The 1,153,433-nt window shown below is 43.7% G+C and overlaps 4 protein-coding genes, 2 non-coding genes and 1 pseudogene across 6 annotated transcripts in view; all 7 read right to left on the bottom strand.

Moving 5' to 3' along the window:
- SYN3 (synapsin III) overlaps positions 1-72,001 on the bottom strand; it is a 454,719-nt gene extending 382,718 nt beyond the window's left edge. The window contains exons 1-3 of the mRNA XM_060112343.1: positions 71,933-72,001; positions 32,521-32,978; positions 14,107-14,164 (exon numbers count right to left, since the gene is read on the bottom strand). Coding sequence (XP_059968326.1) covers positions 14,107-14,164; positions 32,521-32,831 — 369 coding nt within the window. The 5' untranslated portion in view covers positions 32,832-32,978; positions 71,933-72,001. The remainder of the gene's footprint in view (positions 1-14,106; positions 14,165-32,520; positions 32,979-71,932) is intronic.
- Positions 72,002-142,399: 70,398 nt separating this feature from the next.
- Positions 142,400-142,834, bottom strand: LOC132499572 (hibernation-associated plasma protein HP-25-like). Its single transcript, XM_060114223.1, has one exon. It carries the CDS (start codon positions 142,832-142,834, stop codon positions 142,400-142,402), a length of 435 nt encoding a protein of 144 aa, XP_059970206.1.
- Positions 142,835-163,979: 21,145 nt separating this feature from the next.
- On the bottom strand, positions 163,980-178,042 carry LOC132499571 (protein HP-20 homolog). Its single transcript, XM_060114222.1, has 2 exons — positions 177,988-178,042; positions 163,980-164,419 (listed from the first exon to the last, which is right to left on the bottom strand). Exons 1-2 carry the CDS (start codon positions 178,040-178,042, stop codon positions 163,980-163,982), a joined length of 495 nt encoding a protein of 164 aa, XP_059970205.1.
- Positions 178,043-269,819: 91,777 nt separating this feature from the next.
- On the bottom strand, positions 269,820-866,365 carry LARGE1 (LARGE xylosyl- and glucuronyltransferase 1). The gene is given in 16 exon segments (XM_060112947.1): positions 269,820-271,140; positions 271,143-271,325; positions 273,729-273,924; positions 277,746-277,892; positions 300,518-300,796; positions 310,466-310,629; positions 322,828-322,983; positions 347,780-347,905; positions 349,927-350,039; positions 381,956-382,060; positions 501,920-502,091; positions 549,425-549,548; positions 566,166-566,248; positions 583,552-583,853; positions 712,973-713,160; positions 865,545-866,365. Coding segments are annotated over 15 exon segments (2,463 nt in total). The 5' UTR covers positions 713,079-713,160; positions 865,545-866,365; the 3' UTR covers positions 269,820-270,933.
- On the bottom strand, positions 639,213-639,343 carry LOC132499658 (small nucleolar RNA SNORA11). Its single transcript, XR_009533893.1, has one exon. It is a non-coding gene; the product is annotated as a small nucleolar RNA SNORA11 (small nucleolar RNA).
- LOC132499656 (small nucleolar RNA SNORA76) lies at positions 649,196-649,333 on the bottom strand. Its single transcript, XR_009533891.1, has one exon. It is a non-coding gene; the product is annotated as a small nucleolar RNA SNORA76 (small nucleolar RNA).
- An 89,848-nt stretch (positions 866,366-956,213) lies between the features above and the next one.
- On the bottom strand, positions 956,214-956,328 carry LOC132499703 (U2 spliceosomal RNA; annotated as a pseudogene).
- Between the last annotated feature and the right edge of the window lie 197,105 nt (positions 956,329-1,153,433).

Raw genomic sequence — 1,153,433 nt, 5'->3', positions numbered from 1 at the left:
GCTGCTTGTCTCCTCCCTGTCTGGACAGAATGTAGGCCCTGAGGTGGGGTGGGTGAAGAGGTCATCTGGTCTGGTTCCATCTCAAACAGGGTGAGAACCCACCCAGAAGCTCATGAAGGAAACCTGAGGGAGCAAAGAAAGTTCCAGAAACACAGGTAAAGGGAGGTCAGAAAATCCAGATGGGCTGCCTGTGGTCTCTGAGAAAATCAATCTGAAAAAGTGTTGTAGACTGAAGGAAGCAAGACTTTTTTCTAGGTCTGGCTGGGCAGCAGGTGAGTCAAGGGACCTGGGCTTTGGAAACAGGCAGACACAGGTTCCAATCACAATTCTGTCTCTAACCCCACAAATACCTACATTACCCCTCCCAGCCTCAATTTCGTCATCTGAACAATAATAGGACTAAATATAGCAATATGTGAGAAGCATTAGGGCCATGAAGGGTACATAACTGACCTTCAATAATAATTTTTCTTCTTTGCTTTAACATGCACCCAGAACCCCCAAAATGCAACTCGATGTCCCTTAATGGGACTCAGTTCCACTTCCCATTTGGCACTGCCCTCTTATCATTGCCAAGTTCTTCCCCTGAGAATTCCCAAAGCCTGATTTGGCCAGAAGGAGACAAGCTTGGCTCTACCGTAACCAGCACCATCACCTTTGGGCAAAGGAACACCAGGTGATCAGCCACGCTTCTAGAGAAGATCGAGACAGGCAATAAGACGCAGGGTCAGTTCTATGGGCGCCAGGGCTTCTGGAGCACCTACACCTCGGCTCTTCCACCGACCACTGGGTGGCCTTGGGCAGGACACTTAACCTCTTGAGCCTCAGTTCCATCAGTATTTCCTTGGTGGGGTCGTGGTGAGGATTAAATGTATACAGGAAACTCAGACAGTGGCTGACATGTTGTGTAAACCTAATGTCAAGCATTGCTTTACCTGTATCGTTGCTGTCAGATTAGTGCTTTACCTGTGTCATTTACCATGTAAAAGAATATTTGGGTGACTCTGTTTCCTGGGAAGTTCTTATAGTAGATCCGACATTTTCTCTGTAGCTTTTTCATTTTCCCCTACTTCAGAAAAGTTACACAAATATTTATTGAGCACAGATTATGTATCTGGGTACTCGAAGCACCTACTAAGTACCTAAATTAAGTGCCCAGTAGTATCGTGCCACCATAACACTGTGTATCTTTTATTCATGGCTCCTAATCAGTTTGTAATTACGGTGTGTGCGTGTGTGTGTGTGTGTGTGTGTGAGAGAGAGAGAGAGAGAGAGAGAAAGAGAGAAATCAATTATGTGATTAATATCTGTCCCTCTCATTAGGTTTTAAGCTCTATCAGGTAGAGACTACATCTGTTTTTAACTGCCATTTCAGCCCTAGCACTTACCACATAGTAGGCACTCAGTAAATACTTGTCGGTTGAATAAAGATACTGTCCATGTTCTCTATAAGCCCAGAGCCCAGAGGGAGTGGTAGGCAGGTGAAACAGTAATTTCAAAGCAATCTGGTAAGTGTGATGGTAGAAATATGCATGAGGTATGTGAGAGTACGGTTTAGAGGCACCTTGCCCTGCTTGGATAGAAGCAGCTCAGGGGAAACAGAATGGAAATAATGCCTGAGCTAAACCTTGAGGAAAGGTAGGCAGGAGCTAACTCGCAGAGGACCATGTAGGCCAAACTTGGGTCCCACGGAGCAAGTCTAATGCACAAGCCAGCGCTTACACAGAAGAGGAGATTCATCACGTCCTTTTCAGGTTTTACTTCTCCAGGATACACCTTCCCAGGTAAAACAGCATCTGGAGTCAAACTGTGAATTCCAGCTCTGCCACTTATAAGCTGTGTAGCCTTGAGTAAGCCACACAACCTCTCTTAGCCTTCGTTTCCTCATCTGGAGAATGGGGGAACTTGCAGCATCTACTCTTCATAGGGTAGTTACGAGGATAAATAAACTAATCTGCAGGAAGTGCTCAGCGTGTGCCTGGCATTTAGTAAGCACATGATTAGACACTGGTTATTTTCACTAATCCCTTCCGAGCCCAGGCTGCACAGCTGTCACATACATGACAACACCATCTGTGGAAATTACCTTAGGTCACCCTCTAAACTCCGAGAGAAGTGGTCCAAGACAGGTTCAGCTTAGGCTGAATTTTACTCTAAAGGAAGCAGTGCCTTAGGAAAGCTTCTATGTGATGTTAAAGATACACACTGTAGAACATATAAACTCATTCTCAGATAGCAGCCTCTCCTTTCTTTCCCAGGGTCTAGAAAAGGCAGCCAGACTGGAGATGATCCAAAAGAAGCCATTTCAAAGCATACATCCTGTTTATGTGTCGGCCACACTCCCCACCTCTAGAGATTCTGGTCAGGGTGGGCTGGGAGATTTCTTAGACAATCTAATAGATTAGTTTCCAGTTTAGCATAACAGCTAGACAGATTTTTGCAGTGAAGTCATCCAAGTCAATTAAAAGGCATTTTTCCCTGCTGTGAGTTCAGAAGTCCCTTTGGTTTGTTCCAGCTTTCTGGGATGTTTCATAATACGTTCCACCCTGGGTTAATTAATAACTCTTGATTCCTACTGAAATGCAAAGACCGAAATCCTGTGTGCAAGCACATCCGGGCAGGGGCTGCTGACAGGGCTGGGGTGAGCCCAGTGGGGGCTCCGCTCATCAGGGAATGAGCCAGACCCCAAATAGTGGAGATGACAGCAGAGCTGGCAACAAATGTAAAGAGCGCCTGAGCAGAAGCTGAAGGTCAAAGCTGGAAAAGTGGTGTGTGGAGGGGCAGAAGGATGTGGAGGAGGGAGAGCATAAGCAGTTGAAGGAATCACAAGGCCAGAGATTAGGCTGGCTGGGAGTACGTCGGAATGTGGGTGTGAAGTGGGTCAGAGCAAGCGGCCGGGACTAAGCTGGTGAATAAGATGCAGTTGACCGTGGTTTGCTTTCATGCAATGCCAGCTTAAACACATCTTGTGGGTTTGGTTCCATCCTCTCTGTTATAAGGAAAACAGGTCATCCCTTCTATTCTCAAATACAAGTTACAGGTATGAGAATGAAGCCTAAAGGGCTAAAGAACACATGCATGTTATGAAGTTCTTTCCATGAGCCTCCTCCCGAGCATAATATTCCAGGGTATGATGTTTTTTTCACCCAAAATCCAGAGCTGAGTTTCCCTGCCTCCAGTCTCATGCCACCAATCCTACCCAGTCCATCTTCTAAATCCACTATCAGCATGTGCATCCTAAAATGAAAACATGATCACGTTTTCATGGCATGTTGCCATGACCTAAAAAGTTCAATAAATATGTCCCCACTCCCTCTGGGACACGATTTCTAGCCGCATGCCTTGCCATACATAGCCCACCCCAAATAGAGACTGTTCTCTATCTTCTTTTCCAGGTTCACCTACCACCCTTTTGCATACTCTGGTCATTTCCCCTACATGCGACAAGTTGAGATTTAAAACATGCTCTTTTGTGGGAAGGCCTGATGGGCACAACTGCACCCTTCCTGGCCTGAGCTAATTCTCATCCCCAAGCCTCTGTGAAGTCTTTCCAAAGAGTGTCCCAAGGCAAGGTTGACAATCCCTCCCTCTTCTGTGCTCCACTATGCTTTGCATGCAACTCTGTGACAGCCCTCACCACAATGTACCATAGTCAACGCCCCCAATGTCTATTTTCCACCAGAAGGAGAACCCTTTGAGAGTGGAGGGCTCTGTCATTAAGGTCATACAAAGCAGGTTCTCAGTAAGTGTTTCTTGAATGAAGGAGCAGTTAAGATAAGTTTTGTTCATTTTTTTTACTACACATCCCTCAAGAAATTAAAGGGCTGGGCTTCCCTGGTGGCGCAGTGGTTGAGAGTCTGCCTGCCGATGCAGGAGACACGGGTTCGTGCCCCGGTCCGGGAAGATCCCACATGCCGCGGAGCGGCTGGGCCCGTGAGCCATGGCCGCTGAGCCTGCGCGTCTGGAGCCTGTGCTCCACAACGGGAGAGGCCACAACAGTGAGAGGCCCGCGTACCGCAAAAAAAAAAAAAAAAAGAAATTAAAGGGCTTATTGAGTTCTCCTTCAGAACCCTTACTTCCCATTGGAGTCTCATCTATCTATGATACTAACAGGGGGCAGGGCAGATGTTGATGGAGTGGGGTGGCATTAGGAAGGGTAAATTATCAAACTTGGCAGGTAGAGCTAAGGAGCTATGAGCAGCACTTCCCAGGGCAAGAAGATGGACTCACTTTCATGCCCATTGCTCCTTTCTTCTCATTGCTGGTTAAGGTACAGCTACACCAGGAAGGTGGGTCATGAAGGATCATCCAACTGGCAAAGCAGTCCCTGTTGCACTTAGAATCAGCAGGGTTCATCCAACCATGGCCTCAATATACCCCCCGCTGCACTGTTTGGAGCCCACCATTGGCTATCAGTGGGGGTGGGCTCCCCACCACTCTCACTCTCAAAGAAGAAAGCCTCTTGCAGTAAATGTGGAAAGTATGAACTTCATGACTAGAGAATTAGATTAGTTCAGCTGGTATTAAAACCATCAGAAGGGGGCTTCCCTGGTGGCGCAGTGGTTGGGAGTCTGCCTGCCGATGCAGGGGACATGGGTTCGTGCCCCGGTCCGGGAGGATCCCACATACCGTGGAAGCGGCTAGGCCCGTGAGCCATGGCCGCTGAGCCTGCGTGTCCGGAGCCTGTGCTCCGCAACGGGAGACGTCACAACAGTGAGAGGCCCACGTACCACAAAAAACAAAACAAAACAAAACAAAACCCATCAGAAGGGACAAATAGTTTCTTCAAAGGGGAAGACAAAAGGTAGCATTGGCAAGTGGAGAAATGTAGTAAGAAAAACAGTGACATGGGAGATGGAAACCTGGGTTCTCCACGCTTTGCACTCCAACAATAATGTGATGTGTGTGCTAGGAATAGTCACTTCCCCTCTCTGAACCTCTGGATTAGATGATCTCCAAAGTCCCTTTCTGGCTCCACCCTTCTATGACTGTACCACACCACCCAATCACTCAGACATTCACTCAACATTCACTGAACACCTTGACCAGGACCTGTGCTACCTGCTATGAAGGAAAAGCTAGAAGTTTACACCAGGTGCCAACTGAGTGCCATGTCTCAATGGGAAGTAATATTGGTTATATATATATATATATATATATATATATATATATATATATCAATTGATAAATATATCTCTCAATAATAAAAACACACATACAAACATGAACTGTTTATATGTCTCATCCCCCAACTACACAGCAAAGTTCTTTACAGAATGGATTATATTCTTTCCATTTCTGAATAACCCCACAGACTGACACCTAGAAACTACTCAGGCAACATGTGATCAATGATGTGAAGGTGACTGTAAAAATAGCTACTAACACTTATGCGGCACTTTCTGGGTACCAGGATCTGCTTTGCGTTCTTCACGTGTGACAACTTATTTCATTCTCACAACAACTCTACAGGTACATATTGTTGTTGTTGTTACTGTTATTATTATTTTCATGTTACATATGAGGAAGATGAGGTGCAGAGAAGTCAAATTACTTGCTTAGGGTCACTCAGGAAGTAGCAGAGCTGAGATTCAAACCCAGGTGCTCTGGCTCCAGAGTCTGAGCTATTAACACTATTCATGTAATCTAAAAATATATAGCTACACTTAAAGACAAACAGTGAACGTTAACTCTTGGGGGAAAACAAAGAACAAACAGACTTGTTAACAGGGGAACTATGCAGCGATAAGCCAGAAACATCAAATGATGAGTCAGAGCCATTAGGATTAGTCAGGAAAGGAGGAGGCTTTTGCTGGAAGAACATCTCATAAGAACGTGTAATTTTTCCAGTAGATCAAACGAGTAGGGTGAGATAGGAAGGGATGGTAGAATGATGTACTCAAAGAATCTAAGCAAAGAGAACAAAGGCAAAGAACCTGAAGAAGGCAAATTCAAGATCGAACATACATACACTGGTAGATCTACTTTGGTTAAGAACTAGGACCCTGGAATTGGCTGAACCTAGGTTCAAATACCTGGTTCCCCACATTCTTAATAGCTGTGTGACCCTGCCTGGGCAATTTAAGCTCTCTGAGCCTTAGTTTCCTCAGCAACAGGAATGTTGTGCAGGTTAAATGAATTAATGCAGGGGAAGGATGTAACATGGGCCCTAGCATACAGTCCATGCTCAATAAGTTTGCTACCATCACCATGATTATTGTTTCTCCATTTCCCTATTGTCTTCCTAAGTCAGTGAGCCTAAAGGTAGGCCAAGGATGGTGATAAACCCACATCAATCAATGCCATAGTTAAAGAGAGAAACACTTGCTCCTCTAATGAGTTATGTTTCATTTAATAGTCCTAGTGTCCCACCTGTTTGTTTTTTTTTAATTCCTCCAGCTGGTTCTTACATTTGAAAAGAAAAAACCCCTCTGTGGAGACCTGCACGCTTTTAAAAATAATACAAAACAGAATGTCTGAGGTCAGGGTAAAGCCAAGCCAAACAAATAAATCTTGCAGGATTGTGTTAACAAAACAGGCTTAGTAGATCAGAGCAGGTAGAGCTCTGCTGGACTCAGCCCTGCAGAGAGAAACACCAAGCTCTGGTGAATTTCAAACACAAGGAGGTCAAATAAGATCAAATTATGGAGCACTTCAGAGTTCAGCATCAATGCTTGGGCTGTAACCAGGACAGCATTCTGCGCAGGATGGTCTCCAGAACCCATGAGTCGTGTAAAGTCCTAGAAATCCAGACCCAAAGGATCTTATAGATCATCTGCACAACCTCTATGGAGGGTCATTTGTCACTATCTATCAGCATTATAAATGTCTTGAGAGGCAGACTCTGAAATGAACATGAGCCTTTGAGAGGTTCATTAGGGAGCGCTGGGAATCACCACCACCGGAAGGGAAGACAAGGGAAGTTAGCAGGACTGGGTAGAGCGTGAAGCTGGGCTGCACTGCCGTCTCAGCAGAGGTCTCCGCCAACAACACAGGAGCTCTGAAGCTGGGATGGCCCGTCAGCGTTGTCTCAAATTGGGGTAAAGGAGCTAGGTCTTTATTCCCTGTGCCAGCCAAGGTCCCAAGAGATGTGCCCTTGGGCAAGGCAGGTCTTTTCACCTGAGTGAGGCAGTTCAGAATGAGGGCTGACAGCTGAGGGCTGTCTTCTGGTATCAATTCCAGCAGCTGGGGGAAAGTAGTTCATTCCTCAAGATGCATTATAGCATGCACTACCTGCAATACTTTTTTTTTTTTTTTTTTTTTTTGCGGTATGCGGGCCTCTCACTGTTGTGGCCTCTCCCGTTGCAGAGCACAGGCTCTGGACGTGCAGGCTCAGCGGCCATGGCCCACGGGCCCAGCCGCTCCGCGGCATGTGGGATCCTCCCGGACTGGGGCACAAACCCGTGTCCCCTGCATCGGCAGGCGGACTCTCAACCACTGCGCCACCAGGGAAGCCCTGCAATACTTTTTATAACCAGTTTTTCTATGCTAGATAGGAATCCTACGGCTATACTAACTGATGCTTCAAATGAAATAGGTTTAGCATTGTTTATAACAGTAAAATTATGGAAAATCAATTGTGGTATATCCGTATGACAGCACCCTTGGCAATCATTAACAAGCGTGAGACGGCTCTGCACATACTTTCATGGATAGAAGGGTGTGTGTGGATGGACTGTGTCGCTCACCGTCTACTGCCGTCAGCCCCACACCCATCCTATCCTCTCCTGCACTACGGGGGCTGAAGGCCTACCTCTACACTTCCCAGGTTCTTTTGACACACAATTCCAGCTAATTTCTACCAATGGGAGGCATTCAGGTAACAGTTGACGTTAGGAAGATGGTGGTAACTATTGCACTTCTTAGGGTAGCAACAGAAGCTTCACAACAGCAACAGCAGTTAAAGCAGGTTGGTGGCAACTCCTGCAGCATCAGTGGGAGTGCGGGCTCATGTCCTCTACTGGCAATAGCGGCAGTTCCAGCAGTGGCAGTGACAACAGTGCATGTAGGGGACTGCTGTGGCTCTGGGCAATATGATTTCCCCCTTTGACCCATTTGGAATCAATCTTCCTTATTCAATCCTCCTCTGAAATACAATGCTTTATGTTTTCCTGATCAACTACCATCTATGAAAAGCAAAGGAAAATAAACATATGTGTGTATTTGATTACTTCATTTAAAATTTCTCTGAAAGTTGCCCAAGGAACAAGTGATAATAGTTAAATAAACTGGCTAATAAATAGTTAAATGATTAGTCAAAGAGAAACATTGGTGGGGGCAGGGTTGGAGGTAGACTTTTCACCAGATGCCATTTTTTACCTTTTTAATTTTTGACTATTTGAATATATTATTTTTATGCAAAAAAATAAATAAAAGAAAAAAATAATAAAAGTTATATCTGATTAGGTACATACATTTCCTGTGAAATATTTCCCAAATTAACCACCCAGTTTCTGCCGGAGCATTTCCAACACAGGGACTCCTTACCTACCAAAGGGATGTGGTCTATTCATCATTACTCAGCACTGCTGAACAGTTTCTGTATATACCAAGTTGAAATCCATCTTCTTGTATGATGTACCATTAGCCAGAACTCTAATCCCAGTGAAATAATATAGGCTGCTGGTTCAGCACACGTGCAGATGAAACCTGGGTTCAAATTCCTCCCTCATCACTCATTTCAAGCAGGATGTTTAACCTTTCTGAGCCTTAGTTTCTTCATCTGCCAAATGGGGAGAGTCATAGTACCCATCTCAAAGAGTTGTGGAAAGGTTGGAATAAGATTATGCATATAAAGTGATTTAACCAGTACATTTGGTTATTGTCCTTGGTATCTGCAACACCAGCAGAAAAATGCAGTGGCTAAGAGGAGGTCTCTGAATTCAGACTGCTGGGGTTCAAAAACAAGCTCCTGCCAATTATAAATCAGGCAACCTTTGGAAAACCACTTATTCCCTCTGAGCCTCAGTTTCTGTAAGATGGAGGCAATGATAGTGACCATACCAAGAGCAAAAAGCATTTATCCTTATCTTGTAAGTACTCAACATATGGTAGCTCTAACTCTTTTCAACCACTCATTCAGGTGGTGGATAATTGCACAGAGTACAGTGGGTCCTACCAAAGGCCTCTCTTCTCTGGACTAAGCATTTCCAGTTCCTTACACTGATCTCCTTTGCTTCTCTCACTCCAGCCACTCCCTTAAGAAGGCATTCCAGGCTGCTACTATTCCCTCCTGATGTGATGGTACAACTGGATCTCTCACTGGAGTCTGGGTAGAATATTGTATGAGAGAGTTTGTGTGCTATGTGTGTGTGTATATGTGTGTGCCATCACCTTTCTGGATTCTAAATGCTGTACTTTGATAATGCAGCCTGAAGTGGCATCAGGTTTTGAGAGAGTAACAACCATAACTATAGTTACTGAGCTCTTAATACATGTGCCAGAAACTATACCAAGCATATGACTTACACTGACTTACTCACTCCACACTTTAACTCTTAGGGGGTAGAAATTATTATCCTCATTTTTCAGATGAAGAAGCTGATGCTTAGAGATGTTGTAAGTGAAACGTCAACCCAGCTAAAATATGGAGCTCAGATTCCATCCCCAGTATATCTTACACTGGAGTCACAATCTTAATTTCCACACCATATTTCTTCTCACGAATATTAAGAATTTGTTCAACTCAAATTTTAGGTCTTTTTTTTTCTCATGAGATTTTAATATGCTAAGTCTCCCCAGTCCTTCTCCTCTTCAGCTGAGCTTTTGAATAGGACCTTATATTGTATCCTTATTCAGTTTGATCGTATCAAATTTAATCCAGCATACTCTCTCTCCCATTAACTTCAAGTCATTGGCAAATGTAATTCAATAAATCACAGTTAAGAAGGAGCTATAGAACAGAGCCAAGGGCAGAACTCTTTGGCAAAGCATTAGATGTATCTCTTTCAAGGTGAATTACTATCAAGTAGTCATTTCCTAATGGGGGTAATGTCCAACCTGTTACCAATCCACAAAACCAAATTAACAAACATCCAACCTCCACTTCTCTATCTCACCGACAATTATGTCTTGAAATATAACATGGCCTTTATAACAATATCTACAGTTAGGGTCCATGCTAAGAAAGGTTGCCCCAGAAAGAATTGTGGATGGTAGGCTGAAGTAGGTATGAAAAATATATACATCATGGTCCTGAGTGTTTAACTTATTTTAAGGGAGAAATTCCACCTTTGCTCCCAGCAGATAATTAAGTTGAGTAAATATATAAAGGGCAGAAGACGAACAGGATTTCAACCAACAGCCTTCCCTGGGATCCATATGCATCTACCTAAACCCATCTCAACTCCAATATCACACAAGGACAGGACTCCGAAGGAGCCACTGGCATTCCTATGTAAATCTGTGGCTTGTCCAGCTTCGTAAGAGAAGGATCTTCACCTTCTCCAGCCTTTCTTTCCATCTGCTGGAGCAAGGCACTGCCATTCCTTACGCTTTGGTACCTCCATTAACACTGAGGAAAGACTATTATAATTTCAGCATTTTTTATTAGAGAAGAATGAAGCCCAAGGCTCTACCTCACCAAGCCCTAGTCTGCTAGTCTCAGAACTGTGAGTCTACTTGATATTAATCCATCCATCAACCTCACTGCTGAGTCCCACAGAGGGGTGGCTTGCACCTGTGGAGAAAGAGACCCTTTGCCTCAAGTATAAACAGAGGAGAGCTTGACATGCCAACCACCCTGGCCGGAACCTCTCGGGCCCTGCTAGGACACTGCTGTGAGGCCCTGCAGAGCCAGCAGGGCATTCTGGGTAATAGGATGCAACATGAGGCAGTTTCCCCGACTGGCCTCCCCAGGGTTTCTTGATTCCTGGCTCTGCAAAAGCTGAGGCAAACAGTTTTTGAACTGGGGGGAAGAGGGTGGAGAGAAGTGCCGGAGGCTTCCTCTAGGCTGACCACAACTAACTCATTTGTTCTGTCCAGCAAAACCCAGACAGTGCAATTATCTGGTTAATTTGGTCCTTAGTTGGGAGACAGAATTCCACAATGTGAGGCCAGCTCAGACTAAAAAGTGGCTTCCATCCTAAGAATTTTCCTAAGCGCTATGCTTATGTGACCCACCCATCGATCCAGATGGGAAAAGACAAACAATTCAGACTCTAAGATGAGTTAAGGGAGGCCTATCTTTCAGGGAAAAATGCCCAAATGACCTGCTAATTGGTCTCTTGGCTAATTTTGCCTTCTGGCTGCCATGGAGGGAGATGACTAGAGATCAAGATGACTGTAAATTAGCCAACTTTTTCCAGCACGATCGTAGCCCTCATAGACTGGCTGAGAGTCACCAGTGTCCTGGGTGAGTGATTCTTAGGACAATTCTCTCTGATGCTCCTGCTTATAGATTTTACACCCGTTAAGTTGGGCCAGAAGAATGGACTTGAGAATATGGGGAGGGGGAAGGGTAAGCTGTGACAAAGTGAGAGAGAGGCATGGACATATATACACTACCAAACGTAAAATAGATAGCTAGGGGGAAGCAGCCGCATAGCACAGGGAGATCAGCTCGGTGCTTTGTGACCACCTAGAGGGGTGGGATAGGGAGGGTGGGAGGGAGGGAGACGCAAGGGGGAAGAGATATGGGAACATATGTATATGTATAACTGATTCACTTTGTTATAAAGCAGAAACAAACACACCATTGTAAAGCAATTATACTCCAATAAAGATGCTAAAAAAAACATGCCCCTGGGGGTTTCATAAATGGGATGAGACAGCTAGCAACTGAGCATTTACCAGATGGTGTATGGAAAGCTCAGATTTTTGAGGGAAGATTAAGGAAGAGCAATTTATCTCCGTTGGAAACTGACAAGCAGCCTGGAATCTGTGGAATCCATCAGTTAGTCATTCTGCAAATATTTGCTTCCGCTCTGGTATAAGCCAGGCCCTGTGTTATTTAACAGAGTGAGATCCAAACAGCTAAGGTCCCTATCCTCATGCAAATAATACCACATCTAAATATGTGGTTAAAAACTCAGATAAGGGCTAGGAAGGAAATGTTGAGGCGCTATGAAAGGGAATAACCAGTTTACCTGATTTAGATTGGGGTGGAACGGCTCAAATAAAGAATCTTTGAGAAAGGAATTTTAAAGCTAACACTTTAAGACTCTAATTTGTTTTTTTAGAAAGATCACTAGTTTTAGTACAAAAAATAAACTGGAAGTGGATGAAAAGATGAAGTTAGGAGGCTGTTGATTAGGAAGATTGGATGAGAGCCAATGATGGTTCAGCCAAGGACCTACGCAATGGGAACGGAGAACAGTGGGTGGACTAGAGAGACATGGGACATGGAGTCCACAGCACCTGGTGAATGGGTGTAATGGTGGAGGGAGAGGGAGGTATCCTGGAGACCATGCAGGTTTCTGGCTAAGGTGCAAGGTAGATGGTAGCACTCTGCACTGAGAGAGAGAATTTGGGAGGATGAGTAGGCTGGGGCCAGGGAACGACAATGTGTTCACACATCATTCCATACCCTGTACTTCCAGGCTCCTTACCTTTGCTCATGCTGATTCAGTCTCATGCACTCTTCCTGTTGCAATCACCACTTGTTGAAATACTATCCACCCTTTAAGATCCATTTCAAATACCACCCCCTCCTTGAAGTCACTTCTGACTCCCTCAAATAGTTGTGGCCTCTGGTGCCCACAGCACTAAGTTTGGACCTCGCTTTCCTGGTTTCTACCTGTGTTAGGTTCTGTGAAGACTTACCTTGCCTCCCTTCCTAGACCACAAGCTCTTCGGGACAGAGCCTCTGCTTCTCTATCCTTGTTCCCCACGTGTTAGCTAGCTAGCATAGCAGACGTTTGACAAATATTTGTCAAGTGAACAAAAATAACCTGCTCTTTGCCATGGAAGGAAAACCAGTAGAACATTGGACTGACTTGAAAGCCACGGGATCAAATCGAAATTCAAGCTGTAGATGTTTTAATACTAAGCCAACTCAAATTTGATGCTCAGAAAAGCTTTCTGTTCCTCCAACACACAAAACTCAAAGAGTGCCATAAAAGTCAAACCTCTCTATTTTTTTATCATGCTTTTCTGAGTTCCTCTTATAGCAGGAACCTTTTCTATCTTATTAATTGTTTGCCTTTGATGATGAGGATGATGATAAATGGGTAACATTTACTAAGTGTTGATATATGCCAGGTGCTGTTCGAAGTACTTTTCTTGGACTAACTCATTTGATCCTCTCAGCTACCCTGTGAAGTTGATGCTATGATTACCCCAATTATACGGATGAAGAAACTGAACTTCAGAGAGCTCAAGTATTGTTGAACCAACATCACACAGTTGGGACTGGAACCTAGAGTCTAGCTCCAGAGCCCATGCCCTGATGTGCCCTTCTAAGGCCAAGCACAGTGCTTGGTATTGAGTTAGTCCCCAGCAAATGTTCACTGAATGAATGGAAGGAGCCCTGGATCTGGAGACCACAAGTTCTGGTCCTAATTCTGTCACCGACTTCCACTGTAGCCATGGGCAAGTCTGTGCTTCTTTCCCTATAAAATGAGGGGTATGGATGTTGATACCAGTGGTAATAACAAGAGCCAGTATTCGAGATTCTAATCTCTTTTGAAGCTTTACATAATTTAATCCCAAGGAAAATGAGACGCAGAAAGACTGACTTGCCCAATATCTAGAAAACAAGGGAGCCCGGATTCAAACCCATTGTGCTCCTACATTGTGCTTCCTAGCCCAAGTGGTTCCAAGGAGACACCTCAGGGACCACGGTGGGGAAAGTAGGGAGGTGGAACAGGACGGAGCAGACAGACTTTGGGGCTCCCTATGCCCATTTCCACCAAAGAAGCTTGGTAGAATGGGCTCCTACTTGCGATTTCCTCTGAATAAAAGTTCTGCTGTTAAAACAAAAAGGTTGAAAACCATTGGACTAAATAAATCTGTAATTTAAGAAGTCTCCCAAGTATAAGTCAGGATTTTTCTGGTAATCTTGACTCATTATAGTTATATAAGATGGGGACGAAGGGTGCTCCTGGGAATGGCTCCAGCTATAGAAAAAGTCACAGCGATAGCACTAAAGCCTCAGCTCCAACCTACCTGTTCCACTCGGATCTCAATCTCTCCATTCACCTTCTTTCCATGGAAATACTTGGCCCTGTGAAGGAGAGGAAGAAATCTACTGAGTAAGGATGCAGACTGCTTCACTCTTTTCTCCCTGTTCCCAAAGGTCTTACCCCCAGAGGTGCATGTCCAGACACATTCCCCACCCTCCTGCTCTCTCCCACCTAGACAGGTGATTTCCTCATTCTTTATATATATTGTGTGAGAGGTGAAAGAGTACAGGATGGGAGGACTGGACGCTCAGGTTCTGGTTCTGCCAAGCTGCTTTACCTCCCCGTGTCACCGTTTTATCTTCTGTAAAGGGAGATAGTTATATGTGCACGATATATTTCTAAACATTATTTTAAGGATCAAAAGAAATAAAGAATCCTACGTAAATAAATAATGCAGAATTCTTTTATTGAGTTATACCCTATGTGATCCATAAAAGACGTTTTAAGTTGCTCTATCCGACTCCTCATTTCTTTATTTGTCCATCTGTCCAACGAAGCAGACCTCGTCTGTCCCTTGGTCCATCCATCCATCCAACCACCCTTCCATCACCTTTCCTCTACACCCCTGCTTCTGTCTTCCCATTATCAATAAATGGCATCCCATCTACCCGTCACTCAAGGCCAATACCTAGACTTCATTCTTGTTTCCTCTCTCTCTCCCTATCCCCATGGATTCTACAGTCTAATTATTTCTCAAATCCATCCACTTGCCCATTTTTCTCTGTAAGCACCCTAATCTTGACCTTAGTCATCTCTTTTCTCATATAAATTCTCTTTTCATACTCTATTTTTCTCTCATGGCACTTATTATAATTGAAATTACTTGCAATTAGTAACTGGGTTTCATGCCTGTGTCCAACCAAACTATAACACAATTCCTCCAGGCCAGGAACAATCTACCTTACTCATCATTCTATTCCCAACACCTACCAGAATGCTTGACACACAGTAGGAGCTCAATTAATATTTGTTGAAAGAATAAATGATTGAAGAGATAGATGGGGGAAAAATTGTTGAATACTTACTCTGTGCCAAAAACGGTGCTATATTCTTTTTTTTTTTTTTTTTTTTTTTTTTGCGGTATGCGGGCCTCTCACTGTTGTGGCCTCCCCCGTTGCGGAGCACAGGCTCTGGACGCGCAGGCTCCGGACGCGCAGGCTCAGCGGCCATGGCTCACGGGCCCAGCCGCTCCGCGGCATATGGGATCCTCCCAGACCGGGGCACGAACCCGCATCCCCTGCATCGGCAGGCGGACTCTCAACCACTTGCGCCACCAGGGAGGCCCGGTGCTATATTCTTAGTCTTTCTCATTTAACACAGCTACCACCATGAGGTGGGTATTATTATTTCCCTTCTATAAATAAGGAAACTGAAACCCAGAGAGACGAAATACTTTGCCTAAGCAGCTTTAATCCTGGACTTCCACTGCTACATCAATGTTTTTTTCTCAACTCTGAAAAACAGCAGCAAACGTTGGGGTGCTCCTGGGTTTAGATGCCCTCCCACAAAGCAAAAGTAATACAAGTTTCCATCTGCTCTTTCTGGTTGTTGGTATGATGAAACTAATAGTTCTCAGTGATTTGCTATAATCTGAGCACTGTGTTAAGCATTTCCATAGACTTTCCCCGGGGCACAGACAGCTCTTTGCTCCCAATCCCAATTCTCCTCTTTGCCTACAGTGAGAGTGTTTATAGACTGGCACCAAGAAATGTATATCCCAACTCTCCATTTAGCTAGGTATGACCACGATTGAGTTCTAATCAGTAATGTTACATCCAAGAGTCTTCTGCTTAGTTTCTTCTTCTATTCTTTTCCCTGGAACATCGATGTTGCCACCTCTTTTTTCAACCTTCCAGATTGAACCTTTGCTACAAATTCTCTGACCAAGCTGCAGTCTCTCTGCTTCTGAAGTCTATCCACACTTAGCAGATGCCAGTGGAGTTCATCTCTTTCCAAGACTGCCTCAGTCACTGACTGATGGCTGTAATATTAATGCCACTTTTACTTATAATGTTGACTGGCTTAGATGTCAAGTAGGTAGAACTTTATGGGAACAGGAGTTATTAGTGTGACTTGAAAGCAAGATTTGTTTTTTTCTCCCAGGATGGTCTTCAACAAAATGTGTGTGCAGCCAGCCTCATGCAAAGAGAACCTTTTCATGTAGTTTGTGAATTTTATGAATCCTTAAAGGTAGTGCTGGCAAACCCCAGACCCTGGGATAAGACCCCCCTCTAATATTTGTAGGGCTTGGGACAAAAGAACAAATGGAAGCCTATGTATCATATGCCTGATATTTAAAATTGATAAAGCTGGCGAACATTTAAATAAAACATGCCTATCTTCCTTCCTTGACCAACATAACTTCATAATGACCTGGAAAGGTCAGAATTTAAACTTCTCAGAATTCTTGGAGATCCACCCAGAACATGGTGGCATGGGGGTTGCCAGCTCTTGGTTTCCATCGTCCTTCCTAATTCTCCTCCCACCCTCCTCTCCTGCATCACTGGGGCTTCTTGTGCATGCATGTGGATGACCCAGCCCACATGGCCAAGCTTCATCTCCTCACCCACACCCCCATCAACAGTGCCTTGGCCATGTCTGGGGAGGATGGATCCGGGAATTGGCCTACACAGGCCCTGGAATTGGGCCTGGGTCCCTATGGGCAGGGATTTCTACAGGTCTGGGTACCCAATGCATGATCAAAGGGTGCAATTTGCAGGGTCCTCCTTTGCTGTCAGGAGTATAGCTAGTAAGGGCCAGAGTATGACTTAGGGCAGGGGTCCCTGTCACTTGGGTTTACAAGAAGTACTGGATGATCCTGGGACCTCAGAATGGTAACTAATGAATGAAATCACTGGTATACTGGGAAAAGCATGGATCTGGAATCACAGAGGCTTGGGCAAAGTCTTAGCTCTACAACTCACTGCATGTTCCAAGACAAGGAACTTAACCCCTCCAGGTCATAGTTTTGTCATTTGTTAAGTGCTGATAACATGTGCCAGCCAAGGTGTGGTGAGAAATTCACTTGATCCTGTACCTGAAGGGCAGTAAGTAGTGTGTGGGCTCAGAGCCAGACCACGTGGATGCAATCCCAGCGCCACCACTCACTCACTGTGTAACCTTGGCTAACTCATTCAACCTCCGTGTGCCTCAGTTTCCACACCTGGGAAGCAGGGATAATCACAGTAACTATCCCACAGGGGTGTTGTGAGGATTAAATGAGACACGACGTACAAAGCACTTAGAATGGTTCCTGGCACAGAGTAAGCTCCAAAGTATACAGCCCAGGGTGTGAAACAGAATCAACAATGACAGCAAAGAAACCACTGAGTGTGTACACTGTGGCTACAGGTGCCATACGTGGGGACCCACAAACAAACATAATCCTACCCTCATGGGGGTTACAGAAAAGAATTACAGTTCATCTCACTTTGATCTGCCCCGTTAGCGCAATAAGAAGTTGGTGATGCTGCTGATGATAAATAGGCGGCACTGGTACCGAAGGCCTGCAAGTCCTTCACGTCCCTCCTCTTATTGATTTGACCCCAGTGTCCACCCTGAGGAGCAGCAGGGCCAGGACTAGCCCCCACAGGTTCAAAGTCACACAGAGCCTCTAAGCAGCAATGGTGAGTTAGACCTTGTGCTTAAAGATTTTCAGGATTCAGCTAGACCCTCTGGGAACCTTCATGATCTGGACCCTGTTAACCTATGGCCCATTTCTTCTCTGGTTTTCTGCCCACCTACTGCACACACTCAACTTCCTGTGATTCCTATGCTTTTATGACTCTGAACCTTTGTGTTTGCTGTTCTCTCCCTCTCTGCTTGGTTACCTCTTTCTCATGTTCGAGATCCCTGCTACTGTTTCTTTGAAAGCACCCCCCTAACGAGGCTGGGTTAGGTGTCCCTCCTCTGGGTTCCCACGGGGCGCTCTACTTAACAACCATATAACACATATCACTGTGTGTTGGAATGACATGTCCCCTGCCCCTGTACACCTAGTCTGTGAGCTCCTGGAAACCTGAAACCAACCGTGTCTTGATGCTCACTGAATCTCCCGAAAGCAGCACAACGTGCCAGGGAACAGGCACACGTTTAAGGAATGTTTGCTGAATGGGTAAATGAATAATGTTTCCAGGGATAGGCCATGGGGCATCCAATGCTCCAGCTGCTCTACTGCCATCTACTGGTGCAATGCTGTAACACACTTACAAATCCATACCCATTACCACGTGGGGTCACCATTCAGTGTCCAACACACACAACCAGCAGCCCTCGACGGGATTCGAACTCAGAACTCAGAGCACTACACCAATACCACCCAAGCATCTCTAGCCTCCACGGGCCTCACCTTCTCAGGAAAAACACTTGTTTTGCCCATCTCTGGAATGTTTACTACAGGGCCTGCCAGACGGACTCAGGCTGAAGCTGAGGGTCAGGCAGTCCCTCCCCCTGCTTGGCCGAGAGTCAGGAGTCTGTCTCCTGACAGGCCACACAGACTGCTGCCTCCTTGCCTGGGGCTCGTTCAGGCTTGAGCAGCTTCTGAACAGTTCTGTCTGGCAGAGGAAAGGGTAGGGATGGTCTGGAATTCTAGATGCCCTGGGGGCTGGGGTTGCTGCCTGTGTCATTGCCCGGCTGTTTGACCTCAGGCAAAATGGTTGACCCCACTGTGCCTGAGGTCTCTGTCTTCCTAATGCAGACCTCTTCCTAATGCCCTAATATGTTTATCCTCATAATGAGATCCCTGAATCCACAGGCCAATCAGTCAAGTCCTTGGACAATCAGTCAGGTCCTTGGCCTTGGGAAGGGGTTGGGGGAAGCTCTTGAGTCTACAAAGCTTCCATCTCTGTGGGTGGTCTTGGATTTTACTGCCACATTAGAGGCACCAGGAAGGAGAATATTATAAAACCAGTGCTGCCTGGGGTGGGAAATCCCTAGTTTGGGGAGGCGGGATGTGGTGAGTGAGCAAGATTTATGGGGAGCGATACCGAGTTCTTTCCTGGCTGCAGCAGGAGCAGAAGGAAGAGGAGAATTAGCACGAACCGCATCCACCTGTGTCCAAGCAGCCCTCTTCTCATAAATCCCATCTGGGATGTACAGGCAGTGAGGCTAGGCCTTGGCGGGGCCCTCCCTGGGGAGGAGAGGGTCAGGAATGTTCTGTCTCAGAGTAGCTGGAGGAGAACGAAGGCAGGGATCTGGCCCTAGAAACAGATTTTCTTAGTTCTGATGTAACATGCCCACTGCTCATTTGTGGCCTGGACAGAAGCTGGGGGAGATGGATGACAGACCACACAGGAGAACCCTGAAGGTGGACACGCTCAGGGTTTTCTCAGTGAGCAAGATGAGGAGGGTCACATGACAGGCTGGATGTATGAAGGTATGACAAAAGCAGGGCCTTTGAACACAGAGTTCCAACTCAGAGATCCCATTCTAACTCCATTATCTACTCCTAAGAATAGCTAACCCTCCAGGTCCCCTCCCACTGCCAGAGGGGACCCTCCAATGATGGGGCAGCCTCATCGTACCTCTTTGCAACTGGGGGGGCTCCAGTGAGTTAGGACAGGGAGGGACCCTCTGAGAGTGACAAGGCCCCTTGCACCTGTACAGGGATCTGTGAAGGTGAGGAAGTGAGACACACTAGGGCCCCGAGCCACATGATATGATGAATGTCCCCTCGTAGGCTTCCACAGCAATAGGGAAGGAGATTTGTGTGGGCAGCTCTGATCACAATTCACATCATTTATTCACTCCCTCATTTAACCACTACTTACTGAGCTTCGTAAGGACTGGGCACCCTACTAGGCATGAGGGGAAAGGCTGATACAGTCCCTGCTCTTGTGGAGCTAACATGCTCTTGGAAAAGTCAGGAAACTAACCAGGTGAAAAGGAAATGATGAATACAGTGAACAAGGTGGTACAGGGTAGGAAGTAGGGAGCAGGGAGATCTGACCTGGGGTGGCGAGGGAAGGCTTCTTTGGTAGACATTTAACACACTTGTACTAACCATCTACTGTGTGCTCCAGTCTGCAGACTTTAAGGAAACAGGGATGAAGATAACATCCTCATCCCTGAGTTCTTGGCCTCAGGGGGCTTACTACCTAACAGGAGGGAGAGACCCATAAAGGACAAGGACCATGCAGGGCATTAGCCCAAAGAGCAGGTCAGCCCACAGAAAGGGACCCAGCCCAGTCTGAGAGCCAGGGGCTACTTCCCTGGTGAAGTGGCCCAGTTCATCCGTCCGTCCGTCCGTCCGTCCATCCGTCCGTCCGTCCGTCCATCCATCCATCCATCCATCCAACGTTTGGTACTTACCCTTTGCCAGGACAAAGGGCTGCAAAGATGAATCTGAGAAGGTCTGATGTGTGTGTGTGTGTGTGAAAGGCACATACAAGGACACATGAGTTGGGCAGGCACTGGTGGCGCTCAGGGGGCTGATGAAGCTTCCTGGGGCATGTCTCCCAATATGCAGGAAAAATGAGCGACAGGCATGCAGCAGAAGACCTAGATTTGAATTTGCAGCTCTGGCACCTGCAACGTTTGAACAAGCCTCTGCTTCCTTATCGACAGGGTGGGGATGGGAAGATCCACCCACAGATAGGGTCATGAGGATGAAATGAGGACGCAGATGTGAAGGCCTCTGGGAACCTGCCAAAAACGTGCCAGCAAGTGGGCTGCTCACGGGTGGGCTGCTGGGGTGGACTTCACCCTCCAGGTAGAGCCGGGGGCAGGCCCTGCTAGCGTTAGCGGAGGACAGACCCAGGTCCTCTCCAGCTCTGCTCTTTATTCCCTAGTGCTGCCTCAGACAAACATCAACCTTCCTGCGCCCCAGTCTCATTTGAAAAAGTAAGCACATCACTATGTATCACTATGTCTGCTGTAAGGCCCCATGAATGAGATCCCTGACACCCGGCAAGTGTTCACTGTTCATCTCTTTCCCTCCTTTCCTTCAACAAGTGGGCATGTACCTGAGGAAGTGACACAGCATTTAGGGGAAGGTGGCAGTATCTTCCTTGCTCTAAATGGAACTCCTGCGTCATGTCTAGCATGATGGAAACCTGCCTTGGCTGCCGCCTGGGAGCTCCTCTTCCCACCCAGCACCAGCCTTTAGGGTAAACAAAATTGTCAGCCACCCACTCATGCTGACAGCAGAGATCATGCTAGAATGTTATCTCCCAGTTCCTAGCCCTCCTCTCTCCGAAGACACAACATTGTGTCACCCTCATTCCCACAGAATTCTGAAAATCCACAGCCTTCACTCCACCAAGATAGTTCACATTTAGAAGGCTAAGCTGTTCGCTCAGCAAACATTTAATGAGCATCTATTAAGAGCTCAACCTGGGGAAATGCCCATGAAAATGGTTACACACTGAAAGGTAATTCATACCAAGGTGCAAGTGACTTGTATCTGATCATCCGTAAAAGGGGTTTAGATGGTATAAGGAGGATGAGAAGAAGGGGACCATGAGAATATTAAGTGTTTGATTTAGAAAGGGGCTGTGAGGCCTGTCAAGGTGAGAAGGGCAGGGCACAGAAGGAGAAAGCTGTGAGAAGTCATTTTCCCTCCTCCTCCCTCCCTCCACTTATTCATCCATTTAGCCATCCAATTACCCATGCGCTTATTCATCCACCAATCCATCCATCCACCCATCCACCCATCCATCCATCCATCCACCCATCCGTCCATCCATCCACCCACCCGTCCACCCGTCCATCCATCCATCCACCCACCCATCCATCCATCCATCCATCCATCCATCCAGGGTCTACTATGTGCTTTGCACTGTGCTAGTCCCTAGGAATTATGCTGAACAAAACAGCCCCCTGCCATCCTGGTGCTCCTGGTCTAGCCAGGAGACAGGTCCAGATGAGGAATATTTACCCTGACTCCTGTCTTCATCAGAAGTTGCCAACTGGCAAACCTCATGGAATCCAGAGTCTTGTTTTGTTGGACTTAAATTACATACTTTTAATTTTAAAATAGAAAATTCATATAAAGAATTCAGATTTCTGGCTTCCCCTGAAAATCAGTAACTGGGCAACACCACACCTGTATTCCCACATGGCAAAAACTGGCTGAGTGGACGGCAGCTAGTGCCTTCAGAAGGGCATCAGTTCCCACACTTAATAGTTCCCACTGCTCCCTGTTGTCTCTCTGCAGCCAGAGTCAAGTGGCAGATACATTTGTCATGGAGCTTGCGCTGTTGTTTTCCTTGTAGCAGGGAAATATTTCTCTGTGCCCGTGCCTTTTCCTAACACCTGCCTCTTCACTCACTGACCACGTTGTCTCCTGTGAGCAACTGCACAGGCAACCCCTAATTTAACGAATTCCATTATGAAAATGGCAATTAGCTCCATGCAAACCCTCAGGAAGCCCACACGTCCACCCCTTCTCCCAACTCAGAGTTGGAGGTCAGGAAAATGGACACAAAGCACCATCCCCTCTCTTGCCATTACAGCCTCCCTCCTGTCAAGGAAACACATCCCAGGCAGGCTTCCACAGGACCCAGGAGAAAAGACATTCTGTAATGAGGCCGGCATGCACCCAGTGACATGCCTCCCACAGGGCAAGGCTATAACCAGGCAGGTGAAGTCTGGAGGAACAGGAACAGCTACTGCTAGGAGAGCCCATGGCATCTGAGGGACTCCTTCGAAAGAGGAGGACCTAGGTGAGAAAACCACATTTTGGAGGGTGAGGGAAGACTCAGAAGTTGAACAGCTGAACTCTTCAGAAAAAAGCAGGGCAAAGGCAGGAAAAGTGACTGAGACACAAAGCCAGAGTGGGGAAAATGAAAAGCTGCAGGTCTGAGCCTCCTTTAAGGGCTTGCAGGCTGACTCTTTTAGAGTGTGAGCCTCTTCTGCATTGTTCCTCCCAAATCACCAGCCCAGTTGTACTGGAATACCTGCAAGTGACAGGGGGCTCACTCCCTCACCAGGAAGCCCACGTGGTCTTTGGATGACTTTACCATTCTGTGCACTGAGCTGACACGTCTCCCTATTTGTCTGCTTCATTGGCCTCAGTTCTACCAGTTGGGAGCCACATGAAACCAGTCCTCTAGCTCAGTGGTTTCTAAACTTGGCTCTTCATCATTTAAAAAAAGTTTCCTGAGCTCTCCTCTGGATATTTTAACTCTGTAGTTCTAGGGGTACATCTCAGTGTGGCCTGTCTTGCACCCATTCTGACTTCTAGTAACAGCACCTCTATCTGCACTTGCACACATGGAACCAAGCCTCTCTCCTGCACACAGTCTTGATGGGACTGTCCCCAAGACACACTGTGGAACCAGCCAGGTTTGTTCTTGCTCAGGAATTTGATTTTTGAGCAGAGAGGCACAAGGTTGGGAGGAAACAGGAGCTGACGTCTCCAGAGACTGTCCCCAAGTCCCTGCCTCTTAGGTCCTGGCAGAGCCCTGGGTCCTGACCTCTCCTAAACTCGGGTCTTCGTGGCTTTTCTTTTCATTCTGTGAGCCTCCCACATATTTTCAATAAACTCCCATTTTGCCTAAGTCAGCCAAAGTAATTTCTTTTTCTTGCAAACAAAGAACTCTATCCAATACAGAAGGTGTAGGGTGGTGCCTGGTAGTCTGTCATTTTGATGGAAACAGTGCTTTGGGGACCGTGATCTTAGTCTATTGTCATTGTTTGACTTATGAAGAAACTGAGGCCCAGAGAGGAAAGTGGCTCCACTGAGATCTCACAGCATCAGCAGAGAAGGGAGAACTTAGGAAGAAACAGCACATATCAGATTCCTCCCCACATTCCCTTCTGCTCAAAGACACTTCCCCCAGATTTCCTAGCCAAATCTGAGGGTGAAGACTCTACCAGGGCAGGAGACAACTCTTCACTGTTTTCCCCTCTCCCTCTCTCCCTGCAAGAGCAGGGTAGGAAGCAGCAGGGGCACCAGGCCTCTGGATTGGATGGCGGGGAGACCTCACGGAGAGAGGTCAGCACTTGAAAAATTCCTGAAGTCAAAGGGCTCGGGGCCTGGGTGCCACACAAGGCCCTCACTGTGTGTGTACATTGTCCTCCTGATAAAAGGGGCCGGGCCTGGGAAAGCGGCGCTGGTGTCCAGGCGACGGGGCAGGCTGCTGGGGAATGCCCAAGGCCCCTCCCCACCCAGGCACCAGGGCGGAGGGAGGGGGAGTGGCAGAGGGTGCCCAGAGTGGAAGGACGAGCCCAGAAGTCCAGCACCACTCCAGGTTGTGTGAGGTGGCCTCTGTGAGTCAGCAGGTGAAGGGAGTAGGAGGGTGGCAAGACCCCTCTCATCAAGACTTTCTTAGCTCCCTCTCCCTCCACTCTGGATTTCCCCACAGGGAACCGGCAGGGCCCGTCCTTGTTCAAGGAGAGTCTTAGGGGTAGAAGTGGTGGAGGGAGGCATAAGGATTTTGTTTCCCAGAGCCAAGTGTCTTCAACAGAGAGGTGTGTATCCCCCATTGAGCACCCCCAGCCAACTCCAGGAGGAGGGGACCAGCTCGGCCCCATCTTCCCATCTTCAGAGTAGAGAGTGTGCCAGCCTACCAGCATCCAGACACCCCTCCTCCAGGGCTTCTAGGAGACAGCTCTCAATCATATCCAGCTGAACCGAGAAACATGCCAAGTGGCTTCCTTCCCCCTGGCTCCCAGCGCTATTATATTCACTAGCAATTAGTGGTTGAAATTAATTGTTAATACCAGTTACCATTTCAGTGCCTGTATGGCAGCTAAGCCCAGTACTAGCCCCACCTATGCCATCATCTCTAACTCTATAGTGACCCCTCGTGAAAGATGTGCCACGATCCGATCCTGCCTTACAACTGAGGAATGTGAGGCTCAGAGGTCAGACTTGCCCAAGGTCACATAAGTGAGTGAGAGAACGGGGGCCCAGGCAGCCTGCCTCGATACTGCCCACTTGGTTTTGCTCCTGCCCTGCTAGTAACTGAGATTGTTCAGTCCTCATCACAGGCAGGGAAAGCTGCTTCCTGAGCATGGAGTCGACTGGGGGAGCCTGGTTTGGCTCCCCACCCAGAAAGCAAAAATAAGCCAAGGCCAGCCTCTCACTGGGAGCATGTTAGCAGGGCTGGGCACTGTCTCTCGTTGCCACCTCCATCAGTAGCGTGGCCAGATAAACTAGTGGACACTCAGTTACATTTTTTTTAATATATTTTTTAAAATATTTATTTACTTATTTGGCTGCCCCAGGTCTTAGTTGTGGTATGCAGGATCCAGTTTCCTGACCAGGGATAGAACCCGGAACCCCTGCATTGGGAGCACGGAGTCTTAACCACTGGACCACCAGGGAAGTCCCAACATCCAGTTAAAGTTGAATCCCAGGTAGACAACAGGTAATTTTGCAGTATAAATAAGTCTATACCAAATATTGCATGGGATATACTTATACTGATTCATTGTTTATCTAAGTATTAATCGGGCATCCTGTATTTTTATTGGCTAAAACCGACAACTCTACCCAAAACCTCTGCTGGTGATGCCAGTTCTGAGTTAATGCTGCTCCCCAACCCCCACACCCAGAAGGTGGCACAGTGGGAAGTGGAAAGTCCTGGTCACCCTGGGGACAATTAGGTCACAGCAAGGCTTCTAGGGCTGCCAAGACACCCTGCAGTGTCTTGCACCTTCACTCAAGCAGCCTGAAGCAGCTCAACTCTAAGGTGGAGGCTGGAGCCTTTGAGTTATCAGCTGGGCAGGAAGGAGGAAGGAGCCTGGGGAATAGCATGGAAGTGTCTGGTACCCTTCCCGAATTCCAGGGCAGCTGAGTGCTTTCTGAGAAAGGCTCTCCCCCAGGGCATCCTCAATCCTGAACTTTCCCTTAATAATAATAACAGCCTTGGCAAAAGCATCCATTTGCTTGTTAATTATATCCTCCATTTATCCTATTGTACCAAGTTCAAGGCACTGTGCTAGGCTCCGGGGATACGGTGGTTAAACAAGACAGGTCTAAACTCTACCTCCTGGAGCTGATGCTCTAGAGCAGAACTGCATCACAGATAAACAAACCATCACACTGAAAAACGTCCATGAACGAGAGGAACAGACTGCTCTCATTGGAGCCTCACACCTCCTTGTGAGCTTAGTGGTACGGTGAAGGGGGTGGCATTATAAACCCACTTTACACATGATGAAACGGAGGCTCAGAAAGGTAAAGCAGCTTGGCCAAGACCTCAGAGCAGGTGAGTGGCAGAGCTGGCATTTCAATCCTGACCTGCCACCTGCCAGCCCGGAGTTCTCTGTATTTTATCTTCTTCCCGATTTTTAACTCTCTTGGGGAATCATGTCAGCCATGTGTTAGGAAATCACACTTTAATATCAAAACACAGGGGAAAAGAACAGAAAAGACCCTGTTGGAGCTCCCTTGGTGCTTTAAAAAGAGGAAAATAGTCCAAGGGCCACTTCTGCAAAGGGTCCAACTTCCAAGGCTAAGCTCACAAGTGTCTGGTTGGCTGCGGGAAGCCCCTCTTCCCCTGGCACCTTAACATTCTGGCTGCCCAAAGGCACTGGTAGGGCAGGGCTGCCTAACTCGAGGTGGGTGCTTTCCTCTGAGGATGAGGCCACCAGGATCCTGTGCTTGGCCACAGTGCTGTAACAAGCAGTCCTGCCCTCAGACACCGAGCATGTGTGGGTGAGTGCACACATGTGAGGCTCCAGAGCCCTGCTCCATGGGCTGACACCCTGTGCTCAGGTGGGAGAGGGAAGAATGATAAGAGAACAGGGATGCCCAGCCTTGTCAGCTGGATGGCCTGAGCTGATTCAGGTGCCACCAGCATCTGCTCTCATTTTAGGCTCAGAGCCTCAGTTTTCCTTATTATTAAAATGAGAATAGTAATAATACTCCATACAGTTGTTGGGAGGATTAAATTAGAGAATCTATGAAAACTATTTAGCACAATGTCTGGTCACAGAAAGTGCACAAGTTTTCGCCATATGACGATGATGAGGACATGATCCTATTCCCAAGGAGCTCGTGGTTCGTTCTATTCATTTGTGTGTTCATTCATTTTTCAACCAAGATTTTTCAGCACCTACCTCATGCAAAACACTAAAACCCTGGGCAGTGGTCAGCAGGAGGCAGGTCACCATGCGAAATGCCTTTTAAAAAGTTAGTTCCATCCAAGTCCCAGCCTACCACTCTCCTGGCTTTGGTTCCTCAAGCAGGTGCCTGGTCTGTCTGTGCTCTGCTTCCTCACCTGTAAAATGCTCCCCAGTAAAATCAGGAAGTGCAACAAGCAGCGGTGTGCTGGCAAATGCTTAACAACCTGCTCTCTGGGGAGACCTAAATGCCTGGTGTAGCACTTGCCAATTTCCATGGTGTAAATACTCTCGCCATGGCCACTGTGACTTTCTGTTGGATTGAGTAGTAAGTGAGAGAGGGAAAAAGAGGGTTGAAGAATACCACCAAGGTCACTCCTCAATTTCACTGTCACACCTTCACCCTTGTCATTACCAATAACATCACCTTCAAATCACTCACTCAATCAACAGATGTTTCCTAGCACCTATTATCTGCCTGCCCTGTTCTAGGCGCTGGGATACAAAGATAGCAAGTAGGCATGTGTGGGTTGGTGGTCATGGGGACACAAATTATCACACAGCATAAGAACTCTTGGAGAATCTAGACATGGACACTGTGCTTTAATGAGTATCATTAGCCATCATTTAGTAGAATGGTATAGCCTCACAAACGCCAGGCTGAAAGCATAGTAGTTAAGGGGTGTTTCAAACTAAGAATCCTCTTTTCATTTCCTCAACAAATAAAATAAAAAAGAAATCCTAGGGAAGGGTGGAGAATAAAAGTGAAGGTAACAATAGATAATTGTTGAAAGGGAATAGCAGACATTCTGGGAACAAGGACCACTGGTGAGGCGAGAGGAGAGGAGGGTTCCAGAGGCCACTGGAGGGAGGGGTGGAGGCCAAGGCTTAGCTGCTCTATGCCCCCTTCACCCCAACATCCCCTCCCCAAGCCCATTCGGGCTCCTGAGACCTTGCAGGTAAAACTGAGAGCAAGGAAGTACACTCAACCCTGACCTGGTTATGAACAATCTTTCTTGGGGTCATATTCAATGTTCTCCTTTTGAAAAATCAAACCTAGGGTTCCAGTACATTCTGTTAATAATTTAAAAATTCATCTGTTTATGAATCTCAAACAGCTGCCTTACAGTTATTCTAGCTATGTACTGGAAAATAAAGAGCCAAGACTTTATACACAGGTGAGTAAAACTGGAAACCCCTCCCAATGATGCCCAATAAAGGTTGTCCTGACTGGACTGGGTTGGGAACAATGACATATGCTAACTGAAAATATACTATGTGTTGAGCACCAGGGATATAAAAAAGAATAAGACATATACCTTGTTCTTGCAGAAGAAACAGCCACCTAAAGCTAACTATAATACAGTGTCACGTGTGCTGCAGTGACACAATGGAATGTAAGTTATCCAAGGAGGTAGTTATTAGCACTGTTGGCAGGGTAGGTGTGTCAGGGAAGAATTCAGAGAAGACGTGACGCTTGAGCAGGCTTTTAAGGATGAATGGAGATTGGCTCGGTGAACAAGATAGGGAAGGGTATTCCAGGTAGCAGGGAACAGAATGTGCTAAGGCCGAGGTGTGTTTGAAAACTACAAATCATTGCTATTCCTGCGGAATAAGCAGCAAAGCAGGAAGTGGAGTTGGAGGCAGAACTAGAAGGAGGGCAGACCTGCTTATGACTCTGACTTTGAACCTAAGGGCAACGATGCACCACCAAATGGTTACAAAAGGGGATACATGGTGGGGCGTGGGAGCAAACTGATCAGATTTGTATTTTCAGAAAGATGATACTTTGGTGGTAACATAAAAGGTAACCAGGCGGTGAGGTCAAGGCTAGAGGCCTGAGACCAGTGAAACTGCTGGAAAATTCTACGCAAGTAGGGCTGAAGAAAACTGAGCTTGAAATGCTTTTGTTTTATTTCTCCTTTCCCTTGTGGTTCTCAAGGCTGACTGAACTCCCATCATCCCAGAGGACAGCACCAGCTTTAGTTCAGAACTACTACTGAGCCAGACCTTATTGGGGGGTGATCCTGATCCAAAGCTCCCCAACATCCTTGATGTAGCCAGGCTCACCTCTGGGGCAACCCCAAAAGCTGGTGGGATCTTAGAATGCTCGGCCATGAGTCCTTCTTCCCAGAAAAGGTGGCATTGGGACCCTCTGTGTCTCCTCAGAAGATGAAAAGTCCTCCCCTCCCCACCTCACGCCCCTTCTCCCGTTCACTGGCCAGGTATCAGATCCTCCTTGGGGGGCCCAGGCTGGTTCAGAGAGTATGCAAGCTGGCCTGTCAGGAAGCAAGAGTGGGAGGTTCCTGCAACTCTCTCATCCACGAGGAAACCTGACTCTGCAGCAGGGTCCTGGACCTGGAAAGCGATGACAGAGAGAAGGAACTGGGGCTGACAAGGAAGAAAAGGGAGGCACATTGTTCCCGGCGGATTCACTCTCAGTCCAGACGGTGGATCTTCTCCCCGCTCATTATCATCTCAAAGGAGGAAGAAAGGGGCTGTGTGAGCTGGCTTCTCCCCCTCCAACAACCTCTTCCTCTCAGGAAACAGTTTGCACAATGAAGGAGGGGCTGGGCAGAGGGCTGACCCCAGGCAGCGAGGCTCTGCCAAAGCCACCCAGGGACAGTGGGGCTGGCCCGCCACCTCTTGGCCACTCCTGGTATCAGGGGGACAGGCATCCTTCGGGAACTCTGCAGGGAAGGATTGGGGTTTAAGGCAGCCAGCATCAATCTGGGAAGCTGAGAATGTATTTGGAAAGGCCTGCAAGTTCTTAAAGGATCTAGGATGGAGTTCTATAGGAGAAGCTGTTACGTGTGGGTAGGAAATCTCTGTCACAAACATCCAACGAGTACAGAGCCAACTTCCAGGTGACATAATGAGTCTCAGTTTCTCACCTCTCCACTTTTTTAACCACTGAGAGGCAAGAAAAGGACTGCTGTTCTCAAGACCTAATTAACCTGTGAGCATATGAAAAGCGTGACTGAAACAGACTGGGAGAAATTCCTCTGGCCAAAAATTGTGTCCCCCACCAGGGTGCACAGCCTAAAATTCACACATTGGTCTTGCCTGTGGATTAGAGAGATTGAAGACCAAAGTCAAAATTTAAATGTTACTTGGCTGAGGCTATTCATGGCATTCCAATCTCATTCACTGTGCGCCTACACTACACTACACACCATATGGGCACTGTGGGGGACAGACATTAATTAATAAGACCCAACTTTATCATCTGAGAGCTAGCAGGGAAGAGTGATCATTAGAAAACCTTAGTACAACAGGGGTAAATCCTAATCCACTCTGCCTAATATTGGGCATAAAGAAATTAAACAGGCATGCCTACAGGAGCTGCTGTCGAGATGATGAATATTGCACAGAAGGTAACAATAGTCTGCGATAATAATACGCACTTAAATAGCACTTACTGTCTACTAGACACATCCTAAACACTTCTACAGTAACTCAGATTTTAACCGTACTTACATATATTAACTCTACAGGTAGGTATTATTTTATTCCCATTTAGATGCAGTTAACGTTCAAAGGTCATATAGCTATTATGGGGTAGAGATTTGAATCCAGACAGCTCTGAAGTCTGAGTTCTTAACCACTGCACCATGCTGCCATTTATTAGGTCAGCCTCCACACAGGAAGCAACTTTTTTGACAAATACCCCCCATCACCATACCATGTTATCCCTGACTGAACCAGGGATAACACAGTCTGCAGAGAACACTCAAAATCAAGGTCACGTTGGGTTAAAGAGAAACAGAGGACTGCAAAGGCCATGTATGCATTCTGATTACCAGGCAGAGAGGCAGCAGGATTGCACAGGCAAGAGTGCATAGAAGCAACACCGCTGCAGAAATCAACCCCTTGGCTCAGAACCTAAATGTGATGCTTTACATAAGAGCATAAGCAGAGACGGACAAGGCTTCATGTAAGACCCTTCAAGCAAGCAGCATCACTGAAGACGATTCAGACTGGGTCAGAACAAAGGCCAGGCACATGACTATCCTGGTTAAGATGAAGTGATTTCTTCGCAGGAAAATAATGGCTAATGTCTGAACCTGCTGGACATGCTTTAATGTTGACTGTATTGAATACGTTAAAAACTATAAATATCTCCCACTCCAAAGCATAGGCTCAACCATTCCCAACCTGAGTTAACTTCTCAAGGAATGAATGTGAGTGCACACAGCCATGATAGAATAACAGAGCACCTGGCATGCTCAGGGAACTGAATACATTAATTTATTCATTTAATACATATTTACTGGATGCCTACTTTGTGGCAGCTTTTGGAGATGCATGCAGAAAAACCTTGCCCTCCAGCTCCCATGGCCATCCATGGGTCCACTGTCAGAATTGCCCTGGATGGTGTGCTTCCATGTCTCCGCATTTGGGTTTACTTCCTGGACTGCAAATTCTATGTCTCCAACTGGAATGATAATATTTATCATATCTGTCTACCAAAAATTTGGAGTAGAGACCTCTTTTCCACCTGCAGTTCCATATGTGCAGGGCCTGTTCACTACTTACCTGAGTACCTAAGACTGTTTTTTGCACTCAGTCAGTGCTCAGTAACTACCTGTGGAACTACTGCTGCAATAACCTTGACACATGTGTCCAGTCTCTGCCCCCCAGGATGCTTACCATCTATCGGGGCGGGGCATACCTGGGAAGAGACTGGAAGGGTTGTCATTTCTGCCTACCTTTGCTGTTAAGAGGACAGGTTCTGGAACAAGACTGCCAGTACATGAAAGAGTAGGGATGCAAACTCAGGCACTCTGTTCCCAAGGGTTTCAGATAAGGACTGTGGGCCTTTGTTGGTTTCTTTTACCCTCATAGCAACCCCATTCAATGAGAGAGCATGGCTGAAGCCAAATGAGGTCAAGCAACTTGCCAGAGTTACTGCAGATTTTAAGTTTTCCATTTTTAGAAAAGTAATACAGTGCATACACCATATATTATATAATACTTCCAGTGGGCTCTGGGCAGTACCCCATATCAAATGTACTACGATGTCTGCAGCAAATCATATGAACAAGCACGGTGAGTAGCACAATGAAGACTATTACAGTCTAACTTTCCTTCAGATCAGGTTTTGTTGCCAAATGGGTTATAAACTATTTTCTAGGTTTCAGAGCTTTTCGGATTTTGGATTTGCAGGTGAGAGATTTCAGACCTTAAATACAAAGCCCTTTGGACAGAGTGTGGCACAAAGTAGCTGCCATGGTGCTTGGCATTAGTGGCCTTCCCTCCTGCCAGTCTCTGATACCACAGAACCTCTCACAGCTCTTCCCCTCTCTCTTCCCCACGAGGGAGATAAGCCCCATCTCCTCTCCTGCCCCTGTGGAGGGGGCACCTGCAGAGTCCCACTTACCAGTCTGTGTGGGCATCATCAATCACCAGCAGGATCCTGGGCCTTTGAACAACAGGCGTGGAGGGACCTGGAGGCTCCATTGGCCCCAAGGGGGCCTGTGAGGTCTGCTTCATGGCACTGGAGAAGGAGCTAAAAAGGCTGGATCCTGGAGAGGAGAAGGAGGCTGCCAGGGGCTGGGGGTGCCTCCTCTCCATGGCTGGGGATGCAGGGGAGCTGGTGGAGCTGTCTGGGCGCTGGAGGTCTGTTATGTAGCCGTTCGGCAGGTTGGCCACAAAGCTGCTGTCAGAGAGGCGTCGCCGGAGGAAATTCATGGCTGTGAATGATGAGATGGCTTGTTCCTACTCAGATTGTCTGGGTGAGGCCCAGAACAGAGGCTGCCAGGGAGAGGGAGTGGTAGGGTCTCGGGCAGAAGAGCCAGGGGAGTCCCACGCAAGTCGGCTGCCGCTGTCTTTTTTTACCTATGGAAACAGGCCAACAAACACATTAGTGGAAATGACCTCAGCCCCTTAAGAGCAAAGAGATGATGCCCCTTCCTGCCCTGCTGCTGGGGGCAGTGCAAAGTGGGACATCATCTTTCTGGCAAGGCATTTGGCGACATCTAATTAGACCATACCCTTTTAACCTACAATTTCCATTTTCTGGAATTCTATCCCAAGAATGAAATCCAAGTTACAGAAAAAGCCTCTTGTACAAACGTATTTATCACAGCATTATTTACACTAGCAAAATACTGGCAAGTATCTCAACGTCTGACCACAAGATAATGAACATGTAAACTGCAGCACAGTCATTCAGCAGAACCTTCTGTGGCTATTAAAAAGAGGTATTTAAAAAGGGATTTTAGTAACACAGAAAAAATTTTATGTTGTAATTTAAAAGCTCATGATACAAGATTATAGGTACGGAATGACTACAACCACATAGAAATTGAAATAATAAAACTTTGGAAAGAAAAAGACATCAGAATGTTAACAGTGACTATATTTGGGTAATGCGACTACAGGGTTTTTTGTTTTTTCTTTTTCTTTCCACTTACCTATGTTTTCCAGATTTTCTAGAATATTTATAGCTGCGAACTGAATTGTGTCCTTCAAATGCATATGTTGAAGCCCTCATCAGCAATGTGCTGGTATTTGGAGGGGGGTCCTTTGGGAGGTAATAGGGTTAGATGAGGCCAGGAGGGTGGTGCTCTCATGATGGCATTAACGTCCTCATAAAAAGAGACACCAGAGAGCTTGCTCTGTCTCTACGCACGATGTGAGGACACAGGGAGAACGCAACAGTCTACAAGCCAGCATGAGGGCTCTCGCCAGACACCAACCATGCTGGTACCCTGATCTCAGACTTCCAGCCTCTAGGGTTGTGAGGAAATAAATTTCTGTTGTTTAAGCCAGTCTGTGGTGTTTTGTTATGGCAGCCCCAGCAGATTAATAAATAAATGCATTCCTTTTCTGAACAGAATACAGTAAGTTTTAAAAAACCAAACTGTTCATGTGAGATCAAAATATCTCACTGAGAAAAATGATTGTTTATATCATGCAATTCAACCCCACCTATATTTTTTGTTAAGATTATTTTATATTTTTGTTGAGGTAAAATTTAGAGTGAGATGCATAGTCCATAAGTGTACAATTCTTGGGAGTTTTAATAAATGTATACACTGGCAGAAGATTTAGTATACCCCAATCACCTCAGGAAATTCTCCTGTGTCCCCTTCTGGTCAATCCACACGTCCTCATAGGCAAATGCTCTGCTGATGTCTGTCATCGTATATTAATTTTAGCTATTCCTGAACTTTATATAAAATGTGATTGTGTATTATTCTTTTTGAACAGCTTCTTTCCCTCAACATAATGGTTTCAAGACTCAGCTATGTTGTACGTATCAAGAGTCATTCTGTTTTTTATCACTGAGTAGTGTTCTGCTGGATGAATAAACCACAAATTGTTACTACATTCTCTTGTTGATGGATGTTTGCAATGTTTCCAGTTTGGGAGGTATTCTGAATAGAATTGCTCTTAGGATGTTTTATTTAAGTAATTTTGTGGAGAGAGAGAAGGGGAAAGGGAGGGGCGAGGAGAAAGAGAGACAGAGAGAAAGGTTGATTGAGAGATTCACTTTCTCTCTGGGAAAATACCTAGAAGTTAATTTGTTAAGTCATAGGGTAGGCACATGTTTAATTTTTTAAGAAACTGTCCAAAAGCTTCCCATAGCGGTTGAGCTATTTTGCACCTTTCATCTGAGAGTTCTAGTTGCTCCAAATCCTTACCAACCTTTGGCTGCTGTCCATCTTTTTAATCTTAGCCGTTTTAGTGGGTGTAAAATAGGATCTCACGGTGTTTTGTTTTGTTTTTGTTTTTGTTTTGCGGTACGCAGGCCTCTCACTGTTGTGGCCTCTCCCGTTGCGGAGCACAGGCTCCGGACGTGCAGGCTCAGCGGCCATGGCTCACGGGTCCAGCCGCTCTGCGGCATGTGGGATCTTCCCGGACCGGGGCACGAACCCGTGTCCCCTGCATCGGCAGGCGGACTCTCAACCACTGCGTCACCAGGTAAGCCCCACTCATGGTGTTTTTATTTTCTGACACCTAATGAGGATAAGCAACTATCATGGGTTTACTGGCCATCGATATATCTTCTTTGGTGAAGTGTCTGTTCAAGTCTCTGTCCCATTTTGAAAAATGGGTTGTTTACATTTTTCATTTATTTTTAGGAGTTCTTTACACATTCTGGATATAAGTATTTTGTCAGATATGTATATTGTGAACATTTTCTCTCAGTCTGTGGCTTACCATTTCATTTCCATCATGAGTATAAGTCTGGCAGAATGAAATAACTCTTACAAAAAAGTGAATTGTTACTCAAGATAAAAACATCCCAATGGAAAAAAAAAATTATACCATAGGATGAGACCACACTTCCATATTTTGGTTATTAGGAGTATTTTATCTATACATACAAAAATATGTATATATGTGCATATGTATACACATTTATATGTACATATATGACATCTATTACCTATATCTGCAGATCTTTTTATAAACAGAAATTTAAAAATTTTATGAAGTCCAGGTTACCAAGTTTTTCTTTTGCATTTAGTCCTTTCTGTGTCTGCTTTTAAAAATCTTTGCCGGGGCTTCCCTGGTGGAGCAGTGGTTGAGAGTCTGCCTGCCAGTTCAGGGGACACAGGTTTGAGCCCTGGTCTGGGAGGATCCCGCGTGCTGCGGAGCAACTGGGCCCGTGAGCCACAATTACTGAGCCTGCGCGTCTGGAGCCTGTGCTCCGCAGCAAGAGAGGCCGCGATGGTGAGAGGCCCGCGCATCATGATGAACAGTGGCCGCCGCTCGCCGGGGCTGGAGAAAGCCCTCGCACAGAAATGAAGACCCAACACAGCCATAAATAAATAAATAAATAAATAAAGTAAGAGTCAGATCACTGGAAGACAACTGATACTTTATATTAAAACATGTCGCCCAGTGTACTTGTTAAAAAAAAAAAAATCTTTGCCAACCCCATGATCACGATGATATTGTCTTATAATTTCTTATAGAAGCTCTATAGTTTTAGCTTTTCTGTTTAGGTCCACAGTCCATTAAAACTTGATTTTTGAGTGTGAGAAGAGGTTCATTTATCCAGTTTTCCAGCACCATTTATGAAAATATTTTTCCCAAATGAATTATTTTGGTGGCTTTGTTGGCACCAGTTGACTGCATGTTATCTATTTCTGGACTTTTTATTATGCTCCATTGATCTGTTATCCTTACACTGTCTTGATAACTGTGGCCTTATAGAAAGTCTTTATATCAGGTAAAGTGAGTCCTCCAACCTATATTTGCTTTCACAAGATTGTTCTGAGTATTCTAGGTCCTACTTTTATGTATATTTTAAAGTCAAGTTGTACAACAGTCAAAAAAGTCTGTTGGGATATTGTTTGGAATTATGTAGAATCTAGCTCAGTTTGGGTAGAACTGACATCTCAACACTATTGAATTTTCCACCTCATGAACATGTTAGAGCTTTCTACGTATTAAATCTTCTTTAGTTTCTCTCAGAAATGTCTTGGGATTTTCAATATAGAGGTATTGCACCCATTTTTTAAAGCTGATTCCTAACAATTTCTTTTGGGCTTTTTTGGATGGTATTATAAATACTCTCTTTTTATTTTCCATTTGTTTGCTGCCAGCATCATATATTTGTCAATTATTATCAATATAGTGACCTGATAAATTCAATTACTCTTTTTCATGATTGTTTACAGATTCTTATGATTTCCATTTAAACAATCATGCTATCTACAAATAGAGACATGTTTACTCCCCCCATTCCAATCTTTTACTTCTCTTATTACAGTTGTTAGTCCCTCCACTACTGAATACAAATAATGAAAGCAGACAACTTATCTTGTTCCCAATTTTAGGGGGAAAATGTTCAGTATCTCACGTTAACACAATGTTATTAGCTATGGGTTTTTCATAAATGCATTTTATCAGATTGGGAGAGTTCCCTTGTAGTCTTAGTTGGCTGAGAGTTTTTATCATGAATGGATGTTGAATTTGCCAAGTGATTTTCTAAATCAGTTGAGAGGATTATGTTTTTAAAAATCATTTATTTGCTTAATGTGGTGAATTACATTAATTGATTTTCAAATGTTAAATCAAACTTGCATTCCTAGGATAAATCCCATTTAGTCATAGTGAATTACCTTTTTTATATAATGCTGGATTCAATCTGAGGATATTTTGTTGAGGACTTTTTTTTTTTTTTTTTTTTTGCGGTATGCGGGCCTCTCACTGTTGTGGCCTCCCCCGTTGCAGAGCACAGGCTCCAGACGCGCAGGCTCCGGACGCGCAGGCTCAGCGGCCATGGCTCACGGGCCCAGCCGCTCCGCGGCATATGGGATCCTCCCAGACCGGGGCACGAACCCGTATCCCCTGCATCGGCAGGCGGACTCTCAACCACTTGCGCCACCAGGGAGGCCCTTGAGGACTTTTTATGTCCATGTTCATGAGAAATACCGGTCTCTGATTTTCTTTTTTGTCAGTGTCTTTGCCAGGCTTTGGTATCAGGATAATATTGACCTCACAAAATATACTGAGAAGTGTTCCCACCTTTTCTGTTTTCTGAAAAGAGTTTGTGTAATATTGGATTTTTTTCCTTAAATTATTGGCAGAATTCAACAGTGAAGCCATCTGGGGCTGATTTTTTTCTTTGTTGGAAAGTTTTTAATAATTATCTCAACCTCTTTTATAAATGTATTCATATTCTCTGTTTCTTGTTATTTCAATATTGGCAATATGTGATTTCAAGCAATTTGTCCATTTCATCGTAGTTGTGAAATTTATTGGCATAAAGTTGTTCATAATATTTCTTTACTAACCTTTCATTTTCTGCAGGGGCTGTAGTAATTTCCCGTGGCATTCCTGATACTAGTAATTTGCTTTTTCTCTCTCTGTGATTAACCTGTGTTAGGAATTTATAAATTTTATTAATCTTTTAAAGAAACAACTTGCAGCTTTTTCTATTTTCTCTATTATTTGTTTTCTATTTCACCTATATCTGCTTTTTTTTTTTTTTTTTTTTTTTTTGCGGTATGCGGGCCTCTCACTGTTGTGGCCTCCCCCGTTGCGGAGCACAGGCTCCGGACGCGCAGGCTCCGGACGCGCAGGCTCAGCGGCCATGGCTCACGGGCCCAGCCGCTCCGCGGCATATGGGATCCTCCCAGACCGGGGCACGAACCCGCATCCCCTGCATCGGCAGGCGGACTCTCAACCACTTGCGCCACCAGGGAGGCCCTATATCTGCTTTTTATTACTTCCTCTCTTCTTCTAACTTTGGGTTTGAGGCTTTTTTCTACATTCTTAAGATGGAAATATAGATCATTAATTTTAAACCTTTCTTCTTTTCTAATATAAGCATTTAAAGCAATGCATTTCCCTCTATGCACTACTTTAGCTGAATGCAGAAATCTGACATGTTGTATTTACAGTCATTCAACTCAAATTATTCTTATTTCTTCCTAATTCTTTCTGACTTATGTGTTATTTAAACATATCTTTAATTTTCAAACTCCAGTGCTCTTTCAGATATTTTATTGTTATTGCTTTTAATATGATTCTGTTATGATTATTGAACATAGTCTATAATGTTTTAATCCTTCAACATCTTTGACATCCACTGAGATTAATTTTATGGCTCAACATGGTCTATCTTGATGAATGTTTCATTTGCACTTGAAAAGAACATGTATTTTGCAGTTGCTGGGTACAATGCTCTATAACATCAATTAGATCGTTGTTAAGTCAAGTTCCCCAGGACGCTGACTCTGCCGGGATGATTTGGAAGCAGAAAGTTTATTGGAGAGTGTCTCCATGATTAACAGCTGTGTGCAAGCGTGAAAAGCACACATGGGCTGAAGGAGGGGCTGAACTGGAGTACAGTTTTCACAGAGGCCTCTGTTGATCTTACTGGCAGCATGGATTTGGGGCATCTCTTTAGATATCCTCATTTTCCAGCCACTCTGTTAGCCTGTACTCTGCTACTTGTCAAAACAATAAAACTGCAGCTTTCTGCTTTTTGCTTTCAAGGGAAGAGCCACATCATTGTGAATCTCACTTGGCGGGTGCCACTCCCTTCTTTCAAGGGTTAAAACCCCTCCAGATTCCACCTACTTTCTGTTTCTCTCCAGGAACCTCAAATAGATTCTTTTAAATACTTTACCCAAAGTTTACAGTTATCATCTATGAGAGGGTTACTCCAACACAAGCTACTGAGCTATTATTGGATCTGAACCTCTTCCATCTTTCAAATACTGGATAAAAAAGTTAACAAACTATTAGAGTTAAAGGGACCTTAGAGATTATTTAACAATCCCTTCTTTAGGAACTCCGGTCGACCTTACACTGGTGGGAATTCCCCGCCTTCAGAAAAATCACCTCATTATCTTTTGACCAACTCCAATGTTCGTCAAAGGCTCCTCCTATAATTTCTCCCACTGCAGGTCCCAGGGGAGCTTACAGTCTGGTAAGGGAAGCAGATAATGGAGAAATACTCACGGACTGGGGCAATACACAGAGGCTGTTGTAGAGATTAACATGGGGGGAGGGTCAGGGAAGGCCTCTCTGAGGAGGTGACCTTTAAGCTGAGATGTAAGGGTGAGGAGAAAGGGAAGAACATACACAAAGGCCCTGAGGTAGGAAAGAGCTAAGCACATTTGATGAACAGAAGGCAGGCCAGCTCAATCAGAAAATAAGAGGGAGATTTTTTTTTTTTTGTAAGAAAATGTTTAGCGAAGTAGAGAGAGGCCAGATCATGAAGGGCCAACCTGAAAATAATTCTGATTTTATTCCAAGTGTGAAAAGTAAGCCATTGGGCCTCCCTGGTGGCGCAAGTGGTTGAGAGTCCGCCTGCCGATGCAGGGGATACGGGTTCGTGCCCCGGTCTGGGAGGATCCCATATGCCGCGGAGCGGCTGGGCCCGTGAGCCATGGCCGCTGAGCCTGCGCATCCGGAGCCTGCGCGTCCGGAGCCTGTGCTCCGCAACGGGGGAGGCCACAACAGTGAGAGGCCCGCATACCACAAAAAAAAAAAAAAAAAAAAAAAAAAAAAAAGTAAGCCATTGGATGGTTATAAGCAAGAGAGAGACGTCATCTGGTCTGCCTGGCCACTGTGCGGAAAACATACTGTAGAGCAAGTGCGTGGAAGCAGCCAGACAAGTTAGGAGGCTGTTACAATCACTTGGGTCCTTACGTATAAAAAAGGGAGTTGGATTATGTGATTTCTAGGGTGTCTTCCTGTCCTGTGAGCCACTGACTTCCTGTGCCACTAGACACTGGATATCTCTTCAATGAAAAACTTAATTTGATGGTGGGACAAGGTGAGGATAAGGGGGATTCTGGAAGGAAGGCAGTGGGAACAGAAAGGCAGGAAGACCCTGGGATAGAATCCTTCTGGGATAGAATCCAGCAGGCCAGTCGAGTGCTTAGCCCCATGCTGCCCCACCAATAGCCGCTAGAGGGCAGGAGTGACCACACCAGACAGAACAAACAAACATTTCATAAAGCAACTTTGCAGGCTTACTTTTTGGAGGCTGTGGCGGGAAGGAAAACTTTACTGTGAAGAATTAAATAAAGGTTGGAGACTTCTCACTTGTTAATGGAGTCACACAACAGAAGCAAGATATAAATCATAGGGATGCAGGTTTTGCATCAAAGCATAAACAACTCCATAGAGTGAGAGCCGCCCCACAGTGGCACCAGCTACTTTGGGAGATGAGCAACTGAACGTCAACTGGACAGGAGAGTGGACATCTCTGCTCAGGTGTCTCATAGACACCCAGACTCACGTCCTTCCTCATCCTCTGAAGAATTTTGTACCTGGGCCCCCCTCTTCCTCCCGGAAGTGCCACTATCTATCCATTCACTGTGGCCTGAGACTAGAGTCTCATACTTCACTCCTTCTTAGCCCTCAGCGGTTTCAGCCACTCAGGAACCGGGCCCTGTCAACTTTGTCTCCCGAAACATCCTTAATATCATCCTCACCCCTCCCTCACTCCTATCATAGTCTTGGTTCACAGGTTGCTAAATTTAAAAATGGACCAAAGACCTTAACAGAGACCTCACCAAAGCTATACAGATGGCAAGTAAGCACAGGAAAAGATGCTCCATGTCATCTGTCAGTGGGGAAATGCAAGTTAAAACAACAAGGAGAGGGCCTCCCCCAATTCTGAAACCCTGGCAACACCAAAGGCTGGCGAAGATGTGGAGCAACGGGAACCCTCATTCATTGCCAGTGAGAATGCATTTCTTCCACTTTGGAAGAAAGCCTGGTTATTTCTTATACAACTTAACATACTCTTACCATACTACCCAGCAATCATATTCCTTGGTATTTACCTGAAGAAGCTGAAAACTTACGTCCACACAAAAAACCTGCACCAGGATGTTTACAGTAGGATGTTTATTCAGAACTGCCAAGACTTAGAAGAAATCAAGATGTCCTTCAGAAGTGAAGGGATAAACTGTGGTACATCCAGGAAACTGAGTATTATTTAATACTAAAAAGAAACTGTGTCACTGGCAAAACCCGTTAACAATTCCAGGGAAGTAAAAATAGAATCTGGGTAATAAAATAAAATCTAACCTTTTTTTCTCCTTTGTGTTTAGTTTCAGTTGCTCACAGGAAACCGCCTGCAGAAGCCTGATGCTCGGCACTTCAGACCAGCGTTCCCAGTGCAAAATGGCTGCGCCGGCACCTCAGCTTGGTGGGCCGTGTGCAGAAGCGCTGCGCACGGCGCCTCACTTCAAAGTGGCGGCGGGGCGGGCCGTGCGCAGGAGCGTTGCGCACGGCGCCGACACCTCAGCGTGGTGGGCCGTGTGCAGAAGCGCTGTGCACGGCGCCTCACTTCAAGATGGCGGCGGCGGGCCGTGCGCAGGAGTGTTGTGCACGGCGCCTCACTTCAAGATGGCGGCGGCGGGCCGTGCGCAGGAGCGCTGTGCACGGCGCCTCATTTCAAGATGGTGGCGGCGGGCTGTGCGCAGGAGTGCTGCACTCCGCACTGTGGTCGGCAGCACAGGGAGCAGCATAGCTGCGCCTGACCAGCAAGAACTCTGCCCCCTCCCTGCTGACAAGAACCCTATAAAGTGTGTGGGGGGGGGGCGTTGTTTTGTTCTGTTGGCCGCTCCGCAAGGTTTGAGGAATCTTAGTTCCCCACGAGGGACTGAACCCGGGCCCTCCGCAGTGGAAGCACAGAGTCCTAACCCCTGGACCGCCAGGGAGTACCCTGGGAGGCGTGGATTCCGGAGAGTGAGCTTGCACGTTTCCATCCTTCGATCAAAGGATAAAGCTTTCCTTTGCTTCTAAACCAAACTTGGTCCTGCTGTTTACTCGAACAGCACTGAGCAAACAGAACCAACTCGGGAGAGTCGGTAAAAAAACGAGCTGTCAAAGCCATGAAAAGACATGGAGGAACATTAAATGCATGTGACTACGTGAAAGGAGCCAGTCTGCAAAGGCTGTGGTACTATGTGTGTATGTGATTCCAACTGCTCTAGAAAAGGCAAAATGATGGAGACGGCAAAATGGTCAGTGGTTGCTGGGGATTGTAGCGGGGCGGGGGTGTTTGCAGTGATGGGGAGGATGGAGAGGCAGAGCACAGAGGATCTTTAGAGCAGTGAAATTACTCTGTAGGATCCCATCATGATGGATACACGTCCTTAATACATTTGTCCAAGTCCAGAGAACGTACAACACGAGTGAACTCATGTAAAGTATGGACCTTGGGCGATTACAACGTGTCGAGTTAGATTAATCAGTTATAACAAATGTACCACTTTGGTGGGGATGTTGATAATGGGGGAGCCTGAGCATGTGTTTATGGGTTTTCTCTGCACCTCAAGTTACTGTGAACCTTACACTCAAAACACAATGCCTTACTGAAAAGAAAAAAGGGATTCTTTAAGTGCAAGACCTCTACCAAACCCAGGCTATGGATGACCACGGCTTTAGCACTCTGGTGCTGGACACAGCTGGACAGAACCAGTAAGCCTGAAGCTTAAGCTCACGGACTCTGGAACCCGACTGCCTGTGTCTAATCCCAGCTCTGCGACCGTACTACCTACACAGCCTGTGGTAAGTTTCCTAACTTCCCTGGGCCTCGGTTTGCTCATCTGTAATATGGAGATAGTACCTATGTCATAGGGTTCTTGTGAGAATTAAGTGACTTAATATATGTAAAGTATCTAGAACAGCTCCAGCACACGATGAGCAGTATGCATTAGCTGTTGTGATCACACTGACTGCTTTTTAGACAGTGTGCTTCCTATTGCCAGATGGTCTGGCAGTGTGGTCAGCTTTAGTTTGCGAGGCAGTGTGGCAGGGACTTCAGTATTCATATGAGAACAGGCTTTGGATGGATCTGACTTTGAGACCCGGTGAGTTATGGCTGAGTAACATCTTGGCCGCAGGCTCTTGATCTGCAAAGCGGGGATGCTAATCTCTGCCCTCCCTAATCCACAGGTCTTTGAGCAGAACAAAATTAAATGCACTGAACTGCTTTTTTCAAAATGCTTATTTTTTTTAAGTTAACGTAGGGTAAAATGGACTTTTCTGGTGTACACATAGAACCACCACCACAACCAGGGTAGAGAACAGTTCCTTCGCTCCACGGGAAATAACTTCTTAATCTTTAAAGTGCTCTGCAAATGTTGATAGTATGGTGTTTCACGGGCTAACACCTGGTTCTCCTACAGTGGGACACCAGATAAGGAATATTCAAGGCCTGGCACATTTCTTAGAACATTAAAGGAAAAGACGAATTCCAGTGTCTGAACTTCCTGATCATCAGCTGCCTTTGCACTGGCTGTTGCTTCACCTGCAACATTCTTTCTACAGATATCTGCATGGCTCACCCCTCATCTCCTTCAGATCTTTGGTCAAATGTCACCTTCTCAGTGAGGCCTCCCATGACCCCCTAATGTTAAACCATCCATCACTTTGGATCTCTCTTACTCCGCTCCATTTATTCTTTTTTCCCCAGCATGCATCACCTTCTATAAACTATACATTTGACTTGTTTTTCTTATTGTTGGCTCTCTGCTCCCTCTGATAGAATGTAAGCCCTCTAGAACAGAGATCTTTGTCTGATTTGTTCACTAATGTATGCCTAGTACTTAGAAAAGTGCCTAGGACATAACAGGGGCTCAATACATATTTGTTGAGTGAACCTGCTTAAGACAACAGGAATAAAATTAAACTATCCTTACCTTTAGTCTTTTGCAAAGACTAAATGTGTAATTGTATAAGAGAAAGCATCCATCCCAGTGGATGCATATAAGCCTAAGCTGGACCACAGTTGGAATAATGGGAGGGCATATCTGATTTCATTTTTTTGTCAATTCCTTCCCCATGAAAAAATACCAAGACTCATAAATTTTCTCTCTCCATCTTTGGCTCAATGAGTGATGAAAGATTTTCTTTTTCCTCGCCTACTAGGAACCAGCGTTTGGGCAATTAACAACTGCTAAAACCCTTTCTGCCTGAGCAAAAAGTTTAAGAATTCATGGAGACAACATGGGCTGAGTTTCATCCATATATTGATGAGCACAGGCAGTGTGGGTAAGCCTTCGAACCCAGAGAGTGTGCCACTCAAGTTGCAGAGCTAAGAGATGCTTAACTTCCTGAAAAAAGGTCAAACACGCATCTGCTCCATTTCCACATAACAGATCTGCCGGGCCTTTCATCCTCTGAGCTCTGTTCCAGCCACAGCTACATGAAAGTGTGTGCCGTCTTTGATGAGTTCAAATCCACTCACACAGGCCTTGATCTCCTGTGAGTGGCAACACTCTGGTTCCCACAGGTGGGACACTGTAGGTCCCCAGCCAAGAATTTGGGCTTCGGAGGTAGGATCTGTAGGTGAGTGAGCTTTTTTTTTTTTGCGGTACACGGGCCTCTCACTGTTGTGGCCTCTCCCGCTGTGGAGCACAGGCTCCAGACGCGCAGGCTCAGCGGCTATCGCTCACGGGCCCAGCCGCTCCGCGGCATGTGGGATCTTCCCGGACCGGGGCACGAACCCGTGTCCCCTGCGTTGGCAGGCGGACTCTTAATCACTGCGCCACCAGGGAAGCCCAGGTGAGTGAGCTTTTGCACCAGCAACTCCCTCCCCTTGTTGGAGAACGCCAACGTTTCAGGAAATTTCATGGCAGAGGGTTTCCTTGAGGTCAAGAGAGGTGAGATTTTTTCCATGTATTAGAAACTACCTTCCCCAACCTGAAATATACCCAAATAGAGAAATGCCAAAAGAGGGTCACAAAAAATATTCATGCATATGAATATTTACATTTAGCAAATTAAAGCTTTTAACCTAAAATTACAAAGCAACTATAACTGTGTTATCCACAAAATAATCACAGGATATTTATTTACAAACAGAATTTATAGAAGTCTCCAAGCAGCCCCAGGTGGGACTGGGACAGAAGCTTGGCGTTATCTGACAATCACACCAGCCTGTCTCTGATTTATCAAGACCTTCCTCTGAAGGTCATTGTCAAACATCTAACCCACGGCCCTTGATAACCTGTAGTCTGGAGCTAAATGGCCATCTTGGGTCCCTCTCATTGCTGCCCATGATGTGCCCTTCAAAATAAATTAAGGTGGGGCTTCCGTGGTGGCGCAGTGGTTGAGAATCTGCCTGCCAATGCAGGGGACACGGGTTCGTGCCCCGGTCCGGGAGGATCCCACATGCTGTGGAGCGGCTGGGCCCGTGAGCCACGGCCGCTGAGCCTGCGTGTCCGGAGCCTGTGCTCCGCAATGGGAGAGGCCACAACAGTGAGAGGCCCACGTACCGCAATTAAAAAAAAAAAAAAAATTAATGTGATTTCTAGTGACATTAACTTACTGTAAAATAAAATAAAATAAAAACCACATGTGGTTTGGGGGATACATTTCACAATATTATTCCTAGGCCTTTTCATCCTAAGCTGGAGCTGGAGAGGTGCCCACCTTGGTGATCATCAGGAACGCTGGCCCCTCTGGGCAAGATCCTGTCCTGAGGGTGAACTGCTCTGCCCCCCTCCCCCCTTTGCATTCCCGCCTATCACGCTCAAGCCCGAAGACACCATTTCACTCACAGGCCTCCCTAGTCTTCTTCCTCTTCTGCTGCTTCTCCACTGCTCCATGGATTCTGCCTCAAATTTTTTTTTTTTTTGTGGTACGCGGGCCTCTCACTGTTGTGGCCTCTCCCGTTGCAGAGAACAGGCTCCGGACGCGCAGGCTCAGCAGCCATGGCCCACGGGCCCAGCCGCTCTGCGGCATGTGGGATCTTCCCGGACCAGGGCACGAACCCGTGTCCCCTGGATCGGCAGGCGGACTCTCAACCACTACGCCACCAGGGAAGCCCAGATTCTGGCTCTTTAACTGCCTCTGAAATCCAATCCCTCTGGAATCCACCTCTCTCTTCCCCTCACTGCCGGGCCACCCTCAGCTCTCCCAGGTCAAGGCTATATACTCTGAAGGCCTGCTTCCCCCTCCAGCCCCTTCCCCACACTGCAGCCAACTGACCTCTCAAGCACTTCAACTGGACATGATCACGTCACTTCCTGCAGCAGACTTTCCCGCACTTGCCCATGGCCTACAACATAAGGTCCTTCACAAGTCCTCTCACCTCCAGCTCGGAACAGACCACTCTTGCCCCACTCCGGCCTCATCTCCCTTCTTTGGCTAAATCTCACTCATCCGTTGACTCAGTCTTCCCTGAGCTTCCGCTCTACTTATGCCGAACATGCGGTTCCCTGAACCTGTGGGCCCACTCTCAAGGGCAGCTCCCACAAGTGCAGCAACCTCTGCTCGGCTCAGCCTTGCTCTCCTTCACTGCATGGTTAATTTAAGTTGCCCCCTCCTTCGGAACTCATCACCTGCATCACTCACTCAGGCTAACCTTCCTGACCATCCCAGCATGCTGCAGGCCGGGTAACGGGGTGTTCTGAGAATCCACTCTTGGGTTTCTCCCCCTTACAAGCTGATGGCTCTGTCGATTTAAAGTCTCAAACTCTAATTATGTACCCATATCTCCTGGGGCGCTTTCTAACAATAGAAATTCCCAGGCTTCACCCTCAACAGCTCTGGAAAAGTGGCCCAGAATCTGCATTTAACAAGTTCTCCAAATGACCCAAATGATTTGCTGCAGTTGGTCTACCACATTTTGGGAAACACTTCTCCAGACCAGAGTCTCTAAAGATGAGAAGTGCATCCCCTGGGGATTTCCAACATGATACACTGGAGTGCAAGGAAAGAAAACTTTGAAATTTTCTTTCAAAATTTTCAACCTCATCCCTAAATTTCTTTTTTGTGTGTACTCTTTATGAACACAATTATTAGCAAAGTAGTCATGATTTATAAATAAATATGCCTATGTTGGGGGTGGCAATTTTGTAGTTTCAATAATCAGCCACAATTCTTCACCCCTCCCAGGATCTACACAGGTTGCCAAGTGACTCAGCAGTTCCTTCCACTAGTAGCTGACTCCCCTGCCCCCTGACCTTGGGCCCAGCTGTCAGACTAGGGTTTTTGTTTTTGTTTTTTAACATCTTTATTGGAGTATAATTGCTTTACAATGGTGTGTTAGTTTCTGATTTATAACAAAGTGAATCAGTTATACATATACATCTGTTCCCATATCCCTTTCCACTTGCGTCTCCCTCCCTCCCACCCTCCCTATCCCACCCCTCCAGGCGGTCACAAAGCACCAAGCTGATCTCCCTGTGCTATGCAGGTGCTTCCCACTAGCTATCTACCTTACGTTTGGTAGTGTATATATGTCCATGCCTCTCTCTCGCTTTGTCACAGCTTACCCTTCCCCCTCCCCATATCCTCAAGTCCATTCTCTAGTAGGTCTGTGTCTTTATTCCTGTCTTACCCCTAGGTTCTTTTTTTTTTTTTTTTGTGGCATGCGGGCCTCTCACTGTTGTGGCCTCTCCCGCCGCGGAGCACAGGCTCCGGACGCGCAGGCTCCGGACGCGCAGGCTCAGCGGCCATGGCCCACGGGCCCAGCCGCTCCGCGGCATGTGGGATCCTCCCGGACCAGGGCACGAACCCGTGCCCCCTGCATCGGCAGGCGGACTCCCAACCACTGCGCCACCAGGGAAGCCCTTACCCCTAGGTTCTTCATGACATTTTTTTTCTTAAATTCCATATATATGTGTTAGCATACGGTATTTGTCTTTCTCTTTCTGACTGACTTCACTCTGTATGACAGACTCTAGGTCCATCCACCTCATTACAAATAGCTCAGTTTCGTTTCTTTTTATGGCTGAGTAATATTCCATTGTGACGGAATGAGGGCAGACCTGACAGTGCAGCAATTCTGAGCCTGACCCAGTAGGTATCATGATGTGTTTCTACTTGCCCTCTTGCATCTCTGCCATTGCCATGAGAAAATGTTCCATGGGCATGTTCTGTGGGCTGGCCCACGGATCTAAGGAGGAGAGACATGTGGAGAAGACCTGGACTCAAGCTGCATCCCAGAGCCACCCAGATGAGCCTGGCCTACATTAGTCAACTCCCAGTCAACCTGAAGACACGTGAGCAAGACAATGTTTATCACCTATGCCATCTGGAGGCTGTGGTTGTTTGTTATAGTAGTGGCTCCTGATACAGCGATAATTAGTTTAGATTTTAGGCTCACTGAGGACAGGGTCTGTATTTCAGCTCTGCATCCATTGCAACCTGTAGGCCGTCAGTAAATAACGGAAGAATGAATGAATGAATGAATGGATAGAATCTCTATTTCCCGAGAAGATCCTCATCCATACTCTCTGTGGCCCTGTTTGAAAAGATTTTTGATGAACTCACTTTTCCAAAAACAACTACAAAGGCTGGGGCTCTTAGGGCTCCCCAGGGCACCTTTTCTGCCAGTCAGACTCACAGCTTGGTGTCCAAGGGTACTCCAGGCTCTTGTATAATCATGAGATCAAAATACTGACCCTATTAACCATAAAATTAAACCTCTGAGTGGTCCAAGGGCTGACCTTGGCCTGGTTCTGTTCTTTTCTTTGACCAGTTGGGCTCTTCATTTCACCAGCCCCCACTAATCCAACAAGGCCCTAGTATCTAATCTCTGCTTTAAATCCATGACTGCCTGTTGCCTGTGGGAGGATCAACTTCCCAACTCCTGGGACAGCATGTGAGACTCCTAGAACTATGGCTGCCAGGCCCTTCTACTTGTTTGGAAACCTAAGCCCTCGCCACTTCCACAATCAGGGCTGAGAACGCTCTGCTTCCTCCATCCCTGCCAAAGAAAACCCAGAAAATCTCTGTGCCCTGATTTTATGAGAAAACATGACTATTGTATACACTGAGAATAATTAGTATCCAAGGAAACATCTGAGTCTCGGTATACACCAGTGCGAGTCTGACTGCGGAACGGCTTACAGATTTCCTTGTGCCGATCACAGCTCCTTCCTTATCAGTGCCAGGCCTAGAAGTCAGCTGTAAAATGCTAATTTCCACCAACTTCCCCAATGCCCAAGTCCCTAGAGAGGGATCTGCCCAAAGGTGCTCTTGCCCACATTTCATTCTGTAGCAACAGACCAGAAAACAGAACATTTGGATTCTCTCTAAATGAAGTCAGGAAATTTTGAGGTTTGGGTATGCCACTAGGATGCAGAGTGTGGCTGGGAGTAGGGGAATGCACTGGAGGTCCCCTGATGGTGGGCAACTAGGATCTGGAACCTTCCCCCAGCAGAGCTCCCCATGCCTCATCCTGCATGTGGGGCTGCTCAGAAAATGCAAGTGGGGCGTCATCAACTCCATCCCATTTTCTTCTGTGCTTTCTTTTCTTCCCTCTTCCCTCCATCACTTCTTCCTCCCGTTCCTTCTTTTCCTCCTTCCTGATTATTTATCTTCCATCCCTTCACTTTTTCAGGAACTAATTTGGAATTTGAAAAAGAGTTGGGAGTTAATACTATTTCTTATTCAATAAGGAACTTCCTTCTATAGTGTTTTCAATATAAAATTAATTGCTATCATTCATTGAACACCTATGAAGTGACAAACACTCTGCTAGGAGATACAGATATCTCCTCTATATCTATATCTATAGAGAGAGATATATAATATCTTTACCTATATTCTAATTCAGATACTAATCAAAATCCATCATGGAGGTATTTTTATTTCCTTTAAAAAAACAAAATGGAAACCTCAGGGGGTTAAGTTACTTTTCCAAGACCAAACAGCAGGTCAGTAGCAGAAGCAGAATCCATTTCCACATACTGCAGTGCCTGAAAGTCTGAAGTGGAATCTTAAGAGGATCTAGTGCCACTACCTTTTTTTATGAATAAAGAGCCTAGCAAAGAGAAGTGAGTTTCATTTAACTCTGATTCATTTAGTCATAACAACTTTATGATATATAAACCAGTATTAACATCATCTCTGTTTTAAAGATGTGGAAACTGAAGCACAGGGAGATGAACTGACTTGCCCAAGACCTATGTCTGGTTAAATGGTGGAGCTGGGATTCAAACCTAGGCAGTCTGGGTCTCCTGGGGTCCAGTTTTAGCTACCCTATGCTGCCTTCCTACGATGAAGACTGGATAAGAAACAGACAGGGACAGAGGGAACCCAACTGTGACACCCAGGAGCCTGCCCTGTCCCCTCCAGTTTCATCATTAACAGGGACTGAGGGTGGATACCAAATTCCACGTGAGTGGAGGGAACAGAGAGTGGAATGGCCTCGGCATTTCCTTGTGCTGATCATAGCTCCATTCTTGTCAGCACTGGGCCCGGAAGTCATGTGTGCAATGCTTATTTGCACAAGCTTCGGGGAGAGACCTGCTGCTGGCCTTTTGCATGACCTGGGGGAACGCTGACAACACAGCTGCTAGCATGGCCAGAAGAGCATCTGAATCACTGCTGCCCAGCAAAAGGCAGATAGTTTTCCAGGGCAACTGTGGCCCAGATTTACAGCACTTAATTTCCAGTCTCTAGGCTGGGTGATCCATGATGCTTGCTGGGCAGAGGGAGGGAGTCAGTGAGCAGGGACTCGGTGCCAGACCAGCCAACATGGAAGTATAACAACCACCATGATAATGGTAGCGCTGGTGGTGCTGGTGGTGGCTACCATTTACTGAGCCTCTGTGGGGAGCCAGGGACTGCACATGGATGGCCTGCAAGTGGTCCCCAAGCCTCTCAACAACCCTGCCCATGAAGTGCAATCACCCCGTTTTACAGAAAAAGAAACTGAGGTCCAGAGATGATAAGTATTTTACTCACCCTGTAAGTAATCATTACAGTTCTGTCAGGTACTGTTCTAAGCACTTGACCCTATTAACTCATGCCATCCTTCCTCCAGCCTTATGAGGTAGGTGTGCTGTTCTTACCTGTACTGTACAGATGTGGACACTGAGGCCCAGAGTTACACTGCTGACAACGGGCAGAGCTGTGATACTAACCCAGGCAACCTGGCTCCGGTGGGCGTGGCGGTAACCACTGGACAGCCCTGCCCCTCCATGGTATCAGGATGTAAACCCAGGTCTGTCTGGGGCCTATCGATTTTCCATCACATCATGGTGCCTTGGGCCTCCATGAGCCTGGAATCTGTCTTCTTGGGTACCTTCAACTTAGCTCATTTACACAAATTTGCTTAGGGTTCACCGTCCTATATGCCCTGCCCCCCACAAAACCGCTTCACATTTCCATTCCCTCTGCCTGGCACGACCTTCCTTTGCTTTCCTACATTCTTCAGCTGGTTACCTCTGACTCAGCTTAACCTCTTCTACTCTGGGGAGGCTTCCCTGACTATTCTCACCAACCAGTTAGGACTAAGAGAGCGGCTCTGTGTCCCTGCGGAGGCCTGCACATGCCCATCACTGCAGGTTTGGAGAAGTGACTAAGTCTGGCTGCAGACTCACTGAGTTGGAGATGGTGACAGGCAGAGCCGGGCACCCAGAGTCTAGGAGAGATGCCAGCATTGCCAAGGCCTGGGAACCAGCCGTGGCATTCCTGTCTGCTGGGTCAGAAAACACATGGAAACAAATAAGTAACCTTCCCCTAGAGACAAAGGTGATCTTTGGGAGGCTTGCTCAGGTCTGCAACACACCTGAGGATGCAAAGGAAGGGCTGAAGTGAGGGCAAACACCAGTCACTTGGAACACCTGAATGAAGGTATTCACAGGTGAGGAGACAGAGAAACACAGAGATGGAAAGACAGAGAGACAGAGAGAGAAACACACACACACACAAACAGAGAGACAAAAAGATACAGCTATAGAAACAGAGACAGGGAGACACAGAGAGGACACAGGCTGTAAGCGGTACAGCACTCAATTTCATCACCTTCAGTTCCTACAGCCTCTGCCTAAGCTTCCACAGGGCAGGTGGCCAGCCTGGCGGTGCTTCTGGTGGCCAGGTGCCACCCTAATGAGGAATTTAGCACATTCACTCTGGAGAGCAAAGGCGTGCTATTAGGCGTCTGAAATTTATGAGGTCCAAAACAGAACTCCTGTTTTCCTGCCATCTCCCCCACCCATACTGCCCCTCTTCCATCCCACCCCCCCATCTCAGCAGATACCCCATCCAGTGCTTTAAACTAGAAATGTGAGGAGATGCCAGGATTCCTCCCTCTGGAGCCTCCCACACCCAGGCCATCACCAGCTCTTATCTCCAACACAGCCTCTGAATCCACCTACTTCTTTCAACTGCATGGTCACCGCTAGCGACCGAGCCGCTGTCATCCCTCACCTGGACCAAGCCGGAAGGTCTCCTCTGACCTCCCTGTCTCCCCACCTGCTCCCCTGCTCCGATTCCCGCCCTTCAGTGAGGGTGGCATTCAATCTTCTTCTGCAGGCCGACATCGTCTGGGCCCCCTCCCCCTCACTCACTGCCTACAGCCAAACTGGCCTCTTTTCTGTCTCCCGAAAAAGCCAGCCTCCTTCCCCAGCACTGCCCTTGCCCTCAGGCCTTTGCACATACTGTTCCCTCTGCTCAGTATGTTCTTCCCTGGATCATCCCCTTGCTGCCTCCTTGTCATCCAGGTCTCAAGCCCAATGCCACTTCCCCAGAGCTCTTCTCCAACCACTCCATTTCATGTTCACCCTAGACCCCCAATCCCACCAACTGTATCTTCTTCCATCCTCCTGAGGCATTTTCTTTATAGCGGGAATGGTTTCACTTCCTGTCGGACCTGACCCCCTCAGTCCTCTATTTCCCGCACCTCACACAGAACCCAGATGCAGGATTGGCACCCTGGGCGCTTAGTAATCATCTGTTGAAGGACTCCAGGACCCCAGGGGGGTGTGGGCTATACCTTGGCAGAAACACAGTTACCTGGAGGGGCTGGACCTGGGGAGGTGGAGGGATGTAGGGACACCTGTGAAATCACACAGAACCATGCAGTGTGGCACCCCCATTCCCAAGACTTTGTTGCCTGATAGGGAAACTAGGTACAGACAAGGAAGTGACTTGTCTATGGTCACTTAGCAAAGTAGAAGCCAGGCCAAGCCCAGAACGTAGGTCACCCGAGTCTTCAGCCAGTGTTTTTTTTTTTCTGATTCCACAATTATCACAATTAAAATACAAGATTCTCAGGATATCAGTGCCTACTTGCTAGCCACTCACTTCCCCCTCTCTAGGGAGTACTTTTCTCCTAAATAAAAAAATACTAATAACCACCATGTGGCTGACTGCTTGCTCAAGCACTGACCTAATTTAATTAAGAGCATCATTTCATTAATCCTCACATAACCCTGTGAAGCAAATACAACTACTAGCCCCATTTTACAGATGAGGAAACTGAGGCTCAGGGGCTTCAGCAACTGGCAGGACAGTATGTACTGGGCAAGGGGCAAAATTAAATCTTGGCTCTAGATAAGTCTAGTCTATCTCCAGGTGTAGCCCTTCAACCACTGTGATACCCTGGTTTGCTGGCCCCCCTCCTCCCAACAACCCGGGCACCAACATCAATGGGGTGCTCCTTGATAGCCTGGCACCTACTGGGCAGCACTCTGGGGCAGACTCTGCAGTGACCTTCACCTTGGAGAGCACCGGCTCAAAAAGTTCTGGGAACAGTGGGCTCAGCTGCAGTTATGGGGACGCAGTCCCCTCTTGCAGGCTAGAGAAGCTGGCAGGCAGCCTCATGCTCACATAAAGAAGCAGGTGTGGGCAAGGCTAGCATGCAGGTTTTTGCTAAAATAGGTAGTAGCTACTGCCACTGGCTCCCTGTGTGACCCTAACAGTAATGGTGATGATGATGATGATGATGATGATGGTAATAATAACAATAATAGTAGCAACTAATAGCAGTAATACTAACAGTAATACAATAACTGTAATAGTAACAATAGCAACAATATTATAAATATATAATATTTATATAGTGCTTCCTATGTGCCATGTACTGTTTTAAGCCCTGTTTATATATTCAATCAATTAGTCCTAATAGGAATCCTTCGTTATTATCCGCTTTCCATGCAGAGGACCAGAAAGGTAGAGTAACTTGCCCAGTTGTCACTGTGATTCGGTGTGGAGTCAGAATGGGGCCCAGATGATTTGGCTCCCCATCCCACACTGTCAGCATCCATCAGCATCCCCCTAGGCAAGTCACTCCGTCACCCCTCCACCCAGGGGCTTCTCCCATTGGTAAAAGGAGGAGCTCAGATCTGAAGAACTCAGATGAGCATCTTTGATTCTCACTTTCAACAGAAAGAACCAGACACAGAAAAGTGGTTTCTTTCTCTACCTTCCTTTATCCTGATTTCTAATAATACTTGTCCGTCTATATTGATAATAGCAACATGGACAGACTTCCTGCTACATGTCAGACACTCAACTAAGCACTTTACCTGTACCCTCACTCTCTCCTACACTCCTAATAATCCTATGAGGAAGGTTCTAGTATCCTTATTTTAGTGCTGAAGCACCCAAGGCTCAGAAAGGTTCAGTAACTTGCCCAAGGTCACACAAGGGAAGGTATGGAACTCTAATCAGGTTCCTCTGACCTCACAGTCTAGGCCTTTAACCACAGGTTTTGTCAGTTTGTTTCTCCTCCTCCCTCCTTCCTCTCTAGGAACAACTGAGCTGGGGAAGTAGCTGGCCTTAGCCAAGCAGCAGTAATGCCCCCTTAGGCCAGGCGCTATGATACCTCATGGTTGATGACATGTGACAGGTGGAGGGAAGAGCCCATGGGAAGCAGAGCTTTCCTATCCCGGCATCAGATTTCCACCCAAACATCCCCAGGCAGCAGCTGCCAACTCCTTCCAGAGTGTGGCCCCCCAGTCCTCTCCAGCTGTCACTTGCAGGCAAGGGGAGGTTTTTGCACAGTCCGCATGGAGATGGCGGCGGGGGCCTCCAGCTCCTGCAGAAAACAGCCATTTCTGCTGCACTTGCTGGTCAAACTGCTGAAGATAAGCTGGACTCGCCTTCACGCCCACCAATGCTCTCTTTCACCTCCACTTACTTTTTTACTTATTTTTAAAAATTTTTTTATTTTAAAAATAAATAAATTTATTTATTTTGGCTGCATTGGGTCTTCGTTGCTGCGCACGGGCTTTCTCTAGTTGCGGTGAGCGGGGGCTACTCTTTGTTGCAGTGCACAACGAACGGGCTTCTCATTGCGGTGGCTTCTCTTGTTGCGGAGCATGGGCTCTAGGCACACGGGCTCGGTAGTTGTGGCTCACAGGCTCTAGAGCCCAGGCTCAGTAGTTGTGGTGCACGGGCTTAGTTGCTCCGCGGCATGTGGGATCTTCCCAGACCAGGGCTCGAACCCATGTGCCCTGTATTGGCAGGTGGATTCTCAACCACTGCGCCACCTGGGAAGCCCTCCACTTACTTTTTTTTTTTTTTTTTTTGCGGTACGTGGGCCTCTCACTGTCATGGCCTCTCCCATTGCGGAGCACAGGCTCCAGACGCGCAGGCTCAGCGGCCATGGCTCACGGGCCCAGCCGCTCCGCGGCATGTGGGATCCTCCCGGACCAGGGCACGAACCCATGTCCCCTGCATCAGCAGGTGGACTCTCAACCACTGCGCCACCAGGGAAGCCCTCCACTTACTTTTTTAAATCACAGAAAGGTTTTCTCATATCCTTTCCCAGGGGGTTTGGACCTGCCTGGGGACAGAATCCTTCTCAGGAAAGGTGGAGACCTTCAAGGGCTTCAGAACGTGGCATGACATCAGCCCCAGGGTTCCCCTGCCCCGAGTGCTGCAGCATCTTCTTTTTTGGAGAAGGGGGATTAGGGGTGGAGGGAGGAATCGAGTGATCCCGTAGCCCCCGAGAACTGACCCCAGGCAGGAGTCATCCCATTTTACAGAAGAGTCGAGTTAGGAATCTCGACTAGGAGTCAGGCTAGAACTCAGCCTTTCTCCCCTCCCTGGATCGTACTGCGAATAGCCAAGATAGTGAAGGACCCCTGAGCTGCTGGAGGAAACCCGGGGCTACTCTGGGACTTCTCCTGCCTCTCGGCCCTGGGGCCCCAGGACTCTGTTTTGTAGAGCTCGCAACAGAAGAGCCCTGGTAAGGCAATCCTGCTCCAAGACTCCTGTTTCACCTCCCAGGGCTCCCTTCCCATAAAGCCTTGGTGATGCCCCACCAGAATCATTCCCGCCATCGTGAAAATGAACCATATAATGAGCATTTTCAGGGCACCAGGCTCCACGCTGAGCAGTGAGGGTCTCTGTCCAGCCTCATGGCAGTCCTGGGAGATGGATGTCACCAACCCCGTTATATGGATAAACAAATCCATGTTCAAGGAGGTGAGATGACATGTCTAAAGTCACCCAGCCAGTATGGGATGGAGCCAGGACTCAAATTTAGGTCTGTCTGGCCCCAAGGCCCATGCTCACTGCTGCTATAACCACAATGTCTCCAGGGAGGTGTTTCAGCCTCCACATTTGCATATTAATGATAATATTCCCTTGCCTCCTTTAGCCCTTTAATCAAATACCCTTTTAAAAATTTGCTCCCACTCCCACTGCAAGAGCTTTACATTAATCTGGGAATTGATTAGAAACTCCCCATTGGAATAAAATGTCTCCCCTTAAGAAAAAAAAAAAAAATTTGCTCCCAACACTCCTTTTCCCCTTCCCTGCTTTAGTTTTCTCTGCAATTACCTATCACCATCCAACGTATTACATATCTTACTTTTGTAGTGTATTGTTTCTCTGCTGCCCCCCCCAACTTGAATGTGGTCCCCATGAGGTCAAAGATTTGGGTTTTTGTTTTTTCACTGTTACATCTCCAGCACCCACCAGAAAGGGATGGCACATGGTAGGCATTCAAAAGATATTTGTGAGTCAAAGAAACTGAGTGAATCCACCTCTTGTATTGTCAATGGTTTCTTCCATGTCCCTATGTTATACATGTTTTGAGGACAGGGCTTGTATCAGATTCACCTCCACACAGTCCCATAATAGAGCAAAGGGGTTTGTTCTGGGTGTGGGAATGAATGAAAGGGATGCTTTCCCACTCTCTTCGTCTCCCTCAACTTCCAGTTCAGACATGCACAATCTCCTGCATGGACCACTGTAAAACCCTCCTTCCTGTCTCCCTGTATCCAATTAGGTCTCCTCCAAATCCATTTCCATAGCATACAGTGTCAGAGACTTTTTTTTAAACAGAAATCTGACCATGTCACTACCCTGCTTAAACACCACAGTTGGTCCCTGATGTATATCCAAGCTCTTCCATGCAGCTCTGAGGCCCTTCCTGCCTGGCCAGCTGAAACTACAGCTTCCTCTCCCACATGGTACCTTTTCACATTAATCTCCACTAACTCCAATCTGCTTTCCTCCCACGTGGTCTTATGCCTTTGCCTATGCTTTTTCCACTTCCTGGAATACCATCCTCTTTCATTCTCCTCTAAGCGCCCCCCTCCTCCCAATCCCATGGGGTTAGTGAACTCCATTCATCTTTCAAAATTCAGCTCAGATACTCCTTGCTCAGGAAACTTCAAAACTCTCCCAGATGATGTAGTTCTCCTTCTGTGTTGTCTGTCAGTCTAGCCTGACTCCTAGCTGAGATTCCTAACTTGACTCTTCTGTAAAATGGGATGACTCCTGCCTGGGGTTGGTTAGGCAGCAAATTCAACCATCCAACTACTATGGACTGAATGTTTGTGTCCCCCCCAAATGCACATATTGAAGCCCTAATCTCCAATGTGATGGTACTAGGAGATGAGGTCTTTAGGAGGTGATTAGGTCGTGGGGGTGGAGCCCTCATGATGGGATTGCGCCCTTATTAGAAGAGACACAAGAGAGAGCTTACGTCCTCTCTCCCTGCTTTCCACCCAGCAAGGACACAGCAAGAACATGGCCATCTGCAAAGCAGGAAGCAGACTCTGACGGAACCCAGCCACACTGATGGTGGACTTCCCAGGTTCCAAAACTGTGAGGAACGATGTCTGTTGTTTAAGCATTAGGTCTATGGTAGTTTGTTATAGCAACCAGAACTCCTAAGACAACAACACAGTTGAAATAAGGGAAGAAAAGGCCCTAGACCCACCAGTTTACAGCACCTTTTTCTATACTTTACAAAAGGAGAAAAGGTCTTCAGTCAGATTATATTGATTCTTCCTTAGGAAACAATGCCTATATATTGGGTAATTTGCCTTCCCTGACTTCAGCCAAACACACACAGCAAATCAGAATTTTGCTGGAGGAAAGTACACTGGCTACTTGAAGCGGAAAGACAGATTTAGAAGAACTCTAGACATAATAATCTAGGGTCATCTAGTATAATGGTGAACAGTCTCACATATAACAACAACTTTTAGGGTCATCATGTATTATAACATTTTATGTTGCTCTTTCAAACCTCAAAAAAGATATACCATTCTGGTTTTTATTAACCAGACAAGAAAGAATAAAAATAGTAAGTTTTAACCCAAAGGCTAAATTCGGAAAAGAAAAATCTTCATAACATGAAACTTTATCACTGAAATAGTCCCTACATGGAATAACCCTAAGAATAACACAATGGTGACACAGTAACTATTGTATGTGTGTTATTGCTGCTACTACTGTTGAATACTTCTCATACTTGGAAGATGCCCTGGAGGGTTTATGCAGCATAATAGTTAAAAGCATGGGTTCTGAAGTCCAAACGACCTGGGTTAATATCCCAGCTCTTCTATTTCCCAGCATTGTGACCTTAGGCCTGTCATTCATCTTTCTGTGTCTCACTTTGCTCATCCTAAAACAAGGATAATAATTCTATCTCATCCATAGGCTTGTTGTGAGAATGAAATGGGTTAATCCATGTGAAGTGCTTTGAACGAGGCTTGGCACATAGCGAGTGTGCGATGAATTAGTAGTTAAGCCACAGGAAGATGTGGCTCTGGCATCCTTGGAAAGCAGGCAGGATGACGTATGTGCAGGAAGGAGATGCAGAGTCTGTGAGCTTTGACGAAGGCCCAGGGTAGGACTGGGTAAAGGGCATCCTGCAACCAACCTCTGCATACTCCACGCCAGCCAGCTCGTTCACTGTAGCCATAGCTTTCCTCAAAGGCACCGCATCACAGGAGACTCTGCACACCCCGCTCTTGGACTGCTTGGTACCTTTCACTGTGGCCGGCCCCTTGTTAGTAAAGAGGGAGCTGATGAGTTGCTGCAATCCCTTTAGACTCACTGAGCACAGGAAGTCACATGACTCCCACCCATCACTAAACAGACATGTACTCTTTGGTCAACCATCAACATCATCATCACCAACCTACATTTCCTCTTGGCTCCAGCCATTCTCTATGACTTCCAAGCTTCTGCGTTTGCTTTTCCCTCTGCCTGGCTGCCCTTTCCCCAGCTTTCTCCAAGTCAGAATTCCTGCTAAACACTCACACCTCCCCTCAAACATCATTTCTTCTGTGAAGTCACCCCAGCTAGCTCCCCCAAGAGTTTCTCATAGTGTGGTCGGCCAATCACTGACACAGAATGATTTGTGGTGCTTGCTGACCACAGACCTCCTACTTTTGGGGTGGGAACCCAGTCAGCTGCATTGTTACCAACCTCCCAAACTGACTCTAATACACACTAAAGTTTAGAGAGGATTCCCAAAAAGCTGGCCTTGCACAAGTTACACTTAGCCATTTCTCTGTCACCTGGACTCCCCCAGGACTTTTCACATGAACTCTGAGAGCACACCTTGTCATATTCCAGGTGAACTGCTTACAATACATCTCCCCTCACCAGACTGTGAGCTACTTGAGGGCAGAGAACATGCCTGAATTATATTTAAATTCTTGGCACCTCCAGCAATGTTGCCATCCTTGAATCCTCTTTTCCCTCACATTCCATCCGTCACCAAGTTCAGATGGTTCTACTTTCAAAAGATTTTTTTTTACCACTTTTTCACCTCTTTACCACAATGACCTTAGTCCAAACTACCATCATCTCTGCCCATGGACTACTGCAATGGTCCACTTGCTGATCCTTCCAGTTTGACCCTTGTCCCCTACAACTTCCTTTCCACAAAGCATTCAGAATGATTCCTTAAAAACACATAAATCACATATTCAAGAAAGCACTGATATCCAGAAAATATAAAGAATACTCAAAACTCTAGAGTAGGAAACACAAAAGCAACTTTAAAAATGGGTAATAGACCTGAACGGACACTTCACCAAAGAGGATATAAGGAAGGCAAAAACACACATGAAAAAAACACACATTTGCCATTAGGGAAGTGCAAATTAAAACCATGGTGAGATACCACTAAATGGCTAAAATAAAAAATACTGAAAATGCCAAGTGCTGACAAGAACACAGAGCAACTAGAACTTTTATACACTGCTGAAGGGAATGCAAAATGATACAACCATGCTGGAAAATAGTTTGGCAGTTTCTTATGAAACTGAATGTAAATTTACCATATGTCCCAGCAATCCAACTCCTAGGTATTTATTTACCCTAGAGAAGCAAAAATGTATGTTCACACAAAAACCTGGACACAAATGTTTATAACAGCTCTATTCATAATTGCCAAAAGGTGGAAAGAACCCAACTGTCCTTCAAGGGGTGAATGGATAGACAAACTGTGATATGTCTATTCAATGGAACACTAGCCAGCAATAAGAATGAACAAACTCTTGACACGCCCAACAACATGAATGAATCTTGAAGACATTATGCTGAGGGAAAGAAGCCAGCCTTCAGAAGGTTACATACTGTATGATTCCTCTTATATGACATTCTCAAAAGGCCAAAATGATAGTGAAGGAAAGTACAGCTGTAGTTGCCATATGTTAGAAGTGGGGTGTTTGTGGTTACAAAAGGATACCAGGAAGGAGGTTTATGATGAAAGAACTGGTCTGTGTCTCCACTGAGGTGTTGGTAGTTCCATGAATCTATACATGTGTCAAAAGTCACAGAACTCTATGCCAAAGCAAAGTCAATTTTATCATACAGCAATTAGAAAAATAAAATGAGTTGAAAGAATAAGTCAAACCATGTAACCGCCTTGTTCGAAACCTCCAACTTAGAATAGAATCCAAACTTCTCTCCACAGCCCATGAGTCCCCACCAGATCTGGCTTCAGGTACCTCTCAGGTCACATCTTCTCAAACTCTCCCTTCTTGTGCCTCTCTACCTACCCCGAGGCTCACTCACTATTTCCTCTGCCTGGAATTCTTTTCCATAGATATTTCCAAAAACCCATTTCTAAACCTCCTTCATGCCTCTGCTCAAATATCAACTTCTCAGAGAGACCTTCTTTAACTGACTTTTCTATAATGGCATTTTCCCTGCCCTTATACTGTTTCATTTTAATTCATGGCACTCATCGCTAACTGACATCTCACTGGATGTGCCTTATGGTTATTTTCTGTTTCTCCACCAGAATATAAGATCCACGAGGGTAGGAATCTTGTCTGTACCGCTCATCCTCAGCATCTAGGACATGGCCTATCACAAGATAAGAGCTCCATAAATATTTGTTAAATGATTAATGAATAAACCCAAGAGATGAATATTCAATGATGGAATTCCCAATGCTTTGAACTTGGAGATGTACTTTGGCTTCTTTGTAGCATCCCTCAAATCACTTGCCCACTTGGCCTCTGAGTAAAGCAGCCCCAGCCCAGGTACTGGTGCTTTAAAAATGATTTAAGTTCAACATCTCCCTTCTGAGTGCAGCCTTCTGGGTGCTTGGTTAGGTAACTGACATGAGGATGAGCTACGACAGGGCAAGGTTGTAAACACACTCATTCTTAGAGTAAGGCCACATGGGGTTTCCTACGGGCTTGTAAAAAGCCATCTAGAAGTGGGCATCTACTACTGTGGGCAAAGGAGTTGGAGGTGAGATTGAAGAAAGAAAAAATGTACCACCTCTCCTCAACACCCTTCCAAGGAGAAGGAATAAATCAGCACTTAGAGGACACCTGCTCTACATGTTCCAGGCACTCTCTAAAGGTTCTTATTTAATCCTCCATCCATCCTGCACAGTGAGGTCTATGGATCCCATTTTCATAAGTGAAAAAACCCAAACACGGAGAGGTTAAGTAACCTGCCCAATGTTACACATCTATAGGCAATGGCCGGTGCTTTGAACTCAGGTCTGTGTAGCGTCCAACCTCATTCTTTTCCCACTTTGAATTTTAGAAGCAATAGCCAGAGGCATGACGGTGAGCACTGTCCAGAGAAGCCAAACAGACGTGCCAGCCTCAAGTAGGAAATGCCAGCCTGGACACAGCTCACCAGGTTCTTCACTAAACCTTTTCAAAGACCGGCATCGGCAAGTCTGCTAAAGCAAGAGGCTGAGTACCTTCCAGTAAAAGTGTACTCAGCATCTGCTCTGTAACCCAGATCAGGGTACCCACATATATTATCTCATTTAATTTTCATTATCATTTAAAAAGAGTTACATGTATGAAGTATTAGGGCTGTTTATCCAAAACAATGGCATAAACCCTGCAAGCAAACACGAACACCTTGAGAATTCTCTATCCCCCCACTTTATGCCAGTGAGAAATTTTGCAGTTACCTTCAAGACAGAGCAGTATGAAACCCCCCAACTGCATATAAATTTCATTTTGTGACTTCTTTTAGTCTTGGTCAGTGTTTTACGTACTAGTTGGCATAGGAATTGTTGTTCAGAGCTACATACACAAAAACCATGTATAATGCAACTTTGGGGGCAGTGAAAATATTTTCAAAGGTATTTTGGTTCTGAATGATTTCCACCCCACACTATGGCTTTGGAATCTAACTATGAGTAAGACGCAGCTCTACTCGACCTCTGGCCTCCTCCCATTCACTCTTGCTTGATAGTTAATCAAGAAATCTTAGATCCAGAAAGGAAATTAGAGACTACCGAATGCTACTCTTTGCCAGGGCAGCAATGCCTGAAGGTTACCACACACTTCTGATGACAGTGGTCCTACCCACTGGACCACTGCTACCATCAGCACACTCTTCCTGCATTTACCTGCTACCTGCTCCCCTCCACATCCACCCATGGCTGCTGGCTTTGCTCTCCAGCCCTGCAGAACAATTATAACACCTCTTTCCTATGATAATCGTTAGGATATTTGAAGCCCGGTATTAGGATGATTCTTTCTTAACGTTATAGTGATCAAGAAGAGAGTCACATATCCACACTGCCCTTTTTAATAATAACTTGATGGTTTTTATTTCTGGGTGTACATCTCTGCACATCCAAGATACTGACACCCACCTCCCCACAAGGTGGCTCCACTGATTAGGTCCTACATTGTGGGAGCTGTGCCCTGGAAACATGCAGCCTAGTTGGGAAGAGAAAGAACAGAGATCTCATGTCATGTGGCAGGTGTTCTTACAGTGGTATAAATTAGGTGCCAGCCACATGTGGTGACAAAGGGTCAGGGTTGCAGCCCCTCCACTGGGAAAGATTGCTGACCTGTGAACTAGACGCTCCTGAAACACAGCTTGCATCCTGAGTCTCTCCAGGGAAACTGACCAGGTCTCCTGCTTTGCTTGCTTACCAACCTCATCCGTGTCTCAGACACCTGCCTCAACATCAAGCACACAGTAGGTGCTCAATGAGTCTTACTCCAACCCTCTGGCACTTCAAAAGGGCCTGGAGGTAAGAATAACTAAGTTGAAATGATCCCAAAGTTCTCAAATGAAGGTTCAAACAAACTCTTTACTAATAATACCACTTCAAACACCTAAGGCAAGGAGTCATCCCTGCCATCTGTTGACTCACTGAGTGATAAAGAACAGGTAACCTAACTTCTCTAGACCTTCATTTTCCCAGATATAAATGGAGGGGCCTGGTCCAAAGGATTGTAAAGTCCCTTTCAGATCCAGGGACCGTCTGCTGTCCCAGACAGTAAACTGGATAATCCACAATAATCTGGCTGAATTAGTCGATCTGAAAATCAGTGTGTGATTTCTAGTAGAATGAAGAGCATGCAAAGAAGCAAAGGTAGATAAGGATTCCAGCTCCAGCCCTCCCGTTATTCCACCATGTCCCACCATCCCAGTATAGTGACCAGCACAAATACCCCTGTCAACATTTACTGAATGATGATCTTGGGTAAGTCACTGAACTCCTTCAACCTTGATTTTCACATCTTTAGATTGTACATCTCACCTCCTGCCAGGTCTGTTGGGAGGGTTACATGAGTTAAAATGTGTGTGAAGCCCCCAGCACCCAGAGGACACATGCTACGTGTCCCTTTATGCAAACATCCTTTACCCACACCCAATCCACTTAATCAACAGACTCAGATTCTGAGGCTTTTTCATGATCCAGAGCACAGACAGCCAGAGAGGAAGGGCTCTAAAAGTCAGCTGGTCCAAACCCCTCCTACCTCTGTGATTGACAACGAGGGAACTGAGGCTCAGAGAGGCACAGTGACTTGCCCAAGAACCTACATGTCAGGCAAAGCCTGATCCAGAACACAGGGTGGCAGAAGCCAGGGGTCATACAAGACATGGAGAGAAACATTTGCAGGCTCTGCTCTCCCTAAATAAACTGGGGACACTCCACGTATAACCAAATTCTGAAAAATAAAAACAACGGAACTTTTTATTTACCAATTTTGGGGAGGGCTGCAAGAGAGACGTAGCGTCATAGTTTCTCCACGAAATGCAAGGTTTCCCTGAATTCCCTGTGAAATGAGTAGAGTTTCTTGCTAGCAGCCCTTCCCAGTTACTCTGCTCCCGTTTCCCCTCCCCATTTTGACTTTTTTCAGTTTGTACACTTGAGGCAGACATGCTGCATTAGAATCCTCTCTGGGCAAGGTGAGAAGTCTCAGGTCAGGGCAGTGATGCATGCCCCCTTAAACACAAACAGGAAAATCCTCACAACGGCACTGTCATAATACAAAAAGAATCCCCTCCCTCCCACCACCCCTAAGAGCTCCAGCGTGGGACAATTAAGAACATGCCCGAAGTCACGAAGGCACACCCATAACTCAAGGGTCAGGGAGCCAAAGGTCCCCCTAAAAAACACAATCAAAAATCCCTGAGACCATTTAGGTATTTCTGGAGAAACCTCAGCCCAGAGTCCACCAAGGGCCACTCAGCTGAGTGGGAGCACCGAAGAGGAAGCACAGACAAGATACAGAAGGGCCCGGGTGACAGCTGGCTCAGGGAGACGGTGCTAACCTGATGGCCCCCCGCTCCTGCCCCAGACCCCCAGAGAAAAGCATTTCTCACCCAGAAGCATTTGGCAGAAAGTTACTTCGAGAGCACGCTTGTGGATCGTGCCTGGCCAACACACTCCCCACCAGTGTCTCCCTAATCCAAGCCCCACATTGTGTTCTTGAATAAATAGACATACAGAGGGACACACTCCTGGCCCAGCTCACACCGCACGTGCGGGCAGCTTTGCATGGAGTCTGTGCCTGTTTCCTCCCACTGCCCCAAGGCTCCTCTCCAGGTCCACTCTTCCTTCCAAAACCCGGGGCTTACCTCCCGGTCCCGAGGATCCCGTAAGGTTGAACAATGCTCAGAAGCAGGTGGCCATTTAGCAAGTCATCCAGTGGGACCTCTTCAGGTCAGAGCAGCTGGAGCTGTGCCCATCCCCAGTGGCAAGGAGAGACTGCCGTGTGGAACTTTGAAAGGGCTCTCTCTTCGCTAAACAATCCTGATCATCCCCCTCCTCCTCCTCCCCCTCCGGAGTACTATGGAGACATGTGCTCTGCTTGAGAAGAGGTAAGGAGGAAGGTGCAGCTATTTCCTGGAAGAAAGGCAGTAGCCAGCTGAGCCATGCTACACACTCACACCTAGCAGAAGAGAAATGGGGAAAAAATAGCTCTATGTGCTGCCACAGAATTATTAACCCTTGGGCTCCAGCTGTACTCCTTACACAGCTGAAGCAAGAGAAACAATATACTTAACCAATAGAGTGCCAGCCAAAGGCATTACATCATCGGTCAGCACTGCCATTGGCTAATAATTCCTAGAAGGCATTATCTGCTTCTAGGTGCTTAACCCTTTTGTGTACATCATAGCAAAGACTCAAGCATTTGGTCTAAGCCAGTGGTTCTTGGATCTTGCTTTTATCAGGATCATCTGGGGTCCTTTCTAAACATACAGATTGCTATGTTCCACCCCAAACCATGTGAATCAGATTCTTCAGAGGATGCATGGATTTCTGTATTTTAAACAGTGTTCAGAGTGTGGAGACCACTGGTCTATTCAGAAAGGCTTCCTCTCCAAAAGATAAATGAGACGACGTTTTTCTGAGCATTTATTATGTGCCCAATATGTTACTACACCTTCTCATTTACTTCCTGCACTGAGCAGTGGATGTGACTAGCTCAATTTCACAGGTGTAGAAAGTAAGGTTCAGAGACTAAGTCATTTGCTCATAGATGGAGCCCGGCTTTGAAAGCCAGGCTGTTTGCACCATACCTTGCTACTCCTCTGAAGCTTCCACTTGAGATCAAACCAAGCTATTTGTCTACTTATTGCCTCCAGGGTTATAGAAAAGATAGACATTCTGGATGAGCTGGAAAATGCCAGTAACATGTGAAGAACTGGGGAGTGAAAAGAATAGGGAATTCCCATAGCAGGTGTTCAGGGATCATGAACCTTCCAGAGAATCACTCTCTTTCTCAGGCTCAGTTCTTTTGTTTCTGCTACAAATCTCTGCTTAGCTGTCACTTTCTCTAGGAAGCCTCCTCCCATCCCCAAATCTGGGAGAGACGCCCCTGCTCCAGGCTCCTATGGTCCCCTGTATCAGTGGACTACAGCTGCTTGTTTACTAGGTAAATTCCACAAGATTAGAGCCATTTCTACCTTCACCAACATATGCCCAGCACAGTGCCTGCCACATGTGAGTACTCAATCATGACTGTGGAAAGAAAGAAAGAAAGGAGGGAGGGAGGGAGGATGGAAGGAGAGAGGGAGGAGGGAGGGAGGGAGGAAAGGTCTTTGCTGAAGTTCTAAATAGCATCACGCTGAGGTGTGAAAGGCAAGGGACTGGAAGCCAGGGGAACGACATGAACAAACTGTCTGACCTTGGGCAAGTTCATTCTTAGGGGGCCTTGGTTTCCTCACCTGAACATGAGAACAGTAGCACCTTCCTCATAGGCAGTTATGAGGATCAAATTAAAGAATGATCCAGACTCAGATGTGCTCCTCTATACTCTCTCTCTCCCTAGGTTTCACCTATTTTACTGGCTGACATCTAAGTGCTGACAACTCCCTTATTTATTTCTCCAGTCCAGATGTCCCCCCAGGCTCTGTGTGGATGTCTTCCAGGCCATCTCCAAGAGAGCATGTGGATTTTCTCCCCTAACCACAGCCTGTTCCACATCTCCACTCTCTGATGCTCCCATCCACCAATCTTTTTCTTTTTTTTTTTTTGGTAATTGGGGTGAAATTCATATAAAGTAAAATTAACCTTTTTAAAGTATACAGCTCAGTAGCATTTAGTACATTCACAATATTCTGCAACCACCACCTCTATCTAGTACCAAGACGTTTTCATCACCCTAAAAGGAAACCACTTACCCTTTAAGCAGTCACGCCCCACTTAGCCTTCCTCCCCCTCTGCACAAGCCCCTGGCAAACACCAACCTGCTTTCTGTCTCTGTGGGTTTGCCTATTCTGAATACTTCACATAAATAGAATCATGTAATATGTGACCTTTTGTGTATGGCTTTTTTCACTTAGCATGTTTTCAAGGGTCATTCACATGGTAGCATGTATCAGTACATCATTCCTTTTTATGGCTGAGTAATATTCCATTGTAAGTATTTACCACATTTTGTTTATCCATTACCCTGTTGATGGACATTTGACATCTACCCAATCTTGAACCATAAACCTGGGGGGTCATCCTTGACCCTTCCCTTTTCCATATTCCTGACACCTAATGTATCAGCAAGTCCTGTCCATTTAACACCCCAAATACAGCTCCAATTCTTCTACTTTCCCAACACTATTGCTAGCCTGCAGCCAGGACACCAACACCTCTCTCACCAAACTCCCAATTTGTGACAAGGTCCCATTCTTCTCCCTACTCCGTTTTTCACCTGGTAGCTGCATAAACCACATCATCCATTCACTTCAGCAATATTTACTGAGCGCTTTTCTTCACGGAGCTTGCCTGCCAGAGGCATGACAGACAACAAGCAATTATATACTGTATTTATAACACCAGGTCATTACTAGGCTTAAAATCCTTCACTGACTTTTCATTGCACTTTGAGTAAAATCCAAGCTCAGCATGGCCTTCCAAGGCCCCATCTATTTCTCCAAATTCATCTCAGGTTGCTCCCCTATCATGCTGTGCTCCATTCCTCCATCTCGTGGTCCTTGAACAAGCTGTTCTCTCTGCCTCTTGACCTTGGCATTGCTGGATCTTCCTCATCCCTTAGATCTCAGTGTAAATATCTCTTACTGGTGATACCACTCTTCTAAGCAGATCTACCCTTCATTCACTTCACTCATTCAATAAATACATGCTAAACACTGTGCTAGGATAAAGTGATGTATGATCTCCTGGAGCCTTTAGTCTAGTGGGGACGACCCATGACAGGGAAGTAAATAAAATGTATGAGCAAGTATGATGAAGCGGGAGTAAAAGAGAGGGGAACTGCTTTTCACAGGATGGTCCAAAAGGCCCTTCTGAGGTGGTTATATTGAAACCAAAGGGTGAGAAAGAGTCAATTGGGAAGACAGCCTATTACTCTCCATCACACCCTGGCTATGCAATGGTCCATCCTTCAATGTTTGCTTTGGAGGAATCAAAGCATTTAATGTCAGTCTCTGTCTCCCCTAACAGACGGAACTGTATTCCCAGCGCCTAGGACAGGGCCGACCATTTAGGAGACACTCAATGCACATTGATGACTTAATTATTTATTAATCAATCCACCAATGAAATCACTGCATAGACTGTAACAAGTCATTATCGTTTTTGCTGTTGTCGTTATTGTTATTATCTTGTGGCAAAAGGACACCTACTCTGCTGGGTTTTAGAAAACACCAACTGTAGGGCTTCCCTGGTGGCGCAGTGGTTGAGAGTCCGCCTGCCGATGCAGGGGACACGGGTTCGTGCCCCGGTCCAGGAGGATCCCACAAGCCGCGGAGCGACTGGGCCCGTGAGCCATGGCCGCTGAGCCTGCGCGTCCAGAGCCTGTGCTCCGCAACGGGAGAGGCCACAACAGTGAGAGGCCCGCGTACCGCAAAAAAAAAAAAAAAAAAGAAAACACTAACTGTAAATGTAACTGTAAAATGAGAATAAAAGTACCTAAGTTGGAGTATTACTGGGTAGCTAGGAGAGAATGTATATGCAAAACAGACACTCAATAGTAGTCATTGTGGCCATTATCATGAAAGGTTCTTTCCTCAGTAGAAGCTGATCTACTCAATTCAAACTCCAAAATCCATTTTCAGGCACAGGCAAGAAGTTTAAAGGTGAGAAAAGGAACACTTCTTAAATGCCTGCTCTGCACTGCGCACCTTCTGTCAGTCATCTCAGCCACTTCCCAAGCCCACCCTGTAAGGTGGCTGCGGTGCTACAGTTCTCAGTACCCCCAAGACCGAGGCACCGCTTACTCCTTTGTGCCGGCTGCTGGGACTGTTGGCTATGCATGGCTCCCAGCTGAGTTCCGCTTCAGGAACTGTCCTGCTGAAGGGACAGCCAAAGTTGTGCCCCCTTCCTTGGGGGCAGCCTGCCCCCACTGGCTGGTCAACATGGGGTTTCAAAGGCCTGGCCCCATGCCTCAGAAGATCAACTGAGGCCTCTCTTGCTCTGCATCACGGACCAACTTCTCCCTCTGTCCCATCCTGCTTCCCTCACCACCCCCTTCCTTGGAGAGTGAGACCATTCCCCAAGAATCCTCCTACACACAGTTCTCAGAGCCTCCGAGTCTTTTTCCAGGGAATGCAACCGATGACAGGTGAGGATGATGACTTCCTTTTAAATCAGAAAACTGAGGCTCAGAAAGGTTGATAATGTCCCCAAGACACATGGCTAAAGTGACTTTCGGGTTTGACTCCCCGTCAAGACCTTGCTCTTCACGACAGCCTCTAACAGCTGAGGCTGTGTCTCTGTGAAGCAGAAGGAGGAGCCCAGGGAGAGGGGAAACCACAGCAGAAAGGGCAGGCAGAGGTACCCATCACAGTCCTCCAGGGGGCATCCCTGACGACAAGGTCCAGGTCAAAGCCTCCAGAAACAATATAAAAATGACCTGCAGGTTGCAGAGGCAAGCAATCACATGGGCAACATCTCCCTGCCTGAATGATCCCCTGAATGATCCATGCCTGGAAGCCAGGGAGCAGGGCTCCTGTGCAGATGGGGCTGCCTTTAGGGATCAGAGTATTTGCAGCCCCATCCAAAATATGAGCTACAACTTAGCAGCTTTCTACTGCTCCAATCTCCATCCATTTTCCACAAAGCTGCCAGAATTCTTCCACTGCCCTTCTTGACCCCTGGACAATATTCTATATAGTCTAAGTCTGCATTTTAAGGTCTGTGCATGTTTTAGCTCCTGCCATGTTAACAGTTCATTTCCTACCCACCTTTTGTGGTCCTATTTGATTAGCTGATATAGGATTACCTGATGGTCTAAGTCAGGATACTGGCCTTTTTCAGTTTCCTTACCTTTGCACAGGAAAATCTATCTGGAATTCCTGCTATCCCATCACACACACACACACACACACACCAGCCTACAAAGCTTTCAGCCTGGCAAACCCTCCTACTCTTCCTGTCCCCACTCAATAGTCACCTCCTCTCAGACGCCTTCCTGGCTTGCTCATGGTCCTCCCCTCCCCTCCCTTCCCCTCCCCTCCCCTCCCGTAACATCCCCTGTAGTACAGTGCACTGTAATTGTTCCTCGTATTGTCCTTCTTAGCCCCAGGAGCTCCTCCAAGGCACTTCATCCTGACGCTAGGGCTTAGCACAGTGTCTGGCACGCAATAGGAACCCAATAAATGCTGAATAAATACACGGGGCGCTGCATAAAGTGCTAGTCTCTCTGCTCTTAGCTTGGCCAGAAAACCGCTCTGAGATTTTTTTTCCTGAGTTCCAGGAGACCTGGAAATAGGAAATGGCTTAACAAATCTGACTCCTAGCCCCGGGGCAACAGGTCAGGAGGCGTCTGAAGACCTAGGCAGAGCAAAGTCCGGCCCCTGCGGTCTCCAGCTACCCTCAAGCTCTTCCCTGGGCCCCGGCGCTGGGTGGAGATTCTCTTGGAAGCCACTATCCTGAGACCCTCTGGCTCCCGGGCCCCTCAGGCATCCCCGCACGAGGACCTGTCTATCCCAGGGTCGGCCCCGGGGACCAGGCAGCAGCAGTCCGGGGAGGCAGCGTGGCGCGGCGGCTCCTCGCCTCCCTGCCGGGCCCCTCCGCGCGCCGGCATCCCGCGGCACACAGCCGGAGCGCCCGGGGACGCAGCCTAGCGCCAGGACGCCACCAGCAGCCCCGGCGGGAAGCGGCGGGGACTCCCTGCTGCCAGAAACCCCACAAAGTCTACTTCGCTGCGGGCTCTGCTTACCGTGCGAGCCACCAGGAACCAAGAGCTGGGTGGGTGCCTATGCCGCGGCACCCGCCTGCTAATCCGCTCGGGTCCGGGAACTCAACCTCCGCACCCCACTGCGCGCTAGCGTCTCCTCTCGGCCGCCGGCCTCCTCGCGCCGCCGCGCCCCATTGGCTCGGGCAGCCAGGCCCCGCCCACAGGAGGCTCCGCCCCTGCCACCGCCCCTGCCGCCGCTTCTGCCTTCTCCCACCCAGCACCTCGTCTCTTCAAGCCGGAAAAGTGCTTCTAGACTCAGCTCTCACACGGCTCGGGCAGCCGAGAAAGGTAATAATTCTCCATCCCAAGAGCGTCTAGACGCCTCTCGGGGAGTGTGAAGAGTGCAGAATCCCTGGAAGCCAGCTTTGAGAAATTCACCTGACCTCCCTGGCCCTCAAGAGACTCCTCAAATCCCACCGCAAATGTCTCAAGCCGTGTGCTAGGCACTTAGCGCCAGGGGTGCATCGGGGAACTAGACAAAGTCTATCGCCCACATGGACTTTGCATGAGGTAGGGGTTGGGGAAGGCTATATGCAAATAAACACATAAAAAGATAATGTCAGATTGTTGTGAGCATTATGGGTGGAGGTGATTAAATAAGAAAGGGGGCCGGGGATGCTATAAATGGGATGGTCCCGGAGGCCACTTTGAACCAGGAGATGGAGGATAAAAGCGATTCCAGGGCTGGAGGAAGAGCCTTGAGAACAGGCGGAAGCAAATGCTCCGTGGTTCTGAGGCTGGAACTGTAGCCTAGGATGGCCCAGTGCAGTGAGCAAGCGGAGAGTGGGCCATGGCCAGAGAGGTGGACGGGAGCTAAGTCACCCAGAGCCGTGTGCGCCAGGGTGAGGAGCTCCAGTTTCGTTGTAAGGACAAAAATAAGCCAGTGAAGGGTTTTGAGCGGGACTGTGACAGTTTTAAAAGACCACGCTGGCTTTTTGTGTGGAGAATGGATTTTAGAAGAGAAAGAATGGAAGCAAGGAGACCAGTTAGAAGGTGTCTTAGTCTTATTCTGCTTGCGCTGCCATAGCAGAATACTATAGACTGTGTGGCTTAAACAAAGAAATTTATTTTCTCACAGTTTTGGAAGCCAGAGGTCCAAGATCAAGGCACCAGCAGGGTCAGTTTCTGGTGAGAGCTCTCATGCTGGCTTGTAGACTGTTGCCTTCTCCCTGTGTCCTCACATGGTGGGTGGAGACAGAGCAAGCTCTCTGGTATCTCTCCTTCTAAGGACACTAATCCTATTGTGAGGTCCCCATCCCCATCATCTCATCTAAACCTGATTACCTACCAAAGGCCCCATCTCCAAATACCATCACACTATGGGTTCGGTATGAATGGGGGGCCGGGGGCTGGTACATAATTCGGTGCATAGCAAAGAGGCTATTACAGAAGTCCAGGCAAGTGATGATGGGTGCTTAGACCAAGGTGGTGACAGCAGAGCTGGGGAGAGTGGCCTGATTGAAATACATTTTGAGAGTATCACGGAAAGGCTTGATGATGGATTGGATTTAGGGGATGAGGAAAATGGATGAATGAAGAATGACTCCTAGGTGTTTACCTTGAGCTACCCATGGGATAATGGTGCTACTGCCAACACGGGGAAGACTACAGAGGAACAGGCTGGAGGCAGAGGGACATGAAGGCTCTCTTGTTGACATTCAAGTGACCTGTTAGACATCCTATAACAACAATGCCAGGCTCTCTTCAAGTGTTTTCACATATATTAACAATTGTCTGTATAATTCTCATAATAACCACATGGCGGAAAAGTACTCTCACTATCCCCATATTACAAATGAGGAAATGAAGGCACTGAAAGGTTAAGTGACTTGCCCAAGGTGGGTGGCTGGATACACAAGTCCAGAGCACAGGCAAGTGTCTGCAGCTGGAGATGTGCATTGGGGGTGCCCTGACCTGGGCTGTATGGAACCACCTAGAGAGAGCGTGCAGTGTGAGAAGAGAGGAGAAACAAGGGCTGAGCCTTTGCAAGGTTCTCTTCCAACGTCTTCCACTTATTGCACGGTCACCTTTGCTCAGCGACCTCAGTCGATAAGAAGGAGTGACCCAACTTTAGTAACTAAGACAGAATAAGACTAACTCAAGGATTGCACACTCTTAATACCGATGGGGACAGGCAGTAATTTAGCAAGTGAAGTTGGCAGGGTGTGCTAGAACAGGGAGGGATGGGGGCTGTGACACACTGAGGTGTGCCCACCTGTCTAAGGAGCAGTCGTTACTCTGCAACAGCTGGTTTTTGCCATGGGAGAACATGGACCCTGAGTTGCCAGATGATCTGTTTTTTATTAAAGAGCCAGAAATTCAGATTATGTTAAATCTCCAGATTTTTTAATTTGGCAATTAATTTAATTCTAATTTGGCCAGGACTGTTGGGCAAAATCAAACCTATGTATGGGGGAGGATTTGCTCCTTTCGCCACGACTTATCACTTCTGGATTAGATAATAGCTCAGGTCCTTCAAGAAACTTCCTGAATGGTTTCTGTCCAGACACAGATGGTGACAATAGTTGGACATAAGAGGACCAAGGAAATCTCAACTCAGGTAGCATAGCATAGTCTTTGATGGCATTTGGCCAGTCTCTGCCTTGACCCACCTGGCATATCATTTCTAAGCCTCAGTTCCCCCCCCCCCCCCGTAAAATGAGGAGCTCAGAATAGTGCTCCTCCAAGACTCCTCCCAACTCTAACATTTGGAGTTATATCATAACAATAGTTTTTTTAATATTGGTTTTCAAATATGCACAGGAAACTTACTTGGGGAAAAATGGAAAGGGTGTTCTTGTCTGGGTCTATAAATTCAAAAGACCTCACTAGTGTCAGTTTTAAACAAAGAAGAAAAGAGGAAACAGGGAGTGAGATAGAGGTTTAGTTGAGAAACCAGGCAAATTTTGGCAAAGAAAATTATTTTTTATTGTGCTATAAGAAAAAACAGCAATTAGATACAGGAATGCTTAATAACCATTATTGAAAACGCAATGTATTGTAGCCAGTTCTCTCTATATATCACCAAGGGTTTTGCAGTAATGAGATTCTCCTGTCATGTATTGAAGGTCAACTACACTCTAGCATTATTTATTCTTATGTGCTGAGCTTATATAATGAAAAGAGGCTGAAAACAGATAATTGCTCTCCGTAGCATCAGTCCCTTCTGTCCCCACCTGAGACATGGTTTAAAGCTGCAGAAACAGCTTATGATTTTATAAATCACTGGGTTTTGGTGTAGCAGAATGAACGTGGGGTTGAGGGCCAGGAGACCTGACACACAGTCATTGAATAACCTCTCTGAACCTTCTCCATCAGTAAAATGACTACCGGACAAAGGTGGCTTTCCTAGAAGATATATGTATTCAAACCTCTACATTTCTTTGGAGGGAATTTTTCATTGTGTGAGGACCTGGTAATTCCCAGAGCCAGATCCTTCCACAATTCTCCACCTCTCAATCCCCCAGAATTCTTCAGGAAGAGATGTCATCTAAGTTGGGCCAATGATATGCTCATTTCTGGGGCTTTTTCTCTCCAGAAAGTAGCAAGGATGGAGAGATAGAGATTGGCCATGAGACTGATCAGAGTGACGGTGGCGGCAGCAGCAGCATCATGAAGAGGCTGGACCAGTGGTTGCTACTCAGTCATGAATCTTGTTGGCCAACCTCCAGAATTCCCCTGGTTTCTGCCAGTTTTTCACGCCTGTTCCTTCACGCCATGGCTGTCACCCATCCAAATTTAGTTTGTCAGTCTCCCATCTCTGCTAAATTTCCTTCTTGTGTTAGCAGTTCAAATTGTTTATCTTGCTTTTAACCAAGACTCCTGATGGATCCAGGAAGGAAAGAAACATATTGCATCACAGGACACTTTCTCCAAGGGGAACAGTTCAGCACAGTGACGTGCATACGTGTGGATGCACACACGGTGACAGGTAAACATTCTCCTATCACTCATTAAGAAATCCAGCTCCACAGGGCGGTGGTCGTGGTGGTTAAAAATGATATATATATTTTTAACATCTTTATTGGAGTATAATTCCTTTACAGTGGTGTGCTAGTCTCTGCTGTATAACAAAGTGAATCAGCCATACATATATATCAGATATACATCCCCATATCTCCTCCCTCTTGCATCTCCCTCCCATCCTCCCTATCCCACCCCTCTAGGTGGTCACAAAGCACCAAGCTAATCTCCCTGTGCTATGCAGCTGCTTCTCACTAGCTATCTATTTTACATTTGGGAGTGCGTATATGTCCATGCCACTCTCTCACTTCGTCGCAGCTTACCCTTACCCATCCCCAGGTCCTCAAGTCCATTATCTATGTCTGTGTCTTTATTCCTGTTCTGCCTCTATGTTCTTCAGAACCATTTTTTACTTTTTTTTTTTACATTCCATATATATGTGTTAGCATACGGTATTTTTTTTCTCTTTCTGACTTACTTCACTCTGTATGACAGATTCTAGGTCCATCCACCTCACTACAAATAACTCAATTTTGTTTCTTTTTATGGCTGAGTAATACTCCATTGTATATATGTGCCACATCTTCTTTATCCATTCATCTGTCAGTGGACACTTAGATTGCTTCCATGTCCTGGCTATTGTAAATAGAGTTGCAATGAACATTGTGGTACATGTCTCTTTTTGAATTATGGTTTTCTCAGGGTATATGCCCAGTAGTGAGATTGCTGGGTCATAGGGTAGTTCTCTTTTTAGTTTTTTTAGGAACCTCCATACTGTTCTCCATAGTAGCTGTATCAATTTACATTCCCACCAACAGTGCAAGAGGGTTCCCTTTTCTCCACACCCTCTCCATCTACAAAGCATTTATTGTTTGTAGATTTTTTGACGACGGCCATTCTGACTGGTGTGAGGTGATACCTCATTGTAGTTTTGGTTTGCATTTCTCTAATGATTAGTGATGTTGAGCATCCTTTCATGTGTTTGTTGGCAATCTGTATATCTTCTGTGGAGAAATGTCTATTTAGGTCTTCTGCCCATTTTTGGATTGGGTTGTTTGTTTTTTTGTTATTGAGCTGCATGAGCTGCTTGTAAATTTTGGAGATTAATCCTTTGTCAGTTCCTTCATTTGCAAGTATTTTCTACCATTCTGAGGGTTGTCTTTTTGTCTTGTTTATGTTTTCCTTTGCTGTGCAAAAGCTTTTAAGTTTCATTAGGTCCTATTTGTTTATTTTTGTTTTATTTCCATTTCTCTAGGAGATGGGTCAAAAAGGATCTTGCTGTGATTTATGTCATAGAGTGTTCTGCCTATGTTTTTCTCTAAGAGTTTTACAGTGTCTGGCCTTACATTTAGGTCTTTAATCCATTTTGAGTTTATTTTTGTGTATGGTGTTAGGGAGTGTTCTAATTTCATTCTTTTTTTTTTCTTTTTTTTCTTTTTGCGGTATGTGGGCCTCTCACTGTTGTGGCCTCTCCCGTTGCGGAGCACAGGCTCCGGATGCGCAGGCCTAGCGGCCATGGCTCACGGGCCCAGCCGCTCCGCGGCATATGGGATCCTCCCAGACCGGGGCACGAACCCGTATCCCCTGCATCGGCAGGCGGATTCTTAACCACTTGCGCCACCAGGGAGGCCCTAATTTCATTCTTTTACATGTAGCTGTGCAGTTTTCCCAGCACCACTTATTGAAGAGGCTGTCTTTTCTCCATTGTATAGTCTTGCCTCGTTTATCAAAAATAAGTTGGCCATATGTGCGTGGGTTTATCTCTGGGCTTTCTATCCTGTTCCATTGATCTATATTTCTGTTTTTGTGCCAGTACCATACTGTCTTGAATACTGTAGCTTTGTAGTATAGTCTGAAGTCCCAGAGCCTGATTCCTCCAGCTCTGTTTTTCTTTCTCAAGACTGCTTTGGCTATTTGGACTCTTTTGTGTTTCCATACAAATTTTGAAATTTTTTGTTCTAGTTCTGTGAAAAATGCCAGTGGTAGTTTGATAGGGATTGCACTGAATGTGTAGATTGCTCTAGGTAGTACACTTATTTTCACAAGGTTGATTCTTCCAATCCAAGAACATGGTATATCTCTCCATCTGTTTGTATCATCTTTAATTTCTTTCTTCAGTATCTTATAATTTTCTGTATACAGGTCTTTTGTCTCCTTATGTAGGTTTATTCCTAGGTATTTTATTCTTTTTGTTGCAATGGTAAATGGGAGTGTTTCCTTAATTTCTCTTTCAGATTTTTCATCATTAATGTATAGGAATGCAAGAGATTTCTGTGCATTAATATTGTATCTTGCAACTTTACCAAATTTATTGATTAGCTCTAGTAGTTTTCTGGTAGCATCTTTAGGATTCTCTATGTATAGTATAATGTCATCTGCAAACAGTGACAGCTTTACTTCTCCTTTTCTGATTTGGATTCCTTTTATTTCTATTTCTTCTCTGACTGCTGTGGCTAAAACTTCCAAAACTTTGTTGAATAATAGTGGTGAGAGTGGGTATCCTTGTCTAGTTCCTTATCTTAGAGGAAATGGTTTCAGTTTTTCACCATTGAGAACGATGTTGGCTGTTGGTTTGTCATATATGGCCTTTATTATGTTGAGGTAAGTTCCCTCTATGCCTACTTTCTGGAGGGTTTTTATCATAAAAGGGTGTTGAATTTTGTCAAAAGATTTTTCTGCATCTATTGAGATGATCATATGGTTTTTCTCCTTCACTTTGTTAATATTGTTTATCACATTGATGGATTTGCATATATTGAAGAATCCTTGCATTCCTGGGATAAACCCCACTTGATCTTGGTGAATGATCCTTTTAATGTGCTGTTGGATTTTGTTTGCTAGTATTTTGTTGAGTGTTTTTGCATCTGTGTTCATCAGTGATATTGGCTGGTAGCTTTCTTTCTTTGTGACATCTTTGTCTGGTTTTGGTATCAGGGTGATGGTGGCCTCATAGAATGAGTTTGGGAGTGTTCTTCCCTCTGCTAGATTTTGGAAGAGTTTGAGAAAGGTAGGTGTTAGCTCTTTTAATGTTTGATAGAATTTGCCTGTGACGCCATCTGGCCCAGGACTTTTGTTAGTTGGAAGATTTTTAATCACAGTCTCAATTTCAGTGCTTGTGATTAGTCTGTTTACATTTTCTCTTTCTTCCTGGTTCAGTCTTGGAAGGTTGTGCTTTTCTAAGATTTTGTATGTTTCTTTCAAGTTGTCCATTTTCTTTGCATATAGTTGCTTGTAGTAATCTCTCATGATCCTTTGTATTTCTGCAGTGTCAGTTGTTACTTCTCCTTTTTCTTTTCTAATTCTATTGATTTGAGTCTTCTCTCTTTTTTTCCTTGATGAGCCTGGATAATGGTTTATCAATTTTGTTTATCTACTCCAAGAACCAGCTTTTAGTTTTATTGATCTTTGCTATTGTTTCCTTCATTTATTTCTGATCTGATCTTTATGATTTCTTTCCTCCTGCTAACTTTGGGGGGTTTTTGTTCTTCTTTCTCTAATTGCTGTAGGTGTAAGTTTAGGTTGTTTATTTGAGATGTTTCTTGTTTCTTGAGGTAGGATTGTATTGCTATAAACTTCCCTCTTAGAACTGCTTCTGCTGCATCCCATAGGTTTTGGGTCATCGTGTTTTCATTGTCATTTGTTTCTAGGTGTATTTTGATTTCCTCTTTTATTTCTTCAGTGATCTCTTGGCTATTTAATAGTGTATTGTTTAGCCTCCATGTGATTGTATTTTTTACAGATTTTTTTCCCCTGTAACTGATATCTAGTCTCATAGAGTTGTGGTTGGAAAAGATACTTGATACAATTTCCATTTTCTTAAATTTACCAAGGCTTGCTTTGTGATGGAAGATATGATCTATCCTGGAGAATGTTCCATGAGCACTTGAGAAGAAAGTGTATTCTGTTGTTTTTGGATGGAATGTCCTATAAATATCAGTTAAGTCCATCTTGTTTAATGTATCATTTAAAGCTTGTGATTCTGTATTTATTTTCATCTTGGATGATCTGTCCATTAGTGAAAGTGGGGTGTTAAAGTCCCCTACTGTGACTGTGTTACTGTTGATTTCCCCTTTTATGGCTGTTAGCATTAGCCTTATGCATGAGGTCCTCCTGTGTTAGGTGCATAAATATTTACAATTGTTATATCTTCTTCTTGGATTGATCCCTTGATCATTATGTAGTGTCCTTCTATGTCTCTTGTAATAGTCTTTATTTTAAAGTCTATTTTGTCTGATATGAGAATTGCTACTCCAGCTTTCTTTTGATTTCCATTTGCATGGAATATCTTTTTGCATCCCCTCACTTTCAGTCTGTGTGTGTCCCTAGGTCTGAAGTGCGTCTCTCGTAGACAGCATATATACGGGTCTTGTTTTTATATCCATTCGGCCAGTCTATGCCTTTTGGTTGGAGCCTTTAATCCATTTACATTTAAGGTAGTTATCGATATGTGTGTTCCGATTACTATTTTCTTAATTGCTTTGGGTTTGTTATTGTAGGCCTTTTCCTTCTCTTGTGTCTCCTGCCCAGAGAAGTTCCTTTAGCATTGTTGTAGAGCTGGTTTGGTGGTGCTGAATTCTCTTAGCTTTTGCTTGTCTGTAAAGGTTTTAATTTCTCTGTTGAATCTGAATGAGATCCTTGCTGGGTAGAGTAATCTTGGTTGTAGATTTTTCCCTTTCATCACTTTAAATATGTCCTGCCACTCCCTTCTGGCTTGCAGAGTTTCTGCTGAAAGATCAGCTGTTAACCTTATGGGGATTCCCTTGTATGTTATTTGTTGTTTTTCCCTTGCTGCTTTTAATATTTTTCTTTGTATTTAATTTAGGATAGTTTGATTAATATGTGTCTTGGCATGTTTCTCCTTGTATTCATCCTGTATGGGACTGTCTGCACTTCCTGGACTTGATTGACTATTTCCTTTTCCATTTTAGGGAAGTTTTCAACTATAATCTCTTCAAATATTTTGTCAGTCACTTTCTTTTTCTCATCTTCTTCTGGGACCCCTATAATTCAAATGTTGGTGCGTTTAATGTTGTCCCAGAGGTCTCTGTGACTGTCCTCAATTCTGCTCTGCAGGAGTTATTTCCACTCTTTTATCTTCCAGGTCACTTATCCGTTCTTCTGCCTCAGTTACTCTGCTTTTGATTCCTTCTAGAGAATTTTTAATTTCATTTATTGTGTTGTTCATCATTGTTTTTTTGCTCTTTAGTTCTAGATCCTTGTTAAATGTTTCCTATATTTTCTCCATTCTATTTCCAAGATTTTGGATCATCTTTACTATCATTACTCTGAATTCTTTTTCAGCTAGACTGCCTATTTCCTTTTTATTTGTTTGGTCTGGTGGGTTTTTACCTTGCTCCTTCATCTGCTGTGTATTTCTCTGTCTTCTCATTTTGCTTAACTTACTGTGTTTGGGGTCTCCTTTTCTCAGGCTGCACGTTCAGTTCCCGTTGTTTTTGGTGTCTGTCCCCAGTGGGTACGTTTTGTTCAGTGGGTTGTGTAGGTTTCCTGGTGGAGGACACTGGTACCTGTGTTCTGGTAGATGAGGCTGGATATTGTCTTTCTGGTGGGCAGGGCCGCATCCGGTGGTGAGTTTTGGGGTGTCTGTGAACTTAGTATGATTTTAGGCAGCCTCTCTGCTAATGGGTGGGGTTGTGTTCCTGTCTTGCTAGTTGTTTGGCATAGGGTGTCCAGCACTGTAGCTTACTGGTCGTTGAGTGGAGCTGGGTCTTAGCATTGAGATGGAGATCTCTGGGAGAGCTTTCACCGTTTGATATTACATGGAGCCAGGAGGTCTCTGGTGGACTAATGCCCTGAACTTGGCTCTCCCACCTCAGAGGCACAGGCCTAACACCCAGGTGGAACACGACGACCCTGTCAACCACACAGCTTGATAATTATCAGAGTATTTTGTGCCCTGTGCCTGGCATGAAATCTTTTGTAGCCTGTGTGCAGGAGAGCATTCTGTACAGTGGAGCCTCCTTTTCTTCTCCATCAAGGTTCAGCCTTTCCCAGTGCAGCAGGTAGAATGCTGTGGGCAACTGGCCAGGCTGTACACACAATATCTACAACTTACTACTGGTATACTTTTAAACTTCTTAACCACTTTGAGCTTCCATTTTTCCAACAGAGATAATATTACTGAACCAGGTTCGTTTTGCCTGACCTACAGCAAGCCAGAATGCTGACATGCTGAGGTTTGCGGCATAGAGAGGGTTTATTCGCAAGGCATGTAATCAAGAAGATGGGAGAACTAGTCTCAGATCCACTTCCCTGAAGGCAAGGAGCTTGGGGTATTTATGGGATCAGGATATTTGTTTTTGATAAGAACTCAGATCTGCTATTCTTAACAGATCTTTAAAAAAAAAACTGATCAAGCCCTTATAATAACAAAACAACTGCAGAAATAAGCCTTCCTGTATGTAAATTTTGCAGTTTGCAAAATCCTTTCACACAAATCCCCTCATTTTATATACATTCCTGTATGGTAGGCAGATTATATACTATTCATGGTTTATAGATTATATCAATAATAGCTATCATTTATTGAACACTTTTTGTGTGCCAGGCTCTGAGCTAAATATTTTACATACCCATATAACAAACCCTGCTAAGAAGACATTATCCCCATTTCATAGATGAAGAAAATGAGGCTTGTGCAAGGTCATATAGATGATATATTGTTGAGGTGAGGACTCAAACTCAGTTCTGTCTTGACAACAAAGGCCATGTGTGCTTTTAACACACTCAGCTTGGTGTCATGTAATACAGCTAGTGAGAGACATTGCTGTAATTGGAACCCAGGACCTGAGTCCGTAAAGTTTCTACTCCATTTGGGTATGGCTTGTTCAAATTTGTCAACAAGGGCATAGTTGATTTGGTTGTCCATCCATGGTGAGATTTTTAAGGTCGTAGAAAATTTATTTCCTATTTCCTGCTCTCTACCTATCATGGTGCCTAAAATCCTTATAATCAAAGATGGATTGCTATGTTTGAAGATTGATCAAGGGACACAAATGCAAATATGCCAGTGCGGAGAAAAATGCTGCTTTATCAGCTGGAGGAGTAAAATGTCTCTGGAGTCTATCCAGAGAGGGTTAAAGTAGTCATCATTTCACTGTGTATATGCATATCAAATAACCATGTTGTAACTGGCTTAGGGTTCTTATCTACAGAATATAAAATGGGGATAATTATAACAACAGCAACAATAATAATACCTTCTGGAGTTGTGGTAAGGACAAAAGCTATTAAAACATAGAAAGTTCTTAGAGCATGCCTGGCATATATTAAGTACTCTTCAGGTGTTAAAAAATAAATTAAAAAACAAAAATTTACAAAAAATTAAAAAGGTGAAAGTGGAAAAACTTTTCAATTTCACCTGTTTCCTCTTTGGATTTAAAAATTGTTTTAGAAAAATGGGGAGGTAGGGCATAGAATAAAAACAATCCGAAAATATTAATTTACTCCTATATTCGTTTACTTCATGAAATAAATGAAGCAATTCATTCCATCTTCGAGCCCTAGTAAAATGAGGGGAATGTTTAAAATGTCCTAACATCAATGGTTTATTTTTAGAATCCCTAAGTAAAGGCTCAAAAGTGACATGGCCTAGTCTGGAGCTGAGGGAGATTCTGAGCTAAAGATTTTGAGCAGATTCTGAGATAAAGATTTTGTGCTTGCTTGTTTATAGTGCAGAGCATTTTTGCTGACGTTGCAAAAGATTGTCATGGCAACCAGGAAAATAAGTTTCCAAGTCCTTGGAATCCCCCTTACAGGGAGGCAGATGTCAGTGGCTGTTCCTTTGTAATTAAGGGCACTTGAAGGTTTTAGCTGATCAGTCACTTTCAAGGTCATGTTCTAATACATCTGCCTTCACAAATTACTAAGAAGCAGCTGCAGAGAGGCAGAAAGAAGACCAGCCTCCATCTAATGGGATAGGCAACGAAAACGCCTAAGCAGTGGTTCTTACCACTGGTTGCACGTTAGAGTCACCTCTGGATATTAAAATGCACCAATGTCTTGGCCTCTGATGCTGCAACCAAACCAGTTGAGAGGGTATGGGGCCTGGGTATCAGCAGACACTTTTTGTCATCCTTCCAGGTAACATCATTGTGTAATCAAGGTTGAGAACCACTGAGCTGGACTTTGAGTGTCAGGTCCACAGCTTCCTGTGCTGCTGTGTGGTCTTGGCCCAGTCTCTTCACTTCTCCAAGTTGTGGATTCTTCACCTATAAAATAAGGTAATATGAATAGCTTTACAGGACTGTTGTGAAGCTTAAACATGAAAGCACCTGGCAGATACCATGATCTCAATGTTAGCTGCATTTGCGTTAGAACCAGCATGGGATTGGGAAACCCAGAGCCAAATATTTCTCAATCCCAACCAGTTATCCAACTTAAAATGTATCTTTTCTGTTCCTTATTTCTCTGAGCCAACACTAAAAACTACATTTTATCAAGTATGCACTGTTTGTTAGGTCCTTTCAAAGGCATTTTACATATTTGATTTGATTTGATTTCACAAAACCCTCCAAAGTTGAAGTTATTACTGTTCAGAGAAGTGAACTTGTTTGCTCAAGTTGTTATACCTCTCTGTTGGGTAAACTGATCAATCAATCCATGCTAATGGCTTCAGGTGTCACCCTTCTAAGGTAGGATACTTATATTTTCACAAGAGCTTTCTGGAGACTTAATGCTTTTTCCCAAAGGAGGTCCACTCATGAGAGAACTCTGGGACACTATTGCAGGCTGTGCTTCAGGCTGGGGCTCTGGGCACCTTTCCAATAAGGCACCTTTTTCTTACACATCGGCTTATCCCTTCTGTGCATCTCTACTTTCCAGACCCATCTGTTCCTGTGCATGTGGTATTGTTTTACTCAAGAAAATATTGTACCTCACTTCCTGTTTGGTATGGAAAGAGTAATTTGGCAGGAGTACCCTTCAAGAGACCAATGTGTATCAGTGGGAAGGATTTGGGGCCACATCAGAATTAAAAATGCTTATATCCCACGATCCAGCTATTTCATCTCTAGGACCCTTCACTAATGACAGGCTCACTCATGTGCAGAAAGAGATGTGTACAGTACAAAGATGTCCATCAAGGCATGATGAACCACCTACCTGTTCATCGGTAGGGAAATGACTAAGCATAAAATAGCATGTCCATATATGTGTAATATTATAAAGTACTAAAAAGAATGAGGTAGATCCATGCTAATACGTGCTAATAATGGTCAAGGCAAATTGCTTAGTGAATAAGTAAATTGAAGAAAAGTGTTATAGTATGTGTGTGTCTGTCTATCTATCTAGATATAGTATATATTAGATATAAATAGTATATCTATATATAGGCATTTTACATATTTTATTTTATTTGTGAATATATGCACACTATCTATCTATACACACTATACACACATATATAATGTATACACACACACATATACTGTAGGAGCACAAAAAAGTTGCTACCAGTGGTTATCTTTAAGGATAGCAAGGAGACAACCTCATTATATATGTGTTTGTGTGGGTAGGTTTCAAAGGGGTCTTTAGCCTTATCCATAATACTCAAATTTGTATAAGATTATGTTTGCATCATTATTACTATAATCAAAATGTAATTTAAAAACCCAAACCCCCTAGCATTTTATTATTTTTCTTAGTTTGAACAATACAGTAGATATTTTTAAATAGGAGGGTTTAGAATGGAAATTTGAAAAAATTTCTATATTTAGTGCTATGCAGAAGGAAGAGCACTAGAATGGGAGTCAGGTTGTCTGGCTGTGTGATCTTGGGGGAGTCACTTCCCCTCTCTGGGTCTCTGTTCTTCCTTTGTAGAGTGAGGAGGAGTTTGGACCTGGTCAGTGGTTTTCTATGTACTTCCAAGTGTGAGGTAGCTCAGGGGCCAGTGCAAACTGTGTGTATGTGGCGGGGGGGGAGGGGTGTGGGGCAGGGCTTGGAGAGAGAGAGAGACATAGAGAAGGGTAGGGAGGAGACAGGGAACAAGAGAGGGATGGGGGAGGAGGGGGGTTGGAGGAGAGAAGGAGGGAGTTAAGGAGGGAGAGAGACAGAGAGAGGGAGGGAGGCTTTCTACGATTCCATTCAGCTCAGCTATTCTAAGCAGAAGCAAGTAACAACAGAAGCTAGATGATTGGATCTAAATCCTAGTGTGTGTGTTGGGGAGCCAGCGAAGAGCCTGCTGGCTGGATATCTCTCCCTTGTCATCAGCAAGAACAGATTCAGCCCGGACTCCAGACATCGGGCCACACGGTGGTCCCTCCATGCTGGACTTTTGAGTCCTTTATGTTGGTCAGAGCAAACAGAAGAGAGAAGGACCTGCTGAGTGACCTGGATGCTGAGTTCCATGTCCTTCGTTTGGCTCAGTGCACTGGGGGATGGGGTTCCCTCTCCTGGCTTTCAAGCCCCTGGAAGAAGAACAGAGTTTAACTTTCAGAGGCAGACAATTGCTTTTCCCAAAACTATCTCCATCCAGACATCAGAGGAGTCACCAGGATATTAAGAGAGAGGATGCATCTGAAAGCACTGCTTGGTCTATAAAATGCTATATACAAGGTAAAATTTTCATCACCATCACATAGTGGCACATAAATATTTGTTCAAAGAATGCATTCTTATAACTTTTCCTTTCAGAGGAGGTAGGAAGTAATGGCAAAAATTTGCCTGAGTATTACTAGAGATTTGAGTTCAAATCCCAGCTTTATACTTAAGTTGTGTGCATGACCCTAAGCAGTAATAATAGCAATAATAATAATAATAATTGTGCACTTATGCACCAGCCTCTGTGTAAGTGTTTAACATCTCTTATCTTACTGCTTTCAATGACACTTTGGGATAGGTGTTAATATCCCCATTTTACAGATGGAGAAGCTGACACTCAAAGAAGCTAAGAAACTTACTCAAAGTTGCACACTTTATAAGTGGAAGAGTCAGGAATTGAACCCACATCTACATTATTTCAGAATCACTGCTCTTAACCTTTCTAAAGTTTTCCCTACCTGCCGATTTCAGTTCTGTCTGTTTTGCAGGGTGATCATGGGGATCAATTGGGCCAATTTATATGACCTGTCCTTTAATTCAGAACCTGGGATGTACATTTAAAAGCAAGTAGAAGAGAGGAAGCAGTAGTTTTGTACATGGAAGAGAGAAGAGCTTTTCTTAGTGATACTAAAATATACACTTGTGTTTGTGATTTTTGTGATAGGGTCACCTCCTCGTGGGCAGATAGGATTGTGCACAAGGGATTATACACAGTCACCCAAGATTGTGCATAAGGGATTTTTGCCGCTTCCAGAATGAAGATTCTTTCTCTCCGCTCCCCAACCAAATACTCCCCAGTAAGCTGCTCTAGCAGCATGATAGGAAAAGCACATTCAGGACAGGTGGGGTTACAAATTCTGCAGTGCTCTGCGCTGGCTGTGACCACTGCTCCCAGCATGAATATCTCTGCTCATTCATTTACTGCTCCTCTGGGAACTGGCAGTCTCCATCACCGTGTTGCCAGGCAACCAAAACAGCACCTGCATCAGGAGACAAACAAACCAATCAGGACAGTCAGAGGAGGAGCTTTACCTGGTTGCCCTCCAAGATAGAAAGAAGGCTCTCTGGGTGGACTCAGGCCTGTGGCTGCTGGAATCAGCCTCAGAGCTGTAGGGAACTCAGGAAATCTGAAATCTCTCATTTTGCGAGGCCTGGTTGGGTGGGAGTGAAGTCTTCAAGGTCACACAATAACTCGGAGGCAGAGCCAGGAGGACAAATCAGATGTGATCTGATCATTTCAAAACTCACGAATGGGGCACCATCTAGGTATCAGGCCCACTGCTTGGTGGAAGATGCAGAAAGCAGTTAGACACTATTCCTCAACCATCTAACAGTTACTTACTCCTCCTCCCTATTCCAGGCAGTATAGCATGGTAGTTAAGGGCACAATCCCCCACAGTCAGACAGAGCAGCTCAGCACTTAGCACTTACGGGAGATTGCAGGTTACTTAACCTTTCTGTGCTTCAAGCTTTCCAAATGGGTAATTTATAAATTTCCCATTTATAAAATGCTGATAAGGATGAGAATAAAATAAATAGCTTATTGTGTTGTTGTTATGCCTAGCACAAAGCAAGGTTCGATCAATGTTGTTCATCCTTGGAAATAACACGTGGGGTACTTGAGCTTGGACAGGGCTGCTTGGGTTCAATTCCAGGCTCTGCCTTGCACTCACTACATGATCATTGTCAGGTTACCTACAGTTTCTATGATTTAGTTTGCTTACCTGTAAAATGAGTATAATAATAGATCCTCATAGGAGCTAAAGCTATTTAATATACATAAAGTGTGTAGAACAGTTTCTGGCACATAATAAGTACTCTAAAAATTTTAGTTAATATGGTATATCAACAAGTATTTATTGAGCTCTTAGTATGTATCAGGCACAGTCCTATGAGCTGGGGATATAAAAATAAGCACAATAAGCAAGTCTTCATGGAACTGTGACTATTATTACATTCTTAATAATGTCCGTTTACTTCTCAGTTCCTGTAACTAGTAAGTACCTTGAAGGCAGGAGCATGTGATTGCTTATAGTTATATTACCTGTGCCTGGCACAGAGCCTGAACTAGTACACGTTCAGTAAATATTCGTTTGATGAATGCCTGGCACTGTGCTAGATGCAAGACACTGGTTCTCAGTGAGGGATGATTTTGTTCTCCAGGGAATATCAAACAATGTCTGGAGGCATTGGTTCTCACACCTTGGGGGAGCAGGGGAAAGTGATGGTGGTGCTATAGTCGTCTAGTGAGTAGAGCAGAAGGATGCTGCTAAACATCCTACAGTACCAGGGACAGCCTCCCACAACAAAGAGTGATCCAGCCCCAAATGTCAGTAGTGCGAAGGTTGAGAAACTCCTGTGTCAGAGATCAGAGAGAAACGAAGCCTTGTAAAGGCTCCTTCCCTCCGGAAGCTCTTGGTCCAGAGCTTTGATAACCATGATTACAAGGCACATGAGTGCTGTGCAGGCGATGGAGAGAGTGCTGTGAGGCCAAGCGAAGAGGCCCTGGACAGCAGAGACTTCTGGTGGAACCAGTGTCTGAGCTGGTTCTTCAAGGACGCGTATGCTCTTCAGGCAAATTCTGTGTGTCCTGGGAGAAGTTGTAGGGCTTGGGGAATGTGAGGGGAGGGCGAACAGCACGAGCAAAGGCTCGGAAGTGGGAAGGGGTGCGGTTTTGTTAAAGTGCAAGGATGAGAGTGGGGAACAGAGGCTGGGGAGGAGATCTTGGGGGCCCCAGGGGAGGCATACTATGGAGCTTGGGCATGATGTGGTCAGCTGGAATTTCCCAAAATCTGTTCTCTGAGAATGAATTCTTCAAGGTGTACCAGAAGCGGCCACAGGGAAAGAAGACTGAGCAAGTGCTCAATACCACTCCCTCCCCTTTTGGAGATTTACAAGGCTCGTTTGAGAATTCCTACATTAAAGAAACTTGAGTTATTTTATTTAATTTATCCCAGAGTCTTCCAAAGTTATTTGACCATGAAAACTTCTTTCCCAGACATCTATCTACATGGAGTCTACAGATGCCTCTTTGGGAAGAAGAGCCATAGAAAACTATTGACTGTCTTGAGGAAATACTGTGGCCGGATTTGGTGTTTTAGGAAAGTCTTCCTGGCTCCTGTGTGCATTGGATTCAGAAGATAAGAAATGTTTATACGTGTTGTTCAAGCACCAGTCATGTTGCTGTGAAACAGACCTCTGGGATGTCTGTCCCACTAGACTTGGTATAGGGAGCATATTTATTAACCACTTTGTCCCAGTGCCTAGCTCAGCCTGGTGGATAGTAAGCACTCACCACATTTTTTAAATGCATGGATGTTGTTTTCAGTCATTGTGTTGGATACTGAGGCAGAAGAAGATGATGCAATCCCTATTCTCATACAGTGAACAGCCTGGTAGGCACATAGTAGGCACTTTATACATGTTTATGGACTGACCAAAATGATTAGCATAAATAAGACTGAAGGTGGCAAGGATCAGAAGTGGTGTGGGGCCTGGGAATCTGTATTTTAAACTAGTTCCTTGACTACTTCTGATGTGCAGGGGCCAGCATTTGGGAAGCGCTATATGCCAATCAGAGAGGACATCTCTTTGATTGTCCCACTGAGATCAAGACCCCAACCTTCTTACACTGACTATTCTTGATCCTTGTCTCTTGGGACCTTTAAGTCCCTGGACTCACTGTCCATGAGCAGTGAGTGACCCTGAATTTCTGACCCTGCTAGGGTCCTCTGAATTGATCTTGGAGCAATACAGGTCCTTCATAGCCCAAACCCTAAGGGGAACATCTCTACTTGACATTGAGTGAGATGTTTGTTTCTAATTTCAACCTCTCTGCACTCTCCCCAGCACTCACGACACCCTCATGGCCATAACACTGCATTCCTGGTTATATAAGAACATCTCTCAAGATCTGCTTGAAGACACCTGGAATGCAAAGCACATTTATGTTTTAATGTAAGCTGTATACATGCTAAAGCTCTGTTTGGTGTTTTATGTGAGATTTTTAAAAAAGAAGAAGAAGACTGCATGGTTTTTAAGGCAGGTTATGGAGACTTTTATTCATTTTGTCCTGGAGAGAGTTTACTGTGGAAATGAAAGAAAAAAGTCCCTGATTGACTAGCTTGTGGTGAGTGGAATCAGTTTCTTAATTGATTGGTCAGAAACTGCCTTACCTGGTAGTTCTCAAATTCTGGCTTGCGGGTAAGCGTCACCAGAATCATCTGAGAAGCTTATGAAAAAGTTATGCCCAAGCCTCGCATGATATCTTCTGAATCAGGGTCTCCACAGGTAAGGTACAGGAGCGTTTATTTCCAAAACTATTCCCTGGAGATTGTTTATTTAAAATTTTATTTATTTATTATTATTGTTAATATTATTTTTTTAGCTGTGTTGGGTCTTCGTTGCTGTGCACGGGCTTCTCTAGTTGCGGCTAGCGGGGGCTACTCTTCATTGCAGTGGCTTCTCTTGTTGTGGAGCATGGGCCCTGGGCACGTGGGCTTCAGTAGTTGTGGCACCTGGGCTCAGTAGTTGTGACTTGAAGGCTCTAGAGCACAGGCTCAGTGGTTGTGGCACACGGGCTTAGTTCCTCCGCAGCATGTGGGATCTTCCCGGACCAGGGCTCGAACCTGCATCCCATGCATTGGCAGCTGGATTCTTAACCACTGTGCCACCAGAGAAGTCCCTAGAGATTCTTATATACAGTTTAGATTGGTAGGTATAGTGGGTGGTGGACCACTTCTCAGCCTGGCCCAGTCTCATCCTCTCATTAAGTCAGCTCTCTTTCTGTCCCAGCTCTAAGTCACAGCATCATCTTCCCCAGGCCACAGCAAGTAGCCCCAAGATTCTTTCTCATCAATTCTTGGGCCCAGCTCATGACAGCCAAGGCTGTTCAGTCCTGGCTGTCAAACACTGCTCTATGAAACCCCAGGGCTGGCCCCCATTGCAGCTGCACTCCGCCCCCGGTAAATCCTCAGCACAGACATTTCTGGGCAAGGGAGAAAACCAATTTCTCCTGCAGCTCTCTCAAGGGATATAAGTTTCCTATCATTAGAGTTGGTAATTTCCCTGATGATGGGAACATCATGTCAGCGCTTATCCAATTTAAACAGGTCATCTGTTGACTGGCTTTTCTTCCCCATAGGAAATAGGGGCAGGAGAGAAATGCCACCTATTTCTGCTCAGGAAAAGACTGAGGGTTTTCCTTCTGTTTCCTTTAAACATTATTCCCAAAGTTTAAATTAACCTTGCTGACATTTTCTCATTTGTCTTCACCAACAATTCCTTAGGAGAGCAAAGGAACTTGCCTTTAATAGAGTCAAGGGGCTTGCATGTCCCAATCCGTGTCTTTAGTGAGTGGGGCTGAAGTTCAAAGTTCAGAGTGCACATACATAACCCTGATTACTGGACCCCAAATCGGTCTCTAAATAAAGTCATATTTTGAAAAGTCCAAACTAGCAATCAAAAGGAGTTTTAAACTGTGCCTGGCTCTCTTGAAGACCAATAAAAGGAGTCTATTTTATAAACTAGAACAACTTTTTTTTTTTTTTTTTTGTGGTATGCGGGCCTCTCACTGTTGTGGCCTCCCCCGTTGCGGAGCACAGGCTCCGGACGCGCAGGCTCCGGACGCGCAGGCTCAGCGGCCATGGCTCACGGGCCCAGCCGCTCCGCGGCATATGGGATCCTCCCAGTAGAACAACTTTTTAAAATCCCTTTTAGTCTTTCTCTCTACTCTTTCTTATCCCATTTATGCTCCTGAGCTCACCCTCATGAAACCCCTCAGACTCTAACACCCAACCTTTGACGGTTTTATTTTTACTTCCTCTTTCTCTTTCTTTTGGCTCTCTAGGCCTGTCTCTCCATTCATTTTCTTCGTATTCTGAATTTCATCACAAAACCCTAATAACTGGACTAGCAGACCAAAACTCTACTAATTGCTGGACAAGTTAAAAAAATGTTTTAATGGAGGTGGGGTAGAGAATATGCAGGCTGGGAACATAGACACACTAGTAAATCTTGTCTCCTTCAAATGTATATTTGGGGTTATCATCTGTCCTGCAGATCATAGTCCTGTAAACAGCCACTGTAATAGTATTCCTGTAACCCTCCCACAGCACCAGGAGGGCATTCAGACTTCCTGTCTCTTCTAACTAGGAGCTTCCTTCCTGGGTCTCATTCCCTTTCTCATCTTAAGCTCTTCCAGGTACATTATCTGCTCATTCTGGTGATTCATATTGTGTTTCTATGCTGTGAACTGATGTCAACAGGAAAGAGGGTGAACTGGCTGAATCAGCAGAGGTCTAGCATTTGTAAATGTTAGGAGGAGAGACCGTAGCTTGTATTGTGTCTTCTTCCTCACTCTTCTTTATAGCCTGGTCTCTTGATTCTTCACTGGGACCCACTTTCATCTCTTCTTTCCTTCCATAGAATTCCACTCCTTCATGCATCATTGTAACGTAAATTATCTTTGATGTGATTCCCCCCCACCATGATCATGATCACAATTTGAGTTATCATCTGAGCAAGGAATAGCCTTAAGAAAAATAAATAAATGAAAAATAAGACATGGTTTCACAATAAGCAGCTCTATGGAGAGGAAAGGTTTCTCAGTCATTAGTCCTCTGTCCAGGAAGTATGTAAAGGGGGGTACCTACCACAAAGGCCTGGACTACTTTATATTTGGTCTGGCATGTTTTCCATATATCTGACATTTATTGAGTTCTTATTATGTGCCAGATACTGCCCTAAGTGCTTGACACCTATTAACATTTTTAATCATCATTAACATCCTCATAAACCGGTTGTTGATATTATTCCCATTTTAATGGTGACTAAATTCAGGCTCAGAGACATAAGAAATTGTCCAAAGTCACTTAAATTGTGAGTGGTGGTATCAGAATTTAAACCCAAACCACTGCCAGAGCCTGCACTATTAACCACTATGCAGCACTGCTTCTCTACCTTTTAATCCAAGTAACTAGTTGGATTCTTTACCAAAATATAGTGATAACCATATTCCAGTAAAAGAATTATATTCTTTAGGCTGGAGAAATAAAAGTTTGGGAAGGCGGTTGGTATGATAGCTTATATATGATAGGGATGGAATTTGAGGTCAGTTCTTACTTCAAATTGCATAGCTTTTTTTTCCATTGTGGAGCACAGGCTCTGGACGCACAGGCTCCGGACGCACAGGCTCAGCGGCCATGGCTCACGGGCCCAGCCGCTCCGCAGCATGTGGGATCTTCCCGGACCGGGGCACAAACCCGCGTTCCCTGCATCTTTAGGCGGACTCTCAACCACTGCGCCACCAGGGAAGCCCTGCATAGCTTTTTAACATTTGGGTAGTTGAAGAATTTCATTGTCAGTGAAAAGGAAAATCCTTGTGCCAATCTTTAGGGAGATTTCCTTCATTCTTTTTCTCAAAAAATGTATTTTAGTTCCCTTAGGTGAGTTAGTCAACTGGGCCTCATTTCCTCTTCTTCTGCTTGCCACTATTCTGCACCAGTGCTTGCAAATTATCTCATTATTCCTCATAATGCCCCAATGAGGAGCCATAAGTAAAACAGTTCTCATTATTCAGAAGAGGTGACTGAGGCTCAGAGAACTTTAGTAACTTTCCATGATTACATGGAAAGTAACATTTCCATGATTAGTAGAACTTGAATAATTGCTGAAAAGATCTTGGAGGAGAACGATTTATAGTGATCCTTATTTATATCTATAGAGACTTCCTTGAAGAACTTTGCACTATTATAATAATTATAGTCTTGAGTGATTAAATCTATAATTCCATATTCCTTCACAGAATCATATTCTCTTTTAGCCTCTCATAGCTGCTTTCACTGGATGAGATTAGAGAAGCACAGTAAATGGAAAGTTTTCCTTTCATGAGCTCTGGGGACTATCCACCAAAAATGTATCTTCCAGACAAGGTGATGTCATCTAGATTAGACGTGTCTTTAGAAACTAACATGCTTCCTGTGAGTGAGTCACCTTCCTTTGGGATGTCAGAGTTAGGCAGTGTCAAATCTAATAAACATTGATAGGCTGGAAAGAATTCTGATGTACTCAGTGAGGTCAAAGAAATGCAGTGTCTAAGGCAGGTCAGTAGTAACTTAGATGCTTCTCCTCTAATGAACCTTGAAACTTCTTTTCACCTATGCTTTCAAATACATTTAGGAAATATACAGGAAATAGGAAATAATAAATAATACTATTAGGAAATAAATCTTCCTAACTGACTAAGTAAGAATACCTCTGGAGCTTAAGTCAGAGTACCTGACTTCTTCCTTGATTCCTATTTAGGGAATTGTCACCATACCCCACACCCATGTCACTGAATGTACACACAATTCTTCTGCTTGATGGTGACAGTGCACTTGAGATGGGGTGAATTATAAATATACTAGTTTTAGGAATTTAGTTCTTGACTTCAGCTGTGTGGCTCTGTGGGTGCAAATTTCCCTCTCTGTTCGAGGTACTTGTGTTTAGTAATTTTTAGGATTCTTCCTAAGATCTTTTTGAATACCTGATTGTGTGTGTGTGTGCGTGTGTGTGTATTCTAAAGTACCAGATCTTCATGAATTTTGAGAGAAAAACTTCAGGTATATTCCTGGTGCCAGTATCTCTTCTCTGCTGTCCCTGGTGCTGAATTGTATAAGCTATTAGGGTTCCAAATGTGGATACTTTGGTCTGGAGAGGAAAAGGTAAAAGAAACAAAACCAAATGTTTAGACTTCATAAAGACCTATAGACCTGGCAAATACTATTCATCAATATGCCTATGAATGAAATGGACATGGACAAGCTTAAAAGAAACAGTATAACTATATAAATATTTATTAAATATATTAAGTTTTTGTAAGGGAAAGACCTTGTGTCTCTCTTCTTTAGTAATATATCTCAAATGCCAGAATGTTACTTGACCCTGAGTAGATTCTCAAAGAATATTTTTTTAAGTGAATGGCAAATAAGTTCAGTCATAGTGCTCAAAAGAAGTGAATATAGATTTAATGTTTAAGAATGAGAGCTCTGGAATCAGACTATCAGGGTTCACATCGTGCTGTGCTACTCACTACTCACTAGCTGTGTGACCCTGGAAAAGTCATTTCACCTCTACCCAATAGGACTACCTCAAAGGATCAAAGGAGTTAATATACAAAAAAAATGCTAAAAACTGAATCTGTAATATTAAAGGGCTATGTATTATTGTTATTATTACTTCTTTCCATTTTGTTAAGGATATTTATGAATAATATGTCCAAGACACATAATAATGATTAAAATGTATTGCGAGCTTATTCTGTATGAGACATATTAATTTCCTATTTCCTTAGGACAGTACCATGATCTAGGTACTATTATTATTTCTATTGTAAAGTGAGGAACCTCATAGACAGAGAGCTTAAGTAACCTTCCCAGGACCACATAACAGTTTTAGAGCTAAGATTTGAAACTAGGTTATCTATAGTCAAAATCTGGACCCTTAAGCACAACACTTTGCTGCTTCTCAATACTTTTGATTTTCCACTATTGGTGATATAGAAGGCAGGCTAGATATGGAAGGAATATTTTCTGTAGATGAGAAGGTTGTGGCTCAAAGAGAGTTTTATGTTAAAAATCTTCTTCCAATATTGAGCTGTAACAGCCTGACAAAGAACAAGATAAATTTCCAAAATTTTAATCTTTTTCCTTGAGGGGATAGGAAGAGAAGGGATGTTTTTTCCTTTCCTTTTCCAATTAGGACACTTAGGATGTAAAGCCTAAACACATGCTATGTATCTTTTATCATTAATCTTAATGCAGAGATTAGAACGTGTTATGCCTTTTAGTTTACTGCCTTCACCTCTGATCTAGTTATTAAAATAATTTTGACAGTCCATTTTGTTTATTGGGTCAATAGTCTAAACTTGAATACTGAATATTCTTCACTTGAAATTCCACTTGCAGTCTGAGTATAATAAACTGTAATTCATGTCCAATCAGAATGGATGTGCTTATACACCACTGTTTTGTTTCCATTTTTTTCCAAAACTAAGCTTCTTTTCAGAGATATCTGAAGTGCATGTACTATTTTCAATTTGCAGTAGGAGACTGGCATATAAAAGAAATAATGAAAGCTGCCTTATTATGTTCCCAGAAAATAACTGGTATTGGTGTAATCAGTTTTCTCAGGGTTATTTCTTTTTCCCCATTTTTGACCACTCAACCTCCATCCATCTGAATGGAAAAAATGTTAAGCAGGTGCTGATTGCTGTTGGGCATGGACTAAATTACTAAAGTACAGCAGCTTTACAGGTAAGTTGGTTTATACCTCTCAGTCTGCCATGTGATCATCATTTGGCCTAGGTCTTATGAGCTCTTTACTTATTAGTCAGTGATAGGCATAGCTATAATGCATCTTCAGTGTGAAATGTACCAGGATGCTCAGGAAGGAGGAGCTAACATTTATTAAGTATTTACTATGTGTCAGGACCCTGGCTAAGTTCTTTGATACATCATGTCATTTAATCCATGCAATGACTCAATGAGGTATGTACTGTTTTCATCCCCATTGTATAGATAAGCAAACTGAGGCACATAAAAGTAAATAAACATGCCATGGCCATACCTGTTAGTTATGAAAGTTGGTGGCTGGGATTTGAAGCCAAGCAGTCTGACTTCAGAGCCAATGCTTGCTTTGTCTATGTTCTGCTGCTTTCTATGTACTTTCTATGTATTTTCAAATCCTTAGATATTAATTCAGTAACACTGAATTAGCCTTTATTTGTGCCAGGGACTGTGTGAGACACAAAGGATGCTAAGATTATTAGATTATTAAGATGTAGTCTCTTACCCTAAGGTACTCATGGCTTAGTGTTAAATTCGTTGTTGGGTTTTTTTCTTTTTTTCTTTTTTCTTTTTTTCTGGCCACACAGTGTGGCTTGGTCTTGTGAAATCTTAGTTCCCCAACCACGGATTGAACCCGCGCCCTCGGCAGTGAAAGCACAGAGTCCTAACCACTGGACCAGAAGGGAAGTCCCTTGAAATTCACTGTAATAAAGGCAGAGAGGGTCACAGAAGAGAAAGAGAAAGACAAAGGGGAGTGTGGGAGGAGAGGTCAGGGCAATCTCCACAGTGAGATGGCCCTGGATCTAAGTTTTAAAAATTCAGAGGAAACAGCATGTCCCAAGGCTTGGAAATGTGGAACTTATTAGCACAAAATAGATGGGAGACAGTACAGCCCAGTGATTGGAAGCACGGATCCTGGAGCCAGACTGCTTGGATTTGAATCCTGGCCCTACCTGGTGACCAGTGGCCAGTTCCCTGGCTTCTTTGTGCTTCAGTTTCTCATCTATACAGTGAGGATGGTAATACTATTAGCTCCCTAATAGTGCAGTGAGGATTAAATGTGAGGGTTAAAGTACACAAATCACTCAGAGCAGGGCCTGGCCTATTTATTAACAGCACTCCACAGTAGCTAGTTATCCTCTTATTACACACAATCTTTATTATTTTGATGCTTATTAATTTCGCATTGTTATATTAGAGATAATACAGACTTGACTGGATCATACACTGTAATTTTCTTTCAAGCCTTGCCAAGCTTTCCTGAGACATCAACACAGTTAACAAACCCAGTTTCTTCACAAAATGAATTGGCAAGAAATGGCCTTTTCCTCCTTTTAAACTTTGAACTGTCTGTCCATTCTGTTGAGAAGAGACCAGCCATTTAGTGCTGCTTGGAAATTTCCCCTCAAGGCACAATTTTATTCTGGGCCCCAAGGAAAGAAAGAAGGGAAAAGAGGGGCAAGGATGCTCTGCTGAGTGAACACAGATCATTGCCCTTCTCCCCAGACAATGAAATCATTGGCCAGAGTGACTCTGCTCTTGCATGTGTTCAGGAACTTGTTTCAGGAGCAATCATCCCTCCCAGTGCTGGGGATTCTTAGGCATGTGAGGGTGAGGCTTCTGTTTATCTTCTCCCCTCTTCCTCTCAAGTGTTCTTTTGCAGATTTTGGAATAACAAAATGCAGTGAAAATTACATTGTAATTATAGCCAGGAAACCTGGGTTCCAGTCCCAACTTTGACATTAACTGAGTAATGATAATTGCAGCCACTTATATAGTGCCTGCTATGTGACAGACACTGTTCTTTACATGACACTTTGAATGACTGATTTAATCATCACAAGAGCATAAGGATTTGGCATATGTATTAGTCAGGCTAAGTTAGGTTATGATGTGATAACAAATCACTACCAAATGTCAGTAGTTTGTTTCTCACTCATACTCTATGTTCATTGTGAGTCCATGGGGATTCTGTAACATACTATCTTTACCCCCAGGATCCAGGCTAATAGAGAAGTCTCCATCTGGAATGTTTCAGATTTCATGTCAGGGAAAAGGAAAAGACATCACACATTGGCTCTTAAAAGCTTCCACATGGAAATGACACAGTCATAGAACTCCCATTTTATGGCCATGCCTAACTTTGAGTGGGCATGGAAGAGATGTCTTATTATCTCCCTGCAAGAGGAGAACCAGAATATTGGTGAATAGCTCTAAGGCTTCCATAATATACTATTATTATCAGCATTTTATAGAGGAGGAAACTGAAGAACAGAGAGGTTAAGTAAGTTGCCCAAAGTTACATAATTCGGAAAGCGGAGAAGCTGGGATTTGAACTCAAGTGGTCAACTGCAAGATACTGCTCTTAATCACTGTGCATAAACCTTTTCCAAGGCGCTGAACTTGTCTAAGTTTCAGTTTCCCCATATGTAAAAATGGGGGAAATCTTTTTCTTCCATCCCTCACAAATATACACTTAGACATCCTCAATCCATCCATCCGTCCACTCATCCATCCATCCATCCATCCATCCATCCATCCATCCATCTGTTTATCCACTCTTGCAGTAATTGGCATACATACTATGTGCCAGTCATTGTTCTAATTATTGTGAATTAGCAGTGAATAAAACTAAGTCTCTGGGTTCGTGGAGGGTACATTCTTCCATGCCCTATGAAGCATTGGATAAATAATAAAATAAATAAGGAAATAAATCAGTAAGCAAGGTATGAATAAATGCCCTGAGGTCAATAAAATATAGTGGTACTGCTATGGTCTGGATTGTGTCCCCCTAAAATTCATATATTGAAGGCCTAACCTTCAATGTGATGGTATTTGGAGATGGGACCTTTAAGAGATAAGTAGGGTTAGATGAGGTCATGAAGGTGGGGGGCTTCATGATGGGATTAGTGGCTTTATAAGAAGAGGAAGAGCAAGAGATCACTATTCTTCCACGATGTGAAGACACAGTAAGAAGATAGTCATCAGCAAACCAAGGGTTCTCACCAGAAACTGAATTGGCCGGCACCATGATTTTGGACTTCCCAACCTCCAGAACTGTGAGAAATAAATGTCTGTTGTTTAAGCCACCCACTCTATGCAGCAATCTGTAACAACCGGAGTAGACTAATTACACATATGATAGAAAGTGACTAGGGATGGCTGTTTAGATTGGGAGATCAGGGAAAGACCATACGAAGAAGGGACATTTGATCTGAGTTTATCATGTGAAGAGCTAGAGAGCAGAGAGGATGACAAGCAAAACACCTCTGAGGCAGGAATAAGCATGGTGTGTTTGGGAACAGAGAGGGTTAGATTAGCTGTAGTACAATGAATGAGGAGGAAGATGGTAGTTAGTAAAGTTATAGAGGGAGACAGGAACCAGACCATAAAAGAAAGATACAGACCCATGATCTTTTTACAAGATTTTATAAGTGATAGCCTTGTTTGGGGGTTTAAAAAGTTTGAATGACTCAGGTTACCTCAGGTTGGTAACTTCTGAAAAATACAAAGACATTTCGAATAGTAGGAGAAGAGAGGAAGTGACATTGTTTGCGAGCTTTCTCTGTGCCAGAAGCTTTGCCAGTTATGATAAATTATTAACATATTTTTCATAATCCCATTTGATAAATGTTGAAACCAAATATCAGAAAGGCTAAACAATATGCTTTAGGCTAAGTGGGTAGTAAATGATAAAGCACTTGAATTAAGGTTGGCTTCACTCCAGAAATATTATTATTATTAGATGTAGGGTCTGGTTTCATCTTGCCCACGGTATTTTTATTATTAGGTGAAAGGTCTATATTTTCAAACAGCTGAGGCAGTATCCATTTCCTTTTCATTGGCTCTAGCTGAATAGCGGAGCAGCTCAGGTTCTAAGCTTCCATTTCTTTATTGCCACGCTGATTATAACGTCAGCCTTTATTACTCCCAGCAGAGTGGTGAAATATAATCCCTACACCACTACCAATTAAGGCAGCATCAACTCTATTCACATATGCTCCCTCGTTGTGGATTCCAGAAGACCTGCTTCAAGACTTTTCCAGTGGTTTAGCATTCTGCTCAAAGGAGTCATTTGCTGAGCACCATCCTTCTTAATTAGGGACCTAATGTATTGCAGCCAATCCTTTGAACAAGGGGAGGATGGAGACCTAAAAAGGAGGCATTACCATTCATTTCAAGTTAATCAGCTTTGAAGCTGCTTGACAATGGATATTGATTTCCTAGTGCCTGGGAAACCTCCAGAGAGAGGCTTCTGATCTCAGCAGCCTGGGCAATCCATGTGTTACCTTATTCACTCACCATACAAGGCCAGGAAATAGCCTATAATGCAATGAGCAAAGAAACTACCTTCTTTGAAAAAGCACATGCAGAGAATGATTGCAAGTCTCCTCCTAGACCAAAGTGAGGAGGGAAAGTTGGAAACAGACAAGCAAACCCCATTTTCTTACCTCTTATAACCTTACAAAGAAGCTAATACTAGCTATCCTTTATAGCACGCACTCTAAATATATTATTGCCAATATCAAAACACTGCTGGTTTTGCTGCCCCATTTTAAGGATGAAGAAATTGAGGCTCAGAGATGTGAGTTACTTTGCACAGTGTCACACAGCAAGTAAAAATCTGAGAATTGAAATCCATGTTTGTCTCAGTATGAAGTCTTTCTTCTTCCATTATATTAGGCTGCCTCATTTTCTAGGTATACATTTTCCTCCCTTGACTTTCCACTTTAATTTTTTTGAGCCAGTTAAGTCAGCATGATTCAGAGATAATGATGCCATGTTGGTGGAATTTGGCTTCCTTAGGTGTCTTATCTAGGTATCTACAGACTGCAATAGAGCTAGGTTGCAATACTACATGTTACCAGTAGGTGTCACCATCTTATCCAAGGTGTTACTTATTCAAAAATATTTACTGAGCACATACTATATGTAAGGCTCTATTGTAGGTGCTAGGGATACAGTCATGAACAACGCAGAGTCTCTGCTTCATGAAACTTACATTCCAGTGGGGAAATCTGAACTACAAACGAATATATAATATTATATCAGACAGTAATCAGTGGAATCAATAAATGCTGAAATTTAAAACTTCAGGCTCTGAAATTAATCAGCTGTGTTTGAACTATATTATATGGGGAAGACCTGAATCTAGTGACATGAAACCAGCTGCCATACAATATAAGAGTTCATCTCTCAAGAAAGGTCCATGCAACTAACTCTGTTTATCCAACCAGTGAAAGTTATCAGTGATCCCACTCTCCAGTGAAACAGATTAGGAAAGAAAAACTTCTTGGAACTAGAGTTTACAGAGTTTACTGCCTGAGTGTCCAACTTAATCCGTTTGCCATCATCTACAGAATAAGTCCCATGCTAGCAAGGTCTACTAGACCTATGATGATCCAACTACCTCTCCAACTAGTCCCTGACCATACTCTCCTCACAGTTTACACCCTGGAAAACCAGATCTGCTTTTATTCCCTACATGAGCATTCAATTTCACCCCTTCAGCCCTTTGCTGTTAATAACCACTCCATTGGAAAGCTATTTTTATTTTTTCTCATTTATTAATCCCTACTTCTCTTTTAAGGCCGTATCCTGTTATCATCTCCTCCAAGAAATCTTCCTTGTTTTCCTCAACCTGAGTTAGGTGCTCTCCTTGATACTTCTTCCACATCTTTTAGGTTCCATCACTTGACTTCCACACTATTTTACAGTGGGGTGTCTGAGCTTAGTTTTCTTCTTGAGGGAAGGAATTCACCTCTCTATCCTCTTTGCCTAACTCAGCATTGCCCAATAGAAATATAATGCAAGCCACACATGTAATTTAAAATTTTACATTCCTTTTATCACACCAAGTCTTCAAAATTTGGTAGGTATTTTATGCTTGCAGCACGTCTCAACTCAGAAACCAAAGTTTCATCAGAAGTACTTGATCTACACTTAGAGTTTACAGAATTTCTTCTCAAAAAAGTATAGTCATATGCTCACATTGTGCTCCAAACATACTTAAAAATTTTCTAAAATTGGAATTAAATACCAAAAATATCATTTTCCTTTAACATTCAAATTCACGTAGGCAAAACTGACCCATTATTTTTAGAACAATTAATTTGGCTTTGAAGCTAAAGCATATCCATTTCAAAACTATGTCTATTCGTAATAGATACATTAACTCTTGTGTAAACTCAGTATTAGCATTGGGTGCAAAAGGGTATTGTATAAATTGAAAAGCAACTCTAAATTTACTCCCAAAAAAAGGTCTTCAATTTTTTTCCTGTCATTTTTGCAGCCAAGGTACATAATTCTTTCAATTTCAATTATAATCTTCATATTGATTCCCATTAGAAAAATGTGTAAATTATTATTATTAATCTGTGTAGTGGAATTTTTAATTTCATTAAATTCTCATACCAATCTTGCTGGGTCACAAATAAGCTTTTTCTTTCTATGAAGCTTCAAGTTTGGCTCATTCATACGTAGTGTGATATTGGCTAAGAAATTGAAAATCTTCCACTTTTTGTAAAAATATCACTTTTAGTAGTTCCTTCATAATTTTCTTTAAAATGTTCCTAAGTGAAATAATAATTCATTTTATTATCTATCAAAAATGGTTCTATGTATGTGTGTGTAAGAATCTAATTTCATAGTTGGCCAAAATTAAAAGCACAGATACTGTTAAAAATCTTTAAAATTTTTTTATTGATTGTTGTTTAATTCTGATATCAGGTGACTAATTTAGTCAATTACTTTTTGACTGTAGAGAAGGAACTTCTTATCAAATTCATCATATTTGCTGTAATGTCTCTAATGTTTGTCTGTTATCTTTTTTTTTTTTAACAAAACAGAAATCTTTGTTTTATTCTGTGGTAAATTGCAATTGCCATTCACTGTAAAGTTTAAATATTTTTCTTCCAATCTCTTCTTTTCTTTTCTATTCTGAGCATAGTATTAGCTTTGCCATCTCCACTCAATCCTGCATCAGTATTCTGCTTTTGTTTTAAATTTTAAAATTTGTCCATACTTATTTTTATACTAAAAAATAATTTCATTGTATTATAATTAAAATATTAGCAAGTATTTCAATTTAATTTTCAATTAAGATTTACATAGTTGTCACGTAACTGGAGCTTTCAGAATAAAGTATTCCAAGAAACACCCTACAATGTTGCATGTATAGAAAAATATCATTCAAACTGAATCAATCCATCAAATCCAGCTAGATCAGTGATGTGTTTATGTGTATTCGTGGAAACAATGCATGCATGTAAGTGCATTACTATACAATAGTACTATCTTATGCAATGCAAAAGCTAAAGTGAAATGTACTTCTACCAAAACAGTAAAGCTCTGTTAATAGAAAAATATTTTGTTTCCATTTAACATTAAAAAAAGTAATAAAAATTAAATAATATTAAAAACTTAGTTCCTCAGTGATCCTAGTCCTAAATCAACTGCTCAAAAATCACATGTGGCCAGTGGCTACTGCATTGGACAACAAAGGCCTAACACATTGTATACAATCATCAAATATCCTTTGAATAAATAGACCCACATAAACATCTTTCACCAACTTTACATTTGAGCCGTGGAAATTAAGGCCTAAGCATAGTTGCATCATACTCAGCTCCTCTCTAATCTAAGATCAGTGGTACAGAAACAATATCCAATTTTCAGTAGACCAGTGGGGATACTAGAGTTTGGAGTGGTGTAGACAACCATGTGTGGTGAAGGCAGCGTGGTGTAACGGGAAAAAGCATCGGACTTTGGACCAGATGACTGGGCTTGGAGTCCCCACTCCATAGCTCATTAGCTGGGTGTGTTAGATTTCTCCTCTTTAAAAGAGATTGCTCATAACACTTCACATATTTGCTGTCAGGATCAAACTAAAATATTTCTATTTATAAGTTTTAAAACACCATCCAAATGTTCGTGTTTTTGTCTTGTCTATGCCAGTGGGAAATCTGTCTTAGGCTGAATGCCACTCCATCAATTGTAGAAAGCAGGACGACTTTGTTAAGTAGGTGGGGAAGCCCATCTTGCTGGCAGAGTGTGTATAGGTACAGTCGATAGTGGAGAGATGTCTTACTCTCAGCCAATCACAGTAACACACAAAATTCAGAGATTGGAGCTTAATTGTTTATTTTTTCAGGTAGTAGATCTTAATAGCTGAGAGTGCAGGCTCCTGAACCAGACTACCAGGCTTTGAATCCCCGACTGCTAGAGGATTTAAGATTTGGGATTTAGGATTTGGCAGCTGTATGACTTTGGGTACATTAATTAATTTGCCATGTCTCATTTTTCTCATCTATAAAATGGGAATAATTATAGGGCCTATCTCAGAGGGTTGACTAAAGAGAGAGCTAGCCATTATAAAGTGTTTAAAAGAGTGCCTGCCATATATTAAGTTCTCAGTAAATGCGTAATGACTCTTATCATCCATTCTGAATGCACTGTGGATGAGCGTCTAGGAATTTCCTCATTTTTCTGATTCCTCTTCCTCTACTTCCTCACTAATCCCTCTGTCCTCCATAAGGTACTCTGGTTCTAACTTGAGAAATCACAAGTCCTTAAGACCCAGCTCATCACTGGAGGAGACAATGTCTTCCATTTTCTGTGGAATGGAATATCTGTTAAAACAACTCTTCCTGCTGACTTTGACCCTATTTCACAGCTGAATGTCGACGTGCTATCATGCTGCGCAGTTTCTGCCTCTTCACTTAGGTTTACCAGAGAACCTCCCTGCAAGCAGAAGAATGTGAATGAAAGGAGACCTCATTCCTTTTCCAAAAATATTTATTGAGTACTTAACTTGTGTCAGACACCGTGTGCTGTGCTTAGCAGTCAACTGTTAACAAAATGGTCAAAAAATAAAATAAAAAAACTCTGCCCTGGTGGAGCTTGCATCTTAGTGGCAGGGTGGGGCAGAGATGGGCAATAAATACTAACATTATAAATAAGCAAATTATTCAGAATGTTAGGAAATTATAAACACTATGAAGAAAACTGAGCACACTTAGCCGGGGGATTAGAGGTGTGGGATGTAGAGTTGGGAAATAATTTTAAACAGAATTCTCAGGAAGGCTTTTATTGAGAATAGAGCATTTGGGAAACTATGTGAAAGAGCCAGGGAAATAACCACAGGGTCATTTGGGTGAAGAGTGTGTTTAGAGAGGAAACAGCCATTGGAAAGGTCTGATGGTGGGAGTGCATCTGGTCTCTTCAAAGCACAGCAAGGAAACCACTGTGTCTGGAGCAGAATGACGGAGGTGGAACATTGCATGTAGGGCCTTGTGGGACAGTGTAAAGACTATGGGTTTTACTTCCAGTGAAGTTATTTAGGGGCACAGAATATAACTATGGGGCTAGAGTTACTAATTGCATAGTTATTTCAAGTCATATTTGGTCACTGAGTGTATAAATAGACCACAAAATTGGATTCTCTGAGCCATCAGAGGCCTTTAAGAGAATTGAGTCTTCTTGCTCATCAATCCTTGAATTCCTTGCTCAGCATTGCCATCAGAGAGTCAACTTGCCTGTTCTTGGACACCCTGGTGACAGGGAGCTCTCGTCTTCCCACCTTTCTAGTTCTGCCTGGTGGAAGAGTCTCTCGTGTATTGAGCTGACATCTGACTGCCTGTCATTGCCATCCATCACCTTTATTTCTACCCCCCTGGAGGCCTTTCAGTATAAGTCTAATCTTTCTTCCTCATGACAGCCCTTCAAATACTTGAAGACAGCTGCCACATCCCCAGAGTGTTCTCTTCCCCGGTTCCTGCTCTCATTCCTTATACAACATATATCCGGCATCTGCTCTCTGTCCTCAGACTCTGCTCCAGGTCTGCTTATCTGATGCCCAGAAGGGAGCCCAGATGTGCCTGGATGGAGAAGACCAGGCCAGAGCCATCCCATCTTTGGCCTGGGCCAGCTTCCAAGCTCTGGTGGGGTGAAGGGAAAGACTTTGAGAGGCATGGATTCAAATCCCAGGTCTGCCCCTTCAGTGTTGTGTGGCTCCGGGGAGTGGTTGAATGTCTCTGAACCTTTGTTTCTGTGTCCCTGCAGTGAAGGTGGTAACACCAACCTTGGAACTATGCTGTAGGAGTCTAGGGGTTTGATGACTTGACAGTTGCCTGGCACCTCATAAAGGTTCAAAGTTGATTTTTTAATCTCTTCTGTTCCTTTGACGTTTTCCTCCCCCTGTCCACTATAGCATTTTATGCCCAGAGCCAAATCTCAGAAAATCCAGTCTCCTGAGTCCCTAGCAGAAATATTCTTTATGCTCTCCTTCTAAACCTTTAATAAGAGAGTTGTAAACAGGGTTTTATCTTTTCTCTTTTCTTCAACAAATGAATAAATAGAGAAGTTTCACTGGACCAAGATTCAGCTTCTCAGGGGCTGTATTGGTGGTTTGGGGAATCATTCTAGTGGGTCATGGGCAAGTACTATGGGGAACAGTGGATGGAGTGATCTACCTATGTTCTGGCTGCCTGACTGTAACAAATAGAGTGTTTATTCTAAGCCCGGGAGAGTGGGCTCTTTCTTTGTCATATGGCATAAAGATATAACTAGAACTATTTCAGAGCATCATCAACATAGCTCTGCAATAAAAGTGACTCTCACAGCTCATCTGAAGCTGAAAGATCAGAGAAGACACTGTCCCTGAATGGTTGTAGCTATTCTGATATGGGAGATGGAGAGTCGGGGAGAAGGCTGTGGCATATCCGGGTCATTATCGGACTGGCTCTTTGGTCAAATCAAGTCTTCCTCTCCACCGTCCTGGTGGAGAGCCTCCTCATGTGCTGTGTGGACTATCGCACTCAGCAGTGTCCCAGACAGGGCCCTGCTTCCAGCCTCAGCTCCAGTTCTGTCAAGCTGTGATCTGATGATGACATTCCTCTCAAAGCTCCCCCTGGTCATCAGGCTCCTATGGACTTCACACTCCAGTCTCAGTGGAACTTCCCAACCTCACATCCAGCCGACCCTTAGCTGTAATCTTTCAAAATTATTTGCCATTCCCCCCAAACACCATTCAGGTCCAAGCCTCAAGTCCTTTGCATGTGCCGTCAGCTCTGCCTGAAATGCCTTTCTCCACTTTTTTTGCTTAATGAGCTCTCATCCATTCTTCAAGATCCACTCAGACATCAATCACTTCATTTATGAGGACTTCCCTGTTTTCTTCAGAAAGAGTTTATTACTCCCTCCCCTGTGCTCTTACAACACTTTGCACATACCTCCATTGTATTGTAATTGGCGTGTTGTATTACAATGATCTGTTAATGCATCTGTCTTCTCCAACAGAGGAGAAAGACTCAGCCAGTTACCAGGGCTGCCATAACAAAGTACCACAAACTGGCTTAAAACAACAGGATTTATTCTCTAACAGTCCCGGAAGCTAGAAGTCTGAAATTAAGGTGTCTGCAGGACCGTGCTCCCCCTGAGGGCTCTAGAGAAGTATCCTTCCTGGCTCTTCCTAGCTCCTGGTGATTTCGGGCAATCCTTGCTAATCCTTGTCTTGCAAGTTTCACTCCAATCTCTTTCTCTGTTGTCACATGGCCTTCTCTGTGTCTCTGTGTCCAAATCTCTCTCTTCTTTCTCGTAAGGCACCACTCACAAGATTAGGGCCCACCTTACTGCAATATGACCTCATTTAAGCTTGATTACATCTACAAAGACCCTATTTCCACATTAGGTCACATTTTCAGGTTGGGGGAGGGATAGGACTTCAAAATACCATATTTGGGGGGGACACAATTCAACCTACAACACTAGGTTTTATATGTTTGTGTACTGTCACTGCCTGGCATCTAAGCGGTGCATAAAAATGCTCATTCGCTGATGAAGGCAGAAATGGTGAGTGAAAGGAAGAATGCGTTATCCCAGTTCACACTCATTCACTGTGTGTTTCCATCTACGTCCAGCCCTGTGTGAGATGTTGAGATTACAGAGGAGAACAAGATGTGGCTTCAGCCATCATTTACTCCCCACGAGGTGCCTTCCCGTCCCAGCTGTGTTCTTTTGCAGAGTTCAGCTCACCCTGCGTTCTTTTTTTTTATTTTTTTTTATTTTTTTTTTATTTTACAAATTTAATCAGTTATACATATACATATGTTCCCATATCCCCTCCCTTTTGCGTCTCCCTCCCACCCTCCCTATCCCACCCCTCCAGGCAGTCACAAAGAACCGAGCTGATCTCCCTGTGCTATGCGGCTGCTTCCCACTAGCTATCTACCTTACATTTGGTAGTGTATATATGTCCATGCCGCTCTTTCACTTTGTCACAGCTTACCCTTCCCCCTCCCCATATCCTCAAGTCCATGCTCTAGTAGGTCTGTGTCTTTATTCCTGTCTTACCCCTATGTTCTTCATGACAATTTTTTTTCTTAAATTCCATATATATGTGTCAGCATACAGTATTTGTCTTTCTCTTTCTGACTTACTTCACTCTGTATGACAGACTCTAGGTCCATCCACCTCATTACAAATAGCTCAATTTCATTTCTTTTTATGGCTGAGTAATATTCCATTGTATATATGTGCCACATCTTCTTTATCCATTCATCCGATGATGGACACTTAGGTTGTTTCCATCTCCGGGCTATTGTAAATAGGGCTGCTATGAACATTTTGGTACATGTCTCTTTTTGAATTATGGTTTTCTCAGGGTATATGCCCAGTAGTGGGATTGCTGGGTCATATGGTAGTTCTATTTGTAGTTTTTTAAGGAACCTCCATACCGTTCTCCATAGTGGCTGTACCAATTCACATTCCCACCAGCAGTGCAAGAGTGTTCCCTTTTTTCCACACCCTCTCCAGCATTTATTGTTTCTAGATTTTTTGATGATGGCCATTCTGACTGGTGTGAGATGATATCTCATTGTAGTTTTGATTTGCATTTCTCTAATGAGTAAAGATGTTGAGCATCCTTTCATGTGTTTGTTGGCTGTCTGTATATCTTCTGTGGAGAAATGTCTATTTAGGTCTTCTGCCCATTTTTGGATTGGGTTGTTTGTTTTTTTGCTATTGAGCTGCATGAGCTGCTTATAAATTTTGGAGATTAATCCTTTGTCAGTTGCTTCATTTGCAAATATTTTCTCCCATTCTGAGGGTTGTCTTTTCGTCTTGTTTATGGTTTCCTTTGCTGTGCAAAAGCTTTGAAGTTTCATTAGGTCCCATATGTTTATTTTTGTCTTTATTTCCATTTCTCTAGGAGGTGGGTCAAAAAGGATCTTGCTGTGATTTATGTCATAGAGTGTTCTGCCTATGTTTTCCTCTAGGAGTTTGATAGTGTCTGGCCTTACATTTAGGTCTTTAATCCATTTTGAGCTAATTTTTGTGTATGGTGTTAGGGAGTGATCTAATCTCATACTTTTACATGTCCCTGTCCAGTTTTCCCAGCACCACTTATTGAAGAGACTGTCCTTTCTCCACTGTACATTCCTGCCTCCTTTATCAAAGATAAGGTAACCATATGTCCGTGGGTTTATCTCTGGGCTTTCTATCCTGTTCCATTGATCTATCTTTCTGTTTTTGTGCCAGTACCATACTGTCTTGATTACTGTAGCTTTGTAGTATAGTCTGAAGACAGGGAGCCTGATTCCTCCAGCTCCGTTTTTCGTTCTCAAGATTGCTTTGGCTATTCGGGGTCTTTTGTGTTTCCATACAAATTGTGAAATTTTTTGTTCTAGTTCTGTGAAAAATGCCATTGGTAGTTTGATAGGTATTGCATTGAATCTGTAGATTGCTTTGGGTAGTAGAGTCATTTTCACAATGTTGATTCTTCCAATCCAAGAACATGGTACATCTCTCCATCTATTTGTATCATCTTTAATTTCTTTCATCAGTGTCTTATAATTTTCTGCATACAGGTCTTTTGTCTCCTTAGGTAGGTTTATTCCTAGATATTTTATTCTTTTTGTTGCAATGGTAAATGGGAGTGTTTCCTTGATTTCACTTTCAGATTTTTCATCATTAGTATATAGGAATGCCAGAGATTTCTGTGCATTAATTTTGTATCCTGCAACTTTACCAAATTCATTGATTAACTCTAGTAGTTTTCTGGTAGCATCTTTAGGATTCTCTATGTATAGTATCATGTCATCTGCAAACAGTGACAGCTTTACTTCTTCTTTTCCCATTTGGATTCCTTTTATTTCCTTTTCTTCTCTGATTGCTGTGGCTAAAACTTCCAAAACTATGTTGAATAAGAGTGGTGAGAGTGGGCAACCTTGTCTTGTTCCTGATCTTAGTGGAAATGGTTTCAGTTTTTCACCATTGAGGACGATGCTGGCTGTGGGTTTGTCATATATGGCCTTTATTATGTTGAGGAAAGTTCCCTCTATGCCTACTTTCTGCAGGGTTTTTATCATAAATGGGTGTTGAATTTTGTCAAAAGCTTTCTCTGCATCTATTGAGATGATCATATGGTTTTTCTCCTTCAATTTGTTAATATGGTGTATCACATTGATTGATTTGCGTATATTGAAGAATCCTTGCATTCCTGGAATAAACCCCACTTGATCATGGTGTATGATCCTTTTAATGTGCTGTTGGATTCTGTTTGCTAGTATTTTGTTGAGGATTTTTGCATCTATGTTCATCAGTGATATTGGCCTGTAGTTTTCTTTCTTTGTGACATCCTTGTCTGGTTTTGGTATCAAGGTGATGGTGGCCTCGTAGAATGAGTTTGGGAGTGTTCCTCCCTCTGCTATATTTTGGAAGAGTTTGAGAAGGATAGGTGTTAGCTCTTCTCTAAATGCTTGATAGAATTCGCCTGTGAAGCCATCTGGTCCTGGGCTTTTGTTTGTTGGAAGATTTTTAATCACAGTTTCAATTTCAGTGCTTGTGATTGGTCTGTTCATATTTTCTATTTCTTCTTGATTCAGTCTCGGCAGGTTGTGCATTTCTAAGAATTTGTCCATTTCTTCCAGGTTGTCCATTTTATTGGCATAGAGTTGCTTATAGTAATCTCTCATGATCTTTTGTATTTCTGCAGTGTCAGTTGTTACTTCTCCTTTTTCATTTCTAATTCTATTGATTTGAGTCTTCTCCCTTTTTTTCTTGATGAGTCTGGCTAATGGTTTATCAATTTTGTTTATCTTCTCAAAGAACCAGCTTTTAGTTTTATTGATCTTTGCTATCGTTTCCTTCATTTCTTTTTCATTTATTTCTGATCTGATTTTTATGATTTCTTTCCTTCTGCTAACTTTGGGATGTTTTTGTTCTTCTTTCTCTAATTGCTTTAGGTGCAAGGTTAGGTTATTTATTCGAGATGTTTCCTGTTTCTTAAGGTGGGATTGTATTGCCATAAACTTCCCTCTTAGAACTGCTTTTGCTGCATCCCATAGGTTTTGGGTTGTCGTGTCTCCATTGTCATTTGTTTCTAGGTATTTTTTAATTTCCTCTTTGATTTCTTCAGTGATCACTTCGTTATTAAGTAGTGTATTGTTTAGCCTCCATGTGTTTGTATGTTTTACAGCTCTTTTCCTGTAATTGATATCTAGTCTCATAGCATTGTGGTCGGAAAAGATACTTGATACAATTTCAATTTTCTTAAATTTACCAAGGCTTGATTTGTGACCCAAGATATGATCTATCCTGGAGAATGTTCCATGAGCACTTGAGAAAAATGTGTATTCTGTTGTTTTTGGATGGAATGTCCTATAAATATCAATTAAGTCCATCTTGTTTAATGTATCATTTAAAGCTTGTGTTTCCTTATTTATTTTCATTTTGGATGACCTATCCATTGGTGAAAGTGGGGTGTTAAAGTCCCCTACTATGATTGTGTTACTGTCGATTTCTCCTTTTATGGCTGTTAATATTTCCCTTATGTATTGAGGTGCTCCTATGTTTGGTGCATAAATATTTACAATTGTTATATCTTCTTCTTGGATTGATCCCTTGATCATTATGTAGTGTCCTTCTTTGTCTCTTCTAGTAGTCTTTATTTTAAAGTCTATTTTGTCTGATATGAGAATTGCTACTCCAGCTTTCTTTTGGTTTCCATTTGCATGGAATATCTTTTTCCATCCCCTTACTTTCAGTCTGTATGTGTCTCTAGGTCTGAAGTGGGTCTCTTGTAGACAGCATATATATGGGTCTTGTTTTTGTATCCATTCAGCCAGTCTGTGTCTTTTGGTGGGAGCATTTAGTCCATTTACATTTAAGGTAATTATTGATATGTATGTTCCTATTCCCATTTTCTTAATTGTTTTGGGTTCGTTATTGTAGTTCTTTTCCTTCTGTTGTGTTTCTTGCCTAGAGAAGTTCCTTTAGCATTTGTTGTAAAGCTGGTTTGGTGGTGCTGAACTCTCTCAGCTTTTGCTTGTCTGTAAACGTTTTAATTTCTCCATCAAATCTGAATGAGATCCTTGCTGGGTAGAGTAATCTTGGTTGCAGGTTTTTCTCCTTCATCACTTTAAGTATGTCCTGCCACTCCCTTCTGGCTTGTAGAGTTTCTGCTGAGAGATCAGCTGTTATCCTGATGGGGATTCCCTTGTGTGTTATTTGTTGTTTTTGCCTTGCTGCTTTTAATATGATTTCTTTGTGTTTAATTTTTGACAGTTTGATTAATATGTGTCTTGGTGTATTTCTCCTTGGATTTATTCTGTATGGGACTCTCTGTGCCTCCTGGAGTTGATTAACTATTTCCTTTCCCATATTAGGGAAGTTTTCAACTATAATCTCTTCAAATATTTTCTCAGTCCCTTTCTTTTTCTCTTCTTCTTCTGGAACCCCTATAATTCGAATGTTGGTGCGTTTAATGTTGTCCCAGAAGTCTCTGAGACTGTCCTCTGTTCTTTTCATTCTTTTTTCTTTATTTTGCTGTGCAGCAGTTATTTCCACTATTTTATCTTCCACCTCACTTATCCGTTCTTCTGCCTCAGTTATTCTGCTATTGATCCCATCTAGAGTATTTTTTATTTCATGTATTGTGTTTTTAATCGATGCTTGATTCGTCTTTAGTTCTTCTAGGTCCTTGTTAACTGTTTCTTGCATTTTGTCTATTCTATTTCCAAGATTTTGAATCATCTTTACCATCATTATTCTGAATTCTTTTTCAGATAGACTGCCTATTACCTCTTCATTTGTTAGGTCTGGTGGGTTTTTATCTTGCTCCTTCTCCTGCTGTGTGTTTTTCTGTCTTCTCATTTTGCTTATGTTACTGTGTTTGGGGTCTCCTTTTTGCAGGCTGCAGGTTCGTAGTTCCCGTTGTTTTTGGTGTCTGTCCCCAGTGGCTAAGGTTGGTTTAGTGGGTTGTGTAGGCTTCTTGGTGGAGGGGACTACTGCCTGTGTTCTGGTGGATGAGGCTGGATCTTGTCTTTCTGGTGGGCAGGTCCACGTCTGGTGGTGTGTTTTGGGGTGTTTGCGGACTTTTTATGATTTGAGGCAGCCTCTCTGCTAATGGGTGGCGTTGTGTTCCTGTCTTGCTAGTTGTTTGGCATAGGGTGTCCAGCACTGTAGCTTGCTGGTCGTTGAGTGAAGCTGGGTGCTGGTGTTGAGATGGAGATCTCTGGAAGATTTTCGCCGTTTGATATTATGTGGAGCTGGGAGGTCTCTTGTGGACCAGTGTCCTGAAGTTGGCTCTCCCACCTCAGAGGCACAGCACTGACTCCTGGCTCCTCAATTTGGGATGATTTGTTGTCTATTCATGTATTCCACAGATGCAGGGTACGTGAAGTTGATTGTGGAGCTTTAATCCGCTGCTTCTGAGGCTGCTGGGAGAGGTTTCCCTTTCTCTTCTTTGTTCTCACAGCTCCTGGGTCTCAGCTTTGGATTTGGCCCCGCCTCTGCGTGTAGGTCGCCGGAGGGCGTCTGTTCTTCGCTCAGACAGGACAGGGTTAAAGGAGCAGCCTCTTCGGGGACTCTGGCTCACTCAGGCCGGGCGGGAGGGAGGGGCACGGAGTGCGGGGCGAGCCTGCAGCGGCAGAGGTCGGCGTGACGTTGCACCAGCCCGAGGCGCGCCGTGCGTTCTCCCAGGGAAGCCGCCCCTGGATCCCGGGACCCCGGCAGTGGCAGGCTGCACAGGCTCCCGGAAGGGCGGTGTGGACAGTGACCTGCGCTCGCACACAGGCTTCTTGGCGGCGGCAGCAGCAGCCCCAGCGTCCCACGCCCGTCTCTGGGCTCCGCGCTTTCAGCCGCGACTCGCGCCCGTCTCTGGAGCTCCTTTACGCGGCGCTCTTAATCCCCTCTCCTCGCGCACCAGGAAACCAAGAGGGAAGAAAAAGTCTCCTGCCTCTTCGGCAGCTCCAGAGTTTTCCCGGACTCCCTCCTGGCTAGCTGTGGCACATTAGCCCCCTTCAGGCTGAGTTCTCGCCGCCAGCCCCAGTCCTCTCGCTGCGCTCTGACCGAAGCCCGAGCCTCAGCTCCAGCGCCGCCCTCCCCGGCGGGGGAGCAGACAAGCCTCTCGGGGTGGTGAGTGCCGCTCGGCACCGCTCCTCTGTGCGGGAATCTCTCTGCTTTGCCCTACCCAGGTATGTGGGGAGTTTCTTGCCTTTTGGGAGGTCTGGGGTCTTCTGCCAGCGTTCAGTAGGTGTTCTGTAGGAGTTGTTCCACGTGTAGCTGTATTTCTGGTGTTTCTCTTCCTTTGGGCTTAGTCTAGTTTCGTTTGCCGGTAGTGGGCTGTGTGCAGAAGCCTTGCACCTAATACATCGGATTAGCGTTCCCAGCGAAGAACCATTGCGAGCAACACGACAATTGGCGCGCAGCCCTGTGGAGAAGCACTGCCCAGGACGCCTCAATTCAAGATGGCGACGGCAGGCCCCAGCTTATTCTTAATATCTTGAAACAGCAGTCCACTTTCAAGAACCATCAATTTCTGGAGGGTCTCTGGAGAATGTCAGTTTAGGATCTCCAATAGATGTAACTTTTCAGTTGTGTCAAGGTCCTTTATATTTTTCTGACTCTGACCAGGTGAGGCCTGCTGGGGGTATGGGTCACCCTGCGTTCTTTAGCTTTAAATAGACCTACCAATGTACCTGATGTCAGAGTGCTCATGACTAATTGAGGACCTTCCTGGCAGTGAGTTCAGGGGTGTGGTAGTCCAGCTGGGACCCCCCCATTCCCCAAAGATCACTGGGGCCTGCTCCCACTCATCAGCTGTGGGAGCATTACTCTCTGCATCTAGACACAGGATAAATCTGTAGGTTCTTTTGGAACAAGTCCCCACTTTTCCACTCCTGTCCTGCTCTGAGTTTTACTTCCTCACTTGTAAAATGGGGATAGTACCCGATTTCTCAAGGTTTGTGAGATGGTAGATGTGGAAGTCATTTACTACACTATTTATTAGCTATTTATTATTCAAAATGTATTTGAACACGCATTTCTTCTGTCTCTATATTCTCACCTCTTTGCAAGGCAACCTTGCAGCTGCCCCCCATCAAAAGGTGGAGGCAATTCTCTTACTCCTTGACTATAACCTTGACCATGTGATTTGCATTGACCGATGAGAGAGTAGTAAATACGGTGCAAATGCAGGTTGAAAAGCACTTGGATATTGGCACTTGCTCTGTGGCTCTTGGTAGTCTTTAAAAACATTCCTTAGGACTCTGAAAAGTGCTGGATCCCACTTCCTGCCTAGTCTCCGAAGTTCAGACATGCCCTTGGAGTCCAGTAACCTCAGGTACTCTGAACCTCATCATTAGCATCATATTCACTTAATAATGGGTCTTAGTCTTAATTCTTCAGACTGTGTGCATTATTGAGTAAATAAAAAAACTGGCCACAGCTTCTAGGAACACTCTAAGGACAGTCTAAGACCAGGGACACTATGCATAGATAGTCTGCAAAGACAGCCTAAAACAGCACTGAATATGTACATTAATTATATATATATATATCAGAATAAGTGTCATGTTTATAAATTGATGCCAACTTAGAAAGGGATTTTTTTTTTTTTTTTTTTTTTTTGCCGTACGCGGGCCTCTCACTGTTGTGGTTTCTCCCGTTGCAGGAGCACAGGCTCCGGACACACAGCCTCAGCAGCCATGGCTCACGGGCCTAGCCGCTCTGCAGCATGTGGGATCTTCTCGGACCGGGGCACGAACCTGTGCCCCATGCATCGGCAGGCGGACTCTCAACCACTGCGCCACCAGGGAAGCCCTAGAAAGGGATTTAAAGATCATATTTCAACTGACCTTCATAACAGTCCTTTGTTCCAGGATAGAGATGCTATCCCCTTCTATTTATAAGGAATCTGGTGCCTAGAGAGGTAACATGACTTTCTCAAGGTCACACAGCTAATTGGTTAGTGTTTGCTGCATAATAACCATCCCAATACTTAGTGGTTTAAAACAACAGTCATTTATTAGCTCATGTTCCTGTGGGTCTGCAAATGTGACTTGAGATCCCCTGGGCACTTCTTCTGCTGGTCTTGCTTGGGCTTATTCATGCAGCTGCAGTCAGCTGACAGGTCAGTTGAGCACTAGTTTTCTTATAATGATCTTACTCATATGTCCCATAGTTGGGGCTGGCTGTTAGCTGGGGTGATGGAGATTTGGGGGCCATATGTCTTCAGTAGACTAACCTGGGCTTATTCATATAGAAGTTGTCACAGAATTTCCAAGAGCCACAAAGTCAAATACTGATGTTCAAGTACTTTTCAATCTGCACCTGCATCATTTTTATTGTTCTTGTTGGTCAGTGCAAATCACATGGTCAAGGTTATATTCAAGGAGTTAGTGAATTGTCTCACCCTTTTGATGAGAGAAACTGCAAGGTCACCCTAAAAGGGGCAAGAATACAGGGATAGGAAGATTTTTCTCTGTTTTTACAGTCTACTACAGCTAGTAAGTAGTAAATATGGGACAGGAACTAAAGAGTATTCAGTACTCCTTGTGCTCTGGCAGGGATCTAAGAATGGGCTCAAATAATGCTCAGTTGATCAGTCTGTTTTTTTCTATTGCTCATGAGTTATAATTATGACTCTGCCATATATATATATATATATATATATATATATATATATATATATATATAGTGCATTACCATTTTACAAACAGGTTTATATCCTAATCCAGAGACAGGCATATAAATGAGAGGTGATTTTAAAGAGAGAACATGAGAGATACAAGCTGAGAGAAGGTGTCAATAGCTTTTTTTTTTTTTTCTTGCGGTACGCGGACCTCTCACTGTTGCGGCCTCTCCCGTTGCGGAGCACAGGCTCCGCATGCGCAGGCTCAGCGGCCATGGCTCACGGGCCCAGCTGCTCCGCGGCATGTGGGATCTTCCCAGACCGCGGCACGAACCCATGTCCCCTGCATCGGCAGGCGGGCTCTCAACCACTGTGCCACCAGGGAAGCCCGTCAATGGCTTTTCTACCTCAATCAATAAGCTTTTATTGAGCATCTATTATGTGCCAAGCACTGTGTTCAGTTAATGAATACAAAGGTGAATAAGTCCTGGTCCAGTTGCTCAAGAAGCTCTCAGAAATCTACTGAAAGAGATAAACATAGGGCAGAAATTAATTATAATGCAGTGGGAAAGGTTCTATGAAAGATGTTTCATATAAAGTGTTTTGGGGCTCATGCAAAGAACAATTAATTCTATTTCAGAGTGTGGTCAGAGAGAAAGTGCTGGTGACAGGTGCAGCTTTACCTGTGCAAGGGCACAGAGGTATCAACCTGCACGGAATATCCTGGGAACTGCAAAACCACAGGAGCACAGAGGGTTGGGGTGAGGAGCAGTGGAGACTGGAAAAGTTATAAGTGATTTTGAATACCGCACTGGAGGATTTGAAATGCATCTTGAGAGTTATGGGGTGACACAGAGACTTTTAAAGTGGTAGGGTGGGGACAGACAGACATAACTTTATAACTGTAATGTAGAATGACTGCAGGTTACATTTAGTAAAGAAAAGTTAGAGTGGGAGACTCATTAGGAGGCTATTGCCAAGTAAGACATGATGATAGACTGTGTCAAGGAGCTACAAGTAGGATTGGAGAGGAGAGAATGAATTCTGAAACTATTTTGGAGGAAGGTTTAATGAATGATTGGGTATGAGGGATGAAAAAGAGGGATGATAAAGAGGGGTGGAGACCCCTAGTTTCCTGGGGTCTCCCAGGAACTAGGTCAGCAGGAGCTGGGACAATGAAGACTGACAAAGAAGCTGGTCTCGGGGAGTAGGGACAGAAGAGGGGAAAGGGCAAGGGAGGATGGATGGCAGATTAACTGGTGCCATGTTCAGCTGAGGGACCTGTGAGGATCTCCAGAGAAGTATCCAGAAAAGTAGCTCATTGAATACCTGAGTCTGGGGCTCAGGAAAGACATTTGGGCAGAAGATGTCAAGCTGTAGGTCATCTACATTTAGGTGGAGAATTTGTTAGAACTCATTTGATGGTAATTGATGGAAAATCTAATTCAAGCTACCTTAAAACAAAATAGTAAAAAAGATGGGGCTTTGAATTCTGTTAACAATAACGTTGGAAAGTCCTCGAATAGTTTTGCTTCACGTATGGCTGGATCCAAGGAGCCCAACGACGTGATCAAGTCTTTAGCTCATTCTGTCTCTGCTCTGCTTCTCTCTGTATGTTGGCTTTATTCCAGGCAAGTTGTTATTTATTTTTTCCTAGATGGTACCAGCTTATTCTCAATCAGTCACTTACTCGTGATATTTTATCAGTCTATCCTGACTCAGAAGACATAGTTTCAGGACCTGTGCTGGGCATGGCCAGGGCATCCCCAAAGGAACTCTCCGGACGCTTCTGGACTCATTTGATTTGGAGCCTTCTAGAATATCTTCGGGGTTTTGAACGTATCTGGGTCCATTCAGTGGGATGATTGGCCATATTCAAGTCACAGTTCTTTTTCTGGTGCTAACTGGCTCTAGTTCTACTCTGGGTAAGGCTGGGCCACCCCCTAAAAATTCTCCTGAAGTTAAGGGTACTAGAATTCCAGTATTTCCAACAAAAACAGAAAGAAATAAGAAGTGTGCTTAAATACTAGTCCTGGGTATCTTATGTTCTTTAGGCCCCTCACCAGGGCCCCCTTACCTTGCCTCCTGAGACACTGGATGGATAAGATGGTCCACGGAGGGAACACAGCACTGGTGGAAGGAACGGCCAAAGATAAACCTTGGGAACATCTACATTTAAGGGGTCGGCAAAGAAAGAAATAACAGAAAAAGAAAATGAGAAAACTCAACGAGTTTGGAGGAGAACCAGGAGAAAACGACTTCATTTATCCTCTGTCCAGAAGAACACCAGAATTATCAGACATCCTATCTATCTTTTGTTCCTCTGTTCTCTGGAGTGCTTTACACTAGACAGTTAATTTCTTTAGAATGTTAAGTGCTTCACAAGTTGCTGTAAATAGCCCCAAGGTGCACATCCAACACCTATCACATATATTAAACCATTAATATGGAGGAAGGGAGCAGCAGAAGAGATAATCAAGCTTAATGTGATTTTTTTCCAAGAAAAGCATAAGTCACTGAGGAGTACTGTATCTAAATAGCCTCTTAAGCACCTCTGTCCAAGAGAATTAGTTTATTTTCTCTAGATCTTAGCGTTAGGAGCTCCAATGCCTCCTGCAAGTACATCTTTTGTTATCCCAATTATTTCTAATATGGCTCTAGCTAACTCAAGAATTAAGAGTTTAGGTCAAGTAAGAGGAAGGTGAATGCACTTATTCTGTCAGTTTCTTCATCTAAAATATAATACTGTGCTCTCTCAGGGTTACTGTAAAAATTAAATGACATGATGTCTGTCAACGGCTTCAAGTAGTCCTGGCATAGTGACAAACAGTTATATGGTAGCTATTATAGATAACTAGATATATGAAACCCTTGGAATGTATTTTTCATTTTTCTATCCCTAGCACTTAACATTTGCCTTCATAGAGCTTTTGTTGAAGTGAGACCATACACAAATAAGCAAGGAAAATATATAGCGTGTGTAGAGGGTCAAAATATCCCTCCCTAAAAATGTCACTTAGACATACATATTATTTTGTGCTGGAGACAAATGACAATCAACAGCTGCAGAAAGACTCTTTCCAGGAGCTTCCCATATCTGACTAAGAGCAGAGACTTCTGAGAAATGACTGCCATAAATCCCCTCTCCCAGGGAAGGTTCATAGTCATGAAGAAGACAGAAAGTCAGCAATGAGATGCATCTGCACAAAAAAAGCCTCCTCCATTATTAGTTCCCCCAAATATTCTATTTCCCTTCCCACACTGTACTGCCCTTGGAAGCCTAAACCTTTTTCTTTGTCTTATCACTTCTCTGCACATGTACTGTTATTTGTTAAGATGCTATATAAGCCCAAGTTCTAACCACCCCTTTGAGTTACTCATCACTGGGTTTCTCCCACATGCATACGTGCTGCACGTGTTAACAAAATCTGTTTATTTTTCTCCTGTTAATCTGTCTTTTGTCAGTTTAATCTGCAAGGCCTCAGCATGGCCTCCTAGAGAACCTAGGAGAGTAGAGGAAAAGGTTTTTTTCCCTTTCCTACGTGTGACGAATGGGAATAAATGGTATGGAGAAAAATAAGGAGTGTGGAGCAGGAGGGTGGTAATTTAAAATAAAAATGTTGGCAAGGTGTGTTTCCAATGAATAGTTTTGTCTGTTACTTATAGCAGAGGGCATCCTGATGGCTATAGATGTTGCCTAATAATTAGGCTTCATTTTTGTCTTCAGAGAGCTTGCATTAGGTGGTGAATACAGTTGAGTAACCAGAAGATAATACTATATATGTGACCATAGGAGAATGCAGGGACTGTTGAAGAAGTACATAGGCATGTCAGGTAGGCAGCAGGATCAACCAGACCACAGAATGCCTTCTGTGCTATGATTCCTTGCCTTCTTTAATGCTCCGACCCAAGCTGAGAGGAAACACAAAGTCCTCCACTGTGTTCCCTGACAAGACTGTTTTAAGACAAGATTCTCTTAATGAAACTTTGCAAAGGGTGATTGGATCATAGGGAAATAAACACAGGGGAACAAGTCTAGAATCTGTGCTGTCCATGTAGCTATTTAAATCTAAATTGATCAAAATTACATAAAATAAAAAATTCACTTATTCGATCATACTAGCTGCATGTGCTTAATAGCTACATGTAGCTAGTGGTTACTCTATTGAACAGTGCAGATGGAAAACATTTCTATCACCACAGAAAGCTTTATTGGACTGTGCTGGCTTAGATAATATGACTTAAGCTACCCAAACTCGAATGTGCATATGAATCACTTGGGGATCTTGTCACAAGCAGATTTGGATTCATTAGGTCTGGAGGTGGTGCCTAATATTCTACATTCCTAATAAGCTCCCTGGTGGCATCAGTGCTGCTTTTTTACCAGCCACTCTTTAGTAACAAGGACTTAGAACTTAGGGCATGTTCTCCAGTGCTTGTAGGAAATAGATGGTGCCCAGATGGGAGCTTCTACATAACTCCTTCCACACCCATCCTGGGTCTTATTTCTTTCTTCAAGGAAGAAGACATATAGCATATTAATCCCATTGTCCCTTACAAGAGGTTCACAGCTTATGGACAAGTCCATGGGCTAAAAACTCAGAATGCCTGTTAAATTTCTGACATTAGAAGTTACTAGCTGTGTAAACTTGAGCAAGTCACTTAACCTCTCTGTACCTTAGTTTCTATCATCAAAACAGGGGAAAAAAACAATATTTTGTAATGTTGTTTGAAATTTTGTAAGTGCTTTATCAATGTTAGCTACTATATTTATTAATCAAATAGGTTTGATTGCAAAGCATATTTTCTCATATATCTACTCTGTGCTAGGGACTAGGAAATATAGGTATGATCAAGACAGCCCCTGACCTTGAAGTGCTCCCAGGTAGAATTGTAGATGTCTGGCATTGGTATAGGTCTTTGGGAATGAGATGTTATGTAGTTTGTTTGCTAAATAAAAAAGATGTCTTATGATGTTAGATAGAGCATTTCTATGAGAATCTATGCTTCTCCTTTACCTTGATGTTCAGTATCTCTGCTGACATTATAGGGCAACCCTGATTACAGCTTAACTAGTTATATAAGGTACCTTTATATGCAACTGGAATATATGTCACCAGGTCTGCACAGAGTCATATCCAAGGAAAGACAGGTCAGTAACTAACATTAGTAACAGCAAATTTATGTTTTTACTGGCTTCTCTTTTTTATTTATTTGTTTGTTTGTTTGTTTATGGCTGAGCTGGGTCTTTGTTGCTGCGCACGGGCTTTCTCTAGTTGTGGCAAGCGGGTTCGTTGTGGTTCACAGGCTTCTCATTGCAGTGGCTTCTCTTGTTGCAGAGCACAGGCTCTAGGCACACGGGCTTCAGTAGTTGTGGCACATGGACTTAGTTGCTCTGTGGCATGTGGGATCTTCCCAGACCAGGGATTGAACCCATGTCCCCTGCATTGGCAGGCGGATTCTCAACCACTGCACCACCTGGGAAGTCCCATACTGGCTTCTCTTAAAGAGTGTTCCAGAGGATGCAACTTACAGCTCAAAGCAGTGCTTCTTAAAATCTTTCCCTATTCCTTCAATTCCCTTTCTCATTCTCATCTTCCTATCAAATCTTTACCTGAAATAAACCTTGTGATTCTTTCCTGCCTCTTCTCCCAATTTCCCACTCGTGCAGTAGGCCCAAACCTTGCCTCTCTCATCTGCCCTTCCCTTAATGCATAAACTGTTTCCTATGACTTCCTCTTCCTCCAGTCTTGATGTTCACAGGCCCCACTGCCTTCCAGAAAGCTCATGCTCCTGGCCTGCTCCACATCTTGCCACCTGCTGGGAGAGGAAGTGTAATTCTAGCTCTCACCACTTTGGGGTGGAATCTGTCCAGTTCTCAGATTACAAAAGAGAGTTCAGAAACTGACCCTGAAAGCAAAGGTTCTTCCTTCATAGAGAGAAGCTTGGAGGGTGTGGTAGACAGAATTCTAAGATGTCCCATAGGATCCCCGCCTCCTGGGGTACATGCCTGAATAACGCCTGGGACTGTAAGCATGCTGGATTTTACTCCTGTGATCAGGCTTTGTTACATGCATACTGACTTTAACAAAGGGAGATCATTCCAGGGGAGCTTGACCTAATCAAGTGAGCACTTTAAAAGCTGAGGGTTTTCACACATATGACATGGGCATAGCTATGGACTGATTTATTTATTAGTCGGGGAATAGAATGTAGCATCCAAAAGTAGGTCTTAGTATATATGGTAATTTAATATTTGACTAAAGTTGTGATTTTACCAATTGAAAAAGGCTGAGTAATTTAATACATGATGCTGACACTACTAGCTATCCAAATGCAAGAACAAAATTGGATCCTGCTCTTAAATCATTAAAAGAAACCTTCTAGACATATTACACACATAAGTTTGGTAATAATCATTGTTTTATAGTACAATCTAAGAGACTATGAGTACAATCTCAGGCAGGAAAGATCTTAACCAAGATTGGAAACCCAGAAGTTATTAAAAACATGTAAATATATTTAAAATTAAAATCTCATGGCAATAAAATCAAAGATAAGTTGAAAAAAAAAAGTGGTCACATATTGATACTTCAGTGATTAATATCTATAATAAAAAATGAACTCTAAAAAGTAGACAAAAAAGATAAATAACCCAAAAGGAAAATGAGTAAAAGATATGAATAGGCAATTTAAATAAGTGCAAATAACCAAGAAACATGTGAAAATAATAAATTTCACAGAAATATGGAAATGCATATTAAAATAATAATACAGTCACTTTTCTCCAAACAGACTGGAAAAAAATTTTAAACCCTCATCTTTTTTTTTTTGATGGCCAGAAGTTTGTCACCAGTATATTAACAAGTTTTGAAGATGAATAAAATTTAACAATTATCAATAATAACAAATTTTAACCAATGAAATAGGGGGAAAATAGGATAGGCTTTCTTTTTTTTTATAATATCTTTATTAGAGTATAATTGCTTTACAATGTTGTGTTAGTTTCTGCTGTATAACAAACTGAATCAGCTATATATATACATATATCCCCATATCTCCTCCCTCTTGCGTCTCCCTCCCACCCTCCCTATCCCACCCCTCTAGGTGGTCACAGAGCACTGAGCTGATCTCCCTGTGCTATGCAGCTGCTTCCCACTAACTATCTATTTTACATTTGGTAGTGGATATATGTCAGTGCTACTCTCTCACTTCCTCCCAGCTTACCCTTCCCCCTCCCCGTGTCCTCAAGTCCATTCTCTACGTTTGCGTCTTTATTCCTGTCCTGCCCCTAGGTTCATCAGAACCTTTTTTTATTTGTTTTGGATTCCATATATATGTGTTAGCATACAGTATTTGCTTTTCTCTTTCTGACTTACTTCACTCTGTATGACAGACTCTAGGTCCATCCACCTCACTACAAATAACTCAATTAAAACCCTCATCTTTAATTGTTAGTTTGCATGTGGAGAGAAACATCCTCTCAAACGTTGCTGATGGTTTTAGGAATTGCTTTAACTTTTTTAGAAACAAATCATTGAATAGCTATTAAAATTAATGTATATATAATATACAATTTTCAAATTGTAATCTATATAAATGTATAATATGCATTTGTTTATATTTATAATGTGCATTATTTTAAAACAATAAACCACATGGCAAAGCAAACAAACCAAAACAGACCAAAGCAGAGGGTTTTCTCTTGTTGGTCACTAAGAAGAAGCGAGAGAGGTGTGGTCCTGCTGACCTGGAAGAAGCAAGATGTGGTGAACCATCTATGGGGGCCACGTGGCAAGGAATGTGGGTGACCTCTAGGAGCTAAGAGAAGCCTTTGATAAGGAAATGGGGACCTCAGTCCCACAACCACAGGAACTGATTTTGACCAACAACTTCAATGAGCATGGAAGTGGATTCTTTCCCCAGAACATCCCCAAAAGGAGCAAAGCCTGGCTGACATCTGATGTCAGCCTTGTGAGACCTTGAGAAGAGACCCCAGCCATGCTGTGGCTGGACATCTGACATAGAGAATTATGAGCTAGTAAGTGGGTGCTGTCTTAAACCTCTAAGTTTGCAGTAAATGGTTACCTGCAACTAAAATAGAAAACTAACACAGAGGGAAAGGGAGGACAGGTAAGATATGAAAGCTCATAGATGGATCATTTTTGTTGTGGTTCTAGATAAAAAGATTACTGGTCACACAGTACAAAGGCTAAAGGCTGAATGGAGCACTGATGGAAAGTGCTGACAGAGGCCACTCGAGGGACCTGTGGCCTGGGACAGTGGGAAATGGACTACATGCTGGTGATGGATGGTAGAGTTGGGTAGCTGGAGAGAAAAGGGAAAGCCTTCAGGTAAGAGGATTGATCTAAGGAAATGTGTGTGGGCAGGAATATGCAAAATGTGAAGGTGTCTTGCAGGAAGAGTAAGGAGGCTGCTGGGGACCCTGCCTGGCTTCCCCCTTCCTTTTCTTCAGCCATTTCCCTGCACTTTCACACCTCCAGGAATTTACACATGCCCCTTCCTCTGTCTGTAATGCCCTTTGCCTTTTCCTCACTTGTCTTTCAACACCCAGCCCAAAACTCTTCCCCTGCCCACCCCCTAACTTCCCAATCTCAGTAGGGTTAATCCCAAACCCAAGGTTTTATAGCTCAATAATGGAAGCTGGGAATCCAACAGCCTTACTTGTTCAACTATTCCACATTTATTGAAGAAAGGGAAGAAACTCTTTGCTAGGTCAATAATCAACCTCAAAATATAATCCTTTTACCTAATTCTCATTTCCAGATGGTGGGTTTTCTTAAAGCAGGGCACACCATAACCAGGCCAGGCTGGCAGCCCTAATTCAGTAGGAGCCCTTGGCTGTGAGTTTCTAAAGCAGCTGGAGCTGTGAGGTGCTGCCTGAGGCCCCCAGTGAGAATTCCAGGGCCCCAGGCTCTTCCCACAGGATCCTTGATCATGTTCTCATTTCCTCCTCCAGAAACATGGGGCTAAAATAAACCCAGAGGCTGAGGCAGGGGTGAGTCAGCTCTTAGAGTGGAGCAATCGCTGCATGGCTGCTCCTTGTAAGAAACATCCCCCTTGAGTCTGAGTTGTTTATGCCAAGAGCTGTAAGCCTGAAAAATGAGTTCCCCTAAGATAGGTTGGCAGTAGGCTCCTCTTCCTGGAGATGGCATGATGCTTCATGGCCTGGAAACTTTCTGTGCCAGTGTAAAAAGGAGAGGCACACACCCCTCTGAGCAGGGGAAGCCTGGTGACAAAGGAAGAGGTGCTTGGGCTGGAAGCCAGATGACATGAGGTTTAGTCCCAGCTTAACTGCTTACCAGGTATGTCAAATCAGGTAACACCCTCCACCACTGTGGGTCTCCTTTTTCTCAGTTGCAAAATAAACATGTAAGCCCAGATGATTTTCAAGTTTTCCTCTGGCTTTGGCATTCTTTCAGTTTATCTGAACAACTCCCCAAGTGCCAGGTCTCCAGGCTCATTCTCAGGTCCCAGCTGGCCGGTGTGGGATGTTAAAGATGGAGAAAGAAATTCTGAGGTGGCCCTCAGCAGCCTTTGCTCGACTGAGACAGGCTCCATTGGCACCTCCACTGCGCCAGGCATCTGGGAAACAGCTGGGGATACAGAGGAGAAAGAGACAAGGTCCCTTCAAGGATTCATTGTCTACCACATGAGGGTGTGAAAAGAAGATGTGGACAACAAGAAGATGACCAGCAGCACAAACTCTTTTGCTAATCCCTGATTGAATGATACACGCAAGTATTAATAGCTCAGAATGAGGAATAGACCACAACATTCCAAGTGGGCTTCAGTGGGAATTCAGTTTTGTTACTAGATTTTCCCCACCTCAGTCAAAAGATACAAGCACCCCAGTGTTCATTGCAGCACTGTTTACAATAGCCAAGACATGGAAGCAACCTAAATGTCCATCAACAGATGAATGGATAAAGAAGATGTGGTACATACATACAATGGAGTATTACTCAGTCACTAAAAAGAATGAAATAATGCCGTTTGCAGCAACATGAATGGACTTGGAGATTATCATACTAAGTGAATTAAGTCAGAGAAGGACAAATATCATATGATATCACTTATATGTGGAATCTATTTTTTTTTAAATGATACAAATGGGGCTTCGCTGGTGGCGCAGTGGTTGAGAGTCCACCTGCCGATGCAGGGGACGCGGGTTCGTGACCTGGTCCGGGAAGATCCCACATGCCACAGATCGGCTGGGCCCGTGAGCCATGGCCGCTGAGCCTGCGCGTCTGGAGCCTGTGCTCCGCAATGGGAGAGGCCACAACAGTGAGAGGTCTGCGTACCCCCCCCCAAAAAAAAAAGATACAAATGAAATTATTTACAAAACATAAACAGACAGATATAGAAAGCAAACTTACGGTTACCAAGGGGGAAATGGGGTGGGGGAGGGATAAATCAGGAGCTTGGGATGAACATACATGAACTGCTATATATGAGACAGATGACCAACAAGGACCTACTATAGCACAAGGAACCCTACTCAATATTCTGTGATAACCAGTATGAGAAAAGAATCTAAAAAAGAATGAATATATGTATATGTATAACTGAATCACTTTGCTGTACACCTGAAACTAACACAACATTGTAAATCAGCTATACTCCAGTAAAATTTTTTTTTAAAGTTTTACTGAGAAAGAGGTCAGTATGAAATGACCAGAGAGATTCCAAAATTCATTTTCTTCCAATGATTTAACATTTAACATCCACACAGTTTTCTCCAGACAGCAAGAATAATTCAGGATTTGTTACCATCCTGGAGTCTCCCCATAATTGAAAGACAGATAATTCACACTCAATGATGGGGGCCACTCAACTGAGAAACCACTTCTAATACCAAGAGTAAGATACTGAATAATTCCTAAAGTGAAAATTCTATTTCTATTGTGCTCATCATCTCATATATTTACCGTAGTCAGCATTTCCAAAATGTCTTTCAACCATTTAAAAAATATTTATGACATTGCATTTGAAACCACATTTAAAGCAAATGTTAAAATTTAGTTACATATTTTAATATTCTCAAGTACCATGAGGCTTCACTTAGTTTTATGATTTTCTCCTTGATAAGTTTTTTTTGCCTTCAGGCTTTTGTTTTGAAGATTTAAAAATAAAATAAGTAAAAATTAAGATATCACACATAGAGAAGATGAATAGAACATACACATACAGAAGACTGAAGAAAATATATATATTATCTAATATTAAAATTCTCATAAAGCAAATACTATATAACCACCAATCAGATTATGTGGTCCTATAGATTCTTCTCTTTTTCCATCTAAGCTTATCTAAATTGCACATTTGTCATTTGTAACCACAGTCGGTGCTCAGTAGGTACTCATCCTAATTGTGATTCAGATAGAGGCCAATGGATGTCCTTATTGTTCCTATCAGTCTGAGTAAGGATTTCTGCACAGCCAGCAAGGCAGGGAGCTGGGCTCCTAGTCCAAGTCCAAATCGGGGCGACTCCCCAGCCCACGCTTTCCTACAGTGCCTGGCTGCAGACATGGCTCTTCTGCTCAAGTTGTTTACCATCTGGCAGGAGGCTTTTGGCATTCTGCTGTAGTGGCAGATTTGATCCTCAGTCACAATGCCAAAGGGATGGTGGTTTGAGTCATTGTTTATCTGTTGTTCTAATTTTTTCATAATAAATATGCATTGCTTAGATAATAAAAACAGCAAAGGGGAAAATTCCATGTGAGGCAGAGATAAGCAAAAAAGCTCTGCTAAAAAAAAGAAGGCTTATATAAAGGTAAAGCTGTATCATGTACATTTGGCATGTTTTTAAAGAAAGCTGAGCAGGATCAGGCCAAAGACAGGGGCAAGGCATCGAGCCTTTTATCACACACTAGACACCAGTTCCCTTTGAGACTGGATTATTAATTAGGAGAAGCTGGTTGTAGCTATTATCAAACTTCCCTGACTTCCCCCCATAATAGAGGACCTTACGTAGAAATGCCCTAATCATGACAGCTTCTGAGGGCCTGGGTCCATCTAAGAGAGGTCCTAGAACTTTAATAAGAGGTCCTACAAATTCATGTAATTCTCAAGACAGAGAAAGCCAGAGGAAATCTGCCATACCTTGGAAAGCTGGCTTAACACTGTGTTTTTATGTGGATTTGTTTACCTCCCTGCTTCACAGTGAGGTCTTAGGGACATAGAAGCTCTCTCTCTTTGACAAAGGGAGACCCTAACAATCAGGGGTAGTGAGGTTGTACCATAGAGACAGAGAGTGATAGAGGGATGTTGAAACCACAGAGAGGGCAGCCTTCTGAGGAGGTAGAGAGCCCTGCCTAGTTGCCAGTCAGCACCAGCTGCACAGAGGGGAGGAGTCATTTTGGGAAAAGGAAAACTCTGAGTGAAGGTCTATCAGGAAGCAGATGGAATTTGTCTGTTGTGTGGTGCTAGTACAGGCTGCTTTAAGGCCCTCATTAGCTTTAGGCTTTCTCATTTTTGTTCCTCACTCAGACATGTTAAAATGCCCCCTACGTCCCATGATAAATGGAATTTACACATGATAAATTGTAAAAATTATAAGTTGTAAAAAAGTTATAAAAGTTGATATGATGCATTTTGTAGACACACTAAATGAAACACCTATTAATTTAATTTTACTGCTTTCATATTTCAGGGCCAATGATTTTGTATTTGAGATCTCAAAGATTTCCCTAGGCCCTTGGAAAGCTTGTAGATCTTAGATACTGTTATCATGGAGCTTAATTGATGAAATAGCCTTAGTGGATGAGAAGGACAGAGTTGTCTGTCTGCTGGGCTGTAGGCAAGGAGCAGATGCTTTGATCTCTGTTTTTCTCAGTGCCTGGCAAATAGCAGGGAATTCAGTGACAGGGAGCAGATTGATGCTCAGGAAGGAGAGGAGGCTGAACTCAGATCAGGGTTGGTCTTTCAGGCAATCAGGTGGGTGTTTAGGCCAAAAGCTGCAGGCAAGAGGGGGGCCGTTCTATGCAGGAGTCTTGTGCATTTTTCTTAATTTCATTTTTCTAAGTATAGGGCAGGGACTACAAAGATAACTATAAAAAATCTCTATGTGTCAGGCACTGTGTGAGTCCCTGTTATATACAGTGGTTTCAATGAAATCACAAACAACCCTGTGCTGTAGGTAGTACTTTTATTATATTTTACAAATGGTGAAACTGAAGCTGGGTAGGTGAAAGGACATGGAGAAAGTGACACAGCAGAGCAGGAACTCAAAGACTTTTGTCGGACACGAAGAACCAACCCTTCCCTAGTGAGTTTTCAAGTGAGTAGGTGAGTGCTGGGTGGAGAAGGGGTAAGGCAGAGTTGCTGAGAACTCTTTAGAGCCCATTTCTGAAAACCTGGTTTCTTGGGATCCCTGTCTCCTTGGCAGATTTCCTTTCTGTTCCCCTGCAAGTGCCCTGCTGAGCCTCCGGCTCCGTAGACCTGACCTCAGCTACCTCGTTGTTGCTAAGGACAGATCATCTTGCTGGGCTTTGCCAAGGGCATTAATAAAACAGTGCCTGTGATTATAGCCACACAAAGGTAGGCAAAGAAATTACTCTGATTCAAAAAACAGAAAACCACTCTCCAGCTGGAGCCCAAAGGCTGACCTTCCTATCCACAAGGGCATAGGCTAAGATTCCTTTTCTCCCCATTCATTGGATTAATTTCAGCCTCATAGACAATCCCAACCCCCAAGCCACATTTACCTGCTGTTGTTTTTAACCTCAAACAACATCATAGCAACAAAGCTCAGTGGAAAGATCACAGTGTCTGAAGTCAGACAGACGTGTTCATAACCCAACTCGTCCTCTTGCTAGAACTCGGATTTTGAGCAGGTTGCTTGAGGTTGGCTTGCTCATCTGTGGAGGGTTGGAAAGGAATTAAATGATGCAATAGAAACCTTATAAATGTATTAAATTACCTGGGAATTCATACGCTTTTGAAGGAAGTGTGAGGCAGTGAAGCAAGAGAGATACCTTTATTTTCTCCCAGGGAATTAAGTGGAGGATAAGGAACAGTTCTCAGGCTAAGGGAACAAACAGTGCAAGGCCCAGGGACAAATGAAGTCAGATAGCGCTGGACTGCCAATAAACTACGGGGAAGGGATTGAGGGGAAGTAACTCAAGGCTGGAAACTTCAGGCAAGTCCAGATAGTTCAAAGTCCTGTAAGGACTTAGCACATGATCATAAAAGAAATGACGTGTCACTGAAGGGTTTAAGCAAAGAAGTACCATGACTTATGTTTTTATAATTTCATTTTGCCCGGGTAAAGAAAAGATTGCAGAGGGTCAAGGCTAGAGGCAGGCAGCCCAGTTGGGAGGCTGGTGACCCAGTCCAGGGGATAGAGCGGCAGCCTTGATGGGGAGATGGAGGTGAGTATAGAGAAAAGTGGACAATTGTGCCAAGTGCTCATTCTGTGGCTTTGGGTAACCTCACTAAGCCTCAGCTTTTCTTCAGTTGTTCATGGAGGATAATAACAGGATCCTTGTCCCAGACTTGTTAGGGGATTAAATGAGATCATGCATGCAGAGTACGGAGCATGGTGACTGCCACACACTGAGTGCTGGCAGGATGGAAGCGATTGTTATTGTCACTGGTGGTGGTAGCAGGGGTCCTGGAAACATTACGGGATGCTCTCAGGGAATGCTGCGGCTACAAACGAAACAAACACATGGGCAGCGGGTACCAGAAAAAGCCCTTTTCAAAAATGAAATCCTGGTTAAAAGGTACAAAGGGTCCTGGTGAGGAAGGAAGTAGAGAGGGGAGGAGGGCTGTTGTCTAAAGAGGTCAGTGTGCCTGCTTTGTGCGCTCTCCTGAGAGTTAGGACACAAAGAGAATGTGTCCCAAAGGTGGCAGGTGGGGTGAGCGGGCTGAAACCCCTTTGAAGAGGATTGGGAAAGAAAGCCTAAAAAAACCTCCAGGTTAGGGGCTTCCCTGGTGGCGCAGTGGTTGAGAGTCCGCCTGCTGATACAGGGGACACGGGTTCGTGCCCCGGTCGAGGAAGATCCCACATGCCGCGGAGCGGCTGGGCCCCGTGAGCCATGGCCGCTGAGCCTGTGCGTCTGGAGCCTGTGTTCCACAGCGGGAGAGGCCACAATGGTGAGAGGCCCGCGTACCGCAAATAAATAAATAAATAAATAAAATTAAAAACCTCCAGGTTGGTGAAAAGGCTATTTTTTTTTAGTTTAGTACGAGAAGCCCACGAAAGATGTATAAGCTGTAAACAGTGTTCCTCGCCTCCACCCTCCCTGCCAGGAAAATTAATCATTGAGTCAGGCGCATGGAAGCTGAAGTTGGTTGGAGGGAAAAAAAAAAAAAATCCAAGAGAGAAGGAAAGATGGTGAGAGAGTGTCTTGCTCTGTTAAATACATTCGAGTCGCATGGCTCAGACAAATGGCATGTGAAGATTCATTTCAAAATGGGAATGTTTTTATTGTTTTGTGGGTTTTAAAGGAATGTATGCTCATTATAAACCTCTCAGACTGTTGAGAGGGACTATTTTGAGCACTAACTTTGTGGCAGGAACTTGGCATTGAGCTTTATATGAATTTATGCCATTTAATTATCACACCACACTTATTGTGTAGGTAGTATTATTTAACCATTTTACAGCTGATGAATTTGAGGCCAAAGAGGATAAGTGACTTGCCCGGAGTCACACAACTATTTCTATGACTTGCTAGTTTGGGAGAGTTACTTAACCTCCCTACGCCTTTTTTTTTTTTCTCCCAGTTGTTTAGTGGGGATAATAACATAGTGTGCACTCAGACATGAGCTGTACTCCGATTCAAAATGTGATTCTCCATCTTACTAATTTATGTCTTTGGGAAAAATCACATAACCATGTGCCTCAGTGCCTCTTCCTTAAAATGGGGGCATTAATAGTACCTCAGATTATGTATCTCAGTCAGTAGAACATGGAACTCTTCATCCCAGAGTCATGAGTTCAAACCCACATACCTCCTTTCTGTTTCTAAAGGAGCAGTGACTATCATCTACCTATCTACCTGCCTATCTATCTGCCTGCCTATCCCTATCTTCCAAATCTTGTGAAAACTCCTCACATTAGCAAACTAGTCATCAGGGACTCTGGGAGATAAGGTTTGCATTTAGTTTCTTGGCCTCTATGACACAGAGAAGCACATAGAAGGGAGAAATGGCAGTGAGTTGCCAACAGATGGTCTGGTGCAGATCTTCGGAGTAAGAGATGTTGGACAAAGGACACATACAGCACCCTTGGTCATAGATATTGTACGTAATTTTCTCAGGTTACCCCTATTATTTTTTAACATGTAAGAGTTCACCGGGAGCTTAATTTGTTTGAATAGGTTTAGGGATCTTGGAGGTATGGAGACAATTCCTGGGTATACGGGAGAATGTTTCCATTTTCAAACAGAGGAGGAAAATGGAAGTTATGAACTATAGTTGGTGAGCTTGGTGGAAATTCTGGGAGAGTTTCTAGATAAGAATACCAAGAAGATGGCACGTGAAGACTTGGACGATAAAACAGTGGTTACAGGGCCTCCCTGGTGGCGCAAGTGGTTGAGAGTCCGCCTGCCGATGCAGGGGATACGGGTTCGTGCCCCGGTCTGGGAGGATCCCATATGCCGCGGAGCGGCTGGGCCCGTGAGCCATGGCCGCTGAGCCTGCGCGTCCGGAGCCTGCGCGTCCGGAGCCTGTGCTCCACAACGGGGGAGGCCACAACAGTGAGAGGCCCGCATACCGCAAAAAAAAAAAAAAAAAAAAAAAACAGTGGTTACAAAGAAGGATCGGAGGTTTACTAAGAACAAGCCATACTTACCTTCTTTGTTGGTTTGTTTATACATGAATTATTGGGAGGATGACTAGAGACAGGGGCATGTGGATTTTAGTGTGGCATTTTCCAAAATCATATTATGCCTTTGTGAACAAATGACCAAATATTGACGGCATTACTGCTGAGTGGTATCAAATCTGAGTGGCTGTGTCCTGAGATTGCTGACTAATGACAACCTGGAACAAAGGTCTCTGTTGAGGAGTTCTGGCTTTGGTCTTGTCCTGTTCCACATTTTTATCAACGTTTCATATGAGAGCATTGATGGTCCTCTAATCAAATCTGAGGATGCACCAAGGCTGAGAGGAAGAACAAATGGATTGCATAATAGAATCAGGATTCAGAAAACTATCAATAGCCTGGCATGAAGGGAAGAAAAGAGCAAGTTGAGTTGTGCTAGAAATAAATCTAAAACATTGCCTCTAAACCTTCAAACGCTATAGTGAGGGTAAGTGGGAGGGATGGCTTAATAGCAGGCTCTGAAAAAAAGACTAAGGTCTTGCCTTTATGGTAAACAACATTAGACTGTTGGAACATACTGAATTGTCAAAATCATAAAATGACACTTTGGATTACATTTATAGAATATTTTTGGATAGAATAATGCCAGGCACATAGTATGTGCTCAGCAGATACTGTTTAAAATAATGCATGATTTAATGTTTTTTTCTGGAACACTGTGTTGAGTTATGCATGCATTCACTCAGCAAATATTTTTTGAGAACTAGAGCCAGGCTCTGGTTAGGTGTTGGGTACACATCAGTGAACAAAATCTCTGAAGAGAACTGAAACATTTGTTGAGCATCAATATGTACCAGATACTCTGTGAGGTTGTAAAGATGAATATAGTTCCTGCCTTCAAATTCTTGTTAAAGATATGAACCTGTAACCACAACCCAGAAATGTTACATGCCATTATAGCTTTAGAAAGAGGAGTGGTTCTGAGAAGTGTACAATTAACTCATTGTAAGAGGTGTCTGGGGAAGAGTTGCAGTAGATGGGACATATGTGAGGTTTTTTCGGTGTGTGATGAATAGATATTTGCTCATTCTTGGTCCCATCTTTATGAATGTGTCCAGAATAAGACAACTAGAATTGTGGGTAAGCCTCAAACCTGCAACATATAAGGTAATAGATGAGGAACTTGGATTTTCTTTAAAACCTGGAGATGAAAAATCCTAGGAATAGGGCCAGATTAATGGACATGCAACATGTGAGATGTTGTTGTATAAAATGAATAGTGGTCTTGTACTGTGTGGACACAAAAGATGCCTTTAGGATACAGCTGGAACAGACTTGGGTTCACACAAGGAAAATCTTTCTGATGGTAGTTTATCAGTGGAAGGGTGTATTTGCAAAGTAGGGGATTCCTTCTCTTTGAGGCATTCAAGTAGAAGCTGGAGAGGACCCTTCAACATATGATGAAGATTGACTCATTGATTTGTGCTTTGGACTGAATGGCCTCTGAGGTCAGGTTTAGCCCTGAAATTCTATTTTATAAACTTCTATACATGGCATTTAACAATTTGTATCACACATTGCTATTTTGCGTTATGTGTGAAAATCATTGCTCCTTAAGTCAATTTTGGACTTTCTGAGAGCGTGAGAAAAGATCTGAGTGGTGTATTAGAGAAAACATGGATTTGAAATTCGTTACAATACCAATAGGCTGTGTTCGTTTTGGCCAAGCTTTTTGTCTTCTCTACAACTCAACTGCCACATCTACAAAACGAATGGAATAAAATGTATCCTATTATGTTACTGCGAGGATAAGTTATAGTGTATGGGTAAAGCATCGTGAACAAAGTAACACACAAAATGGACGTTCATATAACGGTAGTTATATTTATTCCATATATATATATATATATATATATATATATATATATATATATATATATATAGTGATCCCTTTGGAGCCTGGCATTAAGGAATACATGGATCAGTTCTGTCTCCAAAGATACCTGTTGGGTGAAGGCCAAATGCTAATTGAAATATTGGGGCCCAGCAAGTCAGAGAATCAGTGTCACTGATTCTTTCCCCGAGGAGAGGAGGATTTTGCTCTGTCCTTTTGTAGCTCTCTCTGCTCCTTCTTTACATTATTCTTTCTCTCTCTGGCCCTCCAGTGTTCTTCACTTTAGGTCCAGAAGCTGCCTGTGGGTAGATTGGTGGATTCTGAGCACCCTCTAGGGACAATAGAGGGATTTGTTCCACTTGAGAGAAGATAGATTTTTCTCATCGTTCAGTTGCTGGTGCAGGTGAAATGTGCCAGGGACAAGTGAGACGTGGGCGGAGGGAACAAGTGATGGAGGATCCAGCTTTTCTTAACCCACTCTTCCCTACCAATGCACTTTTCTGGCTGCTTATATATCCAACCCCCAGCGAGATCTGAAGACAAACAGCCACACAGGATTCAGAAAAAAAAATCCTTTCTGTTCCTGAGCATGGGTAGTCAGCTGGGAGTACATTCAACGGGACAATAACTGAATCTCTAGTGAATTCTGAAGAGGCCAAAGACTCAGGGCCAAGGAACTCAGTAAATATGGTGCCTGAACTACCTTCTTGGACCATTTAGGCAACATATCCTGTTCAATTATCAGAAGAAGAGAGAGAAGAACTTATCCAAGCACAGTGAACCACAGAATGCAATTTTGATTATAAAATTTATCTTCAAATATTTAATCTCCAGTTCTTTCTCATACTCAACTCTTTTAAAGTTCCACATCATTCCCGTCACTAAATAAACCGGAAGAACAACAAATTTCCTGAATGTAGAGGGGAAGAGTGTGAGGGGTCAGAAGACAGGGGAGAGAGGGGATTATGGTGGCTAATAATGAGGAAGGTGTAATAAGACCCACTTCAGGATCGTTACACCTTGGATAATTAGCAAAAGTTATTAACTTACCAGAAATCAGAACACTTATATCCATTTCTGAAAGAAAATGATGAAATAAATTTCTCAGAGTGAGAACGTTAAAACAGTAAAGTTTATCAAAGAAAGCATAGAGGAATTTATTTCTAATTTGAATTAGTCAACTGTTTTAAGTAGGACACAAACCCACTAACTATAAAAGAAGATAAATGAGACTTTCATTTAAATGAAGATCTGTTCAAGATATACCATTAACAGAGTACATAGCTAATCCAGAGAATTAGAGAAGAAATTTAAAATTTATATGTATCTGATAAAACATGTAATAGTAAAACTTAAAGATTTCCTGCAATCAGTGAGAAAAAGATAACCCAATTTAAAAATGGACAAACAGCTCATTCTCAGAAGAGGGTATCCACATGGCCAGGAAGTATAGTAAAAAGTGCTCAAGCAATTACTCTTCAGATAAATGCAAATTAAAATGACAATGATATATCACTTCACACTTACCAAAATGGCCAAGTTTTAAAATATTAATGCCAAATGATGGTGGCAATGTGAAACAACCTGAATTCTCATGCATTGCTGGTAGCAGTATAGAGTAGTATAAACCCTTTGGAAACTAATTTAGCAATTACTACTGCAGCTGAATATATACCCACCCTATGACCCGGTAATTTCACTCTTAGGTATATTATACACAAGAAAGATGAGTGCATACAAGATGAGTGCCTGGGTCCACTATGAAAATACACAAATATGTACTTAGTAACTTTATTTACAAATAAAAGGAAAAAGATAATGCAAATTTTAGGATAGTAGTTATTTGGATAAAGGGAATGCAGGAAGGGATTATAAGAGGCTTTTGGTGTATGGCAACACTATACTGATTTGCCTTGGGTGGTGAATACATGGCTATTCAGTTAATTATTACTGTTATTGACTGATATTTTATGTGTAGTTAATTTAGGGTATTTTCACACTTAAAAAAGATAAATTGTTCTAAAAACTGCTATCTAAATGTGGGAACTCACTTTCTTCTTAAGCCTCAGCCTCTCCATCTGTTAATTTATCGGGATGGAGTGCAATATTCAAGGTGTCTTTCTGTTCTTACACACTATTGTCCTGGAACCACTGGGAAGCTAGTCAACACGAAGATGGAAAATAGCCCCAATCGGGATATTATAAAAGATCCCTGATCATCAGTATAAACAGTCATTAATTAGCAGAATTGGATATCTAGACATGTGCCCTAGTACAGAAGCAAAGCCTTCTAACTTGCATATATCATCTTGCGAGAGACTAGATGTGCAAATAATAAAGGAAATTGGTTAATAATGCATCTCACTCAAAACCTTGAAAAACAAACAAGTGAGACAAAACAGGGCATTTTTGGAATCACTTACCAGAGGAGCTTCCATTCTCAAGTTGTTTTCCTCAGAGAAGATGGAAGAACTCTCTGCATGTGAATTGTGTATAAGTGCTCTTATTAATGGCAACGTCTATCCCAGATCCCCAGAAAACGCAGGCTGAGGAAGAACCTTTATGTATGAATAATTTACTGGGGGGTGCAATCTTAGGGCACCAATTGTGCGTGAAATTGGAAGTTAAGCAAAAGAAGGAGAGCAAATAGTGGTATGTTCCCATGCCCATCAAAGCTTTACAATAACCACAGCTGATGTTAGATTACACAGGAGCACAAAGGGGCCTTGAAACTACTGCAGCTCAGAACCATCCATTGGAGAGAGAGATGAGAAGAAATATATCTTCCTGGCTTCCCCCTCTTTCCTCGTTTTCACTGATTAAGGTCTCTATGAGGGATGGGTAGGCTGAATAATGGCCCCAAAAGATAGCCACATCCTAATCACTGGACACATAACAATTTATCATACGAAAGTAAACCAAAAAAGCTGTTCAAAAGCTTGCTCTGAAGATTGCACAGGAAAACGTTCATGAAGGGTTTTGCAACTTTAAAGTTCCTGTGGAAGTTAACTATCGTTGAGGGTGGTGTTGGTGCTTAGAAAAAAAATCTGGAAAATATGAAGACAGAATATATGATCTCCGCTATCTTACCTGCTGTATTCATAAAGGGCTCAAAATTTATGGCAAAATGATTTTTTTCTCTTTAAATATTTCTTGCCTTTTTATGGTTCCAATAATATATATTTATATATAAATATAAGTAAGTGTGTAGATTATAGACTTTTCTCATAAAAGGGGGCAATTTTAAGTGTAAAAGGAACACTAGTCATAATTGCAATGCTACAATATGAAATTGCATCAGCACAGTATACATAAACTGGGACTGTTCCAAGCCATCTAAGACAAGTCTCCACCTTATGTATAATATAAGTGAATTGTGGCAGTACCAGGAGACATGTTTGGCATATAAAATATTTGATAAATGTCACTTTATTTCTATTAATGTCTTCTATCTCATTCAGTAAGTTTTATTTACTGAATAAATGAAAGAATTAAGGACCTGAACATGTCAAGTAAGTGAAGCCTATGAGTTTAGATGGGTATGAGTATGAGATCAATTTGTAGCAATAAAATTGGCAATAATAATGGCCAATATTCATTTTGTGCTAGTGGATATGATAAATTCTAATTGTTTCATTCTTTCAAAATGTTATTGAGCGCCTTAATGTCTAATACTGGGCTATGGGATTTAAATGCAGGGCAAAATAAAAGTTGCAGTCTTTCTCTCATGGAAGCTGTAATTTAGAGGTGGATAGTAACATTAATAATTTTTTAGGAGATATAAATTAAATTGTAATAACATAGGAGAGGAGCATGGTGCATTAAGAATGTAAGAAAGAGGGTTGTCCAATCAAGCCCAATCATCTCTGGCACAGAAAGGCATCCCCTGGGCCCTCTGAGAAGTCCTAGATGGTGGTGGAGGTGGTAGAGATGGGAGTGGTGGGGTATGGGTGTTCCAGGCAGTGGGAGAGCATATGCAAAACCATGAAATAGGAGAGAGTATGGCAGTGTGTGAAAGTAAAATGTTTGTAGCTGAAGTCCAACCACCAAGGGGAGAAGAGGAGGGAAAAGTGGCCAAAAAACTTGAAAAATGGAAAACCGCTGAAGGTGTAGAGGCAAGTGTCAAGGTAATTATAGCTGCATATTTAAAGCTTCCTGTGACTGCAAGGTTGAGAAGTAGTTGGCAGAAGGTCTGGCTATGTGTTGCCCATGAGAATGGAGGATGTATTAGCAGAAGATGGTATTAGTTGTAAATGTGGGAAAAATGAAAAACTGATTTTATAGGAACCTTAGAAGGTAAAATTAATAGGTTTGGATTGGACAAGCATGGTAAGGGAGAAAGAGACTGTTGGCATGTCTGGGTTGAGGGTCTTGGTATTTGTTGGAAGTGGAGTAATGGAAAAAAAATGAGATGGGAAAGAAGAGGGAGGTCATGCATTCAGCTCCCACCCAGGGAAACTCATTGCTGAGCTTCATCTCATCATTGTTGGATAATTATTTTTTTCCTCTAGAGCTCTCATGAGAGAAAGTTTATATTTATGTATTGTATATTACTTAGTTTAAGTCCTTCATGGGTAGAAACTGAGTTCTGCCAATTCCTATATGCCCAGTAACAGAACATTGCTTAGTTCATTGTTGACTTTGAAGAGAGACAAAGCAGGAAAAAGGAAGGGTTGGAGAGAGAAAGTAATAACCCGAGGGGAAAGCAAGCCCACAATTAGTCAGGATTAGTTTTGACTTTGTATGGCAGAAATTTCACGACAATGGCATAACTAAATGAGAAGTTACATGAGAAGTTTATTTGTCTCACGTAACGATATGTCTAGAAGAAGGAAGTCCAGGGCTGAGTCACCTGCTTAAGGTAATTGTTAAGGAAGCAACTTTTCACTATATTCATGCCCACCTTGCAGATGGGGGGATATAAGATACTTCTAGTGTATAACAAAATTTCTACTAATTGGCCTGAATGCTAGATACACAGATATTCATTTTATTACTGTTTACACTGTACTGATGTTTTATGTGCAGTTTTTTTTAATCAATTAATTTATTTATTTTTGGATGCGTTGGATCTTCGTTGCTGTGCACGGGCTTTCTCTAGTTGCAGTGAGGGTGGGCTGCTCTTCATTTGCGGTGCACAGGCTTCTCATTGTGGTGGCTTCTCTTGTTGTGGAGCACAGGCTCTAGGTGTGCGGCCTTCAGTAGCATGGCGCACGGGATCAGTAGTTGTAGCTCGCAGGCTGCAGAGCGCAGGCTCAGTCGTTGTGGCGCATGGGCTTAGTTGCTCCGTGGCATGTGGGATCTTCCTGGACCAGGGCTCAAACCTGTGTCCCCTGCATTGGTAGGGGGATTCTTTTTTTTTTTGAGGTATGCGGGCCTCTCACTGCTGTGGCCTCTCCCGTTGCGGAGCACAGGCTCTGGACGCGCAGGCCCAGAGGCCATGGCTCACGGGCCCCGCTGTTCCATGGCATGTGGGATCTTCCTGGACCCGGGCACGAACCTGTGTCCCCTGCATCGGCAGGCGGACTCTCAACCACTGCGCCACGAGGGAAGCCCAGTAGGGGGATCTTAACCACTATGCCACCAGGGAAGCCCTATGTGCAGTTTTAATTTAGGATATGCTCTACTTTTTAAAAAGCATTGAGCTTTAGTTCTCCTGATCACAGTATGGCTGCTCCAACTCCTGCTATTATACCTGTAGACCAAGGAAGAAGAAAAGGGAAGGACAAAGGGCAAAAGCCAAGAGCCAAAGAGTAAATTCAGTTGATCCTTCACTTAAATAGACTTCTCAGAAGCCTTTCTCACTTACTTATCATTGGCAAGGATTGTTTTTATGTTTCTTTGATTGGTGTCAAATTCACTTTTCTTAATGGGGCACTCAATTTTATGGACTTCCCCACATTCTATTATGTTGTAGGAAATGTGTGAGAGAGGAAATTATGCTCATTAATTTAGACTTAAATGAGGAAGAGAGGAGTGCTATTAACACCAAGCCATCTTAATTTCCATAAAGAAAATACCCAAAGAACATAATTTGAGTCATTCCTTTATCAGATTCTGCTTCATTCAGCTTGGATTCCAGCCAGACCTTGTCCTCCTTCTCCAGCTGCACAATGACAGTTCCCAAAGTATGTTTGTGACTGTCTTTGGCTTGGGCTTGCTTGCATCTGACCTGGATGCCATTCCTCATGAGTCCTATCTTCACAGATCTCTGAAACAGCTCATTGTCAAAGGCAAAATTGTACACACCAGGGGTGGTGCAGCTGAACACTCCAGTGGTCAGATTAAAGTGGTCCTGCTGGTTGTACAGGGCTTCCTTGAAAACAACGGGCTGGAAGGGCTTTGGGAGAGGTTCACTAAGCTTCACGAAAAAGGCAGATTTTGGTGGCAGTGGGCACCTCTCAATAGCTCCAGGTAACCCTCTTTGTCCCATTTTTCCTGGATGACCTTGAGGACCTTTACACAAGATACACAGACAAAGGAAGGAGGTAATTCTGAACTCATGCATTTTATGATCAGTGTACTTCTGTCTCCCTCCCTCCCATCCACCTTTTTTACTTATAATCTTAAAGATTCTCTTAAAGTTTCTTTCTCTATTCTGTGGGAATAGCATCCAGTGCTTACTTTTGTCATAGCTTTTACCACACTGAATTGTAACCCCTTCCTTAAGCACTTGTGTCCTTGACTACGTGCCTCATTAGAGTGCCCAGCTTGTAGTTAGCATTCAACGTATGTTTTCTGAATGCATAAGCGCATGAATTGTTTTTCTTAACTTATCCCAAAGGCAGAACCATATGTTTTCTTTATTATAAACCGTATAACCAAGGACCAGTTTCTGTAGAAACTGATGCAGAAAAATCCAGAAATCATATTGTGCTATAGCTAAAAGAGCACAGATCAGTTGTACTGAAACCCACGTAAGCATTAGTCACCTGTGGAGCTCAAAAGGCTCACTGATGCCCTGGCTGCACTCTGCTTCTTCTAAATCTGAATCCCTGGATGTGGAGCTCAGGTTAATGATGTACACAGGTCAATCTGATGCAAATCATTGTCCTCAGGTATCCAAGTGCCAGAGTGAGTGTTCAGAGCTGAATGGTGATCTAATCCCCAACCTGTTGGTATCTTCTCATGATACCACCTTGCCCCTGATTTTGTGGGAATCACCACTGCTTCAGTGTGAAATATGTGCTGCCACACTGCACAGAAATAACAATGATATTTATAAGAGTACATCTACTTAAGTGCTATTCAAGCTATTTTCTCAAGCTAGTTATCCTGACTGATAACCAAGCATATAAGCACCACTGATGTCTTTTTTAGAATACAAAGTTACCTTATTCTCCCAAATACATGACTGAACTTCAAAATTAAAGAACAAACTGAGTATTCATGCATGTTTTGTATGGTATGCTCTCTAAATTCTAAATTCAACCATTTTCTCTAATCTAGCAAAAAAGATTTGTCTCTAAATGTTTTACAAGTGAGTTATTTTTCACATTGTGTTTGCACGTTTGTGGGTGTGTGCATGTGTGCATGTGCATGCGTGTAGCTGAGTGATCTTTCTTACCATGTGAATCAAAACGTATCTCAATTTAGAACTTACTATGTTTTTCCAATTCTAGAGGAAGAGCTAACTAGTGGGAAAATACTGGGTCTCTAGCCAAGAGCTGCAGTATTGGTGTGTGAATTCCCACTGAGCTCCAGCCAAACATTAATTCTTCATTCAGGGAGCACTTCTTGTTGCATAGTTGACTATGTGTCACCTGTCCCATTGCCAATTTCTCTATGTATATTAGATTGAAATGTTTACAGTGTCAGTACTTCCCTGATTTTGCCCCACAAAACAGCAATTTTGAATGGTTTAACCTACTGTAAATAGTAGTATGCAGATGGAATCCCATTCTTGGAGATCTTTTCAAAGTACAAACCAACTGCCTCAAACCCAGTTTGCTCCTCAGCAAGGTGGTGAGAGGATGGGGATGAATTTGTGCTACAGATACTTTTCCCCATAAGAATTCTCCCACATTTCTTTATACATACACTAAATGAACCTAATATATGTTTTTGTCCTTGCCCCATGGCATGCTGTGTATGAATAGCAACGAGAGTTATAATTTTGGGTCTCCACTCCAGTGGTATATCAAATATCCTGAGAGCTTTCTAAACATATGGGTAATTTGCATCTATTCCCAAGTTTCTGATTCAGTAACTGTAAGATGAAGTTTTGACATTCTGATGCATAATCAGAGTTGAGAAACAACTCATAGGCATTGAAAAGAAGAAATGTCTTGCTTCAGCCATCTTATCAGGCTCATTTAGGAGTTTAACTGGGTCTGTGAACATTACAACCAAAGAGAGAAAAGAAAGAACAGTAAAAGCAAAAGAAAACAATCTCTCACCTTCTTAACCAGCTATTCCCAAAGGGCCTGGAGGGCTTGGGGGTCCTGGGGATCCCCTAGGTTCACAGGTTCAGAATTTCCTTCAGCCTTGAGATCAGCTGGGGCTGATGTTATGGACAGGGCCCAAATCCAGAAACCTAGAGCAGAAGAGTAACGGGAAAAGTTCACATAGACTGGAAAATGCTGCTGCTGCTCTTGAAGGATCATGTTCCCACCCCGTCAAAGGGATGCAAACCCTCACAGTCCCAAGGAGTATCCATTACTGTGGGCATCCACATCAGTGCTGGGACTAGGGTCAGAGATGGTTAGGAACGTTCCAAGGGCATTATCCCATGTTATTGAACCCTCCCCAGATGGGGCACAGAAAAGACAAAAGGGACCTGCTGATCTTTCCTATTGGAATCCAGTGTTGCTTCTTCCAACTTATGCCTCTGCGGCCTAGAAATAGTCTCTGGCAGTCACATTCAATACCTGGTGTTAGTTGTGATGATTTGGTATCTGAAGTCCACTCACTTAAGCATTAACATTGTGTCTATAGAGAAATTGCCTAGTTTCTTTTTCTCTCAGTTTTCCCACCTATACACTGGGATAATTACACCTATCTAAGAGGGTAGCATAGGGTTTGGGGATGATATAATAAAGTATCTAGCAGAGTGAAGGCACAAGGCTGACTCCCAATATAAGATTGTCCTGACGTTTGCTCTTCTTTGAATATATCTAGGTTGTAGAAATTTTCCTTGATTGACATCCTTTTATTCCCATTAACAAAGCAAAGCCTGGACATGGACTTAAATCTAAAACAATAGGTCACCAATACTTACAAATTCTAGAGGAAATTGTCCCCAGAGACTGAAAGCACTGTCTGTCCTGATAAATCAACTATTGTAGCAGAGTGGTCCTAAATGTTACCTTACAAGTTTAATTTTTGTATCATCTTAATACTTGCTTTAAAAGACAACTAAGGGCTTCCCTGGTGGCGCAGTGGTTGAGAGTCCGCCTGCCGATGCAGGAAACACGGGTTCGTGCCCCGGTCTGGGAAGATCCCACATGCCACGGAGCAGCTGGGCCTGTGAGCCATGGCCGCTGAGCCTGCGTGTCCGGAGCCTGTGCTCCACAACGGGAGAGGCCACGGTAGTGAGAGGCCCACGTATCGCAAAAAAAAAAAAAAAAGACAACTAAGCCACCAATCATATCCTTGGTAATAAAATTGTCTCTAATTTCTGATCCCATTGATGACTTACAAAATGGTAAGTCAAGTAAGTAAGTATGAAAGTAAGTCAATAAAATCGGTATTAGAAAAATCTGAGAATTTTTTAAAATATTTAATTATTTTATTATTTTTTATATTTGGCTGCATCAGGTCTTAGTTCTGGCATGCAGGATCTTTCATTTCGGGGTGCGGGCTTCTCTCTAGCTCTGGCATGTGGGCTCCAGAGTGCGTGGGCTCTGTAGTTTGCGGCATGCAGGCTCTCTAGTTGTGGCGTGCATGCTTAGTTGCCCCGTGGCATGTGGGGCCTTAGTTCCCCCACCAGGGATGGAACCCATGTCCCCTGCATTGGAAGGCGTATTCTTAACCACTGGGCCACCAGGGAAGTCCCAAGAATTTGTTTCTCAAAGTCTGACAAGGTTTCACACATCCCAACTCTGACACTTCCCAACTGTGCAACCTTGGAGAAATTAACTAAACTCTTTTTCAGCCTCAACTATACAGTGGTGCTATGAATTCCAACTTAAGTCGCAGAATTTCTTAGAGGTGAAAGATTATGATGTAATAAATGTGCCTGCCATGATGCATGGTACCTCAAACAGTCCCCATATATTAACTCCTGGCCCCTGGCCCCTGGCCCCTACTCTCTACATTCTAATGAAAACACTGTACATATTTGAGCATCTTTATGACTAGAAATTATTGATGGTTTCTCATATGAAAGCCTTGAGGCATCTTAAAATAATTTTAAGATGGTTATGAGAAAATCCCAAGTGTTCAGGCACTTGCATAGCCCTCATTTTATTTTTGTCATTTTCTAGACCCCTCTGTGAGTTTGGGAGAGTTTCAATATTACATTCCTCATTGGAGAGAAGAAAAAATTGAGGTCCAGAAAAATGGAAATATTTGGACTCCTTTGAGAGTGTTTTACAGGATGGAACTTGTTCTGGAATATTCTTCTGTTTACTCTTAGGTGATTGTGCTTTCATTTAATTATGGCTGGGATCTCACATGACTGGAGATTAGTGGGGAACACCTTGTATGTTCAGAGTCTAAAGTATACCCCACACCCCCTGCCCCCATATAAACATCCACAGACATATACCCACTCACCACTCAAACAGAAAGTTCTCATACACACAAAATCATTCAATACAGGTTGTCTAGTACAACAAAGAGTAAATTTAATAGGTTTTTGTTAGATGTTATATCACTGTCCTCAGCACATATTGTAATAATACTTCAGCTGACTAGAAAATATAACCACCACTGGAAGGTGTTATTAACGAATCGGTTGACTTATTTCATGCAATGTTCCTATATGAAATCTTTGAGAATTATTTTTTCCTATCCATATTGCAAATCCCCAAAGACAATGCATATTTCCCATTATGGACAATGTGAATTATATAAGGGACCTGTTTTCTGTTTTGTTTTGCCCCTAGGAAAGTCAGATCATATTTCCAACTAAAATTTTAAAACTGGGTAGGTGCACACATCTGCACTTTAATTGACCATTTACTATGGTTTTGCTTTTTGTCTTTTGTCTACTCCTAATTTTTACCTGCTTATATTTTTCTACTTTGTCCTATTAATTTATGTAAGATAACTCAAATATGCTATGGTCTAATGTGAAAGCAGAGATAGAGGAGAGAGGGGATAGTGGATAGATAGATGAAACATATACAATGGCTTTGGCTTTTAAATTGGATACAATGAATGAAATCAGTAGTAAACTTTAATATCTTACTATTATTAGTAAAACAGTAAGGGTGGTAAAGGAGAGCATGGACATAATATAGTAAGAAAATGTGTGGGAGGGAGAGAGAGAAAAGAGACAAAAGATTAATTAAAGGATAAACAAACAAACAAACCCAAGAGGTAGCACAGAAACACTCAGCTGCATAGTGATAAAACATGAATGCCAGAATCAGAGGCAAATATAGAGGAAGGGAAAGGGTCTTGGCAGGTATTGATAGGTCTCATGCTGATGACTTGGACTCTGGACATCAGAGTATTAAAGTTGAATATATATTTCAAAAGCATATATGTGGGATGTTTCACTACCTTCCATTCTGTCATAAGTCCTCTGTACTAATTTGCATAACTGAGAGTAATTAAATAATAATGACATCATTCACAGTCACCATTTGACTTCCATTCCTACCCACTTTCACCAGTAGTAAGGCAGAAATAAAATCTATACCTTTGACAAAGTTATGAGAATATGGTCTCCCAGGGTAGATATATTGATATAATATTTTCCATGTGAAAGAAGGAGGGGTAATGGAAAGTAATATAAAAGGTTTAATTCATTATTGTAACTGAGAGTGGGTACACTTACCATGATTTCCCATGGAGAGAGTGCTTTTTCTTGGTCCAAGCATTCTGATATTATGGAAGGAAGCCTACTGAAAATCGACTTCTCAGCTATCTTGTTTTCGTCTCACTTGGTTTGATTTTCAAGTTGAGATTAGATGATTTGCAGAATTGATTTCTCTAAATATTTGGTCTTCTGGTCTCTCCTGAGGCCAATGTCCTGGTTATATTTTTAACCAGAGAGAAGTTGCTGCAGTTGAATTCACAATGAGGCAATACCATCCATATACATCTGGCTGATTTTACTTGGACGGGTCAAGGTTCCGTCTCTGAACATGTGGTCTTTGTCACTGGTGATCCTTGTATGGTCACTTTCTCAACCCATCAAGTGGGCCCTCCTCACTACAAACATTCTAGTACTGTATCAACAAAATATCAGAGCCTGAGTAGGAACAGAGGGAAACTGTCTCAACTTGATCAAAGACATCTTTATAAAACCTACAACTAGCAATATACTTATTGGTCAGACACTGGATGCTAAGACAAGAAATGGAAATAAAAGGAATAGCGAATGAGAAGAAAGATGTAAAATTGTCGTTGTTAGTGGAAGACATGATTGTGTATGTATAACATTTTAAAAACAAAAAAATTGTTTTCCCTTGTATCACCAATGAACGTTCAGAACTTGAAATAAAAAAAAAACACAGTAGAATTTACAGTAGTACCAAAAAATGAGATACTTAGATTAAATCTGACAAAATATGTATAATATATATATCAGGAAAACTACAAAACTTCCATGAAAAAAATCAAAAGAAGATAAATGGAGAAATATTCCATGTTCATGCATTGGTAGACCCAATATTGTTAAGATGTCAGTTCATCCCAACTTGATCTATAATTCAACATAGTTCCAACCCAAATCTCAGTAACCTATCATATAGGTTTCAACACACTGATCTAAAGTTTGTAATAGAAGGTGAAACACATAGATAAACACAATACTGAAGAAGCAAAACAAAGCTGGAGGACTCAGGCTACCCAACTTCAAGGCTTATTATAAAGCTATAATAAACAAGACAGTGTGGCTGCATGTCGAGAAGCTTATGTGGTTTGTACCTCCCATTAGCACCAGAGGAAAGGAGCATCTGGACTTTATTATCAGCTTTCCCAGATGTGAAGCAGGAAGAGAAAAGGGAGGAATGAGGCTTAAAAACTATCAGCAAACATCAAAAAATGGGGCTTCCCTGGTGGCGCAGTGGTTGAGAATCTGCCTGCCAATGCAGGGGACACGGCTTCGAGCCCTGGTCCGGGAAGATCCCACAAGCCGCAGAGTGGCTGGGCCCGTGCACCACGGCTACTGAGCCTGCGCTCGAGAGCCCACGAGCCACAACTGCTGAGGCCTGCGTGCCTAGAGCCCGTGCTCCGCAGCGGGAGAGGCCACTGCAGTGAGAGGCCCGCGTGCTGCAGCGAGGAGAGGCCCCCACTCACTGCAACTAGAGAAAGCCCATGTGCAGCAACAAAGACCCAACGCGGCCAAAAATAAATAAAATAAATTAACCCCCCCCCAAAAAAATGAATAAAAAATGAAAAATAAGAAAATAATTTAAAAATAACATCAAAAAATGGAGTCAGACTCCCCCTTTTTCTTTGGCCGTACCTCGTGGTATGCAGCATCCTAGTTTCCCGAGCAAGGATTGAACCCGTGCCCCCTGCAGTGGAAGCACAGAGTCCTAACCACTGGACCACCAGGGAATTCCCTCAGACTTCCTTATTATGAATAAGTCATGTGGATAATATGTATCCTTGATAGGATGTGACGAAAATGACACTTTACCTTTGTAGTCTTCCTGCCCCGAATCCATAACACTCTCTAATCATGAGGAAAACATTAAACAAATCTCAGTTGAGGAACATTCTACAAAATACTTGATCAGTACTCTTGAAAACTGTCAATGTTGTCAAAAACAAGAGAAGTCTGAGAACCTACCACAGCTAAGAGGAACCTAAAGGAGACAGACAATTAGATGCAATGTGGTATATTGGATGGAGTCCTGGAAAAGAAGACTCTAGGAAAAAAAAAAAGAAACCTGAATAAAGTATGGGCTTTGGTTAATGTAATATAAAATAAAAACCAAACAAAATGAATTCACCACCTTTGGAGGATGAAAGGAAATCAATAAAACTGGGAAATAAAAGAAAAAACAGTCAAGCATTTGTTCTGCCTTTCTTATATGAATTATACCCCTGGGTAGCCAAATACTAGATGAAGAGTAGAGTCTCATCAAATTATTCCAACTACCAAATGAAAAAGATAATAGACAATCAAAAAGTAGACAAAGAGTTGACTGTCTTTATCAAGTTATTCCAACTAATACATGAAAAAACATATTATAGAACATAGAATAACGCTGTTTTGAAACAGCAATGAATTAATGGGTCTGGGCACCTAGCATCAGTACCTACTAATATCACAAAAAGAAACAATACCATCTATAGTGTTGTCAAAAGGATTGAACCTGAGTCTGGTTGAGCCTGTGGATTCGTCCACTAATGTGTAAGTGGTACACAGAGAACAGAGAAATATTGTGACCTGCATGATGAGTGGGTAATCAACAAAAGCCAGGTAAAAAATAGTCATGGTAGTCATGGTATTGTAATGGCGGTTTCAAGAGATGATGCGTGAGTAATAATAATAGCTAGACAGACATTGTTTTTCCTATGTGGTATTCACGTATTAACATTAAGGACACTAACTTACGTATACTACACGTTGGACTTCAAATAATGGTTGTTTTTGTCCCCAGTGATTAAGTTCTCACGGTTCCCAGTTCTTTGACCTACACAGATTTCTCATCCAGGAGCTTGCTTTCACTGCCTCCTGATCTGAGATTAGATACAGCAAGAAAGTGTTCAAAAAGTAGTAAAGGAGCAAGGAAAATCACACTCTTGAGGTTTGGTTTTACCTGTAGCAGCAGCTATTGCCATAAGAGATATCTCTGATAGAAAATCGGGGGGTGACCAGGATTCTAAAACCTTCCTAGGCCAAACTCTGGAGCTAGTCAGGGTAGGTGACCTCAAATCCTGCTGTGGTTGAACATTAATCTTATTGTGAACCCAGGTTGGATTTCATGAAAATATTTAAACATTGAAGAGGTGACTTCAAACCCTTAAGAAGTTCTTGCTACGGTGGAGTGCTAACAGGGGCCCCTGCTTCAGATTTAACAGCTGGAGTAACACAGGGATCCTTCACATTGGGAGAAGCCAGCCCAAGAAGAACTAAGTCTCTTTGTCTGAGAATCACTGGTAGGGACCTGATGCAAGCTGCAGGAAGGGATGGTCCAGTTGCCTGGTCCCTAGGAGAGGGTAGATTAGGAATAACTGGACTTAATAGGACACTGAAACCTCCAATGTTGATCATGGAATTTTCTACATATTATTTCTAGGGGCTTCTGCTTTGGGGGACAGGAAAAATACATAAATAAAAGACAAACAGTCCAGGCTGCTTTTTGTTATTTGCTTAAATATAAGGCATGTTTACCAAAAGGATATAAGGGTAAATTTTTTTAAAGGATCTAAGGCTGAGCACCTGGGGATGGGAAAGGGCAGGACCATATAGTATAGGCATTCATTCATTTATTAACTCATTCAAATAATGGTCTAGGCTCAGACTAGGATTCAGATCCTACCCCTTTTTCTTTCCGGCTCTCTGGTTTTGGATTGGTCATTATAACTTTCTGAATCTCAATTTTCTTATTTGTAATTGTGGGCCAAGAACTAATCTCTTATATAATTGAAATGGAAATTTGATTTAAAAAATAATGTTTCTAGTATTGTGCCCTGTGCAAAATTGGCAATACCTAGGAGCCTCTGTTAATAATAATTCATATAATAGGCCAATGTTATTTATTAAGTGTTCATTATGTTCAGTTGATAAAGAGATGGATAAGAAAGGAGATAAATAATATTCAGTGAAATAACATTTGTAAATGAGTAGTGATTTCAGTCTGGTCATTCATAACAGAACAGAGGAATTAATAAAGAGCCAGCTAAATTGTAGAGTGTAACATGCTCAATTAGCTGATAAGTAGCACAGCTGTCATTTGGATCCAAGTATGTCTGATTCCAGAGCCAATGTATAATTTTGACAGACCAAGCTTTAATTCTACCCACACAGATTGCATGAGCAAATAACTCCTCTTTGCTTTCTTGTTCTAGGTGTGTGGAGATTCACTATGTCTATTCTGATAGCAAATACTTTCATTGAGTAAATTGGATGCTGTGGACCCCCAGGGCCTCCTGGACCTCTGGGGCCTCTTGGAGTTGCAGGCCCTAGAAGTAAGAAAGCCTTTTCTTCTGTCTCTTAATTTCCCCTCCCCCTTTCTCTTTGGGTAAAATATCATAATCTTCATGGTATTGATAGCAAGTAAGAATAGAAAGAATCTGGGGAAACTTATGGACTGCACAAAGGGCTTCTTTAGCAGAGTGTTTGTTAGCCCAAACCACAGGTCTTATGAAGACTATGGAATCTGACCTAAGTCCAGACCCAGGTTGTTACCTAAGGCAACACTGCTCTGTAAGGGTAAGTCAAGGTAGTGGAGATGTCAAGAAAACTCATAGTTGCAGAGGTGGAATCATGCATCAGGACAGTCTTTCTAGTTAAGAGGGGGAAAAAAAAGGAGCTAGTGGAACCTTATAGCACATAGTACTATATGAGAAGGTGTGCATTTGATCACAAAGACTGGACCAAGTCCAGATATTATGGGAAAGTTGGCACTCAGTAAGCCCTGGGTATGCTTATGCTCTAGATCCTTCTCACTGGTTACAACACGGGGTCCCTGGTGTGCTGCTTGTGTTCGCCGTGTAGGCTCAAAGTGGATGAGTCAGAGTCAAGGTTCTCCAAGTGTTGTCCACAGACCAGCAGCACCAGCATCACATGAGATATTCTTATAAAATCACATTTCAGTCTCTACCCCAGATCTAGTCTATGAGAAACTCTGGAGGTGAGCAATCTGTGTTTTAATAAGGGCTCCATGTGAATCTGATGCATGCCAGAGTTTAAGAACCACTCAGAATGGGGAGGCTTTATAAACTGCTGCTTGCAGCTGAGTAAGACTGAGTCAAAGGCTCCCCCATCCCCCAGAGAATCTCACATATTTTGAAAAATTTCTTATAGGGCCATTATTGTCATTGAATATCCATGGGCCCCTATCCTAGGATCAAATGTCTAAGGTTTAGTGATTCAGAGGTTTGTTTTTCCTGAAAATAAGAGACCCAGGCTCTTGGATTCAAGAATAGTGTCATGAAGTAAATTGCAGACCCATAAGGTAAGGGGAAAAGAAAAAGTACAGTAAAATGATTTGACACTGCCTCTTTATTACGACATTATCCAAAAATCTTATTAGGAGCATAGATCACAGTCCCAAACTTAGAGGCCAGTAGTTATAATCATAAGAGCAAACATAATATTTAATGCTAACTCTTTTCCAGAACAGACCAATGAGAGTATATATCATGACTTGCTTTGGTGGATGATGAAAAAATGGACCCTTACAAATGTTAAGAAACTTGACCAGGGATGAGATATGACCTACACTATTTCCTTTATAAGCCAAAGCTCACACTCTTAACCAAGGTAGCATCTTAATCCCCACAGGAGGGCTAATGTAAAATTGACATTCTGATTGATGCATAGCTTGCTCAGATAAAAGTGAAAGAAGTTCCCTGGGGGGCAGGGATGTGGTGGCTAGTGGATAACAAGCTCAAGTTTCCAAGCTCTGAATAAGGATCACCAAATACAAAACTGAAACAGTCCTGAAGTGGTCAGTACTGGCCTAAGTATAGCATAGCAGTCCTCGAGAGTTCGCTCCAGGGAAGGTTCAGCATCTGGATCCAGGAATGCCAGACAAAAATAGAGCAAGTACGGGACACTCTATCGAGGACTCTGATAGCACAGGGGGAGCTAGGACAGGAATTGAAACTCTAGATATTAGAGTCTAGATAGAACAACCTGCGGAGCAGTGCATCGCAAGTTCAGTGTGTGAAATCACACCACCACCAGTGCATTCTGGAGGGATACATGCTCCTCTAAGGTATCAGTTTCTCATAGACTGTTCTGTGCTCCTCCTAGGTCCTGCAGGATTCCTGGAAATTACTATTTCGACTTTGATATAGAGCTTCGCCACTGCAAGGTGAAGGTTTGGCTAATGACGAACCAAAGCCAAGTTTTGGAAAAGGATCTGATCGCCAAAAAAGAGTATGTTAATATCTCTGGTGCTTTAATTATGCTTCTGAAAAAGGGGGACAAGGTGTGGCTAGAAGCAGAAGTCAAAACTGAGAAACCAAAGCAAGCAGAAGTCACTATCTATTTCTCAGGTTTCCTGAATTCATCCCTGAAACTAAGCCTCATGTGAGTCTGCAGCCTGAAAAGGAATAAAGCCAGTTTCTAATTTCTGAAATCTTGGATTTCTTTCATTCTCCATTCTGAGAAAAATAATTGCATGAAAAAAAAAGACATTTCTGCTTTCATTAAAGCTGGGGCTTGAAAGATGTTATCAGAATCAGGAAATTAACTTGTTCAAACAACCCCATCCTCAAGACCAAGGCCATTCGTATTTACGCCATCCCGACTAGAGTTGTTGCCGAAATATCGGCTTCCCTGTGCACTGATGCCGAACAAAAACACGAAGACAGAGATTTTGGAGGAAAAGAGAGATGGCTTTATTTTTCTGCCAGGCAGAAGGGGGGACACAGCTGAAGAGGTGAATGTTGTTTATGTTTTGATTTGAGCGCGCTGACGTCTAAAGTCTGTTACCAACTGCTGGAGCCAAAATGGGAAGTGCTTCCTCTAAGATTCCACCCCAACCTCGGAACCCTTACGGAAAATTTTAAGTGACTAGTCGACCAATAGCTATGATCCAATGACAAAGAAAAATGGCCTGAAAATGGGTCTCCTACAATTAGATCTTTATTGCCACAGGATGGGGAAAATGGACTGAGGTTCCCTTATGTTCAAGACTTTATGCACCCCCCCCTTTTTTTTTTGCAGTACACAGGCCTTGCACTCAGACGCGCAGGCTCAGCGGCCATGGCTCACGGGCTCAGCCGCTCTGCGGCATGTGGGATCTTCCCGGACCGGGACACAAACCCACGTCCCCTGCATCGGCAGGCGGACTCTCAACCACTGCGCCACCAGGGAAGCCCCATATGCCCCTTTTATTATAATCCTGCTCTAGGTGGCTCCATGATCAAAAGCCTGAGGAATCAGAAAAAAAAAAAAAAACTCTCCAGATATTCTAAATGATCCTCTTCTAACTTCTCCCAACTCTCAGGGGAAGAGGGGAACCAAGCTTCCTCCACTCCTGCAAGTTCCCTCACTCCCAGATTCTTCTGATGAAACTAAGACCCCACCTCCCCAGAGGGACAATCCCTGTTGGGACGACATTTTATCAGCCAGTCTGCCCCTGTTATCAGAGCCAATTTGAGCACTATCTGGCTTAAATTTTAGCTATGAAACCATGACCACAGAAAGAGAAAGATGATTTTTGACAGTATGGCCACAATATTCTTTAGACTCTGGAGAAAATTGGTTAAAATAAAACTGTTCTTAAAATTGTGAAACGAATTCTTTTTGCATGTGCAATGAGAAAAAGCTAGCTTGTTAAAATACTTATCTTCAAAATTCTGACCCTGAGAGAACAAAAATATGCCTAGGACAAAGCTTGAAGTTAGGGCTTCCCTGGTGGCGCAGTAGTTGAGAGTCCGCCTGCCGATGCAGGGGACACGGGTTCGTGCCCCAGTCCGGGAAGGTCCCACATGCCGCGGAGCGGCTGGGCCCGTGAGCCATGGCCGCTGAGCCTGCGCGTCCGGAGCCTGTGCTCCGCAACGGGAGAGGCCACAACAGTGAGAGGCCCGCGTACCACAAAAAAAAAAAAAAAAAAAGCTTGAAGTTAACTCTTATCATGTCCTTGAGCTACAAACATAGCCCATCAGCCTTGGGTTAATTAGTAGAAGTTCAAGCCAAGAAAAACAAACAAACAAAAAAGGGCAAAGAGACATTTTAAATCTCAAGTGGAAACTATGAGATCTCTGTCTGTCTGGATATATGTGTATGTCTCAGTATGTGTTTTTGTCTTTGGATAATGTTGCTGAGGTTAATTTGTAAATGAGCTCTATTTAATTGGCTTAAAAGAAAAGTAAGTGCTTACAAATCAAACAATTCTAAATACAAGAAAAATTAAACAAACTTCAGGTTCACATGAACTGGGAAATATTCAATATTAAATTAATACCTGGTATTTTTTGGGGGGTAAATTTATTTATTTATTTATTTTGGCTGTGTTGGGTCTTCGTTGCTGCGCGCGGGCTTTCTCTAGTTGGATTGAATGGGGGCTACTGTTTGTTGCGGTGCTTGGGTTTCCCATTGCAGTGGCTTCTCTTGTGGAGCACGGGCTCTAGGCACACGGGCTCAGTAGTTGTGGCACACTGGCTTAGTTGCTCTGCGGCATATGGGATCTTCCTGGACGAGGGCTCAAACCCGTTAAGGTGGATTCTTAATCACTGCGCCACCAGGGAAGTCCCTAATACCTGGTATTAATGTTTAAGTTTCTTGATCTAATTAATATAGACATGTCTTTCGAGCCATCAACATTAAGTATTATACTTTCATTGTGCCTAGGTTTAATATAAACTAAATAAGATCTTATTATATTTGTTACAAATTTGTCAGCAATGAAAATAACTCGATAAGAAGAAACTTTTACCAAAAAAAATTGCAAATGAGATAAGAGCTTTGGGTGAACTTTTTAGGAATAATTATGTTTTAGGAATATTTACTTAAGAATGATCTCTCCAGATATTCGACAACTTGAAAATTTAGAGTTGTGCTAACTTAAGTTAAAGGATGGAAGTTTATTAAATAACTAAGCCATTTCCAAATAAAATAAGATACTGAAACATTAATTACTGAACACTGGCTTCCTTTTCCAGAGAAACAAAAGGTTTAGAACTATTAAAAAATGTGTTTGGTGCCACACTGAGATATTTTCTATAAGAAAGCACATTCTTCAAAAATTATTATTTGAATGTATGTTTACCAATCTATGGAGTGCTGATATAAAGGACAGTTCATGGTTGCTTAAGGAAAGTAGGATGTATGTTTTTAGTAAAGAAGGTATGAGGAATGGAATTGCAGTTTATTAAGAGAAAAGGAAGTAGGTCTAACTTACAGGTGGTTGTTTCTGAATGGGAAAATAAAGTGATGGATACAGAAAGTGATAAAAAATGTTTGTGGAAAGTGGACCCTGAGAAAGGAGTTTTATGCATGGTAAAAATTTTCTTAAGACGTTGAACTGCCTTGGATAACAGATTTTAAGCTTCTTTACCTTTTAAGTGATCAGTTCAATATTTGCCTTTAAAAATCTATTTTTAAAAAAATTTTATTTATTTATTTATTTATTTATATTTTTGGCTGAGTTGGGTCTTCGTTGCTGTGCACGGGCTTTCTCTAGCTGCAGTGAGCGGGGGCTACTGTTCGTTGCGGTGTGTGGGCTTCTCATTGTCGTGACTTCTCTTGTTGAGGAGCACAGGCTCTAGGCATGCGAGCTTCAGTAGTTGTGGCATGTGGGCTCAGTAGTTGTGGCTTGCGGGCTCTAGAGCTCAGGCTCAGTAGTTGTGGTGCACGGGCTTAGTTGCTCCGCAGCATGGGGGATCTTCCCAGGCCAGGGCTCGAACCTGTGTCCCCTGCATTGGCAGGCAGATTCTTAACCACTGTGCCACCAGGGAAGCCCCTTTTAAAAACTTTTATTGTTACTTTGGCTAAGTGAGTAGCTATTGTTTCACAGTGATGTATGATCTTATCTGACTGTTTTAAACCCTTTTGATATTTTTGATAAAACTTCCCAAATCAAATTGTGATGAAGTTTCTTTGACCTCTAGCTAACTTTGGGGTGCTTCAAAGGGTCCCTGAAACATCCCAAAGAGAGATATTACATTAATTTGGTTCATTTGGTTATGTTAAAAGCACACAGGAAGTATTGTCAAATGTGTAATAAATCTTCTTAGGTTATATTGTATGGTAATTGTTACTAATATAAATATTCTAGAAATTATATGGAGTTTCAAAAAAATTCTAATATGTCCTGATAAAATGTTATCAGTCATAATTCTAGTTATTATCTTAAGTGTCATATGTTACAACAGTAACCAAGTTACCTTGTTAATTACATTGTAATCAGATTTTTTTTTTTTTTTTTTTTTTTGTGGTACGCGGGCCTCCCACTGTTGTGGCCTCTCCCGTTGCGGAGCACAGGCTCCAGAAGCGCAGGCTCAGTGGCCATGGCTCACGGGCCCAGCCGCTCCACGGCATGTGGGATCTTCCCGGACCGGGGCACGAACCTGCGTCCCCTGCATCGGCAGGCAGACTCTCAACCAATGTGCCACCAGGGAAGCCCTGTAACAACTTTTAATGGAGTATAATCTGTAAAAATACTGAAACACTATGCTGTACACCCAAAACTCATATTGCAAATCAGCTATACTTCAATTTTAAAAGTTTTAAAAAGAAAAAGAAAAGATGAATAGTTGATGTGACATTTGATTATCACCTTTTTGGGATGCTCAAAGAAATCTGTAAACATAACCAACCAGACCGTCTTCTAAACCTTGACTGATGGAATTTACTAGCTGGAAGATAAATAATAGTCTTGTAGGGAGGTTGCTATTACTGACTAACGATATAAAAAATAACAGTAGCAGGAAAGATCTAATGCTCTTGGATGGTTTATTTTAAATAATCCTGCAACTTATTAATGTAGTGATAAAACATGGAAGATAGTCATGTAATCCTCATGACCACAAGGACCCAGTGACTCTCAAAGTATAAAACCCTAGAGATACCAAAACAAAGTGTCTCTCCTGTGCTATCTTGTCCTGCTCACACAGTTAGCAACCAGCACTCTGAAACTTGATCTCTTCTCATCTGGGGTGAGAAAAGAGATGCAGTGATCTATGTCTGACGGATTCAGGATCTCCAAAATGTCTATGTTGTACTTGTGATAGCTTCTCTGCCATGTCCTTTGCCCACCCTCAGTAAAGCGTGTTGCTTGGGTAAAATTTGTATTTCATGGGACTGTGCTTGACCATTCAGCACTCTTCAACATCTCAGCTGGAGTCTGACATCCAGGAGGTTGGTCTGGAAAGAGACATTTCTGGAAAGATCAGCATCTAGAAGTTATTTAAAGGGATGAAATCACATGTAGGGTAAGTGGATATAGAGAAGGAAAAAAAACCAGATCTAAAACTAGGACATGCCAACATGTAGGGGACTGAGAGAAAAATCACTGGGGTTAGAGGAAAATCAGGCAAGGGTGGTGACATAGGAGCCAAATGAGGAAAGTGGCAACAAGTCAATGATCAAGTATATCAAGTAACAAGTGGACTGACCATCTGGAACCAGTGTCAAGGTTATTTGTGACATTGATAACAGCACTTTTGGTGGGACTGTGTGGAAAACTTGAGTGAAGTAGGTTGAAGGGAAGGGGAGATTAGGAACTGAAGAGAAGTATAGACAACTGTGTGAGTTTACTAGGGCTTCAATGACAAAGTACCATGGAACTGGGTGGCTTAAACAACAGACATTTCTCTCTCATGGTTCTGGAGGCTGGAAATCTGAGATCAAGGTGTTGGCAGTGTTGGTTTCCTCTGAGGCCTCTCTCCTTGGCTTGTAGACGGCCACCTTCTCTCTGTGTCTTCACATGGTTTTTCCTCTGTACCTTCCTGGGTCTAAATTTCCAGTTCATCATAGGATTAGGATTCGCCCGTCATGACCTGAATCACCTCTTTAAAAATCCTGTAACATTCTGAGGTACTAGGCGTTGGGCCTTCAACATAATAATTTTGTGAGGGAACTTCCCTTGTGGTCCAGTGGGTAAGGCTCTGAGCTCCCAATGCAGGGGTCCCGGGTTTGATCCCTGGTCGGAGAACTGGATCCCGCATGCATGCCGCAACTAAGAAGTCCACATGCCGCAAGTGCCACAACGAAGTTCTCGCATGCTGCAACTAAGACCCAGTGCAGCCAAAAAAAATTTTTTTTAATAAATTTAAAAAAAAATAATAAGTTTGTGAGGACATAACTCATCCCATAACAACTTTCTCAAGAAGATTTTGTGTAAAGAGGATAAATCAGGCGGTAGCTGGAGAAGGCTTTGGTGTCAAGAGAGAATTTTCTCTTTGAAGATGTGAAAACTCAGCGTGGTTACCTAAGAAAGGAATGATCTAGTAGAGAACAAAAAATAGGTGAGAGAGGGGAGACTTACTAAAACTATGTCTATGAGGAGTTCAAGAAAACAGGATCAAGTGCACAAGTGGAATTCCTACATAGCAGCGGGGGTGTCAGCCTGTGGGATAAGACGGAAGGCAGAGAATTCAGTAGAGATGCAGACCTGGGGGTCGGTGTGATGGAGGGACTTTGGGAAGTTTGCTTCTAATTATTTCTTCTTCTCAGCAAAACAGAACACAAGGTAATAAGCTGAGTGTTGGTGCTAGAGATCTGGAGAGAGAATGAGGGTGTGAAATTGTAAATGGGAATGAAGGACACAGCATGGAGTTGCTAAGCAACAAAAAGAGCCTAATTGTGACCAGTGGCCCTGAAGTGAGAATGATATCACTGTGGGTGCATACTGACATTTTTGTAATTGTGAAAAAAGCCTAACTACAGAAAAGTGAAAAGCATAAATGAACAATATGATAAGTGACTGAAAAACAACCCCTGGGCAAAATTCTCTTAAAAGACCCTACGCTCCTTTTAGGCACTTGTTTCCTATTTCTCTTCATCTTAATACATACACATCAATCATTTAAAAATGTAATTTAGGTTTGCATTTTTTAAAAATGTTTCTTTATTAATTTTAGTAGGTTGTTGGGTGTTTTTTGGCCACGCCATGCAGCTTGTAGGATCTCAGTTCCCTGACCAGGGATTAAACCCAGGCCATGGCAGTGAAAGCCCAGAATCCTAACCATTAGTCCACCAGGGAACTCCCAGTTTGCATGTTTTTTAAATTTATAAAAATGGGATATTATTGTAAGTATCCTTTAAATCAGTAGTACTTTTCCTTCACAGCGTGTGTAACGTAGGTGGGCAACACTCATTTAATTTCATTGTATAGCATTCCATTGCATGAGTGCACCGTGAATCCTGTTTCTATTTTACTGTCAAGGTACATCTGTGTTGTTAGGCTATTGCAAACACACTTACCTTCTGCTGAGTATGCCTGCCAGCTCTCCAAGTATACACTCTAGGCACATTCCACACAGTACAGCCCCTACACCACCTGTTTTCTGGGAATCCATCAATGCTGTCAATCAGTTTGGAGAAAATGCTTACCATATTAAGTCTTACAATCTCTGAACAGGGTTTCTCTTCATTTCTTTTATTTAAAACCTTTCAATAAAAATTTATACTACTCTTCATAACAGTCTTCACAACTTTGTTAGGTTTAGTCCTGGATACATTTGCTTTTTTAAAAAAAAAAATAGAGTGCCCTCCCCATACTCCAGGCTTCCCTCCCAGCAGTTGGTGGACACAGTCCCAGGCAGAGGCAGCAGAGGTAGCCACGGGAACAGCTGAGCAGCGGGGATGCAGCTGGATCAACCCATTCCTGCTTCTTCCTGCCAGCTCACTCGGCTGGGGTCATGCCCAGCCCCCTCTTCCCCAGCCCAAGTTGCCTATATTTGCTATTTCCATTGCTAGTTAAATTGTATGGTTTTTTTTCATATTCTAATCAATTGATTCTGCTGTAAAAAAAACACAATTGATTTCTTAAATTTATATCCAAAACGTTTGCTAATTTTCATTAATTTAATAATGTATAAATGTATGTGTTTTTTTGGCTTGAATTCATACACTGGTAATAAAATAAACTTTGATTCTTCTTTTCCAATTGTATATGTTTTATATTTTTCCTGCTTACTCCATGGATGAGGATCTCCAGTGCAATACTGAATAGAAGTGATTGTGGGCATATTATTTTGGTTCTCAATCTGCAAGCTTACATTTCCAGGGTGAGATGTTCTGTATGTAACTTTTGGGTAGTCACTATGAGATTAAGAAAATTCCCTTCTATTCTTATTGCCTAACAGATTTTTAAATTATTAATAAGTTCTGATTTTTTTAAACAAGTGCTTTTATTGCCCTTCTAAATGACTATGTAATCTTCTCACTGAACTTGTAAATATGATAAAGGGTTCTTCCAGCCAGTAATGTTGGTTTAGGGACAAGAAAAAAGTATGACCTTGGTAGCTATGAGAAGAGTGATTTTTAAGTGAATAGAATCTATTTACCAAAATTTCACAATTCCGAAGGAGGTAAAGTTAGGGATGGTCAACGACTGAATTTTTGTCAATGGCATGCAAGCAAAAACTCTGTGACCCATCTCTCGGCCTTGCCCATTAAAAACATCTTTCATGAGACTCTCCAGGATCTTTCCACTTTTGCTGTCTTGATACAAGAATAATGGAGAGCTCATAAGCCACATGTCAAAGATGGCAGAGCCACAAGATGGAAGGAGTCTGAGTCCCAGAATCACTGTTTAGGAGAGATTCATCCTCCAGTCCAGAATATCAATATTGGAATTTTAATGAGTGAGAAGTAAACTTCTATTGAGTTAAGCTGTTTTCCCCTGTTTCATTAATTAGTGTTACCTTAAATTATACAATATTTCCCCAAGTTTTTGTTGCTATGGAAGGAGGGTAAATCCTATCATTATCATAAGCAGAATAATGGCAGTGTGTTTTACTTCAACCCTCTTTAACTGTAAAAATGATCTGACAGAATTTCCAGTGTGAATGACAGAAGAGGAAAGCATTAGAGGGTTAAGGAGGGGCACATGGTGAAACTTGTCAATTAGATGGAAAAGTAGATTGGTGAGAGGGAGGGACCCTGAGCCTGTTTCCCTTGGATAAAAGGTAAGACATTCCTTGGGGGCTTCCCTGGTGGCGCAGTGGTTGAGAGTCCACCTGCCGAGGTAGGGGACATGGGTTCGTGTCCCGGTCTGGCAAGATCCCACATGCCGCGGAGCGGCTGGGCCCAGGGGGCTATGGTCGCTAAGCCTGCACGTCCGGAGCCTGTGCTCCGCAACGGGAGAGGCTGCAACAGTGAGAGGCCCGCGTACTGCAAAAAAAAAAAAAAAAAAAAGGTAAGACATTCCTTTTTTTTTTTTTTTTTTTTTTAATTTTTTTGGCCGTGCCATGCGGCATGTGGGATCTTATTTCCCCAACCAGGGATTGAACCTGCACCCCCTGCACTGGAAGCGCAGAGTCTTAACCACTGGACCTCCAGTGAAATCCATCCCTTGGATAAAAGGATTTCCATTCAGTAATGGGGGTCTGGGGACAAGGAGGCAGAATGGCCTTGGTAAATATTAGAAAAGTGATTTAAGTGAAATAATGTCATGATTTCTGGAACAGAATTCTAAGGCCCAGTTCCACGGTGACCAAATCTAGCTGTTCCTTCATATAAACATAGAATGTACAAAAATTCCGAAATGCTAAGGGAAGGAAAGCCCAAGAGGCCAAGATATAGTGCATATTTATTCGTTTGTTTGCTTTAGACAGCAAAATCATAAGGGATTTGTCTTCGCTGTATAGAGAGGCCAGAACTATGTCAGGAAACCAGAGAAATAGATTGTAACTGTGGCTTGCTCCGGCTCCTCTGTTTCCACTTCTACTTCTAGCCACACCTTCTTGCCTACGCTCAGCGGCAGGGTCAACATGCCAGAGAGATTCCCGGACTCTTTGGTGGAGACCTGACGCTTTTCTAAGACAGAACTTATGTTCCTCATCAGCCGAACGCTCACCTTGCAGTGCTGGAGCTCCACATCAAAGAGGAAATAGGAATTTCCTGGCACCCTGCATGTGAAGACCCCAGTGTCCTCCTGTAAGTCTCTCTGGGCATTGTACAGGACCTCTGTGAAGGTAACAGGCTTCAAAAGTGAAGGCAGCTTTTCACTGAGCTTCGCAGTGAAGGCGGACGTTCTGTTGCATGGGCAGTTTACACTTGGTCCTGGAGGTCCTGGCGATCCTGGTAAACCTGGTATCCCTTGGAAAAATGGAGAAGACCCAGTAAGAAGGTCATAGCATCCAGTTAAAAGATGGTACCTCAGTTGATGTATGAAACCACCACTTTTTTTGTTATAACATCATGGTTAAGAGATTGATCTTTGGTGTATGATTAAATGGTTACAAGTCACATCTCCGAAATTGACCAGCTTTGTAATCTTGCTAAAGTTAATTAATGTTTCTGGGCTGTATTTCCTCATCTGAAAATAATATTATTGACTTCTCATGTGACTATTGTGAAGTTGTAATGAGACAATGCATTTAAAATACTTGTAGTGCCTACAAAACATTAAGCCTTACAAGAAGACATGTATGGCATGATCTCACTTATAGGTGGACTTTAAAAAGCTGAACTCATAGAAGCAGAGAGTAAAATGGTGATTGCCAGAGACTGGGGGTGGGGGAAAAGGGGAGATGTTGGTTAAAGGATACAACGTTTCAGTTATGTAGGATGAATAAGTTCTGGAGATCTAAGGGATGGCATGGTGACTATAGTTGATCAGATCCATTGAAAATTCACCATTCTTGACATCAGGTAGTGAGAATGCAGGCGTTTCTACTCCCAGCTCCTCTCTTCACCCTGCCATGGCTCTATTTCTTCCCTTTTCTTTTACCCAAATACACACAGAGGAGGGAAATGGGGAGATGTTGGTCAAAGGGTACAAAGTGTCTGTTATGCAGGATGAGTAATTTCTGGAGAGCTATCGGACAGCATGGTGACTATAGTTAACAATGCTTTATTGTATGCTTGGAATTTACTAAGAGAGAGTAGATCTTAAATGTTCTCATCACACACACACACACACACACACACACACACACACACAAAATGGTAGCTATCTGAGGCGATAGATACATTAATTAGCTTGATAATCATTTCACAATGTACGTGTATATATCAAAACATCACCTGAAATATATACAATTTTTGTCAGTTAAAGAAATCAAATGTTAACATATGTTAAGTATTATTAATTCTGTTAGCCTCCAATTGTTTGATAAGACTCTGTACTTCCTGGGATAATTTAGGGAAATGTAAAAATAAATGGCAAACAATGTGATTTTCTGATAGTATATGGATGATAATGATCCTATATATCATTTCACCCTGATTTGGGTGGGCCTAATTCTTGCTAATGATTCTAATCTTACTGAGGATGAGGATAAATAAAAAGGCCTGGGTAGGGCTTCCCTGGTGGTGCAGTGGTTGAGAGTCCGCCTGCCGATGCAGGGGACACGGGTTCGTGCCCTGGTCCAGGAAGATCCCACATGCTGTGGAGGGGCTGGGCCCGTGAGCCATGGCCACTGAGCCTGCATGTCCAGAGCCTGTGGTCCACAACGGGAGAGGCCACAACAGTGAGAGGCCCATGTACTGCAAAAACAACAACAGCAACAACAAAACAAGTAATGTGACCATGGGTACCTTGCCACATCCTTAAACCTTATGAAGTAAAGATGGATTATAGGATTATAGGAGATCTAGGTAGTGTATTTAGGAAAGAATGTTTCATCTCTTGGCTGTCCTAGTACACGGTCCAGGAGGCTGTTTCCCCTTCTACTTTGGCAAGGAGCTGGCTCAGCAGAACTGAGTTTGCTAATTGGAGAAACATGAGTTCTCTAATTGATAGCTACAGCGTTGGAATGGAAATTCTCCTAGCTAAGCTCTAGACTATAAGGTTATTTCACCAGCCAGGTGAACTGACTGTTTCCTCTTTCTTTCTGAAATTCCCTGTAATTTTGTATATTTATGGGAGTTAGTGTCCTTCTATTGGAACACTTTCTTCGGTGCTTCCAGGGTGGCCAAGGCTATTTATTGACATACCTCTCAACAGAATGTTATACTACGTTGTGTGTGTGTGTGTGTGTGTGTGTGTGTGTGTGTTCCTGACCCTAGCAAAACATGTTGTAAATCAACCAGGGCTGGTGTCATGGGTCTCAATTCTGCTTGCACTTCAAAATCAATTTGAAAAGACACGTTCACTCTTTCTCTTCCCCAAAGTCAGATATTTTTATTTGTCCCTTTTCAGAGCAGGTTGCCCAACTGCCTTATATATTCCTCAGGTGGGATGACTGGAGTCTTAACTCCTAAGAAAATGATTGCTGAAAATGGCTTCAAAATGAGTCTTTCCCCCTTAGTGGGCGGACAGCGCCACCCAGTGATCTAAAGGGGAATTGTTGAGCAACGATCCTTGGAGGACTCATGTCTCCATTGTTCAATCAATTCCCAGGTGTGCCAACAATATCTCTATTATTTGGTTCTGGTTAGGAAGGCTTCCACAGCTTCCACGCTTTTAACTGGTGTATGAAGAGGCTGTTCATAGCAAGGGGAGAGTTGCATGAGATGAAGCTGAAAAGGCAAGCAGAGGTGATGAAATGTATGCTAAGGTGAGACCTACACAGACCTGCTCACTATTTCCCCCAGCATCCTCAAGCATTTTGGATTTCTAAGACTTTGTCTGTGCTGCTTCCTTTTCCCAGGATGCTTTCCCCACCCACTCTGCTTGCAGATGCCCACTCTTCCCAGCAGGTTCAGCTGAAGCATCCGTCACCTTCCCTATGAAGCCCTGCCTGATCACCACCTCCTGCCCTTCCCCGGTAAAATCAACTATGTATTTCCTTCTGCCCCCTTCATGCCCTCTCCCCTATACCACTTAAATATATGTCTCAATGTTTATATATTTGTTTTGCACGTAGACTCTACGTCCTGTTGTGTGACGGACCATTTTATTATTCTGTATGTCCCAAAGGTTTAGCAGGGGATTTGCATATTGTAAGGTACATGATTGAATTTAAAAATAAATGAACAAATGGGAAAATATACACCTATTGTTTTTTGGGGAATTATATTAAAAGCCCTTAGGGCAGAAAAATCAATGTCATTGGGAGAGAGGGAAGAAATACCGAAATCCTGAGGCTGGAAGAGCTGAAAGCTAACAGAAAGTGATAGTGAATTCTAGGAAAGTAACTAATTTCCCTGCCAGAAAAAGAGCTATTTGTGTAATCTAAAATTAATATAATAATAATCATTATCCTTAGTATTTTCTTAGAAGTTTTAGTATTAGTATTTCCTTATTTAGTATTCCTTAGTATTTTCTTATTTCCTTTCCTTTTTTCCTTGTCCTTTTTTCCTTATTTCCTTGTCCTTCTAAGGACAAGAGAACCACATAATGGCTTACACAGGGATTAAGGGGCTGCAATTCAGAAGATCACTAAAACCATTTGAAAAGGTTCTAACTTTGCATTTCACTGAAATGTAAGATTTCTTGCTTGGAAATGTCTCAATTAATGGACTCATCAGCCTCCCAAGCTAGAAATCATCAAGATATCTTCAATCCTCCGCTTTCCCTAATTCCCAACACTCAACTAATCATAAAGGTCAAGTGCTGTGACCCCAGAAATGTCTCACAGCCAGCACCTCCAGTCTGGGATCCTGGTTAGCCCCTCATCATTTCTCACTGAGATCATTCTGACAGTCCCCTTACCAGCTGAGCCCCAACTTCCCCCTTTCCAACTCATCATCCATCCCAAGATCACTCTGCCTGAGCAGTATTTCTAGAATCCAGATGTTATTGTGACACTGCCCAGGTGAATACTCTCAGTTGTCTAAAAGATAAAGCCCAGACTCCTTGGTGTGGCACAACTTTCACGAGTTGCCTGTGTGCACATCTTAAGCCTCAGCCCCACCAATCTCTGCAATGCTGGGCGTCATCCTTCGTTCAAGGGCTCCCAGAACCAGTCGTGCCCTTTCCAACCTTCAAACACTTCCACTTCTCCATGCCTTTGAACATGCTATTTCCCCTACCGGAATATCCTTGAACCCTTTTCAGAGAAGGTTAAATTAGTATCTTTCTTTGAGACACAGCTCTGGGAAGAGAATTTTCCCACTTCTCGAAGCAAAGGTGACCTCTTCTCAACTGTATCTCCACTGCACATTGTTGATCCCTATTCCTGTATGTTTTCAAGCCTCTATTATAGAAACGATTAGGTTTCATTGGAAGTCTTTTGGTCTGCCCTCCACTGGCTGAAAGTAACTGAATGGGGGTTGTAAAGCTTTGGTATCTTTACAGTCTTCATTTCTAGTAGAGGGATGGAATATAGCAAATGCCCAAAGCATATTTGTGAAATGAATGAATAAATAATTGAAAATGAATGAGTGGACAAGCATGAAGAAAATATTAGGTGGGGAGAAAAAGCTTTACTAGTCTCTGTAGCTCATGGTCACAATGATATCTACGAGTCACTTCCCGCACACAACCCGGCCTCTTTCCCCATTATTTCCAATCAAGACAACACTCATTACTTAAGGTGTAGTTCCAGTGCTCCCTGCTTCAAGCTTCTGTCCATGATTGGTCAACCTTCAGCCCTTTGCTTCTTGGCATTGTTCAGATGGCATTTATCACTTTCTAGCCTTTATGAGAAAGATTTCAATGGAAAAAAAACAAAAAGAACGAGTAACTGTTATGTGCCAGGCACAGTTCTAGATGCTAGACACACAGAATTGAACAAAATACGAAAGATCTGTTCTTTTTTAAATTTTTAAATATCTTTACTGTTTTTGTTGATTTTAAAAGTATTACACACCTAAGTTCAAACAAAACAGAAATTGAGAGTGAAAATTACCCCATAATTCTCACCCGAGATATAATCACTATTATATAATGTATGCATTTACGTTTAGATTTTTTAATTTTTTTTTTGCTATACGCGGGCCTCTCACTGTTGTGGCCTCTCCCGTTGCAGAGCACAGGCTCCGGACACGCAGGCTCAGCGGCCATGGCTCATGGGCCCAGCAGCTCCGTGGCATGTGGGATCTTCCCGGACCGGGGCACGAACCCGTGTCCCCTGCATCAGCAGGCAGACGCTCAACCACTACGCCACCAGGGAAGCCCAGAACTTTTTATTTCAGTTTTCTATGCAAGTTCTCCATTCCCTGCCACCTTAAATATCTACAGATTCAGATTTTTAAAAAGGAGTTTATGCTTTCAGTGACATTTTGCATAAGACTGAGGCTTTTGGCCACCTACTCCTTTGGGACATATCAGACCTCACTGAGGGTCTAGAACAAATTACTAGCCACGCAAAGACACATGAGCAGACCTGCATGCCTGGGGCCGAAAATAAATTACGTTGAAAACATAGGAGAGGCAAATGCGTCCCCTCTTTTCCGTAATAATTCTCTTTGTGTAATGTGGCTTCTGTCCCTAGTGCGAAATGCTCATAAATAGCTTATGGAACTCTCTGTACCTGATGGGTTACAAGATGAAATAAGCTTATTTTTTGCCCATCTGTCTTCCAAAAAGTGCTGTTGGTGCTTCCGTTCCTGTTCCTTCATGGCATATAGGGCAGATCTCACAGCTTTCCAGACCCTTGATGATGTTAAAATGTCCAGCCCAGTTATCCCAGTTTGAAACTTTATTGTTATATCAAAGTATTTCCCATCTCCACCAGCCCAGATGTGACTTGCATACAAGTGGGTGGACCGTCTTGCTTCTCCTTCATGCTTTGTCCCCTTGCTCCTAATGCTTTGGAGTCTCCAAGATCAGGATATGAAAATGTGGATTAGAGGAAAGTTGCAAAAACATTTTTACTTAACAAGTAGAGTTGACGGTTCTTCCCTGGCTGTGGTGGGCTTCCCAATGGGGTGTCTATTTCAGTGCTTCCAGAGGTCCTTGGGGCCTCCTCACTGCACAGGTCCCTGATGTGAGAGAACACATTTGACTCGACCTCCCCCAAATGCTCCCCTCCCTCCTGTCCCAGGTGATACACACCAGAGAGCTGTCTGTATTAATAGGCTACTCCCCACCTACTGGCCAGCTTCCTTGCAGGTGGGAAGGAGACAAACTCAACACTGGCTAACTCTTGATTTCCATAGGACCTGCTGAAAAGTCATGGTTCTTGCTACACCAGATTGTAAGAATACAGGCTATTCGACCACCAGCTCCTCTGTTTGCCCTGCCATGGCTCTATTTTTTTCCTTTTCCTTTACTCTAATGCACAGAAGGGAGGGAAATGGGGAGACGTTCGTCAAAGGGTACAAAGTTTCAGTTCTTCAGAATGAAGGAGTTCTGGGAATCTTATGTACAGCATGGTGACTATAGTTAACACTGTACTGTATAATTGAAATTTGCTAAGAAGGCAGATCTTAAGGGTTCTCACTACATACATAAAGGAACTAAAGGGACAAAGAGACAGAGAGGAAGGGAGAGAGAGAGAGAGAGACAAAGAAAATGGTAACCATGTGAGGTGATGGATATGTTAATTAGCTTGATTGTGGGAATCATTTCACAATGTACACATATATTAAAATACCAGTTTGCACAACCTCAATATATATAATTCCTATTTGTCAACTATACCTCAGTAAAGCTGAAAAAAAAGTTTAAAAAACAGACACAGAGGAAAGCTAGGCGAACCCACTGCTCCAGGAGATCTCCAACAAGGCAAAGAATGCCTGGCTTTCATCATTCAGACGCGTGCAGCCTCTACAAGTGGTCCTTTCTGAGCATCCTCTAGTTTGGTTTGGGTGGAGAGTGAGCACCATAAAGAGAGGAGGCGAGAGGAAAAAATAGAGCTTTTCTCCCCTAAAGGCAATGACTCTATATTCTAACAACTGCCTCGTAGTTGAGCCAATCATTTTCAAATGTCTAGACTTTTCTTACACGGACAGGAGAGGGCATGGGCGGGGGGTGGTCATAGGACAGGCTTGTCCTCATCATAATAAGCCTGGAGGGGAAAGCAGTGCTTTTCCTCTATAGCGTAGGAAGCTTAGTGCTCATTGGGCTCAGGTTTAGGGCCTTAGCTTTCAGTCTCAGAGGCAAGTCCACTTAACATCCTATTATTCCTATTTAGATGCAGGTGATCTAGAAAAGGGAGAAATTAAGGGTGACGCTTTAAGGAATGGAAGACCAAGAAAATGAGATCCATGAAAATTTTACAGACCATGTAGAATAGGCTAGAAGATCCCCTCTATTTCTTTCCTCCAGGAAAATAAGGTTATATCTATTCCTTTCACCTTGCATGTATATTTGAGGTATCAAGCAATCCAAGTCTTTGAAGCTGCTTGGGTTCCTTAGCAGTTAATAGGAGAAGTACATGGTAACTATGTCATAAAGCTGAAACATCATTATTGTCTGTAGCCTGCATTCCGAGCTTTCCCATTGTGATGGTGTAATGGCCATTGGAAGCCTATGAGCAGCCTCCTGGAGAAACAACAAGAGACTATAAAGAGCACCATGTTCTTGATCACCTCTTTACAGCCTTTCTACAGTTCTCTCCCTCCACCTCGCCCTCCAGAACTGACAACTACACAGGTGGCAGATGGGATCTAGAGTAATTTGCCTCCCTCTCGGGAGCTCTTCAAAGCCATAGTGTGTTATGCGACTCACAGCGTGTCACATAAACAGGTGCTCCGTAACAACATTCAAGTTGAATTCAACCAAGGAAGATGAGGTGGGGGTGGGGTCAACTGCCCCCCAACCAATTCAACTGACTGTATTTTATTACTCTCAAAAAAGAAAGCTCCCAGAGTACATTCCACCTGTGAGTCAATCAATGGACTTTTGCTTTACACACGGTATCTGGATTCATGTTAGTAAGCTACAGCAATGGTTCTCAGTCTTAACCTTGCCTCTACAGTAAAAATTTCTGGGAAATTCCCTGGTGGTCCAGTGGTTAGGACTCTGTGATTTCACTGCCAAGGGTGAGGGTTCAATCCCTGGTTGGGGAACTAAGATCTTGTAAGCTGTGTAACGAGGCCGAAAAAAAAAATTCTGGGAAGCTTTCAAAACTCCCAATGCCCCTGTTACACACCCAACCAATTCACACAGAAGATCTTGAGGGTGGGACCCATGCATCAGTGTTTTAAAGCTTTCCAGAAGTTTCTGGTATGCGGCCAAAGTGGAGAAACACTGTTGTAAAGTAATCCAGAGCTGTGTGATCCCGATCAAGGATTCCATTACTTTCCCTTTTTTTTTAATTGAGGTAGAGTTGATTTACAATGTTGTGTTAGTTTCAGGTGTGCAGCAAACTGATTCAGTTATACTTGTATATGTATATATTCAGATTGTTTTCCATTATAGGTTATTACAAGATATTGAATATAATCCCTTGTGCTATAACATAGGTCCTTGTTGTTGTTTTTTTTTAAAAATAAATTTACTTATTTTATTTATTTATGGCTGCGTCGGATCTTTGTTGCTGCGTACGGGCTTTCTCTAGTTGCGGCGAGCGGGGTCTACTCTTTGTTGTGGTGTGCGGGCTTCTCACTGCGGTGGCTTCTTTTGTCGCAGAGCACGGACTCCAGGCATGCAGGCTTCAGTAGTTGTGACTCACGGATTTAGTTGCTCTGCGGCATATGGGGTCTTCCCCAACCAGGGCTCGAACCTGTGTCCCCTGCAAAGAGAGTAAGATTTTTTTTTTCTGTTTCTTTTTTGTGTGTGTGTGGTACGCAGACCTCTCACTGTTGTGGCCTCTCCCGTTGTGGAGCACAAGCTCCGGACGCGCAGGCTCAGCGCTATGGCTCACGGGCCCAGCCGCTCCGCGGCATGTGGGATCTTCCCGGACCGGGGCACGAACCCATGTCCCCTGCATCGGCAGGCGGACTCTCAACCACTGTGCCACCAGGGAAGCCAGTCCTTCTTGCTTACTTTATATATAGTAGTGTGTCGCGTTCCTTTTTAATCCTTCTCAACCTTGGTCCCGATGAAGGGATCCCCGACCGCCTCCACTGTCAAACCTCCATAGGCCTTTGGGAAGTGGTGACCTGATCCTCTTTGTCTCTCTACTGAACAAGCCTTGGTGAAGATGGAACCCCGTTTGGTACAAGGGTGACATCCAGTGGTAAAAATGAATTTATTCTCCCATTGTCCCATTCCATGAAAAATTACAAGTCCCCAGTAGAACCCACTCTACATACTTCCTTGCATTGGATCAGTGGTGTTTTTCTGTCCCATGTAACTGATGACACTCCAGGAAGATCACTGGCCTGAACAGCACTCTTGTAAACTCAGAGGGGAGGTTTTGGTCTTTGTCGAACTTGGTCTTCAACTTGGTCTTCACCTTCCCGTGCTTTGCCTGCCTACTGACGGACCTGCTGTGGCTCTGTTCCCAGCCCTCATGTCACTCACAGGCGTGGGTCCAGAGCACCTTGCCTCAAGCCTCACCCCACTCATGCTTCACCCACTGTCCCCACGGAGAAAAAATCAAGGCTGGCATGCACTCTGGCTCACCTGGCCAGGCCCCCAGGTTGCAGGCAGACAGACAGGAGGGGTGCTTCTCATTCTCAGTGGCTCATAGGCTCTCCCCAGGCTCTGTACCCACTTCTACATCTGATACCTCTGCTGCTTCCCCCAAATATGGGGAAGTTCATGCCCATGGGGGTTGTTTTAGTTTGCTAGGGCTGCCATAACCAAGTACAAAGTACTGCAGACTGTGGCTTAAACAATGAAGATTTATTTTCTCACATTTCTGGAGGCTGGAAGTCCAACATCAAGGAATTATCAGGGTGGTTCCTTCTCAGGCCTCTGTCCTTGGCTTCTGCGTGGCCACCTTTTCCCTGTGTCTTCACATGGTTGTCCCTCTGTCTGTGTGTGTCTGTGTCCTAATCTCTTGTAATAAGGACACCAGTCATATTGCAGAAGTGGTGGGAGGGGTAGTGAGTGATTACTGATTCAATCTCCTTACCAGATATTGGTCCGTTCAGATTTTCTTTTTCTTCATTATTTAGTCTCGGTATGTTGTGTTTTCAGGAATTTATCCATTTTTATCTAAGGCTATCCAATTTGCTGCCATACAGATGTTCATAGTATTCTCTTGTAATCCTTTTTATTTCAGTTCTGGTTTTATTATTTGAGTCTTTTCTCTTTTTTTTGCTTCGTCTTTGCAAAAGACCAATTCTTAGTTGGATTTTTAAAAATTGTTTCTGTATTCTCTTTTTCATTGATCTCTGCTGTAATCTATTTATTTCCTTCCTTCTGCTAGATTTGGGTTAATTTGTTCTTTGTTTTTGTTGTTGTTTTCTTGTTCTTTTTCCTTGAGGTATAAAGTTGGGTGTTTTTGTTTTTTGTTTTTTTGGTTTTTTTGGCTTCACTGCACAGGTTGCAGGATCTTAGTTCCCTGACCCGGGATTGAACCCATGCCCTCAGCAATGAAAGCACAGAGTCCTAACCACTGGACCACCAGGGAGGTCCCTAAAGTTAGGTTGTTCATTTGACATAGTTCATATTTTGGTTGGCCCCTAGTCTGGTTGGTTGCCAGGCCCTGCCGTGTACAGATGCTGCTGGTCCCGAGGTGGCTGGTTGTGGAATCCTTGGGGACCCTGGGGCTAGTACTGGCTCCCTGGTGGGCGGAGTCAGGGTCCCAAAGACTCCGGGGCTGTTGCCCACCCACTGGCAGGTAAAGCCAGGTCCTGGGGTTAGTGCAAGACTACTGGCACTCAGAGCTGTTCCTGGGGTGTGGCTGCAGGGCCCAGGGACCCCAGAGCTGGAGTTAGATCCTTGCGGGAAGTGGGGGAAGCAGAGGTGCAGGTGTGGACAATTCCTTATACGGTGGGGTACGGGGTCTGGAGCGTCCAGAAGTTTGCATTGCCCTGCTAGTGGGCAGGGCCTGGGCCCAGCTGGCTCCAGGGTAGCATCTGGCCTGCATTGCAGGATTGTATGAATAGTTTTCTTGCTTCTGGTGTCTGCCCCCTGGTGGTTTAGAGACTAATGCAGGCTTCTTGATGGGAGGGGCTGGTGCAGGTCCACTGGTGGGTGGAGCAGGGTCTTGACTCTCATGTGGGCCAGCTGTGCCTAGGGGCGTGTCCAAAGGCAGCTGTAAGTCCTTCAGTCATTAGGCAGCCTGTGTGCTGATAGGTAGGGCTGTGTCCTCTCCCAGTTAGTTGTTCACCTGAAGCGTCCCAGTACTGGCGTCTGTAGGGTGTTGGCTGGTGCTAGGTCTTGGAGCTAAAGAGGCAAGACATCAGCCGCCACAGCAGCAGTGTTCACGTGGCTGAAGGTTCCCCAAATTGTGTCTACGTACGTCCCCAGGGTGAGCTGCAGCCGCTTCCCGCTTCTCCAGGAGACGCTCCAAGACCAGCAGGTAGGCCTGGCCCAGGCTCCTATCAAATTACTGCTTTTGCCCTTAGACCCAGTGTGCCTGAGATTTTGTGTATGCCCTTTAGGAGTGAAGACTCTTGTTCTCCCCAGTTCTGTGGGGCTCCTGCAATTAAGCCCTGCAGGCCTACAAAGCCAAATGCTCTGGGGGCTCCTCTTCCCAGTGGAGGATTCCCCCGCTCCGCCCTGGGCTGGGGAGCCTGATGAGGGGCTCAGAACTCTCACTCCTATGGGGAGAACCTCTGCAATACAATTATTCACCTGTTTTTGGGTCTCCCACCCAGGAGTTACGGGATTTGATTATATCTCTAGTCCACGCCCTCCTATTCATTTCCTTGTGGTTCCTTTTTTGTCTTTAGCTGTAGAAGATCTTTTCTGGTAGGTTTCAGTCTCTTTCACTGATGGTTGTTCTGCAGATAGTTGTGATTTTGTTATGCTTGTGAGAGGATGTGAGCTCAGGGCTGTTCTGCTGCCATCTTGGCTGCTCTCCTAGTTCTTTTTTTTTTTTTTTTTTTTGGCGGTATGCGGGCCTCTCACTGTTGAGGCCTCTCCCGTTGCGGAGCACAGGCTCAGCGGCCGTGGCTCACGGGCCCAGCTGCTCGGCGGCATGTGAGATCTTCCCGGACCGGGGCACAAACCCGTGTCCCCTGCATCGGCAGGTGGACTCTCAACCACTGCGCCACCAGGGAAGCCCAGAACTTTTCATTTCAGTTTTTTATGCAACTTCTCCCTTCCCTACCACCTTAAATATCTACAGATTCAGATTTTTAAAAAGGAGTTTATGCTTTCAGTGACATTCTGCATGGGACTGAGGCTTTCGGCCACCTACTCCTTTGGGACAGATCAGACCTCACTGAGGGTCTAGAACAAATTACTAGCCACCCAAAGACACATGTGCAGAGCTGCATGCCTGGGGCCAAAAATAAATTACGTTGAAAACATAGGAGAGGCAAACGTGTCCCCTCTTTTCCATAATATTTCTCTTTGTGTAACGTGGCTTCTGTCCCTAGTGGGAAATGCTCATAAATAGCTTATGGAACTCTCTGTACCTGATGGGTTACAAGATGAAATAAGCTTATTTTTTGCCCATCTGTCTTCCAAAAAGTGCTGTGGGTGCTTCCGTTCCTGCTCCTTCATGGCATATAGGGCAGATCTCACAGCTTTCCAGACCCTTGATGATGATTAAAATGTCCAGCCCAGTTATCCCAGTTTGAAACTTTATTGTTATATCAAAGTATTTCCCATCTCCACCAGCCCAGATGTGACTTGCATACAAGTGGGTGGACCGTCTTGCTTCTCCTTCATGCTTTGTCCCCTTGCTCCTAATGCTTTGGAGTCTCCAAGATCAGGATATGAAAATGTGGATTAGAGGAAAGTTGCAAAAACATTTTTACTTAACAAGTAGAGTTGACGGTTCTTCCCTGGCTGTGGTGGACTTCCCAATGGGGTGTCTATTTCAGTGCTTCCAGAGGTCCTTGGGGCCTCCTCACTGCACAGGTCCCTGATGTGAGAGAACACTTTTGACTCGACCTCCCCCAAATGCTCCCCTCCCTCCTGTCCCAGGTGATACACACCAGAGAGCTGTCTGTATTAATAGGCTACTCCCCACCTACTGGCCAGCTTCCTTGCAGGTGGAAAGGAGACAAACTCAACACTAGCTAACTCCTGATTTGTACAGGACCTGATGAAAAGTCATCGTTCTTGCTACACCAGATTGTAAGAATACAGGCTATTCGACCACCAGCTCCTCTGTTTGCCCTGCCATGGCTCTATTTTTTTCCTTTTCCTTTACTCTAATGCACACAAGGGAGGGAAATGGGGAGACGTTCGTCAAAGGGTACAAAGTTTCAGTTCTTCAGAATGAAGGAGTTCTGGGAATCTTATGTACAGCATGGTGACTATAGTTAACACTGTACTGTATAATTGAAATTTGCTAAGAAGGCAGATCTTAAGGGTTCTCACTACATACATAAAGGAAATAAAGAGACAGAGAGAGATAGAGAGGAAGGGAGAGGGAGAGAGACAAAGAAAATGGTAACCATGTGAGCTGATGGATATGTTAATTAGCTTGATTGTGGGAATCATTTCACAATGTACACATATATTAAATACCAGTTTGCACAACTTCAATATATATAATTCCTATTTGTCAACTATACCTCAATAAAGCTGAAGAAAAAGTTCAAAAAGCAGACACAGAGGAAAGCTAGGCAAACCCACTGCTCCAGATCTCCAACAAGGCAAAGATTGCCTGGCTTTCATCATTCAGACACGTGCAGACTCTACAAGTGGTCCTTTCTGAGCATCCTCTAGTTTGATTTGGGTGGAGAGTGAGCACCATAAAGAAAGGAGGAGAGAGGAAAAAATAGAGCTTTTCTCCCCTAAAGGCAATGACTCTATATTCTAACAACTGCCTCTTAGTTGAGTCAATCATTTCAAATGTCTAGACTTTTCTTACATGGGCAGGAGAGGGCATGGACTGGGGGGTGGTCATAGGACAGGCTTGTCCTCATCGTAATAAGCCTGGAGGGGAAAGCAGTGCTTTTCCTCTATAGCGTAGGAAGCTTAGTGCTCATTGGGCTCAGGTTTAGGGCCTTAGCTTCCAGTCTCAGAGGCAAGTCCATTGACCATCCTATTATTCCTATTTAGATGCAGGTGATCTAGAAAAGGGAAGAATTAAGGATGAAGCTTTAAGAAATGGAAGAGCAAGAAAATGAGATCCATGAAAATTTACAGACCAGGTAGAATAGGCTAGAAGATCTCCTCTATTTTTTTCCTCCAGGAAAATAAGGTTATATCTCTGCCTTTCACCTTGCATGTATATTTGAGGTATCAAGCAATCCAAGTCTTTGAAGCTGCTTGGGTTCCTTAGCAGTTAATAGGAGAAGTACATGGTAACTATGTCATAAAGCTGAAACATCATCATTCTCTGTAGCCTGCATTCCGAGCTTTCCCATTGTGATGGTGTAATGGCCATTGGAAGCCTATGAGCATCCTCCTGGAAAAACAGCAAGAGACTCTATAAAGACCACCACGTTCGTGATCACCTCTTTACGGCCTTTCTACAGTCCTCTCCCACCACCTCGCCCTCCAGAACTGACAACTACACAGGTGGCAGATGGGATCTAGAGTAATTTGCCTCCCTCACGGGAGCTCTTCAAAGCCATAGTGTGTTATACGACTCACAGCGTGTCACATAAAACAGGTGCTCCGTAGACAGCTTTCAAGTTGAATTCAATCAGGGAATATGAGATGGGGGTGGGGTCAACTGCCCCCAACCAATCAACTGATTTTACTTTATTACTCTCAAAAAAGAAAGCTCCATTGTACATTTCACCTGTGAGTCAATCAAGGGAATTTTGCTTTACACACGGTATCTGGATTCATGGTAGTAACCTACAGCAGTGGTTCTCAGTCTTAACCTTGCCTCTACAGTAAAAATTTCTGGGAAATTCCCTGGTGGTCCAGTGGTTAGGACTCTGTGATTTCACTGCCAAGGGTGAGGGTTCAATCCCTGGTTGGGGAACTAAGATCATGTAAGCTGCGTAGTGAGGCCGAAAAAAAATTTTTGAGAAGCTTTCAAAACTCCCAATGCCCCTGTTACACACCCAACCAATTCACACAGAAGATCTTGAGGGTGGGACCCATGCATCAGTGTTTTAAAGCTTTCCAGAAGTTTCTGGTATGCGGCCAAAGTGGAGAAACATTGTTGTAAAGTAATCCAGAGCTGTGTGATCCCGATCAAGGATTCCATCACTTTCCTATTATTTTAATTGAAGTACAGTTGATTTACAATGTTGTGTTAGTTTCAGGTGTGCAGCAACCTGATTCAGTTATACTTCTATATGTATATATTCAGATTGTTTTCCATTATAGGTTATTACAAGATATTGAATATAATCCCTTGTGCTATACCATAGGTCCTTGTTGTTTTATTTTAAAATAAGTTTACTTATTTTATTTATTTCTTTATGGCTACGTTGGATCTTCGTTGCTTCGCACGGGCTTTCTCTAGTTAACGAGCGGGAGCTACTCTTTGTTGTGGTGCGCGGGCTTCTCACTGCGGTGGCTTCTTTTGTCGCAGAGCACGGACTCCAGGCATGCAGGCTTCAGTAGTTGTGACTCACGGACTTAGTTGCTCCGCGGCATGTGGGATCTTCCCCCACCAGGGTTCGAACCCGTGTCCCCTGCAAAGGGAGGCTGAATCTGTTTTTTTTTTTTTTTTTGGTGGTACGCGGATCTCTCACTGTTGTGGCCTCTCCCGTTGCAGAGCACAGGCTCCGGACGTGCAGGCTCAGCGGCCAAGGATCACGGGCCCAGCCGCTCCGTGGCATGTGGGATCTTCCCAGACCGGGGCATGAACCCGTGTCCCCTGCATCGGCAGGCAGATTCTCAACCACTGTGCCACCAGGGAATCCCAGGGAGGCAGATTCTTAAGCACTGTGCCACCAGGGAAGCCAGTCCTTCTTGCTTACTTTATATATAGTAGTCTGTCGCTTTCCTTTTAAATCTTTCTCAACCTTGGTCCCCGATGAAGGGATCCCCAACCGCCTCCACTCTCAAACCCCCACAGGCCTTTGGGAAGTGGTGACCTGATCCTCTTTGTCCCTCTACTGAACAAGCCTTGGCGAAGATAGAACCCTGGGTGACACAAGGGTGACATCCAGTGGTAAAAATGAATTTATTCTCCCATTGTCCCATTCCCTGAAAAATTACAAGTCCCCAGTAGAACCCAGTCTACACACTTCCTTGCATTGGCTCAACGATGGTTTTTTGTCCCATGTAACTGATGACACTCCAGGAAGATCACTGGCCTGAACAGCACTCTTGTAAACTCAGGGAGGAGGTTTTGGTCTTTGTCCAACTTGGTCTTCAACTTGGTCTTCACCTTCCCGTGCTTTGCCTGCCTACTGACGGACCTGCTGTGGCTCTGTTCCCAGCCGTCATGTCACTCACAGGCGTGGGTCCAGAGCACCTTGCCTCAAGCCTCACCCCACCCATGCTTCACCCACTGTTGCCACTGAGAAAAGATCAGTGCTGGCATGCACTCTGGCTCACCTGGCCAGGCCCCCAGGTTGTAGGCAGACAGACAGGAGGGCTGCTTCTGATTCTCAGTGGCTCATAGGCTCTCCCCAGGCTCTGTACCTGCTTCTACCTCTGATACCTCTGCTGCTTCCCTCAAATATGGGGGAAGTTGATGCCCATGGGGGTTGTTTTAGTTTGCTAGGGCTGCCATAACCAAGTACAAAGTACTGCAGACTGTGGCTTAAACAATGAAGATTTATTTTCTCACATTTCTGGAGGCTGGAAGTCCAACATCAAGGAGTTATCAGGGTAGTTCCTTTTGAGGCCTCTGTCCTTTGCTTCTGGGTGGTCGCCTTTTCCCTATGTCTTCATATGGTTGTCCCTCTGTCTGTGTGTGTCTGTGTCCTAATCTCTTGTAATAAGGACACCAGTCATATTGCAGAAGTGGTGGGAGGGGTAGTGAGTGATTACTGATTCAATCTCCTTACCAGATGTTGGTCCATTCAGATTTTCTTTTTCTTCATTATTTAGTCTCGGTATGTTGTGTTTTCAGGAATTTATCCATGTTTATCTAAGGCTATCCAATTTGTTGGCATACAGATGTTCATAGTATTCTCTTGTAATTCTTTTCATTTCTGGGGCATGGTTGGTAATGATCTCCCTTTCAGTTCTGGTTTTATTATTTGAGTCTTTTCTCTTTTTTTTTTGGCTTAATCTTTGAAAAGACCAATTCTTAGTTTGATTTTTAAAACTTGTTTCTGTATTCTCTATTTCATTGATCTCTGCTGTAATCGTTTTTATTTCCTTCCTTCTGCTAGATTTGGGTTAATTTGTTCTTGTTTTTTGTTCTTGTTTTCTTTTCTTTATCCCTGAGTTATAAATTTCAGGTTTATTTTTGTTTTTTGTTTGTTTTATTGGCTTCATTGCACAGCTTGCAGGATCTTAGTTCCCTGACCAGGGATTGAACCCATGCCCTCAGCAATGAAAGCACGGAGTCCTAACCACTGGACCACCAGGGAGGTCCCTAAAGTTAGGTTGTTAATTTGACATAGTTCATATTTTGGTTGGCCCCTAGTCTGGTTGGTTGCCAGGCCCTGCCGTGTACAGATGCTGCTGGTCCCGAGGTGGCTGGTTGTGGAATCCTTGGGGACCCTGGGGCTAGTACTGGCTCCCTGGTGGGCGGAGTCAGGGTCCCAAAGACTCCGGGGCTGTTGCCCACCCACTGGCAGGTAAAGCCAGGTCCTGGGGTTAGTGCAAGACTACTGGCACTCAGAGCTGTTCCTGGGGTGTGGCTGCAGGGCCCAGGGACCCCAGAGCTGGTGTTAGATCCTTGCGGGAAGTGGGGGAAGCAGAGGTGCAGGTGTGGACAATTCCTTATACGGTGGGGTACGGGGTCTGGAGCGTCCAGAAGTTTGCATTGCCCTGCTAGTGGGCAGGGCCTGGGCCCAGCTGGCTCCAGGGTAGCATCTGGCCTGCATTGCAGGATTGTATGAACAGTTTTCTTGCTTCTGGTGTCTGCCCCCTGGTGGTTTAGAGACTAATGCAGGCTTCTTGATGGGAGGGGCTGGTGCATTTCCATTGGTGGGTGGAGCAGGGTCTTGACTCTCATGTGGGCCAGCTGTGCCTAGGGGCGTGTCCAAAGGCAGCTGTAAGTCCTTCAGTCATTAGGCAGCCTGTGTGCTGATAGGTAGGGCTGTGTCCTCTCCCAGTTAGTTGTTCAGCCTGAAGCGTCCCAGCACTGGCGTCTGTAGGGTGTTGGCTGGTGCTAGGTCTTGGGGCTAAAGAAGCAAGACATCAGCCGCCACAGCAGCAGTGTTCACGTGGCTGAAGGTTCCCCAAATTGTGTCTACGTACGTCCCCAGGGTGAGCTGCAGCCGCCTCCCGCTTCTCCAGGAGACGCTCCAAGACCAGCAGGTAGGCCTGGCCCAGGCTCCTATCAAATTACTGCTTTTGCCCTTGGACCCAGTGTGCCTGAGATTTTGTGTATGCCCTTTAGGAGTGAAGACTCTTGTTTTCCCCAGTTCTGTGGGGCTCCTGCAGTTCAGCCCTGCAGGCCTTCAAAGCCAAATGCTCTGGGGGCTCGTCTTCCCAGTGCACGAATCCCCCGCTCCGCCCTGGGCTGGGGAGCCTGATGAGGGGCTCTGAACTCTCACTCCTGTGGAGAGAACCTCTGCAATACAATTATTCACCTGTTTGTGGGTCTCCCACCCAGGAGTTACGGAATTTGATTATATCTCTAGTCCACGCCCTCCTATTCATTTCATTGTGGTTCCTTCTTTTTCTTAAGCTGTAGAAGATCTTTTCTGGTAGGTTCCAGTCTTTTTCACTGATGGTTGTTCTGCAGATAGTTGTGATTTTGTTCTGCTTGTGAGAGGATGTGAGCTCAGGGCTCTTCTGCTGCCGTCTTGGCCGCTCTCCTAGTTCTTTTTTTTTTTTTTTTTTTGGCGGTACGCGGGCCTCTCACTGTTGTGGCCTCTGCCGTTGCGGAGCACAGGCTCCGGACGCGCAGGCTCAGCGGCCATGGCTCACGGGCCCAGCTGCTCCGCAGCATGTGTGATCTTCCCGGACTGGGGCACGAACCTGTATCCCCTGCATGGGCAGGCGGACTCTCAACCGCTGCACCACCAGGGAAGCCCAGAACTTTTTATTTCAGTTTTCTGTGCAAGTTCTCCCTTCCCTACCACCTTAAATATCTACAGATTCAGCTTTTTAAAAAGGACTTTTTCCTTTCAGTGACATTCTGCATGGGACTGAGGCTTTCGGCCACCTACTCCTTTGGGACAGATCAGACCTCACTGAGGGTCTAGAACAAATTACTAGCCACCCAAAGATACATGTGCAGACCTGCATGCATGGGGCTGAAAATAAATTACATTGAAAACATAGGAGAGGCAAATGCGTCCCCTGTTTTCCATCATAATTCTCTTTGTGTAACGTGGCTTCTGTCCCTAGTGTGAAATGCTCATAAATAGCTTATGGAACTCTCTGTACCTGATGGGTTACAAGATGAAATAAGCTTATTTTTTGCCCATCTGTCTTCCAAAAAGTGCTGTTGGTGCTTCCTTTCCTGCTCCTTCATGGCATATAGGGCAGATCTCACAGCTTTCCAGACACTTGATGATGTTAAAATGTCCAGCCCAGTTAGCCCAGTTTGAAACTTTATTCTTATATCAAAGTATTTCCCATCTCCACCGGCCCAGACGTGACTTGCATACAAGTGAGTGGACTGTTTTGCTTCTCCTTCATGCTTTGTCCCCTTGCTCCTATTGCTTTAGAGTCTCCAAGATCAGGATATGAAAATGGGGATTAGAGGAAAGTTGCAAAAGTATTTTTACTTAGCAAGTAGAGTTGACGGTTCTTCCCTGGCTGTGGTGGACTTCCCAGTGGGGTGTGTATTTCAGTGCTTCCAGAGGTCCTTGGGGCCTCCTCACTGCACAGGTCCCTGATGTGAGAGAACACTTTTGACTCGACCTCCCCCAAATGGTCCCCTGCCTCCTGTCCCAGGTGATACACACCAGAGAGCTGTCTGTATTACTAGGCTACTCCCCACCTGCTGGCCAGCTTCCTTGCAGGTGGGAAGGAGACAAACTCAACACTGGCTAACTCTTGATTTCCATAGGACCTGCTGAAAAGTCATAGTTCTTGCTACACCAGATTGTAAGAATACAGGCTATTCGACCACCAGCTCCTCTGTTTGCCCTGCCATGGCTCTATTTTTTTCCTTTTCCTTTACTCTAATGCACACAAGGGAGGGAAATGGGGAGACGTTCGTCAAAGGGTACAAAGTTTCAGTTCTTCAGAATGAAGGAGTTCTGGGAATCTTATGTACAGCATGGTGACTATAGTTAACACTGTACTGTATAATTGAAATTTGCTAAGAAGGCAGATCTTAAGGGTTCTCACTACATACATAAAGGAAATAAAGAGACAGAGAGAGATAGAGAGGAAGGGAGAGGGAGAGAGACAAAGAAAATGGTAACCATGTGAGCTGATGGATATGTTAATTAGCTTGATTGTGGGAATCATTTCACAATGTACACATATATTAAATACCAGTTTGCACAACTTCAATATATATAATTCCTATTTGTCAACTATACCTCAATAAAGCTGAAGAAAAAGTTCAAAAAGCAGACACAGAGGAAAGCTAGGCAAACCCACTGCTCCAGATCTCCAACAAGGCAAAGATTGCCTGGCTTTCATCATTCAGACACGTGCAGACTCTACAAGTGGTCCTTTCTGAGCATCCTCTAGTTTGATTTGGGTGGAGAGTGAGCACCATAAAGAAAGGAGGAGAGAGGAAAAAATAGAGCTTTTCTCCCCTAAAGGCAATGACTCTATATTCTAACAACTGCCTCTTAGTTGAGTCAATCATTTCAAATGTCTAGACTTTTCTTACATGGGCAGGAGAGGGCATGGACTGGGGGGTGGTCATAGGACAGGCTTGTCCTCATCGTAATAAGCCTGGAGGGGAAAGCAGTGCTTTTCCTCTATAGCGTAGGAAGCTTAGTGCTCATTGGGCTCAGGTTTAGGGCCTTAGCTTTCAGTCTCAGAGGCAAGTCCATTGACCATCCTATTATTCCTATTTAGATGCAGGTGATCTAGAAAAGGGAGAAATTCAGGGTGAAGCTTTAAGAAATGGAAGAGCAAGAAAATGAGATCCATGAAAATTTACAGACCAGGTAGAATAGGCTAGAAGATCCCCTCTATTTCTTTCCTCCAGGAAAATAAGGTTATATCTCTGCCTTTCACCTTGCATGTATATTTGAGGTATCAAGCAATCCAAGTCTTTGAAGCTGCTTGGGTTCCTTAGCAGTTAATAGGAGAAGTACATGGTAACTATGTCATAAAGCTGAAACATCATCATTCTCTGTAGCCTGCATTCCGAGCTTTCCCATTGTGATGGTGTAATGGCCATTGGAAGCCTATGAGCATCCTCCTGGAAAAACAGCAAGAGACTCTATAAAGACCACCACGTTCGTGATCACCTCTTTACGGCCTTTCTACAGTCCTCTCCCACCACCTCGCCCTCCAGAACTGACAACTACACAGGTGGCAGATGGGATCTAGAGTAATTTGCCTCCCTCACGGGAGCTCTTCAAAGCCATAGTGTGTTATACGACTCATAGCGTGTCATATAAAACAGGTGCTCCGTAGACAGCTTTCAAGTTGAATTCAATCAGGGAATATGAGATGGGGGTGGGGTCAACTGCCCCCAACCAATCAACTGATTTTACTTTATTACTCTCAAAAAAGAAAGCTCCCAGTGTACATTTCACCTGTGAGTCAATCAAGGGAATTTTGCTTTACACACGGTATCTGGATTCATGGTAGTAACCTACAGCAGTGGTTCTCAGTCTTAACCTTGCCTCTACAGTAAAAATTTCTGGGAAATTCCCTGGTGGTCCAGTGGTTAGGACTCTGTGATTTCACTGCCAAGGGTGAGGGTTCAATCCCTGGTTGGGGAACTAAGATCATGTAAGCTGCGTAGTGAGGCCGAAAAAAAATTTTTGAGAAGCTTTCAAAACTCCCAATGCCCCTGTTACACACCCAACCAATTCACACAGAAGATCTTGAGGGTGGGACCCATGCATCAGTGTTTTAAAGCTTTCCAGAAGTTTCTGGTATGCGGCCAAAGTGGAGAAACATTGTTGTAAAGTAATCCAGAGCTGTGTGATCCCGATCAAGGATTCCATCACTTTCCTATTATTTTAATTGAAGTACAGTTGATTTACAGTGTTGTGTTAGTTTCAGGTGTGCAGCAACCTGATTCAGTTATACTTCTATACGTATATATTCAGATTGTTTTCCATTATAGGTTATTACAAGATATTGAATATAATCCCTTGTGCTATACCATAGGTCCTTGTTGTATTTTTTTAAAATAAATTTACTTATTTTATTTATTTCTTTATGGCTACGTTGGATCTTCGTTGCTTCGCACGGGCTTTCTCTAGTTAACGAGCGGGAGCTACTCTTTGTTGTGGTGCGCGGGCTTCTCACTGCGGTGGCTTCTTTTGTCGCAGAGCACGGACTCCAGGCATGCAGGCTTCAGTAGTTGTGACTCACGGACTTAGTTGCTCCGCGGCATGTGGGATCTTCCCCCACCAGGGTTCGAACCCGTGTCCCCTGCAAAGGGAGGCTGAATCTGTTTTTTTTTTTTTTTTTGGTGGTACGCGGATCTCTCACTGTTGTGGCCTCTCCCGTTGCAGAGCACAGGCTCCGGACGTGCAGGCTCAGCGGCCAAGGATCACGGGCCCAGCCGCTCCGTGGCATGTGGGATCTTCCCAGACCGGGGCATGAACCCGTGTCCCCTGCATCGGCAGGCAAATTCTCAACCACTGTGCCACCAGGGAATCCCAGGGAGGCAGATTCTTAAGCACTGTGCCACCAGGGAAGCCAGTCCTTCTTGCTTACTTTATATATAGTAGTCTGTCGCTTTCCTTTTAAATCTTTCTCAACCTTGGTCCCCGATGAAGGGATCCCCAACCGCCTCCACTCTCAAACCCCCACAGGCCTTTGGGAAGTGGTGACCTGATCCTCTTTGTCCCTCTACTGAACAAGCCTTGGCGAAGATAGAACCCTGGGTGACACAAGGGTGACATCCAGTGGTAAAAATGAATTTATTCTCCCATTGTCCCATTCCCTGAAAAATTACAAGTCCCCAGTAGAACCCAGTCTACACACTTCCTTGCATTGGCTCAATGATGGTTTTTTGTCCCATGTAACTGATGACACTCCAGGAAGATCACTGGCCTGAACAGCACTCTTGTAAACTCAGGGAGGAGGTTATGGTCTTTGTCCAACTTGGTCTTCAACTTGGTCTTCACCTTCCCGTGCTTTGCCTGCCTACTGACGGACCTGCTGTGGCTCTGTTCCCAGCCGTCATGTCACTCACAGGCGTGGGTCCAGAGCACCTTGCCTCAAGCCTCACCCCACCCATGCTTCACCCACTGTTGCCACTGAGAAAAGATCAGTGCTGGCATGCACTCTGGCTCACCTGGCCAGGCCCCCAGGTTGTAGGCAGACAGACAGGAGGGCTGCTTCTGATTCTCAGTGGCTCATAGGCTCTCCCCAGGCTCTGTACCTGCTTCTACCTCTGATACCTCTGCTGCTTCCCTCAAATATGGGGGAAGTTGATGCCCATGGGGGTTGTTTTAGTTTGCTAGGGCTGCCATAACCAAGTACAAAGTACTGCAGACTGTGGCTTAAACAATGAAGATTTATTTTCTCACATTTCTGGAGGCTGGAAGTCCAACATCAAGGAGTTATCAGGGTAGTTCCTTTTGAGGCCTCTGTCCTTTGCTTCTGGGTGATCGCCTTTTCCCTATGTCTTCATATGGTTGTCCCTCTGTCTGTGTGTGTCTGTGTCCTAATCTCTTGTAATAAGGACACCAGTCATATTGCAGAAGTGGTGGGAGGGGTAGTGAGTGATTACTGATTCAATCTCCTTACCAGATGTTGGTCCATTCAGATTTTCTTTTTCTTCATTATTTAGTCTCGGTATGTTGTGTTTTCAGGAATTTATCCATGTTTATCTAAGGCTATCCAATTTGTTGGCATACAGATGTTCATAGTATTCTCTTGTAATTCTTTTCATTTCTGGGGCATGGTTGGTAATGATCTCCCTTTCAGTTCTGGTTTTATTATTTGAGTCTTTTCTCTTTTTTTTTTGGCTTAATCTTTGAAAAGACCAATTCTTAGTTTGATTTTTAAAACTTGTTTCTGTATTCTCTATTTCATTGATCTCTGCTGTAATCGTTTTTATTTCCTTCCTTCTGCTAGATTTGGGTTAATTTGTTCTTGTTTTTTGTTCTTGTTTTCTTTTCTTTATCCCTGAGTTATAAATTTCAGGTTTATTTTTGTTTTTTGTTTGTTTTATTGGCTTCATTGCACAGCTTGCAGGATCTTAGTTCCCTGACCAGGGATTGAACCCATGCCCTCAGCAATGAAAGCACGGAGTCCTAACCACTGGACCACCAGGGAGGTCCCTAAAGTTAGGTTGTTAATTTGACATAGTTCATATTTTGGTTGGCCCCTAGTCTGGTTGGTTGCCAGGCCCTGCCGTGTACAGATGCTGCTGGTCCCGAGGTGGCTGGTTGTGGAATCCTTGGGGACCCTGGGGCTAGTACTGGCTCCCTGGTGGGCGGAGTCAGGGTCCCAAAGACTCCGGGGCTGTTGCCCACCCACTGGCAGGTAAAGCCAGGTCCTGGGGTTAGTGCAAGACTACTGGCACTCAGAGCTGTTCCTGGGGTGTGGCTGCAGGGCCCAGGGACCCCAGAGCTGGTGTTAGATCCTTGCGGGAAGTGGGGGAAGCAGAGGTGCAGGTGTGGACAATTCCTTATACGGTGGGGTACGGGGTCTGGAGCGTCCAGAAGTTTGCATTGCCCTGCTAGTGGGCAGGGCCTGGGCCCAGCTGGCTCCAGGGTAGCATCTGGCCTGCATTGCAGGATTGTATGAACAGTTTTCTTGCTTCTGGTGTCTGCCCCCTGGTGGTTTAGAGACTAATGCAGGCTTCTTGATGGGAGGGGCTGGTGCATTTCCATTGGTGGGTGGAGCAGGGTCTTGACTCTCATGTGGGCCAGCTGTGCCTAGGGGCGTGTCCAAAGGCAGCTGTAAGTCCTTCAGTCATTAGGCAGCCTGTGTGCTGATAGGTAGGGCTGTGTCCTCTCCCAGTTAGTTGTTCAGCCTGAAGCGTCCCAGCACTGGCGTCTGTAGGGTGTTGGCTGGTGCTAGGTCTTGGGGCTAAAGAAGCAAGACATCAGCCGCCACAGCAGCAGTGTTCACGTGGCTGAAGGTTCCCCAAATTGTGTCTACGTACGTCCCCAGGGTGAGCTGCAGCCGCCTCCCGCTTCTCCAGGAGACGCTCCAAGACCAGCAGGTAGGCCTGGCCCAGGCTCCTATCAAATTACTGCTTTTGCCCTTGGACCCAGTGTGCCTGAGATTTTGTGTATGCCCTTTAGGAGTGAAGACTCTTGTTTTCCCCAGTTCTGTGGGGCTCCTGCAGTTCAGCCCTGCAGGCCTTCAAAGCCAAATGCTCTGGGGGCTCGTCTTCCCAGTGCACGAATCCCCCGCTCCGCCCTGGGCTGGGGAGCCTGATGAGGGGCTCTGAACTCTCACTCCTGTGGAGAGAACCTCTGCAATACAATTATTCACCTGTTTGTGGGTCTCCCACCCAGGAGTTACGGAATTTGATTATATCTCTAGTCCACGCCCTCCTATTCATTTCATTGTGGTTCCTTCTTTTTCTTAAGCTGTAGAAGATCTTTTCTGGTAGGTTCCAGTCTTTTTCACTGATGGTTGTTCTGCAGATAGTTGTGATTTTGTTCTGCTTGTGAGAGGATGTGAGCTCAGGGCTCTTCTGCTGCCGTCTTGGCCGCTCTCCTAGTTCTTTTTTTTTTTTTTTTTTTGGCGGTACGCGGGCCTCTCACTGTTGTGGCCTCTGCCGTTGCGGAGCACAGGCTCCGGACGCGCAGGCTCAGCGGCCATGGCTCACGGGCCCAGCTGCTCCGCAGCATGTGTGATCTTCCCGGACTGGGGCACGAACCTGTATCCCCTGCATGGGCAGGCGGACTCTCAACCGCTGCACCACCAGGGAAGCCCAGAACTTTTTATTTCAGTTTTCTGTGCAAGTTCTCCCTTCCCTACCACCTTAAATATCTACAGATTCAGCTTTTTAAAAAGGACTTTTTCCTTTCAGTGACATTCTGCATGGGACTGAGGCTTTCGGCCACCTACTCCTTTGGGACAGATCAGACCTCACTGAGGGTCTAGAACAAATTACTAGCCACCCAAAGATACATGTGCAGACCTGCATGCATGGGGCTGAAAATAAATTACATTGAAAACATAGGAGAGGCAAATGCGTCCCCTGTTTTCCATCATAATTCTCTTTGTGTAACGTGGCTTCTGTCCCTAGTGTGAAATGCTCGTAAATAGCTTATGGAACTCTCTGTACCTGATGGGTTACAAGATGAAATAAGCTTATTTTTTGCCCATCTGTCTTCCAAAAAGTGCTGTTGGTGCTTCCTTTCCTGCTCCTTCATGGCATATAGGGCAGATCTCACAGCTTTCCAGACCCTTGATGATGTTAAAATGTCCAGCCCAGTTAGCCCAGTTTGAAACTTTATTCTTATATCAAAGTATTTCCCATCTCCACCGGCCCAGACGTGACTTGCATACAAGTGAGTGGACTGTTTTGCTTCTCCTTCATGCTTTGTCCCCTTGCTCCTATTGCTTTAGAGTCTCCAAGATCAGGATATGAAAATGGGGATTAGAGGAAAGTTGCAAAAGTATTTTTACTTAGCAAGTAGAGTTGACGGTTCTTCCCTGGCTGTGGTGGACTTCCCAGTGGGGTGTGTATTTCAGTGCTTCCAGAGGTCCTTGGGGCCTCCTCACTGCACAGGTCCCTGATGTGAGAGAACACTTTTGACTCGACCTCCCCCAAATGGTCCCCTGCCTCCTGTCCCAGGTGATACACACCAGAGAGCTGTCTGTATTACTAGGCTACTCCCCACCTGCTGGCCAGCTTCCTTGCAGGTGGGAAGGAGACAAACTCAACACTGGCTAACTCTTGATTTCCATAGGACCTGCTGAAAAGTCATAGTTCTTGCTACACCAGATTGTAAGAATACAGGCTATTCGACCACCAGCTCCTCTGTTTGCCCTGCCATGGCTCTATTTTTTTCCTTTTCCTTTACTCTAATGCACACAAGGGAGGGAAATGGGGAGACGTTCGTCAAAGGGTACAAAGTTTCAGTTCTTCAGAATGAAGGAGTTCTGGGAATCTTATGTACAGCATGGTGACTATAGTTAACACTGTACTGTATAATTGAAATTTGCTAAGAAGGCAGATCTTAAGGGTTCTCACTACATACATAAAGGAAATAAAGAGACAGAGAGAGATAGAGAGGAAGGGAGAGGGAGAGAGACAAAGAAAATGGTAACCATGTGAGCTAATGGATATGTTAATTAGCTTGATTGTGGGAATCATTTCACAATGTACACATATATTAAATACCAGTTTGCACAACTTCAATATATATAATTCCTATTTGTCAACTATACCTCAATAAAGCTGAAGAAAAAGTTCAAAAAGCAGACACAGAGGAAAGCTAGGCAAACCCACTGCTCCAGATCTCCAACAAGGCAAAGATTGCCTGGCTTTCATCATTCAGACACGTGCAGACTCTACAAGTGGTCCTTTCTGAGCATCCTCTAGTTTGATTTGGGTGGAGAGTGAGCACCATAAAGAAAGGAGGAGAGAGGAAAAAATAGAGCTTTTCTCCCCTAAAGGCAATGACTCTATATTCTAACAACTGCCTCTTAGTTGAGTCAATCATTTCAAATGTCTAGACTTTTCTTACATGGGCAGGAGAGGGCATGGACTGGGGGGTGGTCATAGGACAGGCTTGTCCTCATCGTAATAAGCCTGGAGGGGAAAGCAGTGCTTTTCCTCTATAGCGTAGGAAGCTTAGTGCTCATTGGGCTCAGGTTTAGGGCCTTAGCTTTCAGTCTCAGAGGCAAGTCCATTGACCATCCTATTATTCCTATTTAGATGCAGGTGATCTAGAAAAGGGAGAAATTCAGGGTGAAGCTTTAAGAAATGGAAGAGCAAGAAAATGAGATCCATGAAAATTTACAGACCAGGTAGAATAGGCTAGAAGATCCCCTCTATTTCTTTCCTCCAGGAAAATAAGGTTATATCTCTGCCTTTCACCTTGCATGTATATTTGAGGTATCAAGCAATCCAAGTCTTTGAAGCTGCTTGGGTTCCTTAGCAGTTAATAGGAGAAGTACATGGTAACTATGTCATAAAGCTGAAACATCATCATTCTCTGTAGCCTGCATTCCGAGCTTTCCCATTGTGATGGTGTAATGGCCATTGGAAGCCTATGAGCATCCTCCTGGAAAAACAGCAAGAGACTCTATAAAGACCACCACGTTCGTGATCACCTCTTTACGGCCTTTCTACAGTCCTCTCCCACCACCTCGCCCTCCAGAACTGACAACTACACAGGTGGCAGATGGGATCTAGAGTAATTTGCCTCCCTCACGGGAGCTCTTCAAAGCCATAGTGTGTTATACGACTCATAGCGTGTCATATAAAACAGGTGCTCCGTAGACAGCTTTCAAGTTGAATTCAATCAGGGAATATGAGATGGGGGTGGGGTCAACTGCCCCCAACCAATCAACTGATTTTACTTTATTACTCTCAAAAAAGAAAGCTCCCAGTGTACATTTCACCTGTGAGTCAATCAAGGGAATTTTGCTTTACACACGGTATCTGGATTCATGGTAGTAACCTACAGCAGTGGTTCTCAGTCTTAACCTTGCCTCTACAGTAAAAATTTCTGGGAAATTCCCTGGTGGTCCAGTGGTTAGGACTCTGTGATTTCACTGCCAAGGGTGAGGGTTCAATCCCTGGTTGGGGAACTAAGATCATGTAAGCTGCGTAGTGAGGCCGAAAAAAAATTTTTGAGAAGCTTTCAAAACTCCCAATGCCCCTGTTACACACCCAACCAATTCACACAGAAGATCTTGAGGGTGGGACCCATGCATCAGTGTTTTAAAGCTTTCCAGAAGTTTCTGGTATGCGGCCAAAGTGGAGAAACATTGTTGTAAAGTAATCCAGAGCTGTGTGATCCCGATCAAGGATTCCATCACTTTCCTATTATTTTAATTGAAGTACAGTTGATTTACAATGTTGTGTTAGTTTCAGGTGTGCAGCAACCTGATTCAGTTATACTTCTATACGTATATATTCAGATTGTTTTCCATTATAGGTTATTACAAGATATTGAATATAATCCCTTGTGCTATACCATAGGTCCTTGTTGTATTTTTTTAAAATAAATTTACTTATTTTATTTATTTCTTTATGGCTACGTTGGATCTTCGTTGCTTCGCACGGGCTTTCTCTAGTTAACGAGCGGGAGCTACTCTTTGTTGTGGTGCGCGGGCTTCTCACTGCGGTGGCTTCTTTTGTCGCAGAGCACGGACTCCAGGCATGCAGGCTTCAGTAGTTGTGACTCACGGACTTAGTTGCTCCGCGGCATGTGGGATCTTCCCCCACCAGGGTTCGAACCCGTGTCCCCTGCAAAGGGAGGCTGAATCTGTTTTTTTTTTTTTTTTTGGTGGTACGCGGATCTCTCACTGTTGTGGCCTCTCCCGTTGCAGAGCACAGGCTCCGGACGTGCAGGCTCAGCGGCCAAGGATCACGGGCCCAGCCGCTCCGTGGCATGTGGGATCTTCCCAGACCGGGGCATGAACCCGTGTCCCCTGCATCGGCAGGCAAATTCTCAACCACTGTGCCACCAGGGAATCCCAGGGAGGCAGATTCTTAAGCACTGTGCCACCAGGGAAGCCAGTCCTTCTTGCTTACTTTATATATAGTAGTCTGTCGCTTTCCTTTTAAATCTTTCTCAACCTTGGTCCCCGATGAAGGGATCCCCAACCGCCTCCACTCTCAAACCCCCACAGGCCTTTGGGAAGTGGTGACCTGATCCTCTTTGTCCCTCTACTGAACAAGCCTTGGCGAAGATAGAACCCTGGGTGACACAAGGGTGACATCCAGTGGTAAAAATGAATTTATTCTCCCATTGTCCCATTCCCTGAAAAATTACAAGTCCCCAGTAGAACCCAGTCTACACACTTCCTTGCATTGGCTCAACGATGGTTTTTTGTCCCATGTAACTGATGACACTCCAGGAAGATCACTGGCCTGAACAGCACTCTTGTAAACTCAGGGAGGAGGTTTTGGTCTTTGTCCAACTTGGTCTTCAACTTGGTCTTCACCTTCCCGTGCTTTGCCTGCCTACTGACGGACCTACTGTGGCTCTGTTCCCAGCCGTCATGTCACTCACAGGCGTGGGTCCAGAGCACCTTGCCTCAAGCCTCACCCCACCCATGCTTCACCCACTGTTGCCACTGAGAAAAGATCAGTGCTGGCATGCACTCTGGCTCACCTGGCCAGGCCCCCAGGTTGTAGGCAGACAGACAGGAGGGCTGCTTCTGATTCTCAGTGGCTCATAGGCTCTCCCCAGGCTCTGTACCTGCTTCTACCTCTGATACCTCTGCTGCTTCCCTCAAATATGGGGGAAGTTGATGCCCATGGGGGTTGTTTTAGTTTGCTAGGGCTGCCATAACCAAGTACAAAGTACTGCAGACTGTGGCTTAAACAATGAAGATTTATTTTCTCACATTTCTGGAGGCTGGAAGTCCAACATCAAGGAGTTATCAGGGTAGTTCCTTTTGAGGCCTCTGTCCTTTGCTTCTGGGTGATCGCCTTTTCCCTATGTCTTCATATGGTTGTCCCTCTGTCTGTGTGTGTCTGTGTCCTAATCTCTTGTAATAAGGACACCAGTCATATTGCAGAAGTGGTGGGAGGGGTAGTGAGTGATTACTGATTCAATCTCCTTACCAGATGTTGGTCCATTCAGATTTTCTTTTTCTTCATTATTTAGTCTCGGTATGTTGTGTTTTCAGGAATTTATCCATGTTTATCTAAGGCTATCCAATTTGTTGGCATACAGATGTTCATAGTATTCTCTTGTAATTCTTTTCATTTCTGGGGCATGGTTGGTAATGATCTCCCTTTCAGTTCTGGTTTTATTATTTGAGTCTTTTCTCTTTTTTTTTTTGGCTTAATCTTTGAAAAGACCAATTCTTAGTTTGATTTTTAAAACTTGTTTCTGTATTCTCTATTTCATTGATCTCTGCTGTAATCGTTTTTATTTCCTTCCTTCTGCTAGATTTGGGTTAATTTGTTCTTGTTTTTTGTTCTTGTTTTCTTTTCTTTATCCCTGAGTTATAAATTTCAGGTTTATTTTTGTTTTTTGTTTGTTTTATTGGCTTCATTGCACAGCTTGCAGGATCTTAGTTCCCTGACCAGGGATTGAACCCATGCCCTCAGCAATGAAAGCACGGAGTCCTAACCACTGGACCACCAGGGAGGTCCCTAAAGTTAGGTTGTTAATTTGACATAGTTCATATTTTGGTTGGCCCCTAGTCTGGTTGGTTGCCAGGCCCTGCCGTGTACAGATGCTGCTGGTCCCGAGGTGGCTGGTTGTGGAATCCTTGGGGACCCTGGGGCTAGTACTGGCTCCCTGGTGGGCGGAGTCAGGGTCCCAAAGACTCCGGGGCTGTTGCCCACCCACTGGCAGGTAAAGCCAGGTCCTGGGGTTAGTGCAAGACTACTGGCACTCAGAGCTGTTCCTGGGGTGTGGCTGCAGGGCCCAGGGACCCCAGAGCTGGTGTTAGATCCTTGCGGGAAGTGGGGGAAGCAGAGGTGCAGGTGTGGACAATTCCTTATACGGTGGGGTACGGGGTCTGGAGCGTCCAGAAGTTTGCATTGCCCTGCTAGTGGGCAGGGCCTGGGCCCAGCTGGCTCCAGGGTAGCATCTGGCCTGCATTGCAGGATTGTATGAACAGTTTTCTTGCTTCTGGTGTCTGCCCCCTGGTGGTTTAGAGACTAATGCAGGCTTCTTGATGGGAGGGGCTGGTGCATTTCCATTGGTGGGTGGAGCAGGGTCTTGACTCTCATGTGGGCCAGCTGTGCCTAGGGGCGTGTCCAAAGGCAGCTGTAAGTCCTTCAGTCATTAGGCAGCCTGTGTGCTGATAGGTAGGGCTGTGTCCTCTCCCAGTTAGTTGTTCAGCCTGAAGCGTCCCAGCACTGGCGTCTGTAGGGTGTTGGCTGGTGCTAGGTCTTGGGGCTAAAGAAGCAAGACATCAGCCGCCACAGCAGCAGTGTTCACGTGGCTGAAGGTTCCCCAAATTGTGTCTACGTACGTCCCCAGGGTGAGCTGCAGCCGCCTCCCGCTTCTCCAGGAGACGCTCCAAGACCAGCAGGTAGGCCTGGCCCAGGCTCCTATCAAATTACTGCTTTTGCCCTTGGACCCAGTGTGCCTGAGATTTTGTGTATGCCCTTTAGGAGTGAAGACTCTTGTTTTCCCCAGTTCTGTGGGGCTCCTGCAGTTCAGCCCTGCAGGCCTTCAAAGCCAAATGCTCTGGGGGCTCGTCTTCCCAGTGCACGAATCCCCCGCTCCGCCCTGGGCTGGGGAGCCTGATGAGGGGCTCTGAACTCTCACTCCTGTGGAGAGAACCTCTGCAATACAATTATTCACCTGTTTGTGGGTCTCCCACCCAGGAGTTACGGAATTTGATTATATCTCTAGTCCACGCCCTCCTATTCATTTCATTGTGGTTCCTTCTTTTTCTTAAGCTGTAGAAGATCTTTTCTGGTAGGTTCCAGTCTTTTTCACTGATGGTTGTTCTGCAGATAGTTGTGATTTTGTTCTGCTTGTGAGAGGATGTGAGCTCAGGGCTCTTCTGCTGCCGTCTTGGCCGCTCTCCTAGTTCTTTTTTTTTTTTTTTTTTTTGGCGGTACGCGGGCCTCTCACTGTTGTGGCCTCTGCCGTTGCGGAGCACAGGCTCCGGACGCGCAGGCTCAGCGGCCATGGCTCACGGGCCCAGCTGCTCCGCAGCATGTGTGATCTTCCCGGACTGGGGCACGAACCTGTATCCCCTGCATGGGCAGGCGGACTCTCAACCGCTGCACCACCAGGGAAGCCCAGAACTTTTTATTTCAGTTTTCTGTGCAAGTTCTCCCTTCCCTACCACCTTAAATATCTACAGATTCAGCTTTTTAAAAAGGACTTTTTCCTTTCAGTGACATTCTGCATGGGACTGAGGCTTTCGGCCACCTACTCCTTTGGGACAGATCAGACCTCACTGAGGGTCTAGAACAAATTACTAGCCACCCAAAGATACATGTGCAGACCTGCATGCATGGGGCTGAAAATAAATTACATTGAAAACATGTAAGGAGAGGCAAATGCGTCCCCTGTTTTCCATCATAATTCTCTTTGTGTAACGTGGCTTCTGTCCCTAGTGTGAAATGCTCGTAAATAGCTTATGGAACTCTCTGTACCTGATGGGTTACAAGATGAAATAAGCTTATTTTTTGCCCATCTGTCTTCCAAAAAGTGCTGTTGGTGCTTCCTTTCCTGCTCCTTCATGGCATATAGGGCAGATCTCACAGCTTTCCAGACCCTTGATGATGTTAAAATGTCCAGCCCAGTTAGCCCAGTTTGAAACTTTATTCTTATATCAAAGTATTTCCCATCTCCACCGGCCCAGATGTGACTTGCATACAAGTGGGTGGACTGTTTTGCTTCTCCTTCATGCTTTGTCCCCTTGCTCCTAATGCTTTGGAGTCTCCAAGATCAGGATATGAAAATGGGGATTAGAGGAAAGTTGCAAAAGTATTTGTACTTAGCAAGTAGAGTTGACGGTTCTTCCCTGACTGTGGTGGACTTCCCAGTGGGGTGTGTATTTCAGTACTTCCAGAGGTCCTTCGGGCCTCCTCACTGCACAGGTCCCTGATGTGAGAGAACACTTTTGCCTCGACCTCCCCCAAATGGTCCCCTGCCTCCTGTCCCAGGTGATACACACCAGAGAGCTGTCTGTATTACTAGGCTACTCCCCACCTGCTGGCCAGCTTCCTTGCAGGTGGGAAGGAGACAAACTCAACACTGGCTAACTCCTGATTTGCACAGGACCTGCTGAAAAGTCATAGTTCTTGCTACACCAGATTGTAAGAATACAGGCTATTCGACCACCAGCTCCTCTGTTTGCCCTGCCATGGCTCTATTTCTTTCCTTTTCCTTTACTCTAATGCACACAAGGGAGGGAAATGGGGAGATGTTGGTCAAAGGGTACAAAGTTTCAGTTCTTCAGGATGAAGGAGTTCTAGGAATCTTATGTACAGCATGGTGACTATAGTTAACACTGTACTGTATACTTGAAATTTGCTAAGAGGGTAGATCTTAAGGGTACTCACTACATACATAAAGGAAATAAAGAGACAAAGAGAGACAGAGAGGAAGGGAGAGAGAGAGACACAAAGAAAATGGTAACCATGTGAGCTGATGGATATGTTAATTAGCTTGATTGTGGGAATCATTTCACAATGTACACATATATTAAAATACCAGTTTGCACAGCCTCAATATATATAATTCCTATTTGTCAACTATACCTCAGTAAAGCTGAAAAAAAAGTTTAAAAAACAGACACAGAGGAAAGCTAGGCGAACCCACTGCTCCAGGAGATCTCCAACAAGGCAAAGAATGCCTGGCTTTCATCATTCAGACGCGTGCAGCCTCTACAAGTGGTCCTTTCTGAGCATCCTCTAGTTTGGTTTGGGTGGAGAGTGAGCACCATAAAGAGAGGAGGCGAGAGGAAAAAATAGAGCTTTTCTCCCCTAAAGGCAATGACTCTATATTCTAACAACTGCCTCGTAGTTGAGCCAATCATTTTCAAATGTCTAGACTTTTCTTACACGGACAGGAGAGGGCATGGGCGGGGGGTGGTCATAGGACAGGCTTGTCCTCATCATAATAAGCCTGGAGGGGAAAGCAGTGCTTTTCCTCTATAGCGTAGGAAGCTTAGTGCTCATTGGGCTCAGGTTTAGGGCCTTAGCTTTCAGTCTCAGAGGCAAGTCCACTTAACATCCTATTATTCCTATTTAGATGCAGGTGATCTAGAAAAGGGAGAAATTAAGGGTGAAGCTTTAAGGAATGGAAGACCAAGAAAATGAGATCCATGAAAATTTTACAGACCATGTAGAATAGGCTAGAAGATCCCCTCTATTTCTTTCCTCCAGGAAAATAAGGTTATATCTATTCCTTTCACCTTGCATGTATATTTGAGGTATCAAGCAATCCAAGTCTTTGAAGCTGCTTGGGTTCCTTAGCAGTTAATAGGAGAAGTACATGGTAACTATGTCATAAAGCTGAAACATCATTATTGTCTGTAGCCTGCATTCCGAGCTTTCCCATTGTGATGGTGTAATGGCCATTGGAAGCCTATGAGCAGCCTCCTGGAGAAACAACAAGAGACTATAAAGAGCACCATGTTCTTGATCACCTCTTTACAGCCTTTCTACAGTTCTCTCCCTCCACCTCGCCCTCCAGAACTGACAACTACACAGGTGGCAGATGGGATCTAGAGTAATTTGCCTCCCTCTCGGGAGCTCTTCAAAGCCATAGTGTGTTATGCGACTCACAGCGTGTCACATAAACAGGTGCTCCGTAACAACATTCAAGTTGAATTCAACCAAGGAAGATGAGGTGGGGGTGGGGTCAACTGCCCCCCAACCAATTCAACTGACTGTATTTTATTACTCTCAAAAAGAAAGCTCCCAGAGTACATTCCACATGTGAGTCAATCAATGGACTTTTGCTTTACACACAGTATCTGGATTCATGGTAGTAAGCTACAGCAATGGTTCTCAGTCTTAACCTTGCCTCTACAGTAAAAATTTCTGGGAAATTCCCTGGTGGTCCAGTGGTTAGGACTCTGTGATTTCACTGCCAAGGGTGAGGGTTCAATCCCTGGTTGGGGAACTAAGATCTTGTAAGCTGTGTAACGAGGCCGAAAAAAAAAATTCTGGGAAGCTTTCAAAACTCCCAATGCCCCTGTTACACACCCAACCAATTCACACAGAAGATCTTGAGGGTGGGACCCATGCATCAGTGTTTTAAAGCTTTCCAGAAGTTTCTGGTATGCGGCCAAAGTGGAGAAACACTGTTGTAAAGTAATCCAGAGCTGTGTGATCCCGATCAAGGATTCCATTACTTTCCCTTTTTTTTAAATTGAAGTAGAGTTGATTTACAATGTTGTGTTAGTTTCAGGTGTGCAGCAAACTGATTCAGTTATACTTGTATATGTATATATTCAGATTGCTTTCCATTATAGGTTATTACAAGATATTGAATATAATCCCTTGTGCTATAACATAGGTCCTTGTTGTTGTTTTTTTTTAAAAATAAATTTACTTATTTTATTTATTTATGGCTGCGTCGGATCTTTGTTGCTGCGTACGGGCTTTCTCTAGTTGCGGTGAGCGGGGTCTACTCTGTGTTGTGGTGTGCGGGCTTCTCACTGCGGTGGCTTCTTTTGTCGCAGAGCACGGACTCCAGGCATGCAGGCTTCAGTAGTTGTGACTCACGGATTTAGTTGCTCTGCGGCATATGGGATCTTCCCCGACCAGGGCTCGAACCCGTGTCCCCTGCAAAGAGAGTAAGATTTTTTTTTTCTGTTTTTTTTTTGTGTGTGTGTGGTACGCAGACCTCTCACTGTTGTGGCCTCTCCCGTTGTGGAGCACAAGCTCCGGACGCGCAGGCTCAGCGGCCATGGCTCACGGGCCCAGCCGCTCCGCGGCATGTGGGATCTTCCCGGACCGGGGCACGAACCCATGTCCCCTGCATCGGCAGGCGGACTCTCAACCACTGTGCCACCAGGGAAGCCAGTCCTTCTTGCTTACTTTATATATAGTAGTGTGTCACGTTCCTTTTTAATCCTTCTCAACCTTGGTCCCTGATGAAGGGATCCCCGACCGCCTCCACTGTCAAACCTCCATAGGCCTTTGGGAAGTGGTGACCTGATCCTCTTTGTCTCTCTACTGAACAAGCCTTGGTGAAGATGGAACCCCGTTTGGTACAAGGGTGACATCCAGTGGTAAAAATGAATTTATTCTCCCATTGTCCCATTCCATGAAAAATTACAAGTCCCCAGTAGAACCCACTCTACATACTTCCTTGCATTGGTTCAGTGGTGTTTTTCTGTCCCATGTAACTGATGACACTCCAGGAAGATCACTGGCCTGAACAGCACTCTTGTAAACTCAGAGGGGAGGTTTTGGTCTTTGTCGAACTTGGTCTTCAACTTGGTCTTCACCTTCCCGTGCTTTGCCTGCCTACTGACGGACCTGCTGTGGCTCTGTTCCCAGCCCTCATGTCACTCACAGGCGTGGGTCCAGAGCACCTTGCCTCAAGCCTCACCCCACCCATGCTTCACCCACTGTCCCCATGAAGAAAAAATCAGGGCTGGCATGCACTCTGGCTCGTCTGACCAGGCCACCAGGTTGCAGGCAGACAGACAGGAGGGGTGCTTCTCATTCTCAGTGGCTCATAGGCTCTCCCCAGGCTCTGTACCCCCTTCTGCATCTGATACCTCTGATCCTTCCCCCAAATATGGGGAAGTTGATGCCCATGGGGGTTGTTTTAGTTTGCTAGGGCTGCCATAACCAAGTACAAAGTACTGCAGACTGTGGCTTAAACAATGAAGATTTATTTTCTCACATTTCTGGAGGCTGCAAGTCCAACCTCAAGGAATTATCAGGGTGGTTCCTTCTCAGGCCTCTGTCCTTGGCTTCTGGGTGGCCACCTTTTCCCTGTGTCTTCCCATGGTTGTCCCTCTGTCTGTGTGTGTCTGTGTCCTAATCTCTTGTAATAAGGACACCAGTCATATTGCAGAAGTGGTGGGAGGGGTAGTGAGTGATTACTGATTCAATCTCCTTACCAGATAGTGGTCCGTTCAGATTTTGTTTTTCTTCATTATTTAGTGTCGGTATGTTGTGTTTTCAGGAATTTATCCCTTTTTATCTACGGCTATCCAATTTGCTGGCATACAAATGTTGATAGTATTCTCTTGTAATCCTTTGTATTTCTGGGGCATGGGTTGTAATGATCTCCCTTTCATTTCTGGTTTTATTATTTGAGTCTTTTCACTCTATTTTGGCTTAATCTTTTCAAAAGACCAATTCTTAGTTTGATTTTTAAAACTTGTTTCTGTATTCTCTATTTCATTGATCTCTGCTGTAATCTATTTATTTTCTTCCTTCTGCTAGATTTGGGTTAATTTGTTCTTCGTTTTTGTTGTTGTTTTCTTGTTCTTTTTCCTTGAGGTATAAAGCTGGGTGTTTTTTTTTTTTTTTTTTTTTTGGTTTTTTTGGCTTCACTGCACAGGTTGCAGGATCTTAGTTCCCTGACCAGGGATTGAACCCATGCCCTCAGCCATGAAGCACGGAGTCCTAACACTGGACCACCAGGGAGTTCCCTAAAGTTAGGTTGTTAATTTGAGATAGTTCATATTTTGCTTGGCCCCTAGTGTGGTTGGTTGCCAGGCCCTGCCGTGTACAGATGCTGCTGGTCCCGAGGTGGCTGGTTGTGGAATCCTTGGGGACCCTGGGGCGAGTGCTGGCTCCCTGGTGGGCGGAGTCAGGGCCCCAAAGACTCCGGGGCTGTTGCGCACCCACTGGCAGGTAAAGCCAGGTCCTTGGGTTAGTGCAAGACTACTGGCACTCAGAGCTGTTCCTGGGGTGTGGCTGCAGGGCCCAGGGACCCCAGAGCTGGTGTTAGATCCTTGCGGGAAGTGGGGGAAGCAGAGGTGCAGGTGTGGACAATTCCTTGTACAGTGGGGTACGGGGTCTGGAGCGTCCAGAAGTTTGCATTGCCCTGCTAGTGGGCAGGGCCTGGGCCCAGCTGGCTCCAGGGTAGCATCTGGCCTGCATTGCAGGATTGTATGAACAGTTTTCTTGCTTCTGGTGTCTGCCCCCTGGTGGTTTAGAGACTAATGCAGGCTTCTTGATGGGAGGGGCTGGTGCATTTCCATTGGTGGGTGGAGCAGGGTCTTGACTCTCATGTGGGCCAGCTGTGCCTAGGGGCGTGTCCAAAGGCAGCTGTAAGTCCTTCAGTCATTAGGCAGCCTGTGTGCTGATAGGTAGGGCTGTGTCCTCTCCCAGTTAGTTGTTCAGCCTGAAGCGTCCCAGCACTGGCGTCTGTAGGGTGTTGGCTGGTGCTAGGTCTTGGGGCTAAAGAAGCAAGACATCAGCCGCCACAGCAGCAGTGTTCACGTGGCTGAAGGTTCCCCAAATTGTGTCTACGTACGTCCCCAGGGTGAGCTGCAGCCGCCTCCCGCTTCTCCAGGAGACGCTCCAAGACCAGCAGGTAGGCCTGGCCCAGGCTCCTATCAAATTACTGCTTTTGCCCTTGGACCCAGTGTGCCTGAGATTTTGTGTATGCCCTTTAGGAGTGAAGACTCTTGTTTTCCCCAGTTCTGTGGGGCTCCTGCAGTTCAGCCCTGCAGGCCTTCAAAGCCAAATGCTCTGGGGGCTCGTCTTCCCAGTGCACGAATCCCCCGCTCCGCCCTGGGCTGGGGAGCCTGATGAGGGGCTCTGAACTCTCACTCCTGTGGAGAGAACCTCTGCAATACAATTATTCACCTGTTTGTGGGTCTCCCACCCAGGAGTTACGGAATTTGATTATATCTCTAGTCCACGCCCTCCTATTCATTTCATTGTGGTTCCTTCTTTTTCTTAAGCTGTAGAAGATCTTTTCTGGTAGGTTCCAGTCTTTTTCACTGATGGTTGTTCTGCAGATAGTTGTGATTTTGCTCTGCTTGTGAGAGGATGTGAACTCAGGGTTGTTGTGCTGCCATTGGCCGCTCTCCTATTTCTTTTTTTTAATGTAAGCATGTACAGCTATAAAATTCCCTCTTGAGGAGACCTGCAAGATGTGGAGATCACCTTCCTCCCCACAAATACATCAGGTATACATCTAGTGGAACAACTCCTGCCGAACACCTACTGAACGCTGGCAGAAGACCTCAGACCCTCCAAAAGGCAAGAAACTCCCCACGTACCTGGGCAGGGCAAAAGAAAAAAGGATAAACAGACAAAAGGATAGGGACGGGACCTGCACCAGTGGGAAGGAGCCGTGAAGGAGGAAAGGTTTCCACACACTAGGAAGGCCCCCCGTGGGCGGAGACTGCGGGTGGCGGAGGCGGGGAAGCTTCGGAGCCGCGGAGGAGAGCACAGCAACAAGGGTGCGGAGGGCAAAGCGGAGAGAATACCGCACAGAGGATCGGTGCCGACCGGCACTCACCTGCCCGAGAGGCTTGTCTGCTCACCCGCTGGGGCGCGCGGGGCTGGGAGCTGAGGCTCAGGCTTCGGTCGGAGCGTAGGGAGAGGACTGGGGCTGGCGGCGTGAACACTGCCTGAAGGGGCTAATGCGCCACAGCTAGCCGGGAGGGAGTAAGGGAAAAAGTCTGGACCTGCCGAAGAGGCAGGAGACTTTTTCTTCCCTCTTTGTTTCCTGGTGCTGGAGGAGAGGGGATTAAGAGCGCTGCTTAAAGGAGCTCCAGAGACGTGCGTGAGCCGCGGCTAAAAGCGCGGACCCCAGAGACGGGCGTGGGACGCTGGGGCTGCTGCTGCCGCCACCAAGAGGCCTGTGTGTGAGTGGAGGTCACTGTCCACGCCCCCCTTCCGGGGAGACTGTGCAGCCTGTCACTGCCGGGGTCCCGTGATCCAGGGACAACTTCCCCGGGAGAACGCACGGCGCGCCTCGGGCTGATGCAACGTCACGTTGGCGTCTGCCGCCGCAGGCCCGCCCCGCCTCCGTACTCTGCCCTCCCCCCGGTCTGAGTGAGCCAGAGCCCCCGAAGCAGCTGCTCCTTTAACCCCGTCTTGTCTGAGGGGGGAACAGATGCCCTCAGGCGACCTACACACAGAGGCGGGGCTAAATCCAAAGCTGAACCCCAGGAGCTGTGCGAACAAAGAAGAGAAAGGGAAATCTCTCCCAGCAGCCTCAGGAGCAGCAGATTAAATCTCCACAATCAATTTGAGGTACCCTGCATCTGTGGAATACCTGAATAGACAACGAATCATCCCAAATTGAGGAGGTGGACTTTGGGAGCAGCTGTAGACTTGGGAGTCATGTGGCTGACGGTTTTGGCGTTCCGGCCGGGTGTGTGCCTGTGCCTCTGAGGTGGGAGAGCCGAGTTCAGGGCATTGGTCCACCAGAGACCTCCCAGCTCCACATAATATCAAATGGCAAAAGCTGTCCCAGAGATCTCCATCTCAAAGCTAAGACCCAGCTCCACTCAACGACCAGCAAGCTACAGTGCTGGACACCCCATGCCAAATAACTAGCAAGACAGGAACACAACCCCACCCATTAGCAGAGAGGCTTCCTAAAATGATAATAAGGTCACAGACACCCCAAAACACACCAGCCAATGTGGTCCTGCCCACCAGAAAGACAATATCCAGCCTCATCCACCAGAACACAGGTACCAGTCCCCTCCACCAGGAAACCTACACAGCCCACTGAACCAACCTTACTGACTGGGGGCAGACACCAAAAACAACAGGAACTACCAACCTGCAGCCTGCGAAAAGGAGACCCCAAACACAGTGAGTTTAGCAAAATGAGAGGACAGAGAAACACACAGCAGATGAAGGAGCAAGGTAAAAACCCACCAGACCAAACAAATGAAGAGGAAATAGGCAGTCTAGCTGAAAAGGAATTCAGAGTAATGATAGTAAAGATGATCCAAAATCTTGGAAATAGAATGGAGAAATACAAGAAAGTTTTAACAAGCACCAAGAAGAACTAAAGAGTTAAACAAACAATGATGAACAACACAATAAATATAATTAAAAACTCTCTAGAAGGAATCAATAGCAGAATAAATGAGGCAGAAGAACAGATAAGTGACCTGGAAGATAAAATAGTGGAAATAACTACTGCAGAGCAGAATAAAGAAAAAAGAATGAAAAGAATTGAGGACAGTCACAGAGACCTCCGGGACAACATTAAACACACCAACATTCAAATTATAGGGGTCCCCGAAGGAGAATAGAAAAAGAAAGGGACTGAGAAAATATTTGAAGAGATTATAGTTGAAAACTTCCCTAATATGGGAAAGGAAATAGTCAGTGAAGTCCAGGAAGTGTAGAGAGTTCCATATAGGATAACTCCAGGGAGAAACATGCCAAGACACATGTTAATCAAACTGTCAAAAATTAAATAAAAAGTAAATATTAAAAGCAGCAAGGGAAAAACAACAAATAACATACAAGGGAATCCCCATAAGGTTAACAGCAGATCTTTCAACAGAAACGCTGCAAGCCAGATGGGAGTGGCAGGACATATTTAAAGTGAGGAAAGGGAAAAACCTACAACCAAGATTAATCTACCCAGCAAGGATATCATTCAGATTTGACAGAGAAATGAAAACCTTTACAGACAAGCAAAAGCTAAGAGAATTCACTACCAAACCAGCTTTACAACAAATGCTAAAGGAACTTCTTTAGGCAGGAAACACAAGAGAAGGAAAAGAACTACAATAACAAAGACAAAGTAATTAAGAAATTGGTAGTAGGAACACACATATCAATAACTACCTTGAATGTAAATGGATTAAATGCTCCAACCAAAAGACATAGACTGGCTGAATGGATACAAAAACAAGACCAGTATATATGCTACCTACAAGAGACCCACTTCAGACCTAGGGACACGCACAGACTGAAAGTGAAGGGATGGAAAAAGATACTCCATGCAAATGGAAATCAAAAGAAAACTGGAGTAGCAATTCTCATATCAGACAAATAGACTTTAAATAAAGACTATTACAAGAGACAAAGAAGGACACTACATAATGATCAAGGGATCAATCCAAGGAGAAGATATAACAATTGTAAATATTTATGCACCCAACATAGGAGCACTTCAGTACATAAGGCAAATGCTAACAGCCATAAAAGGGGAAATCCACAGTAACATAATCATAGTAGGGGAATTTAACGCCCCAGTTTCACCAATGGACAGATCATCCAAAATGAAAATAAATACAGAAACACAAGCTTTAAACGATACATTAAAGAAGATGGACTTAATTGATATTTATAGGACATTCCGTCCAAAAACAACAGAATACACTTTCTTCTCAAGTGCTCATGAAACATTCTCCAGGATAGATCATACCTTGGGGCACAAATCAAGCCTTGGTAAATTTAGGAAAATTGAAATCGTATCAAGTATCTTTTCCGACCACAATGCTATGAGACCAGATATCAATTACAGTAAAAAATCTGTAAAAAAATACAAACACATGGAGGCTAAACAGTACACTACTAAATAACCAAGAGATCACTGAAGAAATCAGAAGAAATTAAAAAATACCTAGAAACAAATGACAATGAAAACACGATGACCCAAAACCTGTGGTATGCACCAAAAGCAGTTCTAAGAGGGAAGTTTATAGCAACAAAGTCCTACCTCTAGAAACAAGACACATCTCAAATAGATGACCTAACCTTACACCTAAAGCAATTAGAGAAAGAAGAACCAAAAAAAACCCCAAAGGTAGCAGAAGGAAAGAAATCCTAAAGATCAGAGCAGAAATAAATGAAAAAGAAATGAAGGAAACAGTAGCAAAGGTCAATAAAACTAAAAGCTGGTTCTTTGAGAAGATAAACAAAATTGATAAACCATTAGCCAGACTCATCAAGAAAAAAAGGGAGAAGACTCAAATCAATAGAATTAGAAATGAAAAAGGAGAAGTAACAACTGACACTGAAGAAATACAAACGATCATGGGAGATTACTACAAGCAACTCTATGCCAATAACATGGACAACCTGAAAGAAATGGACAAATTCTTAGAAAAGCACAACCTTCCGAGACTGAACCAGGAAGAAATAGAAAATATAAACAGACCAGTCACAGGCACTGAAATTCAGACTGTGATTAAAAATCTTCCAACAAACAAAAGCCCAGGACCAGATGGCTTCGCAGGAAAATTCTACCAACATTTAGAGAAGAGCTAACACCTACCTTCTCAAACTCTTCCAAAATATAGCAGAAGGAGGAATACTCCTAAACTCATTCTACGAGTCCACCATCACCCTGATACCAAAACCAGACAAAGATGTCACAAAGAAAGAAAACTACAGGCCAAAATCACTGATGAACATAGATGCAAAAATCCTCAACAAAGTACTAGCAAACAGAATCCAGCAGCGCATTGAAAGGATCATACACCATGATCAAGTGGGGTTTATCCCCAGAATGCAAGGATTCTTCAATATATGCAAATCCATCAGTGTGATGAACCATATTAACAAACTGAAGGGGAAAAACCATATGGTCATCTCAATAGATACTGAAAATTCTTTTGACAATATTGAACACCCATTTATGATAAAAACCCTCCAGAAAGTAGGCATAGAGGGAACTTACCTCAACATAATAAAGGCCATATGTGACAAACCCACAGCCAGCATCGTTCTCAATGGTGAAAAACTGAAACCATTTCCTCTAAGATCAGGAACAAGACAGGGATACCCACTCTCACCACTATTATTCAACAAAGTTTTGGAAGTTTTAGCCACAGCAGTCAGAGAAGAAATAGAAATAAAAGGAATCCAAATCAGAAAAGAAGAAGTAAACTGTCACTGTTTGCAGATGACATGATACTATACATAGAGAATCCTAAAGATGCTACCAGAAAACTACTAGAGCTAATCAATGTATTTGGTAAAGTAGCAGGATACAAATTTAATGCACAGAAGTATCTTGCATTCCTATACACTAATGATGAAAAATCTGAAAGAGAAATTAAGGAAGCACTCCATTTACCATTGCAACAAAAAGAATAAAATACCTAGGAATAAACCTACCTAAGGGAGTAAAAGACCTGTACTCAGAAAACTACAAGACACTGATGAAAGAAATTAAAGATGATACAAACAGATGGAGAGATATACCATGTTCTTGGATTGGAAGAATCAACCTTGTGAAAATGATTATACTACCCAAAGCAATCTACATATTCAATGCAGTCCCTATCAATCTACCACTGGCATTTTTCACAGAACTAGAGCAAAAAATTTCACAATTTGTATGGAAACACAAAAGACCCCTAATAGTCAAAGCAATCTGGAGAAAGAAAAATGGAGCTGGAGGAATCAGGCTCCCTGATTTCAGACTACACAACAAAGCTACTGTAATCAGACTATGGTACTGGCACAGAAACAGAAATATAGATCAATGGAACAGGATAGAAAGCCCAGAGATAAACCCACACACATATGGTCACCTTATTTTTGATAAAGGAGGCTAGAATATACAATGGAGAAAAGACAGCCTCTTCAATAAGTGGCGCTGGGAAAAATGGACAGCTCCATGTAAAAGAATGAAATTAGAACACTCCCTAACAGCATACACAAAGCTAAACTCAAAATGGATTAAAGACCAAAATGTAAGGCCAGACACTATAAAACTCATAGAGGAAAACATAGGCAGAACACTCTATGACATAAATCACAGCACGATCCTTTTTGACCTGCCTCCTAGAGAAATGGAAATAAAAACAAAAATAAACAAATGGGACCTAATGAAACTTAAATGCTTTTGCACAATAAACACGATGAAAAGACCACCCTCAGAATGGGAGAAAATATTTGCAAATGAAGCAACTGACAAAGGATTAATCTCCAAAATTTACAAGCAGCTCATGCAGCTCAATATCAAAAAAACAATCCAATCCAAAAATGGGCAGAAGACCTAAATAGACATTTCTCCAAAGAAGACATACAGACTGCCAACAAACACATGAAAGAATGCTCAACATCACTAATCATTAGAGAAATGCAAATCAAAACTACAATGAAGTATCACCTCACACCAGTCAGAATGGCCATCATCAAAAAATCTGCAAACAAAAAATGCTGGAGAGGGTGTGGAGAAAAGGGAACCCTCTTACACTGTTGGTGGGAATGTAAATTGATACAGCCACTATGGAAAATAGTATGGAGGTTCCTTAAAAAACTAAAAATAGAACTACCATACGACCCAGCAATCCCACCTGGCACATACCCTGAGAAAACCATAATTCAAAAAGAGTCATGTACCACAATGTTCATTGCAGCTCTATTTACAATAGCCAGGACATGGAAGCAACCTAAGTGTCCATCAACAGATGAATGGATAAAGAAGATGTGGCACATATATACAATGGAATATTACTCAGCCATAAAAGGAAATGAAATTGAGGTATTTCTTGTGAGGTGGACGGACCTAGAGTCTGCCATACAGAGTGATGTACGTCTGAAAGAGAAAAGCAAATACCGTATGCTAACACATATATATGGAATCTAAAAAAAAAAAAGGCTCCGAAGAACCTAGGGGCAAGACAGGAATAAAGACGCAGATGTAGAGAATGGACTTGAGGACACGGGGAGGGGGAAGCGTAAGCTGGGACGAAGTGAGAGAGTGGCATGGACATATATACACTACCAAATGTAAAATCAGTAGCTAGTGGGAAGCAGCCACTTAGCACAGGGAGATCATCTCAGTGCTTTGTGAACCCCTAGAGGGGTGGGATAGGGAGGGTGGGAGGGAGACGCAAGAGGGAGGAGTGATGGAGATATATGTATGCATAAAGCTGATTCACTTTGTTATACAGCAGAAACTAACACACCATTGTAAAGCAATTATACTCCAATAAAGATGTTAAAAAAATAAATAAAATGAAATATAATCAAGTAAAATTCCCTCTTAGCCCTGCTTTTGCATAGTTTCAAATTATTATGATTCTGATTAAAGGAATAATGTAAAGATAGAGCTGTGTCTGTAACAGCCAACGTCTGCACTTTTAAGCACTAAAAGCCAGTGTCTTTCATAATGTTGGTAAAGAGCTACCTTTACAAGGATCACCTGAGGTGCCTGTAATAGTGGTAGACATAGGACCTCACCCCAGGTTTTCTGAATTAAAATCTCTCTAGTACTTTTGACAACAATCTGCATTATTAACAACCTCTCCAGGAGAACTGGGTGCATGCTACAAGTTGAGAAACTCTTCTCCATGCTCTGCTGTCTCCTTCCTAATAGTTAGCATAGTGCTTTGCACAGAGTGGGGATCCAGGAACATTGTGTACATCAGTGAAACAAACGTTTGTGCCAATAGGGCATTTATTTGGAAAGGAACCCCAGACCTTCCATATCTTCCTGATTCTAAATCCAGTGCTGTTTCCATAAACCCATTTGGATAGCACTCCTTAGGATTCCTTCTTAAGTTAGGAAGGCATTAAACCATTGTCAGAAATGGTCCTCTGCTGGTTTTATTTTTTATTTTTTGGTTTTTGTTTGTTTATAATTTAAATTTTATTTTATATTGGGGTATAGCTGATTTACAATGTTGTGTTAGTTTCAGGTGTACAGCAAAGGGGTTCAGTTATACATATATCCATTCTTTTTCATATTATTTTCCCATATAGGTTATTACAGAATATTTAGTAGAGTTCCCTGTGCTATACAGTAGGGCCTTGTTGACTGTTTTATATGTAGTTTTGTGTATCTCTTAATCCCAAACTCCTAATTTATCCCTCCCTCAACCTTTTCCCTTTGGTAACTGTAAGTTTGTTTTCAAAGCCTGTGAGTCTGTTTCTGTTTTTTAAGTTCATTTGTATCATTTTTTAAGATTCCACATATAAGTGATATCATATGATATCTGTCTTTCTCTGACTTACTTCACTTAGTGTGATAATCTCTAGGTCTGTGCATGTTGCTGCAAATGGCATTATTTCATTCTTTTTTATGGCTAATATTCCATTGTATATATGTACCACATCTTCTTTATCCATTCCTCTGTCCGTGCACATTTAGGTGGCTTTCATGTCTTGGCTATTATAAAAAGTGCTGCAATGGGCCCTCTGGAGGCTGTCTTTCAAGCTGCTAGAACTCAGACCCCATGCCTGCTGGACTTACTGTCAGCCTGCCCACAAAGTATGTAATTAGCCTGAAGCTAAGAGCAGCAGTTAAGGTCAAACTCCCCCCACTGTCACTGGGGATAGTTTATTCTCAATACCATCCTTCATAAAGGATCCTCCCCCTCAAATAGCCTTAGTCCTGAGAAGGAAAAAAATACTTTGAGATTGCTTTCTGATAAAAGTCCACTATGACCTTGATGTTTGCTGTAGTATTCTACAAGGACTGTTAACGCTAGGATAATCCAACTGATGGTGAATTTGATTCAGTCTTAAATTCCACTACTGTGGGCTCTGGGGAGAACTGCTAACCTCTCTTAATGGAAGGGGACAAAGAAAGGCCATCTTTGGATTTGTGGGGTCACACACAGCTCAGGGAGCATGGAATTTATTGAGTTAGCTGCCAGCTCAAGCCATTTTCTCAAAATGACGGTCTCTCTGGGGAGACAAATTATGCTAATATTGTTAGAAGCTCAGAGGTTAGATTATAAAACGATATTTGCCTGTTTTGTCAACTTTATGTTTTGTTTTAACAGTTGTTTAAAATGCAGAAAAATCAAGGAAGAAAAAACCCACACACCAAATAAAAAGACTAAAGAAAGAATGGGAGGTGAAGTGGAGAGTCAATATATAAAAAGAGAGCAAATAGACACATAAAAGAAAAACTTGGTATAGTGAAAAGGAGAAGAAAATTTAGGTCCTGGCTTCCTCCTTTTTCATTTGAAGAGAGCTTGGGCATAAGATTTCACTTTCCTGAACCCCTGCAAAATTGTTCATGACCCTGTTTTTTTCCCTTTGAGCCTAAAACAGATATTGAAGGATAATCTTAGAAAATTTTCAATTGCCTGAGTGTGGCACTGCGGCTGTCTGTAGACTACTTTGAGTCTGGTGCTGATTAGCAGAGGATGCAGCCACAGAAAAGGAATCAACCCCTGCATCTTGCACATTTTAACAGCCCATGCTAGCTGCCCTCTCCCCTCTCCCACCATCTCCTGGAAACTCTTCAGCTGAGTCCTTCATGCTCGTTCTCTTAGAAAGACAGCTGCATGTAATCCCTTGCTATTTAGGGGACAGATTCAGCCTTGCATGGGTAGAGCAAAGCTTCTGGGCTCTGATCTGCACTATTCTCTCTCTCCCATTCCCACAGGAGGAAGACCCTGAACAATTGGAAGGTCAGGGAGGATTTCCCACGGGGCCCTAGGTTTCCACTCCCCACCACATCTTCCCCACCACACATACCTAGAAGCAAAAGTGTAGGAAATCCTCCTACCATTAAGAAAGTTATGAAAATTATAAGGTACCTCTCTCTTCTCAATATTTTGCCCTTATAAAAAATGGAGAGCGAATAACAAAAATGAATTAATCAAAAAGGCTATTTTGACATACAATGCTGGTTACAAATATTATGTGGTTTACATCTCTAGCGAGGTCAATTATAAACATCCAGGGAAAGTGGCTGTGCCATCTCTTCCTATACCTCCCCTCTCTCTCTCCTCTGCTAGCCTTGATAGTCTTCTCTAAGAGGCTACCTGCCCAATGAAGGCCAGGACATAGTTTTGAAGTCTAAACTTGTTTCTTCTTTGTATTAAAGATGCTAAATATAAAAAATGAGTATAGCTTGATGTAGTCCCACTTTTTTATTGTTGCTTTTGTTCCCCTTGCCTTTGGTGTCAAATCCAAAATATCATTGCCAAGACCAATGTCAAGAAGCTTTTATACCTTGTGTTTTCTTCTAGAAGTTTTACAGTTTTTGGTTTTACATTCAAGCCTTTAATCTATTTTGAGTTGACTGTTCTGTATAGTGTAAGATAGAAGTCTAGTTTCATTCTTTTGCATGTGGCTGCTCAGTTTCCCCAGTACGATTTATTGAAGAGACTATCCTTTCCCCATTGTGTATTCTTGGTGCCTTTTTCATAAATTAATTGATCACACATATATACATGGGTTTATTTCTGGGCTCTCTATTCTGATCCATTGATTGAAATGTCTGTATTAATACCATACTGTTTTGATTACTACAACTTTGTCATATAGTTTGAAATCAGGACATGTGAAGACTCCAGCTTTATTCTTTTCTCTCGATTCTTTTGGATATACAGGATCTTTTGTGATTTCACACAAATTTTAGGATTGTATTTTCTATTACTGTGAAAAACGCCATTGGAATTTTGATAAAGATTGCATTTAATCTGTAGATCACTTTGGATAGTAGGGATATTTGAATAACATTCCCAGCCTTTCTCCCCCACAGGAGGCAAAATGACTTATGGAGTTTTCAGACCCTCTCTATTTCCTCCACATGGGATCAGCCTACCTGTATACCTTTTCTCACCTGCTCTCTGCAGTGTTGTAAAGGGCCTGCCCCTGTCGGGGGAGACATGTGAGTGTGGGAAGTTGGGTCAATATCAGAATGAATGAGCATGTCTCATTCAGGATTAATGAGAAAGACCACTTTACAAAAGATCTGATTCATTTCACTCCAGTCTCATCTGTCAGAAGGGTGATATTTTGATCTCTATCTGCCTGACATTTTTGCCCGTCTCTCAGGTAGAGAAAATAAACTATTACTTCCTAAAATCTCAAAGTAATCAATGCTAATGAGTCATTGCCATGAGCAGAAGATGAACCAAGAATATTTTTTTTCCATTATGGTTTATTACAAAATATTGAGTATAGGTCCCTGTACTATATAGTAGGACCTTACTGTTTATCTATTTTATATATAGTAGTTTGTATCTGCTAATCCCAAACTCCTAATTTATCTCTTCCCTCCCCTTCCCCCTTTGGTAACCATAAGTTTGTTTTCTATATCTGTAGTCTGTTTCTGTTTTGTAAATAAGTTCATTTGTATCATACTTTAGATTCTACATATAAGTGATATCATATGATATTATTGTCTTTCTCTGTCTGGCTTACTTCACTTAGTATGATAATCTCTAGTCCCATCCATGTTGCTAAACATGGCATTATTTCATTCTTTTTTTATAGCTGAGTAATATCCCAATGTATATATATACCACATCTTCTTTATCCATTCATCTGTCGATGGACATTTAGGTTGCTTCCATGTCTTGGCTGTTGTAAATAGTGTTGCTATCTTTTTGAAGTAGAGTTTTCCCTGGATATATGCTGAGGAGTGGGATTGCTAGATCATATGGTAACTCTATTTTTAGTTGTTAATTAACTTCTGTACAGTTTTCCATAGTGACTGAGACAGTTTACATTCCCATCAACAGTGTAGGAGGGTTCTCTTTTCTCCACACCCTCTCCAGCATTTATTATTTGTAGACTTTTTAATGATGGCCATTCTGACTGGTGTGAGATGGTACCTCATTGTAGTTTTGATGTGCATTTCTCTAATAATTAGCAGTGTTGATCTTTTCATGTGCCTATTGGTCATTTCTTCTTTGGAGAAATGTCAATTTAGGTCTTCTTCAGTTTTTTTTTTTTTTTTCTTTTTGCGGTATGCGGGCCTCTCACTGTTGTGGCCTCTCCCGTTGCGGAGCACAGGCTCCGGATGCGCAGGCCCAGCGGCCATGGCTCACGGGCCCAGCCGCTCCGCGGCATATGGGATCCTCCCAGATCGGGGCACGAACCCGTATCCCCTGCATCGGCAGGCGGACTCTCAACCACTGCGCCACCAGGGAGGCCCATCTTCAGTTTTTGATTGGGTTGTTTGTGTCTTTTTTGTTATTGAGTTGAATGAGTTGTTAGTATATTTTGGAAAATAGGCCCTTGTGGTTGCATCATTTACAAATGTGTTCTCCCAGTTCGTAAATTGTCTTTTCATTTTGTTTATGGTTTCCTTTGCTGTGCAAAAGCTTGTAAGTTTGATTAGTCCCATTTGTTTATTTTTGCTTTTATTTCTATTGCCTTGGGAGACTGACAATCAAACATTGCTATGATTTATGTCAGAGAATGTTTTGCCTCTGTTCTCTTCTAGGAGTTTTATGGTACCATGCCTTCTATTTAAGTCTTTAAGCCATTTTGAGTTTATTTTTGCATATGGTGTGAGGGAGTGTTCCAATGTCATTGATTTACATGCGGCTGTCCAACTTTCCCAACACCACTTGCTGAAGAGACTGTCTTCTCCATTGTATATTTTGCCTCTTTTGTTGAAGATTAATTGACCATAGGTGTGTGGGTTTATTTCTGTGAGCCAAGAATATTGATGGTGGGCAAAATCAAGATTAAAAGGAACTAGATGCCCAGTGTGAATCACTTGGGCATTTGCTTAAGGTGCCGCCTCCCCCAAAACATTTCACTTCCACCTACTGGAAAATGGTTATAATATGATGATTTGGTTGGAACAAGACAGTTTACTATCATCTGCCCAGAAACTGCCACAATTCAGGTGCAAATGGTCAGTTCTTCAGATGGGAATGATGCCCTCCAGGGTGGTGTGGTACCCAATCTGTCCTACAGTCAGAGCCAGTCAATGCTGGTGTCTGACACCATATTAGGGGGAAGGCAGACACCCATACACCAAATTCCTTCTTCCTTCATTCAGTAGAAGCAGCCCTCATGTAAATCAGTCCGTCAAAGGCCAACTACTGGATTGGCCTCGCCTTGTTTGTGACTCAGTTTGGACTCCAGGAACCATATCTAAATGAAGATGTCCAGGTTCTGCATGGACCAACCTCTGACATTACCTGATTTTAAGTCTCTGGTACCAGACCTTTCTCAGATCTACCAAGCACCTGGCCCTGCAGCTTGCTATTGCTAAATGCTGGTCACCCAATCCCAAAACAGTTCACTGATGCCATGTGGCGCAGCGATGGGTCAGCATCCTTGTACAATCACCACTCCAATACTCCGCATCTCTGCAAAACCCTAGTGTAGTGGGTGCTCAAGAAGCTATTGAATGAATGGATAAAAGAATACATTCCCCTTGTATGTACACAGTACAGCTTCCTCCCTGTGTCAAACTTGCTAAAATGTATTTATTCTTATATTACCTTTGTGCCTTTTTCTATACCCACGTTCTGCCAGTACTAGTATATTGTTGATATTCTTTAAATTGAATCACCTTTTCCCCTTAAATATTTTGTTTTTGTTTTTGTTTTTGTTTTTTTGCGGTATGCGGGCCTCTCACTGCTGTGGCCTCTCCCGTTGCGGAGCACAGGCTCCGGACGCGCAGGCTCAGCGGCCATGGCTCACGGGCCCAGCCGCTCCGGGGCATGTGGGATCTTCCCGGACCGGGGCACAAACCTGTGTCCCCTGCATCGGCAGGCGGACTCTCAACCACTGCGCCACCAGGGAAGCCCTCCCCTTAAATATTTTGAATAAAAATCCCAATTTAAAAGGACACTTTAGAGTCTAAATGAAAAACAGTATCTCAGTATCCTTGTATCACAGTAAAGGATACAGGGATCCTTCCACACCTCACACAACCAAAAACCATGTCATGTATTAACATTGTGAAAGTATCACCCTTTAGGGAACACTGCCCTAGGTTCTGGAGTACACCATGTCTTGAATCAGGATCCAGCAAACTCCCGGGTGCCAGCTGAATAATGCATCTGATCCCTACCTGCAGGCCTTGTCAAAGGCAGTTCAGATTGTGACACTTGTTAACAACAGGACAGGGAGAGCTGGTGTTGGAAGAACCAGGAGAGGCAGGTCCCAGGCTCCCAGGCTGTCAACCCCTCTATCAAAAGAAGACAGAGCCGGGCCTGCCAGCCAAAAGAAATGAATCAGAAAAAATATTCAGAGTCATTTGTCTGGAGGAGAAGGGGGAAGAGATTGTTTTCTCCTTTTGCAGGAAATGGTTAGGTGAGCGTGGACCCTGCTGGGCAGGCAAGCTCCTGCCAGATAGCTGCCTGGAAACTGGGAGGATTCCGTACTCCACACTCCCTGATAAAGTCCCCTCAGCATTGGTTGTCAGGGCTGTCAAATGGCTCATTGAGAAAACTTCTGCTCAACATCCTGAGGGAAGACACTACTTTCCTACATCTGCTTGGTTGTCAGGAAACAGGTGTCCCTAGGTGATGTAGCCCTGGGTGTGATAGGGACCATCCAGGTCAGGCAACTGAGAGTGACTCGCTGAGCAAAGCCATGGAGGATGCTCTGGGCCCAGGAGCAGGGCTGCAGGAAGCTGCCAGCCTTTTGGGCCTAATTCTGGGGTGCCTTGGGTGTACCGTAGTTTGCAAAGGTTTAAAAAAAATAAGAGGAAGAAAATGATCAACATTTGAGCATCCACAATGCACTAGGCACCATGCTGGCTATTTTAGGATAGACGCTGTATGTCTGTCCTTTACCAAATTTTAGAGTAGGTCTTCCTTTATTTTTAAATAACCAAATAATATAAACACTCATCCTGCACCTTGCTGGAAGAAGAGGGCATCTCTCAGGCATTTCTGAGAGTTCCCAAAGACTGCTTTGTGTTCCAAAAATCCATTTGTTGCTTGTCACCGCTCCCTCTGGGCTGCTTTCTGAACTTAAGTCTGTTCGCGTTGGCTGCCTCAAAATCATGCTTCCATGCTGTCACCAGCCTCACGGGGCCACTAGGCACATTGCCACACACAGGTCACCACCAGAGTGCATGCAGGACCCTCTTTGAAGTCCCAATGCACAGCTAATTCAAGGCTGCCATGCTGGATACTTTTGACCAGAGTTTAAGAATTAAACAAGGACACAGCACTGCAACTGGACGTCCATTGTCATGGCTTCTAGGACACATCAGCCCTTCCCTTCCCACGAAGCTCCTCCTGTCACTGTGACCCATAGCTGTTGACCTCAGGCTGTGATATGGAAGCTCATTCATCTCCCCAGACAAGAATCCTCTTTTTAAAGTCCTATCATTGCCATTCCAGACCCCCCCTTCTCTTTCTTCTCTTTCTCAGAGCCTCACAAGAGGAAGTACAAAATTTTAAAAAAAATAAGTAAAAACAATTCACTGGAGATATACCACTTGTAATGAAGATAGCCCTGTAATTATTAAACAGAAAATTAGGCCATCCAGTCTAAAGTATGCACGTTTGAAACTCACCATTTGCCTTGAGTTCTGAGTGACTAAATTATAAATGTACGTAGGTATCTATTTAGCAGACCCACAAAACACCTACTGAGTGCCAGGTACTGCTGTCCAAATATTAGCTCATGTGATCCTTATAACAACAATATGAGGTAGCATCTACTTTGATCCCCATTTGACAGATGAGGGCATTGAGGCACAGAGAGCCTGGGTAACTTGTCTGATTTCACACAGCCAGCAAGTAGCAAAGCAGGATTTAACTCATTTGGCTGGGTAGCAGTGCTCTTAACACTGGACCACTTCCCTGCAGTGGTCCCCTACTGCTCGGAAGGAGGCCCAGTCCCAAAGACAATCCCAAGCGTACACTGTGGGGCCTTAGAGAAGAAATGCTATCAAGTATGTCCCCTCCTCCTGTCATCAAAGGTTCAGAAATATTGTCGTCTAGATACAGGAGCCCCTCCCCCAATTACATTATCTAAGTTGGTCTTTATAACAACCCTGCTAGTTATATGTTCCCTCCATTTTACAACTGGGAAAACTGAGGCACAGTAAGTAGTGGTGCTTGGATTTGACTCCGAACCTGTCTGGCTTTTAAAAAATAGGCTCTTTCCACCATACGGAGCACTATATCTACATGGTGCTACCAAAGATAATTTTTAAATTTACTTCATTTAAACCTTTTATCTGTAGTTATAAGGCTTGAAGAGTTTAGAAGGAGAAAAGCTAGATTTCAAAGTAAAGCTTCCTGCAATGATCAGTTGCATAAGTCATGTGCTTGGGGCCATGCGTGGAAGGAAAGAGCAATGGAATGTAAACCTCTGGGCTGGGCGTATTCCTGCACATCTTCCTTAACACGCTTCCTGCCTCCTGGTTCTCTTACTCATCAGTCATCCATTCACTCACAGTCAGTGAGGATCTTAATCAAATGCATTCTTCTTCTCCAAATAAATGATGATGATAGTAATAATAATAACTTCAACATATTCCTATTCATCCAATGGGAGTCTATTTAAGTACTCATTAAGGTATTCATCTGTCAGAATGGCTAGATTTGAATACTGGCCCCGCCTCCTATTAACTATGTGGCCATTGGCAAGTTATTTAACCTCTCCGTTCCTCAGTTCTTTGCTGTAAAAATAAAATGTAATTGTATATGTGAAGTACATAGAGCAGTGCGTGGCACAAAAGTTGGAGTGCAATAAATGTTAGTTGTTATAGCTATTTTTATCATTGGCCAACTGTAATGACAGGTACCAGTGACACAAGATAAAAGATAAATGTGGTGTGGCTGCAGCTCAGATTAAATCATTATAACTGAGGTGGAAGTGCATCCTTACCATGACTGCTGCATTGTGAAGCAAACATTATATGGGAGTAAATATTACCCAGCACAGTTGTTTTGTTTCTTGACTAGTGCCTCAAAATCAGAGGGATGCTATGGAAACAACTCGGAGGATAATCCCATGTATTTTTTGAACATTGGCTCTATCTGAAAACTAAGTCAGACTGAGTTAATGTTGCAGGGATTCTTAGTACTACAAATACTGGCTAAATTAAAACCAGAAAAAAAATTAATACAAAATCTATTAAATATATACACTTTTTCTGTTATACCAGCCATGTGCTTGGCCTTATGTTGAGCCCAAAAGTAAGAAAAAGAAATACCTAGTTGCTAGAAACAAAATAAGGATTTGAGTCAAATGTTAAGTAAGAGATAATGCTGCACAGGGTTACTGGTCTTAGATATAGGTCATAAGAGCTAGGGACTGGGATAGTTAACAGCTGTATGAGGGCAAGAGGCTTGGCTTTGGTGGGAGAGAGAGAGATTGAGATTTAACAAAGCCCCTTGCACAAGGCTGGGCGCCTTGAAGTGCTGTTCTATCTGTGAAAAGGAGATAAAACTTCATTCTCTAGCTCAGGTAGGTTTCAATATAACTGTGGCTGAGAAAGCAAAGTCACTATAAGAAATAGAGCCTGAAGCATGCCTGGTAGGTAGTCTGAATTCACATTATTACCATAATTTAGAAAACCCCAAATAGGAAATAAAGGCAAAATTTGTTGTGGAATTAGTGTGGTCACAAGGATCCTAGCAGCTACAAATTCAAAAGCACACTTTGAGGATACCTACAAGATACATGGACCTCCCACAGGAAAAAAAAATCATATGAACATGAGTTTCCATCTAAAATTATCATGAGAAAAGTTCAGCAAGTAATAAAGAGAATTAGTATTCACACAATATGGAAAAAAGAAAACCTGAAAAAATGTAAAATAATAATATGTGAAACAAAGAGACAAAAAAGACAAAACAGAAGTCATAAAAACAAGGAATATGCATAAAAGAGTATACATATTTGAAAAATAATAAAAATATTGAAGAATAAAGAAAGATAGTCATTAAAATTGAAAACAGTATGGTGGATTTAAATACAAGATTAGATATAGCTGAAAAAAGAATCAGTAAACAGGAAGATAAACCCAAGAAAGAAAAGTAGGTTGTGCCACAGGGAAGTAAAACTATGAGATATTTTAAAATGAAGACATAAGAAGGTACAAGGATACATTTCATAGAAATTTCAGAAAGAGAGAATATAAATATCTCAGAAGGAGAGAATAGAAAGAATAAGGGAGGCAATATTTGAAGAGATAACAGTTGCAGAGTTTTCTGAAATGAACAAAGGTGGCTTGAAAAGGCACACTAAGTCCTGAGAAGAATAAATAAAATCCAGCCCAAACCTTGACACATCATGGTAAAACTTTTGAACGTCAGACAAAAAGAAAACCTCGAATGCAACAGGAGACAAAGAAAGACTGCCCTATAAAAGAATTATGATTAGATCGACAGCAGAGTTCTTATGAACAACAATAGAGGCTAGAGAACCGTAGAATGATATCTTCAAAGTTCTTAAGTATAATAACTGCTGTCCTGGAATTTAATGCCAGCTCTCTCATATTCAGTAGAAGTGGTGAAACACTGCATTGGTGAGCATCTTAGATGAATTAGTTCCAAGCCTTGCCCTCGTAGAGCAGCAGATGAAAAGAACCATGGAAATCAGAGCATAAGACAGTATTTATGGACCTAGAATTTCCTAAAAATAAATAAAAACATCTTTTTCTTTCTAGAAAAAGGAAGGAAGTTCATGACTTAGATATTAGATAAATTAGATATTAGATAAATTTGTGCTAATTTTAGGTTCTTAACCTATTCCAACCTCTGAGAGTAATTCCCTTCTCAGAGATGGGCTAGGCTCATAGTATGGGCAGGTGATTGAACTGACCTGGGAGATTCTGATGGAAAACACACATAGTTGTCTGGGCTGGTCAGGAGAACATTGAAATTGTCTCAGATCTCAAAGAGCTTACAAGACACTGAATGAAATAAGTAAGTTCATAATCATTATAAAGAATGGATGTACTCTAAAGCAGAAAAATATGGTACAATGGCCACCCAGAGAGGAGGTGTCTGTAGTTCAGAGTTAGCTTGACATCCTAGATCTTTCACCATCATGTCCTATCAGATAATCTTTCACTACTCCCCAGACTAACCCTCCCCTCAGAATGGTTGGACTGCTCACTAACCCTTGAAAACCAGTCATATTTTATGAACTATGTTCGTAAATTTGTTGATTGATTGATTGACTGGTTGAATAGACAAAAGCAATGTATATATCCTTATGTCTTGGCATCTCAGCTGTGTCAAACCACTCTTGATAGATTATAACACCAGTCTGTATATAGAAAGAGAAATCTTCTGTATGATACAAGCCATGTGCCTTACCCTCCAAGTTGTGACAACTTTCATTTATGCAGGATAGTATAGTAAACAGTGTAGGCACAAGATATGGAGTCAGGTTTCCTAGGATCTAATTCTGATTCTACCACTAGCTCTGTGACCTTGGGTAAGATATTTAATTTCTTTACGTCTCAACACTGAACTATAGGAATAAAATGAAGACATAGCTTATAGAGTACTTTTAAGAATTGAATGAAGCAATATGCATAAAATTGAAATATCCTGATACATGGCAATGCTCAGTATAAGTTAGCATAAATTGCTATTATTTTTATTAACACTTAAATCATACAGAACAAGGAAGAAACATTTGCTATTCAACTTACACATTATTGCAAGTAAGAGAAGGGTATCTAAATGAAGATTTGGAGAGGACCATAAAATCTTCCAATTTTCTATAATTCTACACTGACTCACAAAATGTTGAGTAACTACCAAGACTAGACATCAGGTCTCTTGATTCTTGATCTAACACTCATTCTATTAACTCTATCACTGGTACAACCCCAGTCTCCTAGCTCATAAACAGCAACTCTCATTACTTTACTACTATTGTTACAACAACTGCTATTATTAATACTTACACTACAGCTACTGCTATTATAGCTGCTATTACTACAACCATAACTAATATTGCTGCTGTGCTATCCTTACTAACTTATTACCAGAAACCATCTAAGCACCAACCTTATGCTGGACACTTTAAAAAAGTATTATCTCTAATCATTACAGCAATTATGCAAGAATTGTATTTCATCTCCCCATTTGTACAGATGAGGGAAATGTCTAAAAAAATTTGCTCACCACTCATAGCCAGTGAGCAGAAGCATTGGGATTCAAACATAGATCCCTCTAGCTCCCAAGACCATGCCTTTTCCACTTCATCAGTCTGCATCTCAACCTAAAATGTATTTGAACACAATAGAACAGATTTTTACCAGAGTTTTACAGCTGTTTCTCTCAGCCTGCAAAACAGATTGCTCCCAGTTTCTGAGCCTGACAATCGGTACCAATTTGTCATAATGCCAGTGGCATATTAATGATTTAGAAAAAGCACAGGCCGACAGCTTTTTCAACACCCAGCAGATGCCTGTGTTCCAAGAACTGTAACAGAATCAAAGTGCAGCACACCCACTGACTTGCAATGTTTCCTGCAAATGACAAGTCTTTGGACGTCCTCTGGGGACCAAAGGCAAGGATGAACTCTGTCATGATCACCTGCCAAAAGAAAGGAAAAAAAATAAATAACCAAGGTAAAACCACCATGGGACTGTGAGTCTGGCAGTGGATGGCCTGAAGGTTAGTTTAAGATAAGTCCCGTCTTCCTTCTGGTATTTGGAAAGCCTTTGACCCTTCAGCTTTCTCACTTAGGCTCCTCCCTTCCAGCTCTTGGATGATTATTTTGATGCAGTTCATCCTAGGTGATGGCCTCAATGGAGTCTAACTGACAGAAACACAAAACAGTAAGGGGGAGAAGGAAGCTGTGCGGCATGGAGGCTGCAGATAGATGGGGGCTACTGGAAAAGTGGGGTGAAAAATGGGAGAGTGATTGTAGCCATTTCACAAGGTGCTTGACTTATGGACTCATAAGTCTTTTAGGACTTGGCGATTGTGCTTCAAAACAAGGGATAAAAATGAGAAATTGACTGAACACCAAACACAAACCAGCTTTCTGAGAGCAGGAAGAAGGATTCCACCCTCATGCCTTATGTGGTATCTCTGTGCACCATTCATCACCTGGGTGGGGGAATTCACAGGCCTTGGAAACCTCTGCAGAGTTTCAAAGGTAGGATGTTCTTTGAATTCTGAGTTATTACACCTCATTCAAATTCTCATTTTTCCAAGGGTTGCTAACCCTTATCTGGAGCTGGTTTTCTAAGGCAGGTCCAGACACTGTGCATGCAAGAGAGCAAGAAGGAATTCTGAGAGTCTCTAGTGAGAGGGAACATAATGAAGGTGGAGGAGTATTAAACTTCCAGGTAGAGGGAGTTGCCTAAGTCAGCTTGTTAGCAGCCTATGTGGTGGTGGTAATGATGACAATGATAGAGATGATGACGGTGATGATGGAGATGATGATGATACCATAACAGCAGCAACCACTTGCAGAGCATTTATTCTATGCCAAACCTATGCTAAGAACGTCCATATATAACAGGTGTCATGTATTTTTCTCCTACCTCCTGTCCTCCCCCTGGCCTCCATCCTACATCCTATGTTTTTCGTACCCCTCTTTCTTTTTATTTGTTTGGACTTAGGACTGAAGAGTCTGCGTTGTGAGGGGACTCAGGTGATAGAGAATGCATGATCAGATTTCCTTAGCTAGGGGTATGGTTGCAGATGAGAAAAGAGTTCCCAGACTAGGGTGAAGGCAAAGTATCAGAGGGGACACAAAGCTTTGGTCTCTAAGAAAAGAGTCTCATAGCTGGACACCCTCGGATATGGCTGTATTAGTTCTCTAGGGCTGCCCTAACAAGATGCCGCAGAACAGATGGCTTAAACAACAGAAACTTATTTTCTTATGATTCTGGAGTTTCAAAGTTCAGGATCAAGATGGAGACAGTGTTGGTTTCTTCTGAGAACCTTCTCCTTGGCTTATGGATATTTGTCTTCTTCCTCTGTCTTTTTTTTTTTCCTTTTCCAGTCTTTTTATTTTATTTTATTTATTTTTTCACACACACACACACACACACTGTATTTTATTTTTACAAGAGATAAATAAACTGACACCAAGCATTGTAAGTGGATACCACAACAAAAGCAACTATGATTGCAATTACCAAACACGAAACACACTCATACTATGTCATAATATTGACATTCAGTCCAGTAATCCTCCACTGTAACAGCTCCATTACTTTGCAGTGAAAATTGATTTGTATATTTTTTGCTTCTGAGTTCTTGTGGGATTTTTTTTATTATTCAAACAGAAAGTCACAAAAATTATAATCATCCTCATCAATTCACTCAGTCCCATGTAATTAATTTTTTTATCTTGATCTTTTGTTAGCACTTTTATGAATTCATCAGTTTTCCATTAGAGTTCTGAAAATGCTTATTCATTCAGTTCAGCAGTATAGTCAGTTACCAGAAACCTGTACTTCTCAGAGACTTTTCCATGAATTCCTTCAAGATGAAACCCTTTTATAGGAACATTTTTGCAAAAGCATCAGAGTACACCCAGAACTGTCTGTAAATGACAAAAGACTTAAAAATGACCACGGTTAAAGATTTGATGAAAGTTCATAATAATGCAGTTGACAAGGAAATTTAGTTATTTCTGAGATATACATTTAAAACTAATAACTAGAATTATGACTTATAACATTATACCAGAACATATAAGATGTTTAGAAATTTCATGTAATGTCTGAAACATTTATATTAACATATTTCCATACAAATAACCCAAAGGAAGTCGAGTTGTTTGTTTTGCTTGTTTGTTTTTTTATACTGCAGGTTCTTAATAGTCATCAGTTTTATACACATCAGTGTATACATGTCAATCCCAATCGCCCAATTCAGCACACCACCATCCCCACCCCACCGCGGTTTTCCCACCTTGGTGTCCATACGTTTGTTCTCTACATCTGTGTCTCAACTTCTGCCCTGCAAACTGGTTTATCTGTATCACTTTTCTAGGTTCCACATACATGCATTAATATACAATATTTGTTTTTCTCTTTCTGACTTACTTCACTCTGTATGACAGTCTCTAGATCCATCCACGTCTCAACAAATGACTCAATTTCATTCCTTTTTATGGCTGACTAATGTTCCATTGTATATATGTACCACATCTTCTTTTTTCATTCATCTGTCGATGAGCATTTAGGTTGCTTCCATGATCTGGCTATTGTAAATAGTGCTGCAATAAACATTGGGGTGCATGTGTCTTTTTGAATTATGGTTTTCTCTGGGTATATGCCCAGTAGTGGGATTGCTGGATCATATGGTAATTTTATTTTTAGTTTTTTAAGGAACCTCCATAGTGGCTGTATCAATTTACATTCCCACCAACAGTGAAAGAGGGTTCCCTTTTCTCCACACCCTCTCCAGCATTTGTTGTTTGTAGATTTTCTGATGATGCCCATTCTAACTGGAGTGAGGTGATACCTCATTGTAGTATTGATTTGCATTTCTCTAATAATTAGTGATGTTGAGCAGCTTTTCATGTGCTTCTTGGCCATCTGTATGTCTTCTTTGGAGAAATGTCTATTTAGGTCTTCTGCTCATTTTGGGATTGGGTTGTTTCTTTAAGATTGAGCTGCATGAGCTATTTATATATTTTGGAGATTAATCACTTGTCCGTTGATTCATTTGCAAATATTTTCTCCCATTCTGAGGGTTGTCTTTTCGTCTTTTTTATGGTTTCCTTTGCTGTGCAAAAGCTTTGAAGTTTCATTAGGTCCCATTTGTTTATTTTTGTTTTTATTTCCATTACTCTAGGAGATGGATCAAAAAAGATCTTGCTGATCTTGATTTATGTCAAAGAGTGTTCTTCCTAAGTTTTCCTCTAAGAGTTTTATAGTGTCCGGTCTTAAATTTAGGTCTTGAATCCATTATGAGTTTATTTTTGTGTATGGTGTTAGGGAGTGTTCTAATTTCATTCTTTTACATGTAGCTGTCCAGTTTCCCAACACCACTTATTGAAGAGACTGTCTTTTCTCCATTGTATATCTTTGCCTCCTTTGTCATAGTTTAGTTGACAACAGGTGTGTGGGTTTATCTCTGGGCTTTCTATCTTGTTCCTTTGATCTATGTTTCTGTTTTTCTGCCAGTACCATATTGTCTTGATTACTGTAGCTTTGGAGTATAGTCTGAAGTCAGGGAGTCTGATTCCTCCAGCTCTGTTTTTTTCCCTCAAGACTGCTTTGGCTATTTGGGGTCTTTTGTGTCTCCATACAAATTTTAAGATGATTTGTTCTAGTTCTGTAAAAAATGCCATTGGTAATTTGATAGGGATTGCACTGAATCTGTAGATTGCTTTGGGTAGTATAGTCATTTTCACAATATTGATTCTTCCAATCCAAGAACATGGTATATCTCTCCATCTGTTGGTATCATCTTTAATTTCTTTCATCAGTGCCTTATAGTTTTCTGCATACAGGTCTTTTGTCTCCCTAGGTAGGTTTATTCCTAGGTATTTTATTCTTTTTGTTGCAATGGTAAATGAGAGTGTTTCCATAATTTCTCTTTCAAATTTTTCATCATTAGTGTATAGGAATGCAAGAGATTTCTGTGCATTAATTTTGCATTCTGCAACTTTACCAAATTCATTGATTCGCTCTAGTAGTTTTCTGGTGGCATTTTTAGGATTCTCTATGTATAGTATCATGTCATCAGCAAACAGTGACAGTTTTACTTCTTCTTTTCCAATTTGTATTCCTTTTATTTCTTTTTCTTCTCTGATAGCCGTGGCTAGGACTTCCAAAACTATGTTGAATAATAGTGGTGAGAGTGGACATCCTTGTCTCATTCCTGATCTTAGAGGAAATGCTTTCAGTTTTACACTGAGAATGATGTTTCATTGAGAATTATGTTTGCTGTGGGTTTGTCGTATATCGCCTTTATTATGTTGAGGTAGTTTCCCTCTATGCCCACTTTCTGGAGAGTTTTTTATCATAAATGGGTGTTGAATTTTGTCAAAAGCTTTTTCTGCATCTATTGAGACGATCATATGGTTTTTATTCTTCAATTTATTAATATGGTGTATCACATTGTTTGATTTGTATATATTGAAGAACCCTTGCATTGCTGAGATAAATCCCACTTGATCATGGTGTATGATCCTTTTAGTGTGTTGTTGGATTCCGTTTGCTAGTATTTTGTTGAGGATATTTGCATCTATATTCAACAGTGGCATTCGTCTGTAATTTTCTTTTCTTGTAGTATGTTTGTCTGGTTTTGCTATCAGGATGATGGTGGCCTCATAGAATGAGTTTTGGAGTGTTCCTTCCTCTGCAAATTTTTGGAAGAGTTTGGGAAGGATGGGTGTTAGCTCTTCTCTAAATGTTTGATAGAATTCACCTGTGAAGCCATCTGGTTCTGGACTTTTGTTTGTTGGGAAATTTTTAATCACAGTTTCAATTTCATTACTTGTGATTGGTCTGTTCATATTTTCTTTTTCTTCCTGGTTCAGTCTTGGAAGTTTATACCTCCCTAAGCATTTGTCCATTTCTTCCAGGTTGTCCATTTTACTGTCATAGAGTTGCTTGTAGTAGTCTCTTAGGATGCTTTGTATTTCTGCCATGTCTGTTGTAACTTCTCCTTCTTCATTTCTAATTTTATTGATTTGAATCCTCTCCCTCTTTTTCTTGATGAGTCTGGCTAATGGTTTATCAATTTTGTTTATCTTCTCAAAGAACCAGCTTTTAGCTTTATTGATCTTTGCTATTGTTTTCTGTTTCTATTTCATTTATTTCTGCTCTGATCTTTATGACTTCTTTCCTTCTGCTAACTTTGGGTTTTGTTTGTTCTTCTTTCTCTAGTTCCTTTAGGTGTAAGGTTAGATTGTTTACTTGAGATTTTTCTTGTTTCTTGAGGTAGGCTTGTATAGCTATAAACTTCCCTCTTAGAACTGCTTTTGCTGCATCCCATAGGTTTTGGATCATCGTGTTTTCATTGTCATTTGTCTCTAGGTATTTTTTGATTTCCTCTTTGATTCTTCAGTGATCTCTTGGTTATATAGTAACATGTTGTTTAGCCTCCATGTGTTTGTGTTTTTTACATTTTTTTCCCTGTAATTCATTTCTAATCTCATAGTGTTTGGTCAGAAAAGATGCTTGATATGATTTCAGTTTTCTTAAGTTTACAGAGGCTTGATTTGTGAACCAGGATGTGATCTATCCTGGAGAATGTTCTGTGCACACTTGAGAAGAAAGTGTAATCTGCTGTTTTTTGAATCAGTGTCCTATAAATATCAATTAAGTCCATCTTGTTTAATGTATCATTTAAAGCTTGTGTTTCCTTATTTATTTTCATTTTTGATGATCTGTCCATTGGTGTAAGTGAGGTGTTAAAGTCTCACACTATTATTGTGTTACTGTCAAGTTCCTCTTTTATAGATGTTAGCAGTTGCCTTATGTATTGAAGTGCTCCTATGTTGGGTCCATATATATTTATAATTATTATATCTTCTTCTTGTATTGATCCCATGATCATTATGTCATGTCCTTCCTTGTCCCTTGTAACATTCTTTATTTTAAAGTCTATTTTATCTGATATGAGTATAGCCACTCCAGCTTTCTTTTGATTTCCATGTGCATGGAATATCTTTTTCCTTCCCCTCACTTTCAGTCTGTATGTGTCCCTAGGTCAGAAGTTGGTCTCTTGTAGACAGCATATATATGGGTCTTGTTTTTGTATCCATTCAGCATGTCTGTGTCTTTTGGTTGGAGCATTTAATCCATTCACGTTTAAGGGAATTATCGATATGTATGTTCCTATGACCATATTCTTAATTGTTCTGGGTTTGTTTTTGTAGGTCCTTTTCTTCTCTTGTGTTTCCCACTTAGAGAAGTTCCTTTAGCATTTGTTGTAGAGCTGGTTTGGTGGTGCTGAATTCTCTTAGCTTTTGCTTGTCTGTAAAGCTTTTGATTTCTCCATTGAATCTGAATGAGATCCTTGCTGGGTAGAGTAATCTTGGTTGTTGGTTCTTCCCTTTCATCTCTTTAAGTATATCATGCTACTCCCTTCTGGCTTGTAGAGGTTCTGCTGAGAAATCTGCTGTCAACCTTATGAGAGTTGTCATTTTTCCCTTGTTGCTTTCAATAATTTTTCTTTGTCTTTAATTTTTGCCAATTTGATTACTATGTGTCTCGGCGTGTTTCTCCTTGGTTTTATGCTGTATGGGACTTGCTACGCTTCCTGGTCTTGGGTGACTATTTCCTTTCCCATGTTAGGGAAGTTTTCAACTATAATCTCTTCAAATATTTTCTCTGGTCCTTTCTCTCTCTCTTCTCCTTCTGGGACCCCTATAATGCAAATGTTGTTGCATTTAATGTTGTCCCAGAGGTCTCTTAGGCTGTCTTCATTTCTTTTCATTCTTCTTTCTTTAGTCTGTCCCGCAGCAGTGAATTCCACTATTCTGTCTTCCAGCTCACTTATCCATTCTTCTGCCACAGTTATTCTGCTATTGATTCCTTCTAGTGCAGTTTTCATTTCAGTTATTGTATTGTTCATCTCTGTTTGTTTGTTCTTTAATTCTTCTAGGTCTTTTAAAAACATTTCTTGCATATTCTCGATCTTTGCCTCCATTCTTTTTCCAAGGTCCCGGGTCATCTTCACTCTCATTATTCTGAATTCTTTTTCTGGAAGATTGCCTATCTCCACTTCATTTAGTTGTTTTTCTGGGGTTTTTTCTTGTTCCTTCATCTGGTATCTAGCCCTTTGCCTTTTCATCTTGTCTGTCTTTCTGTGAATGTGGTTTTTGTTCCACAGGCTGCAGGATTGTAGTTTTTCTTGCTTCTGCTTTCTGCCCTGTGGTGGATGAGGCTATCTAAGAGCCTTGATGGGAGGGACTGGTGGTGGGTAGAGCTGACTGTTGCTCTGGTGGGCAGAGCTCAGTAAAACTTTAATCCACTTGACTATTGATGGGTGGGGCTGGGTTCCCTCCCTGTTGGTTGTTTGGCCTGAGGCAACCCAACACTGGAGCCTACCTGGGCTCTTTGGTGGGGCTAATGACAGGCTCTGGGAGGGCTCACACCAAGATGTACTTCCCAGAACTTCTGCTGTCAGTGTTCTTGTCCCAACGGTGAGCCACAGCCCCCCCACCCCACCTCTGCAGGAGGCCCTCCAACACTAGCAGGTAGGTCTGGTTCAGCCTCCCCTGGGTCACTGCTCCTTTCCCTGGGTCCCGATGTGCACAATACTTTGTGTGTGCCCTCCAAGAGTGGAGTCTCTGTTTCCCCCAGTCCTGTCAAAGTCCTGCAATCAATTTCCACTAGGCTTCAAAGTCTGATTCTCTAGGAATTCCTCCTACTGTTGCCAGCCCCCAGGTTGGGAAGCCTGACGTAGAGCTCAGAACCTTCACACAAGTGGGTGGACTTCTGTGGTATAAGTGTTCGCCAGTCTGTGAGTCACCCACCCACCAGTTATGGGATTTGATTTTACTGTGATTGCGCCCCTCCTACCATCTCATTGTGGCTTCTCCTTTGTCTTTGGATGTGGGGTATCTTTTTTGGTGAGTTCCAGTGTCTTCCTGTTGATGATTGTCCAGCAGCTAGTTGTGGTTCTGGTGTTGTCGCAAGAGGGAGTGAGAGCATGTCCTTCTACTCCGCCATCTTGGTTCCTCCTCCTTCTTCTGTCTTCATATGGTCTTCCTTCTGTGTGTTCTCATCTCTTCTTATAAGGACCCCAGTCATAATGGATTAGAGTCCACCCTAATGACCTCATTTGAATTTAATTTCTGCTTTAAAGACCTTATCTTCAAACACAGTCACGTTCTGAGGTGCTGGGAGTTAGGACTTCAACATAGGAACTTTAGGGGGACATAATTCAGCCCATAACAATGGCCTAAGGGACAAGGAACACAAGGAGTAGAAGGGGAGACACAGAGGATTTGCCAGATCCTCTTTCCCAAATAAGACCCCATGCAGTCCAACAAGACACCACAGTAGAAATGGCTGTATGTTGTATCCATGCAGGAAAACATGGGCTCACCTCACAAAGTTTGTCAAACCCAGAGTGTCCAAGACCTTTGTACCTAAGAGCAGATCAGACATAGCACAGACAGGTGGAGGACCTAAAACACTGTGTCATCAAGAAAAAGGAAGCAGTGACACAGTATCTAAGTTCAGACATGAAGAAGGACCTCACAGAGAATATAAGCATGTACAGATGTTGATAACCAATACTGTCAAACATTTATATAACACTAAGTGCCAGGTACTGTTATAGGTGCTACATTTGAATTAAATCATTTAATTCTATCATCAACCCTATACAATAGCTATTGTTATTACTCCCATTTCACAGATGAGAAAATTGAGTCCTGGAGACTTGCCCTAGGTCATCAGTAAGGAAGTGACATAGCCAGGATTCAATCCATAGGCTAAGCTTATAACTGGAGCTAATATTAATCACTACCCAACAATATGTCAACACTGCTTCTATAAATATCAAAATGCTTCTATAGTTGTAGGCATACAACTGCTGGTCCAAGACTCCTGAATGCCTTCTTCCTGCCCTGTTCACCAAGGCCCCCCCCCCAGAACCCACAGACCAGAATCCATAAGCTAAGAATTAACTTCTATGTCCTTCAGGCCCATTTCAGCTCTGCAGGTCCTACCATTCAGATTGATAAATGCTTGTGCCACAGTGATTGTTTAAACATTATTTTAACATTTTAAATAACGTTTAAAATAACATTTAAAATACTTTAAACATTATTCCTGTCCTATACCCCTGTATTATATTGCATCCCATGGACCAGTGTCCCCACCAATGCCTTGGCTCTAGGGAACACACTGCATTATTCAGTATAGGCTGCAGTAACAGCCTCCACATCCACTGGATTCATCTACAAAAGTCTCACTCATGCTACATGTCTAATATGTGTCGGCAAGATTCTCTGCTCATCGTAGTTGCTCAGGGGTCCAGTTGATGAAGGCTTCATCCCAATGTTTGCTTGAACAGTTAGCAAGGGAGAATGAGCCTGTGGCATATTGAACACTGACTCTTAATGCTTCTACCAGGAAGTGACACATGGCATGTCTGCCTACATTTCAGTGAGCAATGGACATCATATAGTCATACATATCTTCAACGGGGCTAATCCTGCCATGTGTCTGGAAGAAAGAAAGTAGAAATGTTTGGTGAAGAGCCCTGGTGACCTCACACGTGTCCAGCACTTAGTGACAATACAAAGGAAGCTGAGAAGCCAAATGTTCTGAGATTATGCTTCTTTCTTTCTTTCTTTATTATTTATTTATTTATTTGGTTGAGCCAGGTCCTTAGTTGTGACATGCAAACTCTTAGTTGCGGCATGCATGTGGGATCTAGTTCCCTGACCAGGGGTCAAACCTGGGCCCCCTGCATTGGGAGCATGAAGTCTTATCCACTACGCCACCAGGGAAGTCCCTGAGATTATGCTTCTGACACAAGGGACTTATAATAAGAAAATCAAGTTCCAATAAAATTAAGTAATGGTATTCAAAAAAAACCTGTATTTCCCAGCTGAGATTTTTACATGTTACACATGAATTATTTCATCAAATAATTAATGAAAATATTTTGAGATGAATATTTTTATTCCTGTTTTATAGATGAGGAAACTGAGCTCAGGAAAGTTAGGTAACTTGCATGAGGACATTAATAAATGCTACAGCTGAGATTTGAACCCCTAGACAGCTTGATTCCAGAACCTTCCAACTTTAAAACACATGTTCTCATTTTTTCATTCATTCAACAATTATCTATTGAGAGAAACTTGTATGTCAGGGACTGTTATGGAGTTGGGAATAGAGCAGTAAACAAGACAGGGCTCTCCTGCATGGAACATACATTCCAGGGGAAGGGGAGGGGATCCAGAATAAAAACCAAGTAAACAACTATGCAAGCAAGAAAATATCAGATGACAACAGTATTATGGGGTTATATGATAGAGTGGCTACTTGGAGGAGGTGACATTTGAGCTCAGACCTGAATGATAGGAAGGATCCACACACATGAATGCTTGAAGGAAAAGTCATTTGGGAGAAAAAAAGTTAGTTGCAAGGCCTCAATGTCAGGACAAACTGGCACAGTTAAGAAGTGAAAGGATCTCACATGTAGTTGCAGTCAGATGTTGGAGCTACGGTCATATGAAAGCTCCAGTGGACTGATGTCCAAGATGGTTCATTCATATAACTGGCAGCTGATGATAGCTGTTAGCTAGGAGCTCAACTGGGGCTCCACCTGAGCCCCTCCAGCCTATATATGGCCTCTCTGGATGGCACGAAATTCTCACAGCTTGATGGTGGCGTTCCAACAGGGAATATCCGAGACCAAACATTCCAAGAGTCAGCAAGCAGAAACTAGCTTGAAATGATCACAGAATAACTTCCACAGTATTCTACTGATCAAAGCAATGACAGGGCTTGGCCAGATTCAAGAGGGCTGCACTGGGTTGAATAGTGTTCCCCCAAATTCATTTACGTGCAGAATCTTAGACTGCGACCTTATTTTATAAGGTCTTTGCTGATGTAGTTAGTTAAGTTAAAATGAGGTCATACTGGATTGGGGTGAGCCCTAAATCCAATGACTGGCATCCTTGTAAGAGGCAAGACAGGGGGATACAGGGAAGAAACGCATGTAGTGACAGAGGCAGAGATTAGAGCGATGCAAATGTAAGCCAAGGAACACTAAGGATTGTCAGCAAACTCCAGAAGCTGGGAACAGGCAGGGAGGCAGAGAACATCCTCCCTCAGAGCCCCTAGAAGGAACCAACCCAGCTGACACCTTGATTTAGGATATCTGGCCTCCAGAACTGTGAGAAAATTAATTTCTGTTGTTTTAAGCCTCCCAAATCGTGGTAATTTGTTACAGCAGCCCTAGAAAACTAATGCATAAGTGGAAACATAAACTCCATCTCCTGATGAAAGTGTGTTAAAGTCACACTGCAGAAGAGAAGAATAATGATGGGAGATATTTTCAGGCCCATCTTTGCAAAATACAATTTGCTACTAGTGTTCATATCCCCAAACAGTAATAGCCTCAGTAGCTGTCAGCTTGGTTTCCTCTCCCTTTAGTAATTCATGTGTTCTGTTTCTATGTATGACCCATGATGTGTATGTATGTGTGTGTGTGGGGAGGTGTGTGTATTCTTTGCTATAAGTCTCAATATTTTCTTTGGAAAGTGCTGGGGTGTGAACAAACCAACAACATTTTCCTCTGGGGTAGGGCTACAGCTTATACCACAACCTTCAAGTTTCACTCTTTTTCTGCCAGACTGAATTTCAAACTTTTTTCTCAGCAGTATGTAGTGACTGAGCTAAAGCTTTGACAATTTCTGAGCTCCCACTGTGACTGAGATCAAGGAATCATAATTAATCACCCAAGTGTTGGTGGATGCTGCTGCCACTCCTTCCCATACGGCACCAGGGCCAGTCCAGCCCAAAGCTAGAGGGTCTGAAAAGGAGTGTGTCCCAAACACACTCATATAAGAGACAGACTTATACGAGTCTCCTGTGTCTTCTGAACATGCCTCGGGAAGTCCAGCTGTTTACCAGGAATCTGAGATTTAAGCTTTAAGCTTGAAGCTTAAAGACCATCAAATTACTGGCATCTCATTGTCAAGTGAGACAGTGGATATGGACAAGTTTTAAAAAATGTAACAAATATAAGACAGCAGAGATTACCACAGATGATTAGAGTTAGACCATGATGATCTCTAGTCCAACTCTTAACAAATCCTCCCACGACATCCCTCCACTAATAGAGAACTCACTACGTATAAACGTGTCACAGATCCAGCCATCAGAGGCAAGGCAGCTTTCTATCCTGTCCAGGTAATTAGTGGAAGGCAAAGGAAGTGGAGAGAAAGTCATCCATGGAATAACAAAATCCCATGCTCTTGCCATGCGTGCTCTTGCCATGCAGTAAGAATTAAACTGCCTCTATGATAAGAAGCCCAAGTTGAGAATTGAAAAATAAAATTAGTCCTAGATGATTGAAACTACAGGGTTCAAGAAGAAATAAATGTCAACCTACCCTGAAGTAACATTTTCACAATACAGTGGTCATAGTTCTCTCCTTCCAACTCAAAACAAAAAGGAAATGTGAACAAATTCTAACATTGACTTTCCTAGGGAAAAAATTACAAAATACACGAGCAAATGAACTATCGTGAGGGCGTGTGATAATAGGAAAATAATCATCCCCTCACCCAAAGCTGGAACTAACAAATAATTTCAAAAGAGCTGTAAGTATGCTTAAATAAAGTAATAAGAAATAAAAATAATAATAAATGGGAGACTGAAAAAAACAAACTGTTTCAATTTTTAAAAAAATAACAAACAGAATTTTAAGAAATGAAAACATAGCAAATGGAATTTAAAACTTGGAGGTTAGGCTAAAATCAAATTAGATACAGCTACAGAGAGAATGAGTAAACTGGAAAAATTATCCAGAATGCAACAAAGGAGATAGAAAATATCAAGTAAAAGTTAGAGACATTGAGGATAGAATGAGAGGGTCCAAAATATATCTCAAACCTGTAAGTGGCTAACCAAAGAACCTCAAAATATGTAAGGCAAAAACTGACATAATTACAAAGAAAAAGTGACAAATCCATAACTATAGAGTTTTTAAGATATCTCTCTCAGAAACCAATAGATTGAGCAGACCAAGGATTAGTAGGATTTGGAACATTTAAACAATCTAATAAGTAAACTTGAGCCAATGCACAAATAGAGAAATTCACTACCAAAGAGGGCATGTTTTTTCTTTGGAAAGTGCTGGGGTGTGAACAAATTTGTGTTCTAGCTCACATGAAACCGCTGCAAAAATTGACCACAAAATAGCCCTTAAATAAAACTTAGCAAACACCAAAGAATAAATATTTTGCAGTGCCATTAAATTAGAAATCAATATCAAAAATACAATCTGCTAGGGCCTCCCTGGTGGCGCAGTGGTTGAGAGTCCGCCTGCCGATGCAGGGGACACGGGTTCGTGCCCCGATCCCGGAGGATCCCACATGCCGCGGAGCGGCTGGGCCCGCGAGCCATGGCCGCGGGGCCTGTGTGTCCGGAGCCTGTGCTCCGCAACGGGAGAGGCCACAGCAGTGAGAGGCCCGCGTACAGCAAAAAAAAAAAAAAAAAAAAAATACAATCTGCTGGGCTTCCCTGGTGGCGCAGTGGTTGAGAGTCTGCCTGCCAATGCAGGGGACACGGATTCGTGCCCCAGTCCGGGAAGATCCCGCATGACGTGGAGCAGCTAGGCCTGTGAGCCATGGCCGTTGAGCCTGCGCGTCTGGAGCCTGTGCTTCACAACGGGAGAGGCCACAACAGTGAGAGGCCCGCATACCGCAAAAAAAAAAAAAACAATCTGCTAAAACCACAGTTGGAACTGAAAGTATACATTTTTATGATTCATGGTTTGAAGAAGAAATTGTAATGGGAATTAGAAAATATTAAGAATCATATAACTATGAAACCAGAAAATACAGAAGACTTTATGACATTGCTAAAGCAGTGCCTCATGGGAAGTTTATAATTTTAAATTCATATATTGAGAAACAAGGAATACTGAAAATAATTTAGAAAGCTGTTATGATCAAGAAGATGAAACAGAATAATCCCCAAAAGAAAAAGAATGGGAGAAATGGAAGAGTGGAAAGTCTGGATCATAATATAGATATACATTAAATTTTATAAGAAACTGACAAACCATTCTCCAAAATGGTTGTATCATTTTACACTCCCACCAGCAATGTGTAAGAGTACCTGTTGCTCTGCATCCTCACCAGCATTTGGTTTTGTCTGTCCTTTTAATTTTTGTCATAGTGGGTGTGAAATATTTTCTTGTGGTTTATTTTAAATATTCCTGAAGACTAATAATATTTGCATACTGCCCATTCATAAATATTTTTTAAGGTCTTTAAAAAATATTTAAATATTTTTAATAATATTTAAGTGGCTTTTTGTTATTGATTTAAAGGACTTCTTTATATTATTATATTTGGGGCATGAGCCTATTTTCATTTTTTTCCAAAATAATATTCAGTCGTTCTTGAACCATTTATTAAAAAGACCCTCTATCCTCCTCTGAATTGACTTGGTGCCTTGGCAAAAAAATCAATTGACCACGTATGTGTGGGTACACCTCTGGATTGTTAGGTTCCATTGATCTAATTTTTCTCTCCTCATGTCAATAATACTGACTAGTTACTGGTTAAGTCTTGAAATCAGGTGTGTAAGTCCTCCAAACTTTTCCTTAGTTTTCAATATTGTTTGGCTCTTCAAAATTCCTGTGTTTCTTGGTGGGAATGTAAATTGGTGCAGGCACTATGGAGAACAGTATGGAAAATCCTCAAAAAACTAAAAATAGTGTTACCATATGACCCAGCAATCCCACTCCTCAGCATATATCCAGAGAAAACCATAATTCGAAAAGATTCATACACCCCAATGATCATAGCAGCACAATTTACAATAGCCAAGATGTGGAAGCAATCTAAATGTACATCAGCAGATGAATGGATAAAGAAGATGTGGTATATATATACAATGGAATATTACTCAGCCATTAAAAAGAATGAAGTAATGCCATTTGCAGCAACATGGTTGGATCTAGAGATTATCACACTAAGTGAAGTAAGTCAGAGAAAGACAAATATCACATGATATCACTTATATGTGGAATCTAAAAAATGATATAAATGACCTTTAAAAAATTCCTTGTGTTTCCATATAAAGTTTAGAATAATCTTGTCAATGAAGTTTTGATTGGGCTTCCCTGGTGGTACAGTGGTTAAGAATCCACCTGCCAATGCAGGCAACACGGGTTTGAGACCTGGTCCAGGAAGATCCCACATGCTGTGGAGCAACTAAGCATGTGCATCACAACTACTGAGCCCACGTGCCTAGAGCCTGTGCTCCATAACAAGAGAAGCCACCACAATGAGAAGACTGCACACCACAACTAAGAGTAGACCCCACTCGTTGCAACTAGAGAAAGCCTGCACGCAGCAACGAAGACCCAATGCAGCCAAAAATAAAATAAATAAATTTATTTTAAAAAATGAAGCTTTGATTTATATTGTATTGAGTTTATAGATCAGTTTGGGGAGGGTAGACATTCAGTATGGAGGTTCCTTAAAAAACTAAAAATAGAACTACCATATGACCTAGCAATCCCACTATTGGGCATATACCCTGAGAAAACCATAATTCAAAAAGACACATATAACCCAATGTTTATATAACCCAATGTTTATTGCAGCACTATTTGCAATAGCCCAGACATGGAAACAGCCTCAATGTCCAAAAATAGATGAATGGATAAAGATGTGGTACATATATATAATGCAATGTTACTCAGCTGCAAAAAGGAATGAAATGGGGTCATTTGTAGAGACGTGGATGGACCTAGAGTCATACAGAGTGAAGTAAGTCAGAAAGAGAAAAACAAATATTGTATATTAATGCATATATGTGGAATCTAGAAAAATGGTACAGATGAACCTGTTTGTAGGGCAGGAATAGAGATGTAGACATAGAGAGTGGACATGTGGACACGGGGAAGGAGAGGGTGGGGAAAAATTGGGAGATTAGGTTTGACATAAATACACTACCATGTGTAAAGTCGATATCTAGTGGGAACCTGCTGTATAGTACAGGGAGCTCAGCTCGGTGCTCTGTGATGGCCTAGATGGGTGGAATGGGGGTTGTGGGAGGGAGGTCCAAGAGGGAGGGGATATAAATATACATATAGCTGATTCACTTCATTGTACAGCAGAAACTAACACAACATTGTAAAGCAATTTTAGTCTAAAAAAAAAAACCATTGACTTTGGAAAAAAAGCCATTGACCCTTTCTTGTCTATTACTAACCCACCCTAGGTTTAGGCACTACTTATCTTCTGCCTGTTCTGTGTCTAGACCCCCTATACTCTTCACTTTGTCATCCAATTAAACTCAGCTTTGTACCAATACTATCTCTTGCTTCGATGCCTTACCTCTCATCTAATTACCAATCCATAAATTATCTCCAAGTTCATGGCTTGTTTCCTTCTTCCTGGGTGAGTTCTGCTCAGACTATCTACTCGGTATTTTGATCTCTCTGTCTTGGGAACTAGGCACTCTCATTTCCAGTTTCCATGGGATGCCTTGTACTCCTGGGAAGAGCCACGAGAATAGTCTCCAAACAGCTTAATGTGGTAGACAAGTCCTTTCATGGTGGGACCTCTCTAGTTTCCTCACTTAACCTCACTCTCTTGTATTCTTGCTTCAGCCATAATGAACCACTAGTAGTTCCTTGAAAGCACATGCTCTCTCTCAGACCTGGACTTCTGCACATCCTATTACTGCCGCCTCAAACAGTGTGTTCCCCCAGACATACCCACTCCCCATCCTGTTAGCTTAGGGATTGTTCCTGATTCTTCAAGGGTGGTTAAGACGTTCCATCTGTAAGCGCTCATACAACAGTTTGCAATTCCTCATAGCAGCACTTACACTGTGCACCTAAAAGGCAGGAACTGGGGTTTTCTCACTGTTAAATTTCCAGCACTTAGCACAGTGTCTGGCACAAAGCTCTCCATCAATATTTGTTAGATGAAAGAATAAATAATAAGTAGATGGCTTTTCCTGGCAGTCCAGTGATTAAGACTCTGTGCTTCCACTGCAGGGGGCATGGGTTTGATATCTGGTTAGAGAACTAAGATCCCACATGCTGCGTGGTGCAGCCAAAAATAAAATAAAATAAAACATTTAAAAATCAATTTTAAAAAAAGTAGATACTGTCAGTATGCTCATGATATACTCTTAGGGGATAGGAACCCTGACTCACTAAAGACCTTATGGAAGTCGTGTATCTGTGGTGGAGACAGGTGACCTATTCTGCCCCCAGCACTTGTTAAAAATACTCCTTATCCAAAATCAGTTTACGTGCATCAATCGATCTTCTAATCTTAATGCCGTTCCCAAGTAGATTTCTTAACTGGAACAGAAATGTGTTGGCTGGACGATACATAATGGTAGATAGATTCACACTGTAAATGAGTATTTTGGCCTCTACTTTTAAAAGCAATCTTACATAATTTTGGTTGACATGGATACAATCTCAGAACTCCTTCTGGGAACTGAAAGAACTAAGTTTTTCTTTCCTTTTTTTCATATATACGTTCCCCAAGGTGGACAGCTCTTATTTCTTATGTTTTTCCCTCACAGGATCTAAATTAATTTAGAAGATCTTGATGATGTTCAATAAGCATAAATTGAATTTAATGATTAACAAGGCTGAACAGTAAACTCAAGGGACATGAATTAGTTTGCTAGGGCTGTTGTAACAAAGAACTGAAAACTGGGTGGCTTTTAAACAGAAATACATCGTCTCATAATTCTGTAGGCTAGAAGTCTGAGATATTGGCAGAGTTGGTTTTTTCTGAAGGTTGTGAGGGAGAATCTGTTCCATGCCTCTCTCCTAGCTTCTGGTGGTTTGCTGGCAATCTTTGGCAATCTTATACAAGTATCATGCTGATTTCTGTCTTCATCTTCAGGTGGCATCCTCCTCGTGTGTATCTCTGTGTCCAAATTTCCCCTTTTTATAAGGACGCTAGTCATATTGGATTAGGGGCCCATCCTACTCTAATATGACCTCATCTAAACATATCTAATTACACCTGCAGTGACCCTATTTTCTAATAGTCACATTCTGAGGTACCTGGTGTTAGGACTTCAATATATGAATTTTGAGGATATAGCTCTAGACACCTACCACTTGCAGACTATGAGATTTTTAGCATCTTAAAAACTCTGAACCCCAATTTTATTCATTCATTCATTCATTTAACCAATCTTTACAAAGCTCTATTTAAAAAAACCCAAAAAACTAAGCACTGTCTAAGCTACTAGAGATATAACATTGAACAAAACAGACACAGTCACTACCCTCATAAAGCATGTAATCCAGTGGGGAGTAAATATAATTAAGGAAGCATTAACAAGAAATTAAGATAAGTGTCATAAGGTGGAAATTACAGAATTAAATAGGACCATAGAACAGGATTATCTAGCCTTGTTTGGGGACTGGGTAGAGAGTTGTGAAGACTTCCCCTGAGAAGTAACTTTTAATGATATATATCATCCAGCTGAGGAGAATGTAGAATCAAGCTTGTGGGGCTATCAGGAAGATTAAATTGGATAAAATCATTTATCTAAATGTTATCTTCATGCTCCCATTTACCCCTGTGAATGCACCTCTTTCAGACTCTACTGTCATTTATGGAGCTGCTTACTGTGTGTCAGGCTCTATGCTGGTTTCCCATATCTTCTCTAATTCCTTTGTGACAATCTCATGAAGAGAACATTTAAAGTGCTATCATCTTTTAAAAAGTGATGACAAGAACTATCCCATTTTGGACTAAATTATGCAAAGTGCAAAATACCATTGACTTAAAAGTAATTCTTTGAAACATAAAAGTAATGAAAATAGTAATGATATTATGAACGTAAATTGTGGAGAGAGCTCCATACAATTCAGGGCAAAGAGAAATTCAAAATAACATTATAGATATAAATTATGGAAAAGTCTCCATACAACACAGAGTGAAGAATAAATCTTCAGCCAAAAAATATAAATATAAAATATATTAAGTATCTGAAAATGTATTTTTTTGAGCTTGCAGTCCATTTGCTTCTGCTGCCTAGGGAACTGTCAGTTTTGAATCCTTGAAAATACTGATAGATAGCCATAGAAATGTAGCATTTTCAAATAAAATAGTGACTCTTTGGTAATCCAGTCACGTTTTCTCACCCAAGTCCTTGCACCAAATAATGCTTGCTAGTATGATATAAGTGAATTGTCTATCCAAATGTAGAAAAATGTCCAAAACTCCACAGGCATTATTCAAAATATGTACCAATCACACCACTGATGAAAATCTTATTATACTAGTCAAAAAGTTAGTGAACATTTTGCAAAATTCTTTCATCATATAACACTTTTGGATATTACATATTATCAGTTGTAAAAAATGTGAAGAGAAATTACTAGTTGTAAATTTCTAGCATATACTTGGTTTACATGTAGCTCAACCCACTGGTATGCAGAACATAAGTCAACTCCTTGAATATGTGTAATGCATTTGTTACAGAACCAAACTTGGGCCCACCTGCCTGCTCGCAGTAAAGCCAATCTACTGACAACAGGTTGTGGTGAAGGAAAGTGCAGTGTTTACTGCAGGGCATCAAGCAAGGAGTCCAGGCAGCTAGTGCTTAAAAGACCCAGACTCCCTGATGGCTCTCAGAGAAAGGTTTTTAAAGACTGGGTGAGGGAGGGGGATTGTGGGGTGTGTGATCAGCTCATAGACATTCTTCTGATTGGTTGCTGGTGAGGTGATCAGGAGTCATCATCAACTTTCTGATTCCAACTTGTCTGGGGTCTACATGCTTGTGGGTAGCATACAGTTAACTTCTTCCACCTGGTGGGGATTTCAGTATCTGCAAAACAGCTCAAAGGACACGGCTCAGAGTATTATCTATAGCCCTTGAGGAGGAACTAAAGGTCTTTTATTTTGTTTAATGGCTAAAGTATTATTATTTTGTCTTGTTTGACTCTTTTCCTTTCTGCATTTTCTCACTTCTCTATTTCAATTTATCCTTTGGTACCTGGGGAAGGCCTACGAGGCTAAAGTTTTTCTGCAGACAAGAGGCAGGCAGAGGACATGGGTGGGATGGGATTTGTCCTGGAAAGCCCCCATAGGGTCCTGCTTGGTTACACATACATGACAGAGAAGCATTCAACAACTTTTTATCATTGAAATCTTGTGTCATAAGAAGACTTTTTTCATTTAAATTAAAATGATTTTGTGAGCCATGAGGAGGATAGTACAAATGTACTAGGACTCATACCAGTAGTGCACACATGTTTTTTAGAATATTTTATTCCCAGAAGCTAATCAGCCAACAATATGCCTCCCAATCTTGATCCAAAGTTGAAAAAAACTGGAAATTTTTACCATGCTGAATGAAAGCCAGTATATGTGCATCTTTTCAGGGTGATGTGTTGAGAAATGGTTGGTGAATACAAAACTGTATTTTTTTCATACTGACATATAGGAGTTGATAAAAACAAAATGTACTCTTTTTTGTTGAATTTTATTTATTTTTTATACAGCAGGTTCTTATTAGTTATGTATTTTATACATATTAGTGTGTATATGTCAATTCCAATCTCCCAATTCATCCCACCACCACCCCCCCACTTTCCCCCCTTGGTGTCCATATGTTTGTCCTCTACATCTGTGTCTCTGTTTCTGCCTTGCAAACCAGTTCATCTGTACCATTTTTCTAGATTCCACATATATGCGTTAATATACAGTATTTGTTTTTCTCTTTCTGACTTACTTCACTGTGTATGACAGTCTCTAGATCCATCCATGTCTCTACAAATGACCCAGTTTCGTTCCTTTTTATGGCTGAATAATATTCCATTGTATATATGTATCACATCTTTATCCATTTGTCTGTTGATGGACATTTAGGTTGCTTCCATGATCTGGTTATTGTAAATAGTGCTGCAATAAACATTGGGGTTTGTGTGTCTTTTTGAATTACGGTTTTCTCTGGGTATATGCCCAGTAGTGGGATTGCTGGGTCATATGGTAATTCTATGTTTAGTTTTTTAAGGAACGTCCATACTGTTCTCCATAATGGCTGCATCAATTTACATTCACACCAACAGTGCAAGAGGGTTCCCTTTTCTCCACACCCCCTCCAGCGTTTGTTGTTTGTAGATTTTCTGATGATGCCCAATGTAACCTTTTTTTAAAGTTAGGGATAAAAAGAAAACATTTCTTTGTGGCTTCATTACTTCAGTTACTTAGAATGGACTGATATATTTCAAAATGGGAGTCAGTATCTTGAATAAACTGAATCTATCATTTCAGAGCTAAAGGATTATAATTTTTAATGTTCAGGACAAGGTAGAATTTAAGAAGACCAAACTGTAAAGAAATTCTTCAATCATTATGGCTAATAATTTTCTTCCACTGTCATAGAAAGAAACTCATGATATATTATTGATAATGTTTGAAATATAACATCAAAATGCTGTCACAAACCATGTAGAAATATTTTCCAGAGATGCATTCAACCCAAGAATGAATTGGTATTCATCTTTCAAGTTGAAAGATTAGTTAAAAATTAAAACTTTGCCTATGATGTGTTCATGTCCAATGAACATGCAAAGCAACCTTCAGTGATAAATCTGTTCTTTCTGAGTCAGTGTTTTAGTTGAATACCCAGAATTATCTAAACATCCTTACAATTATGAATTGGGATCTTCCAATTTAGAAGGAATAAAGAGTAAGGAAATCTACTGATTGTGGAAGCTGGACATGTGTCAAGCTATTCATGATGAAGCTGGTTATAGGTAACCTAAAAGTGGTGCCTTGTGTGCAACAAATGCCCATGAAGTGGTCTGCAAATACTGAGAAATTGAGAAGCACCATGCTAGAAATTCTGACTAGGTTTCTGTCTCCTCAGAAAGCCCCTACCCCTGCAACAGGGAATCACCTGAATCACAGACTGTTGACTAAGTTAACATCAGTCCTCATTTTGGCCACACCATTTCCCCCCAAGATTTGTAACCCATCTTTGATTTTTGACCCATGACTCAATCTGATTGCTTACTGTTGCTCACTACTTGGACCCCTGATACTGTACTTCACCCACCATATTGAATATCCTGGAGCCAACTGCTTGAGTTTGACAGTAAGATAGACTATGGTGCTCCGTTGAATATGGACCACGCATGTGCTCCTTCTGGAGCTTGTTGAGAAAGACATGTTTCTTCCTTACTCCTGATGGATACTTCCATGTGGAGGTAGCTCAACTAGTGAAACACACCTGGCCTTAACTATCCTTATTTATGGGATTTGTGATTTTTGACGAAGAAACTGAGCATGAGTAACCCAGTGCCTTCCTCCCGTTTCCTCTTGGGACCATGCCAAACATGGAACAGGGGATGCCCTAACGTGGGCAATCTGGCCAATGTCCCACATGAGTAATGGCAAGGTAGATGAATCTGTCCATTACAGGACTCAGTATTAGGGATTCAGCTGACCTTTGTGTCACGTTTACCAATATCACCTTTTCTTGGTAAATAAAGTGGTACTTTTGTTCTCCCTTTACCCAGTATTTTCCCATCTCTCTCCCAATTCAAAGGGTTCGGAGAGGGGTGCTATTACTTAGCTTTGTTCAAATTCCAAACATGGGCTCTGTTGCCAGATCAGTTTCCTCCCTTGCCATCCCACCTTGGTGACGGGAACTTGCACAGTCTTTTGCCGATTCCTTGTCCCCATCAGCTGGGAAACAATATGCCTGGGCCTCAGAGAAGCTCACTGTGGTAAGACTGACAAGTAGTCAACAGCCTTTGTCTATGGTGAGTTAACCAGTTATGAAAACATTTAACAAATTCCAGCCAGTCTATATACATCCCCATCTTGTCCCTAAACTATTAGAGTCCATTTCAAAGGGCTTGGTGAAATCTAAGTGTATCCCTACCAAACGAGTAAAAGTGTCAAAAAACATAGTGAGGCTGGTTTGTTCTGAATTTTTATTAGAAAATTCTACTAAATTGATGGTAAAGCTAAATTTATATATTTTTATAACTTCTGTCCTGGCATGTGTGGACAAAAAATGTCACCTGCCATATTAGTAAACAGATAATGTTGTGGCCAACAAGACATCAGCCACTGCAGCTGCCCCTACTGTGCACCCTGAGGGGATTCAGGATGGAGAAAAGCAGGATCCTGGTCCTAGATAGTTAAGGTGCATATCAAAGGTATGATTTAAATGAGCCCAGATTCTTGCATCTTCCTATACATAGAAAAAGGCTAAATTCATTAACTTGAGATGTCTGGTCTTCTCTAATTAGCAGTAATCTTTTGATGTTCTGACTACCTGTTTTTTTGGTAAAAATTATATATTCTGGCTCCTCCCATAACTCTTAGGAGGTGTCCCTCAGAACTACCTGAGAGGCTGCCTCCTGAGCTTAAGTTCTCAGCAAGTTTGACAAAAAAAACATAATTCTCAGCTTTTAGGTTGTACGTTTTTTTCAGTTGACACATGTATTACATACTCAATAAGTGTTTTGACAAATGAATAATTAATCAAATAAATTTGCTAACTCCTAATAATTATCTTAAGTCATAAATGCACACAAACCATATTTTTAATGATACTTCCTTCAGTTTTTTTGTTCTGATTTCAAACACATTAATATTTATTCCTAGAAGCCCTATTTTTTATCTTTTTGGTAAAACAGAACATTTACTTTCCCCCAGTCTTCCAGCTAACCCTCCTTCTCCATCATTTCTTAAAGAGCAGAAACGTCGACATCATCAACATAGATACATTTTATTATTACATTCTGTGCCCTGAGATGTAATTATTCTGGTCCTGGGAATTTAAAGCATGTTAAATGTTCTTTTATTATCATCTTTTATCTTCAGGGAAGTGTCCTCTTAAGGACAGCTTTCCTACCGTTTATTGTTAGAATTATTCCCCTTGGCAGTGAAGCAAAGTAGAAATCGAATCATTTACTTTTCTCTCTTTCATTTGATAACATTCTAATATCTGCCTTAAAGAAGTGAGTCTATACCCTTGTTTCCTTTGTAGTATTATTTACAATTATGGCAGTCTCTGCTATTCCTGGCAAAATTATTTTGGGTTCAATAATTTTTGTTGTTGTTTGGCTTTGAATCCCTTTCTCTGGATTTTGTACATATGCTTCTATTTGAAAAACAGAGCCTGGGAGATGCTTTTTGAGGTCACTCCCTTTCTCTGAGAGTCCACAGCCAGATTTAAGGCTTGTGCGAGGTTGTCATCCCCCTTGACCACAGACTGGACAAAGGATGGACACCTGGGAAATCAGACTCTTTATCCCAGCAATTTGGAGCTGAGAATGAATTGGTATTTTAGTCTGGGCTGGCTACCTGAATGCAGAGATTAGGACCTCGGAAGTTGTTAAATGCTGCATAATTGGACTATACACAATGAATTGGTGAGAGAGGAAAATGGACAGATGTATTGAATGAAAGAAAGACAGTGAACCAAGCAGATGAGCTCCTGATGACTTTCCAGGTCCTAGCAAATCACGGCAGGATTATTTTTTGAAATTCCAGTTTGTGTTCTTGGGTGTCCCTGCTCCCATTATGAGGTGGTAGCTGGATTATCACTGTTCCCGTGACTGTCCATGTTATAGGGTAGAAGACAAGAGCTTCTTAAAGACAACACGGAGAAGCAGTGTGGGGCTGTGGATAAGAGCAAGTGTTCTTGAGCCAGGCCATCTGGCTTAGAAGTTCTTGTGTCACTTCCTGGCTGTGAAGCTGGACAAGTGACATAATCCACCTGTAGTCCCTTCTGTAAAATAGCGATAACACTGCCTACCTTGTAGTGTTAGTGTGACAATTAAATTAAGTAAAAATGTAATGTCCTTAGAACAATCATCCTCATGTCATAAAGGAACTAATAAATGCAAGTTACTTTTATTATCTTAGTTTTTTTTCCAAAGCCCAGAACTAATTGAAGAGCAGTACTAGGTACCCCAGAGGGTAAAATGAGAGAGAGGGACACCCTGGAGGACTTGGCGTGTGTCGGGAGGAGCAGACCCGGAAGATAGTAGAGATTAGAATGGCCTGGAAGAGAGCAGTTCATGCAACACTCAGAAGCAGTGTCTGAGGATGGGCTGAGCCTCAGAGGGGAGGGCTGCCTCCTGAGTTTGGGGAAGCAGGACACCGCTCCCAAGCTTCTCCAGAGGTCCCCACGCTTAGAGGACGGCAGGGATGCCAGACTGCTAGCAGCTTCCCAATTTCCAGTCTTCTTCTTTAGGAAAAGAAAGCCAAATTTTAGCTGGCCACCAATATAAAAGTGGCCAGATTTCCTTTTTTTTTTTTTTTTTTTTTTATCTTTTTGCGGTATGTGGGCCTCTCACTGTTGTGGCCTCTCCCGTTGCGGAGCACAGGCTCCGGACGCGCAGGCCCAGCGGCCATGGCTCACGGGCCCAGCCGCTCCGCGGCATATGGGATCCTCCCAGATCGGGGCACGAACCCGTATCCCCTGCATCGGCAGGCGGACTCTCAACCACTGCGCCACCAGGGAGGCCCCCTTTTTTTTTATAATATATATGAGAGAGAAATAGACTTCTATCTTAAGACATTGCTATTTTGTTTTTGTTTTGTATACACTCATATCAAATCATATCTGATTCAGCAAGAAAGTAACAGAGTTTCCAGACCTGAAGTACGGACTAGGACTATGGGGAAAATGACCAGGACAATAGGGGAAAAATCAGAACAACAGGTGGAAACTGTGAGCTGCTGACCAAAGCCTGGAGAGCTCTCCTCTGTTCTCTAGTGTCCTTTGGACAAAGGTGGGCAACGATGTCCCCCAAATAACCAAGATTTTATATCCCTCCAATCTGGCAAAATGGGAGAATCATAACCAGATGTATGTTGATGTCAATTTCTTGCATATCTGACTTTATCGTTTGAAATTCAAGACCACTAAAGAGGCTTAGCTGCCCTTGGGTTTTTTGATTTATCCCAGAATCCTTTTAATATATTCCTCTTTATTTGATTTTTCTAAAGTTAATTCAAAGTGATTTGTTACTTGTACCCAAAAGGACCCTACCTAAGACACAGACCCCACCTGGGCAGCCACATTAATTTCTTAAGGTGTCTCTTTCTTTCATCTCTGGCTAGGAATATTTTAAATTATATTGTCAGATTTCATTTTTATGGTCTTCTATCTTAGGTGTTTTGCTCTTTTGAAGAGTCAGTTTCTGGGATCATGTCCATTTTTTTGCCTCACATTTGACATCTGCCTTATCAAAGTTTAGAGCCCTGGGAGGTGGGTGGTGTGGCCTCCTCCCTTTACCCCACGCTGACCTGTTTCTTTCATTTCATTGTCATTGCCAGACAGGCAGTGAGTGGTTCCTTATTGATCTAAACCAAGTCCAGAATGGCATTTCTTGCTGCTTCCTCTTCCAGCTGAGCAGGGAACTGTCAGAAAGGCAAGCCAAGAATTTATCAGCTGTAATTCTTCCAGCAGAATTAATCTACTGAGAGATGCATGACTCCTCGAATCTTTCAAATGTGGTTTTTACAACATCTGGAGGGCATGAGAAGAGATTCACAGGCATGGTGTGGATAACAACTATGGGGACTGCCCTTGTTATTTAAAACTTTCACAGATCCCAGCACGTTTGGAAATTGGTTGACTGTAAAACAAACTGAAGCCAAACACTGGAGAGAAATAGCTGGAAAGAACACAGAGAGAAATGGGCACCAGGACTGTGAAACTCAAAACCCCTGCTATGCCACTCGTTCACTCTGCAAGCCACTCTAACTTGCTGGGCTTTATTCTTTCCATCTATAAAGTGGAGATAATTATCTCTCTTCTGGATAGCTCACAAAATTGTCTGGTACCAGTGTTTAGGAACATAATTAAGTTCTGTTCAAATGTATTGTCATGATCTTAATGTGTCCCAAGCCCCAGCTTCCCATTCCCATATGAAGAATTGTTCCAGCCATGCAAAAGGAAGGAGAGGAAAGGAAATAAGCATCTGAGCACCACGTATGCACCAAATACTATGTTAAGGATATTACATGTGCACTTCCTTTTTCTTTTTTTTTTTAGAGAATATTGGGTAAATATTGTTTAGGTCTTCTTTGTGCATAAATGTAAGTTTAATTATATAATTAAAGTAAGGAAGTGTTGATAGAAAAATGAAATTATAATTAAAAAAATTTTTTTTATTGGGTTGTAGTTTTTTTACAATGTTGTGTTAGTTTCCACTGTACAGCAAAGTGGAGTTCCCTGTGCTATACAGCAGGTTCTTACTAATTATCTATTGTATATATATTAGTGTATACATGTCAATCCCAATCTCCCAATTCATCCCACCTCCCCCATCCCCTGCTTCCCCCCGGTGTCCATACCTTTTTTCTCTACATCTGTGTCTCTGTTTCTGCCTTACAGACCAGTTCATCTGTACGAATTTTCTAGGTTCCACATATATGCGTTAATATACAATATTTGTTTTTCTCTTTCTGACTTACTCCACTCTGTATGACAGTCTCTAGATTCATCCATGTCTCTACAAATGACCCAATTTTGTTCCTTTTTATGGCTGAGTAATATTCCATTGTATATATGTACCACATCTTCTTTATCCATTCATCTGTCGATGGACATTTAGGTGGATTCCTGGACCTGGCTATTGTAAATAATGCTGCAATAAACATTAGGGTGCATGTGTCTTTTTGAATTATGGTTTTCTCTGAGTATATGCCCAGCAGTGGGATTTTTGGGTCACATGGTAATTCTATTTTTAGCTTTTTAAGGAACCTCCATCCTGTTCCCCATAGTGGCTGTATCAACTTACATTCCCACCAACAGTGCATGAGGGTTCCCTTTTCTCCACACTCTCTCCAGCATTTATTGTTTGTAGATTTTCTGATGATGCCCATTCTAACCAGTGTGAGGTGATACCTCATTGTAGTTTTGATTTGCATTTCTCTAATAATTTGTGATGTTCAGCAGCTTTTCATGTACCTCTTGGACATTTGTATGTCTTCTTTGGAGAAATGTCTATTTCGGTCTTCCAGCCAATTTTGGGTTGGGTTGTTTGTTTTTTTGATATTGAATTGCATGAGCTGTTTATATATTTTGGAGATTAACCCTTTGTCCCTTGATTCGTTTGCAAATATTTTCTCCCATTCTGAGTGTTGTCTTTTCATCTTGTTTGTAGTTTCCTTTGCTGTACAAAAGGTTTTAAGTTTCATTAGGTCCCATTTATTTATTTTTGTTTTTATTTCCATTACTCTGGGAGGTGGGTCAAAAAAGATCTTGCTGTGATTTATGTCAAAGAGTGTTCTTCCTATGTTTTCCTCTAAGAGTTTTATAGTGTCCAGTCATATATTTAGGTCTTTAATCCATGTTGAGTTTATTTTTGTGTATCATGTAAAGGAGTGTTCTAATTTCATTCTTTTACATGTAGCTGTCCAGTTTTCCCAGCACTACTTCTTGAAGAGACTGTCTTTTCTCCATTGTATTTCCTTGCCTCCTTTGTCATAGATTAGTTGACCATAGGTGTGTGGGTTTATCTCTGGGCTTTCTATCCTGTTCCATTGATCTATATTTCTGTTTTTGTGCCAATACCATATTGTCTTGATTACTGTAGCTTTGGAGTATAGTCTGAAGTCAGGGAGTCTGATTCCTCCAGCTCCATTTTTTTCCCTCAAGACTGCTTTGGCTATTCGGGGTCTTTTGTGTCTCCATACAAATTTTAAGATGATTTGTTCTAGTTCCGTAAAAAATGCCATTGGTAATTTGATAGGGATTTCATTGAATCCGTATATTGCTTTGGGTGGTATAGTCATTTTCACAATATTGATTCTTCCAATCCAAGAACATGGTACATCTCTCCATCTGTTGGTATCATCTTTAATTTCTTTCATCAGTGTCTTGTAGTTTTCTGAGTACAGATCTTTTACCTCCTTAGGTAGGTTTATGCCTAGGTATTTTATTCTTTTTGTTGCAATGGTGAATGGGATTGTTTCCTTAATTTCTCTTTCTGATCTTTCATTGTTAGTGTATAGGAATGCAAGAGATTTCTGTGCATTAATTTTGTATCCTGCAACTTTACCAAATTCATTGATTAGCTCTAGTAGTTTTCTGGTGACATCTTTAGGATTCTCTACGTATAGTATCATGTCATCTGCAAACAGTGACAGTTTTACTTCTTTTCTAATTTGTATTCCTTTTATTTCTTTTTCTTCTCTGATTGCCATAGCTGGGACTTCCAAAACTATGTTGAATAATAGTGGCAAGAGTGGACATCCTTGTCTTGTTCGTGATTAGAACCATTAGAGGAAATGGTTTCAGTTTTTCACCACTGAGAATGATGTTTGCTGTGGGTTTGTCGTATATCGCCTTTATTATGTTGAGGTAGTTTCCCTCTATGCCCACTTTCTGGAGAGTTTTTATCATAAATCGGTGTTGAATTTTGTCAAAAGCTTTTTCTGCATCTATTGAGATGAGCATATGGTTTGTATTCTTCAATTTGTTAATATGGTGTATCACATTGATTGATTTGCGTGTACTGAAGAATCCTTGCATTGCTGGGGTAAATCCCACTTGATCATGGTGTATGATCCTTTTAATGTGTTGTTGGATTTTGTTTGCTAGTATTTTGTTGAGGATTTTTGCATCTATAGTCATCAGTGATATTGGTCGGTAATTTTCTTGTAGTATCTTTGTCTGGTTTTGGTATCAGGGTGATGGTGGCCTTGTAGATTGAATTTGGGAGTGTTCCATCCTCTGCAATTCTTTGGAAGAGTTTGAGAAGGATGGGTGTTAGCTCTTCTCTAAATGTTTGATAGAATTTGCCTGTGAAGTCATCTCGTCCTGGACTTCTGTTTGTTGGAAGATTTTTAATCACAGTTTTAATTTCTTTACTTGTGATTGGTGTGTTCATATTTTCTATTTCTTCCTGGTTCAGTCTTAGAAGATGGTACTTTTCTAAGAATTTGTCAGTTTCTTCCAGGTTATCCATTTTATTGGCATAGAGTTGCTTGTAATAGTCTCTTATGATGCTTTGTATTTCTGTGGTGTCTGTTGTAACTTCTCCTTTTTCATTTCTAATTTTATTGATCTGAGTCCTCTCCCTCTTTTTCTTGATGGGTCTGGCTAAAGGTTTATCAATTTTGTTTATCTTCTCAAAGAACCAGCTTTTAGTTTTATTGATATCTGTTATTGTTTTCTGTGTTTCTATTTCATTTATTTCTGCTCTGATCGTTATGATTTCTTTCCTTGTACTAACTTTGGGTTTTGTTTGTTCTTCTTTCTCTAGTTCCTTTAGGTGTAAAGTTAGATTGTTTATTTGAGATTTTTCCTGTTTCGTGAGGTAGTCTTGTATTGCTATAACTTCCCTCTTGGAACTGCTTTTGCTGCATCCCATAGGTTTTGGATTGTTGTGTTTTTGTTGTAATTTGTCTCGAGGTATTTTTCTGATTTCCTCTTTGATTTCTTCGGTGATATCTTGGTTATTTAGTAACGTATTGTTTAGCCTCCATGTGTTTATGTTTTTTAGTTTTTTCCCCCTGTGTTTGATTTCTAACCTCATAGTGTTGTGGTTGGAAAAGATGCTTGATATGATTTCAATTTTCTTAAATTTACTGAGGCTTGATCTGTGACCCAAGATGTGCTCTATCCTGGAGAATGTTCCATGTGCACTTGAGAAGAAAGTGTAATCTACTGTTTTTGAATGGAATGTTCTATAAATATCAATTAAATCTGTCTGGTCTATTGTATCATTTAAAACTTGTGTTTCCTTATTATTTTTCTCTCTGGATGATCTGTCCATTGGTGTAAGTGAGGTGTTAAATTTCCCCACTATTATTGTGTTACTGTCAATTTCTTCTTTTATAGCTGTTAGCAGTTGCCTTATGTATTGAGGTGCTCCTATGTTGGGTGCATGTATATTTATAATTGTTATATCTTCTTCTTGGATTGATCCATTGATTATTATGTAGTATCATTCCTTGTCTCTTGTAACATTCTTTATTTTAAAGTCTATTTTATCTGCTATGAGTATTGCTACTCCAGCTTTCTTTTGATTTCCATTTGCATGGAATATCTTTTTCCATTCCCTCACTGTCAGTCTGTATGTGTCCCTAGGTCTGAAATGGGTCTCTTGTAGACAGTATATATATGGGTCTTGTTTTTGTATTCATTCAGCATGTCTGTGTCTTTTGGTTGGAGCATTTAATCTATTCACGTTTAAGGTAATTATCGATATATATTTTCCTATTACTATTTTCTTAATTGTTTTAGGTTTGTTTTTGTAGGTCCTTTTCTTCTCTTGTGTTTCCCACTTAGAGAAGTTCCTTTAGCATTTGTTGTAGAGCTGGTTTGGTGGTGCTGAATTCTTTTAGTTTTTGCTTGTCTGTAAAGCTTTTGATTTCTCCGTTGAATCTGATGAGATCCTTGCCGGGTAAAGTAATCTTGGTTGTTGGTTCTTCACTTTCATCACTTTAAATATATCATGCCACGCCCTTCTGGCTTGTAGAGTTTCTGCTGAGAAATCAGCTGTTAGCCTTATGGGAGTTCCCTTGTATGTTATTTGTCATTTTTCCCTGTTGCTTTTTTTTTTTTTTTTTTTTCTTTTTGCGGTATGCGGGCCTCTCACTGTTGTGGCCTCTCCCGTTGCGGAGCACAGGCTCCGGATGCGCAGGCCCAGCGGCCATGGCTCACGGGCCCAGCCGCTCCGCGGCATATGGGATCCTCCCAGACCGGGGCACGAACCCGTATCCCCTGCATCGGCAGGTGGACTCTCAACCACTGCGCCACCAGGGAGGCCCTTCCCTGTTGCTTTTAATAATTTTTCTTTGTCTTTAATTTTTGTCAGTTTGATTACTAGGTGTCTCGGCATGTTTCTCCTTGGGTTTATCCTGCCTGGGACTCTCTGTGCTTCCTGGACTTGGGTGGCTGTTTCCTTTCCCATGTTAGGGAAGTTTTCAACTATAATCTCTTCAAATATTTTCTTGGGTTCTTTCTCTCTTTCTTCTCCTTCCGGGACCCCTTTAATGCGAATGTTGGTGAGTTTAATGTTGTCCCAGAGGTCTCTTAGGCTGTCTTCATTTCTTTTCATTCTTTTTTCTTCATTCTGTTCCACAGCGGTGATTTCCACCATTCTGTCTTCCAGGTCACTTATCCATTCTTCTGCCTCAGTTATTCTGCTATTGAGTCCTTCTAGTGTATTTTTCATTTCAGTTATTGTATTGTTCATCTCTGTTTGTTCTTTAATTCTTTTAGGTCTTTGTTAAACATTTCCTGCATCTTTTCGATCCTTGCCTCCATTCTTCTTCCAAGGCCCCAGATCATCTTCACCATCATTATTCTGAATTCTTTTTCTGGAAGGTTGCCTATCTCCACTTCATTTTTTTTTTTTTTGGTGTGGTTTTTTCTTGTTCCTTTATCAGGGACATAGTCCTCTGCCTTTTTATTTTGTCTCTCTTTCTGTGATTGTGGTTTTCATTCTATAGGCTGCAGGATTGTAGTTCTCCTTGCTTCTGCTGTCTGCCCTTTACATGTGCACGTTCATTTAACTTTCCCACTAGCCCAATGTAGCATATATTAAGGTATATTTCTGTGTTCGTTTTGCAGACAAGGTTCCAGGAATTTAAGTGATTATTTGGTCAAAGTCTCATAGTTGATAACTTTCAGAGACAAAATTCAAGTCCTAGGTTTACTCCAAAGCTGGTGCATGCTTGTTTAAACTATACACCCAGATGCTGTTGGAAAGGGAGGTGAGGGATTAAGTAGTTGGAATTCCAAGGATATCTTTTTAAATGACATATATTGGTGTTTGCTTTCTTCAGTAATTGCAGTATCTTTATGGCATGACATGAATTTATGGACATGGAACTCCAGGCAATTTACACCTGTAGAGCATATAAGCTTAATTTACAACAGCTAATGTTTTCACTACCATCCAGGAACTCAATTAGGTCTTAAATGCATGTCACTCTTCTTCCCAAAGCCCTCCAATGGTTTTGCATCCCGCTCTGAGTGAACACCAGTCTCACAATGGCCCCCCAGGCCCTGTGTGTTTGTCCTCTCCCACCCTTACTTCCTGGTCCTTGTTGCTTGTTACTTCTCCCCAGCCCACTCTGTTCCAGCCCTCCTTGCCTTCTTGCTAATCCTCTAGGCTGCCAAGGATTCTCCTGTCTCAGTGTCTTTGCATCGGCTGTTTCCCACATGTCCACATGTCTCACTCACTCACTTCCTTCAAGTCTCTGAATTTATCAGAGAGGCTTTCTCTGACCACCCTTTAACATTACAAGTATTCTCTCTCCCCACAGTGTTCACAAATCTTAAAGCAGCCCCTTTCTCCTTGCCATGAGGAGAAAATAGACCTTCCTAGGAAAAAGCACTTCTCCTTCTAGGATATAGAAAGCCTTAAAACAGCCCTTCACAGCGTAGGACCAGGAACAGCTTTAGAAATTGTTACTATCAATTCTTCCACTTTTCAGATGAAGAAAGGAAGCCTCAGTGAGGGGGAAATGACTTAGTCAAGAATGAGAAGCGGTGTAGAGATGGGTCTGGGAGGAGAATGTAAGCTCATTTATGTAAGTATTTATTTAACAAATATCTGTTTAGGACATACTACATGTTAGGATCTTGAGTAAAAACATTTTCAGTTCTTACCTACCTCTAGAGCCTACAGCCTTGTCAGCTTTATTGAACAAGTCATTACATAAACGTGAACTTCAGCTGTGACAGGTGTTGCAAGGGAGAAATACTTGGTGCTATGGGAACATAATTTGGGAGCTTGACAGGGAGCTCAGTGAACACTTTCTTGATGGAATGGTGCTAAAGCTGAGAATGGAAGAATGAGTGACAGGCAGCTGCTGGAGGAGCAAAGGGCTTTTTAGGCAGTGGGGTAGAGTGTGTGTGAGAAAAAGTTAGAAACCAAGGTAGCCGTTGGAGTCTGCAGCACCCTATAAACCATGATAAGAAATTTTATCTTTATCCTAAGAAATACTGCAAGATTTATCTGATTACTGTTTCTATTCCTTGCCTTTAATTGCATTGTCAAATAAAGTTAAGGATAAGTAACAGAGGAGACAGATTCAATTTCTATTTATATCCACGGACAATCCAAAGGGCAAAAAATAAACTTGGAAAAACATTCCTTCAGTCCCTTGCCACATCCTACTTTCCTGGCCACCTAGGCAGTCAAATGCCTTCTGTTTCTCTGCAAGCTGGATTTGTGTGTACACAGTAAACACACACACACACTTTATATGAACTTCTTCATTTTAGCAAACAATCTCTTTTTTTTATTATGTTGTGCACCTTTTTGTGCATTTATCAGCTATTTTCTTCTCTTTTTTGCATTTATTTATTTTTTATACAGCAGTTCTTATTAGTTATCTATTTTATACATATTAGTGTATATATGTCAAGCCCAATCTCCCAATTCATGCCCCCTGCCCCCGCTTTCCCCCCTTGGTGTCCATACAGAAAACAGTGTCTTGACATTCCTGATACAGGGATAACAGAGCTTATTCTGATTCATCTCATTTAATTCCAATTAGTTTATCTACTTGGGTCATTTGATCTGCAATTACTTGCTCTCAGGGTGCTGAAAATAATGCCCATCCTGACTTCTCCAAATGATGGCAATGCAATCGAGAGGTCTCTCCTGGTGTTCCATTCTCTGGTTCCAGAACATAGAGAAGACCCAGGAGCACCATTATTAGCCACTTTGAAGGTCTGTGATATAAGCTGCTTGCCTGGTTAAACATTGTTCTTCTGTAAGAACCATGTGTTTCCCACATCTGGGGCCCCTCTGGGAGCTAGCCTTCTATATGCAAATCAACCAGTTCAAAGCTCACTCCCCCTGCCACCTCCTTTATCAAGCTCTTATACTCTGAGCCCCTTCTCTGCTCCAATCACCGCAGGGCCAGGTGCCAGACAAGAAGAGAAAGCCCTTACCCTGGAACCCACTGAAATTATTCAAACTAGCCAATCCTAAGCCTGCTTACCTTGTCTCACCTGTTGACTCCCCTGGAGATCACAATAAGGGCTCTTGCCCACTTTTTTCTCCTCCTCCTTCTGCCTCCTGACCAATCCTGGTGCTTCCCATGTGGCCCCGCATGGTGTGCTGGCCCCCTCCTCTTGGGAACTGTGAGCAACAAACTCTCTTTTCAATGACAGTCATCTCCTGATCTGTTGGCCTCATCATACCTGAATAATAAAACCTCCATTTTAAAACCTCTTCCTCAGACTCTCTTCTTTCATTTCCTTCTGAGACATCCCGTGTGAAATCCCTCTGGTCTCCTCAGGGCTTCTGCTAGTGGAAAGGCAAGGATTCTGGCCGACCTGACTTGACCACCCTGCCACACCCCTTACCAGCTGCAAGACTGTGGGCTTTTGCTTCACCTCCTTGACCCTTACTTCCCATGCACAGAAAGGAGGATCACAGCATTGGTGTCATAAGGCTGGTTGAGGATTAAATGAATAATGCAGGTCCTGCATCTAGCACAGGACCCAGGACATGGTGGCTGCGTAATGCATGGTAGCTCTCTCCTCCTGTCAGTCATCTAGAGCTTCCTTTGCTGTCTGCTTTCTGCCTGCCTGTTTTTTGTTGTTGTTCTTGTTGTTCAGTCAACTAGGAACCTTGAAGAAAATCCGTGGATGACTTACTGTAAGCTTTTCAACCTTTGCTTCCTTTATTTGTTAACTTCCAGCCAACACAGTCTTTTATTTTCCCCTTCATAAGCCCCCTGCCAACTCTGACATGTTCTGAGTGTGCATTTTTGATGAAATGCTTGGACCCAACCCTCACTCCAGCTGCTTCTCTCTTGCGAATGGCTTGTCCCAGAGTTATCCCAAGAGCCCAGGATGTGGACTCAGGCCTGGGTTCCAGTGCTGACTCTGCTTCTTATGTATGACCTGGGCACTTTGGTTAACCATTTTAAGCTTTATTGGGTTAAAAATCTACATGCTGCCTATATCTCAGGACTGTTTTGAGAGGCAGATGGATGATGTATATGAGAAGTGTAAAGTGATGTAACACTACAAGGGACTATAATTAAAAATACAAGAGGCAATTGGGGTTGGGCCTCTGTTTTTCCTCTTCTGTGTATCTTGTACTTCCCTCTCTACTTCCTGGTATCCCTATATCCTGCCCCTACCATCCCAGGTCTCTCACTGCTCAACCATTCTCTTCTCCCTCCCATCCCTCCCCCGCTGGTGGCTCTGAGCCCAGACTTTCCTTTCTGGGGGCAGAAAGAATCCTTGTGAGAGGGTCAGAGAAACAGGGAAAATAAAAGGAAAAGAAAGGATCAACTTTGTGTGTGTGTGTGTGTGTGTGTGTGTGTGTGTGTGTACCTGCTATGTCCCAGTTACTATCTCACATAAACTTCTTAGCCCTGAAAGGTAGGGATCCTTAGTGTCATCACTTTACAAATCAAGGCCCATCCTTGATTCAAAATGAGATCTTTTTAAAGTCTGAGCTCTTGACTACTATGGTATCTCGCTCCCCAGGCAATACATATTTATTGAGCATCTACTATGTGAGGGGCACAGTGCTAGGTGCTGGAATATTGTTTCTTTCTAAAGAGAAACAACTTCCAAAGGACCACCCTCAGGCTGTATTATAAAAATGATCCCTTTCAGCCAATACAGGAAGGAAACATCTCCCTTGGAGCAAGTATGCTTCCTGGTATTCATTTCTTTTCATACTTGACTCTGACCATTTCTGTGGGTTCATCTTCTGTACTAAACAGTGAGCTTCTTCTCTGTATCTTCTTTCGATGCCCATGGGGCTGAATCCAGCACACACACAGTTACCACTGAATGTCTGTTATTACATTTAATTAAGGAAAAAGGAACGTCTCTACCCACCTCAGGAAGAGAAGGAACACAAGGGAACGAGAGAGAAGATGGTGAAGGAAGAACTGGGGGGGAGGGTAAAAATGTCTGAGATAGGATGAGAGACATTTCTCCTTTCAGAAATATGTGTTCTCAAAATGAAATGTTAGTGTCCAATGCATGTTGGCACCACACCTGGCATGGCCCAAGCCTGGCATTACCCAAAGTGAGAGCCCTATAGTCTCTGAGACACTTCGGAATTTGCAGCAAATGTGTACTGAGCTCCCCTTTGTGCCAAGGTGCCAGTGATGGGACACAGCAATGCCCCTTTCTCCTGAGGAGTGTCCAGTCTAGCCTGGAGAGAGGAGGGTCATGACGATCGCTTGCTCATGCCAACCAGAGTTTCCTCCACAGGATGTTGTCATTGATTCGCTCACAGTTTTTCTTTGATTTTATCTTCTATCTCGATGAAGGTTTTGTAATGTCTAAACTTCTGAGAACAAAGAGAATTGGGACTTCTGGAAGTGCTCTGGGGTTCTTAGACCCTAGACTCTTCTTTATCTACTCCTTAGATGATCTCTGACTACTGATGACCGAAGGCATTGGGACCATTTTCCTAGGTCCCAAATTCAAATTGTGATTCAGAAGTGGCTCTTAGAGAGTGCGTGGAAAAGGTTGTTTCTTTCATAAAAATATGAAAAAGAAAAAAATGAGCAAAGTCAAGACATAATATAAAACAAAATGAAAGAAGAAAAAAAAAAACCCAAACGCTGCAGTTGATTCTCGAATTTTAGTGAGGTGACCATATATCCAACGTTCTGTCAGTGTCTCCAGGTGTGAAGGAAATGCTAAGACTCTGTCTTAGCAGGATGGAGGGAGAGGGTCCCCCGCCAGCTTTGAAGAAGTAAACTGCCATGTTGTGGAGAGGACCACGTGGCAGGAAATGACGGGTATCACCTAAGAGCTGAGGATGGCCTTGGGCCGACAGTCAGCAAGAAAGTAGGGCTCTCAGTCTTACAACCACAAGGAACTAAATTCCTCCAACATTGAACTTGAAGGAGGACTCCAAGCTCCAGATGAGAAACAAAGCGTGGCTGACACCTGACTGCAGCCTGGTGAGACCCTCTGATCAGAGGGCCCAGCTAAGCGACACCTGGACCCCTGACCCATGGAAACGATTAGATAATAAATGTGTTAAGCCAACTAGTTTGTGGTAATTTGTTATACAGCAATAGAAAATGGACACACACCCCCCAAAAAGAGATTAAATGCATAATGAGGGATCTGTTATAACTGTACACCATTTCATCCCTGGTCAGGGAAGCAGCAGAGGTTAGTGGTCAAGAATGTAAACTCTGGGACCAACCTGCTTGGGTTCAGATTCCAGCTTTGTTACTGACTGTATGACTTTGGGCAAATTACTTAACCTCTCTGTGCCTTGATGTGTCCCTTTCTAAGATGGGTCTAGTAATAGTACCTACCTTAGGTTACTAATTAAACTTAGTATTGAACTTACTAAATGTAGAACACTTAGAACTGTGACCAATGCATAGCAAGTACTACCCAAGTGCTTCCTGACATTATTATCTAATCAAAATCAAAACAATTCTGTATTCAGAAACACAGGAGATCAACTGCTTTATGTTATAGACAACTGAGCTCCAGAGAGAGAAAGCGTTTTGTTCAAGGTCAGAAGAGTAGTTCTAAATTTACAAACTACATTTAATCCTGAAGGTAAAGGCTCAGAGAATCCATAGGCTAAAAATCATATTCTATGTAATCTGTTCATAGGGAAATCCAGCCTAAATCAGTTTCGAGAAAAATGGGGCAGTTTCAGGCCTCTCCATGCTCGGTGGGCCACTTAGATCAGGTTTTCCTTCTTGTTCTTCAGGCCAATGATGTCCTCCTTCAGATGTGACAAAGACTCTCTCCTTGACCAAACATTATTCAGGCTCCTCTGAGCCCTCTCTTCACCTAGGTCCCCAACCTGTCTTTGGCTAGCCCAGCCCAGTCTTAGCAAAGAATTCTGCCAAATCATTTTAGTAAGAACCATCACCCCACACCTTTGATATCTGATCATCTTGATATCTGAGCAAATTCTTCACCTTCTACCTTTTGATGTGTAAGTCCTTGACTTGTCTTGAGCAAGAATCTTGTTAAGTGGATTAAGAATCCCCCTACTCTTGATGTCTCCTCCTAGTAATTTTCCATACACCGACCTGCCCCCAATTCTGCTTGTTGTCTACAAATCTCCTCTGTATTCAGAGTTGAACCCAATATCTTCCCCCCTATTGTGATAATCTTGACACCTACCACAATAGCCGTAAGAAAAATCTGTACTGCTTTTAACAAGTGTCAATCAATACTTTTTCTTTACCAAGTGTCATCTGTCTTGGAAGCCTTCCATGATCCCAGCCTGCAGTGATCACCCTTCTGCCAAGCTTCCATCACATCCTGGCCTCCCTCCCCTTTATTTCTCTGTATGATGTTACTATTCATACACCTGTCTGTCTTCCCCACTGAACTGGGTTTCCATGAGGGCAATAACTATGTCTTATATATCTTTGAATTATTACCACTTGGCACAGTTGCTGAACCCTAGTAACTTTTTTTTTTCTTTAAGTGAACAAATCAGTTACTTAAGTGGGGTTTCTGCAGGATCTTTTGATGACTGCTGGACATGCTATCAGGGCTTCACAATATTTGGAAATAGCTGACTGATTCTTAAAGGTTGAAGAGACCATATTACCTATAGTCCATGGACCAGCAGCCTTTGCACCATGTGGGAGTTGCAGAAATGCCGAATCTCAGGCTGCATGTACTGAATCAGATTTTATTAAGATCCTCACAAGGGATTCATTAAAGTTTGAGAAGCACTGGTGTGGGCCAACACACACACACACACACACACACACACACACACACACACACCCACACACACACACCCACCCAAAGACTAGGCTTATTCTTACTATTAAGTTTCTTTCAACAGCGAAGATTCTATAATCTCATGTTTATCTGAATCCCTGGGAAACAGTGCAGACAATTAACAATGTCTTGAGCTATGGGGCACATAGACCTGGGTTCAGTTTTCAGGACTCTTATTTAACCTCTGAGTTTCTGTTCCCTTGTCTTTAAAATTGGGATAATACTCACGTCATACTTTCTATTGATGGTTAAATAAAATAATGTATTGTTCGGCAAATGTTTGTTCCATTCCCTTCCTTCCAAGTTCTGGACTCACTCTTACCTGCATTATTGAGAATGGTTCATGACTACCAAGCAGCTGTAGGAAAGGATTTAGACTTTAAGGAGGGAACCCATGTGTCTCCCTTGTCTTTATCTCCATACCCCATACTCATGTCACTTCCATCCACCAAAACTGGAGAGAATAGTCCTTGGAGTCACAAAAATAGTGTTTGAGATGTGGTTCCCCCAATTACTTCATCTCACTGAGCCTTGGTTTCCTCATCTATGAAAAGAATAATCCTTCCTCTCATGAAATTCCAACAGGCAAGAGAAGCAAAAAAGCTAGCCCATCAGCACACAAGTGCTCCATAAATGGTGGCTGTGGTTGGCTACAGGTAGCTCTGAACAGTGTTAGAATGTGCAAAGCAGATCTGTCATCAAAGGACATGATTAAACTGGGGTCTTCCATTAGCCTTCTCTGCTGGATTAGACATAGGTTTTTATGTTTGCAGGTTTTATGTTTTATGTTCTAAATAGCTCAGAGTTGATGAAACGCCCAAGCTCAGAATCGCCATTTGTTTTGGAATATATATAGGACACACTAGGCTGCAGAGTGCATCACTTACAGAGATATTCCTGGGATTTTGGAATCTGAGAGTGACTAGCCTTGTGTGATGCAGTGACTGTGGACCAGCGAGAAAACAGAGACGTTTCTGGGATTTCTGAGGGGAGCCCTTTGTTTTGAGGCCAGATGGCCAAGCCAATCTACATAAAGAGGGCTCCTGGCCCTTTTCCTTCAGGGGTGTTGGTTGTTGGGGGGGGGTGAGAGAATTTTCTCTCACCTAGTTTCTAATCCTTTTTTTTTTTTTTTTTTTTGCTGTACGCGGGCCTCTCACTGCTGTGGCCTCTCCCGTTGCGGAGCACAGGCTCCGGACACACAGGCTCCGCGGCCATGGCTCGCGGGCCCAGCCGCTCCGCGGCATGCGGGATCCTCCGGGATCGGGGCACGAACCCGTGTCCCCTGCATCGGCAGGCGGACTCTCAACCACTGCGCCACCAGGGAGGCCCTAGTTTCTAATCCTTTAAAGGTCTGAATACAAAATGTTAATCATAATATTCACGGGAAGGAAATCAAGTTGCTCACTTGGGGAGAGTGGAAATATTAATGAAATAGCTAATGTGGGATCACAGATAATGAGGTTGGAGGAAGGTCTAGAATTGTTGTTTTCTTGTAGATCTGGCAAGCTGAAAAACTCAAAAGGTTCACATTTATATCCACACATAACATGCACCCATCTGAATACACAAAGTATTTCAATTAATGGATATATCTTAAAAGTTGCTACAAAACTTTAAGCAGGTAGAACATGATCAATTCTATTGTCAGGTAATAAGGCAACAGAGTGGGGTGAGTGATGTGTCCTATGACAGTATGCACTGCCGTAGGGTCCCACCTATGGGACCATCTCAGCAATGCACACGCATACACACTGATGGTGAAACTTCTGAGCCCTGGCTTCTTCAGCACCATCTGCCATAAATATTTATGTTACATCATATGCTATTTAATATTAATGAACTCAAAAAGTCACATATGCATATATATTTTCTGAATTGCCCTGTATATGTGTACCTATGTCTCATTCAAAACACTAAGCCAGCAAGACAACTGTCTGTACCCTTCAAAAATGTCCCTGTCATAAGGTGCAAAAAAGGACAAAGGAGTTGTTCCTAATTAGAGACTACGGGCAACTAAGATGTAATATGTCTTGGACTGGATCTTGGAATCAGGAGTGGGGGTGAGGGATAGGAGTGATAGAGGTTACTGATGTTAAGACACTACTAGAACAATCGGCAAACTTTAAATGTAGACTGTATGTTAGATGATAGCACTGTACTAATGTTAAATTTCTTGAATTTGATCAGTGCATTGTGGTTATAGAAGGGAATGTCCTTGTTTCTTTAAAAAAAAAATACATCCTAGGGCTTCCCTGGTGGCGCAGTTGTTGAGAGTCTGCCTGTCGATGCAGGGGACATGGGCTCGTGTCCCGGTCCGGGAAGATCCCACATGCCGCGGAGCCCGTGGGCCCGTGAGCCATGGCCGCTGAGCCTGAGCGTCCGGAGCCTGTGCTCCGCAATGGGAGAGGCCGCAGCAGTGAGAGGTCCGCGTACCGCAAAAAAACAAAAACAAAAACAAAAAAATCCTAGAATATTCAGATTTAAAGGGGCATGACATACACAATTCACTCTCATATGTTTTAGAAAAAATATTATAGACAGAGAGATATGAAGCATATGCAGCCAAATGTTAACAATCTGTGAACCTAAATGAAGGGCATACAGAAGTTATCTGTATTATTCTTGCCACTGTTCTGCACTGTAAGTTTAAAAATAAACTGTTTACATGAATGTAATATGGTGAAACTTATCTTGGCGTTGTCTTTTTACTTTTCAGCTAACTAGATAATTCTACGTGACATGAAAATAGACTGTGCCTGGTTCACTGTTGTATTCACGTGCCCATCACGGAGTAGATGCTCAGTTGTGTGGAATACAGAAGTGATGAAGAGCATAGTGAAATTATTCTGATGCCACTGCAGCCCTGACTTTCTTCCTTCAAAACCACAGCAGCATAATGTACCCAGGAATCTATTGAAGACTCTGCTCTGAGCAGGCCCTGTCAATCATTTTGTGACAGCGTCCCGGCCTCATTGACCAGATGGTCTTGGTACCTTGGGAACCAAGTGGGAAACACTTCCCCAGCACTGACTGACATTCTTTCATTCCAGAAGATATTGTCTCTGAAGACTATTGAATGTGTTGGAATAAACCAAGGACCAAATCCATCAAATATTCACAATCAGAAACCCTATATCTTTGTGGTGCCCTCGTTGTCTCCTTTCAGATATCATCAATCACTCCTTGAAATTAGAGAATGCTTACAAGAACATTTTTGCTAAATGAATGAAAACAAGTCTGATATCCCCGACACTAGATTCTACAGGTCTGAAACTTCTTAGAATGCATTTGGTAGATAATCGACTTTCCTAAACTTTAATGGCATTAAATTGGAAAATAAACCCTTAGGACTAAAAAAGCAAGGGGAAAAAAAAAGCATATCATCGTGAACTACACGAAGATATGACTGGATAAGCCCGGCAGCCAAACTGATTTCAGTACCGTATAAGGAGACAGCGGCCTAGGGTGGAGAGACGTGGGTTTCTGATGGCCGTTGGAGTTTGGTTCAAGTTCCAGCACCTCCATTAACAACCTGTGTGATTCCGGGTAAGTAACGTTAATTTCTCTCAGGACCGGTTCCATTAGCTAAATAATGGGGATAATGATAAATACCTTCCTTATATTGTAATGTTGCTGTGAGGACCCATCAATGCCAACTCCCAGGGAAGTCTTGGCTCAGTAAATGGTAGCTCTTGTTATCTTCACCAAGAGGGTGCGGGAGCCGTGTCTGAGAGGGGATTTTAATCACGTTTCTTCCACGAACACAGAGCTCCCTAAAGGCCTGGTGACCACAAATGAAGCCTTAACTCAAAGACAGTAGAGTCTTTGAAAGGAACAGAATTAAAGTAGGGTCTGTCCTTTCACGATGGGGTACAAAGAAGCTATTAGTCAACTCGGCAAATACGTCCTCTGTAAATCAGCTCAGGGCGTTTGGAGAGCTCACTTGGAAGCAGCATGCTGATGAGGTCCAAAGGGGAGCTTAAAACTTCGTGTCTCTACCTGTGCCATGTAATCTAGGAAATAACCCAGGAGAAGCATTCAGAGAATCAATGACTGCCCTCCTAGTTGATCTCAGCTGTCTAAATATGGTTACAGATTGCCCAGGTCTATTTCAAATGAATTTTGAGAAAGTCCATGAGCGTGGCAAGATCTGGCACATCTAAGGAGGGGTTGCTGTCTAGGCTGTGTGGTTATTGTTGGATGGTGAACGAGGACTAGGAATCTCATCATCTTCCATAGGTTCAAATCCTCTTGTCTGCCAATATTTAGTATGTTTCTTTTCTACTGGGGAAGAGAGCATCATTGCAGATTACGTGGCTTTGGATTTTAAAAAGTAGGCTTGGGTTTAAGTTCTGATTCTGCCATGTACTGACTATGTGAATTTGGGGGACTTACTGAATTTCCCAGAGCTCACTCAGTTTCCTCATCCATCAACGGTAATAGCCACTTTGCTGTTTTGCCGCAAGGCTTCAATGAGCTACTGCATGCCAAAGGTCCTTTCACAGTGGTGACCCAATATATCTCAACTCTCTTGGACACTGAGTATTATGGGGGCTAAATGAGAGAATCCTTTCCTTCCTCCCAACTGAAAGCCAAGATGGTTTTGGCTTATTTAAGCATGAAAACATCAGTGTGCCCCATTTACAAGCGTCTTGTACCCTAGGGAACTGATACGAAGGAATCAGCATCTGTAGCAACTGCCTCTGCCCAAGTGGCTACAGCTCCCCACACGTGAGCTGGGGCTGGCAAAGTGCTGCTGCCCTCAATGTAAGTTCTGGGAATTCACGCTGTTGGTGCTGCAGACCTCAGCCTCCACTGGCTTGGCAGCCTCTGTGTTGAACTTGGGAATCAGCCAAGATCTGAGTTCTAGCCTTAAGTGAGACTAGCTTCAGAGTGTCAGGCGCCTGTCTTTGGGGAAATAGGATTTCCTATTGTTGGTGTGGAGTGTCAGTTTCTGGCTTTAATAAATTCAGCGTACGTGAAGCTACACCATCCTCCAATTTATACCTATTGTCTCAAAGTAATTAGCACCTTCCTTCATTCTCAGAGCTGACCCACTTCAGATGATAATAGATTATATGGTCACAACTATACCCACAGAAATGCACGTGAAGAAGCAAGGTGGCTGGGCATGATTCAGGGGCCATGAAAAAATTTAAAAAATAAAAGGCTTTAGGGAATTAAAAATTGATTTTCAACAAGGAGGAACTACAGCTGTCAGCATATGAAAGTTTGAGTGCCTGTGCGTGTGTGTGTATGCACAGGGGAGAGGAAAAAGCAGTGGTGTGCGGGGAGATGTTTAACAACCTGCTCTCAGGGTGACAGGGCCCTGATTTGTGATGTTTTCTGATTTCCATGGTGTAAATACTCCAATCACGGATGATTTCACGCTACAAAGGTGATGTCACTGAACACAGGAGTAGGAAAGAGATGTGCACAATAAGTTGTCGTGAGCTAGTCTAAGCTGGCTCCCACACACCAATGGAAAAAGGAAACTTTAACATGAACTTTGAATACTTCTGTGATGTTTTGCTTTTTACAGTATTTATGTATAACTTTTGTAATGACAAATGCTATATATGTAATTTATGTATGTGAGATATATATATACACACACACACACACACACACAGATGAGACATATACACACACACAAACTTATGCATATCTGTGTGAGGATTAGTCCTAATAGTTTTCCTAAATTTTTCAGTAGATCTGAGTGAATGCCCGTGACTGCATAACACATTGAGGGCCTCTCATAAATCAGGCTGCTGCTGCGGCATTTCATAATTAACAGGACAGTCGCCACGATTTACCTTGCTGGCCCACATCTGCTACCTAAAACATCTGGCCTTCAGTATTGAGACAGAAGCTAAATGGAAAATGTGAAAATGCTCTCAGGGTTGGAGCATGAAGTGAGATCTAACCTCAGGCAAAGAGAAAAAAGAGGTTCAAGTTCAAGCAATGAGAGAACACAACGGGAGAACAGAAAGTGTAAAGTTGCTCTTTACCGACTTTGCTCTCTACACGGAAGTGTGTCCGGTAGCTCCTTACAAGACTGGGAGGGGAGTGGGGAAGAAAGAGTCTGTACTTTCGTTTATTGATGCAGCAGCGTTTGCTGGTCACACTGCAACTTGATACAAACAGCCCAGCAGAGAGGAGGGCCCTGACTCTTGTTCTCATCAATGTAAACACAACATTAACATTGAAGATTCAAGAAAATGGCTAAAAAGTCCAGTGTCCCTTCAATCTGTGTAACGGTAAAGGTGCTGGCCTACCCTTGGATGGGTCCCCAAGGGAGCCTGAGGTCATGACCTCATCCCAGCTGCAGCGAGTAGACGTGAGCACAGTGGAGCCCAACACATTCTTCCTGAAGTTCTCCAAACGGGCTTGTGAATCTTCAGGACTGGGCTCGAGTGAATTACGAAAGTTCTTCTAAAGGCCTGAGAGGTTCGTACCTTTCGTGTGCATGGAAACCGTCCCTTTAAAGCCCTGTCCCCATGAATCAGTCACTGCCAATAGAGAACGTGACTGGTTGTAAAACAGCTGGTCTCTGTACTTCCACAGTCCCCATTGGAGCCCCGGGATTCTGGAGAGTAGGGAATTCAAAGGTCATGGGGCCTCGGTGACCATCCCAAAGAAGGCGACCCATGTAAATATTGGCCGCAGACTCCCGTCCTCCTTGTTGGGCCACTGCTGATAGAGGGACGTCAGCTAAGGCAGCTGTTTTTCCTTCAGAGCCTTAAAGGATCAGGTTTTCTATTTGGGATTCCCAGACCAAAAATAAACAAATAAACAAAATCCCCCAAAACAAGAGTGACCTTGAGGATAAAGAACCAACTAATCCCACCTCTAGGTCCTGCCAAGTACAGTGTCCCCACTGGGTTTTCCCAAACAGTTCTGATCACTGGTGTGCCCTCCTTTTGGATACCCAGTTGAACTGCAGGGTGAAGAAGAAAGTCTTCTCTGATGAAGAGACATTTTTGCTTTTATTTCCTTGGACGGCTAACCCCTACACCCTGCCTTCTCTCTTTTTTTTTTTTAAAAAAAAAAAGCAATGAGAATATCCTGAAGACCTGCCTGTGGTGTGCCTTTGCGGTAGGATAACCCCCTTGCTCCCTCTCACCCTCTGTGTCCCATTCTTGGAGAGACCACGTAGGTGGGCTGTTTTTCCACGCTCTGGGAGTGATGGGTCATGGGCCAGAGAGGGACTGGCCGGATCCTTGTCCCAGATCTCCATAGTGAGGGCAGCTTTGTTGGGCCAAAGAGACAAATAAAAACAAACCAAAAAAAGCGGTGCTCAATTTGAGTTTGAAGGCTGGGCCCCAAACAGCAAGTGGCTCTCCCCCTTGTAGAACGTCTCTCCCTTGTGACGGGCTTCTTGGTGCTAGCTGTTGTTCTCGGCCGTGAGATATTTGAGGGCGGCAAAGCCGTAGCGGCGGGACATGTCCTGCTGAAACTCTTCCTTCAGGGTTTTGAGACAGATGCGATATTGCTTGTTGGACCGGAACTTGGTGATGTCGAAGCTAGGGGCGTGAGGCATGTGGATCATGTACGCGTTGGGCAGCACGATGAATTCATACTCCTGGAAGCAGACAAGAGCAGTGTGAGACCTGCAGGGCCCCCAGTGATGTATGATGAACACCCAAGCGGATGGCCGCCTGACTAAGCGAAGGAATAAGTGGTGAATGACACCAGGAAGCAGGGCAGCGCCACCATGTGGAGGGGAGCAGTACAGGGCTGTCTCCATGACCTTGGACACATTACCTGGCTTCTCTGAGCCTTAGTTTTCCCATCTATAAAGTGAAAGTAATAATACCCACCTTGAGAGATGACCAGTAATGTATGGAGAGTGCTGGGCAGAGCTTATGGCCCATAAAACGTTCCTGGTTAAGTGTGAGTACACACCCACATGTTTGCTCTAGAATGACGCAAGCCACAGGAGACTCTCTTGCTCGATTAAGTGATGTCTGCTTATGTGACTTCTCATAGGATTTGATGAGATTTAACAGTCTCGTCAGATTAGTACAAAAGAGGGGACAAAAAAGGAATGAGGAAAAAGATGCTCCACTGGACGGAAGCTCATCAAGAACAAAATTCTCAAAAGCAAAACAAAAAACCCCCAACAAAAAACAAACAAAAACCAAAATGCTCACCCACACAGCCTTACTACGAATCATCGTATGGTATTCTCCACTTGGCAGAATATAGACAGGAACTCAGATCAAAAATAAAATGCCTCTAAATAGCCAAAACAGATGACATAAATTCGGGATGTGTAACTCAAAGGAGAACCAGCCCAGCTGCACTCAGAATTACAATCTCTGATTTTGGACAGAATGTCTGATAAGCTTTGGTCATCTAGTTTCCCAGCCCAGAGCAGATCAGAATAAACTCAAAGGGAAACCTCAAGATGGGGAAAGGTAGCTGTTACAGGTGGAGGAATACTGACAGCAGCCAGAAATGACAGTTGATGGTGAGAAAGGAGTGAGAAAAACCATGAAAAGAAAATGCAGGAACTCCCGGAGCTTAGCTGTTTGGGATGTTTCATGTGGGGACAAAGAGCCCTACCAATTCCAACAGCTCCTATAGGTGTGGCAGGATTACCTGTCAGGTGTGTACTCATTATCTCCCTAAATCACTAGAAAGAGTAAAATTATGTCTGGCAAAGCAAGGAAAATATGCAACAAATTTTCAAGAGTTCTGTCAAAATTGTCTAAAACAAAGCCCAGGTCTCAGTGCTGGAAAAATTAACTTTATTGAACCAGTTCACCTCACCACACTGCTGGATGCACGAATATTACGACATTTCTTTCAAGCAGAAGCTGAGGCAGACTAAGCATTTCTGTTTGTGAGCAGCACTGGACCACCTCCAAGACTGAAAAAATGGACACTAAAGGTCGTGTTCTCCATTGTTAAATATGGACACTATTCCATAACCTTCTATCTACATCAGTGGTTTGCAACCCTAGAGGTTTATTCAAATCACCTGGGACTGTTCTCAAACACACTGGAACTGTTGGAAAGTTCTCCAGGTGACTCAGGGCAGCCAGCACTGAGTATCCATTGCTTTTTCTGAATTCAGGATGTTCCTGTTGAGAAATATTTACACTGTGCTCCAAGAGGAGGTGCCTTGGAGAATAGCATACAGAGAGACCAAAGGGTGGGGTTGAGTGGCCTAAGCATCCTTCTCCTAACTGAACCAGAATAGCTTTGCTTTTGTTTGTTTGACACATGGGTTGCCAAGCTGTGGTGTGTCTGGCCGGCTGCAGGTTCTTTAATAAATAAAGTTTTATTGGAACACAGCCACGTCCATTCTTTAGATACTGTCTACAACTGAACGACAACGGCAGAACTGAGTAGTTGAAAAAGAAACTTGCAGGCCCCACAAAGCCTCCTAAATTTACTATCTTGTTCTTTGGAGAAAAGCTTTGCAGACCCCTGGTTTTACCTATTAGAATTCTGCAGGAGATTTCTTTTGAAGTAGGTGCTCAATTAAGTATTAGTTGAATGAATGAAAAGGTTTCATGATTAAATACAGCCTGAACATCATCACTCTTTTAGTTACAGGGTAGAATAAATAGCTGCTCCTCAGCTGCGTGCTTTGTGTCATTTATACCGAAGTGCTAGAGTGCTTTGTGTCAGTTACATGACTCACAGGCTGAGTGATGAATGGTCATCATTTGCTTGTCTTCATCACTGGGTTGAATGAGGATGAGGGGGTGAGATGGTTTGTCACAGGACACTCACATGTGCCTGAGTCCTGGCTGGGAACCCAACTGTCTGTCACCCAAGGGAGAAGAAAGAGAAGAGGTTTGGGAATCAACAACCCTGAGAATGAGTACTGTCATGGTCTCACTCTAGGTCCCTGAACATGCTGTGTTCCTTCTCTGGTCCCTGCGTCTTATCTCCAAGGCCCTTCCAGCTTTAAGATCCAGGCCTCCCCTTTCCCCACAGCACCGGGTCCATAACGTCTCACTCTTCTCACCTGGGCATCCAGTTCCATGATGTGAGCCACCTTGTTCCAGCCAAAGCCCACAAACCTCCGGTCGTACTCAGGGCAGTCCCGTCTCACGACAACATACGGCTCGAAATCGGCCTCCCACTCAACCCGGTAAGGCGTGGTGGCGGTCCGCCACTTGGCAAAGTTTGTGGGTGCGTGGCCTTTAGTCCAGACATGGTACCTGGGTCACATGGAGAAAAGCCACTGAGTGGAGGGAAGGAAGCTCAGCTTTCCAAATGCTGCTGGTTTGGAGGACGAAGAGCTATGTGCTGATATAGTCCTTGTTGTGGGTTGCACTTTGTCCCCTGCCCACCCCCCCCAAAAGCTATGTTCAAGCCCTAACACCTAGTACCTGAGAACATGACCTATTTGGAAAGAAGGTCTTTGCACATGTATCAAGTTAAGAAGAGGTCACATTGGATTACTGCAGGGTCTAATCCAAAGGCTGGTGTCCTTATAAGAGGAAATTTTGGATATGGAGATACACAGGAAGAATGCCATGTGAAGATGAAGGCAGAAATTGAAGTGATACACCTACAAGCCAAGGAACGCCAAGGACTGCTGGCCACCACCAGAAGCTGGAAAGAGGCACGAAAGAAATCTTCCCAAGAGCCTTTGGAGGAAGCCAGGAACTACCATCACCTTGATTTTGGACTTCTGGCTTGCAGAATGGTGACAATAAGTTTCTGTCACTTTAAGCCACCCAGTTGGTAGTACTTTGTTACAGCAACGAATACAGTCCACTATCTACATCCTTTACTAATGAAGAGGCTATCACTATGAAAGGGTACATGACTTTCTGGAGTGCTCTCTGTCATTTATATGGAACTGCATGTTAGTCTGTAATAGGGTCATTCCTACCAGGGACCATTGTGGAAGGCAGAAGACTCTCTTCTGGGTGACCTTGCACTTGTATAATGTTCTCCCTCTTGAGGCAGAACCTGTGAATATGGTATCACCTCTGTGATTATGCTACATTATATGGCAAAAGGGATTCAGTACATGTAATTATGGTTACTAATCAGTTGACTTTAGAATAATTACAAGGGAGATTATGGGGGGTGGGTGGGCCTGAATTAATCATGTGAACCTTTAAATCTGAGTCTGGAAAAAAGCAAAAAGCCATGCCTGAGATGCCTATGGGGGCCACATGGCAGCCCTACAATGACAAGGAAAGGAATTCTGCCAACGACCAGTGAGCCTGGAGGAGAACCACACACTCTAGGGACAACTGCAGCCTTGCCCACACTTTGATTTCAGCCAAACGAAACCCTAAGCAGAGAATCCAGCCATTCCATGCTTGGACCTCTGACCCTCAGAGACTGTGAGATAGTAAATTTGTATTGTTTTGAGCTTCAAAACTTGTGGTAATTTGTTATACAGCAATAAAAATGAATACAAGCATACAACAATAATGATAATAAGCCAGTATTTGGTAAGCACTTACTCTATACTGGTTATATTGTACATGCTATACCTATAGTTTTAAATTCTTACTACGTGCCCAGTGTCAAGTTACAGATAGCAGTGGCGGAGTTGAGATTCAAACCTAGGCAGCCTGGCTCAAGGGCCAGGACCTTTAACCACTCTGCTGGGTTATCTTTCTTATATGTCACTGTCACCACACTCTCTGGCCTATATCTAGAGCAAGCAGTCAATGGCTGTGCACTAAGTTGAACAGATTAATGAATGAATGAGCACTCTAAAAACTTGAGAGGTACCTGAGACAGGAGCCAGTTAGTGGGGCAGGAATGTGCCTCTGGAAGCTCCAAAGAGATGGCAGGAGGCTGAGGCTCTAGTGAAACAGCAGATGGGGCCCAAGAAAAAGAACATTCTAGAAAGAAAAGCTTCAGACAACGCCCCAAGAAACCTACTGTCAGATCAGTAGACGATGGTCTCCAGGACTTGCTTTCTGAGACCATCCTCAGCCTCGAAACATAGTGATGAGAGAGATTTCCTGGGTACAACCTTGTGGGATGTTGCTTAGAAGAGATGTGGGGCACTCTGCTTTGAGCAGAGGTTCTCCAACGTGAGTGTGTATCAGAATCCCCTGGAGGACTATTTCCTAACAGATATCTGGGTTCCACCCCCAGAGTTTCTGATCCAGTAGGTCTGGGGTGGGGCTCGAGACTTGGCATTTCTAACAATCTCCCAGGGGATGCTGATGCTAGTGGTCCAGGGACCACACTCAGAACCGCTGCCCTGGAGGAGGGATGTGTAGGTGTGTGGGTGATTTCTCATTCCAGGTGCAGTGTGGAGTAGGTTTCAGCTGCTAGGAGGCTTAAGAGTTCATCGTTTGGAGGGAAGGTGACAAAAGCAATTTCTCGGAGGGAAGGTCTGTGATTTAGCACTTGGCATGGTGGCTTGCAAGCTGTTGGCCAGAGCAGCAATCACGGACACAGCAGGCCAAACCCCAGCTCTCAGGCCCACGGACTTGGTCTTGAAATGAGTTCTTAAATAATCTGGGGATGGAGAAGGAAGGAAGGATGTCTTGGAAATTTGCCAGGTGATCAACCATCAGGCTATGGCATCTAGAGTCTCTATTTTTGCATGCATCTTCAAACACTGGTAAGAAAATTCAGGACTCGATCAGTGGTCTGATGGTACTTCGGTTAAGAGCACAGGCTCTGTAGTTCCTCAGACCTGGGCTGAATCCGGGCTCTGTCACGTACTGGCTGTGTGGCCTGGCAAGTTATGTAGCCTCTCAGAGCCTCGGTTTCTTTATCTGTAAAATGGGGACAACATATCTGCCTCATGGATTTGTTGTGAGGATTAAAGGAGCTGATCACAGTGCCTGGCTCATGTTAAGCACTCAATAAATGGAAGTTATTGTTTTTTTCCAAAAAGAAAGGAGGATTGGTTGGTGGGGTATTAACTCTTTGAGGCTACTTTCCAGAATTCTGGGGGGAGGAAGAAGGCTGGAGTTTGAGTCCTGGCTCCCCCAGGACCCCTCCACTCCTCAGTTCCTTTATCTGTATAAAAGGTGAAAAGGGAGCATCTCTGAATTGTTGCATGAGTAACCTACCTGATAAAATTATTTCACAAAATAATGTTTGAGAAAACCTTCCAGAAACTTCTAGTGACTTAATAGTGGTATGAAGACCTAAGTTATTATGATCTTTCCAATAAAATTCAGATTGCCTAGAAATGTATGTTCTTTATCTCAAAGGAAGTGTTGGCCATTCTTACACGGTTCAAAAGGGAGGTCTCTCTTTAAAATGGAAGCAGAAGGAAGGCGCAACTCTCTTTCTTCCAACTGCTCTGTCAAGAGACCGAGCAGGATTCCTACTCCCCTCCCAGGGGCGCTGCCCTTAATGCTGTAGCCTGTCCCCTGCAGACAGAAGCCATCGGCACCTGTGCTATCCTGCAGTCTCTCTGGGCCCTTTGGACAGGTGGAAGGGTAGCTCTTCTGCGATGTTTCTGCAGGACTTAGGGTTCTAGGAAGTCAGGGAAATGAAAGGTTTGTTCGAAACTGTCACTCGGGCAACAGGAAAGTCAGCTGCCACATCTGTTGTGTCCAACCTTGGAGTCACCTTGATGACTTCAGTGGTTGAAGCTACTGCTGCCCATCCCAGGCCCGAGGACCTCGGAGAACAGACCACCCACAAGAAAAAGGGAGACGGCCTCCACGACGAAACGCACTTACCAAACGACTGAATGGACGAACAAACCAAGAGAGGAATCAGAGCCGGGAGACAGGAGTGGAACTTAAACTGAGTAAAGTAGGAAGAGAAATAAGCTGACTGCCCTGCCCAGCGTTCCTGTCCTTGCATGTGGACACACAGGTCGATCACCCATGTACAAAAAGCGCATGGCACGTGGGAAGAGAAACAACACTCCAAGCACAGTTTGGGGCCAGCGGTGCTTTTTTTGGCCTTAAAATGGTCTAAGGCCATGACAACTGTCTGGGCCAGCAGCTCTGGCGCCTGGGTTCCCAGGAGCGAGAAGGGCTTCAGGCTCCCCCTCCCCCTCCCCCAGGAGGCGGCAGTGAGGGCCACTCACCTGAACGTGAAGAGGGTCCCCATGTCCAGCATTGACAGCAACTCTGCCTTCGACTTGGGGAAGGAGAGCCGGTAGCGCAGCGTCTCGAACGCAGGGACGATCATCACCTTCTTGGTGTTGGCAAGGTCGAGCTGGATGACAGACTTCCTGGAGAGTGGGCAGGAAGAGAGACAGGGTCCCCGTGATGCCAGGCAGAGGCCTTCCCCACGGGATGGAGTGGAGGTGGTTGGCAGAGGGAGGGGTCAGCCTCTCGGGTTAAAGATGGGGGAGCCGAGGCCCGGGGAGGCCAACTGGTCTACCCAGGGAGGTAGCTGGTCCACTGCCACTCGGGAGTCCTGCTGTCTCTGGACCAGAGAGCGGTGTCTTCCTGGAGAGTGAGCCGAGAGGCTGGGGGCCCTCCCTCACTTGCATAGTGTGTGCCCCTGTCAGAGCCAAGTGCAAAAGCCAAGTGTCTGGGATGCACAGGGTTTGGAGATCTGCCTACTTGCTGGGTCCGCTGGGTCGGCCACATGCTCCTAGTGCACCACTGGCCACAGGAGAGTTGGACATAAAGCTAATGAGGTGATCACCAACTTGGGCATTTGTGGGTCCCGTCTCTGTGACTCTTCAATCCTTCCCCTCCTTCAGATCCTGAGCCTTCAAAATGGCCAGACACACCCCACGCGGCCAGCAGCCAATGCGCCCGAGCTCTGCTATCCCTCATCCTCTCATTCACTCCTGGCCTTTGAGCCTGGCCTTCTGCTCCTCTGAGACCCATGTCCTGCCTTCTGGATGTATCTGCCATGGCCCAGCTCTGTGGCCAACCTTTGAAAGAGAGAAAGGCCCAGAAAGGTCACAGTGCACGAGGCTTGTAATGAACACAGACAGGATTGAAATCCTGGCTCTGCCGCTTTAGGAGTCTTGCCATATTGTACAAGTGATTTAGCTTCTCATGACCTCAGGTTCCTCCCTAAAATGGGGCAATAATAACTCACCCCTGAGCTGCTGTGGAGACCGGACAAGGTAACAGAAATACTAGTACGGTTTGGTACACCTGGCACATGGCAGGCTGGAAGCGACAAATGGTCCCTATTACACTGCAGTGCTGTCCTATTCCCTGGCTTCACCTTCCAGCATCTCTTTGGCCGTGGCTTTGATACTTCATGCGGGCTTCCTGCTCAGACCACTGACCCTCAGGTCTCAGGCCAGCCTGGGCTGTCTGCTCATTATCTCTGAGACAGAGAAAGCAGTCTCCCTTGGGGTAATGCGAGGCATTGAAGGCATTTTGCAAAAATACCGGAAGCAGCAGCCCTCCGGAGCAATACAACTGCTTACTGCTTGAAGTCACTTTCACTCAACAGGACTCTGAGCCTGTGCATACGCAGGGACTGGGGCTGGTCTGCAAAGAGCAGTCACCCTACAGGGAAGTAACATGTTAGCCCTGGCCAGCGTGGGACAAGAACAGAGCGGCCATCCTGGAAGAACGGTAGCAGGTAGCAGGGTTTGGAAGCAGGTCAGGTCTCGGAAACCACTCTTGGTTAAGGGGTCTCACCAGCTCCCAGTGCAAAGGTGGTGGTTGAGATGGACTGGAAATTGACGTGGGAATCCTCCAAATATCAGTTGCAGTTCACTCTTTATAATTATGCTTAAGTTAACTATATACCAAATAATCTATGGCCCTCATGTCACTATTTCAGGGGAGATTTATAAACGATGACACCAAGATAGAATCTGGGTGAGCTATATGTAGCTGGTTGGAGGACCGGAGGTCTGAGTCACTCCGTTCTGGCCAGCATTTCTCTCTTTGTCTTCTCTAAGCAATGACTTCATACGAACACCCGAAGTTTCCTCACTGACGGCCAGGCATTCTCTTTCGTATCAACCCTACATTGGTCATGGGCAGAGCTGGAGCTCATTACCTTTCCCCCAGGAGAGGTATGTACCTTATTTACAGATATGGGTGTTAGGGATGGGACATATGGGTCTAAAGAATACCCTTGGATCGAGATGGCGAAGCCCCTGGAGGGAGGAGGGAAGATGTCCCAGCACTGATGGGTGGTTGCCATTCATTCAACAATCACCGAGCACCTACTATGTGCCAGGCACTGTGCTTGGCACTTGGAAATACAGAACAAAACATCCAAAGTCTCTTCCCACCTGGTGCTTACATTCTCATCTGAAATGTCTCAGGATGCTTAAAGCTCAAGGGCAAGTATCTCTAAATTGGGGCTCGAGATTGCATTTGCAGCTAATGATTTGGAGATATGATTGCTATGGAAATGGAGTGGGAGGCTAGGAGGGCTGAACTATTGAGGGAATGGTGAAGTGTACACACATACACAGTAGATATAGAGATCTATGAACATGGACGTCTCTATGTATAAAAACCCCAAGTTACTATTACAGTCAAGGTTATTATAGAAGCCACTTCTTGGAATAGAAGATAATTCCCCCTCTCATGGTCCCCATACATAGGGGCAGCTCTGAGCCATGCTGACACATGTGAAGCCCTGGCCAGGGCCGGGTTTTCAGGGGTAGACACTTGGGCTGAGCAAATTAGTTCCTCACTCTTGGAAATTTGAACAGATGCAGAGACTGGAGATCACAGAGCTGACTTGCCCTAACATCAGGCAACACTCAAAGGTTTCTGAACTTCTACTGCAGAGGGGCCCGGAGCTGCCCAGGGTTAATTATGGTCTCAAGTATTGGTTTTTCAAATCCTACTTTGATTCCATAAGATAAGCCATTGAACATTTTCCCCCCTTTGATTTCTTTTCAGTTTAATTAAGTGCCTAGCACTGGTTTCTGTTGCTTGCAACAAAACCACCAATACATTGCAAGGCCCAGAGTAAGTAGACCCAGTCAGCAGCATGCCCTACAAAATCAAGTCCTAGAAAACCTTATTTCCCTCTGCAGAGAGAGCATCAGACTCTCAAGTGTTTTCTGCAAATTCCCTTTAATCTCGCTAAAACACAAAATGCCACGGAGATGGATTTGCCGCTAGATAGGTCCGTTTCAGCCTCAGCTCAAGGAGGCTTTGATACTGATGTCCTGAATGGGTCTCATTATGAAGTTGTTTCAGCCAGAAAGTGGTTTCAGGGCACCAACTCTGAGCACATCTGTTCCTTGAGATGGTAATGGCAGCCTGGGCTTTCCTGCACTGTGTCCTGCTGGCACATACTACCTTGGCTGGGCCTGCTGATCACCTGGAGTTGCATGGTCTGTGGCCATGCTCTACCTGGAAAGCAAGTCTAGCAGGGGATGGAGTGTTTCCAGTGCAGAATCTTCCAGGAGCAGGGGAGGGCAGGATGGCGAGGTGGGAAGGCTGGCCTGGGAGCCAAGAAACCTGCATTCTGGAGCCAGCTCTGACCAGCTGAGTGGTTCTGGGTCCCATCATTCATCTCTCTGAGACTGGTTAATCTAGAGTATTCAAACTGAAGATTTTGGAAGGCAGTCTGGTACAGTAGTAACCAGGCAAACGTGGTTTCTAGCTGACTCTACCACTCCTCTTGGGCAAGTCACTTGAACCCTTCTGAGTCTCCGAGTTCATGCATGGGTTAAATATTTTGATGAGAAAGAGCACACGGTGCATGCAGAAGTGCTGGCGCAGTGCCTGGCACATACTAGGTGCTGACTACATGATGGCTGCTGTTCCTGATGCTTAGTTTTATGTGTCAATTAGGCTGGGCTGTGGTACCCAGCTGGTTGGTCACACAGTCGGTCCCGGCCAGGGCTTCACACAGGGAAGCATAGCTCAGAGCTGCCCCTATGTACAGGGACCATGAGAGGGGGAATTTTCTTCTATTCCAAGAAGACGCTTCTATAAAACCCCCATTTTGCCTTAGAAGCAGGTCTAGATGTTGCTGTGAAGGTATTTTGTGGATGTGATTATCATTTAGAATCCGCTGACTTTAAGTAAAGGCCCTTACCCTTGATAATGTGGGTGGGTCTCCTCCAATCAGTTTAAGGCCTTAAGAGCAAAAACTAAGCTTAACTGGGAAAGAAGGAATTCTGCCCCAAAACTGTCACATAGAAATCCTGAGTTTCCAGCCTACTGACATGCTCTATGGATTTCCAACTCGCCAGTCATCACAATTCCTTAAAATCACTATCCAGCCATCTAACCATCCTACGGTTCTGTTTCTCTGAAGAATCCTGATTGATCCACTTGCCCTTGTCCAGGACCCCTTCAACAATATTCACAAACCTACTAGAACATTTCTGGACTGAAAACTTGTAAAAGACACCCTAGGTATCTACAGAAGTAAATGAGAAACCTGCAGGTATAACAGCACAGCAAACACAGTGACTCAGAGGCAGCTGGCACCGGGTTCAGGTCCTGCCTGCCACCCTCCTGTGACCTCGGTGACACTGCAGTCACAGGCTCTCCATCTGTAAAATGGAGGTAACACTCCTCTCTTACCAATCAGAACTGCTGTGAGGATGAAATAATCATTTAGAGCCAGGCATGCCCCTGACTTGGAATAACTGAGTCACAAGTGAGCTTGCGTCCCCTTTCCCAGCTCAGCTTCCCACTGGGCCTGGTGCAAGAGAAAGTACGAGGGCAGAGGGTTCAGAAAAGGCCACCAAGTGCCCACAACCAGGACAGATTTCTGGCTTGCCAGCCTGCTTGATGGAAACAGAGTTTATTTGATTTCGGTCTCCAGCCAGCTCCTCGAGTTCTTCCTCATGTCAAAAACAATTCAGGTGTTTCTGACAGAGTAAATTCATCCCTTCCAGTCTGGTGGAGCCGACCTGGTAGCAAACTGGGAGCTGCGTGGTGTCTGTCTTCCAAGTCCCCCATCTCCTCTCCTGTGCATCTTTTCCCCTCAGCGTCTTGTGCTAGTTTACTCAAGTATGCAAATAGTTCATGGCCTTTTTTGCTCGCATTTGGTAAAACTGGTGACTGGGTTTGCGGTGGGGTGTGTGTGTGAGTAGCAAGGCTTCTGTGCCAGTTGAGGGGACGGAGGTGGGCAGAGACTGCAGGCTTTCATGGGGCTTAGCGCTAAGTTGAAGAAACAGCATGAAAGAGTACACTGTTAGGTAGATGGGCTTCCTGGTGCTTAAAATGACCAAACCTGAAGACGGACTCTGGCAGTTGACTGCGTATGCACAAACATGCATGCACGTGTGTGTGCACACACACACACACGCTCCCTCTCTTCCTCTCTAACTCCATCCTTTGCCCTAGAGGCAGGTCTCTGTCACCAGGAAAACAGCCCAGGTTCCTGGCATGAAAAGATTACGGGAAAGTGTCTCAGAGAAATAAGAAACAGGGATGCATTGTGTGATTCTAATGACGTCACCTCATCAGTGGTGAAGATGAGGGCTCTGAGGCTGGGAGGCTTAGGTTTGCAACCCGGCTGATTACTTAACCTCTTTGTTCCCCAGTTTCTATCTGTAAAGATGGGGATGGTGATCACAGCATTAATCTCAGAGGGTGTTTGTGAGGATTGAATGAGCTCCTATACATAAAATGCTTAATCCGTGCCTGGCAGGTGACAAGCACTGATGTGCGCTGGCCATCGGCATGAGTGCCCGTCCCTCTTCTCATGCCAGCCTGACTGTGCCCTGGATTTTCCCACTTTGCTCTTTCATTGGTTCCTCGCTTGTTCCACTCTGTGCCAGGCACTGTTGAAGCACTTGGGATACACTGGTAAATAGAACAGGCAGAAATCCCTGCCTTCGTGGAGCTGACATTTTACAGGTGGGGGACAGATGAGAAGAACAAATAGTGAATCACATAGTGTGTTGGAAAGTGAGACCTGCTGAGAGAGAACGGAGCTGGGTGAGGGGTGTTAGGAATGCCGGAGGTGGAGGATGGGTTGTACTTTTAAATAGGCAGGCGTCATGGAGAAGGGGGTATCTAAAACAGGTACCTGGAGTAAGCGAGGGAGCATGCCATGCGGTGACCTGGGTTAAGAGCTTTCTGGGCTAGGGATACAGCCAGTGCAAAGGTCCTAATGGCAAAAGCACAGTAAGGAACAGAGAGTACCTAGGAAGGGGACCAGAAAGGCCCTGGGGGAGGGGGAGCGTGCTGCAGATAATACAGGGCCTTACAGATCACTGAAGGGTGTGGTGGGCAAACGCCTCCCCCGCCTCTCCCCCAGTGATCACCACCTCCTAATCCCAGGAAACTGCAGCTATGTTACCTTACACAGCAAAAGGGACTCCGCAGATGTGCTTAAGGATGCTGAGACAGGAAGGTTATCCTGGATTATTCAGGTGGATTCAGTGTAACAGAGAGGATCCTTCTAAGAGGGAGTTAGGAAGCAGAGGCTGGAGTGATGTGGCCACAAGCCAAAGAATGTGGGTGGCCTCCCGGCAGCAAGAAAACAGATTCTCCCCTAGAGCCTTCAGAGAGCAGCCCTGTTGACATCTTGATTTTAGCCTCCACAGACCCTTTTCAGCATCCTTACAGCAGCAACAGGAAACTAATACAAAGGTCTTGAGATCTTACTCGGTGAGATGGGGAGCCACCAGGGAACTCTGAGCTGAGTGAGAGGATCTGCTTTCTGTATTAAAAGAATCACTCTGCTGCTGTGTTGATTAAAAGAATCACTCTGCTGCTGTGTTGATTAAAAGAATCACTCTGCTGCTGTGTTGAGAGCCCACTGTAGTGTCACCTGGGTAGAAGCTGGGAGGTCAATTACGAGGCCCTTGATGTAATACAGGTGCTACCTTATGGGATGGCCAGATAGTCTGATGTTTCAAGAGGAGCCTACTAGAACGATTTTCAATACATATGGGGAATGGGTCTCTCTCAGGGGCTGCCAGTTTGAAGAGAGGCTGAAGAGTGAGAAAAAGAGCATGACCTTCCACATCAGACGATGCTGATTCTATCTCAATACCACTTCACTAATCGTGTAATCATGGGCAATTTTCTTAACCCTGGGCTTTTGTTTCCTTATCTTGATGATAATAAATACTTCACAGGCTTGGTTATGAAGAGAACTAAGAATAATATATTCATTAATTAGTGAATATTTATGAAGCCAGACCAGAAATATTGAGTCCAGAGCTGGGTGAACAGATATAACCTCTGTCCTGACAGAGCCCAAAGTGGAGGGAGGGAGAGAGGCACAAGTGTAGGCTCTCTGGTGTGGAACTTCCCATCACTGAGCTACGGCCTTTTCATTTTTTCATAGAGACAAAAAGTATACTAAAGATTATCAGGCACTGAGCAGAGGGAATGGGGAGTTATTCCAGTTTTGAAGGCACAAAGAATTCTGGAGATAGATGATGGTGATGGCTGCAAAACAATGAGAATGTTCTTTTAATGCCACTAACCTATACACTTAAAAATGTATAGATGGGTTAAGATGATACATTTAAAAAAATTTTTAATTTTATTGGAGTACAGTTTTATAATGTTTTGTTAGTTTCAGGTGTACAGCAAAGTGATTCAGTTATACATATACATATATTCATTCATTTTTAGATTCTTTTCTCATATAGGTTATCACAGAGGACTGAGTAGAGTTCCCTGAGCTATACTGTAGGTCCTTGTTGGTTATCTATCTTATACATGGTAGTGTGTGGGTGTTTATCCCAAGCTCCTGATTTACCCCTCTACCTCCACCTTTCCCCTTTGGTAACCATAGGTTTGTTTTCAATATCTGTAAATCTGTTTTTGTAAATAAGTTCATTTGTATCTTTTTTTAAAAAAGATTCCACACATGAGTGATATCATGTGGTATTTGTCTTTCTCTGTCTGACTTCACTTAGTATGATAAGCCCTAGGTCCATCCATGTTGCTGCAAATGGCATTGTTTCATTCTTTTTTTATGGCTGAGTAATATTGATTTTATATATATATATACATACCACATCTTCTTTACCCATTCATCTGTGATGGACTTTTAGGTTGCTTCCATGTCTTGGCTATTGTAAACAGTGCAGCAATGAACATTGGGGTGCATGTATCTTTTTGAATTATGGTTTTCTCTGGATATATACCTCAGAGTGGGATTGCTGGATCATATGGTAGTTCTATTTTTAGCTTTTTAAGGAAACTCCATACTCTTCTCCATAGTGGTTGTATCAATTTACATTCCTACCAATAGTGTAAGAGGGTTCCCTTTTCTCCACACCCTCACCAGCATTTATTATTTGTCAAATTTTTTTTTTTTTTTTTTTTTTTGCGGTATGCGGGCCTCTCACTGTTGTGGCCTCCCCCGTTGCGGAGCACAGGCTCCGGACGCGCAGGCTCAGCGGCCATGGCTCACGGGCCCAGCCGCTCCGCGGCATATGGGATCCTCCCAGACCGGGGCACGAACCCGTATCCCCTGCATCGGCAGGCGGACTCTCAACCACTTGCGCCACCAGGGAGGCCCTATTTGTCAACTTTTTCATGATGGTGATTTTGACTGGTGTGAGGTGATATCTCATTGTAGTTTTGATTTGCATTTCTCTGATAATTAGTGATGTTGAGTAATTTTCATGTGTCTATTGGCCACCTGTATGTCTTCTTTGGAGAAATATGTTTAGTTCTTCTGCCCATTTTTCAACTGGCTTGTTTGTTTTTTTGACATAGAGCTACATGAGCTGTTTGTATATTTTGGAGATTAATCCCTTGTTGGTCACTTCCTTTGCAAATATTTTCTCCCATTCTGTGGGTTGTGTTTTCGTTTTGTTTATGGTTTCCTTTGTTGTGCAGAAGCTTTTAAGTTTAATTAAGTCCCATTTGTTTATTTTTATTTTCATTACTCTAGAAGGTGGATTAAAAAAGATACCGTTGTGATTTCTGTGAAAAAGTGTTCTGCCTATGTTTTCCTCTAAGAGTTTTATAGTGTCGGGCCTTACATTTAGGTCTTTGATCCATTTTGAGTTTATTTTTGTGAATGGTGTTTGTTAGAGAATGTTCTAATTTCATTTTTTTTACATGTAGCTGTCCAGTTTTCCCAGCACCACTTATTGAAGAGACTGTCTTTTCATTGAGCTACCATATGATCCAGCAGGCCCATTCCTGGACCTATAACCTAAGAAGACAGAATTGGAAAGACACAGGTAGGCAAATCTGCACTGCACAGTATTACAAGAGACTGTCTTTTCTCTGTTAAATTGACCATAGGTGCATGAATTTATTTCTGGGCTCTCTATCCTGTTCCATTGATCTATATTTCTGTTTTTGTGCCAGTAACATATTGTCTTGATTACTCTGGCTTTGTAGTATAGTCTGAAGTCAGGGAGTCTGATTCCTCCAGCTCTGTTTTTCTTTCTCAGGATTGCTTTGGCTATTCGGGGTCTTTTTTTTTTTTTTTTTTTTTTTTTTTTTCGGTATGCGGGCCTCTCACTGTTGTGGCCTCTCCCGTTGCGGAGCACAGGCTCTGGAGGCGCTGGCTCCGCAGCACGTGGGATCTTCCCAGACCGGGCCACGAACCCGTGTCCCCTGCATCGGCAGGCGGACTCTCAACCACTGCACCACCAGGGAAGCCCCTGAGTCTTTTGTGTTTCCATATAAATTCAAAAATTTTTTGTTCTAGTTCTGTGAAAAATGCCATTGGTTGAGCTGTGTTCTAAAAAGCAGAAGTGGGACTTCCCTGGTGGCACAGTGGTTAAGAATCTGCCTGCCAATGCAGGGGACACGGGTTCGAGCCCTGGTCCAGGAAGTTCCCACATGCCATGGAGCAACTAAGCCCATACGCCACAACTACTGAAGCCCACACGCCTAGAGCCCGTGCTCCGCAACGAGAAGCCACTGCAATGAGAAGCCCGCACATCGCAACAAAGAGTAGCCCCACCCTTGCCTCAACTAGAGAAAGCCCATGCACAACAACAAAGACCCAATTCAACCAAAAATAAATAAGTAAAAAAAAAAAAAAAAAAAAAAAGCAGAAGTTAGCCAGTCAGGGGAGGGGGTTCAAGGTATTTGCAAAATTTGGAAATAAGAAAGCATATAGGATTCAGGGGAACTGAATTTCTTAGAACACACCTGGTACATTGTAAGTGATCAATAAACAGTAATCAAAAGTGCTTGTACTTCTTCAACGTTTCAGTAACAAGCACTGTGCCAGGCACTTTATAGGCATTACTCCTTGAATCATTGCTGATATACTATGACATATGTACTAGTATTCCCAGTTTACTGAAGAAGACATTCAAACTCTGAGAGGTTAAGTAATTTGCCTTAAAACAACAAATGATGATGATGATAAAATCATCATTGTATGAATTAAGGCTGCACCAGTGTAAAAATAACCTGGAAAGATCAATAATCACAGGATCTATGTGGACCAAGTCTGTTAATGTGGTGACTTTGCAGCTAGAGCAATGAGCTTCTTGGAGCTCATGGATTAAGGCAGTTGGTGGGAGAGGTCAGGAAGGGGATGGAGGGAGATGGCAGCAGGCTGCAGCCTGCATGCTGGCGCTCCTTACATGGCATCCCAATGGTGGATCCCACGTTGTAGCAGCTAACTGGGCAGAGGCTAGAACACAGGTAGTGTTTGGGGGTGCAGAGACGGGCGTTGACCTCCTGGCTTACTGAGCCTCCTGCACTAATTTTTTTTTTTCTTTACCATCCAGTAGCTTCTCTAACAACTACAGTCTGCCTCTGACTCCTTGGATCAGGCCAAGGTTGGCAATGGCCCCTCACTGTCAAATCCAACAGACTTCTCCATTCTCATCTTTCTTTTCTCTGCACTTGGTGCTAAAGACCACTCCCGCTGCCCTTAGCTTTAGAACAACGTCCCAGAGTTCTGGAGAACATCTTCTCACCCTCTTGGGCTTTGATCAGGGTAATTGTTTTATGCATCGGCCCTCTTGATGCTGGTTACCATCTGGACACATCTTGTTGCCCCTACTGCCTGGGCAGGGATGGAGATCCTCACTCTCTAGACATGAGAGCTTCCACTCCTATAACAGAAGTGGTTGGGCTGATTTCTTTGTGTTGGTGCAATGAATGGTTGAGGCTGGTGCTGACAAGTGACAAACTGCTTGGAACCATGGGGCCGAAGGCACTGGGGCTGCTGTCAGGATGCCAGGAGAGAATGAGACATCGGCTCTCTGAGCCTCAGATGTCCACAGCATCAAATGTCAGAGAGCCCATTGTTTAATCAACCCTGTGTTGTAAGGAATCCAAGTGATGCTCATACAAGTTCCCAGGACTCACTCACAGGAAAGTTATATTACAAGGAATGGGAGGAGGGAAAGAACTTTGTGCTGGAGTGCACGTCTGTTTCTGAAACCCCAGAACAGTATCACGCTTTCTCTTAAGGCTTTGTGTGCAGCCAATTAGAGAACTTTGCTTCCCTGCACCTCCCCTGCCCACCTCTGTTGGCCTTGATGTGTCCCCCTTGATGATAGGGCTACATCTTCTTTGGGACTGGTTCGTCCTGGACTTTTCTTTTTATTTTATATAGGAGTACAATTGTTTTACAATGTTGTGTTAGTTTCAGGTGTACAGCAATGTGATTCCGTTATACATATACGTGTATCCATTCTTTTTCAGATTCTTTTGCCATATAGGTTATTACAGAATCGTGAGTAGAGTTCCCTGTGCTATACGGTAGGTCCTTGTTGATTATTTATTTTATATATAGTAGTGTGTATATGTTAATTCCAAACTCCTAATTTATCCCTCCCCACTTCCACTTTGGTAACCATAAGTTTGTTTTTTTTTTTTTTTTTTTTTCTTTTTGCTGTATGCGGGCCTCTCACTGTTGTGGCCTCTCCCGTTGCGGAGCACAGGCTCCGGATGCGCAGGCCCAGCGGCCATGGCTCACAGGCCCAGCCGCTCCGCGGCATATGGGATCCTCCCAGACCGGGGCACGAACCCGCATCCCCTGCATCGGCAGGCGGACTCTTAACCACTGCGCCACCAGGGAGGCCCCATAAGTTTGTTTTTGATGTCTGTGAGTCTGTTTCTATTTTGTAAACAAGTTCATTTGTATCATTTTTTAAGATTCCACATATAAGTGATTATCTTATGGTATTTGTCTTTCTCTGGCTTATTTCACTTAGTATGATAATCTCTAGGTCCATGCATGTTGCTGCAAATGGCATTATTTCATTTTTTTACGGCTGAGTAATATTCCATTGTATATATGTGCCACATCTTCTTTATGCATTCATCTGTCCATGAACACTTAGGTTGCTTCCGTGTCTTGGCTATTGTAAATAGTGCTGCTATGAACACTGAGGTGCACGTATCTCTTAAAATTATGGTTATCTCTGGATATATGCCCAGGAGTGGGATTGCTGGATCATATGGTAGTTCTATTTTTAGTCTTTTAAGGAACCTCCGTACTGTCCTCCATAATGGTTGTACCAATTTATATTCCCACCAATGGTGTAGGAGGGTTCCCGTTTCTCCACACCCTCTCCAGCGTTTACTGCTTGTAGACTTTTTGATCTGGCCATTCTGACAGGTGGGAGGTGATACCTCATTGTAGTTTTGATGCACATTTCTCTAATAATTAGGGACGGTGGGCATCATCCTGGACTTTTTTGCTCACCGAGGATGGTGGTGGTGGCAGTGGTAATAAGACGCAGAGTGCCTGCTTATGCACCTATCAGCTCTGCGAGGCTCGAGGTCAAGGACGAGCCTTGTTCATGGTTATGTTTCTAGCTCTGGCACTGTGTCAGGCACACAGCAGGCATGCAATAAATACGTAGGGAATGAAGGAATCAGTTTGCAGTTGTCTTATGTGAGAGAGAGGGTGGTACTGTGAAGAGGGCCCTTTGGAAGCAACAGAGCTGGGTGGCAACTGTACTTCTGCCACTTAAATACATACGACTTTTGATCAAGTTTATCTTTTGCATTTAAAAAATAACGTTTGTGGTTAAAAAAGATAACATTTGGGGACTTCCCTGGTGGTCGGGTGGTTAAGACTCTGCACTTCCACTGCAGGGGGCGTGGGTTCGATCCCTGGTTAGGGAACTAAGAGCCCGCATGCCAGTGCAGCATGGCCAAAACAAAACAAACAAAAACCCCAAAAAACATATGTCAAGCACCTAGCACAACACCAGGTGCATGGAGGGTGTTTGTAAACGTCTCTCTCCCTTCCTCAGCCTGCACAGGCCGCCTGCACCCTAGGATCCTCCCACGAGGCTCACGAGGTGTAGATGGGCACGGTTGGGGTGATCCCTATTTGAAGAGAAGGCTGAGATTCCCCCGTACCTTTCTGATTTCAGCTTATTCCTGGAACTACGTGGGCGCGGTGCAAACAGAACCAGGGAGCAAGCTGGCAGATGGTGAGAAGCAGCAGGGCTACCGTGGCCACGGATACCAGCAACCGGTGAGAAGCACAGATAGGTGCATGTGCACGTGTACATGTGTGTCTGTGGCTCTGAGAAGCCCCCTGGTCCCCAGCTGCCCCCACCACACCCCTTACATTGCCTACCTTCAAGAGTACCAGATAGGATCATGGCTTCCAACCAGAGCAATGGGAAATCATCTGAATAATACTTTTCAGGACTTAGCAACCTACCTCTGGGCAGAGAGGGCGGAGTTTAAGCTGTGCTTATCATCTGCTCAGATAACTGTGGAGGCAGACCTGGGCACAGCCTGTTCCAGGCCTTGCTTGCACAGGAGGCCAGGTAATGGCCTTGCTTGCACAGGAGGCCAGGTATTACAGTTGCCTAGGAAATGAGTTCCCAGCAGACAGGCTTCCAGGAGGTGTGTGGGGACAACAGCAAGGACTTGCAAATGAGGGAGATAAAGCTGCCTACAGGGAGTGGCACTGTAAGACAGACACAACACGGATGTGGGCAGAGAGGGGCAGAGTCATCTTGAGAGCTGGGGGGCCCCCAGGGCCAGCAAAATTGGGTGGTTCCTGAATTGATGGCATTAACACATCCAGAGGGAGAAGCTGTCAGGCAGGGAGGGGCAGGAAGGAAAGAGAAGCTAAGAATGCGCTTTTGGGGCATGTTAATGAAAGAAAAAGCTGTCGTTGACTGCGCCCGGCTCTGTGCCAGGGACTCTACAGTTAGCATCTCATGTCCTCCTCAACATCCTTATTCACTCCTATCTAATTACCTCACTGCCCCGTTTGCCGTTAGCAATCACGGCTGAACATCCAGCGGTGCTTTCTATGTGCTGCCCCGGGTTAGCTGTGAGCTGGAGGTTAACTGGAGGGGCCATCAAGAGTTTTGCAGTTCAGAGGGCAGCTCTGGGGCAGCCTGCCCAGATTCAGGCCCTACCTGGACACTCACCTGCTCGTACTCTCCAGCAAGTTACATCTTTGTGCCACTGTTTTATCCTCTCTGAGATGGGGATATATTAGGACTCGGGCTGTGGGGTTTTGTACAAATTAAATGGATTATCTCATATAGAGCTTAAGACAGTTCCTCAACACATAGAATGCACTTGATAACTACAACCTGTGAGGATGATCATGGCCGTCATGGTGATGGTAGAGATCAGCCCATCAGGCACTTGGATCAATAAACAGGTTAAGCACAACAGCAAACAAATGGCTGGAGAGGGTGTGGAGAAAAGGGAACCCCCCCACCCACCTTGTTGGTGGGAATGTAAATTGGTGCAGCCACTATGGAGAACAGTATGGAGGTTCCTCAAAAAACTAAAAACAGAACTACCATATGATCCAGCAATCCCAATCCTGGGCCTATACCCAGAGAAAACCATAATTCAAAAAGAGTCATGTACCACAATGCTCATTGCAGCACTATTTACAATAGTCAGGACATGGAAGCAACCTAAGTGTCCACTGACAGATGAATGGATAAAGAAGATGTGGTACATATATACAATGGAATACTACTCAGCCATAAAAAAGAATGAAATAATGCCATTTGCAGCAACATGCATGGACTTAGAGGTTATCATACTAAGTGAAATAAGCCAGAGAAAGACAATTACCATATGATATCCCTTATATGTGGAATCTAAAATATGCCACAAATGAACTTATGTACAAAACAGAAACTCACAGACGTAGAGAGCAAACTTGTGGTTGCCAAGGGGGCAAGGGGAATGTGGAGGGAGGGAGTAGGAGTTTGGGGTTAGCAGGTGCAAATTATTATATACAGGATGGATAAACAACAGGGTCCTACTGTATAGCACAGGGAACTATATTCAATATCCTGTGATAAACCAAAATGGAAAAAAATATAAAAATGTAAATATATATGTATAATTGAATCACTTTGCTGTGAGAAATTAACACAACATTGTAAATCAACTATACCTCAATAAAACAAACAAACAAATATTATAAAGACGGTAAGCACAGAACACCTTTGGATAAGCCAGGATAAGCAAGATGTCTGCTTAGTGATGCTGTGCCTGTGGGCATGTTATTTCACCCAGGCATCCTCATCTGTTAAATGAACTGTGATGAGGTTAAATGACAAAATACATGCGCAAGTGCTGGCAACAGTGCTTGGCCTGTAATACGTGCTCAATAAATGTTAAATGTTACAGTAGAAACAAAATGACGAATGTACACAAGGGAATGCCACCTGGTAATGTCCCTCATCGAGCAGCCAGTCAGCCTCGCCTGGCGCCACCTGTCCCTGGCCTTGTTCACATTTCTGTCCTTCATTCAACTAGTGTTTACAAAGCCGCCATCATGTGCCAGGGGACACGTGATGGGGGAGGGCGGTTAGATGTCATCCTGCAGAGAACACAATAAAACTGGAATCTGTCACTACTGTACACTCTCAGGATACAGTCTCAACCAACGTGGCACGTTTGTCCCCTCGAAAGCGAGGCAACATTTTTGCAAAGCAAAGCACAGAGGTTTAAAGCTTCAAGCACTGAACAAAGATGAGGATTCTGCTGGGTTAGAGAAAGAGGTGAGAAACCTGCCCCAGTCTCATGGATGTGGGACGTCCCAGCTGACAGCTGTCTAGGCCTCTACCATTCTGGAACATTCCTTGAACATGCCAAGATATTTCATGCCTTTATACCTATTAGTCCTTAAAGCCTGAACTGAACTATCACCTATTTTTGAGGACTTCCCAGCCCACCCACACTGGGTCGTCATCTTGTGAGCCTGAGCTCCCGTATCTTTTTTATCTCTGTACCTGTATTGATAATGACAAGAGCAGCAGCAGTGCGTGCGGCTGGAGTGCCCCCTAGAATGTGACCCCACGAGGGCAGGAACCCGGCCTGTGCTGTGCACCGTGAAATCCCTAGTGCCTAGAACAGAGCCTGGTCATGGCAGATGCACAGTGTGTATCTGTGGAATGTAGAACATGACAGGCACGTGCTAGGTGCTTTCCAAGTACTATTCCATTTCACCTTCCCAGAACCTTAAAAGGGAAGAAAGAATATGATCCTCACTTCATAGGTGGAAAGTCTGAGGGTTAAGTACCTTTCCCAAGGTCCAGTAAACGCTGAGTAAGGAGTGCTCAGCGTTGAGATGCAGGTCGAGGGAATCCAGAGACAGCACTGTCACAATGCAGCACACTGTCTGGCACATAGTAGGTGCTCACTCAATAGTTTTTGGAGTGAATGAGCATGAGTATATACTTCCTCATTTCATTAAAAAAAAAAAAAGAGAGATGGTTACACGAAGTTACCAGGCTGTACTGAAGGCGGCAGTTCGCAACAGTGGGGGTTATGGGCAGGGGCCTGGCAAAGACGTTCAGTTCGGAGCGCTGAGAATGGGCCAAAGCACAGAAAATTAACTTCTGTTGAACACCTGCTAGACCCCCGCAAGAAGCTATTACTATAGCCCCTTTACTAACTGAGGAAGCAGAGGACTGGGGAGACGAAATAAGCAACCCCGAGTCACATCCTTGATAAGCACGGTAGAACCTGCAGGCAAAGGCAGGTCTGCGTGGCTTCTGCCATGCCTGCTGAATTTCACTTGACATTTCTGAAATCAGGAGTGAAAGCTGCACATCTCCACCCTCATTTTTTAGAAGACCCAGGTGAAGGGGTGGGAGTGATATTTTAGTGAAACTCTGCAGCTATGCCTATGCATGTAACCGATTTCATTATTTTCCAGTTGATGTGTTTGTTTTTGCTATGATAATAGCTAGTTGCTAAGCAACTGCTCAGGGAGCTATGATGCTGAACTTTTTTTGGTAACCAAGTAGGCTCCCCAAAAGGGGTGATATGGGTAAGTGTTTGGGGGTCTAATCAAAGGGCTGCCAATCAGCCTGCTCTGCTATCCTGAGTTTTGAGAGGGATCTAGCCCCTTCCGTTAATGAGCAGGCTATTGTAGAGGGGTGGCCACCTTCCTCCTCTGACACTAAGATTTAACCTCTCTGGGGCCTCAGTTTGGTCACCTGTAATAACACTTACCTCACACAGAAGAACTTTTTCCTTAAGCTAATGGCAAGTCAATATGGTTATCTTCACATGAAAAGGATAGTGCACACTTACTTGGGACTTCTGATAGAATCGTATTCCTTACCAGTTCTCAAAATTCTAGTTCCTAGAAATGATCAAGGTCAGAGGTCATACCAACAAGGGATTAATCTCCAAAATTTACAAACAGCTCATGCAGCTCTATATCAAAAAAACAAGCAACCCAATCAAAAAATGGGCAGAAGATCTAAATAGACATTTCTCCAAAGAAGACACACAGATGGCCAAGAAGCACATGAACAGCTGCTCAACATCACCAATTATCAGAGAAATGCAAGTCAAAACTACAATGAGTTAGCACCTCATAACGGTCAGAACGGCCATCATCACAAAGTCTACAAACAATAAATGCTGGAGACGGTGTGGAGAAAAGGGAACCCTTTTGCACTGTTCGTGGGAATGTAAACTGATACAGCCACTATGGAGAACAGGAGGGATTTTTAAAAAACTAAAAATAGAACTACCATATGACCTGGCAGTCCCACTCCTGGGCAGGGCATATATCTGGAGAAAACCAGAGTCCGAAAGGATACATGCACCTCAATTTTCACTGCAGCACTATTTACAATAGCCAAGACATGGAAGTGACCTAAATGTCCATCGACAGAGGAATGGATAAAGATGTGGTACATATATACAATGGAATATTACTCAGTCATAAAAAAGAATGAAATAATGCCATTTGCAGCAACATGCATGGACCTAGAGATGATCATACTACGTGAAATAAGCCAGAGAAAGACAAATACCATATGTTATCACTTATATGTGGAATCTAATGAAAAGAAGAGATACAAATGAACTTATTTACAAAAGAGAAGCAGACTTACAGACATCAAAAACAAACTTATGGTTACCAAAGGGGAAAGGTGCCGGGGGGTAGGATAAATCAGGAGCTTGGGATGAACACACACACACAATACTATATCATAAGATAGATGACCAACAGGGACCTACTGTATAGCACTGGCAACTCTACCCAATATTCTGTGATAACCTATATGAGAAAGGAATCTAAAAAAGAATGAATATATGTATATGTATAACTGAATCACTTTGCTGTACACCAGAAAGTAACACAACATTATCAATCAACTATACTCCAATATGAAAAAAGTTCAGAGGTCACAAACTGGTGGTCTGTGGTGATGAAAGACATCTTCATCCTGAAGACATGTTTGGTCTGACTCAACAGTGTTTAAATTTAAAAAAAAATCAGTGTCAACACTAAAAATTAAAACATGACTATCCAGATTTCTAGCTCCTCTTGAAAAATATAAAGACCTTCGCCTTGCCCTCCGCCCTCTCCAGAGCAATAATTCCACATCAGAATGCACAGGTGGCAGCTGCCTGAGATGGGGGCTCCAGTCTCCCTAGTGAATTGTACTCAGCATCCTTGGTTCCTTTAGGCCAAGGTCCTGGCCCCAGCAGGCATGTGTATTTGTGACTCCTGATATAAGTCCATTTATTCATTTCACAATGAGGAAACAGGTTGAAAAAAACAGAATTGTTGGAAGTCACACAGTTTTTTACGGCACAGAGTGCAAGCTGGAACCAGGGTCGCAGCAGGTGCCTGTCCACCGTGACATCAGAGTCAATGCCATGATATCCTGCTTAGTCCAGGAAGGATGTGGGCACAGCAGACCAAGAGGGGGCCAGCACGAGACACAGGCCAAAGCAGGCAGGACTTCTAGGTACCGGCTTTTGAAAAGGAAGTCTCAGGTGACAACATTTGAAAGAGGTTCCCTGTCTTGCTTCCAAAGCCCAGCCACCTTTGCAGACAGTTACTGATTTCAGCTGCAGAATCTCTCTCTGGTCCATCTACCTGTCTCTGCTGCTACTTCTGATCCCGTCGCTAGGCCTCCAACATCTCTCACCAGAATGAACACAAGAGTCCCCTAACTTATCTCCTCTGGCCCTACTGACTGTGATCCTTCCTTGATGCAACAAGAGTGATCTTCCTTAAATGCACATCTAATCACGCCATTCTCTCAGTGATCTTCCATTACCCCACCCCCCGACCCCGCCTCATAAAGCCCAAACTCCTTAGCATATTTTATGAGAAGTCCTGAGGGACCCACCCTGGCTTACATTTCTGGCCACATCATCTCTTGCTGTTCACCCCATCAGGGCTTTGGCCACCTGCCTCTCCAGAATGGATCTCTCTCTGTACCTGGAACATCGTCCCCTCTCCTGGCAAACTCCACCTCAGCCTCAGCCCTCCATTTAGATCTAACCTCTCCAGGACACCTTTTCCTATACTGCCTCCCCCCAGATGAGGCTGATAACCCTGGGAGAGGACACACCCATCACAGTACCTAAGGAGTCTGTCTTTGCTCAACTGTCATTCCTGTTGGTCTAAAGCTCTGGGATTCACAGATCCTATCTGTGTGGTTCACAGATATGGGGGCCCCTAAGGTGCCTCGTAAATGGTTACTCACTAAATGAATGGATACTATGGATGGAGAAGAAAGAATCCGGAAAGTCCCACTATCTTTTCACTCTAGACGGAAGTCGCTTTGCTTCTCTGGTCTGTTTTCACATGTGCAGTAAAAGAGCACTGGACAAGATCACTTATTCTCAACTCAGGGTCTCTGGACTCCTATAGGGCCTGTGAAGAAAGGAATGGGGTTTCAGGAGCAATCTGCAATATTTCAAAATGCCTGAGGGGAACCACACACCTTCTTGTGAGGAGGTGGCTAAAGGCCAACTCAACTTCAGGTGACTGTGTAGTAAGGAAATGCTAATTAATGGGCAGTACCAGTTATCTCACATTGGGTAAGGTCATGATTAGCAGTTATTGACGTCTTTGATCAATAAAACATAGGAAGATGACATAAAACGCAGTCTGTTCATGTGTAATGTTTTTCAAATCACGAGGCCCACGAGGCAAAATTATATAGTCTTTGGATGGGGGAGCAGAGACCACAGACTTTTAAGATGGGGCCAGTTCACCTTCAACTAACTGGAAGGAAGTCTCTGAGGGTGCTCCCGCAGAAGAGACCCAGAAGGTGGGCTGTGGTCCAATAGCGAAGCCTCTCTCTTGCTGGGGGAGGGCAGCCCTCACCCCTACCGTCTGTTCCCTTGGAAGCCCCGCCCGACACACCCAGAGCCCATCGTCATGCTGCAAGCTGCAGAGGTTTCACAATTCACAGCAATCAGGGGCTGAAAGTGCTGTCTGGCCACACGGGGGCGCCCTCACTCTACGCACTGGGATCCCAAGGCCCAGCTGGAGCTGGAAGACAGCTCCATTGCTGGCGTCCCTGCAGGGTCAGGAGTTAGGGTTCATAGAGCTCCCTGCCACAGCCAACGTTTTTTGGGAAGACACCTCTCATCCTCCCTGACTGAGGGTTATGTTGACTCGGGGTCTCTCACCTGTTGTTGTTTTTTAAAACATCTATGTTGGAGTATAATTGCTTTACAATGGTGTGTTAGTTTCTGCTTTACAACAAAGTGAATCAGCTGTACGTATACATATATCCCCATATCCCCTCCCTCTTGCGTCTCCCTCCCACCCTCCCTATCCCACCCCTCTAGGTGGTCACAAAGCACCGAGCTGATCTCCCTGTGCTATGCGGCTGCTTCCCACTAGCCATTTGTTTTACATTTGGTAGTGTATATATGTCCATGCCAGTCTCTCACTTCATCCCAGCTTACCCTTCCCCCTCCCTGTGTCCTCAAGTCCATTCTCTACGTCTGCGTCTTCATTCCTGTCCTGCCCCTAGGTTCATAAGAATTTTTTTTTTGAGATTCCATACATACACATTAGCATACGGTATTTGTTTTTCTCTTTCTGACTTACTTTGTATTAGACTCTAGGTCCATCCACCTCACTACAAATAACTCAATTTTGTTTCTTTTTATGGCTAATATTCCATTGTATATATATGACACATCTTCTTTATCCATTCATCTGTCGATGGACACTTAGTTTGCTTCCATGTCCTGGCTATTGTAAACAGAGCTGCAATGAACATTGTGGTGCATGACTCTTTGCATCACGGTTTTCTCATCACCTGTTGTTCTTAATAAAGACAGTCTGGAAGGGACTCCACCTGCTCAGAGGGGAGAGACTGATGCTATGGCATCCCAAGATAACCCTGGAAGGAAACCTGACTCAGAAAGTGGACAGAGAACAGTCTGCCTTCCCTTGATCTAGAGAGCAGGGCAGGGAGGGAGCTCGTATCACATCCATGCTCTGGCTTTAGTACCAAAGGTTTAAAGACTCTTGTGGGAGCTCTTTTGAGAGTGAGACAGACAGTAAGACAGAGACAGACAGAGACAGGCACACACACACACACACACACACACACACATACAGGGAGGGAAGTGGGGGAGGGCAAGAGACCAGGAGAGAGAGAATTCAGACCCTGCTCTGTTTGGGACAGTCATAAATCCCAGAGCAGCCAGACAAGTATGAAGCAGGGCAGGCTGCAGACCTGGGGTCCGACAGATCCTGGTTCAAATCCTGGAGCAGCCTAGGTGCACCTGAGCAGGTTACTTTGCTCCTCTGAGCCTCACCGTTCACCACAATAAAAAGGAGGGGGTAACCATGCCTGCCTTTTGGGCTTGATGTGTGGCTCCAGTGGGACAATTAATATATGCAAACCACGCCTCATGGTACCTGGATCAGGAAGGTACTCACTTGGCAGCAGAGATAACTCATGTTGACAAACGACAGTGATAAAGGATTAAAACAAATTTTGACTATTTACATCTTGTGACTTTAGTTTGCTCACGTGGGGACTTTTGGGCCAGGTGAATTCTATAGTCCCTTCCAGTTCAGATGGTTTGTTATTCCATAATAAACGCAACAAGCTGAGAGCTCTCCCCAGCTGCTGGACGCCTGCCCGCCCCCCGACCCTGCCCACCATGGGGAGAGCTGGATGGAGTCACAGAGAGTCTGGCCGGCTGACCCCAGCTCCCACTCTAGTGTGAGCTCCCCATCTCGCTCCCAGTCTCCTTCTGGGAACATGAAGAATGATAATAGTACCCGTGGCAGGGACTCCGCAAGGGGAGGAAGTGAAATCCAACTTGTCATGCATTCAGAACAGTGCCTGACACTCAGCGAGCACTTCAATAAATGTTAGCCATCACCACCACTTTGATTTGTTTTCCAGAAAAGGCAGTGATCTTCCTAGAATGGTTAGATGAAGGCTGTCTGATCCAAAAATTGGAAGAGGAATGATATGTTTTCATAAAAGCTATAGGAAGAGCATTAGACTGGGAGACAGGAGATGCTTCCTGGACCAAGTTCTGCCATAAACATTTCATGAGGCCAACTGGGGTTCTAGTCTGATCATCGTAAAAATGCAGACACCTGATAGCCTAACTGCCCCTCCAAACCCGGCAGTCAGGGGCCATTTATCTATGGGTGGACTTGGGCAGGTGCTCTCCCCTTCTGGGTCTTGGCTGACCCACTGACAGAGGGAACACTGGACTAGATGACGATCCTAAGCGGGGGTTTCGGCCCCGGCACTGCCCGCGCCTGAGCCCCATGGGTCCTCACCTGAGGTACTCATAGAGTCCGTACATGGGCAGGAAGTCGATGTCGGACAGGAACATGTAGGGCGTGCCCACGTGCTTCATGGCCACGTTGCGCAGCAGGTTCACGGGGTAGAACTGGCCCTCCTTGTACACGATGTGGTAGGCCACGTTGTGGCGGCCCATGAGCACCTCAGAGCCCTGTGCGTAGCGGAGGAACTGCTGGGCCTCAGCGTCGGACAGGTAGAGGGCCAGGCTGATGGGCCCCTCCCAGTGCTTGCAGATGGCCTCGAGCATCTGGAGCCTGCAAGAGACGGGAAACCTGACCCATCCGCGCATGCGCGGGCCTCATCTGCATATACAGGTGTCATCTGTGTATCCACGCATCGTCCCGTCCGTTAGCCTGGGGCTGGGGAACTCCATCTCCATCCACAGTTGGTCAGTCAGCTCCAAATCCAAACCCCTGCTCTAAATGTTAATCACTGTGTGATGGAGGGCAATAACCAAACCTCAGTTCCTTTATCTATAAAATGGGCACAAAAACACTCACCTTTTTGTGTCTAGTTTTTGAATGCTTCCATCCAGAGGGGTGATATGGAGAGAGTCACATCCCACTATACTAAGCTTTTTCTTTTCAGACTCCTCTTTTCAACAGTGGGTGGGAAAAAAATACAGTAAATGATGTAAAGATCCCTTTCCAGCTTAAAACTCCTATACCTTTCCTTCTCCCTCAGCAAAGGTGTACAGCAGCCCTACCACTCTCCTGAAGCAGGGACCAGCCATAGGAGATTTAGCCAAACTGAGGCCATGAGTTACAAGGAGCATTAAAACAAGCAGTAAAAACAAGAGTAATAACAACCACAATTACTGACTCATTACTATGCACCAGACACTTCTCCAGAATTTTCCCCCAAACCTGTGCCCCATCTGTCATTTCCCCCATTTTCCTGATGAAGGAATTGAGGTTCTAGATGTCCAGTCAGCTTTGGTTCTTGGACTTGCACCAAATGTGTGTGGCTAGGTTTCTGGATAGGACTTTGAAGACAGTGAGAAGAAAACACTCTTGGGTGTCTGGCAAAGGCAAGGAAAAAAAAACATGCGAATGTTGGGGACAAAAGTGAGCCTGGGGTGACGGTGTCTTCATTTTTCAGAGCGCTTATTGCTCCAGGGCGCCAGGCAATTTTGCAAGGCTACCCGAAAGGCGCTGAGCCAGGGAGAGAGAGGGTGGGGTGGGAACAGAGCCCAGAGAAAAAAACAAAAGATGATCCTAACCAAGAGGGTTCTGCAAAAATGTCTGAAGAGAAATCTATAAAAATGTTCCCTCCCCCCACCCCCCAGAAGCATTAGAAGTGCCTGGTACATAAAATCTATGGTTAAGAAAGAGCAAAAGCCTATTTCAATTTTTCCCTACCCAGCAAGAGGTACATAACCAGCAGTCTCCTGGTCAGAATGCCCACTTTATTCGGACAATTACCAGGAAATAGATTCCATGCATTTCCACGCTTCTAAACAAAAGAAAATGGGCACACCTATCTTGTGTCAATGGCTTTCCTGATGGACTTTCAGTTTCCTCTCAGTAATTCTGTGAATTGGTATTTCGTGGATTTGCTTCCTCTTTCACTAAGGAGGATTAAGATATTCATCAGGGTAAAATGCCCTCCATTTCTCATACTTTATAGCACTTGTTAATCAAATTGACCCCAGCCAGTTTTGAAAGAGGCACTACATTCTCCACAATGCTTGATTCCACTGAAATTTGTGTTTGGCCTCTGCTACAAGGGCCCTGGTTCCTGCTGGGCTCTTGAGAATCTGGGATTTTGAATGATCCCACCTGCACCTCAGTTGCATTGTCTGCAAAATGGGAGGACTCTGCACTTGGATGGGAGAGATGTTTGTACCAATCCTTTAAGATTTGGGGAGTACAGGGTAAGAATAATTTCTACTATGTGGACGTCAGAGCTGCTAAAGGGAGTGGATGCAGGAGGCGTGTCTGACCGAGTGTGAAGAGAGACCAGCTTCTGCTGTGGATTCTCCCACTGACCTGGTTTTGGACTCTGTGTCTGAGTTTTCCGAGCAGGGGGCAAGCCCTGCCTGGTCCAGCCCCATCTTCCCACCTCTGCGAAAAGTTTAGAGTGAGAACAGAGACACAAAATACTTAGGGTTCTCAGGAGAAAGGGGCTGCTGATGTGACAAACATCATATCCATACAGACTCTACAGGAAATGGTGCCAGATGTTCCCAAGCAACTCACTGAGTGAAAACGAATCATGGCACAGTCACTTCTGTCTCTCTGCTACTAGCTCCAGTCTCTCTTTTCCCTTCAAACCAAGCTCTCTGCCAGGACCCGAACAACAGTCAAACAGACAAACTGAGCGAGCTTCGTCAGAATGATGATGATGCATAAAGTGCGATCATGATACAATAAGTCTCTACCATTTATCTGTTGCTCACAGCATGCCAACACATTTTGGCTTTGTCCAAAATGTAAATGTAAATTGGTAACATTTACAGTAATGCTATCAACATAGTGGAGATTCTCATCACTGTTTTACAGGTGAGGAAGCTCCAGGAGGTGGAATGACTTCTTTCAAGTCACATAGCTACAAAGTGGAGGGGCTGGATTCGCACCCAGGTCTGACCCCAGTGCCAGGTATCCAGACCACTACTCAACATGAACTGGTTTTTGGCTGAGAAAGATGTCTCCAAACATCTTCTCATCACCTGTTTCCCCAAACAGAAATGTGTTCTAACCTTGGTGTCAGCTTCCCTCTATTCCTTCCTCCTTCTCCTTGGTCTCTCTTGGAGTCCAAGATCCCCCAGTGTCTCCATCCTTCTCCTGGTTGTTTCTCCCCACACCTATTCCCTAAGGTCTGTCCCTGTGCAGTTCCTGTTGAGTTTTGTGCTGAGTCTTTCTTTGGTGTCTTACGTAGGAAGACAAAAGATCTGGCACAGCAAGGACCTGGGCCAACGGAGAGTGTTTCAAGAGACAAAGATTAATTCAAAAAATGGGGGCTTCCCTGGTGGCGCAGCGGTTGAGAGTCCACCTGCCGATGCAGGGGACACGGGTTCGTGCCCTGGTCCGGGAAGATCCCACATGCCGCGCAGCGGCTGGGCCTGTGAGCCATGGCCGCTGAGCCTGCGCGTCCGGAGCCTGTGCTCCGCAACGGGAGAGGCCACAACAGTGAGAGGCCCGCGTACCGCCAAAAAAAAAAAAAAAAAAAAAAAAAAAAAAGGGTAATTCCTACCCGTTTGGAAAGAATCTTTGAGATTTTTAGTCCGATTATAACACTGTTACGATGAAAGGCCTCAGCCTCAGAGAAGAGCATGACGTGCTGAAGAGCACACCGTGTACGAGAGGAAGGGCTGACACGAGGACCCCCTGTCCTGATGCTCTGTTCCATGCTCTCTCCCCTCCCCCACAGAGCCCGTCATCGCTTCATGCTGGGAAGAGGAGGGCAAAGGCTCAGGAATGGCCAGAGATATGTCTGGAAGACCTAGAAAGAAGCAGGGCTTCCCCCAGGGAGTCCTACTGAGACAGGAAGCCCCAGACAGTCTGCGTAGGTGAAAGGGAGCAGGCAGAGAGATGGCTGATTCGAAACCTAAAAGACTGGGGTTGGAAGGAATTCTAGAATGTTGGTTGGTCAAGCAGCCTGGGAAGGTGGCTACTCAGCCTCTGCTGGAATGGGGAACCCACTGCCTACAAGGCAGACGACTCCAATCTGGTACACAGAGCAAGGCAGGCTGCGGGGTACAGAGGGCAACCATGGGTTCTGCGCTCAGGCAGAACTGGGTTTGAACTCTGACCTGTGTCAGTATCTCTGGGCAAGTGACAATAGTTCTTTGAGCTTCCATTTCCACGTATGCATAGAGGGGATACTAATACCTTTGTCGATGACAAAATGGCTACAAATTCCTCTCCCTCTATCTATCTACACCTTTTGGTAATACCCTCCGCCACACTGATTCTGAGCTGGCCATGGGACATGCTTTGGTCCATGGGGCATTAGCCACATGACACAAGCAGAGGTGCTGAAACGTGCTTGCTTGGTGGGGCTTGCCCGGAGCTGCTCTTGTAACCTTGTGAGCGCCGCTGTGTGAACAGCCTGCTTACTTATGACGCTCAAGTGTCTGTCACAGAGCTGGACGTGCAGCAGGCACTTGTACATGACAGCTGTGATTTCCTCCTCACATTCCACTCCTCCCTTTGAAACACCTGGTCCTCCAACAAATATCCAGTGAGCATCTGCAATGTGCAGGTATTGTCCTGGGCCCCAGAATGAACGAGAAAGACAAGGTTCCTGCACTTCTGGAGAGAAGAAATAAACACACCAAGATACGTTCAGAGTGAACTGAGCCCCAGAGGGGCAACAGAACAGGAAACAGGATAAAGATGACGGTGAGGGCAGGCCTGCAGGAGAGGTCAACGTGAGCCCCGGATAATGAGAAGGATTGGCCTTGAGAAAGCCTGGGTGGAAAGCTTTCCAAGAAGAGGGAAGAGCCCTTGGGATACAGAGTTCAGCACGTTCAAGTAAGAAGAAACAGGACCAGTGTGGGTGGCACACAGGTAAGTGAGGGGCAGAAGGGGAGGAGGTTTGGGGGCTGGGCAGGTGCCGGGTCATAGGGGGCCTTCAAGGTCACGGTGGACGGCTCTAATACTATTCTAAAGGCAATGAGAAAGCATGATGTGACCGGATTAAGATCGCCCTGGCTGTTACATGGGGAAAGGAGTACCTTTCACTCTCTAGAACGATGCTCTCCAAGCTTCAGCTGGCTCAGGATCACCTGGGAGGCTTACTACAACACAGATCCCTGGGATCCACTGTAGAGATTCCCGTTCGGCAGGCCTGGGATGGGGTCCGTGCATCTGTGTTCTAACAAGCTCCCAGAAGATGCTGTGTTGCCAGCGGAGGGGTGGGACCTACAGGATGGGACCCCATTAGCTCAGCTCATGTTCTCTTTCTCCTGCTTGCAGAAAACAGAGAGAAGGCCCATCAGCCACACGATTCCCTGGAGCTGTAGCTGGTACTTCAAGGACTTCACTCAAGGAGCAGAAAACAGAGCAAGCATCTCCCGGCCAGGTGGCAGGGATGCTGCGATCAGGATCCCTCCTAGCCGGCCTGCTTTGTCCTTTCAACCATTCTCGTCTGCTGCTGGGATGGGAGGGAAGCTTCCTGAGCGAGTGCCTGGGTGAGAAGCAGCCCTCCCAGCTCCACAGCTGCAGCAGGGAACGTTCATTCTTTCTGAACGGAATTCTAGAGGGAGCTGGGCACGGGAGCCTGCATGCTGGCTCCCCTAATTCGTTGTGGCACTCACGTAGGGCCTACTTCTGACTCAAAGGTTTACAAACAGACCCGAAATGTTTCTTCAATTAAAAATCAATCCAACAGGCACCAGTCAGCCTGCTGCATCATAATTGGATATGTGGGATGGCAGCGTGGAAGGAGGAATTTCTGCTGTCTTCATCCACCTGTGTGACTGCTTTATAATTTTTGATTATGTCCCGCTAAGTGTCTCTTGCTGGGGTGTGGAATTCCTTGGGTTCTCTGAGGTATTGTCTGGATGGCACCACTTGTCACAGCGTGTCAAGGGGATCACACGCCTGCCATGCTGGTGTATGTGTGTGCTCTGAAGGGAAGGCGTCTGAGGTTAGCGTTTGCAGCAGATGTGAGAGGTGCTGGGGCTTTCTTTTAAGTTGGCTGGGAAGGGAGGTCCTGCCGGGTTTCCTGCAGCCCAGGCTGGATGCTTCGGGCTGGCCACGGAAAGAGGGGCTCTGTCCTGTCTGTATTCTTTGGTTAATAACAAGTGTATACATAAGGCTGGACTTGAGTTGTTAATAATTAAAAATGTTTGTCTTCTAATTGTTTGTAAATTCCGGGTAGCAAAGGCCATAGCCAGCATAGAGGTGAAAAACATTAAGGAAAGTGTGCTAATATTCGTGGCCCACTTGCTAATCACTGGGCACTTTCCAGCGTCTTACTTTATAAAACCCAGACAGCAGTCTGTGAACTTGACGATATTATTGCCACTTCATAGGTAAGTAGAGTGAGGCTCAAATAGCCTGAATAACTTGCCCAAATTCACACGGTTAGGAAGTGGTGCAACTCGACTTTGAACCCAAGTCTTCCTCTCTTTTTCTCCCCCTACATCACTTTCTCTCTCCTAAATACCTACCATGGGCAGATGCTGTGGTCAGAGAATACAGACCTAGCAAGTACTGACTGAATGTAAATATGTCCCAGGGCTTTCCCAGAGAGTCTCACATTTTCACCTGAGTTTGCAGGTAACCACTGGCTACTGATCTTGATGAAGAATATCTTGGTGACAAGCTGAATGTACGAAGAGCAGTCGTGAACGTGACCAAGGAAAACCAGGATGCTCTGATGGGAACCTGGGATCACCTGGAACTCACTCACCTGGCCAGATCGTAGTATCTGGGCTTCAGGTGCCTCATCTGAGGGGACTGAGATACATTTATGCTGCCTGGAGAACAGAAGACCAATCTAGACCATCATGCAGCACGAATATTAAGGATTAGGTTTTGTTTTCATTTTAAATGGCACAGAGGAGAAGGAAAAATAAATGTAAAGAGCAGTTGTTACGGTGGGTGACTTGCTGTTGTGCTTGGCGGGGAAGGGTGTGCACATCCAGGCTGATAAGGAAGGGGAGTGGTGACTTGGGACACTGGTCTAGGCCAGTCCCTCATGGAGCCTCACTGGGAGCCTGGCAGGTTTGAGCTGGCAGGGCTGCCCACCTCACCCGGTTTCCCCAAGCCCTGCCTACCTGGCCGAGATCTTTTGCTCTTCTCACCCTCACCCTGAGCACAAGCACCTGAGCTCTAACCGTGTGTGCCCCAGAGGGCCTGGCATCCTCTCCATCCTGTGGATATGCTGCACGCTCTACCTGGGGGCTGGCAGGGGGCTCCTTCTCTCCCTACGAGCCTTCCACTGTCAGTCCACTCAGCCTCCCTGGGGGACATATGCCCTCTCTTCCTTTCTCTGCCCCGGCCAGGATGGGGGCTCCTCCTGGAGCATCTCTCTGTTGTCAGAACCTGTTCCCTGCCTGTGCCAGCCAGAATTCTAAGCTGGCCCCAAGACTCCTGCCCCTGCCCTGGTGTATCACCCTGTAGCACCACCCCCGCCTTGAGTGCGAGCGGAACCTGGGAATACAATGGGATATTACTCCTGTGACTATGTCATATAACAGACTGGAGAGATTCTCCTGCTGGCTTTGAAGAAGTAAGTTGCTATGCTGAGAGGGCCTGAGGGTTGCCCCCAGGAGCTCAGAAGGACCCCAGCTAACAGCCAGCAAGGAAACGGGGACCTCGGTCCTAGAGCTGAATCCTGCCAAAGCCTGAACGAGCTTAGAAGTGCACTCTGACTCCGAAATGAGACTGCAGCCCAGCCAACACCTGGATTTCAGGCCTCAGACCGCAAGCAGAGAACCTGCTAACACATATCCAGACTCCTGACCCAGACACCGTCAAATTAAAAAAAAAAAAATGTGTTTCTAAAACTGCAAAATCTGTGGTGATTAAACAACAGTAGGAAACGAATACATGGTCTGAACTCTGAATACACTACATATTCCTTGAAGGCAGGAATAGGGTCTTCTTATGTAGTCCCAGCCCCACAAGAGGCTGGCACATGATTCTAACAGATGCTTACATAGTATCTGCTGAGCAATCACGTGAATTTTGGAGATGAGAAAAGTGAGGCCACAGGAAGGAAAGACCTTTCCTGAGATGACATAGCAGGTCAAGGACCCAGCTGGTGCCAGAAGCTCTGTGCTTGTCCTTTTTATCCCGTTTGGCCTTTGTTACCTGTTATGGTCAGCAAGTTCTCTGACAGGTGTCCCGGAGGCTGTGCATCTCCAGGAAACCACTAGCCACGAAGCCATTAATTCTGTGAGCCGTCATTTGCTAATAAGCAGAGGGACTCACAAAGCAAAAAGGAACCTGCTCCCACAGCCGCTCTCAGCACGCATCATTCCCGGTTGCCTCCGGAGGCAAGGTCGTCCTCCCTCTCCTGAGCTCCCAGACTGCTTACTGTCTGTGAACCTTTTCGTGTCCCAGTGCTGTTCCTTTGTTTGTTCACTCATTCTTCAATCACTCGTGACTAATCACAAGTGACATTTATTGAACACTTACTAAGTGTGCCAGGTACTGTCCTCAGCACTTTACAGGCATTAATTCATTTAATCCTAAAACGACCCCCATGGAATCTCATCCATAGGCTGGACAGGCATCTCCAAAGTGGCTCAAAGACAGAATGAGACCATTAAACTCCCTTCCTAATTGTGGGAGTCGAGGGGGAATGACATGAAGGAAACTGGGTCAAGGGCAGCCACTGTGGACATCAGTAAATCAAAGAGGAAGCTGGTTAGCCGAGGTGCGCAGAAGGCACATAGGACGGCCAGGTACAGAAAAACTGCAGAGACCTGAAAGGCTCTGAATCCATTCACCTCCTGGCAGCCAGAGAGATGTTTTCAAAAATATAAATTACAGGGCCTCCCTGGTGGCGCAGTGGTTGAGAGTCCGCCTGCTGATGCAGGGGATACGGGTTCGTGCCCCGGTCTGGGAGGATCCCATATGCCGCGGAGCGGCTGGGCCCGTGAGCCATGGCCGCTGAGCCTGCGCGTCCGGAGCCTGCGCGTCCGGAGCCTGTGCTCCGCAGCGGGAGAGGCCACAACAGTGAGAGGCCCGCATACCGAAAAAAAAAATATATATATATATAAATTACAGCATACAACTTTGTGTAAATTTCTACAATAGGTTCTCAACCACGTTTAGAATAAAACCCAAATGTTTTATGAGTTTCTAATGTTTATAAACTTAACCTCATGCAACTTTCCTCTCAAGCTCCCTCTCAAGTGATGCTTCAGTCACACTGGTCTTCTATCAGGTATCTGAATACACAAGGCCCTTCTTACTGCAGGGCCTTTGCACTTGCTGTTTTGTCTGCCTGGAAAACTTTTCTTAGCAACTCACATACCTAACTCCTTTTCTCATCCTCAAGTCTCTGCAGAAATGTCCTCTCCTTAGAAAGACCTCTCCTGACCACGCCACCTAAAGAAGGTCTCTCACTTGACATTGATAATATGTGTTTCATCCTTCAAAGCACTTATCACAATTATAATCATTTGACTTAATTATTTACTCTTTTTATACTGCTAGTCCCATTTTCTCAATGCTGGCCGCACATGGCAACTTAAAACAATTCAAGGTCTCCACCCCACAAAGATTCTTACTTAACTGGTTTGCAATGGAACCTGACCATGAATTTGTTTTAAAAGTTCCTCAGGTGATTCAATTTGTCCCCAGTCAAGGTGGAGAATCAGTGCAACAGACCATAAGCCACATGAGGGCAGGGATCATGTCAGTACTTCCTGATAAAGGCTCCAGGAATGATGCTGGCATCAACAAGCATATAAGGAAAACAAACAGCAATCGCTTTCCAGCAGCAATTGTGGGTCCAGTCCATGTGTTTCCCTATAATACACTCCCCCTTTCCTTGAGGTAATTTGAGTAGAGCTCTATTTTTTTAGAATCAATTCTTCATCCTCACAAACAACCAGCACCATCAAGAGACAGGTGCCCTTGGTTTTCAGTGCTGGAGAGGGATGATACATAAGACCTATCTTTTTTTTTTTTTTTGCGGTACGCGGGCCTCTCACCTTTGTGGCCTCTCCCGTTGTGGACCACAGGCTCCGGACACGCAGGCCCAGTGGCCATGGCTCACGGGCCCAGCCGCTCTGTGGCATGTGGGATCTTCCTGGACCGGGGCACGAACCCATGTCCCCTGCATCGGCAGGCGGACTCTCAACCACTGCGCCACCAGGGAAGCCCAAGACATAAGCCCTGTCTTATCAGGCTTCAAGGTTCTAAGCCTGTGAGGCCATCTCTCCCTTCTCCATTCGACTGGGTGAAGGACAGCGGCGAGGGGACTGTGCGGAGGGTGAGGGCCCTTCTGCCTACCTGTCCATGGAGAGCTGAGCAACCAGGGTGACGTCCGTGTTGTCGGAAGTGGGCTCATACTCGTAGTGTAGGAAGTACAGGTGGGTTCGGTGGACGGTGAAACGCTCTCGCCGGAACTCATAACACAGGTCGTCCTCATCCAGCTCAGAGAGCTGCTTCTGGAGCTGAAAGGCAGGCAGGAGGGCTTGGCAACAAGAAGAAAGTCCCCGAGGGCGCCTACCTGTTGTGCCCTGTCCTCCCCTGAGTTTGGTACCCATTGGACCTTACTGATGGGCCAATCAGAGAAGAACAGGATCCTGTTTTCATTTTCCTCTGCAATTTAATCTGACTTCAAAGAGGTGAGGATAAAGGGCAGCTGCCTCACCCTCTGAGGAATGAGACGCTCTGAGCTAACAGTGATGGTGGTGGCGTTGACAAAGGTATAAGCAACCACAAAGTCCTTATACAAAACCAAAAACGTTTTCCTTCATGACCCAGCACAACAATTTCAAATAACGGGGGAAACTGTCTATGAACAGAGTTAACGGGAACCAAATGGAGCAGTACCTTTGTGTGACCTGGTGCTTTTCTCTCTCCAGAGCTACAGATTTCAATCTCTGTACCAGGTATTGGAAAGAAAATGCAAACCCATAAACAAAACAAAACATCTTTTCTTTTAATTTCATCCAAGTTTAATCAGTCTCAGTACCCACTCTTTTTCTCCCTCTCTTCTAATGCTTTGACGTCCTTTACTTTATTAATCTGCTTGTAGGAGTCCTTTACTTACCTCTCCTATTCTCCTTCCTACCCAACTAGTGAAAGAGTGAGCTGTCCTGCTAACAGGGAACTAGGAACTTAGCATTTCACATAAGCAGACGCAGATATACAGGTTTCCAGATCTGCCGATAAGCAGCTGCCTGATACACAATATCCCTCCCAGGCAGGTGTGACTGACTATGCTCGCCTTATAGGTGAAAAATTGCAATGAACAAGTAAAAGAACTTCGACAGTTATGGAAATTCAATCAGTGGATGTGCGGTAGCAGAATGAATGGGCTGGGAATAGGCAGGAGAGAACTTTTTCGGGTGATGGGAGTGTCTTATGTCATGCTCAGAGTGATGGTTATTTGGGTGTACACATTTGTGAAAATACATGTACACTTAGAATGGGTGGATTTATCATATGCAAATTATATTTCAATAAAACTTATTTAAAGAAAATAATAATTTGCCAAAGGTCACATGGTTGCTTCCAATATTTCTTCTGTTACATGAACCTTGTCCATCACATGATGACATATAATTGAATATAGATTAACTTTACATGACTAGGGTTATTAAGAGCTGAATGCAACAGAATATTTTTCCAAAAAGATATATATATATATATATATATATATATAAAATCTCTAAACCAACAAGAAAATATATTCACTCACTTCTCTATGACCTATCAATTAAGACCACTGCCTTGAACTAGGTGATATGCTATGATTATTCTTTTGTCTACAGTTCCAATGATTTTATTGTTAAGGTCAAATGGATTATCCTTCTTTATTCTCTACCAGTAGTTCAAAATCATGGTAAATTTTAGTTTGCTTTATATTAATACCATGCTGATCTTGTAATTTTTGTGTTTGTATTCCTGAAAAAATACTTTTTTTTCTTTTTAAAAATATTTTGTTTTTTTAATAAATTTATTAAAAAAAAAACACTGCCTTGACAGGTTAAGCTATGATATTATTTCTCAAGATGTGTGCTCTGACAGCTGACTGCATTCAATGCTCCAGTTTCTTCATTGCCCCCTCCCCCATATCCTTCCCCTTTGTCATGTGACTTTTGGTGCTGCCCACTACAGAGGCAAAGCTGATTTCCCTAATCCTTGAATCTGGGCTGGACTTGTGACTTGCTTTGGCAGACAGAATGGAGGGGGAAGCACTGATGCCCCAATCCTGAGGCTAGGGCTCGAGAGGAAGTGCATGCTTCTTAGGAAAATGCCTGGCTAGCCTGCTGGGGGAGGAGAGACAGCTGGAGCAGAGTGGAGTCTCCCCAGTTGCCTGTCACGTGAGCGAGCCTGGCCAAGATCAGTAGAGCTGCATCCATAAACACTTCTCACTGTACACCACTGAGGTTTCATGGGTTTGGACCACTAGATAACAGGCGGTGTCACTGGCATTTTGTGTGGGGTACCTTTTCATTGTGTGCGTCTGTCCCACATACCACAGGGCGGTTGGTTTCCAGGGCCCCAGCCCAATAAATGTTCACAGGATTCTCCAGACGGCTGTGTACAACTCCAAATGCACACCCATATGTTCCCAAAGGCCACTCGGGGAATTGGTTGTGATCAAGTGATCTATGAGACGTTCTCAGCTATCTTTGACTTTTTTTTTTTTTTTTGCAGTACGCGGGCCTCTCACTGCTGTGGTCTCTCCCGTTGTGGAGCACAGGCTCCGGACACAGAGGCTCAGCGGCCATGGCTCACGGGCCCAGCCGCTCCGCGGCATGTGGGATCTTCCCGGACCAGGGCACGAACCCGTGTCCCCTGCATCGGCAGGCGGACTCTCAACCACTGCGCCACCAGGGAAGCCCCGAGGCCACCCTTTCGTCTTCCGACACCTGTCCTTTTGATGCTTTAGGACAATGGGCAGAAACATCTGATGGTTAAAATAACACTCAGGAGTGTTGCTTTACACTTTCAGCTTTCACTTTCAGCGGCCTGGATATCCATTTCTTCATCCATTCCTCCCAGTGTCTATATGAGACTGGCAGGGCTGCCCTCTTGCCCCCAGTTGATGGATGAGGAAACTGGAGCACCAGGGATGTGCACGGAAAAGCTGGGGCTCTAAGTCACGTCTCTTGGAACCTAACTCAGGGCTCTTCCCTGGGGTTTCCACGAAGTGGTTAAGTTTTATTAAACCACGTGGACAGGCAGAGAAAAATTACCAGCTCGCTGGTTGCCTGCTGTGCATATTAATCAACAAAATTCCAGGAACCCAAAACACTGTTTTCCAAGGAAACCAAACCATGGGCCACCTTCATTCTTTCGTGGGAGGGGAGAAGCATGGACCATTCAGTGACGGTTCAGAGAGGGTCTGCTGAGCACTGACTGAGGCTCTGAGAAAATAAGAAAAAGGCATGGTCTGCTCCCTCCCAGCTATCAGTATTAATGGGTACATTGCACACAATTAATAGTCCCTTATTTTATGCCAAGCCCTGTGCTAGGAATGGGGAATGAACCCATTTCTGCACTTAAATTGTTTATACAGTCTGGGTGGGGAAACAAAGAAGCAAGTTAGCAATTGTAAAACTGTGTATTCATAATGCAAACAAAACTCAAGGTCGGGGGATGTGCTATGTGCTACACTGACCTAAGCTCCTGACCTGTCTTACCTTACTTAGTTCTCATCAAGCCAACCAGGTAGGAGGAGTCCTACCTGATTCCCATTTACAGGCGAGGAAACTGAGGCACAGAGAGTTTGAGTGGCCTGAAATCCCAAAGGGAGTATTCCTAACATCTTACGCAAGGCAGTCTTGCTCCAGAGCTGTCCTCTTACCTACCGCACGAGGAGCCAGTTAGGGGAGGAAGATTCAGCCAAAAGGAGAAGAGGGCGGGGGCTGCGACTGACAGAGGCACAGGAGAATCGAGCACCTGGCGGGTTTGGAAAGGTGACAGCCAGAGCCCAGGTGTGTGAAGGAAGGATGTATCCCCGTGGCCCAGACACACCCTCTGAGTATCTGGACCGTGACTCCCACCTTTATCCCCTCTCCTGGCCACCCAGGCAAACACTGTGATGCTTCAGGCTCTGGAACTTAACACGCCATGGAACGTCACTGGAGGCTGGCCTCCGGCAGCCTGTTGTAGGGCTCTGGACGCCATCCACCCTGGGCTCCGCTGCCCGCTGTGTGATTAAAGAGCTGGTGACAGGCGGCCCGCACGTGAGAACAACAATGCATTCTGGGGTTTCTCTGGGGTTTGTCTGGGATACAGCTGTTTCCACAGAGCCATCTGTTCCCTGGTAGCTTCTGTTTACATGTGTCTTAATTTTAACTTCTTACTGAGCCACCGTGAGGCCGTTGTCTTTTCTTCTTAGTGAGCTTAGCATCAGGGGATGTGACCCCACAGGCGGCCCATCACCCTTGTAGCACGAGGGGGTTGAACGTGGAAGCCCTCATTTCAGAGGCGAGGCAGGGGGCTGAGAGCAGCTGGATGGGAAGGCATCCAGGACGTGCTTTCTGGCCAATACTCATAAGGAGACCGCCTGTGGCCTGTAGCCCTTCGCATACCTTAAGCCCTTCAACGCACATACCAGCCTGGGCTGGGTTTGTTTACTGACCATTTTACAGGTGGGAAAACTGAGGCTCAGGGAAGCCAAGAGTTATGCTTGAAGGCATAGATCTAGTCCTGGGGCCTGGTTTTCTGATGTTAAGTACAGGGATCTTTCCAGAGCACCACAAATACTTCAAGGCAAAGACTTGTAATAGTTCATTGGTTCTACAAAATGTATCAAGCACATACCAGGCAGTCTTTCATAGGCATAAAGATACACTGATGAATGAAACAGACAGACATCCCTGCAGTCCCAGAATTTACATTCTAGTTGTAGAGACAGAACCAACAAAATAAATAAGTCCAGAATATAATACATTGAAGGGTGATAAGTGCTATGGAGAAAACTAAAGGCACGAGCTCTGGGAGGTGGGGGTGCTGGAATTGGGTAAGTATTACAACTTTAGATCATGGAGTGTTTTCAGCAGCTGTAAAAAGACTTCTCAGCAAGACTGACACCAGTTCCAGACCTGCCACCAACCTGTCCTCTGATTCCATATCGCTGAGCCTCCGTCTTCTCCTCTAAAAAATAACGATAATAATAACTACCTTGCAGGGTTCGTAGAAGAATACTGTTTGTAAGAACAGTGATATAAAGTAAAAGCAACTAGGAGAATCGCTGAATGAGTTGTAGCTCCTCTTATGTTAATTTTAAATAGGGATCTACATCCACTTGAGAAGCATGGCCTCGCTCGGTCTACGACTTCAAAGTTAGGGCCACCTTGTTTCCCATCATGGCTCCATCATGTAGGAGTTGCTTGATTTTGAGCACGTAACTCATCTCTTCTGAGCTTTGGTTTCCTTAATCTGTGAAAAGTGACTCGTAACACCTCCTTCCCTTGATTGTGGTGAAGATTAAAGTTGCATTTCCCTTTTGCTTTCCCTGCAGGAAATCTCCAATTGTCAAAGGCTAGAAGAAGCAGAGAAAGGTCTTGGAGCAGCACAGAGAGCTCTCCTCATGCAGGAGAGAACAGAATGATGAAGGCCTAGTGCACGGATGCCCAACAGGCTTCCGCATCTCCCGTGTTATTGCTTGGGGATGGTTACTGGTTCTCTGGAGTGCTGTCTTGGTGAGGATACTGGGGTTGGGGCTGAGCCCAGATGGACAACTGGGGTCATCAATTAGTGATGTCTGCTGTGGGCATCGGATAAGGGAACTCCAAGTCTGCAGACACTTGTCTATTGACTTACAATTACATATAAATGTGAAAACTCATTGGTATCCAGTCTTTTTGCTTTTTTTCATTTTTTTTTTTTTTTTTTTTTTTTTTTTTTTTGCGGTACGCGGGCCTCTCACTGTTGTGGCCTCTCCCGTTGCGGAGCATAGGCTCCGGACGTGCAGGCTCAGCGGCTGTGGCTCACAGGCCCAGCTGCCCCATGGCATGTGGGATCCTCCCGGACTGGGGCACGAACTCGCGTCCCTTGCATCGGCAGGCGGACTCTCAACCACTGCGCCACCAGGGAAGCCCGCTTTTTTTCACTTTTTAGGCGTTTGCTACGTTTCGTAATTTAACTTCTAACGTGACAGTGGATAATTCTTTTACCACTGGACTTTCTGACCTCAGTACCATTGGTTTTCCTTTTTCTGGCTGCCACGGGAAGGATGAACAGGGGGTTGAGCCCAGAAAGGGTTGTTCTGAAGCTGATGAAGTGAAAGTGACAGCTGTCAGAAAGGCATCTGCAGAATAAGCAGCGAACAGTCTGAGGCCATTTCCTGCCAGGATAAACAGCATCTTCCCTCCTCTGGCCAATTCCCGCCCCCTCAGCCTACTCAGTGCAACCTTAGTCACTGAAAATTGTAAATTGAGTTTGGTATACTTTGGTTACTAAGGAAGGGCATGTACTTTAGTAAGATTCCCATTCAAATTGGAAAACATCTATAATAACATATATTTTAATGGTTTTGCATTTAGAAAGGTGAGTTTCTTTTATCTGGAAAACTCCCTGAGGTGGAGCAAGGCACTCTTGATGACAAAGCAGCCTTCTATAAATACAATGCTTGGGGAGAGTTACATGTTTCTGGATAACACGCTGTATGGAAGCTACACTATCTACCTGGCTGTTGGGGACCACAGGGGGTGTCCTTATTTTTTTTACTGCACCCAAGATTAATGAGATTAATCCACTCAGATTAATGGATTCTTTCCAGAAGCGGGGATTTTCAACTCAACCTGAGGAAGAATGGGTTAGCATTTGGAGCTTTCTAACAGTGCACTAAGCTGTTGGAGGTGGTGAGCTCCCTGTCTTTGGGAAGATTCCAGCAGAAACCAGATGTAAGCCTGTTAGAGACACTGTAGAAGGATTTTTGCATGGATTAGGGGGTAGAGAATATCCATGATTATCCAGCCGTGTTCTGTGGAGTCCCAGGGTTTCGTGGCTATGCTTGAGCAGCTGGGTTGCTGAGGAAAGGGGAGAGAAATGCTAATATATAGAATTCTAGCTTCTACTGCGACTTCAATCAAATTATAGTAACTAATGCCAAGTGAATGCTTATTGCATTACACAGACTAACTTATTGGTTCCAGGGAGAGATGCCCAGACAAACTATGGGACAGGAGTGGCTATGTCCCATCAGCTACTGTCATTCTATGCTGCAGCTGGAGCCCGAGCTCTTCCAAACAAAACCATCTTGTTTTGGAGCAAGTACCCCAAACAAAGGCTGGAAAATGGGGTTTGCTGCTTACTGAAGGGTTGAACCCCCCAACCTCCTGAATTCATGCTCCTTCCCTCCCTCTTTTCCTTTTTCTTTTCTCTCTCCCTCTCTCTTTCTGGCACCAAGACCAACCAAATGGCCTCTTCCTCCCACCCAGAGTCTCCTGTTGGAGGAGAAATCTACCTGGGATTGTCTGATCCAGAGCAAATGTGACAGCCCCTCCCATGCATCATACACAGATTTCTAAGTGACTCTGTAGGTTCATCTCTCTGCCAGGCCTTCCTAGAAAAAAAAATCTTAAAATCCCAAAACCCATTAATGGAACGACAGATTATGATCAGACAGGTTGGGCACTGTGGTTTGTGATAAACCCCCTTCTCGATGAACATTGTGTTCTGGGTGTCCTATTTTTGGTGATTTAACATAAATTATCCATGAGACACTATGGCAAAGGCATCACTGTCCCCAGTTATTTATCAGATGGTGAACCCAAGGCTCAGAGCATCCATGTGACCTCTCTGAGGTCCTACGTCCATTAAATGAGCGATCTGGGTTGACCAGAGAGCTCACACCCTTATTATCATCATCACCTCCGTGAAGACATAATAATACAAAAATGAACTTGTGCAGCCCTCCACGTGCTCACTTTGGCTGCACTGGAAGCCGAGTATGCCGTGCTCGTGTTCACCTCTGGTCTCCACTGCCTGTGCCGCTCCCTCCACTCTCCGTATCTTCTCACTCCGCCTTATTCATCCTTCGAATTTCACCTCCTCCAGGAAGTCTTCCCTGACATACCTGCTCTCCCCTTCTCGTGTGCTCTCAGAGCCTCACACTGTCCCGGCAGTTATCACACTGGATGACAACCCCGTGCCTGCCTGCATCCCTCACTAGACGAGCACTGTGAGAATCAGGCTTCGATCTGCACTTGCTCCCCTAGGATCACTAGCCCTGTGGCTGGTGACCATTTCAATGACTTATCTGCTGAATGGAGGAACGCGTCTTGAGACTCAGACCCTGCCACCTGAGCCCTTTCCCATCTGGGATCTGCAGTCCAATGGAGAGGTCCCTGACTTCCAGTCTTTGAGACGACCACTAACTGTGTGCTTGTCATAGTTCCAAGGACTTCTTCCCCAAAGCTGGGAGCATTCCACTTTGGGCCAGATACAAGGTCTTACCCTTTCCCGATGGCTGTGTTTGCAGATAACACTCAGCATGCTGCAAAGGACCAGGGGTGGAGCTCCCCGCAGAGACACAATTCCAGGCTGCGATGTTACAGACTCTCTGCCTGCTCCAGCCCCGGCTGCTGCGGGCCTGTCCAGCCAGGGGCGTCTGATTGAAGCAGGGCACAGGGACCTGCCCTCTCGGTTTATGGTTGCCAGCTGCACTTGCTCCCCTGTTCTCAGCACCCACAAAACAATCCATCTGTCCTCTCCATCCCCACGGCTGCCGCCCCTGGTCAGAGCCCCATCACCATCGTTTGGCCTGGGATGCGGCAATGGCCTCTAAGTGGTCTCCCTGCCTCCAGTCTCACCCCTTCCGTTCTATTCTCTACATGGAGTGATTTTTCTCAAATGTAAATGTGACCATGATTAACGCCCTTTGGTGACTCCTCACTACCGACAGGATTAAGTCTAAACTCCGAAGCACAGTCCAGGCCCTTCGGTCAGCGTCATTCTCTGCCCCTCTCCTGACATGCCTCTGCTCCGGTACAGAAACTACCAGCACGTTCTCTCCGAACTCTCTACTTCTTCATCTGCTCCTCCTTTGTGTCTGGTCCTTCATTCTTCCCTCTTACTTGTTCAGTTCATTCCATACACATTTATTAAGTGCTTGTTATGTGCCTGCTTCCATTCTAGGGGAGGGCACCCCAGAGGTGAACGGTATAGGCAGAGTCTCATATCTGGTGAAAAAACTAGGAAAAAATGACATGAATCAAATAATTGTGGATAGTAGGTATGTGCTGAGGAAAAGAAAATAGGGCACATCACAGAGAGTGATATTAAGGGTTACCCGAGGCTGGGGGGTGGTCAGGGTGTCCCAGGACTTGGGAAGCAAGTACAAAGGCCTTCCCAAGGAGGGCGGGGGGAGCCTGGGGTGTAGGAGGAGCAGAAAGGTAGTGGATGTGGGCTCAGCATCAAGGGGAGTGTTTGGGGGGACAGCTGAGGTGAGCCTCAAAGAAGGCTGCTCTCTCCTTCATGGCCCTCCCTGTACCCGGGGGGACTGTCCTCTTGCCACTTCTGACACTGGTCCACGGCAAGCACCTTCTGTAGGGCGTGGGCCAGCCTCCGATTTCAACCACGGTGCCCTGCATAGCGCCTGGCAGGTGGCCAGCTCTCACACGTGCGTGTTAAACAAGTAAATGCAGTCACAGATTCCAAGAGGGACAACCAAAGACTTCTGCCCTCTGATGACCCACCAGGGGAAGCCGGTGTAGGAAGAGCTGGTGAGTCATTTTTAAAGGGAGTTTCACTTTGTAAGGCATCGAGCAGCGCACCACGGGAACTCACCCATCCGGAGATCACCTGATGGCGTCAATCTGCAAGGCTTTTTATTTGAGCCTCTTCCGTGGAGGAAAAAAAAAAAGGAGCAGGAGAAGAGTCTATATTTAATGTTTGGAGAATGAGTGCAAAATGGGTGCTCAAATATTGATGAGGACAACAAATACTGATGTGAGTAAAGAGAACGGAAGGAAAACCCAGAAGAACACAGTGTTTGTCGAGACCTCTAAGGGCTTCCCAGAATCTGAGACAGAGGTCAAGTGCTTAGTGGTTTTCTTTCCTCTCTTGCCAGTGGTAAAGAAGACCAGACGCTGAGGAAGGTATGGAGGGTGACACGGAGAAGGGCTGGAGCTAGAGGCAACGCCACTGTGACCTGGGGGCCAAGTGACAGAGAGCAGGGGTGGCCGTGTGACCAGTCATCCTGATACAGGGCCAGGTGAGTGTAAGCCCGCAAGAGCTTCCACACACGCCCTCCCCTGCCATTGGAGCCTAAAAGAATTCTCCTGACATCCAAGATAAGAATACAAAAAACAACAGTAACAAAACAAAATCCTGACTCTTTAACCCACTTCCAGCCTCCTTCCAGCCTGCCTCCTGGCTATCTGCTGCTCTGCATCTCCTGTTCTCCTCCTTCCCCAGCAGTCCCGGGCACACAGGCCATCCTTCAGCTCCACACATCAAACCTGCCCTACCTCAGGACCTTTGCACCAGCAACTTCCTCCATCTGGAATGTACTTCCTTTGCTGTTCTTTTTTTTTTTTTTCTTCCAGCTTTACTGCGGTATAGTTGGCACACAAAAAATGACACATAATGAAAACATGAGTTTGGATATATGTATATACTCAGGTTACTATCACCACATTCAAGGTAATAAACATAACCATTGCCTCCAAAAGTGTCTTGGTTTTTTTCTTTGTGTGTGTGTGGTAAGAACACTTAACATGAGATCTACACTCCTGAATACATTTTAAGTGCACAGTACCCTGTGAACTATAAGCACTAGGTTGTAGAGTGGATCTCTGGAACTGACTTATAACTGTACCTTTATAACCACTGAACATAGCTCCCCACAATGCCCTCTCCCCATCCCCTGGTAGCCACCATTCTGTTGTCAGCATCTATACGTGGGACTATTTTAGATGCCTTGTATATTTGGACTCATGCATATATTTGTCCTTCCATGACTGACTTATTTCACGTAGCACAATGTCTTCCAGGTCCATCCATCTTGTCACAAATGGTAAGATTTCCTTCTTTGTTAAGGTGGAATAATATTCATATATATATATATATATATACACACACACACACACACACATATATATATATTTACTATGTATATTTACTACATATATATATATATTTACTACATTATCTTTATCCATTCACCTATCGATGGATACTTAGGTTGTTTCCATAGCTTGGCTATTAAGAATACTGCTGCAGTGAACATGGAAACGCAGATATTGCTTTGTGATCCTGATTTCAATTCTTTAGGACCCAGAATAGCCAGAAGTGGAATCACTGGATCACATGACAGTTCTACTGTTAATTTTTTGAGGCCCCTCCATACTGTTTTCCATAGCAGCTATACCATTTTCCATTCCACCAACAGTGTACAAGGTTCCAATTTCTCCACATCCTTGCCAACTCTTATTATCTTTTGCTTTTTTGATAAGTGCCATCCTAACAAGCATAGGAAGATATCTCATTGTGGCTTTGATTTGTATTTCCCTGATCCTTTTCTCTTCCAAGCCTCTTTCTTGAATTTAGGTCTCAGATGAAATGTCACCTCCTCAGAGAAGTCTTCCCTGACTTCATATGTCACTATGTAGCACCTGCCACTGGCTGGTAATTTTTCCTGATAGTTCGTCTAGTTATTAACTAGAACATCAATACCATGAGAGCAGGGACCACTGCCCTTATTTACCTATGAATCCTCAGTGCTCAGAATAAGAAGGCCTTCAGTAAATGTTTGTTGGCTGAATGGACCAATTACTTCTGTGTCTAATACTAAGGGTCAAGGAAAGGGCAGGGAGCAAATATTTATCAAGCATCTAACATATGGCAGATGCTGAGCTAGGTGCGTTACATGCAGTTTCTCACTTAGTCTCAGAACGGCCCTATAACCGTTTTTTCTTATCTCTACTTGACAGCTGAGGAAACTGAAGCACAGAGAGGTTGAGTAACTTGCCTGAGGTCACACAGGTGGAAATCGGAAGGGATTGAAGCCAAACCCAGGTTAGCCTGACCGCACATGCCCTACCTTTTCCACTGCAGTGGGCTGCTGCCCCACATCCTGCTCCTCAGAACTTCAAATCAGTCTCAATTTTGCTCCTACATGCTGTGTGACCATGAGCAACCTGCTTAACCTCTCTGTGCCTAAATGTCTTCAACTCTAATTGGGGAAGAAAGAGGGTTTCTATGAGCATCAAATGAGATACAACGTACGAAAAGAATGATAAACAGTGAAGAAACTGGACAATATAGTAGATGTCAGCTATGCCTGTGACCATTTGTGAAAACCTTTTGTACCACCCCAGGCACTGACCCTGATTCCTGGGTCTCCCATGTGGGTGTCATGTCCACAAAGACCTCAGAGCTTCCCGCTGTGGAGAGACCCTTTGCCTGTTGTTTCACTGGTGTTTTTGCTCACTCTGATTCCTCTGCTTGACAGCTCCCTTCTGACTTCACCTAGTCTGGGCGAGCGTACCCCCTTCTGCATCCACAGGGATGAGCACAGAAGTGATCTGCCTGTCCCCCTGGCCACCGCCCCGAGGTGGGGATGGTGCCTGGCTCCTCCTGGGCCTGCCCTGAGCCTGGCATGGGGGCTGGCGCCAGAGGTCCTTGGCAGACCAGCAGAGAGGCCACTGCTACCTGCGCAGCCGAGCCCTGGGACCACTCACGTTTTCACTGTTGACGTCAGCCTCGCTGGGGCAGCCGAACAGCTCCCGTCGCAGGAGATTCCCGTCGTACTCCAGGAAGGTCAGGTAGAGGTTGCGGAAAAACTCCACGTGCTTGTTCTTCACCCGCAGCTTCTTGGGGGAGTTCCAGTGAATGACCTGGCAGGTGAAAAGGAGGCAGTCAGGCCGGAAGGACCTGTGCTTGTGGGAGGCATGGCTGGGCACTGGTCTGAGTACTACCTGGGGCCTGCCCATTCATTCATTCATTCATTCAACATTTGCGGTCCAGGGGTTAAGAGCTAGGGTGCTGAGGCCAGACTGCCTGGGGTCAAATCCTGGTTCTGCTCTAGGTAGTGATTTAACCTTAGGCAGATTACTTAATCTCTCTGTGCCTCAGTTTCCTCATCTGTGAAATGGAATAGTAACAGTTCCTGCCAAGGCCAGTCTTTGAGCTTTCATCTCTTGGCTCCAAACCTGCTTTGTGATGCTGAAGCCAGGACTCTGCCAACCCTACTTCTGCTGTGTCTGCCTGTTCAGCACTGCCAACGGGGGCAGTGAGAAGAAGACACGGTCTGGAGGGGGAAAAAGGAACTTGCCCCGTCCTGTGTTCCTGTCCCTACCCCTTTCTCCATGCCAGTGGTGGTACTTCTTTCCTTCAGCACCAGCTAAGCACACTTTGCAGTTTTTTTCAAAACTCAGATGCAGCGTCATGGTCCTTTGTCCCCGCCTGGTGTTGCTCCCTCTGGAGCTGCCTGCTGACCCCAGAGTGTGGCTTCCAGCCCGGAGCTGCAATAGTTCCTACCTCTTCCCTCTGTTCCTTCAGCTCCAGGGGTGGGAACTGTTTCCTGCAATTTTCTCTTTTCGCTTTTATAGTTACCAAGTGAACCTTTATGTCTAGTTATCATTTTTAAAGATTAAATTCTCTGTTCAAATAATTGGTATGGTTTTTGCCTCCAGCCAGGACTGATGGATGCACCGTCTCCCAGAGCTGCCGTGAAAAAGCAACTCATTAATACAAGTAAAGCACGTAAGTGGTAAGGACATGCGCTTAATATGTGCTGGCTCCAACTATTAAGTGCCTAAAGTATACGGAGTTGGGAGATGGTCAGAGGCCCCTGCGGGCAGTGCCTGCCCCTGCTCACAGTCTGCTGGGGAGTCATGTCCCCAAACAGGTAACAGAAGGCAATCGTGGAGGGAGGATCAAGAAGACATGGATAGACCTAGAGTCTGTCATACAGAGTGAAGTAAGTCAGAAAGGGAAAGACAAATACCATATGCTGACACATATATATGGAAGTTAAGGAAAAGAAATGTCATGAAGAACCTAGGGGTAAGACAGGAATAAAGACACAGACCTACTAGAGAATGGACTTGAGGATATGGGGAGGTGGAAGGGTAAGCTGTGACAAAGAGAGAGAGTGGCATGGACATATATACACTATCAAACATAAGGTAGATAGCTAGTGGGAAGCAGCCGCATAGCACAGGGAGATCAGCTCGGTGCTTTGTGACCACCTAGAGGGGTGGGATAGGGAGGGTGGGAGGGAGACGCAAGAGGGAGGAGATATGGGGATATATGTATATGTATAGCTGATTCACTTTGTTATAAAGCAGAAACTAACACACCATTGTAAAGTAATTATACTCCAATAAAGATGTAAAAAAAATTAAAAAATAAAGGCATTTCAATGTTTCAACACACACACACACACACACAGACACAAATAAATAAATAAATATGAAAACGAAATAAATAAATAAATAAAAAATATGAAAACCAAAAAAAAAAACCAAAGGAGGTACCTGTGCTGGGGCTTGAAGGCCCAGCAGGAGCTTCCAGGGGAGACAGGGCCTGGGTGGGGGGAGGGGGGCAGATGTGGTGGCTGCAGAGGTGACAGGGGAGATCCTGGCCCCATGGGACCATGTTCTGAACTCAGACTGCATCACTGGAGATTTTTAAGGGGGGCAGGGAATTACTAACTCTGGGTTTTGGGAAGATGACTCTGATTGTAATGGAGGAGATGCGAGTGGCAGGGTGGGAGGGCCCAAAGGGGGGACCAGGGACGCTGGTTAGGAGTCAGCTGTGAAGCCTGGGGGCATGGCTCACCCCCTGGGCTGGGGAATCATTTCTGAGTGGAACCTTATGTTGCTCCACATTGTTTCACATCCACTGTCTTCCTTTAATCCTCATAATGACCCTAACAAGGAACGCAAATTTAAAGATGAAGAAACTGGGGACTCTCCCTGGCGGTCCAGTGGTTAAGACTATGTGCTTCCGATGCAGGAGGTGCGGGTTCGATCCCTGGTCAGGGAACAAAGATCCCACATGCCACAGGGTGTGGCCAAAAATAAATAAATAAATACATACACACATACATTTTAAAAAGTCAAAAAATTAAAAAAAAAAGGGATGAAGAAACTATGGAGGTGTATCTTGCTCAGGGCCACAAAGCTGGTAAATGTTGGAGCTGGGATTCAAACATAAATCTGAATAAATCTGATTCCAAAGTTCTTTACTCTGTGGAGAAGAGGAGAAGCCAGGTTCTAAAGACTTCTTTTTTCACGCTGCATCACATTACAGAAGAGACAACATAGCTCTCCTCTTCCCCCACTGGCCCCCCAGGGCTCTCACTCTCTCCTCCCATGGCGGGACGGACAGCCTATCTGACCATCTGAGCTGGGGAAATACTGCTTTGTAAGACCAAGCCCCTCTCTCTCAAGGTACAGCGAATAACAGGAAATCTATTTGGTCCAAACCGCATCACGGCTCTCCCCTAATCAGCAAAGGTGTACCGACAGAGCAAGAACCGGGGCTGTCAAACCAGCCTAGGTCTGAATCCGAGCCATCCTCTTCACTAGCTGTGCGTGTCCTTGGGCATCTTGTTGCATTTCCTGGGGCCCCAATTTCCTCATGTGCAAGGAGGGGATCAGTAACCCCAACTTCACAAAGTGGTTATAAGAGGGTTACACAAATGCCTGGCACAGTGCCTGCATGTCACAGTGGCTCCATATACGTGGGTTCTCTTCCCCCTCAAAGATGGGACCCATCTGCACCCCGAGCGCTCCGCCCTCCTTTCCCTCCCGCCAGCAGGAGGTCCACGGCAGCCCTGAGGAGGGAAGCAGGCAGCTCGCACTCAGGAGAGGGCAGAAAGGGACAGCAGACGCTCCTTGGAACGAGGCCACTTGGCGGTGTGTGCATTTCAGGGACGGATGAGTATACAATGTGCGATTCTCCTCCTGTGCCCTCTGAAGTGTGCGAGAGGGAAGACTCCCTTGAGAATACACCCAACCCAGGCAGGAGAAGGTCCCGGGCCAGGCATTAAAATAATTGCATGCGAGCTGGTGACATTCATACCCAGTGGGGATCACGTCTTTGCTGTGAAAGATTCTGGTCCTTGCCAAGTGCTGAAGCCAGCAGGAAGGCTGATGGATGTGCATCTGACTCAGGAAACCTGGGCTTCTTCAACAGGGAAAAACTTTAACTAAGGGGAAATCAGGGCTGGCCTATGAGTCCCCAGACAAACAAATCGTCACTTATCACTCACCAATCTACCAGGCACATTGGAGACACTGTGTCATGAGCCCATTTGAATCCCACTGTACATTTTACAAAGATGGTACTTGACTTGCCTGTACTTCACAGCTGGTAAGTTGCAGAGCTGAGACACGAACCCAGCTCTGAACCTAAACCCCCAGGTCCCTGACTGCTATCGTGTCCCATGTCAATGGCTGAGCACTTTACAGGTGCCGAGAGGGAGGCCTGCAGAGGAGAGGTGGCTTGCCCAAGATCACGTGGTGAGTTTGGACCAGGCCCGGGCTGGGACGAGGATGCAGGTCTCCGGGTGCTCCCTGCCCTCCCCCTCCAGGTCATCTCTTACCCTATCATGTCTCATCCTGTTCTGTGTCTGCCCAGGGATCTGGGTTTGTGTATCATCTACAGGTAAATACTGAGGTTATATAACAAGCGGCAAAGGTTAAAGGAAGTTAGGGGGAGAAGATGGTGGGTCACTGGTAGGCCAAGGGGCTTTTAAAAAACCCTGTGAACCTAGCTGCCCTGTAACAGGTAAGCCCACTCAAAGTCTATTAATGTATGTTCAGATTTACCTTTCCACCTAGGTTTTTAATCATCAGAACAGAGAATACTCCATTCCCCTGTGCTAGGCTCCAGAGAAGTAAGTAATATCTATTGTTTACCTAATACCCATTATATGCTAGACATAGGCCAGGGCTGTTACTGTTGTTGTGTGTATGTGTATGTGTGGTTTCACATTCAATCCTCAAAACAACCTGGTAACGTTGTTTCTATTATCATCCCTATTTTACAGACAATAATCCTGAGGTCTCTCAGCTAGTAAGTAGCCAATCCTAATACAAAATCAGGCAGGCCTGTCTTACTCCCAAATCTTTTTCTTTCTGCCGCATCATTCATTCATTCAATACTAGAATGAGCACCGACTCTGTGCCAGGCACCGATAGGGGCTGTGATTGCAGAGATGGACACAAAAGACCAAGACTCTCTTTCTGGAACCTACAACTGAGGGGAAGAGGCAGGCATTACTAACTGTCCATTTTAAATTACAAGTATGACTCGTGCTTTTAAAGAGATGGTAAAGAGAAGTTGTTGGTGATCGTTTCTGGGCTGGGCTACTTCAAGTATAGAGAAACCAAGGCCCAGAGGGAGAAAGTCACTCGCCCAGACTCAGAGCAGAGGGAGAAGTGGCGCCCAGCTCTGTCTCCCAGGCCACCTCTCCTCCCACTAAACCACGCACCTGCCTCTGAAACTCCAACTCAGGATGAGTATTGCTGATAATTCTCGTCGGCTCATGTCTGACTACTGAGAAATGTCATTTCCTGATCCCTTGAGGGACAGAATCACCCATCATCGCTGGCTCAGGGCCAGCAAGCTGGTGGTGTAGATGACATACATTGACAAGCTTACACACAGGAGACAAAGTGACACTGGGAATGTGCCCAAAATACGTTTCTGCAAGAAGCTGGTAAGTACATGTGAGTCTATGACGCTTGTGAAAACCGATCATAACTTATTCCACCTGCTGGGACACATGAGCACAGTAATAATTATTATTGTTAATATTAGCAGCTAACATATATTGGATGTTTGCTATGTGCCAAGCACTGCTCTGGACATTTCATTTGTCATGGCTCAGTTATACGTTACTTAATACTACAAGTATATTCTCATTATCCCATCTTACAGGTAAGGAAAGTTCAGCCAATTGCCCCAGGTTACACAGCTAGAAAGTGGGAGAGTCAGGATTCAAACCCAAAGAGGTAGAGACGTGAGGAATCTCTCTCTCTCTTATTTCTCCCATGTCTGTAATCATCAACTGACTGTTTACAGCAATGAACATGAGATTCTCAGAAGATTACAGGATCAGAAATGAAACCCACGCTTCCCTCCCAAACATAGGCACGGCACCATCCCTGGGACACGAAGGCTGCTGGGGTGACTTAGGACTTCTCATATACATGGGCTGAACCTCCAGCTTGGGAGGAAGTAGAGAAGGAGGCATCCAGGTTGCATGGCAGGTGGGCTGCAGAAGCTACCAGGCATCAGGGGCCCCAGGAGTGTGATCTGATTGGATCTGAAATGTCTGTAAAGGCTGAGTATGTGTACAGACTTGCAGTCAGCCTGCAATGAGCCTGAGAAATTGATGAAAATTGATTACTGTCCAGGAAACTTAAACATCATCCGGGAAGACAGCAAAAGTCAACGTGATTAAAGGAGAAACGAGAGACTATCACCTATCAAGGGCGCAGGAAAAAGCAGTTCAAAGACAGAAACGAGACCTCAGTACAAGGACACGGCCATGGAAAGAGTTTAGCCCATACTCCGCTCCTCAAGTACTTGGAACCCACAGGGCTCATAAAAATAATTCTGATTTCTTGGCAAAAGTGCCAGGATATCAGAACCTGTGTGCAAATGCCACGTGAATAAGAACACGGGGCTTATGTGTTCCCAGTTACAGAGATAAGGGGTATTTGGAAAATGGGTCTCTGTCTCAAGACCTCCACTGACTTTCTTGGCTCACAGAATAACAACTGTCCTCCTTAGACTGGCAGTGAAGCCTGTTGCAAACTGGTTCCCACTTACAATTCCAACTCTAACTCCAGGCTAAAAGAACTTCCTGGGCCTCCCTGGTGGCGCAGTGGTTGAGAGTCCGCCTGCCGATGCAGGGGACACGGGTTCGTGCCCCGATCCCGGAGGATCCCACATGCCGCGGAGCGGCTGGGCCCGCGAGCCATGGCCGCGGGGCCTGTGTGTCCAGAGCCTGTGCTCCGCAACGGGAGAGGCCACAGCAGTGAGAGGCCCGCGTACAGCAAAAAAAAAAAAAAAAAAAAAAAAGAACTTCCTGGTATTTCTTGAACCTGTCTTCCATGACTCAGTGCTTTTGCATATGCCTTTTTCCCCCTCCTTAGAATATCTTTATTTCTTCTCTACCATATTCATGCCTGCTTGTCCTTCATAGCTGAGCTCAAATGCACCTCTTCTGTAACTCTTTCCCTGACCACTCATGCCAGAAGGTTGCCACCTAGCAGTCTTTCTCTCCACTCTATTCTTCATTTCTAAAAGAACATTCATTTTGTTTGTAGTTGCAATGTCCCTAGCCCCTGTGAGTGGCTCATGATCCAGTTAAGATCCAAGCAATCATGATGATTCGTCTCTCTGATTTCTCAGACTCCCTTGCAGCTAGGGGTGGCCATGTGACACAGGATTGCTCAAAAGGACACATGGCAAAGCATATATTTGATTTCTTAATCACAAGGTTCAGATAAAGTGCTGTCTTCCTCCCACCCCACTCACCTTCCTGTTGTGAACAGAGATGTGATGACTGGCACTCTGACAGCCATCCTGTGACTGTGAAGTCAACCCACTGCTGATCTACAAACCAATTCTACAGCTGCTTACTCCAGGACTCTTAGGAAAGAAATTCAAACCCCCTATTTTATTTTAAGCCACTACAAATTGGGTTTTCTGATTCTCACTGTAAGCATTCCTAATATAACACCTAAGGCAGTTGCTGGGTCCTTCCACAGTGTGCCACAGGCTCTTGTACTTAACTCTATTAGAGAACTCATTGCATGCTCTGGTAATTATTTATTTACATTCCTGCACCTGGCAGCATTGGAATATGAATTTCCGGGCCAGCAGGGACCATGACTTATTATTCTTCCTGAGTGCTATACTGCCTGGCAGGTAGTTAGTATTCAATAGCTGCCCTTTGGTTCAAGAATGGAAATCATGATGATGACATTCTCAATAATCCTCACATTCTGTCTATAGCAAATCAGTTATAAAAGCCCTATTCATGTGGGCTTTCAGATAGAGAAACATATTCCCCTTTTCTTCATCTAAGGGCCAAACAGCTTGTCAGTTTCTTTTGAAGGAATTTAAGCTCCCTCTGTTCTTCCCTTATCTGGTATTTCAAGGAGAAGGACAATGGTCTCACAAGTCCCTTTCCTTGTCCTCTTCAGGATTATGATATATGCTAGAAAAGGATGAGAACACGCACCTGATCCCAGCCCCAGCTCCAGCTCTTATCCGCTAGGTGGCCTGCACATAGTTGCCTAGTATCATGGAGACAGTCCCGCACCTATAAAAGGGACATAACAGCAACTGCCTTGCAGTTTGTGGTCAAGACCAGGACTGATGGATTGATGGGCGTGAAGGCATTTCACACGTGCTCATTACATTACAAAATACATCTGGTTTTAGGCTTCATGAGTCATCCACCTTACCAACGAGGAAGGCTGGATGAAGACAGGAAAGGAAAGAGGACTAAGAAACAAGACTTAAAGGAGGAATTGCAGGTGGAGGCAGCCTGGGGCAGAAGGGCAGGATGGGCACAGACCACAGACCACAGAGGAGACGCCACGCCAGGGGCCAGGCTCCTCCCGGCTGGACCTCAAGGAGAGGCCCGAAGAGGGGGCTGTTCAGAAAGGAAAGTGCTAAGGTGGGTTTAACACACTGGGCAGAGATTGGAGAGTGCTAACAGGCGGGGAAGCGAGGCAAATGCCACCCTTGCTTCTTCCCAACTCTGTCACCCAAACAGCTTAATGTCTCTGAACCTCTATTTTCCAATCTGTTCAAAGGAAACAATAATAATACCTGTTTCAGAGGATCAATGAGAGAAGAGATGTAAAGGCATCCACCAGGGAGCCCAGAGCAGACTGGTGCTCAGCATGCGCGAGTCTCGGGAATATACGTGGTCCGTTCCCATGGGATCTTCTCTAAAGTGACGCTGTCCCTCAGTCTGTATTTAAACCTAGACTGTTGGTTCCTTGAATGCAAGACTTGTGTTTGTCCAACTCTGCATGCACAGTGACAGGTCCAGTCAACGTTTGCAGACTGCCATGGAATCCACTCCGGTTCTTTCCTTCCCTCCACCAACTGCTAAAGACTCTATTCCACCTCTCTCCCTTCTCCTTTCCCATTCCTGACGAGTACCAGGTAGTGGCTATTAAATAAAAACAGTGTCCTTGATACTCAAGATTTCAAGCCACAGCTGTTCTGTGACCCTTTGCCTCCTTTTACAAAGGTTCCTGTTGTTCCTTGATTTTTTATAAGTCCCAGAAAAAAAAAAATTCTTCCCAGACAAAAACATTACCCAGGAAAGAGGAAGAAAACAGATGAAACTCAGCGATTATTTAGTCCCCTCATCTGGAAAATGTAGACACTTAGGCCAGTGCATGCATCCAAGGCCCTGTCCTATAGCCTATCATTTCTTGTTCTGTCACCTGTAACATTTCTTATTTTTCCCTGCCTGAGGTGCTGGACGTTGTAAAGAGGGAAAAAAATGAGAACAGAAAAATAGATATCTTGGGAGGGTCATGAATCCGAGAAGATCCTGCTCTGTTCTCTCATGTTCGTCACGTTGAATGTTTCTGGTTCTTTTGCTATATAATGGGGGTAGCAATCAATTTGAACTGGATTCTGGCCTGTCTGAAGAATTCCGATGGGCCTCTGAGAGCAGGAAGTGAGAAAGCGATGCATTCAGTACAAGGATCCTCCATGGCGTTGCCTAATGCGGCTTCTCTGCAGTCATGTGACCTGTGGATGGTAGCCAGCCCAGTGCGCTCCCTCTCTAAGGCATTAATTACTAAGATTCTATTCACTTTCACAGAGTCCCCATAGGGTCCTCCAGGGAGTGCCTCTGTTGATTTGAGGACAAGGAGGACAGAGGGAGGTGGGTTTCACCTCTAGAGACAGGCAGGGACCCTTCAGCTGAAGGATTCTACCAAGGTTGGTTGAGAAGCCAATTTGGCAGAATGTCAGTAATGCCTCTGGGGGTGGACACCCCGTGATTCACTGCTTGGAAACTCCAAGAAGGCAAAACTGGCTTCCAGGATCCCAGGAGGCATCTTCTGTAGTGGCCTGCTGTTGCTTTTCCGTGTGGTCTGCACCCTTCCTTCACAGATCAAGACCCTGCCTTCTTCCGATGATTCTAACAGGGCTACCGATCAGGCCTGACCTGCTACAGCAAGGGCGTGTGACTCAGGATGATCAATGAGACATTCCAGACCGTTCGTGGGCATGAGTCCCATGAAGGGTCAACAGAGTTGCTTTGCAGAGTCACGGAGGGAAAGAGGGTCTCTCTTTTCAATATGGGATCATGTGTGCTAGTCACTCTTATGTTCCCTTGCTTTGATTTCTTCATAGCATGTTTTCCTGCCTGAAATGACCAATTTGATCATTTGTTGTCTTGTCTGATATCTGTATTCTGCACTGGAATGTAAGCTGGGGAGAGCAGGGCCTGCATTGTCTGGTTTTCCACGTATAACCAGTGCTTGGAACGGTGCCTGGTCCACAGCAAGCGTGCAATATGTATTTGTTGGATGATGAAGCTCTACATACTGGCTGGGGAGGCTGCCAGAAGTCACCCTGCCATGACAGAGAAAGCAGAGGCAGAAAGAAAGCAAGATAGAGGGACAGAGAGAGAAGGAGAGGGAGCGAGGTCTTATGTCATTTGAGCTCCCATATCTAACTGTGTCAGTGCAGAGGGCAGGATACTGAGCCCTCGCATACTGAAATGTACTGAGGAATAAACCTGGCTAAGCGTTCTACCAATCATACTATATCTATTTTAGTGCATTTATATTATTTAATGATAACAATAATTTTAACGAAAATAACTCATAAAATGAACAAAGGACTTAAAAAGAGCCTTGCATTATTATTATTATTAACCCAAAGTACAAAATAAATACATGTGAGTCCTTGGGGTTACGAACACATGATTTAAGAAACAAATATAATTGGGGGAAAGAGACAAATCTCCCTAGAGAAGAACCCCAGTGATGTACGTGGATTCTACCCCCTCCCAGGAAGTGAAGCTTAATCTCCTCACTTCCAGTGTGGGGTAGATAAGTCACTTCCAAAAAAGGAAGAAGGAAAGGGAAACATAGTAACTTTACAGTGGAGAAGCCTGAGAAGACCACCTTAGCGAAAGAAAGGTGGTTAGCATCCTTAGTAGTAACATGTGTGGCACAGTACATGCCTTGGAAGTATCAAGGTCAGTCATGAAAAAACAAAGACAGACTGAGAAACTGTCAGAGACCAAAGGAGACCAAGGAAGCAGGACAGGAATGGAAAAACTGGTGAAATGCAGCTAAAGCCTGACGTTTAGTAATAGCAATACACCAACACTGGTGTGTCAGTTTTGACAAGTTCACCATGGTTACATAAGGTGTTAACATCAGGGGAAACTGGATGGGGCACATGGGACTCTACGTACTACGTTTACAATTTTTCTGCAAGTCAAAAATTCTTCCAAATAAAAGTGTATATTAAAAACACAGGGCCTCCCTGGTGGCGCAAGTGGTTGGGAGTCCGCCTGCCGATGCAGGGGATGCGGGTTCGTGCCCCGGTCTGGGAGGATCCCATATGCCGCGGGGCGGCTGGGCCCGTGAGCCATGGCCGCTGAGCCTGCGCGTCCGGAGCCTGCGCGTCCGGAGCCTGTGCTCCGCAACGGGGGGGGCCACAGCGGTGAGAGGCCCGCATGCCGCAAAAAAAAAAAAAAAAAAAAAAACACAAACCAGTTCTACAAAGAAACGAGAGGTTGAGAATACTAGTAACACAAGCTTTTGGGACCAGCAAGAAAACAGCTCAGTTGACACTTCTGCTCCCAATACAAGCTCTTCCTTAGCTACATCTCCAAGTAGAGAAACGCCCGTCTAATTAGATCTGACAAGAAGCTGGCTAAAAAAAATTAAATCCTCAAGACTATTTCAAAAACCATTTATAGCCACGATCGTTAAGAAAGAACTTCACCCCCAGTGTGTATTATGCCTTGAGATATTACTTAACGTTAGTACAGAGATGCATGATTAGCAAGACATTTAAAAACAAAGCATCCAGAATATAAAGACGAGCCGCCATAAATTTTTGATGACGTTTAAAGTCTTGTGATAGTCAGTCTTGAAATGTACAATGTTTCACTAAACGCCATGAAAAGAGTTCTGCAGTCTCTTTGGAGATTTCATACGTCAAAATGAAAGATAATAAAATCCAATAAGGAAAACACTTGTTTTTCCTGCCTTGGCAAAAATGGCTGGACACACACACAGAAGATAAGCTGGTAACAAATGAATTAAATTCCTGGGTCAGCAAATATTATAGGAAGAATCCTAGAAAACAAATGATGAAAGCCTGGAGAAACTAGTATTAAAACAAATTACATGGGTGATTTGCTATAGAGTTAAATCCAAGTACAGAGGATTCTGACATGTGTCATCTTATGCTATTTGCAAGACTCTGTTTAGAAAATGAAATACACAAAGAACAACTTTTCAGGGAGCACTAAAGGAAAGATGTCCTGGGGAAGTGATATTCTGAGCAGTGAATTCCTACTTTAATGATGGTAATGTTTTATGGAGCGTGCGTATGTGGAATGACTGAAGGTACAGCTGCTTTAACTGGAATAACGAAAGGATACCAAGAAAAGTTACAGAGGCAGTGCCCCACACTGAATTCCTTTTCTGTATCACGGATAGGCAAGTTTGCAACAAAACACTGGGAGCCAGTGTGCATTAGTACTATTAGATGTCGTTGATTTGGTTAACTTTATAAAGACAAGACAGAAAATATAGAATTTTTACAATACTTTCTAAAGACATGAGGAATGACAATGAAAATCTTCTGCCCAACAGAGAGCTTAGCTGGTTAACTCATGGCAAAGGACTTATAATAAATGGCATACGTAAAGTCGATTTATGCATTTCTGTCTTTATGAAAAAATGGTTGTCGGTGGTATGCTATCTCATGCTTTTGGGAAAAAACACACACACCTGAATCCGACCCTTCAATGTAAAGGGGATGAATGGAAAAGTAACGACTTTTACAAAGAACCTGTAATATAGATGGAACTTTTAGAAATAAATATTTGAAATTGTTTTCCTCATTATAGGGATTTTTAGGCAAAAATGTTGTTCCCTATCAAATCCCTCATTTCCACATTCCTAGAAACTTCAGTGGTTTGATGTCCATCATTACCAAGTACTGCTTAGTTGATGGTCCCCTCTCTCAGAATCCTTTCCCTTCTTAATAGAGCCCAGATTATCCAGGGAAATGTTTCTTACAGTGGGCTTCTAAAGAACCTGTTCCACAAGGCATTCCATGGTCATGGTTCTGGGTGTTGACATAGAATACGTGGGGGCAATGCTGGGGAATCAATAAAATCGATCAGATTTCCTTGCTGCAGGATATCATAATAGGGTATCTGGTACAGTATATGGTACACGGAACTCCTCTCTCCCCACCCCTCCCCAGCTCTCCTCTGTTTTAAAGAAATCTCACTAACAGTTCTTAGAACTGTTTAGATACGTACTCCACAAAGTGCTATTATTGAAGGGCAAATTCTCCAGAGCCATGTCCTTGCTTCTAGGGATCTTGTTGATGTTTCCAGTTATAAATGCATCTGAACTTCATCAGCTATGTGTAACCAAGCCAGTGATGGATAACTTAACTCAATAACAACCAAAGGAGTTCAGTTCTAAAAATTACCACATAAGCCAAGAATGGGTGAGTGTTGAGGCAAAGACAAAAGACTAAAGCTTAAAGCACCCAAAGTCCCCTCCACTGAGCAGGTCTTTCTCCAGCACAGTATCAGGGCACAAGATGATGAGACACACACCAGTACTTAACCTTGGGCAAGCCGTTTCCCCTCTGTGGGTTCCTGTTTCCGGTCTGTGAAATGTGAGCACTCATGGAATGGATGAGCAAGAAGATCCCTTGTTTACAGGTTTTGCCTACCAGCTGACTGAAAATTACCCCAAGAGAGTGGGAACAATACTGACAGATTATTAATCATAAGAATTCAAAAAGAATCATGTACCCCAATGTTCACTGCAGCACTATTTACAATAGCCAGGACATGGAAGCAACCTAAATGCCCACTGACAGACGAATGGATAAAGAAGATGTGGCACATATATACAATGGAATATTACTCAGCCATGAAAAGGAATGAAATTGAGTAATTTGTAATGAGGTGGATGGGCCCAGAGTCCGTTATACAGAGTGAAGTAAGTCAGAAAGAGAAAAATAAATACCACATGCTAACGCACATATATGGAATCTAAAGAAACGGTACTGATGAACCTAGTGGCAGGGCAGGAATAAAGACGCAGACATAGAGAATGGACTTGAGGACACAGGGAGGGGGAAGGGGAAGCTGGGACGAAGTGAGAGAGTGGCATGGACATATATACACTACCAAATGTAAAATAGGTAGCTAGTGGGAAGCAGCCACATAGCACAGGGAGAGCAGCTCGGTGCTTTGTGACCACCTAGAGGGGTGGGATAGGGTGGGAGGGAGATGCAAGAGGGAGGGGATATGGGGATATATGTATACGTATAGCTAATTCACTTTGTTATAAAGCAGAAACTAACACACCATTGTAAAGCAATTATATGCCAATAAAGATATAAAAAAAATAGTAAGAATACTAGGCATAACAGATACATACTACTGTATATAAAACAGATAAACAACAAGGACCTACTGTATATCACAGGAAACTATTTATATTCAGTATCTTGTAATAACCTATAATGGAAAAGAATCTGAAAAAGAATATATATATATATATATATATATATATATATATATATATATACACACACACAGTTTTGCTGTATACCTGAAACTAACACAACACTGTAAATCAACTATACTTCAATTAAAAAAAAACACAAAAAACAAACAAAAAAGAATACTAGGCTTACTACATGTCTCATAACCCCGTACTAATATATCACCTCTTTTCATCTTTACATCTCCTCTATAGAGTGATTACTGCCCCACTTTCTCAGATGACAAGGTGAAGAGAGGGGAAGTAGCCCAGTGACAGCCCTGCAGACTAGCCCACAGTGGGTACTCTGCAGTTTGCTGGGTGAATGGGCGATTCCCAGGTATGAGCCCTAGAGCAATGGTGCCAAAAGACGGACTACTTGGACAGGGGCCAGCTGCCTCATATTTAATCCCAGAACTCCTCGGGTTTACCAGCTGCAGCGGTGCACAGAGACAAGAAAACACTTACAGTCCTCGGACTTGGGTCATGCAATGAAATCAAACAGGTACTGGCCTGAAGTAAAGAGAGATCTGGTTGGAAGGCGGTAATTCTAAATTTTAGATCTTCTTCCCCAAAGCAACTGTTTTTCCTTCCTCAATCCATCCTAATCCTCCAAAATCAACCTTACCATTCATCATTCTTAGTACCCTCTCTCTGCCTTCCCCTGCCTCATTTTTCACTGCAGCCAGCTTAGCTATGGCAAGCTCAATACGCTAATACATGGTGGCCCCCCGTCTTCCTCAAAGGATGTGAAATCTGACACCTCTCTAAGTATTATAAAATGTTTTAAAACTTGAGTTATGTGCTACTCCTTTTATGCAAATGCTACAGATTGCCTCTGGAACACACATCATTTCCCCATATGGATGGCATGTTTTCCCTTGGTTTTCCTCCTCTCCTTTAGGGTTTTTCTTTTAAGTGCACGCAGCTCCCAATTCAAAAATTCAGGCTCTGTGCCTGCTGCTTCAAATTCACATGTTCTTTCAAGGAGAGAACGTTACATTAAGGGTCTCTGTGCTGGAGTTAGCCCTCAAAAACGCACTTAAAGAGGGCTCACACAGGATAATCCTATAGAATCATTATCTCACGTAAAATACTTTCCTGGGAAATTACATTCAGGTGGGAACTCAGTCCCAAGTCAGAGGAAAGAACCTTGGACTGAGAGTAAGACAGACACGAGTTTGAATCTCAGCTCTGTCGTACTGAGCTGTGGGATTTGGGGCAAGTAAGTGACTAATCTGTATGATTCTTAATTTTCTGATTTATAAAACAGACTGAACAATATGCACCCTGTGAGACTTTTGTCAAGATTAAGTGACACCATACTTGGAACACCATTCCCACCCAACTGACCTGGAATATGCCATTTCATCCTTTGGGGTCCTGGTCACAGGACCAGGACCCCAAAGGATGAGATGTGTTTCCTGTCAATCCCAGAAAGGGATCAGTACATTCTGGGCAGCTGTTTCTGTAGCAATGGCGTGGTCCCTGTTGCTTGCCTACCCAGCATCTGGTTTACTCTTTCTAACTTGCATGTGAGTTTCCACTCCCCATTCTCCAGGGCTCTAAGTAGGGGAGGGACGGAGGGAGGACTGGGAAGAGGGCCAGCCTGGGTGTTTGGGGGCTGAAGAGTGACGTGAGGGCAGAAGATGAGGAAGCAGCAGAATTTGGATATCAGCTCAGACCTCCTACAGAGAGCCCTCCAAGATACAGTCTGCATCACGCTCCCAACTAGACAGGGCTCCTGCAGCTGCTCTCAGCCCCCTTTACTTCCCTGCTTCACAGCACTTAGCAGGCTGCACTGGGATTTTCTGTTTCCTTACTGGTAAATTCTAAATAGTCTGTGACCTTCCCAAGGGCAGGAACCGTGGCTTACTCAGCCCTGGGTTCCAGTAACTCTCACAGACCTGAGGACTGAACCCACTGCTTGCCACTTCCTGGCCATCACCCACTATTTCTGACCAGGGCTTCCTTCTCTAACAAACAGTCCACTAAAGACTCAAGGGTGGGCTCCCCTGGTGGCACAGTGGTTGAGAGTCCTCCTGCCGATGCAGGGGACACGGGTTCGTGCCCCGGTCTGGGAGGATCCCACATGCCGCGGAGTGGATAGGCCCGTGAGCCATGGCCGCTGAGCCTGCGCGTCCAGAGCCTGTGCTCCGCAACGGGAGAGGCCACAACAGTGAGAGGCCCGTGTACCACAAAAAAAAAAAAAAAAAAAAAAGACTCAAGGGCTAGACACGATTTCCTGGAATCTCTTGCAATCTCCCGGCTCTAAGCCAGCACACAGCGTCTTTGCTGGTCTCCTGAGTGTGCACTCCTGGTGAAGGAATGAAAAGCTGCTCCTCTGGGTCCTTCTCTTTTAATTTAAGACTCAGCCAGGGAAGGCTGAGTCATCAAGCTTTAGGACTGAAGAGATAAAAATGGAGGTCTTTGAAACATAAAAGACTGAGGTAAGGTCAAGTGCATTTCTATGGAGCACTCAAGGGGCCTGGCTGAGAACGGGGCCAAGAAGAATGGCCCCTATTTTATCGAGGATTTTGTAACTGAGGCTGAGAGGTTAAGTGAGTTACTCAAGTCCTTCAGCTGGTAAGAGGTAGAACTGTCAGAATTTACAGGATTGCTTGGCTCCAAAAGCCTAGATACTTCTTCTGGCTCCTCAGTGAGACCACTCCTCCCCTTAGATGTTCTCTTAACCTATACTCAGCACAAAGGTGTCAGCTGACACCCAGGGCAGGCTAGATGCCAAGGCTGGTAAACTCCTCTCTGGCAGGAAGTGGGAGCCTGTCTGCAGCTACACCTGAGCCCTGTGTTCTCAGGAGGGAGCTGTGTTTGTTACCAAATGTGTTTTTATGCCACTTCAAATGTAATTGGAAATGAAATTAAACATTCTTTGAATTAGGTGAGAGTTGCTATTTCCACGAAAGGCAAGATAAACGTTCTGGAACAACTCGATAAAAAGAAGTTCCTAAAAAAAAAAAAAAATTGGCTGTCGGATTAGGCATGGGTGAGATGACTATGTAAGAGTGAGGGAAATGCAAAAGTCCAGGACTGCCCCTCACTTGCTTTATGGGAGTCCTTAAGTTCCTGCTCAACTTGAAAGGACCCCGAGAACCACAGAGGACACAGATGGAGAGTCACTTAAGTGACCTTACAACACAATCAGCCACAAAAAGACCTGGCCCTGGATTTGCCCAAAAGGACAGTCAAGGTTAATACAGTTTTATAAGTCTTGCTTAAACTGACGTTTTCTATCAGCTGACCCAGCACAGATCCCTGTGGATCCCACAGGTGAGCTTCTTAGATTGGCTACCCTTTGGGGCAACAGAATGTGAGGTGATGGAGAGCAGAGCTCAGGGGACCCTGGATACTCCCCAGGGAGGGACATAATAACTAGCAAACAGGAGGTTCCTTCATAGATGTTGAACACAATGAAAAAAAGTGGGGGAGGAAGAGAACAAAGAAAATTAAGAAGAAAGAAAACAACTAAGATACACCTTTCCCTGGAATCTGAGGCCCAGGTTGGCCTGGAGGGACCTACAGACATGCTGTGTTCTTGGACCAGCTCTTCAGGCTCTTCATCAATGTCCAGACCTTGATATGACCCAGAGGGTGGTGCTCAGGCCTTCCAGTCTCTCTCCCTCATCCCCTAAGCCTCTCCCCACCTCCAGGGCAGCTCTGCTTTCATATATTGCCTGCATTTTAGGGTTCTGTGTCAGATTTTGTTAGATAAGCTATCAGTGATAAAATGACTTCTTTTTTAGGTTTATCTAAAAAGATATGGATTAAACTTGGTTTAAATCTATCTTCATGGTTTTGTCATTTGATGGAAACTCCTCTATTCACATATAGAAGAGGCTGCCCAAGGGGGTTCACAAATTATTTCGTTTGATAGGTTCAAAGTGACAATAATTAAGCAACACTAAGCAATGCCAAAGAGGCACAGCCATCTGCTACACCAGCACCTAAACTCTACGTGACCAATGGCTTTGTCTGTTTATTTTCCTGCGGCATCACTAGGACCTGTAACAGTACCTGGCATATAGTAATCACTCAATAAATATGGCAGCATGAACACATTGGTATGTATATGGTGGGCAGATGGGACATACACTTGGAGACCAAGCTTTGTTGGCATCTGTAAAACACAGAAGTTGAAACTTTGCAAATGAAGAGTCTCCTCTAATTTATGAAGCTTTTTCTTTTCCTTTTTGTGGCTGCCAATTTAGAGGTGCTCAGAAATCATGCCAAATATACTGGCTTATGACTGGTTTCTTTAATGAAACTCATACTAATCCTCCTAAAAACAATCAATTTAATAGGGCACTTGCCAAGGTCCCTCCACCCCCAGTTTTTTTTTTAAATTTATGTTATTTGTATTTATTTTTGGCTCTGTTGGGTCTTCGTTGCAGTGCGCAGGCTTCTCATTGCGGTGGCTTCTCTTGTTGAGAAGTACAGGCTCTAGGCGCGTGGGCTTCAGTAGTTGTGGCTCGCGGGCTCTAGAGCGCAAGCTCAGTAGTTGCGGCGCACAGGCTTAGCTGCTCCGCGGCATGTGGGATCTACCTGGACCAGGGTTCAAACTCGTGTCCCCTGCCTGGCAGGTGGATTCTTAACCACTGCACCACCAGGGAAGCCCCAGATTTTTTTTTATTGTGGTAAAATATACATACAATTTACTATTTTAACCATTTTTAAGTGTATAGCTCAGTGCCCTTAAATACATTCACACTGTTGTACAACCATCACCGCTATCCATCTCCAGAACTTTTTCATCATCCCATACTCAAACTCTGTACCCATTAACTCTATATTCTCCCCTCACCCCAGGTCCTAGTAACCTTTATTCTACTTCCTGTGTCTATGAATTTGAGTATTTTAGTTATCTCATATAAGTGGAGTCATACAATATTTGTCCTTTTGTGTTTGGAGTATTTCACTTAGCATGTCTTCAAAGGTCATCCACGTTGTAGGCTGTCAGAATTTCCTTCCTTTTTCAATAAGGCCTGCCAAGGTTTTTAGTTGCACTGATTTTTGTGGAAGTTTATTGCTTTTCTTTTGGATATGAAAATAAGACTTGAGCTTTTAAGTCTACTGTGCTGCTGCCTAGTCAAACAATGCCATTTATTATGAGGACACATGGCCTGACTTCAGTCTGTCACCATTTGCCCGCTGGTAGCTGGTGGAATGCTTTCTGCAATTTTTGACCAATTACATCCAAGCCCTAGATTATAAAATAGGTATTACTTCAAGTTTACAATATGGTGCCAAAGTGTTTTCCCAATTTGGTTGTATACATTTACACTCCCATCAACACTACAGGAGAGTTCTTACTGTTAAATGAGACTTGATTAGTACCACTTTTTCAATTATTTGTGGTCTTAATTTTCACTTCCCTGATTATCAGGGAGGTTGTACATCTTTTCAAGTGTTTATTGGCCATTTTCTTTGCAATTCTGTGAAATGAATTTATATTCTACACATTTCTCTTAAAAATTTTTGTATACTTTGTTTACTAGTCCTTAGTTGTATATGTTGAAACTTTTTCTTCTTTTCTCTCTCTTTTTTTTTTTTTCAGTATGTGGGCCTCTCACTGTTGTGGCCTCTCCCGTTGTGGAGCACAGGCCCTGGACGCGCAGGCTCCGCGGCATGTGGGATCTTCCCGGACCAGGGCACGAACCCATGTCCCCTGCATCAGCAGGCGGACTCTCAACCACTGCGCCACCAGGGAAGCCCTTCTTTTCTCTTTTTGATGCCACTTTGATGGAGTTATTAATTTCAACATGGTTGAATTCATTGACTCTTTCATTTATGATATATGCTTTTGGTGTTTTCCCTATTCTAAGGTCATAGGCTAATTTCCTAATTTTTAAAAAATCAACATTTAATTTGGCCTTTCACTTTGAAGTCTCTAATCCATTGGAGTAAGTTTTGTATATGGTGTGAGACAGGGACCCGTTTTCAGTTTTTCCTGATTATCATACATAATCAGGTGTCTCAACACCATTTATGGAAAATTACATCCTTTCTCCAATGGCCAGCAATGCCACCTTGTCATGTATCAAATTTCCATAAATGTGTGGGTGTTCGTGGGCACCTTACTGTTTTCTTTTAATTATTTAGCAGGACGCTAAGCAAATGCTCAGCAAAAGTTTGCTGTAGGTTTTCAGTAGATTCTGTTCATAAGAGGTTTTGTCACAAATGAATATTTAATTTTATCAAATAATTTTCCTGCATCTATTTAGATAATCAGATGGTATTTCTCCTTTAATCTGTTAACATGCTAAATGACACTTGTGGATTTTTTTCAATGTTAGATCACTCTTGTATTTCCTGGAATAAACCCAGCTTGGCCATGACGTATGATCTATTTTATACATGGCTGGATTCAGTCTGCTAATATTTTGCTTAAGATTTTTATAGCAGTATTCCTGAATGAGATAGGCCTGCAATTTTCCTTTCTTGTAATCTCCTTGTCTGGTTTTGGTATCAAGGATATCCTGGCCTCACTGAATGAGTTAAAAAGTGTTCCTCTTTTCCTATTCCTTGGAAAAGTTGACTAAAAACTGGAAATACCTTTAGATTAAAAAAAAAATTGGTAGAACATCTTCTTCTCACTATCTATCTAGGGGTACTATTTTCTTTGTAAGAAAGTTTAATGACTAGAAAATAATCCAGACTTCATATTTTTTTCTTAAGTCAGTTTTGATAAATTATACATTTCTAGGAATATGTTCCTTTCACAGTTTTCAAATTTGTTGACATAATTTTGTTCACAGTATTCTCTTATTATCTCCTATAACTCTGCTTTATCTCCTAGAGAGGAAGTTCCATATGTGAGAGGCTTTTGTTTGCTTTAATCTTTGTTGTATTCCTAGAACTCGGAAGAATCACTGGACTCAAAAACATTAAGAGATTGAGTAAATGAATCTGCATTTATATCTTCTTGGTAAACTTTTTGTTTTTAAGTTGTGACCATCTCTGTACCTACCAATGCTTTGTCTGATATCAAGATAGTCACCCAGTTTTATTTGGGATGATATCTGCCTGATATTCTTTTCCCATAATTTTACTGTCAACCTTTCTGGGTAGTTTTGTATCAGGCACGTCTCTTATAAATAGCATATGTTGAATATTGCTTCCTAGTCAATCTGACAACCTATCTTCTCACTGGCAAAATTAGTTTATTTGATTATTGATATATCTGGACTTATTTATATCATTTTGATTTCTTGTTCTCTATTTCCCCCTACTTTTTCTATGCTCTGATTTATTTTTCTTTTCTTGCATCTAATTCTTCTTTTAAACGACTGAGGTATTTTGGTTGGTTATTTTGGTTTTTCTTATTCCATTCCATCCCAACCATTTTTTCCAATTCTTTTAGAGCTTAACCTTGAAATGTTAGCATGCATACCTAGCTTAGCAGCTAAACTTAATATCTCATCCCCCTCCTCAACAAAGCAATGACCTCAAAGAGTACTTTAATTCTCATCACTTCCCTCCTGACTTACACGATGTCACTGCCTGATAATTTAGGTATAATGTTTTTAAACAAACAAATTACATTATTATTACTACTATTGCTATCATTTAGAAACTGTTCAGCGTTTCAATACATTTCTCATTTGTTTGTTCAACATTCCTTTTTGAATCTGGAATCATTTTCCAAAGGATTCCAAAGTACATTTTCCTTTGGACATTTCTTTGCATAAGTATTTTGGTGGTAAATTGTCTTTGTTTTTACTCATCTGGATATTCCTCTCTCATGTTTGAAAGATTGTTTTGCTAGGTATACAGTGTGTTGTTATTGTCTCTCAGCACATTGAAGATATTCTTTCTACTCTTTTCTGGCTTCTGCCATTGGAACTCTCATCACACATGTGGAATTTCTTTGTAGAGAATCTGTCTTTTCTCTTTGGCTATTTTTAAAATCAACTTTCTTTAGGGTGCTGCAATTTCACTACTGTAAGTCTAAATATGGCTTTCTCTTTACACTGCTTGGTAAACACAATCCTTTTTGTATCTATGGATACCTTTTAACTGTTCTGAAAAATTCCCATTCACCACCCCATCCAATGATGCCTCACTTCCAGTTTTCTCTTTATCTCCTTCTGATAATCTAATTAGACATATCCCGATATCTTAACTTCCCTTTATTTTTCTATCTCTTTTTTTCAGTGTGTGTGTTTTGGGTAATTTCCTTAGATATCTCTTCCTGCTCACTAAGTCTCTCTTCAGCTGGGTCTAATCTACTGCTTAACACATTTAATTAATTTATAATTTCAATAATTATATTTTTCACTTCTACAAGTCCTAGTTGATCTAAATAGGCCTATTCATCTTTGAGAATCTCTTGTTCCTCTAACCTACTTTCAATATTCTTTTTTTATTTTTTATACAATACAAATGCTTATATTATGTTTCATGCCTGATGAGTCTAATACTTGTAGTCTTTGAGGTTTAATTCTATGGTCAGTTTCTGCCCTCTCTCATGGTAGCTTACTTCCTTGTGTGTTCAGTGATAACTGACTGAGAACTCATTTTTCTAGAGACTCCACCTAAAGGATTCTGAAGTCTTGTTTTTGAGAGTATTCTTCAAGATCAGATTTCTGTTTGTTTCTCCCAGGGGTCTGGAAGTTTTTCATTTTTTTCTTTGTATTTCTGCCCTACACATATAATTTTAGCTCCCCAAATAATATGAGCACAGCCTTGAAGTTAGGAATTCTCAGGGGAAACATTTCTCCCTTATTTCACCAAAAGCAAAGAATGAAACAGGCAACAATCTCTGCTGTTTCCTCCTATACTATGGGTTTTTAAACTGTTTATCTACCGAGGATATCACTCTTCATGGATCCTGACTTTATGCCAGGGTCTTCTAATTTTGTTTTTTTCGTGTTGGGGCCCAAGTTCCCACACATAGCATTTCAACAGAATGGCTATACGTATGGGTTGCCTGATTTTGATTTAGGCCTATCATCCCAGTGCAACCCATGGTATCATTCCCTTGTTTGAATAATAATTATACAGCTACCTACATTTATACCAGGCTCCCAGACACCAAGGATAAGCAAATACCCAGCAAATGTCAGATGCAGCTGCTTTTTGCTTATCATTCTGGAGTCACACTTTATTACTGTTTTTTGGCCTCTGCTTATTACTTCAATTACTTTATGAACTGATCAGCTATGCTTTCAAAACATTAAAAAATTTTTATGCAGTATTTTTAGGTGTTCTTTATAGGGTTGGTTTTATTCTCCTCCCCTTTGAACTTTTAGTTTATGATATTCTTGGAAATATTCCTGTGCATTTCATCTATTTTCCTTATGTCTAACAAATACGTGACATATTGAAGGAATTTCATAAATGCCGATTTAAAGAACGAATAATGCAGGTATTTCTGTTTTAAAGATTTTGAAATGAACTTCAAGTGCATTAAAAAACAGTTCTTTATTTTTGACTCTGTGACTTCACTCCTGAGAAGGTGTGAACTTTGAGCTGTTCAATATTTATATTTGTGAAAGTTTGAAAACAACTAAGGTAACCAGAATGGCTAAGCAATGGAAGAATACAAAATTCCATGTAAATTTTGACTATAAATAAGACATAATATGTACATAATGTGGATATGGACCAGAAACCAATAAGAGAAGCCTGACTTGTTAGAAAAGCAAGGTTTGGGTCCCTTTTTCCTTTTTATAACTTGCAATTATTGTTGCCACATCGTCACCTGGGCAATGGGTATACATTTTAAATGAAACAAACTCTCTATGGATACATGTATCTAGTTCTTCTGTTACAGCCAGAGGGCAAACACACTTGGTGTCAGACAGGCCTGGGTTCAAATCATTAATCTGTCATTTAATAGCTGAGGTCAGTTCTTCACTCTTTCAACCCTTCACGACTATAGGTAGGGAATTCTGACACACCCCTTAACTCTGGGCTCAGCCACACAGTTACTTTGGCACATAGGATGTCAGCAAAAAGGACTCGGGTTTCCTTGTGTGCCCTAGGGCTTCCTTTTCCACCTCTGCTTTGCCGTGAGAACAAGCTAGACTGGCCTGCTGACAGGACATAGGAGACACTGGAGGAGAACCAAGTTGCCCTAGCCACAGCCACCCCATCTGAAGCTGACCATAGACATTTGGCTAAGCCAGTGAATATCAGACAACCATCCAGTCAACCTGTGGACTCATCAACTAAATACATGGTTGATGATTTAAGCCCCTATTAGAAGAGTTTGTTACGCAGCATTATCTGTGGCAGTAGGTAATTGATACACACACCCCTTTTTCTTTGTCTACCTCCTGTCAGGTCTTACCACTGTGTTTGGTACTTAGAGACCAATGATAAAGGCTTTTCTATCACTGTCCTTTCTCCCTGCTGGCATCTCACCTCATCCGTAACTATCATAGCCTCTGTCATATTTTTTTACATTTATTTCCTTACATGTCTCTCTGCTCCTCTCTGCCAAGAATGATTTGAAAGTAGAAAATAAGTTATTCATATCCATATCTATAGCACCTGGCACAAAGGAGGCCCTCAATAAATGTTTTCATTTGAATTAAATGACTGGATTTGGGGAGCCAACGTGAACCAAAACAGCCAGCAGCAGGTAGCAGGAAGAATAACCACACAAGCTGGTTCTTGTGCTGGGAGGCCTGATGCTTTCCAGAAAGCCAAAACAGGGCGGGGGTGGGGGGCGGAGAACAAAACAAAGAATAAAAGCCCATTCTTTTTGCTCTTCTGCGCCCTTCTCTCTCTCTCTCACCACACTGCACACAAAGCTCCGAGCCAATCATCCCCCTGAAGGGCGCTGCCCCATCCAGCTTCCCTCTGCCACCGCCCACCAGGGCCTTCCTTACCCTACCTTTAGATCAGACACGTCTCTGTAGCACTGCTCAGAGCGGGTGTGGTCTGACAGCTGCACGTTCCAGAAGCAGGGGAGCTGATACACGAGGAAGGGGTTTTGTTTGATGACAGCGTTGAAAATATCCTAGGGGATAAAAGCCAGAGATACAGTCAAAACAGTCAGATGGGCTCCGCTTGTGATGTTGGCTCTTGAGGCACCACATCTCCTGTGCAATCTCTCTTGAGCCTCCTGCTCGGAGCGCAGGCTCACTTGCACTTCAGGGCCTTTCCCTTGCCTTTTATCTCTAGAGACCAAGCAGTCATGTTTGGATAGAGAGCGGGGAATGCCCCACACTGACTTGAAGCTCACGGGTCCTGCTGGTCTCAGTGAGCACCATCCAGCAAAGGGGGCAGACACGGAGCGTCTTTTCCACCCGAGCCAGCATAAAATAAATGAAGTCACTTTTCCGCCCCTCTTCTCACCTCACCCAGGAATCCTGTGTCATCCATCCTGAGCCTCCTGGGGAGGAAACTGCGTGATGACAGGTTGCTTTCCCTATTGAGGGGCTGAGACAAATTATATATCCTGCTTCAGCAGTATTCCCTGGGGCGCTGGGCAGACTCGATGATGGATGCACCTGGGATTCCTGCGGGCCAGGGTGCCTGTGCCCGTGCTCCGCATTTCCAAATCCAACTCTGACTTTTCTAGGGAGGCTTTACTTCTTTCCAGCTCTTCTCCAAGCTCTTGCACCAGCCAGGACACACATATTAACTAGCTGCTGACAGGTGGTGTCGGGAGGTGAATTATGGGCCTTCGCAGGAGATGGCTGAATAAACTATCCTCATTGGACATGGACAGGCAATTGCTAGCTTTTGGGGACACACTCAAGTCATTATGACCTGACTTGAAATATGATGATGGAGGACAATTTTCCCCTCAGGTTTAAAACAGCTACCTGGGTAATTTTTAACTCATTCATTATACCATATCTCACGTTTGAAAAAGGAAATCAGTTTCTGGCTGCTTGGGAAATACAATGCTAAAAAAAATAGTAAACTAACACCACAGAGTTTCTTGTTTCCTCCACATTAGAAAACTTTGCAAAAATTCAACAAATCAGACAACTGAATGTTGAACAAAAACAGGGAGAGTGAGCTTGCTTTTTGATTAAACAGGTAAGGATAAAATGCAGAGAACTCAGAGAAATTGTCTTTACATTTCAAGATGGCCATTTATACCATGGGAAACTCATAATCTAGATGTGTGACCCTGGTAGATTCAACGTCAAAGGCTCAGGCCTCTGTATTTCTTAGCCAAAATGAGAAATGGGGTTTTAATGAATTTATGTTGGTGGAGTTCATGGGCTTTTTCAGATTGCCTGGATTAAAACCTGGTTTCACCAGCCAAGGAGGTTTGTTCCTTCTATTTAAATGCATTTCCCTTGAGGATGGGGTCATAGTATAGGATTTAAGCAAAAGGATTTGCTTCAAAAGTTAGATTCTAGGGCTTCCCTGGTGGCGCAGTGGTTGAGAGTCCGCCTGCCGATGCAGTGGACGTGGGTTCGTGCCCCGGTCTGGGAGGATCCCACATGCCGCGGAGCAGCTGGGCCCGTGGGCCATGGCCGCTGAGCCTGCGCGTCCGGAGCCTGTGCTCCACAATGGGAGAGGCCACAACAGTGAGAGACCCGCGTACCAAAAAAAAAAGTTAGATTCTATTTGCCAGAAAGGAAAATGGAACCTTGTCTGGGAAATATGCCTTGGTATTCTGGAATCTCAGGGGGCAGGCACTGGATGTTCTAAACCAAGATGAAGACTGTGACCTCCTAACACACCAAATTATCATTTACTTATGACTCTTCTTTAATAAACTGTGAGCTCTCTGAGGCCAAGGACTGTGTCCTTCATTTATCTCTGTAATCCTATTTCTGAACATATTCCCTGGCACGCACAGTGTGCAGGGCAAGTCTGCTGAACACGCACACGAATGAACAAGGGGAATGAACTAAGGGGAGTGCTACTGTCTTAGGCTGGCAAGTACAAGGCAGATCTATCCAAGTAAGCAGTCATACAGATCTGGAAAAATAATGCAGACTCAGCCACTTGCAAGTTTGAGAAACAGCAGCAGGGTGCTCAGGAATAACAGTACCTTCTAAGCTGGCTACTGACCTGATCAGCTAAGGATGTGGACAGCATGCCCATCAACTCCCTCTCTGCGGTCAGCCTCCACATCTGCTCCCACTTCATCTTCCGCAGTTTATCCAGAAGCAGCAGGATCACCCCTAGACAACAGTATAGGATGGAAGAGAGGAAAAAAATGACAGTAAGAGAGACAGCGAGGCACACCTGTCTACGTGTTTTGGAGATGAACACAACTGGATTCACCCCAGGCTCTGCCAGGTACTCAGGATGAGACGTTAAACAATCTCTCTGAAATATCCTCATTGTGTGGAGAACATTAACACAGACCTCAGAAGCTGTCCCAAGGACTAAGTGAGATGGGCAAAGGAGCCCAGCACTCCCTGGAGATGGATGCTGTTGATGGTTGCACAACAACGTGAATGCACCAAACGCCATTGAACTGTACACTTAAAGATGGTTAAAATGGCATTTTTATGTTATGTTTATTTTACCACCAAAAAAAAAAAAAAAAGCCTAGCACTGCACCTGACACATAGTACATCACCTGTAAGCACAGATTCTCTCTTATGTTTTTCTTCAAATATATGACAACCTACCTAGGGTTAGCTGATGGATGGTGTTTATACAACATATGCCATTTATCTTTACAGAAACAAAGCAGATCCTCTCTGACTTTATTCTGGGTATGTCTTTGCCAATTTGCTTTATACCTACTGATAAGCCATATGAGCTCGTTGCAATATTCCTGGTTTCAACAGACTTCTTTGGTCCAACAGAATCAACACAGATGGAAACTATGGTGAAGGCTGTGCTGATGCTGGGTGTTCAAGATGGGGCTCCAAGAGCCTTTGGGTTCATAAGAAACTAATAGTCAGAGGCTGCTTCCTCCTCCTTATCACCTTCTTTTTTGGGGGTTAGTTTTCATGGGGAGGGACCTGAATGAAGGGGGGATTGTCTAGGAAGGGAAATTGCCATTGTATACACCTTTGTATTTTTTAAAATGTTAAAAACAACTAAATGTATTATTCAGGTAAAAATACATTAGTAAAAGTCTAAAAAGAAAAATACATTTTGGCTTAGCTGAATGGCTTAGGAGCAAATGTCTACCACCAGGTCGGTGAGAGCATGCAGAGACAGTACAGAGCACAGAACATGAACAGCCAAGAGAATGTCCCTGCAGGCCACTGCAGTTACTTTGGTGGATGGAATTGTGGCCCCGATGGCCTCCGAAGTCAATACTCCTCAGGAAGCTTAGCTCAGCAGAACAGTCAGTGGAGAAAACTCCAGGCAGTTGAAAAATGATCTTAGTTGATACCTAGTACATTTTCTAAGATTGCTGGAAAGAAACTGATCCCCAAATCACACTTAAATGTCAACACTGAGACTTTTTTCTACTTATTCCAGTGGCACATACTTGGAGAAAAAATATATTCACTATTCTTTTAAAAAATAAATAAATTTATTTATTTATTTTTGGCTGCGGTGGCTCTTTGTTACTGCGAGTGGGCTTTCTCTAGTTGCGGCGAGCGGGCTTCTCATTGCGGCGGCTTCTCTTGTTGCGGAGCACGGGCTCTAGAGCGCAGGTTCCGTAGTTGTGGCTCGCAGGCTCTAGAGCGCAGGCTTAGTAGTTGTGGCGCATGGGCTTAGTTGCTCTGTGGCATGTGGGATCTTCCCGGACCAGGGCTCGAACCCGTGTCCCCTGCATTGGCGGGTGGATTCTTAACCACTGCACCACCAGGGAAGCCCAAAAGTATATTCACTATTTAGTGAAAGGTGTTTGTTTAGGTAGAGAGAGTTGAAATAAAATATATATGGTTATGGGAAGAATGGGATAATACACAGAGATCTGAACTTGTAAGTCAGAAGGGCAAATCATATTTATTGCATATCTCCCTTGTGCTTTGTTAGGTTTTTTGCGCATCGATAAGGTAAATATTGTCATCCTTATTTTGCAGGTGGGGAAACTGAGGGGGGCGGGTGGGTCAGACACTTGAACAGTTCACAGTACAAGGGCAGCTCTACGAGATCCAAACTCAGATCTGCCTGACTCCAAAGCTGGTGCTTCTTCAGCTATACCACACAGACCAGAGCCCCAGCAATGCCTCTGGGGAGTTCTGTGACTCAGGCCAAGGTCTTCTCCTTTTCTGACTTTTGGTTTCTACCTGGGTAAAAGGAGGAAAATGCTACTTGCCTTGCAAACTCAGAAAACTGTCACGCCCCCTAGTGGTAGGCTGGTAAATGTTTAACCACCAGCTAGCTCTTCAGGGGAAAAACACCCCGAACCTTGATTTGTAGCGACTGCTGATTGCCATGGTGTAAATACTCTCATTGTGGCCGATTTCAAGCTACTGATGTGATGTCATCAAACAAGCAGTTGGGAAGGACTGAGCACAACTGGCCCTCCTGAGCCAGGGGGAGTTAGGTCCAGCACACCACTGAAAGTGTTCCCCAAACACGGGAGGAATTTTAGAAATAGCAAAATTCACCACAGGGTATTATTTGATTGCTCCTTTGGGGCAGAAAGGAAAGAAAAATTGACAGCGTTACAAAACAAGAGAATATAGTGATGGATTCAAGAAAATAGATTCCAGTCACACATATGAAAGAGAATTTCACTAAATCTTATTGCAGAAACTAATGCTAATTAGATTTAGAATTAGGGCTAGATGCTCCAATATATAGAAAAAAACGAGGAATGGAGAAACTATAAACAATGACGAAAGATACTTATGCATATTTTGAAGCCTCTGGGGGCATCAATGGTAGATCTATCAGTCTCTGGAGACTGAGCTGAGAACTGATGCTTTTAAATGGTGTTGAGACTTAGCAAGTCCTAAGTGGCAGATGTGACTCCATATAGTTTGCCAGGCTAGTTGAAAAGAGGTGGGGGATGGTCCAGAACAGAAGACTAAAGGCAGAAATGTAGGGTCCTTCTCCCAGTTACCCAACCTCCTCCTTTGTGTGATTTTAATTTAATTTTTAGAAGCATGAACTATTTCAAACTAACAGAAAAGTACCAAAACTAATAATGACAAATAACTACTACCCCGATTTAATAAATGTTAATATACTACCACATTTGCTGTTTATAATAAAATGTCACAGGTAAATGAGAAGCTCCACCATCTCACTGTAGCCCTCCCTTTCCCAAGGGTAACCAGTATCCTGGAGTGACTGGGTTTCATTTCCCTGCATGTTTTTTTAATTTGTATTCTCTATGCATATATTAATAAACAATATATGGCATTTTCAGTATGTTTCACAGTGCATATTTTCTACTCTAACTTACCTTTTCACCCAATGTTATGGCTTTTAAGACTTAACCATGTTATGGTTTCAGCATCTAGTTTTTTCATTCCTTGTATAGCTGCACCACAGTTTACTTGTGCATTCCGCTGCTGAAGGACATTCTGGCTGTTTCCCATGTTTCTGTTCTTATAAACAGTGCTGCAATAAACATCCTAATCCCAATTCATTGGGCACACTTCTGAGCGCTCAGCTGGGGTACAGCCTCCCATGTTGTACAAGGATTGCTGTGTTGATGGTGCTATTTGTCTTGAAACATCTTGAATTGCCCCATCTTCCTTTTCTCTTACAAATTAGGCCATCCCAGAGACTCACGGAATCTACACTTAAAGTGCCTTTCACATCTCTTCTTTTACTCACTCAGTCAACAGTTATTTATTGAGCACCTACGATGTGCAACCTAACTGAAATTTGTTTTTTAAAAAAATGGATGGGGGTAACACTGGTTTATAACATTATATAAGTTTCATGTGTACAACATTATACACACATAGATACAGAGAATAGGGTCGTGGTTCTCAGAGGGGAAGGTGGAGAGGGTGAAATGGGGTCAACGGTAGGGTGATGGATGGAAACTAAACTTCTGGTGGTAAGCACACTGCAGCGCATACAGATGTTGAAATATACTGTACACACGATTCATTTTAGAGGCACCTTTTGAGTAACTCCCACAGTTCTATTCACTGGCTTAACTGGGGACTCAGCAGTTTGTAAAACACGGTCCTTGTTCTTGGGGAGCAAGGCCTAACAGGGAAGGGAGATGGGTAACCAAGAAAATGGAAAACAGTGACAGATAGGAGCTGCGTGAAGAACCGTGGGGAACCGGGGACAGGGGAACTGACTGTGATCTGGGTGTGGGGGGACCATTCGGGAAAAGCTTCCTGAAATAACTGATGTCGAAACTGAAATCTAAAAGTGGCAGAGGATTACCTGCTGAAGGTCAGGCCAGACAGACTTCTCCCTCCAGGGCTGTGAATGTCAATCAGGCAGCAGATCTTTTCTACCACATTTGAATAGCAGACCTTAAAAGGTAATGACCCATTTCCCTCTCTTCTCTCAAAAAAGACAATTAAAAAGAGGCTGCATAAAGTTGTCTAGCATGGGTGAAAACATTTGTCTTTGCTCATAATAAATCTATAATTAACCACAGGTTATTTGTGTAATAAATATCCCCGTATCCTCACACTGATGCAGTAGAATGAATTCCAGGAACACAGGCATTTTTGTAGCTATCACAGAAGGGAGCTGTGTGTAACATGAAAACTGTGCTGGACTTGGAAACATAAGTCCTGGGTTTGAGTCCTGATATGATCACTTATTGCAGTATCTCTTTAAAAAAGTCACTGGGATCCTAAGCCCCAGTTCCTTATTTGTAATAAAGGGACAATCACACATTAACTCCAAGATGATTAGAAGGACTTAAAAATTATATCTTTAAAAGCATCTGGTATATGCCATGATTTATTATTTCCTACCTTGAAGTAAAGATTCTATGACATCAAAAAAAAAAAGTACTGAGTACAGTAGGAACAGTACTCAATATTGCTGACTTGAGAAATATTCATTGAGAATAAATGTCCACCCAAAACGCCTCTATGAGCCTGAACTCACGGGTCTCTCTAAAAATCTCCTTGTGCGTGTAGAATGTACTGGACACTTAAAAATTTTGACATACGGCTTCCCTGGTGGCGCAGTGGTTGAGAGTCTGCCTGCCGATGCAGGGGACACGGGTTCGTGCCCCGGTCCGGGAGGATCCCACATGCTGCGGAGCGGCTGGGCCCGTGAGCCACGGCTGCTGAGCCTGCGTGTCTGGAGCCTGTGTTCTGCAACGGGACAGGCCACAGCAGTGGGAGGCCCGCGTACCGCAAAAAAAAAAAAAAAAAAAAAAAGTGACATATTGCCAGGTCCATATTGCTTCTTAGTCTTCTGTCAATAGTCACTTAGGGTGTCACTACCAGCATGACTAAGATGTCCCTTGGGGTTATTGCAAGTGGCCACTAAGGGATACAACCCATAGGAAGAAAAGAAATTGATGGAAAGAAAATCCACCCCAAGAATAATCATGTGAGTAAATTACGTTCGTAAGCAGCTAAGGAGTCTGTTTAAGCTGTTAAATATAATCACACGAATATGTACTTATAAGAGAATCTGCCTGCTTCTTCAAAGGTTGGGAGTTTGTACCCAGATTGTACAAGAGCTAAAAAACAACATTTCCAGGGAAACATAACTCTAACTACTTATTGACCTAACTCCTATGGTGCTGGGGAGATACCCTAATTAATGATTGTGAAGGCCTTTGGAAATATGAAGTGGTACCTAAAAGTCTGTAAATAACAGTTACAGAAACTATACATTTCTTCATTAAGGTACCTAATTATCACGCATTAAACTTGCTTGATTCCCACTTGAATTAATCCAAATCATGTGCACACACGCAATGTGGGAACAAGCTTTTTAAGTGAACCCTAGTTAAAATGATGAAAGTGGCTCCTTCTGAAACTGGACCCTTTCAAGCTGAAACAACACAGCTTTGGCTTTGGAATAAGTGCCCCCAGACAGACGTTGACACTGCTTCCCTGCTGTCAGGGGGACAGGGGTGCCAAAAAGCTTGACTCTGGCCTTTGCTGCTGCGTGATCTGCCCTTTCCATGCTTGCCACTGGGGTCTGGGAGCACAGCGCAAGCCCTTTGCCCTGGAGGCCAGCACTCTGCACAGAGGCAGCATGCCTTGAATTTGAAAGGCTCTCCCAACGGAGCTGGCTGGGATGCATGGGGCTCACACAGCCTTACCTTCTCCTGCTGTGCTGCGTGGGGGCTTAAGAGACCAACACTAAATAAATAAATGAATAAATAAATTAAAAATCAAAGGCTTCTCCTGTGAACATCTGGTCCAGAGGAAGGGCATTGTTTCATCTGTGGATCAGAGGACAATGTTTTTTTCCCCCAAACTGAATATGTAGTAACATCTCGGTAGCCAATATGGCAGGGAAAGGAAGCTGGATGTGGATGTGGAGAGAGAAAATAATGCTTTTTTAAAAAAATGAGCCAGATATTGATTTTTACCAATGCAACTGTAAAAGGGAGAACAGATTAAAAATGGTGACAATGCTGATGACTGTCACCTACTATTTATTAAGCAACTGCTGTATCCTAAAGACAAGGTGCATAACCTAGATGACCTCTGACTCTTACGACAAGCCTGCTAGGTCGATGGAATTATCCCCATTTTTGAGATGAAGAAACTAAGGCTCGCACTTAGCTAGTGAGTGGCAAAATTAGTCTCACTCTTAGACCTGTGGTCTTTCAGCCAAGCCATGCTGCCTCCTGGTGTGCGTGTGTGTCTCTGTACATGCCCATAGTAAATATGGCGAGACTTTGCTGAATCGGTGGCCTAAAACCAAAACAAGTCAGGGAGCTCCTGGAGGAACAGTAAGGTGAATGTTTGGGGGACTCTGTGAAGACCACAGGCCAGAACCAGACTACATGTGTCAGAACCTGGGAGAGACCAAGCATACAAGGCCAGAAGAGGCAGGGTGGCCCTGTGTGACTGAAGCTGCTCGCACAGGTGGGTTCTAACCCGGTATAAGGGACCATGGGGTGCAGTCAAGAAATATTTAAATCAGCACACCGTTCCAGAGCTAACTTATGTCAACTCTCCCTCCCACATGGCACAGAAATCCTCTTCTTTCTCCATCTGAGTCCACAACCTCGCAGCCTGTGTTGGACCACCTCTTGCAGGCCAGGAGAACGCCTTAAAACCCTTTCAGCAAATGGACAACCTTAAGCTCATGTTATGAAAACCTGCTGTTTAAGAGGAGGTTCTGCCATTTGTCTTCTTCCTTCCTTCCTTCCTTCCTCCCTCCCTCCCTCCCTCTCTCCCTCTCTTCCTCTCTTTCTTTCCTTCCTTCCTTCTTTCTTTCTTTCTTTCGTTCTTTCTTTCCATGGAGCCAGCTTTCATGCTTCAGCCAAGCTAAAGAATACGGCTAGAACTGACTTGGTCAATTCTGATCATGCGCTTCCTTAATTCAGAAGAAGAAACTGAGGTCCAAAGTGGCTACCTGATGCCTTCAGACCAGTTCAGAGCAGGTTTCAGATTAAACTTTTTATTCCTCAAGGCAGTGTTTTCCATGGCCTTCTGCAGGATGCTAATAGGTGTTGTGGGAAGCAGGTAGTTAGCTATGCTAAATAAGTTTAGGAGATAGTGGGTTAAATAAAGTTAAACAGTGTTGGTTTTATCAGTGTGCATGGCGAATCTCAAAGGCGGTTACCATATCCAACACCTTCTAGACTTATTTACCAGGACCTCTTCCCTGTGCCCCTGCTCTCCCCCAGGAAGCTGGTAGAATATTGCTTTTCCCTTCACTTCCACCTGCATTTTCTCAGCTCTCCACCTGCACTGTAAGGGCTGATACACGAAAATGAAGATTTATTCTTTGGTCCTTTAGCATTTCTTGTGGCTTCACTGGCTTGAACCAGAGAAACAAAACTTTAAGTGGGCACTGAGTGGTTGGCTACACAGGAGGCTCTGGGGAAGATGCCGGCCCTCATCCTGGAAATGTTTATGACAATGACCCACATAATTTCGACTTTCCTCTCTTCTGCTTTGAAGCGCTAGAGTTCTCTTCTCATGCATGATGACCCAATAGAAGGTGAGTTTATTAAAATTCACTTACTTTAAAATCCCCTGCTGATTTTACCTAGGACTCACTTTTGATCATAAAAAGTGAAAGTAGAACCTTTTAATTTATAAGTGTTTTTTCTTCTCAAAAGCTCTTTATCAGAGAGAGAAAATGGAAATCCTTCCACCTGAAGCCTTCCCTGACTTTGCTGGGATTTCTGAAAGTGTGGATGGATGGAGTATAAAGGGCTGCTCAGACCTTATAAAAGACTGGTCACTCACTCACTCATTAATTCTTTCAATAAATGTCCATCAAGCGACTTCTACATGCCAGGCACTAGGTACACAGAAATGGAAAACACAGTGGTCCCTGCTCTGAAGCATTTGGAGGTGCTGTGGGCACTGAAATAGAGAGGTGTGTTCTGGGCAAGCAAGATTGGTTCCTTTAAAAGGAGGTGGGTTCAGATCTCATGTCATGGGGAGCGGTCCTTTAAGAGAACAGAATTGTACCATATCTCTTCTTCTTACTGAAAAGAACTGTGATAGGACTGAGAACATAAAGGCTTTGGTGGCTGCCAAATACTTTTTAACCAAGATTTTTATAAGTAAACTTTTTACTGAAGTATAATATACATTCAGAAAAGTACACAGATCCTAAGTACACAACATGATGAACTTTCACAAAGTGAAATCACCATTGTAATCAGAACCTGGACCAAGAAACAGAACATCATGAACAGACCAGAATCCCCCTTATATTCACACATACACCCACTGTCCTGCCATTATCCTGAATTCTTACACCATAGTTCAGTTTTATCAGGTTCTGAATTATACATAAATCAAATCATACAGTATTCACCCTTCTTTTTTTTGGGGGGGGGGGCGCTTTTTGCGGTACGTGGGCCTCTCCCTATTGTGGCCTCTCCCGTTGCGGAGCACAGGCTCCGGACGTGCAGGCTCAGTGGCCATGGCTCACGGGCCCAGCTGCTCCACGGCATGTGGGATCTTCCCAGACCGGGGCACGAACCCGTGTCCCCTGCATCGGCAGGCGGATTCTCAACCATTGCGCCACCAGGGAAGCCCGTCACCCTTCTTATGACTGGCCTTTTGGCTCAGTATTATTTCTGTGAAGTCCATTTGCATTACTGCATGTTGTAGTCTGTTCATTTAATTCTGGATCGTTACCTACACTATGAATATATCTCACCCTAGTTATCCATTACCTTGCTGACGGACACGTGGGATGCTTCCAGTTTTGAAAGCTGTTATAAACATTCTTGAACATGTCTTTTGGTGTCATTTGTATACATTTCTGTTGAGTGCAAACCTACTGTAGTTAAGGTAGTTATTAAAGACTCTCCAGCCTGTCTCTTTCAGTTTGAAGAAAGTATTTTCTGGATCTGTATAGGGGAAAAATATAGAGTGTCCAAGGTGTTGATCTTAAAATGCCCACTGAACAAAATGGAGCATGTTTTGATGCTCAGAAAAGCCAGAGGTAGATGCAAGAGCTGAGCACAGTGCCACAGAGCCTGCCTGGGGGTCCACAGTCCCACGGGCTTTCTATCAGGTACTGAAAAATAACTACTCCCTGAACAGAAGTCCAATCTGCTGTCTGGCTCGTTGGAATGGAGATTTTAATTTTTAACAAATATTGAGCCTTCATCTCCCTACCGGCCTGGCTAGATGCTTCACTGCACAGGATGATGTCTCATTTGCTCACCAAGAAGGGTGAGACGGCTCGGATAGCCAGGCAGTGTGGACCAGCTGCACGTGTGCTAGAGCCTGACTGAGCGCCGAGCTAGTGGACTGTGGAAGGGCAAGGAGCCTTCCTGCCATTTCCAACTTAAACAAAGTGAACCCACACGGAAGGGCATGCTACGTATCTTTTCATCATTCAATCGTTCACGCACACGAGGAACAAGCAGGTGCTGAAAGAACAGCTGGGGAGGTATGCAGAGCTCACGGCCATCACAGACGGAATTGCCTGGGATCCCTGGGGGCAGAGTCCCCGTCGGAAGCATCGCGACAGACTGGAGGTGGGGAGGAAGGAGGGTGCCATCCTCCCTGCGCGCTCTCGAGTCTGGGCGGTGTTTCCAGCGGGGCCTGTCTCCCCTCCCCTGCAGCCACCTCTGGGCAGCCACCTCCACGGCTCTAGTTCTCACTGGTGTCTGGCAGCATCACCTCTTCTTTGTATCTTACTATGGGCTGAACTGTGCCCCTCTCCCCCAATTCATACGTTGGAGTCCGAACCCCCACCCAGGACCTCAGGATGTGACTCTATTTGGAGGTGGGGTCTTTAAAGAGGTGTTAACTTAAAATGAGGTCATTGGAGGCTCCTAATCGAGGAGGACCAGCATCCTTATAAGAAGAGGAAACCTGGGCAGACAGGTACAGAGGGATGGCCATGTGAAAACACAGGGACAAGACAGCCATCTCACGAGGAAAGGCCAGAGGTCTCAGAAGGAATCAACCCTTGATCTTGGACTTCCAGCCTCCAAAATGGTAAGAAGATAAATTCCTGCCGTGTAAGCCACCCAGTTCGTGGTCCTGAGCTATGGCGGCCTTAGGAAACTAACACGTATCTCTTGGCCCAGAGCTGGTAACAGCTGTCGCTTCTGCTGGTCTCCGGTGCCTCAGTCTCCTTGCCGACACCTTCAGTGCTCTCTGTCCATCCCATAAACAGTCCCTTCATTAAAATACCTTGAATTACCTGAGGAGATGATGGGATCCTGACTATTTACATGTATGTTATTTCATTTAATCCCCTGACTGCCCCTGTGAAATTGGGATGGTCACGCTTCTTTTACATGTAAGGAAACTGAGGTTGTACAGCTCATGAGCCGCAGAGTTGAGGTTTCCATCGAGGTCTTTCTGACTCCAGTGGCAGTGTGGCTGATCCTGCAGGCTTGCGGCAGGCTGAAAGAAGGGGCTGCCTCTCTGAATCAGAGGCCCATGCAGTAGGAAGGACCCCCGGACATCATCTAGGGCAATCTCTTCACCTTCCATAAATGGGGAGACCAGGACTCAGAGAAGTGAGCTGAATGTCCTAAAGTTGGGATGCTTATGCAAATGGCAGAATAAGGACTTGAACGTAAGTCTATGGACTCCAGCTTTGATACTTTTTGTTGCTTCCTTGACTAGTTTGAGAATGATAGCAAGAAGAGAGCCACTTCCCAAGTCCCATATTTGGATTACGTGGGGATCTGACCACAGAGATGAAAGGTCCCAGCATCAATCCACATGTCAGCTCCATGCTTACTAGCTGCATGACCTTGGTTAAGTGACCTAATTACTGCTCTACGGTTCAGTGTACTCTTCTGTAAAATAGGTATAAAGAATAACTCATAGGACTGTGATAAGGATTAAAAAAGATAAAGTAGACCACGCAGCACAGTGACTAACACAAAGGCTAGTTTCAATTAAATAAGTGCTACTGTTATTACCTGGGGCAGCTTTTCTTAAAACCCAAACTAAGCTCCTATTCACCTGTAGGCACTGAATCCACCACTCATAAGCTGACCAAAAATAAATGATGACACTGATAGCTAACAAAGCTGGCAGCAGCCCACTACTAGGTACCTGCCAGGCCCCAGGCAGGGGCCCCAGGTACCGTGTTAGGGATGCCCATCACCTCTATTCCTTAAAACATCCCATAAATACTGAGTAAGTAACTAAGAAGCTAGTAAGTAAGAAGCCCAACAGTTTCATCGGGCTCCCAAGCCCATGCATTTTCTAATACCGTTGTTGAGAAGATGAAGTAGGACGTGACTAGTACAGGAAACCAGATGCAGAAAAGCACTACGTAACCCAGTCTACGCCTGCGACGTTAAGATGCAGTGACTGCAGATACGTACAGGTGGCCCTGTATCTCACGTCCTCTGTACCCACAGTTTCCAACACCATCTCCAGCACACAGTTGGTCTGCTCAAGAGGAGCATAATGACCTGCACTTGTGTTGAACTGAAGTGAATTCTTTCTGGGGAGTTGGATCTCAATAAGCAAGTGTCCAGAGCAGAGGAGGGGCTGAGATAGTTCTTCTATGAATGCGAATCCCTATTGTACCAAAGCCAACTTCAAGGGGACATTTCAATGGGGTGAGTAGGCAGTTCTGTCTCCTTGTTTCCTAGAACAACCATAGTTCTAGAGAAGGCTTTGGATTTGGTCGAGTGCTGGCCCTGTAGTGTTGTAAAGACTTGGAGGCCCGAGATGAAGATTAATTCTGGATCCATTACTTATTTTCCATAGAACCTGGGGCCTGTGTGGGAATGTCTGTAGACTTCTCTTTCCTAGCCTGTAAAATGGTTATGGTGATATTACATTTTTTTTTTCCACTCAATCGATACCTGTTTGAGAGTCTCCTATGTACCAGAACCCATTCTGAAAACAGAAATCCTTATCCTCATGGAGGCTTTACACAAATAGAAGACAGACAATAAGCAAACTAAGTAGGTTAAACATACAGATGATATATGATGATAATGATAGAGCATAGAAAGGCAGGAAGACTCAGGTGGGGGACCTGTTGAAATTTTCAACGGGTGGTTGGGGAAGGCTTCTCTGAGAAGGGGATGTTATTTAAGCAAAGACCTGCGGGAGGCGAGGAAGCATGCCACGCTGATAATGGGGCGAGAACCCCGGCAGAATCGGCTGCAAGTGCAAAGGCCCTGAGCGAGCTGATATACTGCAGGACGGTGAGGAGTGCCTGCCTCTTAGGCTGCTGTGAACGTTAAAGAAGTAAATAATCCATTTGAAGTATCACATTCATAACAACTGCTCAATAAATGTTAGCTAGCACTATTAACATTATTCCTGTGGGCACACAAAGGGCCCTATCTACTAGAAAGTGAATCTGGCAGGCAAGGAGGCCGTGGTAAACCTTTGGGGTCTGAACCTTCACGAATGGATGTGCTCTCTGCTCTCTGCCAGCCTGATGTGGCAAACCCACAGGCTGTCCCGTTCACGGGAGAGGATTTCCTCCAAATTGGATTAGCAGGGCATGCACTGCATGCTGGGGAAAGAGAAGGGAGAACTAAACCCAGCTTTTCTGTGGTGTCAATCATTTTAAAGAACGTGCAAAATGGGGTTTCCCTGGTGGCGCAGTGGTTGAGAGTCCGCCTGCCGATGCAGGGGACACGGGTTCGGGCCCTGGTCTGGGAGGATCCCACATGCCGCGGAGCGGCTGGGCCCGTGAGCCATGGCCGCTGAGCCTGCACGTCCGGAGGCTGTGCTCCGTGACGGGAGAGGCCACAGCAGTGAGAGGCCCGCGTACTGCAAAAAACCAAAAAAACCACAACAAAAAACAAGAATGTGCAAAATGATCCCTGGTTCAAGCTTTTGGGCAAGAGTAATCAGTGTCCTTCCCTTGATGACTTTTCCAGTAACACAGAAAGAAGGAAGGGGGTGGGGGAAAGTGGAACCAAGCCCTTTATCCTTTTAAGGAGCTCTTTAATGCAGGGTGAGACGTCTCCCCAGAAACAAATTTCTGCTTCTGTTAAGTCGGGGAGGGGAAGCGTGGTGAGAGCTGTACCTGTCAGCAATTGTTCCGGGGGACTCTTAGGAATCACGATAACCAAAGAGGATCCCGGATGGATGGACTCTGTATTGGGAGGGTGGGGATCAGAAAATAAAGGAATTTGCTGGCCTCCTGATGTTGGCTTTTAAGGGCATGCAGACTTCCTAAGCTATGCTTACTTTTTTTTCCGCCAGCCCTCTTACAACTGGATGTCTTCTGAACAATTATGAATCTCTTTAAAATCATGGAATTATACTTTAAAAACCAACCAAACAACCAACCAAACTCACAGAAAAGGAGATCAGGTTTGTGGTTACCAGAGGTGTGGGATATGGGGAGGGGGCATTGGATGAAGGTGGTCAGAAGGTACAAACTTCCAGTTTTAAGATACATAAGTGCTAGGGATGTAATATAGAAGATAAATATTACTAACACTTCTGTACGTTACATGCGAAACTTAAGAGAGTAAATCCTAGGAGTTCTCGTCACAAGGAAAAATATTTTTTTCTTTTTCTTTTGTATCTATGTGAGAGGATGGATGTTCATTAACTCACTGTGGTGATCACTTCGTGATACATGTAAGTCAAATCATTATGCTCTACACCTTAAACTTATACAGCACTGTATGTCGATTATAACACTGGAAGAAAAAAATCATGAAATTCTGAGCTCTAACTGAGCTAAATATAATTTGCTCTTTCTCCCTCTTGCCTCCATTTACCCCCTACTCTCTCTGTTCCTCGTCCTTCCCAGCCTTCTCTTTGGATGCCTTCCTGGACCCTGAAGCACAGCTGGCCACGTGTCTCTTCTCCACCCACAAGCTATTCCCTTAACACTACTCATCTTGCTGCTCAGGGTCCCCTCTTGAGTTCTCCAGGGCAGGAGAACCCATCCCTATGGCAGGCCTGGCAGACAGACCCAGAGAATGCTTACAACTGAGCTGATAAATAAATGAATGAGTTCAGAAATAAGACAGAGGACCTGCCCAGAGGTACCTAACAGAAGTTCAATTAATACCTGCTGAATGGCTAATTGGAAAAAGGGCTTTGATACAAATAAACTGGTTAAAAACAGAGATCCTAGAGGCTCTGTACAGCGCAGTTAGCTCGTCCAGAATGGGTGGAGCCAGGACAAATCAGGCCAGGAAGTCAAAACACTGCACTTGTGTTAAATGACTGTCCATCTCCCAATCATAGCCAGAAGAGTCACAAACTTTGCATCAGGAAGTTCTCTCTGGCCCATCTCCTTAGCCCACTTGCTACCTTTGGGCCAAAGCAGAGGGTTTTGCAAAGAGCTAGGGTCTGAAGTCAGACAGACTTGGGACTGAATCTGGTCTCTGACGCTTCCTGGCTGTGTGACACTGGGACTGTCACTTAACTTCTCTGTTCTAATCTGTGAAATGGAGGCAACGATACAGTTCTTTTCTCCAGAGGCAAGTTTCCCTTGGGGAATATTCTACCCTGTGCAGAATTACTCCTGTGGATTTTTTTCCTCAAATACAAACTTTTTACTTTAATTATACAAAGATTTTGAGGTACCTCTTGGTGATAATTCCAAAAAAGGGAGGAAATGGGGGAGTAGTGTGGTAAGATAAAGCAGTAGAAGGTGCTGGAACGGCCATGCTCCACAGTCCAGAGCCATCTGGATTATCCCATCTGTGTGTTGAAGGAGCCATGAGGGGCCAGAGAGAGGGCGGGGAGATGATGTAGCGATAAATACCTCTCTAGGAAATACTGAATGATAAGTGAAGGCTACTGGGAGTCCTTTTTGCCCTAGCCATCTAAGTCACAGTTGGAGCACAGAATTAGGAATGTGTCCCTTGATGTCCTACAATCATATGAACATTTGGAGAGAGGATCAGACATGGGTAGGCAAAGCAAAGCACAGTAATAAATAGCTTATTGAAATGCAAGGGGGGGGTCCTGTAAAATTAGTATTGATCGAGGAATGATAAATAGGAATTAATCTTACACTAGTCATTATTACTAATTAGTAATGTACAAAAGATCACTGATGTGCTCAGCTAGGGGCTGTCTTTACCACTGTGTTACAGAACAAAATCCAAACTCCAGAGCATCCCATCACGGCCCAGGAAGCTCTTGCCTGATTCCCAGTCTCACCTCAAGCTTCTCCTGCCCCTCACACTGCAGTCAGTTCCAGAACAAGGCAAGCCCATGCCCCCACTGGGGCTGTTGGGTTCTTGTTTCCAGGCCAGGCCCATGGCCAGCTCCAATGCACCCTTCGGGTCTCAGCTAAAACATCTCCTCCTCAAGAGAGGTCTGTCCTTGATGTCCTCAACCACAGAATCCTGGTTAATTACTTTAGGGAGTAATCACACCTGTAACTCCTTTCTTTCTTCCCTCCCTCCCTTTCTCCCTGATAGGTGGGGAGGAAAGATTTTAACCGATCATATACATACATTAGGTCCATTCCTTTCCCCTTTATCTTTGGAGATGTCTCTCTCTCCAGTTAAAAGCAGGACTAGATCTCATGCAATTTTGTCCTTTCAGTGCCTAGAAATCATATTTGCATAACAACTAAGTTGGGTGAAAGTAACCAATAATTATTGAGCATCTATACTAGTTCTAGATCATTGGGTTCTGTGCTATGTTTACAATAGCTTATTGAATCCTCACAACAGCCTATTAAGGACATCTTCTTATTCTCATTTTCCTGATGTGGAAAGCTAAGTGGCACAGGCAAGATCCTGATCCAAGTCTGGATTCCCCAAATTATGTTCTTTCTGCTAAGCTGCAAGCTTTCACTGGTAATCTTTTTCTTAAAGGGCCAGACTATATATTTTTGGCTCTGTGAGCCAAAAAGTCTCTGTTGCAACTACTCAAACTTCTGCCAGTTTTAGCCCCAAAGCAGCCACAGACAAAACAAAAATGAATGGTGTGGCTGTGTGTCAATCAATCTTCATTACTGGACACTGAAATTTGAATTTCATATTTTTATGTGCCACAAAACGTACTTGTCTTTTGATTTCTCTTCCCAGTTGTTAAAAAATGTGAAAAGCATTCCTCTCTTGAGACAAACAAAAGCAGGTGGTGGGTAAATCTGGCATGAACCAACCCCTGCTGTAAACAGTTAAACATTCCTTAGGAAGACATGAAATCGACTCAGAATAAGATTAAGGGTTAAATGTTTCCTCAGTATATTTGCTGCTGCTGCAACTTGATGCTAGGCTTTTCTTGAAGACAGGACTCATGTTTTCTACTGCTTTTGTTGTACCCTTGAGCGGAGCTGATGATGAGCCTGCCTGCACTGCGCTGGGCATTCGGTCTGCGCTGAATACATGTGGGTCCGACCGGCAAAGCTTGCCTGGGAAGGACAGCAACTTGAGCCATTTCTCTCAGGTAATTGTCTGAGCTGAGATTCCCTTACTTAGAGCAGGTTCCACAGGGCTCTGCTAACCAATTCAGGATCGGTCTTGCCGTTCTGATTCAGATACCTCTGACCTGCTGTGGAGAAGTGTCGCCTATGCTGTAAGAGGAGGCTGGGTAATTGAGGGCCCAGGGTGACAAGGCGGGGGCGGGGGAGGAGGGCATGTCTAAGCATAAAGGTGGTTGACAGGAACAGCTCTCAAGGAGATGACTAGGAGGCGGCTCTCTCCTTTTCTGTGATGTCACTCACATTTTTCTGCTGGGTTCTGTCAGTCCCAGGGAAAGCACAGGATGGTAATCCAGACAAGGACAGAGGTGCAAACAAACCACTGGAGGGGAATCCCTGCACCTCCTCCATCTGGGTACTTATGTATGATAATCCCTTGCAATTGCTCCTCAGTCTTTTGTTAAGGTTGGTTTTATTTTAACTTTATTGAGGAATAGTTGACACATAACTGTATTATTTAAAGTGTCCGACATGATGATCTGATATACCTATATGTTGTAGAATGATTATCAAGATCAAGACAATTAATGCATCCATCGCCTCACACAGGTAACACAGGTAACTCTCCAAAGAAACTGAAATCAGTATTTTGAAGAGATAGCTACACACCATGTTCACTGCAGCATTATAGCCAAGATACAGAAAAACCTACAAGTCCTTTGAGGAGGAATGGATAAAGAAAAACATGAGATAGATAGATATCTATAAAAGAAGATTAAGAAAATGTTTCCTCAGTATATGTATATATAAGGTGTACACACACACACACACACACACACACACACACACACACACACACACGATGGAATACTATTCAGCCTTAAAAAAAAAAGCAATCCTGCCATTTGGATACCATGGATGAATCTGGAGGGCATTATCCTATGTCTTTCTTGACAGTAGCCGTCTGAGGCTAGGATTCTGGTGTCACTTAAGCATCCCCAGAGTCTAGCGTGGGGCCTGATATTATTCACAGCTAATACTCGAAATATCTTGAGCTGAATGAATATACACAAATTCAAATAGCTAGGGAGTCCTGGAGTCTGGTGATGGTTAGGAAAACAGGACAAAGGGGATAAAGAGGAAGGGTACTCTTTCCTTTAGTACCTTTCCAAAGAAAGGTAGTAAAGTGCAAACGAGTGTCTTTATAATGCAATATTTGGAAAGATAAGGAAGCATTCCTATCTAGTAGATAGGATATCTGGTAGGTAGGAATCACCTGCATGATTTTATTTTTATTTTTTATTCAAGTATAATTGACTTACAATATTATGTTAGTTTTAGGTGTACACCTGCATGGTTTTAGAAACTACTGATGGAGGGGTCCCATATCAGAGGTTCTGATGGTTTGAGGTGAGCCCTAGACTCACGGTTTTTAAATTCTCCCCAGGTGATTTCAACGTGCAGCCATGATTCTGAAGTACGTTCTAAAGTATGATTTTGAATAATCACGTAAACCTTACATAGAGTATAGTGAGAACTGAATGAGATAAAGCATGAAAAGCACTTAGCATAGGCTTGGCACAAAGTAAACACTCAGTGAATGTTAGCTGGTGATCTGGACACAATACTGGGCCCTCAATTCGTAGACGGCAGCATGTTACAAGGTGGTCCACAGCTGTCTACTCCTGTGTATCGGGGAAGGGGCTGGACTAACCCTCTGGGACAGATCTCAGCGACTGCTCCACCGATCTCAAGCACCGAAGCCCTGAGAAGAGACTGAAAGGTAGGCTTAAGCACAGGGCTCTGTTGTTCACTAGCTCTGCTAACTTCTGAAGTCAATTAGCCTCTCTGTGCCACCATGGGCTCCTCTAAAACAGGGATTACGTGAGTGAATGCACATGAATGGGCGAGTCAAGTCGAAGAGACGGGGACTGTGAACTTGAGAGACCTCCAGGAAATCAGATGCCTCTTCTCATCATAAATATGCCTTCAAGGAAACCGTGCACTGAACGAATACGCAATTATTTTCTTTACGGCAGGAAGATTCAGGATCACATGTTCCCTTTCTCTCCCTTGCACTGCAAACTGAACAACACAGGTATCAGGGTGGCTGGGACCTGAATGAGTGACACAGAAACCAGTGACCTTGCATGGATCAGCAGAGTGGGGCAGAAACACTTTCGGGAAATGGCCACCTCTTCTGTCCACTAACAGGCCAGGTCAATTCAATTAGCCCCAGAGCTGAAATGCCAGAGCCAGGTAGAGTTACCCACAGCAAGGAAAGGGCTCTGCTTTACTTAGCCACTGGTCCATCACTCATGGCTTCAAAGGCCTAGCTGGATCTTTTAGTGAGAGACCACCTGCCTATGTCAAAAAAAAAAAAACCTGAAATTACGTTCTGTGTTAGGTGGCTGGAGCTGCTATAGCAAAGTACCATGGACTGTGTAGTGTATGCAACAGAAATGAATTTTCTCAGAGTTCTGGAGGCTGCTCTTATAAAAGAGATCTCACAAAACTCCCTCATGCCTTCCACCAGGAAGACGGCCGTCTATGAACCAGGAAGTGAGCTCTCACCAGACAAGAATCTGCTGGCACCTCCAATCTGCCAGTCCCCAGAACTGTGAGGAATAAATTTCCATCATTTATAAGCCCCCAGACTATGGTATTCTGCTATAGCAGCCTGAAAGGACTAAGACAGCATCATTATTCTCAATTCACAGAAGAGGACACTGGGGCTTGGAGAGATGGACTGACTGCCTTAAGTCCAGATGCACAAGCAGTAAGCGACAAACTCAGGAGGAGCGCCCAGTGTCCTGTTCTCCAGTTGGACAGATGCAGCCATTCTAGTTCACCTGGACAATGGCAGGTGAGGACCAGCTCGGTGGAAAAGTTTTGGTTTTGCTTTTGGTTTCTTTTGGTTTTGTTTCCCATTATGCAGCATGCAGAAGCCTTGTGATTTACTTATCCAAGAGGAAGAAAAACCATGAGACCACCATCAGAACTACCCAGGAAATAGAAAGAATCATTTATACGGAAAATAGTTCTGGCGAAAAGGTCTCTCTTAGAGGGTGAGGAGAAGCTGGGGGCAGTCTCCTTGCACTGAAGGTCAGTTTCTGGAAGCCTCAAATTAAATACACATTCTCTCCCGTGAGGCCGTGCAAGGGGAAGGAGGAAGGAATGACAGAGTAACCCTTCTAGAACAGTGGCTTTGGCTCAGGAGGGCAGGCGATGGGCAAGCTTGCCATCTTTTCAGGATGCTGCTGGGAAAACTCTTTAGCAGCTCAGTATAATTAGAGGTCCCCCCAACCAAGTCCGATAAGCAGCGGGGCTTGTGCTTGGCTGCGTCGTGAGGGTACTTCAGAGGACCCAGTGCTGCTGAAGGCAATGCGGTGGGTCAAGTGCCCGGGGCCTGCTGATGGGAGTAGCCTTTGAACAGGCTGCTCCTCTGCGTTAGGAGATGAAAACCTGGCTCAGGGACAAGACATAAATGGAGACAATAAAAAAGGGAAGAGGATGTTGGGTGAGGGTGGTTTCTCCCTAGGGCCTGGAGCAAAACTGTGCATTGTTTAAAACCCCACCAGCCTGCTGGATAAAGCTGAACTGCCTCTTTAGCATTCAGACCTTAGACCTACCCAGTTCCCAGCCTCACTGCTTACCCTGCATGAACCTCCCATCTATCTCCACGGCTGGGCCAGGAATCCTAGCTACCCTGTATTGAGTACTTCCTGTTTGCCAGGTATTTCCATTCACTTAATCTTTCCAGCAATCCTGTGAGTCTGTACTGACGCCCCTATTGTACAGGTGAGGAAAGTCGGCCAAAAAACCCCCCAAAATGGAAAAAAGATGAAGGGATATGCCCAAGGCCATTCTACTAGAAAGGATGGAGACAGAGTTTGGGCACTTAGGCACTCCCTGTATACTGGGCAGAGTCCACGTTGATTAAATTAAATAGACAAACTATGCATTGTTCCCTGACCCTGCCAAGTATTTCCACACTTGCTGCTCTGCTGGCCTGGAACATGCACTCCACCTTCCCCACTTACAGCCCTCCTGGCTCTGACACTCTTCTCAGTGCATCCAAGCAGGTCTCTACCTTAGCTCTCTGTACCATGGATGTGCCCCTCCATCACAGCAGCCAACCACATGGCATTTAGTTGTCCTTAACCTCCTGATCTTTGAGTCTATGGTGGACCACCTGTAGGGGGCAGCGGGTGATGATGGTGCAAGCAGAGACTACATCTTATTTTAAATTTCTACTCCTGGTGCAGGGTCCAATGCCAGGCCAGTACCTGCTGAGGGCTTTGCCTACTGAACGCGCCACACGGTAAGAACTGGGAATACAGAATGTTTCCCACCAGCAGCTTTCCATGCTCCCTTCCATGCCCAGAAAGGAAGGAGAGCAGAAGGCTGGAATCCACTTACTCATTCAACAAATATTTATTGAGAGCTTTCCATGTCCCAGATGGGGACATAGGAATAAACAAAACAAGATCCTTGCCCTCATGGAACTTGCATCTTTATGGGTAAAGTCAGGGATATGAGTTTCCTCTTGCTGCCATAACAAATTACCTTAGGAGCTTAACACATATCAATTTATTATTTCACAGTTGTATAGGTCAGAAATCTAGGGGCTGGGCTGGGCTGGGATCTCTGCTTGCACTCTCACAAGGTCAAAATCAAGGTGTCAGCCAGCTTGGATCTTTTTTTTTTTTTTTTTTTTGCGGTACGCGGGCCTCTCACTGTTGTGGCCTCTCCTGTTGCAGAGCACAGGCTCCGGACACGCAGGCTCAGCGGCCATGGTTCACAGGCCCAGCCGCTCCGCGGCATGTGGGATCTTCCCAGACCGGGGCACGAACCCGTGTCCCCTGCATCAGCAGGCGGACTCTCAACCACAGCACCACCAGGGAAGCCCCAGCTTGGATCTTATCTGGAGGCTCTGAGGGGAGAATCTAGTCCAAGCTCATCGCGTTGTTAGCAGAATTCAGTTCCTTGCGGTTGTAAGACTGAGCTCCCCTCTTGCTTGCTGTCAGCTGGGAGACTTTACTGGCTCCTAACGGCTACTTACATTCCTTATCACTTTGTCCTCTCTATCTTCAAACTAGTAAAGGCACAGTGAGTCTTCCTCATGCTTCAAATCTGAATTCCCTTCTGCAATATCTGTTCTGCTTCTAGGTAGAGGAAGTTCTCTGCTTTTAAGGACTCCTGTGATTAGACTGGGCCTCTTGGATAATCCAGGATAATCTCCCTATTTTAAGGCCCGTAATTACAGCTACAAAGTCTCTTTTGCCATGTAACATAACATAATCACAGGTTCCAGGGATGAGGGCATGGACTTCTTTGCGGGGGCCATTCTGCCTACCAAATAGGCAGCAGGGGAATAATAAAAATTTTATTTGATTTTTATATTTGATATTTTTACTTGATTTATATACTTTATAATGTTGCTGGAAAGTGCAATGAAGAATAATCAGTCTGAGTGAGGGGATCGAGGGTGCTACTTTGGATACGATGGTCAGGGAAGCCCACCATGAGGAGATAACATCCAAGTGGCCAGAAGGAGGTAATGGGACAAGCGGGGGCGGGGGGGGGGCAGTGCGGGAGGCTGGCAGAAGAGCAGTCTGGGCAGAGGGCTGAGGCTCAGGGTCGAATGCACTGGGCAACGGTCAGGAGGCCAGCGGGGCTGAAGGAGTGCCCAAGGAAGAGCAGGGGCCACGTGACTCGAGAGTTAGCCAAAGCCAACCCAGGAAGACTCTCTTCCCCGATGCTGTGCTTTGCCACGATTCACTCTGGGCTGCTGGTGGTCTTTACAAACTCTAGAGTTAAGGCGGGAAAACAGGACCAGATGCATGGCTCGAAAGCATGTTAATCGAGAGCTCAGAGGGCATGGAAGGCAGAACCGATGGCATTCGGAATCTGAACTTTTGGAGAATCTGATTTGAGCATTACTAGAGTGTAGCAGGGGGAACAGGAATGGCCCAGACATGGGCTAATGATCTGGGGCTTGGGGAAGGCCTGCTTGGTGTCTTTGACCAGGGGAGGTGAGGCATGATGATGTGAAAGGAACACACACATCCAGGTTGACTCCTGCTCGGGGGTCTCTGCACTTGCCCCTCTCTCTCTGCTTGGAGTGCTATTATTCTAGATCTTGTAGATCAAGCCATCTTGTAGCATGACTACAACTTCCAGTCCTCAGGTCTTTAGCTCAAATGTTATTCGCTCAGAGAACCCTTCTGTAAAACATGGCTCTTTCTAGAAGAATCCAATTCCCTCCATACTTCCCAGCCATCACATTATGTCAGGGTTTCCCAGACTCAGAACTACTGACATTTTGAGATGGACAGTTCGTCGCTGTAGGAGACTCTCCTGTTCACTGCAGGATGTGTGGCAGCCTCCCTGGCCTTTACCCACTAAAGGCCAAGAGCATCTCGCTAGTTGTGACAATTAAAAATGTCTCTGGACACTGCCAATGTCCCCTGGGGCACCAAATCTGCCACCCACGCCCACTGATAACCGCTGTTCTATGTCACTGTCTTCAAAACAGCATCTTCCAAAATTATTTATTTCCTTCGACCACAAATACCTACTCGATGTCTAGTATATGCCAGGAATGATTCTAGGTACGGGAGATAAAGCAGGAAAATTAACAGACAGAATTATTACAACCCTTGAGGAACTTACATCCTCCTGGAAAGAGACAGATAACTAAGAAGAAAATGGACAGAATGGTCATAGGCCAGAAGGCAATAAACACCGTGGAGGAGGAAGAGGCAGGGTGGGGGCATGAGGCTGCAGTCTGCAGCTGGAGGGGCTCACAGGGGTCGTGTTCAAGGAACAGAGGGAAGGCAGAAAGACTGGCGCTGGGTGGGTGCAGGAGGCCAGGAGGAGGTGGCAACAAAGGACACCAGGGCAAGACTGTTTCTCTCCCACAAGGACAAGCCACCTCCCATGAATAGGGCTCCATTTTGTCTTGGTCAGTGGCATCCCCAGGCCAAGAAAGGTGTCGGATGAATATCTGCCTAGTGAATAGACAAATGAGTGGTCAGCTCTGGGGAGGGAGACCTCAGCCCCAGGTGTCTTCACTGGACAGAAGACAGAGTTCCTATCAAAAGATGCTGAAAAGCCACACTTGTGGGGCCCACTTCTTTTTTTTTTTTTTTTGCGGTACGTGGGCCTCTCACTGTCGTGGACTCTCCCGTTGCGGAGCATAGGCTCTAGACGTGCAGGCCCAGCGGCCATGGCTCACGGGCCCAGCTGCTCCGCGGCATGTGGGATCCTCCCGCACCGGGGCACGAACCCGCGTCCCCTGCATCGGCAGGCGGACTCTCAACCACTGCGCCACCAGGGAAGCCCGGATTCATGACTCTTAATGGGGATAGAATCCCTTTCTGGGACAGGCTGGCCCAATGAAGAGTATGCCTGCATCCTGCTTGGGTCCCACTGGACGTGCGTGTTATACTTGTGTATAATTGTCATAACTATCTGAGCCTGAAACTAATACTACTTCCAAAACAGAGTGCTTTTCTGGGGCACCATTTAACAGACACTGAACTTGGAATACAAATCAAGCAAAGATGGTACTTCCTGCTGCCTGAAGAGTTGTTCACTAGATTGGAAAACTTCTCACAGATGGCAAACCCCGCTCACGGAACCTGGACCGCCAGTCTCCCGTTAGAACCATCTTGCTTTGTAGCTGCCACACTGAAGACAGCTCTCTCCCGAGCACAGGCATACAAGCATCTAGTACTTCATTAACTTCATTATGTCTTTGACTATAGCCAAGCCTGAGCAATTACACATTGCAGTCAGTATTATTTTATAGTAAATGAATTTCCTTTTTTTTCTTTATATCATAGCTAGGGAACTGTATTGATTTTTCTGACATTATATTTGTAGACCATGTAATATAGGTAACCTTTGGATTTTATTCCAGGATTGTAAAAGAGGCACTCAAGACATTTGTTACAAAAAACGGGGCAAGGCCACTGGCTGAAAGAACAGAAGGCATTTTCATTAGTTCTGCAGTTGACCTGAAGTTGAAAACTAAAATGAAGTCAAATAAAAGGCCACAAAGATTGGCCTAACTCCGGTAACACTCGCCAGAGATAAATATTAAGTCTGTGCTTTAGGCTCAATAAATCTACTACAGGAGCACGGAATTGGGAACCTTTGGCTGAACAGTCATTCATGGAGCTTTTCAGTTGAACTCAAGTTCAACTGGAGCTTGATGTGCAAATGGCCATGCAAGTCTGACCTAGGAGGCTGGTATGCATCAGAACATGTAGGCAGCATGTTTACAATAGTGGTTACCGGGCCTCATCTTTAAAGATTCAGATTCAGTCTCTCCTGGAGAGGGCCTGGAAAGTAACATCTTAAACAGGCATTTTAAGTGATTCAGAAAAGTGGGTGGAAGTGTCCAGGTGGAGGTGTGAGCCTCTGATAGTTTGATAAGAGCCAGAACGTGTCATCTGAATTAGAATGTCACCCTTGAAGACAGAAATTGGGGCTAGCTAGAGGCGACCCACCAATCAGTAGGGTGAGAGGTTTAAAGCCATCTCACACCCCATTCCTTCCCATGGAAAGTTCTGGAGGGCTGCTAGCTGGCGACTGGCTTCAGATACGTAACGACACAGAGGATGTTGATTAAGAAGGTACAATTTTATGGTGCCTATGTCCTTATAGTAGAAAAATGAATGAGAACCTGCAGAACAAAAGTCAGTAACATTTCTATTAAGTGTGGTGTCACATGAACCGTTCCTTGAACAGCAAGCATCTTTCATAGGGATTATTCTACAAACTCCATTTAAATACTTCTACACCAAGGGCTTGGGATACAGAGCTCAAAAAGTGATCATCTCTGTCCTCCAAGTTCACATAGGTAGGGGCGGTTGTTTCCAAACTTGTTTCCATAGTTCTACGATCAAGTAAGAATGGGGAATGCTGGTGGGTTTAACAGCTTTACTTCTGGACTTTCCAGCATCTCTAATATGCCAACATGAAATCTGAATCTCCAAGGGAGGGATGCAATATGCAGATTTCTCAACCTTAGCTGTCCACGGTTCACAGTTTCTGAACACATACTACCATCACCTGCAATATCTCCTAGAATTAGTCTAGAAAATGCTGGTCCAGGGTTATGGCAGGGCTGATGTTCAACTCTGAATCTCAGTCAGGCTAGAGGCTCAGGTCACACTGAATTTATTTACAGATAAGTAAACTGTCCTCTACTAGACAATCATCTTTTTTAAAAAAATAAATTTATTTATTTTTTTTGGCTGTCTTGGGTCTTCGCTGCTGTGAGTGGGCTTTCTCTAGTTGCGGTGAGTGGGGGCATCTCTTGTTGCGGAGCGTGGGCTCTAGGCGCACAGGCTTCAGTAGTTGTGGCTTGTGGGCTCTAGAGTGCAGGCTCAGTAGTTGTGGTGCATGGGCTTTGTTGCTCCGTGGCATGTGGGATCTCCCCGGACCAGGGATCGACCCTGTGTCCCCTGCATTGGCAGGAGGATTCTTAACCACTGCACCACCAGGGAAGCCCAATTGGTATCACATTTTAAAAAATCATTTTCTGCCCCAAATAACAGGCACTCAGTAGCATGTGCTGCAGGAAGAAACTACATTTAAATCTGGTTTCTCTGGACGTATTTATTACAGACAGAAATCATCCAATCCCAATATTCCTTCAGAGCATGAAGAGATCTTGGTTCTTGACCCAAGAGACAAAGAGGGCTCAGGGAAATGAAAAGACTTGCCTAGGGTTGCAGAATGCCAGGTGCCAGAGGGAGAGCAGAGGGTAGACCTACATCCCACACTGCCAGTTGTCCCACTAAAGCTATTTCTTTAACAGCTCTTGAGCAAGTTGTCAAATGTTGGCTCCTTTGATCGCCACCGTGGAATTTGCCACGGTGTCTGACTTTACCATGAATTTCCTTCCCTTTACTTCTTCACAGCCCAGTTTGCTCCAACCTCAGAGGTGAGTCAGTCCTTGAATGTCCCAATTTTGTTGTTCTGTAGATAAGGATTCCTAGAGAAATTCTTCCTCCCTCCCTGGAGAGCCAGGCCTCCATCTGCCTGTCTCTGGCCTAATTTGGGGACTGAAAGGAACAGGATGCATTTTATTTTTAAATTGTTCCTTAAAGCACATCTTCTGGTTAATATTATATCCTTAATATGTCTCAGGGAGGACACATCCTCTCCGTGAGTAACGTCTGGGATCCTGTGCGGACAAGCCTCCTGTAAACGTGCCATCTTCTTTCTACTGGCCTGCCTTCCCCGGCCCCTTCTCCAATCACCTGCTACTTGGAGCTCTCTTTTCCTTTCTCTTCTTTGCCGGTGTTTGTTTTTAAGATACTCACTCTCAGCCATATGAACTGAAGTGGGCTGAATCTTTATGAGACTATCATAATCTTGGTTTTATTTGTTTGTTTTTTAAAGTCCTGCAGACAGCTGCCTGCACGTAGGAGATGATGAACTGACAGAATGGTCGGCGATGGACACATCTCTGCGCAAGGATATGGGAGTTTTCCTTTATTCCACCTGAATGGCTGTAGCAAGGACCCTGAGCGGCGTCTGTCTGCACATCCACAGCTGCTGTGGTTTAGCAGCTCCCTTAATAGGGAATTAAGTTGTAAACCGCTCCAGGAAGAAGGGAGGGGGATGAGTGGGAGAGGTGGGCAGATCTTCCCTCATCTTTTAGGATCCTGGGGGCTTTGTGCAAGCAGACTGGGAAAGAAAAACAAAGAGGAAGGGAAACTGGCTGGCTCTTCAAAGGCCAGTGTCTAGCATACAAGAAAATTCTAGGAATTAACAAAGATGACGCATGGTAAGGTGCCTTGTAGGATGCCTGGTGAATGCAGCTGTATCTGATAAATGTGGCTGAACCTGAATGACTTGAAAACAGATACTAGGCTGTGGTCAGGAGGAGAGAGAAAAACAACCACCAACTTCCAAAAGCACTTGGGTTGACCAGCTCCCCTGTAACTATACCACCACCTTGGAGCCTCACAGCGGGCTCTGGGGTAGGACTATCATTCTCTGATCACAGATGAGGAACCCAAGGCTTGGAGAGCTTGAGCAGCTCTCCAAAGGCACAAAGTTGAAAAGCGTCAAGGTCAAGTCTTAAAGGCAGATCTTCCAGCTCCAACATTTTATGCATTGTCTGGCGGTTTTCAAAGTAGAATCGGCTGATATACAAACTAACATTGTCATTTTTTTCTCAAATGATATGAAAAGTTAACCTTTTCTAGTTAGTGGAGAGATTAAAAACTGCAAGGTGACTGCATTATATTTGGGGAAAAGCAAGAAAATGTACTGGTTCTTTCTGACCTGAGAGCTTAGAAGACCTCAGCAAACCCTAGGGAACCGGGTAACCACCATTTTTAAAGCAGGTGGATCCCATTCCCTGATGAAATAAGTGGCAGAAAAATGCAACAGGACACAGGCTAAGTTCATTAAACAAGTTACCTCATTAACCCTCACACACTAGGTGCTGTTGTTATTTATCCTGTTTTATAAGGGAGAGAACTAAGGTTCAAGGAGGTGAAGCAACTTGGCCAAGCTCCCAGAGAATAAATGGCTAAATTCCAGCATAACCAGACCTGTCTTGGTTTCCCAGCACCAAACTGAAGGCTCAGCACGGGGCTGGGCTGGAGATACCCCGTCTGGAGGCTTGAGATGTGCTGGGATTCAGGGGAGCAGGTTCTCTCCAGTGGAGTCCTGACAATTTCCATTAGAATCTAAGTGTCTGGATGACTCATCCACTGATGTGTGGCAGAATCCTCAGTCTTAAAATAACAAATCCCCAGCATGAAAGTCAATGCATTTTGATGTCGCAGAAATCCTTTTCTAATGATCACTTGGTGTCACTGGCTTATTTAAATGGGCACATCACTTCTAACAGGGCTTTTTCCCATCTGCTCTGCCCTTTTAGAAGCAGCAAGAAAGGGAAGCAACTCACTGCCTTGGTATATCAAGTAGGGGCTGCAGAGGGTTTAGGTACCTGTCTGTCTCCTGAAGGAGGGGACATGCCATTTTGGTCATAATAAATTCCCCAGTGTGCTACATTGTTCTCCCTCCTGCAAACCCAGATTGATGACCGGTGGTTTTTGTTTGACGTAGATAACCATGACCCCGATGCTGTGTCCTAGAGGCACGGCAGTTTATCTCCATGTGACATTTTCTATTATTCTATGCTGTGGAAGGCAGGAACTAAACACACAGCAGGGCTTACCTGAGATGCCCCTTCTCCCACCTTATAAGCATGGGTGTCCCGAGCTTTAGGAAAGCCGGGAGTGAATGTGTGGAAGCCCAGGCACAGGAGATCAACATGAGGTGATCATTTGCTGAGCAAAAGCAGCATGGGGAGCCCTCTCATTGGCCCACTGTGGGCTCCTAAAGGGTCCAGCCTCAAATGCGCTGAGAAAACAGTTCCTGGGGAAGCTTGCAGGAAGGGGTAATGGGGTGCCACGTTTTATCAGAGCAGACCCTTGGACCTTCTGCTCCAGAAACATCCTGGAGGCTTCCTTTAGTGCAGAATCCTGGACCCCTCCCCAGACCTTTCAAGAGTCTAGGACTCCACATTTTAAAAAAAGTATTCTTGATCCTGAAGCCACTAAAGTTCAAAGTAGGAAGGTTAGCAGTTAATAGCAGGCTCCTTACTTATCAGACTACATCCTCTCACTCTCTAAGCTTGAGTTTCCTGGGGATAAAGTAGAGATAAGAACAGCCCCTGCCTCAAGAGGTTAGTGTGAGGATCAGATGAGACGAACACCTAGAACGCACCAGGGACAGCACCTGGTCAATACTTAGTTGGGATGCAGAGGCTTACCCATTATTAAAACACTGAAATACCTCTAAATCAGCTAAGAAAAGCTGCTGCTCTGAGCCCCTTTGGGCCCCCTCGCTGAACCTGGCCCCTCTCAGGGGCTCCCCAGAATTTCCCACCATCCAGCAACTCACGGGTGAATGCCCAGCACAGCCTCCAGGATGCAGCCTGGGTCTGTGAAGGGCTGGTGGTTACAATTCTTCCATTGCAACCCCTGCAGGCTGTGATGCCTGGTAGGTGTTACATCCCGTGAGGCATGCCTGGACGTTCTGGCAAATGTTGGCTAAAGGAATGTCCCCCCAGTTCAAAGGACAGCTTTCAATGAAGGCCACCCTAATCTCTGGCTGCACAGGACACTGACCCTGGACCTTTCTTTCCTTGTCTTATTCCAGCTTTGACCCCACTCTGACCTGATCTCTGAACTTTCACTTCTGGAAGCTTGACTCTCACTCAGCCTTTTCCCTGTGGCCTCTGGGGCTCCATGTTTGCATCTGACCTCTCAGGAATCCGACCCTCAGCTCTCAGAGTTGAGTCTGGCTCTTACCACTGCAGACTGACCTTAGCGTCCAGGACAGGCTACCACCTATCACCTTCAGGTGGCGCCATCCCCAGACCCCTGCCCCAACTCAGTACAGCTGGTCCCAGATGCCAAGTTCCAGCCCTTCTTGGCCTGACCTACCCTACTGCCCCCGGAGCTCCACGTCCCAGCTCCAGGTAGTGGCAAAGAGGATGGAGGGGAAGAGGCAGAATTCAGAGGCATTTCCTAGGTAGACAGTGGCAGGACCTGGGCCTCAGGAGAGGGAGGTTGCTCTAGTTTCATCCTTTATAAGCTCCATGAGGTCATGGGCTGTGTCTGGTGTATTAGCATAGGGCCTAGTGCACAGTAAGCATTAGACAGACAAGAGCTGCACAAAGAATGAATGAATGAATGATGCTATTAACAGAGACAGAAAGAAAAGAGGAGGTGCACATTTTGGGTTAGCAGGAAGGTAGACAATGGATTTGATTTCAGACGCATGGTGTTTAGGGGCTGTGGTATCCCTAAGTACCAATTACCAAATATTTCTGCCTTTTCTCCTTCCAGGCACATGGTCGGGTTGCACTTGGCCACACTACTTGAAGGTGAGCACGACCACATGATATGCTTTAGCCAATTTCATGTTAGCAGAAATTATGTCATTTCCTTGAAAAGATACATGCACCCCAATGTTCACTGTGGCACTATTTACAATAGCCGAGACACGGGAGCAACCTAAATGTCCCTTGAGAGACAAATGAATAAAGATGTGGTATATATATACAATGGAATACTACTCGGCCATAAAAAAGGGATGAAAGGGCCTCCCTGGTGGCGCAAGTGGTTGAGAGTCCGCCTGCCGATGCAGGGGATACGGGTTCGTGCCCCGGTCTGGGAGGATCCCATATGCCGCGGAGCGGCTGGGCCCGTGAGCCATGGCCGCTGAGCCTGCGCGTCCGGAGCCTGCGCGTCTGGAGCCTGTGCTCCGCGACGGGGGAGGCCACAACAGTGAGAGGCCCGCATACCGCAAAAAAAGGAAAAAAAAAAAAAAAAAAAAAAAAAAAAAAAGGGATGAAATAATGCCATTTGCAGCAACATGGATGGACCGAGAGATTATCATACTAAGTAAGCCAGATAGAAAAAGACAAATATCATATGACATCACTTATATGTGGAATCTAAAAAAAAAATGATACAAATGAACTTAGGTACAAAACAGAAATAGCCCTAGAGACAGAAAACAAACTTATGGTTACCAAAGTGGAAAGGGAGGGGGGAGGGATAAATTAGGAGTTTGGGATTAACATATACACACTACTATATATAAAATAGATAACCAACAAGGACCTACTGTATAGCACAGGGAACGATATTCAATATTTTCTAATAACCCATGAGGGAAAAGAATCTGAAACAAAAAGATATATATGCACGTATAACTGAATCACTGCTGTACACCTGAAACTAACACAACATTGTAAATCAACTATACTTCAATTATACAAAAAAAGGGAAAAAACAAAACAAAATAAAACAAAAAAGAAATTATGTCACTTCTGACAAGAAACTTTGAGTCAATACACATCAGCAACTTTGCTCCCCATACAAAGATGAATCTTGAATGCTGAGGATGCACACAGACCCTGGGGACCTAAAGTGGACACGATGATCTCTAGTCTCTATTAACAGAGCCAAGGAACCTACAGGTCACACTCGTAAAGCTGTCCCGCTGGATCTGGGGCTGACAGTCAGTCAGGAGAGGGGCTTTTTGGTGAGAATGCCATGGACTGCCATGGCCCAGTAGCGACTTTGCCTGTAGCTGCAGCCCTAAGCAAGAACCAGAAGGCCAACGGCTTATGTACCATCCAGTGCAGAACTAAGACAACCAGGTGGCCTTCTCCCGTGCTTTGGCCCACCTCCTGTCCCACCCCCAGCAAGCCACCATCATGATTTACCTGTGTTGTAGCCCCTTCCAAGGGCAGGCCAAGGGCGGTGATTTTTCCACAGGTTTCCGAGGTACCAATCACTCTGGTTCTCTACCAGGCCCAGGACCTGTTGACCTGTGAAGTACAGAGAATGCAAAGGTCTTAAAAGAAGCCAAGCCACGTGGGACAGTGAGTACTGAACAGCAGATACAACAATGGCAAATCATCGTAACACAGATTTTGCTATTGGGAGCTTTTCTGAGGTGCCAAACTCTTATCTAAATGCTTCACTTGTATTAATATGTTTAATTCTCACACTTAGGCAGCCCAGCCATTTTCATTATCCCTATTTTATAGAAAAGAAATGGAGGTCGCCCAGAGTAAGTACTTAATTAACTTGTCCAAGGTCATCCAGTTAATCTGTGACAAAGCCAGAATCCAAAACTATTCATCCGTCCATCTGTCCATCTATCTCTTAACTCACGTAACACATATTTATTTACTGACATACTCTTCTTCAAATGTTCCAGTTCACTATTTCCCAATGTATATTAATTTACTGGCTTTTGAGGCAGGAGCTGAGGTAATTTTCTCACTCAGAGAGGAAGAAAGGACCCTTGGTTAATGAGAAGGGAGCCCCCAGAAAAGAGCCACATTCTTGCAGCGTTTTTACTCTCACAACCACTCTGTCTTTTGTCAACAAGCATCATGTCAAGGCAGGTGTGTTTTCTAGAGGAACAATTGCTTCTCTGTCCCCAGCGCTTGGCTTTGACCTGGGCCTCGCCCTCTACTGTACTGAGGCCAACATCAAAGGCGAGTCAGGTCTCTCAATCAATTTCTGAGCAGCTTTAGCACCTCAGGTGAGTCCTCCGCTCACCCCAATTTCTTAGAGTGTTAATGTTTCTGGACTCAGGCCTTCTAGGTGGGGCAGGTAGCCATCAGAATCAACTATCTTCTATTAGGCAAGCCTATCATGCCATGTGCAGAAGGTATTCCCTTGCAACTATTATCAACAGCATTTTACAAACTAGGAAACTGAGGACCATGATTTGTATAACTTGCATATCCTGGAGCCAGGATATGAATCTATAGTTATCTGACATCCAGATTCTTTCCACTGTCTCCGCATTACTGCTTACCTTTACAACAAACGTTTGAGGTAGAAATTATAAGCCCACATTTTACAGGATGAGATACTGAGACTCAGAAATTTTTTTGTGTGTGTGTGGTATGCGGGCCTCTCACTGCTGTGGCCTCTCCCGTTGCAGAGCAAGGCTCCGGACACGCAGGCTCAGCGGCCAGGGCTCACAGGCCTAGCAGCTCCGCGGCATGTGGGATCCCCCCAGACTGGGGCACGAACCCGTGTCCCCTACATCGGCAAGTGGACGCTCAACCACTGCACCACCAGGGAGGCCCCATGAGACTCAGAAATTTAAGTAACTTGCTAAAGGTCCCAGGACTAATGGGCACTGTCTTCCACGGCTAACTGATGTCTTCTGGAGCTAAAATCCTTATATTGTTGGCCAGTCTGAGAAATAAAGCCCTTTCTGACCAAATGAAAGCCTAGCAACCCGTGAAGAAAACACAACGGTTCTCCTGGAATACCACGCTGGGTGACACAGAACCTCTTTGGTGTGATGACAGCTCCCTGAAATGATGGTGTGTGGGTTTGGTGTAATTTATTTGATCAATTTATCGAGCTCCCATCTAAATCACTGCCCCAGCACAAATCCATAAATTAGCGGCATAGGAGAAATACTACCACCCACTGTGTCACTGTATATAATCACAACCAAAACGTGTAGAACCCTTCAGAAAAACAGATCGCCAATTCAGAAAGTGCAAGAGCTCATCAATTCCACACGCAACAAGCTTGGGACGTTCGTGCAAAACAGATCTGAAAGGCGCAGCGCCCTCAGCCGAGAAAGCCGTGTGCTGAGTCTTGATGCTGTAACCTTGTTAGAGAGCCTGTTTAATAACCTCACTCTGAGGCTGGGACTCAAAGGGCACGTGGGGTCCTTGGGGGAGCTGGTTCACTGTTACTAATGACCCCTGGTTGGCGCCACCATGGTTTTTTTTTGGCATGATGAAAGAAGGGTGTCATGTGCTCAGAACCGATAAAGGGGAATAATGTTTCATGGAATTCAGGGTGGCCATGTGAACTTCAGGAAAGGTAATCTTCAGCCATCTGAAAGTCCAAGTTCCACTTTCGGATATTCCGTGAACTGTATTCTGCCTCGACCTGCTCCTTCAGATGAATTTTCTAACAGCCACACGAAAATGCATAGTTTCACTGCTTGTGCCCTCATCTCCATGTCTTACTCATACAGCTCCCACCAGCCTTGCCCCCTGCCACTCCCTACCAGTAAAGGCCCATCTCTAGCAAGAAGCAGACTGTGAATTCCCGCATGAGATGGGGGGACATCTCTACTTAGCGCTTCCTCCCGGTATTTTTGCCATCGGCTGACTTATGTCCTGTCAAGGACGGAATGGGTGATATTCAAGCACACACACCTCATCTGTAAATGTCCACCTCTCCAGTTGTCCAAGGGCAAGGACTGCATAATATCTAACACACTAATAGGCATGAATAAATGTCTGCTAAATAAATGACATCTGGTGCGTAAATCTCTCCTGAATGGAGACCACTTATGTTAGTGTATTAGTGTCCCCACATTGCTGAGGTTGCAAAGCATTTCATCCTCTCCCCATTCGCCAACATCAACATATTCTCTCAGTCAGCTCTGGGAACTCTGGCATCTTCCTCAGTTGCATGGAAAACTGCAAAGATGGGGTGGCAGCACCTGAAAGCATCTTTTATATGGGTTGCTCTACTGGAGCCTTCAACTCAAGGGCTTCATCTTCAGAGAAGGAGTAATTTTGCATGGTTAACCTTAAGCCATGTTATCTCAAAGAATAACATCCAAATTCTCCTTCTGTCACTTTGCACCTGGGCTGCATATCCTTTGATGGTGGCAAGCGGCCCTTTCACATAGGCAAGTCCTCTTTAAGGTTAAGAAAACAAAATCCTTAATTAGCACCATGATAGCTGTAATTTTAATATCCACTGGTTGAGAAGGCAAAATAATAAACAGCTACTAAGATTTCATTTTGCTTTTTTAGATGAATTCATTAGCTGCTTTGTCGATGATTAAAGCGACAGCTGGGCTTTGCAAGTGGGCTTGTGAATACCCTGGGCTAACTGCCTTCACCCCTGCAGAGGTCTGTGTCCGTGGTTCGGGAACCACGTGCAGCAGTGTAGCCAGAGGGGAAGGCTGGATGGAGCCAGGCTGCCTGGTTCCAATTTCTAGCCCTGCCACTTTTTAGCTGGGCAGCCTTGAAGAAATTACTTAACCTCTCTCTGCCCCAGTATCTAACTGCTGTGACTTCACATGTTTAAATGACTTCATATGTGTTAAGGGCTAACCACAGGGGCTGGGGCATATTAAAAATAGCTCTTCTTTTTTTTTTGCGGTACGCAGGCCTCTCACTGTTGTGGCCTCTCCCGTTGCGGAGCACAGGCTCCGGACGCGCAGGCTCAGCGGCCATGGCCCACGGGCCCAGCCGCTCCGTGGCATGTGGGATCTTCCCGGACCGGGGCACGAACCTGTGTCCCCTGCATCGGCAGGCGGACTCCCAACCACTGCGCCACCAGGGAAGCCCCTGTAATAGCTCTTCTTAAATATCATCATTCAAGCTCATCGGTCAGCTTCTGAAAGACAGTGACCCCATCCAAATGGTTTTCTTTTGGCCATCTAGCACAAGTCCTTCTAGAAGTTTGTTTCTTTAAGTGTGGTCTGAGGACCAACTGCTACAGAAACACCTGGGCTTCTTGTTAAAAGTGCAGATTCCCAAGCCTCAACTGTGAAGTTAACTGTGACCGGAAGGCTGCTTCCCTCTACATCTTTCCTTTTGTGAAGGAGGGATTTCCTGGCTTCTTACCCCAATCCTTCCTCTTCCCCAAGGGCAGGGAAGGAGTTACCTGACCTGGTGAGTTTCAGAGAGAACCGAGTTCAGGTGGCCTAGCCATTCCTTCCTCTTCCTCCCACCCAGGAGCCAGTGTGCCAGCAGAGCTCCACCTTGGATCAGTTGTACAGGGCAGGTCCCCTCCGGATGAGGCTGAAGTCGCCCCACGCTTCCTGTGACAGGGTGGGCGATTCCAGCTCTGGGGTTGGTATTATGAATATCCACCGTAGATGCACATCTAAGTCAAAACCTCCAATTTAACTTTTATCAGTAAAATAAGGTGACATTTTGCTCTCCTTTGTCTTATCTCTCAGGATCTGAGAGTATGGGGGTAATATCACATACTAATTCCCTCATCACATAACACTTCTCAATAAGAACTCTGGGGGCTTCCCTGGTGGCGCAGTGGTTGAGAGTCCGCCTGCCGATTCAGGGTACGCGGGTTCGTGCCCCAGTCCGGGAAGATCCCACATGCCGTGGAGCGGCTGGGCCCATGAACCATGGCCGCTGAGCCTGCATGTCTGGAGCCTGTGCTCCGCAACGGGAGAGGCCACTGTAGTGAGAGGCCTGCGTACCGCAAAAAAAAAAAAAAAAAAAGAAAAAAAAGAAAGAACTCTGGCCACTGGGTCTAGTAATCTGCATTAAAAAAAAAAATCCCCAGGTAATCTGGATGCACATTAAAATTTGAGAATTATTGATCAGGGTCTGGGAGCTCTGTCCCAGCTTTGGTCATCAGTGAGGTTCCCTTGCAGGGCCCCTAGCAAACAATAAAACTCATGTGGTGTCTAAATTTAGCGCATCAACCAGCAGAATTCAGTGGCCGCCTCCAGTGCTACACTTCTTGAGTACAGTAAAGTGGTGAAGAAAGTGTATGGCAGAGCCAGTCTGCCTGGTTTCCAATCCTGGCTCCTCACCCAGGTGCTAGCTGTGTGACTTCAGACAAGTTACTTAACCTCTCTGTGCCTGTTTCTTCATTCATTTATAACATGGCGTTGACGAAAGTACACACCTCAGAATTAAACGTTTTTTTTCTCTAGGCACAAGTTAATTTGTGAAAATGAAGCTGTGTTCTTTGCTTATTCAAACATCACCACTACCAACGCCCAGAAAATAGTAAAATGTTCAGTAGGTATCTACTCTTATCATCATACCCAGAATTCCCTGGCCCAATATTCTGCCCCATTGGCCTGGGTTCGGCATCTTCGGTCTCAGCTGTCCCCTCCCTTCCTTAGCTGACACAATCCTTACCCTACCTACACTTTCGTTCAGTTTGATATCGATTGAGGGTTTGCTTTGTGTCAGATACCACACAAAATACTAAGGAATCAAAGACAGATAAAACATAGTCTGCACCCTAGAGGCAGTTGGAAGGAGACAGGTAAACAATTATGAAGCAGCACGGTACTTGCAATGACAGAAACGCTGATAAGTAGGAGGAATGGAGGGCAGGGAATAGTGGATTCTATGGGGAGAGTGGGGGATGCCCGTTTCCTGTCTACAGCAGCCCCTGCCACACTGCAGGCCACACCTGCCCCTTCCACACAGACCTCCAAGCTGTCAAGCTTCCCCCAAAGCTTTTCGGGTAGCAGTGCTGCCCTGGAACACTGTTCTGGGCATAGTCGTCCTCAGGTCCCCGGTGACAGCACATACGAGACAGCTTATTCTCACAGCTCTGGCAATCCCAGCTCACCAGCCAGGTGGCAGCTACAGCCTGGTCTCCAGAGGTCAAAGTCTAGAGCCTTAATCCTGATGATGCAAACCCATCCTGGGCTTGCTATCCCATTAAGAGGTACAATCCCAGGGATTCCTCTCAGGGAGATGACACGGGATGCTGGTGTGCTGCCGCCCTCAGCATTCCACACCGCCTGTCTCCTCTATAATAGGAGTTATTATAATAAAACACTGTGATGAACAGAAAAGGCTCTGTCATTGTTTTCTGCGCTGGCCCTGTGGATATGATTAAGTGCACTGTTTCCCGTCTTCCTTACTCTCGGCACAAGTTAACTTAGGAAAATGAAGCTGTCTTCTTTGCTTATTCATACATCACCACTAACAGCCAGACAGGAGCCAACAAGCTTGCTATTCTGCTGGGGCCCCGGTGTCGGTGTCACCAGACAGCAGAAGGATGGCTCCAGACTGGGAACTCCCCTGGTTCCCTCCTTCCGCAGCTTTTGGCTCAAGGCCGGGCTGCTGCCATTCAGGAGGTGAGGCCCCAGGGAAGCAGGGACTGGTGATACTTCCACGTGGCACACTGAATGTGGAAAGGGTAGGCGGGGCATTTGCCCACCAGGTATAAATTAGAAAGACAAAGGGTTTTACAACCAGGCAAAACAGAGTTCAAGCTCCAGTTCAGTATGGCTTGACCAAGGCATAACTTCTCTGAGCCTCAATTTCCTTATCAGTAAAAGGGCAAGAATAGAATCCCCACCCCCTGCCTCTAAGAATGGATGTATTGACAAATAAGATAGTACCGTAAAGTGCCTGGTTCGTGGTAGATGCTCAGCTAAAGGCATCTCCCTTTTTCCCTTTTGTGATGGTCATTGTTCAGAAAGTCTCAGTTTTCCGATTCAAGCACTGACCCTAGCTGCATAGGCTGGACTCTACAAAATTCAGCCAGCCGCTCCCCCAGCTGCCACGCTGCTGGCCCTTCCCCAGCCCCACTGAAACTTTTTGAAGCCTTTAGCTTCTGTAACACTAGTCTCCTGGCTGTTTTCTTCCCTCTGGACATTTCTTCCCCGCCTCCTTCATGGGGCTCCCCTCCCTCTGCCTCCCCTGAATGCTGGGCTCCCAAACTCCCATCCTTGGCCCCCTCTTTTTGCTCTACGTCGTATCCTTGGATGATGGAATCTAACTCAACAGCTTCAAATACCACTGAGGGGAAGATCATCACCCATCTCCATATCAGACTACTTTCCAGAGCTTCTTACTCTTTTTTTTTTTTTTGCGGTAAGCGGGCCTCTCACTGTTGTGGCCTCTCCCATTGCGGAGCCCAGGCTGGGGACGCTCAGGCTCAGCGGCCATGGCTTACAGGCCCAGCCGCTCCGTGGTATGTGGGATCTTCCCAGACAGGGGCACAATCCCGTGTCCCCTGCATCGGCAGGCGGACTCTCAACCACTGCGCCACCGGGGAAGCCCCAGAGCTTCTTACTCTTAAATCCAACTATCTTCATTTGGCTCTTTCACAGCCACCTTCAACTCAAACTGATCAAAATCAAATGCACCATTTTCTCTTCCTAAATAACGGTCCGACTCCTGCCTTTTTGTGGTTAGTAGCGTCAAGGTTTAACCTGTCACTGAAGCTAGGACCTTTGAATCAAGCTTGACACCCCCCTCTCCTCACCCCTCACATCATTGCCAAAACCAACTCCTAGAGATTTTATCTATTATTTTTCACACTCATCTCCTTCCTTGCTCTATCCTCACCATCTCTCTTTCCCTGATACCTTAGCAGATTCATCCTTGATCACCTTTCCCTCAGGGGTGCCCCTTGCCATTCTATTTTGCTTTACTCAGCCGTAGAAATATTTTCAAAGTACAAATTTAATGACTTTGCTTCCTTGAGTGAAAAATGTAATGCTCCTGAGGCCTAGAACAGTGTGGATGAATGGCTGGCTGGATGAATGAATGAAGAAATGAAAAATAAATATTATCTACAACCCACAAACCTAGACCATCCAGAACTGGTGAGCTCTATGTGAATGGCGTGGAAATGGCTGTGCACTAGTTGGCCTCTCCGGGTAAACAGCAGGAGCAGGTAGCTCTAGCCCTGATGATGGATGCTTCCAGTGTTACCTTTTTCCCACCCCCAGGAAAGCTCCTGGGTGCACAGAGGGAGTCTGCCAACCACTGCTGCACATCAAACCAGCTGTGCTTAGAGCAGCAGGGGAATATTAAAATGTTATCACCAGGGGCTGTCCTGAGTATCAGCAGGGAAAACAACAATGCCCTTCCAACCTCATGTTTATTCGACTAAGCTATTTTAAAATAGAAAAGCCTTTAATAGTACCATTCTTCCATGCGTGTCTGACTACAGCATGGCTGTAATAAGGAAAACATAAGAGTATCACATTGCCATTTACTAAACATCTGAAAGAACCGCTTCACAGCCATAGGTGCCCCCGGCTAGCGGGTGTAGAATAATAAAACATCTCCCGAGAAGGTGGGACACAAAAGGGTATTTAAACAGCCCTGAAAGGGTTGAAAAGGACTGTTTCGGAACTTGCAGGTTTCACAGCTCCGATTTCTTCCGTTTGGTTGTAGCTAAATGCACTCTGGGAACACAGAGGTTCACATGAGCTGCGGAGGACTTAATAATTCCTCTGGAACTGCCTAGTTTGACAGATGAAGCCCAGAGAAGGGGATGGAGGTGTTTAGAAACACGCCGTCAGCACAAGATATAGGACTCCACCACCGGCTCTACACTCCCTGTTTTTTTTTTTTTCCCCTATTCTTAAGCTTCTCCAACTTGGCCTCCTCTTCTTTCCTTAAACTTTAATATAATTCTCATCTGGTTCACATTTCTAGCTCTTCTACGCTTGAATGGTAAGCCTGGGCAAATTCTTAGTTCCTCAGCTTCCTCCTCTGTAAAATGGTAAAGGTTTCTATTTCACGGGGCTGCACTGGGGACCCTGAACCAGGTTTATGTGCCCCATGTTTATGTTGCATGTCCTTGAGATGGCATCCGTGTGCTCTAGTTAAAAAGGTCCTGCTGTCCATCATTTTGTTTCCTTGGGGCTGCTTGATGAAGCACCCCCGGCTCCAGTTTATACCTTGTTCAGCCAACCCTGATTTCATTTGGAGAAAAATACTTCACCCTTACTGACCTCTATAGCTGAGGGATAATCCCTTCTAAGAGGAATTAGAATCAGTGTCACTCTAGAAGGTAGAAATAGGCTGCATGAGTTAAGATTGAAGGAAGATAGATTTTGCTTCTTGTAAGCAAGACCATAAGTATCACTGGAGTTCACCCAGACAGAAGTGAGCTGCATTTCCAGGGAGAAGCTCCCGAGCATGGCTTCCGAGGCTGCGTGATTCCACCCCCATCCAGCAGGTATTCACCATGTCCCTGCTGTGCACTGGGCCCTGTACCAACTGCTGGAGATACAGCAGTAAAGGAAACACTGCCTTCTGGATTGCATGATCTCTGCAAAAAGCTTCTCAACTGGTTTGGCTGCTCTCTGCACACCCCACCGGACTCTTACTGAAGCAGATTCTCTCAGGGTGAGGCCAGGGGGTCTCTCTGCAAAGGACAGCTGCAGGAATTCTGATGCAAAGCAGGTCTGGGGACCTTTGGGAGTGGGAGGTCACCCAGCAGGCATGCTGTAGGCGGGGGATTACCTGCACTGAGCAGAAACACAAGATTGGATGACCTCAAAGCTCCCTTCCAACCTGACCATGAGATCTCTTTATTCAGGCTAGCAACGCCTTTCTCAACATCCTCCTCGTGCTGGGCTGTCCCCACACATGTTCTCGCACTTGTACTGCGTGTGTGCGCGTGGCTGCCCCGCGAGGGGAGGCTGTTCTTCTGAGGGCAGCCCCTGCTCGGTGAGCACTTTGCCCAGGCACCGGGATACATGCTTGTCTTGCATCATCTCAGAATGCCCTACCACAACCCCAGTGAAGTGGGCATGGTGCTCATCTCATCTTTCAAAAGGGAAAATGAGGCTAAGAGAGGGAAAGTCACGTGTCAAGGACATGTGACTAAGGACCACAGAGCTGGGGCTTGTGTTCCGGTCTCTCTGTTGCAAAAGTCTATGTTTTACACCTAAATTCATGGTTAGGAACAATCTGCAAGGCATTCCTCTCCCCAGGGGAAGGGCTGCAGCTGGCACAGCTGTGGGCAAAGCTCCAAAGGACCTAGAGAGGATGGGTGGAAAGGCTGGTCAAGGTGTCTAGCCCTCCTGTTCCTGCCCGTGGTGCCCCCTGGGGCTGCAGGCAGGGGTCTAGGACTCTGCAGAGTCCTCTGGATCCCATCGGGGCACTCTGAGTCTAATTTCCTTCAGCATTAATCCCAGGGCGCCGAGCTGAGGGCACGTCCTACCCAGGGACATCCAGGAAGAACAGAAAAGGCAGGCCTGAGACTCAGAAAAGAGCCTGCCATCCAATAAAGGTCCAGATAACGATATTCCATCTGCCGAGATGCAAGACCAAGCTTCCCTATCCCCCAAGTCAGCCCCAAGTGGGCCCGCATTAACTTAATTTACAGTTTAAAAACTCCTGCTCAGTCTCAAATAATGATTTCTCTCTTCTACCTTCCGTGATCTTTGGTCTTTGGAAACGGGAAAAATGAAAAAGGGATGCGGAGCCAGCCGCTGGGCTCCCTTCCAAGGCTGCTTTTATCACACAGACTCCCAGGACGCTCGGCTGCCGTCACCTCCCAGATGAGGTCTCGGCTCGGGGAGCAGGGCTGGCCTGCGTCCAGCTACCACGGCCGTCCATGGACCTGTTGGGTCGGGTCTCTTTCTAAAAACAGTTGGTTGGTATCTTTCAGATCCTTCATTCACAGACACTCCTTGAATCACTAATAATAGTGCCTAGGAGCAATCCTCTAACTTTTCCCACTGGGGTTGCAGAAAAAGCACTTGCTTGCAGGATTCAAAGGGCAACATTTAAGTTCTGGCTTTTCCAATTATTAACTGTGCAACCCGGGCCCAAACTACACCATTTTTTTTTTTTTTTTGGCGGTACGCGGGCCTCTCACTGTTGTGGCCTCTCTCGTTGCGGAGCACAGGCTCCGGACGCGCAGGCTCAGCGGCCAAGGCTCACGGGCCCAGCTGCTCCGCGGCATGAACCCGTGTCCCCTGCATCCGCAGGTGGACTCTCAACCACTGCGCCACCAGGGGAGCCCAGACTACTCCATGTTTGAACTTTATTTTTTATTATTTTGTTATTATTTTCATTTTATAAAAGGGATGATGATAAAATTCACCATCATGCCATCATAAGATGGTTTTAAGAGTGAAATGAAAGGCTGTAAACTACCATTCAACTTTAAGTATTATCATTATTACCAAGCCTTTCTGGGTCTTATGTAGATATTACTTAATTTTTTTTCCCCAATAGCATTTCTGAGATTACAGCATTATTACTCATTGATACTCCAGTTATGCAGAGGCCAGATACTGAGCAAACTTTATAGTCTGAAACACAGCCTGGAAGGTGGGAGTTACCAGGAGAGGCCCCTGCTTGGCTGAGAAGCACTCAGGAAGCTTGAGCACAAAATCTCTCTATATTCTTAAGGCTGGTCTTTGGGCAGATTATCGAGATGAAGTAATGCTCCTTCAGGGAGGAAAGACAGGCAGGAAATTCAAAACAGAGATACTGAAAGGATAAAGGAACATTGGCCTGGAACCACTCAGTACAGGGTTTATGAAATGTCCATATTTCAAAGATGTCTGTCATCACCTTGAGAGAGGTCATTCATCCATTCACCAAATAGTTACTGAATACACATAGAGCCAAGCACTGTGCTGGGCTTCGGGGATGCAATGATGGGTAAACCCTGAGATGGTCCCTGCTGTCGGTGGAGCTAACATCCTTGTAGTGTGTATTAGTTTGTTAGGGATGCTGTAACAAAGTACCACAGACTGGGTAGCTTAAACAGCAGATGTTTATTTTCTCACAGTTCTGGAGGCTAGAAGTTTGAGACCAAGGTTCTGGCAAGTTGTTTCTTCTGAGGTCTGTCTCCTGCCCCTGTAAATGGTCACCTTCTCTCTGGGTCCTCACGGGGTCATGCCTCTGTGTGTCTGTGTCCTCATCTCCTCTTCTTACAAGCACACTAATCATATCAGGTCAGGGCCCATCCTAATGACCTCATGACCTAATGACCTCTCTAAAGACCCTAAGTCCAAATACAGTCACATTCTGAGACCCTGGAGGTTAGCACTTCAACAGATGAACTTTTGGGGACACATAATTCAGCCATCCCATAGGGCAAGGTCACTAGACAATCACACCAACAAATGTGGAACTGTGACTCTGAAAGAACTGGGAGGGAGAGGTCCAGAGTAATGCACAGGGTCTGAAAGAGGAGACGTCAGCCAGGAGGTTACCTGAAGAAATAAGGATTAAATCAAGATCCGAAGGGAGATGCTTAGAGTGTCAAGGCAAGGCAAACAGTGACTGCTAAAACCCTGCAGTGGGAAGCCTGGCCAAGATGAAGGCTGTGGTGTCACAGAAAGATATTTGGTATTTGTCCCTGCTTCCTGGCACAGAGCTCCTACAATCCTTGGAATTTCCCGAGTGATAAGAACATCTTTTGTTCTAATGAGGAAACCCTCGGAAGCCCCTAGACAGCTTCAGGATGGGGGCTGCTTGCCAGAAAAGCCAACCCCTGATCAGAAGCTTGGAGTATTCAGCTCCACTCCCCAACCTCTGGGTGAGAGTTAGGTGGGGCGGAGACTGCGTTAATCACTAGTGGTCAGTGATTCACCCACGCCTGCCTGCTGGAACCTCCACACACACCCCTAAACAACAGGCTACAGGCTGAGAGCTTCTGAGTCGGTGAACACACAGGGGTTCTGGGAGGGTGGTGGGCCCTAGAGGGGACGCTCCTCCCCCCGTGCCTTGCCCTGTGCAGCTCTTCCATTTGGCCGTCCCTGAGTTGCATCCTTTATAATAAACGAGTAACAGTAAATAAAGCTCTCCCCTAAGTTCTGTGAGTGATTCTAGCAAATCAGCAAACCTAGCTGAGGAGAGGGGGTTCTGGAAACCCCCAACTTTGTAGCCAAATTGGACAGAAGTGTGGGTAACCCCGGGACCCAATACTTGTGACTGGTGACTGAAGTACAGGTGGTCTTGTGGGTCTGAGCCCTTAACCCGTGGGGTCTGTAGCTAACACTGGGTAGTAGTGTCAGAACTGAACAGAACTGTAGGACACCTACGTGGTGTTTTCAGAGAACTGAAGAATTAGTTGGTGTCGGGAGGAAAACACACGTCTCAAATGACTCAAGGCCAGTGGGACTGAGACACGCAGGCCAAGGAGAGGATGGTAAGCTGATGGTGAGAGAGATGAGGCTGAAGCGGGCAGGACACACCTGTGGGGCCTTGTGGGTCAGGGCCCAGAGTAAGGAGGTTTATCCAGGCAGGACAAGCAGGGGGCGAAAGTAAAGGGTCTCAGGCACAACACCAGAGCACCACTCGCAAAGAAGACAATGGGAACAGTGCCCCTTTGGGTGATGCAACATGGCAGTACTGAAAGTGAGGGGCCAACGTGATCTGAATGTTCTGAAAAGAATATTCTTGCTGCTGTGTGGGAATGCATTAATGGATGATTTGCCGAGTAAAAAACCAAGGGTTTTACTTTTTTCCAATCTTTTAGAAATATCACATTAGAGACACACAAGCCTAGAGATGCTGGGAGAGGTAAGGGCTGGAGACATACATCACGGTCAACAAGCATCCAAGGGACCTGCATGCAGGCGACATGCTTGGGTCGAGGGCCAGACCAAGAGGCAGAAATGAGAATGCTTACTCCCCTGCAATCTGGTAAGAGGATGAGTCGCGTGGGGAAAGGGGGTAGACACCACTGCTCTTGTAACCCCAGATCTCCCAGGGCTCGGCGTACTGTGGAAAGTGTCTAAAGGTTCTATATCTGTTCGCTGCACGTTCATGTTGGAAAAACAGCAATTTAGCTTGTGTTTGGAGCCAATCAGGCTCCAGGAAAGAGGTGGTAGAGGGGACTCTAAGAAACCATTCTCGTCTGTGTCCTGGGGGACGCAGAAGGGGTGCTGCTGGGTGTGCGTCAGTCACTGAGGAGTACGTAGACTGCGCCTCTAAAATAAAAGGCGGTGCAACTCATATCAGCACAGGGACAAGGAAGAAGAAAAGCCCAGGCAGAAAGGATGGAAGGAGAAAAGTTCTCAGGCAAGAACACTCACTCATGCACGCTCAGGAGTCGGTGTGGGAAAAGGCGTGGAATAATGATAAGATAAAATAATGTATTCAGCCATAAAAAGGAACGAAGCACTGATACAGGCTGCAACTTGGATGAACCTCACACACGTTATCCTCAATGAAAGCAGCCAGACACAAAAGGTCATATATTATATGATTCCTTTGATATGATATATCCAGAACAGGCAAATCCGTAAAGACAGAAAGCAGATCAGTGACTAGCAGGGGATGGGGGGAGGGAGGAATGTGGAGTGATTATTTGATGAGTACATGGTGCTTTTCTGTGGTGATGAAAAAGTCTTGAAACTAGAGAGAGGAGAGAGCTGCATAATGCTGTAAATAAACACCACTGAACAGCACGTTTAAAAATGGCTATTTATATGAAACCACGTGAATTTCATCTTAGCACGGTAGGAATAACTGCAATAGGCCAATGATATTTTTACCCAGTTTATCCTGTTGAATTTTCACTACAAATGCTGGCACGGCCCAGATGCCCTCACCCCCCAGAGCTCTCCTGTTCTCCATCCCTGCCCCGCGTCCTCCATCATCTACGCCAGGCCACTGCTTTAAATGCCAACTATATGTTGATAACTTCAAACTTTATATCTCCAGTCTAACCTCTACACTGAGTTCCAGAATCATAAATTCAACTGCCCACCTGACACCTCTACTCTGGACATCTAATAGGCATCTCAGACTTAAATATCCCAAATCAAAATCTTGATTTTTTTCGCCTCTGTACCTGCTCTCCCCTCAGCGTCACACAGGTCAGGAAATAGTAGCTCACTCTCTCCAGCTGCTCAGTGGCTTAGGCCGGAAATTATGGAGTCATTCTTTTTTCCCTAAGCTTTATTGAAGAACAATAAACTTCACTAAATTCATCCATTTTAAGTGTAGTGTGACAAATTGTGGTACTTGTGTACAGTCATGTAACCATCATCAGCATCAGGATATAGAACTATTCCAACAGCCTAAGGTTTTCCTGTGGCTCTTTTGCAGCCAATCCACTTCCCAGAACCTCACTCCAGGCAGCCCCTGATCTCCTCCTGTCACCACAGTTTAACCTTTCCTGGAATTGCACATAAAAAGAATCACAATCACAGAGCACGTAGTTTTGCATGGTGGACTCCCTGTACTTAGCATAATGTTTTGTTTTTCTTTTTCGGTACGCTGGCCTCTCACTGTTGTGGCCTCTCCCATTGCGGAGCACAGGCTCCGGATGTGCAGGCTCAGTGGCCATGGCTCACGGGCCCAGCCTCTCCGTGGCATGTGGGATCTTCGCAGACCGGGGCACGAACCCACGTCCCCTGCATCGGCAGGCGGATTCTCAACCACTGCGCCACCAGGGAAGCCCAGCATAATGTTTCTGAAATTCATCCAAGTTGTTACATATATTATTATCACATTTCTTTTCATTGCTGAGTGGTATTCCAAAGTACGGATATAGCACAATTTGTGTGCAATCAATTACTCAGCCATAAAAAGAAACGAAACTGAGCTATTTGTAATGAGGTGGATAGACCTAGAGTCTGTCATACAGAGTGAAGTAAGTCAGAAAGAAAAAGACAAATACCGTATGCTAACACATATATATGGAATTTAAGAAAAAAAAAAGGTCATGAAGAACTTAGGGGTAAAACAGGAATAGACACAGACCTACTGGGGGTGGGCTTGGGGATATGGGGGGTGGCTGTGACGGGGCGGGGGAGAGGCATGGACGTGTATACACTGCCGGGCGTGGGGTGGATGGATGGTGGGGGGTGGCCGCGTGGCGCGGGGGGATCGGCTCGGTGCTTTGTGGCCGCCTGGAGGGGTGGGATGGGGAGGGTGGGAGGGAGGGAGACGCAGGAGGGAGGGGATGTGGGAACAGATGTATATGTATGACTGATTCACTTTGTTGTAAAGCAGAGACTAAAAAAAAAAAAAAAAAAAAGAGTTCTGTTTTTCCTAAGTTACGCCTGAGTTCCAAACCGCAGATTTTGATCTTTAATGATATTTAAAAACATAAGCTCATGGACAGGAGAGGTTAATGGAGAAGAAGACCAAGGTGGAAGGCTGCTTCCCCCCCGCCCCTCCCCCACAACTATTTGCTGCTGTTGAACAAAGGAGGAAGAGAAGCCGGAAAAGGAGTCTTCCTAAAAGAGGACATGCATGTCCCCACCCGCCTTGCCTCCCCCCAGCAGAAGGCCTCCACCTGGCTGTGTCAAGAAAAGCCAATGGGGATCTAAAGGTAGGGATTCTGGACTGTCACTGTATTAGATCTTTCTAGACCTGAAATTTGCAGGCAAGCAGTCTTGACCCCAAAGCTCATATTTACCACCACTTCATTACAGCTGCCCCGCCTCTCCTTCACAAGATGCTCTACCTATGGTGAGACTCGTAATTGACTTCCTCAGATCTCTTCCTCTCACCAACTTTGGATGGCAATGCCTGCTACACATGTGTCATGATGCATATTCTTCCAGGAGAGAAACCAGTGCCAGTCTTTCCCCCTGAAACAATATCCTGGCCAAGCCAGTCCACTTCTGAAGGAAAGCTGAGCCCCAGCTGCTCATGCAAGAAGACTGTGCCTCTCGTGTTTAGCAAGGCCCCTCTGTGTAGAGGGAAACTCCTGCATTGAGGATGAGGCTTTTGTACTTTTGTAAGAAACCTGGCACAGCATCACAGCATGGGATATCAAAGCTGCAAGGGCCTGGGGGATATTCTGGACCCAACTTTTCATTTGAATGATGAGACAACTAAAGCAGAGCGAGGGCTCGTGACCTAACCAAGGGCACGTGGTGAAGATGCTTTGCCATCACACAGCATGAATTGAGCACCCGCTGTTTTCAGGACACCAGGCTAAGAAAGGGGGAAACATTTCAGTAGGTGCCATGAAGCTCCTTGACTGTTAGCATCCTATAGTCCATCTTGCAGAAGTCAGTTCAGATGTTCCAAGACAGATAATAATAGAGATGTCATAAACCAAGACACCTAAAGAACAATTGTCAAGGGTTGACTGGGAAAGCTCTGAGGGGAAGGGGTGTCTTGAACTAAACCCGGGAGGGAACAACTAAAATTATTTAGTACCTCTTAGGTGCTGTGCTAGAGGGTCCTGCAACCAACCCTGCAAAGTTAGTATTATTATTCTCATTTACAATTAAGAAACCTGAAGCTCGAAGATGGAAGGTAACCAGCCCAGTTTCGCACAGCTAAGTAGCAAATGATGGAGCTGGGATCCAAGTGTGACCCCAAAGCCTCAGTGTTGTTTTACTGGGATGAAGTTAAAGGAGAAAGAGAAGAGAGGGGATTAAAAGAAGTTTCTACATCTAAGAGGTGTCAGAGATGGCATGCAAGGGCGACCAGATTCTGAGAACCTATGCATGGATGGTTTATGAATTTTGCACAAGTTACCTGTCTTTGGGATGTTTCACTGCACAACCAACAGGTAAGCAAATGCAGGGGAAAGGGCTGGGTTGTACTGTTCACCGAACATACCAGTATTGGGGATTTTGCCAGACTCTGGGTGCCAAATCTATAGATAAGACAGGGTTCTCCCCCTTGTAAAGGCTGCGGTTTCATCAAGGAAACAAAGCACATGACCCAGTAGACAGACTGAAATATGTGTTATGGAGGCATGCTAACAACAGGCAAACTTTAAAAGGAAATTTGAACACCATACAAACAGGAGATCTTAATATAGTTAAAAATATTACACCTGGCAAAAACCTTACTGATCATCTAGTCCAACCTTTTCAGGGTATACTAGATGAAACTGAGTTGCAGCGGGGGGAAATGATATTCTCAAGATCACACAGATGAGTATGGACCAGAACCCTTGTTTCTTTACAAAATTGTGCTTCTCAGCCACTCCATATCAACTTGGAAATGAAGGCTGCTGAAACTAACAGCTAGAACTGGGTGCGTAGATGGACCCCGGCTTCCTTCAGGCCCTGACACAGACTGTTCTCACTGAACACCCCCGAAACCTGAGCAGCAAACATGCCACATGAACCACTGGGGGTTCTACTAGTGAAGCCACCCTCCACAAGCCTGCTCATTGCTGCCCTCCTGGGACAGAGTCCTTTCTTAGCAAGCCAAGGACAACATACCCGTAACAGTCAGCTAATGGTCTTCTCTTGGCATGGCATTAAATCACCAACAGTAACAACGCTCAAGACCTTGCCTCTTAATAGTTTCGATATCCTTTCTGATAGAGACTAAATAAAGGCTTCCAAATTCAAGGGAGAAAACAATGTTGTCTGGTAAAGTCATGGAGATGGTTGGGCAGTGGTGGGGGAGAGCAAGAGGGGAGAAAGCATGTGTGTGTGATGACCACGAAGCAGTCACTTTTCATAAGGAGCCAGAGACTGCATTTCAATCTAAATTTGCCCACCCATCCATTCATCCATCCAGCCACATCCAATTATGTGCCAGGCACTGCTCCGGGTTCTGAGTCATAAACAACAACGTAACAAAGCCAAAACCCCGAAGTCCCTGTCTATTGGCATGTTCGCTTTAGTAGGGGAGCTGGACCACAAATAGATATATGATAAAGTGCCGAGTGGTGCTGAGAGATAGCATGAAAGTAAAGTAGATGAAGGGATGGAGAGGGATGGGGGCGGAGCCTCCACTAGAGAAGATGGGGGGCAGGGCTGGGAAAGCAGAGCTGAGCTGACATTTGAGGAGAAAGGACATTTTCCTTGCTCACAGGAATGCCAGGGGAAGCAGAAAGAGTTGAGGATGAACAGGAGGTCTCCAGGAAAGGCACTGTAGGGACGGCTCTGGCGGGCCTGTCTCAGGTGGGCTGGCTGCACAAAGAAGCTGTTGTCTCAGGCTTGATCTGGAAAAGGTCACCGATTTTGTAGCGAGTGGCGGATGAAAGTAGGCCTGGGATGACATTTGTTCCTTATTTAGGGCTCAGGGCTGCTTGACAATGAATAGGTCAGGAAGGCATCTGGCTGCATGGTGGATATGTCAGAATAACATTTCAGAGCCACCAAAGGAGGGGAAAGATGCCCAACTCGCATACAGACCAAAAATTGCAGAAAAATGACACATCCCCTCAACCCAGAGGTTTAGAAGTTCGAGTGGGACTCCCTTGCAGATGGCTCATCCTTTTTCTTGGTCAAAATGAGGACTGTTTCAATTAATTTACATTATAGTTTACAAAATACTCTTTTTTTTTCCCTCTACCAAAAATTAACCCTAGATAATTTGCTATGTAGGTCTTCCAAAGGCCCAGCAGAGAGAAGGCCACTGTGAGAATCACAGAGTCCTGTGTGCCTGACCCACACTGCCCAGGCCTGCACTGAAGTCCCGTGCCCTTAGGGGAAAGCATGAAGCTGGACATGGAACAGAAGTGCTTTATAAAACTCTCTGTTGCAGGGAAGGTTAAGCTGTGACAAAGTGAGAGAGTGGCAGGGACATATATACACTACCAAACGTAAAATAGCTAGTGGGAAGCAGCCGCAGAGCACAGGGAGATCAGCTTGGTGCTTTGTGACCACCTAGAGGGGTGGGATAGGGAGGGTGGGAGGGAGGGAGACGCAAGAGGGAGGAGGTATGGGAACATATGTATATGTATAACTGATTCACTTTGTTATAAAGCAGAAACTAACACACCATTGTAGAGCAATTATACTCCAATAAAGATGTAAAAAAAACAAAAACAAAAACAACTCTCTGTTGCATTTATAGCAGGGTTGATCTTGAGGACAGTGCCCTCCGCAGTGCTAGGTCAGTATTCCTTTTGGGAAATCCCAGGGGAGAAATTCCCTTCAAAACTAAACAACAGGTTTAACCTGAGTCCACGGGAAATAAATGATATATATTCTTTTGGAGCAAGGATCCTCTAACTGACCAAGTAGACTGCCAAGAAGCTCAGAGTTCAACTTTCAAAATAGAGTCAGATATGATGCTTGTCCATAAATTACGGCAACTTTTCTTATAAGTTGCCTAAAACCTTTTGTAAAAAAGTCGGCTCTAAATGAGTAATAAATAAAACAGAGTGTTTGTACAAACATAGTGCCTGTTAGATTCCTGTTTGTTTAAACGTCTTGCACGGTCTCTGATTGTGACTTGTCGTACATGAGTTTTTGAAAACTGTTTCCCATTCTCTGGTGTCTAATAGGGGACCAGGGACCAGCTGACTTCACTGTCACCATATAAAGGTTTGGGACTCTCTTAGAGTTAAGACTTTGAGATGCTGTCCTTTCACAGACTTCCAAATGTGGACAAATCCATATGTTCAGTCGAGTCTCCCAGAGAGCAACTGAAATGACCCCACCCCGGTGGGTGGAGTCTATAAGCTACAGCTGATGTACAGAGAGTCAGGGTGGGAGGGAAGGAGACGCAAGAGGGAAGAGATATGGGAACATATGTATAGGTATAACTGATTCACTTTGTTATAAAGCAGAAACTAACACACCATTGTAAAGCAATTATACTCCAATAAAGATGGTTTAAAAAAAAAAAAAAAAAAAAGGAGAGAAGGGTTCACCCATATCACCAAGGGACCAGGCCCTGCACATGAACCTTGACTTGGAGCACGTCTGACCAGCAGCCTGCGGCCAATGCCTCCTCATTCTGTCTCTGTCTCTCTCTCCTGGATCCTGGTTTTTTTCATTGGTTCTAGCTAAACTCATGCAGGAGTAACCCTGTCCTGACCTCCAGTTCCTGTGACCATTTCACTTCCTCTGGCTTCCACTACATGTCTGGGTTCTCTCAAAGTTTTCTCAGAAACCTGAAAAATGAGAAAACCACTCATTTTATCCTTTTCCTGTGGCATGGTGAACATACACCAGAGGCTTTCTTCATTGAAGTACATTGAATCTGTGCACTGGATTAAGGAACTGAAATGACATAAAGGGTCAGATCTGCAAGGATCAGAGGTCCTACCTAGTGTCAAGTAACCACGAGGCATGAGAGAGGAAGAGAGAAGCCAGGATGGCGGTGTCATGCCACCACTCCTCCCTGCACTGGCAAGTGCTCTTTTTTTTTCCTCTACCGAAGGTAACCCAAATGTAACCCTAGATGTAACCCAAAGGTAACCCTAGATGTCCAGATGTAACATATGAGGTCTCTGAGCTATGTATTCTGCCATCACTTACACTAAAGGGAGCCATGTCGCCACGAAACATCCTTATTTTATATTCCAACAGATATACCATTTATGTGCTATTGTCCATGGAGCCATGTCCCACAAACCCACTGATGAGATTTGTTTACCATATGCTACAGACTGAATACTCATGTACCCCCAAATTCGTACGTCAAAACCTAATCCCTGATGTGATACTATTTGGAGGTGGGCCCTTTAGCAGATGATTAGCTCCATGAAGGTGGAGCTCTCATGAATGGGATCAGTGTTCTTATAAAGGAGACCCTAGAGAGATCCCCTGCCCCCTTCTCCACCTGAGGACACAGCGAGAAGATAGCCATTTGTGAATCAGGATGCAGGTCCTCACCAGACACCAAACCCGTTGGTGCCTTGATCTTGAACTTCCCAGTCTCCAGAACTCTGAGAATGAATATATGTTGTTTATAAGTCACCCAGTCTGTGGTATTCTGTTTCCACAGTCCAAACAGACTAAGACATCATACCAATCCTAGTATCAATACATGCTGCTAGAAGTGATCCACAGATAAGAACTCTCTCCTAGAAAGTACTAGGAGTGTGTCTGAGGGAAGGTCTGTCATTAGTACATTGCTAAGATGAACAGGTCACCTCTCTTTCTTTCCTGGGTCCATAAAGGGAGGGGCTGGATTGCAGTATGTTGAGGGCCTGCTGCCAATCCTTCCCTTCTTTCCCAGGTGTGGTTTTACACTGACCAATGCACGTGGCACGCAGAACAAAGTTCACGAGGAACAGCTCTCCAGCACGTGGGCCTGTCCCTGTCCCTATACCCACTGGGCTGTGCTGTGGTTGTTCTCAAACCTGTTTACGCAAGTTCTTGTTGTTGCAATTAAGTATGCTCAGTCAATATTATGTCAACGGATTAATTACGAGTGTGAAAAGACAGTTGTTTCTCTGAAAACTACATTGAATTCTTGAAAAATATTTGATACGGGTGAGTGCTAAAAAAAAATGCTATTGTACTAGACAACTCAGAAAGGTAGTTAAGAATCTAGTTGGATTCTGGATTCCAGTGCTTGAGGAATGCCTTTAAATATTAACTCTGCTTTAAATAACTGGAATTGGAAATAACATTATGGGCGCAGGCTATGTAAGAAAAATGCCACATAACTCTAATCAGTAGACTCTAACTCAAAGAAAAAGCTTGTGGCTCTAAAATACCTTCATTGGGAGCAATTCTCCTATCACACAGTGATGATTTGTTTGTACATTTTCTTCTTATATTATGGCCAGCTTTGTGATAATCTGAGCCATTACTACGGACAATACTAGAAATATGCAACGAGAGACCTGAATTCTAGGCCAGGCCCAATTGTTCTGAGACCCTGACCTCCACTTTTGTGAAAGATTCCCATAAAATAATCCCAAAGGCCCCGTTGAGTTCTGACTGTCTAGGATTCTACAGCTGTCAATTATTCCATAGCTGCTTAAGACATAGACATAATCGCTAATCCGTCTGTACCAAAAAATCTCCCATATGATCTAAGAACCCTGACCTACCTTATTTGCTGAATCAATACTCCCCATTTTGGGTATTTTGAATCTTTCTTAGAGAAAGGAATATTTTGCAAATATCACTGTCTTAACAGTTTTCAAACAAAGTTTTTGGTTTGCCTGTGACTTTTGCATCTATGCTTAAATCAAAGTGTAGACTATCCTGAACAACTTATAAAGTCCTTTTTGCCTTTGTGCTTGATGTTTTCCATTTCAATTAACTTTCTGCTGAGGTGTCACTGAATGAAAGGCATCAGAGGAATGGAAGAACCTGTTATAAATGCAACCTTTTAGCCCCCGAGAGATTCTAATTCCACTCCATTTATGCAGTTTTTGACAGATGCTGACCCAGGAACTTAGGTGTAAGGCTCCTCATGGTGAATCATTTGAAAGAGCTTGTACACGGGGGCAGCTGCAGCTCTGATCGGAGAGAACTCAGCATGCCGTCTGGTCACCTTCTGTAGATTTGGAATAACGTTCCAGGTGAGAATTGAGAAGCCAAAGGGGGCCAGAGAGAAAGACGTGGACTGGGAACAGGATATTCGATCAAGTCATACTTCTGCAACTTATGTGACTTGGGCATAGAGAAGCTCCTTTACTTGCATGCTTGCAGTCTGGAAACTTTCGTAAACTAGGGTCGGCATGTGGAGACAGAAGGCTGGTCTTGACCTGTATGCAGGGGTGTGTGCACATCCAATTTGCTGAACTGGAGAAGAACATGAAAATAATCCTTGTCCTATTTATCCCTTAGGGTTTTTAAGAACCATAAGAGCAAAAGGAAAAATAACAAACAGAAGTGCCCAGTAGACACTGTATAGGACACTTAAGTTTTCTGATCATCTTAGAAGATAGATATTATTACCTTCCATTGAACAGAAATGGAAAGCGAGGCTCAGAAAATTTGAAGTCCCTTGCCTGTGGTCATGCTGCTAGTAAGCTATAGAGCTGGGATTCAAAACTAGGTCTTCCTCACTCCAGATATGGAAGCCTCTCAAATTGTTTAGTATCTCTTTGTAAAGTGGATCTAGGGGTGTGGTCCACTAAATCTACTAGGTGTGAAAGTCTTTACAGGGTAGTGAAGAGGAAAGTCAAGCAAAGCTCTATGGACATGATAGGGTTTGGTACAGCTCGGGATAACGTAAGAATGGGATCTGACCTTCTGTGAGTTATCTTCTAGGCAGAATCCTCCTTGCCCAGGCAATATAGTTGAAATTCTCTTTCATGCTCTACCTGTCAATTCAGACAGCCCACTCCATACCCTCAATAGGACCAGAGAGCAATGCACGTGGGTTCTTGCTCTGTAAGCTGGACTACTGGTGGTCCTGAGCCCGTGCGATGGGCAGACGTGTGGATGGGCATTAGCAAGTGCTGGGGAGTCTTACACCACAAGGTAGGCTAAGTCACATGATCTTGCTACACGGTGAGAAGATAGCTGCCTTGGGACATTCCCCAGGGGCGTTCAGATACACGGAGTGATGCTGATGTGGGGATGCTTACATACCATAAAGCTAACTGCAGCAGTTTGAAGATAAGAGGGAATGTGTAGGAAAAAAGGCAATTTCCTCCTCTATAAAGCCTTCCCCAACTTTCTTGGCCAAATTTAGCTCTCTTGCTGCACTTCTGTTGCTTCTGGACCATGTCTTCATTATAATAATTATCTCTTGGCAGTAGCAGACATCAGGATCCTCTGGGGAGGTTTCTTAAAAAAAATATATGTACTTGGCCCCATCTCAGAAGATTCTAATTTGCTAAGTCTGGGTTGGGCCAGGGAATTTGTATTTTTAAAGTGCATCTTAGGTCCATGAGTACCTGACCCTATGGAAGGGAATATATCCTGAAGAATAAAATAAAACCCTGGTAGGGAACATCAAAAAATGCTGGATTAAAAAAAAAGGATTATATGTATGTATAAATGCACGTGTGAATTTATACATACATATAATGTATGTATAAGAAAAAATGAGTCGGCAAGAAAATAAGGTAATTCTTCAGAATCATTAAGGAAAACTGGTAAGAAAGCACAAACCCAGAGAGGGAACCAAGGTGAAGGCAGTACGTAAGCTGGGGAACTTGCCCATCACTAGCGTCATGAGGCATTGATTTAAATGAGTCAAAAAAATGCAGGAACAGAAGACTAGCACTGTACAAAAGCAGCCTGGAGAACAAAGCATGAATCCAGAATCCCCCAAAAGTCATACCCTTGGTAGGTGAAGTGGTAGAAAGCTGGCCCTGTAGAAGAAGAGGGTAAGAAACTTGTTTTGGTTTTGGGTCTGGGTGAAAGATAATGATAAAGAGGTCTCTACTGGGAATTCTTAACTCTAGGCTCACCCTTGGGTAGTTTGGGGGCCAGAATTCATAGCTATCTTTTTGGTCTGATAGCCACTGTGAAACTTGTTGCTTGGCAGAAGCAAACACAGGGACTTTCCAGGTGGTCCAGTGGTAAAGAATCCGCCTTCCACTGCAGGGGACGCAGGTTCCATCCCTGGTCAAGGAACTAAGATCCCACATGCCACAGGGCAACTAAACCCATGCGCCACATCTACCAAGACCGCGTGCCTCAACCAGAGAGCCCGCGAGATGCAAACCACAGACCCCACGTGCTCTGCAGCCCAAGTGCCGCAACCAGAGAGAGAAGACATTCATGCCACAACTAGAGAGAAGCGCATGTGCCGCAACGAAGAGCCCATGTGCTGCAAGAGAAAGATCCCGCATGCCGCAGTGAAGGTCCTGCATGCCACAACAAAGACCCGATGCAGCCAAAAATAATAAAAATAAAAAATAAAGAAGCAAATACAAATTCTTTCTAGAGGACTGTATTTTAGAACGTGGCCTCAATTCCCACAGATAAATATTCAAGGAACATGAACTCACACACACGCACACATACACACACACACACCCACGATCACAAAATCTATCAGGAAACAAACCCTGCAGAAGTAACAATGAATTTGACCCCAAAAGACTGATCATTGGAATTAATATATATAGAACACAAGGCAGATCTGTTTAATATATTTAAAAGAAATAACAAGAATTAGGTGGTGGTTTTAAAATATATTCCCAAATTATTTCATTCTTTTTGCATAAAAAGGTAGAGTCTAATCCCCCTCCTATTGAATGATTCATTTCAGTGACATTTCTGATGAATAGAATGTGACATATGTGATGCTATATGACTCCTGAATTCAGGTGATAAAAAGGATACAACTTCTGCTGGTTCATTATCCTTCTCTAGCTGCCTGGTTCATTCATATTCTTTCTCTCTCTCTCGTTGTTTACTCACTTTAAGAGAGGTCAGTCTCCATGTCATGAGGATTCTCAAGATGTACTGTGAAGAGCCCCCAAGGAGGGAAAATAAAGCCCCTGGCCTACAGCAGTCACCAACTTGCCAGCTATGTAAGTGTATCTTAAATCAATTATCCAGTCTCTTCAATAAATGGTGTTGGAAAAATTGGATAGCCACCTGTAGGAGAACGAAATTAGACCCCTATCTTAACACCAGTCACAAAAATTCATTCAAAATGGATTAAGGTCTTAAATATAAGAACTGAAACTATAAAACACCTAGAAGAAAACAGGGAAAAAAGCCCTTTGACACGGATCTTGGCAAAGATATTTAGGATATGACAACAAAAACACAGGAAACAAAAGCAAAAATTAATGAGTGGGACTTTCAAACTATAAAGCTTCTGCACAGTGAAAGAAACAATCAACAAAATGAAAACGCAACCTATGAAATCAGAGAAAATATTTGCAAATTGTATACCTGATAAGGGGTTAATGTCCAAACTATATAAAGAACTCTTACAGTTCAATAGCAAAAAACCAAACAGTCTGATTAAAAAATGGGCAGAGGACTGAAAAGACATTTTTCCAAAGATATAAAAGGTACACAAAAAGTACATTATCATCACAAATCATCAGGGAAATGCAAATGAAAACCACAATGAGATATCATCTCCCACCTATTAGAATGGCTATTATCAAAAAGATAAGAGTTAATAAGTATTAGCAAGAATGTAGAGAAATGGGAACCCTTGTGCACTGTTGGTGGGAATGTAAATTGGTGCAGCCACTGTGGAAAACAATACAGAGGTTCCTCAAAAAATTAACAACAGAACTATCATATGATCCAGCAATCCCACTTCTTGGTGTATATCCAAAAGAATTGAAAACAGGATCTCAAAGAGATATCTGCATTCCCATATTCATTGTAGCACTATTCAAAACAGCCAAGACATGGAAAAAACCTAAGTGTACAGCTGTGGATGAATGGATAAGGAAAATGTCATCCCCGCCATCACACACACACACACACACACACACACACACACACACACACACAGAGTGTACTATTATTGAGCCACAAAAAGAGGGAAATCTTGCCATTTGGGACAATATAGATGGACCTTGAGGGCATTATGCTAAATGACGTAAGTCAGAAAGAGAAAGATAAATACCGTGTGATCTCACTTATATGTGGAATCTGTAAAAGCCAAACTCATAGAAACAGAGAGTAGAATGGTGGTTACCAGGAGCTGGAAGGTGGGGAAAATGGGGAGATGTTGGTCAAAGGGTACAAACTTCCAGTTATAAGATGAATAAGTTCTGAGGAACTAATGTACAGCATGGTGATTACAGTTAATAATACCATATTATATACTTGAAAGTTATTTAGAGAATAGATCTTAAATGTTCTCACTACCAAAAAAAGAAATGGTAATGATGTGACATAATGGAGGTATTTCCTAACACTATGGTGGTGATCATTTTGCAATATATAAGTGTATCAAATCAACATGGTGTAGACCTTAAACTTCTACAATGTTATCAATCATATCTCAATAAAGCTGAAAAAAAACCCCAAAACCAAAATACAAACAACCATAATACAATATCATTTTTATGTTAAAAAAGTCAATTATCCAGCCCAAGCTAACATATGACTGCAACTGCATGAGAGCTGCCAAAAGAGAATAACCTAGCTGAGCCATTCCTGAATTTCTGTCCAACAGAAACTGCAAGACCTAATAAAGTGACTTGTTTAAACTTACTAAGTTTTACTGCAATTTGTTATACATGAATAGACAACTATACAGACTCTAAAAAGTACAACAAAGAACAAGAAAACTGTCAAAAAATGACCTGGCATATTTGAAAATGAACCAAGTAAAAGGTATACAAATGAAAAATGACTGACAGCTGACTTATCAACAGAAACAATGTAAGCCCTAAGAGAGTGGAATAACATCCTTGGTGGGCCAAGAGGAAATAACTATCAACCTAGAATTATAGATCCAGTGAAAACATCCTTCAGAATGGCAAAATAAAGACATTTTTTTTTCAGAGAATCAAAAACAGATTTTACTAGTAGCAGACACTCACTACAGGAAATTTTAAAAAATATATTTCATGAAGAAGGAAAATGATCCCAGAAGAAAAGTCTGAAATGTGAGAAAGAATAGTGAGAAAAGAAAAGAGCCAATTTATAGATAAAATTTTTAAAAGCTACCAGGTGAAAATCAACAATACCATGTAACGAATGAAAATAGAACAAAAACAAAATAAACAAGCATACTTTAAATAACAGGCATATAATTCAGGAGGAGGTGATTATAGATAAAGCATTCTAAAGCTCTCACATTGTTTAGAAGAGGGAAGATATTAATCTCAGACTTTAAGTATTCATGTTAAGATTCTTAATATGTAACTTTCAATCTAGTAGAGGTTAAAAGTGGAATGAGAAATAAAAATTCATAATCAATCCACAGATGGTAAGAAAGGAGAAATAAAGAAATGTGAGACAAATAGGAAGCACAAAATCAAATGGCAGAAATAACACCAACCATATTGGTAACAGCCATCTAGGTAAATAAACTAAACTTCCTGGGAGAAACACAGACAGTTAAACAAAATTTTTTAGAACTCCAGCTATGTATCATTGAACAGAAAGAAAATTGAAAATAAAAAGATGAAAAAAATATCCAAAAGGCAAATATGAACTATGCCTATTAATAAAAAGACATTATTAGTGGATATGTTTATGTTATAAAAAAGTTGAAGTCTATTGATAAATTATTAGAGTAGGTTCTGGATAACAAAATTTAATTGTCTTTCATATACCAGCAATAGGTAAAAAATACACTAAAATACCATTTGCAATGTCAACAAAATATATCAGGTACCCAGAAATACCACTATCAAAAGATGTGTGAGACTTTTATGGGAAACACTGTAAAATGTTATTGGAAGATATTAAAGAAGAACAAACCAAAAGAATAACAAATCATGATTACAGACAGGAAGACTCATCATCATAAAGATAACAATTCTCATCAAAGTGATTTATGGATATAGAGTCAATAAAATTCCAATCAAAATCCCACTGTGTATGTATGTGTGTATATTTACGTACATGCATAGAACTTGACAAACTTATTCTAAAACATGTGTATTTGAGAATAGCCAAGAGGGTGGTAATTCATTGTGCTATATACTCACACATACTGTATTTTTGTTATAGTTCAATTTTTTTAAGTTTTAAAAAGGAAGGAGAACAAGTGAGGGGACTAGCACTACCAGCTGTTAAGATTTATTATAAAGGTATAATTACATAATGTGGTACAGACATAGGGATATACGAGCAGACCAATGCAACAGTCATTCATGTGTAGGAACTTGATCTCTGACAGATAAAGGAGGGAAAGGTAACCTGAAAAATTATCTTGGAACAAATGGTTACCTTACAAAAAATAAACAACCTTTATCCATACTTCACATATGAATCACTCCCATATGAATGAAGGAATTAAATGATGAGAGGCAAAACTCTAAAAAAAACCAGAATAAAATATGCAGAATATTTTCATAACCCCGGAGTATGGGTTATTTTTTTAAACCAAATACAAAAACATGCAAGCCACAAAGGAAAAGCCTGATAAATTCAACTACACTACTATTAAGAATTTCAGTGTATCGACTGAATTGGCACCATTAAAAAAAGTGGAAAGATATAATAAACCGAGAGATAATATTTGCAGCACATAAAATTGGCAAAGGCTTGGTGTCTAGAACATATAAAGAGTGGCCACAAATCAATAAGGGAAAGATGAGCAACTCAATTGAAAATGTGCAAAAGACATGGACAAGTATTTCTAAAATAGAAAATTCAACCAGCCAATAAACATACTAAAAATGTGCAGCCTCATCAGTAATAAAAAATGTAAATTAATATGCCATTGACATATCATTCTTCAACTACTAGGTTGGCAAAGATATTTAAAAGGAAAACTAATGAGTAAATACTGTTGAAGATGGATAGCCATGGGAACTGTTAATCCCTAGGATGGGAATATAAATTGTAACTACCACTTTGCAAAATCACTGATGATCACTAATAAATTTGAGCATATATACTTTATAACCCACTCCTATGTAACCCCTCAGGAAAACCCCAGGAGACATGTGCCCTAGCAGATATTAAAATAAAATTCATACAAGTATTATTGTGAATAGCCCAAGTGACCTGTGACAAAAGAGTTGATATACTGTGACTTACTCATACATGGTAGTGAAAATGAATGAACTCGATTTACATGCCACAACAATGATACATCCCACTAAGAGAACATGAGCAAAAAAGAGGAAGTCATAGACGTGTCTATGCAGAATGCTTCCATTTACATAAAGTTAAAAGAGGCAAAATAAATAATATATTGTTTGGGAACATGGGAATTCGACTACAAAGGAGAGCATGAAATTGATAAATCCAAAATCCAGAATAAAGTTTAACTCTGGGCAAAGTGTACACAGGGCTTCAAAGGGTTTGATGAAGGCTGCTTTCTTTAGCTTGATAGTGGATATATGGATGTTGGATTTATTATTCTTTAAACAAAATATAAATATTATACATATTCCTTTTCATGTAGAATATGTATCATATATTTTAAATATATAAGCAAAAGCAAAAATGTAACAATTGCTACAAAACAAGTAAAACCAGTAGGGGGGAGAACATGGGGAGAATAAGTTAACTGGGGCTTCTGATAAATACCTCCAGTTGCATGCCTGTACATCCAGGTTCTATAACGTTCTATTAAGTGTCTTCCTGTTTCAACTGTGAACCCAGTGAGGGCAGGGACTGTGTTCCACTCACATCCATTTCCTCAGCCCTGGCCTGGTTTAGAGCACAGTGCTGATGGGCCACCAACATTTGTTAAAAGGACGACCAGTGGTGACCACACCCTCCTTGTGTTGCTCAAGCCAGAAAGGTGAAAGTCAACCCTGATTCCCCCCTCTCCCTCATCAACCACATCCTAGCATGCAAAATAGCACATCCCAAATGCATGTGCGGTCTAGCCACCTCTGGGCAAATGCTGATTTGCTAACTGCTTCCATGCTTGGCTCTTCCAATCTATTCTCCAACAGTGCAAACAAGTTAGGCTTTTGGAATGCAAATCAGATCTCACTACAGATCTCAGTCCCCCACTACAAAACTCTGTTTAAACATAAAACGCAAACTCATTATCACGGCCTCCAGGTCCCTGTAGGAACAAGCCCCTGTCCATCTCCTATCTCTCTCAACACTGTCACTCACTACTCCAGCCACAGGGGACTTCCTGTTCCTCCAAGGCCACCAGTTCTTTCCCACCTCAGGCTCCACACAAGCTGGAATGCTCTCCTCCACCTTCTCCCCTACTCTTCTCAGGGTCGGCTCCTCTGCCCTCTTGCAGCTTAAATGCCTCCTCTGTAGAGAAGCGTTCCTTCATGTCTCTCTTTCCAAAGTAGCTCCCTAATCCTTATTCTCTAATTCTCAGTCTCTTATGTTTCCTTCATAGCTCCCATCATGTTTATGCTTTTCTCCTGCCTCTCTTTCATACTTGGACATGAACTTTTTGGCAGTTGAGCTGTTGTTATATATCTAGAGCCCAGTAGTGCCTGGAATATAGTAAGTCCTCAATAAATATTTGTTGAAGGAAAAAAAGAAAAAATGGTAGCCTGGATTAAAATTGAAGGTATTCCCCAGATGAGCCATTAACTGTGATCCTAGATGTTTTTCCTTCTTTCCTGATCCCTCACTTAAACACCTGCTTTCTCACGGAAAGAACACTTCCTTGTAACAAAAGGGCAGCAGGACAACCAGCCCTTGCCTCACCCTCCCCTGATTATCTTCTGTTCTCCCCACTCTGCCACACACATACCTTAAGAGGTCACTCTCTCACCCCGACCCTATTTTTCATCACTTATGAAGGAATGACATTATTGTTTCAATAATGTTGTTTCAATTCTCCAAGGGAAAATGAAGGAGACACCCTCCCTTCCCTTGGTCACCCTTCTTTGCCTTGACCCCGTGGCTATCTCTGAATCTGTACAAATCGTAACACTCAGCTCAGTGTGCTCAGAACTGAGATGATCCTCGGAAGGAAAGAACAATTCCAAGGAAATGGTGTTGGCACACAGGGGACCCGGCGCTTAACAGAAAAAGTCCTCTAATCTCATCAACCGTTTTCCTAATTAACTAGTCCCTTTTCCCCTTAACTGATGCATATTCCATTTTTTTCATTACAGCTCATTCATAAAGAGGCAGAATCCAAAGAGAAGGCCTTCTGAGTTTTGTTCAAAGGAGTCAAGTTTAAAAGCAAATAAGGTGAAGGATTAACAGAAGGTTCGAGTTTCATTAAGTGGATGTGTTGATGTTCCCAGAAGGTAAAGTACAGAGGGCCAAGCCTTTCCATCCCTGGGAACACAGTGCCGCCCATAATGAATTCTGTGCAGCTTCACTTTCAACCCTGCGATATTTCATTCATTGATTTTGTTGTCAAATGTAAAGGCGCTGGTTCCAAGTGGCATTTATTGAGACAGGCGGGGAGTGACCCGGACTTCATTACTTGGTGCTCGCTCTCTGGATAATTTCAATTTTACATGGGCAGAAAGCAACAGAAGAGCAGGGTGCTCCGATTCCAACATCTGGAATGGCTTTGGTTGAGTCCCAAGCCACCCAAAGCCTCACTCTTCAGTTCCACCCATCTGTGGAGAAGCCTATCCAGGATGCTACAAAGCCCCTGGCTCCAACTTCTCTCCTGTCATGGTGAGGCTCTGCAGCCCATCTTTTCTTTTTTTTAAAAAAATTTTCTTTTTTCTTTTTTTATTTTTTGGCTGTGTTTGGTCTTCGTTGCTGCACGCGGGCTTTCTCCAGTTGCAGTGAGCGGGGGCAACTCTTCGTTGCAGTGTACGGGCTTCTCATTTTGGTGGCTTCTCTTGCTACAGAGCACGGGCTCTAGGTGTGCAGGCTTCAGTAGTTGTGGCTCACGGGCTCTAGAGCACAGGCTCAGTAGTTGTGGCGCACGGGCTTAGTTGCTCCACGGCATGTGGGATCTTCCCGGACCAGCGCTTGAACCCGTGTCCCCTAGCATTGGCAGGCGGATTCTTAACCACTGTGCCACCAGGGAAGCCCCACCTGCAGCCCATCTTGCTAGCTGTAGCAGGAGGTGAGGAATCTGACAGTAACTAACACCTGGGAAGCATCCTGTCCAAAGGAATTAAACAGCCTGTTTCCTAAACTGTGGCGATGCTGATGAGTGCGCTAAACACAAGGACCCCAGGCTCTGCTCTGATGCTGCCATCTTTTCATCAGGAAGGTCCTCTTTGCTGAGGACTCTCCACATCAGTGTCCTAAGAGCTACTCACTCCTATCAATTCTATTCTCAGTCCCACGTCACCAACTCCATACCAGAGTCTACCTAGGCTGTCACTCAAATTCAACATGTCAAAAACCCAAAGTCCTAAATTTTCTAACATGGTCAACATTTTTAGGCGACACATCTGGGGCCTTGAACTCAATTAATTATCAAATTTTGATCAAGAATTCCTTTGGAAAAAAAGAAAGACAAAAAGCCATAGAATTTATTGATTATTTCCTAGGAACAGGAACTTCACATGTATTCTCTGCTTTATTTTACCCCAGTGGCTCTCTGAAGTACGTATCTCAATCCCCATTTTCTTACAGATGAGGAAACTGAGGTTGAGAGCTGAGGCGACTTGTGTAGGGGCAGACGGCTAGACAGTGGCAGAACCAGGATTCAAACCCGGGTTTGTGAGACCACAAAGCCCAGGTCTTTCCACTACCCAAAGCTACCACCTGAGGGTCTCATGGAATCTCACCTCTTCCCATCTGGACTCCTCATGAGCTCAGACCTGCATCCAGACCTACATCCAGACCTACCTCTGGCTGTACCCTTTCTCCAACTCACAACCCTACCAGATTGCTCTTCCTATAATACCATGTTCACTGTTCATCATTCCCCAGGACGTGTGAGTTTCATTAATTAGAAACCACAGTATTTAAATGGGCTTGAAAAGGCAGATAGGTTCTCTCTGGCTGACATCTTCAAGACTAAATGCCTTGGCTTGGCTTCGACCTGCACATACAACCTTCAAGGCCACATTCATTAGGTACCTGCCCTGTCTGAGGCACCTATATTCCAAATCCTGGGAATATAAACATGAATAGACAATCTTTGACCTTAAAGACCTCAGAATCTGTTCCTTTTGTTCCACGTTCCCCTCTCTGTCAAAACACACATGAGTGCCTACTGGCCCCATAACCCTGGTCTCATTATTAAGCCTCCCAGCTCCCTTGCATGTACCCCTCTCCCTCGCCTCCCAGGAAGAGCCCCTCACTCCCGTCCGAAAATCTTCCCCACATTTCTAGTCTAGTTTGAGTTTCACTTCTTCCGTAAGTGGGGGAGCAGGCCCTGCCATCCCTCTTAGGGTGTAGCCTACACACCTCATGCTTAATGTAGATTCATTCCACAAGTACCCATTGTGCAAAAAGTAGTGTAGTGTTGTGGAAACCATATCAGTGGATACGAGCCAATTATTTTCTGGTTGTGGGACCTTAGCCAAATCACCCACTCTCACTGAGCCTCAGGTTACATGTCTGTAAAACAGGGATAGGAAGCAGGTTGTCGTGAGGACTGCACAGTCGGCCCGTATCTGTGGGCTCTGCATCTGTGGACTCAACCAACCCCGGGTAGAAAATATTCGAAAAAAATTCCAGAAAGTTCTGAAAAGCAAAATTTGAATTTGCCATGCACAGGGAACTATTTACATAACATTTACATTGTATTCACAACTATTTACATGGCATTTACATTGTTTTAGGTATTATAAGTAATCTAGAGATGGTTTAAAGTATATGGAGGATGTGCACAGGTTATATGCAAATACTACACCATTTTATAGAAGGGTCTTGAGCATCCGTGGATTTTGGTATCTGCTGGGAGTCCTGGAACCAATCCCCCGCGGATACTAAGGGATGACTGTATATGATAATCTTTCTAAAAGTGACTTATAAATATGGTGAGGTTCAACATTTAAGTCCTTCTTCTAGCAGTGAGACATGGATTTGGGAAAGTCCAAAACCAACCTCATGAAGTATGAAAACAACAATAATTATTATATTTTATTATTTTATATTATTATTGTTGTTATTACTGTTGCTTCTAGAGCAGTACAAAACACCTGCTCACATTCTCAATGTGCTTCTTCCATAATTTCTTTCAGGTCTCTTTTCTCTCTCATCTCTAATTTCTTATGTCTTTTTTGTGTGTGTGTGGTATGCGGGTCTCTCACTGTTGTGGCCTCTCCCGTTGAGGAGCACAGGCTCCGGACGCGCAGGCTCAGCGGCCATGGCTCACGGGCCTAGCCGCTCCGCGGCATGCAGGTTCTTCCCAGAACGGGGCATGAACCCGTGTCCCCTGCATCGGCAGGCGGACTCTCAACCACTGCGCCACCAGGGAAGCCCTCCTCTTATGTCTTATACATCTCATTTCCCACCACTGAACCTCACCTCACTCCAAAAAATGCCAACATGTAACACATTGAGTAACTGGTTGAGAGCAAACACAAGACTACCAAGGACACTCTTCCACCCTGGCAGGTGTGGGTCTTAGCTCCTTCATTCCCTTCCATTGCCAGGCCAGGGGACAAAAAGAAGCTGGAAACACTGGGCTGATTTTATGACCCATAAATGAGAAGTGGAGGCTCAGCTGAGAGCTGGGAAAGGGATGGAAAGCACACCCCCAAACTATTAGCTGCAGTTGGAGGTGAGCAGACATCCCTGAGTTAGTGCTGGGTGTCATTTTACAGCCGATCCTTTGGCTTTCTTTCTTTCTTTCTTTCTTTCTTTCTTTTTATTGAAGTATAGTTAATTTACAGTGTTGTGTTAGGTTCTGATATACAGTAAAGTGATTCAGTTATATATATATTCTTTTTCATATTCTTCTCCATTATAGTTTATTATTATAAGATATTGAATATAGTTCCCTGTGTTATACAATAGAACCTTGTTGCTTATCTATTTTATGTACAGTAGTGTGTATCTGTTAATAACAAACTCCTATTTTGTCTCCCCCCGCTTTCCCCTTTGGTAACCGTAAGTTTGTTTTCTATGTCAGTGAGTCTGTTTCTGTTTTGTAAATATATTCATTTGTACCATATTTTAGATTCCACATATAAATGATATCATATGATATTTGTCTTTGTCTGACGGACTTAGTACGATAATCTCTAGGTCCATCCATGTTGCAGAAATTGGCGTTATTTCATTATTTTTATGGCTGAGTAATATTCCATTGTCTATAGATACCACATCTTCTTTACCGATTCATCTGCCAATGGACATTCAGGTTGCTTACGTGTCCAAGCATACTTTGAGCTGTTTGGGAACAAAAACGGTAGCTATCTGCAGACTTTTCCAAGCACTTTGTAGGATGTTGTACTTAAAGAAAATTTCAACAGTTTATAGTTGATGACGGAGGAAAAAAAAAGACCAAAGAGAAGAGGACAGCAGAAGGATCCAGCTGTACCTTCTCTCTTCTTAAATATTTATTTCTTCTCATATATCTAGTAGAATGGTGTCCAAGGAGGACAAGACTGCCTTCTAGCGGGTATTTTGGAAATCTAAGCAGGTGGTTTCTGCTGTCGCTATAACTGAAGGATGCCATTGGCTAAATGGAGAAGGCAAAGTCAAGGGATGATCAATATTCTGCAGTGTACGGGGCAATTCCACACAACAAAGAACTGTTCCTTGCCTCTAATGGCTTTCAAATACCTCACGAGGTATCCATTTAAGTGAAAAATGTCAATAATCATCTTGTATAAAATCCAAGTCATATTTTACTTTCAAATGCCAAGTGTTTCTTCACGTGTAAATATATGTTGAATTTTCTAGCAATGCACTGCTGTGGAAATTGAGGGAAGACTGTACTCCGTTTTGTTTGGAATTTCACCAAGAGTTGTTCATCCTTTTGTAAAATAATGACAACAACAGCAGTGCCACGTGGAGTATCTGAGTCACCAACACAACCACACCTGCATCCTTCTGCATGTGTCGCTGTCACATGCACAGGAATTCTACCTGTTGATGCTTGCATATGATGACCCCATGATTTCTTCTTGCACGGTCATTCTGAGCATAAGGGTGACTAATTGTCCTGAGGGGGTTCCTGGACATAGGACTTTTCACGCTAAATTAGGAAAGCTCCAGGCAAAGTGGGATGAACTAGACACCCTATTAACACGAACATTTAAAAATACAGTGTAGGGCTTCCCTGGTGGCACAGTGGTTAAGAATCCGCCTGCCGATGCAGGGGACACGGGTTCGAGTCCTGGTCCAGGAAGATCCCACATGCCACGGAGCAACTAAGCCTGCAAGCCACAACGACTGAACCCATGTGCCACAACTACTGAAGCCCGTGCACCTAGAGCCCGTGCTCCGCAACAAGAGAAGCCACCGCAATGAGAAGCCTGCGCACCACACTGAAGAGTAGCCTTGGCTTGCTGCAACTAGAGAAAGCCTGTGCACAGCAACGAAGACCCCAAAATAAAATTAAAAAATAAATAAATAAATAAATAAATAAATAAATAAATACACTGTACTTTCAAAATCATACCACCTCTTACTCTTTATACCCCCATACACACAGTGGCTGCACATGGAAAGTGGTGAAAAAATATCATTAAATTAATGGGAGGCGAGGGAGAAGAAAAGAAAAGGGGAGTGCATTTTTCTCAGAGTTACCAACATTTTACCCCATATTCATGCTCCTTTCTAGAAATGTGTGGCTGGTATCAAGGCACATCTTCCCACCATCCTATAATGTGAAGACATCTCATATTCTTATAGTTTAACACAAAGTGGCTCCCCAACACATTTTTACAGGTTGGCCTGGCTTCTGAAAAGGAATCATAGTATCACAGGACCACAGACTTTCAAAGGCACCTCAAAGTCATTCAATCTGGATAGTCTTTTTTACCCGAAGGGTCTCAGACATGTATTTGTGGCCACTGTGTTTAGCCTGTCCTTTAAAAGGCAATATAACTCAACAGGTGACACACTTAGTTACAATTCCTGAGACATAATACCTACCAACCTGCATTTGGAAAGCTCTGTGTATTGACATTACCTCCCTTCTGCCTGCATACGTGCGAGTTTGAGAGTATGCTCTCTGTGACTTGGAGGCACAAATACTTTCTATATATATATATATATATATATATATTTTTTTTTTTTTTTTTTTTTTTTTTTTTTTTTTTTTTTTTTTTTTGCGGTACGTGGGCCTCTCACTGTTGCGGCCTCTCCCATTGAGGAGCACAGGCTCTGGACGTGCAGGCTCAGCGGCCATGGCTCACGGGCCCAGCCGCTCTGCGGCATGTGGGATCTTCCCGGACCGGGGCACGAACCCGCGTCCCCTGAATCGGCAGGAGGACCCTCAACCACTGCGCCACCAGGGAAGCCCACCTTCTATGTTTTTGAAACGTGATCCTGAGTTTCATCTTGAACATCCGCTTTGAGATAATAAGCAGTAACTGGAGGACAGTTTCCTGTGAGATTAAGCTGTGGTTACAAGCAGAAGTCAACCAAAGCTTGCGGGGCAATCAGGTGGGCAGAACAGGAGCAGGGTGCTGTGGGTGAGCTGATGTCCCCAGAGGAAACTCAGCTGTCAGCAAGATGCAAAAGTGCCTGCACCCAAAGCACAGCTGCTCATGTGCAATCTTGAAGTGATTTTGTTCAAGGGAGAATTGGTTGAAAAAGAAGACAGACAAATGGAAGTGAGAAGCCAGGAGCATCTGCTTCTGAAATATCAGGACTTACCAAGACACCTCATGCCCTCTTGTGTCAAGCCACACCTCTCTTTATACATACCCACCTTTAGGAACCATAAGGGGTGTGACCAGGTAGAGGCAGAAGACCTGAATTTTGGGATAGGGGAGAGGGAGTCAACTCACTGGAATAGAGCTTTGGGGAGTAAAACAGTGCATTGAGAAGAAGTTTTCTTCTGAAATCTTGCCTGATCCAAAATTGAAGGTGGGTTCTGGGGTTGGACCACCAGGGCTCGAATTCCTGTCTCATCCCTTTCTTCTTCCATAACCCTACCAGTCAAGGCCAATTTGCCTATTTCCGAATTGGCTGCCTTATTTGTTTGGTAAGGATGATAATAATAGAATTTACATGATAGAGATCATTCTGAACACAAATTGAGGGAGATGATGCAGAGAAAATGTTTAGTCCAGTTCCTGGTCCATTCTGGATACTCAGCATCAGTTTCCCATTATTTACCTTTTTTTTTTTTACAACTTTATTAAGATATACTTAACACACTGAACAATTAGCCATTCTTTTAAATCATATTACTGTCACCAGTACACCATTCAGAACCCACAGTCTGGATAGGTGCAATTAGAGAAGGCTGTAATTTAAACAAGGTAACATTTCATTCCTGTTCTGTTCCATACCTACACCCCCAGGGAATAACTGAGTATTAATTAGGCAGGCCCTCAGCGCATGGCAAGGTCATGAACAAAAAGGGACAGAATCAGAGACCACAATGGCAGTGTCAGGGTATAGATAACACAGGGTTTTCTTTTTTTTTTTTTTTTGCAGTACGTGGGCCTCCCACCATTATGGCCTCTCCCGCTGCGGACCACAGGCTCCGGACGTGCAGGCCCAGTGGCCATGGCTCACGGGCCCAGCCGCTCTGCGGCATGTGGGATCCTCCCAGACCGGGGCACGAACCCGTGTCCCCTGCATCGGCAGGCGGACTCTCAACCACTGCGCCACCAGGGAAGCCCGCACAGGGTTTTCTTTATCAATGTGTAATAAGGAAGAATCTTTTGTATTCTATTACAAATTAATCACTAAAGGGATGTTGCCTATAAGCTTCAATTATACATAATGGCCAATGGCCCATCTCTGGAAACCCTGCTTCCCAGGTAATGAGCATTAGGCTAAAATACCTTCGTTTAAGCTCACAGGAAGCATCCTGACCAGGTCCACTTGTGAATGACTGCAGGGAGGAAGAAATGAACACATTCCCTCCAGAGGCTGATGGGAAGCAGGAAGTGTTTGACTTTTCTCCCTCCCCTTTTAGTAGAGAAGGAGCCTGAATCCTAACTCAGGCAAGACGGTTCTTTGGGTATTCCTCACCCCAACAACTCGTCTCTCGATTACTGGCCTGTTGTACAGCGAGCAGGACAAGCTTAGACTTAGTAGCAAGTGCATATCAAGCTTCAGTGACATTACGCAGAAGTGCACTGCGATGTGCTACCCTGACGTTAGGTACTGAACGTCTGCATCCTTCCAAAATTCTTATGTTGAAGGCTTTACTCCTGTGGGATGGGATTTAGAGAGGGGGCTTTTGGGAGGTAATTCGGAATAGATGAGGTCATGCAGGCAGGCCCTGGTCTGATGGGATTGGTGTCCTTATAATAACCTTATAAGAAGAGACGTCAGAGAGCGTGTGCTCCCCGCGCACACAAAGAAGAGGTCGCGTGAACCCAGAGTGAGATGGCAGCCATCTATGAAGCCAAGAGAAGAGGCCTCATAATGAAACCTACCGTGCTGGCACTTTGATCTTGGACTTCCCAGCCTCCAGAACTGTGAGGAAAAAAATGTCTAAGCCACCTGGTCTATGGTATTTTGTGATGGCATCCTGAGCAGACTAACACACCTGCTACTCCTCAGCTTTTTCTGCTTGAAATGAAGGGTGGTGGGGAGGCTCAGGGCTGCCCAGGACACGAAGAAACTTCTTATAGGGGCTGCCTTATGAGCCTGTCACACGCTCTCTTTGCTCAGGTCATGCAGAAATAACTTTCCTGGAAAAAGTTTTCAAAGAGATGACAGAGAAGAGCTAAGAGCTTTACTGTGACTTACAATTTTCAAAGTGCCACTGGTAACAAGGGTATTGTTAGGAATATTCCGAGAAAAACTCCCACCTGGGGCTTGAGAAATCCTGACACTTGAGTGTATAGATTCTTCCTTCTTCAATGAATCAGGAGGGGATCAACAGACTGTAATTACAACACTTAAGCAAAAGTGAGGCAAGACCAATAGGTCCCTTCCAAGAAAGCATTTACTTGTCAGTTTTAAGGAAAGGGGATTTTTGCAATCTCTCAAGGGTCCTTTGTTGAAAGTTTCTATTTGATCATTATGCCCTCTAAGGATTCTTTGTCAGAAGTCCCTCTTTGTTTAGAAACCATGCAGGCTTGCTCTTTCGGTTCAACAAAAGATTAGGGAAATTTCTGTCCATCAGTATTCTGAATAAGGTGAAAGAAAGCTGTTTGTCCTAATGGGACCTTAATTTCATGTCCAAGAAAAATCACAAAAGAGTTCAGAACATACCCACAAAAGCTATCCATGGTCATGTGCATCTCCCCCAGCCGTGGATGCACCTCACCATCACTACCCGCCCCACCAAATGTCAGTAAACTCCAGTCCTAGGGCTCAGCTGAATTATTCCCCCTTCAAGCAATGGGCTAGAAGCAGTATGGCTATGACCTAGGTAATGCTAAGAATTGCAGTGAATCCATAATAAATGGAGAATTCAAGCCTTTGACCACCATTTGTCTCTTGAACTCTTGCCAAGTTCCTTTCATTGCAATAAAAATAGTCCAAATGCCCAGAGAAAGGATCCTAGATTGTCATAGTCTAAAATGCTCACCCTCTGCCTCCCCCAAACCTCCTTCTACATCTCCCCAGCACCCAGCATCTCCATTTGTGCATTTGAGTCACAGGTCCTATGACTTCTTTTTCCTGGAAGCCCTCTTCTAAGTCTACAGCTATTTCTTCTACCTTCTTCAGGGTCAAGGTCAAGGCCTGTTTCATTCACCCACTCAGACACTAGTTTTTTTTTCCCACTCTTTTTTTTAAACATCTTTATTGGAGTATAATTGCTTTACAATGGTGTGTTAGTTTCTGATTTATAACAAAGTGAATCAGTTATACATATACATATGTTCCCATATCTCCTCTCTCTTGCGTCTCCCTCCCTCCCACCCTCCCTATCCCACCCCTCTAGGTGGTCACAAAGCACCGAGCTGATCTCCCTGTGCTGTGTGGCTGCTTTCCACTAGCTATCTATTTTACGTTTGGCAATGTGTATATGTCCATGCCACTCTCTCACTTCCTCCCAGCTTACCCTTCCCCCTCCCCGTGTCCTCAAGTCCATTCTCTACATCTGCTTCTTTATTCCCATCCTGCCCCTAGGTTCTTCAGAACCTTTTTTTTGTTCCCCTTAGATTCCATATATATGTGTTAGCATACAGTATTTGTTTTTCTCTTTCTGACTTACTTCATTCTGTATGACAGACTCTAGGTCCATCCACCTCACTACAAATAACTCAATTTCGTTTCTTTTTATGGCTGAGTAATATTCCATTGTATATATGTGCCACATCTTCTTTATCTATTCATTTGTTGATGGACACTTAAGTTACTTCCATGTCCTGGCTACTGTAAACAGAGCTGCAATGAACATTTTGGTACATGAGTCTTTTTGAAACAACCCAATCCAAAAATAGGCAGAAGACCTAAATAGACATTTCTCCAAAGAAGATATACAGATTGCCAACAAACACATGAAAGAATGCTCAACATCATTAATCATTAAACAAATGCAAATCAAAACTACAATGAGATATCATCTCACACCAGTCAGAATGGCCATCATGAAAAAATCTACAAACAACAAATGCTGGAGAGGGGGTGGAGAAAAGGGAACCCTCTTGCACTGTTGGTGGGAATGTAAATTGATACAGCCACTATGGAGAACAGTATGGAAGTTCCTTAAAAAACTAAAAATAGAACTACCATATGACCCAGCAATCCCACTACTGGGCATATACCCTGAGAAAACTAATTAAGTTTTGACTATGACAAGTCAGTGGGCATGGGGAGAGAGGGAGGAACACAACACAATCTCTGTTTTGCAGTCCAGAGGGAGCAAAAGCACAGACCTCAGGTGCCATTCTCAGAGCAGCAGCTTATCAGATGCTTGTTAAGTGAACAATACTTCCCAAACGGGCTTCCAGGGGACACTACACCTGCCACCATTTCTCCTCTGAGCTTCACAATACATGGAGGGGTATAGGAGACATGAAGGAGTTCTCTCTTTAAGCCTGTTTAACTCGGTGTCTCCCCAATGTATTTAACCACAAACACCTATTAACATCTTGTGTTCTACAAACCAGTCTGGGACACGGTGCTGCACTACAAAGTAGGATGGAATAATTGCTGGGAGAGAACTTCAAATAAAGTGCCAAAGGGTACACTCTCCTCCACGCTGCTCTCCTAATTGCAGCAGGATGAAGAGGTCAGACAGCTGTTTGGGAACTCAGTTTAGCAGTTCGATACCTGTGACCTCAGCCAAGTCAATTAACCCCTCCGAACCACAATTTCATCATCTGTGAAAACGTAATGAACTGTTTGTCACAGGATTTCTGTGAAAACTAAATGAGATAGCACATGGAAGCAACTGATACAATGCCTGGGAGGAATCTAACAGGTGCTCGATAAGAGTTTGTTTCTTGCCCCTCTTATTTCACAGAGTTCCTGTCATAGGGACAGTCGAGTCACTGACTTGGCACTTAAAGGTGTGAGTGAGCCCTGCTAGCTATCTTTTCCTCGGAATGCTCCTTCGGGCTTAGACCTTGGGTCTTCTGAGACTTAGATCTTTTAATATTTAACCCCCAGAACGTAGCAGGTGACTCAATGTGTGGGTGACATCAAGGATTTTACTGATTTCCTCAAGGAGCCTTGTTATTTGCATGCTGCAATGCATATGTCAGCAGCTATCTCCTCAAGGAACCTTACTATTCACCAGTGTGGCTTTGGCAGCATGGCGACATCTTTTTACTTCTCGATGCCTGATTTCTGAGCCCCCCCTTTCTGGGCAGAGCAGGCGAGCTACAGTAGCAGAGGGGTGGGATAGGGAAGGTGGGAGGGAGGGAGACACAAAAGAGGGAAGAGAGATGGGATCATATGTATAACTGATTCACTTTGTTATAAAGCAGAAACTAGCACACCATTGTAAAGCAATTATACTCCAATAAAGATGGAAAAAAAGAAAAAAGAAAAAAAAAAAGAAACTAGATTAAGACAGGTACCTTTGTGGCCAGGAAAGAGGTGAGCTGTAGCTGGTGGAGGGTGCTCCCATGTGGCCCCCTTGGCACCCTGAAGTTATGCCTGGCATAGGTCTTATGGACAGCCCTGACCTCGTCTCATTTCCCTCACTAAACCCTACGCCCTTTCAGAATAGGAATGGGGTCTTGTTCACTGGTATCCTCCAATGCCTAGCACAGCACCTGGCATCTGATGAACACTCAATAAATGGTAGATGGACAGAAGGAAGGAAGAATGTGAAGAAGGGAGGCAGGAAACAAAGGAACAAAGGCATGAGCTGACCTCAATGCTCCTGGAATATAAACTCCCTAAAAACCGCATCGTTGTCCCTTGTTAGCTGCTTCTGTATCCAATGGGACTTACAACAGTGCCTGGCAGTAGTAGAAACTCAATAAATGTTTGTTGAATGAAGAGATGAGTGACTGAAAACTAAGCCAAGCTACCACTGGGAAAACTGGCTCTAAAGGATGACTACTCACTAACAGATCAAGCTGCTCGCAGATTGCTTCCTGATCTGTTTATTCTCCCAAATTATTCAGATACTTTAATATTCATATAATCCAGAATGAGGGGTAGTAACAAATACGAATGTCTCCTGCGGGCTAAGCGACGTACAAAATTCAGGGAACGCAACAAGACAAGGTCTCTGCCCTCCAGGAGCTACAAAGACCTAGAACACTGACTGAATTGAACACAGTGGGGTCGCAGCAGCATGGGGAGAAGGAGTAGCACCCTCAGCGGCTTTAAGGATGGATCACGGAGCAGGGCCGCACATCCCCACTGGAGCGCGCTCTGATAGCAAGGCAGAGACTGACAGCGTCAATTAATCCCTCTGTGATCCCAGTGTCAGAAATGCAAGCCTTTTATGATGCAGTAAAACAAGTTTTATGGGTTTTCCCATCCGTTTCACGTCTTGATGTATCTTTTAATCAAAAAGGATAATAACGGGCTTCCCTGGTGGCGCAGTGGTTGAGAGTCCGCCTGCTGATGCAGGGGACGCGGGTTCGTGCCCCGGGCCGGGAGGATCCCACATGCCGCGGAGCGGCTGGGCCCGTGAGCCATGGCTGCTGAGCCTGCATGTCCGGAGCCTGTGCTCCTTAGCGGGAGAGGCCACAACAGTGAGAGGTCCGCGTACCGCAAAAAAAAAAAAAAAGGCTAATAACAAGAAGTCAAGTGGGTATAAATCTCTTGCTCGTTTCTCTGGTTCTCTGCCCCTCCCTCTGTCCAGGGAGGAAAGGTGAGCCCTGTAGTGCCCCACACCAGACTTTCCTGTCCTCTCTGGGAGTATTTTCCAGAAAGAAGTCCTATTCGAGTAGTAGAGACCTGGGCTTTGCTTTCGACAATGAACACATTCTCCAAAGGCTGCACATAAATGGAATCTCAGTAAATCAAATCTCATGTTTCCAATAACTTTAGACATATATTACCTTTATCTCTGATGACAAAACAAAAAAGTGTTCCTTGCATGAAATGTGCAAAGCAGAAAAAAGCATAAATAAGAAAATGAAAATTACTTGCAATCTTATCACCTAGAGGTAATATTAGAATGTAATCAGACTTTTATTCCATGTTTGGATATACAGACATATATTTCGACAAAAATAGGATAACAGTAGAATTATTATGTAACCCACTTTTACAGCTGATCAATGAATGATCAACATTTACTCATGCCAAAATTCTACATTTTATTTACTAGTTCCATATTATTCTGTTATATGGACACACCAAAATTTAACAAGTCTTTGTTTTCAGAAGTTGGATTTAAGTATTTTCTTATCATAAATAATAAGACCTCCTTTTTTTCATCTCCTATAATTTCCTAGAGATGAAAGTGCTATGCCACATATATGTGTATTTTAAAAATTAGTTACATTTTGTCAAATTGTCCTGCAAAAATGCTTTTGCAATTTCCTCCAGCAAGAAGGGTTTACATTTTTCTCATCTTTACTATCACTGGAACTATATATATAAAGTACTGCCAGTGCTTAATTCCTGTTTTATTTTTCATTTTTTGATTACTTGTGAGATAGAAGTTTTTTTTTTTTTTTTTTTTTTTTTTTTTGCGGTAGGCAGGCCTCTCACTGTTGTGGCCTCTCCCCTTGCGGAGCACAGGCTCCGGACGCGCAGGCTCAGCGCCATGGCTCACGAGCCTAGCTGCTCTGCGGCATGTGGGATCTTCCCAGACCGGGGCACGAACCCGTGTCCCCTGCATCGGCAGGCGGACTCTTAACCACTGCGCCACCAGGGAAGCCCCGAGATAGAAGTTTTTACATGTGTCAACTGACTTGTTTTCTTCTTCAGTGAGGAGCATTCAAGTCCTTTGGCCATTCTTCTCTTTCTCCCTTATTGATTTGTAGGAACATTTTACATATTGAAATACTGATCCATTATTTTCATCTGAGATGTACGTTTCCCCTAGAGTGGTTTGTTTCAGTATTTTTTTAATGGTGTTTTTCTTCCCTTTCCTCATCCATCCTCCCAATTTTTCATTTGTAGTTTCCTTTTCTCCTTACTTGTCAAATAGTTAGTGGTAAAGCAATACTTAGGCAGGAGAGAAAAAAACACCATCTTTCACTCCAGGTGTATCACTAATTTATCTACTGGATGATCAAAGGAATTTTCTTCAAGGTGGTAAACCATGCCCCTTAGAGCTACCACCAACCCAGGCAGAAGCTGGCAATTCATGTAGAAATTGCTCCTAGAGAAACCATACCAGTACTCTTAGCAAAGTCAGCCAGTGGTTGTCTCAGTTGGGACAATAAAATTTTGAATGACAGACACAGAGGTCATAGACAGGGTTGAGAATTTGGAGTCCCTCAAAGGACTCACAGTTTCTGGATCTGTGAGTCTACTTCCTACATGTTAAAGGAGGGTCCCTCCAGTAGGGAGATGTTAATCAATGGGTCATTTCCTTTTCCTTTAGAAGAGAAAGCTGAGCTAAAGGACCCTTGTCCGACCTTGAGGGTGGGGAAGCAAAATGGGAAGCTGGCTCCATTGTTCAGACAATGGCCATGCCAGGAGGCTGAGCACTGGAGCGGCTCCAGGCGGATGGTGGGGGCAGGTGTGGTGTCCTCTTCATGTGATGCTGGGAAATGAGCAAAGCGGAGATTGCATGTGAGATAGGACACAGCCAGGAGGCCTCAAGGCAAACTAACCCCTGCAGCACCAGAAACTGCCCCCTTCTACCTTCTTCCGGTTGTTGTTATGCTTCTTATGTTCTATTTATGAGTATTGTTTTCCCCCTACATTTTGATTGCAAAATTTCAATCTTTTTGAAAGTCTTGGCTGATCTGCATTAGAAGTGGGTCACACTTGAGGGTTAAGGGTTCTGTGGTGTCATCCAGAGGGCCAGCAACACTGCCGCCTGGGTACAGAGAGAAAGGCCCCATAGCAGTAGGTCAAATTCAGAAGGCACCAAACTTTTCTCAGAAAAGAAGGCATTTCTACTTCTAGAATCACCCTGCAGATCCAAGATCTCATTTAATTAATTAATCATATTAATGTATTTATTTACTGTGTATTAATGGAAACGCTCTCCTGTACGACCAGCAGTCCAGCAAAGCTTGGGGAGACACTGGGAACTTGGGGAGGAAAGGGTGGATGGGAAGGGGATAAGAACAGTGAAGAGGCAGGTTAGAAATTGTGAGATGGAAGCTCTAGGCACTTTATTTAAGAGGGAGGTGAGTGAGAGTGGGCAGGGGAGTAGCCACAGTGAACTAAAGAGGAGGGGACCACACCAGGATAATAGGTGCTTATAACTGATCGCTGATGCTCTTAATTATAACCACGAGGCACTGCAGATCCTGCCTTGTTAAGGAACAATTAAATTATCTTCACTCAGTTAAACAGATGGAGGCAGGGCAGTGGGCCGCTGGATTTTAGAATCCTCTTCAGAAACAGGGATGACACGCCAAAGGGTTGCAGATCTGAAAGGGGTAACAGTCTAGGAGAGGCAGGAGTGATGTAACCTATTATCAGGTACATCCATCCCATTCCTTGTGAAGTTTTGTCTACGGCTGGGCATAGGCTGGTGGCGTGTGCAGTCATCACGGTGGTTTGGCAAAGTGAGACCCACAGCCAAGAGAGTTGCAAGGTTTTTCGATTTTCTGTTAATCCTCAAGCACCTCTGAGGAGACAGTGGGTGTAAGTAGTGGGAAGCAGTGATCTGGGCTGGTGATCACTGTCTCCACCCTACAAATACATTTCTCTCTCCAAAGATACATCCAAATCTTCAAAGACACTCTTCACCAAATAAAGAAACTGGGATAGCGGACAACTTGGGGAGATTCTGATGTCCCTATGTTTAAAAAATCAGTTAGATACATTTCCATTGTTCCTTTCACTTTATCAAACACCCTTTTCAAATAAAATCAATATTGATGGGGCTAGGTGCTACGGGTAATACAAAGAAAAATGAGCCACGGTCCCTAATCTTGAAGAGCTTCAACTTAATGACTACTTAAGAGTCTTTTCTCCCTCTAAAACCAAGAGCATCATGATTTAAATGCAGGAACAGAACTTACTCAATAAATCTTATTGTGAATCATACTTGGAAAGGGAATACTGTTTCTGGAAAACACATGTTAAAGGATGATGAATTCCTCTTTCCCAGTCTTCTCAGCGTTTCTGCATCTAAAGGTGGGAGCAATGTTACAGGGCCTGAGGACTCTCACATCTTAAATGGAGGAGGGAAGAGCAGGCAGGAAGGTTCTTCAAACTGGAGAACACAGATGTCACAGAGGCTGAGGAACTACTCTCCTGCTGACCTTAAGGGTCAATCATAATGGCTGCTCTTTCTTCCCTTCCCTGAATTCTTTTAGTTAAACCTGTCAGGAGATGCTGAGCCAGGACTAAAGCCGTGCCCCCATCTGGTTATTCCTGTTCAGTCTCTCTTCCCCTGCATGCCGGCACCTCTCACTCCCAGCCACCTTGGCTTGCTGCCGCTTCAATGCAGTGAAATCCCCTAACCCAATGTCAATGAGTCTTTGTGGTTTTTTTTTTTAATTACAAAAGGAATACATATTCCATATAGGAAATTCAGGAAATAAAAAAATACACGAAATAGAAATAATTGTAATCTCATGAATTAGAGATTGGCACTGTGAACATTTTAGTAGATATTCAATGACTTTTTGTCAATTAGATATTTTAAAAAATTAAAAAAAAAATCCTGTCCTGATTTCTACCAAATTACTGCTTTGAATTTGGGTTTTAAGTTAGGTCGCTGTCCAAATTCAACAATCAGCTAAGTGCCACATTATCAGCGAGACCTCTCTGACCCATACCTGCCATTTACCATAAAGTCCCCTCCCCGGGCACACTGGCGCTCTCAGCCCCCCAACTCTGACCTGCTTTTCACCAAGGCAGGTAACACCATGTAAAACCTATCTCTACGCATTTTCCCAGGGGAGAATATGAGCTCCATGAGGACAGGGATTTTTGTCTGTTTGCTTGCTGCTATATCCCCAGTGCCCAAGGACAAAAAGGATGCTGAAGGAACGGGTCCAGATTATCTTGAGAACAGCGAATGCTTCTCTTTGCCAACAGTCAAGAGCTGCTAGGAACAAATGATGGTCTTTGCAGATTTGCTCCCTGGCACTTCTGCCAGCAGAGGGAAGGGAGGGAGGGACACGGACAGAACAGGAGACCTGCGGCCCGTGTGGGCTCTGCTGCTAATGTTTGGATTGAGCTTGAGCACGTGGCTTGCCCTCCCTGAGCCCCAGTCTCCTGGCTCATTTAAGTGAGAGGGCTGGGCGTACCCAATGCCCAAAGGCTCTTCCATCTCCCTGTTCTTCACTATTATACAGACTCTATGGAGAAAACAACACGAGCCCAAAGAAAGCAGGGTTCACTTGCTTTCTTTATGCGTCTAACCTGTGCGTCTAACCTCAACTACCCCAAGTCATCCACCTCCTTCCACTGTCACTGCTTTCATTTAGATTATCTCATTAATTTACCTATCGGCTAACCAGCCCGAGATTCTCAAACAGAGCATCAAAACCAAGCATGGAGGGCACCCGAGATGCCTTGACCAAGTCAGCTGGACTAAACAGAAGAGACAGCCGAAGAAAGGCCGAGAAATTCCATCCATCAGATTAAATGTAACTTCAGAGAGAGGGAGAAAGAGAGCACCAAGAGGCAGGGGAGCTAATTTTCACACAGTTCATCCAAATCTTATTTAAATACTCCTTATGTAACTGTCACACTGCACTAATCCCACGGGGATTATCCAAACGGGTGCCAGTCGAATCCTCCGCCCCTCCGATGGGGAACGGGAAACGAGCTGAGTCTGTCCTCCTCTCACTCCCCAAACTTGGCTTCAGGGTTACAGGATCCTCAGACAGCTGCCGCTAAATCTCCCGTAACTCATTTAGGAGAACATATCTAGATTCCTATCAAATCTGTTTACTGGGTTATATAACTGTATCTTATTGTAATTCTGTGACTTTTATCAAAATGCTAGATCTGAATTGCAGGCGCAAATATCCCTTTTCACATTCTCTCCGGGTAAGTGACTGCAGTCCAGTCCTTCTAGATGGCTGTAAGCTTGCAGGAGCAAACACCTTTTTAATTTATTTTATTTTATGGAAGGGCAACAGCAAGTTTATGCTCATCAAATGATTCACTCATTCACCTGTTCATCCCTTCAACAGATAGTTATGGAGCATCTCCTATCAACAAAACGTGGATCCAGGCAATGGGGATAAAGAATCTCATTCAAACTGGAGAGAAAGATGCAAGTCACTAGTGCCAGGAATTAGAAGGTAGTCTCCTGTCCTCATCACAGGTCTGCCGAATCCCCTGGACCCTACTCCACTTAGGGGTGGAGACCGTCAATTCCTCTTGCTCTGATTTACATCAGTCTGATGGCTTCTCTGCAGCAGCCTATGATCTTTCTTTTCTCTTCCAAGTCCTTTCCCCCAACACACACTCCTCTGGCTGCTTTTCTGGCTCATGAGTTACCCCAGTCAGGACCTTTGGAGAGCACTTTGGTTTTAAAGGCCTTTCCCTCCAGCTGCCAAGCTGGGCAATCAGAGAGAGTGCCTATCCATCTCACAGGGTCAGGATCACAGGATCGAATAAGGGAGATGGGAGAACGGGCTGCAAAGGATGCAGTGTTTGTGTTGGTGTTGTGAAGAGGTTACCTCATCTAGCACAGTAAGGTGATAAAACGCACTGAAATCTGGAAAACAAGTTTGCTTTTTGGAAAGGAAAACAGAAAGCACAAACAGACTTGGCTAAGGAATCTCTGTTCTGCTACTCACTGGCTGCAGGACCATCTCAGGCACTTGATTTAAAATTTGGTGTTTCAGTTTCCCTACATGCAAAAATGGAGGTAATGGGATCTCCCCTTAGGGTTACTGCAAGGATTAAGTAAATGCTACCTTTACTGAGCGTTTACGATGAGTCAGGCAGTGTGTGAAGCATTTTTACAAATAAAATCTTATTTAACCCCAGTTGTTCTAACTCACATTAGCCTTGCTGAAGGATTTTGCCATTTCTGTTTCCCAGGAAGGGCGTTTTTCTGGAGCAACCGGGATAGTCCTGGACTTAAATACTTCAATGGTGCACAGAAGATTTGGTGAAATTTCAGACAGAGATGATCCAAAAGTCTAGAGTTGTGCTAATACGGTAGCCACTAGCCACATGTAGCTACTTAAATTTACTTTAATCAAAATTAGATCAAATTAAAAGGCACTCCCCTAGTTACAGCTGCCACATCTCAAGTGCTTAATGACCAATGTGGTTAGCAACTACCTTACTGAACAGTGCAGGTATAAATTATTTCCACCATTGCAGAAAGTGCTATTGGATAGACTTGGGAGATGGAAAATAAGTTATGAGAGGAGAAATAGAAAAATCAACAGGAGGTCTTGAGAGTCAATTCCTCAGAAGCTCGTGAAATTTCAGCATGTTTCCAATAGTTTGTCAGGGCCAACGGGGTAAGGCTGTTCTCATTGGTGGGCTGTCCTGACAAAGTGCTTTTGGGGCATTTAATGGCTTCATAGGACAGCTTTAGTAGCTATGGTTACTAACAGTTCAGCACCATTCAAAGGTATTACATTTTCAGATCTTTCACTAATTAGCAAAAACAAAATAAAGACATTTTTTAAAAAGTCATACAGAATCCACTCCTACAAGCTAAATGGCTCCCCTACCATTTGCCCTGACAATGTTAATTCTGATAATCTAGCACTTAGGAGCCACTCCCCAAATGCAAGGAGTGGTGAGTCTAGGTTTAACCTAGCATATACTAGTGCTCTGACATGCTCCCAGCCTCCCTCAGGCCACAGCCAATGCTCCTTGTAAAATGCACATGTGATCACACCACCCAGCTTCAAAATTTCCACAAAGCACTCCATTCCCGAGAGTCTTGGCTTCTGATGGGATCCCCTTCACAGTGGAGCTATATACCTTTTGCCAAATCTCCCACTGTCACTTCTCCAGCCCTCTGCCCTCACCGCCCCTTCTCCATCCAATCCCCCAGCGGCCGCCTCATTCAGTCATGCATTCATTCCACAAATATTTATCCAGCATTGCTGTGTGCCAGATATTACGCTAGGTGCTAAAGATATGGGGGTGAAGACAACAGAAAACAAGATCAGATCCCTACCCTCATGGAGCTTACACTGTAATCGGAGGGGAGAGACAATGGAGAAATAAATATATTAAGATGCATAGAATGTCAAATGGTAATGGTGCTACAGAGGCCAAAAAATGGGTAATGGGAGTGGGGGGTAGTTTTTTTTATATTTAGACGTTACATTAATTCGTTTCTTAAATCCTTTAAAACTGTCATTTATTCATTCATTCACTCAGTAAAGTTTTATTGAACACTTACCATGTGTTGAGAGGTGTTATGTGTACTAGGACCAGAACAAAGAACAGAACAGACAAAAGCTCTGACCTGAGGGAGCTTACATTCTAGTGGCAAAGAGAGACAGTAAACAAAACGATACTGTAAAAGCTCAGGTGAAGGTAAGGAGGATAAGGCAGGTGAAGAAAGATGGGAGCGCACAGGTGGGGCTGGGGTAGGTGGTGTTCCCACCTAGACAGAAGGTCACCGCACCTGGACGTGCAGAGATTATACACCTGCATGGCTTACAGTTGCTGGCATGCACTTTCCCCACCTTGCACACACGGCCACCTCCTCCTCCGAGCCCTGACGGCAACAGTACTTTCTTGGAGCTTTTCTGATCCTCTCTCAACTGGGTTCTCCGTATACATCGTGAATACCTTGATTTATCTAGTATCACGTGATATTACATATGTTTATGTATTTAGGTATATGTTAGTCCTGCTAGGTTCAAATTCCTGAAGGGCAGGGACTATGTCTTATCCATCCTCATTTATTTATTCCAGAAACTTTCATGGAACACCCACTGCAAAGCCTGCCCAGCATCCCTATCATAGAGAATAAAAGAGGAACCTCGCCATATTGTCCTTATTTGAAAGATTGCTTTTCTTTCCACCTCACTCATTGACAACAAAGGACTCATGTGCCGTTTAAATGAAATAATAGACTGAAGGTGTTTAGAACAGCACCGGAACGTTGAAATTGCTCAGGACATATGAGCGGTTCCTATAATCATTACTAATCTAAATCAACTTTTGTAGATTCACTATAATACATGTACTGTTACCCAGTGTATTACTGAAATGCTTCCGATTCCAGTCTCTGACCAGAGTGAGATGAAACCCACATGCCCCACAGCTGGTGCTACAGTTCCTGGGAATTCTGTACAGCTTATCTGCTCACTAAAGAGACAGTGCAATGCCTTCAAGCCTGAGCTGAGTTAGAGGTGGTTACTGACCCTCGACATCACCTCCAACACTTTTCATACTCAAATATGGCGGAGAGGCTCTCCGTCTTCAAAGCCGACACTTCAGTAGCCCTTTACCCCCAAGCCTGAGCCGCAGAGCTGCCCTCACTTCATAAACCTCCTCTGCTGTTAGCCTCTTCCCACCACTGCTGCCAACTCCCTGGGGACTCTTCCCTCTTAGTCCCATGTTTTTTCTCTTTTCCATTGCTTATAGATTGTCCTTTAGAAATTGGAAAGAACCTTAGCAGCTCACTCAGACAAAACTGAGCCTGGCACCCCATGACCCACTGAAATGTCTGTGGGACCATCTTGGGCAGATACATCTCTGGGTCTCAGAATGCCCTTGTAAAGAGGGGACATCACTGGCTTTTAAGGCAGTTAAGAGGATGTGCATATCTTCACACGACAGGGCTGGCACACAGTTGGCGGAATTGTCATTAGTACCACGGTTGTTCTGTGTCTACTTCCAAGCTTAGGGACTTCCAGAAGCTGCAGGACACAAAAATACTCTTACTGAATAGCTGGCCATTTACTACATGTGGTTATGTAAGATGCAGCTAAAGAATTATTCATTAGGCACAGGCAGGAACTATGTTTTTATATAGAGCTGCATGCGGGTAGGAAGAGACTGAGGTCGCTAGACCTGCATCCCTGGAGGGTCAGACAGAACGGCTGATAAAAGTTATTAAGACAAATGCATATTCTCAATTGAGCTATCCCAGCCAGCCAGGACTCAATAATTTAAAAGACAATGCCAGGTGCTCGTTTCAAGGTGAGAGGAAATTTTGAAGACGAAAGAATCTTCTCAAAACTTCCTTTTAATTAATGTGCTGGTTGGCTGCCTTTCCCCTGAGCTTAGCTCTTTGTCTATCAAGAGGAAATCACATAGGGCTTTGCCTATACAATAAGACAGTTAATCTGAAATTGGAACTCCATCACAAGTTTTATAGCCTCATTTTTGTGCCCAGCATTGGGTAGGTTTGAAAAGCTTATGGATAGTATGAATCCGTCCATCTTTTTGACTATCACTGCCTGCATAGCTGAAACTAAGCAAAACTGTCCAACGGACACAGAGAAGAGGAGGAACTCAAGATGTAGCTGAATTACTGTGAAATGCAGACAAGGTCAGAGGCAAAAGCAAAGCATTCCAGAGGCAGCTGTAATGCAAATTTCTGCTGAGATGGGGACTGACCCACTAAAGGGGCTACAGGACTCAACAGATGACAGAAGTTTCACAGAATATTTGAAAACCAGAAAGATGCAAACGTTGCTGAGTTCTGCAAAGAGTGGGTGCCAGAAAAGTGCTGCTGAAATACTAATGGGGTGATGACAGAAAAGAGAAAAGGCAGGCAGATGAATAGGTAACAGCAAGACTGATGGGGACTGGTCGGCCACTGGCAGGTGACAGATAAGCCAATGAGCCACCAAAGGAGATGTGAGGGAAAGGCATCGAGATACTCCAGGCTCCAGATGTAGCCTCTGCAGCTGGGAGACGCAGAGAGACAGCAGCTTGTGCTGCAGATTGCAAGGCCCAGCAACACAGCTGGCCCACCTTGATTCTCCAATGCCAAGTGAAGCCGAAAGAGGGTGGGCAATTATACCGTGTGTCAGCCACCTGCCGGGCACTGTGCTCTACCTGTACATGGGTCATCTCCTTTGACACTGCCCCAAATCGGTCGAAGTGGAAAGCAATATCATCTTGACTCTACAGCAGAGGAAACAGAGTCTCTGAGTAATACACTGGTTACACAGCAAGCGGAAGCAGAGTGCGGACTTTGGCTGACCTGTCCAAAGGCACAGGCTGTGCGTTCCCAGAGCTCTGCAGATTCTGTCACTAACAAAATCCCTAAGAGCCCAAAGGAGTCTGCTGGTGAGCGAGTGATTTCTCTGAAGTCTCAATTTTTATCTTAATCGTTTGTGTGCATTTTAAAGTTTATCTCATACTTGTTTGTGTTTTAATTGGAAAATGTTTTAAATTACTTACCATATAGAAGGGCATAGTGACCCTGTCCTGGGGTCTTGGAACAGCGTCTGACATACTAGCAAGTCCCCTTGGGAGGGCAATGGGGGGCGACGTGCACTCTGTCTTGAAAGGCAATGTATTCTACCATGCAGCCTGCTAACATCTAATTTTCAGGGCAAAATGAGGAAATATCAGAGTACCCCATCAAAGTCAAAATTATGTTTAATGGCTGGGTAAGTGAGGAGGGTAGTCGGGCTCAGGCGAGTCACGTGTGTGTACTCTCTTGAATTGAGAAAGAACCTACCTCTGCTACCTTCCTGGTAAAAATCATCTCTAAGTGGATGTCCCTACTGGCATGGTGGTTTTTTTTTTACATGCCCACATCTTTAAGTGCCTTTTGTGGAAGTAACACGATTGCTCAGCCTAGTGGAAATGACAGACTGACTCTGAGTGCTGGTCTAGGTATTGGCCAAAGGGCTTTACATGAGTTGCCCCCCAATTAATCCCCCTCAACAACCCTATGAAGTAGGCAGACCTATCATACACATTTTGCAGATGAGGAAACTGAGGACAGAGTAGTTGAACCACTGCCCCAGGGGACCCAAGCTAGGATATCTTGGGACTGGGATTCACAGCCACGTAACTGGACTCAAAAACATTCATTTTACCCTATGGCCCCAGGTAGCCTATCTCCTTGGTCCACATTCGTGTAGTACAAAGCTAACAAATATCAGTGCCCATTCTCTTGACACAATTAAGAAGCTCTCCTAACGTATTTGCTGACTAGGGCCCTCCATATTCTGATTGGGGAGCAGTCATAAGGCGCCTTCTGTTTGCAAAGGGCACAGCAATCGCTCAATCCCTTTTAAAGGTTCTCATCTAAAAGATGCTACTCCGAGCACGGTGATGCCCATCTCAGTTGAACACAGGTACAAGGGTAAATGCCCAAGAGAAGTTTGCTTTTTAACCTTTTCAGCCCAAGGAACTGAGTCTGAGTATTAGATAATTTGTCAATACCAGGTGATGCTTACAGCTATAGAGAACTTTGCTGAGAAGACAGTGTTGCCTCGTGGTCAGACAATCAGCTTTGAAGACAAACAGCCCTGGGTGTAGGTCTGGAATTTTTCCAGTTGCAGGCTGCATGCTTCTGAACACTGAATCTAACCAACACCTCTCCGTTTCCCTCACCTCCGTTCGACCGATTCCACCTCCGTTCCCTCACAAACAGAGAGAGCAGTACTTGCCTCTTGGTGCTGTTGTAAAAAGTCATGGAGATGAGCTTCCCTAGGTTAAATGCTACCTGATGGGTTGTGTAAATGACTGGAATGGCTGAGCTGCTACTAAAGATACAACACAGATTAATGCACGTGAAAGTGTTCAGCACAGTGCCTAACACAGAGTGAGTGTTCAGTCAGTGGTAGATGATGATGACGATGACAACTGCATCAAAATGTTACATGCGGGGCTTCCCTGGTGGCGCAGTGGTTGAGAGTCTGCCTGCCGATGCAGGGGACATGGGTTCGTGCCCCGGTCCGGGAAGATCCCACAGGCCACAGAGTGGCTGGGCCCGTGAGCCATGGCCGCTGAGCCTGCGCGTCCAGAGCCTGTGCTCCGCAACAGGAGAAGCCAAAACAGTGAGAGGCCCACGTACCGCAAACAAACAAACAAACAAAACCCAAAAAGTTAGATACTATGCTGCCATTTATATTTTCAATTGGTCAGATCAATAACATCAATGCCTTGTGAATCTGTATCTTTTCAACTGTTTCAAACGCTTCCCCACCAGTTATTGCAATGAAGAATCGCAACTCCCCTCACAGGTAGGTAGCTCAACTACTATACTCATTTTGCAGATGAGAAATGTGAGATTAAAGACCTTACTTCAAGGCACTAGGTTAGTTGGTATCGCCACTGCAGCTAAGACCAGGAATTGGAGTCTCCTTTTTTATTTGCCACTGCTGCTTAGAAAACACCTACAGGTTCTGCAAAATTCACAACGAAGAGAGATAATCCACTTCTCCAGGACCACGCAGCAAGTCCACGAGAGGGCAGGAAACTGTTCTGGAGTCTCTATCCTCTTCCTGTGATGCCTCAGGCAGAGGACTGCACGCTGGGGCTCAGAGGGAGAACCAAACTCCATTCACGGATGCCATTCAAGCCCCAAGTTGAGGAACAGGTGAGGATTTCCTCTCTTCTCTCTGTCCCCTGCCTGCAGTTCATCAGGAAGTCCTCCATGAACTAGTCCCCGACTCCCAACCCCTCCACCTGCTACCCTTCAGGGCCCTTGGCTTCCTTTCTCTTCCTCAAATATCACAAACCCTCACCTGCTTCTGCACATGAGCCCTTGTCTGCTTAGAGCACTCCTCCTCTCGTAAGTGACAGTGTCTTTTCTTGCCTGAACCTTCTCATCTTTTGTGACTTTAAACAGTAGCCTCCTAGAGCCTCCTACCCCCACCCCTCCATCTCCATCGTGTGGCTCTCCTCTACCCCTCAGGGCACTTAACCACCATCTGAGTTATCTTGCTTGTCTATGGTCTGTTTCCCCCAATTAGAAATCTACAAGCCTGGTGTCTGTCTTGTTCACTCATGCAGCTCTTGGAATTTAGTGTAAAAAGAAAGATTCCCAGCCCCACCAGTACCTGCCTAGGAGAGATCAAAACTCAATTTGTACTTCAATACAGCTGCTTTGAAACAGCTGAAGCTGTTAAAAGACCAAGTTAGAGCTTGCCGTGATTGGGGTCTAATGCAATGTCCTCTCCTCTCTCCTGGCCGATGAACAAGGCTGAGGTACAAACCTATGAATGCATTCCATCCTACCCAGCACACAGTTTTCAGACTCTTTCTCCTATCCTACCTTCCCCTTTTGCACTTAAAAACCCTGAAGTCTTCTCTCTGCCATCTATTCAGTAATTTTTTTTCATTGGTGTGCGTTCCCTTGCCTGGCAAGGAAATAAGTAATATATTCAACTGTGTTTTTTGTTTTCTTTTTATGTTTGTTTATTTTTGTTTTTTGCTTTTGTCAATGAAAACAGGGCTCTTTCTGTAGTATTCTGAGACACCTGGAGAAGGACCCGAATCCCAGGCTTAAGAGCAAGACTGCCAAGTCCAGACCCTACTTTTGCTATTTTCTTAGGTAAATGAAGTAACCTCAGTAGAAATATAAATAGTTTCCTCAATAGAAACTAAGGACCATGATAAAATGCCTGCCTCATGGTGACTGGCTGAGAGCGAGGGCTATGTAAGTGCCAGCTACCATAAGTATATTCTGCACAGTGTCTAAAAACAGTCCTGTACTTCGGCAGAGATGATTCATGCAAGATCATTGCCAGAAGCATAGGTCTCTATTCTTGTCAGTTTCTCAATGTGATAAAACATACAAAGTGTCTAGAACCTGCTGAATAAATAAGAGCAACTTTTAGAGCAAGGCATGAACATCAATGCCATATATTATTAGTTACTTCTGACTTTTTCCTAATGCTCTGTGTTTCCATAGCACCTCACGTCATCAAGCCTTACAACAATTATGAGATATGTAAACATATAGTACATTTTATATCATACATATACTACATATACATTAAAATACATATGTATACATGAGATAGTATGTAAATCTGCTTATATGTTTCTATTTTCTTCTTTGTATAAGCTTCTCAGAGTAGAAAGTGGGTCTAATTCACCTTTGAATCCCTGGTGCTTAGCACACAGCTTTGCCAATAGTTAGGTGCTAAGTGGGAGATGCTTCTCTCAAAAGACTATTACATTTAAGCTTTGGAACATCTTTAGGCAGCGAAGGAAGAAGCAAGGCACTTACGTAATCTCAATCTCCCCAAACTCCTAATCTTACCTGTCCAATGACAGGAATAAACACCCTTTGAAAACCATGATGTTGACAATTAAAGGGAGGGAAAAATATTGTTGAAGTGCAGAGTCGCCCATGGGAGACCATTCGGATATACAAATTCTAGTGTGTTTTTGTTAAAGAAAAATACGTTCCATTGCTTCCTGGTTTATAAGGTGGTTAAGTGCATGTACTTACATCATTCTGCCTGATTCTAAGTGCAGAACCTCCCCCTGCTGACTATGTAGCTTTGGGCAAGCTACTTAACCTCCCTAAATCTGTGTGTCCTCATCCATCAAGTGGGGATTCAAAAAAAAAAAGCACCTTCCTTTACATGATTGTTGGGAGATTAAATAATGCAATATGTATGAAGCTGTTAGTCTAATGACCAGCTTGATCAATAAATCGAAGGTCTTACTACTAACGTCATTGCTATTATCGTTGTTACTTTAGTACTTGCTAACACAGAAGCCGATCCAAGCAAATGGCCTAATGGGAATTCAGTGCTAAACTAAAGGAAGAGTTGCCATCCCCAGAAGGACTGGAGGAGGATCAAGTGCCCTCAGCTCAGATGCGAGTACAGTGGAGAGGGGGCAGACCGTGATCGCTGGATCAGTGAAAGGATGGAGGCTTCTGGGGGCTCCCACAGGAGGCTTCCCGGCCCAGCCCAGGACCCTCCACAGACAGGCTTGGAACATAAAGAGGAACCAAGGGAGTGGGGGGCTGTAACACTTCAAAGAAGCTGCAGGGCTGAATTTGAGAGGTACCGGATTGAAAATGATACATTAAAAAGCTGGAGTCAGAAGGCAAGAGGATTAGAGCCACTCTCCAAGTCAGGGACGAAGCTAATGAGGCTTTTCTTGTCACCATCTGTAAAAGTTTATTACTTATACTTCAAAGGCAGTGAGCAGCAGAGCGGCCGGGGAGAGGCGCTGTTCCTCCCAAGAACAGGAGTAGGAAACGGAAGATGCTGGCTTGGAGAGAGGGTGGGAGGTCGTCCCTGTGTCTTTGCTACAAAAAGAGCCTAGCCTCATGGGGCATGAATCTGGACGCATGCACCTGTGATGATCAGTAGCTGGCAGTGGTCACAGGGTGGGAGGAAGATCGATCGGGGGAGGATTAATTAACTTTATTGTGGAGTAAGGAGATGGGCTGGCTTCCCTGAAGTCGCCCACTGGCAGCCCTCAGCTCTGATCTCACGCGCTCTGCGGTTCTTTCCTGAAACTGGTAGGAAGTGCTCCAAGTCTTTCTTTACCTCAACCTTGCTAAACACCTGATTGTCCATCATCGCATGTTCTAATTGAACATGGTGGTCCAGACAGGGTGGCAGGCGGCTTGCACAACGAGGCGGCTTGTTCACTCACCCAGGCATGATGTGGATGATGCCTGCCTTCCAGCTTAAAGCAAGTCACGTCTGACAGTTTGTAATGACAGGGAAAGGAACGGGTATTCATCCCATCATTCGATATTGGTTGAGCACTTACTACGGTGTGCCAGGTACTGGGGATAAATCAATGAACAGTGGCAGCCCAGGCCCTGCCCTCCTGGAGCTTATAGTCTAGTGGGGGATATGGATGTTAGAGAATCATGCAAATGCAGATAAATGTAAACTAACAGCCGTGATCAGTGCTACAAAGGGGTAATGCGTGATGTCTGTGTAGGTATAAAATAGGAGGAACTGATCTGAACACAGGGAAGAAAATTCCACTAGGAGGGAGGAGCATCTGTAAAGGTCCTGAGGTACAAGGGAGAATGATGCACTCCAGAAACACAGAACACCAGTCTTTCTAGAGTGAGCCAGGGAGAGGGAGGTGTGGAGAGGTGAAGATGAAGACAGGTAGGCATGGACTTTTGTCTGTATTGTCCACTGCTTACCTCTTCGGCTCCTGCTATGTGCTTTGATAACACATAGTAGGAGTTTAAGTATAAATGTTGAGTGAATGAAAGAGTACCTATTGTGGGCTAGGGTCTATGCCAGGCTTTATATCCTGCACCTCACGGGATCCTTCAGTTCACTGATTCTCATCACATCAATTCATTTTGCTGTTAGAGAAAGAACACTTGATAAACCCGAAGTTACAGAAGTGGCGTATCCCAAAGTTGAGATCCCAATCAGGTATGCTTCAGAAAGTTTCCTGCTTTGTGTAACAGAGTAAAAAATCACCAGGTGAGTTACTAAACTAGACTAATGAGGTGGGGAAGGTCTGCCCAGAACACCTAAGATGTGATTCCTTTAGTCAAGAATGGTGACTAGGAGATGCTGCAGTGACCATGGAAAATGCTGTGGCAGTTCCTCAAAATGCTACATATGGACTTACTACATGACCCAGAAATTCCCCTCCTAGGCATATACCAAGAGAAATGAAGACATAAGTCCATGCAAAAACCTGTACATGAAAATTCAAGGTAGCATTATTCATAATAATCAAAAAGTGGAAACAACCTAAATGTCCATCAATTGATGAATGGATAGACAAAATGTGATATATCCATACCATGGAATACCATGCAGGCATAAAAAGGAATGAAATCCTGATCTTTGTTATAATGTGGATGAACCTTGAAAACATTATGCTAAGTCAAAGAAGCCAGTCACAAAAGGCCATATGTTGTATAAATCCATAGATATGAAAAGTTCAGAACAGGCAAATCCAGAGACAGAAAGTAGGTTAACAGTTACCTAGGGCTGGAGGCATGGTGGAATGGGGAGTGACTGTTCATGGGGACAGGTTTCCTTTTGGAATGTTGAAAAAATTCTAAAATTAGATTGTGGTGTTGGTCACACAACTCTGAATATACTACAACCACTGAACTGTACTCTATAAATGGGTGGATTTTACAGTATCTGCGCTATGTCTAAAAAAAGAACAGTAAGAGCTCAAATATTAGAGTGAACAGTTGGGATTTGGAGTCCTAGTTCCACTAATTGCTAAACCATGAGAAATAGGGCAGGTGAATTTTTCTCTCCAAGCTTTAGTTTCCACATCCGTGCAAGATGCATGAACCAACTCATGGTGCTGCTTTGGCTCCAAGATGAAACAGTTCACCTGAAGTGTTAGCACCCCATTTGCCTTAAGATACCCGCATCTAAAAGGGAATAGAGCCGTTAACAAAAGTTCATCCCTTACCTAGACGTTGTGATTACTGAAACAACAAATGGAATTCAGAAGCACAGTTAATCATGTTTTCAGGCGGGTGCTGCGTTACTCAAGCGTTTGCTGTCCATCCTAGTTTGGACGTGGAGACAAAACTCAGGTGGGTCACCCCAGGTCAGAAGGTAGGCAGTGGCCAAAGGTGTCAGGGGTGAGGAGGCAGTGAAGGGCTGACAGCCAGACAGACTGAGCTGCTCCATTTCTAAAAGCTCAATATTCAACACTGAAAACGCCCAGAACACAGCACATTCCTGAAGAGTTTCTGTTTGTCGGTCTGTTCAGGACTGAGCAGGCACATGGCTTCAGGAGCCCATCTGTGTCCTTTCCTGTCCTCTCCCATGTCCCGAGGTGCACAGAGGAGCCCTGGGCTTGGACAGGGGCTACAATGAAGGGAACAAGCAGCCTGCCCGAGCGGCACATCCTTCCCGTGGCCCATCCAGATGCCTCCCTGACATCCATCCAGAGCTGTTGTAACACCATCACGCAGTGGAGAAGAGAGGATCCAGATGGGCTCCCATCACCCCTTGCCCAGCCCGCACATCAGCCCCAGCCCTAGAAGGACTGCAGGGAGTGAGGATGGTTCCCTGGAAGAAGAAGAGCCTCACCAGGTCCATCAGAGATGCTCCAGATATTGGAAAGGTAATGCTTGGAAGAGGATTGATTCTGTATGATGAGGGGCAAAACGCAAACAAGGCAGGGAGTTATAGGAGGAGATTTGGGCTGAAGAGGAAGAACTTTCAAAAGTCAGAGCTCTTTGGAGGAGGCACAGTGGGCTGTGGTGAGAGGTAGCGGGTCCCCCGTCATCGGGGGTGTGTGTGCACAGGCTGACTGATGATTCAGGCAAGGCAAGCGGGCATTCTAGGCCTTCAGGACTCCTTGTCATGCTGACAGTGGGTCATTTTTGGCATCATCTCTCTTTTTTTTTTTTTTGCGGTATGCGGGCCTCTCACTGTTGTGGCCTCTCCCGTTGCGGAGCACAGGATCTGGACGCGCAGGCTCAGCGGCCATGGCTCACGGGCCCAGCCGCTCCGCGGCATGTGGGGGTCCTCCCGGACCGGGGCACGAACTCGTGTCCCCTGCATCAGCAGGCGGACTCTCAACCACCGCACCACCAGGGAAGCCCCTCCAAGTGTTTTTTTAAAACAAGTGTTCCTAATCTTATACCTTTGGGTTGAGGGAAGAAAGGAGACAGCTGAGACAGCCAGGCTTCCTTTTGATAACTTGCTCCCTCTGCTAATTAACAAGGCCCTGCACAACTAAACATCTGCCAACTTGAAAAACTTTCACAGTGATGAGCTTTGATCACGGCGGAGCACACAGTATCTATACTGAACAGGAGAATTTCACACAGCCCAAATCAGACGCTGTTCACTCCAGCGCCACTCAACTCAATCCAATCTTCTGAAGACTGTCAGTAAGTAAGATACAGTCACTGGGGCTTCCCTGGTGGCGCAGTGGTTGAGAGTCCGCCTGCCGATGCAGGGGACACGGGTTCGTGCCCTGGTCCGGGAGGATCCCACATGCCGCGGAGCGGCTGGGCCCGTGAGCCATGGCCGCTGAGCCTGCATGTCTGGAGCCTGTGCTCCGCAACGGGAGAGGCCACGGCAGTGAGAGGCCTGCATACCACAAAAAAAAAAAAAAAAAAAGATACAGTCACTGCCAACTGGAAGGGGCACCATGCGTTCCAAAGTAGCCTTTCCCCTCTTCCAACACGCACCATGTTGATGGACAAGCAGATGGGAGCGTCATGTTAACTCTATCCTTCATCATTTCTTGGAAGAGTTTTCTAAAACCTACATTTGATAGCTCTGTTTTTACTTTTTTATGGAAAACAGAGCTACCATATGATCCTGCAATCCCACTCCTGAGTGTATATCCAAATAAAACCATAACTCAAAAAGACACATGCACCCCAATGTTCACTGCAGCACTATTTACAATAGCCAACACATGGAAGCAATGTAAATGTCCATCGACAGATGAATGGATAAAGATGTGGCCTATACACACACATACACACACACACACACACACAATGGAATGTTAGCCATAAAAAAGGATGAAGTAATGCCATTTGCAGCAACATGGATGGAACTAGAGATTATCATACTAAGTGAAGTAAGTCAGACAGAGAAAGACAAATACCATATGTTATCGCTTTATGTGGAATCTAAGAAAAAGATACAAATGAACTTATATACAGAACAGAAATAGACCCACAGACATAGAAAACAAACTTATGGTTACCAAAGGGGAAGCGGGGAGGGAGGGATAAATTAGGAGTTTGGGATTAACATATACACACTACTATATATAAAATAGAGAACTAGCAAGGACCTACTGTGCAGCACAGGGAAATATACTCAATATTTCGTAATAACCTATAATGGAAAAGAATCTTTAAAAGAATATATAGATACATATATATGTATATTTATAACTGAATCACTTTGCTGTACACCTGAAATTAACACAACATTGTAAAATCAACTATACTTCAATTTTCTTTTTTTTTAAATAAATTTATTTTGGCTGCATTGGGTCTTTGTTGCTGTGCGCGGGCTTTCTCTAGTTGCAGCAAGCAGGGGCTACTCTTAGTCGCGGTGCTTGGGCTTCTTGTTGTGGTGGCTTCTCTTGTTGCGGAGCACAGGCTCTAGGCACGTGGGCTCTGGTAGTTGCAGCAGGCGGGCTCAGTAGTTGTGGCTCGCGGGCTCTAGAGCACAGGCTCAGTAGTTGTGGTGCACGGGCTCAGCTGCCCTGTGGCAGGTGGGATCCTCCCAGACCAGGGCTTGAGCCCGTGTCCCCTGCATTGGCAGGCGGACTCCTAACCACTGCACCACCAGGGAATCCCCTCAATTCCATACATTTAGTAACTCAACATCAAAGTTTACATATTCGACTTGCTATCTGAAAATTATCCTTTCTTAGTTTCTTTTCCTTCTCTTTGGGTCTATTCTCCCAAAACTCAGAAAGAACTGTCATTTGGTGAGCTCATCCATCAATTTCTGTCATGCCGATAAATCACTTTCTGCTTCCTGGAGAAAGTTACAATGCATATTCTGACATCTCTATAGTTATTATGCAGGGTGCATCCAAAAGGTTGATTCATAACTTTTGCTTTCACCCCAGCTGAATCAGCTCATTCTGGCAAGCATTAAAAAACAGCACTGTGTGTTACTACTTCTTGCGGTCTTGTCTCAAGAGAAGCATCCATCCAACTGAGATGGTGTTTGCATGTAAAAGACAAACATGGCAGGAGAATGTTGAAAAAACTCAGAGTGAATTCAAATGGTGGGATGTCTTTGATCCACAACTGTTTTCCTTTTAGAGTCATTAGTGCTAATTACTAACAACTACCCTGGTGACAAGTGCTGGCAGTTACTTAGCTGCTAATTGGCTTCAATTTACCGCTCTGATTGTGTGGTCACAGGTATATATCTGCTAGGGGAGTGAGGAAAAAGAGCAGGTATATCAGGTCTTAGGCTGGTCTTATAAAAGGGATCACCTGCCTAAAATGTTCAGCCTAACCCAATGGGTCTCAAACTTTCCCATGTGTCAGAATCACTGGGAGGGTTTCTAAAGCACAGACTCTGGGCCCCACCCCCGGAAATTCTGGTTCAGTAGGTCTGGGGTGGAGGCCAAGCATGTGAATACCTAAAAAGTTCCCAAGTGGTGCTGATGCTGTGGGCCCTGGGCCACCTGTTGAGAACCACTGGCCTCACCATTACGCTCCTCCCACCTGCAATGCAGAGGCAGGGCCACAAGAACAACAGCCATGCGGGTCTCAGCAGACACTGCACTGCACGGTGAACAGTGCTATATTTAACAGGGGGACATCTATTGAAAGGTGGGATTCTTAAAAATGAATTATTTGTTTTCCTGTTTGTTTTTTCTTGTTGTTGTTGTTTTGTTTTTTTGGCCGCACCGTGCAGCACGTGGGATCTTAGTTCCCCAACCAGGGATTGAACCCAAGGCCCCTGCATTGGAAGTGCAGAGTCTTAACCACTGGACTGCCAGAGAAGTCCCTGTTTATTTGCTTTTTCCCTTCAAAATCTAATCAGGAATTTTACAATCTCTCTATTCTGCTTTCCACTGGGACAGAATGAATCACAGAGAGATTAAAGGAAAAGTGAGCAGTGCCTGATTACCTGGGCTTCAGCTACTGAGGACTCAGCAATTAGGAAAAGCACCCTGTGCTTCACTTCTAGGACTCATCCCCAACCTTCTCCTTATGAAAACTTCAGACCCAAAGACCCAGAATGTGTGAATACACCAATAAGATAAAGTGATGACTCTGGCCCCTACCTAAAAGGTTAGAGAATAAACCTGAGGAATTATTCCATTCAACAAACCACCCGTCAGCAGGCGATGTGCAGAGAGTAAAGGATATAGGCGTGGACATAGCAATAACCAGTTATGAAGCCCGCTGTGCACCAAGTGGCATCGTGGTATGAACCCTAGTCCCTGCAGCTCCCTTGGATGGCTGTGGCAGTGCCAGTGATGCCAGCGAACGTGCACACAGTGCCTGCTGGGTCCCACACTCCCTTTGAGTGCTTTGCACGTATCTACTTATTTCATCACCATAACAACCCTGTGACTTAGGAACTTTACAGACGAGGAAACTGAGCCACAGAGAGGTTAAGTCACTTGGCCAATGCCACTCTGCTAATAAAAGGTGAAAGGTAAAATGTGTGCCCACATTACCTGGCTCCAGAGGGCCGTACTGACTAAGGACTATGCTATCCACCAGTGTCTCTGCTGGTGAGTGATGTCACCTATGTTTCGATGGATAAAAGAATTGAAACCTGCAAAGGCTAGAAACTGACTTAGCTTTTGATTCTGAAGTCTGTGCTACATGCCCAGGGCTCTCTGATGACAGGCACGTGGTTCCCGCTCTTGAAAGGGGGACAGGCTCATAGACAAATGCACACGACTGAAGGTAGAGAGTGCCATGATAGTACTATGGTGTCAAACCATCCATCACACACAAAGCAACTCTCTTCCTCTTGTACTGATGGGTTATTAAATGACTAATGAGACCAGTCTGGGGGAGGCAGATTCTGCTCCCATTTGGACAGATGTTTCCACATGTGGCAGCTGTACTTGGGTATCTTCACATGCAGCTTTTACTGCTACTTCTTCATTATGCTGCCGGTACCACCCACATGAGCTGCACCTGTGTCTGCACTTCCTTAGGCCTTTACGTGGAGAGATCTGGAAGCTTAATACCTTAAGTGGTAATATTCGAGTCTCCTTTACACCGTTAAGGAGGCTTGAAGGCTTTGACACAGACAGCACAGGTGGTATTTCCCTGGCATCTAAAGGGGTTTTCTACACATTATCCATGTTGCTACGACAGAGAGCAAAGCAGGAATCAGCTTTGCATCATAAACCCCAGAGCCTTTCTGGCTCTGTTATCAGAGTTCCCAAATATTCTAAGGATTTAGGTGAACTAAGCAGTTTCACCACTGAGATTAATCCCATAAAGACAGGATGACTCCGGTCTAGGGAATGAACTCCCCCAAAGCTGGCACATTTCCAAGCCCTTATGACAGGGATGGCACGCTTCACCCAGGAGAAGGAATGCGTTTACACGCAGCGTGTCTTCTCGCCTCTAACCACCTCCATGGCATCCTGCATCTCTCGCGAGGCCATTTCTGCCCACTCCATCTCGGTAAGACAAATCTGAGTGATGTCAAGGTTGCTTGTCCCCCATGAAACAGGATGTCATTTTTCTACTTAGTGGCCAGCCTTTCCTCCTTCGACTCCACCAGAAAAGAAGCTTTGGTCAAACTGTCTAACTGTAACGTCCCCCCACACAGGGATACGACCATGATGCATCACCTCATCTGATCTCTTCATTTTACAGGGAGGAGAACTGAAGCCCAGCAAATGGAACCATTTTCTTGTGGGTTGGTGGGCAGGTCATAGAACTAAAATAATTTTTTTGAAAGCCACTATTTTTTTCCTTTTTTTTTTTTTTTAAATCAAAACCACCCTGTTAAAGAAAAATCAAAGTCATGGGCAGAACTTCCTTATGAGCAAAAACATTAAATGCACCTCGGCTAGGGCCCTCTCTGACATCACTGGTTGCACTACAAAGCGTCGCATGCCTTTTAAGAAGAAAATTAACAATGTAGATTAAGAACCTTAAGAAAATTCAAGTCCTCTGACCCAGATATCACATTCTACTAATTTATACTAAATAATGAATCTGAAAGAAGGAATGCCACATGCTAAAGAAATTCAACAAAGTCTTCATTAAATCTACAAAAATTCAGAAACATCCTAACTGGCCAAAAACAGGAGAATGTCTTAAAATAATAATGATGATAAATCACTAGATGGAACATTACCCAGCCAGTGAAAGAGATAGTTATGAAGATCAATAATGTTAAGTGAAAATAAAAAGCAGGAACCAGAATTGCACACAGAAGGAAGACAACTATCTTTTAAAATGTGCAGAAAAATAAATTGGAAGTAACTGATCAAATAATGGCGATCTCTAGGTAGTAGGAGATATATGATTTCTGTCTCCTCCCTCCAGATTTCCTCTAGTCTCCAACATACTCTGTGATGCATATGCTTTATTCTATAATGAGGAAGCATATTCACTGTTATTTTTTATATTATTTTTTAAATGCCTGAGCCAGATGTGTTGTATCACTCTGACCAAGGTTTTTGCAAAAAGAGGTGCTTAATACCCGAGGAGCCCAGAAGATGCAAACACTGCATCCAGATGCCTTGGCTGGTGAAACACAGGTAGAAACACAGGCTGTCAGGATGTGCTCTGGTGTGACCATTAATCAAAAGCTCAAATAAAAGTAAGTGCTGTAAAAGAAAAGAAAAGCACTGCAGGAGAGGAGGCTTTCTGCAGAAAAGGAACCATGTGCTGGCTAGGGTAAAAAAGATTTGTAACAAATGCAGCCAGTTAGTAAGATTAATGAAAGGAGAAACGACTCTGCATGGTGGTCAATCTTCAATAATTTAAGGGTAATCGACACTAATTTCAAGGTAATAGGAAAAGCTACCCATGTCTAAATTTTGGCTGAGATTCCTTTGTGTGCTAAATGGGCTAACTCTTCTGAAATCAGAGTAATATTGAGCACAGAGCAATTCAAGCACTTTTTGGTTCCTATTCCAGACTGTTACAGGGCCACGGTCCTGAATCTCACAAATGGCAGGTGGATGCGGACCAGCCCAAGAAGATGCTTCTGCCCAAGGAAATCTGTAAGTGGTAAGCAGATTGATGAGTAGATCCAGCAGGGAGGGAGAGGCGGCTCTCAAATAAACAGAAATAAAACAAACGCATGCAAAAGAGGAAAGTAAGCAAGATCTCCCTGAATTACAACAGGAATGATATAATTCTTGCATTGGAAGGGGCAGGATTTCATTTTTCTGACCTTGGAGCATTCCCACATGCGCAAAAGCAGCATGTTTCAGGTCTAGAATGCTGGCTGAAAGGTTGTAATGAACTGCAGAAAGCTCTGGAGACTTGAAAGCTGGTGTGTGTGTGTCTGTGTGTACACACATACCAGTGATGATGCATACCTACACACATGCATAGGTATATGTATGCATAGACTTATGTACACATGTAAAACATACATATATAGATATACAGGCATATTCCGTTTTATTGCACTTCACAGATACTGTGTTTTTGTTTTTGTTTTTGTTTTACAAATTGAAGGCTTGTGGCAACCCTGTGTGGAGCAGGCTTGCTAGTGTTATTTTTCCAAGACCATGTGCTCACTTCATGTCTCTGTGTCACATTTTGGTAATTCTCAAAATATTTCACACTTTTTCATTATTATTAAATTTGTTATGGTGATCTGTGATCTTTGATGTTACTATTACAACTCACTGAAGACTCCGAAGATGGTGAGCATTTTTTAGCAATAAAGTATTTTTACTTAAGGCATGTACGTTGTTTTTTTTTAGACCTAATGCTATCGCATACTTAATAGACTACAGAGCATAACTTTTATATGCACCGGGAAGCCAAAAATTTGTGTGGCTTGCTTTATGGCGATTTTCACTTTACTGCAGTGGTCTGGAACCCCAGTGCCATATTTCTGAGGTGTGCCTGGACCTACATGGAGATGTAGACGTCTCACACAGCCGTATTTCAGTCGGCTGGTCTATATTTGGAGGAGGGACAATCATCTACATTCCAATACTATTTAAACTGAGTCTAAAATACAGGCTTATACAAGCACTTCACTCTATAGAAGAAGACAGCAAGGTCCAAAGACAGTGACTTGCCTAACTTGGCTGGGGATGTGATAACAGGAAGCAACTGATAGCATCACGTGAACAGCAGGAACCAGGCCCTGGGCTCAGTGCTTCATGTGCAGCGTCTCCTTGGTAACAGGTGGTGTTCTGACCCCATCCTCCAGATGAAGACAAAAACAAACCCAGACTGATCTTGAGAGGTTATGTGCTCAAGGCCTCAGCAAGCAGTAGAGCCAAGACTGGACCTGCGTGGAGTGATTTCAGAGCACAAGCCCTTGATTGCGAAGTCGCTCTTGCTGGTGGCGAGGCCTGGACCTTAACCTGGGTCTCTAGACTTGGGGTCCCAGTGCTCCTTCCTTTACAGCGTTACGAGTGGCTTTGCCAGTGCCAAGTGATCCATCCAGACCTTGACAGACAGCCAACACTTCCCCGCCAGCCTGTTCAGCCAGGACCTTTATGAAAATAAGCTCCAGAGGGCAGAGGTTTGGCTTGTTGGTTTTCACTGCTGTTTTCTGAGGGGCTAGAAGAATCCCTGGCATGTGGTAAGCACTGAACACATACTTGTTGAATAAATGAATTAACTTTGACAGGGATCAGAGAATAGGAAGCCAGGACTCTCTTTTCCAGAATGCTGGAGCTGGACGAGAACCCTGGGCTCACCCAGAACACACATTCAATAGTAAAAAGCAGAAAAGCTGCCTTCGTTTTGCAGACTGTAGAACCCAGGAGAGGGAGTGGCAGTCCTTTGACTTAATCTGCCTAGGAGGTAGTGCTGAGGGAGGATGGGAGCCAGCCTCCTGATGTGCAGGCCCCCAAACCAGGGTGTCCCCATGCATACTTCACAGATCACTGGTGCCCTGTGATGCTTGGTAAAGCAGAGGTTCCCATGGCCTAATAAGTTGGTGAAACGCAACATGTAGTAGCATACAAAGGGCTCTGAGAATCCTGCAGGCAAGGATCAGGTGACCCTGTCAAAGCCACGCTCCTTCAGAGTCCCCTCCTCCACAACAGCTGTTAACACGCCTTGGAGAGTAGGGTGTTTCAGCAGATGCTCAAAAATCAGTGATGCATTCAGCCTCTGTTACACCAAGGCCTTTCCTCTGCTTCATGGTCAGGGTCCTGAATCTTACAAATGGAATCCAGAGGGATGGAGACCAGGAGGAAGAAAGTGCTTCTGCCTGAGAAGATCAGTGAGAAGCAGGTCAAGAGTCTTGACTCACCCTCATCTTGACAAACCCTCACCGTTTCCTTGAACTCTCACCTTTGGCTTGCCTTCGTCATCTGGCCCAAAGCATCCCCGCTTGTGCACTCCATACACACCTGTGTGCAACATCTGTGTGCCCGGCCCTGTGCCAGCCATAAAGAGGACAGCAGGGGGCAAAGACAACCGAGCCCCAGCCCTCCAGGAGTTCCCACTTCGCTGGGGTAAGGACAGCAATCAATGATAAACGAGGAAATATATAATGAGAGTCACGTCTTTGCCGAAAAGGATTCAGGGAGAGCGTGAAGGGAGGCTGAGGTATCGCCGCTAAGTGACAATCTGAGCAGAAATCCAGAGGAAAGGAGGGAGCTATAGGGTGATTTGGAGACACAGCCTTCCAGGCAGAGGAACAGCAAGCACGAAGCCGTTAGGCAGGTGTGTGCCTGGCATGATGAAGGCACAGCAAGAGGGCCCGTGGGCTGCAGGGAAGTACGGATGGGGGAGAAGCTCCACATTCCAGCATCCCTGCCGCGGCCGGCTTCAGGGTCCTGGGACCCGTGCAGTCACACCGGGCCCTGTGCTGAGAAGGACTCTGCTTGGTTCAAAGCTCTGCTGTCACCATTTTGGAATTGATAACAATTTCTCTAAAAGGGCCCCACATGTAATTTTGCATTGGACCCTACAAATTACAAAGTTGGTCCTGCCTGTTGCCATTCCATTCATGGAGGACTGGCCAAGATTACCCTCAAGAACAAGGCTGCCATTAACCAGGGAAAGCACATCAACTTTCTCCTATTTAAGCCCCTTTGTCCCTCGTTTACTAGGGAGTGATGACAAGAATCTCACAGAAAAGCCCATGGGGACACCATCATTTACTCTTTATATGTTTACTGGAGTCTTAAAAAAAACACCCCAAACACTCTTGTGTTGGGGCCTGGGCCTCCAAACTGCCGTCAACTCTTTATTACCTCCATTAATAAAGGGAATGGGGAGTGTGAATAATTCAGAAGAGCTGATGAGAATCCCCAGCTCTGTTGGGCAGCGTGTGGCTTTCCTTTCTGCATATTCTCCTTAATTGTAAATAAGTCCAGACTGATGGTCTTGATGCCATACAACCTGAGCCACGGGCAAGTGAACTCTAGGTGACTTCAAAAAGCACCTGTAGGGCTTCCCTGGTGGCTCAGTGGTTGAGAGTCCGCCTGCCGATGCAGGGGACACGGGTTCGTGCCCTGGTCCGGGAAGATCCCACATGCCGCGGAGCGGCTGGGCCCGTGAGCCATGGCCGCTGAGCCTCCGCGTCCGGAGCCTGTGCTCCACAATGGGAGAGGCCACAGCAATGAGAGGCCCCCGTACCACAAAAAAAAAAAAAGCACCTGTAGGATGAAAAATTGGGAAATAGCTACAAGTATATCCTTCCCCATCACCACTCATCAAGTATTGGGGATATACTCTAACCTCTAGGACAGTTTCCCTCTAAGAAAATGATGACCTCTGTGGGGCAGTTCCACCAAAAATGCACCTAATACACAAAATTTTGTGCACAATTTCTGAGGGGGTCTGAGAATTGCTATAATCTATCCATGGATCCCAGGTAGGAATCCACGACTCAGGAATGGGGGTGCATGGCCGGGAACTGGCCCAGCCCCTGCCCTACATGTGCATGAGATCGAGGCAGTGTACCCTAAGGAGGGAGGGGTAGATCTGGGTCAATAATAGTGGCTTCCTCTGGAAAATTTAGGCCACAAAGTTGGACCCCAGCAATCAGGGTCTAGACAATATAACTGGAATTAAATGAGACCAAAAGTTTACTTTCCTAGCTGTCTTAGGTAACTCCATTCCCTACAGACTTTTCTGTGATCTGAGGCTCCTTGTTCCCAAGACAATGGGATCCAGGATGAGCCCTGAAGAAATACAGCCAGGAAGACAACCACCGGATAACTTTAAGCCTCAAGCTAAGGTGCTAGAATAATGGCAAACAGGAACTGGGTACTCTATGCTAATTGCTGCTCTAAATGTGTAACATACATTCACTCATTTGAGGCTCAACGCTAACTCTGCGAGTTAGATACTGGTATTATCATCCCCATTTTGCATATGAGGAAACCAAGGCCCACACAAGTCCAATCACCAGCTCAAAGTCACACAGCTAGTAAGCGGCAAACTCAAGATCTGAACCCAGGCGTATGGGGCTTCTCCACCTGTGCTGATGGTTGCAGTGAACCATACACTGTCTGCCCAGTGGGGCCTGTCCACGTCACCAGGCCACAGACAGTTCACTAGAGTAGGAGCCAATAAGGGAGAAATGAGGCCTGTAGGAAAGAGAGTGCCAGATCTCCCCTGGGGGGGACCTGCTGGATGACTGGACAGGGAAAGGGATGTGTTGGTGGTGGTCACCAGTAAAGGTTTAGATTCTGATCACATGCTGATACACCCAGGAAAAAGCACACAGATATGCACACAGAAAATCCCACATAGACAGCTGGTGGTAATGTTTTTAGAAAAAGGAAAATACAAGGTTTGACTTGCAGCCTGATACCACCGTCAAAGGGAAAGAATCCCATGGATACGCGAGGATGGTGAGTGAAAGTCCGAGATTGAAGAACTCACTCAGCACAGTGATCTCTGGCAAAACTCGCAGGCCCCTGAGCTGCCCACATGGGGGAGGGCACAGACACCCCAGAGAGGGGTCCATCTCACAGGAGACGGAAGACAGGCTAGGGCAAGCATCCCACCACCTCAGAGACGGAAAAAAGTGCCACTGGGCTCAGGATTTGCACGTTATACTTTAAAAATCCACTTACGCCAGAAGGGGGCACTGTTACCTCTAAAACCCACCTTATGCTACAGGTCCTGAGGCTGGTTACCTGAGCTGCTGATAAAAATCAAGCAGACCCTGCAGGACCTGATATCCAGGTCCCAGATCAGACTCCAGTCTCCCCATCTTCCACCCCTGAGGAGTTTACCTCCAAAATAAAAAAAAAAAAAATTCATACAGTCCTTCCCAGACTTCATCTAAATCACTGCCATTTTTACATCCTCTACAGAGGGAAGTCTGTCATTTAACCAAAAGAAGAAACTTAGTATTTTAGAAGGAGAAAAAGAAAAAAAAAAAGGCAAAGGAAAACCAATCTTTTAGAGGCCTGATCTGGATGGCTACATCACCAGCCCACATTCTGTTTTTAATTTGGGGCATAAAAGAGATTACCAAGTCATGTTCTTAAGGAAAGGGGGATCTGTTTCATCTCGATATTCATTTAAAGAGCACTGTGTTCTCCTTAGGGTTAAAAAGTTGCTCTGGTTGGCCTCCTCTTGTAGAGAGGCTAAGAGACTGTCCATCTACTCCAGCGGTTCTTAAGCTGCTGTGGGTCTGAGATGCACATGCAGAGTTGACAAAACGTCCTTCCCTGGATCCCACAACTGTGCAGAAAGGACCCTCCAGGCTTCTGTTTCCAACAAGCGTCACAGGTAACTCACACCTCTCCCCACAGAACACAGAACTCATTTATCTCTAACTCACGCCCCTAACACATGCCTCCACTACCCTCCTGGGCATTGGGCTGAATCAAAGTCAGTTCCCTGACTGCTTCCCAGGTCCACATCTGAATTCTAATCCTAGCCGGGCTCTGCCTAACCTCGTAAAGTTTTCTGCATCTTCCTGTGCTGGTTTCAGTAATACCCTGTGAAACACGGCCTGATAGAAGTTCATGGGATTACTGTGCAAAACACGAGCCTTCACTGTGTGACTTGCTCAGTTTGGGATTCTCTTCCCTCAGTTGTAAAAGGTGAGTGCTGAGTTGCTAAGGGTCCTATTTCTCTCTTTGTCAATTTAGGAAAGGCACACCAACCTTCTCATTTTATTCCCATCATTGCACTCACCAGTGTTTGAGATGTTTCTAGTATCTCCTGCGTTGTTCACATGCATTGTCCCCCTTTGCTGGAGGGTAAACTCCTTGAATTTGAGGCATCTGAGTTTCAGTCCCCAGCAGTTGGCAAAGTGGAGTCTTCATAAGTATTTGTTGGTACTGCCTGCCTGACTGAAAAACGAGATATTCCACTGGCTTTGAACTATGAGTTATCTCAGGACATGGTGAAAAGAAAACATGGAGGGGGCATATGCAGGTCTGAAAAACCTTGTCTCAGAATTAGGACACTGTATCAGTCAACGCTGCTGTGTAGCAAATCGCCCCAAATGTAGTGGCTTAAAGGTTCAGGTGGGTAATCTGGCCTGACTCAGCTGGGCTTCTCTGGATCTGGCTGGCTGCGGCTGATCTCTTAGCTGGTCTTGCTCAGCATCTGTTGTCAGCTGGTTGATCAGCTGGCGACGGCTACTATATGACAGTCCTCAAAGGACAGCTCAGGTGACAGGGGCTTCTCTCTGCATGGTTCCCCATCCTCTGACAGGTTAGCCCAGGCTTGTTCATATCATGGCAGGAGGCTTCCAAGAGCAGCAGGAGAGTGAGCCCCAGTGCAAGCACTTTCAGGTCTCTGCTCCTGGCGTTTGCTTCTGTGTTCCACTGGCTGAAACAAGCCACAAGGGCAGGCCAGATTCAGGAAGTTAAGACAGACGCCTCCTCCTGATGGGAGGGGCTGCAAGGTCATGGCACAGGGCATAAGCATAGGGAGGGGAAGAACTTATGGCCATCTTTGCAAACATGCACACACATTCACAAGCATGCGTACATACTGTTTTTCTAGTCATATCCCACTGGAAAGAACATGCATATGCCTGGGAAGGGAGCTGCGAAGTGCTTTCCTTATCTGCTTAGCCACTTTCCAGCTGCATCTGTATTACTGTAGAAGGGGAAAATGAATCTTGGTGCACACGTAGCCATCTCTGTTCCAGGAATTTTGTCTTGACTGCCAAGTATGAGTCTGTAGGGGGCTGTATCCACTTGTGTTGCCACCAGTAAAGCCTGAGAGGGCCTCAGCATCATCAGCAGAATTTGTTACCAAATTTATAGATTTTCACTAACCTAAGAGTTAAAAATGGTATCTCAGTATATATATTTTTTTGCATTTCTCTTTTTAAAAAAATTTTTGAGAGGGGAAAGTTGAGTCTCTTTTTATGTTTAAGAACCATTTGTATTTCCTCCTCTGTGAACTATGTATTCATGTTCTTTGACCATGGTTATTGGTCTTTTCCATATTAATTTCTAGGAGTTCTTTGTATATAATTTTGAGATTAGCCCACTGTCTGTGACATGAAACACAGACATTTTCCTCTTGGGAAATCTTAATGACAGCCACCACATTAGTTACAGTGTGGCTGCCCTCCTGTTTTAAATGTCACCATTTGTCAGAAGCCTAACAGAGGTTATATCTGCTTTGATGCTATGCCATTATTTGTACTGTCCATCATATCATTTACTTTTTTCTGTTTGCATTGCTATTTCCTTTTTTTTCCTCCCAGGTTAAACATTTTTTTTTTCTTACTTTGAAATAATTATAGATGCACAGGAAGTTGCAAAATAGTGCATGTACCCATCACAGTTTCCCCCAGTGGTGACATCTTAGATAGCTACAGTATACAAACTGGGAAACGGACGTTGGTATCATGTGTATATACCACTTTATCATATGTGTAGATTCATGAAACCATCACAGCAATCAAGATACAGAACTGTTTCACCACCGCAAAGATCTCCCTAATTCGACCCTTTAAAAAATCATAGCCACTCCCTTGCACTGTCCCCTCCCCCATCATCCCTAACTCCTGGCAACCACTAATACTATTTCCTTTCTAATCTACTGATTTTTTCTTCATACTCTAGTCATCTTATAAAATCTCTAGTGCCCCAAGTATAGGATTAGATGTAAAATTTGTTTCCTTGTGCAGAGCAGACTTCGGACTCAGTCCTGGGACCACATCTCATCCATCCTCACTTTCCCGAGCCCCCCCATTCTCTCCAACCACCTCTTTCTAGAATTATCTCAGGTGCCAGACAAATGTCTTCCATCCCAGAGGTCGTAGGGTCAGCCCATCTCTTTTCTCATTCCAATATGGGGGTGAGGAAACGGAAATGGGGTGACCTCTGGAGGTCCAAGAAAGCTCCTTCCCTCTTCCTGGTTAGCTGAGATCACTGGTCTACCAAAATTCGCAAGGTAGTGATTTCAAAAAAAGATCCTCAAGTTAAACAGAAGTCATAAGCAGAGCTTAGCCCGGTGAGAGACGGCACAGTACAGGGGCCCTTTCTCCCCCATGTATATCTACTAAATTTATCTCTGGTTGGCAGAGGTAGTTTATTCTGGTAAAGAAACCCAGCAAGAGGGACTCCAGAGAATTTGTCTGAAACGCAGCAGGGCTGTAACCCCTGAGATGGTTAAGCATTTATTAATTTAATACACAGCTCTTGTGGTTTAGGAAGCATTTACATGTTTAATCTTGGTTTAGAATCTTTCCATCAGGCAGCTTTTGTCATAAAGATGGAAGTCCCATCTCAGTTGAGACACATAATTAGGGCAGGGAGGACAGAGGACAAGGGTCAACCCTAACCCCATTCTGGAAGGTCTCACTACACGCTCTGCTCTCACGAACAGAGGGATCCCTTGACCTTCTGGCAATAATACGCTCAGCTTGATTCTTTAAGATCTAGGCCCAGAGACAAGATGTCTTCAAACAAACTGTGTCCTGTGCAAATTCCACCAACACTGCAGGGCCATGATATCAGCACAATTTGCCGCCTAGAAGGTGTGACCTCCAATGAGAGATTGGAGGTATTAAGAATCTTGACTGTGACTATTGTGCAAAGGAAAAAAAGAGGCCGAAGAAAGCTGAAAACTGCAAAAAATAGATTCTCAAATAATTTTGTTGCATGCCACTGAAAATAAAGAAAAACAAATGCAAGTGATACATGATATGTAATTAGGATGCAGGCCCCAGACATGGACATCTACCTCTTAAATAGTAGCGTGCCTTCATTCGTGGTTAAACAACTTCATCTGTTCCTAGGTGGCCCCTATACCCAGGATCCTCTGTGTTTTAACCCAGTGCCCTGGACCTACTCATCAGGTCTGAACTGGTGCCCAGAGTGGTTGCAGTGATGAGAAGATCCTGCAGTTCTCTGCTCAGCATTCATCACTGGTTCCACCTGTCCGATTAGCTGGCATGCAGTGAAGATACAGGGCACTGGTGTTCTTAGCACACAAACAGCTAAGTCTAAGATACAGGTTTGCAAATGGTGCAGTCACTTGGGCACAAACAGTTGGGCAGTTCCTCAAAATGGTAAACAGGAGTCACTATATGACTTAGCGATTCCACTTCTAAGTACATTCCCAAGAGAACTGAAAATATATGGCCACACAAAAACTATGTATGCAAATATTCATAGCGGCATTGTTCATAACGGCCAAAAGTGAAACAACCCAAATGTCTATCAGCTGATGAATGCATTTTAAAAAATGTGATACATCCACAGGATGAAATATGATTTGACCTTAAAAGGGAATGAAGCACAGACAAATGCTACAACATGGATGGATCTTGAAAACATTATACTAGGTGAAAGAAGCAAGTCACAAAAGGTCACATACTATATGAGTCAATGTATATGAAATATCCAGAACAGGCACATCCTAGAGACAGCTTAGTGGTTACCATGTACTGGAGGGCAGAGAAACGATGGGGAGTGGCTGCTAAAGGGGAAGAGGCATCTATTTCGGGGTGATCGAAATGTTCTAAAATTAGAAAGTAGTGATGGCTGCACATTTCTCTGAATATTTAAATATACTAAAAAAAACACTGAATTGCCTACTTTGGAAGAATAAATTTTATAGTATATGAATTATGTCTTAATAAAGCTGCTATTAAAAAAAAAGAAATAGGCTTGCCCAATAAAATACCTGAAGAAAGACCCAGTAAATGAATGCCTGCTAAAAAATTAGTATTAGGGAAAAAAGATCAAAGCAAAGTTAACCAATATTCTTATAACTGTGGAAGATGAGCTAAAGTGATTGGTCTCTATGCTACATGTTATAAATGATCATAAAGGGCCTTCAGCCCACCATTCAGTATCTTCCTCCATTCACAGCCTGATGCACTGCTTAATCATTCATTTTCTGAGATTCAAGAAAATCAGAGGCAGGGAGATGAAGTCAGGTAGTTATGAAGAAGCAGAACTGGCATCAGAATCTGGTCATTCCATTATTCATTCATTCAAGAAAGACTTATATGCCTACTATGTACATAGCACTTGAAGTTCTGTCTTCAAGAGCTTCTAGTCTAATGAGGGAGACATACATGAACATATTCAATAACTATAATGCAAAGCTCTTAAAGAGGTCTGTTCTAGAAACAGACGGTGCTTATATGAAGGAGAGATGGACCTTGCTTGGCCTGGAGAGAGAAGAATGGACTTGAGAGAGAAGGTGATGCTCACGCCGGACTGGGGCCTTTGGAGGCATTGATCAGATGAATCGATCTAGTATAGGCATCTGTTTACATTTCAGTGAGGTTCCCCAACTGAGGGCTTGGCTTGAGATTAAAATTCTGCAGAGTACAAGATCCAGAGCCTATAGTGTCAGTGTGCATGAAGCAGGACAGTGCCTGTTGCGAGTGGGGCCCCGAGAAGAGCTCACACAGGGAAGCCAAACACAAGTCCTTAAATCACAAAGGCCATTCTGATCTTTCAGGGTAACTTTGATTTATTCTGTTTTCCTTTACTCTTAGGACACTAGAACTTCCCATTTCCGGGAGTTCCTTCTGTTCTCTTCGTATACTAATTAATCAAATAACTCAGTTAACTCACCATTCAATTAAAAAATATATATATACCAGGCAAGGTGCTGGGAATGCAAAGATAGAATCACAGACTTGCTCCCAAGCAGCTCATGGCTGCACTCCGCATTTCGCAAAGCGTGGCCCAAAGACTGCAGCCCTGCCACCGAGGGAGTTGGTGAAAAATATGGATCTCAAGGACAAGCCTAGTGGGTCTGGGGAGCTAGACTTTCTCAGGGATGCCCCACCTGCTTCTGGCCTGTGGTCCTGAAAACAACCTTGAGAAACACAGGTACAATGACAATGATACTATCACATGGCAGGGTCTCCAAAGGGCCAGGTGGGTGATGTATTGGGTACAAGAGTAAGGGCAGTGAGATTTATCTTCCCAGTGGAGATCAATTTTCACGTGACTCTTGGTGGGTGGTGCTGGGATGGGGATCAGTTCAGAGACTCCCTCAAAGGTGAGTGCCAACATTAACCACTACTGTCGTCTTTCTCCATCAAGATGACTTAATATGTCCCTGTATCAGGTGTGACACCACCTTCTGACCCAGACTCTAAGGCTCCCTGGTTCCCCTGTGGATGGTAGAATTATCTGGCCAGATGTTGACCCCATTAAAGGTGGGTGGCAAACAAACAGAAAGGGGCTTTAGCCGTTTGGCTAAAAGGAATTACAATAGCAAGAGGGAAAAATAAGAGCAGAGAGAAGGCCCGAGGGGAAGAAGGAAGATGACCTGGTGTTCCTAAATGACAAATCACACCCTACCCCAGAGTGACACACAGCCAATTGTAGGCAGAGGCGGATTCCAGTTTGGAAGAGCAAAACAAACACTAGCATTGGTGTCAACGAATTTTTGGACTTGAACAAACAGCTTCATCTTTCTGGGTCCCCTATTTCTGCTCTGTAAAATCAGAATATTAATATTCACCTCTCAGGCTCCTGGAGGGGTTAAATATGGGGGGGAAAGTTCTAGCAACAGACCTTTGCACAAAGTATTGTACCTGCTTTCTTCTCCTTCAAACTATGGGTTCTAGAGGGTCAAATCTCGCAGAATTTCCAATATTAATGATAACAATATATTATTTAATGAGCATCTACTAAGTGGCAGGCACTGTTCTAAGCATTTTACGTACGTGGAGTCATTTAGTCTTATAGCACTCCTGAGAGGCAGTTATTGTTATTACCCCTATTTTTCAAGGTGGAGAAATGCATCCACTACAATTATTGTACACCCACCATGAACAAACTGCAATGTTCCACTTCCATTACCCCACTCCTTAAACATGAAACAGCAATTTTTTTCTCGATTCTCTCTGTCTTTTCCTTCCCCAGTATCTTTTTTACCAGTCATGCCTTACCAAAAAAAGAAGTCTCCAAAAGGAAGTTCAAAAGTTACCTTGCACATTTTTCAGAAGAGGAAATGGTCATCCCTCTCTAATCCCTGGATCATAGCCACTGAGTGCCATCATGACCTTTTGCCTTGGCAACCCAACCCCTTTGCTCTCTATGCTCTGCCTGCTATGTGTCCCTCAGGTTGAACCAGCACAGTCAACCAAAAGAAAGGCAGTGTGGTTCACAGCCCACCAAAGAGCTGAGTAAACTTAGGTAAACTGCTTACCTGATGTTGGCCTTAATTTTTTCATCTGTGAAATGAGGGCAAGGGATCAGGCCATTTCTAAGGTTTGCTTGAACACAAGGTATCTCTGGTTTACTAGAAGTCTGTGTGGTAAGAGATGCAGGATGGCAAAGTAGGAAGCATATAGGCTTCAAAGCCACACCTAAATTTGACCACTGACTATCCTTTGCTGTCTGTGTGTCCTTGGGAAAGTTACTTCTCCCTTCTCAGCTTCTCCTTTCTCTCCTGCTAAAAGAACCAAGCTTTTGTGTTTAGGCAGCAGGTGGAAATTCCTGATTTCAAGAAAGGTAGGCCTCTACTTCTTCCTGGGGATGACTAATAATCTGTACAAGCCAGTCATGGTAATCCCCTTCCCGACTAGCAGTGACAGGGTCCAGGATTCAGTATGTGACCAATTTCTAAGCCATGAGAGGTAAAGGGAAGTCTGCTGTGGAGGGTCTTATCCTGAATAAAAAGGCAGAGCCTCCTAAGGAGAAAGAATTTTGGCCTTGCTTCTTCCTTCCTGCTTGAGACCCTGGAGTGAAGATAAGATGTCTGGGGTTATGGCAGCCATCTTGCAGCCAAGAGGCAAGAATCATGAAGACAAAAAGCTAATGTGCTGAGAATGAAAAAAGGTGGAAAGAATCTGGGGTCTTGAAGACATTGTTGAGCTGTTGCATAGGCACTGGATTCCCTGCCTCCTTATGGCTTAAAACACTGGTACTTGTAGCCAAAAGCTCTCCTAATGGACATGATATAAATAGCATTTGGCCCAGAACTGGACAAAATAAACATGTGCATTTTCTCTTGGGAAAGACTGTTTTGCTGACGCCTGTTTTAAGCTATCAGACAAGCTTCCTAACGACACCAATTTTATACTTCTCTGCTAAACTAAAAATGAAAACAAAACAATAACAGGGAAATCTTCCGCCTTCTCCAGGCACTCTGTCTTCTCTGGCCTTACATGATTCAGCTCACTTAGGCATTGAGAAGCTAGGCATATTCACACTCCCGTGACCCCTGAAGACAAATGTACCAGACTCACAAGAGTACAGGCCCCACCCCAGTACCTGCAGAATCTGAATCTCAAGGATGGGGATCAGGATCTGAAAGCTCCCTAGGGGAAAGACTGTGATGCACGTTCAAATTTGAGAAACACCCACCTACATGGTAGACTCAGGATTCTGAGGCAATTCTTTGGTCATTTTCCTGCTATTGGAAAGACTGTATCGTACTGACTGGCCATTAAGTCCCATGGTGTACACACCAGGCATTCAGGCACTGCAGAGACTGACCCTCCCCGTGGTCCTTTAATGGTGACAGGGCACTGATACCTGGTTCTCACGAACAGATGAGCCACTGGGAGACGCGCTTGTCCTGACTGTACTGCAGTCTCCTCACTGATAACCTCGGACCCGACCACATCACGCCAGTAGCACTGCACTTGTGGACAACTGGGACCCCCCTCCAAGTACAACACTCCTAGGCAAAACTACATCAATGAATCCTCTCATGAGCCGGGGGCTGGACACCACTGGGACATCCACTTCCTTTTGAGGAGTCTAACGGAGATTAATTCACTGGCTCAAGGTCACGCAGCTAGAAGATGGCAGCGTGCAACAGGGATAAGACCCGAATGCTGGTTTTGTGATTGTGTGCTGCTGACCCCAGGCAAAGGTCCTGGTGAACTTGGAATCCTGTTCCTAGGGGAATTCAGACTATTTGGCCTAGAGAAGAGAAGCTCCCAGGCGGCTGTGAAAGCAGCCTTTAGTTACCTGAAGGACAGTCAGAGGAGAATCAATCAACCTTGTCTATAAGGTCTCAAGAACAGAACTCAAACCAGAGAGAGGAAGTAAGAGAGCCATTGGTTTAGGTTTAAACAAAGTTTACTCAAGATGCCCAGAAATAGAGAAGACTGTCTTGCCTGATGAGTTTCCTTCCAATGGATGCATATAACCGAGGCTGCACACACACAAGGCAGGGTTATAAGCAAGGGCTTGAAGCCTCAGGAGCACCAAGAAGGTCCAGAAAGCTGTTTTAGCACAATTCTGAAATGAACTCAGAGGCAGCAATGGTATACAACTCTGACATGCTTGGCACATAGTGGGTTTTTAATATTTGCATTTAATTAATGAATGAACTGAATATAACACGGATGAGGAGGACCAGATATATCCCTTATTTTATCTCCATCATGTGCTAATGGTATTAACCTCTATAAAACTTCTTTTTCTTGTACAATGAGATCCATGGGCTTGTTAATCTCTCAATGCCCCATTTCTTCCCCCGCCTGTAACACCTTTTATACCTGTCTCCATATCCACAGACTCTAGGATGGGTCTGTGCATGTAAAGGTGAATGCATAGACGTACAAGTCCTGAAAAGGGGGAGACTATGGAACACCCATTTATTGAGCCCTTCTCTTATGCAGGTGCCAATTTGTGTCCTTCCCATGGATGGATTATCTCAAATAATAGAGGTACCAACACTCTACGGCTGAAATCTTTCATCCCCAATTTATGGATTAAAAAACTGAGGCTAAGAGGGGATGACTATCATTGACTCAAGAGTAGACAGCTGGGCTTCCCTGGTGGCACAGTGGTTGAGAGTCCGCCTGCTGATGCAGGGGACATGGGTTCATGCCCCGGTCTGGGGGGATGCCGCATGCCGCGGAGTGGCTAGGCCCATAAGCCACGGCCACTGAGCCTGCGCGTCCGGAGCCTGTGCTCTGCAACGGGAGAGGCCACAACAGTGAGAGGCCCGTGTACCGCAAAAAAAAAAAAAAAAAAAAGTGTAGACAGCTAACAGGTGAGCATAGTTCTTGTATGCAAATGATCAGCATCATCACCATTACTAATAGTTGCTTAAGTTCTAGGCTTCTTCCTCCTGGTGTTTCTAAGACATAACATTCAGATTATTCTGATTCATCAGAATGAAAGAAAGTATTCAGTTCTATAACCCTTTTCCTTTACACATACAACAAGTATGTGTTCATTCCTCCCCGGTTGCTAAGCACAGTGTTTAAGCACAGTTGGCCTGGAAATATCTGCTAGATAATCTCCAGTTATTGATTCATGAGAAATGGCCACAGAGATGAACCACTGTACCAAAGGGCTAGCACAGAGCAAGACACATGGGAGGTTACAGCTCAAGGCACGCTTGTTGAATCCGAATGCTTGATTTCAAGATCCTTCTGTGGGGGTAACTTAAAAAAAGGTAAAAATATTTAGAACAAAGAAACATCAAGCACATGCATTGACCACAGGGAGCATTCTAGAGAAGGGGGTAAAAACCCGATATACAACTGAGCATCCTAGGAGGAGGGAGCCCCTGAGGTCCAGCCATGAGGTACAGAGATCAGTCTTCTGGGAGCTAACAGATGTTCATTTTATGAGCAAAAGCAAGAGGTATTCAGTGCTTTCAGGTACCTATAAAAATCTGGATAATTTTGAGCTATTCTAATAGCTGTCTGACAATTTTATTAACGTTGTCAGCTGCTGAGTGGACCTGCCCATACCTGAAAGAGCGAGACTTCACTTGGGACTATTCCCATCAGCTAAGTTCTATTTGGAATACCTTCCTGTTTTTAAATTAGCTAGACAACGAAGAGGCTGTCTGCCCATATGGTCCCTCAGAAACTTTGCAGAAGGCTGCCTCTGCTGGCATGCAATTCCCCTTCTCAGAGGCACAGAGCATAACATGAGCTGAGAAATCAGGCAGTGCTCTCTGAGCCTCAGTTTCTCAACACAACGCATGAAAAACACCCAGACTTTGGGGCTTTTTACCAGTAATAAATGGGATAATATAAAGTGGAGAAAAGTGAACCCAGTGACTGGCACTTGGTTTTCAATAAATGTTAGCTTGTGTTTCTTTCTCATGAGCCCAAAGCCATGTGAAAGAATTATTACCTATTATTATTACTAAAATGTTTATGCAATACTGTGTCAAGAGCCATGCTAGATGTCTGTGTATATTTTATGATATACATTCACGACAGTTCTATGAGGGCCCAAGTACTGTCATCCTCATTTACAGGAAAACAGAAGCCCAAAACTACTTAGTAACTTTCTTAAGACCAAATGTTAATAAGTGCCAGGGTCAGAAATTCCCACCCAAGGATATGAATTGGTGTTTCTTAATTATTCATTGTGCTAAGCATTTGGTGAGCCCATTCAATCTGGAAATGCATGCTTTAAAAAAGAAAAATTATAAAATAACAAACAAGGACCTACTGTATAGCACAGGGAACTAGACTCAATATGTTGCAATAACCTATAATGGAGAATGGAAGACAATGTAAAAAAAAAGAATGAATATATATATATATATACACACACACACACACACACACACATATATAAAACTGAATCACTTGCTGTACACCTGAAACTAACACAACATTGTAAATCAATTATATTTCAATAAAAATTAAACAAAAAAAAAGAAAAAAATCTTTCCTCATCTTCGTCTATTAATTAGATGTAGAAAACCCCCAAATGATGCTCTAATTATCTTCTATCTCTTCTTTTCTAGATCTCTGTCTCTTTGTGTTACTTTAAGGAGATCTGCTCAAGTTGGTCTTCTAACTTTTGACCATTTTGTAAAACGTCAACTCTTATATCTTTCATTTCCTAGAGTGCCTGTGTTCTGAACAATCCTTTTTTTTAAAAAAAAAAAACATGGGCTCTGTTCATGTTTTATGACTGAAATAGCTGTTTTCTCCTCTCTGAGGACACCAATTTCAGCTTTTTTTGAGGTTTCCTGCTTCTCTCTGCCTTATCTGTTTCTTACCCATTCCTTTTTTTAATTTGTCAAAACTGACCTCTGACTTTTCCATTTGCTTTTCCTCCAGTATCTGTTGACTCTTCACAGTACAGATGAGTGAGGCACTGAAGATGGCTTGGCAGCCTTGAGTCTTGGGTGAGCTTCTTTTCTACCTTTTTTTTTTACCCCCAGCTTTATTGCAATATAATTGACACATACCACCGTGTGGGTTTAAGGTGTACAACGTATTGACTGAACACATTTATAAACCGCAAAATGACCACCACCATAGTGTTAGGTAGCCCCTCCGTCCCATCACAGTCGCCATTTCTTTTTTGTGGTAAGAACATTTACAACCTACTCTCTCAGCATCAGTCAGGTATATGAGATGCAGTATCATTAGTTATAACTACCATGCTGCACATTGGATCCCCAAACTTGTTAATCTTGCAACTGGAAGTTTATACCCTTTGACATCTCATGGGGGCGGGCTTCTTGGTGGTTGGGTTTCATTAAAAGGTGATAAAGCAAGTCATGGGATTTTACTGGGTCCCTCCGTCAGGGTCCAGTTAAGAAACAGGAATTCCACACAGAGAGATGTTACTAAAGACCTGCTAGCCAGGTATGAGAGACTATAAAAGCAAAAGGGGAATACCAAGGTACCCTATAAATAGCACCTAAAAGTGACAACTGCCATTCCTAGGTCTGGGCCGGTAACAGGAAGGAGTTAGGATTACTAGGCTTTTGGAGCTTGGAAAGGGGGCCCATAGCACAACGATCCAGCCTCGGAGAAGGGGGCATCACAAGGCAGGGCTGCTGATGGGAATGAACGACGCAACCAGATGAGGAAGCCTGGCTGGGATGGTTCTGCCAAAACCAGAAAGCAGACAAGCAGAAGCAGGACCCTTCATCCCCTCCAGCCTTAGTTTCCCTCTTGCCCCGATGTCTACACCTTCCCAGGGGCCTCTGGCAACACTGAAATGTCAGCAGAGACCCAGCCTAGTATCACAGAGTGCAGTCCAGAAGGGTGGGTTTGAAACTGAGAGTAGTAACTTAAAATTACCTTAAATGAGCCCAGTGGGGTGTGGGTATCCTAAACATCAGTACTGGACTCTTCGGCTGGGTCATTTCCCTAGAGACATCATACAATTTCTTGTCTGGAGGATACAAAACCAGTCTCAGACCTAAGTTCGAAGTAGAGGAGGGGGCTGAGGGGTCTTCCCTTTCTGGATGCAGACCTTCAGGTCGTCTCCCTATTTTCACTCCAGTGCCTTGCCCAGCCCCATCTGTGCATGGTGGGCTGTGTCCTGAGCCATGTGGGTACAGTGTGTCCCAAGAGAAAAGCTCTAGCACTGTGGGGTGGGGGGAGGGAGGAATGGCTATCTGGCTGCACAGGCTGAAGAAAGGGTTGGGCTTCCACCTGTTTCTATACTCAGACGCATTCCATGCTGCATTTAGGGTACCTGGAGCCTCTCATGGCTGAGCCTTGTCTGAGGTCAGCGGAGCCAAGCACCTGTTTGCTGTCCTGTTGCCCAATCAGATCGCTGCTCTGAGATGCCAGTCCCCACCCCTCCACCTGCATTCTGGCTCCCAGACTTAGTGACGCACCCTGTCTGCTCTTCTCTTTTCCTCTTACCTTTGTCTTTGTGAACTATGTCTTTTCTTTACTCCTTTCCTTCCGATTTAGTGGACTTTGGGAAGGCATAACAATAAGCTCATATGTTCAATCTCTGTTTTATAATTCACATTTTTTAAAAAGTACGTGTGGGTCACTTAAAACACATGTGCAAGCCAAACGTGTCCTCTGGGCCATCGCCTGTAACATCTGCCAGGCACTGCAATACTGCAACCTGAACAAGGGAAAGCCAAAGTAATTTGGGTCATTTTGCTTGGAAAGGGAAGGCAGAAGAACAAATTAATGGTAGAGGAGAGAACATTTGAGGACAGTTTGCAGCTGTTCTCTTGCTCGGAGAACATAATGAAAGGGCCTGAGCATTAAAGGGCAACAATGAGGGATTTTAACCACATATGAAGAAAAGCCATCTCTCACCTGGATCACTGTGCTGGCCGCACTGGTCTTCCTACCTGGGACCTCTCCGTCTCTAAACAGCTTCTGTGCTGTTCATTTCCCTGCCCTGATTTAGAACCTCTAAATACAACAGAGCACGTGTTCAATCATTTACCAGTTAATTATGGAAAGTGAAACAGGCTGGGGCCTGCGCTATGCACTGGAAGACAGTGATGACTGGACAGATGTGGTTCCCTTCCTCTTGTGCTTCGCCAGAAACAAAGACACATCAACAAGCACTTTCAATAAGATATAAAGCCCATCTCTGATTGCTTCTCTTAGCTCATCTTTATCTGCCTCCTGGCCTTACTACATGCCAGGTCCTTGGCTAAGCCTCATGTTAAAGTTTACATATGCAAGCCTCACCGGAACCCTACGAGCTGGCCAGTTCACTATGATTATTCCCATTTATCCCCATGCTTAAAGCAGTGGGGTCATTTGCAAAAGCTATTTAGGTATTGCGTTAGTTTCCTAATTGCTGAGTCACCACAAACTCAGTGGTTTATTTATTTCATTTTTTTTAATTTAATTTTTTTTATATAGCAGGTTCTTATTAGTTATCTATTTTATACATATTACTGTATATATGTGAATCCCAATCTCAGTGGTTTAAAATCACATTTACTACCTCATGGTTCTAGAGGTCAATACAAAATCTTATTAGGCTAAAGTCAAGGTGTCGGCAAGGCTGTGTCCTTCTGGAGGCTCCGAGGGAGACTCCGACTCCTGGCCCGTCTCGGTTTCTGGGTGCTGCCTGCACCCCTTGGCTTGTGGTCCCTTCTTCCGTCCTCAGGGGGTATTGCTCCAGCCACTGCTTCTGTCATCACATGGCTTCTCTCTGCATTCAAATCTCTCTCCCTCCCCCTCCTCTGACGATACTCTGAACTGCTTTTTCTTATAACACCTGGGACACCAAATGCGCAGGCATTTTCCTCACACCAGCCAATTCTCTTTTCTTTTTAAATTAATTTTTAATGGCGTATAGTTGCTTTACAATGTTGTGTTAGTTTCTGCTGTACAGCAAAGTGAATCAACTATATGTATACATATGTCCCCTCTTTTTTGGATTTCCTTCCCATATAGCTCACCACAGAGCACTGAGTAGAGTTCCCTGTGCTATGCAGTAGGTTCTCACTAGTTATCTATTTTATACGTAGTATCAATAGTGTATATATGTCAATCCTAATCTCCCAATTCATCCCACTCCCCCTTTCCCTCTTAGTATCCGTATGTTTGTTCTCTACATCTGTGTCTCTATTTCTGCTTTGCAAATAAGATCATCTATATACCACAGCCAATTCTCTGTGTGGATGCTACCTGGATGTCCTACAACCCAATTCAATTCTGACACTTACTACCCGGACTCAGCACAGACCCCACAGGTTGAAGGGCTCAGTCCTACGAGATGTCCTCACTTTAGGGGCCAGTCACCAGAATCGGGTCCCCAAGGTACCCACAACCCTTGCCTTTCAGGTTCAATAATTTGCTACACTCACAGAACTCAGGAAAGTACTTAACTATTGCCAGTTTATTATAAAAGAGTCAACTTGGGGACACCCAAATGGAAGAGATGCATAGGGCAGGTATATGGGAAGGGGCACAGAGCATCCGGGCTCTCTCTGGGTGGACCACTCCCCGCTGGGGCCAGCACCTCCTTGTATTCACCAATCAGGAAGCTCACTGAATCCCATCATTTAGGGGTTTTTAACGGAGGTTTCAGTACATAGAAGGATTGATCAAATCACTGTGATTTGGTGATTAACTCAGTCTCTAGCCCCTCTCCTCTCCCTGGAGGTTGGGGGTGTGCAGCTAAAGGTTCAAAATCTCTAATCATGCCTTGGTCTTTCTGGTGACCAGCCCCATCCTAAAGCTATCTAGGGGTCAAGAGTGGCATCATTAGAATAAAAGACGAAAGATGCTCCTATTACACAGGAAATTCCAAAGAGTCTAGGAACTCTGTGTGAGGAGTCGGGGACAAAGACCAAATATATATATTTTTATTATATCACAGAAACTCATTACATTTAGTGCTCACACATACAGTCCCAGATAGTCTTCCCATCTCAAGATTCCTAACTAAATCACATCCGCAAGGTCTCTTTTGCCATAAAGGTTAACTTTCATAGGTTCCAGGGATTAGGACGAAGATATCTTTGGGGGTCATTATTCTTTCTACCACAGGTAGAAAGAGGAAGGTCTGGGATTCAGACCAGAGTCTTGTGCCCAAAAGCCAAGCGTCTAACCACCCTGTACACCCGCTTCCCCATGAACCTTGAGCTTGAGCCCACCCACCATCACTGTGCCCCACATCTACCCTGCAGGGCCATTCCTCCATGCCTTTTCCAAGGTGTTTCTTTTGTCTGAAGTTCCCTTCTACTTGGCGCCTCACAAACTCCTACTTGACCTTCAAAGCCCAGCTCAAGTGCTTCCCCTCTGTATCCTTTCCCTGCCACTCCTGAGCAGAACTGGTTCTCCGTTTTCAATGCCCCCGCAGCACTTTGGTAACCTCTCTGTACAAGCAACAACCACATAACTTTGCAGTTATTTCTGCTTCTTCCTTCCCTTTGGCCATTTATATAGGAATTTCCTTTCTTTGTGGATTGTTTAGTATCTTCCATGCCCAATACTGCCTGGCACATAGTAGGTCATTCAATACATGTTCCTGAACTAAACTGAAACTAGTTTAAAAAAAAATAAATGAACTCTATGATAAAAGGCAGACTGTGCAGTCTTCCCCAAAGGCTAAGTAAAAAAAGAGAATCGAGACTCATTTTTTTCATTTTTCCCCATCAATTTACTGAGCCCGATGCTGAGCATTATACCAGCTGCTAGGAATACAGAGATGAATAAAACATGACACTTGCCTGGGAGGAAAGGAAAACGAGATGTACGGAGTCCCCTACTATGTGCCCACCACTGTGTGACACCCCCAAATGCGTTAGCTCATTTTAGTGGAGGTCTGCCAGGTGAGAGGGAAGCAGCCTCAGTGAGATCCCTGTGGCCCCTTCCAGCAAATGGATTCTAGAAAATGAGTTTATGATTTCTTCTCTGATTATAGGCTGCTTTGCTGAATTTCAGAATGCTTAACATAGATTTAAAAGGTACCTTAAGAGACCTTCCAGTCCAGTGTTTTTGAAACTAGAGTTTGCCACACATTAGGGGGTTGTGAAAATAACTGACTGGGTTTGACAAGCATTTCAAAAATTAAAATACACCAAATCAATTAGAAAATATAAAAATTCATTGAACATAGTAAGGTTAAGTACTGTTTTATGAAGATATTGTTTTAGTTGCACATCTACTAATGTGTCTGTATATATGTCTGTATATATGTATAGAGGTGTGTGTACACACATACGCACATATATTTTTTGGATTGTGATGTAAAATGTATTTCTTACTGTGGGATACAGTCAAAAATGTATGGAAAGTACTGATGCGCCTACATCTCTACCTGGATACAAAGAGTAAGCAAGGCCTGGCAAGGGACTCTCGCCAGCTCTTTTAATAAAAGGCCTGTAGGTAAGCTCCCCAAGCCCATGTGCATCTGTACTTCACACTCACTCCATTGCCATCCCTGAGGATTGGGATGCTCTTTTATTAAAGGAGCCAGTGGGGTTCCCATGAGAGCCCAAAGGGGCAAATGACCTGATCAAGTACATCTTGTGCCATTACCTCGGCTGGCCTGAAAAATATATGTGGAAAGTTCCTTTAAATAGACTACAATGGGATTTCCTTCTAATTGTCCTAATCAAGATCTGATTATCTAGAAATGGTCTAATTAAATCCCCTGAACTATTGCGATGTGTCGCTTCAAGGGAAAAATGCAGTCTTTGAAGTTCTGCTGACCTGGGACAAAAATCCCCATCTCTGCCACTTGGTGGCCATGTGACTTGGGACCCTCAGCTGCACTGTGGGCCATGGGCTTGGGGTGAGGGAGACGTCCCTTCAATACCGAGAAGGGCTGCACGGAATACAAACTCAGTAAACATGCACACCTCCCGCCTTCAGCTTCTCTTCTCTTTCTATGAATATTTGCAGAGAAGCTACAAAATAACCACATGCCAACTTCACTAATGAGTCAAAGAGAATCCCCACTGAGAAAATGGCATTTCTCCTCCTGCAGTAAAAGCAACAGAGCCACATGACCCTCCATTCTGTGGCTGGGGCACCGTGTGCCCAGGCCTGGCCGAGTCTCCCCTTGCACTGCGTGCCAGCTGAAAGTCTGGAGTTGATCCAGGGTCAGCCCAGCGTGGCTGTGTGTGCTTGATCCCACCACCAGCCTAGCCCTGACCTTTTCTGGTATTTGTGATGTCGGACTGGATTTTTTTTTTTTTTTTTTTTTGCGGTATGCGGGCCTCTCACTGCTGCGGCCTCCCCCGTCGCGGAGCACAGGCTCCGGACGCGCAGGCTCCGGACGCGCAGGCTCAGCGGCCATGGCTCACGGGCCCAGCCGCCCCGCGGCACATGGGATCCTCCCAGACCGGGGCACGAACCCGTATCCCCTGCATCGACAGGCGGACTCTCAACCACTTGCGCCACCAGGGAGGCCCTCGGACTGGATTTTGATCACCGTTTGAGCTCTTGACTCAAAGTAAACAGGTTGGCATACTTCCCTGGGAGGCACAAGCGTCAGGATTTTAATCCTGTCTCCAAGCACTTCTCCTAAATGCTACCCTGCCCTGCCACCCCTGTGACAAAACAGCCAAGACACAATGTCTCTTCTGTTGCAGTAGCCAGCAGATCCTGAGTCAGTCACTTTTGGGCAGTGAGTATGGACCCATCTGCACTTGAGTGTTACATAAGGAGCTTGGAAAGTATGGATGTCCAGTGCCCAGACCAGAGATTCTGACTTGGTTGGTACAGGGTAGACCTGGGCATCATTCTTTTTAAGGAGTCTCCCTCCCCCGACCATGATTCTAACCTGCAGCCAGTGTGGAATACAACTGCCTTTGGGAGGACTGAAGGGAACAGAGAGGTAGAGGATCTGGTCCAATCCTCAGGCCAGTCTCTGTGAACTGGTGGAGAAGGTTTCCAGTTTCATATGAGGAATGTACAGCAGAGAGAGGTTAACTGGCTCATCCAAGATCACACAGACAGTTGGGACCTGGCCCCGGGGCTCTCTGACTCTTCTTATAGCCATGACATCACACTGTTGAGCTCAGAGGATCTCGTCCAATCCTCAGGCCAGTCTCTGTGAACTGGTGGAGAAGGTTTCCAGTTTCATAAGAGGAATGTACAGCAGAGAGAGGTTAACTGGCTCATCCAAGATCACACAGACAGTTGGGACCTGGCCCCGGGGCTCTCTGACTCTTTTTATAGCCATGACATCACACTGTTGAGCTCAGAGGATCTCGTCCAATCCTCAGGCCAGTCTCTGTGAACTGGTGGAGAAGGTTTCCAGTTTCATACGAGGAATGTACAGCAGAGAGAGGTTAACTGGCTCATCCAAGATCACACAGACAGTTGGGACCTGGCCCCGGGGCTCTCTGACTCTTTTTATAGCCATGACATCACACTGTTGAGCTCAGAGGATCTCGTCCAATCCTCAGGCCAGTCTCTGTGAACTGGTGGAGGTTTCCAGTTTCATATGAGGAATGTACAGCAGAGAGAGGTTAACTGGTTCATCCAAGATCACACAGACAGTTGGGACCTGGCCCCGGGGCTATCTGACTCTTTTTATAGCCATGACATCACACTGTTGAGCTCAGAGCATCTACAGACGTCTGTATGTGAGCAGCCTCGGGCCACAGCCTTATAAGATTCAAAGGAGAGGGCTAGCATTTTGCTCTTTTTTATTGTAGAATACCCCAAACAGTTGAAAACAACCCAAGAATCCAAGGCTTGAGTTTATAAATAACAACACAGACGCACCGTGGAATACCAGGAAGCATAACAAATGACATGGTGCATAACATGGGGAAATGGTTGTAATATGTAAAGAAAAAGTATTAGTACATAAACATTACTATAATACAATCCCAATTTATATATTAAAAAACACTTTTTTTAAAATGCACAGAAAAGTGCCTGAAAGGAAATACACTAAAATGTTAATGACATTCAACTCTAGGTAGTAGGAGTTTTATTTTCTTCTCTGTGTGTCATGGATAGGCACTGTTTTATTCATGACATACATATCAAGGGGATACGTCTAGTGAACCTTAATGATGCCCAGGACAGAGCAGTCTGCTCTTCAAAGCGTTCAGTAAATTCTTGTTTCTGCCTCTGGAGATGAAGCCCTTTCACTATTACAATAATGCCCAGGGGCACCTTTATGCTGCCTTCTCCCTGTCCTGTCTGGAATTCTGTTCTTACAGTTCTACAAAGAATACATATCTTCTTCCCAGAAACGAATATACACACACACACACACACACACACACACACACACACACAAACATAGAGAGAGAGAGAGAGTGCACTGATGTCACAGGCCATCAATGCATCTCTAAAAACCTAAGAGAAACAAACATTTGGGGATAAGCACCTACTGTATGCTGCGATGAAAAGCATCCAGAGGTATTCGAAAGCCCACCTCCCACTGTAATGGCTTCCTAGGCTGTCTCCAGAGATAAGAGGCTGGAACTGAGCATGGGTTTGGAAGCCAGATTTATGTTCTGAGATTCTCACTGGGCTGAGCCAGCGGGTCACCACTCACTCTTAGGAGATCTAAATTCTCATGGAACTCTGTTTGGGGGCTAACTTCATCATTCCCCTGTACTCTGTGTCTCCATTCTAGCCTTACATACTGTTTCTTGCCTGGATATAACCTCAGTGGTGCAAGCCCCTGGGGTGATTCTAGGGCATCTGTGATTTGCTACTTCACAGGAGCATAAAGGGAGAAAGAGTACTGTAGAACCCAAAGAGTCACAGAGGCTGAAGACCTAATTTTGTTTATTCAGTACAGTAATCCCTCCCTGCCCCCCTTATCCACAGTTTTTGCAGTTTCAGTTACCCATGGTCAACTGTGGTCCAAAAACATTAAATGGAAAATTCCAGAAATAAACAATTCATAAGTTTTAAACTGTGCACTGTCCCTGCTTTGTCCCCCTCTGGCTGTGAAGCATCTTTCCATCCGGCGTATACTGTCCACCAGTCACTTTTTTTTTTTTTTTAATGCTCAATTATTTATTTATTTTTTTATTGTTTAACTTCTTTATTGGAGTATAATTGCTTTACAATGGTGTGCTAGTTTCTGCTTTATAACAAAGTGAATCAGTTATACATATACATATGTCCCCATATCTCTTCCCTCTTGCGTCTCCCTCCCTCCCACCCTCCCTATCCCACCACCAGTCACTCAATAGCTGCCTCGGTTATGAGATGGGCTGTCGAGGTATCGCGATGCTTGTGTTCAAGTAACTCTCATTTTACTTAACAATGGCCCCAAAGCCAAGAGTAGTGATGTTGGCAATTCGGATACTCTTTTACTGTGCCCAATTTATAAATTAAAGTTTATCATAGGTATGTACAGGAAAAAACATAGTATATAGAGTCTGGTACTATCCACATTTTCAGGCATCCACTGGGGGTCCTGGAACTCATCCCTGCAGATAAGGGGGGAACTACTGTAACTAGACTTTTAGCATCACCCAGGCTCAGATTGGGATATACCTTGAAGGCAGAGCCAGCAGGATTTGCTGGCAGATAAATGCAGAGCGTGAGGGCAAGAAAGACATCAAAGAGACTCATACTTTATATGGTTCTGGCTCTGCTTCTGCCAGTGTGAATTTGTATCAGATTCACAGACCTGAAAGGAACACTGAGATCCCCCAGTCAAACCTATTTTACAGACTCATTCATCTCTTCACCAGTCATTCAATAAATACTTATTGAACGATATCCTTGGATCAGAAAGGGAGAGTGACTTGCCTGAGGCTAGGAATGGTAGAACAGAGACCCACATCCAAGTTAAGTACTCCTGCAACTGTATCACACAAATGAAAGACCTTCTGGGTCTTTCTTTACCTTTGCAACAAAAAGCCCTGCACTAGTTCACAACCTCTAAGATTCATTCCTTCCAGACATATTTTCTCCAGGCGTGCATGCCAGCAAAGCCACTCTACAACTTCCCCTGTTTCTTACTGCTTCCATACAAGACTGAAAAGAAAATTTATCTTTCAACATGTCACCTCTCCGCTTTGACAAACACTGATATATTTTGTAATTGATGTCCCGGGAAGGCTTGAATGATGACAAAAGTAATTAGGCCAAACAAGGAAGAAAGCCCAGGACAGCACCAGAGCTGGAGGCACTACTTAGCACGAGCAGCGGCCCATTTCTCAGGGCAGAGTAATTTGTAAAAGGAAAGATCAAGAAGATACTCAGCCAGGTCAAACTTTCAATTTAGGTCACATTTATGGGTAAACAGGCTCCAAAATCTACCTTTCCCATCTAGACAGAATGATCCTCTAAAATGCTAAAGAAAATTTGTTCACGTACCAAAAATTTATAAATGTCGATTACAGGCCCATCGTGGTCACCAGGGAGGACCTGAGAGAGGAAATGGTGATGAGGATTTGTGGGAAAGGAACCAAAAAAGAAGACTTTATTTAGAATGGGTTCTATTAGCCAGCATGCTCCTTAAGGCTGCAAGTAACAGAAATTTAAACTGACTTAAGAAATAAAAAAAAAGGGAAATTTTGCTTCAGGCATGGCTGGAACTAGAGACTGCAACACCGTGTAATCTGGAATCTGTCTCTATTCTCAGGATCTCAGATTTGTTTTCACTCTCAGACAGAGTGGCTGTGCAGGAAAGAGGTTACACACCCAGCCTGAGACTGCCACCCAGCCTGAGACTGCCATTCTTAGAAAGGCCTGCTTGCAAAGGTGGCCCTTGGCTGGCTCGTGTGAACCTGGGTTCCAGCAAGGTTCCCACTATTCCCTGGTAAGAATGGCCCAATGTGTCTAAAACTGCTTGTGCAAACATTATGGTTTATGATGAATACCTGCTTTCCTTCTGGGATTCTAGAATTTTGTTATGTGCTAGAGGATGCCTATATGAGCAGCCCCCACTAAAGCTCTTGGGTGCTGAGTTTCTAATGAGTTTTCCTGGTGGACAGCATTTCACACATGCTGCCACAACTCACTGCTGGAGGAATTAAGTGTGTCCTGTGTGACTCCACTGGGAGAAGATTCTGGAAGCTTGAGCCTTGTTACCCCCAGACTTCACCCCATGAACCTTTTTCCTTTATTGATCTTGCATTATGCCCTTTGCTGTAATAAGTCATAGCCATGAGTTTGACTCATGCTAAGTCCTATGAGTCCTCCTAATAGACCACTGAATCTAGGGGTGGTCTTGGGGACCTTTGACACAGCGGAAAAATGACCAACAGAAGTTCCAATCACCTTCTCATAGTTTAGCAACTGTAGTAGAAAATCTCTCCCAGAAGTTCCAACAAAAGTCCTTCGCCTACACTCATTAGTTGTGATTGGCTCAGCTTCGGGTACACAACCACCCTGGACCAATCACCAGAGCCAGGGAGACGACTGCAGTCCTGCTGGTGGACAGGACTGGGTCATGTCCTGCAGTCAGGGATGGAATCACCACCCTTTACGCACACTGAAAACCAATTAAGACAAGGAGAGACATGGTTTTCAAAAAAAAAAGGGACATTCTGCTGATGTTTGTGGAGGGGGGGGGCATGGATGCTGAGCAGTTAGGTCAGAACTTCTATTTGTGAAGCACAAATGTAGTGCATCATAAGGAAGCATTTGTTATATAAACATTAACCACCAGCAGCACAAAATCACGGAGCTAAAAGAGCTGAACTTATTTTCTCACCCTATATCTACGCTTTCTCTTATATTTCCCACCTAATCTACTAAACTGGGAAAATAGGGACAAATCTTCTCTCTCTTGAACCACATCTTATCGGGACACCCATTTATAATTGATTATGTTGCTGCATCTTACCTCCACCTTAGCTCAGGCAATGATCGTTTGTTTCTTGGATTATTGACATGGGCGACTAACTGGACTCTGGTTTTGGTTTTGCACCATCCAGCCCATTCACCCACTGCAGCTCAATCACCTTTCTATACTGAGGACCGACCAGCCTGATTAGATCACTCTTCTCCTTAGAGACTGTTGGTGGATTCTCACCATCTTCTGGAAAAGCCCAAATTCCCTGGCGTGGTATGCCACACCACACCCTCCATGATCTACCTCCCGCCTACTCTGCCATCTTCCATCATGTTTCCAATCCATCCTCCCATACTCAGCTCTTTGTACAACCTGGTCCAGCCAGAGGGAACCCCCTGAAGTTCAGGCAACATGCCATGCTGTTTCATGTTGTGAGTTTGGTCCACTTTGTTCTCCCTGGTCCCCCTTTCCCATGTGGAGATCTGGAGCCAACCCACAAGACCCATGTATCTTATGTTGTGAGTGATGACTGTCCCAGTCCCCGAAGTTAATTCCCCCTCCCATGATGGCACCACTGTGCTTGGTACATGCCCCGCATCTCTCACCACAGTCCTTTCTTAGTATTTATTTGCCCTTCTGAATTCTCAACTAGAATTCACCTTCATGAAGGCTAGCGAATCATCTTATCCACCCTTATAGCTCAGTACTGACTAGAATGACAAGGAGAAGTGCTTAAAAACCTGTGAACTGAATCCACAAATGAAAGAGGCTGAGATTGTGGCTCTCCCACTAACCAGTTAGATGATTTGAGTGTGTTGTTCAACCTTTTTAAGCATTGGTTCTCCCTCTTGTAAGACGTGGATTGGACTAGCCGTCTGTCAGGATTGTTGTGAGGATGAAAGGAGCTAATGTATGTGGAACATCCAGGCTGCATGCAGAGTCTGGACTGCACCAGGCATCTCATCAAAGCCAGTTACCCCCCAAATGTACCATACTAATGCGAGATAGTAATAAGGGAAACTGGGTGCGAGGTATATGGCAACTCCGTACTAACTTCACAATTTTTCTGTAAATAAAAAACTGTTCCAAAATTTTAAAAGTTCACTTTAAAAAAGAAAAAAGTGAGTTCCATCCCTACCAATCAACCCTCCCTCCCTTCCTCCTCACCTCCACCCAAAACCCTTCAAGGGATGCCTCTTTTTTTTTTTTTTTTTCATATCCTAGTATCAGCATCATTTCCTCCCCACCAACACCCCAAAAAAGATTACTGGCTAGATTTGGGAAATCCTCTTTTTAATCTTTTAAGGATTTTTGCCATTATGGGATATGGTCTTTGGACGTCTAAGCAGTAAAGAAGAGAAGACCCAAACTGTCATACCTTCTTTGTCCTGAGACCCATCAAAAGGCAAACAAGAAAACAGAAACCCAAGCTTCCTTGTCGAATGGAGACGGTTGTTAATAAAAAAAAATATCCTTTGGCTTCTAGGGAAGCTGGTGATTTCACCTGGTCCTATACCAGTTGACAGTGTTCCCTTCAACGGCCCCTCCATCCATCTCAATAAAGAATCAGCACACACAAGTCTGTCCACTGCACTCTCCCAGATGGGCAAGCCCAGCGTACTGCACAAAGAAGAGAACAGCTATTTGTCTTCCTTGACAGGCCACGTCCGTCCTTGTCATATATTAGATTCTGCTAATAATCTACGTATATGCGTTTGGGAGAAAAAAAAATTGTGTCCTGGTGATAAGTCACAGAATGACAGGATTTCCTCTCTTCACGAGTCTGTAGATGGGAAGCACGTTGGATCCTCTTGTAATTTCGAGGGAAGACTGTAAACCCCAGTGGGTCCTACCCCCAAATCTACGGCTATGGATGCATTTGAGTCGGGTCAATTCAATCATACTTTCCCTTGGTATCACGTTTCCTTCCAGGTACAAGGGAATGAATACATTTATTTCCCTTCGGAAAGAGGAAATTTACTACTGGCTATTCAACTATCTGTGGCCCTAGGAGAGGAGAAAATTCATAGCTCAAGCATCTTGGAGGCTAGTGTCGAATATAAGAAAGAAGGGGAAGGAAGTCTGAAGCACACACGATAGGAGCTTGGGCACAGGGCTGACTCAGAAAGTCATTCAAAAAGGGCACGTGGTTAGGGTGTCTCCAAGATATGAACGAGTAAACAAGCGGTAGAAAGTTCAGATTTCATTTCCTCTTTGGGGCTAGCCACTATCAACCACTTAAACCACCACCACCAGCACCTGACATCCTACACCTTTTGGTCAGTAATGGAGGGCCACTAAGGAAGTGGATCCCAACAGAGAAGGACTTTGCCCTCAGGGGACATTTGAAGACGCCTGGAGATATGTTTAGTTGTCACAACTGGGGAAGGGGGTGCAACTGGTACCTAGTGAGTAGAGGCTAGGGATGGACAGGATAGCTCCCTACAATGATGAATTATCCAGCCCCGAATGTCAAGAGCTCTGAGGTGGAGAAACCCTGCAGGAAGGCAATGGTTGTCAAAGCACTGGTGTTGTCCAGGCTGTTGGTGGGAGATGGGAGTGGGCCTTGGACTTGCACAATTTGCAAAGACACCACAGGTAATTCTGATACTGAAAGCCACCCTCCACCCCACAACTCAGAAGTACTGCTCAGAGAACACAGTTGTAAATGATCATTAGGTTACTGCTGGGCTATCACATGTCTGTTAATCCAATTTGGTATTTCACTAATACAGACTCAGAGCAGAGCTAACCTCAGGGAAGAGCCCTTTGGCCCTAGATACTTTTAGAATAAACAAGAAAAAAAGGCTTCTTTTCTGAGCACATGATTCTAAAGATGGGCTTTGTCTTTGTCTCCATAAATTTATTTGATAAGTATTTGCTTCTCACCTCTTCCCACTACCTGGACTGCACCTGTCTCTCACCGTCACTCCCACTAAGTCTCTCGTGCCTTTATTTGGTGCCAACCTGCCCCTCCCCCTCCCTCCCCCCAGGATGACCTAGGACAGCCCTCTCCCCTTCATGCATCCACAATAGCTACGTTCACAATAAAAATCTCCTTGACTCAAGGCAGCTGATATCAGAAAAATATTAGAAAAGCAATCTGGCTAAGTAATTCACATTAATAGCAAGTAACCCTAAAATGGTTCCAGAAGTATCTGATTTTTTCAAATAAGGATGAGTTAGTCACACGAATGTTTAATGGCCCAGGTATTAGGGAGAATAACTTGTGTGGCCGGTACCAAGTAGGTGTTCAGTAAATATTTATGGAGTGTCTGAATGAGTGAGAAAAGACCTTTGGGCAGAGTAACCTCCTGTAGTTTTAGGTTTAATGCTTAAACTTTTCAGTATCTCTCCCTGAAATTTTCAAAAAAATCCCGTGGGCCCATCAGGAGGTGGTAACCATTCCAACATGTGATATACAGGCAAGGTATTTACCAAATATAGCAACAGCACAATGTCCCAGGACCCTGTGGTCATACAATAAAAGGTAATCAAGGAGTAGTCCACTAAGACCCAAAAATCCTTCTCTCTCACTGATTCTAATCAGCCTCCCAATTCAGCTTTTCCTTCTCCAGTCCAGAGCCCTACCCACCATCCATCTCTCCTCCACCGCTCTAAGATAAAAGGAAGAGCTAGAGAAATAATACTAATATAAATAATAACGCCATATTTTCTGGCTTGTAAGGGGGCACTGATCGTAGGATATAGCAAAACATTTTCCAGGAGAAAAAGGCCATCAGTCAAGTTGCTCTGGTTAAGTCACATCTCAATTTCAGAAACCATAAAATGTGAAAAGCCCTGCATCGAAGAACTGAGATAACAAATCCCTGCAAAGGACCAGGTGAATTACAGATTCTGCTTCTGAAACATCATTCCCTTTAAAACTGAAGTGTAAATTGCTTGGGACAGCCAGGCCTCCACCCAGGTCCTGGGAGGGTCACACTCTACAGTCTCTGATCTTCCCACTGAGACACACAGCCAGCTCTTTCCAAACAGGATAAAATCCTGACTCTTATTCTCACATGACCCTCCCAGGCCCCCCTCCTCTTTTTAAAAAAAAAATAAATTTATGTATTTATTTTTGGCTGTGTTGGGTCTTCGTTTCTGCACGAGGACCTTCTTTGGTGCGGCGAGCGGGGTCCACTCCTCATCCCGGTGCGCGGGCCTCTCACTGTCGCGGCCTCTCTTGTTGCGGAGCACAGGCTCCAGACGCGCAGGCTCAGTAGCTGTGGCTCATGGGCCCAGGTGCTCCGCAGCATGTGGGATCTTCCCGGACCAGGGCCCGAACCGTGTCTCCCCGCATTGGCAGGCAGATTCTCAACCACTGCACCACCAGGGAAGCCCCTACCCTTCCTCATCTTGATTGAGGATATTTGGGGAACTTTTCTTACTCATGGAGGACTAATACCATCTCCTCTAAGATCCTCCCCTCAGAATCTCTTAGGTATGTAGATAGCTGCCTTATTGTGAGGACAGAAAAATGATTCTCATACTAGAAACAGCAGCAGCAAAACACTGTTGCTGTTCACTCTCTGTCAGGAACTGCACTGAGACCTTTCTATGTACAGTCTCACATCACCCTCACAGTGTTATCATCCCCATTTTGCCTGTAGGTAATGGAGGTTCAGAGATTTGAGTAGTGCCAAGGTTATAAAGATGGGAAAAGTATGGACGGGGGTCAACCGTAGGAAAGGCCCTGGGCTGCTCTGTCCTGTCACTCCGGGAGTGGACACTTGAGTTGGGTAAGGACTAAGGGAAAGAAATACTTCACAGTCACTTCTAGAAACATCTCCTTCCTCCTCTTCCACATGGGCCCCATAGGGTTCCTCTAGCTCATGTCACAGACAGCCTGCATCCCTGTGCATGAAGGGAAGTCACAGAGTGGACAGAAGTCCCATGCGCCCCACTGGGGGCTCCTGGGGATGTAAATATCAGAGTGGCCGTCCTGCCCCATTCCGGGAGCTGTGCAGACGGGGACACTCAGGATGTGGCTGGCTTGATGATGCTGCGGCAATTCGAGGCAGGAGGTGACATCACTCACTGGGTATGGGCTGCACAGTCAGGGGCTCCTGACACAACCAGGGTGAGCTCCGTGACCCTTTCTCCGATGAAGTGTGCTCCCCTCCTTGCTAACCACAGCTCACCAATCACACCTCGCCCAGCCTTTGGACTTGCAGATCCCCACCTGCCACCGCCCAACAGCCTCCCATTAGATCCAGCAGATCCAGCAAGCCACCCTCCCTTCAGGGACGGAAGCTACAGCATGGGCACTCCTGGATTCTACACCTGGAAGTCCAGAAAAGGAAACTGTCATAACCTGGTGAGAACATTTTAATAAAACAGCTCGACTTCGTTCCAATAAGGAAACACCTAAAGATACCTCCAGCCGTCCTCTTTCGTAAGATCCAGACCTGTTCAGTCCATCTCCACGTGTCCAACACTGAACTCGTCACCCAGGTTCATCCACTCTACTTCCCTGTTCACCTCTCATCCACGTCCTCTGCTCGCCCCCGAGGGCAATATCCTGCTATAGGCCACTATCATATCTTGCCTGGAGTGCAGCAGTAGCCAGCCTCCTACCTGCTCCCAAAACTTTCTTTCAAGGTACTGGTTTCCTGCTCCCTGCTTTCAGAACATCCCCACACTGCAGCCAAATCTGAAAATTTTCAAATCTGAAAATCTGAGCATCCTTTTCTGTACCTGAAACTCTGAACTGTGTTTCAGTTACCTTTGGATAAAATCCAACGCTGTAATTTACAAAACCCTTCATGGTTCTCTTGCCTTATTTCTCGCTCTGCAAACCACCTGGAATCATATGTTTTTTTGTTCATTTATTAACTGAGCACCTGCCAGGTATTGTTCTAAGTGCTGAGAACACATCAGGAACAAGACAAAGATCCCTGCCCTCACGGTATTTATGTATTAGCAGGAAAGACACACAATGACCAGGTAAAGCCAGCCACGTCCCCGGTACCTGGGTCTGTCTTGCTTACTGGGTGGAGCAGAACAGCAATCTTAGTAAGTAATCATGAACTAGATTAGAAGATGATGGATGCTATAAACGACATGAAAAGAACAGGGTGTGAGGGATGGGATGGTATCCCAGGTTGCAGGATGAAAGGGGCCAATTGGCAGAAATCTCACTGAGGTGCTAAGATTTGAGCAAAGACTTAAAGGGAGTTATGGCAGCAAGACACGGAGAGACCTGGGGGGCAAGCATTCCCAGCAGAGGGACAGCAGAGCAAAGGACCAAAGGCAGGGCCCACCTGATCTGTTTGAGGATGAGACCTCGATGTTTCTTTCAGTGTCTGCACCGCTCCTCTCTCCGGACCTCAGGCCTTTGGGTACGGCACTCCCTCTAAGTGGGCCATGGAGGCTAATGTCCTCATGCCTCTTTCCTTCACAAGCCTTCCTGACCCTCCCAACCCTCCAGGCCAGGACTGCTTTCCCCCAACCTGTGATTCTACTTCACCCTGAATTCCGCCTTTCAAGGTACTTTCCACACTTTAATGTAACTGTGTGTTGAGTTGGATCTAGAATCTAGTGGTTAAAAGCGTGGACTCTGAGGTCAGCCTGGGGGCGGCCTGGCTTCCATCCAGGCTCCGCCACTGCCTCACTGTATGATCTCAGGCACTTAAGGACTTCTGAGGGCTAAATGAGATAGCCTGGCGCCCGACACAGAAAAAGCAGCTAATAGGAATTAGCACGGAGAGGAGTGGGGGGCAGGTCGGCCTGTCTTATTTACTATTTTATCCCCAGGACCTAGGCCAGGTCCAAGGGCTCAATAGGTAATGAATTAATGAAAGAAGGAGTGACTGAATGAACATGGAAGGCAGGGAGGCAGGGGGCGGAAGAGGAGGGAAGCAGGGGGCAGGGACACAGGGAGAGGGGAGGGAAGCAGGGTGGGCAGGGAGGCAGAGGGGCAGGGACGCAGGGAAGCTTCCGCTCCCCCGACGCTCAGGAGTTTCAGGTTGAAGAACAAGACGAAAACAAAGACGCAGAAGGAAAGGAAGGGAAGACAATTTATTAAGTACTGTGTAAGGCAGAGCTATTCGGCGACTTAACCACCAAAATGCAGCCTATGGGGCAGTGATTACCATACCATTCCCCGACGTTTACAGCACAAAAGAGAATCAGGGAAGGTAAAGAATGTTTCTAATATAGTAAGAGAAGGCAGATCCACTTCACCGTTAATCTGAAAAAGAATGAAAACCTCTCCCCCCATTTTGCCAGGAATAAAATTCTTGAGGTTCCCCCATGGTGAGCATCTCAGCTTGCCAAATGCAAGCACCGTGAAGCATGTAACGAGAAAAGCAGAGCGTAGTTCCTGGATTCAGTGTGGAAGGCAGCCAGATAACAGGTGTGAAGAAGGGGGAGGGAGCTTCCCTGGTGGCGCAGTGGTTGAGAGTCTGCCTGCCGATGCAGGGGACACGGGTTCGTGCCCCGGTCCGGGAAGATCCCACATGCTGTGCAGCGGCTGGGCCCGTGAGCCATGGCCGCTGAGCCTGTGCGTCCGGAGCCTGTGCTCCGCAACGGGAGAGGCCACAACAGTGAGAGGCCCGCGTATCGCAAAAAATAAATAAATAAATAAATAAAGAGGCCCCGGGGAGTTTCTGAGGGGAAAATCAACCAGGAATTAGAAGGTAAAAAACAGAACTAAACAATGAAAACTGGTGGTGAGGAAGGAGCTCCGTCAATACTAGGAGTGCAGGAGAATGTTTAAAACGATGCCCAGATGATAAAGAAATGCCTCAGTCTTTTAGTGGAATATTGTGGTTGACAACAAAGACCACACACCCTGAGTGGCTGGCTCCCATTAGAATTCCAGAGCCTTCTGAACTAACAGCACATCACCCATGCACACACTGGCTGGTGGCGTCATTGTAAACGACTTTATGTGAGGCTTTAGATCTTTTAAAGTTTCTGTTTCTCTTCCCTGTGGCAAAGCAGGCTCTCAGGTTTAGAAACAGTCACGAGCCGATGTGAGATGAACAGGACCCTGACAGCAGAGAGCCTCCTCCCCACAAGATGCTTAAACAGGTTACGTCGTCGTCCTGAAAGGCCTTCTTTGATTCCTTTCACACCAGCTAAAGGGAGGAAGCTTCATTTGGAGGTCAGTGAAGGGGCACAGGGAATAAGAACAAACCTAGACACAGGAGAGAGGAGGAAGGAAAGGAGAAGGGAACTCCTGGGGCCAGAGCATCCACTGGGTGCCGGGACCAGTGAATCACCTCCTCGGACCTCACATCGCTATGAGAAAATGTGAGCATTTTCCTTGTACAGGTGCAGAGGCGAGGATGAGAGGTTAAACGAACACCCCAAGTCAGCCTGCTGATGAGTAGCCCAGCAGGGATTTAAACTTGGTGTCTTCCTTTCAAAGCTTCTCCTACCCCACCAGTTCCACTGAGAAAGGGAGTGAGGGGAGAGGGGAGGGGAAGCGGCAAAGGAGGGAGGGGCCGGTCATGACCAGGTAAGAAGGAAAGACACCTGTGGAAAGGTCCAAGAGTGCCAAAAACCCCTTCAAGGCAAGTGATTATATAACCACAAAGGCTCTACAAATGTCTTTTCAAAAATAATACTTCCAAAGTTCTTCATATTCAGCTTTTTTACATTATTGTACACTTATAGCCACCCATGCCCACCCAATGGCTTTGTGGACAAAGCTGTGAGGTAATGGAGCAGACGCCCATTAACGGTGTCTGCCATGATCCCATACCTGCTGGCAGGAGTCCTTAGAGAAAGTGGAACATGGGAAGAATAATGCACGACATCTTGTGCATTTCTCGCAAGGACCCCGCTGGCATGGTTCCTGGTTCACTGAGGCCCAGAGAAGTCAAGTAACCTGCCTGTGCTCACAGAGTCCCTCGGCGAGCCCTGATTCTGGCTTATTCTACTGGACAATGATGAGTACACGGGGAGAGCTCTTGGGGCTCACAGCTACTTTAAACAGGGTGTCCTGGAATGTCACAAGCTGGGCCAGGATTCTGGAGACTCAGGTTTTATTTCTCAAATCCTAGGAGAACCACACTTTCCTATGTCTCTGATTTTGCCCGACACTCCTGTTCGCTAAATGCCTACATCGCTTTGGGCCCACCCTCTACAAACTTTACATGGTCACCTAGAGTTCTTTCTTAGATCTAACTTTGGTCTCTCCGAAGAGACTCTAAGACCCACCACCTGCTCTTCCAGGGACAGTAGGGTGAAAGGTAGAGTACTGAATTTAGAGTTGGACTCGCTGAGTTCAAATCCCAGCTCTATTTAAGAGCTGAGATTCCGGGTAAGCTACCTGGTCTCCTGAACCATCTGTTTTCAAATCTTTAAAACAGGAACATGAGCAGTAATTACTTCAAGGGAGTGTCAGAAGGCTTAAATGAGTTTACTCAAAGTTTAACAGAGTGGCGGGCACAGAATAAATGCTTCAAAATGTTAGCTGTATATTTTAAATGGATAACCAACAAGGACCTACTGTATAGCACAGGGAATACTGATCAATATTCTGTAACAACCTAAATGGGAAAAGAATTTGAAAAACAATAGATACATGTATATGTAAAATTGATTCAATTTGCTGTACACCTGCAACTAACACAAAATTATAAATCAATTATACTCCAATAAAAATTAATTTTATTTATTTTTTAAACATCTTTATTGGAGTATAATTGCTTTGCAATAGTGTTAGTTTCTGATGTATCACAAAGTGAATCACCTATAGGTATATACATATCCACATATCCCCTCCCTCTTGCATCTCCCTCCCACCCTCTCTATCGCACCCCCCGTCTAGGTGGGCACAAAGCACCGAGCTGATCTCTCTGTGCTATGCGGCTGCTTCCCACCAGCTATCTATTTTACATTTGGTAGTGTACATATGTCCATGCCACTCTCGCACTTCGTCCCAGTTTACCCTTCCCCCTACCAGCTTCCTCAACTCCATTCTCTACATCTGTGTCTTCATTCCTGTCCTGCCCCTAGGTTCTTCAGAACCTTTTTTTTTTTTTAGATTCCATAAATATGTGTTAGCATACGGTATTTGTTTTTCTCTTTCTGACTTACTTCACTCTGTATGACAGTCTCTAGGTCCACCCATCTCACTATAAATAACTCAATTTCCTTTCTTTTTATGGCTAATATTCAATTGTATATATGTGCTACATCGTTATCCATTCATCTGTTGATGGACCCTTAGGTTGCTTTCATGTCCTGGCTATTGTAAACAGAGCTGCAATGAACATTGTGGTACCTGACTATTTTTGAATTATGGTTTTCTCAGGGTATATGCCCAGTAGTGAGATTCCTGGGTCGTATGGTAGTTCTACTTTTAGTTTTTTAAGGAACCTCCATACAGTACTACATAGTGGCTGTATCAATTTACATTCCCAACAACAGTGCAAGAGGGTTCCCTTTCCTCCACACCCTCTCCAGCATTTATTGTTTGTAGATTTTTTGATGATGGCCATTCTGGCCAGCGTGAGGTGATACCTCATTGTAGTTTTGATTTGCATTTCTCTAATGATTAGTGATGTTGAGCATCCTTTCACATGTTTGTTGGCCATCTGTATATCTTCTTTGGAGAAATGGCTATTTAGGTATTCTGCCCATTTTTGGATTGAGTTGTTTGTTTTTTGATATTGTGCTGCATAAACTGCTTGTATATTTTGGAGATTAATCCTTTATCAGTTGCTTCATCTGCAAATATTTTCTCCCATTCTGAGGGTTGTCTTTTCGTCTTCTTTATGGTTTCCTTTGCTGTGCAAAGCTTTTAAGTTTCATTAGGTCCCATTTGTTTATTTCTGTTTTTATTTCCCTTTCTCTAGGAGGTGGGTCAAAAAGGATCTTGCTGTGATTTATGTCATAGAGTGTTCTGCCTATGTTTTCCTCTAAGAGTTTTATAGTGTCTGGCCTCCCATTTAGGTCTTTAATCCATTTTGGGTTTACTTTTGTGTATGGTGTTAGGGAGTGTTCTAATTTCATTCTTTTACATGTAGCTGTCCAGTTTTCCCAGCACCACTTATTGAAGAGGCTGTCTTTTCTCCATTGTATATTCTTGGCTCCTTTATCAAAGATAAGGTGAACATTTGTGTGTGGGTTTACCTCTGGGCTTTCTATCCTGTTCCATTTATCTCTATTTCTGTCTTTGTGCCAGTGCCATACTGTCTAGATTACTGCAACTTTGTAGTATAGTCTGAAGACAGGGAGCCTGATTCTTCAAGCTTTCTTTTCCTTTCTCAAGATTGCTTTGGCTATTCGGGGTCTTTTGTGCTTCCATATAAATTGTGAAGTTCTTTGTTCTAGTTCTGTGAAAAATGCCATTGATGGTTTGATAGGGAATGCATTGAATCTGTAGATTGCTTTGGGTAGTAGAGTCATTTGCACAATGTTGATTCTTCCAATCCAGGAACATGGTGTATCTCTCCATTTGTTTGTATCATGTTTAATATCTTTCATCAGTGTCTTACAGTTTTCTGCATACAGGTCTTTTGTCTCTTTAGGTACGTTTACTCCTAGATATTTTATTCTTTTTGTTGCAATTGTAAACGGGAGTGCTTCCTTAATTTCTCTTTCAGATTTTTCATCATTAGTGTATAGGAATGGAAGAGATTTCTGTGCATTAATTCTGTATCCTGCTACTCTAGCAAATTCATTGATTAGCTTTAGTAGTTTTCTGGTAGCATCTTTAGGATTCTCTATGTATAGTATCATGTCATCTGGAAACAGTGACAGTTTTACTTCTTCTTTTCCGATTTGGATTCCTTTTATTTCTTTTTCTTCTCTGATTGCTGTGGCTAAAACTTCCAAAACTATGCTGAATAACAGTAGTGTGAGTGGGCAACCTTGTTCCTGATTTAGTGGAAATGGTTTCAGTTTTTCATCATTGAGAACGATGTTGGCTGTGGGTTTGTCATATACGGCCTTTATTATGTTGAGGTTAGTTCCCTCTTTGCCTACTTTCCAGAGGGATTTTAACATAAATGGGTGTTGAATTTTGTCGAAAGCTTTCTCTGCAACAAGATGATCATATGGTTTCCCTCCTTCAGTTTGTTAATATGGTGTATCACATTGATTGACTTGCGTATACTGAAGAATCCTTGCCTTCCTGGAAAAAACCCCACTTGATCATGGTGTATGGTTCTTTTTAATGTGCTGTTGGATTCTGTTTGCTAGTATTTTGTTAAGGATTTTTGCACCTATGTTCATCAGTGATATTGGCCTGTAGTTTTCTTTTTTTGTAGTATCTTTGTCTGGTTTTGGTATCAGGGTGATGGTGGCCTTGTAGAATGAGTTTGGGAGTGTTCCTCCCTCTGCTATATTTTGGAAGAGTTTGAGAAGGATAGGTGTTAGCTCTTCTCTAAATGTTTGATAGAATTCGCCTGTGAAGCCATCTGGTCCTGCGCTTTTGTTTGTTGGAAGATTTTAATTACAGTCTCAATTTCAGTGCTTGTGATTGGTCTGTTTATATTTTCTATTTCTTCCTGGTTCAGTCTCAGAAGGTTGTGCTTTTCTAAGAATTTCTGCATTTCTTCCACGTTGTCCATTTTATTGGCATAGAGTTGTTTGTAGTAATCTCTCATGATCCTTTGTATTTCTGTAGTGTCACTTGTTACTTCTCCTTTTTCATTTCTAATTCTCTTGATTCGAGTCTTTTCCCTTTTTTTCTTGATGAGTCTGGCTAATGGTTTATCAATTTTGTTTATCTTCTCAAAGAACCAGCTTTTAGTTTTACTGATCTTTGCCACTGTTTCCTTTTCATTTATTTCTGCTCTGATCTTTATGATTTCTTTCCTTCTGCTGACTTTGGGGTCTTTTTGGTTCTTCCTTCTCTAATTGCTTTAGGGGTAAGGTTAGGTTGTTTGAGATGTTTCTTGCTTCTTGAGGTAAGATTGTATTGCTATAAACTTCCCTCTTAGAACTGCTTTTGCTGAATCCCATAGGTTTTGGGTCATCGTGTTTTCATTGCCATTTGTTTCTAGATATTTTCTGATTTCCTCTTTGATTTCTTCAGTGATCTCTTGGTTATTCAGTAGTGTATTGTTTAGCCTCCATGTGTTTGTATTTTTTACAGATTTTTTCCTGTAATTGATATCTTGTCTCATAGCGTTGTGGTCAGAAAAAATACTTGATACAATTTCCATTTTCTTAAATTTACCAAGGCTTGATTTGTGACCCAAGATATAATATATCCTGAAGAATGTTCCATGGGCACCTGAGAAGAAAGTGTATTCTTTTGGTTTTGGATGGAATGTCCTATAAATATCAACTAAGCCCATCTTGTTTAATGTGTCACTTAAAGCTTGTGTTTCCTTATTTATTTTCATTTTGGATGATGTGTCCATTGGTGAAAGTGGGGTGTTAAAGTCCCCTACTATGACTGTGTTACTGTCGATTTCCCCTTTTACAGCTGTTAGCCTTTGCCTTAAGTATTGAGGTGCTCCTATGGTGGGTGCATAAATATTTACAATTGTTATATCTTCTTCTTGGATTGATCCCTTGATTATTATGTAGTGTCCTTCTTTGTCTCTTGTAATAGTCTATTTTCAAGTCTATTTTGTTTGATATGAGAATTGCTACTCCAGCTTTCTTTTGATTTCTATTTGCATGGAATAACTTTTTCCATCCCCTCACTTGCAGTCTGTATGCGTCCCTAGGTGTGAAGTGGGTGTCTTATAGACAGCATATATACGTGTCTTGTTTTTGTATCCATTCAGCCAATCTATGTCTTTTGGTTGGAGCACTTAATCCATTTACATTTAAGGTAATTATCAATATGTTTGCTCCTATTACCATTTTCTTAATTGTTTTGGGTTTGTTATTGTAGGTCTTTTCCTTCTCTTGTGTTTCCTGCTTAGAGAAGTTCCTGTAGCATTTGTTATAAAGCTGGTTTGGTGGTGCTGAATTCTCTTAGCTTTTGCTTGTCTGTAAAGGTTTTAATTTCTCTGTTGAATCTGAATGAGATCCTTGCTGGGTAGAGTAATCTTGGTTGTAGGTTTTTCCCTTTCATCACTTTAAATATGTCCTTCCACTCCCTCTGGCTTGCAGAGTTTCTGCTGAACGATCAGCTATTAACTTTATGGGGATTCCCTTGTATGTTATTGTATGCTTTTCCCTTGCTGCTTTTAATATATTTTGTATTTAATTTTTGACAGTTTGATTAATATGTGTCTTGGTGTGTTTCTCCTTGGATTCATCCTGTATGGGACTCTCTGAGCTTCCTGGACTTCACTATTTCCTTTCCTATATTAGGGAAGTTTTCAACTATCATCTCTTCAAATATTTTCTCAGTCCCTTTCTTTTTCTCCTCTCCTTCTGGGACCAATTCGAATGTTGGTGAATTTAATATTGTCCCAGAGGTGTCTGAGACTGTCCTCAATTCCTTTCATTCTTTTTTCTTTATTCTGCTCTGTGGTAGTTATTTCCACTATTTTATCTTCCAGGTCACTTATCTTTCCTTCTGCCTCAGTTATTCTGCTATTGATTCCTTCTAGATAATTTTTCATTTCATTTATTACATTTTTCATCATTGTTTATTTGCTCTTTAGTTCTTCTAGGTCCTTGTTAAATGTTTCTTGTATTTTCTCCACTGTATTTCCAAGATTTTGGATCATCTTTACTATCATTAGTCTGAATGCTTTTTCAGGTATACTGCCTATTTCCTCTTCATTTGTTTGGTCTGGTGGGTTTTTCCTTGCTCCTTCATCTGCTGTGTATTTCTCTGTCTTCTCATTTTGCTTAACTTACTGTGTTTGGGGTCTCCTTTTTGCAGGCTGCAGGTTCATTGTTCCCATTGTTTTTGGTGTCTGACTCCAGTGGGTAAGGCTGGTTTAGTGGGTTGTGTAGGTTTCCTGGTGGAGGAGACTGTGTTCTGATGGATGAGGCCGGATCTTGTCTTTCTGGTGGCCAGGCCTGCATCCGGTGGTGTGTTTTGGGGTGTCTGTGAACTTATTATGATTTTAGGCAGCCTCTCTGCAAATGGGTGGGGTTGTGTTCCTGTCTTGCTAGTTGTTTGGCATGGGGTGTCCAGCACTGTAGCTTGTTGGTCGTTGAGTGGAGCTGGGTCTTAGCGTTGAGATGGAGATCTCTGGGAGGGCTCTCGCCGATTGATATTACAAGGGGCTGGGAGGTGGTGGACCAGTGTCCTGAACTCAGCTCTCCCACCTCAGTGGCTCAGGCCTGACACCTGACCGGAGCACAGAGACCCTGTCAGCCGCACGGCTGGGTCATCCTGGAGAAGATGGACTGAAGCCAGGAGAAAGCTAGAGGATAGGAGACCTGTCAGAAGACTTGCTTGATGAAATCAGGCAAAGGGTGGTGACATTCTGTACCCAGGCTCTACTCACAAAGCGGAAAAGGATGACTCGAGAAGCTGAGCACACACTTCCACCTTTTTGCACTGACTGACCTGAAGTGCTGAACAAGCCCGGAAAATGCCCTTGGCAAATGTCAGATTGGGGCCCCAGGTTCAGCTGCAGAAGCCCACTTTGCAGCAAGTAAGCCTTTGGCCTCTTGGATGGCCTCTGGGGCAAGGCACTGCTCCACTCACCATACCTGTTTTGAGGTCGGAACTTGACACTATGGCAATAGGGTCTTCTTAAAGGGAAAGCATTTGTCCTTATGAATACAAATACTATCCTGACAATTCTGCACGGCTTTCTTCCAAAAGCTTCAAATTAAGCCTGCACATTTATTATTTGTGCCTTTACAACAGCTTCCCCAGATTTCTAGAATCAGGTATTATTTCCAAATTTTTATGGAAAACTATGGCACCCAGGGGTCAAGCTGACTCATGATCGGCAGCCACACCTTAACTAAGATGCAGACCCTGCCTCCCAGGTGATGGGCATGCCCTCCTCCATGCTGTCAGGAAGCCTGGAGGGGACACAGCAGGTAGCAGAGAGAGCACAGACTCCAGAGCCAAACAGTTTGGGTTCAGCCATGCTGTGCAATAGTTCTTTGATCATGGGAAGTTATTTAACCTCTCTTGGACCAGTTTATTTATTTTTTGTTTGTTTGTTTGTTTTGTTTTTTGCTGTACGCGGGCCTCTCACTGTTGTGGCCTCTCCTGTTGTGGAGCACAGGCTCCGGACGCGCAGGCCCAGCAGCCGTAGCTCACGGGCCCAGCTGCTCTGCGGCAAGTGGGATCTTCCTGGACCGGGGCACGAACCCGCGTCCCCTGCATCGGCAGGCGGACTCTCAACCACTGCGCCACCAGGGAAGCCCGACCAGTTTATTTTGATTTTCAAATGTGCAAAGCTTCTAGCTCAGTGCCTGGAACAGAAGAAGTACTTAGGAAACAACAGTTACTTTCCCTTTGCTTTACAAATACTCATTTTATCTGCCTGCCTCCTTCCCATCTTCACGTGGATGTCCAGTTAGGTGTATTTCAAATTTAAAAATGCCCCAAACCAAACTCCTGATCATCCCCCATAACCTGTTCTTCTTGTGGCCTTTTCCATCTCACAGATGCCACCTCACCCTTCCAGCTACCTTGGGGCACCCTCCACTCCTATGTCTCTGCTCCCCACATCCAATCAATAGGATATCCTGATTATCTGACCTTCAAAATGTACCTAATATGATGACGTCTTTCACCCCTACTGCCGCATCCAGGTCTGAGTCCACAACATGGCTCACCTGGATGACTGCAACCATCTCAGAAATAGTTTCCGTGGCCAGGATGATCCATTAAAAATGTAAATCAGATCACATCACTCCTCTGCTCAAAGCCAGACATCAGCTTCCCATATCTCTGAAGGGAAAGACAAAATCCTCCCACTGCCCTACAAAGGTCCCCATGATCTGACCTCACCAGCCCTCGCCCCTCTCCTGGGCTCACTCTGCTCTGTTCTGAACTCCATCTGAGTCCTCAAATAAGTCAGGCCAAATCACTCGTGAAACTTCACACTTGCTGTTCCTTCTGGCTAGGACACTATTCCTACCCTTCCTCTAGACAGCTGGCATGCCTGTCATCTCAACTTCAGATTTTTGCTTAAATGTCACTTTTCATGTAAGACCTTCCATTATGACCCTATTTGAATATTAAAATAACACATGCACGCACACACACACACACACACACACACACACACACTCACACACAGAGGCATCTCTTATCTCCTTTCTCTAATTTCCACCTAAGCACTATTCACCACCTAATACACTATATATTTTATTTTATTTTTTTGGTTTATCGTCTCTCTCCCCCATTCACATATACACTCAAATGAAGAGGGACTGAACTTGATTTATTCTTGCAACACTCCCAACAGCAAACTATTTGGCAGCTAGTAGGAGCTCAGTAAACGTGACTCCTAATTCTAGCGATCAGTGGCATGTCTGATTCTTCCTATTAAGAATGAGAGGCTCTGAAAATCCTCCAGCAGTTGGAGCAGGCTTGATCAGGGTGCAGATGCTGAGGGGGGAGCATCTGCAACTTAGGTGAAGTCAGGGCTCAGGGAGCACGTGCACATCCCCAAGAGGCACACCAAGCTGCCCACGGCAGAGGCTGAGGATGGTCTAAGTCCTCACTAAAAAGCTTCTTACTAGGTTCTCCACGTAATGACTTGAGGTAAGGGCAATTTCACAGCATCCTCAAGGAGTCAAGCCTATATGGGGCTGAACACAAGAGCCACTGCAGCCCCAGGTAACCAGCTGTTCCAAACCAGAGAAAAACCAACAAGGCCAAATTGCATCAACATCACTCAGAATGTTTACAGTGAAGATGTCAACTGCGATTGCCTTTATGAGAGGGGAACTCTCCCTCTTGGATCAGTGCATTCTACATTTATGGGTCTGTCCTAAGGGACTTTCTTCCTGTACCATGACCTGGCTTCTAATCATTCCAGTTTAGAAAGAAAGAATCACACATTCACACACACAAAAACAAACCCTGTACAAAAGAGTATCATATGAAAAAGATAAGAGCTTACTTATTTTCTTTTCACTTCCATATTTTCCCAGAAAAGTTAGGGTGGGCATGGGAAAACCTCAGATGTTTTATACTCCTTTGATGGTGACAGATAAAAATGGAACACAGTATGCCTTGTTTGTGAGCTCCTTGAAGGCAGGTGTCCTGTTCTAACAACAGCATCTAATATATTCCAGTGGAGGCCTAACTAATGCTAGAAAGGAACCAGTGAGAGAATGAACAAATAAACGAAGCCAATTAAATCAACTCCACACATTCAAATTTCCCCTGCTCTGACCCTGACCCATATATTCTGCTCTACCCCAGAAACTGCCTTGAGTCTCAGAGCCCTCCAAGTCCAAATCCCTGGGCCAGCTCTGGGAGCAACAGGAGCCTTGGGAGCTTTCCCTTCCACAGATGATATGGGACGGGTACGACTTAACACCAGCATTATTACTGTTGTTATGATTGGCGACAGAACCCCACCAGCACTGTGGCAGGTCCTGGCCGGAACAGAATAAATGTGATTTCCTAGTTACAAGGCTACAATTAGTGGCCAACTGTTCCAGAGATTTTGTTGAGTTACACTTATCCAGGGGAGACTTGCAGTTTTGAATGAATCTTTCAGATTGAGTTTCTTGGGAAGCAGACTCCAGGATGGGAGTGAGCACGCAGGAGGTTAACTCAGGGAGAGCTCTTGGAACAGTACCTATGAAAGGGAAGGAACAGCATCAGGACTGGGCAGAGGGAGAAATGGAGCTGCCAGGCAGACTCCAGGGAAGGCTACAGTGGATTCTGCAAGATTCCACATGCATCTGTCAGTCCATGATGTGGGGCGCCCCAGGAAGGGGGCATGGCCCCAGGCAAGGTGACTCTCTTCACCTAAGATCATCCCGAAAGGGGGCTGAGAGCGGAGCCCATCTGCAGGCAATGCTCCCAGCAGCTGGAGGAATAAGCCCTTTATTCCAAAGGGGGATGTGGGCATCCACCGCCCACAACCGCTACTCTTATCCGGCAAGACAGACACGATCATCACCTCTGCTGTGATACTGACACAGTTCTAGCCCCTTCAGGAGAGGTGATAACTCTCACTCCCCTTCACTGCTCATCTTTTATTTTATTTTTTTTAGCGGTACACGGGCCTCTCACTGCTGTGGCCTCTCCCGTTGCGGAGCACAGGCTCCGGACGCGCAGGCCCAGCAGCCATGGCTCACGGGCCCAGCCGCTCCGTGGTGTGTGGGATCCTCCCGGACCGGGGCACGAACCCGCGTCCCCTGCATCGGCAGGTGGAGTCTCAACCACTGCGCCACCAGGGAAGCCCCACTGCTCATCTTATAGCCAGAGCCCACTCCTTATAGCCAGTGACACCCAGTGGGGATGCAATAAGTGCCTGTTGAATAAATACATCACTGAATACTGAACATCAGCATGAAAATAGGAATAAAATATTGGGGTTGGCCAAAAAGTTCGTTTGGGTTTTTCCATAAGATGTTATGGAAAAACCCGAAAGAACTTTTTCGCCAACTCAACCACGTAACTATAGAAAAACTGTCCCCAGTGAGTTGAGTGTAATCAGAAAAAACAAGCAGACCTGATAGGGGGTCTTGAAAAGAGATGCACAGGGAAGCCAACACACACAGGCATTCTGGTCTCAGCTCCGGGTAGAACCTTGCATCCTACCAAGCTTCTGTTCCTTTATTTGTGAAATAAAAAGACAGATCCAAACATTCTATGAAGAAGAGATCAGAAAGCTGAGACACACTCCATTTCAACAGCTTTGCTAAATGATGTCTTTACTAGTGTCATTATCGACACGAGTAAGGAAAGTTTTGATCCTGGCAAGGAAAAGAGTCCAAGGGTGAGAGTGTTTCCCCCCATGGTGTGCTGAGGACTTTGTCAATTACCCCAGAGCTGGGAGGCCCCCAGAAGGAAGCAGGCAGAGACTGGAGTGGGTGAGGAATTTACTCTTCTGTCCGTGAACGAAAACAGATACCAACTGGAATATCCTCTGATTCATGAAAATGCTGTGATTTAAAATCACTAAGCAGTATTTCACTTTCATAGGATAAGGAGCTATAGAAAAGAGGCAGGAGGAATTTTAAACGCAGAAGCCAGAGTACAGAAGCCGGAAGAACAAAAATCTCACTGCCATATTTATCTCTCATTGTATTTGTCTAATACTGAGAATATAAAATTAAAAAATGATGCAGTTTTAAGGAAGACCCCTGGAGGAGGGGTATTAAATAACAGTCCAAGGTTTGTGCTAACTTGCCACTTCTCTCATGCATCCACACCAGAGTTATGTACACCCATCGGGCTCACAATTTCCCACCTTATACTCGCACATACCCTGGGGCAGTGACAAGAGCTACAGAAACTAACTAGATTAGAAGGAACATCTTAAAAAGCCAAACTTATATACTTCTTTAAAATGATAAACCATAACATTAATGGAAGCCATAAGGACATTTGCAAACACTCTATAATCAATACCCATCACCACCTCACAGGCTTTCTCGGCAATCAAAGTATCATTTGATAAAAAGAGAAAACTGACAAATGCATGTCTCCACACCAGAAAGTCAACTCAATTATCCGCATACAAAATACACACATTCGATATTTGTCTCTTACCAAGCAATTCAGCAACCCTCAGTTGGGTTCTTCCTATGAACACAGATCTTACCTCTTCAATTATTAAAAAAACAAAAGCAAATTCCAGTTTAACATGTTTCAAATGGCAGTACTAAAACTGATGCTCAATTCTATTTATAATTCCTTGTCTGTTTCATTAGAATGACCTTGTTAAGAGTTGACCTCACATTGGGAAAAAAAAAATCACTGTTCTTGACATGCTGACACCTTCAAAGATACCAGAAAAAATTGAGCTACCATTACCTTTGAACTTGTGGAACACAGCCCAGAGCTCTGCAATATCGGTGGCAAAGGTGATGTCCGTGTCAAGGACGATGACCCTCTCCAGGTTGGCGGGAAGAGTCTTGGTGAGGACAAGCTTCATCAGACCGTAAATCCCAGAGTAATGTTTGTTGGGGATCCAGGAAACTTCAGACTAGACAGGGCAGTGAAGAGCGAGAGCAGGAGAAAGGAAAAAAAATCACTACATTAATTTCTTTGTATAACCATTATAAATAGTGCCTGGTACATAAAAAGCATCGAATAAAAATCTGTTGAGTAAATGAATGAATATTTTCTTAAAGATCTGCTCATGTAACTTCATGGCACATGAAGTTCTTTTGAAAGAAAATGGATCCGAATCAAGGGAGAAGGAAAGTAATGTTTATGAAATAACTATCACATGCAAACACTATGCTCAGATTTTTTCTTAAAAAGATTTTTGTTATTATAGAAATTATATAGGCTCATTGGAGGAAATAAGAATAGGCACAAAACAAGAAATAAAGGTTTCAAAAATTGAATCATACTATATATATTTTTTGCAACCAGTACCTAATTGTTCCTGGGTAGATATATTTCTTTCAGTCATATTCCATTTTTGTGTCATTAAAAATGACCATTCAATGGTATTGTTACGCTTATCTATTTTGTTAAAGCTGTAATGGAGCTGGCCATCATCTTAAGATCTGAGATCTGAGGTCTGAGGACTTCGAGTAATTCCCTCCAGTGGGTTTTATATAACTCTTTTTCCATGTTAAGCCTTGGCCTTGGGAACTCAGCTCACTTTCCTCTCTCCCCTGAGAATTTGCCTGAACTGAAGCTTGGCAATCATCGGCCCATGCTGCAGAGCCATGCTATTTCATCAGACCTTTGATGAACTTATTCATCCATTTTGGTTACCATCAAAGCAGGAGAGCTTGGTGGAGACCGAACACCAGCACCTTGGGCTAAGCCATCTAATTAGATGGCTCCAACTTCTGACTTTATTTTTTACACACACGCAAGGCACTCAGATGCATTACAGAACAGTAGGACTACAGGAATAAATTAATCTTAACATGAGCCCAGGCCTGAATGTCGCCCCAAGTCCCCGACTTAATACATAATCAATTAAGTTAGAGTGTTCAATTAGAGGTAAAGGAAGCATTTGAATGAGTTTGTATTCAGAAAGAAAATCCCAGAAAGAAAACTAAGGAATCTACAGGGGGAAAGAACGTGTGGTGAGAAGCAGATGCATTTGTCATAAATGGCTCCTTCTCTTAGAAGTAGCATGGAACACGTTCTGCCTCTATCCAAACCCTGCTCTTCCTCCGAGTTCCAACTTAGAAGGTACCACCCTCCAGCCGCCCCTCCCCGCTGCCCCAGGCTGGGCGACGGTTCCCAAAGCAAGCTGCTTCCCTTCTTCCAGCACAGCAAGCCATCATGCTGTGTCTAATTTTCCATGTCTCTCTCCTGCTCTGGACTGGAATTCCTTGAGGCAGGGACAATGTCATTTGTATTATGGTAACAACATAGTCTTTTCTCAAAAATTGTCTGATCACGTGCATGACTGCAGAGTTAGCCAGGCCTGGGTTCAAATGCTACCTTTGGCATTTTCCTCAACTAGGAGAAGAGGTATCTGTAATTGCTAGGGTCCAGGTCAGCACAGTACACTGGAAGAGGCACAGCTTGTTGAGCCCCAGAGCCTGGGCTTTAGCACCAGTTCCACTTCCAGTAAGCTGTGTGACCTCAAGCAAGTCATTTAACCTCCATGAGCCTCAGTTTTCTCATCTGCAAAATGGGAGCTAAAGACACTCACATCACAATATTGCTGGGAGGCTTACAAAGCATCCAGTATCCATAAAGCCCACTTCCTTTCCCCTAGTGAATGTGTGCCAGCACTACCCAGGCTCAGATGATTCAGGATTTGGAGCGTGATGAGTTATGGTACCTTTGACAGTAAAGGGAAAGTAGGGAATAGAGATAGCTTTGACAGGGAAAATAAATCACCTACCTATTTTTCCTATATTTCTATATAAAAGATCAATAAATCACAAACTGGGATCTACTGGGAAACGTGAAGCCCCCTCTGGTGGATCTCCAAATTGGACTGCACATCCTTGGTTTTAGGAGGAAAAAAAAAAAATGGGTGGGAGTGGTCACCCATATAACCTTTCGGGGCACTCTCCTGGTGCAATCCACACTGCTACTGATCTCACTTCCACCCTACAATAAACTTCAGTCCAACCAGGGACGTTAAGTCTTGGGGTCAACGGGGAGAAGTCCATCCTCAGAGGCAAGGTGCAGAAACCTGGAGGGCATCATGCAGACCCACCCCAGAGTACCCTATAGAAACACCACTAGCCAAGCAATATCCTAGAGTGTTCTTCATCACTCAGCACGCGAAATGGTTCATGTAATTAAAACAATAATAGGAATGAAAGTTAGGTTTATGTTAATGGAAAGATTATTATCCTTGCAATGGCTGTTAATAATTCTAAGCAGCATGTTCTGACATTTAATTAGCAAAAAAATCCAACTGTGCTCAAGAATACCACCTAATGCACTTACATAAAGGAACAAAAGCAATCCCAGGTTTTAAGGGTTTCTGTGTAAAGTAGTGGGTGGTGGATGCTCTCAAGGGAAAATTCACCTTCCCAAAGTGGCCAGTTCCTTGGGGGAATGGACCCCAAGGGGAGTTTCTGTGAAGTGCTGCAAGTGATTCTAGGGTTCATGTCATGCTGGGTGGTCCAAAGAAAAGTTACTCAGGAAATCTTACCAGAACAGACATGAGGATGGAGGTAAAAGGCTGACAGAAGACACATCCCCAAAGGTGAGTGCTTAAAACCCAGGGCGTGAAGGAAAGTGGTATCTCAGGGGTGAGGCTGGTTTCTGACCTTTGATAAACAAGGGAAAGCAGGGAAAGAGGCTGGTTTTGTCAGGAAATGATGCCTATTTCTTCTTTTTAAAAAAAATTTATTTATTTATTTATTTTTAACATCTTTATTGGAGTATAATCGCTTTACAATGCTGTGTTAGTTTCTGCTTTATAGCAAAGGGAATCAGTTACACATATACATATGTTCCCATATCTCTTCCCTCTTGCATCTCCCTCCTGGCCACCCTCCCTATCCCAACCCTCTAGGTGGTCACAAAGCACCAAGCTGATCTCCCTGTGCTAGGTGGCTGCTTCCCACTAGCCATCTATTTTACATTTGGTAGTGTATATATGTCCTTGCCACTCTCTCACTTTGTCACAGCTTACCCTTCTCCCTCCCCATATCCTCAAGCCCATTCTTTAGTAGGTCTGTGCCTTTATTCCCATCTTACCCCTAGGTTCTTCATGAACTTTTTTTTTTCCTTAGATTCCATATATATGTGTTAGCATACAGTATTTGTTCTTCTCTTTCTGACTTACTTCACTCTGTATGACAGACTCTAGGTCCATCCACCTCACTACAAATACCTCAATTTCGTTTCTTTTATGGCTGAATAATATTCCATTGTATATATGAGCCACATCTTCTTTACCCATTCATCCGATGATGGACGCTTAGGTTGCTTCCATCTCCTGGCTATTGTAAATAGAGCTGCAGTGAACATTTTGGTACATGACTCTTTTTGAATTATGGTTTTCTCAGGGTATATGCCCAGTAGTGGGATTGCTGGGTCGTATGGTAGTTCTATTTGTAGTTTTTTAAGGAACCTCCATACTGTTCTTCATAGTGGCTGTACCAATTCACATTCCCACCAGAAGTGCAAGAGTGTTCCCTTTTCTTTACACCCTCTCCAGCATTTACTGTTTCTAGATCTTTTGATGATGGCCATTCTGACCGGTGTGAGATGATATCTCATTGTAGTTTTGATTTAAATTTCTCTAATGATTAATGATGTTGAGCATTCTTTCATGTGTTTGTTGGCAAACTGTATATCTTCTTTGGAGAAATGTCTATTTAGGTCTTCTGCCCATTTTTGGATTGGGTTGTTTGTTTTTTTGATATCGAGCTGCATGAGCTGCTTATAAATTTTGGAGATTAATCCTTTGTCAGTTGCTTCATTTACAAATATTTTCTCCCATTCTGAGGGTTGTCTTTTGGTCTTGTTTATGGTTTCCTTTGCTGTGCAAAAGCTTTTAAGTTTCATTAGGGCCCATTTGTTTATTTTTGTTTTTATTTCCATTTCTCTAGTAGGTGGGTCAAAAAGGATCTTGCTGTGATTTATGTCATAGAGTGTTCTGCCTATGTTTTCCTCTAAGAGTTTCATAGTTTCTGGCCTTACATATAGGTCTTTAATCCATTTTGAGCTTAATTTTGTGTACATAGAGAATCCGAAAAATGCTACCAGAAAACTACTAGAGCTAATCAATGAATTTGGTAAAGTAGCAGGATACAAAATTAATGCACAGAAATCTCTGGCATTCCTATACACTAATGATGAAAAATCTGAAAGTGAAATTAAGAAAACACTCCCATTTACCACTGCAACAAAAAGAATAAAATATCTAGGAATAAACCTACCTAAAGAGACAGAAGACCTGAATGCAGAAAATTATAAGACACTGATGAAAGAAATTAAAGATGATACAAATATCTGGAGATATACCATGTTCTTGGATTGGAAGAAGCAACATTGTGAAAATGACTCTACTACCCAAAGCAATCTACAGATTCAATGCAATCCCTATCAAACTACCACTGGCATTTTTCACAGAACTAGAGCAAAAAATTTCACAATATGTATGGAAACACAAAAGACCCTGAATAGCGAAAGCTATCTTGAGAACGAAAAATGGAGCTGGAGGAATCAGGCTCCCTGACTTCAGACTATACTACAAAGATACAGTAATCAAGACAGTATGGTACTGGCACAAAAACAGAAATATAGATCAATGGAACAGGATAGAAAGCCCAGAGATAAACCCACGCACATATGGTCACCTTATCTTTGATAAAGGAGGCAAGAATATACAGTGGAGAAAAGACAGCCTCTTCACTAAGTGGTGCTGGGAAAACTGGACAGGTACATGTAAAAGTATGATATTAGAACAGTCCCTAACACCATAAACAAAAATAAGCTATTTCTTCTTAAAGGCATTGTTTTCAAGGAGGCATTGGGATGCTCCTGTAATGATCACAACAGAAAATACTATCTAGCATTTGCTGAGTGTTTACTGGGTGTCAGGCATTGTGGGAAGAGCTTTCTATGTGCTACCTTATTTACATCCCTTCCAACTAGTCTAAAGGTCAGATATTATTATCTCAGTACCTGAAATTTGGGGGATGAGGACCAAGTCCTTCCCCCTACCTCATATTTCAGTCCCCCAGCCCTAGATATTCTACTCTGAAATGATGCCAGTATTTCTTTCTTCTTCACCTTTCCCACAGCCCGGGCCTATTCCGACATGCTCTCCGCTCCTGGATTAGTTACTGTCGGGACATAGCCAAGCCCCTGCCTCAACCCAGCCAAATCTATGTTCGTCAAGAAGCATTTTTTCAAGGCAAGTAGGTACGAAGACTTTGGAGTTGGATACTCCTGGCTTTGAAGTCTCTCTGGGTCTTAATTTTCTCATCTGAAAAATAGGGATAATAGTAGCTTGTCCTGCTCCCTTCCTAGGGAGTTGCTCTATTTGTAATCTGGAAGCTTTCCTCATTACCTCATTATCCTGGAAATATTTATTACTCAAAATACATTTCTTATCCTTACCAACATTTTCCTATGGATTACAAATCACCATGACCTGTTTTTTAAAATTAAAAAGGAAAAACCATCCTAGCCGCAGAATATCTGAAAAGTCATTTGTCTTTCATGTCATTTCTGAGTGGTCGTCTTGGCAACCAACCTGTATGTTCAGAACATAACTGTTGAGAAATGGAGGGTGAGGAGCTCGAATGGGGTGGGGACTCCGGACAGTGCCACGGGGGGTCATGAACTGAGCATAAGCTTGGGAGTCTGGATGGCCAGATTCCCAGTGGTAGGCTCATCTCTCTAATCCTCAAACTCCTCACCCAAAAAATAGAGAACATAAATACAGATCCCATGAGTTTTGCAAAAGCATTAAATGAGGCAAGAGAACTAAGGGGCCTGGTTCAGTGTTTGCTATAACATAAGCACTCAATATTAGCTTTTCAATTGGTTAACAGCACGCACTCCAGAGTCTGACTGCCTGGGTTTGAATCCTGGCTCCATCACTCACTGGCTGGGTCACTTTGGGCACATAACTAAACCTCAATGTACCTTTGTTTTCTCGTCTGTAAAATGAGCATCCTCACAGAACATACTCTATAGGCTTCTGAGAATTCTGATGCTGTATATAGGTACTGGCTTTTTTTTTTTTTTTGTGGTATGCGGGCCTCTCACTGCTGTGGCCTCTCCCATTGCGGAGCATAGGCTCCGGACGCGCAGGCTCAGTGGCCACGGCTCACGGGCCCAGCCGCTCTGTGGCATGTGGGATCCTCCCGGACCAGGGCACAAACCCGTGTCCCCTGCATCGGCAGGTGGACTCTCAACCACTGCGCCACCAGGGAAGCCCCTGGCTATTATTTTTAATTATTAATATTGTTACCAATTATATTTAGAGCGACAGAAAAGATGAGATTCTTACCTACTAGATAAAGTCATCTGCATTTGTATTTGCCCTTGCCAGCAAAAATATGCTCCAGTTTAGCTCATTTGGAATCATTTAAATCAGCATTTACAGAACACTTAATATGGGTCAGGTACCAAGGCAGGGTTGGGGACCAGCATCCACAATGAATAAAACATGTCTGGTGCTTGAGGAGTCTATGGTCTAGTGTATATTCATTATCCTTTACTGCATAACAAGTTACCTCAAGACACAGCAGCTTAACACGGCAGTACTTAGTACCTCACACAGTTTCTGTGTTAGGAATTTGGGAGCCTATCTGGTGGGTGGCTCTGGCTCAGGATTCCTCAAGAGGTTGTAGTAAGGACGTCGGTTGAGCCTACAGACATCGAAATGCTTGGGATCTGCTTCAAGAAGGCTCACCCCTACACGCCTGGGAGGTGATGCCGGCTGTGAGCAGGAAGCCTCAGTTCTCTGTCACATGGACCACCCCCATAGGGCTGTCTGGACGCCTTTACAACATGGCAGCTGGCTTCTCCCAGCGTGAGGGATCCAAGAGAGAACAAGAAAGAAGCTAGGATGTCTTTTATGACTCGGCCCCAGAAGTTACACGGTGTCATTTCTGCCACATCTTACTGATTATACAGGTCAGCCCTGGGCAACGTGGGAAGGGACTAGACAAGAGTGTGAGTACCAGGGGATGGGATTATCAAGGGCTATCTTGGAAACTGGCTACCACATCTGTGATACTGCAATGGTAAGAACTGGACTATGATACCTCCAGGTATACGTATAGCAGTGATCCAGAAGAAGGACAGTCAAGGTGGGGTGGTTGGAAGGGAAGGAGAATAATCAGAAATGTCTGGAAAAGATGAGCCTTACATTTGATCATGACAAATCAGGTGAAAATTGAGTTTTTCAAATACTGGGAGAAAAGCAGGATGGGAGAGGTATTATAGTATCAGTGAAGGCACAGAGATATAAATAGACAATCGTGTGTGTATGTGTGTGTAAAATAACTACAATCTGATATGTCCAGATAAAGCTTGAAGCTGGAAGTGATGGGAAAGGCTGTGGGAAACGAGGAAAGGGTGAGACGTTAGATAATACCGTATGAAGTACAGTATATGGAGAATATGTATAAAGAACTCTGGCCAATATCCTAAGGTCAGTGGGAAGCAACAAAAAGGTTTTCATTAGCAAAGACACATAATCTCAACTGTATTTTTGGAATGTACTCTAGCAACCCATGGAAGAGAAAGATTAACAGAAGGCAGTTTGATGGGCATCAAAACCTTGGAGGACGCCTACAGAAAATGCAGATTCCCAGGGTCATACCTAGAGGTGATGATTCATCAGGTCTGGGGTAGGGCCCAGAAATCTGTATTGTTAACCAGATCTCCATGGAATTCCTTTTTTTTTTTTAAACTTTTTATTTTATATAGGAGTATAGTTGATTAACAATGTTGTGATAGTTTCAGGAGTACAGCAAAAGTGGTTCAGTTATACATTTTCCCATTTAAGTTGTTACATAACATTGAGCAGATTTCCCTTTGCTATATAGTAGGTCCTTGTTGGTTATCCATTTTAGGTATAGCAGTGGACTACACCCTAAGAAACAGTAATTTAGGAGATACAGTAGGTACCGTATTTCTCAAGGCCTGTTGGCTGAATCATTTATATTGGATCACCAACCAGCTTACTGTTCAGAAACAAGATATATAATAGCCCTAAACTTAAGAGTCCCACCTGAACTTGACACGGTTGGATGTATAGGGAGAGAGGATCTCTCTCAAAGACTAACAAAAGAAAGTGTTGGTGGAAGATCATCGTTCCTTAGATGACCCTATGCTTCATGGCATGAAGGTTTCCTGGCTGTTCTACTTTCTAAACTCAGAAATCCCATTTCGGCAAAAGCAGCTCTAGGTCAGCTACTGTGAAATTCTGAGTAACCAGTACCAACAGGAGAGCTAAGTTACACATTTCACATCTTCCCACAATGGAGTCTTGGAGGAAAACCTTGTAAGAGCCCTAAGTCCATCTTTACAGGCAACAGCAATCCTACTAGGCATCAAGGAACATTTATTCAGAAAATAAAACCCCAGCCCAAAGTGAGTTATCTGGCTTTCACCTGAAATGCTCATTATTCAGAAATCTACTGAGCAGCCATCTTCCACAAGCATAATTAATTCGAGAATGAGGACAAAGGCACAGTGAATCAAGAGGAATGTGATCACGAATCTATAAACATGTTCCCCCTCATATCAGTGACAACAAAACCCCTTCCTCTCTCATGCCTGTCAAGAAGCATCCTCTATTTAGCTCTGTGAAGCTTGGGGGGATTGGTCCCTGGAGTATTTATGGATCGTCTGAAACTCTCTGAGTACTTTATGTTATGAAATGGAGCATTTCAAAGCATTGGAAGTTCTGATTTGTGAACTGGACTGTTACAGTGGTTTAATTTCCTGAAATATTGCTGCCTTCTTAACTAATAGATTTTTCAATGCACTGAGGAGAAAACTGCATTAGCTCCTGTGTAGCCTGGACTTAATATTTCTAGAAGCTGCAATTCTTCTTATTACAGTGCGCGGTATGTGTTTATGTATGTCTACTTAGCACAGTGTCTGACACACAGAGGCACTGAATGAATAGTTTTGAAAAACCAAAACAATACATGTAAACAAGCAATGCTTACTGAGAACCATTCCTTGTGAGGGGAATACACTGATGGAACTGCTTCATTCATTCATTCAAACACCAGATGAATGCTTGGAGGGGAATACAGTACAGTTTGGGGAGAGAAAAAAACAATTTCAGAAAGCATTATTACAGCATTCCCATTAGGGGTTTACCTTGATGGGGGCTGAAGGAGGTAGGGTAATGGAATGCGAAGATATCCAGGTATCTTTGGTGATATTGTTCTAGTTCTAAGTCAGATGGTATGGTGTTTTATTGGTTTATATCATAACCTCTTTATCTTCAATCTTCAAGTGTGTGTTACGTGCCTGCATGTACAGAATGAAATCATGAGGAACCAAGGGGCAAGAATGTGATGTAGAATGAACCCAGGAATAAAGCGGACCCAGCTAAAAGTCACAAACACACACACACACACACACACACACACACACTCTCAGCTCCTACTAAGAATGGAGACAATCATTTTTCTAGTAAATGCAAAGAAAAAAACCATTCTTCTCCTCTTACCATTAACTACTTTTTAGCATTCTTCTTTTTTTTTTCTTTTTTGATATTTAATTTTTGAGCTTTAATGGACATTAAACATGACATAAACTAAGGATTTAGGTATAAAATACCTATTTTTGGAGGTGCATTTTAAGATTCTGAAAGAAAGTTCAAGATACCATTTATGTTTCCTTTCATTGTTGTTCTGCTTATCTATTTCTACATTACCACCATCTCATATTCTTTTAGTTCTGAATTTTATTATTTTTTTTATACAGCAGGTTCTTAATAGTCATCCATTTTATACACATCAGTGTATACATGTCAATCCCAATCGCCCAATTCATCACACCACCATCCCCACCCCCCACCGCTTTCCCCCCTTGGTGTCCATACGTTTGTTCTCTACATCTGTGTCTTAGTTTCTGCCCTGCAAACGGGTTCATCTGTACCATTTTTTTAGGTTCCATATATATGTGTTAATATACGATACTTGTTTTTCTCTTTTTGACTTACTTCACTCTGTATGAAAGTCTCAAGATCCATCCACATCTCTACAAATGACCCAATTTCGTTCCTTTTTATGGCTGAGTAATATTCCATTGTATATATGTACCACAACTTCTTTATCCATTCATCTGTCAATGGGCATTTAGGTTGCTTCCATGATCTGGCTATTGTAAATACTGCTGCAGTGAATATTGCGGGGCATGTGTCTCTTTGAATTATGGTTTTCTCTGGGTATATGCCCAGTAGTGGGATTGCTCGGTCGTATGGTAGTTCTATTTTTAGTTTTTTAAGGAAACTCCATACTGTTCTCCATAGTGGCTGTATCAATTTACATTCCGACCAACAGTGCAAGAGGGTTCCCATTTCTCCACACCCTCTCCAACATTTGTTGTTTGTAGATTTTCTGATGATGCCCATTCTAACTGGTGTGTGGTGATACCTCATTGTAGTTTTGATTTGCATTTCTCTAATAATTAGTGATACGGAGCAGCTTTTCACGTGCTTCTTGTCCATCTGTATGTCTTCTTTGGAGAAATGTCTATTTAGGTCTTCCCATTTTTGGATTGGGTTCTTTGTTTTCTTAACATTGAGCTGCATGAGCTGTTTATATATTTTGGAGATTAATCCTTTGTCCATTGATTCGTTTGCAAATATTTTCTCCCATTGTGAGGGCTGTCTTTTCGTTTTGTTTATGGTCTCCCTTGCTGTGCAAAAGCTTTTAAGTTTCATTAGGTTCCATTTGTTTATTTTTGTTTTTATTTCCATTACTCTACGAGGTGGATCAAAAAAGATCTTGCTGTGATTTATGTCAAAGAGTGTTCTTCCTATGTTTTCCTCTAAGAGTTTTATAGGGTCCGGTCTTACATGTAGGTCTCTAATACATTTTGAGTTGATTTTTGTGTATGGTGTTAGGGAGTGTTCTAATTTCATTCTTTTACATGTAGCTGTCCAGTTTTCCCAGCACCACTTATTGAAGAGACTGTCTTTTCTCCATTGTATATCCTTGCCTCCTTTGTCATAGATTAGTTGACCATAGGTGCATGGGTTTATCTCTGGGCTTTCTATCTTGTTCCATTGATCTATGTTTCTGTTTTTGTGCCAGTACCATATTGTCTTGATTACTGTAGCTTTGTAGTATAGTCCGAAGTCAGGGAGTCTGATTCCTCCAGCTCCGTTTTTTTCCCTCAAGACTGCTTTGGCTATTCGGGGTCTTTTGTGTCTCCATACAAATTTTAAGATTTTTTGTTCTAGTTCCGTAAAAAATGCCATTGGTAATTTGATAGGGATTGCATTGAATCTGTAGATTGCTTTGGGTAGTATAGTCATTTTCACAATATTGATTCTTCCAATCCAAGAACATGGTATATCTTTCCATCTGTTGGTATCATCTTTAATTTCTTGCATCAGTGTCTTATAGTTTTCTGCATACAGGTTTTTTGTCTCCCTAGGTAGGTTTATTCCTAGGTATTTTATTATTTTTTGTTGTAATGGTAAGTGGGAGTGTTTCCTTAATTTCACTTTCAGATTTTTCATCATTAGTGTATAGGAATGCAAGAGATTTCTGTGCATTACTTTTGTATCCTGCAACTTTACAAAATTCATTGATTAGCTCTAGTAGTTCTCTGGTGGCATCTTTAGGATTCTCTATGTATAGTATCATGTCATCTGCAAACAGTGACAGTTTTACTTCTTTTCCAATCTGTATTCCTTTTATTGTTTTTTCTTCTCTGAGTGCTGTGGCTATGACTTCCAAAACTATGTTGAATAACAGTGGTGAGAGTGGACATCCTTCTCTTGTTCCTGATCTTAGAGGAAATGCTTTCAGTTCTTCACCATTGAGAATGATGTTTGCTGTGGGTTTGTAGTATATGGCCTTTATTATTTCGAGGTAGGTTCCCTCTATGCCCACTTTCTGGAGAGTTTTTATCATAAATGGGTGTTGAAATTTGTCAAAAGCTTTTTCTGCATCTACTGAGATGATCATATGGTTTTTATTCTTCAATTTGTTAATATGGTGTATCACATTGATTGACTTGCATATATTGAAGAATCCTTGCATCCCTGGGATAAAGCCCACTTGCTCATGTTGTATGATCCTTTTAATGTGCTGTGGGATTCTGTTTGCTAGTATTTTGTTGAGGATTTTTGCATCTATATTCACCAGTGGCATTGGTCTGTAATTTTCTTTTTGTATAGTATCTTTGTCTGGTTTTGGTATCGGTGTGATGGTGGCCTCATAGAATGAGTTTGGGAGTGTTCCTTCCTCTGCAATTTTTTGGAAGAGTTTGAGAAGGATGGGTGTTAGCTCTTCTCTAAATGTTTGATAGAATTCACCTGTGAAGTCATCTGGTCCTGGACTTTCATTTGTTGGAAAATTTTTAATCACAGTTTCAATTTCATTACTTGTGATTGGTCTGTTCATATTTTCCATTTCTTCCTGCTTCAGTCTTGGAAGTTTATACCTTTCTAAGAATTTGTCCATTTCTTCCAGGTTGTCCATTTTATTGGCATGGAGTTGCTTGTAGTAGTCTCTCAGGATGCTTTGTATTTCTGTGGTGTCTGTTGTAACTTCTCCTTTTTCATTTCTAATTTTATTGATTTGAGTCCTCTCCCCCTTTTTCTTGATGGGTCTGGCTAATGGTCTATCAATTTGTTTATCTTCTCAAAGAACCAGCTTTTAGTTTTATTGATCTTTACTACTGTTTTCTTTGTTCCTATTTCGTTTATTTCTGGTCTGATCTTTATGATTTCTTTCCTTCTGCTAACTTTGGGTTTTGTTTGTTCTTCTTTCTCTAGTTCCTTTAGGTGTAAGGTTAGATTGTTTACTTGAGATTTTTGTTTCTTGAGGTAGGCTTGTATAGCTATAAACTTCCCTCTTAGAACTGCTTTTGCTGCATCCCATAGGTTTTGGATCATCGTGTTTTCATTGTCATTTGTCTCTAGGTATTTTTTGATTTCCTCTTTGATTTCTTCAGTGATCTCTTGGTTATTTAGTAACGTATTGTTTAGTTTCCATGTGTTTGTGTTTTTTACGTTATTTTCCCTGTAACTGATTTCTAATCTCATAGAGTTGTGGTCAGAAAAGATGCTTGATATGATTTCAATTTTCTTAAATTTACTGAGGCTTGATTTGTGACCCAAGATGTGATCTATCCTGGAGAATGTTCCACACGCACTTGAGAAGAAAGTGTAATCTGCTGTTTTTTGATGGAATGTCCTATAAATACCACGTAAATCTATCTGGTCTATTGTGTCATTTAAAGCTTGTGCTTCCTTATTAATTTTCTGTTTGGATGATCTGTCCATTGGTGTAAGTGAGGTGTTAAAGTTCCCCACTATTCCTGTGTTACTGTCGATTTCCTCTTTTATAGCTGTTAGCAGTTTCCTTATGTATTGAGGTGCTCCTATGTTGGCTGCATATACATTTATAATTGTTATATCTTCTTGGATTGATCCCTTGATCATTACGTGGTGCCCTTCCTTGTCTCTTGTAACATTCTTTATTTTAAAGTCTGTTTTATCTGCTATGAGTATTGCTACTCCAGCTTTCTTTTGATTTCCATTTGCATGGAATACCTTTTTTCCATCCCCTCACTTTCAGTCTGTATGTATCCCTGGGTCTGAAGTGGGTCTCTTGTAGACAGCATATATAAGGGTCTTGTTTTTGTATCCATTCAGCGAGCCTGTGTCTTTTGGTTGGATCATTTAATCCATTCACATTTAAGGTAATTATTGATATGTATGTTCCTATTACCATGTTAATTGTATTGGGTTTGTTTTTGTAGGTCCTCTTCTTCTCTTGTGTTTCCCACTTAGGGAACTTGCTTTAGAATTTGTTGTAAAGCTGGTTTGGTGGTGCTGAATTCTTTTAGCTTTTGCTTGTCTGTAAAGCTTTTGATTTCTCCATTGAATCTGAATGAGATCCTTGCTGGGTAGAGTAATCTTGGTTGTAGGTTCTTCCCTTTCATCACTTTAAGTATATCATGCCACTGCCTTCTAGCTTGTAGAGTTTCTGCTGAGAAATCAGCTGTTAACTTTATGGGAGTTCCCTTGTATGTTATTTGTCGTTTTTCCCTTGCTGCTTTCAATAATTTTTCTTTGTCTTTAATTTTTGGCAATTTGATAACTATGTGTCTTGGCGTGTTTCTCCCTGGGTTTATGCTGTATGGGACTCTCTGAGCTTCCTGGACCTGGGTGGCTATGTCCTTTCCCATGTTAGGGAAGTTTTCAACCATAATCTCTTCAAATATTTTCTCGGGTTCTTTCTCTCTCTCTTCTCCTTCTGGGACCCTTATAATGCGAATGTTGTTGCATTTAATGTTGTCCCAGAGGTCTCTTAGGCTGTCTTCATTTCTTTTCGTTCTTTTTTCTTTATTCTGTTCCGCGGCAGTGAATTCCACCATTCTGTCTTCCAGGTCACTTATCCGTTTTTCTGCTTCAGTTATTCTGCTATTGATTCCTTCTAGTGTATTTTGTATTTTAGTTATTGTATTGTTCATCTGTTTGTTTTTTCTTTAATGTTTCTAGATGTTTGTTAAACATTTCTTGCATGTTCTCGATCTTTGCCTCCATCGTTTTTCCGAGGTCCTGGATCATCTTCACTATCATTATTCTGAATTCTTTTTCTGCAAAGTTGCCTATCTCTCTTCATTTAGTTGTTTTTTTGGGGTTTTCTCTTGTTCCTTCATCTGGTACATAGCCCTCTGCCTTTTCATCTTGTCTATCTTTTCGTGAATGTGGGTTTTGTTCCACAGACTGCAGGATTGTAGTTCTTCTTGTTTCTGCTGTCTGCCCTCTCAGCATTCATTCTTAAAAAAAGCAAAATTTTTGCTTCTTGCAACAAAAGCAAAAGTTGCTTCTTGGGGAGCAAAAAAAAAAAAAAAAAATCTTGGATATTACTGTGATTTGTTATTAAAATCTAATGGGGGGAGTACAATTTTAAAATATCTAAAAAGGCTCCTGGCGGTGGGTAATAATAAATTTTTCAAAAGGTTGAAAAACTTCACTCTGTAGGATTATATGACACCAAATGAGCCACAAAGCACACAAGAAGCGTGCAAAAATTGATAAATAACCCCAAATCTGAGTCCAGATATTTGCATCTGCTGAGTCTAGCAGTTCTTCCTGCCTTCCTGAATTTAATCAGAAGGCAGTTAAATCATAAAACATGACAGTGATCTGTTCTCAAGTTCGCCTGGAGATTTGAGGACACTTTACCCATTCTCACCCTCTCACCCCCCATTCCTCCTCCTCCACTCTCACCACCTCCTTCACAGGGAACCATCTAAAGGACAGCCTCAGAGGCTGCAATTAACGCGGCTCCATGCTGCTCTTCATTAATGAGGCGCTTTTCGCTTTCAGAGGGCTCTGTAATCCTTTGGAGGTGAAGCCTTTGCTGGTGACACTCTCTGTTCCCAGCTCCAAGGATCCACCCTACAGGTCAACTTTACTGGAAATGCAAGGGGAGGGCCAAGGACAAGCAGGGAAGGAGGATTAAGGAGGATGAACCACAGGTGCCACTTAATTAATTTCTGGTTGGTTTAAAAGTTATTTTAATGAAACATGAAAGGCAAAAGTCTCCTGGTGTAGTAAAAAGATCCAAAAGTAAACCCTGTCAATGACAATCAGAATTTCTCTCAGCTCACAGCCAAAAATGAGCCTCTTCACTGGTCACCCCTGAAAAGATGATGCCTTTACTCAATTCTTGTGATGCATCTAGGAAATATTAACTAAAGGTCTTATTATAATTTCAAATATTTTAGCCTTGACCTTGAAAGCCTTGTTTCAAGATGACTTAAGACTGTAGTTATATTGGCATTCACCCCCCCATAACAGGCCCTTACTATTTATATGAAGGGTTGTCAAGGAAACCAGGTGCTGAGGATATAGCTGCCTAACTTGTCTAGATTTAGAATTGATCATATGTGAGAATGCAGAAGGGAAAAGAATGTCACCCTTAGAAAGTACTATAGACAATGGTGAGTGCTACAAGATAATTCCATTTAAGCCTTTACTTCCACTTGGGGATTTGGCTACCGATCAAAGGAATTCCTAATGCTTTAAATCCCCCTTCAAAAAAAAAAAAAACACTTAATTCTGAAAAAGACTCATTTATCTAAACATTCCTTTTGTGTGCAAACTCTGTACTAGATGTTAAGGAAAAAAATAATAAATGTGGAACGTTCCTATTTCCTAGAAGATCACAGTTAAAAGGAAAAGAATATTATTATATTTATGATAATGACAATAATACCACATTTGTTGATTACTCACTTTGCAGTAGACACTATAAGCAATTTACAAATATTATGTTTTAAGTCACACAATATCCCTAATAAAGTAGACATCAAGGAAGTCACACAATCTTAAAGAATTACAGGAGCTGGAACTGAAAATCTGATTTGCCTCGTTCCAAAAATCTTAATCATTTTGGAAACTGACTCAAATAAGATATTCAAAAAAAATAAGATATTCAAATGATCATTAGGCAGTGAAAGCTATAGATAAAGTCTTACTAGGAAGCTTGGGATGGAGCCCTAATTGCACCTGGAAATGGAACTAAAATCAGCAAAGGTGAAGGTGACTCCTATATCGAGCTCATATTTGCAGCACAAATGAACACTGCAACAGAGTGACAGTCAATGCAACTCATATGAGGAGTCACCAACCTTCTCAGCACAAATGTTTCTCCAACATCTGCAGGATGGCAAGTGGCCAGTAACATTCTACTAAGAAAACTGTTAACAACACCCAAATAAAAAAAAGCAGAAAGAGAAGCCTGAAAAATAAGTCTAGATCCAGAAAGACCGTTAAAATGGATTCGTTTTTTAAAATTGAAGTATAGTTGATTTACAATGTTGTGTTAGTTTCAGGTGTACAGCACAGTGATTCAGTTACACATACATATATATTCTTTTTCAGTTCTTTTCCCTTATGGTTATTACTAAATGTTGAATACAGTTCCCTGTGCTATACAGTAGGTCCTTGTTGTTTATCTATTTTATATATAGTAGTGTGTATCTGTTAATCCTTAGCACCTCAAGAGGGTGCCAGGGAAAAATCTCGGCCTCTGATGCTTGGCCTTTTTTACATGAGCAATGCTATCTATCAAGGGCCCAGAGCAAAGGTCAACTGGAGTCTGGGTGTCCTTCTCCACAACGCTGATGAAGACCGAATGGAGCAGTGGTTCAGATTAGAATCACCTGGGCCCACTCCCAGGCCTGCCCAGAAAAACGAATTTGAGATATCTAGTGGTGGGGCCTGGCATCACTGCTTGTTTTGTATTGATAAAGATCGCACAGGAGTGATGCTAATATACAATTAAGGGGAGAGGCTGGCACTGTTTTTCGGGTATTGTTTTGCATTACAAAAGCTACCAAGTGATTCCTTTGTGCAATCAAGCGTGAGGTACCCAACAACTGGGGAAATGAACCAACCAATCAATGCTAACTTCTGGCTGGGACCATCAACACCCAGATTAACGGCCCAGCTCTATAATTTGCACAGATACCATCAAGTCCCTATCGATAGATGTTTTTTGTTTTTAATTCCCTGGTGTGGGAATACTTAAGCATTCTTGATCTGGAAACAACCTGGAATAATGAAATGAGCACTGGACTCAGAGTTGGAAAATCCAAGTTGGAGTCTGGTCCATCCCCTGCTCTCTCAGATTCGGCATCTGAAAAATGGAGACAAAACCACTTACATTCATTCCGGGAGACTGAAAATGGGATGATGTATGTGGAAGCAGCTAGCAGAGTGCCTGACAGAATCTGTACTCGCGAGATGCTAGTTAATTCTGAATCTAGAATAAGGAATATTTCATTGCTAGACAAGCAGAAAAAAGGCCTGATCATAGTAAGGGAGCTCGGAACGCTAGTGCCTTACCACAGCCGCCGCCACCCGTGATCTCCCCTCGCTTCTTCATAATGGCTGGTTTTGGAGCGTACGGTTTATGTATTATGTATATATAATGTAAAGGCAACAAGCACATTCTGGGACACAATGTACGTTAAGTAATAACACCATATTAATAACAATAGGGGATGAGAAAGGGGAGTTTCAGCAGTGCTATTATGCCTGTGAATAAGATGTTGATCATTGCTTGCTATTTTCTCTTCAAACGTATTATTTAGCCAGTAGTGAGCAGATTTAAAACCCACTGGGGTTCTTGAATTCAGCCCGGCTGAGTGGTTAAATCCAATGAAAATATCCTAGTTAGATAAGCTTTTAGCCAAGAGAGTTGAGTATATAAAAGGATATTTAACAGGTCAGTTTCTAAAGATGTCCATCTTTCAAAAATGCTAATAGGAATGAGGACAGTAATAATAATCATGGATGTAGGGTGTTTGCTAGTTTAAAATGCAGTTTCACATCTTTTATTTCATTTCGTTCTTGAAAACATTCCGTGAATTAAGCAAGGAAGGAATTCATACCTCCATTTTACATACAGGAAACTAAAACTTCGAAACATCATTGTTCAAAATCGCTCAGCTAGTAAATGGTAGGGCTGAAACTCACCTCTTCTGACCTTCAGGAAAATCACTTTTCTGAAGCCCAGGGCCTTCTAACACCCCCATGGAATGCTGTGATTTGATCATGGAAGGCAGACAGAATTTATAGACTGTGAAGTCCTGTCTACTGTTCTTAAGCAAGAAAACTCACACTTTAACACCTATATGCACCTTTTGCCAAAATCGAGTTGGTGACATGGTGCAACATGCAAAATTTTAAATGTTTCCAAGTTTCCTACTCAAAGTTATCCTTGTTTAGAAATAATTCTGGCTTGCTTTCTGTGTTTCAGTTAGGGACCAAACAGGATCTGGCCCCTTGGTGTCCCAAGTGAGGTCAGAGAGTTATGAATGGATATCACCATGGGGCCCACAGGTCAGGTGTCCAGTAAGGAACGTCTGGATGTTGCTTACGCTTCATGTGACTGGGAATAAAAAGACATAAATCCATTTGGCTGGTCTCTGACTTAGTGACTTGAATTTTCCATCTCACTGCCTTCCAGAGCATTACAGGTCAGTCAGGGCTTGTCTAAACAGTGGAGTCACCCCTAATTTTTTCAGATTCTAATGTGGTGGTTCTCAACCAGGGGCGAATTTCCCCCCAAAGGGTATTTGGTAATGCTTGGAGACATTTTTGGTTGTCACACCATGAGGGGAAGGGTGCTACTGGCATCTAATGGGTAGATGCCAGGGATGACGTTACATATCATCAGACAGGACGACCCCACAATGAAGAGTCACCTGGCCCAGAACATCAAAAGTTGAGGCACCTTGTCTGGAAGCTTTAGCGAAGACTCAGAAAACTGTGTGTGGATGAACAGCACGATCTTGATTTGATCCTGGTACAAGAGTATACGTTTTGTTTAGTTTTGACCACTGGAAAGTTTTGCATTATCCAGAGTTAAGGAACTGCCTCTGAAGAAAGAGGTAAGGGTTTAAAGTCATCAGCATCCTGACTTACAGGAAGAAAAAGTGACAACTCCATAAGTAAGAAAGAGAATTAAATGAGGCTTACAAATGAAAGAATACAAACTTGAGACAAGCAAGACTGTCCAGGAGTGGATTCAAGGAAAAGTCTCTCTTGCCTGGCAGCAATGAACTCTCCGGGCCCAGGGGTGCCCTGCTCCCAGCAAGAGGGATTCCACTTTTCCACTAGGCTCAGGGCCTCGTCAGCCAACCGGGTGAGCCTCATCCTAAACTCACCTTCACACTGAACCAAGGACTCTAAGCTCCAGGTGCTGGGCGCCTGCTGTTGATTAGCAATCTTCTAAATGCTTGCACCGAAGTTCAGGCTCCCCTGTACCGGAGCCCCAGATGTTAATGTCACTAGGTCAAGAGCACGCTCATGCTTGCCCTACCCGAAAGGGGGTGAGTAGATTCCTTTTGCTGGATCAGAGCCGCAGGACGTACCTAGCTGTCCCCTAACCAGTGCTCACCTTGTAGCAGGACCCCTAGAGAAAGGCACACTTGTGCATCAGCTAATCCTGCACTATGCAATTATGTAGGGGGCGGGGGAAGTCACGTTAAGTATGAGAACGTCTTCATTCTGGACAGCTCCCAGTCACATATAGTATACTCCATACCTACCATCTCTAAGTGGAAGTCTAGATGACAGACAGAACTCTTGCTTTTCCCACTAAAGCCTACTGCTTCCTCAGTTTCCCCCAACTTAAGACTATACCACCATACACCCACCATCTTGTTCCAGAATTCTATGAGTTGAACTTGATCCCTCTCTCCCTCTACTGCTACATCCAACAGGTCCAAATCCTGTCAAGTCTGCTGTTAAAACCTATCTGCCTTTCAAGGCAGTTACCTGGAGGGGATGAAGGCAGTCTACGTAGGTAGCTTTTAACAAAAATACCTCTGTGCTTTCTTTTGGGGGAACTGCCATGGCACACAATGGTAAGTCTGGAGCAGATGTGCCAACTCTATTCTTTCCTGATTTTCTACTCATCTGCCAAGACATACTGCCCATATTGTCACTAGGTCTCTGGACCTGAGACCATTAGTATCACCCTTAGTATCAGGATCTTGGACTTATTTGTTCATTTCAGCAATGCCCCACGGGGCAAGAGTTGGCTATCTGTTGCACATTGTCTAATAAGTAAGAGAAACAGAACCTCAGGCAGGAATTCAAACAATGCCTATCCCACCCAGCTGCCTCTTCTGCCCTCAAACCCACTGAATAGGGCAGGGAAACTGGTTTTAAAATGGATTCTGCACACTATAAAATGAAAGCTCAGTTTTCCAAATGTGAGGCCAGTTAGGTCCACACTCATCCACTACTAAGCATGCTTCTCTCCCTTACTTACTCTGTGGGTAATACACTCTGGCACACATGTATCTATCTCCTCTATATGGGCATCCTTTGTATCCTCTGTGGTAGGTTCACAGTTTTTACCTCGGAAACTCCTCTAGTGCTTTCCAAGATACTCTGCATACAGGAGACATTCCATTTGCTTTTAATTCAAATGTAGACATATTGACTATTTGGACAGTGAAGACCAGAGGTAAAATAATCCAATTTCCACTCCCCTAGGGCCATCCTAAGCAGCCCCTGGAGATAGTTTAGTACTGGTTTATTAGGTGTTTCTATTATCAAAAGGTGTAGACTTCATAAGTGAAAAACAGAAAGAAGTGCCAGGCAGATAAAAGAAATGCATTTCTTTCTTTTCTGACAGAAAAATTGCAATGATAGGGTATTAAGTTTTACAGCTAAGCTCAGCAGATCACAAGCAGGCAAAGGAGTTCTGCTCGGGGGAAGCTATTCTCTTCTTCAGGCAATGAAAGCTATCATTAATTCATAGGGCAAGATAAAAAGCTCTACACCTGTTTCTGATGATGAGGTACCTAGCATGGGGAATGCCACCTTTCATTTCTGTAAATCACACTAGCTCCCAAGGCCCAGTGCCAAGTCCCATCTCTCCTGGGAAGCCTTCCCTGCCTATCTACCTGGTAACTGATTGGTATTGCACTGTTCCCTATTTCTTTAGTTTCCACTAAATTCTTGGAAAAGACATTGCCTTTCCTACATCTGAATTCTCCTGGAATACTGTGTATTCAGCAAATCCTTATCTACTGATTGATTTGTACACAGGTACAGACCTGAGTTGTTTCCTCTTAATTAGGTGAGAATTCAGCTACCTATTAATTAGAGTTAGCATCAGCTTTCCCCAGCCAGCCAGTTGCTCTGTGCTGCTAAGAAAATGGAAACTATTGGCAGTCGATCCACCTTGGTCTTAGAGGGACTGGGAACTCCCATAAAGCACTTACAGACTAAGTGCCTCAGAAAATCCCAACAAAGTTAGCCAACCCAAACTCCAGACTAGTTAAGTCATAAATCACAGATTAAAGAAAGAAAGTAAGGGGAGAGCAACAGACACAGATACACACAGACACACAGAAGCCCTCACTTGCCCAGTCTCCTCTGTAGACATGAGGGGGCAAAGGACATGATCGTGGCCAATGCAGCTGAGGAGAAGTCTGCTGGGAGACTTGGGGGAGAAGATTCTTTCCCTGATAGAGAGGAATAAGGCTTCTCTTTTTCCTTCCCACTATGCTGTGAGGAGATGACTACTGGATTGGCAATGACCACTCTGACCATGAGAAGCCCAAGAGAAACCTCAGCGTGACTACCAACTTGCATGAAACTGCCAACCACTGGGCTTCTTGCTATGTGAGAAATAGGTCGTTTAAGTCATCTTTACTGGGGTCTTTTTTTTCCCACATGCACCAAAAGCAATCTAACTGATATCAGATCATCATGTCAAAGACTAGGAACCAAAACACTTGTGTTTTAACCAAAACATTTCTACACCTTCTCTTTGGGAACTGTCATAGTCTAAAATGGTAAGTCTAGAATAGATGGACCAATGATATTATGACCACACAAATAAAGCAAGTGTCACTGGGGCCGCACAAAAGGCTGTGAGGCGAGTTCCTGATGATCCTTCTCCACATTTGGCTCCGGATCTGTCCCACAAAGACACCTCAGATATGATCTAAGTGAAAAGGGTGGACTCGCCAATGGACATACAGCCCCAAGAAACTCTTAGGTGCCCCTCCAGCCAGCTTCTCACCTACAAGTCCCTCTTCCAAAAATGGTCACATGCCGGACACCCACGACTCCCACGCAGACAGGCTAGACCCCAGAGCGCATGTGCACTTTACCCGTGCACACGCCACGCTGTCCTTCACACTGGGAGAACAAGGCTTCTCTTCCGGTTCCCTATCTGCTTCAGGTCCCTATTTTTCTCTTTCCTTCTCTCCCTCTTTCCCTCCTTTCTTTCAGAAGGAAAATGTGTTTTTTAAAAAACTGTGCTACTATACAATTTTTGTAAAATGCAACAACAAAGAGAACTAGATTTCCTGTACCCAGAGGGAACCTATTAAATGTTACCATATGTTCTTCCTTTTACAATAATTTTATTACTTATATAGATGACTTTAAATTTGAGGAGAAGTAGCTTCGTGTCTTTTTTTTATTATAACTTAATATCACAATGCAAGTATTTTCTCTTTTCACTTATTCAAGCAACATTCAATAAAAATCTTACTAAAATGAGTAATTTTTGAAAAGCTTCACATGTGCCCTTTCACCACTGTAGGGATATAAGTTGTGTCTAACATTTGCTACTCATAAACAAACAATACCAAAATGAGATTCTTAGACTCTGTTTCTGTATGACCACGAATTTCTGCATCATACAGCTCATATATATCCTTTTATAAATTTATTTACTTTTTATACAGCAGGTTCTTATTATCTATTTTATACATATTAGTGTATACATGTCAACCTGATCTCCCAATTCATCGCACCACCCCCACTCCAGCTTTCCCCCCTTGGTGTCCATATGTTTGTTCTCTACATCTGTGTCTCTATTTCTGCCTTGAAAACCAGTTCATCTGTACCATTTTTCTAGATTCCACATACATGTGTTAATATATGATACTTGTGTTTCTCTTTCTGACTTACTTCACTCTGTATGACAGTCTCTAGGTCCATCCACATCTCTACAAGTGACCCAATTTCATTCCTTTTTATGGCTGAGTAATATTCCATTGTATATATATGCCACATTTTCTTTATCCATTCAGCTGTCGATGGGCGTTTAGGTTGCTTCCATGACCTGCCTATTTATTGTAAATAGTGCTGGAATGAACACTGGGGTGCATGTCTTTTTCTTTGTAACATCTTTACTGGAGTATAATTGCTTTACAACGTTGTATTAGTTTCTGCTATATAACAAAGTGAATCAGCTATATGTATACATATATCCCCATATCCCCTCCCTTTTGGGTCTCCCTTCCACCGTCCCCATCCTACCCCTCTATGTGGTCACAAAGCACCGAGCTGATCTCCCTCTGCTATGTAGCTGCTTCCCACTAGCTATCTATTTTATTTTATTTTTATTTATTTATTTTTTAACATCTTTATTGGAGTATAATTGCTTTACAATGGTGTGTTAGTTTCTGCTGTATAATGAAGTGAATCACCTATACATATACATACATCCCCATATCTCCTACCTCTTGCGTCTCCCTCCCACCCTCCCGATGCCACCACTCTAGGTGGACACAGAGCACTGAGCTGATCTCCTTGTGCTATGCTGCTGCTTCCCACTAGCTATCTATTTTACATTTGGTAGTGTATATATGACAATGCCATTCTCTCACTTCGTCCCAGCTTACCTTTCCCCTTCCTCGTGTCCTCAAGTCCATTCTCTACATCTGCGTATTTATTCCTGTCCTCCCACTAGGTTCTTCAGAACCATTTCTTTTAGATTCCATAAATATGTGTTAGCATACGGTATTTGTTTTTCTCTTTCTGACTTACTTCACTCTGTATGACACACTCTAGGTCCATCCACCTCACTACAAATAACTCAATTTCGTTCCTTTTTATGGCTGAGTAATATTCCATTGTATATATGTGCCATATCTTTTTATCCATTCATCTGTCAATGGACACTTAGGTTGCTTCCATGTCCTGGCTATTGTAAATAGTGCTGCAATGAACATTGTGGTACATGACTCTTTTCAAATTATGGTTTTCTCAGGGTATATGCCCAGGAGTGGGATTACTGGGTCGTATGGTAGTTCTATTTTTAGTTTTTTAAGGAACCTCCATACTGTGCTCCATAGTGGCAGCATCAATTTACATTCCCACCAACAGTGCAGGAGGGTTCCCTTTTCTCCACACCCTCTCCAGAATTTATTGTTTGTGGACATTTTGATGATGGCCATTGTGACTGGTATGAGGTGATACCTCATTGTAGTTTTGATTTGCATTTCTCTAATGGTTAGTGATGTTGTTCATCCTTTCATGTGTTTGTTGGCAGTCTGTATATCTTCTTTGGAGAAATGTCTATTTAGGTCTTCTGCCCACTTTTGGATTGGGCTGTTTGTTTTTTTTATATTGAGCTGCATGAGTTGTTTAAAATTTTGGAGATTAATCCTTTGTCAGTTGTTTCATTTGCAAATATTTTCTCTCATTCTGAGGGTTGTCTTTTCGTCTTCTTTATGGTTTCCTTTGCTGTGCAAAGCTTTTAAGTTTCATTAGGTCCCATTTGTTTATTTTTGCTTATATTTCCATTTCTCTAGGAGGTGGGTCAAAAAGGATCCTGCTGTGATTTATGTCAGAGTGTTCTGCCTATGTTTTCCTCTAAGAGTTTCATAGTGTCTGGCCTTATATTTAGGTCATTAATCCATTCTGAGTTTATTTTTGTGTATGGAATTAGAGAGTGTTCTAATTTCATGCTTTTACATGTAGATGTGCATAGGTTTATCTCTGGGTTTTCAATCCTGTTCCATAGATCTATATTTCTGTTTTTGTGTCAGTACCATGCTGTCTTGATTACAGTAGCTTTGTAGTATAGTCTGAAGCCAGGGAGCCTGATTCCTCCAGCTCCGTTTTTCTTTCTCAAGATTGCTTTGGCTATTCAGGGTCTTTTGCGTTTCCATACATATTGTGAAACTTTTTGGTCTAGTTCTATGAAAATGCCATTGGTAGTTTGATAGGGATTGCAGAGAATCTGTAGATTGCTTTGGGTAGTATAGTCATTTTCACAATGCTGATTTGTCCAATCCAAGAACATAGTATATCTCTCCATCTGTTTGTATCATCTTTAATTTCTTTCATCAGTGTCTTATAGTTTTCTGCATACAGGTCTCTTGTCTCCTTAGGTAGGTTTATTCCTAGGTATTTTATTCTTTATGTTGCAATGGTAAATGGGAGTGTTTCCTTAATTTCTCTTTCAGATTTTTCATCATTAGTGTACAGGAATGCAAGAGATTTCTGTGCATTAATTTTGTATCCTGCAACTCTACCAAATTCATTGATTAGTTCTAGTAGTTTTCTGGTAACTTCTTTAGGATTCTCTATGTATAGTATCATGTCATCTGCAAACAGTGACAGTTTAACTATTTTTCTGATTTGGATTCCTTTTATTTCTTTTTCATCTCTGATTGCTGTGGCTAAAACTTCCAAAACTATGTTGAATAACAATGGTGAGAGTTGGGAACCTTGTCTTGTTCTTGATCTTAGTGGAAATGGTTTCAGTTTTTCACCATTGAGAACAATATTGGCTGTGGGTTTGTCATATATGGCCTTTATTATGTTGAGGTAAGTTCCCTCTATGTCTATTTTCCAGAGGGTTTTTATCATAAATGGGTGTTGAATTATGTTGAAAGCTTTTTCTGCATCTATTGAGATGATATCTCTTTTCTCCTTCAATTTGTTAATATGGTTTATCACATTGATTGATGTGCATATATTGAAGAATCCTTGCATTCCTGGGATAAGTCCCACTTGATCATGGTGTATGATCCTTTAAATGTGCTGTTGGATTCTGTTTGCTAGTATTTTGTTGAGGATTTTTGCATCTATGTTCATCAGTGATATTGGCCTTTAGTTTTCTTTCTTTGTGACATCTTTGGCTGGTTTTGGTTATCAGGGTGAGGGTGGCCTTGTAGAATGAGGCTGGGAGTGTTCCTCCCTCTGCTATATTTTGGAAGAGTTTGAGAAGGATATGTGTTAGCTCTTCTGTAAATGTTTGATAGAATTCGCCTGTGAATCCATCTGGTCCTGGGCTTTTGTTTGTTGGAAGATTTTTAATCACAGTTTCTATTTCAGTGGTTGTGATTGGTCTGTTTATATTTTCTCTTTCTTCCTGGTTCAGTCTCAGAAGGTTGTGCTTTTCTAAGAATTTCTGCACTTTTTCCAGGTTGGCCATTTTATTGGCATATAGTTGCCTGTAGTAATCTCTCATGATCCTTTGTATTTCTGCAGAGTCCATTGTTACTGTTCCTTTTTCTTTTCTAATTCTGTTGATGTGAGTCTTTCCCTTTTTGTCTGATGAGTCTGGCTAATGGTTTATCAATTTTGTTTATCTTCTCAAAGAACCAGCTTTTAGTTTTACTGATCTTTGCCATCGTTTCCTTCATTTCTTTTTCATTTATTTCTGATTTGATTTTTAGGATTTTTTTTCCTTCTGCTAACTTTGCGGTTTTTTTGTTCTTCTTTCTCTAATTGCTTTAGGTGTAAGGTTAGGTTGTTTATCAGAGATGTGCCTTGTTTCTTGAGGTAGGACAGTATTGCTATAAACTTCTCTCTTAGAACCACTTTTGCTGCATCCCATAGGTTTTGGGTCATCGTGTTTTCATTGTCATTTGTTTGTAGGTATTTTTTATTTCCTCTTTGATTCCTTCAGTGATCTCTTGGTTATTTAGTAGTGTATTGTTTAGCCTCCATGTGTTTGTACTTTTTACAGATTTTTTCCTGTAATTGATATCTAGGCTCATAGCATTGTGATCAGAAAAGATTCTTGATACAATTTCTATTTTCTTAAATTTACCAAGGCTTTATTTGTGACCCAAGTATGATCTATTCTGGAGTAAGTTCCATAAGCACTTGAGAAGAAATTGTATTCTACTGCTTTTGGATGGAATGTCCTATAAATATCAATTAAGTCCATCTTGTTTAATGTGTCATTTAAAGCTTGTGTTTCCTTATTTATTTTCATTTTGGATGATTTGTCCATTGGTTAAAGTACCCTACTATTATTGCATTACTGTCGATTTCCCCTTTTACGGCTGTTAGCATTTGCCTTAAGTATTAATGTGCTCCTATGTTGGGTGCATAAATATTTACAATTGTTATATCTTCTTCTTGGATCGATCCCTTGATCATTATGCAGTGTCCTTCTTTGTCTCTTGTAATAGTCTTTATTTTCAAGTCTATTTTGTCTGATATGAAAATTGCTACTCTAGCCTTCTTTTGATTTCCATTTGCATGGAATATCTTTTTCTATCCCCTCACTTTCAGTCTGTGTGTATCCCTAGGTCTGAAGTGGGTCTCTTGTAGGCAGCATATATACGTGTCTTGTTTTTGTATCCATTCAGCCAGTCTATGTCTTTTGGTTGGAGCATTTAATCCGTTTACATTTAAGGTAACTGTCGATATGTATGTTCTTATTACCATTTTCTTAATTGTTTTGGATTTGTTATTGTAGGTCTTTTCCTTCTCTTGTGTTTCCTGACTAGAGAAGTTCCTTTAGCATTTGTTGTAAAGCTGGTTTGGTGGTGTTGAATTCTCTTAGCTTTTGCTTCTCTGTAAAGGTTTTAATTTCTCTGTCGAATCTGAATGATATCCTTGCTGGGTAGAGTAATCTTCGTTGTAGGTTTTTCTCCTTCATCGCTTTATATATTTCTTGCCACTCCCTTCTGGTTTGCAGAGTTTCTGCTGGAAGATCAGCTGTTAACCATATGGGGATTCCCTTGTATGTTATTTGTTGCTTTTCCCTGGCTGCTTTTAATATTTTTTATTTGAATTTAATTTTTGATAGTTTGATTAATATGTGTCTTGGCATGTTTCTTCTTGGATTTCTCCTGTATGGACTCTCTGCACTTCCTGGACTTGAGTATTTCTTTTTCCATATTAGGGAAGTTTTCAACTATCATCTCTTCAAATATTTTCTCAGTCCCTTTCTTTTTCTCTTCTTCTTCTGGGATCCCTATAGTTCAAATGTTGGTGCATTTAATGTTGTCCCAGAGGTCTCTGAGGCTGTCCTCAATTCATTTCATTCTTTTTTCTTTATTCTGCTCTGCAGTAGTTATTTCCACGATTTTATCTTCCAGGTCACTTATCCTTTCTACTCCCTCAGTTATTCTGCTACTGATTCCTTCTAGAGAATTTTTAATTTCATTTATTGCATTTTTCATCATTGTTTATTTGCTCTTTAGTTCTTCTAGGTCCTTGTTAAACGTTTCTTGTATTTTCTCCATTGTATTTCCAAGATTTTGGATCATCTTTACTATCATTACTCTGAATTCTTTTTCAGGTAGACTGCCTATTTCCTCTTCATTTGTTTGGTCTGGTGGGTTTTTACTTTGCTCCTTCATCTGCTGTGTATTTCTCTGTCTTCTCATTTTGCTTAACTTACTGTGTTTGGGGTCTCCTTTTTGCAGGCTGCAGGTTTGTAGTTTCCGTTGTTTTTGGTGTCTGCCCCCAGTGCGTAAGGCTGGTTCAGTGGCTTGTGCAGGCTTCCTGGTGGAGGGGACTGCTGCCTGTGTTCTGTTGGATGAGCCTGGATCTTGTCTTTCTGGTGGACAGGACCATGTCTGGTGGTGTGTTTTGCGGTGTCTGTGAACTTATGATTTTAGGCAGCCTCTCTGCCAATGGGTGGGGTTGTGTTCCTGTCTTGTTAGCTGTTTGGCATGGGGTGTCCAGCACTGGAGCTTGCTGGTTGTTGAGTGGAGCTGGGTCTTAGCGTTGAGATGGAGATCTCTGGGAGAGCTCTCGCCAAATGATAGTACATGGGGCTGGGAGGTCTCTGGTGGTCCAATGTCCTGAACATGGCTCTCCCACCTCAGAGGCTCAGGCCTGACACCTGGCCAGAGCATCAAGACGCTGTCAGCCCCACGGCAGTTCCTTTGCTTACATATGGAGGCAAAAAGAACTTCAAAACACCATAGACATGGACAATAATGCCACTCTTAAGTTGATTCAGGGGTGTATATACATAATGTGTGGCTCGAGCCAAAGACATTGATTCTGTAGAAAAATCTCTTACAGATCTAACATAAACATGAACAGTTGATTTGAAGTCCTCAGATGCTTTCAAAAATAAGCAAAGTTTACCATCTCTGCTTGTAGGTGAAGATGCTGACAAAACAACAAATCCAGCCACTGCAATGATGTCCCCTTCATAGAAAACTTTAGCACAGTCCTTTGCTAATTTTCAAAAAAAATAATATATTGATGGTGGTGATCTCTGAATTTGAGTTTTCTTGTTCTTGTAGTCCAAACTTCAAAACAGTTCTTCTGTTTCCACCATAAGTTAAAGAAGAGATACATGAGAGTTTTCCTTTTTACCCACACAATGAGCTCCAAACGTAGTTGGAAATTGACTCACAGCTTGTATAGATTCTTAAAGAATCTTGATAAGTACTGCCAAACTATTAAAAAGAAAGAGTATTCTGACATTCATTTATAACAGACACTTTCATGAGAGTTGGTCCCAAGGGATACTTGCCAGTATTAGGTGATACATTTTTTAAAGCCTTTGCCATTTAGATATAAAAATCTTATTTCCTGTTGCTTTGACTAGTTAGTGATATTGCTATATTACTCTCTCTATATATATATATATTTTTAAACCATTTGCTTCTTTTATTTTGTGAATTCCTTTATTATTATCCTTTGCCCATTTCCCATTGGTCTATTTATTTTTCCCATTGATTTGTAAGAGCCCTTTATATATGTTATCTGCTATGTTTGTTCAAAGTAAAATTTTCCCAACTTATCACTTGCCATTTAATTTTGTTTCAATTGCTGATTGACATTCAGAATTTTTCCCTTTTTTTCCCCATTTTAATTAGTCAAATCTGGTAGACTTTTCCCTTGACAGTTTTTTTTTCCCCCCATTTCCCTTGGGTATATGCAAATTTTCCTCACCCTTAGATGAAATGTTCTTATTTTTCTTCCAGTTTTGTTTAATGTCCTGTTTTAAACTTAACTCTTTAATTCATTTTTTGTATCCGACGACACTGTGTTTCATCATCTTTTCCCAAATTCACAATCTTCACAATAACACCCTTTGCGGCATAATCTGTTCTTTCTCTATAGGTTGCTAATTCTTCGTCAAGCAAGGGTTGATAAATACCAAAACATAAGACATCACTCTTTCCTTTTCATATTCAGAGCAGAGAGAAGTAACTGCTGCTGGGACTCTTCCCTGCTGAGTGGAGGAAAAGCCTCAGTAACCCTATCAAGACTTCTTCACCGGAATGTTTACTGAGAGTCAATTGTGCGCAAGCACTATGCTAACAACAGTGATGGGGTGGGCAAGACCATCCAGAGGACTTCACATTGTAGTGGATGAGTCAGACTTATAACCAACACTTAGGCCTTGAAGGTATTTAACAAATAATTATATAAGGAAGATATTTAACAAATAATTATACAATGACAAGCGTTATGACAAAGGAAGCACAGAGTGGCATGACAGCCTAATTAGGAGGGGAACTCAAACATTAATAGAATGGTGGGCCAAGAACAGTGTCCTTGAGATTAACCTGAGCTCTAAATGATAGTTGGGGAGGGAAGACATTTCAGGTAACATGGCGAACTAGGTAACCCAAAACCCCTTTCAATGGGAGATATGTATACAATTTAATACACAAACATATATATTTACATATGTATTTTACACGATATATACATATTATATAGACCTTATATATACAGTATATATTAAGATATATATCATAAATATATAATACCTATGCATATAATTATGTATTTAATACATATAATTATATACATATATTTATAGTTTATATATATTATATGAATAAAACATAAGTTGGCATGAAAGCAAAACTACAAACATTAAAAGCAACTAAAAGTTGGAAAATTAGACTATAAGTAATTCCTGAACCCAAGCATTGCCCTCAGGAAAGCAGTCCTTGAACTTCTGCTTTCATTACCATGGGTGGGGTACAGGAGAGAGAAGATAAGGATCGTGGTCTGGCTTAATAAGGAGTCAGAGAGAAGACATCTGAACAAAATTAGGACCCCAAATTCTTTACTCTCTGAAGAAATGTAATCTAGAAATGAACTCCACCTTCCAGAAGAGAAAAGCCAGGAAACACACTGGTCTTTAGCTTGATGACAAACTGTGGCTGGTTATGGGGAGGGAATCTTGAGAATTAGTACAATCCCTTGACACTGTACCATCCAATGGTGTGTGCTCTCAACTCAGGCTACGTGTTAGATCTGACAAACCTCAGAGAATTTAATTCAAAGTAATTAGGACTGACAGTGCCTCAGGCGATTGGCAGCAATAAATGCAAACATTATTTCAGGCAAACACAGGATTACACCTCACTGATTTCACAAATCAGCATGGGATTTTACAGTGTTACGTGTAGGGTTAAAACCCAGACCCACAACCAGCTGAAGGGCTTCTTTCCTGTTTCCACCCCTTTCTAACCCAAATGCCCTGGCCAAATTGTCTCTAGTCTCAGGTTCCACATCTGCAAAATGGGATCACGATAGCACTAGTTTTAAAGGGTCATTGTGAGGATTAAATGAGATAATCCACTTAAATGCTTACAACTCTATCTGGTATGTGATAAATACCAAATAAATGTTGGCTATTATTGCTATTATCATTTTCTATGTGTATTGTTGCATACTATCTTTACTCTTTAGCTTATTAATATTTTTGCTATTGTTCATTATTAGATTTGCCAGATGTTTGCCATTTTCTTATATACAGAACCAGCTTTCAAAATTTTAATTTTAGTTTTCTGTTTTTCATTTTTCTTACTTCATGGACTTCTGCTGTTAACCTCCCTTCTGCTTTCCTCAGGTCCACACCACTGTTCTTGTCTAAATTACCAAGTGGAATGTTAGATTCATTTATCATCATCTTTGTTTTTGAGTAGTAAAAGCACTAAACGCTATTAAAACATCTCCAGTGACAGCTTTGGGCACATGCCATAAAATTTAAAGTGAAATGTTCTTCTTTTGCTATTTTCAGAGTAGGCTATAATTTTAGTTTTTATTTTCTTTTGGATTAAATAAGCATTTAGAAAAATTCTTCACCCTCTACTAATTTCCAAGTATCTTGAACCACCCATTTAAAAGTTTGTTTCTTTTTTTTTTAATTTTTTTAATTGAAGTATAGTTGATTTACAATGCTATGCCAATCTCTGCTGTACAGCAAAGTGACTCAGTTATACACATATAGGCATTCTTTTTTTTAATATTCTTTTCCATTGTGGTTTATCACAGGATATTGAATATAGTTCCCTGTGCTATACAGTAGGACCCTGTTGTTTATCCATCTTATATATAATAGTTTACATCTGCTAACCCCAAACTCCTAGTCCTTCCCTCCTCCAACTCCCCCTCCCTTGGCACAAATGAACCTATCTACAAAACAGAAACAGGGCTTCCCTGGTGGCGCAGTGGTTGGGGGTCCGCCTGCCGATGCAGGGGACGTAGGTTCGTTCCCCGGTCCGGGAGGATCCCGCGTGCCACGGAGCGGCTGGGCCCGTGAGCCATGGCCGCTGGGCCTGCGCGTCTGGAGCCTATGGTCCGCAGCGGGAGAGGCCACGGCAGTGAGAGGCTCGCGTACCGCAAAAAAAAAACAAAACGCAGAAACAGACTCACAGACATAGAGAATAGGCTTAAAAGTCTGTTTCTGACTTGCAGTTTTACTACACTGTGGTCAAAAATGGGGCCTATATAATTTTTATGATTTGAATTTTAATGAGGTTTTCTCTGGCCCTCAATTTATGTAATTTTTTCATGAACACTTGAAAATCCATTTTTATTCCATTTGAAAAATCATTTTTATTCCATTTGATGGATATGAAATTTGATATCTATTGATATTGATTACAGTTTTAAAACTATCTTTGTCATTAACAATACAATTTGTGTTTTTAGTGGCTGAAACTCTCCCAATATACCCCATATTTCTATCAGTTTTTGCTTTATATATTTGGAAGATTTCTACTTGGAAAATAGCTTGGCTAGTACATCCTCTTATGGATATCACACTCATCAATTCAAAATTATTAATTTTATCTAATTAAATGTGTTTAATTATATTTGCGTTCATCTGCAATTAACGTATCTTTACTGTATTTGTCTTCGTAAGTCTGAGACACTATAAATTTTATTTTTAAACTTTATAATTTATTTTAGGTGTGTTTCTTAAAGATAGTAAGCACACAGTTAAGATACTATTATTTAATCAAGCATCAGTTTTGTCCAACAAAAGAAGAGTTTAAAGCATTTATATTTATTAAAAGAAATGATGCTGGTTTTGCATCTGGAATAGTATTTTATGCATTAGTTTTCAGCTTTGAGAAAAAATTTAAATACATTACAATCAGCCCTTTTATTTTTATATTTTTTTAAACTTATTTTTATTTTTTGGCCATTTCGCCCGGCATGTGGGATCTTAGTTCCCCAACCAGAGATTGAACCATCACCCCCTGCGGTGGAAGTGTGGAGTCTTAACCACTGGACCGCCAGGGAAGTCCTTAAAATCAGCCCTTTTAAATGTATAATTCAACAAAAGTATAGTCTGCAACTGCTACAGCAATCACTTCACAGAACAATTCCATCAGCCCCAAAAGTTTCCTCATGCCCCGCCTTTGAAGGCAATCCCCACCACACTGCCATTTGGCCCCTAGTAACTTCTGACATGCTTTCAAGAATTTCACATAAATGAAACGATGTAACGTGCAGTCTTTTCTGTCTGGCTTTTTTCACTTAGCATACCACTTTTGAGATTCATTCATATTGTTACATGTGTCATATGTTTCATTGCTGAATAACATTCCATTGAATGGATATACTACCGTTGTTTTCTACAACTGACGGACACTCAAGTTCTATGAATAAAGCTATGTATATTCACATACAAATTTTCGTGTGCATGTACATTTTTAGTTCTCTTGGATGAACACCCAGGAGTGGAATCGTTGAGCCATATTGTGAGTACATGTTTAACTTTTTAAGAAACTAACAAACTGTTTTCCAAAGTGGTTGAACCATTTTATACTTCCACCAACCATGTATGAGAGTCCTGGCTGTTCCACATTCTCACCAACACTTTTTTTTTTTTTTTTTTTTTTTTTTTTTTTGCGGTATGTGGGCCTCTCACTGTTGTGGCCTCTCCCGTTGCGGAGCACAGGCTCCGGACACACAGGCTCAGCGGCCATGGCTCACGGGCCCAGCTGCTCCACGGCATGTGGGATCTTCCCAGACCGGGGCACGAACCCGTTTCCCCTGCATCGGCAGGTGGACTCTCAACCACTGCGCCACCAGGGAAGCCCAACACTTTTTATTTTAAGTCTTTTTAATCTTAGCCATTGTAGTGAGTGTGAAGTAGTATCCCATGATGATCTTAATTTGCGTTTCCCTGATGACTAAGAATGTTGAGCATTTTACAGGGATTTACTCGCTATCCCTATGTCTTCTCTGGTGATGTGTCCCTTACAATATGTTGCCCATTTTCAAACTGAGTCATTGGTCTTCTTGTTATTGTTTAAGAGTTCTCTCTATATATATTCCAGATAGAAAACTTCTGTCAGACATTTGCTCTGCAAGTATTTTCTTCCAGTCTGTAGCTTGTCATTTTATTTTATTAATGTCTTTGGAAGAACAAAAACTATCAGTTTAGATGAAGTCCAATTTATCAGTATCTTTTTTTAGTTTGTGCTTTTCGTATGCTAGTGAAGAAATCTTTGACTAACCTAAAGTCACTATGATTTTCTCCTTTGCTTCCTTCTACTGTTCTGTATTTGTAGCTCTTACATTGAGGGGTGAGATTCAAGTTAATTTTTGCATATGAAGGTCAAAATATAGTGAAGGTCAAAATTCATTTTTCCCCATATGGACATCCAATATTTTTCTCATTTTCTCACCTATCTTATGTAGAGTTTCTTTCATCTGCGATAATCATCTCTAATAACGTAGTTTTAAATCTATTTATAACTTTACCAGCGGTCACCTTTGACCTTTCCAGAAACATCTTTTTTTCCCTGATGATCAGAATGAAGGGCTAAAAAAATACCATCTGAGTTACCCCACAAAACAGCAGAAATTTAGCAGCTTTTAAATCCAACACACTTCTAAGGCCGTTTCAAAATGTCTGTGATCATCTGGTTATTTGTATGCTTGCAAGAGCAACTTTTGGCATCTGCATTCAGCTTTGCAACTAACTTAAAACAATTATTTACAGATCATTCCATGTGTAACTTCTTCCAGTACATACTGCCTGCCCCTTTAGAACAAGACCTCTTCCATTTGTGAATATTCATTTTGATTACTTTTTTGGTTGGCTGGCAAGTAACTGATGATTCTTTCTTCAAGAAGTATAATACACTGGTGCATATTGTGTGAGCACTTGCATAACATATCTTTTTCTTTTTTTTTCCTGTTGCCTTTATACATGAGGAAACTTGGCTGGTATTCTCAGGTCTCTGTCTTGCTCAAAACTCTGTAGACACTTTATTAGGACATTTATTATTATAGTGAGAATTTTTATTCTTCAAACACAGAATGGTTCCCTCCACCTCTTACCCTTGCATTATAAGGCTGCCTTAGATATGACGCTCTACCCCTAGTCCACAGCCACCAACCGTACGTGGTTGTTGAGCCCGTGAAATGCAGCTGTCCAAGGTGGGACACATGAAACATACGCTGGACTTCAAAGACTTAGTGTGGGGAAAAAAGTGTGCAAGATATCTCATCAGTAATTTTTAAAATATTGATCAATATATTTTAGATATACAGGATTAAATAAAATGTATTATTAAAATTCACTTCACTTGTTTCACTTTGCTTTTGCAAATATGGCTACTAGAAATTTTTTAATTACACATGATTCATCATTACAGTTCTATTGGATGGCATTACTCAAGAGTCAGACGACTTGGATTCACAGTTTAGTTCCACAGTACTGAGTAATTTCAACAAGTCTCTTTTATAAGCCTCTATTTCCTCACCTGGAAATGGGTGAAAATAATTATACTCACCTCAAGACTTATTGTGGGGATAAAATAAGATTATGCTTGTGAAGCTATTAAGTTCACACATAATTCTTATTAATGAGAGTTATTCTTAAAGGAAGAATTTTTTTGTTCTTTATAATTTAAATATTTTTCTAATAGACTGGGAGAAAATATTTGCAAATGATGTGATTGACAAGGGCTTTATTTCCAAACATTACAAACAGTCATGCAACTCAGTAACCAAAAAACAAACAACCCAATCAAAAAATGAGCAGAAAACCTAAATAGACATTTCTCCAAAGAAAACATACGGATGGCCAACAGGCACAAGAAAAGATGCTCGATGTTCCTAATTATTAGAGAAATGTAAATCAAAACTCTAATGAGGTACCACCTCACACCTGTCAGAATGGCCATCATTAAAATGTCTACAAATAACAAATGCTGGAGAGTGTGTGGAGAAAAGGGAACCCTCCTACACTGTTGGTGGAAATGGAAATTGGTGCAGCCACTATGGAAAACAATATGGAGGTTTCTCAAAAAACTAAAAATAGACTTGCCATATAATCCTGCAATGCCATTCCTGGGCATATATCTGGACAAAACTATAACCTGAAAAGATACATGTACCCCAATGTTCACTGCAGCACTATTTACAATAGCCGAGACATGGAGACAACCTAAATGTCCATCAACAGATGAATGGATAAAGAAGATGTGGTACATATATACAATAGAATACTATTCAGCCATAAAAAAGAACAAAATAATGCCATTTGCAGCAACATGGATGGACCTAGAGATTATCATACCAAGTGAAGTAAGAGAGAAAAGAACAAATATCATATGACATCACTTATATGTGGAATCTAAAATATGACACAAATGAACTCATCTATGACATAAAAAGAGACTCACAGACAAAGAGAACAGATTTGTGGTTGCCAACAGGGATGGGGCATGGGGGAGGGATGGATTCAGAGTTTGGGATTAGCAGGTGCAAACTATTATAGAGAGAATGGATAAACAACAAGGTCCTACTGTATAGCACAGGGAACTATTGATATATTTAATATCTTGTGATAAATCATAATGGAAAAGAATATGAAAAAGAATATATATACACATATATATCACTGAAGCACTCATTATACAGTAGAAATTAACACAACATTGTAAATCAACTATACTTCAATAAAATAAATAAAAATACTTTTTTTCTAGGGTATATAGCCTGATGTGGGCAACTTACCACTGATTTTACCTAGATTGTAAGGGCCCCTTTTGATCTACACGCATAGAATTCTTTTTAGCTCGTGACAATTTTTCTTGTATTTCATCAAACTCTGGAGGGACCATCCAACACCTTGACTTTGAAGTGCCTGCAGCCCTTAATTTTCATTAGCTTTTCACCAACTCAGCCGCTTCATCCCAGGGTAACGTGCCAAAAATGTACCACCTCTAAAATACATTTTAGAAGCTCTAACATTTCACTCCCCAAACCCAGCCTTTTATCCTTTCAAAACATTTGGACAAAAACTCCTGCTCTCACTGTAGAAATTTTCTAACCTCACCATAATCTCCAGTTGACTTTGCCCACTACTTTCTCACTATCCATCAAATACCTCTGGTGTCTCTTTTTCTTTTTCTTTTTGGTGGGGGGCGTCCAACTCATATTCCAAAACCCATCATTACACCTTCTCTCTTGAATCACTGAAGTTGTTTAACTCAAATTCCGTACAAATAAGACCTGTGGTACCAGAGAATAACACTGCACTGAAGTCCAAGAGAACGAGATTTCAGCAGCACTTAGACCTCTGATTAGCAGAATTCTGCTAATACCTTTGGTAAGTTCCTTATTAACCAAAGAAAACATACGCTGTTTCTATAGCATGGGATTCTTGAAAAGACACAATGAAATCAGGTCCAGGAAAGCATTTCCTTCTTTTTTTTTTTTTTTTTTTTTTTGCGGTATGCAGGCCCCTCACTGTTGTGGTCTCTCCCGTTGCAGAGCACAGGCTCTGGACACGCAGGCTCAGCGGCCATGGCTCACAGGCCCAGCCGCTCCGCGGCATGTGGGATCCTTCTGGACCGGGGCACGAACCCGCGTCCCCTGCATCGGCAGGCGGACTCTCGACCACCGCGCCACCAGGGAAGCCCAGCATTTCCTTCTTTATCAAGGGTAATGGACGAGAAGACCACAGCAATGCAAGTGGAAAGGGATCAATGTTCAAGATGGGGAAAAGGTGGGTCAGGGGACACTAAATTGCTTTAAATGACTTTAAGTCTGAGCTCCAGGAGGGGCATGTCACATACACAGATCTGGAACAACTGTTATATTCGGAAGAACCATACAGAATGGTAGACATAAGAGATAGAGAAAAAAGTGACCTCATTCAAGGAAGGTAAAAACTCGGAAACCACTTATCACATTAACGTGTCAGAGGATAAATTTAAGTGTCAACTAGGCTCCCAGCACTGCCATTCGGATTATAGTTGAAGACATGGGGATGACGAGGAGAGGACTTAGTAGATATGCTAGGTCCTCAAACACCTGGCTGACCTACTCTGAAGACCCCAAACAGAGCTCATGCATTTTTGGGAGCCATCATTGGCCAGGTTGTATCTTAAACATTGGGCCTAAAGAAAAAAGTTGCAGGCCTTGCCCTCTTGGTTCTCACAGTCTAGTATGGAAGGCAGACAAGTGACCAGACAATGATATATACACTCACATTCAGTCTTTCTTAATGCTCAGGACCAATGGGGGCAGGGGGATCAAAAAGATGAAGATTTCAGTACAGCACAAGGCGAACGTTTCTAATTGAGTTTCTAAATATGGAACAAGGTCCTTTGGGAGGTAATGATCTCTTATCTCTGGAAGGACTGAAAAGCAGAAGATTAATGACCATTTACATAGAATATTATAGAAGGAAGTGCAAGGTTATGCCAGATGAATGCCACGTTCCTTCCTAATTAAGATTCTATGATTTTCAGAAGCGGACAGAGCCCATTCATTAGGACACTCCATTACATAAAGAGACATTTGCCTGTGTACAAAGTGAGTTGTACAACTGACACAGAAAGATTCTTTTCTAACACAGATTACAATTTCTGTTAGTTGTCTACAATGTTCCATGTCTGATATTTAAAAGCCAAAGATCAGTCTTCTGAATACAGAAAAGTATGTTACGCATTTCACTTATCCACGTCTGTTCTGTGATCTCGCACTCGTTATCGGAGAGAAAAGCCTAACACAAAGGCCCGAGGTGCACTGCAGGCCTTACAGAACCAGCTCTCCCATTCAAAAACCATTCAGATAATCCAGGAACCAGCAAAGCAGTAAAGAAAATGGGGAAATGTCAACTTTTCCAGACCTGGACATAATATGTAACCTCAGCCAGCCCTCCTGCATAACGTTTGACCCACAAGGAGAGAAAGAACAAGAGCCTAAATCCATAAACTATTCTAGAAAAATAACCTAAAACATGTGCCCTCTGATGAGTGGTCAGCCATCGTCTGTTCCTTTGTTGTAGAGGAAGAGAAGGTGTGTTGACGTGGTAGGTTTGGAAAAGAGAAGATTTAACAGGTTAATCACAGCCATCTCCAAATATACCAAAGAGGAAGGGAAGGAAATAGAATCTGCTGAGGGCCTACTATGTGCCAAGCACCATGCTTTCCATTACAAGACCTCAGTTAACTGCATTTTTTCATTACCAATAAAGGGGAGCTAGAGCTACCAACGTGGAAAGATGATTAAGTTCTCTGTGTGACTCTCATCATTACCATATTACTGGTGAAACTGGACAAGGCAATTCTAAAGGCCACCTGGCTTCATTTCTTTCTTCTGCAGGGCATCTCCGAGCAGATCCTACCCTCTATGAGAGACACATGTCCCAGACCTTCTGTCTCTCCTCTGCAGGTCAAGTCTAATTGGAACGGCTCCAGCCCATGGGGGTATCTGGTCACTGCAATGGAAGCTCGGCCATTGCCCAGTGTGTGGTCCCTTTGAACTGTACTCCAGGCCTGGATCATAAAATCCAGATCCAATTTGGAGAAGAGTCATATGTGAGATTTGGGGCAACCTGCTTAACCCCCACTGGGCCTCATTTGTCAAAAAATAGCTATGAGTATTGGGTTTCTTTTTAACCCTGAGACCCTATGAGTTCATGTCATTATCAATCCCTCCCAACTGAAAATGCACATCACTCAGGAGGCATATCTTCCGAAGAAACAGATGGGGCGGGCAGTAGTGTCTCCCTCCCCCAGTGAGAGGAACAATAGAAGTCTGTCTCCCAAAGGACAGCAGGTGCTGAAAGATGGCAGTTATCTAAGAGAACCTCTATAATACTCCATAGGGACCAGCACAAAGGCAATTGAGTATGAGTAGGATGGCAACTTTTAGAGTCAACCATCAATGTTTTCTGTGACCACAGCCCTGAATCTCACTTCATCATCTTTCTGATGCTGATAATGAGCAGGCATCAGGTCTAAGAGAAAAGGAGATAAATGAGGGCTCCCAGCTAGACAGGGGAATCATGAAACAGCCCCGGCGCCAGCCACTTCCCTTCATGAGCTCGGGATCATCCTCACCCCAGTGGAGGCCTGGGGGTGACTTCCCGGGCCAACTAGGGGCAAGATCAAAGGCTGCTGGGCATGCAGGGCCTTGTCTGAACACTGGCAAATACCTTGCTGATTTAAGGCAAACTGTCCAGAGTGGTGACTGTTTAGTTTAGAAAATGATCCTTGGATGGCAGTGATGGGGCTGTCCCAGCCCTCAGCAGCATCATTAGTAAGACACTCTTTGGTCCCCAGCAGGAAGGCTGCTCGCTGCAGGCCTTTAAATGGAGGGGTCATGCTTAATGCATTTATTCTTCAGGAACAACCAGAAAAAGAACACCACCGAGAGCTCAGAGGATCCTTGTCTAGACACAATTATAGTATCTTAGCTTAAAAACAGGCCACAGAGAAGGAACCAGAACACAGGAGAAAGAACACGGATTATGGAGTCAGTTCTGGGTTTTAATCCCAGCTCTACCACATACTAGCTATGCATGTGATTTGGGGTTATTTAACCTCCCTAAGCCTCAGTTTCCTTATCTGTATAATGGGGATCATAATAGGACCGATCCACAGAGTTATTGTGAGCGTTCCATGAGAGAACCATGTAAACATAAAAAAGAAAGTATTCCATAAATAGTAGAGGTTACACCACAGCCTATGGGGTTCAGAGTCACTGAAAACAGGAACTCTGAGTTCAAGTGCAATTCAACAGTGGCAGCTTCATCCAGTGGCTGCAACCCACGTCCCCCTCTTTTCCTTCAGATCCATCCCACCTCCGTGTCTACTGAATTACATAATCATGCATCTCATATCATTTCATTTGGAAAGGGAAAAATCAAATCGCTGCCTTGGCATTTATTAGCTGCCTGATCTTAGGCAAATATCCTTCACTCCGAGCTTCAATTTATAAACTGCCTGTGAGATGGAGGTAACGAAACTCCTCTCTCCACACCACAGGGTAGTCCTGAGAAGTGAGTGAGAGCATGCCACCACCTGCAAAGCTCCACACAAAAAGAAGTCATCGTCCCTGACCTGCTGCTCCCTTCCCCTGATGACAGGAGCTGCATGTCCTGGGTAGAGTTTGGGGCACTCAGGCCCAGTAGCCTGTTGATCTGGGGCCTCGGAAGCTGGAAATGAATGGGCCACATAAACATCAGAAAGACTAGTGAGGGCTTCCCTGGTGGCGCAGTGGTTGACAATCTGCCTGTTAATGCAGGGGACACGGGTTCAAGCCCTGGTCTGGGAGGATCCCACATGCCGCGGAGCAACTAGGCCCGTGAGCCACAACTACTGAGCCTGTGCATCTGGAGCCTGTGCTCCGCAAAAAGAGAGGCCGCGATAGTGAGAGGCCCGTGCACCGCGATGAAGAGTGGACCCCGCTTGCCACAACTAGAGAAAGCCCTTGCACAGAAACGAAGACCCAACACAGCAAAAATAAATAAATTAATTAATAAACTCCTACCCCCAACATCTTAAAAAAAAAAAAAAAAAAAGAAAGATCAGTGAGCGTTTCACAGGCCACAGGGACGAGCAGGCTGAGCCATCACTATTTGCAAATCTGCACTAATTGGTCATTACAGAGAGAAGCACACCAGTCCAGCGCAAATTTCTCACAGCTCATTTTTTTTTTTTCTTTGCGGTACGCAGGCCTCTCACTGTTGTGGCCTCTCCCGTTGTGGAGCACAGGCTCCGGATTCACAGGTTCAGCGGCCATGGCTCACGGGCCCAGCTGCTCCACGGCATGTGGGATCTTCCCGGACCGGGGCACGAACTTGCGTCCCCCGCATCGGCAGGCAGACTCTCAACCACTGCGCCACCAGGGAAGCCCTCACAGCTCATTTTTAATCATGCACTGATCCTTCATAACTTCCTTTCCCCTATTACTCCATTCTTTAGCGCTAACAGATAGGATAAGGGGCCCACAGGAGTATTTCTGAGAAATGCCATTTCCAACAGCTGTACAAAGCCATTTCTCATTCCTATCGGGGGAGGCCGTCTTACGTGTCTGCTGACGCTACCATCTGACATGTTTCCTGGATGCAAGTAAAGAACACAGCACCATTCCATGTCATCATCCATCCCTTCTCTAATGCCATCTAATGGATGGTGTTTCAGTGTGTTCCCTTCCTGGTTTACCTGTCATGGAAAGACACTCCACCTGTCCCACAGCTGCTCCTGGGATGTTAAGGCGGGTTGGCACAGATGGAGCTTCCTCATCTATGCCACTTCAGGGTCACTGGTAGACAAATACCTGGCTGTCTGCACATGCCCTGAGCCACAAGGGGCCTCAGGAATGTGGTGAATCCTGACAGTGATCAAGAAACTCCTTCCTCAACCTAAATGTCTATTGACAGATGAATGGATAAAGAAGATGTGGTACATATATACAATGGAATATTACTCAGCCATAAAAGAGAATGAAATAATGCCATTTGCAGCAACATGGGTGCAACTAGAGATTATCATACTAAGCGAAGTAAATCAAAGAGAAAGACGAATACCATATATCACTTACATGTGGAATCTAAAATATGACATAAATGAACCTACCTATGAAACAGAAATAGACTCACAGACATAAAAAACAGACTAGTGGTTGCCAAGGGAGATGGGGTTGGGGGAGGGATGGAGTGGAAGCATGGGGTGAGCAGATGTAAGCTATTATATACAGAATGGATAAACAAGGTCCTACTGTATAGCACAGGGAACTATATTCAATATCCTATGATAAACCATAATGGAAAAGAGTATTAAAAAAGAATGTATATATATGTATAACTGAATCACTTTGCTGTACAGCAGGGATTAACACGACACTGTAAATCAACTATACTTCAATTAAAAACAAAACAAAACTGAAACCTCTTCCTAATGGCTTTCCGCCTCTTAGGCACCCAGTACTGAGTTTAGTGTGTATCATTCATTTAGCAAATGTTTTCATAGGTGAGGCATCATCATGGTTTAGGTTTGTTGAGAAGGTGTTAAGGTTACAAAGTGATGAAAAACAGACAGGATCCCAGCTCCTTTGGAGCCTACACTCTAGGGGAGACAGACATTTCCCAGCTCATCACACAAAGGCGTGAAAGCTTACACTCCACAGCGAGTTTACTGAAGGAACGTATGTGATCCTCCGAGAAGATACAACAAAGAAACCCCTATGAGATGATGAAGGCAGGGAAGTTTCCTTGTGTACATGGAGCTTAAGCAAGAGAACGTGGACTCAATTAGTGATGCGGGGGAGAGCAGGCTGAGAGTACAACAGACAGAAGAAATGACTTGTGCAAAGGCCCCCAGCGGAAGGGAAGGCGCAGAGCAGACTGGGAGATCCAGTGGGAGCAATGGTGCTAGCAGTAGAGGACCCAGTCAGGAGGAGGTAGGAGCCAGACTGCGCAGAACAACTCGACTCCGTTAAGGACTGTGGTCTCCATCTCAGCAGCATCCGGAAATCACCGAAGGTTTTACACAGAGGACGGGGAAGGTGTGGCTGGGCCTGCCTTTGGAAAGGCTGACTCATGCTACTGACGGAGAACAGATGTGGGTGAGGAGACGTGAGCGGAGGAGAAGGGAAAAGACTTGTCTGGGAAAACAAAGCAAAGCAAAAAACTGCTGCTGTGCTGGCGACCGAGCACGCAGGCTTAGACAAGCAGGGGAGACGAAGACTAGCTAGGACCTCAAATGGCCAGATGCTCGGAGAGAGAAAGGGACCCATCGAAGGCAAACTCTCGGTTCTGGATGGGCAGCTAAGCAGGTGGTGGTGTTAGGTTCCAGGAGAGGCTCAGGTCGGGGGGAGTGGGCAGACCACGGTTTAGATTTGTTGAGCAGAATTATGTATAAGTTATTATGACTGTTATCATGAATTATGGAAAAATTATGTTTTACAAAATGCCTTCATACGCACTGTCCTTACCAGATTCTGACAACTGCTCCACGGGATACAGGACTGTGGGTGATAGACGTTTTAAGAGGTAGGGAAATAAAAAGCAGATGGTAGGGACATTTCATGGCAGAGTCAGCAGTAGAAGGCAGGGTCAAGGGCAGGACTCTGGAGACGACAGCCTTTAGAATACATCAGATTGTTATTTTTTTTTAATGCTTATTTTTTAAGCCATGGAGTCCTCAGTTCAAATGGATAAAACTCCAGTGTGTAAAAATAATGGATACCTGGATTCCTGTGGGCATGAGGGAGTCAGAGCCCTAGTCTTCCGCCACACCAGTCCCCTCCTCTCCTCCAAGACCCTAAGGAAGCCTTGGGGTTCCCAGGGGCAGCTTACAGGCCACTGTGCCTTAACTTTCAACCTCCCAACTGGCCTATGGGCCTTCAATCAAGAGCATTTTAATCCTATATTAATGAGGGATTGTCAGGAACCTGCTGCATTTCAGGCACTGCTGGGCCTTCACATGAGTTATCTTATTTAATCCAATATATTCTTCCACAGCTGGCAGGGTTCCACCTGTTTTCAGCTGATCAAGCCAAGGCTCAGAACCCAAATCAGATAGCTCTTTAATGGCAAGATGGGAAATGAAGTTGGGGTTTTCAACTACTTCGTGTTTCCTCAAAGAGCAGAGGGGGTGCAGGCTTGCACGGGGCACAGACACAGGACTGCTCTAAGAAAGAACAGGCATGCTGTGCCAGATGTGGCCCCCTCCCCTCCTGCTGCTTTTCCCCATGGTGTTGGCCCTCAGACCCCGGGAGACAGAGTGGCTTGCTTTCACCTTAATTAGCGCAGCAATTTGCTAAATTTTGTTTTTCCCTTTTTAAGAGTGTTAATCAATTTGAGCTCAGAATAGATTGGAATGGCACACAAATTACCACGACAATCCCCAAATGCTAAATTCTGAACATCTCGATCAACCTCAGAGCCTGAAATATGGGAAAATGAGCAACTCTGGCCAACATCTTTGTGATCTATTTAAAATGCTATGGCTCTGAAATGAAAAGATAATGGCTTTATGAGGTTTAGACCAAGCAATATGCTAAAATCTGCCTCATGCCTAGGTGTTTAATCCTTCCCAAGGTGACTGGAGACAGAGTAGCAACGGTTTCTGCAAAGTTACATGTTCCACTAATAACAGCAATTGGTTAAATCCACAAGCATTACAGGGTACCAACAAATGCGCCAGAAATACAGAAAAGAACAAGATGTGCTCCCAGCCCCGTCCCCTGTTAAGAAGGTTCTAAACTAAAGCAGTCGACGGGCAAGTGAACAGAAAACATCCTCCTCTTTCCTGGAGGAGTCATGGGAAGTTCTCAGAGTGGGCAGCCATGGAGCTGAGTCCTAAAGGATGAGTGGGAGGTGTGACAGGTAGCTGGAAGGGTGTCAGATAGAAGGAACAGCAGAAGCAAAGGCTCAAACGCAGGAGGGAGGGCAGAGAGCCCAGAGGTGGTTTCTTCGAGCTGAGTAATAAGCATATTTGCAAGAATGGCCAGAGATGAGACTGGAAGAAGAGTCAAGAGCCAGAATATGCAGGACTTTTAAATCAGACTGTGAATCTCAAGCTTGATGCAGACCATGTGATACCACAGGAAGATTTTAAGCAAGGGAATGACGTGGCCAAATGAGTCTCCCTTGGTTGAAACCCTCTGGCCCAACATAATCCTTAATATTTATTCAACATAGTCTTTTAAAGCACATTCACATATGTTCTCTCATTTGAGCCTCTTAATTACTCCATGAGGTTGGTGTTATAAGTACATTTCTACTCATGAAAAAACAGATCCAAAGGTATAGCCTGTTTACTTTGTCTTATGACCAGTAAATGACAACATACGAATTCAAACCCAGGCCTGTCGGACTCAGCGCTGACCTCACCGGGTAACAGAATTCTCTAGATATTGGCCACCATAGGCCTTCTTTAGGTACGGACCAGGCCAGTAGCCTCCAGCCTCCACAGAAAGCCTTGGTGGCCAGAACTGCACAGACCAACACGCATTCTGTGCTCAAGAAATGGTTGCTTTAATGCTTCAGATAATCAAATCAGATTCAAGTGGCAAACACCCTCAGTTATACCCTGGACATTTCCAGTTTGCGAGCTGACATTTCTGCCTTTGCTGCTGTCTACTAAACCATAAACAAGAAAAGCACCCTGCTTGACCTCCCTTCCCACCGGTACCTTGAGCTCATCCGCGTTGTAGAAGTCTACTCGCACGGCAGGCACCATCCAGGTCTGGAAGAGCGTCGCCAGGATCTGCTCGGCGATGGAGTCGGCGATGACGTGGAAATGCAGGGGGTTCCGCCTGTGGGCAGGGAGAGGAGGAGAGTCAGGAGGGAGAACCAAGGCTGCAGAGACACGCTCTTACCAGCTGGTAACGTGTGGCCAGTTTCGAACAGCAGTGATGAAGGACAATCAGGCATGTTACCTACTGGGGAGGATGTCAGAGCTGAGAAGGAGAGAGGATGTCTCATCCAACCTCAGGATTTCAGAGACGTGGCCACCAAGGACCAGAGAGGGTAAAATCACTGGTGACATTCAATGCAAGCCAACCGCCATACCTGTTACTAGGGCATCTGTATTTCTAAAAATCTTAAGTAGAGCATGTGTAACAATTTGGTCAACGCTTTATCTTTACCACCTAGATGTACCGGCATCAGTGCAGAAGCACGTGGACAAAGGATGAGGTCTTTGGACCGGCCGTGTGGAGCGGGCAAGGCACTTCTCTCCCAGCACAGCACTAAGTCCTATCTTCTGCCTGTTCCTCTCCGAAAGAGAAACAGGCAGCCACGATGGCATCACCTGGGGCTCCCATAACTGAGTATCAGCCCACCCTCACCTGTCGTATTTCTAAAGACTTTATTCATACTACCTCAGTTGACCCGCTGTTACACTGAGCCAGCACCCAAACTACACACCAGCAGTACACGAGGGCAAAGCTTCCAATTCAAATGGAAATGGGTCTGAAGCCCAGATCTGGCATCTATGAGGGGAGGACTTTGAGCATGTCCCTTATACCTCTGCACTGCTGCTTCTTCATTCTGCAAAATGTGAAAAACTTCCTCTACGGGCTACTGGGTCAGTTAGATGAGATAAGAAGTACAATATATGACGCATCTCAACAACAAACATAGACGGGATAATAACAGACAGCAGATACGCCTTCTTGAGGGACCGCCAGGCACAAACCAGAAGTTCAACCCAGAAGAACTATTATCAGAAATATCATTGTTCTAGTAAGAGTTAACAGCATACATTGTAATACCACGAATGAGCCCCTCTGGAAATCTAAAGATGAGAATGCCCTCGCCCACCCCAACCTCAAGGAGTTCTTACTATTTAGAGACAGTTCAATATAAACCCAAATATAAACAGGAGGTGGACTGTGATAACAGCTACAACAGAACACAAGGTTCCAGAAGAGTAAAGAAAAAGAAGGGCTAATCTGGACCGGGTCAGAAGAATGTGTAAGAGGTGGGGGAAGTAGTGCCCTCAAGCATAAATGACTTTATTGTTGGCAAAGAAGAGGGGACTCGATCCAAGGAGAATAACACGAGACTCTGGCTGGAGCCCAGGGGGTGCTGAGAGTGTGGTGGGAAGGGAAGGGCTAGCAGGGACTCGGGGGTTCGAGCAGAGAAGGGGAGAGATGCAAGCGTGTAGGGAGCAGTGCAACGAGCGCCCGCTTAAACAGTCTGGATTGGATCAGCTCGGTGGGGGGAGTAACAGGCCCCCTAGCTCTCAGCCTCCTGCAATCGCTCCCCAGCCCTGTTCTAAGTTCTAGATACACAGATTTCTTTCAATTCCCCCTACCCTCGTGCTCTCTCTCTACCTGGGCCTTTGCACATACCGTTTACTCTGCAGGAAACCCTCTTGCATTTGCTCCTTCTATAAATACTTATTAAACACCCACTGTTCACCAGGTGGCGAGCAGGATGCTCAGGACGTGGTGGTAAGACACCATCCCTGCTCTCACGGTCTTGTCCTCTCCTTTTTCCCCCCCACCCCCCGCCTCCACAGCCCCCATTCAGCATTTGGTTCTCTCTCACCCAGCCTTCACTTCTGAGGTCTGCCATCATTTGCTCTTAGAATCCTTCCCTGACGACCCATGACTAAGTCAGGGGCCCTTCCCAATGCACAGTCATCTTAGCATCTGTGCCCATCCTTAGGCTGCAGTTGCCTGTTTACTGGTCTGCATGCCCCCTCGACCGTGAGCTCAGGTGAGTAAAGGATGGTGCCAGTTGTGTTGAAATGGAGAGCCCCATGATCACACTCAGTGCCTGGGATGCAGTAGGAGTTCAATAAACGAAATGAAGAGTGGGATAGGTGATGGACAGTGGGCAGCTAAGGGGAACAGAGGTGTACACCTCGTTTAGGAGATTAGGTGAATGTGAAACAAGAATCCGACTTAGTGTCTGGGGAAGAGCAACAGGGAAGTGGAAGCTAGAGGAATTTCAGGAGAAGAGATCTTTGATATGGGGGAAATGGAGAGGAAGAGGAAGACACTGGGGTTCCTGGGCTGGTGGTGATTCGTTCAGGACAGGGGCTACAAGAAGAAAGGCACACTGGAGGAAGATGATGGGTTTGGGACTGGGTATACCAAGTTTAAGGTGAGGGTGGCAAAAACTGGGTAGATGAGTCTAGACCTGAAGAAAGTTATTATCCAAGGCCAACCTGCCAAACACATAACAGGTGCTCAGGGTGCTGAGCTGAACAAATGACCCAAAGGAGCAATCAGCAGTGCTGAATTTCTCCATGGCACCCATTGCGTGAACACTGCAAACTCTCCCATTAAACTTTCTATACTCAGGGCTTCCCTGGTGGCGCAGTGGTTGAGAGTCCGCCTGCCGACGCAGGGGACGTGGGTTCGTGTCCCGGTCAGGGAAGATCCCACATGCCGCGGAGCGGCTGGGCCCGTGAGCCATGGCCGCTGAGCCTGCGCGTCTGGAGCCTGTGCTCCACAACGGGAGATACCACAACAGTGAGAGGCCCGCGTACCACAAAAAAAAAAAAACCCAAAAAACAAAACAAAACAAAACAAAAAAACTATCTATACTCAGAAGGAAGGGGCATGCCTGCCTTACAGCTTCCCTGGAAGCCCTATAGGTAGCTTTCCTATCAGAAGCTGCCAGCAGTCCTAGGTGATGACTGGTGGCATGAGGGAATGATGGTGTATTTGTTCATTGGCCAGTGACTTACCTGGATGCTAAGCCAGAGACAGCTAGACAGCCACTTGGAAGTCAGAGGGTCCCTTTAGCCCTCAGTGTTGGCACAGTCATCCCCCTCTCCCACGAGCCGTGACCGGAGTCTTATGTATCAAGAATGAATGAAGATAAATCTGTATAAATGTCAGCTTGCATTTTTATCCACAGTAGAGAGATGGCTTAATTTTAGACATGGGGTAACAATACTAAACAGATCAAGATACTCATATTTGCCCCAACACACCACGTTTTCCACACATCTGTATCTTTGTCTGGGTTGTTCCTTCTCCCTGGGATGCTCCCCTGATACTTGGAGGCTCCTGAGTATCTGTTCTTCCTTTCAAACTCCCTTTGTCAGTCATCTCCTCCTCAAAGCCTTCTGTGAGCCCATCTTCATCCCTCCCTTTTCCTGCTAACTGGGCACCTCAAATGAAAAGCTAATCTACCACTTACAGCAAAGCACTGTGTGATACAAATTCAAACACCTGGCTCCTCTCCACCGCGAGGCCTCTGAGAACAGGAACCATCTTTTCATCGCCACCCCCAGTGCCCAGCAGAGAGGATGGCAAATAATGGGTGCTCAAGAAACACTGGTACAACAGGGGAAGAAAGCCAGCGCCCCTCTTTCCCTGTCACCGTTCACATTCCCATAAGAATGAGGTGGATGGACCTAGAGTCTGTCATACAGAGTGAAGTAAGTCAGAAAGAGAAAGACAAATACCGTATGCTAACACACATATATGGAATTTAAGAAAAAAAAATGTCATGAAGAGCCTAAGGGTAAGACAGGAATAAAGACACAGACCTACTAGAGAATGGACTTGAGGATATGGGGAGGGGGAAGGGTAAGCTGTGACAAAGTGAGAGAGAGGCATGGACATATATACACTACCAAACGTAAGGTAGATAGCTAGTGGGAAGCAGCCGCATAGCACAGGGAGATCAGCTCGGTGCTTTGTGACCACCTGGAGGGGTGGGATAGGGAGGGTGGGAGGGAGGGAGACGCAAGAGGGTAGAGATATGGGGACATATGTATATGTATAACTGATTCACTTTGTTATAAAGCAGAAACTAATACACCACTGTAAAGCAATTATACTCCAATAAAGGTGTAAAAAAAAAATAAAAAAGAAGTAAAAGCAGCTGAGGGCACGCTTGCATCAACGGTCCAGGGTTGGCACTCTGCTCCAGGACATCTGGGTCAGAACCCTGGCTGCATTAACGACTGACCGAGTGACCGAAAGCATGTGACTTCATCTCTCTATGCCTCAATTTCTTCATTTCAAATCAGAAACAGTAATGGTAAGTAAGCAGTAGTACATTGGGTAATTGTGACAATTAAGTGATGTATATAAAGCACTTAGCAAATACCTGGCATATAATATTTCAACATATGCTAACAATTGGTATGGTCTGAATGTTCGTTGCCCCCACCCCCAATTCATAAGTTGAATCCTAACCCTTAAGGTGATGATACCAGGAGGTATGGCCTTTGGGAGGTATTTAGGTCACAAGGGAAGAGTCCTCCTGAAAGGGGTTAGTGCCCTTATAAAAGAGGCCCTCTTGTTTTTTTGACCACATGAGAACACAGAGAGAAGTCTTCAGTCTGTAATCAGGAAGTTGGCCCCCAGCCAGAGTCAGGCCATGCTGGTGCCATGATCTTGGACTTCCCAGCCTCTAGAACTGAGAAAAAAAATAAATTTCTCTTGTTTATGAGCCACACAGTTTGAGCTATTTTGCTATAGCCACCTGAATGGACTAGGACAACTATTATCTACATTAACTTATGAAACTGTTATTTTCTCTACTGCTTTTGCGTCACTTTTCAAATAAAGTATTTTCAATTAATTCTTCCATTCACAGGCAAAAAATGAGTTGAATGAATAAACACCCAACAAAGAGCTATCAAGCAGCAAGTAAGGCAGAATAGGGATTTAGGCAATGAATGAGCTCAGAGTTCTCTCTTCAGGCAGCAATCAATCTGGCAGAGACAGAGAAAGAATACAAATAACCACATAAACGTTAGAACACCGGTGTGCCATAACACTGGGCTACACACAGAGCTGCAAAGTTTGGGAATGGCACAGCTCCCAGGGAGCCACCTGAAGATACTGACGGTACTCCTGGAACTAGATAGTGAACAACTTGCACAACTGTACAGGATGGTTCCACAAGGAGGAACATACATGCCACTGGAGTATAAGGGTGGGAGGGACCACTTCTCACTAGTGGAGAATCTAGGATGTGTCCATGGATGATGTGGCAAGTAAACCGGACCTTTGGATGCAAAAAGATGGAGGATAGAGGAAGGCATTCTGCAGGAGGTAACAGAATAAGGAAAGGAACAGAGGTGGGAAAGTCCACCGTATGTCAGTGAAAGAATAGTCTTATTTGAGTGGATCACACAATGTTTATTGAACACCTAGTGTATGCCCGGAATGGGGAGGAAAAAAAGGAGAGAGAGACAGTATTAACAACAGGAAGACAGCCAGACAAGGTTGGGGGAGCTCAGCAGGAAGCAGACTGAAGTTGTAATTCAGGAGGTTAATCTAGGTACCAAGCAGAAGATGGACCAGCGTGGGTAAGAGGAACAGGCTCTCAGAGGAGGACGGTGCAAGCATTTTTTTTTTTTTTTTTTTGCGGTACGCAGGCCTCTCACTGCTGTGGCCTCTCCCGTCGCGGAGCACAGGCTCCGGACACGCAGGCTCAGCAGCCATGGCTCACGGGCCCAGCCGCTCCGCGATAGGTGGGATCTTCCCGGACCGGGGCACGAACCCGTGTCCCCTGCATCTCAACCACTGCGCCACCAGGGAAGCCCCGGCTCAAGCATTTGTATGAGGCTTTCCCCCTCTTCTGCATTCTTCCTCTGGTCTATTTAAAGCATCTCTCCAGAAGGGAGTGTAACTCCAGAAAGACACTGGGCTCATCTTTAGGGCTAAACTAGGTGTTTGCATTGTCAAAGGGGTCAGTGAGCCTCATCAGCCTCCCTCATTAGACAACTAAGAAAACACTTAATCAGAGGACACACAGTCCCCAGCTCAGGGGACCACCAGGACCCTGACAGTTTGCTGACCCTGTCTCAGTAATCCAATGCGGTCTAGCCAGCAGTAGCTCACATCTCATCGTGGGGAGGATGAACACCTGGAGGAGCTCTGCTAATGTTCCACCTTGGGTACCATCACAAAGATGTGGGTCCCGTCAACTGCACCTCCAGCGGCCACGAGGAAAGCACCTGAAAACATGGCCCAGACCACTTTTCATAGAGCCCCTGGGTAAGCCAGAATGTCGCCCTTGAGCTTTAACTTCTGAATCTGGCTGCCAACCAGATGGTCCACTTCATATCCCATGGGCCCCTTGGAATCAAGACGACCCAATTACAACCCTCCTAACAAACCAAGAATATCAGCTCCATGGGGACAGGGACCTGGTTGGTCATTCACTGGTGTATCCCACCCTCTGGAACAGCGCCTGGCATATTAAATAGGGGCTTGTGTTGTCCTCTCTTGGCCCCTTACACATGTCCGTCCTCCTGAATTCCCTGCCTGAGTGAAAGGTGCACCATTCACCCACACTCACAAGCTAGGAATGGGATTGTCACCTGGGCTCCTTTCCCGCCCATGTTCCACACACCCAGTCAACCACAAGTCCCCAGAGGCAGCGTTAGTCTCATGGTTGGGTCTTTGAAGCCAAACCGCCTGGCTGCTTCTTATCTAGGTCCTGTCACAAATGATGTGACCTTGAGTGAGCTTTTTAATCTTAGTCTCCATTTCCAAACCTGTAAAATGGGTTTGATGTTGATGGCTCCTACCTCATAGTTACTGGCCGATTAACTGAGTTTAAATATTTAAAGAACTTAGAAGGGTGACTCACAGGCAGTAAGGACTTCATAAATATTAGCTATTATCATCCCAACTAACCTTCAGTAACATCTTATGAATATATTCACCCCTTCTCTCCCTGATCTCTGAGCTTGTTCCCTCCAATAGCTCGTCCATCCTGTAAGCCCTGAACTCTCTAAAATGATCACATGATCCCCTGCTCACCATACAGCCTTCCGCCTGGAGCTAACAGGACCTTCAGTGAGCTCCCCCTGTCCATGCTCACGCCTCCTGCACTCCAGCCATTGTCCTCTGTAGACCTGCATGTGGCCACCTCTTATCCCTCCTTCAAGAATAAACCGAAGTGTCATCTCTTCAAGGAAGCCCTCCATGGCTACTCTGTCCAAAATGTCCCTCTCCCTCCCCATCACTCCCCACCCCACTGCCCTGTTTGGTTTCTGTCTAGCACTGACTAGCATTAGAAATCTCCATCTTCATCGGCGGGTCTATCTCCACCCTCCACTAGAATGTGAGCTGTCTAGGGTAGAGAGTCTCTCGTTTCACAAAGCACCTACTCTCTCGTTAACCCCCTCTACAACCCTAGTGCCTGGCCGTGAGTCAGGTCCAGGACTTGGCCACGTTCTCCCACAGGCTGTGTTCACGCTGTCAGGGCTTCCACAACCGCCTACACGTTGCCGCACTTCCTGCTTCCAGCCTTCTGTTCTAAGTTTAGACGCCACGGCTCCAAGGAAGCCATTCCATGGGTCAGATGCCCTTTCCTAGTGTCTCCCACTGATATCAGAGCTCAAAACTTAGATTTTTGCAACTGTTCCCTGTTAGACGGAGTCTTGGCACTGGAAGCTACATTTTGTTGATGATCTTTTCCTCAGATTTTTAACAGTTCCTTGTAGATATAATCATCCAGTGATTGTTTATTGAAAGAATGAATGAATGGACAAATGAATAATTACCGAAGAGAACCAAATTCCCTCAGAGTGGACACAATAACCTGGAAATTAGGTGTAGAGGCACTTAGAAGAAAATGTGAGAGTAAGTCTTTTAATTTGGGGTTAGGTGATGGTTTCTTAGATACGACATCTAAAGCTCAAAAACAAAAGAAAAACAGATGAACTGGTCTTCAAAATTAAAAACTTTTGTGCTTCAGAAAACACCATCAAGAAAGTGAAAAAGACAGCCCCAGAATGGGAGAAAATATCTGCAAAGCATATGTCTGATAAGGGACTTAAAACCAAGAATGTGTAAAGATCTTTTACAATTCAAGACAAAGACAAGTTACCAGGTTAAAAACGGAGCAAAGGATCTGAATGGTCATTTCTTGGAGAAGATATACAAATGCCAAAAAGCACAGGAAACGATGCTCAACATCGCTAGTCACTAGGGAAATGCAAATCAAAACTCAGACACCACTTCCCCCCCACTAACATGGCTAAAATAAAGAGACAGATGATAACAAGTGTTGGTAAAGATATGGAGATACTGGAACTCTCATTTGTTACTTGTGGAATTCTAAAATGACTGTAGCTGCTTTGGAAAACTGTTTTGCAGTTTCTCTGAAAATTGAGCAAAGTTACCATTGCTGAGTTATCCAGCAATTCCACTCCTCGTTATATATGAAAAAATATGAAAACAAATATTCACACAAAAGCCTGAACACAAACATCCAGAGTAGCATTATTCATAATAGTCAAAAAGTAGAAACAACCCAAATGACCACCAATTGATGAATAAGCAAAATGTAGTACATGCATACAATGGAATATTACTAGGCAATAAAAAGGAATGACGTACTGACACGTGCTACAACATGGATGAACCTTGAAAACATTATGCTATGTAGGAGAAGCCAGTCACAAAAGACCAAATAGTACATGATCCTGTTGATATGAAATGTCCAGAATAAACACATCCATAAAAACAGAAAGTAGACTAGTGGTTGCCAGGGGATGGAGGGAGGGGGAAATGGGGAGTGACTACTAATACATATGGGTGTTTCTTTACAAGATGAAGAAAATGGTCTAATGTTAGATAGTGGTGATAGCTGCGTAACTCTGACTGTACTAAAAACCACTTTTCAAGAGTGAATTTCATGGTATGTGATTTACATCCCAATGCTAACTTACTGGTCTGAGATGTGGAGTGATGGTCTGACCTACGAGTTTGGGAGAGGGATTGAGGACTGGTCTGTTCAGCTGTCTCTGAGCTTCTCTCCTTGGGGAACTGTGTGGTACAGTAAATCATTTGCCCAGGTGGGGAAGGACTGCAGTTGTCCAGGTTGGCTCAGACTGTAAGTAAACCCAATTCATGAGGCCAAAAAAGAACCCACAATTGAAAGAACATCCCACAATTCAGGACTAACAGCAGTACAGGTGATATTTCATTCTCCAGGTGTAACTTCTGAGTCTTATTCTGCAATTGGCTCCTAACTCAGGAAGGTAAAAATGTTTCACAGATAGAGGCCTCCAATTCCCCAAATCAGCCAGAGGTGATGAGCCTCCATCCTATTCTCTGTTGTCCAGAGGTAAATTAGCAAGAGTTACACAGATGTTAAGAACATATTTACGCCAAAATGAGTATCATAAACTGAAGATAATAAGAACTCATTCAGAAGAATCATGAAAGGAATAATTTTCTTAATATATGATTCAACGTTATTTAATTTTACATCTATATAACATCTGAAATAGTCTTTTATACCAGTCCACCAGTTACATATGCATTTTGGGAGCTTTAAGCCCATGAGCAAAGGCTTCTGCCTGAACAGGCAAGCTTGAGTACACATCTTCAAATACAATGGGGTCCACTTGGTTGGGTTCAAGCAACACAGACACTAGGTCTGTTCTAATTCAGACCAGATCACACTTTTTTAACAAAGAAGGAAGCAAGTGCACGCTTCACCTTCAGCACAGCCTGCAGATTTTGCTCATAATGAGCAATGCTCCTGCTGCCTCTGGTTTCCTTAACTGCTCCCCTGTTCCAGGCTGGGATGCAATAAATATGGTAATACAAAGAGGCAAAGATGATTAAACCCTAGCTTTCTCCCTGCTTTTCCTTTCTTATTTTGTCAGGAATGTGCCACAGCCCCTGTAAGGCAACCCAAGGTCTGTTTTTTATTAAAATATACAGGGACAGCTGAGTTGAAATAATCCTTAATTATTAAGGTTACAATGGAATTGCAGTTTTAGAAAAAGAAAGAGCCTGTGACAGCAACTCGAATGCTCAGTGAATCTGTTACACTGAGAGATGTAAACGGAACTCACTGCAGAAAACCACAGCAGCCCGAATGAGGGTTTTTCAGTGTGAGTTCTTGGTTTGGGGGAGGACAAGTGGCCTTGATAACGTGGGAAGAATCGAGGACAAGTCAGTATCATGTCAGAAAAGCTCTCCAGGGGAGAAGAACAGAGCAAATCAAAGGCCTCATGGTGTAGTAAAAGCAGCATGGATTCCAGGGTTGGCCGGAGCCAAGGCTGGAAACCCAGGAGCATCACTTATTCACCTGTGACCTTGAACAAGCTATTTAACCTCTCTGAGCCTCTGTTTCCTCATCCATTTGTGGGAGTAACAGCATCCACTGTACAGGGTTGGGATGAAGGTCAAATACAATGACCTATCCTTGGCATCTGAACTATACGAATTAATTCTTTTTTGGTTTTACATACACATGCATGACTAAGTAGCATAGATCTTTTACCTGTTCACAGATTCTACATGTCCTTGCTGTTTTTCTCCCTGAACTTTAGTGAGGTAAAACTGACAAATAAAAATTGTATATATTTAAGGTGTACATTAAATACTTTGAAAACATTAAAGGTGGTATTTTTATACATGTATACATTGTGAAATCATCATCACAATCAAGCTAATTAACACATCCATTGCCTCACATAGTTACCATTTTCTTTTCTCTCCTCCATGCAATTTTCTTAAGTCTTACTAGAACACTAATGTCCAGGCCTTTAAAACCACTATTTATACTTAACACCTCAAAAATACATACCTGGTGGGGGAATGAGGATGATAATGGAAATCACAGGAATAATAATAATGTCTAACTGGTCACCCAAAATGATGAATGAAAATAAAACTCAGAAAATGATACTCAAAATGGTAACTTTTCAAGAGCTCAGACTCTGAAGCTAGACTGACTGGGTCCAAACCCAGCCCTGCCCCTCCTCTCTGTGACCCTGAGCCTTGATTTCACACATGGATCCTCAGTCTCATCATCTATAAAATGGGGATACCAGTAACCACACCATGGAACTACATGAACATTCAATGCATTCATATCTGAATAACACTCAGAACACAGCCTGATGTAGAATGAGAACTACCTTCCTATTTTGTTAAATAAATAAAATACATAAATGTTTCACATCGATTACCTCTTTTGATATTCACAACAGGGCTCTATGAGAGGTTGGGGAGCAAGGCAAAGCTCCAAGAAGTACAGTGACCTGCTGGGTCACCAGCTCATAGATGGAAAGAATCAGAAAGAATCAGAACCTACTTCTGGTTTCTTTTACTCAAATCCTAGGTTCCTCCCTTCAAAATCTGGAAACTGCTTCTATAACAAGTTTAAGCCTGAATAAGCAATAAGACAATTAGAGGCAGACACGGGTCACGAAGATGCTGTTTTATCCTCTCTGTTCTTGAGAGGCACAAGTAAAGCTAAAAAAAAAAAAAAAAAAAAAAGACTGGTGCGTGCGCACGCACACACCCACACCCACACCCACACACAAAAACCCCAGCTGTTTGACATGCAAAGTAAGGCAAATCACCCAGCTTCTTCCTGCCAACAGGGCTGTGGAGTAACAGTTAAGTAGATCACCCCAGCAAACGAATATTAAATGTTTACAAGCTGGTCCACCTTCCTGCCCAGGAGGTAAGCACTTAGTGACTAAGTGAATATATATACTTTTTCCTCTGCTCACTAAAAGCTCGGTTTCCTTGAAGAGCAGCTATACTTCCCAGTTTATCTGCAACTGGGATTGGAGTTATAGGCATCCCCCCAATTTTTCTTTAAGTAGTCTCCCATCTAGGTGACACAGACACATACTGTGTTATTTTCTACTAGGTAAACCTTTGCTCACATTTATTTTGTATTTATTTTTCTCATCCTCCTTTTTTCTTCATCATAGAGGGTGCAGAGTAAGATGACCAAAAATATATATAAAGAGAAAACAAAACCAAGATCGTCTGTATTTCTACCACCCCAGACACAATATACAAAAATTCCATTTTTCATGTATGTTTTGCTATTCTTTCACCCCCTGTATTTCAACCATGCATATGTGTATCTGTATGCATGCCACACATGTGTGCATGTATTTATATCGTGGAACGATGTTATGCATGAGTTTTTGAATTGTGTTGTCACTCACCTTATATCATAAAATATCACTTGTCCATGTTATGACATACTTTTTACAACCAACTAAGAATATGGTTTACTAGAAGAGGACATCACATTATTTAGACTTATTGTTTAAGTATTTGAATTTTTATGATTATAAGCAATATTTCGCAAAAACTTTTTTCTGTAATTAGGATTATCCTTTTAAGACAGACTCCCTAAAGCAGTCATAGGGTAAATGTCTTGGTCATAATACTATGAACTTTCTTTCTAAAAGGTTACAGCAATTTTTTAATGCAAGCATCAGCATATAAGAGTGCCCATAATACTTTTACTATCTTTTAAAATATAGTGTGCCCACTGTCATTAAGCAAATTTGATTTGATGTGACAAAGCAAACCTTAAATGAAATTTTGCTAAAAATCTTGTCTGGAAAATAAATCTAATTACTGTAATTAACAGTGAAAGCCAAAAGAAGCATCCTGCACCACTATATTATTAACATTAAGAAGGTACTCCATTTGTCAAAGTATTTTATAATCAAGTATTAGTTAATCCTCATAGCGTGCTTCGGAAACAATGAAGCTATTTATAGCTGGACTTTCTGGGCTGAATGTCTTTCAAAGGTCCTTTTGTCTTGATATCTCAAATCATTATCACCAGCGTATCAATTCACAGAATAATTCTCATTTGTAGAATTTCAAGGATGGGAGGGACTTAATTGGCTATTCGGTCCAAAGAGATCAAGTAGTCACTGATGTGGGGTGTAGAATGTTCATACCACATACTGAGAATTTGCTTTCTTCTCAAGTCCCCATGCCTCCATGAAAGTATGGCATGCCATCAGCAGCTGATAATAAAACTACTGCTATTTTTTAAAATATATTTATTATTTTATTTATTTATTTTTGGCTGCGTTGGGTCTTCATTGCTGCGCACAGGCTTTCTCTAGTTGCGGTGAGCAGGGGCTACTCTTCGTTGCAGTGCGCGGGCTTCTCATTGCAGTGGCTTCTCTCGTTGTGGAGCGTGGGCTCTAGGTGCACGGGCTGCAGTAGTTGTGGCACGTGGACTCAGTAGTTGAGGCGCATGGGCTTAGTTGCTCCGTGGCATGTGGGAATCTTCCTGGATCAGGGCTCGAACCCACGTCCCCGGCATTGGCAGGCGGATTCTTAACCACTGCGCCACCAGGGAAGCCCACTACTGCTATTTTTAAATTTAACATCTTTGTGCTTCAGCTACTGTAGAAGTAAAAGCTTATACTCAATAGGATTCTTACGATTTCAACAACTATTGGAATTATTTAGGTTTTATGACCTTAAATGTGCCATAACTGAGAAAGAGCATGACTACCTGAAATCATGCAAATACTCTTCTCTAAAGAGTGGGCTTTCTTTTTCAAACAGGGAGGGACCTGAGTTCTTTAGTGGAGACCAGGAATAAACACATAAAGTCTGAGAACCACTCATCTGATTCAATGCTTAGCCTACATAATGCCTGGTTTCAAGGGGCAGATGAAGGCTGCAGAACCATGAGTCTCAAAAATGCACAGAAGCCATGGTGTTGGGAAAGGGCCCCTCTTCATTCGGCATTCCCATCTCCTCCTCAGATGTACAACTGAAATCACAGTGGCAACCGGACAGAGCTACAAGGAGAACCTGAGCACCCCTAGCAGTAACTGATCCTGTAATGTATTTGTTGGTTGTTCACCTCTCCCTGCTCCAGAAGGCAGTGAATCTCATGTTTTGCTAACCTGCCAGCTGACTGCAGGAACATTGGGGGCCCAGCAAGAACCAGCCACGTGAGTTCAGTACAAACAGCTAAGCTAAGAAATGTTGTTTTCAACCAAGTCAGTTTTGGGATGAACTGATTCCTGGCAAAAGCTATTAACTGATACACAAACTAAAGTCTCAAGAGCGAGATGATGTGCTGACATCACTGAGCTATACGGCGGCCTGAATGTGAAATCGAACTAAATCTGGGCTGGTAGGTAACTGGCTGAATTAACACTCTTCAGGTTATTTATTTATTTATTTATTTTGCGGTACGCGGGCCTCTCACCGTTGTGGCCTCTCCCGTTGCGGAGCGCAGGCTCTGGACGCGCAGGCTCAGCGGCCATGGCTCACGGGCCCAGCCGCTCTGCAGCATGTGGGATCTTCCTTGACCGGGGCACGAACCCGCATCCCCTGCATTGGCAGGCAGACTCTCAACCACTGCGCCACCAGGAAGCCCCAGGTTATTTATTAATGCAGTCTCCTAGGTTCACTTATTAAACAAGTCAACAGTTACTGAGCATATAATACATGTTAAGTACTTTGCTGAGATACTGGGAAAACAGGAAAAATAAGGTACAGTGTTTGTCTCCAGAAGCCCCAGATTCTACTACAGAAGATATAACATGAATATATAAATAAATTACAATGTAATAAATATAATGATAGAAAGATACACAGGGTATTATGGGCTGGTAGAACGGGAGCCCCGACCCAGGCTTCTGGTTAGAAATGATGCCTACACAAAGGCTTCAAGGATAAAAGGAGTTTGCCAGACTTGGGTGGCAGGGAGAGGCAGGGGGAGGGGAGAAATGGGCAGAGAGAGCAGCAAGAGGAAAACAACAGGCAGGGCGCACCTTGGAGAGGGTGGGGACCTACGAGCAGATCAGTGCTGCTGGAGCATGAAAAAACAGCAAGGAGGAGAAAGAGAACACTGCTGAGAATGACATCACATCCCGGATGGTCTGTGTGCCACAGAGATTCAATTCTCTTCCCTCGACAAGGAGAAGCTAAGGAAAGGTTTTAGGAAATCAGATTTGCATGTCTGAAATATCATTCTGACATTAGGGAGGATGGGTCAGGGAGACAGAAAGCACAGCTGAGAGTACATGTAGACATGAACTATGACAGTCACAGTGGGGATGGAGGGGAAGGGGTGGAAATGAAAATTACTTAGGACGGAGGACCTCAAGGCATCAGTGATAGATGGGCTGGTTGGGGGACTGAGAGAGGAAGTGGACCCAAGATGAATCCCACTTTCCTGCAGGGTGGGTATGTCTTGGGTGTCCACCATCTCTCCCATCTCCATGTATGCTGTTGACAGATTTGGGTGTAAAACTTTACATTGATCACTGTTCAGTTAAACTGTGGGAGCTTTTCATGACTGTTCCTACTGCTAAGACCCTTCTGGATCCTGCCGTGGTTATCTGATACATTTCCATGCTGTTCGCTGCAGCTATGGATGAGCTTCATCCAAACCCTTGGTAAGAAAGAATGTTAGAGCAGAGCCCAAGGACACTGGCTGGAGCTGTAGGCCCAATTCTGGATACACTCTGCACATAACTAGATATCCATCAAAATAGTGAGGAGACGGAAGAAAAGGGCCATGAAAAAGGATTCTAAAAGCAAACGGCAGGCGTTTAACTGGGAGAACAGAGGACTCAGGAGGGACTGTCGTTTCCAGGTGGAAGAGGAATCCATCCTGTGTATGACTGTCTCCATGGCGATGCACTAGCACCAGTGGACTTCATCACACAATCTACCAGTTGGAAAAGTTCAGTTTGATATAAGGCAGAACTGTCTAATGGTCAGAAACACTCGGAGGTGGGATGGGCTACACTGGAATAGAATAAGCATCCTGTATCAGCTTGCTAGAACTGCCATAACAAAATGCCACAAACCGTGTGCCTTAAACAACTGGCATTTATTTTCTCTAGTTCTGAAGGCTAGGAGTCCAAAATCAAGGTGTCAGCAGAGTTGGTTTCTTCTCAGGTTTCTCCCCCTGGCTTGTAAATGGCTGTCCCTCTGTCCTAATCTTCTCTTCTTATAAAAACCTCAGTCATCCTGGATTAGGGCCTACCTATATGACCTCATTGTAACTTAATTACCTCTTGAAAGGCCCTGTCTCCAAATACAATCACATTCTGACATCCTGCAGTTTAGGATTCAAACAGATAAAATTTAGGGGGACACAATTCAGTCCATAACACAACTTGTCAACAGGGAAGTGTAAATGGAGGTATGATGACTGTCAGGCGGGGGAAGGCAATGAAGAAACTGAAGTAGCAAATCTGGAGTGTGCTTGAAGGTCCCTTAAGGTCTAAGAGCTACAATTCTAAACATTGCGAGAGGACACCTCATCACTGCTGTTAAACATTATTATTATTATTATTTTTTTGCTGTACGCAGGCCTCTCACTGTTGTGGCCTCTCCCGTTGAGGAGCACAGGCTCCGGACACGCAGGCTCAGCGGCCATGGCCCACGGGCCCGGCCGCTCCACGGCATGTGCGATCTTCCCGGACCGGGGCACGAACCCGCATCCCCTGCATCAGCAGGCGGACTCTCAACCACTGCACCACCAGGGAAGCCCTGTTAAACATTATTAACATGATAATCTCCCCCAGGGTTTCAGACAATAATTACATTTTCATGGCAGCTTAAATGATTGATGAGAAATGTTGCTTTTATTTAACCCTTCCTGGAGGAAAGGCACAAGCTGGCAGCTACACACGTGAGCCCGCAGAGGACAACAGTCACGCTTACCTGTGAAACAGGACAGACTTCACCAAGGTGACAACATCCCGGCTGGCGTTGTATCCGGCACAGACAATGGCAACGTGGATTGTCTGGGAAGCAAAGAAAGCAGGGGAGCAGTTAGATGGAGGAAGAGGACTTTCCTGGCGCTTTGGACCGCACGAAAAAGTGCCCTTATTTCTTTCTGGGATCACTGAGCCACAAAAAGCACTGGCGGCAGCTGTGAAGAATAACTCGAGACAGTTTTATTAAGGCCTTTTTAATCGGTTTATGGAGCTATCATCATTTGGAAACCATTAAGGCTTTTTTCAATTACATTTTGGGGATGAGAGAAATGGCAAATGGCTTGAATAGGTAAACAGTGAGTCCCGGGCCCCCATGCCCGCAGACAGTGACAACTGGTAAAAAGAGAAGAGAAAGTGATATGCCCTGAAAGGATGAACTGACAATCGGGGATCTCAGACAGAGACGTGGTGGCTCAGAGTTTGGGAAACGTTCTCACAAGATGTCTCAGGTCAGGGGTAACCTGATAACAGAGCAAAGGGACCAACAAACACCTATGGGCCCCAGTCTGTCCATTAACCAATCACTGTAACGTGAGGGGCACGACACGTGTCCTGCACGATGTCACGGAAGGGAACTATGCCACGTGCAGAAATACAGCACACTGCAGTCCACTCATAACAAAAACATCCTCAAGAGCTAAGCTTCCCAAACGGGGTGACTTGGCACCTTGGTGTGCCGTGAAATGAATTACAGGCAACGAACACGCTCATCTCTTCAAGTGAGATCTCCAGGCTACCAGGCAGGGCTACCCCTCAGGCTTGGCTGCCCTCTGCTGCCAGCAATTTTTCCTATTCACCTCCTCGTACCATACAATTATCATCCTCTGTGGGAGCCACACTTGACAAAGACTGGAAAGTTGCCCAGCCTCTCTCAGAACAGCTGGAAGAAACGGGGGGTTCCTGCCTCTCCATGTTGTCCTTTTACCAAAGCACAGCCTCCTTCGAATTGAAACCTGTGTACTAACACCCACTCCAGCCCTGTTCTGTCCTGGGAGTATGGCAGAACCAATATGTTCCCCAGGGCACCCAATACTGAAATTCGAGGGAGAGGTCTTGATAGGTGCCTCTTTGTTTTCAGAACCACACACATGGCCCTTCCTCCCAGGGCATGGCTCCAGACGCCCTGCTATCCTCATGAGCCACTTCCAACTGCAGTGCAGTTCTGACGTCCTGGTCACTGCCACACAGGCTTCCCCAGACCTACTTTCAGCACCGTGCCTCCTGACATCACCAAGGGAAGTTTAACCATCTCAAGGATAAACCAGCCAAGAGCCTGGAATGCACTTCCGAGACCTCTTCAACTCCTTCACTGCACCTTGGCCCCCCACTCTCAATGCCAGGAGCTGAAGCTCAGCTTCATCCAGATCCTCCTTTCGAGAAATCCTGAAATCACGGGTTCACCCACAACTGCGGGATTCTCAGAGCCTCTCACCCCTGCACCTGCCCCTCTCCCCGTCCCAAAGAACCCCATTGTGCCCTGTGTGTTGGGCCCTCCCCTGCCTGACCCATCTACTGTGCCCTTGGCTCCATGATATGTTCAACCCCACACCCAATACACAAACCCCGACTCCTGGATCAGGGCTACAGGGTCCCTCCTCCAGACTTATACCTGGGGATCAAGAAGGAGGACGAGGGAAGATAAAAGAGACGAATAATCACCGCACTAAGAGCTAATATTTATTGAGCAAATTATTACATTCCAGGTACTGTACTTAGCACAAAGATTGCCAGATTTAGTTGTACAAGGCAAGTACAGTGTTACTATTTCAGTATTATAGATCAGGAAACAGGCTGAGAGATGGGATTTGAATTCTGCAAAAGAGATTCTTCACCCCGTTGGTGGTACATCAGCAACATCCAAAAGATTTTAAAAATACACCCTGTGCCCCAGCCCCATCTCAGACCAATTAACAATCTCCTATGCTCAAGATCTTAAAATACCCTGCTGGGAGGCGGTGGTTCTCAACAGGGGCTAATTCACTCCCCTCTGCCTCCCTCAGAACGGGCGTCCATGTCTGGACTCATTTTGGGTTGTCACTCCTGGGGGTGTGCAAGGCTACTGGCATCCGGTGGGTGGCAGCCAGGGATGCTGCTCAACATCCTACAAGGCACAGGAGGCATTCCACCAAAACAATGATGCTGTGCAAGAGGTCCAGGTTTTCAGGATGGGGAGGGGGGTGGGGGAGGCTAAGATCTCACGGGGCCCCAAAGCCACCTTTCTCAAACTCATTTCTGCACGTCTCAACTTCTCCACCTGTAAAATGATGACAGCCCCGCTTATCTCCGGATAATATCTCCAAAAGGCTTGGAATCAAAGCCTGTAATGTGGATGCAACCGTCACTGTTTAAATCATGAAGGAAACGGATAGGGAAACGCCTGCACATGGGAGACATAACCAAGGCAGGGATGAGAATGGGTAAAAAGCAAGCTGAATCAGGCTCTTCGGAATTGCAAATATTTAAACACCTGGCCTCCGAGATATCAAACTTTGTCTTGGCTTCAGGGTTCAGGGCCGTTTTCAAATGAGCCCATTAAATGTAAGCACGAGCATGCACATTCTCAAACATTTTACATAATTTTCCAATCTCTTTAGTTTCATCCAGTACACCTGCCACCATGAATAAATTCATCCTCTGGAGCCGCTGCGGCAGAGCCCTGCTACCCAGGCAAGCAGAAAATTGGAGTGTCACGAACACGCGCTTGGAAGAGTTCGGGGTGGTCCCAAATTTTGTGGGTGCAGAAGCGAATGGCAGGAGTGAGGCAGGGCTTGGGGTAGGAGTGGAGACAGTCCGGGAACAGGGATGAAGTTTCCTTGAAAGCGCAGGGGTGCACACATGGCCTTACCATGAGAACTTTCTGGTCTGAAGCTATGAAGTCCAGGTTTTCAAGTTTCTCAATGTGGTGGCTTAAAGAGGGTCGCAGATACGTGGACGTTCCAACTCCCAAAGGGAAGGTCTAAACTTCAGATTCTGTGACCACTGGTCCACTTCTGCCCTATACTTGGTAGATGTCATACTTGCTTTATTGGTCAAAAAGTCTGCAAGTAGTGTGATGATGCTCTCCTTTGCTCCTCTAGACTCACTCCCTGCCCTTCTCCAACTGGCTCTGTGCCACAAGAGCCTTAATTTTTTAGACCGAATTAACTGGGTTCCTCCTGCTTCTGGTTCCTGGTTGAGTTTGGTCAATGGGAGATTCTAGCGGGAGTCCAAAGGCCCCCCTCTTTATGTCCACTTCTTGCTGGGCTCCACAGGGCCTCCTGCCTGCATCTCTCGGGCCCAGGGGTTGTAGGGACTCCCTCGTGGGAGCTGTACCACCCTCGCTGGTTCCCCTTAACCCTGCATTAATCCCTCTCCACCTCTTTTGTGAGTGTCCCCCTGTTTCCTGCCAAGACCAGACCAAATTCCAGTGATCCTTTCTCAGCACCCCATTTGTCCTGGTGGCTGGAAGGGAACCACAGATCATTTTGGAGCATCCATAGATATATCACCAATCCATAAAATAAAACAAGGCAGGAGAGCATCAATATAACAAACTTGAGAATGGATCAATTGTAGTTATAAATTTTAAGGCACTCTGGAATTCCCTGGCAGTCCAGCGGTTAGGACTCAGTGTTTTCACTGCCGGGGCCGGGGTTTGATCCCTGGTTAGGGAACTAAGATCCCACAAATCGTGTGGCACGGCCAAAAAAAAAAAAAAAAAAAAAAAAATTTACTTAAAACAAAATTTTAAGGCTCTATACAAAATTCTCAGACACAGGGACCACAAGGCTCTTTCTTTTTTTTTTTTTTTTTTGCGGTATGTGGACCTCTCACTGTTGTGGCCTCTCCCGTTGCGGAGCACAGGCTCCGGACGCGCAGGCTCAGCGGCCATGGCTCACGGGCCCAGCCGCTCCGCGGCATGTGGGATCTTCCCGGACCGGGGCACGAACCCGCGTCCCCTTCATCGGCAGGCAGACTCTCAACCACTGCGCCACCAGGGAAGCCCACACAAGGCTCTTTCTAAGGAAGCCAGTAAAGCTTCCTGCTCACTTACAGTGCTGCAAGCTGCACCCAAAGATACAGGTTAGAGCGCCAGAGCTAGGCTCTCATTGCTGATGCCACTGGGGTCAAGTGAGTGACCTTTACTTTTAGGGCCTGCAGGAAGAATGCAGACATGACCGGAGTGTTTTTGGAGACTGATGTGCCAGGCACTGTGCTGGGCTCAAAGGATCGAAACGTCAATCAGCCTTCATCCCCCGGGTCAAGTGAAGGGAGAGAAAGAGCCAACCAGACAACACCAGCGGGGACTGCAGAGGCTTCGGTGGTGGCAAGCTCGGCGTCCCTGCCCCCAGAGTAGCCAGCAGCACCCCAGACCGAGCAGAGGCAGGGAGAGCTTCCAGGAAGAGAGGGCATTCTAGTAATGAGACCAGGGTAATATTCACAGCTGCTCTTCAGGGTTAGCAGGGATTTATAACTGGGTGTTTGCCCGTCTCCATGTAACCTGAAAGAGAACTGCCCTCCAACAGGAAAAAATCCCCATAGGGCTGTTTTCTCATACAGGCATGCGAGAGAAAAATAACCACTGTCCCCAAAGAAATTCACACCAAACCAAGGGAGGGAAGACAAACTGTGGCCCTGGCAGAAGTAATCAACACTCCAGCCAGCCATGTGTCCACCAGCGACCCCATGAGCAGCAACCCTGAAGGCCAGGCATTCTGCCTGGGGGCACAACGTAGTGAAAGCATCTCGTAACAGGTAGCCTTTGGGAATGGGAGGGGAAACCTATTTAAATGCTGGCATATGTGCGGAGGGGCTGGGGGGAGTCAGGCTCGGCCCGGATTCTGGACTGCAGCTGCTGGAACAGGGGGTGCAGAGGCAGGACCTCCCAGAGGACAGATGCTCCCATGGCAGCCAGGGAGAGGCACACAGCTGGCGACAGAGGCAGGAGCCAGTTAGCTGGGAAAACCCAACGAGAGTGAAGAGACCTGGGTCTGAGCCATAACTTCAAAGCTGAGTTGCTGTGTGACCTTGGAGCAGTCGCTTAACACCCCTGGGCCTCACTGGCCCACCTGTAAAATGGAGATCAAACTGGACACTCCACTGTGTAGCTGGTGGGATCAGACAAGTAAGTGCAAGTAGGTGCACTATTGAACTGATGTTCGTTCATGTGACCGACTGCACACACAGCATAACGAGAAGGTGTTCATCTTCCCCTGGCTTTAACCTCCTCGTCTGTAAAAGGGGACATAATACTACTTACCCTCAAGGGGTTGCTGAGGGTAAGTGGTCCTCAAAGTCTAACGTGCATCAGACCCGCTGGAGGGCTTGCTAACACAGAGCGCTGGGCCCCTCCTCCTGAGTTCCCCATTCAGGAGGTTCAGAGCAGCAGCCTGAGGATCCCCCGAATCCAGGTGACGCCGATACTGCTGGTCCAGGGACTCCGCCTGAGAACTGCTCTGTGTGTAAAGCACTTTGAAGAGTGTCTCCGGTTAAACACTCCACAGATGTCAGCTGGGATTAGGTTGGGAGAGGAGGAGGGGTCTTCGCAGAATCTGTTTCTGATACTCTCCGAGGAGGAGGAAGCACACCCCTCCCCCTACCCCCCCCCACTTCTACAAGACAAGCAGAGGCAGTGCTCCCGCACAGCCACCTCATTCTCCCACCGCCTTGGAATTGACGACTCTTCCAGGGTGATGAAAAGGCCAGGGGAGGAGAACACGGGACGCAGCTTCTCCTGCACAAAAGCAAAGCCCCGGAAATCAGGACAGTGGCGCAGCTCTGCCTCTGGCCACCTGGGTGCCCTTGGGCAAACGACCTACCCTCTCTGATCCTCGGTGACTCCTTTATAAAAAGAGGGATTTAGAAGTTCTATATACAGAGCTTTCCTCATACCCAGGATTTTCCAGAATTCAAGAGGAAGGAAGGGAGACAAAGCAGATGAGTAACTGGTACGAGGCCCCTCGCCTCAGCCAGTCAGCGGCAAAGGGGTTGGAGAACTCAGACTCCTGCCACTCAACCCACACAACGCGGCTCAGTAACACACACATGTTAACTACTACATTTAAAAAAATATATTGCTAACGTGCCGCCTAAAATAATCTTACAAACTGCCCAGGCCCTACTCTCTTGGGAAACCACTGACCGAATGTTTTCTATTCACGCAAAATACTGATCCACCGACCCAGAAGACAAAATTATTTCCACCCTGTAGAAAAGAGAAGGAGACCCCTTCCAACCATAATGGAAGCCAAGTCATCAGGGGCTGCGCAAGGGGGCAGGTGGAACGCAGGGCCTACAGGGCCCGGTGAGAGGACGGGATGGGCCAAACCTCCAGGGCGTGGTGACTGCGTCCTCTGTGGCCAAGGCCCAATAAATGGACAACAAGGGAATGATCTCCCAGCATCCTCACCGGCATATTCCTGGTCTGCTTTAGGGTGGGTTTTCTTGTGTTATGAAGAGCATCATAAGCTGAGGAATCAGAAACCCAAGTGTTTCATGGAAGACATGTGAAAGGGTGAGACTGATTTTTGGGTGGGTCAAGAAGAGTTTAATTATTAGGGTAAACCCATGCCTGGGGCAGGTGGGTTGTCTAAATATAGCCCCATACCCAGCACAGTTGACATGTATCACAATCCCATCTATGGGGCCAATGGATGACCAGCCTGACTCCAAAAGCCTACACACCTTTGCCAAGTACTCAATCATAATACAAGCATGGATTGAGCACCTACTATGTACCAGGCTCAATTGTAGCTGCTGGGGATACAGCAGCAAGTGAAGGAGACTGAATCCTTGCCCCCCCATCACGGGAGCTGGCGTTCCACTTGGGGGGACACAGAAAATAAACAAACAAAGGCACATATAATTAAACTATATAGAATGCTAGACGATGAGGAGTCTAGGAAGAAAAATTAAGCAGGGGAGGAAGAAGGCATGTGGATGGGTAGCTGGTGAGTAGGGCTAAGATTCTGAAGTGGGGTTGTCTGGACAACTCTCCCTGAGAAGGTGACACCGGAGCAAAAATCTGACGTAGATCAGGGAATGAGGCCTCTGGGTGTCCAGGCAGAGTGTCCCAGGCAGCGGAAACAACCCTGAGATACCAGGCAGCCGCCTGTGGAACAGGGAGCTGTGGAAAGGCAGCCTGGGAAAGACGGCAGGGAGGAAAGCTGAAGTCCGTGAGGCAGCTCTTCTAGAGCTCCCAGGCACCCTTAAGAACTCGGCTTTTCCTCTGTGTGAGGAGAGAAGCTACTGGAGGGTTCAAAGCCGAGAAACAGCACAATCTGACTTAAATTTTAAAAGGATCACTCTAGCTGCCAGTTAAGAACAGATGCTCTGAGTGTGCACATACCTGGCGGGGGAGGTGAGCAAACAAGGAAGGTGGGAGCAGGGAGAATAGTCAGGAAGCTACTGCAATAACCCACGTGCGGTGGACTCCGTGATATGCTGCCTAAGGCCCCTTTCATGAGGTGTGCGTTGCCCCACTTGCTAGGAACAGCCTCCTTGCCAAGAGCTGCCTTTTTGAGGGTCGGCCCCTTCCTGGGGCGGCTGCAGCCAATGACCCTCCCACGGCATCCTCAGTGGCTGGCCCCATGGACACGCCTTCATAGACGGTCAGCACGTGAAACTCCATCTCTGGGTGTGCTTCACGGCACATGAAGCTGGAGATGAAACGGGCCAGGGAGGTAGTGGTGGGGGTGAGAAAGGGCCAGACGGTATCCTAGTTCAAAGTCCTTCCTGACCAGTTCACAGTCGGCTTCTCCAGTGGACAGAGCAGGCTATCACACACATTAAGATTCACAACCTCTGGCGAGGACGTGGAGAGACCGGAACCCGTGTGCATTGTTGCTGGGAGTGTAAAATGGTGCAGTCACTAAAGACAAGAGTATGGCAGTTCCCGGAATAATTAGAAACAGCATTCCCATATGATCCAGCAATCCCACTTCTTGGTATATAACCAAAAAAAATGGAAAGCAGGACCTCAGCAACATATTTGCACACCCTCGTCCCCAGCAGCTCTATTCACAACAGCCAAGAGGTGCCAGCAACTCAAGTGTCCATTGTCAGAGGAACAGATAAACAAAATGTGGTCTATCTGTACGATGAATTATTATTCAGCCTTCAAAAGGAAGAAAATCCTGTCACGTTACAACATGGGGTACTTTGTGGACGTTATGTTAAGTGAAGTAAGCCAGTCAAAAAGATAAATACTCTATAATCCCACTTATAAGAGGTATCTAAAGTAGACCAATCACAGAAACAGAAAGTAGAATGACGGTCGCCAGGGGCTGGAGAGAAGCAGAAATGGAAAGTCTGCTCACTGGGAACAGAGTCTCAGTTTTGAAAAAGTTCTGGAAATCTGTTGCACAACAATGTGGATATACTAAACATAACTGAACTGTGCACTTGAAAATGGTTAAGAAGAGCAATTTCATGTTTTGAGGGGTTTTTTTTAAACCAAAATTAAAAGAAAAATTACAACCTGGATCTGCACTATATGGTCTCACTAAGCCTAAATTTCCCTATCTATAAAATTAGGATGATTGGGCTTCCCTGGTGGTGCAGTGGTTGAGAGTCCGCCTGCCGATGCAGGGGACACGGGTTCGTGCCCCGGTCCGGGAAGATCCCACATGCCGCGGAGCGGCTGGGCCCGTGAGCCATGGCCGCTGAGCCTGTGCGTCCGGAGCCTGTGCTCCGCAACGGGAGAGGCCACAACAATGAGAGGCCCGCATACCGCCAAAAAAAAAAAAAAAAAAAATTAGGATGATTAAAATGATTTCTTAAGCTAAGGTATGTCAAGTTCAATGCTGGCACCTAATACCTGCACAATTAATGAAAGCAGGTCTGATTAACATCATTACCATCAGCAGCCCGCCTCCACCTTTCACGCTGTTCAGGTCATGATCAAGCTAGATGATGCACTGAGCTTTCTTGCTTCCATGATGTGCCCTCGATCTAGGATGCTCTAGCGCCTCCCCGCACCTGTCAAACTCTTCCCCATCTTTCAAGATACAGGACTACCTTTTGGGACTTCAGCTTCCTCATCTATAGAAAAGGGGTAATAAATGTGTCAACTTACAGGGTTGGAAAGATTAAGTAAGATGACTCATGATTTAGAGCCTGGCATCCTGTACGTAGTAGATATATACATCAGCAGTCATTATTAAACTATTATTATTATAAGAGAGTTTATAATATGCTCAAGGCTCTGAATTTGAGGCCTTGAGCCTTTTTTTTCTTTCTGGACACACCGTGTGGCTTACGGGATCTTAGTTTCCCCAACCAGGGATTGAACCCAGGCCCTCAGCAGTGAAAGCACAGAGTCCTAACCACTGGACCACCAGGGATTAACCGGCTTTGAACCTTAAATATTCTCAAAAGCTAGGCATCAGGTTTTTTCCTTCTGCCCTCACTTCTACTCCTCTTCAAGTAAGAACTGAAACAGTCTTTCCCCTACTGCTGAAAGGAAGGCTTTCAAAGATGCCCAGTTCCCTCCACTGTCGAATGCTGGCACTGCCTTTATCCTCTCTTTCAATACAAGAAGGCAGAAAACCCAGGAATGTGGAGGTGAGCCATGAGCATCGTCATCTGGGCTGTGGTAGCAACTGTGTCATCTTAAGTAAGACCCTTCATATTTCCCTGCTTTAATTTCATCATCTTTAAAATGTGAGGGTTGCATCTTTATTTGTTGTCATTGTTCTTAAGGGCACATTTTCAAAGTAAGTTTTACAAGAGGGCACAATAGGTAAAGCAGATCAAGGCAGCCTTGCTTCGGGGTAAGCACAGCCAGGAGGCTGCCAGAGAAAGGGCCCCTTGCCATGGCCATGGTGTGGAAGCCAGCCCAAGACTGACCCCAAAGATCCCTGCCAGCTGAGAACCATGCCCTGTGCAGCCCCTCCTACATTGTATCAGTGAGTCTGTGTGACCATTCGAACTTAGCAGAAGTAATGGTCCATGACATCCAAGGCTAGATCATAAAAAAGACTGTGGCTTCTGCCTTGTTCTGCTGGATCACCTCCTCTGGGGAAAGCTAGCTGCTACACCAGGGGAACACTCAAGCAGTCTTAAGGAAGTGAGGTCCCAGCTGGGCCAGTGTGCCAGCTTGGAAGCAGATGCTCCAGCCCCAATCAAGCCTATAGCTGATGCAGCCCCAGCAGATGTCTTCACTGCAACCTCAGGAGAGATCTGGAGCCTCCATCTCCAACTAAGCTGCTCACAGATTCCCAATTTTCAGAAACTATGAGATAATAAATGCATGTTGTTTTAAACTGCTAAGTTTTGGGAATAACTTGCCATGAAGCAATAAATAATTTATACACTCAAGGAAGGTACCCAAAAGACCACACTGAGAACTAGGGTTCCTGAAAATCACTGCAGAAGAAGTCCTACTAGGTACCCTCCAGTACAACATCCCCTAGTTCCAGGGCCTAACATTTAGCAAGAATATTTTAGTAGATTTACGTCCTTTGAGGATCCCCAAAGACAACGTATGAACCTAATGAAATGTGTATCCAAATGCTGTAAGAGTATCTTTCAACAGCAACGTGATGTATGAAAAGATTGCGGGCAAACCCTTCCACTGTGGAGTGATTATGGAAAGACCTTGAAGATGAAGTAAAAGTAAAAAGGTAGATCAAAATTCTTGGAGGTTTGTTATGGGTCCAGAAAATGCAGGTAAGAGGTGTCAAGGTTTATAAACATAAAACCTAAAGCAAAACGGTAAACTCCCACTGAGCTGACAAACGCAGTCACAATCTGGCAGGCACTTTAGAACAACCCAGCTTCTTTTTAAAGAACAGACAGATCCTTGCTTAGACCCACAGAGGAATGATTACCCTCATAGGGCTGCGACAGCCCCCGAGGTGAAAGATGACCTCCATATCGCGACTGTCACCCAGAAGCCTTCTGAGGTAAGGCATCTGCCGGGCACAGAATAAGGACTGCAGTTCTGAGCTGATGGGAACACGGGTCCCAGCAGCTCTAATTTATGAAGTGCCCAGCACAGTGGTTCAGAGCACAGGTTCTAGGAAGCAAACTGCCAAGGTTTAAATGTGAGCTCCACCTCTTCCATATAGTGTGACTTCGCAATAATTATCTAACTTTTCTCAGCAGTAGTTTTCTAATCTATAAAAGGAAGAAAGTATGTTATGCAGATTAAATGAGATATTTTATGTAAGCTTTAGCATGGTGTCGCCTACACTTTCAGGGCTCAATACATGTTAACTTTTATTACTATTACATTACTATTTCATTTTGAATGAAGTTCAAGGCATGGAATAGCAGGAAAGAGATACTTCCTCAAGGGGTGGTCTGACATCAGACAGTACCATTCACCTGGCTTTTCATAATAACAATATCAACTGTTGCTGTTTTAATTCTTTGACATTCTTCCCATTGAGGGATGGGATGTGTGCTCCTTCTCCCTTCAAACTGGGTGGGCTTTTGTGACTGTTTCAACTAACAGACTACACTATCAACAAAAGTGACACTGTGTGACTTCTGAGGCCAGGTCATTAAAAGTGTTTCTGTTCTGCCTTGCTCACTGGGATACTTGTACTTAAAGCCATTGGCTGCCATGGAAGCAGGTGACCGTTCTGGAGCCGCCATGTTGTGAGGAAGCCCAAACCAGCCATAGAGAGAGACCACATGGAGAGACCCTGAGTCCACAACAGGGAAGAGAGATGCTGGGCCAGCGCCCATGGTTCCAGTCCTCACCATGCCAGCTGCAGCCACCAAGTAATTGCATGAGTCCCTCACCCACCACCATCCAGACCAGAACCACTCAGCTAAGCCCTTCTCAAATCCCTGACCTACAGAGACCAGGAGAACTAATAAAATGATTGGCATTGTTTCAAGCCATTACGTTTTAGGTGATTTGTTAGGCAGCAATTGAGAACTGGAATATCCATAATAAGTCTATGTGAAACCCATACAAAGTCAGTTTCCCACCTGCTATCTCATTTCCTCCTCACAATTGCATAGGGAAGAACACATTATTATTCTCATTTTATGATAATGAAATAGACTCCAAGAGGGTAACTGAATTGCCCAAGGTCACATGGCTAGTGAGTGGCAAAGTAAAGATTCCTGGTTAGAAATTCGGACTCCAGTTCAGTGATTTCTGTGCTGTACCATAAGCTGACTCCCAGAATAGACCAGAATGAGAAATGCAAGAGAAATGCAGCACACATCTGTACACACATAGGCAGAAGTGGAGATCAAAGAGGATCATCCTGTTCCAAGTCCCAAGGCACAAAGAAACCAGCCCCTCATGGAAGCAGCATCATCCTGACAACAGATATGTGCAAGAATAAAATGGGCAGCTACTTGAAGGCCACACCATTAGAAACTGACAAAAGGGCACAAGGACTGGCAAAGGCCCCTGATTTCTATCACCAAATATCTCAGCTGACAGCCCAGGCATCATCTCAGGAGGGTTTTCAGAAATACTTGTCATAGCCCAGAGAAGTTTCAGCACAACCAGATACGATGACAATGTCCTTGGTGACGAGGCCCTGTGCACTGACAGGGTGTCAGGACCCACTTCAGCACTTGTAACCACGAGTGCTCCCATGAAGGGAGGATTCTATTTTGACTCCACTGACTGACATTTCTCATCTGCCTCTATGGAATTTTCCCAAAAATCTTTAAATATGCCAAGCGATGGAAACCAAAGAAGCACACTGCTAATGGGTATAAAGACAGCATCTCAGGGCACGTGTGCCCCCAGAGTAGACCACACTGAAATAAGATGCAAGCAGGTCAGGACTTTCTAATTCATCTATGAAACCTCGAACAGGACCTGGGGTTCATCACAGGTGAAGTCCACCAAACAATAACTTTTTAAGGGTCTAAGACATAACATTATCAAGACGCACAAAGAGAAGATAAACACAAATGGACAAAACCTAATTCTCAGGTGCAAAAGACTAAAAAATAAGTTATAGTAACAATTAACAAGCTCGAGGTCTTTATCTCTCAAAGAGCACAAGGATAAAGTGAACCCCATCATTTATTTTCGTTGTCCCTTAAAGCAGGGGTTTCCAAACAGTTTCCACTATCACAGAATCACTGGGATACATATTTTTTATTAGTTTCTGCTTCATAACAAAGTGAATCAGTTATATATATACATCTGTTCCCATATCCCTTCCCTCTTGTGTCTCCCTCCCTCCCACCCTCCCTATCCCACCCCTCCAGGCAGTCACAAAGCACCGATCTGATCTCCCTATGCTATGAGGCTGCTTCCCACTAGCTATCTACCTTACGTTTGGTAGTGTATATATGTCCGTGCCTCTCTCTCGCTTTGTCACAGCTTACCCTTCCCCCTCCCCATATCCTCAAGTCCATTCTCAAGTAGGTCTGTGTCTTTATTCCTGTTTTACTCCTAGGTTCTTCATGACATGTTTTTTTCTTAAATTCCATATATATGTGTTAGCATATGGTATTTGTCTTTCTCTTTCTGACTTACTTCACTCTGTATGACAGACTCTAGGTCTATCCACCTCATTACAAATAGCTCAATTTCGTTTCTTTTTATGGCTGAGTAATATTCCATTGTATATATGTGCCACATCTTCTTTATCCATTCATCCGATGATGGACACTTAGGTTGTTTCCAGCTCCGGGCTATTGTGAATAGAGCTGCAATGAACATTGTGGTACATGACTCTTTGAGTTATGGTTTTCTCAGGGTATATGCCCAGTAGTGGGATTGCTGGGTCATATGGTAGTTCTATTTGTAGTTTTTTAAGGAACCTCCATACTGTTCTCCATAGTGGCTGTACCAATTCACATTCCCACCAGCAGTGCAAGAGTGTTCCCTTTTCTCCACACCCTCTCCAGCATTTATTGTTTCTAGATTTTTTGATCATGGCCATTCATCTCACACCAGTCAGAATGGGATGCATATTTTTAATACTGATATTTTGGGCCCTATTCTCAGAGATTCTCAATCAGTAGATTCTGTGGTGGGTCCCATGAAAATGCATGCTTGGTATATAATTCTAATGTATAACCGAGTTCAGTAACTACTCATTTGACAGAGAACATTCACCATAACCATAATATCTATTCTCTCTAGGAGCAAAACTCCAAATGTTAACAAAGAACATGGTTTCTTTAAAGAAAATCTATCTTTTCCAGGCTCCCTTGCAGATAGGTGGCAGCTAAAGGTAGCAGCTAAATGAAGTTCTGCCAATGTATTCTAAAAGGAACTAATTGTGAAATTTCTGAGATGTGTTCTTAAAGCAAACTGATATGCCCCACCTTAATGCTTCTTCTTTCCTGCTAGCTGGAATGTGAATGATAGGGCTGAAGCTCTGATAGTCATTAAAGAGCATGAGATGACCTTGAGAATGCCAGTCAAGCCAGCTGGGTGAAAGATAAAGGAAGCCTGCATCCTGGCATGAACATCCCTACACCAATAGCTCCAGACTTCTTACATGTAAACAGAAATAAGATGCAAAGCCACCATTAACTTGGGATTGTTTGATAAATCACAGTGAAATCAACTGCTAACCCAGCTATGCTATTGTTTGCCTAAATTTCTAATATCCACTGTCACCACTGAAATAGTTTGAGGCAGGAACTTGATTTTAATCCATAACTTACAAACGAAGAAGCCAACACACAGAAAAGTGATGTAACTTGTTCAGTGCCACATGGCCATCAAGGTATGGAGGAACCAGAATTGGGCTCCTGTCTCCCATTTTGAAAGCCAATGGTCTTTGCCCATGCTATCTGGTGGGGCGCTCGGGACAGAAGCCCTCTTTAGAAATATCAGTAGGATGTGTGTATCTCAGCTGAGCAGGGGAAGACAATGGCCACAGAGACTACAGCAGGAAGAGGAATCCTCTGTTTTCTCCCTCTGTTACACTTGTGTCTTCCCATTTTTTCCTTTTCCTTTTCTATTTTGCACCTCCTTGATCATAGTTGATGGTTTAAGTCAGCCTGAGTCACAATAATGTAAACACACTCGAAGAAAAGAATTTCCTCCCTCTGGGCCAGCCAACACTCTAAACTGATGCCATGACCATAACCAGAGAGCACAGAATCTGTAAGAAATCAAACCAGCCTTCACCCAGGCAGGGAAAGAATATCCCCAAATTAGGGGCCATCCCAGACCAGCCTAGACCAAGGGAATTTGTTAAAGTTGCTAAGTCCCCAAAGATGCAAAACAAAGATCTTCCATTACACAGGCCACTGGCAATGGTTGTGGAAGATTAAATGAGGCTGGGCCTGGCATGTAGTCAGAACCTAATTATAGGAATGAGATCACTAGGCAATTTAACCTAACTCCTGACTTACGCTCTCCTGAATGCACACCACGCCTTGCCTAACCTGTTGATTCTTTTCTTATATAAAAAGAAGCAAGAATGAAGAATTAAGCAGTTAAAAAATGACTAGCTCTCTACCCCTAACAGCCCCCCTAAGAATCCTGCAGGTAGATCACGCAGGCAACATAACATCTGAAGAAAGAGTCAGCCCGTCTGCATGCAATGGAGAATGCTGCAGAATCCAACCTCCTGCCTCAGTGATTCATTGAGATTCTTCCCCCTTGTACCCCTTTAAAAAACTGTCATGGCTGAGCAGAATCCTCAGAGTTGGTCTCAGGTCATGAGTCCACCTTCCCCCCAGATTGCCAGCTCTTCCGATTAAAGTACCTTTCCTTTCTACTGACACTTGCCTCTCGAATTATTGGCTTATGAGCAGCGAGCAGCCAAACCTGGGTTTGGTAATAATACGAATTTCTCTTTGTGTATCATCTCTTCCTCACTTCCTACCTCAAAACATAAGAACCAGAAGAAAGGGAGTTTTGTCTCTTTTTCAATCATTGTTATTTCCCAGCACAGAGAACACTGTGAGACCCATAACAGAGGCTCAGCAAATATTTGTTGGATGAATGATGACTATGCAGCACCTGCTTCCCTGCCCAGGTTCTCTGTGCTCGCCTGACCGACCATCTCACTGTGTTCTGAATCCTTTCCTGCTTGATAGCGCCTCGCTTCATATTTTTCCTACTCACACATACACTCCTTGTTGGATGTCCTCCATCTACCTTCCTCCGCCCCTCCACCAGCCCACACTTCAACCAGGCTTGGGAATCCATGAGAAATCCTATTATCCTCAGGGGCTCCCCCTGACCATTCCAGTCTAAAATCTCCCTGACCACTGACCTTGCATAGAACTGAGTCTACGTCACTCAATAAGCCCCATATCCCCTTATGGCATACTACACAGTATCACCAATATCACTAAAAACCACATTCACGTGAACAGCATCTTACAGTTTGCAAACTGTTTTCTCTTCAGGGCGTCTGAAGTCTAACATTCTGAGAATGTAGCCAGGAAATGGAATAAACAAATTGCAGGTAATATCTGCATCTAACTAAAAATAACAAAAATTACCCATAATTGAAAATATGCTATACACCAGACACTATTTGTGGCTTTATATGGCCATCCCATTTCCTTTTCACAAATACTGCAGGAAGCAGGTATTATTTTCTAAAGTTTACTGATGAGACACATCTGAAGCTCAGAGAGGTTAGGTAACCTGCTCAAGCACTCACAACAGAAACCACCAGAGCTGGAAAATGAACTCAGGTTTGTCTGTCCCAGAAGGGCTTGCTCTTAACAGGGATGTTCTAACTCCCCTCCACTGGGACTGGAAGAAGCAGAAAAGGAGTGCGTGAGTGTGTGCGTGTGCGCTCACGTGTGTGCACATGCACATGCAGCGCACACATAAGCATGGATGCATGAACCGGGGGTGGGGTGAGGGGCAAGAGGGAGAGGGAGTGGGTAAGTTTTCCAAACGACCAAAGAGTTACTAAGAAATACTCTAAAAGGCGGAAAACGATACAAAGCTATAAAAGTTCAAAGAACTGCTTTAGATAAGCAAGTCTCTGGTTCTGAATTACAGAAGCTGTGTGTAAAGTGAGAATGAGGTTCAGGGGAACTGCCCAGCAGGGCCTCAAGGCCAGGTGCACCATGTCCCCTGGAAGCTAAGTAACAGGGGCCCCCAAGATGACAGCTAGGCATAGAAATCCTGAGCGTGTCAAAATGAGCCACAAAGAAACAAGCAGCAGGTTCTGTTTGCTGCTCTTAATATCTCTGCGGTTGCAGGCCTCCTTATGCCCATTTTTCAGGTGGGGAAACTGAGGCTCAGAAGCTTAGAACGATTTGCCTGACCATTCAGCAAAGTGAATGATCAAGCCAGATTCACGCCCAGGTCTGAGCCAAGAACGCCAGCTCTCTCCAGGCCCCTGGCCCCGCTTCCAGGCGGCATTTGCAAGGGGTGGGTGTGGGCCATGTAGGGACTGGGACCTTGGAAGGCTCCGGGTGCTCTTTACCTCGCACTTCTCCACGACCGGCTGCTGCCCACACTCGGAGCTGTTGCCTGCCACGATGCCGGCCCGAAGGTTCTCGCTATCGCCGGTGCCTTCCTCCATGGAGTAGGTCTTCGAGTGGTTGCCGCGCCGGTGGGCCGGGCCGTGGCCCTGGGCCAGGCTGAGCTGCCGGCGGAGCGCGCGGTTCTCCTCCTCCACCTCGCGCACGCGCACCTCCAGGCTCTCGCGCTCCCGCTGGCTGGACGCCGTGTACCGGGGGCTGTGAGGCTGGGACTCCAGCGGAGACAGAGACACCGGCTTCCCATCTGCGGGTGCGGAGAGAACGGGAAGAGTTAAAGCCGAATAGAACCCCACGGGCCCCTCCCCCTCCCCCAGATGTCCAGGCTCCTTTTGCAGTCCCATTTAGAAGCGAAAGCGGGTGGAAAGTGAGGTGTAAATAAACACGCATCCAGACTGAACTGCGAACAAAGTTGAGAACAGAATGACTTAACGTGGTGATGAAAAACATGCTGTTTAACTGTTTACAATAGCCAAGAGCTAAGTGTCCATCAACAGATGAATGCATAAAGATGTGGGATATATATACAATGGAATATTACTCAGCCATAAAAAGAATGAAATAATGCCATTTGCAGCAACACGGATGGACCTAGAGATTATCATACTAAGTGAAGTAAGAAAGAGAAAGACAAATACCATATGATGTCACTTATATGTGGAATCTAAAATATGACACATATAAACTTATTTATGAAGCAGAAAGACACTCAGGGACATAGAAAACAAACTTATGGTTACCAAAGGGGATGGGGGGGTATAAATTAGCAGGAGTTTGCCACTGGCAGATTCAAACTACTATATATAAAATAAACAACAAGGTCCTACTGTATAGCATGGGGAACTGTCTTCAATATCCTGTAATAAACCATAATGGAAAAGAATATGAAAAAGAGTATGTATATATATGTATAACTGAATCACTTGCTGTACACCAGAAACTAACGCAACACTGTAAATCAACTATACTTCAATTAAGAAAAAAACTAACATGCTGTTTAGAGAAGACAATCACAATATAATTTTTCCTAATTAAATGCACTGTCTTCTTTTCCCTACTTGGCACATTTCCAGGTAGATATTCTTGTTAGCAATAAAACATGAATATGAAGTAGGAGGAGGAGGGAAAGGAGGAGAATTGGGGGGGGAGTAGGAGGAAGTGGAGGAGAGGAAAAAAGAAGAGAAGGAATAAAGAAGTATTAATAATGATTAAGTTAATTTAGTTCTTCCTATGTGAACTCCTATTTATCCTTCAAAACCCAGTATCAGAAGCATCACCTCCCAAGGGAAGCCTTCTTCAATTTGCAGATAAAATATCTATCAGCATATTCCAACAGCATTTCGTACACAGCACTAAGAAAAATATGTGCTTGTCACACTGGATTTGGTAAGTTGTTTTACTAAATGTTTCCTATGAAGATTGGGTTTTCATCGAGGACAAAAACTGGCTCTTACTTATCTTTGTGGAAACATATCATAATATATGATAAATGCTGGAAGCGTGGATGCATGTGTCCACAACAAGAGAGCAAAATAATTACGTGCAAAAAGGAAGAAGGGGCTTCCCTGGTGGCTTCCCTGGTTGAGAGTCCGCCTGCCGATGCAGGGGACGCGGGTTCGTGCCCCGGTCCGGGAGGATCCCGCGTGCCGCGGTGCGGCTGGGCCTGTGAGCCATGGCCGCTGGGCCTGCGCGTCCGGAGCCTGTGCTCCGCAACGGGAGAGGCCACCAGTGAGAGTCCCGCATACCGCAAAAAAAAAAAAAAAAAAAAGGAAGACGAACGTAGGAGCATAATCATGAAACTGAGGGCAGAAACAGTCTATTTAACAATCATACACAGAGAAGACAAGTAGGTCTCTCAAAGTCACACAATCAGAACCCAGTGGTATCAAAATTCGTACCCAGGTCTCTCTTATACCCAAGCCTGTACACACCCCCTTAAATGCAGATTCATAAAAGGCTATATACAGGGCCACGGATTTAAAAATTATTAATGTAAAAACCTCATCTCCCAAGGATATTTAGCATAACTCCTTGTACACAGTAAGTGCTCAATGCCTGCTTACTGTTGAGGAGCCCCAGGGACACAAGACACAACCAAAACTCTCCCTCCTCTCTTCTCATGCTGCAGAAATCCCAGGATCCAGCTACAACACAGCCGCCTCAGAGAAGACCAAGCAAAAATCACATCTCTAAAAAATTACCCTCTCTCAGCTTCCTGCTAAAAAAACACTCTTTTTCCACACTTGGAGTTTTTCTCCTTCCTGCCCAGACCCCACTGAGCTTGCAAACTGTCCCAGGGAGTCTCTGTGACTCACAAAACTTGAGAATCAAAGAATGTGATGAATTACACCCTGCGAGTTTCACCTGCGCTGCCTTACTGTGCCTGCCTCTGCCCAGGGCTCTTTGATGTGTCTCTGGGTTTTCACAAACACGACTCCTTTTTTCCCTCTTAATCACCTCAGAGTTAAACGCCTGAGCTCCCGGTCCTTTGCTATCAACACAGCAAATATGACTTGCTGAATTCCACTGCTCCGGACCACCGACCAAAGGCCAAGGCCGAGTGTATGGGGATGTGAGATCACAGGTTGATTAGGGTTGCATTGTTACCAAGCTGCCTGATTACAAGCTGACCCAGGCTTTTGAAACCTGTCTCCTTTGGTAAAACCAAATTAGTTCCACTGAGAATGAAAAAGAGAAGGGAGCAACAGCAACTGTGTTTTCTCAGCCAACACTGACCCTTCAAGCAGGGGTGGGGAGGACGATCATCTAGCTTCCAACAGTGGGCAGGGCAGTTACGCTTTGCACCTGCTATGGCTCTGTGCAGGGGCTGGGTGGTTCACACTGATAATGTCTTGGGTTATCACAGCACAAGCAGGAGGCAATCGGTGTCCCCATCACAGATGAGGAAACTGAGCCTCTACAAGCTTAAGCCGTGCTCCCCTTGTGGTAACTGGAAACAAGGTCTCTGTGACTGCATGTGGCCGAACGCCTGAATGTATGGCCCGAGTTGGAGGTACAGCTGCTCTGGGGCTTGAGGGGTCTTCTTTCTTCTGAAAGGACCCTGGCACTTTTGGGAAGGAACCCAGGAAGCTCTGGAAAATATACAACAAATGGGAACTCTGAATTTGTTCTTTGGAGAGATTAAATGCTATGAGCTTTGGTTTTCCCTTCCCTGAAATGCAAGTAGAAACGCTAACCTTACAAGGGTGATGGGGGAGGCTTAAGTACTGAAATGCCAACCACTTGAACTCTCATTGGAAGGTATTTGGTGTCAATTAGTTCCTGCAACCCCTGTCCAAGTCGGGGGGTAGGGGTGCAGACAGGTGATATTATGGGCAAGATGAGTTGATGATGTAAATTAGGGTGTGGAGGGCTGTCCATTTTCTGAACACGGGCTGTTCTCTGAGTGGCACGTGGGAGAAAGTGGCCAACAAACCTTCACTTACTTTGATATGTGGCATCTCTGAACCTTCTTTCCTTCAGCCTTAGGCAGGTCAAAGTTCACCCAGAGGCTAAATGGAGGAGCAGGCAGGCTTCCCACGGGGGTCCGGTCACTTCCTCTAGCTCCTCTCCCAAAAGCCCCCCCAGTTTACTTATTTCTAATTCTTTGATGACGTGCTTATAAAGGCATAATTATGTAATCCCTAAGCAATCCTAATTCCAGGGTAGTGAGGGGGAAAATGCTCTCAGTATCCTGTGCCCATTTCCTGCTTTAGATCCCAACTGGTTTTGACCAAACTTAGCTCTCAAAGACTTGCAGGTGTCTTCTCTGCCTTAAAACTCCACAGATGAGTCACCAATGAAGACACATAAAATAATAAAAGCCAGGCCTCAAGGAGGGGGAGCAGATGTTGGAAAAAGCCACATGCTATACTGTGCCCAGTGCCTGGCATGTAAGGGCTCAATAAACAGCAGAACTGGAACTGCTAGTTTGTGTGTGTGTGTTTGAAAGGTGCATCACCTTGAGCTGGCCCCTTCCTCTTTCTCTTCCTGAAAGGGAGTGTCCTGGAGATGGGCACCTCTCGGCTCTAACTTTCCATGGGCTCGTGTACAGATGGACCCTGCATCGCTAACCCGGCCGACCCATCCAGTGCTGCGTGGCCGGAAGTCAAGACAGCGGGGCCCATTGCCCTGCCATGTTCACAGCTCATTCAGCCTGCCTACTGCTTTTGTTCCTGGACTACACATCTCTCTGGCTCCTGACCCCTTTTTTTCCTGCTTTTGCTAACCCTCTGGGGGGATGTAGTGGGGGGAGGGTTAGGACAGTGCAAGGCCTGCCCTCTTTGAAGTGGTCTGCACACCTCTGTGATGCCTTCTGGGCCCTGGTCTCTCCCAGGAACACTCCTCTTTCTTCGTGTCTAGGTCGCCATTATAAAGCCCATCACGTGGGACTTTATCGCCTATGGAAACCACTGACTGAACCCACAGCAGTTACTTCTCAAACTGGCAGTACTGAAGCTTTTCCCTCCAATCCATCTTGGATAAAATGCTGGCCCAGTACACATGCCTAATACATAGCTTACCCTACATGCAATTCTTCACTTGAATTCAACAAACTGGTCCATACCCTAGCCATCAAGACAAGGTCCACTGATCGCATGCCTGACGCACGTCCAATTGCTCTCAACATGCCTGCCCCCAACTTCCATACTTGCCTTGTTGAAGACCAGTAACGGTTTGGGGGCTGTGATGGTTCATTCTATATGTCAACTTGACCGGGTCATGGGGTGTCCAGATATGGGGTCAAACTTATTCTGGGTGTTTTGGGATGAGATTAACATTTGAATCAGCAGAGTGGGTAAAGCTGGTTGCCTTCCCTGATGTGGCGGGCCTCAGCCAAACAGTCAAAGGCCTGAATAGAACAAAAAGGCTGACCCTTCCCCCACTAGGAAGGGAGAATTCCTCCTGCCTGACAACCTCTGAGCTGGGACATTGTTTTGTTTTCCCTGTCTTTGGACTTGAACTGAAACACTGGCTCTTCCTGGGTCTCAAGCCTGCCAACCTTCAACTAGAATTACATCATCGGTTCCCCTGGGTTTCCAGCTTGCAAACTGACCCAGCAGATATGGGACTTGACCATCTCTATAATTGCATGAGCTAATTATTTATAATAAATTTCTTTACACACACACACACCCTATTTGTCTGTCTCTCTGAACAACCCTGACTAGTACAGAGACCAACAACACTCTGTAGATCACACTGAGTACCACTGCCCAGTACCCAGCCTCTCTGTCCTCAGGGCCTGGCACGCTGCCTGCACTTAACAAGCATTTCAAGAAAGGATGAAGGGAAGGACCGGCATCTAGAACTCAAAAAAAAAAAAAAGGCATGAAAAAAATAGATCTAGCAAACCAAACCTTCAACTACCAGTTCACTTGAACTTTGAACAACCTGGGGGCTAGAGGCATGGATCCCCTACGCAGCTGAAAATCCACGTATAACTTTAGAGTTGGTCCTCGATGTCTGTGGTTCCACATCTGCTGATTCAACCAACTACAGATCATATAGTAAACGTATTCATTGAAAAAAATATGCATGTAGTGGACCCATGCAGTTCAAACCTGCATTATTCAAGGATCAACTGTACTTACAAAGTGGCCTCATGATAAGGTTAATTGCTGGGGGAAGAGGGAGAGATAACCAAGAAAAGCAAACAAATCAGATCTAGTCATAAAAGCATGGGATTTGGAATAAGAAAGAGCTGAGTTTGAATTATGGTTCTGTCACCTACTAATAATTAACCTTAGGCAAAGTACTTAACTTCTGTGACTCGCTGTCCCCATATGTAAAATGGGAGACAGCGGTGTGTGTACATTATTACCTAGCATCAGGCCTAATCAGAGCAGATACTCAAATTTCCCCTTTCCACCCACCCTAACCCACCCCACCAAATCCAGAGGCAGGACACATAAAGACAACAGTGAATAGGATCCTTCTTTTCTAAGCCCCTCTGACCTTTGCTTTTCTATTACCTTTCCTTCCAGGTTTCTTTTTTCTTTTTTTTTCCCCCAGATCTGCACTGTATTTGTACACAAGGTGCATCTCTGTCACATAATGCCTATATGTGTTGATCTACAGTTCAGCCTACTTGGAGTTTAAAATGTCAAACATAATTCAAAATCTCAGTTGACAACATCTTCCTCCTCCCTCCCAAACTTCTCAACAAACATGAATTTATCATCAGATTTGAATCTCTGAATCTACTTGAGATGAATGCTCTGAATTAAGAATCAAAACAGCTAAGATTCACAACAAAAAAGGTAAATTGAAAATCAACCTCCGTGCAGTACGGTGACAGAGATGAGGGACTTGGCATCCAAAACGTCCTAAGTGATGATCTGAATCAGTTTGTGTGCACTGACTCTCTCTGAAGTACTGGCGTTTCACACTGTGATAGCCACCATTGCAGACAGAACTGGGGGGCTCATTAATGGAGGCAGGGACCCCAGCCCTGAGACCGCCATGTTGTGGGCTCGTACCAGCCCCTTCCAGTGGTGACAGTCCTAGATCTTTCTGGCCAAGGACACCACAATCCTGCACTCATGCCCAGATTTCAGGAAGGCTGTCCCCCTGCATCATTCTACCTACGATGAAGACACTGCATCCCTTTATACGGCAAAATCCCCCTATGTACAATCTGTCACCAGGGCCTGCCAATTCTCCTGATGTTTGAAGCTCTTCTCATTCTATTTCAAACATTCCATCTCAAACCCAGCCTTTTAATCTTATCCTAAAACAGGGGTATCAAACTTCTTCTGTAAATGCCCGGAGAGTAAATAAGTTTTACTCTGTAGGTCATGCGGTATCTGATGCAAGGACCCAACTCTGGCTTTGCAGCACAAAAGCAGCCACAGAAATTCCTAACACACGAGCATGACCGTGTTACAATAAAACTATATTTACAAAAACAAGCGCTCGGCCAGATTGGCCTGCAAGCCCTAGTTTGTGGATCTTTGTTCTAGAACATTGGTCTCCTCGGTTTGTCTCCCCACTTCCAATCTCTCCCTGGTCCTGCCAGCCTTACTCACAGGTGCCAGGGATGTTCTTAATGAAAACCCTATTCCCACCACATTTTGCAGTTTGACAATGTACAGAAGCTTCTCCATCTGCTTCAAGGTCATCTATAAAATTCAACAAACACTTGGTCACTTCCTATTGAGTACATTTCCAGTGCTTAGAAGCTGTGTCATCTCATTTTAATTTATACAACACTTTAATGGAGTGGGTGTTCTAACTAACCCTATTTGACAAATGGAAAAAAAAAATAGACACATGACTTAACCCGTTCAATGTCATCCCAGCAACAGACAGCAAAGGGAAAGACTTGAACTCAGGTTCATTGGCTCCAGATCAATTCCTCTATTTGCCCCTCTCCAAATAAGTCCAATCTAGTTTATTGTTGCTTCTGCTTCATCTCCTGGTCCCTTAGCCAGTGGTTCTCAATCCTGGCTACCATTACAATCCCTTGGGAAGCTTAAAAAAAAAAAAAAATCCCAGATTAATTAGCTCAGAATCTCTGGAGGTTACGGTCTAGTTATGAGCACTTTAGAAAGCAGCCACCCGGGCTTCCCTGGTGGCGCAGTGGTTGAGAGTCTGCCTGCCGATGCAGGGGACATGGGTTCGTGCCCCGGTCGGGAAGATCCCACATGCCACGGAGCGGCTGGGCCCATGAGCCATGGCCGCTGAGCCTGCACATCCGGAGCCTGTGCTCCGCAATGGGAGAGGCCACAACAGTGAGAGGCCCACGTACCGCAAAAAAAAAAAAAAAAAAAAAAAAAGCATCCACCCTCCCGTGTTCTCATGTGTAGTCAAGGCTGAGAAACCCTGGCTTAGGCATTTCCCCCAATCCTCAGGCTGAGACACCATAAACCCCATTTGCCACTGTTTGCTCCTTAAGGCAAATATAAGGAACGGGCTCTGATGCAAAGAGGTCTTAGCAGCACTATCGCACTTAATTCCGGTACTGCCCTTGCTCCAGTCTCTACTGTATTGTTAGAATAGCTCCCATCACGTAACCCAGGGCCTTCCTGATTTCCTATAACCTAGGCTGCCCGGCATTCTAGCTCCTCCACGCTTGGGGCTGTGTTGCTGCTATCAATCCCCCTTCCTTCCAGGATGAGAGCTCTTCCCAAAGCAGGGTGGTACTATTGCAGCTGCCAGACCTGCAGGCTTCCCTGGTTCCAGACTCCGCCCTCTATGACCAAGATATCACTTCATTCCAATGATTTACTCCAATTTCTCGCCTTCCACATAAGGTTGCATTCATTAAGTAAGCGTTTTGTAATTTTAAAAAGCACAATGCCTTCCTTGCAATCAACATAAAAACTCCGCACCCTCCTTCAATGCGTTTTGAAATTGCAAACTAAATTAAATATTGTGGCCAAAGTCATTTTAGAAAAATTTAGAAAACTCAGTTCAATCTTTAAAATCTCCCATTTAAAAACTGCTTTTAAATTGTGATCACTGGATCTCCACATGACAGCTGAGTCTACTAACACATCACAAGCTCAGCTGTCACTCTTGGTAGGTTACAGGTTCAGAGTAAGACACAGGTCTGGGTGGAGCTATTTTCCCAAGTTCCAGAATTCTGGAACCAGATTTGCCCAGAGGAGGAAAAAGGGAGTGATGACATGAAAAGGCTGTTTGCTTGTTACGGGATAAACAGGGAACATTTTTACCCAAAAATGCCCCAGAGTCATTTCCTGGAATCATCTTTGGCAACCAAAGCAAACTTGAGTTCCAGCAAAGACCTTAGAGCATTTTTGGCAAAGACCAAATACAACAGAGCTCCCGGCAAGCTTCTGAAAAGAATCAGCAACCAGCAGGCCAGGAAAAGAAGCCTAGATTTGTCTCATCATGATAGGGTAAAAGCAGTTTGACTTCTTTTCCTCCATGAAATTATTTTGCAGAACTTTGTCTTAAAGAGCTTCATTAAGTCAAGAAAATGAAGACATTTTTAGCGCCGATTTGTTGTATCCATAGCTGGGTTTTGGAGAGAAGTGCTTAAGGGTGTCCTAATAAGCAACGATGTCAGTGGTTTGCCCCTTGAAACTTCAGGGTCAATGATTTCAAAGCTTCAAATGTTTTTGGCCAAATATCCTAAGTTCTGAAAGTCTGAGGCAGTTGGTTCTCACAGCAGAGTAACTGAATCTTTCCACTTCTAAATCTGGCCCATCTTACTTCTCTTTGATGTCCAAGGGATCTAAGTATTAACAGAAAGGCTTTGTTGGTAACATTCAAATCGTCACCGAACAAGACAAAGGATAATGTATTTAGTGCTCTATTTTTTAATATAATTGAATGGCATGACAGCAGGGTTGAGTTCTTAGGTCACCAGGTGGTTTAGAAACAGCCATTGGAGGGAAGAATACAGTGCATTCCGGAAAATGTGATGTTTATTCCAATCTGGAGAATCAACCAGTGTGTGAGAGCCAAATAAATTTATATTCCAATCACCTTTGCTCACTCTCTGCCCTTACTGAGTTAACTTCAATCACTTTTTGCATAGCCTCAAAGACACCCAAGCTTTACTGGTGGTCTCCAACGAGAAAGTGGAGAAAGTGGTGTTTCCCCTCCCAGAGTCTCTTGAGACATATTCCATTCACCTGCAATAGTTGGAAACATTTCCCTTTATTAGGAAAGACATCAAAACTAAAACGAGCAAGATGATTTTATCCTTTGTAAAACGTGAACTGGACATCCCCAAGTCACCAACATGGCCCTTGACTGTACAAAATCGGACTCAGAAATATTCTAGAATTTCTCCTTCATTTTCTCTTCGGCAGCACTCGAGATATATGACTTCATATTTTTCCACTGATTTTTTTTAACCTTAGCAATATATGTTATTTTATATGAAATATTCATAGCCCTTATAAAATCCCATAAATATGTTCCAAGAGTGGCAAATCATATATGTTGGGGAGAATCATATTTTATGGTAAAAATTTTTTAATAAGGCTTGTTTTTTTTGTTTTGTTTTGTTTTCGGTAACTAAAATCTTGTTCACATCAATAAAGCTACATGGGATGACTCTTTATCAAGGTTTTAAAATTTTACGTTCGTCGCACTAAGGATACTGAAAACTGTCCTTTTCTAAAAATGTGAACCCATACTTTCCATAGGCCTCACACTGTCATACTTGGTGGCTATATTTATTTATCAAAAAACATTTTAAAAGAATTTTAAAAATAAAATTAAATTAAAAAAAAAGAATTTTAATGGTGAGTACTGACAACAATGTCTGGTTTGGCTTACAGAGGGATGGAAGATTTCAATGGCAGGCAGCAAGCAGATGCTTCGGGACTCCAGACAAACAGCAAAGCCCTGGCCCATCCATTCTGCCCCCTTCTCCTCCCCAGGGCTCCTAGATCATCTCATTTCAGGGGTGAAGTGCCAGAGAAGAATTCAGATCTAGGGAAAAGAGTTAGGGACTCTTATAAAAAGGACCCAAAAGAACGACTGCCTTGCATCCTGAGTGCCTCATTCATTGGACTGTGTCAGACGTGAACGAGGGCACTCTGCTCGTCTAGGGAGGAAGGGGGACCACCAAACAGTACCCTCAGGCTGGGAGATTCTCCTGCTTTTGGAGGATGGTACTTTCATGAATGTCCCGGGGGTAAAAGAGGAAAACTGAGAGCAAAGCATGACTAGAAGGCAAGAGAGTAGTCTCCATGGTCTACGTCAGTGATGGTGGTCAGTGTGCTTATCCACTGCCGCATCTGAAATTAGGCACATGCCAATCTGAGCAAAAGCTCTCTTTCTCTGGGCTGCATTTAAGTGAGGATTAACATAGGGGAAAAATCCCTTCTCCCACTTCTGGCATTTCAGGAGGTCTCGTGTCAGTGAGGACTGGCTTGATTTGCATCAGATTTTTGGGGACTTTCTGACACACCTCATCTCCTCTACACTGAACTGGCTCTGAGACAAAGCCTCTGCCCTTCGGGCAAACCTCACGCAGGCTGCACTACATCAGGAGAACCCAGTTCTGGCCTGCAATGTTCATGGTACAGTTAGACCTGAAGAGATACTGAAAAAAAGGAGTTGGAAAGGAGATTAGAAGAAAGAGTTATCAAAGACAAGCAGGACGCTTGATTTGCACTGGTTAAAGCTAGTAATGGCTACGGAGCCAACCACCAGCACGAGTAGCTGCCATCAAGAATATTCCTACATATTTCAAAGGGAAGACGAAGCAAGTGTTTTTGTGAATGTGGTTGATTCCCTCAATAGCATCCCCTTCCTGTAAACTGCCACGTCACCGAAATCAATGTTAGCATCCTCGGCTCAATTGTAAATGAAAAACAAGAGAAAACAACCAAAAGCCTGACTGAACATGCTCTTGCCTATAAATGACTTCTCTCCTTTTCTCTCCTTTTCCTTTCTTCACAGTCTCCAACCCCCCCACCCCTTATCAGCTTGACTTACTTAAAATTATATTCCAATTGCCATGAGCATCTATATGGAAACAAAATTTTAAGAAAGAAGACGAAAAGAAAAACCCTTATCATCCTTTTTTCACCCCTTCCTGACAAATCCAAACCATCCCTTGGGAGGAAATTAGAAATGAAGAATGAGGTTTTATCAGGATAGACTGGTGGCGGAGGGGTAGATAGAAGATTTTTATCAGGAGCTCAGCTTGACAGAAATAGCATTTTTCAGGATGGGCACTTGGCAAAGATAAGACATTATACCAAGAGCAAGATAGATGTTTGGGTAAAATATCGTGCTAATACCTATTAAGCAAAACCTGCCATCTCTACTTTTGACAGATGGTTATTTTCTTCCAAGTCCTGCTCCAGGGATGATGAAGATTTTTCTATAAGGTGCCTCCAACCTTATCACAGAAGCAAAAAGAATAAAACTAAGGACCCTCAACTCAGCTCCACTGTGAGGCAAACCCAGGATTTTCCTCAGCAAGTTGAAAGGAAGCATGGGCTTGGGTACAGGGAGGACTTAGAGAGGACCCAAGGGATGCCTGGATGGCGATGCTCCAGTACCAGACCCCAATTCCTGGCCCTGAAGAGAAGAGCCCCTTGCAGGCCAGAGGCCCACCTGAGGCTGTACTAATGGGACTGACCTCAGAGGCCGTGTCAAGACATCAGAACAGATCTGTCAAGAGGAAACCCTTATTCAAGGATTTCTAGACTTTCTGGAACTGCTCTTGAAGTCTCCTGCACTTTCTGACTCCATCTTCTGGCCCTGAAGAGCACCTCCGAGAACCAGTGATCTTCACCATCCAGTATTTCCAAAGCCTTTACACATGGCAGCCCTATGCTAAGATCCTGGCTGGCAGGACCAGCAATTGGAATAAGCATTAAGTATTTGTGCCATTCCCTTTGCAGGACTTACCACCTGGTGAATGACCACTGCTTCTCCAATATCTGGTTCAAAATTCCCTTTGAGGAACCCTTCTCCAATCTGCCCAGGGTGGGTTGGCCACTCCACTCCTCTCCCCATAACTGGATTTCCTGTAACCTCCCACCATGGATCTAAGGTGATGGCTCTTACTACGTTTGTAGCAGCTGTTCATGCAAACTGCTTGGCACTGGGACTTCCATCCCCTCAGCACCTGTTCGGGGCAGACGCTGTGCCAGGGAAGGCAAGGACCAGGTTGAGTCACTTTTGTTTCCTGAGAGCCCAGCACCAGGTCTGTAAGCAATGAGAATTCCTATGTGTCCCCAACTGCAGAAAGAGACGATGACTCAGGAGTTACGTGATGTCCTCACATCCAAACAACAGCCCTTCCTAAACCTTCCGCTCCCCCCTTCAGCCAACGGCATCACTGTTGTTCCCAATGCACAGGTCAAAAACCTAGGGCTCATCCTTGAATTTCTTCCCTCACCTCTCACACGCGCTGCATTAGCAATATATCCGAATGTTGGCTCTGCCTTCAAAGTATACCCCGAATCCAAACTCGCGGCACCACCACACCAGCCCAGGTCCCACCATTTCCCACCTGGACTCATGCAACAGCCACCTACCAGGCCACCCTGCTTCAGGCTATTCACCACTCAGCAGCCAGATGACACTTAAAAATGGTCCTCAGACCCCACCACCACCCTGCTCAAACCATCCCTCAGATGGCTTCCCATCAAACTAAACACAAAACCCAAACACCTTACCGTGGGTTACATGGCCCAACAAAACCTTGACCGGGGTTATCTTCCTGACCTTAGAATGTTCCTCCATTCCCTCTGTAGCCACCACACTGGCCTTCCAGATGTTCTCGAATATACCGACCACTGTCCCACCCTGGGGCCTCTGCACTTGCTGCTGGCTTCCACGATCTTAATTGGGAGACCTGCTTGAGTACCAATCCTCAGAGAAGAATCTGTACACCAGTCTCTGAAACCCCATCCCTGCCCGGCCGTCAGCCCTGGTCTCTGTCACTCCTCTGGTTCTTCTTCTCCACTGCACACATTACACTACTCTCCCCAAGGAGACATTTCTTTGTTTCCTTCGTTTGTCTGTCTCCACCCCTAGAATACAAGTTCCGCGGTGGAAGCGTCTTTTGTGGATCTGTCTCATCCACCATTATATCTCCAGGGTCTAGAACCAGCCACATAATACACACGCAGTCAAGGTCCTAAATGACCAAGGCAAGGAATACAAGCAATTACTCGCACAGTTCAATGACAGGAACTGGGTTTCGAATGAGGATGACAACTATAGCTCCCTTACTGACCATGCGTGTTGGCTGAGTGAGTTTCACACATTACCTTATTTAAGTCCCAAATCTCTGAGGTGGGTTTTATTGTCTCCATTTTAAAGAAGCAGAAGCTCACTGAGCTAAAGTAACTTGCCAAGACGTTCTGCAAACAATGGAAAGAGCTTGAACTGATACCCCCCTTCCCCCCAGAAACCCTGTTTTCATTCCACCTCTGTCTCTAAATAACTCTCTGAAGGAAATAAAGGTTGCATTCCCACATGACAAGTGGGGACACCCTGCATGTACTACACTTACAAGATAGACAAGTAGCAGGACAGTTTCAATAAGGATCAAGAAATTAAGGAACTTTCTGCAAAAAGATGAATAAGAAGAGAATTCGAAAAAACCTTTTCTAACAGCCCAGTGAACTCTGCTCAGACACAGCTAGAACGGGTGAGGCTGACAAAGTGACCCAAATACACTATCAGATGTCCAAGAGGGCAAGCACACACAGGATTAAAAAAAGGAAAAGCAGGGAGGAGAAAAGTTCCTGATAGCTTGATCTAGACATCCTGGGTGCCCTGCCTTGCAGTCTTCTTGTGTCCTTTCACCATCAGCTTTATTTTATTTTATTTTACTTTTTTAAACTGAAGTACAGCTGATTTACAATGCTGCGTTAATTTCTGCTGTACAGCAAAGTGATTCATATATATATATATATATATATATACACACACACACACACACACTTTTTTTTTATCTTCTTTTCCATTATGGTTTATCCCAGGACATTGGATATAGTTCCCTGTGCTATACAGTAAGACCTTGTTGTCCATCCACTCTGTATATAATAGTTTGTACCTACTAACCCAAAATTCCCAGTCCATCCCCCACTCCCCTCCCCATCTTGTGTCCTTTTTTTATTTCCAGATTACCCAAACTTATTTACTAACATACAGTTTTTCTGTTTTTTGCTTTTTCACATCTTTATTGGAGTATAAGTGCTTTACAGTGGTGTGTTAGTTTCTGCTCTATAACAAAATGGATCGGCTACACATATACATATATCCCCATATCTCCTCCCTCTTGCATCCCCCTCCCACCCTCCCTATCCCACCGCTCTAGGTAGTCACAAAGCACCAAGCTGATCTATCTGTGCTATGTGGCTGCTTCCCACTACCTATCTATTTTACATTTGGTAACGTATATATATCAATGCCACTGTCCCACTTCGTCCAAGCTTACCCTTCCCCCTCCCCATGTCCTCAAGTCCATTCTCTACATCTGAGTCTTTATTCCTGTCCTGCCCCTAGGTTCATCAGAACGATTTTGTTTGTTTTTAAGATTCCATATATATGTGTTAGCATACAGTATTTGTTTTTCTCTTTCTGACATACTTCACTCTGTATGACAAACTCTAGGACCATCCACCTCACTACAAATAACTTTCTTTTTTATGGCTGAGTAATATTCCATTGTATATATGTGCCACTTCTTCTTTATCCATTCATCTGTCAATATACACTTAGGTTGCTGCCATGTCCTGGCTATTGTAAATAGAGCTGCAATGAACATTGTGGTACATGACTCTTTTTGAATTATGGTTTTCTCTGGGTATATGCCCAATAGTGGGATTGCTGGGTCATATGGTACTTCTATTTTTAGTTTTTTAAGGAACCTCCATACTGTTCTCCAAAGTGGTTGTATCAATTTACATTCCCATCAACAGTGCCACAGGTTCTCCACACCCTCTCCAGCATTTATTGTTTCTAGATTTTTTGATGATGGCCATTCTGACTGGTGTGAGATGACACCTCATTGTAGTTTTGATTTGCATTTCTCTAATGATTAGTGATGTTGAGCATTCTTTCATATGTTTGTTGGCAATCTGTATTATCTTCTTTGGAGAAATGTCTATTTAGGTCTTCTGCCCATTTTTGGATTGGGTTGTTTGTTTTTTTCATATTGAGCTGCATGAGCTGCTTGTAAATTTTGGCGATTAACCCTTTGGCAGTTGCTTCATTTTGTAAATATTTTCTCCCATGCTGAGGGTTGTCTTTTTCTTTTGTTTATGATTTCCTTTGCTGTGCAAAAGCATTTAAGTTTCATTATGTCCCATTTGTTTATTATTATTTTTATTTCCATTTCTCTAGAAGTTAGGTCAAAAAGGATCTCGCTGTGATTTATGTCATAGAGTATTCTGCCTATATTTTTCTCTAAGAGTTTTATAGTGTCTGGCCTTACATTTAGGTCTTTAATCCATTTTGAGTTTATTTTTGTGTATGGTGTTAGGAAGTCTTCTAATTTCATTCTTTTACATGTAGCTGTCCGGTTTTCCCAGCACCACTTAGTGAAGAGACTGTCTTTTCTCCACTGTATATTCTTCCCTTCTTTATCAAAGATAAGGTGACCATATATGCATGAGTTTATCTCTGGGCTTTCTATCCTGTTCCATTGATCTATATTTCTGTTTTTGTGACAGTACCATACTCTCTTCATTACTGTAGCTTTGTACTATAATCTGAATTCCAGGAGCCTGATTCCTCCAGCTCCGTTTTCCTTTCTCAAGATTGCTTTGGCTATTTGGGGTCTTTTGCGTTTCCATACAAATTGTGCAATTTTTTGTTCTAGTTCTGTGAAAAATGCCATTGGTAGCTTGATAGGAATTGCATTGAATCTGTAGATTGCTTTGGGTAGTATAGTCATTTTCACAAGGTTGATTCTTCCAATCCAAGAACATGGTATATCTCTCCACCTGTTTCTATCATCTTTAATTTCTTTCATCAGTGTCTTATAGTTTTCTGCATACAGGTCTTTTGTTTCCTTAGGGAAGTTTATTCCTACGTATTTTATTCTTTTTCTTGCAATGGTAAATGGGTATGTTTCCTTAATTTCACTTTCAGATTTTTCATCGTTAGTGTATAGGAATGTAAGAGATTTCTGTGCATTAATTTTGTATCCTGCTACATTACCAAATTCATTGATTAGCTTTAATAGTTTTCTGGTAGCATCTGTAGGATTCTCTATGTATGGTATCATGTCATCTGCAAACAGTGACAATTTTACTTCTTTGCCGATTTGGATTCCTTTTATTTCTTTTTTTTTCTCTGGTTGCTCTAGCTAAAACTTCCAAAACTCTGTAGAATAATAGTGGTAAGAGTGGGCATCCTTGTCTTTTTCCTGATCTTAGTGGAAATGGTTTCAGTTTTTCACCACTGAGAATGATGTTAGCTGTGGCTGTGTCATATATGGCCTTTATTATGTTGAGGTAAGTTCCCTCTATGCCTACCTTCTGAAGGGTTTTTTATCACAAATGGGTGTTGAATTTTGTCAAAAGCTTTTTCTGCATCTATTGAAATGATATGGTTTTTCTCCTTCAATTTGTTAATATGGTTTATCACATTGATTGATTTCAATATATTGAAGAATCCTTGCATTCCTGGGATAAATCCCACTTGATCATGGTGTATGATCCTTTTAATGTGTTGCTGGATTCTGTATTTTATTGAGGATTTTTTGCATCTATGTTCATCAGTGATATTGGCCTGCAGTTTTCTTACCTTGTGACATCTTTGTCTGGTTTTTGTATCAGGGTGATGGTGGCCTCGTAGAATGAGTTCAAGAGTGTTCCTCCCTCTGCTATATTTTGGAAGAGTTTGAGAAGGATAGGTGTTAGATCTTCTCTAAATGTTTGATAGAATTCGCCTCTGAAGCCATCTGGTCCTGGGCTTTTGTTTGTTGGAAGATTTTAATCACAGTCTCAATTTCAGTGGTTGTGATTGGTCCGTTTATGTTTTCTATTTCTTCCTGGTTCAGTCTCGGGAGGTTGTGCTTTTCTAAGAATTTGTCCATTTCTTCCAGGTTGTCCATTTTATTGGCATAGAGCTGCTTGTAGTAATCTCTCACGATCCTTCGTATTTCTGCAGTGTCAGTTGTTATGTCTCCTTTTTCATTTCTACTTCTTTTGATTTGAATCCTTTCCCTTTTTTGCTTGATGAGTCTGGCTAATGGTTTATCAATTTTGTTTATCTTCTAAAAGAACCAGATTTTAGTTTTATTGATCTCTGCTATTGTTTCCTTCCTTTCTTTTTCATTTATTTATGAGCTGATCTTTATGATTTCTTTCCTTCTGCTAACTTTGGGAGATTTCTTCTTCTTCTTTCTCTAATTGCTTTAGGTGTAAGGTTAGGCTGTTTACTTGAGATGTTTCTTGTTTCTTGAGGTAGGATTGTATTGCTAAAAACTTGCCTCTTAGAACTGCCTTTGCTGCATCCCATAGGTTTTGGAACATCGTGTTTTCATTGTCATTTGTTTCTAGGTATTTTTTGATTTCCTCTTTGATTTCTTCAGTGATCTTTTGGTTATTAAGCAGTGTATTGGTTAGCTTCTATGTGTTTGTAATTTTTACAGATTTTTTCCTGTAATTGATATCTAGTCTCATAGAGTTGTGGCTGAAAATGACACTTGATATGATTTCAATTTTCTTTTTTTTTACTTTTTTTTGGGGGGGACGGTACGCGGGCCTCTCACTGTTGTGGCCTCTCCCGTTGCGGAGCACAAGCTCCGGACGCGCAGGCTCAGCGGCCACGGCTCACGGGCCCAGCCGCTCCGCAGCATGTGGGATCTTCCCAGACCGGGGCACGAACCCGTGTCCCCTGCATCGGCAGGCGGACTCTCAACCACTGCACCACCAGGGAAGCCCTCAATTTTCTTAAATTTACCAAGGCTTGATATGTGACTCAAGATATGATCTATCCTATAGAATGTTCCATGAGCTCTTGAGAAGAAAGTGTATTCTTTTGTTTTTGGATGGAATGTCCTATAGAATCAATTTAGTCCATCATGTGTAATGTATCATTTAAAGCTTGTGTTTCCTTATTTATTTTCATTTTGGATGATCTGTCCACTGGTGAAAGTGGGGTGTTAAAGTCCCCTACTATGATTTTGTTACTGTCAATTTCCCCTTTTATGGCTGTTAGCATTTGCCTTATGTATTGAGGTGCTTCTGTGTTGGGTGCATAAATATTTACAATTTTGTATCTTCTTCTTGGATTGATCCCTTAATCATTATGTAATGCCCTTCTGTGTCTCTTGTAATAGCCTTTATTTTAAAGTCTATTTTGTCTGATATGAGTATTGCAACTTCAGCTTTCTTTTGATTTCCATTTGCATGGAATGTCTTTTTCCATCCTCTCACTTTGTACGTGTTCCTAGGTCTGAAGTGGGTCTCTTGTAGACAGCATATATATATGGGTCTTGTTTTTGTATCCAGTCAGCCAGTCTATGTCTTTTGGTTGGATCATTTAATCCATTTACATTTAAGGTAGTTATTGATATGTGTGCTATTACCATTTTCTTAATTGTTTTGGGTTTGTTTTTGTAGGTCTTTTCCTTCTCTTGTGTTTCCTGCCTAGAGAAGTTCCTTTAGCATTTTTTGTAAAGCTGGTTTGGTGGTGTTGAATTCTCTTAGCTTTTGCTTCTCTGTAAAGGTTTTAATTTCTCTGTCAGATCTGAATGAGATCCTTGCTGGGTAGCATAATCTTGGTTGTAGGTTTTTCCCTTTCATCAGTTTAAATATGTCCTTCCACTCCATTCTTGCTTGCAGCATTTCTGCTGGAAGATCAGCTGTTAACCATATGGGGATTCCCTTATATGTTATTTTTTGTTTTTCCCTTGCTACTTTTAATATTTTTTCTTTGTATTTAATTTTTGATAGTTTGATTAATATGTGTGTTGGCGTGTTTCTCCTTGGTTTATCCTGTATGAGATTCTCTGCACTTCCTGGACTTGATTGACTATTTCCTTTCCCATATTAAGGAAGCTGTCAACTATAATCTCTTCAAGTATTTTCGCAGTCCCTTTCTTTTTTTCTTCTTCTTCTGGGACCCCTATAATTCGAATGTTGGTGCGTTTAATGTTGTCTCAGAGATTTCTAAGACTGTCCTCAATTCTTTTCATTCTTTTTTCTTTATTCTGCTCTGCAGTAGTTATTTCTACTATTTTATCTTCCAGGTCACTTATCTGTTCTTCTGCCTCAGTTATTCTGCTATTGATTCCTTCTAGAGAGTTTTTAATTTCATTTATTGTGTTCTTCATCGTTTGTTTGCTGTTTAGTTCTTCTAGGTCCTTGTTAAAAGTTTCTTGTATTTTCTCCATTCTGTTTCCAAGATTTTCGATCATCTTTACCCTCATTTCTCTGAATTCTTTCTCAGGTAGACTGCCTATTTCCTGTTTGTTTGGTCTTGTGGGATTGTACCTTGCTCCTTCAACTGCTGTGTGTTCCTCTGTCTTCTCATTTTACTTAATTTACTATGTTTAGGGTCTTCTTTTTAGAGGCTGCAGGTTCATAGTTCCCGTTGTTTTTTGGTGTCTGCCCCCAGTGGGTAACGTTGGTTCAGTAGGTTGTGTAGGCTTCTTGGTTGAGGGGACTGGTGCCTGTGTTCTGGTGGATGAGGCTGGATCTTGTCTTTCTGGTGGGCAGGACCGCATCCGGTGGTGTGTTTTGGGGTGTCTCTGCCTTTATTATGATTTTAGGCAGCCTCTCTCCTAATGGGTGGGGTTGTGTTCCTCTCTTGCTAGTTGTTTGGCTTAGGGTGTCCAGCACTGTAGCTTGCTGGTCGTTCAGTGGAGCTGGGTCTTAGCGTTGAGACGGAGATCTCTGGGAGAGCTTTCACCATTTGATATTACGTTGAGCCTGGAGGCCTCTGGTGGACCAATGTCCTGAACTCGGCTCTCCTACCTCAGAAGCACTGGCCTGACACCCATCCGGAACACCAAGATCCTGTCAACCACACAGCTCAGAAGAATAGCGAGCAAAAAAGAAAGAAAAAAATAAAATAAAATAAAAGTTATTAAAATAAAAAATAGTTATGAAAAAAGGAAAGAAGAGAGCAACCAAACCAAAAAACAAATCCACCAGTGATAACAAGTGCTAAAAACTCTAAAAAAAAAAAAAAAAGGACAGAGCCCTGAGACAAATGGTAAAAGCAAAGCTATACAGACAAAATCACACAAAGAAGCATACAGATACACACTCAGAAAAAGAGAAAAATGAAAAAAAAAATCTATATATAAAAAAAAGGAGAAAGAGAGCCACTATATCAGTAAACAAATCTACCAATGATAATAAACTCTAAATACTAAACTAAGATAAACATAAAACCAGAAACAACTTAGATGCAGAAAGCAAACCGCAAGTCTACCGTTGCTCCCCAAGTCCACAGCCTCAATTCTGGGATTATTCGTTGTCTATTCAGGTATTCCAGAGATGCAGGGTACATCAAGTAGACTGCTGAGATTTGATCTGCTGCTCCTGAGGCTGCTGGGAGAGATTTCCCTTTCTCTTCTTTGTTCGCACAGCTCCTGGGGTTCAGCTTTGGATTTGGACCAGCCTCTGTGTGTAGGTTGCCTGAGGGTGTCTTTTGGAAAGTCTGAGGTCTTCTGCCAGCGTTCAGTAGGTGTTCTGTAAGAGTTGTTCCACATGTAGATGTATTTCTGGTGTATTTGTAGGGAGGAAGGTGATCTCCACGTCTTACTCCTCTGCCATCTTGAAGGTCTCCCTCTTGTGTCCTTTTAAAAGAATGCCAGCCATGGGTCGCCTAAGCCTGAGAGCTACTGCAGGGTGAACATAAGGCCATTATTTGTGGAGCTGTAAGCATCCCACTGCTGCAAACAGAGATGGATCTATTCTGCCTTCCGCAGTGTATAAAACAGAAAGGAGGTGGGGCAGAGGAAAGATGCACACATGATAATAAAAGGGGTCAGGAAGACTCAGCTGCCAGGCTCAGGCCAGACAGGAGAAGGGAAGAATGGTGGGAATCAAAACCTTTGTCTGCAATCACCAGAGTATTCAGAGACTGGTTGGAAGCAGCAGTACCCAGGGGGGCCTAGAAATGGTTAACTCACAGTTACTCTCTGGATGAGTAGCTCAGCTGCTCATCAATAGAATCTCCAGCTGATAATTATTAAGTGAAACTCAGGGCTGGTATTTGCATATGTAAAGCACGCTTCCCTCCAAAGCCACAATGGGAGGGAGAAGCACTTCCTGATTGTGCAGCCCTGGGGAGGTTTGGGTAGGGTGGGGCTCCAGCCTGCTTTGCATGTGCTTCTCCACACTCATCAAGCCAGATATTCAGCAAAAATAAACCCCACATCCCCAAATACGCCATTTGTCCAAATCCCCAGCTAAGAGACCTTTCTCTCCAGCTCTGGCAAGGATGCATTCTACCATGATATGTGTCTTATAAGGCCTGTGATTATCCAGTCTGGAACACGTGGGCATGCACACACACATGGCTGGGTTATTCTACTGGGTGATGGCACAGTTATTAATTTCTCCAAAAAGAAGGTTTCTATCCTCCGCACGTATTTGACACTTTTCAATCTTTGCACCTGTCGATTAAGAAGCTTTAGCTCAGAAGAAGCAAGAAGGAAATGCAAATGGCATCAAATTCCAAGTATCTGATGGCTTATCTCTGTTATGACATTTATCTTGGCTTCTGAGAAGGAAAGAAGTTACTGAGCTTGTCTCTCCTCCCACAGGAAAGGATGCCACACAGGGAAAAGCCTTCGCTCCCAGGAGTATAGAGACGACCCTGTCCTTAGCATGGCTTGAAATATCAGGGACTTTAAAAGACCAATGTCATTTGTAGGTGCTAGGACATGCTTGTAATAAGGAAGCTGCCAGGACTGTCTAAATTTACAGAGTGTCTAAGATTATACCCATGACATTCCAAAGACAGAAACAGACAATGGGATGAAAAACAATATAAATGATGAATTCTGGGTCTCTTCATCCTTGGTTAAGTCCATGATCCTCTTGGGGTCTCAATGCCCTCATCTATAAAATGGGAGTGAAGATTCTGCAGGAACCCTCTTACATGGCACCATCAGGGTATGTACGTACTAACAACATTTTATTTTAATTTACAACCTATGTACGCGCCTTCATTTGACAGCCTTTTGGTAGGAGGCTAAAGCTTCCTCTGTAAGAGCATACCCAGGGTGTGAGATTCTACACTGCCTTTCTGCTTCATGTGCTGAGACCACAAAGAAATTGCCAGATGCTTTTGGTTTGGGTATCTTTAAAATGTAGGGAAAACTTAGAAAGACATTTGTGAAGTAATCAGAGTACAGAATTCCTTTCTCATTTTTATCTTTTCCCCCATTTTTTTAGTTGTCTTGGTTACATTTAATTTGATGGCTATTTTTTATGGCAATTTAGGTTGCCATTCCAAAATATACAACTTAGCTGTTTACAGAAATACTTCTTCCTGTACTATGTCACTGTGTTATGTAATAATTAAATTATATTATTGTTAATTAAATTATAATTAAGTTATATTAAATTATATTATTTAATTATATGGTAAAGGGACACCATAAAAGCCTTGATGATAGATTAAAGCGACTTTTGCTAAGAACACACACACTGGGATCAGCAGTGCCAAATGGTACTAGAAAGCGGGCCAATAGGAGGAGACTCCACGTGCCCTAGGCAGTGAACAGTGCTGTGACAGAGGGGCTGGAGGAACACTTGGGGACTGGGTGTGTTCTTAAGTGGAAGTGAGTTAGGAAATCCTCCACTGAGCATCTACTTGGTGGCACTGCTGGGAAGAATACATACGATAATGCACAGGAGGCATTTAGCTTCCCATGTTAGGTATGAAACAAAGGCTTGGTAAAAATTTCTTAGTAGTAGTTGATCTTATTACATCAGTCAAGTCACTTGGATGCTGGTTTTGAAATAACCTCCCATGAGCTTCTGATAAAAATAATACTCAATACTCTTCCCCATTGGTAGAACACCGTGAGACCAATTTGGAGCATCTGTGGGTGCGCTAGTCCATCGGTCCTTCACGTGAAGTGACGCAGGTGGAGAAGGAATAACTGTGCCTCCTTCTCCATGAGGCAAGTGAGATCCAGGGGCCCATGGGCACTTGCCTAATATCTCCGGGAATATTGGGAGCAGGACCAGAAGGAGAACAGAATTCTCCTTGTGCTATTTCACATTCCCTGAAGTTGTTCTAGTGCACACTATGCTGCTTTTTTTTTTTTTTTTTTTTTTGCAGTACATGGACCTCTCACTGTTGTGGCCTCTCCCATTGTGGAGCATAGGCTCCGGACACGCAGGCTCAGCGGCCATGGCTCACGGGCCCAGCCGCTCCGCGGCATGTGGGACCTTCCCGGACCGGGGCACGAACCTGTGTCCCCTGCATCGGCAGGTGGACTCTCAACCACTGCGCCGCCAGGGAAGCCCTATGCTGCTTCTTATACTCCTTCTAAAGTTATAAAGATGATATGTATTTAATGACATGAAAAGGAGCACAGAAACAGATCTTCCTTTGCAAAAATGAAAGTCAGGAGACAGCAGACTTGAAGCATCTCTGCAGACCCCTCAGCCCACCTTGGCCTTCCACATGAAACACTGGAGCAGACCTTCAGTCCTGAAGCCTCAGTCTGTGTGACAAAGTCTTCGAGGCCCATACAGTTGCAGCAGAAGTGAGGAAAATCTTCCCCTGCAGCAAGGGAGCCATCACACAGGAGGAAACAGAGGGGTTCCCAGCTGTGCTGACCTCGGGCAAGTCATTTAATACCTCTAAGCCTCAATGAACAGGGAAGAAACTTTTCTGTCTACTTTCCAGGGCCATTTGGGAAATGCATTTTTTAAAAGGCTGTGGGAAAGGCCTACGTAGGACAGGGACTCTTATGGGAATAAGACGTAATGTTCTTCCTAAGTGAAGATACACAGGACTCGGTATTACTATTACTGTTATGATCAGCCAACGTCCACGCACCGTTATTTAATTTACGAGTAAAAACAGCCATCCATGCAGATGAAAGCATTACCATCCTCATATTATAAAGGTAAGGCAAAACTAAAGAAAAACAACGTCCACAGGGCTCTGAAAAGCCATCTGAGTCATTTTAGCCTGGTGGAGGACAGTCATCATGTCAGAAGGCTCCTGATGTTACATTAGTTCCAGGAACAGACACGAGAAATATACAGGACAGTGAACAGGCATCTGAATGGCCACCATCTGCTAGCTGCGTCCTGGGGTGACCTTTCCCACCCGCTCTGGTATAAAACCCAAGTCCTGCGCCCTCTGAGAGGAGCTGTGCCACAGTCCCCAAGTCTCTATCACCTCCCAGTGAAATGACTGCAGCACAACTGTATTTTCTAGAATGCTACAGGGTGCCGGGAGTTCAAGCCATCAGGCAACATAATATATCTCCCTCTCAAGAAAAGAACAAACACATTTGAATCAAGCTACAACTACAATTTCTGAGGCAAAGAGATGTGTGTATGGGTCAATGTCTCACAACATGAATAAATGCAAAAGAATCAAACTGGCCTCCACTGTTATTTGTATAATAATTCAGGAGGACGACGTGCTTGTACCCAGGGAGGTCTGTAGTAAGTGGCCAGGGAGCAAATGAGGCCATGGGAGGAAAGAGACATGGCATGTCCTTAAGGTCAGGTCTTTTCAAAAGACATCCTCCTACAAATGAAAAGAGCCCTGTAGTTGTCAACCTGTCTGTCTGGAACTGTTACTTTGATTTCCTCCAGTGTACAAGCTTATTCTGAACCAGATCCAATAGGTGTTTCACTCACTCACTCACTCACTCACTCATTCATTCATTCAATTCACACAGTTACAAAGCATCTGCAATATGACAACATGAATATACAGTCCCTTTCCCTCGAGGAACTGAAAGCCCCGTGCACAGAAAGATAAGTCAAGACAAAATGACAGAGCAAAGAGATTAAATAGTAGGATTAAGGACAGAGTGTGCTAGGGGAGCATGCAGAAGCGCTCCCCTGAGCTCAGTCTTAAAGGTTCAGGGAACCTTCTAGGAGTCATCGTATCCGTGCTAAGAGCTGAAGGATGAGAGGAGAAGTATTCAAGCAAAGGAAACAGCACATGCAAAGGCTCAGAACCATGGTTCCCAAACTGTGTGCCCAGGTGCCCCAGTGTGACACAGTAAACCCCCAGCAGCACCACAGATGTTTTAAAAGTTCCAGAGAAGCACAGCAATTCTCAGTATCTGCTGGGCACATCCTGTGCGAACCAGCTCAAGGTAGCTCATGGTTTCCACGTTAGATTGTACCACATTCCCTATTTTTTGCAAAGCTGGGTTTTCAGAATTTGCTGTGATAAAAAGCAGTAGCTGCGTGAAAATCAATGTGCAACGGGTGTCCAGTCTGATTCTAAGGTTTGAGAAGTTGTGCAGCCCGACAGGTACACATCCCACAAGGAAATAGTTGTGGTTATTTCAGAGTGAAATGTAAAAAATTTTTTTCCTTCCCTTTATGTGCATTGTTTTTTCAAACAGCTACTAAACTGTTAGGACATAACCGCTTAATAAATGTAATAGTTAAGTATTTCATTTGGCCTACGGGCAGGGTGAAAAAAATTACTAAAATTTTTACACCAAGGGTCCCAAGAAATGAGAAAATGTGAGAAACCTGTGGATTAGAGCCCAGAGACACAATACTTACAGCAGACATAAAATCCTCTGATATGACTAAGACACTGAGGGCAAGGTGAGGACCGATGAGAGAAGATGCTAGAAAGACAGACGGGGCAGATCCCATACAGCCTTGTAAGCACATGAATGAACTTGGCCTTCACTCTGAGGCTGGGGCAGGGCAGGGTTGTCACAAGAGTTTTAAGCTTCACTGTTGCAAAAAATACCACCCGAATTTAACTGGACGTTCCCCAATTCTTGGAATTGCTGTATTTCACACCCGTCATGTGGAAACCACGTGGTAGAGTCCACCTGAGGTGGGGGGTGAGAAGCAGACCATTTCTGACGGAAGCCGTCATAAGCTCTCTGCTGGCAACACCATCTAATCCACTGAACCTAAGGAAAAACACAGTGTAAAGTGTAGAATGCTTTACAGACAAAAGTTATCACCTTCTAGCATTCATATATGTGTGCTGCATATTCTAAAAGCAGTCAACCTACAATGCATATAAGTCCTGCCTCGACCCCTTGCACGGTGGGTTGCTAACATCTCTTTTCCTTTTTCTGCATCATCACCAAAGCTTATGCCTGGTTATTCCTCTAATTCCTAAAACAACTTTTGGAGAAAACGAGAAAGAGCTATATGGTGAACTCTGAACTGCTTAACTTCAAGAAGCACTTGTTTTTTGTTTTGGGTTTTGTTTTTAATTGAAGTGTAGTTGATTTACAATGTCATGTTAGTTTTTGCTGTACAGCAAAGTGATTCAGTTATGTATAACTTTTCACATTCTTTTCCATTATGTTTTATCACAGGATATTGAATCTAGTTCCCTGTGCTGTACAGTAGGTCCTTGTTGTTTATCTATACGAGTTTGCACCTGCTAATCCCAAACTCCCAGTCTATTCCTCCCTCACTTGGCACCCATAAAACTGTTCTCTCTGTCTGCAAGTCTGTTTCTGTTTCATAGATAAGTTCATTTGTGTCATATTTTAGATTCCACATATAAGTGATATCATATGGTATCTGTCTTTCTCTTTCTGACTTACTTTGCCTAGTATGATAATCTCTAGATCCATCCATGTGTTGCTGCAAATGGCATTATTTCATTCTTTTTTATGGCTGAATAATAGTCCATTGTCAAGAAACATTTGAAACAAGGCATGCTGTCATTTCTCTGGAGTGTCATCTAAGGGTTTTAAGAATGCTGACTCTTCTCGTCTGCCTGTGTGATTTACAATAAAGCATACTGAAAACCCATCTCCTAAAACGTTTTACATGAAGGTTTCTTTTTTCCTTTAAAATGTTATATTGAAGAAAATCTTCTTACCAGTCACAGAAAAGCTTTATCAATCTAAAGCTAAACTGACTACATCACCCCCACTTCTCTGGCACGTCCAGAAGTTAGAAAAAAAAAAAAACCCATTATGGTTAACAGGGAATCAAAGTCATCCTGTCCACCCTGGGTCTTCGAAAGAAGGAAGAAGAAGGATGTCATAAAGGCTGGCCTAGAACAAGTGCCCAGTGAAGGAGTCAGGAGCACATTTGCATCTCACGCTCCTTCTCTTATGTAGGAAAGAGAATGGTCAGGGGACAAGAGACTTTGGCCCTTCCCAAGACCTCCCCCAGAAAAACCTACTAGTTTTGAAAATTGCAGCAAGAAAAGCTATCCTTTGTTTATTAACCCTTCCACCTCACACTGCTCAGGGCTCCAGGAGGGATGAGCTCTACCAGAGCAACAGACAAGCCTGGGCTCTCATCCCAGTCGTCACTCAGCCCTTCCCAGGGAAGAGGAGTGACACAGCTGATCCAGAGTCTACGGGAAGGAGGTGCTCGCCCTCAGCCTGACCCTGCTTCCCTGCTCTTTCGGGGTCCATCTGCCTGCAGGGAGCATATGTCACGAGTCCCCACGGAGAGGCCCTGATGAGGTTTGCTATGCTGCTAAGATGGTCTGATTTGGGTGAGGAAATAAGTCTACCTTGTGGAGACACATTCATCCTCCAAGTGGTTTCAACAAAAAGCAGTACCTTGATCTCTTTCTGCCTGGTCCTATTTCTCTCTCTCTCAATGTGTTCTCATCTCATATGTGGAAGAGAGGGGTATTACGTACTGATCCCTAAACCCTTGACCCTATAAAGGAAGTTAAGAACCAAGTCAGTCAATGGAAAGGTAGATCTGACAAACCACAAATCATTTGCTTCTCACAAATATGACATGGAGCCCCTATTGTGTGCAAGACATTATTTAGGTGATGGGGACACTTGGGGAAGAAGGCAGATGCGGTTTTTCCCTGGGAGCTATTTACAGTTCAACAGGCATATAATCAATCCCCGCTTAATTACTCGGTCATATTTGTGATAAGTACAAAGTGCTGTGAGAGACCTCATCGAGATTCTCTGTCTTGGGGCTTCCCTGGTGGCGCAGTGGTTGAGAGTCCACCTGCCGATGCAGGGGACATGGGTTCGTGCCCCGGTCCGGGAAGATCCCACATGCCGCGGAGCGGCTGGGCCCGTGAGCCATGGCCGCTGAGCCTGCGCGTCCGGAGCCTGTGCTCCACAATGGGAGAGGCCACGGCAGTGAGAGGCCCACGTACCGCAAAAAAAAAAAAAAAAAAAAAAAAAAGATTCTGTCTTGGTCAATGTCTCCACCGGTTGGGCAGGCCTCAGACCCAGGAACTACTCAACACTAACGCTGCCCCCTCCCCTCACTCCCAAACTGGACCACAGCTAACCCATCATCTAGTCCTAGCTACTTCATCTCCCCATCACCTCGCAGGGAAATCGGATTCTTTCCATCCCCACCAGCAACTCCACATGCTAATCTCCCAGGCGGTCTCTCCCCCGACTGCGGCAAATGGCCTTCCGATTGATCCACTCGGATCCATTCTTTTCTTTTTTTAAGTCGTGTTTAACTGTGGTAAAATGAAAACAGCATAAAATTTACTGTTTTTACCATTTTTTAAACGTACCGTGCAGTGGTATTAAGTACATTCATATTGTTGTGTGACCATCACCACCATCCATCTCCAAAACTCTTTTCTTCTTGCAAAACCGAAACTCTATACCCATCAGACCACAGCTCTCCATTCCCCCTTCCCTCAGCTCCTGGCAACCACCATTCTACTTTTGGCCTCTATGAATTTGACCACACTAGGTAGCTCACATAAGAGGAATCACACAAGATGTGTCTTTTGATGGCTGGCTTCCTTCACTTAGCAGAGTCCTTGACTTCAAGTGTTTGACTTCCATTCTACTACCTGCAGCACCTGGCACTGTTGAACAAATTAGCTCAAGAAAACTTGACTTGGACAGGTTCAGAAAAGGCATATGCCTGAGAAAGTGAGATCTGATCCAAGGACTGAAACATGAGAAAGAATTCACTAGGCAAAACTGGAAGAGGTAGAAAATCCAAAACAGAAGGGCAGGAAGTCAAAGCCCTCAGGTGACAAGGAGGTTGGCATATCTGCAAAACTGGAGAACAAACAACATAATGCAGAACAAAGGCCATCGTCGGGGGAGCAGTGTGAACGGGAGGGGCGGGGGGTTCAGGTGATGGGCTGCCTGATGCAGCAGGACCTAAAGGCCTCAGCAAACTGATGTTCTCTGAAGACTTCCAATCCCAGCAAGTTCCAGTATAAACAGTACTACACTATCGAGGGACTTTCCCAAAGAACTGTCTCTAAGCAGCTCTCCAAGACCACCCCCGACCCAGCACACACACTTAAGGACTGCGTGCAGGGCAATAACCCTAATTTCTTATATGCTTTATTTCAATTAATCCTCCCAACACCTCTCTGAAGGAAATATTCTCTCCGGTCTAGAGGACAGTAAAGTGAAGCAAAGACAAGTTAAGCAACTGGTCCTAGGTCATTCAGCTGGTACGTGAAAGGGCCTGAGATTTGGACAAAGATCTGTCTTCGACATCCATGATACTTTCACCAAGTCATGACCTTTTTTTTTTTTCCTAATGCTTACTTAAATTCTGGTTCCAAAAGACAGTTCTATGGTTTTATGCATTACAGACACCAGCAGTCTAAGTTGTAGGTGATATTTTGGTAACAAAGGATATTTTTTGCACAAAACATCAAAAAGTGGCTCATGCAGATTCAGTGCTCACTGTCCTTGTTGGGAGACTCAGGTCACAGCTCTGAGGTTCCCCAAGGAAGCCAGACTCTGGAGATGAAACCAGAGGAGCAAGAGCCAGTCAGTTACAGGTGGGAGAATCCTCTGAGCCATGTCACTGGCCACATGCAATTCTTTGCATGTGACAGTGTGTCTGGTGGGTTCAACCTATACGTCATACAGTAACAGATTCAAAGGGGAGAAAAAAATAGCTAGCTAAAAATGGTTTATAAAGACAGTAAAAGAGAACTGAGAATGGCATCAAATGTACTAGACAAGGAAGCGAAAAGTCAAACTACATAAAGACCAATAGAGCTATACAATAAAAGTTAAAGTCTATTAACTCCCATCGAGACACTGAGATCCTTGAACAGGGGTCGGAAAACTTTTCCTATAAAGGTCCAGATACTAAATATTTTAGACTCAACTGTGTCATTTGTAGCTCAAAGTAGCCACAGACAGTATATAAATAAAGCTGTGCTCCAATAAAACTTTATTTACAGAAACATACGGTGAGCCTGATTTGACCTGCAGCCTGTAATTTGCCAAGCCCTGTAACTAAAGGTCAAAAACAAGTCTTCTCCAGATTCACAGATGTAGAGAACAAACTAGTGGGTACCAGTGGGGAGAGGGAAGAGGGGAGGGGCAATAGAGGGGTAGGGGATTAAGAGGTACAAAATATTAGGTATAAAACAAGCTACAAGAATATATTGTACAACACAGGGAATATAGCCAATATTTTATAGTAACTATAAATGGAGTATAACCTTTAAAAGTTGTGAATCACTATATTGTACACTTGTAACTTATATAATGTTGTATAGCAACTATATCTCAACAACAACAAAATAATAAAGAATGACTCTCACATCCTTCAAAGCCATAACACAGAGCTTGGATTTCACACCAGAAGGGAAATTAAAATGTTTCCCAAACTTTTACATAATTTTCATAAAACCCTACTCTGTGAGGCAAATATCATTTTATCCCCATTCTACAAAAGAAGGAACTGAGGCTCAGAGACCTTTAAACAATTTGCACAGGGCCACTCAGGCCGTAAACGGCAGGGCCAGGAGTAGAATCCAGGCATGCTGGGCTTTCAGCATTCAGGTGCTTTTCACCATGCCATAAGGAGATGGGCCTTGAGATGGAACAGATCCAAAGGGGATTCAGTCTGCAATCTTTAGGGGCAAGGAACAGAAACTCACTCAAACCAGCCAACTTGATAAAGGACAGGTTACCATAAACCCACAGAAATTGTGTAGGAACGAAGTACTCTGTGTCTTGGAGGGGCTGGAAAGCCACTGGAAATCAAGGCAGCTATCTCTCCATGTCTTATCTCCCTCTCCCCATTCCTCGCTCCATCCCTCCCCATTTCCCTCCTTCCCTTCCTCCCCTCCTTCCCCCCCTCCCTTTCCCTCTCTTCCTCCTTCCCTCCCAACCTCCCTCTTTCAGAAGCCCGAGAGTCTCTCCTTTGTGCTTTCCTCAGGGATCTACAACATTCTCCCTGCTCTACCAGCCGGTGTCCTCTGCTGGCTCTCAGGTACATGCCTTCACACCCCCAGTTGACATGAGAGCGAGTACACTGGCCAGAGTGGTACCACTGCCCTGACGCCACCCTCTCCTTCTGCTCCAGACCCACGGCTTATGTCCAGTGTCTCTTTGTCCAAATTCTTGGGATGGAGCATCCAACGGGTCACAAGCAAGTACAGGGAATAACCAGGGGTGGGTCACAGATGCATTCTTAGTCCAGTCAGCCACAGCCAAGGATGGAGTAGGCCTGTGATGCCAAACATTTAGGAATGCCCGCCAGAGCCACGGGTGAAGGCCAGTTCTTTGAGAAGCTGGCATTCACCTCAAACATACCTAACATCAGAAAGAGAGGAAGGATGATGGGGCTCTACAATGCGAGAGAAATAGCAGACAGATTGGAGGCACACAAAGCCAAGCTGGAATCAAAAAATTACTTAAAAGGAGTGGGATGTGTTTACTCAATTCGGGAAGAATCTAGAGGACTTGGAGAGAGACCAAATGAGAGTGATAAAAATAATCAGATGCATGAAAAAATCCAACATGCAAAACTAAAATAATACAATTGTGGCAAAGGCTGTTCTTATTTTATGTAAAGGGATACTACTCAACAGTTCAGAAAGCTGCTTTTTAACCCCATAAAAGGCAAATCACAAGGGAGTAAGAACCAAAGCAAGGGCACCTATTTGACTCCAAAAAGTTGACAGTAAATTCCAACAGGGGCTGCGAATGGGTACAAAAAAGTGTCTGAATCGACATAAATAACTTGGTATAAATCATCACCTAAATGTGTACACAGGACACATGGTGGCATGGTTGGGGTAAGTAGCACTGCCAAGATTTCTTCTTCACTTTATAAGAGATTTCAACGTGGAGATGCTAGACCAGGAAACCTCATTAATTTCTTTGATTTCTCTGTCCAAATGGTCCTTAGGCAACGAGAGATATATCTCTGCTCAAGTTCTGTTTTTAGCACGAGCACTAGAAGCAGCTCTCAGAACAGCTCTCTTTCTGCTTCTCCAAGCTGACCCAGATCTCTCAGCGTTTCTTAATGCCGTGCTGAGATCTGAGGACAGTTTGTGATTTTGATGTGATTTATCCTCCACAAATCTGAGCAGAGCGCACTATGGTACAGAAAGAGCCCTTCGTGATTACCACGAGGAAGCGGCACATCCGAGACAGTTTTGCATCTTGATGGCTAAGACATCGTGGTAGGGGTAGAGGTGACACCCCATCTATTCCCTTTTCTCGATGTTCTACTAGTAAAAGAGTTGACCACTGGGGAAACAGTCTCAATGCTTTAGGCAGTGAGTCTTAATGGCAGAATTATGTTTAGAGCTTTGTAAAAAAAAAAAAAAAAATATATATATATATATATATATATATATATATATATATATATATATATATATATATATATATATATATATTTCCCAGGCCCCTACCCACAAAACTCCAATTCAGCAAGTATGCCATTATATTTTTTAATTTAATATGGATCTGGGAATTGCCCATCTGGAGAGCCCTTCAGATGGCTCTGTCATATAGTCAGCCCTGAGAACTGCTGGTTTAGGGCACGAAACATTTAAACAAGGACACCGACACTTCGGGCAAGGAGAAAAAGCAGAGGAATAAAGATCTCCATGGGCCAGCAAGTGAAGCTTGGAGCTGCCCATCCAGTGAGCTATCTGAAATAGAGCAGCTGAGTTACACATCCAGGAGGCGGCTCAGGGGAGAGGGCCGAACGCTGAGCCCCAGGGGAAAGGTCAGAAGAGGAGGCTCATTTCGGCATCGGGGGAAGGAGGGTCTGAACAGACGTGAAGTTTCTCTGAAACCCCATGAGTCCAAGATTCACACAGGGGGAGAATGCCCTGAGGCCTCTGAAATGGCTTTCAAGGCCCATGTTCAGATTGAAGATGACACAAGATTCTGGCAGTTCTACCACACACTGAACCTAACACTTGCTTTTCCCTTTTCCCTGAACACTTTTGCCTATCCCTTATTTATCAGAAGTCACTCCCAAATATTCACAGGATGTTTTAAAAATAACCCCTTCCCCAAATACCTTCCTGAGCTGAGTGTACACACATGTACTGTTTAACAAATGTACAACTAAGCATTCATCTCTAAGACAGTCCTTCTCCAGATCACTCCATGGCTTACTCCTGACTTCAGTGAAGTTTTGGCCCAAAGGCCACCAGGTCCGAGACACCTGCCTGGGCCACTCCATCTCAGATAGCCTCCAACACCAAGTACCGCAGGTTATCTGCCTCCCCATCCTTCTTCATTGCACATACCATCACTTGACATTCTATTGCTTAAACTTAATATCTATCTCTCCCATTAAGATACAAGCTTCCTGAGATCAAGGAGTCGGTTTTGCTCGCTGGTTACCTCCAGTACCTAGAAGAGCACCTATAGCACAAAGCGAGTCCTCAAATCTTCAGGGGCTGAACAATCAATGTAGGAATTGATCTATGTGCCAGCCACTTGCTGGTTACAGGCTGTAATGAGTTGACCTGGGCTCCCCCAAATTTGTTATGCTGACGTACAAACCCCCAATACCTCAGAACGGGACCCTTTTTGGAAATAGGGTAGTTGCTGATGTACTTAGTTAAGCTGAGGTCAGACTCCAATGAAGCGGACCCCTAACCCAGTATGACTGGTGTCCTTAGAAAACGGGGAACTTGGAAAGAAACATGCAAGAGAAGGCTGCGGAAGGCTGGGGTGATGCTGCCCCAAGTCAAGGGGCTACCAGAAGTGGGGAGAGGCTGGAAAAGACCGTTCCCTAGCACCTTTGTGGGTGCATGGCCCCGCCCACACCTGGATTTTGGACTTCCGGCCTCCAGAAATCTTAGCGACCATACGTTTCTTTTGTTTAAGCCACTTGGGTTGCAGCACTTTATTATGGCAGCCCCAGCAGGCTAATACACAGGGCCTCCAAATTGAGGAAGTTACACTCAGGTCTAAAGCTGTTAACTGTCCCCATTTGGGTCACCCAAAACAAGGGGCTGCAGGCCAGTTTCAAAAAATGGGATCTCCACTGAGTCTCTGAACACTGATAAAGGGTAGTCAGTGGACAGGTAAGTGAGAGGACCACTTCCCTGGGAAACACACTCAGGTGAATTCAGAGATACAGGCATGTTTACAACAGAATCAGTCAGTGGTCTCTTGCCTGGACCTTTCTACTTCCAGAACTGAGGGGGAGGCCAAAAGAGATCTCTGATAAACAAAGATGTGCCCATCGGGTTTTACAGTAACTAGTAGCTGGGAGTAGCTCTTGCCCCATCCATCGAGCCTTTGGGAGGGACATGAAAAACAACCTGAACAGTTGTGCCATCCTCCTGGGTCCCAATGAACAGACTCCTGCCTTTTGGAAAGGGCGAAGCCCACCCATGAGTGTGAAAGATGCAGATTCTTCTTGCATTTAGCAAAGAGAATCCTGACTTTCAGATGTCTCATGGAGGCACTACCCAGCAGGCAAGTCATTATTTCAACTCAGATGTCTTCCCAGAATACCCCCTTGTCATCTGCTTTCAAAAAAAACTGAAAAGATGATGTTGTTGGAAATGTCATCTGCCTGTTACGCAGAAGCGAAATCAAAGTGCTCTTTGTGTTAAATGTGACTATCATCACACTCGAAATCCAGAGCATAAATGTTACTAATACCCTCTGCAGTCACCCACCCAGTTATCAGCTGGAGGAGGCTGCAAAGACAGATTCAGATTTCGTAATTTCGCCTCTTATTTTTTCTCGTTCATTTAAAAATAGCACAGTGTTTTAATTGCACCCAACTTAATGTACTATACCTGCCAGTTCCAACACCTGTCATTATTTATATTGCCGGAAAAGCACTTAAAAATCAAATTGCATAATTTGTACTTCTACATCTTTAAGGTAGATTTATATCTGAAATTGTCAAATAGCAGTGACAGCACTGCTCTGAATATTAAACTTTAACGAGTTGGCAACCCCTAAACACATACGTTGAATAATGGAAACTGGTCATTAGTTATTTGAGTAGGTGGCTATTAAAAGAGGAGTTGAAAAGTCAATCCCTGTCTATAATTTTTTTTTTTTTTTTTTTTTTGCGGTGCGCAGACCTCTCACTGTTGTGGCCTCTCCTGTTGCAGAGCACAGGCTCTGGACTCACAGGCTCATCGGCCACGGCTCACGGGCCCAGCCGCTCCATGGCATATGAGATCTTCCTGGACCGAGGCACGAACCTGTGTCCCCTGCATTGGCAGGCGGACTCTCAACCACTGCGCCACCAGGGAAGCCCCCTGTCTATAATTTTTAGGAGCAAGGGGTCTAGGGTCAGCTTGCCCGAGTTCAAATCCCGGGTCTGCTGTTTACTAGCCCTGTGTCCTCAGGCCTGTGACTTAAACTTTCTGTGCTTTATCTTTCTCCTCTGTTAAATAAGAACACTAATAATACCTACTTAAAAGGAGTGTGGTTAAGATGAAACCAGATAACATACATAAACCTTTCAGAGAGGTGCCTGGCATACGGTAAGCACAATTTAAGCACTTGCTAAAATAAGTATTTCCCATAATATTAGTAACTACCACCACTCATATAACAATAATAATCCTTATTCCTTCACTCTATATTAGAGTGATTCTGTCAACTAGATTTGCACCAAATATTCCCTTTGGATTTCTATTTCTCAATTGTCATTTGGGGTGGGGGGGCGTTCCCTGTGTTCTCAGAAAGTGTTTGCTAATTTGGAATTTTCACTTTGAGGATAATCTTTTAAAACCTCATAGAAGCACGATCAGGATCATCTGGACAGCCATCTTAGAGTGGAGCCCAATGTCACTGCCCGCTTCTGCACCTGTGTTTATGGTCACGCTAGTCCCAGGCTGTACCCACGACCTTAAGTGTCCTGGGCTAGTGAGAACAGAACAAAGACTGGATACCTAAATGACGCCGTGACACCATACAAAGGCCAAGGAGGCAAAGTAGTTTGGGGCTCTCTAGTGGGAAGAGAGGAAAGCAACAAGGAAAGGCAAGCCATAACGTGGCCCACGGGCATTCCAAATTCTATGAAACCACGGTCCATCCCATATTTATGCTGGGAGAGTAACACAGCACCACCTGACATAATAAAATCATGTTGATAATTTGAACTTTTTGTTGATTTTGCAGTTTTGTTAGAAATATTATATAAATCTGTGTGTTGTACTATTCCAGTTGATTCAAGCTATCTCTTCACAGATGTTGCACCAAGTTGCACGTGTAAGTAACATTATAATGAGAATTATTTATGTCTGTGAAAATTGTACTGCTTGGGAGAGGGCTGGCAAGATACTCAAGCTGAAGAACCCTAGCCTAAAGAGAGATACATGGAACAAATGGCCTGTGATCTGGCCCTGGCCTCTCTCCCCTCCTCGAGCACCCCATGCTATTCCCTGTCACCAGGCCTCTACTATTTCCTCCAAATGGGAAACTCTTACACAACTCTCAAACCCCTCTAACACCCACCCATGGAAGTCCTCCAACTCCAGCAGGAAGGACTTAGCTCTTCTTTGACTGGTTCTGTTGCCCTGCACGCAGCCTTCCATTTCAGCAACTATCTCTTTGTGTGAAACCCTCTCTGGTCACATCTGTGTTCTCAGAAAACAGAAGGCTGCTGCAAACCAGAGACCACAGATCTTTTTTTTTTTTTTTTTAAACATGTTTATGGGAGTACAATTGCTTTACAATGGTGTGTTAGTTTCTGCTTTGTAACAAAGTGAATCAGTTATACATATACATAAATCCCCATATCTCCTCCCTCTTATGTCTCCCTCCCACCCTCCCTATCCCACCCCAAGACCACGCATCTTTGAATTGCTGGATCTACACCAACTAACGCATAATGTGCTGTAAAGCAGAAGCTCGGTGAAAATACACCTATGAATGTATCACCTACTGTGGGCCAGACACTCTGCTGTGTGCCTGTCGCTGTGTTATCTGAACCCAAGGGAACACCAGAGACGTGTGGTTTGATTTCACTGGGACTTGGGAAGCCAATTCTTCGCCCAGAGTGACACCAACAGGGACTTCCCTGGCAGTCCAGGGGATAAGACTCCGTGTTTCCACTGCAAGGGGCATGGGTTTGATCCCTGGTGGGGGAACTAAGATCCCACATGCTGTGTGGCACAGCCGAAAAAATAAAAAGTGACACCAACAGCAAGAAGTTCATCCCAGGTTTCCTGGTTCCAACCCACCATGTAAGAGGAACAGTAACAGTGATGGAAATAACAATAGGGAACACATTATAAGCTCCCATGTAACAAGTATTATGCTAGGCACTTTGCATTTTTCTTTTAGCCTTAGAACACAGTAAGACATATGCTGTCATCATCTCGATTTTTAGAGAAGAAACTGAGGAACAGAATGATTAGGCAATGTATCAAAAAGTCACACAGCTGCTAAATGGTGGGGACGGTAAGGGAACCACCTACCACGCCTGCCTCTCTTCCCAGCAGGCCGACTGTGCACCACCAGGAGAGCGGGGACCCTCTCTGTAGCCCTTCGTGAAAAGCCCAACTGTGGGTCCAGAACTACTAGAATAGAATTGTTTTAATGGAGGTAAAGCCTCCACAGAGTCTGGGACATGGCAGCATCTTCATATTACTAGGGCTGGGAGGAATAGTGACAAGACTGCTCTAGCTGGAAAGCTGTCCCTTGCCACGGCAGCCAGGAGAGCGGGGAGGTGCTGAAAGGAAACTATTCTGAGATACTAACATAAGAGTTTTACAGTGAGAAGGTCTTTAGTAAGACACGGAGCAAGACTTAGTACCAAATGTGCTTGCCCTTAAGTCAGCAGCATCAGAAATCATCACGGTGGTACCCAAGGTGAATACAGATTGTGTCTGGGGAAGGAGTGTCGTATGACCCCTCTCACTGGAATTCCTTCTCTCTGGCACCTGTTCCCTTTCTCAACCCAAGCTCCCCACCACCGACACCTTGACAACTAAGAGGAAACATGAGAAAACCATGATACAATGACAGAGACCAATTAGAGCACAAAGACTGGTCCTGGGCCATCCATGTGTTTTATACCCTCGTGTCCCTGGTACCCACAGGGCGCAACCTACCCTCAAGGAACAAGACTGATGAGGCGACCCCTTGAGGACCTTTTCTTTGAGGTCTAATCTCATGTTTCACTGGCTTCCTAAGTAGTACTGCCTATTAGCAATGGGGTGGCTCATTTAGGAACAGTTATGGCTGCACAGAACGCCATGGGAACTGCAGAATTTCAGGACCTAGCTCATTGGGGGTCACTGTGTTGTCATGACAAGTTTCTCGTTAGTTATGAGTCAGGCACCCAGGGATGGAGAAAAATGTTGCCAAGTCAGCTAAGTGTATCCAAGAAGCAGAGAACCTATGACATAATGCGACCCTCTCCTCCCAGCAACCTCCTGCACATCTGGCCAAGATGGCACACCAATCCTATCTGCCTTCCTACAGTCGCCTTCCCTTCCTCCACCCCCAACCCCTCCTGCTGTTCCAGCCAAGGCTCTGAGCTTTTTACTTCACTGCCTTAAGGTGCCCTATGACATCTGCTGAGGGTCCACAGCATTTTGAGTCTTCATTTTGATGACTTCCTAGGGTGGAACTGCCATGCTTCTCCAGACTCCTGACAGCAGAGGTTTCCCTGGGAATAAGCATGTAATCAAGACAGAGCCCACTGAAATCCACCCTTAAACTCTGCACACAGCGAGGGGGAGGAAAAGAGCATCTGGCTCAGGAAGGCGTGTGGGGACAGCTGGCATAGGTCCTAGAGATGAGAAACAGGGAGAAGGCAGCATGATGGGGACCTAGAAACCCTGGGCGCTAGGGGAGTGCTGAGCCAACATGAGGGCACTAATATGCAAGAGACACCCAGAGTGATTCTGCCTGAAATGCTGATGGCAGATCTTCCTGGAGGCATCTATGAAAGTGTGTGGAAATTCCTGAAAATAGGAATATGAGGAACACGTGCTATCAAACTGCATTCAAAATTGCATTGCTAATACCCAAATTATGGAATCCAAGCATGCCCCACTGGGACATCTGGGGGAGCAGGGGTTTTCTATGTTTGGCATACTCCAGAAATAATGGCATCAGAATCAATTGTGAGGTTTGTCCAAATGCATGTTCCCAGGCCATAACCTCGGTCTGATGGAACCAGAATCCCAGGCAAGGGTCTCAGGAATGTGCCATTTTAAACAAATCTCCTCTGTGGATTTTATTCCCACTGAAGACGGAGATCACTGTTATATAAAGTTGTGGAATCAGATCTCGGCTCTAGGTCTGGTCCTGAGGATGAGGACAGCTTTGGAAGATGTCCCTCATCTAAGCAATGTCCCTGCTGAGGGCTGAAAGTGGGTCTGGTACTCGCATGCCCACAACCTTGTAGAGAACAGAGAAATAACCCTGACACCAATAAAGCAAAGAGCAGGCATGTCATGTTTTCACAGCGCCTCAACTTTCTCAGCTGTAAAATGTGGACGATCCCAGCACGACCCCAGCTGGTTGTGCAAGACTCAAACAAGAGGGAGACAGACGTGGAGAGCAATTAGCAGAAGGTCTGGCACAGGATAACGGCTCAAAAGATGATATATTCATCTATGGCAGTATCTATCGATCCATCTACCTATACGGAGTGCATATAAATTTAGCAAGTGTAAAAAGATGCAGCAAAACATGGCAAATGACTCTCCTTTCTGTGGGCACCTGAATCTTTAGCCCGTCACAGCTCAGGGATACAGCAGGCAACGTGGTCCACAGTTGACCAGGGCCTGAGACTCAATACTTCCTCTCGTGAACTAGAGCTTAAGGAACCAGCTTAGGACTGCCTGGCTCTCTTTCCCTGGCATATCCAATCCATCACCAAGTCCCATAGGTATCACAATATATCTCAAATCCAAATACTTCTTAGCACCTCCACTTGGGAACACCATGGCCTGGACCAACACCAACTCTGTCTTGGGAGACAACAGCCTCCATCCCGGTTCTGACTACAAAATTCCTTCCAGCCAACACTCTCTCCACACAGCAGGCCCCTGCTCTGAGCCCATGGATGTAGGGTTCCAGCATTTAGCAAATGAAAATACAGAATGCCCAGTTATGTCCAAACTACACAATTAACTGTGGTTTATCCGCAATTCAAATTTAACTGGCCACCCTGTATTTTTTTTAATATAAATCAGATTCTTTTTTTTATTAATTAATTTATTTGTTATTTTTGCTGTATTGGGTCTTCATTTCTGTGAGAGGCCTTTCTCTAGTTGCGGCGAGAGGGGGCCACTCTTCATCGCGGTGCGCGGGCCTCTCACTGTCACGGCCTCTCCCGTAGCGGAGCACAGGCTCCAGACGCGCAGACTCAGCAGTTGTGACTCACGGGCCAAGCCACTCCGCGGCACATGGGATCCTCCCAGACCAGGGCCTGAACCCGCATCCCCCGCATCGGCAGGCAGACTCCCAACCACTGCGCCACCAGGGAAGCCTGCCACCCTCTATTTTATCTGGCAACCCTCTACCAATGGCTTCCTGCTGCACTCAGAATCAAAACCCATCTCCTTACTAGCATCCATGAGGCCCACACCACTGGCACTGGCCCTCTGCTCTCACCTCCTCCTCCTTGCTGTCCCTTGAGTACATCAATCTTGCTGGGCCTCCAGATGGCTACACGTGTTATTCCTTCTATCTGGGACACTATTCCCTCAGATCCTAGCTTGGTTCCATCCCCTGGCTCCATTCAGCCCTCTAATCCAAGACGGCCTCTTCAAAGAAGTCCTCCCTGTCCCAAAACCCCACTCTCCACTCAGGCCCTCGGGCTCCATCTCTTTACCTTGATTATTTTATAACATTCATTGCTAGTGGACAGAATTTCTTATCCATTGCCCTTATTAGAAAGCAAGTTTTATGAGCACAAAGACTCTCTTAGTCACGAATGTACCCCCAGAGCTGAGGACAATGGGTGGCACATAATAGGTGCAAAATAAACAGTCATGGAGTGAAAGAATGTTGGAAAAGGCATTGCATCCCACTCCGCTCAAGAGAGCTGCACAGAAACCTTGCCAGCCCGAAACGCTGGGAGGTGGGGGAACGGCTTAGGTACAGCTCGTGCTGGCCAAGTGTGGCAGGATGGGAGGGGGAGGGGAGGCAGTAAGAGGACCTGTTCATCAGGTAGACGCGATGCCAACTTGGGACGCCTACCTAAGAAGTTGAAATATCCCCAATGCCAATTCTTGTCCTATTATTCCTCAAGAAAAGGGCCCTCACAAGGAAAACAATCTATGGTTACCAAGGGGAAAGGGCGCGGGGAGGTGGGGGGAGGGATAAATTAGGAGTTTGGGATTACCAGATACACACTACCATGTATAAAATAGATAAACAAGGACCTACTGTATAGCACAGGGAACTATACTCAATATCTTGTAACAAGCTATAATGGAAAAAAAATCTGAAAAAAATATAACATATGTATGTATAACTGAATCACTTTGCTCTACACCTGAAACTAACACAACACTGTAAATCAACTATACCTCAATTAAAAAAAAAGGGCCCTCAATCAGCTTCTCTCCATGGATGGTAAATAATAAAACGTCACGCCTGCAGAGAACTTCCATATGTTCGTTTTCTCCCAAGATTCATTGCAACCACATGTGGGAGGTCTGATTGTCCTCATTTTACTGGGGAGGAAATCAAGGCTCAGAAAGGTTAGGTAACTTACCCAAGATCACACAGCTAGGAAGTAACCAAGTCAGGATTTAAACGCAGTGAAATGTAGCCAGTTCAGCACAGGGACTCAAGAGCCGGAATGCCCGGGATGAAACCCAGGCCTGACGCCCTCTCTACCATAATGCCCATCTATAAAGCAGCCACAAGAAGAGCAGTACTTGCCTCACAGAGACACGCTGAAGATTAAACGAGTCCTAACTGCTGAGAACACTGCCTGGAATACAAAAGGTAGAACCTGAGTGGTAAGCCCCTCTTTAAGCCTAGACTTTCGGAGTCCAAATCCCCCGTGTGTTGCACTGCTTTGAACACCTCCTCTGGCTCCTGCCCCTCCTTCCCTGGCCACGTCGACCCCTCTCCGAGCCCTGTCTCTGGACCTGGGTCTCCTCATCTGCAAGTTAACAGAAATGGCCTTGGCTGGTCATTAAGCGCCCCCTCCATGCTAATTAGCTGGGCTCCCAGGATCTGTCTGCTTCTTCCCTTCTGACTGTTACATGCTCGCTACTTGGCCCCATTGCACCTCCCGAAGTTTTCAACCCCCTCCTCCCATTGGCCTGAATCTTCTCCAGTTCAGGAGGAGCTTTGCAAGATTTTATGCCTCTCTTGAGCACATACCCAAATGTAAAAACACTACATTAAGCACCAGGCCCTGCTTTAGAGCTCCAAGCCAGTAAATTAAAAATTATAGTTCCCACAGTAACCATCTCTCTTCCTACTGTGCCCATATTTAGAACTGTGTATTACTGTATGGGTTGACAAATTTATTGCCTGCCTGTGTGTGTGTGTGTGTGTCTGTCTGGCTAACTTATGAGGAATGCAAGAATTCATTCCGAACTGTTCTGACTGGGGAGATGAAATTCTCAGCCACAGTCATGCTGTAGTGATCTCTCTCTGCCTGTGGTCCATTTCCTGTAACAGGAGTCACTACACAGTGAACCCGGATGGATGCTCAAGGAGCCATAATCCATCCTCTGCTCCTGTGCATCGTGGAACAGGAAGCCCCAAGCTGGCATGATTCCTGGGGGTTGTGTCATGCTGTGTGTCTGGGAGCTGACTTCAAACCCGGCTGGAGTTTCAGGATTTGGTTTGGCAAGTATCAAGACAGATAAAAGCACAGAGATGAGACAGAGAGGGGGGAAGAAAGAAGAAGAAAAAAAGGCATGGAGCAGGGGGCTGGGAGGAAAAATTTAGGGAGACAAAAAGGGAAGGGGGATCTCTGGAGAAAAAACAAACTAAAAGGGAAGGAGGAACTGCAGGTAGTCCAAAAAGTAGAAAAGACCAAAGGAAAGAAGGAGTGCTGGGCCAAGTCCCCAAGAGAAGGGAGTAAGTAGAAGCATAAAGAGGAAACAACAAAAAAAGAAAGAGTATAATTAAAATGGAGGGGCCCGGCCTGAGGAGCAGGGGTGGGAGCTTCAATACTAGGGCGGCATGAAAGACAGCAGAAGCAGACAGCAGAAGCAAGAAGAACTACAATCCTGCAGCCTGTGGAACAAAAACCACATTCACAGAAAGATAGACAAGATGAAAAGGCAGAGGGCTATGTACCAGATGAAGGAACAAGAGGAAACTCCAGAAAAACAACTAAATAAAGTGGAGATAGGCAACCTTCCAGAAAAAGAATTCAGAATAATGACAGTGAAGATGATCCAGGACCTTGGAAAAACAATGGAGGCAAAGATCGAGAAGCTGCAAGAAATGTTTAACAAAGACCTAGAAGAATTAAAGAACAAACAAACAGATGAACAACACAATAACTGAAATGACCTATAGTGAAATACACTATAAGCAATCAATAGCAGAATAATGGAGGGAGAAGAATGGATAAGTGACCTGGAAGACAGAATGGTGGAATTCACTGCTGCGGAACAGAATGAAGAGAAAAGAATGAAAAGAAATGAAGACAGCCTAAGAGACCTCTGGGACAACATTAAATGCAACAACATTTGCATTATAAGGGTTCCAGAAGGAGAAGAGAGAGAGAAAGGACCAGAGAAAATATTTGAAGAGATTACAGTTGAAAACTTCCCAAACATGGGAAAGGAAATAGACACCCAAGTCCAAGAAGCGCAGCGAGTCCCATACAGGATAAACCCAAGGAAAAACACGCCAAGACACATAGTAATCAAATTGCCAAAAATTAAAGACGAAGAAAAATTATTGAAAGCAGCAAGGGAAAAGTGACAAATAACATATAAGGGAACTCCCATAAGGTTACCTGACTTCTCAGCAGAAACTCTACAAGCCAAAAGGGAGTATCATGATATACTTAACGTGATGAAAGGGAGGAAACTACAACCAAGATTACTCTACACAGCAAAGATCTCATTCAGATTCGATGGACAAATCAAAAGCTTTACACACAGCAAAAGCTAAAAGAATTCAGCACCACCAAACCAGCTCTCCAACAAATGCTAAAGGAACTTCTCTAAGTGGGAAACACAAGAGAAGAAAAGGACCTACAAAAACAAACCCAAAACAATTAAGAAAATGGTCATAGGAACATACATATCGATAATTACCTTAAATGTGAATGGATTAAATGCTCCAATGAAAAGACACAGGCTTGCTGAATGGATACAAAATCAAGACCCATATATATGCTGTCTACAAGAGACCCACTTCACACCTAAGGACACATACAGACTGAAAGTGAAGGGATAGAAAAAGATATTCCATGCAAATAGAAATCAAAAGAAAGCTGGAATAGCAATACTCATATCAGAAAAAGTAGACTTTAAAATAAAGAATGATACAAGAGACAAGGAAGGACACTACAAAATGATCAAGGGATCAATCCAAGAAGAAGATATAACAGTTACACAAATATATGCACCCAACATAGGAGCACCTCAATACATAAGGCAACTGCTAACAGCTATAAAAGAGGAAATCGACAGGAACACAATAATACTGGGGGACTTTAACACCTCACTTACACCAATGGACAGATCATCCAAAATGAAAATAAATAAAGAAACAGAAGCTTTAAATGACACAATAGACCAGATAGATTTAATTGCTATTTATAGGACATTCCAACCAAAAACAGCAGATTACACTTTCTTCTCAAGTGCGCATGGGACATTCTCCAGTATAGATCACATCTTGGGTAACAAATCCAGCCTCAGTAAATTTAAGAAAACTGAAATCATATCAAGCATCTTTTCTGACCACAGAGCTATGAGATTAGAAATGACTTACAGGGGAAAAAACGTAAAAAAGACAAACACATGGAAGCTAAACGATACATTACTATATAACCAAGAGATCACTGAAGAATCAAAGAGGAAATCAAAAAATACCTAGAGACAAATGACAATGAAAACACGATGATCCAAAACCTATGGGATGCACCAACAGCAGTTCTAAGAGGGAAGTTTATAGCAATACAAGCCTACCTCAAGAAACAAAAATTTCAAGTAAACAATCTAACGTTACACCTAAAGGAACTAGAGAAAGAAGAGCAAACAAAACCCAAAGTTAGCAGAAGGAAAGAAATCATAAAGATCAGAGCAGAAATAAATGAAATAGGAACAAAGAAAACAATAGTAAAGATCAATAAAACTAAAAGCTGCTTCTTTGAGAAGATAAACAAATTGATAGACCATTAGCCAGACTCATCAAGAAAAAGAGGGAGAGGACTCAAATCAATAAAATTAGAAATGAAAAAGGAGAAGTTACAACAGACACCACAGAAATACAAAGCATCCTGAGAGACTACTACAAGCAACTGTATGCCAATAAAATTGGCAACCTGGAAGAAATGGACAAATTCTTAGGGAGGTAAAACCTTCCAAGACTGAAGCAGGGAGAAATGGAAAATATGAACAGACCAATCACAAGTAATGAAATTGAAACTGTGATGAAAAATCTTCCAACAAACAAAAGTCCAGGACCAGATGACTTCACGGGTGAATTCTATCAAACATTTACAGAAGAGCTAACACCCATCCGTCTCAAACTCTTCCAAAAAATTGCAGAGGAAAGGACACTCCGAAACTCATTCTATGAGGCCACCATCACACTGATACCAAAACCAGACGAAGATACTACACAAAAAGAAAATTACAGACCAATATCACTGATGAAAACAGATGCAAAAATCCTCAACAAAATACTAGCAAACAGAATCTAACAACACATTAAAAGGATCATACACCATGATCAAGTGGGATTTATCCCAGGGATGCAAGGATTCTTCAATATATGCAAATCAATCAATGTGATACATCATATTAACAAACTGAAGAATAAAAACCATATGATCATCTCAAGAGATGCAGAAAAAGCTTTTGAGATAATTCAACACCCATTTATGATAAAAACTCTCCAGAAAGTGGGCATAAAGGGAACCTACCTCAACATAATAAAGGCCATATACGACAAACCCACAGCAAACATCATTGTCACTGGTGAAAAACTGAAAGCATTTCCTCTAAGATCAGGAACAAGACAACGATGTCCACTCTCACCACTATTATTCAACATAGCTTTGGAAGTCCTAGCCACAGCAATCAGAGAAGAAAGAGAAATAAAAGGAATACAAATTGGAAAAGAAGAAGTAAAACTGTCATTGTTTGCAGATGACATGATACTATACATAGAGAATCCTAAAAATGGCACCAGAAAACTACTAGAGCTAATCAATGAATTTGTCAAAGTTGCAGGATACAAAATTAATGCACAGAAATCTCTTGCATTCCTATACACTAATGATGAAATATCTGAAAGAGACTGTAAGGAAACATTCCCACTTACCACTGCAACAAAAAGAATAAAATACCTAGGAATAAACCTACCTAGGGAGACAAAAGACCTGTATGCAGAAAACTATAAGATACTGATGAAAGAAATTAAAGATGATACCAACAGGTGGAGAGATATACCATGTTCTTGCATTGGAAGAATCAATATTGTGAAAATGACTACACTACCCAAAGCAATCTACAGATTCAATGCAACCCCTGTCAAATTACCAATAGCATTTTTTTACAGAACTAGAGCAAAAAATCTTAAAATTTGTATGGAGACATAAAAGACCCCGAATAGCCAAAGCAGTCTTGAGGGAAAACAACAGAGCTGGAGGAATCAGACTCCCTGACTTCAGATTATACTACAAAGCTACAGTAATCAAGACAATATGGTACTAGCATAAAAAGAGAAACATAGATCAATGGAACAAGATAGAAAGCCCAGAGATAAACCCACACACCTATGGTCAACTAATCTATGACAAAGAAGGCAAGGATATACAATGGAGAAAAGACAGTCTCTTCAATGAGTGGTGCTGGGAAAACTGGACAGCTACATGTAAAAGAATGAAATTAGAACACTCCCTAACACCATACACAAAAATAAACTCAAAATGGATTTGAGACCTAAATTTAAGATCAGACACTATAAAAGTCTTAGAGGAAAACATAGGAAGAACACTCTTTGACATAAATCACAGCAAGATCTTTTTTGATCCACCTCCTAGAGTAATAGAAATAAAAACAAAAGTAAACAAATGGGACCTAATGAAACTTCAAAGCTTTTGCACAGCAAAGGAAACCATAAACAAGATGAAAAGACAACCCTCAGAATGGGAGAAAATATTTGCAAACAAATCAACGGACAAAGGATTAATCTCCAAAATATATAAACAGCTCATGCAGCTCAATAATAAAGAAACAAACAACCCAATCCAAAAATGGGCAGAAGACCTAAATAGGCATTTCTCCAAAGAAGACATACAGATGGCCAAGAAGTACATGAAAAGCTGCTCCGTATCATTAATTATTAGAGAAATGCAAATCAAAACTACAATGAGGTATCACCTCATACCAGTTAGAATGGGCATCATCAGAAATTCTACAAGCAACAAATGCTGGAGAGGGTGTGGAGAAAAGGGAACCCTCTTGCACTGTTGGTGGGAATGTAAATTGATACAGCCACTATGGAGAATAGTATGGAGGTTCCTCAGAAAATTAAAAATAGAACTACCATATGACCCAGCAATCCCACTACTGGGCATATACCCAGAGAAAACCATAATTCAAAAAGACACATGCACCTCAATGTTCATTGCAGCACTATTTACAACAGCCAGGTCATGGAAGCAGCCTAAATGCCCATCGACAGACGAATGGATAAAGAAGTTGTGGTACATATATACAATGGAATATTACTCAGCCATAAAAAGGAACGAAATTGGGTCATTTGTTGAGACGTGGATGGATCTAGAGACTGTTATACAGAGTGAAGTAAGTCAGAAAGAGAAAAACAAATATTGTATATTAACGCACATATGTGTAAACTAGAAAAATGGTACAGATGAACCGGTTTGCAGGACAGAATTTGAGACACAGATGTAGAGAACAAACATATGGACACCAAGGGGGGAAAACCACAGGGGCTTGGGGATGGTGGTGTGCTGAATTAGGCAATTGGGATTGACATGTATACACTGATGTGCATTAAATTGATGACTAATAAGAACCTGCAGTATAAAAAAACAAACATACAACAAAAACAACTAATACTAAACTTTCTTTGGGTTATTTGTATGGAAATATGTTAATATAAATGTTTCAGACATTACATGAAATTTCTAAAAATCTTATATGTTCTGGTATAACATTATAAGTCATAATTCTAGTTATTACTTTAAAATGTATATCTCAGAAATAACTAAATTTCCTTGTGAATTGCATTATTATGAACTTTCATCAAATCTTTAACCATGGTCATTTGTAAGTCTTTTGTCATTCACAGACAGTTCTGGGTGTACTCTGATGCTTTTGCAAAAATGTTCCTATAAAAGGGTTTCATCTTCAAGGAATTCATGGAAAAGACTCTGACAAGGACAGGTAACTGACTATACTGCTGAACTGAATGAATAAGCATTTTCAGAACTCTAATGGAAAACTGATGAATTCATAAAAGTGCTAACAAAAGATCAAGATGAAAAAAAATAATTACATGGGTCTGAGTGAACTGCTGAGGATGATCATAATTTTTGTGACTTTCTGTTTGAATAAAAAGAAAAAATCCCACAAGGACTCAGAGGCAAAAAATATACAAATCAATTTTCACTGCAAAGTAAAGGAGTTGTTACAGTGGAGGACTACTGGACTGAATGTCAATATTATGACATAGTATGAGTGTGTTTCGTGTTTGGTAATTGCAATCACTGTTGCTTTTGTTGTGGTCATCCACTTACAATGCTTGGCGTCAGTTTACTTATCTCTTGTAAAAATAAAATAGAGTGTGTGTATGTGAAAAAAAAGGAAAAAAAAAACTACAATGAGGTATCACCTCATACCAGTTAGAATGGGCATCATCAGAAAATCTTCAAACAACAAATGCTGGGGAGTGTGTGGAGAAAAGGGAACCTTCTTGCACTGTTGGTGGGAATGTAAATTGATACAGCCACTATGGAGAACAGTATGGAGGTTCCTTAAAAAACTAAAAATAGAACTACCATACGACCCACCAATCCCACTACTGGGCATATACCCAGAGAAAACCATAATTCAAAAAGACACATGCCCCCCCTGTATTCACTGCAGCAGTATTTACAATAGCCAGGTCATGGAAGCAACCTAAATGCCCACTGACAGATGAATGAATAAAGAAGATGTGGTACATATATACAATGGAATATTACTCAGCCATAAAAAGGAACGAAATTGAGTTATTTGTTGAGACGTGGATGGATCTAGAGACTGTCATACAAAGTGAAGTAAGTCAGAAAGAGAAAAACAAGTATCGTATATTAACGCATGTATGTGGAACCTAGAAAAATGGTACAGTTGAACCGGTTTGCAGGGCAGAAATAGAGACACAGATGTAGAGAACAAACGTATGGACAGCAAGGCGGGGAAGCCGTGGGGGGGTGGGGTGGGGGGGTGATGAATTGGGCGATTTGGATTGACATGTATACACTGACGTGTATAAAACTGATGACTAATAAGAACCTGCTGTATAAAAAAATAAAATTAAAAAAAATAAAATGGAGAGAAAAATGATATGAATAAATAATCTTTTAAATACTTATAAATACATCTTCCAGAATGCATGTTAAAGAACTTTTACCCATAGACGTTCAATACACATCATTTCCCCATGTACTAGATGCTTCCACGGGTAATCCTGTCATGGTGTGAAGGGAGGAGCCAGGCAGGCTGGGGGCCAACACAGGCTTCACCCTATAATAGCTCTATGACTTTCAGCAAGTTGGTGGACCTCTCTAGGCCTCAGTTTCCTCATCTAAATTGAGGATAACAGTCTTGTCCCATGGGTGGTCGTGAGGATTCAGTGCACACACGTAGAGCCAGAGAGTGCCATATAAACATCAGAGCTATACGAGTTTTAGTGATTGCTCTGATCACTCAGTCCTCCCAACCTCCCCAGATGTAGGCATCTGCATCCCCAGTCAACCCTTGAAGATGCTGGTACCCAAGTTAATACACCCAATAATCAACAGGAGATGGAATTCAAATACACTCCATGCTCCTTAGACTAGAGACCACGGGGGAGGGAAAGGAGGGAAAGAGAGCATGGAATAGAGAAAAAAAAAAAAAGAGGGAGAAGCATCCTTTTCCCCTTAGGTGAGATGCAGACAGCAAGAAGGCAAAGAAATCAGAGAAGAGGGAAGAGAAAAAAGGGGTGGGCTGGGTAGAGAGATCCCAAGACCTTGACAAAGGCAACCAAGTTGAAGGTCAGCATTTGGACCATCTCCATCTGGTCTAGTGGGTCCCTCTAGCCAGCGAGGCCAGCCCGGGGAGGGGGTCCCACTGGGCTGGTCCTCCCACACAGCATCTATCCACCCAACACTCTTCTGGACTCATCCAGCACCACAAGGCCACTGGCGCTGCACAGAACAGGGGCTCCCATGGACCCTGCTTTGGAACCTCTTCAAAGCATGAGGGTCCCTTTCTAGTTCCAGAAGCTGCGTTAGAGCCAGTAAGGCAGCAGGCCCGACAGCCCTCGCCTGGGGAGGGTCCAGCCTGACTGTGCAGCCCTGGCAGTTGCACACATCACCCTCTGGCTTGAGAACAGAGTAAATTTCTGCGGACATTATCAAGAGAGAATGAATACTGAAACCCCACAAGGACTCCAGGCCGTTGCTTTCCACGTGCCGTAAGCGGATGTGGAGGCATCCCCAACCGCAACGTGTTAATCCAATTGACATTTGGGGGAGGAGGAGGAGAGGCCGCTGGTCAGGAAGAGTGGTTTCACGCTTTTCCAGAAGATGGGAAGAAGGGGAGAATTAAAAATAGATTTGGTGTTGCCTTAACACTACAAGCCACGCACACGACATTGATCAGAGAGAATCAGTGTGGCTGAGTATTGGACGTGGCGGTACCAGTGGACTCATTTCTCACCAGCAAATATTGACTGTGCAGTAAGAAAGCCTGTGAGTCCAAGACTGGAACACGGCCCTTCACAGGCCAGGAGTGGGCAAGTCAGCAAGCAAAATACATGTCTCTCGGCTCACGTGCGTACATCTCCCTACACGCTCAGACACAAAAACTGGCCAAGCCCCATTCATCTCTCCTAAGCCTCCCGGTGTGTCCTGGCCCATCACGGCTGAGTCTTTTTTTTTTTTTTTTTTTTTTTTTTTGCGGTACGCAGGCCTCTCACTGCTGTGGCCTCGCCCGTTGCAGAGCACAGGCTCCGGACGCGCAGGCTCAGCGGCCATGGCTCACGGGCCCAGCCGCTCCGCGGCATGTGGGATCTTCCCGGACCGGGGCACGAACCCGTGTCCGCTGCATCGGCAGGCAGGCTCTCAACCACTGCACCACCAGGGAAGCCCCACGGTTGACTTTTAACAAGCAGTGGCAAAGGCTATGACTCCTCTTAACACTTGACCTCCTCCTATTCTCTGGGCCCTTCGATGGTTCTGACATGGACCCAACAGGAGACCCCTAAGGAACCAGGGAGGGCCAGGGCCTGGAAGGGGGGTCCCCGCTCTTCTCCAGGCAGCACCAAGAACTCTGGGGGACCAGGACTCTTCCTGCCTCTGCACCCACGTTCCTTCTTCTGTGTTTCATTTTCTGTAATATATCTTCAAAGGCAAGCATCTCCCTTGTTATTCCAATAATTCATTCCTGAAAATAAAATGTCGTGTGCCACAAAGCTAACAGGGAACCAATTTCCCACAATTTTCACTGGGAAATAATTAAAATTATAAATTATAAATTATAAATATAAATTATAAATTATAAATTAAGATTGTAATTAAAACTTAACAATGCATTAGATGTGAAGCCAACTCCCTCCTCCCGATTTCCTAAAATGAAATAAAGACATCATAAACATAAAACACCTGTACAGAAGTGACAAATTCTCTTGTGAGGATGTAAAAATGCTAAAAAAAACCCCCAAAAAACCCGGTGCTTCCTGATCAGAACACCGTCCATGCAGCTGTCAGCGTGAGGTTGCTGTGCGTGAGGCCATCTGGCTGTTCTCAGCACCAGCAGCACCCCAGGCCCACGTCCCCAGTTTGTTGATGCTTGGAGGCTTCTCAGAATGTCTACACACAGTTCCAGTTTTCTACCAATTGTATCTGGTCTAGGACTTAATACTTACCGCAATACATTATTTTATTTAAAATAGTATATTGATTTTTGCAGCATAAATATTTTCCCTATGTAAACATCATCCCCCAAAATATGCTATCGAGATATGTACTTTGTATAAAGTTTAGGTATTTAAAAAAGGGGCAGCAACATTATCCACAGTCCCCCGCTCCCCATAAGGTGGAAGAACCCAAATATTCATCCAAAGATGAATGGCTAAACAAAACGCGGTGCATACATACAAGGGCATATCACTCAGCCTTGAAAAGGAAGGAAATTCTGACACATGCCACTATGTGCATGAACCTTAATGATATTTTGACAAATAAAATAAGCCAGACCCGAAAGGACAAATAATGCACTATTCCACATATGTGAGGTACTAACAATAGGCAAATTTATGGAAATAAAGTAGAATTAAGGTTATCAGGGGCTGGTGGAGGGGAAATGAGAAGCTGCAGTGATGAACCAGTTTTGGAAATGAATCGTGGTGATGGTTACACAACATTGTGAAGGTACTTAATGCCATGGAAGTGTACACTTAAAAATGGTTGAAGTGGTAAATTTTGTCATGTATGTATATATATCATTTTGGGGTTTTTTTTTCGGTTTGTTCTTTTGGTTTTTCTTTTGGGCCGTGCCACGCAGCATGCAGGATCTTAGTTCTCCAACCAGGGATCAAACCTGGGCCCCCCTGCAATGAAAGCACGGAGTCCTAACGACTGGACCACCAGGGAATTCCCTATGTTATGTATACTTTATGACAATTAAAACAAGAGGCACTCTACTTGGAAAACCTCAACCCCGAAGTAGGCTGTAGGTAGTAGGTTATCAATATCTGGGTGTAGTGAATTTTGGAATGAGTTTTTCTTGGTGACATAGCAGCTTGTTAAATGGCATATGGAATGTTAGAAAAGAGGGCTCATTGGTGAGAGACGGTTTTCAAGAAATGTGGGCTGGCTAAAATATTTTAGAGGTTCTCTCCTCCTTTTCATAAACATACTGAAAACCTAGAGAGATTGGCACCATCCTTAGTGATGCCATCCCAGGGGTGATCCCTAAGCAGTCTTGTTTCCAGCCTCTGTTTGGAAAGACCGCTCTCTGTTTCCCTCATACCAGCTACGAGGGTGAGAGCAATGGTCCCTATAACATCGCCACGCCTGCCTCTCATGAGCCTGTCTGCAAGGTGCTGGCCAGAGCATCTGAAATGACAGAAGGCAGAGATACGGATATTTTTCAGGTTGCTTGAATCACCTGATGCCTCCTGACTAATGAATATAGTGAGGATGTAGTGGGAAGTTAATCCTTTTTCACCTCAAACTTTTTGGCCACTACTGATACCTAACAAAATCATCTAAGATTTTTGCATGACCCAACTGATTTAGGTAAATTCGCACAAAAAAAGAAATAGGATTAGGTAGTCCCCCTTGGTCCCTTCCAACTATAAAAGTTGACACATAACCTTATCTCTGAAATGGCTAGTTGTAGTCTTTGCATGGCTGGCACTGACTCTGGGGTGGAGATGCCAGGATGGGGAATCAAAGCAATCAGAGTTTGGGGCTATCATCTGAGACCAAGAGAAGTAGTTAAGTCCTCCTTGGGCATCTTCTGCGGATGGTGCTGAGTCCTTTCTGCTCTATATTCAGTTCAGCAAAAATCACCGTGTCCCATAACATACTGCCAGACAGCTGGACTAACTTTCTTAACAACCAACCACCACCTGAGGCAGGAGAGGACGGAACCACACATTCTATGATTTTTTTTTTTTTTTTAAGATTTTTCCCTAACATTTTCTTATGAGAGTTTTCAAACATACAGTAAAGGTAAAAGAATTTTACAGTGAACATGTATATCCTTACACCTACATTCTACCATTATTTTTTTTTCTTTTTAGATTAATTTGTGCTTTTATTTGCCAGTATAACTACAGTAACCTGCAAACGTTTTTATTCTAAAAAGCACATTTTACGTCACAGTCCAGCAAACACTTATATAATGTGTATACATATATAAAAGTGAAACAAAGGTTTTGCCAAAAACATCTACCCTGACTGTTAATTTTAAGACTTTTTTTTTTAAACTAAGGCTGAACTGCACTGATACATCATAATCACCAAAGTTCCTAGTTCATCTTAGGGTTCACTTTATGAAGTGAATAGTGTTGCACTTCTATGGGTTTGGACAAAAGTATGATGACATAAAATCATTATAATGTCATACAAAGTATTTTCACTGCTCATAAAAACTTCTGTCTTCTATGTATTCATCTCCCCTCCCCCGCAAACTCCTGGCAACCACTGATCTTTTTATTGTCTCCATTGTTTTGCCTTTTCCAGAATGGCATATACACGGAATCTATTTTTCTTTTTTCCTTGAAGAGAGGGGTTCAAAGCCTTTATGCCTATAACACCACTCATGGCCCAGCCACACGTGGACTGGACAGGCTCCAGGTGGCAAACACCCCCACTAAATACTGTAGCTTTCCTTCCAGTACTGAGCCCTGTCCCACTGGTCCTGCCCAGCAGCCACGTGCAGGTGAAGGGGGGATACGTGTTGGGTATCTGTTCATAGGAAGGCCACAAGTTTTGTGCCCCTTGTCACAATGAACCCTGATTTCCTGTCGGGTGTGTTGTAAACAGACGAGCCATTTCTTCAGACCCCCTGCTCTGAGCACACCCCCATTCTACCATTATTAACATCTTACCACACTTCCTATATCATTCCTACCTATCCTTCTAGTCATCCATCAACCCATTTTTTAAATGCTTTTCCAAACAGTAAGTTACTCATCAGCCCATTATCCTCTAGCCACTTTGGTAAGTACTGCATTAACTTGGGTTTAATAAAGTTACATACAACGAAATGCACAGACCAACCATTGGTGAGTTTTGACAAATATCTATACCTATGTAACCCAAACCACCTTTAAGATACAGACCATATTGGGCTAATGATGTAATTCACTCAACCGACGTCCCACTCAATCTCTGCCCACACTCCCCATATGTAAGCACTTTTTAAATTTATTTCCATTATAAATTGGTTCTTCCCATCCCAGAACTTCATCCATTATGAATCAAAGTATATAATCTTTTGGGTATGCCTTCTTTCACAGTGTAACATCTGTGCGATTCACCCACGTTGTTGCACATATCAGCTGTCTGGTTTTTTGTACTGCTCAACATGAGCTATGTCGTCATATTAATATATCACATTTATCCATTCTCTTATTGACAAGCACCTAGGTTGTTTGCAGTTTTGGCAACAACTACAATTGGAATGGAAGAGTCAGAGGACAGACGTCTATTTAGTTTTCTAAGAAGCTGCCAGACTTCTTTCCAAAGCAGATGAACCCTTTTATATTCCCACGAATAAAGTATGAGAGTTACAGTTGTACCACAACCTTGCCAACATTTGATGTTGTCAGTCTTTTTAATTTTAGCCATTTTCTGGTGGGTTTGTGGTGGCATCTCATGGTAGTTTTTCCTGGCTTTCTGTGGGGTCCTCAAGCTTTTTCTTTAGAATTCCATTGATTTGCTGATGGTGTTTTTCAATGTATCTCTTTGTATGGCTTTTGGAGTGGTTGCTCTGAATATTGCATTATATCTACATAACTTAGCAACGCCTACTAGGGCCAACAGCTTACTAGTTTGAGTGAAGTGCAGAAACCTTACCTCCCTTTGTTTCCCTTTATCCTCTCCCATTTACAACAGGATTGTTTTAACATTTCCCCTACATACACTGAGAGACAAATCAGACATTCTCCAAATGCCTTTACATCTTGGACACCTACTGTGAAACTTAGTTTTTTCACCAAGCAGATACACCTGTGTGAGATTAGACACAAAAATGAACATCAGAGGGTAGGGCAGCTCTTTTGTTGCCTTGACTCTTTTCTGGCAAGTATAAATAAGAGATATTTGGTATTTTCCAGAAGCATCTGTAATTAGATCCTCGAGATCAATCCTGAACTTCATGAGTACCAAAAAACATGGTGCCCATGCTGCCCTCACAGGTCCCAGCAGACAAGGTGGTCCTTAAGGGGAGAGTTGTCCCAGTGGCTTCTTAACCACAGTTTCCCTGGCGATCTGGTTCTGGGAGGTTCCAAGAACTGCCCCTCAGCTGACAGTCTGTGCCTCTAGCTTCTCCTGGAATTCTGCAAGGCACCTAATAATGGCAACAAATCCTTTTCTACTTAAACTCATGCATTCTCTAGTCTGTAACTGAACTCTAATAGATGGGAGTCCCATGACTAATTACTGGCAGAGCGGGGATCAAAACCCTGATCTCTGCTCTTTCTCCTACAGTGCGTTACTAGAGTCTCTCTCTTGACAACGTTCTTCAAAGAAGAAGGGGTTGAAAGTCCCATGTTCTATTTTGAGAACATGCACTGGGAATGAAATGTTTGTATCTCTATGTCATTTCCTTTGTCCACTTTCCCACACCTGCTGTCATCATTACCTGGGTTGGTTTAACCACTACTCAGGAGCCAGATACTGTGGGTACTTCCCAGGCAGCACAGTGGTGACAACAATGAGAACATTTTTCTGCTCTGCCTTGTGACTGCAGTTGAATTAATCAAGACGTTTGTTTCCTAAAAGATTGAACACACTCTAGGAAACAGAGAAGGATGTAATCTAAAGTGGCTTCCCATACTTACCTGCATGTGGACAAACCCTGAACTTAGAACCCAAAGATCTGGAAATCACAGCCCAGCTACATCCCAGCTTGGGCTACTGATCAAGCATTTTTTGAGCTTCCACTGCTCTAGCTCCATTGGCTTCCTTGCTGTGACAAACACATTTGGTCTTTGTGCCCAGTTCCTGGCACACAGCTCCTAAAACCCTTGGAATTCTGGAATGATGAGTGTCTTGTGTATGCTAATGAGATGACTGGTGACTGGGGAGCCCTCGAGAGCGTTAGGATGGGGTCTGGTCACCAGAAAGACCAAGGCGTGATTAGAGGGTTGCAACTTTCAGCCCCACCCCATGCTCAATGCCCAGGGAGGGGAGAAGGGCTGGAGACTGAGTTAAGCACCAATGGCCAGTGACTCAATCAATCATGCCTGCACAATGAAACCTCCATAAACCCCCTAAGTGACAGGGTCCAGACAGCTTCCAAGCTGATGAACACATCACGGTCCTGAGAGAAGCATGCCTAGAGAGGGTGCATATGTGATCCCTGCCTTGTTCCCGACTTGTATCCTTTAATAATAAACCAGGGATAGTAAGTAAAGCACTTCCCTGAGTTCCAAAGATGGGGGGGTTGTGGAAACCCCCTGAATTTATACCCAGTTGAGCAGAAGTGCAGGTGCCAACCTGAGACATGTGACTGGAATCTGAAGTGGGGACAGTCTTGTGGAACGGAGCCCTTAAGCCATGGGGTCTGAACTAACTTTGGGTAGTTAGTGCAAGCATTAAATCGTAGGACAACCAGTCGGAGTCCTGAGAGTCAGAAGACCGGTGTGGGAAGAAACTCCCAAGCATTTGCTCTCATAGTGTTGTAGGTAAAAATTGTATAGACTTGTTCCTCCAATAAGACAAGCACAGTCCTGCCACAGGACATCTGCATCTGCAATTTCCTCTGGCTGGAACCTGCATCCTTTTGTTATCTGTATGGCAAGCACCCTCACTTCACTCTAGTGTTTACTCAAAAAGCCTTCCATAATACCTGGCATATCTTGAGTTTTCTTCTTATAGCACAGATATGATTCAATCTTATAACCAGCCATCCCTTGATATCCATGGGGGATTGGTTCCAGGACCCGCCCGTGAACACCAAAATGTCAAGTCCCTTATATGAAATGGCATAGTATTTAACCTATACACATCCTCCTGTGGATTTTACATCACTTCTAGATTACTTATTTTACCTAATACAATGTAAATGCTGTGTAAACAGTTGTTGGTGTGTGGCAAATTCAAGTGTTGCTTTTTGAAATTTTCTGGAATTTTTTTCCCAGAGTATTTTTGATCTATGGTTGGTTGAACCCATGGATATGAAACCTGCAGATACGGATGGCCGACTGTACCTATTTTCCACTTCAGTATTCCCAGTATCTGGAATGGTGACTGGCAGATCGTAGGAGCTCAGTAAATCTGAAACGTGAATGCATGCCGCCTGTCTGCATGTTTAATGGGGATCCAAGGTCCTCATCTCTAAACCTGAGGTCACAACGCTGACCTCTGACAACCGTCGTAAATATTAACTGAGATGGATTATACGGAAAAGCCATGACAGTGAAACATGTGCCCAGCACGTGGTGGATATTTTTTAAAATGTACTAATTCTAGGACAAACTGTTTTTCACATTCTAACATCTCTGAAATCAAGTAGCCTCCAGCAATACCTAGAGCGCATACAGCAGTGGTAACAAAGCTGCACCACTAGTACATTCACAACAGGGACACAACAGGTGTCAGTGGCTTCCATGAAAATCCTGGAGACAATGGCGGGGGCCAGGGGGTCACTTTTTAACCCCTATGCCCCAAATGGTTGTGGGAAGGGGCAGGTGGAGGGTCCAATGTGTCCACAACATTCCCAAAAGAGGAGCCAGGAGTAGGCTAGCTCCACAGAGCTGCCAAGTGGGCACAAATGCTTTCCCAGGATTCCTTTTTTTTTTTTTTTTTTTTGGCGGTACGCGGGCCTCTCACTGCTGTGGCCTCTCCCGTTGCAGAGCACAGGCTCCGGACGCACAGGCTCAGCAGCCATGGCTCACGGGCCCAGCCGCTCCTCGGCATGTGGGATCCTCTGGGACCGGGGCACGAACCCGTGTCCCCTGCATTGGCAGGTGGACTCTCAACCACTGCGCTACCAGGGAAGCTCCCTCTCAGGATTCTTACAAGCAATCTGATGTTCACAACGATGTGGAGGACAGTACAATGGAGAAAACACAAACAGCAAAGACACTGTAGAGAAGGGATTCCAAAGAGTGAGGCTCAATGCGAAGAAGCTTTAAGAATACCTGAACAGGGACTTCCCTGGTGGTGCAGTGGTTAAGAATCCGTGGGCCAATGCAGGGGACACGGATTCGATCCCTGGTCCGGGAAGATCCCACATGCCACGGATCAACTAAGTCCATGTGCCACAACTACTGAGCCTGAGCTCTAGAGCCCGCAAGCCACAACTACTAAAGCCCACGTGCCTACAGCCTGTATTCCGCAACAAGAGAAGCCATCACAATGAGAAGCCCGCGCACCGCAACAAAGAGTAGCCCCTGCTCGTTGCAACTAGAGAAACCCTGTGGGCAGCAATGCAGCCAAAAATTAATTAATTAATTAATTTAAAAAATACCTGAACTGGGCTTCCCTGGTGGCGCAGTGGTTGAGAGTCCACCTGCCTATGTGGGGGACACGGGTTCGTGCCCTGGTCCGGGAAGATCCCACATGCCACGGAGCGGCTGGGCCCGTGAGCCATGGCCGCTGAGCCTGCGCTCCACAACGGGAGAGGCCACAACAGTGAGAGGCCTGCGTACCGCAAAAAAAAAAAAAAAAACCTGAACCAACATGCTTGCCCATACTTTCCTTCATATGTAGGCAGAGCAGTAAAATATGATAAAACCCACCTAACTAGGTCTAAAAGGGCTCTTTCAATCAGTATAGGGATATATGTACAGCTGATTCACTTTGTTATAAAGCAGAAACTGACACTCCACTGTAAAGCAATTATACTCCAATAAAGATGTTAAAAAAATAAAAAACAGTAAGTATCAAAGATTCAAAGGGATGAGAAAGCATTGTGTCACAGCTTAATTAAAAGCCTTTTTAAGTTTCTTGGCTTTATATAAAATAACGGTGTGTCTTACAATTGGCAGCATCTAAGATTAGGTGATATAGGAGATTTGTTTGAGAAAAAAATTGAAACAAAACTCTAATGCACTCTTGACCTCAGATATTTCTCTACTAGTTCATCCATTGACTTCATATTCCTATATTGAGTTCCCATGTCTATTTTCGGGCCTAATTTACATCGCATGTTTTCCCGGGGGAAAGAAACAAATCTGGGTGTTTCTCAAGGACAATGATCTCTTGAAGGGTTGTCCTGGGGCCAGCAGTATCAGTATCATCTGGAAATGTCTTAGAAATGCACATCCTTAGGCCCCCCAAGTCTCCTAAATCAGAAATTGGGGGAAGGGGGAGTTGTTAGAACCAGTCCTCCAGCTGATTCTGATGGAGTCTAGAGTTTGAGAAGCCCTATTTCAGGAAAATCACCCAGCACCACATGCCAGCAACTTGATCACTCAAGTTTAACTACTCACTGAAGTTTAACTAAAATGTCCTGGGAATTCACCCTATGCCAGGCACCGTGTTGGGGGACAGTTGCTGCCTCGAAATCTGAAGAGGTACGTGTGCAAATGACTAAATAAAATATAAAATGGAATGAAATGAAGGCTGATGGAAGTGCTAAGACCACATTCCATTCAGAGGATGGAAGACAGGTTCTGATTCAAGAGTCCGGGTGGACTTCTCAGAGGAGGTGGCAATGTAGGGTAGGAAGGTTTTGGATAGGTTTTCTATGGTAGAGGAGAGAGATGCACTAAGGAACTAGGACAAGCAGAGGGCGAGAGAACATTCAGAGCCCCATGAGCATAGGGGGCCATCACTCAGGTGTGCGCTGAAATCTGATTAATCCGACACCCACTCCCCCCACCCCGCCTTTACATGCTCACCATGGATTCCACTTGCGGCAAGGCCAGCCAAGTTGCCAGCCCAGAGCCATTCTCCTTTGTCCGCTTAGGAAGAGAACCCGGCTTCCATTCAGGGGAGTAAAGCAGCCAGAGAAAAGACTGTATACCCAACAGCCTCTAGGGCACCTAAGCATGGCTGTGGGACTTCAGGAAGGCCACCCAGAGGCAGTTTGCCCTCTGAGTTGTGTGCCCGTCCTGGCCTTCTCCCTGCTTCTTCTTGGCTGCTGGCCTACAAGGATGTTGACACCGAAGAGCCACGGTGGACACTGAGGTGCTTCGGCGCACAGCTGAGGATGACAAAATTGCAAGATAGTATCCTGGGATCTAGCGACACCGTTAAACTACCGAACCACGCTACATTGCCAACACCCTGACTTCTTGGATGTGAGAGAAAAATAAGCTTCCCTCTGGTGAAACCACTGTTACAGGGGACCTGCTGTCATGCCATCGAGGCTAACTGTCACCGACGCACCACTCTCTTTCCAACGGCCTCCTATGAACCTGCAAAACTCCAGGTTCTTCCTCCTCTTGCGGAGTACCTCTGCCCCCACGCCCCATCTTCCCCTCCACCTACTGCCATTCTTCTTGAGAACATGATCACAGATCCGCCCAACCCTCTAGCCTGACAGCAAAATAAGGGCATCATTTCCAAGCACCTTCACCCACACTCCCTGTAGCACCATCATCCCCCCTACACCTCACTGCTCAAAGTATGACCCAGGTACCGACTACATCGGCATCACTTGGGAGCTCGTCAGAAAGGAAGACTCACCAGCTCACCCCAGGCTTATGAATCAGAGTCTGCATTTTAACAAAATCCCGGGAAATGTGTATGTCCATCACAGTTGGAGAGACATTACTGTTATCATCATCTTCACCTACAGCTGCTCACCTCCAGACCACAGACTGGGAAATGCATTCTCTGGCTACATCCTCCTGTCCCTCCAGGTCTCTCGTTCTTCGTCAATCTTTCCTACAACTCTAAAAGCCACCTATACCATCCTGAATTGCTACTCACCATCCTGAATTGCTAGTCACTCTTCCCTGGACAAAATAATTGCCCTCACACTTCCCTGCTTTTGTTTTATTTAACTGCTTCTGCCTAAGCCTCTGACCACCCGTGGATCCACTCGCCCTTCAGTGTGCCATCAGTTCAGATGCCACCTCCAGACCGTGAGTATTTTGGGGAGAGAGACTGAGTCTTTCCCATGAGCAAGGTGGTACAGCAGTGGGCTCTGGAGCCCATGCCACTTACTGGAGTGCGACTGAAAACATTTAAGGCAACTTGTCTCTGCCTCAGTTTCTTCATCTGTAAAACTCAGATAATCATGGGACCTATATTTCACAAGGCAGTTCTATCAAGTCAAAGATGTGATAGAATTAAAGAACTAGGGGGCTTCCCTGGTGGCGCAGTGGTTGAGAGTCCGCCTGCCAATGCAGGGGACACGGGTTCGTGCCCCGGTCCAGGAAGATCCCACATGCCACGGAGCGGCTGGGCCCGTGAGCCATGGCCGCTGAGCCTGTGCGTCCGGAGCCTGTGCTCCGCAACAGGAGAGGCCACAACAGTGAGAGGCCCACGTACCGTAAAAAAAAAAAAAAGAAGAACTAGGAACAATGTTTGGCGCGTAATAACTACTTAATAAATTCTAGACATTAATCCTGGACACCAAGCCCTAGCATGGGAGCAGACACACAGTGTATTCTCAATGACTGAATCGAACTTTCAGTTTCTGCATTGATTTCTGTGCCTTCATTGTTCCTGGGCTCATGAGTCTACCACACCCACTCTTCTCCACAGCCCAGCAAAAAGCCCAAATCCAGCCCCCCACAGGGACATCACTTAGATGAAAGAACATTTTCTGCAGCCACCCCTGTCCTCAGAGCCTCGCCAAGAAACAGAAAAGCAAAGCAATATACACGTTAATTGGAAATTGTCTCTTTGCTCTCAGTTCATTAGGCTGATCTCCTGCAGTCCAACAGAGGGAATTGGACAGCAGAAGGGATAGGAAAACATGGGACCTGGACATGCTGAAGCCCAAAGGACTCAGGTCTCAGGAGGAACTGCAATTCCAGGCCCACAAGGCTGCATGGAAATCAGGACAAAGGGCTTCTCCTTGGCAATGTCTTCAAGGTAGGAGGTGTGCTCCTGCCCTGGTCCCCTGAACACCCATCAACAAGTGCCTACGAAGTGCAGCCTTGGGTCTATGTGGTAGGAATAAGAAGGTGGTTACAATGCAGTCCCTGTCTGCAAGGACGACTGGGACAGACAGACAAACTGACAACTATATGGTGTGTGATAATGCTACTAAGGGTACAGGTGCAACACGTTAGGTAAGCAAGGAGGAGAGGCACGTTACCAGATCAATGCGACTGGAGAGGAAGGAGGTCCAAGGAGGTCTTCTTACAGAGAAGACCCTGAGGCTGGGTTCTGAATAGGAGCTAGCCTGGCAAAGAAGGCAGGAAAATGCATCGGAGGCAGCAAGAACACAAGATACAAAGACACGTTAGGGCAGGCTGAATAATAGTTCCCAAAGATGCCCAAGTGCTCATTCTTGGAATTTGCGAATGTTACATTATAAGGCAAAAGAGACTTTGTAGGTACGATGAAAGACCGTGACATGGGGAGATCATCCAGGATGATCTGGCTGGACCTGACACAATCACAAAATCCTTACAAGAGAGATGCAGGAAGAGCTGGCATCGGGGAAAAGGTCATTGTGAAAACAGAAGCAGAGATTGGAGACATGCACTTCATAGATGGAGGAAGGGACCACAAGCCGAGGAATGCAGCCCTGCCAACAGCCTGACATTAGCCCAGAGAGACTGATGCTGGACTTCTGACCTCTAGAAGTATACAAGAATAAAACTGTATTAATTTAAGGGGCTAAGTTTGTGGTAATCTGTTATAGCAGCCACAGGAAATTTATACACCTACACGGTTTTAGGTACACCTTCAGGAATGTTAAAGAAAAATGTCAGAAAGATGAAGCCAGCTGAGGAGGCAAAGCCACGGGCCAGATCACAAAAGGATGTGTGTACCAGGCTGAATTATCCTCAAGATGGAGCTGCTGGCTAAAGGATATCAAGCGAAGGGATGATAGAATAAGATCGCTAAAGCACTGAATCGTCAAACTTTTAGGTCTTAAATCTTAGGAATTACCACATGCCTAATTCCCCATTTTATTGACTCTCATTTCTTTTATCATAGGCTGTAATGACTTTACGAAAAGAAGGAATAACCAGCTGGTAGATGTAACGATTTCCAGCCCCCCGCCCCCAATTCCATTCAAACGTTTCCAAAGACGCATACCTATATTTGTAGAGCTGCAATCAGAGATGAGTATGCATCAGTGGACAGCCGGACGGCGCCGGAAATTGGGAGCTTTCCCCGAAATTCTGACCAGATGATTACTGTAATATGTCTAAAAAGGCCACGTGCTGAAATGACCACCCCCCGACCCCCACCTCTAGGAAGGGGGAAGGCAACTGACACGCTGAGTGCTCAGTCGGGGCCAAAAGCTTTGTGAACACCGCCTTGCTGGATTCTCTGAGGATGTACGATCGTCACCCTTCTGGGTACACTCTCGGTGCCACCGGGGGATCCCCGAGTCGCGTGTGACCAAGCTCCATTCCCCAAGCACAAGAACCATCAGAGAACCCAGGCAGAGAAGACCATCCCTCTGTCCTGCACCCACAAGCCTCTGCCCAGGGTCTGCACACAGAACGGCCTTTACACAGACAACTGCAGCCACTCCCAGGCTCCCTGCCCTCCTACCCTCTCTGTGCATCACATTCTCCCTGCAACACCCGCCTCTTCAAGGCCTCTGTCAGCCGTGCCCTTTGCCGAATGTCGCTTGCTGCCAAAGGAATCACCTAGGTCGCATCTAAGCAGCCCCGGATTCGAACAAGCTGGCTTTGCTCTGCCACTGCCTCCTAACCCCTGAGGCCACGCGACAGGCCCCGCAGAGGTTCCAAGGCAGTGCTCTGGCTGTGGTCAAAGCAGGGGACCCACAGGGAACGGTGCTCAATGGAATGATTTCGAAAATCGCTAGCCCTCCCTGGACCTCAGTTAAAACAGCGGGTCATCGCCTTCACACCACCGCTCAACTCCCTCCCACATGGGACACCCCACAAATTGAAAGCCACGTACGCTTCCCAGGCATCTGACATCCCCCACAGCCCCAGAGGGCTCTATGGTATTAAAACACCCAAGATGCCTGACAACGCTGGGTACGTGTGGAGTCTTCAATCTGAGCTGCTGTAAACAGCGCTGCTATGAAGCCCACTGACAGGCTCCACTCTACCCAGCTCCACCTTTTCCTTTAGAATCTGTATGTGAGAACAGTACATTCCTAAAAATAGAATCACTGAGTTAAAGGGTAAGCACAATTTATAGTTCTTGGGATGAACCTAGCTCCAGCACCGAGCTAGGCACCTCACTTCTGTTCTCTCTTTTCAGTATCCCACAAAGCTCAGTTACCCCCATGCAATTGATGCAGAATGTGAGGTTATAAAACAAAACAACTGGCCCAGGGCAATACAGTTCTTTTGAAACAGCTGGGAGAAGAATCTGAGTCCCAGATTCCTCCAGTTCTGTGGTATCTGCTGAATTACTCAGACGTTTGAGCTTTCCCACACAACTACAACAGCTTTCATTTATTAACGAAAACCGCAGGCCAGGTTCTAGACTGGGTACTTTATTACGTATACTCCCACATCCAACCAAGTCAATGAGGCAGTCAAAACGATGATGCTGCTGCTGCTGAGAACAGCACCGACCCGCTTCTGAAGGCTAATACGTTCGAGGCATTGTGCAAAGCACTTTATGTTCATCTATTATTTTTACTCTCTTAAAATCTATAAGCGAGACGTTAATAGGCCCAGTTTATAGATGAAAGGATTGAAGCTCAGAAAAGTGACTTCCTTTAAGGGTCCCAGGGGGAAATACATCCATCAATAAATGGATTTGAACACAGGGCTGTCTCCCAAACCTAAGCGTTTCATCTCAATGCTAGACTGCCCCAACAACCAGCATCATCCGGTGGGTGGCGAGGAAGAAGGTTTCTAAAGAAGATGGTGAGAAAAATCAGCATTCCATTTTGGTTCCTCTTCCCGGCGATGTGCTGGCTGTGTGTAGTTTGATCTGTGCTGCGTTTATTTCAACGCCATCCAACTGGCTGCATACAAATGCAAGTCTTTCTCTTCTGAGGGCTGCTTCCCATTACAGCAAAGGAGAATCACAAGGATCGGCCCACATCCCGACAAAGGCCTCCAATGGCTAAGACGGACCCTCTCATCAGAGCCCAGGAGAGTACAGGAAGGCTCCCCCTCGGGGCACCCTCTGCAGTGCAGAGGCAAGAGTAGAAAGATGAGGACTCCTAGAAAGTGGCAAAAGTAGCTCTGTATAAGGGGAACAGCATCAGGCTGGGAAAGAAGTCACAGGTTCAAGTCCCAGCTCTGCCAGCAACCCACTGTGTGACCTGGAGCAAGTAAGTCTTGGCCTCATGAACACTAATAAAATTATTAAACAATGTGATGTAATTATGGACTCCCCTGTGGAGGGAGTGGGGGAGATTCTTAGCAAAGAATGACTGAATAGCTTTAAAGAAAGGATTCAGCAAACCAAGACAAGATACCTGGGTCCCAGATCATTTGCACAACTAACCTACCATTAGAAGTTCTTGTCCTCAAAATGCACAGGTATAAACCCATGCGTTGGCCTTTGTCTGCCCTAAGGCAGCTACCATCACAGTCTTCATGATCCTACACCAGTTCACATCCTGGTAACACTGCAGGTTGAAAGCAGACTGAAGAAGAAATCATTACCTCCATCATCAAGTAAGAATTCCATCATCTCCAGGAGATCCAGAGTTGGCACACAGAGACCAGTTCCAGCTGAATTATGTTACGGCTAATAAAGAAATGGGAAGAAGGGGGAAAGCCACTCCCCTTATTTACTACCCTGATATGAGCGGGATGTGCCTTTCTCTTTGTCATCCTCCTGCCAATTGCTAAAGGGACACCTCCCATGCCCTCTGGCACCAGCAGCCTGATGGTTTTACTGCGTGTCCATCAGTAAAATACATGGAATGCCCAGATGAGTAGGAACAGCATTTGACCTAAAATAACAAAATTCATAAAGTCAAGTTTGGCTTGCCAGAGATGCTCTTTTCATAGTAACTTTGGAAGTCTCCAGGTGTTAACAGCTGGTTATCAGGTTCCTCTTGCTGGGGTTGAAAGCTACATTTGCAGTGTACAACCGAGATTTTCCAAGCACACAGGACTCCAGGCACATATGCATCAGCAACCCTCCACCGCCACCTCTCTCCAATTGCTCTGGCTTCCCGGCCAAACTTACTCCCTGCTCCCAGTTCTTTGGAATCAAAGGAACTTTTTTTAAAACATCAAGCTGCTTGGGGAAAAAAAGGTGTCAATTTGTAAATTCCCTACTTGGCCCTGTCTACCTGCAAAGATACAGAAAAGTCCGGGGGAAGGAAAAGAAGAGGATTGTGTTTCTCTTTTTAGTTTCCAGATGGAGCTGACTCCCACTGGCTACCCACACACCCAAGTGGCTGATGTCACTGTTGTGATTTTAGTAGTACTGTGCAGGCCTTGGGCAAGTACCCCCATGAAGATCAACAAGAGCGAGCACATCTGAGAAAGCCAGAGAGATAAAAACGAGGGAACCAATGTGTCCTTGGCTCTGAAAATGTCTGCAGAATCTCCAAGCAGAGACCCATCAAATGGACATTTGTGCACATGTGTCAGCTGGACCAAGCCAAGGTTTTTCAGAGGTAGAGACACTCAAGCAGGCTGACGAAGACTGAAGGGCTGAGAACAATGCGGCCCCAAATATCACCTTGTAGGACCCTTAGGAAAAAGGTCTTTGACCATTTCCCAGGATGGATAGCTCAGGACTCAACCACCACATGGCCTGAAGGGGAAAAAGTGCTTTCAATGGAGCCTAGCACTGCCATGTGACCAGCCTCCACAGATTGAAGAGAAGCTGCTGACACTCAGAGGAGCTGGCATTTATAAAGGAATCTAGTTAACACGATGGTACACTAGACCCTGAGTCTATCCACCAGAAAGGGTGCCATAGAAGGTGGCAGTGGTAGTGACTGTGTCCACAGAGACCTGGATGGAGATGCCAGTCTGAACCTGTTTTACTTGGCTTTGCCAGGATCCCTGCCCTGTGTCACACATCTTACCCTAGACACCATATGACAACACGTCTTTTGAGTCACTGTACCTCTTCAGGTGACTGTCACATTGTAGTAGGTTTCTAGGGCTGCCATAACCAAGGACCACAGAGTGTCTGTCTTAAGCGAGGGAAATTTACTTTCTCACAGTTCTGGAGGCTGGAAGTCCCAGAACAAGGTGTTGGCAGGGTTGGTTTCTCCTGAGGCCTCTCCCCTTGGCTTGCAGGCAGCCATCTTCTCCCGTTGTTTTCACATATCCCTTTCTTCCTCTGTCTGTGTCCCAATCTCCTCTTCTTATAAAGACAACAGTCATACTGGATTAGGACAGTCATACTGTCCATACTGGACAACAGTCAGACTGGACGTGACCTTATTTTACCTTAATTACCTCTTTCAAGGTTCCATCTCCAAACATAGTCACATTCTGAGATATTGAGGGTTAGGATTTCAACATAAGAATGGTGAGGGGGACAAGTCAACCCATCAAAATCATTACCAGCTTTATACCACTGAGCGACACGAGACACAGGAAGTAAATGACTTCTCAAAAGCCATACCACTCATTTGTGGCAAACCTAGGATTCAAACCCGTATTTCCTAGACCCTAAAAACATGATCCTTGGGCTTCCTTGGTGGCACAGTGGTTGAGAGTCTGCCTGCCCATGCAGGGGACATGGGTTTGTGCCCCGGTCTGGGAAGATCCCACATGCCTCGGAGCGGCTGGGCCCGTGAGCCATGGCCGCTGAGCCTGCGCGTCCAGAGCCTGTGCTCCGCAACGGGAGAGGCCACAGCAGTGAGAGGCCCACGTACCGCAAAAAAAAACCCCCCAAAACATGATACTTTTGCTCTGAAAGAGCTGCCTCTGGCAAGTGCTCAGGTTGGTTCAATAGCTTACCAGACAGTCACAGATCTAAAAAGCGTGACACTGGGACGTGCACCCAGGGTCTAGATAATTTTACCCCCAGTAGTTAATTGCACTGAACACGCCAAGACTACTCAGGTTAAAACTGCTCTTTGTTGAGCCAGTAACTGTCTATCATCATAACTCATTCTCCTCTATTCAGGGCTGTCCAGACACCATGATTGGGTAGCTCTATACATTCTCCACTGCAATGCACCAATTTTAAAAAACGTTCATTGCAGGCCATTCAATGGTAGAATCAGGCCAACCCTCAGGACCCCCCATTTGATTGATGCCTGTTCTCCAAATTGGATTTCACGCTTCCTAACAGCCTCTTAATGGTGCCTAGTGGAAAACCTTGCATGGAGTAGGCAGCTGATAAATATTTGTTGGATACATGAATGTATGTATGAATGGATGGAGTAGTCAAGGCAACCTCAAAAGACCCCTCTCAGTTTTAAATTTCATGATTCTGCTGCAGGAGGTGACACTGGGATTGCTGCTTGATGGCTGAGGATTGTATCAGACCCAAATCAGTACCTTTCCTTCATACAGTGTATCTTCCTCGACCCAGCCAGCAGGTCAGGGAAGCATCATCAACAGAAACGGAAATGCCCTTGAGGATAATGTCCCTTGCCCAGGTACAGCATGATAGAGAGCCCTGGGACCAACTAAACTTTCCCCTTAGAATTAATCACAACACTAACCTGATGTTCTTTCTTCTCTTGCCAGACTCTTACTAGGTAGGAAAAAAAGGAAAATTTCACAGTCATTATCTAACTCCACTGTCCCTGGGGTCTGTGCTCCTATTTGGAAAATGCAATTGTTGTTCAACAAATGTCTGTCTGAGTAACTCTATAAGCAAAGAGTTACCATGGGTAGTTTCCAAAGAAGCGGAAGACAATAGCTCATGAAAGCAAGGCATTTACAAGTAATTCAAGGAGGTAAAAAATATTCGACAATGCAGAATAATATAATGCAAATTATATTAAAACGCATTTAGTTTTTAAGGAGTCAGTGAATCAAAGAATTACATGGGAAACCCAAACTGGAAATCCTGGCCTTGACCCTAGGAAATAGCTAGATCTGGGTCTAACGGATGACCGTGGACGTGGTTTGACCAGGGTACTGAGCAAGTTAGGAAGAACAATGGTTTAAATAAAGGCACAGAAGCCATACTACATGTCATGGGCAAAGGGGCAAAACGGAGGTGGGGCTGTCTGGAGAAGGAGGATGGCACTGACAACTACAGAGCGCAGGGGGTTCCTGAGGGACCGTGAATGGTCCTTTCAACTGAGGCGTTTAGACCAGACACAATGGGCACCAGAAACCCATTCAATTCTCCTGAGCAGAGGAACAAAACGATGCAAGTGGTTTCTGAAGAATTAACAGCATTCCAACTGCACTGCTTTGATCAGAGTAGAATGAATCAAGGAAGGTGGCCCCAACAGCGGGCATGATGATTCAAGGGCACTGAGGAGGTCTCATACACTACAGAGAGAGAGAAAAGTTCTTTTTTTTTTGGAATTGGGAGGGGACATTTATTTATCTATTGAGTGTCTGTTATGTGTGAGGCATTGCTGTTGCTTGGTGGAAAAGACAGGCTTAGGCATAGGCCACAGGAAAGGGAGACCACAATCCAAACACCAAATAAAAACATGCATAGTAAATTACACTGATAAAGGAAGGGTGGTATGGGGGTGAAAACTAACCTAGTATAGAGGTTCAGGGAAGAGAGCAAAGTTCTTGAAAACCAGGGACACATTTCAACAGGTCACGGCCCCAGCAGTGGGGTACGAGAGTGGAATATAAATACTGTGTGATTTTTTTTCTCAAAAGACCAGTTAGTTTTTAGACATTTCCAAAGCAACAAATCACAGAACTGGAAAAGAGCACTGATAACAAACTGTTCCAAACCCTTGTTTTAGGATGTCATTCATTCATCATTTACTAAGCCCGTACTGTGTATGAGGCACCCTGCTAGGCACAGAGAAGGCATGAGGGTGCCAGGTATTGTACGAGAGGTAATGGGATGAGAAACACCTGACTCCCAACTTAATTCCTCAGAGGGGTGGCAGTTTTGCAAGGTGAACAAGTGGAAACAAGACAGAAGAGAGAAATGAGTCTGTGCTAAGGTGCAAGGGCAAAGTGTGGCCTTGGGGCTACCAAGTTTGTCAACTGCCAGAGCTAAGGGACGGAAGGACAGACAAATTGTAGCTGTAGCAAGAGAGGAAGAAACGGAGACTCCAAGAGCAGACTGGATTGATCTCTTTCAAGGGTTCTAACCTCTGTATTACAATACTCTGCTACTACCCAGCCTCAATCCAAATTCTTCATACTTGCATTTAAATGTGTCCTAAAATACCAAATGGAATAAAAGTCTGAAGAATGCTCTGGAAACCAAGAATGGCATTGATCATCTTACTGTAAAGAAGGGAGGTAAGCTGCCCACAGCAGACTAATTCATACGGTGCTGTTCAGAAAGAAATACGTGCCACCGCCAGCCAAAAGATATGAGCAGAAACACCCCTGAGAGCAGACAGAGAGAAAAGCACACAGAGCAGGGGAAAGCGAGCCGAAATGTGGGATTTAAATAAAAGTTGCTTCTTCCAGGTTTCACAAAATAAAGATAAGAGCTCATGCTCGCTGCATAGTTAGTGGTGTGCCATTTTACAGACGAGGAAATTGAGGTCCAGGGAAGTAGAGTAACTTGTCCCAATCATCCAACCAGTAGAAGCTAATGCCAAGATTCAACCCCAGGTAGTTCGCCTCTAGAGAGCTTCAATCACTCCTGTACCCCATTCAACAGCTTGTGGGGTGAAGAACAAGATGGAGGATGCTACCTTCATAGGGAAGCTAGGAACCTGGATGCCAGGCCTAACCCTGGACATGAACAGCCTTGGACCAGTAAGGATGTCAGCCTCAGTTGGAGAAATGGTCCTTCCCTGAGCATCCAAGCGGTCTTGAGGCAGGCAGGATCAGATGGTTCATGGGACCTGAGGCCTTCCAGGGGAGTGTTCACTGAGGCCAGGGACCCACTGGCTATGAGGCCCTGCAGAATGACAGTCCGCTGGGCAGCTAGGTGAGCCACACATTCTACTCCACCATGGGTGGAAAAATATCAGGAAATCTCAACTTGGCTCCAAAGATGGCCAAGGCGCAGCAATGAACAGGTGGAGAATTGGAGGAAACCAAGACTGGGTGGAGTCACAGCAGTTGAGAAAGAGAGGGATGGAGGGATGGAGAGATGGAGAGAGGGACGGAGGGGTGGAAAGAGGGTTGGAGGGAGAGAAGAATGGAGAGGAGGATGGAGAGAGAGGGGGAATATGTGTGTATGTGTGTGTACACACATATGGGTATCATGCAACCTACTGAGGCCAGCGACAAAAGCTAGTAACATACTCGTCTTTAAAAACAAAACAAAAAACAACAACAAAAAAGGGAGTAGAGGCATCAACAGGGGGAAGAACTGGTGGCGCAGTGGTTGAGAATCTGCCTGCTAATGCAGGGGACACGGGTTCGAGCCCTGGTCTGGGAAGATCCCACATGCCGCGGAGCAACTAGGCCCGTGAGCCACAACTACTGAGCCTGCGCGTCTGGAGCCTGTGCTCTGCAACAAGAGAGGCCACGATAGTGAGAGGCCCACGCACCACGATGAAGAGTGGCCCCTGCTTGCCACAACTAGAGATAGCCCTCACACAGAAACGAAGACCCAACACAGCCAAAAGTAAATAAATAAATTAAAAAAAAAAAACAGGGGGAAGAAGAGCCAGTAACCTTGGCCCCCAACATCCCTCAGCAGCCTCAACCAGAGTCAAGTTTAAATTATGTTCCCATGGCACAGACTCTAGTGCCTTCAGGAATTTGCCTCATGTGGCAGCTGTACTCACAGAGGTGTGTTATAAATATCTGGTGAGGGTGACAATGACAGCTACTCATTTACAGCCACCTAAGCCGCCTATCCCCACGGCTAATTTGTTTTGTGTTTGTCCTCCAAATCTCCCCTCTGCATCTTGAGAGCAGCACCACATCACTTGGGGGCTGAGAACTGCTAAGAAGCTTGGAGCTTCATTTCATATCAATGTCTTATAATTAATCAGTTTTATTTAAAGAGGAGGAGGGGAAATAGATATATCTACAGAGCAGGGAAAATGGATACAGCTTGGAGAACAATTATACATAATAGTTCCAGAAGGTTTAGCTGTTCAGATGATCATTAAAGAAATGGATGGAGTAGGTTTTTAAAAACTTTCCAGCTCCCCCTGCCTCCCCCGAATCGGATAAACAAAAACGAGAGGGCTATCTCCGCTTCCTTCTGGAATCACGTTAAAATGTATCCCCAGACAGCCTTTCACTAAGAACCTCCCACCTTGGCTATGCCACTAGTATATAAATGCATCACACCACCTCTGGCTTTTGGAAGCACATCAGTTACAGTCTGGGGTTCACTCATTACTGTAGTTATTGGTGGTTTATTTTTAAACACACCAGCCAGCACACACGCGGCTGGACATGGGGAACCAGGCTGACGCTCTATTTAATCTGACAGTTCCTTAATTACCTAGTTGGTTTTGTTTTGGGCTTCCTCCCCTCCCAGGTATAAATTTCTTAAGTTATAAATGGTAAACCCCTGTATCTGTTTATTCTTTGATAGCATTAAAAATCAGTCCCCACCAGTCAATAATGATGAACTGGACCATCTTGCAAACTGGTCCAGGCAATTGAGGACTGCCTCCTGCTTTTCTACTAAGTTGGCTAAGACAGCTGCAAGGGTAGTGGGAACTATAGTGACCGGCAGGACAGAAATGGTCTGTCTCCCTACTCTATTCCATGATCACATAACTCCAAAGAAATGAAAAAGTTGATCTGTGCCTGGAAAAATGGAAAGTGTCTGCTCTGGAATCAGACAAACTAGTTCAAATCTTGGTTTCTTTGCCTGGGCACCCTTGGGAATACCCCCTTCCCTCACACTAAGCCTGTGGCCTCATCTGTAAACCAGGGGAAAGAATTATACCTACTTCACAGGATCAAATGGGCAAAGTCAAAATTGAGACAAAAGACACCACACTGGAGATACAGACAAGTAATAACTGTTTTGATCATATAAATGCTCAATTGATAAGTGTAATACAAATGTACCTGAGTAACAAACCAAAGACAAGAAAAACAAAAGAAAGTTGAAAAAATCTGCAGTGTCCAGGTAAAATGGACCATGACATCATCCCATATTGCCACCCAACTTGTCCTCACATAGGCCCATCACCGGCCCCTCCAAGACCAGCCAACAGCACACAGCAATCTGTTCCACTCAAACCTCACTCTGGCCTCCTGGGTGCCCTGAATTCCAACGTAAACCACCTCAGATTATGGAAGGTTGCAGGATGGCAACCTCATGTGTCCTGAGCAGCGGCCTCTGAAGATGCAGAGGTGGCATGAGTGAGGGGTCTTTGGGATGATCCTATCAGGAGTGGCAGGAGGGGCGCGAAAGAACTGGTCACTCCACGCCTCGTCTCATTTCATCACCATGCCCTGCCGAGTCTGGGTTCCTCAGCCCTTTACTCAGATGGAAAAAGCGAGGCCCAGCAGGTTAGTCTGCTCATCCAGCATCCCCCTGTCCACCCCACAGTTTAGGAATGTCAACTCAGCTGTGAAGTCCTCCAAGCCCCCCTGGCTCACTCCAGGTCGTCCTCTGGAATTCAAGTCACAGGCAGTCCCCAACTCATGTCCTCAGGAGGCACCCTGCCCGAAGAACTCTTGTGCGAATGGGGTAGACCAAATGAGGGAAATATGGAGAGCAAGGGGCCTGGATGCAAGGAGGGGGACCCAAAGACACGCTCAGCTAGAGGGAATCCTCGTCTTCTGCTCTCTTGGTCTTTTGCATGAGAAGCTTGGGCTAAAAAGAATCAGAGTTAGCCTGTTCCTCTGAAATCCTCATTTTACACAATCAGAAATTGAGGTCTGGAGAAAAGCAAGCAACTGGGCAGCAAGTTCCTGGCCAGGGCAGGACTAGAACCCATGGTACTTACTTACCACCGGTCTTTCCCCACATCTTCACATCAACATGAGCCATTCCACCATCCCTGGAGCCCTCCCCATTGCTCCTCAGAGGCACCACAGATCCCTTGCCATCCTGCTTCTTTGAGTTAATATTCCTAAGGGCAGGTTGGTACCTTGATATCGGGGTAACACCTGGGCGATTACCTCATCCACAAGTGGTCCCTCCAGGCCAGCTGTGCTCCCATCCCTGAAACTGCAGTGGTCCTTTTGCTGACTGCAAGGCAAACATTCTTCCATGGCTTCTCCACCAACTAAAACAGTAGCTCTCAAACTTCAGTGGACATCAGAGTCACCTTGAGGGCTGGCTAAAATGTGAGAACGCAGGGCCCTACACCTCCAAGGCAGTAGGTCTGGAGTGGAGTCCAAGAATTTGCATTTCAAACAAGTTCTAGGTTCCGAAATTCTCTCTCCCAAACTCCCCTGTCCAGTGACAGGTGGCAGGGATATAAAATCAGACCCCCATCTGCAACTCCGGTGGCATCAGACACACCAGGTTAAAGTTGCCCTACTTTCAGACACAGCTCAAATCTCTCCTGTGATCACAGACAGATGTCACTGAGCAAATGACCCCGTACTGACATGCTGTGGGTCCCAGCTGGCAGTGGGCTTTCTTTTCACTGCTCTGAAACCAACACTAAGAAATATCTCTAAGGAGTTACAAACCATCCACAATTTATTGAATTTTGAGTTAATTCTCCATCACTAACTACTAATTCCAATTTCATGTTTCCCGCTAGATAAATTGTTCCAACCCTTTGCACAATCGATGCCCAAATTTCCACCTCATCCCATATGCTTAAGAAGGATTCAAACAGGTAGCCCTCACTTTGTGAAATAGAGGCAAATCGTCAAATCTATTTCCATAAAGTCACTCCTATGCCCTTGGGTTGCCAGATTTAGGAGAAAAATACAGTACACCCAGTAAGATTTGAATTTCAGATGAACTAAAATTTTTTTTTAGTATAAGCATGTCGCATGCAATATTTGGGATATACTTATACTAAAAAGTGTTAAGCATTTATCTGAAATTCAGATTTAACAAAGAGCTACGACACCCGTGCACTCATTCAAAGACATATGCAAGACATATAGGTAGAGGTGTGTGGTAAATGTTTAAAAAGTGGCTCTTGGAGGAGGGGCTGGCTTTCAGTACTTGCTGAGGCTTGAAGTTCCTACAACCATCTTGCAAAAACATGAGGAGACCAAAAGGCCAGCAGAGATGCCCACCCAGAGCACCAGGTTATTGAGCCACAGGACTGAGGGCAACAACCTCCTCCCTCCAAGATCTTATACAGCAAGACAGATACACTCTTATTTAAGCCACTGTTAGCTGGTTTTTCTGCTACTAGTACCAAAATGATTCCCAACAGATACACAGAAGATACTCCTCTTTGCTATGTATGCTATCTTCTGCCTCTCCCAGTAGAACAAAAGGTGTTTCTGTTTACGAGTCATGCTGGTGCATCTCTTCTTTCCTTCACTTTCATTTACTCATCCATCCATTCATCCATCCACCCACCCACCCATCATACACAGTGTACCATTTACCTATTTATTCTATTGTAACATCCAGTGGTGAAACACTCTAGAGCTATGGGGAGACATCCCAATTAGTGCCTCTGATTGACTCTCCAAGAGTCCATGACCAACGTTTACCATCAAGGGCCTCTTTCAAAGAGTATTTTGTAAATCTGCCCCCAGATGCTACCACAGAGTAAGGGTTTTTTCCTTCCAGTACTGATAATCCCGACTCTCTTCTCACCTACTCAGTACACTTCCTTGGGGTCAGATTACAACACTGTAGAAATCCAAAAAAGCCATGGAGGAGCCCTTGAGGACCAAGAAATCCACTCCAGGACACCCCAGTACCCACAGTGGGGCAGGAGTGCTCTCAGCCACAGGTTATCTGAAAAGGCTGCTGACCCAACAGATGCTTCTTTTGTAAACCATCCCAAGCACTAATGACTGTGCTTAAGAAACCAACTGGCACTTACTTCTCTCTCTGGTGCAACAAATGGAAAAGGAAACTTAATGCATGAAGGATGAAGGCCACCAAAACCATACATGGAACCACTTAACCAACCATGTCCTAAAATTTCATTTCAAATATACTCCTTAGAAGTCACTTTGTCCCAAAGAGTCAGGCTGTCCACCCCTATTCCAGCCATCCTGGGCTGGGCCTCCCTACTCCTTACACCATTAATTTCCATCTCTGAGACATCCTTTTAACTGTCATCATTCTTTTACTCCTTCCATCTCAGCTCTAAAGTGTTTCTCTTTCTAAGCTCCAGGTTCCTGCAATACTTTGTAATATATGCCATTTAAAAAGAGGCTCACGGGCTTCCCTGGTGGCGCAGTGGCTGAGAGTCCACCTGCCGATGCAGGGGACACGGGTTCGTGCCCCGGTCCGGGAAGATCCCACATGCCGCGGAGTGGCTAAGCCTGTGAGCCATGGCCGTTGAGCCTGCGCGTCCGGAGCCTGTGCTCTACAGCGGGACAGGCCATAACAGTGAGAGGTCTGCGTACCGCAAAAAAAAAAAAAAAGAGGCTCAGAGAGGGAGGAGTCAAGATGGCGGTGTGGGAAGACATGGAGTCAGTGTCTCCCCACAACTAGGACGCCTGTCGGCAGCTGGTGGGGGACTCTGACCCCCAAGGAGATGGGAGGAATCCCAGAGTGAACCAGTAGGATGCAGGGGGGACAGAGGGGGGAGGAGAAGTGGAGGCCAGACAAGATCGGCGACCCTGAGGCCCAGGAGATCAGGAGAGGCAGACAGGAGGGGCACTCCCAGACCCCAAACCAGAGGAGCAGGGGAAGAGAGGAGGGCATCTGCCCTGCCCACTCGAGCCCAGGAAGCCTGCTGGGCTCCCAGGTGAGTTTCCCTGCCCTCTGAGAACAGGGGTGGGGGGCATGCCTGGCCCCTGCTCTTCCTTGAGCCTAAGCCCCACTTCCCCCAAAGCCCCCAGAACCTTTTCCAGTCCTGTGGGTCCTGAGCCTTGGTCCCACCCAACACCCAAACCTCACCCTTGCTTATGCCCCACTCTCCACAGCCAAGGCTTTCCCCTCACTTTTTTTTTTCTTTTCCCTCCTCCTCTTTTTTACTATTGTGGTAATGATGTACCTCCGGTTGCTGATTCATCTATATTTTTATTTTTACATTATTTTCTAACATGTTAGTTTCCTAGTCTAATTTTATTTTCTACTTTGTTATTGTTCTTTTTTTTCTTTATTTTTTTCCACCCACACAGCTTGTGGAATCTTGATTCATGAGCCTGGGGTCAGGCAGAAGCTCCTGTGGTGGGAGATCCAAGACCGAACCACTGGACTAACAGAGAACCTCAGACCCCAGGGAATATTCATGGGAGTGAGGTCTCACAGAGTTCCTCATCTCAGGACCAAGACCCAGCTATACCCAATAGCCTACAAACTCCAGTGTTGGAAGCCTCAGTCCAAACAACCAGTAAAAGAGGAACACAATCCCACTCATTAAAAAAAAAAAAAAAAAAAAAAAAAGAGAGACAGCAAAAAAATATGTCACAGATGAAGGAGCAAGGTAAAAACCTACAATACCAAATAAATGAAGAGGAAATAGGCAATCTACCTGAAACAGAATTGAGTAATGATAGTAAAGGTGATCCAGAATCTTGGAAATAGAATGGAAGCACGGATTGAGAAAATACAAGAAATGCTTAACAAAGAACTAGAAGAACCAAAGAACAAACAAACAGAGATGAACAACACAATAACTGAAATGAAAAATACACTAGAATGAATCAATAATAAAATAATGAAGGCAGAAGAACGAATAAGTGAGCTGGAAGACAAAATGGTGGAAATAACTGCCGAGGAGGAGGATAAAGAAAAAAGAATGAAAAGAATTGAAGACAATCTCAGAGACCTCTGGGACAACACTAAATGCACCAACATTCGAATTACAGGGGTCACAGAAGAAGAGAAAAAAAAAAAGGGTCTGAGAAAATATTTGAAGAGATTATAGTGAAAAACTTCCCTAACATGGGAAAGGAAATAGTCACCCAAGTCCAGGAAGAACACAGAGTCCCATACAGGATAAAATGTAGAAAAAACACACCAAGACACATATTAATCAAACTAACAAAATTTAAATTCAAGGAAAGAATATTAAAAGCAGCAAGGGAAAAACAAAAAATAATATACAAAGGAATCTCCATAAGGTTATCCGTTTATTTTTCAGTGGAAACTCTGCAGGCCAGAAGGGAGTGGCAGGACACACTTAAAGTGATGAAAGAGAAAAACAAACACGTACAACCAAGATTACTCTACCCAGCAAGGATCTCATTCAGATTCTATGGAGAAGTCAAAAGCTTTTCAGACAAGCAAAAGCTAAGAGAATTCAACACCACCAAACCAGCTTTACAACAAGTGCTAAAGAAACTTCTCTAAGCAGGAAACACAAGAGAAAAAGACCCACAAAAACAAACCCAAAACAATTAAGAAAATGGTAATAGGAACATATATGTCAATAATAACCTTGAATGTAAATGGTTTAAATGCCCCAACCAAAAGACACAGACTGGCTGAATGGATACAAAAACAAGACCCATATATACTGTCTACAAAACATCAGATCTAGGGACACATATAGACTGAAAGTGAAGGGATGGAAAAAGATATTCCATGCAAATGGAAATCAAAAGAAAACCAGAGTAGCAACACTCGTATCAGATAAAATTGACTTTAAAATAAAGACTGCTACAAGAGATACGGAGGGACAACATAATGATCAAAGGATCAATCCAAGAAAAAGATATAACAATTATAAATGTTTATGTACCCAACATAGGAGCACTTCAATACATAAGTCAAATGCTAACAACCATGAAAGGAGAAATCAACAGTAACACAATAATAGTAGGGGACTTTAACACCCCACTTATACCAAAGGACAGATCATCCAAACAGAAAATAAAAACACAACAGACCAGAGGACACAACAGACCAGATAGATCTAACTGATATTTATAGAACATTCCACCCAAAAGTGGCAGAATACACTTTCTTCTCAAGTGCACATTGAACATTCTCCAGGAGAGATCACAGCTTGGGTCACAAATCAAGCCTCGGAAAATTTAAGAAAATTGAAATCATAGCAAGCATCTTTTCTGACCACAATACTATGAGATTTAAAATAAACTACAGGAAAAAAACTGTAAAAACCACAAATACACGGAGACTAAACAGCATGCTACTAAATAACCAAGAGATCACTGAATAAATCAAAGAAGAAATAAAAAAATACATAGAAACAAATGACAACGAAAACACAATGACCTAAAACCTATGGGACAGAGCAAAAGCAGTTCTAAGAGGGAAGTTTATGGCAATTCAATCTCACCTCAAGAAACAAGAAAAATCTCAAGTAAACAATCTAACCCTACACTTAAAACAACTAGAGAGGGCCTCCCTGGTGGCGCAGTGGTTAAGAGTCCGCCTGCCGATGCAGGGGATACGGGTTCGTGCCCCGGTCTGGGAGGATCCCATATGCCGCGGAGCTGCTGGGCCCGTGGGCCATGGCCGCTGGGCCTGCGCATCCGGAGCCTGTGCTCCGCAACGGGAGAGGCCACAACAGTGAGAGGCCCGCATACCGCAAAAAGAAAAAAAAAAAAAAAAAAAAAAACAACTAGAGAAAGAAGAACAAAGAAAACCCAAAGTAAGCAGAAGGAAAGAAATCATAAAGATCAGAGCAGAAATAAATGAAATAGAAATGAAGAAAATAATAGCAAAGATCAATAAAACTAAAAGCTGGTTCTTTGAGAAGAAAAACCAAATTGATAAACCCTTAACCAGACTCATCCACCAAAAAAGGGAGAAGATGCAAATCAATAAAATTAGAAATGAAAAAGGAGAAATCACAACTGACACTGCAGAAATACAAAGGATTAGAAGAGACTACTACAAACAATTATATGCCAATAAAATGGACAAGCATGAAGAAATGGACAAATTCTTGGAAAGGTACAACTTTCTAATACTGAACCAGGAAGAATTAGACAATATAAACAGACCTATCACAAGTAATGAAATTGAAGCTGTAATTAAAAATCTTCCAACAAACAAAAGTCCAGGAGCAGATGGCTTCACAGGCAAATTCTATCAAACATTTAGAGAAGAGCTAACACCCATCCTTCTCAAACTCTTCCAAAAAATTGCAGGGGAGGAAACACTCCCAAATTCATTCTATGAAGCCACCATCACCCTGATACCAAAACCAGACAAAGATATCACAAAAAAAGGAAATTATAGACAAGTATCACTGATGAACATAGATGCAAAAATCCTGAACAAAATACTAGCAAACAGAATCCAACAGCACATTAAAAGGATCATACACCATGATCAAGTGGGATTTGTCCCAGGGATGCAAGGATTCTTCAATATATGCAAATCAATCAACGTGATACACCATATTAACAAATTAAGGAATAAAAACCATATGATCATCTCTAAAAATGCAGAAAAAGCTTTTGACAAAATTCAACACCCATTTATGATAAAAGCCTTCCTGAAAATGGGCATAGAGGGAACCTACCTCAACATAATAAAGGCCATATATGACAAACCCACAGCAAGCATCATACTCAATGGTGAAGACTGAAAGCATTTCCACTAGGATCAGGAACAAGACAAGGATGTCCACTCACCACTGTTATTCAACATAGTTTTGAAAGTCCTAGCCACAGCAATCAGAGAAGAAGAAGAAATAAAAGGAATACAAATTGGAAAAGAAGACGTAAAACTGTCACTTTTTGCCGATGACATGACACTATACATAGAAAATCCTAAAGATGCCACCAGAAAAGTACTAGTACTAATCAATGAATTTGGTAAGGTTGTAGGATACAAAATTAATGCACAGAAGTCTCTTGCATTCTTATACACTAATGATGAAAAATCTGAAAGAGAAATTAAGGAAACACTCCCATCTACCACTGCAACAAAAAGAATAGAATACCCAGGAATAAACCTGCCTAAGGAGGTGAAAGACTTGTACTCAGAAAACTATAAAACACTGATGAAAGAAATCAAAGACAACATAAACAGATGGAGAAATATACCATGTTCCTCGATTGGAAGAATCAATATTGTGAAAATGACTAAACTACCCAAAGCAATCTACAGATTCAATGCAATCCCTATCAAACTACCAATGGTATTCTTCACATAATTAGAACAAAAAATTCTTACAATTAGTGTGGAAACACAAAAGACCCCGAATAGCCAAAGCAATCTTGAGAAAGAAAAACGGAGTTGGAGGAATCAGGCTACCTGACTTTAAACTATACCACACACCTACAGTAATCAAAACAGTATGGTACTGGCACAAAAACAGAAATATAGATCAATGGTACAGGACAGAATGCCCAAAGAAAAACCCCCACACACGGGCACCTAATTTATGATAAAGGAGGCAAGAACATAAAATGGAGAAAAGACAGCCTCTTCAATAAGTGGTGATGGGAAAACTGGACAGCTCCCTGTAAAAGAATGAAATTAGAACACTACTTAACACCATACACAAAAATAAACTCAAAATGGATTAAAGACTTAAATGTAAGACCAGACACTATAAAACTTTTAGAGGAAAACATAGGAAAAACACTCTTTGACATAAACCACAGCAAGATCTTTTTTGACCCACCTCCTAGAGTAATGGAAATAAAAACAAAAATAAACAAATGGGACTTAAAAGCTTTTGCACAGCAAAGGAAACCATACACAAGACAAAAAGACAACCCTCAGAATGGGAGAACATACTTGCAAATGAAACAACAAAGGATTAATCTCCACAATATACAAACAGCTCATGGAGCTCAATATCAAAAAAACAAACAACCCAGTTAAAAAATGGGAGGAAGACCTAAATAGACATTTCATCAAGGAAGGCATACAGATGGACAAAAGGCACATGAAAAGATGCTCAACATCACTAATTAATAGAGAAATGCAAATCAAAACTACAATGAGGTATCACCTCACACTGGTCAGAATGGCCATTATCAAAAAATCTACAAACAATAAATGCTGGAAAGGGTGTGGTGAAAAGGGAACACTCCTACACTACTGGTGGGAATGTAAATTAATACAACCACTATGGAAAACAGTATGGAGGTTTCTTAAAAATCTAAAAATAGAACTACCATACGACCCAGCAATCCCACCACTGGGCATACAACCTGAGAAAACCATAATTCAGAAAGAGTCATGTACCACAATGTTCACTGCAGCTCTATTTACAATAACCAGGACATGGAACCAACCTAAATGTCCATCGACAGATGAATGGATAAAGAAGATGTGGCACATATATACAATGGAATATTATTCAGCCATAAAAAGAAACGAAATTGAGTTATCGGTAGGGAGGTGGATTGACCTAGAATCTGTCATACAGAGTGAAATAAGTCAGAAAGAGAAAAACAAATACCATGTGCTGATGCATATATATGGAATCTAAAAAAAAAAAAAAAAAAAACAGATGGTACTGATGAACCTAGTTGCAGGGTAGGAATAAAGAGGTACACATAGAGAACGGACTTGATGACATGGGATGGGAGGGTGAAGCTGGGGCGAAGTGAGAGTAGCATCAACACGTATACACTACTGAATGTAAAACAGTTGGCTGGTGTGAAACAGCAGCCTAGCACAGGGAGATTGGCTTGGTGCTCTGTGATGATCTAGAGCTGTGGGATAGGGAGGATAGGAGGGAGGCTCAAGAGGGAGGGGAAGGATATGAGGACATGTGTATGCATATGGCTAATTCACTTTGCTGTGCAACAGAAACTAACACAGTATTGTGAAGCAATTATACTCCAATGAAGTTCTATTAAAAAAAAAAAAAAAAGGCTCAGGGACTTCCCTGGTGGCGCAGTGGTTAAGAATCTGTCTGCCAATGCAGGGGACATGGGTTCGAGCCCTGGTCAGGGAAGATCCCACATGCTGCGGAGCAACTAAGCCCCGTGCTCCACAGCTAATGAGCCTGCGCTCTAGAGCCCACGAGCCACAACTACTGAGCCCGCGCACCTAGAGCCCATACTCTGCAACAAAAGAAGCCAACGCAATGAGAAGCCCGCACACCACAATCAAGAGTAGCCCCCGCTCACCACAACTAGAGAAAGCCCGCTCGCAGCAACAAAGACCCAATGCAGAAACGCAGACAAAAATAAATTAATAAATTAAAAAAATTTAAAAAGCCTCAATCACAAACTGCAGTGTAGACAACCTTTTCTGTTGCACTGCAGACAATTCTAGGTACTGTCTGTACTTCTCCTTCAATCAAGCCAAATGAGCTATTACTTATCATCAGTTCACAGTCCCTTATTAGCACATTGACTGTGTCTAGAGAGCAGATGCCCAAGGATGTCAATTCCTTGAGGTATTGATCCAAGAGGCAGACCATAACAAACACCCACCTTCCTGCTCCGAGGATTCTTGGCTAAGTGTAATCCATCAGAAACACAGCTGGCTCACCGGACCACACTGTGCAGAGCCAAACCAGATGCTGGGGAGAAATCTAAGACAGTGACCAACCAATTATGAGGGGAACGAGGTGAACAAATTGGAAGGCACAGAATGAGGCTAAGAAAATAAACAGACAGGAAGCTTTTTAGAGGAAATCTGTTCACACTGAGGATAATTAATTAATGTGTTGACTGGACTCCCCAAGGCAATCACGGAAGCTGCAGCCATGATGATTTTAATAGACTTAGGTTTTTATTGGGTGGAAACAACATAAGCCAATAACGAGCTGCCTGGCCACACGGTCAATGGGCTGAGTTCTTTCCTTCCTGATCCATGATTATTTTAACTGAGAATGAAGTGGCCACTCCACCCCAACTCCAAGGTACCATCATTTGTAGCTTCAACCAGCCGGGATTGCACCATTTAGAGGGGAGCACCTTATTTCTGAATGTCCTGGACAAGTTCGTCATTGTTTGTGTGTCCACCCTGACTCCGCCTGCCCCTCTACTGATCACACCAGCCAGGGATGCCTGATCCAAGATGGCGACAGGGGGGCTTCAACCAGCAGTGCTGAGCCAACCAGAGTTATTCTCCTGGAAATTTTAAAGAAGGCACAAAAAGAAGTTCTCACCGGTGGTAGGTGACTAAGCTGACAGGCATTCAGAGTTGGGGCTGAAAGACCATACTGGGTTGTGCAGAAGAAAGAACAGAGCAAGCTGGACAGGTGGAGGGGAAAAGAACACAGCTGATGAACAGAGACACTGAGGAGAGGACATGGGGTGGAGGAACAAGAAAGAGAACAAGAGAGTCAGAGGAAAAAGATGGAGAGACACAGACATGGAGACAGGACTAGAAGAAACCGACCCTATGGTCTCCTAAAAGAAAAAGCCTTGATTTCAAATTTTTCAGGCAAAGACTGAGCTGTACTTCCTGCTCCTGGGTTTTGGGGCACGTTACCCCAGTCTCATAAATAACACAGCCATCCCCCTCTTCGAACCTGAGCATACCTGTATGTCTTGCAACTGAAATATGCAGGATTAGAACTTGCATCAACACAAAATCCTCTTCTTGCGCTAAGTACAAAGGTTACTGTCCTTTTAAAGTCAAAACCCGCCTCCATCCAACAAACATCTGTTGAACACCTTCTGTCTTTGACCTTGCACTTAGCATTGGGTTAGAGAAATGAATCAAAACACAGCTGGGGGCTTCCCTGGTGGCGTAGTGGTTGAGAGTCCGCCTGGCGATGCAGGGGACACGGGTTTGTGCCCCGGTCCGGGAAGATCCCACGTGCCGTGGAGCGGCTGGGCCCGTGAGCCATGGCCACTGAGCCTGCGCATCCGGAGCCTGTGCTCTGCAACGGGAGAGGCCACAACAGTGAGAGGCCCGCGTACCGCAAAAAAAAAAACAAAAAAACACACAGCCGGTACCCACCCACAGAGTGCAGAAAACAGAAGGAAGATGTCCAAGCACACACAATTATGAGCTGTGCTGGCAAGTGCTATTTATAATCTGTGTTAGCAAGGGGGCATGTGGAAACACAGAGCTTCTGCCAGGCAGGGGACAGGTGGGTGCTGGTTGAGAAAGTCATCCTGGACGAAGCAACATCTAAGTCTCGACAACAGCCAAGAATCAGCGAGGAGAGGAGAGGAGAGGAGGGAAGGGTATTCCAGGCAGTGTGGCTCCAGTCGGGTGCCGGAGCTGGCTCCTACTGGTGGGAGAATTTACACCTTAGAAATGGGTAAATGCTACATATCAGGGCCTTTTAAAAATCACTCTTTTCTGAGAGTTGGTAGACCAGCACGCACCTGGGGTCCAAGGCTAGCGAGGACGGTTTGTGGTTATACAAGGTTGACATGTAGGCTGTCAGAAAAGGAATTGGCCAGAGATACAAGGTGGACAGGGGCCACGCTGAACAGATCCAAAAACTTACACTGTCCTAAGTCATTGTGGAGTGGGTGGGGGTTAAGTAGGGAGTGAAATGGTTGGTTGAAGGGATCTAGCTGCACCGCAGAAGATGGGTGCTAATAAAAGCTGAAGCAGCTGAAGCCAGAGGGCTGCTGGAAGGAGAGCCTGGCCCTCCAGGACCGCCACTCCCACGCAGAGCACTGGCTTGGCTCTGGAAGGGCAATTCCTTGGGTCCCTAGTGCCTATGGGATTCCCGAGGGAGTGGAAGGAAGCCAGAAATTCAGAGCATTCAAGGCAAATCAAATTTTGATGGAGGGACTTCCCTGGCGGTCCAGTGGTTAAGACTCCATGCTTCCAACACAGGGGGCGTGGGTTCGATCCCTGGTCGGGGAACTAAGATCCCACATGCCATGCAGCGTGGCCAAAAAAGAAAAAAAAAATTTTTTTTGGATGAAAAACAAAACCAAAAACAAAGTCAGAAGGAAGTAGGATTCAGTAGTGTGGTGTCAACTAAACAACGTAACTGGGCTTTATTATTTGCAACCACTTGTATGATTGAGATTTTTGAGTAAAAGTGACTTTGGGATCAGCTGTTGTGTAGGGGAAAGAGTTCTGAACTTGGAGCCACTGGCTTTAGACAGAAATCTTGGCTCTCCAGCTGTGTGACCTTGGGCAAGTCACTGAATCACAGCAAAACATGTATTCCTTCTGAATTTCAATTATCTCATTCAGAGAATGTGGGCAAAAATACCTGTTTTCTCAGCTTTATTGCGAAGACTACATGAGAATTTGAATATGTGTGTCTCTTCTAAATACAATACTTGACAATTATGGGGGATTGATCATTAACTTAGAGATTGCCCACTTAACTTAAAGGTCTGGATAAACTGAAGCAAAGAATAAGAAAGGTTACAAAGAAGAAATGCATTCATGAACATTTTCACGAAGTGTCTGGAACAGATGTCTTTTAAGTCAAATCTAGGCTCTGATTGAAGAGCATCGTACAAATTTGACAGATATAAGACCAGGGCAGCCAGAGAATAAACATGCATGGTGCTCCTTTTAAGCTGATTGGTTAGTACAGGCTAAATGTACAGAAGAAAAACTATACGTGGTTTAAGGACAAACAAAATTATTTTCTCATAGAAGCTCTAGACTTCATGTCCCCTCTGCACGTAAAACCATTGATTTGGTCTGAGCAGTATCTTCCTTGGTGCTAAATGGGAACAGAAAAGCATTGTGTGCAACCCTTACTCCATTTCTTATTTTTTAGCTTTGTCTTTGACATACTATTTTATACCCGTTGGTCAGAAGTACAACAAACCACCTGGATAAGAAATTAACTTTCTCAATTTTAAGTCACTATGAAGATATCAATGATGATGACGATGATGAAAATGGCAATGACACCAAACATGATAAAGACGATATTCAAAGTCCTTCAATGATATGAAAATAAGTTGGGACTTATGATGTGTATGGAACTAAATGGATGTTATGGGGACACACCATTCCTGCCCTCGGAATCGAGCGGCCAGACAAAATCACAACAGTCACAGCAGAAGGCACGTCATAACTCCTGCAATGCAGGGAGGCGCTGTGGCAGTAATGAGGAGGGAACACATAATTCTGAGCAGACAGAACAGGGAGCAGTATTGGTAGAGGAAACAGTTAAGATGGACTCTTCAGAGAGGATGGGGTTGGCCTAGGGAGGAGGTGGGTCCTAACAGCACAGAGACCGAAGAGGGACACACGCATCTGGGGAACCAACACCGATGGCCAAAGCACAGGTATGCTGAGAGCTGGGGTTATAAGTGGGAGCTGAGGTTGGTGGTTGAGGGCCAACTGGATCGACAGAGTTGGAAAGGAAAGTTGGAGGAAGATCCTGGATGGTAGTAAATGTGAGACTGGCCTGCCTCTCTTGCTCTCCAGGCAAGAAGGAGCTATGGAAGGCTTCGGAGCAGGAGGGGTGCAGCCTTTGAGAAAGATTCCTCTGGAATCTCTCTAGAAGAATGGAGGGAAGAAAAGGAGGCAGGAGGCAAGGTCAGATAAGAGCTAACAAGGGCTAATTCAAATAAGACAGCCATTAGGGGCAAATAAAAGAAACAAAAGTTCTAAGTTTAAAAGAATTTTATGAAGCGCCTGTAAAAGGGGAAATGCAGTAATGAATTTCTAGGCTGGCGGCAAAGCCAGCCAGAGTTGGGTTCTTGGTGAAAGCAGCACAAGCCCCAAGATCAGGGAGGAAAGGAAGCATGCCATCTCTGGACCCCTCAAGTAATAAGTCTAGGACTTGGTTAATATGCAAAGAACTTCTAGGTACTACCACCCCTATGCCTCCTTTCTTCTACCAGCCAGTTCATGTCTACAGACACTGTTGAAATCCTACTATGTGCCACGTTCTGTCAGGTGCGGAGGGGAAAAGAATGAAAAAGGCAGTTACTGATTCCAAGGATCTTACACACACACAGAAACAGCTGTGATACAGGCACATTTGGGTAAAGGATATATGAGGTTTCACCAAGGAATCACGGTAAAAGGGGATGAGGGCACAGGATTCAGAAAAGGAGGAAGACACTGTTGGAAGGTGGTATTAGTGCTGGACTTTAAAGGAAAAAAGTCCCGTCTTCTAGGACCCTGCCATCCACACAGCCATCCCAAACCCCCTTTTCTTTTCCCACTCCCCGTGCGTTACAGTGCCTTTGGGGGACCTCACTCATGCCCACAGCTCCCAACACCACCTTCAGCCTGAGCAGAGCCTGGCCCTGGCCACTGATGCAACTGGGATTCATCACTGAGCCCAGCCCTTGGTGGCAGCCAGCACAGGGAAGAAAGTGAGGAATTGACCGGGACAAAGTAGGTAATTAAATAGTTAATCCCACTAGCGGATTGTAAGTAAAGAAAAAAGTATGGGCAACCCCTGTAAGTTAATGATGACCCAAGAAAGCAGGTTTGCTTAACCACAAAACCATGCAACAGGAGCACAAGACAAGACCCAAAACAATAAAATGACGGTGGCATGAGACCCACATCCTGCCCAGTGAGCTCAGTAAGTTAATGTTTCCTAGGACATGCTCCTCTGGGCACATTAAAAACAAAAATATAAGGAAAGGGTGACATTATACTGAAACCTGAAATGATTTGCCATTTTTAGCATACATTACCGCCCTTTTGCTCATTTCCATTGTGCCATGACAATCCTGGCTTGACCACGGAGGGACAAGAAAACTCCCCCGCCTGATGTGGAAAAGGGGCTGATGATGGAAACATGACATCGACTCAAGAATGAGGAAGAAGGTGGTATTTTCCCCCTCCCCACCTTTCATTTGATTATAAAACTGTAGCCCACTAAGTTCTCGGGGCACGGCACCCTCTCGCCCGCCCGCTTGTAAGCTGCACTAGCATCCTGTTCTAATAAATCACTTTGCATCTATCACTCTGCCTCTTGCTGAATGAATTCTTTCTGTGCTGAGACATAAAGAACCGGAGCTCCATGGAGCACCACCAGGTTTCAGGATCTGGAAGCACCAGAAGGAAAAACCTGGGGCCAGTTCAGACCAAATCAGTTTCCTGCTTTAGAAATGGAATGATGCTGACACGTCAGCTGCAAAAGGCAGCACAATCTGTGAGGGGAAGGGTCAAAGGAGACTTAGTGGAGAGAAGAGTGTGGACCAGGGACAGCATGGGGGGCAGGGGGAACAGGCAGGATGCCAAGCAAGAGCGACAGAGGACAGCAGAGGGGATGTGTGCAAGGAAACACAGGCTGGGGAGCAAGAGGTGCGTGGGCGATGGAGCGGGCCACGGTCACAGGCAGATTCCCTGAGCGACGCCGAGTGCAAGACAGCCGGTTAGAGGACTGGCGGTGACGAAATACCCTATTTCCTCCTAAAAATCCCTCATGCATTAGATGAGAAGGAGGGAAAGGTCTCCTGCATGTCGGGGATGAGCAAAGCACAGAGCACAGCAAGGGCCCCAGAACACAGAGCCCAGGACACAAAGACAAGGCTGACAATGCTGTGGGGATCAGAGATGTGAACCCGGGGCTGCCAGCCACCGAGTTCTACAAACTTCTTCATGCCTTCATCTGTACGTGCAGGTGGGCTCATTAACCAGGAGACAATTCTCTCAAGACAGAGAAGGGAAGGGTTGACATAACATGGACTTGACCTCACTCAGAGCTTTAATGGTACTGGAGGCCCGTCCCTCCCAGGAAAGGGTGAACAAAGGTTCTGGTTCTGCACACTCTCAGCAACCTGGTATTAACACAGAGTCATCTTTTCTTTTATATTGACCTATAGTTAATTTACAATGCTGTGTTAGTTTCAAGTGTATAGCAAAGTGATTCAGTTATACATACATACATATATATATATATATATATACACACACACACATATATTTTTTTCAGATTCTTTTCCATTATAAGTTATTACAGGATACTGAGTAGAGTTCCCTGTGCTATACAGTAGGTCCTTGTTGTTTACCTATTTTATGTATAGTAGTGTGCACGTGTTAATCCCAAATTCTTAATTTATCTTCTCCCCCACTATCCCCCCCTTTGGTCACCATATTGGTTTGTTTTCTATGTCTGTGAGTCTGTTTTGTAAATAAGTTCATTTGAACCATTTTTTTAGATTCCACTGTAAGTGATATCCCATGCTATTTGTCTTTCTCACAGAGTCATCTTAATGTCTCCTTCCTCAAGCGAGAATCTGTCCCCCTGTCCATCTATCCGTTCATTCATTTATTCATTCACTGGCTATTACTGAGTGTCCAGGACATGCCAGGCACTCTTCTGGACACTGAACAAGATCGACAAATTGCCAGCCCTCGGGGCATCCACAGTCTAGCGGGAGAACACAGACAAGCAACAGCCTCAACAATGGCAAAACGCAGTGGATGTGTAAGGGGGTGATCAGAGCTGTGAAGAAAATAAAGCAAGGAGACACAGGCGGGAGGGAGGAGGGCCAGCTCCGGAAGATCCTGGAGGCCGATGGTCCGGTCTGATGGAGAGTTTGGAGCAGAAGTGCTGTGCAATGTGGCTGTGGGTTGAGAGGACCCCTCTGCTGCTGCATGGGGCACGCACAGGGCAGGTGGCAGTGCTTTGCCCGCCAGATCCTGGAAGGATTCTGAATGTACAGGAGAATAGCACTGACAACCTGACAGTGTCTGCTCTTCCAAAGATCCAGCCACTCTGAGTCTCGGACAGTCTCTCTCAGGCCAGGGTTCATCAGGAACCAGGGGACCAGCCAACGAGGTCTTCCCCGTTCCACAATGCCATGTTCACTGGGAATCAAAAGAAGAGACCTGTCCACCAGGAAGAGGCCTGAGAGCCAGTAAGTCTGCCTCACCATTGTCCTTCTGATGTATTTAGGTCTAAACAAAACACTCGAGACAACATCAGAAGATTCTCCTACCCCATCATAGGCCCCCTAGAGGGCAAGAACGACAGGTTTACACTCCTTTTTTGTTTCTCCAAGCTCAGTGCCAGACACTGTACACAGTAAGCACTACATAAATACCCGGGGGCATAAATTCAAGAGCTACATCATCATCACCAGAACAGCATGTTCTTGACAACACTTAATGATGTCTTATTCTATGCCAGTACTTCACCGCTGAGGGTGACTTTGCCCCAGGTGACATCTGGCAATGGCTGGAGGCATTTTTGATGTCACAACCTTACGTGCGTGTGTTAGGAATGGGGAGTGTGGTGCTCTGGCATCTAGCAGGTAGAGGCTGGGTAAACTGCCCAAATTCATTCAATACAAAGAATTTTCAGGCCCCACACGTCTAAGTGCTGAGGTTGAGAAACCCTGCTTGTTTAATCCTCACAATACCCTTTATTTGAAAAAACTGGGCCACTGGGACATTAACTTGCCCAAAGACAGCTTGGTGAGGACCATTCCAAACTATAAAATGACAACAACGTAAGGCAACGGGCAGGTTGAACTGTTTCTAGTCAACATTTCTGACGCCACATATGCAGGTTTTTTCTTCCCTTACATCAACTGAGTGTCCTCCAATCCAATTCACTTCCTGGAGTTAGTGCAAACCCCACAGGTGAGGGGTTCAGCCCCACAAGACTGTGGCCCACTTCACACACCAGTCACAGGTTTGGGCCTCCTGTACCACTGACCACCCAGCTATAAAGTCTGGAGTTCCCCAGATCCCCTCCTGGGGTTCGATGATTTGCTAGACTGACTCACAAAACTCAGGAAAGCACTTTACTTACGCTCAGTCGTTTATTAGAAAGGATACAGCTCAGAAACAGCCAAATGGAAGAGATGTGTGGGGTAGATGTGAGGAGAGTGGGGCACAGAGCATCCGTGCCATCAGGGGGCACCACCCTCCCAGCACCTCCAAGTGTTCACCAACCCAGAAGCTCTCCAAACTCTTTGCTTTCATTAAGTGGCCATGGCTGATTAAGTCACTGGCCACTGGGGATTAACTCAAGGCCCAGGCCTTCTCCCCTCCCAATTGGTTGCGCTGGCAACCAGTCCCCAACCCCCCAGTCCTAAAGCTATTTTCGGGCCCATCAGGTGTCACCTCATTAGCATAAACTCAGGTACGTTTGAAAAGGGCTTAGGAATAACTAAAGACACTCCTCTCACCCATATCACTCGGGAACCAGCTCTGTGTCAGGAGCCAGGGCAGAAACCAAGTATGTATTTCTAATTATCACACAGGTAAATAGATAGGTAGAGTGCACCAGATAGGCAGACAGATTGAAACAAAAATGAGGAAAATCTAGAAACAGGGAAAAGATGAGGGCATGGACCAAAAGTCTCTCTAAGCCCCCAGCTCTGCCAGGAGTTGGCATGTGGTTCTAGGCCTCCCCTCCCCGCTCTGAGCCAGCACTCACCACTGTGCAACTTCAGGAGATGCAGATCAATCGCTTCCGGCTTTAACATTTTGGGGGCTAAGTCTTCTCTGGAGCAGAAACATTAGCTTTGTGCAACTACTGACAAACTGGTGGCAACACTCATCATACGGATCCTGAATTCCTTCCCCTTTGCCCAGAGAAGGCAGGAGTGCCAAATGCCTCTCCAGATACTTTGGGAAGGAAGAAAGGAGGGAGGGAGGAGTATCTGTTGACATCCACCCTGTGTCAACCATGGTGCCAGGACTGGGAATGCTCTTATACAAAATGCATGAGGTTCCTCTTAACCTTGTTAAGTGTTCATTACCTGCCCAGGCCCACCGTGGGCAATTCCCCCAAAGCAACAGTTGGGGGTGCCACACAGGGACTCTGCCTAACTCTCTAAACAACAAGCAGGACGGGATGGGTGGGGGGAAGGAGGCAGCATTCCCCCCTCCCTGCCCCTGGCAGTATTTACCTTCCACTCAATCAATCCTGATGTTCACCTTAACAGAAGTCAATACCCATTTAACAGCAGAGGAATGAGAAATTAAGGCAGTATGAGGGAGGGAAAGAGAGAGGTTTTCAGATGAGATGCGAGTGGATTTGGAAAAGCAACGTAGGGAGAATCGTTTGCCATGGTGAGCGGGAACAGGCAAAGGCTGGCAGCAGAACCAAGATTCCACGAAGGTCAAGGCGAAACAGGGCAAATGCACAGGAGTTGTAAGTTTAAGGATAGCCAGGAAGAGGGCTTCACAAGCAAGAGCACCTCCAAAACTGGCCCCCCTAAAGAGAAATGTTTTCTGCTTCTCATGACAGCGTTGTTATGTGGTTAAAAAGAATCAAGAGATGTCAGATTGCTCTGAGATATCAAACAAAGCAGCTTGGGTGGGTTTGATTAAGCCATTTAATTAGTACCCACTCTGGGCTGGGCACTGAACTAAGAGTGACCCATTCACTATCTGATTCAATCTTCACATTAAAGGAGGTGGTAGATTTTACTCCATATATACTGTAACGAGGGAACCAAGGCCCCAGAAGTATTTTGCTAAACCAAATGAAGAGAAAGGGCCAGCACTCGTATCTCAGTGTGTTAGTGTCACTTTCTGCCACCACAGTGTAGTCCTGGGGATGGAGCTGGACCACAGAACATGAAGAGAAATGCAATTTGAGAGCCCTGTGGCTTTGAACCCCCCCATGAATGCTGTCTCATGGGAATGAGATCAAGGTCAAGTTCATTTGTTTGAGGAAGGAGACAGATACTCTCCGGGATCTGCCTGTGGGGCCTTGCACAGGTCTCAGTGCCTTTGCATATACCTTTCTGTGTCCAGAACACCACCCACCCTGTTACCTGTGGCCAGGCAAATCACCTCCTGTGACAAGTCTTTTCTGACAACCACCTTTGGAGACTGAGTATCCTATTCCATGTTCCACAGCACCCTGTGCTAACTACCATCATACCACGTTTAATTACGTAATTTTGCTTCATTCACCTCTCTCACACCCCCCAGACTATAAGCCCCTGAAGGGAAAGTGCTTATAGCTTTTACCCATGTACCCCTAATATTCAATAGAGTTCCTGGAAGAAAGTTGGCACTCAAATTTTAGTTGAACGCCTAAATGGATGAACAAATAAAATCCACACGCCATTAAGCGGCAGACCTGCGTTGTTTAATTCCGGGTCTAGGACTCTTTGGTGTGAAGCAAATCTTCTATTTTTAATATACCCAACATTCCTGAAGATGATACTACTGCAGAATCAAGGAAATGTGGTGAACAGTTTACAATCCTCAACACACTCAGCAATTCAAAATGACAACATTAATTTAATGAACTTAAAACACTGGTGACCTCTTTTAACACATCCAAAGTTATTCACACTGGGATATGCATCCTTCAACACTGCTTGCCAAAGAGAGACTCAAATAAAGATGACACATGGATCTTTCAAATAGTAATCTGCATTTTAAACTTTGATACCAAGAACTTGGCTTTTCTCTTTTGGAAGCAGGAAATCAAAAGAGATTAGCTGACTTTCTGACCCATCCATCTATCAATCCACCCATCCATCCATCCTTCCTGTATGGCATGTACACCATTAGACCTTAGGAATTCAAAGAGATCCTCCCTACCATCACATTCTATTTAGAGAGACAAACAGAAGTAAATACAATGTGATATGGTAAGTATAATAATCAAATGAAAAAGAGCTAGGGGACTCAGAAGAAGTGAATGGTTTGGTGGAGAGAAGTATTCATGAAGGTGGCATATATCAGTTTCCTGGGGCTGCCACAAACTGGGTGGCTCAGACAACAGAAATGTATTCTCTCTCAGTTCTTGAGGCTGGAAGTCCAACATCAAGATGCCAGCAGGGTTGGTTCCTCCTGAGAGCCGTGAGGGAGAACCTGTTCCAGGCCTCTCTCCTAGCTTCTGGTGGCCTCAGGCACTCCTTGGCTTGTAGATGGCATTCTCCCCGTGTCCTCACTTTGTACATGTCTGTGTCCAAATTTCCCCTTTTTATAAGGATGTCAGTCATATTGGATTAGGCCTCACACTAATGACCTCATCTCAACCTGATCATCTGCAAAGACCCTATTTCCAAATAAGGTCATATTCACAGGCACTGGGGGTTAGGACTTCGACATCCTTTTTGGCAGCAGGGGACACAATTCAACCCATAACATGGTGAAAAGCTGGATGCTGAAAGACAAGTACAAGCTCACCAACAGGACAGCAGAAAAGAGTGTGGGCACGGTCAAGTGAGTGGAGGTCTGGGAGACCCTGTGACTGTCTGGCAAGCAGGCCAGTGACAGCTCAGGTCATAGGAGATGGGACAAGGTAACTGGAGGCCTTGACAATGGCTATCATCCTATTAGTGACAAGAAACCACTGCAGGGGTTTAAGCAAGGAACTGAAACAACAGTGTGGTGCTTTGAAAGACTGTTTTGGCCATCTGCAAGATAATTTTTATTTTGTCCCTTTGTTTGCCTTCGGCCCAAGAACTGGTGGGGAAGTCCCATTCCACCTTCATGTTTCAATGGGGAGGGGAGTTGGGGTTCATGGTTCTCTTTCCTAACAACCTCGCCTCAACTCTGGCACAGAACTGATCTGTCCGTTAAGTGTCAAGTCATCACAATGACCTTCTCCCACTTCTTTAGACTGGGAGGCTGGCAGGCACACCCCTTACACACCCAGGGAGTCAGGGGCAGACAGAAAGAGAAACTTTTCCACACTTTCTCTTGCTGCCCTGGGTTCACTCATTAGTTTCCTAGAACTAGACGATACGCAAGCCAGAGGACCACAGAGTCCTTCAGACTGTGTCCGTTGCAACTGTGGGGACATCTCAGGGAACACCCTGTGGCGTGAGGTCAGGACAATGAACAGATAAGGAAATCCAGACCTCCTGGTTCTGCCTTACCTGGAGCAGCTCCATTTTTATCTTTTTTAAATAACACCTTTATTGAGATATAATTCATATACCATAAAATCTACCCTTTTAAAGTACACAATCCCGTGCTTTTTAGTATATTCCTAGAGTTGTACAACCATCACCACCATCTAATTCCAGAACAATTTCATAACCTAAAAAGAAACCCTGTACCCACTCCCAGTCACTCCCCATCTTACCCTTCCCCAAACCCTTGGAAACCACTGATCTACTTGCTGTCTCTATGGAATGGCTTATTTTGACATTTCATATGAATGGAATCTATAAGTATGCCCTTTTGTGGCTGGGTTCTTTCACTTATATTTTCAAGGTACAATCATGTTATAGCATGTATCAATACTTCATTCCTTTTTAGTTCTGAATAATACTCCACTGTATGGCTAAATCACATTTTTTAAATCAATTCATAGACATTTGGGTAGTTTCTACTCTTTGATTATTATGAATAAGCTGCTATGAACACTCATGTATAAGTTTTTGAGTATCTGTTTTCAATTCTCTTGGGCATTTACCTAGGAATAGAATTGCTGGGTTATAGGCTATGTGTAACCTTGAGGAACTGCCAAACTGTGTTCCAAAGTGGCTGGGCCATTTGACATTCCCCCCAGCAAGGTCCAAGGGTAACGACTTTTCCACATCGTCTCCAACACTTGTTATTTTCTATCTTTCTGATAATCACCACCCTAGTGGCTGTGAAGCGATACCCTGCTGGGTGTTTGATTTGCATCCCCTAATGACTAATGATGTTGAGCCCCTTTGTCATGTGCTTATTAGCTATTTGTAAATCTTCTTTGGAGAAATGTCTACTCAAGTCCTTTGCCCTTTTTTTTTTTTTTTTTTTTGGTGGTACGCACGCCTCTCACCGCCGCGGCCCCTCCTGCCGCGGCGCACAGGCTCTGGACGCGCAGGCCCAGCGGCCATGGCTCACGGGCCCAGCCGCTCCGCGGTATGTGGGATCCTCCCGGACCGGGGCACGAACCCGTGTCCCCTGCATCGGCAGGCAGACTCTCAACCACTGCGCCACCAGGGAAGCCCCCCTTTGCCCATTTTTAAACTAGGCTGTCTTATCTTTGTTGAGCTACAAATGTTCTTCATCTATTCTGGATACAAGTCCCTTGTCGGATATGATTGGAAATATTTTCTCCTCTGTTTTAGGCTGTCTTTTCACTTTCTTAACAGTATTCACACAATAGATCTAAATTCTGATGAAGTTCAAGTTTTCTTTCTTTTGGCTTGTGCTGTTGGTGTCGTATCTAAGACAACTGCCCAATCTAAAGTCACAAAGATTTACTCCTATGCTTCCTCCCCAGTCTTACAGCTTTCGTTCTTATGTTTATGTCTACGATCCATTCTGACTTGATTTTCATTTTTACCCTTTTGAGGGGATGGTAATCTACATAAAATTTGTTTAACTCTCCCAACACCAAGCCAGCTTATTTTACGGATTCTAGAAAGGAGGAGCATCGTCACACTAGAGGCCAAACCTCCCCCAATGCACCCAAGGCTCCAGCGTTGTACAGGTTGGAAGGAATCCTCTTCCCCTCTTCACAGAGGCTGTGGCACCCCCATGTCAACACTGGGAATCAGCTCTGCAGCAGCCCAAAATGACCCTGTGTGCTTGCAACAGACTTGCCATGCCTGTCATCTGCTTCTCACTCATCCTAGAACTCTTTCTAATTAATCTCAGGCCCCGTGCCTCACCCCCGCCACACACTGGCCCCCAGGTATTTAGGGGACTAAAGGATCTTTATCAAAACCTTACTTCCCCAAGTGGACCATTATCTTACAACAATTCAATTCACTGAACACTTACCAGCACCTTGCAGTCAGCCCCAGGGATACAAAACTGAATAAGATGATACGGCCCCCTACTCTAGAGGAAATGTCACTTCAGCTGGGGTTGGGGGGAGACACACTGAATACTGGCATTTTATCACCTTCCTGATGTTTAATACTACGAAATGCAATTGCTAATATTTATTCCTACGTGCCTGGTTCTGTACTTTGTGCTCTGCGTGCATTACTTGACTCCTTAACAACTTGATGGGGTAGCAATAACGTTGCCCCATTTACGGCACACATTAAGCACCAATTCTGCACAAAGCACACTAATAACGGGACAAGTAAGGACCAGGAGCAAAAAGTGAGTTGGGGACTGCTTCAAGTACAAGGGGACTGGGGGTTGGACAGTGGAATTTTTCTCAGGGAAAAAAGCAGAGGATGGGGGCAAAAATCAAGGCATACAAATATCTGCCAAGTTAGAGAAAAAGTAAGCAGAGTGATACGTGCAGATAGGAGGGAGGTGGGGCATGTCGAGGAGAAGGGTGTGGCCTGTGTTAGCATTCATATCCATGGACCACCACCTGGAGAGCCAGCAAATTACATGAGAAAAAGCCACAGACAAACTTGCCTTGCGCTGATACATAATATCATTGCAGACTCTGTGCTTTGGAGACAACCTGCCCCCCACCCCGTCCCAAATGCTGCCAACGAAAAGCAAAATGGCATTAATAAAATTCAGTGTGAGGATATGATCTAGGCGTGGGGAGGCAGAGATGAGGTTGTTTGATTACTTACAATAAATACTTGTATTTCAGATAATCGAGTTTGGTTCTTAGCGCTAATGTCATTTTCTGCTAATTTAATGTCCTGGGAATCCCTCTGAGTAAGAATATTGCTGGTGGAATGAAAATAGAGCCATCTGGGAAAAAGAACCATCTCCCCAATCCAGGTGTGCTCAAAGGCTGCAAAGAAGGCCAATCCCTCCGAGGAGAGGGAGTTCAATAGATCCTCCGAGGTGGTCTGGGTATGAAGGCTGTGTGCTAAGCGGAAGGGGCAGTGGGTATTTGAGATCCTTCACTGTGGAAGCAAACTCATCAGGCCCTCCTGCACCAGGCACGTGGCAGGCCAGTGGGGCTCTCACATACCTCGGATGACTCCTGGTGGTGGTTTGGGGGCTGGGGGCTGTGCGGAAGATGAGATGAGGGGCAGGCGACAATGTGCACTGTGCCATCTCTGCTTCCAAGAGGAGCATGGAAGCATCCCCTGCCCCCAGTTGCAATGGAAGCCTCTTAGTTTACCCTGGACGCATCCCCACTAATGCCTGCTGTCCCAGCCTAATTACTTACGGCATCCTCTTTCATCCTTTAAAGCATTCCAGCCCGGACAATAAATTGCACTGCCTTCCTAGGTACAGTGGGCAGAACGTTAGCAATGAGCTAAGGATGCTGGGTGCCAGGGGGCAGGAAGAAGGGAGGCTTGAGGATCACTCAGAGAATGAGGATGGAAAGGAGCTTTTTCCCAAGGACAGAATTTGGTTCCCTCTCTGCTCCCCATGCCACCGGGACAAAGGCACTGAAACTCTCAGCCTCGGTTTTCTCATCTGAAAAACGGAACAGCAATACACATCTGGCAAGTTGATTTGTGAGGATTCCATGAGACAATGTACGTAATTTACTTGTGCCGGCACAGCGCCTGGCACATAATAGAATCTCGATGCGTGATAAGCTATTATTGGCAGTCAGTTCACACCAGCAGGAAGAGCTGGGATGCTGAGCTTGGGAAAAAGCTCCTTTCCTTCCTAATTCTCTGAGTGATTCTCAAGCTTCCCCTCCTCCTGCCCCTGCCCCTCCCCAGCCCCCCCCCCCCGCCCGGGCATCCTCAGTTCACCGCTAGTCACAGCAACAGAGCATTAAAAAGACACCCAGGTGCTGGCGTACTTCTCCAAGGGCTGAAGAGGATTTCATAAACCTAAAAAGCCTACCGCTTCCAGCTGTGGTACTGCCCTGTTCTAATTTCCCCAGCAGTAGCGAGGACAATGAAGCTGGGAGCTTCCATTTGAGGGAACATTTTTCCCTTCCGTCCATCTCCTGACAATGGTCTTCAATTACAGTGCACGATGCAGGGAGGCTAGGGGAGAGAGGGCAGAGAAGTGACCCCCGGAAACGCATCTGCAGGAGCAGATTACAGAGCTCCCCACAGACGCTGGAGCAGCCCCTGAGCTCATGGTGGGGGGAGCGGGGCAGGGAAGCAAGAACAGAAATAAAACAATGCAGCTCCTCCCCGGGCCTGATGAAGATTAATATCTCCTCCCCGATTAGATGAGGCAGCTTAATCGCTTCTATTAATACAGAATCACTGAGGGCCAAAGATGGGGGTGTGGAGGGAGGTGGGGGAAGGGATGAGAGTGCCTCGCCAATACCATACAGAAGCAGAAAGGGACGCCCTGAATGTACGAAGACAGGATTTCTTCAAGGCTCGAAAGTTATGACAGAAACCTGCTAGCTGAGGCACTGCATGAGACCGTAGAGCATCAGATGTACTTTGTGTTTTTTTTTTTTTTTTTTTTTACTAAGACCACTGGACCAATTTGGTTAAACATGCTGATCTCAAAGACTGAATGATCTCAGCAGAGAGACTGTCACCCCCTTGCAATCTCAAGATCCCAACCAAGGGTCTTACAACTCCACTCTCCATGGACCACTCCAGGCCATGCTTCAAGACTCAGCCCAAGAGGCACCTTCCTTTTTTTTTTTTTTTTTTTTTTTTTTTTGCGGTACGCGGGCCTCTCACTGTTGTGGCCTCTCCCGCCGCGAGCACAGGCTCCGGATGCGCAGGCTCAGCGGCCAAGGCTCACGGGCCCAGCCGCTCCGCGGCATGTGGGATCTTCCCGGACCGGGGCACGAACCCGTGTCCCCTGCATCGACAGGCGGACTCTCAACCACTGCGCCACCAGGGAAGCCCAAGAGGCACCTTCTTCACGAAGCTTTCCTGGACATCCCCAGATACTTACGAGTCCTTCCTTCTGGACCCCCAAAGACAGGCGTACATACTTCTACTACAGTAATTCTTGTGCATTGCAATTGGGAGCCATCCTCCCATTTAAGTCTAAGACGGCTACTCTTAGACTTAAATGCTTGCTTCCTACCATCCTGTAACTTCCCTTACCCATTAAACAGTGTCTCCATCACCTCACCTCCTGCTTTCCTCCAAGGACCCACTATCCTCGGGGAATGAGCACATGGAACAAGGTCATTGTCCCCTAAGACCAAAAAGAGAACAATTTTTCTTGAGGGCAGGGACCATGGCTCAACCCTCTTTGTGTCCTTCTCAGATTCTGGTCCAGTATCAACCATACGCTGGCTTTTTAATCAATATTTGTCCCACCATCTAACAGGAAAACAGGGGAGTGGAAAACAGAGGCACCAAAAATCAGCTGGCTGCACAGAAGAAACCTCAGCATGACAATGAAATGTACAAATACATCAGGGGTAACACAGGTCTATTCAAAAGTATTGGGATCTTTCTCAAAGGTGGTCATTAAAAAAAAAAAAAAAGGCAGCAAAAAGGAATACCTCCTCCTCTATTCCCTACTAATCCTCACTCACTCAAACAGTGGGTGAATTTTCATCTCAAATAAGCTCAAGATTCCTGATTCCCCCAATCTCACAGCATCTGACAACTGGGCTTAAGGGCTTGGGAAATGTGGACTCAGAATGGCAGAATCCCAGAAGAGCAAACCTCATGCAGAACAACGTTTACCCTCGTGTTTCACAGAGTGAACTGGAACCATTTCATTAAGTGCGCGAGAAACTTCAAATGTGAAGGGGGGCTAGTCTGGGATTCATACAAGGGGACAAGTCATCACCAAAATGTGTCTGATGATCATATTATCTGTGCTGTGTGTAGAATCATCAGCTCACGGGAACACAAAGTACACGCATATAGAATAAATGCTGCGGCCTTACAAGTATGGAGGCTTCTTTGCCCCAGCTTTTCATTACAGGCACACCTGGGAGATACTGCGGGTGGGGTTTTCCAGACCACCACAATAAAGCAAGTATCACAGTAAAGTGAGTCCCACGAATTTTTTTGGTTCTCCAGTACATATGAAAGTTACGTTTACATGATACTGTAGTCTTAAGTGTGCAACAGCATTATGTCTAAAAAAATCCATGTACAAACCATAATTTAAAAATACTTCATTGTTTAAAAAAAAATGCTAACCATCACCTGAGCCATCATCAAGCGGTAACCTTTTTGCTGGCAGAGAGTCGTGCCTCGATGTCAATGGCTGCTGACTGATCAGGGTGGGGGTTGCGGAAGGCTGGGGTGGCCGTGACAGTTTCTTAAAATAAGACCACAGCGGAGTCTGCCACATCCATTGACTCTTCCTTTCATGAAGGACTTCTCTGTAGCATGCAATGCTGTTTTATAGCATTTCACCCACAGTACGGCCTCTCTTAAAGTTGGAGTCGATGGTCTCGAAATCTGCTGCAGCTTTATCAACTAAATTTATGTAATATTCCAAATGCACTGTTGTCATTTCAACAACTGATTAAATTCACCACCTTATATGGGTGTGGTTCGTGGCACCCCAAAACAATTACAGTAATAATATCAGAGATCACTGATCACATAGCAATCCCACTCCTGGGCATATATCCGGACAAAACTATAATTAGAAAAGATACATGCACCCCTATGTTCATAGCAGCACTAGTCACATTAGCCAAAACATGGAAGCAACTTAAATACCCATCAACAGGTGAATGGATAAAGAAGATGTACATATATACAACGGAATACTACTCAGCCATAAAAAAGAACAAAATAATGCCATTTGCAGCCACATGGATGCAACTAGAGATTATCGTACTAAGTGAAGTAAGTCAGAAAGAGAAAGACAAATACCATATGATATCACTTACGTGTGATATCTAAAATATGACACAAATGAACTTATCTATGAAACAGACTCATAGAGAACAGACTTGTGGTTGCCAAGGAGGGGTCAGGGAAGGATGGAGTGGGAATTTGGGATTAGCAGATGCAAACTATACAGAATGGATAACAACACGGTCCTACTGTACAGCACAGAGAACCATATTCAATATCCTGTGATAAACCATAATGGAAAAGAATATAAAAAAGAATGTATACATATGTATAACAATCACTTTGCTGAACAGCAGAAATTAACAACATTGTAAATCAACTATACTTCAATTAAAAAAAGGAGATCACTGATCACTGATCACCGTAAGAAATATAATAATGAAAAAGTCTGAAATATTGCAAGAATCACCAACATGTGACACAGAGACAAAGTGAGAAAATGCTGTGGGAAAACAGTGCCAATAGATTTGATGTTGTCACAGACCTGCAATTGGTAAAAAATGCACCATCTGCGAAGCACAATAAAGTTAAGTGCGATAAAATGAGGTCTGCCTGTAGATTAGTCTTAACAACACTATAGCTAACCTATACCCCAAAAAACAAAAATGAAAAACAAAGTTGACATATCATGCAATAACACGGCTCCCTCAGGTAAGTTAAAAAAAAAAAAGACAAATTTAAAAACAACTGAATCACTCCCACTGTGGACACCCCACAGTAGGGGATTTCAAGAGACCCAAAGCCAGTCTGAACCTTCCAGGCACTTCCAAGCTGATAGGAACGTAAATATCTGCAGAAAAAGCAGCAACTGAAGATCAAACGTTGGTCACCCGCGGGGGGGCTGCAAGCATCTCTAGTGGAATTGAGACTTTCCTAAATGCCCACATGTGCACAAGCCGAGCACAGAAACGCTGAGCCAGCAATTACACCCAACCCTGCTGGGCTGGGAGTCCTTAGAGCAGCAGGATTCTGGCTGAGGCACCAACCCATCTCCCACACCCAGGACTGTAATTTCTCATTAAGCCACAGGCAGGGGCGGGGAAGACCCGTGGGAGGGGCTGCAGGGGAATAAGATGCTGAGTAAGGCTGCACAGTCAGAGCCTCTGGAAGGGAGAAAAGGGCAGTCGCCCTGGGACAACCGTGCAAAAAAAAATCCAGCCTTTCCAAGACCCAGGGCCAGAAGGAGGGTGCGAGCCGGGGAAGAGAATCTGAGCCTGGATCCACGCTGCCCCTTCAGATGGAGCCTCGCTCAGGATAAAGAACAAATCCTGGACTCAGAGTCCCAGCAGGACCAGCTTCAGCTTTTAACATCCATCAGTGAGAAACGTGCCAACTACCAGCGACCCGCTGTGTTTCTATATTTCATCTCTTGGTGGCTCAGTCTCCTCCTCTGTAAGACGGGGATGACAATGGTTCCTCTCTACACGCAGAGACCGTATAGCTTAGTAAGTCAAAGCATGGTCCCTGGGGGCCAGAATGGCAGGTGAGTCTGAGCCCAAGCAGAGTGACCTTGGGCAACTAACCTCTCTGGACCTCAGTGTCCTCACCTGTAAGTGGGGGTAATAACAGGACCAACTTCACAGGGTGGTTGTGAGGATTGAATGAGTTAACCCGTGTAAATCACAGACAGCGCCCAGCATATAGTAAGTGTTCAATAAATTAGTGGCTATTATTATTACAGATGATGGTGATGTTCCTTCGCATTCCTTTTCCCTTAAAGGAGGCTAATACTTGCAGAACAAGCCCTGTTCACCTGGCACCATGCATTCAAGGCTCACGTATTAACTCACTTAAGTATCACAACCACTCCCCAAAGAGTGATGAAGAGCCGAGGGTCAGAAAGGTCAAGGGCGGCTGTGAGGCCACGCAGCTAGAGAGTGGCGGAATCGGACTCACCACCCATGCGCTTTCCACCCCAGCACACCTTGAGCGCACCGCCTGATAAAGCTGGCACTCCAGCTATACTTCAACCATATTTTTATGATAAAAATTACAGTACAGTGTAGACTTCACTCTGGAAATGAATAAGGCAGCCCAATCTTTCTTTCCATATAACATCTTTTTTCTTCCCCTAGGAAAGATGGTTGACACGGGAGTCCTAGCTCACCTTCCTGCTGGGTGTCAGTGGTTCAAGGGTCCCAATGCCCAGGTGTGAGAGGGTGGGATGCTTACTGTCAGATCTTTATTCTGCTCTCTATTTCACTCTCTCATGTCCCAAACCAGCCATTGATCGCCTGCCCCACACCTGCCCTCCCTCCAGGCTTCTCCACCCAGCATCCACTTGCTCCCATCAAGACCTGGGAGTCATCTTTGATCCTTTCTGTCTCTCACCTTCACAGTCCAAACATCACCAAGACCTGGAGGCTCTCCCTCCAAACCCTGTCTCCAGACAGCCACTTCCGCCTCATCTCCACTGACACCATCTGAGTTCAGGTCACCTCACGGCTCACCTGGATGACCACGTGAGTCACCTAGCTGGAGGCCTGGGCTAAATTCTTATGCCCCTTAGATCATTCTCTACAGACACCAGGATCGATTGTTTGGAAACATACACCTGGTATGCCTGGCTGAATATGACCCCTAAAGCTGTCCACATCCTAATCCCTGAACCTGTGACTATGTTGCCTCAAAGGATTCTGCAGATGTGATTAAATTAATGCAAAGATGCAAAGATTATGCTAATTATCCGGGTGGGTACAATGTAATCACAAGGGTCCTTATAAGAGGGAGGCAGGAGAGTCAGGGTCAGAGAGACGTAATGATGGAAACAGAGGCTGGAATGATGTGATGCCTGGCTTTGAAGATGCAGGAAGGCACCAACAGCAAAGGAATGCAAGTAACCTCTAGAACCTGGAAAAGGCAAGAAACAGCCTCCTCCCTGGAGCCTCTGGAGGAAATCAGCCCTGCCAACACCCCGATGTTGGCCCAGTGAGACCGATTTTATTTTTTTAACATTGATTTATTTGGCTGTGGCGGGTCTTAGCTGCGGCATGTGGGATTTAGTTCCCTGACCAGGGATTGAACCCAGACCCCCTGCACTGGGAGCACAGAGCCTTAACTGCTGGACCACCAGGGAAGTCCCAAGACCAATTTTAGACTGATCTCCAAAACTCTAAGAATAAATCTGTGTTGTTTCAATAAATCTGGTTGTGATCGTTTGTTACAGCAGAAACAGGACACTAACACACATAGCCTTGCTATCAGCCTAGACTCAGGCAGACACCCCGTGGACTTTAAAAGCGTCCAAACTCCTTTCAGTGGCCTGTCCACAGGGTGTCTGCCTACGTCCCCAACCTCATCTCCGACCCCGTATCCTCTTGCTCATCTACCGCTGACTTGTTGGACTCCACCAGCTTCTCCCAGACACATCTAGTTCTTTCCAGCCTCTGAGCAATTACACTTGTTCTCTTTGCCGGGGTGTTGTCCCCACACAGCTGGCTCACAATTATACTTCAGACTTCAGCTCAAAGGTCACGTCGTCAAAGTCCTTCCTGACCACAATATCTAAATGGCGCACGCAGGCGTCATTCTCTTGTTTGCTGACTCGTAAGCTCCATGAGGACTGGAGTACTTCCAAAGTACCCAGTGTGCCTGGGACATAGCAGGTCCTCAATGAATTTTTCTTGAGTGAATGAATAAGTAGATGAGGCAGTATGAAATCAACACCAGACTGCAGACCCTGCTTCTAAAATGCCTAGCGGTGGATGGAGGGCACAGGAAAGAGGTATCATTAGGGGCTGGGAAGAAAAAGGCTTTGGGAAGAGCACCAGGAGGGTGGTGTGGCTTGCCGCTGGGCCTTGAAGGGCGGGCAGCAGCTGCGAGAGCGAAGGTGTGAACTCAGGCTCCGAGGCTGCTCTCTGAATGATGCAATGGGGCATGTAATAAATTCAGAAATTCTCTTATGGGGCTAAGTGCCCCCATCTTCTATCCCACAGACCTCAGCTACTGACTACATTCAGAGGGAAGAAGTACTTCATCTTTTGACTTCTACCCTAGATTCTTGTGTGGACCAAAAATAGCTTCTTGTTTCCAAATGCTTTCCGTGTTTCTAGAAAATGGAAATGGACTCAATAGGGGAGCCCTGGAAAATTACGAGCTGGTAATGAAATTCTACCTGTCTTTTGTCAGGCCAGCTCACCTTTATATACTTCATGGTTTTCTTCCTCATGGAATATTTCATCTGATCTCCACAACCGCTCTGAGGGGAGGTCAGGGCAGACAGTTTCACTCCCATCCTACAGATTAGGAAACAGAGTCCTTGATGTGCCACGTGGCTGTTACGTGATGAAGTCCCTTCTAGGTGCCAATGACGTGAAAACTTGGACAAGATATATTCAGCTTCCCTGGGTCTTCATTTTCTCTAAGAGGAAGACAGTGCTAGCCTAGCTTGACCAAGAGCTGCTACAGGTCCATCGAGAAAGCTCTGCCACTTACGAGCAGAGTGACCCTGAGCCATCTACTCAGCCACTCTCTGTTCTCATTTTGCTTTTTCATGATGCTGGCAACAAGTCCTGTCTGACTGCATGTAAATGAAGCCTCTGTTTTATAATTATTGGCCAACAACTATGTGCCAAGAGATTTTCTTATGTTATATTTTATTTGCAATTACAGATCTGAAGTTTACTGATAAATGACCTCATCAAAAATAAATGTAATAAAACAAGGAGCTGGGATTTACTGAGAGCCCAATATGCACCAGTTGCCTCCCTAAATCACACTCAGACCTTCAAATAGATCTGTATGGGAGGTACAGTTGTTCCCATTTATACATGAGAAAACTGAGGCTTAGAAAAAGTAAGAGACGCATCTGGGGTCACACAGCTGCTATGTGGCACAGACCCAGAGCTTTCTGGCTGCAGAGCTGGGCCCCTCCCTCTCCGATCTGCTGTCTTCGTTCCTGGGAGGTAGATGCTCCTCTCTGATAGGCAATGGAAATGCTTCACGATGTACATGGGACACCTTCAAATTTCCCTTCCACCAAGGCTGTTTCACTCCTCTGTGTCTAAATCTTACTTCTGACCCCTGGTCACTGGTATGGTGCTCAGCACAGAGGAAGATCTCCATGTAGGCTACCGATCAGAATGGAAAGGAGGGAGGAAGAGGCGGCCCAGGAGGGAAGCAAGAGGCTGAGCATCAGTGGCTAAGAGCAAGGGCTCTGAGTCACACAAGCCAAGTCTGCACACACTAGCTCTGTGTCCAGGGCAGAATTTTTTTTTCCTTTTTTTTGCGGTACGCTGGCCTCTCACTGCTGTGGCCTCTCCTGTCGCGGAGCACAGGCTCCAGACACACAGGCTCAGCAGCCATGGCTCACGGGCCCAGCCCTCCGTGGCATGTGGGACCTTCCCGGACCGGGGCACGAACCCGTGTCCCCTGCATCGGCAGGCGGACTCTCAACCACTGCACCACGAGGGAAGCAGGGCAGATTCTTAACATCCTGCACGTGATCTATAAGAGGGGATGAGGGCAGGTCCCACCTGAGAGAGGGGCTTCGAACAGTGCACAAAGCAAACGCTGGCCAGTGTTAACTTCCACTATCCTATAGTAAGGACAGAAGAGGGGAACTCCCTCACAGCCAAGAGGAAACCCGCGATGTCACCTGCGAATGGAACAAGTGAAGAAGCGGAGAAAATATGCAATTCCAGGGTCTCTTTCTGATTACAACCTGTCACTGAAGCAGCTAGAAAGCAAGGCAGAGACTGTTTGGGGCAGAGAAGTGGACCAAAGGGAAAAGCAGCCTCCTTTCTGCTCAGAGAGCCACCTGAGCAGGACTCTCTATTAAGAGACCAGTGAGAGAGGAATAGAAACATTTTGTAAATACTCACTCCCAGAGATGCTTACTTATCCGCCCCTCCATGTCGCTCACCTCAGTGTTTATCCGAAACATGAAATACAGCTGTGTGTGAGATGTTCCTCTCTCTCCTGACCCTTCTCCCTCACTGCCACCCCAGAACGAGCCCCCAGGTGTGCCCAGCCTCTCCCGGCACGAAGGTGTGCCTGCGTTCATTTCTGGATTGCTGACTTCAAGAGTTCTAGAACCCCAACTGCTCCAAATCTCTGTGGAGTGAGCCAGGCACAGCATCCTAGGGAGCATAAATCACAGGTACGGCTCCTGGGAAGGGAAGGCGGGGGCCCAGTTACCTTACTGCTCAGAAAAGACTGACCCTTACCTGTCCCTGAAGTCTGGCCAATCAGCAACCAGGACAGAGGCACCTGGCAGCTAAGCCCAGAAGGCAAGCAAAGAAAAGCCATGGTTTGAAAAGTCAGCACAACTGAGCCCACCTAGCCTGGAGAAATTTGAATCTAGTGCCTTTTCCAAGTATATGTGAAGGGTTATTTATACACAGGAAATGACCAACTTTTCCCAATATCCTTGGAGAACAGAGCAGGAGGAAGGAATCTTACACAGAAAAGAGGAAGATCAGTAATGTCAACTTAAGAGGTTAATGGAACCTTGGCTAGATCTTGGTGAACATGACTGCCTGGGTTAAATCTTAACTCTACCACTTACTAGCTCTGGAAACTTGAACTGATTTTTGAACTTTGCTGTGCCTCATTTTCCTCATCTGTAAAATGGGAATATCAGTACCTACTTTATAGGGCAGTTCTGAGGAACACATGAGTTAATGCAAGTCAAGGATTTAAATGCTCCATGAAGAGTAGGTAATATCATCCTCATTTCTGGCACTTCAACACCTATTAAGCATCTGCTTTATTCCAGGTATTGTGCCAAAGGCTAAGGATTCGGCGTTGGCTACAGAAAGGCAAGGCCTCACCATCTGAAGGGTGTAGAAATCACAGTAAATACTAATAACAATTTATCCAGCACTCATTATGCACCAGGCACTTTTCTAATACACACCATTAAGTCTACACAACAGCTCTGAAAAGGTGGTAAGTTATGTAAGTGAGGTGCAATTCAACACATGGGATTAACAGAAGCACAAACGATATATTAGGTGAGGATAATAATATCACCCTCAGGAACTTGGTTGTGAGGACTAAGATTTTTTTTTTTTTTTTTTTTTTTTTTTTTGCGGTAACGCGGGCCTCTCACTGCTGTGGCCTCTCCCGTTGCGGAGCACAGGCTCCGGACGCGCAGGCTCAGCGGCCATGGCTCACGGGCCCAGCTGCTCCGCGGCATGTGGGATCTTCCCGGACCGGGGCACGAACCCGTGTCCCCTGTATCGGCAGGCGGACTCTCAACCACTGCGCCACCAGGGAAGCCCAGGGAGAAGATTTAAATGTCAAAGGAGATAAAGCTGCTTCGTGAGACTAACAGCAGGCACTCAGTCAGTGCTGTTATCACCTACCTGATTCAACCTTATGAAATTCAAGTCCTGGAGGTCGGGGGCTGAGGAGGGGAGCTGAGATCAGCCACCCAGAGGCTTCACTTTAGCCAGGGCAAACTTCTCAAACTGGCCAGAAGGTAAGGATCACCTGAGGCCCTTGTTAAAAATGCAGATACCTGGGCACCTCCCCCGCAGACTCCCATTTAGCAGACCCGGGCCAGGGCCCTGGCCCTGTGCTCCTCCCAAGTATCGCTCCAGGGTGGGCTGAGCTTCTGCATGTTCAACAGGTGCCCAGGTGATTCTTATCATCTAGCAATTCTGGAACCAGAGATCCAGGTGACTTCCTTACAGGCCGGAGGAGGAAATACTCTTAGGTTCGTCCTAGGTTAGCAGCCAAAGGCAAGTCCAGATGGCTTGCTTCCCAAGGAAGAGACAGGATGAGCAAAGAGAATTCAGAACACAGGTTCTCAGACGCTGTCCCAAGGCCTGGGAGATGGGTCCTCCACCTTTCCTGGCTTCGTCCACCCCGCTCCCTCCTCTCCCTTCCCTCTGGCCCCCCGATTCCCCCCGTTCTTCTGCAGAGGTACCAAGTGCGCTGCACATTCTGCTATTCCCTCTGCCTGAAATGCATTTCCCTCCTGATCTCTGCCCGGCTCTTCAGAGAGCCCTGTCCAGACCACGCTATCCAAAGCACTTTCCCCCTCCCCATTCCTCACCAAGCCTCTCCTGCCTTCTTTGTAGCATGGATCACCACTCAGCAGAGTATGAAACTGTCTGTGAATCATCTCTCTTCCTTCACTAGACAGGAGGAGACACGCTCATGTAATTCATAGCTCTGTCCCCAATGTCCTAAAACAGTGACTGATGGTGTTTGCTGAAGGAATGAACCATCGTGGATGATCCACCTAAGGAGTCTGAAGCTCAGCCACCTCATCTCGGAAACAGAACACCCTCCCCTCCCTGATGGGGTTGTGGGAGGATCGTTTAAACACCACCCTGCTACCTACCTGTAATTGCTACCTATTGGTGCAATGGAAACACTTCCTTCTGGGATGTCACTGCAAGCTTCAACACCCAGCACTGGCTGTGCACCAAGAGAAGTCATGATGGGCAGGAGATGGGGCATGGAGTGCCCTCTGCTGGGGCAAAAATGACAAATACCCACTATCTGAAGGGCCCACCCTAGAAAGAGAAGGAACCTTGCATTTTCAGGTTTCTTCCAAACACTGCGATCTTAACTACTCAACTCTGTTGACTCCTTAAGCAATTTCTTGCTTCAGAGAGCAGTCAGCATATAAAACCCAGCTGAACACAAAGCGACTCTGTAAATCTACTCTCTGCTAGGCACGATGGACTCCTTTTCATTTGCACAAAACCCCTATTAAGTAGGAAGCAGCACCTCCAACTTTGGAAGAGACAATTTGAGCTCAGAGAGGTTAAGTTACTCAGCTGAGGACACACAGCATTTAAGAGGAGGTTTGGGAATTTGAATCAAGTGTACTGGCTCAGCTACACCCCATGAGAAAAATCTTTAGAGAAGTGATTCCACTTTGCATCAGAGGATGGTCCTTTTCTCTTTGTGACTCTTTAAATGTTCTCACAACAGGTCAACCGTGTGAAATAACTTTCCCCAAATGTGGCCGATGGGTTCATGATTGCCTGCAGGTGTATTTATGACTACAGTTACAATATACGTCTGTGTCTCCTTGCCTCCTCCCTCCTAACCCCCTGCTTTCTAACTGCAAATGTCTGGAAATATAGATGGATAGAAATGAACAAATGGGGCATTCACCTTTTGCTTTTACTAAAAATGTTAACGGACAAATCAATATCAAGCAGTGAATCAGGTGGTGATTCCAATTACACTACTGGCTGAGGCTTTGACCTTGGTTCATTAGGTCACATGCTCTAGACCTTGGGTGCCTCAGGGACCTTGTTTAGACCAGGTTGGTGATCTTTCCTAGGATGACCTTCCAACATTCTAAGAAAACAAGAGAGGGGAAGAAATCTAACACTTACTGCCATTCTATAACATGTACTCTACTTAGCCTGTTAACATGTGTATGAGGTACACAGTTTGTTCCCCTTCTCGTGGAGGAGAAACCGACCAGCAGTGATGTTAAGCAATTTGTCTATCGTCACCCTGTGATTTAAGTGTCACCTGTCATCTAGGGACACACTCCCTCACCATCAGCTCCTGCTCTAGGTAAAGTCCTTGGGTAGTTTTCAAAGGCTTGATCTGCTTAGGTTGTAAGCCTGCCTAGATGATTCCTAAAATCCATTCCTGCTCATAATTGTATGAGTCTATGGCAGAAACAAAATACAAACTGCATTAAGGGTTTAACTGAATTTTCTGCTTATTATTGGCTTATGATAACCCTGTCAGCCACAGAACATGGTCTGCCTTCTCGTCCAAGATGGCCTCTGTTTCCATCTCAGGGTTTGTCTTGTCCTTCTCTGGAACTTAAGCATTTTCACTTTAAAATATCACCCATCAGTTGTTTCTATATCTGCAAGTTGTTGGGAGAGCACAGTTTGCAGGTTCTTTACAGGCACGGCCTGGGTTCCAATACAAGCTCCCTTACTTACAACCTGGGTGACCCTGGCCAAAGACTTGAAGATCCCTCAGCCTGCTTCCTCATCTATAAAATGGGACAAGAGTGAAGATGTTTGGAGGAAAAAATGAGATTATGTATGTAAAATACCTAGCCCAGCCAGAGGCAGACAGTAAGCCCAAACGTCCAAACTCAAAAAGTTAACATGGCCCTTTCACCTCTGCCATGCAAATGAGAGAGATACTTCTTCAGCTTTGGTCCTAGAATAAAGGAGATGTGAAACACAGCCAAAGTTCCACACACTAATGAAAACTGTGTTCAGCTTTTCACCTTTTCATTCAGTGCTTTTTGTGGAATTCATAGTCACCCAGCAGCAGCCAGGTGGCTGACAGGGTCTTGGTGCTCCAGCCAGGTGTCAGGCCAGAGCCTCTGAAGTGGGAGAGCCAAGTTCAGGGAATTGGTCCATCAGAGACCTCCCGGCTCCACATAATATCAAACGGAGAAAATCTCCCAGAGATCTCCATCTCAACACCAGCACCCAGCTTCACTCAACGACCAGCAAGCCACAGTGCTGGACACCCTATGCCAAACAACTAGCAAGACAGGAACACAACCCCACCCATTAGCAGAGAGGCTGCCTAAAATCATAATAAGTCCACAGATACCCTGAAACACACCACCAGATGTGGACCTGCCCACCACCAGAAAGACAAGATCCAGACTCATCCACCAGAACACAGGCACTAGTCCCCTCCACCAGGAAGCCTACACAACCCATTGAACCAACCTCAGCCACTGGGGACAGACACCAAAAACAACAGGAACTACGAACCTGCAGTCTTCAAAAAGGAGACCCCAAACACAGTAAGATAAGCAAAATGAGAAAACAGAAAAACACACAGCAGGTGAAGGAGTGAGATAAAAACCCACCAGACCTAACAAATGAAGAGGAAATAGGCAGTCTACCTGAAAAAGAATTCAGAGAACTGATAGTAAAGATGATCCAAAATCTTGGAAACAGAATGGAGAAAATAACAGAAACATTTAACAAGGACCTAGAAGAACTAAACCGCAAACATACGATGATGAACAACATAATAAATGAAATTAAAAATTCTCTAGAGGGAATCATTAGCAGAATAACTGACGCAGAAGAACGGATAAGTGACCTGGAAGATAAAATAGTGGAAATAACTGCTGCAGAGCAGAAAAAAGAATGAAAACAATTGAAGACAATCACAGAGACCTCTGGGACAACATTAAATGCACCAACATTCAAATTATAGGGGTTCCAGAAGAAGAAGAGAAAAAGAAAGGGACTGAGAAAATATTTGAAGAGATTATAGTTGAAAACTTCCCTAATATGGAAAAGGAAATAGTCAATCAAGCCCAGGAAGCATAGAGAGTCGCATACAGGATATATCCAAGGAGAAACACACCAAGACACATATTAATCAAACTACCAAAAATTAAATACAAAGAAAAAATATTAAAAGCAGCAAGGGAAAAACAACAAATAACATACAAGGGAATCCCCAAAAAGTTAACAACTAATCTTTCAGCAGAAACTCTGCAAGCCAGAAAGGAGTGGTAGGACTTATTTAAAGTGATGAAACAGAAAAACCTACAACCAAGATTACTCTACCCAGCAAGGATCTCATTCAGATTCAACAGAGAAATTAAAAGCTTTACATACACGCAGAAGCTAAGAGAATTCAGCACAACCAAACTAGCTCTACAACAAATCCTAAAGGAACATCTCTAGGCAAGAAACACAAGAGAAGGAAAAGACCTACAATAACAAACCCAAAACAATTAAGAAACTGGTAATAGGAACACACATATCAATAACTACCTTAAATGTAAATAGATTAAATGCTCCAACCAAAACACACAGACTGGTTCAATGCATACAAAAACAACACCCATATATATGCTGTCTGCAAGAGATGCATTTCAGATCTAGGGACACATACAGACTGAAAGTGAGGGGATGGAAAAAGATATTCCATGCAAATGGAAATCAAAAGAAAGCTGGAGCAGCAATTCTCATAACAGACAAAATAGACTTTATGCACCCAACATAGGAGCACCTCAATATATAAGGCAAATGCTAACAGCCATAAAAGGAGAAACTGACAGTAACACAATCACAGTAGGGGACTTTAACACCCCACTTTCACTAATGGACAGATCATCCAAAATGAAAATAACTAAGGAAACACAAGCTTTAAATGATGCATTAAACAAGATGGACTTAATTGATATTTATAGGACATTCCATCCAAAACCAACAGAATACACTTTCTTCTCAAGAGCTCATGGAATATTCTCCAGGATAGATCATATCCTGGGTCACAAAGCAAGCCTTGGTAAATTTAAGAAAATGGAAATCATATCAAGTATCTTTTCCGACCACAATGCTATGAGACTAGATATCAATTACAGGAAAAAAATCTGTAAAAAATACAAACACATGGAGGCTAAACAATACACTACTAAATAACCAAGAGATCACTGAAGAAATCAAAGAGGAAATCAAAAAATACTTAGAAACAAATGACAATGAAAACACGATGACCCAAAACCTATGGGAAGCAGCAAAAGCAGTTCTAAGAGGGAAGTTTAGAGCAATACCATCCTACCTCAAGAAACAAAAAAAATATCTCAAATAAACAACCTAACCTTACACCCAAAGCAATTAGAGAAAGAAGAACAAAAAAAACCCAAAGTTAGCAGAAGGAAAGAAATCATAAAGATCAGATCAGAAATAAATGAAAAAGAAATGAAGGAAACAATAGCTAAGATGAATAAAACTAAAAGCTGGTTCTCTGAGAAGATAAACAACATTGATAAACCACTAGCCCGACTCATCAAGAAAAAAAGGGAGAATACTCTAATGAACAGAATTAGAAATGAAAAAGGAGAAGTAACAACTGACCCTGCAGAAATATAAAGGATCATGAGAGATTACTACAAGCAACTGGATGCCAATAAAATGGACAACCTGGAAGAAATGAACAAATTCTTAGAAAAGCACAACCTCCCGAGACTGAAACAGCACGAAACAGAAAATATAAACAGACCAATCACAAGCACCAAAATTGAAACTGTGATTAAACATCTTCCAACAGGGCTTCCCTGGTGGCGCAGTGGTTGAGAATCCGCCTGCCGATGCAAGGGACACGGGTTCATGCCCTGGTCCGGGAAGATACCACATGCCGCGGAGCGGCTGGGCCCGTGAGCCATGGCCGCTGAGCCTGCACGTCCAGAGCCTGTGCTCCCCAGCAGGAGAGGCCACAACAGTGAGAGGCCCACGTACTGCAAAAAAAAAAAAAAAAACTCTTCCAACAAACAAAAGTCCAGGACTAGATGCCTTCACAGGCGAATTCTATCAAACATTTACAGAAGAGTTAACACCTATCCTTCTCAAACTCTTCCAAAATATAGCAGAGGGAGGAACACTCCCAAACTCATTCTACGAGGCCACCATCACCCCGATACCAAAACCAGACAAAGATTTTCCACACACACACACACACAAAAACGACAGAACAATATCATTGATGAACATAGATGTAAAAATCCTCAACAAAATATTAGGAAACAGATTCCAGCAGCACCTTAAAAGGGTCATACACCATGATCAAGTGGGGTTTATTCCAGGAATGCAAGGATTCTTCAATATACACAAATCAATCAATGTGATAAATTATAAGAACAAATTGAAGAATAAAAACCATATGATCATCTCAACAGATGCAGAAAAGGCTTCCGACAAAATGCAACACCCAGTTATGAGAAAAACTCTCCAGAAAGTAGGCATAGAGGGAACTTACCTCAACATAATAAAAGCCATATATGACAAACCCACAGCCAACAGTGTTCTCCATGGTGAAAAACTGAAACCATTTCCACTAAGATCAGGAACAAGACAAGGTTGCCCACTCTCACCACTATTATTCAACATAGTTTTGGAAGTTTTAGCCACAGCAATCAGAAAAGAACAAGAAATAAAAGGAATCCAAATCAGAAAAGAAGAATTAAAACTGTCACTTTTTGCAGATGACATGATACTACACATAGAGAATCCCAAAGATGCTACCAGAAAACTACTGGAGCTAATCAATGAATTTGGTAAAGTAGCAGGATATAAAATTAATGCACAGAAATCCCTTGCATTCCTATACATTAATGATGAAAAATCTGAAAGAGAAATTAAGGAAACACTCCCATTTACCATTGCAACAAAAAGAATAAAATACCTAGGAATAAACCTACTTAAGGAGACAAAAGACCTATATGCAGAAAACTATAAGACACTGATGAAAGAAATTAAAGATGATACAAACAGATGGAGAGGTATACCATGTTCTTGGATTGGAAGAATCAATAATGTGAAAATGACTCTACTACCCAAAGCAATCTACAAATTCAATGTAATCCCTATCAAACTACCAAGGGCATTTTTCACAGAACTAGAACAAAATATTTCACAATTTGTATGGAAACACAAAAGACCCCGAATAGCCAAAGCAATCTTGAGAAAGAAAAATGGAGTTGGAGGAATCAGACTCCCTGACTTCACACTATACTGCAAAGCTACAGTAATCAAGACAGTACGGTACTGGCACAAAAACAGAAATATAGATCAATGGAACCGCATAGAAAGCCCAGAGATAAACCCACACACATACAGTCACCTTATCTTTGATGAAGAAGGCTAGAATATATAATGGAGAAAAGACAGCCTCTTCACTAAGTGGTGCTGGGAAAACTGGACAGCTACATGTAAAAGAATGAAATTAGAACACTCGCTAACACCATACACAAAAATAAACTCAAAATGGATTAAAGACCTAAATGTAAGGCCAGACACTATCAAACTCTTAGAGGAAAACACAGGCAGAACACTCTATAACATACATCACAGCAAGATCCTTTTTGACCCACCTCCTAGAGAAATGGAAATAAAAACAAAAACAAGCAAATGGGACCTAATGAAACTTAAAAGCTTATGCACAGCAAAGGAAACCATAAAGAAGACGAAAAGACAACCCTCAGAATGGGAGAACATATTTGCAAATGAAGCAACTGACAAAGGATTACTCTCCCAATATACAGGCAGCTCATGCAGCTCAATATCAAAAGACACACAACCTGGGCTTCCCCGGTGGCACAGTGGTTGAGAGTCCATCTGCCGATGCAGGGGACATGGGTTCGTGCCCCGGTCTGGGAAGATCACACATGCTGCAGAGTGGCTAGACCTGTGAGCCATGGCCGCTGAGCCTGTGCGTCCGGAGCCTGTGCTCCGCAACGGGAGAGACACAACAGTGAGAGGCCTGCGTACCGCGCCCCCCCCCCCCGCCAAAAAGACAAACAACCCAGTCCAAAAATGGGCAGAACACCTAAACAGACGTTTCTCCAAAGTAGGTATACAGATTGCCAACAAACACATGAAAGAATGTTCAACATCACTAATCATTAGAGAAATGCAAATCAAAACTACAGTGAGGTATCCCCTCACACTAGTCAGTACAGCCATCATCAGAGAATCTACAAACAATAAATGCTGGAGAGAGTATGGAGAAAAGGGAACCCTCTTGCACTGTTGGTGGGAATGTAAACTGATACAGCCACTACGGAGAACAGTATGGAGATTCCTTAAAAAACTAAAAACAGAACTACCATATGACCCAGCAATCTACTGGGCATATACCCTGAGGAAACCATAATTCAAAAAGAGTCATGAACCACAATGTTCATTGAAGTTCTATTTACAATAGCCAGGACATGGCAGCAACCTAAGTGTACATCGACAGATGAATGGATAAAGAAGATGTGGCACATATATACAATGGAATATTACTCAGCCATAAAAAATGAAATTGAGTTATTTGTAGTGAGGTGGATGGACCTAGAGTCTGTCATACAGAGTGAAGCAAGTCAGAGAGAAAAACAAATACCGTACACTAACACATATATATGGAATCTTAAAAAAAAAATGGTTTTGAAGAACCTAGTTGCAGGACAGGAATAAATATGCAGATGCAGAGAATGGACCTGAGGACACGGGGAGGGGGAAGGGTAAGCTGGGACGAAGTGAGAGAGTGGCAATGGGCATATATACACTACCAAATGTAAAACAGATAGCTAGTGGGAAGCAGCCACATAGCACAGGGAGATCAGCTCGGTGCTCTGTGACCACCTGGAGGGGTGGGATAGGGAGGGTGGGAGGGAGACCCAAGATGGAGGGGATATGGGGATATATGTATACATACAGCTGATTCACTTTGTTATACAGCAGAAACTAACACACCATTGTAAAGCAATTATACTCCAATAAAGATGTTTAAAAAAAAAAGAAGTTAACATGAGCCCGACCGGGGTCAGCAAGTGAGGTAGCAAAGACCAGGGGCTCTTTCTTCTCAATTCAGCTCTGAGCACGGGATGACACAGCGACAACCAGGGAGGGCAGGGACCATGACAAAGTGGATCATCCACACAATGGGCAAAGGAACAGCTACTACTCAGCTCCAGCCAATGGGTGCTATCGTGAAATGAGGGTCCAGTTTGTTAGGTATTTCCCTTTTATTAAGAAAAGCCAGATATCATGATTTTTATGTGCAATCTCCACATTTTTAACTGTTTATAATGAATTCAAAAACGGTAAAGGCAGTTGGCAGGCCAAACCCAACACACCTGCAGGCCAGAGGCAGCCAATTACTGTTTAACAAGCAATAAGCAGGGCTATTGCTTCCATTATAGTTGTTGTTTAAATAGTACATAGGCTTTTCATGTTTTCCTATCTCCTACAATACAGTAAAAGTTTTCTTTTTCCAGGCACCACGGCTTTATGAAGATGTTTATTGACTAATGCAGATGGGAATGTTTATCCGATGTGGTTTGGTGTCCATATTATGAAATAATATCATTTTAATATTAATTGGAGCTATGTCATTGCCAGAGTTCTGGTAGGAATACTGGTCTTGTTTCAAATTGATGAAAACACTCTTTCAGAATTAGGGTTTTATGGGCAAATTTCCGATCTTGAAGTCAGAGCTGTGATCAGACCCTCACAGGGGGAATACATGTCCAAATGGTGAGGTATAGAAGGAAGAAAAAATGGAAATGTGGTTACACAGAAACGTTAAACATCTATCTCCATAGGAAAGTCCCATGCTTCAAAAGCATTTGAATTTCAAAGTTAAACAGTGACATAGATTCTTAAATCCCAAAGGTTAATAAAATCCCTCTCAGCTGAAGAGAATGCAAGACCCACACCAGCTCTTCAAATTCAGCTACTTATTTAATTCAGGTACTTATCCAAGACCTGCATAGGCTAAAAAATAAATAAATAAAACATATACAGGAAAGTAAACAAATCATAAATGAAAAACTAGATGAAATGTCACAAAGTGAACACACCTGTATAATCACACAGGTTAAAAAGTAAATTCAATTACTGCCAGCACCCCAAAGTCTTCTTTTTGTCCTGTCCCAGGCTCATCTCCACCCCTAAATTACTGTTTGCCCATATAATTCAAATCATACAGTATTTATTCTTTTGTGTCTGTCTTCTTTTGTGCAGTATTATCTGTGAGTAGATTTTCATGGCTCTGCTGTACTTCACATATATATGAATATATATGCCACTATTTATGTGTTTATTTTCGCTGTGGACAGGCATTTCACACACACCGATGTGAACGTGCTCTTACACGTCTTTTGTGCTAATGTGGACACATTTCTCTCTGGTAGATGGCTGGGGACAGAACTGATATGTTGGGCTGATAACACCAGAGTCTTCCACGTAGTTACACAAGTGGCTCTCATTTACTTAAAATTAACAGACCTCCTTAACCATCAACAGGTTGATGAAATCCCCCTCCACTTGTTAAATTGGTATCTGAAACTAAAAAATAAATGAAATCACTTGCAGACCAGAACCCCCAAAGAGCAGAAGTTCTGGGCCTTTCATTTCAGAAAACCTTAACCTATCACTGGTTCCCGATGAAGCACCTATTATAGGCAATGTATTATAATCCAAAATTATTTGAACAAGCAAACATGCCTGAATACAATGCCTTTTCATGAGCACTAAGTCCTGCTAGATAGTAATGTGTCAAATCAAAATTATTGAAGCCAAAACTCCTGGAGCAGGATAAGATGTCCATATGAGAAAGTAGATGGTACAACACCACTTTACTTTGTCTCTAAAGAACAATAACAAGATGGAGGGGATGCAGGAGCATAGTACTGGGGGGGAGGGGTATGGAGGGCCAAATAATGGTTCCCCAAGTATGTCCACATCCTAATCCCCACAACCTGTGACTATGTTACCTTACCTGGCAAAAGGGACTTGGCAGGTGTGATTAAATTAACGATTTTGAGATGGGACAATTATCCTGGATTATCCAGATGGGCTCAATGTAATCACAAGGGTCCTTGTAAGAGGGAGGCAGGAAGGTCACAGTCAGCGAAGGAGATGTGACCACAGAGGCAGAGGTCACAGTCAGAAAAAGTAATTTGAAGATGCTACTCTGCTGGCCTTGGAGATGGAGGAAGGGGCCACAAGCCAAGGAAAACGGCAGCCTTTAGAAGATGAAAAAGGCCGGGAGATGAATTCTCCCCTGGGGTCTCCAGAAGAAACCAGCCCTGGCAGCATCTTGGCTTTAGCCCAATGAGACTCATTTTAGGTTTCTGGCTTCTGAAACTGTTAAGGTAATAAATCTGTGCTTTTTAAAGCCACTACATTTGTGGTAATTGGCTCCAGCAGCTACTGGAAACTATTACAAGGTAGCTGCTGGGATTAGTGGAAACCAGTTTTCCTGACTCCTGGTCTAAGACTCTTGCCATGAGCTCTTCCAGGAGATGCAGCCAACTGACGCATCAGGGTCATTTTCTCCACCCCAGCAAGATCACCGATATGATTTTAACATCAAAAGCTGGGTTTAAGGAAAGTAGAGGTTACCTTAGCAACCAACTCACAACCAAATAAAATCATGATAGACTTCCCCTGCCCTCTCAGATTCTAAGACCTTGAAGAGATGCCTTTTTGCCCAAGGCAAGAACCGCAGACACACGCAGCCCCTGTGCCCTGTGGCAGGGCACCACTCACAGAGTCTCACTTGCACATTCTCATCTGTTATAGGCTTTTGCTTAGGCCTGGCACCGGTACTATTAAGCACTGGCTAGGAAAGCCCTTCATTTCTGATCTATTTTAAAAAAAAATCAATATGGCTTTTATATTACCCTTACCATCTCATTTCACATTCAGCATCCTATGTTCTCATACCCCATAACACCCTTTTACAGTAATATCCGTATGAAGTCGGGGCCATTGGCAGGAAGGCAAAATAACTGGGCTGCCGTCAAAGCTGCCCCACAGCCTAGCCTCAGGGGCTAATGAAAGCTTCAGCACATTAACCGCTAGCACCTTGCACGGTCCGAACTCACAGACCTCCTGGCACCGTGTCTGGGCTGACGGATGGGGAGAGGGGATGCAGGGCTGGGACATCAGTCATGTTTGGTCAAGCCCGCATCTCCCCTACTCCTCTGTTCACGTGCCCCGTGACCCCCTGTGACGATAAAACCAAGAAAACGCTTTAACTTACAACGCTGGTTCTCACTGCAACTCTTCAAAACAGTCAGATGTCAGGACCTCACTTCTTCCGGTTGAAATTTATAGTGACGACTCTCAAGCCATTCAGTTCAGGAGGAGTTTGTGTTGATAAGAAGCGCATGAACAGTGAAGAGGTTTCAGGAACGACGAGATGCAGGTGCGGGCTGAAATCGGCTAGGAATTAATATCCTGTGCCTGTTCACGACACTGCTTTTAAATGTTCTGGACGTTGCAGCCTCTGAAGACATTTGCCTTTAAATAACACCCACACCCTCGCCGGCCCACCTCCCTGACCACAGGAAGCGTCTGCGCAGCGTCTGCGCAGAGCTGCTTATAAAGGATCAGAGGGCAACGTGTAAACAATGTTCTGAACCACTGAAAAGCACCCTTTTCCACCTGCTGCTAACTCAATAGCAGCTGAACGCCATCTCCCTGATGGGCAGAAAAGAAAGAACCACACCCCACAAACAAAACTTTCATGCCCATGAGAAAAGGCGATTCTGGCAGAAAATAACAGACATGCTCTAAATTCAAGTGGAGGGGTGTTGAAGCAGAACTAGTCATGTCCCAGAATTAACATCCCAAACCAGAAGGCAGGTGAGGCTCCTGGCACCCTATCCTGAGGTCTCAAAATCAGAGATGCCCAGAGCACTGGCTCCCGCTGCCCTTACTAGCAGAACCCTTTCCAGCCAACATTTACTAAGAACCCACCAGAGGGATGCTCAGGCTGTGGGAATGTGATGATGAGTAAAACGGACTCTTGTCTCAAGAATCTCACAGGCAAATGGTTCGAAAGATACCAAACAAGCAAAATACCCCTCGGTGAGTGTTGCCAGAGAAGTTTCCATACAGGATCAGACACGAGAGGAAAATGACACTGAATACGGGCACTGAAGGTGCAGGCTGGGAGGAAGGGTTGTGGAAACAGAGAACTCTATCCTGGGCAGAAAGAGCAAAAATGAAGGCGTTTTCTCAGGGTGTTGGATGAGGCACCCTCACCTGAGTGAAGACAGAAATTAGAAGCTAAGGGAGAAAGCCTGTGAAAGACCCCAGAGCCATGAGAAGGAGTCTGGAGTTAATCCGAGAAGCAATGAAGAGAGCTGTCGGCACTTAAAGGCAGAAGAGTGCACATTCCTTCGCTCATTCGCTCATTCGACAAACAGTTCTCCTGGCACGTAGTAGGGGCTAGAGATGGAAGGATGGACAGAGTGAACCACTTCCCTCCTGATGCCTGTAGTCAGTCGTGAAGACAGCAATTATTAAAAACAAGAAAAACGAAGTGCCCTGAGTAGGAGGGAGGAGAAAGGATGAGGAGTTGGTGGGGAGCGGGGGCGGGGTCAGGACGGGGTAGCTGAGGAAGCCAGCGAGTTAAGGGTGAGGGGCAATCATGTTTAAGCTGAGACAGGAGGATCTCAGGTAGGCAGGCAAAGACAGGAGGGGAAGGAACATCATGTGCAAAGTCCAGAGGACCGAGGGCGGTGCACACCAGCATCAAGGAAGTCTAGCGTGGCCGGATGGGGAATGTGAGGAGGGTGCGAGGAGATGGGGCTGGAGGGCAGACGAGGATGGCCACATCAGTCCTGATGCCAAAGGATGAACGCAGACAGCTGAGCCAGGGCATCAGAGGTGCTGAAAGGAAGGAAACGAGAGACACAGAGGCAAGAGGTCAAGATCAGATTCAACAGGCTATGGCAACCAAGTGATGGAGGGAATGAAGAAGGAAGAGAATGAAGGCTTAGAGCCTGGAGCACGGGTAGCTGGGGGTGTTCATGGAGATGGCAGAGGAACAGAGGAGGGTGTGGGAAGAAATGAAGTCATAGCATTTAGGAACTTCGGGATTAAAGCACCAGCAACAAAATCCCCTGATGAGCATCCTCAACCAATGGTCACTTGGCCTTTGACAAACAGCTCTGGGAAGGGGGACCTCAATGCTTTCCCAGACGGTGCACTCCAACGCCTGGCGAATGTGTCAGAACAGCCGTTCTTTCTTACACTGAGGAAGGTCCTGCTTCGCCATAACTTTTATGCACTGATCCTGGATCCACACTCCTGAGCAAATCACAATAAGCCTATTCCCTCCTCCTGTCCTATTTCCCATTAATTGGAGAAGATTCTGCTCATTTCCAATTCATTCACACCCAATGCTTAGAATCATAAGCGTGTAGAATGTTAGTGCACCAACAGGTGAGCTTCCTTTCTACAATGTCGTTTCAAGCAGGAAGAGGTAAAGAGAGAGGCATGATCATGCCCCAAATCACCAACTACTCTGGCTGAGTTGATTTTAGAGCCTGAGACCCTGACCCCAGCCAGGGCTCTCTCAATATATCGTGCTTCTGCGTGTAATCTGACTCCAGAGTCTTCTGCTAAGAGCATCCACATCTCAGGGAGACTTCTAGACTCTGCTCTCAGGAGATGATCCATTGAAATTAAACAGGGTTGAAAAATAAATACACCCACATAAAGCCTGAATAGCATTACCATGAATCCAGGCAGCTACTCTGTCCCTTATTTATGGCTCCACCTGCCTTGAACCAGAAAACTCAAGGGTATCAGTAAGTGGACTGAAAAGTTGTTATGTTTAACTACAGAGAAAAGGATGTCTCTGCAGGCTCTTTTGGAAGTGTACCGATGCCTGGGGCAACCAGCAGGAACTCTGAGGAGGAAACCTTTGTCTCTGGATAAACACTCAGCCTTTTCTAGTCTCAAGGTCTCTGGGTCAGGACGGGTCAGGCAGATCACCCTGTGCAATTGCCCCTGATGCTCACACTTCTGTTTGCACACCTCTCATCCCTCCCTCCCAGGGCAGCTCGTCCCAGCAGTGGACAGAATGACCCTTATTATGAGGAGCTTGCCATCTGGCTCCCTGCCACGTCCCTCCATAGACTCAGGGGCCATCAGAGTAAGCCTGATCTCTTTCAGGTGATGGCCCTTTGACTGTTGGCTGAAGCTGATCCTGTACACCTGGAGCCTTTGCTTCTCCAAGGCAAACAGCCCCATTTTTTCCACTATTTAGTATGAAACAAGGTTTGAGTTGACACGATCGTTCACTTATATTCTCCTAAATGTGCTGACCTGTCTAGATTGTTCTTAAATGGTAGCATCCAGAAATAAATGCAGTGGACCGGTGGACTAACTGATACCCGGTAAAAGAAATCCGTCACCTTCATCTTTCTAGCTAGAATGCTTCTGTTAATGTACCCATGTCATCCAGCCCCTATTTAATGCAATCTATCTGCCAGCCTAATAAAATCATTCAAAGTCAAGGAGCACAGTCCCTCTATCGGCCAGGGCTGGACCAGAGAGCATGATGCTGTAAAGTGACCTTCAAGTCAATATCAGCCCATCACTAAGCACAGCCAGGTATGAATTCTCCAGAACCCAGATCAACTCCTAGTTTCTCCTCTTTGGGGAACTGCACCATTTACCTTTGGGGGCCACCTCTCCCCAGTTTTCCTCCGCATGCTTAAGGGAACTCTTCTCTACCCTGTGACCAGACATAGGCACAGGGCTCATGGCTGCCCTCACTAGCCTCCCCCAACCACAGTGAATGCTCTCCAGACCACGAGTGACCAGAGGCAATCCAATCAGAGGTAATGCTGGAGAATTAGGGGGAGGAAGTCCTCCTTTTTGTACAAGGGACTGGTAAGGATAAGTTGTAAGCCAAAGCTTTCACTGTGTAGGAAAAGCTACTCTTGAAAGAAACCATAGCAGAGAAAAGTAGAGCAAAGGAAAGTAGAGAGACAGAGCTACAAAAATATCATTGGAGCCCCTGGATCCAACCCTGCCTGAAGCTAGCCCTACCTTTGAACTTACTACTTGTATTAGTCCCCAAATTGCCTTTTTGCCAAAATTATTTGATGTTGGGTTTCTACCAATGAGTGAAAAATCAAAATTGTACAATTTCCCTCACACACATCCAAAAATATCATGTGACAGTTTGTCAGCACCACCTCCCGCCCCCCACCAAAGTCTATCCTCACTGAAGCCCGATCCACAACATGGTACTACAGCTCTCAAGTCCAATAATCCAGGCCACATCTTGCCTGGCTTTGGGCCCTTGGGGACGTCACTGAAGCTGATCTTCCTTGCCCTCCTCATCTGTCCCCACCACATAGGATTATTGTGGAGGAAGAGTTAACAGGTGCCAAGTCCTTACAACAACGCCAGGCACGTAGAAATGCTCAAAATATTATGGTGTCTATTGTTATCATCATTATTGTTATTGTTGTTATACTATTATTATTATAGTTATACTGGCAAAGTCAATGTTTTAGTGTATTCAACCTGTGCCAGTACCGATGCCCTTGGCCTTCGTTCATAGGGTCTCTTCCATCATCCCTGGAGGATGCTTCCTTCAACCTCTTCCAGTGCCAAAACCAACTCACCTTCCTCCCTCTGATCTCTTTGCCAAAAATTAACAATCCACTGCCATGCATAATCTATCTAGCTGCTTAGATGAGAGCTGTACTACTCCAGGGATGTCTGGGGGCAGGAAAGGGACAGGGGTGTGGCCCTGGGCCCTTCCCTGCTATGCAGGCACAGAGTTCCACCTCATTTATATTCAGCCTAGCGACCTCAGGGCAAACATCAGGCAGTGAACTCCTAATTAAAAGGTAGCCTTGAGCTGTCAATAAAATTATGCATTAAGGACATGCATAAAAAAAACACAGTAGTGACTTCCTGGAGACAGATTTTCACTTGAGATATATATATATATATTTTTTTTTTTTTAAACTCAAGTGTTGGGGTAAATAAACAGAAAGTATGCTCTTCAACACTGCCACTCCTTCCCTCCCCGAAGCTTAGAAAACCATCTTTGATACTCAGAACACTGCACTGCATTTGAAACTGCTGGCTGGAAAGGATGTGAGACTCGTCTTTTCTGTGGATTTCGGGAACGCGGCAGGGATGAGCGTTTGTTATTTGTTTGGGGAAGGCGACTCCTTTGCTGAGCTCCTGTACTCAGCCGGTCGGGTCGGCATCACTGCTCATCGTCTGTACCCAGCCCGCCTGACAGCCTCAATCACCCTCTCCCCCAGCACCCTGGGCTTGCCTTATCTTAACAGAGTATCACGTACAGCAATGAACAGAGATCACATGTTAACCTGTCTCCTCCATTGCACTCCGAAGGTCCAAATCTGTTATCACCGGATTCCCAGTACCTGGTTTAGCACAGATGTTAAACAGTAGCAAAATGCTGAATGTGCAGATAAGTGAATGAATAGATGAAAGAATGAATGAAACATCTTACTCCACAAACAGCTAAGTAATCCCCCCAGGACCCAACCTTTTCCCCTTTATCGACACGGCGATCAGCCTGCACAGCTGCTATCTGACGTTTGTGTACCCTCCGCCACGCTGCTGCATCCAGGGGCGCCTTATTTTTGCTTTTGTATTTAGCTTTTCCTCCTCCCATTACCAACTCCCTCTAATTCCCTCTGTAAACCTAGGCAAATCTTTTCCTGTCATCGGGCATCAAAATTCCATTGTTCTACAGAATGAGAAGCTGGGATCAGAAGACTTGGAGGTTTTTCCTAGGACTCTGGGACACAGCCAGTGTTCCTTCTTCTCTCCATCCCTCTCCCTGTGGGAAAGCTTCCTTCTTACCTTCAAAGCTCCCAGCAAACAGGTAAAGCCAGGTGATGGCTGGGATGCAGAGCAGAGTCAACGAGGCAGCCAGGAATTTCCGTCTCCCTCTGCAGATTCCCAGCATCCTCTCGGAAGTGGCAACCCCTAATCCCAGCGCCGTTTCTCTGCCCGGAGCGTGGAGTCCTCGGCCTCCCTCATAATACTTTCTGAAAGAAAGAGCAAAGAGGAAGGGCTGAGTTCTTAGCACTGTCAATGGATGCAAATTGCAAAAGAGAAATATCCTGCAGATCCTGAGACTGGTTCGACTCATCTACAATTTCCTGCTAACCTTTCATCCCAAGAGATGGTGCTGCAGTCTTGCAGTCTACCCAAACTGAGAGAGTTCTTTACAAAATAAACAAATACAGGATGATACAAACTATAACAGATCTGTCTCTCTCTCACACATGCATACATACATGCATATATTTTATAGTTTAGGTGAGTTTTGAAGCCTGAACTAAACACTTATTAAAAGAGCACCTAGTTAGCATCTTACATGTACCAAGCACTAACCAGGTACTGTGTTTTCAAAAGTGACCAGAGTAAGGGTTGGCTTTAAAGAACACCATCTAACAAGAAAGACCAACATAAAACATCCACAGGAACCCCAAGAATGTGATGACTGAGATTTGCACAGACCTCTATGGGAGGACAGATGAAAGTGCCAACCCATCCATGTTTAGTCAAGAGGGCAAAACAGTTCCCGTGTTCCCGGCAGAGGGAACTGCGGAAGGCGGGCAAGGCTACCAGAAAACACGCTCAAGGGAAAGGAGACTGGAGAGGCCCCAACGTCATGGGCGGGAGGCTACATCTCAATCACAGGGGAAAACCTACAAACACTCCACAGGGACTGTCTTAATAGCTTCCACCCTTTCACAGAACATGTCCAGAAAAGCATGAAACAATTCAAACATGCAGAGACCGGAGAGGAGCAGACAGACAACCTACAACCAGCCTGCAGAGGGACAATCGTGGACCATGCAGAAGGCTGGCTGAGACAGGTTCAAAGAAGACACAGAAGGTCAATCCAGACCGAGCAGAGGGCGAATGATCTTTCATCTGAGTACCTGACCAGGAAGGCACGTGACTTACAAAAAAATTTAAAAACCCACAGACCATACAATCTCATGTCCTCGCAGCTCCCAACACAGACATCACAGTGGCTGGAGGTGGAGAGAAAAGTCCACGTGGAGCCTCCTTCACAGAGCAGAACTGCCACGGCAGACAGTTATAAAAGGCTGCAGATTCCTGAGGAAGGGATGACCACCAAAGAGGGGGTTTAAATGTCCCCTTGAATGTGTCCTTCCCTCTGCCGTAACCCTTAAACCCTATGTGACAATAGTCTGGTTTAAGTGTCTTCCTTCCGCACCAGGCTTGGTGTTTCTACAAGGTAGGTGCCGCGTCTGACTCACCTTGTATTCACTAAGACTTAGCCTACCGCCTGTCACCTGCAGGGCCTGATAACTGTCCGTCGAACAAATAAACGGAATCAGATTCTAACCAAAGGCGACCCTCTCAAGCTTCAGGAATCTGGGTTCGGCAACTTGCCGGCAATAAACACCCAACGGGGCCAACCTCAGCTGTCAAGGCTAAGCTTTCTTCTGTGACCACTCCGACGGGATTTTCTAAATGGCCCTCTTTGGAAATAGATCAAAGACCACAGGGCTGGAGGGTGTGGACGAGAAAGTGAAACCCGAAAAAGCAAAATCCCTTTAAAAAAGAATGTGGACTTGAGAAGTCCCCCCTAGGGAAGTTTTCTGATCTGAAGTTAGGGAAACAAACCCTACACACAAACTCCGCTAGTCACTAACGATGAGAAGCACAGCAATGCTGGTGATCTCTCAGGAAGAGGGAGTTCTGTGAGGAGAGGCTGTGCACTTAGAAAGATCTGGATGCAAATCCAGCTGCCACACTTGACTAGCTGTGACCTTGGCAAGGCCCCTGTCTCTGGGGAAGCTTCATTTTGTCCATCCATAACATAAGCGTTGCCCTCTGTAGGGGGGGATGGTATAAGCCTTAAATGAGAGCGCCCTAGAATAAGTGACTAGCAAAGATGATCAAGCACAAGGCAGACGTGACCCCACCGCCCTTCCAGAACACCAAAGAGCAGCCTTACTTACATTTTTTCATTCTCGCCATTCCCACCCTCCCCCGCCCCAACAGGGTTTGGTAGAAAATAGATTTCAACAAATACGTCTTCACTGACATGGCACATGGGTATTTTAAACCTGAAAGACCCACCTATTTAATCCACCTTCAGGTGGTAGGTACCATTACACTAAAATCACTTTTTTTTTCACAGTTCACTTAATTATGGTAAAGTAACTAGCACTTATTACGTGTCAAGCACCTTCCAGTGTTTTTTTACTTGCTTGATTCTCAAACTAGCCTATGAGGAAGGTGTTATTTTTTCCTCCCCATTTTTTTTTTTTTTTTTTTTTTTTGTGGTACACGGGCCTCTCGCTGTTGTGGCCTCTCCGGTTGCAGAGCACAGGCTCCGGACGCGCAGGCTCAGTGGCCACGGCTCACGGGCCCAGCCGCTCCGCGGCATGTGGGATCCTCCCGGACAGGGGCACGAACCCGTGTCCCCTGCATCGGCAGGCGGACTCTCAACCACTGCACCACCAAGGAAGCCCTCCTCCCCATTTTATAGATGAGAAAACCAAGGCCCAGAAAGATGGATGAACTGACCGAAAGTTACACACACCTAGGGCAGAGACACCTCAGGCTCTTTCTCCTTAAGTAATTCACTCTAACAGCTTTGCCACGGGGGCATTTTCCTTCTGTTGGAAACTAAAGCCATCATACTGAATCTTATTATTTTCTTTCCCAGGGTCAAACATATCACCACTGTTTGCTCCCATTCCAAAAAAAAAAAAAAAAAAAAAAAAGTGCAATAGACAGAAATATAATTGGAAAAGCTATAGAAGAATTTATAATTTAGAGGAAAGTAGGAATATATATGGAGCGGAACTCAAGTGGCATTACTATTTAAATAATACTTTTTAAGACTCTTTACAACAGACAGCAGAAGCAAGAAGAACTACAATCCTGCAGCCTATGGAACAAAAACCACATTAACAGAAAGATACACAAGATGAAAAGGCAGAAGGCTGTGTACCACATGAAGGAACAAGAGAAGACCCTACGAAAATAACTACATGAAGTGGAGATAGGCAAGCTTTCAGAAAAACAATTCAGAATAATGATATTGAAGATGATACAGGACCTCGGAAAAAGAATGGAGGCAAAGATCCAGAGGATGCAAGAAATGTTTAACAAAAAACCTAGAAGAATTGAAGAACAAACAAACAGAGATAAAAACTACATTAGGGCTTCCCTGGTGGCACAGTGGTTCAGAGTCTGCCTGCGGATGCAGGGGACATGGGTTTGTGCCCCGGTCCGGGAAGATCCCACATGCCGTGAAGCGGGTGGGCCCGTGAGCCATGGCCACTGAGCCTTCACATCCAGAGGCTATGCTCCACACGGGAGAGGCCACAACAGTGAGAGGCCCACGTACCAAACAAACAAATAAATAAATAAATAAAAACTACACTAGAAGGAATCAATAGCAGAATAACTGAGGCAGAAGAACGGATAAGTGACCTGGAAGACAGAGTGGTGGAATCCACTGCTGCAGAACAGAATAAAGAAAAAAGAATGGAAAGAAACGAAGACAGCCTAAGAGACCTCTGGGACAACATTAGATACAACAACATTCGCATTATAGGGGTCCCAGAAGGAGAAGAGAGAGAGAAAGGACCAGAGAAAATATCTGAGGAGATTACAGTCAAAAACTGCCCTAAGATGGGAAAGGAAATAGCCACCCAAGTCCAGGAAGCGTAGAGAGTCCCATAGAGGACAAGCCCAAGGAGAAACATGCTGAGACACACAGTAATCAAATTGGCAAAAATTAAAGACAAAGAAAAATTACTGAAAGCAGCAAGGGAAAAATGACAAATAACATACAAGGGAACTCCCATAAGGTTAACAGCTGATTTCTCAGCAGAAACTCTACAAGCCAGAAGGAGTGTCATGATATACTTAAAGTGATGAAAGGGAAGAAACTACAACCAAGATTACTCTATCCAGCAAGGATCTCATTCAGATTCGATGGAGAAATCAAAAGCTTCACAGACAAGCAAATGCTAAGAGAATTCAGCACCACCAAAACAGCACTACAACAAATACTAAAGGAACTTCTCTAAGTGGGAAACACAGGAGAAGAAAAGGACCTACAAAAACAAACCTCAAACAATTAAGAAAATGGTCATAGGAACATACATATCGATAATTACCTTAAACATGAATGGATTAATGCTCCAACCAAAAGACACAGGATTGCTGAATGGATACAAAAACAAGACCCATATATATGCTGTCTACAAGAGACCCAATTCAGACCTAGGGACACATACAGACTGAAAGTGAGGGGATAGAAAAAGATATTTCATGCAAATGTAAATCAAAAGAAAGGTGGAGTACCAATACTCATATCAGATAAAATAGACTTTAAAATAAAGAATCTTGCAAGAGACAAGGAGGGACACTACATAATGATCAGGGGATCAATCCAAGAAGAAGATATAACAATTATAAATATATATGCATCCATCATAGGAGCACCTCAATACATAAGGCAACTTGCTAACAGCTATAAAAGAGGAAATCGATAGTAACACAATAATAGTGGGGGACTTTAACACCTCACTTACATCAAAGGACAGATCATCCAAAATGAAAATAAACAAGGAAACAGAAGCTTTAAATGACACAATAGACCACATAGATAAATTGCTATTTATAGGACATTGTATACAAAAACAGCAGATTACACTTTCTTCTCAAGTGCTCACGGAACATTCTCCAGGATAGATCATATCTTGGGTGACAAATCAAGCCTCAGTAAATTTTAGAAAATTGAAATCATATCAAGCATCTTTTCTGACCACAGCACTATGAGATTAGAAATCAATTACAGGGAAAAAAACGTAAAAAACACAAACACATGGAGGCTAAACAATACGTTACTAAATAACCAAGACATCGCTGAAGAAATCAAAGAGGAAATCAAAAAATACCTACAGACAAATGACAATGAAAACACGACAATCCAAAACCTATGGGATGCAGCAAAAGCAGTTCTAAGAGGGAAGTTTATAGCTATACAAGCCTACCTCAAGAAACAACAAAAACCTCATATAAACAATCTAACCTTACACCTAAAGGAACTAGAGAAAGAAGAACTAACAAAACCCAAAGTTAATAGTAGGAAAGAAATCATAAAGATCAGAGCAGAAATAAACAAAATAGAAACAAAGAAAACAATAGCAAAGATGAATAAAACTAAAAGCTGATTTTTTGAGAAGATAAACAAAATTGATAAACCATTAGCCAGACTCATCAAGAAAAAGAAGGAGAGGACTGAATCCAATAAAATTAGAAATGAAAAAGGAGAAGTTACAACAGACACCCCAGAAATACAAAGCATCCTAAGAGACTACTACAAGCAAGTCTATGCCAATAGAATTGGCAACCTGGAAGAAATGGACAAATTCTTAGAAAGGTATAACCTTCCAAGACTGAACCAGGAAGAAGTAGAAAATATGAACAGACTGATCACAAGTAATGAAATTGAAACTGATCAAAAATCTTCCAACAAACAAAAGTCCAGGACTAGATGGCTTCACAGGTGAATGTTATCAAACATTTAGAGAAGAGCTAACACCCGTCCTTCTCAAACTCTTCCAAAAAATTGCAGAGGAAGGAACACTCCCAAACTCATTCTATGAGGCCACCATCACCCTGATACCAAAATCAGACAAAGACACTACAAAAAAAGAAAATTATAGACCAATATCACTGATGAAAATAGATGCAAAAATCTTCAACAAAATACTTGCAAACAGAATCCAGCAACACATTAAAAGGATCATACACCATGATCTAGTGGGATTTATCCCAGGGATACAAAGATTCTTCAATATACACAAATCAATCAATGTGATACACCATATTAACAAATTGAAGAATAAAAACCATATGATCATCTCAATAGATGCAGAAAAAGCTTTTGACAAAATTCAACACCAATTTATGATAAAAACTCTGCAGAAAGTGGGCATAGAGAGGACCTACCTCAACATAATAAAGGCCATATACAACAAACCCACAGCAAATATCATTCTCAATGGTGAAGAACTGAAAGCATTTCCTCTAAGATCAGGAACAACATAAGGATGTCAACTCTCGCCACTATTATTCCACATCATTTTGGAAGTCCTAGCCATGGCAATCAGAGAAGAAAAAGAAATAAAAGGAATCCAAATTGGAAAAGAAGAAGTAAAACTGTCACTGTTTGCAGATGACATACTATACATACAGAATCCTAAAGATGCCACCAGAAAACTACTAGAGCTAATCAATGAATTTGGTAAAGTTGCAGGATACAAAAGAAATGCACAGAAATCCCTTGCATTCCTATACACTAATGATGAAAAATCTGAAAGAGAAATTAAGTAAACACTCCCATTTGCCATTGCAACAAAAAGAAAAAAATACTTAGGAATAAACCTACCTAGGGAGACTAAAGACCTCTATGCAGAAAACTATAAGATACTGATGAAAGAAATTAAAGATGATACCAACAGGTGGAGAGATATACCATGTTCTTGGATTGGATATATCAATATTGTGAAAATGACTATACTACCCAAAGCAATCTACAGATTCAATGCAATCCCTATCAAATTACCAATGGCATTTTTTACGGAACTAGAACAAAAAATCTTAAAATTTGTATGGAGACACAAAAGACCCTGAATATCCAAAGCAGTCTCGAGGGAAAAAAACGAAGCGGGAGGAATCAGACTCCCTGACTTCAGATTATACTACAAAGCTACAGTAATCAAGGCAATATGATACTGGCACAAAAACAGAAACATAGATCAATGGAACAAGATAGAAAGCCCAGAGATAAACCCAAGCACCTATGGTCAACTAATCTATGACAAAGCAGACAAGTATATACAATGGAGAAAAGACAGTCTCTTCAAGAAGTGGTGCTGGGAAAACTGGACAGCTACTTGTAAAAGAATGAAATTAGAATACTCCCTAACACCATACACAAAAATAAACTTAAGATGGATTCGAGACCTCAATGTAAGACTGGACACTATAAAACTCTTAGAGGAAAACATAGGAAGAACACTCTTTGACATAAATCACAGCAAGATCTTTTTTGATCCAACTCCTAGAGTAATGGAAATAAAAACAAAAATAAACAAATGGGACCTAATGAAACTTAAAAGATTTTGCAAAGCAAAGGAAACCATAAACAGGACGAAAAGACAACCCTCAGAATGGGAAAAAATATTTGCAAGCGAATCAACGGACAAAGGATTAATCTCCGAAATATATAAACAGCTCATGCAGCCCGATATTAAAAAAACAAACAACCCAGTCCAAAAATGGGTAGAAGACCTAAACAGACATTTCTCCAAAGAAGACATATAGATGGCCAAGAAACACACGAAAAGCTCCTCCGTATGACTAATTATTAGAGAAATACAAATCAAACTACAATGAGGTATCACCTCACACCAGTTAGAATGGGCTTCATCAGAAAATCTACAAACAACAAATGCTGGATAGGGTGTGGAGAAAAGGGAACCCTCCTGCACTGTTGGTGGGAGTGTAAATTGATACAGCCACTATGGAGAACAGTATGGAGTTTCCTTAAAAAACTAAAAATTGAATTACCATATGATCCAGCAATCCCACTACTGGGCATATACCCAGATAAAACCATAATTCAAAAAGACACATGCACCTCAATGTTCACTGCAGCACTATTTACCATAGCCAGGTCATGGAAGCAACCTAAATGCCCATCGACAGATGAATGGATAAAGAAGATGTGGTACATGTATAGAATGGAATATTACTCAGCCATAAAAAGGAACGAAATTGGGTCATTTGTTGAGACGTGGATGGATCTAGAGACTGTTATACAGAGTGAAGTAAGTCAGAAAAAGAAAAACAAATATCGTATATTAACACATATATGTGGAGCCTAGAAAAATGGTACAGATGAACTGGTTTGCAGGGCAGAAATAGAGACACAGATATAGAGAACAAACGTATGGACACCAAGGGGGGAAAGCGGCTGGGGGGTGGGGATGGTGGTGTGATGAATTGGGCAACTGGGATTGACATGTATACACTGATGTGTATAAAACTGATGACTAATAAGAACCTGCTGTATAAAAAAAAATAAAATTAAAAATTAAAAAAAAGACTCTTTACAACACTTATTTTCCTCCTTTGCTCTCTCCATCTGCAGAAGTTAATTTCAACTGTCACAATTTGTACAAAGTTTTAAAACAGAGTCTAGGGTGGTTTGCCTTTTATGATAACCCTGGCATCTGAAATTAAACCCAGCAGGTAAAAAATATTCCTTCATGAATCTGACTTTTAAATGACACCTTTGTGCAATAGAAACACATTTTAAAGAAAAATCTCAATGTATATCAGAAGTTCCTCCAGGAAGTTAATATAGGTATCAACATAAGAAGAAGAAAGGAAGGAAGAAACCAGAGGTGGGCTGGAAATTACATCCCAAGCATGTACAAATGTTGATGCATTAACTAGAAAACCAGTCTCTAAACTGTTCTTGCCTGGGGAAAGGGAGAAGGCCTCACCTATTAATCCAGGTGTCTAAGAGTCATCTCTAAATGCCCCTCCCTCAAATCCAACATCCAATTCCTTAGCCAAGCTGGTCAATTTCTCCTCCTAAATATCTACTCCATCCGTCTTCTCCCATTTGTCTTAACCAATGAAATTCACATCTATGAAATATACTGTATGAGGCAGAAGAATTCCCATGAGCTGTTAAGCCACAAAAGGTAGGATTCAAAGTTGAACATAAAATGTGATTGCAAGTATCCTTCAATCCAATGTAATAAATTGTATATAAACATATAAATACCTACGTAGCTATAGATATGAAAAAGGTGTAAGTGTTGAAAGTTATCTCTGGGTATAGCATATGGATAATTTCAATATACATGAACATATACTTTTCCTCAATATTATATAAATATAAGGAGTATGCATTCCTTTTATCATTTAAAAATATTTAAAAGCTTAAATCACTATGTCTTCTTGTTATATTGCTTTCAATTCAAAACACCTCAGTGCAGACAGTGTAGTATATACGTGTTACTTTTACCTTACATGCTAGGGGCAGTGAGTTAACATATGTAGGATCCTAGTTGGGAATATACCCTCGAGGGGTTGCTGGTTCCCACCTGAAAGACCCCAGTCAGAGGCCCACATTCCAAACACTGCTGTGTTCAGCCATCTCTGATCAACACCAGAGGCTGTGTTTTTTTCTTTTTTCTTTTTTTTTAATAGATCTTTATTGTGTTCAAGACGTGTGGATTGTCCTGAAACAATGCACATGAAGAGGGAATAAAAATCTAAGTAACCTCCAAAAACAAAGTCTAAGGAACACAATGGCCAAACCCATCAGAACCACTTAGGATCCCAAACTGATCCTAGGACAAGTAACAGACTTGGGCCACCAATTTTTCTAACTAAAAGAGTGGCTGAATCCTGAGAGTCATAACATTGTCACCCCTGTACTAAGAGGGCAAAGAGCTCATAAAACAGGTCCTACAGCAGATAGAACCTCTGCCGATGTTAGCTTGGCTGTTATCATTATTTGTATTATTGCTGGTATGACAACCCCACCTCATGTCTATACCCAAGCCATCCTCTCACACATACACCAACCGTGCTACAGTGTCCTACCTCCTCTGCTGGACCTCAGGAGGAATTTCAAGTCCTTACTGCTTCTGTGAAACCTTTCTGGCAAGTCCAGACCTAGAGCCTTTCCTTCTCTTTGTTTCTAAACCCCAATAGGTGTCAAGAGCACATTCCTGATCACTTAATTGTTTTCTAATCATTTCCTGTAATCTCTCCACATCAGACCAAAACCTCTAAGGGCAAAGGATCCAGGTCTTCTACCAGCATTTAAGACAAAGGTTTACAGTAGCCATCTCAACCCAAAGTGTGGTCCCCGAACCAGCAGCCACTGCAGAATATCGGCCCCACCCCAGCCCCAATGAATCAGAATCTGCATTTTAACAAGAGCCTAAGTGATTCGAGAGCACGTTACTGTTTGAGAGGCCTGTACTCAAGCGCTTAGTAAATAACTGGTTAATACCCAAAGCCGGCCTCTCCCCTCACCTCACCCTGCAGGGACAAGCCAGTGCAGGAGGGAGCACCATTCACTTCCTGGACTTCTTCAATTGCATATTTACTACAACAGTTCTCTGACCGATAGAAGCAGAGTTTCTAGAAGGAAAAGCGCCTTTTTCTAATTAAACACAAGCATCTTATGGACTAATGGCAGCTCTGATGACCCACCCTGACCTCCTGGCAAAAGCAATTCTTGCAAATTTGAATAATAACTGAGCAACACCAACACCACCCACAGAGGCACCACCACACCCATTTTACAGAAGGGAAAATTGACACTAAAAGAGGCTAAGGACACTGATTTAGTTGTTGAAAACCCTGGGATTCAAATTCTAGTATTTTCTGAAAAAAACAGGAAAAGAGTTCTTTGCTACAGGACACAAAATTGATGACCAGTCTGAACCTTCCCAGTCAGAGCAGATACTTCAAGGGCAGGCACCTTGTCCATTCTGGCCACTGCTGCTTGCTTGTTGCCAGCACAGTATCTGGCACACAAGGAGGTGATCAATAAACATGTATTGAGTGGGTCAAGGCCTGAATCTCTCAGTGAGAGTCAGCAGCCTCCCTGGATGTTCATGATCATACAAACTACTCCTGTCACACAACCTCCAGCCCACTCTTTCCTCCCAAGTCCAACGATGAAATCCTGTGGAACTTCCACTGTGTGAGCCACACATTCCTCTTTATCCTCAACTTCCCCTCACTTCATTCTACCTCCAGCTTTTAAGGGAATGCATAGCTGTCCCCTGGACCACTGCTTTCCCAAGGGAAAAGTCTTTCCACTACTCTCTCAAGGCAAACACACAACAACTGGAAAAAAAAAAAAAAAAAGCACACCCTAAAAGTTAAGAATTCTGTTTTATTCGGTGGACTTTCTGAGGACTTCAAACCCTGAAGGCAGCCCCTCAGTTTGCTCTGAAGAGGTGTGGGAGGAGCCAGGATATATAGGAGTTTTGCAACAAAAACCAGGTAGCTGGAACATCAAAAGGTTCCTGTTAATTAAAGACCAGACATCTCAAGTTAATGAATTTAGCGCTTTTCTGTGTATGGGAAGATGCAAGAGTCTGGGCTCACTGAAATCATTCCTTTGATCTGCACCTCAGCTCTGTAGGGCCTGTTCTTTCCCATCCTGAGGCTCCTCAAAGTGCACCACTGGGGGCGGCTGCAGTGACCGAGGTGGCATTCTTTGTCCACAGACTTAAGGACTAGGAAGTGGGTCTCCACCCTCCCAGCTTCCAGTAGTCGCTACCGAATCTTCTGCCCCTCCCTCGCAGGAAGACCACTGTTCCTCCGAGGCACCCCCGTGGGCTCTCTGTCCTGGTCAGTCATTAAGCAAGTAAGTCCTGGTCATGCCTCTCCTTCTTGGAAGACTTTAGTTCTCACCACGCCTCTCCACCTTAATATCGTGACGCAAATAGCCAATCCACAATACCTGCCACTTCACGTGGGCCAGGTTCACATTCTAGAACAACCTCCGAGACAGCAAATGTCAACATGAGTGGCCACCCAGCCCCCTCTGGTCGCTTCCCCAGCTGCCCTTACACAAATGCTTCTCTGTCTTCAGGAACCTCGATCCACTGGCTTTCTTCATTACTATTCATCCAGGTCCAGATTTTCCTTATATTTTCACTTATTCGGATCAGATGCCCTGGTTTATGATTATAACTTCCCTCTGCAAGGACTCACACCTCCCTTGGCCCTCCTTTTTTCCAACCGTACTAGCCTGGAGAAATCTGATGCTTCAAATGAACGAACACAACTATGCTTGTTCTCCACGGCTTTCCGTGGGAAGCCAAACATTAGGGTATGAAATCATGCTCTCGGGCAGGCAGATTCGTTCCCTTTAATCATTTCTGGTTTCAAATGGGCGGTCACCTGCTCAGAAATGCTGCTATTCTTTCTCTGGTAAACTCACTCTCCTATCCTCTGAGATTTTTTTGGGGGGGCTGCATTGGGTCTTCGTTCCTGGGCGTGGGCTTTCTCTAGTTGCAGTGAGTGGTGGCTACTGTTCGTTGCGGTGCGCGGGCTTCTCATTGCGGTGGCTCCTCTTGTTGCATGGCACAGGCTCTAGGCGCGTGGGCTTCAGTAGTTGTGGCACATGGGCCCAGTAGTTGTGGCTCACAGGTTCTAGAGCACAGGCTCAGTAGTTGTGGCACACGGACTTAGTTGCTCCATGGCATGTGGGATCTTCCCAGACCAGGACTCGAACCCATGTCCCATGCACTGGCAGGCAGATTCTTAACCACTGAACCACCAGGGAAGTCCCTGAGATATTTATTTCATATATGCCTTTTCTCGCCAAACCTCTTCTTTTCAGAATGATAAATTCCAGGAAGTGTTGCAGGCATCAGTTGGGGATGCATCTTTGTTTCTCTACCCAGGTGATATCCCCAATTCCAATGGCTTGTAAAAGAATCTCTAGGCTGATGACTCCCACCTTTGTACCTCTAACCCTAGCCTCCCATTGACCTCCAGATTGACATGTATCATGATCTTCCTCTACGGCACATGCCTCAGACCTCAACTCCCGATTTCCCTTCCAAACCCGTCCCTCTCTAGATCTTTCCCACCTCCATGAAGGGCAACATCACCTACTCCATCACTCAGGCCAGATACCTGGGAGCCATTCTCAATGCCTCACTTACCCCTCTCATCTTGTCAAGTCCATGCATCCTCCCATCCTGCCATGTTCACCTTTAAAACATGTACTCTTTCCCATAACACACACATTTCTCTCTAGTTTTCCTGCCACTATATGAATCAAATCCACCATCATCTCCCATGTGTGCTTCCTGCAGAACCTCCTATCTCTGATCATGCTTGAAATCATTCAATGTTTCCCCCAGCTCTCAAATCCTAAATACTCTGCCATGCCGACAAAGACTTGCTTGGCTAACTTCTAACTATCTCTAGGGTCGCACTGCTGGCAAGTCTAGATCTGGCTGCATCTCTTCAAGTCTAGATCTTGAAAGCTACCAACTCAGAGAGGTCTTCTTGGACCCTCCTAAGCCTAAGTATCGTCCTCCCCAACCCACTTCACTTTATCACCATGCCCTGGGTGTTTCCTTCACAGGACTCACCAAATTTTGGAATTATCCAATTATTTGACTACTCGTTGAATGACTGCCTCACCCACTAGACTGTCATCTCCACTTGGGCCAAGTCCATGACTGCTTTATATTCAATGAGTACCCAGGCACATAGAAGGCATTCTTTAAATGAACAGATGAAGGTGCTGGGAGAGCCTCGGCAAGCAGGCACCTTGCTGTCACTTGTATTGCTCCCAAAGCCCTTTAAACAAAAGTCTGCCAGCTAGCTGTCTGACTGTACACCATCTGTAATATGAGAAAGAAAATCCACACAGCACCTCAAGTAGGTCCCTGCAGCAATGGTGTGCCCCTCAGAAACCCTCTGTTACGTCTGAGGTCCCTTGCAAAGTTCACTTCAGTAACTTTCTCTCCTTTCTCTGCCCCCGGAGGAAGAGCACACAAGAGGCACTGGATCTGGAGCATCCCTCCTAAAGGCCTACCAGCAGTCTCTTCCTTCCTCCACCTCCTCCTCTGCACATCAGGCCCCAAAGCCTCTCCCTCCTGCAGATGAACCTGTAGCTTCGGCTGTCCAACTGGCACTCGTGATCTCTTTTTTCATTCGGAGAATGGCATTTGGCCTGGGAGGCACTGTTTAAAAACTGATCATGTGAACTGCAAGAGTAAGAGCCACATGCAATATGCTTTGAAACAAAAACAACGTGGAGTTCACTGTGTTTTAAGGTCTCGAAGGGTCCATCCCCGCCAACTTACTTGGTCCTGATCCCACTGGGAAGTCAAATTCTCCTGCTCCAGGGAAACAGGTCCTTTTACCTCGGAACCACTGTGATGGCCCAGATCAAGGGCAGAGGCCTCCCTAGGGTCACGAACCCAGTTTTCAACCACCCATTTCCCCAAAACTCTGCAGTTAGGACACTCTACCTGCAGCCTGAGAGTTCTGCCTGTTTTGTTTCTAATTATGGTTTGTTTGTTTGTTTGTTTTTTGCGGTATGCGGGCCTCTCACTGTTGTGGCCTTTCCCGTTGTGGAGCACAGGCTCCGGACGCACAGGCTCAGCGGCCATGGCCCATGGGCCCAGCCGCTCCACGGCATGTGGGATCTTCCCGGACCGGGGCACAAACCCGCGTCCCCTGCATCGGCAGGCGGACTCTCCACCACTGCGCCACCAGGGAAGCCCTCTAATTATGTTTTAAAAAACAACCCCCAAGGCACAGCGGGAATTTCACACGGACCTCACAGCACTTATAAGAGGACCGGGCATCAGGACCTGGGCTTTGCACATAGGCTGTAGGATCTCAGAAAGTCATTCAATACCTCAGAACCTCCCATCTCTTTTTGTGAAGGCCCATGGCAATATCAAGCATTAAGGGCTGTCGCAAGGATCAAGGGAGATCAAATGAAACCCAATACAATTACACAATAACGTGAGACACTACAGTAGTATTAATAACATAAAAATGAATTAGTTGAATTTTAGCTGCTCGACCATCAAATTTTAAAGACACCACAGACACTACTGCCTCCTTGCTGTGACATCCACAAAGCATGTAGAAGGGCATCTTAGTCCATCTGGGCTGCTATAGAAAAAATATCATCGATTGGGTGGCTTAATCAGCACACATTCATTTCTCACTGTTCTGGAGACTGGGAAGCCCAAGACCAAGGCGCTGGTAGATTCTGTGTCTGGTGAGGACTGTGTCTGGGTGCATCCTGGTTCACAGGTGGCCATCTTCTCCTTGTGTCCTCACATGGTGGAAAAGGTGAGGGAGCTCCCTGGGGTCTCTTTTATAAGGGCACTGATCCCATTCATGGGGGTTCCACCCTCATGACCTAATCACCTCCCAAAACCATCACATTGGGGGTTAGAATTCAATACACAGATTTTAGGGGGAGACAAACATTCAGTCTATATAAAGGAGGAGAGGGAATTAATAAATATGACTGTGCCCTGGCCCAGCCTCAAGGTGGTGCATATCAGCAAAGGGAGTACTATACAAAGGAAAGAACATCCTAACATCTGCCAGGAGGAAAAAAAAAAATGTGCTGAGCAATTATTCAATACGTTACTGCTCTTTATAAGGGGACAACTTCCGTTCTTTAAAAAGGGACTGCCCCATGAAACAAATTCTACTTCAATACTTAGTACCAGGAAATGATTCTCCCATGAAGAACCAATATGCTTCCTTGGATAAGACAATAGCTACTCTTACAAAACTCATCCTGTTTTCCACACCTACTTTTAAAAAGGTAAAAGTAAATAAGAGGGCTTCCCTGGTGGCGCAGTGGTTGAGTCCGCCTGCCGATGCAGGGGACTGGGTTCATGCCCCGGTCCTGGAAGATCCCACATGCCGCAGAGCGGCTGGGCCCGTGGGCCATGGCCGCTGAGCCTGTGCGTCCGGAGCCTGTGCTCCGCAATGGGAGGGGCCACAACAGTGAGAGGCCCGCGTACAGCAAAAAAAAAAAAAAAGTAAATAAGAGAAGTTAATTTTAATGATACATTTTGTTCAACTTAGCATGTCTAAAATATTAGCATTTTAACACATAGTCAATACAAAATATTAATGAGATATTTTACGCTCTTTTTCTCATTCTACATCATCAAAATCCAGAGGGTACCTTATATTAACAGCACATCTCCATTTGACCTAGCCATACTTCAGGTGCTGCAGAGCCATGATGCTGGACGGTACCAGTTTAAATATCTTCTAGGCCTTCACACCACCCTGTTTAGGGAAGTAAGTTTGGCTGCGGGCTTGACAATGGACTTGAGGCAGAGAACGCTGATGGCTTTGCAGTAATGCAGGCTGGATAAATAGCAACCTTGAGCCGGGTGGTGGCAGAACTAGAGAGAACTGGATTTAACCAGCCTTGGGAGCGCTTAGGAAAGAGGGCAACGTTCATTGGGCAACTAGGATGCCAGGCACCACACTGACACTTCCACACGGCCTGAGGTCACTCAGGCTTCACAACCAATCTGGGAGGCTCCACTTTACAGATAAAGGCACCGAGGCTCAAAAGGTTAGGTAACTCAGTGCACACAGCTGGGAAGAGGGGCACTGGATTAACCCCAAGACTTCTGGCTTCAGACCCAAAGTGCTTTCCTCAGGGAGGCATTAAAGGCCTCCTCGAGGTGACTCCTGCCAACCTAGTCACTCCAGGTCCACCCGAGTCATACCTTCCGGTGGAGGACCACCAGGTGAAGGAAGGGCACCATGTCCTTCACACTTCCCCGCCTTTCCACTGCCGCCTCCTCTTGCTACTAGACTAACTTCTGCCTAGCAACACGGTAAGCCTCTAAAACAGTGGTTCTCTTTTAGGGATGACTTTGCCCTCTACCCAGGGACATTTGGCAATGTCTAAGAGACGTTTTTGACCATCAAGACTTGAGAGAATGGGGTACCACTAGCATCTTGTGAGTTGAGGTCACGGATGCTAAGCATCTTACAAAGCACAGAACAGCCCCCGAACAAACAGTTATCTAGCCCAAAATAACAAGAGGGCTGAGGTTGGGAAACCGTGGTCTAAGGCACCGCTTCCTCAGGGGGGACCCATCCACCCCTCATTAAAGCGCTCAGAGCATGTTTCCAGGGGGAACATGCCAGGAAGAACTACAAATTCACCGTGGCCATCTTCTTCTCCAAAATCTCCTCCCTTGGCCTGGGGAAGTGGAGTGCATTGGCCTGCATCCTAGGTACTTTTCCTAATTTCCTTCCCTTCTATTATACCATACAACCGGGATTCTGCTTTTTAAGAGCAGGGACGCAAGCTTGGTAAAGACATCAATGGGCAAGAAGTGAGAATATCACTTCTAGCACAGAGCTCTCTCTGGAATGACACAGGTGGTGAAGCAAAAAAGGGGAAAAAGAACCGTGAAGCAAAATCAAAAATTTCCACTTACAATATTAACCTCTTTCAACAATGAATTGCCAAAGAGATCTTTAATGCAAATTGCTCTTTCCTGAGGATATACACTTTTCCTGGGGTCAGACTCCAGCTCCGGGAAGGCTGATTTGTATGTTTTTCTTCTGAATGTTAAATCAGCTTTTAATCACATCCACGAGGCTACCCATGAAGCCACCCATCGGAGTGTTTTGGTCTTCGTTCTTTTGAGTTCCGTTCTGGAAAGGGATGATTTATGCAGGCATGCCTCACATTTTCATTCTGCTTAAGCAAACGCTCATAAGCATTTAACAAGGGCCGATACTGCAAAATGCACTCCAGTCTTCCCGACTGTTGGGAGGATTACGTGTCTAACTTGCAGAGTCTATTTTTTCCTCCACGTTCAGAGGCCGATGGAGATTTTATGCAAATATCTCTTGTGGCAAATGAAAATGAAGGCAGTAGGTTCTGTGCTTTTTCTCAACTCTTTGCCATTCATCAATTCTACACAGGCCATGTTTACTGGGCATACGCTCTATTCCAGGCCTGGGGCTTGGGGCCAGGGTTACAGAAGTGACTAAGACAGGGTCCCCACCCTTGAGGAGCCCTATGAGAACACAGAGGACAGACAGACACAGATCCCATGAACATGAACACAAGGTAGGACCAGGGGAGGCAGGGGTCTCAGGAAAAAAACATCTGATCTGAGCCAAAGAGGATGCCACAATGTCGAAAGGCTGGCAAGACAAGAACAGTCATCCTTGGCAGAGGGAACCACTGGGAGAAGAGAAGGGCATGTCTGGGGCCAGCGGATGGCAGCAAACTATCCTTCCAAAGGACAGTGCGCAGAGGCATCACATAACAAGACTGACGGGTGGAGGGAATGAGACTGGGACGGCCTTGAATGCTAAGTGAAGGAGAACGTCAACTTCATTCCACAGCTCCTGGGAAGCTACTGAAGATCCGTGAGCAGGAATTACAGCATCTGTGCATGAGGAAGCTAACACCTCTGCAAGCCATGTGAGGACTGAGTCAGTGCAGGAGAAAGTGCAACCCAGAGGCCAACCAGAAGGCTGGGAGCCAAGCCTAGAGCCATGTCCTTGATTGGAGAACATTTCTGTTAACAAAATGCTGATTTGGCCCATGTGTGGGTACAATGAAATGAATGTATCCCTCAAAATTCATATATTGAAATCCTAATCCCCAATATGATGGTATTCGGAGGTAGGGGTCTTTCAGAGGTAATTAGGTTATGAGGGCCCCCTGAATGGTATTAGTGTCCTTATTAAAGGGGCTGTCTCCACCATGAGAGGATACAAGGAGAACTCAGCAGTCTGCAAACCAGAAGAGGGGCCACACCAGAACCCGACCATGCTGAAACCTGATCTTGGACTTCCAGCCTCCAGAACTGTGAGGAATAAACGTCTGCTGTTCATAAGCCACCCACTCTATGGCACTGTGTTACGGAGTCCTAAGGGACGAAGACAGTGGGGCAGCACTGTGCTGAGAGGGGACCTCCGGCTGCAGGGGATAAATCACAGCTGGTCTCAGTGTGTTGGAGCAACACCATTCTCCTTTGCCAGGGATTGGTTGGGGGATGGCCCATGACTCAGTCCTGGTCATGGGCTGCAATGGGGGAAAAGTCACGGTGTCACTGAGCCACAAGAGGAAGAATGCCACAAAGGTCATTCCTCTTTTAGAGGGACAGAAACATTATTTGCCTCAGATCACAGAAAACATCTCTCGTAGATTAAAGAGTAGATGCTGAAGGGCCTCCAGATTCCATGATATCTAACTGTCCTTTGTGATGACTCCCATATTTTAACCCTTGTTCCATGTTCCCCTGATTTGGGCCACATAAATATCCTTGCAATTAAAGAAGAATGGATTTTCTTTTTATTGAGGTAAAATTCACAGGACATAGAATGAACCATTTTCACATGTACAATTCAGTGGCATTTAGTGCATTCATAGTTTTGGGCAACCACCACCTTTATTTAATTCCAAAAAACTTCCACCACTACAAAAAAAAAAAAATCCTATACCATTAAGCAGTCACTCCCCACTTTCCCCTCCCCTGAGCTCCTGGCAACCACCAATTTGCTTTCTGTCTCTCTAGATTCACCAATTCCGGATATTTCATTTAAGAGGAATCATATAGTATGCAGCCTTTTCTGTCTGGCTTCCTTCACTTCATATAATGTTTTTGAGGTTCATCCATGTTCTAGGCTGTATCAGTGTGTTATTCCTGTTTATGGCTGAATAATATTCCATTGCCCGCATGTACCACATTTATTGATCCATTTATCGGTTGAGAGATTTGGGTTGTCTCCATCTTTTGGCTGTTGTGAACAATGCTACCAAGAATGTTCGTGTATAAGTACTTGTTTGAGAAGAATGGCTTTTCTTGAGGTTACCTAAATCCCTTTGTTTTATGCCCATAAGGAAGCATCTTTATTATTATTAATGGCTTTAAATTTCTAGAAGCTGGCACATGGGGAGCTCAAGTAACAGCATCTACTTGGCATCTACTGTGTGCCTGGCTCTATGCTGGGCGCCTGACAGCATTTATATCTCATTTAATCCTCCTAGAACTCCTAACAGTTGTGTATCATAGTTCCAGTGTACAGCTGAGAAAACCATGGCTCAGTGTGGGTTAAATAACATGTCACACATTAAGAATCCGCCTGCCAATGCAGGGGACACGGGTTCGAGCCCTGGTCCAGGAAGATCCCACATGCCGTGGAGCAACTAAGCCCGTGTGCCACAACTACTGAGCCTGTGCTCTAGAGCCCGCATGCCACAACTACTGAGCCCGCGTGCCACAACTACTGAAGCCCGCGCACCTAGAGCCCGTGCTCGGCAACAAGAGAAGCCACCACAATGAGAGGCCTGTGCACTGCAACGAAGAGTAGCCCCCACTCGCCGCAACTAGAGAAAGCCCACGCACAGCAACGAAGACCCAACGCAGCCAAAAATAAATAAATAAATTTATTTATTTAAATAATTTTAAAATAACATGCCACACGTTACACACATAGTATGGGGTAGAACCAGGATTCAATATGGTGGAGACGTGCCCAGCATGTTACCTGGTTCAGAGCAGCTATAGAATGAACACTAATGTATCAAGCACTTAGTGACAGTTTGATCATTAAAAAACAAAAGAACTGGGAGTGGGATAAGAAGGTACAATCTCCTCTTTACTTTTTCCCCTCTCGTAACTAACTGTACTTTCATGGTATAGAATGCTTAGTGGGTTACTGCATTACTTTCCTAGGACTGCTGTAACAAAGTGCCACAAACTGGCTGGTTTAAACAGCAGAAATTTATCATCTCATAGTCTGGAGGCTAGAAGTCCAAGATCCTAATGTGAGTAGGGCATGCTCCCTCTGAAGACACTTAGGGGAAGACCTGTTCCAGTCCTCTCTCTGAGCTTCTGGTTATCCCTCGGCTTGGGGTACCACAACTCTGGCCATCACATGTTTGAGGGCTCACACTAATCCTAGCTAATGACAACTGCAATGATGACATCTTATTTCCAGAAAAAGAACACATTCTGAGGTCCTGGGGGCTGAGACTTCAGCATATAAATTTTGGGGGAAACACAATTATCTTCTTTGGCTGCATTGGGTCTTCGTTGCTGTGTGCGGGCTTCCTCTAGTTGCGGCGAGGAGGGGCTACTCTTCATTGCGGTGTGTAGGCTTCTCACTGTGGTGGCTTCTCTTGTTGAGGAGCACGGGCTCCAGGGGCGTGGGCTTCAGTAGCCGTGGCGCGCGGGCTCAGTAGTTGTGGCTCACAGGCTTAGTTGCTCCACGGCATGTGGGATCTTCCCGGACCAGGGATCAAACCTGTGTCCCCTGCACTGGCAGGTGGATTCTTAACCACTGTGCCACCAGGTAAGTCCCTGGGTGGAACACAATTCATCCCATAACAGTTACCTTCCCCATCACACAAAGGTCAAGAAAAGAAACCACCATGAGGCAGAGTCAGGAAGAGACGTTTCAGTTCTATGGGGTCACAGGGATACCCGGTCCCCAGAGGCCATGGGTCAAAGAGCAGCAGGACTGACTCAAGGCAACTGGAGGATGGACAGGACGGCCTGAAAGCTACTACGGTCTCAACACTCTAAATGGTGTGAAAGGAAGAGCATAAAGCAAGCTTCAGAATACCTAGTCCTAGCACCTTACTCCATGACCCAACGGACACTCACTTCCCTCTGGGCCTTGGCATCCAATTAAAATAATTACAGTCTCCCACACTGATCTCTGACACCTGAAACACAACATTTGCTTATCAGTTCCAAAATCCATCAGGAGGTTTAAAACTCTCCTCTGCAGAGGTGCAGGACTATTCATGGCTTCTAACAATCTCCTCCTTTTCTAGCTCCAGGTAAGAACTCTCAGCTAATGCTCCTGCCACTTCCAAATTAAATCAGATTAAATCGCAGGCATCCAGCCTTCTAAAAAAAAAATCAAATTGTTCCAATATATCTCATTCACCCAACACATTAGACAGATGCAACACATAAAGTAAACAGTCTAGTTAAGAACTGCTAGTTCATTAGTTGTGGGGCTGTCAGAGAACCCAAGAGCTGTGATAACACACAAAACTGTCCCCATCTTAGAAGTCAAGCTAAATGCTTTCATTTTATCACCCGATTCATAACCTTGCTGTCTGGCTTTAAGGATCAATAGCCTGCTGGTTTTGGTATCCAATAAATTTGTCTTCATTTGGACGTTTTTCATTTTCCCATGCCACGTGAAGAGAGCAGGATAAGGTAAATTGTTCCTCTCATGGCATTTGTTTTTCCAAATCTATGATTTCACACTGGCGTGTTCCACAAACCAGTGAAGGTAAAGAGAGGGAAAGAGAGTAGATATCAGAGGTCCCAGCCCAAGATCAAAAAAGCTTCCAACTGGGATCATCTGGGACAATTAGTTTAACAAGTTCCCATGGGCAAAGGTCAACTGGTTTACCCAGGGTGACCCATCATTCACCTAGCAAAGAATTTTTACTTAGTACTTACTATGTGCCAAACCCTGTGCTAAGTAATTTACATGAATTGTCTCATTAGTTCTCAGAGGGGAGGTGCCTGAAAAAAAAAGTGACTGTTTTATACACACACACACACACACAAAAAAGGTGTACATAATATATTCACTTATTTTTATATTTATTAGAACACTGAAACTGAAAGAAAGCAGGCAATTCCAGCTTTGTAGATAAGAGAAAGCAGCAGGAAACTTAAAGAACAAGCATATAAAAGGTATATATATATATATATATATATATATATATATATATATATATATACACGCACAGACTCAAAATCACTGAGTTTAAACCTAACAGAGAAGTTGGGAGTTGGGGAGGGAGTAGTTCTTGAATCCAATACAAATTATCTGAATAAGGAAACTGGGGCTCAGACAAGGGAATGACAATCCAAAGTTATCCAGAGAGCACAGGACTGAATTAAGTCTAGATTCTGAATTCTAATCTTCTCAAGTAGCTGTTTCAGTTTTATCATCATCATCGTCATCATCATCATCATTATCAAATCAACACATATTTTTTAAAAGGTTTAAAGGACCTAAATATAGGAAGACTCATGATTTGGAAGCATTCAAGATGGAGGAGAGAGAAACCCTTCAAGAATCTCCCAGTCCAAATCCACAGAAACAGAAAAGTGCTTACCCAGGACTTGAGGAAGAGGAGGGTGGGGAGTGAATGCTGATGTGTATGGGGTGTCTTTGGGGGTAATGAACACGTTGCGGAAGTCAACAGTAGTGACAGTAACACAGTCTGGTGAATATACTAAAACTCACTGAACTGTACACTTTAAAAGGGTGAAATTTATGGCATGTAAACTAGACCACAATTGAAAAAATACCATTGGCATCAGAATAGTCAGGCTCCAATAACACAGATGAGCCCCTACCAAAATAAAGAATCAAGTTAAAAAAAAAAAAAGATTCTACTGGCCAACCTTATTTACCCTGAGCCATTTCTAGACATAAAGGTGTCAGGCAGCACACTCTAGTTTTTTGCCTGCTTTAATCTACACAATAATCCTGTGACATGAATGTCATTGTCCCCAATTTACAGATAAAAAACTAAATCTCCTGAAAGACAAGAGACGTCCTCAAGATCATGTAAGGGGTCAAACACCTGTCTTCTGATCTCCTATCATAGCACTTGGCAAAATATATTTTAGTTTGTTGGGTCTGGATTTCTCTCATCGGAGAGTGAGTTCCTTTGAACAGGGACTATGTTTTTTTAAGGAAAAGAACACTTTTGGAAGAACAGTTTGAGATTTACCGGGAGGCAGACTGGAACAAGGGGATGGGAAAAGAGAGAGAAAGCTGAGAAATGAGAGTTTCCATGAAAGGAAGAAGAGGGGTCTACTAGAGGTACTTCAGGCAGAAGGGTTGTCATTGTTAATATAATCAAACAAATATCCACTGCAGCCTATTGTGTGTGAGAAATCTAGCTGAGGACAAGAGATAGGGGACAGGATCGTAAAAACAGCAGCCTCAGTGCCACTGCATGATTCTGACTCTCTTGGGTAGAGAAGAGGCTCTAAATCCCCAGGTGGCCACTGATCAGCAGGCTCTGCTGTAAGCAGGGGCCTGGGAGCGGGGGACTGGAGACTTCTTTCATCAGTGGGTCGTAAAGAGGTCCTATGGACTCAAATGGAACTTCTAAGTTGGTAAAACCAATCAATGCTGAGCCACTAAGATGATCTTTCACTTCCTTCTTCCTTTTTTCTCCTTTTGTGAATGACAACCCCCAGTCCATCCTTCAGAGGTCAAGGTCACCTCTTTAGTGAAGCTGACCCAGACTCCTTTGAGCCACCCCTCCCCAATACTCTGTTAAGTAGAACTCTTTTTCTGTCCTGTTTAATAACTGCAACCATTGCTTTATTGCCGATGACTAAAACAATATTACTACTACTAATAGTACTATTTTCTATCACACCCTGAGCAGTCTCTTTGTACCAAGCACTGTATTTTAAGGGCCTTACGTACAGTGTCTTACGGAAATCCAACCCCGTAAACGAGGTGGTACAATCCTCATTTTATAGAAGAGGAAACTAAGCAATTTGCCCAATACCACACAACCAGAATGGAACAGCAATCAGACTCCAGACCATTTGTTTCCCACCACACCTCCTAGAGTAAGACTCCGGGAGGTTAACTAAAGCATTTCTGAATGCTCCCCTAAATTTGAGGGAATAGAAATTGAAGGTAAATGTTTCTAATGTCCTAATTTTCTTTTTAAACCACTTCAGAGTTTAGGTACTCCAATATAAGATTAAATAATATGCTGAAAGACTGCAATGAAAGTGACAGTTTACCCTCAAAGAGGTCTGTCTTTCTGTTTTCAGGAGATGCTTGCAGGCACTAGTAAGCACAAAATGAATATATTACTTACATGTATATATAAATTTTAAAAATATATATACACATACAATTATACACATATACAATAATATATATACTATGTATGGTATATATACATATAGTATATAATATATATATACAGTATGTATATACCCACACACTATATGTATATACCTTTTACTTTACTATCCATTTTATGAATTAGGAAATTGAGGTACAGAGATATTAACTCAGTAAAGTCACTTAATAAGTAACTGGTCAAACCATCTCTCACTCACACACTTCCTAGCATTCTTTCTAAGACACCTCACCCATTAATTCCGGAACAACTGCTATGTTCGGGGATCCACCAGGCTGACAATGAACACAACTGAAGTAACTAAAACATGAAGAAATCCAGTGCTTTATTTCCACCAACCTTTGAGAAGTTTAAAAAGGGAAAAAAACTCCAAAACCCATGCATTCGGATCACAGGCCCAACTGGGGAAAAAAAAATTACATACCCCAATTTGTTCTTATTTACAAATACTTTAAGCTGTTTGTCAAACAAAATGATTTTGTCTGCCAGATGAGATCCCAGTTTTCTAAGTTCATTAACGGCTGATGAACAGAAAGGGTCACCCTGATGATTTAATAATCTGGCCCTGACTCCCATCAAAGCCACTTAAAAAAAAAAAATCCAAGCTGTCAGGAGAGAAAGGAAATGCTATTTGATCCAATTTGTGCACTATTTCCATGCAAACAAGGAGTAGATATTTGCAGGCATGCCGTATTAAATCTCCACAACCAGGGCAGGGTTGTACAAAGAAATACAAGAAAGGAAAAAGGCAGAGAATGTTTAAAATGCCCTGTGTTGGAAGCCACAGGGAGATCTAAATTGTCTGGAGGCCAACTCTGACCACCTCTTTTTCTTCTTCTTTTTTTAAATCCTGTAAGTAGTAAAAGCATAACTCAAATAATAAGACTCAGGGTCATCAGGAAATGAGGAATTCCCTAAGAAGCCTGTCATCTGGGGCATAAGTAGGGCACACTATTCAGATGATGGGAAGACGGGAAGGAGGCTTTCCAAGTTCTAATAAGGCCCTTGGGTAGGAGGGAAACTCTAATTTTTTACTATGGCATGCACTTTATAATGCAAAGGAACACCAAGGTTCATATTCAAGTGCATTAATCGGAATAATAAAGCATCCCCAATATATGTGTCTCCCAATTGCCCCATCATCAGCTATCAAGGTAAGATTCAATATTGCTACTCCATAGCCAAAGGGCACTTCTCTTTTGAGGAATGAGGCACATTCAGTCAGTTACAGCTCTTGGAATTCCACTTCAGACTCTCCAGAGCTGAGAGAGGTCACCTAAGAGAAGATGGATTCTTTTTTTCCAGGAGCTGGGAAATGGTATGAAATATTCTGACCTTATACAAAGGCACCATGGAGGGAGATTGGAGACCCAGCTCTCTCCCTACTCCCTCCAGAGGGTCTCTCTGCATCCTTGCCTTCCAGATCCTTCTCTCCTTTAATCCCCTTAACATCCCCCACAAGTCTCAATTCTCACTTGCTCAGGGAGTACCTCTCCTTCCTAGCATTTACCATCTTTACCAAATACATTTATTTGCAAGGTTATTTTATTTCTTTACTTTCTTACCCTCTAGAGTGTAAGCTCCATAAAGTCAGGGGCTTGCTTCTTTCTAAGTAAAGTAAATATCACACTTTATTTCAACTAATGGCTGATATTATTTTTCACCCAATCTTAAACAGGAACTACAAAAAGCTTTTAAGATCTTTGAAACTCCCTGACTTACGGTTTAACCCAAACCTCTGCGAAACTGCTGGAGAGGCAAGTTTCAGGGCCTGAGGACCAGGAGGCAGGCAGGTAACTTTAATCCAAGAGGTGATGTTTTCATCCTTAGTAGGAAATGAGAGCAGGTGGGGATTAATCAGGGCGTTTTCCCCTCTGATCCTCTTAAAAACAAGGCTTCATGATAGAGTCTCAATATTCTTCATTAAAAGAGAAATGTCTTTTAACTTCTACAATTTCAGACTTCTACACGTGACACTAGATATTAAATAATATACATTTCAGGGCTTTCCTGGTGGTGCAGTGGTTGAGAGTCCGCCTGCCGATGCAGGGGACACAGGTTCATGCCCCGGTCCGGGAAGATCCCACATGCCGCGGAGCGGCTGGGCCCGTGAGCCATGGCCACTGAGCCTGCGCGTCCGGAGCCTGTGCTCCGCAACAGGAGAGGCCACAACAGTGAGAGGCCCGCGTACCGCAAAAAAAAAAAAAAAAAAAAAAATATAATAATAATAATAATAATAGACATTTCAAAAGCAAATAAAATCAATTTTTATAACTGGCCTTTTGGAATCTCCTTCCTCCCAGTTATCTGCCAGGTCAACGCCTAACTGTCCTTCCAGACCCTGCTCAACCCCCACCTCCTCCGTGAAGGTTCCCCATCAGGCAGAGTTCAGCTCCATCACAGTAAGAAAATCAAGCATTCAATTCAGTTTTTAAAAATCTTCCTATTTTAGTTTAAAAAGACTCAGTGAGCAAGTTTCTTCCCCGCTTTTCAACCCTCAGTATGGCGCTAGTATATCCTTACAGCCCCTAACACTTGACAAGGGGAACTGAGAATTTGAGAATTCCCATCACCAAGCTTTTGGCTGGCAGCAGCACCTGGCCAGACTCGAACACAGGATGGTTCCTTTGGTTATCTGCTGCTTACGGAGAATGGTATGCATTTCTTATTACCATGAAGGTATCCATACACATAATAAGGTCTTAAGAAGATATGGCCAAACACTGAACAGGAGGACAGGAATGACAGAGCTGACAAAGCCCTGCCCCACTGTAAACTGCACGAGGGCAGGGATGGAGTGTCCAGCTGCTTCCTGGCCGTGTCCGTGCACTTGGCATAGCACCTGGAACAAAGCAGCCACTGAATAGTTATCTGTGAAGGGAGCCTGAGACTCGGGGACACAGCTGAATCACGAAAGGACACAGCAGGAATTTAAACCACGTCTTCTTACTCTAAGCCCTAAACATTTTCAACTTTGGAACTCTATTCCAAAGTGCTTCAAGAGCCAATAAATATTTGTTAAGTGAATACAAAGAAAACTAAGATAGATGTTTTCCTTGAGGTATTTATGATTCCACAGAAGTACTTAGAATTCATACCACCCAGTGACTTCCATCTATCCCTTTGTCTTCAAAGATGTGATGAAAGGCCAAACTGTACCTCAGTAGAGGTTGACCAAAGTTTGGGTTTATCCTGCCCATCACAGAGACTGAAAAACTCCACATCCAGAGGATCGACCAATCTGACATACCACCTTCCTAAATTCAGCAAAATATGACAGAATTGACAGGCGTTTCCAGAAGCTGGTTCAAATTTCTTTTTCATAGTAATACCTATCCTATACCTATACCATAGAATATTTATTTAGATTACTTCTGAAATTTCAATCCTCATTTTTTTTTTTTTTTGTTTTGCCTTAAAATGCCCACAGACACATGTCCTTTCAAGGTGAACTTCAGGTAAAAATTCTACCAAAAAAAGCTACAGTAACTTTTCTTTTTCTACACCATAAACAAATTTCCTTAAGAGAACATAAAGAGCTCTGTTTTATAACTTGTATTACCTATAAAGACTTTAAATGAAGAAACAGCCCACTTTCCTAGAAGTAACTGAGAAAATCTCGTAAGTGATAAGATAAATCGTTCACATTAAAAAGCCTATGAGCTCCATACTGAAAAAGCCATAGCCATCTTCAAATTTTCACCAAGCAATTTAGGCTTGGTGAGGAAGGTCTGACAGCAGCACAAAAGAAAGATGAACAATCAAAAGCAGTCACAAGAACTACAAAAGCAGGCTAGTTTGGGGCCATGTACTGTCGGGGCAAACTGTTCTTCACACCTCAGTAATTCCCATGGATTACACTATGGCACAAAGATGAAATGAGTCATATGAATGAAAAGTTTAAAGAAGATGCACACTTGCCTGTTGGAGAAGGGAGACAAATACAAGTTTAGACATTTTCCAGAACATAATTATGCATTTTGGGGGAGACCTTCAAGATGGGGGAGACCTTCAAGATGGCGGAGGAGTGAGATGTGGAGATCACCTTCCTCCCCACAAATACATCAGAAATAATCTACATGTGGAACAACTCCTACAGAACACCTACTGAACGCTGGCAGAAGACCTCAAACTTCCCAAAAGGCAAGAAAGGCGACGTGCCTTCCTCCCCACACACCTGGGTTGGGCAAAAGAAAACAGAAAAAACAGAGACAAAAGAATAGGGACGGGACCTGCACCTGTGGGAGGGAGCTGTGAATGAGGAAAAGTTTCCACACACTAGGGAGCCCCTTCACTGGCGGAGACGGGGGGCGGCGGGGGGAAGCTTCAGAGCCGCAGGAGCTGAGGCTCGGGCTTCGGAGGTCAGATCCCAGGGAGAGGACTGGGGTTGGCGGTGTGAACACAGCCCGAAGGGGGTTAGTGAACCACAGGTAGGTGGGAGGGAGTCCGGGAAAAACTCTGGAGCTGCCTTAGAGGCAAGAGATCACTGTTTCGGGGTGCGCAAGGAGAGGGGATCCAGAGCACCACCCAAATGAACTCCAGAGATGGGCGCAAGCCGAGGCTCTCAGCACGGACACCAGAGACGGGCATGAGACGCTAAGGTCGCTGCTGCCGCCACCAAGAAACCTGTGTGCAAGCACAGGTCACTATCCATACCCCCCCCCCCCCGCTCCAGGGAGACTGTGCAGCCCGCCACTGCCAAGGTCCCGTGATCCAGGGACAACTTCTCCGGGAGAACGCACGGTGCGCCTCAGGCTGGTGCAATGTCACGGTGGCCTCCGCCGCCGCAGGCTCGTCCCACATCTGTATCCCTCCCTCCCCCCCGGCCTGAGTGAGCCAGAGCCCCCGCATCAGCTGCTCCTTTAACCCCATCCTGTCTGGGCAAAGAACAGATGCCCTCAGGCAACCTAAACACAGAGGCGGGTCCAAATCCAAAGCTGAACCACAGGAGCCATGCGAACAAAGAAGAGAAAGGGAAATCTCTCCCAGCGGCCTCAGAAGCAGTGGATTAAAGCTCCACAATCAACTTGATGTACCTGCATCTGTGGAATACCTGAATAGACAATGAATCATCCCAAAATTGAGGCGGTGGACTTTGGGAGGAAAGATATATATCTTTTCTCCTATTTCTCTTTTTGTGACTGTTTATGTATATACTTCTTTGTGAGATCTTGTCTGTATAGATTTGCTTTTACCATGTATCCTAGGTTTCTCTCGGTCCTTTTCTTTTTTTTTAGTATAGGTTTTAGTGCTTCTTATCACTGGTGGATTTGTTTTTTGGTTTGGTTGCTCTCTTCTTTCTTTTTCTTTATTACTTTTTAATTTTTTTATTTTTAATAATTATTTTTTACTTTAATAACTTTATTTTATTTTACTTTATTTTTTTCTTTCTTTCTTTCTAGTTTTCTCCCTTTTCTTCTGAGCCATGTGGCTGACACGGTCTTGGTGCTCCAGCCGGGTGTCAGGCCTGTGTCTCTGAGGTGGGAGAGCTGAGTTCAGGGCATTGGTCCACCAGAGACCTCCCAACCCCACGTAATATCAAATGGCAAAAGCTCTCTCAGAGATCTCCATCTCAACGCTAAGACCCAGCTCCACTCAACGACCAGTAAGCTACAGTGCTAGACACCCTATGGCAAACAACGAGGAAGAAAGGAACGCAACCCCACCCATTAGCAGAGAGGCTGCCTAAAACCATAATAAGCTCACAGACATCCCAAAACACACCAGGGGACAGGGTCCTGCCCAACAGAAAGACAAGATCCAGGCTAATCCTCCAGAACACAGGCACTAGTCCACTCCACCAGGAAGCCTACACAACCCACTGAATCAACCTTAGTTACTGGGGGCAGACACCAAAAACAATGCAAAGTGTGAACCTGCAGACTGTGAAAAGGAGATCCCAAACACAGAACATTAAGCAATATGAGAAGACAGAGAAACACACAGAACATGAAGGAGCAAGGTAAAAACCCACCAGACCAAACAAATGAAGAGGAAATAGGCAGTCTACCTGAAAAAGAATTCAGAGAAATGAGGGTAAAGATTATCGAAAATCTTGGAAACAGGATGGAGAAAATACAAGAAACATTTAAGAAGGACCTAGAAGAACTAAAGAGCAAACAAACAATGATGAACAACACAATAAAGGAAATTTAAAATTCTCTAGAAGGAATCAATAGCAGAATAACTGAGGCAGAAAAATGGAAAAGTGAGCTGGAAGATAAAATAGTGGAAATAACTACTGCAGAGCAGAATAAAGAAAAAAGAATGAAAAGAATGGAGGACAATCTCAGAGACCTCTGGGACAACATTAAATGCACCAACATTCGAATAATAGTGGTCCCAGAAGAAGAAGAGAATAAGAAAGGGACTGAGAAAATATTTGAAGGGATTATAGTTGAAAACTTCCCTAATATGGGAAAGGAAATAGTTAATCAAGTCCAGGAAGCACAGGGAGTCCCATACAGGATAAATCCTGGAGAAACACACTAAGACACATATTAATCAAACTATCAAAAATTAAATACAAAGAAAAAATTATAAAGCAGCGAGGGAAAAACAAAATATAACATATAAAGGAATGCCCAGAAGGTTAACAGCTGATCTTTCAGCAGAAACTCCGCAAGCCAGAAGGGAGTGGAAGGACATATTTAAACTGATGAAAGGGAAAGACTTAAAATGAATATTACTCTACCCAGCAAGGATCTCATTCACATTTGACAGAGAAATTAAAACCTTCACAGACAAGCAAAAGCTAAGAGAACTCAACACCACCAAACCAGCTTTACAAAAAATGCTAAAGATACTTCTCTAGGCAGAAAACACAACAGAAGGAAAAGACCTACAATAACAAAACAATTAAGAGAATGGTAATAGAAATATACATATCATTAACTACCTTAAATATAAATGGATTAAATACTACAACCAAAAGACACAGACTGGCTCAATGCATACAAAAACAAGACCCATATATATGCTGTGTAGAAGAGACCCACTTCAGACCCAGGGACACATACAGACTGAAAGTGAGAGGAGGTAAAAAGATACTCCATGCAAATGGAAATCAAAAGAAAGGTGGGGTAGCAATTCTCATATTAGACAAAATAGACTTTAAAATAAAGACTATTACAAGAGACAAAGAAAGACACTACATAATGATCAAGGGATAACAAGAAGAAGGTATAACTATTATAAATATTTATGTACCCACATAGGAGCACCGCAATACATAAGGCAAATGTTAACAGCCAAAAAAGGGAAAATCGACAGTAACACAATCACAGTAGGGGATTTTAAAACCCCAATTTCACCAATCAACAGATCATCCGAAATGAAAATAAATAAGGAGACACAAGCTATAAATGACACATTAAACTAGATGGGCTTAATTGATATCTATAGGACATTCCATCCTAAAAGAACAGAATACACTTTCTTCTCAAGGGCTCATGGAACATTCTCCAGGATAGATCATATCTTCGGTCACAAAGCAAACCTTGGTAAATTTACGAAAATGGAAGTCATATCAAGTATCTTTTCCGACCACAATGCCATAAGACTAGATGTCAATTACAGGAAAAAAGCTGTAAAAAATACAAACACATGGAGGCTAAACAATACTAAATAACCAAGACATCACTCAAGAAATCAAAGAGGAAATCAAAAAATACCTACAAAGGACAACAAAAACATGATGACCCAAAACCTATGGGATGCAGCAAAAGCAGTTCTAAGAGGGAAGTTTATAGCAATACAATCCTACCTCAAGAAACAAGAAACATCTCAAATAAACAACCTAACCTTACACCTAAAGCAATTAGAGAAAAAAGAACCAAAAAAGCCCAAATATAGCAGAAGGAAAGAAATCATAAAGATCAGATCAAAAAGAAATGAAGCAAAGCACAGCAGATATCAATAAAACTAAAAGCTGGTTCTCTGAGAAGATAAACAAAATTGATAAACCACTAGCCAGACTCATCAAGAAAAAAAGGGAGAAGACTCAAATCAACAGAATTAGAAATGAAAAAGGAGAAGTAACAACGGACACTGCAGAAATACAAAGGATCATGAGAGATTACTATATGCCAATAAAGCAACTATATGCCAATAAAATTGACAACCTGAAGGAAATGCAGAAATTCTTAGAAAAACACAACCTTTTGAGACCAAATAAGGAAGAAATAGAAAATATAAACAGACCAATCACAAGCACCAAAATTAAAAATGTGATTAAAAATCTTCCAACAAACAAAAGCCCAGAACCAGATGGCTTCACAGGCGAATTCTATCAAAACATTTAGAGAAGAGCTAACACCTATCCTTCTCAAACTCTTGCAAAAAATATAGCAGAGAAAGGAACACTCCCAAACCCATTCTACAAGGCCACCATCACCCTGATACCAAAACCAGACAAAGATGTCACAAAGCAAGAAAACTACAGGCCAATATCACTGATGAACATAGATGCAAAAATCCTCAACAAAATACCAGCAAAGAGAATCCAACAGAACATTGAAAGGATCATACACCATGATCAAGTGGGGTTTATCCCAGGAATGCAAGGATTCTTCAATATATGCAAATCAATCAATGTGATACACCATATTAACAAATAGATGGAGAAAAACCCTATGATCATCTCAAGAGATGCAGAAAAAGCTTTCGACAAAATTCAACAGCAATTTATGATAAAAACCCTCCAGAAAGTAGGCATAGAGGGAACTTACCTCAACATAATAAAAGCCATATATGACAAACCCATAGCCAACATTGTTCTCAATGGTGAAACACTGAAACCATTTCCACTAAGATCAGGAACAAGAGAAGGTTGCCCACTCTCACCACTCTTATTCAACATAGTTTTGGAAGTTTTAGCCACAGCAATCATGGAGGAAAAAGAAATAAAAGGAATCCAAATCAGAAAAGAAGAAGTAAAGCTATCACTGTTTGCAGATGACTTGGTACTATACATAGAGAATACTAAAGATGCTACCAGAAAACTACTAGAGCTAATCAATGAATTTGGTAAAGTAGCAGAATACAAAATTAATGCACAGAAATCTCTTGCACTCCTATACATTAATGATGAAAAATCCGAAAGAGAAATTAAGGAAACACTCCCATTTACCATTGCAACAAAAGGAATAAAATACCTAAGAATAAACCTACGTAAGGAGACAGAAGACCTGTATGCAGAAAACTATATGACACTGATGAAAGAAATTAAAGATGATACCAACAGATGAAGACACATACCATGTTCTTGGATTCGAAGAATCAACACTGTGAAAATTACTATACTACCCAAAGCAATCTACAGATTCAATGCAAGCCCTATCAAACTACCAATGGCATTTTTCAAAGAACTAGAACAAAAAATTTCACAGTTTGTATGGAAACACAAAAGACCCCGAATAGTCAAAGCAATCTTGAGAAAGAAAATCAGAGCTGGAGAAATCAGGCTCCCTGACTTCAGACTATACTACAAAGCTACAGAAATCAAGAAAGTATGGTACTGGCACAAAAACAGAAATATAGATCAATGGAACAGGATAGAAAGCCCAGAGATAAACCCACACACATATGGTCACCTTATCTTTGATAAAGGAGGCTAGGATATACAATGGAGAAAAGACAGCCTCTTCACTAAGTGGTGCTGGGAAAACTGGACAGCTACATGTGAAAGAATGAAATTATAACACTCCATAACACCATACATAAAAATAAACTCAAAATGGATTAAAGGGCCTCCCTGGTGGCGCAGTGGTTAAGAGTCCGCCTGCCGATGCAGGGGATACGGGTTCGTGCCCCGATCTGGGAGGATCCCATATGCCGCGGAGCGGCTGGGCCCGTGAGCCATGGCCGCTGGGCCTGCGCATCCGGAGCCTGTGCTCCGCAACGGGAGAGGCCACAACAGTGAGAGGCCCGCATACCGCAAAAAGAAAAAAAAAAAAAAAAAATGGATTAAAGACCTAAATGTAAGGCCAGATACTATATAACTCTTCGAGGAAAACACAGGCAGAACACTCTATGACATACATCACAGCAAGATCCTTTTTGACCCACCTCCTAGAGTAATGGAAATAAAAACAAAAATAAACAAATGGGACCTAATGAAACTTAAAAGCTTCGAACAGCAAAGGAAAACATATACAAGACGAAAAGACAACCCTCAGAATGGCAGAAAATATTTGCAAACGAAGCAACTGACAAAGGATTAATCTCCATAATTTACAAACAGCTCATGCAGCTCAATATCAAAAATACAAACAACCCAATCCAAAAATGGGCAGAAGACCTAAATAGACGTTTCTCTAAAGAAGATATACAGATTGCCAACAAACACATGAAAGGATGCTGAACATCACTAATCATTACAGAAATGCAAATCAAAACTACAATGAGTTATCACCTCACACCAGTCAGAATGGCCATCATCAAAAAATCCACAAACAATAAATGCTGGAGAGGGTGTAGAGAAAAGGGAACCCTCTTGCACTGTTGGTGGGAATGTAAATTGATACTGCACTGTGGAGAACAGCATGGAGGTTCCTTAACAAACTAAAAATAGAACTACCATACGACACAGCAACCCCAGTACTGGGCATATACCCTGAAAAAACCATAATTCAAAAAGAGTCATGTTGAGTATATGGGGAGGGGGAAGTGTAAGATGGGACAAAATGAGAGAGTGGCATGGACATATATACACTACCAACTGTAAGATAGCTAGCTAGTGGGAAGCAGTCGCATGGCACAGGGAGATCAGCTCGGTGCTCTGTGACCACCTAGAGGGGTGGTATAGGGAGGGTGGGAGGGGGGGAGACGCAAGAGGGAAGAGATATGGGGATATATGTATATGTATAACTGATTCAGTTTGTTATAAAGCAGAAACTAACACACCATTGTAAAGCAATTATACTCCAATAAAGATGTTAAAAAAAAAAAGATCCAGGGCTTCCCTGGTGGTGCAGTGGTTGAGAGTCCGCCTGCCGATGCAGGGGACACAGGTTCGTGCCCTGGTCCGGGAAGATCCCACATGCCGTGGAGCAGCTAGGCCCGTGAGCCATGGTCGCTGAGCCTATGCGTCCGGAGCCTGTGCTCTGCAACAGGAGAGGCCACAACAGTGAGGGGCCCGCGTACAGAAAAAAAAAAAAAAAAAAAAAAAAAGATCCATATTGTAGCAAAATGAAAAAAAAAAAAAACAGTCATGTACCACAATGTTCACTGCAGCTCTATCTACAACAGCCCGGACATGGAAGCAACCTAAGTGTCCATTAACAGATGAATGGATAAAGAAGATGTGGCTCATATATACAATGGAATATTACTCAGCCATAAAAAGAAACGAAATTGAGTTATTTGTAGTGAGGTGGATGGACCTAGAGTCTGTCATACAGAGTGAAGTAAGACAGAAAGAGAAAAACAAATACCGTATGCTAACACATATATATGGAATCTTAGAAGAAAAAAAAATGGTTCTGAAGAACCTAGGGGCAGGACAGGAATAAAGACTCAGATGTAGAGAATGGACTTGATGACACAGGGTTGTGGGAAGGGTAAGCTGGGACAACATGAGAGAGTGGCATGGACATATATACACCACCAAATATAAAATAGCTAGCTAGTGGGAAGCAGCCACATAGCACAGGGAGATCAGCTTGGTGCTTTGTGACCACCTAGAGGGGTGGGATAGGGAGGGTGGGAGGGAGACGCAAGAGGGAGGAGTGATGGAGATATATGTATATGTAGAGCTGATTCACTTTTTTATAAAGCAGAAACTAACACACCATTGTAAAGCAATTATACTCCAATAAAGATGTAAAAAAAAAAATCATGTAGTTTGGGCTTTGTTTTTGGAAATTTCGCTGCTTAAAAGGCAAAGTGTTCTTTTATCTGGAAACTCAACTGTACGGAATATTTTACTGCTAACAATGCCTTATTATTAGGCTTTGGGGCGCTTTATGGATAAATTTCCATAGGCATAATACTCTAAGTTGCATTATTATTGGCATATTGTTATTAGCATATTATTATGCTAACAAGTGATATATTAATATTATTAACATATGCTAACAATAATGATACATTAATATTATTGATTAATATCATTGTTATATTATTATTTATTAATATATTAACAATATTATTAGCATAACATTAGTAGAATGTTATTTTCTATATAATAAGCTAGCTGATTATTATAGAGAAATCCTTATGGACTTGCATACTGAAGCTACACCAAGGGCTCACTACTACTACAACTAGCAATAGTATTACTAGTACCACTACTATAGTACTGCTAGTACCACTACCACTAATAACAACTACCACCATCTTTGTAGTAAAAATACTGTTAAGTCTTATTTGTTTCCAAGGGAAAATGAAATCTTCATGTGTGCATTTGTTAAGCTCCATGCTCGGATACGCCCTGGATAACATCATCTCACTCAATCCTCACAACAGCTCTAATGGGTAAATGACGCTCTTATCATTTTCCCCTTTTCTATATGAGGAATGGGATGCCAGAGAGGCTGAGTGGATGCCGAGGCTCCTGCCACCAACCCAGGACCAGTGTCCAGACTCAGATGCACCAAGTCCAAGGCCAGCATTACCGTCACTCTAAGAACAGGATACACTAGGACTGCAGCCTTTCTAGGATGAGACAGGTTAGAGGAGAAAAGCATGGCCAGGGAAATCTGTTATTAGCGATGCCCACTTAGAGGGCTGGATGTGGGGGACCAGGAAGGAATGAGAAGCATCTTTCATGCCCTAAGGGCAGCACTACAAACCAGACTCCTCATCACGTGTTCAAAAACGAAAAGCAAAGCACACACCAAGAAACAGAGTTACAGATGTAGAAAATAAACCGGGGGGTAACGGGGGAGGGGATAAATTGGAAGATTGGGATTGACACATACATACTAGTATATATAAAATAGATAACTAATAAGGACCTACTGTATAGCACAGGGAACTCTACTCAATACTCTGTAATGGCCTATATGGGAAAAGAATCTCAAAAAGAGTGGTTATATGTATATTTATAACAGATTCATTTTGTTGTACACCTGACACTAACACAACGCTGTAAATGAACTATACCCCAATAAAAATTATTTAAAAAGAAACAGCACACACCCCAAAAACACAACAAGCTTCCAGACTTTTCCTCCATAGGAAATGCAGGCATTGCTAAGGCCCTGTCCCCACCATCCACACCAGTCTCTCTCTCCCCCTTCCCTACCCAACGTGACTCAGTCCCCAGGAGAATACAGACTTCCCTTCCCACTGGGTCCAGGAGTTATCCCCAAACCCCACCCCTGAAAAAAAGAAAGCAAAAGGCAGGTGGAGGGCGGGGTGGAGCGGCCACACAGGGTGAGGGGCAGAAGGGACTAACACTGACTGTCTAATGCTATCTTATTCAATATCCACGAATGACTTTTCACAAAAAGAACCAAGACCCCTGAGTGCATCTGGAGAAGGGAGTTCCACGACTGGCTCAGGCATCACAGGCAATGCCACCCCAACTGATGAGATGCCTGACTGCACTCCCAAGGCATCTCCGAGACAGGTGTTCCATAGTGCACTGTCACTCATATTAGTGGTCCCGAGAAGACCTGGAAAACATGTCCCAAAAGCTTAAAATTTCACTCTTTCTCACCACCCTGGATCATTCCAGGGTTGCCAATTTCCAAAAATGTAACAGCTGGGGGAGAAAGGAAACAGCCAACAGCCCCATCTGATAACGGACACTAGCCTTTTCCAGGTTTAAAGGAGGAAGGATATCAGAGGTCTCAGCTCCTGCCTGGCATCCATACTGCCGCCCACAGTTGGGCAGAAAGAACACTCCCAACCAGGGAACAGCTGCTCCCAACAGCTCTCTTACATTTATTTAAATTAGGACTTCAGGTTCGTTTTACTACAGTTCCACTGTAGGAAATGAAAGCCTCCACTGGCCAATTCCCACCTGCAAACCGGAAACCCAGTGCAGGCTGTTGAGTGAAAAGTGAAGAATTCCCCAGCCCTCAGGAGCACAGCTTTGCTTCCAGAATATGGATGGTGGCTGTCACTTTCCGAGTCCCTCCTGCCACCCCCAAGAACACGAGGAAACTTCTCCCTACGTAGGACTCTTCCCAGCTCCTGTCCTAATCTACCTGGCAGGTTTGCATTACTTCCTCCTCTCTGCAGGCCTCTGCTTATTTAAATAAGGTCAGCACCCTTTTCTCCTCAAAACTCTGTCTTTTCATTGCCTCTCTGTTATAATCATAAAAGAAGGCTGGTGTGAGAATTTCTTGCTTTCATGTAAATAGATCTGAAAATAAAGAAAAACTAACAAAAACAGAATGGATAGAGATAGCTTTTCTTTTGTTTTTTGAAGGTTTTTTTGCAAAAGAATGTGTTTGGTTTCCAAGTTTTCTATTGGGCCTCTCTCTCCTCCAACTGCAAGGAAAATAAAGAATAACCTGGGCTTGGATATTGTAAGGCTGAAAGCACGAAGATAAGTCCACGCTTGATGAGATGCCCACCCTCCTAAACTCACAAATCCACAATCTTCCCCAGACCCACATTCAGGTCTGTGAAGTATGTGGTTGGACCCCATGTATCTGTGCACATAATGTGTGAATAATTTGCAAATGCTGAAGGACGCTGTGTCTTTTCCCAGATACTGGACCAAAAAGATGGGGTTTGGTGGGAAGGAGGGAGGGAGGGAAAGGAAGGAGAAAGAGGGGGGAGGGGCCAAAAGCCCTGGCATCTCAGGCACCAGTAGTCCCAACTGGGCCTGAGGACTCGGGCTGGAGCGTGACGCATCTGCCTACAGACCTAGTTTTTTCAGCCAAAACTGCTCTCAGGAGGAGCACGTGAGCAGCAGATCGCAGAGGAACCAGATGGCTATGATCGTTGATCCCCCTGGCTCTTCGGGCAGATATTTCAAACCCAACTCGACCTCTCACTGCCCTGTAGCCTTGGGCAAGTCACACAAATTCTCTAAATTCAGTTTCCTCATCTGTCCAGCAGCCAGACTCAATCACCTCAAGTGGGACCATCTCCAGAGTGTAAAGGGAGTACCATTTATAGAAAATGAGGCCAAAATACCAGAGGATGGTTGAAATACAATGATGAAAGGAGCAGTTTCCTCAGTCTTTAGCATGGAGTAGGGCTCAGGGGGTGGTAATCCTTGCTGTGGGTCCTATTTAAAGAGAACTGATCTCTAAAGAGATTCAGGCTCCATCTCTGTCAACTGGGTCACCCAATAGAAATTTTTGACTCTCTCAGCCTCAGTGTTTTCATCTAAAAAGTGGGATGACAATAGTAGCAAGCCATAGGGCTGCTGAAAGTTCAGCGTGGAATAATGTAAGTAAAAAACTAGCAAAAGGCCCCGGCGCACGGTACATACTTGGTTAACTCTTAACCATAATAATTATCGTCTACATAGATGTAAACAATTTGATTCTGGCAGCATTAATGGATATATGTACATGGAGTTGTATAAATGTGTGCGTGTGTGTGTGTGTGTGTGTGTAAACACAGTTGACAATGATTAAGAGTGTAGACTCTGGAGCTAGACTGCCTAGGTTCAAATCCTGCCTCTGCCACCTATAGGCTGTGTGACTTTGTGAAAGTCAACTGACATCTCTGGGCCTGAGTTTCCTAATCTGTAAAATGTGTTAACAACTGTACCTACCTCACAGAGATTTTGTGATGACTGAGTAAGCTACCATATATATATATAAATGCTTAAAACATATTAAGTGCTCAAACATTACACAGGAAATGCAGAAATACAGACATAAATTAGATACGGCATTATCTAATTTAATTTAACATATTAGAACGTTTTCTGAGAGTCCGTTTCAATGAAGAATAAAGAACAAACAGCTAAGAACCTAAAACATTAGAAGCTGCAGATGTACACACTGCTGTATTTAACATGGACAACCAACAAGGACCTTCTGCACAGCACAGGGAACTCTGCTCGATATTCTGTAACAACCTAAACGGGAATAGAATTTGAAAAAGAACAGATACCTGTATCTGTACAACTGAATCACTTTGCTGTACACCTGAAACTACCACAACATTGTTAATCAACTCTACTCCAATATAAAATTAAAAGTCAAAAGAAAATTTTTAAAAAAAAGCATCAGTTAAGAATCTAAAACATTGGGGCGGGGGTACCTGGAGGAAGCCGTGATGTCTTAACACACTTGGGGGGAGGGGCATCCAAAATTACCCAAACGCTAATAAAAAAAAGCAAAATAAACCTTTAAAACCATACATCGAAGGAGGAGAGGTGTCAGGAACTGTATTTGCCTTGTAAAATTACCATGCCAGAGAAAAACACAATAAAAAAACTGAAAGAAAGAAAACAGCGAAATCCCTCTAGTGAAAGACCCTGGGGAAATACAGAGAGACAGAGACAAGGAGGAAGAGGAGGGGACATTTCTACCTTAAAGGTGACATAGTAAGACTTGGCCTCTTCTAAAAGCACCTAGAAGGTGCTCATTAAAGTGGGACCCTACAAAGAACGTGAGAAACAGATGGGATATACAATAGAATACTACTCAGCCATAGAAAAGAACGAAATTTTGCCATGTGCAGCAACAAAGATGGACTTGGAGGGCATTATGCTAAGTGAAATAAGTCAGACAAAGAGAAATCCTGTATGATATCACTGATCGGTGGAATCTAAACAATACAACAAACTAGTGAATATAACAAAAAAGAAGCAGCCTCACAGATAGGGAGAGCAGACTAGGGGTTACCAGTGGAAGGAGGAGGCAATACAGGGGTAGGAGAGTGAGAGGTACAAACTCTTGGGAATAAGATAGGCTCAAGGAAGTACTGTACAACACGGGGAATATAGCCAATTATTTTATAATAACTGTAAATGGAAGTAACCTTTAAAAATTGTATTAAAAATACATTTAAAGAATAATTTTTAAAAAAGAAACTGATGGGGGTCGGTGGGTGCATGAGTGGGCGGCTGGATTTCAAATAAATGTGGAAGTAGGCGGATGAAAGGGGACAAAGGAGACCGCGCTCACCTTCCCAGCTGCGCCTGCTGCTTCTCAGCACACTCCCTTCTCCGGATGAGCCCCCAGAGCCCCACCTTGCTTGGTACAGGTGACCTCTGAGGCCTTTGGACCTTGTCATCTGCTTGCTTTACCCCCCAGGCATTTGTTCCTCTCTCCTCTTCCCAAAAGGTCCCAGAAGAGCCAGCTGTTTGGGTTTGGAGAGGAGTCTAACCACCTCAAGTTTTACAGTTGGTTCCAATCAGTGCAATCAAAGCCCCCACGCCAGTGATTGATTCAGGGTCCCCATGGGTCTGAGTTGCTCCGATGACTGTAGAACCCACGGTGTTTGGGGGAAGAGGACAGTCTAGAAATCTGCCTGAGACACAGCTGGAGCCCTGGTCAATCTCGCCTGAAGTCAGCCCATCAGTCAGTGGCTTATCTTTTCTCCTCTTAACAGACTCATCTGCCAAAGCGGCATTTTAAACTTTGATTAAGCCCGATTTATCATTTTTGTTTGTTTGTTTTAACATCTTTATTGGCGTATAATTGCTTTACAGTGGTGTGTTAGTTTCTGCTGTATAACAAAGTGAATCTGCTATACATATACATATGTTCCCATATCTCTTCCCTCTTGCGTCTCCTTCCCTCCCACCCTCCCTATCCCACCCCTCTAGGTGGTCACAAACCACCTAGCTGATCTCCCTGTGCTGTTTGTTTATTTTATGAGTTGTGCCTTGTGTGTCCTCCCACCCCTTTTTTTAATCCAAGATTAGTAAAGTCACTTGAACTAATTCCTTAACCCTCCTATGACTCGGTTTCCTCATATATAAAACGGGGAGAGTAATTATAGCACCTGCTTCATGAGTTATTTTAAGAATTCGGAGTTGAACTATATATAAAGTACTTACACAGTACTCAACACACAGTGTTTGCTGATGCTGTTGTTCTTGTTATTATTATTAGAAAATGTGTAATACCTTCTTTCGCTCAGACCACCTTGGGAAAGTCCTGAGAGCACATTCCGGATAACTAACTACAAAAAAAATGCGGGTGAACAAACATCTGTGCAATGGAAAGGTCTGGTTGAGACAGCGAGGACTAAAGAATGCTCTGAATACAGAAATCAGGTCAGGTTTCTCAAACAAAACGTACATCAGAAACAAGAGGAATTGTGACCCGAGGCAAAGCCAAAAATAAAATCTATAATTCGGCTTCTTCAACTCACAACTGCTAATTCCATAACTGCCATTCCCACCGTAAAGGGCTCAGAATTGCAAAGGAGGCACTAGAAAAGGGGCTTCGACCCCATTAGCATTTAAAGAAATGTTCTTCGGCCCTGCTGAATGTTCCAGACCACTCAGTTTGGGTGTCTTCTTTGATTAGCACTGGCAGGTGAGGGAGGGTAATTGCCACTTGCTTTAGGAAATGGCTGTGTCCCCAGCTATGTACTAATGGGTGGCTCTGTGCCAGCTTAATGCCAAATCTAAAGAATATTTTAAATTAACCTTTGGGGAACTCCCACAAGAGGAGGTCTTCTTCCCTTTGCTTTGCTTAAATGGTCCTGAAGACAGGGACAGGGAAGAGCCCCTGCACTGGCCCCCTTGTTCGGATAATCTCCTAGGACATGTGGTAGGGTGACAACTTCACTTGTCACCTTACGTCTCTCCCCACTAGGATGAATTAGGCACACCCTCCTGTGTGACCCTAAGAAGTCTTATACCCATCACTTTCCACCTGGAAGTATTTGTTCCCATGTCTATCTCCCTTCCCCAGGCCACACTCAGGAGGGCAGGGACCCCACTCAACTCATTCCTGTACCCCAGTGCACAAGTCATCATCAACACTCAGTAATGCAACAAGCTGCCCGGCAACACTAGATGGGTGGGTGAACGGTATGTGGGTGAGCAGGTAGACAGACAAGTGGATGGGTACGAAGATGGGTCAATGGGTGGACAGACCAAAGAAAACTACAAGAAGAGTGAGGTAGACCAGGGAAGAGCAAAGTACTCTTTTTCCAAAGCACCCAACTCTACCAAAGCCTTACAGTCACTTCTGGAACTCCTCCAAGACAAGAGTCATAAACCTCTCTTTAATAAAAGCCACCGTTACATCAGGAAACTGGCAGAGCGCTTTATTTCCCCAAAGTTCGAGGAATTCTGCTTCTGTAGAACTTACAGTTTCTCCCTCAAATTGAGATTGTGTTTGTCTACGTCTATCATCTCTGTAGCTTACACGGCGCCCCACATGTGGAACTGTCTTGGGAACAAGCCAACCACGGAAGCACGTGGGGATGTGAGTTGGTTTCTAAAGGCAAATTTGCCTGGCGATCTGACCATTTTACGATGTGTTATGTATGGAGTGAGGACCCAGGAGATGCTAAGGGCATTCACTGGTCTGTAAGGTAACATGACTGATGGTTTAATAAGGCAAACAACCAAAAAAGGGGGTGGGGTTGTCAGAGGTCCCCAGGCTCCATGACTCTCTAGGAGGACTCACAGGACCCAGCAGAGACTCCCACATACTCACGGCTATGACGTATTACAGCCAAAGGATACCAGGTGGAATCAGCAAAGGGTAAAGGCAGGTGGGGTTAAGTCTGAGGAAACCAGGCACAAGCTTCGAGGGTCCTCTCCCAGTGGAGTCCCCCAGGACATACCTAATTTGCTCAGCAAGGAGTTGTGACAATATGGGTGACATGTGATCCACCAGGGAAGCTCTTTGGAGACTCAATGCCCAGCGTTTTTTACTGAGGACTGTCAGGTAGGCATCCTTTGCCTAACATGTACCAAAAAAGTCCAGACTCCCAGAAGGAGAGAAGTGTTCAGTGTAAACTATATTGTTTGTATAAGTGGGGTAGGCACAGGCAGCCACTCTTCTGAGCTTTGGGCAGGGTGACGTCCCTCCTAAAATAGAAGTTCTCAGACACGAACCAAGGGCTTCCTATGCACAGCAGTCAGGCTCATTAAGTCAACTTCTTCTGCAGAGGGGATACACACAAATGAATTTTGGCTAGACTAGTCTTCTTGAGAAGTCATTCACTGATTCCAGCAATGCTGCCTTTGTTCATAGCACTTTGGGATTTCTCTTTGGCAGTTGCCTTGGATCCCTATATGCAAAATGTTTGAAACTTCAACCCATGAAGGTGGACCTTATCTCCAATAACCAAGGTACAGACAAGCCTTTTTTGTTCAAACCACAAATTCACAATAAAATAATAAAACTGGATCTTTCTACCTTGCTCTCCAAGCACAGAAGGCAAGGACCATCCCACCATTCATTCCTCAAACATGTATTTGGCACCTTCTGAATCCCAGATAATTTCTTACTTGCTAGAGACACACATACGAAAAAGAGGGCTGCAAGAGGCCCACAGCCGTGCTCACTGCTGTTCAGTACAATAAACATTTATCAGCACACACCTGGGCACTGCTTCCCACGGAACATTTTGCAGAGAGCCAGCTGTATTTGTGTGGTTTTGATACCAAGAGCAACCTGCTTTTATTTTCCCCTGGGAGTAAGACTGCAACTCTTTGCTTTAAAAAAAAAAATCTGTTTTTAAAAATAAAATTAGCCCCCCATGTTCCCAGTGCAGCGCAGATTTTATTTTTCCAGAGCATGGAGAGAGCGCAGCCAAGTTCAGCCTCGCCTTCTCTGCTTACACTCATTTCCTAGCCAGCCTCAGCCAGGCGCATGGCCTTAAATGCCACCTAAGTGCTGGCAACTCCCAAATTCTATCTCCCAGCCCAACCTTGCTCTAGAACCCCAGGCTCATGGCCACCTGCCCGGCCCAGTGTCTTCACGTGGTTATCTACCTAAAAAGCATCCACAATTCCATAAGACTAACACCAAACTACTAACATCCTCTTCCAAATTGGTTACTTCTGTGATCTTCCCCATTAGAGAAAATGGAAGGCCCCCCCCACTTCCTTCTAGCTGCTCAAATGAGAAACTAGATTCACCATGGACTCCTTTGTTTCTGTTAGTTTCTGCATCCAATGTGTTGAACCAGCCTCAAAAGCACATCCAGATTCTGATTACTTCCCACCACTGTCACTACCGCAACTCTGGTCCAAGCCAGCAGCATCTCTTGACTGAATTACTGCCCTCATTTCTTAACCAGCCTCTCTGCCTTTACCCTTGGAGCCAGAGGGTCCTTTCGAAAAGCAAGCAGGTCATCTCTCCCCTGCTGGGAAACCTCCAGCGGCTCTCTCACTCCATTTCAACTGGAGTAAAGACTCTACCTGCAATTTTCCCTGTCTGACCTCAGCTCTTAGCAGGGCCACCATGTGACCCATGCACATTGTGCCCTGAACAAGGGGAGTGGACAGAGAGGGTGGAAATCCAATCCGCCCCCCTCTTGAGCCCTGCACTGGGGCTGCGCCTCCGAGGGGCTGTCTCTTGCTAATTTGTATAAGGCATTTGGGAGCTAGAGACCACACTGTCTCACTCTTAATCCTCGCTCAGCCTGTTCCTAGAATACAAGGGCTGTCATAGGGAAGAACAAATCTGACTCCATAATGGATCTATTTCTTTAACCTTTGTATTCTATTGCTTTTGCTATAAATTAAGAATGTCGCCTGTACCTTGAAATATACAAGACAGCCCATTCTCGGGCTCTGACCTTTAAAGGTATAACATTTTCCCATTCATATAGAGATAAAAAGTTGCAGAACAGAGAAGAACATTTGTCTTGTTGGAGGTTTATAGGAACATTGTGACCTGACCTGCGGCGTGGACAGCTGCAAGAACAAAGGATTCCGGCACCAAGAAGTCTGCAGCAACCAGCCACACCTCCTCCCCATTTATTTAGTATAAAAAAAGCCTGAATTCTAATGCGGGTAAGAGGGTTCTTTGGGACACTAGTCCACCGTCTCCTCCGTCAGCTGGCTTTCTGGATAAAGCTGCTATTCCCCGCCCCAACGCCTCGTCTCTCGACTCACTGGCCTGTCCTGCAGCGAGCAGTATGGGCTTGGACTTGGTAACACGGCCTGCTCTCTTCAGCCCTTTGCCTGGCTGTGCCCTCTGCCTGGGACGTTCTCTCCCTCACCTCCCTCGGGCTCCCTCAATCGTCCCCTGATACATCCCTGTCTAAAATGACAGCCATCATTCCCCGCCCTGTCATGCCCCATTTCCTTTCCCTTTCTTTTCTTCCATTTCTAAAATGTTCACTATCACTATGAACTTTGTTTAATGTCCATCTTTCCTCCCTAGAATTTTTTTCACTATTTTTAAAAATTTATTAAAGTGAAATGCAACATACCATAAAATTGACTGTTTTAAAGCAAACCATCCATCCACTGTCATTTAATGCATTCAAAATGTTGTGCAACCGCCATCTCTATCTAGTTCCAAAACAGTTCCATCACTCCAAATAAAACCCCTATATATTGGACAGTTTCTCCCCATTCCCTCCCCACCCCCCGGAAAACCTTGCTCATGATCAACCTGGATTTTGTCTCTGTAGATTAACTACTCTCGATAGTTCACGTAAATGGAGTCCTACAATGTGGGACACCTTTCTAGTGTCTGACTTCTTTCACTGCCCCTCAGTAGAATTTAAGCTTATGACAACAGTCTTTGTGTTATTCACCACAGTATTTCCTAAGCTGAGGAAAAGAAACAAACAAAAAAAAACAGTAGGCCAAAATAAGTGTTTGTTAAGTGAATGAATGGATGGACAGGTAGATAAATGAATGAATGAATGAATGAGTAAATGGCTCATATCATGAAGAAGCAAAAGCAGATTCAAGCAAGGTTCCCTGGAGGAGCTGCGAGGATTAGACGTGACTGCGAAACCAAACCCAGAGGTGGCTGCACAAACTTGGCTACAGACATGCATTAGAATGGCACAGAGTCTCTGAGTCTGGCCTCCAGGACAGCCTGGAGCCATATAAATGAATCTGGCATATTTTCTAGATGTGGCGCTTACACGGTCTTCAGCAGAAACACCTCTTCATATAACCACATATTGGACAAAGACAAATAAGCTCTTTGAACGCTTTCCAGGAACATGGCTATATCATTATATTGAAATTATCTGTAATACAACACATCCCCAACTATGACCTCCTTGAAAATGGGAAGAGAGCTTATTCATCTTTGGATTCTGGCCCCCAGAGCAGTGTTCAGGCCTCTGAAGCTTCTCAGGGATGCCAGCTGCCCTGCTCTGAGGGAGACAATGAGACTCAGAGCTGACCTCAAATCTTCTTCCTTGCACTTTCAAACCAGGCGCCTCCGAGAAACACAGCTTGATCAGTAGTTTGATGCAGCAAGTAAGACCCCAGCAAGTCATAAAGAGCAAAGCCTTGGAGGGAGCTTGCCTGGATACAAATCCCAGCTCTGCCACTTCCAAGCTGTGTGACCCTGGCTAAACTTCTCAACGTCTCTGTGCTCAGTGTCACCATTTGCAAAATCAGGATGACAGCCATCTGCTTCACAGGACTGTTGGGGAGGGAGTTAATCCATATGAAGTGCTTAGAATAGGGACCAGCGCATAGTAAGTGCTTACGTAGTAAGCGTTCCTTTTCATAACCATGTCTTAAATTTTTAAGTTCCTCCATCTCCTTATCTGGAATAAGAAGGATGAAGCCTTGCCAGAGAGCTGGGAGGAGTCAGCAAGAAAACATATGCACCCCCTCCCCTCCCCCGCCATCACAAAGGTGCTTGACACAAAGAAGTGGGGGTAACCCAGATGACAAGCCTTCTTCAGTCATGTATAAATGTCATCAACCATTATTTGTTGAGTGTCTATAAACTGTGAGGGAGGCACTCTGCACAACTCTGGGATCAAACAGACATAAATAAGACCCAGAATTTCCCCATCCCAAGGATGCTTAAGATCTGACACGAGAGATGGATGGAGTCCATAGGGCGAAGTGTGCACTGGGATTCTATTTCTTTGAGGATGCGGCAAAAGGAGCCAGTGTTTCACACATGGCTATACCGTGCGATGGTGGCCCTCAGGCTGTTCACAAAGATCATTCGTCAGGCTCTGAGCACATAAGGATGGAACTGCTCTGCCCAGGCACGGCTACATGACTTACTCTGGCCAATGAAATAAGAACACAGGCGATGAAGAGGAAGCTTTAAGAACCAGTTGTGTGCCTTCCTCTCTCTGCCAGGATGACCAGCAATGGTCCTGATGGGATGGCCTCACCATCCTGGATCGCATGGTGAAAACAGCATGGAGTGGAGCCCCAGGTGACCAGCCTCGGGTGGACACACAGTATGTGGAAAACTGTGATTATCGTCTGCCTCTGAGATTTCTAACCCAGCATCAAGTAGCCTCCTGAAATGCACATGGTTAACTTGTGAGTGGAAGTTGGGTAAATTCAGTGTTCAAAATAAGTGGGGAACTCGGAGCTCTTCCTTATTTTAAGTGCCAGAATCCTGCAGGCTGCTCCTCCCTGAAATCAGCCAGAGGGCTACTGCATCACCAGCTGTGGTGGGGTCTGCTTTCATTCCTACTGGTATTACTGTATTTCTCACAAATAGCTCATTAAGGCAATTACCAGTCATGAGCACAGTAGCCCGAGCATCAGTACAATCACACACATTAATAAAACACAATTTAGCAGAGCGAGTAAAGGCATGAACAAACTAGGCTCCCTTGTGGGGAACTCCCGGCTTGAGCTGGAGAGAATTTCCACTAAAGGAAAGCAATGCACTTCACAGAAGCCTGGTGCTGGTCTCAGCACCTTCTTAGTCATCATTTGCATGCAATTCAGTTCAACCAACAAAACCTGAAGTCTTGAAGGATAAGGAGGAATCTGGAAGGCAGAAAAAGTTAATACGTTTTCCAAGAGAAGAAAGAATTCCCAAATCTTGGAAACACTGGAGAATATGTCAGATTTACTGAGTGGGGAAGTTGAGATCTGGTATATTGAGGTAGGGCCCAAGGCCAGGAAGGCTGGAGCCCAACTGGGAACAGATTTATACATGTTATTAGGCTGTTCGGACTTTTTCTACACACAATGAGGAGTAATCAAGGAGGCTTAAGCAGGGGCTGCCCTGAGCTGCTCGGGCTTTAGAAAAACCACAGCGGCAGCATGAGAATGATGGATTAGGAGACACAGGGAGGAGGAGACCAGGCCGGCCACCAGTGCCAACACTCCAGGCCAGGGATGATGGGAACCCCGCCCAGAGCTGTGACAGATGGAGATGAAAAAACCTGCTGGCGACACCATGAGGGAATGGACTAACAGGGCTCAACTGGACGACCTAAGGGAGGAAGGGCCAAGGAGAGGGGAAATTGGAGAGAGAGCGAGTTTCTAAGGATGACTCTGAGATGTCCACCTTGGGGACATAATGATGCCATTAAAAGAGACTTGTAGAGGGCTTCCCTGGTGGTGCAGTGATTGAGAGCCCACCTGCCAATGCAGGGGATGCAGGTTCACGCCCTGGTCCGGGAAGATCCCACATGCCGCGGAGCGGCTGGGCCCGTGAGCCATGGCTGCTGAGCCTGCACGTCCGGAGCCTGTGCTCCGCAACAGGAGAGGCCAAAACAATGAGAGGCCTGCGTACCGCCAAAAAAAAAAAAAAAAAAAGAGACTTGTAGAAATGTTTTGATAGGTTTAACCTGGGTAGGCCAATGCAGAAGACAATTAACACATGTAGATATAGACCTTAAAATCTCAAGTCTTTTCTTGGTCTTCCCTGGTGGCGCAGTGGTTAAGACTCCTCCTGCCAATGCAGGGGACACAGGTTCAAGCCCTGGTCCGGGAAGATCCCACATGCCGCGGAGTAACTAAACCCGTGCGCCATAACTACTGAGCCTGCGCTGTAGAGCCCGCGAGCCACAACTACTGAGCCCATGTGCCACAAATACTGAAGCTTGCGTGCTTAGAGCCCGTGCTCCTCAACAAGACACCACAATGAGAAGCCCATGAACCACAATGAAGAGTAGCCCCTGCTCACCACGAGAGAAAGCCTGCACGCAGCAACGAAGACCTAACACAGCCAAAAATAAATAAAATTAATTAATTTTTTAAAAAGTTAAAAAAAAAAACCCAAACCTCATTTCTTTTCTTACTCAAGGGCACTTAATATCTGAAGGTCCAGGAACAAGAGGCCCCAGAGGGTCAGTTCATGAGGTCAAGGCCATGCTAAGCTCCAACAGGCTCTGAAATGTCCTGAGAATTGTGCCTGCCCTACTCTGCCTTCCTACAGTTCCAGCAGAGAAGCTCACCTGCCCATAGCTTGTGACAGGCAGTTTCGTTTTGCACAAGGCTCTTTTGGGCATGTATTGTCTTTTCCCTGTCATTAGTTCCCCTAGATATGTGCCCAAGTGATGGCTCTGCATACCACAATGTCACTTCCACCTACTTAGTCTCTAAGGAAAACCAGGATTCAGACTAGAGCCCCCCAGCGTGCATGTTCCAGCCAGGGTGGGTTGTCACTGGTAAGACCTCAATCACACGTTCATCTTTCATCTGCCAGGTCAGGGCGCACATGGCACAGGCCTCGCCGGGCTGTCCCATCCATCTCTCAGACCCTCTGAGGTGCCCCCCTTAGGATGCAGGTCCATTGCTGCGTTTTCCTTTGTGTAGAGCAATTCATTCCATTAAGTACAGTCAAACCTCAACAGCTGTCCAGGCCAATGGCACAACATGGATCAACACATTCCTTCACAGTTTGTTCACTCATCCAACAAACACAGTCTTGGGCCTGACAGCATGCCAGGCCCCATGCTAGACAATGAAGCACAGAGATGAAAAGAAAACCATCTGTCCTTCACGGAGTTCACAGCTCCCTCAAGGAGACAAAGAAAGGAAAAGACAAATAAAATACAGGTATATTTAATGTGATTGGTTCTGGTGGCTTTCTGTTTTTTCTTCCCATTAGGTGGTACCAAATTAGTATATAAATGCAGACTATTAGCTTAGCGTTTGTTTCAGTGATTGTCTTAGTCCATTCAAGCAGCTATAACAAAGTACCACAGACTGGGTGGCTTATAACAACAGAAGTTCATTTCTCATAGTCCTAGAGGCTAGGAAGTCTAAGATCAGGGTGCCACCATGGTCAGGTTCTGGTGAGAGCCCTCTTCTGGGCTTCAGACTGCCAACTTCTTATATCCTCACATGGTGAAAAGCAGGTGACTCTTGTAAGTACACTAATCCCATTTATGGGGGCTCCACCTTCATTTAATTATAATTATCTCCCAAAGGCCCCACCTCATAACACCATCACTTTGGGGGTTAGGATTTCACCATATGAATTGGGGGGGGGGGTGAGGACACAGACATTCAGTCTATTGCAGTGGTGTTATTAGAAACATCTACTGCATTAAGAAGTGCCATTGGGCTTCCCTGGTGGTGCAGTGGTTGAAAGTCCGCCTGCCAATGCAGGGGACGCGGGTTTGTGCCCCGGGCCAGGAAGATCCCATATGCCGCGGAGCGGCTGGGCCCGTGAGCCATGGCCGCTGAGCCTGCGCGTCCAGAACCTGTGCTCCTCAACGGGAGAGGCCACAACAGTGAGAGGCCCACGTACCGCAAAAAAAAAAAAAAAAAAAAAAAAAAAAAAAGAAGTGCCATTCTGGGCATATAGCCAGAGAAAACCATAATTCAAAAAGACACATGCACCCCAATGTTCATTGCAGCACTATTTACAATAGCCAGGTCATGGAAGCAACCTAAGTGTCCATCGACAGATGAATGAATGAAGAAGATGTGGTACACATATACAATGGAATATTACTCAGCCATAAAAAGGAACGAAACTGGGTCATTTGTAGAGATGTGGATAGATCTAGAGACTGGCATACAGAGTGAAGTAAGTCAGAAAGAGAAAAACAAATACCGTATATTAAAGCATGTATGTGGAACCTAGAAAAATGGTACAGACGAACTGGTTTGCAGGGCAGAAATAGAGACACAGACGTAGAGAACAAACGTATGGACACCAACAGGGGAAAGCCGCGGGGGTGTGGTGGTGGTGGTGTGATGAATTGGGAGATTGGGATTGACATGTATCCACTGATGTGTATAAAATTGATGACTAAGAACCTGCTGTATAAAAAAATAAATAAAATTAAATTAAAATATTTTTTAAAAAAGGAAGTGCCCTTCTAAGAAGCAACAGGTTGTCAAGCTTGTAGAAATATACTAGTGTCACATAGATTCTTTTGTTTGCCATGTGACAGTCAAGTATCCCACGACCAGGAACAGAACAGGGTACCAATACTGTCCCCCGCAACACGTGTCAGTGGAAGACAGGTGTGTCTAGTACATAGGGTCCCCTCTGCCTAACAGACCGGGGGATACATGAAACAGGACTGAGAATGGTGAGTGCTCATCTTCAGAGGAGGTGATGTGCTGCTGGTCCCAACCATCAGGAAACCCTCCACTTCTGGCTATCTTGGCTCTCAGCTTGAATGACAAAGCACTGCCTCACGATGCTCCATCTTTTCTGCTCAGAGATGTCGTGGGGAAACACATTTTCACTATGAACACAGGAAGCCCAGGCATTCTTGACCACCACACTCTTCCCGTCTTGATGGATAGTTCCATCTCTTACATTCTGCAATGCTCCCAACTTCACAGCCCGTACTGGAGAATCTTTAGATTAAAACAATTGTCACATTAAAACAACTCCATGAACACTGAACAGATATACAGGAAGGGAAACAATTATTTACTGAGTGTTTAAATCATGCCAGATATAATCCACACTCTTGCAACAAGTCTAGAAGATAACAATTACTTTTTCCCATTTTAAGGAAAAAATTAAAAAGACCATCACTAGGGTTAAATTACTGATCATAATGTGGGGTGAGCAAGAAGACGCTTTGAGGCCAAGATTTTAAGTCAGGTCTGTCTGATCACCAAAATTAATATCCCTTCCATGACTCTCACTCAATCATCTCAAATTCCACAATGCTCTCCTGAAAAGGCTAGTCTGGTGGACGGTCATCCTCCTCTAAGCATCTCTACTACTCATGTCATCCTCCCCAACCTGACCTCACCCACCACGGTATGTCCCTGGAGCTAAGACACCGGGGTGTATGTCAGGCCAGCAAATGACACTTTTCCAATAGTCTCCAATGGGGCCAAGACTGCATCTGGTTCTTGACATACCTATGACAATGACAGTGACTGTAATGGTTAATTTCATGTGTCAACTTGGCCTAGAGTCCACGGTTATTCATCAAACACTAATCTCGGTGTTGCTGTGAAGGTATTTTGTATATAGATGTGGGTAACATCTACAGCCAGATAACTTGAAGTAAAAGAGAGGAACCTCAATAATGTGAGTGGGCCTCATCCAATCAGTTGAAGGCCTTCAGAGCAAGACCTGAGGTTTCCCAGAGAAGAAAAAATTCTGCACCCTGATTACAGCATTAATCCTGCCTGAGGTCCTAGCCTGCTGGCTGCCCCACAGATTTCAAATTTGCCTGCCCCAACAATCATGTAAGCTGATCCCTTAAAATAAAGCCTCTAGGAATATGTGTATCTATATGTATCTATATCTATATCTCCCATTGGTCTGTTTCTCTGGAGAACACTGAATGATACAGCGAGCACCATATGCATAACGTAATTTTGTATAAGCTGTTCATCTGTGTAAGACTGCCTTTCCTACGGATGAGGAAACTGCCTCTCTTCCTGCAAATAATGTGTCCAAGGAACACACTGACATTACTGATGACCATGATTTAGACTCAGACCTTCACACTCAAAATGGTATGCTACTTTTCCCAAGATACACAGTCCCCCAAGTCACCTCAATCCCTAATGAGAACACCAAGGAAAGGAGATTTAACGATTTGCCACTGGCTACACTTTGAGCAAAGCCCAAGGGAGATGGGCGCCCACAGCCTAGCCACAGCCTCTTGGCAGAGGAGGTGCAGTCTGGTGGCTGGAGTCTAATGTGTTCAGTATCTCCCAGAACAGTAAGGAGACCACGGCAGATCCAACGAAGGGGCCAGCCAAGGCGAGGGTTTTCCTTGGTCCTTATCCCCTTGGCTAAGCCCTGGGCCCCCCTCGTCTGCTCCCTTATCAAGCTGTCCAGCTGTTCAATATGAATGCCAAACTCGCTGTTCTTCATCCATTCACTGGAAGCCTTCATGTAAACCTCATTAACGGGCACAGTAATTGCTCTGTGAATATTGCCCATTTTCCAATTATGTTCCTTTCCTCATGCCCGGCGAATCCGCCACCAGAGAAAAAGCACTGTGCGGCCTTCGTCTGTTCTAGGACAAGTGGATGAGCGATTGGCTTTGGACAGGGGCTTCTACGATCGCACAACAGAACCCTCTGCATCCAAGACCCAATCTTGGGAACTGAAGGTTGTGTAGAGTGCAGGCACCTGTCCGTCAACCCAGCCCAGGGACCCACACACTTGGGGCTGCAACTTAAGGAAAGAGGCTGGCTGGCTGTGAAAAATGAAGTCTCGACACAGAGTTGCAGCGAGGATCTGAGCTCCTTCACTGCCTTTCCCACGAGGGACGGCGCTGGAAGGTATGTGTGTTCACAGCCGCACCGTCGCCCTGCGAGTTCAGCGTCTGCAGAGAACAGGGAGGGTTCGCCTTAGGGAGAGGTGCTTCAGAAGGAAGGAGTGCAGCTGCTGAACCACGCGTAGATCATCATAAGCACTTCTTACGAGACTATCAACTGCTCATCACCTCCCCCAAAACAGGCAACCCTCCTGAGTCCAATTATCTCCAAATTTTTCCTCTTTTGCATTCAATTTGCTCATTAAATGAGCACACAAAGGCATGGCCTGGCATTTGGACGCCTGCACTGTTTTCACGAACAGAAAGTGTCTAAGAGATGGAAACTCAAGGCCTGACTCAGAGAGCACCCCGCTGTGTGGCCTGTGTAGGAAAGAAACGAGGAGTGAAAAATCATCTTGGAGCAGTGCAGGGCGGCATCTCGATTCTCCTGCCTGGCTTAATCCTCAAGAGGTAGTTTGGCTTTGAGAGAGAGAGAGAGAGAACATATGTAAATATAAATAAATTGAGAGATGGATGGCTAATTGATAGGTAGATAAATAGATGATAGATAAAACATACATAAATATAAATAGAGATGGATGACTGATTGGTAGATAGATAGATAGATGATTGATAGGTAGACAGATAGATAGATAAAACATATATAGATATAAGTAAATAGAGATGGATGACTGGTAGCTAGATGGATGGACAGATAGATCGATTGATCGATAGATAAGACATACATAAATATAAATAAATAGATTGATGATTGGTAGATAGATGATAGATAGATAAGATAGATTAGATAGATAGATGATAGATAAGATAGATAGATGGATAGATAAGATCGATGATAGATAAGATAGATAACATAGATGCATAGATAGATAACATAGATAAGATAGATGATAGATAAGATAGATATATGATAGATAGATAACATAGATAGATAATATAGATGATAGATAAGATAGATACATAGATAGATAAGATAGATAAGATAGATAACATAGATAAGATAGATGATAGATAGATAAGATAGATACATAGATAACATAGATAGATAAGATAAGACTGATAGATAAGATTGATAGATTAGATAGATAACATAGATAACATAGATAAGATAGATGAATGAGAGATTAGATAGATAGATGATAGGTAGATAGATAACATATATAGATAAGATAGATAGATGAATGATAGATAGATAGATAAGATATATAGATAAGATAGATTATAGATAAGATAGCTAGATAGATAAGATAGATGATAGATGAGATAGATTAGATAGATGATAGATAAGATGATAGATAAGATAGATAGATAACATAGATAAGATAGATAGATGAATGATAGATAAGATAGATAGGTGATAGATAAGATAGCTAGATAGATAAGATTGATAGATGATAGATAAGATAGATAGATAGATAGATAGATAGATAGATAATGATAGATAGATATGTTGGGGGCCAAGATTCTAAGTCAGGTCTGTCTGGCCTCCAAAATTAATATCCCCTCCATGACACGCACTCAATCATCTCAAATTCCAGAATGCTCTCCTGGAAGGCTAGTCTGATGGACTGTCACCCACCTCTAAGTGCCTTAATCACTCAAGTCATCCTACTCAACCTGTCCTCACTCACCACAACCTGTCCCTAGAGCTAAGACACTGGGTGAATGTCATATGTGTGTGTGCACGCACACACACACAGTGTCAAATACATACACTCGAGCCTCAGCAGTTTCCCCTTTGCCAGCCACACAAGTGTTCCAGCACCTGCCTCCAGTCCTGCCCTGTGCAAGCCCATTCCCACCACCGGCCTGTGCAGGTACTGATGTCCCTGCTCAGAACACACGTGTGCACACTCACTCGGGTTTAAAGTCCTCATGTATCACATACTGTTGTAAGACCCTGGCGTGCACAAATTCATTTACTGCTCACAACAGCCCTCCTGTCTCTCATGCCATGATGACAGTCTTGCCACCTCCATTTGACAGCCATAGAGAGACAGTGAATACCTTGCCCAAGGTCTCCCCGCCAGAAGGGGGCTGCTGGGCTCTGGAGTTCAAGCTCCTGACCCCTGCGCTGGACCATGTCTCAGACTCTGCCGGTGTCACTCCTTACGGAAGGCTCCCCTGACGGTCTCCTTCCTCTCCTTCACCCAGAGCCAAGGCGCTCCACAGCCCTGTGTGTTCAGGGGCCTTTCTCAGGCCCTACCATTCCTCCCTGCACGTGCTCACCTCATCTGCCTCCTCTCTCTAGACCGAGGGACGCCGGGGCAGACCCCAGAGCCTCCATGGCTGGGTACCCAGCATGGCATCCAGCAAACCCAACTCCCAGAGCAGCAGCACTTTCAAGTGGTCGCAAGGCCACCAAGTCCACACGTGAGAGATCACAGAAGGGAACATAGCAAAACCATAGAGGACGGAGCTGCAGGAGCCGGATGCAGCTTCCTAAATGAACTGGGGGCAGGAAAAACCTGCTGGCTAAATAGCTGCCTAATAGATCTGCCCTCCCATCATAGTCGGGCTCCTCCATGAATCAGCAGGCAGTGGCACACCTTCTACTGGCAAAAGTCTTTACTGTCATTTTTATTAGTTATGCCTTACAACTTCCGCTAGGTCAATATTATCGAGGGGGTCAGCAGTAAGACGGGACAAAATCATTAGCCACGTTGGACACGTGGGGAAGCTGAAGGAGGGAGGGAGGAAGCAACAAGAACAGGGGCAGCAAGAATGGGGCAGGTGGTCAAAGGGCCTTTACAGGTTTAGACTCCAGTTCCACAACGAATCTGACCTTGGACAGTTCACACCTATACAAATGGGGATATTGCTATACCTACTCATACTAGCACAAATATTCATATCTCCCTATGACACAAGGGCCAGTTCATAAGAGTTGAAAAAGTGGCATTTCCCCTCCTACTCAAGGTGGGGCACAGGGGAGCGAGGGGCTCAGGATTCCAACGTGGCGGCCCCCAGGCTCAGGGTCAGAGTACAGTTTAAAAAATTTGTTCGTGTGTATGGACTAACCGTCCTTAGACAGCCAGGGCATTTTAATGCAAAAATTGGGAGAAGGTCTTTTAGTTAAAAAAAAAAAAAAAAAAAAAAAACATTAACAACAACAAAAAAACACAGGTGGTATATTTGGGTGCCCTCACTCGTTCACAATATTTACTGAGCTTCATTATGTGTCAGGTACTAGTAAAAAAAAAGGGGGGGGGGTGAGGGGGGGTGTCTACGGTTTCCTACATGTCTCTCAATATCCAAACAGTCTACCCACATCCTCTTAGCAAGTTTTGAGACGTCCGCCCACCATGCCTCCTTCAATTCCTGCTCTGCACAGGCTGGTTCAAGCCTCCGCCCTCATGACAGATGCTGGTCCCCCAGAGTCACGGGCAGCTCCTTCTGCCTCTGGGGACCTGGCTTGCCGTCATCCCCCAGAGAAGCCTGCACAGACCTTCCCCTGCAGCGTGCCCCACCACGGGTCACTCTCCACCACACCCCTGCCTTCAGTTTATTCCAGGCACGGATTAAGATCCAAAATCAGCTTGTTTACTTGTTGATAGATTGCCAATCCAATGGGAATGTACACTCCACCGGGATAGAGACCCTGTCAACGCATTCATGCGTGTCTCTCCAGAGCCTGATAAACTGTAGGTGTGCAGTAAATATTTTCTGAATGAATAATAGGGAAAGGGAAGGAGGAGAGGGGAAGAAAGGTGGGGGGGGCGGGAATCCACTCAGGGCAGCTGCACTGGATTGTAACTGACTATAGGGTAGGCAGGCAGGTAGGCAGATGGCCCTTGAGAAAAGCCTTGCTCGATGGAGGTTCTCATAAGTATCTGGAGAAGCCTGCCTTGCCCCCTGCATGTATTCATCTTGATCCTGCTGCTTCTTCAGGGTAGCAGCTCTGTGTCCTACCCTTCTGTGCCCTGTGGACCTGAGCAGATGGTACACAGCAAATACTCACTGGGTAACAAAAACAAAGAGGATCTGCCCATGCTTTTTTGTTTATTTTTAAACGGATGAGACACCCGAGGACACCAGCCAGCCCAGTAACTTGTCAAAGGCTCACAGAATTCAGTGGATGAGAATCCAGGTCATCCCAACTTCGAGGGCTTTGTTTTCTGTGAGCTCCCTGGGATGGCTAAATGACTTATTAGCCCTCAACCACTCCCCAGGAGAGCATCCTCTCTACAACCGGATTCCAGCTAAGGCTGCAGGTTACTCCTCATTCCTACTTCCCACTGCCATCCTAAGAACTGGTGCTGTAAATATCTGGGCACACAGTACGTGCTCAATAAATACGTGTTGATGGATTGATTGATCCCCACGTTCCAAAGCAACTTCAAAGACCACCAGTTTGGAGAAGACTGGACTCATCGATTTCACCAGCAGCTTCATCCCAGATGGCAAGCAACTTGAAAGTTCACACAGGCCCCCGTGGTCTTTGTAATCCAAAGGTATTGATCACAACAGCCAATTTCTTTTTTTTTTTTTTTTTTTTTTGCGGTATGCGGGCCTCTCACTGTTGTGGCCTCCCCCGCTGCGGAGCACAGGCTCCAGACGCGCAGGCTCTGGACGCGCAGGCTCAGCGGCCATGGCTCACGGGCCCAGCCGCTCCGCGGCATATGGGATCCTCCCAGACCGGGGCACGAACCCGTATCCCCTGCATCGGCAGGCGGACTCTCAACCACTTGCGCCACCAGGGAGGCCCACAACAGCCAATTTCTGTCAGGTCCATCATCACATCACATTTTATCTCCTCCCAGTGGTATGCAAGCTCAAAGTCCACCATTGGTTTAATATTCTATAATATGCATGGCAGGGCTAAACAAAAAATAAGGTACTCCACATATACAAATGCTCGAGCTGACTTTTTTTATTTATTTTTATTTTTTATTTATTTATTTTTGCGGTATGCGGGCCTCTCACTGTTGTGGCCTCTCCCGTTGCGGAGGACAGGCTCCGGACGCGCAGGCTCAGCGGCCATGGCTCATGGGCCCAGCCACTCCACGGCATGTGGGATCTTCCCGGACCGGGGCACGAACCCGTGTCCCCTGCATCGGCAGGCGGACTCTCAACCACTACGCCACCAGGGAAGCCCGAGATGACTTTTTATGAAGTTCAGGCTTTCCGGCCACAAGCTCTGTATCCCTCTGCCGTCCTCTAAGAAATCTCAGGTTCCCACCCCAACACCCCGCTTTTTAATTATATCGCCATCCAGGGCAACTCTAGCAGGCCTGTGGCTATTCATCCACACCACTGGTTTAGCATGTCATTTATTTTCCTGATACCAACACCTTCCCCACCATGTCTCCTTGTCCAGCTCCTGGCCCTGGACAACCTCTAGAAGTTGACTCAACTATCTTAACTTCAAACACCCTCCTTTGTTTATTACTTACTCACTTCATGAAATACTGAATCCAACCAAATCCACTGCAATTAACCCACAGAGCCCCCTAACCAGCCTCTAATTTCCCATGAGGGGTGGGGGGTGGGGGGAAAGATAGACCTGAATGTGAATCTTACCTTCCCTATAAATAATCTATGTGCCCTTAAGGCAGATTGCTAGTTTCTCAGAAATTCAGTTTCTTCACCTATATGTTGGGCCCTTTGTGCAAAGTGGCAACTGTCCACCAAACCCTGGGCAGGGTGAGACATTCCCCAGCCTCCATGCAGTGAGGGGTGACCATGTGACAAAGTTCTAACCGGTGGGACGCAAGCAGCAGTGATGTGGGTCCCACCCTCACTGCTCACGCCCCTGCCCTCGCCTGTGGACGCTGAGTTTCCTGCAGCCTGAGTCCTGTGTGGAGCAGAGACACCCTCCTCCTTTATTCTCCCCAACATACTCATTCTGAGAGGAGGAAACAAACATCTTGGGTCATTAGACATTCTTGGGTCTACTCAGCCGGCTCTACCTTAGGCACCATTCTTCTAGTTTGACAGGATGGTTATGATAATTAAACAATGAAAATTTGCAGGGCTTCCCTGGTGGCGCAGTGGTTGAGAGTCTGCCTGCCGATGCAGGAGACACGGGTTCGTGCCCCGGTCCGGGAAGATCCCACATACTGCGGAGCGGCTGGGCCCATGAGCCATGGCCGCTGAGCCTGTGCGTCCGGAGCCTGTGCTCCGCAACGGGAGAGGCCACAACAGTCAGAGACCCACGTACCGCAAAAAAAAAAAAAAAAAAGAAAAAAAAAGAAAATTTGCAAAACACAGTGTAGAGGACTGAGCACAGACCCTGGCAATATGACAGATATTTGATTAATATTTTTCCTTCCCCCTTTATTTTCTCCTATAGCTTTTTTTTGGGGGGGGGTACGCGGGCCTCTCACTGTTGTGGCCTCTCCCGTTGTGGAGCACAGGCTCCAGACGCGCAGGCTCAGCGGCCATGGCTCACGGGCCCAGCCGCTCCGCGGCATGTAGGATCCTCCCAGACCGGGTCATGAACCTGTGTCCCCTGCATCGGCAGGCGGACTCTCAACCACTGCGCCACCAGGGAAGCCCATCTCCTATAGCATTTTGCCCCAACTCTTTAAAGGAGAATAGAGGTTACCAGATATTAACTTCCCCACTATGGTAAGTTTATCCATATTCATCACTAGTTTTTAATTATTAGTTATTAATAATTACTAACAGCCAGCATTTACATGTCAAACTTTAAGTGCCTTACATGCATAATTTCATTTCATCCTTACAATAACCTTATAAGGTAGCTATAATTAGTATTCCCATAATATAGGAATCTAAGGCTCGGGGGGTTAAGAATTCTGCCCAAGGTCAAAAAGCTAATATAGAACCAGTGCCTGACTCCAAAGCTGATGTTCTCATCCTATTCGAAACAGGATGATCTTTTCTGTCAAACCTGGTCTTCCTCCTCATCCACTATACCACCCACCTAGTTGCCAGGAATGTGTAGGTCCTCCCGGACTCTCCCTGCTCCTTTATCCCCCATGCTTAACACCCACAAGTGCCACCCTTAGTAATGACATCATCCCACTGCTACTGTCTGAATTCAGCCCCTTCTCATTCACCCTCACTCAAGGTCTCGACTGGCCTCGTTACCTCCATACTTGCCCCCTGCAGTCCTTCTCCAGGCTGCTGCTCAAGATGCAAGCTGCCTAAAACCCACACCTCTGCTGGAAAGCTTCACGGGATGCACCCTCCTTTGTGCTGAGGTCCACGGTAGCTGACACCCACACTGCCATGATAAAGGTACTTGTCAGTTTCACTGCTCTGGACTGTATGCTCCTTAGAGGCAGGAGCCCTTCTCCATCATCACTACATCTACGCCAGGCTCTCCCTCCGTCACTGGGAGCACAACGGTGAAGAGGACAAACAAAAATCTCTGCCCTCCTGAGAGCCTCCTCTGGGTTAGGGATCTCTAATTGCTTCGTATTGGCTGGCAGGCATTGTGACAAGAACACAGGCTGGAATAAAAAAGAATCCTAGCTTTGCATACAAACGCTGCCACTTACCACGTAGGCGGGACAAAGTTGGCGGTCTTCTCCGAGTCTCAATCTCTTCAGGGCAAAAGTGGAAAAACAGCAGCTACTGAGGGCTATTATGGGCTTACATGAGACGATATACCCAGAATAGGCTTGGAACAGTGGCTGGCACACAGTAGGTACCTCCTAGTTTATTTCCCCATCTCGGAATTGCAAACTCCCAGAGTGCGGGGCAGGGCAGGGCTGTGGGAGGGGAAGGATACATGACACTTCTCTTTTTCCCCTGCCATGCCTTGGGGGTAAAAACTAGCTGACAAATGTTTGTTTGACTGTTAGGTAGTGAAGATCTCCAGGAAGTGAGCCAAAGATATTTAAGAAGATTTCTTTACAACCACCTGTACAAAGGATGCCTAAGAGCCTGTGAGGAGAACAGAGCAGAGATAACAGGCGAGACTAACCAAAAGGATGCCACGTATCCTCTCTGACCCCAACCAGTGACCTTCTGTTTGCTGAAGCCCATATTTCTCCTAGCAGAAAGATGTGTGTGCGTGTGTACGTACACATATGTGCTTATACCAAAGTAGCTCAATTGCAACACATCACTGGAAATGCTCAACAATCATGAGCATGATGAACAAGAAAAAAAAAAAAAAAGAACAAGGAAGTGAGACTGAAGTCTGCCCAAATGATCAAGTCTACACAGGAAGGAAATGGAAAACTATAAACAGCAATGCCCCAACTCCCCAGGTACCATTTAAGTGACTTTTTTAGGTAACACAAGTGTTACTGTTTTTATTGCTAAAACGTTTAGTTTTAACTAAGCAAAAATACACTTCCCTGATCTTATAATCAATATAATAAATATATGCTAAATTTTTCTTAATGATCCCAGTTAATCACGTATCCGTGACCTTGGCACATTGCCTGGCAAAGAAACTGTGCAGCACTAAATTTTACTCAAGCTGCAACAGCATTAGGTGTGCCCTTGGGAGCTACAAAGGGGTCCAGGCAATCAGCCCTACGCAGTAGATCCACTTGATCTGATAGTCGGTGGACACGGCTTTCCTATACTTCTCCTAGAGGTCAGACCCACTTGTCACTCATGTTTCTGGCCAGCTTCTCGAGCTCCTCTTTCAAGGGCACTTTTGGTATATCCTCTAGCTTAAGAATTCAAACATGAAGCCGGCTGGAATAGTGTAGGGGTGGGTCCTTCCGGCTGTCAGGAATCCGCTGGCTCCTCTTCTCGCCGTCACAGGTAAACCTAATCTTCCACAGCTCCTGGAAGTGAAAAGCGCCTGGGTGACTAGCTCTGGCCAAAGAACTGTGAGCAACAGCTTTCAAGAGCCAGAACATGACTCCCCAGGTTCCCACTTCCTTTGACCACTGTGAGCTCTGACATGCCAGGTGGTGGGACCCGCCTGGGTCCCAGAGTGTAACATGGGGCAGGACCCCTCTCTCCACATACACACATACCAACCGTAGATGAATGCATTACCTGAGTTGGAAGTAAATCTTTGTTATTTAAACCACAGAGATTTGGGGGTTGTTCATATAAGTAGCATAACCTAATCCATCCTGATAAATATAAGTGGTATATTAAAAAAGAATAACAAGTTTATGAGTCATCTGCCGAGAGGCCCTCCGATGAGAAAACTGCATAAGCTTATATTCAGACCATGACACACACCTTGGCTGCCGAGGGCTGTGTGTGTGTCTGTGTTGTGCGTCTGTGTGTGTGTCACTGTTGCTTCCTTGCAGTGGGGTCCACTAGGAGCTGTAAGCTGCCCAAGGACCCAAGGACAGAGACCATGTCTTTTCCTCCTGTCTTCCCAGACCCTAATACACTGCCAGGGACAGAGTAGAGGTCAGTACACAGTCATCTAAGTTAGCGATCTTGCTAGATATCAGGAAGGAGAAAATAATTATAGTAACTTGCCCAAGTTTTCATGGAACTTGTAACTAGAAAAGGAATTAGGCGCAGCCATCCTTCTACAAGAGCAGAGCTCCATCTACCGCCCCCGATGACATGGGGTGCCCCCTGTTCTTGCCCTCCATGTGACGACAGAGCCAATGACTCATGCCCACCCACACTGTGATTGTGGACAGATGCATCTGCACACGGCCAACAGCACCCTCTATGCACTGTACCTTCTCCTTTGATGGGAAGGAATTTTTCAGCCAGGCCCGTTGGTGGGTACAGCTCTTTCTGCTGCCCTTTGGGGTCAAGATGTCCTTGCTCAAAATCAGTCATCTGGGGCTTCCCGGGTGGCGCAGTGGTTGAGAGTCTGCCTGCCAATGCAGGGGACACGGGTTCGAGCCTTGGTCTGGGAGGATCCCACATGCCACGGAGCGGCTAGGCCCGTGAGCCACAACTACTGAGCCTGCGAGTCTGGAGCCTGTGCTCCGCAACAAGAGAGGCCGCGACAGTGAGAGGCCCGTGCACCGCGATGAAGAGTGGCCCCCGCTTGCCACAACTAGAGAAAGCCCTCGCACAGAAACAAAGACCCAACACAGCAAAAATAAATTAATTAATTAATAAACTCCTACCCGCAACGTCTTCTTTAAAAAAAAAAAAAAAAATCAGTCATCTGTACTGTTTCAAGGGCAGATCTTGGTACAAGACTTTACGGTTACCCCAGGGCACCCCACAGCCCATGACACTGCTTTCTTCATCTACATTAAGTACATCGCCTGCAGCCATTCACTGAGTGTTCACTGATTTCATGCCATTATGCGGTGCACTGGCTTAGGTACTTCACTTACATGATTACCCTATCTAATCCTTACAACAGTCTTATAAGGTATATATTATTACCCTCATTTTACAGATTAGAAAATGACAGAACCAAAAGTTCAAATCACATGTTCCCATTAGACACACAGTCCCCTGAATCTCGCTAACATTTTATTGACTGATGCTTCTTAGTTACATCTGTTTCTCTGAGTCTGTGACTTACCTGTTCACCTATGTATCCCTTTCACCTATAAACATGTATTGAGGGCCTGAGGCACTCCTATCCCCATTTTACACAAGAGCTTTAAATTTAACTAGTAGAGGACTTCCCTGGTGGCACAGTGGTTGGGAATCTGCCTGCCAATGCAGGGGTCACGGGTTCGAGCCCTGGTCCGGGAAGATCCCGCATGCCGCGGAGCAACTAAGCTCGTGTGCCACAACTACTGAGCCTATGTGCCACAACTACTGAAGCCTGCACACCTAGAGCCCGTGCTCCCCAAGAAGAGAAGCCACCGCAATGAGAAGCCCATGCACTGCAACTAAGAGTAGCCCACACTTGCCGCAACTAGAGAAAGCCCGCATGCAGCAACGAAGACCCAATGCAGCCAAAAATAAATAAATAAATAAATAAATTTATAAAAAGAAAAATTTAACTAGTAGAGGATGGTTCCCAAATTTAAAGGTTTGACCAATTATAAACTCTAAACACTTTCTACTAATAGCACCTACCTCATAGGGTTGTAATGAGAATTAAATGACTTAATAGAGGAAAAAGGGTAACAAGCAGTGCCTGGCACATAGTACGGCCTCAATAAACGTTAACTGGTCATAAACTTAAGTATAATGACAGCCATCGTCCACCAGAGCATCTTAGCACAGCCTGGAGGGCGAGGGTGGAAAGGTGGGCAGCAAGGATCAGTCTAATGTCCCATTCATTCTACTAAAGCTCATCCCAGAGGTAACAGCTTGGACCTCTTCTTTCTTACACACAAGATGGGGAAAATGGATCAGGCTGTCTCCAAGAACCAGTCTTAAAAATGATTTGTGATTCTAGTGGTTGACCAATAAATGAGTAACTTAATAACTAAGCATCCCAGACAATTATCTAAGTCCACCCTACAGAGAACACTGGCCTTTACTACACAAAACCATGGAGGGGCCCCAAATGCCACTGTGAAGGAAAAACGTCATAAAGGAACATTCCAGAGGCCAGTTTGCTCATTTCAGAATAGGGATACTTATCAAGTCTCCAGATACGGGAGGGGGACAGAGACAGAGGACAAAGCCCACCTAGTTTTTCCCGCTGCCTGTCAACCCTGACTCCAACAGGGACTGGGTGCTGCTAAACTCCCAAGCCGAAATCAGGGAGAACAGAAGAGCAGGTGTGGACGTGCGGGAGCATCATGGCGGGGAGGAAGCAGCTGAGAATGCGAGACAGAAACTGCCACGCAGGAGGGAGAAGGCAGAGCGGGGAGGCTCAGGAAATCGTCAGAACCGAGCTGGGAAGGGACACTGCTGAGGACAGAAACTCCGCCGGCCCCACACCCTGACGCCAACGACAGGCAGAGCTGCCGTCCAGGACACATTTTAAATACAGACACAGCCATTTCTCTTCTTTTCTACAGCATCTTTTTTTTTTCAATTGCGGTAACATTCCCTCTATCTGCTGTAACAGGAACTTGGTGGTTTAAAAGAACAGAAACATTCTCTCACAGCTTGAGAGGCCAGAAGTCCAAAATCGAGGTGTCACAGGGCTGTGCTGGCTCCAGGGGAGAATCTGTTCCTTGCCCCTCCCAGCTTCTGGTGGCTGCCAGCATCCCATGACTTGTGCCTGCAAGGCTCCAGTCTCTGCCTCTGGTCACCTCGCCTTCCCCTCTTTGGGGTGTGAGGATCTCCCTCTGCCTTCCTCTCCCAAGGACACATGTGACTGCATTTAGGGCCCACCCCTCCCCCATCATCCAGAATTATCGCCAATGGGCTTTTTCCCTACTTTCAAATAAGGTAACATTTACAGGTTCCAGGGATTAGGACCTGATATCTTTGGGGGACATTTTTCATCCTGCTACAGTTCTCTTCTTACCTAATCTTAGGAAAATCAAATATGTAACCTTTCAAAACAGATGAGTTAAGAGTCACCGAGCTAAAATATCCAAGCTGGAAGTAGCCTTGGAAATCAGCTAATTCCTGTTTCCTCCAACTGAAAAGAGGAAGCCAGAAGTGAAAGTGATTTGCTGGGATTACCCAGAAGATCCGCCCAAGCACACAAGGGCTATTTCAATCCATGGCTTCTCCTAGGACATTTAAGAGTTCCTTGAAAATAGTAATCTATTACCTTCCTCCCCCTCCCCACCCAGAAAAATCCATCATGTATAAAATTTGGGACCCATCTACTGCATAAAATGAGCCACATCTCTACAAAGGGATATCATTTACCAAAAAAGCAACCTCTGTGTTAGCCCAGCAGACTGGAGATTAAAAGTCCAAGCGTTCTGGCCTGGGTTCACACCTGGACAATGTGAACTCAAACCTGTCACACAGTGGCTGATACAGAGACCACGAGAGGTGGCTGATGAGAGGAGGGATGAGATCGGGGCTGCTCTTGGAGAAGGTAAGCTGTCATCGTGGTGCATCGCTGCTTGGAGCAGCAAGAATGAGCCATGGACACTGCAAAGGAAGCACTTATCTTCCTCCCTGGATCTCAAACATTAGGGAGCATCGGGACCATCTGGACAGCTGTTGCTGAAACACAGTAAGTCCCCTACATATGAACGAGTTCCATTCCAAGAGCGTGCTAAGTCCAATTTGTTTGTGAAGTCCAACAAAGTTAGCCTAGGTACCCAACTAACACAATTGGCTATAGCGTACTGGACTGTAATAGGTTTATAATACTTTTCACACAAATAATACATAAAAAACAAACACAAAAAATAAAGAAAACAATTTTAATCTTACAGTACAGTACCTTGAAAAGTACAGTAGTACCAGCTACATCACCGCTGCTTTTACACTTGCTTCCAGACATCCTGGGCTTGAAATAAAGATACTGTACTACTGTACTCTATACAGAACTGTACAGTAAAGTACACAAGAGCACAACCACTTGTAGAGGATGTGTGCACATGTCAATGTACACCAGACACGTGAACTAACTTATGTGACTGGACATGTGAACTCACGTTCACATCTTTGAAAATTCGCAACTTGAAGGTTCGTATGTAGGGGACTTAGAGTTGTTTTAGAAACAGATTCTTAACAGCCTCTCAGAGAAAGTAGCAAGTGATCACAGCACCGAATGAAGTGAGGTGAATGAAATCTGTAGAGATTTCTGGGCCCCATCCCTAAGAGTTTCAGCTTCTGTAGATCTCGGGTGGGGCCCAAGAACGTGCATTTCTAACAAGTTCCCGGGTGCTGGTGAAGCTGAGCGCAAAACCTTGAGAGCCACTATTCTCTGGAGGATCTGGGGGGTGAAGGGTGGGGAGGGAGGAGAAAAGCGGTAGAAATGGGACCAAAGGGATGGATATCAGAGACAGTCCTGGGAGAATTCCTGAGATCCTGCGGGATCGGAAGACGCGGGATGGCAGACAGGGACACAGGTGGTACTCGCAGATAGAGGGAGCGGAGGAGGGAAGATGAAGAATTCTTTCTGTGTTTGACATACCGAGTATAAAGCTGCTAGCAGGACAAGTGGGAAAATACATCCACGCCCCAAGGGGGTGAGTTCAAAAATGAGAAAAAGCCACATTACCCGTAGGTGACCTGCTTTTGAAGGGCAGGAAGGGACTGGATGGGAGAGCTCAAAGGGCAAGCTGGATCCCAGGAGAGCCCTCTTCCAGAAGCGCAGAGAGGAGGCCTCTGCTGAAGGAGGTGTCAGTGTGATGAGATCAGCGAGTGAGTTCAGGAAGGGTGAGGACTGCAGAGACATGTTTAGTTGTGATGACCAGGTTGCCCACGGCACATACAGCAGCTTGTGGGATGGAAGCCAGACACCGGTGGCCAAGCTGAGAAAGTCAATGCCTTCTCCATAAGCCCTTCTTTGGAGCCTGGTGATGAAGGCAGATGGAGAGGATGCTGGGTTGAGAGAGGAAGGCTTTTCACTCTCTGCAGAGGTGAAAGCCATCTAAAGAGAGACGGAAGAGGTAAGCGAGAGAAGTGATGTGGATGGCCTGAGTGCCGCGAATCAGTAACGCAAGGTCATGGTGACTCCCAGAGTGCCTTCAATGTCAGCACCCAGTATCCCAGGGGTTTCCCAAAAGGAGTATACGTGTTTCTAAATCCCCAGTCGCTAAAGCAGTGCTTAGCACCAATGGCATCCTTAGTAAAGGATCACTGAATGAACGAACAAATGAGAGAATGTAATAATATCAGAATGAGAGAAAGAAAAGCGTTCTTTGCACATGAAATGGGTGTGTAACCCTCCCCACCGTACTCAGCCACCAAAGCCTTCTTGCTAATCACACTCTGCCCTCAGGGCCCTGCCCTTGCCCTCTCTCTGGAATGATCTTCCCCACTTATCTAGGTGACTTGCTTCCTCACTTCATTCGGTGTGATCACTTGCTACTTTCTCTGAGAGGCTGTTAGGAATCTCTTTTTCTAAAACAACATCCCACCCATCACTCATGGACTGATCACCATCTGACCCCTTGTAGAGTAACCTGCTGTATCTTCCCTTCTCGGCCCCTCACTTGTTTCTCTGTTTACTAGAATATAAGATCCATTGAAGCAGGGCCTTGCCTTTGTTCATTCCTGTATCCCCAGTGCCTGATGTAGTGGCCGGCACATAGTAGCTGCTCAGTCAATATTTATTAAATGAGTGAATCCACTACCTTACCTCTCTGGAATTCTCCCAGCCTTGGTAGTCCCTTTAAGGCCTCCTGGAGGAATGTACTTGAACAGTAGAAGTTAGGGGGAGTGCTGAGAAATAACTCACCCCCTGCACCTGCACTGCAATCAGATGAAAACTGATGACTGGCAGAAAAATCCAGCCACCATCTGGCTGTTCAAGGACCCCTCCCGGGTGCTGACAGCATTGTCGTTCAAGATAATGAAGATGAAAACAAACAGTGATCCAGGGGGACAGGTTCCCAGGAGGCGGCCTGGCTGGACTTAACTCCTTCCGAGCCAGGAGCCACTGAGCTTCCAGGCATCCTGAGACGAAAACACCCTTCCTTGACGGTGAAGGCAGGAGGTGGGCAAGGTCCCTGCTTGGGAGATTATAGGTGACTTGCCCCAGGAAAAGATGAGATGGAGAAATTCTAAGCAAATGTGCTTAGGCAAGATAATGGCTGTGGGTCGTGAGGAATGGTATCGCCATGACACATAACAAACCATGTGCCCATGTGTCAACAGGGTCCTTCCGGCTGGGAGCCAACTGTGCTTTCAGCTCATTTATTAAAGCAGTGGTGGTGTAGCTCTCAGCCTCAAGGGTTGAGACCCATGGCCACTCTGTCTTCAAGGGACCCTCCATCTCTGAAGTACAGAAAGAGGCTGTCCAGCTTAATCAACTGCCATGAGCAAGTGCTGAGCACATTCGATTAGAACACAAAACTTCGGGGAGCTCAGGGGAGGAGCGGAAACCAACGCCAACAGATGCCAAGGCAAAGGGAGCTGGCGGCTGCAGTCCTTCCTTCTTCCCAGCTCAGGGGTAAGGAAACCATCAGGGACACATTTCCTCCGTGAGAGTCAGGAATGGTGCACACTGTGTCACATCGCCTGGTTTTGAATTCCACGTGAATTCCACGTATGCCGGTTATCAGCTGTATGACAACTGCTGAACAGTTGACAACTGTATGGACAACTCACTTAACACCTCTGTGCTCAGTCTCCTCAGAGGTAAAATGAGGATCACAGCAAGTTACGACCAACCAGGGTTGTTATTCAAATTACATGAATTCACGTATGTCAGGTGGTTCATGCAAGCATTCTAGAGGCTGGAGGTGATGATGATGGTGATGATGATGATGGTGATGATGGTGATGATGATCAAGGTGGTGAAGGCGGCGATGATGGCGATAAATGGTGATGATGGTGGTGAAGGTGATGATGGAGAAGGAGAAGGAGAAGAAGAAGAAGAAGGAGAGGAGGAGGGGGAGGGGGAGGAAGGAGAAAGAGAAGGAGAAGAAGAAGGAGAAGAAAAATGGTGATGGTGGGGACAGTAATAGTGATGGTGGTGATGACACTGACCACATGTTGGCAGAGATTCTGGTTACACAGAGCAAAGGAGTGACCAAAAAAATCTCACGAAGAGGAAATTTCACAAGTGTTTCATAAAAATGCAGTATTTTGGTTTGCGTTTGGGTGCCTGTGAGCACCATTCCTCTGGGTCTGCTTTCCTAGTCCTCCAGTAGCACATCTGAAGATGAGGAGACAGGTCTGGAGAGCTGAAAAGGTACCAAGAGTCGGGAAAGAGCTGCAGGGAGGGTGGGCAGGAAGCTCTTCGGCAGCTGCCGCCTTTTCCTGGCTGTGCTGGGACCTCGTGCCCGCCCCAGGCCTCGGGCAGCCCCGGCCCAAGGGAGCACTCTCAGGGCTGACATGGAACCCTGAAACTAGCTGTCAGAGGCTCAGGGAGCTACAGCCACAGACTTGCTCCTGGGGGTTTCCAGCTGCCTCCGGGCTCACCGACCTGTGTCCCAGGCCAGCAAGGCTGAGCATCCAGGAGGACGGATCCACAATACCTCAGTAGGTGAGAAGAACACAGAGCTGGGAGCAGACTCCCTGGATTCAAATCCAGACTCCAGCACATGCTGTGCGATTCTGGGGGAGTTTGCTGAAACTCTACAGTTCAGCACTGTAACTCTACAGTTCACCACTTGGAACTGTGTCCGGCGTACAATAACTGCTATTATTAGACCACTGTTGCTAGGTGAGACGAGACAGGGCCTGGCAGGAACCCTGTAGTGTCTGAGGTGTGGCCCTGCCCACACGTGGGTAAAGCCAGGCCACAGGGATTCAATAAGCCCCAGGGCACACATGTACCTTCAACTGGAAAAGCCACTCTGGAGAACGCTCCTATGTCCCACTGTGCGGGTGCGATGAAGTCTTCTCCAGAACCCCGAAAGCACCACGCTCACCAAGGAGCTTAGAATATACCAGCCTGTAGAGTGAGTTGACTTTTATGCTGTTAATGAGATTATCTCCTCAATTAGATTTTAAACTCCTCAGTACTACCTAAACACAGAAGAGCACCTTACCAATTACAAAGTATAATCAAATCAATAACCCTGCGTTATGGGCGGAACTGTGTCTCCCCCATCCTCCCTATCCCCTGCAAATTCATATATTGAAGTCCTAACTCCCAGTGCCTCAAAATGTGACTGCACTTGGACATGGGGTCTTTAAAGAAGTAATGGAGGTTGAATGACATCACTAGGCTGGTCCAATCTGACTGGTGACCTTATAAGGAAAGGAGATTAGGTACTTCCCTGGTGATCCAGTGAGTAAGATTCCATGCTCCCAATGCAGGACATCCGGGTTTGAACCCTGGTCGGGGAGCTAAGATCCTGAATGTATGCTGCAACTAAAAGGCCTGCATGCCGCAACAAAGATTCTGCGTGCCACAACTAAGACCCAGCACAGCCAAAATAAATAAATAAATAAATAATAAATATTTTTTAAAAAAAAAAAAGGAAAGGAGATTAGAACACAGACACACACAGAGGGATGGCCATGTAAAGATACAGGGAGAAGACGGCCGTCTACAAGCCAAGGAGAGAGGCCTCAGAAGAAACTATCTGCAGATACCCTGATCTACTTCCAGAACTGTGAACAAATGAACTTCTACTTTTGAAGCCACTCAGTCTGTGGTCCTCTGTAATGGCAGCCCTAAGTAATCAATACACCCCGAAATGCATCAGTCTCAATGTGTGATTATTGTCATTTTACCACGGGAACACTGGAATCTCAGACTTGCCCAAGCCAGCCAGCCACCAAGTGGTAAAGCTGAGATTCAAGAGAATCAGCTGTTTCCACCACTTTCCGAGGATCTGACAGTTAACTCAAAAATATTTACCGAGTATCTTCTATGTGCTAAGATCTTTTTAAGGTGCTAAGGATATTATAGTGATCAAGAAGTCCCTTCTCTCATGGAGTTTACGCCTACAGGAGGAGATAAATGATAACTATAGTCAAATAAATATAAAATATCTACCTTCAGAAATAAGTGGAGTGTGTTGAGAATATAAACGATTTTTTTCTCATTCTATAGTTTTGACCCTAAATATTTAAGCCAAACTATTAAAGTTTCCTTTCTAAAAAGTTAAACCGTAAAAGTGAATATTCAAAGGGAAATTGCTGGGGGCAGGGGGGAAGAGCATCGCTCATTTATTTCATTCTTCTTTAAGTAAATGAAAAAAATCAGACAGGAGCAAGTCATCAGCTCTGAGTAGAAGTTTCTATCGTGTTAACATGCCTCAGCAACAAAGCTGTGGTTTTAGAAATGATACAGTTAGCGTTTGCTATGCAGGAAAAATGTTTCCCTCTCAAGTTTGAGGCCAAAGCTATTTCAAAGAATAACCATGCTCACGGCAATGGATTTTGTTTTTCTTTACCCAGATGAGAATTCACACAATGGCTAGCACATTCTGCCAGGGAAGATTCTTGCAAAACTGGACGGAGCTGAATTTCACTTTATGGTTGGTGCCTAGGCGTAAATTATTATTACATGTTTATAGGGGTTTATGTCAGTATAATATTTTACTGCTGGAGAAGCATTTACGCAATATGTGGCATCCTTAAGTGTTTTTTTTTTCATTTACAGTTCTGCACTTTGGGGTCTGTAATGGCAGACGAGTATCTGCAAACCCCCTATGATTGTGAACCCCCTGGATGGCTCAGAGCTGTGTCAGTGGGGATTAAAGGCACTGCAGCCTGCGATGGAGGGGTTGCAAGGACTTCACATTTTCTATACCCCTCCTTGAGTGTGCGATGCCTTCACAGTCACATTAATTCATGCATTGGAGGGCATTCAAGACGGAACCAGAAATTCAATAGCATCCCCCAGGCTCGTGGATCTGAGCTGCCTAGCACAGAGGCAGGTGAGAAATGACATTTGAGGGCCTGGCAATATCTCCCGGCACTCGTTCACTCGTGCTAAGAACGTGCTAGCACTGACAGCAGCTTGACTACTTTCAGAGTCAGGGTAACTATGAGCTGAGTTAGAATCCAGGATTCCGAGCCCACCTGGCGTGGATAAATCCCTCTGGTTCTAAGCTTTGTTCTGTCATCTTTAAAATAGAGAAAATGACAAGACCCACATCCTAGGGTTAAAGCAACAGGGAAATGCCATCAGGCACGTAATAAGCTCTTGACCCCGGGTCTGACACAGCCTAGGCACTCAAGTTATGCTATTTAGATGAACAAGGTCATTGCTTATTGGCCAGAAAGATCCGGACAAGACCCAAAGTTAGGAATCACTCTTTCTTCTGACCATTTTAGCCCCATGTCCAGCCTGACTTTGCAAGGTCAGCAACAGGGTTCTGGGCCCCCAGAAAGGATTCAGCAAAGCCCTTCAATATGCACGCAGAACTCTGTGTGTGTCTGTGGTGGGGTCGGTGTGCACATGTGCACAAACAAGTGCTTTTGGGGAAGAGGCCAAATTATAACAGCCCCTTTAAGGGAATCACAGCCAGAAAAAGCTGACAGTGAGCAGTTCTCTCCTCTTGTTCAGTCTGCTTCCTGCAGGTGGGACAGAGGTGGCGTGATGGAAAGAAAAACAAAGGAGTCAGATGGTTCAGAAGTTCAAATCCTGGCTCTGTGCCCTCCTTGCTAGGTGACCCTGGGGGGGCTCTTTACCCCTCTAAGCATCATGACACCCCAGTAACACTGGGTCAAGGCTACCTCCCAGGGTTGCTGGGAGGGTTAAACACAAGAATAAATGTCTGGCATGCAGTGGTGCCAACTAAGTGTTAATCTCGCCATTCACAGTCCGCTGGGAAAGCAGAAGGTTCTTCTTGGCCAACAGGACCAACCGCCCTATCTTTCCGTCCATCTGCCGCTTCCTTGCACACCACGAACCCCGGCACCTTCACTATGCCTGCACCAAGCCAGGCTCAACCTCACCTGCCTACACCTCCCTAGGATTCAACGTTCACTCTGTTGCTGCCGAGCTCCACCCCATGCCTCAGCTGTGTCCTTTGATTTCAAGGGGCAGCACAGATTCAGAAACGAGCCACCTGGGTTCAAACATCAGCCTTTCCAGTTCCTAGCTGGTTGCTTGAGACCAGTAACTCAACCTCTCTGTGACTCAGGTTCTTCACCTATAAAATGGGAATGATCAAATATCTATTTTTTCCTTGGAAAAAAATTAGTTAATCCATACGAAGTGTGAGGACACAGTCCAATAGATTGTAAGTCCTAGCTGTGATCAGTATCTGATTGCAAAAAACAGCGACTCAATGAAGCCAGCTCAGATAATGCCATTTTCCCAGGAACACTTAGAAGACAAAAGGGAGACAGGCCCTCCCAGAACCTCAGAACAGCAGCTGTACTACAAGCAAGCAATACAGAGACAGCAGCTGGAACCCAGGCAGTTGGATCCACCCAGGTGAGTGTGAGTTTGGCCACAGGCTGATTTAGCTGCTCCCTGTGTCTATGAGATCTGGCCCTGTCTTCTCCAACCTCACGTTCACTGCTACATCTCAGCCACAATGGCTTTTCTCTGTCCTTTGAACGAGCCAGGTCTATTTGCACCTCAGGACCTTTGCACTTGCTATTCCCTCTGCCTAGAATTCTCTACTGTCCTGTCTTTGCATGGCAGCTTTATCATAGCCTTCAGCTGTCCCCTCCCCAAGGGGCCCTCCCTAACCACGTAACCCTTCCCTTTCACCATCCACTCTCTGGCCCCCCAATCTGGATTATTTCCTTCATGGCACTGATCTTTTAAAAAAAAATTTTTTTCATATTTCCTTACGCTGGAATATAACATCCAAGAAGGCAGGGATTGTCTGTTTCCTCATGTCCCTAGAAGAACACCTCATCTGTACTAGGAATGCTGTGACTGTTGGCCATAGGAATGAATTCCTCTCCTGCTTCATTTCCTGCTACGAAGTGGCTGGTTCTCTCTATATTTCTAGTGAAGATTCTCAAAAGATGCATGTAACTAACACCATTATCACACACAGGTTGATATGCTAGCTTGCTACAAAGGATGCTGCCCAGACTCTGGAATGGCCAGTGTGCCACCTGCCCACTCTGAAGCCAATGAGCGCATATTCCTAGGGCAGGCCATTCAACAAGGCTGAGGCCATTTCCACTGGCAGGTGTTGAGAATGTGGCAGATTCCAAAACAGCTATGTCAAAGGCACAGAGTCTTTGTAATACTCTTTATTCTATATATGTAAGTCCGTTTCCCCAACACTATAAATTTCTTAACAACAAACACTTTCGTACCTGCCCATAACACCTTCAAGAAAGGCTAATTCAAATGGAGGACCAGAACCAGATGTGAAAGGCAAAACTAGAGAGTCATAACAAATAGGAAAAGATAGAGGCATCAGTGAAAAGCCTTTGCAAACTATAGAAACGTCTGTAGGTGACCATGAACATTTAAGTCTTGAAGCATCTTCAAGACGCCACAGGAAAAGAGCTGACCCAGGTGAGAGTGTCCGTATTAAACGGCCCCAGGTGGGACTGATGCCTCTGCCAGAGGCCAGAGTGGTCTCTGAATGGGGGTTTTGGGTGTACTGAGGTGCTACACCTCCAGCCCTGGGCCAGAATGGGCCCCTTCCATTTACCCCAGTGTGCTGTGCAAACATTATCATTTTCCACGGGGTTTCAGGGTGCAAGGAGTCAGGAAGTTCTACTTTAGAACAGGGATCGTCAAACATTTTTAGGTAAACGGTCAGAGAGTAAATATTTTAGGCTTTGGGGGCCATAAGGTCTCTGCTGCAACTACTCAACTCTGCCACTGTAGCAGAAAGAAGCCACAGGCATAGGTAAATTAATAGGTGTAGTTGTGTGCCAGCAAACCTTTGTTTACAGTTATTGGCATTTAAATTTCACGTAATTTTCACATGCCACGGAATGGTATTCTTTTTTGTTTTTTTCTTTTCCTTTTCCTTTTTCTTTTTTTTTTTGGACCACTGAAAAACGTAAATGCCATTCTTTGCTCGTCGGCTATACAAAAAACAGGTGGCCAGCCACAGTTTTGCCAATCCCTGCTCTAGACCATTCCCCATTGCTATCTCTTATCACATGGTCGGAATGTCAAGGTCCTCCTGACATTCTATGCTGGGACTAAGCCTGCTGCAATCTCCTCCACTCAGTGTTCAGTGACTCATAGAACCACCAGGACCTCAAATCATGTTTGTTAAAAATTGTCCTTTGCTCTCTGATGATTATTTGCATCAGGGGAGGAAAAATGAAAGGAATGGACTACTTTCATGACAGAAAAATCTATCCCAAGAGAGGGAGCCAACATGGAATTTTTGGTGGAAAACTCTACTTTTACCTCAATACCAGCTTCAGAAATAGCCCAGTTCACAGACCTACCAGGAAGACAAGAAATAGGAAAAGAAAAAAATATTTCCTCTAGGTGACCTGGGACAGAATGAATTATATTTGTTGAATGAATGAATAAATGAATGAACAAATAAACATATTTTAGCAAGCCTAAACAGAAGACATTTTCATCATTCTACCAAAACTAGTCCAGATCACAAAAACAGAACATCTAGTGAGAATAAGATTTAGTAGCCTAAAGAATTAGAAGATGAAAGCTATAGAGACCAATTGATTCTTTAATAAAGTTCTTAATTTCCCTAGAGCCAGGCCAACTGCCTTAAAACGTCTCATTTACATGAATAAAAAAACATAAGAAAAGTGATTACTGACTACCTACTAGGTATGAGGCACTTTCACATGCATCGCCTCTTTTAATCTTCATATCAAACACACTACAGAGAACCATGATCCTTTATCTTTTCAGATGAGGTCATCCAGACCCAGGGAGTGTGGACGCCAGGGTTTCAAACCCAGATCCACACAACCTTAAAAGCCCAGGCCCTTTCTGCTGCATACAACATAAAACCGTTCATTCCAGTCACTTGTGGATTATAAAATCATGAAATGATCCAACAGGCCAGGTCATTTGAGAACATGCCTCTAAAATGCCTCTGAATTGCAGAAAGTAAAAGACTATGAAACCTACAGAGGAAAATGTATAATGTAAGAAACACACATCCATACGGACTAGGTTTGGGATTCTTTCCTACTTTGTATTTCATACAAAAGTATTCAATTTTACAATATCATAGGCAAAACAGCTAGCACGGCACCAAACATGCACGCCCCCCACCCCCCCATAATGAACAGCTCCTGCTTAAAAATCTAGGAAAATTAATCACAGCCACATACACTTTAAAAAAAAAAAAAAAAAAAAGGATCTAATTCAGGAAAACAAAAATGGTCCTAAAAATAGATACAGAATCCTTTTGCAGTTTTACTTCTAGTCCTTAAACACTGCTTTCACATATATTCATTTAAAATTATTTTTGGAACTCAACTCACTTTGGGAAAATACTGAGTGTCATAATATAGTCTAATCTCTTCTGTTAGTTTTGATCTGTGAAAAGTTTTTGCTCTCTAACAAATACAAAGTCAAAATTTGGTTTGAAAGGTTCTAGCACATACCCCTTGCAGATATGTAATATCCGATCATGGTTTTACCACTTTGAAAATGCTTTTGGATATTTACTACCTTACAACCCTAGGTCATAGATAAATACTCATTGTTTACCTCCTTTTACAAATGTGTTAAAAAAAAAAAAGTCTCACAGAGATTGGAAGGGGGCTTTTCCAGTGGCAAGTGATAGAAAAATTAGTCTAAACAAAACACAGAATTTAGTGGCTTTTAATCTACAAAGCCCAAGGGTAGATCTACCCTCAGGTAAGGTTTGATCTAGGTCTATGGTGTGACCTGGTCTCTCTCCATTTCTCAGCTCTGCTTTTATCCATACTGACTTCATTCCCAGATGCCAAGCTGTGGAGCGGCAGCTGCTAGGTAGGCTATAGCAAGGATGTGCACAGTTACATCCTCTAAGGTTCAAGGCCACTGGAAAAGAACACAAACACGTCCCTCAACAGTCTCTACAAAACCCCCATCACATTTTTTAAATATTTATTTATTTATTTATTTATTTATTTGGCTGCATTGGGTCTTAGGTGCAGCACACGGGATCCTCGACACAGCACGCGGTCTTCTCTCCAGTTGTGGCGCGGGGGCCCCAGAGTGCGCAGGCTTAGTTGCCCCGCGGCAGGTGGGATCTTAGTTTCCTGACCAGGGATCGAACCCGCGTCCCCTGCACTGGAAGACGGATTCCTAACCACTGGACCACCAGGGATGATCCCCATCCCCACCCCATCACATTTTATTGGCCCTGAGGAGGCCACGTGCCCACCCAAATTACTGTGGTCAGGGATAATTTGAGTCATATGTCTCACCCTAAAGTTATGCAATATCATCTATACCAAAATTCATGGATGGGCTGAAGTGTGGATTTCCAAAGAAAACTTGAGCAGGGTGAATAAACGTTGAGTTGGAAAACCAAGAGGTGCCCACTACAGACTCTGTGACTTGCCCAAAGTCACAGAGATACAAGGAGACAAAATCAGGAAAGACTCAAGTAGCAATCTCTGAAACCAAGTACTCCAAAAATAGTGGCAAATTGGTTTAAAACACAGAGAATAAATCACAAAAAGCCTCCCAAACCGAATCTCTTGGTCACAAATAACATTCTAAAATATTGATCGACTGCCTACAGAACTTCAAAGAAAGCCAAGTCCCTTTTACAAAACATAAATTTTGTAAAATTAAATGAAGGTGACCATTATCTAAATCAAAATCCCTTTATAGCTCTAAATGGCTCCTCACCATCTGCAAAGCCAGAACACTGTACTCAAAAGGAAAAAGGAAAAGCGTTTTGACCTATTTTTGTCCCTACACTAATGTACAGCATCGACTCCTATTTATTAAGTACCATCAATGCATGTTATTGCACTGGCTATATGCAACTCTAAAATGACACCTATTTTCAGTTGGAGATTAGAATCTCAAGCAAGAGGGCTTTTTTTAATAAAAAATAAAATTAAAAATAGATTTGCCATTGCTTTTTTAATGAAACTGGTACCTCTGCCGGCTTAGAGGGGAAATGACATATTTCTTGGGATTTTTACATACTGATCTGAGCAGTGCATTAAAAAAGTTACCAATATTCACATCTTGAGAAATTGCTCTGTGCTTCTCCTCTAACTGTACGTACCATCCCCCCACTGCCCCGCCACAGCGGGCCCAGGCAGCCAACACACACTCTTCCCCCAAACACAACACCCTCTAAAACCTGACACGTGCAGGTGGCACAGAACACTGGGTGCAGCCTGCCAGGTAGGAGCCAAATAAGAAAATGATTTAGCCCGGCGCTATCCAACAGAACTTCCGGCAATGATGTAAAAGTTCTACATCTGTGCTATTCAATATGGTAGCCACTACTTACATGGGCTATACAGACTGAGAAACAATTTGTTTTTAACTTTATTCTAATTATTTTAAAGTAATCACATGTGGCTAGTGATAACTGAACTGGAAAGCAGCACAGATACTGCCCCTGAAAATTTCTCCTGCATGTCATCGATTGCTCTCTCCTACTTGCATTTTCTATCCCAGCACAAAAAAAAAAACGCCTGCCGTTCCCCAAACAGGGTACCTGCTTGTGCCTCTGGACTCCTACACGTGCTGTTCCTTTGGCCTGGAATTTCTACTCCCAGCCTGCCTGGTAGACTCCTCTTCATTCCCCAAACTCAGCCCAGGTTTCACCTCTTCTCTGACGCCTTCCCTGACCTTTCCTCTCTCTTCCCCACTCATGAGAGTAGGTCACCTCTCCTTCTGCACTGCCTCTGTGCTTGCGTACTTCTGTGGCTGGGATCAACCATACTGCGATGGGTCATGAGCCTGTCCCTTCCACAGAGGAAGGCAGTAGGGCATGGTGGTATAAGCGAGCGCTCTGGAGACAGCTGCCTAGTGTCAAATACTGGCTCTAGCACTTATTAGTCACTCGATAACATCAAGCAAGTTACAGGACCTCTCTGAGCTCAGTGCCCCATCTGTACAATCAAGTTATTAATGGTAATTCCTTTATGGTTTTTGCAAGAACTAAATGACCAAACGCAGATAAAACATCACCAGGTTTGCCTGGCAAGGAGCGAAGACTCAATAAAATTGAGCTCTTTTGCATTATTTGTCATCAAATTATTAGACTATGCACCTTTGAGAATGTACTAGGTCTTAGCCATCTCCATAACCCAGAGTCAGAGTACACAGTATACATTCATTAAAGATTATTAATCCTAAACTCAGTTCTGAATACACTCCATAATGCTAAACAGCCTTGTTCTAAATGTCAAACTAAGAGACTAAAAAAGAACAGAGGCGGGCAAGGGCGGAAGGCTGAGGTCTCAGAAAGACCAAAGATATTTATGGGTCCTCATTCAAAGTGCACCCAAACTGACTACCACCACCCTCCCCATATGTCCCGCCAGACCCTCTCCCCATGCCCAACTTGGCCAAGTCTTGACCAAAATGTCTCCCTCGGGGATTTCCCTGGTGGCACAGTGGTTAAGAATCCGCCTGCCAATGCAGGGGACATGGGTTTGAGCACTGGTCTAGGAAGATCCCACATGCCACGGAGCAACTAAGCCCGTGCGCCACAACTACTGAGCCTGCGCTCTAGAGCCCACGAGCCACAACTATTGAAGCCCACGCGCCTAGAGCCCGTGCTCCGCAACAAGAGGCCACCGCAATGAGAAGTCCACGCACCTCAACAAAGAGTAGCTCCTGCTCACCACAACTAGAGAAAGCCCGTGTGCAGCACCAAAGACCCAACGCAGCCAAAAAATATTAAAAAAAAAAAAAAAGTCCCCCTCTTTTCCTAGGTGGATATCTGGATGAGGGGGGTGGAGGAGAAAAACCTTCAATTTACCGAAACAGCCCTACACACCTGGATTCTGTGTTCCACCTGTGTCCCTGTCCCTGAAGGATGGGGGCATCTCCTGAGCCCCTCCGAGGCTCCTAGGTTTCACAACAAGCATTCAAAATGATTAAGTGTTCAATATACAGGCTTTCTAGCCCATGTAGAGTCTCAACGGAACTGCTTGTTCCCCAAATTCAATGTCTTCCTCCTCCTACAAGGCTCCCTGGCACAGGCACTCAGCCAGGAGTTTAGTAAAAGACAACACTGGGGTGCGTGGAGTGCACAGCAAGTGCATCTCTAATGGGGCTTTCTCTTTGGCTCTTTGCACGCGGAGAAGGATGTCAGCCCCAGCTTCCACTTTCTGGGCAAAGCAGCACTGGAATCCGGAATGCAGGTGACCGATCTTCCTGGAGGACCCTGTGCAGGAGGTTCTTTTTGGGCCAGGCCACGAGGCATGCGGAATCCTAGTTCCCCGACCAAGGATCAAACCTGTGCCCCCTCGCAGTGGAAGTGCAGAGTCCCAACCACTGGACCGCCAGGGAGTTCCCAGAAAGTGTAAGGGGTAACCAGTAGCACGACTGAGTAATGCAAGGAACATCTAATAAGAGGTCTGGGCTCTGCAATTTGCCTGCAAACGTGGACACATCACCTTCCCTGTCTGGGCTTCAGTTTCCAGGTTTATAAAATTAGGCGGTAATTCCCAAACTTTCTTTTTAAGGAGTAAAAACACCTTTTCATTGTAAGGCCAACTGGCCCGAGGCAGGGGAACGCAATCAGATTCACAGGTTGCATCAGACCGAAACTCTCTGGACCACCCAGTTCCAGGAACTGACCTGGGGGCTTTCCACCCGGCCCAGCCTTCCAGCCTTTCGAGGGGCGGGACTAGCGGTCCCAAGACTGATGTAACCCGCACCAGATATTACCACGATACCGGAAGACACCACCAAATAAGGAATACCCTGCGCCCTCCCAGATTCACCACACCCCTTTCCCTTCTTCCCCTATAAAATCTTGCCCAACCCTCGCCCGGGTGCGACTTCTCTGGCCCCTTTCGGACCAGTGAACCTCTCCCGGGAGCACCCCCTAATAAAGCTCACTTGAAGCTTTCCTCTGTTTCGCAGTGCTGTCTGTTAAGATCCGACCTTACATTCATCCCAAATGAAATCTTACACGGGGAAACTCCAATATATAAAACATACTGTGGAGCAGCTGTGATCAGAGTGCATTTGTGGGATTCGTGAAGCCCCACCTACCTAAGCCTCTCTCCCTTCCCTCTAGGAAACACAGAATCCTAGGAACTCAGAAGATGGTGTTAGCAAACTAGATCATTTTTCTAAGATCACATCAAATTGGAATATTTCAGGATGTTACTTACAATGGACCTTATGGCACCTCTCAATGTGGAGTGGATAAAAAACAAGACTAGACTGATGATTTCACTTAAAAATTTTATTATGAAAAATGTCAAAAATATTTGAAAAATAGTCAAAAAAAAGGAAATCCCCTATGTACCAATAACCCAGCATCAACAATTACCAAGTCTTGGTTTATCTCTACCCTACCCATTTCCATATCCCTGAGATTATTTTGAAGCAAATCTCCAATATATTATCCAGCTAGTTAAAAATATTTCAATATAGTTATATAAAATATACAGATTTAGAAAAACTAGACCTCAGTTTCATTACCATACTAAGAAAAATAAAAACATTAATCCTTCAACATCATCTGACATCCAAGGTCACTACTCCATTATGTTTTTCCACATAATTAATTTGATGAAGAACTGAGTCATTTTTCCACAGAGTTTCCCATTGCCTGAATTATCCTGGCTGCATCTCTGTTTGTCATTTAACATGAACTTTCTGGTGATTCCAGAGTTAGATCCAGGGTCTTGACCAGATTCAAGTTCCATCAGGAGGCACATAACATCTCTTTTTTGTATTATTGGTAACCATTGATGGCCACTTTCTATATTAGATTATTTTTCAGCTTCTTATGTATCTTCCAAAATGCTTCACACGTGGATTAACATATAACGTTATATTTTTAAATTTTTACCCACATTGCATTAAACCCTACTATTGTTCTGAAACCTTTTACTTAATGATTTGAGATTATTAATCTTTAAAAAATTAAAATTCAGTAAGATACACTTAACATGTTAATAGTTAGAGTTTAAATTCTGGCATGTGTCCAGAACAGTGCTTTATACACAATAAGTGACTGATAAATAGTTCCTGAATTAACAAGCAATACCAGTAAATCCAGTGGATTTCTTATACTATCAATTAATTCACACAAGAACTCCACCAGATGTACTGTGTGATACACCCAAGACTTCTAAAAATTCCCACTATCTCCTCAGATTATAAATTAAGCAAAGCCAGGCAAATCCTGTTCTTCACCATATCACATTTTGTCTTTTTTTTAAACAACTGCCTAAAAATCCACGACTCCATCTTTTTACTGCCTTAAAGCACCCATTTATCAGTTTTCTCCCCCCCCCCAATAGGCTCAGCATAAACCACAGCCCCCGATCAATAATCAAACCAGTAATTCCTGCCTCCCCCACTAACACTAACTGGTGGTTACAAAATTAGCAGCCTGTTTCTATGTAGCCAAGGCTTAGGTACCCAAGACAGATCAATGTCACCGTTCCACTTCATGACTTGCAACTTGTTGTGGTGAGGGACAGCCACTCCCTGCAGTCAATTAACTGTCCCACAAAAGAAGCCAGAGACAGGAGCAATCATAACTAAATCGGGCAACACAGATTTTTTTTTCTTGTCCTCTGTAGGCTTTTTTTTTTTTACACTAGAAGGCTACTAATCCTTATATCTGACGTGCAAGCTGAGAGTATCAACAAGTGGGTAGCTTATCAGGAAAAGACTAATAAAAAGTGTCCCACCCAGTCTATCTCAGCCACCCCAATATTTTTCATTACGAACCTATTTACATCTAAAGTATACAGCATATACGGAGGGAAACCAGATGGTGGCTAAGTGGGGTTTTTTTTGTTTTGTTTCGTTTTGTTTCGCGGTACGCGGGCCTCTCCCGTTGCGGAGCGCAGGCTCCGGACGCGCAGGCTCAGTGGCCATGGCTCATGGGCCCAGCCGCTCCGCGGCATGTGGGATCTTCCCAGACCGGGGCACGAACCCGCGTCCCCTGCATCGGCAGGTGGACTCTCAACCACTGCGCCACCAGGGAAGCCCCTTAAGTGGTTTTTAAACAAGGTTTGTAGGCCCAAGGAGACAGTGGAATAAGACAGGACGGGCGATAAGAGTTTTCAGCAGCAGCTCTCTTCCTCCTCCTATTCTTCAAGGGCCACGGAATCCCTCAAAGTGAGGACCATTCCCTCCAGGATTAATGAAGAGAAGGAAAGAGGCCCATTATAACCTGTCCCAGAGCAGGAGCCCACCCTCTTGCCTCTGCCAGACGAGGGAATTCCTGAAGCCATGGGAATACCCAGCACTCCTTGCACGCTGCCAGGCACTGGACCCTTATCCAGTGGTCTCACCAAAGGCATGCCCACCAATTACAGATCCCTAATTCTGAATCAACTGGTATTCAACTGATCCCTTGAGGAGGGTCCCTTGGGGACTTGGGATCAGCTCCTTGATCCACCCCTAACTAGCCTTGTGCAAATACCTTATCTGAGACACCTCTCTGGTCTCCAAATCGGAAGACCATATTCGCGACCTCCTAAGGTTTTCACAAAGGATTAAAAAGGCTAACTGCATGATAAAGGCTAATTCCTTTCTTCTCCACCTCACCCCATCTCTCTGCACTCTCTCTGCTGTTCTTCATCTGCTTACCCCGTCTACTTCATCTGCGCCTGACCACTGAGGACAGTTCCTGGACCATTCTCTCAGCAAGCACCAGCTCTGCCACAGGGACCACGCACAGAAAGATACACAGAATATAACCTCTAAGCCCTGTGCCATTCCTGGTCTAGGGGTGATGGTGTGTCATTAGCCTTCATCACCAGGCAATGCCTTGGCCTCTCTGAGTCACCCCAGGATGGGATGCTGCATCAAAATAAGCCTGTCTCCTAAACTCCGCGTCTGGCAGACACAGGCAGGTCCACTCTACAGACACCCCAACCACCTGGGTGGGTACGGCCAGCAAATGTCATTTTCTCAGGAACCAGTACCTCTCCACCCCACCATCCAGCACCCCATCAATTTCACTGTATCTTCAACAATATCCATATTTCTGGGGAGATACTGGTTCGGGCAGGGGGAAGAACGGGGACCCCAGCATACCGCAACAGACTCCGATTAGGACTACAATCCTCAAACAAGCAATGCATTGCTAGGTAGCACTCACAGGCAACTCACTACCGTCTAAACACTGAGCTAAGAGTTTTAACTATACCAGTTCCATTAGTTCCTATCACAACCCTGGTACCTCAGTTTTCCACATGCGGAAACATGAAGGTATAAAGAGATTAAATAACAAGTCCCAGGTCACATGACTGGTCAGGGGTAGAGACAGGATGGGAGCCCTGGCTCTGTAGCCTTAGGTCTTCCCCACCCAAAAAAGGGAAGGAGGTCCAAGAAACCAGAGCAGCCATAACTGCACCTATCAAATCCATCCAGAGAAAAGGCATACTAACTCTCTGGATTGATGAGGAGATCCAGGCCCCAACCCAGTCCCCACCGCCAGTAACAACACAGCCTTCCAACAGGGACCTCACCTCTTCTAACCTCCATTTTCCCATCTAAAAGATGACTGTCCTAAATAATAGGTCTTATGTTCGAGAATTATCTGTAAGGACACAGGGAGCAGTCTTAAGGCTTGGGGGCTTGAGGTCCTTCTGACCTCGTTCAAATATAGGCTATAAAACCAAGTGACTGTGGGTGGGTAATTTAGCCTCTCTGTGCCTCAGTTTCCTCATCTGCAAAAGGGGACAACAATGACTTTGCTTTACGTGCTAAAGGAGACAATGAGGCACACGCTGGATAGTGTCTGATATCTACCACCCAGTAAGTGGGAGATGGCAGTACTATTATCATCTTCATCCTCATCCTCATCTGAAATTCCACAGAAGGAATGCCTCCTCCTTTTGATACAGGTAAGACCTTTGAAGAACCTTATTTGGGAGGATAATCTGGCTAACACATTTTCCCATTTAAATCCTTGAGCAATTTAGAGTGGTGGGGATAGGATAAATGGTTTAAAGGTAGCAGCTGGATCCTGGGCCCCTCCCTCACCTGGTCAAAAAGTAAGCCTGGGGCTTCATCGGCTCCCCTCCTTCTTCTAATTCCGCCCCACCTCCAACAAGCCCCTCTCACGGGCACTGCCTCTTGGAGTTCACCTCGTCCTCCAGCAGGCCACTCCACTAGACTTCCCCTTTCGCTCATCTTCATGCCTGGAGGCATGTACACCCCAACCCCTGCGTTTTTGCTTTCTATCACATCCTGGTTTGTTTCAACTACCAGCAAGTGTATGTATGACGTAGCCCTGCAATTAAACTGTGCACCCTTTAAAGCAGGGTTCACGCTAAAAACGGTTTGACATCTGTTAAGGAGCAACCACCTTAGTTCACTAGTGTTGTGATTAAGAGTCTGAGCTTAGAAATCACAATATGATGTGATGTAATATGACAAAAACCTAGGTTTGAATCCCAGTTCTGATGCTACTAAGCTGTGTGATCTTAGGAAAGTTACTTAACTCCTCTGTGACTCCATTTCCTCACGGGTTTAATGGAGTAACAGTGCTGACCTCTTCAAGTTATTGTGAGAATTAATGGGAGCTTGATGCAGGTAATACAGTAAGTAAGCTCTTAGAAATTTTATGCTATTATTCTTATTAATATTATTATTAACCAACAGCACCATAACGTTACAGTTAAAACACTGAAGTTCAGGACTCTGTATCTTGCCCAGGGCCACACAGCAAGTAAGCACTGCAGCCCAGGAGGAAATTCCAAGATGCCACCTTTTAGAGTCCCTGTGTGTACAACATAATAGTAAATGCTTAGTAATACTCAGGAATTACAGAACGTGACACCTGTAAGGACAGTCATCTGGTCAACCTTCTCGTGTTGCAGATTAGAAAATTCAGGCCCAGCAGATAGCACATCTGTTCAATTTGTTTAGCTAGTAATCCACTTGTCCCTCGTTATCCAGTGGGGATTGTCCCAGGACCCCCGCCCCTCCCCCCCACCAGATACCAAAATCCATGGATGCTTAAGTCCTTTACATAAAATGACATAGTACAGTCAGCCTTCATATTCGCAGGTTCCACATCCGCGGATTCAACCAACCTCGGTCAGGAGATTGAAAATCGATCCGCGCTTGGTTGAATCCTCGTGGATAAGGAACCCGTGAACAGGGAGGGCCGACTGTAATAACCTACACAGTTGTAGAGTGATGCCTAGTTACAAAGTTTTATTCACCATGAGACGTGGTGCTGAAGCCTCCAGCCGAAGACCACCAGGAACTCACGTGAAGTCAGACACGGTTGGGTTTACTACCATGCCACAGAGAACCTTGGTATCTCAGTAGAGGATGTTAGGGGGTGCTCACTGTACAGATTTGGGCTTGTTCAGTGATTTGGGGGAGGGTTCAAGGAGACACAGTTTTGCTCCTGTGGGTGCAGTCATAAAGCAGGAAAGCTCTGCCCAGGTATCCTTGTAAACGTTTACCTAGGAGGCATCAGGAACACAGGGCTCTGGCTGTAATTGATAAAGACACAGCAGTCATTCGGATGCTCTGAGAGAGGCAGGTGCTTGGTCAGTTTTGCAAACTGCACGATGTTCTTATTTTTATCTGTACCCCGTCTTGATTATGGAGTGGTCTTGTTTTTGTCTTGTTCTATCATCATCACAGAGTAACCCTGTCACATGTCAGCATGCTGTGAAATTCTTCATGTCCACTAGGAGAACATCAGGGCCCAGCTATCAGAGCCGGTCCAGTGCCAAGCTGACAGTGGTCAGAAGTTGCTGGGGTGTTTTTTTTTTTTTTTTTTTTCTTTTCTCAGTAATTTGTTCAACTATTCATAGTACCTGTTTGTGTCAGGCAATTTCAAGGGGGTCTCGGCTGCAAAATAAGTAAAGATCCCAGCCCTTAATGAAGTGACATTCCAATGGGGGAACAAGATAATTAAAAATAAACATAATACATAAAAAAAAAATAAATCCTACAGTGTGTTAGGAGGTGATAAGTGCTATGGCAAAAAAGAAAAAGCAGAGCAGAGCCAAGGGGACTGGGAGTGCTGGGCCCCGGGGAGGAATAAGAAGCAGGGTGGTCCGGGAAGGTCTCCTCCACAGGAACTTTAAACAGATGAAGGAAGTGGAGGCAGTGACCATGAAAATGAGCATCATCCTGATCCCAGTTCAGAAATGAGGAAAGTGAGACTTAGAGAGGTCGGGGAATGTGTCTGAGTCTGCCCAGCAGTTACGTGGTGGAACCAGGGAGCACACAGAGTCTCTGCCTTTCCAACAACAAACCAGATCTCAGATCATCCTGGTGCAGGACTGAAAGCAGGAATGACTCCAGACTCCTGGGTGGAAGTGTGAGGTCTGAAACTGGGAAGAGCCTCTGCTTTCTCCCTCTCCCACAGGCTTAGGATACATCTATGGATCCACACCGTAGGGGATCAGAATATGCCCCCCCACCCAAAGATGCCACTCTGGCATAAGGACAATTGTGAACAGAAGGCATTGAGAAAAAGCAGACATAGGGAGAGGGAAGAAGACTCATCCTACCTCCCTGAAAGCAGGTTATAAATTCCCCCGTGAAGGTGCCCCCATCTTCCAAAACCAGGAAGGTAGGGAAAGCTTCCTGATCATCAGAGATGAAGAGGACACCAAGAAGCATCAACATAAACAAACCCTGCCAAGTAACCTTTTTCTGCCATTCCCCCATGTACGTACCTTCCCACAATTTACTGCCCCTAAACCCCTTTCCTCTGTCTTGTCACTTCTCCACAAACTTATCCTCCTTTGTCAGAATAGTATACAAGCCTCCCATCCTAGCTGTTACTTTGGGGGTTTTTTCTTCTGTCTATGAAACCTCCTCCACCCACCTCTGCCCCACTCCCATGCCACGTAAAACGTTTAACATCCAATAAAATGTGTAGAGTTTTCTTCTGTTAATCTGTCTTTTGTCAGTTTATTTCACAGGTCTGGCCAATGAATCTAACAGGGTAGAGGAACATTTTTCTTCCCCTGTTAAGGTTCCAACCTACCAAGAGCTTACCCTGTGCAGCCAGGCCATCTGCTGAGCACTTCACATGTTATCTCAGTGACCCCGAGATGTAGTTCCAACCATTAGCCTCATTCAGCAGAGGACACAAGGCTATAAATGGTTGAAGTTCAGTATCACACAGCTGGTAAGAGGCAGAGTCTATTTTCAAGCCCAGACTGCAAAACTCCATAGCTGGAGCTGATCTGCAAAACACCACACACCAGTATAACGTTTACAGATGTGTGTGTGTGTATATACAATCCCTAACAATATCTACTGCACAGAGTTGTGATACTAAATAAGCATGCTTAAGACAGCAAGGACGCCTCCCTTCCCACATAAGCTGCATTGGCAAGAGCTTGGTGCCGAAGTATGTTCACAAGGACAGGATTCGGGGTTGTCTTGTGTATCCTCAGAAGACACAAGGATAGGGGTAGGCACTAAATAGTCATTGGATGGATGGATGGATGGATGGATGGATGGATGGATGGATGAAAGTACTTCCTTCTGCTCTTTGCTCTCAACACTCCAGGGACGCCTCCAAGAACACCTCTGGTTCAGCTATGGACATGAGGAAGCAAGTGTGAAAGTGAAACTGCTCTCAGCAAATCCCCAGCTGAGTCCCAACCAGACAGGCAGAAACGCAGCAGGCACCCAGCCCGGCCTCACATGACACTCCTTTTAGACCCTGAACAAGAAGAATAAGTTGTCTTATGGGGGGTAAGCAGTCCACCAAGGCACTCTAGAATTAACTCTGAAATCTACCTGTATCCAAAAAGAAAAAAAAAAAAAAAAAAAACACACATTCAAATACCTAACGTAAAGTTATAGTTGATAAATGCAATTATTAATGTGCTTTAAAAAAAAAAAAAAAAAAGGAACTTGCCCTGGACATAAAAGATAAGCCATGAAGGACTAGTCAGGAAGCTTTGTCAAATATAAAATGAATTTGAAAAACAGAAGTGACTATTAATTACTTTAGCAGTTGCCAGCCAAAAAAAAAAAAAATCTTGTCCTTGGAGCGTCAGTTTCAGTTTCTCAAGAGAAGCCCTCTTTTATATTTCAAGGGCTGACCTTTCACCCATCTGCTCACATCAGCCCTCTCCAGCAGATTCCTTATTTTTTTAAAAAGACAAAGTAAATCCCCCAGCACTCTAATCAAGCTCCCTTACTCATTTGAAGGGTAACCTTCACAGAAAAGAGGCTACTTGATAAATTCCAGGAAAGTAAAAATAAAACGTAATGGAAAAGATAGTCTAATCATCAAGGCTAATTACAAAGGAAGAGTAAATCACTTTTTTCCCCCTAAATGTCTCTGGTTTATTATAAAAAACACCCATCTAACAAAGATGCCCTTTGTTACTGGTCTGAATAAGTACAGAAGGACTCTCCGGGGAGACGGCTGTGGGCTTACACACATAAAACCAAAGAGGTTAGCTTTTGAAATCGCCTTTCATATATTTCCTGGTGACATATTTAAAAATATATGACATCCCAATTAGATACGAGAGGCTGGGGAAGGTGCTGTGAGGGGCATCATGTTGAATCAGGGAAACTCTGTCCTCAGCTAGCCTGTGGCCTGATAAAGATGACACACCTCATACCAGCTGACGGAGGCATCACAGAAGCTGAGGAGGAGGACTGTGGGGCATCCAGCAGAGAGGGGTGCCTTCCATCCGGGGATAGGGAAGGTGACATTTAAGCTGGGTTTGAAGGATGGGTGGGAGGTGGAGGGGTGGAGTGACCACTGAGAAGACGCTGACAATTAGCAGGTCATTTCAGTTGTCCCCAACGTGTCCAACACAGAACCAGGAAAGAGACCTCGAAGGCCAGCGAGCCCCTCATCCTTAACCAGGGCTGCACAGGAGAATCTGGAAATCTTGTTTACAGAAGGCATGTGCCAAGCCCCAGACATAACGAGTCAGAATTTCAGAAGCGGGGCTTGGTCACGTGCTATCATCATTTTTCAAAGTTGGGCAAATGAGGCGTAGAGGAGGGATTCCTTATTCATTCAGTCATTCAGTGAACATGTATTGAGCACCCCCCCGGCAATCTACTGAATAAAACAAAAATACCTGACTTCATTCAACATTTTTGCTCACTGAGTCCTTGAAGCAAAACCATGGACTATTATTCTCACCCCCCTCCCTTTTCTTTTCTTTAAGATAAAGAAACTGAGGCATAAAAGGTTACGTGAACACAAAGAATAAATGACGGAGTCAGGGTTCAGCCTGAGTTGTTTGAGAAGCATCTTTCACCCCAGGGCTGCTTACTGAGGGGGCCTCCCGTGGACCCAGGCCCTGGGTGATGAATGTAAGGAATGGCCTCTGTTTTTAGAAGCAGGGTCAGAGCCAAGGTGGGAGGAGCCATGGAAGAGAGCTCCATGCCAGACTTCCACTGAAGAGTTTCCAGAATGTTCCACAAGCATGGCTGTATCAGCTCTTGGGTGCCGTGCTGCTCCAGAAATGTTCTCCATCCAGAAAGCCACACACCCTCCACAGAAATAGAGAAACCATTCCTGATGCAACCAGCTGTGTTGGGGGTCTAAGCAGTTACTCCCCTCTCAGGGCCTCAGTGAAGACCAAACTAAAAGGGTAAAACAAAGCCTTTGAGGTCTCTGCAGCTCCTAGCAGTGATAAAGAAAGAAATCTACCAACCGTCGGCAAAGAGAACAAGACACATGGGGAAATGGATAAAGAAGATGTGGTACGTATATATAGTACATGTATACACACACACACACGTGCGCGCACGCACGCACAATGGAATATTACTCCGCCATAAAAAATAATGAAATAATGCCATTTGCAGCAACATGGATGGGCCTAGAGATTATCATACTAAGTGAAGTAAGTCAGACAGAGAAAGACAAATATCATATGATATCGGTTACATGTGGAATTTTAAAAAGGATACAGATGAACTTAATTACAAAACAGAAAGAGACTCACAGACACGGAAAACAAACTTATGGTTACCAAAGGGGAAATGGGGGGAGGGATAAATAAGGAGTTTGGGATTAGCAGATACAAACTACTATATATAAAATAAATAACCAACAAGGTCCTACTGCATAGCACAAGGTACTATATTTAATATCTTGTAATAACCTATAATGGAAAAGAATCTGAAAAATATATATACACATATAACTGAATCACTTTGCTGTACACCTGAAACACTGTAACTCAACTATACTTCAATTAAAAAAAAAAAAAAAAGACAGAGAGAGAGAATCCCACTGGAGCTGGGACCTAGAATCACTTCTGCATAAACATGAGGAAGCCATTATGTCTTCCGTGATGGGAGAACCAGAACAGAGCCCTGAACTCAGAGGCGTCTCCATGGGGATTTAATAAAACTCTGAAAATGCTTCTCATCTTACCTGGCCCGCGACAGGTGCTCTAAAAAGGGCTGATGCCTCTGAATTTGCTTCTAAATGTAGTTTCTGAAAAATAGTCTAGGCCCCTCTAAGGTTAGCTGTCTGATGAACCTGTCTGTCATCATCTTTTTCTTTTTCTTCCAATTTTTGTTTTGCCAAGAGCAAGCAGAAAAGGCAGAAATAGCACCTTAAGTCAAGGTTCGTGGGGCAGACAGAGCTTGGCGACCTCTGGGAGCTCATCTCATCACCCACCGCCTCTTTTGCCCTGGAAGGAAAAGAAATAGACTCCCCTCAAGGGCAGGAGACAATTCATTATGAGCTGTTGACACTCAAATAGCAAGGAAGGCCCCAGATGCTGGAGTTCAAGAGATGGGGGCAATAAACATCCCCAATGGACACACAACTGTAAGAAATGGGGTCAGAGAAAGGTTGAGCTCAAGTAAGAATTCAAGGTCAGTTTCTTAGGGAACAGACTAAGGAAACATGTATTTAAATCTTTCTTATAGTTGTTGATATATAAATGTTAGCAATTGGTAACTAAGGCTCTCCTATTTAAACAAAACGCTTATGTTAAACAGAAAATGATGACAGATTGGATTGGACAGAAACTCTGGCACATCCCACAGGAGGTCTTGCCTGTGCCACCATAAGCCCCATGACTGTGCCATCCATGTATCAGGACTTGAGAAAAAAATTCCAGCCTCAAGGGAGCTACCCGTGCAAACTCAAACCTATATGATGATAATAATGTCACATTACCATACTTGCTAATTTCAGAATGGCAACTCAAGACAATCAGGTTTTTAAATAGGAAAAGAAAGGCAAGAGCTTTACATGAACTCAACAAACTGGGATACAGTCAAGTACATAAAGAAAGTACACTTTGGGGAAAGCATGGGCACCAACAGAACACAAACAAAAAGCCTTCACTTTTGTGGCTTCTGGTGATATAAACTGGGTCTCCATAAGGCTTCTGGGAGAAGTACTGTCTGAGCAGGGATTCAAAAAAAAGGTCCAAAGCCATCTCAGGCTTAACAAGAGCCAGGTGAACGTACTTCTCTGGACAGGCAGGGCCAGACTTCAAAGGCACGTGAAACTTCCAGGTACGGGACATCATCCAGAACTGCACTCTTCAGATGACTCACTGAGCCCAGAGCAGAGGAGGGGTGGGCCCAGGCTCGTCCCGTGAGGCGGAGCCAGGGCCAGAAACCAGGCATTCTCTGCTTTTGCTGCTACACACCCCGCCCTCCCACCCTGGGACGCCTCAGAACCACCTGGCGAGTCACTGCAGAAGCTCAGGTAGAAAAGCAACAGCACCACAGCAGCTAGGTTGCAGGAGGAGCTTGAAGACCCTCAGCCAACATTTCTAGAACTTTCCCCATTGGCCCCTTTATAGAAAACATCATTCCCTCATCTATCAAAAATCTCAACTTCTACAACTATAGGATCTTAGCAGTAAAAAGAAGCCAGACGTTGAGTATCAAACAGAGGCCTGGATTTAAATGCAGCTGTGTGACGCTGCTCTCAACCGATTAATAAAATCAAGAAAACATGGGCAAAAGGTGGAAACAAACCCAAGTGTCTGTTGACAGATAAATGGAGAAACACAATGCGGTTTATTCATGCAAGGGAATATCATTCAGCCTTAAATTCTGACACATGCTACAACATGGATGAATCTTGAGGACCCTGTGAAATAATGTGAAATAAGCCAGTCACAAAAGGACAAATGCAGTATGATTCCACTTACATGAGGTACCTAGAGAGTAGTCAGACTCATCAAGACAGAGAGTAGAATGGTGGTCGCCGGGGCTGGGAGAAGGGATGTTTAAAGGGTATGGAGACTCAGTCTTGAAAGATGAAGGATTCTGGGGACTGCTTACACAACAAGGCGCATGTAGTTAACCCTTCTACACTGTACCTTTAAAAATGGTTAAGATGGGACTTCCCTGGTGGCACAGTGGTTGAGAGTCCGCCTGCCGATGCAGGGGACGCGGGTTCGTGCCCCGGTCCAGGAAGATCCCGTGGAGTGTCTGGGTCCGTGAGCCATGGCCGCTGAGCCTCCGCTTCCGGAGCCTGTGCTCCGCAACGGGAGAGGCCACAACAGTGAGAGGCCCGCATACCGCAAATTAAAAAAAAAAAATAGATAAGCAACAAGGACTTATTGTACAGCACAGAGAACAATATTCAATATCTTGTAATAACCTGTAATGGAAAATAACCTGGAAAAAAAAAATATATATATATATAACTGAATCACTCTGCTGTATACCTGAAACTAACATAGTATTGTAAATCAACTATACTTCAATTTACAAAAAGGAAAAAAAAAAAGAAAGCTGTGACCCAGACAAGTTGATAAACACCTGGAAGAGAAACCAGAGCAGTTGGGAAACTCCGGAGTCAGAAGGTCCTGGTGCAAACCTGGTTTCTCCACTTAGTCTCCAGTGTGGCCTGAGGACAGTCACCCAGTCTCCCTGCAGGCAGCAGAATTGTCCAGAGCTCAGACGGGACCATTCTGAGAATAAATGTGTGGAAAGTGCCTGGAACACACTTTAAGTACTCATGAATGTGAGCCTCGTTGGAATCAACTAGGCCAAGTGGGGACGAATCCTACCTGGCCGATCGCCAGGCCACTGTCGTGACCCCCCGAGCCAGACTGCCTCTCAGGCCAACTGCCAGAACGGGAAAGATGCACCCACATCCTCGCTCCCAGAAATCATAGGCTGGCCAGGGCTCCAAAGCCTCCTTAGCCAGAGTGTATGGGGAAGGGGGCAGGGGGGATCGCCCAGGCAGCCTCCACCTCGGCTCCCTGTCTCCGTCTGTCCTCCTGCTCTTTGCATCCCCTCTTCCCATCTGTGCAGCGAGGAAAAGGTCAGCAAGCACAGCTGTGTCCTGCTCTTCTCACCAAGACTCCACGTTAAAGGGAAGCTGGCATCTGCCCAGAGTTAACAGCGAACTGGTTTTCCCGTCAGTTAACCTGGTGTCCAAGGCCAGCCATAGCTGGGCGAAGGATGCAGCCTTTAGCATCACCCACTCTGCCCAGGCAACCAAGCCTCGCCGTTTTGCTAAATGTTCCCCCGCTCACACCCACCCCCCTTACACACACACACACACACACACACACACACACACACACACCTTTAGCCTACTCTTATCACAACAACCCAAGAAACGAGGACCAGCCAGTGGCAGCACATTGCCACAGAACAAGTCAGACATGGACTCGAATCCCAGCTGTGAACCCTGCAAAGGCTTCAGGGTCCTCACTGCAGAAAGGACACACTGCCATGCCTGGCAGCCCGACACTGCCATGGGGATCAGGGTTCGCAGATGCCCCCATCACATAGTGGGTGCCACCCCCAGTCCTGCTCCCACGGCTCCCTCCAGCCCCACTGGCTCCCCAGCAAAGAAAGGCTGTAGCAGGAGGTACGCAAGTCACCTCCACTCAGCACCCTGCGGCCAGAAGTAGGCGCACAGCCCTGCCTAATGGACAGGAGCCGGGAAGGGAATCATTCCCGTGGCCCCGGAAGAGGAGGATCAGATCTGGGCCAGAAGCAGACGTTTCTAACTCAGACACAGCCCCCCGTCCTTTAGAGCTCACGGCTAGCAGACGAGATGAGACACACAGACTCCTAAGAACACACAATGGAAAAGGCCACAACAGAAGTTCACACAAACTGCTATGGGAGCAAAGGAGACTCCGCTCACTCCACCTGGGAGCCTGCGGTGGAGGGTCCCGCTATCAGGGAGGGCTTCACTGCGGTGGTGACAGCTGAACCCTGCCAGGAGCAACACCGGACTTTCCCAGAGAAGGGGGCAGAGGGCAGTCAGTCACTGAGCAGTAACTCCAGCCCGGCCTTGAGGGACACTGCAAGCTCCTGCCTTTTCACTTCTCCAGAAGAGCTTCAGGTTCCCCCGCAACTAGATTATAATCAACTCACTCAGGGAGGGCCTACCTGACACTGTAGCTGCCAGAAGCAGAGTCACCAGGACCACGGAGATGGAACTGCCAGCCAGGACACCGGGGTCCCAGGAGAGGCAGCACGTGGACGTGCAGGCAAGACAGGTCTAGGTTCAAATCCCAGCTCTGCTACATGTCCTCGGGGGCTACCATGATGCTGCATGTGGGCTTGATATCGCACAACACAAATTCTTGTTATAAGAGCTGTGTCTTCATCAATACAACAACAACTCTATTGACAAAGAAGGGGCAGTCCAGCAACACAACGGTCAAAACTGTTATGAGGAGTAAAAACTGTCAAAACTATATAATCATTGATGTTACTATTAGAGCTTTTTATCTATTAAAGCTAAGATGTACTGAGTGCTTATGATGTGCAGGTTTTACCTGAAGAATCTCAATCCTTACTAATCCTACAAGATATTACTATTATTACTACCCTATTTTATAGATGAGAAAACAGGCAGCACAGACGTCAGCCGAGTTACCCGAGATCCTGTGAATGTGATAACAGAAAGAAGATTCCCTCCACACTGGGCCTCCGCAGGCTGGCAGATGGAAACACAGCAGCCGACAGATTAGGGTTCAAGTCTCAGATCTGCGGCTCAACAGTTGTTTGACCTTGGGCATGTCGTCCCTTCAAGTCTTTTTTTTTTCCTGTTTTTTTGTTTGTTTGCTTGTTTTTGTTTTGGCTTAAGACAAATGTATTATCTTAGAGTTCTGAAGGTTTTAAGTCCCAAATGGGTTTCACTGGGCTTATAGAGGTTCCTCATTTCTAAAGTGAAGAAGAATATAGCCTCCCTGGGTAACTGAGACAATTAACATAAAGCAACATGAATCAAGTCCTTGACACAAAGTAAACTCCCATTATGTCGCTGTCCTTCCTTTCAGCAGTTTGGGGATCTCTGCCCTCTGGGCTTGGTCCACAGCCTGCTGTACACCTCACGACGCCTGGGCAATGCCATCCCCAGACGTGCAGGTGTCTGGGCCGGGCCTTGGACTCGTTCTCAGCTCAGGTTAACTTTATTAGGACTAAACGGGGAGTAGGAGGCTTCCCTGGTGGCGCAGTGGTTGAGAGTCCACCTGCCGATGCAGGGGACACGGGTTCGTGCCCCGGTCCGGGAAGATCCCACATGCCACGGAGTGGCTGGGCCCGTGAGCCACGGCCGCTGAGCCTGTGCGTCCGGAGCCTGTGCTCCGCAACGGGAGAGGCCACAACAGTGAGAGGCCTGCGTACCACAAAAAAAATAAAAATAAAAAAAATAAAACGGGAGTAGGGGTGCCTTTATTTTCAAAAAATTGTAAATTGTGGTTCCCTACTTTGAAAACACCAATAGCAACCTGGAATTTTTTTGTAGCCAAACAAACTGGCATGTTCACATCAGATTTGTTTTACTTGAATGAAAAGTAAATATGCGAAATCCTACATTTGTTAGTCTGGCAAAACAAATCCCTCCCGTGTTTCCTGGTGACCGTGAAGCATAGAGAGGTGTTGATTGGCTCCAATTACATCTTCAGGGAAGGCTGGGCTTCCCTTTCTTCTTCCACTGACCGACAATGGCTCATGACAGAATCTTCCCAGATGGACCTTATCTAAAAGGGGCAAAGAGGAGAAGTCTGGGAGCGACCCTGCAGACCACTGATGACTATTAAGGTCCCTTCCAGGTTTAAGGGCTCTGATTTACCTCAATAATCCCTACCTGTGCCTACAATTGAACTAGGTCTCAGGGAGGCCCATATTTTCAGGAGGGTTACCATAAAGATGCAATAAAGTGCTACACTGAGTATACATTAAATATCCCAAAGCACAATACACATAACAAGTACATGTATGATAAAGACAAGAGGGGAAGTAGAGAAACCAATGCTGGCTTCATGTTACTAGGGAAGCTACACCAGCAAAGTGCATTGGGATACAGAGCATCAAAGCCTTCCTTTACTTGCTTCAGAAAATACATGTCCACATACATGTTTCTAGACCAGACTGAGAGCTCCTTGAGGGTAGGAATGGTGCCTTGTTCACCACACTATTCCCAGTACTGTGGAAAGTGAGATGAGACTCAAATGCTGGATGGATGGATGGATTGGTGGATGGATAGATAGATCAGTGGGTGGATGGGTGGATGGATGGATGGATGGATGGATGGATGGATGGATGGGTGGGTGGGTGGATGGGTGGATGGATGGATGGATGGGTGGATGGACGGGTGGATGGGTGGATGGATGGATGGATGGATGGATGGATGGATGGGTGGATGGATGGGTGGATGGATGGGCGGATGGATGGACTGATGGATAGGTGGATGGATGGATGGATGGGTGGATGGATGGATGGATGGATAGGTAGATGGATGGATGGATGGACAAACAGACAAAGCGATGAAAAAGATGGAGATGGCTTGGGAAGCTGCATGACTGCCTAGAGAGAGCAACAGGAAGAACAATATGGATTTAACTGGTCAATCAAAGCCCTCAAACCAAGGCTTTCCCCAGAGCCCTGTGGTCACGTTTCTCCTTTTCCTTTTTATCAAAACCCAAAGCACTCATGACCTGTGGTCACCTGTATTTGGACTGTGCTCCTGACATGGTCTCATCCCTCCAGCCTCTCTCTCTCACTCTCTTTCCATGCGCCTTTACCAATCACCTTTACCCCAGTTCTGCTCCTAACGTGAATTCCTGGCCCTGCCTCAAGATCAGTTCAGTTTCTGGATAAGCCACCAGCACACATGACAGGCCCGGGGCAGCATGCAGAACACATTCAGATGAATTTTTACCGCCAAGTATGGCTGACCTCTACGGTGGAACAAAATTCAGGGACCTCTGCTTTCTGCTGTCACCCCAGCCCTGACAAAGAGCCCACTCTCACTCACCCAACCTCGAGAAGGGAAGGTGCAGCTGGGAGCAGTCAAATCTGATCACCATGCCCACAGGCTGCAGCCACCTGTTCCACCCAGCAAGATGCAGAAAATTGCAGCTCCACTTTCTCTCCTTCCCAGCCTGACCTTAAAATATTATCGGCACTACATCAAGAAGTAGGTTTCGTTTGGTTGGTTGGTTTTCATTAGTGAACATTCTGGTAAGGCATACTGGCACTTCAGAGTGACACTGGCACAACTCCACTTCAACTTTATTTCAACCTAAATGAGTCATTTGGTGGGAACAGTGATTTCGCAAGCCTGCAGATGGGTTGACTCCTTTATCAAGAAGTGCAGTGGACTGTGTTCGGGGTTGAAAAACACTTAGAAGAATGAGATCCCATTTTTCATGGCAATGCACATGGAAAATAGGGAGACAAGCAGGGAGATCGTTTAAAACTCTGGGGTCGGACAGAGTTCTCCCTGGGGTAGAATACAGATACACCACTTCCTTTCTGTAAAATCTTGGAGGCAGGAAGAGGTACTTAATCTCTAACCACTGTTAAGTCCTCTGCAGTTGTGAGGATTGATTTAAATTACTTCCTATGTGTAAAGCAGTTTTTAAAATTTCAGCATATAGAAAGTACTCAATAAATGTGAGCTGTTACTATTATTTAGAGATAGTGTCGTAGGGAGATGTGCTGTCCAATATACTATTCACTAGCAGTATGTGCCTATTTAACTTTAAATTAATTAAAATTAAATTTAAAAACCAGTTCTCCTGAGTCACACTAACACATTTCAGGTGCTCGGTAACCACCTGTGGGTAGTGGGTAGTGGACAGAGCAGATACAGGGGAGTTCCATCTTGCACAAAGTTCTCTTGGATGGCGATGGCACAGAAATAAAGAAAAATGGCTTGATGCTAGAGGATCTGTGTGACCTTAGGCAAGTTATGTAACCTCTCTGTGCCTCATTCCTGCATCTGTACAATGGGGATAATAGTAGCTAAATTATTCATTCATGATGAGGAACATCTGCTCGGCAAGTGCTTACAATAATGCTTACGACAGCAGTATAAACACTCACCAGCTGATACCCTACAATGAGGGACAGACATAGGCACAGTGAAGAACGGGTTGTTGGGAGAGTTAGAAAGACCTTTATGTAAAGTACCTGCCTTGAGGCCAAACACCCAGCAGACGCTCAGTTCACTCGCTTGTTTTTTTCAACAAATGTTCACAAAGCACCTGCTATGTGTTAGGCATTCTTCTAGGTACTGGAGACAGAGACGTGAACAAAGCCCCTGCCCTCATGGAGCTTACAGTCTTGATAAACGGGGTGATGATGTTGACGCAACAGAAACACCAACCTTTCCATTTTTACCACATATTAAATACCCCCAACAATAAAAAGGGAATGCTGTCAAATAGAAAGCCACCTATAAAGGGGGTGCCTAATAAAAGTGAATGAATGAATGATGAATGAATGGAGGGAGCTGGGAGGAGGCTCAATAGATGCCTAAGTAGGGAGCTGGGCCCTGGGTGATTCAGTCAACTACCCCATGATGGGTGTGGCTAGCTCAGAAATCTATTGCCAAGCAACACTAATAAATGATCCCCAAACAGTCCCCAAGCAGAGTCAGGTACGAATGCTTAATCATCCTTAACGTGAATCTTAAAACCCAAACAACTGGCATAGAGACGGCCTCCACATGCATGCCCTCCGGCTTCTATTCTGGGATGTGCTCTGACTCACCCTGTCAGCAGGGCCAGTTCCCTCCCCTCTGTACTACCCAGGGGGGAACAGAACCAACGGGGAAGCCGGCACCCACCTCTCCCACTGGGCAAACAGCCTTCCACTGGCTCTGGACACACAGAGCCACCCAAGAGGGAGGCATCCCGCTGCCCAGAAAACTCCTACCCAGCCCCAGACTGGCCTGCTGGCCTGAGCAGCTTAGCTTGCATGCTGGCCTGGGTTCTAGGACTCAGGAGGCGGAGCTCTCCCAGAAAGAGACGGATGGCACCACACCTCTGCATGTGTTTCTGCTTCCAAACTCTAAAGCTCATTGTGGTAGGTTTGCAGCTCCCTGACACAGCTAAAAGTTGTGGGAGGGGCTATGTGGAATCACTGGATCTTCATCTTACCAGCAGGGCAGGCCCCAGCAAGTCAGTTCAAGTCCTTCAGCCTCAGCCTTGTGTAATACAGAGAAATAGTGTTTGCTTCACAATGCTGTTTGTGGGATTAAATGAGTAACTTGTATTCGGTAGGAACTAGTTTAAATTCTACCTAGTATGTCAAGATGGGCAGACAAGAGGAGACGTGGTTCGAGGCCCCAGTCCTGTCACTATCTATCAGGGCCATCTGGTCTACCTGGGCCTCACCCACCTCCTTACCACTCAAAGGAGGGAGCCTGACTGGGTCCACGCTGCCCACCCCGCAATCTCTTGCACACGACCTTCCCAAGTTTACAACCATGTTGCTTTGCATGCTGCTGAAAAGAATACAGGGCATATGGAAATTCAGTACCAGAATTCATCCCAGCAACCTCTTCCATCCACATAAGACGTACTTCCAAATGGTCACATCAGGACCAGGACGTGTGCTGATGATAGGTCTCACACATGAAAATAAATCACCAAGGATTAACGTAAAAATGCTTGTCGTGAATATCACACTTCAAAACACACAGACGTGGGTGAGATCTAAGGTTCTTCCTATGCTTGATATTCTACAGTGATTTCCACTAAGAATTGACCTGGCCAGGAGGACAGGGCTGACCCGAGGGAAGTGATGCTCCCTGCATGGCCTAAAAGGATCTCCGTCTATGTCTTCCATCACCCATAGCATTCAACTCCCACCAAACCATGGCTTCCTCTTGCTTTGGCCCTCCCCAACATGTCCTTAGAATTACAGGCAACTTTCATTCCCATCCAAGTTGATTCTTCCCACTGGAAGCGCTTCTGTACACTTTATAACACTCACACGTTTAATGCCCCTTTCTAACAACTGCCTACCCCTCGTTTGTCAACCAGAAATCACCAGACATGTCCATTTCCATTTGTTATGTATTTTCTGCAAGTCTCCTCCACGGCAGGCTCAGCATACAGACAGGACAATGGCCATGGCTGACCGTGAGGGCCTCAAAAACAAGTGGCGGACAGCAAGGACATGAATTCACCTCAAAACTAAATAGGCTGACGTAAATGCTTCAACAGAATTATAAAAGATGATGCAAATTCAGAGCAGAAGTGGCTGATTCCCAAGGTAGGAAGTGGAAATAGTGCTCTCGAACTAAGCTGAAGACGAGCAGAATTTAGACAGGGAGAGGGAAGGGAGATCCCTCAGTTTAAACGACTAATTTTTGATACATGCTCATCCCTCCAGGCCCTTCCCTTTAGACCCATTCTCTCCTTGAAGAAAATCCCAGCCCCTTGATAACCACTTAGATTTCTGCAGCATCCTCTCACTCCTCACCTGTCAGTTGGCTACTCTGCACTTGTTCTGACCCTTTCAGGCCGCTCACCTTCCCCAGTCCCTGGGCCCTGACCCAACACTGCACTCTCCGAGTTGGCATTAAGTGTAGCAAGGCTAAAATTAGATATTTCCATAGATATCTAGACTTCTCTGTAGCAAATCTGCTCAGCTCCCAAGTGGAGAAAAATATTTTTTTCCCATTTTGACTGCAAAGCAACTAGGGGTCTGGACAATCCAAGCCTGCACACGTCTAGACACACCTCTGAGCCTTCCTGACCCCATGCAGTCTCTGGACTGCACAGTGGCACCCACAGGGGCCCACAAGGGGTGGCAAGCATGGGAAGCCCCGTGTGTCTGGGCCACGAGCACACACTCGCCCTCACCCCATGCTGCTTAGCAGGTCCCTCCTGGGAGGTGAGTCTACCTCCTCCCCATTTCAGAGATGAGACAATGCACATCAGGGAGGTTGAGTGCCTCGCTCGCCTGCCATGGGCCACACCATTCACAGTTAGTACATGGGAGACTGAGGTTCAAAGATGCCCTGAGAACGGCCCAAGGTCACCCAGCCAAGGGCAGTCATCATGACAGTGAGGACAGGGTAACAATAAGAACAGGGTAACAATAAGAACAGGCACAGTTAACGTTTACTGGCACTGTTTCGTTCTAGGTTCTGTGCTCCACATGGGTTCTCCCGTTTCATCCTTGCTATGGGCTGAACTGTGTCCGCTCAAAGGCATGTTGAAGTCCTAACTCCCAGTGGGATCAAGTTAATGTTGAAACAGTGACATTGCAGATGTAATGAAGATGAGATCACGCTGAAAGAGAATGGGCCCTTCACCCAATATGACTGATATCCTTATAAAAAGATACCCATGGGAAGACAGACACACACAGGACACCATGTGATGACAGAAGACTGGAGTGACGGGTCTACAAGCCAAGAAACGCCAAAGATTGCTGGCAATGGCTAGATGCTAGGAAGAGGCGAGAAGGATTTCAGGTTTCAGAGGGCTCCGCTGATACACCTTGATTCCGATTTCTAGCCCCCCGAAATGTGAGACAATAAATTTCTCTTGTTTGGGGGCACCCACTTTGTGGTATTTTGTTACAGCAGCCACAGGAAACTCATACAATCCTCATCACAATTCTATGAAGACTTAAGTACTAAAAAGTCAGGTTTTACACATGAGGACACTGAAGCTTAATTAAAAGCAAATACTACCAATAACGGATACCAACGTGGTTCTAAGTGCTTTACACAGAGTAACTCATTTAATCCCCACAAAAACCCTAAGCCTACAACAACCCCATGAAGCTATCCCACTTTAAGAGGAAAGTAAGGCAGAGAAAGGTTAGGTAATTTGCCTGAGGTCACACAGCTTGTGAGTGGTAGGATCAGGATTCAAACCCAGACCCAGAATCTGTGCTCTTACCCACCAGAACCACCCAAAGCCAGAACAGTATCGAATCTGGACCTGAACCTGGTTTCAAAGCCCGCATCCTTCTCTCTCAACTTCGTAGTCCGCCTGCCAAACGGAATGTTCTGTACTTAGCTGCCCCTTAAAATGCTTATCAAATGATACAAACAAATTAATCAAGTGAGCAGTGGCTTGCATACATCCCATTAGTTCAAATTAAATTTAAATTAGTTCATTTTAGCCATGAAGACTGACCCAGGCCCATATGGACAACAGAAATCAGGAAAGGAGTAATTAGGTTACCCGGAGTCCTAAGCAGGCAGAGTGCCATAAAGCTCCTCTCTTCCAAAGTTTTTAGGCACTAAGTCATTTCAGTAAACATTTAATGAGCACCTACTATGTGCCAGCACTGGGTCAGGTAATGGCAGTATAAAACACACAGCACCAGCCCAGGATGGACATGGAAATGATCAAATTGCCATATATCCTGATAAGTCTTACCTCTGAAGTCACAAGAGAGGTACTGTTGGAGGACTGAGGACAGGTACCTAAATCTGCCCACGTAAACAGCACATGGTTTCAGAGCAGGTGACTTTTGAGCTGCACCTTCAATTTCAAGCTTATTTCTTATTTTAAGGCTAATCCAACCCTACCCTCCCCCCACCCCCCCAGCAAACACACACAAACACACACATCTTTCTTTCTTCCCTCCTTCCTCCTTTGTTTCTTTCTCTCTGCAACTTTTCCCTGAAATACTACATTTTTTCCACCACGCAATTGACCAACAAGATACTTGGCAACATGCAATGTTCTTGATTACTCATCCATAGTGAAGGGAACGGAGGTAATTGGTCATCTTCAGAAAAAATGCTTTTAGGGTCAGAGCCTTGGATAACTAAAGTCAATAGATAACTAGTGATGGTGAATGTTAATTCAGCTAAACTATCCCTCTATTGATAGATACAGTCTATCTCTATCAACAAAGAGGAGAACACAGCCCTGGGAAAAGGGATGGGGACAGGGGTAGTGAGAGGTATGTCAGGGAGGCAGGGACCTGGGTTCCTGGGAGCCAAAGAAGAAGGAGCTAGAATAAAAGATGTGTCCTGTCACCAATTTTCAGCTGGCCACTCTCCCACCCACAGGATCACACCACACACAGCAAGCTGCCACGGTCATCACGCGGCGGGCGGCTTAGCAGAAAGACTGCAGGCTCTGACTTGACCCAGACCTCTGTCGCTTCCACTGTAAACGGAACACAGAGCGTCCCTGAACCAGTGGGACCTTGCAGAGCACGGAGCAGACACAAAGCCCACATTAGCCACGCCTGTTATTAATGAACACAGCCTTCGCTATCACAGAACCTCACAGGCTCCCTAGGCAAACACACGGCAGCAATCATCCTATTCCTTCATCCTCACCATCCTCACCATCCTCATCACCACCACTGCCACCAAAGCCGCTGACAAGCTTTGGGCAAGTCATTACATCCCTGGGCCTGAGTTTCCACATCTGTGAAGCAAGTTCTCCTGGACCATGAGGACCAGATGTGAAATGCAGGGACAGTGAGGCTAGGCCCCGCTCACACCAGGAGCTGGCCTTGGTAAAGAGCCATGGCACTGGCCTCACTGAGTAAACAAACAAGCCTCTTCCACTAAAAATCAGATCCTTTGAACAGAAAACATGCCAACTCACCTCTGCCCTGCAATGGGGAGGCCACCCCACAGGAGGGCACGGAGTTGACCGCCTCTGGCAGCCTTGATTACCTCCTGGAGCTGCCAGAATCTGGCCCCGTAAGACACGCAACCTCACGCCTGAAGCAGCCGGACTCTGGGTTTGGGTTTATTATTTCGGCACTGCCCACAGAAAGCCCTTGGATCGGCGTGAGTGTTTCTTTTTTTAACCCCTGGCATAAGCAGTGCACAACAGAGGCACGCCTCCATCAGCCTGCGCTGTCCCAGATTAGCGAAGCACTGTGAGGTTCACTGGTCTGGTCTCTTCTGAATGGGGTCAAATGGTGCCCGGCTCTGGCCCCGGGGCCAGGCATCCCTTGGGAAGCTCTGATGCAGAAGGGCAACTCTGCAGATGTCCCGACCGAACCATCCAGCAAACCCGGCTCAGCAAGCTCGTCTCCCTCTGGCCCGAGAGGTGACAAGGCATGGCCAAGGAGCACTGGATCAGGATCAGAAAACTCTGCCACTGATCAGCTACATGGCCAACAATGGGCCTCCACCTGCCTGTCACAGATGAACCTACCTATGAAACAGAAACAGAATCATGACATAGAGAACAGACTGGTGGCTGCCAAGGGGGGAGGGGGCTGAGGGAGGGCTGGAGTGGGAGGCTAGGGTTAGCAGATGTAAGCTTTTATATACAGGAAGGATACACTACAAGGTCCTGCTGTATAGCACGGAGAACTATATTCAGTGCCCTATGATAAACCATAATGGAAAAGAGTATTTAAAAAAGAATGTAGGGGCTTCCCTGGTGGCGCAGTGGTTGAGAGTCCGCCTGCCGATGCAGGGGACATGGGTTCGTGCCCCGGTCTGGGAAGATCCCACATGCCGCGGAGCGGCTGGGCCCGTGAGCCATGGTCGCTGAGCCTGCGCGTCCGGAGCCTGTGCTCCGCAACGGGAGAGGCCACAACAGTGAGAGGCCCGCGTACCGCAAAAAAACAACACAAAAGAATGTATATATATGTATAACTGAACCAGTTTGCTATATAGCAGAAATTAACACATTGTAAATCAACTATACTTCAATTAAAAAAAAAAAAAAACTTGTAGAGCCCCTTCTCCTATTCATACGCACCCTTCACCCTCCCAAGGCTGTATCTCACATTCCTCCTCCTCCCCCACCCACCAGGCCTAGGATCTGCTTCCTGTGAGGTCTCGCCCCACCCTTCTCATGTCACAAAAATCCAAGTTCAAGTCACCCACTGCACCTCCCTCCTCCCCACCTCCACTCCTGCCCCATGCCCTCCCCTCTCACCCTCCCACCCTGACATTTCTTCCCCCATCCCTACCCCACTGTGTATTTTTTTAATCTCTCTTCCTCCCCCTTTATGCCGCACCTCTGGTCCTCTGTGTTCCTGCCTCTGCTCAGGGAAATTAAGTGAAAAAAGGGTATATTATTTCCGCAGACTCCACTGTGCCATCCTACCTTTGTCAAACCCCAAACCTCATCTTTCCTCGCTGATATGGTCCTTTTTGAGATTCGACATGGACACCAAGGATGGGCCACAAGAGGCACGGACAGTCAGAAGGGCCCAGCCAGCTGGGGTGACGGGCATACTTCCCATTAAGGACACAGGGCACAGATACAGATGAAAAAGTGGGTCTTCCCTGCTCCTAAAATGCCACCAGGAAGGTCCTCACACATCAAGGTATCTCCTCTTTCAGGGGCACAGCCGACAGCCGTGGCGAGAAAAGAAGCACCTCTAATTTGATCTGACCGCAAAACTTTTTCACAGAGGAGGTGACCCAAACAATAAGGCAGTGGAGATGTAGCAGCTGGAATGGGGCCATGCACTCACCGGCCATTAGTTTTAATGAGTCATAAAGTAATTAGAATTTGTCCTGTTTTTACTGGAACTATTTGGGAGAGGAGGGTTGTTCACAAATAAATTTAATCCTCAGGCAATAAATCCTGAGTAAGCCAGTAATGGCTCTGCCTGCCGTTCAGTGGAAAGCATGCCATCAGGTAGCTCTGGGTTCAAATTCCACCTCTGCTACTTACTGGCTGTGAAACCCTGGGCCAGGAACCGACCCTGTCTGTGCCTCAGTTTCCTTGTCTGTTAACTCAGAATACTAAACCACCCAGAATACCTGTAACTGACCCTAGACACATCTTCACCATCATTATGTGAACTTCAACATGTCAGACAAGTGCCTAATGTGGATTAATTCATTAACACAACAACTTCCGCTAGGGACTGTTGTGATCCTGTTTCACAGATGGACGGAGAAGTCGAGTAACTTGCCCAAGGTCACACAGCTGAGCAGAGGATGCAGACTCCACCCCCCCAGACAGTCTGGCTTCAGAGCTACACCGTTCAATTGCTGCTGTTAGGCCCAGCGGCCAGCAAAGAGTAAACTCACTCACTAGCTTTACCATAATAATATTGGCTTTATTTTGATAAACACGATTGCCTCCAGAGGGGTGATTTTATATTGCCTTTTTGAATTAAATTTCCATCCCAGGGGCACAGAGCCTAGTGTGATCACTTATGTTTCTACCTCCTCTCCACTCGCTTCCTACTGGAGAGAAAGCCAGGCTCAGGGAACTGCTTGCCTGTGTGCGACTTGATGGGTCAAGCTGCATTCTCTGGGCCAAACAGGGTGGGGGGGTATCTCCATTCCAGAGTTGTTGGCAAATCTCTCGGTAGCTGGGGCCAACTGCAGAGTGACAGCCACCACCTGTCTCTCTTGACTGGGGAGTGGAGGGGGCAGGCGGCCACGACACGCAGAGAGAAAAGCTCCTCAGCCTGATGTATACATGCCCACCTCCGACCACTTCCAGGGGCCTGCAGGCTGGACAGAGGCTGCCCTCCCCTCCCCTGCCTCCCACCCCGGCTCCATCCCGAAACAGCGATGACCAGTGCTGAAATCCAAGGTGCCCCAGGCAGCGGCCCCAGCCTTCCCTCCCAGAGCTGACCAGCGCCTTCAGCTTGAATCTGGCAGCACAGAGCACTTCCACTGCAGTGGGAGGGAGTTATTGGACTCTGGTTAATTGAAAGCTTCTCTCGCCAGAGCCTGAGCGCGTTTGTCAGCAGCAAGCGGAGATGGGAAGCACGAGGCCACGAGGAACCCCCCTGCCCCACATGCTGACGCCTCCTGCCGCCCCACCTGGGGATGGGCTCCACTAGCCAAGTCATTCTGGCAGGTGAGGTGTGGCCTTCAGTCCCCCTGGGCCCGGGAGCGTGCCTTCAGGATAAATCCAGTGCAGCATCACGGCAGCCACCCCCGGAAATTGCGCCGTCAGGGAATCTCAACCTGAACATCCCAACCTTGGGATCGTAGACAAAATGTCATAGAAGAAAACACAGGGGATGGTCAAGAACACAGGCTTTGGAGCACCACAGCTCTGAGCCTGAATCAGTGATCTATTCTCAAGCCATGAGACCTCGGCAAGCTGCACAGCCTCTCGGCCTCAGTTCCTCATCTGTGCAATGGACACAAGAACCAGGGTAGAACCCCATCCCTGGAGACCATGAGGGATGCAGGGCTGTAACAAACTATATTCCCTACCATTCCAATCCTTAGATTTCACTAGAAAGCGTGGGCATGCAAAGGGAGTCCATGGAGTCAGAAGCCTGGATAGCCAGCACCTCTGGGAGGGCCAAGGGGGACCCCGGGGTACTGGTAAGGTCCTATTTCTTCATCTGGGAGCTGGTTATACAAGTGGACTCCCCTGCATACCTGCAGTACACGACATGCTTTTTGTACCTCGTTGCTCCTAGAATATATTTACTATAATTCAATTTTTTTAATTTAGTAGAAAAACAAAAAAAGCTTTGGCACGGGACGTATAAATCAGCCTCTGTCCTCAGCTCAAAGCGAGAACTCTGGATCTGAACAAGCTGGCTATCTTGCCACATGGGCCCCTCCCCCCAGGGCTTATTCACAAAGCCATCCCATAAGGGCACAGTTGCACCTGCAGGCCGCCCAGTGGACTCAGAGACCATCCTATCCAGTGATGCCAGCCCATCCTCACCGACTTGCACAAATGTTCACCGAGCAGCTACTGTGGACCAGGCACGGACCTAGAGGAGAAGGAAACTAAGAACACTCCTCCTTTCAAAAGGCTTATTTTCAGGCTCCTCCAGATGATCCCTGGGGCTTCCCCACCCCGCAGCCCTCTGGTGTAAACCAGCCACACAGAAGCCAAGAACCTTTTTTTTTTTTTTTGAGGTACGCGGGCTTCTCACTGTTGTGGCCTCTCCCATTGCGGAGCGCAGGCTCAGCAGCCATGGCTCACGGGCCCAGCCGCTCCGCGGCATGTGGGATCCTCCCGGACCGGGGCACGAACCCGTGTCCCCTGCATCGGCAGGCGGACTCTCAACCGCTGCGCCACCAGGGAAGCCCCCCTCCAAGATTTTTTGAGGCATCCAGCACAGCAGGGCTCTGAAGACAGAGTACTGTCTCCAGGTTGAGTTCCTTAACCTCCCTGTGCCTCGGTTTTCCCATTCTGAAAATGGGAGTAATGACTACCCCTTAGGGTTCTGTATATAAGACGAGTCAGTAAAATGCTTAGAATAGTGCTTGGCATACAGTAAGCACTCAGCGCAGTCTGCCTGCTACTGCTTTTGTGATTTCTGAGAATTCCCAGTGAGTTGTGCCTTTCCCTACATCCGTCTATGAAATTTATCTCTGTCTTCCTTTTCCATGAAAACCCACTAACCCAGAGCATCCACAGTGGTCTCCACTGGTCATTGACCTTCTCAGCCCTCTCAGGAAGGGGAACCAAATAAGGAAGAGAGAGACTAAAAGAGAGACAGATGGAGAGAGGGAGGGAAGGTGAGGGAGGGAGAGAAGGGAGGAAGAAAACTCACCTTCCCTGTAAAGCCACTTCATCTGTGGCTCTGGCTCCTCCCAACATGTCCACTGTCCAGTATAGCAGCCATAACCACATGTGGCTACCGAACACTTGAATTGTGCTATAAATATAAAATATATACCAGCTTTCAAAGACTTAGCATGAAATAATTAAAATATCTCAAGAATTTAAAAATATATTTTGGTTATACTGACCTATTATTATTAAAATTAACTTCACCTATTTCTTTTTACCTTTTTTTTTTTTCATGTGGCTACTGGGAATTTTTAAATTCTATGTGTGGCCTATAGTATATTTCTATTGGGCTGCTCTGTTCTAGCTTATCAAGGTGTCTTCCCACACAAAGGCAGTTCCCTCTTTCAAAGGAATTTTCATCCCAGTTCTTAAAATGTGTTTCCTCTCGACATGTAGATACCTTTTAGACCAAATTCCATGGGTGTGGAAGCTAAACCTGGGAGTGATGAAGTGACGTGCAGAGGCTGACAAACTGTGGGGTGAGAATTCGACTCTGGGTCTAGCTCAATGCTGAGCCGAGCTCTTTCCAGTGCTGGATACGAATTCACCCCCATCTCCACATCTGCCCCCTGAGAAAGTGGTCTCTCCATGCCGTCACCCCAGAAAAGAACGAACAACTAACATTCAGTTACTTGCCACCAGTGGGTGGCTGTGTTTTAAACAGTAAGATTGTCTGGTACCTTGAGGGGGGATATGGCTTAACCACAGTGTTGGTGAGCGCTTGCAGAGGTAAGATCAGGATGTATGACATTCCCATGCCTATGATACCTGGCCCTAGATGTCATCTCCAGTCTCAGCTCTTTCTTACACAGGATATACTCAAGGAACCCGGGATACTTCCGAGCTCTAATTGTCACAGAAGGGGTCACCTTGGGCCAGGTGTGCCTCACGTGAAGCAAGAGTGAATCCTCTCCATATCCCACGATACCTGGATTCTTTATGCCCATTTTACAGATGAGCAAACACACTCCCAGGAAGGCTCCATGATTCGCCCAGTCAGCCAGCTAGGAAGTGGCAGAACTGGAATTCAATCCCAGTTCCTGTTAACAACTACGAATCCCCCCTTCATTTCACACTTCCCAGCCTTTGCTCCTGTGGTCCCCTGTGCTAGAATCACCTCTTCCCCCAGCGAGGTCTGGCTCAGACCACCTTTTCCATAAAGTCTAAACTGCTCTCTCCCTCTTCATAAAACGAATCCCTCCTTCCTTTGGTCACCCATGAACTTAAAACCCCATCTATCCCGTACTTTTCACAGTGTTAGAATTCATTGCTTACATGTCTACTACGTCCATGACAGCCTGAGCGTCTTCAGAGGAGAAGCCAGGCCTTGTCCATATGTACAGTTTCAGTTCCTGGCACAGTATCAGGTACATAGGAGTTACTCAATAAATATCTGTTGACTGAATGAAATAATCAACCAACCCATCTTGACACCCTGGTTTTTGTTCTGAGTCCCTTTTACCAACCAGCTTCCCTTTCCCGCATTCCCATGTTCCTCCCCATGGGCGGCTTCTCCGCCAATCTGTTTGCATGGAGAGAGGCCAAATGCATTGCTTTCGACTGCAGCTTGGTAACACCAATTGTCACCTCTCCATTTTTTTTTTTTTTTTTTTTTTTTTTTGCGGTATGCGGGCCTCTCACTGTTGTGGCCTCCCCCGTTGCGGAGCACAGGCTCCGGACGCGCAGGCTCCGGACGCGCAGGCTCAGCGGCCATGGCTCACGGGCCCAGCCGCTCCGCGGCATATGGGATCCTCCCAGACCGGGGCACGAACCCGTATCCCCTGCATCGGCAGGCGGACTCTCAACCACTTGCGCCACCAGGGAGGCCCACCTCTCCATTTTTATTAATTGCTGGGTTAACCAAGCACTCCAAATTGTGCCCACCCACGCTAACATGAAAGCATTTCTGGATGGCCAAGAAAACAAGGTGTAAGCTGAAGCAAAAGGTATAATCTCACAGCCTTTTGGATCTTGCATAACTGCCATATGTTTCAGGACCTTTGGGTCTAAGTCAGATGGGATGGAAGAATAGTCTTGATCAAAATCTCAGCAAATAGGTATCAGAGTGAACTTAGGGACTTCCCTGGTGGTCCAGTGGTTAAGACTCCGTGCTTCCAATGCAGGGGCCGCAGGTTTGATCCCTGGTTGGGGAACTAAGATTCTGCATGCCGCATAGTGTGGCCAAAAAAAAAGAATGAACTTTGACGTACGTCCTCATCTGAGCCCTGTCACCATCCTATGAGATAGCTGTTATTATGCCAGCTTTCAGATAAGGAAACTGAGGCTCGACTGAGAAATATACTACACACTTGCCCAGGGTCACCCAGCTGCATGAGATGGAGCTAAGATCCAGACTCACTCCTCTTCACTGCAAGAGTCATGCCGAGTCCCCGCCACCCAGGACCCGACGGTCACACTCCTGCCTCTTCCTTGTGGCCTGGCTCACCGTCCCAGACCTACCAGCCACATTCCGGTCACTTCAGTGAAGCAGGCTGCCCTCACACAATTGATGTTTTCCTTCCTCCGCCAAAGTTTTACCTAACCTTCCAGACATCACAGCCTAAGATGTTTTCATCTGAACCTTCGGCAAGATCTTGCTTTCCAATTCTGAAACAATTTTCATAGGAACGTTTTTGTTCCCTCTTAGGACACAGGTATTGGAAGCAGGTGCCTCCCTGTCCCTCACTTATGCCCACAAAAATACGTACCATTTTGTGGGCAGTAAACACCGAAGCAGAAGGATGGAAGGAAGAGGGGAAGATTTACTATACATGTGAATGTACTTTTTGGCTTCTGCTTGCAAAGATTGGGTACCAGCCTTCCAAATTGGCCCCTTCTACTTTATAAGTAGCTTTTTTTTTTTTTTTACACTCAATTAAGATGCCACAGAGGCCACCAGGCCGACTTGTGATGACATTCCCTGACAGGCTCCCATATGGAGAGTCTAACGTTCCAGATGCCTTCCGTGTACCAGGTTTCCAGAAGCATAGTTACCAGCCCCCTGGGGCCAGAAAAGGAGTTCCGCACACGAGACGCACCACATGGCTTATGTCCAGCTTAACGAGCAAACTGCTCAAAGTCTCCAACAGCCCAGGAGCCCCCAGGGGTCCCTGTGCAACGTTGGCAGGTGAAGTCACCTCTGGCTCTCGAATGAGCAGGTGGAGAATTGGAAGGGAAGGTGAGCATCTGTGTGGGAAGGCTGACCTGAGTCTCACTACCTAGAGAGGAATTTGAGAAACAGAAGGTCAAACCATTAGAATTACCAAGTTTCCCAAACGTGCATAATAAACTGACCCCTTTAAAGGGGAGACCTGTGGTTACAAAGCACAGGTCTTACTTTTTGAAACTGCGTTTCCCTTGCAAATGAGCTCACCTAAGAATCACAGCAAGGTTTTGCTTTGTTATTTATCCTAAAAATATAAGTCCCCAATTTAAAAAGTATTGTTGAAAGAACAGCTTCCTGGGAATTCCCTGCTGGTCCTAGGACCCTGTGCTTTCACTGCTGGGGCCTGGGTTCAATCCCTGGTCAGGGAACTAAGATCCCACAAGCCACGCCAAGTAGCCAAAAAAAATTTTTTTTTAAGTACTGAAAGGAAATAGCAGCTTCCTCTCTCAGAACATACAGATTGCAGACCCATGGATCCCATTTTGAGAAAGACTCATCTACAGTGTTAATTTCACCGCGGTTCAGCCTGGACTGTTCGGGAAACAAGTTACAGCATATTGTTACAAGGGCTTAAAAGGCAGTGGGTGAAATCAGGGGCTGAAGTTGGGGGTCGCGCTCCTGTGCGTGGACAGGACGACACTGACCTCTGGGGCTTGTTCTCCAGGATGCTAAGCCCTCAGAGCCGTAACAACCAGGACGGACACGGATGGACATGGAGCAAAGTCCTCCCCAGCACCCTTTCTGCACCAGCAACACCGCCTCTGTCCTTTGATATTCCTTGTCCTTCTGCATCAAGACAAGGGCCAATGACCTAGTGCAAATGAGCCTGTGTCTAAAGCTGGCCCAGCTTCTATCCAGATCTGCCACGCTGCTAGCACCCCTGTCCCCAGCAGTCAGAAAGGGCGCAGTGGACTTCCTAGCAGGGGGACATGGTTAAAGTGTAGGAAAAACACCCAGAATGAAATTCTACAAGGAAAGCAGGGGTCCTCTTGTTAAACAGCAATGCTGACCCCTGTCATATAAAGTAACTAACAAGGGGTAAATAAAGCACTTTGCAAATCCAAGTTCCATACATTCCACAGAGCAATAAAATGCACTTAGCTACCTCACTCCAGCATCGCTAGTATATTCCTGAGATTTGATCTTGCGCCAACATGTGTGCATTCCCTGCCTACAGAACTGAGACGAAATTTTGATTTTCTTCCACCCTTCTCCTGCTTTCTCTGCTAGGATTACCTTGAACTCCAGGAGCCCAAAATTATGGGGATTTCAGCAGACGGATCAAACACTCTTTTTAATTTATCGCTCCATAATCCAATTTTCTTCACGTTGGACCACAAATCGCTAGGCCTCTTCACAAATCCACAGGGGCCGTGAGATGTGACATAAAGCTGGACGAATTGTGTGGAAAATGGGAACACTTGTCACTTTGGGCCCCGGTTTCCGAATCAGTAACTCAAGAAGGTCGGGTTAGAACTTCTCTAAAGACCTCCTTGGCCGCCAACACTGGAGGAGCCTATGCAGTGGGAAGTTATCTTTATGTTTCAGCCTCAGCAACTTAAGAGCCTTTCCCTACAATATGATGGAAGCAGCAACGCATAAACTTGCAAGGCCAGCAGCATGAGGGCAGTGCCCCTCCAGAGCAAGGCCGATGTCTGACTACCACTTTGTAACCACCCTGTGCAGCAGGTTTTTATTATCTCCGCTGTAGCACTGAGAAAATGAAAATTCAATGAGCGTGAGTAGCCCACCCAGGACCACAGAGATTGTAAGCAACAGAGACCCAGAATCAGCTCTTTCTCAGTGCCTCCCATCACTGTAGCCCTAGCCAAGTCAACCTCATGGCCTGCCTGAAATGAAGCCCCTCCTACATGGCACTCCTGCCTCCTTTGCTTCCGATGGGCAATCCTCAACATAGGAATAGTCCCAGTGCCCCTGATAAATGAGTAACTCACGCCATTGTTCCGATGGCCCCAGCCCACGAGAGCCTGAACAACTGGGCCCCGTTCCTCTCTGACCTCATGCCCCACTACTTTCCTCCCTGCTCCCTCCCTTCCAGCCAGGGGGAACAGCCTTGTGGCCTCTCAATTAGCAACTGAAAAGTGGCCTCAGGGCCACTTACCTTACCTCAGACTCAGCTCTTTCCCCAGAGTGCTCCATATGACTCATTTTTTCACCTTCTCAGGTATTTGATAAAATCACCTTCCCTTGGGGCTTCCCTGGTGGCGCGGTGGTTGAGAGTCCACCTGCCGATGCAGGGGACACGGGTTCGTGCCCCGGTCCGGGAAGATCCCACATGCCGTGGAGCGGCTGGGCCCGTGAGCCATGGCTGATGAGCCTGCACATCCGGAGCCTGTGCTCTGCAACGGGAGAGGCCGCGACAGTGAGAGGCCTGCGTACCTCAAAAAAAAAAAAAAAAAAAAAAAAAAAAAATCACCTTCCCTGAGAATCCCTCTGTGACCAACTTAAACCTGCAAACTCTTACCACCACACACACACACACACACACACACACACACACACACACACACACACACACACACACACACGCTACCCTCCCTCAGCTAGAATATAAGCTCCCTGAGGACAATTACATCTATCACTCAGTTTATTAAACAGACCCACTGTGCTGAGAGCAGTGCCTGACACACAGTAGGATTCAGTAAATATCTGTGAGATGAATCCAAAAAAAAAATTAAGATTTGAACGCAGGTCTGCCACAGGGTGGTCTCTGCTCACAACACCACCTCTCTCCCCACAACCAGAGCGTTAAGCCCCACGAGGGCGGGAACTGAGCCCACAGAATGGGCCTCGGTCCACATGGGTTTCCTCCCATGGACTAGTCATTAGTGAGCCTTCCCTCCAGGCTGTGGCAATGCAACACTTTAAAGAAAGCACTTATATATTTGCAAAGAACATGGGCCTGGGTCACTGTACGCGGGCCCTCTTTCCTCTGCTGGCATTAAAGAGCGTGCTCGTCACACACGGTGCTCAGGCTGACCCTGTCCGGGAGAAGCTGCCCTCATATCTACCCCCGCCTCTCTTCTGAGGCCCCAGCACCGTGTCAGCCCCGCAAAGGGCCTGGGAAGGCTGGGGCCACGTCCAAGCGACTGTGAGTTCGGCTGCAGCGTCACAACGATGCGAGTGATCCGTCAGTGGGAGCTGAGCAGGACCAGATGCAGGAGGCCCTCAAAGGCCAGATGCCACCACCCCACAGAGCAGCCAGATTCTCCAGGTCACCGCTTACACTGCTGGGGGCCGCAACCCAGCCTCCGATCTGCCTGCCCAGGGAAGGGAGGCCTCCCACTCCCGCCAAGTCACCATCTTGGTGGCACACACGCGCCAACTCCGAAAGCCAAGCCTCCAAGGGACAGTGACAGGAGCGTCTCCAGGTTTCCCAAAGACTCAAATCCACCTCCTTCCTGGCTCTGAAGGCCAAGCTCCCTGCGCTTCTAACGTGCGCGCCCAGCATAAAGACAGAGTCACCTGAGCCTGTGATAGTACCAACAGCACGTGCACCGGGGAGACTTTCCACCAGAAAAGTCCTTTTAATAAAAGAACAGGTAAGCATCTGGGAGGACTAGGAATACTAAGTGGAATGTGTGTATGATGAACAGGGCAGTTTTCTAATGAAAACTCCTTTTCACGCCAACGCCCTGATTAAACACTGCTATCCCCATTTCACCCACACAGAAATCGAGGATCAGACGATACGAAGTCACCCACTCCAGCCAGGCAATGGCAGAAGTTGCTTTCAAATCCCATGTATATGGCACAGGAGGTGTGTTTCACAAGCAACACTGCGTTTCATAGAGCTGAACAGAATCTATCCTTGTTTAAGTTGCTGAAGATATAATTAAGTTGCCACTAAGCCACTTCATCACAAGCTGGCGTCCTAGATGACCCCCTGCAGAAGGCAGGGGGCAGCTGAAACCCCAGACTGGAGCCCAGGAGCACCGTGGGAGGCAGATGCCCTTCCCTTAGGTGGCAAGTGGCACGGTGGAGGAAATAGGGCCTTGAAGTCCTGAGCTCCCAGGGCAAATCAATCCCTCTAAGCCTCAGTCTGTTCACCTATGAAATGGGACTGTTTGCCCATCACCTGGTTTTGGGAAGGACCTTGTGGTTTTGATGAAGCACTAAAAGGCCTGTTAACGTGCTTTGTGGCCTGTAAAAAGCTACTAAAACAAAGTTATAATTACGATGAAATCTAGTGAGTGACGCCCATTAAGAGGCTGAGCTTTTGGCATAAGCAGTTCAGCTACCCTCTGGGGGTGAGTGTGAGTGCACCAGAGCTACAACTTCCTCCCGCTCAAGACTGGCCTCTCCAAACATCATTAAAAGACAAAAATGCAGCCCTTGCAAGGACCTTTCAAGAGACATCAAACCCAGAGAGTGTAGCCCTGAATTACAAACTTCCCCTTCAGTCTCTCAGGTAAGGAAGTAGCCAAGGTGAGTTCCAGGCTGCATCCCTCTTCTCGGACCCAGAGGACGCTGGCCTGGAGCAGTCCTGTCCCTGGTGCTCAGCAAGGACACATGGACCCAGTTCATTACTACTTCTCCCTTTCCTTCTCCTTCACCTCTGAGGTCGGTCATTCTCCCACAGGCAATCCCTCTTTTTTTTTTAATTCTTTACCAAATTCTTTTCCCATTTAGGTTATTAGAGAATATTGAACAGAGTTCCCTGTGCTACATGTTAGGTCCTTGTTGTTGTTGTTTTTAAATAAATTTATTTATTTTGGGGTGTGTGGCTTTCTCTAGTTGCGGTGCGCAGGCTTCTCATTGCAGTGGCTTCTCTTGTTGCAGAGCACAGGCTCTAGGAGCACAGGCTTCAGCAGTTGTGGCACGCGGGCTCAGTAGTTGTGGCTCATGGGCTCTAGAGAGCAGGCTCGGTGGCGCACGGGCTTAGCTGCTCTGCAGCATGTGGGATCTTCCCGGACCAGGGCTCAAACGTGCATCCCGTGCACTGGCAAGCAGATTCTTAACCACTGCGCCACCAGGGAAGTCCAGGTCCTTGTTGTTTATTTAAATATAGTAGCGTGTACATGTCAATCCCGATAGGAGGCAATCCCTCTTACACCATGTTCCTCAAACTTGAGTGACCAGCAGCCACCTGTATGGAAAAGAAGTTGGCAAGGAACTCTATTTTGGCTTAAATCGTTTTTATTCCAGTATTATATAAGCACTAAAATGTAAAATATTAAAATAAAAAAAAATTTAAATAGTATTTATCGAGTGCTAAGGGCCAGGCACTGTGCAGGATACAGTGCTGAGGACAGTGACAAAAAGACATGCCCTGCCTTCAAGAAGCTTCCAGTCCAGCAATCAACCAAAGAAAGAAATGAACCAAAACAGCCTACATAAAAGCCATGGAAATCAACTTGGGAACACGGCCTCAAAGGTCTTTAAAAACACAGAAGGCAAGTTTCTACGTGGGCAAGGTGGTGAGAGAGGGCTGAGGAAATGGTACATAAACTGAGAGCAAGATGACAGCAGGAATTATCCAGGACTGGGGCTGGCAGTGGCGGGCAGGGGTGGTGAAGGAAAACAGAATTCCAAGCCAAGAGAAGAGAGAGCATGAGCATCAAATGAGGGACACAGGCCCAGAACTGGTGACTCTAAAACAGCCTTGAAGCCAAAGTGCCTTCACAAGGTGCCTTGCTGTGGTTCAGTTCAACACTAAACAAGTTTAATGGACTTAAAGTGACAGTAGATGCTAAGCCTAAACCATCACTCTCCCGAAACAGTACGGCTGGCTCTGCTCAGATCAGCCGGGTTCTTCTGAGATTGGTGCCCCCAGCCTCATGCCTTCCTGAGGTTGGAAACACCGTGGAACCACCCGGATGCTCCCTTCACACAGCCAGCCTCCTCCATCCTTCCTTCCTGAGCTTTCCTCAGCTCAAGAGGGACCATCTGGTGCCCAAGCAATGACTCATCGGTGCCCATCCAGCGGTATTTGGTTATTCGTAGTCACGCAGATGACCCAGAGGATGCTTGCATTAATTTGAGATAACATCAAAGTGTCAATTTTTTTAAATGTCAATGAAAGCCAAAAATTTAATTTAAAAAAGTGACTCAGAGAACACCTGCAAGCCCATGAAGGAACACTGTTTGAGAAACAATTCGTAGTGAGTCTTCTTCCCTTCCATTTTGTCAAAATCTTCGACAACCTCCAAAAAACCCCTCCCTGCTGCATTTTCAACTGCCTCTCCGTGGCCCTTCCAATCCAGGAAAGGCTGTGCATTTGGTGGGTCAATGTAAGAAGAATGCTTGTATATCATGGATGGGGGTGAGAAAGTGGCCAACATTGGAGGCCCTCCTACCTATAAAGCACCTTCAAATATGTCCTCACGCAATGCTCACAACAACCTTGGAAAATATTTCACCTGTTTTAGAGGTGAAAAACCAGCAGTGTTTTTAGCAGATTGAAGTCAAGACAGACACTTAGTCAAGGGCCCAATTTATTTTTTTCTTTTTCTATTTCTTTTTTTTTTTTTTGGCCACACCATACAGCTTGCAGGATCTTAGTTCCCCAACCAGGGATTGAACCTGGGCCCTCAGCAGTGAAAGCATGCAGTCCTAACCTAACCACTGGTCTCCCAGGGAAGTCCCTCCTCTTTTTTTTTTATTTTTTTTATTTTAGTTGGTTAATAATGTTGTATTAGTTTCAGGTGTACAGCAAAGTGACTCAGTTATATATGTATATTCTTTTTCAGAATCATTTCCCTTATAGATTATTATAAGATATTCAGTATACTTCCCTGTGCTATACAGTAGGTCTTTGTTGTTTATCTATTTTATATACATAGGGTGTATATGTTAATCCCAAACTCCTGATTTATCCCTCCCCCCATTTCCCTTTTGGTAACCATAAGTTTGTTTTCTCTGTCTGTGAGTCAATTTCTGTTTTGTAAATAAGTTCATTTGCATCATTTTTTTAGTTTCCACATATAAGTGATATTATATGATATTTGTCTTTGTCTGGCTTACTTCACTTAGTATGATAATGTCTATGTCCATCCATGCAAATGGCATCATTTCATTCTTTTTTATGGCTGAGTAGTATTCCATTGTATACATGTATCACATCTTCTTTATGCATTCATCTGTTGATAGACACTCAGTTGCTTCCATGTCCTGGCTATTGTAAATAGTGCTGCTATGCACATTGGGGTGCATGTATCCTTTCAAATTATAGTTTTCTCTGGATATATGCAAGGGCCTGATTTAAATTGAGGTATTGCCTGACCCTAAAGCTTGAGCTTCATGCAGGACCCCACCTCATTCCCCCAAAGAAAATCCTACCTTTTGAAGAACTGGGTGCAGTGAAATGACAGGAGCCTCTAAAACTCTCCCCGAGCTCCTCTGCAAAGCGCCATGGTTCTTTTTTTAATTACATAAGCCTTTCCTCAAGCCCCTTCATTCAATATAAATGAAAACGATTCTTATTGAATCTTCTCATCTTTCTGTTTTAATTGTCAGGTTTGCAAGCGTAGCTCTCTGACAGTTCTCGTGGCAAAAGCCCAGGAAGGCAGCTCCCTCTGGGGCTAGGCAGACTTGTGCACCGACCAGCACTCCCCAGCACCATTTGTGACATCCTTCTCAATGGGAGAAAAGAAAACGTATGCTTTGGAGTCCATCCATTCATAACTTTGAGATTTGGGAGCTTTGGAAACTCTGAAAAATGGCTACCATAAAAAAACTTTTTTTTTTCTTGATCCCTTCTGAAGTTCTAGCAGAGGCAGAAGTCAGACTCTCTTCAAATGGGGCCTCTGTTCAATCAACTTATGTCAACACCACTGATGGAGAACATTCGAGGTGGGGAGGTGCGCTCTGGGGGTCCCCAGGGGCTCACCCAACACTCACAGAGGGACGGACATAAAATGCCAGCATCACAGACAGGTTCCAGCCGCTAGTTTCTCCAGAAGAGGATGGGATCATTTGAACCAGACCTTGAGTGGAGAATGGTCTTGAGTGACCAGAAGATGCAAGAGGAGAGAAGTGGAGAGAAGTATATTCATTTCTTGGGTACTTACCGAGTGCTCAATGTGGAAAAGGTACTAAGCTTAGGACCAGAAATACAGTGTGGTCCAGGAAAACAGACACGGTCCCTACCCTGGTGAAGTATGCAATCTCACGGGATAAACACATAGGCAAACAAACTACCTGCCATGTCAGTGCTGAGAGGAAAGCCCCCGACCAGGTCCTCAGGGCAGGAGGAGAACAATGGTGGTCAGCCCTGCACAGAGAAGGGGATGGGGGACTCGGGGCCCATGAGTGCCTGCTGGGTACCAGCACAGAGACAGCACAGCTTAGGTTCGTGAAGAGCATGAGTCTGGGGTTTCCCACACTAACTAGCCCTGTAATCTGGGCAAGTTATAAACTCCATGTTGTAAAGTGGGGATCATCATCATGTTTATCCCATTGTAAGGTTTTTTGGTGAGAACTTAAAATGTCAAATGAATCCATTCATACAGAGGTTTAAGAGTGCCTGGCACATAGTTGGTGCTTAAAAAAAAATTCTAGCTACTGTCTTTTTTAAATTAACCTTTACAACTCTAGGATGTGGATTTTTTTTTTATATTTAAGTATAGCTGATTTACAATGTTGTGTTAGTTTCAGGTGTAGAGCAAAGTGATTCCTTTTATATACATATATGTATTCTTTTTCATTACAGGTTATTCCAAGATATTGACTATAGTTCCCTGTGCTATAGAGTAGGTCCTTGCTGTTTATCTATTTTATATATAGTAGCATGTATCTGTTAATCCCAAATCCCTAATTTATCTCTCCCCCCCCACCGCCTTTCCCATTTGGTAACCCTGTTTGTTTTCTATGTCTGTGAGTCTGTTTCTGTTTTGTAAATAAGTTCATTTGTATCATTTTTTTAGACTCCGCATATAAGTGATATCATATGATATTTGCTTTCTCTGTCTGACTTACTTCACTTATTAATCTCTAGGTCCAACCATGCTGCTGCAGATGGCATTATTTCATTCTTTTTTATGGCTGAGTAATATTTCTAGGATGTGGATTTTATCCCTATTTCACAGGTGAAGAAACTGAGGCTCAGAAAGCTGTTAAGGAACTTAACCAAAATATCACAGGTAAATGCTGGAGCCGGGATTCATATTTGGGTCAAGAGTCTTCAGTAAATAGTTTCAAAAACCTTAAGATTTGGGTTACCAGAGGATACTTCAGGTTTATCTTATATCTGCACAATTCCTAGGACTATTCAAAAGGATCATTATCTTGGTGATAAGCCAGCCTTATTAGGCAACAGTTCCTCAAGTTCTTTAGGACAGAGTAGGTTCCAATTCCTTTTGTTGTACTGCCTCAGTGTCCCTAAAGGGACAAGCATTGGAAAATTTGGAACGAAGAGGTGAAGAGAATGCAGAGACTCAAATTTTCATAGCTTTACTGGTCAGAGCAGCTCAGAAGGTTCACGGCCAGTGCCTCCCTCACCCAACAGGTCAGAACAATAAACATTTACAACAGAGCATCTACCATGTTCCAGAAGCTATACGCTGTAAACTCACATCTCCTCTGCACGCAAGCCACATGGGCCTCCCTTGTCTAGTTCAGACTCTTCATCTGAGACTCATTCCAGAGTTTACCACTTCTAGAAGGTGTTAACCTTTCTCGGTTATATCAAGGGCACCCACTCTGGGCTCTCCCAAATACTTATATTTTCTATCTCTCCACCACTGACCTTGACTGTTTCCTAAGAGTCAGCTCAGGAATCTGTCTCCCTACCAGGCTATGACTTCCATTCGGACATGGATGACGCCATTATTCGTTTTTAAGATAGTTATTCATATTTTCCTTGAGCAGACATCTTTTGAGCACCTACTCTGTGCCAAGCCTATGCTATGTGCTGGTGATAGAGAAATGAATGGAGAGGATGCCAATCTAACAGGAGAGTCAGGTGCAGGAAGTAGAATGGCACTCTGATGTCACTGCTTGGCTTTAGCAAATAACCTCCCCTCTCTGGCTTGGTTACTTGATCTGGAAAATGGAATTAAATGGAGTTATCTATTACTGTCTCTTGAGATGATGATGAGGATTACATGAGATCATGCCTATAAAATGCTGAGCAAGCAGATCCCTGGCACTCAGTAGGTAAGCCAAATACATGCTGGATAATTCTTTGTGATGAGAATTGTAAATGTTGGCTATTATCAGACGGGGGTGTTGCTTTCTGATACCAACGTAGTTTTGAGTCTTTATTTATTTTTTGGTAGCAAGGTCATTAGATATTTAATGAGAAATTGGCATAGTGTTTTGGCTCTGATGAGAAATCAATTTTGAAACATCACATATTTTAAACTCAGAAACCTAGTCAATGCCTCTCTATTCTAAACTTTGATAACATCACCTAAAAACACCTTTTCAAAAGCCCACCCCCTCATGAGGCTTTCTCTGATCACTCACCCAGAAGACTCTCCCTCCTTTTTTTTTTTTTTTAATTGAAGTATAGTTGATTTACAATGTTGTGTTAGTTTCTGGTATATAGCAGAGTGCTTCAGTTATACTGAATCAGATTCTTTTCCATTATAGGTTATTCCAAGATATTGAATGTAGTTCCCTGTGCTATACAGTAGGACCTTGTTGTTTATCTATTTTATAAATAGTAGTTTGTATCTGCTAATTCCAAACGCCTATTTTATCCCTCCCCCTCCCTTTCCCCTTTGGTAACCACAAGTTTGTTTTCTGTGTCTGTGGGTCTGTTTCTGTTTTGTAAATAAGTTCCTTTGTATCATTTTTTAGACTCCACATGTAAGTGATATCATATGATATTTGTCTTTCTCTGTCTCACCTTCTTCCCTTAGCATAGTAATCTCTAGGTTCCATACTAAGAGATTGCTACAAATCTACATGTTGCTACAAATGGCATTGTTTTGTTCTTTTTTGTGGCTAATATTCCATTGTGTGTGTGTACGTGTGTGTGTGTATATATATACACGTATATGTATGTATATATATATTACATCGTCTTTATCCATTCATCTGTCAATGGACACTTAGGTTGCTTCCATGTCTTGGCTATTGCAAACAGTGCTGCTGTGAACATTGGGGTGCATGTATCTTTCCGAATTAGCAGAAGACTCTCCCTACTTAAACTCCCCTTACTGAGTCCTTTCTTAGGGCACTTCAGCACTTTCTCTACCTTGTACGAGTCAATGAGCTTATCCTGGCCCTCCTGCCACCATCACTGAACTCCAGGACTTCCTTCAAACAGGATCCACATCACACAGGAGTCATATCACACCCCACCATATCAGCCACCTGCTGCATAATCATGCCACGTAACACACCATCCCTGAAAGCAGTGTCTTAAGGCAACAATCATTCATTTTCACTAATGCATCTACAGGTCAGCTGGGACTTGGCTGATCGAGGGTGGGCTTGGTTTCTCACTGAAGACTCTCGGGTTGGCTGAGCAGCTCTGTTCCAAGTGTCTCCCATCCTGCTTCTCCTTGGACTACCAGGGTAGGCTGTTCTTGCAGCAAAGGCAAAGAGGCAGGGAAAAAAAAAAAAAAAAAAAAAAGGAGAAACACTCAAGGTCTTCTAAGGCTTAGGCTCAGATCTAGCACACCGCCACCTCTGCTTTATCCTTCAGGTCAAAGTAAGCCACACAATTAAGCCCAAAGTCAAAAGTTGCAGAAATATACTATGATCTTTGGCTAGGAATTCAGAAAGGTGTGAAGAATTGGGGTCATTAATACACATAGCGAATCACATCCACCACCCAGGTGCCTCGTACATATAAAATAATCTTCAGGCACTGAATGAATGAATGAATGAATACTGAGTAAATTTCAGAGCCTTGTCAAGACAGAACAACTTACCAGCAGCCACTGTGAGTCCTAAATCTGGTACATCTGTACCACTCTCCCTAAATATTAGTTTGTGGTGGGTCCCTAGACTCCACTGTACTTTAGCTGGAGAGGTGGAATTTCAAAAACTTGTAGGTACACATTGTTATTTTTTTATGGCTCTCTGATTACGAAGTGAATCGATATATCTATTCACACTTGGGAGCCCATGTGCGCACACACATCACACCCTCTCAGTAAAAGAAGAAAAACGTGACACTGTTTTGCATATGTGGGGTGAGGGAGGGGATGAAGAGAGAGAAGGTGAAAAGGTGACTTTGAATCAAACCACAGCGGTTAATTTCCATTTAACTACCTAGCTGAGACTAGAGGTTCAGCAGAAGCACATTAAAGTCCGTGAACTTATGAAATGATGCATTATTGAAGCCACAGCAGGGGAAAGGGCTCGGTTTAGGAGACATAAAAGAACACAAGCCTGCATAAGTGTCGTTTTCCATTACAAGGTAACTGCTAAAAAAAAAAAAAAAAAAAAAAATCTTAATTGAGAAAGAAGACACCTGCTCCAAGAGGCGAGGCAAAATAAAACTAACCCTCGGCTCTCTAGTCCCCCTGCCCCAGAAAAGCCCGCAGTTCCCTCCTGGAGCTCAAGCCAAGGAATGAGTCTTAGATGAGTCTATGTCTCCCTCTGGATCCCACTGACCCCAGCTACAAGCCACCATTTGCTCATTCACTCAACACATATTTACTGAGAGTCTTCAATGTGCAATGAGGGGCCAGAAACCTCTGAGGTCAACAGCTTATATTCAAGAAAATTACACAGCATATCACCAAACGGTGAAGCCATAGGAAAAATCAGAGCAGAGTGAGGAAGCCAGCGAGTGGAGTTAACAGAGAGCTACACACTTAAATAGGAGGAAAACCACCACGTTTATTATTTCCCTCAGTGACCTTAGGTTCTTTATGCTTTAACTTTGAAAGGCTTTTTAAATCAATCACCAAATGAAGTTGTTCAAAGAACCCAGGACAGATAAATTATCATGTCATTCCCTCTAGCAGACAGAAAAATGGGGTCCTGGGCTTCCCTGGTGGCGCAGTAGTTGAGAATCTGCCTGCCGATGCAGGGGACACGGGTGCGTGCCCAGGTCCGGGAAGATCCCACATGCCGCGGAGTGGCTGGGCCCGTGAGCCACGGCTGCTGAGCCTGCGCATCCGGAGCCTGTGCTCCGCAACGGGAGAGGCCACAACAGTGAGAGGTCTGTGTACCACGCAAAAAAAAAAAAAAAAAAAATGGGGTCCCTACCCACAAGGCATTTGCTATCAAGAGGTACTTGAGTGACATGGGAAAACCACCAACCCCAGATTTAACCACTAACTCTAAGCAATGGCAAAAGGCAGCCGGTGCAGATGCAAGCTGCTGAGTTAGTAAGGCCTTTTGGGTGTGTGTCCCAACCCCTCTGTCCCTTTCACTGCGTGTTGAGGTGTGAGCTGATGGCACTTAGATGCAGGGATCTATCCAATCCACAGGCCTGCCTTACCGGGTCCCCAGACTGGGCTCCTAGAAGCCAGTCCTGCGGGCCTGGACTCTACAAGTCTAAGGCTAGAAGCACACAGGGTCTGCCTTTAAATGGGGAGGGAGAGCTGTGGGAGTGTCCGGACCAGGCCGCCATCCTTCGCCTCTATCTTCTCCACCCGCTGCCCAACCGCCTGTCATACAAAGGCCCTCCTTCCAGGATTCTGAATCTTGGGGGATTATGCTAATCTCCTGGGGAGTTTTTGACCCCACTGCCCAAGCTGTGCCCCAAACCAGCTGAATCAATATTTCTGGGAGTGGGGCCCAGGCATCAGTAGACATTAAAGCTTCCCAGATGATTCTAACATACAACCGAGGCTGAGAACCACTCCCTCTCCCCCTCACCAGGGCAGCTGCCCCAGGCTGGACCTCCACCCCTGACCACCTGGTCTCCCTCACTATCTTTTTTTCTTATAAATGTATGTATGTATGTATGTATGGCTCCTTTGGGTCTTCGTTGCTGCGGGTGGGCTTTCTCTAGTTGCAGCGAGCGGGGACTACTCTTTGTTGCGGTGCGTGGGCTTCTCATTGCGGTGGCTTCTCTTGTTGCGGAGCTCGGGCTCTAGGCATGCTGGCTCAGTAGTTGTGGCTCGCGGGCTCCAGAGCACAGGCTCAGTAGTTGTGGCACATGGGCTTAGTTGCTCCACAGCATGTGGGATCTTCCCAGACCATGGATCAAACCCACATCCCCTGCGCTGGCAGGTGGATTCTTAACCACTGCGCCACCAGGGAAGTCCCTCCCTCACTATTTCAATTTAAGCTTTCAGCTATGCCCCCAACCCCACACTGTCCCACTGTGGTCCAGCAGGAAGGAATCCTCAGAACCTTCCAGGTGGCCTGTGTGTAGCAACACTATCTTCCAAGCAAAACTGGGACACGGGATCTGGGAGAAATACCCCTGTACTCTTCCAAGGCAGGTAAGTTAGAGGGCACGTTTGGAGTTCTAATTCTGGTTTGGACACACACAAGCTCCATGTGACCTCGGACAAGAAAATGAACCCCACTGCATCTCGGTGTGTTCCTCTGTAAATCAGGCAACGTGACATCCACCTCATTGGGGCTGATGCAAAGACACAGTGACAACTGTTAATCAAGTGTCTGACATACAGAAGGTACCCCCAAAATGGCAGTGGCTTTCATTAATTTATTATAAGGGAGCCAGTCCAATCAGAGTTTACATACCAAAACAGAATATCTGGGACAGCTTCACAGTTTATGGGGACAACGAGTGAGGCAGAATATTAGAAATCAGAGACACCCCAGAAAAATGTGATTACCTATATTTTGTGTCGTGAGCATTGTGACCAAGAGGCAAGATATGGGTTTAGGCCAACGCATGAGCAAGTGGGGGATGGAGAGGAAAGCTCAACTGCACACAGGTGGGTGGAGTTGGAACCCTGAGTCTCAGGACTCAGTCACTGCACTAAAAACCACTGTCCTCAATATCCTATAATAACCTACAATGGAAAAGAATCTGAAAAAGAATATACATATATATATATATATATATATATATATATATCTGAATCACTGTACCATACACCTGAAAGTTAACACAACATTGTAAATCACCTATACTTCAATTAAAAAAATAAATAAATAAAAATTTAAAAACCATGAGACACACTCCTCAAGCCAGAAACTCCTCAAGCCATAAGAGAACAGGAAGGAGCCAGAGGGATGAAGTGACCCTAACAATGAAAGTATTTGAACATAAACAGAAAAGAGAAAAACAGGCTATCTGCACACTCCCAGTGGACAAGAAGGGGTGATAGAGGCCTGAGGTGTCCGGGGTGGAAAGTGAGGATGGAATAAATTCAGAAAAGTCTCTGGTGAGGCTCAGTATTAGTTAGCTATTGCTGTGTAACAAATTACCACAAAGTTAGTGGCCTGAAACAGTACTTTATATCATAGTTTCTGTGACTCACAGTCTGGCCATGGCTTAGGTGAGTCTTCAGCAAAATAGAGACTCACAAGGCTCCAATCAAGAGACTTCCCTGGTGGTGCAGTGGTTAACAATCCACCTGCCAAGGCAGGGGACACAGGTTCAAGCCCTGGTTCAGGAAAATCCCACATGCCGTGGAGCAACTAAGCCCGTGAGCCACAACTACTGAGCCTACGTGCCACAACTACCGAAGCCCGCGTGCCTAGAGCCCGTGCTCCGCCAACAAGAGAAGCCACCGCAATGAGAAGCCCGTGCACCACAACTAGAGGAAGCCCGCGCGCAGCAACAAAGACCCAATGCAGCCAAAAATATATAAATAAATAAATTTATTTAACAAAAATACAAGGCTCCCATCAAGGCATCCCCAGGTGGAGGTTCTCGGGGAGAATCTACCTGCAAGCTTGGGTGCTGGCAGAATTTACTTCCTCATATCTGCAGGACTGAGGGTCTGACCTTCTTGCTGATGGCTGGGGGTCACCCTCAGCTCCTCGAATCCACCCACAGTCCCTTGCCATGTGGGTTTCACCAACAGTATCAAGCCAGCAAGGAGAGCCCGTACAGCAAGTCAGCCAGCAAATGCAATTACAGGAGTCACATCCCATCACCTTTGCTATATTCCGTTGGTGAGGCGAGTCACAAGTCCTGCCCACTCACACCCAAGTGGACGGGATTACACAAGGGCATGAACATCAGGATGTGGAGGTCACAGGGTATCACTTTTTTCTCGTTGTGGTAAAATATACATAACCAAATGTACCATTTTTAAGTGTACAGTTTAGTGGCATTAAGTACACTCACACTGTTGTGCAACCATGACCACCATCCATCTCCAGAAGTCTTTTCATCTTCCCAAACTGAAACTCCGTACCCATGAAACACTAACTCCCCAGGCCCCGGTCACCTCTACTCTGCCTTCTGTCTCTATGAATCTGACGACTCTAGGTACCTTGTATGAGCGGAATCATAATTATCTGTCCTTTGTGACTGGCTTATTTCACTTGGCGTGATGCCTTCAAGGTTCATCCATGATGGCTCATGTGTCAGAAAATCCTTGTTTTTAAGGCCAAGTAACATTCATTGTATGGATATAACCGCACTGTGTTTTTCTGTTCATCCATCGATGGACATCTGGGTTGCTTTCATTTGGCTACCGTGAGTAACACTGGTGTAAACCTGGATGTTCAAATACCCATTTCAAGTCCCTACTTTCGATTCTTTGGGGTATATATACCCAGAAGCAGAATTCCTGGATCACATGGTACAACGGACACTGTCGAGGCCCACGTGTACCTATACTGAGTCAGGTTGGCTTGAGGGCCTCTTAAGACGTATGGGAGCAGAGGAAGAGTAAAGGGCGCCCAAGTACCTGAGAGCAATGGAACACTGCCAGCACCATCGGCCCTTCAGTGATGCCACTGCCACGCCAGGATGTGCAAACGTAACAGTGTTTGCAGTGCCCCACCTACAGGATACCAGGGACACTGCCCACCCCCAATACCCATCCTTCGTTTGCTTCTGACTTTTGCTATCATTGTACTTTTGAAAGGAGTCTTTTTCTGTTCCACTGTTTGAGTTTTCTATAATTAGACAGATAAGCTCACAGGGAAAGCAAGAGTCTCTCAAAGCACCGCCCTAGGGCCGAGTGTGGATGCAACATGCCAGAGCCCCTTCCCTGCCAACCAGAGCTGCCAGTGGCATTCCAGCAGAGGTCCTCAAGGGAGGACACGTGGGATCAGAAAAGACTTGGAGCTTCTTTTTCCAGCCATCTCCGCAGTCTTTTGCAGCGTGGAGTTCTCTGGCCACACCTCTGCAGGTGCGGGGCAGTTCTGCAGGCAGGCGTCCAGTCCTCTGATATGTTCCCTGGAGTCTTCCAGCAAAACAGCTGGCCACCACGACCCGGACACGCTTCAGCCTTTAAATCAAGCACATTCTTTTGGAAAACCTCCCACACCTACTCCTCCGTTCTTATTTTTGCTTACCCCAAAAGCTGCAACCGGTAAACTCGCACTGGTGGTTCGGGAAAACAAAGTCCCAGGGATCTATTATTATGGGCAGAATGAGGGGTTCCCTCCTGCTGTCCCAAAGTAGCACGAGATGAAAGAGGGAAGCAGGAGGCCGGGTCTGGACAGCCACGGAGCCACCCTGTCTCTAGGGTAGGAGTTGCGATGGTGGTGTGATGGGAAAACGCAAGGGCGGCAAAGAAGGCCTTATCTCCATCCGTCCCATCTCAGCCAGTGAAGGTGAAATCGGAGGGGGAATGCCAATGAGGCCGCCGGATCTCCAGACAGCCAAAATGGGGCGCTTTATTTTGGAGTCTAAGTGACCGCAAACAAGCCATTATCAAATCTCTTCAGGGACAAAACTCCGTGTTGAAGGGGACAAACAAAAATAAGTACATTAAGCACAATAAATCACACAGACCTGTCGCTGAGACCCATTATCCCTGGGGGATTACGGGACTGTTTTCCGCCCAGCCTCTCAGCTCTTGGTTCCTGGTTTTCCCATCACTGTTTTAATACTGCAGCCATTACTCTCCGCGCCACAAAGAGCCGGCTGTTTCTCTGTAGTTCTGGGTGGCAAGGGCATAGTTTGTTTTATGATTTGCTTGGGAGGGTAGCTGTTTTATATTCATCTTTAAAAGATACATTTGATAATCGTAGCAATGAGATCCCGCTTAAAAAACAAGACCCAGCCTGGCATTCCCTTCAGCATCAATGTGGTCACGGCTGCAACAATCCGAAAGATATCCAGCCATCACCAGGAGGGCTGTGCTGTTTCTTTGGGGGCCCACATGCCCAATAACGGCCTTAGTCATGTTTAAAGAGTCACTGAATCATGTGGCAGGCAGCCTGGGCTGGAGGGAGACAGTCAGAGGTTGGAACTCATGGGGCCTGGGTTTTACCGTTAAGTTGGTGTGACCTGGGGCAGGTCCTTTGACCTCCTGGGCTGAACTGTCCCATCTGCCCAAACAAACCAGTTGGTCCACATGCCCCTCTGGAGCCAGAAGGTTTCTGCATTTCTCTAAGATGCAGAGGGAGTAGGCGGAGCTTTAGGCCAGATAATCATACCTTTCTTTCCACCTCTCTCTCAACAACATCATTACAAGATTCACCTTAAAATAAAAACTGACCCATTATGCAACTGTCCGAGACATCTGCCCCCAGTGCTCTCTTCTCCGATCCGTGTAGAAATCTTCCCTCCTGCCCCTCATCCCTCGAGTTGTCTTCCAGGACAGTGCATTCTGAATACTGTAACCAAGTCCTCTCCCAGTGTGTTACCCACCAGGAAGTGGATGGAAGGATGGGAACCCAAGGACAGAATGTGCTGGGCCAGATGTCCACAGGGGACCCGCTGGCACTCTTCCCCATCAGAAGTGAGCAGGGCAACAAATCCCCTCAGCTCTTCTGCAAGATGGCTGTGGACTCCTGCGTGCGTCATGGAGACACCAATCGTCCTTTCGGGCATCCCCATGTCAATTACCACACTGCAATCCCGCCATGGAAAGACCACTTCTTGCGCCGTAATGCTTCCAAGCACTGCACCACTGCGCGAGGCTACCATATAACAAAATTGATCCCAGAACTTCATGGCCCATCCGAAAGGCACAGACATAAAACCCACCTGATGGAGCCCAACTCTCAAAATACTCTATAAAGGGGTCAAATTCAGAAAGGCAAAAAAAAAAAAAAAAAAAAAAATAGTTACAAGCTCTCCTGTGTTAGATTTGGAGCTGGGTTTTATGGACATCAAAGCCTGCCGAGTGGCCTCCCGGGAGTGGAATAAAGAGGATTCCTTCTAACAAAGTGATGCCTCTCTGGCTTTGCAAAGTTTGGTGTAACAACCCAATAAATACCAAATGGAGTTAGATATACGGTAGCTTTTAGCCCAGGATGCCAGGGGCAGGTGGCAGAGGAGGTAGGTTTGCCTGCAAACAGGATGGAGATCTGGGAGACAAGCGAACCCAGTCACAATGAACCAGGCCACCCAGAGTGAGAGCTCCACGCAGGCAGGGCCCTTGCTCTCCTCCCCCACCGCAGAGCCCAGCACAGTGCCTGGCACACAGCAGATGACTGACAACTGCATGTTCACTGAAGGAGTGAACAAAGGACTGAAACAGAAGCAAGTGGCATCCATGACCTGCAGCCCCTAAAAACTCTGAACCAGTTGATGGGGAGAGAGCTAAGAGCTAGCCAACAAAGTGAGACTTCTGCAGAGCTTTGAGCACCTCAAAGAAAACATCTACACGTACATATACTCTGACAGCAACACATAATTACGCTGTATGTAAAAGGCAGTTAAAGACGCCAAATCCTTTAAATGTCAGTGTGAGGGTTTTGAGGGTTGTTTTGGGTCTGTTTGTTTTGTCGCTTTTTTACTTACCATTGAAAGTTATTAGGAGCAGGCAAAAGAGAAGCATATTCTGAAAGCATTCTTAGCCTCTGCCCCAGTGAACCTCTTCTGAATATCAAAATACAACTCATGAAAAGAAACCAATAAAACTACTACACATTCCCATGCTCTCCATGAAAGATTCAGGAGTTGGGACAGATATCTCAGGATTTACATCCAAATTGTACTGCAGAGCGGCAGTGAGTGGCCAGCAAGTCAGAACAATGCAGCCACAGCCACAGGCCACTCTAAGGGGCCACAGCTCCACCCTCTGGGTGGAACTTCCCCTGCAAATCTTGCCAACTTGCAAGTTGCTCCAAGTTTCCACCAAACACACACAGCCCAGGTCACACCACCCCAAAGGACTTCCAATTGAAAAACTGCACAGGGGGCTTCCCTGGCGGTCCAGCGGTTAAGACTCCACACTTCCAATGCAGAGGGCGTGGGTTCAATCCCTGGTCAGGGAACTAAGATCCCACATGCCACGCGGCACAGCCAAAAGAGAAAGAAAAACTGCATAGAACATGTCATGTATTAGATCCAAATGCTCCCAAGATACCGTAGGAATAAGAGACATGTAACATCCCATGGGGCATTCTGCCATCACCCGGCGGATATATTTTCTAGGGTGCTTTCTCTTATGATTGTGTTTGAACCTTAGGTTGAAGGTGGACCTCGTTTTCTGAAGGAGGAAAAATAAAGCTAGGAGAGTAATGAGTTGAATTGTGTTCCCCGAGAAAGATATGCTGAAGTTCTAATCTCCAGGACCTCAGAAGGTGACAATATTTGGAAATAGGGTCTTTACAGAGGATTCAAGTTAAAATGAGGTCACTGGACTGAGCCCTAACCCTATACGACTGGCGTCCTTATAAAAGGGGGAAATTTGGACACAGGGACACACACAGAGGGAAGACGATGTGAAGACACACCGTGAGAAGACGGTCATGTGACTGCAGTGATGCATCTCTAAGCCAAGGATCGTCAAGGACTGTCGGCAAACACCAGAAGTTAGAAGAGGCAAGAAACGATTCTCTCCCAGAGCCGAAAGAGAGACCGTGGCCCTGCTGATACCTGAGACGGCTTGATTTTAGACTTCTACCCTCCAGAACTGTAAAACATTCCACTTGTTGTTTTAAGTGCCCCAGTCTGTGGCACTTTGTTACAGCAGCCATATGTAGCTAATACAGAGTAGGTAAGTGCTTTATCCAAGATGAGCTAGCAAACAACATTTTGCTTGGTCAAAACTTCTTGCTCGGGCTTCCCTGGTGGCGCAGTGGTTGAGAATCTGCCTGCTAATGCAGGGGACACGGGTTCGAGCCCTGGTCCGGGAAGATCCCACATGCCACGGAGCAACTAGGCCCGTGAGCCACAACTACTGAGCCTGCGCGTCTGGAGCCTGTGCTCCGCAACAAGAGAGGCTGCAACAGTGAGAGGCCCGCGCACCGCAATGAAGAGTAGACCCCGCTTGCCACAACTAGAGAAAGCCCTCGCACAGAACACAGCCAAAAATAAAATAAATAAATAATTTTTTTAAAAAAACTTCTTGCTCCTGGGTCCTATACTCTCCAAGACTGGCATTTGCTTTCAATAAAGACAATCTCCAAATCAGTTACCACCACGCACACTGGCCTACGAAGGAGTGATGTTATGTGGATGGATTTTTCAAGAGCTCATCGTCCTCCCAGGTAACACATGTGCACTTCAACCATGTCCTGTAGCAGCTTGCTTTCCAAACCCTTAAGTTTTGGAATTTCTGGATTGTAGGTAAGCAAAATTCAGGTGGGAGACTTTTTGGGTTTTGACATGAAAAGACTACCATTTGACAAGCTGCTACCTATTCCCCACTTCCTTTCGGCTGTGACATTCCATTACAAACATCGACAGACCAGACAATGAACACGCAAGCCATATTAAAACAATAATTAACGCCGGGAAGAGAACAGTGACAACTGCTTAGCAGAGGAGAATAACGGACAGGTTTGTCATCTGAGGCGCTTAAGAAGGATGAGCCTTGGGTGTGAATGGAAAGCAATTTCTGATGCGACGGTGGCCCTTTAGTGACTTGGATCAAAGTGACTCATTAACCCCCTCGCTTGCAAACTTTGTTCCCTAAGACGCAAAAGGTAGGGTGGCAAGATTCTCTTTCACTCACATCACCCCTGGCACAAGGAGAGCCCAGCAGAGCTCTCAGCCAGATCAACCACTGCTCCAGTGGAAACAGGAAGAATCCTGCCTGCAGGCAGCCGCATACCCCACACTCCCCCCACAAAAGTCCTAAAACTCATTTCACAACCAGAGTGTACCCTTCGGGGATTTCAGGCAAGTTGTTACTGCAATAACAGAGGCAGCATTGAGCTTAAGGACGAGAAAGGTCCAGATTCCCACTCTCGGATCCCAAGCATCTTTTACAAACTCAAACCACCAGTGTTCATCTCTACACTGTCTTCTCTCTACTCCTATTGAAGGGAAAAGTATACCCAAACAGCAAACTGCATCAAACTTACCATCCCTGAAACCGTTGAGCTTGCATTTGAACAGATGAACCTGTTACTAACTTGGGTTTCAAACAAGGTAGGGGTATTAATATTATTTTTCAAAATATAACCCATTCACAGAGTTAAAATAATAGATGTGTTGTAGAGTGAACCACACCCCCCCCCAAATTCATATGCTGAAGCCTTAACCCCCAGGACCTCAGAATGTCACTGTAGTTGGAGAAAAGGTCTTTTAAGAGATGATTACAGTTGAATGAGGTCATGAAGGTGGGCCCTAATCCAGCATGACTGGTGTAAGAAGAGAAGATTAGGACACAGATACGTACAGAGTAAAGACCACGTGAAGACACAGGGAGAAGATGGCCATCTGCAAACCAAGGAGAGAGGCCTCAGGACAAACAACGCTGCCAACAATTTCATCTGGGACTTCCAGCCTCTTGAACTGTGAGAAAATAAATTTCTCCTGTTTAAGCCACCCAGTCCCTAGTACTTTGCTATGGCAGTACTAGCAAACTAACACAGATGGAGTTCCATAATTTTTCATTTCTTTTTCTTAATCGCATAACTAATGGCTTTTTTAAAAAAAGAAATCACAAAATACATTAAGTCAGGGATTTTAGGCACTGCCTTAAGAGTCTTGAAATTACCAAAGCAGGCAACAGACGGTATCACTAATGTCATTTTGTCAGTGGGCAGATGGGTATCATAAAGGTAAGAGAGTTGGCTGGTGGTGCATGGAAGGGAAGAAGCATACCCAGGAGAGTGAGAGGGTTTTAGAGAAAACACCGGTAGTCCATTGGATCTTCAAGGTCTTCAGATTAATCTTCCTACAGAACATGTTGGGATTTTCTGTTTGCCCAGCTTCTCTTCAGGAAGCCCCCTTCTCCTCTCCCCAAGCAATTCGAATAGGACGGACCCCACCTCCCCTGACCAGGTTTAAGGATGTGACCTTGGCCCTTCCAACCAGATCATGACCAGGACTTTCATCACATCTACTGGGAAAAAAATTCTCTCCTTCAGCTGTGATGGTGAGATGGGTAGGATGTAAGCCTGGGGCTCCTGAGGACCATCCCTGCCACCTGACAGGGACACTCTGCCTGAGAATGATGCCAGCACAGAAGAGAGCAGAGCCAAGAGACAAAGCAAGGACTTCAGGATGACATTTGAGGACCTGGATCCAGCACTACCTGAAGCTGCCCTTTTTTTTCCAGTTACTGAAGCAAATAAAGTCCATTTCTTTTTCTTTAATGTCAGTGTCAATTGGGTTTCTATCAGTTATGGCTGAAACAGTCCTTGCTGAGCCACTAAGGCACTCTGGTATACAAGATCACACGTCTAACTACATATATAAAAGTTTCATCAAAATTTAAACTATGTTTACATTTTACTGAAATTCCCTATCATTTCAAGGGTGCTTAATCAGGAGTGCAATGATGGAGGCTTAGGAGACACTGATGCCCCTGAAATTCTATGAAAAAATAATATTTTGGTGCAGAAGGGTCTGTGGCAGAAAACAACTTCAGAATTTCCACTCTGAACTTCAGTATCTTAGGGGTAAGTATAGTACAATTATCTGCAAGCTTTTTTTAATTCTGAAATTTGAAAACCTTGCCTATTTTTAGGCTGACGTCTAAAGTTTTCATCATAAACTGAATACCTTCTAAGAATAGAATTTCCAACATATTGTAAACATGAGCATTTTAAAATAAAACTTCCACGTCATATTTTGTAAACAGAATCTAACAATCTGATACCCATCATTCATTTTAAAAAGTTAAAAGCAAGTTATTTCTTAAGACCTGAAAATTTTATATCATTCCTTAGCATAAGAAAGGGGCCCCCGTATGCCCTGTTTCTAGCACCAAGTTTAAACAAGTAAAAAAGCATGTGGAAAGGGGCAGCCTTGTAAAGTGCCTTGATTAGAAGGTTCCCACACACCAATTTCACAGTTCCTTTGTTCAGTGCCCCTTAAGGTTTTTATACTCAGAACAACGCAGGTGTTGGGCAAGAGATGTGCCTTTATAAAATAGGGACAAATGACTGTGAAAAGGCGTGGTCTCAGTCCAATCAATTTCAGGAAAGGGTCCATATATGAGGTCGAAAATCTGGAAATTGATTCCCTTAAAACCATCCACACCTGCAATACTCCAGGAAAGGCTTCTGTATCACCAGGGTTATGTATACTCCAGTGCTGAGACACCTGGGCTAGTGGATCATGGGTCAGAGATTAAGAGGAAATTATTCTGGAGATAGAACTGAGTTCCCGTCTCTGGCTTTATCATGCGGGCAAATAACCTCCGTGCACCTCAGTTGCCTCACCCATAAAATGAAACTGCAGCTCAGAGTGCTGTAGGATCAAAAAGCACCATGCATGTCAAGCACTTCTCAGAAGCACACAAGAAACAACTGATAAATGGGAGCTATCTTTGTTACCACCCATTATTATTGTTACTGTTATTTTAAATACTGCTCATCACAACTTGCCAAGAGTCCTTTCCTATACCCTTCACTGGCTCTCATCCACCTTACCAGTTGGAGCCCAAATCCCAGTGAGAGTAGATAGCAAGGTGGACCAAAAGCTCCTGAAAAATGGCCTTGGGTGATTAGCGGGCAAGTGTTTGCCTTTACCTTCAGGGCTTCTGTGAACTTTCTGAGACCTCTGGACAGGGCTGAACAGAGAAAGTCGGTGTTCCCCCTCCTCATCCCGGGAGCTGTTTTCTTATTTTACCAAGCACAACCACCAGAAGGGTGAGGGAGAGAAACAGTGGAGAGGCTCTAAATACAAACATCAATTACAACAGTTAATACGTATGGAGTGCTTTCTGTATACCAGCTCCTGTCCCAAGCATTACACACACATTAACAGATTTAATGAGCTCAAAAATGCTGTGTCAACAGGAGTTATGGATAAACCCGAGCAGAACGAAAAGGAAAATGTCAAAAAGTATGAGCCAGAGAAAGCATCCTTCGGTGTGCATTAGGTCAGTCCCCCACAAGAAAGCAAAGGGCTTCCTGAACGGTGTAATCAGTGCCCATGCCAGGCGCAGGCTCATAAGGCACAGTACCTGGATCACAGGAACCATCTGATAAGCCCAGGGTGCATCTATCACTCCTCTGTGATTCAGTAAGCAAACCTACTCATGCAGCACCAATGCCTGGCTTACAAGGGCAGTGTAATAAAAACCTAAATGGACCTCACAAATACCAGAGGCAATAATAAATATCCAACATAAACACGTGCTTATCCAGCAAAGAGTCTTTGGGCGCTGATGCTGAGCTTCTGCACAAATTCATCCAGTCCTCCCTAGCCACTCCCCGTCACTGTTTGATAATTTCTCAATCAATAATAATTGCAATTCTGCAATGGGTTCTCTAGGAATGTGGAGTGGTATTAAGCCTAGTAAACAGACACCAGTCAAAGGCTCCATCAGTATCTAGGGGCCAACACCGCGACCAGAAAAAAGAAAACACTTGAGGATAAGGCCTTCAATCAAACACTTGAAGAAAGGATGTGTTTTAGATTGTCTGACGATGAGTCCAGCAGGGTTTAAAAAGCCTAAGAGGAGGGCTTCCCTGGTGGCGCAGTGGTTAAGAATCCGCCTGCCAATGCAGGGGACACGGGTTCGAGCCCTGGTCCAGGGAGATGCCACATGCTGCGGAGCAACTAAGCCCGTGCTGCACCACAACTACTGAGCCTGCGCTCTAGAGCCCACGCTCTAGAGCCCACGAGCCAAAACTACTGAGCCCAGGTGCCTAGAGCCCATGCTCTGCAACAAGAGAAGCCACCGCAATGAGAAGCCCGCACACCGCAACGAAGAGTAGCCCCCACTCGCCGCAACTAGAGAAAGCCCACACGCAGCAACGAAGACCCAACGCAGCCAAATATATAAAATAAATTTGTAAAAAAAAAAAAAAAAAAAAAAAAAAGCCTAAGAGGAGAGGAACGAGGAGGCTAAAGATCTGAGAAAATGGAAAAAGCAGAGAAACGCAGCAAGGAAAGAGCAGGAAAGGCAGCAAAGGCACCTCCTCCTCCTCCCCCCCACCCCCCGCCTCCCCCGCCTCCTCCTCCTCCTCCTCCTCCCCCTCCCCCTCCTTCTCCACCTCCTCCACCACCTGCACCACATTCCTTGAAGGCATCGATGGGCCCCAGGGATGGCCCACCACCATCTGGTCATTAGCAAAGGGGCATGCATTCTTTAGATTCAGGAATACCCCTGAAGTACAGCATAATACTCAAGGTTCAACTAGAAAAGGTTATATTATGCCTGAACAGCAAGTTCAGTGCAATCCAAAATCACTACCACCACCACCCACCACTTACAGGGTAGACAGCATGGTACAGGCAGACAGTAAAACACTGAAGATTCCCCAGAGCCATGAGATACCATCTTTACTGAAGGGCTCCCACACTCTGGGCAAGCCAGCTATCTAGAAGCTCGGGAAACACGGTGCAGAAAAGCACAGCAGGAGGAGCCAGTCCAAGGACAGACACAGTTCAGCGCCCAGTATCAGGAGAAGCTTGAAGGAAAGACCTCCTGAACTGTGTTTTGAAGGAAAAACAGAAGTATCCCAAGCAAATAAAGAGGGAAAGAGCTTATCAGCCAGAAGGAGAGGTAGGTGCACAGCTTGGCAGATTTGGGGGAAAATAAGCAGTAAAGAAGGAAAATAATGAGTTGGGGATTGGTGGGTGGTGTGTGGGGTTGGCAAGAGAAGATGAGGCTGCAGAGAGAGGCAGGGGCCAGTTCACAACAAGCTTTGTGTGTCCTGATAAGAAAGATGGATGTTTTCCAGTGGCTGAGAGTGAGCCAGTGAGGGTAAATACACAGAACATCCTAGAAAAGCCCTCGTTCTTTAAAGATTCAAAATAAAGACTCCCTATAAGGAACTGGACTATCCTATTTGAAAAATTCTGTTATCCAGAATGGCTTACTCCACATTTCTGAAAAGAGTGTCCTGTAATCTCTTAGCAGGGCCCTCCTCGGGCGGAGACACACCACCAGTCACGGGAAGCATGGCCCAGCTTCACTTTTAAGGTGGATCCGGAGCCCACATGTCAGAGTTCCAGTAATTTCGCTCTTGGCCCTCCACAGCTGCTTTGGGAACCACTCATGAGGAAAAGAAAAATTTTCTACATTCTACCCCTTATTGGGTGTCATCCTAGACTAGGTAAAAAGGTTGTTCTATCACCCTGGGCTCACCTGAACAAACCCCCGATGAGAGAGGCTACGGAGAGGACATTTTCAGCCCAGCCCCATCCCCACGCCCAGCCCGGCCAAGGGAGAAAGTGCCATTCTAAGACCTACTGCTACTGTCACAAGCAGACCTCATTCCAGTGAGGCCGCTTTCCAGTGGGCAATGAAAACCATCTCGGACTTCAGTACCAATGACTGGGATCAGAGGAGATCCCCAAGCTTCCCTCTGTTTCCATCCGCCTGTACCAGTTCTAGCTCAGTGGCCTTTAGAACTTCCTATCTGAACTAGTACAAAAGCCTGTTCGGCGACCTCCCAGCTACCATCTCTCCCCACTCCAATCTGGCCCCGATACTGCCACTAGGTTCGTCTTCCTAAAACAGAGCTTTGCGTACACCCTCTTCCCGATCAAAAGTCGCCCTGCCTTCCAAAAGTCCACGGCCCCAATCTAGCTTGGCCAACTTCATCTCCAGCTCCTAGCTGATGGAAACCCAAGCCGACTTACTTTGTAACCCCAGAATTCATATTTGTGCATTCGGCAACCTAAGCTGGCAGCTCTACCTCCCTTTAACTCCTCCATTCAAACCTTAATCATCCTGGGTCCAAGGACCCAAGGCAAATCCTACCTCCACTGCCTTTAAGCAGCTAAAGTAAACTCCCGCCTCTGATTTCCCATCAACTTTGGGTTCCAATAATCCACAAACATTCACTGCACTGCTACATCATTCCCACTGTCGCTCTGAACTGTTCACTTGAATCGTCTATTGTTGTTTAACTTCTCACACATGTTTTCTCCCCCAATCTCTCTAACTAGGTTGCTTGAAGGCAAGGACAGAAGGCTTTCCATTTAATTGAATCAATGTTTATTGAAGGATTCCTAGAAGTGTAGCCGGATGGGTGCAACCCAGTCCCAGTGCTTTAAGGCACTTACACATAAGGAAAAGAATAGGGAAAGTATACAGATATTGACAACGCCAAGTAGAAGGGAACAAGCATGGCCTTTGGGGTGTTTTAGGTGATGCTCCCTCTCACTCTATCCTTCCAGCTCCTATTCACCAAGACCCAATCTAATACTTTCTCCTTCTTTGATTCCCTCAAGCATAATGCTACCAAGACACAGTGCCCACTGCCCTGTGCACGTCTTTATTAGTATTTACCTCCCTCACCGAGACGAGGCTACTAGATGACGCAGGCAGGTGATTTCCTCACCTCCCTGCTCCTGATGTCAAGCCGACACCTCTCAGAGCAGGAGTTTCAAGAATGTTGGCTGATGAGTGAATGTTGGCTTAGTAGATGTTAACCAAGGAGACAGAGTGTATAGGGCCTGTAGGCAGGAAGCAGAGATTCTGACTAGGGATCAGGTCAGCACAGAGACAGCAGACAGAGGAGGCAGAACAGCTGTGAGTCAAGTCCCGGCTCCACGCTCCACAGCTGTGTGACCTGGGCAAGCCTCAGCTTCCATACCTGGAAAATGGAAGAGTAAGACCACCCACCTCGTAGGGTTACCGTAAAGGTGAAATGACACAAAATGATCAAACAGAAGAGCGCCTGGCACAAAAGCAGAGCACGAAGAACGTGTGTGAGGAAAAGACTGAAGTCGAGCATGCTGGATGGAAGGGCAGGGAGCAGAGAACAGACAGCCAGAAAGCAGGGGGCGTGAGGAGGCAGAGTGGAGCCTTGGGCCACATAAGGTGGTCAGGCAGCAGGGGCTCTGGACCTGCCTCCCCTCTGGATAATTCTCTCGACCTCCTCAGCCTTAGTTTCCAGAGCTGTGAAATGAAGGTCGAGCGGGCTCAAGGGTCTCCTGCAGCCCCTGCGCTGTCTCAACAGCACAGGTCTGCCTTCCACTTATGGAGGAGGCATCCATAAGTACTTACAAAGCCCAGGCGGGAAGGATTCGCACCAACAGAGAAGGGGGAGAAGATGCCAAGATGGCAGAGAGGAGAGTCCTTCCTACTGGATGAAAAGCACTCGAGTCCCCCTGTTTTCTCGGGCCCACTTCGTCCTCTGAACGTGGGAGCCCTGGCCCGATCCACATCTAAGTCACTGCACATTCATCACCAGTGCCAGAAAGATCACAGCCCACAATCCATCCTGAGGTATTTAAGATGCTTTTCAAGGCGCCCTGACATGCACACACGAACAAGCATTAGAGCCTGCTCCCTCCTCCCAGGCCAGATAAGTCAAAAGCCCTACAAACTCAGAGGAAAGGAAACACACGCCGCATTCCAGGATTGTACTTTCCTTGCCTTTTTACAAAGCCGGCAATGTCTGAACCACAACAATGAATCCCTAAGAGAATTCATTTCGCTGATCTGAAATGTCCTTCACATTTTTAAAATAACAGCTTTCGGGAGAGGTCTGAAGGAGTCCCAGGCTGTGAGTCTGCTGGTATCCACTCACCTCTCCCTCCCCATCACCCCCACCCCGGAGCTGGAAACACAACGCTGGAACGCAAATCATTCTGTGTGGACACAACTGTTTATTCAGTGCAGACCTACTAAGCACCAGGCACCATGCCTAGAGGCAAGAAAAGCCCCATCCTGCTTATCACTTGGGTTGCGCCTCTCTTAGCCCCCCGGACAACCACAAAATACCATTCCCTTCCCGGATGAGAGCTGACATCAGCCAAGGAGGCTGGTACACAAACAGTGTTGGCAGATTAAGAACCTACGCAACTCTTCTGGAAACAAAAGCGGGGAGGGAATGGTTCCCAGTTAGCCACAAAAATGTTAACCTTAATAATAACAAACATGTGTTTAATGCATCAAGGCAGTCTCTAGTCACAGAACAACACTGAAGAGTCCACATGATTCATTACTGATTTTAAATTAAAAAGAAAAAAAAAAAGAGGAAGAATGAATTCCCCGCATGCCTGTGTTCTGCTGTAAATTCCCCTAAATTCTAATGCTACCGTGGAGAGCTGGAAAGATCAGGAAGTCCTTTCTTCCCAATTGGCCTGGGTACGTCAAAAAATGACTCTATTAAGAGCAAGCCTCGCCCAGTAGCCAGGGCTCCATCTCCATGTGCGTTTGCTGCGCGTCCAAAGCGCAGCCCCATAATGCGACGAAAGCGGCTAAAATCATGGGTGAGGCTGCATTTCCCATTCTAGCCCCAGTCTGTGATTATCTACCACTCCAGGTTACCCAAAATTACCTCTGGAGCCTTAAACGCTTACATTTTCTTTCATTCCTAGAACCAATTCTTTTTTGGAAACTTTCACAAGAGATGAAGGAACAAAAAAACCAAAAGCCCTAGATATTTCGTGAGCGAGCACAATTTCGAGGGTTTTTTCTGTAAATATCTCATGCATATTGCCTCTACCATATACTTAGGCGGAACAAAATTAATTCCGTGTCTCTGAAACTAGGAAAACTCAGAATCCTAGAAACGCTTACCTGATTTCCTTTTTAAACCACTTCTGTTCCTGATATATCCTTAGAGGCAGAATGTGAGGGTGACTGAGGAACTCATACAGGTGGTACTCATGACTGCAATCTCCAGGATGAACAGTGGTTAAACCAGAAACCTGCCCCCAGTAAGTGAGCAAAGTAACACCACGTGGTCTGTCAGTGGTTACAAAGTTTATGTAACTACTGTCCTTCTTTCTGTAACACGGTTCAATATTAGCCTCCTTAGCAGGTGAACCCGGTGAGTTATTTGTTAAAACATGGAAAAGTTTATATTTGAAAAACCCTTGGTTTTCTGTAACAGGTAAGGCTCCCAAAAGCATCCATCATGACTGCATTAATCAAATAACCTGAAATACAATTAAGGGACTAGCTATTAAAAAGATGCTTGCTATGAATCCTTTTTGTAAAATAAAAATCCTTTTGTACCGCAAACAATTACTTCTCTTAAATTATTTGCTTTTAAAATAAGATTTATAAGCCAAATTCTCCTAAAATAGGGCATTCTTACACTTAGCTTCAATTATGGAATAAACAGTTGAAGAGTGAAAAACAAATTCTCCCAGTTCTCCTAAAACAGGCCATTCCTATGCTTAGCTTCAATGTTGAAATAATAATGTCACAAACCTTACATTTATAATCGTACTTAACTTCAAATCTCCTCTTTCCAATAAGCACTGCCCTCTCCACCCAGGGCAGCATCAGTGCCAGAATGGTGAGGAAGCTTCTCTCTAGCAACACAAATTTGGTGGCATAAAATTGAGTCGGTTTGCAATTTTCCTGACTTGTACTTTTACACAACTGCTTTTCTGAATCTGTTTTTCTTCCCAACATCCCTCCCTTCACACTCACCCCCCGGCTCCCCCTACGAGGTAACCTCCCTGGCAAAATGAGAAGATTCCCCTTTCCCTGTTTAGAGCCCAGGCTTTGCAGAATCCCACAGGCTCAATTCAGCTTTCATTGACTTAATTTGGAAACAATTAAAATTTTCAGCACTGCTTTTTATCACAAAGCACATCATCCTCAAGCAGTTCTCAAAGAGTAGGTAACATTCCCAAACCCACGGGTTTCCATAATACATAAGAAGTTAGCAAGCAAGCCCAGCTGCTTATGAATGGCTTAAGGTATCAGAGAAGTTCTAATGCAATCTCCAAGTCTACGGAATCTACAACCAACACAGAGAAGTCTTTGTGGTTCTTCTCTTCAGCACTGCATACTTGTAGTGTTTGATATTGCAAGGTAGAGTATACCTTGGAACTGGTCAGGCCTCTTCCCATTTCAGAGCTGGAAAGCTAGAAAACCTAAATAGTCTGAGCTTTGCCACTAACTTAGGCAAGCCCTTTCTCTGAGCCTCTACATTCCTAGTTACAAGACGAAAAACGCACTGAAGTTTGGAGACGGCACCTGAAGCCCAGAGAGGTCAAGATGTATTGTAAGGTCACACAGCAAGTTAGCATAGGATGATGCAAGATGAGAACCCAGATCTCCAGATTTTACTTATACCACCCTGCCTACCAGTCAACTCAACTCAGGGAGGGATGACAGAGACAAAATAAACACACACACACACACACACACACACACACACACACACACACACACACACACACACTGGGGCTTCTTCTACCTCCACTGTCCTCCTGGCTCCTGTTTCAGAAAAACTAAATATATTTGACCCTGGGGATCGCTCCAACAACTGGTTTTCCATTCTCTCTAATATCCTCTGGCCATTACATCGTTGCATCTCTTCCTTACTTCATAGTTTCCTCATTCCACAAAACACACACATAGGCAGGCCCATACCCATCCTCAAAACTATAAAACTCTTCCTTTTCCAACAGCAAAGAAAGTTGAGGCCAGAACTGAGATGATTCAAACACAAGAACCTTGTTCAAATGTTAACTGCAGCCATAACTTTACCCAGAAGTAAATATGACAACATAGAACACACTCTCACAGGGAAAATTTGTGTCCCTCCGCCACTCTATCATTTGTCAAGTAACTTTGTCATTTCTCCCACTGCTGCATAATCACGTAGTGAAAGCCCCAGATGTAATTCACATACACAAGAGGGCAGACTTAGGGTTGATAAGTGACCCTTTCTTTATTTGCGTTCCTAATAGTTTTTTAAAGAACAGGCAACATGCTATATATAGAAGGATAAAGGACGAAAAAAAAATGTCCTTTTCTGTTTGTAATAACAATGTGGGATAATCAACTGGTACTCTTGGAGCTTATCCAGCCAACATTCTTGCCACAGCTTGAACACACAGAGCATGAAACTAGGAATCCTATTAAATTATTTCCCTGCTAACAGCAAGCTTTCCTCTTCCAGAACAGCCCATCTTCCAGCCACACTACTGACTGTTCTCCATTCACACTACATATTTTAAGGTTTCCATGCTGTTCTTTCTGCATGGGATTCCCTCCTGTTCTACTATCCTGGCAAACTCAAGGTTTTACTTTGAACAAACCTGTACATGAGCAGCTCACAGCAATGGTTCAACGTCTGCCTGCCCCCAAAAGACTATAAACTAATCGTGGACCCTGTGCAGCCTCTACACAGAGCATGGCGTCTGTCACATAACAGACATTCAGTTGTTACTTGCTAAGTTAAAAGGAGAAAAGTCTCTCCGAATGTCAATGTGGTCAGGGAAGAACAGAGGACCTGAGTACCTCTCAATGTCAAATGCTCTGGAGCACAACTGCAAAGCCTCATCAACACTAGCAGATCCCGTGAGGTGGCTGTATCGCCAAGGGGTGTCAATGACAGGGTGCCTGGAGTTCTCAGTCCCCTGGGTCTTACATGTGCTCCCCACTCTCTGAGAATCTCTGGCTGCAAAGACACCTTCACCTTATTCATGGACCCTAAGGAAGGCCAGGATCCTGAGTCACTTTCTTCCTCAACCTCTGCCATGTGGCTTCCTTGAAATTCACAAGACTTCATTCATGCCTTAAGATCACAGTATATAAATTCCCCATGACCAGTTTTCACTAGCTGATGCTCAATGGAAAATTTAATAGCATTCTCCTGTTATAATCTCTAATCCCTTGGCTATACTGCGCCTATGACAATCAATCTACAAAGCCTTCGATAACTGAAATAAAGCTTTATGCTGACCACTTCCTTATGCCACAACAAAAGGTCTCCTCAAACTACCTAAATATGCACTATACATATGAGTAAAGGATCACAAATGCAGTCTACCAGACTCCAGAGTTCTAGGAAATGTAATAACTCATGCAGGTTCACAGATCCAAATGCTGAGTCTAACTCTATATGCTGCACTGGGTCTTTAAGAATCCAGGAAGTCTTGGGCTTCCATGGTGGCACAGTGGTTGAGAGTCCGCCTGCCGATGCAGGGGACACGGGTTCGTGCCCCGGTCCGGGAAGATCCCACATGCCGCGGAGCAGCTGGGCCCATGAGCCATGGCCGCTGAGCCTGCGCGTCCGGAGCCTGTGCTCCGCCACGGGAGAGGCCGCGGCAGTGAGAGGCCCACATACCGGGAAAAAAAAAAAAAAAAAAAAAAAAAAAAAAAATATATATATATATATATATATATACACATATATATATATATATATAAATATAAGAATCCAGGAAGTCCTAAATCTTGGCGACATCTGCCTCTCTTCGTGCCAGTATTCTGAGTTGGGTAGTCTCTTCTTACACTCTTTCTCCAACCTTGCCTCTCCTCGTGCCAGTATTCTGAGTTGGGTAGTCTCTTCTTACACTCTTTCTCCAACCTTTCCTGTCTGCCCACCTCTGGAGTCAGCTTTGATAAGACTTGGCCACAGTGGGTAAGCCTGGGCCTTGCAGCTTTGTTCTTCAGCGGAAATAGAATTATCTTCAATTTCTGCTGGAAGACACCTAGACACTAATGATTTAATACCGTTGAAAGTGCAGAGAGAGCATCTGAGATGAAAGTGCAACCACACTGCCAAATGTTACGTTACATCTGTATAAATACAAGGTATGTACTTTTAAGGGGATAACAGTGAGAAATTTTAAGCTTAATGGAGTCAGTTCTAGACTCCATCTAGAATGGAGGTAGCATGATTTTATGAAGATGGCAGATGTGCAGCCCAAAAACCAAAGGGGGGGAGTTTTGATTACAAACCCCCAGGGAACTTAGAGTTAGCACGGTCTAATACCCAAAGGATGGAGTTTGCAGGAGGTTCTGTCTCCCCAAAATTTATAGCCCTCACTTACTTAGAGATTATCACTGAGCCTGCTCAGTCTCACATAATACTTTGCAGTTAACCTGTTCTGAGCTGCCCAAATGACACTTTAGATGTAAGCAGGCCCATCGCTTAAGCATTTGGAACCCACTCATTAGTGCAAGCATGCATTGGGTAGCAAAAAGTTAGGTTCCTGGGCCTTCAAGATAAACCACAGCCTTTTGTAACACAGGTTCATCAGTGGTGGAATACAAAACTAGTCCCCCCTAGTGTCCTGCCACTGTAGGTGGCTGAAAGATGGAGACACTGCTGCATCAACTTTCAAGCACAGCTCAGGAACCCAGAACCACAGGAAACCTTCACCTCCTTCCCAAGAGGTGGAAGCACTCCTGGGACCTACGATGAGATGGAAAAACCTTTCATTTCATTCCCAAGGCCCTTCTAGTTATGTTTTAAAAGGCAAAAGAATCTGCATTATCCCACGCCAAAAAGTTAACCCCCAACCCAGCACACTTCATTCAGTGAAGCCAGAGGGCCTATACTTGTTAGCAACTTCCACCCACTCCAGAGCGATACCATCTTTTCTTTAAAAACCTCTCTATACCACTAGCGAGACTGGTTTCCTTTCCCAGCCATTCTCGAAAACCCACTAAGATCTAAATCTTAACGATTTTGCCTCTCTGTTCCAATTAGTTCTCTTCCCAGTTTGGAATTAACAGGGCCAGGCTCGATAAATGTGTGTTCCCTCAAGCAATTTTCACTAAAGTGTACTGAAAAATAAAGGTACACTAAGAGATGTGTGAAACCTTCAAGCCAGTTTTTTTTTTTTAATCCCCAGTGAGGACCCACCATGCCCGTGAGTAATTCATTCATGTCACCCTTTTGTGAGACATGAGAAGAGAAACCTCCATGTGTTCCTTTCCTAATTTAGAACCTTCCCTTATCTTAAGTCTACCAAAGCTGACTCCTGAGGTGGTAAGACAGGAGAGGTGAGGAAGAAAATTAACCTGAAGTGACTGCATGCTGGCAGGGAGTGAATAAGCACTTTGGGTTTCCACCAGTGCCAGAGAGGGATGGCACCTGCAATTTAGGGAAGGGGAACGTCCACCTGCCACCCCTTCCCCATCCCCACCCCCAGCCCATGAAGGAAGCAGAAGCCTGAGCCCTCTCTTGCGGCACTTACATAAGACCCTGTAAAACTTCCTGTGACATTCACGCAAAGTGTAAGCTGCTATTTTGCTCCCTTGGGAGATCATTTTAATGGACCGAGTGACAAAATTCACAGATTCAGAATTCAGCAAAAACCTGCTCAACCGAGGTACGTCAGCTCAGGGACGAAAAAAATCCATCCCCATTAAGCAGGGTCACCCGGGGGGATGGTTCAGTGCAGGAGAGACAATCTGTTCCCTCCTAAGTGACCCATTTAAAATCAGATCGTTCCAGGGAAAGCTCACGGGTTTAATAAATTTCAAACGGGCAAGGGTAGGCTTGCAGGACTGAGGTTCCCTGAGAGTAAAATTTTAAAGACAGTAATAAGGCATTGAGCAAAATAACTTAAGGATGCACAAACTTTGGAGTCAGTCACTCCACCCTTCAGAAACAGTGACTTTCACAAGACTGTCAGGATCGCTACCCAGTGACCACTCATCACAAGCAGCTTTGTCCAGCAGGACTGACACTGGTTGGGTTTCCTCTCTACTGCTATCGCTGCCACCCAACCGCTCTGTCCAATAGAGAGACTCGCAAGCTGTGGCTCTCATCCCAAATCGGCCTCGACTCTGCAACAAGGAGCAAAGAAAAGTTCTTCACAGCATCACGCCAGGAAAGGCAGGTGGGGACTGCCCAAAGGGACAGCTCTAAACATAGCAGGTTCTCCCAAAGCACACGTGCTCACAGCCAGCAAGCTGTGGGGGAGGGAGGTCGACATCGCCTCCTGGTGTTAACGGGAAACTCCTCCTCGCTCTCAGTTAGCAGCCCGTGAGCCTAAGGAGCAGGGCAGGCCCTGGGACGGGTCCTGGGGGACATCAGAAACTCGGCGACTTCTACCTCCAGCCTCTCCAGGGCTCCGGGCCCAGGCGGCAGAAGCTGTGCCCTCACTCCCTCTCTCTTCGCCAGCATCCCGAGTACCGGGGGTACCAGCCACAGGTTCGGAGAACCTGTCCGGCACCGCTCACCAGGGCGCCCCCGCGGCGGCTCTCTCGCACCCCCGGGGTTCCTACCTTGGCCGTGACTGCCGCCAGGCAGAGGGAGACCGCGGAGGAGCTGGGTCGCGCCGCGGCGCTGCCACCTACGAGGCGCAGGGGTTCCGGGTCGGGGTCCCAGCAGGCGCTGCCCTAGTCCGAGCGGCGGTGACAAGCGCAGACTTCGGGGCGGCCCCCGCCTCCAAACGCGACGGGGAAGGTCCGGGCCGCCGGAGCTGAGCACAGTCCCGTCTTCCTCTCCCTCCGGCGCTGCTGCCTGGAGCTGCTCCCTGCCCCGGGGACTCTACGGAGCCCGGGGCGCCCCGCATGGGCAGGGGCCTGGGTTCGCCTCGGTCTGAGCCCGGGGAGGGGGCGCTGTGAGAGACGCCGGGCGGCCGCCGGGGCCAGATCCACCTCCCGCGCTCCCCGCCGCTTCGCCCCTTCAGGGCAGGGCCTGCCCGCTCCCAGCCCGGCTGGGCGAGCGCGGCCGCGCCCCCAGCTTCGGGCTCCCGGGCTCCCGCGCGGCGGCGGGGCAGCGACGGTCCGGCCCGGCCGAGCACAGAGCGCGGAGGCGGGGGGGCGCTGCAGCCGGCCTCGGCGACCCCTCCCCCCGGGCCTGCGCCGCCCGCCCGCGGCTCCGCGGTAAGGAAGCGCTGGAGAGGGCCTCGCCCCGGCCTGGGGCGCGGGGCCGGGGGCGCGGGGCCGGGGAAGACGCCCCGGGAAGGTCACCGGAGCGGAGGCGGGGCACAGCGCGGTGCGTGCAGGGAACCGAGGGCGGCCCCGGTGCCGCCGGGAGCGCTCGCCGGCCTCGGCCGCCGCCGCCTCCGAAACGCGCCGGCTTCCCCGAGCGCCCGGCACTCGGAGCCGGGCGGCTGTTGCAGCCGCCGCCGGCAGCCGGGCGCCACTGGCCGGAGCCGGCGAGCGATCCCCGCCTCCCGCGCCCGGGCAGGCGGGGGCCGCCGCGCGGGGGGCGGCGGGGGGGAGGGCGGGCGGGCGAGCTCTGGGGTCCGGGGTTCAGGCTAGCCCCGCCGCCGCGTGCCCAAAGCGCCAGGCTCGCTCAGCAGCTGCAGTGACAGTGTGTCTGTGTCATGTCTGTGCAGCTGGGGGGGACCGCAAGCCCGGGCCGGGCTCCGAGCGGGGGCGGGGCCGGCGCCCGCCTCGGCGCCCGCCCCCACCCCGTGACGGCGCGGCCGGCCAATGGCAGGCGCCTCAGCCGCGCGGACCGAGAGGCCGCCCCCGCCTAGGCCCCGCCCCCCGGCGAGGCTCCTCCTTTCTGTTTCTTCGGCTCGCTCACACGCAGGCGGAAGCAACACCCGGAGCCGGGATTATGGCCCGGGTCGGGACGAAAGCGTGCAAGCTGGGAGCTCCCCGCCCTTCTCCCCCCACCCCGGCCGCTCCCGGCCGCCTCGGGCTTGGCGAGCCTCGCGGAAAGAGGGGGAAGGGAAGCGGGACGGGTCCGCAGCTGCTGCCGTAGAGACTCTTGCAGGCTCGCAAGGCCATGCAGACTGTCCACTCTTCCTTGTAAAAAACAGCCGTCGTGGGAAGTAGGAAGTTTCCCCGCCTCCACTTCTACTCAGGTCGCCGCTTCTCTCGAAGGTGGGCAGAGTATGGGACAGGTTGAGGCTGCCAGAACCCACGTTGAAGGGCTTTGACAGCATCATTTGGGGCTACGTATTCAAGAATCCGGTCCAAGGCTTCTTATTCTTCGGGGAAACTGCATTTTTTGCCCCCCCCAGCCCCCAACACACACACCCCAGGCACGCACAGCACGCCCCCTCCCTGTTACGATTTCATTCTTGCTCTTTCCCTCCCGGCACAAGAACCCTGAGCGCAATATATCCCATTGAATGGACTTCCAGCCTCCCAATTCTAAAGACGAGGGTGGGGCGCCGAGAGTCCCCTATAGAAAGGAGTGAGTGAAATTGTCCGGGCAAAGGGGGAGGGCGTGTGAGAGTGGCTGAAAGGAGGAGGCCTGGAGAGAAAACCCAGAGGAGGAGAAAGCAGAGGCAGGGAGAGAAAGAGGGCGCAGAAGGATGGACAACTCTGGGAGACCGGAGCTCCGGCGCGTAATCCAGCTCCCGGGATTTTGGTCAGCTCGGTCTCAGGGCTTCTGGGGTCCCCTTCCCCCCGATTCCCCACCTCTCCCCAGCCGGGCGGGCCGCCGGCTTTCTTAGCCCTTGGACTCCGAGGAGGCAGCGGGAAGCCCACCCTAGTGCTTGGAAGGAGCACGGGAAGGATGCAAAAAGAGAGATAAAGTGCAAGGGTGGGGAAGCGAGGGGGTGCGTAAGAAAAGGACGCACCAGCTCGGCACCCCGAGCTGGGCTGTCGCGCTGACCCAAGTGCTTCGGAGGTTCGTCCCTCGCTCCCCTCCGGACCTGGCTCCTGCCTAAATAACCCGGCTTACGGCTTTTAGCTTGACCCAGCCGGGACCCTTCCCCCATCCGCTCTCTTCCAGCCCCTTTAAGCAACGACTCCCCAACCCACCCCTCCACCCCCGAACTACCCCACCACCACCACCACTACCACCATCCGCTCTTCCCCGGCTCTGGAGCGCTGTTTACCTAATCTCAGTGGCACACCGAGCCGAGGAGAAAGCCAAAAGAAGGTAGCGTTTGCACAACAGCGTCCCCGGCGAAGAAGTAAAAAACGTTTGCATTGGAGCTTCGGGATAAGTTAACTGCGAAGCTGGGGTCCTGCTGTCCTATCTCTGCAGGGATGAGGCTTACCCTGCACGTTTGCAGGGACAGGAGATCTTATCTGGTTTTGATGCCATTACCGTGTCGGAGAAGAACGTTATATTGATAAAATATTATCTAATATCCTAGAGACCATTAAAGTGTCAAAGTTTAATGCCAAGCCTTTTAGCTCCAAAGCTGCTCCTTTCTTCCTGTGACATGCAGCTCTGTTCTAGAACGTGCTGAAAACAAAGGGATCATTTTTATTTTTTGCGGCCGACTGTCCTTGCTTCCAACTCTATTCCTCCTCCCCTACTCCAACCACTGCCCCGGAACAGGGTAAAGTTAAGGCAAGAATTTGGGCTTTCTTTTTATTCATTGCTTTGCTGCACTTCATTAGTGGTGTAAAATACATTATTACAATACATTTGCATATTAATAAGGCTAATGTGACTGAGGAAGGAGAGACCTGAAATTTACAAGCAAAGGAGAAAATAATGGAATAACATCAGAAACTAAAAGATAAGCATGTGGAAACTGAACATCTCCATTATACTTCCCGAAGTGTAGTGCATTCTCGACATTGTATTTTATAAAGAAAAATATGCCCATGGTCGGGGAGGCAACAATAGTCACCCTGGTCAGCAGGATATATTCATTATTCAGGGATTGCACAAAAATTACTTGCATCAGTCAATAACCACCTTAAAGGTGTAAAAGCTCCGTTCTATCAATTCAGTGTTGCAGTGTTTCAAAGTCAGTGGAATATCTCACGCTGTAAAAGACAGGAATGTTGCCACACAATTATTCCACAAACGGAACCTTTCTGTTAGTTAATATCACATCAAGCCCCACATTTAAAGAATTCCTTTGCCTCACCAGCAGAAGATTTTATCTATATCTCCAAAAGTAGGATGTACTTGTCTATGAATTATATAGCCCTTTGACACAAACCGGATATAAATGTTTTCAAAGGATTTCAGCTATGACATAATATAGTATGAGGAATGCAGAATAAAATATGTAAGGTGATATATCTGTTATTTCTAAGAAATCTGAACTGCTTTTGCTAAGAACTGAGAAGTGAAAAAATATTGAGCCCTCTAAACCAACTGTTATCTATCTCCACACAGTTATTGCACTTGTCACGGGAGAGATTCAGAAAGGTCTCTTTTTAAAATCGGGGTCAAGGAGACCTAATCGTAAGAAACCTGTCTCAAAACAGTCACTAGGGGGCCCTAAAAGCATCTCAAAGGGGAAGAAGGAAAACCTGCTCTCACCTCCGTTTTTCCAAGTCTCATTTTCTGGGTACTGATGAAACTGGAATCTAAAAACAAGAGCATGGTGCAAAGTTTGGAGGCAAATCGGGCATTAAGTCTTAAAAGACCAGAGTCCCATTTTGACTCATGAGTCGAGAGTTTAGTCGCCCCACTTTTCTCGCTTCCAAGATATACAACAGAAAAAGGAATATTGCATTAATTGAGATGAAAGTGGCCAGATACTGTCACCATCTTTAAGTCAACCCAATTATTTTTACTATTCCAAATACAACCTCCCTTCTAAGATTTTAGGGCTGTTTTCTGAATGTTTTGAATGTTCTTCAAGTGCTAGGTAGCAAGATGAATGCATCCTCACAGGGGTGACATGAAAAGTTTTTAAGCAACCTATGCAGCAGGGCATCCACCAACCAACTTAAGGGAGGAAAGCCAGCCAAAGGGGCACTAGCAATAGACGAGAGTCCTGGTAGTGAGGCAGGAGATAGATGGGCCCCAGGCTGAGCAGCTGAAATCTGTCCCCTGTGGACAGATACTCCAAGATAAAGATGATGGCAGGAGCAAGGGGGAGCTGAGTCCTGCTTGGATAAAAGATAAAGAGACCGGGGCTTCCCTGGTGGCGCAGTGGTTGGGAGTCCGCCTGCTGATGCAGGGGACACGGGTTCGTGCCCCAGTCTGGGAAGATCCCACATGCCGCGGAGTGGCTGGGCCCGTGAGCCATGGCCGGTGAGCCTGTGCATCCGGAGCCTGTGCTCCGCAACGGGAGAGGCCACAACAGTGGAAGGCCCAAGTAACGCCAAAAAAAAAAAAAAAAAAAAGATAAAGAGACCGGGCTTCCCTGGTGGCTCAGTGGTTGAGAGTCCACCTGCCAATGCAGGAGACATGGGTTTGTGCCCTGGTCCGGGAAGATCCTACGTGCCGCGGAGTGTCTGGGCCCGTGAGCCATGACCGCTGAGCCTGCGCGTCCAGAGCCTGTGCTCCGCAACGGGAGAGGCCACAACAGTGAGAGGCCCACGTACCGCAAAAAAAAAAAAAAAAAAAAAAAAAAAAGATAAAGAGACCATATACTTCTCATTCTTGAGGTCAAGGAGACCTCCCTGACTACACATGCGCAGAAAGTCTCCTTGGGAGTCAAAAGGGAGGGGTTGCCACCCCATAATGGGTGTTGTCAACCTTCCCATAGGCCTCTGCACTGGAATCCATCTTGGCTAAGAGATGTGCATGCATGTCAGAGAGGGACCTAGGACAGGTCAGGTGTGGAAAAAGAAGTGAGATAATTGGCCAAAGGCAAACAAAGACCCAGAAGAACTGCTCTATATAAGTGATTTGATCACCTCTCTGGGGCTCTCCGCCTCATTAGAGAAGATGTCCACACCCTTTTCTCTCCGGCTGTGCATCTCTGCCTTGCTTCTGTCTTAAATAAACTGTTTCTCTGTGTGCTCTCCCACTTATTGTGCTGTGTCTCAAATAATAAACTTTGTACCTGTTTTTACAGTTTTTGCCTCCTTGAAACATTCTTGCTTTCAAATGGGGCAAGAGCCAGGGGAACTTTGCTTCTAGCCTCCAGCCCTTGCTGGTCTAGAGGCTAGGATTCCTGGTTTTCACCCAGGCTACCCAGGTTCAATTTCTGGGCAGGGAACTAAGATCTTGCTGCAAGCCTCCACTCACTGCTGTCTCCTCAAGATCAGAAGCACCTGGTAGGCCAGGTATTAAATCTTTAGTGTGGGTTCTGGTGAGAAGGTGGAGGTGGGAGGACGGGGTGGGGGTGTGTGTGTGGATTCCTTGAGGAGGGCAGTGGCAGAGGCAGGGTAGAGCTGGAATGGTCTGGTGGGGGAGGGGACACAACAGCCAATATGGAAGGATTTCAATATTTTAACAAGTAATGTTTGTCAAAACAACTGAATATCAGCCCTGACTATACATAAATTTGCCGCCAATTTTTTGTAGACTTCAATATCTAGCAATCAAATTCTCAGAGCTTCCAAATCCTTAGCTGTCACATAATATATTTCCCAATCTTACCAGTAAATAAGGTTAAGCTGTCTTTTATGAGGGTCAAGAATCAAACAGCACTCAGGTTGCACAGATATGGAGAAACCTAATTATCTTTTAACCAATACTGCAGAAATATCTACAAAAGATGTCATATACAGACACATTTCAAATGTAAATTTAAGCACTGGGTGTGAAACTCTTCTCTGTCATTGAGGCCAATAATCAAAAGACATTCCTGGGCAGAACAAAATGCCTCCATCAGGGCTAAGCAGGGAACAAGCTACTTGCTAGCTGAAGAATTAAAGAACATTGCAAAAGCCACCAAATTAACACTAATAGAAATGTGATTTGAACATAATTTAACTAAAAACAAAGCAAGTCTAGAATTGAAACGTGAGACAGAGAATGGGGATGAAGTCTTTCCGAGTGGAAAAAAAAAATAGTTTATGTTCCCATCATTGTGTTCATTAAGCAGTCAAGGTACAGGTATTCTCAAAATAGCATTAGTAACATCCAGAAAACTTGCCACCGAAAACCTCAGAGCCAGCTAATTAGAACAAATTTGGTTCTATATGGAGAATCCCACTGTCTTTAGGAGAGAGAGTTTATTCACTCACTGACTGTGAAAGTCCATCAGAGGAAAACCTTGCCAGGTATATAGCAACCTGATCACCTTATGACAAAATGCTCAACTGGGTACCCAAAGCCCCTCTGCAGACAGGAAGGAAACATCAGTGCTAAAGAGATCAATTTAAAGGACAGAGTGAACTTTTCTCCTGAGATCATGGCCCCCATAAAGATAAGGGGACCTCAAGCCAGTGGATCACAAGACCCTCAAAACAAAAATGAAAAAAAAAATTCAAACATTGGTAAAGACTTCAAAGTCCTGAAATAAAAGATGATGGCTTACACCTTTTGGGGCTTTTAGGCAAAAAACTTCTGTTTAAATGGATGTCATAGTTGTGTGGCTATATTTTATGAGGTCTTTCTTTTTTCCCCCTCTCTCTATCTAAGGGACTCATAGATAAGGACATCTCAAACCTCAGTGTGCATACAGATTACCTGGGAATCTTATTAAAAGGCCAATACTGATTCAGCAGGCCTGGAGTGGAGCCTGAGATTCTGCTTTGCCAACAAGTTCCTGTCCATGGACCACACTTTGAGTAGTAAGGCTGTGGAGGACACTTGTCTTGTCAGTAGTCAACCACATCCTATATCCCCTTTCTCATCCCAAGGGTACTGTGTTCGTAGGGCTCCCCAAAAAGTAAACCCTGAGACAAGGATTTGGGGGCAAGAAACTTATTTGGAAGCTTCAGTGAGAGTGAGGAAATGAAATAGGAAAGGGAGGAAGACCAATAAGGGATGAATTAATAAATGGTCAGTGGGTGCTCTTCTGATAAGGACCCCCTAAGAGATTGTATAGAATGCCATTATCCAAAAAACAAAAAAACAAAAACAAAAACAACTTCTCTGTGATGGGGATGTTATATACTTGCCCTGTCCAATATGGCAGCCACTAGCTACCTGTGACTACTGTGCACTTGAAACGAGGCTAGTGTGACTTAGACACTGAATCTTTTCTTTTATCTGATGTTAACTTATTTACATTTAAAAAGCCACATGTGGCTACTGTGTTGGATGGGGCAGGTATAGAAAATAACTTGGAATTGTCCCATTAAGGGCCAAGAAACCTAGAGGAGTATTTACCCACCAAATCCCTTCCTTTTTGAGGGTTGCTTCTGGAAATTGGTCAGTTCCTAGTAGTTCTACCATGCTCCCCTGGCCAGACAATACCCACAGCAGAGAGTTACAGGTGCTTAAGGTAGGAAACCTTTAGTGTATATGGAAGCTGTCCATCAAAGATGGAGGTGATCCCCAAGGTGGGTCTAGGGGAGATGAACAAGGTACTGACAGCATTTGCTAAAAGAATCCAGATTTTTGTTTTGAACATGACCTGTCTCTCATTCCAGGAGCAGACCCTGAATAGCATAAGCTCATCAATGCATTCCATACTCCTGACTACCATCATTGGTGCTAGGCTGAGTAGACAACCTAGGCTGGTCCAATCAAGGTGACTCTTGGGACTTTGGGATGCTGGACTACTGAAAGTGTTCTTTCACCTCTGGACCACATGGTTCACAGACACAAAGCTGCAGTCATTTTGCTGCCACAAAGGATAAAACTGACACGGAGAACAGCAGAGCACAGAAAGACAGAAAACCCAATATGTATCAGTTAGGATTTCTTTGAGCTGCCTGTAACAGAATACCCAGCTCATAGAACTTTAAATAATGATCTCACATAATGAGAAATCTCAAGGTGGGCAAGTCCAGGTTTGGTACAGCAGCTCAGTGGTTTCATCAAGGACCCAGGATCTTTATATCCAGTCTACTACTCTGCCATCGTCTGCATATTGGCTTTATGTGTTGCCTCATGGTCACAAGATGGCTGTGGTAGCTCCAAACATTGTGCTCTCAAACCGGCATCCAAAGCAGAAAGAAAAAGGCAGGCAGAAAGCACTTTCTCTTTTACTATATTTCACCCTTAGGATTGACTCACACTAATCATGATTCACCTTCTGGAAATGGAACATTGTTGGGTTTTGTTAACAAAGAAGGAGAGGAAGTGGTTCTTGTGTACAAACTAATAGTGCCTGCTCTAGGACCCTTGAGGACGCCACTGAGCCACTGAATAGGACCAGCCCTGAAACTTAACCTCACTCTGAATTCCTCATTTACATGAGCCAATAAATTTACCTGTGTAAGTTTTAGTTGTTTCTCTTACTTGGAACCAAAAAAATCCTAACCAATATAGACAAAAAGGCCTCCTGTCCAAAGACTCAGACTCAGCAATTCTCTTCCTCCCTATTCCTGGATGCAATGACAGCTGATCCTGGAAGAGTACGAGGCACTCCCTCTCTTCCCAAGAGTGAAATTTGGATTGGGAATCATTTGCTATTTTATGCTTGGCATGAACAGAGACCTAGATGCCTCATGAGCATTAACCTGCAATTCTCACACTTCATCTAATACCCATCATCTTGGTCCACTGAACCACAACTTTCCTTTGCCTGAGGATCTATTTAACACTCCAATCCCCCTCTGAGGCTGAAGCAAATCCTGAGACCCAACCTGCTTGGTTGGTCCTTTAACCATCCTCACCCCTATCCCATAGTTACTGCCAGTATTTCTATCATGGGGGCTGGATCCTGCCTCCAGAACCTTTGCTTTGACCTTTGAAGATCTACATTCTGGCAAGAACCCGACTTGAGAACTGCTGATGACTCAAAGTTCCCATAACAGCTCTTTTCTCCACCATGGCAACTGGACCGTTGGCTTTTACTTCTGTACATTTGGACTTGAGGATGCTATGGATACGGAACTAGGGGATTTAGATTGATGACCTCTGTGTGGGTGGGGCAGTCATTGCTGTCCCAGTTAAACTCCAAACCCAAGCCTCAAATTATTCTCATCTCTCATGGGAGATTAGGGTATGCCTAGAAGCAAGGGAAGTGCAATTTCTGACAGTGTTTTACCAAGTTCTGCTGGAAAGTCAGGGATTTCTCATCTTAAATACTTTTTTAAATTGCTCACTAAAGAAGTTAAAAAATGTAACCTGAGTGTTTAGAATGATGATGTGAATAGTAGCTACTATTCACATATTACTACTGTGCTACACATTCTATGGGGTAGGAGTGGTGGGAAAGGTGGATGAAAGAAATATGGATGTGGTTCCTAGAATTGAGAATCTCCAAATCCAATTCAGGAGACAAGCATTTATTTTGAAGAGTTAAATGACTTTGCAAATATTAGATAAATATGAAGAGTTGTCATTGAGTATTCTTGAAAGATGCAGTAAAGATAAGCAGTGCTGTGGCTCTGGAAGAAAGAGATTACCATGGTTCATCGAGTCTTTGGAAAATGTCTAAAAGCAGAAGGTTCTCATTGGGCTGAAGATATGACAAGAGTTGACCACATGTAAAAGGAAGGAGTTTCAAGCTTTAAGAAGCAGCAAAGATGATAAGCAGAAGGTGTGACTGGCTAAGGTGACACATTTATTTAAGGGCTCAGAAAGTGGAAAGGTAAGTTGGGTCTAGAATTATTTGACAAATAGTATCTGAATCCCTACTGTGTATCAATTACTATGCTGACCATTGAGAATTTTAATAAAAATAAAGACAGTTCTTGTTCTTTTAGTGGCTCACAGCCAAATGGATAGAGGGGGGAAAATTAAAAGGTGATGTGTTAAATCCTTAACTTTTCATTGACTCATCCACTATTTTTCCTCAGTCACCAATCCTTGTCCATCCTACCCTCAAAATATTCAAATCCATTCCTACTGCTTCATCCAAATCATTACTGCCTTAGCTCACCTGGAATACTGCAAAACCCACCTTAGTAGCTTCCAAATACTGACTTTTCTCCATCCCTACATGTTAATCAACTTAACTCTACAAAGTAAATCTGAGCATATTTCTTACTAGATTATATTTACATCTGTTTTATTTATTCCACTTCCTTTGCAAAAAATAGTAATAATTGTAGCCTGACTCCCCTATGTGGGGATCTGGGATACCAGCCCCTGACAGGGTATGGGGGGATCCAAGAGCTCCATGGGCTCCAGAGAGTAGAGCCAAGGGAAAGCCCGAAGTCCAGAACTTCACTTGAAAGCCTCAAATGGAGTATGAACCCTGAAATATCAACCAGGTTTGGGTAGAGAGGAAGAAACGAGGGACAACGCAAAAGATATGAATAGGGCTTCCCTGGTGGCGCAGTGGTTGAGAGTCTGCCTGCCGATGCAGGGGACACGGGTTCGTGCCCCGGTCCGGGAAGATCCCGCATGCCACGGAGCGGCTAGGCCCGTGAGCCATGGCCGCTGAGCCTGCACGTCCGGAGCCTGTGCTCCGCAACGGGAGAGGCCACAACAGTGAGAGGCCCATGTACAGCAAAAAAAAAAAAAAAAAAAAAGGTATGAATAATGATTTGCAATGGATTTGCAATCTGAGAGGCACTGTTCAGAACACTTTCATGCATTACTTCATTTAATCATACTAAACTGGAATATTACCCAGCCATAAAAAAGAATGAAATAATGACATTTTCACCAACATGGATGAACCTAGAGACTATCATACTAAGTGAAGTAAGTCAGACAAAGATAAATATCATATGATATCACTTATATGTGGAATCTAAAAAAAATGATATGAATGAACTTATTTACAAACCAGAAACAGACTCAGACTTTGAAAACAAATTTATGGTAATGAAAGGGGAAACATGGGGGGAAGTGATAAATTAGGAGTTTGGGATTAACATATATACACTACGATATATAGAATAGATAATCAACAAGGACCTACCATATAGCCCAGGGAACTCTACTCAATATTCTGTAATAACCTATGTGGGAAAAGAATCTGAAAAAGAATGGATATATGTATATGTATAACTGAATCACTTTGTTGTGCACCTGAAACTAACACAACATTGTAAATCAACTATACTCCGATATAAAGTAAAAAATTAAATTAAAAAAGAGGAAACCAAGGACAATGCAGAAAATATGAATAATGACTTGCCATGGATTTGCAATTCACTAGGTACTGTTCACAACACTTTCATGCATTAGCTCATTTAATCCTACTAAACCTTATGAGGGTGTTATTATTATAACACTTTTCCAAAGTTTACTTTACGCCACCTCTCTTTTATGGAAGACCTACATTAGTAGCTGTTTTCGCTAACCAAAAGAAATCTGAAGAGAATTTTTGCTTTTACAAAAAAAGGCGAAAAGCAAAAATAGCATTCAACATTTGTTTTGCAGGGAGCCTTGACCGAGGCAGCAAGCACCCCAAGCGGTAAGAGTGGCCCCACCCAAGCTCCTTCCCGGAGGTCTATACTCTGCTGAGCATCTCTGCATCAAGCTGCCATAGCTTTGAACTGTGCCTGTGAGCATCTGGGCTTCATGTCCCTCTATTTTGAGAATCTGTTAGCAAGATGTGTGCTAAGGTCATTGCTTCTTCGTTTTACACCATTTCGGCTGACAAAAGGTCTCATAGGAACGCTCTACTTTCGGATAGCAGGGGACACCTGTATTATCATCATCATGACCAGTTTACAGATGAGATAAATAGGACATAAAGAAGTCAGATAACTTACCAAAAGTTACACAGTAATAGTAGGACTGGAATCCAAACACAGATACTTTATTTCTAGAGTCTGTGTTCTTAACCACTCTGCCATTTTGCCTCTGTAATGTGCGAGCACCAGAACAAATTAAGATCATAGCACAGACTAAGTGATGAATTTGGAGGTAGATCTCTGAGCTGCTAAAACAAAGCTGTAGGAGCTTTTTAAAGGTTGTTCACAACCTTGAGTATGGCTGGGGAAGAGGTGGAGAAAGATGCAGGCTAGTTCCCTATATATTTTGTCTATATGTGTCATCTAATATAGATACCACTCACCATCTTGTTATTTTTAACACCCTGTCATTGATATACACCTTCAGGGAGGGCTACCTTGGTTTGTCTTCCCTTACACTGATCCACATTTCCATATGTTCATTTCTGTTCTTTACTGCTTTATTGTACATGTTAATTTTTCTAGTTGTATTTCATTTTTTTGTTCTCCTTACAATTCTTATTTATGTCATCTGTCTCCCCTTTAACTTCATTTTCTTTGTCTTGACAATCTTGGACTTTCTGCTCCAGTTTTATGGATGTCAGGCAGGTTCTAAAGTATTACTTTATTTCCAACAGTAAATCATTTTGACAGAATTCCTTTTTCCTTAAATCTTTAGGATGTTCTTCCCTTTCCCTTATTCTGTAGTGCTTTCATTGGCTTCATATAATTGTTGTTTCCTGCTTGTTTATCCTCAAATAAGAACAAATCCACCTACATGCAGTGTTTACCAATACACTGATGATGGATTTCCCTTAACTTAAGCCTCAGAGTGGTAGCTTTGAACTGTTTTCCAGATCTACAGCTGGGCAGAGATTGATGGGCACAAATAGCTACTGGCCCAATGTCCCCTCCCTGGCTAACTTGGGTCACATATGGCTTGCTGGATTGAGAATGAATCTTCTCTTTTCCTGCCACCTGGCTCTCCGATACTGTGAACAAGAGGGGTGTGCAAAACTACAATTCTCAGCCCTTCCTTTCACTCTGCATCACTATACTGCTTTACCTGTGGGGATTATACCTTTCAGATCCTCATTAGTTGAGATGTAGACTTTCTCAAACAGAGGAAGGGTCTATCTATGAATTCAAGCTCCTGCTGCTTCCACTGGCTCAATAAAGGTGACCCATGACTGTTTACTTCTCCATCCCCATCAATAGCTGCATAGTTGGTAAAAATAAAAACTCAATTGAGAGGCCCACTTTTCCATGTTATTGTGCTGTAAGAAGTTGCAAAAGGCAATGTGTGACCAACCAAAGCTATTTCATGCTCACGAGGGAGACAATCACAACTTATTATTTTCTTGTGCCTGGTTATAGGGCTTTTGTTTATGAGCACCAGCTGCTGAAGGATTTGCTTGGTGTTGTAATTTTAGTGAAAAGTATATATTCCAACTTCCCAATGGAAGCAGGCTGTGAGAATTTACATACTGCATCTTCTCTTGAAAACAATCATCCACTTCAACCAAACATAAGAACACAAGAAGACATATTTGGTGATCAGATTAGCCACACCAAAGCCAGCCAGATTACCCTAACAATTAGCTTAACAGTTGCTTTGGATTCACCCTTCCACTGAGACTGTGGTAATGAGTTAACTCTTTCCTGCCCAACCTAGGTAAAGTATGTGCTGAATGCTGGTGGAAAATATCTCCAATGAAGACATTCAAGTTTATTTTAACATTCATGTGTTTAACCAGACTTTCTGAGGGCCTCCTCTTCTAGCCTGTGCCAGATGTGAAGGTATGTGTTCCTTCTCTCATGGAGAGTGTGATCTAGTTGGAGAGACAAATATTAAGCAAAGATAAATACATACATAATTGTTAATTAGGGAAATACTGCAAAGGAAACAAAATAGGTACAATGGGAAAAGGACCAAAGTTAGAGTTCAGGATGATCTTTCCAAGGAAGGGACATTTAGGCTGAGATCTGAAGTAGGAGTAATTCAGGCAATGAGTGAGCACAAGATATTCCAAGTAGAAGAAACAGCATATGCAAAGCAATGAAACAGGAGAACGTGGTAGGTTTGAGGGACCAAAAGAAGGCCAGGGTAGCTGGAGCTTAGTGAGTAGGAGGGAGAATCTTGCAGAGAAGAATAGGACATGAACAGCTGTTGAGGGCATTTGGGGGAATCAACAAGAGATGAATAAGTGGATTGCCAATGAGCAGCATGGTCCCTTGAACTTCGCATGAATTAATGCTGATCAAAGTCAGCACAGTTCTGGGATATTCTCCAACAATATTCTATCACTCCGTTTGTCTTTCAGTTTTGCCTCTGTTAAGGAGATGTGGAGAAACCCAGCTCTACCCTTTGTGATGTCTCCCTGCCCCCTCCCTCTGCATTTCTCTAATTTGTACTAGAAGACCTACTTAATCCCCTTATGTAGCCTATTCTTAAATCATATTCTGGGAATATCCTATCCTAAGCAGGGAGATTGTCTGAAAGCTGTCAATACTTCTTTGACTCTAAACTGAGTTGGTTTTGTTACTGAGTCCAAGCTCATACTGCTTGCCACACGACAGGCCAAAAAATCGAGAGACGAGTTGTTAGGGTAAGGAATAGTGACTTTATTTGGAAAGCCAGCATACCGAGAAGATGGTGGACTAGTATCCCAAAGAACCATCTTTCCTGAGTGAGAATTCAGGCTTCTTTTATACTAAAAGAGGAGGGAGAAAAGTCAAACATTTCCTGGTTCTGGTCAGCCTCTGGAGGGGATGTGTTAATTTCTTCCTCCCTGCAGTCATTCACAGGTAGGCCTGGTCAGGATGTTTCCTGTGAGCTAAACAAAGGTATTTTAGCTTAAGGCTCATCACCTGGGAGGCCGGGTTCCCAGAGATGGGCCATTATGTATAATTTAAGCTTATAGACTACATCCCTTTAGTGATAAACTTGTAGCAAAAGCAATAGAATACAAAGGTTAAAGTAACAGATCCAGTATGGAGTCAGATTTGTTCTTCCCTATTACAATTTGTGATGGCATCTCATCCCATCCTCATCCGTCTCCTTCCCAGTGGGAATAGGATGGGCTTTCAGTCATTGTGGCTTTACCGGGACCACTTCCAATCCGTTGCGCAGCTCTGAGTTTCCATTTTGAGGAATTCATGCCCCATCCCCACTTACCTTTAGAATAAAAGCCATGATCTTATTTTATAAACATTTTTTTTTGTCAAAGCATCCACCTGGACTCCTCATTCTAGAAAGAAAAGCCCTGTTATACAGATAGCATTTATCATATGACAGCTTCAATCCTTCCAATGAAATCTTTTGGAGTTAATCTAATCTCTTCCACTTGCACTTGAAACTAATTTCCTATTGTTCAGACCTTAGTAGAAACCAGACGATTTGGTCATAACCTTCCCTATGGAGGCAATATTCAAGTTACAAAAAAATGATTAAATCACCCTGTTCAGCCTTCCTCTTGCCAGACTAATTTGAATTCCACAAACTTTTTTTTCCCACATATTTAGACCTTACATACTTAACGGGCTTTCAAGGGCAAGTCTTATTATTTACCAGCGTAAAAGCTTTCCAAAAACAATAACAGCCATAAGGACAACAATACCTTGCAACTTTATGGCACTTAACTTTTTTCCTAGTGCTTTTTTTGCACATACATTATCTTATTTTGTCCACTTAATGACTCTGTGAATTGGGGAGGGTGGATGTTATCATCTCCCTGGGGAAAAAATAAAACAAAACTCAGCCTTAATTCACTCGGGTAGAGGTTCAGGATCAAGTTGTACCAACGTGAGGCTTCAGCTACATCACGGCAGTCTCCCTCTGAACCCTTCGCTGACTTGCTCCTCTGTGGAATGCCTTTGTCTTTTATCAAAGGTCACCCGAGGATAGGAATAGCCAACCTTTGTTGAGCATTTAATGTATGTCAGACATTGCGCTCTCTAAGTGCTTTAAATGCATTATCTTTCAACCCTCATGACGATGGGGATGGTTCTATTGTTATCCCTGTTGCTCAGAAGACTAAGATGAAACTCAGAGAGGTTAAGAAATGCACCCAGGATGCCACAGCTCAAGGGTGGAGTCAGGGTTCAAAGTCAGGTGTGTGTGGCTCCCAACCCTGTACTCTTAGATATGGTACAGTGCGGCCTCAAGAACCAGCAGAAGAGGTTCTCCTCCACGACCCCTACCCCGTGTTTGCTGCGGAAACTCTTGGTGAGGACATTGTCACCCTACTGAATAGAAACCTATATAAACCTAATATAAACCTACTGTTTAGAAAACCTTCAAAATTTACTACCAGGAAGAATGTGCTTTCCCTGGAGGGAAGGGTTTGTTGTAGATCTTGGCTTTTGTGTTTGGTGACATGTTGTGTTTTTACTTTCTGTTGACAAAAAGGTGTGTCATCATGGAAAATAGCAAAGAGTTAGGAATTAGAAAGATCTGGCTTAGAATGCTCGCTGGGAATCAGAACTTAATGGGCTTAGTAGCAGCTCTGCTTGCTTATGCTTACGTGACTTCACATGAGTTGCTTTATCTCTTTGAGCCTTGATTTATTTCATTTCTAAAATGGGTATAGTAATAACAAATTAAGAGACCACTGTGAGAATTGGAGATTATGTATGCAAGAGTACACTCAGAGTAGTAATGCTTTTTTTTTTTTTTTTTTTTTTTTTTTTTTTGCTTTCCAGGATCAGAATCCCACTCCTGTTTGGGGGAAATCCCCATTATTTAGGTCTTGGTAGAAGGCAAGTTCCCAAATTCAGATGTGGAAATTGAAGAGAGATATATCATCAGCTAGGGATCTTGATTGTGATCAACACAAAGTGATTCTAGATGACTAAGCAGAAGAGAGATCATTTACAGATCACTGGCAGGGCAGAAGAAATGGGCTCAAGAGATTAGGAACCGTGCCTCACACCATGCTGGAGAGCTGGTCCAATGAGGAAACTTCTGGGCTGCCACTGAGTACTAGATGCTAGAGCTTACACCCTTGTTAGGAACTAGGCTTCTTCCTGCAGCTCAGATGCCACTTCTGCATGGGGAACTTGACCTTGCAACCAGCAACGCCACAAAATGGAAGCTCCACATAGAACCCATTTCCTTGTGTTGTCCCCTGCTGATAAGTGGAGCTGAGGTCACATGTCTGGGCCAAGAGTGCAAAGGGACGCGAAAAATTTGTTTTCCAGATTGGTACCTTGAGAAGATGGGACCTGTCAGGGAGGGGGTGGATTACCCAGAGATTACAAGGCGATCAAAAGGTACGATGCAGCCAGAAAACGCAATAAATATCCAAATATCTATTACAGGGCAGACGTTCCCTCCCCTCACTGTCTGGGAACTAAGACATGAGCAGGTGACTTAGGCTGAGCCAATCAAATGTGCCCATCGAAGACTCTGACATCTGAGAAAGCAAAGCAGACCCCCAGGTCAACTGGAGACGGTTCCTGTGGCGATGGTAGAATTGAAAAGCTGGGGTGGCAGCAGTGGCTTCCCAGGCGTGACAGGACCCACAGTGGCCTCCGAACCAGACGCTTTCTGAGGCATGGCCTTGATTACGGTTTTGCCATCTTAGCAGCCTTTCATTTCTGCATTTGTTCTGAGCCTACTTGTCCCTCCCTTCCATTATTTCTGTGAGGTATGCAATAACCTTCCAGTAAAATAATTTTCTAGCTGCTGTTTGCCACACTCATTGGTATAGAAATTGGTACTAGCGAGTAGATTGTGGGCCATAGTAAACCATCAGGGGAAAGAGAATCATCTGTAATTGTTTCTGGACTAATGGGGGCCGTGAGAATCCAGCAGATGGTATAAGGTAGTCTTTTAGGTTTGTAGGCCTGATTCCAACATGCGGGGATGTTGGGGGCTTTCCCCCTCACCGCCAAGCAAGTCTGCAACATCGGCCTGATGTCCTACAATTCAACTCAATTCTGACACCAGCTACCCAGAATAGCATCAGATTCCACAGGTTAAGGGTTTTAGTCTACAAGACTGCCCCACGTCCCTCCTCTTCAGAGGTCAGTTGCAAGCCCAGAACGACTGGCCACAAACTGGAGGTTCCAATGACCCACCCCCTCCAATTCAGAATGCCCATCCCAAGTCCAGTTGTTACCTGTGCTTCGGAACAACTGTATAAATCTGAGGTTCCCATGACCCCTTCCTCCCTTAGTTTCTATTAACTTGCTAGAGAGACTCAGAACTCATGAGACATTTTATTAACTAGATCAATAGTTTATAGTAAAAGGATATAACACAAGACAGCCAGATGGAAGAGATGCACAGGGCAAGGTATGGGGAAAGGGCATGGAGCGTCCATGCTGTCCAAGCACAGCACTCTCCCAACACCTCCACGTGTTCACCAACCTGGAATCTCTGAACCGCATCCTCTGGGTTTTTATAGAGACTTTTTTCCATCGGCATGGTTGACTAAGGCACTGCCCATTAGACTACAGATTCAACCTCCAGCCCCTCTCCCCTCCCTAGAGGTCAGGGGGTGGGACTGAAAGCTCCAATCCTCTAATAACACAAGTTGGTTTCCTGGCAACCAGCCCCCAACCTTAGGTGCAGTCCAAAAGTCATCTCATTAACATAACAAAAGATATTTTCAATCACTTAGGAAATTCCAAGGGTTTTAGGAGCTCCCTGCCCCGAAAGGACAAAGACCAAATACATATTTCTTTTTATAAATCACAATCTCACACTAAATTTGTAGAGTAACTGACTCTTCCAGCCAGGGGGTCTTAAGGGAAGTTTGGAATATCCATTGTCCATAGAAAGTTTTCGGTCAGTGGCCATAAATGCACATCTAGCAGGAAATAGCCTGAGGCAGTATTTCCAAGTCTGTTCCCTTAGCACCCCTAGCTCAGAAGAGCAGCTCATTGTTAAATATTTGTTTATAAAACACTCCTAGGCTATTTGTTTTTCTCTTTCTGACTTACTTCACTCTGTATGACAGTCTCTAGGTCCATCCACGTCTCTCCAAATGACCCAATTTCTTTCCTTCTTATGGCTAATATTCCATTGTATATATGTACCACACCCTTTCACTGAAAGGTATCCCAGGAGGCCTGATTATTCTCTGCAAAGCAACCAGTCTGCAAACTGCCCACGTGCTGGCCATACAGGAATTCTGCTGTACAGACGGTGTACGTTGCCTACTGCCAAGGCCGTTCTCCCTTCTTCCTTATTGGCAAAGCCCCCAGCTCCAGGGGAAATCCTTATTAGTCTAAATATACCATTGAAGCACATACCCCTTGCCAGAAATTGGTTTAGAGTTATGACTTAAGGCAGTTCTGGCCAATGAGATGTGAGAAATATGCTGCAGCTGTGAGGGATAGGTTTCATTACTGACAAAAAGGGACACAGTAGAAGAGACAGCCCCCTCCTTCCTTTGGACACTTTGGTGTTTGCATGTAATGCTTGAAATGGCAGCAGCCGTCCTATGACCATGATTTCACCAAGCACAAAGTTCATACTATGGTACAATCGAGAAAGGGAAGAAAGATGGGTCCTTAATAATGTCACTGAACATTTATTAATCAATTCTGAAGCCATCTTACCTCAGGATGCTTGCAATTTGAAATTTTAAAACTTCCTTACTGTTTAGATCGGTTGTATCAGTGTTATCTGTTACTTGCATCTTAACACAGGTATCTCAAGAACCATTCACCCAGGCTTCTCCATCCCTGCCAAACTGAACTATAATGATCAATTTCATAGTTTTTCAAACTCTACTATGTATAAAAGTGTTTCTTTTTGGTAGCTTTCTGTGACCACCTGCTTAGCATTCAAAATTACCAGTGTGGGAGTTACCTGGAGGTCCAGTGGTTAAGACTTCGCCTTCTAATGCAGGGGGTGCAGGTTCTCCCTGGTCGGGGAGCTGAGATCCCTCATGCCTCCTGGCCAAAAAAACAAAACATAAAACAGAAGCAATATTGTAACAAATTTAATAAAAACTTTAAAAATGGTCCTCGTCAAAAAAAAATCTTAAAAAAAAATTTACCAGTGCTATTTGAACATCCATCATCAAAGTCCTGATTACAGATGCAGGAGGATTAAGTCCCGGAAATAATAGTAATACTAACAACAACAACAAACACACACACACGTATACATACATATATATGTATGTGTGTATGTATGTCTGCTATGTTCCAGGTACTGTTCTTTTGCATGTTGAGAAATTTTGTTATTAAAAAAAGAGGTACATAGAGCAGAAGCTTTAGTCAAGAAAGGATTTCATCAATAGCATGCATAAGATTTTCCCAACACTAACCCAACATCCACAAAATTTTTAAACATGTCAATTCTCAGTCCTTGGAGCATCTACCCAAGCAAAATTGTGTTTAAGATCCCAGCCCTTAGTCTAAGCTCATGTTACAGTTGCCAAAGTCCATACCAGAGAATCAGTGGTATTTGAGGGTAAGAGTGTAGACATAGGATAGAAAATCTTCCTTGGTTAAGCCTTGCTGAGATGACAATCATTCTGTTCCAGGAGAACAGAATCCAAATCATTCTGAATGTAAACTCTGTTGAGAGAAATCTCCCATCAAGGGGTTAATTTTGGCATTATCCATTTGCTATATCTGAGGGAGGGGGATTGACCTATAATGTCTCTTCTCTAAGCATGGGCAATTCAGATATGTTTGCCTTATTGAAAAGTTTAGAAATACTTGTTTGTCCTTGCTACCTCCAATTCCTCTCCCACCTGTCACTCTTTAAACCATCCCCCCAACCCCAAAGGTTCTGACACTATTACTTCATGGAAGATGGCTCCCACTAGAGTCACCATTGGCCTCCATTTTGCTGGATCTAATTCCAGTTTTACATGACCTCTGCACTGTAGGGGTGGTGTCTACAGTACTTACGTAGGTATTCCTGGTGCCTAGTAGAGTGTTTGGCATGTAGTAGGTGCTCAGTAAATATCTGTGAATAAATAAATGCATATGTATTCTATGTCACATGATGCGCTGGGGGCAGAAGTTAGATCTAGAATTCAGAGTCCAGAGTTCTTGCTACCAAAACATAACTTCCTGGAGCTTTACATGGTGAGACTGAGGTATATCACGAACATTTTCTAAAGAACAGAACCAGAAACCACTTTTGCTTCCCTGCTTTTATAAACAACTAAATCCAGGAGCACATTAAATCTAGGAGTCACTTTCCCTTTTCATACATCCTTCCCAACAAATCTCATTGCCCAGCAAGCAGGTGCATGATGGAGTGTTCAGAAAATTTCTCACACGGGGAATCAGTTTTGTTTTGAGTTCCCCACCCTCCCCCAACTCTCTCAATAATGTTCTGGAAGAACAATTAATTCCTGAACTTTTGACAAGGGGACAGGAGAGAAAAAATCTGTTTTAAGGGCTCTGTTGTCAATCACATACGCTGCCAATTATTACAATGTACCAAATTGCCAAAAGTGATGAGTATCTTTTGTAGAGATGGCTTCAACAGCCAAGAACGGGTCCAGAAGACCCAGCTGGGAGGCCCTGCTGCTCTAACCAAAGGGAAGCCACAGTGTACACATACCATCCAAATTCACCACTTGGGCAGCAAATCAGGATTTTTTTGTTTTGTTTTGCACAAAACCTCATGAAATCTCAGATAGAAACAAAGGCAATAGACTTCACAGCTTCTTTGTAAGGAAATGGTCTCCTGCCGTGGATAGTATTTATGGGAAAGATAAATGTTAGCTTATTCTGGAGAATGACTGCTTGTCTATCAGTCCTCTTTTTCCTGGAGGCACCATTCTAGTGCCCAGTGGCCAAAAAGAATTGGGGAAGGTATTTTCCCAGAGCATCCAGAGGCAAAGTAGCTGAAAATGGCTTCTAAATATCAGTCAAGGTCACAGTAAGGAAGGAGGGAAAGAGAGACTGAACACGAGGCCTTCAAAATGAACCATGGCCATCAACAGGAAAGAGGGATGGGATTGGAAGCCTGGGGGGCTGGGACCAGGTTAGAATGCAATGTACTGAGTGGGCCTGGGAAGAGGGTCAGAACCAGGTAACACTGGGTATTCGAGGTTGATGAATCAGGGAGACAGGCTCTTGCAGGGCTGAAGGCCAATGGCCATTTGCTCCTAGCAATGTTCCCTCTTTACATCTTGTGACATTGACAGGATGCAATGACAAGATACAGCCAATCCAATGTTACCCATTCACCTTGGCAGGTTTCCCTTCACTACAGAACCAATGGAGGAAGACAATCTCATACCTTCTCAGTTTTCACCAGTTATACGTCCTGGTTGCCTTTGAATAAAAACAAAAATTTGCTTGTTAGCCACAGGTGACATTTTGCCTTTTGGGGCTTATTTTCTCCCTGAAGGACAAGTATATCTTCAAACTTATTTCAACCAAGGCTTCCAATTTCCTATATTCTGTAAACACCACGATATCTATATAGCAGCTAGTGATGGATATGGATATAGCAAAGTCTGAAATTTAGGGTAACAAAGTAGGACATCTCAAAATCAGGCATCTTGTGAATTAATAACCTATTTTTGGTGATGACTTTTTCTATGGTGACCTCTCTAAGCTAATATAGTTTTTTTTTTTTTTTTTTTTTTTTTTTGCAGTACACGGGCCTCTCACTGTTGTGGCCTCTCCCGTTGCAGAGCACAGGCTCCTGACATGCAGGCCCAGCAGCCATGGCTCACGGGCCCAGTCGTTCCGTGGCATGTGGGATCTTCCCGGACCGGGGCACGAACCTGTGTCCCCTGCATCGGCAGGCGGACTCTCAACCACTGCGCCACCTGGGAAGCCCTACTTTTTATATTAAAGCAGATGCTTTGGGGAAAGCTGAACATTCACATTTTGTACAGACTAGTACAGCCCTTGGCCTTAGAGTTCCCAAGGAACAGGGAAAACATGAGAGTCCCCCTGATAATGATGAACCAGAAATTTGGAGGAGTTTAAGGGTACTACACTGGGGATGTGGCTAGATGTGTCTTGTTACTTAGTAAGACCAGGAAACATGAAAGGGGGGCTAAGAGAGCTAAATTAATACCATTTCGGGGGGATGGAGCAGCTTCTAGTGCTAAAGGAAGGATGAGTCCTAATATCCAAGTTCTCTAGTCTGTACTGACCACTCCAGTACTCAGCTTTCCCAACAAACGGGTAAGAGTGCCACTTCTGCAATTTTAGGCTTGGGAGTAAACCAAAAAGCCGAGTAGGTTGTCGCTTTCTAAGAGTTCCATGAGCAGGTAGTCAGCTCCCAGCACAAGGTAGGGCTCGAAGTGTAGGATATTCTGTTCTTGGAGGATAAGGATTGTGTTTTGATTAATCTTGGAGTCCCCAGGGAATATTTGTGAATGGCCCAATGGATGAATGGAAGGGGAAACAGTGTGTAGCAGCCCATGCCCCCGTCATAGGCTGGGAATGAGATCCTAGGCATATTATTGGAACAGAAGCTGGTTCCAGGGGACAAAGAGTGACTGTAGGATCTAAATAATGGGTCACTCTGTGGGGACTCTTGCTCAAGAATAGGACTGAAACCCAAATCCAACAGGAGCAACTTGTCTAATTCTGGTGAGCAGCAAAGGGCTTGATGCCAAGGCCAAACTAGAGCTCCCAGAATGCTCCTGAGGACTGGCTCTGTTGTAGGGAAGGGGACCCCTTCCAGGGCCCGAGAGCAGGCTCTCGTCTAACACTCGGAAATGAATTGTCCGAGGAGACACACGTGCCGACAAAGCAGGAGACTTTACTGGGAAGGGGCGCCTGGGGAAGAGAGCAGGAGGGGAAGGGAACCCAGGAGCACTGCTCTGCCGCGTGGCTGGCAGGCTCGGGTTTTATGGGAATGGGGTTAGTTTCCGGGTTATCTCTGGCCAATCACTCTGACTCAGGGTCCTTCTGGGGGACGCGTGCATCGCTCAGCCAAGATGGATTCCAGCGAGGAGGATTCTTGGAGGTTGGTAGGACATATGGTCTGGTGTTTCCTTTTGACCTTTCCCAAATTCTTCCGGTTGATGGTGGCTGGTTAGTTCCGTGTTCCTTACCAGGACCTCCTGTTTAAGATGGCTCACGCGAATGGTTACTGTGGTGTCTGGCCAGGGCGGGCGGTCTCAGTCAGCACTTCCACGACAGCAACAGGTGGGCCCCCAGAGGCTGCAGCTCTGGGGAAGAAGGCAGGCTCTCTGAGACTGGCTGAGTAGTAAACATCTGGTCTGTGCTGTATCTGCCTCTTTCTCTTTCACAACTCCCTTTTTTTGGGTCCCTTCTATTTCTCTTTACTCAATCAAAATTTCTCATCACTAAGACTGCTCTTAGATTTTATCTGCTTAAAAATCCCAAAGACCCATAGGCTTAAGTCTTCCAAGGCTATATGTAGGGCTGATATCAGAAACACACCAGCACAGCCATACAGAATGTTCACCTACTGAAATATTCTGTACTGGTTGGTAAACAGCTGCTGTGCTGAGACCCCTGAGTGCTCCTGCCAATATTCCGGCCACCCCAGTTTCTCCCCTCCCCCTGCAGCCTTTGGACCGCCCATGATCCAGCAACTAAAGGGGCAATTCCTGACACAGCAGGGTCTGGATCTGTTCTGGAGGGGGCAGGGGAGGCTGAGCCAAGCAGGTTACTACAGGCTTTGAATATCATACTTGGATGTATTAACACTCAAGGTGAAGTTAACCACAGGATCACCAGCAGATTGAGAGCGTGTGAGAGCTCTTTCTGAGAGGCCAGCTACACAGTCTTTATTCTCCCTAAACTCTGAACCTCCAGAGCAGTCCAACAAGGGACAGGTCCATGGAAACAGCATGGTCTGAACAACCTCGTGTGCCGACCCCCAGAAGCCCTTCTTTTTATAGAGCTGCTTGTCGTCAAAGAACTCAAAGAAAAACCAACTTGTGTCTTGGGCCCGAGTATGTGCTGAAACAGGAACTAAATTCTGGAAGCCTGAGGGTTCCTTGTGTGGAGTAACAAACCAAACACAGGGTGTAAGCTATATATATTTTTCTTTATGTTCTTATTTCCCCTTCCTCTGGTTATAGGCTCACTTTTCATAGTATCCTGTTCACTCACCTTTGCAGTTGGACACATGGCTCTCTCAAGGTCAATCAGATCTTTTCTCAAAAGAATGAGGGGTGCTAAAATTAATCTGATCTGGTCCCCCAGGAGGAACTGTGTCCCTATTGCCGACATGCTGTCTGATTGTTCTGTCCTTTCTCTGATTTGCTGAGTGACCTCACTGTCCTTCTAACAAAGCTCCCTTCCTTTTCTCTGTTGCTTGCATCCTGAGAATCCAGAGCAATAGACCCAGGTAGTAAGAAATTTTAAAAATCACAGGGAAAAGATGTAAGTGTACTCTCATTAAAAACCACATAGACAGTTACTTTACACAAGTATGGACTCAGACTTGGAACCGGCAGTAGTTCTGTTAGTTGGATTTGAACTTCGGAGACTATGGAAATAAGTGTTTCTGCATCCAAAATACTGTTGGCTGAACATTCCTTAAATACAGTTACACTTAAAATTAGCCTGACTTCTATGCTGTGGCACCATTGTCTTTTTGTCACTTTGGCAGAACCTTAGAAAAGAATAAAAAGGGGATATTATTGAAGGGCTGAACGCTGATAGATGGAGCCACAGTGAACCAGTCCCTGTCTGACATACTTTCAGGGAACTCTAACTATTTAGTAATTCATTTCCTGCAGGAACAATTTACTTCAAGCTTTTCTCTTATCCTCAGAAGAATTTGGGGGTGACAGGCACCTTCTGAGCGAACTCTAGGGGCTAAAATCAGGGGAAAAAATTGTGGGAACGGCAGTGGAAGAAATTAGCAAGGGTGAATAACTTGAGTTTACAAAACAGTAAATGGAGAAACCAGCGATTTCGGATGCTGATCATTTATCTTGACAGGTGTAGTTTATCTCTGCTCATTCACAATAATTATACATTGTGGAGACTCATTATCCTGCCCCCCTTCTGTCTCAGTGCTGAGAGCAGTTAAAAGTAAATTTGGCAAGCCTGTGGGGGGTGTGAGACAATCGGGGTTAACGACCAAATGGGAAATCTGTACTTGAGCCCCTTACTGTGAGGGTGGCACACGGATCATTGAAAGGGTGCAGTCAGGCTTTGCAATAACATTTCTAAACTCTTGATTTTTTTTTCTCCCATCAAGGCTTCATTGGGATTAAATACATTCAAAGACTCACTTTCCCATTTCTTGTTACTCCCTCCTCTCCTAAGAACACAGAATCTTTTGGATTCAGAGTTCAGAATGATAATTGGTTTTTGGATGGAAGTCAATATAGACGTTTTGAAAAATCCTGGAATGTTTATTATTTGGGCTGGGGAATTTGGGGAGACAATGTAATCTTATGGACCTTGGAGCCAGAGAGTTTCCAAGCTCTGCTACTTACTAAGTGTGTTAATTACAACTCAGTGCTGCTATCATGCTATTAACAGGGGGAGAATAATAGTACCTACCTGAAAGGTTTGTTTGGAGGATTAAATTAGTTAATATAAGCAAAAGTGCTTAGAACAGTGCATGGAACATATTAAACACTACGTATTGTTTATTATTACTGTTATTATTGTTTGTAAAAGAGGCAATAACAGTATCTACCTTACAGACTACACTGTGAGGATTAAATAATATAATTCATATAGAGCTCTGAATAAAAATTCGTTATTTTTAGTATCCATTCTGATTTTGTAAGATTAAAATTCTGAGCTCAGAATTATCTTAGAACTGAAACTTCACATGTTACATACAATGAGTTGCTCAGTTCCATTCAATCAGCATGTTCTCGGTATCCACTTTTGGTCAAATCCTGGGAATATAAGATGAATTAGACTATGATCCTAACCCTCAGAAAGGGAAGGGAAACACAGAAGTGTATATCTTATTAGAGCTAGAACAGATGTTGAGAGACCCTCCACTTCATATAGAACTGAAGACAAAATATCATAATTGCCTTTTTTGAAAAGATTTGCTTAAAAAGCTGTTGAACCTGAGAAGTATTTAAGTAACCAGATCTCTTTCTCCATCTTTCACCCGAATCTTCCCATAAATGAGGTCCATGTCCTCCCACTTTATACAGAGGAAGAGTACTCTGTTGCCTCTTGGACATATGCTCTGGTTTTGCTTTCAAGTTTATGCACTCAGGACTGCCATTAGCCCATATGGTGCCTTCGTTCAAATTAGCAAACAGTACTCCTTGTTCTGGGTGCCCTGGTGCAGAAGAACTTGCACAGTGTACGTGACGGCCCCATGGTTCTCCACTCTCTCACTTACTTTGTTAACATCTCGACTCTGGATAGCTCTGCAAATGAAGATATCCCTTGAAATCTAACTTCTGAAGAACCACTGCTGCTCTAGGGATGCTTTCAAAAAAGGCAAATTTTACAATTTTTTTTAAAAAGAGAGGGAGCAGGAAGTGAGTTATTTGGGAAAGGTTTTGCAAGGAGTTTCGATATTAGAACAGTTGCCTAATTTAACTTCTATGTCCTCTGGCCTCATCCACCCATGACTATAGAATGGAGTCACTTCACACTTACGTCCAAATTACAGTGACAAGGAAGCTTTCCACCCATACCCTCTCAAGCAGGAATGTAGGCCATTTGGGGGGAACCCTTAAAAGGGTGACCTTCCGCTCCTGTTCCAGCTCCCATCATTGATCTTGACGACTCTGGAATCTGCTTAAACAATGCCTGCAGCTGTCACTGGACCTCACACTCATCATGATGCTTCCTCGGTCCATGCAGAGCAGAGTGACTCAGTCCCTCCCAAACTGCCAGGACTTGAGGGTGTGGGCATCTGTGCAGATGCGGGGAGAGACATCTCATGATGTAACCCATCATAGCATTGAAGGAAGCCCCCAGAAATCTATGAGCTCTTGGTATAAGACCATTACAATCGGCCTCCCATATCTAAATATCCACTAGGTTAGTCCCTAAAGGGAGTCCATAATGAAAATTGGGAACCCATCTTTCCCTATAAGACCCCCAACTCTGATCCCATCATGCCTTCAATCCCTGGTTACCTCAGTTACCACCACATTCCCAAGCCTCTCAATTTTTGATTTTTATCTCACTTTGCCTCTTAGGGCCTTGGACACAGTGGATCATTCCCTCCTTCTCGAAATCCTTTCTTCGCTTGGCTATGAGGCACCCTAGTCCTCCCTATTTTCCTCTTAACCCACTGGCTCTCCTTCTCAACCTCTTTTGCTGGTCTTTCCTCTTCTTCTTGACACTACATGTATTAGAATTTCCCAGTACATAGTTCTATTTACTCTCACATCCCTTGTGAACTCACCTAGCCCTGTGGAATTAAATATCATCTATATTCTTAAGACTTCCATTTTTTTTCACTACTCTCGCCTCTTCCCTGAGCTCCAGGACTCTATATCCAGCTGTCTATTTTGAATTCACCTAAAGAGGTGAATATCTAAATGGCAAAAACTGTTCTCTTGATTCTATCTCCCAGTCTTCTTCTCCTCCATCAGTTAGTGGCACCATCATGCATCCAGTTTCTCAGGCTCCAAACTCTAGGAGTTCTCCCTGAACTCTCATTTTCCCTTGGGCCCAGATCCAATCCAACAAAAAATCCAAAACAGGTCACGTTTTACCACCTCCTGTTACCATTCTAATCCTGGATACTATAATCCCTGGTGGCATAATAAAACAGTCTCCTGATTAATTTCCCCATTCCACTCTTGCCACCTACATTCAGTTCTCCACATAACAGCTGGAATGATCTTATTAAAATAATAAATCACTTCATGGTGCTCTTTAGCTGAAAACCTACTGATGATTCCCCAGGGTCTCAGAACAAAATCCCACACTCCTTGCAATGGCCTCCAAGGGCTTGTATGTTCAGCCCCTGGTTATCTCTTCAAACCCATCTTCTACTATTTGGTGCCTGGAATATTTCCTCATACTTTTGCATAGCTTGCTCCTTCCCTTCATTTAAATCTTTACTCAAATATTATCTCTTCAGAGAAGTCTTCCTTGCTCACTCTGTTTGAAACAGCACTTCCTGTTAGTCTCATTCCCTTTAACTTGTTTATTTTTCTTTATAGCATTTATTCTACAACTTTTTATATATATCTGTGTTTAAGAATTTTATATAATTGATAATAGTAACAGAATAAATAAGAAAAGCCATACTAACATTTCAGTAGATGTAAAAGCACATTTGACAAAAGTCAATACCAAGTCATAGTAAAAACTCTGTGCAAACTAGGAATAGAAGGGAACTTCCTTAATCTGTTACAGAACACTTATTTAAAAACTTTGAATAACATAATAAGTAATAGTAAAATATTTAATTCTTTCCCCCAAGGTCAAGAATAAGGCAAGCACAACCACTATCATCAGTCTATTTAATATTGTACTAAGCATCTTAGCTTTTGCAATAAGGCAAGATAAGGAAATAAAAGACATAAGGATCAGAAAGAAAGAGGTGAAACTGTCTCTACTTGCAGACGTCATGGTCATTTACATAGAAAAGTCTAGGGTTAAAACGGGAATAAAGACACAGACCTACTTGAGAATGGACTTGAGGATATGGGGAGGGGGAAGGGTAAGCTGTGACAAAGCGAAAGAGAGGCATGGACATATATACACTACCAAACGTAGGGTAGATAGATAGTGGGAAGCAGCCGCAGAGCACAGGGAGATCAGCTCGGTGCTTTGTGACTGCCTGGAGGGGAGGGATGGGGAGGGTGGGAGGGAGGGAGATGCATGAGGGAGGGGATGTGGGAACAGATGTATATGTATGACTGATTCACTTTGTTATAAAGCAGAAACTAATAAAAAAAATGGAAAAAAAAAAGAAAAGTCTAAGGAATCCACAAAATAACTACAAGAAATAGTTTGTGAATTTAGCAAGGTTGCATGGTTCAAGGTCAATATAAACGTATCAACTGGGTTGTATATGTTGGTAGGAAAAAATTGGAAAATGAAATTTTAAAATTCTATTTACAACAACATTAAAAACATACTTAAAACTAAATATACCAAAAGTCAAGATCTGTACACTAAAAATTATAAAACATGGTTGAGAGAAGTAAAATAACTAAAATCAAAACATATACCATATTCAAGGATTGGAAGACTAAAATGTATATATTTTTGTTTATGTTTATTGCAGCATCTCCCACCAGAATGTAAGCTCTATGACAGCAGGAATTTTTTCCTATTTCATTCCCTGATGTTTCTTTAGTGTCTATTAACAGTGTTTGGCACTCAGTAGTTTCTTATTACATATTTGCTGAATAAATGTCTATACAAGGCTCCAAAGAAGTTTTGATTTTGCTCAGTCTCATAAAGTTTCTCAGTAAAACAATCCTACCTGTCTTGTTCCTCTAGCCATAGGGACTAAAACTGACTCTAGTGGCCTGCCAGATGGAGAATTTTTTCTTCATAGTCTTCATCTCCTCTTCAATCCCCAGCCCCCAGGCAGAACTCTAGTCTCTGAACATATGCTCCCAGAGTAAATGAAGTGCAGAGACTCTTTGCAAGCCAAAACACCTTATTAGAGCTGGTACTAACTGCCAGCGGTAGACAGGAATAGATTCAGGTCTTGCAGCTGCATTGGGTAGTACTGAATAGTTACCCTAAAACAACAAGGAGCCAGAAGTATGGCCCCAAAAGGGAAATTGAATTCTATAATGGCTCCCAAGGGGATGGTGCAGATTAGGGTTGAGAGACAAAACCAGAGAAAAAGTCAGAAGCCATATAGACTCTGTAGGGAGGGAGAACGCAGGACAATTGTTGAGACCTTCTTTGCCCCTTTTCTGAAGAGCAGAGGATGGCACATCGATAAAGGATTGGAAACCACAATGGATTTGAAGTCAGATATGAGTTTAAAACCCAGTAGTATGCATGGAGAAAGCTCTTGTTTTCCCTGAGGCTTACTTTCTTTCTCTATAAAATAGGAATTTAAATACCAGCCAGGCCTACCTTGTAGGATCACTGTGATGATCAAATGAGATAAGTGCCATGGGGAGAATGTTATTATTTATTAGCCAAGACTTATCATTATTAAAGTTCTGAAGGATGCTCAAGTTTAAGTCTTCATGGTTCATTATTTAATTTGAAGTGAATTCCCATAACATAAGCTCTGTCCATATTCAAATATAAATACAAAATCCATTTTGCTGTCAAATAATATAATATTATATTATTATAGTATTAATAATCATATATTTGACAGCAAAATGGAAGGTAATTCATGGCTTTGGTTACCTGCAGTTGTGTGCAGAATTGCTAGTGACTATGTTGTCTTCTCATATAGTTGAAAAACCTCTTTTCCACACTTGCTCTTGTTTTCCAGCTGCATAATCCCTGTCAGAGGCTCTTCTATAAATTATCCAACAAAAAGAAGCATCCAGTAAATACAAGATTCCAACAAAGAAGCATCTAATGCCTGGAGTAAAGAGAGAATTAACTCAAAATAATTACATAAATCTCCCATTTAAAAACTTCAACATCAGGTTTACATTTGGCCACAGTATTAAGTAGTTGGACCATGTTCAACTTGTTTTTGTAAAGAAATCTCCTTGGTAAGTTCAATTTTTTTTAAAGAGGTCCTCTGGTTTATATGATACCAAGCACAAAATAACTAGACAGCATTATTATTATTATTATTTTGGCTGTGTTGGGTTTTCGTTGCTGTGCATGAACTTTCTCAAGTTGTGGCGAGCGGGGGCTACTATTCCTTGCGGTGCGTGAGCTTCTCATTGTGGTGGCTTCTCTTGTTGCGGAGCACGGGCTCTAGGTACGTGGGCTTCAGTAGTTGTGGCTTGTAGGCTTCAGTAGTTGTGGCTCGTGGGCTCTAGAGCACAGGCTCAGTAGTTGTGGTGCACAGGTTTAGTTGCTCCGCGGCATGTGGGATCTTCCCAGACCAGGGCTCGAAGCCATGTCCCCTGCATTGGCAGGCGGATTCTTAACCACTGTGCCACCAGAGAAGCCCCTAGACAGCACTGTTAAAATTAACTATACATTGGGCAGAAATAGAATATTTAGTAGTGTTGAGTGCTTTGCCATTTATTACATGGAAGAGCTATAAGTAGGTCAAATCAATGACAAGAAATGTCACATCACTCCAGAGCTTCTCAGGTAAGCATGTGTATTTCTCAGCATCACTTATTTTCTGCCTTGAACATTGCTTCTCATCATTGCTTTTTCTTAATGAATTTATTTGACTTTAGGTTGGTCTATGCCCTTGTATACAATTAAAAAAGACGATTCACCAATATGATTTCCCAGGAACTGGTAAATTCTAAACCATTGTTTCTGTGGAGCTGCTAGGTAGAAAAGTGAGACTAAGACATCTGAGTGAAAGGAAGAACATGTTTCTGACTTGTCTAGATTCTAAATGATACTGAAACATAAGCCATATGGCTGAGGCCTCAAAGCTAGGAAGTGGTTAAGCTGGGATTTTTAGCTCAAGTCTGACTCTAAACATTGTTCTTTTCTACAGAAACAGCACTGTCTCTTGTGGAAAAAAAAAATCACATAATACTTTTAAAGGATTTGGATGGAAACGAGTGACAACCAGAAATGTTACAAAAAAGCCATTTCATACAATGGTTTGAAATATTCCGCCTCCATTTGATATAGGGATTTGTGATGGTCTTCATGACCTATCACGTCAGTGATAAAAATAACCATTGGCTCAATTGCTTAGAGCTTGAAATAAATCAGAGAAAGGCAATCAATCAGTCAAATATGTTTCAAGTGTCCTGTTTGCTCAACACTATACTAGACTCGGTGGGACATGACAGCTCACACATCAAAGTTCTTTGGCAAGCAAGAAGTGAATGTGAAATAGTATTATTAGAGAAAAACTACATGAGGTGGTCCAGCTTCAAAGAACTTAAAATCTTAATGTGGAGGAGGGGGGTTTAAAATAACAGTAGATCTTCATCACCATAAACAGCACAGAAAATATATTTAATTGGTGATTCGAAAAGGGGCAGGCCAACTTCTGCAAAGGGTGAGATAGAAAATATTTTAGGCTTTGAGGGACATACGGTCTCTGTTGTAGCTACTCAACTTGGCCGTTGTGGTGTGAAAGCAGCCATAGATGATAAAGTAAATGAATGTGCTTGGCTGCATTCCAACAAAACTTCATTTACAGACTCAGGTGGCCGACTGTTTTTGATCCACTGGTTGTGCTTTGGACACTCCTTGTTTAGACTGAATGTGAGAGAAGGCTGCACAAGAATTGATCACTGTGGAACAATCAGGGAAGCCTGATTGGAAGAAATTTCTTTGGGGACAAGTAAAGGCTTGAGTAGCTCTTTCCTCTTCAGGGTGAATCAATGAAGGTAGAGGAGGACTATGCCATCATATTTTACATGTCATCTTATCTATGGATTAGCTTCTTGATGGTGTTTTTAATTATTTAAGCATATTGAGAAAAAGTACGAAGGACAGGTGTTTTCTTTCTCTTGCTGGTTTCTGACTGTTATGGGCTGTCCATTAAAGCCACTTGGGGTCGGTTACCTAGGAAATGCTTGGTTGATGGGGATTTTAGATTGATCACCAGATTTATGGCAGGAAGGTGAATCATGTGATGTGGATTTAGTTGCTTCTAAGTGGAAGAGTAGAAATTGCTGAACATTAAAAAAGAATCACCGGAACTTTCCCTCACTACTCCTTAATTTTAAAGGTGAAACAAATGATCTTCTTTCAGGAAGTCACAGAGGTCTAAATTTATCCCCAGAGGAAGGGAGTTTAATGATTCCATGACCATATCAGACTTCATGGTTATGAGACACCATACTCAAGGGGTGTGTGTGTGTGTGTCCATGATAAAAGCAAACTCAGCTATCTATTAAATTAATGAAAAATGATGTGGTTCCTATTTTCACAAGGATGAGGATTAATATCTGTGTGACTTCTGAGTTCCCCTGAGAAGCATCATTGCTTTGTCCACAAAGCATGTAGTTTTAGAGACTCTCTGGGGTAGAACAGAGTGAGTATATTCAATGAAACGAGCTCTGTAGCTAAAACAGTTATCTGTATGATAAACAGAAGAACTGACATTTATCAGGATGAAAAGAACTAATCGAAGTTGGAGTTTCTTAATAAAAAATGGCAGGCACTTAAAAAATAATGTATGGATAAAGAAAACGGTCACTTGCCAGCTAGCATCTGTGAACTAGGTATTTTCACTCTCTATCTCATTTAATCCTAAAAAAGTAAAAGGTAGATAGTATAAAAATTTTAGAATTCTGTTCTGTAAATATTTATTGAACACTTAATGAGCATCTGCACCAAGGTTCAGAGAAGATAAGTAACTAATCCAGGATTAGAATCCATTTTTGTTCTACTCCAAAGGCCATGCTTTTCCTGTTTCACTGTATTATTTTTCTCTAGGGTATTTTTATATCAGAACAGTGAAAATAAAACAACTAATCTGGAAATTTTATTGTAAGAAGTTATCTACTTTGCAAAACTCAGATGTGAATGTGTGCTTACACAAACTTCCCTTTTTCCTAAGACTTTCTCTGGCAGGTCAAAATCACCTTGAAAATTTCCTTCTATCTTGTACCTGCCTGTAGTGATACAGGAACAGTTTATTAATAAAAGCAGCAAACTTTGACTAACTATTTAAGCATGCTAGGCACTATACTTAATGCATAATCTCCTTTAGTCCCAACTCAACCCTATGAGGAAGGAACTATAGGTGCCCTATATTACAGATAGTGGAATTAAGCATTAGAACAGTGACTTACCAAAGGTCACACAGCAGTTAGTGGCTGATTAACTTTTGTTCATTTTTTGAACCCTAGTCTAACTCCAGAGCCCATTTTCATAATTGCTTCAACATTTTCCTTTCCTTTGAGCTAGAACTGATATTCCTAGCCAGCAAGTGGTGCCGAATGTCAAAGGTTTAAAAAAAAAATTACGGGGGGCTTCCCGGGGGGCTTCCCTGGGCTCCCTGGTGGCGCAGTGGTTGAGAGTCCGCTTGCCGATGCAGGGGACGCGGGTTCAAGCCCTGGTCCGGAAGGATACCACATGCCGCCGAGCGGCTGGGCCCGTGAGCCGGGGCCGCTGAGCCTGCGCGTCCGGAGGCTGTGCTCTGCAGCGGGAGAAGCCGCAGCGGTGAGAGGCCCGCGTACCGCAAAAAAAAAAAAAAAAAAAAAAATTACGGGAGGAAAATTGAAAATCCTCTTCATTAATATATTTCTCCTGCAAATGAAGAAATTAACATTATTCAATTTTTATCAGAAAAACACCTTGATTCAGACTATAAAACGTAAGTGTTTCACTGTAGTGAGATTTGAAAAACGTTGGGCTGGACGGAACCACATTTAATGTAGAATTCTCAAGTAGACTCATCTCCCCAGGGGACAGATTTCTTTATGTTCTCAAACATGGTGTCAGGGCAGGTACCACTCATGATGGGGTGGGAGCATAATGCTTGCACAGTGCCTGGAAGAGGACTCAGCACCAAATGTGCATCAACACGTGGTAATACTCCATGTGAAACAACAATCACTGTGTCTAGTAGAACTCATTTATATCACAAGGCTATGCAGATAGTGTTATGATTTCAAGACTTAGGGTAACCACATCTCTGTCATCTAAAAAAGTAACCACTGGCTCTGAAATTCCACCATCAAAGCTTTATTCCTTTCTCTTTTAGGCTTTGATGCTACCTAAAATACAACCACTGCTAGTGAGTTGTCAGTCATGTATATCTCAGAGAACCTGAAGAATTTCAGACTGGGCTTTAATGGAAGGGAGGGGGAGGGAAGATCACAGGAGCAGAATGTTAGAGCTGGGAGGGCCTTTGGGAGCATCATCTCACCTTCTCATCATCTGCAGATGGGGAAACTGGACCACATAGAGAGTTAGTGAGTCAATATTTCTTCTTTAACATTTGCCCCACTCCCCTTTATGGGTGAGGATGCATGTGTGTGTATGCATGTGCTTACCTGTTATCTGCACTGGGGAGTGTTCCCGTCACTAACACTGCATAAAAAACCACCCCACACTTAGTGGTGTAAAATTGTGACTGTGTTGTTCAACTCACAGATTATGTGGGTCAGGAATTCAGGCAGGGAGCAAAGGGGATGGCTTGTCTTGGGGAGACTCAAATGGCTGGTGGGGCTCAGACACCCGGGAGCTGGGATCATGTGGAGGTCTGGTCTGGTACCTGGGCGGGGATAACTCATCCAGAGCACCCAGGTGGCATGGGCCTCTAACAGCATGGTGCCTGGTTTCACAAAAACCACGTGGGAGCTGCCTGGCCTCTTCTGACCTAGTCCTGGAAGTCGCAGAGTCACTTCTGACGCACCCTCCTGGTTACAAGCAAGTCAGGAGATGAGCTCAAGTTTCAAAGGGAGGGGACTTCCCTGGTGGCACAGTAGTTAATAATCCACCTGCCAATGCAGGGGACATGGGTTCAAGCCCTGATCCAGGAAGATCCCACATGCCGCAGAGCAACTAAGCCCGTGAGCCACAACTACAGAACCCATGTGCCACAACTACTGAAGCCCATGCCCCTAGAGCCCGTGCTCCGCAACAAGAGAAGCCACCGCAATGAGAAGCCCGTGCACAGCAACGAAGACCCAACGCAGCCAAAAATAAAAATAAATTAATCAATTAAAAAAAAAGTTTCAAAGGGAGGTAATTAGATCCCACATGTCGGTGGGGGAGAATCTAGGTCACCTTGTAGAAGAGCATGTGTGATGGGAGAGGTTGTTGCTGCCATCTGTGGCAAATACAGTCTGTCCTGGGGAGAAAGCAGAAATTTGTAGCTCTGCCACCAAACCTTTAAAATGTCTTTCTTTCCATTCCTGAGGCCCCTCAGTCCCTCTCTAGGCACCTTTGGATCCATTTTATAGATGAGGAATCTAAGGTTCCGAGAGAGTCAGCAATGTGTTCAAGTTCAAGGCCAAGATTTATGTCCAGCTCTGATTTCTACATCTGTGCTCTGTATTCCTCTGCCTCCCACCTTCCATGGATGCCAACTCCATTTCCAATAGCAGTGACCTTGGTTGGATGAACAGTAAGATAAGTATTGGGTCCAGTTGTCCTGACCTGAGGCAGAACTCTTGCAAGGATGTTGCTGAGCAAACCTGACACCTCCTAGGGATACTGAAAATGTAGTGTAGTCAAAAAACCTGGTGAGTGCCTACTATAATTTGCCTAACATTTATACCTCCCCTTAGTTACCTTCTTGCCATAAATAAGTAGTTTTGTTCTGAGGTACTGAAAGAAATGTTTTTACAGTGGAAATATCAATTTATTTCCATAATAGAAAATTGACTATGTTATTGATCAATATGTCCCATCTGCCAAGTCTTCCTAATTATAAATTTGAAAGGTACACCCAGTAGCATAGTAACTGTCAAACAATTATTGGGAAGCTGTTGTTATATGTCTTGATATGGATTCCTCTAAAGACAGACTAACATAGAAAGAGACAGCAAATTAAATATGTTTCATTTACTAAGTAAAATGTTTTTTTGTCTGATTCTGTCTCCTAAGGGTTGATTAACAAAATAATCCTATGAATTTGTTGACTCCTCAAGAGACATTAGACCTCACCCAGGGCCAGCCCTGAACCATGTTTATGAAATTGATATCTCACAGCCCAGATAATGCTCTTTTAATTCAAAAAAATTGATTAGTTTATGGAGCTCTTTATTTTTGTTATCTGGTCAGAGATCCTTATGATCCCCAGTCCATTTCACTTTATGAACAATAATTTTCTCACTTACATGTCAACATCTCCAATAAATACGTTACAATATTATCCAAACAGATTGTTACATGAGCTTTTTTTTTTTTTAGCGTTTTGCACATTTTATATGCAATAAAGGATCTCAGAGATGATTCCTTATCTTGATTTCCCCTCTAATTTGGTAGGGATGAAAGCTTTAGCCTGTCACAGGCCAAGACTGTGTCAAACAGGATGAACTTCTGATGAATACACACTACTGAGACTGATAAACTCTATTTACACCATAGGCCTCTTCTGAAATGGGCACTTCCAATTCCATACACCACAAATATGGGCCCAGAATCAAGGATGAATTCTGAACCGATGTTTTTATTGCATTTCAGGTAATGGAGAAGTCACATTGGAGAGAGAAAGGAGAATGCCTCTATACAGAGATGTGACTAATATAAATGTTAGGGGTGAGGGTGGGGAACCCAATTCCCTCTGAGCACCTTATGTGCGAAGGACCCAAATTTGTAACATCGAAATATTGTCTTTTCCATTCAACGTTCAGCATTCTTGCGCCCGTTGAGTCTGAAGTTTTTTGTCTTTCGTGAACTCTGGAAATGTCTTCTTGTTCATTTTTAAATTCCCTATATTTCCTCCATTCTCTAGACTTCCTGTTTGAAGATGTTTGGTCTTTTCAAGTTATTTTCTGTGTCTTAATCTTCTTTCTTATTTTCTGCCTTTTTATTCCTTTCCACAGCATTCTGGGAGAATTCCTAGGCTCCACCTACCATATTCCCACACTGTTCCCCAGGTGTGTCCATCCTGTGTGTCAGACTATCCAACTTGTTTTGAGTTTTAGGATGTTATCCATGATGGCTCTGTCTCTTAAGAGCCTATTTCTATTTCATGGATATCTTCCCTTGTTACTATGAAAATATTTACTTTTCTTTTAAAATCTTTTTCCTTTTTTTTTTTTTTTTTTTTTTGCCCTCTGATATTTCCTTGGGCATTAGTTCTTCCATTTGTTGAGCTTAGACATTGGTTTCCTAGAGCTACTGTAACAAATGGCTGAATGACCATAAAACAACAGAGAGGTGTTCTCTCACAGTTCCAGAGGTTAGGTGGCTGAAATCAAGGTGTTGGCAGGGTCATTCTCCCTCTGAAGGCTCTAGAAAAGAATCAGTCCTTTCTTTTCTCCTTCCTCCCTCCCTCCTTCCCTCCCTCCCTTCCTTCCATCCCTCTCTCCCTGCCTCCTTCCTTCTCTCTCTCTCTCTCTTTCTATTGTGGTTAAAAAAAAAAGTAGCAAACATAACATGAAATCTACCCTCTTAACAAAATTTTAGGTGTACAGCACAGTATCATTAACCATATGCAAATTATGGTACAGCAGAACTGGAGATATTTTTCATCTTGCATAACGGAAACTATATGTATTGAACAATTTCCCCTTCCCCCTGCTTCTGGCAACCACCATTCTACTGTCTGCTTCTATGGGTTTGACTGCTTTAGATACCTCTTGCAAGTGGAATCAGGCAGTATTTGTCCTTCTGTGATTGGCTTATTTTACTTATCATAATGTCTTCAAGGTTCATCCATGTTACAGCATATGACAAGATTTCCTTCTACTTTTTTTTTTTTTTTTTTTGCGGTACGTGGGCCTCTCACTGCTGTGGCCTCTCCCGTTGCAGAGCACAGGCTCCGGACGCGCAGGCTCAGTGGCCATGGCTCACGGGCCCAGCCGCTCTGCGGCATGTGGGATCTTCCCGGACCAGGGCACGAACCCGCGTCCCCTGCATCGGCAGGCGGACTCTCAACCACTGTGCCACCAGGGAAGCCCTCTCCTTTAAGGCTGGTGACATATGCATCTCTCAGGGTGTTGCTTTTCCTCAGGTGTTCAGTGATTTTAGGTTATATGCCTATCTTTGTTCTTGAGATTCCCTACCTTCCTGTCTGTGGCGTCTCTTTTTGTTACCACCTGTCTCTAATAATTATGAGGAAATAATAGGACATAATCCAAGGATGGCCTTTCAGTAATTTTTTCTCTTAATGTATGGGGGCTCCTCATTCTTTCTTGGTGTTACCAAGCATCTTTGGGCATTATTTAGGTTCTTTAACCAAAGCACCTACACTCGCAACTCTAGCCTGGATGGGAGGGTGGGACAGGAACCTCCCTGCCCACCGCTTGGCATAAGAAGATGTAAGACACAGAAGAGGCTAAGGGCCTGGATGCTTAAAATATGGGCTCCCCGGCCAATCACATTGATGTTTGCTTCAGAGCCTTTTCATGCATTGTCTCTAATCTTGGAGCAACCCCAGAACCTGGGAAACCCCTGCAGGTGTTTCAGGTCATGTTTTCCCTCTATCGGTGGTCTGATCCAATTTGCCTTCAGTCTCTCAGATATTCCTCTGATCCACTTGTCCTTTATTGATTTTCATCCCTGCTACAGATGTGCTCTTTCAAATATATTTTACCAGTTACAGGGTTTGGGGATGAGAGCAGGATGTAGGGTCACATAGTTGGTCTTTGCTCTGGTTCCAATTTTCTTAAACACTACCTAAATGTAAGAGCAAAGTGCCTGGTGGGTAGGCAGAAAGGGTAATGGGGAATCAAAAAAAAAAAAAAAAAAGTAATGACTTCCTTGTCAGTCTCTTCCCCAGACTCTCCTCTCTGCAGGCCGGACCCAGTCCTTTAATTTGGGAACTTGGAGAGTATAGGACTTAAGAGCAAGAACATGGAATCGGATGGAACAGAGTTCAAACCCAAGTTCTGCTCCTTAGAGATGGTAGGGTCTTGAGCACCTTACTGGACCTCTCTGGCCCTTATTTATTTATTTATTTTTAAATTTCAAAACGCAGAGGATAATAGTACTTGCTTCTTAGGGATATTATAAATGTTAACTGAGATAATCTGTGCAATTATCTCATGCACACAGTAGGTGTTTGATAAACTGAAACATTACCTTTTACAACGCAACCTTCAGTGGTCTCTCTGACTGTATGGGCTGGCTTTGCTCTGGCTTTGAGCCAGCCTTCTCATGAAGGTGGACCCTTCACTGATTCTCAGATTGGATTCAATTGTATCGTGGTTTTTGCAGGTTTGGTAAATTTTTTGTGAGGAGGTAGTGGAGAGGTTATAACAGTCACAGCAAACAACTAAGAAAATCTCCCATGGATTAACCCAGGATGTGTACTGATGGGGGTGAGCTAGAGAACCCATGTCTGCTCACAAACTGAGTAGATACAAGCACGGATTTTCATGACCACACAGAAGCTGTGCCCTTAGTACATGTGGGTTCATGCCACTTAACTCTTCTTGTTCATCCCTCCTCTGGAGACTAGGGTGAATCTTGCCTGTCCTCTACTAATAAACTATACTCCAACTATACTCCAATATCAATTAATTTAAAAAAATGAGTATACATTAAATGGGGTTACTGTTTTCCATCTGCAACATGGCATTTACCCAAAAGAGAACAAAAGGAAAGTCAAGCAAAGAACCCAGAGGGCAAAATACCCTGCGGATTAGTGAGGAACTGAAACACTTTATATATGAGTCATCCCATATTTAACGTCTGACAAACAAGAAGCGCTGAGGATAGAGACTCATTTCCTAATTTAGGGATAGAGGCAGTTAGGGTCATTCATAGCAAGATCCTGGGCTTTGGAGAGGCCAGATGGACTTTCTGCCTCTGTCACAGACTTGGTGTGACCTTGAGCAAGCCACTTACCTTCTCCCAGTCTCAATGGCCTCATTTGTAAAAAAAAAAAGGCTGACACCTAGCTCGAAGGGTGATAAGAGTTAAATGAGATGAGTGATACAACCACATCAGAAGCTGAGGAGTGACCCTCATCTTCTCAGCCCAATGTGCAAATTATTCACCAGGACTGTCAAAGTCCTGAAGCTTTCCCAAATCTCTACTACTACTGTCCTTCTGATACAACTCATTTTTTTTTTTTTTTTTTTGGTCTGGATGAATGGGGTCACCTCCTGAATGTTTTCCTGTCTCCAAAATGCAAATTGAATGATGTCCTTTGTCTGTGTAATTTCCTTCTATGGCTTCCAATTATCTGCAGAGTAAAAATCATGCACCTCTGTGTGATACCTGGGCTCTTCCCTGTCTGATCTTTGCCTGCTTCCCCCTCTTCCTCTTTCTCTAGGTCTTGCCCATCTGCCACTCCTGTTGGGAAATCACCTGCTTTGGTGAAACTCCCTATTTTTTTCTGTTTCTTCTCTCTAAAATGTCTTTTTTCTACCCTAATCCACCTGGCAACCTCCTACTTTTTCTTAGCATTCAAAATCTTAGTTCGGCTCACCTGAAATGGAACCAAGAACCTTTCTCATTTTCCTTTTCTTCATCTGTAAAATGGGATACAATTTTTACCTAATAAGGTGGTCATGAAACTCAAATAATGTGATTTATATACAATATTTAACATGGTATGAGATAGATAATAAATGCTCAATAGACATTTTTACTACTACTTTAATACTCCTGGTCAAGAGAATTGTAGAGACAAAAGGCCTGACATTGGGGATCTACTTCCAGACTTCTTGTTATATAAGAAAAAATAAATCCCTAATTGTTTAAGCCACTGGTTTTCTGTGACTTGGCTGAAAGACACAGGTATCTATCAAAAGATACATAAAAGATAGAATCAGTGGCTGGTTATAAGTAATCGCCTTCTCTCCCAAGATATTGTGCCTTTTAAAAATAATAACACTAAGTTAATACAATGATCACAGTGACATTAATGCCGTTGGTTGAAAACCACTTCTTTTTATGAACTTTGATCCTCACAACTGTCCTTATTCTGGATTCACTGATAAGGAAACTGAAGTTAAAAAAAACATTGTCCTAGGTCCCAGAGATGATAATCAACAGAGAGAGGATTGGAATCCAGACTCCATCTGGATCAAAATCATTCAGTAAGTCAGAAAGAGAAAGACAGATACCGTATGCTAACACATATATATGGAATTTAAGAAAAAAAAATATCATGAAGAACCTAGGGGTAAGACAGGAATAAAGACACAGACCTACTAGAGAATGGACTTGAGGATATGGGGAGGGGAAAGGGTAAGCTGTGACAAAGTGAGAGAGTGGCATGGACATATATACACTACCAAACGTAAAATAACTAGCTAGTGGGAAGCAGCCGCATAGCACAGGGAGATCAGCTCAGTGCTTTGTGACCACCTAGAGGCGTGGGATAGGGAGGGTGGGAGGGAGGGAGATGGAAGAGGGAATAGTTATGGGGATATATGTGTATGTATAACTGATTAACTTTGTCCTAAAGCAGAAACTAACACACCATTGTGAAGCAATTATACTCCAATAAAGATGTAAAAAAAAAAAAAAAAAAAAAAAGAAATGTTTGTGAATCACCTCCTATGTGCCAGCCACTGTTTCAGGTGCTTGGCAAGATCAGCAAACAGAAACAAAGATCCCCACCGTTGAGGAGTTTACTGTCTGAAGAGGGGTCCACAGGCAGTAGACAACCTGTAGTGGGTTAGGGGGTTGTATGCGCTCGCATGTTGGTTGCAGCATTATTCACAATTACCAAGACATGAAAACATGGACAGATGAATGGATAAAGAAGATGTGGCATACACACGTGCACACACACACACACACACACACAGTGGAATCTTACTTAGTCTTAACAAAGAAGGTAATTCTGCCATTTGCAACATCTTGGATGGACCTTGAGGGCATTATGTTAGACAAACTGAGAAAGACACAGAAAGAGAAATACTGCACAATCTCACTTATGTGTGAAATTGAAAATTGTCAAACTCGTAGAAGCAAAGAGTAGAATGTTTTCCAGGAGCTGGGGAGAGGGTTCAAAGTTTCAGTTATGCAAGATGAAGACGTTCTGGATCTATGTACAGTATGCTGACTCTAGTTAACAATGCTATATTGTATACTTCAAATTTGCTACAAAGATAAAACTTAAATCTCAACACACAGAAACGGTAACTACGTACAGGTAGTAGATATATTAATTAGTTTGATGGTGGTGATCATTTCACAATGTATATGTATATAAAAACATCAAGTTGCACACCTTAAATATATACAGTTTTTATGTCAGTGATATCTCAATAAAGCTGTTAAAAATATATACAAAAAGGAGACAGTCAGGGAGGAATTCTCCCACTGGGCTGCCTGCCTCTTTGCACTTCTTTGAGTTGTGTTCATCACAGGCTGCCTTACATAAGGGTGACGTGAATGTGTAGACACACATTTTCCCCTGATTACAGCCTCTTGGTGAGGAGGGCATCTATTTCACTGATCTTAACATGGCTACAGCAAAGAGCAGGCTCTCAGTGCTTGTTGGGTAAAAATCCAGGGGAATTCACTTTGGCATCAGCTATTAGGTTGAAAGCAGCCCAAGAAACATATGGATATCAGGGTAACTCCAGTTCAAAGATTCACCAAATATTTTTGTGAGTGCCCACTGGATGCTAGGCACCACACTGGGCTCAAGGCTCCTAGCAGGCTCTGGTCGGTTTAAGAAGACAGATGTCCAGGAAAGCACCCAGCTTGCCAGCAGCAAGATAAACAAGCCTGGACTCGGTGGCTCAAACAAAGACTGCAGGGACAAAGCCCTAGAGGGAGAGATTTTGGTAGGAACTGCAGGTGGTAACAGCTGCAGCTGCCCTCCCAATTCTCACACCCACTCAGATGGCCTGTTTATTCTCCTGTCATCTGCCTCTGTTCCCAGGGCCAGGGACATGTTTTTTTTTTTTTTTTCTAAGATGTCACCGGTGTGTACAACCCTCTGTGTGCAAACCTGCCACAGGGAGAAAGCACGTGCAGAACGCATTTGTATTTTGTTTGTTGCAGGTGAGTGGCTATTAGGGTCTGACTAAGGAGGTCACCGGATCATTCAGGATTTGAAAGACTTAAGTCAGCCACAGGCATCCATCCGACTGAGTGGGCCAATGAGAGATGGAGAGCAAAACATTCCTGGGAGCCATATAAGGAGCTGGGGACCTGATTTCAGGACCAACTCTGCTTAATACTTGAAGACCAATGCAGATAAATAAAAAGGTTCACAGGATGCATTTCCCCCCCATTGATGATGGAAATCACTTGGTTGAATCTGATGGGGTGTGAGGATGCCTATTCTTCTGACTCAAATTCCCTACTTTATTGGATAGAAGAATCTAAATGAGAAACTTGGCTTTGCTTTTCAGCCATTAAAAAAGTTAATATTCAAGAGTATTTCAGTGGTACCAATTTGATCCTGAAATTAGATCCGGGTCTGTAACTCAAAGTTAAATGGGCCACAGTTAACCCCCCCTGGGTCTAGGAACTTGGACAGGCAACACCTCTCTAAGACTTCGTTTTCTTATCTATAAAACGAAGAGTTGGTCTAAATGATCTCTAAGCCAGATTTGCCATTTTAGGATATAAATAGATTCATAATGACAAGGGCTCAAGGACTCCTAAACCTGGCCCTGTATCAGGAGCAGCTGAGGAGTGTGTTAAAAATAAAGATTTTCTGATGCCACCCTAGAGATTCTGATTCTGTAGGTCTAGGTGAGGGCCTAGAAATATGTATTTTTAATAGGCTTAGAGGATTCTGCAAAGCCCGTCCTTAGCCTGCCTGGTGCTTGAGAACCACTAGAAGATCTGAAAGCCCTTTGCAGCCAGCCCAGATTGGGGTCATTCATGTTATTTTAAAAGGTCTCATTGGATAAAAACACTGACCTCTCCCTGGCACCCCTCACTCCCATCCTGGATTCTGGGTCTTGAAACTAGCCTACATCTGTAGATATCTTTCAGACTATGTTATTCAAACTCATTTGGGGTGCCAGGGAGAAATCTTTGTATTTTGTATTTTTTGATTCCCTTATAGTTAGAACACAATTAGATCCTCCTACCAGGTTAGCATAAAGTCCAAAGAGGCTTTGGGAAAGGGATAAAACCCTCCAACTCTGACTTGACTCACCCTGGGATGCTGGACCAGTTTTCCTGGTCTGGAAAATGGGGATTTTTTTTCTTATGTGACCTGTAGGTCTGAAGTTGAATCTTGGCTGCGTCCCTCCTGCAAGTCACCAAACTTTTTGTGCCTCAGTTTCTCCATCTGTAAAATGGGGGATAACAATAGGACCAAAATAGGGTTTTTTGTGGGGATAAAATGAGTTATATGTGAGGTGCCTAGACTACTCCCTGGCAGATAGAAAGTGTTCAGGAAACATTATAAATTATTAATTTTATTGCCACTAATTACAAAAAGGAGGAAGACACATCTACTACAAAAGTTATGTGGATTAGATACAGAAAGATTCCAGTAATTCTCAGAGTAGCTGTAGCAGGTTCACTGAGGGGAAGAGGTGGGAAGGAGCTTGTTATACATGCAGTTTTTAAGCCCTCCCCCTCTGGGTTCTGATCAGCAAATTTTGGCAGAGGTGGGAGTGAGGGTGGGGGAAGGGTGTCAGGAATCTGCATTTTATTTTATTTTATTTCAGTTCTATTTTATTTTAATTAAATTTTTTTCATTTTTTTAATTGAATGAAAGATTCTTTAAATTCTATATAGTGTTTTATGATTTTCAAAAGTTTCACACACATGATTTCTTATAATCCCATAATAACCCCTTTTTCCTCCACCCGTATATTGCCCCTCCCCCTTCCCTCTCCCCACTGGTAACCAGTAGTTTGCTCTCTATATCTGTGAGTCTCCTTCTTTTTTGTTTGATTCACTAGTTTGTTGTATTTTTTAGATTCCACATATAAGTGGTGTCATACAGTGTTTGTCTTTCTCTGTCTGACTAATTTCACTTAGCACAATCCCTCCAGGTCCATCCATGTTGCTGTAAATGGCAAAATTTCATTCTTTTTTATGACTAAGTAGTATTCATTGTATATATGTACCACATCTTCTTTATCCATTCATCTGTTGATGGGCACTTAGGTTGTTTCCATGTCTTGGCTACTGTAAATAGTGCTTCTATGAATATTGGGGTGCATATATCTTTTCGAATTAGTGTTTTTGGGTTTTTCGGCTATATGCCCAAGAGTGGAATTGCTGGGTATTACAGTAGTTCTATTTTTAGTTTTTTGAGAAACCTCCATACTGTTTTCCACAGTGGCTGCATCAATTTACATTCCCACCAATAGTGTAGGAGGGAGGAATTTTAAATAAGCTCCCCAGGTGGTTGTGTGGCCAGTGGCCTGGGGACCACATTTGGAGAAAACCTGCTTGTTCATGTCATAGTGTTCCTCTCTAAGGGTGTGTGTGTGGCTTTTCCATTGTTCTGGCCTTCTCCCTACATGCCTGCACAGTTGATAAGAAGCCTGGATGCCACGGTTTAAATATCACATTATCATTATTTTGCTATTTATCTTAAGCAAGTGTTTTGAATTCACCTGGCTTGAGTCTCTTGCATCTTAGAGCAGCCAAACTCTGACTCAGCTCAGCCTGGGTCGTTCCCTCCCAGCTCCTCTTCAGCCTCTCCTCACCCAGGATGAGCAGGGCAGTGTCTGCTCCAGTCGCTTCTAATAAATTCCCACTGTCGGCCAGCCAGGAAGGCCCGTGTGCCCAGCTCAGGGAGGGCAGCCTGGTGTCTGTTCCATATGGGATCCCCAGTGTCTCACACAGGGCCGGGGGTGCAGTAGGAACTCAGTAAATGCTTGCTGAATAAATGAAACTGAATTGCATTAAATAACTCGTGCATACCAACTTTCCTTTCATAAAAGAACCAAGGTGTGTTGAACAAAATTAACCCACCACACACAATTTGGTTAGAATACGGGTCAGAAACCACTGCCCTGAGGGTATTTTCCAGAAGCTCAAGCAGATTAGCGTAGGCTCTTTGACTTGGGAAGGAGAAATACTTAGCTGAGAGGGGGGAGATCACATGGCTGGTACATCGTAGGGGCTCAGTCAAATGTTGGTTCCTCTCCCCTTTTCTCTTCCACCCAAAGATTCAGTAGATTAGGAATCCAAATGGTGACGGGCTCCCCGAGACAGAGGTTTATTGACAGATGAGGAAATCAGGCCCAGAGAGGTTAAGTCCCATGCCCAAAGTCACACAGCAAGTCAATGACCTAGTGGGGATTTGAATCAGAGTGGATGCTGCTTTCTGACTCCAGAGTTTTTTTCTGTTATTTTTAAAACATTTTTATTGGAGTATGGTTGATTTACAAAGTTGTGTTATTTTCAGGTGTACAGCAAAGTGAGTCAGTTATACGTATACCTATATCCACTTTTTTTTTTTTTTTTAGATTCTTTTCGTATATAGGTCATTACAAAGTATTGAGTACAGGTCCGTGTGCTATACAACAGGTTCTTATTAGTTATCTATTTTATGCATAGTAGTGTGTATATATCAGTCCCAATTTCCCAATTTGTCCCTCTCCCCCCTGCCCAATCCCCTGGTAACCATAAGTTTGTTTTCTACATCCATGACTCTACTTCTGTTTTGTAAATAAGTTCATTTGTACTCTTTTTTTTAGATTCCACATATAAGCCATATCATATGATATTTGGCTTTCAGTGTGTGACTTACTTTACTCAGTATGACAACCTCTAGGTGCATCCATGTTGCTGCAAATGGCATTGTTTTGTTCTTTTTTATGGCTGAGTAATATTCCATTATATATATATGTACCACATCTTCTTTATCCATTCCTCTGTTGATGGACATTTAGGTTGCTTCCATGTCCTGGCTATTGTAAAAAGTGTTGCAGTGAACACTGGGGTGCATGTATCTTTTTGAATTATGGTTTTCTCCAGGTATATGCCCAGGAATTCTTTCTCTTTTCATTTTATCAAAGTTTCCAGGAATTGACTCCCTAGCCATTTGCCTCAAAATCATACCTAATTGCAAAATGCAGAGTCAAGAATTCCACCCTGTTGAATCAGACCTTCCTGTAGTGGGGGCTAAGAATCTATATTTTCAATAAAACAAGCAGGTAAATCAAGTACACCAAAGTTCAAGAGCCATGGCAAGCCAGCCTTCTCTCATTAACTAAGGAGATTCCTAAATTCATCTCATCAAGGATCAGATTCTGAACGCTGCCCAACTGTTATTTAAAATTTTTTTTCTTTTTAAAGTAGTTGCAGCAAATGCCTCATTGAAACCCACCTTGAGCTGCTGGTGGCACTGAGTAAATGCACCCTTGTCTAAAGCCTCCCCTTGGCCCGAATATTACCATCCGGATGGCAGTCCAGCTCTCTCTCCCTCTTACTCAAGAACAAGGGGGTGACTTTTAAAAGGCAGCCAGAAACAATAAGAATTGGTTCTTGCAAGGCCCCAGAGAGCTCGGCCAGATTTCTTAAATTCAGACCCCGGAGTTGTTCAGTGTCAGGACGGGTTCTGAAAGGGAACCACGGGTGTGGATTAAAGCATGCATTTTTAAGATGGTAAACTGGATGCTGGAGTCCCCGGTGAGTTAACCTTGGGAAGGAAGATGTGTACCAGAGATGCTGTAGACAAGACAGTGCTCAGGATAACAAAGGCAAGGACACTTCACTCCCCGGGCTCCTTGGCAATATGCCTTCACCCACAGTTTAGCTAACAGCGTGTCTCTGGGGCTTCTGTTGCTATCAAATTTATGCCTTATGAAATGTCAAAAGGGAAGTGCTACTTCTCCAAGACAGCGAGAAATTTCTTTTTCTTTTTTCTATTTTTTTTTCATGTAATGCCCTCCTGGAGGATTTTTCCACCCTGGATAAATATTTCTCTGTCAACTCAAATGGAAAAGAGCTTATAACTTCTCGAGAAGGGCACTGTTGCCTCTTTATGAGGCTGTTCTGCAAAGCAGACGAGTCGGGCATCCTGATGTGTGCCCAGCACTGGGCCTTTGCATCAACAGCTGATTCACAGATGCCTTCCCCCTAGTCAGTTACCTGGAGAAGAAAGAGAATACATTGTGGTTATTGAATGGGCAGAGTTTTCTCTTTTTTTGCATGGTGCCCGGCAGCCTGACCAGAAACAAAGTGAAGGTAGCTTTAAAGGCTTTGAACTCAAAATGGTCTCTGAGTCTAATCCATCCTTCCCAGGCCACACCTCCTCCAGGAAGCCTACGGGGATTCCTGCAGCTCTATAGCTTCTTCTGTAGGGAAACTAACAAGCCCTGAGCACCAACCTTCGGCCACTTTATAGACATTATCTTGTTTATTCCTCCACTCAACCCAATGAAGTGGAGACTATTAAACTCATTTTATAAATTAGGAAATTGAAGCTCAGAGTTTAGGTTGAGGAGTTAAATAGACCTGGAGTTGAAATCTCACCTCCACCACTGTTCTGCTGGGTGATGCTGTGCAGGTTGCTGAATTCTTTTGAGATTTACATTCTCACCTATAAAATAAGGATCATACTGTACTTTCCAGATTCATGAGAATTATTGATCTCAGTAGTGTATACATAGGACTCAGCACTGTGCCTGGCACACAGTAGGCACGTAATAAAATGGTGGCTATTGCTATCATTAAGATTACTCTGGAAATCTACTAAGGTAGAGAGGGGTAGAGCAGGAATTCAAACCCAGGTTTGGATGGCTCCAAAGTCCATGGACTTTCCTGGGTGTGCCTTAGTGTTTGCCTCTGTGGAGCTTTATCCTCTTAGGTTTTCATTTTTATGGGTTTTCTGTCCTGTCTCTCTGAGGACACGGCCACACAACAGACCTCCTTTACATCTGCCACATTGCTGGGCGCTGCTGTGCAGGAGTCGTGCGGGAGTCGCTGTTTCCACCACAGCCTTCCCAGACTAGTGTCAACGTTCCAGTCGGTTTTCTCCAGACACTGCCATCAAAGTAGTGAATCTTAAAATAAATAAATAAATAAGACCACATCGGAAAATCTGTAAGTTATCTTGAGTATCTTTATAAAAAAAAATCACGGGCTTCCCTGGTAGCGCAGGTAGCGCCTGCCGATGCAGGGGACACGGGTTCGTGCCCTGGTCCGGGAAGATCCCACATGCCACGGAGCGGCTGGGCCCGTGAGCCATGGCCGCTGAACCTGCGCGTCCGGAGTCTGTGCTCCGCAACGGGAGAGGCCACAACAGTGAGAGGCCAGCGTATCGCAAAAAAAAAAAAAAAAAAAAAAAAAAAAAAAAACCCAAAAAGAATCACAACCTGTTTAGAGAAGAAAACCCCACTGAAACAAACCAGATTAAATAAGATTGAATTTATCAAGAACCACATTGTGGCAAAAGCCCCACATACTGACTTTCTTTGATCTACATGAGAAAGACCTCCTGAATCCCAGAAGAAATCCCAAGGAAAATTATAGTATATGGGAATTTTACTGGGTTTGGTGATCTCATCTTGGTTTGCCTTTCCCATTCTCTTATTTGGGAAAGTCCACTCTTTCACAAGAATCTGAAATCCCCTCTCCTACTTAGGGATATGAGACTTTGTTTTATAGCCCCTTTGGCTGATAGGTAGGCAGTGTAGTATAGCATTAATAACAAGAGCTCCGGAGACGCTGGAATGGAATCTCCATGAGCGTAGGAACACATGTTTTTCACTGCTGTATTTCCAGGACTGGGAAGAGTGTTGAATGAAGGAATGGGTGCATAAATGGACCAAGATGGCTTGGGTTTGAGTTCTGACACCACCTCTTGTTACCTGGAAACTCAGGTGAGCTTCCTAATTTCCTGTATGAGTTTTCCATAATTTGCATAACAAATTACCACAAACTTTGTGGCTTAAAATCACCCGGTTGCATTATTTTACAGTTTCCATGGGCCGGGTATCTGGGTACGAGTTAGCTGAGTTCTCTGTGTAGGGTCTCACCGGCTTGAAATCATGGTGTTGGCCAGGAGCACGATTCTCAGCTGAGGTTTGAGGTCCTCTTTCAAGCTCCCAGACTGTTGGCAGAACTAATTTCTTTGTGGTTTAAGCCCAAGGTCCCCCTTTTTTTTTCCTGGAGGTTGGTCATGCAACGCTTTCAGGTCCCAGAGGCTGCTGGTAATTCCTTAGCATGTAACCGCCATAGGCAGCTCACAGCAAAAACTCTCTGCTTTCCTCTAGGCCAGCAGGAGCAGGTCTCTCTGATCTCTTTAGTTTGTGACTGCTAGACCCCCTATTAAGAGAACACCTGATTAGGTCAGGCCCACCCAGCTGGAACCCAGATCAACTGGTTAGGAATCTTAACCATGTCTGCAAAAACCTACTTTGATGTATAGTGTAACATAATCACAGGAGTGATATCCATCATATCCATTGGTCCACACTCCAGGAGAGGGGATCATATGAGAGCATAGGTCATCGAGGGTCATTTGAGAAGTCTGCCTACCACAAATCCTTAGCAGTAGGAGGATAATAATAACATCTACCTTTATAATATTATTAGGAGGATTATATGACATGATATGGATTAAATGCTTGTCATGGAATAGTGCTCAATAAATGTTCACTATTGTTTTTATTGTTCTAGGAGTCTTATGTGTGTCTCTAGGCTACGCACCCAGAATATCACCCACAGTCTGTATTTTGGGACTAGTTGGATTCAGAGACCCAAGAGCAACTTCATTCAAGGAGGTCCTTTGTCAGTCTGACTGTTTCTCAAACTGTCTCTAATTTTCCAGACAGAAGAGCATAAACTCATACTCTTGAGTGGTCTGGGGTATGTCTGAAGGAAACAGTCACTCCTTGAAAATTTCTTAGAAGTCTTATGTTGAACTTAAATTAAAAAATATATATATATTATGTGGATTTAGCATTCAACTCCAAAATATGTTTGTTTTAATATAAAGGAAAAAATCTTTGAACAACATGGATCCCCCAAAATGATGCACCAAATTTATCCTGTTGCTCCTTGAATCCCCTGACACATCAGTGTGTTTGAATACACCTGTCAAGCCCAAGCACAGAAGCCTCCCCAACTTTTTATCTCCTTGATCATGGATCACAATCAGGAAAAATTTTTGAGCATATTCTTTAATATACATATACATATATATATATATATATATATATATATATATATATATATATATATGGACTTCCCTTGTGGTCCAGTGGTAAAGAATCTGCCTTCCAATGAAGGGAACACAGGTTAGATGCCTGGTGAGAGAACTAAGATCCCACATGCCACAGAGCAACTAAGTTCGTGTGCCACAACTACTGAGTTTGCGTGCCTCAACTAGAGCCCACGTGCCACAGCTCCAGAGCTCATGCGCCCTGGAGCCTGCATGCCACAACTAGAGAAGAGAAAAACCTGCACTATACAACTAGAGAGAAGCCTGCGCACCACAGTGTAGATCCTGCATGCCTCAAAAAAAATCCTACATGCCACAACTAAGACCCAATGCAGCCAAAAATAAATAAATAATAAGTAAATCTTTAAAAATAAAATATATAATTATTGATGAACTACATGAATGTACTACAGTATTATATGTTAAATACATGAGAAAACACATCAGAAATAGAAATTTTTAAAAGATGAGGTAAAAAGTAAATATGAAGAGAAATTCTAACGTTTTCTCCCTATGCCCCATTGGATCATTTTGTAAAACCCCTGGTGCAGACACCTTATTTTGGAGACAGCTAACTTAAGGGATGTATTATAGATTCTGCTGGCCATTACCTACCTTCCTTCCCTCACCCCATTGCCTTAGGGCAGTGCCTTGGTGTGTGACAAAAGTATTAAAGAGCTTCACGCTTCCCAGCACACGAACACAAAAAGCAAAACCTGGGCTTCCCTGGTGGCGCAGTGGTTGAGAGTCCGCCTGCCGATGCAGGGGACACGGGTTCATGCCCCAGTCCGGGAAGATCCCACATGCCGCGGAGCGGTTAGGCCCGTGAGCCATGACCGCTGAGCCTGAGCGTCCATAGCCTGTGCTCCACAACGGGAGAGGCCACAACAGTGAGAGGCCTGTGTACCACAAAAAAAAAAAAAAAAAAAAAAAGAAGCAAAACTTTTGGTAGAGGGACAAAGGAATAATAAAACTCCCTCCCTCTCTCCCTCTCTCCATCTTTCCATTTGCTCTCACCCTGTTTTCCTCTTTCCATTTTTTGTTTTGGAGGGCAAAAAGGGCCCAGAGTGAAGACTAGAGGAGGAATCTAGCATTTATTGTCTACCTACTGTGTCAAGTTCAAATACATTATCTCTTTCAATCAGTGCAGCAGACCTGCTAGTTAGCTCAGAGTCCCCATTTTACACATGATGAGGATGGAAAGCCACAGAAATAATGAAACTGAGCCCAGCTCTACATAGTGTCATTAGGGTTTTAACTTCTGTTTTATTCCAGTGCCTGAGTTTTAACCACTTTTTGATTTTGGAAGAATTTTTGTTGTATATTTCAATGCTGTGAAAGAAGGGATTGTGGACGTGGGGGGTTAGGATTAAGTGGCATAAATCATGCTAGCCCTTTAAGAAGAACGTATAGGAGCTGGGGGTATCAAAGATGCTCTACTCTGTCCCATTCTAGTCTGTAGATGGAGATTGAGCCAAAAGACTCTTCTGCTGAAAGGGTCTTCAGAAATCACCTAGCCCAAGCGTTGACAAACTACAGCTTGCAGGCCAAATCTAGCTCACCACCTGTTTTTGCAAATAAAATTTTGTTGGAACACAGCTATGTTCATTTATGTACATATAGCTTTCATGCTACAAAAGCAGAGTTGAGTAGTTTTGACAAAGACCATATGGTCTCCAAAGTCTAAAATATTTTACAATTTGGCTTTTTACAGGAAAAGTTTACTGACCCTGATCTAGTCCAGAGGCCTTCAATCTATTTTGATCATGTACTCCTATTAGTTAAAAAACCCACATCCTTTGACCTACATATGTATAGTTGTCTATTTATAAAGTAGTATTTAAATGTACTACCATGCTAATATGCTTTTTAATCATAAAACATTTATCCAAAATGGAAATTTTAAAATGAGTTGAAAATAAAGACAAATTCTAGTATTTTCCCCAGTATCCCAAAGGGTCATTTTGACCCTTCTTTGGTCTAGCAATTTTGAGACTGATCTAGATGATGATTTTCAAACGTCATGCCTACAGTGGAGCAACAAGGGGTTCCATAAATAATGAAAGAATTATGTCCAAGAATATGATTTAAATTCAGAGGCACTCCAAATTTCTCACATTTATCCCTCTGCTCTATTGTGATTCTATGACCGATTGCATTCAAAAAGAGAATTTTGTGTCTAAAAAGAGTTTAAAACGGGACCAGATTCCTGTTACTAGTCGTGATGGAGTAACTGGGACTAGACTTGCCCTCCACTATAAACTGCTAAAAAATAAGATAAAATATATGAAACTGTCTTCAGTCATTGGATAGTAGGCAGTTTAGGATGATGGCTCCTGAGAGAAATGAAACAAAAGTGTGATCCCTGCCATTGTCCTGGCTTTTTGCTTGTAGGCACAGTCCTGACTGTGTTGCGCGGTAGTCTTGCTAGGATGAAGAGACAGGTATTGGAGTCCAGGGAGGTTGCGGTGGCTGGTAGTTATGGAGCATAGAGTCAGAGAGGATGGGGAAAGAGAGAGAGAGAGATAGAAAGAGAGAACTCTGGAAATCTATATGGGAGTCCATCCGAGTCTTTTGCTGAGCACTAAGCCATGTGTGTAGGGTGAAACTCCACGAGACTGGGCAAAGAGTGACTGGTAACCTATAAGCTGAAGAATTCTCAGGGTTCACACAGGGCTGAAGACATTTGAATTGTGACTTTGAACACCCAGGGCAATTTGTGGAGATCTAAAAGGGTCATTCCTTAGTAGTGAGGCTAGAGTGGACCCAGAGGGAAGATGAGTTGAGGTCGCTTAAAAACAACCCTAAAAAGAATGAACTCCAAGTAAAATATCTGCCTGCCAGAAAATACTCAACATTTTTTTAAGGGAAGACAACAATCTAATCCAATAAAAAATTTCACATACAAAGAAACAAATGTGACCAGGCAATCTAAACAGATCTACAAATAACAGAGCTGATGGTATACTCAGCCAAAGACATGAACAAAAAGCTACTTTAAATATACTCATGGATTTAAGGGAAAATATGAACATAATAAGGAGAGTAAGATATAAAAAGTGAACCAAATGAAACTTCTGGAAATGAAAAATGCAATGTCTGAAATGAAAAGTTCACTGGGTGGGATTAACAGATGAGGCACTGCAAAAAAAAATCAAATGAAGTTGAAGATGTAGCAACAGAAATAATATAATCATCCAAACTGAATCAAAAGAAATTTTAAAACAAGAAAAAATGAACAGAGCCTTGGTGACATGTGACTCTTGACATTGTGAGACAACATCAAGTGATATAATATGGGTGTAATTGGAGTTCCAGGTAGACAGGAGCAGGGACAGAGAAGATACTTGAAGAAATAATAATTGAAAAATTTCCAATTTGCTGAACACTACAAACTCACAGTTCCAAGAAGTTCAACAAACTCCAAGTGGCCAGGAAAAAGGACATATGATGTACAGGGGTGTCAAGACAAGAATGACTGCAGACTTCCTGAGAAATGGAGCAAACCAGAAGACAAGGGGTTTGCATCTTCAATGATCTAAAATTTAACCCCCACCCTGTTATGGACTGAATGTATCAATATGTGTCCCTCTCACCCCCAAAATCTGTATGTTGAAGCCCTAAACCTCAGCATGCCAGTATTTTGAGTAAGGAAGTAGTTAAGGTTAAATGGGCCATAAGGGTGGGGCCTTGATCCAATAGGATTAGTGTCCTTATAAGAAAAGCCACTAAAGATTTCTCTCTATACCATGTGGGAACACAGCAAGAAGACAGCTGTGTGCAAACCATGAAGAGAGCCCTCATCAGAAACTGACCACGCTGGACCTTGATCTAGAACTTCTAGCCTCCAGACTGGTGGGAAAAGAAATTTCTTTTGTCTAAACCAGCCAGTCTATGACGTATTTTAATGGGAGTCCAAGCAGACTAATATACCTACCAAAACTCAAAAACTGTCAATATAGAATTCCATACTCAGTGAAACTATCATTCAAATATGAAAACAAAATAAAGACATTTTTAGACAAACAAAAGCTGAGAGAATTTATTACCAGTAGATCTGTACTACAAGATTTATTAAAGGAATTATTCAGTCTGGCTGATGAGAAATAATGCCAGATGAAATCTATACAAAAGAATAAATAACTCTAGAAATGGTAAATACATAAGTAAATATAAAAGACTTTCCCCCTTCTCTTAAAAATTATCTTTAAGAAAGAATTGACTACTTCAAGCAAAAATTAATAACAATGTATTCTGCAGTTTATAATGTATGTAGAAGGAAAATGTTTAGCAACCATAGCACAAAGAATGGGAAAAAAGGAAGTATATTATTGTAAGGGTCTTATATGTGTGGTATAACAATATTTGAAGATAGACTATAATCGATTGAAGATTCATATTGTAAGGCCTATAGAAACCACTGAAAAATAAAACAGAGAAATTGTATCTAATAAGCCAACAGTGGAGGTAAAATGGAATGCTACAAAATAATTTTTTAAAAGGGCAGAAAAATAAATACAAAGAGCAGATGAGACAATAGAAAACAAACAACAAGATGATAAATAGACAGTCATATTGATCATTTCATTAAATATAAATGGTCTAAATATAAATGGTCAATCAAAAGACAGAGGTTGTCAGAATGGATAAAAAGAACAAAACCCAACTCTAGGCTGTCCATAAGAAATTCATTTAAGATTCAGAGATAGGTAAAAAGTGAAAGGCAGGAAAATGATGTACAATGTAAACACTAAGTATGAGAATGCTGGAGTGGCTGTATTAACATCAGATGAAGTAGACTTTGGAAGGCACAGAATACAATATTGTCAACTATAGTCACATTGCTGTACACCAGTTTTCCAGAGAAGGTAGATCATGAGTGTTCTCACTACATAAAAGAAAAAAGAAAGAAAAAAAAAAGGAAAATGGTAAAGTTATGGATATGTTGATTGGCTTGGTGATGAATATTTCACACTGCATATGTATATCAGGTAATTGGGTTGTACATTTTGTATTGTCAATTATACCTCAATAAAGCTGGGGGATAAAAGGAATATAGAGACACTTTTCATAGTGGCAAGAGGGTCAGTTCAAAAGAAAGCATGACAATCCTTGTTCTTTATATACCTAATAACAGAGCGTAAAATATATGAAGCAAAATCTGATGAAAAGAGAAATAGACAAATCCACAATTACAATTAGAGATTTCAGCACTCTTCTCTCAGCAATTAATAGAACACGTAGACAGAAAAGGATATAGAAAACCTGAACAACACTACCAGTCAACCTGACCTTATTGACATTTATAGAATATTCTACCTATAGATAGCAAAATACACACTCTTTTGAAGTGCATGTAGAATTCACCAAAATGGGCATTAATCAAGTCTCAAAATGTTCTCTGACCACCAGGAATAAAATGAGAAATAAATAACACAAAGGTATCTGGGATATTCCCATGATTTGCAGAATATGAAACATACTCCTCAATAACCCATAGGTCAAAGAAGAAATCATAAGAAAAATTGGAGAATATTTTGAGTTAAATGAAAATAAAAACACACAACAATCTTTGTAATGCAGTTAAAGATATGCCCAGAGGGAAATTTATAGCTCTAAATATTTATATTATAAAATGGACTAATTCCTATGCTCCCATTTTATAGGCAAGAAGACTGAGGCCCAGGCATGTTGAGTGATTTACGTTGGTTAGGGTAAGAGTTAGAAAAAGACTCTTCTGGACTGGTTTCTTTCCTTCTCTTCTACTGTCTCTTTTAATTTTTTTTCCCTTTGGACTTTGCTGGGTGTTTTCAGCGTAATATGTCCAGACACTGTTTTGTCACTGCACTCCCTGCTGTACTTTAACCCTGAGTAATTATTCTTTACAGTTGTAAAGTGTGTCAGGAGCAAGGGGAAATGGAAATGACCATCTGTGTAGCTACTCTTAGCTACTCCGTGCTAAGCATGGTGGAACCTGATTTCACAGCAACTCTGATGTAATTAAATCACTTGCCTAATATCATGCAACTCGTATTGGCTCTTGCATTTGAATTTAGGTCTGTACAACCTAAAAATCCATGCTGAGGGCTGGATGAATCATCACTCCTACTATCTGACTTGTACTCAGTTTAGACTCCAGAACGATTGCTGCATGTTTACTCCACTTTAAGGCAGGGAATGAACACAATGGTGCTTTTCCTTTCTTGACAGTTAAACATATTCTACTGTTTTTTATCCCCAACTGTGCTCTATGGTTTTTAACATCAGGAACCCACCCTCCCCATGTATGACCAATATTGCACTAACTACAAGTTAAAGTTTCTATACTCCACGTCAGTAAAAACTTTCCTTTTATCAAGCAGTAATCCTTTGCCCTGTGAGAGCTGCCAAAAAGGCAATAAACTCAATTAGGAAAAGATTTTGTGATTGAAGTCAAAGCTGGCCATAGCTGCTTGTGGGGATTAGCCAGTAGGGGTCACTGCTAGAAGTCCAGCCTGCTGGCCATGTGCATGCTGAGTTGCTTGCATGGGCACAGCAGCTAGTCAGTGTGGGCACCTGGGTCAATTACCCATAGAGCTGGGCATTATCATATGTCCTGTCAGGGGTATCCCCCATAGGCACACTGTCCTTGTATCTCCAGGTATCTCATAGGACACAAAAAGGGGCCAATTACTCTGGATAGCTTTTCTTCTAATACCATGATCCTCTCACATGGACTTTAAGCTGGTGAGCGCAGTAAAGCATAGTGGCCTGTTAATGTTCAATCCCCAATTCTAACACTTACCAGCTGTGTGACTTGGGCAGGTCATTACCTTGCTAAGCTTTTGTTTCGTCATTTATGAAATGGGCATAATAATAGTCCTGACCTCATAGAGTGGTTGTGAGAATTAAATGGGTTCATATATATAAAGCACACAAAAGAGCACTGTTAGCTCGTAGTAGTGCTGTATAAACGTTAGTCTGTACTTTTTAGCAGAGTTTTTCACTAGGAGTCTTTGCTGAACAGGTTTGTTTGCTCCCTCCTCTACACTACCGATCAACAATCTTGGTTGCAAGCAACAGAAACTGAACTCAGACTGGCTTAGGCAAAAATGGAAGTTCAAGACTAGGCATGGCTTCAGAACTTGTTTAACATCTGATGTTGAACATCTTACATCTAACTTTTGCAAATGTGAAGTAATAACCCAGGAAAGACTGAGTGAGCTGCCTCATATAGAGATTTAGGAAGAGCTTAAATAGGAGGTGACTCGCTATTATCTCATGCACAGTGTTTTTGGGAAAAAAACTCACCTTGTCAGGCATATCTAGAAACGTAAAAAAAAAATTCCTCTTCTAATATTCACTTGTTCAATTATTCAAAAAATATTTACCAAGTACAAGAATATGCCTCTCCCTGTTTGGGTATAGGAGATACACTAAGATACCAGACCAAAAGCCCTGGCCTCATGAAGCATACGTTTAGTGCAGGTAAAAAAGAGAAACCATCAACAAAACATGAGTAAATAACAGAATATGTAGAAAAGAAAATCTGAACTGTGAAGAAAAATAAAGCAGGGAGGGAGATTGGTGGGTGCTGAGATTTATTCTCCGGGGAATTATATATATATTAAGAAAAAAATTACTCATGGAATGGAATGGGTAAGAGTCTATTCTATAGATTGGAAACCAGCTTAATGTTTACAGACTGATGACAGTTACCCTTCTCTTGAGGGAGACACTTAAAGAGCAGCATTTGAGAGAGATCTTGGACTTTAGGTACTTTCACAATTGCTCTTGACATTAGCATCTCCAAGGATGCAAATGACCCTCAGCTTTTCTGGTTAATAACATGCCAAGGCAAAGGGGTACCTGCAGGAGCGTCATGGGGTTCCAGGTGGGAAGGTGTTAAGTGTGATGCTCACATGAGACCCTGTCTAGTACGATGCCAGGAGGGAACCAGCCCATGCGACACGCATGGAAGGAAGGGAGAAAGGGTCACTTTCACTTATGACCCAGAGCTGGACCTTGAACTCTCTGAGAACCGTTGCATGAAGACATCAGGATGATGTGCTACAGTAGACAGGAAGGCCAGTGCATTGCCTGGGCTCATTAAGTCTGGTGTCAGAAGCAACACAGAAGGCACCGTCTAGGTCTTGAGTAAACACCCTGTCTATTCCCATCAGCGCGGTTCAGGCATCGAACCGCTATAAGGAAGGAAAAATGGTGTGGAATTACTCATCAGATTGTCCAAGGTCCAGGTCACTGTGACTACAAAGGCATGACCCCCAGCATCTCCACCCTCTTATCCAGGTGGCTATGTGGGTAGATGGGCTCAGGGACCCTCTTGAGGAGTCAGTTCTCTGTCTTTCTGTCTGTCTGTGTCTCTCTTGCTGCATGCCTGTTTGAGCATGTTCACCCTCAGTGTCAGAAGGCATTGGGATGCATAGCCCTGAGATCTGAGCCACACGCTCAGCATCTTACTTGAACTCCACAATGACGAATTCAGCTCATGGGAAGCTCTGGCTGAAGTGCAGCCTTGATAGCCATTCTGTAATTGTCCCCTATGTAAGTAGGCACGGTGATTGCTGGGTCAGGGTCTGAGCAATCTTGCACGCACCATCCTTTACTGCTAAGAAGCATGATAAGGAGGTTGAGTGGAGACCTACCTTATAAGAAGAGACTAGTGGCTAGAATGACATTTTGGAATCAGGCAGAAATGAATTCAACACCACCTCGTCTATGAGTTAACTCAATCTGAATCTCCTTTTCTGTTTAATGGGAACAATACGACTTGTCCTGTGGGGCGGCTGTGATGCGATTGAGCAATTTTCTTTCTTTTTTTAAATTTACTTCATCATCAATTTTAAATTTTATCTTTTATTTTATTTTTTTAAATTTTTCTTTGCATAATTGGTTTAGCTCATCAAGGCCTTGGAACATGCATTCATTTTTTTTTTACAACTTTATTGGAGTATAATTGCTTCACAATGCTGCATTAGTTTCTGCTCCACAACAAAGTGAATCAGTTACACATATACATCTGTTCCCATTTCCCTTCCATCTTGCATCTCCCTCCCTCCCACCTTCCCTATCCCACGCCTCCAGGCGGTCACGAAGCACCGAGCTGATCTCCCTATGCTATGTGGCTGCTTCCCACTAGCTATCTACCTTAAATTTGGTAGCGTATATATGTCCATGCCTCTCTCTCGCTTTGTCACAGCTTACCTTTCCCACTCCCTATATCCTCAAGTCCATTCTCAAGTAGGTCTGTGTCTTTATTCCTGTTTTACTCCTAGGTTCTTCATGACATTTTTTTCCTTAAATTCCATATATATGTGTTAGCATACGGTATTTGTCTCTCTCTTTCTGACTTACTTCACTCTGTATGACAGACTCTAGGTCTACCCACCTCATTACAAATAGCTCAATTTTGTTTCGTTTTATGGCTGAGTAATATTCCATGGTATATATGTGCCACATCTTCTTTATCCATTCATCCGATGATGGACACTTAGGTTGTTTCCATCTCCAGGTTATTGTAAATAGAGCTGCAATGAACATTTTGGTACATGTCTCTTTTTGAATTATGGTTTTCTCAGGGTATATGCCCAGTAGTGGGATTGCTGGGTCATATGGTAGTTCTATTTGTAGTTTTTTAAGGAACTTCCAAACTGTTCTCCATAGTGGCTGTACCAATTCACATTCCCACCAGCAGGGCAAGAGTGTTCCCTTTTCTCCACACCCTCTCCAGCATTTATTGTTTCTAGATTTCTTGATGATGGCCATTCTGACCGGTGTGAGATGATATCTCATTGTAGTTTTGATTTGCATTTCTCTAATGATTAATGATGTTGAGCATTCTTTCATGTGTTTGTTGGCAGTCTGTATATCTTCTTTGGAGAAATGTCTATTTAGGTCTTCTGCCCACTTTTGGATTGGGTTGTTTGTTTTTTTGTTATTGAGCTGCATGAGCTGCTTATAAATTTTGGAGATTAATCCTTTGTCAGTTGCTTCATTGGCAAATATTTTCTCCCATTCTGAGGGTTGTCTTTTGGTCTTGTTTATGGTTTCCTTTGCTGTACAAAAGCTTTGAAGTTTCATTAGGTCCCATTTGTATATTTTTGCTTTTATTTCCATTTCTCTAGGGGGTGGGTCCAAAAGGATCTTGCTGTGATTTATGTCATAGAGTGTTCTGCCTATGTCTTCCTCTAAGAGTTTGATAGTTTCTGGCCTTACATTTAGGTTTTTAATCCATTTTGAGCTTATTTTTGTGTATGGTGTTAGGGAGTGATCTAATCTCATACTTTTACATGTCCCTGTCCAGTTTTCCCAGCACCACTTATTGAAGAGGCTGTCCTTTCTCCACTGTACATTCCTGCCTCCTTTATCAAAGATAAGGTGGCCATATGTGTGTGGGTTTATCTCTGGGCTTTCTATCCTGTTCCATTGATATAGCTTTCTGTTTTTGTGCCAGTATCATACTGTCTTGATTACTGTAGCTTTGTAGTATAGTCTGAAGTCAGGGAGGCTGATTCCTCCAGCTCCGTTTTTCGTTCTCAAGATTGCTTTGGCTATTCAGGGTCTTTTGTGTTTCCATACAAATTGTGAAATGTTTTGTTCTAGTTCTGTGAAAAATGCCAGTGGTAGTTTGATAGGGATTGCATTGAATCTGTAGATTGCTTTGGGTAGTAGAGTCATTTTCACAATGTTGATTCGTCCAATCCAAGAACATGGTATACCTCTCCATCTATTTGTATCATCTTTAATTTCTTTCATCAGTGTCTTATAATTTTCTGCATACAGGTCTTTTGTCTCCTTAGGTAGGTTTATTCCTAGATATACTATTCTTTTTGTTGCGGTGGTAAATGGGAGTGTTTTCTTGATTTCACTTTCAGATTTTTCATCATAAGTGTATAGGAATGCCACAGATTTCTGTGCATTAATTTTGTATCTTGCTACTTTACCAAATTCATTGATTAGCTCTAGTAGTTCTCTGGTAGCATCTTTAGGATTTTTATGTATAGTATCATGTCATCTGCAAACAGTGACAGCTTTACTTCTTCTTTTCCAATTTGGATTCCTTTTATTTCCTTTTCTTCTCTGATTGCTGTGGCTAAAACTTCCAAAACTATGTTGAATAAGAGTGGTGAGAGTGGGCAACCTTGTCTTGTTCCTGATCTTAGTGGAAATGGTTTCAGTTTTTCACGATTGAGGATGATGTTGGCTGTGGGTTTGTCATATATGGCCTTTATTATGTTGAGGAAAGTTCCCTCTATGCCTACTTTCTGAAGGGTTTTTACGATAAATGGGTGTTGAATTTTGTCGAAAGCTTTCTCTGCATCTATTGAGATGATCATATGGTTTTTCTCCTTCAATTTGTTAATATGGTGTATCATGTTGATTGATTTGTGTATATTGAAGAATCCTTGCATTCCTGGAATAAACCCCACTTGATCATGGTGTACGATCCTTTTAATGTGCTGTTGGATTCTGTTTGCTAGTATTTTGTTGAGGATTTTTGCATCTATGTTCATCAGTGATATTGGCCTGTAGTTTTCTTTCTTTGTGACATCCTTGTCTGGTTTTGGTATCAAGGTGATGGTGGCCTCGTAGAATGAGTTTGGGAGTGTTCCTCCCTCTGCTATATATTGGAAGAGTTTGAGAAGGATAGGTGTTAGCTCTTCTCTAAATGCTTGATAGAATTCGTCTGTGAAGCCATCTGGTCCTGGGCTTTTGTTTGTTGGAAGATTTTTTATCACAGTTTCAATTTCAGTGCTTGTGATTGGTCCGTTCATATGTTCTATTTCTTCCTGATTCAGTCTTGGCAGGTTGTGCATTTCTAAGAATTTGTCCATTTCTTCCAGGTTGCCCATTGTATTGGTATAGAGTTGCTTGTAGTAATCTCTCATGATCTTTTGCATTTCTGCAGTGTCAGTTGTTACTTCTCCTTTTTCATTTCTAATTCTATTGATTTGAGTCTTCTCCCTTTTTTTCTTGATGAGTCAGGCTAATGGTTTATCAATTTTGTTTATCTTCTCAAAGAACCAGCTTTTAGTTTTATTGATCTTTGCTATTGTTTCCTTCATTCCTTTTTATTTCTGCTCTGGTTTTTATGATTTCTTTCCTTCCGCTAACTTTTGTTTTTTTTTTTGTTCTTCTTTCTCTAATTGCTTTAGGTGCAAGGTCAGGTTGTTTATTCAAGATGTTTCCTGTTTCTTAAGGTGGGATTGAATTGCTATAAACTTCCCTCTTAGAACTGCTTTTGCTGCGTTCCATAGGTTTTGGGTCATCGTGTCTCCATTGTCATTTGTTTCCAGGTATTTTTTTTATTTCTTCTTTGATTTCTTCAGTGATCACTTCGTTATTAAGTAGTGTATTCTTTAGCCTCCATGTGTTTGTATTTTTTACAGATCTTTTCCTGTAATTGATATCAAGTCTCATAGCATTGTGGTCGGAAAAGATACTTGATACGAGTTCAATTTTCTTAAATTTACCAAGGCTTGATTTGTGACCCAAGATATGATCTATCCTGGAGAATTTTCCATGAGCACTTGAGAAAAATGTGTATTCTGTTGTTTTTGGATGGAATGTCCTATAAATATCAATTAAGTCCATCTTGTTTAATGTATCATTTAAAGCTTGTGTTTCCTTATTTATTTTCATTTTGGATGATCTATCCATTGGTGAAAGTGGGGTGTTAAAGTCCCCTACTATGAATGTGTTACTGTCGATTTCCCCTTTTATGGCTGTTAGTATTTGCCTTGTGTATTGCGGTGCTCCTAGGTTGGTTGCATAAGTATTTACAATTGTTATATCTTCTTCTTGGATCGATCCCTTGATCATTATGTAGTGTCCTTCTTTGTCTCTTCTAATAGTCTTTATTTTAAAGTCTATTTTGTCTGATATGAGAATTGCTACTCCAGCTTTCTTTTGGTTTCCATTTGCATGGAATATCTTTTTCCATCCCCTTACTTTCAGTCTGTATGTGTCTCTAGGTCTGAAGTGTGTTTCTTGTAGACAGTATATATATGGGTCTTGTTTTTGAATCCATTCAGCCAATCTGTGTCTTTTGGTGGGAGCAGTTAATCCATTTACATTTAAGGTAATTATCGATATGTATGTTCCTATTCCCATTTTCTTAATTGTTTTGGGTTCGTTATTCTATCTGTTGTGTTTCTTGCCTAGAGAAGTTCCTTTAGCATTTGTTGTAAAGCGGTTTGATGGTGTTGAATTCTCTCAGCTTTAGCTTGTCTGTAAACGTTTTGATTTCTCCATCGAATCTGAATGAGATCCTTGCTGGGTAGAGTAATCTTGGTTGCAGGTTTTTCTCCTTCATCACTTTAAATATGTCCTGCCAGTCCCTTCTGGCTTGTAGAGTTTCTGCTGAGAAATCAGCTGTTAACCTTATGGTCATTCCCTTGTGTGTTATTTGTTGTTTTTCCCATGCTGCTTTTAATATGTTTTCTTTGTATTTAATTTTTGACAGTTTGATTAATATGTGTCTTGGCATATTTCTCCTTGGATTTATTCTGAATGGGACTCTCAGTCCCTCCTGGACTTGATTAACTATTTCCTTTCCCATATTAGGGAAGTTTTCAACTATAATCTCTTCAAATATTTTCTCAGTCCCTTTCTTTTTCTCTTCTTCTGGAACCCGTATGATTCGAATGTTGGTGCATTTAATGTTGTCCCAGAGGTCTCTGAGACTGTACTCTGTTCTTTTCATTCTTTTTTCTTTATTCTGCTCTGCAGTGGTTATTTCCACTACTTTATGTTCCAGGTCACTTATCCGTTCTTCTGCCTCAGTTATTCTGCTATTGATCCCATCTAGAGTATCTTTAATTTCATTTATTGTGTTGTTCATTGTTGCTTGTTTCACCTTTAGTTCCTCTAGGTCCTTGTTAAATGTTTCTTGCATTTTGTCTATTCTATTTCCAAGATTTTGGATCATGTTTACTATCATTATTCTGAATTCTTTTTCAGGTAGACTGCCTATTTCCTCTTTATTTGTTAGGTCTGGTGGGTTTTTATCTTGCTCCTTCACCTGCTGTGTGTTTTTCTGTCTTCTCATTTTGCTTATCTTACTGTGTTTGGGGTCTCCTTTTTGCAGGCTGCAGGTTCGTAGTTCCCATTGTTTTTCGTGTCTGTCCCCAGTGGCTAAGGTTGTTTCAGTGGGTTGTGTAGGCTTCCTTGTGGAGGGGACTAGTGCCTGTGTTCTGGTGGATGAGTCTGGATCTTGTCTTTCTGGTGGGCAGGTCCACGTCTGGTGGTGTGTTTTGGGGTGTCTGTGGACTTATTATGATTTTAGGCAGCCTCTCTGCTAATGGGTGGGGTTGTGTTCCTGTCTTGCTAGTTGTTTGGCATAGGGTGTCTAGCACTGTAGCTAGCTGGTCGTTGAGTGAAGCTGGGTGTTGGTGTTGAGATGGAGATCTCTGGGAGATTTTCGCCGTTTGATATTATGTGGAGCCGGGAGGTCTCTGGTGGACCAATGTCCTGAACTTGGCTCTCCCACCTCAGAGGCACAGTCCTGATGCCTGGCTGGAGCACCAAGAGCCTGTCCTCCACATGGCTCAGAATAAAAGGCATAAAAGTAGAAAGAAAGAATTAGTAGAAGTAGAAAGAGAGAAAGAAGGAAAGCAAGAAAGGAGGGAGGGAGAGAGGGAGGAAGGAGGGAAGGAAGGAGGGAAGGAAGGAAAAAAAGAAAGAAAGAAGATAAAATAAAATTAAAAAAAAATAATAAAGTTATTAAAATAAAAAATAATTATTAAGAAAAAATTAAAAACAAAACAAATAAACAAACATAAAAAACGGATGGATAGAACCCTGGGACAAATAGTGGAAGCAAAGCTATACAGACAAAATGTCACACAGAAGCATACACATACACACTCACAAAAAGAGGAAAAGGGGAAAAAATCATAAATCTTGCTCTCAAAGTCCACCTCCTCAGTTTGGGATGATTCGTTGTCTATTCATGTATTCCACAGATGCAGAGTACATCAAGTTGATTGTGGAGCTTTAACCCACTGCTTCTAAGGCTGCTGGGAGAGATTTCCCTTTCTCTTCTTTGTTCTCACAGCTTCCGGGCTCAGCTTTGGATTTGGCCCCGCCTCTACGTGTAGGTCGCCGGAGGGCGTCTGTTCTTTGCTCAGACAGGACGGGGTTAAAGGAACAGGTGCTTCAGGGACTCCGGCTCACTCAGGCCGGGGGGAGGGAGGGGTACGGAGGCGGGGCGAGCCTGCGGCGGCAGAGGCCGGCGTGACGTTGCACCAGCCCAAGACGCGCCGTGCGCTCTCCCGGGGAAGTAGTCCCTGGATCCCGGGACCCTGGCAGTGGCGGGCTGCACAGGCTCCCCTGAAAGGGGGCGTGGATAGTGACCTGCGCTCGCACACAGGCCTCTTGGCGGCGGTAGCAGCAGCCCCAGCGTCCCACGCCTGTCTCTGGGGACCGCGGTTTTAGCCGCGGGTCGCGCCCGTCTCTGGAGCTCCTTTAAGCAGCGCTCTTAATCCCCTCTCCTCACGCACCAGGAAACAAAGAGGGAAGAAAAAGTCTCTTGCCTCTTCGGCAGCTCCAGACTTTTTCCCGGACTCCCTCCCGGCCAGCCGTGGCGCACTAGTCCCTTCAGGCCGTGTTCAGGCCTCAGGCCGCCAACCCCAGTCCTCTCCCTGCGATACGACTGAAGCCCGAGCCTCAGCTCCCAGCCCTCCCGCCCCGGCTGGTGAGCGGACAAGCCTCTCGGGCTGGTGAGTGCCGGTCGGCACCAATCCTCTGTGCGGGAATGTCTCCGCTTTGCCCTCCGCACCCCTGCTGCTGCGCTCTCCTCCGCGACTCCGAAGCTTCCCCCGCCCGCCACCCGCAGTCTCCGCCAGCGAAGGGGCTTCCTAGTGTGTGGAAACCTTTCCTCCTTCACAGCTCCCTCCCACTGGTGCAGGTATCGTCCTTTTCCTTTTGTCTCTGTTTATTCTTTTTTCTTTTGCCGTACCAAGGTACGTGGGAGAGTTTCTTGCCTTTTGGGGGGTCTGAGGTCTTCTGCCAGCGTTCAGTAGGTGTTCTGTAGGAGTCGCTCCTCGTGTAGATGTATTTCTGGTGTATCTCAGTCCAAGGTGGATGTTCCTTCTCAGCAGAAGTTGGCTTGTCTCTCTTTTTAAAAATTGATTTATCTTTGGCCGCGTTTGGTCTTCGTTGCTGCGCGCGGGCTTTCTCTAGTTGCAGCGAGCAGGCTTCTCACTGCGGTGGCTTCTCTTGTTGTGGAGCATGGGCTCTAGGCGCACGGGCTCAGTAGTTGTGGCACACGGGCTTAGTTGCTCCGCGGCATGTGGGATCTTCCCGGACCAGGGCACGAACCAACGTCCCCTGCATTGGCAGGCGGATTCTTAACCACTGCACCATCAGGGAAGCCCAATCATCATCATTTTTTAAAATTGGAGTATAATTGCTTTACAGTATTGTGTTAGTTTCTGCTGTAGAACAAAGTGAATCAGTTATATGTATACATATATCCTCTCCGTCTTGGACCTCCCTCCCATCCCTGCCCCATCCTACCTATCTAGGCCATCACAGAGCACCGAGCTGAGCTCCCTGTGCTATAGTGCAGGTTCCCACTAACTATCTATTTCACACATGGTAGTGTATTTATGTCAAACCTAATCTCCCAGTTCATCCCACCCTCCCCTTCCCGCCCTGTGTCCACATGTTCTTTCTCTACATCTGCGTCTCTATTCCTGCCCTGGAAATGGGTTCATCTGTATTATTTTTCTAGATTCTACATATATAGAGTGGGGCAATGTACATCCATGCACTGCAAAAACCATAAGAGTAATAATAACAAAGGCATCATTATTATTAAACTTTGTGGTATTAACCAAAGCAGATGCTCATGTCTCCTCTCTGGATACCCCTGTCACGCATAGATACTAGTTTGGATGCACTATGACACAGCTCATGGCGATACTTGCTATGCAACAATGGCACCAAACAGTAGTAGAGGTGGCACCAGATTTAGAATCACAAAGTCTGAACTGAAGTACCAACCAACTCTGCCACAGACTAATTTTGTAACCCTGGGCAAGCAAGCTGTGTCTTAAAATTCCTACATGCAAATAAAAAATGTTGCATGTAACTATAAAGTAAAGGCTCAAAAGCAAAGCCCCTTATACTACCACCCAGACCATCCCCAAACCTGTGAAGAGCCCTGTGAATACTCTTCCATCTCATATTCCTCTCCCTCTGTATTCTGTGCCAACCTCACCCCCTCTTACCTCCAAAATTTTAAATTTATCCTTCCTTGAAAGGAAGCTTCTTTACTTCTCATACATTTGCTAAGAAGACTGGATGAATCTTGTTTGTGGACAGTGCAAAGTAAATGCTCATTTTTACAATTACCTTGTTTTAAAATCTGCAGTTATGTGGTCACAGGCTGGAGAATAGACACACATTGGCTGCATTTTTGCAGGAAGAGGCCCCAATTTCAACAGTCAAGTGCATTTTGTTTTCCTGTTTTGTGCTTATTGTCAGGGAGACAACCCCCCATAAATTTCAACTAATCTGTTCTGGATGAAGAAACCAGATAAGTCATATTTCTTAAAATTGTGAACTGGCTCTCAGTTCCTTCGAGGATGTCTTGCCTTGGAGTACAGAGCATGAACTTCACTTCTCGCCTTTAAAGGCATTTGCTTCTGTGTGTCGGAGAACTGTTGTTTATTCCTCACATTTGGGCTGTGTGTTGAGGAGCAGTGGTTCTCAGTGTTGAATCTTTCTTAATTTTTACTCCACTCGCTCATGCAGTAAAACTTTATTGTGTGCCAAATATACTCTAGTTGGAAATAGCTTTGAAGTGCATTTTTTCCTGCTTTTGAGGACAAGGGAGTACACAGACATGTCATAGAACACTCTGTGCTATGAGAGTGGTGCCCAGATGCTCGGGGACAAGAGGAAGAGAAACAAGGCTCAGTGGTCAGGGATTGCTTCCCAGAAGAATTGACCCCTGAGCTGGGTTCTGAAGGTAGAATAGGATCTAGCTCAGTGAAGATGCCTGGGAAGAGTATGTAAGGCATAGGGAATAGTAATAGAAAGGTGCGGTCCTGAAAGAGAATTGGTGGACATCTTCCCTAGCCTTCCTCACCTGCTTTTCATCCAGGATGAAGGATGCCTCAGAGTCCTCCTTGGCATTGCTGTTTCCTTCATGCTCTCATCAACCCACCTTAAGTCCAGCTACTCCAGCATCTGAGTTGCTCTCAGGTCTTCTTCTCTTCGTATCTATGGCAACCATTTTTGCCTGGCTGGTCTCCTACCTGGGCTTCTGGAGTCCTCTCCTCACTGTTCTATTCAAGCCCATTCTTACCCCCATAGAGTCTGATCTCCATCAGCAGACTGAACTTTCTAACACAGCAAATCTGAGCACCCTCCTGCTTAAACCCTTCAGGGGCTTCCTAGAGTTCTCAACATAAACTCCTAACATCTGTATCCCCACCTTTGGGACCCTACACAGTCAACCTCTGTCTATTCCTCCACACGCACCTCCTGCCTGTCTCCCCTTGATCACTCACTGCAGCCATGCTGGCCTTTTTCTCTGGCTTTTTTCAAGATTTTCTCTTTGTCTTTGGTTTTTCCATCAGGCTGGTGGTTTTCAAGTCCTAAAAACCTTCCAGCTCCTTCCTTTCTCAGGACCTATCTTCTCTGCTCCCACTTGCTGTCTGGCCAATTCACGTGTATCACGTGTATCACGTGTGTCTCAACTTTAATTGCAATTTCCTCAAAGAAGTTTTCTCTGACCCTCCTGTATTTAAAAATTTCTTCTCTTACCACATCTTATTTTTTCCCTTTATAGAACTTACCATTGTTTGTAAATTAAGCATCTACATGATGTTTGCTTGAGTCTTTCACCACACTCTAGGCTTCAAGAAGGCAAGGAGTATATTTCATTTACCACTCTCTACTCATTGTTTATCACAGTGTGTAGCACATAGTAGGTCTTAAAATATGTAAGTTGGATGGATAAAAGGGATAAGTAGCCCCAGGGGAAACACATACATCGGGGTTAGAATAGTCAGGGAAGCCTTGTGCCTTTGTTTTCTATTGATGCATAACAAATTGCCACACATGTCACAGATTAAAACAACATAAACTTATTATCTCAAAGTTTTTTTTGGGTTAGGAATCCAGGCACAGATCAGATGGAGCCTCTGCTCAGGCTTCATCAGGCTGCAATCAAGGTGTTGACCACACTGTGATTCTTAGTTGGAGCTTGGGGTCCTCTTCCAAGCTCCTTTTGGCTGTTGGCAGAATTCAGTTATTTGTGGTTGTAGGACTGAGCCCCTCAGCTCTTAAATACTGCCCTTCTCCAGAGGCAGCTTTCTTCGCTTCCTTCCTTGACACTAGCAGGATCATCTCTCTGAGTTTCACTCTTTTCCCTTTACCTTTAGAATAGATTCAGATTTATGAAAAAGTCACAAGATGACACAGAGAATTTCCATATATTCCACACCTACTTTCTCCTGTAATTAATATCTTACATTAATATAGTACCTTTATCATCATTAATGAACCAATATTGATACATTATTATTAACTAAAATCCATATTTTATTCAAATTTCCTCATGTGTTTCCTGATACCCTCTTCTGTTCCAGGGTCCTATTCAGGATACGACACTCCATTTATAATTTGCAATATACATTTACAAATAATCTAAGTCTGGTTTCAAATAATACTACACTACTTCACAGGTCCTACATGTGCCTCATAGCAGAGTATTCCCAATTCCTTGTTCCCATCCATTGTGATATTACTGTTAATTTCATTTATCCATATGATATAGTCACCCAGTACACTGTTACCATTATTGCTTTAAAAATGTTATATTTTAGATCAATTAAGAATTAGAAAAACAAAATCTTTCATTTTACCTTCATTTGTTCTTCCTTTCTTTATGCACATCCAAGTCTGACCCATATAATTTTCCTACTGCCTAAACAACTTCTTTTAACATTTATTATAGGAAAGGTGTTTTGGCAATGAAATCCCTTCAATTTTGTTTGTGTGAGAAGTCATTATTTCTCCTTTACTTTTAGAGAATACTTTTGCTGGATATAGATTTCTAGGTTGATGATTTTTTTTCTTTCAACACTTTAAAGATTTCACTCCACTCTCTTCTCTCTTGCATGGTTTCTGATGCAAAGTCCCCTGTGATTCTTATTGCTGTTCTTCTATAGGTAAAGTGTATTTTTCTTTTGGCTTCTTTTAAGATTTTTCTCTTTGTCTTTTTGCATTTTGAATATGAATGTCTTAATATTTTTGTTTTTGTCTTTATTTATCCTCATTGGTGTTTTCTGGACCTGTGGTTTGATGGTGTTATTAATTTTGGAAAATTCTCAACCATTATTGCTTCAAATATTTCTTTTGTTTCACTCTCTCTTTCTTCTTATAGTATTTCAGTTATGTGTATGTTATACCTTTTGATGTTGTCCCACAATTCTTGGATGCTCTAACTTTTTTCCCTTTCTTTTATTCTCTTTGTATACATTTCATTTTCGGATGTTTCTATTAACTATCTTCAAGCTCACTGATTCTTTCCTTGCCTGTGTCGAGTCTACTGATGAACCCACTGGAAGAATCTTTCATTTCTATTCCTGTGTTTTATTTTTAGCATGATTTGTTTCATAGAGTTTCTACCTGTTTACATTAGCCTTCTTCTTTTTTTTTATTTAACAAATTTAATCAGTTATACATATACATATGTTCCCATATCCCCTCCCTTTTGCGTCTCCCTCCCACCATCCCTATCCCACCCCTCCAGGTGGTCACAAAGCACCAAGCTGATATCCCTGTGCTATGCGGCTGCTTCCCACTAGCTATCTACCTTACGTTTGATAGTGTATATATGTCCATGCCGCTCTTTTGCTTTGTCACAGCTTACCCTTCCCCCTCCCCATATCCTCAAGTCCATTCTCTAGTAGATCTGTGTCTTTATTCCTGTCTTACCCCTATGTTCTTCATGACATTTTTTTTTCTTAAATTCCATATATATGTGTCAGCATACAGTATTTGTCTTTCTCTTTCTGACTTACTTCACTCTGTATAACAGACTCTAGGTCCATCCACCTCATTACAAATAGTTCAATTTCATTTCTTTTTATGGCTGAGTAATATTCAATTGTATATATGTGCCACATCTTCTTTATCCATTCATCCGATGATGGACACTTAGGTTGTTTCCAGCTCCGGGCTATTGTAAATAGGGCTGCTATGAACATTTTGGTACATGACTCTTTTTGAATTATGGTTTTCTCAGGATATATGCCCAGTAGTGGGATTGCTGGGTCATATGGTAGTTCTATTTGTAGTTTTTTAAGGAACCTCCATACTGTTCTCCATAGTGGCTGTACCAATTCACATTCCCACCAGCAGTGCAAGAGTGTTCCCTTTTCTCCACACCCTCTCCAGCATTTATTGTTTCTAGATTTTTTGATGATGGCCATTCTGACTGGTGTGAGATGATATCTCATTATAGTTTTGATTTGCATTTCTCTAATGAGTAAAGATGTTGAGCATCCTTTCATGTGTTTGTTGGCAGTCTGTATATCTTCTGTGGAGAAATGTCTATTTAGGTCTTCTGCCCATTTTTGGATTGGGTTGTTTGTTTTTTTGTTATTGAGCTGCATGAGCTGCTTATAAATTTTGGTGATTAATCCTTTGTCAGTTGCTTCATTTGCAAATATTTTCTCCCATTCTGAGGGTTGTCTTTTGGTCTTGTTTATGGTTTCCATTGCTGTGCAAAAGCTTTTAAGTTTCATTAGGTCCCATGTGTTTATTTTTGTCTTTATTTCCATTACTCTAGGAGGTGGGTCAAAAAGGATCTTGCTGTGATTTATGTCATAGAGTGTTCTGCCTATGTTTTCCTCTAAGAGTTTGATAGTGTCTGGCCTTACATTTAGGTCTTTAATCCATTTTGAGCTTATTTTTGTGTATGGTGTTAGGGAGTGATCTAATCTCATACTTTTACATGTCCCTGTCCAGTTTTCCCAGCACCACTTATTGAAGAGGCTGTCCTTTCTCCACTGTACATTCCTGCCTCCTTTATCAAAGATAAGGTGACCATATGTGCGTGGGTTTATCTCTGGGCTTTCTATCCTGTTCCATTGATCTATCTTTCTGTTTTTGTGCCAGTACCAGACTGTCTTGATTACTGTAGCTTTGTAGTATAGTCTGAAGTCAGGGAGCCTGATTCCTCCAGCTCTGTTTTTCGTTCTTAAGATTGCTTTGGCTATTCGGGGTCTTTTGTGTTTCCATACAAATTGTGAAATGTTTTGTTCTAGTTCTGTGAAAAATGCCAGTGGTAGTTTGATAGGGATTGCATTGAATCTGTAGATTGCTTTGGGTAGTAGAGTCATTTTCACAATGTTGATTCGTCCAATCCAAGAACATGGTATACCTCTCCATCTATTTGTATCATCTTTAATTTCTTTCATCAGTGTCTTATAATTTTCTGCATACAGGTCTTTTGTCTCCTTAGGTAGGTTTATTCCTAGATATATTATTCTTTTTGTTGCAGTGGTAAATGGGAGTGTTTTCTTGATTTCACTTTCAGATTTTTCATCATAAGTGTATAGGAATGCCAGAGATTTCTGTGCATTAATTTTGTATCCTGCTACTTTACCAAATTCATTGATTAGCTCTAGTAGTTTTCTGGTAGCATCTTTAGGATTCTCTATGTATAGTATCATGTCACCTGCAAACAGTGACAGCTTTACTTCTTCTTTTCCGATTTGGATTCCTTTTATTTCCTTTTCTTCTCTGATTGCTGTGGCTAAAACTTCCAAAACTAGGTTGAATAAGAGTGGTGAGAGTGGGCAACCTTGTCTTGTTCCTGATCTTAGTGGAAATGGTTTCAGTTTTTCACCATTGAGGATGATGCTGGCTGTGGGTTTGTCATATATGGCCTTTATTATGTTGAGGAAAGTTCCCTCTATGCCTACTTTCTGCAGGGTTTTTATCATAAATGGGTGTTGAATTTTGTCGAAAGCTTTCTCTGCATCTATTGAGATGATCATATGGTTTTTCTCCTTCAATTTGTCAATATGGTGTATCATGTTGATTGATTTGCATATATTGAAGAATCCTTGCATTCCTGGAATAAACCCCACTTGATCATGGTGTACGATCCTTTTAATGTGCTGTTGGATTCTGTTTGCTAGTATTTTGTTGAGGATTTTTGCATCTATGTTCATCAGTGATATTGGCCTGTAGTTTTCTTTCTTTGTGACATCCTTGTCTGGTTTTGGTATCAAGGTGATGGTGGCCTCATAGAATGAGTTTGGGAGTGTTCCTCCCTCTGCTATATTTTGGAAGAGTTTCAGAAGGATAGGTGTTAGCTCTTCTCTAAATGCTTGATAGAATTCGTCTGTGAAGCCATCTGGTCCTGGGCTTTTGTTTGTTGGAAGATTTTTTATCACAGTTTCAATTTCAGTGCTTGTGATTGGTCTGTTCATATGTTCTATTTCTTCCTGATTCAGTCTTGGCAGGTTGTGCATTTCTAAGAATTTGTCCATTTCTTCCAGGTTGTCCATTTTATTGGCATAGAGTTGCTTATAGTAATCTCTCATGATCTTTTGTATTTCTGCAATGTCAGTTGTTACTTCTCCTTTTTCATTTCTAATTCTATTGATTTGAGTCTTCTCCCTTTTTTTCTTGATGAGTCTGGCTAATGGTTTATCAATTTTGTTTATCTTCTCAAAGAACCAGCTTTTAGTTTTATTGATCTTTGCTATCGTTTCCTTCATTTCTTTTTCATTTATTTCTGATCTGATTTTTATGATTTCTTTCCTTCTGCTAACTTTGGGATGTTTTTGTTCTTCTTTCTCTAATTGCTTTAGGTGCAAGGTTAGGTTGTTTATTCGAGATGTTTCCTGTTTCTTAAGGTGGGATTGTATTGCTATAAACTTCCCTCTTAGAACTGCTTTTGCTGCATCCCATAGGTTTTGGGTCGTCGTGTCTCCATTGTCATTTGTTTCTAGGTATTTTTTAATTTCCTCTTTGATTTCTTCACTGATCACTTCGTTATTAAGTAGTGTATTGTTTAGCCTCCATGTGTTTGTATTTTTTACAGCTCTTTTCCTGTAATTGATATCTAGTCTCATAGCATTGTGGTCGGAAAAGATACTTGATACGATTTCAATTTTCTTAAATTTACCAAGGCTTGATTTGTGACCCAAGATATGATCTATCCTGGAGAATGTTCCATGAGCACTTGAGAAAAATGTGTATTCTGTTGTTTTTGGATGGAATGTCCTATAAATATCAATTAAGTCTATCTTGTTTAATGTATCATTTAAAGCTTGTGTTTCCTTATTTATTTTCATTTTGGATGATCTGTCCATTGGTGAAAGTGGGGTGTTAAAGTACCCTACTATGATTGTGTTACTGTCGATTTCTCCTTTTATGGCTGTTAGTATTTGCCTTATGTATTGAGGTGCTCCTATGTTGGGTACGTAAATATTTACAATTGTTATATCTTCTTCTTGGATCGATCCCGTGATCATTATGTAGTGTCCTTCTTTGTCTCTTCTAATAGTCTTTATTTTAAAGTCTATTTTGCCTGATATGAGAATTGCTACTCCAGCTTTCTTTTGGTTTCCATTTGCACGGAATATCTTTTTCCATCCCCTTACTTTCAGTCTGTATGTGTCTCTAGGTCTGAAGTGTGTCTCTTGTAGACAGCATATATATGGGTCTTGTTTTTGTATCCATTCAGCCAATCTGTGTCTTTTGGTGGGAGCATTTAGTCCATTTACATTTAAGGTAATTATCGATATGTGGTGTTCCTATTCCCATTTTCTTAATTGTTTTGGGTTCGTTATTGTGGGTCTTTTCCTTCTGTTGTGTTTCTTGCCTAGAGAAGTTCCTTTAGCATTTGTTGTAAAGCTGGTTGGTGGTGCTGAACTCTCTCAGCTTTTGCTTGTCTGTAAACGTTTTAATTTCTCCATCAAATCTGAATGAGATCCTTGCTGGGTAGAGTAATCTTGGTTGCAGGTTTTTCTCCTTCATCACTTTAATTATGTCCTGCCACTCCCTTCTGGCTTGTAGAGTTTCTGCTGAGAGATCAGCTGTTATCCTGATGGGGATTCCCTTGTGTGTTATTTGTTGTTTTTGCCTTGCTGCTTTTAATATGATTTCTTTGTGTTTAATTTTTGACAGTTTGATTAATATGTGTCTTGGCGTATGTCTCCTTGGATTTATTCTGTATGGGACTCTCTGTGCCTCCTGAACTTGATTAACTATTTCCTTTCCCATATTAGGGAAGTTTTCAACTATAATCTCTTCAAATATTTTCTCAGTCCCTTTCTTTTTCTCTTCTTCTTCTGGAACCCCTATAATTCGAATGTTGGTGCGTTTAATGTTGTCCCAGAGGTCTCTGAGACTGTCCTCTGTTCTTTTCATTCTTTTTCCTTTATTTTGCTGTGCAGCAGTTATTTCCACTATTTTATCTTCCGCCTCACTTATCCGTTCTTCTGCCTCAGTTATTCTGCTATTGATCCCATCTAGAGTATTTTTCATTTCATTTATTGTGTTTTTAATCGGTGCTTGATTCATCTTTAGTTCTTCTAGGTCCTTGTTAACTGTTTCTTGCATTTTGTCTATTCTATTTCCAAGATTTTGGATCTTGGAAATAGAATCTTGTATCATCTTTACTATCATTATTCTGAATTCTTTTTCAGGTAGACTGCCTATTACCTCTTCATTTGTTAGGTCTGGTGTGTTTTTATCTTGCTCCTTCTCCTGCTGTGTGTTTTTCTGTCTTCTCATTTTGCTTATGTTACTGTGTTTGGGGTCTCCTTTTTGCAGGCTGCAGGTTCGTAGTTCCCATTGTTTTTCATGTCTGTCCCTAGTGGCTAAGGTTGGTTTAGTGGGTTGTGTAGGCTTCCTTGTGGAGGGGACTAGTGCCTGTGTTCTGGTGGATGAGGCTGGATCTTGTCTTTCTGGTGGGCAGGTCCACGTCTGGTGGTGTGTTTTGGGGTGTCTGTGGACTTTTTATGATTTTAGGCAGCCTCTCTGCTAATGGGTGGCGTTGTGTTCCTGTCTTGCTAGTTGTTTGGCATAGGGTGTCCAGCACTGTAGCTTGCTGGTCGTTGAGTGAAGCTGGGTGTTGGTGTTGAGATGGAGATCTCTGGAAGATTTTTGCCATTTGATATTATGTGGAGCTGGGAGGTCTCTTGTGGACCAGTGTCGTGAAGTTGGCTCTCCCACCTCAGAGGCACAGCACTGACTCCTGGCTCCTCAATTTGGGATGATTTGTTGTCTATTCATGTATTCCACAGATGCAGGGTACATCAAGTTGATTGTGGAGCTTTAATCTGCTGCTTCTGAGGCTGCTGGGAGAGATTTCCCTTTCTCTTTTTTGTTCCCTCAGCTCCCGGGTCTCAGCTTTGGATTTGGCCCCGCCTCTGCGTGTAGGTCGCCGGAGGGCGTCTGTTCTTCGCTCAGACAGGACAGGGTTAAAGGAGCAGCCGCTTCGGGGACTCCGGCTCACTCAGGCCGGTGGGGAGGGAGGGGCACAGAGTGCGGGTGGAGCCTGCAGCGGCAGAGGCCGGCATGACGTTGCACCAGCCCGAGGCGCGCAGTGCGTTCTCCCAGGGAAGCCGTCTCTGGATCCCGGGACCCCGGCAGTGATGGGCTGTAGAGGCTCCCGGAAGGGCGGCGTGGACAGTGACCTGCACTCGCACACTGGCCTCTTGGTGGCGGCAGCAGCAGCCCCAGCGTCCCACGCCTGTCTCTGGGCTCCGCGCTTTCAGCCGCGGCTCGCGCCCATCTGTGGGGCTCCTTTAAGCAGCGCTCTTAATCCCCTCTCCTCGTGCACCAGGAAACCAAGAGGGAAGAAATAGTCTCTTGCCTCTTCGGCAGCTCCAGAGTTTTCCCAGACTCCCTCCCGGCTAGCTGTGGCGCATTAGCCCCCTTCAGGCTGAGTTCTCGCCGCCAGCCCCGGTCCTCTCCCTGCGCTCTGACCGAAGCCCGAGCCTCAGCTTCCAGCGCCGCCCACCCCGGCGGGCGAACAGAGAAGCCTCTCGGGCTGGTAAGTGCTGGTCTGCACCGATCCTCTGTGCGGGAATCTCTCCGCTTTGCCCTTCCCAGGTACGTGGGGAGTTTCTTGCCTTTTGGGAGGTCTGAGGTCTTCTGCCAGCGTTCAGTAGGTGTTCTGTAGGAGTTTTTCCACGTGTAGCTATATTTCTGGTGTATCTGTGGGGAGGAGGATGATCTCCGCGTCTTACTCTTCCGCCATCTTCCCCGGAAGTCTAGCCTTCTATTTTTTGAATGTTGTCTACTTTTTCCATTAGATCCCTTAATATATCAATCATAGTTATTTAAAATCCTCTGAGAGATAATCCTGACATCTGTGTCATATCTGAGTCTAGTTCTGATGATTGCTTTGTCTCTTCAGATGGTTTTTCTTGCCTTTTGCCCTACCTTATAATTATAATAATAATAATTATTATTATTTTTTGGGATACGCGGGGCCTCTCACTGTTGTGGCCTCTCCCGTTGCAGAGCACAGGCTCCGGATGCGCAGGCTCAGTGGCCATGGCTCATAGGCCCAACCGCTCCGTGGCATGTGGGATCTTCCCGGACCGGGGCACGAACCCGTGTCCTCTGCATCGGCAGGTGGACTCTCAACCACTGCACCACCAGGGAAGCCCTATGTGCATATTTTTGTATATCAATTCCACCTCAGTAAAGCTTTAAAAAAAATCCAGATGCTGATTTTCTTCACTTTGAGATTTCATCTTGAAGTTTTGATTGGAGAAATTTCCTCAGGAGCTCACTTTGAGGACACAGATAGCTAGCCAGAAAGAATTAAAAATAAAGAACTCTCTCCATCGACCAAGAAAATCTTGAATGTCAAGATGTCTAGGTCATCTGAGGCAGTGCTCCCGGTGAGCACTTGCCTTGCATTTGGGGTGGTTGGGTTGATGGATATCTTCCTTCTAGAAATGTTGCCACCTCGACTTCAATGAACTAAAGCTTTAACGAACAAGGTCTTTTCACAGAAGTGTTGTGTCTCTTCAATTTAGTCTTGTTAAGTAAACCTTTCCCTTATTTTTTTCCCCAAACAAAAAAGTTAAAATAAAATACAACCAAAAAAATCCTACCCCTCCTTTTTTAATCTGGGGGAAGAAGTTGGGATAATTATAGATAGTTTCCCTTTTGTAATTATATAAATGTCATCCTTTGCTTAGACTGTCATTTTAGTGGACATTTTTATAGAAGATGTTTACATTCCTGCAGCACATTTGGAACAAATGAAGCAGCCGTTCTGCAGGGAAATGGCATTGACAGTTGCCATGGGAACTGTGTGAAGTCACAGAAAGTAGATTATCTCATAATGCATTACCCAGTGTCAGAAACAGCAGCCCGACTGAGAACAAACTACCAATTAGTGAGCGACAATTCAGGGCCAGAGAATAGGAACAAAATAGAAGGCCACCTCAGAAAGGTCATGTTCAAGCTAATTTATTGGTTACTTTGTGCTACTCAAACCAATTATTCTGATTGCTTTCCACCCATATAAATCTGTTTTAACTAGTTCAGACTTCTATATGAGGAAAATCCACAAAAATGGAATTTGACATTTTGGAGAAATGTTTAGGATTAAAAAAATTCTTTTGCTCAGTTGGTGAGGTTTTTAAGTTAATTTTTAAATCTTTTTTATTCTGAAAGTCTTTGGGAGGCAATATGCTTAATGATTAAGGGTATAGGCCCTAGCATCAAACTGCTTGGGTGTAAATTTTGGCTTTGCCTCATTAGCGTTTTGGCCTCATAGAAATGGCTTCACTTCTCCAAGCCTCAGTTTCTTCATCTGTAAAGTGGGAAAAATAATAGCTTTGCTTCTGCAATAAAGATTTCCACCTCGTGGGCTTGCTTTGAGAATTAAATGAAGTAATCTGCGCAAAAAGGCTCAGAACAAAGCCTGCTCACATTGTGTCCAATATGTGTTTAGCAGTGTTAGTCTGATGAAAATTCCCAGATTTTCTGGCAAAGAAGTTAGAAATTCAAAAAAGCTCATCCTGTTAGGGGGAAAAAAAAAAAGAAAAGAAAATCTGTGTTTATTGCAAAGTCTGACTTGAACTAGCACCAAAATCACCTGTAAAGTTTCATCAAACTGTAGATTTTAAGGCCCTACCCTGGACCTGCTGAGTCAGTATATCCTGTTATGAGGCCCAGATATGTACATTTTAAATGACTTTTCTAAGTGAGTCTGTTTCATTTTATCAAGACTAAGAATCACTTGTGCTCATTGGAATGCATTTTTCTAAATACCATTTTCTGAGTTTGATCAGCACACGTGTGTGGGGTGGTGCCATGGTGATGAAAATGTTAACATGCATCTTGGGGGACTCTTATGCAAGTTGTAGAAAAGCTGCACTTGGACAAATGCTGCTCTTCAGAGCCTCTCCAGGTCCCTTCCCCCACTCACACCTCACCTTCCCATTTGGAAGGAGGGGCTCTTATAAAGTTACCAGCTGCTTATGAGGATGGAGAGTGGAGTTTCCTTGGAAAAAACAAAGAGGTGAATGGCCTCCTTCTTGTAGCAAGCTGCTATCTTCTTTGTCTCTCCTGTAACCCAAACTGCTTCCTTTTTGGGGGCTCTACTTCCCTTACCTCTAGCTCCCTCAGAAACCAGACTGGGGCCCTGGGCTGGAAGACTCTCATGCGTGTCTTAGGCCACTTCTGCTCTAGATAAGGAAAGAAACATTCCCTTTGTATTTGTTTTCCACATTTCCCCTACTTACTGGAACTTAGAAGGTCTAGGAAGTTAGGAAGTGATGCGATGGTCTAACAACTGCCCCCCCCCAAAAAAAAGCCCGATTTGTAGCACTTGTTAATTTCTGTAGTGTAAATATTTCCACCATGGCTATTTTTAAGCTACCAAATGAAGTCACAGAATGCAGATTTGAGAAGAGAGAATGCAGAATTTGCTATTGTGAGCCATCCAAGGCAGCTCCAGTATGCTTCAGGGGCAAGACAGAGGTCCAGGTTGTGGACTTAGTGGAAATTACGACACAAAGGAATAAGCCACTTGGCTGGGTATAGTCTTGGCCTTAAGCCAGAGGGACAAATGAGGGTCCAACTGCCTGATCTGTGGCCCAGCTTTGTTCCCCAGGGTAGAAGACCACACTGGCCTGAGAAGGGCTAATGTGTTTCTTTGCAAGTGCCGACTTCAGTGAGGTGGTAGCTGCTGGCTGGAGTGCTGTGTGGAAAGGATTCTGAGACTCTATCTTGGTCAAGCAGGAATGATTACTATGACAAGTTAATGAGGCCTGAAATGAACACAGAAGAAGGGAGTGAAGTCACACGTGTTTGCCATCCATGACATTAGGATTCCATTTGTTCATTTACTCATTCGTTCAAAAAATACTGAATCCCTATTAAGTTCCAGGCACTGTTCTAGGCTGTGAGCAAATAAAGAACTTACATCCTAGTGGGAGAAAGAGAAAAAGATAATAAACAAATCCACCTGTGATATGTCAGTAGTGTACTGGGAAGAAAGCAAATAGGTTTAGGGCACAGAGAATGATGAGGTAGAGGAGGGTATTTGGGATCATGTGGTCAGGAACAGCATCTTGAGAAGGTGACATTTAAGCAGTGACCAGAAGGAAGTAAGGAGGTGAGAAACGTAGTTTCTGCAGGAAGAGAGACCCAGGCAGAGGAAACAGCAAGTGCAAAGGCCCTGTGGTAAAAGCAGTGTGGGTTTGTCCAAAGCAAGGGGGCCATTGTGGTGGAAGCTCAGTGAGTAAGGAAGACAGGGGTGGGAAACTGGTGCCACATGCTGCCTGGGGGCAAGATCATGCTCAGGTTCGTAGGGTTGGGTCCAACACCCTAATTAGTAACAAAATGAGAATTGCTTATCTGTATATTGTTCTGAAAACTAAATAGGTAATTTGCCAAGAATTCAAGGGTCTTATTCAAAATGTCTTTCTATGAGAAGCATGGATATATCTACTGGGAATTTCTCTAGCTCAGGGCCTGGCTCTGGAAGTAGGAAAAGGCAATGAGAATATAGGTGTCTAAGAGGAGTAAAAAGTACTTGTACTGTCAAAGAAGATGGATTCCAGTGATATTTCATTTTCAGGAAGGAAGGGAGCTTAACAAAGACAAATAGCTTAACAGGTTTTCAGGTTTGGGTATTTCCTATGCCAGGATGAAAACTCTGTGGTTATACATACACATAGAGGTTGGTTCAGTAGAAACATGCAAAGATTTTGGAGACTGAGAGGAGTGGGTTTCAAATCTATTTCTGCCATTTCCTTAAGTTTCCTTCAGCCAATATGTGCCGAAGGCCTATTTTCTGCCAGGTCCTGTGTGAGGCATAGGGAGATATAAAGATGAGTGAGATACTTCCCTTTCCTCAAGGAGTTTACAGTCCTTTAAGAGCTGTGTGAGTGACCTAAGGCAAGATATTTAACCCCATTGACTTCATAAGTAAAATGTAGGTAAAAATATCCACCCCTGAAGGGTAGGGGGCATTAAATGAGATGACACAGAAAAACAAAATTTAACCAGTGTCTGGAGATGCCCGGTACACGTTGGTTTCTTTGCACATCTTTCATCCCTAGTTTCATCTAACATTGTGTGGAGGTTAGGGCCACTCACAGGATGTGTTTTTCTGCCCAATCCTCTAATCTGGCCAAAATGAAAGTCAAGAGCAGCCTTGAAGGAAAAATGATTCACCAACATGCACCATGATTTAGGGAGGTGAAACTACCCTGTTGGATCCTATAATGGTAGATACATGTCATTATAAATTTTCTAAACCCATAGAATGTACAACACCAAGAGTAAGCCCCAGTGTAACATATGGGCTTTGGGTGGTCATGAGATGTGTCCGCATAGATTCAGCAGTTGTAACAAAGGTACCATCCTGGTGAGTGATGTTGATAATGGGGGAGTCTATGCAGGTGTCGGGGCATAGAGTCCATGGGAAATCCATGTATCTTCCTCTTAATTTTGCTGTGACCCTAAAACTGCTCTAAAAAAGTTGATTGAAAATGCACCATGTGGTTGGAGGGGTGCATTGGAGACTTTTTCTCATTTGATTTGCTTTATCTGAGTATAAATTCAGACGCTTGACAACCATAAATTTTACTCTGAAACTCCATTCATACATCAGTTTGTTTAGGACTTGAAATGGATTTTCCAAAGAGAAGATGTTTTAAGTGGTTTTAGGGAAACCCACAAAGGCCTATTCAATCCACATATAATTTCAGCGAAATTATGAGTTCCAGAGTTTCCCTCCAACCTCAGGCTTCCATGCATGCTCAGTTCTCAGGGGGATATTTAGCTGGGTCAGGAAGGTAGGACTGGATAGTATGGGTGGAAACCCTCTCTGCAGGAACCAGTGAGGTTATCAATAAACTGGTTATCAGTATAAAAATGTGCTAATAAACTAGATATTGCCTGCTTGTAAGCTTCAAACTTTCTTCTGTCTCTATTTTAAAGCAGACCCTCTACTTCCCCCTCATTGCTCAGTCACCCACCAGCTGATTGGATCCTGGAGAAGTAGAGGAGGTTTGGGGAGAGGGAACAGGGAGAGGAGGGGATGAAAAAAAATAGGAAAGCTATGTGTGTGTCGAAATTGAGTTATTTGTAGTGAGGTGGATGGACCTAGAGTCTGTCATACAGAGTGAAGTAAGTCAGAAAGAGAAAAACAAATACCGTATGCTAACACATATATATGGACTCTAAAAAAAAAAAAAAGGTTCTGATGAACCTAGGGGCAGGACAGGAATAAAGACGCAGACGTAGAGAATGGACTTGAGGACACGGGGAGGGGAAGGGGTAAGCTGGGACAAAGTGAGAGTGGCATGGACATATATACACTACCAAATGTAAAATAGATAGCTAGTGGGAAGCAGCTGCATAGCACAGGGAGATCAGCTCAGTGCTTTGTGACCACCTAGCGGGGTGGGATAGGGAGGGTGGGAGGGAGACGCAAGAGGGAGGGAATATGGGGATATATGTATATGTATAGCTGATTCACTTTGTTATAAAGCAGAAACTAACACGACATTGGAAGGCAATTATACTCCAGTAAAGATGTTAAAAAGAAAAAAAGATATGTGTGTGTCTGTGTGTGTGTACTTGCATTATCAAACATTAAGGAAAGCATATTTTCTTTATTTCCATCTCCTCCATATATAGAGAGAAAATGTGGTGGGTGATGGAATTTTGTTTTGCACCTCTTCCTTCTAATACCACATGTGAAAGAGCAAATTTTAGGGTCGCCTGGTCCCTGTCTACTGGAATCAGCAGATTTTCAGCTGTCTGTGTGCATGCATGCCTTTAGACGCTCTGAGCATATAATTCAGAGAAGACCAATGTCTCTACTCTAAAGCCTTTATTTATTTATTTGCACGTGACATGTTTAATTCCAAGGTGCTGAAGGCATTTTGAAAACATTAAATGATGTGTTAATCCTCTCCATATCTCTATAAAGCAGTGAAAAAGTCTTATTATAAAACATTATGAACTAAATCTGAAAAACAGACTTAACAGGAATAGGAATAGTCAAGAGGGATGAGAAGAGAAAGAAGACGCAATAGGAAGAAGAAACCTCAATGAAAAGTCTTCTGCAGTTCCCAGCCAAGTAGGGAAACCTCTGTCAAATTTTCCCTGTAGCTGGGTCCCGAGCCAGCTGTCCCACATTCCATAAGGTGATTCTGTATGTTTGTTGCCAGTTTTGCTATTTATTATCTTAGTAGATAGATAACCTTGAGTAAGGTACTTCCCTGCTTGAAAACTATATTTACATATCTGTAAAATGGGGATCACAAAAAAATCTCTATTTACCTAAGAGATTTATGGAGAAGAAATCTTGTGATGTGTTATCTATATAATCATCATCATCACCACCATCATTATCATTATCAATATCATCATCACCATCATATCATCATCATCACCTTCACCATCATCATCATCATTATCATCATCTGTAATCATTAAGCAAATCTCTCTCTTGGTCACTGCTGATAAGGGATTGTTTTGCCTCAACCAAAACTGTGTCTGGAAATTCCCCATGGTAGATTCACTGCAGAAATGCCCCCAATTATCTACCCTTCCCTATTTCTATGTCCTTAACAGTGACTTGTCAGGTCTCTCCATCTCTATTTCCTTACCTCTTGAATTTGGGCTGGTTGTGCAACTTGCTTTGGCTTATTGGATACAGAAGAAATGCTATTGTTCCAGTTTTGTGCTCAGACCTCAAATGGCCTCCCACACTTCTGTTTACTCTCTTGGAATCTTGCCTTGCTACCATGAGAACCAAGCCAGGCTAGCATGCTGGATGATGAGAGACACGTGGTCCAGGAGTCCTCATTGCCCAGCTGACAATTGTCTCACTTGGTCAGTCCTCAGCTGACTGCCAGATGACCACAGACACAAGAGTGAGGTCAAATGATACAGGCTATGCCTGGCCCAGATCAGCAGAACCACCCATCTCACCTGTAAATTTGTAAGCACTAAAACATGGTTGCTGTTTTAAGTTAGTACGTTTCGGGAATGGTTTTTTATGTAGCAATAAGTAACTGCTACAGCTCTCTTTTCAGGTTTACCCTTCATTGACTTTGCCAAAATCTTTCTTTCCTGACTTGTAAAGATTAATTCATTCTATGAATTTATTTATTTGTGGCTAACTGTGACTTGGGTCAATGAGGGGAAATGAATCAGTCAAAGTCCCAGTCATCAAAAGCATCAATCCAGTTGGGTAGGTAAAGCTATAATGGATGGTGAAAATTGTAAAGACCATAAGAGAATTATCAATAAAAAGAGGCATTCTGAGAAGAAAGAGACTATTTCTAGCCTGGGGTTGGGGCAAAATGGGAGAATTGGGGGAAGTAACATAAGGAAATTCCTCCGGTATGTCTCGAGTCATACCTGTCCTTCCATTTTTACTTTTCAATCTGACTTCTGGCCAGGTTGCAATAGCTTTTTCCAGTTCCCTTTTCTAGTTTTGTCCCCACTCCAATCCATTCTTCTGTCAGATGATTTTTCTCTGAAATGAAAGTCTGGCTATGTTACTCCCCTACTTTAAATCCTTTGGTACACATACATATGTCATCTGGAGACGACTCTAAGAAGGAGGAAAAAAGTGGGCTGAAATCACAGGTGGAAGAGCAGGCTAGGGTGAGAGGCTGACAACCTCTGAGTAAGCTGGAGCCTGCATGCTGGTACCTTCAGTGTCTATTCCAGGTTGGATTACCTAAATGCTGGTGAGTGTCTTCACTCTTCTGATTGTGCTGAGGTCTGGGCCTTCAGCCATGGAATCTGTCCGAGCAAGGAGGAAGAGAACAGCGCACGGACTTCCTAATTAAGATCTCCCAGGGCTACGATTTAAGTTGGCTTTTGTTCCCTGGCAAACACTAAAGGACAGAGAGGCAAGAGTGGCCAGTAGCTACTGGTTGGGGAATAAGGGACATTAGCAGATGGATTTGCAAAGGACAAGCCACACCCAATTAATGGAGAGTAGGGAACAACCGGAGCTTAAGCACACACACACACAAAATTTAAATCTGTGTAAGCTGGCTTTGTAGGCTGGCTAGTGGAATTTGTGCAGTGCCCCAGACGGAGGGTCAGAGAAGAAAGGGAGACGTGTCAAGAGAATCTTTTCAACAATTTTCCCCCCTTCTTCTTTACCTTTCTGAAGAATAAACTGATTTTTCAACCAGCCTAATTTGGGTAACATAATAAATAGTGCTTAAGGTAGAAGGTGTTTAGGGGTTAAAAACACAAACTTATTTAGATATTAGGTGTACCTGGATTTAAGTAATTGATCCACTATTTGCTTCCCATATAACCTTGGGCAAGTTACTTAATTTCCATTTGTGGATGGCAGCCATAGCGTTGGGCAATGCATAGACCTCCTGGCTATTCATGCTGCCTGGACTCTCATCCTCTCGTCTGAAAATGGGGACAATTTTTTCCTCATGGGGATCTTGGGAGAGTTAAGCAGGTTACTGTGCATAGATTGCTTAGCTTGGACGCTGACACAAAATAGACATGCAATAACTATTGGTTATTAATATGACTATGGGCGAGGGATTTTAAAGGCTTATTGAGTTTAATCCCCATAACCATCCTATGAGGCAGATCTTTCCCAAGTTCCCATAGCTAGTAATGGAAACATCTTGGATTTAATTTAGGCAGTTTAACTCTAGAGCCTGTGCTCTTAACTAGTGTACTTTGAATTACATGTACATTTTTCTTCTTCTCTCTCTCCTTCACTGTCTATTATCTATCTACCATAGTATCTATCTACCTGCATCATCATCATCATTGCCATCATCATTTCTATTATTTGTCTGCCTTTCTCTATCAATCATCTATCTTTCTACTATCTGTCGACACACTCTGTGCCCATATTTGTGTACATATAGTTAGCCCAATAATACAGAGAACAAAACAGAGGCTCAGCAAACCTAACAGACCCCAGATAACAGAGCTGACTTTCTAGTCTAAAACTGTCTGACTCCAAAACCTGTACTGGGATTTTTTTTTTTTAACTACATCAAGATTATGAATAAAGTAGCCAGCGAGTCTTTTTTTAGTACAGTCATTTTAAACTTTACTGGGAAGAAAGGAAAAATATAAAAATGTCAGCTATCTCCCTCAACTATTTGCTCCTAGCAAATAAGGAAGCATATTTTAATAAGAGGTATTGGAGCTGACGTTTTGGAGATGGAGAGTACGTATTTTTAGGAATGAGGACGGTACACATATCACTCACACACTGTCAAAGGCTTGGTAGCCTTCTTGTCTGGCTGTGCGGTTCTTCCAGGCACAAACACAAGTACTACTGTTTTCAAGACAACAAGCTAGCCTGGAGACAAGTGGCACCCAGGAAAAGTGAGACATGCCCTGAACATCTGTATATAGAGACACTCTATGGCACTGACACAGTTATCTGCAGTAACAGAGGAGAGTTGGCAGCGTACAGGGTCCAAAAGAGCAGGCAACCCCCAAATCATAACTTTTGAGCTTTGGAATGCATGAATTCATTGGGATAATCTTGCATCTGATTAACTTTCCTAATTAGGCTTGCCGTAAACCAGCATGACCTCGTTAGCCTCTATCCCAGAATATATAAACCCCTCTTCAGATGTTCCCAATAACTGGGGAGATGACCCCTGGTTGGCACCCTTTCCCACCTTTGTGTCAGTTGATCCGACTCATTGCCTTTCTCCTGAAAGCTACCTGCTTCACTGCACCCCGCTGCTCTCAACAGATGACCTTATTCTAACCCCACCAAGAAAATGGAGACATGCTGCCATGACTTCTTTCAACTTCCCTCACATCCATCTCTGAAAAAGAATATATAAGCAAACACATGTCAGTGCTTTCCTGGAAGCCCCCAGTTTCAATAATTCTGTTTTGTTCTTCCAGTAAACTTTAGAAATAACTGGAAATGGCAATATTTTTGAATCCGAAGTAAATCTCTCTAGACTGCCTCTGTTTGACCCAAAGTGACACAAATTGCTCTGTGTTCAGATATTTGGTTAAAAAATATGAGCACTCGCCCCAGTTTATTCCTTTTCTTCGTGCTCAGAGGAAGAAGTGGTCCCCACTCCTTTCCACATAAATCCTCCTCATGGGTCCTGGGTCCAGTTCCCTTCTAGGAGGCAATGCTATTGCTTTTCCCCCCTCTACTTTCAAGCTCTTCTTTTTTACTGGTTTCTTCCGGTAACCTTCAAACATACTGTGAAACTTGGGCAAAATACATAGCAAAATAAAAGCAAAGACAAAACAAGCCGAAAACTTCCCAGAACTCAACCTTCCCCTCAAGCTTCTCCCTGATTTCTTCTTTTCCTCAATTACTATTATTATCTTTATCTTTCCCTCATTATCCATCCTGCAGCGGTCTTGTTCTTGCTCTGGCTCTCTTTCCATTGAAAGCACACTTTGTAAGGAGGCCAATAACGTCCATCAAAACACTTCTTCACACTGTATTGCTATATTTCGATGTCTATTTTCTCCCACTGCCCTGTCCTTTGAGATCCAGGAGACTTACTAATCCTGTGTTGTAGCCTTCAACACAGGGCCTAGCACATTGTAACTTCTCAACTAACGTTTATATTAAACTGATAAGAGCAGATACTACACTTGGTCTTAGCCAAAAGTCTGAGAAGCAATCAACTAACATTTATAGAGTGAACGAGCTCTGCCCAACCCAATGGATCCTTTTCACTGTCCCTCTAGCAGTCTTCTCAGATGCCTTTGCTGCCGCTCACTGGCCATCCTTCTTGAAATTCTCTCACACTCTGGATTCTAGAATGCAACTTCTCTTTTCCTATTCTCACCTCAACCTGCTCCTAGAAGGAAAGGATAGGGTATTGTTCTTTCTTGTATCCCCAGTGTCTTACACGGGGGTCACAGTAAATTGACCGGATTGGAATGGGTGAATTACACTGGATATGTAAGAATTTTCTGTACTCTGCTTTCATTCCAAGGAAGGTATTACCTAAATAGATTTTTTAAAATAAAGTTATTTATTTACTTATTTATTTTTGGCTGCGTTGGGTCTCCGTTGCTGCGTGCGGGCTTTCTCTAGTTGTGGTGAGCGGGGACTGCTCTTCCTTGTGGTGTGCGGGCTTCTCATTGCGGTGGCTTCTCTTGTTGCAGAGCACAGGCTCTAGGCTCGTGGGCTTCAGTAGTTGTAGCATGCGGGCTTCAGTAGTTGTGGCTCACGGGCTCTAGAGTGCAGGCTCAGTAGTTGTGACACATGGGCTTAGTTACTCCGCGGCATGTGGGATCTTCCCGGACCAGGGCTCGAACCCATATCCCCTGCATTGGCAGGTGGATTCTTAACCACTGTGCCACCAGGGAAGTCCCCCTAAATAGCTTTTTAATTCTGAGAAATCTCAGATCTCTCTAGTATGTGGTAGCTTGAACTCTGCCTTATTTATATCCATGTATCATAAGACTTCTACTGCAAATAAGTATGGAATACTCTCCGTATTTAACATTTTTTTTGAAATAAGTAGCCTAGAGAAGTTTTAAATCTAATTTCCGATGGAAGGTCAAGTATGCCTGATCTCTTTTGCAAGAAGAAGCAATAAACGTGGCCAGTGCTACCTGTAAGATGAGTGGTTAATATTAAGTTAAAAGCTAGATTTATGGCCCCAAAGACTATGGGATAGATTGATTACAAAAGCTGCCTCAATTATTTAATGCCTCCTGTAACCTTGCCCTTTGCAATGTGGTTTTTCAGGGACATACCTCCACCCCCTAGAATCTTGACTGGCTTTATGACCTTCTTTATCCAACTGAATGTGGTGGCAGTGACTGTGTTCCAATTTCCAATTTTAGGGTAGGGCTCAAGAAGTCTGGCAGATTTCTACTTCACCTCTTAGAACTCCACTGTCTCCATGTGAACGAAGCTGGGCTAGCCCATTGGAGAAGGAGAGATCACGTGAGGCAGATATGAATCACTGCAGTGGAGACCACTCTAGCCAGCCCCCAGACGACTGACTAGCTGACTACAGACATATGAACTAGCCCAGAAAGATCAGCCCAGCAGCACCACCCAGGGGACCCACAGATTTATGAGCTAAATAAATGATTGCCATTGTAAGATACTCTATTTTGGGATGGTTAGCATATCCAGACAAAGAAAAGGACTGAGTCAAAAATGTCTGATTGTTGTGTCTGACTATCTTAATGATGCAATGACAATTGTCTGACTGAGCTAATTGGTTGTCTTGATTGATTTTTTTAAAAAACGGCTTTATTGAGAGGTAATTTATATAGCATACAACTCATCTATTTAAAGTGTATAATTTAATGTTTTCTTCTAGTGTATTCAGAACTGTATAATCATCACCAAATCAATTTTAGAATATTTTTATAGCCCTGCAAAGAAACCCTGTACCTACTAGCAATCATTCCCAACTTCCCGTAACTCCCTCCCCCAATCCCTAGGCAACCACTAATTTGCTTCTATCTGTATAGATTTGACTGTTATGAAAATATTGTATAAATAGAATCATACGATATGTGATCTTTTGTGACTTGTCACTTAGCATAATGTTTTCAAGGTTCATCCATGCTATAGCATCTGTCAGCACTTCATTTCTTTTTATTACCAAATAATATTTCATTATATAGATATACCACATTTTATCTATCCATTCATCATTTGATGGATATTTGGATTGTTTCTACTTTTTGGCTATTATAATTAGTACTGCTGTGACCATTTGCATACAGGTTTCTGTACGGACATATGCTTTCATTTCCTTTGTGTGTGTAACTGGGAGTGGATTTGTTTGGTCATATTTTAACTCTATGCTTAATCTTTTGAAGAACTGCTAGACTGTTTTCCACAGTGGCTGCACTGCTTTTCTTTCCCACCAGCAGTGTATGAGGGCTCAAATTTCTCCACATCAACACTTGTTATTATCTATGTTCTTGATTGTAGCTGTCCTAATGGTTATGAAGTGATATCTTATTATGGTTTTAATCAGCTATTCCCTGATTGCTAATGGCATTATCTTTCCATGTGTTTATTGTGTCCATTTGTATTTCTTCTCTGGAGAAATGTCTATTCAGATCCTTTGCCCACTTTCAATTGGGTTGTCTTTTTATTATTGAGTTATATCTTGATTAATGTTTTCCATGTGATTAATGTTTTCCATGTGAAAAGCTAACATTTCAGTTGAAATTTAATTACCCAGTATCTTTAAGAATACCTTGATTTAGTTTTGTGGTTCCCAACATGACTGGCCATCAGATATATTTTGGGAGGCCTTTTAAAAACAGAACATCTTGGGTCCTACCCTTGGATATAGGAGGGATAGGGAAAGTTTAGGAATTTGTATTTAAACCAAATTATGCAGGAGATATGACTAATCAGCCAAATTTAGAATCCTTACCCTGGCTTATATATTCCTAGGTGAAGTAATGTTGAGAAATAAGGGAACTTACTTAGATATTTCAGGTCAATATCAGGGGAAAATAAAGGCTTCCAAATCTTGTACCTGGTGTATTCTTTTCAACATGTAGGAAGGTTTAATAAACGCTGTGTTTGGATAGCAGCAATGGGCAAAGGATGTAAAGGTTCAGCTGTTAACACTTTATTAACTGCTTTTGAAAATCACAGACTCTACCTTCTGTAGATCATAACTCACAGGCCCCAGAGGGTAAACGAACAAGGACTTAAAGGAAAAAACAAGTACTTATTGTCCCCTGCTATGTTCAATAGCAGTCGTCCGAATATACCCCTAGCTGGGAGATGTGGAGGGGAGCAGAGGGAGGAAGGTATTGAGTAGATTGTGGAGGGAACAGTTATGCTAGATGGAAAGCGATGGAATGTACTGGAGCATGTGAAGTCAAGGCACCAGTCAAGCACCATTAGCTTCCACATTCCATATTCATATTCTGGGAGGAAAGCTCTGTCAGAGTCCCTAAGTTCGAGAAGGGTTGAGAAGGACTCCAACTTTGGGGTTGGGTACTATTACTTGCAAGTAATAAATATGCTTATTATTTTCACTTTGCAAAAATTCTTTTCAAAGATATTTGTAGCAAAGTTAATTATGTAGTGAGTTCCTTTAAAAGCAGGCTTTAAATTTGTATGTAAGCTGTGGTTATAATCTGTTTAATAAGGATAGAAAAAAGCCTAGAAGGAAGCAAACCAAAAGATTAACATTCTGTACATTCCAATTTCCCCCAAATGAATATAAACTGTTTTTTTTTTAAATTAGCAAATTTCTCTTTTGAGGTAGGTAATACATTTAGATTTAAGAGCACAGAATCATAAACCAGTCTGCCTGGATTTAAATTCTAGCTCTGCTTATTATCTGTGTGCAACTGGGAAAATTAGTACCCTCTTCTGTGTCTTAGTCTCATCATTTTTTTTTTTTTTTTTTTTTTTTTTTTTTTTTTTTTGCGGTATGCGGGCCTCTCACTGTTGTGGCCTCTCCCGTTGCGGAGCACAGGCTCCGGACGCGCAGGCTCCGGACGCGCAGGCTCAGCGGCCATGGCTCACGGGCCCAGCCGCTCCGCGGCATATGGGATCCTCCCAGACCGGGGCACGAACCCGTATCCCCTGCATCGGCAGGCGGACTCTCAACCACTTGCGCCACCAGGGAGGCCCTCATCATTCTTAAGATGAGCATAATAGTAGGACATTCCTTGTAGAGGTGATATGAGGACTGAATGAGTTAAACTATTTAGAGTGTTTCCCACATGAACCTGGCACTTAGTACATACTATAGAAGTGTTTGATGTTATTATTGTGCTGGTTTTAACTTTGTTGATTTTGGACTGATTCATTCATTTATTCATTCAAATATTCATTGAGCATCTTCCATGTGCCAAGGTCCATGCTACTAGGCATTAATAGTACAGAGATAAGTAGGTAGGGGTACTTGTTATCAAGCTCATGGATGTTCCAATAGAAAACCACTGTCGTATTCTCCTTCACTTTGGTGGCATGTTCACAGCTCCAGGCTTGTGACAAGTCTCGAGGACCCACAGGGCTTGGGTTGTGCCCATTTTCTTTCTTTTTATTTTTTTAAATTTTTTTTTTAAACCCACATTTGTTTATTTATTTATTTTTGGCTATGTTGGTTCTTCACTTCTGTGCAAGGGCTTTCTCTAGTTGTGGCAAGCGGGGGGTCACTCTTCATCGCGGTGCGCGGGCCTCTCACTATCGAGGCCTCTTTTGTTGCTGGAGCACAGGCTCCAGATGCGCAGGCTCAGTAGCTGTGGCTCACAGGCCCAGTCGTTCCGCGGCATGTGGGATCTTCCCAGACCAGGGCTCGAGCCCGTGTCCCCTGCATTAGCAGGCAGATTCTCAACCACTGCGCCACCAGGGAAGCCCGTGCCCATTTTCTGAATACCACTTTCTTCTGTTTCTATTCCTCGTTGTTCACTTACATTAGTGCCTTCCATTCATTGTTTGCTTATCACACGGCATGCCATGCACCATGCTGAGTGTTTTCTAGGCATCATGGTATTTAAGACTTACCTTTGCCCTTTAGGGTTAATTTTGTGACTTCCATTCTACAAATGAGGAAAACACATTTCTGAAAAGTCAAGTCATTTGGCTGTCATTTGCTACTGTGATCTCAAAGCAGATGCTTCTAATGACTACATGATTTTTCCTAAGTTCCAGTTTATATCTCTTGGAACAAGCATTTTCATCAACCTCTCTAGCCATATTATCTAGTGGATGTGCTATTGAGTTTTGTATGGAACTAAGCTTGGAAAGGAGGATGTGAAGTTTGAGGCAATGTCTGAGTCAGAAGAAAGCATTCACCAAATGACCCCTGAGATTGCAGTCACAGACATGGAGTTAAACTTCTCCACTCGCAGAATCAATTCTTGATAAACCGCAGTCTTACTTCTTTCAAACCCTTCCCATCCCTTAAACTCCAAAGTAATAATCCATTCAGATAAAACCCACTATTCTTCAAGGAAGAAGGCAGAACATTCCTTTTTTTTTAAGAAGATGTTGGGGGTAGGAGTCTAGTTATTTATTTATTTATTTTTGCTGTGTTGGGTCTTCGTTTCTGTGCGAGGGCTTTCTCTAGCTGTGGCAAGCGGGGGCCACTCTTCATCGCGGTGTGCGGGCCTCTCACTATCGCGGCCTCTCTTGTTGTGGAGCACAGGCTCCAGAAGCGCAGGCTCAGTAGTTGTGGCTCACGGGCCTAGTTGCTCCGCGGCATGTGGGATCCTCCCAGACCAGGGCTCGAACCTGTGTCCCCTGCATTAGCAGGCAGATTCTCAACCACTGCGCCACCAGGGAAGACCAGAACATTCCTTTTTGTAGGAAGCATGTGCTAGGGCTTTTTGAAGAGAGATGGCCCTTTAGAGCAATCTCAGATTGAATTTACTCCACACTGGGAGATAAATGTCATTTCTTATGTTGATGACAAACCCTAGCCAGACTACTGTTCCCAGCCAATTCACTCTCCCTGTGCTTTGGAAGATTGCTGTGTGCCTCTCTAGATTCAAGAACACACAGAGTTACTGCCACAGCCTGAGTGGGGTTTTTTAGAAGAGGAAATGGATCTTTCTTTTGTGGTTTGTTGAATTTAAGTTTGGACGTGGTAATGAAGAAGAGCTGCTGTTTGCTGCTCTATCTCAGTGCATTTGGTACATATGTTTAATACCTGTAGAGGTCTTTAATACCCTACATGATATGTGCTATATTTTGGCTATCATTATTGCCATGGAAATTGTTTGGAAACTGTAAGGTAACAAACAAACAAAAAAAGGACTTTGATTCACATAGTTGATTCCACATTCTTTTTCTTTGGCCCTCTTATACATTAATTATCAAGGTCATTTGACATTGTCTTTCTGCCTTTTTGTAAGTTCTGAAGAGCAGAACCCCTAATTCTCTGCACTTCTTAACTTGGTCTGAGCCCCTGTGAAAATTATACCATAGTAGGAATTAACTTTTATCATTTCTCTCTCCTGTACTTGTCCATCCATACCAAGGTTAATTCTTCTGTTTGTCATTCTTGTTGATTTGGAAAGTGGTCTGGCATGAGCTGGTAAACATTTAAGGTTTTAGATTTATAGTAGGACTTGATTAAGAGTATGTTTATAGTGGACTTTCAGGTGTTATGACAGGTCAGGAAGAAGATATTATGGTTCAAACTTCATTTGGAGTTTAAAAAAAAGGTTGAAGATTGGGCTTAACCATCTATGGTGATTGAAAGTTGTTTTAGTGAATCAAATTTGAAAATGTTAAGTATGATGTCTGTAAAATCAGTAGTGATCATTTTTTCAGTTTATGGTAAGTTAAAGTTCCAAGGTTTCTGGAGTCCTTGGTGGGAGGACTCCACTTGGTGGAGTGAGGTGGGAAGGGAAAGTGTCTGCTGAGTCTTGGGTATCTACCAAATCAATCCCAGGTTTCCAGGGCCAATGTTAGTGTTAGGAAAATAAAGACATCCTTCGTATCTTATTCCAGTAATAGAACTGAAGACCAAAGTCATTCTAGCTCTAGAAGCAGGAGAGCAGGTTGAAGAGAGAGAAGTGAGAAGAACTGAAGCTTAACCTAGTGACTATTTCCTGTTTTATCACCTTTAAGAGAGACACATTTGTTTCTTCTCTCAAATATCCTTCTGAAAAATAATAGGTTTATGTAGTGAGGCTATGTTACCAGCCCAAGATTCCATAGCTAGTGGTTGACAGGGCTGAGTTTAAATCCAGGCAATCTTGCAATTGAGATATAGTGTTGAGATTAGGAGGAAATTATCCTAATAAGGTAACACACCTAGATAAATGGTGGACATACTCATTACTGTAAATGCATTTAATAAGACACATTTTCTGATGTTCCAGATAATATCATGGAGACATTTAATTCCACATAGAAAATGTTAGAGCTGGATAGATACCCAATTACTTCATTTCATAGATTAAAAACAAAGTGAAGAAAAAGGGAAGTGATCTACAGCAGGGGTCCCCAATCCTGGAGCCGTGGACTGGCACCGGTCCGTGGCCTGTTAGGAACGGGACCACACAGCAGGAGGTGAGGGCGGGCCAGTGAGCGAAGCTTCGTCTATATTTATAGCCGCTCCCCATCACTCGCTCCCCACCACTCGCATGACCTCCTGAGCTCTGCCTCCTGTCAGATCAGTGGTAACGTTAGATTCTCATAGGAGCGCGACCCCTGCCGTGAACTGCACATGCGAGGGACCTAGGTTGCCCACTCCTTCTGAGAATCTAATGCCTGATGATCTGAGGTGGAGCTGAGGCGGAGATGCTAGCGCTGGGGAGCGGCTGCAAATACAGGTTATCCTTAGCAGAGAAGTTTGACTGCACAGAGACCATAATAAATCCATTGCTTGCAGGCTCCTGTCAAAACCCTATCAGTGAGTGGCAAGTGAAAACAAGCTCAGGGCTCCCACTGATTCTGCATTATGGTGAGCTGTATAATTATTTCATTATACATTACAATGTAATAATAATAAAGTGCACAATAAATGTCATACGTTTGAACCATCCCCAAACCATTCCCACCAGTTCGTGGAAAAATTGTCTTCCACAAAACCGGTCCCTGGTGCCAAAAAGATTGGAGACCACTGCTCTCCAGAAGCTCCCCCTCTCCCCTACCCCTATGAATAAGATGCAGAAATAGAAATTTCCTATCTTCTCATGCAGTGGACCTTCTTCTACTCAAAATGTGACCCACAGGGTTTCCAGAGGCAAACACAGGAAATTATTTAAACGTAATTCTGAAGCTCAAAGTGAGACAGGCTGGCACCTGGGACCCTTTGCTGCAGTGCTGCAATGCTTGTACCTGGACAAACGTCTCCTTGAGCAACAAAATACAAAGAAACCATAAGGGACTAAAAATAACTGCATGCATGTGCAGTTGGGGTAAATTCTGGATAACAAGATACAAAGAGACCAGAAAGCCCAACTGCCACTTCTGAAGAGCCAGGAGCAAAAGCACGGTACTGCATACTCCCCTGCACACAACACCACCAATGGGGTGGGCAAAACACCTAAGCCACCCCTCAGACCCGACCCCTGGACACACCCCTACCCTCACCCCATGTAAGGAACCAACTTGCCCCCCTCCGCCCACCCCCAGGGACCCAGCAAGCAAGAGGACCTGTTGTTTGTCCTCATTCCCCCCTGCTGCAGCAGGGGGCCCAGTAAAGCCTTGACTGAATTTCTTGTCTGGCCTCTGATCAATTTCTATTTATTGAAAAGGCCAAGAACACTTGTAGGTAACAAAAGTATTGATATTTTCGAATATGTGTACTACAAATGTCCTTGGATATGAAGTTGGGGTAACTTACTTGGGAAAATATTGAGGACTTGACATAATGCTTCTTTATGGAATGTGAAGAAAAAATATGAGTCACATTTTGTCTAAAACAGAACTGAGCTGTGTTATATCCAAACCTACCATCCATTCATCTATCCATCCTCTGAATTCCTTTCTTTCCCTTTCCCTCTACATCCAACCAGTTCTCAAGTTCTATATTACAGTTTTCACCTCTTTAAGATCTTATGCATCTACTTTCTTTCCTCCATTACCACTGCTTCCACCCACAGCTCCCAGTGCTGTCCCAGTTCAGGGCAACACCTCCCTTCCCTCTGATCATCTGCCACATCCTAACTGGTCTCCTTCCCTGAATATCCTGCAAGTGTGCTGGTATGATTCCCTGCTTAAAATCCTTCTAGACTTCACCAGAGATTCCAAGATAACGCTGCTTTCCTTTGTTTAGCACAGCAGGCTCTTCATGATCTCCCCACCCAACTTCTTTCTTTCTTTCTTTCTTTTTTTTTGTGGTACGCGGGCCTCTCACTGCTGTGGCCTCTCCCATTGTGGAGCACAGGCTCCGGACCCACAGGCTCAGCGGCCATGGCTCACGGGCCCAGCCGCTCCGCGACATGTGGGATCTTCCCGGACCGGGGCACGAACCCGCGCCCCCTGCATCGGCAGGCGGACTCTCAACCACTGTGCCACCAGGGAAGCCCCACCCAACTTCTTTATTTCCTCTCACTGTCCCTGCCTTCCCCTCCATCTCTTCCCATCAATTTAGAACATGCCCGATACACCTGTGCTATCAATAAATGTTTGCTGAATGGGTGAATGGACAGCCACACCAACCCGCTTGCCCTTCCCTGAACGTGTCATTTTCTCTCGGTTTTCTAAGTATGCTCACTAACCCATCCCTTACAATATGCTCTTCCCAGTACCTGAAGTTCAATCCCCAATAAACGCTTACTGATCTTTTAAATCTCAGGTCCAACATAATCTCCTGTGACCCCCTCTGTCTTCTCTCCGCTTTAATCTACACTAGATTAGACCCCTCTGTTTTTCCAACCACCAATGATCCACAGCAGCAACCCCTCTATAAACTGGCCCAGTCTCCTCATTTTACAGATGAGGAAGCCAAGGCTCAGAGCAGGGAAGGGATTAGCCCATAAACATATTTGGTGAGAAGCAGACTCAGGTCTTAAACTCACGTCTCCTAAAGCCCAGTGCATTTCACCAGTGCACAGGACCTCTCTGTAGTGTTGCTGATTTTCATAGTAGTTGGTAAAATTCTTCTCTCATGTGGTAGCTGTGTGACTTTGGGAAAGATGCTTCATCTCTCTGAGCCTCCCTCTCTGCATTGGAGACTGCATACAATAAGGCTGTTTATACAAAGTTTTATTGTGAGAATTAATTGAGAGAATTTGTGTAAAGTGTTTAGTACACTTGTTGGCACATGTATGAGTCTGTCATACTGCACAACTCCAGGGTTTTCTTTCCCATTGTATTCTTAGACCATTGTCCTGTTCAATAAACATCACTTATTATCATTGTTTTTATTTTCAAAGAGATGCTCTGACTCCCATTTTGCCTTCTTGCCTGCTTTTTTCCCCCTGTGGCTTCTTGTTTCCCATATAAGGAAGTGAAGACTTGTGAGCTGGTAGAGCTCTTTAAGACTTTCCACCCCTGAGTTCTGACCAGCAGGTTGGTGAGATCACCAATCAAACCAGTGTCTCTACCCTTGGGTTACTCAGCAAAACTGATTTGGACTTTCTAACCCATATGTATTCCCTGTATATCTTCAGATTGGAAAAGTAAGTGGAAATTCAGTAACCCTGAACTAATGAAAGAAATAGTGTCGGGTGACTTTCAAATTTAAAGGGCAAATGCCATTTTGGAGAAAGGTCTCTTTGTAAGGTTGTTCTTTCATTCAGAACAGCATGCAGGTCCAATCATCCGGAAAGTCAATAGAGAAGTATTTGGGTGTGAGGGTGACCATCCTTAGATTATGGGGGTTATTAAGCATTTGTGCTTTAGAATTAGACAATATTATAGCCTTGAATCCAAAATGAGTTTTGAATGGGAAGCAGGGGCTGTGATGATTAGCTGTTCAAGTTGGAAAGCACATGCTCTCAGACTGGACATGTGTTCAATCCTGATTCCCCACTTTCTGCTTGTATCATGTTGACCAAATTAGTCTCCCCCAGCCTCAGGGTCCTCATCCAAAAAATGGTGATATTAACAATACCTACATCAGAGGATTCTTCATTCATTTATAGAAAATTTACTGAGTACATACTATGTGCCTATCCTAGGCATTTGGGTGACATCATTGAACAAAACAATATGTTGAATCAAATGAGATCATGTAAGGCAAACACTTCACTCAAAACCCTTCCCTCAGCCCCTTGCATGCCATAAAGTGTTCATCAAATGACAGATATTTGTATTACGTTTTCTTATTCACTAAACAGAACTGTGACGTACACTCTGTTTTGAAGACTGTCCCTTGCCCATGGGTGACATGTAGAATCTCTGTAACTTTGATATTGGCCTGATCCATTGAACTAGGATATGGGGGAAGGGGGAGGGGGAATCCAGGCACTAAAGTGCTGAGCGGAGGGTCACACGATATCAAAAGCTTTCAAGGGGGTGACAGAAGGATGTCTCCTGAGTCACCCTTATCTGAATTAAAGATGAAGTTCTCAGTGGCAGGCTTATGTCTTCCATTTCTCACTATCATGTTTTCCATACTCATTTTACAGACTGTGTTGGGAGAGGGCTGAAATGGGACCAGAAACAGTGTGCAGAAGGGAGTTTTTCTTATTCTTTTTTATCAACCTTGTTCAAAATGTCCACTGTCTTGACTATAGGCTGGGAATGTAAATTCTACAATTTGTCTATTTCCATGATACCTTGATGAAGACAAGTTTCTCCAGGTCCCTAAGGCCAGTGTTCCTGTGAAGGCAACCCTGGTGCCAGAGATAGATAGCCTTAAACACACCAAACGTGCATCTTGGAATCACGCTGCAAGACGATGGAAAGGAGAACTCATAGCGAACGTGTTCCATGTACCAGTGTGTTAGAGGCTGGGATAGAAGGGCGATGAGACAGATCAGGTCTCTGCCCTCAGGGAGCCCACAGTCAGGTGCAGGCAGACTAGGGGAAGAAACCACTTTTGGTGGGGAGTCAGGAAAGACACGCTGAGCAGCAGTTCTTGCACCTGAGACCTGAAGACCCGAAAGAAGCAACATGAAGAACAGAGGAAGGCGTTGCCAGAAGATGGCAGTTTCAAAGACCCAGGAGTGAGGAAGGACTTTTGAGGACTGGCATTTTCTAGGAGAAGAACCTGCAGTGAATGGAGCAGGGGAGCATGGGATGGTCACAAGAACTCTTTACGGGGGGCAGGCGGGCTGTAGGAAGGAGTTTGAATTTTAGTCCAAGTCAAAGGGAAATCTCTGGAAGGTTAAAAACAAGTTGTTTAAACTTTGAAATACTTTTAGATTTAGAGTCACAAAGGTAATACAGAGAGTTCTCTGATACCATTTATCCAGGATCTGCTAATGTTGACGTCTTCCATGGTACCTTTATCAGAAGCTAGCATGAACACTGGTGCAATGCTATGAACTCCACCCCAGATCATTGGAAGACTCTAAGCAGGGAGATGACTTAACAATTTAAGATGACTTATGTTTTAAAAAGATGGTCTGAGTGGGAATGAATCAGATTGGGCTAAGACTAGAAATGGAGGACCAGTTAGAAAGCCATGGTGGGGAGCTGAGTGAGAGATGGTAGGATGTGAGGCTGGCGATGAGGATGGGGAAAGTGAAAGAGTTTGGGACTCAGGGTTTCATGGGGAACAAGTTGGGGGTAAAGGAAAGAAAATTAAAAATGTCTCCTAAACACACAGCCTGAGCAGTAGGATGACACCAGTGATGTTGACTGAGATGAGGAAGGATAATGAAGGGTGGGAGAACTTCAGGGAAAACCCAGGCTTCAGTCTTGAATGTGTTAGGCATGAGATGCCTGGAATTTTGTGACATTCTATGTAAATAAAATGTATCATGATTTCCACTGGAAGAGACTCTTGATTAGGGGTATATTGGATTGAATACTTCTTTCCAACTTTTACATTTACCGTTTTAACTAGGAGGAAGCAATAGGATTAAATAATATTGAAATATTAGGCCCTAGTCTGGATTCCCAAATTCAATTAATAGAATGTGTTTTGGCAATGGAACAGGGACTTTAGTATGGCAAATACTGGAAGAGATGAACTCTCTGGGTTGGGCCCTGAAAAAGGAAATCAAACAATGACACACAAATCCCAGTCCTGGAGGCAAGCCCCCGGCCAGCCTCTGAACTGGGGAGTTTCTTGTTGGCTGGATACTGCTAGGTTGGGTTTCCTTACCTATAAAATTGAGACAACAAGACACCATTGAGGGTTGTTGTATGGATTACATGATTTGATGTTCATCAAATGCCTAGTACACTGCTTGGCATATATTAGGTTGGCCAAAACGTTCATTTGGGTCTTTCCAACACATCTTATGGAAAAACCCCAACGAACGTTTTGGCCAACACTATAAATGTTGGTCCCTTTTCTCCCCTTCTGGGCAGATTCCGTTGTTTAACAAAGCAATCTCTTGCACTTAAAAACACTTCATAATTTTCAAAGTGCTTACATGCATAGTCTTAGAGCCTAGTCTAATTGTCTCAGAAATCAGAATAAAATGAAAGTATTTTTTTTCTCTTCAAAGTAAGAAAACTTCAGAACACAGTTAATTAAGTGATCTGAATTGACTTCATTTAGTACAGAATTAAGGGCTCTCAGCATGGGCTGATATCCTTGACCATCACACACTAGCCTGCACAGTCTCAGAGTCTGATGATTCCAACACTTCACCACGCAGGCATCTGAATGGCCTCTCTGACCTTTTGCAGTGAACTCTCCCTGTTTACTTCATCATCAATTAGTGGCTTCTCTCCCACTGTGGGTAGAACTTTGTGTAGACAGTGTTACATGCTCCCCACTCAGCCTTCATTTCGTGGCAATCTGGTGTAGGGTTGCTGTCACCACCCCAGGGCTCTGGTGCTATTTCACCCTCTGCTGGGTCCTCTCTGCCTTTCCTCCTGGACGGTCAAAGGCCAAGGCTATGCAGGTCGGTCTTGCCACCCATTCACACCTTGTCTTACTCCTTGCCTTAGTCCATGCTTGCTAAACTCTCCTTGTCTCCAGAAACACATTGGCACTCTGTGCCTTGCTCTCAGGCACTTGATTTTCCTCTTAATTTGACTGAGGAAATGCAAGCCAATCTACCAGAGTTTCCTCAGCCACCTGTTTCTTCATTATTCATTTATTGACTTATTAGGCATTAAATCATTCATTCAGTCTTTCACTTATTCTCAAATAATCATTCAATTATTCACTATTCACTTGCATCCCTCCCTTCACCCTATCTTTCCCCCTCATTCTCTTCCTCGAGAAGGAGGCAAGCGGAGTCCTTAGTTACAGTTATTGAAAGGGACGGGCAGATGGTTTGCGGCTGGCATGTCTGGGTTGGGTTCTGTCATGGACTGAATGTTTGTGTCCCCCAGCCTCCAAATTCATATGCTGAAACCCTACCCCACAGTGGGATGGTATTAGGAGGTGGAACCTTTGGGAGATAATTAGGATTACATGAGGTTGAGGTCATGAGGGTGGAGCCTTCATGAATGGGATTGACGCCCTTATAAGAGTCATGAGAGCATTTGCTTCTTCTCTCTGCTCTCAGCCATGTGAGGGTATAATAAATTGGCCATCTGCCACCCAGAAGAGGGTTCTCACCGGAACCAGACCATGGTGGTACCCTGATCTTGAACTTCCAGCTTTCAGAACTGTGAGAAGTAAATTTCTATTGTTTACAAACCACCCGGTTTATGATATTCTGTTGTAGAAACCCAAGTTGACACAGAGACAAATCCCCAAGGGCTAAGGTTCACTCCTTCAGTTGCTAAACTCCCTCCTCCCCACCACTCAACAAGTACTGTCATTATCCAGAGTAGAGTTGATTAGGCTCCAATAATGGGGCCTCAGAAATCATCTTGTGCATCCTGTCCCATCTCATAGATGAGGAAACGGAGGCCAGTCCAGAAGGGTGAGCTGCCTCCTTGATGCTGGCGGTGAAAGGTACCTGATATATAGAGTCAGGCAGACAGGTATTAAATCCTTACCTGCCAACTCCTAGCTGTGTGTCCTTGGGCAAGTGACATCTTCTCTCTGAACCTCTTTTCTCATTTAGAAATTGGATCATAGTACCTACTTTGAAGAGTTTTTGTGAAGATGCAGAAGAGTACGTATGAAGAGCCTAGCTCATTCCTTTACAAATGGTAAATAGTTCCTCAATAAATGGTGGCTGTTATTAGCTGAGACCCAAACCTAGGAACCCAACTGCTTAGCCCAGCACTTTCCCATTGCCCTGGCCTGACCCATGCTCATTCTATAAGATCTAGCTCTAAAGCTTTCTTTTCTGCAAAGCCTTCTTGTTCCTCCCTCTCAGAGTTAATCTAACCTTTCATTGTGGCTCATTGAGTTTTCGTTTAGACACTTTTGGGGCAGTCATTTCCTTCTGTCTTTTATTGTAGGTACCTGTGTATCTCTCTGTCTCCTTTCCTAGGTTGCATAGCTTGGGGGCAGAGCAGTGTCTCCTGAATTTATGTCTCTTTAGTGCAGTAAACTTCAGACTCTAAAGAGATTACATATCACCAGTGAAGCTTGTCAGAAATGCAAATTACTCAGTCCAGCCTCCAAAGGTTCTGTTTCAATTGTACTGGTCCATGAATATGGATTTTTAACAAAGAAATCTGAGTGATTCTAATGCAGGTGAATCACAGCACTCTGGGAATTACAGCTCATCTGCCTATTTTAGTGGTTGGCATATAGTAGGTGCTCCAGAATCTTCATTAAGTGAATTTGAAGAAGATGCACTGTATCAGTTATCTGCTGCTACATAATAAACCACCACAGAACAGCAACAATTTGTTATTTTTCACAATCCTGTGGGTTGGCACTCTGAGTAGTTCTGCTGGGCCCACATGGGCTTCTCATGCAGCTGCATTCAGCTGGAGGGTCAGCTGGGGTTAAGCCAACTGGCCAACTGGGCTTCTTTCTTCATGGTGTCTTCCATCCTCAAAGAGGCTAAACCAAGCTTCCTCACATGGTGGCAGCAGCATTCCAAAAGTATTAGCCTCATTGCAGAGCATTTAGCAAGTCTCTGTCTGTGTTACATTTGCTGATGTATTATTGGCCAAAGCAAGTCACATGGCCAGAGCCAATATGGGAGGGGCATGCAAACATATGGATGCTGGGAGTCAAGATTTATCAGTAGGGTTGCCAAATAAAACACAGGACAATCAGTTGTATTTGAATTTCAGATAAGTAAAGAATATATGTAAGTAGGTTCCATGCAGTATTTGGGAAATACACTAAAAATTATTCTTTGTTCACTTTTGTAGTATAAGTATGTCCTATGCAATATTTAGGATGTACTTATCCTAAAATATTATTTTTTTGTTTATCTAAAATTTAACTTTAACCAGTCACCCAATATTTTTATTTGCTAAATCTGGCATCCCTATACTGGAAACCATTAATGTGATAATCTATCACCTGCACTAGTGTCTTTTTCAACCTTTATTATAAAATTCCTGCTTTGGGCTTTTCTGCCTCAGATAGTTCCAAAAGTGGGTGCTTGTTTCTTTGCTGTTCCCAGGTACTAAGAGCTACTTGATGTTTTCTGGATTTTCTGAGGAGCAGTTTCCACTTAGCTCTGTTCTTCTCATGTGTGGTATCTTCCTTCTTGAATACTTTCTCTTCTGGAACAGGTTTGCCCTGGAGTCACCCATCTCTCTTTTTCCTGAAACAGTTCTCCCCAACTGGTCCCAGACTTCCTTCTAGACACAGTCTCTTCATCTTTTTTGCATCGCAGATTCCTTCATAGTAGGGTGAGGATTATGGACCCCTTCTCAGAGTAATGCTTTTAAATACATACAATAAAACACAAGGGAGTACTAAGGAATTACATTGAAATTCAGCTATCAAAATATTGATGAAACAAAAAACAAATAAGCACCATGATTTAGCAGTGTATGTACTTCTTTTTTTACTTATTTAATTAACCTAATTAATTTATTTGGTTGCGTTGGGTCTTAACTGCGGCAGGTGGCCTCCCTAGTTGTGGCTCAAGGGCTCCTTAGTTGTGGCTTGCCAGCTCCATAGTTGCGGCGTGAGGGCTCCTCAGTTTTGGCATATGAACGCTTAGTGTGGCATGCATGTGGGATCCTTGTTCCTGGGCCAGGTATCGAACCAGGGCCCCCTGCATTGGGAGCACGGAGTCTTAACCACTGCACCACCAGGCTTCGAAGTCCCTGTACTTCTTTATTAACACATTAAATATTAAGATCTAGAGAGAGTTCTCCTTCAAAGTAGTAGGTGAGTGTAAACAACATTTCAAGATGTCTGCAACAACTCTAATATTGATATGATGCAGAAATACCTTGATTCTTTTGGTGACAGAGTCAAAGGCACTGAAAGAAACACCAAATATCAGAGGTTAGTAAAAATAAAGATGAAAAATTTTTTGCCACCCAATTTTATAGACTCCTGAGTTCTATCCACAGCTTCCCAAGGGGTCCCTGCATCTAGAACAATCTGAAATCAATCTTCTTTTCTCTGGTGGTCTTCTGGCTCCTGTACCAGAAGCATCTCATTTCACTTTGAAACTACAAGTGATTAACTACAGTTAAAAACACTGCAAAGCCAATATGTGTTAAACGAGTTAAATATTAAGAACTTTTTTTTAAAATTAATGGTCACTATGGCAACATTATCTAAAGGATAGAGTGGAATCTCTCATGATATTTCCTGTCCAGATGGTCTCCACATATTTTTGGGACTGGGGCTTTCCAGATTAAGCTCTCAAAATTAATTCAAACCATGATCTGTGATTTTAGCTTGTAATTACTGTTTGAACCAAATTGTTCTTCTCCCTGATGATGGTTATCGATTATCATACAGTTATTTACCCAACATTGTTTCCTCAGTAAGTGCCCCTCTTTCTCCATGGAGATGGCATCACTGATTGAACATCCTTCCAGAAGGGGTGATTGATTTGGGCTTTTCTAGATTTATCTACTCAGGTGCTGGGCTTCTCTTGGCTTCAGGATACCACCCTCTCCTGCTTTCACTTCTACCTCACTAGCTTTGTCCTTCTCCCCTGCTGACTTATTATCCTCTGTCTGATTGCAAAATAACGAAGTGTACCTGCACTCAGTCCGGGGTCCTTTTCTTGTGTGTGTTCTTTCTTGAGTGATCACATCCAGCCCAAGCTTTTATAAACCATGTATTTGGTGATAATGTTGAAATTATCATCTCTGGGCCTGACCTTCCTCTGCTCCAGATCCCCATATCCATTATCCCTTTCACATGTCCAATTCAGCTTCTTTGTATGGACATCTCAAGTGTGACATGGGCAAACGGTTGACACTTATTCTTCAAATCTGTCTTCCAGAACCTTCCGTCTCAGTGATATTGGCACAACCCACCCAGAAGCTCAAACAAAACAACCAGAAGTCATTCTCAGTTTCTTTATTTCCCTTAACCCCTTGCAAAGGCAAGTCTTGTTGGCTAACTCTCCCTCTGCCTCATCTGACCACTGTTTAACCATTTTTACTGCCATTACCTCCATGGAGGCCCCATCATCTTTCATGTCACCTCCTACCTAGATGGTGGCAATAGCTTTCTAATCAATTCTCCTCCTTCTCTTGCCCCCTTTATCTCCTCTATCTATAGCAGCCAAAGTGATCCTTTAAGTTACATTACATCATGCCCATGCTTAAAGCCCTCTGACCCCTCCCCATTGCTCTTAGAGTAAAATACACTTCTCAGGTGGCCTGTACAATTGTACATCATTGATCCCTGCTGACCTCTTGGGCCTCGGCACTTCCCACATTTTGCTCACTGAGTTCCAGCCACACTGGCTGCCTCTCTGTCCTTGAATGCCCCAAACTTGACCCCCACTCAGAGTCTTTGCACTTGTTTCCCCATCTTTCTGGAAACTGATGCTCTCATAATTTTGCCTCCTGATGCTTCTCACCATTGAGCATCATTCAAGCTCATGAGTCACTTCTTTGGTGATCTCTCGGTGGCCTTTGAGCAGCCTTCTCAGTCGCTGGAATTGAGCAGATTGTTTCAGTCACTCAACCTTCCATTGTCCTATTTTGATTTCTTCATAGCACTTAACACTCAACTAGAGTTTCTTGTCCATTTATGGGCTCAATTCTCTATTCACTGTCTCCTCTCTAGAAGGAAACTTAAAGACAGCACAGCTTTTGTCAAACATGTTTACCCTTGAATCTCCAGCACCAGGAACCATGCCTGATTCCTAGTAATCACCCAATAATTTTTTTTGGCCAGTCTGGAGAAATGGATGGGCTACTGGGTTGGTACTCTGTCCTCCGGATACCCCTAGTAACAGATCATCAGGTTTGGTGTGAGGTTAGGGATCTCGTCTCTGGCCAAGATTCACAGTAGTGTTATTTGGACCATTTGTGAGTTGAATCCAAAGCCTTGGTCTTGTAATTTTGAACTCATTTGTACTGGGTCTACTACTGAGGTACCCAGTAAGACACTTCATATCCTCAGAGATGGTTGATTGTCTAATGCATTGATTGATTGATTGATTTTCAAAATCTAACCTTTACTCTGTGTCTGTTCTGAGCCAGACACTGACAAGCAATAAGGTGATATCTACCCTCACGAGCTCCCCCTCTGAGAAGAGGACAAGAGAAACCCAATTTGGGGGTTTGAAACCCACTCTATTGGGATCAAAGAGGTCTTTTAGAAGCAGGTGCCTGGATAAAGTTCCAAGGCAGGAGCTAGAGGAATCCAGATACAGGACGGGAGTGATGCGTGAGGAACTCTTTTAGGAAGAAGGAGAAGCACGTGCAAAGAAATTGAAGACACTGGGGATATGGTGTTTCCAGGAACGTAGAAGAAGCTCAGCGGGACTGGAGTGTAGCCTGGACTAGGAAGTTGTAACAAGAGACAAGGCCAGAGAGGTCAGTGGAAGATCATGAAAGGTCTCATGTATGATGTACAGGAGCACAACGGAGAGTCACCAACAGATTATAATTAAAGAAGATCATTTCTAGTTGTTGGAAGATGGCTTTGAGGGGGTGATGAGCGGGAATGAAGAGATTATCTTTTCAGGACTCAAATTTTGGACGAGAGATGGGAAAGAGGGGTCTTTACTCAGTTCCTGTGTAAGAAGCAACTCGAGACCTGTAACCAGGATGCTAAGACTTTGGATGCTGACCATTCTGCTAAGTGCTGTGTGTGTGGTCTCCAAAAATATAAACAGCGTTCTTATTTTTCATTTTTATGTCTAGAGGACTGCTCTGGCTGAATTCTTTCTCATATACTTCGATTAGATAAAAAGATGGAACTGCTGAGTCTCTAGATTTTTTGCTCCGTTTTACTTACCTCTCTCAGGTGACCCTTGATTTCCACTGAATAACCCCACAGGGCAAAGCTCTGTGGTCCTCAAACAACTTTACCAACCATCTGGCTGGTCCCTGAGTAACTATTCAGTCTGTAATGGATGGATTAGGGGTTTACTGAGATCCCAGCTATTAAGCTGCTCTTGTAGGACAAATGGATTATGTCCTATAATTGGCCACCATTAGAGACCAGGTCCAGGGCAGGATGGGGGTAGGTATTATAGGAGGGAGGAGTGGAATGGGAAAAAGAAACAAGGGATCCCAGTGCTGGGGGCACAGCTGCTGCTCCTCAGGAGTAGGGAACAGGACAGACTGGAAGGCATCCAGCGCACCTCCGTTGCTTTAATTGTCAAGTGTCAAGTGAATAAGCCCTTTTACCTGCTGTACCTAAGTGTGCATTCGACAGAGAGACTCTGGAGGTGGAGGATGAATCAGACCTGTAGATTGGAATATGGAACTCTCATAGATTCTATTGCTGAAAGAGGCTTTTGCCATTCACCCAGGTAGACAAATCCTACTCAACTTGCTGCTTAGGGGAAAACACCAAGGCTGCGGGAGGAGGGAGGGTGGTCAAATTCTCAGAGCTATTGAGTAACAAGCTTAGACTCTGGTCTCCTTGGTGTAATTGAAGAATGTTTCTATTATATTCCTCTCCTGAAGCAAGAATCACTGAGACAGTGGGAAAGGGATTGGATATTAACTACATTCAAGGAATGGTTAGGATGTTTGACCTTGGCATGAGTCCTAGGCATACAGTGATGAATTCCTACACCTGCTCGGGTCTTTGTTCAAATCTCAGATCAGCCCAGAACCCCTACCCAGGTTGCAGTTGCATCTATCCAGTTACTTCCTTATTATTTCTCCTTGGCTTTTTCACAATATATAAGATATATATGGTGATATGGCACACAGAATTCATTCCAGATTCCTTCTAGAGTACCTTCCTGTACTACTGAGGTTGGAAAGTTAGCAGTTGCATTTCCCAGACTCCCTTGAAGTTATGGATCAAAACCATCAATTCCATCAATTATATGCACTTGCATGAGGTTTGGAAGGTGGAGGCCTTTTTTTTTTTTTTTTTTTTGCTGGAGTAGCTGGGAGGTTGGATTTTTCTGCAGCAGGGCTCCAGGCTCCAGTCACTGCCTTCCTGCATGTGGAACGGCAGTTCCTGCTGAAGGGGCAGCTCAAGAGGCTTCTTGATCATGGGATCACAAGACAGTAGTGTATTCTTGAAATCAGTGGTCCTGGTGTAGCCTTCCTGATTGTGGCAGAGGCAGAAGCTGCCTGGTAAGAATGAGCAACTCGTTCTTAGAGGTTGAGTGTGGAGCATGTTCTGCTAATCCTGACAATGATTTTTTTTCAAGTGCTCACGGTAGATTATTTGCAAAAATGGCCACAATCCTTATTCCTCCTAATATCCATGCCTCTTTGCAATGAACCTTTGCAGGTCATCCCATCGAGAGATGGAGTCTCTTTCCCCACTCCTAGAATTTGGGCTGGCCTTGTAACTTGCTTTAACCAACAGAATGAGGCAAAGTAACATGGCCCATTCGGAACCTACTCCTTAAGAGGCATTTTCCCTTTTGTAACCCTCTCAGAACCTGTGTGAAAAGTTCAAGCTAGGCTGCTAAATGATCATTAATACGTGGCCCAGTTGTACTCATCACACTCAATTAACAGATGCAGTGAGGCTTAGCTAATTTGCAATTGAGCACAGACAAGAGGGACCCAGCCAAGACCAGAAGAACTGCCCAGCCAAGCTCAACCCAAATCGACAGCCCACAGAATTGTGAGCTAAGTAAATGGCTCTTGTTATAAGCCACAAAATTTGGAGTGGTTTGTTACACAGTAAGAGAGAACGGAGAGAACACTTATCTGGGAAATAAATCCACTAATGCTTAAAATAACTAGAGGGGTTTTTGTTGCTTAAAACTGAGCCTTGATTGATATATACTTAAATTCAACAATTTTAAGACCAAGATCATCATACCCCCGGACAGATGCTGGTTCTCTTCTGGAGTTTCCACCTCGTCATGTGCAACTCTTTCTTCTCCTAACCATCGTATCAGATTGGTCACTGAGATTTGTTGTTTCTATTTCCCAATATACTGTTGTGTCTACTGTCTAGAGCCACCCAGTTCATGTCACCTTCCTTTCCTGCTTGGAGAACAATCGCCTCCCTGTTGGTTTTCCTGCCTTCACCCTTGTCCTCTTCCCTTCTCTTCTCTACAAAGCAGCTGGGCTGATAGTTCAAAACTACAGATCTGATTGTGGTGTACAGACCCCTCCATGATGTGCTTCACCAGCCTCATAATACAGAACTTTCACCCTCTCTCTCCAAGACATAGACTCTCTTCCTTTCCTTCCTTCCTCCTTCCTTTCTCGAACCCTCTTTTCACCTTTCCATCTCAAGACCTTCGCACATGCCGATCATCATGCCTGCAACAATTTGCCTGTGTACTTTGTTATTTCCTACCCAACATTCAGAGCTCAACATAAGTGTTATATATAAATATAAGGACTGTGTGGCTTACTGGCCTATTATATATAATGTATAAAAATCATGTAATTGATATATAGTATATAGTAATTGTATAATATATAATTATAGATAATACAATATATAATTATATATACAATATAATTAAATATCATATAATTTATATATTATTTATATATAATCATATATAGTGTATATATAAATTTATTTATATATTTATATGTAAATATATTTATACATATAAAAATACTTATATAACATTTATTTATATAGGTATAAAAATAAATATTAATAATATACTCATTATTGGAATATTATATATAATACATACTTTTATATATAGCATAAATTATATTATTTTATGTTTAATTTATAATTTGTATTGTATAAATTATATCATTTATATATGTTTTATACACACACACACACACACACACACACACACACACATACTATTCCACTATACCACATTTTCTTTATCCATTCATCCTATATATTCTGATTTTGTAGACCTGGGTTCAGATCTGGGCATCTTCATTTTTAGCAAAATTCCTGGGGAAATCTCCATGGACCACACTTGGGGAAAATGTGTAAGTGGAGGCTCTAAAGGTATGGAAACAATGTAGGATTGCCTTATGTCTTCAGTAAGTATTTAAGATGTACCAGCTATGCTGGGACGAAGTGAGAGAGTGGCATTGACATATACACTATATATATCAATATATATTGTAAGCCGCGTAGCACAGGGAGATCAGCTCGGTACTTTGTGACCACCTGGAGGGTGGGATAGGGAGGGTGGGAGGGAGACGCAAGAGGGAGGGGATATGGGGATATATGTATATGTATAGCTGATTCACTTTATTATAAAGCAGAAACTAACACACCACTGTAAAGCAATTATACTCCAGTAAAGATGTTAAAAAAAAAAAAAAAAGATGCACCAGCTCTGCCTCTGGGTGTGTAGATGTGTACGTCATGGACCTAGCCTCCAAGTATCTTATTTTAACTGGGGATTCAAGCTTTTCCTGCATGAAGTATTTAAGTGGATGGTATATGATGAAATGTCCTAAGAAGAACTTTCTCTTATATGTCAGGGATATGTGGATGTGGGAGAAAACAAAGTTCTTAAGATGCTAATTTCTCACTTGAGACTTGGGAGAAAATTTGGCTCCTGGAGAGAGCAGTGACTTACAGTCTCTGTGGTTTTGTGTTCCATCTTTCCCTGAACTAACTGTATAACCTTAGGCAAGTTATTTAACATTTTCTGAGTCTCAGTATCTTCCTTTATAAAAAAAGAGATGACGATGAAGAGAAAGCAATTCCTATCTTACAGTGTTGTGTATTAGAAATATTATGGGTGATGTACCTAGCCCAGAGCTTGGGCTTCTAGTGAGGATTCAGATGGTGAATTATATTATTAATCCTGAATCGTCAAGCAGTACATTACTACAGCTCTTCCTAGTTGTAACTTCAGGCTTCAATGGGAGAGCTTCTGTGACCAAGGAAAGGCGTCTTGTGTTTAAATGTTCACTCTCTCCTTTACTAGCTGTATGACTTTTAGCACTTTATCTATTTTCTGAATCACACTTTGTTCATCTTTATTATTTTTAATATTTTATTTATTTATTTATTTATTTTATTTATTATTTTGGCTGAGCAGGGTCTTAGTTGCAGCACACGGGATCTTCGTTGGGGCATATGGGATCTTTAGTTGCGGCATGCGTACTCTTAGTTGCGGCATGCATGCAGGATCTAGTTCCCCAACCAGGGGTCGAACCCCCTGCACTCCCCCTGCAATGGGAGTACAGAGTCTTACCCACTGGACCACCAGGGAAGTCCCCTGTTCATCTTTAAACTGAGAGTAAGACTATGTATCACGAGTTCTTATAACCTAAGTTAAATGAAAAAAAGTAGTTAAAAACCAAGTGTGGTGCTCTGAATATAATATTTGGTCTTCAATAAACACTTATTTAGTAGCTTCCAGCACTGGGATTAAACAAGGAGTACTCTTAGATATAAGGAAGTACCCACCCATTGTTTAAGAAAGGGGCTTAGGAATCAAAGGGACTAGAGGAAACTAATACTGACCAAAGATCATGTCTCTGTGAAATTTGGAGAGTTTGGGAACCTTTTCAGTTAAAATACAAGATTCTTTTGTTGCAAGAGATACCAAACCCAACTGACACATGCTTGAGAAAAAAAAATCAAAAGGAGTATTCTATATAATGAATATCTTATGTAATTGACAAGTTCAGACTAGGGCCAGATTCAGGCATGGCTATATCAAGTGGTCATCAGGATGCAGTCATGCTGTCCCCATCTCCTGGTGCTACCTTTCACTGTTGGCTCCATTGGTGGACTCCCTACCAGTGGAGACAAAATGGCTTCTAGCAGCCTGTAGTCTTCATCCTGTTCTCTCCTCAATCCAGGCAGAAGGAACATTCCTCTTTAAATTCTTTAGCATAAGAACTTGAATTAATGAAGATTGAATTGACCTGGGTCATTTGTCCATCTGGCCCCCTTTTCATGAACAAAGATGGAACACCATAATTGGCACGGGACTGGGCCATGTGCCTACCCCTGAATCTGGCATGGCTGAGTCTAGCCATAGCTCAGATTCCTAAGACTGAGAGGTAGAGGGCAGTGGATCTCCCCTAACATGTGAGTGTTATAATCAGAAGGGGCAATAGATGCTAGATAAATTAAAAACAACAGATTCCACTACATTCATTTCTCTTCTCTTGCTATTTATATTCATCCCTCTCTATTCCCTAGTCCTGACATCCTAGGAAGAAAAAACTGTGGGCTTGTTTTCCACAGTAAAGTTTGGGAGCCAGGACTGCATCCTAATTTGAAACTAGTCTTTGGTGGGAGACAAATCTGAGAAATAGAGGCAGCAGAAAGGAGGAATAGGAAGCTGGATTCATCCCTGGAGGCTTTCAGGAGGGGAAAAGGACCCATGGGAAGTCAGTCTGGGAGAAATTTACTTACTTCAACATTCATGGTTCCTGGATGCCGGCCGTGCCACCCAATTTCTCCCCTCCAAATCCCACTTTCATCAGAAAGACGCAGCTTATAGTTCAGGGAAGCCTGTGTGACCTGAGTCCTTCCTCTTGGCTGACACCACGGTGTCCCATGGGTCATCTGCAACCATTCATCTGGTGAGCAGGGCTCTAGCCATTGGGTGGCTCATTAATCTGTGCCCCAAGGGGGCTAGAGCTATTAAAATAGACTCCATGCCCAGGAACTGAGCAAAATACATTGACCAGCCTTTAGATCCAAGGCAGCAGCTGCAGCCAGACTGCAGCAGTGTCAGCCTCCCTGCACTCAGCATTTTCCTCGTAGAAAACAAGATCACTAAATGACTTTCCATATCCTTCCTTCATCTGCGGACCCCAGAGATCACTGGCAGCCCTTGCCAGTTGGTACATTTGCTCCGTCCCTGTTCTCATCCATTTTTCTTGTTGTCATGGAGGAAGACTTAACAAAACACTCACATCGATAATTCTGATGCCCTGTAAATGGCCAAATCCCCAAGAGAGCTCCTTGGCCTCTCTGTTCACATTGCCTCCTTCCCCTGCCACCCTCGTTGTTACACAACAGCATCTCTTTACTGTGGTGTCCGCCCAGAACGTGGTAATAACTTATAGCTCTATACCTTCTGACTCTCCAGTTATGAATCATTCTGTACTGAAAACACTAAAGTGGTCTCTAACTTCGCACTTTTGTGTCCAAATCAATGCTGTTACTTCCTTAGAGGAGCCGTCCCATCAACTTATCAAGGAGCTGGCCCCAAGGCAGGGGTACCCATAGGTACAACTACAATTAATTAGAAATATGGAATGATTGTGGTTTGGTGTAAAAGCTTACTGTTATGTTTTAAGCTCCAGGGGTAAATTTAAACCACATAGCCCAGAGGTTCTCAGCTGGGAGTGGTGCCTTCTTCCCCAAGAAGACATATGACAATATCTGGAGACATTTTTGGTTGTCACAATTTGGTGGTGGTTTTGGGCTGTTGCTCCAGGTATCTGGCGTATAGAGAGCAGGGATGCTACTGAACATTCTACAGTGCCCAGGACAGCCCCTCACAGCAAAGGATTATCCAGACCCAAATGTCAACAGAGCCAGTGATGAGAAACTATGACGTAGAGTAAGGACAGTTATGAATTACTCATTAGTCGTTTGATTCACTCATTCATTTAGCAGTTGACAATGAAGCACCCAGGAGGTGTCAGACACTATTCTATATATCAGGGATTTAACTGTGACTGAGACTGTCTGGATACTTGTTCCCATGGAGCTATTATTCTAGTGGGAGACTCTGATAATAAGTATATAAACAAATAAGATAATTTAGAAAGTAATATAGGCCATCAAAAAAAAAGGAATGAATTTGAGATAGGACTGGGAGGTCCTGTTAGATGTGGAGATTGTGGAATCAGCATTTGATCTGAGACCTGAAATGTGAAAGGAAGCCAGCGAGTGAAAATCACAAAGGAAAATGTTTCAGGCAGGGAGAGTGGCAAGTGCAAAGGTCCTGAGGCAGGAAATCCAGGCTTATTTGGGGAAGGGAAGGAAGACTAAGGTGTCTGGAAAAAACTGAGTAAAAGGGAGGACGGAAGAGATAAGAGAAGGGACTGGACTGATCCTCAAGAGCAAGGTCGACATATTTGATCTGTAAAGGTCCAGATGGCAAATATTTCACCTTTGGGGTCCTAACAGTCTGAAGCTACTCAACTCTTTCATTGTAGTACAAAAGCAGCCATAGACAATATGCAAATGAGTGGGCATGGCCATGTCCCAATAAAGCTTTATTTACAGAATTGGGTGGTGGGCTGTAGTTAGCTGGTCCCTGGTATAAGATGTTGCAGGACCTCGGGAGGGGTTTGAATTTTAAGTACCTATGGATAATTTCAAGCAAGAGAATAAAGGTTACTTTTATTTTTTAATTTTTTATAATGAAATATTTTAATAAGCAACAATAAAACACATATGTATATGTATAGAAAAAGCTCTAAAATTACATACCATGCTGTTACCAGAAGGCAGCTGTGGGTGGTGGGACTATAGGTTGACTTACACTTTCTATTTTCAACATTTTTGCATTGTATGAATTACTTTGGCAATACTAAGAATTTTTTATGTTTTTCATTTTTAATTTGTATTGGAGTATAGTTGATTCACAATGTTGTGTTACTTTCTGCTGTACAGCAGAGTGAATCAGTTATGCATATACATATATCCACTATTTTTTAGATTCTTTTCCCATATTGGTCATTACAGAGTATTGAAGAGTTCACTGTGCTATACAGTAGGTCCTTATTAGTTATCTATCTTATTTATAGTAGTGTGTATATGTCAATCCCAATCTCCCAATTTATCCCTTCCCTCCTTCCCTCCCTGGTAACCATAAGTTTGTTTTCTACATCTGTGACTCTATTTCTGTTTTGTAGATAAGTTCATTTGTACCAGGTTTTTAGATTCCACATGTAAGTGGTAGCATATGACATTTGTCCTTCTCTGTCTGACTTACTTCACTCAGTATGACAATCTCTAGGTCCACCCATGTTGCTGCAAATGGCATTATTTTGTTCTTTTTTATGGCTGAATAATATTCCATTGTATATATGTACCACATCTTCTTTATCTAGTCCTCTCTTAATGGACATTTAGGTTGCTTCCATGTCCTGGCTATTGTAAACAGTGCTGCAATGAACATTGGGGTGCATGTATCTTTTCCAGTTATGGTTTTCTCTGGGTATATGCCCAGGAATGGGATTGCTGGATGATATGGTAAAAAATAGTTTTAGTTTTTTAAGGAACCTCCATATTGTTCTCCATAGTGGCTGTACCGGTTTACTGATGAAAGAAATCAAAGATGCACAAACAGATGGAGAGATATACCATGTTCTTGGATTGGAAGAATCAATATTATCAAAATGACTCTACTACCCAAAGCAATCTACAGATTCAATGCAATCGCTATTGAATTAACACCGGCATTTTTCACAGAATTAGGACAAAAAAATTACAATTTGTATGGAAACACAAAAGACCCCGAATAGCCAGAGCAGTCTTGAGAAAGAAAAATGGAGCTGGAGGAATCAGGCTCCCTGGCTTCAGACTATACTACAAAGCTACAGTAATCAAAACAGTATGGTACTGGCACAGAAAAAGAAATACAGATCAGTGGAACACAATAGAAAGTCCAGAGATAAACCTACACACCTATGGTCAACTAATCTATGACAAAGGAGGCAAGAATATACAATGGGGAAAAGACAGTCTCTTCAATAAGTGATACTGGGAAAACTGGACAGCTACATGTAAAAGAATGAAATTGGAACACTCCATAACACCATACACAAAAATAAACTCAAAATGAATTAACAACCTAAATATAAGGCTGGAAACTATAAAGCTCTTAGAGGAAAATATAAGCAGAACATTCTCTGACATAAATTGCAGCAAGATCTTTTTGATCCACCTCCTAGAGTAATGAAAATAAAAACAAAAATAAACAAATGGGACCTAATTAAACTTATAAGCTTTTGCACAGCAAAGGAAACCATAAAGTAAACAAAAAGACAACACACCGAATGGGAGAAAATATTTGCAAAGGAAGCAACCAACAAGGGATTAATCTCCAAAATATACAAACAGCTCATTCAGCTCAATAACAAAAAACCAAACAACCCAATCAAAAAATGGGCAGAAAACCTAAATAGATGTTTTTCCAAAGAAGACATCCAGGTGGCCAAAAAGCACATGAAAATATGCTTGACTTCACTAATTATTAGAGAAATGCAAGTCAAAACTACAATGATGTATCACCTCACACATGTCAGAATGGCCATCATCAAAAATCTACAAAAAATAAATGCTGGAGAGGGTGTGGAGAAAGGGGAACCCGTCTACACTGTTGGTGAGAATAATGATTACTTTTAAATGTGGCTCATGAGAAAAATCTCATCACTGGTTTTGTGATGTTATAGTCATAACACTTCACCTCTCATGGCCAGAATGTCCTCCTTTGTAGAATTAAGTTGTCCAGGCTCCATCCTAGATTGCTGTGAAGATGGAGCAGCGTGGATAGGATGAGTGAAGTGCAGATTGCAAATGTGCGTTATTGCTGCTCTTAGAAGTGTTTCCATCTGCAGAGGCCGCAAAGCCCTCACACGTATCTTTGCAGCCTTCTTGTATGAGGAAAGGCTCTGTTTCAGAGCTTGGAGGAGCTTCCTGAAACTCCAGGAGGCAAAATTACTCATTTGCGATTGCAGAAGGCGGAAGCAGTTGTGTTTGGGCTCCCGCCCGCCTGTCTGCATGTTTTTCAGCTCAAATATAGACCTAGCGCTCACTGCCTCGTGGGTGCTGCTTCTCCCCTAGGAAACCTATGAGCTTTATTTTCTTTGCAGAGGAATCACCTCTCCATGAAAAAAAGCCACTTCCTCTGCCTTGCTCACCCTTGGCAAATGCACCCTGTAGTCTGGCGGCTCAGTACCCAGGGGAGCTCAGATCAAGTTGACAGGGTGGGAACAGAGAGGCAGGAGCTGGGCGCTGGCAGCTGCACAGGTCTGCAAGGAAGTAACTGGCTCTTGAGGAGTGGCGGGAGAAATCCTGCCTGCCTGGGAGTCTAGGCAGGGTCAGCGGCTCTCTATTTCTTAGAATAGGACTCGAAGTCCTCGCCATGGCCCGACATAATCTGACCCCTCGTTATCTTTCTGCCTCACCTCTATCATTCCCCCCTGCCTTTCTTGCTCTTCTCTGGCCACACTGGCCTCCCTGCTGTTCTCCAAAACGCCCAGCACATGCTCTTCTCTGGGCTTTTGCAAGACCTGCTCCCTCTGTCTGGGTTACCTTTCCTCCAGCTCTTCTTTTGCTTGCTAGGTCACTTTATATAAGTCTCTGCATCACTGTCACATCCTCAAAGTGGCTTTCCAGGCCAATCTATTTAAAATTGCTGGGCCTCCCTGGTGGCGCAAGTGGTTGAGAGTCCGCCTGCCGATGCAGGGGATACGGGTTCGTGCCCCGGTCTGGGAGGATCCCATATGCCGCGGAGCGGCTGGGCCCGTGAGCCATGGCCGCTGAGCCTGCGCGTCCGGAGCCTGTGCTCCGCAACGGGAGAGGCCACGACAGTGAGAGGCCCGCATACCGCAAAAAAAAAAAAAAAAAAAATTGCACCATACTCTGTCCATCACTTCCTATCCCTTTATTCTGCCTTATTTATTTTTTTATAGCACACTGTATTTTCCTACCTGATATTATATGTTTATATGTCTATCTGTTTAGTTTCTGTCTGCCCCTTTAGAATATAATATACCTGAAGGCAGGGCTCCATCACATCTTTGGCTGTATCCCTGTCTCCAACTCAGTGTACTACACGTAGTAGGAGATTAATACCTCTATATTGAATGAATGAAAGAATTCAGTTAGGATGGGACAGGTACCAGGTGTTTGACAGGCAGATGGTCTTTAGTGGGTTAGTCTGGTAGGAGCTGAGCTCTCTGGCAGGTGTTGGGAACCCAGCAGTTTAAGATCTGGACAGATATAATATGCAGTCTGTATTAGAGACACACTAGCTGCTACAACAAATGAGCTTCCATATTTCAGTGACTTAAGCCAATCTTTATTTCTTGCTCATATAACAGTCCATTGTGGATTTTCCTATTAATGGGAAGTGGTGATTCAGGAACTCAGAATCCTTCAGTTTTGTGGTGCTGCCATCTCTAAGGGCTGTGAAGTCCTCTGCATCCAGTTGGAGATGGGGAGTAAAAGGGTAGACGAAGCATACCCACATCTCACCCACCATGGCTTGGAGGAGACTCACTACTTCCACTCTACTCCACTGTCGAGAACTGATTGCAGGTCCCCATCTGGCTGCAATGGAGGCTGGAAAATTTTGCCTCTCACTGGGTACCTGCTTCCCAACGACAGCTCTATATTAAGAAATACTCTGTACTCTATTACCAAATGCTGACAGACGTGTAACTGTCGCTGTCAGATGATCCTGGCTCTTTCACTTTCTTTGCTCTTTCCTACACTGACAGCCTTGCCTAGCACTAGTTTTCCACAAAAGCCTGAGACATATTCATGCTTCCGATCCTACAAACCTTTTCTCTTGACTCTAAACACTCTCAAGCTACTGACATGGCCATCGTCTCCCCTTCACTATTACCAAACGTCTTGAAAGAATTCTCTACTGATTTCACTTTTCTCACATATTACATTTTGCTTAGTTTACTGAAACTGCTCCAACTCAATGTCATCAATGACCTTATTGCTAAATCTGATATTCTCTTCTAAGCCTTAATCCTAGATGTCTTCTCTGCAAAATTTGACACCGTGGAACACAGCTTCCTGCCTGGAGCTCATGCCTTTCTGACCTTCCATTCTCCCGGTTCTTGTCTTACCTCTCTGACTGCCCTTTCTCAGTCACTGTGATGTTTCCTACTCAAGGTTGTTGTCGCCTGATTTCTGTCCTTGATCCACCTCTCTCCTCCCTCACCATGTTCTGGGACTGAAAATACCTGAAAACCCTTCTGTATTAGTTTCTGAGGGCTGCCATAACAAGTTACCACAAACTGGGTGGCTTAAAATAACAGAAATTTATTCTTTCACAGTTCTGGAGGCCAGAAGTCCTAAATCAATGTGTCATAGGGTTGGTTCGTTCAGGAGGCTCTGAGGCATGCTCTGTTCCATGGCTCTCTCCTAGGTTCTGGTGGCTCCAGCAATCCTTGGTTTGCAGACCCATCAGTCTAATCCCCACCTCCATCATCACATGTCTTTCCCTCTGTGTTCTCCCTGTGTCTCAAATCTCCCTTTTCTTTCTCTTATTTGGACAATAGTCATTGGATTTAGGGCCCACTTTAAGTGCAGGATGATCTCATTTCAACCTTAAATTAATTACATCTGCCAAGACCCTACTTACAAATAAGTTCACATGTGCAGTTACCAAGGGTTAGGACTTGGACATATCTTTTGGGGGAGGGACCCTATTCAAACCACTACCCCTCCTAAATTTGTACCTCCATCACCAGCTTCTCCCCTGGACTCAAGATCCACATTGCTAACTCCCTACCACATGTCTCCAACACCATGGTGCAGAAGAACTTCACACGCACAGGTCCAAACTGGCATTTATCATTTTTTTCTTACTTCTAATCATTCTCGATTTTCTCTTGTGGTGGATGGCTCACCATCTGTGCAGTCTTACAAGCTAGAAGCATGAGGCTTATCCTGGATTCCTTCCTCTCTTACCTCCCACCTCCAATCAGGCACCAAGTTGTGTTGATCTGACTGGGAAATAGCCCACAAGCCCTTCCATTTCCACAATTTCCATCTTGGTGCATCTGTCAATGTTTATCACCACTGGTTTGCTCACAGCCCCTTCACCAACTTCCTTCCCTCCTTCCTCTGGTTTATCATTAACGCTGCTGCCAGAGTTTTCCACCTAAAGATTATGAATCTGATCGTGTTAGAGGTCCATAATCCTTTACTTAAACAGAGTGCTCCAAAAGTTCAGAATCTTTCGGAATAAAATCAAGATACAGCACATTATGTAGGTCTAGCAGTGTACTCTGGGCCAGCACCTCATCCTCAGACACATAAGAGTAAAATGTATGAATATTCACATGAAGAGGGACAGATAAAGATTATAAACATCTTCATGTAAGTTTAGTGTTCGCTGCAGGATGAGTTTGTGCCAAGCTCATGAAAAAGTCTTCAGTTGTTGGCTTTTAGAATTTTAAGATTACAGATAATGGATTGTGGATTTGTACTCTTTTTCTAGAAACTTCTGTTGGCTTCTGTCTCTTTTAGCAGGATTTGAAAACTCGTGCCTTACAAATGGTCTATGACCTACAGACATGCTGTGTTTGGCCATCACCATATTTTTTAACATCCCAAATTGAAAGCCTTTAGGAGAACATGCACCAACAGTTCGTCAAGTTGGCCTGGTTTTCACCAGCACATGTTATCTCAACATCTTATGACTTCACATTCATATTTCCTTCCTTATCCCTGTAGATATTTAACCTTGAGTAGCCTGCTCTCTAAGCTAATAGCCACACACAGTGTAGCATGCAAGGATGTCTGCAAATCAGAGTCCTAGGTTACTTCTCCAAGGCTATCCTGACCCTTTCTCTCATGTCTCCCTCAGCCTCCTTCTTATCCTGGGCACATCACATTATGCAGGTAAGTGGAAATCCTTAGACTATAGAGGTAAGCCCCATGCCTTGGCATATGCTCTTGCCTCTGCCTGAAATACTATTTTACCACTATATTTCTGGAATTCAAGATTCATTTATTCAACAAAAATCTATAAAACACCTACTCACCAGTCCCTAGGAGGGTTCTAGGAATGTAGCAGAGGTTTAGACAGACAAATCCCTACCCTCACACAGCCTACATAATCTACCGAACAGCCTGGCCCGCTTATCTTACTATTACTGTACAATTAAATGTAGTATTCACGCCACCTCAGTTTCTCTGATTCCTATGACTTTGTTCATGACTCTACCATGGAATTTGTTATAAAATGCATTGTATTTCCTTGTTTATTTAGATGTGCTCTCCACAGAGTGTGAGCTTCTAGAGACCGGAATTAGCCTCTAGTAGCTCCTGTGAGCCCATGGTTATATCCACAGCTTTGTAGTAGCCATATTTCCTAGATTTGCTGTTTTCCTATGTTCCCATGGCTTACTGTCTCTTGACTTAATTTTTTATGTCTGGAGTCACCCACTGTCCAACTTCTAGGTCAATGTAGCATATTTTAGATTTTTGTTACGACAGTCTCTTACTTCTAAGTACTCATTTCTGTGTAAGTCAGGATGGTGGAGATCACCATGCTGCAGTCATAACCACAAAGTCTTTGTGCCTTAACACAACACGAGTTTATTTCTGCTGCTACTGTATGTCCAACATGGGTGAGATAGAGGCTCCCTCTTGGCAGATACTTCCACAGTCATGGTGGCAGAGAGAGAGAGGTGACAATTTGTACCTATGCTCTTAAAGCTTCTACTTGGAAGTGACACATGCTCTGTCTGTTTACAGTTCATTGGTTAAAGTAAGTCACCAATTACATAAAACTTTCCAGGGACGAGGAAGAACCTGGTAAAAGAAGAACTAGAATATTTGTGTATATTTCTAATAACTGTCATAACAAGTCTCCACCTGTTAACAGCTAGCACATAGTAGAGGTCTCCCTTCTAAGGGGCCACAGGCAAGAATTCCTGAGGGTTAAGTCAATGAGGTCCAGGTTTTGGAAGATTTGGGGTCTCAAGTTAGGTTATGGAGGCAGGGTTTAGGCACAGGTGGGCCCCTTAATATTTAGGAGTCAAGGCTAAAGCGTAATTCAGGGAACTGAGGTTCTAAGTGGGAGTTTGATCACAGGAGCAAAGTAAGAGTCTAGAATTGGTGCACATAGAACTGAACATAGATTATGGAAAGTCATCTAAATTATTTGGGTAATGATCTAGAACTCCTTAAATTTCCATTGCTAGAGCCATAATTAATTAATTGAAGACCTACTATGTGCCAGGCCTCATCATGGGCGGTGAGGCCCATTGTAACCTGATCCCTGCCAACCTTTCTCTCTCCCTCTCCTTCCTGTTGCCCCGCCACGTGGGTGGGTGTTTCTGCTCCTGAAATAATCAGGACTCAGGGCTTTGCACATGCGGTCGTCTCCTTATCTGGAATGCCTACCCTTTTAATCTTCAGGTGGCCGGTTCTGCCTCATTATTCAGACCTTGGCTTAAATGTCATCCTATTTCAGTCCATCCTATTCAATATTCCTCCCACCTCCCCTTAGAGCAGGGGTGGGCAAAATATAGTCCCTGGGCCTGCCACCTGTTTCTGGGAATAAAGTTTTATTCCTCATCCCTTTACATGTTGTCCGTGGCTGCTTGCATCCTGCAACAGGTGAGTTGAGTAGTTGTGACACAGACCCTACAGCCCACAAGGCTAAAACTATTTACTCTCTGGCTCTTGACAGAAAACGTTTGCCAGGCCCAGCTCTGGAGTCACTCTATAGCCATCAATTCTGTTTTCCTTGTTACATTACTCTATGAAATCACCTCGTTTGTTATTTCAGCCTCCCCTTCCCCAGTAGAATGTGAATTCCATGAGAGTAGGGACGTTGCCTCTATCTTGCTCATGGCTGTAACCCCAGAGCATTTGGAGGTGTTCAATGAATGTGTATTGTTCGACTGACTAAATGCTCTGAGAACCTGGGGAGGTGCTCAGTCTGACAAATGTATGTCGGTGGGAGGAGGGAAGAATGGGCAGTCAGGAAGTGGGGTGCATTTTCCATCTTTGGATTTTTGTAAACCAGCCGCCAACACCCCCATCTGTTGTTTAAACCATGAAAATAAAGTGCAAGAAGTCAATTTCATAGCATGGCCTAGGAGTCGATGGGGTGTGGTTTATGATAGGCTCTTGTTGTAATGAGGCTCCCAACCTCCTCAAAGGGCTCTAGCAACCACGAGGCAAAGAGGCATGAGATCGACTCAGGCCACTTCCCCCCAAGACATGAAATTCCCGCAAGGAATCAGCGCTTCATGAAATGCTACAGTCCCCAGCCCCCGGCACTGTTGACTCATCCAGTGCTGTACCATGCCCGAGATGGCACTGCTTTCCGTGGAAGCCAACAGCCCCAACATAACACTTTCCTGTGTACAAATGATGCTTTTAAAAAAAGTAGACTAGCTTCCCAAATTACATTTGTTGGAGAAATCAGTAGCAATGACTTGCAGGCTCAGGCAGTGCTTCTGAGGAGGAAAAGATTCAGGAGGCAAACGGAGAAGGGTTGGGGATTAGGAAGAAGGCAGCCGGGTGTGCTGGTCGATTTCACACTCCAGGACCTTCTAGTGGAAGTGGAGGGGCGAAACGAAAGGGATCCTCTCTAGAAGCATCGGAGTCACGGAAATGTGTTAGCCTAGAAATGCACTTGTGCAAACAGCCATCACCCTACTCTCACATTCTTCTCTTACTCTTCGCACCGACCACACCAGCAAGGTCTGTAGGTCCCACCTCTAAAACACCTCCCGAATCTCACCTCCCCTCTCGATCACCACTATACATCCTGGATCAGCTGTCATCAGCTCACACTTGGACTCATGCAACGGCCCCCTAACTGGTTTTCCTGTGTCTACTCCTACTATTGCGTCAAAACCCATCCTTTTCACCTGAGCCAGAGTGATTTCCCAACAACAAAATGCAGATCAAGTCACCGTTCTGTTGGAAACCCTCTGCTGTCCTTACCATGGTCCATGAGCCTGAATAACCCGACCCTTACATACTGTCTCCAAGCCCATCTCCTCTACCCTTTTCATTCCCACCCCACCAGATACCCAGTTCCCCTCGCTCTACCTCCAACATGATAAGCATGTTCTTCCTGAGAGCACATCTCTCAGTGTTCATTCTGCCTAGTATAGCTTTGCCCTCTGATCTTTCCCACCAGCTCCTGGTTATGCAGGTCTCAGCTCTTCAGAGAGGCCATCCTGACCTCTTGTTTATAAGAAACCCCAGTGACTCTCTTACATTTTTCCCTGCATTATTTTCCGCATAGCATCATGACTATATAACCTATCTTGTTTATTCCTGTACTTGCTTCTTATATCTCTTACCTTGTACAACACTTTAGCCCCAGGGCCTTGAACTGTACCCAGCGCAGAGTAGGCACTTAAGAAATAGCTATGGAACATCTGAATGCTACTGCCTTCAGAATGACAACTCTTCTATTAAAAAATACTGGACACATGCTGGTCATTCATTCATTCATTTATTCAATACATTTCCTGAGCACCTGTTAGCTGCCAGCCTCTCTGCTTGATGATGTGGGTAGAGACAGGAAGACTCAGTCCTTGCCCCTAGGTAGCTTTTACTATGGGGAGGAGGACAGATATAGCATTGGTGGCGAGAAAAGATTTCAGCCTCGTAGGTGCAAGAGCAGGACTGTGAACAACAGCCGAAGTCCTTCAGAGCCTGGGGAGTCGTGCTTATATTCCCTGATGGAGAGGAGAAGACTGCTGAGGAGGTAGCACTTCAGTTGGGTTTTGAAGGATGATTAGGAGTTTGTTAGCTGTAGAGAGGGCATGGAAGATATAGGACAGTTAGTCAAAAATCAGTTTGCCAGAAGCAGAAATAACATAGGAAGGGTAAGGAGGAGAGATGGGTTTCAAGGCTTTGCTTGTGTGATCTTCTCAGTAATGAAAAGAAGGGAGGGAGGGAGAAAGAGAAATCACAGGGAGGAAGGGAGGAGGAGTGGATTGAACAGCCATCCCTCACCTTCATTCTCTTCCTCCAAGTGACATCATCTGAGGTACGACTTTTCTTTCAATTAGTTACTCAACCAATACTGAGCACCCAAGTGTATCAAGTTCTAGGGATGTGTAATGAACCCGATGGGTAACTCCCTACTCTTGGGGAGTTCATAGTCCCCAAGGGAGGGGACAGTTGCAGACAGAAAGGTGGGGGTGGTCCATCTGGCCAATGTTTTATCTAGGAAACTGTGCCTTCTCAGTGTGAGCAGATATGTGTCATGTTTAAATGCACAGGCTCTGGAATCTGACTAGAACCAGGTTCTAATCTGCCTTAAGCAGTCTTGGTCTTTTCTTGTGTAGTGAAGTAGGGTTAAAAAGGAATGGAAGGGGCTTCCCTGGTGGCGCAGTGGTTGAGAGTCCGCCTGCCGATGCAGGGGTCGCGGGTTTGTGCCCCGGTCCGGGAAGATCCCACATGCCGCAGAGTGGCTGGGCCCGTGAGCCATGGCTGCTGAGCCTGCGTGTCCAGAGCCTGTGCTCCACAACGGGAGAGGCCACAACAGTGAGAGGCCCGCGTACCACACACACAAAAAAAAGGAGTGGAAGGCATGAAAGGAACTAATGCAGGTAAAATGTTTAGCAGTATCTAGTATCTTGTAGATACTCAGTACACACCAGCAATTCCTACCATTGCAGCCCCTATTTTTTGAGCTCTCACCATAGGCCAGGCTGTGTGCTAAGAGTATCTCAGTGAATCTTCCCAAGTGAATGACAGAGGTACTATTACCATCATTATTATCTACCTTGTTTAGATGCTGCTGCTGAACAGAGCAGCTAAGTAACTTTCTCAAGGTCACACAGCCTGGTGTGGGTCACTCCAGAGCCCTCTGGACAGTGCCTCCCTTGCTGACAGCCACAAAGTCCCTGCTGCTCCACTGCACCAGGTCTGGGCATCTAGTCAACACCCAATTGATGTGACATGAGACCAAGACTTTCTTCACAACCTTCTGACTCCTGGTCCCAACTCTTCCGCCTACTGGCCATGACCTTAAGCCCACAGTTTGCCTGCTTCTGTGGCTCAGTTTCCCTATCTGTAAAAAGAGAGGGACTAGACCAGAGCTCCCCCAAAATTTGAGTCACTGCATTGCGGTAAAGCGAATGAAATGAGCAGCAATGAGGGGGCCTAATAACTACAGAATTTTCTGGTGAAGGGTGGTCTGCAGGCTTCAAGGGGTCCTTGAGAACAAGCTTCCGGAAGAGAGCATTACTCTGCAATTCCTGGGAACAGCTAAGATTCCTTCCAGGCAGCAATGAAGTGGGGGAACTTTCCTCTCTGTAGGCTCCTATAAAAGCAAGGGTATCGAAGGAAGAAATGTTCTTTCTTGAATTCATCACAGTCAGCTGGGGTCAAACCGCTTTCATCCCAAGAACCCATCTCAGGGAGAAAGGTTGTTCTTTCTTCTGTCTGGATGGGACCCAGCAAGGATGTCCTGGCTGCCTTTGACCAGCAAATCTGATTTCAGGTGGCAGGATCTGTATTCCAGTTTGGCCAAGTCACATAGTCTGTCTATGGCTCAGCTCCCCAGCTGTAAAATGAGAATAAATAATACTTTCCTTGCAAAGTCATTATGAAGAACATAAAATTACAAGCAAGTGAAAGTGTCAAGCTAAATGCCCTAGAATTGTGTAGGTGCTCAGTGCATGTGAGGAGAAGGACTTAAATGGATATTTTGGTTCATTGAAAGGAAGAACCTTGTAGAAATCAGACTTGGCACAAGAAGGGTTATTCTGGCCCCAGAGCTTGCAAGATCTCATTCACTTATTCAAACAAAGTTAGGACAACCACTTGGCATTCAAGTGTGAGCCCCGTGAGGGCAACAATCTTTTTTTTTTTTTTTTTTTTTTTTTTTTGTGGTATGTGGGCCTCGCGCTGTTGTGGCCTCTCCCGTTGCAGAGCACAGGCTCCGGACGCGCAGGCTCAACGGCCATGGCTCACGGGCCCAGCCGCTCCGCGGCATGTGGGATCTTCCCGGACCGGGGCACGAACCCGTGTCCCCTGCATCGGCAGGCGGGCTCTCAACCACTGCGCCACCAGGGAAGCCCGAGGGCAACAATCTTTGCCTGTTTTGTTCACTGTTCTGTTCTCAGTGCCTGGCACACAGTAGGTGTTCAAGAAATGTTTGTTGAGTGAATAAATGCTTTTGCAGAGTAGATTAAAGCTTGGGATGGGGTGGAGGGTGGACAATATGGTGTTTAAATTCACTTCCAGATCTGAAATTTTATGAGTCTTTGAACTTTATGCAGGACCTTGACACCAGTATTCTGTGTGCTGTAAGTAATTAAGTGCTGCCCGGCCTTAGCCACATTGGGCAAATTCTGCTTTGAGGAAGAAAGGTGAAGAAACCCTCTCCTAGTTTGAGAGGGTCTTTGGAGAAGGAGATGGGGCTCTTTTGGGAAGAAATTCTCTTTTCTGCCCTTTGTGTCATCTGCCCAGCTCCCACTTCTGGGCATAAAGATGTAGAAACAAGAAGAGAAGAGGTTCTTTCTTTTTTTTTCTTTTTTTTTTTTTTCTTTTTGTGGTACGCGGGCCTCTCACTGTTGTGGCCTCTCCCGTTGCGGAGCACAGGCTCTGGACGCGCAGGCTCAGCGGCCATGGCTCACGGGCCCAGCCGCTCCGTGGCATGTGGGATCCTCCCGGACCGGGGCACGAACCCGTGTCCCCTGCATCGGCAGGCGGACTCTCAACCACTGCGCCACCAGGGAGGCCCAGAGGTTCTTTCTTATGGACACACCTGGCCCTCATCTTTTACTTTACTCAACTTTCTGAGATGGTTGAATCTGCTTCAGTTTTTCCCCAGAGCTGACATTAGTGTCTATTCCAGGGTTAGGGTTAGGAAGACTGTGGTGGGGAGATTAGAGGGAGGAGATACAGACAGACACCCTGAGAATAACAACTTCCTGCTCATCTCCCTAAGGCAGAGTGATTTCCAGCCAGTTTCTTCCTCCCAGATGCCCCCATCTCCCTAAGTTCTCTCCTGAGCCATCTACCCTGCTTATCTATTCATTCCCAGGCCTAGCGAGTATCTGAGAAGGGAGAACTGGAAATTACGCTGTCAATTTGGACCGTACAAGAAAGTGAAGAGGAGATGAGAGCCAGGGCCTTCCCAGATAGCAGCCAGATGAAAATGGTTATAAATAAGGCATGGGGGTCACCATGTGAGCACTCTGTCCTCGACATTTGCACACAGGCTCCACGTTCTTGGCAACCAGCCAAAGGCCTGTCTACAGATTTATTTCTTCACCCTGCCTGGCATGAAACTGTCCTCTAGATTGTACCTACAAGCAGCCCATTTACATGGCCTCATCTTTTAAACCTGCTCTTTTTTTGCTTTGAGTCCATGGAGATGAGCTGCAAGTGTTCAGCTGAGGCTGAATCTGATTTATCCTCAAAACCCTTGGTGTCTAGCCCAGTGCAAAGTGTAGTTACAGAATAAATATTTGTAGAAAGACTGAGCAAACAAATTACATTTTTTGGAGGCAATTGCCTGTCCCCACTGCTACCTTTCTCTCTAGATTATTCCTGATCTTCTTTGGCTTCGTGTGTATGTCAGAATGCATTTGGCTCCAAGTAAGAGAAGATCTGGCTGATAGTAGATGAAACCATTAAGCATTTATTATTATTATTTTTTTTTTAGCAAGACAGGAGATAGTGCTGTAACTGGTTTATTGTTTCAACAATATCATCAAGAATTCAGGTCCTTCTGTTCCTTCTATTCTGCCATCCTCTGGGCATCCCTCATGCCTCCTGTTGGTTTTTAGATGAACTTTCTTTGCTTCTGCTACAGACTTCTTTGGATGGAGATGAGCTTTTAATGCATTGGTTGTAAACTGATGGCTTTGTGACATGTTTAGCTTTCAATATTTTTTTAAAATTTAATTTCCAACATTTAAAATTTAGGACATTTTACTCAAAGTTCCAGGTTTTTGAGTTGTCTTTAAAAAAATCACAAGATCTGGAAACTTTGGATGGCCACAACAAGCAAGAGCTGCCCTCTTTAGATGAGCTGTGTATTGTCATTTCTGCAGTGTTCCCACCACTCCCTACTGGTGAGGCAACCTCTCAGCATCACGCATTTGTATCACCTGCTGGTATTTGAGTTTGGATCTTTTTTTTTTAAATTTTTAAAAATTAATTAATTAATTTTTGGCTGCATTGGGTCTGCATTGCTGTGCGCGGGTTTTCTCTAGTTGGGGCGAGCCGGGGGCTACTCTTCGTTGTGGTGCACGGGCTTCTCATTGCGGTGGCTTCTCTTGTTGCGGAGCACAGACTCTAGGCACAAGGGCTTCAGTAGTTGTGGCTCGCAGGCTCTAGAGCGCAGGCTCAGTAGTTGTGGCGCACGGTCTTAGTTGATCAGCAGCATGTTCTATCCCCGGACCAGGGATAGAACCCGTGTCCCTTGCATTGGCAGGCGGATTCTTAACCACTGAGCAACCAGGGAAGTCCGAGTTTGGATCTTACTTTAAAAATTTTTCACTCCTTTGGCCTGCAGTTTCAGGCCATCTAGTAAAAAGCTTTTGCAGCTACTTTCCCCCTAGAAATTGCTCTAGACAGTATCACCCAGTCTTCAATTGTTGGTTCTTCCTGGGTTCTACCCACGGACTCTATATATGTCTCCAACTCTCACCTCTTTGAATTAAAGGCTGCTCAGTTTTAAAAAAAGTCTCTCATGTCAAAACAAAACTAAGGTTTTGGGTGTGTGTGAGTGAGGATAAACTGATACACTCACATTGTAAAAAATTCAGGAAATATATAATAATATAAAGTACTGAGAATCGGCCATCATCTTACCACCCAGATAACCCTATTAATATTTGGTTGTGCATGATTTCTTGGGTACTTCCAACATGGTAGGCACTGTTCTAAGTGTTTTACGTGTCTTCTTTCATTCAATCCTCCAAACAACCCTAAAAGGCAGATAATATTCTTATCTCCATTTTACAAATGACAAACTTGAGTCATAAAGAAGTTAGATATACATTTCCTAAGAACACACAACTAATACATGTGAAGTCTCAGTTGTTTTTTTTTTTTTGCGGTACGCAGGCCTCTCACTGTTGTGGCCTCTCCCGTTGTGGAGCACAGGCTCCAGACGCACAGGCTCAGTGGCCAAGGCTCATGGGCCCAGCTGCTCCGCGGCATGTGGGATCCTCCCGGACTGGGGCACGAACCCACATCCCCTGCATCAGCAGGCAGACTCTCAACCTCTGTGCCACCAGGGAAGCCCTGAAGTCTCAGTTTTAATTTAAGTAGTCCAACTCTGGGACACACATTTTCGAAAACTACGCCATAATACTGAGTATGTGCATGTGTACATATTTTATATATAATTTGCTGGAGCTTGCATCACTCACCTCAGGAAAGAGTACAATGGAAATTCCCCTTGTTGAGTTTTCAAAGAACTCACTAAAATTCTCCTGAAAGTATTTGGGAAAGTCAGTCCTATTACACTATTTCAATTGCTAGTCTGTCTTAGTCTTCTCCTTGGATAACCAGACTCCTTGAGTAGTTGACTAAAGGGGTCAAGACATTGGCAAGGCATTTCTTTTCTAGCTTAGGTGTTTCTTATTAATAGTATGTAATTGATAACTTTTTATGAATATAGAGGATCATGTGAAAGAAGGAAAGGAAGAAATTTTTATTTCAGAACTACTATGTGTCTGGCACTTGACATACGATATCTCACAATGCCCCATGTAGATGGACATTATTATTTCCATTTTTTTTCAGGAGTCACATGTTCCAGGGCATATAACTAGAAGTGGCAGGCTGAAATTTGAACCCCTATGGGTCCAACTTTAAAGTTCTTAGTTTCTTCACTATTCTGTACCATACTCTGTTGGATAATGTCACTAATTACAACTGAAAGGGTAACCATCTCATAATTTTGTCAGAAGAATTATGAACTAACTGATGAGAATGCTCTGTGCCCTTTCCTGTGGGCATCACTGTGAGATATATGTGCATAATGTAAGTTGATTGATTTATGGGTACACTCATTTTATGTCACAGAAGTGTCCTTGGAAAAGTGAGTGCAAGGTAAAGTTTTGAAAATGATAAGTTTGAAATTCATTTCAGGGGAACCAGTATAAGGGAGGAAACCTATTATATTCTTTTCTAAAAAATTTTTATTGGAGTATAGTTGATTTACAATGTTGTGTTAGTTTCAGGCGTACAGCAAAGTGAACCTGAGATGAATAAAATCCAGTTCTTATATTTAAGAATCTCACGGTCTGAAGGGAAGAAAAATACATAAATTGACATAAACAATGGTGTGATCAGCAGAACCAAAAGATGTCCTTTTCATTGTTTCTACCATCCATGTATTCAAAAATATTTAATATTTAGCTCCTATTATGAGCCATGCTGTAAACTCAGGGCTGGATATACAGTGGAGGGAAAAAAGGAGATACAGGTCCTACCTTCCTTGAGCTTATGGTTCTTCTTATGGTTATCTGTATAGCAGGCAACATATTATAGTATCAAAGTGTATAGGTTCTAACCCTATACTGCCTGGGATCAAATCCTCCCACTTGCTAGTTCCATGACCTTGGGTAAATTATTTAACATTTCTGTGCCTTAGTTTCTCTATCCTATGGGTTTAAACACAGTAAAGTATCTACTTCATAGAATTGTTCTGAAGATCAAAAGAATTAATATTTGAAAACAATAGATTAGTGACTCTCTCACAGTAAAGACAGAATGGCATTCATCAATTAAGCAAATAGAATTGTATGTAATAAACTAGAGTTGTTCGAATTTTTGCCAAACCCATATTCCACTTTTACTATTTCTTATCTTTAAATTGACACATATTTTAAACTTAAATCTTCATCTGTGTACTACCAAAAAGCCCATATAAGCCCATATTGCAGTGTGGGATGCACTGGCAAAGATGTAATGATTGCACAGGGCATCTCCCTTGTGAAGCTATCTCTGTTCCCCGGGCAAAATCAGCAGGTACATCCTCTGTGCTTCCACAGCACTTTGTGCCAAAAATTTTATTAAGTGCTCATCAGAATACCTAGAATTCAATCCTCATTCTTGGCCAGTTGGCCAATATGAGGCTGATCCTTTGGTTTGCCCTGCCCCATAGGCCCAGGCCTATAAAGACTGAGAGTAAGAAATAATCCACTTGTTGAGACACTGGATGTACTTAGAAAAGCTCATAGCACAAACTGTCAGATATCATTATATGTGCATCCATCCATGTACCTATATGTTCATCAAGAGAATGGACACAGAACTGACACTTACCAGGGAAGGAACATGCCCACTTGAGCTTTGAGAGAGCTTTGGAATAAGCCTGAGGGAGAGCTAGGGAAGATGTGTGTCTGAGGTGGATGAGGAGCAAAAGGTCATGTTCTGAAGCTGGTTCTGACTCTCCATTTTATGTTTACTTTTTAAAAAATTTAATTTTATTTATTTATTTTTTATACAGTAGGTTATTAGTTATCTATTTTATACATATTAATGTATATATGTCAATCCCAATTTCCCAATTCATCCTACCCCCTATTTCCCCGCTTTGTGTCCATACATTTGTTCTCAACATCTGTGTCTCTATTTCTACCTTGCAAACCGGTTCGTCTTTACCATTTTTCTATATTCCACATATATGCGTTAATATATGACATTTGTTTTTCCCTTTCTGACTTACTTCACTCTGTTATGACAGTCTCTAGGTCCATCCACGTCACTACAAATGACCCAATTTCGTTCCTTATTATGGCTGAGTAATATTCCATTGTATATATGTACCACATCTGTTTTATCCATTCGTCTGTTGATGGGCGTTCAGGTTGCTTCCATGACCTGGCTATTGTAAAGAGTGATGCAATGAACATTGGGATGCATGTGTCTTTTTGAATTATGATTTTCTCAGGGTGTATACCTAGTAGTGGGATTGCTAGGTCATATGGTAATTCTATTTTTAGTTTTTTAAGGAACCTTCGAACTGTTCTGCATAGTGGTTGTATCAGTTTACATTCTCACCACCAGTGCAAGAGTGTTCCCTTTTCTACACACCCTCTCTAGCATTTGTTGTTTGTAGATTTCTTGATGATGACCATTCTAACCTGTGTGAGGTGATACCTCATTGTAGTTTTGATTTGCATTTTTCTAATAATTAGTGATGTTGAGCAGCTTTTCATGTGCCTCTTGGCCATCTGTATGTCTTCTTTGGGAGAAATGTCTATTTAGGACTTCTGCCCATTTTTGGATTAGGTTGTTTGTGTTTTTAATATTGAGCTTCATGAGCTGTTTGTATATTTTGGAGATTAATCCCTTGTTGGTTGCTTCATTTGCAAATATTTTCTGCCATTCTGAGGGTTGTCTTTTTGTCTTGTATATGTTTTCCTTCGTTGTGCAAAAGATTTTAAGTTTCATTAGGTCCCATTTGTTTACTTCTGTTTTCATTTCCATTACTCTAGGAGGTGGGTCAAAATGATCTTGCTGTGATTTATGTCAAAGAGTGTTCTTTTGGGCTTCCCTGGTGGCACAGTGGTTGAGAGTCCGCCTGCCGATGCAGGGGACACGGGTTTGTGCCCCGGTCCGGGAAGATCCCACGTGCCACGGAGCGGCTGGGCCTGTGAGCCATGGCCACTGAGCCTACACGTCCGGAGCCTGTGCTCCACAACGGGAGAGGCCACGACAGTGAGAGGCCCGCGTACCACAAAAAAAAAAAAAAAAAAAAAAAAAAGAGTGTTCTTTCTATGTTTTCCTCTAAGAGTTTTATAGTGTCCGGTCTTACATTTAGGTGTCTAATCCATTTTGAGTTGATGATTGTGTATGGTGTTAGGCAGTGTTCTAATTTCATTCTTTTACATGTAGCTGTCCAGTTTTCCCAGCACAACTTATTGAAGAGGATGTCTTTTCTCCATTGTATATTCTTGCCTCCTTTGTCATAGATTAGTTGACCATAGGTGCATGGGTTTATCTCTGGGCTTTCCATCCTGTTCCTTTGATCTATCTTTCTGTTTTTGTGCCAGTACCATATGGTCTTGATTACTGTAGCTTTGTAGTATAGTCTGAAGTCAGGGAGCATGATTCTTCCAGCTCCGTTTTTCTTCCTCCAGATTGCTTGGGCTATTCGGGGTCTTTTGTGTTTCCATACAACTTGTGAATTTTTTTGTTCTAGTTCTGTGAAAAATGCCAGTGGTAGTTTGATAGGGATTGCATTGAATCTGTAGATTGCTTTGGGTAGTAGAGTCATTTTCACAATGTTGATTCTTCCAGTCCAAGAACATGGTATATCTCTCCATCTGTTTGTGTCATCTTTGATTTCTTTCATCTGTGTCTTATAGTTTTCTGCATACAGGTCTTTTGTCTCCTTAAGTAGGTTTATTCCTAGGTATTTTATTCTTTTTGTTGCAATGGTGAATGGGATTGTTTCCTTAATTTCTCTTTCTGATCTTTTGTTGTTAGTGTATAGTAATGCAAGAGATTTCTGTGCATTAATTTTGTGTCCTGCAACTTTACCAAATTCATTGATTAGCTCTAGTAGTTTTCTGGTGGCATCTTTAGGATTCTCTACGTATAGTATCATGTCATCTGCAAACAGTGACAGCTTTACTTCTTTTCCAATTTGGATTCCTTTTGTTTCTTTTTCTACTCTGATTGCCGTGACTAGGACTTCCAAAACTATGTTGAATAATAGTGGTGAGAGTGGACATCCTTGTCTTGTTCCTGATCTTACAGGAAATGCTTTCAGTTTTTCACCATTGAGAACAATGTTGGCTGTGGGTTTGTCATATATGGCCTTTATTATGTTGAAGTAGATTCCCTCTATGCCCACTTTCTGGAGAGTTTTTATCATAAATGGGTGTTGAATTTTTTTTTTTTTTTTTGTGGTATGTGGGCCTCTCACTGTTGTGGCCTCTCCTGTTGCGGAGCACAGGCTCTGGATGTGCAGGGTCAGCGGCCATGGCTCACGGGCCCAGCCGCTCCGCGGCATGTGGGATCTTCCCGGACTGGGGCACGAACCCGTGTCCCCTGCATTGGCAGGCGGACTCTCAACCACTGTGCCACCAGGGAAGCCCGGGTGTTGAATTTTGTCAAAAGCTTTTTCTGCATCTATTGAGATGATCATATGGTTTTTATTCTTCAATTTGTTAATATGGTGTATCACATTGATTGATTTGTGTATATTGAAGAGTCCTTGCATTCCTGGGATAAATCCCACTTGATCATGGTGTATGATCCTTTTAAGGTGTTGTTGGATTTTGTTTGCTAGTGTTTTGTTGAGGATTTTTGCATCTATATTCATCAGTGATATTGGCCTGTAATTTTCGTTTTTTGTAGTATTTTTGTCTGTTTTTGGTATCAGGATGATGGTGGCCTTGTAGAATGAGTTTGGGAGTGTTCCTTCCTCTGCAGTTTTTTTTTTTTCTTCTCAAAAGAAGGATGGATGTTAGCTCTTCTCTAACTGTTGGATAGAATTCACCTGTGAAGCCATCTGGTCCTGGACTTCTGTTTTTTGGAAGATTTTTCATCACAGTTTCAATTTCATTACTTGTGATTGGTCTGTTTATATTCTGTTTCTTCCTGGTTCAGTCTTGGAAGATTATACCTTTCTAAGAATTTGTCCATTTCTTCGAGGTTGTCCATTTTATTGTCCATTTTATTGCTTGTAGTAGTCTCTTATGACGCTTTGTATTTCTGCGGTGTCCATTGTAACTTCTCCTTTTCCATTTCTAATTTTATTGATTTGAGTCCTCTCCCTCTTTTTCTTGATGATTCTGGCTAAAGGTTTATCAATTTTGTTTGTCTTCTCAAAGAACCAGCTTTTAGTTTCATTGATCTTTGCTATTGTTTTCTTTGTTTCTATTTCATTTATTTCTGCTCTGATCCTTATGATTTCTTTCCTACTACTAACTTTGGGTTTTGTTTGTTCTTCTTTCTCTAGTTCCTTTAGGTGTAAGGTTAGATTGTTTATTTGAGATTTTTCTTATTTCTTGAGATAGGATTGTATTGCTATAAACTTCCCTCTTAGAAATTCTTTTGCTGCATCCCATAGGTTTTGGATCATCGTGTTTTCATTGTCATTTGTCTCTAGGTATTTTTTGATTTCCTCTTTGATTTCTTCAGTGATCTCTTGGTTATTTAGTAATGTACTGTTTAGCCTCCATGTGTTAATGTTTTTACGTTTTTTTCCCTGTAATTGATTTCTAATCTCATAGCGCTGTGGTTAGAAAAGAGGCTTGATCTGATTTTAATTTTCTTAAGTTTACCGAGGCTTGATTGGTGACCCAAGATGTGATCTATCCTGGAGAATATTCCATGTGCACTTGAGAAGAAAGTGTAATCTACTGTTTTTGGATGGAATGTCCTATAAATATCAGTTAAATCTGTCTGGTCTATTATGTCCTCTAAAGCTTCTGTTTCCTTATTAATTTTCTGTGTGGATCATCTGTCCATTGGTGTAAATGAGGTGTTAAATCCCCCCACTATTATTGTGTTACTGTTGATTTCCTCTTTTATAACTGTTAACATTTGCCTTATGTTTTGAGGTGCTCCTATGTTGGGTGCATACATATTTATAATTGTTACATCTTCTTCTTGGATTGATCCTTTGATCCTTATGTAGTGTCCTTCCTTGTCTCTTTAAACATTCTTTATTTTAAAGTCTATTTTATCTGATACGAGTATTGGTACTCCAGCTTTCTTTTGATTTCCATTTGCATGGAATATATTTTTCCATCCCCTCACTTTCAGTTGTATGTCTCCCTAGGTCTGAAGTGGGTCTCTTGTAGACAGCATATACATGGGTCTTATTTTTGTATCCAATCAGCAAGTCTGTGTCTTTTGGTTGGAGCATTTAATCCATTCACATTTAAGGTGATTATTGATATGTATGTTCTTATTACTATTTTCTTAATTGTTTTGGGTTTGTTTTTGTAGGTCCTTTTCTTCTCTTGTGTTTCCCACTTAGAGAAGTTCCTTTACCATTTGTTGTAGAGCTGGTTTGATGATGCTGAATTCTCTTAGCTTCTGCTTGTCTGTAAAGCTTTTGATTTCTCCATCAAATCTGAATGAGATCCTTGCCGGGTAGAGTAATCTTGGTTGTAGGTTCTTCCCTTTCATCACTTTAAATATATCGTGCCACTTTCTTCTGGCTTGTAGAGTTTCTGCTGAGAAATCAGGTGTTAACCTTATGTGAGTTCCCTTGTATGTTATTTGTCATTTTCCCCTTGTTGCTTTTCGTAATTTTTCTTTGTCTTTAATTTTTGTCAGTTTGATTACTATATGTCTCGGTGTGTTTCTCCTTGGGTTTATCCTACCTGGGACTCTCTGAATTTCCTGGAGTTGGGTGGCTATTTCCTTTCCCATGTTAGGGAAATTTTCAACTATAATCTCTTCACATATTTTCTTGGGCCCTTTCTCTGTCTCTTCTCCTTCTGGGACCTCTGTAATGGAATTTTGTTGTGTTTAATGTTGTCCCAGAGATCTCTTAGGCTGTCTTCATTTCTTTCCATACTTTTTTTTTATTCTGTTCAGCGGCAGTGAATTCCACCATTCTGTCTTCCAGGTCACTTATCTGTTCTTCTGCCTCAGTTATTCTGCTATTGATTCCTTCTAGTGTATTTTTCATTTCAGTCATTGTATTGTTTATCTCTGTTTGTTTGTTCTTTAATTCTTCTAGGTCTTTGTTAAACATGTCTTGCATCTTCTCAATCTTTGCTTCCATTCTTTTTCTGACATCCTGGATCATCTTCACTATCGTTATTCTGAATTCCTTTTTTGTAAATTTGCCTTTTCCACTTCATTTAGTTGTTTTTCTGGGGTTTTATCTTGTTCCTTTATCTGGTACATAGCCCTCCGCCTTTTCATTTTGTCTCTCTTTCTGTGAATGTGGTTTTCGTCCCACAGGCTGCAGGATTGTAGTTCTTCTTGCTTCAGCTGTCTGCCCTCTGGTGTCTCTATTTGTTTACTTTTTAAAATTGAAGTGTAGTTAATTTACAGTATTAGCCTCAGGTGTACAGCAAAGTGATTCAGCCATATATATATATAGAGAGAGACTTTTTCAGATTCTTTTCTCTTACAGGTTATTACAAGACATTGAGTCATTGAATACAGTTCCCTGTGCTCTACAGTAGGTCCTTGTTATTTATCTGTTTGATACGTAGTAGTGTGTATATGTTAATCCCAAACTCCTAATTTATCCCCCCATCCCCTCCAGTAATCATAAGTTTGTTTTCTATGTCTGTGAGTCTATTTCTGTTTTGTAAATAAGTTAATTTATATCTTTTTTTTAGATTCCTCATATAAATGATATCATATGATATTTGTCTTTGTCTGACTTACTTCACTTAGTATGATCATTCCTAGGTCCATCCGTGTTACTGCGAGTGGCATTATTTCATTATTTTTTATGGCAGTGACTCTCCATTTTTATAAGCCAGGGAGCATGGGGCAGAAGCTCATTTATACTGTCCAAGTGGCCAAGAGTAGGGACCGAAGTCACAGGTTTTGCTGCAGAAGAGAGGAAATGAGTAAATTTTATCTTGGAGGCTCTGGAGGAAGTCATGTCTCTACCTATTTCAAAGGATGTAGGAAAGGCAAACAGGGGTGAAAATTCATTCTAGGGCAAGGGAACAGCACAGAAACAAAGGAACTGAAAAGCATGAAACGTTTGGTTAATTATTGAGATTTTGGCAGTATTTGAATGTAGTAGATAAACTGAAGAGTTTCAAGAGAAGAAACTTTAGAGGTAGGGAGCTGGTCTTAAGGTCCTTACAGGTCCCAAGCACTCCTGGATACGCTTAAAAGGTTGAAAAAGAGTAAAAAATCCCCCATGTTAAACCGCTGAGTGAATTCTGAAACAAATTTCTTCAAATAGAATCTTTTTTTTTTCATACTTCTGCAATAACCAGTCTTAAGAATCTGGCATTTAAATACACAAATGTTTCTGAAATACCCCATCACAGCAAAGTATCTGAAAATGTTTCTTAGTTGTTAGAAAAAACGAATTCTGTGCGTGTTTGGAAAGAGTTTTTTTAAACACCTCCCTTCAAACACACCATCTTTTCCGGTCCCAAGTGGCTGAGGATGGTGGTGCTAAGTGGTTTAATAGAGTTGTGTGTGTCTCTCTCTTGTACATCACACCTCCACTTCAAGGCATAATTTTATTTTTTTGCTGGGGGTAAGTGCTCTAAAAGGTGGTCATAGATGTACAGCCCAGCACAGGGAAGGTTATCAGAGGATACTCAACACAGCCTCTGTGTAACCAGCCTGGCAAAGCCTTTTGATAATCCTTTGGCCAAACTGTACTTTATTCAATTTGAATGAGCTCCATGTGCATTTACCAAAGCCATGACCTCTCCAATCTTCCTTAGGCAAATAAAAGTCCCTCAACAGCTTCTGGTGGAAAGAAAACTTCTGCAAAGGGGCTGAGAAAAGAGAGGCGGCCATGTTCATATTACAGTTGGATGCAAAATAGGAATGTACTGGATTCCATTCATGGCTTGGGGCCAGTGCCTGCCCCCTCTGCTGCCATACCTTCTCTAAACATCCTCCCTGCTTCATAGCCCCTGCCCTCAGTGTTCACTGAACTTGCCCTTCCTTGAGTGTACATCTTAATTAGGTTGGTAGTGCGCAATTTAGCTCTTGGTTATCTGCTGTTTTCTACTTATAATTGTCATTGTCATTGTTACCTTCCTTATAGCAGAAGTAATATAGGAACTGTGTACTCCAGAAGTGCTTGGAGCTCCCTGAACATGGCAGGCACTCATCCCTTTGGGATTCTGCTTGTGCTGTTCCTGCTACTTAGGATGTTTGTCCCTCCTTTTGTTATTAGCCTGTATTAGTCTGCCCGGGCTGCTATTAAAAAAAAATACCATAGACTGGGTGGCTCAAACAAAAGGCATTTATTTCTCACAGTTCTGGAGGCTGGGAAGTCTCAGATGAAGGTGCCTGGTGAAAACTCACTTCCTGGTTTTCAGATGGAAACTTCGACTAAAAAAAAAAATGCACAACCTAAAAGTTGAGAATTAAGTTTTGTTTGGTAGCAAAACTGAGGACTTAAGTCCAGAAGACAGCCTCTCAGATAGCTCTGAGGGACAGCTCTGAAGAGGTAAGGGAGGAGCCCGGATACAAAGACCATGTAGTGAACATCAAAGGTTACTGTTAATTAAAGAAAACCAGACATTTCAAGTAAATGATTTTAGCGTTTTTCTATGTATGGGAAGATGCAAGAGTCTGGGCTCACTGAAATCATTCCTTTGATATGCACCTTAGCTATATAGGGCCAGTATCTGTTCTTTCTTATCCTGAGTTCCCTCAGGATGCACTGCTGAGGGAGATGCAGTGGCTGAGGGCTTGATGTCTGCAGCACCTTTGTTTGCTGATAATAGCAGGCAACATTTTTCATTCACACCACCTTCTCTCTGTGTCCACACATGGTTAAGGGAGTGATCTTTCTTCCTCTTTTTATAAAGCCACTAATCCCACGTTCATGATGGGCCCCACCCTCATGACCTAACCTAACCCTAATTACCTCCCAAAGGCCCACCTCTAAATTCCATCACTTTGGGGGTTAAGACTTCAATGTATGAATTTGTGGGTGTGGGGGGAGAGATACAATTCAGCTCATGACATAGACCAAGTCTTTCTTGTCCTACAGGTTTTGGTTCAGATGTTAATTTCTCTGGAAAGCCTTTCTCAATTCTCCCCACATGGGTTGAGTTCCCTCTCTGCAAATATATATTATGACAGCACACATCAAACTGCTCCACCACAGTCCGTTTATCTGTCCTTTTTCCTCATTAGATTGTGAACCACTTGAGAATGGGGCCTTGTCCTTCGTTTCTATCCCCAGTGAATATAATATGTAGTAAGTGTTCAATAAATGATTTAATGAGAGTAGGAGATAAGCAATTACTTTTAAAATAAATGGATAGTAGATGAGATTATTGTCCACTCCTTGGATGGGTGTTATGAATATCAATTTATACTCCAGACACTGTGAGAGCAGCTTTCGTTAGGACGGGCTTGCTAACCAAACTTCTAACTAGGGCAGGGGAGGAAACTAGTTCTCCTCTGTTCAATGGGACCTTGACTTTTCAGCCCATGTGTTCAACTGAGTCCTTGTTTAATCGCTTTTTCTTTTAAATTCACCAGTTTAAGTCAAAACTTATCTCTGAACTCAAGCAGGAAGATCCTGGGGGCAGAGCCTTGAAGAGTAACTGTGCATCAAGCAGGATGGGAGAACACTTTATTATCAAATCCCCTACAGCTTACAACTTTCTGTTCTTTTCATTCTTTCTCTGACAATCCTACATCTTCAGGCAATGTGGATGCGTCTAGCAGGCAGGGAGGAAACTCACATACACTGAGATGGGAAAAGAGATGTTCTGTTCACTGCTTTTACCTGACACATAATAGCTACTCAGTTAATATTTATTTAGTGGATTAATGACTAAACACTTTCTCCCTTGTTTCATTCCTTAGCAGAATTTTGCATTTCCCCTTCCCCAAGAATATTAAGGTTTGCTTAGGAATTCCCTTTACCCCACACCAAATAGGGGAGGGTTTCAGGGATTCAGGGAGCTGAACCATATCTTTTAGACCTGGAAGCATTTTTTTGTGGATGGCACATTCACAAAGTATGGTTAGTAACTGAGCCTAAACTCCTTTATTTGGGACTAAGTACTAGTACATCCTTCAATTCTATACTGGAGCCCATGGCCCTAAATCTTTGAGGGTCCATATACTTCTAGATTACTTCAGATGTTTTCAGCTTCCACTCTTGTACACTGAAACGTTCCAAAGGATCCATTCAAAGCTGAACTCCCAGAACCCTGCAATCCAAATCACCCCCACACACCCATCTCTACAATTTGACTCCCTGCTGTACTGTTCTCCTGATGTCCTGTGGAGTTAGGGGTAGCGATGCTCAGTTTCTCCTTGAATGTTTCTGTTATGTTTCTGCCTCTTGCCTGGTCAGACTCCATCAGACTCCATCTATGTATATGTGTGTGTTTGTGTATGTATGTGCACTGTCCGTGTCCTCCTGTAAGTTCTCTATGGGCTACAGCAGTGTTTCTCAGTCCTGGTTACGTATTAGAATCACCTGGCAGATCTTTTTTTTTTTTTAAGACCATACTTCATTCAGATTTCTTTTTGCTTTTTTTTTTTAAATTTTATTTATTTATTTATGGCTGTGTTGGGTCTTCGTTTCTGTGCGAGGGCTTTCTTTAGTTGCGGCAAGTGGGGGCCACTCCTCATCGCGGTGCACGGGCCTCTCATTATCGCAGCCTCTCCCATTGCGGAGCACAGGCCCCAGACGCGCAGGCTCAGTAATTGTGGCTCACGGGGCCAGCCGCTCCGCGGCATGTGGGATCCTCCCAGACCAGGGCCCGAACCCATGTCCCCTGCATCGGCAGGCAGACTCCCAACCACTGCACCACCAGGGAAGCCCCACCTGGCAGCTCTTACAAAACACCAGTGATGCCTGGGCCCCAACTCAGACCATTTGAATCAATCTCGGGGAAAGGAGGCCAGAGATTGATGTTAAAAAAAAAATTATTCGGGGCTTCCCTGGTGGCGCAGTGGTTGAGAGTCCGCCTGCCGATGCGGGGGATGCAGGTTTGTGCCCCGGTCTGGGAAGATCCCACATGCCGCGGAGCGGCTGGGCCCGTGAGCCATGGCCGCTGGGCCTGAGAGTCCGGAGCTTGTGCTCCGCAATGGGAGAGGCCACAACAGTGAGAGGCCCGCGTACTGCAAAAAAAAAAAAAAAAAAAAAAAAAAAAAAAAAATTATTCATATCAGTGTGACATAAAGTGTGGTCCCTGGGACAGCAGTCAGTATCACCCGGAAGCTTGTAAGAAATGCAAAGTCACAGACTCCAATCCAGATCCACTGATTCACAGTCAGGGGGTGTGGGTGGGGGAGAAGGGGGAGAAGTACTGGGCTCTAGATTGAGTTTGTGGGTCACCCTGTTCTACTCTCCCTCTATAGTTGGAACTTAAGGCAGGCTGCCAAGCTTCCTGAACACGAGCAAGTGTTTCCTGCCACTAGCTGTATTTTCTTATCTAGTATTCCCTAGCAAGCCATGGTTCCCGTTTTTCACACTTCCTTATTTGTCTCTATAATACCACATCACATTAGTTGGTTTGGATCCACCAAACCTTTTCTAAAATTAGCTACATGTTAAATAATTCTCCAGAGGTCGCCTCACCCAAAGCAGAGAACAATGGGTGGTCTAGTTTCCCATCTGAACATGGAAAAATAAGGAGAAAAACCAGTGGCATTGTTCAGTGCTGACCCCCCATTCTCTTCTGCTCCAGAAAAAGTGACCCCGGCATCAGTTGGGATCAATGAAATTTCTCCAGAGGAGGGGTGGATCAGGGACAGGTACGGATTTCTTCATTCTGGCGGGCTCAAGTATGGTCTGCACCGGGCAGGCCTCATAATCCATCTGTGGAGTTCAATGAATTTGAGTGGTAGACCATTATGCATGCCAAGGAACTCTATGAAGTAGAGTTCCTCTCCACGCCCTCCCTTTCCACGCCCTCCCTTTCTTGGACTCCCATGGGGCCTCTACATATACCTTGTCTCTCGGCATCATGGCGGCAGCCTCAGGGTGGCCTGATGCGGAGTTGTAATCAGCCTGTGAGGGCTGGTGAAAATGGCACACAGATCCCTAAGAATCCCAAACATGCCCCATGGATAGAGGAGGTACACGTTTATTCACATAGCATTCAACTGTGCAGCATGACGACACAAATGAACCTATCTATGAAACAGAAACAGACTCACGGACATAGAGGACAGACTTGTGGTTGCCAAGGGGGAAGGGGGATGTGGGAGGGAAGGAGTGGGAGTTTGGGGTCAGCAGATGCAAGCTATTATATACAGGATGGATAAACAACAAGGTCCTACTGTATAGCACAAGGAACTATATTCAATATTCTGTGATAAAGCATAATGAAAAAGAATATGAAAAAGGATATATATATATGTGTATAACTGAGTCACTTTGGTGTACAGCAGAAATTAACACAACATTGTAAATCAACTATACTTCAATAAAATAAAAAAATATGTGCAGCATAAATGCAGCTTTTTTATTTCTCCAAGACTGTTCTTATCATTCAAGTATCTCCACCCCTCGGGATGGGTCCAAGCAGTAATCAAAGTCCAGTGTTTTAAGCTCCTTTTTTATCTGTGATAATTAATTCATTGATTTTCAGAGTGTTACCCTACTCTTGTTTCTCTGCAAGTTAGAATCTGAGTAAAAAGGGAGAACATGTCTTAGGTGACCTTAAAGAGGTGGTGGGGAGGAGAGAAACAGGGCCTTTGAATTCAGATCAAATCTTTGGGATCCTTACTGGTCATTGCTGCAGCGAGGCTGGTCAGAGCATCTCCACGGATGTGCAGAGCCCTGAAGCACACTTTGTCTGATGCCATCTGTTTTGTATTTTTAATACTCTTTTAATTTTAGAACAGTTTTCAATTTACAGAACTATTGCAAAGATAGTACAGAAAGTTCCCATAGACAGCACATTCAGTCTCCTCTATTTTTAACATCTTACATTAGTATGGTGCATTTGTCGCAATTAAGAAATCAATAATGCTACATTATTATTGACTAAAGTCCATACTTTATTCAGATTTCCTCAGTTTCCCCCAACATCCTCTTTCTATTCCAGGATCCCAACCAGGACACCACATTACATTTAGTCATCATGTCTCCTTAGGCATCTCTCGGTTGTAACATGTTCTCAGACTTACCTTGTTTTTGGCGACTCTGACAGTCTCGAGTACTGGTCAGTTATTTTGTACACTGTCCCTCAATTGGGATTTGTCTGATGTTTTCCTCATGATCAGACTGGGGCTATGGGTTTGGGGGAGGAAGATCACAGAGGTAAAGCGTACACATTGTCAACATGGCTTATCACTGTTGATGTTGACCTTGATGATCTGTCAAGGTCACATATGCCAGGCTTCTCCACTGTAAAGTTATCCTACCCAATTGCCACATTGTCCTCTTAGGAAGGAAGTCCCTCTGCACAGCTGGCACTTAAGGAGTGGGAAATGATGCTCCACCTGCTTGAGGGTGGAGTTTTTCCAAATTTTTCTGCGTGGGAGATTTTTCTCTTCTTCCCATTTATCTACTCACTCAAGGATTTGCATAGACTCGTGAATATTTATTTTATGGTTTGGGTTATAACCCAATAGTACTTTATTTTGTTGCTCAAGTTCTTCCAGCTTTCACCATTGCGAGTTCTTTCAGTGGCTCCTGTACTCATTTGACATACTCATTATTGTGGGCTTTGTTGTTGTTGCTGTTATTGTTGTTTTTGGTGTCATTTGTTTTTGTGGGTTGATATGTGTGCTGACACTGCTGGAGTCTGTGGTCTTGGTTATTTGCTTTTGTGGTAGCTTTGCTCCATCACTAGGCTGCTGCTCTGATGTTTCCCTTGGAAACTCAGTGTCCTCTCCCTGGATCATGTAGATGTTCCTGGTCCCTTGGCCACTGGTACAGCCATGGGGACGCAGGAGTACCCCTTCCATCTCATCCCTCTATCCACTCCCAGGGCCATGTTGGTACCTTTGCCTCTCTGCCAGTTGAGTATGACACTGAGCTGAAGGCTGGAATTTGGACAGCTGTAGCATTACCCACCATCATCATCCTTCAGGATTCCCTAGTGTGTGAGGGTTTGAGGTAGCCCCTCTAGATCCCTTCTGCTCTGAGTTGAGAAAGAGCTTGCAGATTAATGGGAAAGACTTGTATATGGGAATGAAGTTTGTCTGCATTGAAATACCAGGTTGGTGACTTTTTAGCTGTGTGATCTGAGGCAAATTATTCATTCATTCTGAGCTTCCAGTTGTTTATCAAGAACATGGACTTATAATGCCTATGGTAAAAGTTAGGATTAGGTTTTGCTACTTTGGACAGAAGAGCCCAGATACCACTGACTTGAATAAAGGACAGAAGAGCCCAGATACCACTGACTTGAATAAAGGTAAGGAAAAGAGGCTGAAAAATATTCTCTTTGCTCTCCCTCCCCCAATAGTCAGGGCTCTGTCAGGGAAGGACAGTAGAGTGGATATTGTGTGACAATTGTCAGTGTCTGCCTTCTCCCTGGCAGGGTTCCCTGAGGGTGAGAGAGGATGTATGCCAAGTGCCTGAGTACAGTAGATGCTCGATAAAAATAAGCACTCTGTTCTTATTTTACAGTAATTTGTGAGGAGATAGGATTTCCATATGGCAATAGGGAAGGATTGGATTAGACCAGAGACTCCTTAAGAAAACTTTCTATAGGTGAAATAGAATATGAATTTTAACTTCTATTAATTGGCAATAATATGAAAAGTATTATAAAATAGAATAGGGGAAAATAGGAAGATAATGATAATTTCCATTTGTTGAGGTTATGGGCCAGACACTGTGTTTAGTGCTTGACCTGTGTTATTCAATTCTCACAATCATCTTATGAGATAAATGACTGTATTTTACAAATGAAAAAAATGAGACCTTAGACAGTTTGTGCTCAGGTGACTACTAAAGGTTCAATCCAGGATTTACAGCAAGGATGTCAGCCTGTACAGCAAAGAAGAGACCTGTGGTTCTAACCATTAGGCTATATGAGCAAACCATTCATTCATGCAATGCATATTTGCTGAACTCCTACTTCATGCCAGGCATTGTTCTGGGCCCTGGGGGTATCGTGGTGAACCATACCAACAAGGTATCTGTTTCAACAAATGTTATATCCAAGTGGAGGAAATAGAAAATAAGTAAGTGAAGCCATAAATGAACAAAATGATCCCAAGCAGGGATGAATGACATGGAGGAAATAGAACAAACAGAGGATGACTTTTTTAGGAAGGGGGCATTCTTTAGACAGGGTGGTCCAGGAAGGTTACTCCGAGCTGAGAACAGAATGTTCAAAAGGAACCAAACAAACAATGACTTGGAGGAAAGAGATTCAGGGAGAGGGGGCAGCCCTTCCCAAGGGAATGCACCTGGCTTGTTTGAGGAGAGCCTGGACTTGGCTTGAGGAAGATGACCTGACGTTGAAGTTCCTCCAGCAGCACCCTGACCTTTAGTCCTTACAGAAGAAAGATGGAAGATTTACTCTTTTCAGGGAGGGAGAAGGGTGATAGAGAAATGGACCAGGAGAGCTGGTTGAACAAGCAAGGTTGCTGTGTATTCTTGAGCTTGTGTTTATGATTTCCTCTTTCTGTTGCAGTGTTGGGTCATTATCAACCCATGTGATGAGAAGAGGCACATCGTATTCCATTTAGGAGTCTGTGTTGATTGCAGGTGGCTCTATTGGGTTCACCTCATTAGTGAGAGAGACACAGGCATATTCCGGGTGGTCTTTTTCCAGGTTGAACAAGAGTCTGTGGATGCTATGGAGCATAAGAGGATGTGGGAGAGAGACCAGCAGTCACCACTGACAGATGGGCTCACCCTGGGTGGTGCTGTGCGCCATGAAGAGGTCCGTGGTGAGGGAAGGCACAGAACCACAACTTCCACAAGATCAGGTGAGGGCTGAAGCCCATCTGGTGATGCTGTACAGGGAATTAGAACAGCATGTAGTTGCACCAGCATCTGACCCTCAAGGGCTGGGCTGGGAAGTTCAGGAGACGCGTGGTCAAGGTTTTGCTTAGCCTACTGGGTTTAGACAGTTGGGTACTCCCTGGGTTCGGAACCCAGGACCAGAGCGTGTGATGGGAGAGGGGATGTAGCCCAAGAAAGGGCCAAGAACTGTCCTCAGAAGACCTGCATCCAGCTGGGCTCTGCTGCATTTTGTGAAATCTTTGGTCACCATGATGGACAGGTTGCAAGAGACAAGTAAGAAGAAAAAGTGGGCAAGATTTAGGGATGTGGGAGGTATCAGTTCTGGGTGCTAGAGAGGGTGATGGGACAGAGGAAGCTGGTCAGGAAGGGTAGGTGGCTTTAAAAATGTTGAGTTAGCGGCACCATTGAAGCACCAGGTAGCATTATGAGTTTTGGGAAAGAGGCACGGGATATAGATGAAGCTTTGGGAATCTCACGGTGGGAATTTCAGGTCAACAATAAAGACTTTTGCAGCTAGTAAGCCATAGGGGACAATTAAATCAGGCCTCTAAGGTGATGGCTTACTAACTTACAACTCTGGCCAGCCCTGAAAAACTGAACGGGGCCAGTTCCGGTTCCGGCAGAAGGAGCTGCAGCTTTGTGGTTGGGGCTCTGGAGGGGCTCAGCACTCTGCAGTGATGCAGGAAAGTCACGTGCTCCTCTTGGTGCGCACCCCCCCAGTCACTGACCCCTCAACCCTCTCGCAACACATTTTTCTTGAGTGCTAAATGATGGAAGACAATTAAGCCAGAGCCCAAGTACTTCATCTGCTGTTAGTTTCCCTAATTGTGTTTCCGGCACGTTCTTTTATAAATAGATTTAAGCAAGACAGTACGTTCTTTAATGTGTGCATTTCTGTTGCTATGGAAACAGTTACTTTAATCACCCCCTCCCCAAAAGCTTATCCATAAAGTAGAAGTTAGCACCTGTTTTTTCTAGGCAGGTGAATTATCTACTAATCCTTGTTTCTAAGAAGGTTTCTATGAGTGGGTTGGAATAACCTGCTGGTGACATCTCTTTAAGAAGAGCATTAGCTGAGGGTCTGCGATTTCCAGAAGGTAAAATGCATCCTTGCTAACCCTTTAAGTGATAAGCAACTCATTCCATAGATTCATAGGCTGTTGGAACTGGAGAGGTATCTAAAGAGATGATTCTTGTAATAATAATTAAAAACCACTCTTGATGGTACGTTTAATGCATTAACTGGTTTCTAAAGGAATCCTCTGATTAAATCATTTGTTCAAAAACATTTCCTGAACACTAGTACAGATCTGGGCAGACACAGGTATCTCAGAACATTGCAGAGGCCTGGCACATGGAAGGGACTCCGCAGATATTTCTCTGTGAATGAATAAAGCTGCTTCCTCCTCCAGCCAGTGGGGTATATGGACATTTAATGGGTTATAATGTTCTCTGTCACATGCTGGAATACGGGTACGTACAGAGTGTCATGGGAGCATACAGAGATCTACTTCGTCTATTTTTGGTAAAAGGTGAGAAAATTAAAAGCAGAGAATTAGAAGGAAAGATACTTGGCAACATCACATGACTATTTAGCCACAGAACCAAGTCTAGTACCCAGGTTTCCTGAATCCGGGTCTGACAGCTTCCTTCCACATCGTGCTGGCTCTCACACAGCTCACACTGCTGTGCTCTTCGAGCTTCCATAGCGATCACCTGGGAATTTTGCGAAAGTGCAGATGCTGATTGAATAGGACTGGGGTGGAGTCTGAAAGTCTGCATTTTTTACCAACACCTGGGTGATGCTGATGCTGATCAGGCCATAATTTGATTAATAAAGCTCCAGAACACTATTCTTTTCTTTTTAAATTGAAATGTAGTTGATTTACAATGTTGCATTAATTTCTGCTGTATAGCAAAGTGATTCAGTTATACATATATATACATTCTTCTTTAATATTCTTTTCCATTATGGTTTATCATAGGATATTGAATATAGTTCCCTGTGCTATACAGTAGGACCTTGTGGTTTATCCATTCTCTGTATAAAAGCTTACATCTGCTAACCCTAACCTCCCACTCCAGCCCTCCCCCAACCCCTCCCCCTTGGCAACCACCAGTCTGTGGTCTGAGAATCTGATTACAACTAAGGTTATTTGGTTGATGACAGAAACTCTAACACATATAGAATATCATAGCATAACACATAACATAATCAATTATATAAAATAATATATCACGGTCTATATGAATTTATATATGTATATACCGTTGACCCTTGAACAATGTTGGTGTTATGGGAGCTGACCCCCCATGCAGTCAAAAATCTCTATATAACTTGCAGTTGGTTCTCTGTATATGAAGTTGTGATTCTTCTGTATCTGTGGTTCCAAATTCTTGGATTCAACAACCTCAGATCATGTAGTACTGTAGTATTTACTGTCGAGAAAAGTCTGCAATAAGTGGACCTGGGCAGTTCAAACGCGCATTGTTCAAGGGTCAACAGTATTCGTATATATAGTTGTATATATATAATTCTATATATTATATATATAATAGGATGATGCAAACAAAGGAAATGTGGAACTTCCAATTATCGGAAAAGGGGAGCAAATCAGCCCCCTTGATGTGTGCATTTCTGTTGCTATGGAATTAGCAGAACTCATCGGCAGCCCCTTCCCCACTGTCGGGGTGAGTATGTCCCAATTTCAGACCTATGACACTCTGCTGAAGACACGGTTTTCCAGGGAAGGGACCTCATTGACCTAGCTGAGCCCAGGGTTGGCCCCTCAGCTGGGGGAAGCTTGGGAACTTTGAGGGACAGTTCCATACTCACCAAAGGTAAAGTGGAGATACTTTTGCCAGAAGAAGCAGGAATGCATGCTGGGCTGTCAGGAGAAACAGATGACCAATAAAGACCATCGCTCCCCAAAATGCACATACATCCACATGTAATCAGCCAGCAAACCCACTTCTGACCTCTTGGTGGCCACCTTTCTGTCGAGGCTGTCCACTGTCAGGTGGATCACAGCATTTGCTTCCAAAATTATCTCCCTACTCGACACTGCCCCCTTCAGTCTGTTCTGCACCCAGCAGCTTGAGAGAGACTTAAAACCCAAGTCAGATCATGTTACATCTTTGCTCACAGCCCTCAGCTGGAATCACATTGTCCTCCCAGCTAAATCAGATGCAAAGTCTGCACATTGCCCCGCAGGATGCTACAAACCTCCATTCCCCCACGGCTCCGCTCCGCCCCATCCCTGTCCTCCTCTCCTGCCATCCTCCCCGCCACTCACCACACTCAGCCACACTGGCCTCCTTCCCATCTCCGGAATAGGCCAAGACTTTCTCATCTCGGGGTCTTTGTCTTTGCTGTTCCCTCTGCCTGGATTGCTGTCTCCCAGGTGATTGCACTGCTCAGTCCCTTACTCTGTTCAGATCTCTGCTCAAGTTTCAGTTTCTCAAAGAGAGCTTCCAGCTCATGTTACCTGAAACAGCACCTGCCAGCTTGGTCACTCTCTGGCCTCTTAGCTTTATTATTGACAGAAACATATATTTGCTTAATGTTTCTTCCCTCACAAGAATGTAAGCTGCACAAGGGCAGGGGCATTTGGGTTTTGGGTTTTTTTTTTTTTTTTAATAACCCAAGAGGAACCAGGAAGGTGTTGGTACTTGTATTTAGGTGTTGTGGAAAGAATGAATGAGCATATATTTATGTCACACGCACATTTTTGCCTGTAGTTTCAGGGGATTTACAGGCCTTCTGAAGCAGGGGATCCATACATCTTGGGTTAGAAACCTCTGCTGTGGCCCAGGTATCTCCAACCCTGAGTGAAAAGGGTCTCTGTGCTCAGCAATGCCTTCCTTCTCCCCAGGCTGGCTTTTCAGAGTGGGGCAATGCCATTGCATTTTCTACCTTTGGGTGACAAAATTGCAATTACAGAAGAGTTGCGGTAAAACAATTGACACCTTCCCAGGGCACAGAATGGAATATGTTAAATGCAAGATGCTTCTAATATCGTTTGATAAATACAAGAGCAGAATGAAATTTTTGTTCTATTCAACAAATATTCATTGAGCGCTCACTATGTCCTAGCCAATCTTCTAGGTGCTACTGGAATGGCAGCAAAAGAACAACCTAAAGTTCTCACAGAGTATTCAAGAAGGACTAGGTAGACAATAAAATAAAATCTAGGTATGCTAGTTAGAATATCAAACGAGCTACAGAGACTATAACATCAGGGAAGGGGGCTAGGCAGTGCCATTGATGAGAGGAGTTATAATTATAAATAGAATTTTCAGGGAGGAACTCTCAATTGGAATAGAGCTGAAGGAAGTATGGGCAGGTACAAAGAGATCTTGGGAAGTGTGTTCCAGGAAGAGGGAACAGGAAGTGCAAAGACCCTGAGGCAGGAGTCTGGTTAGGGTGATGGAGTCACAGCAAGAAAGTACATGTGGTTGGGATGGAGGGAGAACAAGAGATGAGAAGAAAATATAGTCAGACCAGAAAATGTAAGAACATTCCATGGACCTTTGGAAGGACTTTAGCTTTGGCTTTGAATAAGATAGAATTCTTTGGAATTCTGCAAGCAGAAGAGTGACATGGTCCAACTTGTGTTTTAACAGGATCATACTGGCTGCTGTGTTGACAGTGAACTCTAGGGGGCAAGCAGGGAAATAGTGGGACCATTAGGAAGATCAATCATTGTCATCAAACAAGCAAAACACATCTTTTTTCTCTCACCTTACCAGGTGGATCTCACCTGCAGCCAGTATTAAGGGAATTTGGAAAGACTTCACTATTGTCAGTGAATAGAGTTAGCCTGGGGAGAGAACTGTCACTCCCTCTAGGTGTGCCCCAAACTTCCCAAACAGAGGAGATCAAGATGCATATTTGTTCCATCAAAACAGACGGTACCCCCAGGGAACTTAGCTGGAAGATTTAGAATAATCATCCTTCTGTAGGTGTTCAGCTAGAAAGGAGTTGTGTGATAGGGGGGAAAAAAAGATATGGTGTTTAAATCAGAAGCCACCCCACAAATTGAAATTAGTTAAATTCAGTCAATTGCTGACTGATTTTCTGTTATGGCATTCAAATGCTCCAAGGCTCAGTCAGTTGAAACCCTGTTTCAGAATGAGCCAATTATGGATGGATCTGCTGTTCTATTATTAAAAGAAATGGATCTCTTCAGAGCATAACATACATAACACTAAGAGCCCACTTGGTGGATGGACATGCTTGTTAGTTTGTTTGTTATTTTATCCCTGAAGACCTGGAATTAATTCTGGAGAAAGTCAGAGACCTGCAGATTTTTTATGGCAAGTCATCTTAGAAATTGCACAATTGCTTTATTTTACTTAATCTGGAAATTCAGACTCAGAGAGGACTAATAAATGGTCCAAGGTAGGCTAACTACTCTGGCAAAGACTCCTAAGATTTTAGTGGCTTACTGCAGTCAAGCTGTAATTCTCACTCACATTACATGCAGCGTGGGCAGGCCTGGGCTCTGCTCCATACAGTCTCTTGGGAACCCAGGTTCCTTCCACCTTGTGGCTCCTTCCTGCTACAAGTCCTCAGAGACATCTCTGTTTAGCTAGAGGAAGAGTGTGAGGATCATGCCAAGGAGGCATTTATGGGCCAGACATAGAAGTGACACACATCAATTGTGCTCACATTTCATTGTCCAGGACTCAATTCTATGGCACAACTGGGAAATGTTTTCTAACTGTGTGCCCCTGGAGAAGAGAGCATGGATATTGGTGAGTGCCAGTCATGCCCACCAGAAGCACATGGTAGTAAGAGACAGAACTGGGGCCTGAGTAATAGAACAACGAAAAGAGGGAAATGCCTAATATATGTTTGATTCCTTCCCTCCACCTTTTCTTTCCATCCCCCCATCTCTCCTTTCCTTATTTCCCCCTCTACCTCTGCTTTTCACCTCTCTCTTTCACAGGTACCTGGTGTACATATACTAGATGCCAGAGGTGTGAGGAGATTCAAGCTGAAACCAGCATGGACCCTCAAGGGCCTTTGGTCTAGTTTAAAGATAAGACATGGATATAAGTACATAGAACAGAGGCAGGAGCGATAAATGCCACAAGAGTTGGGCAGAGTGCAGTGGAGAAAACATGAGGGAGGAGCCACAGAGGGCTGGGTTGAGTTCTGACAGCATCCTCTGCCCAGCTGCAGGCTGTTTGACCTTGGCCTACTTACCCTCTCCGAGCTTATTTTTGTACTTCTAACTAAGATGGGGACAATGAGACCCTGAAGGGGGTGGTGTTGGGATGGAATGAGTGTTTCCAAAGAGGCTCTATAGTATGTTGTTATGCTCCACACATGCTGCCCTCTTCTTCCTTGCCCAAGAGGAGACCAGAGATACCCAGAGGAGGGGGAGATAACTTCTTCCTGATGATGGGGAGAAGGCTGATGATACAGGCGGCATTTGAGCTGTATCCTGGCTGCCATAACAAATGACTACAAGTTTGGGGGCTTCACAAACAGAAATTTATTATCTCAATGTTTATGAGGCCAGAAGACCCAAATCAAGGTGTTGGCAGAGCTGAACTAGCTACAAAGAATCTAGAGGAGGATCCTTGCCTTCGCCAGCTTCTGGTGGCCCCAGGTTTTCCTTGCCTTGAGAAAGCATGACCCCAATCTCTGACTATTAACTATATGACCTTGTCTGTGTCTCTGTTTCATAAATCTCTCTTCTCTTATAAGGGTCCACCCTAAATCCAGGACAATAGCATCTCAAGATCCTTAGCCTAATCACATTTGCAAAGACCTTATTTCCATATAAGTTCACATTTGCAGGTACCAGAGGTTAGGATTTGGACATACCATTTTGGGGGCCACCATTCCACCCACTACAATCACCAGCTTGATAAATAATCTACTCCCTCACTATAATGGGATATCTGAGGGTCAGCTCTGGGCTGATGGAAAAATCATGTACCCACAAGGCAGTGGCTTTAGCTATAGTATATTAGTTTCCTATTGCTGCTGTAACAAGTTACCATGAACTCAGTGGTTGAAATAACACAAATTTATTATCTTTCAATCCTGGGGGATAGAAATCTGAAATGGGTTTCACTGGGCTAAAATCAAGGTGCCAGCTGGTCTGTGTCCCTCTTGAGAGCTCTAGAGGAGAATCCATTCCCTTGCCTTTTCCAGCTTCTAGAAACCACCTCATTTCCTTGGCTTATGATCGCTTCACACAGGTTCAATGTTGGCAGCACAGCATTACAATTCTCTCTCTGACGTTGGCCCTCTTGCCTCCCTCTGATAAGGATTATGATGGGCCTATAGGGATCATCCCAGATAATCTTCTCATCTCTGCTAAATTACTTTTTCCATGTTGAGGTAACATGTTCACAGGTTCTGAGGATTAGGACATGGACATCTTCGTGGGGGGATGGGGCATTATTCTTTTTTTTTTTTTTTTTTTTGTGGTACGCGGGCCTCTCACTGCTGTGGCCTCTCCCGTTGCGGAGCACAGGCTCCGGACGTGCAGGCTCAGCGGCCATGGCTCATGGGCCCAGCCGCTCCGCGGCATGTGGGATCTTCCCAGACTGGGGCACGAACCCGTGTCCCCTGAATTGGCAGGCAGACTCTCAACCACTGCGCCACCAGGGAAGCCCCGGGTCATTATTCTTTTTATGACACATGGTGAACCTGTTTTTCATGGAGTTCTCACTCTACAGAATGCCTTGTGCTGTCCTGGGTAGGGGTGAGAGCATCTTGTTGTGCTTTGCTTGATATCTTCAGAATCTCGTTCGGGTGCCACTCTGATGCCCTGAAAGACACCTTTGTTTCTCTCACATCACCCAGGTGCGGGAAAGGTAGAGCGAAGTACAGAGCAGAGGTCACTACCTGCCAATCATCTATCCCCCAATTAGCTAATCCTGGAAATTCTATATGGATCTTTATTCCTTTAATTTAAGGCTTTGACTCTTTTAAAAGAATGTGTGAGAAAAAATAGGAAGGGGAGAAGGAGTGAAATTATTAGTTATCAGTTGTTTGGACTTCAGAATGAATCAGTTTTTGATTATTTTTGTTGTTGAGAAAAAAATAGATCGAGATAAGAAGGTAAAAGGATTTTTTGTGTGGAGTTGTGTAGAAGGCATAGAATCCATCAGCCAGTGTGTGGGGTGTAGGTTTAAATGTGGATAGAAGCTAGAGGAAGGGAACTTTGAAAGTAATGCTGGGAGGCTAAAGGTGAAACATCTTTTTCAAATATAATCTCTACCCACCAGCCTGGCTCTCGGGCTTTTCTGGTCTGTTTTGCCCAGTACTTCTCCTTATGCTCGCATAGAGTTAGTATATGATTATTCAAAGTCTAATGTGTGAATGTATAAATGCTATGGGCAAATGCTATGCCCCTCTCCATTGAAAGCCTTCTAGTGGAGAGGGTCTGAACAACTCCAAACCCAAATCCAGGTCTCTGGAACCATATTCAGGATGGAAGGGATGGACCCTTGAGGAGAGGATTCTTGAGGTGCCCCCTCCCATATGATTATCCAGGCAAAATGACCCAAGCCACCTGTCTGCACTCCTCAGAATCTTTATGTGTCTGCAACTTTGTAGTACAACCTCCGGGCTGCATGGATGGGAACAAGGCACTCATTGTTGAGCTGGTTTTGCAGGGCTGGAGTTATGGAGGGCTGCAGGCTGGGAAATAAATTGGATTAAGGATGCGTATTTTCTTTTATCAGCACACAAGGGAGCCATAGGCCAGTATAGGCTTTCTGCTTCTACTGCGTTAAGCCTTAATGTGGAGTGAGCAAGGGATACTTTGGAGGGACCAGCAGAAAGTGGCCAAAGGTCATAGCTATTTTGGCTTTAGCCAGAAAAATATTAAATACTGGGAACTATATTAGTTTTCTCAGGCTGCCATAACAAAACATCAGACTGCGTGGTTTAAAAAATCAGAAACTTATTTTCCCACAGTTCTGGAGACTAGAAGTCTAAGATCATGGTGTCAGTAGGGTTGGTTTCTCCTGAGACCAATCTCCATGGCTTGTAGTCAGCTGCCTTCTTGCTGTGTCCTCACATGGCCTTTCCTCTGTGCACACACACTCCTGGTGTTTCTGTCTCTTCTTATAAGGACACTATTCCTATTGGATCAGGGCCTCATCCTTATGAACTCATTTAACCTTAATTATTACCTCCTTAAAAGGACATATCTCCAAATACACTGGGGATTAGGGTTCAATATATGGTGGGGAGAGGGGAACAAAATTCAGTTCATAATGAGGATCATGCTTCTTGGTGGAAACACTCAAGGAGAAACATGTAACTTCTGAGAAGACGTGCCTATTTGGAAAAACAACCACTGGAGACAAACTTCCTTCTCCACGGAAATGTATACTGTCTAGCCAAAGTACCTACTGTGAAAAATACGCATCAGGAAGAATTCTCACTAAAAATGCTCCCTAGGAAAAATGTTAATTATGAACATGTTCACCATGAAAATATTCACTAGGAAAAGTGTCCATTAGAAAAAAATCATTGCAATAAACAGGGGGGATGGGGGTGGGGATAACCTCTGGAGAAATAGCCTTTCTGGGAAAATTGTCTACAAGAAAAATTTTCTCTAGGAGAAATGACCACTCAAAAATATGCACAGGGAAAAATACATACTGGAAAAAAAAAACAGACTTGTTATTTAAAGTACCTACGGAGATGTATCCTGAATGAGACAAAAACTCACTGGGAAAATATGCATGGGAAGATTATATATATTTTCATCAGGAAAATGGCCTTGACTATATACCCACTGTGAAAAACAGGAAAGTATCATTTATTTTGTGTACATCATGGGTCATGCATTCTTCTAATAGTTTCATGTCTCTTAGCTCACTTAATCCTCATGGAAGCTCTGTGAGGTGGGTACTATTTTATGCCCTATTTAATATAGGAGAAAACTGAGCCTGTGTGGTCCATCTCAGAGTCCTCAATGCTTAGAAAAGTCTGTGCTCAATAAATAAACGTTTCCAAAGGAAGATATGTTGACCATTGTATATGCTGTTAACGGCATAGATGCTGGAGTCAGATGACTTCATTTCAATCCTGGTGTTGCCATTTCCTAGTTGTGCTGACTAGGCTAAGTTACTGGCTAACTCTGAGCCTCAGTTTCTTCATCTGGGCAGTGGGGACAATAATACTTTTTTCCTATGATTTGTTTATCAAAATTCAGAAACAAAGACCTGATTGAAGAAAAGAGGAGTTTATTTGGGCTATGTTAGGACTGCAGCCCTGGAAGCACAGATCCAAGAAGCACTTGAACTGTGTTTGTTCTGCTGGACCATAAAATGAAGGAAGCTTATAAAGGCAAAACTGACAAGGCCACAGTTAGTTACATATGTGGTTTGTCAAGAATTATGATTGGACCTGGCAAGAAGTAAGGGTGCTTGTTAAGCAAGGATTGGCTGGGGTCTGAAATGGTTGCCTCGTTGCAAGGAGAGGTCCTTGAGACTACCAGGTTGCAGCTAGCAGATATTCTAAAAATGGCTGGTTGTGTCCTTGCCTTTGGTACAGTTCAGAAAGTTCAGGTTCTCAGTGGTGCAGGGACATGTTTGGGACCAGATCCTCTATGGCTGCCCAACTCTATTTTGTAGGCCTGAACTAGGATTACTCTACTATGATTTCAGTCTGTCATCAGGTTATTGGCAGGAACTGATGGTATAATGCCTGTAGAGTATTCAGTGTAATGCTGGACACGGGGTAGATGGTCAAGAAATAAGCAGACATGGTGTCTCCCTTCGTGAAGTGTCTAATCAGGTGGGTCATCTCCCAGCCACCATTCTGCCTCCAAAAATTCCAAATTGGAGGCAGGGGCCTGGAAAAGCTGGTTATTTAAGTCCAGAATCTGCAACTCAGGTTTTCTATCTCCTCTGTCATCTCTTGAGAACTTGTGTGTTGTAAAGTTCCATCTGCTTCTGTAATAAAACATAAATTATTAAAACCATAAAATATTGATGAACTGTTTTATAAAACAGAGGGACTTAATGTATTGATTATGAATTGAGAAGGCCTTAATGGGCTTCAGGAGGAGAAATAATTGGGAAATGATGGGGAGTTGATTTCTTCCTGTGCCCCTGAATGAGAAGCAGTTATAAGATGAAGTTCCCCTCATCCCATTTTGCATCACTGTCATCTAGCATTTTTGCCACGGTAACTTTAAAACCTACATTTCCATGGACATTAAATGCCACCCAAATAGATAGAGAAGGACGGGGGTGGGTGGGAAATCTTTTTAAACAATAACAAAGTATTCTGGTTGGAAAGTTACTTGCTTTTTGTTTACCTCCTTGGGTGTTTCCCATGGGCTCTGGAAAACTGGTCTGCAGAGGGGAAGTATCTTGTCCAAGGTCTCACAGTTAATTGGGGTCAGGACTCGGCTTGGCACCCAGGTCCCCTGACTCTCGTGCTGGTGATTCTGCTCCTCCCATATCCTCAGGGGGACTTCTGGATGGCAAGAGCTGTTCAAATGTGGAGCAGGCTTTTAGGGTTTAGTCTTGATGGGTAGTGAGATCTCCATCATGGACATTATGGCAGAAAGGTTGGGTAGCCTCTTGACCTCTTGGAAGGGGATTTGAAATTCTATGGAGTGATGTTATCACTCCTTCCATCATCCATACTGGCCTGCTGATCTTCAATATCTCCCAGGTAAGTCTCAGGCTGGCAACTTTAGACACAGCTGCATCTTGAAGATTCTCAGGAATGTTGAAGGAGGGGAAGAGTCCGCTGTCAGTTACTGCTCAAGCCCTACAGGCATTATATGAGACGGGAAGATAAATGTCGGTACTGAGGAGGGAACGAGGCTCAGAGAAGTCAATGGAGTTGCCCAGGCTCACACAGCCCATTGGTGGCAGAATCCAGGGCTAGAACCATGATCTTTGGAGAACTGGCCTACAGTTCCTATATAAATACCATGCTGCCTTTGAATTATATGTGGAAGATAAGGCTTATTTACATGGCACAGTCAGAAAATAAGGTCACGCCCATGATTGGGTTTTCACTGTGCTCTCTGAGCATTTTCAGAGAAGGGCTGAAGCTCTATTGATGGCAGAATTTGCTGCGAAGGCAATCGTGATGTGTTTGCAGTGAGACCAGCTGAGGTGGGGAGTTGGTTGCTTACCTCATTTTGCTTCCACATATGTTAGGTCTGACTCTTGCCAGGAAAGTCAGCAGGAAGGGCACTGAAATAGTAGCTAATATTTATCTAGCACTTTCTTTGCGCCAGGCAACTGTGCCAAGTGTTTACTCCCATTAGCCCATTTTTTTGGGGACAGCAATCTATGAAGCAGGAACTATTATCAGCCCATTTTATAGATGAAGGCACTGAGGCTCTGAGTTAGTGAAGCCAGGATTTGAACCCAGTGAGATGGATTTGAAAGCCTATACTCCTTTTTTTTAAATTAAGGTATAATTGACATATAACACTGTGTAAGTTTAAGGGGTACATCATATTGATTTGATGCATTTATATTGCAGTTGATTGCCATTGTAGAGTTAGCTAACACCTCCATCACATCATATAATGATCATTTCTTCCAGTGGTGGGAACAATTAAGATCTATCTTCTTAGCAAGTTTAATGCTTATAATACAGTTTTGTTGTCTATAATCACTTTACTGTATACCAGGTCTCCAGGCCTTATTTATCTACTAGTTGCAAGTATGTATCTTAAACAACATCTCTCCTATTTCCCCAACTCACAGCTCCTGGTAACCACCATTCCACCCTCTGTTTGTGTGAGTTCAGTTCTTTTTAGATTCCAGATAGAAGGGCTATCCTACAGTATTTGTCTTCCTCTGTGTGATTTATCTCACTTAGCATAAAGTCCCCAAGGTCCATCCCTGTTGTCAGAAATGGCAAGATCTCCTTTTTTTCCTCATGGCTAAATAGTATTCCACTGTGTATATGTAGTATATGTACTACATCTTCTTTATCCATTGATCCATTGACATCACTTAGGTTGTTTCCATAGCTTGGTTATTGTGAATAATGCTGCAATAAACATGGGGGTGCAGATCTCTCTTCCATAACCAGTTTTCATTTCCTTTGGATATATACCCAGAAGTGGGATTGATGGATCATACTGTAGTTCTATTTTTAATTTTTTTGAGGAAACTTCATACTCTTCTTCATAGTGGCTGAACCAGTTTACAATCCCACAAACAGTGAGTGCACTATGGTTCCTTTTTAGGGAGGCTATACTCTTAAGAGGACAATAAATGCAGGCACCTTTCTTCTTGTTTTGAATCACACTGCTTTTTTTTTTTTTTTTAAGAAGATGATGGGGTAGGATGTTGGGTCTTCGTTTCTGTGCGAGGGCTTTCTCTAGTTGTGGCAAGCGGGGGCCACTCTTCATCGCGGTGCATGGGCCTCTCACTATCGCGGCCTCTCTTGTTGCGGAGCACAGGCTCCAGACGCACAGGCTCAGTAGTTGTGGCTCACGGGCCTAGTTGCTCCGCGGCATGTGGGATCCTCCCAGACCAGGGCTCGAACCCGTGTCCCCTGCATTAGCAGGCAGATTCTCAACCACTGCGCCACCAGGGAAGCCCCACACTGCTTTTTTTTGATACTATTGACCTCTCATTTTTTTGTGAAGCTGTTGCTTCTCTTGGTCTCAATTCTGACCACTTCTTGGTCTCTTTCACTGACCCTGTTCTCAGCTGCCAGCCCCTTGTGGTTTCCCAGCATTCCACCATGGGCTGTGGGTTCTTCCTATTAGATGTGTCTCCTTGGGTAATCTCAGCTAATTGCATGGATTTTACATGCACTGTTATTTCCTATTATGCTGCTGACTCCCAGTTCTGTACTGCCAGCTCTGAACTCACTAAATACAGAATTCTAGATTGGCAATTTTTCTTTTTCAGCGCTTGAAAAATATTATAGTACTTTTTTTGCGGCCTCCATGACTTCTGATGAGAAATTTATAGTCATTTGAATAACTGTTCTCCTTTAGTTAATACATTGTCTGGTTGCTTTCAGGATCCTTTTCTTTGTCTTCAGTTTCAGCAGTTTGAGTGTGATGTGTCTTTGTATGTGCATTTCTTTGAGGGTATCCTGTTTGGGATTCATTGAGCTTCTTCAATCTGTAGCTTTAAGTCTTTTGCCAAATTTGGGAAGTTTTCAGCCTTTATTTCTTCAAATATTTTTTACCATCACACTCTTTATCTTCCCCCTTTGGACTCAGATAACACAAATATTAGACTTTTGTTATAGTGCCACAGGTCTATGAGGGACAGCTTATTTTTTTCAATCTTTTTCTCTCTGTTCTCCAAGTTGGATCTTTTCTATTCATATACTTCAAGTTCACTAAATATCTACTCTGTCATCTCTAATCTGGAACTGAGTTCATCCAGGGAGGTTTTTTTTTAATTTCAATTTTTCTATTTTTAATGTTTATTTGATTCTTTGATATATCTTTTATTTCTTTAACAAGACTTCCTATTTTTCCACTTGTTTCAAAATTGTGGACAGTTGCTTATTGAAGCATTTGTATATTGACTGCTTTAAACCCCTTGTCATATCATTCCAACATCTGTGTCATCTTTTAACTGTTTTTTCCCCAAAGGAGTTACAAGCTTTCTGGTTATTGGTATGCTCAGTAATTTTGGATTAGATTCTGAACATTTTGAGTAGTCTGTTATGTAACTCTGGGCCCTGTTGAACTCTGTTGAACATTTTTGTATGAGTAGGAAATCAATCTGCTTAGATTCAGGTGGAAAATTCTAACCTCCCTTCTGTGGACCCTGATTCTAATATCAATTGTTTCCAAACCTGCACAGTGCTGTTAGGTCTGCCCGTGTCTGTACCCCCTGGGGATCAGTCTAAGTACATGAGTAGTGGTAGAGCTGTTGGTTCAGTTCTCAGTATTAGGAATGCTGATTAGGACCAGACCCATGTGGGCACAGCTTGGGGGTGAGCACAGGAATTCACTGACCACTTTATGCAGTCACTTTCCTGAGCTCCTCTGTCTCCCTTATGTCTTTGGGGTCCCCTTTCCCCTCCTTTGGTTAGAAAGGTGGGGCTTTAGGTACACTGCTGCACCAACCACTTACCTGTGCCTGTATCCAGGGCCAAGCTGCAGGAGGTCAAAGAAAAAGAAACTAACGTAAGATGCTAACAGTAGGAGAAACTGCCTGTGGGGTAAATGGGAATTCTCTGTGCTACCTTCACAACTTCTCTGTAAGTCTAAAACTATTCTAAAATAAAAACATGTATTTTTTAAAAAAAATCAATATTTGCCCCAGCTTCTAGGGATCACAGTTGTACAGATCAGAGAACCAGATCCCCTCTCTCAGAGTTTTGGCCCTAGTGGCCTCCCACAGGGGCCTCTGCCACTGACGACACAAGATTTCTTCAGATCTGGGTACGTAAGAACAGAGAGAAGGAAAAAGTGAGTGTTTCCGTACTCCCTCTGAGTGCTAGCAGTTCCCTTTCCTGTGCCTGGAGCCACAGCTAGAAGCTTCTTCTGGAGCTCTCTGCTTATGTTGAGGCTTGCCTCCTGGCTTCAGGCCGCACTGCATTCGGCTAGGGAATACTGGAGGAAAAACTGTGGTAAACACACCTCCCATCTGGTGGTTCAGATTCTCATCTTCCCTCGTCTACCTGCTGCTATTTACTTTTCAGAGTCTTTAAGGAGCTGCTCCATGCACTTTGCATCCAGTGAGAGAAAGATGGTGGGATCTCTTTCTCCACTTTTCTCTTTTAATTTTACCTTTTAAAAAACCTTTTTACTTACCGGAAAAAAAAAAAAAAAAACCTTTTTATTACGAAACATGATATACATAAGAAAAGAGCATAAGGGAGATATATATAACTACACACATATATATATAGTTATATATAGTTAAATGAGTATAAATTGACATAAGAAATTGATATAAGAAAATAGCATGAAATATATGTATAACTATAGGTACACATATATATAACGTATATATGTATATGTATATATAGTTAAATGAGTATGAATTGACACTTATGAAATAACCACCCAAGTTAAGAAATAAAACGTTATTGATATCCCAGAAACATCAATGATGACTCGTTCTCTTCCCTGCTAGAAGTAACCATTAACTCTTGAGTTTATGGTAGCCATTTCATACTTATCTTTTACTCACCATCTGTACCACAGTATGGCTTAGTTATACCTTTTTCAAACTTTATATAAATCAAATGTACTCTTTTACGTCTGGCTTCTTTTTTTCGACAGTGTTTGTGAGACTCAACCACGTTGTGCATAGCTGTCGTTAAATAATTTTCATTTCTGTGTGCCATTGTATAAACATACAGCAATATGTTACCCATTCAAATGCTAATGCACCTTCGGGTTGTTTCTAGTTTGGGTGCTGTAAGGAACAATGCTCTGTAATATTTTTAGACACTTCTCTTGGAGCAGATGCACATAGGTTCCCTAAGATATAGACCCATGAGTGGAATGGCTGGGTCATGGTATACATCTTCAGCTTTAATAATAATGGCAAACTGTTTTCTCGAGTGTTATTCCAATTTACACTCTCACCAGCAGCATCTGAGAATCCTGTGGCTCCATGGGGCCGTTCTTAGTCACGTTTGTTCCTATCGCGCATGGCACAAATGATGTTCAATATACGTTTGTTAAGCCATTGAACTGACAGCTGGTTATGATTGTGTTTTGTGTGACTGAGATGAAATCCTTTTATTCAAATTTTGAAAAGCCTTAGGTTACGCTCCACTTTCATTAGAAAGGAATTGAGGACATGTCACAACAATTATCTCCGGTGGAAAATATGCTAAAGAAGACTAATGATGATTTGCGAAGGAGAACGGAGACACAGTCCTTTGAAGATTAAAATGGCATTTCAAAGGCCAACATCTCCTTATTTTAGAGTGTTAGGGTTGGTGGGAACCTAGGGGCTGGGGGATGGAAGGAATATAAAAGAGAGATTATTTCAAGAACCACAGGACAGGAAAGAAAAGAATAACTGAGAAAATTCCACGGTTGAGGAAGAGTATGAGTCATTTGTTGTTATGTGTCAAGAATCACAATTCACTCCATCAAAGTGACGGTATTCAAGACTAGCTGGGAAGAATTCAAACCATGCAGTCTTAAACAAATGACACCACGCCATTTCTGGACTCCAATTTTCGGTCCTGACTTCCTCCCCCAAACTAGTTTAAACTGGCAAACTTGAAAAACCTTTGAAACCTGGGAGACAGACAGACAGTGTAATACGTAGGAATGACCTCATGGTCTTTAAAAGGATAAAGTACAAAATTCATAAAATCCTTCTGAATCTGGTACAGATGAAAAACTTGCTATGAGAAATAAGGATATTCTGAATTAAGTGAGAATTGCTGTGCAAACCCCCTGAAGAGATCAGTTTTTGAACAAGGTAAAATCAATTCAGTGTAACAAGTGGACTAAACTTAATAATAAGAGTAATTTTTTATTATGATTATGTTTATTTAATATGCCACACTCTGGGTGCTTTATACGATTTTCTCAGTTAATCCTCACAAAAATTTTATGAGTCAGAAAATATTAACTTCATTTTACAAATTGGGAAACTGAGGGAAAGAGAGGTTAAGTGACTCACTGAAGTTCACACAGCCAGTCAAAGTTGCAGCTGGGAACCAAATAGATAAAGTGACCCCAGAGCCTACCTTCTAGATTTTGTTTTTGGTTGTTTGTTTTTAATTTATAAACAACAAAACTCATTTTATTTTGCTGTACAGTTCTATGAGTTTTATTACATAGATTTGTGTCACCACCTTCACAATCATGACACAGAACAGCCCCATGATTTAGAAAATCTCCCTCATGCTGTTCCTTTGTTGTCTCACCTGTCCCCATTCCTAGCCTTTGGCATCTACCTATAGTGTGGTCTTTGCTAAGATGTCATGCAGTATATTGCATATAATCTTTTAAGCTTGGCTTCCTTTACACAGCATAATGCCTTTGAGATTCATCCAAGTTGCTGTGACTACCGATACGTTGTTTCTTTTATTGATGAGTAGTATTCCATTGTACTGATGTACCATAGTTTGTTTATCCACTTACCTACTGAAGGACTTATTTGTAATTTACAGTTTTTTGGAATGATTTTGAATAGAGCTGCTATAAATATTCACATACAATTTTTTTAAGCAAACATGTCTTCATTCCTTTAGGGTAAATATAAGGAGTGTGATTTCTTGGCCAGGCAATAAGTGTATGTTTATAACTTTATAAGAAATTGCTGAAATATTTTCCTGTATCATTTTACATTCGCAACAGCAAAGCATGAAAGATCCAGTGCTCTCTGAAGTTACCAGCACTTGGTAGTGTCCAATTTAAAAACATTTGTTATCTTAGCCATTCTAACAGGTGTGCAGGGATATCTCATGATTTTAATTTGCATTCCCTAATGACTTACAATGGTGAGAATCTTTTCATTTTTTTATTTGCCATCCAAATATCTTTGGTGAAGTATCTGCTTAAATCTTTTGCCCATTTTAAAAATCAGGTTTGGTTTCTTATTGCTTAGTTTTTACTTTCTTTATATATACTAAATACAAATTTTTGTGTGTGGATATATGATTTGCAAATATTTTCTTTCGGTATCTGGCTTTCCCTTTCATTCTCTTAACATTCCTTTCTGCAAAGTAGAACTTTTTAAAATGAACCATAATTTATAAATTTATTATTTTGTGGATCATGCCTTTGTTATCATATCTAAGAATTTTTGCCTAAGGTCACAATTTGTTTTTTGCGGAAATTTTTTTATAAGAGTTTTATATGATTATATTTTCCATTTATATCTATTACCTTCTTTAAGTTAATTTTTGTATAAGGTGCAAGGTATAGATTGTGGTTCATTTTCTTGCACATGGAAACATAATTGTTCCAATACCACTTCCTGAAAAGATTACCATTTGAATTGCCTTTGCAACTTGGTCAGAAATCAACTGACCATATTTGTGTGGATCAATTTCTGGACTCTCTATTTTAGGAGTTGGAAATTTTTTTCTCTAAGGGCTAAATAGTAATAGTAATTTTAGGCTGTGGGACATGTGGTTTCTTTTTTTTTTTTTTTTGCGGTATGCGGGCCTCTCACTGTTGTGGCCTCCCCCGTTGCGGAGCACAGGCTCCGGACGCGCAGGCTCCGGACGCGCAGGCTCAGCGGCCATGGCTCACGGGCCCAGCCGCTCCGCGGCATATGGGATCCTCCCAGACCGGGGCACGAACCCGTATCCCCTGCATCGGCAGGCGGACTCTCAACCACTTGCGCCACCAGGGAGGCCCCCATGTGGTTTCTTTTGTAGTGAAAGTAGTTGAGGGAGAGGGAAAGTAATTTTTCCTTTCCCCTTCTAGGTTCTTCGCTGAGACCCTCCTGTAATAGAAGACAAATTAACAGGAGAAAAACAAACAAAAGTTTAATAACATGTATACCTCCCATCCTGTATATGTGGCAGAGACGCAAGAAAACAGTAATTTTCCAAAATGGCTCAAGCCACTACTTTAAATAATATCTCCCTCTAAAGACAAAAGATGATGTGTGTGAGGGGTGTGGTAGGCAGTTATGGGAGGTTACTAGGAAAAGCATAGTAAACTTGGGAATGTTTGTTACACAGATTTAAGTCAATGTATTCTCTATCGATAAGGATTTCTAGAGATTTAGAATCTTTTTTCTCTTCCAGGTACAGAGAGAGTGACACCCTTACAAATGGAGATTTCCCTATAAATATAGATGTCTCTTACAAAAGTGTAACTTTGACTTGATTTTTTACAGCTTCTCCTGTATCTTAAGTTTCATAAAAAATAGTCGGCTCAAATTTTCCCAAGAAAAATGGAAATATAAATCCATAAAATAACTCATAGGCAAAAGTTAATAGCAACCTTATTCATAACAGCCATAACCCAGAAAACAACCTAGGTGTCCATAAATAGAACAAACTGTAGTATATTCATACAAAGGAGCACTACTGAACTGGTCGCTCAGAAAAACAAGGGATATCAGAAAAAATACAGATAAAGAAACAATGTGGTTGAATCTGAAACACGTTACATTGAGAGAAAGAAGCCTTATACAAGAGTACTGTGTGATTCCACTTGTGTGAAGTTCTGTAATAGGCAAAACTAATCCGTTGTGAAGAAAATCAGAACAGATGTTTCCTCTGGAGAGATGGGGAGTGGGATTGCCAGGGAAGGGGCATAACAGACCGGGTTGGGATAATGGTCATTTTCTGTATCTTGTTGGTGGTTTGGGTTACACAGGTGTATCCATTTGTTAAAACACATCAAATGGCGCCCTTAGGATTTATGCATTCCATGCTATGCACATTTTACCTCAAGAGAAAAAAATAGCCTTAAACAAATACTAAACTCTTTTAAACAAGTAATAACTCTAGTTTATGATACTCACACTGAAATATTTAGGGGGCAGGGTACTCAAGAACTCATCTTACTCTGAAATGTATCCAAAAGTTGACTGATAAATAAATAGAAGGATTGATAGATAGATAGATGTAGATCTAGATGAAGTGATGTAACATGTTCATTTTAGAATCTAGATGGTGAATTTTCACTGTAAAATCATTTCAACTTTTCTATATATCTGACATTTTTCATAATAAAATGTTGGAAAAAAACCAGTCAACTCAAAATAATCCTTATGCCAAAGAGACAAATTTTAGGGTGGCAAATTCCGCCCCCGTTTGTAGTCATAAACAATAAATTATTGTAATGGCCGAGGCTGTGTTGGACATGGGAGATGAGGAAGAGGGAAGAGTTGGGGCTTCCCTGGTGGTGCAGTGGTTGAGAGTCCGCCTGCCGATACAGGGAACACGGGTTCGTGCCCCGGTCCGGGAAGATCCCACATGCCGTGGAGCGGCTGGGCCCGTGAGCCATGGCTGCTGAGCCTGCGCGTCCGGAGCCTGTGCTCTGCAACGGGAGAAGCCACAACAGTGAGACGCCCACGTACCGCAAAAAAAAAAAAAAAAGAGGGAAGAGTTGAAGGTGATCTGCAGATTTCTACTTTGGGATCTGAAGTTATTTGAATATTCAGTTGCTAGAATTACGGGTAAGTGCAGTTACCTGTATTAGACACATCTTGTATCCTGTGCCACAATTCTGTAGATGGGTGGTTCTCAAACTTGAGTGTGCGTTAGAATCATTTGGAGAGCTTGTAAAGCACAGCTTGCTGAGCCCACCCCCAGAGTATCTGGCTTGGTAGGTCTGGAGTGGGGCATGAGAATTTGTTTTTATAATAACTTCTTAGCTGATGCGGATTTTGCTGGTCCTCCTTTTGTTCCAGCCATTACAGAAGCCACCTGCTCCATCCAGGTGAATGTACTTGCACTGTTTTCTGCCCCGGGGCATCTCTGGATTTCCAGCAGAGGATGCTTGTGGGAGGCCTGGGTGGCACTCAAGGTGTGCTATCTGGAAGTGCCAGGCAATTAACACCTCATGGTGAACCCCTGAGCCATAGAGGGTAAGAGCTGGTGGATAAATGTTGGTAGATGATTCTGAGATGCATTTGAGACGGTTCCTCTGTAGCCCTCAGGGGAACTGTGTCCCCGTTGTCCACTGCGGGGGACCAACTTCACATTATGCCTCATGCCCTTAGATGGGTTCCTCTCCTTCTACGATTCACTATCCAGTCTCCCACTCCTGTTGCCAGGCGCACTTTCCAAAACAAAGTACCTGCATGTAAGCCCCTGACTGAGGCTTGGCTTTGCAGGGGGACCTCAGCCTGAGACCTTTACTGTAGCTGTCCATCTCTTCCTCTGTCTCCATCATGAAATGACCCAATGGATGTTTAACTGACACTAGAAACTCAGAGTTCTCTAGACTCCATTTTTGTACCCACAGCACACATGCTAATGACTGGCACGTGTGGGTGTTCAGAAAATTATGGATAAATAGATCAGTAGTATTTTTACACTTATTAAAGTGGTTGGAGGGGACGGAGCAAGAGGAAATAGCAGGTGGGAGAGAGATGACTAGCTCACACGCAATGACTGGATCCCAGAGTGAGACTCCAGCTAAAGAAGAGCTGATTAAAGGTTGAGGGTATGGAGATCTCTGTTGGAATTCAAACGCCACCATTTCCTGGCTGTGTGACCAGGAGTAGCTTTCCCTTTGAACTTCAGTTCCCCCAGCTATAAAATGGAGGAATAATGATATCTACCTCACTGAATTTTATGGGGACAAAAGTGTGGCAATGCACACCTACCCATCAGAGGTGCAGTGGCAGGAGGATGGAATGCAGGACCTCTAAGATTCGCTCCACTTCTAAAATTGCAGGAGACTGGGGAAGTAGCCAGATACAAGTTATTAACATTAATAATGAAAATAAAGATATTTATTAATAGTAGCTAATTTTAAATAGTGCTTGCTCTATGTCAGGTACTGTTCCAAAAGTTTTTATATATTGGCTCATTTGATTCTCAAGCCACTCTATGAGGTAGATTCTATTGTATTCCCAATTTTACAAATGATGAAACCAAGGCACAGAGAGGGTAAGTGACTCCATCAAAATCACACAGCTAGTAATAAGTTGAGCTGGGATTTGAACCAATACCATCTTGCTTTTAACAATAGTGCCATATTTGGGGGATTTGAAATAGTCTGTACTAGTCTGACCATGGAACCCCTGGGTCTTGACCACCACACACCTCTCAGCACTCAGACGAGTATAATGCATTATAGGTGTTATGGTTTGTACAGCAATTTCCCATGTATCATTTATGGAACATTTCAAATGAAGAAGAGGAAGAATGTTACAATTATCTCCTTAGCTGTGTGTTCACTCCAACCTACCCTATTTCATGCTGTTAAACACTTCATGTGTAATGAACCAGGTACTGAGCTCTATACAGGTAAGAAGGATACAGCCTCTACCTGGAAGAAGCTGCCTCTGCCCTTTAGGAGGGTGGACCGTATGAACAGAGAGATGCCATATATGATTCAACGTGTTGGGGGAGTGAAAAGGAGAGGGAGGGAGGTCTGGGAGGTCCGGGGTGGGTTCCCAGAGGAGGCCACTGCCAGGCCACCATCTCCCACGTCACTCTTCTTCCTCTTCTGCTTTCTCCATCATTGGAATTGCCTTCTGAGCCTCTTCACCTTCTCCCAAAGGAGAACAGCTTAAAAACAACAAAGATTACTGCTAGAACATGTCAATATGTAAGAGGATAGAATGAGAATTATTGGTGTTTGCACAAAGCATTTGTCTCCTGTCCATTCCTGGCTGTTTATTTGAGAAGTTGCGCTGAAGGATGTCAGGTTCTGTTAGGATCTGGAAGGAGGAAGATTGAGATGCTCAGGTATTGCTTGTCTCCTCTCGTATTATTTGTGTATGTGGGAAATGCAGAAATCCAATGAAAAGTCTTTTGTTTTAAACTGGTCTGTTTGATGTGCCTGAAATTGATGGATTGTGCTGCTGGCTTAATACAGACAAAAATCTCTGTCTCTACCCTACACTCCGCTCACATAACCTGGTGTCATTGTTTCCTTTTCAATGGGAGGCGAGGGGCAGGTAGACAAGAGGGAGAGAATGACTGAACCCTGTTGGGGGGAATCTCCCTTCCACGCCCACCCAATTTCTTGATTGGGACTTTCCCTTCCTCCACCCCCTTTGCATCTTCCACCTCCAGAGTGATGGAGTGAATTGTCCAGTTGGTGACCCATCCCCATTTCTGTTTGGACTAACGTGCTAGAGGGGACTGATATGGTCCCTTTCTCCTTCCTTCTCTACACAATCCATAGGGGGCAATGGTCAGGGTAAAGCTATCTGCTCTGCAAACGCCAACTTCCCACTGATGGTCCTAGTTCGAGGCTGAGAGGCTGGAAGATAGTCGATCCATTTCCAACATGGATTTTGTGCCGTATGACTTTTGTTTGCCCCTTCAGATCCAGGTCTACTTTCTCTATTCTCTGCTGCATCTCACACTGTCTCCTGCATCAACAGACTACCTTGCCCTCTGGTTGCAGACTCGGGTTGGGGGGTCTAGAAGGAGATCAAAAGGAAGGAGGAGAGTGAGGGTGGGGTACTTATTCCCTTGGCTCTCTCCGGACTGACTGCCTTTGGTTGTCCTCCTTACTGAAGTCTGTGGCTCTGTCAGGCAACCCTCCTCCCTGTTATCCCTTTAGGTTAAGATGTAGTAACAGCTTCCATGGTAACTAGGTCCAGGTCATTTTCTAAACCTTTCCCACACCCTTGTCAATAGTCATTTTATTAAACCCTCCTCCATAATTTAGCCTGACAGGTTAGCATCTCTTGGTGGGGCAGATTGTACTTTCCAAAGATGACTCTGCCAATATATATCCCAAATGTGATGTTGATACTCCTCCATCAAGAGACGAGAATATATGTCCCCACCCTTACATCTGGGCAGGGCTATGAAAATGGCAGAAGTGACGCCAGATGAATGCCAAGGCTAAGTCATAAAAGGCAATACAGCTTCTCCCTGGTCCTCTGGGAAGCCTTGTTCATGGAACCCAGCCAGTGTATGGAGAAGACATCTATCAGTGTCCCAGCCATGGGTCCCAGCTGATGGCAGAATCAATTGCCAGTTGTGTGACTGAGTCTTCATATGATTCTAGCCCTTGACCTTCAAGTTGCCCCAACTGATGCTGAGTGGAGCAGAGACAAGCTGTTCCCATTCAGCCATGTCCAAATGGCAGCTTTAGGAGCAAAATAAGTATTGTTTTTAAGTCACTAAATTTCAAGGTGTTTCCTTATGCACATAATCAGTAATAAAGTTAATATTTGACCTCCATCTTTACTCGTGTTTTTTTTAATGTAATTTTTATTTTATATTGGAGTATAGTTGATTTACAAGGTTGTGTTAGTTTCAGGTGTACAACAAAGTGAATCAGTTATATATATACATATATCTATTCTTTTTCAGATTCTTTTTCCATATAGGTTATAATGGAATACTCTTGTGTTTTGTTTCTATCCTTGCTTAGAAATCTGGGCAGGGAGGAGAGATAAATATTTTAGGTCTTCTTCAGAGACTCCAGCACTGTAATACTCTACTGCATTCCAGTCCCTTCAATAGGCATTCCATAATGTCCCCTCATGTATTCCTCACTACAAACCTAGTTGGAAGATATTATCATCCACATTCTTCAGATGAATAGGCTGTAGAAACAGGAGAAAGATGAAGTTACCAATCAAGATCACTCAGAAACTCAACAGGAGAGAACCTAGGATGGCAAAACTCCAATTCTTATGTTCCTAAAATGGCGCCAAGCTGTTCTATCTTATTCAAATGTTGATACAGAAACTTATGCTCCATTGTCACTTAGGGTCACAAATGTTGGGTCTATGGAATCTACATCCTTTTTATTTTGAAGGGAAAAAGAATACCTTCCTAGGTTCTGGTCATCCTATATCAAATTCTATTTCGCCATGTCCCTATGATGCTCTGGGAGTGCATTGCTCCCCTGGGTGATGACCACCAGGTCAAATTTTTAATCATCCACGCTTGCTCTGCAGTAACGTGGAGAAAAACCTGGGCATGTTTTCCAAGGTCTTTCCCACATGACCCCTGGTACCCTCCTGTGCTCTGTGAGCTTCATGAGTATCGACTCTGTGCTCCTTGAGGTGAGGAACTACAACGATGTGTTCATCTTTGTGTCCCCAGTGCCTACAATTTAATAAGCACTTAATACGAACTTACTGAATGTCTGAATGCATGCTTATCTTCCTCAAGCAAACGGTTTTTATCTGGGCATTTCCCCTCTTTCATTTCTCATTTTAAAGCCTCCCCGTCTCTGTGTCTGACCTTTATGCAGACACGATTCCCCATCTTAGGACATGCCTTTCATTCTTGGACCAGAGCACTGATCCTGCCTCATTTGTAGGCTACAGTTTGCTGACACCGTGTTCTAATTTGTCTGTCACTCACCAGTGCTTTATCGAATTTTCAAAGTCGTTTTCACCTTTTTCAGTTCTGCCTCTGCTACCCCAAACTGCTATCAGAGAGTTTTCTTAAAAAACACAATTTGATACATTTATTGTTCTGCTTAACTGCCATTCACCCCTTGGTTTCTACAGGACAAATGCCCAAACTTGCCATACGTAAGACCTTTCATAATCTGGCTCCAGTAAACTCTCCATGCAGAGCTCTTTCTGCCTTCCCAATCCACACTCCATCCACTAAAGGCACACCGGACTTCCCATCTTAGCCTGGACAAAGCGTGCCCTTTCAGGATGTTTTGAACTTGTAACTGCTATACCATTTCCTTGTTTTGACCACCTCTCCCTTTTCTCAGCCTGGCGAGCTCCTCAGCTTCAATATTTCCTCCTCTGTGATTCTTTTCTCACTCCACCAGGCAGATCAGCTTCTCTCTCCTTGATATAGTCACAGCATTTGTCCGGGACTCTATTCCAGTGTTTAACACATTGCTGGGTCACTGATGTGTTTACATGTCTGACTCCCCCATCAGTTTGCAAGCTATTGGGGGGCCAGGATGGTGGTTTACCTATTGATGAATCCAGATGTTCCTGCTTCAGTCGCTGACCACGATATTATAGGAATTAAGACCTGAGATTTGAAATAAAATTATCTGAGTTTAAAACCTGGTTCTAGCCTATGTTTGCTGGCTTTGAAACCAAGGAAAGTAAGTTACCTTCTTTAAGTCTAAATTTTCTGTTTTTTTAAAAAAGAATAAGAATACCTACTTACAGGATTGTGTGTGTTACATGAGATAACCCATATAAAACACTTGTCACAGAGTAGACAGTTAATAAATATCACCTGCAATTATCATCGTTCATAATGAACAGTTACCATGTACCAGACAGAAGTTCATTAAATCTCACAGCAGTCCTCTTGAGTAGGCATTATTATTCCCATTTTATAGGTAGGTAAATAGACTCAGGCAGAATAAGGAGCTTTCCCAGGGTTGTGTGGTTGGTATGTAGTAAGCTTCCAGGTCAGGGTACTTATTAGGGGCTCAGAACAAGCTTGATGAATATATTTGACCATCCTTCTAGCCTTTGTCTCTCTAGTGATCAACCAAGATTTCAAAACCCTTTGCCACCGGAGCCAGAGTTCAGCCCAAGGAAGGTTTGTCTGGTTTTCCTTCCCTGTCACCTTCTAGGCTGGGTTTGGAGCCAGGCTGTGTGTGTGCTGGTTTGTTTGTTTCAACTCCACTGGAAAGATGTCTTCAGGCCCATTCCCAGGTCAGTACACAAACTCATTCCATCTGCTTTACAATTAAGATTCAAAAGAGGGCTTCCCTGGTGGCTCAGTGGTTGAGAGTCTGCCTGCCAATGCAGGGGACACGGGTTCGAGCCCTGGTCTGGGAAGATCCCACATGCCGCGGAGCGGCTGGGCCCGTGAGCCACAACTACTGAGCCTGCGTCTGGAGCCTGTGCTCTGCAACAGGAGAGGCCGCGATAGTGAGAGGCCCGCGCACCACGATGAAGAGTGGCCCCCGCTTGCCAGAACTGGAGAAAGCCCGCGCGCAGAAACGAAGACCCAACACAGCCATAAATAAATAAATAAATAAATAAAGCAAAACTGTCAACAAGTTTAAAAAAAAAAAAAAAGATTCAAAAGAAATTCCTCCCTCTGCACCGATTCCAATCAGTGATTACTCTGCTAATGACCAGCTAATAAAGAATTCACAAAAGCAAACCACACCATTAAATGTAGAATTGTTTTGATGCCGACCTACTGGGAGCACTTTCTGTTCCTTTTCCAGAACAACGTCTGAGAACAAGAATATAATTCTCTTCCCTTGAACATTTTTTGCCCTTTTAAGTAGCGATATCTCTAAAATAAAGATCTGGAAGGAGGTATCAATTCCCCAGAAGTCAATAAAAGGATGCTTTCAAAATACAGTCTGGGGCCACATCGTGTTCCCTGTGAATTGTTAGAACGTGACGAGGCTCTGAGTTTGCCCATCCACAGACCAGCCTGAGTGGTGGTTCAAACACTGTCCTCTCAAATGAGTGCCAGTGGACTCTGTGCCTGCTAGCACATGATGGGGAAATGAAAGAAGAGACGTTTGAAAACAAAGCCAAACCAAACATTCTATAACAACCTTGTTGAGGAACATGATGGCGGGCCAGCCTCTATGCTGAGAGATTTATATGTAAGATCTCACTGGGACCTGAGAAAAGTCCCGAGAAGGAGCCCCTGTCACTGTTCCCATTTTACAGATGAGCAGAGTTCAGAGAGCTCATGATGACCTAGAGATGTGTGCCCAGGTGTATCCAGTTCCCAAACCCAACCTCTAAGTCATGACTCACAAGAGAGAAGTCCTGAGTCCCCGAGTAGTGGTGATGGGGGATGCTATGTCCATGTTTTGGCTGAATGTGTACCAAGCCTGATATTTAGTGCTTTCACATACATTAGACAAATTTAGCTTGACTAGCTCACTGTTAGGCAGGTCTTGTCAATTTTCCTCATTTTATTGGGGAACTGGGGATCTGAGAAATTATGTCACTTAAGGTGATCCATTTAGTAAGTGGAACAACCTCGGCTTCTCAAACTATATATCCCCCTGCATCTCTGGTAAGGTAATTGGGGTCAGTAGTGGGGATGGGCAGAAGGAAGGTCCTGCCCTTTTACAGGGTTGAGTGGGTAGCATCTTGCTTCACTGAAGTCTGATTCTCTGTTTGGAAAAGGCCAACTGGGACTAGAAAGACTCATGTTGCCCGCTTCCTGCCAGGCTCAGTGGCCCTTTGCACAATATCTGGAATATAATAAAAGTAGTAAATAAATTATAATTTTTATAATTCTTATTTTATTATTACCACTACCAGTAAGAGATTGCCACCATAGGAAGCTCCCAAATAAAGTTGTATGGCTTAGATCTCTCACAGTGTGTTTTACTTTTGGAAAAGAAAGAGACTTCTGGAAGGAGGCCTTTTCAACGCTGAGGCTCAGAAAGACTCCAGAAATCCAGGAATCCTACCTCCAACGCCAAATCTTGAAAGCCCTGATAAAAGGGATTATTGATGAATACTCTGTAGTCTGCCCACCCCAGGGGTGAATGCTACCTGCTTACTAAGAGAAAAACCTGCTAACGACAGGCCTTGTCAGACACTGCTGGGGTCCGGGAGAAGTCAGGAGAATTGCCTTTCCTGTCAGAGGTGGGGAAGCAGGAACACACCCATCTGTCAGGGATTTTGTAGGCCCAGCCCGGCTTGGAGGTCAGGAAAGGTACATGACCTTGGGAGGGGCCTCCACTCGTATCACCACCTTTCTGATACCTGCAGTCTGTGTTGAGATTCTGCTTTGCTTACTGAGCAGCTGGCCTGTATAAATGTAATCGGGAAAAACAAATCGAACTCCATATTAGATCTGTTTCTCTTACTTTAACCTTTGTATTCTATTGCTTTTTCTTCCAGTTAAGAGTATTGCCTATAGCCTGAAATATACAGAATAGCCCATTCTCAAGGCTCTGACCTTTAACTGTTTAACACTTTTCCATTCATATAGAGATAAAAGGTTGCAGAACAGAGGATAATATTTGTCTTGTTGGAGGTTTACAGGAACATCATGACCTGAGTTCGAGGACAGCTGCAAGAACAAAGGATTCTGATACCAAGAAGTCTGCAACAACGAGCCACACCTCCTCCCCATTTAGTATAAAAGAAGCCTGAATTCTGACTTGGGTGAAATGGTTCTCTAGGACATTAGTCACCATCTTCTCAGACTCCCAGCTTTCCAAATAAACTCATTATTCCTAGCCCCAATACCCTGTCTCCCGATTTATTGGCTTGTTGTATGGCGAGCAGAACTTGGACTTGGTAACACAAATAGAGTGTATTTTTAGTCTTGCTTGACCCCTTTTAAGTTAAAACAAAAGTCCTCATCTTCCCCTTCCATAACAGCCTTCTCCTCACCTCCCAGCGTGTCCTTTCTCCGTAAAAAGTAGCACCATTCACCCAGGCATCCCTGGACTGCTTCTTACATCTTTCTCTCCCTGATGCCCTCTATTCATTTTCCTGGTCTTGTGGATGCTACCTCTAGGACATCTCTCAGCCCCATCACTTTCCACTGCCATTAGTTCATGGTTTCATCAACTCTTATCTGGGCTGCTGCAAGCCTGGCTTCTACTGTTCTTGCTCCTGCTAAACTAAAGCAAAGCAGAACCCCAGTAACTCTCTATCAGGTAATGCTATTATTATCATGTCATAAAAAACAACTCCAGAATCTTGGTGGTGTTCAACACAGGGGTTTAGTTCTTGCATACTCTACATACTCATCACTGGTTGGCTGTACTCATCACTTTTTACAAAATGGCAACATTCCAAATTTATTGCTCCTTTTTGATTCATTGATTGAGTTCTTGATTCGGTATAGAATTATTGATTCTAGAAAAATCAGCTTTTTTCCTCTACTGTTTTGTTGCCTAGAAGTAAAGGAAGTCAAGTATTTAAAAGTAGTAAACTGAGTTCTCTAATATCTTTCAATGGTGACCAATTAGTTTAAAATTTTAAAACATCATTATGCACTCACGAGTGCAAATCAATTTGTTATATTTTAACCCTTTGAAGTTATTTTTCCCCTGATGCTCAAAATGTCCTATTTTTGGTCAATGGGCGTCTCTTCATTTTGGTTCTGGATCCTTTCTGACATTGTGCTATTGGTCTTCTTGTAGAGTTTCCTAGGAATCTGGTATGGCAATATTTATATTAAAATATTAACTTATATTAATAATGTTTTAGGCTCACCTTGTGCATTTCTTGCCTCAGACAGAGACTCAGTCGTTTCTGCCAGGAGACCTGATTTCTTCTACGGGGAAAAGAAAAGTCAAGACTGCAATCTGTGCTTTAGGGATGCTCATTGCTATTAGGGTTTTCAATGTGTTAGGTCTTTTCAGTAGACAGTGCTAAGAAATATTTTCTAAGAGAAACTACATCATGAGTTTATACTGATATTTCCAATTCAATGCCAGGATTATAGGCTTTCTCCTTAATCTTTTCTGTATTACATCTATATCTCCTGTCTTCTATTCTGAGATGCTTGATCTCATGAAAATTGGGAATAATAGAATTAGAGTATTAGAGAAAGCAATTAGTATTGCTTTATTATTACATCGCAGCAGAAGAATAATACCAACACTATCTCTAATAACATGATTACTGAAAACAGTTAATTTTTATTTTGTATTTAAAAAAAAATCCTTGGACTATAGCTCACTAGGGCTATACAGTTAAAATTATTGTCCTTTAAAGTTATTTGGAATAATTCCTCTCTGCCACAAATCAGATAGATTTTTAGGGATTTTTGTTGTTGTTGTCAACTTGATTTATTTTTAATTTTTAGCCAATACTTTTTATTTTAGTTTACAATTACATAAAATAATGATTCTAAACCAAGTGTATAAGACAAGATATATTCAGACAAGTGTAGTTTCTATCTCTGTACCTTTCACCCTAGTCCTTCCTTTCCTTATAGATAACAATTAAAAATAATCCATGGGGGCTTCCCTGGTGGCGCAGTGGTTGAGAGTCCGCCTGCCGATGCAGGGGATATGGGTTTGTGCCCTGGTCCGGGAGGATCCCGCATGCCGCGGAGCGACTGGGCCTGTGAGCCATGGCCGCTGGGCCTGCGCGTCCGGAGCCTGTGCTCCGCGACGGGAGAGGCCACGACAGTGAGAGGCCCGCATACCGCAAAAAAAAAAAAAAAAAAAAAAAATCCATGGTTTATCTTTTATTGATTTTTTAAAAATTGAAATATATATATATATATATAACCCTCTTTCTTAATAAACAGGAGCATGCTGTATGCATGTTTCTATATTTTTAAATTTTCTCTTAAACATATAATTTGGGATTTACTCCATAGCAGTATATATAGATATGTCTCATTTCTTTTTTCATCTGTACACTATACCCTCAATCCCCTCAGTTTTTGGTTATGGTTTATTGGTTCTCTGTTATGAACGATTGCAATTAATTAACAGCTTTTTCTTCCTCCTCTCATCCCCCATCCCAAAGTAATACTTTGTAATTCCCAGTTAATAACTGTACATCAACCAACTTAGTTCAATTCTTGTGTACTCTCCCTATATTCCCACCCATTTTATAATAGTATCAGTTCTACAAGTATATATATAATATATATATATATATTATATATATATATACGCTACAAGTACACAAACAAGTTTTTATATACTTAACCTTTATATATGTTTAATAGTCCAGTGATTTTGGTTAACTGAAGCTCACACTCAAGTGTATATACAGGAGGAGCACTTTCTTGATGAGAAACATTTGCAAGTCAGCTTGGCTAGATAGAAAATCTTTGGCTCACATTCTCTTTCTTTTCCTTTTTTTCATTTAACAGCTTTATTGAGATATAATTCACATATCATAACATTCACTCTTTTAAAGTGTACAGTTCAGTGGTTTTTAATATATTCAGCAGGTTGTGAAATCATCATCACTAACTCCAGAACATTTTCATCATCCTGAAAGAAACCCTGTACCCATTAGCAGTAACTCCCCATTCCCTCTCCTTCCAGCTCCTGGCATCCACTAATCTACTTTTTGTCTCTGTAGATTTGCTTATTCTGGATATATCATATAAATGGAATCATACAAATGGGTATTTTAGGACTGGCTTCATGCACTCAGCATTCACATTGTCTTTCTTTGAATATATTAAATATGTTACCTATTATCTTCTGGCATACTGTATTGCTCTGAAAACAATTGATGACAATCTGCTATTTTTCCCTTATAAGTGACTTGGTTTTTGTGCTTGGATGCCCTAAGACTTTTTTTCCTTAAAGTCAAGCAATTTTATTAGAATATATCTCTATATTAGTTGACCTGGGTTGATTGTATATAATGTGCCATTTTAAATGCAGTGTCAAGTTAAAAAAATTTTCGGATAGTCTTTCTGAGCTATAGATTTAGGGTTCTCTTCTTTGGATTTTCTTGTTCTAGAACTCTAATTAGACACGTGTTGGATCATCTTTGACTACCTTCTATATTTGTCACTTTCTTTTAAAAATTCATCTTATTTCTTTATTTCTTTTTATTTAAAAATTCCTCCTTTTCATCTTTCTTTTAAGGCATTATCTGTTGTGTTTCTCTACTCTTCCATTTTTTTCTATTTCAGTCTTCATTTCTGAAGTACTGGGGTTTTTTTTTGTTTGTTTGTTTCTAAATTTTTCTTTAATTTTTTCATCCTTTTTTTATACTTCTTATTCTTATTTATCTTATTAGCTCATATCTTCTATCATTGACTCTAATTTCTTTTTAGATCCCTTGGAAATATGAGGTTATAAACAGCTTCATTTGTTTCTTTAAAAATTTTGGGGGGTCATTCTTTTATTATATATAAGGACATTATTATTCTCTTCCTTTGCTGTTTTTATAATAATTTTGATGGAATTTAAGCATAATCTTTTTCTCATGCTCATTTTCAAATAAAATTTATTTTCCTGCACCCTTTGGAGGGACAGATGGGTCAGGATAGATTTTCTAGCTTTAGAGCTCTGGAGTTCTCTTTTCTGTTGTTTTTGCAAAGTGTTAAATAGTCAAGGCCTTATGAATTCTGAGAGCTCATGGTTGCTTTTCCTCCCTCCACTTTTATCTGGACTTCTTTGACCTTTGCTCCTGTTGTCTCTATCCTGCTCAATATCAACTCTATTTCCAGAGGTTTTCCTCAGTGTGAAGCTTGGTCTTGAAAGGGTATGGTATGTTGACCAGATAGTTTTGACTGTTTATAGGGCATAGACTCCTTCAACTTTGTGTGACCCCCTGGCATTCACTCACAAATTATGAAGGAAACTTCTCCCAGTGTCATGTTATTCTCAAGTTGACTCACTGCACTTCTTAGTGAATATACGATGCTAGTTTGGGGGCTTTTCTGGGCTCAGCCTGCTAGATTCCTCCCTGCTTCCCTCTCCTACTGGATACAGAGGCTGACACCATGAAGCACAAATAGCCATAGTTTGTCTTCACTGGGTCTTGTTATGGTGTCCCTGAGGCTATCTTGTCACCTGGTTGCATTGTAGATACTTACTGTCTGTGGAATTTCAGTTTTGCTATCTTAGTTCCTCTGTATGGTTTCATGGGAAGGGATTCAAAAGCTACTGTACCACTGTGGCCATCTTTCTATCACTCCATAATGTGGTTTCAGAGTGCTAAAATAGCTGTAGGCACGGCATACCCCTAAAGTGTGGAGGAAAGTTAGGGCAGGGGTTGAAGTTCAGCTAGAGGAGGTAACTGCTATCTGAACAAAGTCCCAGAGGAGTCCATTGGGTAAATAAGGGAGAAGAAGATATTCAGGCAAAGGGAATAGCATGTGTGAATGGTCAGGGATGAGAGAGCAGGTGGCATGTGGAGACCTGAGAGGCCTTGGTGCTTGCCCTGTGCTGGGTGGGTGTCTGGTGGGTGTGGGCATGTGGCACCTCCTCACTTTTGTATTGGATGTAAGCCTCTGCTTTCCCTCTCTGGCAGCCTTGTTTCCCAGGATGGATTGGTGCTTATGTATTGCTACTTCTCACCTTTCTGGTCCCTGTGTAATTTCTCATTAATCATTGCAATTTACAATCCTCTCAATTTAGAGCCATCTGTGAAGTTAATTTCAGTGCTGTTTACTCTTTTCTCCCAAATCATTAATGAAGATAAAACATTCAATGCAACTGAGTTTTGCAGCCATTTCTGGGAAATTCCCCTGAGGCTCTCTCTTGTTTCAGGAAATCACCTTTAATTCAACCATGTTATCACCCCATTGGTCAGTTGTTCATAAGGATATTAGGTTAAAGTTTGTGTTCATTTAATTCCAATTTAACACAAAGACTCCATAGGGGGCTTCCCTGATGGTGCAGTGGTTGAGAGTCCGCCTGCCGATGCAGGGGATGCGGGTTCGTGCCTGGGTCCGGGAATATCCCACGTGCCGCAGAGCAGCTGGGCCCGTGAGCCATGGCCGCTGAGCCTGCGCGTCCGGAGCCTGTGCTCCGCAACGGGAGAGGCCACAACAGTGAGAGGCCTGCGTACCGCAAAAAAAAAAAAAAAAAAAAAAAAGACTATAGGGTAACCCAGCCCTAGTCCTCAACAAAACAATAAAGAAGTAATCAAAGATATGCAAATTAAGGCATTATTGAGAATTTTGTGTTTTTCACTGATTAAATTTGTAAAAGTTTTAAAGGTTAGAACCCACGGATGGTGAAGTGTGCTGAAATTAGTATTTCTATATGCTTTTATAAATCAATATGGCAATTAAGCATTAAGGGCATAAGACGGTTTATCTTTGTCACCAGCAGTATTGTGAATTTATCCTGAGAAAATACTTCTGGAAGAAAGAAAAAAAACTTTCTGCATGAAAATGGTTGTTGAAATGTTAACCTTCATGTTATAAAATGCGAGCAACACAAATCCATCAGAAATAGGGGAATTATTAAACAAATTAAGGTGCATCAACTGAATTAATGGGAAGTGATAAACACATAGGAGAATCTCAACAATTGGTAGCTCCTGCTTTTGGTGTTAATATCTTTGCTGCTGTTGTTAATCTCCGACCCTAGGAACAAGTTGTTTTTTCCTGTGATGTTATGACAGAACTCCAGTTTACTAATGGGACCATATTTTGTCATCTAAAATAAATATCAAGAAATTAAATTAAGACCAGTAGTAACTTAGAGAGCACTAGAATGTGGTTTACTGTGAATAAGAACTTTCTAATGGTTAGAACTCTTCAAAGTGGAGATAAAACAGGAATATTCATAGCAGCTTTGTTCATCATAGCCCCAAATTGAAATCAACCCAAGTGTCCATCAGCTGATGATTAGATAAGTAAAATGTGGTATATCCATACAGTGGAAAACTATTTGGCAAAAAAAGAAAGCACTGACACATGCTACAACATGGATGAACCTTGAAAACATTGTGCTAAATGAAAGAAGCCAGGCGGAAAGTTCACATTACATGATGCCATTTATATGAAATATCCAGAATAGGCAAACCCATAGAGATAGATTGGTAGATTGCTTAGGACTGTGGAGGGATAGGTGGAGTGGGGAGTGACTGCTCAAGGGCATGGGGTTTCTTTCGGGAGATGATGAAAATGTACCATAATTGATTGTAGTGCTGGTTGCAACAACTCCATGAATATAAAAACCATTGAATTTTATACTTCAAATGAGTGAATTGAAGAGTGTGTGAATTATGTCTCAATAAAGCAGGTACAAAAAAAAAAAGAAACAGGATGAAATAAGCTGACTACACAAAACCCAATTATTTAACCAATCTCTATAACAGGGAATAATTCAACCTGTAGCAAGACGTAAGAGAAATAGAATGACTCAGTATTGATATCAATAATTCTTAATGAAATCCCAACTCCTTATAACTATTCCACAGTTCAGTGCAGTTCTAATTTTTTAATGTCCCTCTATTTTCACAGTTTTCAGGCAATGAAAGCATTTTAAGAAATTTAAAAGACTAGTAAGCCACCTGAACCTTAAAACAAAGAGATTTTAAAGCAGTTGGTCTCCTTGTAAGTTTAGAAACCATATCAGTTAAAATTAGGTTTCACAGAAAATGGCAGAAACATCAAGGTAATAATAAATTAAATAAAATGGGTAGAAATTTATTCTCCCCCATGTAAATGCAGGTAACTACAGATAATCCAAGGTGGACAAGACATTTCCATGACCACTGGGTCCCAGCTCCTTTCTAGTAGCTAATCTACCATTTCAAACAGCATTCACCTCATAGTCCATGATAGTTGCCTGAGTCTTGCCATCACATCAGCATTCCAGCTAGGAATTGGGAGAACAGAGAGAAAAGGACATAGTTTTTCTGTGTAAACTTTCTGCATGTTTCTTTTTGCTAGAATTTAGTCACATGCCATAATTAGCTGCCAGAGAGGCTAGGAAACGTTTTTATTTTGAGTGGCCACATGCCTAGCTAAAATTTGAAGGGGAGAATGGATATTGGAGGACTAGCTTCCTCTGATACAAAGTGGCCCTGCCCCTAATTTTTCACATGCCGATGTAGGGAAATGTATATTCAGAATTCTTGGGTTCGGATCCTACCTTTGACCTGGAAAATCACTTAATATCCATGAAACTACTTCCTCTCCTACAAAGTGAAAAAATTATTTCTACCTTATTAAATCATGGGAAGGGTTAAACATGTTAATATATGATGAAAATGTTTTCTAAACTATAAAGCAGTGCACAAATGATAGAGGTACTTGAAAAAAGAGTACGCATAGGTAGAATATAACAGCTGGTTTTCAATGTCTGAGGAATTCCTGAGAAAGACAGTTTTTTTTAAAACCTCTGTTACCCCAGAGGGCCAAACTGGCCTCCAGCTGTGTATCAGATAGCCAATGTCCTCCATGGCAAAAACACTCCTTCATTACCACTTCCTTATAGACTGGCTTTCTCTTTCTTCTTCCTCCTTTCCTTCCCTGCACCTAGGATCTGTGGTAGACAACTTAGATGGTCTTCTGCTACACAGGGTATCTAGGTTGGAAAGCCAGCGTGGAAGAAATAACTGACACGTGTGTAGGTTGAACTTCTAAGTTTCTTTTCACAGCACATACACAAGAAAGAACATGGGCTTTGGTATAATGTAGTATGTTCCCTGAAAGCTCCTCAAAGGTAGATCTCACATCTTATTTAAGTCTATATCCCCAGAGCCTCACCTGGGCTGGGAGCAAAAGCCTGGTCTCAATGAAAATCTGTTGAACTGTTATTCAAACATGAGCCTTCTTTTCAATCTCAGCTGTGTTATTGACCAGCTATGAGACCACCATCACTTCACTTCTATGTGTTTCACCTTTCTTCATGTGAAAAAATGAAAATACTAGAAGTTGAGAGGTTTCAGTGGGACAAGAATTCAATGTAAGTGTCTGTATTCATTTCCTGCAGCACTGAAACAAATTGCCAAAAATGTGGTAGCTTAAAACAACAGAAATGTATTCTCTCACTGTTCTGGAGGCCGGAAGTTCTGCACTTTCTTTCTTTCTTTCTTTCTTTCTTTCTTCTTTCTTTCTTTTTTTTACGTCTTTATTGGAGTATAATTGCTTTACAATGTTGTATTAGTTTCTGCTGTATAACAAAGTGAATCAGCTATATGTATACATAAATCCCCATATCCCCTCCCACTTGCAACTATCCCCTCCCACCTTCCCTATCCCACCCCTCTAGGTGGTCACAAAGCACCGAGCTGATCTCCCTGTGCTATGCGGTTGCTTCCCACTAGCTATCTATTTTACATTTGGTAGTGTATATATGTCCATGCCACTCTCTCTCTTCGTCCCAGCTTACCCTTCCCCCTCCCCATGTCCTCAAGTCCATTCTCTAAGTCTGTGTCTTTATTACTGTTCTGCCCCTAGGTTCTTCAGAACTGCTTTTTTTTTTTTACATTCCATACATATGTGTTAGTATATGGTATTTGTTTTTCTCTTTCTGACTTACTTCACTCTGTATGACAGTCTCTAGGTCCATCCACCTCACCACAAGTAAATCAACTTCGTTTCTTTTTCTGGCTGAGTAATATTCCACTGTATATATGTGCCACATCTTCTTTATCCAGTCATCTGTCAATGGACACTTAAGTTGCCTCCATATCCTGGCTATTGTAAATAGTGTTGCAATGAACATTGTGGTACATGACTTTCTCAGGGTATATGCACAGTAGTGAGATTGCTGGGTTATATGGTACTTCTATTTTTAGTTTTTAAAGGAACCTCCATACTGTTCTCCATAGTGGGTGTATCAATTTACATTCCCACCAACAGTGCAAGAGGGTTCCCTTCTCTCCACACCCTCTCCAGCATTTATAGTTTTTAGTTTTCTTATGATGGCCATTCTGACCAGTGTGAGGTGATACCTCATTGTAGTTTTGATTTGCATTTCTCTAATGATTAGTGATATTGAGCATCCTTTCATGTGTTTGTTGGCAATCTGTATATCTTCCTTGGAGAAATGTCTATTTAGGTCTTCTACCCATTTTTGGATTGAGTTGTTTGTTTTTTGTTATTGAGCTGCATGAGCTGCTTGTATATTTTGGAGATTAATCCTTTGTCAGTTGTTTCATTTGCAAATATTTTCTCCCAGTCTGAGGGTTGTCTTTTTATCTTGTTTATGGTTTCCTTTGCTGTGCAAAAGCTTTTAAGTTTCATTGGGTCCCATTTGTTTATTTTTGTTTTTATTTCCATTTCTCTAGGAGGAGGGTCAAAAAGGATCTTGCTGTGATTTATGTCAAAGTGTGTTCTTCCTATGTTTTCCTCTAAGAGTTTGATAGGGTCCAGTCTTACATTTAGGTCTTTAATCCATTTTGAGTTTATTTTTGTGTTTTTCTTTTACTTGTAGCTGTCCAGTTTTCCCAGTACTACTTATTGAAGAGACTGTCTTTTCTCCATTGTATATCCTTGCATCCTTTGTCATAGATTAGTTGACCATAGGTGCGTGGCTTTATCTCTGGGCTTTCTATCCTGTTCCATTGATCTATGTTTCTGTTTTTGTGCCAGTACTATACTGTCTTGATTACTGTAGCTTTCTAGTATAGTCTGAAGTCAGGGAGTCTGATTTCTCCAGCTCTGTTCTTCTTCCTCAAGATTGCTTTGGCTATTCAGGGTCTTTTGTGTTTCTCTACAAATGGTGAAATTTTTTGTTCTAGTTCTTTGAAAAATGCCATTGGTAGTTTGATAGGGATTGCATTGAATCTATAGATTGCTTTGGGTAGTATAGTCATTTTCACAATGTTAATTCTTCGAATCCAAGAACATGGTATGTCTCTCCATTTGTTTATATCATCTTTAATTTCTTTCATCAGTGTCTTATTTTCTGCCTACAGGTCTTTTGTCTCCTTAGGTAGGTTTATTCCTAGGTATTTTATTCTTTTTGTTGCAATGGTAAATGGGAGTGTTTCCTTAATTTCTCTTTCAGATTTTTCATCATTAGTGTACAAGAATGCAAGAGATTTCTGTGCATTAATTTTGTATACTGCTACTTTACCAAATGATTGATTAGGTCTAGCAGTTTTCTGGTAGCATCTTTAGGATTCTCTATGTATAGTATCATGTCATCTGCAAACAGTGACTGCTTTACTTCTTTTCCAATTTAGTTTCCTTCTATTTGTTTTTCTTCACTGATTGCATACTCTAATGGTTTATCAATTTTGTCTGTCTTCTCAAAGAACCAGCTTTTAGTTTTATTGATCTTTGCTATCATTTCCTTCATTTCTTTTTCATTTATTTCTGATCTGATCTTTATGATTTCTTTCCTTCCGCTAACTTTGGGGTTCTTTGGTTCTTCTTTCTTTAATTGCTTTAGGTGTAAGGTTAGGTTGTTTATTTGAGATTTTTCTTGTTTTTTGAGGTAGGATTGTATTGCTATAAATTTTCCCTCTTAGAACTGCCTTTGCTGCATCCCATATAGGTCGTCATGTTTTCATTATCATTTGTTTCTGTAGGTTTTTTTTTTTTTTTTTTTTTTGCTGTACGCGGGCCTCTCACTGTTGTGGCCTCTCCCATTGTGGAGCACAGGCTCTGGATGTGCAGGCTCAGCGGCCATGGCTCACAGGCCCAGCCTCTCCATGGCATGTGGGATCCTCCCGGACCGGAGCACAAACCCATGTCCCCTGCATCGGCAGGCGGACTCTCAACCACTGCGCCACCAGGGAAGCCCTTCTGTAGGTATTTTTTGATTTCCTCTTTGATTTCTTCAGTGATCTCTTGGTTATTTAGTAGTGTATTGTTTAGCTTCCATGTGTTTGTATTTTTTATAGTTTTTCCTGTGATTTATATCTAGTGTTATAGCATTGTGGTCAGAAAAGATACTTGATATGATTTCAGTTTTCTTAAATTTACCAAGGCTTGATTTGTGACCCAAGATATGATCTATCCTGGAGAAGGTTCCATGAGCACTTGAGAAGAAAGTGTATTCTATTGTTTTTGGATGGAACATCCTATAAATATCATTTAAGTCCATCTTGTTTAATGTGTCATATAAAGCTTGTGTTTCCTTATTTATTTTCATTTTGGATGATCTGTCCATTGGTGAAAGTGAGGTGTTAAAGTCCCCTACTATTATTGTGTTACTGTCAATTTCCCAGTTTTCTGCTGTTAGTATTTGCCTTATATATTGAGGTGCTCCTATGTTGGGTGAAAAAATATTTACAATTGTTATATCTTCTTCTTGGATTGATCCCTTGATTATTATGTAGTGTCCTTCTTTGTCTCTTGTAATAGTCTTTGTTTTCAAGTCTATTTTGACTGATATGAGAATTGCTACTCCAGCTTTCTTTTGATTTTCATTTGCAGGGAATATCTCTTTCCATCCCCTCACTTTCAGTCTGTACGTGTCCCTAGGTCTGAGGTGGGTCTCTTGTAGACAACATATATATGGGTCTTGTTTTTGTATCCATTCAGCCAGTCTATGTCTTTTGGTTGGAACATTTAATCCATTTACATTTACGGTAGTTATTGATATGTTTGTTCCTATTACCATTTTCTTAATTGTTTTGGGTTTGTTTTTGTAGGTCTTGTCCTTCTCTTGTGTGTCCTGCGTAGAGAAGTTCCTTTAGTATTTGTTGTAAAGCTGATTTGGTGGTGCTGAATTCTCTTAGCTTTTCTTGTCTGTGAAGTTTTAATTTCTCCATCGAATCTGAATGAGATCCTTTCTGGGTAGGTTAATCTTGGTTGTAGGTTTTTCCCTTTCATCACTTTAAATATGTCCTGCCACTCCCTTCTGGCTTGCAGAGTTTCTGCTGACAGATCAGCTGTTAACCTTATGGGGATTCTCTTGTATGTTATTTGTTGCCTTTCCCTGGCTGCTTTTAATATTTATTCTTTGTATTTAATATTTGATAGTTTGATTAATATATGTCTTGGTATGTTTCTCCTTGGATTTATCCTGTATGGGACTCTCTGCACTTCCTGGCCTTGATTGACTCTTTCCTTTCACATTTTAGTGAAGTTTTCAACTATAATCTCTTCAAATATTTTCTCAGTTCCTTTCTATTTCTCTTCTTCTTATGGGACCACTATAATTCGAATGCTGGTGCATTTAATGTTGTCCCAGAGGTCTCTGAGACTGTCCTCCATTCTTTTCATTCTTTTTTCTTTATTCTGCCCTGTGGTAGTTATTTCCACTATTTTATCTTCCAGGTCACTTATCCCTTCTTCTGACTCAGTTATTCTGCTATTGATTCCTTCTAGAGAATTTTAAATTTCAATTATTGTGTTGTTCATCATAGTTTATATGCTCTTTAAGTCTTCTAGGTCCTTGTTAAACATTTCTTGTATTTTCTCCATTCTATTTCCAAGATTTTGGATCATCTTTACTCTAATTACTCTGAATTCTTTTTCAGGTAGACTGCCTATTTCCTCTTCATTTGTTTAGTCTGATGGGTTTTTACCTTGCTCCTTCATCTGCTGTGTATTTCTCTGTCTTTTCATTTTGCTTAACTTACTGTGTTTGGGGTCTCCTTTTCACAGTGTGCAGGTTCGTAGTTCCTGTTGTTTTTGGTTTCTGCCCCCAGTGGGTAAGGTTGGTCCAGGGGGTTGTGTAGGCTTCCTGGTGGAGGGGACTGGTGCCTGTGTTCTGGTGGATGAGGTTGGATCTTGTCTTTCTGGTGGGTAGGACCACGTCCAGTGGTGTGTTTTGGCATGTCTGTGAACTTAATATGATTTTAGGCAGCCTCTCTGTTAATGGGTGTGGTTGTGTTCCTGTCTTGCTAGCTGTTTGACATCGGGTGTCCAGCACTGGAGCTTGCTGATAGTTGAGTGGAGCTGGGTCTTTGCGTTGAGACAGAGATCTCTGGGAGAGCTCTTGCTGATTGATATTACAAGGGGCTGGGAGGTCTCTGGTGGACCAATGTCCTGAACTTGGCTCTTCCACCTCAGAGGCTCAGGCCTGACACCCAGGCGGAGCACCATGACCCTGTCAGCCACACAGCTTAGGCTTCTAAAAATGTGTCAAGCGTCCACTGCAGAGAAGTCTGATTTTCTCCTGTTGTAATTCACTCAGGAAAGTTTCTAGAGTTCCAGTGGTGTGGGCATGTCAAGCTCCTCCTTTTATAGCCATGAATAAGTTGCTGTATCTGGCCCTTCCTTTCCAGTCCTTGCAGATTGGCTCTATTAGGCCACTTTTCTGATGCTCAGCAAGGCTGCTCACTCTGCCAGTTGGCAGTTACTTTCCCGCCTTCTCCACAGATGAGTGGGATGTCACGGGGACTGGCAGTCAGCTTGTCTAACCTCACGTCATCCTCCTCCTGGTTGGAGGTCAGAAAGCGAAAAACTACACTTTGCAGATCCCACACCTGCAACTCGAGATTGGGATGAGATCCAATTAGAGGCACCTGAGCAAAATTACAAAGCCAAGAAGAGGCCCGTGGTGTACAGAGGTGACTAGCAAGCAAGGTGCTGAGATGGGAGGTTTCTCTGTAGCTGCTTTCCAGGACCCTTCTCCTGTGTGGTCGTGGCAGGCGCCTCTCCACTCAGGCTGCCTGATCCCTCTGCAGTCATGACGCCCAATGCCTCACAGGGTCAAGTTCTGCATTTTCACTGGAGGTTCTAGGGGAGAATCCTTCTTTGCCTCTTCCAGCTTGTGCTGTCTGCTGGCCACATCACTCCAGTCTGTGCCTCCATCTTCACATCACCTTCTCTTCTTTGCTGTGTATTTTCTCCTTCTGTCTCTTTTAAGGACATTTGTCATTGGATTTAAAGCCCACCAGGAAATCCAGGATGATCTCAAGATCCTTAATTACATCTTCAAAGACTCTTTTATTTTTCCAAATAAAATCACATTCACAGGTTCTGTGGATTTGGACTTGGACTTATCTTTTGGGGGACTCAGGGTACCATTCAACCCATAAAATGCCTCTCATCAAGTTTGTCTTCCCAGCAGAAAATGTCTAGCATCCTGTGGAATTCAAGGACCTTTATATGCAACTTTTCTCTCTAGTAAACATACAATTTGAAGTATTGCTGTTATTCTATCATTTAACAAGACTTACTTCTCTGTGTCATGAGCTGTGCTTGTTCATAACTGGGGATACAGAGATAAGGGACACCCAGTCTCTTAGAAGCTTAGTCCAGTTGAGTCAGTTCACTCATTTTGAGTCTATGTTCTAGAAAATCTGTAAGAGGATAACATATGTGTCCCTATGGAAACCTTAACATTTCACTTACTTATGCATTCTCCAAATACTTATTGAATGCCTCCTATGTGCCAGGCTCTTTGCTAAGCCATAGGGGAGACTCAAAGGTAGCTAAAATACAATATCTACCTTCAAGAAGCTTACAATAAAAAAAATGGGATTTGAAACACATAAAAGGAATGATCGCTCATAGTAGAAAGATAAGTAAAGTGAGATTGGACTTTTGAACACTTTGCAATGAAAAGAACATGCAAACATTGGAAGCAAAGACTCCCTAAGCTTGTACCTTCTTAAGTACACCATGCAGTTTTTAGAACATTTATTGAAGGTCGAATACCCTCAGTTCAGAGACAACCAAGGGAGGGTTTATTCTTGAGAGTGCAGTTTTTCAGAATGTTCTAAGAAAGAGTGAATGCTTTTAATGGGGAGGTTAAAGTTGAAATGTATTTGGGGGTTGAGGGAGGAGATGAGTGTGGAAAGATACCAATTGTATTATTAATAAAATTGATCCAAGCTAGGCCCGTGGAAATAGAAGGAGGAATTACATCAATAAGACAAATGGTACCTCCTGTAACCTTGAACTAAGTATTGATAGGAGGGTGGTTGGGGAGATTTAGGAAATCAATGAAGCTATCTCTAAAATCTCAAGGCAATTGATTGAAAGAGAGTAAAGAAAACCGGTGAAAAAAAATTTCAGATTTTCATCATTGCAAATGAGGTCGCGGTGTTGATCACCTGCTCTTAAGATCAGACTCTTAATACAAGCTTTAGGAAGGAAAAAGAAAAAAGGTGTCACGTCATCTGAAAATGGGTTAGGCTGCTCTGTTGTATTTATAGGAAGAGAATGATCTAGTTCACACATTCTAAGTAGTTCAACTTTTATGTATGAAATCAAATCAGCCCCACTCAGGATGATGGAATCTTTACCTTTAATTTCTTAAATACCCATCTTCATAGTTCTTCTTGTGTAAAAAAGGAAAATGAAAATATTCAATCAATGTGTTCTGATGCTAACAGGAAATGCATGATATTGTATTTCATTGGTACCATGCAACCTCACTTCTGACAGCTTCTCCACAAACTTCTTGTCTGCTTTTTAATTTTTTAACCAAGAGTCTAAATAGCCCAGAACACGAGTCCCATATCAATCTCAATAGTCTTTCTTGAACATAACATAGTTAATAAATCTAGTATTTTGGATGAGTTAGGAAAAGGTTGGACTCTTATGTGTGTTACTACGTGTGGTACCTCTTAGTTACTGGGAATTCTCAGAAAATGGGTTGATCTGATTACCAGATAATTTTATATAGGGATACATTATGGCCAGTACCTGCCCACCATTCTTTTATCCTTATTCCAATTAAATCACTTTGATTCTTTTTAGATGGTGACCCATCTTCCACTATCAGTTTATTCTTTTCTTCAAGAAATATTATTGAGCTCCTACCACATGCTTGGTACTATTATAGGTATGAAGGACACAGTGGTGAGCCAGATGGATGAGATTCCTGCCCTGATGGAGTCTCAATGCTAGTAGGGAGAACAGGACATAAACAAAGAAATATACAAGTTATGGAGGAGAGAAATATTATCAAGAAAAATAAAGCAGGTCATATATAAAATTTGGGAAAAATTGGAAAAGAAGAATATATGATGGAAATTATTTATATATATATATATATATATATAGTCTTTTTTATATTCTTTACCATTATGGTTTATCATAGGATATTGAATATAGTTCCCTGTGCTGTATAGTAGGACCTTGTTGCTTATCCATTCTGTATATACCAGTTTGCATCTGCTAACCCCAAACTCCCAATCCATTCCTTCCCCACCCCCCTCCCCTTGGCAAGTCTGTTCTCTATGTCTGTGAGTCTCTTTCTGTTTTGTAGATAGGTTCATTTGTGTCATATTTTAGATTCCACGTATAAGTGATATCATATGGTATTTGTCTTTCTCTTTCCGACTTACTTCACTTAGTATGATAATCTCTAGGTCCATCAATGTTGCTTCAAATGGCATTATTTCATTCTTTTTTATGGCTGAGTGATATTCCATTGCGTATATATACCACATCTTCTTTATCCATTCATTTATTAATGGGTGTATAGGTTGTTTCCATGTCTTGGTTATTGTAAATAGTGCTGCTCTGAACCTGGGGTGCATGTATCTTTTTGAATTATAGTTTTGTTTGGATATATGCATGACAGGGAAATATTCTTGAAGGAAGTGCACTGAGGTAGAAACTGAATAGCATGAGGAAACAAGCCATATGATAGTTCTGGGGTCAAATATTTCAGGCAGACAGAAGAGCAGATACAAAGTCCCTGTGGTGGCAACTAGCTTGGCATTTTTGAGAAACAGCAAGAAGATCAGTGTGGCTGACATAGAGTGAGCAACGGGAGTAGAATGAGATAAGAGCGAGAGGTAAAGGCAGGGACTGTATTAAGTAGGACCTTGTGAGTCACAGGAAATAATTTGGATCTTATTCTGAGTGAATATATTCCACTGGAGAGTTTTGAGTAGGGGAGGGATTTATATCTTTTAAAGATGATTCCAGCTGCTCTGTAGAGAATAAAATATAGGAAACAAAAGAAGAAGCTGAGAGTTTGGTTAGGAGGACACTACAAATGTTAGAAGTGGTTAGATGTGGGATGTATTTTTTGAAGGAAGAGCTAAAAGGACTTGCTGGTGGAGTGAACATGGAGTGTGGAGACAGTGAGGAATTAGGTTGATCCTTAAGTTTTCATCTGGTGACATTTAATGAAATGGAGAAGACCAGGGGAAGAGTGGGTTTGGGGTAGAATATCAACAATTCTATTCTAAGAATTTAAATTTGAGGTGAATAATAGACATGTAAATAGAAATGTGTGAAGGAGATAGTTTGATACATGAGTCTGGAGTTCCAAAGAGAGCTACAGGACTATCTCGAGAGTCTTCAGGGTATAGAAGATGTTTAGAACTAAGGGACCAGATGAAACCATCTAGGGAGAAATTATAGAAAGAAAAAAGAGGACCAACAAAAAAGCCCAGAGGTCCTCTGACTTTAAGGTGAACTGACTTGAGCTGCAGCTCCAAGTATAATCATGTAACCCTAAACATCCACTGGAGCTGATCTCATGACTTCTGAGATTATTAGGAGGAAGATGTTCTCTTGTGGGCTGGACTCAAGCCCAGGAATATTAAGCCTGGGATTTCTGAGAGCCACCAGCTGAAGAGAGCCATCTGAGAATGAAGCCAACACAAAGAAAAACAGAGCCAATAGGTGGGGAGAAACAGTCCCAATTGCATCACCTAAGGACCTGGATCGAGCCATGCTTCAAGTTCAGTCCACTCTGGTTGTTTTGGTTTTTTTCTGTTACATGAGTCAATAAGGTCCCCTTTTATTCAAGCCAGTTTGAGTTGGATTTTATGTCTCCTGTAGCTCTCCCCCAGCATCTCACCACGTACCCTACAAGTGATGTGCCCAGGTTCACACAGTTATTAGTGACACAGCTGGGCTCAGTCCCAAGCCTCCCTAGTAGTCCAGGGTTCTTTTTCACCACATCTTCTTGCCTGTTGCTCTTTCTTGTGCTGTACCACTTGCTGCGATGTCTAATTCCACACTTTCTGTATTAGGCTAACTTAGATGCTGATGACTCTGGAGTGGAACGTGTGTGTGTGTGTGTGTGCGTGTGTGTGTGTGAGACTAAGTACACATCCCAGGATCACATAAGTTGAGCACCACCAACCATATCCATTCTGAGAAAGGAAGCTGGGAATAGAGAAGGTTCCCGTATGGTTACCACCAGCTGGAATGCCACTGTGAATGGCTCCCACTATGGGCATTTATGCCAAAGGTTAAGACCTCTGCTCTTATCAGTAGCATATTTAGGGCAACCATCTGAGGCCCAAACTCTTGGTCTTTTAGTCTGAAAATAGCACTGGCTGTGTAGATATCTATGAAGACAACCAGTGAGTTACCATGTCAATCGTCATCCTATCCCTGGGCCTCATATTTTGCACTTTGGCAGGGAAGTCTTCCAAGGCCCTACTCATCCACTTACCATTTATTGAGTTCTTTCTATGTTCCTTACAGTATGCTGAGTACTGGAGAAATGAACAAGGATAGGAACAAGTGCTGCAGGAACTCACAGGCTAACATAGGAGAAAGACATACCAGCAGAATGGCCGTGTGACAAGCTCTGTGATAGAGTTAGGTGCAAGGTGCTAAGGGAGCAGGGGGCAGGTTCTGACTGAGTGAATCAGGGACACCTTCATGGAGGTGGTGATGCCCTGAGCTGGGCTTACAAATTCAGGGACCAAGCAGGTAAAATAAACATTAAAGTGACCAGGTATGGGACAACAGGGAAAAGAGAAGCATCATGCTCCTGGAGAACACCTGTCCTCTCCAAAGGCATTGGATTTAACCTTTTAAAGAACATTGTGCTGGTGAACTAAACCTGTCTGCAGGATGCTATGGGGGCACCAGTTTTCAACCTCTGCCTTTGGACCAGTGAGTAAGAATTCTCCAAGCAGACAAAGCAAAGGAGCACTCTAGGGAGTAGTTTAAAAAGCCTGAGGATAGGACCCTTTCCAACATGGAGTATATAAAAGCTCCCAGGCTGAGGCAGTGGGATGACACAATATAAAGATTGTTCTGACTCCTTGTTCTACTTGTTTGGATCTTGACCCCTGCTACTCAGACTATCTTCATGCATTCTGGACCATATAACTGTTTTGTCCTTCAAATTTTAGTTAAACATTTTGGACTGTAACCCACATTGTAGCTTCACTCTCACCCTTTGTGGTACTCTGACCTCAACTTTCCTCCCATTTGAAAGTGTCTCCTCTGAATTTTGAATCTGGCTGAATGTATCCATTATATTTCATAATATCATAGCAATCATGAGTATAGGTTGTAAATCAAACACCTGGATTGAAATCCTCACTCATCACCTACTAGCGGTGTAACTTTGGAGAAATTCCTGAACTTATATATTTAAGTTCTCTGAGGCTCAATTTCTTTTTCTATTAAATGGGTGTAATAAACCATATCTTGAGCACTCGACACAATGCCTTGTGCATAGAGAGGCATTGCTCTGGGGAAATGAATGAGTCCTGAAATGTGATCAGAATTTCCACTCAGAATCTTGTGCCACGGTCCTAACTTTGCCTCCATAACCAGGTTCCAGATTCCGCTGGATTTGTCATTCCTCTGATGATTCCTTATTCTCTGCTGGTTCACTATCCTAGCCTCCCAGACAGCCTTAGCTTTCCAGGTCTTACATCCCTCCTTGCACGTGCCCTGCCCTACTTTCACTGGTCCTGATGCTGACATGAGTAGAACCAACTTTGGATAAGATATTAACATCTGTCCATCAAGAACTTTTGAGTGTGTGCTCAGCACTACATGGAAAGAGCTCTGGATTATTCTGTTCAGACAAAAGAATCAAACGTTTCCCTCTGATGATCCTCTTGGTCTTGCCACCAGAGTTCTCTCCTATTTTCACTGATAGATATTGCTTCCTGTCTGCAACAAGACATCCTGGGCTCCATGTTTCAGTGGAATTGGTGAACTTCTGAAGTCACTCAGCCTGAAGCCTTTTACTTTACAACACCCCCTATGGTGCTCCATAATTGCCTGGAAATGCATGGTGTCTCTCATCTTGTTGCTTAATTAAAATTCAGTTCTGTTCACAGAGTCACAACTAAGAGGTATTTTTGTCTTTCTTTTTCCTGCTATCATTTGAGGACCCCTGATCGTGATGCCTTCTTGCTTAATCTGGAAATTGTTTGAAATATTTCCATGGGCAGTGTGTCATTGTAGTGACTCCTAGGAAAGAAAGGCACTATGTTCTATGGAGAACATATTAATGGGTACTTTCTGTTACTTTATTTGACCTCCATTTGGCAGGTCATATTATCCTCATTCATGCTGAGAAGAAACTGAGGCTCAGAAAGGTTAGGTAGCTTGCCTAAGGCTGCACAGCTTGTCAGGGCATGAGCAAGAATGAAAAACACAGAGTCAGTTGTCTTTATCATGTTTTGGGGTAGGATACTAAAGGAATTAGAGGTAAGATGATGAAATTGTCCTTATAAAGGATGAGATCTCAAATATCTGAAGTAATTATCAATGCTTCAGTAAATGCTTATAATTATCAAATTATCAGGGAGAATTAACAATGATGACTGGCTGGGGGAAATCCAAAGTCTGCAACCCTCAACCTCTAAAATTTTGAAGAACTAGTGAAAGAATTGGTGTGTCTTAATAATTTCGCTACCCTCAGCATGCAGAGTACATCAAACAGTGTGGTCCAAAATTTCTGTGCTCCAAGCATCAATAGGTACTTAATCAATTGTTCAATTAAAAAATACTTTGCACATTGACTGAAAAATCAGTTTCTGTAAATGCTCTTGAGAAAAGAGGCTATCTTTGAAACACTGGAATTGACCCCATTCTCTCCTCAGTAGGACTCCATGGGAGCTGAATTCTGACTTTGAGTTAGCATTCAAAAACTATAAAATTATTTCCTTGAAGGAGTCTCTTCTCTCCCTGTAATTCCAATGCTAAGTGAAGGTTGATCCTGCAACCCCATTCCCACCCCCTCCCAGCGTAATTATCTCTCCAATTAAAGAGCAACTAAGGGACAACAAAACTGGAGGTTCTGCTAAATTACAACGAATCACACTGCTGAGGATCCCCCTCAGCTTTGATCTGTTATCGTTTTGCGCACACAACCCTTTCTCTGTAAGGCCGGCTGCTCTCAGCAGTGTTGTGCCTAATCAGATGTGCCACACCTCCACTGAGGTAAATTGGGTTTATTGGAGAAGAGAAATTAAATTAAGTCTGTTAAGGAATTAATTGTGACCATCTAGGCTTAATCTATCATATTACCCCATTGTGGTGTATCGGGATCAAAATCCTCTGACCCAGTTTTTAAAAAATACAAACTTTATACCTAGAAAATAGGCATAGTGTTTTGGACTGCAAAAACAGCAAAAGGAAAACGAAAATTTAGGAATGAAAAGGCATAGGATCCACATGATATCAGCTCATGCACTTTAGGAGAGAATGTAAAATAAAGTTAGAGAGACCACCAAATACTCCTAACTTAGTTTGCTCACAAATAAAGATATGGTGGCTAGTGTATAAGTAGGTCCTCAGTAAATGGAAAAATGAATGAGTGGGTGAATTGCCATCATCTTTATTAGCATGATCCAAAGGTCTTTATTGGGTCACCAGTGAACCAGGTTACATGGTAGGTGCTGTCTGTTCACGTGCAAAACAAGTATTTATTAGGCACCTACTGTATACTAGGAGCTGTGCTAAGTGCTAGGGACACGAGAGACCAAACTCTTGCCATCATCTACCATACTGTCTAGAAGGGAACACAATAATCTTTTTTTTTTTTACAAAATGAAATGTCAATATTTCTTTTGTAAAAAGGGAAAAGACTCTAACACACAGGCACACCCAATAATTTAGTAGTATTCATGGAGTAAAAAGAATGAAGAAATCTGGACAAAGACTTAGGTCCTATAACTTAAAATAAATTTTCAGATAGGATGCAGTTACTAAGAAACTATCATTTCTTGGTGAATCAGTCTAGACTTCTCCTCCCAGATTTTCTCCCCTGCTTCCCCCTAAGATTGCTACCAAACAAAACTTGGGTTTGCTTGCCTGTGCACAGTAAAGCCAAGCTATCGTCACCGGGTTGTGGTTAAGGAAAGAGCAGCATTTATTGCAGGGCACCAAGTAAGCACTCTAAGCAGCTAGTGCTTATAAGACTCAAACTCACCAATAGCTTTCAGGGAAAGGCTTTTAAAGACAGAGTGAGGGAGGTGGGTGGAGGGGTGCGTGATCAGCTTGTGGACATTCTTCTGATTGGTGGGTGGTGAGGTAGTGGGGAGTCAACATCATCAACCTTCTTGTTCCAACTGGTCTGGGGTCTGCATGCCTCTGGAGGTTTCAGTATCTGCAAAATAGCTCAGAGGATATGGTTCAGAATATGATCTATAGCCCTTGAGGAGGAACTAAAAGTCCTTGACTTTATTTAATGGCTAAGCTGTTATTATTTTGTCTTGCTTGACAGTTTTCCTTTCTTTCTGCATTTTCTCACTTCTCTGATTAAATTTATTCTTTGGAACTTGGGGGAGGCCTAGGAGGCTAAAGTTTTTCCAAAGACAAGAGGCAGGCAGAAGATATGGGGAGGGGAATCTGTCCTGGAAAGGCCCCGGAGTGTCCTGCTCGATTACAAAATCATTATTTTCAGTGAGTGCTGGAATTATCAGTCTTCTCAAGACATGGGGATGGGCTGATGGTGGTAGTGGTGGGGAAGAATGTCTAATGTTTCCCTTTGATTTTAGAACCCAAGTAGTTTGCCTGTCATCCATCCATCCACCCATTCATCCACGGAGGCACTTCATAGTGTGGCAGGTCTAGCTTCAAGTTTCAGCTCAGCTACTTGGGAATAATGTAACCTTGGACAGGTCTCCTACCGTCTAGAAGACTCAGTTGATTCATCTGCAAAATAGGTATAACAATAGTACCTACCTCACAGAGTTACCATGAAAGTTAAATAAGTACTTAATAAATATAAAATATAATAATAATTTACTTGTTTGTTTTAAAAGTTATTAAATGATTACTATCTGTACTGTGAATCTGTTACTGCAAAGACAAATCAGCCACAATTTTTGCCTTCGAAAGGAGCTCATATTCTAGCTGAGGAGACATATTTCTATTGGTATATAAAATTAAAATTTACTTTGTGTTGAAATGAAGATGTGAAATTAGATGTTAAGGAAACCATGAGAAGGAACAATAATTCCACATGATCAAGAAGAGGTGGGGAGCTGATTAAGGTTTCACTGAGAAGATGGTCAAAATGGGAAGATTAGTAGAAAAGCAATAGGTAGACTATTCTACACCATTTAAAATTTCAAGTTGACTTTGATTTAATCCTTTTTAAGATACACTGTAACTTTCTTTGGGTAAATTTGCTAAAGAACAGGATTGAGTCTTGTAAAAGGTAGGTACTTTCTTTATATTCATTCATTCATTGTATTCGGTAAGGATTTGTAAGGTGCCTGGCATGTATTTAGATGGCAAAATTTACAGATGAGTAAGATGTGGTTCTTATCCTCAAGGTGCTCCTGTCTGGAAGAGTAGAGAAACAAATATATTTATTATAGCAAGATATGATAAATGTCATGATATGAAGAAGGAGGCAAAATGGAGGACTAAAGAGTTATCCAGGCAGACAGCTATAGATCAGCCATTCCAGATGGCAACACGATCAAAGGATTAAAGGTAGGATAGAGCACACTATGTAGGGGAAACTCCACTACGTTGGTACTAGTAGCATATGAAGTAGGGATCGAAGTCTCTTAGGATATTTTCAGGACCTTGTATTTTATCCAAAGGTAAAAGGAGTCATTCAGGGGGTTTTAGCAGGAGCCATATGGTCAAGTATGAGTTTTGAAGAGATCAGCCTGGCTGCAGTGTTGAGGATAGACCAAGGGGTCAAGATAAGAGATAAAGAGAAGAGATAAAAGACCCTAGGAGGAGTCTGGGTGAAAGTTGATGAGGACCTTATCTACAGCATTAGTGGAAGAGTCAGAAAGAAAGAAACAGATTTCTGAAATATGAAATACTCAGAATCTAAAATTGGCTTTTAGACTCCCACGCCCAGAGCATCTCATTATAGAGCTGCCTCCTCTGTAAGGTAATTAGGAGGGCTAGACCCCCAAGGGCAGCCTTGTACTAGACCCCAAGCTAGACAATTCTGTTCCCCAAGATCACCACCCTCTGAACACCTTGGGTCTGAATGCCTTGCCAACCGTCCTTACTCCTTTACAGATTTCAATTCCTGGAGGACTGATTACCCTTACTGTAAAACACGAATCACTAAACTCCAGCTTTCAGATGTTTCTGAGCACACCCTGTGGTTATTTCGTTTTCACAGCCTAAGCTTCCATGTGTCTTACTGAGTGAGCAGGGTGCCTGGGACTGAAAACTTGGTGCCTGTGTTTTTTGGAAAGTACAAGTAAAGCAAAGTGTCTTAAATAATTTAGAACTGTCCTAAATTTTTCCAGCTGTCTCCCTTTTTCCATCTCTTCAAGGGAAGCAAAAAGCAGCCTCTAGCACTCTAAAATGTTCATTTCTCTAGAAGCTCTGGGAGAAAATAAGAAAACCCACAAATGTTCTCTCTTTAAATATTCCTTCTATCCTATTTTTTTCCTCGTACCCAATGATGGCAGTTAATAGTTACAATTTTAGAGGAAAATGTGGTCTGGTGAAAAGATCTTGCATTTTTGCCATGGTTGCATTGAATCATAGAGTGTTAGAGCCGAAATTAGAATTTAGAAACAATCTACTTCAGAGACGGAGAACACTTGGCATGTGTGCTGTAATTCTCGTCACCCACATCCTTGGCAGACGTTGCTAATACATCACTGTAGTCTTTTTCTATGAACCCAGGTGTAGCCTCAAATCCTTGTCAATACAATGCATAAGTGACTGTCGTTTGATCGGAGTTGGCACACAAAATGAAACTCATTTGTCATCCCTGTTCTACTCCCAGCAGTTGCACAGGGGGAAACTGAGAAGCAGAAATGACCCAACACCACCTGTGAGTAGGTTTTGTTGCTAAGACTTGCCTCCAGTGGAAGTAAAGCCCTTTTATGTCTGACTTGGAGTCTCTCCTATGTTTCTATGTCTCTGCATCCACCAGAATCTCTGTCTTTCTCTTTCTTCGAATCTCTGAGCATCTATCTGCTTTCTGATTGTCTTTGAGCTACTGTCTATCCCTCTGGCCACATCTGTGTCTCACTGTTTCTCAGCTTTTCCACTGAGTAGGTCTGGGACCTGGGAACGCTCTTGACCTCTTCGTCTGCAAATTAGGAACTGTGGTTGCTGCTCCACATCAGAGGAGTTTTGATAACAATAATGGGAAAGAGAGAGTAGAAAACACATAACCATAAGGGAAGATAAAGAAGTAGTTCGGATTGTGATCATGGGGGAGGAAGGTTTTTCTGGGACAACAAAAATGTTGAAGCACGTTTGTGCATAAATAGCCACGATTTAATTAGCCTCAGGAGAAAGCCCACTGTGGAGGTGGAAGAACCAAAGGAGGCAAAGATGAAACAGGAGTTCACTGCGCTTAGAGGAGGAGTTCCTTCAGCACGCTTGCCCTTTTTATTTTCGTTTGTATGGGAGTAGCGGGGGATATCCTCTTATGAGTCCCCAGCCTCTAGGAAACCATCTCCCTCAGAAGGATGTGACAAGGGTTTGGGGTTTGGGAAGTGCTCATAGCATCATCATGCTCATCAAGGAGGGTCCCTGGGTCCTTTCATCTTCAAGCTTGTATCTTTTTCATGGGCTCAAGAGAGATTTCTTTTTTTTAAAAAAATAAAATAATAAGGGACTTCCCTGGTGGTACAGTGGTTAAGAATCCACCTGCCAATGCAGGGGACATGGGTTCGATCCCTGGTCCGGGAAGATTCCACAAGCCGTGGAGCAACTAAGCCCGTGCGCCGCAACTACTGAGCCCACGTGCTGCAACTACTGAAGCCCATGCACCTAGAGCCTGTGATGTGCAACAAGAAAAGCCACTGCAATGAGAAGCCTGCACCTGCAATGAAGAGTAGCCCCCGCTCGCCACAACTAGAGAAAGCCCGCGCACAGCAACAAAGACCCAACGCAGCCAAAACATAAATAAATTAAAATTTAAAAAAAAGCTCCATCTCCTAACAATGACTTGGTTTCTAAGCCAAGGACCCGCCTCCGTGTTTGACCCATACCCTTCTCTTCAGACAATGAGCTTTTTCAGCGTATGAGTTTACACAAAGGTAGGTGGAAATATCTCAACATCAATCACCCAAAGCAGTGGCAGTATCTTACTTTTAAATCAAAGGACACCCTCAAGTTGAGGCAGGCAGTGAAGAAACCATCCCAGCAAGGGCTGGCTGGTCCTGCCAGATCTCCAAGCTCTACCTAAGCTCTTCCTTTCTTCTTTCTCCCCTGGAGCCTTTATGGATCTCTTTGTGCAAGGTTTCCTTTTCAAGACAGAAAATCAGGTGTGATTCTACAGCACTAGTGCTCAAACTTGGCTGCACGTTGGAATCCCCTGGGGGGGTTGTAAAAAACAGTGATGTCTGGGTCCCACCCCCTGAGATTCTGATTTAGTTGGTATTGAGTATGACTTGAAGTATAGGGGTTTTCAAAATCTCCCTGGTGATTCTTATATGCAGCTTCAAAACCACTGCTCTATGGTTCCCAACCCTGATATACCCCACCAGTTTCCTCTGGATTACTCTTATACTTTCTACCAAAATGGGAGCTCAAAGTATCCCACTACCACTTGTATCATCTGTCAGTGCAAGCATAGTATGCAATTATCCCTGCAATTGCTAACAAGCAAGAAGCAGGTGGTGAAGGCAGTTATTGGCCAGATTTCATGCATCAGGAACATTTGTGTTTATTGCTACAGTTGCCACACTGTGGGGTAATCCCTTACTCTCAGGGAGCTAAGGTTATATCAAAAGAATAGGAAACATACATAGTGGAAAACATACACCCTTATATTTACCAATATCTCTTTTGCATGGAGAACTAGAAAATTATCCAGATATAAAGGTTCACCTGCTGGAAAAAGAACAGAGCCTGGGTGACAGCTGAGTCACTTCAAATGGCAAATGGCGAGTTGGTATTATGTGTGCACACCTGTACTCATCCTTGAAACACACCCTTCTGACTGCTACAAAGTTATTTAACTTCTCTGACACTACATCTTCTCTTCTGTAAGATGGGTTTAATCAAACCTACCTAACAAAATTATTTTGAGGGTTAAAATAAATTATGAATTTAAAGTTTATTGCACATATTAGTCCTAGAGCTCTTACAAGTCTGCAAGGAAGTATAAACCCTCAATTTAAAAATTAGTAAACATATGAATGGGCAGTTTGTTGAAGAAAAATAAATGTGGCCAGGAAACAAAGGAAAATATAGCATCACTAGTAATCAAACATTTCAATTAAAATGAGAATACTATTCTTTTATCTTAATAAATTGCCTTTGATTTACATTGTGGTGAGATAGGTTCTCTTATATCATGTTAATGGAAGTTTAAATGGATTTAGTCTTTCTAGAAAGCAATTTGGCAATATCAAAAAACTTCAAAAAGCTTTTTTTTGAACCAGAAGTTCTACCTCTCTGATCTAGCTTAAGGAACTAAAAAGGGTTGTTTACAGATGTTGATTTCAATGTTATTTACAATAATGAAAAATGAAATTATCTAATTAGCCCATTATATGTGAATAGTTAAGTAAATTATGATGCATTTTCAAAATAAAATAATCTCTCTATAAAATTAAATTTATAAAGTTTATCTACCAACATAAGAAAATGCTCTTGGTAAGTGAAGAAGATAAACTTTATTTTCAGTATTGTAATTTTGCTTTAAAAATATACATTTTATTTGTTGAAATGCTTTTATTTTGCTATTATCAGACACGACTCAAACTGGCTTAAATAATAAAGAAAAGTTATAAGTTCGTGTAGTAGAAAATACCCCCAAACATGTCAGTTTTCCAAATTGGTTGATTTAGCAACTCAGCATTTTTTAACAAGGATCCAGGTACTTTCTAAATCTCTCCTCTGCTATCCTGGGTGTTGTCTTCATCCTTAAGCTAAAGGTATTATATCCAGACCCAGAAAAGAAAAGAGATTACATCTCTATCTCTCTCCTCTCTGTCTTCTCTTCCCTTTCCCATCTCCCTCTCCCACTCTTTGGTTGAGAGAGGAAATTTTTCTCACTAGCCCACCTGCAGAATTCCCCTCATACATTATGTTTCTGAATTGGGTACTGCTCAGTCCCTGGCCAGGGAAATGAAACTACACATTGACCAATTAGGACCTATTCCTGAACTCAGGGTGGGTGGGTTTCCTGCGACTCATAGCTTGTGGAAGAGGAAGAGGGAGAAATGGACAAATGGATGCTGAGTGGGCTACCAATTATGTCCTCTATTGGTATGCATCAATCCAGTAAGATATATACCTTCTAGCTGATGTGACCACCAGGAAGAAGTTGGATGGAAAAATACATGGAGGAAGATTTTAAGTCATATACCTGGTGCCAAGATTTTGTCTGATGTTTGATTCCTTGTGGAGTGCTTTCAGAGCTCATGGGAAAGAGAATCAAATGCAGAAAGTAAACCACTTAGGATGTGACCTCTCATGACAAGCCTTCTGAGATGGGGACAGAGGCTGCACTGCCTGGTTGGCTCTCCTTGTCTCTGTATATGACATTCCTGTTGCTTGTCGTGGGATATGGCTTATTATGGTGATGGAAGTTAGGTTGAAAATGTATGAGAACTAGGAACCATTAGAAAAGGAGCAGGGTGTTTTGTGTATGTGTGACTTATATAAGCCTCAGTTAAAATTTACCTAGTGAACCTGGCAGGAGATATTCATGGTTTTGTTTCCATGATGTCATAAAAAGGATGATTTCAGTAAAATCTCCTATGATTCTGCAAACCAGACTGCTCTCTCCAGGCTCCCAAAGGGCCCCAGAAACCCAAAAAGGATGTCTGAAGGGCATGAAATTGTCCTTGTATTCAAGAAGGCTTTTTTTTTTTCTTTCTTTCTTTATGGCTGCATTGGGTCTTCATTGCTGTGCGTGGGCTTTTCTCTAGTTGTGGTGAGCGGGGGCTACTCTTCGTTGCAGTGCCTGGGCTTCTCATTGCAGTGGCTTCTCTTGTGGTGGAGCACGGGCTCTAGGTACGTGGCTTCAGTAGTTGTGGCACGTGGGTTCAGTAGTTGTGGCTCATGGGCTCTAGAGCACAGGCTCAGTAGTTGTGGTGCATGGGCTTAGTTGCTCCATGGCATGTGGGATCTTACCGGACCAGGAATGGAACCCATGTCCCTTGCATTGGCAGGCGGATTCTTAAGCACTGCACCACCAGGGAAGTCCTCAAGAAGCCTTTTAACCACATAATAATAATAGCTAATTGTATTGGCTTCTGCAGGTTGCCATAACAAGGTACAGCAGATGGGGTGGCTTAGAAAACAGAAATGTATTGTCTTGTGCTTCCAAAATCAGGGTTTTGGCAGGGCCATACTCTCTATGGGCTCTAAGGGAGGATCCTGCCTAGCTTCTGCCCTTTGCCAACAATCTTTGGCATTCCTTGGCTTATAGGTGTATCACTCCAATCTCGCTTTCTGCCTTCATATTGTGTCCTCCCTGTGTCTACCCTGACTGACCCACAAAGAGGAAAAATAAAGGGGTCAAGGGAGAGGGGACCAAAGAGTGCTGAGTAACCACTAGAGGTCAACACATGCATTATCTCATTTAATGCCCACATCACCCCTGGAATTTAGCTATCGTTGCTCCTATTTTACAGATTAGAGTACTGAGTTGTCTTAGAGGCTACGTGCCCTGCCCAAGGTCACTGACTACTAACTGGAGATCAGGTATTAGAGCCAATGCCTCCAAAGCATATGCACCTTTCTAAGGCCCCAAGCCTTCTGAAGAAGCAAATAGACAGCCTGCTTGCTGTTGAAATCCTACAATCAGTAGGAGAGGGTGACTCTGACTTTCCCCTGCAGTGTTCAAAGCCATGATGGCTCTCAGCAACCTGAGCTCCCACTGTGTCTTCTTTAGTGGATTCCAGCTGCTGAGGGATGAGGCCCGTGCTGGAGCCAACAGTCCCTGACCAAGAGGGGGGTCTGAGGTGCTAAAGAAAAGAGAAGTGTGTCACCCTCTTGGTTGAGCCTCCAGATCAGCTTCAAAGGTAACTGTGCTTGTAGGTTACCACATTTCTATGTTTGGTGCAGGAAGTTGTTGTACGCAGTGGCTAGAGCTCAGGTGTGGGTGTGGATATTTTTTTGGAATCTACACAGGAGTCTAGAATTTTTAAGTCCTAAGGAGGAGATGAAGCAGAATAGAGAGATGGACAGAATGGAGAAGGCCAGAGGGGAAGAGAAGTGATGGCAAATGGGTGCTTTTGGTGTCTTTCCATTGGACAAGAGTGAAAAGATAGGGCTCCTAATTCTGACCACACTTGGCTGCAGTCTCCATCCTGTCTTCTTCTGGTGTTGGCTCTCTTTCCTACACCCTGTCTATGTGATTTAAGTGGCAGTGACTCCATCCTACCCAGATCCAGAAATGGGCACATGAGTCAGCCCTGGCTTAATCACTGAAGTGCTCCTGGCCAAAGCGATTGTTTCAGCTTTGAATACCTGACTGCAATAGACCCAATCAGCATGGTTCCAGAACTATTGCAGAAACAACTGGGAAATCATAGCTCTTTTTTTTCGTAGGACTTCTTATCTGTAAAAATAATTTAAGTCTGGAGATGCAAGAATCTCCATGTGAGGACTTAAGGATGAAGCCAACCCAGTGCGAAATAAGGCCAGGAGGTGGGAGAAAGGTGGGAGAAGAGAGAGAGATAGGGAAGGAGACTGGGACCATTATGTAAGTAGCTGGACCCAGCACGGAAGAAATCAGCAACCATCCTTCTCAGTTACATGAGTCAATAAGCTCTGAATAGGTTGAGATTTCCTGTCAATTATTACTGACAGTAGACTGGGCTTGGACAAGACATGCATGGTGTGTGGGAACAGTATGCCATTTTCAAGATATATGACCTTGGTCAGGTCCCTTTATCTCTGTTAAAATTCCAAAATGAGGAATAATTGATATTCAAGGTTACTTCCTTTATGAATAATCATAATGATTTCTAATATTCATCTAGCGCCGTATCTGCCCAGTACTAGGCTAACATATTTATGGTATTTGTCCCTCATAACAGTCTTTTGGGAATAATCCTATAATTATCCCCATTTTACAGATTAGTAGACTGAAGTACAGACAGGAAAGTGATTCTTCCAAGGTCAGAGAGTTGTAAGTGCCTTAGCTAAGATATGAGCCCAGTGGTCTGTTCCCCAAAACTGTGCTCTTAACCACTATGTTACTTGTGTAGTTTTTTTAAAATTTATTTTTTATTGAAATATGGTTGAATTACAATGTTGTGTTAATTTGTGTAGTTTTTAAATGAGAACAAAACACTAGCAACAGAGAACAGGTGGTGGGGTGGAAAGAGTGCTGGATGGGAATTAGGAGACCCTCATTCTAGTCTTAGCTCTGCTGCTAAGTTGTTCAACTCTGGACAAGGGCCTCATTTATTTTCATTTTTTCAGTGAAGGGGTTGGCCTAGATGTGCTTAAAGTTATATCCAGTTTGAACATTTTGTGATTCCATCCAGGACTACACCAGGTGTTGTGGGTTCATGTGATCAGGGGGTCCAGCAGGGCCAAATGGGGTGGGCATACCGGAAGTTTCCACTGCCCTGAGGCTCAAAGGTGGAGCACGGTGCCTAAGGTCTGGGGTATCTGGGAGGCTTCTGAGCTCCATTTATGTACATACTGTCTAAGGACACTTTTGTACTAACAATAGCAGAGTTGAGCATTTGTGATAGAGACCATAGCTGGCAAAGCTCAAATATTTACTATCTTTTCTTTTACTGGAAAAGTGTCAGAAGATCACGTTTATTTTCCCCTTCTGGCAAACCACTGGCTAATGGGCTCAGAGCTGTTCTCCTGCAGACCACAGTTAACAAAAGAGCAACTAACAAGCAACGTGTCCTTGAACTTCTTTCAAAACCTAGGTTATTCATGATTCCAAGAAAATGGAGCACACAGTTCCATTACTAAGGGGAAAAGAATAGAATCTATTGGGGGGGTTGTCACAAGCAATGGAAACCAACACTGGATTTCCTTAGGTGAAAGATAAAAATTGGAAGAGTGTGGGGAACTCATAGACCTAAAGGAGGCTGGGACTTGGCACGGAAATGGGGAGGAGCTGAGGAGCTCAGGAGAACTCATAGTAGGAGCCCCAGCCATGGTTCCCAACTAGGAGGTCTGGCATGCACACATTCCTGTGATATTGACTGCAGCTCTTTTTTCCATCATTCACCTGAGTCCTGGACAGAGCAGCCAACTGGGTCAGCTTGGGTCACAAGCCCATCCCTTGTCTCTTCTGTGGCAGGGAGAAGGAAATTCTGTAGGTGGAGGGGTTCTGTAATGAGAAGTCCTTGCCTGGATGTACACTTCTCCAAGACATGTGAGAGCAAGTGCTCCCTAAAATGTCAGGTGCTCTAAAAAAGGAATGACCTCTGAGCAGGCAAAATGATAGACATTCTCTTCAAGGGTGTAAATCACAATTATACTTTTAAAATATCAATAGCAAATGTAGAAATATTTTTTAAAAATAAAAGAAAAATTATAGAGCTCTTTATTTCCCCTCTTCTTTTATCCTTTTCTCTTTCTTTCTCCTTTCCATCCATAAATATTTTCTTGAACATATTTTATGTAGGTGGATGTATGTATCAGCTTCTATAGACAGGCTGCATGGATTTGAACCCCACCTACATTTCTACTTCATTATGAAACTTTAGATAACCTATTAAACCTTGTTAAACCTCAGCTTTTTCATAGGATACATAGTAAGCATCCTATAATGTTTAGGTACTGTTGCTGTCACAAAGCTGTACATAGAGTAAGATGGAAAGCTTGCCTTCTAGGAGTACACAATCTATGAAAGGAGGTGAAGTTGCATTGGTGGCTGTTAGTCTGTTACTGCTGTATAAAAGCATTGGAGGGGCTTCCCTGATGGTGCAGTGGTTGAGAGTCCGCCTGCCGATGCAGGGGACACGGGTTCGTGCCCCAGTCTGGGAAGATCCCACATGCCGTGGAGCAGCTAGGCCCGTGAGCCATGGCCACTGAGCCTGTGCTCCACAATGGGAGAGGCCACAACAGTGAGAGGCCCGCGTACTGCAAAGAAAAAAAAAAAAAAAGCATTGGAAAAATCACAGTGGCATGCAAAACAAGCATGTATTTTTCACTTTTGTAGATGTTGGATTGGCCGGGATTTGGCTTATCTACATTAGGCTGGGCTTGGTTTGAAGCTGCCGTTTGGGTGCAAATCTGCTCCGTGTGCTTTCCATTCTTCTTTGACCAACATCTACCCTCAGATGTTCTCTTCCTGGAAAAAGGCAGAAATGCAAGAAGACAGGCCTGGCTACGCAAGTACAATTCAAGTCTCTCCTTGTATCACATTCTGTAACAATCCCTTTGGCCAAAGAAAGTCACGTGTTAAAGCCCAAAGCCAAGTACATCTGGCCATGCCAACAGTATAGGTATATAGTATTACTACAGAGGAATAAAAGGTTTGAGGCCAGTAATTAACCTACATCATGTTTATTTAGTACCAAGTAGAAAGTCAGGTATGTGATAGTAGAGATATATATAGAAATGTCAAAATTGTTTCAAAATTAGAAGAACTTACCTCTAACTGCTCAAGAATTCAAGGGAAACAGTGTGGGAAAGGGGTTGATTGAGATAAATCTTGTAAGATGAGTGAAGATATGGATTCCCAGGCATTGGAAAAGAGAAGGAAAGTCCAGGCAGAGAGAATAGCTATCAACAAAGTCATGAAAGCAAGGGCATGTCCAGGACTAAGGAGATGTTTAAGTTGGCCAGATTTATGGAGGGAAGTTATAGTTATCAGAAAAAGTTGGGACCAGTATGGGCCCCAATCAGTTTACAGACTGAACAGCCCTGTTGGTTGGAGAGAACAGAAGTTACCTTTTAGACATTCAAGAGCAAGTGACCCTCAGTAACTTTGGCCAATGAGGGAAAACTTGATTGATGATCCACACAGGCAAAATGCAGCAACCAGTAAGATGGCAGCCCCTTAAGAACAGGGTAGTGTTCTGTGTAGCCCTCAGCCAGGCTGGCAACAACATTAACCATTGGGACTTGCAGCAGTGAGGGGTACTGAATAACCAGGCTTCAGAAAAGTATAGGGATTAGGAAACCTATTTTACTTTCTCAGGAGAGGCTGATGCCCTTCTCAGTTTGGAAGGAGACATAGTCAAAGAAGTTCATGAGTTTAACAGGCAGAAGAAAGACAATGGGATTCAAAGTTAGATCATGAGACTAAGTCCCAAATCCATCATTTACTGTCTGGGTGACCTTAGGCAAATTATTTCACCTTTTATGGGTCTCAGTCTCCTTGTTTATAAAACGGGGGTTAATAATACCTAGGGCTGTCATGATAAGCAAATATGATAGTATGTGATATAGAGTAACAGAGATATTTGTGGGAGAGGATTGGGGAATAAAGAAAGGGCTTTGAGGGAATCAGCGCTAATAGCAGCGAAAGTATCAATGAAGTGAGCTCAAGGGGAGGGAGAAGAAAGTTGGACCAAATTTGGGTATTTTTGCTCATCACCTGCTCCAATTTTCTTCTTTTATGCTTTTCTAAACTAGACAGTTTAGGAATCTAAAAATGACATTCTCCATTGAAGGTATAGTTTTTGATGTAAATTTTTTCCAATCAGACACATGTGAGACTTGGATTCAAAACTGAGATGAGGGCTTCCCTGGTGGCACAGTGGTTGAGAGTCCAGCTGCCGATGCAGGGGACACGGGTTCGTGCCCCGGTCTTGGAAGGTCCCACATGCCGCGGAGCGTCTAGGCCCGTGAGCCATGGCCGTTGAGCCTGCGCGTCCGGAGCCTGTGCTCCGCAACGGGAAAGGCCCCAACAGTGAGAGGCCCGCGTAACGCAAAAAAAAAAAAAAACAAAAAAACTGAGATGAGTGGGAAGGGATCACATATGAAGAGTCTATGTTGCCAGTGTCAGGACCACTCTGGCTCTAGAGGGGTCAACATGCTAACGGTGGCTTCCAAAACCCCACATTACTCTTAAGGTGAATTGTTCCTGGATCCAACAGTTGTGGCATTGGGCTCCTGAGGCCTGGATTGTGGAAGCAGTAGTTAGAACACTGGCTTTCTGATTTCCTAGTAGCCTTATTGTTGCAGGGGTTCCCTTGATGAGCCAGTTCTGGAATGTTCTTTGAGAGTCATTCCTGGTCATTCCCTACCTAGAACTTATTTCTCCAGAGCTTATAATGATTTTATAAGCATTTGATTCCCTGCCTTAATAGCTTTAAAAAATTTAAAAAGCATTAGTTTTTGTTATCTACAACAGCCTTGACTAGGACACTGGAGTGAATGCATTTCTAAAGGTACCATCTTGCTCAATTCCTCTCTAACCTCTTCGGGCTCTCACTTCCAACAGCTTCCTGGACACCTCTTTTTGACCATCTACCATTACTAAGTAGTGTCCCTGCCTGTTGGTTTTCTACTCCCAATCCAACCTAAATCCTGTGGTCAGATTTATCTTCTTAAAAGGAAATTACTAATCACATACCCTGTGATTTGCAGTTTCAAATGGTGGAGAGAGAGATTATTTCTTCTTCCTCCTCTTGGAGGTCACCCTCAAAGCAACAAAGATTATGTGGAAAGAAATGAAATCTCCATCTCTGGTGATGCCAGGAGACATCTGTAACCCTGAACCACAGCTCCTTATAGAGAGGAGTTGCCAAATATAGTGAAGATCAAATGAGGGGAGGACACGTGCAGAGAAAGCACGCTCACAGCTACAGATCTCAGGAGAAAACGGCCAAACACATTCTCCAAAGTTCATGACATATCCAGAGGGCAAACCTGGTGAGCCGTTATCTGAAAGGACAGGAACTGACATGTAAATTTATGGCAGGAGCTTCCCTGGACCCAATTTGACCTGAAGGAGAAGCAGAGAAGATAGCGCTGAGTGAGAAATTCACAGAGACAAATCACAAACCCAAGAAGCAGTCTGCAGGTGAGCCAGGGGAGGCAGAAGAGCCCAGAGTTTTCTGAAGGACAGAATGACATTTATCAGGATGCAGAAGGGTAAAGATGAAAACCCACTGGATAACATCCGGAGAGAATGGGAGGTGAGGAAGTACATCAGTTTTAGTATAAAGGGAAGCAGAATAATGGGGTAGGACCTGCAGGAAAGTGGGGTTGAAGAGTGTGATGGTTACTTTTATGCATCTACTTGACTGGGTCATTGTGTGCCCAGATATTTGGTCAAACATTATTTCTGGGTGTATCTGTGAGTGGGTTTTAGATGAGATTAGCATTTGAATTTGTAGACTAAGTAAAGCAGTCTTCAGCGTAGATTTCCCTCCTCGATGTGGATGGGCATCATCCAATCTGTTGAGGGCTTGAATAGAACAAAAATGTGTAGGGAGCAAGAATCTGCTCTCTCAGCTTGACTGTTGAGCTGGGAAGTTGATTCTTCTCTTGCCCTCAGGCTGGGACTTATATCATCTGGTTCTCAAGACTTTGAACTTGGACTAGGATCCACAACACTGGTTTTCCCGGTTCTCAGGCCTTTGGACTTGGGTTGGAACTACATCACTGGCTCTCCTTGCTTGCATGGTCTACGGCTTGCAGATGGCAGACTGTGGGACTTCTTAACCTCCATAACTGCATGAGCCAATTCCTCATAATAAACCTCTTCATGTATCTGTCTCTATCTCAATCTATCCATCTATTTATCTGTCTATCATCTATCTTGTATCGATTCTGTTTCTTTGGAGTATCCTGACTAACATAAGGAGTGTAAGCATGTTAGTATGCTTATGGTAATTATTTAAAAGAGAAATATTGATAATGTAGGGGAAAGGGGAGGAGACAAATGTAAGAGCAATAATCTTGTGGCGGTGAGACAGGATGGGATCTCCTGTAGAGGAGAAGGATTTGACTTTTAACAGGAGCATGTGTAGTTCATTGTTGACAACAGAAGGGAACACAGTATATGGGAGTAAATCTGGTAGTTTCATGGATGTGGTGGGGGGAGAAGATTGGAGTTCTCATTGCTTCCATTTTTTCAAAGAAACAGAAAGCAATATAATCAACCAAGAGCAAAATGAGGCAGGAGATTTGAGGAGAAAGGAGAAAATGCAAAATTATTGTCTAGGAGAGGGAAAGTGAAGGATCTAAGGGAAATTATTATGATTGTTGAGTGTTCCTAAAGGGCTTGTGTGAATTTAATGGTCATAGATTTAAAGTAAGCCCAAGCAAAAGTCTGTGTCTGTGTCTGTGTCTGTGTGCGTGTGCATGCACCTGCATGTGCATATTTCCTGAACATGTTCAATTGTCTGGGTAAGAAGTACTTAACCAAGGTTCTGTTTTTTTTCCCCAGACCAATATATTAAAGGGAGAAAAAAAGCAAGGTATTTGAAGATAAACGTAAGGGAATGTGAAGTCTGAGCTGGATAAAGAAGGAGGTAAGGATATGAAGTGGGGGACAATAAAATGATGGTAGAATCAGTATACTGAAGGTCCTCATTGGATTAAATAATTATTGGTGTTGGGAAAATAAAAAGAATGAGCTGGAAAGTTCAAAGGAAGTAGGGCTTAGGAGCCTGAAACCGTTCAGGAGGGACTGCAATCAGTAACAATGATAAGACCTACCTGTGATTTGATTACAGGAACAAGAGACTAAGTTAGGTGGGGAATGAGATCATTGGAACAGAAGGGTCAAAGAAACTTAGGGAATAGAGTATTGGGAAGATCCTACATGAGGATATTGAAATAATTCAGATATTATTGTAGGGAGCTGCAGAGATTGAGGTGTTAAAATCTTTGAGGGATGAGGGGGATCGATCCAGGTTTCTGTAGACAACTTCAAGCAGGAGGGGTCGTTGTCATATAATCTCATGGTATAAAATTCACAGCCCATGTTTTTCAAGGAGAAAGGAGTGAAAATTGTCTGAAAAAAATCAATGATGAATAAGAGAGGTAAACACCACACCTCCAGGTCCAGTGGTACAGAGGGATGTGGGGGAAATCAGCCAGCTCTGAAAAGCTCTGTAGGAGATTGTCCTCAGTTAGGGCCAGGCTTCACTTAGATGGGAAAGATGAAGGGGTATTTCAGAGCAGATGTGAGACTATAAGGAATTTTGCTGATAATGGACTCTGAATTCCAGAAGGCAGAGAAGAAAATTTTCCAGAAATGAAGCAAGGTAGGGGAGGGTTAGACTAAAGGATAAACTTTGCCATGTGAGAATGAGAGTCCAAACAATAACGGATATCCAGAGAGTCTTAGAACTCTGGTGGTTTTGACAAACAGGAATACAGACATGATGAGTTTTAGTCTTGAGCATTTCCAAGACAATCTGCAGTGCTGAGGTTGTGAGTGTCTTCTTTGTATGTGAGTGTGGCTTGGTTGAAAGATTGGGTGCATTTAAAGATCAAGTCAAGCTCTGGGGCTTCATCAGTCTTTCTATAAAGAATTACTATAAAGCAGATTTTTAAAAAGACATATTTTATCATTACATTAAAAAATAACCCACCTCAATGAAACAATCACCTCCATAAATTTAGTTTAAAGCGGGAATACAATAGGTCAGAGAAAATATGGTACAACAACAAAAAGAGTTTAAGTATGAACTGGCAGAACTCAGGGGGAAAAAAAGAGAAAGATAAAAGTAAAACCATCACAGGGATGAAGGTTTTTTTTTTATTGGCAGAGGCACATAAATAGACTATGCATGGCTGAAAACATAATAAGGGACACAGAAGAGAGAATAAGAAAAGTGAGTTAAATAAAATGGCCATGGTCAGAGGATTAAAATTGATTAGACATAAAATGATGGCAATGGAATATGGATAATGGAACTACAACTCACATAATGGATGGTCTACTTTTTTTTTTAAGTTTTTTTTAGCGTAGTGGTAAAATATGTCTTTTAAAATAGTGGAACAGAAAAATAATCAAAACATAGCTCATGAAAATTTTTCAGAAATTATACACATGTGCACACAGACGCACACATACTTTAAAAGGAACAGGCATACCCTGGAGACACTGGTTTAGGATGATCAACCCTGAGACATATAATACAATAATTAGGCCAACAGACTTTAGAAGTCAAGAATCAATATTTTAGGCAACCAGGAAAAGTATCCAGTCACTGGAAATGTCTCAGTCTTCACCATGGCAATTTTTAGAGGAAGAAAGCAGTGGAGCAATACTTATAAAATTCATAAGAAAAAATGTGACAAAATGATTTTTCTTTACACAGATAAATTGCATGTAGAGGCAGAAGATGGATCTTCTTGAGTGTGCGGTAACTCAGAATGCATTTCCCAAGAGCCCTGCTTGAAGAAGTGACCAGAAGATGAACTTCAGGATGACAGGAGGAATCACAAAAATAAGGCTCACAATGAGTGTGGCATCCATCTAACTACAGAACTAAGACTAAAATAAACCTGGGGATTATGATTACAGAACAAAACCTTGTAAACTTTCACAGTGTAGAAATTATTCAATTAAGAAAAGTTGGAAGAAGAAGAGGGAAACATGGTGGAAGGTGATGTTACATAGGCTGCCTTCTTAATCTTTCATAACCAGAGGTCAACAGGTGTTATTTAAAGCTGATAAATCATGTAACAGAAGTATATTTTAAAATGTAAGAATTAACTAAAGCAACCTAAGTGTCCATCGACAGAGGAATGAATAAAGAAGATGTGGTATACACACACACACACACACACACACACACACACACAATGGAATATTACTCAGCCATAAAAAAAGAATGAAATAATGCCATTTGCAGCAACATGGATGGACCTAGAGGTTATCATACTAAGTGAAGTAAGTCAGACAAAGATAAATATCATATGATATCACTTATATGTGGAATCTAAAATAGGATACAAATGAATTTACTTGTGAAACAGACTCACAGACATAGAAAACAAACTTATGGTTACCAAAGGGGAAGAGAGTGAGGGATTAGGAGTTTGGGATTAACAGATATACACTACTATATATAAAATAGATGAACAAAAAGATCCTCCTGTAGAGCACAGGGAACTGTATTCAGTATCTTGCAATAACCTATAATGCAAAAGAATCTGAAAAAATATATAAATATGTATAACTGAATCACTTTGTTGTACACCTGAAACTAACTCAGCATTGTAAGTCAACTATACTTCAATTTTTAAAAAACGAATCAATGAAAATTGGGTGGCAATGAAAGATATAGGATGTGAGAGGAAGAGGAAATGTACTGTTGTCGTGGTTCATATGAGGGAGCTGACAGACACTGGCTAAAGAATAGAGAATTAAGTATCACATGTAGTTATAGTTCTAAAGACAACCACTAGAACAAAAAACCCCCCAAACTTTCCAAAATATCACCAGAAAAACATGCCCACACAGTTAAAAAGAAAAGAAAAGAAATTCAGACTTTTTTTTTTTTTTTTTTTTTTTTTGCCGTACGCGGACCTCTCCCTGTTGTGGCCTCTCCCGTTGCGGAGCACAGGCTGCGGATGCGCAGGCTCAGCGGCCATGGCTCACGGCCCCAGCCGCTCCGCAGCATGTGGGATCTTCCCGGACCGGGGCACGAACCCGTGTCCCCTGCATCGGCAGGCGGACCCCCAACCACTGCGCCACCAGGGAAGCCCCATCAATGGGTAAATATTTATCAAGCACTTAGAACAGCGTCTAAGGCACATGGCAGGTGCTTCATAAGTGCAGTTAAATGAATACATGGTTGAATTTTACAACTTCAGAGCAAAATTACAGCTAGTTTGTCTCTGGTGTGGCAGAAAACAAGGGTGTGGAAATGCAGGAACTGTAGAGTAGTCATCCTTCCATCTGTGTGCAGAGCAAAGAGACAGCTATTCTGCAGAGGAAAAGAATGATCCAGGTAACACAGAGGTCAGTGGAGATGAGAAACTTTGGGGACACAGAGGATACTGACTTGTGGCCATCTTGCTCCCTGTTGCTTTCCCAGTTCCTGCTTCCAGACCCTCGTGGAGCCCAGTGACGTGATACTCCCTTGGGTTCTGTAACTCACATGTGTCTCCTAATAAATCCTTTCCCATTTTATTTTTGCTGCTTAAGCTAATTTAAAGTGGGTTGTTTTCACCATCAGTCAAAAGACTTGACTAACCCAAGAGATGCTGGGGTCCAGAGCCGTTGGAAGATGCTTTCTAAGTTTGCAAAATTTTTGAGAATTTTGAGTCTGGTCCAACAGCCGAAAGACTTTGTAGAAGAGCAAGGAAGACTTTGTGGCAAGGAAGCAACCAGTGGGTTTTCCTCAGCTGACTGTGGTGGGTAGGTCTGAAGTCAAACTATTACAGGGACCATCACTTGGAGAGAAGCCATGGGCAGCCAGGAATATTAAACAAAACAAAACAAAGCAAAAAACCCACAAAGGCCAATATATAGCAGTTAAAATTCCAAACTTCCCACCTCATGAATCATCAGCAAAGCGTAGAGCTCCTGAATGTTAATCAGTTGGGTACTACATTAATTTTACTCTCTAATTCTCTCAGTCCTACCCCATCTCACAGATGGAGTCCAAAAACAAAATAACAGCCTGCTCTATTCTGATTCAAGAGCTCATTTGCTTGTGCCCTGCTTTCCCGAGAGCCCAGGGTGACTAATTGCAGACCCTGGACTTCTGCGGGCTTAAACTAATAGGTATGGCAAGTGTCTATTCTGGGATGGTGATAACCAGGAAGTGGGCAATGGGATAGGAGGAATATTCATTACACAAGCTGGAACTGAGATGAGCTTCTGAACTGGGGGGTAAATAATTCCAGTTAGTAAACAGATTCAAACCCTGGATGAATAAAGTATGGTTGTCACTTACCCACAAGTATCTGGCACAGAGCAGGGGCTCAATAAATACTTGTTGGATATTGAATGAAGTCTGGTGAACCTCTCATTTTTCTCATATTACATGTTTCTTTCTTTGGAAGCATTTACAACAATAATGTTTTCATTTACTTGAGTATTTATTCCATCAATGTCCATCTTCCCAATGAGAGAAGCAGGGGTGAAGGGGCTACATTCACATTTGCTCACTATTGTTTCCCAAGTGCATAGCACAGTGTTTGTATATTTTTTAATCTTCATAAATATTTAGTGGATAAATAATATCTTTATTTATGAAGTATATGCTTGGCAAATACTGGGATCAGAAGCCTGAGTGTTTAATTTGAGTAGAGGTCAATGACCTTGACTATGGCCATTTGAATGATCTCTTGGCCTTGCCATGAGTTTTCTCTCTTCTCTCCTGCCCAGATGGTAAGGGACTGGCACGGTAGTATTAGGCCTCTTTCTTCTCTTCTGCCTGGAATGAAACAGTCAATCTTTATCAAATCAGGATCTATCAAAACTAAATCCAACTGTCTGCCACTTCAACAAGAGAAGATTAATGATGCAGAACCAAAGGGACACGTTTTACAGCAGGAATAATGCACACATTATCTGCAGGTAATGCCATCTGGGAAGTTCCCTTCCCTCTGTGGGCCTTACCCTTTGCTGTCACTCTTGTATAGTCAACTGGCTCTTCTCTTGGACTTCTGCAGTGAAGCTGGAAAAGGGATTGAAAGGCTGGGGTCCTGCAGCTCAGGAAACCTACGGCATCCAGACCAAGCAGTGGTGCCTGTCTCTTCAGAGGCTCTGTTGAAGTTTCTGTTACAGTAGAATGAGGTTCTCTGCCTTCTTCTTCACCTTTTGTGGTACCTCTCATTCATCACTCCTGATTTGCATAATATGACATAATGAATTTATGCTCTGAAAAGTGATCAATATCACCATGCGAAGTTTTGTGTCTTGTTGATTCTTGCTCTGCATCTTGATGAGACTTGATGATGCAGATCCAGGGATGACAGCTGAGATGTCTGGCCTGAACACAAAGAACACATCAGAATGAAATAGGGATACTTGAAGAAACTGGTAGAAAAACGAGGAGTGAAATGGAGAGATCGTGGACTTTCAGCTGTTCACAAAGCTATGAATTGGCGTTGATTGGAAGGTGACTTGTATTCACCAGAACTCCTTCATTGGCAAGTGGCAAAAACTTAATTCAAAAAAGCTTAGGAAAGAAAAAAAAGAGGATTCTATTGACCCAGATTCCTGGAAATTCCCAGTGGTGAAAGAAGAATTTAGGCATGACAGGATGCAGGCACTTGGAAAATATTATCAGGAATCAGTCTTTTTCTCTTGGCTCTGTTCTCTTCTAGAAAAGTTTCATTCTCAGGCACATTTTCTCCCAGGGTGTGGCTGCTGGGAGTTTGAATCTGACATCATAGAAGTGCCAGGTTTATCAAATAAAAATACAGAAGGCTCAGACTTGAATCTCAGATAGACAACTAATACATGTTTTAGTATAAGTATGTCCCATGCCATATTTGGGATATACTTATACTAAAACATGTATTAGTCATTCCGTATTTTATTTGGCATCCCTACGGTACCATCAATCCTCTGCATAGCCAACAGCTTCATAAGAAAGAGCATGGCTCCCTCTATCCCACAGTCTATCCTTAAAATGATCCTGATTGGACAGCCCAGGGCATACACTCATCCCTGTGATTGGTGGGTCCATGTAATTAAAGATCCCAGTGGGGAGAGGCAGTTTAGTCAGCCAATATGTGATAAACACCACTTTGTGCAGGCCCCATTCAAGGTGCTGGAGATTCAGTGGTGAACAGATAGAGAGGCACCCTGGCTGGAAAGATACTCAACTTTCTAATTGAGGATGGGAGTGGGTGACAATGAATATGCTTATAAATAAATAGGATAACTTCATGAACTGATAAGCGTTATGAAGATGATAAAATAGGATACTGTGATAGGAAGTGTCTGGGGCTGTTGTGGGTTGAGATGCACCTCCTGAAAACAGATATGTTGACGTTCTAACCCCTAGTACTTATGAATGTGACCTTACTTGGAAATAGTGTCTTTGCAGATGTAATCAAATGAAGATGAGTTCATACGATGTCGATGTGGGTCCCTAATCCCATGAGTGGTATCCTTCAGATGGAAACATGGACACAGACACAGAGAGGACAATGCCATGGGATGATGGAGGCAGAGCCTGGAGTGATGAATCGACAAGCTAAGGAATGCCAGTGGTTGCTGGCGACCACCAGAAACCAAGAGAGAGGTATGGATCAGGTTCTCCCCTAGAACCTTCAGAGAGACATGGCCCAGCTGCCATTTTGATTTCAGACTTTTGGCCTCCAGAACTGTGAGAGAATACATTTCTGTTGTTTTAAGCCACCCAGGTGTGGCCATTGATCTTGACACTCTCAGGAAATAATTCAGGGGCAAAGGTAGGCTGAGTGGTCAGAGAAGACCTCTCTGAGGAAGCAGCATTGAATTTGAGACTGGGAGGGTGAGGAGGGGGCAGCCGAAGAATACTTAAAGGAGAACGAACAGAAAGTGCAGAGCTGTGGGATCATGCATGGTGGTATTTGGGACTGTGTGGCTGGAGCACACAGGAAAAGGAACAGAGAGTTGGAGCAGGGCTCAGAAAACTAGGCAGCTCCCTGGGGACATGGAGGCTGGGGACAGCAAAAGCTGGACTTGCCACTTCCTGACTGTATAATCTTGTTTCTTCACTTCTTAGAATGTGCATTTGAGTTTCCAAATGTAAAATGTCCATGGAAATGCTTTTGTATCCAAGAGCTAGCTCCCAAGCCTTCCATGTTTGTTATTTTTGTGACCTTGGATGTCCTGTGAAATTTTATTACCATCCTAAACCCACATGGACTTGCATTGTCATTCGTAATCATTTGCAATCTGTCTTGGCCATACTTCCTAAAATGTTTTTGCCTTACAGACTGGTATCCTGCCCAAGTTCTCTTGGCCTCTAAACATATACTTGTCCATTCCTGGTTTTGCTTTTACTGCCTGCTTCTGGCTGCTGACAGCTCATGGCCCAAGCCTGGCTCCATGAATGAGCAAGGGCAGTGCAGTAGTAAATTAGAGCTGCCAGTTAGCCTTGAGCAAGGGGCAGATGTGCATTGAAGCATCCATAGTTTCTCTTAGGACTAAATAGCCTACAATTGCACAAAGGTTAAAATTAGAGTTCAGCATGTAGGTGAGAAATATCTATCACTTACCTGAATCCATGAGGTTGATCCCATGACCCTGTCCTCATCAGCATTGCACTGCAGCCAACTGGCCCAGATTCACAGAGGAAACTCTTCTCTGATATTGAATAAGAATGACTTTTCCTTAAGCTGGGGGTTCTCAGGCTTGAGCAAACATCAGAATCATCTGGAGGGCTTGCTATATCACACATTCCTGTTGTTCACCCTCAGAATTTCTGATTCCATAGATCTTGGATGGGATCTGAAAATCTGCATCTCTAACAAGTTCCCAAGTGGTACTGAAGCTGCTGGTCTGGGGACCACACTTCCTTCTGCCCTGAACTGACACAGAAAGAAGTTGAATACCAGAAAACCATCAAACTAATGGGGAGTAAGAGTGAAAACCTCTAGGAGGATAAACCTCATTCAAGAAGTGAGTCTTGATGGGGAAATTAATGCACCCAAGTCCTTGAGAAGCTTCTACTTTAGAAGACAGAATGGAGAGAAGAACTTAGAAAGGCTTTGTGGAGGAGATGACATTTGGACTGAAGATGTGTAGGTGGAAGAAGATAAGGAAAGACATTTCAAGTGCTGGGATCAGAGTGGGTGAAGGCACGGAGGCAGAGAAGTGTGAGCAACCACTGGAGGGCCCTTCAGTTTGGTTGGAAGAGTGGGTTTCACACATTTCGACCTCAAGCCCCTGTAAGACACATTTTACGTTGTGCCCTCAATGTGACACACATTTTCTGTTATACTTGTGTGTATACCTATCTATTCATCTGCAACAAAACTTCATGAAACACTTATCCTTATGGATGCAGTGCACCCTGGATTTTTGATTCTATTCCGTATAGTGCTATACCATAGGAGGCAGTATAGCATAGTGGTTAGGAATATGGCCTCTGCCCCCAGGGTGCCTGTGTTCAAGCTTGGCTTAACCACCTTAGGCAACTTATTTAAACTCACTGGGCCCCAGTGTCTTCATCTGTAAAACAGGGATGGCAATGCTGCCTATGTCATAGGGTCAGTGTGAAAAGTCTGTGAGTCTTTGTAAGGAGTTAGCACAGAGCCTGCTTTAAGGAAAAGCCAAGTAAATATTTGCCATTTTGCTGTAAACCTCATTAAAAATGCTGGTCACAATACACTCAGTTGATTTCAGGACCTTCTTAATGAGCCACTGCCTACAGCTTGAAGAGCTGGAATAGAGGTGGGTCAGTGGGGGTAAAAGAGGCGTAGATATGGTGGTTTGGATCCATAGCAGGGAGGCTCTTGAATGCCAGAGTAAGGACTCTGGATTTTGGTCACTGTGCAGCCAGGAGCCACTGAAGCTTTTGTTTGGACACAGGGATGTGGTGAAAGTTGCATTGAAGACCGTGAAGCTGGCTGTAGCGTGAAAGTTATGTAGGAGTGAAGACAGACGGGGAGTGGAGTGGAGGTAGATGTGGTCCAGGCAAGAGGCGATGTGGACCCCTAATGAGGGCAGAGCAGTGGGAACTGGGGGAGGGAAGGAACATGAGCTCCAGAGGCCATACTGATGGCCGTGACCATCAGAGCTTGATTGCTCCTTTGGGTTGGCAAGCAAAACAGAGCTCTGTTGTATCTTTCCCAACTTGAAGCCAGCATTTGAAGACTCATATTTCCCTTGTCAAGCCAACCAAGGGAAACTCAAGTTGGGGGAGTTAGCTTCCTCTGAAGATGAAAATAGAATGGGAAGGAAATCCAACGCTAGAAGGAGAGCTCTTTTTAGCCCTCTAAGGGCTAAACTTGGGTCCACTTCTCAGCAGGTCCTTGAAGCTGGCAGCAGTATTCAAATAAGATAAAGTTCCTCAAAGGCCCAGGAAAGTAACCGAAGTGTCTCTGGATGCTGAAGAATAATCCTCAGAGATTAAAGCAGCATCTGTGACCAAACCTTCACAGAAGATCTTAAACCTGAATTCAAGTTGCTAATTAGATCCTTGTTTGTAATGTTAGATCCCTTCAGAGGCTTAGTGGGGGGTAGGGAACGTGAGCAGGGGAGGGGGTTAATACCTAAGAAAGTCAGTAATTAATCTTCTCTAAGGCTTAATCACATCCTGACAATTTAAATGCTGATATGAGTTTCAAGTTGGTGTTTTCAGGAACCTGTGATGGGGGAGGATGGAGTCAAGCCTGAATTTAGGCAGAGGAACATAATGCATTTGTTCCAGGGAGCTGTTCGTGCATTCAGCAGTGGATTGTATCAAGTGTTTCTGGAAACTTTAAGACAGCTATGGCATGGTCCAGAGGGCGTGGTGCTGGCCTCTAAAAGCATGCGGTCACACCAGTGCTCTATCCGATGAAGTGATGTCACCATTCCTGTGTCTCCTCTTTGAGGTCTTCTTACTTGGTCTCGTGTTGACACTTGTTCATTCTTTACCATGGATAACCATAAAAACAGCAAAGACAAAGTGCTTACCATGTACTGGGTTCTGTTCTAATTTCTCTATTTGTATTACTTCATTTATGGCTCACAACAATCCCGTGAAACATATTCTGTTTTTTTTTGTTTTTTTGTTTTTTTGTTTTTTTTTTCGGTACGCAGGCCTCTCACTGTTGTGGCCTCTCCCGTTGTGGAGCACAGGCTCTGGACACGCAGGCTCAGCGGCCATGGCTCACGGGCCCATCCGCTCCATAGCATGTGGGATCTTCCCGGACCTGGGCCCAAGCCCATGTCCCCTGCATCGGCAGGCAGACTCTCAACCACTGCGCCACCAGGGAAGCCCCCGTGAAACATATTCTGTTATCCCATTTCACTTGAAGGGTGAGGAAATTGAGGCACTCATGATGGACGGGATTTTCCGAGATCACAGAGCACTCATTTGGTGGATTTGGGATACACACCCAGGTAGCCAGGAAACAGAAACTCATTCTACTCTGACTCTTGTCCAGATGGGCTTTGGCATCTGACTGTTCCTCTCCAAGCCTCCATTGATTGCCGAGGTCCCCCACTACTTGGCTACCTTAGACAGTAGTTGGAAAACTGTTGATTTTGCATCTGCAGGTGACAGGATCACTCTAGGGGATAGCTCCAGGTCCAGGTCCCTGGAGCCTCATCTTCAGCCCTTTCGAGAATCAGGACATAGGGAAAGTCTTCCAAAGTGGCTGCACCTAGGGGAATTAAGGTACCTCTTCTCAGGATGAGTCCCAGTAAACTGAGGTTGGAAGAGATTAGAATATGAATAATTCCATATTCTGTATTTCAACACTCCATGGATAATTTTTTAGAATTGAACAGACTGTTTGAAGTTAGATGGATGCAAACCAGACAAAAGTCATACGGTGCTGCAAGTGATCTAAGAAGACCTTGCAGACCTAGAAAATCCCATCCATTTAGTCACACATTCAATACACATTTATTTAGCATTTATCATGTGCTGGTCACCGCTAGGCACTATAGAAACATTGATGAGTAGGACTTAATTTCTGCCTTCACAGTGTTTATAGTCTAGAGGGGAGATAGTGTAAAAATAAAAAAAAAGAATAAGTATAAAATCACAAATTGTGCCAAGTGTAATGAAGCATCACTTTCCATTATTAATAATGATGCCTCATTTTTGTGGCTTTGTTAAGAAAAAAGGTGGTTCATGTTGTTATATTTTCCATTAAGTTCACTGATGTTTTTGTCCTCCATTTTGGATAAAAATATTTCAAATTTTACTTGGTAAGAGGCTAAGTTTCCAAAAGCAACCCCAGTAGTTCATGACCCCACATTCAAGTCAGACATGGTCACTCAGTGTATGATGGTGAAATGAGGTTCTTACAGGGGGAAGAACCTGAGGCTCAGCCTAGCCCTTCAGTCACTCTGGGGCACCGCGCATGTGGCAGTCAAGTGCTGAGAAAGCAAAAATGAACAAAATCAGAATAAAATATATTTTGTACCTTTGCATGCCAAGCTCTCCTCTGGGCACTTTCATGTTTATCATATATCTCACATTTTCTCATTAAATCCCAGTGACATAGGTATATTTTTCCCATTGAGAGGCTTGGTACTTAGAGATGTGAAGGGCTTTTTCAAAGTTGCCTAGCTGGCAAGTGGATAAAAAACATCCAGATCTTCCTGACTGGAAAGTGAGATGCTCATATTATGGATTTCTCTTTGAGAAGAAAATATAGAAGAACATAGAACTAAATCACCCAGAATTTTGAGTATGGAGCGCACTATCCAGGTGCAAGGTTGTTTCCTGACATGAATGCTAGGGGCTGTCATCTATGTTCCGTTTTCTGCTTGACGGTGTCTTTCCCACTTTATAATTCTATCGCATCATGTTGCAGGGTACTGTATTGCATCACAGCTCTTTCTATTTCATTCCTTTCCATACCATATCATCTCTTCCCATCCCATTCCTTTCAATTTCATTCCGCTCCATCCCACTCCATTCCACTCCAGGCCATTATAACCCATCTCATCCTATCCTATCTCACCCTTTTCCAGCCCTTCCCATTCCACTCCTTCCCATCCCATCTTATTCCTCTTCGTTCCATCCTTTTCCATTCTATGCCACCCCATTTAATCCCATCTCATTCCATTCCAAGCAATATGAATGAATTAGGAAGCATCATACTGACTGGAAAGATTATAGGGCAGAGAGCCAGGAAAAGAGCCTTCCAGTCCCTGTCATAGCATTTAATTATGTAAGACCTAGACAAATTCATTTCTCTTCTCCCCGTTCCTCAATTCTGCACCTGAAAAATTTGGTTTGATCTCTGTTTTCAATCCTGGCAGCATGTTAGAATCACTTGGAGAACTTTAAAGATATATAGAACCTCTCCCTTCCCACATCCCCTCCCTCATCCCCAGGTATTTGGATTTAGTCAGTCTAAGGTGAGTCTTGGGCACTGAGATTTTTATTTATTTTTAATTAAAAAATTTTTTAATTGTAATTTCTTTTTTTTGTTATTAACTCAAGTCCATTTTTTAAAATCCAGACTTCCTCAGTTTTCCCCTAATGTCCTTCTTCTGTTCCAAGATCCCAGCCAGGATCCCACATGACATTTCGTTGTCATGTCCCCTCAGGCTCCTCTTGGTTGTGACAGTTTCTCTGACTTTATGACCTTGACGGTCTGGGGAGTGCTTGTCAGGTAGTCTGTAGTGTCCCTCAATTTGTGTGTGTCTGATATTTTTTTCATGATTAGAGTGGAGTTGCAGGTTTTTCTATTTCTTTTTTGAATTTTTATTGGAGTATAGTTGATTTACAGTGTTGTGTTAGTTTCTGCTGTACAGCAAAGTGAATCAGTTATACATATACATATATCCACTCTTTTTGTGGGCACTGAGATTTTTAAATAAACCTTCCAAGATAACTCTAATCTACGGCCACGACTGAAAACCACTGGGCTAGATGACCACTAGGGTTTCATTACTATCTACTCAACAAACATTTATTATACATTAACTACATAACTGGTATTATACTAGGATTGGGGTAAATTCAAAACAAAATCTGCAAAGACCTTGTTGACAAATTTTTTTTTGTCTAGTGGACAAGGACATAAAAGATGGCAATACAGTTTGGAAAACCACAAGTTCTAAAAGTGGCTCAGGTGAAATGTACAATTAAGAGGATATACTATAAAATATGCACTTTTCAGGTCTATAGTCTTGTTCTGTGTGCCTTTGGGCAAGCCATTTAATCTCTGGGCTTTTCTGATCTTCAAAATGGAAAAGGGACTTGTTCTTCCAAATAGACCATGGGTTATTGAGGATGATAAGCAGCTGCCCCCCGACCCTGATGTAGGGGATTTGAAATTTAATCCATGACTGGGTGGTATTGACAGTCCTCTGAAACACTGTGAACGAGTCACACAAGTTATTTAAGATGTCTCTGTGTGCCATTTCCTCAGATGTTGTCCTAGTCTGGGCACTGAGTCTAATGCACCTCACTGGCATCTTGCCACAGGCAGGGTCCCTGTGGTCTATCCATTTCGTTTGGGCTGAAGACAGGATGATTTTGGTTCTGCTGGGCCATCTCACTATAGCTAAGGTGAGAGACTTGGTGTTCAGCTCATGGGTAAGCTCCATTGTTTCAGTTATAAGAACAGCTTATTACAATCCTCAATGACTCATCCACATGGACCAGTTGAAATAAATGATTTTAACACTCATACTCCTAAGACTTAAGTCTATTTATTAGAGGAGTCATAAACAGCTAATTTCCCCTTATCTCTAATCCTTGGTTCCAAGGCAAGATGTTCACATGGGTTAGGATGTCTCTCCAGGCAGGTGTGTGGCTGGAGATTCACTGTCCTCTACAGACAGTGACTTGTGTAGGAAAAATAATGCAGTCAAGTCAGGTCCAGCTCATTTTGGGAGCGAGCAATATACACTTCACGAGCCCCACCCATGACCATATTCAACCCTCTGCCTTCTTCCTGCGTCTTTGTCAGATGCCATGAGAACTTGCTTCAGTTGTGCCCATCTACCCCAGATTTGCCCTATTAGAAGTGCTTATTTTCTTTCTTTTTAAACTTTTTATTTTGAAATAGTTTCAAACTGACATAAAAGTGGCAAGAAGAGCACAAAGAAATATTTTGTAACCTTTACTCAGATTTCTCAACCATCAACAGGCTTTATTATTTCATATCTATCCCTATATTTCTATGTCTACCTTTATATACCGATTGGCTTTATCATTCTCTCTCTCTCTCTCTCTCTCTCTCTCTCTCTCTCTCTCTCTCTGTGTGTGTGTGTGGTGTAGGCCTTTCTCTCCCTCCCTCCCTCCCTCCCTCTTTCCTTCTCTCTCTCTCTCTCTGAAAAATTTCAGTGGCTAGTTTGATGCCTTCCTACCCCCAACACTTCAATATGTATATCCTAAAAACAAAAACATTCTTTTGTACAACTGGAGTACAGTGAGACGGTAAATAGGAAAGTAGTTTGCAAACTGTGATGAATAGAGAGGCCTGAGGGGCCCTGACTGTGATGAGGACTATTTTCTCAGATTTCACCAGGAAGAAAGGTTTTAGGTGGTGACTAGGCGGGAGCCCCCAACAAGAATTGCCTGGCGCTTTGCATACCTGGGGAAAATTCCATTTTTTTCTCTTTTTCCAGGTCCATGGTTCACCTTTCCATCTGCCTGTGATCCCAGAAGCTCGGGGTCTTCCAGAAAGAGTTCTCAGATTTTGTCTTTGCTTCATCTCCTCCAACTCTGGGAGCTAGGCTGACTCAGCAAATTTTTGCAATTTGCACCCGTGTCCAGGTTGTTAATATATAACAACTGTGTGCTGCTGGCCTCCGAGTGAGTGCTGGAGGGCATCAAAATATTAACTTCTGTTCATGCAGAGAATTTGCTATTAACTCCAATGCTTTATTTTTAAAAAGTTCATTCACAGAAACCTGACAAGATTTTTCCAGCTGTTTCCAGCTTATTGACCTGATTCAAATATCTTAGAGGTTATTTTACCTTTCCTCACCCTATATTTCCAGGATTGTTAAAAATAAATTTTCCGCTGATTAAAAATAAATCATTCTCATGGTAGAAAATTTGGAAAGATCAGAAAAATATAAAGAGGAAAATAATCCCTTACATTTTAACTCCTTGAAGCATATACTCTCAACATTTTGGATATGATTCCAGCTCGCTTTTCCTCCCTCCCTCCCTCCCTTCCTTCCTTTTCTCTACATTTCTAATGGAGTTAGACTATTCAGTATTTATAATTTTGAATGTGTCTTCTTCAGAAGTAACTAACTCTGCCTCTTCAAGGTCCTGTTCAATTCTCTGCTCAACGTTGAAACTACCTGCTGGTCCCAAGACTGTAGAAGATAAGTACCAACCTTACGCCCACCTCAAACTGAGGAGGAACTCACTTGACATGTTGGTGGGTTTGTAAATGACACAACAGAAGGCAGAACACCAGGGAGTAGCACTTTGAGATGAGATGTATTTGCGGTAGAGTCCCCACAACTCTATTTACTAGTTTTGTGATGCTGGGAAAAGTTTCTTAAGTGTTCTGAGTCTCAGTGTATTCTATTGTGAAATAGGGATAATGAAATCTATCTCTGAAAGTGGTTGTGTAGATGAACGACACAGTGCATGTAGCTTTCTCAGCACATAGGACACGCTCAATTAATGGCAGTTCAAGATCCTTGCTTGGGCTTCCCTTGTGGCACAGTGGTTGAGAGTCTGCCTGCCGATGCAGGGGACACGGGTTCGTGCCCCGGTCTGGGAAGATCCCACATGCCATGGAGCGGCTGGGCCCGTGAGCCATGGCCACTGAGCCTGCGCGTCTGGAGCCTGTGTTCCGCAACGGGAGAGGCCACAGCAGTGAGAGGCCCGCGTACTGCCAAAAAAAAAAAAGAAAGAAAGAAAAAAAAAAAGAACTTTCCTTACCTGTAGAAGAAATCTGCTTTTTCCTACCAGGGATCCATCCCCCTTCTCCTTATTACAGCATCCTGATACTCCTTGGGGAAAGCGCTCCTAGCTTAGTCTGTGTGCTTCAGGTAGAGCTGACTTCACCCCTTGCCCCAGGGAAGGGTACATAGCTCTTGTGAGCTTGGCCATTCACAGCACAGCCTTCTCCCTTTCACCACAGCAGTTGGCTCAGGATGGGTATGAAGGACTGAATGTGTCTCCCATCTCAAATTTGTACACTGAAGCCCTAACCTGCAAAGTGATGTTACTTGTAAGTGGGGACTTTGAGAGGTAATTAGGTTTAGATGAGGTCATGAGAGTGGGATCCCCATAATAAGATTAGTGGCCTTATAAGAAAAGGAAGAGAGATTGGAACCCTCTCTCTCTGCCATATGAGGACACACAGTGAGAAGATGGCCATCTGCAAGCCAGGAAGAGGGCTCTTATCAGAACACGGCCATGCTAACATCTTCATCTTCAACTTCCAGGCTTCAGAACTGTGAGAAACAAATGTCTGTTGTTTACGCCACCCAATCTACAGTACATTGTTATAGCAGTCTAAGCAGACCAAATCAAGGCGTATGCAACCCCATCTGGGCATCAATAAGATGCAATTATAAAGCTTTTGTTGCTACTTCTAGAAAGGAGAAGCTTTCTCTCCTCTGGCCTTGAGGCTGGAATAGTGCAAGCATGGAACTCGTAGGAGCTTCTGCCGTTTATCCCCACTCCTCCAACCGTTATGAAGAAGGTTTGACTGAAAATTAAGCCAAAACAATGGAAAGCAGAGTCAAGGGACAGGGAGATTGATTTCTGTCAATATTGTCTGACCAAGTGGATTCAACCTTGCTTAAAGCTAGAATACCCAACTTTTCCTTCGAGTGAGCCACAAACCGCTACCCTTCATCCTTTCAAAGCTGGTTTGAGTTGGGTTCTGTCATCTGCAAAAGAGATTTGACCAAGATACTTTTCCAGCCACTGCTTTTCAAAATTTAAAGGTCCTGCTACTGCCTTCCTCAGATTAGGTTTACTTGTGTATCAAGAGTGGTCTATTCAGGAGACTCCTGGGGCCAAGTGGTTAATATTCACTTGGGGTACCTTTCAGCCTGGATCTGAATGCGCATCTTCAGCAAATGTAGGAGAAACATACAGGGTGCTTGATAAATCCCAGTGCAAGTTAACTTCTGATGGTTTGGGGTAACCAAAGTTGATGAAGTTCAATACGGAGTGTAACTTATCTTCTTATTTATTCCTAATTAGTACTGAAGCAATCCTTTTACTTATCAAGTACCCTCCCCCCCCCCAATTTTTTCTGCCTTGCTCAAGAAATCCAGCTACTGATGCACATCTCTTCTGCTTCATTTTAAAATCTTATCCTTTTATAATTAGAACAGACATGCTCAGAAAACTAATGAGAACGTAACTTTCCTTGTTTTGATAAAACTCTGTGATGATATATATATTTCTAATCAGAACCATGTTTCAGAGTCATTTAACCCCTTCTTATTTGAGGTTGACTAATTATATAGGAATTATGTTTCATAGTTACAGTACTATTTATATATTATTCTTCTTATGAACTCATTTCAAGTCTTCCAAACCTTATTTTGTTTCTTAATATACAATTGATACAATTGTATCAAAAGGGATTTTAAATCTTGATAAGTAGTAGTTTAGGAATAAGTCTCTTTGAGGGTGGCTATTATTAATAGCATAAAACCTAAGCAATGATTAAACAAAACCACTTTTTTTTTTTTTTTTTTTTTTTGCGGTACGCAGGCCTCTCACTGCCGTGGCCTCTCCCGTTGCGGAGCACAGGCTCCGGACGCGCAGGCTCAGCGGCCATGGCTCACGGGCCCAGCAGCTCCGCGGCACATGGGATCCTCCCGGACCGGGGCACGAACCCGTGTCCCCTGCATCGGCAGATGGACTCTCAACCACTGTGCCACCAGGGAAGCCCCAAACTTTGAATGTTTTTATCTTTCTGCTCCACTATCCTTAGCACATTGGTTTTTCATAATCATAATTATTACCTAATAAATGCAAAATGATTTCTTCTGTGCCAGATACCACATCCAAATCCAAGGAGAAGGAAGGGGGGAAGGAGAAGCTTCAGTGATCTGTCTCTACTCAGAAAAGCAAAACCTTTTTGAAAAGTTCCCAGCACACTTTCCTTTTTACCTCTTGAGAAGAAACAGACATGTGGCAAGGAGAAAAGCCTAAGAAAATCATGATTCACCGTTTGGTGTTGGGTATATTTTTTGCCCAGAATAAAATTGGGTTCTGTTAAAAAGGAAGAAGAAAGAAGGAGAGCTGGTGAGTAAACCACTGTTAGTGGTTAGATACTGTTAGTATCTGCCACAGGTACCTGTTCCTGAATAAATAAATTCTTTTATTGGATAAAATGCATATGTTGTGTATATTCTTTTATCGTCTTACAATTATGCAAATGAATATTTAGAATGGATTCATATACAAGTAAAGTGTTTAGAGTAGTACCTATTAGTAGGTACCATGTAAAGATTTACTATCTTTTTTTTATTGTTTAGGTATCTATTTATATGTACATTCCGATACAGTTTCTAAATGTACTCTCTTCTCTCCACAGTGATTACCAACGTCTCTTCTCTCTAGCTCCTAGGACACAAATTGGCAATGGGGAGAAATGAATCGTGCTGTAAGCCAGCTGTGTCCATCACTGATTGCCAGCGACACTTAAACGTTGACTCTCTGGGACACACGTGTGGTCCTCGGTGGGGGCTCCTCTGCTGTGTGGTGCTATGATGTAGCGTCTTCTGCTCATTCCCTGTATTCCAACTCATAGACTTTTGTGAAGAAAGTCTCCTCAACAATGACCAGCTCCCTGGTCCCAGCCCGCGGCTACATTCTTCAGTGTCCACTAGCCCACCAGAAACCCCTCCTCCCAACCACAACTGCGGGAGTGCAGGCTTTTATGATGCTTCTTCCTCTTTGTCCTGGCGTTTCTTCCCAGCCCTCTTCTCCCTCTGCCCAAATAGGCATGGAACCGGGGGAGATCAGAAAATGCAAAGTACATCCAACATCTCACCAAAGAATGAAGTGTCCCCAGTCTTTACTGGTGATGCCCTCAGAGCCTTCCTTTCATGTCTTGGAGGAAGGAGTGACCCTCTCTTTCCCCTGTGGAGAGAGGGGAACAAAACCATACTCACATCTATGAGGACTCTGCCGGTATCTTGGAATCCCTTCCCTTCCCCTAGACTCTGCTGGTATCTTGAAATTCCATCCTTTCCCCTAGACTCTGTTGCTAACTTGGAATTCCATCCCTTCCCCTAGACTCGGTGGCTATCTTGGAATTCCATCCCTTCCCCAAGCAATCTGATCATACAGAAGAGAGGTTTGGGGGTTCAGACTCCCCTTGACACTCCGAGCGGGTGTGTGACTGCCCAATATTCTCAGTTCCCTTTAGAATGTGGGCTACTTGATGCTACTTTGCCATTTGCTAATTCTGGGTCAACAGTAAAAATTCCATTTAATATCCTGCTACTCCTGTTACTTTAACCTAATTAGAAATTATATAAGTTGATAAAATGTGCATGTAAAAGGAAATAGAGCATTTCCATAAAAATGAAGTTAAATTAATCAGAAAAATTTGAAAAGCCAAGTCATTTAAAAATGCTGTTCCATCAAGTATATGTGAGGTAATAGTAAGCGGTTGGAAAACAGTAGCGCAAATGGAGAATGAGTCTTCACTCTGATTGCTTCACGTGGGTTTCTACACTCTCATCCCATTTTAAAGGATTGGAAACTAGAAGTTGAAACGTAAAGGAGGTTTATACCGGAAGATGGAGGGTATCCAATCTGCAGGATGCTGTGGAAAAAAAGATATGGGCCCTATGGCTAAAGGCAAACAAATATGCATGAGTATGTTTCAGGTTGGAACACAATTTTTAAGATGGGCATCTTTCATTTTTAAAGATTTCTCTTCTTTAACCATCTTTTCAACTAGCTGGTTCTAATCGTTCTGGATTAGGGCTTTTACAGCAGCTCCCCAGCTGCCAGCCTCCAGGAGCCCTGGCAGACAATCTCCCAGCCTGTGAAGAATGTCAAGCAGATTCCTGCCTTTCTCACAAAGCCCCCTCCCCCTTTTCCCAGGCCATCATCCTTCCCCAGCAGTGATCAAGGGTTCAGCCTCCTTCTGCATCTCAGGATGCTTGCATCTATTTCTGTTGCTGGGTAAGGGCAGATAGAAAACCACGGAGGTGAAGTGGGGTTAGGGGAAGACTTGGGAACCATCTGCCCTGGGTTCACTCTTGACTTTTTATTCCCCAGTTTTTCTTCAATAGCCTGGAGGAGTTAAGAAAAAAAAATCAGATACCTTGTCCCTCAAGGTTTAATATTCTGTCAAAAGTGCCCCCCCCCACCCAGGGCAACATATAAGATTCAGTTTCTCACTAGCATAATTTTTCAATCTGATAAGAGTACCTGTGTGTCTTTCTTGCTCAATATAAACTTTTTTTTTTTTTTTTTTTTTTTTTTGGATACGCGGGCCTCTCACTGTTGTGGCCTCTCCGGTTGCGGAGCACAGGCTCTGGACACACAGGCTCAGCGGCTATGGCTCACGAGCCCAGCCGCTCCACGGCATGTGGGATCCTCCCGGACCGGGGCACGAACCCGTGTCCCCTGCATTGGCAGGCGGACTCTCAACCACTGCGCCACCAGGGAAGCCCCGACTTCCATTTTTGGTGTTTTTGGGCCCTTGAATCTTTTCCTATCCTAGTTCCCTAACTCCAGGCCTGCTCTGATCTCTGATCTCCATGAATTCCTATTTATCCTCACCTTGAATCCTCCTAGAGAGCTCTGTTCCTCTGTTTTGCCCTGAATCTGGATAAGAAATAACAAACAACTGCCTTCTCTGCCCCGTTCCTTCATTCTTCTACCCTTTAGCCCCCAAAGAAGCTTTTGAGACAAACTCTAAAATTTCAAAGCTTCAAAAAACAAAAAAGGCAATCCATATATCTGTGACAAGTATTAATGACAGGATCCACCTGGAGTGGCTATTGGGCCATGCTTGGATGGAGCAAGGGTGTTTCTGACCATAGAAAGTCGAAAGCAGCTTTGCCCCATCACTCTGGCTTCTTCTTCAAGGGCCCAGAACACCCAGCTCCTGGTTCACTGAGGCTGTAAGTATTTTCCATCTACTTCTCTGCTGGACCCATTTTGTCTTTTCCAGACTGTTTCCTTGGTCAGAAGATTTGCAGATTTCAAAGAGCAGAGATGGTGTGTGTTGTAGGTTTTGATGGCACTTGCAGCCAGGACCAGCCTTAACTAGAGTGTGAGTAGTGATGGACTCTCCCAGTTCCTGCGAGCATGATGTGCCAGGTCCTGAAGTCCACACTGTAAGGGGCAAAAAGGGGAGAGATACACTTCAACCAGATGCAATGCAAATGATTAACACGGTTTCTGGTTGCTTCCCTGGTTCTTGCACGCTCTAGCCTCCGCCTGCTCTGCCATCTTTAGCTCTCAACCCTCCTCACACACACCCCCCGCCTCACTTCCTTGCCCACTGCATCACACTCCAGAAGCAATGAATTACTTGCAGGTCCTGGGACAAGCCTCACTCTCTCTTGCCTTCAGCTCTTCATTTTGCCTAGAATACTCTCCTCTTTTCTACCATGCCTTCTCACCCCATCCCCAACCTCCTTGGTCTGAAACTCCTACTTACCCTTCAAGTCTCAATGTAGATGTCCCTCTTCCCAGAAATCCCTCTCTATACCCCAAAGATTGGTGAGATGCCCACCTAGGTGTCCTGCTTTGCTCAAAGCCCCTTTCACAGCACCACGGGGTGTTTAATTGTCTTTCCACTTATTGGTCTCTCCCACTAGATAGTATTGATAATTTTGAAGCAATTAAGAACCATGTTTATCATGATATCTCCACTGCACATCGTAGGAGCCCCATAACAATTCATGAAAGGAGTGATGGTGAATGAATGAGAAGCTACAACCTGTGCTAGGCTTATTCTGGTCCCTGCAAATTGGATCCAACCCAGTGGGGTGAAGGCCAGTCTACTGAGGAGGAGGACTGTCCAAATCAGTGCAGAGGGCATTGTTCAACTTCATCAAAGCTGTTCACCCAGGAGAGGCTCCATCTCTGAGGCCAACTTACCCTCCTGAGAAAGGGATCCCAAGTCAGAGAATAAGCACCTTACCAGGGACGACCGCATGGATTGAGCAGAGTAAGGAGAGGAGAGGGAGAAAAAAAGACTTCAGCACTACAAGGGTATTAGGCTTCGAGACAGCAAATTTTAGAGAATTAAGAAATCTAATCAGCCTGGTGCACTAAGAGGGAGGCTGCAAACTCCCGGGTGTGGAAGAAAGCCGGAGTATCCTGAGGGAGATCCTAATTAAAACGCAGCCGATTACAATTCCTCTGACAAAGGAAAATGAAAGGACTAAGGAACATCTGCTGTGGATTCATGAAGGACTGCTCAAGGATGCGGAGTGTGAGAAAAAGAAATTCTTGACAGCACTGAAGAGGTACAAGGCATGTTTGTTTGTTCTCCATAGGGCAACACTGGTAGGGGAAGGGGCCTGGCAATGCAAAGACGGTGGTTTGGGATTGTTTTAGCCTATGGGGCAACGTAAAAGCTAAATGGGACAAGCCTCCCAGTGCAGCCTAGAATGGCTGAAGGACCCCTCCATCTCTCTTCAAGCTGCCAGGCAACCAGTGAGCTGGGTCTTAGCCCCGCCCCCTAGTGGGAGGGACTATGCCTGACACTCGCTTTCCAAGGTCTCCAGGTGTTGAGCATCTGGTCATCCCCAGGGCTCGTCTCAATATCTAGCATCCCATCTCAGTCTGCCTGGTACACAAGTCCAAAATGTGTATTTCCCTTTGCAAGGTCACTTACATGCTCGCCCAGTACAAAAGGAGAAAAAAAGGTGGGGTCCCTTCTCTGGAGCCCAGGCCCACTGGTTCTCCAGCTGTGCCCAGATCAAAGTACTCATCACTGCAAGGTACAGAGATTACAGGACACCCACGAATCTGTTGCCCTTCTGCCTGTGCATCGAGTGATCCCCAGCGGTTTGCTCCAGGCTTTATCCCTGCTATATCGCTAAAGAGAAGTTTAAACCTGGCTAACGTATGAGCTCAGCTATCCTAGATGTGACCTTGGAATTGCTGAGCTGAAAGAGAACTCAGAAGTCATACAGCCCAATATCCCACAAATATAGGAACATAAAATGTAAAAACCCAGGTAAGACTTAAACAACAATTTTACATAATAGTGATGGAAGTATTTCAAAAGAGTGGTATAGGAAATACATACTATCTCTTTGTAGAGAAGGAAGTGTTGACCATGGCCTGGAGGAGTCCAGAAAGGCCTTTCTTTGGGGATCTGCGGGGTTGGTCTAGATCCTGAAAGCAGGATTTTCAAAGGTCATCATAAGCTGGGAAAACCCTCTGGAAAAGTGAAGGATGGGACAGGAAAATTCTAAGGCTGCCTGGAGGAGACTGCTTCTCAGACAGTGGTACCCAGAGACACAGATAGAGCTTACCTCCTTGATATAGTTACATCTCCAAGAGTTCCAATAATCTGATGCTGTGTAACAAACCATCCCAAAACATAGTGGCCCAAAACAACCACCATTCTGTTTTATCTCATGACTTGGTCAGGAATTCAGACAGGGCTCAGTTGGATGACTCTCCTATTCCACGTTGCATCACCTAGAATCACTCAGTCTTCAACCCATGGCTGGGCTGGACTCCAGGGTCTAATAAAACTTGTTTGCATCCCTGGTGCCTTGATGGAGGGGACTGGAAGGCCAGTCTTAGGTCACTCTTCTTTTTCATGTAGTCTTTGCACCTGCTTCTCCAAATGTTCTCTTTTGCAGAGTGGTCTGACTTCTTAAATAGCTGCTCAGGGCTATGAGACAATGTTTCAAGAAACCCAAGCAGAAGCAGTGAGATTTGCTATGTCACATCTTCAGAAGTCCCCCTCTTATTACTGTCACATCCTCTTAGTCAAGTAAGTCCTAAGACTGTTACAGATTCAAGAGAAAGGGTATTAGACACCATCACTCAAGCATTCATTTCTGCAGTCAGTATGTATAGAGCTCCTATCCTGTGCCAACGTTTGGCTAGCTACTACTGAGGGTTGCAGAATTGAATCACTCATGCTCCAAAACTGGAGAATTTTATAGTCTAGTAAAGGAGGCCTATGTGCCTACTCATAATGTCCATATAGTGTGATAAGGACTAGAAAATGCAGGAACTAAATGGCAAAGGGGCATAGCAAAAAGTAGCCTACTTCAGAGGTTGGCAAACTATGACCTATGGGCCAAGTCCAGCCTGCTGTCTGTTTTTATAAATAAAATCTTATTGGAGCACAGCCAGGCTCAATTATTTACATAGAGTCTGCTTTTACACTGCAATGGCAGGGTTGAGTAGTTGCAACAGAAACCATATGATCTGCAAAGCCTAAAATATTTACTCCCTCGTCTTTAACAGAAAAAAGTTGCTGATTACTGAGCTACTTTAATAAGTGTGGCTGAGTGCCAGGAACTATCAATTCAAATTTGGGGCAGTTGTTCAGAATTTTTTTTTTTTTGAGTGTGTTTGGATAGTGATCCTTCATTTTCTACTTTACTTCATTTTCAAATATATTTTATTTTCCTTATATTGTTATGTTTTATATTATGTATATATATAAAATTCTATTTATCCAAAACCCTCTCTATGCAAACTTATTATTATTGCTTGTGAAGAACTTACAATCCAGTAGTGGAAAAGTCAAGTATAAGAATAACTACAATACAAGACAAAAAAACGCCCCCAAAACTAGGCAGGCATGTGGAAAATGAACAAGGTTGAGATTAACCATATGCCAGGCTTTATGTATATTATTCATTTAAATGTCACAATAATCTTATGTGATAGCTATTCATAGACCATTTTATAAATGTAGGAACAAAGGCTTGGAGGAATAAAATAATTTGCCTAACTGATGTTAATCAGTAGGTTGTAGAATTGAAATTCAATTAAAGATTTACCATTCAATCTATTTACTGAGGTTTTATTTGTTTTCTATTGCTATATTTTTCACTTCCTCAATTTGTATTTGGTTCTTTTTCAAATCTGTTGCTAATTTTTTTGTAGTTATTATATTATTGACTCTCTTCCTTCCTTTATCTCTTCGAATACTGTAAACATACTTAAGTTGGAAGCCCCATTCCCAACCTGGCCTTGGCTCCAAAATGTCAGAATGTTGGGTAAAAGGTAACATACTGAATACTAGAAAGACTGCTTAACTTCAGTAAAACTGAATCCTATGTTTACAGAATAGTGCTTTATTTATTATTATTGTTATCATCATCATTATCATCATCATGATCATCATCATCATCCTTGGTTCTTGGGCTGTGACTCTGACATTTGCTATGTCTACTGACTCTTACTGATATTTATTCCTCATGTAGTTTATAATTTTGTTTTACTACAAGCTCATCTTTATTTGCAGCTGTTTTCCTTTGTGAATCCTGTATGTTCTAACTTAAGGCGTCATTCTGTGGAGACACCTTCCTCCAGCTCAGGTGATCAGCAAAGTTCATTGCTCCTCTTCTAAGCAGTGGAATGGAATAAAGATAATATGTTTTACTTTTGTTTGTTTTTAATTTATATGTTTCTATCAATATCATCTCCTTTGGTGTCATCTTGTGAACAGAGATCTTTCATATTATATTTTTCTTACTGTTAGTCTTAAAGTTAGCTATTTCTATTCTTTTAGTGGTTAGATGTCTAAATATGTATGTTTAACTTAAAGTAACCTAAAGTTTATCTTTATTATCTTCCTGAACAATAAAAGGACCATAGAATGCTTTTATGCTTCTTACCCTCCAATAATAAAAATGATTCCTATTTTTAGTTCCTTTTTAACCTCACAAACAAGACGTCATTTTATTGCTGTGTACAATTCTAACTTATTTAGATTCACTCACATTTACTTTTCCCACATTTACTTTTTTTTCCTTCATCATCTCTCCTTGTATCTTATGCCTTTTTTGAGGCTCACATTTTTTCCCTTTTTAAATATATAGTTTATGAAGGTCTCTTGGTAGTAAATATTACTTTTTTTGCCTGAAAATATCTTTATTTCACTCTTTTTCTTAAAAGATGTTTTCTCTGAATACATACATTCTAGATTGACAATGATTTTCTTTCACTACTTTTGATATTATTCAATCACCTTCTGGCTTTCATTTTTGTGGATGAGAAGTCATCTGTCATTCTGTAGCCCCTTTGACAGTAACATGCATTTTTGTCTTCTGGGATTTATTAGATTTCCTGAACCTGTGGAATTATGCCTTTTAGTGATTCTGAAAATTTTTCAGATAGTAATCTTCCTAAGTATGACCTTTGTCTCTCTAGTCTTTCTATTGTCTTGTGTGGAAACCAATTGGTTGATTATTAGACCTCCTTGCTCTATCCTCTATGACTCCTTTTTTCATATTTCCTGTCTTTTTGTCTTTCTTGATTACAATCTTGGTAATTAATTAAACCTATCTTCCAGTTCACTGAGACTCTTCATCTCTTCATAATCTGCCATGTAATCTACTCATAGAGTTTCTAATTACAGTAAGTCCCTACACACAAACGAGTTCCATTCTGAGAGCATGTTCATAAGTCCAATTTGTTCATAAGTCCAACAAAGTTAGCCTGGGTACTCAACTAACACAATAGGCTATATAGTACTGTACTGTAATAGGCTTATAATACTTTTCACACAAATAATGCATTAAAAAACCACAAAAAAGTAAAGAAAACATTTTCAATCTTAGACTAAAATACCTTGAAAAGTATAGTAGTACGGTACAACAGCTGGCTTGCAGGGGCTGGAATCGAATGAACAGGCAAGAAGAGTTACTGACTGGAGGAGGGAAAGGAGGTGAAAGATGGTAGAGCTGAAAGATTGTCAGCAATAGGAGATGGAGGGCAAGCTGCAATTTCACTCACGCCTGACGTTGATGGAACACACGTTCACATCTTTGGAAGTTTGCAACTTTTAGGTTTGTATGTAGGGGACTTACTGTATTATTTATTCAGTTATTATTTTTAAAGTTCCATTTGGTTCTTTTTCAAAATTTCCTGATCAATTTTGATAGTTTTTTTTTGGGGGGGGGGGGAGTTGGTCTTTTGTCATACTTTTAATACCATATTTTATTTCTTTAAATATGTTATTTATACTTATTTTAAAATTTCCCTTATGTTAATTCTAATACTGAGAGTCTTTATGAGTCCAGTTCTGCAATTTTGTTGCTGTTCATGTTTTAAATCATAATCATAATGACTTGTAAATTATGTAATTTGTTGCTGTGAGTGCATATTCTTTGCAGCATCACTTGTCAGGGACCTGGGTTTAAATTGCATTCCTCAAAAGAGGATTTGACTTATATTCTGCCAGGACCCTGGGGCACTACTACAGCACTGGACTACTCACAGCTACATCTTTTTTCTGAGATATTTTTTAGACTATATAGCACACGTGAATTCTGGACCCAAACTCATGTGTGGATAGGTAGAGATTATGGGTAGAGAGTCCTGGGGAGGCTTTAATTTGCTTTACCCAGAGGAAAGCAAATATCCCAACCATGCCTTCTGGAGGGCAAGTTTTTAAAAATTTATTTTTCCTGAATCACTTTGAGCGTCTTGTCTTTACATAGGGATTCCTAACTCAACTTTCATCCTGAGCAAGTCCTAGGTTATGTCAACTGTCCCCTGGGTGCATGATTTGTTAAAACCTAAGTTCTTGGTCACTAGAAATTGAAACTCTAGGGAAAACAATTATTTCCCTTCTGAACCATATTTCTTTATTTTCCCATCATTTTTAACCTCTGGGGAATTTTCATCTTTTAAAATACTTTACTTAGAATTTTTATGAATTCTATGACAGGAAGTTTCTTCTGGTCACCTAGGAACTGAGGTTTCAGTCCCTGATCGTGGATGGATATCAAAACCCCATGTTTTGTTCTAATACCAGTTTGGATATTTACTTCAGCTCCTGCTTACCTCTTTGCTTTAAATTCACTCTTTGTGGCATCTGACAATCATCCCCATTGTTTAAAAATGCAACAGCATTTTAATTTTTGTTGTCGTTACTTTTGTCCAAGAATTCTGTATGAGAAGCAGTGGAGCATAGCAGTTAAGGTCACAATCTCTCACATGTGACTACCAGGCTGTCCTGGCTCTACCACTCTCTGCTATGCAAACTTGGACAAGAAATTTAAACCCTCTGTGCCTTAGATCTCCTCGTTGATAACATGGACATAATAATCATGCTTAAATCACAGAGTTTCTATGGGGATTCAATGAGTCAATCTATATAAAACACTCAGAACAATCTCTGGCAAATGATCAGTGCTATCTAAGTGTTAACTAGTATCAACAGGTTATATTTAGACTAAGAGGGAATCTTCCTGCTTCAGCTCAGGTTTTCCTAAACAGACTTAACTCCTTCCAAAGTCCATGTTCTTTCCATTACACCATGAAGTCTAGCCAGGGATAGGAAAGGAGCTGCATGAGCCTAGCGAGATAAGAGAGACCTACTTCCTAAATGTGGGATATAATGTAGAGGCTTAGCTGTTAAATGATAAAGCAAAATGCCACTTCATTTAATTAGGGAAATAAAAGCTAAAGCGTGGGGCTGGGCAGATTTGGATGTCTTTTGCAATGTACCCCTTACTTGAGTAATAAAAATTTGTCTCCACATTTGTGGCAGGATGGGTCTATGGATAGGTGTTAATTGGCCAATAAATTTAAGTTAGAGGGAGGGCAGAGCCTCAGCAGCTCAACACATGTGTCCTTGTGTCCTTGGCAAAGACTTGCACAGTGTCTCACACATCATAACAACTTATTGAGCACTTGCCAGTCAAATATTAAACACCATTTGAACATTCTCCCTTTTCTAGGGACCAGATGGCTTTTTTTTTTTCTATACTCAGATTCTTGTGATTAACTAGAAGAGCATAGGCACAGTTAGACAAACTGTCTTGTGACATTCACCTGGGGGTGGAAAAGAACTCTGTTACTCAGTTTCCTCAATGCTTACCATATAGGAAATCTAAACTAAAAAGTGGTAAATAACAAGATATCCAGTTGGGAGATGATCTCTTGTTGAATGACACCAGGGAGGTGTGGGGTAATGCTCTATTTTAGATTTTAATTAATTACCTGGAAGAGAGATTCAGGAGTGCTATAGGGACTTGCAGGTGTGTTCCATCAGGAGGGAAGGCAAATGCCACAGAGGAGGAATGGAACAAATGGGCTGGAGCTATGGGTGGGACTGACAGCAAACCAGGGAGGGGAAGTGAGGCAGCTTCTTTCTACCAGTTATGGTCAACATGTGGCCCTTAATGGATGAGCTAATCAGTGAAGTGGAGTCTTGTTTCTTTAAGATGTCTGGTTTACCAGTTGGGCCCAGCTCTTTTAACAGACCTCCACCCTGTTTCCATGGTACCTGCCTGCATCACGCGTACTCAAAGCAGCAGCATCCAGTGTTTAAGGGTGAGTTCTCTGGAGTCAGGCAGACTGTCAAATTTCAGGAATGTAATTTTCCATAAGTTACAACCTCTCTGATGGTCTCATCTATACAGTGGTGATGATCAGGGCCAGGATGAAGCTAAAGTGAATGGGAAGCCTACAGTGCAAAATTTAAGGAGGTACCCACTCTCTAGGTTATGTCAGTTCAGGGAGGTCACTGGCTCAGCCCTGAGAATAAGTGCCTCCTTAAAATTTTAGTCCTAGGCACCCAACTTGTTCACCCTAGTCCCCTGGCTCTGGTGATGATCATATCTACCTCATATAGCTGATATGAGAATTAAATACAATTATGCACAGAAAGTAATTATAAGAGGGTTGGCTACATGGGGACAGTGAATATTCAGATACTAAGCTACCATATCCCCCCTTCTCATCTCCAATGTGCCAATCTTGCCAGGCTGTGGAAAGGTGACCCAAAGAATTTGTTAGAAATTTCAAGCCTTTCGAAGGGGAAAAAAGCATCTGTTAGAATGAATAGAGCCCTGTCTTTCTGGGAGCAAAAATGAAAAGAGGCTCACAGTGTGAGCCCTCTGGGTAGCTGACATTTGTAAACAATAATCTACATAGTTGTATAGAGAAATGGGGTGTTTTATTTGAATAGTAGTAACTCATGAATAGTAGTAACTCATGATGACAAACACTGATTGCTCCTGAACAACAGCCATTCCCCTCCCTCTTCTTCCTTATGGAATAGACCACTTCCCACGACAGATGCTGAAAATGATAGGTGCTCACTTCCTCAAACTCCCTTGCAGCTATGGCAAGAGGATATGAACTTATTTTAATAATTTTCTTCCCTAATGAGGAGAGATGCCTCAGTGTCACACAGCTGGTAAGTGGCCCCAATCTATATTTGTTAAATACCCTATCTGTTAATATCACAGCATCACTCTGTGGAATAATGGAACTGCAGAGTTGGAAGCTACCTTAGAAATTAAGCACTCATCTCTAGAAAGCAAAATGGACTCAGAACTTCTTTTTGTTTATACTTTTGTGCTTGTTTTATTCTTCCCATCCAGCTTCTGAATTCTTCTTAAGAGAAAACTTTGTCATATTGTAACTGATCAAGATAGAGAGGAGTTTTGATAGCTGGTGAGTGTCATGGCAATATCTACAGGAAACCAACCAGATCTGGAGTCACTAGTAGGGATGGAGGGAAAACCAAGACGGAAAGGGATGGTCAACTGTGGACCTGCCTGAGTCTATTCCCTTTGAATGTGAGGCTGGTGTCATTTCTCCAATCTGGAAGCTGGCAGCTGGGCTGTCAGAAAGCTTCAGAGGGCAACTTTGGCAACAACACTGAACAGCCCTGGGGAGTCTGTCTGTAGAAGGACATGCTGGAAGCAATTGTGAGACACCTGCAGATTGACAACATGAGAGATGGTGAAAATTAATAGCATAGTGCCTTCATCTGAGGGTGCAAGGGGGACAGTGAGAAAAAGTAATCAGCAAAGCCTGAACTCAGTGAAGTCAGTTACAAAAGATAATGTGGAAGGGGTGAGTTTGGAGCTGGGAATTCAGAAAATCACTGGATGTATTTGAGCCAGGAAAGGATATTGGAGATCTTCACATTTAGTGTTTTCTAATTCAAATTATACATGAGAGGTAGGCAAACCTTTTCTGTAAAAAGCCCAATAGCAAATATTTTTGACTTTGTGGGCATCGGTCCCCGTTGCAACTACTCAACTCTGCTACTATAGCATGAAAGTGGTCATTGACAATGACTAAGTGAACAGGTGGGGCTGGCTTCCAATAAAACTTTATTAGCAACAATAGATGGTGGGCCGGGTTGGCCTGTGGACTGTAGTTTGCCAGCCTATGCTCTGGGGATCCAGAAAGACAGAGATACGGCATCTACTCTATGCCAGGCACTGTCTGGACTATGGGAATATATAGAAGAAAAAAAGCACTGACCCTTTCTCTAGGATTTTACAGTTTCTCCTCTCCTGGTTTTTCAACTCCTCTTTTATCTTGGTCACCACCACCACCATCAGCTCTCTTCATGGAGCATCTTCTATGGGTCAGACTTATTCTAGGAGATGGATATATATCTAGATATATGTGTGTGTGTGTGTGTGTGTATATATATATATATATATATATATATATATATATATATATACACACACACACACACATATATGTTATTTTAAAACTTCAAACAGTCCTGCAACGTAAGTATTTTCATCTCCATTTTGCTAACTAAGGAAATCAGAGATCCAACTTGCCCAAAGCTCTGGAGCTCATAGGTGCCAGAGCTGGAATGTAAACCTAGATCTTTCTTGTTTCAAAATACCTGCTTATTTCAAGAGGCATTATGGATTTAGAAGAGGGATCTGGAGACATACTGCTTGGGAGTGAATTCTGACTATGTGACTCTGGGCAAGTTATTTAACTTCTCTGTGACTCTTATTTTCCTCATCTATAAAACGGACACAATAAAAGTACTTACTTTAGGATAGGTGATGATAAATTAACTAAGTAGATCTCTTAAGGACGATGTTAGGTGTAAAATGAGTGTTACATAAGTATTTGCTATTGCTGATTTATTGAAAGAGGAACTAGACACGTGAAGAGGAAAATTACAGTATCCCAGGTAGAATATTACAAACGTTCTTATAGTCAGTGTGATGCAACGCTTCTTAACTGTAGGCAGTTTTGCTCCCCAGGGGACACTGGACAATGTATGGGTACATTTTTGATTGTCATGACTGGGGAAAGGGGACAGTTACTGGCATCTAGTGGGTAGAGGTACGGAATGCTCCCAGTCTACACTGTACAGGGTGCCCGCCCCCACCCCCCACCCTGCCCTTGCCCCAACAACAAAGAATTGTCTGGCCCTAAATGTCAACACTGTTGCAATATTTTGAGCAATGAGGAAGAACAGGAGGACCATGGAGTGATGTATTTGCTCTCAGCAAAGAATTGTTTAGGGACAAAAATAGGATAAGAACCCTTATCTATAGAGTCCATGTCCTGAGTTCTTTCTCCTCTCCCACATTGCTACAGGGACAATTGTGGAGTGAGCAGTGGCAATCTGGCTGGTGGCAACCTCATGTGCAAAAGCTTAGAAGCAGGGAAAATGTGGGTCTGGGACAGAACATCCTGATTCACTTGATTTAAATGGTCTCAGTGTGGGGGAGTCATGAGAAGCAAGAGAGGGAGGTGGGAAGGGGCCCCTGTGAAGAACTCAGAGTTAGTGGCAGAGGTGATAGGGCTCCATGCTGGGCATTTGAGCCGAGGGATGATGACTAGCTATTAGGACCAGGGAGGATCCATGAAGGAAAAGTCTGGAGTCTGGTGGGTCAGCTGACAAGTGACTGAGCCCCGAGCCCCTAGATAAGATGGGCAAGAGGAAGAAGAGGTGACTCTCAGAGACTTGGAGGAGGGGTCTCCGTGGAACTTGTCCATAACACGTGTTCTGCCTTCAGTCAGAGAAAAAAGGGAGCTAACGACCTCTGGCCATGCATGCAAACCTCCTTCTGTACAGCCCCAAGTGATTCGGTGCCTGCTAATGAGGTTTTCTGGAGGGCTGTTGAAGATCATTAAAAAGCAGTTTTTGCAAACCCAATATTAGTTTTTAAGTAGTTAGCAAGGGTAAGCCCTCACTGCTCGGTGTTAACCAAAGCGAGTGAAGGGTTGCCATTCAGGAAACAGAGAGAGACAATGGTAATTCTTCAGGTCCCATGGGAGGTGGGCGGTGCTTCTGAATCAATTTTATCCCATTTATTTCCATTTGAGTCACAAAATGTTTTTTGAACACTCTTTCCATTACTAGAACTGTGCTAATCACTGAAGAATTATTAGTGATAATAGTAATAATAATAATTGTAAAAATAAAAATTTATTAAGCATCTATTATAGATTAGGAACTGTGCTAAGTGCTTTAAATAAACAGAAAACCTTCTCTGTAATCCTTCAACACAGCTGCAAAGTAAGAATTAAGAACCCCATTGTGCACATGAGGATTTTGAAACTGAAAAAAACCAAAATCGAGATCCTTTGAATCTCACGATCTAATGGGACAAATGCTTAAACAAATGAATGTTATAACATTTGATAAGACTGGAAACACAGTAATAATTGTTAACATTTATGAAATACTGTTAATGTGCCACGTGCTGTTCTACTTTCTTTCCATGTGAGAGCTCATTTATTTCTCACAAGGCATTATGAGGGAATTACTATAATCCCCATTTTTCAGACAGGGAAAGTGAGACACAGAGCAGTCATAAGAAACTTGGTAAAATTAGACAACTAGTCAGAGGAAGAGCAGGATACAAGCTCGGGTATCACGTTAGTTACTCTAACCAACACTCATTTTATTCACCTATATAACAGACTTAACAAAAATATTGATCTCACCACAGACGTTGCAAGGATTCAACCACCCAATGGACATAAAATATTTAGCGTAATGCCTGGCATATATCGCATGCTCCATAACAGCCTCATCCAGGTGTTTTTTCACGACCTTATCCTCAACGTCTAGAGCATTGCCTGGTACAAAATAGGCAATCAACAAATATTTGTTGAATATACGTTAAAATGTCGGCTATCAAGCAATCAGTATTATTGTTATTGAGGAGAGATGAAGGGTAATTTTGCATCACAATGTCTGAAGGAATTTATATGGCAACAAAGAATAAGGTGTGCTGGGAAAGATGATTTGGGGAAACTCTTCTGATATATAATCATAAGATGGCTGAGACATTGCTGATGCAAACCAGCATCCCAGGCTTGGAAAAATGCTCTTGAGGTATCTGAGGGAAGAGACGTGGATGTAGAGATGAGTGTGTAGTGGAGGTAGTTGCCATAGAAGCCAGTACATTCCCCAAACCAAGAAGGTGGACACCTGGGGAAGAAGAGCTCTGTGCTGAGAACAAAGGCCAGCCTTCCTCTGCAGCTGTAGCTCCTCCCCGTGTCCTTAGGAGAAAGGCAGCCCATGAGAGGGGAGGAGAATAAGTAGTTTGTCTCAGAAAATGGGGAAGTAATCTCAGAAATCCAAGGTGAAGAGTTTTAAGAAGGAGGTCATCAACAATGTCGGACACTGTGGAATTCTATTTTAGGACTCAACTGGACAAGGGAAAACTCACAATAGGTCCTGTATAAGCAAACATACATGTTGAGTGAACTTGCTGAAGAGCAGAGTCTAAGTGAACATCCAGGACTTGGACTCCAGTGTCTGACTCCCAAGCCATAACTTTGTGCTATCCCTATGTAACCTCTGAATGTTTCCCTTTCAATCCCCCAAGCTTCATCTCACACATCCCTTGAGCACACCTATGTTTATGTCCTTAATTTTTCCTGGCATGCCTATCCTCCTCTACCTATGTTGGTCAAAATTTTTGCAATGGTTTAAAAGATCCATTATTCTTCCATCATGAAGTTGTATCTGATCCTTCCCAGCTATAACTCATCACATGTTTTTTATTTGGCTTCTCATCTATAATTCTCTTGTAACACTGATCTTATTGTGCCTTTTTTTACACAACTGATTGTCTCTTGTTCTTTTTTGACTCACTTGGGGCCCCTTAGGGCAAGATGGTTCTCTTTATCTTGGTGTCCCCTGTGACACTTAGCACAGTGCTTTGGACATAGCACAGGGTCAATAACACTCGTGAAGTTGAAATAAGACATAAACAGGGTGTATTTCTCTCCATCTATTACCTCCCAACTTATCTTTAAAGATTCATGTTGTCTATAGAGTCAAAGATTTCATAAAATTTAAAGAGCCTAAAAATACTCTTGGGCAAAAAGAAAGATGCATGAAAGAGTGGAAAAACTTAAATGCAGTACATCAACAAGGCATTAGTTGAATAAACTTTGGTATGGCCACATAGCTATAAGAAGGAGTATGTTTATAAACAGCAGAGGAGTGATCTCAAAATATATTCTGGAAGTAAATGAAGCAAGTAAATTAAACAAAATGGACAAAAACGTGTAATTTAAGAAAATATGGGTGAGGATGTAAATTATATATGTATATATATGTATATATACGAATATTTATTTTTTTATACACCTTTATTGGAGTATAATTACTTCACAATGCTGTGTTAGTTTATGTTGTACAACAAAGTGAATCAGCCATATGCATACATATATCCCCATAACCCCTCTCTCTTGAGCCTCCCTCCCACCCTCCCTATCCTACCCCTCTAGGTGGTCACAAAACACCAAGCTGATCTCCCTGGGCTACGTTGCTGCTTCCCACTAGCTATTTTACATTTGGTAGTGTATATATGTCCATGCCACTCTTTCACTTCATCCCAGCTTACCCTTCCCCCTGCCCGTGTCCTCAAGTCCATTCTCTAAGTCTGCGTCTTTATTCCAGCTCTGCCACTAGGTTCATCATTAACATTTTTTTAAGATTCCATATATATGTGTTAGCATACGGTATTTGTTTTTCTCTTTCTGACTTCACTCTGTATGACAGACTCTAGGTCCATATTTATAATAATGCTGGGAAGATAAACCAAAAATGCAAATGAAAAAGGTTACGCATACCTCTAAGAGCAATGAAGAAACAAGATGAGGGACATAGTGGGTGAAGTTAAATATCTCTGAATTAGACTCAACTCTGGAACCAGAAAGATATTTTACATAATTACAAAGCAAAATCAAATTTAGAAGATAGCAATCTCTAAAGATTGAAAGCAAAGTGAAAGAAATGAATTTTAACTGTGTGTTCAATAACCAAATAGAGAAGAATTATTTAGAGTGACTTCAAAACACAATAATTTGATGGCATCTCTAGTGGCATATACTCTATGGATAAAAATAGCTATAGAATACACTTAAACATCTGCAGTAATGGTAATGTTGGTGTAGTGTTGGTATGTTTATTCTGAGACTTTTGTGTGTACATTGTGGGATAAGTTGAGTGCTTGTATTGATTTCTTGAGAACTAGAATTATTAGTGTGGGGGGAAAGATGTAAAGGTGTCAGGTTGAAGAGAATAAGTAAAAACTCCTTAGTCCTGAATTTGATTTAGAAGTTTGAGTATGACTCATAATGAATTTCCTCAAACGAAAAAGAAAACAAAAACCTTATTTTCTAGCTTAGTCCACTGAAAAGAACTAGATACAATGCCCAATCCTGTAGCAGTGAGTACCCCTAGCACTCATAGTGTGGTCCCCAAATCCCGCTTCCAAATAGAAGAAACTAGGGCACTCTGTAGAAATGTCTGACTCCAGATCTTGGACAGATAAAATAATAAGATGAGCCTGGACCATTTTCCTAGAACCCAGAAAGCGGTTATAACTTAATGGGAATATGTCCAAAAGACTTGGAAGCCACCTTTATTAGACAACTATTGGCAAAAAAGAGACTACAAAATATATTTAAATCTGTGTTCATAAACATACTTAAGCCAAACAAGATTTTTATTTTGGCTATAATGGAATAACTGGGACAAGTCTAACCCTCCTGCTGTAAATAGCTAGAAAACTGGACAAAATATACAGGAAAAAACCCAGGTTTCAGACATTGAATAAGAGATAGTACAGAGTCTGATTCCTGAAAGGTCGTGAGCTCAGTGAGTGCTCTGGATTCCTCCATGGAGGCACTCTTTAGACCCTGATGCAGCGAGGGGGATCTCAGGAAAAACATTATGGTCTTACCAAGTTGAGAAGACAAAGATCGGAGCTTGTGGAGGTGAATGGCTGGAATTTGCGGGAAAGAGAATCAGAGAAGAGAATGCAGTAAAAAGAAAGCTCCAGACATCTGAACACGGTTTTCTTGAGTCTGTTGACAAATACTAAATCACTGATACATTACACAAATGCATACGGTATAACTGCAAGGTTGGGCAAAGAACAACGAGGGAGTTGTAAGTTAAATAATTCCCAGATCCCATACAGGGCTGGAGATGTTAGAGCTCCCACCAGCTTGAGTGGAGAGTCCTTGTTGAACATCAGGCATTCAGTAGAGACCTCAGAGGGGTCTTTAGTACTAAGAATCCTTCCTTACTTTAGTAGTAAGGATAAACTAGCCTGGATTAAACTCTACTGTAAATGCAACCTAATGAAGCTTCAAAACAAACCTCAGAAAGAATGGGTAATTATCCAGTAACTTAAACACTTGCTAGAACAAAGTCCAACACTCTTTGAAGGAAGGTTACAGATGGTTTCACAGGTTATCTGTATATCAAAAGTTATCAGGTTACACACTTTAAGCATGTGCCATTTATTGTATATTTATACCACAATAAAACTATAGATTTCCGTCCTTCAAAGGAAGATGAGTGAATTGCCAACAATCACATGAAAAGATACTCAACAACACTGGAGATGAAGAAAAGGAAAATTAAAACCATAATGAGACAATACTACATACCTGCAGAATGCCTGAAATTGGAAAGATTGACCATACCATGTGTTGTCAGGGATATGAATCAACTGGAAATCATACACTGCTGATGAGAATATAAAATGATACAATCACTTGGAAAATTGTTTGATGGTTTCTTAAAAAGTTTAGCATTTACTTACCACACTACCCAGCCATACCACTCCTAGACATTTTCCCAAGAGAAATGAAAACATATATCCACACAAAGACTTGTAAATCACTTTTCCTGAGAGCTTTATTCATAGCTCAAAACTAGAGATAGCCCAATTGTCCATCAACTGATGACTTGATACATAAATTATTTGACATCCATATAGTGGTGATACTTAGCAATAATATAACTACTGGTACATTCACTGATGTGGATGAATCTCAAACACGTTTTGTTGAGCAAAAAATGCAAGACACAAAATGCAAATCTGATCTACAGTGATAGAAATCAGGATTGTGATGTTCTGGGGACAGCTGTTGGGGTCGATTGACTGAACATCCTGTTGGCAATACCTTAAAACTTATTCGGAACCTAAACCTTTCTCACCACCAACCCTGCCACATTCTGATCTAAGTCACCATTATCTCTCTCCTGGATCGTTTGCATAGCTTCCTAACTGATCTTGTTTCCACCCTGACTCTACTTTAACTTATTCTCTTTGCAGAAGATGGAGTGATCCTACTTCCTATGGAAGTCACATCAAGTAACCCCTCTGTTCAATGCTCCCCCTTTTACTCAAACTTACTGAACTTTTTATAAAACTACAAAGCCAAGTGTGACCTGGCTCCCACTGATTCTCTGAACTCATTGTGTGCTACTCCCCTTGCTCACCCTGCTCCAGCTACACAGGTCTCCTTGCTCATCACTGAACATGTCAGGCATGCTCCCATCTCAGAGCCTTTGCACTGGCTGTTCCCTGTGTCTGGAATTCTCTTCCCTCCAGATATCCACATGGGATGCTCTCCCATTGCTTTCATAAATATCCTCAAATGCCATTGCATTCATTGCCTACGGCTGCCATAACAAAGTCCTACAAAATGGGTAGCCTAAAACAACAGAAATTGTTCTCTCTCCTTTCTGGAACTTAGAAATCCAAAATCAAGTTGTTGGAAGAGCCACTGTCTCTCTGAAGCCTCTAGAAGAGGATTCTTCTTTTTTACCTCTTCTTAGCTTCTGGTGGTTTTTGGTAATCCTTGCAATTGCACCACTCCAATCTCTGCCTCTGCTGTCACATAGCTGCCTTTCCCGTGTGCCTCTCTCTCTTCACATGCTGCTCTCTTCTCCATGTTTATGTCCAAATTTCCTTCTTATAAGGACAATAGTCATCAGATTGTGACCCACTCTAACCCATTACGACCTCATCTCAATTTGGTTACATCTACCAAGACCCTATTTCCAAATAACATCACATTAACAGGTACCAGGGGTTAGGACTTAGGCATATCTTTTTTGGGAGGGTACAATTCTACCCTCTACAGGCACTTTCAAGTGAGACCTTCTCTGGCCACCTCTCTCTAAAATTGAAGCCCTTTCCCCACACCTCCTGTCACTCTTTCTTCCTTATTTCCTTAACACTTACACTAAACATATCACATATGTGGCTCACTTAAAAAAGATTTCTGCCTTCTTCCAGTGGAATATAAGCTCCATGAAGGTAGGGGATTGTGTCTTTTTTGTTCACTGCTCTATCCTTAGTTCTACTAGACACTCAAATATTTGTTGAACGAACAAAAGAACGTTGTGGAAAATTAGGTGTTTTGGCCACAACGCAGAACTTAATTTCTCCTGACTCTTTGCAGATTCATATTGACCTAAGCACAATTTTTCCTACATGAGAAACAACTTTGGTATAAACCTAAGAGTCTCCGCAAATAGCAAAATCATCTTACTCTACTCCCTTCTCACAGCTCAGTGTGTTGATTCCTGCCTAACTACTATTCTTGTTCTCAATTCATTTTCCCCAAGATTTTTGGTTATCTTAGGGGATTCATAACATCCATTTCATGAAAGGGACTAGACAATCATCGCTGAGACAAGAGGAGGAAAGGATGTTCCATTATATCTTTTTTTCTGATCAATACTAGTCACTTGCTCTCATTGCCCAAGCTTTGATTCTTGCGTACCTTTATCTCCACTATCACCACCACACCAATTCTTCCACACCAATGCTTTTTGCAATCCATTGGTGGGTGGAAAAAAACAATTTACTTGAATGTGACTGGATTCTTAAAAAATATACTAAAAAGATAGAAGAAATTCAAGTTGTGTCAGGAAGTTTTTGTAAGTATTATTTCCAGAAAATTTTGTTTTGGTTAAGTGTGTATGTTTATGGGTATGTGTGTCAGATCTTGATGTGAAAAGGGTTCTATACAGACATTCACTCTCTCTATCTCTCTTTAATTACAGGAGGAACTTGTAAAGAATGGATATTCGATGCACCATTTCCTCACATTTAAGTCTCCTCGCTGTGCTGTGCTTCTTGTCATTATAGCACAGTCATCACCAGAGCTACACATTAGTGTGCACAAGGGGCATCTGGGGAGATCATTAAGAGGAGCTTCCCAGGCCCCACCCACCCTAGGGGCACGGACTCCATACATCTGGGTTGAACTCAGCATCAGAATTTTTAGTGGGCTCCCTGGAGATTCTGATGCAGAGTCAAGGATCATATGTTACAAATATCCAGGATGCAAGAAGGACAGATTAAGTCAATGCAGGTGTTTATTGATACCAACATACTATGCCCAACTTGTTTAATGGTACTCATTCTTATTGGGACCACAGGTGACTTGAGGATGATATGCTTCATGTCTGAGGAAATGAAGAAGACTCCTTGTATTGAGGAAGCTTCCTCTTTTCATGGAATTACCTATTCATCCTTCCTCTGTCTATAGGGAAATTCCACCTGTGCTGGCTTATGGAGGACTCATTTCCAGATTTTGTCTCATGCAACAATGTTGTAACTTTGCCTTCAAAGATACTGTGCTGCTTGATTGTCCAGGGATTTGATAAAGGTCTTTTGAAAAGCAGTGCCCTCACACCACATGGTAGATTCTATCAAGAAGGTGGGATATGAGTATCTGGAGGCTCCTCTTCTCAGCCTTGGCCAGACTCTGATGGTACAACAGGTGTTTTCCTGTTTTCTCTGCATAGGAAGGGAGATTCTAATAATAAAATACAGCACTCATGTGTAAGAAGTCACCTACCCATTTTTAAGCTTAGAACTTAACAGGGCAGGTGGCAGAGATGGTTGTGATAGTGGTTGATGAACACTCCCAGATCCTCAAAGGAAAAGTGCTGTACAAATACCTTATACTGACAACATTATGAATATATTACATCTATTATTCACTGCCTCATAGTCTAATTAATCCCTGGAATTCCCCACATCTTTGATTAATGATTAATTATTTATAGATATGTGTTACCAATCAAAGAACCAGGAAGTGAGGGGCATTTGGCATTGTCTAAAACTCATCTTGGACCTCAAATAATGGAAACACATATAACTCACTATCAGTAAGTGCCAGGCACTATTGTCAGCAGATAACACATATTACTTCATGTAATTCTCCCACAGCCCTAGAGGTGAATAATATTTTATCCCAATTTTAGGGCTAAGAAAATTGAGTACAGTGAGGTCACATGACTTACTCAAAGTCACAGAAATTGCAGTCATGAAGTTGAGTGTTGAACCCAGATAGTGTGACTCCAAATTATGTGCAATTAACCACTATGCCATATTTTTTGGTAAAGAAGTTTACAGTCTAGATAGGGAAGAGGTGAAACTTTTCTCTGTAATAAATAAAGGAGGAAACATTGTTTTGAATGGATGAGGGGAGTGGTAAGTACATGGTATAGATGGAGCATGTTTAAAGTGTCCAAATTAGAATATATATAATTTATTCCAATGGTTTTATGGTACCATTTTAATAAGGTGGTTAATAGTAGATCATAGGTATTTGGAGGTATGTCAGTTTTTGCTCACATTTCTTATGGGTAGATCTTCTGCCTGGGCTGGGATCAATGAATCTCAGCAGAGTTTGCTCATATGTTTGCATTCACTTTTTATTGTTTGGTATTGGTAGGTTGACTTAGATGGCTTCACTCAAATTTCTGGTGGTTTTCTGTCTAGGAGCAGCAGGAGCAGCTGGGCCACACATCTATTATCAGCCAGCAGGCTAGCTAAAGCTTTTTCACATGTCAGGCTAGCCCATGCTTATTCAAATGATGGCAGGTTCCAAGAGAAGCAAGAGAGTGAAAACCCCAGTGTGCAAGCCTTTTTAAGAAGAATCTTTGGTTACCTTTACAATCTACCACAGTCTGCCCTGTGCAAAATAAATTACATTCCATCCACATGCAAAATATGTTTGCTCCATCTCTGGATCCTCTAAAATATCATCCAGTTAGAGCATCAGGATTAAAGTCTAGGATCTCCTGAACTACATGAGGTCCAGATATGGATGAGGCTCTATGGGTGCAGTTCTTTGAATGTGGGTCCCCTTGATCTAGAGATCTTAAACTAGAAAAGAGATAACTGACCCACAAAATACCATACTAACACAGGGAAGGACAATCATAAAAATGAAAATAATGGGAGGCACATAGCAATCATGGTCCATAGCAATTCTGAAACCCCTCCAGGGAGATGTTGCCCTGTATACCTACTGTGGAGACAATAAGTGTTCCTTGATCAGGACTCAGTTTAACATCTTGAGAGGGACTCCAAGTCTATTATTTTTCAGGGGTCCATTATCTTGGCTCTCAACACTACCTTTGAGGTATTCTTTCTTTTCATAAGAAATGACCTGTGTTGGCAGCTGAGTAGATTTTTTTGCTTGCTTTATGCCCACTTAAAGTGGGAACCCTAGAGGTCTTTTAGCAATTTGAGCAATATCAGTCAACTCCAGTCAAAGCTGATGGCCCTTTTACTGATACAAGTCCCTCAACACTTTGTGGGTTTTCTATGTATCAAATTGTAAGACCTCTCTCTTGAAAAAAAATATAAAGCCTGTCTCTATTCTGGGACAATTGCTGTAAGATTCTTCTAAGCCCTTTTCTCTAGCTAAGAATGTCCTACAGGTAGCACATTAAATTTTTCAGAGGTCTTTATGAAATTTCTGAGAGCCACATCCTTAATTCACCTTTACTTTGAAGTTATCACTTACTTTGAGAATCTTTTACTGGGGTTGAAAGACTGGGACTGGGATTAAAAAACACATTTATGTTACGATCCAGCAAATCCAGACCCTTCTGTGCCTTCAAAATTCTACTTGCAAAATGAACAATTCTTCCGTTAATTACCTTCTCTTTTTCCTGTATCTGATCACAGGCATAAGCCAATTGACTCTTTCAACAATATGCTTGGAAATAATTTTGCTAAGGTCCTAAAGTACGTTGGCTATCGTGTATTACCACAGATGTCAGTATTACTAATTGTTCCACCACTATATATCATAGGTAATAGTTTTGATATTTCTATTGCAGTTTCCTCACCACATTTCCAGTTTCCACTAACTGTTTGCTTACCACTTTCCTAGTCTTCACTCACATTTCCCTTGCCTTTTCTCCAGGCTCCATCCGTTGGTCCCAAAGCCAATGCCACATGTTTTAGATTTTAGTTATAACAGCTCCCAACTTTTAGGTATCCATTCCCATACCAGTTAGCTTTTGCTGTGTAATAAACCACCCAAAACTCACAGGATTAAGATAACAACCATTTTTTCCAGCTTCTGATTCCATGCAGCAACTATTTCTTTTGGTTTGGGCCAGCCAGCTTGGCTGACCTTTGCTAGGCTTGCTCATGAGCTTGTTGTCACCTGGTGGAGTGACTGGTGACTGAGTGAGTCATCTGTGACCTCACTCATACACCTGGAAGTTGAAAGCCCATCAGTTGGGGCAACAGGGGTAACTTGGCTAGGCTTGCTCACATGATAGCTGAGTTTTAAGAATAGATAGAGCAAGCCCTAAATACATAAACACTTTTCAATTCTCTGCTTGCCCTGCATTCTCTGTTGTCTTATTGATCAGTCAAGTTATATGGCTAAGCCCAGAGTCAGCATGGGAGGGGGCCACCCAAGGGTGTGGTCGCAGGGAGGGTAACTATGGCAGCCAGTTTTGCAAACAATTATCACAGATATAAAGATGGAGAGAAGGAAAGATGGAAGGATGTATTTAAAATCCTATCTGAAGGACATTGTCACTGTCAGAGATTTATTTTGTGCTTAGAAGAGGCAACCAGCTCTGAGAAAGTGAATGCTTTGAAATCTTGTCCCTTACTAAGTGAAATAAATCAGAAAGAGAAAGACAAGTATCATATGTTATCACTTATATGGGGAATCTAAAATATGGCACAAATGAACTTATCTATGAAACAGAAACAGACTCAGAGACATTGAGAACAGACTTGTGGTTGCCGAGGGAGAGGTGGGGAGAGAGGGATGGACTGGGAGTTTGGGATCAGTAGATGCAAACTGTTACATTTAGAATGGATAAACAACAAGGTCCTACTGTATAGCACAGGGAACTATATACACTGTCCTGGGATAAACCATAATGGAAAAGAATGTAAAAAATGAATGTGTATATGTGTATAGCTGAATCACTTTGCTGTACAGCAGAAATTGCACAACATTGTAAATCAACTATACTTTAAAAAAAAATCTAGAGAAAAAAAAAAGAAATCTTGTCCCAATGGCTTAGCAGGTGGTACAACTCACTGTCACTCGCTCTTGGAAGATAAGAAATATAAAGCAATGGAACTCTAGTAACCTGAGGTGTAACACTGACTTTTGGACATTCAGGACATCCTGAGGAGTGAATGGCCTAGAGAGTTCCTTTCCTTTATTGCAAATACACAGAACTGATTTCAATTTACATAGAGTGATTGAGAGAGTGACCAGGCTGGGCTATCTAATCTGTTCTGCCTGTGAAGAAATGAAATGACAGGGACAGTGAAAGAAGAGGTCACATTTTTGCAGAGAAGGCAGGGAATGCAAACTCTCACCATCCAGGGCTGAATTTAGGTATGCATTTCCTTACTGATGCACTATCAGAAGTGGTGTGGTGAAAGTGAAATTGAAGCCAGCACTCTACTTCAAATATAATGGAAAGTTAATAGATGTTGAGGGGATGAAGGTGCTACTCTAGAAACCTACAAATCTATAAATCATTACAAACATTGTTTCTCTGGGTAAAAGTGTTCTCCGTTCCAAACAAATAAATGACTTGGAAAGTAACATTTTTAGGTAGAACAGCCTCCTAAATTGGTGAAAGTCTGTCTTAAAATGTTCTCCCAAGGAATGGGATATTAAATTGTTCCTCTCCTAAACAATGGAATGCCTAATTATTTCTCTTCCAAATAGTTTCATGCTCAATTGTTCCTCTCTCAAGCAATGGCACATTCAATCCATCCTCTCCCAAACAATGGAGAGCACTCAGTTGTTCCTCTCCCAACAGTTGAATACCCAATTGTTCCTCTCCCAAGCAACGAACCATTCAATTATTCAGGTGAATGCAGTTGGAAAGATTTCATTTCTAGCAGTGTAAAGCAAAGCTCTGCCCACAGCACTGTTTTGGGCCCCGATTGCTTCGTTGGAGTCAGGCAAGTTCATGGTTATTATCATGATCCTCTGGGATCGTTTTGAAACTCTCTGAATAAGAGATTTTCAGTAACCTATTGGAGCTTCACATTCTCCTGCCAACCAAGCAAAGTAGACAAGAATGGTCTCTCTGGGGCTTCCCTGGTGGTGCAGTGGTTGAGAGTCTGCCTGCCGATACAGGGGACACGGGTTCGTGCCCCGGTCCGGGAAGATCCCACATTCCACGGAGCGGCTGGGCCCGTGAGCCATGGCCGCTGAGCCTGCACGTCCGGAGCCTGTGCTCCGCAACCGGAGAGGCCACAACAGTGAGAGGCATGCGTACCGCAAAAAAAAAAAAAAAAAAAAAAGAAAGAAAGAAAGAATGGTCTCTCCATTTAACATTTGAGCTTGTGGATACCATTACGGATATGTCACAGCTGAGGGGAAACTGAACAGAATACTTTAATATCAGATCTGTATTCATTGAGCTCCTGCTACAAAGCTGAGTACCATCCCTGCTCTCAGGAAGCTCACATTCTAGTTGTCTAGGGAGATACAACACGAGAGAATCATTTGGGTGGTTGCCAACTGCCCGGGCAACTCAGAGGATGCAGAGCTCCACTCTGCCTGGAGAGTTGGGAAAGGCCGCCCAAAGACGACAGTCCACTTTGGGCCTTGAAAAATGGGAAGTATTTTGACAAATGCAGAAGACTAGGAAGAATACATCTGGGCAGAGAGAAAAGCACAAGCATGGGGTGAACATTCCCAGCTTAGGATGGTGGAAAGCTGTAGCTGGTATTGGTTTTGGATGCAGGCAGCAGTAAGCGGCAGCTTGCAGCAAGCAGCAGCGAGCAGTAGCAGGAAGCAAGATCTTAGGTCCCGGACCGGGAGTCCTAACCACTGGACCACAGGGGCCAGCAGCTAGGGCCTGGGTCCCTAGTTCTTACCTGCCGTGTCAGAAAAAAATTCAGGCAAGGAGGCAGAAGGTAAAGACCAAAGTAAAAAGTTTACTGGAAAAGCAAAGTACATGAGGAAAAACGCATGGGCCAACTTTGGGAAGTCGCGCCTTTGGGAAGTTTAAATCCTTTATGAGGGGGCAGTCTTCCGGGTCTTTCTCTTCTTTTTGGCCAATCGTATTGTTTTGACCCCATGGCTAATTTGCCTCTGGACCCTCCCCTGGGTGTGTACGCACCCTTTAGTTAAGATGGATCCCACTGCAAAGGCCTCGGGGAGGAGATAGCAGGACTTACTATGGTCTGGCATCTCCTGCCTTTTTGACCCCGTGAAGGCTTCTGTGTATGCGTAGTTTTTCCCTTGTCCCAAGGATGGGAAGTGTGTGACCTCTTGATCCTTTAATAAGGTTTAGTCCCACTCTGTCCCTGCCATAAAAATGCCCAATATGTATATATATATGTATATATATATATATATACACACACACACACACACACACATATAAAACAAATATACTTTATCTATCTATCTATCTATGGAAAGAGATCTATTATAAGAAATCAACTCCTGTGATGATGGAGGTTGACAAGTCCAGAGACCCGCAGTCAGCAAGCTGGAGACCCAGGAGAACCAATGTTTCAATTGAATCTCAAGGGCTGGGAAAATGCAATGTCCCAGCTCATAGGGAGTCAGGTAGGAGGAATTCTCTCTCTCTCTTTTTTTTTTTTTGCTTTATAACAAATTTAATCAGTTATACATATACATATGTTCCCATATCCCCTCCCTTTTGCGTCTCCCTCCCACCCTCCCTATCCCACCCCTCCAGGCAGTCACAAAGCACCGAGCTGATCTCCCTGTGCTATGCGGCTGCTTCCCACTAGCTATCTACCTTACGTTTGGTAGTGTATATAGGTCTATGCCGCTCTTTCACTTTGTCACAGCTTACCCTTCCCCCTCCCCATATCCTCAAGTCCATTCTCTAGTAGGTCTGTGTCTTTATTCCTGTCTTACCCCTATGTTCTTCATGACATTTTTTTTCTTAAATTCCAAATATATGTGTTAGCATACAGTATTTCTCTTTCTCTTTCTGACTTACTTCACTCTGTATGACAGACTCTAGGTCCATCCACCTCATTACAAATAGCTCAGTTTCGTTTCTTTTTATGGCTGAGTAATATTCCATTGTATATATGTGCCACATCTTCCTTATCCATTCATCCGATGATGGACACTTAGGTTGTTTCCAGCTCCGGGCTATTGTAAATAGGGCTGCTATGAACATTTTGGTACATGTCTCTTTTTGAATTATGGTTTTCTCAGGGTATATGCCCAGTAGTGGGATTGCTGGGTCATATGGTAGTTCTATTTGTAGTTTTTTAAGGAACCTCCATACCGTTCTCCATAGCGGCTGTACCAATTCACATTCCCACCAGCAGTTCAAGAGTGTTCCCTTTTTTCCACACCCTCTCCAGCATTTATTGTTTCTAGATTTTTTGATGATGGCCATTCTGACTGGTGTGAGATGATATCTCATTGTAGTTTTGATTTGCATTTCTCTAATGAGTAAAGATGTTGAGCATCCTTTCATGTGTTTGTTGGCAGTCTGTATATCTTCTGTGGAGAAATGTCTATTTAGGTCTTCTGCCCATTTTTGGATTGGGTTGTTGGTTTTTTTGTTATTGAGCTGCATGAGCTGCTTATAAATTTTGGAGATTAATCCTTTGTCAGTTGCTTCATTTGCAAATATTTTCTCCCATTCTGAGGGTTGTCTTTTCGTCTTGTTTATGGTTTCCTTTGCTGTGCAAAAGCTTTTAAGTTTCATTAGGTCCCATGTGTTTATTTTTGTCTTTATTTCCATTTCTCTAGGAGGTGGGTCAAAAAGGATCTTGCTGTGATTTATGTCATAGAGTGTTCTGCCTATGGTTTCCTCTAAGAGTTTGATAGTGTCTGGCCTTACATTTAGGTCTTTAATCCATTTTGAGCTTATTTTTGTGTATGGTGTTAGGGAGTGATCGAATCTCATACTTTTACATGTCCCTATCCAGTTTTCCCAGCACCACTTATTGAAGAGACTGTCCTTTCTCCACTGTACATTCCTGCCTCCTTTATCGAAGATAAGGTGACCATATGTCCGTGGGTTTAACTCTGGGCTTTCTATCCTGTTCCATTGATCTATCTTTCTGTTTTTGTGCCAGTACCATACTGTCTTGATTACTGTAGCTTTGTAGTATAGTCTGAAGTCAGGGAGCCTGATTCCTCCAGCTCCATTTTTCGTTCTCAAGATTGCTTTGGCTATTCGGGGTCTTTTGTGTTTCCATACAAATTGTGAAATGTTTTGTTCTAGTTCTGTGAAAAATGCCAGTGGTAGTTTTATAGGGATTGCATTGAATCTGTAGGTTGCTTTGGGTAGTATAGTCATTTTCACAATGTTGATTCTTCCAATCCAAGAACATGGTACATCTCTCCATCTATTTGTATCATCTTTAATTTCTTTCATCAGTGTCTTATAATTTTCTGCATACAGGTCTTTTGTCTCCTTAGGTAGGTTTATGCCTAGATATTTTATTCTTTTTGTTGCAATGGTAAATGGGAGTGTTTCCTTGATTTCACTTTCAGATTTTTCATCATTAGTATATAGGAATGCCAGAGATTTCTGTGCATTAATTTTGTATCCTGCAACTTTACCAAATTCATTGATTAACTCTAGTAGTTTTCTGGTAGCATCTTTAGGATTCTCTATGTATAGTATCATGTCATCTGCAAACAGTGACAGCTTTACTTCTTCTTTTCCCATTTGGATTCCTTTTATTTCCTTTTCTTCTCTGATTGCTGTGGCTAAAGCTTCCAAAACTAGGTTGAATAAGAGTGGTGAGAGTGGGCAACCTTGTCTTGTTCCTGATCTTAGTGGAAATGGTTTCAGTTTTTCACCATTGAGGACGATGCTGGCTGTGGGTTTGTCATATATGGCCTTTATTATGTTGAGGAAAGTTCCCTCTATGCCTACTTTCTGCAGGGTTTTTATCATAAATGGGTGTTGAATTTTGTCGAAAGCTTTCTCTGCATCTATTGAGATGATCATATGGTTTTTCTCCTTCAACTTGTTAATATGGTGTATCACGTTGATTGATTTGCGTATATTGAAGAATCCTTGCATTCCTGGAATAAACCCCACTTGATCATGGTGTATGATCCTTTTAATGTGCTGTTGGATTCTGTTTGCTAGTATTTTGTTGAGGATTTTTGCATCTATGTTCATCAGTGATATTGGCCTGTAGTTTTCTTTCTTTGTGACATCCTTGTCTGGTTTTGGTATCAAGGTGATGGTGGCCTCGTAGAATGAGTTTGGGAGTGTTCCTCCCTCTGCTATATTTTGGAAGAGTTTGAGAAGGATAGGTGTTAGCTCTTCTCTAAATGCTTGATAGAATTCGCCTGTGAAGCCATCTGGTCCTGGGCTTTTGTTTGTTGGAAGATTTTTGATCACAGTTTCAATTTCAGTGCTTGTGATTGGTCTGTTCATATGTTCTATTTCTTCCTGATTCAGTCTTGGCAGGTTGTGCATTTCTAAGAATTTGTCCATTTCTTCCAGGTTGTCCATTTTATTGGCATAGAGTTGCTTATAGTAATCTCTCATGATCTTTTGTATTTCTGCAATGTCAGTTGTTACTTCTCCTTTTTCATTTCTAATTCTATTGATTTGAGTCTTCTCCCTTTTTTTCTTGATGAGTCTGGCTAATGGTTTATCAATTTTGTTTATCTTCTCAAAGAACCAGCTTTTAGTTTTATTGATCTTTGCTATCATTTCCTTCATTTCTTTTTCATTTATTTCTGATCTGATTTTTATGATTTCTTTCCTTCTGCTAACTTTGGGATGTTTTTGTTCTTCTTTCTCTAATTGCTTTAGGTGCAAGGTTAGGTTGTTTATTCGAGATGTTTCCTGTTTCTTAAGGTGGGATTGTATTGCTATAAACTTCCCTCTTAGAACTGCTTTTGCTGCATCCCATAGGTTTTGGGTCGTCGTGTCTCCATTGTCATTTGTTTCTAGGTATTTTTTAATTTCCTCTTTGATTTCTTCACTGATCACTTCGTTATTAAGTAGTGTATTGTTTAGCCTCCATGTGTTTGTATTTTTTACAGATCTTTTCCTGTAATTGATATCTAGTCTCATAGCATTGTGGTCGGAAAAGATACTTGATACGATTTCAATTTTCTTAAATTTACCAAGGCTTGATTTGTGACCCAAGATATGATCTATCCTGGAGAATGTTCCATGAGCACTTGAGAAAAATGTGTATTCTGTTGTTTTTGGATGGAATGTCCTATAAATATCAATTAAGTCCATCTTGTTTAATGTATCATTTAAAGCTTGTGTTTCCTTATTTATTTTCATTTTGGATGATCTGTCCATTGGTGAAAGCGGGGTGGTAAAGTCCCCTACTATGAGTGTGTTACTGTCGATTTCTCCTTTTATGGCTGTTAGTATTTGCCTTATGTATTGAGGTGCTCGTATGTTGGGCGCATAAATATTTACAATTGTTATATCTTCTTCTTGGATCGATCCCTTGATCATTATGTAGTGTCCTTCTTTGTCTCTTCTAATAGTCTTTATTTTAAAGTGTATTTCGTCTGATATGAGAATTGCTACTCCAGCTTTCTTTTGGTTTCCATTTGCATGGAATATCTTTTTCCATCCCCTTACTTTCAGTCTGTATGTGTCTCTAGGTCTGAAGTGGGTCTCTTGTAGACAGCATATATATGGGTCTTGTTTTTGTATCCATTCAGCCAATCTGTGTCTTTTGGTGGGAGCATTTAGTCCATTTACATTTAAGGTAATTATCGATATGTATGTTCCTATTCCCATTTTCTTAATTGTTTTGGGTTCGTTATTGTGGGTCTTTTCCTTCTGTTGTGTTTCTTGCCTAGAGAAGTTCCTTTAGCATTTGTTGTAAAGCTGGTTTGGTGGTGCTGAACTCTCTCAGCTTTTGCTTGTCTGTAAAGGTTTTAATTTCTCCATCAAATCTGAATGAGATCCTTGCTGGGTAGAGTAATCTTGGTTGCAGGTTTTTCTCCTTCATCACTTTAATTATGTCCTGCCACTCCCTTCTGGCTTGTAGAGTTTCTGCTGAGAGATCAGCTGTTATCCTGATGGGGATTCCCTTGTGTGTTATTTGTTGTTTTTGCCTTGCTGCTTTTAATATGATTTCTTTGTGTTTAATTTTTGACAGTTTGATTAATATGTGTCTTGGCGTATTTCTCCTTGGATTTATTCTGTATGGGACTCTCTGTGCCTCCTGGACTTGATTAACTATTTCCTTTCCCATATTAGGGAAGTTTTCAACTATAATCTCTTCAAATATTTTCTCAGTCTCTTTCTTTTTCTCTTCTTCTTCTGGAACCCCTATAATTCGAATGTTGGTGCGTTTAATGTTGTCCCAGAGGTCTCTGAGACTGTCCTCTGTTCTTTTCATTCTTTTTTCTTTATTTTGCTCTGCAGCAGTTATTTCCACTATTTTATCTTCCACCTCACTTATCCGTTCTTCTGCCTCAGTTATTCTGCTATTGATCCCATCTAGAGTATTTTTCATTTCATGTATTGTGTTTTTAATCGGTGCTTGATTCATCTTTAGTTCTTCTAGGTCCTTATTAACTGTTTCTTGCATTTTGTCTATTCTATTTCCAAGATTTTGGATCTTGGAAATAGAATCTTGGATCATCTTTACCATCATTATTCTGAATTCTTTTTCAGGTAGACTGCCTATTACCTCTTCATTTGTTAGATCTGGTGTGTTTTTATCTTGCTCCTTCTCCTGCTGTGTGTTTTTCTGTCTTCTCATTTTGCTTATGTTACTGTGTTTGGGGTCTGCTTTTTGCAGACTGCAGGTTCGTAGTTCCCGTTGTTTTTGGTGTCTGTCCCCAGTGGCTAAGGTTGGTTTAGTGGGTTGTGTAGGCTTCCTGGTGGAGGGGACTAGTGCCTGTGTTCTGGTGGATGAGGCTGGATCTTGTCTTTCTGGTGGGCAGGTCCACGTCTGGTGGTGTGTTTTGGGGTGTCTGCGGACTTTTTATGATTTTAGGCCACCTCTCTGCTAATGGGTGGCGTTGTGTTCCTGTCTTGCTAGTTGTTTGGCATAGGGTGTCCAGCACTGTAGCTTGCTGGTCGTTGAGTGAAGCTGGGTGCTGGTGTTGAGATGGAGATCTATGGAAGATTTTTGCCGTTTGATATTATGTGGAGCTGGGAGGTCTCTTGTGGACCAGTGTCCTGAAGTTGGCTCTCCCACCTCAGAGGCACAGCACTGACTCCGGGCTCCTCAATTTGGGATGATGTGTTGTCTATTCATGTATTCCACAGATGCAGGGTACATCAAGTTGATTGTGGAGCTTTAATCCGCTGCTTCTGAGGCTGCTGGGAGAGGTTTCCCTTTCTCTTCTTTGTTCTCACAGCTCCTGGGTCTCAGCTTTGGATTTGGCCCCGCCTCTGCGTGTAGGTCGCCGGAGGGCGTCTGTTCTTCGCTCAGACAGGACAGGGTTAAAGGAGCAGCCTCTTCGGGGACTCTGGCTCACTCAGGCCGGGCGGGAGGGAGGGGCACGGAGTGCGGGGCGAGCCTGCAGTGGCAGAGTTCGGCGTGACGTTGCACCAGCCCGAGGCGCGCCGTGCGTTCTCCCAGGGAAGCCGCCCCTGGATCCCGGGACCCCGGCAGTGGCGGGCTGCACAGGCTCCCGGAAGGGCGGTGTGGGCAGTGACTTGCGCTCGCACACAGGTTGCTTGGCGGCGGCAGCAGCAGCAGTCCCAGCGTCCCACGCCCGTCACTGGGCTCCGCGCTTTCAGTCGCGACTCGCGCCTGTCTGTGGAGCCCCTTTAAGCAGCGCTCTTAATCCCCTCTCCTCGCGCACCAGGAAACCAAGAGGGAAGAAAAAGTCTCTTGCCTCTTCGGCAGCTCCAGAGTTTTCCCGGACTCCCTCCCGGCTAGCTGTGGCACATTAGCCCCCTTCACGCTGAGTTCTCGCCGCCAGCCCCGGTCCTCTCCCTGCGCTCTGACCGAAGCCTGAGCCTCAGCTTCCAGCGCTGCGCGCCCCGGCGGGCGAGCAGACAAGCCTCTCGGGCTGGTGAGTGCCGCTCGGCACCGATCCTCTGTGTGGGGATCTCTCCGCTTTGCCCTACCCAGGTATGTGGGGAGTTTCTTGCCTTTTGGGAGGTCTGGGGTCTTCTGCCAGCGTTCAGTAGGTGTTCTGTCGAATTCTCTCTTATCTGGAGAAGTGTCAGCCTTTTTCGTTCTATTCATGCCATAGATTGATTGAATGAGGCCCACATTAAGGAAGGACAATTTACTTAAATTGGTCTAAGCCCCCCCCAAAACACCCTCATAGAAACACCTAGAATAATGTTTTAGCAAATATCTGTGTGTTCTGTGTCCCAGTCAAACTGACACATAAAATTAACCATTACACATTTTGAGGTAGTTAATATTATTATATCCATTTTACAGATGAGGAAACCAAGGCAAAGAGATATTAAGTGATTTGTCCAGTTATGCAGCCAGCAATTGACACAGCTGGGATTTGAACTCTTCTAAATTAGAGCAAAAATCACTCCTCTTGTCCTCTATACTATATTGAATTCACTAAAATATGTGTAGCCCCTCTCCCTACTGCTCTGGACACTTAATTTGCAGTTAGCTTTTCAACATGAAAAACAACACTGCCTCAGACAAAGTTGTCCATGTGTGTGTTTCTATTTATTTTATTAGAATTAATTTAAAAAATAGAATTAAGAAGAGAACGGAGCATGAACATTTTAAGGATCTTGATATAGACACTATTGCATGTTACCCTCCAAAATGTTTTTACCAATTAATCCTCCACCAGCTGTAAATGGGGGCACTTATTTCATGATGCCCTCCTCAACACTGAGCATTTGATATTTAAATCCATCATTGACAATTTGATAGGTTAATATGATTTTAATTTTTATCCTTCAAATTATTAGTGAAGTTCAACATTTGATTCCCAGTTATTGGACAAATGTAATGCTCCCACGTGTTGATGACCTGATTTCTCTATTTTTCTAAATGGCTTCTGAGACTTTTGCAGGGACATGTAGATGACAAAGGAAAAATAAAAGGCAACTTCCAGCAATAAGCCTCCTCAGGATGAAACAATATGTCCAGAGAATCTTCATAATGATATCCTGTCACTTGGTGGGGAATGGTATTTAGTAGACAGGTGTGTTAGGCAGGTGTGGTTTGGCATTTTCTGGACCAGTGCTCCTCAAGTGTGGTGTGTGGACCAACAATATCAGTGCCACCTGAGAACATGTTAGAAATGCAAATTATACTGAATGAGAATCTCTGAGGGGTGCATCCCACTGCTAGTTCTGGGTTTTAACGAATTCTCTAAATACCATAAATACATATATATATATATATATATATATATATATATACCACATCTTGGCTGAGTAATATATATATATAACACATCTATGGTAATATACATATATATATATATATATATATATATATATATATGCCACATCTATGGCTGAGTAATAGTCCACCATATATATATATTACTATTACTCAGCCATGAAAAAGAATGAAATAATGCCATTTGCAGCAACACAGGTGGACCTAGAGATTATCATACTAAGTGAAGTAAATCAGAAAGAGACAAATATATGATATCACTTATATGTAGAATCTTTAAAAAATGATACAAATGAACTTATATACAAAACAGAAATAGACCCATAGACTTAGAAAACAAACTTATGGTTACCAAAGGGGAAAGGGGAAGGAGGGATAAATTAGGAGTTTGGGATTAACATATATGCACTACTATATATAAAATAGATAAATAACAAGGACCTACTGTATAGCACAGGGAACTATATGCAGTATTTTATAATAAACTATAAGGGAAAAGAATCTGAAAAAGAATATATATATATGTTTAATATTTATATATATGTTAATTATACAAATAGTAATATATATATATAACTCAATCACTTTACTGTACACGTGAAACTAACACAACATTGTAAATCAACTATACTTCAATGAAAAATAAATAAATAAAATAAAAAGAAGAGAACTTAAAACAGCTATTCTCAACTTTGGCCAAATAATGTAACACTATGTGGCGTTTAAACATACAGATGCCCAAAAAGTTTCTAATTTGATCATTTGAGATATTGGGAGTTTTAAATGCTGTCCACATGATTCTAATATGCAGGCAAGTTAAGGATCACTGCTAATGGTCATTACTTCCCAGTCTTTCCAACTCTTGTGACTGCAGACCATAGGACAGACACAAGCCTCATGGCAAATCCACATGGTCTAGATAGCTATTTGAATTCCAGCCATCACATCCATGTTTTGGGAAATAGAATGGAGGAAAAGGAGGTAAAGGATGGACATATCCTTTGATTAACTTTCAAGGCAAGTTCTGGGGAATCCACTCTATAGTCCTCTGACTGCTTCATTGGACAGAACTAAATCACGTGACCACAACTTCCTGCAAGGAAGGTTAGGAAATGTAGTTATTTAGTTGGGTAGCTATATGCTCAGCTACAAATCAAGGTTCTGTTAGTAAGGGAGAAGAGGATAGAGGATGGATATTTGGAGACAATTAGCACACTCAGTGACACTAATGTGCTGGGCAGTTATTTTCACCTTATGCATCTTTTCAGATAAGAAAAGTGAGGTGGGGCTGCTAGATAAAGTATAGGCTGCCCAGTTAAATTTGAATTTCAAATGAACATTTTTTTTAGTACAATTATGTCCCCGATATGGTCTAGGACATACTTATGCTAAAAATTATTCATTGTTTATCTGAAATCAAATTTAATTCAACTTCCTGTATTTTTTCCTTGCTAAATCTGGCAACTGTAAATGGAGGTTTAGAGACTCACTCAAGACCACTTTTCAGCTGCGGAGATTGACTTGAACCAGATCTGTTTGTCTCTGGAGACCAGGTAATATTCATCCACCCTTTGTAATTTTCAACATTCACCCCCCTGATGTCTTTGTTCTGATGTCCTCCCTCTGAGACAGAGGTCACTTAGCTACTTTCTACAGATGAGAAACTGAGGCTCCAAGTACCTGGGATAATTTCAGCTCTATCACTTACAAGCTAGTTAACTCTGGACAGATTATTTAATTCCTCATGTTGAAGTTTCCTCATCTGAAAAAAAAAATAGTTCTTACCTTACAAGATTGCTGTGAAGATTAAATTAGGAAGCAGATAAAGCTTATAGCACAAGGTTTGCCACAGAGTAAAGCTTCAATAAATATTTGGAAAACTGAATTGGATTCTCATAGTCCTGCTGTTGTAGATGTGTAATTTGATCCAGATCTGCCTATTGTAAGCCCATTGTAGTGCTGGAATAGTTATGTAACTACACACGATTATAGACACTCTTAAGGTGAATGAGAATTCCATCACTTTTTAGATTGGTGGAGTCAGTGAAGATTAACTCCTCTTCCAAACCTAGATTCTTAGGAAAATCTGTTGTTTCTTTTATCAGATCTCTATTTCTTTCTATGTGCTACTGTAAGCAATCCTTCTTCCTTTTTCCTTGATCAGTCTTGCCAGAGGATGGTTGAATTTATTAGTCTTTAAAAATAACTAGTTTTAAAAAAATTTTATTACTCAACTTTATAGTTGTTTTTTCTATTTCTTTATTTTTTAATATTGTCTCTACTGTTTCATCCCCTGTTTCTCAGGTTTTTACTGTAATTTCTTGGGCTTAAACTCAGTTAATTAATCTTCAGTATTTTTTCTTCTAGTGTCAAAATTATTTAAAAGATTATGTACATATTCCACTACACACACACACACACACACACACACACACACACACACAATTTTACATAAATGTATGAAAGTGGTCATATACCTGCTTTTCCTTAGTGTGATCTTTGTTTGTTTGTGGTTTTTTAAAAATCTTTATTGGAGTGTAATTGCTTTACAATGGTGTGTTACTTTCTGCTGTATAACAAAGTGAACCAGCTACATGTATATATATATTCCCATATCTCTTCCCTCTTGCGTCTCCCTCCCACCCTCCCTATCCCACCCCTCTAGGTGGTCGCAAAGCACCGAGCTGATCTCCCTGTGCTATGTGACTGCTTCCAAACTAGCTGTCTATTTTACATTTGGTAATGTATATATGTCCATGTCACTCTCTCACTTTGTCCCAGCTTACCCTTCCCCCTCTCTATGTCCTCAAGTCCATTCTCTACATCTGTGTCTCTATTCCTGTCCTGCCCCTAGGTTCTTCAGAACAATTTTTTTTTTTTAGATTCCATATATATGTGTTAGCATACGGTATTTGTTTTTCTCTTTCTGACTTACTTCTGTATGACACACTCTAGGTCAACCCACCTCACCACAAATAACTCTTTCATTTCTTTTTATGGCAGAGTAATATTACATTGTATATATGTGCCACATCTTCTTTATCCATTCATCTGTCGATGGACACTTAGGTTGCTTCCATGTCCTGGCTATTGTAAATATAGGTGCAATGAACATTGTGGTACATGACTCTTTTTGAATTATGGTTTTCTCAGGGTATATGCCCAGTAGTGGGATTCCTCGGTCGTATGGTAGTTCAATTTATACTTTTTTAGGGAACCCCCATACTGTTCTCCATAGTGGCTGTATCAACTTACATTCCCACCAACAGTGCAAGAGGTTTCCCTTTCTCCACACCTTCTCCAGCATTTATTGTTTGTAGATTTTTTGATGATGGCCATTCTGACCAGTGTGAGGTGATACCTCATTGTAGTTTTGATTTGCATTTCTCTAGCGATTAGTGATGTTGATCATCCTTTCATGTGTTTTTTGGCAATCTGTATATCTTCTTTGGAGAAATGTCTATTTAGGTCTCTGCCCATTTTTGGATTGGGTTGTTTGTTTTTTTGATATCGAGATGAATGAGCTGCTTATAAATTTTGGAGATTAATCCTTTGTCAGTTGCTTCATTTGCAAATATTTTCTCCCATTCTGAGGGTTGTCTTTTCATCTTGTTTATGGCTTCCTTTGCTGTGCAGAAACTTTTAAGTTTCATTAGGTCCCATTTGTTTATTTTTGTTTTTATTTCCATTTATCTAGGAAGTGGGTCAAAAAGGATCTTGCTGTGATGTATGTCGGTTCTGCTTATGATTTCCTCTGGCCTTACATTTAGGTCTTTAATCCATTTGCAGTTTATTTTTGTGTATGGTGTTAGGAAGTGTTCTAATTTCATTGTTTTACATGCAGGTGTCCAGTTTTCCCAGCACCAATTATTGAAGAGGCTGTCTTTTCCCCATTGTATATTCTTGCCTCCTTTATCAAAGATAAGGTGACCATATGTGCATGGGTTTATCTCTGGGCTTCCATCCTGTTCCATTGATCTATATTTCTGTTTTTGTGCCAGTATCATACTGTCTTGATTACTGTAGCTTTGTAGTATAGTCTGAAGTCAGGGATCCTGATTCCTCCAGCTCCGTTTTTCTTTCTCAAGATTGTTTTGTCTATTTGGAGTCTTTTGTGTTTCCATACAAATTGTGAATTTTTTTGTTCTAGTTCTGTGAAAAATGCCCTTGGTAGTTTGATAGGGATTGCACTGAATCTGTAGATTGCTTTGGGTAGTATAGTCATTTTCACAATGTTGATTCTTCCAATCCAAGAATATATGGATGGTATATATATGGTTGGAAACAGATGGTATATCTCTCCATCTGTTTGTATCATCTGTAATTTCTTTCATCAGTGTCTTATAGTTTTCTGCATACAAGTCTTTTATCTCCTTAGGTAGGTTTATTCCTAGGTATTTTATTCTTTTTGTTGCAATGGTAAATGGGAGTGTTTCCATAATTTCTCTTTCAGATTTTTCAATCATTACTGTATAGAAATGCAAGAGTTTTCTGTGCATTAATTTTTTATCCTGCTACTTTACCAGATACATTGATTAGCTCTAGTAGTTTTTTGGTAGCATCTATAGGATTCTCTATGTATAGTATCATGTCATCTGCAAACAGTGACAGGTTTTCTTCTTCTTTTCCAATTTGGATTCCTTTTATTTCTTTTTTTTCCTCTGGTTGCTGTGTCTAAAACTTCCAAAACTATGTTGAATAATAGTGGTGAGAGTGGGCATCCTTGTCTTGTTCCTGATTTTAGAGGAAATGCTTTCAGTTTTTCACCATTGAGAATGATGTTGGCTGTGGGTTTGTCATATATGGCCTTTATTATATTGAGGTAATGCCTTTCTGGAGGGTTTTTATCATAAATGAGTGTTGAATTTTGTCAAAAACGTTTTCTGCAGCTATTGAGTCGACTATCTGGTTTTTCTCCTTCAATTTGCTAATATGGTGTATCATCACATTGATTGATTTGTGTATATTGAAGAATCCTTGCATTCCTGGGATAAATCCCACTTGATCATGGTGTATGATCCTGTAAAGGTGATGTTGGATTCTGTTTGCTAGTATTTTGTTGAGGATTTTTACAACTCTGTTCATCAGTGATATTGGCCTGTAGTTTTCTTTTTTTGTGACACCTTTGTCTGGTTTTGGTATCAGGGTGATGGTGGCTCCGTAGAATGAGTTTTGGAGTGTTCCTCCCTCTGCTATATTTTGGAAGAGTTTGAGAAGTATAGGTGTTAGCTCTTCTCTAACCATTTGACAGAATTCTCCTGTGAAGCCATCTGGTCCTGGGCTTTTGTTTGTTGGGAGATTTTTAATCACAGTTTCAATTTCTGTGCTTGTGGTTTATCTGTTTATATTTTCTATTTCTTCCTGCTTCAGTCTTGGAAAGTTGTGCTTTTCGAAGAATTTCTGCATTTCTTCCAAGTTGTCCATTTTATTGGCATATAGTTGCTTGCAGTAATCCCTCATGATCCTTTGTATTTCTGCAGTGTCAGTTGTTATTTCTCCTTTTTCATTTCTATTCTGTTGATTTGAGTCATCTACCTTTTTTCTTGATGAGTCTGGCTAATGATTTATCAATTTTGTTTATCTTCTCAAAGAACCAGCTTTCAGTTTCATTGATCTTTGCTATCGTTTCCTTCATTTCTTTTTCATTTATTTCTGATCTGATCTTTAAGATTTGTTTCCTTCTGCTAACTTTGGAGTTTTTTCATTCTTCTTTCTCTAATTGCTTTAAGTGTAATGTTAAGTTGGTTTTTTTTTTTTTTTTTTTGAGACGTTTCTTGTTTCTTGAGGTAGGTAGGATTGTATTGCTCTAAACTTCCCTCTTAGAACTGCTTTTGCTGCTTCCCATTGGTTTTGGGTTGTCGTGTTTTCATTGTCATTTGTTTCTAAGTATTTCTTTATTTCCTCTTTGACTTCTATGATCTCTTGGTTATTTAGTAATGTATTATTTAGGCTCCCTGTGTTTGTACTTTTTACAGTTTTTTTTCCTGTAATTGATATCTAATCTCATAGCTTTGTGGTCGGTAAAGATATTTCATACAATTTCAATTTTCTTAAATTTACTGAGGCTTCATTTGTGACCCAAGATATGATCTATCCTGGAGAATTTTCCATGGGCACTTGAGAAGAAAGTGTATTCTGTTGTTTTGGATGGAATGTCATATAAATATCAATTAAGTTCATCTTGTTTAATGTGTCATATAAAGCTTGTGTTTCCTTATTTACTTTCATTTTGGATGATCTGTCCATTGGTGATAGTGGGGTGTTAAAGTCCCCTACTGTGATTGTGTTACTGTCGATTTCCCCTTTTATGGCTGTTAGCATTTGCCTTATGTATTGAGGTGCTCCTATGTTGGATGCATAAATATTTACAGTTTTTATATCTTCTTCTTGGATTGATCCCTTGTTCATTATGTAGTGTCCTTCTTTGGTCTTGTAATAGTCTTTATTTTAAAGTCTATTTTGTCTGATATGAGAATTGTTACTCCAGCTTACTTTTGATTTCCATTTGCATGGAATATCTTTTTCCATCCCCTCACTTTCAGTCTGAATGTGTCCCTAGGTCAGAAGTGGGTCTCTTGGAGACAGAGTATATATGGGTCTTGTTTTTGTATCCATTCAGCCAGTCTATGTCTTTTCGTTGGTGTATTTAATCCATTTACCTTTAAGGTAATTATTGATATGTATGTTCCTATTAACATTTTCTTAATTGTTTTGGGTTTGTTTTTGTAGGTCTTTTCCTTCTATTGTTTTGTAGGTCTTATCCTGCCTAGAGAAGTTCCTTTAGCATTTAGTGTAAAGCTTGTTTGGTGTTGCTGAATTCTCTTAGCTTTTTCTTGTCTGTAAAAGTTTTAATTTCTCCGTCGAATCTGAATTAGATTGTTGCTGGGTAAAGTAACCGTGGTTGTAGGTTTTTCCCTTTCATCACTGTAAGTATGTCCTGCCACTCCCTTCTGGCTTGCAGAGTTTCTGCTGACAGATCAGCTGTTAACCTTATGGGGATTCCCTTGTATGTTATTTGTTGCTTTTCCCTGGCTGCTTTTAAAATTTTTTCTTTGTATATAATTTCTGATAGTTTGATTAATATGTGTCTTGGTGTGTTTCCCCTTGGATATGTCCTGTATGGTACTCTCTGCACTTCCTGGACTTGATAGACTATTTCCTTTGCCATGTTAGGGAAGTTTTCAGCTATAATCTTTTCAGATATTTTCTCAGTCCCTTTCTTTTTCTCTTCTTCTTATGGGACCCCTATAATTTGAATGTTGTGGTATTTAATGCTGTCCCAGAGGTCTCTGAGACTGTCCTCCATTCTTTTCATTCTTTTTTCTTTATTCTGCTCTGTGGTAGTTATTTCCACTATTTTATCTTCCAGGTCACTTATCCCTTCTTCTGACTCAGTTATTCTGCTATTGATTCCTTCTGGAGAATTTTTAATTTCATTTATTGTGTTGTTCATCATGTTTGTTTGCTCTTTAGTTCTTCTAGGTCCTTGTTATATGTTTCTTATATTTTCTCCATTCTATTTCCAAGATTTTGGATCATCTTTACTATCATTACCCCGAGTTCTTTTTCTGGTAGATCGCCTATTTCCTCTTCATTTGTGTAGTCTGGTGGGTTTTTACCTTGCTCCTTCATCTGCTGTGTATTTCTCTGTCTTTTCATTTTGCTTAACTTACTGTGTTTGGGGTCTCCTTTTCACAGTGTGCAGGTTAGTAGTTCCTGTTGTTTTTGGTTTCTGCCCCCAGTGGGTGAGGTTGGTTCAGTGGGTTGTGTAGGCTTCCTGGTGGAGGGGACTGGTGCCTCTGTTCTGGTGGATAAGGCTATATCTTGTCTTTCTGGTGGGCGGGACCATGCCTGGTGGTATGTTTTTGGGTTTCTGTGAACTTAGTATGATTTTAAGCAGGCTCTCTGCTAATGGGTGTAGTTGTGTTCCTGTCCTGCTAGTTGTTGGGTATGGGGTGGCCAGCACTGGAGCTTGCTGGTCGTTGAGCGGAGCTTGGTTTTAGCATTGAGATGGAGATCTCTGGGAGAGCTGTTGCCATTTGATATTACAAGGGGCTGGGAGGTCTCTGGTGGACCAATGTCCTAAACTCGACTCTTCCACCTCAGAGGCTCAGGCCTGACACCCGGCTGGAGCACTAAGACCCTGTCAGCCACATGGCTCAGAAGAAAAGGGAGGGGGGAAAAAGAAAGAAGAAAAGAAAAAAAAATGAAATAAAATAAAGTTATAAATAAAAAATTTTTTTAAATTATTATAAATGAAAAAGTAATAAAAAAATGAAAGTGAGAAAGAAGAGAGCAACATAACCAAAAAAACAAATCCACCAATGATAATAAGCACTGAAATCTATACTAAAAACAACAACAACAACAACAACAACAAAAAACGGACAGACAGAACCCTAAGACAAATGGTAAAAGCAAAGTTATACCGGCAAAATCACACAAAGAAGCATACACATACACACTCAGAAAAGGAGAAAAAGGAAAAAAATGTTTACATATATAAAATAAAAAGAGAAAGTAATCAAATCAATAAACATATTTACCAATGATAATAAGTTCTAAGTACTAAACTAAGATAAACATAAATCCAGAAAAAAATTCTATGCAGAAAGCAAACCCCAAGTCTACAGTAGCTCCCAAAGTCCATCACCTCAATTTTGGGATGATTTGTTGCCTATTGAGGTGTTCCACAGACGCAGGGTACATCAAGTTGATTGTGGAGATTTAATCCGCTGCTCCTGAGGCTGCTGGGAGAAATTTCCCTTTCTCTTTTTTGTTCGCACAGCTCCTGGGGTTCAGCTTTGGATTTGGCCCTGCCTCTGCGTGTAGGTTGCCTGAGGGTGTGTGTTCCCCGCCCAAACAGGACAGGGTTAAAGTAGCAGCTGATTAGGGGGCTCTGGCTCACTCAGGCTGGGGGGAGGGAGGGGTATTGAATGCGGGGTGAGCCTGTGGCGGCAGAGGCCAGTGTGACGTTGCAGAGCTTGAGGTGCGCCATGTGTTCTCCCGGGGAAGTTGTCCCTGGATCACGGGACCCTGGTAGTGGCGGGCTGCACAGGCTCCTGGGAGGGAATGTGTGGATAGTGGCCTGCGGTTGCACACAGGCTTCTTTGTGGCTGCAGCAGCAGCCTTAGTGTCTCATGCCCGTCTCTTGTGTCTGCGCTGATAGCCGCAGCTCATGCCTGTCTCTGGAGCTCGTTTAGGCAGTGCTCTGAATCCCCTCTCTTTTCACACCCCAAAACAATGGTCTCTTGCCTCTTAGGCAGGTCCAGACTTTTTCCCATACTCTGTCCCAGTTAGCTGTGGCGCACTAGCCCCCTTCAGGCTGTGTTCACACAGCCAATCCAAGTCCTCTCCCTGGGATCTGACCTCCGAAGCCTGAGCCTCAGCTCCCAGCCCCCACCCACCCCAGCGGGTGAGCAGACAAGCCTCTCAGGCTGGTGAGTGCTGGTCGCACTGATCCTCTGTGTGGAAATCTCTCTGCTTTGCCCTCTGCACCCCTGTTGCTGCGCTCTCCTCTGTGGCTCTGAAGCTTCCCCCCCACCACTCCCCGTCTCCACCCACGAAGGGCCTTCCTAGTGTGTGGAAACCTTTCCTCCTTCACATTCCCCTCTCAGAGGTGCAGGTCCCGTCCCTATTCTTTTGTCTCTGTTTTTTCTTTTCTCTTTTTCCCTACCCAGGAGTTTCTTGCCTTTTGGGAAGTCTGAGGTCTTCTGCCAGCATTCAGTAAGTGTTCTATAGGAGTTGTTCCACATGTAGATGTATTTTTGATGTGATTGTGGGGAGGAAGGTGATCTCCATGTCTTACTCCTCTGCCATCTTGAAGGTTCCTCTCCCCTTTTTCATTTCCAAGGAGAGTTTCAAGTGAAAATATGTTCTTTCCTTTCAAAAGAGAGCAGTGTGTGTGGTGAGTCTGGCTTCCAGCCACTGGGCCCACCACTGACGCTCCTGCTTCTGCTCCCGCCTTAGTATGGTCTTTGTTTCCCACATCCTTAATCCTTTTCTCCCTCTTGCTCTCACTGTATACTTAATTACCTATGTTGAATTCTTCCATATTTCTCTTAGTATCCACATGATTCTTTATAGATATTTATTATATACACATACATATCAAGAGTTTGTTGGTATTGTTTACCTTACACAAATGGAGTCACAGTATGCAATCTTTCAGGCATCTTGCTTTTCTCACTCAACAGTTCCTTATGGAAATTCTTCCATGTCCTCAGATAGCTTTAATTAATTTTCTATAATGAATTACATAATATTCTATGTAAATGTCCCATAGTTTACTCAGTCATTGATCTATTAATGGATGTTCACTTTATTTCCAGTTCATTGACACTTAGAACAACACTGAAATAAACACCCCAGGATTCATGCCCTTATGTACTTATGCTTTCATTTCTATAGGTATATACTCTGAATTGAAATGGCTCATTGAAGGGAATATGTATTATTAATTTTAATAGATGTTGGAAAAATTGTTTTCTACAAATGCTTTGGCCTTCACATTTCTGCCAGAAATATGTGAAAGCACTTCTCAGTTTATCCCCATTGGCCACACTATAGTAATTTGATTTCAGGAGCTTTATAGTATAGCCTGAATACTTAGTATTCTTCTTTTTTTAATGGATACTCCTGGGCCTTTGTTCTTTCATATGGCATTGAAATGTGTATAAAGATGGCAAACTTATCAATGTAATAGAATGGAGAATTCAGACATTGATCCCAAAATATTTGGGATAAAGAAAGGTTATTTAAAATCTTTTGGGTTTGATTATGTACCTGGAAGAAAATAAAAAGAGATTTTCATAACAGATTGTCTTCGTCTCCTCTGGCTGCCATAACAACATATCATAGACTGGGTGGCTTAAAAAACAAAAATTTATTTTCTCACAGTTCTGGAGGCTAAGAATTCCAAGATCAACCTCATGGAAATGCTTGGTTTCTGATGGGAATTCTCTTTCTGGTTTGTAGATGATCATCTTCTCACTGTGTCCTCACATAGTGAAGAGAGAGCAATATCTCTCTCATGTCCCTTTTTATAAGGGTACTAATTCTATAGTGTCAGAGTCCCACCCTAATGGCCTCATTTAACCTTAATTTCCTCCTTATAGGCCATATTTTCAAATATAGTCACATTGGGGGCTGGGATTCAAAATATAAATTTTGAGGGGACACAATTCAACCCATAGAACACACTATGTACAAAAAATCTATATAGATTAAAGATTTAAATATATATACATAAAAAAGAATGAATAAAAATCTTACATGGTGTCCAGGGAATAACATGTACAATCGGGGACCTTGAGAACTTGCTAACCGTAATTACAGGCCCAGAAGCTTTAAAAGAAGAATATTTGTCTATATAAAAATGTTAAACTCTGTATGACAAAAGATACCATAAACAAAATCAATGGAAAGAATCAATAAATAATAGATCTGAAGATTTTAATATTGCTAATAGATCAACACGGTATCTATAAAATAAAAATGTGCTTATAATTTGACAAGAGAAAGGTAATGTAACAAGAAAATGGATTTCAAAGGGTGATTCAATACTTCTCTCTCTTTTTTACACATAGGGAAGAACTCAATGAATGGTTACATATGTATATGACTGTGTAGCTGTCATACTAGTCAAAATATAGAATACCACCAACACCTCAGAAGATTCCTTCCTACCCTTTCCTGGTCAATATCACCACCCCAGAGGTAACTACTATTCTGATTTCTATTATCGTAGCTTAATTTGGTCTGTTCAGGAATGTCTAATGAGATCACATAGTGTATACTTGTATCCATCACGGGCCAGTCAGAAGATGGAAACTACCGGCTTCTTTTACTCAACCTAATACCTATGAGGTTTATTCATGCTGTTCTATGTTTGAATGGTTTCTTATTATTACTGTGCAGTATTTCATACCCAGTATATCAAATTTTATCACTTTTTCTGTTGGTGGACATTTTGGTCATTTCTAGGATTTGGCTGTTATGAATAAATTGATATAAAAATTCTATACAAATCTTTGGTGGGCATATGCACTCATTTCCTTCTACACATATGTAGGAGTGGAAATTTTTGGTCACTTATGACACAGAAGTGCCACTCTTGAGAAAATCTGGAATTCATCTTTTGAGTTTTAGCTATTCTGGTGGGCATGAGCTAGTGTCCTATTGTGATTTTAATTTGCATTTTCCCAATGTTGAACAACTTCACAAGGATTTATTGGCCATTTGGGTGTTCTTACTTGTGAAGTGCCTATTAAAGTTTGTGGCCTATTTTTACTTATTTATTTATTTATTAACATCTTTATTAGAGTATAATTGCTTTACAATGTTGTGTTAGTTCCTGCTGTATAACAAAGTGAACCAGCTATACGTATACATATATGCCCATATCCCCTCCCTCTTGTGTCTCCCTCCCACCCTCCTTATCCCACCCCTCTAGGTGGTAGCGAGGCATCGAGCTGGTCTCCCTGTGCCATGCAGCTGATTCCCACTAGCTATCTATTTTACATTTGGTAGTGTATATATGTCCATGTCACTCTCTCACTTCGTCCCAGCTTACCCTTTCCCCTCCCTGTGTCCTCAAGTCCATTCTCTACGTCTGAGTCCTTTTTCCTGTCCTGCCCCTAGGTTCTTCAGAACCATCTTTTCTTATCTTTTTAGATTCCATATATATGTGTTGGCATACAGTATTTGTTTTTCTCTTTCAGACTTACTTCACTCTGTTTGACAGTCTCTGGGTCAACCGACCTCACTACAAATAATGCAATTTCATTTCTTTTTATGGCTGAGTAATATTCCATTGTATATATGTGCCACATCTTCTTTATCCATTCATCTGTTGATGGACACTTAGGTTGCTTCCATGTCCTGGCTATTGTAAATATAGGTGCAATGAACATTGTGGTACATGACTCTTTTTGAATTATGGTTTTCTCAGGGTATATGCCCAGTAGTGGGATTGATGGGTCATATGGTAGTTCTATTTTTAGTTTTTTAGGGAACCCCCCTACTGTTCTCCATAGTGGCTGTATCAATTTACATTCCCACCAACAGTGCAAGAGGGTTCCGTTTTCTCCACACCCTCTCCAGCATTTATTGTTTGTAGATTTTTTGATGATGGCCATTCTGACCAGTGTGAGGTGATACTTCATTGTAGTTTTGATTTGCATTTTTCTAATGATTAGTGATGTTGAGCATTCTTTCATGTGTTTTTTGGCAATCTGTATATCTTCTTTGGAGAAATGTCTATTTAGGTCTTCTGCCCATTTTTGGATTGGGTTGTTTGTTTTTTTTGATATCGAGCTGCATGAGCTGCTTGTAAATTTTGGAGATTAATCCTTTGTCAGTTGCTTCATTGGCAAATATTTTCTCCCATTTTGAGGGTTGTCTTTTTGTCTTGTTTATGGTTTCCTTTGCTGTGCAAAAGCTTTTAAGTTTCATTAGGTTCCATTTGGTTTTCTTTGTTTTTATTTCGTTTTCTCTAGGAGGTGGGTCAAAAAGGATCTTGCTGTGATTTATGTCATAGAGTGTTCTGCCTATGTTTTCCTCTAAGAGTTTTATAGTGTCTGGCCTTACATCTACGTCTTTAATCCATTTGGAGTTTATTTTTATGTATGGTGTTAGGGAGTGTTCTAACTTCATTCTTTTACATGTAGCTGTCCAGTTTTCCCAGCACCACTTATTGAAGAGGCTATCTTTTCTCCATTGTATATTCTTGCCTCCTTTATCAAAAATAAGGTCACCATATGTGCATGGGTTTATCTCTGGGCTTTCTATCCTGTGCCATTGATCCATATTTGTTTTTGTGCCAGTACCATACTGTCTTGATTACTGTAGCTTTGTCGTATAGTCTGAAGTCAGGGACCCTGATTCCTCCAGCTCCGTTTTACTTTCTCAAGATTGCTTTGGCTATTCAGGGTCTCTTGTTTTTCCATACAAATTGTAAACTTTTTTGTTCTATTTCTGTGAAAAACACCCTAGGTAGTTTGATAGAATCTGTTTGATTGAATCTGTAGATTGCTTTGGGTAGTATAGTCATTTTCACAATATTGACTCTTCTAATCCAAGAACATGGTATATCTCTCCATCTGTATCATCTTTAATTTCTTTTTTCAGTGTCTTATAGTTTTCTGCATACAGGTCTTTTGTCTAGATTTGCTGATATTTTGATTTGACTTGCTTCTTCTCTGTTCAGGAAGGATATTGACATTAATTTGTTTCTTACAATGTTTTCTTCAGGTTTTAGGACAAGATTATACAGAACTATAATAGAAGTTAGCAAGTGTTCTTTGTTTTACTGTTCTCTGGAAGAGTTTCAAAAAGGTTTGTATTATTTACTTGTCCACTATCTGATAATGAAGCCATGTAGTTACAGCATTTTTCACTGTGAAAATTTCACAGAAATTTTCAATTTCTCCCAGTAAAAGTTTTGGTAAATTGTGTTTTTGAAGGAATTTGTCCATTTCATCTACTTAATAAATGTATTGGCAT

This window comes from Mesoplodon densirostris, chromosome 11 (assembly GCF_025265405.1).
Source record: "Mesoplodon densirostris isolate mMesDen1 chromosome 11, mMesDen1 primary haplotype, whole genome shotgun sequence".
In the NCBI taxonomy this organism is placed as follows: domain Eukaryota; kingdom Metazoa; phylum Chordata; class Mammalia; order Artiodactyla; family Ziphiidae; genus Mesoplodon; species Mesoplodon densirostris.
Note: the sequence above shows the minus strand (reverse complement) of the source record. Positions and strands in the feature narration are given on the sequence as shown.

What these genes read in the sequence shown, in the direction of transcription:
- LOC132499572 (XM_060114223.1), bottom strand. Translation starts at nt 142,834, where the DNA reads ATGGGACAAAGAGGGTTACCTGGAGCTATTGAGAGGTGCCCACTGCCA.
- LOC132499571 (XM_060114222.1), bottom strand. Translation starts at nt 178,042, where the DNA reads ATGAGGACAAGCCTGTCCTATGACCACCCCCCAGTCCATGCCCTCTCC. An exon ending in CCATGCCCTCTCCTGCCCAT is followed by an intron (nt 164,420 to 177,987) that starts GTAAGAAAAGTC and finishes CATTTTTCCAAG; the next exon opens with GGATACCAGGTTTACCAGGA.